The sequence below is a fragment of the Narcine bancroftii genome, chromosome 3 (genome assembly GCF_036971445.1).
Source record: "Narcine bancroftii isolate sNarBan1 chromosome 3, sNarBan1.hap1, whole genome shotgun sequence".
Lineage (NCBI taxonomy): Eukaryota > Metazoa > Chordata > Chondrichthyes > Torpediniformes > Narcinidae > Narcine > Narcine bancroftii.
Genome location: NC_091471.1, coordinates 49,861,526 through 51,014,958, shown reverse-complemented (window position 1 = coordinate 51,014,958; position 1,153,433 = coordinate 49,861,526). Strand labels below are relative to the sequence as shown.

Below are 1,153,433 nucleotides of genomic sequence, written 5' to 3'. Positions count from 1 at the left end.
ATTTTAAGAAAGCCTTTGAGGTTCCCCAAGGTCCCGAGGAGACCCCTTCTGCATTTCTGAATAGATTGCGCACGGCAATACAGCAATATGGGGGTCTGGACATAGAATCCCCAGCAGGGGAACAACTGGTATTAACAGGTTTTGTTACGAACTCAGCCCCAGATATTAGAAGGAAATTACAGAAGACTGAGAATTGGTATGAGCAAGGAATAACCCAGCTTCTACATGTCGCACAAAAAGTATTTGTCCGGAGGTCTAAGGATAAGCAGAAAGGAAAGGTGAAAATTTTAATGCAGGCAGTCAAAGGAGTAGTGGAGGAACAACATGGAAAGGGCAGGGACTGTGTGCCAGCTCCTGGACGTTGTGATACTCATACTAATCTTAGCAGACAAGCTGCATCACAGGTGTTAAACGATAAGAAACAATCCTCCCCAACTTGGTCTCTTCTCAAACATCCTTTGAGTCCCTCATACATTCAGAATGACAAGCACCACCCCGTTGAGGGGAGCACCAGTTGCAAACGACGTGAGCTGCTACAGAACTCTAAAGCTGCTTGGCATTTAAATCGTTTAATCAGACTCCAGACAGCCTTGAACATCATCATCAAACGGAGAGCGGTGGCCCTGAGTTTCGGGGCTGAAGAGGAACAGCAGATACGAGCCACAATTCAACGAAACCGCCTGGCTCTCGATTACTCGTTGGCTGCTGAAGGCAGGGTTTGTGAAAGACTGACTAAGGACAATGCTCACAACGGTCAGGCGGTTAAAGACACTTCTTCAGGAGTTCGAAAATCTTCCCATGCCCAGGTACAGACTTGGCAACCTTGGTCCGGTGTGGGATGGACTAGACTTTTTATTGGTAACTGGAGTCTGATACCTAAAGCCCTTATAGCAGCTGGACTCGCTATTCTGACCATTATGGTGCTCCCCTGCCTAAAGACTTGTGTACTCTTTTTAATTAATCGACCCCCTCGTCAGAACACTATCACCCAAAGGATGTGTGTTTCCCAACTTTTATCCGAAGATACTGAGACTGCAGTCCATTTACTGACCAGCTGGGAAAAACACCAAGTAGTCAAGTAAGACATTTTCAGTTAAAGACATCAGTAATACTGATCTAAAAGAAAAGTGAGGATTGTAAGAGACCAGTAACACTGATCATTGTGAAAGATCAGTATCACTGATCTAAAAGAAAAGTGAGGATTGTGAGAGATGATAAAAACTGATATACAAATATGAACATGAAGAAACAAAAATTGATACATGGGTAAATGAATGAAGCCAGTACAAACAGGATGAGACATGGATATTAGAATGCAGGAAGCAAAATCAGTCTGAGTAAGATAAGAATCTCCTAGCCTAACAGACAGCAAGTTCACTGTATGAATGAGATAAGGATAGACAATAGATAGAATGTAGGAAGTAGAGTTAGTCTGAATGAGATAAGGGTCTTCTAGCCCCAGATAGATATTAGCAAGTTTGCATATGTAATTAGTAAGCCTTAGACATCACCCTGTACAAACACAAAGGCGAGAAATCAGACTGCTCAAACTACAGGGGATTCACGTTGCTCTCCATTGCAGGCAAAATCTTCGCTAGGATTCTACTAAATAGAATAATACCTAGTGTCGCCGAGAATATTCTCCCAGAATCACAGTGCGGCTTTCGCGCAAACAGAGGAACCACTGACATGGTCTTTGCCCTCAGACAGCTCCAAGAAAAGTGCAGAGAACAAAACAAAGGACTCTACATCACCTTTGTTGACCTCACCAAAGCCTTCGACACCGTGAGCAGGAAAGGGCTTTGGCAAATACTAGAGCGCATCGGATGTCCCCCAAAGTTCCTCAACATGATTATCCAACTGCACGAAAACCAACAAGGTCGGGTCAGATACAGAAATGAGCTCTCTGAACCCTTCTCCATTAACAATGGCGTGAAGCAAGGCTGTGTTCTCGCACCAACCCTCTTTTCAATCTTCTTCAGCATGATGCTGAACCAAGCCATGAAAGACCCCAACAATGAAGACGCTGTTTACATCCGGTACCGCACGGATGGCAGTCTCTTCAATCTGAGGCGCCTGCAAGCTCACACCAAGACACAAGAGAAACTTGTCCGTGAACTACTCTTTGCAGATGATGCCGCTTTAGTTGCCCATTCAGAGCCAGCTCTTCAGCGCTTGACGTCCTGCTTTGCGGAAACTGCCAAAATGTTTGGCCTGGAAGTCAGCCTGAAGAAAACTGAGGTCCTCCATCAGCCAGCTCCCCACCATGACTACCAGCCCCCCCACATCTCCATCGGGCACACAAAACTCAAAACGGTCAACCAGTTTACCTATCTCGGCTGCACCATTTCATCAGATGCAAGGATCGACAATGAGATAGACAACAGACTCGCCAAGGCAAATAGCGCCTTTGGAAGACTACACAAAAGAGTCTGGAAAAACAACCAACTGAAAAACCTCACAAAGATAAGCGTATACAGAGCCGTTGTCATACCCACACTCCTGTTCGGCTTCGAATCATGGGTCCTCTACCGGCACCACCTACGGCTCCTAGAACGCTTCCACCAGCGTTGTCTCCGCTCCATCCTCAACATCCATTGGAGCGCTTACACCCCTAACGTCGAAGTACTCGAGATGGCAGAGGTCGACAGCATCGAGTCCACGCTGCTGAAGATCCAGCTGCGTTGGATGGGTCACGTCTCCAGAATGGAGGACCATCGCCTTCCCAAGATCCTGTTATATGGCGAGCTCTCCACTGGCCACCGTGACAGAGGTGCACCAAAGAAAAGGTACAAGGACTGCCTAAAGAAATCTCTTGGTGCCTGCCACATTGACCACCGCCAGTGGGCTGATAACGCCTCAAACCGTGCATCTTGGCGCCTCACAGTTTGGCGGGCAGCAACCTCCTTTGAAGAAGACCGCAGAGCCCACCTCACTGACAAAAGGCAAAGGAGGAAAAACCCAACACCCAACCCCAACCAACCAATTTTCCCTTGCAACCGCTGCAATCGTGTCTGCCTGTCCCGCATCGGACTTGTCAGCCACAAACGAGCCTGCAGCTGACGTGGACTTTTTACCCCCTCCATAAATCTTCGTCCGCGAAGCCAAGCCAAAGAAAAAAGAAAGACAGTATTAGCCAGTTCTACATATGAAGAGGACACAGCCCTGAGGGTCGGGAAGGTGTAAATTAGAACAAAGACAGGGTTGGGTTGTGAATAAGGACAATGAGGATAATGACATGATAAGACACCAACAGGATACCCCCTGGTCTTCCAAGTGCACAGAAACAGAAACAGCACGTAGGCAGGCAGGATTACCTAATGCCAAACCTCTCCAGGAGGCAGAAGAATGTAAGGGGGAGGGTATTCCTATACTAAAATGAACTGTATAAAAGTTGGGTGAGCCCCAGTGTATGTGTGTATTCCCATGGTAAGGGGAAGCACCCAACTTTGCATTGTTGTATAATAAATGTTCTTTGTTCTCAATTTTTGTCTCGAGCAATTTCTGTGAAGGTACTTCTGTTTCTAACACTTCCCAAAATACCCTCCTGGTACAGGTCAATCCACCAAAAAGGCCCAATCATTCAGAGCATGCTTTCCTCTCAATTCCACAAAATGGCTGGCAATATGAGCTGCTTTAAAAAGCTGTTTTCTCTCCAGCAGTCAGAATGGTTCTCCCTTGCAAAATCACAATGTCTTTACAAATGTATTGAATCTGGAACAGACTGTGACAAACCTTCCGTCAGCTCTTCCAATATATCAAATTGTCACTGGGCTGTGCCTTGTGTTGTGATAATGCTTGTGTGAAATGTTAGAAGTTAACTGTGACCATTCAGTTCCTCCTGTCTATACTACCCCTTTCAGTGACAATCCCATTTTACTAAAATGTGAGGTCGTAATAGTACTTATTTTTAAAACATTGTAATCCTTTCCTATAAAAGGATTTTGTTATTCAACTCTAGTTCTGCCCTTTTAACTATTTTCACATTTTCTTTATTCACAGATGATCAGCACTGAGAGAAGGGATGAGGGTAATGATCACGACTTCTGATTTTCTTTTTATTTAATTGCAATCTTTCTCGAATGTGCTCATTTTGTGGTCGTGTTCCTTTTCCATTAACAGCTTCATCAATATTCACCATGCAATTACATTATTCAACTTCAAACCATTTTAATCCCATTCCTCCACTTTTTTTGTGAAAATAGAGGCAAAATACACATTTTACATGCATAATATTTCTTTGCACTTCACAAAATTTATTTCCCATTTAGAGAAATACCTAACCTTTTTTAGCCATTCCTTCATATTTTAATGCATTCATGATATTCTCTGCAATTTCTTTTTTGTTGCTTTTTTTCTAAAGTATTTTTTTTATATTTATTTATTCAACATATATAATGTCAAGAATTAAGAATATTATACACATAAGAAACTGTTAACAAATATACGCTGAAACTCTATATATGAAAACTAAAAACTACAAAAAACTGCAAAAAAGAACCTAAATAACAATGCTCCCCCCTAAAGTAATCTAATCTTAAAACTAAAATATATATTTCATAATAAGATTATTACAAATAATTAATTCAGATTGCATCCATTGACGCTCAGAGACCTCAAAAACATTATAAAATTGTTATACATTTTAGGAAAACTTCACTGATCAAAAAAAATTAATACAATTATAGTTTTAATTTCATAATTTTAGCACATCAAACCCAAATAAAGTATGTATTTTTTATGAAAATAAATCTGGACATGCCTCAAAATCCCTTTTTTCTTCTATTTCTCACATATAATCCCATCTTTTTGGCTGATTCTTCACTGGGCCAGGATTTGCTATTTTTTCTACATCTGGCCATGACAAGATTCATCCCAATAAAAAGAGGAATAACCCTATTTTACTACATATGATTAGAATGTGGCAAAAAAGTTAATGAATATATAGGATAAAAAAATCAAAGCACCATTGGTAAAAATAAGCTATTGCCTATGGAAAAAGGCAACAGAACATTAAATCTGTGGTATGAAAAATGTATAAGACATATTAAGGGCTGTTACATGGAAGGAACTCCTATGTCCTTTGTACAATTAAAACATAAATACGGAGTGACCAATGGGACCTTATTCCTGCTTAGATCGCTCTTAAGAGAAAGATGGGGACCATCATTGACCCCACGTGAAATTACTGAAACTGAACAAATGGTCTGGATGGGGAATACACCAAATTTAAAACAAAAATGTACTACGCACTCCAGAGCGAAAGTCCAAAACAAGGGTTGCGGAAGTCAAGGGAAAGATGGGAGTTGGATTTGGGTGTTGTGATTTCAGAAAGAAGCTGGTCAGTTTGGTGTAAGGACAGTGTAATATCAGTTATAAATGCAAGATATGGATTGATTCAGTATAATTTTTTACACCAATTATATCTTACCCCACAAAGATTACACAGATCAAAAGCCAAAATTTCAGAGATGTGTTTCAGATGTGAGACTGAGACAGGAACTTTTCTACATGCCACATGGTCATGCATGAAAGTGAGGCTATTTTGGCAAGAAATCACAGAAAAACTACCCAGGGTAACGGGAGTGGCCTTCATGGGTGACCCGGAGCTATATCTGTATTGACAATAACCACAACAGCTTTAATAAACTAATATGTACACTAAGAAGTCTTGTCTCTCTGCAAGACAAACCTGGAAGGCTAGACTGTAGCTCTGGACTGCTTTATATACAAGGTCACCAGGATGACCCCTGGTGACCTAGTGGTGTAATTACATATCACCGCACTATCTACTGGTAATTTATGGAAATAAGCAACAAATTGACCAAATATCAAATCTCATTGATAGAAATAGCACTGGCTGTAGCAAAAAAAATGTACTACGATCACTTGGAAGTCTGACTCCCCTCTACTTATAGCACAATGGACTGCAGAAATGAACAGGTGTATACCTATGGAAAAAAAAATCACATACAACTTAAAGAGTAAATATGACACTTTTGTAAAGGTGTGACCACATAGGGGGCCAGATATGGAAAAAAAAGGTTATAAAAGTGTGAGAGTACAGATCTATCACCAATGTACATAGTGTATATAGTTACAGTATCTAGACTGTGCTTACAGCGATTGGCTGAGAGCTTAGCCATGCCTACTGTCTGGGTCTTAAAGGGCTGTGTCCCTAGCCAGGTCGGATCATTCCGGACTAGTCGGCCACCTGTGAAGAGCTCCTGTCTTTTGCTAATAAAAGCCTTGGTTTGGATCAACAAGTCTTTGATTCTTTCGACGAGCTCTACAAAAAGTAACTATTATATATAGTAAAACATAATTTCCCCAATTGTACTCTATATATTTAATATATATAATGTCAAGGTATGTCAAGGTATAATGACCAGGTATGGTCTGACCTAGGAGGGGAGGCAGGCCCCTCCAGCCCAGGTAAGAAACCTGCATAGGAGAAGGCCACTCCGATATAAAACCTACGACCCAAGGACCTCGCTGCCACGTCCCAGCTTGCTTGGCCACGGCACACGAACCATGGGTGTAAAGGGTGGGGCCAGTACTGCGCACACTGCACTCCACCTAAAAGCTCCTTTGCGCAGACCCGAGGACATGTCCACGTCCTCCCCCTCCACGTCCTCTCCCTCAAAAGATGCTCACAAACTCAAGCTAGCATGTTGGAACATCAGAACCATGCTAGACAAGGCTGACAGCCACCGACCTGAACGTCGGTCTGCCCTCATTGCACATGAACTCCTTAGACTTGACATCGACATAGCCGCTCTCAGTGAAGTCTGCCTTGCAGATGTAGGCAGCCTCCAAGAACGCGGCGCGGGCTACACACTCTACTGGTCTGGCAAGCCTATGGATGAATGACGCCTATCTGGTGTAGGCTTCATGGTCAAGAACTCCATTGCCTCCAAACTCGAAAACCTCCCGACAGGCCACTCGAACCGGATCATGTCCATGCGACTCCCCCATCAAAACAAGCGTCGCATCACCCTCATCAGTATCTATGCTCCAACCCTCCAGGTGGAACCAGCCAAAAAGGACAAGTTCTACACTGATCTGCGCAACCTCAATCAACGCACCCCTACAGCCGACAAGGTTGTCATCCTTGGCGACTTTAACGCTCGCGTCGGCAAAGACTCAGAAACCTGGACAGGAATCCTGGGAAAGCATGGTGTCGGCAAGTGCAACGACAACGGGCGCCTCCTGTTGGAGCTCTGCGCAGAACAGCAGCTTGTCATTACAAACACCCTTTTTCAGCAGAGGGACAGCCTGAAGACTACCTGGATGCATCCCCCATCCAAACACTGGCACCTCCTGGACCACGTCCTGGTGCGAGAAAGAGACAAATGAGATGTACTCCACACCAGGGTCATGCCCAGCGCGGAATGCCACACTGACCACCGGTTGGTTCGCTGCAAGTGCAACCTTCACTTCAAGCCAAAGTCCAGGAACAGTAAAGCCCCCAGAAAGAGGTTCAATGCCCCCAGAAAGAGGTTCAATGTTAGAAACTTGCAGTCAGACGAAGTGAGAAGAAACTTCCAGGCAAACCTCAAAGCAAAGCACGAGGATGCAATCTGCCTCACGGACTCGTCCTCTGAAACCCTCTGGGATCAGCTGAAGACTGCCATACTGCAATCCACTGAAGAGGTACTGGGGTTCTCCTCCAGGAAAAACAAGGACTGGTTCGATGAAAACAACCAGGAAATCGAGGAGCTGCTGGCAAAGAAGCGAGCTGCCCACCAGGCTCACCTTGCAAAGCCGTCCTGGCCAGAGAAGAAACGAGCCTTCCGTCAAGCATACAGCCATCTTCAGTGCAAACTCCGGGAGATCCAAAATGAATGGCAGACTAGCCTCGCCAAATGAACCCAGCTCAGCGCAGACATTGGCGACTTCAGGGGTTTTTACGAGGCTCTAAAGGCTGTGTAAGGCCCCTCACCCCAAGTCCAAAGCCCGCTGCGCAGCTCAGACAGCAAAGTCCTCCTCAGCGACAAGATCTCCATCCTCAACCGATGGTCAGAACACTTCCAATCTCTTTTCAGTGCCAACTGCTCAATCCAAGAACCGCCCTGCTCCAGCTCCCTCAACAGCCCTTAAGGCTAGAGCTGGATGAGGTCCTCACCCAGTGTAGAGCTCGTCGAAAGAACCAAAGACTTGTTGATCCAAACCAAGGCTTTTATTAGCAAAAGACCGGAGCTCTTCACAGGTGGCCGACCAGTCCGGAATGATCCGACCTGGCTAGGGACACAACCCTTTAAGGCCCAGGTAATAGGTGTGGCTTAGCTCTCAGCCAATCGCTGTAAGCACATTCTAGATACAGTAACTATATACACTATGTACATTGGTGATAGATATGTACTATCACACCCGGGAAGAGACATATAAGGCAATTGAAAAACTGAAAAGTGGCAAAGCAGCAGATAGGGATGGAATCCCCCCAGAGGTCTGGAAGGCTGGCGGCAAAACTCTGCATGCCAAACTGCATGAGTTTTTCAAGCTCTGCTGGGACCAAGGAAAGCTGCCTCAGGACCTTCGTGATGCCATCATCATCACCCTGTACAAAAACAAAGGCGAAAAATCAGACTGCTCAAACTACAGGGGAATCACGCTGCTCTCCATTGCAGGCAAAATCTTCGCTAGGATTCTCCTAAATAGAATAATACCTAGTGTCACCGAAAATGTTCTCCCAGAATCACAGTGTGGCTTTCGCGCAAACAGAGGAACTACTGACATGGTCTTTGCCCTCAGAGAGCTCCAAGAAAAGTGCAGAGAACAAAACAAAGGGCTCTACATCACCTTTGTTGACCTCACCAAAGCCTTCGACACCGTGAGTAGGAAAGGGCTTTGGCAAATACTAGAGCACCTCGGATGCCCCCCAAAGTTCCTCAACATGGTTATCCAACTGCACGAAAACCAACAAGGTCGGGTCAGATACAGCCATGAGCTCTCTGAACCCTTCTCCATTAACAATGGCGTGAAGCAAGGCTGCGTTCTCGCACCAACCCTCTTTTCAATCTTCTTCAGCATGATGCTGAAACAAGCCTTGAAAGACTTCAACAATGAAGATGCTGTTTACATCCGGTACTGCACGGATGGCAGTCTCTTCAATCTGAGGCGCCTGCAAGCTCACACCAAGACACAAGAGCAACTTGTCCATGAACTACTCTTTGCAGACGATACCGCTTTAGTTGCCCATTCAGAGACAGCTCTTCAGCGCTTGACGTCCTGTTTTGCGGAAACTGCCAAAATGTTTGGCCTGGAAGTCAGCCTGAAGAAAACTGAGGTCCTCCATCAGCCAGCTCCACACCATGACTACCAGCCCCCCCACATCTCCATCGGGCACACAAAACTCATAACGGTCAACCAGTTTACCTATCTCGGCTGCACCATTTCATCAGATGCAAGGATCAACAACGAGATAGACAACAGACTCGCCAAGGCAAATAGCGCCTTTGGAAGACTACACAAAAGAGTCTGAAAAAACAACCAACTGAAAAACCTCACAAAGATAAGCGTATACAGAGCCGTTGTCATACCCACACTCCTGTTCAGCTCTGAATCATGGGTCCTCTACCGGCATCACCTACGGCTCCTAGAACGCTTCCACCAGCGTTGTCTCCGCTCCATCCTCAACATTCATTGGAGCGACTTCATCACCAACATCGAAGTACTTGAGATGGCAGAGGCCGACAGCATTGAATCCACGCTGCTGAAGATCCAACTGCACTGGGTAGGTCACGTCTCCAGAATGGAGGACCATCACCTTCCCAAGATTGTGTTATATGGCGAGCTCTCCACTGGCCACCGAGACAGAGGTGCACCAAAGATGAGGTACAATGACTGCCTAAAGAAATCTCTTGGTGCCTGCCACATTGACCACTGCCAGTGGGCTGATATCGCCTCAAACCGTGCATCTTGGCGCTTCAGATTTCAGCGGGCAGCAACCTCCTTTGAAGAAGACCGCAGAGCCCACCTCACTGACAAAAGACAAAGGAGGAAAAACCCAACACCCAACCCCAACCAACCAATTTTCTCTTGCAACCGCTGCAACTGTTTCTGCCTGTCCCGCATCGGACTTGTCAGCCACAAACGAGCCTGCAGCTGACGTGGACATTACCCCTCCATAAATCTTCATCCGCGAAGCCAAGCCAAAGAGATTTAATATATATGTAAACTCTGATGGTGAACATATCTATATGTATGGTGTTTATAATTTAATATATTCTATATTGTGTCTTGGTGTGAGCTTGCAGGCGCCTCAGATTGAAAAGACTGCCATCCGTGCGGTACCGGATGTAAACAGCGTCTTCATTGTTGGGGTCTTTCATGGCTTGGTTCAGTATCATGCTGAAGAAGTTTGAAAAGAGGGTTGGTGCGAGAACACAGCCTTGCTTCACGCCATTGTTAATGGACAAGGGTTCAGAGAGCTCATTGCTGTATCTGACCCGACCTTGTTGGCTTTCATGCAGTTGGATAACCATGTTGAGGATTTTTGGGGGGCATCCAATGAGCTCTAGTATTTGCCAAAGCCCTTTGGTGGTGGTCAATGTGGCAGGCACCAAGAGATTTCTTTAGGCAGTCCTTGTACCTCTTCTTTGGTGCACCTCTGTCACGGTGGCCAGTGGAGAGCTCGCCATATAACACGATCTTGGGAAGGCGATGGTCCTCCATTCTGGAGACGTGACCCACCCAGCGCTGCTGGATCTTCAGCAGCGTGGACTCGATGCTGTCGGCCTCTGCCATCTCGAGTACTTCGATGTTAGGGATGAAGGCGCTCCAATGAATGTTGAGGATGGAGCGGAGACAACGCTGGTGGAAGCGTTCTAGGAGCCGTAGGTGATGCCGGTAGAGGACCCATGTTTCGGAGCCAAACAGGAGTGTGGGTATGACAACGGCTCTGTATACGCTTATCTTTGTGAGGTTTTTCAGTTGGTTGTTTTTCCAGAATCTTTTGTGTAGTCTTCCAAAGGCGCTATTTGCCTTGGCGAGTCTGTTTATCTCGTTGTCGATCCTTGCATCTGATGAAATGGTGCAGCCGAGATAGGTAAACTGGTTGACCGTTTTGAGTTTTGTGTGCCCGATGGAGATGTGGGGGGGCTGGTAGTCATGGTGGGGAGCTGGCTGATGGAGGACCTCCGTTTTCTTCAGGCTGACTTCCAGGCCAAACATTTTGGCAGTGTCTGCAAAACAGGACGTCAAGCGCTGAAGAGTTGGCTCTGAATGGGCAACTAAAGCGGCATCGTCTGCAAAGAGTAGTTCACAGACAAGTTTCTCTTGCCAATTTTCCCCTGCAACCGCTGCAACCGTGTCTGCCTGTCCCGCATCGGACTTGTCAGCCACGAACGAGCCTGCAGCTGACGTGGACATTTACCCCCTCCATGAATCTTCGTCCGCGAAGCCAAGCCGAAGATATTCTATATTTAAAATGTTACCATGTATATTTTTGAAAAAAAATCAAAAATAAAATATTATAAAAAATGATTTATCCACATACAAAATGATAAAATCATATATCATGGCAAGACAATGTATGATGTAATATCACCATATGATGTAATATCATGATGTAATATATCAGCATATGATATATATGGTTATATGGTTAATTCACAGTCCAATCTTACTTCTCCAAGTTCACCGGTGTCAGTCAATTTCTTATACTGTGCACATAATTTAACATTTATGAACTTTCACCAAGCTCTGGTGCTTAAATGGTTACCGCTCAGGAAGATTCTTGTCAGTTTCGGAGAGAAATGTGTTGCTAGTTGAACATACACAAACTGATTCCCTCCGATCAGCTACTTCAGTGCCTTGCCGCAGAAACTTACTCCATCAGGGTTTTCCAAATGATAACCTCTTCTTCTGCAGGACACCACAGAGTTCCTTTTGATTCCCTTATTTCAGATGAAACACTCTAGCCAGCCATTTCCTCTTGTATGAACCACAAGGGTTTTCAACAGGCTGAACTCAGAACTCACAGCTCATCTTCAAGAAACTGCCAGCTTACCATGACTGCAGAAATAAGTTTTCTCTCTCTTAGAGAAAACCTGTTTGACCTCCTCTCTCTTTAGTTGCAAAACCACATGACCTTCTTAGAACCGATTGCAGCACAGAACCCAAACTTCTGAGACTGTGCATCTGTTGTTTTCAAAACAATAATCCATTACTCCACAGCATGTCCAATTAACACCAGCTTGTGAAGTCTCTATAGCAAAGGCACTCAGAGCCTGGACTGTTTGACTTGAGCAAAGCTCTGGCATTTTAAATGAGATCTGTTTTGTGAAGTGTTTGTTTGTGATCTACACTACCCCCACAATCTATCTCCTTCAGAAACGAATCTATACACAATATAAAATATAATATAATCCATCACAGGTTCAATTCCCCTGCACAGAATGGCTGGAATATAATTGAAGCATAGGCAACAATATCTCAGTGATGACCAAGCGGCAATTTTGAAACTTAAACTTTTGGCAGAGGTTCCGAACTTCTTGAAGCTGCAGAGAAAAAAGTTCACATTCCATTCTTAATGAGATAGCAAGAATTTAGGGTCTGCATGTTGCTGTCAGAGTGAAGGACAAGGCTAGCAAATTTAGGGAATTTTGGTTATGGAGGGATATCAAGGGTCTGGCAATGAAAATGAAGTAAGTATTATAGATGGAACATATTCCTGATGAGCATAAGAAGTGATGCTTTTGAGAAACCATTCTCAATGGGGGCCCTAGCCTCCCCAACCCCCCTTCAAGGGCCAAAGCACACTTAAGTAAAAGCCTTGTTTTCTTTTCACCTCACAAAAGATTTTTTTCTGCTTTTTATGTAGTTGGCAGGAGAGACATATTGAAGAAACCAAAGCTTAACTGCTTCACAGGGAAGGGGGCCCATAAACTTTGAGCAGAGTCAGGGCAGGGGGATATCCAAAAAAAAAGTTGAGAATGGCTGCTTCAGAGGGATGACAGAATGGCACTGAGAATACGAGCTGGTGCAGGCAAAAATCCCAATAAATTCTACAGGTGGAGAGAATCAGTCCCATTAAAGATTAACTTGGCTATCTTTATGTGGAGCTGCAGAAGATGGGTGAGATTTTAAATGAAAATTTCTCATCGGTCTTCACTGTGAAGAAGTTCATAATGGTTAAAGATCAAAGCAAAGGAGTTGTGATATTCTGGATCAAGTACACAATACCAGAGAGATGGTGTTGGCAGCCTTGGAGTGCATTCAAGTAGTCAAATCCCCAAGGCCTGATCAAATGCATCCTTACATCTTATGCAAATCTAGTGAAGTAGTTGTAGAGGGCCTTGCAGAGATATTCACATCATCTTTAGCTTCAGGAGAAGTGTTGGAAGATTGAAGGGTGTTACGAGCCCAGAGGACCCCAAAACACAGCAGCAATAGATATTCATCAAGACAAACAAAAGTTGCTTTTAATTATCTTTAAACATGAAAACAGGATCAAACTTTAACTTATTACTAACTTAACTCCCTTCTAATTCTAAACGCACGTGTATGTAATCTGTGTGTAAGTTTAGAAGAGTTCTTTAATTCACAGTCCAATTTCACTTCTCATTCTTCCAAGTTTATGGTTGCAGGCAATTCTTATCTGTGCACAGAATTTAACATTTATGAAGTTCACCAGGATTTAGGGCTTGAAAGATAAATGGTTACCACTTAGGAAGGTTCTTGATGGTTTTCAGAGTGAGATTTCTTGTTCCTGGACACAAACTGATCCCTTTTAATCAGCCACTTCAGTTTCTTGCTGAAGAAACTTGTCCCATCAGGGTTTCCCAGAAGGATATTTACATTTGCAATAGGATCTAGATCAATTTGAAAGGTCGGTCAAGGAATAGCAAATGGAATTTAACTCTGGCAAGTTTTAAGTGCTGTACTTCAGTAAATCAATCCAGGGTGGGACTTGCACAGTAGCAGGCAGGGCCCTGGAGCATGTTATAGAACAGAAGAACCTCAGGGTACAAGGGCATAGCTCCATGGAAGTGATGACTTAAGTGGAAAGGATAGTGAAGAAGGCATTTGATGGGATTATCTTCATTAGGCAGGGTATTGAGTACAAAAGTTGGGACCACAAGATTCAACTGCACAAGGCATTGGTGAGACCATTCTTGGATTACTACGTTTGGTTCTGGTTAAGGAGGCTTTGATGAAGGGCTCAAGGTTGAAATGTTGGTTATGTATCTATATCTTTGCCATATAAAATACACTATTTGACCTGCTGAGTTTCTCCAGCATTTTTACTATGGTTTTTGTTGCCTAGATATAAAAAGGATATCAATAAGTTGGAAGGAATGCAGAGGAGATTCATCAGGTTATTACCAGAATTGGAGAACTCATGTTATGGAGAGGCTGTATGGAGAGGTCAGGTCTGTATTCCATGGGGTGCAGGAGACTGAGGGGTGATCATATGTAGGTTTATACCATGAGGGGAATGAAGAAAGTGAAGTCCTTTTCCCAGTGTAGATACTTCTAGAACTAGAAGGCATTGGCTTGATGTAAGAGGAGAGAGAGAATCTTTCAGCCCAATTCAGTGTTTAAGTATTTGGACTGAGTAGCCAGAGGAAACGATAGGAGCCAGTACGATTACAATAGATAGGAAGGGTTTAGAAAAATATGGACCAAATGCAGGCAGATGGAACCAGCCCAGAATGCCAATTTGGTTGGCATGAACATGCTGAGCTAAAGGGCCTGTTCTGTACTGTATGATTCTGACTCTATGACTCCATGTTGATAATTGCTATCAAGTTGTAACCCCTTCTGAATGTAATTTAACTTTGTTCCTTCTCCTTTTCTGATTTTATATCGAAACTAAGTCAAATATTCACCAGCACATCCCAAGTCCATGACATACAACACCCAGATTGCCAAGTCATGCACAGAAACATATTATTTCTTAACGATTGTCCTTGTGTGTAACCACAGGTGATGGGAAAGGTATTAATTTAATACTTCTCATCTATATTTACTGGAGCAATGTTCATTAAGCTTTTGGGTTCAGGGGCAAGATGGCTCCTGCATATTTTCCAATGTTTTAACAATATAAACGAGAATGCAGATGGCATAATTTGAAAGGTTATGGAGTGACAGACAATACAGAAGGTTGTCTAAGGTTAAAGTAGATCCAATAGGATCTAGGTCAGTGGTTTTCAAACTTTTTCTTTCCACTCACATTACTGAAGGGGGTATGTGAGAGGAAAGAAAATGTTTGTAAACCACTGTTTTAATCCTAGCTAATTGACTCATTATGTGCACGATTTCATAACTACAAAGGAAATGGGCCAAAGACAATTTTTCTCAAGCAAAATATTTCAGTAATAATTGGGTCTAGAGCACTGGTTCTCAAACTTTTTTCCCACTCACATACCACCTGAAGAAATCTTAAGGTGATGAAGAAGGCCTTCATTAGATGGGGTTTTGAATATAGAGATGGGAGGTCATATTGCAGTTGTATAAACATTGGTGAGACTGCAATTGGAATATTGCATGGAGTTGTAGTCACCGAACTATAGAAAAGGTACGAATAGGCTAAAGGGGGTGGCAGGAAAGATTCATGAGGATGTTGTCGGGAATGGAGAATTTGAGTTAAAATTAGAAACTGAATAACCTGAGACTGTTTTTCTGATGGGTTACCTTTCAGAGGTGTATAAAATCCTGAGGGGAACCAAAAAGGTGGGTGATCGTTGCCCTTGTACCAGGGTAGGGAAGCCAAAAATTAGAGAGCACTGTTTTAAGATGAGAGGTAAACTATTTAAAGGGAACCTGACCAGCAATTTTTTTTTTCACATGAAGGGTAATGGGTATATGGAAAGAGTTGCTGGAGGAAGTGGTAGAAATGGTTAGAACTATAGTATTTAAATATTTGGACAGCTACATGTCAGGACAGGTTTAAATGGATAGAGGCTAAATGACTTGGGCTGAAGGATCTGTTTCTTTACTATAAAATTCTATGACTCTGCATTGGCAAGCAGTTACCAGAATTTGAAGTGCTGAATGATGAGGAAAGGTCGAATAAGTTAGGACTTCATTCCCTGGAGCAGGGGTGTCAAACTTAAATTCACGGAGGGCCAAAATTAAAAACTTGGACTAAGTCGAGGGCCGAACTAAATATTTATTGAACATTTTCAACAACATCTGCATGTTTTCTCTTCTTTCAACATATGTAATGTTAAACTTTAGGATATAACTTTAGGAGGATAATGTTACAGGTCAGGAATAGGTAGCTCAAGTTCACCCTTTGCTTGACCTGAGGGAAACATATTTGGTCCCTGTGGAGATGTAGTCAGCATTCACAGGCTGTGTCCATTTTGGCGTGCATCAGGACTCAGCATTTCCTGCTCACTCCTTAGGCTCTAGGCCTCTATTCACCCTCGACCCACCATCCTTCTACCTGACCAGTCCTTTTCCCAACCTCTACTCACCCCTCACTCCACTCGCTCTGCCTCTACCCACCCCATCCTATACATGCCCCTCTACTGCCTCTCCGCTCAACCTGTTCCTCCCTCTACCTATCTCTCACCCTCTAATCACCCCTCCCCTACTCGCCCTGCCCCTCCCCTTTTACCTCTTCCCTATCCACCCCTCCTTCTACTCATCCCTCCCTCTAACTGCCCCTCGCACCACCATAAAACTTCCCCTGCCTATTACTACACCCTCTGCCCACCCCTGCTTACCCACCCACTCAGACCCAGCGCGCTGCCGATCAGCCTTTGCAGACAGCCACCATCTTTCTCTTCACGTGCAGGGCCGAACCAGCCGCTCCTGGGGTCCGCACGGGTGCAAGCGCTGAAGGCCGTGGCGACCGGGAGAAGTGTGCTCGCGCTGTGGAAGGGCCGTCCGGTGCCAGTCGCGCAGGGGTCACGCTGCCCGGGGGCCGTGCGCAGCCTGCCATGTCCGTCGCGTCGACAGGAAATCACAGGCGCTCGCCCATCCGCCGCACCGCTCGACAGGTGGGAAAAGTGACTGGTTGTGCGGGGAGCCTTCCAACTGGCTTGCCGGCTAATGACATCGACAGACTTCTCGTGTTACAATTTCTCGTGTTACAATGGGGAAGGATGTGCAATGAAGGGGGAGGATGGTGGGGGTGACATTACCAAAAAACAGCATCGGCTCTCGCTGCAGGGCGGGCCACCTCTAATACATTTTTGAAATGATCTTGCGGGCCAAATATAATTATATCACGTGCCAAATTTCGCCCGCGGGCCAGAGTTTGACATGTGTGCCCTGGAATGTCGGGGAATAAGGGGAGATTTAATAGAGGTGCACAAAATTATGAGGGGTATAAATAGAGTAAATGCATACATGCCTTTTTCCATGGAGATTGGGTGAAATAAAAGCTAGAAGACATGGGGATATGGGGTAGAGGGTGAAAGGTGAAATGTTTAAGGGGAATATTGGGGAAACCTCTTCACTCAGAGGGTGGCGAGAGTGTGAAATGAGCTGCCAGCAGAAGTGGTGGATGAAGGTTTGATTTTGACATTTAAGAAAAGAATGGATAGGTACATGGTTGGGAGGGGTTGAGAGGGCTATGGTTCAGGTACAGATCAATGGGACTAGTGGAATAAATGGTTTGGCGTGGAATAGATGGGCTGAAGGGCCTGTTTCTACGCTATAGTTTTCCTGTAATGTTCTATGGTTCTATTAAACTTTCAATAATTCAAAGAAAAGATAAAAGGTTTACTTTTGGCATATGCAAATAAGAATGAGATTAATGTTGCAAGATATAAATTATTTAATTTTCTGAATTATTTAGAAGAATTTTATTTATTTTCCTCCAGTGGATCAAAGATTTGAAAACTATACTGCATCCTTCAAACCTTTATGAATTTTAACACTTTGTCACAAAATTTAGAAATATAACCAAATAAAGTTCTTTCATTTTATAAATTGATCAGTGAACACTAATTTGTGCATCTTTCATTCCAGGCCAGTTTCCATGCTGTATCTCTCTGTGAAGATATTAAAAAAAAGTAAGTCTTCTACATTTTCCCAGGATCAAAACGTTAAATCAAAAAGTGTTACTGATGAGCTTGAGTGTAAAGTACAGGAGGAAATCTACCAAACTGAATTGTGGATCATTGTTTTAGAAATATTTTAAGAAGCAGAGCATTAAAATAGTTATATTCTGATTGTTAAAGTTCTTTTTTCAGCAAATCCTTTTTTTTATACAAATGGACAATATCAGATTTTCATGTAGCAATTCATTATTTCTTCAAAATATTTCATTAAATTTGGATTAAAAAACAATGCCAGCTAATTTTTGATTAATTTAAGCACTTTATTATAATTGAATCACAAATTCTGAGAGCATGCTCATAATGTAGTGAAGTTAGATTTGCTGATACATTGTTATCTAATTATTCAGTGGTTACCCTTCTAGGATAAGGTTTTTCACCGGGATATTGCCAGGCCTGGGTGGCTTTTTTATTGGGTTGGAGTGTAGGAAGCCGAGGATGGCCTTATCAAGTTTTATAAAATCATGAGGGGAATGGATAAAGTAAATACTCACAGTTTTTTCCCCCCAGGGTAGAACTGGATTCATAGTGAGAGGGGTGAGAGTTAACTTTTTCATTCAGTCTGTACCAGAGGAAGCAATAGAAGCAGATAAATTACAATGTTCAAAAGACATTTGGTCAGATAAAGAGATACGAAGGCCTTAGATCCCTATGGACAAAATACAGACACATGGAATCAGCTCAGAATGCCATTTTGGCAAGCATGGACATTGGGCCGAAGGTCTGTTCTGTGCTGTATGTCTCCATGTCTCTAAAGGAATTGCATTTCTTAATCTCCCATCTCTGGGCAGATTAATATACTGCAACCAAAACATTTGTTATATTTAATTATACAGAAGTAAATGTGACTATTATGTGGATGTTCCCACTTTTCCTGTCCTTAATCTTGCCAGCATGTATTTATAACTACTTTATTACAACCAATATGAACCATAAAACATTACAGGCCCTTCAGCTCACAAAGTTGTTCAGACCTATATATCACTTTTTTAAAAAACCCTCTCTACGTCATAACCCAAGAAGACCTTTATCCTGGAATCAGAAATTTTTAAAAAATTCTTGTAAATTCTTATTAGCATTTTTGCCCAGAGATTCTTTGGGATTTCTGGTACTGTGCTCTCTTTTTCTGACAGGGGGACAGTGGTTGAATTTTATGTGTGAATTTAAGGATCAAGATTGACATATATCCTACATTAAACTTGCTTGTTAAAATTACCCACTTTCCAAGTAATGTTAGTTTAGCATATGGGCAGAAAAAGCAAAATGGTCATGTTGATTCATAGGAGATCTGTTTTCTGTTTCAGTTGCCCCTCGTCCCTCTTAAAACTCATGCATTCACTATGAATTCGGTGAACACCAATCAGTTCCAAGGTAGAATCTTACAGTTGGCATCCCTCTGTCCCCTTACAACAGTAATTTTAACTTGAATGAGACTTAGATCCTGCAATACAGTAATGCCAATACCACCTGAAGGCTGGAAGTGAGGCACTCATGGTTTTATGTAAACTCCTGTGTGATGTTTGTGGTGTACTCTTCCGTGCATATTTATATCACTTTCCATCTATTAGTGATGCTGGCTGTCGCACCAACCACTTCACGATGTATCTTCTCTAAACTTCCCATGTATGTGACACTCTGGGATACATTTTCTTTCACAAGCCGGCACTTTATTTTCTCCTTTACCCAAATACAACCCATCAGTACCAATCCCAGTAGATGATCCCTCCATTCATATAACCTAATTTCTTCTATGCTCAGTTTGACCTATTTGACCTGGTGCAAAGCAGTGCGAAGTACAACAGCATCGTTTTCTCTCTTTCCTTTAAGTCAATCTTTTCCATCTGTGCTTTCTCCTGTTCTACTTCCTCCTCCTCTTGTCTTTGTGGTAAGTTGGTAGTTGGGCTGTGCAGCCATCTGCAGAGACTCGTGGATGTCAAGATAAGCAAAGGCAGCATAGATATGTCTTTTTGCATGAAGATACACACCCAAAATGGAGGCAGGAAGTGAAGGCAATGACCTTAGCCAGATTCATAGTTTCATCACCCATGGCTGCAGCATTGTGGGATGGAGTCTCAGTGCCCACCATGCGGAACACCTTCAGACTGTTCGGGGTCTGAGCATGAGAGGGTTGCCTTCTTTCTTAATGGGCTTGACAGTGGCTCCTCTCAACTTTTGCCAAATAGTCCAAGGGGAAATATTTATAATGTGTTGCAATGGAATGGCTATTTACTTGATACCTGGGCCTACCTACCTACCTGTCCTAAAGTATGTGTGAATGGAAATATACATGGTTATTCCTGCTTTATATTTGCAACAGCTGAGACATCATCTATCTCAATTTCCCCAATCCCCTCAGTTATTCTAATTTCACAGCCTCAGAATGCACTGCCCTCTAATCTCTCTGCACCAATCTCAACCTCACTATCAAACCTCCAGACAAGGGTGGCATTACTGTGGTCTGGCACACTGATCTATACCTTGCCAAGTCCATACTATACTTCTCAGACATCTCCTCTTACCCCTCCAATAGAACCCCACCAAAACTCAACAAGCTCACTCACTATCTCTGACATCATCACTTCACATCTCCCTTTCACTGGCTCCAACCTTATTGTTTTCCATCCCCACCCTGCAGAGTTGTCCAGGTAGACTCATTGTTTCTGTGAGCTCCTGCCTCACTGAACTGGTGCCTACCTACCTCAAATCCATTTTGTACCCCCTGTTCCAGTCCATCCACACCTACATCCACTATATCTCACATGCACTCCATTACTTCATCAACTTCCAGTTCCCTGATCACGACTGTCCCATCTTCCTGATGGACATCTAATATTTATACAAAGACTGCAGATGCTGTGAATGTCGTAAAAACACAGAAATGCTGGAGGAACTCAGCAAGTCTCACAATATCAATAGGAGGTAAAGAGATATAGCTGACATTTCAGGCCTAAGCCCTTCTTCAGGATATTCTTTCTCACAATTCCTTCAACTCCATCACATCTGCTCACAGGTCAGTCTTCCATGTGAGATCTTCTAAGATGATCATTCTTCAAAAAGCGCGGCTTCCCCTCCTCTACCATTAATTCGGCTGTCTCCTGCATATCATTCATCAAGGTATGGATAAAATGTGGGCAGGCACCCAAACAAAATGGTGTAAGGTGAGGAGCAGGAGGAAGAGCGCAGTCCCACAGGTAGGAGGTAATAGGTGGATAGGTGGGAGGGCACACCAGCAATTAAGAGGAGGGGATATGATTCTGTGAATGGAGAGGGAAGGGGATGGATAGGTTGCGGAAAAGAGGCAGAGGGGTAGAGAAGAGAGAGGAAGAACAGGGAGTAGGCTAGCCAGGGCTGGATTAAGCAAGTGCAGAGCCTGTAGCATATGTTATATAATACACATAAACATTAAAACATCTATAGTTTGAAAGAGAGAACAAAAGGGACAAGTAGGACACCAAATGCCAGGGGAAGCTAAATTCAGAGAAGAGAGATGAACTCAAAGCGATAAAACATTGCAAATGCAGCCAGCAGCCTCGCGCATTTTATGAATGGATGAACACTTACATGGGTGGCGGCAACTTGAAGACATAGAATCCTCCGGGCCTGGCTTTATGGCAACTCGGATAAAGTCTGCTGTGGTCTATTCTAAACATGGGACGGCAGTGTAACAAACCATGTGCTATTATTTTTTTTTGGAATGGTGTTATGAGGGGATGCGCGTGCACTTTAAGTTCATCAGGCAGCGGGTAGATAAATTGTTTTCCCTTAGGGAAGCACGTAATTTCTATCCACTTTGAAACAAGTGAGGGGAGAGAGAGATAAATTAGAACACAACTCATCCAATTAAATTCCTATTTTTTTTTCAAGTATTCATTTGTGTGGAATCTCAATAATTTTATTGATACAATTTTTACTCACCCAACCTTGCCAACCTCATTTATTACCTCTTAAAAAAAATTGAACTATTCTTTTTTTCAAATACTGCATTTTAATTTTGTGGTCAAACCAGAATCAAGAATTAACCATTGCAAATACATAAAATTAAATGAAAAAAATCAATGATACAGGTTGTCCGCATTTCAACATCTCTCCTCCCCCGCCAAACAAAACCCCAAAATAGAAAAAAGAAAAAAAAAGAAAATTAAGAAAGGAGACAGAAACAGAAAAACAGGAAAGAAATAAAGGAGGAACAGTCAGGATCCATTTCAAACAATCTAATTCTTCTTCCCTGGATCTCAAATAAGGGAAAGAACAAGGATGCAAAACACATGAACAGAATAAGTATCTTAAATATTCAACCCTGCATTGTGCAAATATGCCTACCATACCTGCAAAAACATATTATACTTCTTCCTTAAATTATTCAGTAATTTTCTCCAGGGAACACAACTATGCATTTCCACATTCTGAGCTCCATCCAGAAGGGAATCGGACTTCCAAGTAACCACAACACATATCCTGGCCACCACCAATGCAATTTCAAGAAATTCTAATTGGTACTTAGACAGCCTCATTTTAGGTCTTGTGTCCACAATATTAATGGAACTTATTATTAACAAAATGATACTAGTGTGATCGCTGAATCACGGTGTGAAATGAAGAGACGTAGTTGAGTTGGGTTCAAATGGAAAACAGTTTACTGAGGGATTCGCGCACTTTTTAAAACTCTGGGCTCCCAGCCACCCTGCGCCATGCATAGCCGAAGTTGACGTCATCACGCTGCCCAAGACTTCCCGAGCTGGTTCGATTTTATAGTAGGCGAGCCGCCACACTAGCTTTCTCATATCTCTATATATTCAGTGATTATATCCTTGATGAAAGGTTCTAATAATTTTTGCTACCACCCTTTTAAGCTTTCATATTTCCCCTCCCCTCCACCCCCACAAATCCAAACAGCCATTTTATAATACTGATAGTATTGCTTACATGTAGGTATCATTTTCAAATGTCAAAAGTAACAAAACTACAATTTAAAAGTTACATTTTCTGGATTTAGCATGAGCAAAATTGTTGAAGATACAGGAAATATTTTATTTCACGCACACGTTCAATGATCATTAGAGAGAGATTTTTCAATCTGTTTTGACCCATGGTTACTCCTTAGTTCATTTTTAATCCTGTTCACTTTTGAAAATGAGCATTCTCCACTGCAGTTGGTAATTATGAGTGACAAATAGATGCACAAGGCAATTTCTACATTTGGAAAACAAGACTCTAAAGATAAAAGAATTGTCAGTTATCAAATGGTAAAACTGTAACTCTACAAGGTCTTGTTTGGTGCTAAATATGAGAAGCAAAATTAGTTTTAAGCAGTTCAGCAAACTGCACAAATTCTTCACCAAGACTTTCTCCCAGATCTTCTGGATATGATTTCAGAAGATTTGTTGAGCTCTTTATAATCTCTTCAGGTGTAAATGACTGTAACTGATGAAGGAATCCAAATACACCATTTAACTTTTAATAAGTTTTCTAGCGTTTTGAAAGGGGAAAAAGCAAGCTATCAATAATGCCAAGAAATGTTCGGCTTTTAAACTTCTGGGAAGGCGTTTTAGATTCAACAAGTGGATCAAGAGTGCTGGAACCACTGAAATCATCTTACATATGATTTCGCTTATGTTCTCTTCGAGTTTGTTGTTGATAATCTTCACACTCAGTCAGATCCTTGGCTTTTTGCTCAACGTCTGAAAAAGTAGCTTGAATATATCCATGCAAGGATTCATAGAGTGCACAAACTATGTTCAAGTCTTGGCCAGAAGACTGCGAAGAAGCACTGGTCATTTGAAAACACTGTAATACTGGATCCCATAATATGACCATTATTCCTGTTTCCAAATTCATCAAGGTTGAAAGTTGTCCACGAGCTTGTTGTCGACACTCTGCCTTCTGATCATTGTTTTTTGAAAATTTATCCAAGACTTGTTTTATTGCAGAAAAGCTGTGTAAAAGTGCTTTTGTTGCATCTGCATGAGCTGACCGCCTGGTATAGGACATTCTTTTCATAATGGGCAAATGAGCACCACCTGATAATACAGCAGAAAGGATATCACACCAAGAGGTAGAAGCAGAAAAATTGCATACAGGCTTCCTACAAATTCAAAGAAAATTTTTGCTTCTTGACAACATTCAGCACACATTTTCCAAACAAATTTAAAAGCATGGAATGTAATCCACAAACTCATTCAGCCCTTTAATTCATGCTTGTAAGCCAATACACTTGCCACTCATCTTGCTGGCATTGTCATCACTTTGACCATGTGTAATGGAGGATTTAGACCAGCTTATGCAAGAAGGGATGCAGTTGCATCAGAAGATATAATCTATATTCCACCATGAGGCCCAGGATGCAGTTGTCTTTTGTTGGTCGCAGACTGTCAGGAGACCTTGAAGATAATTAAATCATTTATTCAAAGAGATAAAGCTATGAGTAAACAATTTTTGAGTAATATAAGCCATGGCCCCACTGCTGAAGTTTGAGACTCTCTGAGAGGTGGCAATATCTCTCAGCAAGAAGAAGAACTTCTAGACTCCAACCAACGTCCCGGTCAGGGGAGGTGGAGAAGCTGCTACCGGCGCCCAGACAACCTACTACAAGTGTGCGGTCGTTGCCTCGCTTCGGCAGTTGGGACCAGTCCAGGCATTGATAAGTATAATTGGGAAGGGCTTGCATATTGTAGTTTGAATTCAGCTTTAGATTTAGTAATAAAGATTTATATAAACTGAAGTGCTCTCGGTGTGTGTGTCTGTTTTCTTTCGGTAGCTCAAATACTGTGACCAATCTAAAATGAACAAAGTGAGCCAACAGTTTCATCGCTACCACAAAATGAAAGGCCACATTCTGCTAAAATCTTTACAACTTCAATTATTCACTCTTGAAGTGTGTGCCAATACTTTTGTTCAGTCTCCATTTCTTTCACAAGTTGGGAATCGAGAAGTAAACCTTTGTTTTTGTACATCATCAATGAAATCAAATCTTGCCCATGTGAGGAGCTTTCTTCAGGTTGACGTAATAGATTTCTTGCATTTTTCCAGTCATCAAACCTCTCTTCAGTAAACACTGATGAACATCATTTTTTTTAAACTTTATTTATTTGTAAGATCATTAGTAGTGACACAACATACATTCCATGAAGACAATTTTATATATGCATATATATAAAAAATAAAGAAAAACAGAAAAAAAAGGACACCATGACAGTCTTTTATATCAATGCCATTTTTCTTTAAAAAGTCAAGTAAACTTTGAGCGAGTTGTTCAGCACTATGACTTTCCATATCCAAAAGCTTCACAAATCTTTCAACTGGCTCAGATGGTAAAACATAACACACAGTCTGCAATTATAGTGATCATGTTTGCAAGGCAACTAGCAGTGTCTTAAAGATTATAGTTCCTGTTTGATTACACCTGGCTGCCACCAGGGGGCTCACATAGTCGGGGAGACTGTTGTAGGGGAGATCTGTGATGGAGATATGCAAGCCTCATGGCAAACCTCATGGTGGGCTGTTTACAACAACTTTAAAGTAAAGATTATTTTCCTACATCCATGTGTTGTCTAAGAGCTCACACATACTAATACAAGATAAAACACAGTCAAAGTCAGCTGGTTCACATTAAATATATCTGGAGTAGAAACAAAATAATACTTGTATTTCTTCACTTCACAGATAATGTGATCCAGTGTACTGGATCCAATCAGATTGATGAATTCCTCACATGTTGATTTAGATAGGTATGATTTATGTTCCCTTTCTTTGTTTGCATGAGTATTTATATGCTCTGCCAGAAATAGGGTCAAACTTGGCCAGTAATTCTAATAGCCTCACGTAATTTCCAATTTGAGGAGAGCCAACAGTTTCATCACTACCACAAAATGAAAGGCCACATTCTGCTAAAATCTTTCTTATGTTCCCTCCTTTATCCCACCTTTATTCTCATTATCCTTTTGTTCTTCACATACGCATAGAATATCTTTGGGATTCTCTTTAATCCTACATGCCAAGGCATTTTCGTGCCCCCTTCAAGCTCTCCTAAGTCCTTTCCTAAGCTCTTTGGTGGTTACCATATACTTCTCATGAGCCCTTCCTGTTTCCTGCTTCCTCTTGACCAGCTGCCTCACTTGTTTTGTCAGCCATGGTTCCCTTTTCCTACCATCTTTTCCCTGTCCTAGTGGGACAAACCTATCCTGAACCCAGCACAAGTGGTCCCTAAATTTCCTCCACATTAATTCTGTGGTTTCTCCCTTGAACATTGTTTCTAATTTACGCTTGCTAGTTCCTTTTTAATCCCTTCTCAATTAAGCACTTGCCCTTTTTGGATGTTTTTATCTCTTTCCATAGCTATGCTAAATATCAAGAGGTAAATCATGAAAATCTGTAGACACTTCGGTTGAAGTAAAAATACAGAATCTTGGAGAAATTCAGCTGGACAAACAGTGTCCGTTATGTACCAAAGGTAAAAATACATAACTGGCATTTTAGGCTTGACCCCTTCATCAAGGTATGAGAGAATGTCAGCAGGTGTCCAAACAAAAAGATGGAGGTGGCAAAGACAGGCGATGATAGGTGGAAAGGGAGGGAGGGGACAGCATTAATGAGGGGAAGGAGGGATGTCTAGATTGGTGGAGGGGGAAGGGAGGGGAGAACTGGAAAAGGGGAGGGTAAAGAAAAGGCGAGCAAGTTAGCAGAAACCAGAGAAGTTGATGTTAATGCCATCTGGCTGGAGAGTGCCCAGATGGCAAATAAGGTGGTGTTCCTTCAATGTACAGGTGGTCAGAGTGAGATAGTACATGTACAGACATGGGAGTGTGACTCAGAATTGAAATGGTTGACTACTGTGAGGTCTCTTGTGGTGGATGGCATGAAGATGCTGAGCGAAGTGATCTCCCAATCCATATCTTGTCTCCCCAATGTGGAGAAGACCTTCAGATAGGATGCATCAACCCCGGGGTCATCTGACACCTGCATGCCTTTCAACCTGCCCATTTTTGCCACATAGGAAGAAACTGCAAACCCAGATGAAACCCATGTCATTATATGGAGAACATCTGTCATCCTTGACTAGTCTGACTTCAGACAAAGATCAATTAGTTCAACTAAGCTAAAGTCAGCCTAGTTTTCTTCAGAGGGAGATCTTGCCTGATATACATAATGGGGTTATTTGAGGAAGTATTGAGCAAGGCTGACAAAGGAGAATCAGGAATGTTGTTTGCTTGCATTATCAGAAGGCCTTTTACAAGATGCCACTCATGAGGCTCCAAGATAGGAGCCCATGCTAACATGGATAGAAGATTGCATTCTGGTAGAAGACAAAAAGTGGGAATAAAGGGGGCTTTAGCTGGCTGGCTGCCGGTGACTAGTGGTATTCCGCAGAGGTTGGTGTAGGTCCACTACTTTTCACACTGTATCTAAATGATGTAATTGATGGCTTTTTGGGCACTTTTGTGGATGATACGTAGATAGGTGGAGGTAGTATTCAGGAAGCAGCTGGTCTGTAGATGGACTTGGCAAGTTGGGAGCATGATCATAGAAGTGGCAGATGGAATACTGCATGTTAAGTGTGTTGTCACGCATATTGGTAGTAGGAATAGGGAAGTGAACTATTTTCTAAATGGGGAGAAAATTCAGAAAGCAGATATCCAAAGAGACTTGGTAGCCCTATTACAGGATTTCCTAAAGGTTGAGTCATTAGTAAGGAAGGAAAATGTAATATTAGCATTCATTTTCAAGAGGAGTAGAATATACCGGTAAAGATGTAATGCTGAGGCTTAACAAGGCATTGATCAGTCCACATTTGGAGAATTGCGAGCAGTTGTCTCCATATCTAAGGAAGGATGTGCTGATGTTGGAGAGGGTCCAAAGGAGATTTACGAGAATGATCCCACAAAAGAAAGGAGTGGTTGATGGCTCTGGGCCTGTACTACTCACTGGAGTTTAGAAGAATGAGGGGTGATCTCAAGGAAATATTCCGAATAATGAAAGGATTGTATACTGTGAAGAAAATGTTGCTAGGTATGGGATAGAGTGCAGAACCTCAAAATAAAAGGATGTCCCTTTGGAACAGAGATGAGAAAAAGATTTTTCAATCAGAAAATTGTAAATCAGTGGAATTCATTGCCACATACAGCTATGGAGACTAAGTCATTGGGTATTTTTTTAAACTTTATTTATTTAAGAAAATTGTTAATAGAAAAACAATATACAGTCCAATATAAGTAATTTTATATAATTATATATATATTAAAAAAACATAAGCACAAAAAAAGGAAAAAAATATCCCTCTTAGGGAGAGCTTAAAAAAAAAGGAAAAATATATAATACCTCAAAGTACATCTAAATGAATATATTCCAAATACGCGTACTATTTAACAAAAAAGAATAATTATCATGCAAATTATATGTAATTTTTTCCATAACAATACAAGCTTTTAATTCATTATGTCATCGCATTATATTAATCACCATGTTATCTTTCCATGTATTTGCTACACATTTACCAGCTACAGACAGTACTAAACATACAAATTCAATCTGAAATTTATCCAACCCTAGTCCTTTTAAAGGGACCAAGTAACCCATTTAAAAAAAAGATGGATCTAAAGGGGACTTAATGTTATATAATTTTTCCAAAATTAACTTAATTTCTTCCCAAAATGGTTGTACATGAACACAAGACCAAACAGCATGTAAAAAAGTACCAGTACATACACCACATCTAAAACAAGAATCAGAGTTGCTAAAACCATATATTTTTATATTTCTCTGGAGTTAAATATGACTGATGTAAAAAATTATAATTAACCATTCCATACCATAAATTCGTCAATTTAGTTACACTGTCATAGCACATATCTGCCCAATAATCTTCAGGAAAAACAAAAGCTAAATCATTTTCCCACAAGCTTAGACTTCTCCCATTCTGGTTTATCCATGTTGTCTTGTAATATTTGATACATAACAGAAATATATCCCTTTTTTGGTATAGAAGAAATCAAAGATTCAAATTCCATCAATACAGGTAAAGTCATCTCTCTACCATACATGTCTTTCACCAGAGCTCGAAGTTTATAATAAACCAACAAAGAATTTTCAGCAATATCAAAACATTCCCTCAATTGATTAAAGGAAAGAAACTGTCCTTCTACAAAACAATCCTGCAATGTCTTTATACCCTTAAAATCCCAACTCTTTAAATACTTATTAAATATTGAAAAAGGAATAAGCTGATTATTATATAATGGGGTTAAAATTGACAATTTACCTTTTGATCCTAAAATCTTATTTCTTTTAGTCCACACCTTTAATAAATGTTTTAATATTGGCATATTATATTCTCGCAACAAATTTATATTCCATCGATATATAAATTGATGCACCTCAATTTCAGAAATGCAAGCCATTTCAACTTTCACCCAACTTTGGGGTTGGTCCAAATCCATCAATCTACTAATAAATTTCAACTGGGCTGCTTCACAATAATTTTGAAAATGAGATAATTGAAGCCCACCTAATGCATAATTCCAAATAAGTTTGTGTAATGCTACCCACAATAATTTACCTTTCCATAAAAATGATCCCATGGCTTTATTTAAATCCTGAAAAAATCCATTTAAAAGAGGACACAGTATTGACTGAAATAAATATTGAATTTGAGGAAAAATATTCATCTTAATACAATTAACTCGACCAATTAAAGTTAATGGGAGATCTTTCCTTTTGATTAAATTTGCTTTAATCTTTTTTAGTAAAGGAACATAATTTAACTTTATATTGATGATCAGCATTTACAATTATTTCTAAATATTTAATTTTATCAGATCATTTCAATTTTATAATATCTTTATATTCTGAATAATCTCCTCCACCGGCAATATTTCACTCTTATCCCAATTAACCTTGTATCCAGATAATGTTCCGTATTGTAATAAACATTCCCGCAAATGTGGCAATGATTGTTCTGGATTTGTTAAATATATCAAAACATCATCTGCAAATAGATTAATCTCATACTCTTCATCCATAACTCTCATCCCTCTTATCAGAGGAGTTTTGAGAGGTCCTAAATAAATACGTTGCTTCAGTATTCACAAGAAAAAAGGCAAGGCAAAGTCAGAATAGGACAGGCTTGTGTGCTGGACAATGTTGAGATTACAGAAGAGGAAGTGTTGGATTTCTTAAAAAAACATTAAGATTGATGCCTCAGGGGCCAGATGTGATATACCCCAGGTTGCTGTGGGAAATAAGGGAAGAGATGGATGGGGCAGTGTCTATGATATTTGAGTCCTCCTTGGCTACAGGAGAGGTGCCAGAGCATTGGAAAATGGCAAATGTGGTCCCTTGTTTAAAAAAGGTAATAGGGAGTACCCTGGGAATTATAAATCAGTGAATCTAGAGGATTGTTAAGAATAGGATCTATGAGCATTTGGAGAAGTACAGACTTCTCAGGATAGTCAGCATAGCTTTGTGAAAGGAAGATCATGCCTCACTGAGTTTTTTTTGAGGAAGTAACTAAGGAATTGGTTAGGGTAGGCTGAGGGATGTGGTCTATATGGATTTTTGTAAGGCACTTGACAAGGTCCCTCAAGAAAGACATGTTCAGAAAGTCACGAGGCATAGGATCCTTGGAGGCTTAGCAGTGTAGATAAAAAAAATTGACATGCATGTAAAAAACAGAGAGTTGTTGAAAGAAAGTATTCTGCCTTGAGGTCAGTGACTAATGGAGTTCTGTAAGGATCTGTATAGGGAAGGATGGGTCAGTAAGTTTGCAAATTATAAGAAGGTTGGAGTAGTTGAAAAAAGGTGCTCAAAGTTGTAGGTTACAAAAGGAGAGATAGGATGCAGAGTTGAGGGGAAAAGTGGCAGATGGAGTTCAATCTGGATAACTGTGAGATGATGTATTTTGGAAGGACAAACCATAAGATTTGATGGTTGGTTGTTTAAAAGTGTAGATGAACAGCAGCAGTCAAAATTCATACATCCCTCAAGGTTGCTATACAGGTTAATAGGATAGGAAAGAAGATCAATGGGATGTTGGGCTTCATGAGTGGGGGTGGGGTTGAGTTCAAGCGGTCATGTTGCAACAGTACAAATCTCAGGTAAGACCATTCTTAGTGTATTGTGTTCTGTTCTGGTCACCTCATTATAGGAAGGATACAGGAGCTATGGAGAGGGTGCAGAAGAGATTTTCCATGATGTTGACTGGAATGGAAAATAAGCCTTAGCAAGGTTAGCAGAGCTGGACTTTTCTCTTTGGACCATAGAAGGATGAGACTTAATAGAGGTCTACAAGATTATGAGAGGCATAGACAGGGTGGACCCCCAACACCTGTTTCCCAGGGCAGGATCAGCAAACACCAGAGAAGCTATGTACAAAGTGAAGGGAGGGAAGTTTAGGGAAAACATCAGGGTTTTTTTTAAAAAAAGAGTTGTGGGTACCTGGAATGCCTTGCCAGGGATGGTGGTGTGGGCTGAAACATTAGGAGATTATTCAGAATATAAAAATATTATTAAATTTAAATGGTCTGATAAAATTAAATATTTAGGAATAATTGTTAATGTTGATTATCAATCTTTATATAAGTTAAATTACATTCCTGTATTAAAAAAGATTAAAGCAGATTTAATTATGTGGAAAGATCTCCCGTTAATTATAATTGGTTGAGTTAATTGTATTAAGATTAATATTTATCCTCAAATTCAATATTTATTTCAATCAATCCCGTGTTCTATTTCAAAGGGATTTTTTCAGGATTTAAATAAAGCTATGAGAGAATTTTTATGGAAAGGTAAATCACCATGGGTAGCATTATATAAACTTATTTGGAAGTATATGTTAGGTGGGGTTCAATTACCCCATTTTCAAAATTATTATGAAGCAGCCCAATTGAAATTTATTAGTAGTTTGTTGGATTTGGACCAACTCCCGAGTTGGGCTAAAGTTGAGATGGCTTGTATTTCTGAATTTGAGGTGCATCAATTTATATTTTGGTGGAATGTAAATTTGTTGCGGGAATATAATTCTGCCTGTCCCGCATCGGACTTGTCAGCCACAAACGAGCCTGCAGCTGACGTGGACTTTTACCCCCTCCATAAATCTTCGTCCGCGAAGCCAAGCCAAGGAAGAGATAATTTGCCGATATTAAAACATCTATTAAAGGTATGGTCTAAAAAAATATTTTAGGATCAAAAGGTAAATTGTCAATTTTAACTTGATTATATAATAATCAGCTTATTCCTTTTTCAATGTTTTATAACTATTTAAAGAGTTGGGACTCTAAGGGTATAAAGATGTTACAGGGTTGTTTTGTAGAAAGACAGTTTCTTTCTTTTAATCAATTGAAAGAGCATTTTGATATTGCTGAAAATTCTTTGTTTGTTTATTATCAACTTCGAGCTTTGGTGAAAGATATGTCCGGTGGAGAGATGATTTTACCTGTATTGATGGAATTCAAGTCTTTGATTTCTTCTATACCAAAAAGGGTTATATTTCTGTCATGTACCAAGTATTACAAGAAATATGGATAAACCGGAATGGGAGAAGTCTAAGCTAAAATGGGAAAATGATTTAGCCTTTGTTTTTCCTGAAGATTATTGGGCAGATATGTGTCATGATAGTGTTACTAAATTGATGAATATGTGGCACAGAATGGTTAATTTTAACCTTTTACATCAGTTGTATTTAGCCCCAAAGAAATTGAAAAAAATATGGTTTTAGTAATTCGGACTCTTGTTTTAGATGTGGTGTATGTACTGGTACTTTTTTACATGCTGTTTGGTCTTGTGTTTATGTACAGCCATTTTGGGAAGAAATTAGGTTAATTTTGGAAAAGTTATATGACATTAAATTACCACTAGATCCATATATATTTTTAATGGGTTATATGATTCCCTTCAAGGGATTAGGGTTGGATAAATTTCAAATTGCATTTGTACGCTTTGCATTGTCTGTAGCTTGAAAATGTGTAGCAAGTAATGGAAAGATAACATAGTGATTAATATAATGCAATGGTATAATGAACTGAAAGCTTGTATTGTTATGGAAAAAATTACATATAATCTGCATGATAATTATTCTTTTTTTAGTTAATAAGTGGTTACCATATTTGGAATACATGCATTTAGATGTATTTTGATTTATTATATATTTTTAGTTTCTGTTTATACATTTTTGGCTCTCCTTAAGAGGTCTGGCTGATGGGGTGGGAGGGTGGGTGGGGACTTTTTTTTATGTTTTTAAAAAAAATTTTATATATATACTTATATAAAATTGTCTTTATGGAATGTATGTTGTGTTACTACTAATGATCTTACAAATAAATAAAGTAAAAAAAAAAAGATGTTCATCAAAGTTTACTGAAGAGGGATTTAATGACTGGAAAAATGCAAGAAATCTATTATGTCGACCTGAAGAAAGTTCCTCACATAGGCAAGATTTAATTTCATTGATGATGTACAAAAACAAAGGTTTACTTCTCGATTCCCAACTTGTGAACGAAATGGAGACTGAACAAAAGTATTGGCACACACTTCAAGAATGAATAATTGAAGTTGTAAAAGTTCATTCTGTCTTATTGTTTGAGCTAATGGTTCAATAGCCAATGCAAACAGGGCTGGTGACAATGGACACCCTTGTTGGGTCGAATGTGTCAATTTAACAGTAATGAAACTTGACCATTTCTCACCACCCTGTCAATCGGGTTTGTATATAAAGCTTTAACCCAACCAATAAAAAAAAGGGCCAAATTTAAACTTTTCCCACACCTTAAATAAAAAATCCCATTCAACCCTATCAAAAGATTTTTCAGCATCAAGCGCAACCACCATTGGATGGTTGGGCTGCTGTCGATATGCATTGACCGAAGTAATTAATTGAAGAATATTATCTGAAGCATTTCTATTCTTAATAAAACCTGTTTGATCAACATGTATTAATTTAGGTAAATACTTGGCAAGTTGATTTGCTAACACTTACACTATGATTTTATAATCTACATTCAGTAAAGAAATAGGACTATATGAAGACACTTACAACAAATCTCTTTTTGTTTTCGGAATCACAGTAGTTAAAGCGCTAGAACAAGATACCAGCAACTCATGCTCTTCAGTTACTTGTTGTAATACCTCCTCAAACACAGAAGATAAATCCACTCAGTACCCTGATGTGGATTACTATACAAACTTAAAGCACACGGTATAGGAGATATGGTATTGAGGTGGATAAAGAATTGGTTGACAGATAGGAAGCAAAGAGTAGGAACGGCAGTCAGTTACTAGTGGGGCACCACAAGGCTCAGTGCTCGGACCTCAGTTATTTATGATATATATTAATGATTTAGATGAGGAAATAGAAAACAGCATGTCCAAGTTTGCAGACGACACGAAGCTGGGTGGGATTGTGAGCTGTGTAGAGGCTGTTAAGAGTGTGCAGGGTGACTTCGACAGGTTGGGTGAGTGGGCAAATGCATGGCAGATGCAATATAATGTGGGTAAGTGTGCGGTTGTCCACTTTGGAGGAAAGAATGGGAGGGCTGAGTACTATCTTAATGGTATCCAATTAGGAAAAGGGGAGATGCAAAGAGACCTGGGTGTTGCTGTGCATCAGTCATTAAAAGTGGGCAGGCAGTTGCAGCAAGCAGTAAAAAAAGTGAACACAAGTTGGTGTTCATATCAAGAGGATTTGAGTTCAGGAACAGAGAGGTATTGATGCAGTTGTATAGGGCCTTGGTGAGACCTCACCTGGAGTATTGTATTCAGTTTTGGTCTCCTTATCTGAGGAAGGACATCATTGCCATAGAAAGAGTGCAGAAAAGGTTTACCAGATTGATACCAGGGATGGCGGGACTTGCATATGAAGAAAGGCTAGAACGACTGGACTTGTACTTGCTGGAGTTTAGACGATTAAGAGGAGATTTAATAGAAATGTTCAAAATTCTTAAGAGATTCGACAGGCTAGATGCAGGAAGATTGTTCCCAATGTTGAGCAAGACTAGAACCAGGGGTCACAGTTTAAGGATAAAGGAAAAGTCCTTTAGGACTGAGATGAGGAAGAATTTTTTCACTCAGAGGGTGGCGAATTTATGGAATTCTCTGCCACAGGAAGTGATTGAGGCCAGTTCCATAGCTATATTTAAGAGAGAGTTAGATTTAGTCCTTGTGACTAGGGGGATCAGGAGGTATGGAAAGAGAGCTGGAACAGGGTACTGAGTGGATGATCAACCAAGATCAAAATGAATGGCAGTGTAGGCTTGAAGGGCCAAATGGTCTACTCCTACACCTATTTACTATGTTTCTATGTCTCTATAAAAAATGTATAAAATTCCACAGAAAATCCATCATCCCCTGGTGACTTCCCATTTGGCATCTCCAACATAGCTTCCTTAATCTCATTTTCTGTAAACAGAGCTTCCAATTCCATAACATCCTCCTCTTCCAATGCTGATAATGTTAATTTAGATAAATAAGATTCAATAGAACCACTATCCTGTTTCCCCTCAGAAGTATACAATTTTTTGTAAAATGAATAAAACTGGTCATTGATTTCTTGAGGTTTATAAGTAACTGTTGAATTCTTCTTAACAGCATTAATGGTCCGTGAAACCTGTTCCGACTTTAACTGTACTTTATGTGTCCTCTACTCAACTCATAATAACATTGCTTAAATTGATTAATTAAATGCTCAAATTGATAAGTTTGCAATGTATTATAATGTAATTTCAAATTAGCCAAAACCACTTTTTTTAATCTTCTGTTACATCTTTCTGAAATTCCTTCTCCAATTCAGCAATTTTCTTCTCCAGTTCCAAACTCTCTGCCATATACTGTTTCTTAACTTTATTAGTATAACAAATAATCTGCCCTCTTAAATAAGCTTTTAATGCATCCCATAATACAAAGTGACTATTTACAGAATTAACATTCTCAGTCAAAATCAAAGAAATCTGTTCCTTAACAAAAGTAACAAATTCTGTTTTTTCAACAACATTGTATTAAATCTCCATCTATATGATGAACGTACCACTTCTGAACTTACACAAGAGAAAAAATAAAGAATGATCCGATATAACCCTACTTTTATATTCTGCCTGTAATACTCTTCCCTGTAAATGTGCCGATACTAAAAAAAAAATCTATTCTAGAAAATGAATCATGTCGGGACGAATAAAAAGAAAATTCCTTCTCTGTAGCATTGACCCTTCTCCAAATATCCACCAAATTTAAGTCCTTCATCAAAGCCCCAATTTGTATCGCCATCTTTGATTTCTTTATACTTTTTGGAGATCTATCCAGTAAAGGATCCAAAACACAATTAAAATCTCCCCCAACTATGATATTGTCATTAGCTTGATTTAACAACAAAAAAGCATCAGAAATAAAACGCTCATCATCCACATTAGGTGTGTAAACATTGAGCAAAGTCCAAGGTTCATCAAAAACTTTACAATTCACCCTTAGGACCTGCCCAACATTTCCTTCCATATTTTGTAATTCAAAAGGCAAATTCTTATGAATTAAAATTGCTACACCTCTTGCCTTAGAATTAAATGAAGAAGAAAACACATGACCAATGTCAAGGTCAATTTTCAATGCCAAAACTCGCTTTCACATAATCGGATTATTTAATCCCTGAACACTAAAAGTTGCAAATTTCAAATTAGACATCCTTACAAATTATCAATATAATCTCTCACAACAAAATATTGCTCCCCTTATAACATAAATCACTATCCCTCCCCAAGATATTTAAATAAAATATAAAAAAAGAAATATTAATTATCCCCAAAAAAATCTACCCAAAGGTACTAATGGACTAAAAAACTGGGTGTGGTAAATCCCACTGGTGGCAGATGACTATCAAAGATTTCAGTACTATCCAAACCCCACCCCGCCCAGCCAGAAATACATTATTCACATCAACACAATCAAATACTGTAAATATATTTAACCCATTGACTCCATGCCCAATGATTATTCCGGATCTTCAATATCAACAAGACTTTATGTTAAAACTTCTTTCTTTCCATTCTTCCCATTTTTCCCATTCTTCCCATTCCCATTTCCATTTCTATCTGCCTTTGTTTTAGGTAACAGTGGCGAAGATCTTCCATATTCTCGCAAATATGGTAGTGAATTAACAAAAATTAATGCATCATGGTCATTTTCAAAAAAATTGAGATTGAAAATTACCATCAAAGACTTTTAATACTGCAAGGTAATGAAAAGCAAATTTGTAACCCTTCCGCCACAATATTTCTTTAGCTGAATTGAATTCCCGATGTCGCCTAATAATTTCCTGACTCAGATTTGCTTTAAAAACTCTGTTATTTTGAGTCATCATTGGAGATTGACTTGGTCGGGCCGTCTGCACCGTCGACCGTAGTATAATTTCTCTGTCCTGATATTTCAGACAACGGATTAAAATTGCCTGTGGCGGTAGTCCCGGTAATAGTTTCTTTTGTAATGTGCCCATTCCAATTCTAAGCCTTCCAAAAAAAAACTCCTTGCCCAATACCTTGGGAATCCAGTTCTTAAAAATTTTTATTGGATCGGACCCTTCAATATCTTCTGGGAGACCCACAATTTTCACATTATTTCTCCGACTTTGATTTTCCAATGAGTCAATTTTTTTCAATGTCTTTCTTCTGAATTCCCCGATCCACAAAGGAATCTTCCACTTTCTCCATTTTTTCCCTATTACAATCAACTTGATTTTTATATTCAAAAAAAGCTGTTTCAATTTATAAAAAAAAATTCTTGCACTGTATCCACTGATTTAATACACTTAACATCACTCTTAACTGCAGACATATCTTCAGACATAGTAGTCATTTTGGTTGTCAATTCTAAAAATCCTTGAGTCATTTGTTTAAACATATTGTCCATTTGAAAAGCAATCCCTTCCACGACTGAACACACAGACTCCATTCCATATTCCAGTTCCATTTTTTGAGGCCTACCTTCTCTGGTCTCCACCTCCAATTGTTCATGTGAGCTGCTCAGTACAGGTAAGTCTGCTTCTTCTTCCAGCGTTGACAGTCCCTTCCTGGTGCGGCTGCGGGTTTGTACACCCGACAACAGCATCCTGACCACGTCAGGACACCACTGCTCAGGCCCCCTCACAGCCTACACATGGTCCAGCAGTTCCCGGACCCTTGAAGCACCACGCATGCCTGGTAAGGCCAGGGACTGCGCAGGGGTGACTTCTGACGCCATCCTGCACGTCCCCAGCTCACCCGACGGTAGCCCAGGCTCAAGGGCTCTCCTCTCAGCTGGGTTGCCCACGCACCCAACATCGCGGACGCATGGTTCATTACTGGCTGAACTCATCGTCAAGCCGGCGCCATCTTGCAGAGGCAAGGTGGGTGCCAGCATCATACTTAGCCAGGCAGGAGTCCTCTGCGCCTTGGAGGTTCCAAACGTCGGGTCCGTGGCTTCAATTGAACAGGTAGGCCTCAATTCTTCAGCTTTTAAAAGGTAATTTCTTCTGCAGTTGAGTTTTCAGTTTTTTTACATTAGTAGCCATTATAACCAGCTAATGTTCCCAAAAGTAAAAATACAACTTTTAATCACTTTTGTAACTTTAAAAACGAGTGCTTAAAAAACTAGCTGAGGGAGGGTGGGCCCCACATCTGTCTTCTACACCATCTTGCCACGCCCCCACTTTGATGAACATCATGAAGTCATAACCATTGCATAAGAAACAGAATAGTCTTTCCTTGCTTTATGAATAGCATAACCAATTGCAGTGAACTGGAATTCACTGTCTATGTATTGTTCAGATGGCTGGCTCCTCCCCTGGCTCCACCCTCACCTACCCCAATATAAACCCTGGATTTCTTGCCTTACCTCAGATTCACCTGAGGACTGTTGTTGCTACTGGCTATTGATTGTAAGCTATTAGAAGCACGTTTGTACTCCTCACTAGTCTCTGAGTGCATTCAATCATGTTACAATTTTAATAGCTTAACTTTGAAATGAGATAGAAGCCCTGTTGAAGCCAGAATGCTCCAGATCGATCCTCTGTCCCTTCAGTCCCCAGAGGAATTTGGTTACTGGCTGGAGTGCTTCCAGTCCAACTGATGGCCACACAAGACATCTTCAACTCTGATGGTTTAAGAAGATCTGCACTTCTCTCTCGAGTCGGCCCCAAAGGGTCACTGTCATCAGAGAATGTGCTACCTATAATTAGGCCATATAAGGCTTGAAGGCCCAGAATGATGTGTTGGCGAGACACTTACTCTCTCAACGTCAGAAGTGTCCGGGTGAGTCGCTGGATAACTATATTTTTGAACTGTGGGCTCTGACTAGAAAATGCCACTACGAAGTGGCCATGGCCCAGGTAAGCGAGAGGAACAAATCCAGGACACTCTCATGGAAGGAGTGAGGTCAAGGTATATGATTCAGTGACTGCTGGGGTTAGGGAAGAAAAACTTGGCCAGCACCCTGGAGTTGGTGAAAGCACTCGAGCATGACCAACTGGGAGCTGACGACCTCACAGGCGAAAGTGGCGCCCTGTCAGAGGACCAGGTCATTGGAGTGCCTGTGATCCCCGCAGCTCCAGTGCCGACCACTGCAGCCATGCGCAACCGGGGATGCTACTTCTGTGGACAGGCACAGCACCCCCGTGCCCGATGCTCCACGAAGGACTCTGTGTATGAAGGATGAAGTAAACGAGGGCACTGGGTGAAGGTCTGCCGGGCTAAAGTGAACCCAAAGAGGGCTACCATGTGTGCAACCCCGGAATTATCACTCAGACCATTCCCGAGACCAGAGGAACCAACCTCTGCCTCCCCGTGCTGTTCACCATGAGCATCTTCCTGCACCTCGTGGCGGCACCCATCACTAGAAATGAAGCATTGCAGGAAGCCTCGAGGACGGTGCCATCTAATCCATTATCGGATCAAGATAGAGGGCAAACATCTTGCTGGCTTTGTGGTTGATGCCACCTTGTGTGCCCGCGGACCAAGAGGAAAGAGTCGAGATCAGCATGGGGAGCGACAGGGTTTCCGGAGCACTGGCATCTGTCATCCTGGATCAGGCAATACCTCACCAATTGAATAACTTGAGGGTAAATAGACATCTGACAGATTGTTTAGTTGACACTGACTCCATGGAGAGCTTTATAAACTCTGCGACAGCTCTGCAGTACAACTTAAGAGTGTACCCGATGGACTATCTTATTTTCCTAGCTTCACACTCGCATTCTGTGATGATCCAAGGGTATTGTACAGCACATCTAACTGTAAAAGGGGAGGAATTTTCTAAGTTCCGACTGTATGTACAAAGGATTTGTGTGCTCCTGAGTTGCTTGGCCTGCACTTCCTGTGTCACCTTAAAAGCAAGACCATGGAGTACTCTGGCTCACTCCCTCCAATCACGGTGCAGAACGGAAGGTCCCAAAACCCAGACACCTCATGGGGACTCTCCACCCTAAATATTGATCACCCGACTGTTTCGGAAACTGACTCCCGATTGCAAACCAGTAGCTACAAAAAAACAGGCGATGCAGTGTAGGGGATCGGGAACTTATCAGAGCCAGGACACAGCATCTGCTCAAAGAAAACATCATTGAACCTAGCAACAGCTCAGGTGGTAGTTGTGAAAGGGGAAGAAAAGCCCAGGCTTTTGACTGACGACAGACAAACAATTAATCATTTCACACTCCTGGAAGCATACCCCCTCCCTCGAATTTCGGGCAAGGTAAATGAAATTGCTCATTACCTGTTCTATTCGACCTTCGACCTGAAACCTACATACCATCAGTTACCGATCCATTCTGAGGACCACCCCTACACAGCATTTGAGGCAGATGGACGGCTCTATCAGTTCCAGAGAGTCCCTTTTGGTATCACTAATGGGTTCTCAGTCTTCCAGAGACAAATGGACAAAATGATCGACGAGTACAGGTTGAAAGCCACTTTCCCTTATCTCGACAATATCACTATTTGTGGACACTCTCAGGAAGACCATGACGCCAACGTCCAGAGCTTTCACCACAGGCCAAGGCCTTGAACCTCACATACAACTCCAGTAAGTGTGTGCCCCGGATGAAACATCTGGCGATCCTGGGCTATATGGTGGAGAATGGCATCATTGGCCCTGACCCCTATCGAATGCACCTCCATTAGACCTCCCAATCCTGAGGACCTGGGCTTCTTCTCCTACTACACCCAGTGGGTCCCTCACTACACAGATAAGGTCTGCCCCCTCTTAAATTCCACCTTTTTCCCATTGTTGGCCAAAGCCTAGGTGGCTTTCAACTATGTTCAGAGCTACATCACAAATGCTACCATGCATGTGGTGGACGATAATGCACCCTTCCAGGTAGAAAGCAATGCTTCTGATGTAGCTTTGGCTGCTACCCTTAACCAGGTGGGCAGGCCACTTTCCTTTATCTCCTTCACCCTACAAAGCCATGAGCTTCAGCACCCATCTGTGGAGAAAGGGACATTATAGAGGCTATCAAGAAATAGAGGCATTACCTGGCCGGCAGAAAATTTACACAGCTCACCAACCAGTGATCAATGGCATTTATGTTTAATAATGCAAAAATGGGAAAAATAAAAAATAAGATCGCTAGGTGGAGGATTGAACTTTCCACCTATAATTATAACATAGCATATAAGCCACATACTCTCAATGAACCTCCAGATGCCCTGTCAAGAAGAAGCTGAGCGTCTGCACATACCAGCCAGTTGCGGTCACTCCACGATAAGCTTTGCCACCCAGGCATCACTCGCATGGCTCATTTCATCGAGGTATACAACTTGCCTTACTCCATTGAGGACATCAGGGAAAGGACCAGGTCAGCATGATGTGCAAGCTGCACTTCTACCGCCCCGACAAAGCACACCTGATAAATGCATCCTGCCCCTTCGAACGACTCGGTGTCAATTTAAAGGGTCCCCTCCCTTCCACCAACAGATACATGTACTTTTTCAAGGTTATCGATGAGTATTCACGTTTTCCATTTGCCATTTCCTGCCGAGAAATGACAACCATCAAGGTCATCAGAGCTTTGCACTCTATTATTGCCCTGTTCGGGTATCCCACTTTTATCCATAGTGACCGGGGGTCATCATTTATGAGCGAAGAGCTATGCCAGTACCTGCTCATAAGCGGCTTTACCTTAAGCAGGATGGCTAGCTACAATCCCCAGGGGAATGGACAAGTTGAAAAAAGAGAACACGACTGTATGGAAGGCTGTGAAATTGACTCTCCGGTCCAAAGGCCTTCCAGACACACGCTGGAAAGAAGTCCTATCTATGGCACTCCACTCCATAAGGTCGCTCCTCTGCATGATGACCAATGCAACTCTTCACGAGCTTATGTTTACGTTCCAGAGGAAATTCACATCTGGGACTACTCTCCTGGCACCAGGGCCATTCCTGCTGAGAAAGCACATGAGAAGGAGCAAGACAGAGCCCCTGATTGAGAGGGTGCACCTGCTGCACGCCGACCCAACGTATGCCTGCGTGGCATACCCTGATGGCAGAGAGGATACCATCTTGATCAGAGACCTGGCACCCACCGGAACTGAGGGGCCAATGCCTGAAGTGTGCCAGCACCTACCGAGTATCCCACTCAGGATCCCGGAGGACACTGCTCAGGAAGTGAACCAATTCACTCCACGACCTGAGCCGGAGCCCTCAAGACTCACTGGCCCTGAACCACAGGGGATCCAGGAAGTTCGGGAAGCCCAAAGTCCTCCAGTACTGCGGTGCTTGACCAAAATTACCAGACCCCCTGAAAGACTTAACTTGTAAATATTTGTCAAGTATTTGTTTTTTTTTATTGAATGGTCTCTGTTTTTCACCCACAGGCTCAATTCTGAAGGAAGGGGTGAATGCAGTGAATTGGAATTCATTATCTATGTATTGTTCAGATGGCTGACTCCTCCAATAATTACCCTGATATAAACCCTGGTTTTCCCGCCTTACCTCAGATTCACCTGAGGAATATTGTGTCTACAGGCCATTGATTGTAAGCTTTTATTACTCCTCACTTGTCTCTGAGTGCATTCAGTTGTATTACACACCAATTTCTTGCATGTTACTTGTCTGTAGGTTTATGAACATATGTGAAATAAAACTTCTGACAGTCCCGAGGTTTATTTTCATTGTCATACAATCGCATGGATGAAGAGAAGTTACTATTAGCATATGATATTTATCACTTCCCTTGGCTATCCAATATTTATGATCACATTCATCTAGCTTGTTTGGCTGTTGACCAATATCGTAGGAGTACTTGTTCTTTTTTCGCATTCAATGGATACTGGCTGTTGCTATATGCCTTCTGCCGCACTAGTACACTGTACTAGTTGTTCCTCTATTTCCAGCTTCAGTTGTTATAGCACCATTACCGAACATCAAAATTTTCTTGTGTTTTTGATATCACAAGTTGGTCACTTCTTTCTTTTTCTTCCTTCGCTTTATGTTTTGCACTTCCAGAAACATAATGACATCCAATATCTCCAGCTCTACTGCTCATTCCTATCTGCAGCGTGCAGCTCCCCAGATAGGTAAAGAAACCAGACAGCTGACTGAGGGCCTGAGGATTATTTTTTGTTCAGCTAAGCCATGTTTCCATTTCCATTTTCATTTTCCCATCTTTGTGTAGCAGCTATGATTTTAGCCAATTATCACCTTTAATCAGGGTTACCTCACAGCCGCTGCACAAAGATGAAAACAAAGATGTTTGTTAAACACCCAGAGAGTCGTTCATAATTCATAGTACATGAAGAAATAAAACAAGTCAGCAACAATTTAGCACGGGGCCCTTGAAAATGCAGGGTCCATAGCATAAGCTTCTTTTGTTACTACGTTAATTCGGCACTGAGGCTAGCAGAAACCAGAGAAGTCAACGTTAATGCCATCTGGTGCTGAGACAGAAAATTGCTCCTCCAATTTACGGTTTGACAGTACATGAGGACATGTCAGCACAGGAGTGGGGCATGGATTTGAAATGGTTGGCCACTGGGAGATCCATGTCACTGACATGAACAGAATGAAGGTCCTCAGCAAAGTGATATCCCAGTCTGCATCCAGACTCTCCGATGTAGAGAAGGCCACAACGGGAACACTGGATGTTGTCAATGACTTCCATGGATACACAAGTTGCATCATTTGAAAGGCATGTTTAGGGTCCTGAATGCTGGGTGCGAGTGTGACACTTCCTGTGGTCTCAGGGGAAGGTGCCAAGGGGTGGGGGCGGGGATTAATAGGAAGGAATGAGTGGATGAGGGAGTCATGGAGGGAGCATTTACTACGGAAGGCGGAGAAGGGAGGAGAGGAGATGTGTCTGGTGGTGGGATCATGTTGCAGGTGGCGGAAATTACAGAGGATAATGTGTTGGATGAGGAGGCTGGTGTGGTGATAGGTGAGGACAAAGTGAATCCTGTTTTTATTGCATCTGGAGACAGAGAGGGCCAGGGCAGATGAGCAAGAAATGGAGGAGATGTGGGTAAGGGCTGATTTGATGGTAGTGGAAGGGAAACCACTTTTTTTGGAAGAAGTAAGACATTTCGAATGATCTGGACTGAAAGACCTCATCTTTGGAACAGATATGACGGAATCGGAGAAATTGAGAGAAAGGAATGGAATCCTTTCAGGGGATTGTGTGTGAAGTATATGCTAGACATATGCTGGTCACCTGCAGACAGCAACTAGGCGAATCGGGTGATGAGTTCCTCTGAGGCCTTTGAGGACTCGCACGGGCCTGCAACTTCCAGGCAGTATTGGCCACCCAAATACAGAGGACATGATCTGGGACACCTATGTTGCAGGCATCGGATCTGACTACATGCACTAGAATAAGTTAGACTTAAAAGGGGCAATTAATCTTGTGAAGTTGTTGGAGATCGCCTTCCACAATGCGGAAGTATACTCTGCGATCAGGCCCACACTGGGATCACCATTCTGGGACGCAGGTCTACAGGCCAATGGTCTGCTAGCACGCCCGATTAACGAGGAGCTGCTGTCTCCCAGGAAGACCCAAAGTGCTACTTCTGCGGCCAGGCAAAACACCCCTGAAAACACTGTCGGGTGAGAGACGCGACATGCTCCAACTGCAGGAGTATGCCGATCACAGCCATCCAGCCCCAGCACCGCAGCATATGCAGCATATCAGCTGCTATCTTTGATGCTGGCATCTTCCTGGGTCGACCACACCATGACATGGGGACCGCCATCTTGGATGCCACTGACTTCTGCTACCACGTGGGCACCACCATCATGACTCCTGACAGAGACTCAGCACAGACCAACCCTGGTCTCAGTGGTGCTGGACCAGAACAGCCCTCACCAATGCCCACTCCATGATGGACATCTCCATCAACGACCAGGTTACCAAATGCCTTTTTCACAACGAGAGCACTGAGAGAATCTAGAGTTTTATTCATCCAGACAGTCCAACATTATTCCCTTGAGGCTAAACTGGTTGCCAACAAAGTCACCCTAGCCTCAAAGTCTCACTCTTCAGAAAACCACAGCTACTCTACGGTGATGCTGACCATTAAGATTCTCATTATGCTACAGCTCTGCACACTGGTTCTTTTGAGGCTAGACTTCCAATGCCACTTAAAGAGTGTCACTATGGGAAATGAGGGCCCTCTCCCATCCCTCATGGTCGGCAATGGACAGTTCCTTAACCAGCCCTCTGCCCCCTCCACTGGCCCAACCAACACGCAGTCTCTCTATCCTCTGCATCAACCCCCGCCGCTGTTCGCCAATCTCATCCCTAGCTATAAGCCAGTCGCTACAAAAACCAGGCGATACAGTGAGGAGGACAGGGTGTTCATAAAGGCGGTGGTACGATGACTCCTGGACAAGGGGATTATCGAGGTGGTCAAGGGCAGGGGTAAACACAGAATGGTGATCGACTCATCAAACCATTAATTGCTACATGCAGTGGGTCTGATGCTGCCCCAGCTTCTAACCCCGCCAGTTCATTGTCCTGGGAGTCGCTTTAGTGATCTCTGTCTGTGTCTGCTGCTGCACGATGCGCCAGCCCGATCTCCACAATTGCGAACCGCCACATGACCCCGCCTCCCCCCAGAACCGGTGTTACAGTCTATAGTGTCCCTATGTATAGTCCCCAAAGTCTTTTCTGGTCTGCCTCTGCGTCGAGGTGATAGTGTCTCCTCGGGTTCTCCTGGGTCTGTGTGGGCAGCTTGAGTCTATCTGTAGTGAAGTCTTTTGGTTTACCACCAATGTCCAGCTCGAAGGTGGCTCTGTTGTTCCGGATGACTTGAAAGGGACCTTCGTATGGCTTTTGCACTGGTGAACAGTGGGGTCCTCTGCATACAAACATGTACTCACAGTCCTTGAGTTCTTTGGGGATGTTGGACTTGGCTTGTCCGTGTCTGGGGAGTGGGATCAGAGCCGGTTACTGACCTTTTCGCGCAGCCTGTCCAGGATGGTTGTCTCCTCCTGCTATCTTCTGTCCTGTAGAACAAAATCCCTGGGAACCGTAAGGCTCTGTAGACAAGTTCAGTGGAGGATGCGAGGAGGTCTTCTTTCAATGCTGTTCGGATGCCCAGTAGTGCCCATGGTAGCTCGTTCACCCAATTGGGGCACTTGTGTCTGGTCATGAGGGCAGTCTTGAGGTGCCTGTGGAAATGCTCCACCATTGCCGTTGGCTTGCAGGTGGTATGCCGTCATATGGTGTAGCTGAGCGCCTCACAGGTTGGCCATGTCGGTCCACAAACTGGAGGTGAACTGTGCGCCTCGGTCAGAAGTGATGTGCTGTGGCAGTCTGAATCTTGCAATCCAGGACAAGAGGAGTGCTTTGGCAAAAGACCTGGTGGATGTGTCGGCCAGGGAGATTACTTCTGGTCACCGGGTAAAGTGGTCAACCACTGTGAACAGGTAGCAGAAACCCTGAGAGACTGGCAAGAGTCCCACTATGTCCAGGTGAATGTGATCAAACCTGCGTTTTGTTGGCTCGAAAGGCTGTGGGGGGACCTTGGTGTGTTGCTGCACTTTGGCTGTTTGACACTGTGCACACACCTTGGCCCACCCCCGGACTTGTTTCTGCAATCCATGACACACGTACTTGCTGGCCACCAGCTGGACCATATTCCTGATGGATGGGTGTGCCACCCCGTGGATAAAGTCAAAAACTCGTCGCCACCATGCCTTTGGACAATTGGTCGAAACTGCCTGGTGGCCACGTCACAGTGATAGTACCTGTGCCAACTGGAATGTCCTGAAGCCGAAGGCCTGTGACAGCGGTCCTGTACTGCGGGATCTCGTCATCCTGCTGCTGTGCCTCTGCCAGTGCTGTGAAGTCCAGACCGTTGACCAGGGAGTGGATGCTGTGTCTTGACAAGGCGTCCGCGACCACGTTATCTTTGCCCGAGATGTGTTTGACGTCGGTAGTGTACTCTGCGATGTAAGACAAGTGTCTCTGTTGGTGGGCTGACCAGGGATTGGAGATTTTAGCCAGGGCGAAAGTTAGTGGCTTGTGGTATGTGAAAGTCTTCCCTCAAGAAATTACTGGAAGTGGCAGATGGCTAAGTACAGTGCCAGCAGCTCTCTATTGAAAGCACTGTATTCATTCAGAGGGCTGCAGATGTTTGCTGAAGAAAGCTAGGGGGTACCAACTTTCTTCTATCTGCTGCTCCAGGACTCCATCAATTGCTGTTCCTGAGGCATCGACTGTGAGGGGTGTGGATGTATCTGGTCTGTGGTAGGTCAGGAATGCACCTTTGGCAAGGGCTTCTTTGGTTTCCACAAACGCACATGCAGATTTATCGTCCCAGGTCAAGTCGTTCTCCTTGCCGGACATCAGGATGAACAGAGGGCACACCACTCAGGCAGCTGCTGGGATAAACCTGCGATAAAAGTTTATCATCGCGGGGAAGTCACGTGATGGAGTAATGACCGGTAAGAAAATACCAGCCCTCTCCAGAAAAGTTTAAAAAAAAGTAAAGAAAAAGCAAAGCCACAAACTCAGAAACCATAACAAATTAAAAATAAAGGTGTGGAGAAAATAGCAGCAAAGAAAGAAAAAACAAAAACAACGGGAAGAAAAGAAGGAAAGATGTCAGAAGAGAAAGGTGAAGGCCTTTCCTGTCCGAGGAGGCCCAGCGTGGAGAGAGAAGCCCACTCCCTGAGGTCAGTGGAAACCCCAAGTGCAGGACTACAAAGATGGCTCACGGAGCCAAACAAAAGTGCGCAACCGCACATGCGCGAGGATTCACGCATGCGCGATGCACAAGACAAAAACAACACCGAAGGGGGGGGGGGGACCAACTGAGGAGTAAATCTCCACAGCTGAAACAGACAAGTATAACACAAGAGCAAGACTCCCAACAGGAAAACATAGAAAATAAACACGAAGGAATAAAGAACAAGAAGGAAGACAACAAAAAAAGGAAATCAGAGAAACAACAGATGACCAACCCAGAGGAAGAAGACCAACACCAAGACACCTTTAATAAAAATAATAAAAACAAAAATACCCAACAAAATAAAATAAACAACCCAACAAGAAAATCAGAGGAGACGGAGGTAAAAGACACAGATCCTGGAGTGGACTCAGAAGAAGAGGAGGGAGAACATCAAACTCTACACAGAGAAATGGAAGATGAAGGAAAGGGACAGTACATGGATAAAAAAAAATTAAGAATATATGGAAACATTAAAAGAATGGCTGACACTAGAATTCAGTGAAATAAAAAGAATAAAAGGTATAGAAGAAAAAGTGAATAGATTAGAGATGGTCATGACAGAAATAGGAAAAAGAGTAGACAAGGTGGAAGAATGAGAAACAGCCATAGAAATGGAGGTAGATGACTTAAAGAAGAAATTAGAAGAATCTGATAAAAAAGTTAAAGAAACACAGAAGCTGTTAGCTCAGAAAATAGATATAATGGAAAACTATAATAGAAGAAACAATATAAAAATAGTGGGCCTTAATGAAGATGAAGAAGGCAAAAATATGAAAGAATTTATAAAAGAATGGATCCCCAGGGTCCTAGGAAGGCCAGAATTACAGCAAGGAATGGAAATAGAAAGGGCACACAGAACATTAGCCACTAAACCACAACCACAACAAAAACCAAGATCCATTCTAGTAAAATTCCTAAAATATACGACAAGAGAAAATATATTGGAGAAAGCAATGAAAAAAATAAGAGAAGACAAAAAACCACTGGAATACAAAGGTCAAATTTTTTTTTTTCTATCCAGACATAAGTTTTGAACTCCTGAAGAAGAGGAAGGAGTTTAATGCAGCAAAAATGACCCTATGGAAAAAAGGTTATAAATTTATGTTAAAATATCCAGTGGTGCTTAAAATAGTTATCCCGGGGCAGCAAAGCAAACTGTTCTCGGATCCGGAAAAAGCACAAAAATTTGCAGAACACCTACAAAACAGACAGAGAGATGAAGAGATATAACAAGAGCAAAAATGACAACAAACTATATATAAGGAAGAAGAATAAAGTATAAGTAAGAACTAAGAAGAGAAAGAAAGGGAAGAAAGGAAGTAAGGAGGGAATTAAGAGAGTGAGCTTTGTTATATATGAAGATTAAAATCGTTTCTGGGGGGCTGGGTGGGGAAGAATAACAGTCACTGTGAAATCAGTTGACGCTTACGAGCGGGTTCACAAATCCAAATGAAGAGGGGAGATGTGGTTGCCCGACAAGGGACAAAGGGCAACTCAGAGAGGGGAGGGACTATTGGGGTTAAAGGAATTTTAGATATGGGAATAGTGGAAATATTTTATGTTTTAGAAATGTTGTCTTACAATGTGTTCAAAAAAAGAAAACAGAAATGGATAAGAAGGGAAGGTGGTGATGAGGAAACAGAAAGAAAGATAAACAAAGTATGAAATGGCCATCTTGAACTATATGACTTTAAATATTAATGGAATACAAAACCAAATCAAAAGGAAGAAGCTGTTAAATTTACTGAAGAAAGAAAAAATTGATATAGCATTCGTGCAAGAAACACATTTAACTGAAGTGGAACACAAGAAATTAAAGAGAGATTGGATAGGACATGTAACAGCAGCATCATATCATTCAAAAGCCAGAGGAGTAGCTATATTAATCAATAAAAAATGTACCAATCAAAATAGAAGAGGAAATAATAGATCCAGCAGGGAGGTATGTAATGATAAAATGTCAGATATATTCAGAATTTTGGAATTTACTCAATGTATACGCACCTAATGAAGAAGATCAAAAATTTATGCAAGATATCTTTTTGAAGATCGCAGATCCGCAAGGGAATATTCTAATAGGAGGGGATTTTAACCTTAATTTGGACTCAAACATGGATGAAACTGGAAAAAAAGACTAACTGAAAGAACAAAGTAATCAAATTTATAATTAAATCGATGCAGGAAATGCAACTTTTGGATATATGGAGAAAACAACACCCAAAGGAAAAGCAATATTCATATTATTCGAGTAGACATAAAACATACTCAAGGATAGATCTATTCCTGTTATCAGCCCACATTCAAGGAAGAGTTAAGAAAACGGAATATAAAGCTAGATTGTTATCGGATCACTCACCCCTGTTATTGGCAATAGAGCTAGAGGACATCCCACCAAGAATGTATAGATGGAGATTAAACTCCATGCTACTTAAAAGACAGGATTTTAGAGAATTCATTGAGTGACAAATTAAAATGTACTTTGAAATAAATACAGAATCAGTGAAAAATAAATTTATACTATGGGACGCAATGAAAACATTCATCAGAGGACAGATAATAAGTTATGTAACTAAGATGAAGAAGGACTACAATCGAGAAATAGAACAGTTGGAAAGGGAAATAACAAACACAGAAAAAGAATTAGCAATAAAGGAAGATACAACTAAAAGAAGAGAATTGACAGACAAGAAAATAAAATATGAAACACTATAAACATATAAGGTGGAGAAGAACATAATGAAGACAAAACAGAAATATTATGAGCTAGGAGAAAAAACGCACAAAATATTAGTGTGGCAGCTTAAGACAGAACAAACTAAAAGAATGGTATTGGCATCAAGTAAAAAGGACAAACAAATTACATATAACCCAACGGAGATCAATGAAAACTTCAGGGAGTTCTACGAATAACTATATCAAACTGAAAATGAAGGGATAGAAGACAAAATAGATGAATTTTTAACTAAAATTGAACTACCGAAATTACAAACAGAGGAGCAAAATAAATTAATAAAACCATTTGAAATAGAAGAAATACAGGAGATATTAAAAAAAACTACCGAACAATAAAACACTGGGAGAGGATGGACGCCCAATAGAATTCTATAAAACATTCAAAGACTTATTAATTCCTCCCCTCCTCGAAGTAATCAACCAGATTGACAAAACACAAAACATACCAGATTCATGCAAAACAGCAATAATTACAGTAATACCAAAGACGGGGAAAGATCCACTAACACTCGCATCATATAGACCAATATCTCTACTTAACACAGATTATAAGATAATAGCTAAACTATTAGCAAACAGATTGGTGGACTGTGTACCAAAAATAGTAAAACTAGACCAAACTGGATTTATTAAAAAAAGACGAACAACAGACAATATCTGTAAATTCATTAACTTAATCCATGCAGTACAAGGAAACAAAACTCCAACAGTAGCGGTTGCTTTAGATGCAGAGAAAGCCTTTGATAGAGTAGAATGGAATTATTTATTCAAAGTACTACAAAAATTCAACCTACCAGAGAAATATATTAATTGGATTAAAGCATTATATAAGGGACCATTGTCGAAAGTTACAGTAAATGGATATATATCAAAACAATTTAAATTAAGCAGATCAACAAGGCAGGGATGTCCACTATCTCCCTCACTGTTCGCGTTAGCTATAGAACCACTAGCAGAACTGATAAGAACAGAAAATAAAATACGAGGGATAAAAATAAAAGAGAAGGAATATAAAATCAGCCTATTTCCAGATGACGCTATAATATACTTAACAGAACCAGAAATATCAATAAAAGAATTACATAAGAAATTGAAGGAATATGGAGAAGTATCAGGGTACAAGATCAACGCAAACAAATGTGAAACAATGCCAATGAATAATGCGGATTTCACAAAGTTTAAGGAAGAATCACCATTTAGATGGCAAACACAAGCAATTCGATACCTAGGTATACAACTAAATAATAATCTCGGCCATCTATATAAACTAAATTATCAGCCATTAATGAAAAAAATTACAAGACCACTTAGAGCACTGGAAAGACTTACCACTAACACTGATAGGAAGGATAAACAGTATTGAAATGAACATCTTCCCAAGGGTACAATATCTATATCAATCATTACCAATTCACCTAACAGAGAAATTCTTCAAGGAGCTAAAGAAAATAATAAGGAAATTCTTATGGAAAGGGGGGGGAACCAAGGATAGCACTAGATAAATTAACAGAATGGTACAAACAAGGAGGCTTACAACTACCAAACTTTAAGAATTATTATAGAGCAGCACAATTAAGATACCTATCAGATTTTTATCAAACAAGGGAAAAACCAGATTGGACCAGATTAGAGCTAGATAAAATAGGGGAGAAGATACCTGAGCATATACTCTATAAGTGGGATGAAAAATTGGTGCAACGTAGGAATTCACCAGTATTGCACCATCTGCTCAACATTTGGAAGAAGATTCACGTAGAAAGGAATAAAATAAATCATCAACTACCAAAATTAATATTGACACAAAGTCAACTAATCCCCTTCACAATAAATAACCTTTCCTTTAGACAATGGGAGAGAAAAGGGATCAAAAGAATAGAAAATTGTTTTTTGGGAAATAAATTATTATCTTTTGAACAAATGAAGGACAAATATAATATAACTCATGATACAAGGTTTGCATACCACCAACTGAAAACCTACTTGAAGGACAAATTGGGAAACAGTCTGAGGTTACCAGAAGGAAGCAATTTTGAATATGTGATTACAGACACAATGATAATTTAAAAATTTATAACAAACATGTACATCAAACTGCAAGAAAAGGAGAATGAGGAAACGAACTGTAAACCTAAACAAAAATGGGAACAAGATCTAAACATAAAGAATGAAACATAGGAAAAGCTATGCTCCAGAACTATGAGAAATACAATAAACATGAGGTTACGCATGATACAATATAATTGGTTACACAGGCTATATATCACACCCCAAAAGTTAAATAAATGGGACCCAACAGTATCAGACAGATGTTTTCGCTGTAAAAAGGAAATGGAAACAACAATACATGAAATTTGGACATGTGAGAAAGTGGAAACATTTTGGGAAGATCTAAACCAGATATTAAATAAAATCACAAAAAGCAATGTACCAAAAAACCCAGAGATCTTCCTTCAAAGTAATATAAGAAATAAAGAATTTGGATGGAGCACAAAAAAGATTTATTATGATAGCCCTATCTGTAGCAAAAAAATGTATTATGTCAACCTGGAAATTAGAAGACAACTTGAGAATACAACAATGGTACATAGAAATGAATAAATGTATTCCATTAGAAAAAATAACATATAATTTAAGAAATAACATCACAATATTCGAACAAATATAGGAACCATACATGAAATACAATAGAGAAATCCTTCCATGAACCTCCACCACCTAAAAAACAGAAGACAACAAAATGAACTGACTCAGTATATAAAAGATAAAAATTTCTTGTTTATTTTATTAAGTGATGACATTGTTTAACAGATTTAATATATCTTATAGATTGAACTTTGAATAAATGGGAAGGGGGAGAGGGAGGGAGGGAAGGGAGGGGGAAAAAGGGGAGAAATGACACTGTATATAGTCAAGAGAAAAATGTCTGTATGTATTTTGGTCAGTAAGGTTTATTGTGTGAAAAATTTTAAAAAATTTAAAGTTTATCATCCCCACGAACTTTGATTGTACTGGGCTTCAGGAAGCTGTAGATGGCCTCCACCTTGTCAGGCAGTGGTGTGGCCCCATCCTTTGTAATCCTGTGGCCCAAGAAGTCGATGATGTTCAGGCCAAACTGGCATTTGGTCAGGTTGATGGTGAGGCTGAATTTTTGCAGACGACTACAGGTGCTGAAGGTCTTCCTGTCAGGTTCTACTTGCCACGAGGATATCGTCGGGGTAGATAAAAGTGCCGTCCAGGTCTCGGCCCACTGTGTCCATCAGTCACTGGAAAGTCTGTGCCACATTTTTGAGCCTGAATGACATCCTCAGGAAATCGAACAGCCCAAATGGAATGATGATGGCTGTCTTAGAGATGTCATCAGGATGCACCATGATTTGGTGATATCCTTGCACAAGGTCCACTTTTGAGAATATGGTTGCTCCATGCAGGTTTCCCGCAAAATCCTGGATGTGTGGCATGAGGTAACGGTCAGGGGTGGTGGCCTCGTTGAGCCGACAATAGTCGCCACATGGTGTCCAGCCACCAGTTGCTTTGGGCATCATGTGGAGGGGCAAAGCCCATGGGTTGTCTGACCATTGAACAACACCCAACTTCTTGAGCTTGCGGAACTTCTCCTTGGCCATTCGGAGCTTCTCCAGGGGAAGTCATCTCGCCCTTGCGTGAAGAGGTGGGCCCTTGGTCAGGATGTTATGTCTGACGTCGTGTCGAGGCATCTCCGCTGTGAACTGAGGGGAAAGGATTGCTGTGAATCCCGCAAGAACCTTGGAGAACTCATCCTCTGAGCTGTTGACGGAGTCCAGGTGCACTGCTGGAAAATCAGCGCCCCTCAGTCTGATTGGTCTCGGTGTGGATGAGTCGCTTACCCTTAAGGTCCACTAGGAGGCTGTGGGCTTGCAGGAAATCCACTCCAAGAAGTGGTTGTTCCACTGCAGCCAGCGTGACCTCCCACGAGAAGTGACTGCCCCCAAACTGCAGCTCGGCCCTACGAGTGCCATAGGTCCGTATACTACTGTTGTTGGCAGCCCTTGACATGGGTCCCACTACCCTGCGCCTAGTGACCAAACCTGTCGGGTTATTATGCTGACCTCTGCTCCTGTATCCACTAGGAAGCATCTGACGGACAAGCGGTCCCAGACATACAGGAAGCTCTCGTGGTGACCAACCATCATGGCCATCAGCGACGGCTGGCCTTGTTGTTTTCCTGGAACTCACTGGGGGACTGGCATTGGTGGGCCTCGGTGCCCCATCTCTGGTGGTAGAAGCACCATCTGTCACTAGACTTGCTCCTGCCTTTCTTCTGCTGTTCCTTGCTTGGAACTGCTCTAGTCTGATTGTGGGACTTCTTTACAAGCCCCACGGTAGCCGAGCACTTCTGTTTCTCTTTCCACTGAATGTCTACCTGTGCTGTGACTTTCTGGGGCCGGTGAAATCCGTATCTGCCAGGAGCAGTTGGATGTCTTCAGGCATCTGTTCCAGGAACACCAACTCGAACATAATGCTTGGCTGCTCATCTCCCAGGAGGGCCAGCATATCATTGATAAGTGCCGATGGGGATATGTGGAGCAACTCCCTATATTCTGTGGAGCAAACGTGCTCCTTGCTCTCGCCGCGAGAGTCCCAACGTCTCGGTTAATTGCTCTTTGAAGCCAGTGTAAGTGCCTTCTGATGGTGGACTGTGGATAAAGTTCACCAGTCTGTCTGCAGTCTGCGGATCCAGGGCACTGACCACATGGTAGTACCGGGTGGTCCCTGCTGTAATGGCCCGAATCTGGAACTGAGCCTCTGCCTGGTCGAACTACACGCCAGATCGAACAGTCCAGAGGTCAGGACCTTCAGGCCGACTGCGCTAATTGCTGCTTCGTTCTCCATCACTAGGTTTAGATTCCTTCTAAACTATCGGGGTCGGCAATTGTAGCCGACTCCTGAAAAGAAACACACACACACAGTGTGGTAGGTTAAGCTCACTCTTTTATTAGGGCTGGAAAGGCTGCTATTATACTGTTTTTGCTGATTGACTGAGTCAGCCATATGAATAACAATAGCGAGCGGGTACATCCATGCATATGAATGCCCTTCTTCCCCAGCCTGTTTCTGCTGAGTTAGCTGGGCAGCTTGACCAATGCCATTTTAGAGCTATTGGTCTGATGCTGTCCCAGATTCTACCCCCGCTGGTTCGTGGTCCTGGGAGTCGCATTAGCGATCTCTGTCCGTGTCTGCTGCCGTGCAATGTGCCGGCCTGATCTCCGCAATTACGGGCCACCACACTCTATTGATTTACTTAACCTAACTTAACCCCTTTCTAATTCTAAGCGCACGTGTATGTAATGTGTGTATAAGTTCAGAAAAGTTCCTTGGTTCACAGTCCAATCTCACTTCTCATTCCTCCAAGTTCACTAGTTGCAGGCAATTCTTATACTGTACAGAGAATTTAACATTTATAAAGTTCACCAGGCTTTGGTGCTTGAAAGGTATATGGTTACGACTCAGGAAGGTTCTTGTTGGCTTTCAGAGAGAGATGTGTTGTTCCAGGACATCCACAACTGATGTACTTCCATCAGTCACCTCAGTGACTTACTGATGAAACTAGCCCTGTCAGGGTTCTCCAGATGATAACCTCTTTCTTTCAGGTCACCATAGAGTTCCTTTTTGTTTCACTTATTCCAAGTGAAACATTAGACAGCCAGTCCTCTCCTCTTGCATGAATCACAAGGGCTTTGACTAGGCCATCATCCAAACAGGCTTGCCAGCTTATCCTGTTCCAGTTCCAGCCATATCTGCTGGCTGCAGCATTGTACAAGTGATCTGTGTGTGTGTGTGTGTGTGTGTGTGTGTGTGTGTGTGTGTGTGTGTGTGTGTGTGTGTCTCTCTCTCTCTACTGCTCCTTAGCGAGCTGGAGCTAGATGAGCTCTGCATCATTTTGGAGACAGAGAGGGTGATGGACAGAAGGTATAAGGAAAACAGATAAATAGGTGTTAGGAGAGGGAAGAGAAATAAGAAGACAGTGCAGAGCACCCCTGTGGCTGTTCCCCTCAACAATAAATATGACACTTTTGGATACTGTTGGGGGGATAATCTACCATTTTGGATACTGTTTGGGGGGGGGGGGATGATCTACCAGGGACAAATTGTAGTGGTCAGGTCTCTAGCACAGAGTTTGGCCCTTTGGCTAAGAAGGGAATGGGGTAGGAGGAGAGCTATAACAATTGAGGATTCGATAGGTGGATAGGAGGGTCTGTGACGAGGGAATATAGGGAGTTGGCACTGTGATGCAGCCACAAAACAACAAATTTAGTGACATGTTCATGACAATATATCCAATTCTGATGACTGAGTGGGGTTCTCCGGTTTCCTCCATGGATGTGCATTGGTAGGTGAATTGACCACTCTGTATTACCTGCAGTCTGTCAGTTAGTGGTGAAATTTGGGGAGAATAGGTAACAAGGGAATTATTGGAAACATTGGGATTGCTCACAGCAGATTTATAGATGCAAATATCTCTTCCTGAGGTGTAAAGAAATACAGAATATAGAACTAAATATTGGTCTCCACATTTACAGACGAATATGAATCTATCGGCAGCACTGAGAACTTTCGCCAATATCTGGAATGGGTCCACCTTCTTTTGCAGTGGACATTTGCAGGTTAGAGTGGACATTGTCACCCTTTCCCCTAGCCCTCACCTCATCAGGCCCTGCCAGTGTGCGTGCGAGGCAGGAGCAGAGGTCTCTGAGGATTCAAGGAGCTGAGTTTCAGTCAATGTCCACTGGCCGATCCAGGGCAAGGTGAGTGGGAGTGTGCGCCCTGGCAAAGTGATGTTGCGGAAATGTTTACTCTTCATGGAAACAAATGCATGTTCTGGATTGCTGCTACCATTGTAAAAAAAGATACAGGAGCCTTAAGATGAGCACTCAAGTGGCATGAGGACAGCTTCTTCCCCTCTGCCATCAGATTTCTGAATGAACAATGAACCTTATCTTTTTCTTGGACTATTTTTACTCATTTTGTAATGAGGTTTATAAAAATGCTTGTGCTGTTATGCTGTTGCAAAACCACAAATTTTCTGACCTGTTCATGATCATTGATTCTGATGGGCTTCTCCTGTTTCATGGGCGTGCATTGGGAGATTAATTGACCACTCCAAATTACCTGCAGCGTGTCAGTGAGTGGTGAAATTTGGGCAGAGGAGGTCAGAAGGGAAATTATTGGAAAGATTGGGATTGGTCTGAGAGCCAGCAGATTTATAGGCGCAAAGACCTCTTCCTGAGGTGTGAAGAAACACAGGACGACATCCGGTGTACTATATTAATCTCCACATTTACGAGAGAAAACGAATGCATCGGCAGCACTGGTTGATACCTGCAACGGGTTCGTTTTCCTTTGAGGAAAGATTGCAGCGGACCTCGCCAGCCCTGCTCCTCCCCCTCCGAGCTCCGCTCCGCCTGACGTCATCTGGCCCGCTGGTGCGCGTGCGCGGCCGGAGCAGAGGTCACCCGGGGGTCCGAGTTGCCCCGGACGACGCGGGACCAGGTGAGTTGGGAGCCTCGGCGTCATTTCGCGGCGTGGCGGATTCTGCGTGGAACCAAATGCATGTTTCGGACCGGCGACTGCGAGAAAGGTGACGTGCAAACCCCAGTTCTTCATTTTGTGCAAATATTACCCCAACATTTTAGTATCTGCAGGTTGTTTGATGTTTATTCATGGAAGTGACCAGGGTAGAATATAATCTTCAGTCAGCAATGGCACTGGACTGAAAGTCACGCCGGATGATTGACATATTTCCTAATATGCCTTGAGTTGGACTTTCCACGTCGTTATTACACTCTGCGTTTTCAGTGCAAACAAAGCGTATTTATCTTTCTGCCACAGTCACGTTCATAGGAATGGGCTGACAGGCCACCTTGTCCATAACCGAGCTCCTTTAGTGGAGTTAAACTAGAAAGTCTTCAGATATTGGGGCCGAGGGCAATACGCAGACTTGCTGGAGAAACTCAACGAAGGCCGAGGCCCGGCCCTATGGAGTCTTCACATTGACGGACCTGCTTTAGTTCCACTTGCCTGCATTAATTAGGTCCAGACCCCTCCACCTCTGTGTCTGGCAGCTTGTTCCACGTGCCCAACGCACACGGAGTGTCCCTTGTGTCTTTTCTAAATCCCCCTTCAACATGGAGTTAGACCCTTAGACATACAACATGACAGCACTCGATGTTGCGCCCACCCATATATTCCAAAAAAAATACAAAACCCTTCCTCTTCTATAACCCTCTTCCATCCATGTGCCTCTCCAAGAGTCCCTTAAATGCCCCTAATGTTTCACCATCCCTGGCAAGGCATTCCAGGTACCCTTTTTTAAAAAAAAAACCCTGATGATTTCCCTAAACTTCCCTCCCTTCACCGAAAAAAAAAAAAAAAAAAAAATCCACCCCTTTCTTTAAAATGTGTGTACTATTTCTGAATGGGGGCCTTAACCCAGGGAAGAGAACCATCTTCTGATAAATCAATTTCGTGCTGAAGTAAAATTCTAATTGGGTCTCCCAGGCCCCCTGGCTGCATGGTCTGCTGGACCATCGAAATCACTAGGCTGCGCAGACAGGGAATAAGACAGGGTAAAACAAGCTGGAGGAACAAAACACCCCCGATGACCCACAATAAGGTGTGCCACCAGGTTCCTCCAAACCATTTGTCCAACCAATTTAATTTTGCGAAAGGATGCCAGGTCTGGACTGGTACATGGGACAAAGTGCGAATATTATCAGCGATTTTTGCGAACGGCTTGGCCATTATCATCAATCTTTAAGCAGCAGTTAGTCAAATTAAGCTTTCCACACACACCCCCTTCTGTAGCCAGCAAATAGTCCAGGGCCAGACGGTTCTGATAGATAGCAGAGCGCATCTGACCCTGCTGGGATGCAAGCAATTGCAGGGCTAGAGCCGTTTGGTTTGTAACAATCTCAAGGACCGCCTGCAAGCGAATAATGCGATTTAGCATATAAATAGGAGTACGGTAACCCCAGGATCCATCTTGGGCCCATGTAGCGGGACCATAATATTCAATTATTCGTTCCGGAGGCCAGTCATCTCCCCACTGTCCCAAATGCACCGTGCTAGAGCGGGGTCGACGGTGTAATGCATCAAAAACCTTCACTCCCAATCTATGACCGTGATCGTGGGGTAGGAGGAAAAATTCTGGGCGAATTATTCCCAGGAAACAAGTTCCACTCCACTGCAAGGGGAGGCGGGTATACGCTTTATCACCACACACCCAGAATAACCCACTTGGGGAGACCCCATATCCCCGTTCCCAAACCCTTTTAAGGGTGGGGTTTGATTGGTATGATCCTGTGATGGTGGAGCTGCTACAATTCCAAAGCTGAAAACTGCTATTAGACAGGGGTAGGCAATCAGTCTTAAAAACAGTGGATAGGAACCAAGTCAGGGGTTTAGGAAGCCAAGTGAAATTACCAGGCGAAATGCGGATCCATACAGCCTTGCAGGGACTTTTTCCTACCGGGTACTTGCCGGCTTGTGAGAGGCAATAAAAACCGGAGGGGACGTTGGAAAGAGACCAATTCTCCCTTGACCTTGTTCGGTTAGTGGTCCAAACCCGGGAGATCATGGTCCATGAGTCGAGGGACTCCCCCCACCAAGGCCATTGCCCTGACATCCGTGGACCTCCGCAAACCCAACAATTAGTTACATTAAAAGTTCCTGCAATTCTAGTTGCAAGATCAACAAAAAGGTTGTCTCCCCCAATTGCGTGGCCGAAACTTTCGTGGCCATTTGGATGGACCTGAACCAAGTCCGGATGCCCCAAAGGGGCAGGCACTCCCGAGTGTGGAGTGGGACTCTCTACTGGAACAGTACGCTGGTGTATGCAGAACCAGAGTCCATCAGGGCATGGTGGGCCTGACTCACCCTCCCAGGGCCAACCGTTAAGAGGGAAAGGAGTACTATTAGGAATCTGTATATAATGACCCACACTACTTCCCTCATTCTCCATACAAGGGGTATATGGATGTTGGGTGGTATTTTCTGCCCAGCATTTCTTAGGAACTGAGGTATGGGAAATGAAACTACCCTCCTTTCTTTCCCAAGTGCGGTCCTGAAAAAGGACTACTGTGTCTCTGCACTTCTTACACTTCAGACCTGACAAAGACATAGGCAAACCAAGAAAAACCAAAGCATATAACAATAACATTGTCAATCAAGTCTTCCTGCGAAATCGCAAAGTAAGAGGTTTGTCTCCAGGAACACAAGTCCAATCTGAGTCCGTATCAGGGTCCTGAGGCGCCTCTACAGGTCCCTTAAACCTGGATGCGTGCGTCCACCCCTTCTCTCTTGTTCGTATTGCAGCCTCTGAAGTCAAGAGAACTTGGAATGGACCTTCCCACTGTGGCTGGAGTTTTTCAGTTTTCCAGGTTTTGATGAGAATCCAGTCTCCCGGTTCCACCTTGTGTGAAGAAAAGTCTAGAGGTGGTGTTTGTGCTAATAGTCCCCTCTTTCGTAAATCTGTAAGAGAGCGTGACAGTGCCTGTAAATAGTTCCTAACAAAAATATCCCCTTCCCCCAAGGTGGGACACCCCTCAACTATACTCCAGAAGGGAAACCCAAACATCATCTCATAAGGGGACACCCCCACATCCCTGCGTGGGGCAGTACGAATTCTCAATAAGGCCAGGGGCAGACTCTTTATCCAAGGCATTTTAGTTTCCACCATTAATTTTGTCAATTGCGTCTTTAGGGTTCCATCAGGCAGCTGGCTTGTGCCCAACTGAGCCATGTCCTTTTCTTCCTTAGCAGTGAAACTGGGAGCTTTTTTATACCTTGTCTTATTGGGATTAAGGTCAGCAAACGGACTTCCTGTTGCATAGCCGCCCTTTTGGCCTCTTCATCAGCCAGTTTGTTCCCAATTGCGGTCGGGGTATCTTCCCTCTGATGGCCTGGTATGTAGACCACTGCTATTTCCCGGGGTAATGTCAGGGCTTCCAAAGTCAGAGTAATCATCTGTTCGTGTGCCAATTCCTTTCCTCTTGATGTAATCAGACCGCGCTCCTTCCAGATCTTACCAAAGGTATGCACTACCCCGTATGCGTATTTGGAGTCAGTGTAAATTGTTCCAATTTTCTCTGCCAGTACTCTGAGGGCTCTCTGCAAGGCATATAGTTCGCAGGACTGTGCCGACCAGCTTCCGGGTAGCCTCGCGAATTCTACCACTTCCCAAGCATCTCCTTCTATTATGGCATACCCGCTTCTCCTCATTCCGTCAACACATCTGGCGGAGCCGTCAATGTAGAATTCATATCCCTCTCCCAGGGGAGTATCGCAAAGGTCCTCTCGGGTCTTGGTCTGGAGATCCGTCAACTCGACACAGTCGCGCTCCACTTCTTCCCCTGTTTCACCGTCGTATAAAAACTGAGCTGGGTTGCAACTATTATTCTTAGCAAACTGTAAGTCTTCTCCGACCATTAAAATCAGTCAGCCATCGATGGCCGGTTTGTGCTAATAGAACACTCACAGAATGGGAGGTGTACACCGTCATCCTTCCTCCAAAAGTGAGTTTGCGTGCCTCCTCCACCAACAGAGCAGCAGCCGCTACTCCCTGGTTACACGTCGGCCATCCGCGAGACACTGGGTCCATCATTTTGGACAGGAAAGCCACTGGGTGTCGCTGACCGCCTTTTTCCTGTGTCAAAACTCCCACAGCTGTTCCTTGGTTATGAGTAACAAATTGCTGGAAGGGTTGTTTTAAAGAGGGCAGAGTGAGTACTGGGGCCCGCGTCAGGCGATGCTTCAAGTCCTCAAGCCATCCGTTCTCCTCCTGGGCCCATTTCAATGGATATTCATCTTCATTTGTCAGCTTTTCATACATAAACTTCACCAACGCTGAGTAAGGGTTTTGTTTCCTTTCCCCTCTGGACTCGGCATTTATCTGTCGGATAGTCTGTACCATAATCTTCGCTGCCCTCTTTTGACCTTCCTCTTCCCTCTGCACATATACTCTTTGCGCCTTTTTTAACAGGTCGCTCAAGGGTTTTTTCATTCCAGTCCTCCTCCTTTTCTAGTTTCTTCCTAATGTCCTGCCACGATTTGGACACAAATTCGATTCGAATAAGCTGTTCACCTATTGGTGTACTAGGGTCTACATCCGCATACTGTTGGACATTCTTTCTCACCCTCTCCAAGAAATCAGTAGGGGACTCATCTTTCCCCTGGTGGTTCCCAAATGCCTTGGCGAAATTGTGACCCTTTGGCACAGCCTCCCGTATTCCTTTAATCGTCCACTCTCTGTATTGTCTCATACTTGCCAATCCATCGGGTGTTCGTTTGTCCCACCTGGGTTCATTCAGGGGATATTTTTGTTCATGGGGTCTGGGGTCCCCAGGTTGTTCACGTTCCCACATGAGGAGGGCAGCCTGTCGAATCATCTGCCTCTCCTGGGGTGAGAATAATATTCCCATTATTGCGTGCATCTCTTCCCAGGTATATGTGTTTGGTCCCAGGAACTGGTCGAACTGTTCGGCCAGTCCCATGGGATCTTCCAATAGACTTTTCATTTCCTTCTTAAATCCCCGCACCTCAGTACTGGTTAGGGGAACGTTTACATATCCCGTTCCCCCTCCCGGTCCTCCCATAGGAACTTCCCTCAGGGGATTTAGGCTTACTGGAGCCTTCGATGGTCCTGGACCAGTCTGGGATCTGGTCCAGGGTCGGTTTACCGGTGGAAGTTTAGGGTCCGACTCCCTTAATTCATCCCTTCGTTCCCGGCCCCTTCCGGGACAATCAGATTCATCACCTTTCCCCTCCAGCAGCGACCTTCCCTCGGGCGCTGTGGGCACCGGGGTAACATAAGGAGGGGGAAGGTTGTCCAAAGGTTCCCACTTCTTTTCTCCCGCTACCCTCAATTTAAAACATTTTGTTAAGGATCCTGGCCAGGGAACCCAACAAAATGCATACGCCGACTCTTCTTGATTCACCTTTTGTCTCGAGTTTACATATATGTTTAATGCTTGTCTAACCCAATCCGCATCAGATCCAAATTTCGGCCACCAGACCGAGGAACCTTTGATAGGCTGTTTCGACCAAAGAAGACAATATTGAACCATCTTTTTCTTGTCTTTGTCTCGATATCGTTTACTATCCCAATTTTCAATCATTCTCCCCAAAGGGCTGTCAAGGGGAACCCCCCGGAAAAGTCCTGATCTTTCAGACGAGCCCTTAGATTTTGATCCTCCCATTTTCCCGCCTAGATCCGTTTATCGTTGCTGAGGACCCCCCCCGTTCGGGACCCTACTCCCTTTCATCTCGGACGCCTCGTCGGAGGTACTATCCCTCCGCCGGTTCCCGCCGAGGTTTCCCTGGGGTCTATCCTAAGGTCCCACGACAGGGTCCTCACGCCACGGCAAAGGCTCTACACCTGATTTATCGTTTTATATTTTTTTTCCCCGTCATGACCGTTACCTGGGTGGTCTCGTCCGTCAATCCCCACGCCACAATCGTAAGTCGTCACTTACCGGTGTCTTCCTGGGGATTGAACCATCACCCCTCTCCTTTTCGTCTTGTCATGTCACCTTGTCCGGATACCACTCGCTCAAGCTGCCCGAGTCACGAGCAAGGGACTAGGAGCCGCTGAACTCAGCGGGGTGCACCACCTTCGATGTCCCCCTTTCTCGCCTCCTCCCACGACTGGAGTGTAGATCCCGGACGAGACCCCAGTTGTCAGAAGTACAAATTCTCACACATGAGTCTCTTTAAAGTCGGTGACACGACAAGCTTTATTAACAAGTCTGCAGAGTTGGACTCAACTGGCTTCTCGCCAAGTCAAGCCCCGATACATACAGTGCATTGATTTTTATACCTTTTTTGCTTGTCCTTCCCCTCCTCTTTAACACTGTTTTAATTGGTTAGTTTGTGCAAAATCATTCTAAGTACATTTGCAATTATCATATTAGTTACGTACACTACGAACTCTGCACACACTAAATTCTGTTTTTCACTCTTTTATCAATCTTTGGCTCCTACATGTCTCTTTGTGTCCATGAAAGATCTCTGTTATAACATTGTCCAGCTGAACTTTTATGGTAAGCTCCCTGTCTATTCTGGCTTCCCCTTTTATGATTAATCATCACATTTTAACTTAAGCCCTTTTTAACCTAAATTCTCTATCTATAACAGTACATAACTTCCCTGGTGTTTGCTGATCCTGCCCTGGGAAACAGGTGTTGGCGGTCCATAATCTTGTAGACCTCTATTCAGTCTGATCCTTCTACGGTCCAAAGAGAAAAGTCCAGCTCTGCAAACCTTGCTCACAAGGCTTATCTTCCATTCCAGTCAACATCCTGGAAAATATCTGCACCCTCTCCATAGCTTCCACATCCTTCCTATAATGAGGTGACCAGATCTGAACACAATTCACTAAGAATGGTCTTACCTGAGATTTGTACAGTTGCAACATGACCGCTTGAACTCAACCCCACCCCCATTCATGAAGCCCAACATCCCATTGATCTTCTTATCTATCCTATTAACCTGTTTAGCAACCTTGAGGGATGTATGGATTTTGACCCCCTGTTCATCTACACTTTTGTCCTTCCAAAATAAATCATTTCACAGTTATCCAGATTGAACTCCATCTGCCACTTTTCCCCTCAACTCTGCATCCTATCTCTCCTTTTGTAACCTACAACTTTGAGCACCTTTCACAACTACTCCAACCTTCTTATAATTTGCAAACTTACTGACCCATTCTTCCCTATACAGATCCTTGCAGAACTCTACTAGTCACTGACCTCAAGGCAGAATACTTTCTTTCAACAACTCTGTTTTTTACATGCATGTCAATTTTTTTTATATACACTGCCAAGCCTCCATGGATCCTAAGCTTCATGACTCTCTGAACAAGTCTCTCTTGAGGGACCTTGTCAAATGCCTGACTAAAATCCATATAGACCACATCCCTCAGCCTACCCTCACCAATTCCTTAGTTACTTCCTCAAAATAAACTCAGTGAGGCATGACCTTCCTTTCACAAAGCTGACTATCCTGAGTAGACTGTACTTCTCCAAATGCTCATAGATCCTATTCTTAAGAATCCTCTCGACTCACTGATTTATAATTCCCAGGTTTCTCCCTATTACCTTTTTTTAAACAAGAGACCACATTTGCCATTTTCCAATGCTCTGGCACCTCTCCTGTAGCCAAGGAGGATTCAGATATCATAGCTACTGCCCCATCCATCTCTTCCCTCACTTCCCACAGCAACCTGGGGTATATCACATCTGGCCCCTGAGGCATCAATCTTAACGTTTTTTAAGAAATCCAACACTTCCTCTTCTGTAATCTCAACATTGTCCAGCACACAAGCCTGTCCTATTCTGACTTTGCCTTGCCCTTTTTCTTGTGAATACTGAAGCAACGTATTTATTTAGGACCTCTGCCTCCAGGCTCATGTTGCCTCCTTTATCCCACCTTCATTCTCATCATCCTTTTGTTCTTCACATACGCATAGAATATCTTTGGGATTCTCTTTAATCCTGCATGCCAAGGCCTTTTCGTGCCCCCTTCGAGCTCTCCTAAGTCCTTTCCTAAGCTCTTTGATGGTTACCATATACTTCTCATGAGCCCTTCCTGTTTCCTGCTTCCTCTTGACTAGCTGCCTCACTTGTTTTGTCAGCCATGGTTCCCTTTTCCTACCATCTTTTCCCTATCCCAATGGGACAAATCTATCCTGAACCCAGCACAAGTGGTCCCTAAATTTCCTCCACATTAGTTCTGTGGTTTCTCCCTTGAACATTGTTTCTAATTTATGCTTGCTAATTCCTTTTTAATCCCATTGTAATTAGCCCTTCCCAATTAAGCACTTGCCATATTTGTATGTTTTTATCCCTTTCCATAGCTATGCCAAAGATCAAGAGATAAATCATGAAAATCTGTAGACACTTTGGTTGAAGTAAAAATACAGAATGCTGGAGAAATTCAGCTGGCCAAACAGTGTCTTTTTATTTGGCTTGGCTTCGCGGATGAAGATTTATGGAGGGGTAAATGTACCAAAGGTAAAAATACTTAACTGGCATTTTAGGCTTGACCCCTTCATCAAGGTATGAGAGAATGTCAGGAGGTGTCCAAACAAAAAGATGGGGGTGGCAAAGACAGGCGATGATAGTTGGAAAGGGAGGGAGGGGACAGCAGTGATGAGGGGAAGTAGGAATAGCTAAGTTGGTGGAAAGGGAAGGGAGAACTGGAAAATGCGAGCAAGTTAGCAGAAACCAGAGAAGTCGATGTTAATGCCATCTGGCTGGAGAATTCCCAGATGGAAAATAAGGTGGTGTTCCTTCAAAGGTGGTCAGGGTGGGATAGTACATGGACAGACATGGGAGTGTGACTCAGAATTGAAATGGTTGGCTACTGTGAGGTCTCTTGTGGTGGACAGAGTGAAGATGTTGAGCGTGGATAGGGTGCATCATCCCCGGGGTTATCTGACACCTGCATGCCTTTCAACCTGCCCATTTTTGGCACATGGGAAGAAACTGTAAACCCAGATGAAACCCATGTTGTTAAATGGAGAACATCTGTCATCCTTGACTAGTCTGACTTCAGACAAAGATCAATTAGTTCAACTAGGCTAAAGTCAGCCTAGTTTCCTTCAGAGGGAGATCTTGCCTGACATACATAATGGGATTATTTGAGGAAGTATTGAGCAAGGCTGACAAAGAAGAATCAAGAATGTTGTTTGCTTGCATTTTCAGAAGGTCTTTTACAAGATGCCACACGTGAGGTTGCAAGATAGGAGCCCATGCTAACATGGATAGAAGATTGTATTCTGGTAGAAGACGAAAAGTGGGAATAAAGGGGGCTTTTGCTGGCTGGCTGCCGGTGACTAGTGGTATTCCGCAGAGGTTGGTGTAGGTCCAGTACTTTTCACACTGTATCAAAATTACTTAGATGATGTAATTGATGGCTTTTTGGCCACTTTTGTGGATGATACATAGATAGGTGGAGGTAGTACTCAGGAAGCAGCTGGTCTGCAGATGGACTTGGCAAGATTGGAGCATGAGCATAGAAGTGGCAGATGTAATACAGCATGTTAAGTGTGTTGTCACGCACATTGGTAGTAGGAATAGGGAAGTGAACTATTTTTTCTAAATGGGGAAAGAATTCAGAAAGGAGATATCCAAAGAGACTTGGTAGCCCTATTACAGGATTTCCTAAAGGTTGAGTTATTAGTAAGGAAGGAAAATGTAATATTAGCATTTATTTTCAAGAGGACTAGAATATACCGGTAAAGATGTAGTGCTGAGGCTTAACAAGGCATTGATCAGTCCACATTTGGAGAATTGCGAGCAGTTGTCTCCATATCTAAGGAAGGATGTGCAGATGTTGGAGAGGGTCCAATGGAGATATATGAGAATGATCCCACAAAAGAAAGGGCTAACATTCAAGGAGTGGTTGATGGCTCTGGGTCTGTACTCACTGGAGTTAGAAGAATGAGGGGTGATCTCAAGGAAATATTCTGAATATTGAAAGGATTGGATACTGTGAAGAAAATGTTGCTAGGAATGGGATATAGTGCAGAACCTCAAAATAAAAGGATGTCCCTTTGGAACAGAGATGAGAAGAAGATTTTTCAATCGGAAAATTGTAAATCAGTGGAATTTATTGCCACATACAGCTGTGGAGACTGTCATTGGGTATTTTTTTTTAACTTTATTTATTTAAGAAAATTGTTAATAGAAAAACAATATACAGTCCAATATAAGTAATTTTATATAATTATATATCAACATGATTATCCAACTGCACGAAAACCAACAAGGTCGGGTCAGATACAGCAATGAGCTCTCTGAACCCTTCTCGATTAACAATGGCGTGAAGCAAGGCTGTGTTCTCGCACCAACCCTCTTTTCAATCTTCTTCAGCATGATGCTGAACCAAGCCATGAAAGACCTCAACAATGAAGACGCTGTTTACATCCGGTACCGCACGGATGGCAGTCTCTTCAATCTGAGGCGCCTGCAAGCTCACACCAAGACACAAGAGAAACTTGTCCGTGAACTACTCTTTGCAGACGATGCCGCTTTAGTTGCCCATTCAGAGCCAGCTCTTCAGCGCTTGACGTCCTGCTTTGCGGAAACTGCCAAAATGTTTGGCCTGGAAGTCAGCCTGAAGAAAACTGAGGTCCTCCATCAGCCAGCTCCCCACCATGACTACCAGCCCCCCCACATCTCCATCGGGCACACAAAACTGAAAACGGTCAACCAGTTTACCTATCTCGGCTGCACCATTTCATCAGATGCAAGGATCGACAATGAGATAGACAACAGACTCACCAAGGCAAATAGCGCCTTTGGAAGACTACACAAAAGAGTCTGGAAAAACAACCAACTGAAAAACCTCACAAAGATAAGCGTATACAGAGCCGTTGTCATTCCCACACTCCTGTTCGGCTCCGAATCATGGGTCCTCTACCGGCATCACCTACGGCTCCTAGAACGCTTCCACCAGAGTTGTCTCCGCTCCATCCTCAACATCCATTGGAGCGCTTTCATCCCTAACGTCGAAGTACTCGAGATGGCAGAGGTCGACAGCATCGAGTCCACGCTGCTGAAGATCCAGCTGCGCTGGGTGGGTCACGTCTCCAGAATGGAGGACCATCGCCTTCCCAAGATCGTGTTATATGGCGAGCTCTCCACTGGCCACCGTGACAGAGGTGCACCAAAGAAAAGGTACAAGGACTGCCTAAAGAAATCTCTTGGTGCCTGCCACATTGACCACCGCCAGTGGGCTGATAACCCCTCAAACCGTGCATCTTGGCGCCTCACAGTTTGGCGGGCAGCAACCTCCTTTGAAGAAGACCGCAGAGCCCACCTCACTGACAAAAGGCAAAGGAGGAAAAACCCAACACCCAACCCCAACCAACCAATTTTCCCCTGCAACCGCTGCAACCGTGTCTGCCTGTCCCGCATCGGACTTGTCAGCCACAAACAAGCCTGCAGCTGATGTGGACTTTTTACCCCCTCCATAAATCTTCGTCCGCGAAGCCAAGCCAAAGAGAGAAGATATATTAAAAAAACATAAGCACAAAAAAAGAAAAAATATATATCCCTCTTAGGGAGATCTTAAAAAAAAGGAAAAATATATAATATCTCAAAGTACATCTAAATGCATATATTCCAAGTACGCGAACCATTTAACAAAAAAGATTATCATGCAAATTGTATTTAATTTTTTTCCATAACAATACAAGCTTTCAATTCATTATGCCATCGCATTATATTAATCACTATGTTTTCTTTCCATGTACTTGCTACACATTTACGAGCTACAGACAGTACTAAACGTTCAAATTCAATCTGAAATTTATCCAACCCTAGTCCTTTTAAAAGTACCATGTAACCCATTAAAAAAAAAGATGGATCTAATGACAACTTAATATTATATAATTTTTCCAAAATTAACTTAATTTCTTCCCAAAATGGTTGTACATGAAGACAAGACCAAACAGCATGTAAAAAAGTACCAGTACATACACCACATCTAAAACAAGAATCAGAGTTGCTAAAACCATATTTTTTCGATTTCTCTTGAGTTAAATATAACTGATATAAATAAATTATAATTAACCATTCCATACCGTACATTCGTCAATTTAGTTGCACTGTCGTAGCACATATCTGCCCCAATAATCTTCAGGAAAAACAAAAGCTAAATAATTTTCCCAATCCGGTTTATCCATATTGTCTTGTAACACTTGATACATAACAGAAATATATCCCTTTTTTGGTATAGAAGAACTCAAAGATTCAAATTCCGTCAATACAGGTAAAGTCATCTCTCTACCATACATGTCTTTCACCAGAGCTTGAAGTCGATAATAAACCAACAAAGAATTTTCAGCAATATCAAAACATTCCCTCAATTGATTAAAGGAAAGAAACTGTCCTTCTACAAAACAATCCTGCAATGTCTTTATACCCTTAAAATCCCAACTCTTTAAATACTTATTAAATATTTAAAAAGGAAAAAGCTGATTATTATATAATGGGGTTAAAATTGACAATTTACCTTTTGATCCTAAAATCTTATTTCTTTTAGTCCACACCTTTCTTCTTTGGCTAGGCTTCGCGGACAAAGATTTATGGAGGGGGTAAAAAGTCCGCGTCAGCTGCAGGCTCGTTTGTGGCTGACAAGTCCGATGCGGGACAGGCAGACACGGTTGCAGCGGCTGCAGGGGAAAATTGGTTGGTTGGGGTTGGGTGTTGGGTTTTTCCTCCTTTGCCTTTTGTCAGTGAGGTGGGCTCTGCGGTCTTCTTCAAAGGAGGTTGCTGACCGCCAAACTTGAGGCGCCAAGATGCACGGTTTGAGGCGTTATCAGCCCACTGGCGGTGGTCAATGTGGCAGGCACCAAGAGATTTCTTTAGGCAGTCCTTGTACCTTTTCTTTGGTGCACCTCTGTCACGGTGGCCAGTGGAGAGCTCGCCATATAACACGATCTTGGGAAGGCGATGGTCCTCCATTCTGGAGACGTGACCCATCCAGCGCAGCTGGATCTTCAGCAACGTGGACTCGATGCTGTCGACCTCTGCCATCTCGAGTACTTCGACGTTAGGGATGAAAGCGCTCCAATGGATGTTGAGGATGGAGCGGAGACAACCTTTAATAAATGCTTTAATATCGGCATATTATATTCCCGCATCAAATTTATATTCCATCGATATATTGATGCAATTCAATTTCAGAAATGCATGCCATTTCAACTTTCGCCCAACTTTGGGGTTGGTCCAAAATCCATCAATCTACTAATAAATTTTCATCTTAATACAATTAACTCGACCAATTAAAGTTAACGGGAGATCTTTCCTTTTGATTAAATCTGCTTTAATCTTTTTTAGTAAAGGAACATAGTTTAACTTTATATTGATGATCAGCATTTACAATTATTCCTAAATATTTAATTTTATCAGACCATTTCAATTTTATAATATCTTTATATTCTGAATAATCTCCAACCGGAAAAATTTCACTCTTATCCCAATTAACCTTCTATCCAGATAATCTTCCATATTGCAATAAACGTTCCTGCTGATGAGGCAATGATCGTTCGCGGTCTGTCAAGTATATCAAAACATCATCTGCAAATAAATTAATCTTGTATTCATCATCTTATCTGTTCATTCTGTCTTATTGTTTGAGCTAACGGTTCAATAGCCAATGCAACAAACCTGGTGAGAATGGACACCCTTATCGAGTTGAACGTGTCAATTTTGTTATTATTTGAGCTAACGGTTCAATAGCCAATGCAAACAAGGCTAGTTACAATGGACACTCTTGTCGAGTTGAACGGGTTAATTTAAACGGTAATGAAACTTGACCATTTGTCACCACCCTGGCAATCGGGTTTGATATATAAAGCTTTAACAATAACAAAAGTGCCAAATTTAAACTTCTCCAACACTTTAAATAAAAAAATTCCCATTCAACCCTATCAAAAGCTTTTTCCACATCAAGAGCAACCATTTGGATGGTTGGGCTGCTGTCGATGTGCATTGACCAAAGTAATCAATTGAAGAATATTATCTGATGCATTTCTATTCTTAATAAAACCTGTTTGGTCAATATGTATCAATTTAGGTAAATACTTAGCAAGTCAATTTGCTAACACTTTTGCTATAATTTTATAATCTAGAAAAATAGATCTTTATGAAGACAGTTGCAATAGATCTCGATCTTTTTTTCGGAATTACAGTAATTAAAGCACTGGAGCAAGATTCCGGTAACTCGTGCTCTTCAGTTACTTGTTGTAATACATCCTCAAACACAGAGGCTAAGTCTTCATTAAAAATTTTGTAAAATTCCACAGAAAATTCGTCATCCCCCAGTGACTTTCCATTTGGCATTTCCTGTATAGCTTCCTTGTTTTTTTTCAACAACATTGTAGTAAATCTCCATCTTTAAGATGAAAGTACCACCTGAACATACAGAAGAAAAAAAATAATAAAGAATGGTCCGATATAACCTTAATTTTATATCCCACCTGTAATACTCTTGTAAATATGCCGATACTAAAAAAAATCTATTCCAGAAAATGAATCATGTCGAGACGAATAAAAGGAAATATCCTTCTCCATAGGATTGACCCTTCTCCAAATATCCACCAAATTTAAGTCTTTCATCAAGGCCTCAATTTGTATTGCCATCTTTGATTTCTTTATATTTTTAGGAGATCTATTTAATAATGGATCCAAAACACAATTGAAATCTACCCCAACTAAAATATTTTCATTAGCCCGATTTAACAACAAAAAAGCATCAGAAATAAAATGCTCATCATCTACGTGCATAAGCATTAAGCGAAGTCCAAGATTCAGCAAAAATTTTACAATTCACCCTTAAAACTCTCCCAGCATTTCCTTCCATAGATTGTAATTCAAAAGGCAAATTTCTATGAATTAAAATCTCTACACCTCTTGCTTTGGAATTAAATGAAGGAAAAAAAACACAATCTCTCTTCAATTTCAAATGTTTTTTTTTCAGTCATGTGTGTTTCTTGCAAAAAAGCAATATCAATTTTCATTTTTTTTAAATGAGCCAAAACTCGTTTTTGCTTAATCGGATTATTTAAACCCCTGAACATTAAAAGTTGCAAATTTCAGATTAGACATCCCTACAAATTAACAATATAATCATTCACTACAAATCACTGCCCTTAAATATCTTAAAATCACTGTCCCTTCCCTAAATATTTTTAAAAAAAAGAAAAAAATTCCAAAACAAAATTTTTTTATTAACCAAAATAAAACTACCCAAAGGTAGTAACACCCTAAAAAAAAAACTGGGTGTGGTAAACCCCACTAGTGGCAGATGACTATCAAAGATTTCAGTGCCATCCACCCCCACCACCCCCCTCGCCAGATATACATTATTCACATCAACATAATCAAATATAATCAATATGTTCAACCCATTGACTCCAATCCCAATGATTGTTCAGGGTCTTCAATGTCAATAAGACTTTGAGTTAATACTTCTTTCTTTCCATTCTTCCCATTTCTCCCATTCTTCCCATTCCCATTTCCATTGGTCTTTTAGGCAACGGCGGCGAAAATCGACCATTTCCTCGCAACTCTGGTAATGAATTAGCAAATATTAATGCATCATGGTCATTTTCAAAAAAATTGAGATTGAAAATGACCATAAAAGACTTTTAACACTGCAGGATAACGAAAAGTAAATTTGTAACCCTTCCACCACAACACTTCTTTAGCCGAATTGAATTCCCGACGTCGCCTAATAATTTCCTGACTCAGATTTGCTTTAAATACTCTGTTATTTTGAATCATCATTGGAGATTGACTGCACCATCGACCATCGTATCATTTCTCTGTCCTGATATTTCAGACAACGGATTAAAACCACTCTTGGCGGTTGTCCCAGAAGCGGTTTCTTCCTCAACCCTCTATGTGCCCGGTCCAACTCTAGGTCTTCTGAAAAAAAATCTCCTTGCCCAACATCTCGGGAATCCATTTCTTAAAAAATTTTCTTCAATATCTTCTGGAAGACCCACAATCTTCACATTATTTCTTCGACTTTGATTTTCCAGTGAATCATTTTTTTAATAATTCCTTCTTCTGAATTCCCCAATCCACAAAAGAATTTTCCACTTTCTCCATTTTTTCCTTCAACCTGATTTTTACATTCAAAAAAAGCTTAAAATTTTTTTTTAAATTTTCTTGCACTGTAGCCGCTGATTTAATACATTTATTAACTCTTAACTGCAGTCATATCTTCAGACATAGTATTCATTTTAGCTGTTACTTTCAAAAATCCTTGAGTCATTTGTTTAAAATGTTATCTATTTGATAAGCAATCCCTTCCAAAACAGCACACATAGACTCTATTCCAGATTCTAGTGCCTCTTCTCTAGTTTCCACTTCCTGTTGCTCCTGCATGCTGCCCAGTAGAGGTAAGTCTTCTTCCTCTTCAGATATCATTGGTCCCTTTCCGGTGTGACTGCGGGTCTGAACACCTGACGACGGCACCCCAACCACGTCGGGATGCCGCTGCTTGGGCCCCCCCACAGCCCACACCTGATCCAGCAACTCCTGAACCTTAGAGGCACCACGCATGCCCGGTAAGGCCAGGGACTGTGCAGGTACGGCTTCCAACGCCACTCTGTGCGTCCCTGGCCCACCCAACGGCAGCATAGGCTCACAGGCTCCTCTCTTGGCTGAATCGCCTGCGCCCGACATCACGGGTGCTCGGTTCGGCACTAACGGAGCTCTTTGTCAAGCCGGCGCCATCTTGCGAAGGCAGGATCGGCACCGGTGTCATACTCAGCTGGGCAGGGGTCCTCTGTGCTTTAGGAACTCCCGAAATCGACTCCGTGGTTTCAGTTAAGCAGGTAGGCCTCAATTCTTCAGCACTCTTAAAAGGTAGTTTCTTCTGCAATTGAGTTTTCATTTTTTTTACATTAGTAGCCATTGTAACCCACTAATGTTCCAAACAATAAAAAATATATAATTTGTAATCACTTTTATAAACTTTAAAAATGGGTACTTAAAAAACTAGCTGAGGAAGGGTGGGATTGCACGTCTGTCCTCTACGCCATCTTGCCATGCCCCCTATTGGGTATATTTAAAGCAGAAGTGGATAGGTGTTTGATTAATAAGGGTGTCAAAGATTATGAGGAAAATGGGATTGCATGGAAAGATAGATATGCCCATGATTTGAAAAGCGGAACAGTCTCATTGGACTGAATGGCCAAATTCTGCTCCTATATCTATGGTCCATCTATAAAATGCATTTGGAAATGATCCAGCAAACCACAAGTCATGTGAAACATTCAATGCATTATAGGAGTATGTTGACCACATGACTTGTGGATGTTCTAAAAGGCAATGCTATCTCCTTGAGACACATGGGACTGCAAATGCTGGAATCTGGAGCAAAAGACAGATTGAGGAACTCAGCAGGTCAACCAACATCTGAGAAGGGAAAAGGTTGGCCGACATTTTGGGTGGAGACCCTGCATCAGGACTAAGAACCTAGAGGGATCAAAATGCTTTTTTTTAAAAAAAATGTTGCTCCTAACTGCAAAAATCTTTTAAAATAGTTTAGCATGTTCATCTGAGCCACCAGTTGGCTTACTGCTCTTATTTTCCACGAACCACAACAGTGAGCTAGGTGACTCAGGTACATGACTTAGATGTCTAACTCAATATTTTCTCATTCTTTAAACCTGTTTCCAGGGTGGCACCATAAACCTTCAAAAATCTCTTAGATTCTCCTATTCCATGAAAATTATGGAAACTATTAACCTTACCTATGCTTATAATTTTATAGATCTCATTAAGATCCCTTTCTACCTCTTATGCTCTAAAGGAAGCAGGCATTGTTTTTTCCAGTCTTGCCTGATAATTCAACTTCCTTAATTCTGGCAACCACTTTATAAACCTCTTCTGTTCCCTTTCCAACTTTATAATATCCATCCTATGGCAAGGTGACCAAAACTGCACACAATATTCCAAGTTTGGCCTCACCATTGTCTTGTTTAAATTCCACACAATGTCGCAATACTTGCATTCAGTGTACCAACCAAAGAAGACAAGCATCCCGAATGTTCTCTCCACTATTCTGTCTACGTGTTTTGCCATCTTTCAAGAGCTATGTATCCGTACCCCAAGGTTCCTTTGAACCTATAGCTCTCTTTAGGGCTCAGCCACAACAATATAAGTTCTGCTCTGTTTCAATTTACCCAAATGCAGCACCTCACACTTTTCTGAGTTGAACTTCATCTGCCATTCCCCAGCGCAGTTCCCCATCTGATTGAGATTACAGTCTACCATTGTACATATTTTCACGTCGTCGGCAAACGTATTCATCTTGCCGCAAATGACCTTGCCCAAATCATTCATGTTATTACAAAAGCAAGGGTCGTAGCACTGAGATACTCTATTGGTAACTGTCCTCCAGTCTGAAAAACTGCCCTCTGTAATCACTCGTGACTTTTATCACTAAGACAATCTTTATCCAGTTGGCTTCCTAGCCTATGTGTCCTAACCTTCCACACAGGCCTACCATGTGAGAACTTGTCAAAAGCTTTACTAAAATCCATATAAATAAAGTCAACTATCTTGCCCTCATCCACCCCTTCAAAATGTTCCATCAAGTTCACGAGATGATTTCCCGTTTACAAATCCATACTGGCTGTTCTTCATTTTCCTTTCTCTTTAAATAATAGATTCTAATCCTCTCCAGCAGTTTTTCTATCACAACGAAAAAGTCTGTAGTTACCCAGATTATCCTTGAGGCCCTTTTTAAATAAAGGCACCACATTTGTCTTTCTCCAGTTCTTCTGACCTCAGCAATTAGTTAAAAATGTTTCTCAATTTCTTTCCTGCCTTTTCACAACCTTCTGGGATGCACCTGATCTGGACTTCAGTCCTCACTACATTCTATAGAGGATGTATTGACAGCATTCTGAGCAATTGCATCACCGCCTAGTTTGGAAGCTGTACCACCTCTGACCAGAAGTCAGCGGAAGAGATCATCGAGGGCTCTCCTCCTACCATGACAGATATCTACAACACATGATGCATGCGGAAAGCAATAAACATTGTTAAGGACTTCACACGCCCCTCGTGTAAATTTTTCTCCCTTCTGCCATCTGGTCGGAGGTACCATAGCACTCGGGCCCTTGTGTCCAGATTGGGCAATAGTTTTTTTCCCCTAAGCCATCAGGCTTCTGAATTCCCAGAACATATGTGGATTGTGTACTGTGGACTTTTATTGTATATGTCTTAATATTTGAACATATTTATGTAAATCTGCTCCGTAGTTCTGGAGAAATGCGTCTTTTCCATGCAATGTATGGTATGAATGACAAATAAAGGTGACTTGACCCAGAGATTTAACCACCTTGAAACAATCTAAGACTGCTAACAACTACACTACTGATGCAGGCATGTTCATGGCTATCTTTAGTTACTTCCTTCATCTCCCACTCCTATTTATCCTGCTCCACAGTAAACAATTTCATAAAATAATCACTTAAGGCCTTCCCCATTTTATCTTGAGCTATGCATAGGTCCCCTTGTGATCGTTAAGGGAACCTTTTCTTTCCTTCGTGACCCTTTTATTCTTAATGTGCAAATAAAATCTATGGATTCTCCTGTAAACTGCCAATACTATCTCAAAATCTGCCTTCAACCTACTTTCTTTTTATCCTTATCTGTGCTTCTATATATCTTGTTAGCCAGAGTAACTGCTCTTTACCCAACTGGGAACATGTTCATCATGAACCTTCTTTATCACACTCTTAAATGCCTCTCACTTAGTATTCATGTTTTAACCCACAGTAAATGATTGGCCCAGATGGAGTTTCTGGGCATGTTAAATTGGAGTCTGTGCAGACTGTCCCACCAGCTTCAAGATCAATGTCATCCCAGTGCCAAAAATATACTTAAGTGACTATCATCTGGTGGCTCTGGCATCCACCATAATGAAGTACTTTGAGAGGTTGGTTATGGCAGATTAACTCTAGCCCGCCAACCATCCTCGATCTTCTCCGATTCACCTACTGCAACAAAAGGTCCATGGCTAATGCCATCCCAGAGCCCTATATGCAGTACTGGAATACCTGGACAACAAGAACACCTATAATCAGACAACTATTAATTGGCAATAGCTTTGCCTTAACACAATAGAATGAAATAAACTCATCCCAAAACTCTTAATTTGGCCTCAGCACCCTGTCTGCAGGTTAAACTGTGGTAACCGGTGTATTTTAACATTTATGAAGTTCACCAGTCTTTGGTGCTTGAAAGGTAAAAATGGTTACCGCTCAGGACGGTTCTTATCAGTTTTCAGAGAAATTTGTTGTTTGCTGGAAACCACAACTGATTCCAGACACTTCAGTGTCTTGCCGAAGAAACTTGCCCATCAGGGTTTTTCAGATGATAACCTCTTCCTTTCAGATCGCCACAATTTCCTTTTTGTTTCTCTTATTTCAAGTGAAATATTAGGCAGCCAGTCCTCTTCTCTTGCATGAATCGCAAGGACTTTGACCAGACTGAACGAAGCACCCTGTCTTCAAATTGGGGTTTTTCCACAAGCTTGCCAGCTTGTCTTGTTCCAGTCCCAGCTCTTGCTGCTGACTGTAAAACTGTAGAACTGATCTCTCTCTTTCTCAGAGAAAAGCCTGTTTGACTCCCTCTCTGCTTGCAAAATCACATGACCCTCTTAAACAGCAAGCAGCACTCCCAGACAGCCTGCAGCTCTGAACCTACTCCTCCGAGTTCTTTCATCTGTTGTTTTTCAAAACAACAATCTATTAGTGAAGTCCCTTGAGCACTCTTCAAAGTTTGTACAAAGGTTCTCAGATCCAGTCAGTCTAGCTTGAGCAGAGCTCCAGTATTTTTAATGAAATCTGTTTTGAAATGTTTGTTTGTGACCTACATTAAAAAAAACTACCTAATTTTATCTCCTTTAAAACATATCTATAATCTGTCACAGGTGTATTTTATAGAACTGCAGTTTAAACTGTGGTAGTCGGTGTATTTTATAGAACTGTAGGTTAAATTATGGTAATCAGTGTATTTTATAGAACTGCAGGCTCACCTGTGGTAGTTGGTGTATTTTGTAGATCTGTAGGATAAACTGTGGTCATCAGAGTATTTTGTAGAACTGTAGGTTAAACTGTGGGGGCTGGTGTATTTTATAGAGTTGCAGGCTAAATTGTGGTGGCCGGTTGTGTAACTGCAAAGAACAATCATTTTTTTTGGAAAAGTTTTGCTATATAACTGCAACGCTATTAAAGGAAACTGTAACGTGAATAAAGAAAACATGTACATACACCACGCCTGAGGAGGGACTCGTGTACTATCTACAACAAGCTCCTATCAACCCCAACAATTGGTGTAGACAGCAGTATCACAAGACAGTGAATGTAGATCAACCAATTCCTCACAGTCTTGAGGTAAAATCTGCTCATTTAAAGTGTTCTGCACAGTGGTTCAAATTTGCCTACTGCAGCAACTGTCTATGGAGATGCCATCTTCCTGGCTCTCCACAAAATCCTAGAACATCTGGATAGCAAAGTTGCATACCCCAGGCCCGCAGGAAAAGAATCCCAGGGTTTTGTGTGATGTCAAGAATGTACTCTAAGAATAAATCTGAACTGATATGGATCCAGGAAAGGGCCTCTGAGTATGACTCCAGGAATTTAAATTTGCTCACCCTCTCCACCTCTGATCCTGCAATGATCTTTGGATTGTGCACCTCTGGTTTTCCCGTCCTACAGTCCACAATCAGCTCCTTGGATTTGGTGTCTGAGTGTGAGGTTGTTGTTGGTATGCCATTTGATCAAGTTTTCAATCTACCTTCTGTATGATCACTCAAATCCCTTTTTTTGTACAGCCCATTGCCATGGTATCGCCAGCATATTTTATATGGTATTGATGTATGAGCCATGTAAAGCAGGGGCTAAGTATGCAGCCCTGTTGTGGTCTGGTGCTGATGAATTGTGAAGGAAATGGTCTTGCCAATAGGCACTGATTGGGGTCTGGAGGTGAGGAAATCCAGATCCAATTACACAATGGGTGATTGAGGCCCAGGTGTTGGAGTTTACTGATCAGTTTTGAGTGGATGATGATGTTGAATGCAGAACGTGGTCAATAAAGAGCATCCTAATGTATATATCTTGCTGTCCAAGTGTTCCAGGATTTTGTGGAGAGCCAGTGAGATGACGTGTCATAGATGTTACTGCAGTAGGCGAATTGGAACAGATCCATGTCACCACTCGGACAGGAGTTGATGTGCTTCAACACTGGCTTCTCAAAACACTTCATCACTGTGGATGTTAGTGCCACTGGTCAATAGTCATTTAAGCACCGATACAATTGAGGCCTGTTTGAAACAGGTGGGTATCATACCTTGTCAGAATGAAATGTTGAAGATATCCATGAATACATTGGCCAGTTGGTCACCACAGATTTTCAGTAGTTGGTCAGGTACTTCATCTGGATCGGATACCTTCCTTGGAATTAATGCCATTGTGAAGAAAGCCTATCAACGCCTCTACTTCCTTAGGAGTTTGCAGGGGGTCAGTATGTCATCGGAAATCTTGATAAACCGTTACAGATGTGTTGTGGAAAGTACGTTGACTGGCTGCATCATGGCCTGGCATGGGGGGGGGGGGGGGGCGCCAATACCTCTGAATGAAAACCCTGCAAAAGGTAGTGGACACAGTCCAGTACATCACAGGTAAAACTCTCCCCACCATCAAGAACTTCTTCATGGAATATTGTTGTCAGAGCAGCAGAAATTACCAAGGATTGAGACCGCCCAGGACATGTTCTGTTCTAGCTGCCTGTAATGGCACAATACCCAGACACTGGAGCTCACAAACAGATTTTGAAACATGCTGAACAATAACATATCTATATAAGCTACACTTGAGGCGGGTGACCAAGGACTTCCTTGATGTAATGCATCGGACCGTGTCTCCCATGGGCAACTCACTCGGAACGTCCTCGTTATTACAAATCCAAGTGTTGGCACCAAAGCAGCTGTTAAGCCAGATCACCAGGAGCGTAAAACAGAGAACCTGGAACAAAGAAGCCTGACACATGTCACTCACGATACCATAAGCATTCAGTGTTTAAACAGACTAAATCATCCTGTCCCTCAATAGCTACCCACCGAGTGTTACCCTGGGCAGGTGTCACTATTTCTCCTTTTACAGGAGGGCCACTACCTGGTGGTGCCACCCATACCTTTTGTCTGACATTCTCTAATTCTGGAGTGGGGGTCAATGATTGTTTTTCCTCTGGAATAGGCTGTAGTTCAGAAGCGTGAAGAAGTCGGTGGAAAGATGTACCTCCCTTCAAAGGGCGATGATTCAAATTGTCGATTGCCTGCTGCAGTACATGGCACCACCCCTTCAGGGTACCCAGTGGTGTTAACAAACGAATTTGTTCCTTCAGTAAGCCATTCATTCGTTCAACTAACCCAGCAGCCTGTGGGTAATAAGGAATATGATGAACCCATAAGATACCGTTGTCATTTGCCCAATCACAGATTGCCTTCCCGAAGAAGTGCGAGCCATTATCAGACTGAATCTCCTCTGGAACATCATAACGAGAAATTAAATGATTTAGTCCTTGGATAGTACTAGCTTGGTCAGCCGTCTTGGTGGGAAAGGCAAGGAGTAGAACCCGATCCATATCGTATTCATGCCATGATAAGGAATGGTGATGATCCTGATGTAATTGAGGATTGGGATGGGAATATATGGAATGATGACCATGGTAATAATGCAGATACTCCTCAGCATGTGTCTAACATACTACCCTCTCCACCTGCTGTTCACGCCCGCCCCATAAGGCAGCAGATTTCCCAAACAGACAGAAGGGGAGATGATGTAAGGGTAGAGATGGAAGGGATAGATACCTCTCAAGTGGACCAAGGGGAAAATACCCAAACCCCTGCTTATGCTCTATGGCCTACTCCCTCTACAGGATGGCCTCGGAATCCTCCCCTAGACTGGGTGGAGGGCCCTGCGGGCCAAAGTGGGAACAGGGGTCGGAAACAGTCAATGATACGTGACTTCTCTATAAAAGAGTTGGCTGCCATTGGAGATCGATTTAGGCAAAAGGCAGGAGAAACTCTGGCAGCCTGGCTCCTGCGTGTCTGGGAACAAGCATGTATTTTTAACCCCTGAGGAATTGTTGGGATTAGGAACATTGTCTACTGATATCAGGGTCACTGCTGAGCTGCGGGGTAGAGGGAGACAGGTGGATTACTTACTACTCCAGGGGTTGTCCTGCTAGTATACCCATCACCAGTAAATTGGGATTTACATTTGCAGAACAATTGGAGAACCCCAGAGGAGGGAATAGCAGTAATTCGTCAACAGGCCCTGGCCTCTGCCTTGTATGCAGGGCGTTTGAGGCTGTGGGTACACGGGGGGAGCCCTGATGAAGAGATATTCACGGCCGGAATGCATACCAGATTGGTTCGTTCCGCCCAACCCACTACATGGGGGCTGGTTCTGTCTGTAACTAGTCCACTAATTGGGCACCCTGTATCTGAGGTGGTGCATGCCTTATCTGGGCTTCGAGAATTAGAATTGGGAGGTAAAATCCACTCACGTACAGCCCAAGTTACATCAGACAAGCAGGATGAAAAGAGAGGGTCTGCTACTAATAACGGACTGACAAGAAAGGACCTTTTTCTAACCTTGTTAAAGTTAGACGTACCTAAAAGTGATATTGATGGGAAACCTACTGCAGTCTTTTATGCCCTTTGTAAGAGAAAAGCAGGGGAACATCATCCCCAGCTGCTGAGTCCTCCTGGCCCAGCTCTGCCCTCTGCTCCCCCTGCTGCTTCTATCGAGCAGGCTTCTCTTGCTCCAGTTACACATGATGAGGTACAACAAATGATTAACAAGGCTCTTATGGATAATAGTGGCATGTGGGCCTGGAAGCCCCCGAACCCTACTAAAGCATGAAGGTGTGGGCAGGGCTCCCGTGTCTACACCATTGAGATACGGCGGATACATGAGGACCCATGGCCCTACATACCGTTAACAATCCATTGGGGTGGGGGTAATGACCACTAATATTTGGCCTTGGTTGATACCAGTGCGGAGCACTCGGTGATTCCGGGTAACCCTGACCTCTGGACTGGACCGACCTTTCGAATAGAGGGGTTGGGAGGAGCAGTCACTCTGGCAAAGGAAATAAAAGTCCATGCCACAGTGGGTGATAGCCCTTCCCCTATCTGGTTACATGCCCTGGTGGCTGCTACTGACAAGTGTATCCTGGGTATTAATATGTTGGCCGGTACGGCCCTTAATACTAGCCAAGGGGGATTTGCATTTGGAATTCGGACTATTACAAAAAAACTAGTAGTGGGTCAGGCTAAGTGGGATCCTGTGATGGTGCCACTCCCCATGAAACCAGTGTGCATTCCACAATATCGCCTCCCTGGAGGGCAAGAAGAGATTACTGCCATCATTGATGCTTTGCAAGAAGAAGGGGTAGTGAGGTCCGCAACGTCGCCCTTTAATAGCCCTGTTTGGTCGGTCCAGAAGCTGGATGGTTCCTGGAGAATGACAGTTGATTATCGCTTTTTGAACAAACATGCCCCACCACTTGCTTCAGCAGTTCCGGATATTGTTACCCTTATTGAAAACATTGCTACTGGGAACTCAGGAACATGGTATGCTGTCATTGATCTCGCTGCGCCAATTGTCTTGGGTAAACTTGTACCTCTCATTCGTTTTAGATTGGTCACAGTGTTTGAGTTACCGAAAGAAAATAGACACACACATCGAGAGCAGTTCAGATTATACAAATGTTTATTACAAATTCAAAAGCTGATTTCACACTACAATATGCAAGCCCTTCCCAACTATACTTATCAACGCTTGGACTGGTCCCAACTGCCGAAGCGAGGCAACGACTGCACACTTGTAGTAGGTTGTCAGGGCGCTGGTAGCAGTTTCTCCACCTCCCCTGACCGGGACATTGGCTGGACCCTAGAAGTTCTTCTTGCTGAGAGATGTTGCCACCTCTCGGAGAGTCTCTCTCTTCAGCAGCGGGACCATGTCTTGTATTACCCAAAAACTGCTTACCCAAGCACCTATTCCAAGCACAGCAAGAAAGATAAGCAAGCAAGCTAGCATACTAGGTTTTTAACTAGTAACATAATTTTCAGCTTATCACTTTGAATACAATGGTTTATTCTACATCAAGGCTAGGTCTCTGACAGTCTGTGACCAAAACAAGCAGGAAGATTAAATGTTCTCGGTACACAGATGTCCTTTCTTCAGATAACAGCATCTCTGGCCCCTCGGTGGAATTTTGCTTACTTCTGCTGAGTCTAAAAACAATTAGGTTCTCAGCCTTGCAGAACCCAAAGCTGCAAGTTTTTTTTAAAAAAAAAGGTCTCAGCTCTGCAGAACCAAGAGCTGGAAATTAAGAAAAAAAAGGTTAAAAAATAGATTAGAATCTTCCATTACACTGCCCCATCAGGAAAGAAGTACAGGTGCTCCAGAACCTATATCTGCAGGTTCAGGAATAGTTTCAAACATCAGACTCGTGAACAACAGATTCATTTAAGGCCTCGTTATTTATTACTGATTATTTATATTGTATATTTGCACAATATGTTTGTTTACATTTTTTGTTATTTCTTTTCTTCTTTGAGTGTAGTTTACTGTTACACATGATTACAAATTCTTCTGGCTCACAGGAAAAGAATCTCAAGCTTGTATGTGATGTCCTTTATCTCCCGCATTATTTGTATGTGATGTCCTTTATCTCCCGCATTATTTGTATGTGATGTCCTTTATCTCCCACATTATTTGTATGTTGATGTCCTTTATCTCCCACATTATTTGTATATGGGGTCCTTAATCTCCCACATTAGTTGTTTAGGCAATTGAACCATTGGCACAATCAATAAGGCAAGATTTTAGTATTAAAGGAATTAAAGTTGATAAGGAGGAATACAAGATTATGTTTGCAGATGATGTATATATCCAGTACTGAAAATGTTTTAATTTTAGATTATGGAGGAATATCTGGCTACAAAATTAATTGGGATAAAAGTGAAGTTATGCCATTAGTTGAAGGAGATTATGATTGATGTAAATTTAAATGGACACAATTTAAATGGACACAAAACCCAACTAAATATTTAGGTATTAGAATTGATAGAAATGTAGATAATTATATAAATTAAATTATGTACAGGTATTTAATAAAATTCTCTCTTTTCTTCTTTCTTTGGCTTGGCTTCGCGGACGAAGATTTATGGAGGGGGTAAAAGTCCACGTCAGCTGCAGGCTCGTTTGTGGCTGACAAGTCCGATGTGGGACAGGCAGACACGGTTGCAGCGGCTGCAGGGGAAAAATGGTGGGTTGGGTGTTGGGTTTTTCCTCCTTTGCCTTTTGTCAGTGAGGTGGGCTCTGCGGTCTTCTTCAAAGGAGGTTGCTGCCCGCCAAACTGTGAGGCGCCAAGATGCACGGTTTGAGGTGATATCAGCCCACTGGCGGTGGTCAATGTGGCAGGCACCAAGAGATTTCTTTAGGCAGTCCTTGTACCTTTTCTTTGGTGCACCTCTGTCACGGTGGCCAGTGGAGAGCTCGCCATATAACACGATCTTGGGAAGGCGATGGTCCTCCATTCTAGAGACGTGACCCTCCCAGCGCAGCTGGATCTTCAGCAGCGTGGACTCGATGCTGTCGACCTCTGCCATCTCTAGTACTTCGACGTTGGGGATGAAAGCGCTCCAATGGATGTTGAGGATGGAGCGGAGACAACGCTGGTGGAAGCGTTCTAGGAGCCGTAGGTGATGCCGGTAGAGGACCCATGATTTGGAGCCGAACAGGAGTGTGGGTATGACAACGGCTCTGTATACGCTTATCTTTGTGAGGTTTTTCAGTTGGTTGTTTTTCCAGACTCTTTTGTGTAGTCTTCCAAAGGCGCTATTTGCCTTGGCGAGTCTGTTGTCTATCTCATTGTCGATCCTTGCATCTGATGAAATGGTGCAGCCGAGATAGGTAAACTGGTTGACCGTTTTGAGTTTTGTGTGCCCGATGGAGATGTGGGGGGGCTGGTAGTCATGGTGGGGAGCTGGCTGATGGAGGACCTCAGTTTTCTTCAGGCTGACTTCCAGGCCAAACACTTTGGCAGTTTCTGCAAAGCAGGATGTCAAGCGCTGAAGAGCTGGCTCTGAATGGGCAACTAAAGCGGCATCGTCTGCAAAGGGTAGTTCACGGACAAGTTTCTCTTGTGTCTTGGTGTGAGCTTGCAGGCGCCTCAGATTGAAGAGACTGCCATCCGTGCGGTACCGGATGTAAACAGCGTCTTCATTGTTGGGGTCTTTCATGGCTTGGTTCAGCATCATGCTGAAGAAGATTGAAAAGAGGGTTGGTGCGAGAACACAGCCTTGCTTCACGCCATTGTTAATGGAGAAGGGTTCAGAGAGCTCATTGCTGTATCTGACCCGACCTTGTTGATTTTCGTGCAGTTGGATAATCATGTTGAGGAACTTTGGGGGACATCCGATGCGCTCTAGTATTTGCCAAAGCCCTTTCCTGCTCACGGTGTCGAAGGCTTTGGTGAGGTCAACAAAGGTGATGTAGAGCCCTTTGTTTTGTTCTCTGCACTTTTTTTGGAGCTGTCTGAGGGCAAAGACCATGTCAGTAGTTCCTCTGTTTGCGCGAAAGCCGCACTGTGATTCTGGGAGAATATTCTCGGCGACACTAGGTATTATTCTATTAAGTAGAGTCCTAGCGAAGATTTTGCCTGCAATGGAGAGCAGCTTGATTCCCCTGTAGTTTGAGCAGTCTGATTTCTCACCTTTGTTTTTGTACAGGGTGATGATGGTGGCATCATGAAGGTCCTGAGGTAGTTTTCCTTGGTCCCAACAAAGCTTGAAAAACTCATGCAGTTTGCCATGCAGAGTTTTGCCGCCAGCCTTCCAGACCTCTGGGGGGATTCCATCCATACCTGCTGCTTTGCCACTTTTCAGTTGTTCGATTGCCTTATATGTCTCATTAAAGATGATTTAAATAGATGGAATGACTTACCTATTACTTTAATAGGTAGAGTGAACTGTATTAAAATTAATATTTTTCCAAGGATTCAATTTTTTTCAGTCTATTCCTTGTCCAATACCTCAAAAAAAATTTTAAAGATCTTAATTCAATTGTAAGGAATTTTTTTATGGAAAGGGAAAATGAATAGGGTACCTTTGGAGAAATTAACTTGGAAATTTAAATTACGTTGTTTACAACTTCCACATTTTCAGAATTATAAAGCTGCACAATTGAAATTTAATAATAGCCACTTTCAGGTGCTCAGACGCAGATAATGCACAGGCAGTCACGGCTTGAGGAGTGCAGCTGCGACACTCGGGTGGCTTCGGAGAAGACCCCTTTCAGTCACCTGAACGTGCTGGCCGTAGTCCCACTGCTGCTTTCAGGTGCAACGGGGGATTCTCTGAGCTGGAGAATATACCTACCCGAGGAGGGTTAGGTAAGTGCTCCTCCTGGCTGGATTCTCCAATTTCAGGTGGCCACTCGACAGCCACATTGGGGTAGAATAGGTGGCTTTATAGTCGGGTATTCTGGCCAGCTGAAAACGGCTAATGGAATGTTTGATTTAAATCTTCAATTGGGCAAGTATAGAGTTAGATAAAATTGATGAGAAATTTATGTCAGAATTTATTTATAAATGGAATGCAAAATTGCTAATCGGTAGAGACCCACCAATATTGAAGCATTTAATTGAAATATGGGATAACATTTATCATGAGATAGGTAGAGAAGGAAAGATTTCAGCGAAAATGCCTTTATATCAAAATAAACTTTTTCCTTTTACTGTCAGTTTTTGAAGATATGGAATCAATGGGGATTTTAAAAGTTGAAGATTGTTTTGAAGCAGGGAAGTTTGTGTCTTTTAATTAGATGGAGGAAAAATTTTGAGTTCCTAGTAATAACTTTTTTGGTATTATCATGTAAATAAGACTCTTATTGGAAAAAAATTAGATCATAGTTTAAAATTACCTGGACAATCTGCTTTAGAATTATTACTTACTAAAGAAGAAACAAATAAGTTTATTTCTGAAATGTATAAGTCATTACAAAATAAAATGGGGTCATTGTTCATAAATCAAGATTAAAATGGGAATCTGACTTAAGCAGGAAGATAGATGAAAATGGAGAAATTTATGCAAGGATAGTATGACTAAGGTTATAAATGTAAGATATGGATTAATACAATATAATTTTCTACATCAACTATATTTAACCCCTCAAAAATTAAAGAATTTTAATTTCTTCGGATCTGCGTTTTAGATATGAAGAGATGGGCACTTTTTTCATTGGATTTGGACCTGTTCTAATGTTGGGACTTTTTGAATACAAGTTGAATTATTATTTGAAAAAGTGTTAAAAGTGAGTCTTTTTGATCCAATGTTGTTTTTATTAGGGGACATTAAGTCGATTGCTTTAGGATTAAGATTGACTATGTATCAAATTGAATTTCTATGTTTAGCTTTTGCTGTTTCTTAAAAAGAATGTTTGGCCATCACCTGGAAATCTGATTTAGTTTTAGGAATGTAAAAATGGCATGCTGAAATGAAATCCTGTATTTCTCTTGAAAATATGATGCATAATTTGAGGGATAAATACCATTTTTTTGTAAAAGTATGGAGCCCATACCTAAAAAATCTTGGTTTGAAGATTTAGTCTCTCAATCCATTCCGATGTGGTGTCTTGGTTTTCACAGCTAAATAGTTGAATGTTTTTTTAAATAATGGTCTCCTTTCTACTTTCATAGTGGGTAGAAAGGGGACAAGGGTGGGTGTTGGGTGGGGAGCGAATTGGGGTTTATTTAATTATATACCCTCTGTATGAATATTATAATTGATGTTATACGATTTTAAAATTATAAATAAAATATTCAAAAAAATTTGTATGTGATGGCATGTATGCACTCTGACAATCAATTTGAACTTTAAACTTTTTCGATGGACCTGTAGCTTAAGGGCATCTCAATCTGCGAGGGTTAAATGTCCCAAAGCAGCTCTGTTAGAAAAATGTATGGACCAAGATCCCAGATAGGGTGCAATAATTTGACCAGTGGAAAAGAAATCCAGAAAATATGGTCTTGAGAGTGTTCTACCCACAGTAACTGATGTTGGTACCTAAGAATATTGTGTGGACTTGGATATTAACACCATAGGAACAAGACTAACCACAATGAAAAAGGAGTAAAAAGAGTGCAAGGGACTACTGTTACGAGCCCAGAGGACACCAAAACCCAGCAGCAATAGATATTCACCAAGACAAATGGTTACTTAAACAAAAGTTGCTTTTAATTATCTTTAAACATGAAAACAGAATCACACTTTAACTTATCACTATTGACTTAACTAACCTAATTTAACCCCCTTCTAATTCTAAGTGCACATGTATGTAATGTGTGTGTGTGTAGGTTCAGGAGAGTTCTTTGGTTCACGGTCCAATCTCACTTCTCATTCCTCCAAGTTCACTGGTTGCAGGCAATTCTTATACTGTGCGCAGCATTTAACATTTATAAAGTTCACCAGAGTGTTGATTACACTCCCCTGGTGTGCGCGTCTTCTTTCTATCTTGAGCAATAACCGTAGCGAACCCTGCTAAAAAAAAAAATAAAATAAAATAAAGTTTTTTAAAAAGTTCACGAGGTTTTGGTGCTTGCAAGGTAAACCTCAGGAAGGTTCTTGTCGATTTTCAGAGAGAGGTGTTATTCCAGGGCATCCACAACTGATGTACTTCCATCAGCCACTTCAGTGTCTTGCTGAAGAAACTTTCCCCCTCAGGGTTTTCCAGATGATAACCTCTTTCTTTCAGGTCACCACACAGTTCCTTTTTGTTTCTCCTATTTCAAGTGAAACATTAGACAGCCAGTCCTCTCCTCTTGCATGAACCACAAGGGCTTTGACCAGGCTGAACTAAGCACTCACAATCCGTCTTCCAAATGGAGTTTTCCACAAGCTTGCCAGCTTGTCCTGTTCCAGTCCTAGTTGCTGCTGCTCTCTCTCTCTCTCAAATAGAGAGAAACCCTGTTTTACTCTCTCTGCTTGCAAAACCACATGACCCTCCTAGAACAGCAAGTTCCTCTCCAGACAATCTGTGGCTCCATCAAGTTCTTTCATCTGTTGCCTTTTGTAAACAACAATCTATTAGTGAAGTTTCTTGGGCACTCTCCAAAGCTTCTGGGGCTGATATGTCTAGCATTAACAGAGCTCCAGTATTTTAAATAAAATGTTTTAAAGTATTTGTATGTGACTTACACTAAAATACCTACCACAATTTATCTCCCAAAAACATATCTATATTTTGTCACAGTGCTATCATCAATTTATGTTAGATTGACGTTAATATCAGAATAATTTCAAACTATTTGTTGTGTAATTGCAAAGAACAATCTTAGTTTTTTAAAATCTTTTCAATATATCTGCAATGCTCAAAAAAGAAAATGTAATTCAAATAAAGGAAATGTATATCCTCACATCTGATTATGAACTCATCTGTTATCTATAATAATCTCCTCTCAACCCCAACACAATGAACAAATTTTCAAAAGCAGATCCTCCAAATATTTTTGAACATTATTTTCTGAAGGTCATTCCTATACAACTGAAAAATGCTTTCCTTACCCTCCACAACCAGCCTCTCCCCACACCCACATGTGTTTTTCACCCAATACTGCAGAAACTGACACTCAATCCGTGTAACTTTGGAGGCTAAAATTTTCAGCTCATGAGTTTAATATGCAAATACAAATTGCGGGGAGCAGGGCAGATGACAATAGAAAATTGCTGTGCCAATGTGCATCCAAAATGCTATTAATTTTTTTAAACAGCTCATTTGAGCAATTTAGACCAAATATTTTGGGTGTTTTGTAGTGTTCAGGGATGCCAAGATGTCTTAAAATTAAATATTTTTTTGAGTTGTGGTCACATTGTTAAGGAGCATATTGACAACAACTTCCTGTAGGGAATACAATAAAGGCCACATAGCATTAAGATAATCCCTTTTGGTTGATTTGTATGTAATCAAGTTGTTGAGGATTACTTCTCAAGACTTGACTCTCAGGACTGACTCTCAAGACCAACTCCCAATAATTTTCCTGAAAGTTATTTCTCAATTTCACCAATTTTCCCTTCCAAAGCAGAATTACCAAGATAAATAGGATACTTGGTTATATATTTTTTTCCTTTTGTGTGATTAATTAATCCTCAACAGATTCTAATACTTTACCCTATGCATCCTTATTTTACAATGTTCACCTGTTCCATTCTGTCCACAGCAAATTTGTCAAACATGACCTGCCCTTCCTGAATCCATGCTATGTCTGCCTAAAGTCTCTCTATTGCTTTCTTCATAATAGCTTCAATCATTTTCCTGACTAAGGATATTAACCAAACTGGCCTATAGTTACCTGTCCTATACCTGCATCCTCTTTTTTTTAAACAGTAGTGTGACAGTCTTTCAATCTGCTAGAACCTGCACAAAGTCCAAAGAATGGTGGTAAAATATCATAAAAATCTCTACTCTAACTTCCACCATTTTTTCCATTATCCTGGGCTGCATTCTATCAGAACCAGGTGAGTTGTCTATCTTTAGACCCACTAGTTTGATCAGAGCTACCACGTTATTTATGGTAATTATATTGAGGTTCTTGTCTCCCATTGCATTGTTAACATCACTCTTTTCATGTTTGGTGTGTTTTCCACTGTGAAAATTGACACATAATAGCTGTTTTAGGCCTCAGCCACTTCCACATTGTCCAATATTAATTTCCCTATTTTCTTCTTCCTGACTTCATTTTACCCACCCTTTTCTGTTTTATACCAATGGAGAAAGAGAAGTAAGAGTCCCTTCGGAGACACTATTTGTCCAAGGATTTGCCTCTTGTGCTCCTGTAACTTCTGCAGCTGAGTGGCCTCCTGTTACGTTTCAGTGATGAACCTGAGCTCTTGATTTGCCTTTAAGGAGCATAGCTACCATCAGCCCTCTCATGAATCCAAGTCCCAAACCTGATTCCCATGAGCCAGTCTTGAGCAGCCTGAAGGGAGACTACAGCCTGATATGAATCCTTCTACCTCCAACCCCTTGTGGTCTGCTATTGTGGTCACGTTCCTTGTGGGCTCTTCTCCTAGATTACTTCTACACTGGTGCCCTGTGTGGGTTTGCTGGTCCCCAGGAGATCACCATCATTTTACACACAGACCTCTGGGAGTTTGCTGTTGTTGGGGTGGGGGAGAAACACCATTGGGCCCTTTTATAGGGCACTTAAAACCTTTACGGGTTGTCATCACAAAGACTGGGCAGTAGGTCCCAACAGAGGCCACTATTCCCATGTCAGCACAAGTACAGCGCTAGTATACAGCAGCTCTGGTACTTATTGAATAAATAAAGAACTTTCTTTACCTCAGAGCCAAAACACAATGGCTCTAGCAGGAATCCGTGTCATTGAACTCGCTGGTCTGGCTCCTGCTCCTTTCTGTGGAATGATTCTCTCCGATTTTGGTGCCAAGGTAGTGCGCATAGATCGAACAGGGACAACTACATCAGTTGACGTGTTGGCAAGAGGCAAACGTTCAGTTGCTTTGAATCTGAAGAAACCAGAAGGAGTGAAAGTGCTGAAGCAACTTTGTAATCTGTCTGATGTTCTCCTTGAACCCTTCCGTAAAGGTAAGATGCAAATAAATGTTATTGTGCTGCCTTGGGTGCCAATTTTACATACATGTATAAATATATTTTGCATTTGTCCCTATGCCTTATTCTCAGCATGAAAAAAAAAAAGGCAAAACTGAAAATAAGGTTTAGATCGAGATGGTGGTGCTGCTGGTACGGGCCTGGGAAGAGCAGAGGAGTGGGACCACGGTCTTTCACCGTGCTCCCACAGGGTTCTGCTTCCTGGCTGTCCCACCTAATGGACATGGAGGTTTAAATCACAGGCAGAGTTGCTCCAGCAGCAGTTTTGACATCGAAGGTCCTCAGAGGTCTGGATCTAAGATGACAGCACTCCATGCTCAACGGCCCAGACCTCGAGGGTTGTGGGCTCTGAGGAAGTAGCGGACACCACAGTGGGAGAACATTCCCCCTACTAAGGACAAGCCTTGGGATTGACCTCCAGAGTCAGAAACCACTGCAGTGGACTTTGTTCCACTGCAGGGCTTGACAGCTGAAAGCCTCATATCAGGCCACAGGCCACTAGCGACTGGCTTCTGGGAACCAGGTATTGGGACAGGGATTCGTGAAAGTGGCAATTGTAAGCAGGTAACCTGAAGTCCTTGGGTGCAAACAGCTATTGGTGGGAATCACTACCTATCCCTGTGACCACAGAAAATGCTACACTTGAGCTTGCACCACCTCCTTCACCACCATTTGGGCTCTAAAACAGTCGTTCCAAGTGAAGCAACACTTCATTTGTGAATCTGCAGGGGTCACCTACTGCCTCCGGATCTTCTGATGTATCCACATCGTTGAGACTGGACATAGACTGGGAGATCATTTTGTTGAGCATTTCACTCCTTCCACTGGGCCTACCATTTTAATTCCACAGCCCCATTTTTACACTAACATGTCTATTTTAATTCCACACACCATTCCCAGACTGATGTCCAAACCGAGGTTACCCATAAATTGGAGGAACAGCAGCTTGTATTCCATCTGATCACTCTCCAACAAGGCAGTATTAATGTCAATGTCTCTAATTTCTGTTAAACTTCTCTCCTGAGTCTCCCTCTTTCTCTTTTCCTATCTTCATTCCTCCAACTCCCCACGCCTTTCCCTCTCCTATCAGAGAGCTACCCTCTACACCAGGGGTGTCAAACTTAAATTCACAGAGGGCCAAAATTAAAAACTTGGACTAAGTCGAGGGCCAAACTAAATACTTATTGAAAATTTTCAACAACATCTGCATGTTTTCTCTTCTTTCAACATATATAATGTTAAACTTTTTCTTATTAAAATAAATGTTTAATAATAGTTTTGGTTAAATTCTTTCCAGAAGAAGCATTAACAAATGAGAAATAAAATTTTCAATAAATAATATTTCTCTACAGCCTTTAAGCTCCTTTTAAATGTTTTTTTTTCACAAGCCAACAAGTCAAAAAATAACAACTTGCTTCAATGAAAATCCAATCTTTCAACTATGAACAGTCCAAAGTTAACCAAAGAAAATATTAATCCAAGCTTAGCTTGCTACACTGTGATTTACTCTGATGCACCTGGGTCTAAACCAGATACTTGGCATCTCTTCTTTGATGCAAGTTCATCAAACTCTGGGGTCAGAATTTGCCTCCCACCTGTCTTGAAAGGTCCTGTTTTCTGTCTTTCGTTTGGCCATTTTTCGTAAGGGGTTTATTACACGTGAGTTGGGCGACAGGTCGCAGATGCTAATGAAAGTAAAGAGAGGAGGTGGGGGCAATTAGCGGGCTGACGGGCCGGCGCCAATGCATTTGCAAAGTATTCTGGGATTTGTAGTATTAGCTGTGCATGCGGCGCGGCAGCCAGCGGGCCAGCTCTAATACATATTTGATATGATCTTGCGGGCCAAATATAATTATATCATGGGCCTGAGTTTGACGTGTGCTCTACACCATCACTTCCGAGTTTTTTCTCTTCTACTCTCTCACATGTAACCACCTTCCACAACTTGCTTATTAGCCTGTGCTCCCTCCCATTTTCCCCCTACCTTTTTATTTAAGCAACTGCCTGCTTTTTGCTTATAGCTTGACAAAGGGCTCACGCCTGAAACGTTGGTTACCCTTTTACTTCCTATAGATGTTGCATGATCTGAGTTTATCCAGCACATTTGTGTTTGCCCTCGACCCCAGAACTTGCAGACTTCTTTAACTTGTTAAGAGTTGGGATGAGTAGTGGGAGAGGTCTTGTTGCTCCTCCCAGAGAATGCTGGAAAACTTTCCTCTACTTGATTAGGTTTCCCTAAACCTGAAAACCCATGTAGATGCAGCGTTTATTTTTATTCAGATGCTGAAGTGCACTGCACAAATTGAAATTTTCTCAGCTAGGCCCTATTCACAAAAATAAAGCATCACTGTGAAGTAATACACAATGACCCATCAGTTTACTCACCTGGTGCCTGCAGACTTTTGTGTTTCACCCCAGTTAGTATTTGCCAGGGCTACTTTAACTCAGACCTCCATAGCTTTGATCCAAACATGAGCCACAGAGCTAAATTTCAGAGGTGTGGCAATAGTGATTGTCCTTGGCATTTGACTGAGCATGGTATCCAAGGCAAATGATAAAAAATAAAGGCAGCAGGGATTAAAGCAAACACTCTGCAATGCTTAGAGTCTTAGTTCATGAACTATTTTCTGCCTGGTTATCTCTTAAGAGAAAATTAGTTTTGGGTGTCTTGCGGTGAACATACAAGAAATGTTGTCTGATTGTGTGTAACTAGGGCCTCGATACTGAGAATCTTGACACCAAAACAAAAGTTAACCAATCTTCAGTCATTGAGATGAGTCATGAATAGTCAAGATTGGAGTTGAGCTTATTGAATGGGGATTGGAGAAAAGCAACTTCTTTTTGCAGTAATTTATTAATGTTGGCATTGGATGCAGGTTCAATTTCGATATTCACAGGGCAGCTGGATAAGTATTTGAAAGGAAAAAATTTGCAGTCCTGTGTGAGTGAATAGAAGAATGGAAGTAGAGTACAACTTCGATTATCCAAAATCGGATTCTCCTAAATCCTCATTTCATCCTAATTTTTCGGAACTGAACTGAGGTCATAGGTTGAAAAAAAAATGCACTCGATATGAAATTAGAATGACAATTGTCCTCATTTTAGGTAACTCCCACTTTCCAATTCTCCCCCTTAAACTGCATGCTACTCTCTCCCAGCCGCAAGTGGTCAGAAGAATCCCTTGACCCTGCGTCATCAAGGAAAGTAGCCTCCTAGGCAGGACCGGGACCTTGGGCTCAGTGATGTCCCTCCCCTTTCCTCCTATCCCCCTTCCCTCCTCTCATTGTCTTTGAACTCTCCCTCGGCCTACTATCGTACTCACACGTCGGCCCAGGAAGCCTCCCCGGAAATTAGCGGCAGCAGTGAGGATGTGTCGGGGATTGGCGGCAGCAGTTGGGAGGTCTTGGTGATTGGAGACAGTGGTACGGCCAACATTTTTTTGGTGAGAATTAAACATTATTTTAAAAAGCTTTGCCTTTTTGTTTGTCGTTTTTTAAACATTGATACAAGTGATTTGCTTTTGCTACGAGGCTGTTTTTAAAAATTGGCCAGTTATCCAAAAAAATCATTTTTCCGACATAGACCATTTTTCATAACCATTTTGGATTATCAGAGTTGTACTATTATTAGATTTCATTTACATGGGGCCAGTATATGACTTCCATCCATATTACAGTCATTTTGTGAGTGGTAGATCTGTTAACAGTTGATATCTGCTGTTTTCATCTTAAAAAAATACAATCATATATTTATGACTAAACCAATACATGTGCACAAAAAGTACTTAGTTAATTGTACAAGACAGAAAAGGCCATTCAGTTTTCTGCTTTTAGAGTTCAACAAGGATCCAATATGTCATATATTGGTATTTCTAATAAGCAGCACTTTTAATTTGAAATATTTTACTTCTTACTCATACTTTACTTTAAGGAATTTTTTAAAAATGTGAATAAGAATTAGATGGTTAATCTAAATGCACTGAGCTTGTATCTTTTTGCAGGTGTCATGGAAAGGCTGGGTCTTGGACCTGAAGTTCTACTTGAACAGAATCCAAAGCTCATCTATGCCAGGTTGACTGGATTCGGACAAAGTGGTACATATTCAAAATCTGCTGGTCATGATATCAACTATATTGCTGTCTCAGGTAATTCCAATGATTTTACTATTAGGATCAAGAGAAATCGATTAATGTTACTCCAGTGACTTCAGCAGTACACCTTTATTTGTAACATGAAACATTGGTTTCCATTTTTCTTGAAGACCTGATGGGTGTATTGATAACTCATTGCTCAGTTATCTCTCCATAAGTTCAACAAAACAAATCCTCCTTTTGTTTTAAAAAAAGATTTGCTGGAGAAACTCAGTAGTGCAGGCACCATTAATAGAGAGAAAAATAGAGTGAATGGTTCATCAGAACAGTTCTGATAAACTCATCATCCTAAACTGTTAACTCAGCTTCTCTCACCACATTAAACAATTTTATTTTGGGTTTCCAACATCAACAGTTCTTTGCTTTTTAATTACACTTGTTTTAGCGCTAGGCTATTGTATGTTAATTCTCCAGAACATTCAGCAAAATCTCACAACACCAATCTCACACTTTGACCTTCCAGAAGGAAAGAGGCAGTTGATTTGTGGAGGTGCCAGTGCCTCCAGGCTCTGCACGGAAGAGCTACCTGACCTGTATTCCTCCTGGACTTTGGTGGACTACGCTAGTTCCCCATCATCTGCAGATTTCTTGATTACCTCAGCACACAATGTGCTACCTTGGGTGTACTTTGCTGTTTCTTCATGGTTGTTGAGTCAAGATAGCTTATACATAATAATGCAATTGGATCTTTGCCAGCTTAAATGGGCATTGTAATGAGTACCATTCCTTCATTCCTTATTTTTCGGCACCGTATTCATTCTCACACATCTCTATCAATTCTCCTTTTCTTTTTTTGCCATTAACCTATATTAAGGGGTACAATTAACTTACCAGCAGGTCTTAGAGATGTGGGAGGAAATCCATAATGTCAAGGAGAGAATGTGCAAAATCCAGATGGATATTGCTTAGGATCAAATTTGGGACCCTGGAACTGTGAACCATCAGTGAAACTTGTTGCACAAAACTACTGCAGGTGTATAGTGCCATCACCACATAGTTTTCAGTTGTCACTGAGTGCCAATAAATGCTGAGTTACTGGTGAAACCCATAATCCAGAGAATGAATTAGAACAAAAAACGAAAACATTTCTCCTGATGAAAAATTTGTAAGTTTTTAGTCAACCAATTTACTAATGACATTTATTTGGACATAGGTCTACTGTCAAAGTTTGGCAGGAAAGGGGAGAATCCCTATCCACCATTAAATGTGGTGGCTGACTTTGCTGGAGGTGGGGTTATGTGTGCTATGGGTATAATCCTAGCACTATATGAGAGAATGCGATCTGGAAAAGGACAAGTCATTGATGCAAGCATGGTGAGCTGCTGCTTTTCAAATTATTTCTTGTTGCAAGCTATTAGTTGTTTATATAACTACAGAAAACGCTTCCCCACAATTCAGAAGCATGGAAGAGTTTACTTGTAGATATCTGCTGAGACTTGGAACCTTGAGGTATTGTTTTTTTCTAATGGCAAGGTGTGATTAATTCAATTTTCATTAAGGTCCTCAAAAAGAAATGCATTGTAGAAGTAGGCTCTTAATTCCATCTAGTCCATGCTGACCCTCAACTATGTATTAATCCAAGCTTGCCCATTTTATTACCCCCCCTCCCCCACTACATTTAGAGCAATTTTTAGTGGTCAAATAAGCTACCAGGTTGCAAATGTTTGATTTGAAATGCAGAAGCACGGGGCAAGGCACCATATCCTCACCATGTGAGGGCGCACCGTACCCCTCCACTTCGGCAGCAACTGTATCACGTGGACGTTCACAATTGCAGCTGTGGTGCAACCGCTTCTAGGAGCAGACTTCCTGCGAGCCCACTGCCTGCTGGTGGGCCTTAAAGGATAGCGATTGGTGCATGCCAGGACTTTTCAAAGAATGCCCCGGGGGAAGCCAAGTTACCTTCCCCGCACCTCGACTCTGTTGAACTTTTCGACAACACATTCACGTGGATCCTAGCAGAGTTCCTTTCGATCATGGTGCCACAGTTTTTCATTGCCAAGCCGAAGCATGGAGCAAAGCACCATATCCTCAAGTGACCTCTGCTCTACATGAGGGCGCACCGCCTCCCCCAACCACCCCCCCCCCCCCGACCTTGAGAAGCTCACCCTCAACAAGGGGGAGTTTAAAAATGGAAGAACTGGGGATAGTGCGGCATTCCGACAGTCCCTGGGCCTCCCCCCCCTGCACGTGGTTCCAAAGGCAACAGGAGGGTGGAGGCCATGTGGTGACTATCGCTACCTCAACAAGGCCAGCACCGTGACAGGTACCCCGTGCTCCACATCCAAAACTTTACCCCTAACTTAAAAGGGGAACGGGTGTTTTCAAAAGTCAACTTCATCAGGGGCTGTCATCAGATCCCAGTCCATCCGATGACATCCCCAAAACTGCCATCATTACCCCTTTCAGATTTTGAATTCTTGAGAATGCCCTTTGGTTTTAAGAATGCAGCCCAGACCTTCCAGAGGTTTATGGATGCGGTGGGTTGGGATCTCCCATTCGCATGCATCTATTCGGACGATATTCTCATCACCAGCCACATAAACACAGAGCACGCTGAACACCTGAGGCAACTGTGCACCTGGCTGCAGGAATTCAGGCTTCTATAAACCCTGCTAAGTGCAATTTCAGGTTGGAAATGATAGACTTCCTGGGGCATTGATCAACAGGCACAGAGTGAACTCCTGCCCTAAAAGGTAGAGGCTGTTTGGCCTTTCACCAAGCCCCACACAGTGAAGGGGTCGCAAGAATTCACCAGTATGATTCAACTTTTATCACCGATTCATATTGGCAGCAGCTCGCATCATGCGCCCCCTTTTCATGCTTATGGTAAGGACATTACCTGGGACAATGAGGCCTCAGAGATATTCCAGAAGGCCAAAGACACACTGGTCAATGCCACCCTTCTGGTACACCCCAGGCCAGAGGTGCCAACTGCCCTCACAGTAGATTTCTCCAGCACAGCAGTAGGGGGTGTAGTGGAACAATTCATCGAAGGGCAATGACAGCCCTGGTCTTCTTCAGCAAGTACTTCTAGCCACCCGAACTCAAATGCAGTTCCTTTGACCAGGAGCTATTGGTATTGAACCTAGCTGTCAGTCACTTCTGGTATTTTCTGGAAGGCAGGCAATTCAAGGTCTTCATGGACCATAAATCATTAATCTTTGCCTTCCACAGGGAGGCCAGGCAGCATTGACACCTCCCATACATATCTGAATTCACCACGGACATCCAACACATTGCGGGTAAGACCATCGTGATGGTCGACGCACTGTTCTGCCTCGCGATTGAGTCCATTAAGGCCCTGTCCCAGGGAATAGACTATTCCACCCCAGCCAAGGCACAGCAGGAGGACCCTGAGATCCTGGTGTACAGAACACCAGTTTCTGGCCTCAGACTTGACGATTTCGCCATCGGTCCTGGCAACCAGATGCTCCTCTGCGACACCTCCACCTGCAAACCCTGCACCATCGTGAAGATGGCAGGTTTTCGACACGATGCACAACCTGACTTTTGTTAAAATGGTGGCCAGCAGGCTTGTCTGACACGGCCTCTGGAAACTGGTCAGTCAGTAGACCAAGACCTGCATGCGGTGCCAGGTGTCTTAAGCAGGGACGCACATCAAGGCACCCCCCCCCTTGACTTGCGAGCCAGTGCGATGTCGGTTCAGCTATGTCCATATTGACATTGTAGGGCTGCTGCCAGTTTCCCGTGGTACAAGATATCAATGTGATTAACCGCTCCATGAAGTGGCTGGAGGTAGTACCACTTGCCAATACAACCATCAAGTCCTGCACCAGGGCACTGATTAACATCTGGGTGTTAAAGTTCGTAGTCTCGGAGCTTATGACCTCCAATAGAGGTGCACAGTTCACTTCAGGTCTCTGGGCAGCGCTGGCCAAGTTGTTGGGAACCCAGTTCCACCATACCACGACTTACTACCCTCAGGCCAACAGGTTGGTGGAGCAGTTCCACAGGCACCTAAAGGCAGCCTTGATGGGTCGGCTCAGGCTGAACCGAGCCGACAAGTTACCCTAGGTCCTCCTGGGAATCCACACTGCGCCGAAAGAGGACTTCAATGCCTCCGCAGCCGAGATGGTATACAGTACACCGTTGGTAATACCGGGTGAGTTCTTGGCCACTGCCAAGGACCTAGAGCACCCTACAGCCTCATTGACTAAGCTGAGAGAAAAACTGGGCACTCTATTACTTCAGCAGCCTCCGCCGCATGATCAGAAGTAAGTTTTCCTTCGGGGGGGCCACACTGAACACTTCTACAAAGGCTGTATGAGGGGCCGTATAAATTAATTAGACACAACAGGTTGACATATGCTGGATATCACCGGTAAGGAAGAGACTTTCACTATCAACCACCTCAAACAAACACACCTCGACGTTAACCTACTGGTCTTGCAGCCCCTGCATCGCAGAGGTAGAGCACCGAAAGCGGCAAACGTCGCTCTGGTTGTTGGTTCGGGGGGGCAGGCATTGTGTAGCGGCCCTCTAACTGTGACGTGATTCAGTACACAAAATGGCCAACGAACGCAGCGACAACGCAGAACCTGTGGGGGGGGGGTCAACAACCTTCATCCCAGGTGACCACCTGCAGGACAGAAAAAAAGCAAGCAACGGTGATAACACCATCCATTCGGAGATTGGCACTGCAGTGATGTCACTCCCAACATCAGCAGTAAGTAGAGCTGCCAATGCAATAAATCAGACTTCGACTCCTCGTGTGTGTGTCTTCTTTCCACGCTTGCAGTAGCGCGCACGTTATAATACCTTAAATTAAAAAGATAATAAATACAAGGGATGGAAAGGTAATAAATGTTCACAGTTAACTTAGTGCAAGGGAAAATAAATAGTAATACAGTATTACAGACAGTCTTTTTGTGATATTGGAGCAGTCCATGTTTGATGTAACAAAGAATTCATGAGGAACTGAGGATTTTATTCTTGTTCCTATTTTCGCATTAAATGTTATAGAGTAGCAAGTAGAAAGACCAAAGGAAGGATCATCGAGTCTTACAGCTAGCTGTTTGCCCAACTTGTCCATGCTGAAGTTGTCCACAAAGCTAGTGCCATTTACCTCCAGTGCCCATAATCCCTCAAAAGCTTTCCTATCCATCTTATTAAAAAGTTTTAGACTCCCTTATCCTGGGGAAAAAAATAATTTGACAATTTACCTTTTCTATTCTCGTCATCATTTTATAAACCTCTGTCAGGATCCTGCTTCAGCCTCCTACATCCCAGCCTCTCTAAGCCTTTTTATAATTCCTGTGTACTTTGTCTCCAGCTGAATAATCTCTTTCCCTTGGCTTTCTGATTTTATTTTTCCTGGATGCTCCAAGATATGTTCATTACAAGGCTCTGAACCGTTGTGTTGGAAAGAAAGAATTACATTTTTTGTACCTTTCAATACAGTCAAAAGCACTATCCAGGAAAATAAAAAGTAGGCACTGTGGTCAATGGGGGTGTAGTTCCACACTTGGCAAACTCCCACAAATGACAAGCAGCCCAGTCTGAACTCAATTAAACATCTATGTGTTGAGCCTCATGAGATAGGGAGATCTTAAACAGTTTTTTTTTTCATCAGTATTTACTCAGGAAACTGGCAAAGTGTAGAAGGAAGGAAGGGAAACAAGTAGTAGTGTCATGGAACATAAAGAGATTAAAGAGGAAGAGGTGCTTGCTGCCTTACAGCGAATAAAGGTAGATAAATCCCCCGGGCCTAACATAAAATTCCCTTGGACCTTGAGGGATGCTAGTGTAGAAATTGCAGGGGTCATGGCAGAAATATTTAAAATGACCTTAGCTACAGGTAAGGTGTCAGAGGAGTGGAGGGTACCTCATGTTGTTCCATTGTTTAAAAAAGGCTCCAAAATTAAACCAGGAAATTACAGGCCAGTGAGCCTGATGTAAGTAGTAGATAAATTATGGGAGGATGTTCTGAGAGATCATATTTATAAGTATTTGGACAGCCAACAGATGATTAATGATAGTCAGAATGGTTTTGTGCATGGTAGATGGAGTTTTTCGAGGAGGTTACTAGAAAGTAGATGAAGGAAATAATGTGATGTTGTCTACATGGACTTTTGTAAGAGCCTTTGACAAGGTCTCACATGGGAGATTTATTTCAGAAGATTCAGACATTTGGTATCCATGGTGAAGTTGCAAACTGGATCCAGAATTGGGTGAATGGGAGATGACAAAGTGATGGTGGTTGATTGCTTCTCAGACTGGAGGCTGTGATTAGTGGTGTGCCTCGGATCGGGGCTGTGACCATTGTTATTTGTTGTCTGTATATGATAATGTGGGAAATTAGATCAGCAAGCTTGCAAAGGGATACTAAGATTGGAGGTGTTGTGGACAGGGCGGAAGGCATTCAAAGCTTGCAGAGGGATACTAAAATTGGAGGTGTTGTGGACAGGGCAGAAGGTAGTCAAAGCTCGCAGAGGGATACTAAGATTGGAGGAGTTGTGGACAGGGCGGAAGGCATTCAAAGCTTGCAGAGGGATACTAAGATTGGAGGTGTTATGGACAGGGCGGAAGGCATTCAAAGCTTGCAGATGGATCTGGACTAAATGGAAATATGGAACAGAAAATGGCAGTTGGAATTTAATTCTGACAAGTGCAAGTTGTTGCATTTTGCAAGAGCAAATCAAGGAAGGACGAACACAATAAATGGTAGGGCACTGAGGAGCACGGAGGAACAAAGGGATCTGGGAATACAGATATTAAATTCTCTGAAAGTGGCATCACAGGTAAACAAGGTGAAGAAAGCTTTTGACATCTTGGCCTTCATAAATCAAAATAATGAGTATAGGAGTTACGATGTTATGGTGAGGTTGTACAAGACATTGCTGAGGCGAAATCTGGAGTATTGTGTGCAGTTCTGGTTGGGTAACTACAGGAAGGATATCAATAAGATACAGAGATTTACTAGGATGTTACCAGCTGTTCAGGAATTGAGTTACAGGGAAAGATTAAACACTTTAAGACTTTATTTCTTGGAACGTAGAAGAATAAGGAGAGATTTGATAGAGGTTAACAAAATTATGAGAGGTATAGACAGATTAAATGCAAGTAGGCTCTTTCCACTTAGATTAGGAGAGATAAATGCAAGAGGAGATGGCTTTAGGGTGAAAGGGGAAAGATTTAGAGGGAACATTAGTGTAAACGTCTTCACTCAGAGAGTGGTGGGTGTCACATTTGTGGCCCGAAATGTGAAGTTAATAAAACATTAAACACAAGTTTATCAGGTAAACTTCTTAGTGTCTTTTTATTCTCCGGTTTCCTTTGTTCTCCTGCTTGTGTTCTTATCTCTCTCTCATACCACGTGACTTCCGGTACATCTCATACATATTCATTATCATGACATCCCTCCTTTAATCAGAAATAAACTTTACCTTCATTTACCAATATCCCTCGGAAACTTACAAACATCGTAACTAATGGTAATACTATAACTCAACTACATAAAATTTACTTCCTACAGCATTCATACATGCACTTTATGATATAAGATTAAAATACTGTCCCAAAGTTCTTATTAAAACTATGGCACAAAGTCTTCGTATCGTTTGGGCACTTTCTGGTTTCGTTTCGGCCTGCCTGCGATATTGTCGTTGCTTCTCGGTTGTTCACTCTTGGCGTCGGAAATACTGCTCACCACGGCTTCGGGTGTTTCTGGCGCTCTAGTCACTTCATCAGGAGTGCTGGTAACTGCCTCTGGAATATCATCAGGTCTCTCAGTTTCAGCATCTCGTATTGGCCTTTCAACCTCTTCGCTCGATGTATCTCTGTACTGGTACCTTTTTTACACCTGATACATTTCTCTTATACAGGACTCCAGTCGGAGACTTGACTGTCACCATACTGCCACTTCTGGATACGACAGTATAGGGTTGATGGTAATAAGGTGTATCTAGCTTACCACCAGTTTCATGCCTCCCGGCATGATGTCTGAGTGCTTGGCTCCACGTTTCGAATCTGTGTACAGCTTTGCTGCACCTTTCTTTTCAGCATCGTGGTCCCTCATCTCCTGGTCGTCTCGGATTTCCTTTATTTCTGGCATTTTTGTGCGGATTTTTCTCCCAAAAAATGCTTCTGCAGGACTTTTTCCAGTGGTTGCATGAGGCGTTGCTCGATAGACAGACACATAAGATAGCAATGCTTCTCGCCAATTTTGTCCTTCTGCGTGTGCAATCCTCAATCGTTTTTCAATGGACTGATTTTGTCTCTCTACTTCTCCATTGCCTTGCGGCCATTTCGGAGTTACTTTATGATGGTGGATACCTGTGGTCCTCATGTATTCCGTAAATGTCTCTGAAATGAATTGTGGACCATTGTCAGAGTATAATGTAACAGGTAATCCATATCTTGCGAATATCTCTGCTAACGCTTGTATTGTTTTTTCAGTGGTTGTGGACTTCAACACCACGTACTCATAGTATCTGCTGTAGTAATCTATCACTACCATAATTGATTCACCCGTCGGTAAAGGTCCAAGAAAATCAACAGCTACGTCGATCCATGGTCCTGTTGGAAATTTCGTACTCCAGATCGGTTCTGACGGATTACTCCTACTTGTGATTTGACATCCGTGACAAGTTTTAACAAATTTCTCTGCGTCTTTATCGCAACTTGGCCACCATACCTTGGTCCGGAGGTTTTGCTTGGTACCAACAATACCTAGGTGTCCTTCATGCGCTAAGGATACGATCTTCGGTCTCAATCTTTGCGGAATCACCAATCTGCAACCTCTTAATACACACTGTCCGATGCAACAAAGTTCGTCTCTAATGGGAATGTAAGCCTTGTGAGTACACTTGTCTCATTGTCCACTCTGTATGCATTCTCTTACTTCCATGAATTCTGGATCACGTTCGGATTCTCTCTCGACTTCCTTCGTAGTCACAGCTTTCGGTGTCGCCTGAATAGCTACGAAGCGTACAAAGCTCTCTGTTTCTGTTCCCAATTCTGACTTGGATTGTGGACCTCCATCCTTCACCAATCTGGACAGCGGATCTGCAATGTTTGTTTTCCCTGCAATGTGGATTACTTTATATTTGTAGGGTTGTAGTCTGAGTACCCATCTCTCTATTCTGGCACATGGTTTGGATCTAGGTGCATAGATCACCTCTAATGGCTTATGATCTGTGATGAGTTCAAATTCAATGCCGCATAAGTATGCATGGAACCTCTCACAGGCCCATACAAGTCCGAGTGCTTCTTTCTCTGTCTGAGAGTATCTTCTTTCCACATCTGATAACGATCTGCTGGCATAGGCAATGATTCTTGATCCTCCATCATGCATCTGGACCAACACGGCTCCTAAACCAACCGGGCTGGCATCCGTTATGACTTTGGTTGATGCCGCCGGATAGTAATATCCAAGAGTTTTTGCATCTGTCAGGCTTTGCTTCAGCGCTGTGAATGCTTTCTTCTGCTCAGATCCAAAATGAAATGGTACACCTTTCCTGGTTAGTTTCCTTAGTGGTTCTGCCACTGTAGCAAAATTAGGAATGAACTTTGCACAAAAGTTGACCAATTCCAGGAAACTCCTCACCTCTGTTGCGTTCTGAGGTGCACGTGCCTCTGCAATACCTTTCACCTTGGCCTCTGCAGGGTTTAGTCCTTTCCGTGTCAGTCTGTGTCCCATGAAGTCCATTTCTGACATACCGAACTGGCACTTGTTTCCATTCACGGTAAGGCCTGCCTCCTGTAGTCTAGATAGTACACGCCTCAACCGTTTGTCGTGCTCTTCCTTCGTTGGTGCATGGACTATGATGTCGTCAGAAATGTTGGCAACTCCAGGAATGCCTTGAATCACTCGATGGATTTCATACTGGTAGATCTCCGAAGCTGCATTAATTCCAAATGATAGTCTCTTGTAACGATACAATCCACAGTGAGTCACAAATGTTGTCACATCTCGGGAACCTGGATCCAGCTCTTAATTGATAATAGCCCCATTTCAGATAAATTTTTGAGAATACCTTGCTGGTAGTTAGTTCTTGAAGTATTTCCTCCACTGTTGGTATAGGGTGTTGTTCTCTAATTATAGCTTCATTGTCCATTCTCATGTCAACACATAGTCTTATGTCACCCTTTGGTTTGGGCACAATCATTATGGGACTGACCCATTGTGTCGAATGTTCCACCGGTTCAATAATGTCTTGTTCGATCAATTCTTTAATTTTGGCTTTGACTTTCCCGCGAAGTCCAAACGGAGTTCTGCGCATTGGTTGTGCCTTGGGTTTGACCGTTTCATCTACCACTAGCTTCAATTGTCGACCTTTCAGCTTTTCTACTCCTTGGAAGACTGCGGGGAATTCTTGCTTCATATCCTCGTATGACTGAATCGAATTGACACAAGCTCCAATATGAAGTATTGCCAGGTCTTGCGTTGTGCTTCTACTCAGCAATGGTTCTCCCCTCTCTTCTATGACCATAAACTCTGCTTCGGTGTACTTATCTCCAGCTTCAACAGTTGCAGTAAAACATCCAATGGTCTGCAATGGCTTGGTTGCTGTGTATGGATACAGTTTCTTGGAACACTTCTTTGAGGTACAGATGATCTTTTTCCTTTTCAACTTCTCCCATAAATGTCGATCAATCACATTACTGTCACTGCCTGAGTCTACAATGACCTGCACTGTCACTCCACCAATGATCACTGGGACCTTCTCATGATGTACTTCATTCAACGTAAATTGGTAACAACTCTGTTCCTCCTGGGTATCATCATCGTCACCGTCTATCTGACGAATGGTATCTTTCTTTCCAGGATACTTTCCTTTCCCCCAGGCTTTGCCTTTGGAAGTTGTACTCTTCCTCTTCTGGTCTGCATTGGACTTGCTTTTGCACTTCTTTGCAAAGTGGTCTTTACCTCCACACTTTCTGCAAACTTTGCCTTTGGCCGGGCAATATGTGTCTTTTCCAAAATGACCTCGGTTTCCACATCTATAACAATCCACGTCATGTGTCGGCGTATATCTTGGCTGATTATGGCGATGTGAGAGCCTCTTAATTTGCTGGCTTGAGTTGTCTTTCAGGGTCATGGTATGAAATTGCCCTTCAACAGCCTCTAATGCAGCAGCAATGGTTAAAGCATCGGTGAGTTCCAACTCACTCCCTCTTTCCAGTAGACGTCTTCTGAGTTTATCTGATCTGCCGTGCTGTACGACTTGATCCAATAATTGGTTGTCCAAATCAGCTGGCATGTAATTGCATCCAACAGCTAGCTGGCGTAGTCTCGTCACGTACTGAGCAATTGTCTGGCCATCTTCTTGTCTCGTTCTCCGAAACAAATGACATTGAAATGTAGCATTCGGTGTCACTACATAATGTGCATTTAATGCATCTACCGCTTTCTGGTACTCATCCTTTCTTCCAGTATTCAAAAGTGTCTTAAATGTTTCCCGAACTGCGGATCCTGCAGTGAAAAGAAGTAACACCCTCCTCTGCGCTTTTTGTTCAACTGTACCGGTATCTAGAAATAGGCCACGACTGTCGGCGTAGGATTCAAATTCTTCCAGCCATGCCTTCCACTTCACACTTACAGTGCTTGCATCGCCAGTCGGGTCAAAATGAGCAATTCCACTATGTGTTAGAAAGTCACTGTTTGCACCAGCCATGAGGAAATATTCCAGCCCCAAAAGTACTGAGACAAGAGAAAATTCTTATCACCTTGAAGTTGTCTGTAAACCTCTGTAATCTTGTTTAGTCTTTAATTTTCTTCAAGCTTATCCCATCCTCGTCGCCAATGTCACATTTGTGGCCCGAAATGTGAAGTTAATAAAACATTAAACACAAGTTTATCAGGTAAACTTCTTAGTGTCTTTTTATTCTCCGGTTTCCTTTGTTCTCCTGCTTGTGTTCTTATCTCTCTCTCATACCACGTGACTTCCGGTACATCTCATACATATTCATTATCATGACAGTGGGAGTGTGGAGCGAGCTGCTATCTGACATAAATGGGGGAATAACTCTTAAGTTTTAAGAATAAATTGGATAATTACATGGATGGGAGAGGTCTGGATGGTTATAGAATGGGTGCAGGTCAGTGAGACTAGTGAAATAATGTTTTGGCACAAATTAGGCCAGAATGGCCTCTGCACTGTAGTGTTCTATGGTTCTAACATCTGTGGGTCAACGGCCTATACTGTGCTGTAGTTTTCTATGTTCTGTCTCATCAAAAAGGCAGCACTTCAGACGTAGCAATACTTTGTTAGCACTCCATGAGAGGGTCACAGAGCATAGAACACTGCAGCATAGTTCAGGCCCTTCATCCCTTGATGTTGTGTCGACCCATATATTCCTTCCTTAAAAAAATACTAAACCCTCCCTACAACATAACCTTCTATATTTCTTCCATCCATGTGTCTGTCAAGGAGTCTCGTAAATGCCCCTATGTTTCAGCCTCCACCCACAGCTCTCTTGTGATTTAAAAAAAAAACATTTAACACTGATGTCTCCCCTAAACTTCTCTCCCTTCATTTTGTACTCGTGTCCTCTGGTATTTGGTATTCCTGCCCTGGGAAACAGGTACTAGCTGTCCAGCCTATCTATGCCTCTCATAATCTTGTAGACCTCTAACTCTTCTCTCATCTCTGCTCCAAAGAAAACAGTTCCAGCTCTCCTAACCTTGCCTCATAATACTTATTTTCTGATCCAAATAACATCCTGGTATATCTCCTCTGCACCCTCTCCATAGCTTCCTGTAATGAGGTGACCTGAATTGAACATAACGCTATTAAGTGTGGTCTCACCAGAGATTGGAAAGTTGCAACAAGACCTCTTCTCTTGAACACAATCCCCCTATTAACGAAGCCCAGCATCCCATAGGCTGCCTTAACCATCTTATCAACCTGTGCGGCAATCTTGATGGATATATGGATTTGGATCACAAGGTCTCTCTGTTCATCCACACTCGTAAGTAACTGACCATTAACCCTGTACTCAGCCTTCTGGTTTGTCCTTCCAAAATGCATCACCTCACACTTACTGAACTCAACTGCCACTTTTCCATCCAACTCTGCATCCTGTCTATATCCTTTTGTAACCTTCAACTACCTTCAGCTCCATCCACAACTCCAACCTTCATTCATATCATATGCAATTTACTGACTCGTCCTTCTGCCTCTTCATCCAGGTCATGTACAAAAAGTAGGGGTCCCAGAACAGATGCTTGTGGTACTCCACTAGTCACTGACGTCCAGGAAGAATATATTCCTTCCACTACTACTCTCTGCTTTCTACCTGCAAGCCAACCTTTAAATTGATAAGAACACTTCCATTTAAGACATGACTCATATTTCTCCCAGTTTGGTTGCTTTGTGAGCTGCTCTCTTGTTTCACAGTCCAAAGAAGACGACTACTGCTTGAGTATTTAAGTATCTGGTCACAGTATTGTCAGGAATCAATGGATGAAAGATCCTTTTTTATTCAGAGCAACGTGAGGTAGTGAATTCCCACTGTGTGGTGTGCAGTTGAGTTTAAAACCACAGTACTGTTATACGAGCTACACCTTATAGATTTCTTGAACACAAAACAGAAATTCTTTTTTCAAACATTAGTTTCCATTGCTTCAGTAATCTGTTTCTTAAGAAATTAATGTGACATTTAAAAGAGTGGAATAATGTATTGATCCTGTGGAAAAAGTAATTGACTTCATTTAAAAAAAAACATTTGGACTTTGTTATTCTTTAGCATTATTAATTTTAAATGTTGTGGTCATTCAAAATCCATCTTTTATAAGAATTGTGCATTATTGTAATTAGCATACAGATCTTGGAGGATGACTCGATAAAAAGCTGTAAAATTTATAATGGAGCCTTTCATTTCAATTGATGTGAATTTGATCAGTTTCATTATGCTGTCTGCAAAAGCATATTTCTTCTTTGATTTTAAGACTCATTAATGTGTAATAGGTTGAAGGAGCAGCTTACTGTTGCTCCTGGCTTTGGAGATCACAACACTTAGGAATGTGGGATCATCAAAGAGGTGGAAATGTTCTAGATGGTGGAGCCCCATTCTATGAGACCTACAAGACTTCTGATGGAAAGTACATGGCTGTTGGTGCACTGGAGCCACATTTCTACAAAAAGCTGCTGAGAGGCAAGTTTAATTTTTAGTCTCAAATACAGAGGAGTTTCACTATTTTCTTGCTTTCGAAGTTGAATGTTTATCTCTGGATTGTAAATTCCTTGTGGTATTATTCTGGTGTTTTTCAGGCAACTGCCTGCTTTTTGCTCATAACTTGACAAAGGGCTCGGACCTTTGCTTCCTCGAAATGTTGCTTGAGCTGCTGAGTTCCTCCAGCATTTTTGTGGATTGCACAGCATCTGTAGACTTCTCATTTAACTCCCATCATTTGTGTTTAATTTAGTGATACAGCACCGTAACATCTGGCCCACAGCCCGTGCTGCCCTAAGAAACCCATGGGTCCAATTAATGTAATAGCCCCATTCATTTTTGGAATGTGGGAGGAACCTGATGCAGACACTACAGACACAGGAAGATTTATACAAACTCCTTACAGACAGTGGCAAATTCAAACCCAAGTTGGTGGCGTTGTGTTAATGTTGGCTGTGCTGCTAACCATGTTACATTAACTATACATTGAAAACCTCTGGGTGCTCAGAATTCCTCCCACATTCCAAAGATGTATGGGTTAATAGGTTAATTCAGCCATTCTCAATGGGGGGCCTTGCCCATGGTTGGGGGGGTGGGGTGGACACTGCACATTTAGGTAAAACATTGTTTTCACCTCATATGACACAAATCTTTTTGATGTTTTTTTTTAATGTAGTCAGGAGGAGAGAAGTGTGGAAGAAATCAAAACGTGGCAGGGAAGGGAGCCCATAAACTTTGAGCAGAGTCCTGGGGGGGTGGGGGGGGATAGCCAAAAAAAATTGATAATGATTGGTTAATTGGTCACGTGTGTATTTGGGCAGGACGGGCTGGAGGGACCTGTTACTGTGCTTTATTTCTTCATTTAAAAAAAATTAAATTCATAAAATGTTTAGAATGAGATATATAGTTATGGTACTTGTATACTGAAAACTCTGGGGGGGGGAAAAAACCTGAAATTAGCGATTTCTTGTTAAGTGCAGAGGTAGGCACACACCTTGCTGGACAGTGTTGCAAGGAATTGCTGGTGAGTGAGTGTTGGGAGGTTTCAAAAGCCAAGAAATTGCGGAGTTACTATCTGAGCTCCACGGGTATTTTTATTGGGGAATATGATTTTAATCATGACTCTGGCTCAGGAGAACTAGGTATTGGAATCAGAATTTGAGAGGGTTCTGAGAGCAAGGGCACTGAAGCCATGAACCGTGGGTGCTGAAGCCTTCCTCATTGTGTCAAGGTTTGGCTCTGGGTTCGGGTTGCCGATGGTCTGAACTGAACTGGTTCTTTGCTGCTGCAGTCTGAGGGAGGGCTTGAGGTGAATCCGAAAACACACACTGACTGGTGGGGACTCTTTTTGCTTCTCTTTCTTTGACTATAAAGGGACAATGTTAATGATAATCTTTGCCTTTTGGCATTCTAAAGGCAATTTCATGTAATATTACATTTCTGTTTTGTTAACATGACAATAAATTGTATCTGATCTGATTTTGGATCCTGTGAGAGATGACTGGTGCAGGACCTATTAGCCATTTGATTGAAATCAATTTGGGAGGACTAGGCTGAAGAAAGGAAAATCTAAGATAATAAAACATAAATAATTTAAGTTGTTGACCAATATTTAGATTTTTAATTTTTTAAATTTTCATTCTTTAGGATTTAGATTGCTTAAGTTTAATATTTAAATGTCTCTGAAACATTGACAGCTTTAACATTACTTTACATTTCTTTGCAAGATGGGAACCAGCCATTCACCCCAAATATGCTGGTTCAGCAATATCTCATTTCCTCCCTGACCCTTTTATTTTCCTGCAATCCATTTTCTCTTACGCCCATTAAACTTTTCAGCTGCTCTTTTGCACCAGGAGCAACTTTAAGCCAACATTGATAAAGGTTCAATTATTGTCACATAATACTTTTTTCTTTGGCTTGGCTTCGCGGACGAAGATTTATGGAGGGGGTAAAAAGTCCACGTCAGCTGCAGGCTCGTTTGTGGCTGACAAGTCCGATGCGGGACAGGCAGACACGATTGCAGCGGTTGCAAGGGAAAATTGGTTGGTTGGGGTTGGGTGTTGGGTTTTTCCTCCTTTGCCTTTTGTCAGTGAGGTGGGCTCTGCGGTCTTCTTCAAAGGAGGTTGCTGCCCGCCAAACTGTGAGGCGCCAAGATGCACGGTTTGAGGCGTTATCAGCCCACTGGCGGTGGTCAATGTGGCAGGCACCAAGAGATTTCTTTAGGCAGTCCTTGTACCTTTTCTTTGGTGCACCTCTGTCACGGTGGCCAGTGGTGGACATACATTAAATTCTTTAACTTTGTCTCCTGTAAAGAAGGCAGAGAGTCGCCACTTTGTCCAGCGCCCCTCACAGAAATGAGGCCCCCCCAGCAAGGAACGAACTCATGACACCTGACCAGTGCTCTCACCTCTGAGCTATTGAAGCCTTGTGTGATCAATGGGTCAGGGATAGCATCCATGGAGAGAAATGATAGGCCTATTTTTTAGGTCCGGACCCTTGCTTAAGATTAAAGTGGGAAGAGGAGATGCAGTAACTAACATGAAAAGGAAGTGTTGGAGAGAAAAGTGAGAACAGGATCAGGTAAAGGACAGATGGAAACAATGGAGCAGAATTGGAATGAGGGTTTCCTTCACAGTAGTCAATTAACATAATGACTAGCATGTTTTTAGAACTTGAAAGGAAACCAAAGCAACAGGGGAAATGATGCAAACTTCACAAAGACAGCTTGAGAGACCAGAATTAAACCTATATATCCCTGAGCTGTGAATCAGCTACCCATTGACAGCTGCCAAAGCCTCCAGATAGGCATTTAACTTTGGCCTCCCATGTCACTCGATGCACCACGCACTGATGTACTATGACTCAGGGTACCACTGCTCATTTGGTGAATGTAGGCTTGGAGCAATAGAAAATCAGTGTGGTCAGACCAATTGTTTACATAGGTTAGCACAACATAGTGGGCTATGTGCTGTACTTTCTATGTTCTATGCCTTGGCTAGATTGACAGAAGTGGGGGAAAAAATCCTTAGTTGTTCTGAAGAAATTAATTTGGAGAAAATACCTTTTTCCAATTATCCATTATTACAAAATATTACAGATACTAGAAATCTGAAAATAAAATAACAATTGCCGAAAATATAAAGACTACATGAAATAGAAATAGGAGCAGCAATACACCATCTGCTCTGTCGAGCTTATTCTATAATTAAATAAGATCATGGTTGATCTGACCATGAACTCAGCTCCACCAACCTGCCTTTTCCCTATAACCTTTTATTCCCCTACTATTCAAACATCTATTGTTTTATAAAAATGAAGTAGTCTCTATCATTTCCTTGCGCAGAGAATTCCACAGGTTCACTGCTCTCTGAGAAAAGCAGTCCCTCCTCATCCAGACTTTGAGGCTACGTCCCCTAGTGCCAGTGACACCCACCAGTAGAAACAACTTTCCTGCCTTTACCTTTTCATAATATGTTTTTATTAGATCCTCTTTTATTCTTTTGAAATCCAGCTAGTACATTCCCACATGAATTAATATCCCCTTATTTCTGGAATCAGCATGGTGAAGTTCCTCTCCACAGCCTCCAAAACAAGTACAGTGAAAACTTGTTAGAACACTATTCGTTAATCCGCGGAATCGGTTATAGCGCAGGTGTCTGTGGACCCCAAACATTGATTTTAGGAGGCCAGTGGCTAATGGCCACAAACTCAAAAATGGATTCTTATGACTCATTGACAAGATGTGTATGTTAACATGTGGAGTTTAAAGGTCTTATTATAGGGTTTGAGTCCCAGTATTCTGTTTTCCTGCTTCCTGGATCATGACGTATATGCATCTGTTCCGCGACTCAGCTGTAACACAGTATGAAATCTTGGACCTCAACTACCGTGTTCTATCAATGTTTTAAGGAGACCTGAACTGGACACTGTGCTCAAGGTGTGGCCTCACCAGTACCCTGTACGTAAAATCATAGAAGAACCTGCCTGCCCTTAAATTTAAACCCTTTTCCAATGCCCAACATTCTATTTGCCTTCTTGATTAACTGTTACACCTGCAATCTAGACTTTTGTGATTCATGCACAAGCACTCCCAAGACCTTCTGCATAACAGCATTTTGCAGTCTTTTAACATTTAAATTATAACCTGATCTTCTGTGTTTCCTTCCAAAATGGATGACATCACCTTTACCAACATAGTACTCCATCTGCCAGACATTTGCCCACTCACTAGCCCCTCTGCATCCTCTGCACAGTTTGCTTCTCCACTAAATTTAGTGTCATCCACAAACTTAGATGCACTGCACTCAGTCCTCTTCCAAATCATTAATGCACATCATGAACAGTCACAGGCCCAGCACTGACCCATGCGGCACTCTGCTCACCTTTGATTGGCAACCAGAGAATGCCTACTTATCCCAATCTCTGCTTTCTATTGGTTAACTAATCCTCTATCTATGCTTATACATTACCCCCTTATTCACTCAGTTGGGCATTATCTGTGGAGACAGAAGCTTAAATGTAAAAAGAATCTTAAGAAAGAAATAGAAAAGCTAAAAGAAGGTATGAGATGGCTTTAGCAAGCATGGTGAAAATAAATCCAAAGGGTTTCTACAAATATGTAAATAGCAAAAGGAAAGTGAGAGATAAATTGGACCAACAGAGAATCAGGAAGGACAAATGTGTGTGGAACCAAAAGAGATGGGGGAGGTCTTGAACAATTTATTTTCCTCAGTATTTACTGAGGAGAAGGATATTGAACTGTGCAGGGTAAAGGAAGCAAAGGGGGTATAAATGGAGACTATAGAGAATAAGAAAGAGGTAGTACTGGAGCTTTTGAAACATATAAAGGTGGATAAGTCTCCAGGTCCTGACAGGATTTTCCCTAAGACCTTGAGAGAATTTAGCGGAGGCTCTGGCAGTGATTTTTCAAATGTCATTAGAGATGGGTATAGTGCTGGAGGATTGGCGTCTTGCGCATGTGGTTCCTTTGTTTAAAAAGGGTTTGAGGAGCAAGCCTAGCAATTATAGGCCTGTAAGTTTGACGTCTGTGGTAGGTAAATTGATGGAAAGTGTTCTTAGAGATAGTATAAGTATATGGAGGGACAGGGTCTGATCAGGGACACTCAAACCAGATTTGTGCGTGGAAGGTCGTGTTTGACCAATCTTGTTGAATTTTTTGAAGCGGTGACGAGAAATGTTGATGAGCGTAGAGCAGTGGATGTTGTCTATATGGACTTTAGTAAGGCCTTCAATAAGGTTCCGCATGGGAGGTTAGTTAGGAAGGCTGAGTCCTTGGGTATTAATTTGGAGATAGTCAAATGGATTCAACAGTGGCTGGAAGGAAGGTGCCAGAGAGCAGTAGTAGATAATTGTTTGTCAGGATGGAGGCCGGTGACAAGCGGTGTACCTCAGGGTTTGGTATTGGGACCGTTGTTGTTCGTCATATATATTAATGATCTGGAGGATGGGGCGGTAAATTGGATTAGTAAATATGCAGATGATACTAAAATAAGGGGCATTATGGATGATGAAGAGGGTTTTCAAAGATTGCAGAGAGATTTAAACTGCTTAGAGTGGGCAGAAAGATGGCAGATGGAGTTTAATGCTGATAAGTGTGAGGTGCTTCATTTTGGAAAGAATAATCAAAGCAAGTCATATGTGGTAAATGGGAAGGCATTGAAGAATGCAGTGGAGCAGAAAGATCTAGGAATAATGGTGCATTGTTCCCTGAAGGTAGGAGCGCGTGCGGATAGGGTGGTGAAGAAGGCCTTTAGTATGCTTGCCTATATAAATCAGTGCATAGAATATAGGAGTTGGGAAGTAATGATGAAACTGTACAAGGCATTGGTGAGGCCAAATTTAGAGTGCTGTGTGCAGTTCTGGTCACCGATTTATACGAAGGATATTAACAAGATCGAGAGAGTACAGAGATTTACAAAAATGTTGCCTGGGTTTCAGCATCTGGAATACATGGAGGGATTGAGCAAATTAGGTCTTTATTCCTTGGACTGTAGAAGGCTGAGAGGGGATTTGATGGAGGTGTTTAAGATAATGAGAGGGATAGATAGAGTTGATGTGGAAAGGCTTTTCCCATTGAGAGTAGGAGAGATGGATACAAGAGGTCATGGGTTGAGAGTTGACGGGCAAACTGAGGGGGAACTTCTTTACTCAGAGAATGGTTACTGTGTGGAATGGGCTTCTGGGAAAGGTGGTGGAGGCAGGGTCAATTCCGTCATTTAAGAAAGAGTTGGATAAGTATATGGATGGGGGAATGGAGGGATATGGGCAGAGTGCTGGTAAGTGGGAATAGAGGAGGGTACTTGGATCAATGTGGATGAGAAGGGCCAAATTGGCCTGTTTCCGTGCTGTAATTGTATTGTTTTATGGTTATTTGGTTAAATCCTTTATATTCAGGATAGTCATTGGGCTATTTCACCAAATCTTCTGCTCATTGTCAAACTAAAATTTTTAATTCTCTCCACACTTTTTCTCCCCTTGTCTGCATGGGTTTCCTCCAGACACTCTGATTTCCTCCCACCCTTCAAAATATATGGGAGGTCAGTAATTGGGGCACTTGGGCAGCATGGGTTCATGGGCTGGAAGTGCTGTTACGATATGTCTAATTTTTAAAAAAATATCTAAAACACCCAGAAATAACATTAAAATAAGCAAAACGAAGCTTTTCACTGCATCTCAGTACATGTGGCAGCAAAAAATTCATTTCAACAAACATTAAAGATCTTTTCATTCAGTCCTAGTCTTAGAAAGACTAAGACTAGTCTTAGAAAGACTCTCCACTGATGTTAAAAGTTTTTCAACTTTCATGTTGTGGTTTCATATATTATCTTAATTCTGTCCAAATCAAATACGTGACTAATAATTCATTATTTGCCCAGTTCACCTACTATTTTGTCTTTTAAACAATTATTCCAGAAAGCCTAATTAATTGCAATTTTAGCTTTATTTCCAGAATACCAGGGAGTGTCATATTTAAATACTTCTAATTTAATATTTGGTTTTATCAAAATACGCCATCCTGTTGTTCCGCAGAGAAAAATAGATTCTCTTAATTTGAAAGTTGAAAGATAGAACCAAATTAGGCCAATTAGAACATAGATCAATACAGCGCAGTACTGGTCCTTCAGCCCTTGAATTTGTGCCAACTTGTATATTCATTCCTAAAAAAAAGTACTAAACCCTTCCTTCCCCATGTGTCTGTCCAAGATTCTCTTAAATGCCCTCAATGTTTCAGCCTCCATCACCATCCTCAGCAAGGCATTCCAGGCACATAACTCTTATGTATGAAAAAAAAATCCCCTAAACTTCCTTCCTTAACTTTGTACATATGTCCTCTGGTGTTTGCTGATCCTGCCCTGGTGGTTGTCCACCTGATCTTTGCCTCTCATAATCTCATCTCATCCTTCTACACCAAAGAGAAAAGTCCCAGCTCTGCTAAGTCATAAGACTTGTTTCCCAATCCAGGAAACATCCTGGTAAATCTCCTCCACACCCTCTCCATAGCTTCTACATCCTTCCTATAATGATATAACCAGAACTGAACACAATACTACTCCAAGTATGGTCTCAATAGAGATTTGTACAGTTGCAAAATGACCTCTCTACTGAATTCAATCCCCCTTATAATGAAGCCCAGCATCCCATAGGCCTTTTTAACTATCCTACTAGCCTGTGCAGCAACCTTAAGGGATGTATGGATTTGAACCCCAAGGTCCCTCTGTTCATCTATACACTTAAGTAACTGACCATTAACCCTGAACTCAGCCTTCTGGTTTGTCCTTCAAAAATGCATCACCTCACACTTATCCAGATTGAAATCCATTTGCCACTTTTCTGCCCAACACTGTATCCTGTCTATATCTTCTTGTAACCTTCAACAACCTTCAGTTCCATCCATAGCTCCTCCAACTTTTGTGACATCCGCAAACTTACTGACCCATCCTTCTGCCTCTTCATCCACATCATTTATAAAAACGCAAAGAGCAGAGATCCCAGAACAGATCCTTGCAGCACTCGACTATTCACCGACCTTCAGGCAGAATACATTCTTTCCACCACTACTACTCTCTGCTTTCTTCCTAAAAGCCAACTTTTTTTCCACCCAGCCAGTTGTACTAATGCCATGCCTCTTGACCTTCTGGATGAGTCTCTTGTTGGGGACCTTATCAAATACCATTCTAAAATCTATGTACACCACATCTACTGCCCTACCCTCATCAATTTATTTTGTTACCTCAAAAATTTCAATTAGATTTGTGAGGCACATCTTTCCCTTCACAAAGCATACTGACTATTCTTAAGTTGACTGTACTTCTCCAAATGCTCAGAGATCCTATCCTTAAGAATCCTCTCCATTAGTCTGCACACCACTGACGTAAGATTCACAGACTATATTTCCCAGGATTCTCCTGATTACCTTTTTTAAACAAGTGTTATGGACCAAGAAGACCCAAACCCAACAGCAATATAAATTCACCAAGGCAAATGGTTACTTAAACAAAAGTTGTTTTTAATTATCTTTAAACATGAAAAAAGGATCAAACTCCTCCAAGTTCACCGGTATCAGGCATTTCTTATACTGTGCATAGAATTTAACACTTATGAATTTCACCAGGCTTTGGTGCTTGAAAGGTAAATAGTTACCGCTCAGGAAGGTTCTTGTCGGTTATCAGAGAGAGATTTGTTGCTTGTTGGACACCCACAGCTGATCAGCCATGTCAGTGTCTTACTGAAGAAACTTGCCCATCAGGATTTTCCAGATGATAACCTCTTTCTTTCAGATCACCACAGAGTTCCTCTTCGGTTTCCCTTATTTCAAGTGAAATATTATACGGCCAGACATCTCCTCTTGTATGGACCACAGGGACTTTGACCAGGCTGAACTAAGAACTCACAATCCATCTTCAAAATGTTTTTTTCCCCACAAGCTTGTCAGCTTGTCCTCTTCCAGTCCCAGCTGCTGCTGCTGACCTGTAGAAATGAATTCTCTCTCTCTCTCTCTCTCTCAGAAAATCACATGACCCTTTTAGAACAGCAAACTGCATGCATACTGCGGCACCAAGCCCCAGTCTTCCGAGTTCATGCAACTGTTGCTTTTCGAAACAATAATCTATTACTCCACAGCATACTCAATTGACACCTATTGGTGAAGTCCTTATAGGCATTCTTCAATGTTTTTGCAAAGGCACCCAGAGACTGGCCTGTCTGGCTTGAGCAGAGCTCTGGCATTTTAAATGAGATCTGTTTTGAACTGTTTGTATGTGACCTACACTAAAAGACCTGCCGCAATTTATCTCCTTTTAAAACGTATCTATATACAGTATAAAATGTAACATAATCAGTCACACAAGGGACTACATTTGCCATTCTCCAATCCTCCGGCTCCTCCCCTGTGGATAAAATGGATTCAAAGATCATAGTTACTGCCTCAGCTATCTCTTCTCTCACTTCCCACAGGAGCCTGGGGTATATTGTGTCTGGCCCCAGGGTCTTATCAATCTTGAGGTTTTTTAAGAAGATCCAATGCTTTCACTTCATTAATTTCCACATTGTCCAGCACACAGGCCTGTTTAATTTCGACCTCACCATGATCAATGTCCTTTTCTCTTGTGAATACAGATGCAAAGTATTCATTTTGGACCTCCTCAATCTCTTGTCCCTCCAGGCACATTGCCTCCTTTCACCTTTAACGGCCCCACCTTCATTCTCTTCACCCTTCTGTTCTTTACATATGCACTGAACGCCTTGGGGTTCTCATTAATACTACAGGCCAAGGCCTTCTCATGCCCTCTTTGAGCTCTTAAGCTTCTTCCTGGCTACCATATACTTCACATGAGCCCTTCCTGTTTCTTGCTTCCTATATCTAATGTAATCTTCCTTCATCCTCTTGACTAGTTGCCTGTCCTGTTTGGTCAGCCATGGTTCCCTTTTCCTCCCATAATTTCCTTGTCCCAGTGGAATAAACCTCTCTGAACCCTGCATAAGTGGCCTCTAAACTTCCTCCACATTATCTCTGAGCTTTCACCATCCCTTCATAATTAGCCCTTCTCCAATTCAGCACTTTTTCATTTTGACTGTTTTTATTCCTTTTCCATAGCTATGTTTTTTTTAACTTTATTTATTCGTTCAAAAAACAAATAATATATGACATATACAGCAATTAAACATGAACATTAACATTTTTTTAATATATAGAAAAAAAAATTAAAAAAAGAAAAGAACCCCCCCACCCCTTCAGCCAACTCTCCTCAGGAAAGCCATAAAAAAAGAAAGAATATATAAAAAAAGTTAAATGTACATATTAAAATCTAATCAATATAAATTGAAATGTAAATATTCTGAGTATAACAGCCACTTATTAATTAAAAAGTTATAATTATCATGCGAAACGCAAGTAATTTTTTTCCATTATTAAACAATATTTCATCTCATTATGCCATCTATTAATATCAGTCATATTTGTATCTTTCCACGTACTAGCAATACATGTTTTTGCTACAGATAAAGCTAAATATACAAAAGCAAGCTGAAACTTATCTAATCCCAAGCCTTTCAGAGGTTGCAAACTACCCAATAAAAATACTGTTGGATCTAAAACTATTTTAATCTTATACAGATATTCTAAAAACGATTGAATTTTCTTCCAAAAAGATTGTATATGCATACATAACCAAACAGCATGAAAAAAAGTTCCAACGGTATCACCACATCTAAAGCACAAATCTGATTCATTAAAACCATTTTTTTTTTAAATTTTTCAGGTGTCAAATATAATTGATGTAAAAAAAATTGTAATTATTCATTGCATAACGTGCATTTATCAATCTAGTTACACTATCATAACGGATATCTAACCAATCCTCTTCAGAAAAAGTAAAACCAATATCCGCTTCCCATTTAATTTTAGATCTATCCCAACCCTTTTTATCCATACCATCCTGTAATATTTGATACATAAATGAATTTCCATAGCTATGTTGAAGGTAAGGGAGTTGTGGTCACTCTCACCAAAATGCTCCCCCTCCGAGAGGTACGCCACCTGACCAGGTTCGTTCCCCAGAACCAGATCCAGTATGGCCTTTCCTCTTGTCGGCCAATCCATGTACTGTGTCAGGAATCCTTTTGTACACACCACTTGACAAATTCAGTCCGGAGGTGCCAGGCAATATTAGGGAAGTTATAATCACCCATAACAACAACCCTGTGTTTCCAACACCAATCCAAAATCTGCCCACAGTGTCCCGACTTTGGGGGTTGTAGGCAGTGCAGCACAGTGATAGCTCCCTTCCGATTTCTGACTTCCACCCACACTGACTCAGTGGACACTCCCTTTGCAGTCTCGTCCCTTTCTATAGCCGTGATGGTATCTCTGACCAGTAATGCTACTACCCTACCCCCCCCCCTTTTCTACTTCCCATCCTATTCCTTTTAAAAGACTAAAACCCGATACCTGCTTCAGTCAATCTTGCTCTTCCTCCAACCAAGTTTCAGTAATGGTCACAGTATTGTAGTTCCACGTACTGATCCATGCTCTAAGTTCATCCCCTATATTCCTAATACTCCTAGCATTGAAATAGACTCACTTATGCAGACGATATGCAGACGATACTAAGATAGGTGGAATAGTGGATAATGAAGAAGGTTTTCAAGGATTGCAGAGGGATTTGGGCTGCTTAGAAAAGTGGGCTGAAAAATGGCAGATGGAATTTAATGCTGATAAGTGTGAGGTGCTTCATTTTGGTAAGAAGAATCAGAATAGGACATATGTGGTAAATGGGAGAGCATTGAGGAATACAGAAGAGCAGAAAGATTTAGGAGTAACGGTACATCGTTCCCTGAAGGTAGAAACTCACGTGAATAGGGTGGTGAAGAAGGCTTTTAGTATGCTGGCCTTTATCAATCATTGCATGGAATATAGGAGTTGGGAGGTGATGTTGAGATTGTATAAGACGTTGGTGCGGCCTAATTTGGAGTTCTGTGTGCAGTTCTGGTCGCCTAATTATAGGAAGGATATAAACAGAGTGGAGAGAGTGCAGAGAAGGTTTACCAGAATGTTACCTGGGTTTAACCATCTAGAGTATAGGGAGAGATTGGACAGATTAGGTCTTTATTCTTTGGAGCGTAGAAGGTTGAGAGGGGATTTGATAGAAGTATTTAAGATTATGAAAGGGATAGACAGAGTGGATGTGGATAAACTATTTCCGTTAAGAGGAGGAAAGATTAAAACAAGAGGACATGAGTTAAGAATTAAGGGGCAGAGGTTTAGAGGTAACATGAGGGGGAACTTCTTTACTCAGAGAGTGGTAGCCGTGTGGAATGATCTTCCGGGAGAAATAGTGGCGGCGGAGTCAATTGTATTATTTAAGAAAAGGTTGGACAGGTATATGGATGAGAAGAAAATGGAGGGTTATGGGCATTGTGCAGGGAGGTGGGACTAGAAAGGGGTGTTTGGTTCGGTGCGGACTAGAAGGGCCTAATGGCCTGTTTCCGTGCTGTAATTGTTATGTTATATTATTTCAAACCCTTTAATTGGCTGCATTTATGTTTTGTCCCCTGCCTGCACTTCCTCGCCAACTCAGAAGACATAGCATCATGCTTTTGTCCTTCTACCATAATGTCTGCCCTCACATTCTGATTCCAACTGCCCCCGCCCCTCCCCCAGGCCATACAAGTTTAAACCCTCACCAACCTGCCAGGATATTGTCCCCCTCCAGTTCAGGTGGAACCTGTCCATTTTTGTACAGGTCAGACCTTCCCCAGAAGAAATCCCAGTGATACCGAAATCTGAAGCCCTGCCCCTTGCACCAATCTTCAGCCACTCATTCATTTGCTACAGCTTCCATGGCAGAGGCAGCAATCCCGAGATTATCACCCTTGAGCTCCTGCTTTTTAACTTATTTAATAACTCCCTATATTCCCTCTTCAGGACCTCATCCCCACTCCTATCTACGTCTTTGGTTCCCACATGGACCACAACATCTGGCTGCTCACCCTCTCCTTCCAGAATGCTGTGGAGTCGATCAGAAATGTCTCTGACCCTGGCACCTGGGAGGCAACATACCATCAGGGAGCCTCCATCTCATTCACAGAATCTCCTATCTGTTGCAAATGTATCATTGTTCTCATCTATTATTGATATCAAAATGAAGGGAGAAAGAATAAAGGAAATTATAGGCTAGTTACAGTGACATCAATAGAAGAAAAAGTCTGTTATTAAGGAAATAATGACATGGCTATTTAAAATAATATTAACTTCAAAATCCTGATATATGTTTATTCCTGTGAACAGCCAAACTAGTTTCATCTTCCTTCTGCTTTTAGTATTTGTTCTTATGAGGCTTATGCACTGTTGATGCCGTTCATTTCAAAACTTTGGATCCTACATTACCATATCAAATGATTTTTGCTTTCTGACAAATTTACAGAATCACCTGTAACAATCAACAGCATGTATAGTCAAAATAGTGACTAGTGGATTTTTAGATAATAAGGGAATGGAAGGATGTGTGTTTATTGCAGGGAAGTTCAAAGATCAGCTATGGAGCAGACAAGAGAGAACTGGATTCCTCTTAATTTTATTTGCTATGTACATGTTTTAATATTTGTGTAAATGTAGGCCTTGCATGTGGTGCATTGACTAGTTGCATCCATCAATACTGCTTGACAATTTTCCAGTCATACATTTTGTATCAACATTAATATAAAATTTCCTGCTCAGATTATGTAAAGTCATTTATTTGGTTCCCGCTTAACTCAAAGGCAGATAGTCAAAGCTTGCATGTGTCCCTGAAAGTGGAGACACAGGTAAACAAGATAGTCGAGAAAGTGTATGACACATTTGTCTTCTTTGAATGGGCCCTGAGAACAAGAGTGCTGCAGTTATCCAAGATTTTGGAGAGACTGCCCTTGCAGTTCTCGTTGCCATAGTTCCACAAGGATGTAACTAAGACAGGAGTTCTTTAATTATAAAGTGGGATTGGATAGGCTGAGACTATTTTTCCTGCACTATAGGAGAAGAAAAGGAGTGACCTATTTGAGGTTTCTGAAATCATAAATGATTTCACAGTATAGGGTAGGGGAGTCTGGAACCAGAGCTCATAGGTTTAAGGTTAAAGGAGAAAGCTGTAAAGGATGCCGAAGGGACATGTTTTTTTACACATTTGGTCGTTAGGATATGGAACAGGCTGCAATTCAAAGTGGCATAAAAGGAATTAGCAAAGATCCACCAGACCGATTCCAGTGATGCCATATCCAGTGACGCTGTTAAGAGAGAAAAGATTGGTTGACTGTTTTCGTGTTTTGAGCAAAGATTGAAATGAACAAAATTCTAAAAGGCTAGACAGACTTCATGTGGTGAGATTTTCACTGCCCAAGGTTCCTGGATGTAAAACAAGACATTTAGGTCTAAGATTAAAGGAAATGTCTTCACTCTGATGCCAGTGAAGCTGTGGAATTCACTACACCAGAGACAAAATTGCTGGTAGATAGGTTTCTAAGTTCAAAAGACTGGAAGGGATGTAGAGAGAGTGGAAATATGATATAAAGATAAAGGATCAACCATGATCACTTTAAATAATGTAACAGGCTCAAAAGAGGAAAGAATTACTCCTGATTTTATCTTTCTAAGCCACCCCTTCCCTCTCCTCCTGTGAGCTAATTAATCGGATGCAAAATTGACTTGATGGAAAGTATCATAAGGCCATAAGACATGGGAGCAGAAATAGGTTATTCAGTCCATTGAGTCTGCCCCACCGTTCAATCAGAAGCTGATCCATTTTCCCATTCATCCCAACTGCCTGGCTTTCTCCTCATAACCTTTTTTTTTAATTTTTATTTTTCACACTATGAACCAGATTAATCAAAATACACACAAACATTTCCCTCTTGAATATGCACAGTGTCATTTTCTCCCCTTTTTCCCCCCTCCCTCCCTCCCACCCCCCTCCAAACCCATTAATCGTTCAACATATACAATACAATAAACCCATTAAACAATGTCATCACACAATGAAAATAAACAAGAAAATTATGTCATCTACTTTTACACATTGGGTCAGTTCATTTCGTCTTCTTCTCATTCTATCATTTTAGGGGGTGGAGGTCCATTGTAGGCCCTCTCTGTTGTGTTCCATGTACAGTTCCCAAATTTGTTCAAATAATGTGACTTTTTTTTTTAAATTATATGTTATGTTTTCCAATGGAATACATTTATTCATTTCCATGTACCATTGCTGTACTCTCAGGCTCTCTTCTGATTTCCAAGTTGCCATTATACATTTTTTTGCTACCTAAAGCTATCATAATAAATCTTTTTTGCGCTTCATCCAGTTTGAGGCCTAATTCTTTACTTTTTATAGTACTTAGAAGAAAGATCTCTGGATTTTTTGGTATGTGGCTTTTTGTGATTTTATTTAATATCTGATTTAGATCTTCCCAAAATTTTTTCACTTTCTCACATGCCCAAATTGCATGTACTGTTGTTCCCATTTACTTCTTACAGCGAAAACATCTATCTGATAATGTTGGATCCCATTTATTTAACTTTTGGGGCGTGATATATAGCCTGTGTAAACAATTATATTGTATCATGCGTAACCTCGTATTTATTATATTTCTCATAGTTCTGGAGCATAACTTTTCCCATATTTCATTTTTTAATCTTTCTTTAGATCTTTTTCCCACTTTTGTTTGGGTTTATAGCTTATTTCATCATTTTCTTTCTCTTGCAGCTAGATGTACATGTTTGTTATAAATCTTTTAATTATCATTGTGTCTGTAATCACATATTCAAAGCTGCTTCCTTCTGGTAATCTCAGTCTGCTTCCCAATTTGTCCTTTAAGTAGTTTTTCAGTTGGTGGATGCAAACATTGTACCATGAGTTATTCCATATTTGTACTTGCCTTTGATGCCCTGCCTAAACAAGACCCTATCAATCTCTCCCTTAAATACAGCCAATACCTTAAATACAGTGACAATAAATTCTACTGATTTGCTGTCCCCTAGATTCTCCCACCATGGAAACAATGTGTTTGCATCTACTCCATCTATTCATTTAAACATTCAAAATGTTTCAATGAGAATCCCCCTCAATCTCCTAAATTCAAACATGTAAAGGCCAGGAGCTGACAAGCATTCCTCATACGATAACCCTTTCATTCTCAGAATCATCCTTGTGAACCTTCTCTGAACCCACTCTAACACTACCACATCCTTTTTTAAATGAGGAGCTCTAAACTGCTCAGAAATCTCCAAGTGGGGTCTCAGCAGTGTGTTATTATGCACGTAAATAAGAACTACATTTCCCAACATGAAATGCCCTTGGTTGTGCAGAAACCAGAAGTAGTATATGACAGGAGTCACAAGCATTGTCGCTGGAAGTCGGTTGAAGCAGCTCAAAGAAAATAAAGTCGGTTAAATGTTAAACCCACCGAAAGCCATTCTTGAAAGAACAAACATAACATGGTGTCAAAAATGGAATGAGTGAGTAAGAGAAGACAATATGCATGGATAAGTTGAGTACTCCCACACCGATGCAGTTTACTGGCAATCTAGCCGATAATTGAAAACAGTAATTTGACATTATTTAGAAGGTGGTGAAATGGGAGAGACCGACAGAAAATGGAAAACATCTATGTTTTTGCTCGTGATGGTGAAGATGCCTTGAATATCTGTAATGGTTTTCAAATTAATGAGATAGGTTTTACATTGAACACTGATGACAAAATTTGAGGAGTACTTTGTTCCAAGTAAAAACAAGGTATGAGCTTTGAGCAATACTTAGCCAAGCTTCTTACACTAAGTCCTGTGAATTTGGAGATTTGAAAAATTCACTCATTAAAGACAGAATAGTTTGCAGAATCCCACCGACACAACACTCATGGAAGAGTCATTGAGGGGCTTGGATGTTCCCCACACAAGATCCACGTAGATGAGACAATGGTTCCTGTTGTCCATGCATGCAGGAAAGTTCTGTTTCCACTTAGAGACAAACTTATACAAGAACTAGCACGCATGGAACAGATGAAAGTCATCTAGAAAACTGAAGAATCCAAAAATTGAGTCCGCTCACTAGTCATCATGCAAAAGGAAAATGGAGCATTGTGTATATGTCTGAACACAAGAGATTTCAATAAAGCCATCAAGAGAGCATTTTAAATTACTGAAACGGGAGGAAATCATGTCCTGGTGTGAAGGTGCCAAGTGGTTTAGTAAGCTTGACGCGTCATAGGGGTTTTGGCAGATGAAGTCAATGAGGCAAGTTCAAGACTATGCACTTTCAATACTCCACAAGGAAGGTACCACTTTCTTGTGGGATCTTGTCCGCACCAGAAGACTTCCATAAAACCATCCACATCTTCTTTGAAAGTATACCTGGAGTTGAAACCATGATGGATGACATCATTTTATGGGGATCCACCAAGGATGAACATGATATGTGACTAAGGCAAGTGCTTCATGCGGCATGGAATGTCAATTTGAGATTAAATAAAGAGAAATGTGAGATCAGCGTAAGGACACTGACCTTCATAGGAGTTGTCTCATCTGAACAGGGAGTGAAGCCTGATCTAAGAAAGATATCAGCCATTGAGAATTTTGTGAGGCCCCAAAACAAAGAGGAGATGAGACATTTCTTGGGGATGGTGACTTACCTGGCTAAGTTAATCTCTCATCTGTCAACTGTGTCAGCATCATTCAGATCACTTCTTGAGCAGACAAATGAGGGGATATGATTGAACAACCAAGAAGAATGCTTCCAGGCTCTCAATAAAAGTCCTAACAGAAGAGCCTGTACTAAAATTTTATGATCTGAATAGACGCACTATGATCTTGGCATCCCGACATGGGAGCAGTACTACTACAGCAACATGGACACATGGCATCCTGTGGCCTCTGCATCAAGGACTTTAACAAATGCAGAAGCCAACTATGCAGAGAGAGAGAGAGAGAGAGAGAGCTTCTTGCCAGCACTTAAGCATGTGAAAGGTTCCATCAATATATTTATGGACAAGCTTTTTAAATGGAGACAGACCATAAATCACTGGTCTCAATTCTATCCAAACCACTGAATGTCTGTCCCATGAGAGTACAGCACAAGTTGATAAGGCTGCAGAAATGTGAAAATGATCTGCATGCCAAGAAAATACATGTTTGCAACTGATGCACTGTCTCGAGCAGTTGACAAGAAAGTAAGATTGACCAAGAGGTTAATGCGGAGTTACAAGCCTATGTTGACATGATTATCTCCTCACTTCTATTATATTGGGACAGAATAGAGCAGATCAGGAAAGCAATGACAGAAAGAATTACTGTCCAATGGGTATATGGGATTATTGGACTTGCAGAGATGAACTGTCAATTGTGAAAGATATGGTCTTCAAGGGGAACAGGTTTATGATTCCAGTGTGGTATACAAGGAAATGCTCCAGAAGATACACAAAGGGCATCTTGGTGAGGAAAAATGGAAACGTGGAGCTCACAGGCCACACTTGAAAGTTAGAGTCATTTTTTTTCACTATAATGGGAAGAGTCATACACAGGTAGGTGCCACTTAACATCCATTTGGGCAACGTCCAACCACATGGTGTCTGTGGTCCATAATTATACAGTTACCCCAAACAAGTCCATAGCAACTTAGAAAAAAGTGATCACTACCAAAAGGAAATTGTATATTGTATACAATTGCCCCGCTCTCTCCCCACAGCCCTGTATAAGTCCCAACCTATCCCACTGCCCCGCTCTCTCCCCACAGCCCTGTATTAGTCCCAACCTATCCCACTGCCCTGCTCTCTCCCCACAGCCCTGTATTAGTCCCAACTTATCCCACTGCCCTTCTCTCTCCCCACAACCGTGTATTAGTCCCAACTTATCCCAATGCCCCACTCTCTCCCCACAGCCCTGTATTAGTCCCAACTTATCCCACTGATCCCACTCTCTTCCCACAGCCCTGTATTAATCCCAACCTATCCCACTGCCCCGCTCTCTCCCCACAGTCCCGTGTCAGTCACCGCACTGATCCCACTCTCTTCCCACAGCCCTGTATTGGTCCCCACACTAATCCCACTGCCCACTTTATCCCTACAGCCCTGTGTCAGAACCCACACTAATCCCTACTTAAAAATAAAAAAGTTTACAGTCTCCTATATAGTTTTGCTAAGTATAAAATATGATGTTTGCAAAACATCCACATCGCATACCCAGAAGGTATCATGGATATGAAGCAGTACTATCTGTAGTAATAACAGACTATTTTTCCAATTGCCCAAAGGTAACAACACTCAGTCAACATCTCGCAAAGTGGTTATCGTTTGTGAGGCATGGAGTTCCTTGTGAAGTAGTATCAAACAATGGTCCACAATTTTTGAGCAGTGAATTTGAGTTCTTTTTCAATACTGGGAGGCTCGGCGGGTAACTTCAAGCCTGTATGACCCAAAGTCTAATGGCCTACCAGAGAGTTCTGTCAAGGCGATGAAGAGCCTCGGGAAGAAAGTGCATGATGGACAAGAGGATTTTCACTGAAGTCTAATGATTTTACAGAAGTGCACCACTACAGAATGGCCTTTCTCCTGCCCAAATGCTGTTGGGTCAATGCACCAACCTCCCAATGCATGAAAATCTGTTGACACCAGAAAGAAGCACACAAGGTCAAACAGGCTAAAGTGGAAGAGAAAATAAAACAAAACAATTATCATGACAAGACTACAAAAAGCCTACCAGTCCTGAACCCTGCAGTTCCAGTGCGCATCCAAGATCACAATTCTGGCACATGGGCCTCGCCAGGATATGTGCAAACAGAAATATGAGATCTCCTATGAGATCTAGGCAGAGAGAGGGAATCCCTCTGTAGATCTATGACCACAAGCTCCAACCCATTGTTGTGACCTGTCAGTACACAAAAGGGTCCAGGAAGAAAAGGGATGTGGTTCAGAGACCACAGAAAGACACTAAGTTTAATGCAACAAATGCAAACAGCACTCCAGTGGAAACACAAAACAGACCAAAAACGACTATTAAACTACCTCAGAGACTAATTGAAAGCAGCTGAGTAGAAAGAGACTAGCCACGAAATGTAGATACTTTTGTTATGTCGACACAGTTTTGTGTTTGTGTTTTTTTTTTAAAGGGGAAAGATGTTATGGGGGTGGGGGTGGCGGTGGGGGTGAAACTGCATTTCCCAGCATGCGGTTGGTAGAACCCGAAGTGGTATATGACAGGAGTCGCAGGCATTATTGCTGGAAGTTGAGTGAAGCAGCTCAAGGAATATGATATATCTTCAAATACTTTTTTTTCTTATTATCAAATTAAAGCTGTATTGTTGCATAATTTTGGACGTGCTTCACAGTTACCTAGACGGTTTAAGTTTGAAATTTTATTTACTGAGGGAGGTAAGAAGGGATTTATAACTGAAATGTATGCTTTATTACAGAATAAAATGCCTAAGTTGGATTTACATAAATCTAGGTTGAAATGGGAGAAAGATTTAGGTATACTTATTCCTTAGGATGATTGGATGAATTTATGTAGGGATAGTCTAACTAAAATTATAAATGTAAGGTATCAATTAGTTCATTATAATTTTATTCGTCAATTATATTTAACTCCAGAAAAATTAAGGAGATACAATTTTCTTTCTTCAGATTTATGTTTTAGATGTCATAAAGATGTAGGTTCTTTTTTCACTCTACTTGGTTATGTGAAACAGTAAAATCTTTTTGGAATAGACTGAAGGAATTCTTAGAAGTTGCATTGAAAGTGAAACTTTAGATCCTTTAGTATTTTTGTTAGGTAATATTAAGAGGTTAAGTTTAGAATTAAGATTAAATGGATTCCAAGTTGCATTTTTGAGATTAGCATTAACTGTAGCTAGAAAATGTTTGGCAATTACTTGGAAAAATTAGACTGATTTGAGTATTCAGGGATGGCTTATGGAATTGAGATCTTGTATTCCTTTGGAGAACACAATATATAACTTGCGTGCTAATTATTTTTAATATCCTAAAACTTGGAGCCCTTATTTGGATTATAGGGGTTTGAGTTTTCGAACCCCCGGCCACACAGTAGTGGTGTTACTCCAATCCATGGTAATTAATTGATGAATTCTATTGTTATAGTTGATCTCTTTTTCTTTTTTTCTTCGGGGTAGGTTATGGGGGGGGGGGTGGGTAGGATTGGGTTAGGGTGGGGGATTGTAGGAGATTAGTTTATTGAAGATATCATGTACGTATTTTTGTAATTGTTTTTATGTTTTCATTAATTGTACGTTTCAATATATGCATCATAATTAATAAATAAAATATTCAAAAGAAAAGCAGCTCAAGGAAAGTAAAGTTGGTTAAGTGTTAAACCCACGTAAAGTCATTCTTTTTGAAAGAACAAGCATTACAAGCAATGCCTTGAAGTCTAAACATCATATCCCTGCTCTTATATTCTATTCCTCTTGAAATGAATGCCAGCATTGCATTTGCTTCCTTCACTACCAGCTCAATCTTAAAGTATGCCTTCAGGCCAACCTGCAAAGGTACTCCCAGGTCCCTTCACAGCTGGGAATTTTTAATTTTTTTTCCGCATTTATAAAATAGTAGAGAGCATACTGTCCCTCCCACTCATACTCAATATTTGTCAGATGTAATTGTATGTCTTTCTCTAGAAATAAATGTGGTGTTCTACCACTACAATGGATTTTAACTTTCTCTTCGGGTTCTTTTCTCAATTATTTTCCAAATTTATAGATTAACTATATTTGTTTTTTTAAATCTCAATGTCATTGTTACTAATATTTTTAGTAGAGGACTCCCTAACTTAGCCAGCCGCCCTCATAGGGTGGAGCTAGATTCTTAATTTAGCAATACGTATTTTTTCTTTTTTTTTTCATTTTAATAACATTGGTTCATGTGTACTTTGTTCACTGTTATTTGATATTTGTAATTTGATAATTAATTTATCATTATTAATTTGGGTATGTTAAAATCAATAAAATGATTGAAAAAGAAAGAAAAAAGTCTGCCCATTTATTTCTTTCACCAAAGTGTACAACCATATACTTTCTTAATTGAATCTCTTTTGCCACTCTCTGCCCATTTTCCTAATTCAGTGCTTCACAACCTTAGGATAGGATAAGGTATAGGTCAGGGGTGTCAAACTCAAATTCACAGAGGGCCAAAGTTAAAAACTTGGACTAAGTCGTGGGCCAAACGAAATATTTATTGAAAATTTTTAACAACATCTGCATGTTTTCTCTTCTTTCAACATATGTAATGTTAAACTTTTTCTTATTAAAATAAATCTTTAATAATAGTTTTGGTTAAACTCTTTCCAGAAGAAGCATTAACAAATGAGAAATAAAATTTTCAATAAATAATATTTCTCTCTAGCCTTTAAGCTCCTTTTAAATGTATTTTTTTACACAAGCCAACAAGTCAAAAAAGTAACAACTTGCTTCAATGAAAATCCAATCTTTCAACTATGAACAGTCCAAAGTTAACCAAAGAAAATATTAATCCAAGCTTAGCTTGCTACACTGTGATTTACTCTGATGCACCTGGGTCTAAACCAGATACTTGGCATCTCTTCTTAGATGCAAGTTCATCGAACTCTGGGGTCAGAGTTTGCCTCCCACCTGTATTGAAAGGTCCTGTTTTCTGTCTTTCGTTTGGCCATTTTTCGTAAGGGGTTTATTACATGTGAGTTCGGCGACAGGTCACAGATGCTAATGAATGTAAAGAGAGGAGGTGGGGGCGATTAGCGGCGCCAATGCATTTGCAAAGCATTCTGGGATTTGTAGTATTAGCTGTGAATGCGCTATACTGGCGCGGCAGCCAGCGGGCCAGCTCTAATACATATTTGATATGATCTTGCGGGCCAAATATAATTATATCACGAGCCAAATTTGGCCCGCGGGCCTGAGTTTGACATGTGTGGTCTAGGTGTTCTGTGGTTAGAAAAGGTTTACTTGAAATAGTATGTGAGTGGAAAGAAAAAGGTTGAGAGCCACTGCAGCCTCTCTGCTTCCTCAATATTGCCTGCTCCTCCACCTACCATCATCTCATCTGCAAAGTTGGCTACAAAGGCATTCACTCCATAATCTTTTTTGGCTTGGCTTCGCGGACTAAGATTTATAGAGGGGTAATGTCCACATCAGCTGCAGGCTCGTTTATGGCTGACAAGTCTGATGCGGGACAGGCAGACATGGTTGCAGCGGTTGCAAGGGAAAATTGGTTGGTTGGGATTGGGTGTTGGGTTTTTCCTCCTTTGTCTTTTGTCAGTGAGATGGGCTCTGCAGTCTTCTTCAAAGGAGGTTGCTGCCCGCCAAACTGTGAGGCGCCAAGATGCACGGTTTGAGGTGATATCAGCCCACTGGCGGTGGTCAATGTGGCAGGCACCAAGAAATTTCTTTAGGCAGTCCTTGTACCTCTTCTTTGGTGTACCTCTGTCTCAGTGGCCAGTGGAGAGCTCGCCATATAACACGATCTTGGGAAGGCGATGGACCTCCATTCTGGAGACGTGACCTACCCAGCGCAGTTTAATCTTCAGCAGCGTGGATTCGATGCTGTCGGCCTCTGCCATCTCCAGTACTTCGATGTTGGTGATGAAGTCGCTCCAATGAATGTTGAGGATGGAGTGGAGACGACGCTGGTGGAAGCGTTGTAGGAGCCGTAGGTGATGCCGGTAGAGGACCCATAATTCGGAGCCGAACAGGAGTGTGGGTATGTTCCTCAACATGGTTATCCAAGTGCACGAAAACCAACAAGGTCGGGTCAGATACAGCTGACCCTTCTCCATTAACAATGACGTGAAGCAAGGCTGCGTTCTCGCACCAACCCTCTTTTCAATTTTCTTCAGCATGATGCTGAAACAAGCCATGAAAGACCTCAACAATGAAGACACTGTTTACATCCGGTACCGCACGGATGGCAGTCTCTTCAATCTGAGGCGCCTGCAAGCTCACACCAAGACATAAGAGCCACTTGTCCGTGAACTACTCTTTGCAGACTATGCCACTTTAGTTGCCCATTCAGAGCCAGCTCTTCAGCGCTTGACGTCCTGTTTTGCGGAAACTGCCAAAATGTTTGGCCTGGAAGTCAGCCTGAAGAAAACTGAGGTTCTCCATCAGCCAGCTCCCCACCATGACCACCAGCCCCCCCACATCTCCATCGGGCACACTGAACTCAAAACGGTCAACCAGTTTACCTATCTCGGCTGCACCATTTCATCGGATGCAAGGATCGACAAAGAGATAGACAACAGACTCGCCAAGGCAAATAGCACCTTTGGAAGATTACACAAAAGAGTCTGTAAAAACAAAAAAACAACCATAATCTAAATCATTGATAAACAAGGTAAAAAGAAGCAGCTCCAACACCAACACCAACCCCTCTGGAACACTCGTAGCAGCTGGCAGCCAACCAGAATATGATCCCCGTATTCCAACTTCCTGATTCCTGCCAATCAGTTAATGCTCTACCCAGTCTGGTACGTTTTCTATAATGCCATGGGCTCTTATCCTGTTCAGTAGCCTTGTATGCAGCATCTTGTCAAAGGCCTTTTGAAAATCCAAATGCACATTATTCATTGCATCTCCCCTATCTATCCTGCTTGTCACTTCTTCAAATAATTCCAACAGGTTTGTCAAGCAAAATTTCCCTTAAGGTAACCATTCTGGTTTGGCCTATCATGTCATGTGGCTCCAAGTACTTTGTAACCTCAATCTTGGCAATCTCTGTCTCTTCCCAACCACTGATGTCCGGCTATCATTTCCTTTCTGCATCATCCCTCCCTTAAGTAATGGGGTGACATTTGCAATTTTCCAGTCTTCCAGGATCATGCCAGAGTCTATTGTCCTGTGTTACGAGCCCAGAGGACCCCATAACCCAGCAGCAATAGATATTCACCAAGACAAATGGTTACTTAAATGAAAGTTGCTTTTAAATATCTTTAAACATGAAAACAGAATCACACTTTAACTTATCATTATTGACTTAACCTGATTTAACTCCCTTCTAATTCTAAGCGCATGTGTGTGTAAGTTCAGAAAAGTCCAATCGTACTTCTCATTCCTCCAAGTTCACTGGTTGCAGGCAATTCTTATACTGTGCAGTCCTCTCCTGCACTCACTTTTCTTCCCTGATACCCTTGGACATCCAGCACACTATTAATATCTTCCACAGTGAAAACTGATGCAAAACACTGCTATTTCCTTATTCCCCATTATTATTTCTCCAGCATCATTTTCTTGTGCTCTTATAGCTACTCTCACCTCTCTTTTACTCTTTATATTCTAAGAAAGTATTTTTGTATACTCTTTGATATTATTTTCTAGCTTACTTTGATACTTCATCTTTTCCCTCCTTATGAAGTTTTATTAGTGGCTTTCTACAAGTTTTTAAAAACTTGCCAATCCTCTATCTTCCCACTACTTTTTGCTTCCTTGTGTGCACTCTCTTTTGCTTTTACGTTGGCTGTGACTTCCCTTGTCAGCCACAGTTGTGACATCTTACCATTTGAATATTTCCTCTTTTTTAATAAAATCCTGCACCTTCCTCATTTTTACAGAGACTCAATCCATTGCTGCTCAGCAGCCTTCCCTACTTGTAACCCCTTCCATGTTACTTTGGGCAGTTCCTCTCTCATGCCACTCTAATTCCCTTTACGCCACTGAAATTCCAATACATCTGATTTAATTTGCCCTTGTTAAATCTCAAATTGAACTCAATTATTTTGTGATCAGTACCTCCGAATAGTTCCTTTACTCTAAGATCTCTAATCACCTCAGCACCCAATCCAGTACAGTTGGTCGCCTTGTCAGCTCATCAATAAGTTGCTCTAAAAGACATTTTAATAGGAATTTAACAAATTCTTTCTCTTGAGATCCCATCGCAACCTGGTTTTCCCCAGACAGACCCTTACACACAGAAACCATTTTGGAAATGAAAATATCTCTTGATTCATTGTTCAGTTAAAAAAAAACTGTGTAAAGATGCCATGGAATGAGAACATTAAAAATTGAAGTACTCAAGAAGGACTGCTGGTTAAACAAGAGACCATCTGTTGATTACCTGTGTTGTTCAAATGGAAATTTAGAGGCATCTGTTCAAACAAGCAGGACTTTTGATTCAATGGCCATCAGACAGGCCAGAGTCCTTTTCTTATGATTCATACTTTTGAAGTAACTGAAGAAACTTCAAAAGACAGCAATGATGTCATGTCACATGATTAAAGACATTTTAAGAGAAGATATTACTGAAAACCAGAGACGTTTACGAGCAGAAGAAGTTGCGTGATCATTCTGTAAGTCACACAGGGTAGAAGATGCAGTAACCAGAAAGGAATTGTTACGCATTACTACTGATCAGAGGAGAACATTTCCAACAGTCTCTTTCAGAGAGAGAAGGCTGTTCTACTGTGTATATATCTCATGGCACTTCATGCAACCCTTGCCTGGGTTTCTGAAATCATCGTGGAAGAAAACATAAGTACTGAAACTTCATATAAAGGGGGAAATCATGTGTATGAAGAAAGAATTCTCTGAAAGCTACTCTATAAGAAATTTGTGAGTTTTGAGAAGTCTGAAGCTTCACACCTACTCCATAATTGCTGTTGAACAACAATTTAAAGAATTTGAGTTTCAAAACAAGACTGATTTAACTTTAAAAGTCATCTCTTATGTCATCAGAATTATGCCTGATCTGTAATGGTTCTGGTTTTGCCTCACACACACACACACACACACACACACACACTTGCACATAATTAAGTTAAGTTTAGAGTTAAGAAAGAAGTGATGTTATTAATAAAACACACACACACACACACACACTTGCGCATAATGAAGTTAAGTTTAGAGTTAAGAAAGAAGTGATATGTTATTAATAAAACACACACACACACACTTGCGGATAATGAAGTTGTTTAGAGTTAAGAAAGAAGTGATATGTTATTAATAAAACACACACACACACTTGCAGATAATGAAGTTAAGTTTAGAGTTAAGAAAGAAGTGATATGTTATTAATAAAACACACACACACACTTGCGGATAATGAAGTTAAGTTTGGAGTTAAGAAAGAAGTGATATGTTATTAATAAAACACACACACACTTGCGGATAATGAAGTTGTTTAGAGTTAAGAAAGAAGTGATATGTTATTAATAAAACACACACACTTGCGGATAATGAAGTTGTTTAGAGTTAATCAAGAAGTGATATGATATTAATAAAACACACACACACACTTGCGGATAATGAAGTTAAGTTTAGAGTTAAGAAAGAAATGATATGTTATTAATAAAACACACACACACACACTTGCGCATAATGAAGTTAAGTTTAGAGTTAAGAAAGAAGTGATATGTTATTAATAAAACACACACACTTGCGCATAATGAAGTTAAGTTTAGAGTTAAGAAAGAAGTGATATGTTATTAATAAAAATTATTGTTTCGAAGATACCATTGTCTTGGTAAATTTCTATTACTGCTTGTCTAGTACCGAACAATGTTAAAATCCCCCATGACTACCATAAAAATTTCCATTCTGACATGCCTTTTTTATTTAGAAATAAAACACAGAATTCTGTGGACACTCTGGTTGAAGTAAAAGCACAAAATACTGGAGAAACTCAGCAGGGCAAACAATGTCCTTTATGTAGCAAAGGCAGAGATACATAACTGACATTTCAGGCTTGAGTCCTTCATCAGAGTATGAGAAAATGCTGGTGGGTGTCAGATCAAAAAGAGTGGGGAGGGGTTGGGAGGGCAGGAGAAGGGAACGAGAGGAAGAAGGGCTGTTTTTTATTTTCTATTTGTTATTGTAATTTGTCGTCCACATCCCGGCTACTGTTTGGTGGTCTATTATAACTGCCAATTGTCTTTTTATCCTTGCCATTTCTTAACTCAACCCACAATGATTCTATATCTTCTGATCCTATGTTACCCCTTTCTAATGATTTAATGTTATTCCTTACCAACAAAGCCATGCTATTCTCTCTGCTTACTTACCTATCTTTTTGATGCACTGTGTATCCTTGGACATGCGGCTCCCAGTGACATCTATCCTTTAGCTCGGTGACCAAAACTGAATACAATGTTCCAAATAGGGCCTCAACAACATCTTATACATAAGAACACAAAAATCATCCCTTAAGTAAGGAGACCAGAACTGCAGACTCTATGATGTCCACAATATCATATCTGCCAATCTGTAACTGTTTTACAGGATCATTCACTTTATTTCTTATACTGCTTGTGTTTAAATACAAAACCTTTATCCCTGTATATTTTTTTTACCCTGTTGCATTGCAACTCATCCCCCTGGCTGCAATTTTGCTCTATTTGTCTGTCCTTCCAGACAAACTCCCTAATAGCTGTCCCTATTTGTACACCAGCCATCTTTTCTGGTTCTTCACTCTGGTTCCCACCCCCCTACAAATCAGAGGGTGGTAGTAGGGCATTTTCTTTTCAGATTGGAAGCCTCCAGGATCAGGCTGGGGCCACTGTTATAATTGATATTAACAGTTCAAACAAGAATGTTTGTGGCACGTTGAATAAATTTGCCCATGACACCAAAATTGATTCTCTAATGGACAGTGAGAAAGGTTGCTTAAGTCTACAATGGAATAGTGGGCAGGAATGGCAGATGGAAGTAAACTCAGGAAAAATACAAGGTAATGCATTCTGGGATGTTAAACTAGAGTAGTTCATGCACCATGAATGGCAGGGCCTTAGGTACTGTTGTCAGAGTACCAGTGCATAGTTCCCTGAAAGAGGTGGTAAATGGTGAAGAAAGCATTTGGCACTCTTTCCTTCATCAGATGGGTCAGTGAATTTAGAGTAGAGTTGTACAAGATATTGTGAGACTGCACTTGGAGTATGATGTGCAGTTAAAGTTTCCATTCTGTGGGAAGGATATGATTAAGCCAGAGTGGATGAAGGAAAATGTCACAAGAAAATTGTTAGGATTGAGGAACTTGATGGGATAAGCTGGGACTTTGCTCCCAGGAACAAAGGGGACTGAAGACTGTCCTGAAAGAGGTTTATAAAATCATGAGAACCTTTAATAGAATAGATTATCACAGTCTTTTTCCCAGGATAGGGAAGTTGAGAACTAAAAAGCGTATGTTTAAGGTGAAAGGTAAAAAATTTAAAGGGAACCTGGGAGGAACCCATTTTATTATGAGGGTGGTAGATAGATTGAACAAGATGCCAAAGGAAGTGGTAGGAGCAGGGACAATTACAAAATGAAAAGACTTTTAGACAAATAAACGTGCAAGAAAGGTTTTGGGGGAACATAGCCCTAATTCAGACAAATGGGGTGAGTTCAGAAAGACACCTTGGTGGACATGGATGAGATTGGCTGAAAGCTGTTTCCACATTGTATCTTATAACTCCACCTCCACAGGCTTCAGATTTATTGTCAGAGTACATACATGACATCACATACAACCCTGAGATTCTATTTCCCGCGGATGCGACAGAATTACCACTAATTGGTAGTTAAAAAAAAAACAAAGAGATAATGAATGTAAAGAAACTGTGCATTACAGAAAGAATAAAAAAAGAAATTCAATAAGCTGTTCCGCTGTTTAAGGGTCTAAATGTAAACCTGGAAATTATAGGCCCGTGAGTCTGACGTCTGTGGTGGGCAAGTTGATGGAAAGTGTTCTGAGAGATGGTATTTACAATTATTTGGAGGTACAGGGATTGCTAGGGAGTAATCAGCATGGTTTTGTCAGGGGTAGATCATGCTTGACAAACCTGATTGAGTTTTTCGAGGGGGTTACAAAAAAGGTTGATGAAGGGAAAGCTGTGGATGTTGTCTATTTAGACTTAAGTAAAGCTTTTGACAAAGTTCCCCACAGGAGGTTAGGAAAAAAGTTGGAGGTATTAGGTATAAATAAGGAGGTAGTGAAATGGATTCAGCAGTGGTTGGATGGGAGGTGTCAGAGAGTAGTGGTAGAAAATTGTTTGTCCAATTGGAGGCCAGTGACTAGTGGAGTTCCTCTGGGATCGGTCCTGGGTCCACTATTGTTTGTTATATATATTAGCGATCTGGAAGTAGGGGTGGAGAATTGGATAAGCAAGTTTGCGGATGATACAAAGATTGGTGGTGTTGTGGACAATGAGGTAGATTACCGTAGATTAAAAGGTGATTTAGGAAGGCTGGAGGTGTGGGCTGAGAAATGGCTGATGGAATTTAATACAGATAAGTGTGTAACATTTTGGAAAGGCAAATCTAAATGGGTCATATGCATTAAATGGTAGGCTATTGAGATGTGCAGAGCAACAAAGGGATTTAGGAGTTGTGGTAAATAGTACCCTCAAGGCTGATACTCAGGTAGATGGTGTGGTGAAGAAGGCATTTGGAATGTTGGCCTTCATAAATCGGAGTATTGAATTCAAGAGTAGGGAGGTTATGATTAAATTGTACAAGGCATTGGTGAGGCCAAATTTGGAGTACTGTGTACAGTTTTGGTCACCAAATTATAGGAAAGATAAACAAAATAGAGAGAGTGCAGAGAAGGTTCACGAGAATGTTGACAGGATTTCAAGGTTGTGCAGACTGGGGCTTTTTTCTCTGGAGCGTAGAAGATTGAGAGGGGACTTGATAGAGGTGTTTAAGATTTTAAAAGGGACAGACAGAGTAAATGTGGATAGACTTTTTCAATTAAGAGTGGGGGAGATTCAAACTAGAGGGCATGGTTTAAGATTGAAGGGGGAAAATTATAAAGGGAACATGAGGGGAAATTTCTTTACGCAAAGGGTGGTGGGGATGTGGAATGAGCTTCCGACAGACGTGGTCGAGGCGGGATCATTGGTTACATTTAAGGAAAGACTAGATAGTTACATGGATAGGAGAGGACTGGAGGGGTATGGACCGGGTGCTGGTCAGTGGGACTAGGAGGGTGGGGATTTGTTACAGCATGGACTAGTAGGGCCGAACTGGCCTGTTCTGTGCTGTAAGTGGTTATATGGTTATGGTAAGTGCACAAGTAAGAGTCCTTAAATGAGATTGAGATTGTTGTTGAGGAGTCTAATGATGGAGGGGTAGCAGCTGTTCCTGAACCTGGTCATTTGAGTCTTGTGGCACCTATGCCTCTTTCCTGATGGCAACAGTGAGAACAGAGCATGTGCTGGATGGTATAGATCTTTGATGATTGCTGTCGCTCTCTGACAGCAGTGTTCCCTGTAGATGTACTCAATAGTGGGGAGGGTTTTGTCTGTGATGTCCTGGGCTATGACCACTACCTTTTGGAAGGCTTTATGCTTGGGGCTATTGCTGTCCCTATACCAGATCGTAATGCATCAGTGGTCTCAAGAACTTCTGCAAATCCATTTTATTCTCAGAGTAAAAGTCTTTGTGTGATTCAAGTGAAACCAATATTAAAAATAAATCAGGTTCATTTATTTGATTAGATAAGAAGCATGTGACAGTAAAACCCCAGCTATCTGGAAATCAAGTGACCAGCAACCTCAAGCAACCAGCAAAAAAAATTTGAGGAAAATAAATATATAAAATTTGAGTAAATAAAATGTTAAATAAAAGTTTAAAATTCTAGATGTTGTTACGAGCCCAAAGGACCCCAAAATCCAGCAGCAATAGATATTCACCTAGACAAGTAGTTATTTAAACAAAAGTTGTTTTCAACTTTAAACGTGAAAACAGAATCAAACTTTAACTTATCTCTATACGTAACAAGCCCAAATTAACCCCTTCTAATTCTAAGCACACGTGTATGTAATGTGTGTGTAAATTTAAGAAAAGTTCTTTGGTTCACAGTTCAATCTCACTTCTCCTTCTTCCAAATTCTCTGGATGCAGGCAATTCTTATACTGTGCACAGAATTTAATATGTATAAAGTTCACCAGGCTTTGGTGCTCGAAAGGTAAATGTTTACCACTCAGGAAGGTTCTTATAGGGTTTGCAGAGAGATTTGTTGTTCCAGTGACTGAGATTTGAATTTAAATTTTGTACGTTACAGGAATTACTTGATTAAGGTTTACTTTACATAATTAAGGAGTACAACACTGATTTTTTTTCAAATTACTTTATATTTTGCACTGTCTTTTGTCTTTTAAAATCTTTATTCTTAATGCTGATGTATTAGTTAGCTTTTTCAACTTCACCAATCCCTGCAGGTGCTGGATACCAGAAGTTTTACTGTATTTGTAACTTGCGCTTCTACAGAAACTCTCTTCATGCACAGTACATAATTACTCTGTTTTCACCTTCATTATTTAGAACCTTTTTTTACACAGTTTTGTCAGTGTCTAATCAGTGATCTTTTCTAAGCAAGGTGTTCTTTATTGCTGATTTACTTATGAGAGCTCTCATTTAATAGCTATGAGCTAGCAGTACACTGAAAAAGAAATTCAGGAGATTGGTGACAATGTGAGTTGCTACCTCATGGATGAATTGAGATGATTAGCTCAGGTAATTTTTAAGTCGATGTACAGGTAGTCCCTGACTTACGGCTGTAATTGGAACCGAAGGATCAGTTGTATCTTGAAATGGGCATAAGTCGGAATTTTGCCCACACACTTGGAGTGCCGAAGTCTTAAACTTTTTAATGATATCTGTTACTCATCATAGATTTGTCGATAACAACTTTAAGCTTTCTGAACTTATCGATCAACTTTGATGAATATTTCCACATTCTGGTCCATGCTTACCTTGTTAGTCAGGTCCCAGGATCTGTAGATTGGTCATAGCCATCATGATTCTACATGCACACAGAAATCAAGATGGCCACGCCCAGCCTACAAAACCCAGGACACCAACCAACAAGGTAGGTATGTGCATTTTTGGCTCTTACGTGCCCTGTATCCCTGTTATAGTTTGTCAAATACCACATAATCCATGTAAATATATTTTTCTTTATATCTTTTAAATTTTCAGTTGTATGTGTGAATGGACGTAAGTCACACGTGTCACAAGTTGGGAAGAACCTGTACCACAGGGAGAAAGGAACAGGAAGCCATTGATTAGTGTGAGTTTGGGTAAATAGAGTAGGAGGAGCCAAATGAACTGCTGTTGCACTGTGTTTTCAGTTTATTTCTATGAACTCAAGCTTTGTGCCACCAGATGGCAGTCTACATCCTTATAATTGAAAGAAATATAGAGGCTGAACCTCTGAGATAAAGATACTGTGTTGGAGACACTTGGCAGGACAGATGGCATCTTTGAAAAGAAGAGAGAGGAAGAGAATACTAATGTTTTTGGACAATGAAACCACATTAAAACAGAGGAAGTAAAAAAGTTTGCAGAATATAAGGAATAAAGGGAAGGTGTTGATGAAGATGAAGGTTGTCCAGGCCACACAGATATTCTTGGTGCCATCTGATGGAGAGAAAGAATGCTGGTTAATCATAGTTGCTATGTCAGGAAGAGAGTATTATTGAGCACAATGAATGAGTGAGGATAGTACAGGTGTGTGTGGCGGGGGGGGGTTGTGGGAGATGCAGAACAAAGTCTACTTGTCTACTGCCTAATTGTATTCATCCAGGGCACAGAAAGACATGGTGGAAGTTATAGCAGTCTAACAAGGTAAATTATAGTGTTTGTGGTAACTTATCAAAATTGTCTGGAGTCTGGGAAGGTCCCAGCAGATTGGAAAACAGCACATTTAGCTCAAAGAAAGTCGAGAAAAGGGAGTTAACGCAGAATTGGGAATAAGGTTAGGAGATTTGTTAGCCAATAAGAAGACAGAAAGTTGGGATAAATGAGTGTTTCTCTAGTTGGCAATTAATAGTTGGTAGGGTGCTGGAAGGATTGACCATTGTTCACAATACACAAATAATTGTTTGTGGAGGGAGCAAGTGTCACATTATCTCAATTTGCTGATGAGATTAAATTAAGTTGTAAAGCAAATTGGGTACAGGCAGCAGAGAATCTGCAGACAGATATGGATTAAATGAGTGGGCAGGGTTCTGGGGGATAGAGTAAGTGTGAGGTCATCCAATTTCCAAGGAGTTCAAACTATTATTTAAATGGTGAAAGATTGCAGCATACTCTTGTACAGAGAGACTTGGGAGAGTTTATGCATGAATTGCAAAAAATTAGTTTGCAGGTGCAGCCAGAATCAAGAAGGCAAATGGCATGTTGGCCTTCATTGCTCTAGGGGTTGAATTAAAGAACAGGCAGGTTCTGCTGCATCTGTACAGGTGAGGCTGCATCTGGAACATTGTCTGCAGTTCTGGTCTCCTTACTTAAGGGATGATTTTTGTGTTCTTACTTATAAGGTATTGTTGAGGCCCTATTTAGAGGATTGTATGCAGTTCTGGTCTCCTTACTTAAGAGATGATTTTTGTGTTCTTATGTATAAGATGTTGTTGAGGCCCTATTTGGAACATTGTCTGCAGTTCTGGTCTCTTTACTTAAGGGATGAATTTTGGGTTCTTATGTATAAGATGTTGTTGAGGCCCTATTTGGAACATTGTCTGCAATTCTGGTCTCCTTACTTAAGGGATGATTTTTGTGTTCTTATGTATAAGATGTTGTTGAGGCCATATTTGGAACATTGTCTGCAGTTTTGGTCTCCGTGCTGCAGGAAATGTGTTATCATGATGGAGAACGAACAGAGAAGTTTTATGATTTTGCCAGGACTTTAGTGGGGGGGGGGGGGGGGCAGAGAGCTGAACTATAGAGAGAGACTGAGCAGGATAGGGCTTTATTCCTTGGAGCACAGGGGAATGAGGGGTGACCTCATAGAGATGTACAAAATCGTAAGATGACTAAGATTGGGGGAATGCACAGAGCCTTTTGCCCAGTGTAGGGATATTGATGACCAGAGATCATAGGTTTAAGGTGCAGGGAGAGATTTAACAGGAACTTAATGAGTAACATTTACTCTGCGGAAGGTGATGAGTGTATGGAATGGGCTGATGGAGGAGGTGGTTGAGGCAAGTTTGCAATGTTTAAGAACAATTTAGGTGGAAGAGACATACCATGATAATGTCTGGATTCAACATAACATTTCAATCCTGCACTCAATATTTTGATTAATGAAGGTCAATGTGCCAGAGCTTTCTTTTTTTATTTTTTTATTTTTCACACTATGAACCATACTGACCAAAATACACACAAACATTTCCCTCTTGAATATACACAGTGTCATTTTCTCCCCTTTTCCCCCCTCCCTTCCCTCCCTCCTTCACCCCCCCTCCCCACCCACTCAACGTTCAACATATATGATACATTAAACCCATTAAACAATGTCATCACACAATGAAAATAAACAAGAAATTTGTGTCTTCCACTTTAACATATTGGGTCAGATCATTTCGTCTTCTTCTCCTTCTGTCATTTTAGGCGGTGGAGGTCCGTGGTAGGACTTCTCTGTTGTGTTCCGTGTATGGTTCCCAAATTTGTTTAAATACTGTGATGTTATTTCTTAAATTACATGTTATTTTTCCAATGGAATACATTTATTCATTTCTATATACCATTGCTGTATTCTCAGGCTATCTTCTAATTTCCAGGTTGACATAATACATTTTTTTACTACAGCTAAGGCTATCATAATAAATCTTTTTTGTGTTCCATCCAAATCGAGTCCAAGTTCTTCTTATATTACTTAGAAGAAAGATCTCTGGATTTTTTGCTATATTGCTTTTTGTGATTTTTTTTAATACCTGGTTTAGATCTTCCCAAAACTTTTCCACTTTTTCACATGCCCAAATTACATGTAGTTGTTCTCATTTCCTTCTTACAGCAAAAACATCTGTCTGATACTGTTGGGTCCCATTTATTTAACTTTAGGGGTGTGATATATAGCCTGTGTAACCAATTATATTGTATCATGCGTAACCTCGTGTTTATTGTATTTCTCTTAGTTCCGGAGCATAGCTTTTCCCATGTTTCATTCTTTATCTTTATGTTTAGATCTTGTTCTCATTTTTATTTGGGTTTACAGCTTGTTTCCTCGTTCTCTTTCTGTTGCAGTTTGATGTACATGTTTGTTATAAATCTTTTAATTATCATTGTGTCTGTAATCACATATTCAAAATTGCTTCCTTCTGGTAACCTCAGCCTGCTTCCCAATTTGTCCTTCAAGTAGGTTTTCAGTTGGTGGTATGCAAACATTGTACCGTGAGTTATACCATATTTGTCCTTAATTTGTTCAAAAGATAATAATTTATTTCCTGAAAAACAATTTTCTATTCTTTTGATTCCTTTTCTCTCCCATTGTCTAAAGGAAAGGTTATCTATCGTGAAAGGGATTAGTTGATTTTGCGTCAATATTAATTTTGGTAGTTGATGATTTATTTTATTCCTTTCTACGTGAATCTTCTTCCAAATGTTGAGCAGATGGTGCAGTACTGGTGAATTCCTATGTTGCACCAGCTTTTCATCCCACTTATATAGTACATGTTCAGGTACCTTCTCCCCTATTTTATCTAGCTCTAATCTGGTCCAATCTGGTTTTTCTCTTGTTTGATAAAAATCTGATAGGTATCTTAATTGTGCTGCTCTATAATAATTCTTAAAGTTTGGTAACTGTAAGCCCCCTTGTTTGTACCATTCTGTTAATTTATCTAGCGCTATCCTCGGTTTCCCCCCTTTCCATAAGAATTTCCTCATTATTTTCTTTAGCTCCTTGAAGAATTTCTCTGTTAAGTGAATTGGTAACGATTGAAATAGGTATTGTATCCTTGGGAACATATTCATTTTAATACAATTTACCCTTCCTATCAGTATTAGTGGTAAATCTTTCCAATGTTCTAAGTCATCTTGTAATTTCATTAATGGCTGATAATTTAGTTTGTATAGATGGCCTAGATTATTATCTAGTTGTATACATAGGTATCGAATTGCTTGTGTTTGCCATCTAAATGGTGATTCTTTCTTAAACTTTGTGAAATCCACATTATTCATTGGGATTGCTTCACTTATATTTGCGTTGATCTTGTACCCCGATACTTCTCCATATTCCTTCAATTTTTTATGTAATTATTTTATTGATATTTCTGGTTCTGTTAAGTATACTATGACATCATCTGCAAATAGACTGATTTTATATTCCTTCTCCTTTATTTTTATCGCTCTTATTTTATTTTCTGTTCTTATCATTTCTGCCAGTGGTTCTATAGCTAACGCGAACAGTAAGGGAGATAGTAGACATCCCTGCCTTGTTGATCTGCTTAATTTAAATTGGCTTGATATATATCCATTTACTGTCACCTTCGCCAATAGTCCCTTATATAATGCTTTAATCCAATTAATATATTTCTCTCGTAGGTTGAACCTCTGTAGTACTTTGAATAAATAATTCATTGTCTACTCTGTCAAAGGCTTTCTCTGTGTCTAAGGCAACAGCAAATGTTGGCGTCTTGTTTCCTTGTACTGCATGGATTAAGTTAATGAACTTACAGATATTGTCCGTTGTTTTCTTAATAAATCCAGTTTGATCTAGTTTTATTATTTTTGGTACACGGTCAGCCAATCTGTTTGCTAATAGTTTAGCTATTATCTTATAATCTGTGATAAGTAGAGATATTGGTCTATACGATGCTGGTGTTATTGGATCTTTCCCCATCTTTGGTATTACTGTAATTATTGCTGTTTTGCATGAATCTGGCATGTTTTGTGTTTCTTCAATCTGGTTCATTACTTCCAGGAGAGGAGGAATTAATAAGTCTTTAAATGTTTTATAGAATTCTATTGGGAGTCCATCCTCTCCCGGCGTTTTATTGTTCGGTAGTTTTTTTAATATATCCTGTATTTCTTATATTTCAAATGATTTTATTAATTTATTTTGCTCCTCTTCTTGCAATTTCGGTAGTTCAATTTTAGCTAGAAACTCATCTATTTTGTCTTCTTTCCCTTCGTTCTCAGTTCGATATAGTTGCTTGTAGGATTCCTTGAAGTTTTCATTGATCTCCGTTGGGTTATATGTAATTTGTTTGTCCTTTTTCCTTGATGCGAATACTGTTCTTTTAGTTTGTTCTGTCTTAAGCTGCCAAGCTAGTATTTTGTGTGTTTTTTCTCCTAGCTCATAATACTTCTGTTTTGTCTTCATTATATTCTTCTCCACCTTGTATGTTTGTAGTGTTTCATATTTCATTTTTTTGTCTGCCAATTCTCTTCTTTTTGTTGTATCTTCCCTTATTGCTAATTCTTTTTCTGTACTTGCTATTTCCCTTTCTTGCTGTTCTATTTCCGTGAAGAGACATATAAGGCAATTGAACAACTGAAAAGTGGCAAAGCAGCAGGTATGGATGGAATCCCCCCCCAGAGATCTGGAAGGCTGGCGGCAAAACTCTGCATGCCAAACTGCATGAGTTTTTCAAGCTCTGCTGGGACCAAGGAAAGCTGCCTCAGGGCCTTCGTGATGCCATCATCATCACCCTGTACAAAAACAAAGGCGAGAAATCAGACTGCTCAAACTACAGGGGAATCACGCTGCTCTCTATTGCAGGCAAAATCTTCGCTAGGATTCTCCTAAATAGAATAATACCTAGTGTCGCCGAAAATGTTCTCCCAGAATCACAGTGCGGCTTTCGCGCAAACAGAGGAACTACTGACATGGTCTTTGCCCTCAGACAGCTTCAAGAAAAGTGCAGAGAACAAAAGAAAGGACTCTACATCACCTTTGTTGACCTCACCAAAGCCTTCGACACCGTGAGCAGGAAAGTGCTTTGGCAAATACTAGTGCGCCTCGGATGCCCCCCAAAGTTCTTCAACTGCACGAAAACCAACAAGGTCGGGTCAGATACAGCAATGAGCTCTCTGAACCCTTCTCCATTAACAATGGCGTGAATCAAGGCTGCGTTCTCGCACCCACCCTCTTTTCAATCTTTTTCAGCATGATGCTGAAACAAGCCATGAACGACCTCAACAATGAAGACGCTGTTTATGTCCGGTACTGCACGGATGTCAGTCTCTTCAATCTGAGGCTCACACCAAGACACAAGAGCAACTTGTCCATGAACTACTCTTTGCAGACGATGCCGCTTTAGTTGCCCATTCAGAGCCAGCTCTTCAGCGCTTGACGTCCTGTTTTGCGGAAACTGCCAAAATGTTTGGCCTGGAAGTCAGCCTGAAGAAAACTGAGGACCTCCATCAGCCAGCTCCCCACCATGACTACCAACCCCCCCCACATCTCCATCGGACACACAAAACTCATAACGGTCAACCAGTTTACCTATCTCGGCTGCACCATTTCATCGGATGCAAGGATCGACAACGAGATAGACAACAGACTCGCCAAGGCAAATAGCGCCTTTGGAAGACTACACAAAAGAGTCTGGAAAAACAACCAACTGAAAAACCTCACAAAGATTAGCGTATACAGAGCCGTTGTCATACCCACACTCCTGTTCGGCTCCAAATCATGGGCCCTCTACCGGCATCACCTACGGCTCCTAGAACACTTCCACCAGCGTTGTCTCCACTCCATCCTCAACATTCATTGGAGCGACTTCATCCCTAACATCGAAGTACTTGAGATGGCAGAGGCCGACAGCATCGAATCCACGCTGCTGAAGATCCAACTGCGCTGGGCAGGTCACGTCTCCAGAATGGAGGTCCATCGCCTTCCCAAGATCGTGTTATATGGCGAGCTCTCCACTGGCCATCGTGACAGAGGTGCACCAAAGAAGAGGTACAAGGACTGCCTAAAGAAATCTCCTGGTGCCTGCCACATTGACCACCGCCAGTGGGCTGATATCGCCTCAAACCGTGCATCTTGGCGCCTCACAGTTAGGCGGGAAGCAACCTCCTTTGAAGAAGACCACAGAGCCCACTTCACTGACAAAAGACAAAGGAGGAAAAACCCAACACCCAACCCCAACCAACCAATTTTTCCCTGCAACCACTGCAACCGTGTCTGCCTGTCCCGCATCGGACTTGTCAGCCACTATAGAGCCTGCAGCTGACGTGGACATTACCCCTCCATAAATCTTCGTCCCGCGAAGCCAAGCCAAAGAAGAAAGAAGTCCTTCTTCATCTTAGTTACATAACTTATTATCTGCCCTCTGATGAATGCTTTCATTGCATCCCATAGTATAAACTTATCTTTCATTGATTCCGTATTTATTTCAAAGTATATTTTAATTTCTCGCTCAATGAATTATCTAAAAATCCTGTCTTTTAAGTAGCATGGAATTTAATCTCCATATATACGTTCTCGGTGGGATGTCCTCCAGCTCTATTGCTAATAGCAGGGGTGAGTGATCCGATAACAATCTCGCTTTATATTCCGTTTTCCTAACTCTCCCTTGGATGCGGGCTGACAACAGGAACAGATCTATCCTTGAGTATGTTTTATGTCTACTCGAATAATATGAGTATTCTTTCTCCTTTGGGTGTTGTCTCCTCCAAATATCCAAAAGTTGCATTTCCTGCATCGATTTAACCATAAATTTGGTTATTTTGTTCTTTCTGCTAGTCTTTTTTCCAGTTTTATCCATCTTTGAGTCCAAATTAAGGTTAAAGTCCCCTCCTATCAGTATATTCCCCTGTGTATCTGCAATCTTCAAAAAGATATCTTGCATAAATTTTTGATCCTCTTCATTAGGTGCATATACATTGAGCAAATTCCAAATTTCTGAATATATCTGACACTTTATCATTACATACCTCCCTGCTGGATCTATTATTTCCTCCTCTATTTTGATTAGTACATTTTTATTGATTTATATAGCTACTCCTCTGGCTTTTGAATTATATGATTCTTCCATTACATGCCCTACCCAGTTTCTCCTTCATTTCTTGTGTTCCACTTCAGTTTGATGTGTTTCTTGAACGAATGCTATATCAGTTTTTTCTTTCTTCAGTAAATTTAACAGCCTCTTCCTTTTGATTTGGTTATGTATTCCGTTAATATTTATAGTCATATAGTTCAACATGGCCATTTCATACTTTGTTTACCTTTCATTTCCGCTTCCTCATCACCACCTTTCCTACTTATCCATTTCTGTTTTCTTTTTTTGAACACACTGTAAACAACACTTCTAAAACATAAAATATTTCCACATCCAAAATTTCCTTAACCCCAAATGTCCCCCCTCCTCTCTGAGTTGCCCCTTGTCCCTTGCCGGGCAACCACATCTCCCCTCTCCATTTGGATTGCAAACCCCCTCGCACGCATTCAACTGATTTCACAGTGACTGTTATTCTCTCCCACCCAGCCCTCTCCAGAAAAGACTTTTATCTTCACATATAACAAAACTCACACTCTTAATTGTGCCAGAGCTTTCTTTACAACACTAGGAATTAATTTAATTTTAATTTTGACATACAGCACAGTAACCGTCCCTTTTGGCCCACGAACCCGCACGACACAATCACCGGTACGACTTTCAAAGATGGAGGAAACTGGAGCCTCCGGGACAAAACTCTTGCAGACACGGGGAGAACTTGCAAACTCCTTACAGACAGCATGGGGTCCAAACCCCAGTCCCAATTGCTGGCACTGTAAAGGCATTACTCTATGCCAACCGTGCTGCCCAAATATCTGAGAAAGTTTTTTTTTATATACAGAGTATTATCTGTGCTGGAGAGGTTGTCAATTGGGATTTCAGTGAAATCTGGTAAAATCAGTTTCCTGCATCTGAAAGTTAAATTCCGTAAGTTTCAAATGTAAACTGGAGAGCTGTTGTATCAGGTAGATTCTAAGCAGAAGGTTTAAGATCCTTGAGAAGGATCCTCTGGCTTCTCCCCTCCAGCCATTGTTGAATCCAATTCACTACTTCACTATGAATACCAAGCATACTAACCTCCCATGTTGGACTTGTCAAAGGCCTTGCTAAAATCTATGTAGATAACATCACAGCCTTTCCTTTGTCAACATTCCTGGTAACCTCAAAAAAAACTCTGCAAGATTAGTGGAACACAGCCTACCACACGCAAAGCCATGTTGACTATCTCTAATTAGTTTCTGGTGAACCGAATAATTGTATATCCGATCTCTTCAAACACTTTCCAATATTTTACCTACCTTATTGACATTGGCCTCACTGGCCTATGATTTCCAAGGTTACTGTAAATATTCATGTATAATGCGACCCCCCCCCCCCCAATTTTTAAGGGGAAAAGGGGGAAAAATTTTACCCCGTATATAATATGAACACCCCCCTCCCCTCACCCACCTGAATCGCGTTGCCGTCTCTCCGGCCGCTCACCCACCCGAGTCGCGCTGGCGTCTCTCACGACCCCCCTCCCCTCACCACCTGAGTTACACTGGCATCTCTCACAACCCCCCCTTTCCTCAGCCACCTGAGTCACGCTGATGTCTCTCACGACCCCCCCCACTCATCCGCCCGATTTGTGAATTCATCCCTCACGAACCCCCCTCCCCTCACCACCTGAGTCGTGCTCCTGCTCGGCTGCCCGAGTCGCGCTGCCACTCACTTGCTTGCCTGCCCGGCCTCCTGAGTCACGCTGCTGCTCGCCTGCTCATCCACCCAGCTGCCCAAGTCGTGCTACTGCTCGCCGGCTTCCCAGCCCGAGTCGCACTGCCGCTCCCCCCACCCACCCACTGAGTCACACTGCCACTCATCTGCCCGCCCGAGTCGCGTGCTGCTTGCCCGCCCAGCCGTCCAAGTCACGCTGCTGTCTACTGCACCCACTCGCCTGCAGAAAATTTAAAAATTTTACTCTCGAGTGTAATGCGACCCCCCCCCCCCCCCCCCCTATTTTTGTGGGGAAAAGGGGAGGAAATTTTTTACATTATACTTGAATATTTATGGTACTTCGTAAGATACTCTCCAATCCTCCGGCGCCACACCTTTGGGAATGGTACTGAAAACCTTAAGTTCATCAAACAAATTCCCGTATAAATGGCTCAAGGAGGACCCTTTTTGAAACTCCATCAGCTATCCACCTGTACCCTTAGGCTGTTCATTGGGAATGGGAGTGGGATTGAGAATGAAAGAGGCATACAACGGAAAGCTCAGGATCATCTTTCAGACTGATCTCAGGTGCTCCCCAAAGCAATCACCCAGTCTGTATTTGGTTCGATGAGGTCAATATAGTGGAGTTTTCTATTGAATATGAAGAACTCAGCACTTGGTGATCATGGTGGAAAGCAGACATGTTGCTATGAAATGTGGCAATAAACATTTTGGCTGGAGGAAACCATGCTTCCTGATTCCAATGTGGATTACTGTACGAGTTAACCTCGGGTGATCTGATTTTTTTCCCCACATCCCAAAAATATCTTAGTGGGAGGTTAATTGGCAACTACAAATTACTCCTCGTGTAAGTGGGTGGCCAAAATATCTGGAGTTGAAAGACATAACAGAACGATTAAGGGTAAGAAAGTAGGGAAATGGAACTTCACTGAGATCTAGGATAGACTTAAGTGGCCAAATGACCTTTCTCTATCAGAAGGAAATGAAAACAAGAAGTTAGGAATGTTTCTTTTCAAATGTGGGTTTTACACTTTCCCTTTTGCAGATTCTGTAACCACTTTGTTTGCCATTATAGGTCTGGGATTAGATCCTGCTGTACTTGCCCTTCAGATGAGCCAATCTGACTGGCCAGAGTTGAAAAGAATTTTTACAGAAGCATTTGCTGCAAAAAGTCAAGAAGAGTGGACGAAGACCTTTGACGGAACTGATGCTTGTGTGACTCCTGTTTTGTCTTTCCAAGAAGCTCTCAGGCATCCACATAATCAGGAAAGAGGATCTTTTATCACAGATGAGGAAGGACGAGTCAGTCCCAGGCCAGCTCCAGTCTTGTCCCGGACCCCAGCCACTGTCAGTCTAGAAAGAAATCCAGAAGTGGGAGAACACACAGAACTTGTGTTAACTGAATATGGTTTTAGTAAGGAACTTATAAATAAACTGCAGTCTGCTGGGATTATTGGATGTAGCAGATCAAAATCTAAATTGTAATAAATTTATGTGCATAATTTCATTTTATGGCAATTCTATTTTGAGCCTTGTTACAATGAAATATTTAGCAATTAAATAACTCTTATGAAAAAGTTAAAACTGTTGAGCCAAATGTTATCCTGTATAAATAGCTGCACGTATTAATTCTAATATGCTGTTAAAAAAAAAGATTAGAAAGATGAAAGATTTTGTATTAATTTTTCTCCTCAGATTTGGCTGGTTTTCATTATTAAACATGAAGCACTTCATAGTGTCATGTGTCTTAAGCCTCAGATATTTGAACAGAATATTCACATTACAAATGGTAATACTATCTACTGTATTTGCAATTGAGGGACATTAATGGTGGCAATGAATTTATTGTCATACATGTTGTACAATATATACATGCACCCAAATTGTTACTTGCTGCAGTATGTAGAGTCACAGTATGTAAAGAGGGCCTTTAGAGCTAAGCTGGATTGGCACATTTGAATCAATTATTATGATCAAATCAGGTGACATTGGGAAGTGAGTATCAGCTGAAAAATGAGTAGACAAAGGATTACTGATGAACTCAGTAGGTCAGACAGCATCCATGGGTGGATGCTCTCCACTCTCTCCACTACCAAGTTATTGATGTGAAGTGGAGGGTGCTCATTCCTGGTCCTCCTGAAGCAACGCACCTGGGGCGTTGGTGTACACCTGATCCAGTCAGAACCCTTTTTCAAGATGAAGAGTAAAATCACATCTATATAAAGGGGGAAGAGTATGGGTGGGAGGGGGGCAGGGAAAAAGTGATAGGACAAAGTGTGTGAAGGGTGAAGAGTCGGGGAGAAGCCATCAGGAAAAGGAAGTAGAAAAGAAGTAGGTAAATAAGAGATAGAAACAGCGATCAGACCACTATGGGTTTTACCTAAAATTATAAAACTCAATATCCATGCAGTTAGATTTGAAGCGCTCTCGTAGAAATGTGACAAGTTCCTCAAGTTTACATTTAGCCATCCTCACAATGGATGAGGCCGAGGACAGACATCTCACTGTCAGAATGGTGGAAGGAATTAAAATGGTTGGTTACAGGAAGCACAAGTTTAGACCCATAAACAGAATGTAGGTGTCTGGTGGAATGGTCACCCATCTGCATTTGGTCTCACCAATGACTTACCCAATCATTCTACATTCTTTGTAGTTTCTTGTTATATTTATATAGTTTGTATGACATATTAGCAGTAATGGTAGTTTCCACAAACTTTCAAAAAGAATTCTGAATTGTGCTGCTCTGAGAGTCATGACTAGTTTGGTCTTGGGTGGACTGGTTCAGGACCAAACACCTATCGAGTACCAGGAGTGAATACCTTCAGAATGGCACGTTTGAATCAATTATTATGATCAAATCAGGTGACATAAGTGGGAACTGAAAGCTAAGGTAGCGCTGTAGTATGACAAGATACAACCATGTCAGAGGATGAGAAATATATAACAACATTCCTGCAGAAACAGATAACGCTATTTAGTTAGCATGAAAAAACAGCAGTTGAAAAGGAAACAGCAAGTGTGAAAGTTTAAAGGAAAAATCTTCAAGAGAAATTTTAGAAGAGAGAAGCTCATGAATGAATTGTGAGGGAGTAATAAAGAGAAAGGTAGTTTGGAAACATGGAGCTGAGTTATAAATCTCAGTACAGAAGGATATGGATAGCGAATGGGAAGAACATAATTGGTTGTTTCAGGAGTTCAGTCTTCCAGGTGGTGTGAGAGCTGTAAAAGCAAGTTCAAGATCATTTATCATCTGATTGTACAAGTAAACTCAATGAAGCAGTGTTATCTGGCCCTCTGTGAAAACACAATATACAGATTTTAAAAATAAATAAATACTGTTTAATAAATAGTAGAGTCTTGAATGGTTAGTTTGAGCACTTCATTTAGTGGTTCAACAGTCTCACTGCCTGTGGGAAGAAGCTGTTTCTCAGCCTGGTCTGATATTCTGAATCTATTTTCCAGCGGGAATAGCTGAAAGATGCTGTGTGCAGGGTGGAATCATGTCAATGGGGGAAGGGAGACCCTAGTGATCCTCTCTGCTGCTTCTGTGGTCCTGTGGATTGACCTCTGATCCAATTCTCTTCAGCAACCATACACACAGGTGTGGCCGGCCGGGATGATCACAGTAGAGCTCCTGCAGAAGGTTGATATGGTGGTGGCCAGTAACCTTGCCCATTTTAGTCTTCTCAAGAGAAGCAGTTGCTGTTCCTGACCAGTGAGATATTGTGTCCAGGATAGGTCACTTGTTAAGGGGACCCTGAGGAACTTGTTGCTCTCCGCTCTCTCCACTGCCGAGTTATTGATGTGAAGTGGAGGGTGCTCATTCCTGGTCCTCCTGAAGCAATGCACCTGGAGCGTTGGTGTACACCTGATCCAGTTGAGACATGATGAATAATCATTATGTGAAGAAGAGATTGAGCATTTTTGACACAAGGTTCTGATACAAGAGATCTCATCCATGCTGTGACAGGAGCTGCAGAGGATGGGAATGCTTTAGACCAGCCACTTTCAATGGGGGCCCTATGCCTCACCCCACCCACCTCCACCCTCCTCCTGGAGACCATAACACTTTTAAGTAAAAACCTTGTTTTCTTTTTTAAACATCTATATTGATTTTAACATATAGCCATGCATAGTAAATGACAATTACATAATGAATCAATTGTATACAAGTCAATGAATAGAGAATGGAGAAAAATAAAAAATATGAATAAGAAGATTAAGAGTTACTTATAATAACTCAATCTGGTAATAAACATAATGTATGCAACCATGTCTGACCCATTTATTAAATTGTTATATTAAAATAATAAAGATAAAATTCTTAAAACTAATGGACTAATCGAATCTACCCACCCTCTCTAATGAAAGTTACCTTTTATTGTAATGAAAAAAATAAAATGAATAATATTGTGGAATCACTGGCAACCACTGGAGAACAGACAAAGAATTACTGGAATGAATAATAATTATAAAAAAATTCTAAAGATAGGCCCCATCATTTCATACATTGAAACTTCCTATCTTTAACATTATATCTGATTTTTTTTACCCCAACTTAAATAGGACATTACATCATATAGCCATTGCATATGAATAGGGGATAAATCCATTTCAATAAAATAGCTTATCTGCCTATCAAGATTTCACCTCATTAATATTTCTTTTATATAATCGGTAGGGGAGGATTACAGAAGAAACTAAAACGTGACTGCTTCACAGGGAAAGGCCCATAAACATGTATTAGAGTGCTAGGGAAGCTGGGAAAAGGTTGAGAAAGGCTGCTTTAGGCTCATGATGGAAAAGCTGAGATTCAAGAACTGTGGTAGGTTAAGGGGAAAAAAATGTAGAACAAGGAAATATCTGATACATATCTGCAGTTCACGGAGTTTAACCCTGAATAAAGCAAGTTCACCCAAAAACCATCAAAGGATACCTTAACATTCCAATTCACTTCTCTGGCATTCACAACAAAAATCTTTTAGAGATTTCACAGCTTGGAATTATTATCTCTTCTCTTTGGCTTGGCTTTGCGGACGAAGATTAATGGAGGGGGTAAAAGTCCACGTCAGCTGCAGGCTCGTTTGTGGCTGACAAGTCCGATGTGGGACAGGCAGACACGGTTGCAGGGGAAAATTGGTGGGTTGGGGTTGGGTGTTGGGTTTTTCTTCCTTTGCCTTTTGTCAGTGAGGTGGGTTCTGCGGTCTTCTTCAAAGGAGGTTGCTGCCCGCCAAACTGTAAGGCGCCAAGATGCACGGTTTGAGGCGATATCAGCCCACTGGCGGTGGTCAATGTGGCAGGCACCAAGATATTTCTTTAGGCAGTCCTTGTACCTTTTCTTTGGTGCACCTCTGTCACGGTGGCCAGTGGAGAGCTCGCCATATAACACGATCTTGGGAAGGCGATGGTCCTCCATTCTGGAGTCGTGACCCACCCAGCGCAGCTGGATCTTCAGCAGCGTGGACTCGATGCTGTCGACCTCTGCCATCTCGAGTACTTCGACGTTAGGGATGAAAGCGCTCCAATGAATGTTGAGGATGGAGCGGAGACAACGCTGGTGGAAGCATTCTAGGAGCCGTAGGTGATGCCGGTAGAGGACCCATGATTCGGAGCCGAACAGGATTGTGGGTATGACAACGGCTCTGTATACGCTTATCTTTGTGAGGTTTTTCAGTTGGTTGTTTTTCCAGACTCTTTTGTGTAGTCTTCCAAAGGCGCTATTTGCCTTGGCGAGTCTGTTGTCTATCTCGTTGTCGATCCTTGCATCTGATGAAATGCTGCAGCCGAGATAGGTAAACTGGTTGACCGTTTTGAGTTTTGTGTGCCCGATGGAGATGTGGGGGGGCTGGTAGTCATGGTGGGGAGCTGGCTGATGGAGGACCATATAACAATTACAGCACGGAAACAGGCCAATTTGGCCCTTCTAGTCTGCACTGATCCAAGTACCCTCCTCTAATCCCATTTACCAGCACTCAGCTCATATCCCTCTATCCCCCTCCCGTCCATATACTTATCCAACTCTTTCTTAAATTACAAAATTAACCCTGCCTCCACCACCTTTCCCGGAAGCCCATTCCACACATTAACCACTCTCTGAGTAAAGAAGTTCCCCCTCATGTTACTCCTAAACCTTTACCTGTCAACTCTCAACCCATGACCTCTTGTATCCATCTCTCCTACTCTCAATGGGAAAAGCCTTTCCACATCAACTCTTATCTATCCCTCTCATTATCTTAAACACCGCTATCAAATCCCCTCTCAGCCTTCTACATTCCAAGGAATAAAGGCCTAATTTGCTCAATCTCTCCTATTCCAGATGCTGAAACCAGGCAACATTTTTGTAAATCTTCTCTGCACTCTCTCTATCTTGTTAATATCCTTCCTATAAATCGGTGACCAAAACTGCACACAGTACTCTAAATTTGACCTCACCGATGCCTTGTACAGTTTCATCATTACTTCTAAACTCCTATATACTATGCACTGATTAATATAGGCAAGTGTACTAAAGGCCTTCTTTACCACCCTATCCGCACGCACTCCTACCTTCAGTGAACAATACACCGTTAATCCTAGATCTTTCTGCTCCACTGCATTCTTCAATGCCCTCCCATTTACCACATATGTCTTGCTTTGATTATTCTTTCCAAAATGAAGCATCTCACACTTATTAGCATTAAACTCCATCTGCCATCTTTCTCCCCACTCCTCTAAGCAGTTTAAATCCCTCTGCAATCTTTGAAAACCCTCTTCATCATCCATAATTCCGCTTATTTTAGTATCATCTGCATATTTACTAATCCAATTTACCGCCCCATCCTCCAGATCATTAATATATATGACAAACAGCAATGGTCCCAATACCGAACCCTGAGGTACACCGCTTGTCACCGGCCTCCATCCTGACAAACAATTATCTACTACTGCTCTCTGGCACCTTCCTTCCAGCCACTGTTGAATCCATTTGACTATCTCCAAATTAATACCCAAGGACTCAGCCTTCCTAATTAACCTCCCATGGGCAACCTTATCAAAGGTCTTACTAAAGTCCATATAGACAACATCCACTGCTCTGCCCTCCTCCCCCATCTCTTTTGGCTCCACACACATTTGTCCTTTCTGAATCTCTATTGGACCAATTTTATCTCTCACTTTACATATTTGTAGAAACCCTTTGGATCTATTTTCACCCTACTTGCTATAGCCACTTCATACCTTTTAGCTTTTCTAATTTCTTAAGATTCTTTTTACATTCAACATAATACCCAAACATCTTTTTTCCCTGTTTCTTATATTTATTGTAGTACTCCCTCTTTTTTCAAACCAAGTTTCCAATATCCCTTGAGAACCATGGCTCTCTCAAACTTTTGACCTGACCTTTCAACCTCACAGGGATATAAAGATTTTGGACTCTTAAAACCTCTCCTTTAAAAGACCCTCCATTTCTCTGTGACATCCTTCCCAGAAAACAAACTGTCCCAATCCACCCCTTGTAAATTCTTTCGCATCTCCTCAAAACTAGCTTTTCCCCACTCAAAAACCTCAACTCTGGGCCCAGACCTATCCTTTTTCATAATTACCTTGAAGTTAATAGCATTATGATCACTGGACCCCAAGTGCTCCCCCACACACCTCTGTCACCTGACCCATCTCATTCCACAACAGTAAATCCAACACAGCTCCCTCTCTAGTTGGTACTTCCAAGTATTGATGTAAAAAGCTATCCTGCACACATTTTACAAACTCCAACTCATCCAGTCCTTTCATGGAATGGGTTTCCCAATCAATATTTGGAAAATTAAAATCCCCCACAATCACTACCCTGTGCTTATTACAAATATCTGCTATCTCCCTACTAATTTGTTCCTCTAATTCGCGTTCCCCATTCAGTGGTCTATAATACACCCCTATAATTGTAACTTCCCCTTTCCCATTCCTCAATTCCACCCAAATAGCCTCCCTGGATGAGCCTTCTATTCTATCGCACCTAAGCACCACTGTAATATTTTCTCTAACAAGTAGTGAAGCCCCACCCACTCTTGCCCCTCACACCCAGTTCTATCACACCGAAAGCAACTAAATCCAGGAATATTTAGCTGCCTGTCACATCCCTCCTGTAACCATGTTTCACTAATCGCTACCACGTCATACTTCCAAGTGTCGATCCATACCTTCAGCTCATCCACCTTCCTTACAATCCTCCTAGCATTAAAATAGATGCATTTTAGAGATTTCCCACTTTTTACTTCCTGTATGCCCCTTTGTGATCTTTTGCAATCGACCTCTGTCCATCTTTGTATTGAGCATCCCCCTTTTCTATCACCTGCCTTTCCCCTCTCAAACACTGTCTACAAGCTTTCTCTGATTGCACTCTAACCTTCTCCTTGCTGTTCTCCTTCATTCTAGTTTAAAGTCTCCTGAGTAACCCTAGCAAATGTCCCCGCCAAAATCCTGGTCCCCCGGGTCCAAATGCAACCCGTCCTTTTTGTACAGGTCACATCTACCCCAAAAATGGTCCCAGTGATGCACTAACTTGAATCCCTGCCCTTTGGTCCACCCCTTCAGCACACATTCATCCTCCATCTCATTCTATTCCTGCTCTCACTGTCGCGTGGTACAGGCAGTAATCCCGTGATTACTCCCTTTGCGGTCCTTCTTTTTAACACTCTACCTAACTCCCTGTACTCACTTTTCAGGATCTCTTCACTATTCCTCCCTATGTCGTTGGTACCTACATGTGCCACGACTTCTGTCTCATCTCCCTCCTCCTTTAGGATGTCCTGGACTTGAGCAGCAACATCCCGGACCCTGGCACCAGGGAGGCAAACCACCATCTGGTTCTCCTTGCTCTGTCCACAGAATCCCCTGTCTGTACTCCTGACTATCGAGTCCCCTATGACTATTGCCCTCCTCTTCCTTTCCATACCCTTCTGAACCTCAGAGGCCGACCCAGTGCCAGAGGCACAGCCACTAACGCTTTCCCCAGCTGGGCTGTTTCCCCCAACAGTACCCAAAGAGGAGTACCTGTTGTTGAGGGCCACAGCCATAGGGGTCCTCTCTACCACCTTACTATTCCTCTTCCCTCTCCTAACTGTGACCCACCTGTTCTCCTCCTGTGGCCCTGGTGTGACCACCTGGCTGTAACTCCTATCTATGATGGCCTCACTCTCCCTGACCAGAGCGAGGTCATCGAGCTGCAGCTCTAGTTCCCCAACACAGTTCCTGAGGAGCTACAGCTCAGCACACCTGGTGCAGATATGGACATCAGGGAGGCTAGAAGACTCCTCGAATTCCCACATCTGACACAGAGAACAGCAAACTGCTCTCACACTCATCCTTTCTCTCTCATCCTTCCTCAGATAAGTAGAAATTACTAAAGAATACAAAAGCAATTAAACAGTCTTACCTTAACTTGACAAGCTCGACCTCAGTCTCTGCTTGCCGAAGCCTCTTGAGCCAAAGCCTGAATTCCCCACTCCTTCCCTCCCCACTCACTCCCTGGCCGCTCCTCGCTAGCCGCTCTTTTACCTTAACCTCTTTTTATTTGCCCTCTCCCAGTTAACCCTGTCAGTCACTCCTCACCTTGCCTCCCCTGGATGCCTCTGAGCCCGACTCCAATGGCTCCCTGCTCGACCCACTAGGCCTGAGCCCTGGTAAGTACTTTGATTACAGTACTTACCTGTCCTCTTGCCGACCTCCTGCTCCTCCGACTCCTTGACACACAAGGCCCGACCACCGGTAGTTCTTTAATATAGTGTTTACCCGTCCTCCTGCTCCTTGACGCACAATATAAAAAATAAAATTGTCAGCGGATGCTTTTTTTAAATTTTTTAACTATAGTAGTTTGTTTCCCTCAGTTATCACAAAAATGTGCAACATACTTGCTTAGACCACATCCCTCCGATTTGCCTTTGGTGACATGAACATGACGAAAGAAAGTAATCAATTATTTCATAATCTAGTCTTTAAAATCTCTCTCCTTATATCCCATTCATAATACAATGATGTGCCTGATGATAAATGTGAAAACTTTACTTGTGATCGCTACATTTGATCATCTGTTGAGATTTTCCTGATGTTCAATTCATCACACAGTTATTTTGATCTGAGTATTTGGTCACCCCGTTAAATAATTGCTTCTCCAGTGCCTAACAACATTGTTTGAAGAACCAATACAAACATTATCAAAACACAATGAGTTTTATTCCCAACCACCTCTCTGGGCGAGAAAAGTTTTCTGCATCTCCGCTGGTACTTCTAATAATTACTTTAAATTTGTAGCCTTGACTTGTTTTCCATTCCGCTGAGAGGACTATTTTCTTCCTATTTATTCTACCTGAGATCCTCAATTTCAATCTCCTATGTTCTAAATATAATAAACCTGATCACACCATAGTACATCATCCTTATTTTTTATTCATTTCTGGGAATATCTTCACCAGCCTCTGCTGCACCCTCTTCAATGCAATCTTATCTTTCCAGTCATATCTTTGGCTTGGCTTCGCGGACGAAGATTTATGGAGGGTTATGTCCACGTCTGCTGCAGGCTCGTTGGTGACTGACAAGTCCGACGCGGGACAGGCAGACACGGTTGCAGCGGTTGCAAGGGAAAATTGGTGGGTTGGGGTTGGGTGTTGGGTTTTTCCTCCTTTGTCTTTTGTCAGTGAGGTGGGCTCTGCGGTCTTCTTCAAAGGAGGTTGCTGCCCGCCGAACTGTGAGGCACCAAGATGCACGGTTGGAGGCGATATCAGCCCACTGGCGGTGGTCAATGTGGCAGGCACCAAGAGATTTCTTTAAGCAGTCCTTGTACCTCTTCTTTGGTGTACCTCTGTCTCGGAGGCCAGTAGAGAGCTCGCCATAGAACACGATCTTGGGAAGGCGATGGTCCTCCATTCTGGAGACGTGACCCACCCATATATTGACCAGAAAAATGCACAGTACTTGAACTTGCTCTAACTTGTGCAAACAATGAGAAGCTGGAGGAGCTCAATGGGTTAGGCATCATCCATTAGTGAAAATGGTCAGTCAACATTTCAGCTCAGTACTTGAAATTATGATGATGAGTGAATTTCAGAGACACAGGTACAAGAGGAACAGAATTGGCAGCTCAATATTCCTGGGATTCATTGTTTTAGACAGGATGTAGAAGGGGGTAAAAGAGAATTGCTGCACAGGGAGAATGTCATAGCTGCACTCAGAGAAGTCCCAATGATGGGCTCAACTACTGAAGCAGTGTGGGAAAATATTAGAAATAACTGGGGGCTCTGGTTTCCTCCCACCATTCGAAACGTACCAGGCGTGTAGGTTAATTGGTGAAAATTGGGCGGCACCGTCTCATGAGCCGAAATTGCCTGTTACTGTGTTGTATATCTAAAAGAAAATTTTAATTTTTAAAAATTATCAGAGTGCGAGACCTTAATTTCTCCAATACTGACTAAGACATCCTTAGTGCCAAAGGTTTGGATGGGACAGAATTTATTAAGTATATCCAGAAGAGTTTCCTGAAGCAGCATGTAGCTAGTCCAACCAGAAATGGGGTCAAAGTATACCTTATACAGTAAAACCCCTGGTATCCGGCCCTATGGGGATTGGTAGATACTGGATAAGTGTATTTTCTGGTTGCTTGGGATTTACTCTTAAAATAGTTAACTAATACCCCTGCATTAAAAATAAACAGTTTAAAATACAAAAATATTATTCTGTACTTACACTGAACAAACTTCACTTGCATGAATATATAAACCTCAAAGCATTTTTACTTTATTTTCCATCACATTCTTTGAAAATAATTAGCCATCGCTGCAACTGCCAGTTCCTCCCCCTCCACAGAAAGACAAACAATAACAGATATTAACCGCCTCCTTCCCCCAAGTTTACAGATAAAGCCTATAACCTGGGCAACTCTTACTAAGCAAAAATAAGGAGTCAACCCAAAGGCGAGCAGCATCAACCAGCTCTTCATCCTGGGTGACGCCATTGCTGTTTCACACAACTTTATTGAACAGCTGTTAAGAGCAAAGCATGACCAAGGTACTGCACTGGCTGAATATTTTCTCCCATCTTCATTAAAGGTTTATGTGTTACTTCGGAGAGCATTCACTTTAACTATGTTAAATTTTTGTATTTTTATCTACTACTTTATTCTATTTTTTTTTTTAAATTTCCTTTATTTATTTTGCCAGATACTTGAGGCTGCCAGTTTGGTTGAATTCTGGCAACCAGGGGTGTTACCGTACTGTGAAATGAGCCAGGCTAGGTGATCAGAATTTCAGTGGGGAAAGAGATAAGTTTCAAAATAATTTTGCACTAAATTTGGGGAAGGGAAAATTATGACATAATTAGACCAAAGCTAGCAAGCATTGACTGGGCACTGCTGTTAATGGGTAAGCCCACAATTGTCATGTGGGAGTTTAAGGACCATCTAATTAAGAGTCCAGGATCAGCATGTTCCAATGTGAAGGCAGGATAAGGATGGCAAGGTAAGAGAACATTGGAAAATGAGAGGCCATGAACTCAGTCAAGAAGAAAAAGGAGACATTTGTAAGGTTCAGAAAGATGTGATCAGACAGGGCCCTGGACGAATATAAAGATTGCAGCAGCGAGTTCACGCAGAACATAGAAAGGCCCAAAGGGGCCATGAAATGTCTTTGAAAAGCAGGATTAAAGCAAATTCCAAGGAATTTTACACATTAAAAATGACTCAGGAGAGGATAGAACCACTCAAGCACAAAGGATTGAATTTATGCTTGGAATCAAGAGTACACAAAGTACACATTTAGTGTCAGTGTTTACCAAGGAGAAGGACCTGAGCAGTGACAGGGAGCAGTGTTGGGGTATTTTGAGATCAGGAAAGAGGTGATGGTTGGGTTTTTTGAGGAGCATTAAGATGGATAAATCTCCTGGGCCTGATGGGATTCATCCCAGTTATTGAAGGGGGCAAGTGAAGATATTTCTGGGGTTAAGCAGGAAAGTTTGCAGATGCTGGGGTTGTAATGCAACACACAAAGTGCTGGAGAAACTTTGTAAGTCACGCAGCATCTGTAGGGAGTGAAGTCTAACCAACATTTAGGGCCTGAGTCCTCATTAAGGTATGAGCAAAAAGCAACAGGCACCTGAATAAAAAGGTGGGGGCGGAAGAGGGGAGGAAGGAAGGGGCAGGGAGAGGAGCACAGACTAACAGATCATAGGTGCATACAGTATAGGTGAGAGGGTCGAAGGGATTTTTAAAAAGTTGAGAAGTGATAGGGGTGGGGTATCTCTGAATGGAGAGGGGAGAGGGTGGGTTAAACCTTTCCCCATCCCTCTCTTTCCATAATCATCTGTCTCCTTTCCTCCAGTTCCTGACCAATTATTGAATGTTATTATCCTCATATCAGATCCACCATAGTAACGTAAACAATGTTTATTGTGATCTATTAACATTAGCACTTATGTGTCCCAAGTTATTCAACTTAAAATCAAGTTTTATTTAATTAACACTTTTCAAAAGAGGCAGGACAGCCTCTGTATTCCTTCTCATCTTTGCAAGACAGAGCTTCTATTTGCTAAACTGCTATTGTATTGCTACCACACTTTAGGGCAGAATGATTAATGTAACACAGTGGTTCTCAACCTTTTTGCTCTAGGCCCCACTTTAATTTTTCAAAAAATTGTATGCCCCACCATTAGCAGAAAAAAGTTATATAATGTAGTGGCCTATCTGACGGCACTAACTCACGCAAGTGGCAATAAATGACACTGGAGACAGTAGAGTCAGGAATCAGTGGCCTTATTGTGCTTAACCACAGCTTTTATAGTTCCCTCTGCGTGTTTCACGCTGAGCCTTCTGGAATGTGGTAGTGATGTCACTTTCCAGCCTCGGGTGTCAGGTGCCATAAAAAGTATGGGCTCTTATTTGTGCACTTTTCCTAATTGCTGGTGCCTGGCTTGTAGCTGGAGGACTGGGACATCGTTGGAAGCTATGCACTCTGGTGATGCGCTTGCTAAACTGCTGTGGCTGTGCGCGATTCTGTTGTACGCTTGGGGCTCCCGCTACAATATTCAAAAGAAGTTTTAATTAAATCATTTGCTGCAAGTGTATTTCAATGGAATTAAGGTCAGGTATACACTGAAACACATATTTCATATTCATCTACTACTTCAATATGTCAACCATCTCAAACACTCATTCAACAATTGCCATCACTTCAGTGGGAACTTTCCCCCTGATGCTGGATGCAGATTTTTTTGATTTGAGGGACTAATTTTGTTAGTTTCAACCCTAAATCTCCACGTTTTGTAATTTCCAGTCAGTTTCTCTTGGCTTATAGCAAATCATTAACAGCACTGAAACCACATTCTAAATAAGACGACGGAAAATGTATCAATAGTTCCCTTGCTGAAGTAGTCGAGTTTGTTTTTTTTTATCTTATTAGACAGCCACATCATGGCTCATTTCACCAATTCATCATGTTGCAACTCAGATAACTCCTCTTAGCATTCCACTGGAACTTTAGATAAGTCCATCAGCAATGGCTGAGTTAACCAAGAGGGAAAATCCATTGCCTTTAAATCACAAAATCATGAAGTCAGTAACCAACATTTTCAAATGGTCAACAATGACATTTGTAGCAGCATTAGTTACCTCACACTTATTCAACCAATATTTCTTGAAGAAATATTCCTTTGCCATAATTCTAGAAGTGTCATGAATCCAAATATCTTTGTTTTTGCATCAACAGGAGTCATATTTGCTACTTGGAGTTGCTTGTTCAATGTACTTAGTTTCTCAAAAATGTCTGTCATGAACTCACATAAGCTTTGCCATTTGTTATTAACAAGAGCTTCGTTTCAGGTTTGTCCTTCAAAAACTTGCTAAGGAGATCAAACAGTTCCATAAACCTTTTTGAAGCAGTTTCCCTTTGACAACCACCTTACTTCAGGGTGAAGCAATAATCTCACATTTTCTGCATTTTTATCAACACAAAAAATTGCTTAAACAGATGCTCACATTTGGCACTAGCTTTGATGGCATTGATACACTTGATCAAATAATGCAGTATCTCGTGTAGAACAGGGGAAACTTTCTAGGCGACTAAGTTTTCTTGATGGATAAGACAATGCACAAACAAGATGTTTGGATTTTCATCCTTCATTAATTTTAAACATCCTGTTTTTTTTAACCCATCATAGCAGGTACACCATCTGCAGCACAAGATGCAATGTTTCCTTTTGGTATTTCATTTTCATCCAAATAATTTTTGAACTTGCTGTAGATATCAACTGCAGTAGTAATTGTTTCTAATAATTTCCACACAACATCCCTTCTTGAAACTCTTCCTGATCAATATATCTGCCAATAACTGAGCCTCACTGTCCCGTACGGTAGATTCATCCAGTTCAATTGAGAACTTTTATGATTTCAAATTCTCAATAAGCTGTTTTTCAACATCTTGACCCATGTCATCTTTTCTGTTGCAGACAGTATTATTACTCAATGGCATTGCTCGGACATCTTTGTCATCCTTTTGCAGAATGTCCTGATAAACAATGATATTGTGGGTTTAATCAGTTCCTCCCCAATCCAATGATTCTTCCTATGTTTTGCTACCAGTAGAGAAACTTCAAGGGTACGATTCAGGGCTGTAGTTTGCACAGTGAATAATGAAGTGATTTTTGACCTATTTTCAAACTTCTCTTTCAGTGATTTAAAATATTCCTATTTCAAATTGACGTGGTTATGATGTTTTACCCTCAAATGAACTTCAAGATGGCCTGCTTTCATTGATTCATTTATCAAAGTATGTTGGCATAATAGGTGCACATTCATCGTGTACAGAACCCCACAGAATACTGATGAACCTTTTGTAATAGTACAGATCTATCACCAATGTATATAGTGTATATAGTTACAGTATCTAGACTGTGCTTACAGCGATTGGCTGAGAGCTAAGCCACGCCTACTGTCTGGGCCTTAAAGGATTGTGTCCCTAGCCAGGTCAGATCATTCCGGACTGGTCAGCCACCTGTGAAGAGCTCCTGTCTTTTGCTAATAAAAGCCTTAGTTTTGATCAACAAGTCTGATTCTTTCAACGAGCTCTACAATTTTATTAGCAAAAAGAATTTTTTTGAAAGGGATGGAGTGTTTAACTCGGCCAGAAAAACTTGATATCGACCCACAGTCAGCTACAGCCTTCAAAGCCTTTAAGTTCTGGCTGCTGAACTTTGAAAACTTCCTGAGATTCATTCAGGTAGAGGAGGATAACCAGCGTCTAACAGCATTGCTGTCTATGGTGTCCTTGAGAGTCTACGAGAACATCCAGGATGAGACCACTTACACCGCAGCCATAAAGTAATGAAAGGACAGTATGATCAACTGGTGAACAGAGTTCATGCCCGGCTCGTGCTTGCGTCGAGGAAACAACAGCCCGGCGAGTCCAGCAGGGCATACTTACAAGTATTAAAGGTGTTGGGCAAGGACTGTAACTGTGTGGACAAAACTGCTGCTGAGATCACAAACGATCTCGTCCGGGATGCTTATGTGGCCGGGCTCCGATCGAACGAAGTGAGACTGTGCTTGCTCGAGCAAGGGGTAGAAAAATTAGAGGACGTGGCCTGGATTGCAATCACAATGGAGGATGCAGCCTTAAAGTCCTCTGAGTTCTCTAGGGACTGGACCCCTCGTTCTGATGTGAATAGAGTGCCCTTCTACCCTACCACCCCCCGAGATACTGACGGCCTGTCGGCTGCTGCTACACTGCCCCCTGCGAACCCAAAATGTTATTTCTGCGGGAGGGACAAGCACAGCAGGTCCCAGTGCCCAGCAAGAAAAGCCAGGTGCCTTAAAAAGGGCCACTTTGCTGCAGTCTGTAGGTCTAAAATGGCCGCCAGCAAACACAGTGCCTCGTGTGAAGCCCAATCGCCACTATCCCATTCAAACTCTTCTTCCCCAGAGCTCTCGTCCAATGAGAGCGAGGGATCCCCTGCATGGCAACTCCTGACGTCACGGAGACACCGAACCCGGAAGGGGAAGCCCACCCTCGCAACCATGGTGTTGGTCCACCTCTCGCCCCCGTGCGGAACACTCGACCCGGCCTCGGTCCCAAATGTGGCAACCACTGCTGCTGCTGCCGCCATAGCCACCCCCGGGGCCGACGCTGCCGCCGCCACATCCACCCCCGCAGCCGACGCTTCTGCTGCTGCTGCCCGCTCCCTGTCTACTGCTGCCTACGCCGCCGCCGATGCGGCCACCACGACCGACTGGAGGGCCGCCGCGGCCAACCAAGTACTCACCCTAGCGTCCATCGCTGACGACCGCCGGGGCCCGACCGCCACAACCGACGACCTACCCACTGCCAACCGCGAGCTTACCTTTCATCCGCCGACGCCGCCACAACAGCACTTCCGGAATGTCCTCCAACCTGCTCCTCCAGCATTGACTATGTCTATTACATCATCCCGTTGCATGACGTCATCACGCAGAACTCCCCTGTCAACTGCTTCAATAACACTAAACCAGCAATGCTCTCATCCCCTCACCAGAGCAATGGAACTGATTAAAGTGCATGGATACTACACCAATTGCTTGTTTGACTCTGGGTCAACTGACAGTTTTATCCAGCCAGATCTGGCCCTCCGTTGGGGACTTGACATTATCCCCACTTCCCAGAGGATCTCATTAGCGACGAGGTCGCACTCGACCGGGATAAAGGGGTATTGCATCGCCACGCTGGAAGTACAGGGCGTAACGGTCACCCACTTCAAATTATTTGTCCTTCCTCAATTGTGCACCCCAATGTTGCTGGGATTAGACTTTCAGTGTCAGTTCCGAACGGTGTCCTTACACTTTGGGGACCCCACGCCCCCCCTCTCGGTCTCCCATCGCCCCACCCCCGAAGCACCCGAGCAACCCGCCCCCGTGCCCCGGGGCCAATCCTGCGGCCTTTCCACACTCCGGATTGCCCCGCTAGCACTCTTCGCAAACCTCACCCTGGCTGGAAGCCTGTGGCCACCAAAAGTCGGCAATATAGTTACGAAAACAGGCAATTCATTAGGAGTGAGGTGCGTATATTGCTGGATGAGGGCATCATCGAACCCAGTTCAAGTCCCTGGAGTGCCTAGGTGGTGGTTGTCAAGAATGGGGAAAAACTACGGATGGTGGTTGACTATAGCCAGACCATTAACCGCTTCACAGTCCTGGATGCGTACCCCCTGCCACGCATCACGAATGTGGTGAACCAGATCGCCCAATACCGCATATTCTCCACCATTGACCTACGTTTGGCCTACCACCAGCTCCCGATCCGCTGTGAGGACCGACCATTCACGGCCTTTGAAGCGAATGGGCGGCTATATCAATTTTTCAGGGTACCATTCGGGGTCACGAATGGTGTCGCGGTCTTCCAGCGGGAAATGGACCGGATGGTGGACCAGAACAGGCTAACTGCTACCTTCCCGTATCTGGACAATATCACCATCTGCGGCCATGACACACAGGACCACGACGCCAACCTAGATAAATTTCTTCAAACTGCCCGTCGGCTGAACCTGACTTACAATTTGGAAAAGTGTGTCTTCCGGACCACACGACTCGCTATTCTAGGTTGAATGGTGGAGAACAGGATAGTCATGCCAGATCCTGACCGCATGCGTACCCTAATGGACTTATCCCCCCCCCCCCCCCCATACCCAGAAAGCGCTCAAATGCTGCCTGGGCCTTTTCTCGTATTACGCCCAATGGGTTTCACACTACGCCGACAAGGCACATCCTCTTATCAAGACCACCTCCTTTCCCCTCTCGACCAAAGCCAGAGCGGCTTTCGATCGAATCAAATCCGACATCGCCGCTGCGACGCTGCACACAATCGATGAGTCTGTCCCGTTTCAAGTCGAGAACGATGCATCCGACTTCGCCCTGGCAGCCACCTTGAACCAGGCTGGTCAGCCTGTAGCCTTCTTCTCCAGAACCCTCCAGAGTCCAGAGAGTAGACACTCCTCGATCGAGAAGGAGGCCCAGGACATAGTTGAAGCGGTGCGTCGTTGGAGACATTACCTCGCTGGGTGGTGCATTACACTGTTGACTGATCAACGCGTGGTCTCCTTCATGTTCAGCAACACCCAGCGTGGTAAGATAAAAAACGACAAAATCGTCAGATGGAGAATCAAACTCTCCACCTTTAACTATGACATCCTGTACCGGCCTGGTAAGCTCAACGACCCGCCTGACGCGCTTTCCAGGGGGACGTGCACCAGCATACAGATGGACAAACTACAGAAACTCCATGAGGCGCTCTGTCATCCAGGGGTCACTAGGTTTGCCCACTTTGTGAAGGCGCGCAACCTACCCTATACAGTCGAGGAGATCCGCTCCATGACCCGAGCCTGTTCGGTGCGCACTGAATGCAAGCCCCACTTCTTCCATCCGGATAACTCCCACATTATCAAAGCCACCCGCCCCTTTGAGTGTCTTAGCGTAGACTTTAAGGGGCCCCAACCGTCGACCAACCATAATAACTACATCCTTACGGCCATCGACGAGTACTCCCGCTTCCCGTTCGCTGTGCCCTGCCCATAGACCACTGCCACCTCAGTGATACAGGCCCTTCACAGTATTTTCGCCATTTTTGGGTACCCTAATTCCATCCACAGTGATAGGGGGTCCTCATTCATGAGCGCAGAGCTGCAACAGTACCTTCTGGAGTGTGGTATCGCTTAAAGCAGGACCACGAGCTCTAACCCACGCGGTAACGGCCAGGTCAAGAGGGAGAATGCCACCATATGGAGAGCGGTTACACTGGCTCTCTGGTCTAAAGCTCTCCTCACCTCTCACTGGCAGGAGGTTCTCACTAGTGCCTTACATTCCATCTGCTCCCTCCTATGTACGCAACAAATGCCACCCCCCACGAAAGGATGTTCCTTTTCCCAAGGAAATCCAAATCAGGAACCACTGTAGCAGCATGGCTCACCATCCCTGGCCCCGTCCTTTTGCGACGCCACGTCTGGCACTCAAAGAACAACCCCTTGGTCGACCGAGTGACTCTACTCCACATGAACCCACATTACGCCTACGTTGAGTTCCCTGATGGGTGGGAGGACACTGTTTCGGTGCGGGACCTAGCTCAGGACACGGTAGACGGTAGACCCAATAATACTATTTTCTCACTGAACTCGGGGAAAGCACCAGGTCCCGATGGATATTCTGTGGAATTTTATAAAGCTTTTTCTTCTACTCTCTCTCCCTGGATGATTAAGATGTTTGATGAATCTATCACATTGGGTAAACTACCACAATCATTTTACAGAGCTACGATTTCTCTAATCTTGAAAAAAAATAAAACCCGACCGAATGTTCTTCTTATAGACCTATTTCTTTGTTGAATGTTGATTCTAAGATCTTCTCTAAAATTCTAGCGACAAGGCTAGAGAAGATATTACCATATATTATCTCTGAAGACCAGACTGGATTCATTAAAAATCGTTATTCCTCCTTTAATATTAGAAGATTGATGAATATTATTTACACTCCTTCACATAAGTCTTCAGAATGTGTTATTTCACTAGATGCTGAGAAGGCCTTCGATAAAGTAGAATGGCCTTATTTATTTACAGTTCTTGAAAAATTTAATTTTAGTCCGATATTTATATCTTGGGTTAAACTTCTTTATAATTCCCCAGTTGCCTCGGTTTTTACTAATACCCAAAGATCGCCATATTTTCGATTATTTCGGGGCACCAGGCAAGGGTGCCCCCTTAGCCCTTTATTATTTAACTTAGCTTTAGAACCTTTGGCAATTGCTATCAGAGAAGCACCCAATATTACTGGTATTATTCGTTGCAGGGATATTCATAAAGTATCACTATATGCAGATGATTTATTGTTATATATTTCCAATCCTGAAAATTCTATTCCTGCAGTTTTATCTTTATTAGCCCAATTTAGTAATTTTTCGGGATATAAACTGAACTTAAATAAAAGTGAACTATTCCCTTTTAATGGATTGGTTCCTATTTATGATAGTTTACCTTTTAAAATAGCTAGAGACCTTTTTATATATTTAGGGATTAAGATTACTAAAAAACAAAGATTTGTTTAGGACTAATTTTCTCCCTCTATTGGACCTGATCGGCAGTTTACTTACCAATTGGTCACCATTATCCCTATCCATGATAGGCCGAATTAATGCTATTAAGATGATGATCTTACCTAAATTTTTATATATATTCCAAGCTATACCTATTTTTGTTCCTAAATCTTTTTTTTGATAAGGTCGATTCTAAATTGTCCTCGTATATCTGGCAAATCAAGAATCCTAGATTGGGGAAAAAATATTTACAGAAATCTAAACTAGAGGGAGGGTTGGCATTACCCAACTTTAGAATTTATTACTGGGCAATTAATATTAGTTACTTAAGGTATTGGTTGAATTATTCAGAATTATCTCTAAATCCCCATTGGGTAAATTTAGAAATTAAACCGATACAAAATTTTTCAATTAGCTCTATTTTGGGAGCTGCTCTCCCTTTTACTCTTACTAAACTATATAAACTAATTGATAATCCAATGGCTAAACATACACTACGTATATGGTTTCAATTCCGGAGATTTTTTGGCCTAAGTCATTTTATCTTGGAAACTCCTATTGTACTAAATTTCCTTTCTCATCCCTCTCTAATTGATCAAGCTTATTTACTCTGGAAAGTTAAAGGTATAACATGCTTTTCGGATTTATTCTTGGATAACTCTTTCATGTCATTTGAACAATTATCCATGAAATATGATTTACCTCAATCTCATTTCTTTCGATATTTGCAGATTAGGAGTTTCTTAGTTTCGACTTTACCCTCTTTTCCCAATCGGGAGACTACGACTGTTTTAGAGGATATACTATATTCAAAATTCCCTCCAAAAGGTGTGATATCTAAATTATATAATATAATTACAAAAATAAATTCTGGGACTTTTGAAAAGTTTAAAAATGATTGGGAAAGAGAACTCAACCTTCATATTTCTAATGAAAATTGGAATAAAATTCTGCGACTGGTAAACTCTTCTTCTCTATGTGCAAAACATTCACAAATACAGTTTAAAGTTGTTCATAGAGCTCATATGTCTAAAGATAAACTCCATCGCTTTTATTCTCATATCGATCCTATATGTGATAAATGTCAATTGGAAATAGCTTCCCTTACACATATGTTTTGGTCCTGTCCCTCTTTACAGAATTATTGGAAGGAATTTTTTTCCATTATATCTACTGTTTTGAATATTGATTTACAACCACATCCCATTACTGCAATTTTTGGATTACCTATGATAGATTTGACTTATTTATCTCTTCCTGCGGATCGTATGATTGCTTTTCTTACACTAATGGCTAGAAGATCTATACTATTGAATTGGAAAGAGGTTAATCCTCCCACTGTTTTCCAATGGTTTACCCAAACTATACTATGTTTAAATTTAGAGAAAATTAGAAACTCTGTCTATGGATCCCCTTCTAAGTTTGAGTTAACCTGGCGACCATTTATTCAATATTTTCATTTGTGGTGAGTTGATCTGGCTCTGTTTTCTTTCTATGATTATGTATGATAATTGGGCTGTAAGATGAGATCGGAGTGATCGGCGTGGTTTAGCTATATCTGTAGGTTTTTTTTTAAGTTTTTTTTAAAGTTTTTTTTAATTCAGATTTGTATTTTCTTATTTTTTGGGGTTTTTTTCTCTTTTTTCATATATTGTTATTAATTATATCTTTTTTTTAGAGATAGTTCACACCCTAAACTGATCTAAAATTTTTTTTTGATATATTTTTATTCTGTAATATTATTGTTTAATATCTCTGTATTAATTCATTACTTACTATGTAATTTTTATATCTCTTTGAACTGTATGTGTTTATAAATTATAATAATAATAAAAAGATTGAAAAAGAAAGGAAGAAGAAAATCACATTTTGAAAATGAAAAGGACCAAGTGATTTTACTTGGAAGTTACCACAATTGTGTTGTAATGACAGTGTTGTCAAGTCACATCTTTCACACCAACATAACGAGTTTATTCTTTCAAACAAACATTAATAATTTTCCAAAATATTCCTATACCCCACTAAAATATTCTTAATCAAAATTACACGTCTATCAAACGCCCACCAGATGCCCCATGCCCCACCAAAATCTTCCCAAGCCTCACTGGTGGGGCATATGCCCCACTTTGAGAATCTTTGAAGTAGCATTTAGCACAATGCTATTAAAGCACCAGCCACCCATGTTCAAATCCCGCACTGCCTGTAAATAGTTTGTATGTTCTCCCTGTGCCTGCATGGGTTTACTCTGGATGCTCTGGGTTTTTTTCCCACCCTTCAAAAACATACAGGGGTTTTAGGTTCATTGGTGTATTTGGGAGAATAGGCTCGTGGGCCAGATATGTCTAAATTTCAATTTAAAACACTTTTACTGATTCCTCAAAAAGTCAAGGACACCACAACAAAAACAATGAGCCCAAAGTTAAACGAGAAACCCCAAAATCTGATCACCGTCAGCTGAATTGTTGGGAAACTGTAGTAAAACATGGAATTATGTGGATTAGTGATGGCTTGTCCATAGGGAATCAATATCAACAATTAAAATCCCATATTTATAACTAAATCCTTTGTCTTCTAAATATTAAAAGCCTGCTGTGTTCATGTTTCCATTTCAATGTTCCTTAATTCTGTATTTTTCGATTTAGCTTATAGAATGAGCTCACACTACCTCAGTACTGAATTCTTGTTAGCAGCCTTCTCTCCTCTCATTGAGAACTTTATCAACCTTTCATTCAACTGATTATTCATTTTATATTGATTTCAACTGAGGGAAATTTGTTGCAGAACCTGTCAAGAAATTTATCTGTATCTTTGTAATAAGGAGATGTGTGTTTATTTAGAATATTTTTCAGAAAGGAAATACAGTGAGACTTAAATAACTTTGGCAAGAACATATAAATGGTAAAATGAATTGGTCATCCATTTGCAGCTGACTGAAATTTAAGGAAAATCAGGGAGGCTGAACACCAAATAGTGAATTCAAAATTGCTTTATTCTAAAGTTCAAATTCCAGCAGCTATCTTTTCACAATGTTGCATTCTCTTGGCGGAGCTCAAGTGATGTAACTTGCTTATGTAGAGTAATTGAAGCTGTGACTGGTATTATCACATGCTGAGCAGCAGATTGCAGTGCACAATGCATTAAGTTCAATATGATCACACCACTTTCCAATCTGAAATAATAACAGAAATGCTGGAGGAACTCAGCTGGTTTCACATCTTCCATAGGAGGTAAAGATATATTACTGACATTTCAGCCTGAGTCCTTCTTCCAAGGTATAAGAAAAAAGCAGACAGGCTTCTGAATAAAGACTGGGAAGAGAAAGAGAGAAGAATGAAGGGAGAATAGTCCAGACCACTAGACAAAAAGTGTTAATTGGGTACAAGGAGAGGAAATGTGAGAATTGATTTTGGCACTAGCTGTGAAAGGAGACAGAGGGAAAGGGAAGAGAGAGACAGAGAGAACTAGATGAAAAGAGATGCGGGGGAGCAGTGGGGGATTAACTACCAACTGGGCCCTAAGCTGAGCTTTATTTAAGGCCCCCCATGCAGTGGCAAATCTAGAGAAAATGGCGTGTATGGCAACCACTGAAATTGCACCCACCCCCCCACGTTATTGCAAGTTACTTACTTCAACCCTTCACCCTGCAACCATCCCTTGCTGCCACCACGCCATCCACTTCGCCTTCCCTACCTGTCCTCGTCACTGTAGAACCATAAAACAGTCATATCCAATGTGGTATATATTGAGATATTGGAAAATATTGTACACCTTAAAAAACCTTGACAGACATTTCAATTAAAATAAACCCTCTCCTAAGCCTACTACTGCCTACTACTGCTCACACACAGTGAGCGGATGTGGTAAACACAGAGCAGAGCAGCACATGACTTGCGAGGGACCACAGAGTTTGCCATCATCCTCACCTCCAGTGGAGGCACCCACTCCGGGATATGGTTGTGGTCTGATTTTATGGTGAGATGAGGCAGGAACTAGTGAGAGTAAATTGGAAACAATGTTCAAGAGAGAAAGCACAGAACTCATGTGGAGGAAGTTTATGGTCCATTTGTGCTGGGTTCAGGATAGGTTTGTCCTACTGGGGCAAGGAAAAGCGAACCATGGTTAACAAAACAGATGAGGCAGCTAGTCTAGAGGAAGAAGGAGGCATATATTAGACATAGGAAGCAGGAAATAGAAAGAGTTCATGAGAAGTATATTGTAGCCAGGAAGGAGCTTAAGAAAGAACTTAGGCAAGCTCGAATAGAGCATGAGAAAGCCTTGGCATTAGGATTCAGGAGAAATCCAAGGCGTTCTATGCGTATGTAAAGAAAAGAAGGATGACAGGAATTAATGTGGGACCGCTAAAGGTTAAAGGAAACCACATGTGCCTGGAAGCGGAGGAGGTTGGGGCGGTCCTAAATGAATACTTTGCTTCAGTATTCGGAAGAGAATAGGACCTTGACAAATGTGAGGTCAGAATAGGACAGGCCTGTGTGCTGGACAGCGTTGAGAGTAAAGAAGTGGAAGTGTTAGATCTTCTTAAAAACATCAAGATTGATAAATCCCTGGGGCCAGATGCAATATACTCCAGGCTGTTGTGGGTAGTGAGGGAAGGGAGAGCTGGGGCAGTCCTTTTGGCCACGGGGAGGTCCCAGAGGATTGGAAAATGGCAAATGTAGTCCCCTTGTTTTAAAAAAGGTAATAGGGAGAACCCTGGGAATTATAGACTGGTGAGTCTTACATCAGTAGTGTGTAATCTATTGGGGAGGATTCTTAAGATAGGATCTATGAGCATTTGGAGAAGTACAGTCTACGGAAGGATAATCAGCATGGCTTTGTGAAGGTAAGGTCGTGCTCATGAGCCTAATTGAGTTTTTTTGAGGAGGTAACAAAAGAAATTGATGAGGATAAGGCAGTAGATGTGATCTATGGTGATTTTAGTAAGTCATTTGACAAGGTCCCCCATGAAAGACTCATTCAGAAAGTCATGAGGCATGTGATCCATGGAGCCTTGGCTGTCTGGATAAAAATTGGCTTGCAGGTAGAAAGTAGAGTAATAGTAGGAAAAGGAAAGTATTCTTCCTGGAGGGAAGTGATTAGTGGAGTGGCACAAGGATCTGTTCTGATTTGGATGAATCGACGGAAGGATGGGTCAATAAGTTTGCAGGTGATACGAAGGTTGGAGGAGATGTGGATAGAGCTGAAGTTTGTTGAAGGTCACAAAAGGATGTAGAAAGGATGCAGAGTTGGGCGGAAAAGTGGCAGATGGATTTCAATCTGGATGAGTGTGAAATGATGCATTTTGGAAGGACAAACCAGAAGGCTGACTTCAGGGTTAATGGTCGGTTACTTAAGGGTGTGAATAAACAGAGGGATCTAAGGGTCCAAATCCATACATCTGTCAAGGTCGCCGCACAGGTTGATAGGATTTCTAAGGTGGCTTATGGGATGCTGGGCTTCATTAATAGGGAGATTGAATTCAAAAGTAGTAAGGTCATGTTGCAACTCAACAAATCTCTGGTGAGACCCTCCTTAGTGCAGTGTGTTCAGTTCTGGTCACCTCATTACAGGAAGGATGTGAAAGCTATGGAGAGGGTGCAGAGAAAACTTACCAGGATACTGCCTGGATTGGGAAACAAGTCTTATGAGGCAAGGTTAGCAGAGTTAGGACTTTTATCTATGGAGTGCAGAAGGATGAGAGGAGACTTAATAGAGGTCTACAAGATTATGAGAGGCATAGATAGTGTGGACAGCCAGTGCCTGTTCCCCAGAGAAGGAAGAACAAACACCAGACCTGAGTACAAAATGAAGGGAGGGAAGTTTAGGGGAGGCGTCAGTTGTAGGTTTTTTTTAATCCAGAGAGTTGTGGGTGTCTGGAATCCCTTGCCAGAGATAGTGGTGAAGGAAGAAACATTAAGGGCATTTGAGAGACTCCTCAACAGCCACATGGATGGAAGAAAAATAGAGGGTTATGGGGTAGGGAGGGTTTAGTACATTTTAAAGAATATGTGGTTTGGCACAACATTTAGGGCCAAATGGCCTGTTCTTTGCAGTAGTGTCCTATGTTCTCTATTCTATCCAGCTGGTCAGCACACTTTCCACCACACATCTGTAGAAATTTGCGAGGGTTTCTACAGTCATACCAAACTTCCACAAACTCCTGAAGAGGTAGACATGCTAACACGTTTTCTTCATGATGCCTTTAGAGTTTTGAGTCCAGGAAAGATCCTCCGAGATAGTGACTCCCCAGAACTTAAATTTGCTCACTGGATCCTGGGTGGATCCAAATTCTGAAGGAATTTCAGTTGAATTCCAAGTGGAATGAGCTGGAAATGGGAACATTTGCACATGAAAAAGATGTGGACATAGAAACATGAAGGTATAGAATAAAAAGAGAAACAGAAAGAATTGTATGTCAATAATGCAAAAATAACAGACACGGACATCAAGAAGTTTTCCACAGCCCTGTAAACCTATGTCTCTATGGCATTTTCAGTCTGTCCTATCTATCCTTTGTATCTCTATCTCTAATCAATCTACAGGGGTAGTGAAATGCCTATCATCATAATTGCATGAAAGTAAGTATTTTGGTGGCTATGTACAGTGTCCTATGTATATGATAATGTACTCTGAATATGTTTCTGTTAACCTGGGTGACTAAAGTGAGTAGGATCTACAGCAGAGCATTTTTTATTGATGGCGCCTATCCTTTATGGATCTATATTACAGCATCCAAAATCTGATTCCCAATCTTTTAGGCCATTCCAGAACCACATCAAAGATTGGAAACAAAGTTGGTCAAGAACTCATAAGCAGAGTGGCAATAACACTTCTGCATCAGGTTTGGGGTTGGGGAGGGGGGTTGGAATGAGGAAGTGAACCGCATAGGTGCTTCCCAGATTCCGAAATAAGCATTTAAAAATATAAATACATAATTGTAGGATAAGTGATAAACATCACCTAGCAATCGTTTACAGAAAGTAGGTTAAATATGAATTATGCAAGAATCGATTAAAATATCCAGTCCTGGATATATATAATTGCACTCTATTTTTGTGAAAGGGCAGGGATTTTTTTTTCCCTTGAACTCACCCCCCCCCCCCCCCCCCACTTCCCCCACCCCCTTTCTCCACTTCAGATCTCTGGGAATATCTGCGTCACTAAAGGGGTACAAGAGTCAGTTGCTGTCAACTTGGGTGGACTTCAGGAGCGGAAAGACGAACCATGTCACGCTCGGCAAGGGTGTCCCGGGACGAGTTATCTCAGGTGCGGGCAGGTCACCACCACTCGAAGGCTTTGGCGGAGCCTCCGAGCAGGTCTGCGGTCCGGCTCCTCATGCACAGCGCAGCGATGTTCGGAAGGGAGTTCTGCTATGCCGTCGAAGCGGCTTTCGTGACCCCAGTGCTGTTGAGCGTCGGACTGCCCAAGAGCCTGTACAGCACTGTTTGGCTGATCAGCCCCATTCTGGGCTTTATCCTTCAGCCCATCGTGGGCTCGGCGAGCGACTACTGCCGATCCAGGTGGGGCAGAAGGAGACCTTACATCTTGGCCATTGGAATCCTGCTGCTGCTAGGAATTACCCTATTTCTGAACGGAGAAGCCTTGGTGACAGGCGAGTGGCATTAACACTAGTTTGATTAATGCGAATTTGAACGGCGTTGTTGATACATCTTTCACTAGAATATTTTGTCGGCTGGAAATCATTATTAACTCGATGTCATTGGCCTTTTACCCTATGCTCGAATAAGTTGTTTAAGGTGCATTAAAGTAATAACAAGTCGAGACTCATGAGAATAGTGTAAATCTCAGATTTGTGAAGAGCTCTGTGGGATTCATCAACTGATTGAAATGTTATTTTAGCCACCATGTCTAACAGGAGGCAGAGGAGAATTTGGGGGATCCTCGTTACTGTTTCCGGCGTGGTCATCTTTGACTTCTCGGCTGATTTCATCGAAAGCCCCATCAAAGCTTACCTGTTCGATGTCTGTTCCCATCGGGACAAAGAGAGGGCTGTACAGTTCCATGCACTGTTAACTGGTGAGCCCGCTTCATTTAATCCTCTCACTTGGCCCTCTGGAACTATCACGAGTTTCTTCTTGACTTCAAAAGAATTTAACTCGTGATTTTGCCCACCAGAGGCAAAATAAAATTCAGAGGGTCACTTTCAAACGTAAAATAATGCTTTCTATCTATTATAAAATTCCTTTGGAACCATAGAACATGACTGTGCAGAAACAGGCCTCTTCGGCCCTTCTAGTCTGTGCCAAACTGACCTGCAACCAGTCCATACTCTTCCAAACCTCTTCTATCCTCCTACCTGTTCCAATTCCTCTTAAATTTTAAAATTGAGCCTGCATTCATCACTTCAGCTGGAAGCTCATTCCACACTCCCACCACTCTCTGTGTGAAGAAGTTTCCCCTCGTGTTTCCTTTAATCCTTTCCCCTTTCACTTTTAACTTATGGCCCCTAGTTTATACCTCACCTACCCTCAGTGGAAAAAGCCTGTCTACATTTACGCTGTCTATCCCCCTCATCATTTTAAATTCCTCTATCAAATTTCCCCCTATTCTTCTATGCTCCAGGGTATAAAGTCCTAACCTGTTTAACCTTTCCCTGTAACTCGGTTCCTGAAGTCCGGGCAACATCCTAGTAAATATTCTCTGCACTCTTTCTATCTTATTGATATCTTTCCTATAGTTAGGTGACCAAAACTGCATACAATAATTATAGGAACATAGGAAGTAGGAAGAGGAGTAGGCCAAAAATGGCCCATCAAGCCTGCTCCACCATTCAATACGATCATGGCTGATCTAATTTATGACCTAACTCCACCTACCTGCCTTCTCCCCATGTCCCCTAATTCCTCTATCATGTAAAAATTTATCTAACCGAATCTTAAATATGTTTAATGAGGCAGCCTCAACCACTTCCCTGGTTAGAGAATTCCAAACATTCACTACTCTCTGGGAAAAACTGTTTTCCCTCATCTCTGTCTTAAATCTACTCCCCCAAATCTTGAGACTGTGTCCTCTCATTTTAGTTTTCCCGGCCAGTTCAAAAAACCCTCCTACATCTATCCTATCCATACCCTTCATAATCCTATATGTTTCTATAAGATCTCCTCTCATTCTTCTGAACTCGAGTGAATACAATCCTAGATGATTTAATCTTTCATCATAAGTTAACCCCTTCATCCCAGGGATCAACCTAGTAAACCTCCTCTGGACCGTCTCCAAAGCCAGTATATCCTTCCTCAAATATGGAGACCAGAACTGGACACAGTACTCCAGGTGTGGTCTCACCAGTACCTTATACAGTTGCAACATTACCTCCCTACTCCTGAATTCAATTCCTCTTGCGATGAAGGCCAACTTTCCATTTACCTTCTTAATAACCTGCTGCACCTGCAACCTAACTTTTTGCGATTCATGCACAAGCACTCCCAAGTCCCTCTGCACAACAGCATGCTGTAGTTTTTCACCCTTTAAATAATATTCAGCTCTTTTATTTTTCTTGCCAAAGTGGATAACCTCACACTTACACATTGTACTCCATCTGCCAGACCTTTGCCCACTCATCCAGCTTAACTATATCCCTCTGCAGACTCTCCACATCCTCATTACAATTTGCTCTTCCACTCAATTTGGTGTCATCCGCAAACTTGGCTACACCACATTTTGTCCCCTCCTCCAAGTCATCAATGTAAATGATGAACAGTTGTGGGCCTAACACTGACCCCTGCGGCACCCCACTTACCACTCTCTGCCAACCTGAAAAATTCCCATTTATCCCGACTCTCTGCCTCCTGTCAGACAACCAATTTTCAATCCAGGCTAATAGACTTCACCGGACTCCACTTTCCTGTAACTTACTGATAAGTCTCTTGTGCGGCACTTACTTTCTGGAAATCCAAATATACAACATCAACCTGTTCCCCTCTATCCACCGCACCCATTATATCCATTATATCCTCAAAGAATCCTAACAAGTTTGTCAAACAAGATCTTTCTTTTCTAAAACCATGTTGCGTTTGCCAGATTGAACCCTTACGTTCCAAAAGTTTCACTATTTCATCTTTAATGACGGCTTCAAGCATTTTTCTAACTACAGACGTCAAGCTAATTGGCCCATAATTTCCAGTCTTCTGCCTACATCCCTTCTTAAACAGTGGCGTTTCATTTGCTGTCTTCCAGTCTGCCGGGACCTGCCCAAAATCCAAATACTTCAAATATGACCTCACCAATTTCTTATACAACATTAACATAACATCCCAACCCCTGTACTCAATACTTTGATTTGTGAAGGCCAATATGCCAAAAGGTCTCTTTACAGCCCTATCCACTTGTGATACAATAGACAATAGGAGCTGGAGTAGGCCATTTGGCCTGTAGGGCCAGTACCACCATTTTAGATCATGGCTGATCATTACCATCAGTACCCCTTTCCAGCCTTATCCCCATAACCCTTAACTCCGTTACCCAGAAGAGTCTTATCTAACTCTCTTTTGAACATAGTCAGCGAATCCGCCTCTACCACCCACTTCTCTGGGTAAAAAAATGCTTTCTCATCTCCGTCCTAAAGGGCTTACCCTGTATTCTTAAACTATGCCCTCTAGTCCTCGTCTCCCCCATCATTGGGAACAAGTAATCAGACTTCACCTTGTCTATCCCCCTGATGATTTTGTATACCTCAATCATGTCCCCCCTCATCCTTCTAAACTCCAATTGATACAAGTCCAGTTTTTCTAGCCTTGCTGCATATGACAACCCTGCCATCCCTGGAACTAACCTTGTAAATCTGCGCTGCACACCCTCTATAGCTAGTATGTCCTTCCTCAAGTTTGGAGACCAGAACTGGATGCAATACTCCAGGTGGGGTCTCACCAGGGCGTCTCTGTTCCTATACTCCAATCCCCTCTTTATGAAAGCCAACATTCCATTTGCCTTCTTCACAGCTTTCTGAACCTGCATGCTAGCCTTCAGTGACTGGTGAACAAGTACACCCAGATCCATTTGCACTTCCCCACTCCCTAGCTTGTCTCCATTTAAATAATACTCAGCTTTCCTATTACTTCCCCCAAAATGAATAACCTCACATTTGTTCACATTGAAATTCATCTTCCATTTAGCCGCCCACTCCTCCAGCCTGTCCAAGTCCCTCTGCATTTTCCTTACATCCTCCTCACACCCCACACTGCCACCCAGTTTCAGGAAATGATCTATTTGTTTCCCAGATCCCTCTGTTCTACTGCACTCCTCAGTATTCTACCATTTACCTTGTATGTTCTTTCTTGATTTTTCCTTCCAAAATATAACATCTCACACTTGTCTCCATTAAATTCCATCTGTCATTTTTCAAGCTGGTCAAGCTTTGAAACCCTTCTTCGCTGTCCACTACATCTCCAATCTTAGTGTCATCTGCAAACTTGCTGATGCAATTTTCCAAATTGTCATCCAGATCATTGATAGAGATGACAAACAATAATGGTCTATTACTAATCCCTGAGGTGCATTTCCAGTCACAGGCCTCTAATCTTAGAAGCAATCATTCCCACTACCCTCTGGCTTCTCCGATCCATCTATTGTTGAATCCAGTTTATTGCTTCACCTAGCGCCTGAACCTTCCTGACTAACCTCCCATGTGGGACCTTGTCAAAGGCCTTAGTAAAGTCCGTATATTCAACATCCACATCCTTTCCTTTGTCAACTCTCCTGGTAACCTCCTCGAAAAACTCTATAAGATTGGTTAAACACAACCTATCACGAACAAAGCCATGTTGACTATTCCTAATCAGTCCATGGCTATCTAAATAATTGTATATCTGATTTTGTACAACACCTTCCAATAACTTGCTACTGATGTCAGGCTCACCAGCCTATAATTTCCAGGGTTACTTTTTAAAAAAAATGGAACAATGCTCTGGCTAAGAATATTTTAAATATTTCTGCCAGAGCCCCTGCAATTTCTACATTAGCCTCCCTCAAAGTCCAAGTGAATATCTTGTCTGTCCCTGTGCTTTAAGACATCAAGCACTTCCTCCTCTTTAATATGTATGGGTTTCATGACCTCACTGCTTGTTTTCCTTACTTCCCACGACTCTGTGCTCTATCCCTGGGTGAATACTATGTTTTGAAAAAATTAAGATCTACCCCATCTCTTTTGGCTGCATACAAAGCTGACCACTCTGATCTTCAAAGGGACCAATTTTGTCCCTTACTAATCTTTTGCTCTTAAGATACCTGGTGAAACACTTAGGATTTTCCTTCACATTGTCTGCCAATGCAACTTCATGTCTTTTTGTAGCCTTCATAGTTTTTTTCTTGCATTTTTATACTCCTCAAGTACCTCTTTTGTCTCCATGTTGCCTATACCTGTTAAACACCTCTCTCTTCTTCCAAACTAGATCCTCAGTATCCCTAAAACAAAACAAGGTTCCCTATGCCTTCTAACCTTGCCTTTGATCCTGACAGGAACACATAAACTCTGTACTCTCATAACTTCTCTTTTGATGGTCCTCCACTTCCCTCACACATACTTTCCTGACAAAAAAAACCCCAATCCACATATTCTAGATCCTTTGTCATTTCCTCAAAATTGGCTTTTCTCCAATTTAGAACCTCAACCCAAAGCCCAGACCAATCCTTCTCCATAATTAACTTGAAACTAATGGTATTATGATTACTGAACCCTAAATGTTCCTCTGCACAGACTTCTGTCACATGTCCTGTCTTATTCCCTAATAGGAGATCCTGTAAGTATTGCACTCGCTCTAGTTGGTACCTCTATGTATTGATTTAGAAAACTTTCTTGGACACATTTAGCAAACTTCCAGTCATCCAGCCCTTTTACAGTATGTGAGTCCCAGTCAATGTGGAAATTTAAAATTTCCTACTATCACATCCTTATGTTCCTGCAGCTGTCTGCTAGCTCTCTCTGCAGATTTGCTCCTCCAATTCTGACTGATTATTGCCCAGTCTATAATACAACCCCATTAGTGTGGTCACAACTTTCTCATTCCTCAGCTCCACCCGTATAGTCTCAATAAATGAGTCCTCTGGTCTGTCCTGCCAAAACACAGCTGTGGTATTTTCCCTGACGAGCAATGCTGCTCCTCATCCTTTCATTCCCAAACCCCCCCCCCCCACACACACACACACACACACACACACACACACACACACACACACACACACACACACACACACACACACACACACACACACACACACACACACACACACGTCCTGCCTCTCCTCCAACCAAGTTGAAATTGATGCACCTGAGAGCATTTCCACCAGGTTCAACCTGTTGACTTTTAAAGGTACATCCAATTTTAGCATAATCTTTTCCCTCCTCCACTCATCTATCTGCTCTAGAACTCTGAATCCCCTCCCCCTGCAAATCTAGTTTAAACCCACCAGAGCAATACTAACAAATCTTCCCACAAGGATATTAGCCCCTTCCAGTTCAGATGTAAACCATCTGGTAGAAACAGTTCCCAAGTTCCCTGGAAGAGAGTCCAATGATGCAGACACCTGAAGCCCTCCCTCCTGTAACAGCCCCCTCCCCAGTTCAGGATAGTCGGTCAGCATGGACGTGACTCCATTCTATTGTGAATAGAAGCCTGTCAGTTTTACATAACTTCCAGTCTTTTGGAGTTACTGATGATGCATCACTGTACTTGCTGGAATTTAGAAGAACAAGAGGGAATGTTTTACAAACGTATAAAATGATGAAAGGCATAGATAAGATAGAAGTAGGTAAGTTGATGCCATTGGTGGAGGAACCTAGAACATGGATTTGCTGGTGCTGTAATAGCATCCTGTTGATGTCTATGTTAACTGTGCTGCTCCTATTCTACTAATCTTATCCAGTCTCCCACCTCCTTCAGCCTTATAGCCCCCTTGTGACATGGGCTGACGTAGTGGGAATTGTTTCTTAAAAATCTTAATTATTACTGTAGTCCCAAGGTTATTAAGAAGCTCTTGGCAGTGCTTGGGCATGAATCACAAAAGGTCGATTTGCAGGGTAGTAAATTCAGGGTAATACGTATAGGACAGAGATGAGGAGGAAATGCTTTTTCCTGAAGGTGGTGAGTGAGTCTGTGGAGTTCGCTGCCCATTGAAGCAGTGGAGACTACCTTCGTACATATATTTAAGACCAGGTTTTTACATTGTAGGGGTGTAGAGCTCGTTGAAAGAATCAAAGACTTGTTGATCCAAACCAAGGCTTTTATTAGCAAAAGACAGGAGCTCTTCGCAGGTGGCCGACCAGTCCGGAATGATCCGACCTGGCTAGGGACACAACCCTTTAAGGCCCAGACAGTAGGCGTGGCTTAGCTCTCAGCCAATTGCTGTAAGCACAGTCTAGATACTGTAACTATATACACTATATACATTGGTGATAGATCTGTACTAACACAAGGGGAAATATGGGATTTGGGGAAAAAGCAGGGAAGTAGAGATCAGCCATGATCTCATTGAATGACAGAGCAGACTTGACGGGCCGGATGGCTGACTCCTGCTCCTATTTCTTAGAGTGACTCAGAATTGCAGGTTAATCTACAAGCAGAAACATCCTTTCCACATTCATCCTGTCAAGACCCTTCAGGATCTTATATGTTTCAATCAAGTCCTCAGCAATTTCTGATATATTCTGGATAGCCAACATTCCTAACTGGAAATAAATATGACAAATACTCAGGACAAAATGTATCACAACAATAGCTTATTATGTGCAGAGATGAAGAACATACAAGACAGAAAAAGTTAATGGATGTAATTGGTAACCTGTGATATAATGAGTATGAATTTTCCCAGGAGTGTCCCTCTGCAGGAATTACTGAAATTACAAATATTCTAAATTCCACATTCTAAGCTTGGCTTTAAGTTTATGAACAAAAGTTGAGCCATTAGTTGGATATATTAAAGAAATACTTAACAGTTTTGTAAAGTTGCAATGATTAGTTCCTACTTTTAAATTCTGACTGAAAAAGGTAAGTATGTCTTATGCTGTCTTAACCACCCTATGTTGGCACATTTGGGAAACGTTGGCGTGAAGGCCACTCTGTTCATCAGTATTTCTTACTCCCCTGCCATTTACTGTGCTGTTGGATTTAGTAAGCTTCCTAACAAATACCAAGATATGACATTTAAGTGAAACAGAAGACACTCATCGGCACTGTCTAAATTATTTAGAAGGTTCTGTTTTTGACTTTGTTAGGGGTTTTTATTGCAAATTGTTAATTTTTTTAAATAAAATTAAATAATTTTATCTTTTTGTTTCCTAGGCATTGGCGGTGCTGTTGGCTACATAGTGGGTGCTATAGAATGGAAGAACACTCCTCTGGGTCGTGCTTTAGGATCTGAGTATCAAGTTATTTATATTTTTGCAGCAATTATTTTCATCACATTTCTAACAATACACCTCTGTAGCATTCCAGAAATCCCACTTGGTCAGGAAGTAGATCCTCAAGAATCATTTTTGCTGGAAAATAATACCACTGAATATGGAACTATTGAGAATCATAAAGATGAACTTCATGATCCATGTGCTGATACAGTAAAATCTTTGATTCCAGTGAAAAAATTGGAATCCAGTTCACTTATCACCTACAATAAACCACATAATGATAAGGTAATTATGCTCCTGTGTGACTATTATTTTAAAATTACGTTATTTCTACTGCTAGGAGAGAAAATTATGCTTTAATGTAGTTTATCCAAAAAAAATTTTGTTCTAAATTCACGCAACTTAACGAAACACAGGTTAGACCGCACCTAGAGTATTGTGTAGTTCGGGTCATCCATTCGGGTCAAAGTAGATTCACCAGATTGTGACTCTAGATTGGCAGACTTTCGCTACAGAAAAAGTTTGGATATTTTGTATTCATTTTCCTGGAACAATTGAGATTGGGGGTGACCTGACAGAGGTACATACCATTATATATATCATTGGAGAGATAGAATCATTTTTTTCATGATTAGGCTAATCAAAAGTAAGAGGACATAGGTTTAAGGTAAGAAAAGGAATTTTAGGTATTTGATATATTTTTTTAATATATATATATATACAAAGTTTATTTGATGCCTGGGGGTGTTGGACTACATTGAAGGAACACATAGACATGCACTTCCTTATTGTCTTTTTCCATAAGATCAATTACATAACTATATACCACGGATGGATATTTTTCCTATAACATTTATATTTATGTTTATCAAATGATTCTGATAATTCTTTTTTAATTATAAAAACAATTCCAAATATATGTTATTAACTGAAACATTTTAAATTCACATTATTGCTTCAACCCATTTGAGGCAATAAACTCTAAAACAGAGGGCTTTTACAAAGATAAAAAAATCATTTTCTATTTATATCACACATTTCCATCTCTGCAAAATATTTTTGCATGTCCATTCTCCACAGCATAAAAGTAACAGTTTGAAGAAGATATTTTAAAGTAAATTGAACAATGACATTATTTCCTTATGTTGTGTTTTCAGGTACCAGGGCTTATGTCCCTAAAATCCTTGATTAAAACACTGCTCAGGATGCCTCCACAATACCGTTCTTTGTGCATTAGTCACCTCATAGGATGGACAGCCTTTCTTTCCACTATGCTGTTCTTCACTGACTTCATGGGACAGGTAAAAAATAAAATCTAGCATTGGCTGATGTGAATTTTGAATGTCCGCTTTATTTTAACACCCATTATTAACTTGTTTCTCCAATATAGAACATAGAACAATACAGCACAGAACAGGCGCTTCGGCCATGGATGTTGTGCCGACTCATATATCCCTTCCAAAAAATGTACTAAACCCACCCTACCCCATAACCCTCTATTTTTCTTTCAACCATGTGTCTGTCTAAAAGTCTCTTAAATGCTCCTAATGTTTTAGCTTCCATTCCCAGCAAGGCATTCCAGGCACCCACACTTTCTGTGGTTTTTTTTTAAACTTACCCCTGATGTCTCCCCTAAACTTCCTTCCCTTCACTTTGTACATATGTTCTCTGGTGTTTGCTGATCCTGCCCTGCTGGCTGTCCACCAAATCTATGCCTCTCATAATCTTGTAGACCTCTATCAAGTCCTCTCTCATCCTTCTATGCTCCGAAGTGAAAAGTCCCAGCTCAGCTTACCTTGCCTCATAAGACTTGTTTTCCAATCCAGGCAACATCCTGGAAAATCTCCTCTGTACTCTCTCCATAGCTTCCATATCCTTCTCACAATGAGGTGACCAGATCAGAACACAATACTCTAAAAGTGTAGTCTTACCAAATATTTGTAGACTTGAAACATTACTTCTCTAGTCTTTAATTCAATCCCCCTATTAATGAAGCCCAGCATCCCATAGACCTTTTTAACTATCCTACCAGCCTGTGCAGTGACCTTGAGTAATGTATGGACTTGAACTTCAGGGTCCCTCTCTTCATCTATATTCTTAAGTAACTGACCATTAACCCTGAACTCAGCCTTCTGGTTAGTCCTTCAAAGGTGCATCACCTCACACTTATCCAGATTGAAATCTATTTGCCTCTTTTCTACCCAACTCTGCATCCTGTCCATATCATCTTGTTACCTTCGACAACCTTCAGCTTCATTCACAACATCTCCAACCTTTGTTTCATCTGAAAACTTATTGATGTATCTATCTGCCTTTTCATCTGGGGTCATTTATAAAAAATCACAAAGCGCAAGGGTTCCAGAACAGATCCCTGTAGCACTCGACTGGTCACTGACCTCCAAGAAAAATACTTTCCTTCCACTACTACTCTCTGCTTTCTTCCTACAAGCCAATTTTTTACTTGTGCAGCTAATTTTTCACTGATCCAGTGACTCATGACTTTCTGGAGCAGTCTCTCATAGGGGACTTGCTAAAATCCATGTAGACCACGTCTACCTATCGCCCTATTCTCATCAATTTCTTTTGTTACCTCCTCAAAAAAAACTCAATTAGACTCATGAAGCATGACCTTCCCTTCACAAAGTCATGCTGTCTATCCTCAAGTAGACTGTACTTCTCCAAATGCTCTTAGAGCCTATCCTTAAGTATCCTCTACATTAGTTTACGTACCACTGAACTATGACTCACTGGTCTATAATTCCCAGGATTCTCCCTATTTCCTTTTTAAAACAAGGGGACTACATTTGCCATTCTCCAATCTTCTAGCACATCCCCTGTGGCCGAAGAGGATTCGAAGATCATAGCTACTGCTCCAGCTATCTCTTCTCTCACTTCCCATAGCAGCCTGGAGTATATCACGTCTGGCCTCAGGAACTTAGCAATCTTGATATTTTTAAGAAGATCTAACTCTTTTGCTTCCTTAATGTCCACATTCTCCAGAACACATGCCTGTTAATTTCAACCTCACCTTGATCAAGGTCTTTTTCTCTTGTGAATACTGAAGCAAAGTATTTATTTAGGACCTCCCCAACTTCCTCCACCTCCAGGCACATGTTGCCTCCCTTATCCTTTAGTGGCCCTACCTTCATTCTTGTCACCCTTCTGTTCTTTACACATAGAATGCATTAGAGTTCAAATTAATACAACTGCACCAGTATTTTAATTTCCATGAGCTGCTCGTACATTGCATTAATATATGCATTATATTTTCTGGTCAAAAACTCTCCACTGGAGGAACTCAGTGGATTGAGGAGCGTCAGTGGGAGAAAAATAAACGGTCAATGTTTTGGGACTGAATGATTGAAGATTCATTTCTAAAACATTGATTTTTTTTTTTTTACTCCCACTGATGCTACTTGACCTCTTTACTCCACAAGATTTTGTTTGCTCCAGACTTTCAGTATTAATGTTTTCCATTCTTTTCTCCCAGATGTTCATTTTTCTTTTTTTTTAATCCCTGAAACTTTTTTTACATGGTGAGGAGAATGAGAAAGGAAATAAGAGATGCAAAACTAGATTAACAGCAGAGATTGGTGAATAAAGTGTTAAGTATACACTTGAGTCTTTCACTCTTGAGGAAGGATTTCAAAATACTCTTAGTTCTCATCACCCTCTGTCCGGGAATAACATCCTGTTAAAAGAGTCTCAATTTTAACTTTAATCTTAACAGCCCTCATCTCAATTTCACCAGTACCTCAGGTGTCTCTATCCTCTGTCTCTACCCCTCAGTTGATTTTTGTGACATGATTATCCTAAATTCATTGTATCTGAATATTTGAAAGATAAAAGCTGTTGTCTGCAGACCCCATCACACTCTCCATTCCCAAAACACCAAATTGGAGTCAACTTGTCTTATATTGAAGACCAGGTTGGATAGATTATTACTTTGTAGGGGAATTAAGGGATATGGGGAAAAGGCAAGTAGGTGGAAATGAGTTCGTCAGCAGACCAGCTATGATCTCATTGAATGGGAGAGCTGATTTGATGGGCTGGATGGCCCACTCCTGCTTCTACTTCTTAAGCTCTTAACTTGGTGTCAGATTTGATCGTGTGGTGTGTGCTGGTTAGTTACCCAGCACTCCTTAAATAGATGTGTGTTTCAGTAGGACCAGATATTAGCTAGCGCTTTGCAGAATGAGCTTACTTGGAGACTGAGAAGAATGTTGAAGGTATGGATCCACTAATTTCATCTTCATATAAGTAACCTTGGTGAAGAAGTGATCACAAAATGTTTTTTTAAGTCTTTTGATGATTTGGTATAATTGTTAACATTTTTGATGAAATTCCAAAACATTGGGGAAAAAACCATGACAAAATTAATGGTACAACTCTTCTGTCAAAACTTTTGAGAGGCCTTTTTTGGTGAGGCTTTTCTTTGCCCGCCATGTTTTGTGGTGAGCCTTGTCTTAGCCCACCATGTGTCTCAATTGCATCAGACAAGATACCCAGTGCATTGTAGGGTTTTAATGCTGCACTCAATTTTTTGGAATAATTAGTTTTTCTCTTGCCAGTCCTATTATAATTAATAATCTTTTTATATCCTCTTTGTCAGATGCAGGTTTTGGGGAGTGATGTAGACTGGGGATTAATAATTTTAAATATATTTTTATTTGAGTTTTTATTGAGCAAATGAGGCCAAAACTTAAATCACCTAACAGTAATTTTTTCAGATATCTACAAATCAGACATTTTGTTCAGTTCAAGTTTTCTGATTTTCCAGATTTCTGAAAAAAAACATTCTTGATTTGCTTTTTGACTTTCAATTTTCCCATAGAGGCTCAATATCGATTATTTATAGTGATCTGATAGATTTGAGAACTGTTTCCCTAGATCAAGAGTGATTGGGAGCATGATTTGTCACTTCCAGGTGAGGACTTGGATATGGCTCTAAATTTGATTAATTAATCCTCCTTTTGTTTGAGACATTTTTGCAATTTAAAGTGGTGCTTAGGGTGCATATTTCAAAACTGGTTATTTCGCTTCTTTTCTGATATTGATCCATTATGTGATAAATGTAAAATTTTTGAGACTTCATTGATACAAATGTTCTGTCTTGCCCTAGTTTAGAAATTTTTTTTTTTTTGGAAAAATTACTTACAAACTCTTATCAACCATTTTTAATGTCAAATTAGAACTTTCCCCCTTAACTGCTTGATTTGGTTTTTCTTAAGAGGGAATATTATCAACTTCATCTCAGATGCAAATTTTAGCTTTTACCTTGTTGGTAGCTAGACGGGCAATTTCGATGAAATAGAAAGACAGCAGCCCACCTACTCATATTCAATGGTTACAGGAGGTTATGTCCTTCCTCAGTTTGGAAAAAAATAAGATGCGTTAAAGATGTAAAGGTGAATTTTTATAAGATGTGGGACCCATGCATAGAGTATTACCAGAATTTAAAGGTTTAGGGTGTTTGGATACTTCTGAGAAGTAAATGTCATCTTTTGTTTTCTATGTGTTATGTCTCTGTGTTACTTGGGAGGCTTCTTAAATAACTTAGGAATGCAAGATTCAAATAACAAGTGACTTTATATACTGATGCCTTCCACCATCTCAGGAAACTGTTCACACACTCACATACTCACAATGGTGCACTACCATCACTACAGTGAAGAAGGATGTATTCTTACGTGGTTACAAAATAGTTTACATTATCCTGACTATAATAACACTATGTATATTAAATATGAATATTAACCTTGTTTAAAGGGAGGGGTTTGATTAATGAGGGGGTGTTTGTTCTCTGCTTTTTCTTTTTTTTTGCTTTTGAATTGTTTTGAAAATGGGGTTGTTTAAGGGTACTTGGCTTTCTCATATATTTCTTCACATATATTGGATTAATATGTGTGTTTGCATTTTTAATTAAACTCAGTAAAAGATACTTTTGAAAGAAAAAGTTTTTCAACTCATGGGAATGGTAATAATACAATGCCTATTAATAAAGTTAGACTGAGTCTCATTTTAACCATATCCAACCTCTGGGAGCCTGTTCGGTAGGCAATTGAAAATGACAAAGAGAAACACAAAAGCTGCAAAATCTGGAATCTTGAGCCAAGAGTTCAGCAGGTCAGGCACCATCCATACTTGAAATGGTCATTCAATGCTTTGTAGGAAAAGATGTCCCACATGATCATTCTTTTTTTTTTGAAATTTTTATTTAATTGTTTGCATCATTACAGGAAAAAAATGAATAAAACATTAATCAAATATCCATCTTCAATTATACAAAAATGATTCTTCCCCCATCCAAAAGTAAGAAAAAAATACACCTACCATTTGATATACAATAATAGTAGCATATACAATCATTGTTATTAAAAATTACTAATTAAGAGGAGTGGATAAGATAGAAGAGGTGGACAGAAAATTATCCATAAAATCCATATATGGTTTCCAAATACTGTAAACATTTTCAACGATTCCTTAAATTATATGTAATTTATTCCAAAGGTATACAATTTTGCATATTATTATACTATCTACTTAATAACACTTCTTTAATTTTTCCATGATGTTGCTATACATTTCTTTGCAGTTGCAATTGCAATGCTTAAAAAAAATTCTTGATATTTGCCCAATTTCAATTTTATATCCTTTTCATAGATGTCTCCAAGTAAAAATAGTCTCGGATCCTTTATCTTTATCCTCATAATTTGTCCTAATAATAAACTCAGTTCATTCTAAAACCTTTCCAGTTTTTCACAAAGAAAATACAATTGATGAAGAAAATTATATTGAACCATTTGATATCTAACATTTACTGTATTCGTAACATTTTCATAACATAATTTTGACCAAATCTCCTCCTGAATTTATATATTTAAATCTTTCTCCCATCGCATTTTTGATTTATATAAATCCTTTTTTTATAGTCTCTCATAATTTTTTATACATATTAGTATTAAATTTAACAAATGTATCTAATATCTTCAAATTGACTTTTAGTCTCAAATCTGCTCCATCTCTTTTTCAAATACATTTTTAATTGATAATACGCAAAAATTGTATTATGTATATTATATTTATCTTTTTTCTACTTTACCAATTGTCAAATAAAGAATTATTCAATGTAAAAGGGAAGAAGCTGATTTTGTTTTAACATTTTTGGTAATTGATCATTCTCAATTCCTTTCTCAATATGAATTCTATTCTATATTTTTAATACATGTTTCAATACGGGAAAAAACTTTTAGTTCCTTTAAACAACTCAATATTCCATTTATACAAAATTTAACTCCGGAATAGTTTCTCCAACTATATTCATTTCTATTTGAATCCCAGCTTGTTTTTCACTCTGTTGATAACAGGACGACAAAAACCTCAATTGAGCTGCTTCAAAATAATTCTTAAAATTTGGTCGCCTTAGTCCCTGATCAAATTTCCACATTAATTTTTCTAAACAAGTTCTTGATATCTTACTTTTCTAAAGAAATTCACGTCTTATTTTATTCAAGTTTCGAAAGAAAAATTTTGGTATTTGAATGGGCAATGATTAAAACAAATATTGTATTCTTGGAAAAATATTCATTTTAATACAATTCACTCTTCCTAATAATAACTCATTGGTAAACCTTTACATCTTTTCAAATCCTCTCCAATATTTTTAACAATGGCAAATAATTTAGCTTAAACAAATTACTTATACTTACTAATTTTAATTCCTAAATATTTAATTGCTTCATTTTGCCATTTAAATCTTGTCAATCTTTTACATTGAGAGCAATCCATATGTGCCTTAGACATTACTACACTTTTATCAACATTAACTTTGTAACCCAATACTAACACATACTCTCTTTAATCTTTCATTAAACTTATTTAAATATATTTCTGGTGTTACGAGCCCAAAGGACCCCAAAACCCAGCACCAATAGATATTCACCAAGACAATTGACTTTCAAACAAAAGTTATTTTTAATCAACTTCAAACATGAAAATAGAATCGAACTTTAACTTAACTCTATACTGTAGTCTATATACTAACCCAAATTATCCGCTTCTGATTCCAAGTGCATGTGTATGTAATGTGTGTATAAATTTAAGAAAAGTTCTCCAGCAAGACAATGGTCAAGCATTTTATGACATCAGTTCAATTAACACCTACTTGTGAAAGTTGCTTACATTCTCCAGAGATCTTGTAATGTGAATTCTTCAGTTTTTCAATAAGATCTGTTATAAAATGTGTGAATGTATATTTTCTTTAAAGTAATTGTAACTGAGTTAAAATTCAGTAATAACTAAACTGTCTTTAAATATCGAAAAATATAACAATTCACAATATCTTTCTTTCTTTGGCTTGGCTTCGCGGACGAAGATTAATGGAGGGGTAATGTCTATGTCAGCTGCAGGCTCGTTTGTGGCTGACAAGTCCCATGCGGAACAGGCAGACATGGTTGCAGCGGTTGCAAGGGGAAATTGGTTGGTTGGGGTTGGGTGTTGGGTTTTTCCTCCTTTGTCTTTTGTCAGTGAGGTGGGCTCTGCAGTCTTCTTCAAAGGAGGTTGCAGCCCGCCAAACTGTGAGGCGCCAAGATGCGTGGTTTGAGGCGATATCAACCCACTGGCGGTGGTCAATGTGGCAGGCACCAAGAGATTTCTTTAGGCAGTCCTTGTACCTCTTCTTTGGTGCACCTCTGTCTCAGTGGCCAGTGAAGAGCTCGCCATATAACATGATCTTGGGAAGGCGATGGACCTCCATTCTGGAGACATGACCTACCCAGCACAGTTGGATCTTCAGCAGCGTGGATTTGATGCTGTCGGCCTCTGCCATCTCGAGTACTTCGATGTTGGTGATGAAGTCGCTCCAATGAATGTTGAGGATGGAGCGGAGACAGCGCTGGTGGAAGCGTTCTAGGAGCCGTAGGCAATGCCAGTAGAGGACCCATGATTCAGAGCCGAACAGGAGTGTGGGTATGACAATGGCTCTGTATACGCTAATCTTTGTGAGGTTTTTCAGTTGGTTGTTTTTCCAGAGTCTTTTATGTAGTCTTCCAAAGGCACTATTTGCCTTGGCGAATCTGTTGTCTATCTCGTTGTCGATCCTTGCATCCAATGAAATGATGCAGCTGAGTTAGGTAAACTGGTTGACCATTTTGAGTTCAGTGTGCCCGATGGAGATGTGGGGGGGGGCTAGTAGTCATGGTGGGGAGCTGGCTGATGAAGGACCTCAGTTTTCTTCAGGCTGACTTCCAGGCCAAACATTTTGACAGTTTCCGCAAAATAGGACGTCAAGCGCTGAAGAGCTGGCTCTGAATGGGCAACTAAAGCGGCATCATCTGCAAAGAGTAGTTCACGGACAAGTTGCTCTTGTGTCTTGGTGTGAGCTTGCAAGCGCCTCAGATTGAAGAGGCTGCCATCCGTGCAGTACCGGATGTAAACAGCGTCTTCATTGTTGAAGTCTTTCATGGCTTGTTTCAGCATCATGCTGAAGAAGATTGAAAAGAGGGTTGGTGCAAGAACGCAGCCTTGCTTCAAGCCATTGTTAATGGAGAAGGGTTCAGAGAGCTCATTGCTGTTTCTGACCCGACCTTGTTTGTTTTCGTGCAGTTGGATAACCATGTTGAGGAACTTGGGGGGCATCCAAGGCGCTCTAGTATTTGCCAAAGCCCTTTCCTACTCACAGTGCCGAAGGCTTTGGTGAGGTCAACAAAGGTGATGTAGAGTCCTTTGTTTTGTTCTCTGCACTTTTCTTGGAGCTGTCTGAGGGCGAAAGCCGCACTGTGATTCTGGGAGAACATTTTCGGCGACACTAGGTATTATTCTATTTAGGAGAATCCTTGCGAAGATGTCATAATACATGTCATAATAAAGTAACAATGTTGACAGCATTATATACAAGATAAAATTTAACATCTTAATATAACACTATTATATTGTTTAAACCTGATATGAACAATTTGCAAATTATATTCTTGTAATATCAAACTCCAGTTTAATAATCTTCTGATCTTGTTCTTCATTTTATTCAAAAACACCAGAGGATTGTGGTCAGTAAATACCACAATTGGTTCTTGAGATGTACTGAGATACACATCAAAATTCTGCAAAGATAACACAATTGCCAATAATTCTTTCTCAATAGTAGAATAGTTCCTTTGATGAACATTGAATTGCTTTGAAAAGTAGGCAACTGGATGGGCGATTTCATTATGTTTTTGCAATAAAACTGACCCTGCTGCTACCTCACTCGCGTCTTCTGCTACAGAAAAAGGTTTATCAAAGTCAGGAGATTTTAACACAGGATAATGACATAGTATCTCCTTTAAAATTTCTGAAGCTGTCTGACACTTTTTAGTCCACACAAATTTCTCCTCTTTCTTCAAAAGGTTGGTTAAAGGAAGAGCAACCTCAGCAAAATTTCCTATATCCTGCCATTCCTAAAAACCTTCTCACTGCCTTCTTACCATCGGGAATCGGAAATTCAGAAATTGCATTCATTTTTGCTTGAATAAGTCAACTTTACCATAACCAACTACATAACCTAAGTATGTCACAGTGACATTTGCAAATTCACTCTTCGCTAAGTTAACAGTTAAGTTTTGTCGGACTCTAGCTTTACCCTACCCTCAACTTGGTCTATGTGTCGGCTGAGTCCAGTGTGCTCATTGAATGAAGCACTAGGATAACGTATTCGGTTTCACAATCAGTTTATTACATAGCACAAGAATAAAGCTTAACAGAGCTCTGGTTCAGTCATTAGTTCATAGGTCACCTCAGTGAACTATTTTCCAAGACTGACTCCTACCGTCCAGTCTCTTCTGTTTATATAGATCAACAATGTTACACTGACCAAGAGTTAGCTTTCTTTGATAGGCTCCTTGCATAAGATTTATCTCAAGCAATTTCCTGTTCTGCAATTGTCTATCTTAATCCCCAAGGCCAGAACATCCTGTTGTTTTGATCAGAGGTAAATCCATACCCCAGATATTTCTAATTATTGCTTTGTTCTCGTCTTGACCATATCTTCTGTTCTAATCAACACCTCCCGTGTACCCTTATGACTCAAATGTGGTTTATCCATTTTGTTCTACTCTGACATTCTTTGTACTTTTCCATGATTACTTAACTCCTTGGTTCCCACAAGTCCCTCTTTTGGTCTCATGAAACTTCTCCCTCATATTTTAAGGCGAGTAGTTTGGATCGAATTCATACCGCCTTAGTACGATCCTCCACTTCAGCAACCAAACCTGTTACTGTGGCAATCTGCCTTCTAACTCTAATTCCCAATATACATGTTATTATAATTAAAAGGATAAGAATTATTCCAATTGGGTGTATAGCTAATCTAAAAACAGCTGACGCTTTTGGAGATCATCCATAGAATATGTCCCACCAATGATGGACGGTGAGGGAAGTGACTTTGTCTGCGATACGCACCAGCTGGCCTTCCTTATAACTCATTTTAAGAACAAGCTGATGCAGTTCTCTTCCCTCACGGGCAAAGCTTGGGTGACTTCTTTATTGGCTATCATCAGGTCATGCAGCCTAGTAAGATTAATCACCGGAGGCACAGGATCTATGGAACGAACTGTCATATAGCGTTTTACCTGTGACCAATGGCCAAATCTATGTGTCTTTTCCATCCTAGGATCAAATAAAGTGTATACTGCTTTTACACATTTGTTTATCGGGGGTTTGTGGAGAATACCATCTAGATATATCACCCACATTCTCGACACACATACGTGTTGCGGTCCAATTTCGGATATAACAGTGTAATTTGAGGGTCTCAGTTCCCACTGGCAAGTGCCTACTGAGTTTTCCATAGAACATGGCTCATAAACGGCTGTCTGATTATGGACATACCATCCCAAATGGCCAGTGGACACAACCTTTCACAGAATGGATCCTATTCTGAACATCTACCCATTTTCCTTGAAATATTGGATACCAAAAATTATTCCCAAACAGCTGGGGCAGTATCCGATACTGACACCAAATCTGAGCATTCGTAGCACTAATCATTTCCATAGTAATGTTGCATCCTTTCTTATCACAGCGAGGATATAGGACGAGGTCGGACTGTCAAATTCAAAGTTTCACCCCTCTGCTTAATCCCCAACATTTGCTCCCAGGTCTGCGAGTGAAAGGGATAAACCTTTTGTTCTAATTCTGCTCATAACAGTTGCCTTTCTACTCCTTTCATCATACAATATGTATAATTATTATTCAGACTTGTCTGATTCTTTATCACTTTCTCCAATTCCTTCTCTACTTGCGAATTCTGCTTCCATGTCATAACGTCCATGAGTTAGTTCGACACCTGTTCATGCTGCAATCTCTTATCCCACACATTCCGCAGCTTTATTCCTTCACCAACTAATCCTCCCACAGTCTGTAATTTATCCTGCAGGGTCTCTATGTCCATGGAGTGTAGAGCTCCTATCCCTGTTCCAACCCTGCCTCAGAACTAGGGGTCACAGCCTCAAGATTCAGGGTTGTAGATTAATAGAGGTCTATAAGATTGTGAGATGCATTGATAGGGTGGACAGTCAGCACCTGTTTCCCAGGGGAGGATTACCAAATACCAGAGAACTGATTCTTTATTCAAACACACAGAAGGGAGTTGTTCTAGTGAACTGGTGTGGACTCGAAAGGCCGACATGGCCTGTTTCCGCTCCGTAAATGGTTATATGGTTATGGTTAACACCGTTCCCAACAAGTCCCTTTTACTTCTAAATTTGTTAGATGGTTTTTCCAAACTCATCTCTATCTCAGTTACATTGCAGATTCCCGAAGTCTGAGTTTCATATTCTATTTGGACTGTTACATTTAACACATGGGGGGAATCTAACTACTGGAGTACGTGGTAAGCATGCGTCTCAAATGTCCCATATTAGTTTCTTCCTGACGTGCCGACCTGACCAGCCATCCTACCACCATTCCTTGTCTCCCACTCATTTCAGTGTTGTTTTAAAGCCATACCACTTGGTCCCATTTAGCACAACAGTATGCCTATCACTGTTGGTCGAGTTTTCTTTCTTCTTTGACCATTCCCTTAGCCATTGCTTATTCTCATATTGGGAAGAGTTAATGTTGACTTCACAAAATATTGTCACTTCTGCTTCCCATTTTCTGGTTCATCAGGTTAACTCATTCCCCCTTACACAGAATATTTTCAGCGTACCATTGATGGGAAGATACCCCACATCCTTCACAGACGATCATTCTAATCCCAATCATGCATCTTTTACCAGCTGCGCATGTAAAATTTTCCTGTTTCCAATTCCCATTCAGTTTTTCCCACCCAATTATTGAAGTGTGCTGGTTCAATGTTGGTGGCAGCATCGCGGCTATGACCCGGACCACTATTGTCAGAACCAATGGTATTACAATCAACCACATCATTCTGTCAACTTCAATATAGATATATCACTTCAAATACTGATATACAGTAACCATAATCCAATAGTATCTTTAAAGGGACCCGTAAAAAAAATTCTTAGTCCACAGTTTCTTCACAGGGCCTCAGTCATCTCCGTTCGAGTCTGTTCCAGTGTCCGTCTAAGTGGGTCCGTTGCTGGACACTGACTCCAGTGATACCAAGTCTCTCCTTTTCCTTGTAGTCGAACTGCGTGTGATGTTCTTTGCACCACTCTGTAGGGCCCTGTCCACCTGGGCTCCGACCACTTTCTTTTAATCACCTTTAGCAGAACCCACTCCACAACGGATGGTATCGGGGTTTCATCTTTTGTTCGGTACTTGTAACCTGTTGTGAAAAAGCTGATACCAGAGCTGTTGGTTTATCATAATAAAGCTTACATCTCATGGGGCTTATTTCTTCCTTCATGGTCTGAATCCCTGCTCCAGGTCCCAGAAACTGGTGTCCCGTTTGTAGTTCATACGGAGTAAATCCTGTCACAGAACTTACCGAACTCCTTATTGACATCAATGCAGGGGTAACGCATCCACCCAATTTAATTTGGTCCGTGCCTGCACTTTCCCGATCTAACATTTTATTGTTTGGCTCATCCTCTCCTTTTTTCCTTGGGATTGTGGATGATACACTGTTCCAAAGGCATGTTTTAATCCCAACACCGCTTCTACCTCCTGTAAATCTTTACTCTTAAAATGTGTCCTATTATCCGACCTAATCTTCGTAGGAAATCCGTGTATAGGAATAGACTGGTTGATTAGGAACTTAATTACCGTCTTTGCATCTTCTCTTTTGGCAGGGATTGCCTCCAGCCAACCTGTATACACATCTACTGCTACTAAGAGGTTTTGATATCCCCTTACCCTCTCTATCATGTCCGTGTAATCAATTATAATTTCCTGACCTGGTAACCTAGGCAACAGAATCTGTCCTTCATGAGGTTCCACAGTCGCCCTGACATTATATGTCGTACATACCTTACACTCTCTGATATGATTCTCCACCATCGCCGGCAGGAAGGGGTGCCACCAATGTATCAAATACCTTATCATCTGTTTCTTCCCGCAGTGGGTTAACCCATGCGCCTCCTCCAGGAGGGGGTTCATGAGTCCAGATGGCAATACTGGCCAACCGTCCATTGATCTCCAGTCCTTGATCTTCGGTTTCCCCCCTTTCTTTCCATACCATCATTTCCTTGGGTGAGGCCTTCACTTGTTCCTGAATTACTACTCTAACCTCACAAGGCGGCAATAAGTCTTGTGCCATTCTCTCTGCCTGCATCATAATAAACTGAGGGCCATACCCTGCTGCCCTTTATGCAGCCGTATTCGCTTCCTGATTTCCCGAGCTACCATCGTATCCATTTTATCATGGCCCTTACATTTAATAACTGCAACTGCCCTTGGTTTCAGGAGGGCCTCACCCAATTTCCTAAACATCCTTCTCGTGTTTAATTGGGGTCCTTGCTGCTGTTAAAAATCCACTTCTAATCCATTGACTAAGCTCAACCTGTATTGTCCCTACCACATATGCTGAATCTGTATATATATTTACCTTCTTTCCTTCTGCCCATTCTAATGCTGCTATCATTCCCTGTAGTTCGGCCAGTTGTGCTGACTCCTTTCCTTTCACTGTCCCTGTAATAATTTCTTCAAATCCTTCTGTAGTTTTCCGTACTACCGCATAGGCGGCTTTTAATCTGTCCGTGGCGTGTCTGTAACACAACCACCTGTAAATAAGGTTTCGTCTGGTTCTTTCAAGGGTGTGGCCTGTAAATCAGGTCTTATTTTAATGTCCCTTAGTACCCTCTTTTCACAACAGTGTGGTTCTCCCTCTCCCATATTGTCTGCCATGTTAATGCCTTCATGGTTAAACATAATATTTGGGAGCATTCAAGATCTTCTCTAGTCTTGTCTGCCGCAGTGACGTCATTGTAAACGCCATCGAGTTCACAAATGTGACAACACTGTGGGTTGTTAATACCGTCAGGGCATGTCCCATCACTATGTGCACCACCTTTTGTAAAATTTTTGCTACCCCTCCTGCATGTCTTGTACATGGTGGGTGTCTGTCTTCAGTCGGATCCAGTGTGATACTCACATACATGAGCACACATCTTCCACCCTCTTTTTTCTGAAAAAGGACACCATTAATTGTGTGTATTTTTTCAGAAACATCCAAAAAGAAAGGGTCTCTATAATTTGGAATCGCCAAATCTATGGTGGTTGTAAGAGCTTACTTAAGTAGAATAAAACTCATCTCAGCCTGTGCAGTCCAATCAAGTGTAGCCCCCAGATTCCTCATCCCCTGCTCATTTACCAAAGTTTGCAGTGGATGTGTCAACCCACCATATGATGGTTAAACTGCCTACTATAACCCGTCAAACCCAAAAATGAAAGCATTTCCTTAACTGTCTTTGGTTTTGGATGATGTAGTAACTCTGTTCGATGCACAGGGGATAGTCCTGTACCTTTCGCTGAGACCATTCTTTCTAAAAAGGAGACCACTTGTCTGCAACATTGCAACTTTAAACGAGAGACCTTAAAACCTGCCGTGAACAGCTGCATTAGCAGGAGCCTTGTGGCCTCCAGACAGGAGACATGATCAGGTGCTGCCAATAAGATGTCATCTACGTACTGGATCAGAACTATCCTACCTGGCAGTACTAGACCCCCAGTTGTTCTTTCAAAACCTGATTGAAAATCCCTGGGGATAAGATAAAGCCCTGCGGGAGTCGAGTATAGCGTAACTCTATACACAAAGGAAAATACATCTCTTAATTGCTCGGCCAGAGGTAAGCAAAAGAAAGCATTTGCTAAATCTATACAAGAGAACCACTTGTGGTCAGGGGTTAAAGCAGTCATGGTGGTATATGGGTTTGGTACCGGAACTGTGGGTGTTCGCACAATACATTGATACGCCTTAAATCATAGGCCATCCGATATTTGCCCGTGTCCTGTTTCGGAACAGGTAAGATGGGTGTATTCCAACTCGAATATGAATGCTCCGACACCCCTGAATACATTAGGCCATCAATGTTATCTGCCAGACCCGCCTCAGCCTTGGGGTTATGGGGATACTGTGTCTGCCAAGTGGGAGTATAATCTGAAAGTTCAAAGGTTATGGGGATCAATCTGCTGGTCCCGCTGACCAAAGGTCCTCAGGGAGAGAATCTAATATAGGGGCAGAGTCGGGATGATCCATCCTTTCTCTACCATGAAAGCATTCAATCTGTCTATGCTGTACACCTGACCAGATGGAGAAAATGACACCGTCGGTATTTGAGTATCAGACCAGTCTCTCAAGAACATCGAGTTCCGACACATTGGTCCCAAATCCTTTGCCTGGTGATTAGTGCCGATTGCAAGAGTAACATGAGGGACGGCCTCACCGGCCATCGCATACCACTCAAGCTGCTCAGATGTCAGTGCAACCGTAGCGGCCACTCCCTCCTTTCCTAACACTATGTTGTCCGAATTAATTTCCCATTGCATGCCCGCTACCTCTTCATAAAAGGCGTGCTGATAAATCTCATCCCCATCTCTATCGTAAAAGAGTGTAACATGGAGGGGGTCCGAGGGAGGGGTATACAGGTGTAACGTCTGGATCCACGGCTTCCATTGATTGTAAAGCATTAGCAGCCCTCCCCTCTGTGGGTCCTCCGGTTCCAGCAGTCCCCAGTAAATGTCGGCCCACAGTCCCTTAGATGCGGATCCTCCAGCGGCTGACAACATCTGAGAACTGGAACGAAGCGTAGTTAATGAACAGTTCACTGAATATTCATTTGGAAAGGTGACCTCTATTCCGCAAAGGACCGATGCTCCACACGTGACCAGCAGATCTCTGCCCAAAAGATTAGTGGGGGACATTGCCGACAAAATATATTGGTGTGCGAAAGTCTGTCCTGCCACAGAAGTGATTAGTGGCATAGAAAACAGTAGATTTTCTGGTGTACCCGAGAACCTTATCAACTGGATGCTAAGGGATGATATTTTAGATTGGAACTTAGCGCCGGTAAGTGTCGAAAATCTAGCACCCGTATCTACTAAAAAGGAAGTGAACCGGTACGGACTTGAAGGGCCGACGTGGCCTGTTTCCGTGCTATAAACGGTTATATGGTTATATGATACTTCCATGTCCATCACTTTTATCTGCAGGAAGGGGTCTGCCAACCCAGCCTGCTCCTGGGTGCTCGGGCCCTGTCACTGCTGGTACCATTGCTCCTCCTCCGTCAGCAATGAGAATTGTCCTGTTGGAGCTATAGCCGCATGGGGTGCCTGATGAACCGGGGGTGGCACTGACGATCTCTGGGGCTGGACCCAAGGGTCATGTTGTGGTGGTCTATATCCCCTTCCCATAGTGCCCTGAGGACCCCATTCTTGGGGGCACTCTCTTTTCCAGTGTTCTGGTTAACCACATCCAAAACATAAAGACGACTGCATTCATGGAACACCTAGGCCTCGTCCTCGCAATCCCCCCAGTCCTGCCCCCATAGGTGGGACCCGGTGCCCAATTTGGGACCGGGTGCCAATTCGTATTATTCCCTTGTGGCGGCTGCTGAACCATCTGGTTTGCACCCTTTGAGGGATTCTTTTTTGCCTCGTTGGCCTTTTTTCTAGCCTCTTCCAATTGGAGCTTAAGGAGTTGCAGACTCCGTAGTTTGTTTGTCCTCCTCTTGCTTAGCCCTGTCAAATGCTTTACCCATTGCTCAGTCGAGCAACCAGGGATATCGGGATTATTCTCTAACGCCTCCCTGACTACAGCTGGCAACCCGTTCATTACGGCAGACAGTGTAGTTTGCAAGGGTCCTGTGTCCGGGTGTACTCCGGCTTTATCCGTCCAAATCTCTTTGCATCTACTCAAGAAGGTCGAGACCTCCTCATCCTCCTTAATGGAAAATGTCAGGGACTGCATGACACCGGGGCGAACGGGAAACTTATCCCGCATTGCACCTCCCAGTGCCGTAGCACATTTTGCAAATGGTTCGGGATCAGGGCACATAGTGGTTCCTGCAACCATTTCTTCTTGCTGTATTTCCCATAACCCCAACTGTTTGCCTAGTAATGCTCTCCAATCTCCCATTGCAATCTTATGTCCCATGGTATGCTGGCAAAACTTTCTCATCCTGCTCCTCCTCCCTCAGTAGGAGGTGGCATTTGATCCAAAACAGAATTCATATTGGTGAACGAGAAGGGTTGATACCTCTCGCCTACTTGCGGTCCTTTATAAATTAGCGGCATCAGTCTATACCTTTCTGGAGGACATAATTCATCCCGATCTCGCAACCCATATCTCCGAGGGGAGCGAGCTCTTCCCTGACCCTGTCCTTTGTGTGCAATCATTCTTCCCCTAATGGTGACTGACTGTTCCTCATCCTCGCTCTCCACACTTACGCCCGCTATCTCACTTTCCTCGTCCCGGACTCTTTCCCGCTGCCATCTTACACTCACTGGGTCACCTCCCCTCATTGCCTCCTCTTCTTCCTGTTGTCTATTATGAAGGGTGGAGTGATCCTCTGGCATTCCTAACGAGAAGGCATTCTCAAGTGTTTGTTCTTGTTCTCTCTTATTTATTCTTTCCAGTCGCATACTATTTTCCCTTACTTTACACACATCGTCCTGTATTCCCTTCGTCAATTCCTTCATTGCCTCCACACTTCCCTGCACAACTATCTTAAGTCTCTCCTTCACCTCCTGGAGTTCTTGTCTCCTATTTCAGTGACATTCACTATTCCCTCATTTATCTGCATCACTGGCATCTGGGGAATCAGATAAGGTGGTGGCAACGTCTCTGGTAACTTTGGATAGAGTGGAGCTGATGGCTTAACCTCCCCTGTCACCTCCTTCCCCTTTTTTTACCTTTTGCATAGGGGATGCCTTTAGTAGCATGCTGAAGGTTTGTTTCCACAGCCATGCAAGCCAATGTCATATTATGTAAATTTGCCCTCCTCTGTTCCTTCGTTTCTTTCTGTTGTTTAAATTTTCTTCTATTTAAGATAGACCCTTGTCCCTTTTTCTCATGTACCTGTACCTCCTTTGCCACTTCCCTTTCAGCTTCTCCAAGGTACAAAATGAGCCTGATTTTTTCTGAGTCCGGCGGCACTTTTCCCTGATCCCGCATCTCTTTCCATATCTGATCATACCATTTCATAGCCTTTACTTCCTCTCCCTTTGGTAGGCCTCCCATCAATTGACTCCATGTTTTTTCCCACTGCTGGTTTACAGATGGAGGAATCCATCCACCTCCCCCGTACTTTTGACAGTTATCCCCAAATTCTCCTTCCATCTTATGTTCCGACCTTTTCCCCTTCAGACCTCGTATGTAATTTAATGAGCATCTCACCTGGTAGAATTTCGCCATCAACCTACTTGGAACCTTCACGCTTTCTCGTAAACACAAAAGAAAAACTTTGCACAATACTAAAACAACTAACTGTTATACAATATGTTAACTAATTCTTATTTGGCAAAGGACTTTAACCCTTACCTCTATGTCTCTACCGGGGGACTTTAACCCCTATTCCTTTAAGGGAACTCTAACCCCTGTTTTTCTAGAGGGACTCTAACCCCCGTTTTCCTTCCAGGGGACTCTAACCCATGTATTTCCTTATGCTTTATTCATTGGCTTCTACTAGGACTTTTGCAAATGACAACACACAATTCTATCATTGCTAATAGCAGAACTTCGTTTAAACAGGCATCTGCTTACCTCCTTTTGTCGAGTGGCCACTTGTTGTTATCACCACACCACAATCGACTGTTGTTTCGTCTCTTTCTCTTCCGTCACTTCTCCATCTTCATCATGTCAGGGTCACCAAATTGTCGGACTCTAGCTTTACCCTACCCTCAACTTGGTCTATGTGTCGGCTGAGTCCAACGTGCTCATTGAATGAAGTGCTAGGTTAACGTATTCGGTTTCACAATCAGTTTATTACATAGCACAAGAATAAAGCTTAACAGAGCTCTGGTTCAGTCATTAGTTCATAGGTCACCTTCTCAGTGAACTATTTTCCAAGACTGACTCCTACCATCCAGTCTCTTCTGTTTATATAGATCAACATTGTTACACTGACCAAGAGTTAGCTTCTTTGATAGGCTCCTTGCATAAGATTTATCTCAAGCAATTTCCTGTTCTGCAATTATCTATGGTGTAGACCTCCTATCTTAATCCCCAAGGCCAGAACATCCTGTTGTTTTGATCAGAAGTCAATTCATACCCCAGATATTTCTAATTATTTCTTTGTTCTTGTCTTTTGACCATAATCTTCTGTTCTAATCAACACCTCCCGTGTACCCTTATGAATCAATGTGGTTTATCCATTTTGTTCTACTCTGACATTCTTTGTACTTTTCCATGATTACTTAACTCCTTGGTTCTCACACTTTGCTTTGGATAATCGTGCAACAATTTGACCAATTCTTTCAAATGTTCTTCCCATGTGTTACTTTTTATGACCAAATCATCAATATAAGCATCTGTATGTGTTTAACCCTTGGATTACCAAATTAATCATCCTTTGAAATGTTGCAAGGGAATTTTTCATGCCAAAAGAATAACACATTGTTGTCATATAAGCCAGGTGGAGTAACAAAAGCTGAAATATTCCTTCCTCTCTCAGTTAAAGGCACACACCAATAACCCTTCAACAAATCCAACTTAGTCAGAAATTTAGCTTTTCCAATCTTATCAATACAATCATCTGTTTTAGTTACTGCATTAACCTTCCTGTAAACTGTACAAAACCTAAGAGTTCCATCTGGTTTTGGTACCAAAATACAAGAACTCCAGTCTGAGTTTGAAGGTCTAATAATATCATTTCTCAACATATATTCCACCTCCTGATCCATAATTTTCCTTTTCTGAATGTTTATTCTGTATGGGTGTTGCTCCCATCTGTTGTTAGATCAACAAAATCCAGGAATGACCTTCCTAATGAGCACTTTGGAGAAAGGGTACTGATAGACATCCTGACTCCAGCAAGACAATGGTCAAGCATTTTATAGTTCAATTAACTTGTGAAAGGTGCTTACATTCTCCAGAGATCTTGCAATGTGAATTTTTCAGTCTTTCAAATAAATCTGTTTTAAAATGTGTGTATGTATGTGACTTACTCTAAATCTTATAAATTCTCCCCAAATTAATATAACAACACAGTAAATTTCTGTTTTATAAAAACATTTTCACTTAATCTCTTTATTTACATTTTTCAGGTTGTGTACCATGGTGATCCATTTGCTGAACACAACACTACTAGATACATTATCTATGAACAAGGTGTTGAAGTAGGATGTTGGGGCTTGTGTATTAATGCAATTTTCTCAGCAATATATTCATGTAAGTCTTAAAAATTGTATCCTTCAATGTCTATACTGCATTATTTTACATATTTTGTCTGTTTCCACAATTCTTCCATGTTTGTTATCTACTTCATCTTTAATGGAACTCCTATGGTCTGAAAAATCATTTTAAGAGACAATAGAACATTTGCTGAATATTCTGTTGAACAAATTTCCCTCAAACAATACAAGAAAAGCTGATTGATGTATAACAAAAATACTCACACAACAGACTGCAGGAGCAGAATTATGGTATAAGGAAATAGGTATTTTGTGCAGTTATGTGTTACCACAGCACAGGTACTCTGTCCTCTTTTTCTCTCTGTCTCTCTCTCCCCCTCTTTCTCTTTCCATCCCTTTCTCTCTCCCTCATCTTTCCCCCTCTTTATTGCTTTCTCTCTTTTTTCTTTCCTCTTTTTCTTTTCCTCTCTTTCTCTGACTTTCTCCTTTTCTCTAATTCTTTCTCTCCCTTTCTCTCTCATTCTTTCTCTCTCACTCTCTCACTTTCTCTCCATCTTTCTCTTTCTTTCAGTATTTCACTTGTTCCCTTTCTCTCTTTATCTCTCTATCTCTCTTTCTCTATCTTTCTCCCCTTCACACTATTTTGCACACTCTTTTGCATTTTCTTTGTGAGAAACAGAAGGACCTTCACAGATTTCGCTCGAGACAAAAATTGAAAACAAAGAACATTTATTGTACAACAGTGCAAAGTTGGGTGCTTCCCCTTACCATGGGAATCACCCAAAAAGATCCCCCCCCCCCCTTAACATTCTCCTGCCTCCTGGATTGGTTTGGCATTTGGTAATTCTGTCTGCCTACCTGCAGTTTCTGTAAACTTGAAAGACCATGGGGTATCCTGTCTGTGTCCCATCATTCCTTATTCATGATTCTGTCTTTGTTCTTATTCAAACATCTCAACCCCCAGGAGTTACTAAACTATATGCAGAATTTGCTAATTCTTTCTATCACTATGACCTTTCTTCTATTATACTTGCGTAACCCTTCTTCACACTCTTATCGGAATTCATCCCTATTCAGCACTTACTTAACTTCCTCTAGTCTAGTCTATTATTCTTTATTTTATTCATACTAACTTTACTTCCTATAATCTATCACAATCCCCACTTTTTCTTTAGCTACGCTTAGTAAATTCTCAACTGGAAACTTGGTCTTTTTCCCAGCGAGTCAGTAAACGAACTGTAATCTCAGCATTATCAGACGGAGTTTGGGAAACATACATCCTTTGGGTTGTAGTGATCTGACGAAGGGTCTGTTGAATTAAACACTGCACACAAGTCATTAGGCAGGGAAGTTTCATGATGGCTAAAGTAATGAGTCCAACTGCTATAAGGGGTGTGTGTATCCACCTCCAGTCACCAGTAAAAAGTTCAACCGCCTGACCATTGTGACCGTTGTCATCAATCGATCTTCCACAAACGGTGCCCTCAGCAGCTAACAAGTAATCGAGAGCCAGGCGGTTTTGATAAGCTGTAGCTTATTGTTCTTCAGCCAATAAATCCAAGGCCATCGCTGTCTGTTTGGTGATAATCTTCAAAACTGCCTGGAGTGTGGTTAAACGGTTTAAATGCCCAACAGCTGTGGTATTCTGGAGCAGCTTGAGCCGTTTACAACTCAAATCCACCTTATAGTGATTGCCTTTAGCCTTCCGAATGTATTCGTGACCCAAAGGATGATTTACAAGATGCCAAGTTGGGGGGGAGCGTTTATTGTTACCTAACCTGTGAGTAGCAGCTTGTCTGCGAGCATTAGCATATATACCCCCTTCATCCCTACTCCAGGTGTCGCCCTGACTAATGTTCTGCCTATCATTTTCCCACCATCTTCTTTGTACCATATTTTTAGCACTCATCTCTTTAATATCTGTAGAGGCCAGGATGCCAACCCAATCCACTCCCCTAGGGCAGGTCTGTTTCCCTGGTCCATGTTGGGATCCTAAATTAAATCATACTAAATAAGGTACCCCACTATGAATAGAGTCTATACCTGTGCCCTGTCTGCATTCTAAAGGTAAACTTGTCCATTCCTCAAAGTAATTATCACCTCTGCTCCCCCTATTCCAGGAGGACTTAATACATTGTGTACAATTGGGTGGTTTCCCAAAAATTGGGAACCAGCAGAAAAACAATACAGCAAATAATAAAAATAACATTACAGCACTTTTTCCCGGCGTAGCGTAACTTACAGACCAGAAGGATGCGAGACTGCACGCCAGGTGGAAGGTGTATTATCAACGTCTTTAGTTTGTGGGTTAGCTTGTTTAATGCGTTGTATGTGAGTCCACCCCTTTTCTTTTGTTCGCACTGCAGTGTCTGTAATCAGAAGTACACAATAAGGGCCATCCCATATCGGTTTTTGTTTATGGTCTTGCCACGCTTTTACATATACCCAATCACCAGGTTTAACAGAATGAATAGGATACTCCAGGGGTGGGTTTTGAGCTAATAAACCCTTCTGTCTTAAGTCATACAGAGAAGTAGAAAGTCCTGTAAATATTTAGATATGTACTGGTCATTAGCCTCAGGGGTAGGGATATCAGTGTGGAATCCCATGTAAGGAAGACCAAACATCATTTCATATGGTGAGACAGCAAGGTCCTTACGAGGAGCTGTGCGAGTCCTAATTAAAGAGGCCAGTTTCCTCATGAAGTCGAGAGAGTTGATTTTTCAGGGTCTGATTCATCCGTTCAACACGGCCTGAACTCTGGGGGTGCCATGGGGGTATGTAACTGCCAATCTATTCCCAGAATTTTACACACACCCTGAAGTACCTGAGAGGTAAAATGTGTACCTCGATCTGAGTCAATGGTTTGAATAATGCCATAGCGCGGAATAACAGACTCTAATAATATCTGGATAACAGTGCTAGCATGATCATTAGGGGTCGGGAAAGCCTCAATCCATCGAGTAAAATGATCCACCATCACCAGGAGTTATTTATAAACCCCTATCTTGGGTAATTCCGTGAAGTCAATCTGTATTTGTTGAAACGGGTGTACGGCTATATAGCGACCGCCAGGCATTACCTGGCGCGTGACTTTCTTATTCACTCGCTGATAGATTGGGCACCCCCGAGTTCTTTGCTTGGCTATGGTGTATATTCCCGAACAATTAAAGGACCGTACAAAAGCATCAACAAGTGCCTGTGTTCCCCAATGTGTCTGCTGGTGGAGATGATCAATAATCTGACGAGCCAAGGCTTTGTTCAGTACTTGGCATCCCTCTGCCGTCCACCACAACCCACTGGCAGTTTGACGCATTCCATGGTCTTTCATATAAACCTCTTCTTCCCGTGAAAAGATGGGAGTCTTTTGAACCTCATGTGGGGTGGGGAGTAACAGCTGCATGTCTATTTTTTCTGTGAGTGCAGTCTGTTTGGCAGCTTCATCTGCCCGTCTGTTCCCCTGTGCTTCAGGACTGTCAATAATTTGATGGCCCCATACATGAACTACAGCTATCTCCTCAGGTAACATAAGAGCATCTAAGGATTGAACAATTTAGTTTTCATGTATCAACTTTTCTCCTTTCCCAGTTATCATTCCCCGCTCTTTCCAAATCTTTCCAAAGGTGTGCACTACACCAAAAGCATACTTTGAGTCGGTATAGATTGTGCCCACCTTTCCCTCTAAACCCTGGAGAGCTCTCCAGAGGGCATATAATTCACAGGTTTGTGCCGACCAATGACCGGGAAGATGACCGGCTTCAATCACAACTCCTTCATTCCCATCCACTATACTATACCCGCTATAATGAATGCCGTCAATGCAGCGGGAAGATCCATCAATAAACCATCTCTCACCCTCCCGTAGAGGTTCATCACTTAAATCATCTCTAATTTTTGTCTGTAAATCTATCACTTCTAAACATACATGCTCTAAATCATATTTCACTCTCTCTCCCCATCTCCCCTCTCTCTCCCCTTCTCTCTCTTCCTTTCTCTATCTCTCCCTTTCTCATGCACTCTCTTTTTCTCTTGCTCTTTCTGCCTCTCATTCTCCTTCTTTCTCTCTATCGCACTCATTTGCACTATTTCACACACTTTGTCACTCTATCTTTCTCTTTTTCTCTCTTTCTCTCTCCTTTTCTCCATATCCCTTCTCCCCTCTCCTTCCTATCTCCTCTCTCTCTCCTCTCTCTCTCCCCATTCCCCTTCTTTTGCCCTCTCATTCTCTTTCTTCCTTTCTCCCTCTTTCTCTCTCTTTTCTTTCTCTATCTTTTACCCTCTCTTTCTCCTTCCTCTCTCTCTTTCTTTCTTTTTCTTTCTTTCACTCTCTCATACTCTCTCTCGTTCTCTCTAGTTCTCTCTCTTTCTCACTCTTTCCCTCTTCCTCTTTCTCATTCTCTCTTTCTCACTCTTTCCCTCTTTCTCTTTATCTCTCTCACCCCTCTCCTCTCTTTCTCTTTCTTCCTTTCTTTCCCTTGCTTTTTTTCTCTCCCTCTCTCTCACTCTCACTCTTTCTCCTCTCTTTTTCTCTCTCTCTCTAATTCCTATCTCCCCTTCCTCTTTCTCTCCCTTTCTCTCTCTCTCCTCCTTCTCCCCTTCTCTCCCTCTCCCTTCTTCTTCCCTCTCTCTCCTCCCCTTCTCTCCCTCTCCCTTCTTCTTCCCTCTCTCTCCTCCCCTTCTCTCCCTCTCCCTTCTTCCCTCTCTCTCTCCTCCCCTTCTCTCCCTCTCCCTTCTTCTTCCCTCTCTCTCCTTCTCCCCTTCTCTCCCTTGCCCTTCTTCTTCCCTCTCTCCCATTCTCTCCTCCCTCTCTCTCCTCTCCCTCCCCCCTTGCTCTCTGATATGCCATAGACATGGACCAGACAAGTGTTACAGCCATAGCCAATAGCAAGCAACTTCATACATGAGAAGCAGTCAGTATAATACACACCCCATTACATCATCACATTCTCTCTTTCTCTCTCTCTCTCTCCCCTTCTCTCTCTCTCCCTTTCTTTCTCTCTACCCTTTTTTGTGCTTTCTTCCTCTTTCTCTTTTTCCTTTTCTCCCTCTCTCTCTTTCTATTTTACCTTTCTCTTTCTCTATTTCTCTGTTCCCTCTCTTTCTATATTTCTCTCCTCTTTTCCTCTTTTCTCTATATCTTTCTCTCTCTGTCTCCCTTTCTTTATTTCTCTCTTCACACTATTTTGCAAACTCTTTCACTCTTTCTCTTTCATTTTCTTTCTCTCTCATTCACACTCTCCCTCTTTTTCTTTCTCTCTATCTCTCACTTTGTCTCCCCTTCTTATCTCCCTTCATCCCTTCTCCTACCTCTCTCCTCTCTCTCCCCATACCTCTCTTCCCTTCTTGCTCTCTCTTTCCCCTCCTATCTTCCCCTTCTCTCTCTCTGTCCTTCTCCCTCTCTTTCCCTTCTCTCTCACCCTTTCTCTCTCTCTCTCTCCCTTCTCTCTCTATCTCCCTCCCTTTCTTGGACCCTTTCTTTGACTCTCACCCTTTTTCTCCCTTTCTGCCTCCCCCTCTCTTTCCCTTTCTCCCTTCTTTTTCTCCCTCTTCCTATCTCTCTCTCTCACTCCCTTTCTCATTATCTCTCTTTCACACTCATTCACACTATTTTGCACTCGTTATCTATAAATTTGGCTACTCCTATATTTACTTCCTTCCTCTAGTCTAAAACATTGACAAAAACATTTTCAGACCCAGTACTGATGACAAGTTGCCAACCTAAAGATGACTTCATATCCTTACTTGCTGCTTCATCCTGTCAGCCATTCCTCTGTCCATGGCAATATATTGAATCCAACAGTTTATCATAAAAGTTAGCCTTTTCTGAGGCAATTTGTTGAGTGCTTTCTGGAAATCCAAAAACAATAGATCTACAACAAAGAATGTGAATATAATAAGAGGAACATTAATTTCAGATGAAGTAAATTTTCCTCCAGTTGCATTGAAGGATTTGTACCTGCTTCATAGCTCCAGTGACCTGGATTTGATTCTGAGCTTTGTTACTGTTTGTCTGCAGTTTGCATATTGTCACTGTAACTGGGTGGACTACCTTCCACATCCCAAAGATATCGTAGTAAATTGGTCAATTGGCTACTATAAATTACTCTGAAATACAGGTGAAAGGATCAGGGATTGTTAATAGATATAGCTGAGACAACTGGTTACTGGGAAATAAGACCATAAGACATAGGAGCAGTAGGCCATTGAGCCCATCCTGTCTACTCCACATTCCATAATGAGTTGATCCATTCTCACACTTAGACCCACTCCCCAGAAGAATAGTATTGTTCTGATAGCTGGTGTAGACTTGATGGGCTGAATGGCCTCTATGTTCTAAGAACATATATAAAAAAAAATTAAAATGTCTCTATTATAGAATGGATAGCCAATTGAGCTTGGTAAGAAGAAACTTTACCATTTTATATTAGATGGCATTTGACATGAGATAGCTTGGCAAAATGGAAGCTTTGGAAAATGCATCTTAATCAGAATGACAGCAGTTTCTACTGTACTTTACCCATTTAGTGCACTGGTGAAGGATTATTCCAGATCTAATTATGGGAAGTTAAGCAGGAGAATCTGCTGCTTCAACATTTCTGGATAAAGAAATACTGAATATGAATCATACCTTCATCAAGCTAAAATAGCCTCTCAAATTCAGTTACAAAATTGGCTAAGCTATAAATTACACTGAAGTGGACCAATACTAGATTACGGTTATATTAGTTGAGTCACTATGAAAACCTTTAAGTAGTCTTAGTAGATTTTTTATCTTTCACAATCGGGGCCTTAGTTTAAATTGATGTTTGAAACTTGGCAAATCTAATGCACATTTCATCCAGATTAATTCAAACGATGTCATAGAATATTTACCTAAATTCTCTGAAACCCCTGACCTCTGAGCCAGACTGAATTGTTCAAAGGAGTGTGGTCAGGTAAAAGGTTCCTTTATTATTCCATGTTAATAATTTTATGCTAGTATTTTCCTGGTTTTTGTTTATCTACGAAAAATGATTTTTATATTTTTTCATTAGCTGTTAAGATTAATGCATCTGAAATTAGGTTTGTCTGTTTTCTTATTGAATAAACTTGTCCTAATTCCAAACATCAAAATTTTGTCAGTAACCACCAATTCTCCTCTTTTAATTTACCATTTTGAGATAAGCATCAGTTAAATCTGATGATATATGAATGTTACATACATTTGGTCTGTCCAGGACAAGTATCTCATTTACATCAAACCCCTTGCTTCTTTAAAATAATATTCTAAATTCATTAAATGTAGAAGTGCAACACTATTATGAAGTGCCCACTACAGCAGGAAATCCACACTAATCAATTTAAACCAACAACCATAACAGACTAGATTTGAGTTTGCTATTACAAGTGGTAAATTCATTTAAATGATTCAAGACTTTGGAATTAAATTACATCGATCTAAGTAGCTGGAGTCATATTCTATTATTGCTTAAATGACAGAAACTAATGGCCTCCTGATAATCCTTACTTTGATGAAGAGCTTGCTTTGGCTTCATCATTCAAAGTATTTAAAGTGGAAGCAGATACATTTTTGAAAGATTGGGGAATTGAGGGCCTTGGGGAACTTGGCGCAAAAGAGGATTTGAGCCCAGTAGAGAATAGTAGGACCATCAATAAGGTTAGGATTATTGAAATCCAGACAACTGGCAAATGAAGTTAAACAAGAAAATCTGCAGGGCGATACACGTGTGCTGGAGAAATTCAGCAGGTCACACAGCACCTATAGAAAGTAAAAAGGTAACCCACATTCCAGACCTGAGCCCTTCATCAGGAATAATGGAAAACTGGTAGATGTGTGAATAAAAAGGTGAGTGAGGAGAGGAGGAGGGAAAGGGAAGCAGGTGTAGCAAGGACTAAGAGATGGATGCAGGTGAGAAGATAGAAAAGGAAAGAAGCTGAAACGTGATAGGTAGGGAGGGCAGACCACTAAGAAGGATAGGTCTGATAGGAGAAGGTGTGGAGAGCCAGAGAAAAAGAGACTGAGGGTAGGGAAAGAGAAAGACCAGGAGTGGTGGTTAATAAAAATAGAAGTTGCTGTTATTACCCTCTGGTTGTAGACTTCCAAGACACTCCTCCAATTTGCCAGTGGCTTCAGATGGGCAGGTTACAAGGACATGGACAGACATGTCAGTGTGGCATTGGTGTGTGGAATTAAAATGGTTGGCCGCTGGGAGGTCCTTGTTGTTGCAGTGGACAGAGCAAAGGTGCTGAAAGGAATGATCTCCTAAAAGAGTTGGATAAGTATATGGATGGGAGGGGGATGGATGGATATGTGCAGTGCTGGTAAGTGGGATTAGAGGAGGGTACTTGGATCAGTGCGGACGAGAAGGGCCAAATTGGCCTGTTTCCGTGCTGTAATTGTTATATGGTTATATGGGTTATCTGCGTCCAGACTCCCGATGGCCACAAATGGAGCTTCCTCCTAATAAGTGTGAAGTGTTGCATTTTGGGAGTACTAATGAAAGCAGAACCAATATCGTGAATGATGCTGGATCACCAGTGCTCACTAACAAGCACAAGGACTTGGCCTAGCTGGCCTCCTGGTCAGAGCCTTCCTGTACAACAGAAATATCACCCACAAAGTCTGTTATCCCGGAGATATGACTGTAGTGGAGTGGAAACAGTTGCCCATCTCTTCGCAGAATGCAGATTTGCTAAGAGTATCTGGAATAGAATGCAAAGATCCTTGTCATGGTTCATCCCCAGCACCAGCAGGATAGAGGACTCTCTTATTTACGGGCTGTTTCCAGGGACACGTGCAGAGGCAGACATCCAGAGCTGCCTGAACATCATCAACTAGGTGAAGGATGAACTTTGATCTGCCTGAAACTTATTGGTCTTTCAACACAATGAGAAGTCAATGAGAGAATGCTGCTTACTGGTACATTTGAGGCTGCAGGACGACATGCTAAGGCTTTGTGCAGCCAAGGCGAGGGTGCAGTGGGCAAGGACCGCAGACTAAACCCCTTCCCTTTCAGGGCATTGAGGGCATGAGACTAAGGAAAGCTTCTCAAGCAACAGAGGGCGAGTAAAGACGTGGCAATTGTATAATTAAAAACTATCTGTAACTGTACACTCATGGAAATGTCTGGATATGACACTAAAGATGGGAAAAGACGAACAGTTTTCTTTATTGTAAATAATTCATTGTGAATAAAGATTGCTTTTGGAAAATAAATGAATGGGAGAATCCAAGGAAGTATTGAGGAACAGAGGGAGCTTGGTGTGCAAGTTCAAAGATCCATGAATGTGGCAGCATAGAAAAGTAACAGAATTAAGAAGGCAAAAGAGGTACTGAGTTTCTTTAGCCAGGGAATTGAATCCAAGAGCAGGGAGGTTATGCTCCAATTGGTTGGATCTCAGCTAATGTGCTGTATGCACCCTCCACTCTATTGGATGGATGAGGTGGAACTAGAGGGCGTGCAGAGAAGACTCGTCTGGATATTGCCTGGAATGGATTCTTTCAGTCTGACAAGACTGAAGAAACTAAGTTGGTTTTCCCTTGAAAGGAGGTTAAGAGGTGACATATTTGAGAGACTTAAAGTTACCAGGAGTACCGATAGGAAAGATGGCAGGAAGCTAGCCCACATATCAGAGATGAATAAATGTACAGCTCATAAATTTAGATTAAGGGGTAAGAGAACTAAGAGACATTTTTTGAACCCAGACAGTAGTAAATACCTGAATCAACTGCCATAGAAAGTGCTGGAAACAATTTAAGAAGCTTAGGGATGAACATTGAAATTGCCTTAGGATAGAAGACTACAGGCCAAGGGCTGGAAGATGGAATTAATATAGATAGGTGGCCACTGATTGTTGCGAACATGATGAGCGAATGGCTCGACTCCATGTCATATAACTATCAGCCATTATCATGTTGCTGCCAACCTCTGCTCCCATTTTCTTTTGTTCGCTGTTTATCCTTGGCCAATTAACCCCACTGGGAACAACAGTAACCAACATTCCTTTAGTCACTTATGTACTCCTACTTGGCAAGATTTTATTGACAATTTAGCAGAAAGAAACAATATATGTTTTATTCTCTCTGGGTTTTGGGAAGGGAAAAGAGACAAAAAAAATCTTGACAAGGTTGACTAAAAATGATTAATATTCGGTGGGCAAGGATGAATTTTGAAGCTATTATCTTTTGCAGAGAATCTTCCAAGAATCGTAAGGTATCTCTATTGTCGACATCAGTGTGTTCACAGCCTTGATTGACAGCAAACTTGCACAATAATGTTCAATCTAACTGGCTGAAACTGTTAACATTGCAAACTTGGTTTCTATTAGCCTCATGATGCAGACCTATTTTCTGCTCTTAGTCTTTTCTGCCACAAAATTCCAATAATACTTCAAATATCCCATATCCTATTACATCTTATCAATGTCGTAGTAATTTCTGGCTAATGAATGGAACTGCCAGAATTTAGCTCTGTAAATGAAAGTACCTCCAAACCTTCCAATGAACTCCCAGACTAAATGACAGATGCTGCACGTCAAATCCATGAGCACATTTCGATGTTGAATTGCATGTAATATCTATGAGTGAAAATCAGTCTCACTGAATCTTGTTGAATTTATGCCAGGACTAGCCCCACTCAGGATCTCAGACTCTGTTGGTTTCAGTGAGGATTATAGAATGTAAACACAGAGATAAAGGAAAAGCTAAATTCCTTTTAGTATATTGTTTCAGTATATTCAGTGAGAGGTGATTTATTTAATTTTTTTAAAAATTCTTTACATTTTAAAAAAATGTTGAAATGCAACTGAATGGCAGAGACATTTAATCTCTTTGAAGCTATTGGTAACCGATACTGGCAGGAGTAATCCGGAGATAGCTAACAAACAACAGTGCTTCCTCACTGTACTGAGACTGTCCAGCTCAAGCCTTTCATACGTCTGCCGAGCATGATACGCACGTTCCATCTGGGCCAGTCAAGTACTGGTGCAGAGAGACTGCAGGCATTAATGCTAGACAGAGGGAAGACAGTCACCAACTTCATTACATTTGCAACTCTTGCTTGTGAAGATTATTTTTAAAATAAACCATATATGGTTAAACCCTGCTATCCAGAATTCAAGCAATTGGCAATAAATTAATAAACATAAAGCTAAATAAGAATAATTTAAAAAATAAAGAAAAGTCTAAAATGATAAAAAGTAAATGTTTTCTGAAGTAACATATAAACCTTTGGTGAAGATAGGAGCAAATATTCAGCCAGTGGAGGGCCTTGGTTGTGCTTTATACATAGCAGCTATTTGAATAAAGTTTAAATAAAGTTGTGTTGGAATAAAATGGCATCACCCAGGATGAAGAGCTGGTTGATGCTCCTGGCTGCTGGGATAAATCTCTTAAAGTGTCTCCTTATTCTTGCTTAATAGGAGTCTTCATCTTTATATTATTAAGTATATTAGAAAAGATTTACCTGTAAACTTGGTGGGGGGGGGGGGTGGGGGGGAGAGGAATGTTATTGTTCAACTTTCGGGCAGCTCTGTGGAATCTGAACATGCAGTGATGGTTAAATGTTTTCAAAGAATGTGACGGAAAATAAAGTAAAATGCTTTAAGGTTTATGTATTCATGCAAGTGAAGTTTGTACAGTTTAAGTACAGTATAGCATTTTTATTTTTTAAATTGTTTATTCATAATGCAAATATATTAGTTACGCATTGTAAAAGTGAGTCTCAAGCCACTGGAAAATTCACTTATCCGGCATCTACCAAACCCCGTAGATGATGGATTAGCGGAGGCTTTACTATATAATATACTGCCACTGGGGCTTGGGCAGGAATAGGATACAAAAAAAATCTTTACAAAGTTGACTTAGAAAGGTGAATATTCAGTGGGGCAAGCACAAATTTTAAATCTAATGTAGCTGTGGTGAATATGTACATAATAGCCTGCACGGTATCTCACTTACCAATGCCATTATGATCACATACAATTGAGAGGAATTGTCACTGGATCTTAGGCAGTGAACAAATCTTTACAAAGCTGACTTAGATCAATATTCTGACCCATAAAATCATTACATCACAGAAGGAGCATTGAGCTATTGGTAGCTCTTTGTAAATCATTGCTTGTTCATTCTTTCCCTGTAGCACTGCAAACAGTAATCTTCAATAATCCTTTGTAAAGCCACAATTGAATCTGCACCCATATAACCTTCAAGTAATGAATTTGATAGTACAGGAATTCCAGAAAGATTCTGAGCTAAAAAAAAATCAAATACGAGAGAGGAGATGGTGGTCTTTTTTAATTGATTATAAATGCTTCATGTGTTTTAAGTGCCAGAAGTATTTAAAATCAGTTAAAATCCTCAATTTTGTCAATAAATGGCAATGCTTCACCATAAACCTCTGTCAAAGTCCATCAGGGATTTTGTCAAGTCAGGTTCTCTGCAGTGTGCCAACTGAGCTTAAATCCACTACTGAGATTTCCCTGCCTAATGTAAGTGGATGGGGGCCCAATAAGATTGGGTTTCAGCATCAGGACCAAACAAGTGCATAAGCCATGAATGACGATTTTGGGCCACAGGGCAGATCCAGCTGAATCCCAACCATTAAAATGCCAGGCTCTTCATAAGGATTAAGTATGAACTGCTGGAGGAATTTAGCGAATCAGACAACATCCATGGGTAGAAATGATCAGTTAATGTTTGGGTCAGGTCACTTTAACATTTGTAGTGGTATCATTTGAATTACCACTTCAAATGTGACACATGATTAAGTCACAAATTTCTGAGGATGGAACATAATAAAATATGAACCATATTTCTTCCCCCTAAGGTTGCCTATATATTTATAATATTTGTGTAATTAGTTCAAATGTCCAGTATCTCCAGAATTGTGTCATCCAGTGATTATTAAATTATTAATTGTGTTTTTTTTTGATCTTCCAGATTTGCAGAAGATCATTTTGCCTGTAATTGGATTTAAAGGATTGTATTTTTTGGGATATTTTCTATTCGGGCTTGGGACTGGATTGATTGGACTCTTTCCCAATGTTCTCTCCATCCTGCTCCTGTGTTCAATATTTGGAGTAATGTCAAGTACACTTTACACTATTCCCTTTAACTTGATAGCTGAGTACCACAGAAAAGAAAAGGTAAGAAAATGAAATGTAAGAGAAAGACTGGATATTGTTTTAAGTCAGATTCATATTGTTTCTTCTGGGTGGTTGCTTTCAATTTACTTCAAACCATGGGAATAAGACTAGTCTTCTTTGTCACATTTAAATCCAACACAGGAAAAGGGGAGGAGGAGTAGGCCACCAGGTGGCTCATTCCTGCCTCACCATAATTATGGTCAATAGAATCCTAGTTTAGAACAGCCATTCTCAACGAAAATGCCTACGACACATTAAAGGGTGGGGGGGGGGGGGGGGGGGGACAGCATATTTAAATAAAACCTTGAGGTTTTTTAAACTCACATGACAATTTTTTTTTGTTTTTTATGAAGCTGGTAGGAGAGAAGTATGGAAGAAACCAAAACTTGACTGCTTCACAGGGAAGGGGGCCCATAAACCTACAGCAGATTCCTAGGGGTGGGGGAGGGGGGAAAAGCTGAATAAAGGTTGAGAACGGCTAGTTTAGAAGATGGAAGAGTTACATAATTGATCAGGGAGAATGTCACAACCGTAGTCACGAAGAATGTACTGGAGAGACGTATGAGTAGAACTCAAAAAGTTGTTATTACTATGCTAGGGTTTTACTGTTGGACTCCCAATAGCCAGCAGGAGATAGAGGAACAGATATGTAGGCAGATTATTGAAAGATATAAAGATAACAGAGTTATCACTGGTGGGTGACTTTAATTTCTGCAAGAAGCATAGATGGATCATAGTATGTTAGGAGATGCAATAGACTGCAGATGTTGGAATCTAGAGCAAAAAAAAATTGGATGCTGGAGAAACTCAGCAGGTCCAGCAGCATCTGAGGATGCAAAAGGATAGTTGACATTTTAGATTGAGATGATGAATCATGTGTGAGAGCATAAAGGGGAGATAGTCAGAGTTAAGCAGTAAGGGGGATGAATGAAGCAGCAGCTAACAGGCGATGGATGGGTGGATCTAGGTGAGGAGGAGGTGATGGGTCAGTTGGAGGAGGGATGCATGAAGACACCAACAGAGGCTGTGAGATGATTAATAGAGATAACAATGGGCTGCAAATTGTTGAAGCTGATAGAAAAAGGTGAAGGGTGGAATCAGATAAGGGAGGAATGGAGGGAACAGTAGGGGGTACAGAGCCCAGTGAGTTGAATGTATGGGTATCACCCGAAGGAGCTAGGGAAAGAAACTGGGTAACACTTGAAAATGGTTTGTGGGGTACCCAGGCAGAATGTAGGGTGTTAATGTTCCAGCTTGCATTTGATCTCACCCTGCAGTGGAAGAGGGTGAAGATAGGCATTTTAGTGTGAGAATTGAGTGGGAAGGGGAATGGAGAGCTCAAGATGGCCATTGTGGACAGAGCATCAGTGTTTGCCTTGTCAGCACTTTGTTTGACTGATGAGAATTTGTTAGGTGCATCCAAGAGGGTTTCTTAAAACAGTGCATAGACCAACCAAACAGGTAAAGGGAAATACTAGATCTTGTATAAGGAAATGAGCCTGGCCAGGTGATTGGGGTTTCAGTGGGACAGTATTTTGATGACAGTAATCACAACTCCTTGTTTTAAGATAGTTATGGATAAGGATAAGTATGGGGGAAAATGCTGATTAGAATTCAAGATCAGCATGTTCCAGTGAAGAAGAACGGCAAGGATGGCAGGGTTCAGGAATCTTGCATGACAAGGGATGTTGGAACTTACATCAAAAAGAAAAAAAGCATTAAGGATTAGGGTGCTTAAGAAATTCAATATTCATTCACCAAGAAGAAGGAGATAAAAAATAATGAGATCATTATTAGGCTATGCTAAGACTCAAGAAGGAGGAGTTGTTAGGTCTAATGAAGAACATTAAGGTGGATAAATCCCTGGGCCTAGTGGGATCTATTCCAGGTTATTGAGAAAGGCTTTATAGAGTTCTTTGTATCCTCTCTTGACACAGTTGAGATCCCAGAAGAATATCAATAGGTAAAGTTGTTCCTTTTGTTTAAGAAGGGCAGGGGAGACAATCATCAAATCATTGGTTCAGTGGTAGAGATAATGTTTGATTCTTTGGGACAGGATTTGCTTGATATTAGAAAAGCATCAGCTGATTGAGAATAGTCAGTATGGCTTTGTATAGGGCAGATTTTGCCTTGTGAACTGTTGAATTTTTTAATAGGTGATTAAAAAAATTGATGAGGCAGTGGATATTGTCCATATGAATGTTAGTAAGGCATTCGACAAGGATTGTAGGCTGATCCAGAAGATTCAGACGCATGGTATCTATGATGACTTGGTTCAAAATGGGCTTGGAGATATGGAAGATGGAGAGTAGTGGTGGGGGGAGTGTTTTTCTGATGAAAATGGATGAAAATGTAGATGGTAGTAATTTTGAAGACGATACAAAAATTAGTGCAGTTAAGGATTGTGAACCATTTTGTTGAAGGATACAGCAGAATATAGATAAGTTGAAAATATGGACACAGAAAAGGCAGTTGCGCTTTGGGGATCAAATATAAGGGAGAGTGTACAGAAATGGCCTTTAAGAGATTGAAATTGAGGGGTCTTGGGATGTCAGTCCATAGCTCTCTGAAACTATCACACAAGTAGAGAACATATTTCAAAACATATTTCATGCTTGCCTTCTTTGGTGAGGGAATTGAATAAAAGAGGAAAATTGCATTGCAGCTTTATGTAATTGTAATTAGACCACACTTGGAGCATTGTGTGCATTTCTGGTTATCACATTACAGGAAGAATGTACAGACTTTGAAGAAGCTGCCCGAGAGGTTTGCCAGTATGTTATGGGGTAGAGAGTATTAACTATAAGGACAGACTGGACAAGCTAGAATAGTTTTCCCTGGAGCTTTTGAGGCTGAGGGGAGACCTGATTGAAGTATATCAAATTATGAGAGGCAGAGATCGATTAGATAGATTATTTTCCCAGGGTGGAAATGTCAAATTCTAGAGGGCATAATTTTAAGGTGAGAGAGGGAAAGCTTAAAGGAGAAATCTGAGGCAAGATTTTTACACAATGCTGTGTGCCTGGAACATGCTGAGAGGAGGAGGTAAATACTATTTTAATGTTTAAGAGGTCCTCTCCCTCACTTCTCAGCGAGGAGGTGTTCTCTGGTATGTTGCCATGTGCCAGTCCTTTAGACCCTTGGACCCGCAACCCTTATGGTCTGGGCTGCCAAGACTTGGAGACTGACCTTTGTGGGTTCTCCCATGAAAAGAGAAAAACAATTGGCCCCATTCTAAAGGCAGTTTAAAGCTGTCCCAGGCCGCAGGGCACAATGACTGGGCAGTAGGACCCCCACAGAGACACTAGAAGAAATGTCCCTGCTCCTCCCAGAACTGGACCAGCAGCATGCTGCCATTAGCTCAATAGCATCAGCACCACCACCTTTATAAATTATTGAGGGTTTTGCAAAAATTACTTCCAGTTCTCTCAGAGTTAATAAATTCTCATCCATCCATCCCTAATTTCTCAGAGCATCACCAAGAACATGCTTACCACAGAAAGCAACTTTACCTCATGTAATTAACCTAACAAAAAATATCAAGGCCTCTGTTGACACACCCTGAAGAATAACATATTTTATTCAATCAAATATTTTTAATCTTCTAAAATCATACACTGTTTGGAATTGTTTATTCAGATTAAAGAGTTGAAAATATGGCCCCCTTTGAAGAAAGGAGGGTGAGAGAGATTAGGAAACTACTGACCTGTTATATTAATGTCCTTAGTGATAAAAATGTTGAAATGGAAATAACAATAGGATTGAGTTCAGACTTGTAAAAATAAAATCAGGTTTGGTTAATCCACTGAAGGATTTTTGAGGGTGTATCTAGTCAAATAGATAAGTGGAACCAATACATTTTATGCTTGGATTTTGATAAGGAGGTTGTTCAACTAGAATAGGGCAGGTGGAATTGGGGCTAATATGACGTGGATAGGATAGAATGCAAATCCGATAGTTAGGCTGTGACTGATTGGGTGTCATGATCAGTGGGCCTCAGTTATTCACTATTTTTATGAGAAACTTTTTTTAGACCTACAGGCCATTTTACCCCACAAGTCAATGCTGCCCAATTAACACCTCATTAACCTACACCCCGTTTTGAAAGCTGGGAGGAAAACGCGGACACAGGGAGAACATACAAACTCATTACTTCTTATACTCCTGTCCTGATCGCTAGCGCTGTAAAGGTGTTGTGCCAGTTGAGAATAAATCATCATATTTCAATTTTGCTGGTGATGCCAAGTTCAAAAAAATGGCATTGATTAGGCTCAAGGAACCAAACATACCCAGAAGGAGGCTATTTAATCCAGCTTCCAACAGGACAATTCCATCAGTCCTCGTTGCCATTCCCCAAAGGCAAATCTGCTTTTTTTCCCTCAAAACAAGTCTATTAACCTCTCCTTTGGATTCTTTTGCTAATTTACGCCAATATACATTAGCCTATTAATCTACCAGTTTATCTTTGCACTATGGAGGGAACCTACTCTCCTTTTTCTTGTATTCTTGAGTTCTTAAAAAATAATTTTCTCGAAGGTCAAAGCATTTGTAATGTGTTCATAAAATCACACAGCTTTGCACATGAATGTACTCTTTTTCTGCTTTCAGCTTGAAAGAGCAAATGACGGAACAGCGTTGAACGAAAACAGAGGTAAAGGTATTGACTGTGCTGCTCTCACTACCATGGTGCAGTTGGCACAAATCATAGTTGGAGCAGGAGTTGGAGCTCTCGTAAACCTGGCTGGCACTGTGAAGGTGGTAGTGATTACTTCATCAGCCATCTCCTTTTTGGGCTGTTGCTTTGTGGCAATATTTGTTCATTATGTTCACTGAGATCCACAGAAATAATACAAGAATTGTAACCATTTATTTCTCAATTTCATAAAACATTTCAGTGTTTCTCTTTGAGTTCCATTCTGCCTTTGCCAACGACACTGACACTTTATTAACTCTGACATTGAGTGATGAATGATCCTGACAGGATCTCATTCTTAAAATAATATTTTTAGCTGTTGCAAGCTTCCTTGAGACTGGTTAAAAAAGCGGAGGGGATGGGGAAATTCTGACCCATTCTCTAATATCATTGAGCTTCCAGACCAAGAAGTCATTCACTTTCATTCCCAATCAGGGATTTATCAGTTCATCTAAGTTAAACAGTAAAAATGCTCATTGCTATTTGTTGAAAAAAATATGTGGTTACCTAGCTGTAGCAGTTACAATTGTTGATTACCTCAATGAAAGTGGTTAAAAATCAAAATCAAGAAATTGTACAATTAAGATATTTAGATCCCACACAATTCAAGAGTTTAAAATGGGAGTCTCTACTCCCTTGATTTCCTGATCAGGACTCTCTGACAACATTGTGCCAGTTTACCAATTCTGTTGTTCAGAGCTATAGAAATTAACTAGGGTCAAAAATTGATTAAAGCCTGCACTATTTGCGCAGAGATCTGTGCTAACCCAACTAGTGCAACATTTGCTGTCTCACCTTGTAGTAATGTCAGCTGATAATGATTCCTACTGACATTTTCCCTGATTTGGGGATATTACTTACTAGACCAGCAGCAATAGAAATTTACCAAGACAATGGTATCTTCAAAACAATTTTTATTAATAACTATTAATATAACACTTCTTACTTAACTCTGAATTAAAAAACAAATTATTTAAAGTTTTTTTCCATAAAAGATCAATATATACAATAAAAATTTAGGAAAGTTGCAATCATTACATGATGGTTACAATGTTTCCCCCCCTCCCCCTCCGCACACACATACCCTCCCCACTAATCGCCATCCCCAAATAAATTTATCTATAAGGAAAATAATATATAATAATATAAAAGAAAAAGAAAAAAAAACCTCAAGGATTGCATGGAGGATCGTTATCCAACACACAGGATTCCACAAGAGTTTCGAAATAATTAATTTAGAGAAGATTAACACAGGTCTTGAGGAGCAGGAAGAACACTGCAACATTTTTATATCTGAAATTTGCATATATGGGCACTATAAATACATATTTATTTCTCCAAGGGAATACAACTTTGAATTTCAGCATTCCATCTTCCCATATCTCAGTGTGAATCTGATTTCCAAGCAACTGTAATGCATTTTCTAGCCACCGCTAATGTAATTTTAACAAATTTCAAATGGTATATTGATAGTTTTAACTTAGTCTTGTTCCTTCTATATTCCCAAATAAAAATAAATTTGGGTTTTATGGAAATACAATGCCTGTAACCTGTTCTAAAAATAAATTCACTGTTCACCCTAATGCCTGTAACCTGTTCTAACAAAAAAATCCAAAGTTCACCCAAAAAGGTCTTTACCTTCAGACATGACCAAGTTCAGTGCAAGAAAGTTCCCATCTTCTCACCACACTTAAAACATTCATCTGATAAATCTGATCTCATTCTATTCAATTTTTATGGTGTAAGGTATAAATGATATAAAAAATTATACTGAACTAGTCTATATCTTACATTTATAGTATTTGTCATACAGTCTTGACAGAGATCTGACCATCTTTGCTCATCAATTATAATATTTAAATCCAACTCCCACCTCTGTTTAGACTTATGAACTCCATATTTAGGAGTTGTTTGTAATAAAAGATACATTGCAGAAGTAAATTTCTTAATGATACCCCTCCTAATGAGATTGTTCACCTCACTACAAGTTAGTAATGACATAGCTAGACCTAACTTTTCCCGTAAATAGCCTCTCAATTGAAAATAATAGAAGAAAGTGTTATTAGTTATTCTGTGGCTGTGCACATAATTACAGTGGCAAACCGGCTCCGCTTGTCAGCAGGGCAGCCGTGGCAAAGATGGCATCATGGGTCTTTCTCTTCTGGTGCAGACTGGAAGTGCACATAAGTGCTTATGTCAGCGTGATGTAAGTTCCAGGACATGAAGGGTGGGCTCCAGATGGCCTAAAAGGCTGCAGCACGAATTTCAAAGTAAATCAGTTATGCCAAACACGCTCACAGCTTGCTGTCTCAGTTCTTTCACTGCCCTTACATGCAACGCACTGCACTGGTGACCCCAACAAGTCTCCACATTCTGAACACGCAGCACAATGGACACCACAGCTGTAGACGCCATTGTGTTAAAGCTGCCCACTTTCTGGTCAAACAAGCCCTGCTAGTGGTTCGGCAAAGCAGAGGCCCAGTTCCAGATCAAGTAGATGACCTCGGATTGGACAAAATACTTCTACATCATCAGCACACTAGACCAGGAAGCCACTTCCCAAGTTGATGACCTCATCCAGGTGCTACCAGAGGAAGGTAAATACATGGCTCTAAAAAACGTCCCCATTGGCTTTCACGACACTAAAGGGCTGCCAGGCTCCTTCACTTGGTTGGCCTAGGGGACAGGACACCGTCTGCTCTAATGCACAAGATGTTCACCTTGGCAAACACAAGCCCTGCCTCATGTTCGACCAGGTGTTCTTCGAACAGATGCCCGAGGACATTAGGCTGCTACTGGCTCATGCGGAATTCAGCAACTCACGTAAGTAGTGGCACGGGCAGACATCCTCCACTGCTCCAAACATGAGCCCACAGACACACTCAACTGTGTTACAAAGCTGCCACCCAAGCCAACATCCAAAGCTAATCCAACACATGAGCAGGATCACCCCCCCCCCCCCCATGAACTGAAAGGTCCAATCCAAAATGGTGCTTCTGCCATCAACAGTGGGGTGCGGGAGCACGCAGGAGCCACCAGCAATACTCATTTCAAGGAAACAACAGGGCCAGCCACTGTTAATGGCCACAGCAGCTGGTCAACTGAACACCCTACTCCATGTCTGGGACAGGATCTTGGGCAGCAGATTCCATGTCGACAAGGGTGCAGAGATAAGCATCATTCCCCCTACGTTGCTCAAGACATGCTCAAGACCTCACAGCCCCACCCTGCGCACAGCCAACAATACGGCCATTAAAACTTTTGTCAAGAGATGCATTCCTGTGCATTTTGGTGAGACCACTTTCAATTGGTTATTCACACTGGCATCTGTAGACAAGCCTCTGCTAGGTGCAGCTTTCCTTTGTGCACTCTGTATATTGGTAGTCCTCCAGGGCAAAAGACCGGTCCACTCAGAGACCTTCCAGACAATACCCCTCGGCATGCCTAATGAGACAACCACCCAGCTCACCTCTGTGGAGACTTCACACAACCAATACAGCCACCTCTTGCCAGCTATCCCTGCATCCTCTGCCCCAGCTCACCATCGCCATGCTGAAGCATGGAGTCCATCACAATCTAGCGACCACAGGCCCACCAGTGAATTCTCGAGCCTGACATCTGGCCCCTGACAAGCTCAACCTCACCAAGGAAGAGTTTAAGCGCATGGAAGAACTCGGTATCGTTCGCCAGTCCGATAGTCCATGGGCCTCTCACCTCCACTTGGTGCCCAAGTCCAGCAGCAGCTGGAGACCCTGTGGAGACTATAGATGCCTCAATGATGCAACGACACCAGACCGCTACCCAATCCCCCACATTTGAGACTTCACAACAAATCTCTTTGGCCCATGCATCTTCTCCAACATTGACCTGATCCGGGGATACTACCATTTAACCGGACAATGTCTAAAAGACCACTGTCATCATCCACTTTGGCCTTTTTGAGTTTCTTCTCATGCCATTTGCCTGAAATACATTGCCCAGGCCTTATGGCACCTCGTGGATGCAGTTGGAAGAGACTTGTATTTCTTTTTCATCTACCTGGTAGCAAGGAAGACTCTTGAAGAGCACATCTCACACCTCACCAGCTTTTCAACTGACTTGCTGAGTTTGACCTCACTATCAACCCGGTGAAGTGCTGGTTCGGCCTTGAGAAAACTGACTTCTTGGGCCACAGAATCACCAAGGTCGGTGCCACTCCTTTACTCGACAAGGTGAAAGCTATACCACACTTTGCCAGACCAACGACTCTAAAGGGACTACAAGAATTCATGGGCATGGTGAATTTCTACAACAGTTCTTCCCCGCAACTGCCAGCATCACGCTTTAATGTCTGACTCCAAGAAAGAACTCAAGTGAATGATGAGGTGCAGGCTGCTTTCCAGAAGACCAAGGAGGCCCTCGCTGCCACATTGATGCTTGTCATCCATGCATGGACATGCCCACATCCCTCATGTTTGACACATCCAACACAGCAGTGGACGGTGTATTGAAACAGTTCATGGACAACACTTGAAGGCCCCTCGCCTTTTTCAGCTGTCACCTACGAACACCTGAACTGAAGTACAACGTGTTCAACAGAAAGCTACTAGCCATCTACCTTGTTGTCTGCCATTTCTGCTACTTTTTGCAGGGGCAGTCTTTAACGGTCTACATGGACTGCAAGCCATTGACGTTTTCATTCCCCAAATCTTCTGACCCGTGATCTGCCTGCTAGCAACAGCACATATCGTACATCTCTGAATTCACTCTCTCCATTCTCCACCTCTTGGGCAAAATAAAAATGTTGTCGCTGACGCACTCTCCAGGCTGGCTATTTACACCCTGTCACAAGGCACCAGCAATCATGACCTGGCTTGAGCCCAACAGAATGATCTCAAGACCCACAGTTTCAGGTCGGCAATCACGAGTCTGCAGCTCAGAGACCTCCCACTGGACACCAATGGCATGACATTACTCTGCGTCGTCTCCACCGGCCAACCCCAACTGCTCATCCCTGCCCAATGGCAATGAATGGTTTTTGACATGCTACACGACCTTTCCCATCCCTCCATTTGAACGACAGTACAGATGATAGCCTCCCGTTTCATCTGGCATGGGTTGCAGAAGCAAGTTAACGAAAACCTGCATGCACTGCCAAATGGCGAAGGTTCAGTGGCACACAAAACACTGCCTCCAACAGTTCAACTCTCAGGTTCCAGCTCGATATAGTGAGCCCCTTGCCAGTCTCCTGAGAGGTGCACTACCTGCTCACGATAGTGCATAGATTCACATGTTAGGCGGCTGTTCCAATTTTCGACGCCACCATCGACAAGTGTGCCAAATCCTTCCTCTCCGCCTGGGTCTCTGACTGGGGGGCCCAATTCACCTCTACCCTTTAGAATGAACTCTCCAAACTCCTGGGCACCCAAATGCCCCATACCCCTGCCTACCACCCCAGTCCAACAGACTAGTTGAATGTTTCCACCGCTACGTTAAGTCAGCACTGATGGCGAGGCTTGAGTGTCCAAACTGCCATAGCTCCTCCTCAGTACACGCATGGCACCGAAGGATGACCTCAAAGCAAAGCTTCCTCAGCAGAGTTAGTTTATGGCAAGACCCTTGCAGTCCTAGGCTAATTCCTCCCTTCACCACCAGGCCAAGTCTCTGACACCACCATTGTACTGGAAAGACTGAGAGACAAATTGGTAACTCTCGCACCACCTCCTGACATCATGACACTGTCACCCACCCTCCAATTACCCCGCAAACTTAAAGTCCTGTGACTATGTTTGTTCGCAGGGTTGGACGCAGTTCACTCGTCCAGTGTCCCTATAAGGAACCCTACAAGGTGAACCAGAGAAATGCATTTACTTTCATTCTCAACATCAGGGCCAGAGAGGAACTTTTCACACTGGAGCACCTAAAAGCAATCCACTTGGACTTGTCACAGCCAGTAAAGGTCCTGCCACCAGTACATAGAGGTCAGCCACCGAAGCAGCATATCTCACCCACGACACACCGTGAGACCACCAGCACCAGTTCTGGTGGGGGAGGTTGTGTGGCAGCACACATTCTTGCAGCGGTGAACTATCCCCGCTTGTCACACACAGTCAGTGGGGCAGCCATGGCAAAGATATGGAAGTCTCTGGCTCTGAAAAATATATTAAGCATCATCTTCAAATAAACTAATTTTATGTTCTTCTTGACCAACCCTAAATCTCTTAATTTCCAAATCACTCTTAATTGCCTCAGTAAGTGACTCTAGAGCTAACATCAACAAAGCTGGGGATAAGAGACACCTTTGTCTACTAGATCTTGTCAATTGAAACAGTGCAGATATTTGTCCATTAGTCACTACTTTAGCTTTAGGATTATTATATAATGTCTTAATCGAATTTATGAAAGTCTGTCCAAATCCACCTTAAAGAAAAAGTGCCACTCCAATCTATCCAACACTTGTTTTTGCTAAACATATAATACTAAATAATCCAACCACATTATTAGCCGATTGTCTCTTTTATACAAAGCCTGTTTGATTCATTTAGGCAATGATTTAATCATTCTATTTGCCAAAATTTTGCAAGCAATCTTGTAATATGCATTTAACAATGAAACAGGTCTATAAGATTAGGTTTTAAAGGGTCTCTGTCCTTTTTTTTTGGTATCACAGTCATTATTGCTGTTGAAAATTATTCTTGGAAAGTATGAGTTATTGATGCCTGATCTAACATTTCCATGAAAATAGGAATTAATAAATCTTTAAATTGTTTATAAAATTCAGGTAGAAATCCATCTTCTCCCAGAGATTTATGACTTTGTAATAAACATATTGCCTCCTTCACCTCTACCTGTGTGAGGCAGGCACTCAATTCTGTCTGTTCTATACTCAATCTTGGTAAACTTATCTGAGTTAAATATATATCTATTTTATTATTATCCTTTAAAGATTCTGACCTATTTAGTTTAGAACAAAAACTCTTAAAAGGTTCATTTATTTCTTGAGTTTTATAACTAATAACATTGGAGTCATCTTTAATTATATTAATTGTTCTCGAAACCTGCTCTGCTTTTAGTTGCCATGCAATTTGTACACCTAATTTATAATACCTTTGTTTAGTTCTTGTAATCTCTCTCTTCTGTAGGTTTACAATTTATACATTTATACATTCTGTACATTTTATACTGAAGTTTTTTGTTGATTAACTGTCTATGCTTATCTTCAGAATCTCTCCTTTGAAGATCCTTTTCCAAAACCATTATTTCATTTTCTAATTGATTTATCTGTTTCCTTTTGATTTTTGAAGTAAAACATAATTTGCCTTCTCAAATACACTTTCAAACCATCCCATATTACAAATTTATCTTTCATAGAGTTCAAGTTTGAATTACAAAATATCTGAATTTATCTTCAAAATAAAATCACAAAAATCTATTCTTTTTAGTAATAATGGATTCAGTCTCCATCTACAAACCGATTTCTCTTTATCAGGCATTACAATCATCATTAATAAAGGTGAATGATCAGACAAAATTCTAGCTTTATATTGTGCTTCAAAATCCTACATTGCATTTGTGATGAAATTAAAAGTAAATCAATTTGAGAATAAGAATCATGCCTACTTGAATAAAAAGCATAATTCTTTTCTCTAGGATAAATTCTCTTCCATGCATCTAATACATTCAAATCTCTCATTAATACAATGGACCATTTGCTGCTTTAGCTCTTGTCACTCCTATAGTAGATCTATCTAAAAATAGATCCAAACAATAATTAAAATCTCTTCCTGTTAAAATATTTTCTTATGCATCTGCTAGATTAAAAAATGTTTCTTGAATAAATTTATTATCGTCAAGACCTACATTAGGTGCATAAAAATTCAAAAGAGTCCATAATTCCAAATATATTTGACAGTGTACCACCACATATCTCCCAGCAGGCAGCAGGATCAGTACTTAACTTGAACTTACACTCACACGCGCACACACACACACACACACACACACACACACACACACACACACACACACACACACACACACACACACACACACACACGAGTTTTTCCTGGTATGATGGTGTTGAATGCCGAGCTTTAGTCAATGTGGTCTATGTCAGCCATTTTCAATCTTTTTTTGCCTTTGGCCCTCTTAGGGTTCAGCTCAAAGTTTATGGGTCCCATACCCTGTGAAGCAGTCAAATTTAGTTGGTTTCTTTTACTAACTACATAAAAAACATAAAAATAATTTTATGATTTCAGTCCATGGCCCCCAGCAGAGCAGTATGGATCCCATTGAGAATAGGTGATATGGATGATCTAACAGAGCATCGAGGTACTCTGAAGTACTTCGGGAATGTGAAATCTCATTTTATCACAAATTAGGTGGATTAAAAGCTTATTTAGCATTTGATACTGATGTTATTTCTACAAAATGTAGCAATTACACAACTCAGTATCGCACACTCCAGTCTAAATCTGTTCTTAACGTTACACAACTGAAAACACTTTCCATGGCATAAAGGAGCTTTCTTATCCTTTCCTCAGTTAACTGTACATTCAGAGTCTACATAAACATTAGTTTCTGAATATTACATTTTTATTGTATTTCTGTACATTTAGCAAAGTTTATGACCTCTATAAGCAGTGGCCTTTGTCCTGTTGAATTAACTATTTAATGGCCTAAATAACCATTGACAAAATAAGATGACCTTTTGGCATCAAGTATGATTGGAAGGGAAGGAGTCACGTGATGGAGTAGTGGCCGGTAGGAGAATACCAGCCCTCTCCAGAAAAGAAGAAATAAAGTGAAGAAAATACAAAGTTCAAGAAACACAAAACAAAACAAATAAAAGATAAAGTTGTGGAGAAAAGAAAGAAAATGGCACCCAAGAAGGAAAAAGTAAAAACAACGGGAAAAAAAGAAGAAAAGACGCCATTATTTGGAATTCCATCAACTGGCAGCATCAAGTTTAAAATTGGCTCTCCTTTGAGGTCAGTTCACCAATCCATGTAACACGCAATCTCAAGTAACCAGAAAATTCACTTATCCAGAATCTACCAATCCCCATAGGTGCCAGATACTGGAGATTTTACTGTACATAGAATGTAGTACGCTAGAGTTTTTAAAAAATGCAAACAAATTATTGCTCAATCTGGGTGGACTGTTTCTATCTCTGAATGGTAAAAAAGGACAGAATGAAAAGCCAGATCTTGAATACCCAGTAAAAACACAATGCTGGAGAGTCAAAGCTTGAGCCCTTCATCGTTGGTTATGTATCTTTATCTTTGCTCCACAAAGTACACTGCTGGACCTGTTAAGTTTGTCCAGCATTGTGTTTTTACTTCAATCATGGTGTCTGCAGACTTCTGTATTTTACTCTTGGAAACTCAGTGCTTGCCAAGGTAAATGCTATGCAAAGAGGAATATTGCTGCTGAACCAGGGAGTCTTGATGGGAAGGTTGTTTCATAGTCATGTTACAAGACCATCAGCCAGGATTCTAAACCACTGGTCAAGAAACACAAGTTTGAATCCCACCCTGGCAGCTGGGAGGAATTTAAATTCAACAATGAATAAGTGCAATTTTTAAATGATAAGCGTAAGATTATTAGATTCTGGGAGAGAAAAAAAAAATCACTTACATCAATATCTGTCAGTGATGGAAATTTGCTGTCCTTGCTCACTGACTTAAATATGATTCTGGACCAATCAATGAGGTTAGCCTTTCGCTATCTTTGCTGCCTCCTCCGTGAGATCTGGATAATAAATTCTAGCTTTGCCAGCAATATGTTAATCCTGTAAATGAATAATTAAAACCTCTCGGAATCTTCCCACAAAAGAAAGAGTACATTGAACATGAGGAAATCCATCCTCAGAAACTATAAGGACATGATTGTAAATGCAAATATATCAAACAGATGAGTTCACAGGTAGTGATGTATTACAATGTTATAGAAGACGCATCTTTGCTTTACTTGAATTCTATATGCAAAAATAATGGAATGGGTATTTCAACATGAGTGCCTTTTCAGGCAGTCTGCAAAGACATTGCAAATCAATGATGCTGGTGGGAAATCAAAGTTTTAATCACACTATCTCAAATACGAAACAGGCATTTCGTATTTGAGATAGTGTAATTAAAAAGAATAGAAGAAACAGTAGCAGAAATAGGTCATTTGGTCCCTCATGCCTTGCCCACCTTTCAATAAGATCACAGCTGATCTGTCAACTCTGTGCCACTTTTATTGTATTAATTATATATCACTGATTCCCTCAAATGCTAAAAAATGTTTCATCCCTGACTTGAATATACTTGAGGATACAATCATCATCTCTTGGGCAGTGAATTCTAAAGATTACTGGTAATTCCCCTCCAGGTGAAAAGAACATTCTTCTCATCCTTGTCCTGAGTTGGCAATGCCTTTCTTTGAAAATGTGCTGGAGGAGATGTAGCTACGAGAGGTTTGTGCAAGTCCAGACATCTGTCTGAACCCACCTCCATTCTGCCCAATATTTCTGAATTATGATTTTTTTTTCTTTGCAAAATATTTATCAAGAGAGCATGCAAGAAAAGTATTTCAATGCCTGTGATACTAATTAACCTGATTTGCATGGTTGACTGCAATGAAGTACCTGGTCTACACCCTATTGAACCCAAGGAAGATTTGAAATAGTGCTTGCAGCTTTTTATTTTCTCCTGAAAGGTTAGATGGCATTTTAGATCTAGAAGCTCCATAGGCCAGAGTGCCCTCAATAAATCAATACATTTTTTTCAGAGACTGCCAAATATTAATACTGTGACAGGGATTTTATTTAACTTGGATTTTCCAGATCAACATCCAGTGAAAGGCTTGTTCTTTTGGAATAAATAATGCAAAGCAGCATTGGCCAATAACCCTCATGTCATGTTAACGCATGAGCCATGCAGAAAATAATTCATTTTGACAGCAGATGACTATGGAAGAGAGTTCAGAAGCCATTTATAGAGTTTTGAGGAATAACATCTAATTCATGAAATTCTCACTCAAATTAAAACAGAATTTATGGTGGGGGAAACTTGTGCAGATGCTAAGTTGGTAGAACTGTTAACTCAGAGCACCAGAGTCCAGGATTCATTCCTACACTCGGGTGCTGTCTGTGTGAAGTTTGCATGCTCTTCCTGTGTCTGAATGATTTGCCCTTCAGGTCGAGTTACCTCCCAAAGTTGTGCCTTGAACCCATCAAGTTTGACCTTGGAAAGAAGGCAGGGTCCCCAGACCCTGTTCCAGTTGCAAATCTACCTGCATTCCTCACCCCTTGTGTTCTGAATCCCAGTTCTGACTCCAGATGCACACACAGACCTCAATCTGTATATATATCCCACATGAACACTGGATTCCTGGCCCATGTTACACAAAAGAATAGTAAATAAACCATATTGTTACAGACCCTACAATGTAATGGTACATTGTCAAATATTTTCAGATATGTGGACATTTTTGGATCTGTACGCTCCAAACATTGAATACGAGAAATTTATTCAAGATCCTTTTTTAAATTTATCAGAGGCACATAAAAATATCTTAATAGGAGGGGATTTTAATTTTTTTCTTAGACCCATTGTCAGATAGGTCCACTCAAGAAACGACGAGAGCAAAAGCTGCTAAAGCTACATTGGGTTTGATGAGAGATTTGAATTTAACTGACGTATGGAGAAGAATTCAGTCTGGAGAAAAGGACTATTCATTTTATTCTAGTAGGTTTAAAATAATACATTATTATAATGTCATTATAATATATTACAAACTTATAGGACTTTCTTTGGCTTGGCTTCGTGGACGAAGATTTATGGAGGGGGTAAAAGTCCACGTCAGCTGCCGGCTCGTTTGTGGCTGACAAGTCCGATGCGGGACAGGCAGACATGGTTGCAGCGGCTGCAGGGGAAAATTGGTTGGTTGGGGTTGGGTGTTGGGTTTTTCCTCCTTTGCCTTTTGTCAGTGAGATGGGCTCTGCGGTCTTCTTCAAAGGAGGTTGCTGCCCGCCAAACTGTGAGGCGCCAAGATGCACGGTTTGAGGCGTTATCAGCCCACTGGCGGTGGTCAATGTGGCAGGCACCAAGAGATTTCTTTAGGCAGTCCTTGTACCTTTTCTTTGGTGCACCTCTGTCACGGTGGCCAGTGGAGAGCTCGCCATATAACACGATCTTGGGAAGGCGATGGTCCTCCATTCTGGAGACGTGACCCATCCAGCGCAGCTGGATCTTCAGCAGTGTGGACTCGATGCTGTCGACCTCTGCCATCTCGAGTACTTCGACGTTAGGGATGAAAGCGCTCCAATGGATGTTGAGGATGGAGCGGAGACAACGCTGGTGGAAGCGTTCTAGGAGCCGTAGGTGATGCCAGTAGAGGACCCATGATTCGAAGCCGAACAGGAGTGTGGGTATGACAACGGCTCTGTATACGTTTATCTTTGTGAGGTTTTTCAGTTGGTTGTTTTTCCAGACTCTTTTGTGTAGTCTTCCAAAGGCGCTATTTGCCTTGGCGAGTCTGTTGTCTATCTCATTGTCGATCCTTGCATCTGATGAAATGGTGCAGCTGAGATAGGTGAACTGGTTGACCGTTTTGAGTTTTGTGTGCCCGATGGAGATGTGGGGGAGCTGGTAGTCATGGTGGGGAGCTGGCTGATGGAGGACCTCAGTTTTCTTCAGGCTGACTTCCAGGCCAAACATTTTGGCAGTTTCCGCAAAGCAGGACGTCAAGCGCTGAAGAGCTGGCTCTGAATGGGCAACTAAAGCGGCATCGTCTGCAAAGAGTAGTTCACGGACAAGTTTCTCTTGTGTCTTGGTGTGAGCTTGCAGGCGCCTCAGATTGAAGAGACTGCCATTCGTGCGGTTCCGGATGTAAACAGCGTCTTCATTGTTGGGGTCTTTCATGGCTTGGTTCAGCATCATGCTGAAGAAGATTGAAAAGAGGGTTGATGCGAGAACGCAGCCTTGCTTCAAGCCATTGTTAATGGAGAAGGGTTCAGAGAGCTCATTGCTGTATCTGATCCGACCTTGTTGGTTTTCGTGCAGTTGGATAATGATGTTGAGGAACTTTGGGGGACATCCGATGCGCTCTAGTATTTGCCAAAGCCCTTTCCTGCTCACGGTGTCGAAGGCTTTGGTGAGGTCAACAAAGGTGATGTAGAGTCCTTTGTTTTGTTCTCTGCACTTTTCTTGGAGCTGTCTGAGGGCAAAGACCATGTCTTTGGACTGAGAAAACTATTATTAGCTGAGAGATTGCATAAATTATTAGCATGGCAATTAAAAGTGGAACAGACTTCAAGAATAATTAATGCTAAGGGGAGTCATATGATGGAGTAGTGGCCGGCAGGGGAATACCAGCCCTCTCCAGAAAAGAAGAAATAAAGTGAAGAAAATACAAAGTTCAAGAAATACAAAACATAACAAACAAAAGATAAAGTTGTAGAGAAAAGAAAGAAAATGGCACCCAAGAAGGAAAAAGTAAAAACAACAGGAAAAAAAGAAGAAAAGACGCCGGAAGAGAAAGGAGAAGGCCTTACCTGCATGAAGAAACAGGGAGCAGTTGTGGAGAAGAGAGCCCGTTCTCAGAGGTTGGTGACGACCCCGCAGAATTGCGAACCCTCGAATGCAGGACTGCAAAAATGGTTCTCTGAGCCAAACAAAAGTGCGCCAGTGCGCTTACTAAGGAGAAGGAGAACACCGACGGGAGGGGGGCTCAGCTGAGGAGCAGGCAAACACAACGCAACCAGCTGAGGGATGCTCGACATCAGGGCTCTCAGCTGGGAGAAGAGAAAAGCGACAGATAAGGGAGTGAAAGGAAAGAAGAGCAGCAGCAGTAGGCCCAACAGATGAGTAGCCCAGAAGAAGAGGACAATGGCAAGAAGCCAAGCAAGAAGAAGCCCAGCAAAATGAGACAAGCAACTCATCAATGTCAGATACAAGGAAGAGAAGAAGAAGAAGACACAAACACAGGTGGACACAGAAGAAGAGGAAGAAGAAGACCAAGATCTGCCCAGAGAAATAGAAGGTAAAACAGATGGACAGAATATAGATTTAAAAACATTTCAAGAACAAATGAGAGCATTAAAAGAATGGTTGACATTAGAATTTAGTGAAATGAAAAGTACAGAAGAAAAAATGAGTATAATAGAGCTGGTTATGACAGAAATAGGGAAAAGATTAGAAAATGTGGAAGAACGAGAAACGGCTGTAGAAATGGAAGTGAATGACTTAAGAAGAAAAATTGGAAGAAAGTGACAAAAAAAATGAAAGAGTCACAAGAGTTGTTAGCTCTGAAAATTGATATGATGGAAAATTATAGTAGGTGAAACAACATAAAAATAGTGGGCATAAAGGAAGATGAAGAAGACACAGCTATGAAGGAATTTATAAAAGAATGGATCCCAAAGGTCCTGGGAATGACAGAAATACAGGAAGGAATGAAATTAGAAAAGGTACACAGAACACTAGCCCCAAAACCACAGTCACAACAAAAATCAAGATCCGTTTTAGTAAAATTTTTGAGATATACGACATGAGAAAATATACTGCAGCGGGCAAGGAATAAAATTAGAGAAGACAAAAAGCCATTGTAGTACAAGGGTCACAAAATATTTTTTTACCCAGACATAAGTTTTGAACTCTTAAAGAAGAAGGAGTTTAATACAGCAAAATCGATTCTATGGAAAAAAGGTTATAAATTTATGTTAAAATATCCAGCTGAGCTTAAAATATTTATCCATGAGGAGCAAAACAGACTGTTCTCGGATCCGGAAGAAGCACGAGAATTTGCAGAACACCTGCAGGACAGAAGGAGAGATGAAGAGATGTAACAAGAATGAAGAATGGCGATAAAATACATATAAAGATGTACAAATAATGTATATGTAAGAACTAAAGAAGGGAAAGAGAAGGGAAGAAAGGAAGTAAGGGGGAAAAAAGAGGGTGAGCTTTGTTATATGTGGAAAAAAAAGTCTTTTCTGGGGGGGTTGGGTGGGAGAGAAAAACCATCACTGTGAAATCAGTTGACACTTGCGAGTGGGTTCACAATCCAAATGGAGAAGGGAGTTGTGGTTGTCCGGCAAGGGATAAGGGGAAACTCAGAGGAGGGGGGGGGGACATTTGGGGCTAAGGGAATATTGGATGTGGGAGTTGTTGAAGTATTTTATGTTTTAAATGTGTTGTCATACATTAAGTTTAAAAAGGGAAAACTGAGAGATGAAAATGGGGAAAAGAGGGATTGTGGTGGTGAAGAAGTGGAAATGAGGTGTAAAGAGGGTATGAGATGGCCATGTTGAATTATATAACTATAAATATTAATGGAATACATAACCAATTAAACAAAAAAGGCCATTAAATTTTCTGAAAAAAGAAAAAAATAGACACAGCATTTGTGCAGGAAATGCTTCTAACTGAAGTGGAACATAATAAATTAAAGAGAGACTGGGTAGGGCACGTAGCGGCAGCTTCATATAATTCAAAAGTCAGAGGTGTAGCTATATTAATTAATAAAAATATACCAATCAAGATAGAGGAGGAAATCATAGATCCAGCAGGGAGGTATGTAATGATAAAGTGTCAGATATATTCAGAATTCTAGAATTTGAACAATATATATGCACCTAATAAAGAGGATCAAAAGTTTATGCAAGATATTTTTTTGAAGATTGTAGATATGCAGGGGACTATATCGATAGGAGGAGATTTTAACCTTAATTTGGATCCAATGTTGGATAAAACTGGACAAAAGACTAGCAAAAGGAATAAAGTGGCCAAATTTATGGTTAAATCAATGCAGGAAATGAAACTTATGGATATATGGAGGAGGCAGCACTCAAGGGAGAAGGAATACTCATATTATTCTAGTAGACATAAAACATACTCAAGGATTGACATGTTTTTGTTGTCGGCCCATATTCAAGGGAGAGTTAGGAAAACTGAATATATAGCTAGATTGCTATCTGATAAAAGAGAACCCCTGTTATTAGCAATAGAACTGGAAGACATCCCATCAAGAACATTTAGATGGAGGTTACCGCTAACGTTGTAAGGAGGGTAAATTGCATTAAGATGAATGTCTTCCCAAGGATACAGTACTTATTACAATCGTTACCAATTCCCTTAACAGAGAAATTCTTTAATGAACTAAAGAGAATAATAAGGAAATTTTTATGGAAAAGGGGGAAACCAAGAATAGCATTAGATATATTAACACAGAGGTACAAACAAGGTGGTTTGCAGTTACCAAACTTTAAAAAATTATTATAGAGCAGCACAATTAAGGTATTTATCAGATTTTTATCAGACAAGGGAAAAACCAGATTGGACTAAGACAGAACTAGATAAAATAGGGGAGAAGGTACCGGAACATATACTTTATAAGTGGGATGAAAAGCTGATACAATATAAAAGCTCACCAATATTGCATCATTTATTCAATATATGGAAGAAGATTCACTTAGAAAGGAAAAATCAAATTACCAGCTACCAAAATTATTATTGACGCAAAATTAACTAATCCCTTTCACAATAGATAACCTTTCCTTTAGAGAATGGGAGAGTAAAGGAATTAAAAGAATAGAAAGTTGTTTTTTGGGAAATAATTTATTAACATTTGAACAAATGAAGTACAAATTTGGAATAACTCATGGTACAATGTTTGCATACCATCAACTGAAAACCTACTTAAAGGATAAAATGGGAAGCAGACTGAGATTACCAGAAGGAAGCAGCTTTGAATATGTGATTACAGAAACAATGATAATAAAACGATTTATAACGAACATGTACATCAAGCTGCAAGAGAAGGAAAATGATGAAATATTCTATAAACCCAAACAAAAGTGGGAAAAAGATTTAAACATAAAGATAAAAAATGAAATATGGGAAAAGTTATGCTCTGAAACCATGAAGAATATAATAAACACAAGATTACGCATGATGCAGTATAATTGGTTACACAGTTTATATATCATGCCCCAAAAGTTAAATAAATGGGATCCAACATTATCAGATAGATGTTTTCGCTGTAAGAAGGAAATCGGAAAAACAGTACATGCAAAGTGAAAAAGTTTTGGGAAGATCTAAATCGGGTATTAAATAAAATCACAAAAAGCAACATACCAAAAATTCCAGAGATCTTTCTTCAAAGTAATATAAGAAGTAAAGAATTAGGCCTCAAACTAGATGAAGCGCAAAAAAGATTTATTATGATAGCCTTAGCTGTAGCAAAAAAATGTATAATGGCAACTTGGAAATCAGAAGAGAGCCTGAGAGTATAGCAATGGTACATGGAAATGAATAAATGTATTCCATTGGAAAAAAATAACATATAATTTAAAAAATAAAGTCACATTATTTGAACAAATTTGGGAACCATACATGGAACACAACAGAGAGGGCTTGCCTCAGACCTCCACCCCCTAAAATGATAAAATGATAAGAAGACAAAATGACTTGATCCTGTGTGTAAAAGTAGATGACACAATTTTCTTGTTTATTTTCATTGTGTGATGACATTGTTTAATGGGTTTATTGTATTGTATATGTTGAACGTTTAATGGGTTTGGAGGGGGGGTACAAAGGGGGGGGAAGGGAAGGTAGGGGGGAAAAAACGACAAAATGCCACTGTGCATATTTAAGAAGGAAATGTTTGTATGTATTTTGATTGATATGGTTCACGGTGTGAAAAATATTTTTTTTTAAAATATGATTGGAAGGCAAGCTGCAGACAGAGGAATTACAATGACATCCTACACACAATGACTGGAAACTTCTCCAACATTATCCTGAAAAATATTAGTGTGCAAGTTGTGAAATGTAATGGTTGCAACAGGGATAAACATGCGAGTCTGAGGTAAATCAAGGATTTAATAGAGCTTGATAGTAGGTGAGCATTGGGGTGTTTTTCCCTCAGGTTGTTAAGATAAGAAAAATAAAAGTAGAAAGGGAAGTATTACTGATCGTTATTTTCCATAATTTTCACTAGATCTCAAGATATAAGAGCAGAAGTAGGCCAATCGACCCATCGGTTCTGCTCTGCCATTTAATCATGAGCTGATCCTTATCATTCAGCTCACTCCTCAGCCTTCTCCCCATAATCCTTGATGCCCTGACTAATGAAATACCTGTCAATTTCTATCTTAAATACACCTAATGACCTCACTTCTACTTCCGCCTGTGGCAACAAGTTCCACATTCTCACAATCCTCTGGCTAAATAAATTTCTCTGCATTTCTTTTATAAAAATAGGCCCTTTTATTCTGAAATTGTGGCCTCTTGTCCTAGACTCCCCTACCATGGGGAACAACTTTGTCATTTCTAATCTTTCAGGCCTTTCAGCAATTATCCTTCTTCACTCCAACGAGTACTGTCCAAGAGTCACCAAATGTTCCTCATATGCTAATCCTTTCATTTCTGGTATCATTCTAGTAAATCTTCTCTGAATTGTCTCCAGTGCTAGCACATCCTTTCTCAAATAAGGTGCCCAAAACTGCACACTTTACACTAAGTGAGGTCTCTCCTTTGACCTATAGATTCTTAACATTATTGCCTGGTCTTGTATGCTATTCCTCTTGAAATTAATGCCAAGATTACATTTGCTTTTTTCATTGCCGTCTCAACCTGGAGGTTAACCTTTATGGATTCCTTCAGGAGGACTTCCAAGTCCCTTTGCACCTCCAAATTTTGAATGTTCTCCTTATCTAAATAATAGTTTGTCTGTCTATTTTTGTACCAAAGTTTATGACTGTACTCTTCCCAACATTGTATTCTCCTTATCTATCCAAGTCTCTGCAGCCTTTCCATCCCCTCAGCACCACCAGCTCTCCCACCTATTTTGGTGTTATCCACAAATTTAGCCATTACCTAAATCATTTGTATACAATATAAAAGGAAGTGGCCCCAACATTGAACTACGCGGAACATGACTAATAACAGGCAACCAACCCAAATAGGATCACTTTTTGCTTTATTCCCACTCTCTATTTCCTGCTTATTAACCAATTCTGTATCCATGCTAGTATCCTTCCTGTTAAGAGCCTTATATGTGGCACCTTGTCGAAGGCCTTTTGAAAGTCCAAGTACAGAACATCCACTGCTTCTCCCGTGTCTATCCTGTTTGTTACCTCCTAAAAACATTGTAGTAGATTTGTCAAGCATGATTTTCCTTTAACGAGACCATGTTGACTTGGACTTATGATGCTCTTCTAGATACTCCATAACCTCATGTTTGACAATTGATTCCATCATCTTCCTAACCACTGATGTCTGACTAATAGCTCTGTAGTTGCCTTTCTGCACCCTTCTTCCCTTCTTAAACAATGGAATGACATTCATGATTCTCCAGTCCTCTGGAACCATTCCAGAATTCATTGATTCCTAGAAGATCATTAGCATGCCTCCATAATCTCTGCACCAACCTCCTTCAGAACCCAAGGGTGCATTCCATCTGGTCTAGGAGACTTAGCAACCTTTAGACCATTTAGCTTCCCAAGTGCCTTCTCTCTCATGATCTTCATAGCACTCACTTCAGGGCTGCATAGTTGCCATTGCAGTTAGCGCAGCACCTTTACACCACAAGCAATCAGGACAGGGGTTCAAATCCCATGCTGTCTGTAAGGAGTTTGTACGTTCTCCCCTAGTCTGCAGCATGGACATGTTGGACAAAATGGCCTGTTACTGTGCTGTATGTCTAAAATAACAATTTTTAAATTTAAATTCCCAGAGGCCCTTGAGAGTCCAGTAAGCTACTGTCTTCTACTATGGAGACTGATGCAAAATATTTATTCATTTCCTCTACTATTTCTTTGTCTCCCTTCACAATCTCTCCAGCAAAATTTTCTAACTGTCCTATGCCTTCTCTTGTCTCTCTTTTGCTCTTTATATACTTAAAAAAAGCTTTTGGAATCCTCTTTGATATTATTTGCTAACTTCCTTTCATAATTTCTCTTTCCTTCCTAATCACCTTCTTAGTTGCCTTCTCTAAGTTTGGAAAAGTTTCCCAGTCCTCTATCTTCCCACTAATTTTGCTCTCTCTTTTGCTTTTACTTTGGCTTCAATTTCCCATCTGCCATAATTGTCTCATTTTTCCATTGTTACGGGTTATATTCTTCTTTCTTCTTTCTTTGGCTTGGCTTCACGGACGAAGATTTATGGAGGGGGTAAATTATATTATATTATATTATATTATAATTATATTATATTATATTATATATAAATATGCTTTTAAGAGAGATAGATTGTGGAGGGTTTAGTGTAGGTCACTTCACAAACAGATAGTTACACTTCATATCTCATTTAAATTGAAAGAGCTTTTCTGAAGCTAGACATTCAGGTTCTGTGACTTTGCAGAGACAGTGGAACTGCTTTGGGAAAGAATTTCAAAAGCAGGTGCAAATGAAAAAGTCCAAGCTTTAAGTGCTGATAAAGATCTTTCAAGGATTGGGTTTGGAGCCCTGCAAAAAGTCATTTTGGGTTTTATAAGTAAAAGGAGGAAAAAACAAACAGGATTCTTCTGAGAGAGTGAGAGAGAGGTCAGTTCAGCAGTTGAGGCTCCAACATGGCAAGCTTGTTAAAACCCCATTTTGAAGATGGGTTGTGAATTATGAGTTCAGCCTGTTGAAAACACTTGTAGTCCTTATAAGAGGAAATAGCTGGCTAGAGTGTTTCACCTGAAATAAGGGAAACAAGAGGAACTCGGTGGTGACTTGGAAGAAGAAGTTATCATTTGGAAAACCCATGATGGGGCAAGTTTCTTTGGCAAGATACTGAAGTGACTGATCGGAGGGAATCAGTTTTTGTGTGTCCAACGAGCAACAATTCTCTCTCTGAAACTTTCAAGAACCTTCCTGATCAGTAACCATTTAGCTTTAAGCACCAGAGCCTGGTGAAAATTCATAAATGTTACATTCTGTGCAGAGTATAAGAATTGCCTGATACCGTCACAGTGCCAGACTCATTGCCATAGACTTGGTCACCATGGTTGTCCTCTGTTAGGTCATCCTCAGCAATACTATCCAGGATGATATACCAGTTTCTGAGGGGGTCACCCTCTCTACTAACTCCCTGTAGGTCCTGTCTATTATCTCTTCACTTTCTAATGAGCAGAGGCCATCGTCACAGCTCCAGTTCCTTAACGCAGTCCCTAAGGAGATGTGTGCCAGTACGCCTGGTGCAGATGTTGACATCGGGGATGCTTGAAGTTTCCCAGGGACCCCACATCTGACATTCATCACAGAGCACTAGCACTACAGACATACTGCCTTGTCTATTAAGAATTTAATAAGTAATACACAATTCACTTACTTACATTATAACCCTAACCTCTTACATGTTCTTGATGAAGTCTGTTGAGCCAAAGCCTTACCACTCAGACTCAGACAACTCTAATGACGACTTGAGTATTGGCAAAGTGGTGATGGACAGGAAAATGGCTAGCATAATACCATTGTTTAAAAAGGGGGAAAAGGATGGACAGCTTGATGGTGGATTCAAACTACTGAATTAATTCTCAGGGACAACTCTGAAAGGCTTACATTAATCAAAGAAGTGTCCTTAGAATTGTTGACAGTATGCCATGTCCGATCACTGAATATTTTGAGTAATTACAAAGGAGGATAGACAAGGGTATCACAGCTTATTTAGGCTGCAAATCTTTTAACAAAGCCTTTGATTAGAAGAATGAAAGCCTATGGGTTCCAAGGGAAAATAAGAAGTTGGGTTCAAAATAAATTCAGTGGAAGGAAAGAGAGCAAAAAGGAATACATGTGATACTAAAATTTCAATACATTGAATCAACTTTTGCCTTTATATTATTAATCATATCCTGATTCCAAGGAGTTGATAAGGTTCTCTGAGGTTCAGGGGATACCTTTCACAGACTAATACCTACAATATGTAAATATGGGCACCAGATTTAAAAACATATATAATATTTATTTCTTAAATTATATGCAATTTTCTCAAGAGGTATACAACTATCTATTTCAGTATGCCATCTGTTCATCCCCAAATGTGAATCTCTTTTCTATATCACTGCTATGCATTTTCATGCAACCGCCAATGCAATTTTCACAAATTCTTTTTGAAAGAAATTAAGTTTCAATTTTGGTCTTATCCCTGCTATATTACCTAATTTTTTTTTTAATTGGCCCTTGATTAAATATGACTCCAGTAACCTGTTCTAAAAATGCTACTAATTCTGTCCAGAATAGTCTCAATTTTGGACAAGACCATGTGGAGTGTAAAAAAAAACCTATCTCTTGATAACACCTGAAATATTTATCTAATAAATCTGATTTCAGTCTATTTAATTTCTGTGGGGTAAGATATAACTGATGTAAAAAAGTTATGTTGAACTATTATTTTGTATCCCATACTTATTTTTCAAATGATCAAATGACATTTAATTTCCCCCTTCAAAACAATCCACTATTCTCCTAATTCCTTTGGAAAATCAAATATTGAAAATTCCGATTATTCATTGTAAATGGAATAAGTCGCAATTTTGGTTCAATGGCATTTTAGGTATCACATATTTCCTCATTCCTATTTCAACATTTACCTTGCTCCATATATTAATTAAATGTTTCAACAGTGGAGTATCCCTATCTCCAGTTATTAATCTCATATCTGATTTATTTATAAAACCTTCGGGTGTTGTCTCTTCTATTTTACCCATCTCTATCTTAATCCACGCTGGTTTCTCTCCTTATTCGAAAAAAGAAGGGAGAAATCTCATTTGTGCTGCTTTATAATAATTTTTAAAATTTAAAATTTGTAAACCTGGCAATTCAAATTTCCACATTAATTTTTCTATTAAGACCCAGAACCCTTCCAAAGAACCTTTCTTATGCATTTATTCAATTCCTGAAAAGAATCTGTAGAATAAATATAAGCAATGTTTGATTTTTTGTTTCTTCCTTTTCCAACATGTATCAAAATTTCAGATAAATGAACCATTTATCGATGGCACTAAAGTTGGCCATATGAGAAATAGAAATAAAATTGTAGACTTCAAGAAGTTATCGGTGGACGGATAAGTGGACAGAAAAGTGATAACTGTCATGATAATGAATATGTAGGAGATGTACCGGAAGTCACGTGGTATGAGAGAGAGATAAGAGCACAAGCAGGAGAACACAGGAAACCGGAGAATAAAGACCCTGAGAAGTTTACCTGATAAAACTTGTGTTTAATGTTTTATTAACTTCACATTTCGGGCCACAAATGTGACATTGGCGACGAGGATGAAAGAAGCTTGAAGAAAATTAAAGACTAAACAAGATTACAGAGAACTTCAAGGTGATAAGAATTTTCTCTTTGACTCAGTACTTTTGGGGCTGGAATATTTCCTCATGGCTGGGGCAGACGGTGACTTTCTAACACATAGTAAAATTGCTCATTTTAACCCAACTGGTGATGCAAGCACTGTAAGTGTGAAGTGGAAGGCATGGCTGGAAGAATTTGAATCCTACGCCGACAGTCGTGGCCTATTTCTAGATTCCGGTACAGTTGAACAAAAAGCGCAGAGAAGGGCATTACTTCTTTTCACCGCAGGACCCGCAGTTCGGGAAACGTTTAAGACACTTTTGAATACTGGAAGAAAGGATGAGTACCAGAAAGCGGTAGATGCATTAAACGCACACTATGTAGTGACACCGAATGCTACATTTCAACGCCATTTGTTTCGGAGAACGAGACAAGAAGATGGCCAGACAATTGCTCAGTACGTGACGAGACTACGCCAGCTAGCTGTTGGATGCAATTACATGCCAGCTGATTTGGACAACCAATTATTGGATCAAGTCGTACAGCACTGCAGATCAGATAAACTCAGAAGACGTCTACTGGAAAGAGGGAATGAGTTGGAACTCACCGATGCTTTAACCATTGCTGCTGCATTAGAGGCTGTTGAAGGGCAATTTCATACCATGACCCTGAAAGACAACTCAAGCCAGCAAATTAAGAGGCTCTCACATCGCCATAATCAGTCAAGATATACGTCGACACAGGACGTGGAGTGTTATCGATGTGGAAACCGAGGTCACTTTGGAAAAGGCCCACATTGCCCGGCCAAAGGCAAAGTTTGCAGAAAGTGTGGAGGTAAGGACCACTTTGCAAAGAAGTGCAAAAGCAAGTCCAATGCAGACCAGAAGAGGAAGAGTACAACTTCCAAAGGCAAAGCCTGGGGGAAAGGAAAGTATCCTGGAAAGAAAGAGACTATCATTTGGAATTAATGCAGCTTCGGAGATCTACCAGTATGAAATCCATCGAGTGATTCAAGGCATTCCTGGAGTTGCCAACATTTCTGATGACATCATAGTCCATGCACCAACGAAGGAAGAGCATGACAAACGGTTGAGGCGTGTACTATCTAGACTACAGGAGGCAGGCCTTACCGTGAATGGAAACAAGTGCCAGTTCGGTGTGTCAGAAATGGACTTCATGGGACACAGACTTACACGGAAAGGACTAAACCCTGCAGAGGCCAAGGTGAAAGCTATTGCAGAGGCACGTGCACCTCAGAACGCAACAGAGGTGAGGAGTTTCCTGGGGTTGGTCAATTTTTGTGCAAAGTTCATTCCAAATTTCGCTACAGTGGCAGAACCACTAAGGAAACTAACCAGGAAAGGTGTACCATTTCATTTTGGATCTGAGCAGAAGAAAGCGTTCACAGCGCTGAAGCAAAGCCTGACAGATGCAAAAACTCTTGGATATTACGATCCGGCGGCATCAACCAAAGTCATAGCAGATGCCAGCCCGGTTGGTTTAGAAGCCGTGTTGGTCCAGATGCATGATGGAGGACCACAAATCATTGCCTATGCCAGCAGATCGTTATCAGATGTGGAAAGAAGATACTCTCAGACAGAGAAAGAAGCACTCGGACTTGTATGGGCCTGTGAGAGGTTCCATACATATTTATACGGCATTGAATTTGATCTCATCACAGATCATAAGCCATTAGAGGTGATCTATGCACCTAGATCCAAACCATGTGCCAGAATAGAGAGATGGGTACTCAGACTACAACCCTACAAATATAAAGTAATCCACATTGCAGGGAAAGCAAACATTGCAGATCCGCTGTCCAGATTGGTGAAGGATGGTGGTCCACATTCCAAGTCAGAATTGGGAACAGAAAGAGAGAGCTTTGTACGCTTCGTAGCTATTCAGTCGACACTGAAAGCTGTGACTACAAAGGAAGTCGAGAGAGAATCCGAACGTGATCCAGAACTCATGGAAGTAAGGGAATGCATACAGAGTGGACAATGGGACAAGTGTACTCACAAGGCTTACATTCCCATTAGAGACGAACTTTGTTGCATCGGACAGTGTGTATTAAGAGGTTGCAGATTGGTGATACCGCAAAGATTGAGACCGAGGATCGTATCCTTAGCACATGAAGGACACCTAGGTATTGTTGGTACCAAGCAAAACCTCAGAATCAAGATATGGTGGCCAGGTTGTGATAAAGACGCAGAGAAATTTGTTAAAACTTGTCACGGATGTCAAATCACAAGTAGGAGCAATCCGCAAGAACCGATCCGGAGTACGCAACTTCCGACAGGACCATGGATCGACGTAGCTGTTGATTTTCTTGGACCTTTACCGACGGGTGAATCAATTATGGTAGTGATAGATTACTACAGCAGATACTATGAGTACGTGGTGTTGAAGTCCACAACCACTGAAAAAAACAATACAAGCGTTAGCAGAGATATTCGCAAGATATGGATTACCTGTTACATTATACTCTGACAATGGTGCACAATTCATTTCAGAGATATTTGCGGAATACATGAGGACCACAGGTATCCACCATCATAAAGTAACTCCGAAATGGCCGCAAGCCAATGGAGAAGTAGAGAGACAAAATCAATCCATTGAAAAATGATTGAGGATTGCACACGCAGAAGGACAAAATTTGCGAGAAGCATTGCTATCTTATGTGGCTGTCTATCGAGCAACGCCTCATGCAACCACTGGAAAAAGTCCTGCAGAAGCATTTTTTGGGAGAAAAATCTGCACAAAAATGCCAGAAATAAAGGAAATCCGAGACGACCAGGAGATGAGGGACCACGATGCTGAAAAGAAAGGTGCAGCAAAGCTGTACACAGATTCAAAACGTGGAGCCAAGTACTCAGACATCATGCCAGGAGATAATGTTCTAGTGAGGCATGAAACTGGTAGTAAGCTAGACACACCTTATTACCATCAACCCTATACTGTCGTATCCAGAAGTGGCAGTATGGTGACAGTCAAGTCTCCGACTGGAGTCCTGTATAAGAGAAATGTATCAGGTGTAAAAAGGTACCAGTCCAGAGATACATCGAGCGAAGAGGTTGAAAGGCCAATACGAGATGTTGAAACTGAGAGACCTGATGATGTTCCAGAGGCAGTTACCAGCACTCCTGATGAAGTGACTAGAGCGCCAGAAACACCCGAAGCCGTGGTGAGCAGTATTTCCGACGCCGAGAGTGAACAACCGAGAAGCGACGACAATATCGCAGGCAGGCCGAAACGAAACCGGAAAGCGCCCAAACAATACGAAGACTTTGTGCCATAATTTTAATAAGAACTTTGGGACAGTATTTAATTTTATATCATAAAGTGCATGTATGAATGCTGTAGGAAGAAAATTTTATGTAGTTGAGTTATAGTATTATCATTAGTTACGATGTTTGTATGTTTCCGAGGGATATTGGTAAGTGAAGGTAAAGTTTATTTCTGATTAAAGGAGGGATGTCATGATAATGAATATGTATGAGATATACCGGAAGTCACGTGGTATGAGAGAGAGATAAGAGCACAAGCAAGAGAACAAAGGAAACCGGAGAATAAAGACCCTGAGAATTTTACCTGATAAAACTTGTGTTTAATGTTTTATTAACTTCACATTTCAGGCCACAAATGTGACAATAACATGCATTTGATCTGAAGAAGTACTGTCGGACTATGACTCTCTGTGTGGCCCAATACATTTGGAAAAGATAACAATGTAGAAAATGGTTGGTTACTGAGAAATGGAAATGCACAAAGAAATCTTTCAGTAAATGTTCATGGCTCTCTGAAGTATCAAGATTGATAGACAAGCTGTCTACAAATACAAAGAGGTACATCTGCCTTTATCAGCATAGTGATATCCCAGGCAGAACTGGCTGGAATCATATAAGGCACTCAGTAGCTCCCTGTGGAGTACAGTTCTGATCAACAGACTACACAATTAAAAAAACTAGAGTTGAGGTTGTTGACAAGATTTTTAAATTTTGAATGAAGTTTAACTATGCAGGCATCGGAAAGAGCAAAATAAGAAGAGATATGATGAAGAGGAATAAAATTTTTTTCAGCGATTGCCTTAATTAGAGAGCTGACAGAAGTAGAAAAGCAAATCATGGGGGATAGAATCTCACTGCCAGGGGGGCTGAGAGACTGGTGGAGATTGAAACACTTTAAAATGACATGCTGTAACCTACAGTGCCACAGAACAACAAAAGGGAAATGGATCACCCTGATTACCCTGTTTTTTCCTCAACTATCACAGTTTTTGCTGGTGGCCTTCCAGAGAGCCCAGCATGCTGCTGCTCATGCCACAGTATATTGCGAGGTGTCTGGGCCCAAAACAATTTTAGGTTGTGGTCCAATGCCAGGTGTTGTTTCTTCTGTTGAATGCCAGCAGCCTTCCACCAGCCACACACGAGCCATGGTGCATGAGCATTAGAATGAAGTCACGCAAAGGAAATGCACAGGGCTGACAAATTGACTGTTCCATGCATTATGACATTAATTGACATGCATTTAGCATTGAATATTAATCTTGTGTTGCCTTTTATTTTTGCAGTAAGATCAAGTAGATGTGTGGGAGCTGGCAACAAGTGGTCTGAAGATTTGGAACTCTTGGCGAAGGGCAATTGGGGTACACTTATCAGTGTCACAGTTGAATGAGTTCTTTACAACAGGGCAGCTGGAAAAGTGGACACAAAAGTATACAGATGCTGGAATATGAAGCAAAAGACAACCTACAGGAGTTGTGGAAGGAAAGGAATGGTCAATATTTTGGGTTGAGATCCTGCATCAGCACCAAGCTTGGGAGGGTAGGTAGTCAGTATAAAGAGGAGAGGGGGAGAGCTGAGGCAGCAGCCAGTATGTGACAGGTGGACCAGAGATAGTTGAGGATTGATGAACAAATGGAAAAGAATGTGCAGGGAATCAAGTACAACCAGCAGTTTTACTTTACCTTGGGCATCATAGGCATGCCAGCTGGTAGGTGGGGTGGGGGAATGGGGATGCCCTTCAAAATTAAGTTAAAACAGTGGGGAAATGTGCAAAGCCAGGGAGAACTAAATCTCACCTTCCCTCCCTCTTTCTCTCCTCTTCACAGCCACAAGAAAAGATGATTATCTGCCCTCCACTCCCCAAATCCCCAGCCTGGACCCTAACCTGCCCAACTGGAAGAGAAACTAAAATCAGACGTTAAATGATGTCATGGCTGGCACTACCACTACTTACTTTATTAGTCAGCATCCCACAGTCCGTTGAGTAGCTGGGCGATGCCATCTTGATTTTTTGCGTATGCACAACTGCCAATTAGTGCATGCATGTATTGGAGCTGGCAGGCACATGCATGTGGGCTCGCAGACAGGGAAATGTTTGGTGCGGCTATGCGCAGGTGCATAGTTCAGGCGGGAAAAGCATGGAGTGCAGTCCTTCAGTCGATGTCAAGTGGAGTACTGTGTAACAGTGCAGGGCTTTGAAGGTAGGCCGCAACAGGAGGGAGAGGGAGGGGGTGGCCAGTAGATGACAGAACAAGGGGGAGGGGGAAGGACAGAACAGAGGGGAGGCCAGAATAGGGGGGAGGTTAATGGAGGACAGAACAATGGGGAAGGCCAGAACTGGGGGGGGAGGGGTTGGGGAACAGAATGGTGGGAGGACAGAATGGAGGGGGAGGAAGGACAGAACAGGAGGGAGGTCAGAATGGGGGAGGATGGAACAGGAGGGTCAACAGAACAGGTGCGCATTACAGGAGGAAAGTCAGAACAGAGGAGGACAGAAGGGGGGGGGAGACATAACAGGGGGAGAGGCCAGGGGGAGCACAGAACAGGGGGTGGTCAGAACAGGGAGGAGAGGCCAGGGGGAGGACTGAACAGAGAGGATAACAGAATAGGGGGGTATAACAGAACAGGAGAGAGGTCAGAATGGGGGGAAAGAGTGAATGGGGAAGAGGCTGGTGGAGGACAGAACAGTGGGGGGGGGGAAGAGGCCAGGAGGACAGAACAGGTGGGAGGACAAAACGGAGGGAAGGCACTACAGTGGGGAGAAGCCAGAACAGGGGGAAGGCCAGGGGAAGGGGCAAGGCGGAGGCCAGAACAGAGGGGGAGAGGGGAGGGGAGATGCTAGAAGAGGGTGGGTGGGGGGGAGGAGAGGGCAGAGCAGAGAGGGTGAGGCCAGAACAGAGGTGAGGGGGAGATTTTTTTTAATAGTGGTAGTAATATTTTATTTTTAACCAATGTTAAACAAGTTAAAGAACAAAATATTACACACTTACATTGATTCTTGTTATATTGGTTAATATCAAATTATTACTACCAATATTATATAATCTATTGCTCAGTGAGTGAAAGAAAAATTACTGACTCATATATAAAGCACTGATTACAAAAGTGATCCGTTTGACTGTTTTTTGTTTGTTTCTCTGTCTGACTGTAGGCAAAACATGATCTTAACATGACGGGTTGGTTACAACACGTAATCTTAAATATATTCTTGCAATTTAAAGTAAATTTAGCAGTTTCAAGATCTGTGCTTTTCATTTTTTTCTACAAAACATATTTCTGAAAATCGAGTGGCAATTTTTTTTTTGCAGGAGTGCAAGTAGGTGCCCTTGCCTAGGGCAAAAAATAGTCTGGCACTGACCCTGCCTGATGTAGATTTTTTTCTGGTCTGGATAACTTGCCGAGAACTCACTTCAGTGGCGTTTTAGAAGGCCACAGTTTGCGCATGCATCTAGCGTGCAATATGTCTGTTGGCAAAAGTGTTGAACAAATGATTGATATTTTTCCTGCTAATGGAGAAAACTATATTTCTTTTAAGTTGCATGTTGTGTGATTTGTGCTAACTGTGTATCATCGATGGATAAAAAGACTTTGGATTAGAATTTGATACTTGTGTTGTTATCTGTGGATAGCTTCGGGCAAATCAACCCCCCAGACCACCTTAACCAAATCCCAAAATTACTATTTTGCCATTATTCTCCATGGAGATACATGAGCCAAAAGGCCTGTTCCATTTGTGAACTGTTCATAGTTTTATTTAAAATGTCTTCTATTCCCACCCTTTCCTTGTTCCATGTGATGAGCTTTCCTTGCTATAATTGTGCAGTGGTGGACACCATTTAAGAACAGGGTTTAGTACCAAGTTCCTGTGTAGAAAGTAGGTTCCTCTTCTGTCATCTGTTTCTTGTGTGGTGTGTATCTCTATTTAAGTCTTCAACCTCCAGGACTGGAAGTAATACAACTAATCAGCATCATCTGTGGTGGTGATAAAGGAAGTCAGAAAAGACCCTGCTGGGAGGTGACACTTTGTTTTGCCTCTTTCTTCCAATGTAACATGCACATCATTTGGTTTCAAGATTCAGTTACTGAGGGAGGCACAGACTTCAAAGAAAATGCCACACTGGAATCAGAAGATCCTGGCTGACGTTTTTTTAAAAAAAATCTCAAGGTATGTTTCATGTGCAGATTGGGATTGGAAAATGTTGACGTTTAAACTACCGAAAGCAGGTGAGATGTTATGCCAGTGAATGATCCCATTTTGTCAAACCGCAAATTAGGAGAATGGAATATATAGCTGGAGGGAGATTAGGGTTTGTAATACACGTGCAGTATTTTGCAAAGCTGCCTGTTGACATTGCGGGGCTCTGATTGGCTGCAAATCTCCTCCCCTTGCTGCAGCGATGACCTCCTGAAGGTTTCACAGGACAGGTGACGGGGTGGATCAATGGCAGGATGTGGGGTTTAGAATACAATGTTGATCGGCGACTGACTCCTGCAGCTGGTAGGCAGATTGGGTGCAGCTCAATTCGCCCAATCATTACTAGGATATTTCGGTCCCCGGCCTTGTCCATTGTCAGGCAGAGACCAAACATGAAAATCTATTCCTGTATTTTCTCTCTCTAATTTTTCTTCCCCTATTTCCACCCCTTTCTAGTGGTCTTTCCCTCAGTCCATCTCACAAACCTTCTGCCCTGTACCCAAAAACATCTTAACACTTTGCTTGTTTCCACTTTTATACACATCACATGATCTCTCCCCCCATTCCACCCCCCCCCCCCCACACACACACACACACCTTGTTTACTTTGGTCTCGATAAAGGGTCCAAACCTGAAATATGACCATTTCTACCCATGGCTAGTCTCTGACCTGTTGAGTTCATCCCACAATTCTTAGTTTCCTCAAGGTTCCAGCATCAACAGTCTTTGTGTCTCTGAGGTATGATCATCCTGGCTCCAACTAAAACACCATTCCTTGATCAAGGGTTGATTGATTTTTTTTTAGCCTTAAGGGAAGCAAGCCAGTGCAGGAGAGTGGCACTGAGGTAAAACATCAACAACGATCTTATTGAATCCTGGAGCAGCATTTCATTTGTTCTTGTACACACAACTTGTGTCCATTTGTCCTTTGACTCATGCCTTGTAATCCTTCCCAACATGTTACTTTAACTGGCAAATACTTCAGTTATATTTACCATATTTTCTATAACCCATCCACTTATTTAAAAAATCTATTTTATCATCTTTTGTTATTTCTCTAACATGAAAATTGATTACTTTTTCTCTCTGCTGTGAAGTATGTATACTTTGAATAAAAGTATAATAATAAAGTCAAGTTATAATTGTAAGTGATGCGTTAGAAATTGGGATTTACATTTCTAATAAATTCTCCATTTATTGGATGATGAATAACACTGTACATTAAACATAACTGGTGAAAAGAACTGCTCTTAATACACAGAAGCAAATATTGTAGGCATATACTTTGAAGACAGACAGTATTTTAAATGACCTAGACTACAAAGCATTAATTGACAATCATTGATTGTTAACTCACACCTCGGGAAAGAGCATCCTAATGCCTAATATCACTTGGCACTGGGAACTGGGAATGCGCAAGGAGAGATGCTTTCTGAGAGTATACGAGGCACTCAATAACAATTAGAAGGTATCTGTGAGAGAACGTGCAAGCGAAACGGAGACTTACACTCAATGATCCATTTGCAACTGTTTTAAAAATGTAAGATAGAGTTATATTTCGGAAAACGTGTGACTGAGATCAATAATATCGGTGCTCGGTGGGGTTGGCTGGCAAGCTGTCATACTGGCTATTGTGCATGACAACCCCTGGCGGGTAGTCCGAAATATCTGGCGGCACGGAGTTGATCTGAACGATGGTGCGCCTCTGGGCTTCTTGCTCTGGTTTGGGGGTGACCGTGAGAGGACGCATGTTGACGATGGTCGGGGAGGCCACCCTCCAAAACATGCCCTTCAACGTCGTCCTAAACTCCCTCCTCATCAGGCAGTAGAGAACAGGGTTCAGGCAGCTGTTGGTGTGAGCCAGGCAGATGGTGATGGGGAAGATGTAGGAATGCGTGTTGTAGTATTCGTCGCTGAAGTGCAGGACGTTGAGCTTGATCAGGACACCCCAAAAGGTCAAGGCTTGATTTGGCAGCCAGCAGATGAAAAAGGAAAGAACCACGATCTTGACCGACTTGGTCACCTTCGACCTCTTCGTGCTGGAGCTGCCCATGTTCCTCTTGGTAACGTAACGCAGAAGGAGCAGGTAGCAGACGCTGATCACGATAAGTGGCACCACGAAGCCCAGCAAGATCTTTTGAATGTGGTACACACCGAGCCAGAACTGCGTCGAGCCGTGGTGTTCGGGAAACTTAAGCAGGCAGAACTCTTCGTTGAAGAGCGTCTTGGTTGTGGAAAATATGGCTTGGGGGGTGATGGCCAAGATCGCCGTAATCCAGATCAGGACACTGACCCATTTAGCGGAGCATCCGGAAAACCGCCTCCTGGGCTTCAGGGCGGACGCCACCGACCAGTACCTCGCCATGCTCATCGCCGTGAGGAAGAACACACTGGCGTACATGTTCATCGTGGTGACCGAAGTGACCACCTTGCACATCAACCTTCCGAAGGGCCAGCTGAAGTCCAGGGCAGTGTCCACTGCCCAGAACGGAAGGGTCAGGACGAACTGGAAATCCGTCACCGCCAGGCTGGTCACGAACAGGTTGATGGAGGACTTCTTCCATTCGCGTCTGCTCTTCATCAGGTACAAGACCAGCAGGTTGCCCACCAGCCCCAAGGCGCACACCATGGAGTAGACGATGGAAATGGTGATCCGCATGGCGGGGGACCCCCTCCCAATGAGGCCTGGCTCGTCCCCATCGAAGTGCTTCAGCAGCTCGTGCAGAGACTGGTTGTTTTTGTCGAGCACCAAAAGTTTCTCCAGGAAGTCATTGGCGAGCATCTCCTTTCGGTCCTTGTCCAGGGCGGCCGACTGGTTGCTTGGGGTGAAATTGGCATCCATCCCATTTCTAATTCGCTGGGCTTGAAGGGCTGTTGTTGTTATTCCCGAGACGCTCTTCAGTCGGAAAGTACTCAGCAGGGCAGCCGGACACGTCCTTATATCTCACTCTCGACCGCCCGTCAATTTACGCCTGCAAGTGTGGGGAGGGGGGGTCGGTTCCGCGCATGCGCGCGCGGCTCCCCATCTCAGGGAACGGGAGGGTCTCTCTCTCTCCTCCGGTGTTCCGTGAATGCAAATCAATTCATTCCGGCAACTTCAGCCTACCTTTCCAAAGATACCGCGCTTTCCGGACAAACGAGCCGCCAGCCGGACACTGCAGACCCGTAATCCGGAGACACACTCTTGCCGGTGGAACTCATTATAAACCGAAACGTTGACCCTTTTTATTCCCCGTCTGATGCTCCTCGAGCGGTTGAGTTGCAATGCAAAGTTATCCATTTGCAGCGAGATGCCAGCAGGATTTGAACAACACTGCTGTGGCCGCGATGCTTTCATTCCTTTGCAATTGAAACATCACTTTGTAACGATTGACTTAATTTTGTTGGATCATTTTGGAGCTCGCGTCCTTGATTAATTGATACTATTTTAAATGATTTGATTGCACACATCTCCGGTTTGCTATTTGAAATAGCAATGACTTATGCTTAAACGTCCCGATGGCAACACACTTCATCACTTTGTCACCGCTCGGCGTGGACTCGTTCGAGTATAGGAAAGGTTTCCGAGCATATTCTTGGGACTTGGCAGCACACGAGATGGGCAGTTGTTCTCTTGCATCCAGATGCATGATTACACGAATGAATTCCATCGTTCCCGAGACTAACCAGGTGTGCTTGTCTGCTAAGGAGAACCAGTATTATCTTTTATATTTCGGATTCACAGCAGTGGGTAGCGCTTAGTTTAGCAGTCTCGTTTTGTTTATTTCGCCTTCCCACAAAGTTTAACATCTTTAACTTTTCTATCATGTTCCATGTAGCAAATCGTATTTTGTTTATGGTATCAAATTTTTCTATGAAATGGAAAGACAGCACTCCACTCAGTGGTTACAGGAGACAATGTCCTTCCTAAATTCGGGGGAAAAAACCCATCAGATTATAATGTTAAAGATGCAAAGGTGAATTTTTCGAAGACGTGGGGCCCATTCATGGGTATTACCAGAATTTAAGATTTAGGGTGTTTGGATGCTTCCAAACAGCATTGTCTGGTTTCTGAATATCATCTTTTGATTCCTATGTATATTAGATATGCAAGTTGACCTTGTTTAGAGAGAGGGGTTTGATTAATGGGGGGGGGGGGGGAGTACTTTTTAAATTTTTCAATATAATGGGTTTGATTGGGAAGAGTGGACTCACTTTGAACTATGTACGATCAAGGTTTTATTTGAAATGTACCAATTATCTGTCTTTTCTTATATTCCAACTTATCTATTGGATTTGTACGTGTATTTTGTTTTTCAATTAAACTCAATAAAAATATTTTAAAAAGAAATAAATTTTCTCTCATTTGTAATTGTACATCAAACACCAAATTAGTTTGGACCATCAAATTTAGAAGAGTGAATGGGGATGAATATGGCAATAAATCCTCTTGACCTGGTGATCTGCAACCCAAGGTTTTGAACCAGGAGGCTTTGCAGGTAGTGGCACATGAATTATAATTTTCTAAAATCCCATAGAATCTACAAAGGGTTCCACAAATTATAAGGTAGCAAATGTTCAGTTCAGGAGCAGGTAAATGTAAAAAAAAAACTGTTATTATGGAAAGTGTAATTGTTATAACACTTGGATTGAGTTGAGTCCAACATTGAATGGTGGTATGGAAATCACATTTGATTGATTATTGGAGTTTTTCAGGTTGTAACTGACAGGACAGATGAGGATGAACAAGTGAGTGTGATATATCTGGAATTTCAGAAGGCCACATGATGAGTTCCTGAACAGAATATATTAGATTCGGGCCAATATATTGGCATCGATTAAAAACTGGTTCTCTACACAAAGACAAAGAATAAAGGTAATCTTTCACTTTGGAAGGAACCACAGGTGTCAGTGATGGGGTTCCAGTGGTTCATAGATTTCAGATTTACTGTCAGAGTAAGTACATGGCATCACAAACAACCCTGAGATTCTTTTACCTGCAGTCAAGACAGAAGTAGTGCAAAACAAAACTGTACACAATGTACATGTAAACAAACAAAGAAATTAAAACAAACTGCAAGAATAAAAAAAATCAACAAAGAGCAAAAATGGGAGTGCTTAAGTGAGCCTCTGATTGAGTTTATTGTTGAGGAGTCTGATGGTGGAGAGTAGCAGCTGAACCTGGTGGTTTGTGTCTTGTGGCACCTATACCTCTTTCCTGATGGTAGCAGTGAGAACAGAGCATGTGCTGGGTGGTGTGGTTCCTTGATGATTGTTGCTGCTCTCTGACAGCAGCTTTCCCTGTAGATTTTCATAATGGTGGGAAGGGTTTTGCCTGTGATGTCCTGGTCTGTATCCATTACCTTTTGCAGGGCTTTACACTCAGAGGAATTGATGTCCCCTTACCAGACCATGATGCAGCCAGTCAGCACACCTTCCATCACACATCTGTAGAAATTTGTCAGGATTTCCGATGTCATGCCAAACCTTGGCAAACTCCTGAGGAAGTAGAGGCACTGTCATGCTTTCTAAATAGTGCCATTTGTGTGCTAAGTCCAGGAAATATCCTACGAGATAGTGACTCCTAAGAACTTAAATTTGCTCAACTCTGATCCCCCAGTGATCACTGGATCGTACACCTCTGGTTTTCCCTTCCTGAAGTTAATAATCAGCTCCATGGCTTTGGAGACATTGGGAGTAAGGTTGTTGTTGGTGCACCATTCAGCCAAGGTTTTAATCTCCCTCCTTTATGCTGACTTAACACCCTTTTTTTATACAGCCAACTATCGTGGCATCATCAGCGAATTTGTAGATGGTGTTGTCATACCAAGCCACATAGTCATGGGTGTAAAGCGAGTACTGTAGAGCAGGGGGCCAAGAACACAGCTCTGATATGGATGGAAATTGTGGAGGAGATGTTCTTATCAATCCTTGCTGATTGTGGTCTGAAAATCCAGGATCCAATTACACAGTTTAATCCAGGATCCAATTACACAGTGGGGACACAATCCAGGTTAATGATTTTAATGAGGGTTCTAAATGTAATATCCAATTTGTTGATGATTGGTTTTCAAGAAGGATGCATAATGTTTTAATGGAATGTAGGCAGAATAATGGAATGGAACTTGGCAAGGCAAATGGAATTTACTGCAAAAAAATTAGGCAATTTTTTTCTACCAAATTAAAAAGTTGAGTATTTTCTGAAGAGTGAAAAATTGAAAGGTGCTGCTGTTTACAGAGATGTAGGAGTTCTTGCACATGAATCACTGAAAGTTAATGAGCAAATGCAGAATGGAATTCAACGGTCAAATGCGTATCAACCTTATAGGCAAAACGATTTAAACACAATAAGTAGAGATATTTTACTGGAAGTTGAGACCACAACTAGAGCCTTATATTCTAGTCTACTCACTAAAGAGAATCTGCAACAAAGATTCACCAATTAGCGAAGGCTGGGGTTGATATTTATCTCCTATAAAGACAAACTAAACAAATTATTAGAATGAAAACTGATTTTACTGATGCATAAATCTACAATGGGGCTTGAGTGGGTGTAGACATGGATGATCTTCTCCTTGCCACAGTAATTAGGACCAGAAGCCTGTTGAAAAGAAAAGGGCTGGCCATTGAATGCTGACATTTATTCCCACTGGGGATACTGAATTTTGGGAACTCAAGGAGTGAGTATATCCTTCCATTTAATAGATCTTCAGTGTTTAAAGGAAATAAGGGATCTGTAGTTAATGCAAGAAAGTAGCACTGAGATTAAAGATCAGTTGTTGAATGGCAGATCAGATGTGAATCACTGAATGGCTGACTCCTGCTTCTGTTTCTTGGGTTTTAATCAAAACTAATCCTATCCAACCCATTATAAGAATATTGATATCAATTATTGATTTTCGGTTTTACTGGAACATTTTTGCATCAGCTAAGTAAAACTTCTACAAGTGCACCATTTAAGATACATGAAGGAGGCATGACAGCATGGTATGGGAGCTGGAGCGGTGTACGACGTTTCAGCGGCCACTTTGACTCCTCGTAATTGTGAAATCCCTAACTTGCTACGTTGTAACCCATACAAGGCAGCAGGACCAGACAACATACCTGGTCAGATACTGAAGGACTGAGCAGACCAATTGACAGAAGTCTTCATAGACAACTTTCAACACTTCACTGCAACTGTCCAATCATTCCTGCAGGGTCCAAGACAGCCACCATCATTCCAGTACCCAGAGAATGACAATAACAGGCTTCAATGATATCGCCTGTGGCACTGACCTCCACCATTATAAAATGCTGTAACAATATTAATATTTGGGGAGAATTTGTAAGATTTAGAATAGGTCACATGCATACACACATTTTAAAACAGATCTTATTTGAAAGACTGAAGAATTCAGTTGCAAGATCTCTGAGAATGTAAGCACCTTTCACAAGTAGCTGTTAATTGAACTGACCTCACAAAATGCTTGACCATTGTCTTGCTGGAGTACTGCTGTGTATCAGTACCCTTTCTGCAAACTGCTCATAAAATCCACTCCTGGATTTTGTTGATCTAACAACAAATGGGAGCAGAGAACTCCTGTTGTTTTGCTCAGGAAGTTGGGGGGTTTTGCAAGACTTGAGTCACATGCTTTCTTTGGAGTTTCAGTTGGAAGAGAGAGAGAGAGCTGAGTTAACAGCTCAGTCAGTCAGTCAGTTAGTGTGGGACACTGACAAGTAACTGAAAAGTGCAATCCAGGGAAAACTGTTTGAAACTGATGAAAGCAAGTTCCAGAGCAGTAGATGGCTGGAAGTGCTATCTGTCTGATGTTTCTCTTGAAATAGAGGAAGGAATGGAACTCTGTGGTAGCTTGAAAAAAAAGGTTACCATCTGGAAGACCCTGAAGGGGCAAGTTACATCAGCGAGACCCTGAGGTGACTAGTGGTGGTACCTCAGTTGTGGAAATCCTGGAACAACAAATATCTCTCTCTGCAAACCCTACAAGAACCTTCCTGAGCGGTAAACATTTACCTTTCAAGCACCAAGCCTGGTGAACTTTATACATGTTAAATTCTGTGCACAGTATGGTGATTGCCTGCAACCAGAGAACTTGGAAGAAGGTGAAATGAGATTGAACTGTGAACCAAAAAACTTTTCTTGAATTTACACACACATTACATGCACGTGCTCTTAGAATTAGAAGGGGGTAATTTGGGTTAATATAGAGTATAGTATAAGAATAGAGTTAAGTTAAAGTTTGATTCTATTTTCATGTTTGAAGTTAACCATGTTAGAAACAGAAGTACCAACCATATAACCATATAATCATTTACGGAGCGGAAACAGGCCATATTGGCCTTTCGAGTCCGCACCGGTTCACTCATTTTGTGCGCCCTCTTCAGGCATTGGTCCCGGTAGAGTTGATTAAAAAAAACTTTTGTTTTGAAAGCCACTTGTCTTGGTAAATGTCTATTGCTGCTGGGTCTTGGGGTCCTTTGGGCTTGTAACAATGATTTGAGCATCTGGTGATGGAACACATAAAGCACACCTCCCAGGGATGCTGGATCCTTTTCAATTTTCCTATAGAAGAAACTGTTCCATAGATGATGCTATAGGCTTGTTGCTTCACTCCATCCTAGCCCACCTGGAGAACAACATGTCATAAACCAGGGTGCTGTTCATTGACTTCAGCTTGACGTTTAATACAATAATTTTCCAGAGGATGGTGGAGAATCTGTCCTCGCTGGGATTTAACACCCTTCGCTGTAACTGGATCCTGAACTTCCCTACAGAAAGACTACAGTCTGTCTGGGTCAATAGCAGAATATTGAGCACTCTCACACTGGACACTGGCACACCTCAGGGCTGTGTGCTCAGCCCACTCCTGTTCATGCTACTGACTCATGACTGCATTGCCAGATCCAGCTCCCACTCTGTTACCAAGTTGGCTTCATCGCAATAATGATGTTGATGCATTACAGAGACAAGGTGGAAAATCTCATGAAATGGTGCGAGACTTACAACCTTAGTCTCAATGTGGACAAGATGAAGGAGATGACTGTGGACTTCAGGAAGACCAGAGATGAACACCTTTCGCCACATATCTGTAGTGGAGAGCATGAAGTTCCTTGAAGTTTACTTAACTAGTGACTTGTTGTGGACACTCAACATCTCACTTGTCAGGAAAGCGCCACAGTGACTGCATTTCCTGGGAAAACTGAAGTGAGCAAGGCTACCAGCCACCATTATGTCCACCTTCTAGAGGAGCTCTCTGGTAGGCTACATCACTGTGTGGTACAGTTGCTGCAGAGAAATGGATCAGAGGTAAATCCATAAGAATATAAGAGTGGCAGAGAGGATCACTAGAGTCTCCCTCCCCTCGTCAATGTGATCTATCAGGATCGTTGTCTGAAGAGGACACGAAAGATCATTGAGGACCCCTCCCATTTTTCACACAGCATATTTCAGCTGTACAGGAGTATCAGAGCCAGCACCACTGACCAAGGAACAGTTTCCTTCCAGGGACAGTGAGAATGCTGTACGCCCAAATGATCTGCTCACACTAAAGATCTGAGCTTCCATGGTTAGCTGAGTGGTGTGCATAGGCTGTCCTGGTTAGACTTGTTTTGTTTGGTCTTGTTTGTTAGATTGTTTTTGGTTGGGCCTTGTCTCGTGTTTGTGGACACCATTTCAGAAAAAAAACTTTCATTTTTATCCTTTCAGTATGGAAATAACAATAAAGTGATTCTGAAACTGACATGTATAATATAAACTTGTATTGCATAGGTATTATTTGTCTGCATGGCTGTTATGTCTGGATTCTTTTGCATTAATGACTGCAGAATGCTGTTTCATTGGGTTGTACTTGCACAGTTGACAATAAACTTGACTTGCTCTGCTCAAAATCGGAATAAACTACAGAAAGTGGTGAAAGCAGTTTAGAATATTGTGCAAACTTCCCTCCCCTCCATCTACATCTCCTGCTACCTTGAAAAGACAGCCCACAGACTGAAGCATCATCTCTTACTGTGGAGAAGAGTGTGAAACATGCACCAAGGCTTAAAGACAGTTTCTTTTCCTATAGCCATCATGAACCTGAATGAACCCCATTAATCTGTGATTATGCTGCCCTTGGTTTTTTTATTTTTTTTTATTTAAATTTTTTATTTTTCACACCATAAATCACAATAGCCATGATACACACTTTTTCCTTTTCACACATATACAGTGACATTTTCTCCCCCCCCCTCCCTCCTCCCAACCCACCCCCCCACCCCCCCATCCCATCCATTGAAGGTATACAATCTAGGTTACATTAAACCAGTCAGACAATGTTGTCATTCAACAAAAATACACCAGAAATTCTACTGAGTCCATTCTGCCCTTGGTTGATGTTAATTGATCTTTTTCATTAGTGTGTGTGTGTGTGTGAGAGAGAGATTAAGGTTCGGTCACCTCATGCATATTAATCTCATCTTCCCATACTTAGTTTGTCACTTCTATACCTAGACAATTTAAGTGATTATCTAGAAACTTCTTAAATGATGTCAGTGACAATGTTTCCACCACTCTCTTCAGAAGTGTATTCCAGTTAATGACCATTTTCTAGTTGGAAATGATCCACTTCAAATCCCCTTTAAATGTTGTATTCCTTACCAGATATCTAGGTCCCCCAGTTTTACCTACCTCTGATATGCATAAAGGTTTCCCATGGTCTACCTATACTCCTCATAATTTTCTTAAGAACAGGAGAGTTGGACTAGTTGGATTGTTCTCGCACAGAACTTATAACAGAACAGTTGAACCAATTAACTTCTTTCCTGTTGTCAGCATTCTGTGATTCTGCAACATTAATAAATAAATGCTCAGTTGGCCAATCCATTTCTGGAGAGAGAACAAGCAGGTTGACATTTAAAGAGGGCTATGGGGAATTGTACATTCTCAACCTGTGCTGACCATTGGTTACCAAGGCTAATATGTAGTTACTGAAGGAGGGCAAAATATGGAGATAGAAGTTTAGTTGCCATTGCCAAAGGCCCACAAAACCTAAACATTTTCTAGTGGCTCTCCTGTTTCTGCATTTAGTTTATATATAGACTTACTTTAGCTGTGCAGAACAAGATCAGTTTAACAGCAAAATTTTAAAAAATGCAAGTCTAAGTAGAACCTCTTGAGAGAAAGGATGAAATGTTTATGAAGTACATGTCTAACATCAGGAAAGTAGAGTGGTAATAGACTGTTGATGAGCAGAAAGATCCAGGTGTCCATATCCATAGATCCCTAAAAGAGGCATTACAGTTGGAGACGAAGGCATGAAGTTGAAGAATGGTTTAAAGCTCTTGTCACTGTATAGGAAAGATATTGGAATAAGGACAAAGTATGTGGTCCAGATTAGAGGACTTTCGTTAGGAGAGATTGGATAAGGTGGGCTTGTTTTTCCTGGAGAAATGAAAGCTGATGCTTGAGTTGTTCAAACAACATATGATTGTAAGAGGGTAGATCATGAATATCTCTTTCCCCATGGCAGGAGTATCACAAACAAGCCAGCATAGGTTTAAAGTAAGAGGAAGGAATTTTAAAGAGGGTCTTCAGGGTAATTTTTTTTTTTTTGCCCAGAGAGAGGTTGATATCTGGAAGACTGCCAGAGGCGGAGGTGGAATATGAAACAGTTACTACAATTAAGAAGCATTTACAGATACTTCACTAAGCACGGCATAGAATGAAGAGGAATAGAACCATCCTGCATGACCCATTTTTTCTACCTGCTCCTATCTCATTGACCTCATCTCTTGGTACCTCAACACATCTAATTCCACCCCCCCCATCTCATCTAGTTCCTTTCCACATACTTCCCACCACTCACACTATCTTCCCCTTTGAAGAATTCTAATTCTTTATCATTATCATGGATGTGCATGTTTTGTGGAGACTTTCAATCTCGGTTTTTTGAGAATGAACATGAAGCAATGAGTTTTGCTGATTCGTTGCCAGATGTAAGAGGACAAAGACGTAGCCCACCATTGTCTCCTAAAGAAAAATCTGGTTGTCCTGGAAATGGAAGAAATGGCAGAAATGAGAATGGAAAGAGTCCAATTCCTCTTGAAATGGGGTCACTGAGTTTGGAATCTCTTGGATGAATAGAAGAACTTTTTTATACTTATTTTATTTTCATGTCATTATGATATTTTGTTGTCATTCTTTGTTTGGCTGGGGAGGGAGAGATTCGTTCTATATTCTGTTAGTCATCAGCCACTGGTGGGTGATCCACACCCAAGTTTGTTTGGGGATTGCTACCTCTTGGTAGTTTATTTTTGGGGGGGGGGGGTTTAACTTTAATTTTTTTTATTTTATTTTATTTAGTCTTTAATTTGTGGGTTTTTTTCCTCCTATTGGAGGGCCTATTTACGTTGATCTGAGTCTTTATATATTGATATTATTAGTTTTTAGTAATATTAGTGGATATGTCAAAGTTGAAGTTCACTACTTTTAATGTTCGGGGTTTAAACAGTCCGATTAAGTGTAAGCGTATTTTGGCGTATATTAAGAAAATGAAAATTGATATCGCTTTTTTACAAGAAACACATTTGAATATCAAAGAAAGTATGAAATTGAAGAGGGATTGGGTAGGGCATGTATATGCTTCTTCATTTCATTCCAGGGCTAAAGGTGTAGCAATTTTGATACATAAGAATTTATCTTTTGAACTACAATCAATGGAGGAAAAGGCAGGATGTATTCTTAAATTGAATTGTAAGATTTTTAGTGAATTTTGGACTTTACTTAATATTTATGCCCCAAATGAAGATGATGAAACATTTATCTCAGATGCATTTTTATATCTGGGTCAGGCTAATGAGAATGTTTTAGTTGGTGGTGATTTTAATTTTTTTAGTATCGGCACATCTACAGGGGAAAATACAACAAGCGGAATATAAAAGTAAAGTGATTTCAGATCACTCTTAGTTATACTTTACATATATAACTTCTGAGAAAGTTCAAGTGGCTTATCGTTGGAGGTTTAATATAATGCTGTTAAAAATGTGGAATTTATTGATTTTTTGAAAGAACAAATTAATTTTTTTTAAAGAAAATTCTAAATCTGTTCAAAGTAAATTTGTAGTATGGGACGCTATGAAAGCTTATTTGAGAGGACAAATAATTAGTTATACTTCTAAAATAAAAAAGAATCAATTGAATCAGAGTATTGAGTTAGATAAACAGATTAGTGAGTTAGAAAAGGAATTTCAGAGAGACGTTACAGAAGATCAGAAAATAGAATTGTCCAGGTTGAAATTGGAATATAATACTTTGCAATCTTATCAATTTGAGTGTATGATTAATAGGACTAAACAATGATATTATGAATGGGGAGAGAAAGCACAAAAGGTATTGGCATGGCAATTAAAGAAAGAACAGGTTTGGAGGACTATTAATGCCTTTAGGAATTTGAAATACATCAATTTTTGTTTAGATGGAATGTAAATTTGTTACAGCAAGATAATGTGCCTATACTAAAACATTTAATGAAGTTATGGACAGAAAAAGAAAATGATAGGTTCTTGTGGTGAATTTTCGGCCTTGACTCCATTGTATAATAATCAACTTATTTATTTTTCAATACATAATCGAAGTTTATTAAATTGGAGATTTAAAGGTGTGGAAAATTTGGGAGATTGTTTTAAAGAAGGTAAATTTTTATCTTTTGATCAGATGAGAGATAGTTATGGTATTGATAAGAATTTTTTGTTTCTTTATTATCAAGTTCGATCTTTGGTAAAACATGTGTTTAGTAGAGATATGATTTTACCTGAAATGACTAAATTTGAGACTTTTCTTGTGAAGGTACCAGAGAAGGGTTATATTTCAGTTATGTATCAAATATTGCAACTTGGTATGGATAAAACGGGTTGGGATAAATCTAAAGGTAAATGGGAAGTGGAGATTGGTTTTATTTTTTTCTGAGGATGATTGGTCAGATACTTGTTATAATAGTGTAACTAGACTGATAAATGCACATTATGCGATGATTAATTATAATTTTTTATCAATTATATTTAACACCTGAAAAATTGAAAAAATATGGTTTTCAGGAATCAGATTTGTGTTTTAGATGTGGTAATGCTGTTGGAACTTTTTTTCATGCGGTTTGGTCATGTGTATATATATATATATATATATATACAATCTTTTTGGAAGAAAATACAATTGTTTCTGGAATACCTGTATAAGATTAAAATACCTTTAGATCCGACGGTATTTTTATTGGGTAGTTTGCAACCTCTGAAAGGTCTGGGACGTGATAAATTTCAACTTTAGTGCTATCTGTAGTGAAAAACTGTATTGCTGGTACGTGGAAAGATACGAATATGATTGATATTAACAGATGGCATAATGAGATGAAATATTGCCTAATAATGGAAAAAATTACATATGTTTCACGTGATAACTATAGTTTTTTTATTAATAAGTGGTTGTTATATTCAGAATATTTACATTTTGATTTACATTGATTAGATTTTAATATGTATGCTTCACTTTTCTTTCTTTATTTTTCTTTTCTTTATGGCTCTCCTTAGGAGAGTTGGCTGAAAGTGGGGGGTTTTTCCTTTTTTTTCTCTTTTTATATAAAATATAACGTTCATGCTTTGTTTATTGTTATATATGTTACTTATTATCTGTATTTTGAATGAATAAATAAAGTTTAAAAAAAATTATCATGGATGTGCAATTGCTTTACACACCGATTCCATTCCCCAACAGGGAGGCCTCAGGATCCTCTGGTTCTATCTTAAATGCAGAGCTACCCAGTCTTCACCCACAGACACTCTCCTCCATTTGTCAGAACTTTTCAGTACAACAACTTCAATTCCTCCAATTTCCTACTAATCCAGAATGTAACCATGAGCACATGTATAGGTCCCAGGTATGACTCGCTGTTTGAATTGTTCCTGTTCCAATTGTACTCAAGAATGACTCCCAACACTTCCTCCATGACTTCAACAACTTTATTGCTGCTAATTCTTAATATGTGTAGAACTCAGCGGTTTCATTACCTTCATTTTCAACTTTTACCCTGCCTTTAAATTTATTTTAGACTGTTTCTAACTCCTCTATCTCATTCCAGAACCTCTCTCTCCAAACTATTCACAGACATTTGTTACAAGCCCTGCAACTACCATAGCTACTTCGATTAAACCTCTTCCCACCTGTCTCTTGTAAGAACGGTATCCCTTTCTTCCAATTCCCCTGCCTTTGTCACATCTATTCCCAAGATGACAAGTATTCCACTCCAGGATATCTGAAATGTCCTCTTTCTTTAATAAATGAGAATTCCCCCTTACTGTCATTGACAAAGACTACACTTTTATCTCCCCCTAAGCACAAGGACAGAGTCCCTTTGGTTCTTAATTTCCACCCCATCAGTTTCTGCACCTAACACATTGTTCTCCAATGCTTCCGACAACTTCAGTCTGATCCTACCACCAGATGCATCTTCCCCTCACCACCACTTCCTGCTTTTCACAGATTCTCCATTCTTTCTGATTTGCTCTCCCCCCCCCACCCCCCCCCCCCCCACCCTTTAGGCATTTCCCACTGTAAATGCAAAACTTATCCCTCACCTCTATTCACAGCCACAAGCAGAACTTCCAAGTAAGGTAAAACTTTACATAGCCATCATCCAACTTATTCTACTACATACAGTGTGGCCCCTTTACATTAGTGAGACCATACGCAGACAGGGTAACTGCTTCGCTGATCATCTGTGGTCTTTTCATGGGTCTAGGCTAAGGTTCCAGCAGGTAACCATTTCAATTCCCTTCACCATGACCACACTGACATATGTGTCCTTCGCCTCATCCGTCCTCAGGGCTAGGGCAAACATAAATTTAAGAAACAACACATCATATTCTTCCAGGTCAACCTTAAACCAAGCAGCATGAATATTGATTTTTCTACTGTTAGGTAATCCCACCTCTATCTGGTTTCAGAGCTTCCATTTCATTTTTTTACCCAGTGCTGCTGCTTCTTCGCTCTTCCAATTCCCATCTTAATAGTCTCTCCTTCTTGTCTTTCCACCTCTACCACCTTTTGTTCAATATCGAATCACCTTTGTGTCACCCCCCCCCCCAGCTTCTTGCCTCGTTCATGTACTGAATATTACCCCATTTTACTTTAGTCTCGATAAAGAATCCCGAAGCAAAACTATGACCATTTTTGTTGTCTTACTCAGAGTTCCACCAGCCCATTAAAAGGGGTAAAACTGTCGGCGTAGAGTTGGTGGACTAGAGCCGGGACGTATCTAGGCTCTGGCAGGCACGGCATGTGGCCTCCTTGTCGCCGTGTAGATTGACGCATTGGCCACCCCTGCCATAGGCGCTATTTTCCGTAGATACGCCCTTGGACTCAAGCGCTGTTTCTGGACAATACAACGATGTTACTCTATTTGAAAAACAGTGTGTACAATCTAACTTGTTTCACAGAGTTTATTATACAGTTCTACTTTCCCTGTCATCCTTACAGAAGGAGGCCATTCGGCCCAATGCTTCTCTCCCACATTGTTTCACCAAATCCTTTCTCCCACCAGTCCCCTCTCTGCCCTCGAGTTATTTTTTTTAATCCAGTTCCTTTTTGCAGCCAATTAAATCGGGCTTGAGGACAAAATATGAATTCAGGACAACAAGCCAATCTCCCTGGCTCCTTTTCAAGCACTGGCGCACCTCCCGCCTTCGGCGGCAGGTCGGGGAGAGCTCCGCTCCCTCCCTCCCCGTTCACTGGAGGCGTGAGCCGTGCCCACACCCTGGAACGTGGGCTCATTTCATGGGGACCTTTCTGGCAAGCCCGGATTGACGAGCTCGTTCAATACTATTAGCTTTCAAAGGGCGTAATTCAAATGAAGAAAATCTGCAGGTTTGGAAATCACAAATAAAATCCCTCCCCCCAGCATTTCAATTTGTATTGATGATATTAAATTGGGACCCCTCACTATTCTCCGACGTGCTCTTGTTTTCTGTTGGGATGGGACTTTCACGTCTGCAAGGATTTTTGTTTCAAAGTAGACGATCTGGTGACGGGATTCTCCTTATCAAACATTGGCGCAGGGAAGTGAATATTTCCTATCGATTTACTGACTTTGCGCTTTGGAAGAAACGTCAAGGTGGCTCATACCCTCCTCTCCTTTCGAATGAGCTCGGGGCTCTCATGCACCGAGCGATAAAGGGACTCGCGTTTAAACTAGGACCAGTCGCAAACGAAGCGCTCGAATTTAAACACCACGAGAGAGCGGAAGAAATGAGCAAGATTAAAGTAAGAGGGAAAGGAAAGGGCATCTCCCAGAGAATGCGAGTATTGGGAGAGAGCCAGGACAGTGGGGAAACGATGTCAGGGTCCCTATTGCCCTCAGTGCTTGCAAAACTCACACACCGATAAACAGTACAAAGCATTTTTATGTGTTTAAATTTAGAGTATAATAAGAGGCTCTTTCTGCCCACTCGTCTGTGACGGCCAATTACATCCAATTCCCACATACGGTGGGAGGAAACCGGCCCGGGGAAACCCACGCAGACATGGGGAGAACGTTCAAATTCCTGACTGACTTTGAACCCTGGTTCTGTTACCACGTTGAGCTAACCTTGCCATCCCAGACACTCTTGGTGTAATATTCCTATATAAAAATGTAAAGGTTCCATTATTGTCACCTAATTCTACATTTGGAATGTAACAAACATGAAATTCTTTAACTTTTGCCTACCTTAAGGCAGACGGAGTCGCTACTTTGTCCAGTGCCTCTCAAAATTTGTTACTTAAGCATTAATTTTTGCTGCAGAACACCACTGAAACTAATATGCCCCCCCCCCCCCCAGGGTTACTCCCCCCTCAGATGTTCAAAGGGCATTCCCATCATTTAGGTCTCACTCTAAGTCCTCCCTGCAAAGCCTTTGTGTTGGTTGACCCAATCTCCACTGAGCCCCTCAGCATGTACTCCTGCAGCCTGGAGTGTACCAGTTGGCAGCATCTCTCACTTTTTCGTGCAGACCAAAGAGCCCCTTCCATCAAGACCAAGCCAGTCGAGATCCTGGTCCTTGTTAGGGAGTTCTGGGGATGAGGCGTTCATCTGGCAGAAGATGACCTGGGCAATCCACTCAGGAAACCACCATAGAGTAAAAATACACAGAAATGCTGGAGGAACTCAGCCATCCTGCAGCATCCATAGGAGATAAGATATATGACCAATGTTTTGGGCCTGAGCCCTTCATCAAGATCGAAACAAAAAACAGGAAAGTGTCAGAAAAAAAGACTGAAGAATGGGAGGGGGTGGAGTCCAGATCAACAAAAGGTGTTAATTGGATATGATAATTTGAATTGATTTTGGCTCTGTGAAAGAAGACAGAGGGAAAAGGAAGAGAGAGAGAGAATGGGAGGACTGGATGCAGTAGATGATGCCTGCAGATTCTCATGTGAAATGTTGCTTCACTTGGAAGGACTGTTTGGAGCCCTGAATGGTGGGGAGGGAGGACGTGTAGGTGCAAGTGGAGTGTTTATTTTCTCACTCCTTTTAAAGATTAAACACATTGCAACTGTTATGAGAAGTGCTATTTGTGTTTTTAAAAGTACCAATTGAATAGAATTTTATTGTTATAATGATGTTATTTGATCGACTTTGCCAGTTTTATTCTTAGTGTTTTGCTTGAAAGAATGCAAATGATTAAACTCTGTCTAACTGTTTTTATATAAAGGATCTGAATTACAGGTAAGATGGATGGAACTTTGGTTTTCAAGAGATATTGAGACCCTGGTTAAGAAGAAGAAGAATGGGACGCACAAAATCAATGAACTGGTGTGGACTCAAAAGGCCAACATGGCCTGTTTCCACTCTGTAAATGGTTATATGGTTATATCTCCTGCGGTTACAGGGATAGGTGCCAAGGGGACGATTCATAGGGAAGGAGCAGACGAGGGAGTCATGGCGGGAGCAGTCCCTGCTGAAGGTGGAGAGATGTGGAGAGGAGGAACAACTCCTCACCTTCTGTCTGGGCAGCCTCCAACCAAATGGCATTAACCTCAACTTCTGCAGTTTCACTTAAACAACCTCCCCCCGCCCCGCAACTTATTCCCTCAGTCACCTCTCCCCAGCTATCTCTCTTTTCCCTCTGTCTCCTTTCACAGAGTCAAAATCAATTCCAATTATCATATCTAATTTTCATCTTTTGTTGCTCTGGAACACCCCCACCCCCCCTCCATTCTTCAGACTTTATTCTGATGCTTCGCTGTTCTTTGCTTATACCTTGAAGATGAGCTCAGGCCTGAAATGTTGGTAATATATCTTTACTTCCTCTGGACACTGCGAGATCCATTGAGTTCCTCCAGGATTTTTGTGTGTTTTTATGACAATCACAGTATCTGCAGACTTTCGTGTTTCACAACCACCCTATGGTATCCATTGAGTTCTTATCCCTCAGTCCTCAGTGTTGTCATAAAACATAGAATGTTGCAGCACAGTACAGGCCCTTTGGCCCACGATGTTGTGCCGACCTATGTCCTGATGCTTTCCTTCAGAATGACAGCAGTGCCACAATTGAATTCATGTTGAATTCATGTCTTTATTAACTAACCCTTCAATCAAACTTTTGGTCACCCCTTTTGATTGTTCTGTTTGTAAGAGATTCCCTCTTAAAACACTCCTGAAGCTCTTTAAACTTATTTTCTATGCTAACAAATGCAGGTTGTTGTTACCTATTCTTGTGCACTGAGGAGTATTTACATACTATTAGTAGTTTGCATGGAATTTACATTATATCTGCATTTATGGCTAATGGGGTTTCTTCTGGGATAATGCAAATGTTCAGTGCTTTACAAAGAAAACTATGGGAGATTTCTTGGGAATGGGAAATTGCCTGAGTTTGTTTTCTCCCTGTGCTACTATTGAAGAACGAATTAGTGACTCTTAGTTTGTAGTAGGATAGGTAATGATATGATAATAAAAGCTAAATTGTATTTGAATATTTACTATATGGAATACACATTTTAAAATAAGATTATGGAGATCAACTAGGAAATTCTCCATGACTCATTAACAAGTAAAATAAACATAAACTCCTGCTGCCTTTTCTCTTTCCTACAATTGCCATCACATAAAAGCAAGGAGCTACATTGGACTGAAATGCTAACTCCAAATGTGCGCATTTATGGCAAATGTTTACCACTTCAACCGTCATGAAGTGCTTTGAGTGACTGGTAATAGCCCACCTCGCTGACAAAAGACAAAGGAGGAAAAACCCAACACCCAACCCCAACCAACCAATTTTGCCTTGCAACCACTGCAACCGTGTCTGCCTGTCCCGCATCGGACTTGTCAGCCACAAACGAGCCTGCAGCTGACGTGGACATTACCCCTCCATAAATCTTCGTCCGTGAAGCCAAGCCAAAGAAGAATAGACTGCATCAAATTACAACTTCCAACAACATTGGACCCATCCCAATTGGCTAATGTCCAAGCCGGCTCACAAATGTTGCCATTGCCTTGATCTTCGACTCTGTCCTGACTCACCTAGAAAATGTTGCCTCATACACTAGGCTGTTATTCATTGACTTCAGCTCATGTTCAACATGATCGTAGGTCAGAGACAGGTGGATAAACTGTCCTCGCTGGAACTCAACTATTGTTGCACTCTTGACAATTGGTCTTGGTTTGTAGCAAAATCTCAAGTCCCATCACACTGAGAGCACTGGTGCACCTCAAGGCTGTGTGCTCAGCCCACTACTGTTCATGCTGCTGATTCATGACTGTACTGCCAGATTCATCTCCAACAGAATCATCAAGTTTGTGGATCATACAACAGGAGTTGGCCCCATTGACAACAATGATGAGTCAACTTACAGAAAGGAGCTTGGGAGGCATATGGAATGGTGTGAGATCAACGGCCTGAGTCTCAAAATGGACAAGACAAAGGAAATGAGTGTGGACTTCAGGAGGACAAAGGTTGACCATTCTCCACTGCACATCAATGTTCATGTCATGGAGAGAGTAGAGACCACAAGGTTCCTTGCTGTGCATATAACAAATGACCTATCCTGGTCACACAATGCTGCCTTATTAGTCAGGAACATGAAGTAGCACCTACACTTCCTTATGAGGTTGAGGATGGCAAGGTGACCAGTCCCCATCTTGGCAACATTTTTCAGAGAATAATCAAGAATGACTGCTGCATTGTGTGATTTGGTAGTTGCAAAGCATTGGACTGGAAGTCAATACAAAGGATCATCAACATGGGATCTCATTGTTTACTGGGAGCGTTGCTTAAATCGGGGTCAAAGAATTATTGAGCGCCATTTCCATCAAGCTCATCTGTGACCCAAGATGGAGATACAGGAGCATCAAAATCGGGACTATCAAGCTGGAAAGTAGTTTCTTCCCACAGGCTGTGAGACTGATGAGTAAATCATCCAAAAATATTTATATATATTGATGTATATATGTGATTATTTGCTGTGCATTTTCCTTTCTTGTATGTGCACTGGAGAAACACTCACCAAATGCCTATGCACAGTTAAGTGATAATAAACTTGAACTTGAAAACCCAGGGAAAACCCAGGGGATGTGACTGAAAGACATATACAAGAGTTTGAAAGGTTTAGCCTTGGAATTTTGGGGACTCAGAAGAAAAATTTGTGTCTTTCCCTTTTTATCATTCATTTCAAATTAAATCTTTGACAAGAGTTCCTCCCTTTTATTATTGGGGCTTTAATGTCTAGGGCATCTGAGATGTGCATCGTTCCCTCTGGCTTTCAACAATGTTTTGAGCGTGGGTGTGAGAGTGGGTGCAGCATAAATGCTCATGCCGTCTGGTGACCAGAGCCTGGACTGGAAGGGGTGGGGAATTTTCAAGCAGTGTATGCTCAGAGCTTTGATCTTTGGAGGGGTGATGGCTTTGATGGTACACATCATGGTTCAGTGAAGAGGGATGAGAGGTCTACAAGATTCTGAGAGGCATAGATAAGGTGCAGAGCCAATGCCTTATTCCCAGGGCAAGAATATCAAACACCAAGGGACATCTCCTCAAAGTGAAGGGAGAAAAGTTTAGGGGAGACATTAAGGGTATGTTTTTTATACAAGGAGGTGTGGGGTGCCTGGAATGTCTTGCCAGGAATAGTGGTGAAGGCTGAAACATTAGGGGCATTTAAGAGTCTTTGAGACAGGCACATGAATGAAAGAGAAATAGAGGGTTATGAGGAAGGAAGGTTTTAGTATTTTTTTATTGGTAGAAATATATAGGCTGGCACAATGTTGAGGGCTGAAGGGCCAGTTCAGTGCTGTAATGTTGTATGTTCTTCCCAAAGGCTGGTTCATGTTTAGACCAAGGATGTGATCAATTTGGAGCTTCATGTTCTTGAATGTGTGCATTTTGTTGAATTAATACTGCTTGATAGTAACCTATCAAACAAAGACAGCTTCCATCAGTTTTATGATGATTGATGACAGACTGATTTGGCAGTAATTAGCTGGATTTGATTTGTCTTGCTTGTTTTGGAACAGAATATATACCAAAAAAATTCAACATCTTTAGCTAGATGCAAATGTTGTAATTGCATTGGAATGGCTTGGATTGAGGTGCAGCTATTTCTGGAGAGCATGTCTTTAGAAGTAAAATTGGGATGTTGGCCAGAGCAAAATGCAATCTGCTGGAGGAACTTAACAGGTTGAACAGCATCAGTGGGAGAAAAAGAATGGTCAATGCTTGGAACCTTTCATCGAGACTCCAAGAATGTGTCATCAACATTTTCATGCTGAACGACCCACGGGAACTGCTCACATTAAATATCTAAGACTCTCATATGTAAAAAAAAATATTTATTTTTTTGTATAGATTAGATAATTGTCCGTATGTGCTGTCTGCATGTTTTGCACCGAGGACCAGAGTGCACTGTTTTGTCAGGTTGTACTTGTTCAATTGGATGACAATAAACTTGACTTGATCTGGGAGTTTTGTCATCTTTGCTGTGTCCAGTGTTCTCAGCTGATTCTTATTTTCCATTGGAGTGTATCAAGTAATGAGGATCTCAGGTGGATGCCAAGATCGATCATACATTCTGCACTTCTAGCTGAACAAAATTGTGAATACTTCAGCCTTGCCCTGCCCTACTATGCATGATTGAGTTGTTTCTGAAACTACTCCATCTATTAGCTGTTTAATTGTCCACCCTTCTTGACCAGATATTTTAGAATTGTTGAGTTTTGATCTCTCTTTTAGTTGTGAGATTGCTTGGCTTGCAAATTGTCCTGTGTATAACCTCATAGAATGCCCCTCTTTACTCTTTGATGAACCAGGATTAACCCCCTGGTTGAATAGCAAAGTAGAAAGAGGAATTTCCCAAGGGATAAGGCTATATATTATAGTGGACATATTTTTGCAGTTACTACTGCTCCTTGGCAGCTTTCATATACCCAGTTTTGAGTTGCTGAATCAATCTCATTTAGTATATTTGTTGTGGCACACAATACAATAGAGAGCACTTGAAACATACATTTATGTGAAAGTTCTATTTTGTCTTCTCAAGGACTGTGTGGTGGTCATTTCAAATGATGGATTATATTTAGATACATTGGTGAGACCTAGGGAAGTGCATGTCCTGTCAGTTCACCAACAACACATCACTGATACAATGCATCAACTACATGGAGTTTAACTGTCTGAAACCTACTACTTAGACAACATATCTTATTGTAGGAGAGATACTTATCAAATAATCAACAAGGGGTAATACAAATTGAAAATGTCAATCAAATATCAAATTGCTATGGAGCTCAGATGCGAGGCTGCTGAATAGGACTTATTTTGACCATATATTCTACTAATGACCCAGACTGGAGTTAGATTTCTATTCATATAATGTAGGTCACAGGATTATCAGAAAGAAGTTCAATCTTATTAATAATGCAAATGGATTTGTTGTGGACACACCCTCCCATGCTTACTTCCATTAGTTTTCCTGCTGTTTACAATCCACTCCCTCAAGGAGCCCTGAGAACAATGGGCTGCAAAATGGCAGATGGAATTTAATGAAGACAAATGTGAGGTGTTACATTTTGGAAGGACAAACCAAGGAAGGACGTACATGGTGAATAATAGGGCACTGAGGAGTGCGATAGAACAGAGGGACCTGGGAATACAGATACATAATTCCCTGAAAGTGGTGTCGTCGGTGGATAGGGTTGTAAAGAGAGCTTTTGGCATATTGGCCTTCATAAATCAAAATATTGAGTATAACTGTTATGTAAAGTTGTATAAGACATTGGTGAGGGCAAATTTGGAGAATTGGGCACAGTTATGGTCACCTAACTACAGGAAATGAATCAATAAGATAGAAAGAGTGCAGAGAAGATTTATTAGGATGTTTCCTGGACTTCAGGGAAAGGTTAAACAGATTAGGACTTTATTCCCTGGTACATAGAAGAATGAGGGGAATTATGAGGGGGATAGACAGAGTAAATGTAGATAGGCTTTTTTTTCCACTGAGAGTAGGTGAGATACAAACCAGAGGACATGGATTAAGAATGAAAGGGGAAAATTTACAGGGAATGTGAGGGGGAACTTCTTCACACAGAGAGTGGTGGGAGTGTGGAATGAGCTGCCAGCTGAGGTGGTGAAGGTGGGCTCAATTTTAACATTTAAGACAGTTACATGGATAGGAGAGGTATGGAGGGCTATGGTTGGGGTGCAGGTCAGTGGGATAAGAGAGAATGATATTCTGATACAGACTAGAAGGGCCAAAGGTCCTGCTTGTGTGCTGTAATGATCTATGGTTCTAAGAAGAAAACCCTGACTATTTTTGTCAGAAATAGATACAGGTGCATGTGATTCGTTCTGGTTTTTGAGTCAAGAATAACCAGCAAAATCATTAGCTGAACTAAAAGCAGCTCTGGTGCAATTCTCACCATTCAGCGTTTGATAACGTGCCACACAAGAGACTTATCAGTAAGTTACAGGAAAATGGAGTCCGGGAAAGTATATTGGCCTGGATTGAAAATTGGTTGTCTGACAGGAGGCAGAGAGTCGGGATAAATGGGAGTTTTTCAGGTTGGCAGAGAGTGGGAAGTGGGGTGCTGCAGGGGTCAGTGTTAGGCCCACAACTTTTCATCATTTACATTGATGACTTGGAGGAGGGGACAAAATGTGGTGTAGCCAAGTTTGTGGATGACACCAAATTGAGTGGAAGAGCAAATTGTAATGAGGATGTGGAGAGTCTGCAGAGGGATATAGTTAAGCTGGATGAGTGGGCAAAGGTCTGGCAGATGGAGTACAATGTTAGTAAGTGTGAGGTTACCCACCTTGGCAAGAAAAATAAAAGAGCTGAATATTATTTAAAGGGTGAAAAACTACAGCATGCTGTTGTGCAGAGGGACTTGGGAGTGCTTGTGCATGAATCGCAAAAAGTTAGGTTGCAGGTGCAGCAGGTTATTAAGAAGGCAAATGGAATGTTGGTTTTCATCGCTAGAGGAATTGAATTCAGGAGTAGGGAGGTAATGTTGCAACTGTATAAGGTACTGGTGAGACCGCACCTGGAGTACTGTGTCCAGTTCTGGTCTCCATATTTGAGGAAGAATATACTGGCTTTGGAGACGGTCCAGGGGAGGTTTACTAGGTTGATCCCTGGGATGAAGGGGTTGACTTATGATGGAAGATTAAATCATCTAGGATTGTATTCGCTCGAGTTCAGAAGAATGAGAGGAGATCTTATAGAAACATATAGGATTATGAAGGGTATGGATAGGATAGATGTAGGAAGGTTTTTTGAGCTGGCCGGGGAAACTAAAACGAGAGGACACAGTCTCAAGATTCGGGGGAGTAGATTTAGGACAGAGATGAGGAAAAATAGTTTTTCCCAGAGAGTAGTGAATGTTTGGAATTCTCTAACTAGGGAAGTGGTTGAGGCTGCCTCATTAAACATATTTAAAATTCGGTTAGATAAATTTTTACATGATAGAGGAATTAGGGGATATGGGGAGAAGGCAGGTAGGTGGAGTTAGGTCATAAATTAGATCAGCTATGATCGTATTGAATGGCGGAGCAGGCTCGATGGGCCATTTTTGGCCTACTCCTGTTCTTAGTTCCTATGTTCCTATGTATTCAGAAATGTGACCGAGCTCCATGTTGAATTCATGTTAAATTCTAATTCACTGTTAAAGGTGGGCTCAATTTTAACACTTAAGAAGAATTTGGACAGGTATGTGGATGGGAGAAGTATGGACAGCTATGGACTGGGTGGAGGTCAGTGGGACTAGGCCAAAAAAAAAGGTTCTGCATAGACTAGAAGGCCTGAATAAGCCTGTTTCTGTGCTGTATTGTTCTATGGTTCTAGCAAGTTGGACACTGTAGCAGTTTGTGGCAGGATTTTGCATTTGGGTTTCATTTATCAGGTCCTCTCAGTTTTAAAATTTAGTTTTGGCAGAAATGAGACCATGTGTTATAACCTATCAAATTTCTCTACATTGAAGAGATTGGACACAGACTGGGAGATCACTTCACTGAGCACCTTTGCTCTGTCCGCATCAGTGACAGGGATCTCCCAGTGGCTAGCCATTTCAATTCTGTGATCCACACCCATGCTGACATGTCTATCCATGGGCTCATATACTGTCAAACTCAGACGACCTGTAAATTGGAGGTGCAACACCTAACTTTTCATCTGAGCATTCTCCAATAAGATTGCATTAGCATTGACATTTCTGGTTTCTGCTAGCCCACTCCCCATTCTCCCTTTTTTCCACATCCCTCTGTCTTCTTTCTTCCAGCTTTCTACCCCCTTCCCTCTCCATTCACAAAACAATCCCACCTCCCCCTTGTTTGCTGGTTTGCCCTCACTCCCTTATCCACCCATTAATCCCTTTGGGATTGTGCTTCTTCCACTGACTCTCTTCCCCCCCCCCCCCCCCCCCACCATCTTGTTTGGGATTCTGCCTACATTTTGGTCATACCTTGATGAAGGGCTCAAGCCAGAAATGTTGGTTATGTATCTTTATATTTGCTACATAATGTACACTGTTTGACTTTCTGAGTACTCCAGCATTGTTTTTTTAAACTTTATTATAACTTACCTTATTTTCTTTCTTTATTAATTATATATTTAACTATATTTGTCTTTTTGATAACTATGTGCTGCTCTTATACGGTATTGGCTAAACCTTCTGGCAATATTCTTCCTGGATACAAGGTGAGGGAAAATCTGAAGGCCTTCCACAGATATATTAAGAGGAAATTGATAATATAGGACAAAATTGGTGAAGATTAGTGCAGTCAGCTGGTTAGAGCCAAAAGAGATGGAGAGATCTTAAATAGTATTTTTTTGTAAATATACTCAGGAAACTGGTAAAGAATCTATGAAAATTAAAGCAAGTAGTGAGGTCATGGAATCCATACAGATTAAAGAGGACAAAGTGCTTGCTGTCATAAGGCAAAAAAAGAGGATAAATCCCCAGGGCTTTACAAGGTTATTCCCTCAGACCTTGAGGAAGGGTAGAGTAGAAATTGTGTGTAGGGGGGGGCAGATATATTTATCATGTATTTAACAGCTGCCATTGAGGTGCCGGAAGATTGGAGGGTAGTTCATGTTGTTCTGTTGTTTAATAAAGGTTATAAAATTAATCTGGGAAATTATAGGACAGTAAGCCTGGCATCAATAGTGGGTAAGTTATTGGAAGGTGTTCTAAAAGATTGAATATACAAGTATTTGGATAGGCTGGGTCTAATTAGGAATGATCAACATGGTGCATGGTGGATTATGTTTAACCAATCTTATTGAGTTTTTCAAGGTTACCAGAAAAGTTGATGAAGAAAAGGCCATTGATATTTTCGACATAGACTTTAGTATGGCCTTTGACAAGATCTCTTGTGGGAGGTTAGTCAGGAAGGTTCAGTCGTTTGGTGTTCATGATGAGGTAGTAAATTGGATTAGAAATTGGCTGGAGGCCTGTGACGAGTGATGTGCCTCAAGGATCGGTGCTTGGACCACTGTTGTTCTTTATCTATATCAATGATCAAGAAGCTTGCCGATGACACAACAATTGAAGGTGTGGTGGACAGTAAGAAAGATCTTCAAAGCTTGCAGAGGGATCTAGACCAGCTGAAAACTGGGCTGTAAAATGACAGATGGAATTTAAAGCAGACAAGTGTGAAGTGTTGCACTTTGGCTTTTTCCACTGAGGTTAGGCATTAAATCTAGAGGGTTGAGGGTGAAAGGGGGAAAGTTTAAAGGGAACATTTGGGGGAATATCTTCATGCACAGAGTGTGGGAGTGCAGAACAAACTATCAGCTGAATTGGAAAATGCAGGCTCAATTTTGATTCCAAAAAATTTCGATAGGTACACGGACAAGAGGAGTATTGAGGGATATGGTCCAGGTGCACATGGGACAAGAGAGAATAATTGTTTGGCTCAGAAGAGCAGAAGGACCTGTTTCTGTGCTGAGTGCTCTATCATTCTATTGTTTTGGATGTGGCCCTTCTCAGTTGTCTTGAAATATACCTACAATAAATTGAAATTAAGCAGGGTAGTGGCTACAGCTTTTCTACTGGATGTATCAGGTGGAAAAATATTTCCAGTGTTTAAAAAAATCCTTGTGACATATAATAGATACTACAAAAGAAAAGTTTTTTTTGGGGAGGGTTACTTCCTGCCTCGGAGAAGCTTGCAATGTTCTTCATCTCTTCTCCCGAGACTTAACTTCAAGTTAACTCTAGTGGGACGTCACCTTCTGTCAAAATTTTCATCCATTGACCATCTATGGTTACACCTGATTTTCCATCTGGGCACTCTCCAACTTCTCCAGTTTCTGCTAACCTGCTCTCTTTCCACCTCCTTTCCCTTCCCCTTGTCTTCTTTCCCTCAGCTCTCCATCCCCTTCCCTCTCTATTCATCTTGCCATCCCTCCTCCCCTTGCTTGCTGCTGTGCCCTCCCTCTGTTCTTCGCCTATTACAACTATGCTCCTCCCCTCCTTACCTTTTTATTTGGGTGCATGTCGACATTTTTCCATACTTTGATGTAGGGCTCAAGCCTGAAACATCAGTTATGTATCTTTAGCTTTGCTACATAAAGAACACTTTTTGACCTGCTGAGTTTCTCCAGCGTTTTATGTTTTTACTTGAACCATGGTTTCTACAGACTTTTGTGTTTAATTCCTAAGCTGCAGAAGGTATTTAGCATAGCCAGGTCCATCACAGGCTCTGACCTCTCATGCATCGCAGACATCTAGGTGAAGGGCTGTCTCAAGAAGGCAACAAACATCACAAAGGACTCCCACCACTGTGGTCACAACCTCTTCTCACTACTGCCTTTGGACAAAAGGTACAGAAGCCTGAAAACCAGCACCTCTAGGCTCAAGAATAGTTTATTTCTAATGACTTCTTTGGTGCACCAATCATAAGCTGCTCCAACAGCACAAAAGGACTGTTTGCCCTATTGCAGTCACTTTTTTTGCACGAGGATCTTAAGTATTTATTGTTGCTATTTAATTTAGTTCAATTCATTTTCTGTTATAGTTTTTCTTTACTTGTTTGGCTGCTGCAAATAAGAAGAGTAAAACATGACTATGGATGCAGTGATTGTAGTAAGAACACACACAAATGCAGGTCTAGCTGCCAGAGTTCTTCCAGCATTTCCGTGATATTGCACCTATACAGTATACTCGGCACAATGTGTATGACAATATACTCATCATCAAATAAATGAACAGGGGGATCTGGGAAGTAAAATAAATCACATTATAAATCAGAATCAGGTAAGGGTTTTTTTTTAAATATAAAAGATGTTTCTCTGCATTTGATGTCATTCTAATCCTGGAGTATTACCTTCTCACAACTGCACTGGCTGCGATTTCTTGCACGAATTGAGACGGCCGCCAGGGGGCGCTGATGACCGATCCTTGATGTTGCAACAACTTAGCCCGAAAGATTTACTGACCTTGGAACACTCTGGAGGAATATATAAATTTCGTGTTGAATGTATTTTAGAAGCTCACCCCCCAACTCCCCCATCACCACCTTTAATGCATGTATGTCTCTTTGGCTTGGCTTCGCGAACGAAGACTTATGGAGGGGTAATGTCCACGTCAGCTGCAGGCTCGTTTGTGGCTGACAAGTCCGATGTGGGACAGGCAGACACGGTTGCAGCGGTTGCAGGGGAAAATTGGTTGGTTGGGGTTGGGTGTTGGGTTTTTCCTCCTTTGTCTTTTGACAGTGAGGTGGGCTCTGCGGTCTTCTTCAAAGGAGGTTGCTGCCCGCCGAACTGTGAGGTGCCAAGATGCACAGTTTGAGGCGATATCAGCCTACTGGCGGTGGTCAATGTGGCAGGCACCAAGAGATTTCTTTAAGCAGTCCTTGTACCTCTTCTTTGGTGCAGTGACTTATTACACAGCTGCGTCTCTCTGTTGTGAACGAATTTGTAATATAGTTATTTGGATTAATAGCGTGCATCTACTCTTTGCAGATGATGCCGCTTTAGTTGCCCATGCAGACCCAGCTCTCCAGCGCATGATGTCCTGTTTTGCGGAAACTGCCAAAATGTTTGGCCTGGAAGTCAGCCTGAAGAAAACTGAGGACCTCCATCAGCCAGCTCCCCACCATGACTACCAGCTCCCCCACATCTCCATCGGGCACACAGAACTCAAAACGGTCAACCAGTTTAACTACCTCGGCTGCACCATTTCATCTGATGCAAGGATCGACAAAGAGATAGACAACAGACTCGCCAAGGCAAATAGCGCCTTTGGAAGACAACACAGAGTCTGGAAAAACAACCACCTGAAGAAACACACAAAGATCAGCGTGGACAGAGCCATTGTCATACCCACGCTCCTGTTCGGCTCCGAATCATGGGTCCTCTACCAGCATCACCTACGGCTCCTAGAACGCTTCCATCAGCGCTGTCTCTGCTCCATCCTCAACATTCATTGGAATGACTTCATCACCAACATCGAAGTACTCGAGCTGGCAGAGTCCGCAAGCATCGAATCCATACTGCTGAAGACCCAGCTGCGCTGGGTGGGTCACGTCTCCAGAATGAAGGACCATCGCCTTCCCAAGATCATGTTATATGGCGAGCTCTCCACTGACCACCGAGACAGAGGTGCACCAAGGAAGAGGTACAAGGACTGCTTAAAGAAATCTCTTGGTGCCTGCCACATTGACCACTGCCAGTGGGCTGATATCACCTCCAACCGTGCATCTTGGCGCCTCACAGTTCGGCGGGCAGCAACCTCCTTTGAAGAAGACCGCAGAGCCCACCTCACTGACAAAAGACAAAGGAGGAAAAACCCAAAACCCAACCCCAATCAACCAATTTTCCCTTGCAACTGCTGCAACCGTGTCTGCCTGTCCCACTTCGGACTTGTCAATCACCAACAAGCCTGCAGCAGATGTGGACATACCCCTCCATAAATCTTCGTCCGTGAAGCCAAGCCAAAGAAAAAAAAGAACAATACAGAACACGACGTTGTGCTGACCTATCTTAAACCTATTCCATACCTCTATCTTCCCCCTTATGGCTCATAAATTTCTATTTTGTTACATCCATCCATGTGCCTATCCAAGAATCTTTAACTATGTCCAGGCACCCACTAGTCTGCATAAAAAAAAAACTCCAGCTTCTGACATCTCCCCTATACTTTCCCTCACTCACTCACCTTAAACAAGTGTTCTATAGTATTGGCCATTGCTGCCCTGGGGAAAATATGCTGGCTGTCCACTCTATCCAAGTCTCTCACAATTTTACATTGTATTAAATCTCTCAAGCTCTGTCACTCCAAACAAAAAAAAAAGCTTGCTCTCTAATCCAGGCAGCATCCAGTTAAATCTCCTTTGCACTTTCTCTCTCTCTCTGTCCTTTGCACTCTTTCTATGTCCTTTTTATAATGAAGTGACCAGAAATGATCAAAGTATGGTCTAACCAGAGTATCATAGAGTTGCAACATTACCTCACAGCGCTTGAACTCAGTTCTCCGACTAACAAAGGTCAACACACTATTTCACTACCCAATCAACTTGTGCAGCGACCTTGAGGGGTTCTATGGATTTGCAGCCCAAGATCCTTCTGTTCCTCCACATTGATAAAAATCCTGCCATTAACCACATTCTCCATCTATCTTCCAAAATGCATCACTTCACACTTATCCACAACGAAGTCCCTCTGCTACTTCTCTGTCCAACTCTGCATATATCCCAATGTAACCCATGACAACATGATGCACAACATCTCCAACCTTTGAATCTTCTGCAAATTTATTAATCTACCCCATCACTTCCTCATCCAAGATAGTTAAAGTTGAAATTTGTTTAACATTATTTTTAAGGTGAGAAGAAAAGCAATGCTTTGATTTGGAGAGGCTATTGATGATTTTCAGAGATTGGTTACAATTTGTTTTGGCTGGCTGCCTGTGACTGGTGGTGTTCTGCAGGGTTCAGTGTTGACCACTACTTTTCACATTATTTGTAAATGATTTAGATGACAGATTTGATGGCTTTGTGCCACCTTTGCAGATGATACAAAGAGAGGTGGAGGGCCGGGTTGTGTTAAGGAAGCTGGAGTATGCAAAGGGACTTGGACAGATTGGGAGAATGGGCAAAGAAGTGGCAGATGAAACACAGGGTAGATAGAAGGAATAGACCATTTTATAAATTGGAAGTGAATTCAAAAAAGCAGAGGTCCAAAAGGACAGAAGAGTCCTTGTGCAAGTTTCCCAAAAGGTTAACTTGCAAGTTGAGTCAGCTATAAGCAAGACAGGCAATGTTTGCATTCAGTTAGAGAGGACTAGAATATAAAAGGAAGCAAGTAATACTAGGGCTTTAGTGGAGTACTGTGAGCAGTTTTAAGACCGTTATCTACAGTAGGATTTGCTGGCATTGAAGAGGGTACACAGGTTTATGAGAATAATTCCAGGGATGAGGGAGTTAACATATGATGAGCATTTGATGGCTTTCAGCCTGTTATCACTGGAGTTTAGAAGGATGAAGCTGGGATCTTATTGAACCCTACTGAATATTGAAATAGCTGGATAGAATGGATATGGAGAAGACATTTCCAGTAGTGGGAGAACCTAGGACCAGGGCGCACAGGCTCAGAATAAAAGGATATCCTTCTGGAGCAGAGATGAGGAAACAATTCCAGCCAGAGTGGGGTGAATGTGTGGAATTTGTTGCCACAAACAGCTGCAGTGGACAAATCATGGGGTATATTTAAAATAGAGGTTGATAGACTTTGGGCTGTCTTGTCATGCAACTCCAGGTACTCCATAACCTCATCCCTGACAATCGACTCTAACAACCGTCCTACTACCAATGTTAGACCATCAGGTCTATAATTTCCTTCCTGCTGCCTTCCTCTCTTTTTAAATAGTGGAGTGATCTTTGCAATTTTCCTGTCCTCTGGAACCATTCCAGAATCTATCGACTCTTGGAAGATTGTGACTAATGCCTCCGCAATCTCTATAGGTACTTCTTTCAGAACCCGAGGGTGCATTCCATCTGGTCTGGGTGACTTATCTATGTTTAGACCTTTCAGCTTCCCAAGCACCTCTCTCTGGTGTTTTGACTGCACTTACCTCTTTTCCGTGATAGCCTTGAAAGTCTGGTATACTGTTAATGTCTTCCACATTGAAGACTAATGCAAACTACTCATTCAGTTCCTCTTCCATCTCCTTGATCCCCATTGCAATTTCACCAGCATCATTTTCTATCAGTCCTACATCTACTTTTGCCTCTCTTTTAATATATTAATAAAGCTTTAAGTACCCTTTTTGATATTATTTGTTAGCCTCCTTTCCAAATTCATCTTTTTCTTCCCAATGTCCTTCTTAGTTGCCTTCAAAATACTTTTAAGTGCTTCCCAGTTCCTCTACGTTCCCATTTTTTTGTATCCATCTCTGTCCTTTCTTTTGCTTTTATTTTGGCTTTGATGTCTCTCGTCAGCCACATGGAAGGATCTTTATTCTTGCTCTGTTCAGGAGAAGCCGATGTGACAGAGATGTGGAAAATAAACGGAATATGGGTAACGTCTCTGTCAACTATGGTGGAGAGGGAGTCATGATATTGGAACATCTCAGACGTCCCTATGTCTCAGCATCGGAGGAAATTCAACGAGAGTGAGAGACTGGGAGAACGAAATGGAGTCTTGACAGAAAGTGGGTGAGCAGAAGTAGAATTGAGATGGGTGTTTCTAGGTTTGTAATGGATGTTTGTTGCTGGCTTATCTACTGAAGTAGAGACAGGGAGATCCAGGGTCAAAACAGTTAGGAATGGATATGTTCAACAGAGAGCAGGGTGGGAATTGGCAAAAAAAAAGTGGGGAAATTTTCCAGTTCTGCATGAGTTCAGGAAGCAGAACTTATTCAGTTAAGGAAAAAGTGAAAAGAGGGGATTGTAAAGACAGAAACAAAGAACTGTTTAGAAAAAAACCCACAAAAAGACAAGTGTAGTCATATCCATGTGAGTGAGATAGCGGCAGGTTTGATCTGGAGAACGTGTCTGCATTTGAAGACCTTGTCCACTGCAAAGGGGAAATGATTCTCATGCTGCCAGGCCACTTCCCCATAAAAATACTGCCTCTCCCTCTTACAAGAGCATTCATGCGACTAAACTTGATTTTTGAAATGAAAAAAATCCTCTTCTGTCCAAGATGAGTTTAGATAACCATCTCCACAGTTCCCACGCCCTTAACTATGAGGGAAAGCAGGCTGGAGCGGTCACTAGCGTGGCTGTGGCAGTCAACATTAATCATATTTGACGGGCGGAGATTGGAATCGACTTCTAATCGGACAGGGAGAGAGGAAACGTCGCTTTAATTCCCATATTATGGCGAAGTCTTAATGTAACAAGTGAGAGGCATGAGAGAAGAGGGTGCTGTAAGGCCAGTTCTTTTGCAGACAGGAACTGGTTCACTTCGGACCGATCCAACCTCTAATTTCCCACTTGGATTTTCCTCCCCTCCCCAGGACAAAGGCTGCTTGTGAGCCTTGCGTGAGTTGACCATTCTTCGCGCTGATTCCATTCATTCTCTAAGGAAAGATCCTAAAAAGGAAACGTTTCAAATCAGAGTGCAGCTCGCCAGCATTGGAGGGAAGCGTCTGATATGGTTGGAACCCATGTACAAAGACACTGCATGAGTTAACTCGCACATGGCTGCATTGGAGGTTCATCAGAGCAGGAGTTAACTCAGGGTTGGAAACTGCCATGGGCAGTCATCGAACCCTCCCACTTCTCTCAAGCAAGAAGACGTCCAGGGGTTCCTCTCTCCTCCTCCAGCCGCTCGCTGTTTGTTGAAAGCTCCACCTTCAGTTCCCCCGAGGATGGGGACCCGCGCGTTGAGCCCACGGTCCGCACCCGGGCTGCGTGCAGGAACTCCCCGAAAGAGATGCAACTTTTAACGGGACCATGCTCCGCGCGGGACAGCGCGGGATTGCCCGCATGCTTTTCCTGTTGAAACTCTCCGGCTTTCTGCTGGCAGGTCGCGGCCGTTTCCCGCCCGGCAGTTTGCACTTTGCCGATGAAAAGCAAGGTTTGTGACTTTCCCCGCCAGTGGGGGTTGGGGGGGTTGGGGTTGGGGGTGGGGGGTGGGGGGATGGGGGGTGGGGGGGTGGGGATGGGGGGTGGGGGGGTGGGGGGGTGGGGGATGGGGGGTGGGGATGGGGGGTGGGGATGGGGAGGTGGGGGTGGGGGGATGGGGGGGGTGGGGATGGGGAGGTGGGGGTGGGGGGATGGGGGGTGGGGTTGGGGGGGTAGGGTGGGGTTGGGGGGGTGGGGGTGGGGTTTGGGGGTAGGGTGGGGTTGGGGGGGTGGGGGATGGGGTTGGGGGAGTGGGTTTAAAGAAGAAGTGTTGAAAGAAGTTTAAAGATTTTGTGGATCTGCATAGTTAACGTTCTTCGTTATTTCTCTTTCAGAAAAGTTCCTTCAAACTTTGCAGGGCTATGAACTAGTTCACCCCGTCCGAGTGGACGAAAGTGGCACTGTTCTCTCCCGAGACGTCACGCACCGTGTCAATCACGTCGGAAGGCGGGACCTCAGCAAGAAGGGCCACCGCCTCTATTACCAGATTGATCACCGAGGGCGAAGATTGCTCTTCAACTTGACTGTCGGTCGGCCCTTCCTTTCTCCGGGCTACGTCCTGGAGCGGAGGTATGGGAACGAGAGCGGGGACGTGTCTCGGGCCCGGGCCGAGAGTACGTGTCATTTCGTGGGCAGGGCAGAGCATCCAACGCTGGGCAGCGGGGCGGCTGCCCTCAGCACGTGCACGGGGCTGGTAAGTGAGTGGTCGAACCAGGTGATTGGCGCTGGCGCCAAGCGACGGATCCCTGCAGAGGCTGGGATGGTTGCCCTTTCATTCAAAACCCCATGTCAAGTCTGCAGGTGCTCTGGTCGAGTGCAGTGCACAAATGAGGACCTGACTTGAGGGCCAGGGACCCTACATGTGGGCTACCCTTTACTTCCTACAGATGCTGACTGGACGCAGACTGGGAGGAGATATCCCCCCCCATCAGTGACAGGGCCAACCATTCCAATTCTGTGCCTCACACCCCACGTCGACGTGTCTGTCCGTGGCCTCGTGTACTGTCAACCAAAGATCACCTGTAAATTGAAGAAGCAACACCAAATTTTCCATCTTTGCCTTAACATTGACTTCTTTAGTTCCTGCTACCCTACTCTCTCACTTCCCCATCCCTCTGCCTTCTTTCATTCAGCTCTTCTTTCCCCCCCACTCCTTTCCTCTCTATTAAGAAAGCCATTTCCTCCCTTCTGCTGTTTTCTGGTGTGCCCTCCCTCCTTTATCTACTTATTATCTTTGGGGCTGTGCTCCTCCCCCCACCATTTTGTTCGGACACCTGCCGACATTGTGTTCATACCTGGATGAAGGGCTCAAGCTCAAAACATTGGTTATGTATCTCTATCTTTACTATATAAATAACCCAGCTTGACCTGCTGAGTTCTCTACAGTACAGAACAGGCCAGTTCGGCCCTACTAGTCCATGCCGTAACAAATCCCCACCCTCCTAGTCCCACTGACCAGGACCCGGTCCATACTCCTCCAGTCCTCTCCTATCCATGTAACTATCCAGTCTTTCCTTAAATGTAACCCGCCTCGACCATGTCTGTCGGAAGCTCATTCCACATCCCTACCACCCTTTGCGTAAAGAAATTTCCCCTCATGTTCCCCTTATAATTTTCCCCCTTCAATCTTAAACCATGGCCTCTAGTTTGAATCTCCCCCACTCTTAATTGAAAAAGCCTATCCACGTTTACTCTGTCTGTCCCTTTTAAAATCTTAAACACCTCTATCAAGTCCCCTCTCAATCTTCTACACTCCAGAGAAAAAAGCCCCAGTCTGCACAACCTTTCCCTGAAACTCAAACCTTGAAATCCTGTCAACATTCTCGTGAACCTTCTCTGCACTCTCTCTATTTTGTTTATATCTTTCCTATAATTTGGTGACCAAAACTGCACACAGTATTCCAAAACTTGGCCTCACCAATGCTTCCCTACTTCCAGATCGTTAATATATATAACAGACAATAGTGGACCCAGGACCCTGAGGAACTCCACTAGTCATCGCCCTCCAATTGGACAAACAATTTTCTACCACTACTCTCTGACACCTCCCATCCAACCATTGTTGAATCCATTTCACTACCTCTTCATTTATACCTAATGCCTCCACCTTTTTTCCTAACCTTCTGTGGGGAACTTTGTCAAAAGCTTTACTAAAGTCTAAATAGACAACATCCACAGCTTTCCCTTCATCAACCTTTTTTTGTAACCCCCTCGAAAAACTCAGTCAGGTTTGTCAAGCATGATCTACCCCTGACAAAACCATGCTGATTACTCCCTAGGAATCCTTGTACCTCCAAATATTTGTAAATACCATCCCTCAGAACACTTTCCATCAACTTTCCCACCACAGATGTCAGACTCACGGGCCTATAATTCCCAGGTTTAAATTTAGACCCTTAAACAGCGGAACCACATGCGCCACCCTCCAATCCTTTGGCACTACCCCCGTGGCCAGTGACATCCTAAATATCTCTGTTATGGCCCCACTATCTGTCCACTAGCCTCCCTGATTGTCCTTGGGAATATTTTGTCCGGTCCCGGAGATTTATCCACCTTTATCTTTTTCAACACAGCCTTCACTACCTCCTCGGTTATCCTTATATGCTTCATTACCTCCCCACTATTTTTCTTTACCTCAACTGGTTCAATATTTTTTTCCCTAGTGAATACCGAGGCAAAGAAATCATTCAAAATTTCCCCCATTTCCTCTGACCTCACTTAGCCTACCCTCTCTATCTACAAGGGGTCCATTGTTTGCAAACTTTTGTGTTTTTGTGTTTTACTCATACACAACTGTATGTATACCTAATAAAGGGCCTAGGCCTTAAATGTTGGCTACCCTTTACTTCCTTACAGATTAGGGGTGGCCAAACTGCGACTCGTGAGCCACACGCGGCTCTTTGATTTGCTAAAATATGTTGGCTGAGATAGGAATCGTACGAGCCAGTGCTCACAATGGTTGTTTTAGAGGGCATGGTTTACAATTGTGTGATTGTTGTGGCTCTCAAACATTTGAAGTTTGTCCTATGTGGCTCCTTCGTTCAGCAAGTTTGGCCACCCTGCTGTTGATGCTGTGTGATCTTTTAAGTTTCTCCAGAACATTTGTATATTGCAGTGTTAAAGATGTATAAAAATAAAGATATATGCTGTTCAGCACTAAATCTACCCGATGACACCCTGATCAGATGCTTCAATTTTGTTTTGAAATTATAATTATTTGCACTGAAAGTATGAAAAGATGGGAGATTTGAACCCCATCCAGGAAAAACTGGGTGGACTGAAAATGAACAGTCGTCATTCCAGGCACAATCCTTTGTCAGGTTAACTGTGGGTGCTTTCAATGTTTGCTGGTTATGTGAGAAGCATTTATTTTCATATGTGCCATGTTTAAATGACACACAGCTGTGGCTGCAGTTTTGCAACACAGTTTAAAGCTCAGCTATGCTGTTTGCATACCATTCACAAGCCAAGGCAGCACCATAATTGTGTTTTGAAACTTTAATATTTGAAATCAAAAAGCTGCAGATTCTGGAGGTGCAAATAAAAACCAAAATTGCTGGAAATGCTCTGAGGGATGGGCACTATTCATGAAATGCACTTCAGACCCATGCATCTCTCAGAAGATGCTGCCTGCCCTCAGTTTCAAGTAGTTCCTGTTTTTATTTGTAATTTTAAAGCTGGACCAGATCTACAAATAGTTGTCTAATCCTCCATGATGACTGGTAAATGGAAACTCACAGACCAGGAAAATTGTTGAGATTTGTTGGTTAATCTCAATCTGGTGGTGCAGCTATTCCACATTATGGAAGGGAGCATTAATTATGATTATGGTTCCTATTGGTGGCTGGGGCATATGTGAGCAATTGTAAAAATAAATGAAAAGGCCATGTGACCAAATAGCCTGTTAACACTTGTAACTTAATGATGAGTAATGCCCCTTTAAGCAATGGTTTTCATCGAACGGTGAGATGATTAATTAACATTGCCTTTAGCAAAAGAAGCAGAGTAATTATGTTATTTTTTTAAAGCAAACAATCTCTTCAAATCACTTCCACATTAGAAATCTCACAAGCAGTTGTGAGCCTTTAAGTTGAACGCTGTTAAGAAGGCAAATAGAATGTTGGCCTTCATCGCTCGAGGAATTGAGTTCAAGAGCAGGGAGGTCATGCTGCAACTCTGGTGAGGCTGCACCTGGAGTACTTTGTGCCAAGTCAGTAGATGCATTATAAATGCCATCATAAAACAGCTTGATGAGAAATATTTAATGTCAAACCTATAAGTATTTCTGCAGTTCATGGGATTGTCACATGATTATCAGTTCTCACTGCTGCTTTTCAAAGTTCAGATTTATTGTCGGAGTACATACATGATGTCACAAACTAGTTGAGCTTTTCCTGCGGGTCAGGCAACCTTTCTACTTATCAGTAGTGCAAAAAATGGCACTCCAGAAAGATGCTTTACAAAACAGAGAAACACAAACAAGGAAAGGCATGCAAATAAAATGTCCAAGACCGAAGATGAATATTCAATAATAATGGTGGAGGGGTAGCAACTGTTCCTAAACCTGCTGCTACAAGTCTTGTGGAACCTTTACGTCTCTCCTGATGGTAGCAGCGAGAGTGGAACGTGTCCTGGGTAGTGTGGATCCTTGATGATTGCTGCTAATCGATAACAGCATTTATTTTCTCGATGGTGGGGAGAGTTTCGTCTGTGATGTACTGACTGTGTCCACTACACATTGCAGGGCTTTCTGAGAGGTATTGGTACCGCCATACTAGACCGTGATGCAGCTGGTCAGCACACTTTCCACTACACATCTATAGAAGTTTACCAACGTTTTTGATGGCATTACCAAACCTCTGAAACTCCTGAGAAAGTGGAGATGCTGGTGTGCTTTCTTCATGTGCGTGGGTCCAAGAAAGGTCCTCTGCGATAATGACTCCCAGTGAATTTAAATTTTCTCACCAACTCCACCTCTTGTTCCCCCGTACGATCACTGGATTGCATACTCCTTTTTCTTTGAGTATGAGGTTGCTGTCAAGGGAAGATCAAGAACTTCAAATTCCTGTATGTAAATATCTCTGAGGTTCTATCCTAGAGCCTCCATGTCAATGCAATCACAAAGAGGGCTCAGCAGCGGCTATACTTTGTGAGAAGTTTGAGGAGATTTGGTTTGTCCACTAATAAAGAAGGCTGGTAGACATAGTTTGGGGGTGGAAAGACAGATAATCGAGAAAGAAAAAGATCGATGCAGTGATGGAAGAGGGATGATGGTAATAAATAATAGAGTTGACCATAAAGATAGGGACAAACTGGGAAAGATGTGGGAAATCTCTGAAATGCATTTACTTTAATGCTAGGAGTATTGTAAGGAAGGTGGATGAGCTGAAGGTGTGATAGATACTTGGCAGTGGAGTGGTGGCAATTAGTGAGATGTGGTTGCAGAGGGTTGTGACTGCAGCTAAATATTCTGGGATTTCAATGCTATAGAATTGGAGGGGTAAGACGAGCATTACTTGTCAGGGAAAATATTACAGCAGAGCTGATGCGATATAGATTGGAGGGCTTGTCAAGGGAGGTGGTATGGGTGGAATTAAAAAATGGAAAAGGAGAAGTTACAATTATAGGGGTTTATTATAGACCACCTAGTGAGGAGCAAGAAATAGAGGAGCAAATGTGTAAGGAAATAGCTGAGATTTGTAATAAGCACAGGGTTATGTTCTTGGGGGATTTTAATTTTCCTCATATAGATTGGGAAACATTCTGTGAAGGGGCTGGATGGATTATTATTTGTAAAATGTGTGCAGGATAGTTTTTTGCAGCAATACATTGAGGTACTGTGACAGAGTATATAGATGTGTTTTTGGGAGATAAACTGAGAAAGGTTTGTTAGAGTAGGTTACATACAAACACTTTAAAACAGATCTTATTTCAAATACTGGAACTCTGCTAAAGGCAACAGATAAAAGATCTTGTTGGAGCCGCTTTCTGTCTGGAAGGGAGCTTGCTATTCTAAGAGGGTCATGTGGTTTGGCAAGTAGAGAGAGTCAAATGGGATTTCTCTCTGTGGGAGGGAGAGAGAGAGAGAGAGAGAGAGACACACACACACACACACACACACACACACACACACACACACACACACACACACACACACACACACACACACACACACACTGGAACAGGACAAACTGGCAAGCTTGTGAAAAACCCCCATTTTGAAGACATGTTGAGCCTGGTCAAAGCCCTTGTGGTCCATACAAGAGGAGCGGACTGGCTGCCCAATGTTTCACTTGAAATAAGAGAAACAAAAAGGAACTCTGTAGTGACGTGAAAGAAAGAGGTTATCATCTGGAGAACCCTGAGGGGACAAGTTTCATCAGCAAGACACTGGAGTGGCTGATTAAAAATAAATCAGTGGTGGATGTCCTGGAACAACAAATCTCTCTCTGAAAACTGACAAAAACCTTCCTGAGCGGTAACCTTTCAAGCACCAAAGCCTAGTGATCTTTATAAATGTTAAATTCTGTGCACAGTATACGAATTGCTTGCAATCAATGAACTTGGAGGAATGAGAAGTGAGATTGGACTGTGAACCAAAGAGCTTTTCTGAACTAACACACACATTACACACATGTGCACTTAGAATTAGAAGGTGGTTAAGTTAGGTTAGTTAAGTTAAAGTTTGATTCTGTTTTCATGTTTAAAGATAATTAAAAGCAATTTTTGTTTAAGTAACCATTTGTCTTGGTGAATATGTATTGCTGCTGGGTTTTGAGGTCCTTTGGGCTTGTAACAGTACCCACTAGAGAATGGGCAGTATTGGATCTACTGTTGGGGAATGAGATAGAGCATGTGACTGAGGTATATATTGAGAAGCACTTTGGATCCAGTGATCATGGTACCATTAGTTTCAATATAATTATGGAAATGGATAGGTCTGGTCCAAAGCTTAAGGTTTTTGAGTGGGGGAAAGCCAGATTTGAAGAAATGAGAAGGGATTTGCAAGGAATGGTTTGGGCTCATTTGTTTTATGGGAAAGAGGTAGACAAGAATTGGAGGGCTTTTAAAGGTGAGATTTTGAGGGTGCAGAATCTTTATGTTCCTGTTAGGATAAAAGGCAGAGCCAAAAGTTTGAGAGAGCCATGGTTTTCAAAGGAGATTATAAAGTTGGTTTGAATTAAAAGGGAGGCCTATATTAAATATAAGAAACAGTGGAGCGTGGCAAGATGGCATAGGAAGAGGACATGTAAAACCACCTCTCCCCAGCTGATTAATCAATGCCCGAAAATTAAAGACCATTAAACTATTTAAAATCAGTTCTGATTAAGTTTAAGAGCTACCTGCTGTAATAATGAAGGGAACAAAGGATCAGACTGCAAAAAAACACAATTCAAAAGAGCTGAAAGTGCGGAGGAATTGAGGCCTACCTATTTGAAGGATCCACGGGGGTTGATTCTAGAGGCTCCGAAGGCACAAAGGACTATCCAGGCCAAGATCGCAGTTACACTGGCGCCCTCTTTGCATCTTACCACGCAAGATGGCGCCGGCTAGGTAAGCCATGACTTGGGGAAAGGGGGATGCAAGCGCGATTCATGCTGTGCACCTGAGGACATGGGGCCTCAAGGAAGTGAGGGCTCCATTCTCGAATGCGATCGCAAGCGCGCCGGAGCAGCCGGCAATGTGTCGCTCTCGTGTGCAGAGTTGGGCACAGGGTGCTTCCGGGTCCTGGGTGAATTGGGCATGGGCGGAGATTCGCGCATGCGCATTACCCTTGAATGGGCCCAGGCTGCAGGGATGACTCAATCCCAATGGACTGACAATGTCAGCCCGGTTTGGGAGGGAGTTCGAACCTGCAGTTGAGTGGCCCAGGCCAAGATCGTGGCATTGGATTCAGGTGAAGAAGAAGAAGAAAAGTTTCTTGAGACACCTGAGGAAGAAGAAGCAGCAATTTTAAAGGCTGCGAGAATTATACAAGGTAGCCTTAAAGACTTAAATCATCTTCTTTACAGACATTCCAAACTGTTCCATGGAAGGGGACACTGGATTATCTGTGTCTGAAGAGTTTATGCATCAGATGGACAATATGGTGATACAGGTCACCCAGGGATTTAAGATGCAATTAACCGAATTGAGAGAGTAAGTGTCTGGAATTAAAAAATACATAAGTGTTGCGAGCAGTGGATGTGGTGCAAGATGAATTTAAAGAAATTAAGCAGGCGTTTCGTGATTGTAATGATATAGCGGAGAGATACACTGAGAGAATGGATTATGTGGAACACTTTATTACAGGTTGGGATGTACAAAAACGAGAATCTTTGAAGAACGTTGATTCCTTGGAGAATCAAAGTCGGCGTAATAATGTTAAGATTGTTGGTCTGCTGGAAGATATTGAAGGAATGGATCCAGTGAAGTTTTTTCAAAAATGGATACCAGAGATGTTGGGAAAAAATGCATTTCCAGAAGGATTAGCACTGGAAAGAGTACATAGGGTGATACGGCGAAAGCCTTTTTCAGATCCAATGTGCAGTTCTTATTCGTTGTCTACGGTATCAAGACCGTGAAATTATATTATATTTGGCAAGGAGAAGGCTCATCAGAATCAGAGACCTTTGGTGGTTCAGGGTAATAAAGTTTTTTTTTAATGCTGATTTAAGTCAAGATGTTATAAGGAGATATAAAGAATTTAATCCAGCTAAGGCAGTCTTACGGAAGAAAGTTTACAGATTTGCCTTTAGATATCCAGCTGTGTTGAAAGTGTTTTATGGTAATTTTCAAGCTCAGTTTTTTGAAGATGCGACTGAAGCTTTGACTTTTGCTAATTCTTTACCCAATAATCTACATAGTTTTGAGTTGGAGAAACAATCAAAATCACAGGGATCTCCAAAGAGGAATGGGAATGGCAATGGCAAGAAGAAAGCAGAAAAACAACAATTGATCGAGATGGGAGATGATGGCCAAGTTACTGGTGCTGTTGGTGCTGTGGATCAAGCAGCTGGTGTTATGGGAGTTGTGGATTGAATTTTTAATTATGAACAAGTTTTTTTTCCTGATATTGGACTATCAGCTGGGGAGGGTGGATGGCTCTGATTCTTCCGAAGTCATCTGCCACTAGTGGTTTAGACCACACCCGGAGAGTAGAGGGCAGTTGGTGTTTTTTTTTTGTTTTTACTTCAGAGGGGTTTTTTTATATATATTTAGGGTGGGGGTTTTTCTTTTTTCTTTTAAGTTGTAGATTGTAAGGGTTTTTTTTGGAGCTTATATTTTGTAAAAGTTTGTTAAATCGGGTACCACTTGGAAGGGATGAGTAAATTGAATTTTGCGACATTTGATGTCAAAGGGATGAACCATCCGATAAAAAGGAAACGTGGTGGATTATATCAAAAAGATGAAGGTGGACATTGCATTTTTACTAGAGACTCATTTGACAGAGAAAGATCATTTGAAATTGAGACGAGATTGGGTTGGACATGTGATAGGATCTTCTTTTAATTCCAAGGCTCGTGGTGCAGCAATTTTGATACATAAAAAAGTGCCTTTTGTTTTAGAATCTTTTTCTGATAATGCAGGTAGTGTTTTGAAAGTTGATTGTAAATTATTTTCAGAAGCTTGGTCTTTGATGAATTTGTATTCCCAAAATGAAGATGATGTACAGTTTGTTACTGATGCATTTTTGCATTTGAATCGATCAAATGAGAACATAATGGTTGGAGGGGATTTTAATTGTTGTTTGGATCCACTGATGGATAAATCTCCAAAAATTGTGAAAAAAAAACTAGAATGGTGAAAAGAATAATTGAGTTGATGGGGGATTTAAATTTAGTGGAAATTTGGCGAAGGATTAACCCAATTGAAAAGGATTTTTCATTTTATTCAGCACGCCATGATTCGTTTTCAAGAATAGATTTCTTTTTGATATCAGCACATTTGCAGGGTAGGATCGAATAGGCTGAGTGTAAGAGTAGGATTTTGTTAGACCGCTTATTGTTGTTAATTTCTTGTAATGTTGCTGAGATGGTGGGAAATAGTTATCATTGGAGATTTAATGAGATGCTGTTAAAAAGACCTAACTGTTATGTTTGTAAGAGATCAGATTAAATTTTTTTACAAATGAATGAGAGATCAGTTCAAAGTAAGTTTACGTTATGTAATGCTTTGAAAGCATATTTACGGGGTCAAATTATTAGTTATACAGCAAGAGTGAAAAAGCAATGTAATGTTTTAGAAAAAGAGATTGCAACACTAGAGAAGACGCTTCAGAAAAATGCAACATAAGGCAATAAGATACAGATGTCTAAATTGAAGCTTTGTTATAATACAAAGCAGACGAACAATTTTGAAAAAAAGATTCCGCGATCAAAACAGCATTATTATGAGTTGGGTGAGAGAGTACATAAGGTTTAAGCCTGGCAGTTGAAAAGTGAGCAAGTTTTTAGAACGATTAATGCAGTTCGGAGAAATTCAGGGATAACATATAAATCACAGGATATTAATGATGAATTCCATACATTTTACCAGGATTTATATACATCTGAAGGGATTTCTGATGTGGAGCAGATTGATTCTTTTTTAAATAAAATTAGATTTACCCTTATTAGAGGAAGAGGATATTAAGATGTTAGATAGTTCATTTACTGATTTGAAACTCAAGGAGGTGTTACAATCTATGCCAAATGGAAAATCACCTGGAGAAGATGGATTTATGATGGAACTTTATAAAGAATTTTATGATTTGTTATTTCTGGTATATACTGATGTACTTAAACAAGCCACTGATATAGGTTTATTTCCAGAGTTGTTTTCAAGGGCATTAATAACAGTCATATCAAAGAAAGACAGAGACTCATTAAAAGTAGCATCATATAGACCAATATCTTTATTGAATGTAGATTACAAAATTGTAGCAAATGTTTGAGCAAACAGATTGGCTAACTGTTTACCGAAATTAGTACATGTGGATCAAGCAGGATTTATTAAGAACAGGTATTCGGCATATAATATTATTAAATTAATTGCAATAATTAATGCTTCAAGACAATAACTCAGCCAACTAATGATATTAGTGCTGGACGCGGAAAAGGCCTTCGACCGTGTGGAGTAGAATTTTTTATTTAAGGTGTTAGAAAGATAAAAATTTGGACCACTCTTTACTGGTTGGGTTAAGGCATTATTTACTAATCCTCCTGCTTGGGTAGTGATGAATGGACAGATTTTGCAGGTATTTAATTTGTTTAGATCCACTAGACCGGGCTGTCCATTGTCACCAGCCTTATTTGCATTAGTTATAGAACCGTTGGCACAATAGATCAGTCAAGAAATGAATATTAAGGGAATTATAATTGGTGGACAAGAGTATAAAATTAATCTGTTTGCAGATGATGTGTTGATATATTTGTCTCAACCTAAGAATTCTTTAGAACCATTACAAAATTTGTTAAAACAATATGGGGTATTGTCAGGAAACTGGGATAAAAGTGAGATATTACCAATATCAGATGGAGATTATTTAGATTGTAAACAACTTATGAAGTTTAAATGGACAAATAAAATTAAGTATTTGGGTGTAATAGTGGATAAAGAGTACCAAAATTTATATAGTTTAAATTATATACTGTTATTGAATAAGATTAAGTCTGATTTAAATAGATGGAGGGAGTTACCATTAACATTGATTGGATGGGTAAATTGTATTAAAATGAATATATATCTTCATATTCAATATTGTTTTAATATATTCTAAGTGCTGTACTGGGAAGGTTTTTTAAGGAATTAAATAAAGTAGTTTGTTTGTTTTTATTGAAGGGTAAGTTATCTGGAGTTTCTATGCAAAAGTTGTCATGGAGATATGATCTAGGAGGTCTTCAATTACCACATTTTCAAAATTATTATCAAGCAGCACAATTACAGTTTGTTAATAGGTTGTTTGACCAACCTCTGATGTGGGCAAAAGTGGAGATGGATCAAATTCAGGAAAGATCAATGCATAATTTTATATATAAATGGGATCCTTTGCTTTTACAAGGGTATAAACTGCCAGTATTGAAACATTTAATGGGGGTATGATATAAGTGGAATCAACTTATAGGATTGAAAGGTAAAATTTCAGCTAAAACACTGTTAATCAGAATCAGCTAATTTTATTTTTTATGAATAATTCCTATTTGAAGGATTGGGAATTAAAAGGAGTGATATTAGTGGATGATTGTTTTGAAGTAGATTCATTTCTCTCGTTGATAGACTTAGAGAGAAATTTGGTATATTACCAAATATTTTATTTGCTTATCATTAAGTACGGGATTTATTGTTAGAATGTTTTGGTAGAGAGATAATATTACCTGGGCAAACAAAATTTGAGAGGCTAGTTGTGGATAGGGGGTGGATAGGGGGAAAAAAGGGATTTGTATCAGACATGTACTTGTTATTACAAAGGTGATAAAGGGGGATATATTTAAAATAAAGGATAAATGGAAGAAAGACTTATCTATTCCTATTTCTGTGGAGGAGTGGTTTGATATGTGTTTGAATAGTGTTACAAAATAAATTAATGTACAATATAGTTTAGTCAATTATAATTTTCTTCATTAATTATATTTAACCCTAGAAAAATTGAAAAAAGTATGGATTTAGTGGGTCAGATTTGTGCTTTCGACCAGGCAGGGAATTTTCTACGTTCCGTTTGGGAATGTAAAAAGGTTAAACCCTTTTGGGAAAAAGTTGTTAAATTTTTACGAGATTTATTCCAAATAGATTTATATGTGGAACTATGGGTATGTGTATTGGGATATATGAATACAATAATGGCAAATTTATGTTCGGAGAAACCTCAAATTGCATTTATTCATTTAGGTTTGGCGGTGGCCAGAAAGTGTATATCTGTAACTTGGAAAAGTGATGTCGAATTGGATATCCTAGGATGGCACAACGAAATTCAGTCATGTATTTATTTATTTAGAGAAAATAATATATAATTTGTGAAGTGGTTATTCTTTTTTAAAATTAAAATATGGAGTTTGTATTTGGAATGTATGGGTTTAGATGTTAAGTAAAAGTTTTTTATGTAATGAAAGGTGTAAAAGGATGACACACCATTATAATTTGATATTATTGTGTTTTTTTTAAAAAAAAGCTCCAAGGGGGGGGATGGGTAGCTTTAAACTTTAGATTATTTTGTATTTTTTTGGTTTTGTAAAAGTTTTAAATAAAATTTTCCAAAAAAAATGTAAGAAACAGGGTATTAACGAGATGTTTGGAAAATACATGAATTGTAAAAAGAAGCTTAAGAAATAAATTAGGAAAGTGAAAAGAAGCTATGAGATGGCTATAGCCAACAGGTTGAAAGTAAATCTGAAGGGTTTTTACAAATATGTCAATAGCAAAGGAGAGTGAAGGATAAAATTGGTCTCTTAGAGAATCAGAGCAGACAAATGTGTGCAGAGCTGAATGAGATTGGGGAGATATTGAACGAATTCTTCTCTTTGGTATTAACTAGGGAAAAGGAGATGGAATCATGTATGATAAATAAGAGAAGCAAAAGGGGTGATTATGGAAAATGTAGGGATTAGGAAAGAGTTGGAACTTTTGAGGCATTTAAAAGTGGATAATTCTCCAGGTCCCGATGGGATTTTCCCCAGGACCTTGAGGGAAGTCAGGGAGGAAATAGCGGAGGTTCTGACAGTGATTTTTCAAAAGTCACTAGAGGGGGCATGGTGCCGTAGGATTGGCATATCACAAATGTGGTTCCTCTGTTTAAAAAGGGCTTCAGGTATAGGCCCAGCAAATATAGGCCAGTAAGTCTGACATCGGTGGTTGGTAAACTAATGGAGATGATATGTATAAGTATCTAGAGAGGCAGGGACATGGATTTGTGTGGGAAGATCATGTTTGGCAAATATTGTGAAATTTTTGAGGAGGTGACTAGGAAGGTTGATGAGAGTAGTGGTGTAGATGTAGTCTATATGGATTTCATTAAGGCCTTTGATAAGGTTCCACATGGAAGGTTGGTAAGGAAGGTTCAGGCGCTAGGTATTAATGTTGAGATAGATGGGTTCAATGGCAGCTAGAGGTTAAATGCCAGAGAGCCATGGTGGATAACTGTCTGTCAGGATGGAAGCCGGTGACGAGTGGTGTGCTCAGGGATCGGTGTTGGGTCCCTGTTGTTTGTCATTTACATTAATGATTTGGATGATGGAGTGGTAATTGGGTGAGTAAATATGAGGATGCTACAAAAATAGGAGGATTTGTGGATAGTGAAGATGGTTTTCAGGGACTGCAGATGGATTTGGACTGCTTAGAAGAGTGGGCTGAAAGTTGGCAGATGGAGTTTAATACCGGTAAGTGTGAAGTGCTTCATTTTGGGAAGAATAATCAAAGCAGGACACATGCGGTGAAGGGGAGGGCATTGAGGAATGCAGAGGAACAGAGAGATCTTGGAATAATGGTTCATCGTTCTTTGAAAGTCGAATCTCATGTGGAAATATTGGTGAAGAAGGCTTTTGGTATGCTGGCCTTTATAATTCAAAGCATAGAATGTAGGAGTTGGGAAGTGATGTTGAGACTATTCAAGGCATTCGTGAGGCCAAATTTGGAATACTGTATGCAGTTCTTGTCCCCAAATTATAGGAAGGTTATCAATAAGGTAGAGAGGGCGCAGAGAAGATTTACTAAAATATTGCCTGGATACAAAGAATACAAAGAAAAATTGAGTAGACTGGGTCTTTATTCATTGGAGCATAGAAGATTGGGGGAGGGGGTGGATTTGATAGAGGCTTTAAAAAAAATTATGAGGGGGATTGATAGAGTAGATGCGAATAGGCTCTTCCCCTTGAGGATAAGTGAGAATAGAATGAGGGGTCATAAGTTAAGGGTTAGGGGGCAAAAGTTTAGAAGTAGCATGAGAGGGAGCCTCTTCACTCAGAGAGTGGTGGCTGAGTGAAATGTCCTTCTGGAAGAGGTGGTTACAGCAAGGTCAATTTTGTCATTTAAGAAAAAGTTGGATAGGTGCATAGATGTGAGGAGATTGGTGGAGGCAATTGGGACTAGAGGAGATCATTTAAATTGGTACGGATTAGAGGGGCCGAGATGGCCTGTTTCCATACCGTAGTTGTTATATGGTTATATGCCTCCAAAGACAGTAGAAAACTTCTACAGGTGTACTGTGGAGAGTATTCTGTCTGGTTGCATCCCAGTTTGGTATGGGGACGCCAGTGCTCAGGACCGGAAAGAAACACTAGAAAGTTGTTAACTCGGCCTTCGACATCACAGGTACCAGTATTCACTCTATCGAGAGGCAATTTCTTAAGAAAGCAGCCTCTATCCTCAAATACCCCACCACCCAGACCTTGTCCTCTTCACTCTGCTACCATCAGGAAAAAGGTTCAGGAGCCTGAAGATGAGCACTCGGTTTCACTAGGACAGCCTCTTCCCCTCTGCCATCATATTTCTGAATGAACAATGAACTACAGATGCGACTTTGCTTTGCCTTTTTTCTTTTTCTTGTACAATTTTTATTTATTTTTAAATGTAGTTTCTATTAATGATTCCACTGTGATGCCTGCCACAACAAATTTTGTGACCTGTTCTTGACAATAAATTCTGATTCTATTAGTACACCAGTCAGCCAAATTTTTAATCTCCCACCTGTATGCTAACTCATCGCTCCTTTTTCTACTGTGGTGTCATCAGCATATTTGTAGATGGAGTTGTTGTCGTACCAAGCCATGCAGTCATAGATATAACATGAGTAGAACAGGGGGCTAAGATCACAGTTCTGTGGTGCTCTGATACTGATGGAGATTGTGTAAGTGATGTTCTTAACAATCTGCACTGATTGTGGACTGGAGGTGAGGAAATCAAAGACCCAATTTCATAGTGGGGATTGAGGCCCAGGCTTTGAAGTTTGTTGTTTGGTTTTGAGGGGACCATAGTGTTGAATGCTTAACTGTACTCAAGAAAAAGCATCCTGATGTATGTGTTTTTTCTGTCCAGGTGTTTCAGGGTTTTATGGAGAGCCAGTGAGATGGCATCTGCCCTAGACCTGTTACTGTGGTGGGCAAATTGGAATGGATCCATGCTGCCACTCAGACAGGAGCTAATGGGCTTCAACACCAACTTCTCAAAACAGTTTATCACTGCTTATGTGAGAGCCACTGGTCAATAGTCATATGGACAGGTTATCACACTCTTCTTGGGCACCAGTACAATTGAGGGCTGTTTGAAGCAGGTGGGTACCATGTCCTACTAGGTGAGTTGTTGAAGATGTGTAGCAATATATTTGCAAGTTGGTCAGCCCTGGGTTTCAGTACTTGGCTGGCAGCTCTATTTGGATTGGATGCTTTTCTTGGATTCATTCTCTTGAATGGTATCCAATGGTAGACAATTGAGGAGTGCAGAGCAACAAAGGGATTTAGGAGTTATGGTAAATAGTACCCTCAAAGTTGATACTCGGGTAGATAGAGGGTGAAGAAGGCATTTGGAATGTTGGCCTTCATAAGACTAAACAAAAGAGTTGGGATGTTATGATGAAATTGTACAAAGCATTGGTGAGGCCAAGTTTGGAATACTGTGTGCAGTTTTGGTCACCAAATTATAGGAAGGATATAAACAAAATAGAGAGAGTGCAGAGAAGGTTCACGAGAATGTTGACAGGATGTCAGGGTTTGAGTTACAGAGAAAGGTTGAGCACCTTTTTTCTCTGGAGCGTAGAAGTTTGAGGGGGGATTTGATGGAGGTGTTCAAGATTTTAAAAGGGACAGAGAGAGTCAACGTGGATAGGCTTTTTCATTTAAGAGTGGGGGATATTCAAACCAGAGACCATGGTTTGAGATTGCAGGGGGAAAATTATAAGGGGAACATGAGGGGAAATTTCTTCACGCAAAGGGTGGTTGGGATGTGGTATGAGCTTCCGACAGAGGTGGTTGAAGCAAGGACGTTATTTACATATAAGGAAAGACTGGATAATTACATGGAGGGGAGAGGATTGGAGGGGTATGGACCAGGTGCTGGTCCGTGGGACTAGGAGGGTGGGGATTTGTTCTGGCATGGACTAATAGGGCCAAACTGGCCTGTTCTGTGCTGTATATGGTTATATGGTTATATAAGGCAGTCTGTACATCATTCTCGGATACTTACAGTAGAGGATTATCAGGGGATATGGGAATGCACAGTGGTTCTTCCATTTCTGGTGGTCAAATCAAGAGTTCAGTGGGTGAGTGAAGAATTATTGTTTAGTCTTATTCTTCCATCACTTCTTCAGAAAAAAATTATTTAAAGCTCGGGTTGCCAATGAACCAAAGAGTAATTGGTTTTGTCTTTTTTAGTAGGATGCTAGGTTAAGGAATTGTTTGCTTGATAATCAGAAGTTAGGATTGTAATTATAAAGCAAACATTTCTGGTTAGGGAAATTCTAAGTTTGGAAGTTCATGTGATAGATCAAATCCATGCAACTTTGATAGTATATATGATATTTTACAAGATTTCTAAATATGTGTTATGGGCCCAGAGGACCCCAAAACCCAGCAGCAATAGAAATTCACCAAGACAAATGGTTATTTAAACAAAAGTCATTTTTAATTTTCTTTAAACTTAAAAACAGGATCAAACTTTAACTTATTACTATTAACTTAACCTAACTTGACCCCCTTCTAATTCTAATCTCACATGTATGTAATGTGTATAGGTTCAGAAAAGTTATTTGATTCACAGTCTAATCTCACTTCTCAGTCCTCCAAGTTCATCGGTATCAGACAATTCTTATACTGTGCACAGAATTTAACATTTATGAATTTTCACCAAGCTTTGGTGCTTAAAGGTAATTGGTTACTGCTCAGGAAGGTTCTTGTTGTTTTCAGAGAGAGATTCGTTGCTTGTTAGACACACACAAACTGATTCCCTCTGACCAGCCACTTCATTATCTTTCTGAAGAAACTTGCCCCATCATGGGTTTTCTAAATGATAACTTCTTTTTCCAGGCCTTCACAGAGTTCCTATTGTTTCCCTTATTTCAGGTGAAACACTCTTGCCAGCCTTTTCCTCTTGTATGGACCACAAAGGTTTTCAACAGGTTGAACTCAGAACTCACAGCCCATCTTCAAAATGGGGTTTCAACAAACTGCCACCTTGCAATGACTGCAGAAAACCTGTTCTCTCTCTCTCTCTCTCTCTCTCTGCTGTTTGGTCTCCTCTCTGCTTGCAAAAATCACATGACCTTCTTAGAACAGCAAACTGCAACCAGATAGATTGTGGCACTGGACCTAATCTTCTGAGTCTGTTCATCTGTTACTCTCAAAATACTAATCCATTTACACCTGCTTTTGAAATTCTTTAGCAAAGCAGTCTCCTTGTTTAATTCTCTTTGCAAAGGCTCTCAATGCCTGCATGACTGGCTTTCAGCAAAGCTCTTGCTTTTTAAATGAGATCTGTTTTGTGAAGTGTTTGTGTTTGTTTGTGACCTACACTATTCTCACAATCTATCTCCTTCAAAAAAAATATCTATATACAATATAAAATATGATATAATCCGTCACACAAGAAAACTAATATTTAAAATTTGCAGTGCCCAAGAGTAATTTATTCCTTTAATGGACCACAAAAGCCCAACAATTGAAATAGAGGCATAAACCAATAGATTGATACAACATGGAAACAGTCTCACTGCCCCCTAATTCTGTGGTGTCAATCAAGAACTGATCAATACCTATCTCACACACAACTTCTATTTTATTCTTCTAACATTCCCATCAACTTTTTCCTCTCAACTATATACAATTTACAGTGGTCAAACAGCTGACCAAATGTACAATTTTCAGACGTTGCAGTAGCTGGGGAAAACCTACATAGTCAGAGAGCATGGAGATCAAGATTGAAGCCAGGTCATTGGAGTTGTGAAGCCAGGTCATTGGAGTTGTGAAGCCAGGTCATTGGAGTTGTGAAGCCTTGCCTTGACCCACATGGTGCAATAAAGATTGGTCTCAATAGTACTCCTCCTTTCAGTGCTGTGCAATTGAAGTCACCATTTTCACCAGCATGAGTTGTGATAACCATTATTTTCATTTTGAAATTCAACAAGGCATTTTTCCAGTCTGAGAATGAGAGTTGCACTTGTGTGACAGATGTACGCTGACTGATATCACTCCTTAATGAGCTAAGCCAAGGAGGTATTGCAAGGTTAATTCCTGTGTTGTGGGGAGCAACCATCATTATCAGACTAATAATATTCAAACCTTCTTAACTGGCCTAGGACCTCACATAGGAACATCTTATCACTTGCACTTTACTATACTTTTCCATTGACCTCAACTTCCAGTGTTCAGATTATTCCGATGCCAGGCATTACCTCTCCCACCCGACCTCTAATTGGCATAACTCTGATTGCACGTGACTTGATTGCAAGTCAATGCCTCTGACCTCCTGGCTCCAAATTCCCTGTTGGAAGCCCTATCTGGACCTCTGACTGTCAGTCTATTCTCTCCTTCCCTCAATGTTTTTACCCTTGCTTCTTACACATGCATTGGGTCATTTCAGTCTTCAATATCTAATGGCAATTCATCAGAATCTGACACCTTGGCCTCAAATGTACAGGTATTTGCAGTAGCACTAGTGACCAAAGCAATCATTTGGTGCATTGGCAGTAAATGCATAGTATGCCCTTCAGGTGTAGTATATTCTCCAGACCTGTGGTTTTCAAACTTTTTTCTTTCCACTCAGATACCACCTTAAGTAATCTCTACTCCATAGGTGCTCTGTGATTCATAAGGGATTATTTAAGATGGTATGTGAGTCGACACCGTGAGCAGGAAAGGGCTTTGGCAAATACTAGAGCGCATCGGATGTCCCCCAAAGTTCCTCAACATGATTATCCAACTGCACGAAAACCAACAAGGTCGGGTCAGATACAGCAATGAGCTCTCTGAACCCTTCTCCATTAACAATGGCATGAAGCAAGGCTGTGTTCTCGCACCAACCCTCTTTTCAATCTTCTTCAGCATGATGCTGAACCAAGCCATGAAAGACCCCAACAATGAAGACGCTGTTTACATCCGGTACCGCACGGATGGCAGTCTCTTCAATCTGAGGCGCCTGCAAGCTCACACCAAGACACAAGAGAAACTTGTCCGTGAACTACTCTTTGCAGATGATGCCGCTTTAGTTGCCCATTCAGAGCCAGCTCTTCAGCGCTTGACGTCCTGCTTTGCGGAAACTGCCAAAATGTTTGGCCTGGAAGTCAGCCTGAAGAAAACTGAGGTCCTCCATCAGCCAGCTCCCCACCATGACTACCAGCCCCCCCACATCTCCATCGGGCACACAAAACTCAAAACGGTCAACCAGTTTACCTATCTCGGCTGCACCATTTCATCAGATGCAAGGATCGACAATGAGATAGACAACAGACTCGCCAAGGCAAATAGCGCCTTTGGAAGACTACACAAAAGAGTCTGGAAAAACAACCAACTGAAAAACCTCACAAAGATAAGCGTATACAGAGCCGTTGTCATACCCACACTCCTGTTCGGCTCCGAATCATGGGTCCTCTACCGGCACCACCTACGGCTCCTAGAACGCTTCCACCAGCGTTGTCTCCGCTCCATCCTCAACATCCATTGGAGCGCTCACACCCCTAACGTCGAGGTACTCGAGATGGCAGAGGTCGACAGCATCGAGTCCACGCTGCTGAAGATCCAGCTGCGCTGGATGGGTCACGTCTCCAGAATGGAGGACCATCGCCTTCCCAAGATCGTATTATATGGCGAGCTCTCCACTGGCCACCGTGACAGAGGTGCACCAAAGAAAAGGTACAAGGACTGCCTAAAGAAATCTCTTGGTGCCTGCCACATTGACCACCGCCAGTGGGCTGATAACGCCTCAAACCGTGCATCTTGGCGCCTCACAGTTTGGCGGGCAGCAGCCTCCTTTGAAGAAGACCGCAGAGCCTACCTCACTGACAAAAGGCAAAGGAGGAAAAACCCAACACCCAACCCCAACCAACCAATTTTCCCTTGCAACCGCTGCAATCGTGTCTGCCTGTCCCGCATCGGACTGGTCAGCCACAAACGAGCCTGCAGCTGACGTGGACTTTTTACCCCCTCCATAATCTTCGTCCGCGAAGCCAAGCCAAAGAATGTGAGTGGGGGAATAAAGGTTGAGAACCATTGCTCTAGACCCAATTGTTATTGTAACACTTTGCTTGAGAAAAATTGCCATTGGAACATTTTCTTTGAAGTTATGAAACTGTGCACATAACAAGTCAATTAGGTACGTGCATAGGGATTACTTAAGGTGGTATGTGAGTGGAAAGAAAAAGTTTGAAAATCACTGGTCTAGACTAGCAGGTTAAAGTAGAAAGAAGAGCAGGCTTTCAATACTATGTTAAGCGATGTGCGGTTCTTTAAATAATACACAGTAATTGAAGAAAACTGCTGGAGGCAAGAGCTTGATATGTATGTGCAAATATATATTTTTTGTTGCATTTACATGATGGAAATGATCATGTATATAAACATATTTGCAAATGGACTATTTTACTGCTTCCTGGTGTCACTTCTTGGTGGGTTTATAAAGGAAGTGGGGACTAGTAGCCAGAAACTCATTAATGTCCATAGCAAAGAGTAACAATAGCATGTTCAATAGGGGATGCTTTTGTCAAAGGAAGCATTAAGATCTTCATGGTGAGTCTGGGATTAACTTGAAGCAGATTTCCTGCTGAGACAATGTTTGTCATGAATTAGAATGAGTTTTTCCAATGAATGTCGATTATGCGGTGGAATTTTATTAAAAATTAACAATCCTATCACTTGTGCTGAGAAAAAGTTGGCTTTAGTTAATGTGTTCATTGTTGAAAATCTGAGCATATCTAAATACGAGCTGTTAGTGATCTGAAGTGTTTAATTGCATTGGGTGTTTGAGCAGGTAAAGAATATGGGGAATGACCTTTTGTTCAAAATATTCATGTCATATAAATGTCTAAATTGAACTGTTATTTTAAAAAAAACATAGAACCATTATTTTGGGTATCTGTACCTTCTCTGTTGCTCTGTCAATTTTAGTCACGTAAAACTGAATCTTAACCTTTCATTCTTGTGAGAGACAATATATATTTCTTTCAGATGTATATGCAAATATACATTGATGACAAACTATTGAAGCCCTCTGAAATGTGCATGATGTGCTACAAGTTCTGAGAGTACAGCTACACAATCCTTTATCTGGAAAGCTCCAAATCCGGCAAGTGGGGAGAGAGACGGCAGTGCGAGTCGGGCAAGCGGGAGACCGGCAGCGCGAGTTGGGTGGGGGAGGGGGGAAGTCCGGCAATGTGAGTCAGGTGGGTGGGAGACCGGAGCGCGATTCGGGCAGGCGAGTGGGGAGACCAGCAGCGTGATTCAGGCGGGCAGGAGGTCGGCAGCGCGAATCGTGCGGGCGAGGGGGGAGACCGGCAGTGCGAGTCTGGCGTGTGGGGGGAGACCAGCAGCGTGAGTTGGACGGGCAAGTGGGGAGGGGGGATACGGCAGTGCGACCGGAAGTGGGTAGGGGTAGATATGGCAGCATACTTCGTGTGGGCTTAAATCTGGATTTCCAAAATCTGGAAAAATCCGAAATTCGGAATACACTGTCCCACAAGGGTTCCAGATAAAGATTGTGTACCTGTATTATTTTGGCCTAAAACAATCTTACTCAGTAACACTAACTCAGTGTTAAATAAATGTTACATAATTAACTTAGCTTCTTTTTTGCACTATGTGTGAATGTGTGATCTCCACAATAAACAAATGTATTGAAGTAGTGTCAGCAATCCTAGGTAGTTTGTACATCATGGCTCTGTTACTTATGCTTACATTTGCTAACAATCTTGTTCAATAAAGGCTTCCAAAATTGCTACAAGACACTGCACTTGGGTTTATGTCAAATGCGCCAAGTTTTCTTCTCTTCCCTTCACTTTCTATGATGGGATAATGCTGATTCCTGAAGCATTCCCCAGCTGGCATGCCAGAAAATGAGATGAATAGCAGAGCCTCTCAGCTTTGACAAAAAGCCAGAGCATTACAAGCCTTAAATAGAAACAGATAAAACAGCAAATATGCCAATGGTCACAGATATGGTGGGAAACTGGGACCATAAGCAGTTCATGAACAGTGTTTCTTAACATGGATTTTATACTTGGCTTAACTTTTGATCTGCTGTGCGATTAAGAATTTGGGAAGTTGATCAAAATCACAGAAGCTATTTAATTGTGAACTTGGCTTATTGAGGTATTTTTGCTTGTAATGCATTATCCATTAATTATGACTATTCAGTTCATTTGCAGTAAATGACCCAACATATTTTGATTTTCCATAATAAAAATTTAGCCAAATCTATTTGGGGTTGGCAAGTAAAATGGATGAGCTTTAGACTTCTGATATACTTTGATATCATTTCCAATTTCCTGGAACTGTAAAGCTACTTACATTGAGGATGAGAGTAGAAAAATCTGGAATGTTAGGAAATCTATTGCATCTTTTTTGAATAATGAGATATTGTTGTTGAAAAATAGAGGACCAAAGAAAATAATGGACAACTTGGGTACAACTAGAGCAAAGGTGAAAGGTAAATGCAATGAAAATGCCATATTTCCTCCATTTTGAATCTCCAAGAACAATTATTGTCTCTGTCATGAAAAGATTAATTGGCTTTGCATTAACAGTTAATGCATTGTTGAACATGTTCTTCGCCTGTTATTAATGAACCCTAGTTCCTGCAATAATCCAAAAGAAATGCTGCAGATGCTGGAAGTCTGAAATATAACTAGAAATTATGTAAATACTTGACATGTTAGAAAACTTCTCAAAAGAGTGCAACAGAGGAAATGGTCTTTCATTAGAACTCGAAAAGTGCTTTAAGTTGGGTGGCAAGGTTGGCGTAACGGTTAGTGCAATGCCATTACAGCGACAGTGATTGGGACTGGACCTGGGTTTGAATCCTGTGCTCTCTGTAAGGAAATTGTACATACTCCCCATGTCTGGGTGGGTTTTCTCTGGGGGATCCAGTTTCATCCACCTTTTAAAAACATACTGGGAGTGTAGGTTAGTGGGGTATAAATTGGGTGGCATGGATTGCAGGGCTGAATTGCCTATTAAAGAGCTGTATGTCTAAAAAAAAATTAAACCAGATTATATTCTAACTATTCCTAATCTTGATTGACTGGACATGGTAATTTCATTTTCCTCTTAATATTGGCAAAACTTAATGCACAATCACCATGCAAAATTCATTAAATTATAAAACAAAAGGAAAATGCTGAAATACAATTGTATGACATCAGTAGTGAGGTGTCTCCACTCGTTTAGTAATTTGTAAAGTTATACAACTTGCTGCATAAATAATGGGCCTCTAACAAATGAGGTGTTTCTGCAGTATCAACAGCATGCATTGGGAACCTGTCATCCTATTTTCATGAAAATTTGACAAGTTCTGCCTGTTCAAATATATTTTGATTGGTGGCTTCTTTACTTTTTGGAGGACGTGATATTTAAATGCACTTAAAAAAAAAACTGTCCATGGATCTTAATTTGGTTGAACAATAAATATAATCACCAGAGAGAAAAAGACACATCACTGGAGTTTCATGGATGGTTAGTATATGACCTCCATTAAAGAGGGCTTGAGATAGATAAAGTTTAATATAACAGCAATATAGAGGCTTTAATATTGTTAAATTATCGTCACTTCATGGCTATCAAACAAAACGCCATGGCTTGCTGTCCCTTTACGGGAGACGTCAGGGGTAAGTTTTTTTTACATTAATTTGTGGGTTTCTGGAATGCCTTGCCAGGGATGGTGGTGGAGGCTGAAACATTAGGGCACACATGTCAAACTCTGGCCCGGCCCGCGATGTAATTATATTTGGCCCGCAAGATCATATCAAAAATGTATTAGAGGTGGCCCGCTGGCCGCCGCGCCAGTATAGCGCATGCACAGTAACCGCTGTGTCCCAGGGTGAGAGGGAGAGAGAAAAATCCTGGTCCTTGAAAAGTAGCGGTGGGTGGTTTTATAAACACGCTGTTGTGTCCCCCCGCCCACCCCACCACCGCAGCAAGGTCTGGCCGGTGTCAGGGGAAGCCAAGGCCGCTTCCCAGCACCCGCAACCCCAGTGGCACAGCGTTTCTTGGAGGTGCAGATGGAGTTGGGACGCCGGAGGGAAGATTGGGGCTCCCCGCCGGGCGATGGGGGCGCCGGCCACCAGCCACCCTGCGCCTTCCCACCGGACCAGCGGCGGGTGCCTGGAGTACACGTTGAGAGCGAGGCTGGTCGGGCAGGTAGGGTGGAACCCCCCCGCCAATCTCGGGAGTGGTGTGGGCTGGATTGGGATTAGCTGCACTCACCTGCTCCTCCACCGCTGACCGGGATCCCAGCGCGGTCCTGAGCGCGGAGACTGCCCTGGAAAGGTCTTGGGACACCGGCATGGAAAGAAAAGGAGGTCCGGGAGAAACTCAGCAGGTCAAGGGGGGTCTGGGAGAAACTCAGCAGGTCAAGGGAGGTCCGGGAGAAACTCAGCAGGTCAAGGGGGGGTCCGGGAGTGTAGAGCTCGTCGAAAGAACCAAAGATTTGTTGATCCAAACCAAGGCTTTTATTAGCAAAAGACAGGAGCTCTTCACAGGTGGCCGACCAGTCTGGAATGATCCGACCTGGCTAGGGACACAACCCTTTAAGGCCCAGGCAATAGGCGTGGCTTAGCTCTCAGCCAATCGCTGTAAGCACAGTCTAGATACAGTAACTATATACACTATGTACATTGGTGATAGATCTGTAATATCACATTCACCCCTTCTTGGAGAACTGACCCTGGAAAAAAAACCAAAACAAAACGAGGGAGAGAATGAAAGGAAGGGGTAAGTCAAGAACTGTAGTGGTCAGGGGGTCTGACCATCCGGCGTGACCGCCGTGGTGCTGGGATTGGGGTCGCTGGGATGGTGTCGCCAGCGGGCTCGTCGGGTGCGACTGCTCCGTTGCTCAATTCCCCAGTCGTATTGTCGGCAGGGTGGCCCGGGTCGTTGGGGTGCTGTTGGTCCTTCTGTTGCGGCACGGGACCTGGGGAATAACGAGTTGGGGAAAGTTGGGTTGGGAGGTTTGCTGGGTCTACCGCGTCCAGAGCTAGGTCCCGCACCAAAACAGTGTCCTCCCGCCCGTCTGGGAACTCAATGTAGGCGTAATGTGGGTTCGCGTGGAGTAGAGTCACTCGGTCGACCAAGGGGTCGTTCTTTGAGTGCCGGACGTGGCGTTGCAAAAGGACGGGGCCAGGGACGGTGAGTCATGCCGGTAGAGTGGTTCCTGATTCGGATTTCCTCGGGAAAAGGAACATCCTTTCGTGGGGGGTGGCATTTGTTGCAGTACATAGGAGGGAGCGGATGGAGTGTAAGGCACTAGTGAGAACCTCCTGCCAGTGAGAGGTGGGGAGACCTTTAGACCGGAGAGCCAGTGTAACCGCTCTCCATATGGTGGCATTCTCCCTCTCGACCTGGCCGTTACTGCGTGGATTATAGCTCGTGGTCCTGCTTGAAGCGATACCACACTCCAGAAGGTACTGTTGCAGCTCCGCGCTCATGAATGAGGACCCACTGTCACTGTGGATGGAATTGGGGTATCCGAAAATGGCAAAAATACTGTGAAGGGCCTGTATCACTGAGGTGGCAGTGGTGTCTGGGCAGGGCACAGCGAACGGGAAGCGGGAGTACTCGTCGATGGCCGTAAGGATGTTGGTATTACGGTTGGTCGACGGTAGGGGCCCCTTAAAGTCTACCCTAAGACGCTCGAAAGGGCGGGTGGCTTTGATAATGTGGGAGTTATTCGGACGGAAGAAGTGGGGCTTGCATTCAGCGCACACCGAACAGGCTCAGGTCATGGAGCGGATCTCCTCGACTGTGTAGGGTAGGTTGCGCGCCTTCACAAAGTGGGCAAACCTAGTGACCCCTGGATGACAGAGCGGCTCATGGAGTTTCTGTAGTCTGTCTATCTGTATGCTGGCGCACGTCCCCCTGGAGAACGCATCAGGCGGGTCGTTGAGCTTACCAGGCCGGTATAGGATGTCATAGTTAAAGATGGAGAGTTTGATTCTCCATCTGGCAATTTTGTCGTTTTTTATCTTACCACGCTGGGTGTTGCTGAACATGAAGGAGACCGTGCGTTGATCAGTCAACAGTGTAAAGCACCTCCCAGCGAGGTAATGTCTCTAACGACGCATCGCTTCAACTATGGTCTGGGCCTCCTTCTCGATCGAGGAGTGTCTACTCTCCAGACCCTGGAGGGTTCTGGAGAAGAAGTCTACCTGGTTCAAGGTGGCTGCCAGGGCGAAGTCGGATGCATCGCTCTCGACTTGAAACGGGACAGACTCATCGATCGCGTGCAGCGTCGCAGCAGCGATGTCGGATTTGATTCGATCGAAAGCCGCTGTGGCTTCGGTCGAGAGGGGAAAGGAGGTGGTCTTGATAAGAGGATGCGCCTTGTCGGCGTAGTGTGGAACCCATTGGGCGTAATACGAGAAAAGGCCCAGGCAGTGTTTGAGAGCTTTCTGGGTATGGGGGTTGGGGGGGTAAGTCCATTAGCGGATGCATGCGGTCAAGATCTGGCATGACTATCCCGTTCTCCACCACGCAACCTAGAATAGCGAGTCCTGTGGTCCGGAAGACACACTTGTCCAAATTTTAAGTCAGGTTCAGCCGACGGGCAGTTTGAAGAAATTTGTCTAGGTTGGCGTCATGGTCCTGCGTGTCGTGGCCGCAGATGGTGATATGGTCCAGATACGGGAAGGTAGCGGTTAGCCTGTTCTGGTCCACCATCCGGTCCATTTCCCGCTGGAAGACCGCGACACCATTCGTGACCCCGAATGGTACCCTGAGAAATTGATATAGCCGCCCATTCGCTTCAAAGGCCGTGAATGGTTGGTCCTTGCAGCGGATCGGGAGCTGGTGATAGGCCGAACATAGGTCAATGGTGGAGAAAATGCAATATTGGACGATCTGGTTCACCACATCCGTGATGCGTGGCAGGGGGTACGCATCCAGGAGCGTGAAGCGGTTAATGGTCTGGCTATAGTCGACCACCATCCGTGGTTTTTCCCCGTTCTTGACAACCACCAGCTGGGCTCTCCAGGGGCTTGAACTGGGTTCGATGATGCCCTCATCCAGCAATCTACGCACCTCACTCCTAATGAATTGCCTGTTTTTGTAACTATATTGCCGACTTTTGGTGGCCACAGGCTTCCAGCCAGGGGTGAGGTTTGTGAAGAGTGCTGGCGGGGCAATCCGGAGTGTGGAAAGGCCGCAGGATTGGCCCCGGGGCACGGGGGCGGGTTGCTAGGGTGCTTCGGGGGTGGGCCAAGGCAGACCGAGAGGGGGGCGTGGGGTCCCCCAAAGTGTAGGGACACCGTTCGGAACTGACACTGGATGTCTAATCCTAGCAACACTGGGGCGCACAATTGGGGAAGGATGAATAATTTGAAGTGGGTGACCGTTACGCCCTGTACTTCCAGTGTGGCGATGCAATACCCCTTTATCCCGATCGAGTGCGACCTCGTCGCTAATGAGATCCTCTGGGCAGTGGGGATAATGTCAAGTCCCCAACGGAGGGCCAGATCTGGCTGGATAAAACTGTCAGTTGACCCAGAGTCAAATAAGCAATTGGTGTAGTGTCCATGCACTTTAATCAGTTCCATTGCTCTGGTGAGGGGATGAGAGCATTGCTGGTTTAGTGTTATTGAAGCAGTTGACAGGGGAGTTTTGCGCAATGACGTCACGCAACGGGATGACGTCATGCAACGGGATGACATCACGCAACGGGATGACGTAGTCAACGCTCGAGGAGCAGGTTGGTGGACCTCCCGGAAGTGCTGTTGTGGCGGCGTCGGCGGGTGAATGGTAAGTAGTGGGGTTTGTAGTTGCTCGCGATTGGCGGTGGGTAGGTCGTTGGTCGCGGCGGTCGGGCCCTGGCGGTCGTCGGCGATGGACGCTAGGGTGAGTACCTGGTTGGCCGTGGGGGTGGCTGTGGCGGCGGTAGCAGCAGCGGTAGCGTCGTCCCTGGGGGTGTCTGTGGCGGCGGCAGCAGCGGCGGTAGCGTCGGCCCTTGGGGTGTTTGTGGCGGCGGCAGCAGCGGCGGTAGCATCTGCCCCGGGGCCGTCCGTGGCGGCGGCAGCAGCGGCGGTAGCATCGAGCGTTCCGCACGGGGGTGAGAGGTGGGCCAACACCATGGTTGCGAGGATGGGCTGCCCCTTCCGGGTTCGGCGTCTCCGTGATGTCAGGCGTTGCCGTGCAGGGGAGCCCTCACTCTCATTGGATGAGAATTCTGGGGAAGAAAAGTTTGAATGGGATAGTGGCGGTTGGGCTTCACATGAGGCACTGTGTTTGCTGGTGGCCATTTTAGACCTACAGACTGCAGCAAAGTGGCCCTTTTTAAGGCACTTCTGGCACCCGGCTTTTCTTGCTGGGCACTGGGACCTGCTGTGTTTGTCCCTCCCGCAGAAATAACATTTTGGGATCGCAGGGGCAGGGTAGCAGCAGCCGACAGGCCGTCAGTGGTAGGGTAGAAGGGCACCCTACTCACATTAGAACGTGGGGTCCAGTCCCTAGAGAACTCGGTGGACTTTAAGGCTGCGTCCTCCATTGTGATTGCAATCAGGGCCACGTCCTCTAGTTTTTCTACCCCTTGCTCAAGCAAGCGCTGCCTCACTTCGTTCGATCGGAGCCCGGCCACATAGGCATCCCGGACGAGATCATTTGTGATCTCGGCAGCAGTTTTGTCCACACAGTTACAGTCCTTGCCCAATGCCTTTAATACTTGTAAATATGCCCTGCTGGACTCGCCGGGCTGTTGCTTCCTCGAAACAAGCACGAGTCGGGCATGAACTCTGTTCACCGGTTGATTATACAGTTCTTTCAGTACCTTTATGGCTGCGGTGTAAGTGGTCTCATCCTGGATGTTCTCGTAGACTCTCAAGGAGACCATAGACAGCAATGGTGTTAGACGCTGGTTATCCTCCTCCACCTCAATGAATCTCAGGAAGTTTTCAAAGTTCAGCAGCCAGAACTTAAAGGCTTTGAAGACTGTAGCTGACTGTGGGTCAATATCAAGTTTTTCTGGCCGAGTTAAACGCTCCATCCCTTTCAAAAAAAATTCTTTTTGCTAATAAAATTGTAGAGCTCATCGAAAGAACCAAAGACTTGTTGATCCAAACCAAGGCTTTTATTAGCAAAAGACAGGAGCTCTTCACAGGTGGCCGACCAGTCCGGAATGATCCGACCTGGCTAGGGACACAACCCTTTAAGGCCCAGACAATAGGCGTGGCTTAGCTCTCAGCCAATCGCTGTAAGCACAGTCTAGATACAGTAACTATATACACTACGTACATTGGTGATAGATCTCTACTATCACAGGGAGAAACTCAGCAGGTCAAAGGGGGATCCGGGAGAAACTCAGCAGGTCAAAGGGGGATCCGGGAAAAACTCAGCAGGTCAAGGGGGGGGTCCGAGATAAACTCAGCAGGTCAAGGGGGAGGGGTCCGGGAGAAACTCAGAAGGTCAAGGGGAGGTGGTCCAGGAGAAACTCAGCAGGTCAAGGGGGAGGGGTCCGGGAGAAACTCAGAAGGTCAAGGGGAGGTGGTCCAGGAGAAACTCAGCAGGTCAAGGGGGAGGGGTCCGGGAGAAACTCAGAAGGTCAAGGGGAGGTGGTCCAGGAGAAACTCAGCAGGTCAAGGGGGGTCCGGGAGAAACTCAGAAGGGGAGGGGGTCCGGGAGAAACTCAGCAGGTCAAGGGGGGTCCGGGAGAAACTCAGCAGGTCAAGGGAAGTCTGGGAGAAACTCAGCAGGTCAAGGGGGGGTCCGGGAGAAACTCAGCAGGTCAAGGGAGATCCGGGAGAAACTTAGCAGGTCATGGGGGGTCCGGGAGAAACTTAGCAGGTCATGGGGGGTCCGGGAGAAACTCAGCAGGTCAAAGGGGGATCCGGGAGAAACTCAGCAGGTCAAAGGGGGATCCGGGAAAAACTCAGCAGGTCAAAGGGGGGGTCCGAGATAAACTCAGCAGGTCAAGGGGGAGCGATCCGGGAGAAACTCAGAAGGTCAAGGGGAGGGGGTCCAGGAGAAACTCAGCAGGTCAAGGGGGGTCCGGGAGAAACTCAGAAGGTCAAAGGAAGTCTGGGAGAAACTCAGCAGGTCAAGGGGGGTCCGGGAGAAACTCAGCAGGTCAAGGGAGGTCCGGGAGAATCTTAGCAGGTCATGGGGGGTCCGGGAGAAACTCAGCAGGTCAAAGGGGGATCCGGGAGAAACTCAGCAGGTCAAGGGAGGTCCGGGAGAAACTCAGCAGGTCAAGGGGGGTCCGGGAGAAACTCTCAGCAGGTCAAGGGGGGTCCGGCAGAAACTCAGCAGGTCAAGGGGGGTCCGCGAGAAACTCAGCAGGTCAAGGGGGGTCCGGCAGAAACTCAGGGGGGGCCTGACCTTGCCAGGACCGTTGCCCACTCCCCCTCCCTGCCGCAGGTCGACCCGCGACTCACGGTGACGGGGCCGCTGATCCGCCGAGATGCCGCCCTGTAGCGAGAGCCGATGTCCCCGCGCTGTCGTTGTCCAACCCGATCGCCCGCAAATCCCGCCCTCCCGCACACAGGCCTGAGTAAGTATTATGAACTTTAATCTCAGGATAAAACGATCTTCCTATAGTTTCATGTCACAGTGATAAATATATTCCTGGTGAAAAATGGTCCTGCACCTGGATACAAGCTCATTAGGCATAAAACTTGAAAAGTGTGTCAATCAAAGGATATCTGTACCAATGGAAAAAGGGCATTGCAATTAACCCTGCTAGAGTTCATGCCCACAATCAGTCACCCATTTGATTGTTTCAGGAATCATGTTATTCTCCCACATTCTCAATAGCCCTCAGATTTTACTATTCGACAGCACACTAGCAACATTTGACAAATCCTCTATAGAGAAATATTATTTATTGAATATTTTATTTCTCATTTGTTAATGCTTCTGGAAAGAGTTTATCCAAAACTATTATTAAACATTTATTTTAATAAGAAAAAGTTTAACATTACATATGTTGAAAGAAGAGAAAATATGCAGATGTTGTTGAAAATTTTCAATAAATATTTAGTTCGGCCCTCGACTTAGTCCAAGTTTTTAATTTTGGCCCTCTGTGAATTTGAGTTTGACACCTCTGCATTAGGGACATTTAAGAGACTCTTAGACAGGCACACGGATGAAAGAAAAATAGAGGGTACAAGGTAGGAAGGGTTTAGTTTTTTTGTGGTAGGAATATACAAGTCTGCTCAACATGGATGGCTGAAGGGCCTTCACTGTGCTGTAGTGTTCTGTGTTCTATATTTAAGTTAATGACCAGCAACCTCGGTCATTGACAGATGTTCTAATGGGGAGGGGTTCCTGAAGAGGAAAGAAAATTAGGGAGATGGAGAGGTTTGAGATATGAATTTCCAAGCATGTGGTGTGGAAACTGAAGGTATGACTGCCAGTGTTGGAGCAATTAAAATTATTTTCACTCAAGGAACCCAAATTAGGAAGAGCAGATGTCAAGGATTGTTTTAAAATGAGAGGAAAACTTATGAGTAATGTGAAAACATTAAAAAAATTGTATTTTAGAGACTAAAGCAAACTTAAGAGAAGTCTTGGATCAATGAGCCCCAATGAATTGGAACATAACTTCCATATTAAAGGCAAATTCATGGCGAATAGATGCAGGAAGGGAGGTGTTTGAATAGTCAGATTCAGAGATGGCAAATATGTGATTGAGCAATTCAGTAGCAATGATCATGTAATATTGTCCCAGAGGAAACAGTCAATAAGGGCCCTTTGATATTTCATCTGAAAATTAAATGAAACACCCAATAGAGTGTTCAAGCAACCAGCAACTGGCAACAAAAATTTGTGGAAAATAAATAGGTAAAAAATATGAAAGTTTAAATTTGGTGCACCCTTGTGACCAGTTTGCCAATCCAAGCAACAGGCAACTCAAGCAACTGGGAAATTCACTGAACCAGCATCTACCTTCCCCATAAGTGCTGGATACCAGTGGTTTTACTGTAGTTCGAAAGGTGGAAGTGGAACATATCTGTGTCATGCACCATATTTTCATTTCCACTAATGTTAATGCAGGTACAATCCCAAGACTAGGGGGATTCTGACTGCCTATTCATCTGGATCTTGTGAAGGTTATCTATCTGCATTAATGGCCAGTCATTGTTAATTACTTAACCAGCTTTTGTTCCTTTCAGAATGCTATATTTCATTCATTCTTGCTGGTTTAATATTTTATCTAAATTTGCAGGGTTTTATAAGGCCAAGATTTCAGGCATCAATTTTACTAATTTAGTTTTGATGAGAGTGAGGGGGTTAGTGAATTCTAAATTAAGGGAAAGGTACTTCATGCAGAACCTCCACTAATTTATCCCTTAAGGAATCTCAAATTGCTCCTGGAAACACAAATGACCCTGTAAATGTTCCTAGTTCAAGGACTTGTGACATAATTCGATGCTCAGTTGTAATATACAGTTGCATAAAAGTTTCTGATTACATGTCCAACCAAGTTATCAGGAGATTACCAGGCCAAATCAAGTAGAAGCTCAAGTAGAATTGGTGACTTTTCAAAAGGATTTGTTGCTGACATTCCACTCATAATTATTGTTTTGATTTTAACTTTGAATTCATACTGATTTTCATGACATCAGGATGTTCTGAAGATGAAGAAATATAGTTTGTATAGGATGAAGTTTGCCAGCTTACCTTCATACACTGAGCTCACACAAGCAGCAGTGTAATAATGTTCAAATGTTCAGATAATTTACTCAACCTTTCAAGGTGGACCACTGAATAGATATTTTTTTGCACAGACCAATGGTTTTACCTGGATCAAAATTTCTTTGGCCCCTGCCTCCTCTGAATGGGAGATAGGGTATACCACTAAATTTTGTTTGCTAATCTGTATGGATTTCCTTTTTGTGCTTCTCTATGTTGATGTTCGGACAAAGTCTTTAAGATATTGAAAGATGAATGGGGAAGGGTTAAAACCCCTTCTAACATAGCAAAATAAACAAAAAAAAAGAAACAACGACGAAAAAAAAAAGAAAATGGCTAGGCAGCCTAAATTGAGAGTTTCTTACAACAGATCGATACAAACTATTTATCTGGTCCTGCCAATATATCAAAAAACAACAGAAATCCAAACAGTTTGGAAGCTGAAGTCAAAATACAGATTAACTCATACAAAATAGTTTATAAAAGGACACTTATAAAACTCATCAAACTTAACAGAGGTATCTAATTTTTTCTAAATTTAAACATGGCATAACTTGAGAGAACCATTGAATCAAAGTAGGTGAATTAGGATCTTTCCATTTAAATAGTATGATCTTCTGGCCAACATTGTAGTAAAGACAACAACCTAATGTGCAGAATTGGTAACTTGACCCACTTCTGGAACTATAATTCCAAAGATAGCAGTCAATGGATTAGGTTGCAATCTAATACCCAGTATAATTGACAAAGTCTTGAAAATATGTGCAATACTTCTCCAATACAGAGCAAAATGCATTAATGTGGCCTCTTGTGATTTATATCTATCGCACATAGGACTAACATTAGGAAAGATATGGGCCAATTTATCTTTCGACGTATGAACGCGATGTACTACTTTAAACTAAATCAATGCAAGAGGTATTGATCATTCCAAAAACCTTTTCCCAAAGTTACGCTGGGAGAAGTGACTGAAATTCCAATTCCCAAGCTCCTCTAATTATAATCATTAGGGATCAACTGTAATTTTAATAAATTATTGTAAATATTCCCAATTAAACCCTTATGGGAAGGATTCAAATGAAGAAGAATATCAACCAAATCAGGTTGAAATGATATAGGAAAGGTCGGTAATATCTTGTTAAAAAAACTCCTAACTTGGAAATACCTAAAAGAAATGTGACTTGGACATATTTGTTAGATATTGTATCAAAAGACATTAAACATCCATCTATAAACAGATCTGAAAAAGGATAATTCCTTTGCTTTTCCAAAATGAAAAGGCTTGATCCATTATAGACAATGAGAAAAAATAGTTAAAATAAATTAAAATTTTAAAAATCAAAATATTTGCAGAATTGAAACCAAATCAGTAATGTATGTTTAAGTTTTGGGTTAAAGGTATGTCTATTAATCGTAGAAATTGTAAAAGGAAGAACAGCTCCAAATAAAGAAGCTAATAAACACCTGTGTATGGATTTCAATTCCAAATCTGTCCAATGAGGGCATTCAGGTTTGTCAGAATAATATACCCAGAAAATAACATTGAATATTAACTGTCCAATAATAAAGTCTAAGATTGTGTAAAGCCATACTAATGTCTTTCTTTAATTTCTGCAAGTGAAATTTACTCAACTTAGCATCCTTATTCCATATATAAGAGGAAAACTTGGAGTCAATATTATCTAAAAATGATTTTGCAAATAAAACTGGAACTGCTTGAAATAGATACAAAAAATTGGGTTAAATTATCATCTTGATAGCATTTACATGATCTAATAAAGTTATGGTCAATGGAAACCATTTAGAAAGTGTTTGTTTCACATAGTCAAATAAGGCGAGAAAATTAACTTTGTATAAATCTTAAAAATTTTAGTGATCTTAACCCCAAGATATGTAAAATGTTCTTTAACCACTCTAAAAGATGAATGCTCATAGGTAAGTACATGCATATTCATTGGAAATAGTTCACTCTTGAGGAGATACAATTTGCTATCCTAAAATAATATTGAATTTTGACAGACATCTTCAGAAGATGAACAAAAGGTCCTCCTTGTTTTGAAGATAAGTTACGCAGCTGTTCAAGAGTGAGATATAGATATAAAGGTTGAGCAGTGCCGTAAAGCAACTTACCCCATGCACTGCTAGTAGGAGACCTCCTCCAGGGCTTAGCACAGAAATAAATATTGTGTTCATGTGGGGAGTTGGTCTAACAGCTTTTAAGTGTTTTAAGTGTTTTAAGTGTTGTGGATCAGATGTGATTAAAGGCATCCTGCTGGGACATTGTTGACAGGAAGCCACTGGCTCCTGTTACAAGAATATCATCTAGAAGAAATGCATGGAGATAATGGGCATGGGCACAGTCAATAAATGATTTTCTAAATTACAACAATTAGAGAGTAAACAATATTTTTTTGAATATTTTATTTAAAATTCCATACATGCAGTAACGATAGTTATTTTAATACAGATATAAAAAACAAATTGACTACGTACATGATGGTTTTTCACCCCATCCCAAAAGCCCCTCCCTCCCACCCAACCCCCCATTCAAAGAAACAATATGCAAACTGGAAAAAAATTAAACTTTATAGGTGTAGAAAAAGAGAAAGAAAAGAAATCTTTGGATTGCAGAGAAAAATATTGTCCAGTACAAATCTAAAATACCGAGGTGAATCCCACGGGTCTCAGAGGGATAAGAATGATATTGTAGCAGTATGCTTGGAGTGAGTGGGCAGAACCATTGCTAACAGCTCCTGTTTTGTGACAACTAGCCACTACAGCCACAAAGCATAGTGACTCTGCAGCACCCGTAGGTCTACTGAGAAGCTCTGGCCTACTCAACGTAGCTACGTCATGAGGTCGTTAGAACTTCAGATGTCATGACGCCTGGTCACGTGTTGTGTGTCTATATCAAGCCTGATCTTTCTTTGGCTTGGCTTCGTGGACGAAGATTTATGGAGGGGGTAAATGTCCACGTCAGCTGCAGGCTCGTTTGTGGCTGACAAGTCCGATGCGGGACAGGCAGACACGGTTGCAGCGGCTGCAGGGGAAAATTGGTGGGTTGGGGTTGGGTGTTGGGTTTTTCCTCCTTTGCCTTTTGTCAGTGAGGTGGGCTCTGCGGTCTTCTTCAAAGGAGGTTGCTGCCCGCCGAACTGTGAGGCGCCAAGATGCACGGTTTGAGGCGAGATCAGCCCACTGGCGGTGGTCAATGGGGCAGGCACCAAGAGATTTCTTTAGGCAGTCCTTGTACCTTTTCTTTGGTGCACCTCTGTCACGGTGGCCAGTGGAGAGCTCGCCATATAACACGATCTTGGGAAGGCGATGGTCCTCCATTCTGGAGACGTGACCCACCCAGCGCAGATCCAGATCAAGCCTGATAACACTGTAATAAACACTCTTCGCTGGCAGACAACTTCAGGTGTGGTCTGGTTATTTCAACATGATGACATATGAGAACAAACATCCACCACAATATCATTACAAATTTAATCCCATTATTTGGGTGCATGGGCACCAAATTTGTAAAGACATAGGGTATTTATTTCTTCAATTATAAGTGATTTTTTTTCTAAAGGATACAACTTTGAATTTAGGTATGCTGCCTTGGCATTTTCAAAAATGTATCTGTCTTCTAAATAATTGCAATACATTTTCTTGCTATCACTAATGCTAATTTAATAAATTTCAGTTGATAAATTGATAGTAGTAGCGGCTGCTACAACACAGAAAGCACACCACTGAACTCGGTGGGGTTTCCAGTAGAACTGTTTTTTTAAAATTTTGTGCGCGCCCCTTTAAGGCCCGTGGGAGTTCCGGCCCCGCACAGCAGTGACGCCATTCCGTTGCCCGGGGTGTGAACTGTGGCCTAAGCCACGAGGCAATGAGGAAGCCCCGACGGCGCCATCTTCTGCAGCTGCCCCGCCAGCATGGCGGTACAAACGGGGCTGGTTCGCTTACAGAGATGTGTGCCGCCACATAGTTTTAATTTAGGACTTGTACCTTCAATATTTCCTAATCAAAATAAATTGGGACTTTGCCGAAAAGTAATTTCTTTAACTTGTTTTAAAAAGTTATGTAAAGCTGCCCAAAAGGGTCTCACATTGGGACAAGACCATGTTGAATGTATACATCTTCACCACACCTAAAACATTGGTCTGATAAATCTGAGTTCAATCTATTAACTTCTGTGGTGTAAGATATAATTGATGTAAAAAAAAATTATATTGAACTCATCTATATCTTGCATTATTAGTGTTAGTCATACAATCCTTACATAAATTTTCCCAGGTTTGTCAATACTGATAAATATTTTGCAAAGAAAAAAAAAACATAATTCAGAAATATTGGGCAGAACGGAGGTGGGTTCAGACAGATGTCTGGACTTGCACAAACCTCTCGTAGCTACATCTCCTCCAGCACATTTTCAAAGAAAGGTATTGCCAACTCAGGACAAGGATGAGAAGAATGTTCTTTTCACCTGGAGGGGAATTACCAGTAATCTTTAGAATTCACTGCCCAAGAGGTGGTGATTGTACCCTCGAGTATATTCAAGTCAGGGATGAAAGATTTTTTAGCATTTGATGGAATCAGTGATATATAATTAATATAATAAAAGTGGCACAGAGTTGACAGATCAGCTGTGATCCTATTGAAAGGTGGGCAAGGCATGAGGGACCAAATGGCCTATTTCTGCTACTGTTTCTTCTGTTCTTTTTATTCACACTATCTCAAATATGAAATGCCTGTTTCTGTAGATTGGAACTTTGATTTCCCACCAGCATAATTGATTTGCAATGTCTTTGCAGACTGCCTGGAACGGCACTCATGTTGAAATTCCCATTCCATTATTTTTGCATATGGAATTCAAGTAAAGCAAAGATGTGTCTTCTATAACATTGTTATACATCACTACCTGTGAACTCATCTGTTTGATATATTGGCATTTACAATCATGTCTTTATAGTTTCTGAGGATGGATTTCCTCATGTTCAATATACTCTTTCTTTTGTGGGAAGATTCCGAGAGGTTTTAATTATTCATTTACAGGATTAACATATTGCTGGCAAAGCTAGAATTTATTATCCAGATCTCACTGAGGAGGCAGCAAAGATAGCGAAGGGCTAACCTCATTGATGGGTCCAGAATCATATTTAAGTCAGTGAGCAAGGACAGCAAATTTCCATCACTGACAGATATTGATGCAAGTGATTTTTTTTTCTCTCCCAGAATCTAATAATCTTACGCTTATCATTTAAAAATTGCACTTATTCATTGTTGAATTTAAATTCCTCCCAGCTGCCAGGGTGGGATTCAAACTTGTGTTTCTTGACCAGTGGTTTAGAATCCTGGCTGATGGTCTTGTAACATGACTATGAAACAACCTTCCCATCAAGACTCCCTGGTTCAGCAGCAATATTCCTCTTTGCATAGCATTTACCTTGGCAAGCACTGAGTTTCCAAGAGTAAAATACAGAAGTCTGCAGACACCATGATTGAAGTAAAAACACAATGCTGGACAAACTTAACAGGTCCAGCAGTGTACTTTGTGGAGCAAAGATAAAGATACATAACCAACGATGAAGGGCTCAAGCTTTGACTCTCCAGCATTGTGTTTTTACTGGGTATTCAAGATCTGGCTTTTCATTCTGTCCTTTTTTACCATTCAGAGATAGAAACAGTTCACCCAGATTGAGCAATAATTTGTTTGCATTTTTTAAAAACTCTAGCGTACTGCATTCCATGTACAGTAAAATCTCCAGTATCTGGCACCTATGGGGATTGGTAGATTCTGGATAAATGAATTTTCTGGTTACTTGAGATTGTGTGTTTCATGGATTGGTGAACTGACCCGCAAAGGAGAGCCAATTTTAAACTTACATATTTTTTACCTATTTATTTTCCACATTATTGTTGCTAGTTGCTTGAGGCTGCCAGTTGATGGAATTCCGAATATTGGGGATTTTACTGTTTAAGCTTTATCAACAGCTCATCATCACACCTACTGCTCTCCCATCCAAAATGTTATCTATCTATCTATCTTGGGGTGGGGGGAGGGAAATAAATGCAGATTAGATGACAACTTTGCAAAGCAGCTGTTTAGTTCTGCAATGATGTCTCTAAGGTTTCAATGGCCTATTTCTTTAATTCTCCGTGACACACTCTCTCTCTGGATCTATTTGTCTTTTGCCCATTGCAAGATTATAACAAGGCTCAATATATCATGAGAAAAATGATCCTACCACCATTTGATAGAACACAACTTTCTGGGCTTAATAACAGGGTAAACATTTTCAGATAACTTCACTTTCTCTGTCATAGAACCAAAGTTCTGTTATTTGCCATTCATCCATAGTATTAAAGTCAGTTTTTCTCACTTCACTGGCACAGTCTGACTTGCTGGTCATTTCACAGTTTTTATATGTTCTTGTGTTCTCTCAGTCATCCCTCATGAAATTATCAACCAAATAGCTCCATCAACAATGTGTCTCTGAAAGGACAAGCCGGAGATGTTATGTTCTCTTTGTTCTATCTGCCCCTCTTCTTTTTCACTAGAACTTAGACCAAACCTATTTTTAAAATCTTTTCCCAGTTCTCCTGAAGTGTCTTTGACCTGAAACATAGAACATACAGCACAGTACAGCCCCTTACGCTCACAATGTTGTGCTGACTTAATAATCTACTCTAACAACTGATTCCCCTACTGCATAATCCTTCATTTTTCTCAATTCCACGTAGCTATCTAATAGTTACTTAAAAGAGTCAATTGTACCTGCTTTCACATAGATAACATAGGAAGTAGGAACAGGAGTAGGCCAAAAATGGCCCATTGAGCCTGCTCCGCCATTCAATAAGATCATGGCTGATCTAATTTATGACCTAACTCCACCTACCTGCCTTCTCCCCATATCCCTTAATAACCTTACTTTGCAAAAATCTAAACAAACCTTGTCTGAAATATATTCACTGAGGTAGCCTCCAATGGAACATAGGAACATAGGAAGTAGGAACAGGAGTAGGCCAAAAATGGCCCATCGAGCCTGTGCCGCCATTCAATAAGATCATGGCTGATCTAATTTATGACCCATCTCCACCTACCTGCCTTCTCCCCATATCCCTTAATTACCTTACTTTGCAAAAATCTAAACAAACCTTGTCTGAAATATATTCACTGAGGAAGCCTCCAATGGAACATAGAAACATAGGAAGTAGGAACAGGAGTAGGCCAAAAATGGCCCATCGAGCTTGCGCCGCCATTCAATAAGATCATGGCTGATCTAATTTATGACCTATCTCCACCTACCTGCCTTCTCCCCATATCCCCTAATTCCTCTATCACCATCATTGTTGGCAATGTGTCCATGCATTCACCACCTTCCGTGTTTAAAACTACCTCTTGCAACTTCCTTTACAAACTCCTAAGCACCTTAAAGCTATGCCTCCTCGTGTTACCAATTTCAGCACTGGGAAAATGCCTCTGGTTGTCCACGTGATCAATGTCTCTCATCATTCTGAACACCTCTATCAGGACACCTCAACTTGCATCGGTCCAAGGAGAATACCTCAAATTCACTCAACCTCTCCATCATAAAGTATGCTCTCCAATCTTGGAGGTCTCTGCTGCACCCTCTCTATTAGCATCCACATCTTTCCTGTAATAACGTGATCAGAACTGAATAGAATATTTCAAGTGGGGTCTAACCAAGCTACGATATTACCTCATGGCTCTTGAACTCAATCTTGTGGTTAATGAAGTCCAACACACCATACACTTTCTTAACAACACTCTGCTTTGAATGTCCTATGGTCATGGACCCTAAGGTATCTCACTCTGCTCAGTGTCCTCTTATTAACATTATATTCTGATTTCATATTTGTCCTACTGAAATGAACCACTTTATACTTTGACGAGAATGTTGACAGGATTTCAAGGTTTGAGTTACAGGGAAAGGTTGTGCAGACTGGGGCTTTTTTCTCTGGAGCATAGAAGATTGAGAGGGGACTTGATAGAGGTGTTTAAGATTTTAAAAGGGACAGACAGAGTAAACGTGGATAGGCTTTTTCAATTAAGAATGGGGAGATTCAAACTAGAGGGCATGGTTTAAGATTGAAGGGGGAAAATTATAAGGGGAACATGAGGGGAAATTTCTTTACGCAAAGGGTGGTGGGGATGTGGAATGAGCTTCCGACAGACGTGGTCAAGGCGGGATCATTGATTACATTTAAGGAAAGACTGGATAGTTACATGGATAGGAGAGGACTAGAGGGGTATGGACCGGGTGCTGGTCAGTGGGACTAGGAGGGTGGGGATTTGTTACAGCATGGACTAGTAGGGCCGAACTGGCCTGTTCTGTGCTGTAAGTGGTTTTATGGTTATATGGTTACTTTTCTGGGTTAAAGTCCATCTGCCACTTCTCAGCGTAGCTCTGCATCCTATCCATCCTCCAGAATAACCACACCATCACCCATTTTTGTGTCCTCCACAAACTTATTAACCCACTTTTCCACTTCCTCATCCAGATCATTTATAAAAATCGCAAAGAGGAGGGGTCCCAGAATAGATCCCTGTGGAACACCATGTCATTGACATCTATGCAGAGTACAAACCATCTACAACCATCCTTGGACTCCATGCTTCTTTTGTAAATTAGACTTGCACGGGGAAACAACTGAAATCCAAATACACTATATCCACCGCTCTATGTTCATCAATGTTCTTTTATACATCCTCAAAGAATTCAGTCTGGGTTATGAGACAAAACCCTTCCTCCGATGAAGCCATGCTGACTATCCTTGATCTGATTATGCCTCTCTAAATACTTGTAAATCCTGTCTCTTAGGATCTTCTCCAAGAGCTTGCCCACCAATAGGTCTCACTGGTCTATAATTGCCTGGATTATCTCTAACAATTATGATTTTGCTTCCTGAACACTTTTGGGTGTATTTTATGGATCTTGGGCTGCTGATCACGCAAATCAGCTTAGAAATTTCATCATGTACCCTTTTTTTTAGATATAACCTATTTTTGTGTTTCCCTGTCATATTTTAAGTCTAATAGTTTATTGCCTACAAAGCAAGCTGTTTTGTTCAGTCCAAGCATGCTTGGGCATGCACTTAGTGCAGGTGCTATGCAAATGTGTTAGGCCTGGGCATGCTTGGAAGGCATTAAAAGATGTTGTTGAGAATTTTCTTGGCAACTACAGAGCATCAAACTACATACGGTTGACTGACAACAGGCTTCAAGCATACAAAACCGTGAAGTGCAACTTGCTATTGAAAATTCATTTTCTGCATTTGCACTTAGACTTCTTCCTTGCTGATCTTGGTGCCATTAGTGATGAACATGGTGAAAGATTTCACCAGGACATTGTGACCATGGAAAAGCGGTATCAGAGCAACTGGAATCCATCAATGCTGGCCAATTATTGTTGGCCACCTTCACGAGAGGCTGAGGACAAATAAAAGTCAGCGGCAAAACATTTTTAGGTGATTTGAACTAATGCATGCCATACATGCTAAATTCAATAAAAGTTAATTTAATGTGTCTCCAACTTCCTATGTGGTACAGCAAATCTGAAATTATCTTTGTGCTCATCTTGAAGTTGTGTATCATAATCCCTAATTTTCTTTCAGGAAGCAAACCTTTTGGGGGGAAAATGTTGTCTAGTGTAATCCCATTCTTGCACAGAGGAACAACATTTGCAACCCTCTGTTCCTCTGGTACTTCTGTCCCCAGTGATGGTGTGGCTCAGCAATCTCCTCCCTAACTTCCCACAGTAGCCTTGGTAAATCTCATCCCTAACTTCCCACAGTAGCCATGGTAAATTTCGTCTGGTCCTGGCTACTTACCCAACTTCATGCTTTTCAAAAGCTACAACATATCCTCTTTCTCAGTGTTGGTGTGTGGAAGCATTTCAGTCCACTTTAAGATGTGCTCACAATTGCCAATGTTCGTGGGTAGAGCATTGGCTGATCAGCAGGAAAAAGAGAGTGAGAATAAAGGATCCTATTCTGGTTGGCTACTGGTTACCAGTGGTGTACCGCAGGGGTCGTGTTTGGGCCACTGTTAATGATTTGGATTGCAGAATAGATGGCTTTGTGGCTAAATTTACAGATGATACACAGGTAGGTGGAGGGGAAAGTAGTGAGGAGGAAATGAAGACACCGTAGAGAGACTTGGATAGATTAGGGGAATGGGGAAAGATGTGCAATGTTGGAAAGTGAGCAGGTAGAAGGAATAAATGGGCAGACTATTAGTTGGATGCAGACAAAATTCAAAATTAGGAGGTGCAAAGGGACTTGGGAGTCCTCAAGCAGGTTAACCTCCAGGTTGAGTCGATGATGAAGAATGTAGTGCATTGTTGGTATTCATATCTAGGGGAATAAGATATAAGAGCAGGGATTGTGATGTTGAAGCTTTATACAGTACTGGTGAGGCCTCACTTGGAGTTCGGGGTATGGTTTTGGGCTCCTTATTTAAGAAAGGAGGTGCTGACATTGGAGAGGCTTCCGAAAAGATTTACAAAAATGATTTCTGGAATGAATGTTTGATGCTTCTTGGACAGTACTCTTTGGAGTTCAGAAGAATGAGAGCTTACCTCATAGAAGCATTTCTAAAGTTGCATGGCATGAACAGAGTAAATGTGGCAAAGTTGTTTCCCCTGGTAGATGGGTCAATGACATAAGTGCACAACTTCAGGATTGAAGGATGCCCACTTAAAACAGAGACGCAGAGGAATTTGTTTGAATCTCTCGAATTTGCTGGCCACGGATGGGTGTGGAGGCCAGATCATTTGGCTGTATTTAACGCAGAGATTAATAGGTATCTGAATAGTCAGGGTATGGGAGAAGACAGGGGAGTGGGGCTGAGTGGAGGATCAGATCAGCTCATGGTGGAGCTGCTTCAATTGGTCAAATATTCTACTTCTGCTCCTAGATTATTTGGTCTTATGGTCTTTTCTCCAGTGAATACCGAGGCTAAGTATTCATTCTGAACCTTTGCTACCTCCTCTAACTCTGTGCACATGTTTTTCTCCTTAATGGGTCCTATCCTCACATGACCCATCCTATTGTTTTTCACATACTTAGAGAATGTCTTGGGGTTTTCTTTATACTGCTCACCAAGAATTTCCCCTGACCCCTTTTTGTTCCGCTACATCCGTTCATGAGCTCTTTCCTAGCAATCTTGCAATTCTCTCGAGTTATTCAGTTCCTATCTTCCAAAACCTCTCAGAACTTCCTTTTCTTCTTCACTAGAATTTCTGCATCCTTTGTACACTATCACTCTACCCTTCTTTATCTGCCACTTTGGAATAGACTTACACAAAGCATCATGGAAAAGTTCTCTGAACATTCTGCTGTACTTTTCCCTGAGCACATCTGCTCCCAATTTGTGCTCCTAAGCTCCTGCCTGATGGCATCATTTTTTTCCCTTACACAATTAAATATTTTCCAAAATTGTCTACTCTTGTCCTTCTCCAGTGCTATGGTAAAGGAGAGAGAGAGAGTTGTGATCACTTTGTCTGAAATGTTTGCCCACTGAAAGATCTGACACCTGATCTGGTTTATTCCCCAAAGCCAGGTCAAATACAGCCTCTCCTCTAGTTGAACTATCTGCATATTGTTGATTGTGTCAGGAAACCTTTCTGAACACACCTAACAAATCCACTCCATCCAAATACTTCTTGCTGTGATAGTGTGAATCAATATTAGCAAAGTTAAAATCACCCATCTTATTTTTTTGTATAAACTGCCTCCTTATCTGCTCCTTGATGTCTCTTAATGTTGAGGTCAGGGGTGGGGGGTGGGTGGTGGTGGTCTTTGATATACTGTATACTTTTTCTCTTTCATAGGCTTGAAGGTTGTAAACTCTTCAGGTGCTCATCCATGTACTTTTTAAAAATGTGTTGAGGTTTTCTGCTTCTACCATCCTTTCAGGCAATGAGTTCCAGATCTCACCATTTTTTCAGGTACTGGAGAGCTCACTGTCTCTAAAATGGAGGGGATTACTGTAGGAGGCAATCAAACTCCGAGGTGCCATTTGCCAGTTCACCAATTTTCCTTATTATAGAGAGCAGGCCTGTAGTGATCAATCTTTAGTTTGTTGAGACTGGGAGGAGTATGTCTACACCTGAGTTCTCAAAGAATATGTTAAGTTTTGGGGATTTTATTTTCAAAGCTGCTCTAGTCCTGAAAATAACCAGCCTGAATATGGGTCAGAAATGAGAGCAGAAGCAGAATTTTGTTATTGTTGCAATTTATTGCAGGCAACTTCTCCAACTGCTTAAAAAGCAGTCCCCCCTCCCCCGAATAATTTAGGGAAGATCAGCAAGGCCTTCTTCACTTTTAATGTGATAATTGCTCTCACTTTATGGCAAAATAAGTTAAATTTGGATGAGTTCAATTAATGATGTTTGTTTTTCAATTCGATTGCATTTCTGACAAGATACCTACCACTTGGGATTCTTAAATGCAGTTAATTAGTTTTAGTGGCCTGTCAGATGGATGCCCTTTCACGTTTTGCTACTTATTCTCTGATATGTCTCGCATTTTAAAATCTGTCTAAATTCTGACCCCTCTCTGCAATCTTCTCCAGCCACACAGTCCTTTAAGATGTTTGTAATTCTTCATTTGTGGCCATACAATACATCCAAACCTCAATTGCTTCAACTGTGATTGTGTCACCAGGTTCAAGTGTCCTGAATCCTGTAATTTTCTCCGGAGGTTTCTCTTTCACAATAACCTCTCCATCATCCATTGACCTGTTCTGTGACTATGTTTGGCCCCACTTGAAGCAGAATTTCAAAATGTGACTCTCCTCTGGATTAAGAAATGTTCTCATTTGAGGCTTAATTGACTGACCCCTTATTTTGAGACTGTGGCCACGCCTGCTCATTATGGAATCAAATCAGTTTGGTAACATTCCTGTACTTCAAAATGTTTTGCTGTATTGAAAGTGCTTTAAGAATACCAATTAGTACTGTTTGTTGCTGAGCACATTAGATTTGTTTTGCTTTTGGTATTCAGAACAAATTACAGGTGGTTTAATGAGTCAAAATCATTATGCCTTTAAAAATTACTTTAAAAGTTTGCCAAATTGTAAAACATACAAATGATGTAATACATTTGAATAACTTAAATTGCATTTGTTTCTGAAATGTCAAATTACATTAAGTTGGACATCTGCCTGAATTAATTCTAATTCTATTAAACCTGTGTAATGGAGAAGAAAATTAGTGTTTGTTAAATTGGCTTTGTTAGGCTGTACTCAGTGCAGATGTAAATGTTTAGAGGTACTTTTTATTGTCATGTAGTAATACATAAAAATGCAAATTACATGATATACTTAAGATCTTGTCTGCTGTAAGGCAAAGAGGCACTTTTAATTTCTTTATATATAAAAAAATTTGAGACCAAACCACATTAATAGATGATGCTCACCAGATGCAAGTGATATTTTCATAGCAGAGGTGTGACAAATGTGATTCAATTACCACATTTACTTACTTACATCAGGGCTTTGGAATGGGATAGCTATTCATGCTCAGGTAACCGTTAAGGACTTGAACAGATCATCCCACATTAATGCTGTGTTAAACACTCACTCATCACTTCGCCATTGTGTCATGGTATGTCCTTAGTTACGCACTGCTTTATTTTACTCTCAAGAATCTGTGCAGAATTCAGCACCAACTGCTAGTTTTCCTGCCAACAGGCATCAAAGTTTGTTCTGGTTTGCAGGTTCTTGCTCTTCAGAGTTCATTACCGTAATGGTCTTGTTGCTACGCTGTACATTTTTTTTCTCGGAACCATCTCTCACAGCTAATGTAATATTCTTTAACGTTCTGCTTCTGCTAGAAATGGTAAATGTACGAGATGAGGATTTGAGGATATTTGACACAAAGTAGTGTTGCAGAAGAGCACGATTAATTAGATATGTAGTTCATGTACTTTTGGAGAATATTTTGAGAATGATCATGTGAACTACTATTGGAATTATCAACTCCTTGCGAATAACAGTTTGACAAACCTTCATATTGTCATTTCAATATATGTATTATGGTTTTTTTCAACCTCCTGACTGATTCTGAGTTCGTCCAGGTTCAGCTCCTGGATGTGGTCAGTCAAGAATCTGCACCTGGCTGTATTTCCTATGGGTGCACATCTATGTGATAGCCCACATCCAGCAGGAGGAGCATACCTCTGTCCTGACTGACATCCTGTCATTTACTGCAACCGGTGAATCCTCTTTGGCCTTCTCTACATCAGAGAGATCGGTCGCAGATTAAGAGATCACTTCGCCCAGCACCTTCTCTCCATCTGCAACAAAAGTGACCTCCCCGTAGGCAACCATTTTAATTCTGAATCACACTCTCAAGTTCACATGTCTGTCCATGGCCTTTCACACTACCCCACCCTGACCACCCGCAGATTGGAGGAAAAACACCTCATTTTTCATCTGGGCATGCTCCAAACCCAGGGCATGAACAGTGAATTCACTGCATTCCACTAATCAACTCGCTTTCTTTCCACCCTCTTTCTCCTCCCTCCCCTTAACTAGTCATTCCAGTTCCGACTTCCTTTCACTCTCTACCTAGCCTAGACTCCTCTTCCCCCCCCCCCCCAACATATTATTTCCCACCCTCACCACACCCCCAACGCCCTTTTGTTCGGACATCTCTCGTGTTGCCCCACACCTTGATGAAGGGCTCAAGCCTGAAACATTGGGGATGTATCTTTACCTTTGCTACATAAAGGCACTGTTTGACCTGTTGAGTTTCTCCAGCATTTGTTTGCTTTTTCACTTAACCACGGTGTCAACAGAATCCTGTGTCTTACCTCTTGTCAGAGAACAAAACAAAGGACTCTACATCACCTTTGTTGACCTCACCAAAGCCTTCGACACCGTGAGCAGGAAAGGGCTTTGGCAAATACTAGAGCGCATCGGATGTCCCCCAAAGTTCCTCAACATGATTATCCAACTGCATGAAAACCAACAAGGTCGGGTCAGATACAGCAATGAGCTCTCTGAACCCTTCTCCATTAACAATGGCGTGAAGCAAGGCTGTGTTCTCGCACCAACCCTCTTTTCAATCTTCTTCAGCATGATGCTGAACCAAGCCATGAAAGACCCCAACAATGAAGACGCTGTTTACATCCGGTACCGCACGGATGGCAGTCTCTTCAATCTGAGGCGCCTGCAAGCTCACACCAAGACACAAGAGAAACTTGTCCGTGAACTACTCTTTGCAGATGATGCCGCTTTAGTTGCCCATTCAGAGCCAGCTCTTCAGCGCTTGACGTCCTGCTTTGCGGAAACTGCCAAAATGTTTGGCCTGGAAGTCAGCCTGAAGAAAACTGAGGTCCTCCATCAGCCAGCTCCCCACCATGACTACCAGCCCCCCCACATCTCCATCGGGCACACAAAACTCAAAACGGTCAACCAGTTTACCTATCTCGGCTGCACCATTTCATCAGATGCAAGGATCGACAATGAGATAGACAACAGACTCGCCAAGGCAAATAGCGCCTTTGGAAGACTACACAAAAGAGTCTGGAAAAACAACCAACTGAAAAACCTCACAAAGATAAGCGTATACAGAGCCGTTGTCATACCCACACTCCTGTTCGGCTCCGAATCATGGGTCCTCTACCGGCACCACCTACGGCTCCTAGAACGCTTCCACCAGCGTTGTCTCCGCTCCATCCTCAACATCCATTGGAGCGCTCACACCCCTAACGTCGAGGTACTCGAGATGGCAGAGGTCGACAGCATCGAGTCCACGCTGCTGAAGATCCAGCTGCGCTGGATGGGTCACGTCTCCAGAATGGAGGACCATCGCCTTCCCAAGATCGTATTATATGGCGAGCTCTCCACTGGCCACCGTGACAGAGGTGCACCAAAGAAAAGGTACAAGGACTGCCTAAAGAAATCTCTTGGTGCCTGCCACATTGACCACCGCCAGTGGGCTGATAACGCCTCAAACCGTGCATCTTGGCGCCTCACAGTTTGGCGGGCAGCAGCCTCCTTTGAAGAAGACCGCAGAGCCCACCTCACTGACAAAAGGCAAAGGAGGAAAAACCCAACACCCAACCCCAACCAACCAATTTTCCCTTGCAACCGCTGCAATCGTGTCTGCCTGTCCCGCATCGGACTGGTCAGCCACAAACGAGCCTGCAGCTGACGTGGACTTTTTACCCCCTCCATAAATCTTCGTCCGCGAAGCCAAGCCAAAGAAGACACCAAGTTTTAAGATTAAAGATAAACAGACCTCGCCTGTACATCTGCTCAGCTTTCTTACCAAAGCCATGTAAGCTATTTGGCCTCAATCACAACACTATGCAGTAATATGTTATTTTTATTGTCATATACAAGTACAATCTACAGAGGCACCAAAATTCTTTCTTGCTGCAGTGACAGTTACATAATGGTTTCAATTAAATTCTTTCAAGATCCATGAGATATAAAGTGATAATAAGGAGAGATAAAGTTACAGTTACAATTAGTTGAATAAAAGTGAGGCAGGCGGAGGCCCCGGTCCGGGCAGAGAGTTGGAGGTGGCGGCCCCAGTCCGGGCACAAGGAGAGCAGCGGCGGCCTCGGCCTCGGTCCGGGGAGTATGGACCGACCTAGGAGGGGAGGCAGACCCCTCCAGCCCGGGTAAGAAACCTGCATAGGAGAAGGCCACTCCGATATAAAACCTACGACCCAAGGACCTCGCTGCCACGTCCCAGCTTGCTTGGCCACAGCACACGAACCATGGGTGTAAAGGGTGGGGCCAGTACTGCGCGCACTGCACTCCACCTAAAAGCTCCTTTGCGCAGACCCGAGTACAGGTCCATGTCCTCCCCCTCCATGTCCTCCCCCTCCATGTCCTCCCCCTCCACGGCAAAAGATGCTCACAAACTCAAGCTAGCATGCTGGAACATCAGAACCATGCTAGACAAGGCTGACAGCCACCGACCTGAACGTCGGTCTGCCCTCATTGCACATGAACTCCTCAGACTTGACATCGACATAGCCGCTCTCAGTGAAGTCCGCCTGGCAGATGTAGGCAGCCTCCAAGAATGTGGCGCGGGCTACACACTCTACTGGTCTGGCAAGCCTTTGGATGAACGACGCCTATCTGGTGTAGGCTTCATGGTCAAGAACTCCATTGCCTCCAAACTCAAAAACCTCCCGACAGGCCACTTGGACCGGATCATGTCCATGCGACTCCCCCTTCAAAACAAGTGTCGCATCACCCTCATCAGTGTCTATGCTCCACCCTCCAGGCGGAACCAGCAGAAAAGGACAAGTTCTACACTGACCTGCGCAACCTCATTCAACGCACCCCTACAGCCGACAAGGTTGTCATCCTTGGCGACTTCAACGCTCACGTCGGCAAAGACTCAGAAACCTGGCCAGGAATCCTGGGCAAGCATGGTGTCGGCAAGTGCAACGACAATGGGCGCCTCCTGTTGGAGCTCTGCGCAGAACAGCGGCTTGTCATTACAAACACTCTTTTTCAGCAGAGGGACAGCCTGAATACCTGGATGCATCCCCGATCCAAACACTGGCACCTCCTGGACTATGTCCTGGTGCGAGAAAGAGACAAACGAGATGTGCTCCACACCAGGGTCATGCCCAGTGCGGAATGCCACACTGACCACCGGCTGGTTCGCTGCAAGCTCAACCTTCACTTCAAGCCAAAGCCCAGGAACAGTAAAGCCCCCAGAAAGAGGTTCAATGTTGGAAACTTGCAGTCAGACGAAGTGAGAGGAAACCTCCAGGCAAACCTCAAAGCAAAGCTCGAGGATGCAATCCGCCTCACGGACTCGTCCCTTGAAACCCTCTGGGATCAGCTGAAGACTACCATACTGCAATCCACTGAAGAGGTACGGGGCTTCTCCTCCAGGAAAAACAAGGACTAGTTCGACAATAACAGCCAGGAAATCCAGGAGCTGCTGGCAAAGCCGTCCTGTCCAGAGAAGAAACAAGCCTTCCGTCGCGCATGCAGCCATCTTCAGCGCAGACTCTGGGAGATCGAAAATGAGTGGTGGACTAGCTTCGCCAAGCGAACCCAGCTCAGCGCGGACATTGGCGACTTCAGGGGTTTCTACGAGGCTCTAAAGGCTGTGTACGGCCCCTCACCCCAAATCCAAAGCCCGCTGCACAGCTCAGACGGCAAAGTCCTCCTCAGCGACAAGATCTCCATCCTCAGCCGATGGTCAGAACACTTCCAATCTCTTTTCAGTGCCAACCGCTCAGTCCAAGATTCCGCCCTGCTCCAGCTCCCTCAACAGCCCCTAAGGCTAGACTGGATGAGGTCCTCACCCTGGATGAGACATATAAGGCATTTGAACAACTGAAAAGTGGCAAAGCAGCAGGTATGGATGGAATCCCCCGAGAGGTCTGGAAGGCTGTCGGCAAAACTCTGCATGTCAAACTGCATGAGTTTTTCAAGCTTTGTTGGGACCAAGGAAAACTGCCTCAGGACCATCGTGATGCCATCATCATCACCCTGTACAAAAACAAAGGCGAAAAATCAGACTGCTCACACTACAGGGGAATCACGCTGCTCTCCATTGCAGGCAAAATCTTTGCTAGGATTCTCCTAAATAGATTAATACCTAGTGTCGCCGAGAATATTCTCCCAGAATCACAGTGCGGCTTTCGCGCAAACAGAGGAACTACTGACATGGTCTTTGCCCTCAGACAGCTCCAAGAAAAGTGCAGAGATCAAAACAAAGGACTCTACATCACCTTTGTTGTCCTCACCAAAGCCTTCGACACCGTGAGCAGGAAAGGGCTTTGGCAAATACTAGAGCGCATCGGATACCCCCCAAAGTTCCTCAACATGGTTATCCAACTGCACGAAAACCAACAAGGTCGGGTCAGATACAGCAATGAGCTCTCTGAACCCTTCTCCATTAACAATGGCGTGAAGCAAGGCTGTGTTCTCGCACCAACCCTCTTTTCAATCTTCTTCAGCATGATGCTGAACCAAGCCATGAAAGACCTCAACAATGAAGACACTGTTTACATCCGGTACCGCACGGATGGCAGTCTCTTCAATCTGAGGCGCCTGCAAGCTCACATCAAGACACAAGAGAAACTTGTCCGTGAACTACTCTTTGCAGACGATACCGCTTTAGTTGCCCATTCAGAGCCAACTCTTCAGCGCTTGACGTCCTGTTTTGCAGAAACTGCCAAAATGTTTGGCCTGGAAGTCAGCCTGAAGAAAACGGAGGTCCTCCATCAGCCAGCTCCCCACCATGACTACCAGGCCCTCCACATCTCCATCAGGCACACAAAACTCAAAACGGTCAACCAGTTTACCTATCTCGACTGCACCATTTCATCAGATGCAAGGATCGACAACGAGATAGACAACAGACTCGCCAAGGCAAATAGCGCCTTTGGAAGACTACACAAAAGAGTCTGGAAAAGCAACCAACTGAAAAACCTCACAAAGATAAGCATATACAGAGCCGTTGTCATACCCACACTCCTGTTCGGCTCCGAATCATGGGTCCTCTACCGGCATCACCTACGGCTCCTAGAACGCTTCCACCAGCGTTGTCTCCGCTCCATCCTCAACATTCATTGGAGCGCCTTCATCCCTAACATCGAAGTACTCGAGATGGCAGAGGCCGACAGCATCGAGTCCACGCTGCTGAAGATCCAGCTGCGCTGGGTGGGTCACGTCTCCAGAATGGAGGACCATCGCCTTCCCAAGATCGTGTTATATGGCGAGCTCTCCACTGGCCACCATGACAGAGGTGCACCAAAGAAGAGGTACAAGGACTGCCTAAAGAAATCTCTTGGTGCCTGCCACATTGACCACCGCCAGTGGGCTGATATCGCCTCAAACCGTATATCTTGGCGCCTCACAGTTCGGTGGGCAGCAACCTCCTTTGAAGAAGACCGCAGAGCCCACCTCACTGACAAAAGACAAAGGAGGAAAAACCCAACACCCAACCCCAACCAACCAACCCAACCCTGCAACCGCTGCAACCGTGTCTGCCTGTCCCGCATCGGACTTGTCAGCCACAAACGAGCCTGCAGCTGACGTGGACATTTACCCCCTCCATAAATCTTCGTCCGCGAAGCCAAGCCAAAGAGTTTGAGGCTCAAGAGAACTATTGGATAAAAACTGATCTTGAATCAAGTGTGTGGTGAATCTCTGCTAAGCTGCCTGTCTCCCCTCTGGCGAGCCTTGCTGTACTAACATTGGCTGTGCATTATCTTTACCGTTAAAGACACTCCCCTTGGGTCTAACCGTGTATGCACCCATTGTCTTTCATTATTGTACCATATGTTTTTGCTAATAAAAGCCATGATTACTGTTTGACCACATCGTCTTTGTCTACTTCATCAAATGGCACTGCAATTTTATTAGTAGAAATGGATGCAGCACTCAAGCCAGAGCGGCTGATAATCGACCAGTCGGCCCCGAGGGCCAGAGAAATTTCCAACCACTGGATTGCTTGTTTCGATTGCTACATGGTTCGAAACAACGTGATCGATGAGGCGATACAGTGGGGCCACCTGAATTCCCTGCTGGGTGAGGTCCATTTTGCCCCACTCTGGCTATAGCCCGGGAACGTGTGACTGCTTATATGCGGTGCCACGGAATGTGGTGCTTGCTCGACACCAGTTGCTGCCTAGACATCAGAAACCCGTGGAAAGTGATGCTGCCTATGTACTGGCCCTCGATTCACTGGCAAACGAATTTGATGTCAGGGCAGTCAATGTGCAATAACACCGCAATGCCTTGAAGCTGGATGCTTTTGTCAATAGAATCGACTCCAGTTACATCCATCAGTGGCTGCTGGAGACGGAGCCCTTAACCTACGATCGGGCCGTCACTCTAGCCAAAACACTGAGAAGTGGTATGCGGTTGAGTGAAATGCCAGGAACTGAAGGGGAAACATCCAGGAGTGCTGGAACCCCGAAGGAAAGAACCCCTGGTAAATGCTACTTCTGTGATAAGAGGTGGCACCCCAGACAGAAGTGCCTGGCTCGATTTGCTACCTGCAGCTATTGTGGGAAACTCGGCCACTTCGCTAAAGCATGTAAGGCGAAAAGTACTCCCATTGATAAGAAGAAGAAGAGAAGTGCCAAGAAAATTCATCCTGGAGCTGCGGGAATGAAAGACAACTGTAAAAAGGAGGAATCTTCAGACGAGCTGACTGAATCAGCTTGAAGTGATGGTGAGGTGAGGTCAACACAAAAGTAAAATCAAAAACGATAAGATGGCATGCTGGTGAATAGAATTCTCAGCTTACAATTATGAGATCCAGTGCAGACCTGGCAAGTTAAATGATCCCTCTGACACATTTTCACGAGCTGCTGCCGATGCTCAGCTTGAGGGGCTAAAAGAGATCCATAGTAGACTGTGCCACCCAGGGGTCACGAGATTCTTCCACTACATAAGGGCTAACAACCTTCCTTACTCCCTAGAAGAAGTCAGAAAACTGATTAAAAACTGTCCTGTTTGCGCAGAATGCAAACTGTAGTACTTTAAAGTTCCAGAGGCCACTCTCATCAAGGCAACCCGACATTTTGAGAGGATTAGCTTAAATTTTAAAGGGCCGTTACTTTCCAACAACAAAAATGTATATTTCCTCACAGTAATTGATGAATATTCAAGGTTTCCCTTTGCGATAACTTGCCCTGACATCTCGTCAGCGTGTGTCATTAAGACACTTGACAGAATTTTCAGCTTTTTTGGTTTTCCCAATTACATTCATACAGACAAGGCTCAGCATTCATGAAAGGGGAATGCCACCAGGCGTACCACGAGCTACAACCCACAGGGCAATGGGCAGGTCGAAAGGGCTAAGGCTACAGTTTGGAAGACTGTTAACCTTGCATTAAAGACATATGGTTACCCTGTTACCTGATGGCAGGAGGTGCTGCCTGAGGCGCTACATTCTATTCGGTCTCTATTGTGTATTGCAACAAATCAAACACCTTGCCATGTGTCCTAGCAAATCAGGGACTATGATGGACTGGCCAGCCTGTTTATCTGAGCCTGGAACCATGCTGCTGAAGAGCCACGCTCGGACGCATGTTAAATTCCCAGATGGGAGTACTGACACTGTACCTCTAAGAAGTTTGGCTCCGCCTTGTTCACCCCTTCCTCACACCCCTACTCAGAGTGAGCCTGAGAGATTGGACTTATCCCCCCCCCCCCACCCTGCCAACTTGTGACCCCCTAGTAAGCATTCAGATGGCCATGCTGAAGCTCCACTGTCTCATGCTGGCGATTCTGGAGCGGGTCCAGAAGTCCAACCTTCCTACACTACAGACCCAGGACCTGTATCAGTTCCCAAGGTTGCAAAGTGTACAAGGCCTGCACCTGTTCCTCTGAGAAAATCAACTGGAATTGGTAAACAACCTGAGAGGCTACAGTATTTATAAAACATCTCATTATATTTTGATTGCTTTGCTAGTTACTGGCATATTTTGGCTGTCAGAGAATTATCAATGCCAAATATGATATCCATGTATTTCTTGCTCAAGTTTTACCGAGCAGCTGTCCTTTTGATTTTAACCCTTCTTCTGCCGGGGGGTGACTGTAGTGAATCTCTGCTAAGCTGCCTGTCTCCCCTCTGGTGAGCCTTGCTGTACTAACATTGGCTGTGCATTATCTCTACCATTAAGGACACTCCCCTTGGGTATAACTGTATATGCACCTATTGTCTTTCCTTATTGTACCATAAGTTTCTGCTAATAAAAGCCATGAATATTGTTTGACCACATCGTCTTTGTCTACTTCATCAACTGGCACTACAAAGGGGTGCTGGACTTGAGGCTTCTGTACCTTCTGCCGAAAGGTAGCAATGGGAGGAGAGGAATTGTGACCAGGTTGATGGAAATCCTTCATGATGTTGTTTACCATTTTGAGGCAGCACTTCACAAAGATTACCTCAATCAAAGTTCTCATCTCAGTTCCCCCATCACAGTTTTCCAGTTTTTTTGTTGTCATCCTTACTACCTTGTTTATTATCCTTTTTAAGCAAAGATAAGTTTCCTACTGCTTCGATGATCTTCTACTTTTATATCTCTTACCTTCCTTTGGTTTGAGTCCCATGAGCAAATTCAATAGTAAATTCTTTTTAGGTGGGCTTTTATTGTGAACGCAAGCTTCTCTACACTATTTAATTATCTCCACAGCTTCTCCACATTCCTCTTTTTCTGGCTGTCTTTGTTACAATATGCAATGTTTGACTCCCACTCCCGACAATCCTACAGCCAAGTCCTTACACTCTTTTCATTGTCAGGTTTCCTCTGGCATAAGCTGGTCTGTTTTATTATGAACACTGTTCATTGCTATGCAATTTCAGAATATTTAGAGGATTTCTTCTCAGTTACAGCTAACAATTTTGTTGTGCCACCTATTCCATGTGATTCATCGCCATCAAGGGCTTCATTTAATTTATTCTTTCATAAGATATGTTTTCCTGTTTCATTTACATTTAGGTGTCAAGTATATAGGGAAAAATGAGGGGAAAAAAGTGAAGTTAAAACTTCTTATTGAATGCTGGGAATCAAGGAGCCAAAGAGGTTCCTTCTTCTAAATTCCATGTTCAAATGTTCTCACTTTTTGTAGCTTCCTCTCCCTTTTTCATTAAAGTTTTTGGTTCCTCTTGTTTCACCAAGATATTGGTGCTGTCCCTATTTAGGTGGAACCATCCCTTGAGCATGGCTCATCTTGTCTCAGAACTGATGCCAGTGTCCTGAGAAGAAAAACCTTCTTTCTCATTCTAACCCTTTTCCAGGGATACAGAAAAACAGTGGAATGGACTGCTAGGTGAAAAATGTGTCTGATCTAGCCATTACTTGCCAGTTTAGACACGTCGGCATCTAGATCTTAGCTAATTAATGATGATATAAATATTTTTGATGCCATAGTAATAAGATAATAAAGCTTACAATGAATGAAGATTGACAGAGTATGATTAATACCTACCATTGGACTGCACCTCATTGCAGCATAAACTAGTGGATCTCCACTGTGTCAGCTTACATACTATAGCTCGCCTAGCAACTTTCACTCAGTAATGTATGCTTGTTGAGACAGAAATACAATTTTAAGGCTGCTGGTTGCAGGAACATTTTGTTCCATGCATTCTTATTAGTTGCACAATTTTTTTTGGAAAATATTATTTAAGAATTTTACAAAATAAACATATACAATATACTCATCTATAAAAAAATACCCCTACTACCTCCCCTCCTCCCCCCTCCCACCTAACCCACCCCCAACAACCCACCCCACTTCAGAGATTTAAAAAGAAACACAATTATATCGGGTTTTAACAGGTTGCTGTTTGGTGTGCCATCTTTTTACATTTAAAAAAAAACTTTATCCAAACCCATACACTCCAAATACAGACTCCACATTTTAACAAAAAAAGAATAATGAATCTGCAAATTGTAAGTTATCTTTTCCAAGTAAATACATGATTGGATTTCATTATGCCAAATTCAACATCGTTTTTCCAAGTGACAGCTGTACATTTTCTAGCTACTGTCAACCCTAAACGTACAAGTGCAATTTGAGATTTATCCAGTCACAAACCTGTCGTTAAAGTATTCATATAACCTAATAAAAATACCCATGGGTCAATTTGTAGATCTATCGAATAAATCTCGCAAAAACGTAATAATTTTTTTCCTAAAAAGGTCTGACTTTTGTACATTCCCTTCTCACAACACCTTCCCATGCAAACACAGGAGAGGCAATGCCTACCTGTTCACCTCTCACTTTTCCCTATCAAGGGATCTAAAAGCTACTTGGAGATGAAGCAGGGATTCATTTACACTGTTTCTAAAAGCTTATAGCAGTTGGTGCTCATGACATTGTGCCAGCCACATTGGAGAAAGCATTAACAGATTGGGTGACCATTTTGCAGAACACTGTTCCATCCATAAGGTCAACTTTGGCTTCCATTCTCCTGTCACTATAATTCTCTATTCTATTCCCACTCTAACCTTAGCCTCTCACACATCCCTTACAAAATCCAATGTAAACAAGAAACAGTGCATGATCTTCCTCAAACACACTACCACAGGCACTAAATTGAATTCAAATGATATTTTGGACAGATATCTACTTGATCAATAGACATTTGGGCAAATGTATCGAAAAGAGGGACTTTTAAGTTTACGAATCGGATTCAGGAAAATGGGATTAACCCACAATACCAACTTGTTCACCCTGGATGAGTTGAGCTGAAGGACTTGTTCTGAGCTGTATGATTATTCTATCAGATAAGCATTGGTTCCAGGAGGGTCATTTTTTTTCTCTCTCCTTTCATTGTTTATACCTCTTTCAGACAGATCAGCTGCTCTTATCACCACTCTTGCTGGATACCAGTCTGTGAAATTGACTTTCACCCAGTCTTTGGCCTATATGTCTGTTGCAAGCTTTCCCACTTCTAATGGAAACTCTTCATTCAGAACCATTTGTTCTGTTTCTCTCACCAGATGTTGGTTGACCTGCCATTTCAGGCATTTTAAAATAATTTTTAAAGATCCAAATGTATTCTTGTTCTTCCTCTTCAGCATTTCCTTGGAATCCTTGGCATGACTTGTTTCCACTTCTGTGGATTCAGAGGTGATTGATGAGGCCAATGTGGGAAATGCAAGCGAATAACATGACCCAACCAACATACCATGATTTGGACCTCTCTGCTAATGCTGTTGGCCTCGGAGGGGATGCGCTTATCACCACTCTTGCTGGATACCAGTCTGTGAAATTGACTTTCACCTGGTCTTTGGCCTATATGTCTGTTGCAAGCTTTCCCACTTCTAATGGAAACTCTTCATCCAGAACCATTTGATCTGTTTCTCTCACCAGATGTTGGTTGACCTGCCATTTCAGGCATTTTAAAATAATTTTTAAAGATCCAAATGTATTCTTGTTCTTCCTCTTCAGCATTTCCTTGGAATCCTTGGCATGACTTGTTTCCACTTCTGTTCTGTGGATTCAGAGGTGATTGATGAGGCCAATGTGGGAAATGCAAGCGAATAACATGACCCAACCAACATACCATGATATAGACCTCTCTGCTAATGCTGTTGGCCTTGGAGGAGATGCTGATTTTGGTTTTAGATGGTTTTGCAGAGACTGTGTTAGAGATAGCTTTGCAGCATTTTGGGATGCATGTTTAGGTTGTCAAATCCAACCTAGGAGGGTAGAGATTTCTGCTGCCTGTAGATCTTGAGTTTTGTACCAGGTTTGATATTCATACATTCTTTTCACCAGACAGCCATAGCAACCAATAACATTTTAAAAGTTCCTGCTGTTAGATAGCCATCTCTCAACCCTAAAGCATCTTACAATGTGCACTAGAACCTGCACAGATATGTTATATATTCTTATCTGCCCATTGTGTTATCAATACTGTAGTGACAGAATCACTCTCCACTTGTACCTCCAGCATTCCTAACTACATGGAGCTAATCCAACATATACACTTCTTGTCGATCTGTTCAGTCCAGTGCATTTTTATAAGCAGTAAAAATTATAATTTTACTGGAATCAGTGTCCATTTAAGATCCTGTTTGGATTAATTAGTCATGGCTGGAAAGCCTTATTGGTTTAAGTTTCATTCAGCACCCATGGCTTAAGAATTTGAATGAAAAGAAAATGGAAAGCTCACAATGAAGTTGTTTCTGATGTTCATCATGTCTAATCGTGTACTACTTGCTAGAAATTACAGTCGTGGAAAACTCATTCATAATTCATCAAAATAGCAGTTGTATGCAACAAGTTATGGTTCATTTGTGGCTCCTGACAGCTGCATATGAGGAAGATCACAGCAAGAAGCAGAAGAAACCCTTGCCATGTAGCTATGTAAATTTGAAGCAGCACTAGTGCACCTATAATTTAGTAAAACATCAAACAGTATTATCAAACAGAACTTGACACTGCATAAAATGATTTTGGGCATATGTTTAAACCCTCATCTGATTAAATCTTTGAGGTGGTGGACTTGTGTACAAGGTATTTGACTAGGTCCCATGTGGTAGGCTAATTTGGAATGTGCAGATGTATAGGATATGAGTTGATATATTAGTTTCAGAATCGGTCGGCCTATAGAAAGCAAAGGGTTGTGGTGGAAGGGTGTTATTCTGGCTGGAGGCCTGTGACCAGTGATGTTCACCAGGGATCAGTGTTAGGACCACTGTAATTTGTGATATCCATAAATGGCTTGGATGAAAAGGAAGGCGGGTATGTTGGTATGTTTGAAAATGATACAAAGATTGGTGGAGTTGCTGACAGAGTAGAGGCCTGTCAAAGTGTACAGCAGCATATAGATCATTTTCAGATATCAGCGGAGAAATGACAGATGGAGGTTACCAGATGCAAGCAGCAGATTTTTAGTTTGATTTAGGCATCATGTTTGGCACAGACATGTGGACTGAAGGGCCAGTTCCTGGGCTGTACCGTTCTCTGTTCTAAATGTTTTGTATAGCACGTTGGTGAGTTTTAACATGTATTGAGGGAGGAGCACTCGATCAATGAAATAAGCACAGAGAGAATTCCAGAAAATGAGGCTTTTAATTGTTCCCACACATTTTATCCCCATTCTCACTGGAAAGAGAGACACACACAACACAAATGCATGAATAATGACAAAGGAAATAAAATGATCAACAATTGGCACTGATCTCTGAAGATTGTCAGACTAGGGGAGATTACAGAGAATAGAAGGAAAGAAGAAGTGAAGCCATGGAGGGATTAGAAAGCAGGGATGTGTTTGAATGCTCATCATTTCTTTTCTGAAAACAACTTTGTTGTGGATTTTCTTTTGTACTGAATTTGAAGGTAGATTTTAAACTATGTCAAGGGTGTAACTGGCAGCCTTCATCTTGAACCCATCTGGGAAAGGTGAAGTTCTCAGTGGTTACATGAAAAGAGTTGCCATGGAACAGAGAGAGATTCAATAGAGAGATTTAGAGAGATTTTTCTGCTGTAACCTTTTTGGACTCGTGATTCGACAATTAGTGCATATAAAAATATAATTTAGTCTTTCTTTCGACAAGCTTTTTTTCCACAGCGTCTTGATAGATTACGAGAAGTAATACTTTAATTATGCCCAGTGCTGTGTTCTGAGTTATTACAGATGCCAGTTCAATTTAAGGCAACAGAAAGTACGTGGACCACAAGGTATAAACTTTTACAGCTGTGCCAAAATATAATTGATGTGATGAATGCAAATGATAGGAGCTTCAATAATAGAGTGGTGCAATCCAAGGCTTCAGGTATACCTGATAAATTATAAAACTGGTCTTGTGGAATTGGAAAGTTACTTATTGAATTACTCTGGTTCAACATCCTCCATGTGAAAGGGGCAAGCATTTCCTATCAGATGGGAGTAGAGAGTGGTGTGTGATCACAGGATTTTTATTTTAGTTGGAGGAGAAATTTAAAGGGGATGTACTTCTTGGTATAAATGGTATAGATGCATTAAGATAAAGAGGTTAGTCTAGCAAATGTGGGTCCGTTACGGACAGAAACGGGTGAGTTAATCATGGCAGGGTGTCTGAATGACTACTTTAGTTGAGTCTTCACCAAAGAGGACATAACTAATCTTCAGGAAATTGTTGAGGATTGAGGACGTAATGTGAGGGAGGGTATAAAGGAAATTATTGTAAGTTGAAAGGTTGTATTAGTTAAATTGCAGGGATTAAAGGCAGATAAATGCCCAGGGCCGGATGGTCCGCATCCAAGAGTGCTGAAGGAAATAGCCCAGGAAATAGTGGATGTATTAATGATAATTTTTCAAACCTCCTTGGATACTGGATTAGTTCCTGAGGATTGGAAGGTGGCCAACATAACCCCACTCTTTAAAAAGGGAGGGAGAGAGAAACCGGGAAACTACAGACCAGTTAGCCTGACATCGATCATAGGGAAGGGCTGGAATCAGTTAATAAAGATTCAATCGCAGTATATTTGGAATGTAGTGGTATCATCGGATGGAGTCAGCATGGTTTTGTGAAGGGAAAATCATGTCTTACAAATCTAATAGAGTTTTTTGAGGATGTAACCAGTAGAGTGGATGGGGGGGAGTCAGTGGATGTGGTATATCTGGAGTTTATTAAAGCATTTGATAAGGTTATGCACAGAAGACTTGCGTACAAACTTAAAAAGCATGGTATAGGAGTTATGGTATTAAGGTGGATAGAGAATTGATTGATGGACAGGAAGCAAAGAGTAGGTATAAATGGGTTCTTTTTGGAATGGCAGCCAGTGACTAGTGGGGTACCGCAGGGTTCCGTGCTGGGGCCACAGTTGTTTACAATATCTATCAACGACTTAGATGTGGGAATAGGTAGCAGTATCTCAAAATTTGCAGATGACACAAAGTTGGGTAGTGGGGTTGGCTATTTTGAGGACGCTAGGAGGACGCAGAGTGATTTGGACAAGTTAGGCGATTGGGCCAAGATGTGGCAGATGTGAGGTTATCCAATTTGGAGGTAAGAACAGGAAAGAGGACTATTATCTAAATGGTATCCGTTTAGGAAAAGGGAAGATGCAGAGAGACTTGGGTGTTGCTGTGCATCAGTCATTGAAAGTGGGCAAGCAGGTGCAGCAGGTGGCGAGGAAAGTGAATGCTTTGTTGGCATTCATAGAAAGAGGATTTGAGGAGTGCAAAGGTCCTGCTACAGCTGTACAGGGCCTTGGTGAGACCACATCTGGAGTACTGCGTGCAGTTTTGGTCTCCTTATCTGAGGAAAGACATCCTTGCCATGGAGGGGGTGCAGAAAAGATTCACTAGACTGATACCAGGGATGAAAAGACTTGCATATGAAGAAAGGTTGGATAGATTAGACTTGTATCCTCTGGAATTTAGAAGATTCATGAGTGGGAATCTTATAGAAATGTATAAAATTCTTAAGGGTTTAGACAGACTAGATGCAGGTAGGTTGTTTCCAATGCTGGGAAAAACCAGAACCGGAGGGGGGGGGGGGGGTGGGTTACAGTTTAAGGATAAGGGGGAAGTTTTTAGGACTGAGATGAAGAAAAATTTCTTCTCACAGAGGGTGGTGGATCTGTGGAATTCTTTGCCACAGTAAGTAGTTGAGGCCAGTTTCTTGTCAATATTCAAGAGTAGGTTAGATTTGGCCCTTGTGGTAAAAGGGATCAAGGGGTATGGGGAGAAGGCAGGAACCAGGTACTGATCAGCCATGATCATATTGAATGGTGGTGTAGGCTTGAAGGGTCAAATGGCCCAGGAGTTTTTCTATGTTTCTATGATCCAGGGAACCTGAAGAAGAAGATAATGATGCATCTATAAAACTGATGTCCTCCCTGTGTTTACAATAGTCAAGTCATTGAATCATCACAGATTATGCATATATACTGACCAAAGTTTTCAGTAAATGATAAAACATCCCGAGTTCCTCAGTTTGTGGTGAAATTCTTCCATTGGAGTTTGAGAGATAACACGGGTCTTCATATCAGAGATTAGCAGACTCTTCCTTTGCACTCTTTCCTTCCTCAGCTGAATCCCACATGGGCTCATAATCATTCTAGCAGTGTAGCCACAATGTTTTAGTGAGGCATGGCATTGTGACTGACCAAATAGCTTTTCTCTGCCCATTACACCTTTGTGGCTGAGAGGAAATAGTACAATGTTGTATATTCTGCATTGATTGAACACCAGGTTTTTAAAATCCCTTCCTGTCTAGCGTGAGTAATCTGTTCTTTAGCTCGCTTCCCATTTTTTGTCTGAAACCTCTGTCAGCCATTTGATACAATCTTTTATTTCTGATTAATCAATGATAATGGTTACAATGTGGTACACTTCACTCCAGTAAGATTTTGGATGTGAAAGTAATCCAAGGAAATTCCATGTTTACAACAGGATATATTTTAGCTGAGGGAATGAAAGCTTTAAAACCTTCTCACCTTTTGTTGTTCTTGTTGAACAAAGCAAACTCCATACTGTTTATAAAAATTTCTGTCTGTCAGAATATCAAAGAGGATACAGGTTGTCTTCAAGTTATGATGAGGTATGGTCCTGCACTCCCATTGTAAGTCGAAAAAGAATAGTGCACATACTATTTTTTTATAATTGCCATATATTTGGGCATACAAGTTGACTGGTGCACAAGTCGCCTCCCCCCCCCCCCCCCCCCCCTTTTCCAGCTTTACTTTAAGGGTTATATGGAATATCTGGCGTATAAATCGACCCCTATTTTCTGGCTGCCTGACGTGCCCTGTTGACCAATGTACAAGTTGACCCCCAAACCTCATGATGCCTGAGATGGGCGGTTGACTGGTGTATATATCGATCTCCATAGATCATGCGGATTGATATGCTGGGCATTGGCTGGAGGTGATTGCTATCGTGGAGAGTCCATCAACACAATCCAACATATGACAAAAATATGAGGTGAATTTTAAGTTGAAAGTGACAGAAATGGCCAAGAAAACCAATAACAGAGGTGCTGCAAGAACATATGTTGTGCATGAGAAGTTGGTCAGAGATTGGAAGAAGAAAGAAGAGACTTTAAGAAAAATACCAAAAAGGCATGTTCTTTGAGAAAAGGAATCACTTGTTGGAAAATCACGATGCAGAATGGATACGTGAACAGAGTCACCTGAAATAAAATAAGAACCTTTGCACTGAAGTGGGCCAAGTTGCATCCAGTCTTCAGTAAAGATTTTGAGGCTACAGTAGGTTAGTGCATTGTTTCATGAACAGGAAACATCTGGTATTGCACTAAAATACAAAAATTGCACAGAAACTATCAAAAGACTTTGATCATAAAGTTGTAAGTATTCACCAGTTTATTATACAGAACCAGCAGAAACATCAGTTTGCATTGGCAAATATCGAAAACATGGACGAAACCCCGATGAAATTTGACATGATAGGCATAGAACAGTGGAATGGAAAGATGTTAAAACTGTGCAAACGGAAGTACAGGCCACGAAAGGACCAGGTTGACCATGGTGTTACTGTGCATGGCCGATAGGACAAAGTTAAGACCCATGATGATCTTCAAACACATAATTAAACCGAAAATGAAATTCCCTGCAGGTATTTTTATACATTTTCATGAAATGGTGTAAAAATATGGATAGACAATGTATGGAACAGACGGCCAGGTGGTTTATGCAAAGAATGGAGTGTGCTGGTCTGGGATATGTTTTTTTAGCCACTTAACTGAGAAGTCTAAAAGTAGATTAGTACTACATTATTACTTACATGACGGTCATCCCAGGTGGTTTGACGTCTCTATTGTAACCTCTCGATGTCTGCTTGAACTAACCATTCAAAGACCATGTGCGCGAGGAATGGAATTCATGGATATCAAGTGCAGAAAAGTCATTTAAAAATGGTGGGGCTGGGTGACGTAGCATGATGGTGTAGGTTGGAGAAGTAGAAATACACCTCTCCCAGCAGAATTAATCAAAAACTGTAATTAAACAACTTAATTTAAAAAAAAATCAAGATTGTTTTTAAGTTATTGAAGAATGGCTACAAGGAAAGTTAAATCACAAATATCAAAGAAAACAGCTGTGAAAGAAAGTTCTGCAACAGAAGGAGTTGGGCTTCCCTCCATAACAGAGCCTCACCATCAGATTTCTCTTCATCCAAGGATTACATGGGCAATGATAGCAAAGGTACATGCAATTCCAGCGCCAGCTCCCCGGGGAGCCAGGGAAGATGGCACTGGAGTTCAGAAGAGGATTGGAGAACTACAGACTTTGCTTGTACATACGCAAACCAGACCAAATGACGTCAGCTTTAGAGGAAAAGCTCAAAGCAACCATGTCACTAGTCAAATAAGACTACAACAGTCGATTCAATATGATATCAATATTGAATTAACTATATCATCTAGTGATTCTGAAGAGAAAAAATGAGAGAAGAAAACATCTTAAGAAATGGAAAGAGAAGAAAGAGAAATAATTGGAAGGGAGGTAATCCAGTTCAATGCATGCAGTATGATAATTCAAGTAATATAACTCAAGCTATGAACAATTTAGCATAACAAATAGTTATAATGAATGAAAATATGCAACAGTGGTTTGCTGCTTTTAATACTAATTTTAATGAACAATTTCAAATTATCAAAGAAGAAATAAAGGATATTAAACATGATGTGAAAAGATGTACAGATGCTGTGGATAAAGTCATAATTAAAATTCAGAAGATTGAAAAAATAGTTAGTCATTTTGAAGTGGAGAAATGTAAGGATGTAGTTACTAAAGTAGAAGATTCATTTACGGGTTCCAATAGACATATTGGAAAATCATAGTCACAGAAATAATGTCAAGATTGTTGGGTTATCCAAAGATTTTGAAGACAGCAATCCAACTCAATTTTTTGAAAAATGGATCCCAGAGGTTTTGGGAATTGAAAATTTTCCAAATGGGCTTGAATTAGATAGAGCTCACCGAGCTAACAGGAAAAAAAAAACCTTTTCCAGGTTTACCACCACACTCATTGTTAATTAGATGTCTCTGTCTCCGTTATCAGGACAAAGAAATGATATTTAGACTAGTAGTACAAAATGCTAGGAAGAATCAAAGCCCATTAATGATTGGAAATAATAAGATTTTTTAAATGCAGATTTTAGTTCAACAGTATATAGATGGAGATTTAAATTTTCATTCTTAAAAAGAGTGCATTGTAATTATATAAGAAGAGAAATTCAATGTTTTACAAATTAATTCTAAATTGACTAATAATACATTCATATTATGGGAAGCTTTAAAACTTATTTAAGAGGTCAAATAATAAGTTATTCAGCAATAATTAAAAAGGAATATGTTATGGAATTAGATAATTTTTAAAGAGAGATTGAGACTTTGGAAAAAATGTATGTGATGGAAAATCATAAAAAATAAATTAATATGAATTATATTATAATTCAATACAAACATATAAAATGGAAAATTAATTAAAAAAATCTAAACAGAAATATTATGAATTGGGGGAAAGGTCTCATAAAGATTTAGTGTGGCAATTAAAGACCAAACAAACTTCAAACTATAAATGCTATTAAAAATAATTTAAAAAAGAACATAAACCCCATGAAATAAATGATTCTTGTAAGGATTTTTATTTAAATTTATATGCATCTCATTGATAAAGATGTATCTAAGATTGACATTTTTTTGTCTAAAATTCAACTGACTAGATTAGAGTATAATTTTTTTTTATGATGAGAGAAGTTAATAATGCTTTTTAATTCAATAACAAGTGGAAAATCACTGGGGGAGGATGGCATTCCACCAGAATTTTATAAGATTTTTTATACCACCTTTATGGAGGTATTAAAACAAATAACGCCATCCCATTCTCTATCGGAAACCTTTTGAAATGCAATAATAACTGGAAAACCTAAATTAAATAGACATCTATTGAAAACAGGTGCATAAAGACCAATTTCATTGTTGAATGTTGACTATACGATAATGTCAAAAATTTTAGCAAACAGAAAGGTGAGATGTTTACCAGATTTAATAAATCCAGATCAATCAGTCTCTATTAAAACTGACATTCAGCAGATAATATTGCTAGATTGATTAGTTTAATAAATGTAGTTCAAAAGAAAGAGGAATTGGCATTAGTATTAAACTTGGATGCTGAAAATGCTTTTGATAGATTAGAATGGAATTACTTATTTAAAGTTTTAGGAAAATTTGGTTTTGGATCTATATATTGATTGGATTCAAACTTTGTATAAAAAAGCCCTCTGCTAAGGTGGTAGCCAATGGACATATTTCTTCAACATTTTCATTGACTAGGTCAGAAGATAAGGATATCCTCTATCTCCTTTGTGGTTTATTTTAGCGATTGAACATTTATCAGAATTAATTAGATGATACTAATATTGTAGGCATCAAAATTGGAAAAGAAGAACATTAAGTAAATTTATTTGCAGGTAATATATTACTTTACAAGACAGATCCACTAAATTCTTTAAGGCATTACATGCTTTAGATTGAAAGAATAAGCCAAAATATGTGGTTATAACATTAATTCTGATAATAGTGAAGTTAAAGCCGCTTTCAAATGGCCACAACACCCAACGGTAAAGCCACACATTATACTCCTGTGCGGCTGTTGGGTAGCCATCTGAAACCGGAAAAGCCGGGCAGGAGGTCTACTTACCGAACCCTCCTCCAGGAGGTATAATATCCTGCTTTGAGTATCGGTCTGTTGCAGCTGAAAGCGGCCCGGGCTGCCGGGGGCGGGCTGATGATGTCGCGGTGACGTCATCAGCCATCGACTATGTGAGCTTCATCGCCCGGCACCTTCAGCTCTCTGAACTGGAAGCAGAATTGCGGTTTGACGCGCTCGGTAATGAGTTCCCTTCATCCGTCAACCACCGCCGGTTAGGGAGGGCAACTCTGATCACAGCACCCCCAGATGGCCCAGCGGCCGTTGCCCAGCTCCGCTCCTCCCGCCGGCACTGCACTTACCTGCCGTTTGACATTGTGCACCGCGGACACAGGGCGGGTAGGTTTCCCGAGCTGTGCCGGACTCCAAGAGAACTGGGAATGTGATGAGAACTGATGGCCACGACACATCCCCAAGCTGCGACCGATGGGCTATAGCAGATCACTGCGATTTGATGGACCTTTTCGCCTTAAAGTTACAACACTCATCGTGTCCATAAGCCTTTTAAAAAAATCGACAGACCCTTTGACAGCTTCGACTCAGGGTTTGTTCCCCCGGTCAGGTTAACTTCCTCATTCGTCTTGGGTTGAATTCACTCATGAACCAGACAGACTCACCTCTGAGGCTTTAACGTGTGCTAGGAACAGCACCGAGTAACTCACTAACTATGGTCCTCCCAGTTACAGCCCGACGAGTGAAGCTCAAGGGATTGGGAATTAAAGGGGCAATGCCTATGTGATGGTAATATGGTAACATTATTACATTAACCCAACAGTTCTGTTTACACGGATACTTAAATCAAAATGCTAAGGTTACGCAGAGAGAAGGGACTCGAGTCCTCCAGCCACTCCACTTAGTATTCAATAAAGCACTTCAGTATGAAACCAACTCACATACATTAGAATAGATAAGGCCATTCCACAAATAGATGCGTCGGAATAGCACTGACATTCAGTCATCATTCAGGACCCTAACCTTAATGCACCCTGAAGGTTAATTAAAGGAAGTGGTGTTAAGGTTAAAGTCATGACATCCTATTGTAATTGTAGCTTTGAGATTATGGTTGAGACCTATTCTATAAACACACAAAAAGGCAGAAGTCATTGGAGTGGATTACTGTCAGTCAGGAGCTAGGAGAGAATGAGTAGTAATTCCTAGAGAAAGGTAGGCAAACATAAAAACAGAGCAATTTCATGGGCACCAAGCATTTATCGCTATGTGTGAGAAATGACTGATTTACTTCAACAACACAATCATTGCCCTCACCTTAGAAAAATACATCAGTCAAGGGTTTAGTGGTACAGGAGCAGGATTATGTCACTTTAACCAAACGCATAAAACACAATTCTCTACTGCGGGCAATATTGTGAAGCTCGGTTACATGAGAATCCCTGACAGATGCATACTTCGCCTAGGAAGGTTTGGTATAACAGATAAACTGAAGATTGTGAAAACTCGAATTATGTAAAGTTTATATAATTTGGGAGAGTGAGAGTTAAAACTATCTGTAGAATTCGGAAGAAAGCACATCGATGCACTGCTATGATGTGAGGGCAGCGTGGGTTGGAATAGAAACTGTCCTGAGTAGCCGGCTTTTGCTGCTAGGCAGCTAGCAGTCAGCTGGCACGTTTAGGTGCGTGAAAGCCGTCCATTCCGTGGCCACCTAAACGTGCCAGCTGAACTCCTCTAGCCACGCCTGCAGGCACCTAATCTTCTAAACATCTAAAAGAAGCTTATGTCTTTAACTTTACATAGACAGAAGGAATTGGAAGTATTAATAACTAATGGAGGTATTAATGTTTATTTCAGTAATGTATTGATTATTTCAGAAAAATGCTCTGAAATTGGGAATTCATAAATCAAAATTAAAATGGGATTCTGATTTGAATGTTAAAATTGATGAAAATCATTTGAAAGTGATATGTAAACAAAATATGACTAAAATTATTAATGTTAGATATAGGATAGTACAATATAATTTTTTTTTGCATCAATTATACTTATCACCTAAAAAAGTTAAAGAAATTTAATTTGATATAATCAGATTTATGTTTTGGATGTAACAAAGAAGTAGGTTCATTTATAAATTCTACATGTGTGTGCTCCATCACTTGATATTCTGTGTAACTTTGTACTCAAGGCATGGGACAAAGTTAGAGTCTGTGATAAAATCATTTAAAAAAAATGATTGTGCAATTGATGGCACAGAAGATAATTTATTGTGGGACAATGACAATGAATCTGAACCTGCCTCATCAGATACAGATTGGGTCCTAGCTATATGATGTCTGTTTAAACAGTGAGAGTATGGATGTGCTTGTTGCCATCTTTGCCTCATAAGATGATAGTGGGAGTGATTTTGAAGGGTGATAATTGTGTTGTTTTCAATAAAAGATCTCAATGAAAATCTGTCGGCGTTTTTTTCTCACTTATATGCCGAATTAGTTTTTCAAAGGTCGATTTGAATGCCGGATCAGAGCTGATTGGGTTTTGAACTGAAATTAAGGTCTTAAAAGATATCCAGCGTACAAGTCAACCCACATTTTTTGAGAGTTTTTTTGGGTTTCATGACTCAACTTATATGTTGAAATATATACTAAATGTTGAATACACATATTCCACACTGAGAAAAAAAAAACTAACGTACACAGCTGAAAGCACACTTGGCCTGAAGAATGTTTGCAACATTGAACTAAAATTAATTTGATGATGGTGGGAATGCTAAAGTGACAGGGTCATCAATTTCACTCTCTTCTGATGAAGCTTTAGAAAAGTTCGTGGAATGCACTGGGCCATCGACACTTGTTGAAGGCACTGTGGCATTGACACTTGTTGAGATTTTAACAGACATAGTCTTCTTCAGGAAGATATCAATTTTTGACTGGACAGATTGTTTCTTTGAGGATGTTGTCTTTTCTTTGGCTTGGCTTCGCGGATGAAGATTTATGGAGGAGGTAAAAAGTCCACGTCAGCTGCAGGCTCGTTTGTGGCTGACAAGTCCGATGCGGGACAGGCAGACACGATTGCAGCGGTTGCAAGGGAAAATTGGTTGGTTGGGGTTGGGTGTTGGGTTTTTCCTCCTTTGCCTTTTGTCAGTGAGGTGGGCTCTGCGGTCTTCTTCAAAGGAGGTTGCTGCCCGCCAAACTGTGAGGCGCCAAGATGCACGGTTTGAGGCGTTATCAGCCCACTGGCGGTGGTCAATGTGGCAGGCACCAAGAGATTTCTTTAGGCAGTCCTTGTACCTTTTCTTTGGTGCACCTTTGTCACGGTGGCCAGTGGAGAGCTCGCCATATAACAGGATCTTGGGAAGGCGATGGTCCTCCATTCTGGAGACGTGACCCATCCAGCGCAGCTGGATCTTCAGCAGCGTGGACTCGATGCTGTCGACCTCTGCCATCTCGAGTACTTCGACGTTAGGGGTGTAAGCGCTCCAATGGATGTTGAGGATGGAGCGGAGACAACGCTGGTGGAAGCGTTGTACAATTTTTGGAATGGCATAGACATATTAACATTCCCAGTATTTGGAAATATTAGGAAACTTCAGAAGTTTCTAAAGATGTAAAGATGTTTAAGTCATTGTCTCAACAGAAACCAAAGGGAAGAACCTTTGTTACTGCTGTAATCAGATACAAGCACAAGAAAGGACAAGAAGGAAACAAAGAAAAAAGAAAATCAGACTGTTCAGGAAGGCTGTTTGTATTGCAAAGATCAACATGCTTTAGAAAAACTGTTCACAATTGGAGAACAAGTCACATGACGAGAAAATAACCTTTTTATAAAAGAATGGAATTTGTAAAGGACACATCAGCAAAACTTGTAATAAGTGACTCAGTTATGATATATGCAGTTTAAAACATCACAAGTTACTGCATACTCAAGGAAGAAAAGATGAGAAGGATGTCAAACAATCTGAATTCAAGACTAAAGACACAGAGATATGCTTCAGCTTTGGTTCAGACAAACAATCTTACTGAGTCTGGTGACAAAGCCCTCTCAATAGTTCCTGTGCAGGTTAAGGCTAAAAAGGAGAGTTTCATACTGAAGTATTACGTATTTCTTGATCCAGGAAGTACTAAATCATTTTGTACTGTTGAATTAATGAATAAACTTAATTGTCTTCAGTAGGATCTGTGATCTTTTTCCATTAAGGTTAACAATGAAAGGAACATTGAAACTAATATAGTTTCAGGTTAAGAGATTGCTGGATTGAATAGCAATGAATTTTGTGATCTTCCGAGTGTATATACTCCGAAGACTATGCCTGTGAATAAGGAGAATATTCCCTATCAGGATGATCTCAAACAGTGGGCTCAATCTAAAAGATGTTTGCTTAACTAAGATTATGGGGATATGGGATATGAGGATAGTGCCGGAGGATTGGCGCATTGCGCATGTGGTTCCGTTATTTAAAAAGGGTTCAAGGAGGAAGCCTGGCAACTATCGGCCTGTAAGTTTGACGTCTGTGGTAGGTAAATTAATGGAGAAAATTCTTAGAGATAGTACTTATAAACATCTGGATAGACAGGGTCTGATCAGGAGCACTCAACATGGATTTGTGGGAGGAAGGTCATGTTTGACCAATCTGATTGAATTTTTTGAAGAGGTGACTAGGAATGTGGATGAGGGTAGCGCAGTGGATGTTGTCTATATGGACTTCAGTAAGGCTTCGATAAGGTACCACATGGAAGGTTAGTTAAGAAGGTGCAGTCTTTAGGTATAAATTTTGAGATAGTCAAATGGATTGAACATTGGCTGAAAGGGAGAGGCCAGAGAGTGGTAGTGGATAATTGTCTGTCAGGTTGGAGGCCGGACCAGTGGTGTGCCTCAAGGATCTGTATTGGCCCCATTGTTGTTCGTTATATACATTAATGATCTAGATGATGGGGTGGTAAATTGGATTTGTAAATATGCAGACGATACTAAGATAGGTGGAATAGTGGATAATGAAGAAGGTTTTCAAGGATTGCAGAGGGATTTGGGCTGCTTAGAAAAGTGGGCTGAAAAATGGCAGATGGAATTTAATGCTGATAAGTGTGAGGTGCTTCATTTTGGTAAGAAGAATCAGAACAGGACATACGTGGTAAATGGGAGAGCATTGAAGAATACAGAAGAGCAGAAAGATTTAGGAGTAATGGTACATCGTTCCCTGAAGGTAGAAACTCACGTGAATAGGGTGGTGAAGAAGGCTTTTAGTATGCTGGCCTTTATCAATCATTGCATGGAATATAGGAGTTGGGAGGTGATGTTGAGACTGTATAAGACGTTGGTGCGGCCTAATTTGGAGTTCTGTGTGCAGTTCTGGTCGCCTAATTATAGGAAGGATATAAACAGAGTGGAGAGAGTGCAGAGAAGGTTTACCAGAATGTTACCTGGGTTTAAGCATCTAGAGTATAGGGAGAGATTGGACAGATTAGGTCTTTATTCTTTGGAGTGTAGAAGGTTGAGAGGGGATTTGATAGAAGTATTTAAGATTATGAAAGGGATAGACAGAGTGGATGTGGATAGACTATTTCTGTTAAGAGGAGGAAAGATTAAAACAAGAGGACCTATGTTAAGAATTAAGGGGCAGAGGTTTAGAGGTAACATGAGGGGGAACTTCTTTACTCAGAGAGTGGTAGCCGTGTGGAATGATCTTCCGGGAGAAATAGTGGCGGCGGAGTCAATTGTATTATTTAAGATAAGGTTGGACAGGTATATGGATGAGAAGAAGATGGAGGGTTATGGGCATTGTGCAGGGAGGTGGGACTAGAGTGGGGTGTTTGGTTAGGTGCGGACTAGAAGGGCCTAATGGCCTGTTTCCGTGCTGTAAATTGTTATGTTATTGATGCCAAGATCGAGATGTTAATTGTATTAGATGTACAAAAAGCTCTCAAACTTCTAGAAGTAATAAGGAATGAAAATGTGAGAACATTGCTTGGATGGACAATAAATGGACCATTAGGAGGAAAAATGAATAATGATCAGGAGATGTTGAATGTAAATCTCAACTGAATTTTATTTGTCAAACTTTATAATCTGTGGGAACAGCAGTCTAAAATTGATTTTCCTTAATGCCTCACAGATATTCATGAACTGTCAAATGAGGGCAAGCAGTTTCTGGATTTAGTTTCAAATTCTGTTAATGTGTTGATGATTGTCTTACTTCAGTTGTTTCAGAAAAAGAAGCAATAAATCTTTATCAAGAGTTAAAAGAGATCTGTAATAAAGGAGGTTTATTCCTTACGAAATGGATTAGCAACAGTTGAGATCCATTGGCTGTTATTCCTGAGGCAGAAAAAGCAAAGGAAAAAATACGTCTTGATTTGGATTGTGATGTTTTACATGTCAAAAGAATTCTTGGGGTGCAATCGTGTGTTCAATCTGATGCTTTCAAATTCAAAATTGTTTTGAAAGAATGTCCTTTAACAAGAAGAGGTATTCTTTTGATCATAAGTTCAATATATGATCCTTTGGGAATATTGGCATTGGTTTTATTAATAGCCAAGAAAAATCTGCAAAAATTGTGCAGAATAAAATTTGGATGGGATGAAATTATACCAGAATCCATTGCACAAGATTGGATAAATTGGATTGAGAGTCTTTAAATGTTAGAAAGTTTTGTAGTAAACAGATATTTTAAACCAACAGACTTTGGAATTGGCACATTTGCTCAGTTACATCACTTTGCTGATACAAGCAAAGTTTTTTTTTCATAGTTTAGTTATTTAGTACTATGAAATAATCAAGAACGTGTACATTGTGGATTTATAGTGGGAAAAGCTAGAGTGACTACATTAGAGCCAGTCACTATGACCTCAAATGGAATTGACTGCTGCTACTATGGTGAGCAAAATGGACACTATGTTAAAAAGAAAATTACAGATGGAGTTAGCAAACTCTACGTTTTGGACATAAGTGCTTAAATACATTAATAACAAAACCACAAAGTTTCGTACCTTTGTGACTAACAAAGTTAATGAAATCGAGAAGGTTTTACATGTTAATCAATGGCGATATGTTAAAACAGAGGATAATCCAGCTGATATGGCTTCACGAGGATCAAAAGTTCAATCTTTTCTGGAAAGAGCCAACAGATGGGTGTCTGATCCTCAATTTCTTTCATGATCTCAAGAAGAATGGCCTCAAAATCTGGAAGAGTTAAAAGAAATTTCAATGGAGAATCCTGAAATCCAAAATACTACTGTAAATACTATTCAAATATCTAATGAAAATGATCCAATCACTCCATTAATTTGCAATCACTCTTCATGGTTTCGTTTGGAAAAAGTCAGTATCATGGATAAAACCTATGCGTTTAAATCATATCAAGAAAGAGAATCTGAAGAATCGAAAGAGCTGTTACCTAACAGTTGATGAATTGGAAATAATTTGTTTTGGTCAGAAAAATACATTTGATAACGATATCAAAATTGAAGAAGAATCTGAATGTTATAAAGGCAAGTTGTATTTGCAAGCTAAATCCTATTCTTGCAAATGATGTATTGGGTGTAGGAGGAAGATTGGAAAAAGCAATAATGGCAGAAGAAGTGAAACATATTAGCTAAGGAATTCATATTTCTAATTTGATTGTTTGATATATACATGAGAAAACAGGTCATGGTGGTTGTAATGACATGTTTCCAGAACTGTTCCAGAAATATTGGATTCTTGATGCTTCAACATTGATCAAAAGATTTATATCAAACTGTGTTAATTGTCAACATGCAAGTGCTGAACCTGGACAACAACAAAGGGCAGATTTGCTGCAGGACAGGGTTTTCCCTGATGAATCCCCATTTGCAGATTTATTTTGGAAAAGATTAATTAAAGAATATCTCTCATTTTTACAAGAATGACAAAAATTGTTTATAGCTAAATGCAGAATTATTGTGATTATCAGGGATGATTCTTCACCACGAAATTCTTGGTTGCTGGGGAAAATTGAGGATACAGTTCCAGACAAGAAAGGTTACATTCGGCAGATTAAAACCAAGACTGGTTACTTAAATGGACATATTAATAAAATCTGTCTTTTACAGGAAGCTGAAAGTTTTGATTTCTAATCTTATACTTTATTTACTTTGTGTATCTGTAATAGTAATGATTATATATTAGCCACTAATGTCTATTATAATAATTAGGGGCCAGAATGTAAAGGTTAAAACCTTGTGTTTTTAATTCTTAGTTAATTTTGTGCCCATCTCTTTAAGAGAAATATTGTTTGTAGTGTTACCATAGTGACTCTGATGTAATATGTCAAAATATCTACCCAGAATAATGGCTTGCTTATTATTCTACAGGATATGAAGGAAGCATGAGCATGAGAAATTTTTCTTTGAATTTTTGTATCTCTTTAAATATCTTTGTGTATCTCTTCAAAAGCTTTTTATATAATTTTTATCTTTGTATACTTTTTATATCTCTGTTATACAGTAAATACTTTGTTATTCATCATTATGAAAGTCTTAATGCAAAGCTATGCAAAATGTTTATCTGTTTTATCAATGAATTAAAACTACATGAAATAACAGCCACAGAGTTTGATTTACTGGATTAAAGAGATTGAAATTTTGGATATTGTAGATCACACTTTGGAAGGTGAAACTTTGAAATTAGGATATATTAGAATAAGGAAAGTGTTGTCTATAGCATGTATTGTCAGTAGGCAAAGCGGCATCTGCTTTTGTATTTGATTTTCCATCCACGTGACAAGTAATCTTTCCATATCATCAATTGGCCCAGCTTTTTTCTTTGTGATAATGGTGGAATTCACCAATGCTGAAGATTTCACTGCATCACTAATTTGCCTCATCCTTTAAGATGGTCGAGATTGTCATTTGCAAAAGTCCTATCTCACATGCTATAGCCATTACTTTTGGCTAGCTGTCTTCATGCTGAGCAAGTATCTTGAGTTTCATCTCTAGAGTAATTTCTTTCTTCTTTTTCTTCTCACCAGAAGCAGGAGACACACATGGGCATTTAGTAGATATGATAGGTTCCTTACAGAGCACTCGTTCGCAAGATCACTCCAGACACTGTGAGGATGGTTGAGTCAGCATCGTGAGAGAGTATCCTGTATGATACTCATGCACAATGCTGCCATGGCCCAGAATCGTGAGCATGCCGCACATCCCAAGCACGGGAACAGTTCGGAACTCAAAATTGAAAGTACGGATTTGAACCATTGTAACCTCGAAAAATTGTAAGTCAGTCCATTGGTCTGATATGTGTCTTGACAGTGTTACGAAGTTAATTAATGTACAATAGAGTCTGATTAATTATAATTTTTTGCATCAGTTATAGTTAACTCCTGAAAAATTAAAAAAAGTATGGATTTAGTCTGTCAGACTTATGTTTTCGGTGTGGTGAACAGACTGGTACTTTTTTTACATTCAGTATGGAAATGTATAAAGGTTAAACCCTTTTGGGAAAAAGTGATTAAACTTTTGCGAGATTTATTCAAAATAGATTTATATGTTGATCCATGGGTATGTTTATTGGGATATATGAATACAATTACGACAGGTCTACGATTGGAGAAACCTCAAATTGCATTTATACGTTTAGGGCTGGTAATAACTAGAAAATGTATAGCTGTTACTTGGGAAAAAAATGTTGAACTGAGTATACAAAGATGACATAATGAAATCCAATCGTGTATTTATTTGGAAAAGATAATGTATAATTTGTGGAATAATTATTCTTTTTTTTGTTAAAATGTGGAGTTTGTATTTGGAATGTATTGGTTTGGATGTTAAGTAAGAAACATATTTTTAAATTGTGATGAAAGATGTAAAGGGATGGTACACCATATAGCAACCTGTTATAACCTGATATTACTGCGTTGTTTTATATGCTCCAAATGGGTGAGGGTTGTAGGGAGTGGGATAGGTGAGTGGGTGGGGGGGGGGGGGGTAGTAGAGGGTAGTTATAAATTATACTTTGTATTTTTTTTGGTTCTGTAGAATTTTTAAATATATTTTCAAAAAAAAAAGACAAGGTTGGATAGATTTTTAGAAAGTAGGGAAATTAAGGGATATGGGGAAAAGTCAAGTAGGTGGAGATGAGCCTATTATCAGATCAACCCATGAAGGGCAGACCAGGCATGATGGGCCAGATGTCTTACCTCTGCCCCTATTTCTTATGCTCTTCAATTCTTATCGCACTGAGAGTAGTGAATCTATGAAATTCTCTGCCCAGTGAAGCAATAGATGCTATCTCATGAAATGTATTTAGGATGCAGGCTTTTGAAGAGGTGGGGAATTCATGGTGATGAGTTTAAGGCAAGTACGTGGAGCTGAATCCATGACCAGACCGGCCACGATCTTATTAAATGTTGCCTCAAGCTAGATCAGCCAGGTGACCTTCTCCTGATCCCATTTCTTATGCTCCTTAAGTTAGCAGAGCTGATTTTATTTTACATTGAACTAACTTTTAAAATTTAATCAATTTTTTAAACTCTAGACACAGCATGGTAACAGGCCATTTTGGCCCACGTGCCCATGCCATCGAATTACATCAAATTAACCTACAACCCCCAGTATGTTTTGAACTGTGGGATGAAACTGGAACCCCTGGAGGAAATCCATGCAGACACAGGGAGAATGTACAAAAAATACTAACAGACAGCGCAGGATTCGAACCACGGTCCCAATTGCTGACACTGTAACAGCAGCGCTCTAACATCTACGCTAACTGTGCCAAAATTTTAGTTGTATATCAATTTTGGCAATCTTATTGATCGAGCATTTCTTTCTAGCATCTTTGTGATGCCTTCTTTGACTTGGTAAAGTGTTATGTTATACTGATGAACTTTCTCAGAGGTTGACAGAGTCTTACTGTCAATCTATTACTGGTTACTTCCAGACTTCAACGACTATACTTTCACTCTCATTAGTTAACCAAAATAACCTCGCCAGCATGCCTTTAGCACCATCCATTTGTCTTTTTTTTAACCAACAAGGCTCCTTTTAACTGCACGTCACTAATTCCATACAGACCTTCCACTGACTTCCCCGCCTCTATGGTGTCTCAAGCAGTGTTCAGAATCAGAATCAGAATAGAAAATTGTTTTTCAGGAAGTAGATTCTTATCCTTTGAACAAATGAGAGATAAGTACAATATAACTGGAGATACAGCGCTGGCATATTACCAACTGAGATCCTACTTGAAGGATAAATTAGGAAGCAATTTGAGTTTACCAGAGGGAAGTAACCTTGAATATGTGATTACAGATACAATGTTAATCAAAAGATTTATAACAAATATGTATATCAAACTGCAAGAAAAGGAGAATGAGGAAACAAATGGTAAAACTAAACAAAAATGGGAACAAGATTTAAATATAAAGATAAAAAAGGAAACATGGGAGAAATTATGTTCTGGAACGATGAGAAATACAATAAATACGAGGCTACGTATGATACAATATAATTGGTTACACAGACTATACATTACACCGCAAAAGTTAAATAAATGGGACCCAACAGTATCTGATAGATGTTTTCGATGTAAAAAAGAAATGGGAACAACAATTTATGCAATCTGGACATGTGAGAGAGTAGAAATATTTTGGGATGATCTCAATCAGATATTAAATAAAATAACAGAAAACAATATACCAAAGAATCCAGAGATCTTTCTCCTAAGTAACATAAAAAACAAAGAATTTGGAATTGATTTGGAGGATGCACAAAAAAGATTTGTTAAGATAGCCCTAGCAAAAAAATGTATTATGTCAACCTGGAAATTGGAAGATAATTTGAAAATACAACAATGGTATATAGAAATGAATAAATGTATTCCATTAGAAAAAATAACATATAGTTTAAGAAATAATATTGAAATATTCGAACAAGTATGGGAGCCTTACATTAAACACAATAGCGAAAACCTACCGGGAACAAACATTACCTAAGTTGATGGAAGGAGAAGGAAAGAAAAGAATGGACTCTGTAGAATTTCTGGTGTATTTTTGTTGAATGACAGCATTGTCTGACTGAATTAATGCAACCTAAATGGATGAGAGGGGGGGGGGTGGGGGGGTGGCTTGGGAGGAGGGGGGGGGGAGAAAAAGTCACTGTAAATGTGTGAAAAAGAAAAAGTGTATATCAGGGCTAATGTGATTTATGGTGTGAAAAATAAAAAATTTAAAAAAAAAATGAATTTACTGGCATGAACATGTCACAAAATTTGTTGCTTTGCAGCAGCCTCACTGAAAAGCAGTAGAGGCTTTATAAGGTACAGTGAATCAGAATTTATTATCATGAACAAGTCATGAAATTTGATGTTTTGTGGCTCTGCAAGACCACCGTACAAAATCAATAACAGTGCAAGAAAAAGAAAAATTCAAAGTAAGGCAGTGCCTGTGGTTTATTTTCATTCTGGAATATGGTGGCAGAGGGGGAGCTTGTGCCGCTGAGTGCTTGTCTTCAGGCTTCTGTACTTTTTACTCGACCATAGCAGAGTACTTCCTCTATTTCAAATGGTTTTATTAGTTTGTTTTGTTCCTCTTGCAATTTCGGCAGTTCAATTTTAGCTAAAAATTCCTCTATTTTATCATCTTTCCCCTCGTCTCAATTTGATACAATTGTTCATAAAATTCCTTAAAATTTTCATTAATCTCTGTTGGGTTATATGTAATTTGTTTGTCCTTTTTCCTTGATGCCAATACAATTATTTTAGCTTGTTCTGTTTTAAGTTGGCAGGCTAATATTTTATGTGTTTTTTCTCCCAGTTCGTAATACTTTTGCTTTGTTTTCATTATGTTCTTCTCCAACTTGTACATTTGTAATGTTTCGTATTTAATTTTTTTCTCCGCTAATTCTCTCCTTTTTGTTTTAACTAATTCCTTTTCTATACTTACTATCTCCCTTTCCAACTGCTCTATTTCCCGATTGTAATCCTTTTTCACCTTTGTTGCATAACTTATTATCTGGCCTCTAATGAAGGCTTTCATTGCGTCCCATAATATAAATTTGTCTTTCGCTGATTCTGTGTTTATTTCAAAATATGTTTTAATTTGGCGTTCAATAAACTCCCTAAATTCCTGTCTTTTAAGTAGCATGGAGTTTAACCTCCATCTATATGTTCTTGGTGGGATGTCCTCCAGTTCTATTGCTAATAATGGGGGTGAATGATCTGATAGTAGTTTAGCTTTATACCAGTTTTCCCAACTCTCCCTTGAATATGGGCTGACAACAAAAACATATAAATCCTTTTTAAATTTTTTTTATTTTTCACACTAAGAACCATATCAATCAAAATACAGACAAACATTTCCCTCTTGAATATGCACAGTGGCATTTTCTCCCCCTTTTTCCCCCTCCCTTCCCTCCCTCCTTCCCAACCTCCCTCCAAACCCATTAATACAATAAACCCGTTAAACAATGTCATCACACAATGAAAATAAACAAGAAAATTGTATCGTCTACTTATACACACTGGATCAGGTCATTTTGTCTTCTTCTCATTTTATAATTTTAGTGGGTGGAGGTCCGCGGTAGGCCTTCTCTGTTGTATTCCATGTATGGTTCCCAAATTTGTCCAAATAATGTGACTTTATTTTTTAAATCATGTTATTTTTTCCAATGGAATACATTTATTCATTTCTATGTACCATTGCTGTACTCTCAGGTTCTCTTCTGATTTCCAAGTTGACATTATACATTTTTTTGCTACAGCCAAGGCTATCATAATAAATCTTTTTTGTGCTTCATCCAGTTGGAGGCCTAATTCTTTAGTTCTTATATTACTTAGAAGAAAGATCACTGGATTTTTTGGTATGTTGCTTTTTGTGATTTTATTTAATACCTGATTTAGATCTTCCCAAAACTTTTTCACTTTCTCACATGTCCAAATTGCATGTACTGTCGTTCCCATTTCCTTCTTACAGTGAAAACATCTATCTGATAATGTTGGATCCCATTTATTTAACTTTTGGGGCGTAATATATAGCCTGTGTAACCAATTATATTGTATCATGCGTAACATTGTATTTATTATATTTTTCATAGTTCCAGAGCATAACTTTTCCCATATTTCATTTTTTATCTTTATGTTTAGATCTTGTTCCTACTTTTGTTTGGGTTTATAGCTTATTTCATCATTTTCCTTCTCTTACAGCTGATGTACATGTTTGTTATAAATCTTTTTATTATCATTGTTTCTGTAATCACATATTCAAAGCTGCTTCCTTCTGGTAATCTCAGCCTGCTTCCCAATTTGACCTTTAAGTAGGTTTTCAGTTGGTGGTATGCAAACATTGTACCATGAGTTATTCCATATTTGTACTTCATTTGTTCATATGTTAATAAATTATTTCCCCAAAAAAACAATCTATTCTTTTAATTCCTTTTCTCTCCCATTCTCTAAAGGAAAGGTTATCTATTGTGAGAAGGATTAGTTGATTTTGCATCAATAACAATTTTGGTAGTTGGTAATTTTTTTAAATTCCTTTCTACGTGAAATTTCTTCCATATGTTGAGTAAATGGTGCAGTACTGGTGAACTTCTGTATTGCACCAGTTTTTTAAATCCTAGATATAAAGTCTATTTTCTGGTACCTTCTCCCCTATTTTATCTAGTTCTATCTTGGTCTAATCTGGTTTTTCCATTTTTTGATAAAAATCTGGTAGATACCTTAATTGTGCTGCTCTATAATAATTTTTAAAGTTTGGTAGCTACAAACCACTTTGTTTGTACCATTGTGTTAATTTATCGAGCACTATCCTTGGTTTCCTCCCTTTCCATAAGAATTTCCTTATTATTCTCTTTAGTTCATTGTTAAGGGAGTTGGTAACGATTGAAATAGGTATTGTATTCTTGGGAAGATATTCATTTTAATGCAATTTACCCTTCCTATCAGTGTTAGTGGCAATTCTTTCCAATGTTCTAAGTCATCCTATAATTTCTTCATTAATGGCTGATAATTTAATTTGTATAGGTGGCCTAAATTATTATCTAATCTAATAACTAGGTATCGATTGCTTATGTTTCCCATTTAAATGGTGATTCTTTTTTTAAACTCTTTGTAATCTGCATTACTCATTGGCATCGCTTCACTTTTATTTGTGTTGATCTTGTACCCCGATATTTCTCCATATTTCTTCAATTTCTTATGTAGTTCTTTTATTGATATTTCTGGTTCTGTTAAGTATACCATGATGTCATCTGCAAATAAACTGATTTTATATTCCTTCTCCTTTATTTTTATCCCTTTCATTTTATTTTCTGTTCTTATCAGTTCTACCAATGGTTCTATTGCTAAAGCGAACAGTGAGGGAGATAGTGGACATCCCTGCCTAGTTGATACATAATTGGTTTGATACATATCCATTTACTGTCACCTTCGCCAGTGGTCCCTTATATAATGCTTTAATCCAATTAATATATTTTTCTGGTAGGTTGAACCTCTGTAATACTTTGAATAAATAATCCCATTCTACCCTGTTAAAGGCTTTCTCTGTGTCTAAAGCAACAGCCACTATTGGTATTTTATTTCCTTGTACTGCATGGATTAAGTTAATGAACTTACAGACATTGTCCATTGTTCATCTTTTCTTAATAAATCCAGTTTGATCTAGTTTTACTATTTTTTTGTACACAGTCAGCCAATCTGTTTGCTAATAGTTTTGCTATTATCTTATAATCTGAATTAAGTAGAGATATTGGTCTGTTTGATGCTGGTGTTAGTGGATCTTTCCCCGTCTTTGGTATTACTGTCATTATTGCTGTTTTACATGAATCTGGCAAGTTTTGTGTTTCTTCTATCTGGTTCATTACTTCCAGGAGAGGAGGAATTAATAACACTTTAAATATTTTATAGAATTCTATTTGGAGTCCATCCTCTCCAGGCGTTTTATTGTTCGGTAGCTTTTTTAATATATCCTGTATTTCCTCTATTTCAAATGGTTTTATCAATTTGTTTTGCTCCTCTTCTTGCAATTTCAGTGGTTCAATTTTAGCCAAAAACTCATCTATTTTGTCTTCTTTCCCTTCGTTCTCAGTCCGGTATAATTGTTCATAGAATTCTTTGAATTTTTCATTGATCTCTGTTGGATTATATGTACTTTGTTGGTCCTTTTTCCTTGATGCCAATACAGTTCTTTTAGCTTGTTCTGTTTTGTTGCCAGGCTAGTATTTTGTGCGTTTTTTCTCCTAGTTTGTAATACTTCTGCTTTATTTTCATTATGTTCTTCTCCACCTTATACGTTTGTAATGTTTCGTATTTTATTTTTCTGTCCGCCAATTCTCTTCTTTTTGTTGTATCTTCCCTTGTTGCTAGTTCTTTTTCTGTACTTACTATCTCCCTTTCCAACTGTTCTATTTCCCGATTGTAGTCCTTTTTCATCTTAGTTACATAACTTATTATCTGCCCTCTAATGAAATCTTTCATTGCATCCCATAATATAAATTAGTCTTTCACTGATTCCGTATTTATTTCAAAGTACATTTTAATTTGGCGTTCAATAAATTCTCTAAATTCCTGTCTTTTAGGTAGCACAAAAACATGTCAATCCTTGAGTAAGTTTTGTGCCTACTCGAATAATATGAAAATTCATTCTCTCTTAGGTGTTGTCTCATTTCCTGCATTATTTTAACCATAAATTTGGCTACTTTATTGTTTTTACTTGTCTTTTGTCCAGTTTTATCCAACATTGGGTCCAAATTAAGGTTTAAATCCCCTCCTATCAATATATTTCCTTGTGTGTCTGCAATCTTCAAAAAATTCCTGCATAAACTTTTGATCCTCCTTGTTAGACACGTATATATTGAGAAAATGCCAAAATTCTGAGTATATCTGACACTTTATCATTGCATACCTTCCTGCCGGATCTATTATTTCCTCCTCTATTTTGATTGGTACATTTTTGTTAACTAGTATGGCTACACCTCTAGCTTTTGAATTATAGGATGCTGCTATTACGTATCCTACTCAGTCTCTCTTTAGTTTGTTATGTTCCGCTTCAGTTAGATGCGTTTCCTGCAGAAATATATCTATTTTTTTCCTTCTTCAATAAATTTAGTAGCCTCTTCCTTTTAATTTGGTTATGTATTCCATTAATTTTTATAGTCATATCGTTCAACATGGCCATCTTATATCTTGCATCTTATATCTCTTTTCCACTTCTCTGCTACCTCCATCCCCCTTTTCCCCATTTTCATTTCTTAGTTTTCTCTTATTACACTTAATGAACGACAACACATTTAAGGCATAAAGTACCCCCGCAGTTCTCACATCCAATAATACCTTAACCCCACAATTTCCCCCTCTCTCTGGGTTGCCCCAAACCCCTTGCCGGGCAACCACAACCCCCCTTTTCATTTGGGTTGCGATCTTGTTTGCAGCGTTAACTGATTTTGCAGTGACAGTTATTCCCCCTCTACCCAGCCCTCTCCAGAAAACACTTTTTTTTAACACATATAACAAAGCTCTCTTTTTTTCCCCCTTACTCCCTTCCTTCCCTTCTCTTTTCCCTCTTTAGTTCTTTGCGTATACATTGTTTTTACATCTTTATATGTACTTTATCGCCATTCTTCATTCTTGTTACATCTCTTCTCCTGTTCTGAAAACATTTTGTGAATTCTTACGTTTCCTCTGGATCCGAGAACAGTCTGTTTTGCTCCCCGGGTAGAAATATTTTAAGCACAACTGGATGTCTTAACATGAATTTGTAATCTTTTTTCCATAAAATCGATTTCACTGTATTAAACTCCTTCCTCCTCTTTAAGAGTTCAAAACTTATGTCTGGGTAAAAAAATATTTTTTGACCCTTGTATTCCTATGGTTTATTATCTTCTCTAACTTTATTACTTGCCCGTCCCAGAATATTTTCTCTTGTCCTGTATCTCAAAAATTTTACTAAGGTGGATCTTAATGTGCCTGTGGTTTCAGAGCTAATGCTCTGTGTGCCCTTTCTATTTCCATTTCTTCCTACATTTCTGTCGTTCCCAGGACCGTCAGGATCCATCCTTTTATATATTCCTCATGTCTGTGCCTTCTTCACCCTCCTTCAGGCCCACTATTTTTATGTTGTTTCGCCTTCTATAATTTTCCAACATATCAATTTTCTGAGATAAAAACTCTTGTGTCTCTTTAATTTTTTTGTCACTTTCTTCCAATTTTTCTCTTGTCATTCACTTCCATTTCTACAGCCGTTTCCCACTCTTCCACACTCTCTACTCTTTTCCCTATTTCTGTCATTACCAGTTCTAACCTTTGCATTTTATCTTCTGTTCTTTTCATTTTTCTTTTAATTGCATTAAATTCTAATGATAACCATTCATTTAATGATCTCATTTGTTCTTCAAAAAAGACTTTATCTATATTCTGTTCATCAGTTTAACCTTTTATTTCTCTTTGTCCATCTATTTCTCTGTGAAGATCTTGGTCTTCTTCTTCCTCTTCTTCTGTGTCTGTATCTGTGTTTGTCTTCTTCTTCTCTTCTTTGGGTCTGTGTCTCTTCTGTTTTTCTTGATGAGCTGCTTGTATCTCTTTGTCAGTCCTCTTCTTGCTGGGCCTCTTGTTGCTGGTCCTCCACTCCTGGGCTGCTCGTCTGTTGTGGTTCCTAATGTTGATCTTCTTGTCGGTCATCCCTCCGTCTATCTCCCATGTCTGTTTCATCACTCCCTCTTCTGTTGCCTTCATTGTCCTCCAGCTGAGCGCCCTGGTGTCATGCGTCCCTCAGCTGTTCACTCTGTGGCAGTCCGCTCCTCTGCTGAGCCCCACTCCTGCCGGTGTCCTCTTTCTCCATTGATTGCGCACTGCGCAATTTTGTTTGGCTCCGAAGCCATTTTTGTAGTCCACTGGCTGGTGAGTTGTGACTCCGCAGGGCAGGAACTGACCTCGAGGGTCGGGCGCTCCTTGCCACCGCAGCGCCCTGTTCCTTCGTGCAGGTAAGGCCTTCTTCTTTCTTCTCCGGTGACTTTTCTTCTTTTTTTCCATTTGTTTTTTTCTTTCTCCTTCTTGGAAGCCATCTTCTTTCTCTTCTCTGTATCTTTATCTTCTATTTCTTATATTTTATTTTTGTTATGCTTTGCCTTTTCCTAGCTTTTTTCCTATTTTCCTGAAGAGGGCTGGTTTTCCCGACCGGCCACTACACCATCATGTGACTGACCATAGCAGAGTGAAGAGGGCATGGCCTCTGTGTGGGGGGGGGGTCCTTGAGGATAAAGGCTGCTTTCTTAAGATACTGCCTCTTGTAGAGGCCCTCCGAGAAGACTGGTGCCCATGATGTTGCAGGCTGTGTTAACAACCCTCTGGAGTTTTTTTCTGGCCTGGGAGTTGGCACTTCCATACCAGACAGTGATGCGACTGGCCAGAATGCTCTGTAAGTTACACCTTCAGAGGTTTTCAAGAGTCTTTGGTTAATTCTGGCCATGACCAACTTCCCAAAGCATTTTGTCAGTCTACATGTGAGTGAGACTGGACGATAGTCTTTAGCCCCTTTCAGAATGCTAAATAAAGTGGGTTGAACTGGCCAATTTAGTGAATCTATAGCGGGTAATGTAGTGGTCCCAACTGCGCAGGGCAAGTGTTGGGGAAAGTATCAGTGCCCGGCCGAGTTAACTCGTTAATCACTCTGTGGTGGTTTGAATGGTTTTCTCGAATTAAAGGTAAAAGGGTAAAGGTTCCATTATTATCACGTAATACTATATTTAGAATGTAATGTACATGAAATTCTTTAACTTTGTCTACCGTAAGGAACCTCACAGTAATGAGGCCCCAGCGAGGAATGAACTTGTGACCCTGGCTTACAAGACCAGTGCTCTAACCACCAAGCTATGAAGCCTCAATTACCAGATACTATTAGTGACGTTAGTGCCTGCGTGCTTGCATCAGTCTAGTTGTATTTTAAGTAATCTTGAGATGATTTAAAATATAGGTATGCCCTCATAGCCCCGCTGACTGCACAGTTATATTTCTCAGCACGGCTGGTGGGGTTATCAGTTGGGAATCTCTGACTGCAGCAATGAGAGATTGAAAATGTCCATGAACACTCTGGCAAGTTGGTTGGCACAGATTTTCAATTCCTTGCCAGGTATGCTGTCGGCCTGACAGATATCACAGGGTTCTCAGCCTTTGCAGGGCCTCTCAAAGGCACTGTTGAGTTCTACTTTTCAAAGCGGGCTTAGGAGGTGTTCACTCATTGGATAACGAAACATACAGCCATCTATGGTATTCATCCTCACTTTGTAGGATACAATGGCCTGCAATCCCTGCCATAGCTGCTATGTATCTGTCTCCAGCTTCCTCCAGAATTGCTTCTTTGCCGCTGAGATTGCATTTCACAGGTTGTACCTGGACTTCTTGTAGAGGTCTGGATCACCGGCCTTAAACGTCCTTGATCTCATGTCAGCAGGTTGTAAATATCCTGATTCATCCAAGGCTTCTGGTGGAGAAACTCCTGGTATATGCACATGGGCACATACTCGTCCACATAAGTCTTGATGAAGTCGATGATGCATGTTGCATATTCATTCAGGTCTAAGGATGAGCCCTTAAATATGGTCCAGTCTACCGATTCAAAGTAATTCTGCAGGTACTCCTCTTCCTCCCTCGATCATATTTTCATAGTGTTCACCAGTTGGGCTGTAGTTCTCAGTCTCTGCTTGTCCGCTGGGAGTAGAAGGTCAGCCAGATGATTGAACTTGCCAATATGTGGTTGTGGGATGGCTTGGTAGGTGTTCTTCATGATGGTATAGCAGTGGTTGAGTGTGTAGGCTCCTCTTGTGTTGCAGGTTATGTGTTAGTGGTAGTCTGTTAGAGACCTCTTCATGCTGGCCTGATTGAAGTCCCCTAAAATGATTGGAAAGACATCAACACCATCTCTTCATGTTCTTCGAGATCTAGTGATAGAGGCACTGTGCTGTAGACACTAATCCTGATTGCTGTATATCTCAAAGCATTGTTTTCTTTCCCATTAATTATCCCTGTTGTTCCTTTCCTTCTGAGATTTTCTTTTCCAGAATAGATAAATCATATCTATGGACAGTGGGTCTATTCAAGATTATTTTATTGCATGTAATAAAGTAGATGTTATGTTACAAGAAATTGCATTCAGTCTACCAAAAGGCAGACAAAGATTTGCCATCAGCAGAAATTGTTCAGTGCCCCTTACAGTCAAGGAAAGAGAAGCAAAAGAGAGTCCTTTCAGAGTCACTGTGGGTCCATGTATTTGCCTCCAGTGCTCTCGTATCCTCTGCAGCCACACAGACCAGTCCAAACCATTGGCAACCTGGGCTCCAGATCCAAACCTCTGACACAAGCTGCTTTCAGATGGCGAGAATACCCAACTGTAAAGCCGCCTATTCTACTCCAATGCGGCTGCCGGGTGGCCACCTGAAAATGGAGAACCCGGCCAGGAGGAGCACTTACCTAACCCTCCTCCTGTAGGTATATTCTCCAGTTCAGAGAATCCCCTGTTGCATCTGAAAGCACCAGTGGAACTACGACCACAGAACACAGGAGTGGGTGTTTGCTTGGACGTGGCTCTCCTTCAACCGGCACGTTCAGGTGACAGAAAGGCATCTTCTCCGCAGCCACCTGAACGTCCCAGCTGCACTCCCCCAGCCACGTCTGTCGGCGCATTACCTGTGTCTGAGCATCTGAAAGCAGCTATAATCAGGAAGCCTTCAGTGCCTGAGGCACCCTAGGAGCCCCTCGTATCCTGGATCAGATACCTGGTACCCCTTCAGCCAGTCTCGAGCCAGTTTCCTGCTGTCAGTTTCCTGCCTTTTGTGAGTCTACTAACTTCACCACTGTGCTGCCTCTCTGGAATGATTGGTTTAGTGTTGCCTCTCTTTTGGTGTTTGGACAAATTCAGTCAGACTCAAGGTTTGTAGGATGCTCTAGATTGGCGTCAAAATCATCACTTGAAGTTGTGTATCATAATCTGCTTTTATTTTTCAAAGTTATTTTTCCAGCTGAGAATAATAATAGTATGGAGTGCTTGTAAAATCCTTTTAACTTGACTACTTCTATTCCCACATCCAAAGCTTGAGTGCAAAAATGTAGGTTGATGCTCCCTTCCTGGGCTGATGGAGTGCTAACCTGTCAGAACTTAAAATTTCTCAATTAGATCTTTATCTGATGGCCATTAAGTGGGTTATCTTGGTTGGTGGGGGGGGGGGGGTGGTGGAGGTGGAGGGGTGGGTGGTTATGAACGTGTCTGTCTTCTCTGAGTCACTATGGTTGTAACTGACTCTGCTCCAGATGGTGCATTTACTTGTGGCTCCACCTCTTCCAACAAAGTTGGTACAACTTGCTATTCAGGCACTTGAAACCATCCCAATCTTAATCCAACTCTGAGGCAAGGAGAGAGATTGAGTAGTTTCCGTAGGCACGATAAAATGTTTAATTGAACATAAGTAGCTTAATAAATGTTTTTCGCATGTAGTTTACTTCATGCCTATATTTGGTCCACACAGATTGATGTGATGGCTGAAAAAGCATGTGCGCATGCCCTCATGTCTGTCTTCTGCTCAATATTGTCCTTGATATTAAAAATAAATGATCTTTACTTCATCCTATTGGTGTTTTTGGAGACCAATGCAGCGCAGACTCACTGCTTTCTTTCTTTCACCATCAGTTCCAAAGAACCTCATTGGTAGTGAAGTTCCTCGGAATAATTCAAGGTTGCAATAAGATCGTTTGTGTGCGTGTGTGTGTGTGCGTGTGCGTGTGTGTGTGTGTGGTGTGTGTGTGTAAAAATCAAGTCTTTTTCTTAATAACATTGTGATAGACATTGAATGCTTTTTGAAATGTTTATTGCACATATAGAACTGAATAACTGATTCCAGACCATTTTTTAAAAACTTGTGTCAAAGCCATACTGTGCATTCTGATGATGTAATGAAATTCCCCTGAGTAGACTATATTGAAGTGGTGAATATTATTCAAACACAACGGGAGTCCTTTTGTGTTGCAATTCAGATGGGAAATTAAAATAAAGTGGAAGATAACATTAACATGTTCAAAAGCAAATTCAATTAGAAGAGTGATTGATCAGATGAGATTTGCTTGGTGTAGCATATCCAATTTTCTTGGGCCTGGGTGGTTTCACGTGGTTAGAATCACAATGTTTTTGGTTTTCTTTATGAACAATGAAAGGAATGATCTGCAGTTTTTTCACTGTTTTATTGGCTTATGTCTCTATTCCTACTTTTGAAACAAAAGATGCAATTATTTTTCTGTCCCTGATACAGAGCAAAAACTTTTCCTAATTGAACTTTTGTTGTACTCATCTTCCGTCTCATTCATGTTATTGGTTTTCTTCATCTCCACTTGAATATCTGTAACGTAGGGAGTGTCAACATCTCTTGTTTTTCTTTTTAGATTGTAATTCTTTTCAGATTGTCATTTTGCCTCAGAGAAAGAATCTCAGGGTTGTATGTGATGTCATGTACATACTCCGACAATAAATCTGAAATCTCTCTTGTGAGTCAGTCTCTTACTTGAATTGCTTTTAAATAAAAGCCTCATGTCAGAGTGCGAACATATTGGCTTTGGAATCATTGTAGATACATTTCTGGTCTTGTAGTCAAGAGACACGAGTTCAAATCCTGTAGCAGTAAGTTAATTTAAATGTGGTTAAAAAAAGATTTATCAGCCTGTTACCTGGATTGGTGAATATAAACTTCTGAATTGTTATAATAAACCCAGTTTGTTTAAGGAAAGAAAGTCTGCCATCCTTATCAAGTTTGAGATCCAAACCAGTATGACTGAGAATTTAAAAAAAAATTGCTAACTGAAGGTAATCAACTTCCAATTGCTATTACAGCAATAGCCAGTGTAATAATGTATCAGAGGTCATCCCACATGGTGAAGTCAATTCCAATATTTTAAATCTCTTAATATTGAAATAAGGTACATCCCTGTGTTATATCTGTATAGGAACAGCTTGAGACAGACTAGATCAAGAACACAGATATTCAGAATTGCTGTCTGGGACTTCTTGATGCCTGTGTGTGTGTTTTTTTCACCTGTGTAGTAAATGAAAATGGCTGAAAATAGCTTCGCTGATAGTTGGTGTTTCAGAAGGTGTGGAAGTAAGGATCTGTCTAGTGTAGACGGATATAGATTGATCACTTTTAATTAATGTTGACATTTGCCTTGTTTTGTGAAAGAATGCTGAGATGATTGTAAATACTTTGGAGACCTGCGGGGGGGGGGGTGGGGGGCTTGGCATCGACAGCCAAGATGAAATTCCACTAGTCCTGGCCAAGGACTACGAGAAACTCTGTAATGTGTGTTGCCTGATAACACCAGTCTGATAACTTTCCAACAGTCCTGTTCCTCACTAGAATCATGTGATTTACAGGAATCGGGGGAATTGAACTGTTCAAATACCTTAGAGGAGAGGGACACATCTGCGTAATTGGTCCATAATATGGTGCAACATGTCGATGGACATTGCATAGCTTAATGCTGATGGGATAAATGCTCGTTGTCTAAGAGGTGACTGTTTTGATTAATGTCAGATAGCATTGGAGAATTTAAACCCATGCATTTGTATGTTCAGAGAGCTCCTTGATCCTCTACGTGTTTTGAAAGACCTCCCAGCAAGCTTGTGTGTGAATAAAGGAGTACCAGGAAATTAAAGTGTCTGAGCCCTCCATTCCTTACGATACAATTGCTTAAGAAAAGAGCACCTGGATGATGTGGGGTGGGGGTTGAAAAGACAACCTTCATCAAAGGAATGAAAGGAAAGTTTCCCAGAGACAATTGGAATCCATTTCTGCCATGGTTTCAAACATCCCATTACATCCACACTGTGCATATTGAGAACATAGGGATTATCAAGCTCAATATTCAATATATTTTGAAATATATTTGAATGCATGTATGGTTAAAATTTTTAAATAATAACTAAAAGTACACTCAATTTGCAACAATATTTTTGTACTTTCAATTGAGGAACTAAATGTTGCTATCATTCTCTTGTTTAAAATATTGATATTGTAAGCCGCGAACTGTGTAAAATTACTACTCTGTTTTACATTAGAGGAGCTTTAGTATGGTTTATTTTCATTTAAAATGGTTGCTACAGCATAACATCTTGATAATTCCAATTATGATATTCAAAGATAGAGGTATTTAAAATTATGAGGGGGATAGACAGAGTAAATGTGGGTAGGGTTTTTCCACTGAGGGTGGGTGAGATACAAACCAGAGGATATGGGTTAAGGATAAAAGGGGAAAAGTTTGGGGGGGGAACATAATGGGGTTCTTCTTCACACAGAGAGTGGTGGCAATGGGGAATGAACTCCCAGCTGAAGTAGTGAATGCAAGCTCAATTTTAATATTTAAGAAGAATTTTTGATAGGTACATGGATAGGAGAGGTATGGAGGACTGCTGGGTGCATGGGTTCAGCACAGACTAGAATGGCCGAAAAGGCTTGTTTCTATGCTGTGCAATGTTCTATGTTTCGAAGGATGTTGAAATAAATGTAAAATTTGCAAGAGAGAAAATTGTAGTTTTACCTCTTTGAAATGGTTTGCATTTTAGTTAATATTGGGAGTGTATTAATTTTATTAATGGAAGAAAATCCCAATTTGGGAAAAATTATCTTCCTTGTCTATTACCAATAGTTACTTTCATATTTCTATTGTCCTGCAATTGTTTTTTTAAATATTTTAAATTTTAAATCACATAACAAAACATTAATTACAGTATTATTAATACAAATATAACGTGATTTTTTTTATAAGAAAAAAAACCCCAACTTCCCCAACCACCTCACTAATACCCTCCTTCCTTCGTTACCCATCGACAAAAGAGATCATCAATAAATACAGTCATATTCAAACTTTTTGGCTGCGGAAGCAGTGACATCCACTGAAGCAGACTGAGAGATCAAATTATAACACCAATAACTTTCAAATATGGGCTCTAGACTTTAAATAAAAAATATTTATCTCTCAAATTATATGTTATCTTTTCTAAAAGAATACAAGCTTTCATTTCATTATGCCATCTTTTCTTACTTAAAACCGAATCAGACTTCCATGTAATAGCTAAATATTTTTTAGGAACAGCCAAAACCAATTTGATACATAGTCAATCTCAATCCTAATATCCTCTAAAAAAAAACAATGGATCAAAAGGTAAATTCACTTTTAATACTTGCTCCCAAAGGTAAACAAAGACTTTTAACCTTAAGTCAAGTCCAAGTCGAATGAAAAAAAGTACCTATTTCTTGACCACACCTAAAACACAAATCTGAAGAACTAAGTTGAAATGTTTTCAATTTCTGAGGGGTTAAATACAATTCATGTATAAATTATACTGCACCAACCTATAACGTACATTGATAACCTTAGTCATACTATCTTTACATAAATTTTTCCAAAGACTTTCATCTATCTTTCTATTCAAATCCAATTCCCATTTCATTCTTGATTTGTGAAGATCTAATTTAGGCATTTTATTTTGTAATAACTCATACAACACAGAAATAAATTTACTTGAATCATCCTTAGTAAGTAGTAATTCCAAAGAAGATTGGGAGGGACTAGCGGTTGGGGAGACTGCTAGGCGGCTGAGGGACCGGCGGCTGGGGGAGACAGCTGAAGGACCGGTGGTTGGGGGAAGTGGCTGATGGACCGGCGTTTGGGGGAGGCGGCTGGGTGGCTGAGGGACCGCGGTTGGGGGAGGCGGCTGAGGGACTAGCGGTTGGGGGAGATTGCTGGGCGGCTGAGGGACTGGCGGTTGAGGGAGGCGGCTGATGGACCAGTGGTTGGGGGAGATGGCCGGGCAACTGGAAGGGGGTGGGGGTGGATACGGCAGCACAATTCGGGTAGGCTTTCCGAAATCTGGAAAAATCCAAAATTCGGAACACACTGTCCCCAAGGGTTCCTGATAAAGGATTGTGTACCTGTATAGTCATATCAAACATTGCATTAATTAATTTCAATTGTGTTGCTTTATAATAATTCTGAAAATGAGGAAGTTGTAAACCCCCCAGTTCGAATTTCCAAGTCAATTTCTCTAGCGATACCCGATTCATGTTCCCTTTACATAAAAATTTTCGTACAACTAAATTAAGATCCTTAAAAAGCAAGGAATAGATTGAAAAATATTCTGAACTCTTGGAAAAATATTCATTTTAATACAATTCACTCTTCCTATTAAAGTAAAAGGCAAATCATTCCATCCATTTAAATCTTCCTTAATTTTATTAAATAATGGAATATAATTTAACCTATGTAAATTTTCTATAAATTTCTATCAATTCTAATACCCAAATATTTAATCAGATTATTCATCCATCTAAATTGAGCTACATCTTTACAATGGTCATAGTTTCCTTCTACCAATGACATAATTTCACTTTTATCACAATTAATTTTATAACCCGATATTGTACTATAATCTTTCAATTTTTTATATAATAAATCTAAAGAATTCTCCAGATCTTTTATACAAATTCATACATCATCTGCAAAAAGAATAATTATATATTCCTCTTTATTTACTTTAATCCCCTTAATATCAACTTCTTGTCTTATCAATTGTGGTTCAATTGCCAAAACAAACAATGCAGGAGATAAAGGATAGCCTTGCTGACTGTGTTAAAGGGAAAAATGAAGAAAGTTGTCCATGAGTAACTAATTTAGCCAAAGGACTTCTAAATAAAGCCCTAATTCAATTAATGAATTTTGATCCAAATTGAAATTTTTGTAAAACTTTAAACATATAATTTCATTCCAATCTGTCAAAAGCCTTTTCTGCATCTAACAACAAAACTAATGCTGGATCCATTTGTTTTTGAGCACTATATTAAACTAATCAATTTTGCTGTATTATCAGCAGAATATCTATTCTTAATAAATGCAGACTGATCTAAATGAACTAACTGAGGTAAATATTTATTTACGCTATTTACCAAAATTTACTACAATTTTATAAACAACATTTAATAATAATGTATGTCTATAAGATTCCGGCTTAAATAAATCTTTATCTTTCTTAGGTATCATTATTAATACAGCATTTGAAAAGGATTCATATCAAAAACAAGTTACAGTAGCTTGTTTTAATACTTCTATTAGTAAGGGCATCAATAAATCTTTAATTTTTTTATAAAATTCAGAGGTATATCCATCTTCTCCAGGAGATTTCCCATTATGCATAGAATTCAAAGCTTTAATAACTTCTTTCAATATAAATGGGGAATCTAATTCTTTTCGAGCTTCGCAATTCAAAGTTGATAGTTGAAGCTTATGCAAAAAATCATTAATCTTGTCTTCATTATTCAATGATTGAGATGTGTATAATTTAGTATAATATTCTCGAAAAGCATTATTTATATCTTGTGGATTATAAGTAATTCCCGAGTTTTTTTTAAACAGCAACCCTCATGCTTGCTCTGCTTTAAATTGCTAAGCTAACACCTTATGTGCCCGTTCTCCCAACTCAGTATTTTTGTTTAGTTCTATCAATCAGTCTTTCCGTCGTACAAGTCTGAATTGAATTATAATGCATTTTCTTATTCTCCAATTCTAACCTTTTTTTTTTCCGATGGACTTTTTTGTAATTTTTTTTCCAAAATTGCAATTTCTTTCTCTAATTTATCTATTTCCTGTAGATAATTCTTCTTAACTTAAGTAAAAAAAAAACTTATTATCTGGCCTTTCAAATAAGCCTTTAACACATCCCATATGACAAATGTATTATCAACTGAGTTAAAATTCGTCTCTAACTATATCTGTATTTGACTCCGTATAAAGTCACAAAACTCTAAATTTCTTAACCAAGATGAATGAAACCTCCATCTATAAACTGTTTCAATTCTATCTGAATTTAAACATGACATCACCAATGGTGAATGATCCTACAATTCTCGGTTTTCAATTCTTCCTTGCAGATGAGCCGAATGTAAGAAAAAAATCAATTCTAGAATACAAATCGAACTGGTAAGAATAAAATGAATAATCCCTCTCTTTGGGATTCAATCTTCTCCAAATATCCCCAAATTTAATTCTTCCATCAATGTCAATAATTTTTTAGCCATCTTCATTTTAACCAAAGATTTTGTAGATCTATCTAAAATGAGATCTAAAGAACAATTAAAATCTCCACTAATTAATACATTTCTATCTGTTTGTGCCAAATTAAGTAAAGCATCTGAAATAAAGTTATCATCATCAACATTAGGAGCATAAATAATCATAAATACCCAAGAATCTGAATAAACCTGACAATTCACTAATACAAATCTACCAAAAGGATCAATAATTACTGACTGTAATTTAAATAGTAATTTTTTATTAATTAAAATAGCTGCACCTCAAGCTTTAGAATTGAAAGACGGGACTATAACTTATCCCACCAATTCCCTTTTCAACTTTTCATGCTCTTTCTCTGTCAAATGAGTTTTCTATAAAAATGCATTATCTACTTTAATTTTTTTAATATGAGCCAAAACTCTTTCTTTAAATTGGATTTTTGAGCCCATTCACATTAAACATTACATAATTCAAACTTTGTTTTGATATATTATAATTTCTTTAAAAAATATGGAACTCTCCTCTCCACTCCGGGATATCCCAGCTCCACAGCCAAACCAAAACATAACATCTCCAAGATAGAAAGCAAGAAACCCCCAAATAATAAAAAAAAGAGACCACCATCGTCATGCTTTTAAGGTGACATTGAAAATCAAGCCTCAACAGTACACCAGCGCAGATCTACGACATTGCCAGTGGTCATATACAGTACCCCGCACCGTTAAAATCACAATACAGAAACCCAAAACATCCATTGTGTATGACTTGGAAGCCAAGGAGACCTTCTGGTTCACCGGCAGTAATGTGAAGGAGAGGCTTCTGTATGTCCAGATGTATAAACTCTCCATGCTCCCACTATCGAACAAGCAACTCGTCACATGGCCATTTACCTTGATGTTTTGTATCGACCTGGCGAGTTGGTGCAGAGTATCTTGGTTGAGGGTGATGGAGGCCAGAGTTGGGTCGCTGCTGTTGAAAATGGCAGTGTCCAAGATGATGGCCCACACATGGTGTTGCTGGATCAGTAAGATGGCCCTTCTTTCAGCAGATGGAGCAGATTGAACCCTTCACTGAGCAGCATTTCCTCTGATGCTTGCCCATGCTGCAGAAGTAGCACTTTGGGGGTTCTTGGAACACAGCAGCTATGGTCGGGTCATTACCAGAACCGGTTGAATGTGACGGGAAGCTTTTGCAAGGCACTGCTGCTGTAGTTTGGACATTAGTGAAGTGGGGGTGGGGGGTGGGTGGCTATGACCGGGGTAACCACGAGGTGGCCGCGTTGTCGGTCGAGTAGGCCTCCCTGGTCTTGACGGCCACCTCCAGCATACCTGCCACAGATTGAGTTCCCCTTGCTACAAATGTTTTTGTCTGATGTAGTCCAATCTGATCCCCGTGATGTAGGTGTCCGGTTCAGGATCTCTGTATAGTCCACCGCGGACACAGCTTTGCATTCGCAGGCCCATTTTCTGTTTGACTCACCAAGTTGTTGTTTTCGAGTCACTAGTAGATGTCTAGCACAGACAATGTTGATTTTGCACAAGTATTGCTCTTTGAGGATGTCCATGGGCTACTGATATGTTGTGCTGACCCGGGAGTGCAGTACTTTCTGTTTATCGGTCTCTGATCTCACTATGGTAGAGGAAGCCTGCAGTTCAGAGTTCAAAGCTGGTAAATGCCTCAGGCGATTGAGGGACAATTTCCAGCTTTTCTGGCATGAGAATCTATTCCATTGTAGAAAAGTGAATAAAATTGATGCCCCATCAATCTCTCAAAAGACTTTTGTAGAGAAACCAATAGTCTTTTATTCACTTGAGAACTTAGCATATTCCTACTGTTTGGTTGACCTGCACTGAGTAACGGGGCTGTCACCTTTATACAGGAGCCAGTGGGGAGGGGCCACAGGTACAACCAGCCAATAGGTATGCTTGACCAGATAATTATACATGACAGTGGTTTACCACACAGACCTTTGGCATTATGATCTAAATGTAATTGGTACCTTCAACAGTTTTCATTTTACATGTCTGTTTATCAATATCATGTGGAATGAATTGAACTAATGGAGTTCACAACTTCTGCAGTTGTGAACTGAGGAGGATTGGTAATGAGATAGTGTCCCTTGACACTGGAACTGATCCACATTTTTTCAACTGTGCACTTTGAATGGAAAAGGATGGTAGATATCTGTGACTTTCCAAAATAGAAGTTGAGGCTATCCAACTGGAGTGGTTCAGAACATCTGATAATATTCATCTGGAGATCATTTTGATTAGTTCTTTGAGGCTTGCACTGAGAAATCTCTTCAGGAGCTTGATCATGGTGTTGAGTTAATGAAATCACAAAAAGAGTAATTGAATCAGGAGTAATTGAATCCATCCCCGATGGATGGCCTTTGCTGTACGATTAAGGACATAGACCGAAACCAAGGTGAATAGCTCTGGTGACTATGTAGCTTTACTTTATTGCACTTGAAATGACAAAAGTGTCATAAAAATCACCAGTGGTGACCACTTGGTGGCCATGGAGGAAATGCATGATTTATATAAACCATCTTGGGGTCATATAAAGTGGTCCTATTAGTTTGCTGTGTCATAAGCTTTGTTCATGTCAGTCCCTGAAGATCCATAGAAAACTAAGGCACAGAAAACGAACCATTCGGCCCTTCTAGTCTGTGCTGAAGCAACATTTCGCTAGTCCCACTGACTTGCACCAATTCCTTATCCCTCCAGACCTCTCCCATTCTTCATGTTTCACTTGAAGCAATTTCCTCAGACTTTCCTCATGACAAACATCATGTTCATAATCTCCAGCTTAGTCCAAGACTACATGGTGGCTGAATCACTTTGGAATAACTTGCAGTGATTCTTTTCAGTGGAATGCGAGCACGTATTTATTCTGCTCTCCAGAGAAAGGAAATGCCTTTGTAGTTTTAGAGTTTGATTTTTATATCTGCTTTTTTAATGGAGGTGCAAGAATTCTATCATTTAAGTGTTGTAGCATTTGATTATTCTATTTAATGCTAAAAATGTCATAGGGCAGCTCTATAGCCAGAAGTTTATTTAAGTTTCATATGTTCAATGAAATTTGTTAATTTGGTAAAAATACAAATCATGGACACAAGAGGACTACAGCAGGGCATGCATTCTATCACTGAGTACAAAACGTACGAGGGTTGTAGGTCAATTGGGTGTAATTGGGCGGCATGGGCTTGTGGGCCGGAAGTCCCTGTTACTGTGCTGTGTGTCTAAATTTAAAATATAAAAATTTAAAGCAAGGCCAACTAGCACAACACGCAACAGCATAACACTCCCTGATGAGTTAACTAAGTTCTGCACTAACTTCAAACAGGGAGGTGCTTCATGTTGAGGCAAGAAGGGTTAGTAACTTGATTGACTTGTGAGAGTGGGACTCTGGGAGAGTAGAGAGGTTGTTAATTGGGGATTTGTTCAGGGAAGGGTCAACATTCATTGTCACTGAAGACGAGATCCTAGTTACTGGCACTTCTATATGTAAAACTAGGCAACCATTGGCCAGAAAAGGCTGCTTTTAATTAAACAGCACCCAAACAGCCATCATCCAGCTTTGATAAGATTTGGATCTGTTTGATTACTGTCCAGTTCTCAAATATTGCACTTATTGCAAGCCCAATAGACTTTGTGAGTATTTTTGACCTCTGTATATCATCCCTGAAACAAACTTAAGAAACAATATGACCTAATTGGCATGGTTAGTGTAGTGGTTAGTGCAACGCTGTTACAGCACCAACAATTGGAACCGGGGTTTGAATCATGCACTCTCTCTAAGGAGTTTGTCCGGTCTTCCCGTGTCCACGTGAGTTTCCTCCGGGTGCTCCGGTTTCCTCCCACCTTTCAAAATGTTCCGGGGGTTGTAGGTCAATTGGATGTAATAGGGTAGCACGGGCATGTGGGCTGAAAGGGCCTGTTACCATGCTTTAGATCTAAATTTAAAATTTAATTATAAACATAGAATATATTTTCCTTCATTAATTTCTCTTACTGTGGGCAAGTACTGCAAAAACATTGGGCAATGTGAAATAATTTTAGGATTCAAATTCATTTAACCTCACTCCTCTTAATTACTTTGAAGCTCCAACCTCTGTCAGCTAGGGTGATTGTACTTCGTTGCTAAGTGATGTGCAAGCTTGTGCAGCCACATTTGCTGCAATATTGCAATTTCTGACCTCTTTTCTGAAAGGACTTTGTAATGGAGTCATACAAGTTATCAATAGGGAGAATAGATCATTACCCATCAAGTCAAAACTAGCAGAAAGGAGTCAGTGGGTGTTATATAGTCAGGATAATGTGAACTGTTTTGTAACTGTGAAAGAATGCACTTTTCTCACTGTAGTTACTGTAGTGCACCACTGTGGGGTGTATGTATATGTATAGGAGTGTGTGTGAACATTTTTCTGAGATGGTGGAAGGCATCAGTAAGTAAAATCTCTTCTGTTATTTGAATCTTGCATCTCTAAGTTATGTAAGAAGCCTTCCAAGCAACTTGAGACATAGCATGGTGGCAGTGGTATAAGAGAACAAGAATAAAGTCATATAATTGATTGTAAGTCACTGAAATAAGAAAGGGAAGAAGAAAAAAAAAACATTACTGAAAAAATGGCTGAAGCAACAGCAGTTCACCCTATGATAGGCTGGGAGGCTGAAGACGTTGGAATCATTTAAAAGTTTCAGCAGAAGTGAAATTTAACATTCAAAAGCTATTTTAAAAGTGCAACAGCAGAGGAGAAGGTGTGCAAACTCCCAAGACTTGCAGGAAGTGTGGTACACAGCACCCCTTCAATGACTGAAACAAATACCCCGCATATGGTTCTGAATGTAGAGCCTGTGGTAAAGCAAACCACTGGGCGAAGATGTACAAGTCTGGTATGAAGAAAACAGTAATACCAGTGAAGAAAAAAGACAAGAAGATCCACCACATAAAAGGAAACAGCAATGAGGACTTCGACACCCAGATACTGGAGATAGAATCTGTACACCTTCACGAGATGTCAGGTGAGATGAAAGAAGGAAGTGAGTTGCATACAAGGATCCAAATACAGAGGACAATCTAGAACAAGCCTATGATATTTAACCTAAAGGTGAAGCTGGATACTAGATCACAAAGCAACATGCTTCCACTCGGACATTACTGCCAGATGTTCCCAGAGAACATAATAAAAATGTATCCAAAAGACAGTGCATTGGAAACAGAAAATGTCACATTAATGGCCTATGGTGGACCCTTGATCAAGCAGCTTGGGAGAGCTAAGATCAATGGCTGCCATAAGGGAAAGAACATCCTCTGTACATTAACAGAAACACACAACTAAAATAGGAAATGATTTCCACGGAAGTACCCTCCAGGCCATGGTACACAGTGAGAGCAGACTTGTTCACCGAGAATCAAGAGTGGTATTTAATAGTATCCGGTTAGTAACTACTCTACGTTTCCATTCATCAAAAGGGTGAAAGACCTGAGAGCATCAACAATCACCTCAGAAATGAGAGCACTCCTTGCTCAACAAGGAATACCCAAGCAAGTAATATGTGACAATGAAACACAGTTCACATCACAAGAGTTCAGAAAGCTGGGTTTGTTGTCACTACATCATCCCCATACTGCCCCAAAGGACATAGGTTCATTGAAAGACAAGTGCAAACTGTGAAATTCAATTAGTTAAGTGTTGCAAAACAAAAGAAGACCCATGCCTAGTTCTTCTATCATTACGAGAAAGACCTTTAAGGGCTGACATGAAGTCCCTGACAGAACTTCTAAAGGGCAGGACATACAAAACAACTCTACCAAGTAAAATACACCCTCCAGAAGACCAGGAGGAAACCAGAAGAAAACTGGCTGACATGTAAGAAGGACACCACCATTATAACAAACATGTACAAACACTGCCAGAACTCTTCAGAGGGGAGTATGTGCATATTCAAAAGCCAATGTTGGAAACATGGACTCCAGAAAAACTGAGACACCAAGATCATATACATTGTCAAGACAGTCTCTGACAATCAGCTGAGGAGGAACAGAATTCACATCCGGCTGATGCAAGATGTAATGAAACAGAAAGCTTTAATACCAGCAAAGCCTGCAACACCAATATCAAGTGAAGAGACCACAACCACTAATACTGAAACATCAACACAGCAGTTGTCAGGTGAAGCACAACAAGCTACATCACCTACACGTGGACCAGCAACACAGAGCCCAACGGTCACAACCAAAGATGGCGAAGCAACATACTGCCGCCAGTGCGATATCGCTAAGAACTATTTAAAAGTAGTTGTGTAAATAAACTAGTGTACAAGTTCAGTTACTTACATTGCACTGGAAAGAAACTGATAGAGAACACTACATTTTTATTTATCTTGAGAAGGAGGAATGTTATATAGTCAGGATGATACAAACTATTTTGTAACTGTGTAAGAATATACCCTTCTCACTGTAGTAACTGTAGTGCACCACTGCGGGCCATATATATATATATGTGAATGTGTGAACAGTTTCCTGAGATGGTGGATCTCTTCTGTTATTTGAATCTTGCATCTCTAAGTTATTTAGAAGCATCCCAATCAACTTAAGAGACATAACTGTGGGCGTACAGCATCCATGCAGAGAAATGGATAATCAACATTTTGAGATTGGAGCCTTTTTCTAGACTGATTCAATGTTGACTATCCATTTATCTCCATGGATGCTACCTGATCTCCTGAGTCCTTCTAGTTTCTCTTTGCTTAATGTTCCATCATCTGCAATTCTATGTCAAGGATACCAGCCCACAAGGGCAGTCAGCTCATTAACAGCCAGAAAAAAATAACTTGCAATTCTCTCTATTTTCCAATGTGCAATGGCTTAATGAAGACTTGCCTCCATTACTCTCTGGGGACCCAGCATAGCAGCACTATCCTGCTTTGCAGGAGTGTTATCAACCTCATTACTGTGGTTGACTTCAGCCAAGTAAGGTAGATAGGATATAAATCACCACCGCAAAGTCTTTGCTTATTTCTACACTTACAAAGAGTAGAAAGATAGGTTTACATTTCTTGTAAGTTCTGAATGGATTTAAGTGATGGATTTAAAAATGCTTGTCCAAGAAGTATTTTGCCAACTTGGAAAAGGTTGTAATGGGGGTGGGGAAGATTGTGAAGGGTTTAGGTGTTATTTCCCCAGAGTATCATGAAAACTTTTTTAACTAAATGTAATGACTTTTCCTTCAGTTATTTTCTCATGTAATTTCAAACCTTCTGGTGTTAATTTTCCATTGTTTGAATCTTGCATCAATCACATCGTGCTTTTGGAGCAGTTTATCATTAGTTTCTGCACAAAAAAAAACTGTTGGATTTGATTTCACGGCAGCTTGTATTTTAATTGAATAATACAATTGCTTTATAAAACCTCAGATTGAAAAAAAAAGTTAAGCTATAGAAGCTGGGAAATAAAACAGAAATGCTGGAAGAAATCAGGCAGTGAAGTACTATTTGTTGAAAGAGAAACTAGCCAACATTTCTGGTGAATACCTCCGCCCCATGATGTCTGAATCAATACAATTTGCTAAATTAAGGAGTGAAACACAAAGGTCTGCAGACCTTGAGGAAGGGCTCAGAACCAAAACTTCACTAATATATTTTTGCCTTCTATTGACCTGCTGAGTTCCTCAACATTTCTGTGTTTTTACTAAGTTGCTAACTAAAACTAAATCTCTCCTGCTTGCTCGTGATACATAACATTATTCCCTGTGTATCCCATTGTCTGTTCAGAAGCCTCTTACACACGTCTATGTTGGTCAACTTCATGGTATGCTAAAAGAAATGTGTGAGTGTATTCTTTATTTATTTGTAAGCTGGGGTAAATCAGTGCTGTTACAAATGGTGACCCCGTGAGTTCACAGTGCCTTCTAATTTAAAATGGAGAGAGATGAGGATAAACCCCTTACAGGAGTAGTTGGGGAGGTCAAACTAAAGATTTCCCCCCCTTTTTTTAATTAATAATGCACCTGCATGGTTTATGATCCTCAAAATGTCTTTCTCTGCCCTCATTGTGTGGAGTCAGAAGAAAAAATACGATTTACTTGTGGTGCGTCTTCCAGAGAAGATTGCCTGTGAAAGGAAGGATGTCTTACAAGACTGCATACCTTGGTTCATGGGGAGCGGACGACAATGTTCACATGCACATGGTCAAAACGTTGCTGTGCTGGGTCAAAGCTCTAGAGCGGGGCCTTGGTGTGTCTGTGCACTTTGGTCTTAGCCCACAGTGTAACATCGCGGTGGAGGCCATGCCACACGAACTTGTCAGACAGCAGGTGGGCTATGGACCTTATGGAAGGATGTGACAGAGCGTATATTTGGTCAAAACACCCGCCATCACCAGGTCATGTGTAGGATGGGTCTGGGGAAGCCTGTGGACATGTCACACAGTAAAGACGGGCTCCCCGGTAAAGGACAGAAATCGCTAACCTTCAGGCTGATGATGGCAGTCCGGAATGCCTGGAAGTCCGTATCCTCTGCTTGGTCTTTGGCTAGCTGAGCAACATTGAGCCCTCCTGAAGTAGTGGTGATGGCCTGACTGGACAGTGCATCGGCCATCACGTTGGATTTTCCTGTGATGTGGCGAATATCTGTTGTATACTCAGAAATGTAGGAGAGGTGTGGTTGTTGCCTCGCTGACCATGGTCCGAAACCTTGCTGAGTGCATGGGTGAATGGTTTGTGGTCTGTGTAGGTGGAAAACCCTGCATTCTAACACATTCCGGAAATGTCATATTGCCAGATATAGGGCCAACAGTTCATGGTCGAATGCCTGTACTTGAATTCTGGTGTCTGGAGATGTTTGCTGATGAAAGCCAGGGGGCGCCACTGTTCATCGACTCACTGCTTCAGCACCGCGCCGACCACTCTGTCCGATATGTCTGTTGTAAAGGCCTGGGGTAGGAAGAGTCTGGATGGGCCAAAGATGTGGCCTCTGCCAATCCCTTTTTGGTTGCCTGGAATGCTTCAATGGTTTCGCGTGTCCACCGGAGCACCTTTTTGCCAGGTTTGATGAGGCCAAATAGGGGTTGCAGGAGGGTAGCTGCACCCGGAAGTAAATGATGATAGAAGTTCACCATCCCTAGGAATTCCTGTAGGCCTTTGATTGTGTTCGGCCTGGGAAAACGTTGGATGGCTTCCACCTTATCCGGCAGTGATGTGGCCCCCTCTTGGGTGATACGGTGTCCCAGGAAATCGATAGTGTCCAGGCCGAACTGGCACTTAGCCGGGTTCACTATGAGTCCAAACTCCTGCAACCTGTCGAAAAAGCGAGTCAGGTGCATCCTGTGTTTGTTGGCATCTGAGCTGGCGATGAGAATGTCATCCAGGTAGATGAAGATGAAATAGAGGTCCCTGCCAACCATATCCATGAGATGCTGCAACATCTGGGCTGCGTTCTTTAGACCGAAAGGCATCCAAAGGATCTCGAAAAGGCCGAAAGCTGTAATAATGGTAATTTTCAGGACGTCTTTACGATGCACTGGAATCTGATGGTATCCTTTGATGAAGTTCACCTTGGAAAAGATCCAGCCGCCCTGGATTCTCATGGCAAAATCCTGGACACGTGAATGTGGTATCTATCTTGGATGGTGGCATCGTTGAGTCACCTATAGTTGCCACATGGGCGTCAACCTCCAGAGTTCTTCTGGACCATGTGCAGTGGGGACGCCCAGGGGCTGTTTGAGCAGCCAATGATACCCAACTCCTCCATGGCCGCGAACTCAGTCTTGGCTTGAAGATGTTTGTCCTGCAGGAGGCACCATGCCTGTGCATACACTGGGGGCCCGGTGGTCTCTGTGGTGCTTCACGCCATGTGCTGGTTTAGCATCATGGAAGTTGGGTCGCAACAGGGCTTGTCCCACTTACAGTGGAAAACCGTGTCCGCTGCGTGGATTGTGAGCAGGTGGGTACTGAAACTCGGAATGGAGGAGCCATTGGCTGCCTGTAGGGGAAGGTCCTTGGGATTGTGTTTGAGTTCTAAATATGTCAGCAAAATGAGGCATATCTCTGCACCTGTGTTGACTGGGAAACCCTTCTTTGTTCGCTGGTCCCTGAGGTAGAGTAGGCCTTTGTGTATGCCAACTGCCGAGGTCACTATCGGTGGCTGGCCTGTATGTTTCCTGCTGCCACTCTTGACTTGGCATTGAGGTATGAGCATGGAGGGATGCACGTTACGGCCCCATCTATGGTGGTAGAAACAGTAATCGCTCTGTTTGTCTGACCACTCATTATGTTGCGGTTGGTCATAGCTATTGCTGGGGGGCCTGGCGGGTGGGGGGGGGGGGCTGAAGTGGCGGTGCTGATGGCGTAGATCGGTTGCACGTGTATGGGGCTATGTTGTGGGGTGCGGAAAAGTCTGCTTCTTTGGCTACCAGGTGTGGGGCGCTGAAATCCACGTCAGATGTTGCCAAGGATCGTGCACTGGTAGCTTGGAGAGGAACAAGGCCCCGAACAAGAAACAGTTTATGTGTCCATCTGCTAAGGCCACCATTTCGTGCATGAGCTTGGAGGGGTTCCTATCGCCCAGGTCTTGCATATTCAGGATGCGGATGGTGTGCTCATGTTAGCTGAGTTCCAGTGAATTGACGAGGAAACACTGGAATTGTTCGTACTTATGCTCAATAGGAGGATTTTCCATGAAGGAGCTTACTTTGGCTGTGGTAGCGGTGTCTAGGGCGCTGATGATGTGCCAGAACTTGGTATCCTCCGAGACAATACCTCTGACCTGGAACTGTGACTCGGCCTGTTGTAACCAATTCCTGGGCTGATTTGCTCAGAAGGGCAGCATTGGTCATAGCTGTTGTGACTTTAGTAGTAGCATCCTGCATTTTTTCACATTCGAGGTGGGTTCCAAAGATGTTGAAACCGTCAGGGTCACCACTGTAGCATTTGCTAACAGCAGCGCTACCAAAAAGAAAGACATCCACACAGCACGAGGTGAAACAGTAACTGAACTTTATTTTGAATTCCTTGCGCTGCTTGATGTGACCGACCCACTTCCTGTGAGGGTTGCACTGGCCTTAGGAAGTGATATCAGCGTGTTGCAGTGTCACTCCCCGTCCAGTGGCATGAAACACTGAAGCGGTGCCGTCCCCTGGGAAACGCGTTTTGCCAACAGTGGGATTTTTCTTGGAGGGGGGGCCTGCGCCATCTTGTATCGGATGACTGGAGCGATGTTTTGGCCCGTCTAACCACACGGTCGCTTGGCCCGCTACAGTATATAGTCACCAGCATGACTTAAATGTGCATGTTACTAAAAGTGTCAATACATCCAAATGCAGTGATCCAAAATCTCTTGTTACCTCTCCATATCATTTATGGTGCTAACAGAAGACCCAAAGTAATGGCTAATTGATAGCAAAGCAACTTCAACAGTGGAGAAGAATTATTTTCAAAATTGTAGCCAGGAGTTTGGAAGGCAAAGTAAAGTGCTTTTTTCATGTAGACGCAATGTGAATATGCAATTTAGTGACCGATTCCTATCAGATTAAAAATCCTAAACAATATCATAAACCAGACCTGTAAAAAGGCCAGGGCTGTCTTCCAGTCATAAAAATATTTGTTTTTATAATATCTCTTCATTTTAACTTCTGTAATTGGCATCTGTTGTTTTGTTTCTACGAATAATCTTCTTGCACACTGTCACATCTGGTTGACATGCATTAAGACAGCTGGCTATTACATATGGGGTAATAACATGCTTAACTAGGGAATGGAAAAATGTGTAATTTATTTGGTAATGGAAGTGCAATAAAAATGGGAGTTTAATTAAAAAAAACAAATGCATCTCTTACTTCTAATGTCTCATTACATTTTCCATTGTAAATTTTTGACTCCATTTTTTCCGCCTTGTCTTTATTTTGCCTTATATAGAAAAAGTACTTTTTATTATCACTTATCATGTCTTTAGGATGTTCCAAACTGCTGCTCATCCAGTTAAACATACAGTATGATCAATGCTGATTCTTCAATAAACATGGCATCAATTTTTGGAGGCGCTATGGACAGCGAAGACGCTTCCAGTGGGATCTGGACCAGCTGGAAAAATGGCAGATGAAATTTAATGCAGACAAGAGTGAGGTGTTGCATTTTGGAAGGACAAACCAAGAAAGGACATAGATGGTAAATGTTAAGGGACTGAGGAGTGCGGTAGAACAGAGGGATCTGGGTATACAGATAGATAATCCCTGAAAGTGGCGTCACAGGTGAGTAGGGTTGTAAAGAGTTTTTGGCATATTGGCCTTCGTAAATCAAAGTAATGAATATAGGAGTTGTGATGTTATGGTGAGGTTGTATAAGATATTGAAATAGTGCAGAGAAGGTTTACTAGGCTGTTTCCTGAACTTCAGGAACTGAGTTACAGGGAAAGATTAAACAGGTTAGGACTTCATTTCCTGGATTGTAGAAAAATGAGGGGAGATTTGATAGAGGTATTTAAAATTATGAGGGTGTTTAGACAGAGTAAATATAGATGGGTTTTTTCCACTGAGGGTAAGAAGAAGAAGAAAGACATAAATGCTGGAGAAACTCAGCAGGTCAAACAATGCCTTTATGTAGCAAAGGTAAAGATACATCACCAACGTTTCAGGTCTGAGCCCTTCATCAAGGTGTGGGGGAAACACGAGAGATGTCTGAACAAAAGGGGGAAGGGGGGAGTTTGGTGAGGGTGGGAGATGATAGGTGGAGGGGGGATGGAGAGAGTAAGGAAGTAGGAACAGGAATAACTAGTTAAAGGGGGGGGAGGGGAGAAGAGGCAAGATGATTAGTTGAATGCAATGAACTCAATGTTCATGCCATGGGGTTGGAGAGATCCCAGACAAAATATGAGGGTGGTTGGGGTGGTGTAGTGTGAGAAGCCATGGACGGACGTGTGAGCTTGAGAGTGTGACTCAGAATTGAAATGGTTGGCCACAGGAGGTCGCTTTTGTTGCGAACAGAGAGGTGCTGGGCGAAGTGATCTCCTCATCTGCGACTGGTCTCCTACATGTATGGTCTCTCCAATGGCAGAACTGTATTTATCGAGCAATCTTATGGTTTTTGGCACTGAACTATCAAAATATCAAGTGCAGTTTGTGAGGATTGCTCTAGTAGCAGCCAGGAAATGTATAGCTGTTACATGGAAGTCCAACTCCCCTCTACACACTGGAATATGGAAATGCAAAGTTGAACCCACCTGAAAAAGATATCTTAGATAGAAATATGATGTGTTTATTAAAATATGGCAATTTTATTTGAATCTGGCTTTAGGATACAATTAACTTTCCTGAAAAGGTTCAATTAATATAGTTAGGTTATTAGTGTTGAATTTCTGAAGATCAAGATATTTTGACTAATTAATGAAGGCATGCTCAAACAACCCTTCTTTTTTGGACAATTGTTTATTTTTATGTTGGTGGTTGAGAGGGTCGGGGTGATATTTGGGCAATCAAATGAGTCTGTACTTTTAAAATACTATTTATATGATGTATATAATAATCTATATGTGTCTTGGAAAAATCAAAAGGTATTAAAAAAAAGCATTAGCACCTACAGTACACTACATTAACAGAGTGGTGGATTATAATGCAGTCCATCAATTTCTTAACAGTGTTTCAGTGGAACCAAAAGCTCTTGAGAAGGTAGTAGTGAATTCTGAACCACTTCTGTCCTCTGGTAAGGATCACTTTTGATGGCATTGCATGAGAAGTTCCAGGTTTCGATCCCTGTGAACATGAATGACCAACAATATATTCAAGAAAGGAAGCATGCAGGTGGTGTGGTTCCCATGTGCCTGGTGCTCTTAACCTTCTTGGTAGGTTGTGGGCTTGGAGGATGCTGTTGGGGCAGTTTAAACATTTAACCTCAGTGAATTCTGTAGATGGTGACCTCATTTATTTTTTTCTTTGAATGAAATCAACATCATTCTTTTTCAGATTCAATATTCTCCTTCAATAATTTTTACATGCACAAATTTTGCAAAATTGCTTCTGTTGCATCTGAATCATTGTTTTCAAAAACTTAATTTTCTCCCTGTCATCTCCTCTCAGATTGCAGTACGATTGAATTTTTCGTACAGATGGAGGGTGCAATAGTTGATCTAAAGCCAGTGTATTACGCCTACACAGGGGAAACTACAACAGGATAAGAGAGGAGTTGGATAGCATAAAAGGGAACAATGGTTATGTGATGGGGCAATTGAGGAACAGTGGAAGACTCAAAGAGAAATTTCACAATGCTGAACAAAAGTGCTGTATATTCTAGCTAAAAAAAACCCAAAGAGAGTAAGGGCAGGAGAACCAAAGAAAACTAAAATCTAATGGATTCAAAGTCCCCAAAAGCAGTGGGACACTGGAAGACTGTGAAAACTTTAAAAGGCAACAAAGAAACTCTAAAGAAACAGAAAAGAAAGAAAAGATCAATGATGAAAATAAATTAGCACAAAATATGACAACAGATAAGTTTTTCCTCGGATTAAATGGAAAAGGTTGGCTAAAGTGAAAGAAGGTCCCTTGGAAGATGAAGAGGAGGAATTAATATTGGGTAATGTGGAAATGGCCAATGCCTTGAATAACTATCTTGTGTTGGTCTTCACAAAGTAAGACGTGTCTAATTTGTTAAGAAGTTTCTCTTCAATTTCTATCATTAGGGAGGCAATGCTGAGCAAACTAGTGGGTCTAAAGGTAAATATGACCCTTGGCTCTGATGGAATTCATTCCAGGGTACCGAAAGAAATGGCAGAACTTGTACTAGAGGCATTTGTGATAAAGTATCAACAATTTCAGGACTCTGGACAGGTCCCGGCAGATTGAAAGATGGCAAAAGTCACACCACTGTTTTCAAAAAAAGATGTAGACAGAAGGCAGTTAACTACAGATCAGTTAGCTTATCTATATGGGGAAGAAATAGCAAGACGCAGCAGAGATTCAGGAAGAGCAGATCATGTTTGACAAATTTACTGGAGTTCTTTGAGGCTATAATGAGTGCAGTGGATGGAGGGGAACAAATGGATCTTGTATGCTTGGATTTCCAGAAGGTGCTAGATAGGTGCCACAACAAAGATCTATGGATAAGATCAGATGGATGGAGTTCAGGGTAATTATTAGCATGGATTGGTTAACCAATAATAGACGGAGACATGGGATAAATAGGTGTTACTTTGATCGGCAATCAGCAGTGAGCAGAGTGTCGCAGGGATCGGTGCTGGGCCTACACATTTTCATCATATGCAATGGTATGAAAAAGGGGACTGGGCATAGTGTATCTATGTTGATGACACTAAATTGATTGTAAAAGCAAATTTTGGAGGGGATGCAGACAGTCTGCAGTGAGATCCACTCAGGTTAAGTAAGTGGGAAAAGGTCTGGCAGATGGCATACAATGAAGGTATATATGAGGTCATCCACCTTGGAAGGAAAAATAGAAGAACAAATTATTATTTAAATGGTGAAAGGTTGCAGAATGCTCTTGCGCAGAGAGACTTGAAAATGCTTATGCGTGAATCATAAATGGAATGTTGGCCTTCATTACTGGAGGAATTGAATTTAAGAATGGAGAAGTTCTACTACCAGGGTACAGGTGAGGCCACACCTGGAAGATTCAGGGGAATAGATTTAGTACAGAGATGAGGAGGAACTGCTTTTCCCTGAAAATAGTGAATCTGTGGAATTATCTGCCCAAGGAAGCGATAGCGGATATTTCATTAGATATATGTATTTAAAGTGCAATAAAATAGATTTTTGCATAAAAAGGGAATTGAGGCTTATGGAGAAAAATCCGTTAGGTGGAGTGAGTCCACGGTCAGATCAGTCATGATTGTATTGAATGTCAAAACAGGCCAGATAACCTGCTCTTGCTCCCATTTCTTTAGCTTGTGTTAATTGAGTGCATTAACATTTGTGACATCAAGGAAGAGAAAGAAAATGTTCATTTCAAGAGTATAAAAATATTTATTTTCAAATTAAGAATGCAGCTTTCCTCTCTTTGTAGTGGAAAACATGCAAATTATGTTATTGCCCTTGAGTCTGATTGCAGAAGTATTATTTCATGAGATTAAAGCCTGCTTTCTATTTTTTTCAAGGATCATTCTGAAATACCAGCATTTTCTTTCATGGTACTTGTCATTTAAATCGTGCTTTCCTGAACGTGACTGGATACGACTTCCCATTGTGGTTGACATTATGACAACTCAGTGTCTGTTTCGTATATTACGCAACAGAACATTATTAAATATATGAATCTCAGCGTCATTTACTAAATTGATACTCAGCATCATTTCTACCCCACTTTTTATTTCTCATGCCTGGTCTTTTAGAAACATAGAAGACTGCAGCACAGAAAACAGGCCATTTGACCCTTCTAGTCTGTGCTGATAATTACTGTCTCTATTCCCACTGACCTGCACCCATTCTATAACACTCCAGGCCTATCTATCTTCTCCTATTCAATCAATTTTGAATCCAGTTTATAATTTCTCAATGGATACCTAACCTGAACTTTCTTTTTTAAAAATTTTATTTAATTTTTCAAATTACACACAAAAAAAAACATAAAATTTAACCCATCCCCCCTCCCTATAACATAAAAAACCCTACTAAAGATCCAAAAATCTTCCCCCAATCCCCTCTCCCCCCAAAAACTTACAACAAAAACCTGATTGGTGTGCCAAACTTATTACAGTTATTTAATTTCTATAGCCATGTATTTCAAATATAATCCCCACATATCAATAAAAAAAGAATAGTTAATTTTCACATTGTATGTTAATTTTTCTAGATACAAACAAGACTGCAATTCATTATGCCATCTCCGCAAATTTAATTGTACATCATTCTTCTATGTAACAGCTATACATTTTTTTGCTAATGCTAACTTTAAAAAAGTTAAATATGGTTTAGGCATTCTTAAATCGACAAGTGGAACCTTATCATAGCCCAATAAACATAACTTTGATCTAATTGAATATCCATTTTAAACAAATCTCTCAAAAATTTTATAATTTCCTCCCAAAATATTTAATTTTCTTACATGACCAAACTGAATGTACAAAAGTACCTTTCTGTTCTCTACATCTAAAACATAAATCTGTTACACTAAATCCATATCTTTTCAATTTTTCAGGAGTTAAATATAATTGACGCAAAAAATTATAATTAACCATATTATATCTCACATTAATTAATTTTGTAACACTATCAACACACATTTGGGACCATTTCTCTGCCAAAACAATATTTAAATCTTTTTCCCATTTCTCTTTAATTTTATACATATCTACTTTTTCCATTTTTTCCTGCAACAATCTATACATATCAGAAATAAAACCTTTTTCACTTTTGTTTTCATTCAATAATTCAAATTTTGTTTGACCTGGCAAATTTATTTCCTTACCGTAACTCTTCTTTAAAAAATCTCAAAATTGATAATAAGCAAACAGAGAATTTGACACAATACTATATTTCTCTTGTAATCTATTAAATGAACAAAACTTCCCTGCTTCAAAACAATCTATAACATTAACTATTCCTTTATTTTTCCAATCATTTAAATAAGGACTATTCAATGAAAAATGAATTAATTTATTCTGATATATTGGTGATCTTATTGAAATCATCTCTTTAAACCCTATAATTAAATTACGATTATACCAAATATTCATTATATGTCATAAAATAGACAATTCGAATTCTTAATAAGCATTTATAAATAAAATGCTTAATGTTACCTTCCAAAATCTGATCGATCTCTATCTTTGCCCACCTTGGGGATTCTTCAGTATCAAATAATCTATTAATAATTTTAAACTGTGCCGCTTCATAATAATTATAAAAACAAGGTAATTGCAAGCAGCTTAATTCATAACTCCAAGTCAATTTTTGTAAAGAAACTCTTGATAATTTACCCTTCCATAAAAATAACCTAATTGCCTTATTTATTTCATTAAATAACTTTTTTGGTACTATACATGGAATAGATTGAAAAAAATACTGTACTCGAGGATAAATATTCATCTTTATACAATTCACTCTTCCAATTAACGTCAATAGTAAATCTAGATGGTTTTATGGTGGAATTCTATAAAGAGTTTAATGATTTATTACTTCTGTTATATAAAGATGTTTTGAAACAAGCAACTGAAACAGGTGTATTTCCAGAATCATTCTTAAGAGAATTGATTACAGTTGTACCAAAAAAAGAGATCCTTTAAAAGCATAATCATATAAACTGATATCAGTATTAAATATTGATTATAAATTGGTGGTGAAAGTTTTGGCTAATAGGTTAGCGAATTATTTACCAAAACTGGTACATATTGATCAGGTAGATTTTGTGAAAGGTAGGTTTTCAGCAGAGAATATAGTTAAGTTGATTTCATTAATTAATGTGGAAAAACAACAAAAAACTCAAACAATGGTAGTATCTTTAGATGCTGAGAAGGTGTTTGATCATCTTGAATGGAAATTTTTGTTTAGAGTATTGGAAAAATTTAATTTTGGGCCATTTTTTAGAAGTTGGGTTAAGGCTTTATATGCGGAACCGACAGCAAGGGTGTTAACGAATGGTCAGATTTCAAAATCCTTTAATTTATCTCATTCTACAAAGTAAGGTTGCCCTCTTTCACCTGCTTTATTTGCTTTAGTGATTGAACCCTTAGCTCAGGCGGTTCGACAAGGTTTAGGTATTAGGAGAATTAGAGTGAAGGAAAATGAATATAAAATTAATCTATTTGCAGATTATGTTTTGATATACTTAACTAATCCAAAGGTTTCATTAAAGTCATTACAGGATTTATTTAATAAATATGGTAAATTATAGGGATATAAGGTTTTTACAAGAGAGGATACAAATAACCTCCCAAGGATGTTGGGAAACATAGAGACTAATGCAAGGGAGGAACTGAAAGAAATCAGTATCTCTAAGGACATGGTCTTGGGGAAATTGATGGGATTGAAGGCAGATAAATCCCAAGGGCCTGATAATCTACATCCTAGGGTACTTAAGGAAGTGGCCATTCAGATAGCAGATGCTTTAAGAATTATTTTCCAGAACTTGATAGACTCAGGATCAGTACCCATGGATTGGAGGGTAGCTAATGTTACCCCACTATTTAAAAAGGGGGGGTAGAGAAAAAGTGGTGAATTATAGACCTTACATCAGTAGTGGGCAAAATGATGGAATCCATTATTAAGGATGTAATAGCAGAGCATATGACTAGCAGAGAAGGGATCGGACGGAGTCAACATGGATTTACAAAAAGTAAATCATCCTTGACAAATCTAGTGGAATTCTTTGAGATGGTGACAGGTAAAATAGATGGGGGAGAGCCAGTGGATGTAGTGTACCTGGACTTCCAAAAGGCCTTTGATAAGGTCCCGCATAAACGACTGGCTTTTTATTGGGGGAAAAGTATTGATGTGGATTGAGAACTGGCTGGCAGGTAGAAGACAGAGAGTTGGGATAAATGGCTCGTTTTCTGAGTGGCAGGTGGTGACCAGTGGGGTGCCACAGAGATCTGTACTGGGACCCCAGCTGTTCATAATTTACATTAATGATCTGGATGAGGGGATTGGATGTAATATCCCCAAATTTGCAGATGACACTAAGCTAGGAGGGGTTGTGTGCATGGAAGAGGGGGTCAGGAAGCTCCAATGTGATTTGGATAAATTGAGGGACTGGGTAGATACATAGCAAATGCACTACAATGTTGATAAATGTGAGGTTATCAACTTTGGTAATACAAACCAGAGGGCAGATTACTATTTGAATGGCAACAGATTAAGAGATGGGGAAGTGCAGAGAGACCTAGGGGTACTTGTACACCAGTCTCTGGAGGCGAGCATGTAGGTACAGCAAGCGGTTAAAAAGGCAAATGGTATGTTGGCCTTCATATCAAGAGGGTTTGAGTATAGGAACGAGGATATCTTACTGCAGCTGTACAGGGCCTTGGTGAGACCACACCTGGAGTATTGTGTGCAGTTTTGGTCACCTTATCTAAGGAAGGATGTTCTTGCAATGGAGGGAGTGCAGAGGCAATTCACCAGGCTGATACCTGGAATGGCAGGAATGACTTATGAGGAAAGATTGCACAAATTGGGATTGTACTCGCTGGAGTTTAGAAGATTGAGAGGGGATCTCATAGAGACCTATAAAATTCTGGCAGGACTGGACAGAATGGATGCAGATGGGATGTTTCCAATGATGGGAAAATCCAGAACCCGGGGCCATGGTTTGAGGTTAATAGGCAAACCATTTAGGACTGAGATGAGGAGGAATTTCTTTACCCAGAGGGTGGTGAATCTGTGGAATTCATTGCCACAGAGGGCAGTAGAGGCAGGTTCATTAAATATATTTAAGAAGGAATTAGATATATTTCTTCAGTATAAGGGTATTAAAGGTTACAGAGAGAAGGCGGGGATGGGGTACTGAACTTTAAGATCAGCCATGATCTCGTTGAATGGCGGAGCAGGCTTGAAGGGTCGAATGACCTACTCCTGCTCCTATCTTCTATGTTTCTATGTAATTGGGAAAAGAGTGAGATTTTACAATAGCAGAGGAAATTATAAAGATTGTAGACAAATTACTAAATTAAGATGGTCAAATAAAATTAAAAATTTAGGTGTAGTTGTAAATAAAAATTATCATGATTTGTTTAATTCAAATTATGTACCTTTATTAAATAAGATTAAAATTGATTTAGATAAATGGAAAGATTTACCATTGATGTTAATTGGAAGAGTGAATTGTATAAAGGTGAATATTTAACCTAACCTGAACCTTCTGAACTAACGTCCCATGTGGATTTTGTTAAAGGCCTTACTAAAATCCATGTAGACAACATCCACAGCCTTTCCTTTATCTACTTTTTGAAAGCCTCCTCAAAAAAAACTATAAGATTTGATAAACACGACCTAGCATCCACAAAGCCATGCTGACTGTCCTTAATCAGCCCTTGGCTGTCCAAATACTTGTATACCCAATCTCTCAGAATGCCCTCCAATAATTTACCCAATACTGATATTAGGCTCACCAGCCTGTAAATTCCTGATTTAATTTTGGAGCCTTTTTTAAACAATGGAACAACATGAAGTACCCTCCAATCCTCTGGCACCTCACCCGTGGATAAAGATGTTATAAATACTTCTAACAGGGCCCCTGAAATTTCTATACTAGCCTCCCTCAATGTCGGAGGGAATATCATGGCAATCCCAGGAGATTTATATACTTTGATTCACTGTAAGACAACAAGCATCTCCTCTTTCTATGTTCTGTGCCACTACTGCTTATTTCCCTTCTTTCCTTATCCACTATGACAGATTTTTAACTCAGTTTCTCTTTCCCGCACTAATCCAAATATCAGTTAATTCCAGTAATATCTGGAAGTACATTGATTTTTTAAAAATAAAACGTTTAGCAATTGATTGCTGACTGGTCTCTTGGAGACAGCACTGCGAACTTCACTGCTCTTTATGTGATGAATTTATTTTTAATCACAATTCTAGATGGTTAATCCTTTAATCCTCATTCTAATTCTACCTGACAAGGCATAGGTAAAGCCAGCTTTGGAATAATGTGTGCAGTTCTTGTCACCTTGCTTTTGGAAGGGTGCAAAAAAGATTCACAGGGTTGTTTCTGGTACTGAAGTACTTCAGTTCTAAGGAGAAGATGAGATTTTCTTCCCTGGGGAATAGGAGCCTGAGTGGTAACCTTTACAACATTGGGAGCAGTTACATTCCTTTCCCCATGGTCGGAGAGTCTAAAACTGAAGAGCATAGATCTAAAGTGAAGGGGGGTGGGGGAGAATGGAAAAGATGTAAAAGGAATTCTGGGGAGGGGGCAACATTTTCCCCACAGAGAGCTAGACTAGTTTCTAAGCTTTAATCACTGGAGTCTGTAGTTGCCATTTTTCAACATGAGGACCAGAGATGTTCCAATGAAAGTCAAAGAAGCCATTATGAGGCTGAGAAACAAGAATAAAAGAATGAGACATCGCCCGAACCTTAGATGACCAAAATCAACTATTTGAAACATCATGAAGAGGAAGGAGCGTACTGTTGATCTCAGTAACTGCGTAGGGCCTGCTAGGCCTAGGCAGATCTCCACTGCTGATGGCAGAAAAATTCTCATCATAGTGAAAACAAATCCCCTAACACCTGTCTGACAGCTCAGGAACACACATCAGGAGGCAGGTGTGGACGTGTCAATGACTACTGTCTGCAGAGGACTTCATGAACAGAAATACAGAGGCTACACTGCAAGATGCAACCCACCAGTTACCCACAGAATGGATGGCCAGGTTACAGTTTGCCAACAAGTATTTCAAAGAGCCTGCAGAATTCTGGGAAAAGGTATTGTGGACAGATGAGATGAAGATTAAGAGTGATCACAAGAACAAAGTATGGAGGTGTCAAGGAACTGCCCAAAATACCACCTAATCTGTGAAACATGGTGATGGGGATCTAATGGCCTGGGCATGTACGGCTGCCACAGGTAATGGCACATTTATCTTCATTGATGATGTAACTGCTGATGGCAAAGTGAATTCTCTCATGTATGAAAGTTTGAGCAAATGCCTTCAAACTCATTGGATGGTGCTTCATCCTACATCAAGACAATGATCCCAAAGCCACAAAGGAGTTTTTCAAAGCGAAAAACTGGAAAATAACATTGAATGGCCAAGTGAGTCACCCGATCTAAATCCAATTAAGCATGCCTTCCATATGTTGAAGAGAAAACATAAGGGGACAAGCCCCCAAAACAATCAGTTGCTAAAGATGGCTGCATTAGTGGCCTGGCAGAGTATCATCAGAGAAGATACTCAACACCTGGTGATGTCTATAAATCACAGACTTCAAGCAGTCATTGCATGCAAGGAATATGCAGTAAAGTATTAAACATGACTGCTTTAATATACACACTGTTGCTATGTCCCAAAGTTTATGGTGCCCTAAAATGAGGAGCCTATGTTTAAAAAAGTGCTGCAATTTCTAAATGGTCAAATAAAAAGGTATACAAATACCATTGAATAAAATCTGGAATGTGCACTTAAATCACATGTGAAGTGTTTGATTACAAATTTAATACTGTAGAACACAGAGGCAAATAATGTCTTTGTCCCAAACATTATGGAGGGCACTGTATATGAAATGCGCTGTCGGAGGAAGTGATAGAGACAGGTAAAATTATGACATTTAAAATAATTTCGAGGTGAGCTCAAAGCCTTCCATGCTCAATTTGACCACCAGAACAAGGAAGGACCTTCTGAATCAGGAAGAACCACTGCGCGCTCCCAAGATCCCTGATGATCCTGTACTGTCAGGATCCTAAGAAAACATGCTGGCTGCCTTCAGGAGAGTGAAGGAAAGCATCTGGTCTGGCTGAGTGCCATTAACCTATATTGACCAACTGGCCAATGTTTTTATGGGATATCTGAAACACTTCACTCCAACAGGGCATGATGTTCAGCTGTTTAAACAGTGCCTAAGAAGAGTGTGGTAACCTGCTTAAATTACTATAGACCAGATCGACTTTAGAGAAGAACCACGTGCCGTGGAGGTTGGCCGCGAAGTCCTGGATATGGGGGATCGGGTACCTGTCTAGAGTCGTGGCATCGTTTAATTGCCTGTAGTCTCTGCATGCCCTCCAACCACCAGATGATTTTGGGACAATGTGCAGAGGCGACCGCCAGATGATGCCCACCTGTTTTAGTTTCTCCGGTGGCAGCCGTCTAGCTTTGGGGTGTAACAGGGGGCCTTGTGTGGAGATGGGTGGAAAACTCTGTGTCAGGGGAAAGTGACATCAAAACATGGCTCCAGGATGGTGGGAAACTCACTGAGGATCTCGGCGTACTCGTCTGTGTCGGCGGCTACTGTGTCAATTCTGGATCTGTCGTCGTCCGCTGTGCCCAGTCACACTGAGTGAAAAGTGTGAGCATTGAGCAGCCTCCTGCTCCTTGCGTCCACCAACAGGCCATGAGCCCTCAGGAAGTCGGTCCCCAACAGCATGGTGCCTACCGAGGCCATGACGAACCTCCATGTGAACTTTCGATCTGTCTCTGCGCCCTACGGGTGCCATAGGTCTTGATTGCGGAGCCGTTGGCAGCCCACAGGGTTGGACTGTGGGTCCAGGTTTGAGTCTACAATGCTGTTGGGAGGAGGGCGTTCAGCTCGGCCCCTGTGTCCACCAGGAACCGGTGGCCCGTGGATTTGTCTGTGATGTAAAGGAGTGGCCTATCGTTGCAGCCATCAACGGCGGTTGGCGTGGCCGTTTCCCTGAAAATCACAGGGTTGGCAGCACTTGCGGGTTTTGCTCCCCAGCATTTGTGGCAAAAGCATCACGTTGACTGGATTTCCTCCGGCTTGTGCTTGGGGGAATCCTGCGGTCGACGGGGCCCGGGCTGAGGGCCGCCTCGTTTTCCTGCTTTGTGCACCAGAGGGCATTTGCCCGGGTTGCGGCCTTGCAGGGTTCAGAGAAGTCTTCTTTGGACAGATGTAGCTGGATATCTTCTGGCATCTGTTCAAGGAATATCTGGCGGAAGAGGAAACACGACTCATGATCCTCTGCCAGGGCCAGCATCTCATCCATGAGAGCTGAAGGGCTGTGGTCACCCAACCCGTCCAGTTGTAAGAGCCTGGAAGCACACTGCTGGGGAGTGAGCCCAAACTTCCCCAGGAGTAGGGTTTTGAGGACGGTGTACTTACCCACTGCTGGTGGTCAATGAATGATGTCATCCACCCTCCCTGCCGTGGCCTGATCCAGTGCATCCATGACATGGTAGAACTTTGTGGCGTCTGCTGAGATGTTGCGCAAATGAAATTGTGCCTCCACTTGCCTGAACCATGTTCATGGGCGATGGGGCCAGAAAGGGGGAAGCTTTAGGGCCACGGCGTTTACCTCGGCTGAGTCCATCGTTAACTGGGTCCAGATAGATGTCTGGGCCTGTCGGGGTCACCACTGTGGCGCTTGAAGCAGCTAAAGGGAAACACAGTCATCACCCCAATCGTTAACAACTGTTTATTCAAACTCAGCGCATGCCCCTTTAAGGGCAGCTCGGGCTCAGTTGCCACGCATGTGGTGACATCATAATCGCTGCCCAGGGCGTGCACTGGAAGGGAGGCTGGAGTCAGAGAGAAACCCCTGACGACGCCATTTCCCCATGGCTGCCCCGCTATCTCCCCATGGCTGCCCCGCCACGTGGCAATACAAGCAGGGCCAGTTCGCCATGAGGATCTGCGCTGCCACAATCCCCTCATTTCAGGACACCATAACGTTTGGTGTTTAACTGCTTCATTGATGCAGGTATAAGATAGCTAGGCTTGCTTCTATGTTTTTGATGACCTTTGGAGTCTTCTCTGCAAAAGAGTTTATAATTCCCTTTGACTTCATTGGCTATTTTAGAGCACACAAAACTAAAAGTTTTTATAGATATGTAAAGAGGCCGGTTCCATAGCTATATTTAAGAGAGAGTTAGATTTAGTACTTGTGACTAGGGGGAATCAGCGGGTATGGAGAGAGAGCTGGAACAGGGTACTGAGTGGATGATCAGCCATGATCAAAATGAATGACGGTGTAGGCTTGAAGGGACAAATGGCCTACTCTTACACCTATTTTCCATGTTTCTAAAGTGTTAGCAAGTGTGGAGGAGTAATGGAACTGCACAAGATCCAAAGCATACCACCTTAGCCATAATTTTGATCTTGCAGCGTATCCTTGGTATATCTACTTATGAAGTCTTCTGCAGACCGTAGTCATTGACGTATCTACACTTGCCTTGTGACGAATGTTTCTGATCTGGAATTTTTTTTCTTCATTAAGATGAGAATTCTTCAGTCATCAGCAGGGGAGGCCTTCCTTGGAATACCAGTCCCTTTGCAATTACTGAGCTCACCAGAATGCTCTTTCTTCTTAATGATGTTCCAAACAGTTGATTTTAGTGAACCTAAATTTTGGGCGATGTCTCTTACTGTTTTATTGTTGTTTGGTCTCAAAATGGCTTTTTAAAAAAATTTAGATGTACAACATGGTAACAGGTTATTTCTGGCCACGATCCCCTGCCTTAATTACACCCAATTAACCTACACCTCCAGTACATTTCAAACTTTGGGAGGAAACTACAGACATGGGGAGAACATACTGTTATGAGCCAAGAGGACCCTGAAACCCACCAGCTATAGAAATTCACCAAGACAAATGGTTACTTAAACAAAACTTGCTTTTAATTATCTTTAAACATGAAAACAGGATCAAACTCCTAACTTATTACTATTAACTTAACTGCCTTCTAATTCTAAGCGCATGTGTATGTAAGTTCAGAAAAGTTCTTTAATTCACAGTCCAATCTCACTTCTCACTCCTTCACTGGTTGCAGGCAATTCTTATACTGTGCACAGAATTTGGCATTTATGAATCTTCACTTGAAAGGTAAATGGTTACCACTCAGGAAGGTTTTGTTGGTTTTCAGAGAGACATTTGTTGTTCGTTGGACTCCCACAATTGATCCCTTTCGATCAGACACTTCAGTGTCTTGCCGAAGAAATTTTCCCATCAGTGTTTTCCAGATGATAACCTCTTTCTTTCAGGTCACTACAGAGTTTATTTTTGTTTCCTTTATTTCAAGTGAAACATTATGCAGCCAGTCCTCTCCTCTAGTATGGTCCATAAGGGCTTTGACCAGGCTGAACTAAGAACTCACAACCCGTCTTCAAAATGGGTTTTTTCCACAAGCTTGCCAGCTTGTCCTGTTCCAGTCCCAGCTGCTGCTGCTGAACTGTAAAACTGTAGAACTGAATTCTCTCTCTCTCTCTCTCTCTCTCTTCTCAGAGAAAACCACATGACCCTGTTAGAATAGCCAATGTGGCTCCGGTCCTAATCTTCCGAGTTCATTCATCTGTTGCTTTCCAAAACAATAATCCATTACTTTACAGCATGTCAAATTAACACCTACTTGTGAAGTCCTTATAGGCATTCTTAAAAGTTTGTGCAAAGGCACTCGGAGCTTGGACTGTCTGGCTTGAGTAGAGCTCTGGCATTTTAAATAAGATCTATTTTGAAGTGTTTGTATGTGACCTGCCACAATTTATCTCCTATAAAACATATCTATATACAATATAAAATATAACATAATCTGTCACGCAGCATGGGATTCAAACAGTGTTGCGCTAACCGCTATGGTGTGCTGCTTCTTTCATTTTCGTTGGCATAATTCTGGTCCTCATATTGAAAAATGGCAACTAAGGTTCCAAAGGGGATCAAAAGCTTAGAAGGAAGCAGAGTTCTCTTATACATGCATCAATGAAAGCAACTAAACATTCCTGGGTACTCATAAGCACCTGTGAAGCCAAATGTCCCAAACATTATGGTCCCCTCAAATGAGGGGACTATGTAAAAAAACTCTTGTAATTTCTACATGGTCAAACCAAAATATATACAAATAACTATGAATAAAATCTGGAATGTGCACTTTAATTACATGTGAATTGTTTGATTACAAATATAAAACTATGGAGCACAGGGGTAAATAAAGGAAATAAAGTGTATTTGTCCCAAACATTATGGAGGGCGCTGTAAATTGATGGAATTAAGGTAGGGAAAAACAATGGTTGTGAAAACCTTTAGAGTGACTTAACAAATTTGACTAAATTTCAATTTTCTCATGGAATTACTGTTTTTTTCCCAAGTGAAATACAGGCAAGAGAAACCTGAATGGAACTATGATATGTTTGCTAAATATTTTGCCTCAGGACTTCAGAGCTGAGTTGACACCCGAACCTGATGTTTTCTTCATCTCATTGTGAGGCATTAGAGACTTTCTCACTGTCAAACCAATTATTTCCGAACAATTGATTAGTTAACTGGATGCACCATTGAACGAACTAGTGTGCTTCATGTTTAAAGTTTAAGACTGTTACATCTAAATGCAACAACAGAAGACAAATTAAAAGGGTTAAATTTTAACTCTAAATTTATTAATGATTATTAACAATGTAATGTTTTAACACAATTAACCCCGCTATAAGTATCTATAGCAAATATACAGATATCACATATTTATAAACAGCATCTATGTGAAAATACCCAGACCATTATAGTCTGTGCCTAATACTCAAAAAGGAAAAATCCACAAAAAACCCAGGTCAGTCAGACAAGTAAATCAGTCTGAAAACACAGTACACAGAATTAAATCTCAATGTTCAATGTCCAAATTCAATTCTCTAACTGATAACAAAAGGACGTGTATTGAACGTTGGAGAGAGAAATGGCTGTTGTTGCATTGCATTAAGCTTACAAATCCTCACTTATGAACTTATGAGGCTCGTGCATTTCACATAGCTCTTTAGCTGCCCTCTGCAATTGCAGTTCGGCCACTCTCTGCTTCACAGTTGGATTCCTCCTTTCGTCTCAAAAGTTCCAAGCAATTGGCTAGTCAGCACTCAGCTGTACCACAAAGTTGCACAGAGCTCTTACCAGAAATCCATCCTTTATAATGATAGTCCACAGTCCAAAAGGTCAGTCCATAGTCCATAGAAAGATGACATGATATCTTGTTCACATGATATTCACAGGGTTTATTATTTTTATGCTCCACACTAACAAGTTTCTTTATCATTGAACTAATCCATTTGCTGCTTGGAATTTTTTATTGTTTCAAAGTTAACTGAACTGAACTTAAATTTTACTTTTTCTTTTCCATAGCATGGTTTTTTTCGACTGCACAGTGAAGACTATTTTATTGAACCAATATATTTCCACCCACAAAATGGAGAAAAGGAACAGCCACATATTATTTACAAGAGGCAAGTTAGTCACCATTCTCACCAAAAGCACCATGAAGTCATCCCTGGCACCTCTGGAACCTGTGGAATACAAGGTAAGGTAACAGCTGACATACATAATTTCATGAGGTGGACAAAGGGCTCTAAGAACAGTGGAAAGTCATGCTTGTATCTAAGTAACAGATAGGAGTTGTTTCATGGAGGAAACAATGTGTGCAATCAAGGTTCAGACATTAATCTGATGGAATCATCCCTCTGTTTTTTCACCTGGATTGACCACTTTACTGGCTTCAATGGAAAAACCACATTCTTGATCTGATAATTGAGAGGTGATAAAAATATGCCCAGACATGTAATTTTACCATAATTCGTTGTAGAATATGTTTGGAATACTTAGTAGTTCCCGCAACATCTGTGGAGAGAGAGAAAGAGAGTTAACAATTCAGGTTGATATCTTTTGACCAGGAGTAAAACATGAAAGTCTGCAGAAGCTGTGATTGTAGTCAAAATATAGAAATGCTGGAGGAACTCAGCCAGTCTTGCAGAGTCCATAGGAAGTAAAGATATATTACTGACCTTTTGGGCCTTCCTATGTGTGAAAAAAGGCAGGCATCTGAGTTAAAGACTGGGGAAAGAAAGGTGGAAGAATGTGAGGGGAAGGATTGCAGGCCATCAGACAAAAGGATATGATAAGAGGAAAGATGATAATTGATTTTGGCTCTGTGAACGGAGACAGAGAAAAGGACCATGAAAAAGAGGAAAGGCGACGGGGGAAGAAGATGGTGGGGGTGGGGAAGGTAGGCGGTTCTAATGGAAAGTGGAGAAGTTGACGTTAATGCGATTCGGTTGGAGAGTGCCCAGATGAAAAATGCGGTCTATTTCCTCCAATTTGCAGTGGTCTCAGTCTGGCATTACATGAAGCCATGAATAGACATATTAGCAAGGGAATGGGATGGGGAATTGAAATAGGTGGCCGCTGGGAGATCCCTGCTATTGCTGCAAACAGAGCTAAGGTGCTGAACGAAGCGAAGCTGTCTCAATTTATTGTCTCTTGAGGTAACCTGGCAGTGTTTGGGAACTTATTACACCATGAAATTTGAGCCATCCAATGGGGAAAAAGTGCAGTTAGAATAGCTTGTTTCTCATCACATTTGCTTCCACTATAGCTCAAAAGTTATATCAGGCTAATTTGATTGCATGCATGTGTTTCTGCTAAATTTCAGAGCCAATAGGGCATTATTGCATTTATGTTTCACAACTTCCATAAAATTGAACAGCAATTTTTTTTCAAAGAAATTAAACAGATAAAAAACCTTTCTGTACTCAAGAATTTAGAGGCCAAAAATAAGCCAGGTTGAAGGACTCTTCCTAGTCATAGCTGGAGGCTGTGTCTGTTTGTCGAGATCTATTCTGCATACAAATTGGTATCTGATGCATTAAAATTGTTCCTAGTTTAAAGCCCTGCACCATCGCTCCAGGGGTAGCAGTGAAAAGAAGCAGACTTTGAGGTAATTAACGTAAATTACATCCATCACTTTAGCTTACCAAATCTCTGCTCAGTGTTTCTTACTCCAACAACATCCCTCATTGCCCTTACCTTTGCAGCTTATGTTTGGTTCCATACTGCTTGGTGCACAACAGAATAAAAAGTCAAAAGTAGTTCTGGAAAGCAAGAAACAAGATTATTGAATTTGAGCACCAAATTAAACAGGACATTCCTCCTAAATTCTTCCACGATCTACACAGAGGTTGTCAATGCATACAGAAGACTTGGTAAATATGAGAAATTAAATTAGGCCTTGTATTAAATTGCTTCTATATAAAACAGCAGTAGTACACCTATCTTTTTCTTTCATAAACTGTGCATTCACACTCAAACTGTTGCATTTTCTGCATGAAAATCAAAGACAGTTCAGATGTTGGAAATGTGACATAAATCAGAAAATCCTGCAAAATCTCAGCAGATCACACAGCATGTTTCAGGTTGGAAATGTTCGCTGTTTCTCTCCACAGATGCTGCCTGATTGGCTCAGTTTTTCCCCCAGTATTTTCTATTTGCTTGTGGACTTGGCTCTTGTCTTTTCATAATAAAGGAGTAGAATTCTTTGATATGATCGGCAGGGTATGGTTGATTATTGAGGGATTTGTCATGAGATCCTATTTCTGGGGGAAGAAATCTCAAATGGATGTTGGTAATCAATGAAAAATTGGGAACATTTGTGGCCCTTCGCTTAAAGTTAATTTTACACAGTTTGGCTCGTGTATACTTTCAAAAAAACAAGGGTATAGAAATTATATGTCAATGTATTCAACACAGGTGCGTTGAAGTTACTTTGAACTATTTTTGAGCTTAGGGTAGGCCATTGCATTCAATTATGATAAGGATATATGATGTGTTTGTTAAAATATGGCAACCTTATTTGAATCATACTGGCTCAAGGATATAATTAACTTCACCAAAAAGGTTTAAATAATATAGTTAGGTTAATAGTGTTGAATTCCTAAAGATCAAGATACGGACTAATTAATGAAAGCATGCTCAAACACTTCTTTTTGTGGACAATTTTTTTTAATGTTATAGTTTGAAGCAGGGATGTGGGGTGAGATTTAGACAGTCATGAGACTGTAATTTTAAATTCTATATATCTAATGTTCTATATGAGTCTTGGAAAAATTAAAATAAAATATTCAAATTATGATAATAATGTTGATGTAAATTTATTTTCATCGTGCACCAAAATTCTTACTTGCTGCAGCTGAACAGGTGTTACGTTAAATAATAATGACTGCAATAATGTACTGAATTGAATGTAAAAATGGCAATAAAATCCATAGATAGATTGATATGGTTCTCACACTGTAAAACATGTGAAGGGCCTTAAGAGGAGGTGAAGGAGGTTTACCAGAATAATATCAGGAATGAAGGAAGTTGGCTACAAGTTTTATGGAGAAACTGGGGTCATTTTCCTTTGACCAATTAAAGTATTGATATTTTTACAGCAGACAATGAAAATGGTAACTGAAGGTATGAGGACAAGGGAACACAAATTTAATACTCGGGCATTTTTGTACCTTGAGTGGCAATGGCCTTGAACTCATTGCCTGCTGGGGTGATGGAAGTGAAACTGATCAATAATTTAAAAAGAAAATTTGATTGGCTCTTGAGGGAAATAAAGTTGCAGGATTGAGGGGATAGAGTGGGAGGGGGAACTGGATTGCTAATAGGAAGTCCGTGTGCTGGAGATGATGTTCGTCCATGCTGTAATGATTCCGTAGGAACAGAACAACATCCAATGGCCATTTAACTTATTCATGAATAAACATTTATTGTATCATACATGTGGAATTCAGTAAATCAGTTTCACATTTTGTGCTAAATACAAAGGAAGATACTGCCAGTTTTGTTATACATATTACATTGAATTTTTCATCTGATATCTTTGTTCTATCAGTTCTTGACAGAGAATGTAACAACTTTTGTTGTTTTAGTATGTCTTCATAATGTTTAGACTGTAGATTAAAATGATTCATCTATTTGTGTACAGAAGGTTTACAGGAGTGGGTATGATAGGAAGGGAGATATAAAGTGCACAAAGAGGAGTGGGGGTGAGAATGGAAGATTCAGCTGCTACAATTCTTTTGGCTATTTCTACACAGACCAGTTGTCCTTGGCCTCATTTATTCCCAGGCTGAAGCCAAATATAAACGAGGAACAACATTTCAAATTTCACGGGTAGCCTTAAACTCAATGTCATGAACATCAACTTTTCCAATTTCAGATAGATCCCAACTAACTCCCCTTTCATCTTACCTATTCTATCTTTTTCTCTCAAAATCCCTTCTTCCCCTCACTTCCAGTGGTCACTTTCTCCATTTCTCTCTCCATCACTCCTACCTTGTTTTATCCAGTATCTTTTTCCCTCTTGGCTCCTCCTCAGCCCTCACTCCACCCATTTATATGTTTGCTACCTCACCTTCCTATCCTAGTGTTAGAACAGCACAATATGGTCCTTCAGCCCAGGATGTTGTGTTGATCTAAATAAGCCTGTTCCACATCAGTCTAACCCTTCCCTCCCTCAGAGCCCCAAATCCTCCACTTTCCTTCCAACCATGTGCTTCTCTACTGTTTTATGTATCTGCCTCCATCACCACCCTGGGCAATGTATTCCAGGCACCCACCATTCTCTTTTTTTTTAATTAAAAACACATTCCTTTGATGTCTCCCTTAAACTTTACTCATCCTGAACTGGTATTTGTCATTGCTGAACAAGGAAATAGGTGCTGGCTGTCCACCCTATCGATACATTTCATAATCTTAGACATCTCCAATAAGTCACCTCATCCTCCATTGCTTCAAAGAGAAAAAAGTATAGTTTGCTCAACTATTCTTAATAGGACATGTTCTCCAATTCAGGCAACATCCTGATAAATCTTCTGTGCACCTTCTCTAAAGTTTCCACAACTTGCCTATAATAAGGTGACTAGAACTGAATATAATATGCAAATTCTGGTCGAACCAGAGTTTTTATAGAGCTGCAACATCAATTTTTGGCTATTGAATTCAATCTCCTGTCTAATGAAGTGAGTGCTCCATATACCTTATGAACTATCCTACTGGCCTGTAGCCATGGATGTTGCCAGACTGAGATCCTCCAGCTTCTCATTGTTTGCTCAAGATTCCGGCATCTGCAGTTCTTGTGATTATACCTTAATTTTTTTGGTTCCGTGAGGCTATTTAGGGTTCATTATGGTGGTTGTCAGATATGTTTCAGATGCTGTTTGCAATTGTTACACACTTAGAGCATGCAGAGCTGGCAGCTAATTGTGGCCATTAGTGTACTACACCATATAAACATCGTCACTGCTCTTAATCTCACATGGCTGAACACAGTATTTAGCAGAAGGAAGAACACATCCTGGCCCACCAATTTGTGCTCAGCTACATTCAGCTTGGACACCAGTTGATACACGTTTACACGTTTTTGATCCCTTTTATAGTTCTTTCCAGTTTCAGCAGTTTGCAGGGAAGAGTGTTGCAGGTGCTGAATTACCTTTTCAATGACAAAGTCTTCTGCAAAGCAAATGCTCAGACATGTACATACTTGTCATCACAGTCACCTTGAAATTGAATGTATCTGGATGAGTAGTCATGCAATGCAGCAGAAATTGTTAAGGTGGTAGAAGAACGTTTGATAGCACACAGCAGTGGGAGTTATCAATCAAGAACATTCAGTGAACAAACCTCTGACATGAAATGTGCAATAGTATGCTTTGGTAAAGAGAAGGTTACTGAAATCTGCTAGATGCAACCTCAAATATAAAGGCCATGGGCAACAGTTACCAAAGAGTCCATGGATAAGAATGTATATGTAAGTTCAAAGTTCAGATATATTGTCAGAGTACATACATGACTCTAACGTTAGGATTCTTAAAGATAGGATCTATGAGCATTTGGAGCATGCCCAGATGGAATACAAGGTGCTTTTTTTCTCCAATTTACAGGTGGCCTCAGTCTGACAGTGCATGAGACCATGAACATGCATGTTGTTAAGGAAATGGGGTAGGGAATTAAAATGGGTGGCCAATGGGAGATCCCTGCTATTGTGACAGACAGAGATGAGGTGATCAACAAACGATCTCCCAGTCTGCATTCAGTTGCACCAATGTAAAGGAGACCACAACAGAAGCACTGGATGCAGTAGATGACCCCTGCAGATTCACAAGAGGCATTGCTTCACTTGTCAGGACTGTTTAGGGCCCTGAATAGTGCTGAGATGTGGAAGCAAGTGGAGCACCTCCTGTGGTGAAAGTGATAGGTGCCAAGGGAGCAATTAGTAGGAAGAAAGAAGTGTATGAGGGAGTCACGGAAGGAGCAGTCCCTGCAGAAGGTGGAGAGGGGAGGAACAGGGAAGATGTAGTAGGTGGTGGAAATGGCGGAGGATTATGTGGTGTGCTGAGGTAGCAGCGAGCAAGCACAAACTCAAAAGACTGTACAACAGGCTTTATTCCAATAAAAGTCTGAACACCAGTTCAAGCCTTGGTGGCTCCCCATGTGACTGGCTCAGGAGGGGCCGGCTCAGGTTTATATTCAGGTCGGTTGATTGACAGCCAGCCAGGTGGAGTCAGCCCCTTATGTGGTCTTCCTGCAAGTACAGAGATCACCGCTGCAGTAGGCTGGTGGTCGTATCACCACAGATGATATGTTGGATGAGGAGGCAGGTAGATAAGGAATGCTGTCCTTGTTACGCGTTGGGGATAGTGATGTGCGAGTAACAGAGATATGCTGGTGAGGGCAGAGTTGATGGTGGTAGAGGGAAAGCCTCGTCGTTTGAAAAAGGAGTTCACCTCTGACGATCTGACATTGAGAAGCAGGTGTAATAGCGACGGAGGAATTTAGAGAAAGGAATGGAATCCTTACAGGAACTCTGATCGCTCAGTGGTTAGAGCACTGGTCTTGTAAATCAGGGATTGCAAGTTTGTTCCTCACTGGGGCCTCATTTTGGTGAGGGGCACTGGACAAAGTGGCGACTCTGTCTTCTTTATGGTAGACAAAGTAAAAGACGGAGAATGTGGAATGAGTCAAAGGAGAAGTTATTGAGGGTGAAGACAAGTTCTTCAAGCCTTAGAAGAATGGTGGTCGAGGGGGACTAGCTGGATTTAAGTTTGTTGTCATGTGTATTGAAAATGCAATGATAAATGTTGTTTTACTTGCAGATCAGAAGATATCTCCTGCATAGTACAAGAGTACTAAGCGCAGAGTTACAAGGAAAGATCAATTGATGCAGAACAAAGGCAAAAAAATTAATAATTTTAGTGTTCATTCAACCATCTGATAATGGCAGGAAAGAAATGGACCTTGAATCTGGTGGTATGTAACCTCACACTTGTGTATCTTCTTACTGATGTGAGGGTAGTGAGACTCCAAATTAACAGGAGGTATATAGATGGGGTTGACAGAATGGAGGGCATTTTATACGATGGATAAAGCCACATTCACAACCCTCTGCAGTTTCCTACAACCTTGAGTATAGAGCAGTTCCCGTACTACACAGTGATGCACCCTGGCAGGATGTATCTGAGGATGTTGTTAAGAGATGCTGCTAGCATTATAAATTTTCTCAGCCATCTGAGGAAGCAGCATGGTTGGTGGTCTCTCTTGGGCATTTTAACATCTTGTCTAGTCCAGAACAATTCACTGAAGCCATTTATCCCTCAAAACCTACAGCTATATTCAGCTCAGTGCCATTCAGGTGGACTGGAGAGGGAGGTCCATTGCACTTCTTTAAGTCTATAAACAACTCTTTGGTCTTGCTGACATTGAGGGAGAGGTTGCTACTCAGCACCAAGTCACAATATCTGTTCTCCCTTTTGTTGTCATTAGAGATCCTACCTTGTGACCATGGCAAATCATTCGCAAAAAATGGATGGAGTTGGAGCTGTATTTGTCTACGCAATGGTGGGTGTGCAGGGAGCATCAAAGAGGATAAAATGACAGCTTTGTGGTGTTCCAATGCTGAGGATGATCGTGGAGGAGGTCCTGTCACTAATCCTCACCAACTGTGGCTTGCAGGATAGAAAACCATTGATCTGGTTGAAGAGAGAAGAGGGAGAGGGAGAGGGAGAGGGAGAGGGAGAGGGAGAGGGAGAGGGAGAGGGAGAGGGAGAGGGAGATGCTAAGACAAAGCATTGCTTGGGATTAGTTTGGTCCTGGAGCTGATAAACACTAGTCTGTTATGTGTCCCTGTTGTTCAGGTGTTCCAGGGCTAAGTGAAGGGCCAAGGAGATGGTGTCTACTCTGGACGTTGTACGTTTAACAATACTTTTGAAATCCATTTATTTCTGTGACTTACTAAAGTCATGCAAAGATAACATATGGAAATGAGCAACTGTTTCTGTGGTTCTCAAAGCTTCCTCAGGAAATGATATTCCAAGATCCTTGTGTGGTCAGTTATACACAAGTGAAAAATGCAGACCTCCAGCTCAATTCTGACTGTCAGTTCACATTAGCAAAACATTTGCTTTGCAAAGTGGCCTCATGACTTCCACTAGCCAGTAGGGAAGATTTGCACCCTATACACCAACAATAAACAGCTGCAGATTTGGTCCCACAATGGGGAAAAAAAGCATCCCTTCGGATTGGAAATACCAGCTCATTACAGGACCATTTCAATCACGATTATGTTCATCAGGTTCTAATTCCATTGGCAATAGCAGAATTTAGATATTCCATGTACACCCTATTAATTTTGAAGGATTCCAGCTTCTTCCATAAACAATACTTAAAAAGTTGTCACTCATCACAAAGGGTGGAACCAGAGAAGATCATGCATCAGGCAGTACCTGATTCATCATGTAAGCATAGCAGGAGCATTAACATGTCAGAACATTGAATACTCATACCATAATTTTTTTTGCCTAAAAGGAAGCTTGTAAGGTGCCTTCAATTTCAATAAGCTATCACATATAAATTAAATGGCATGTTTTGAAATGAAGAGCAACAAATTATTACAAGAATTTACTGTACTTCATTAAATAGCTGCACACACAATTTTTCCAACACAATTTATCACCTGAACTTACTTCACCCCTATTGCTGATATTCTGTAAAATGTTCTTTTGCACTATATTGCACAATAGCTACAATAAAGCAATTAAGTGACGTTGCAAGTCCATAATATTTTAAATGCATCACAAAACCAATGAGGGATAGTCAATTATATACATTTTAATTAACTAAATGTTGAATAATTTATAGTGTAAGAATGGAAGCAATTTGGAGAGAAAAAAAAGGAGCCTTTCATCATCCTTTTGTAATTAACCTTAGTTACCCACCTTAATCTCACTCATCTTGACTCACCCTGCAGTATCATCTCATTATTCATACTCTCAATTTCTCCCTGTTAGCTAACTATAAGGCCACAGACATCAGAGCCAAATTGGGCCATTTGGCCAATCAAGTCAGTCCCTCCATTCCATACTGGCTAATTTATTGTCCTTTTTAACCCCATTCTCCTGCTTTCTCCCTTTAACTCTTGGTTCCCTTGCTGATCAAGAATGTATGTACCTCCACCTTAAATATTCCCCATAACTTGGTCTCCACAGCTCTTCTTGGCAATTAATTCCACAAATTCACCACCGTCTTGATAAAGAAATTCCTATTCATTTCTGTTCTAAAGGATGTTTCTGTATTCTGAGGCTGTGGCCTCTTGACTCAGACTCCTATTCCATAGGAAACATCCTTTCCACATCCACTCTAACCAGGCCATTCAGAATTCAATATGTTTCAATGAGATTCCTTTCATTCTTCTAAACTCCAGTGAGTACAATTCCAGTGCCTTCAACTTTTCCCCACATAAAAATCCATACACACCAAATCTCATCCTTGCAAACCTTCTCTGGATCTCTCCAATGCCCACACATTCTTCCTTAGATATGGAACCCAAAACTGCTCACAATATTTCAAGTGTGATCTAAACAATGCTTACAAACCTTCAATATCACATTCCTGTTTTGAGATTCTATTCCTCTTAAAATAAACACTAGCATTTCATTTTCCTTCCTTACCATTTCATCTATATGCAAGTTGAACTTCGGTGAGTATTGTACGAGAACTTCCAAGTCCTCCTGCACCTCTGAACTTGTTGCCAGTTTAGAAAATTGTCCACTTTACAACTCTGCAGTTGACACAATACTCCAATGAGTATTTTCATCCCTTTTCTCTTCACCACTCCCTCATCCACTCATCCCTTTTGCCACCCCCTCCCCCACCGCCGGCTCCCTGATAATTATCCCTGTGACCATAAGAAGTGTAACACTGCCACCTACATCAACTCCCTCACCACCATTCATGGCCCCAAACAATCCTTCCAAATGAAGCAACACTTCATCTGTGAATCTGCAGGGGTCATTTACTGCATCCACTACTTCCCATGTGGTCTCCAGTACATCAGGGACACTGGATGCAAACTGAGGGATAGCTCTGTTGAGCATCCTCACTCGGTCCACTACAACAGCAAGGACCTCCTAGTGCCCACCCACTTAACCCTAACCCACTTGAATTCAACACCCCATTGCCATACTGACACATCTGACCATGGCCTCATCTGATCAGGTTGAGGCCACATGTAAATCGTAGGAACACTTGTACTCAAACTTGCCAATCTCCAACCAGACAGCATCAAATATCAACTTCTCCAATTTCCTTTAACTCCCCTCTTCATTCTCTCACTTTCCTTGATCCCTCCGACTGTCTTCCTCCAGCTTCCAGCACCTTCCCTTCCTTCTGCTATAAGACAGCTTCCTTTCTCAGCCCTTTTCCCCCTCCCCAGTAACCTGGAAGCTCCTTCCTGTACTTCCCCCTCCTTATCTGCATTCACTTATTGGCCTACGCTCCTCCCCCTTCCCCCTCTCCACCCTCTTATTTGGGCAATTGCCTGACCTTTCGGACATCTGAAGAAGGGCTCAGGAGAAAAAACATCAACTGTGTTTCACTTTCCATTGATTTTGCATAACCTGTTGAGTTTCTCCAACACATTTGTCTACTTTCATCCTTTTTCCTTTAGTTTTAACATAAAATAAGTCACACATATTAAATTTGTTCCCCTACCTAAGGAAAGCCCATAGCAACCATCAACCAATGTATCATTTTTGAAGTGCATTCACTCAGCTACTAATGGTAACCTAGCATCAAGGCCCAATGAAAAACATACTAACCATGAACAGGCAATCAGATTGAGGAATAATTCTTAGTAGACAACCAGTGAACTTTATCAAACTGTCTTCTGAAATTCTTGATGAGAGGGTAGAGAGATTTCATTTTAAAACCTTGGCCAATAAAACACCTTTCCCGAAAGACATTATTATCCAGAGTCCAATCACTCAGCATATGCCCTGCTCTTGCTGCCACATGACTCACACCACCAGGTTCAGAAACAGCTGCTCCCTCTTCACCATCAGACTCCTCAACAACAAACTCAACCAGGGACTCATTTAAGGACTCTTTCTTTTGCAGTTTATTGATTTTTCTTCTCTCTGTTACAGTCAGTTTGTTTGAACTTTTAAAATTTAAATATGTACACTTTGTACAGTTTCTTTTGCACTATCAAGGAGTGGTAATTCTGCCTTACCCACATTAGGGTTATGATGCACTTTCCATCCACTACTATTCTCTACTTTCTACATGCAAGGCAATTTTTTTATCCACATAGCCCATGTTCTATGAATCCATGCCTCATGACTTTCTGAATGAGTCCCTAATGGGTGACCTTGTCAAATGTCTTAATAATATCCACATAGACAACATGTACCATCCTACCCTCATCAATTTATTTTGTACCTCCTCACACTCCACACACACCCCATCCCCCCCAGTCCCCTTTCCTGTAACACCCTCTCTCTCTCTCACTTACCTTTACCCTCTGTCTCTCACCCTACCAATTCTCACCTTTCTAGTGTTTTTGCTTCCCCATATCCAATTATCACCTTTTTGTCTGTTGAAGAAACACATAAATGCTAGAGAAACTCAGCAGGTCAGACAGTGCCTTCATGTAGGAAAGGTTAAGATACATCACCAACATTTTGGGCTTGAGGCCTTCATCAAGGTGTGGGGGAACTTGAGAGATGTCTGTGTAGGCTACTAGCATCAAACCACACAAGGCAGAGTGCAGGTAAAACACTAGTTTTAATAGCCTGGTATACAGCTAGGCTTTGAGGCCTTGGCCAGAATGAGGGGGAAGGGATCCACCCTGGGCTTATATACAAAGTCACCAGGTGAGCCACCTGGTGACCTAGTGGTGTAATGACATCATGCATGACATACCACCACATTCACCCCCCCTTAAAAAATTGTAACTGGCCCATCCTGTACTGACAATAACCACACCAGCAGTGCAAGTATAAGACAGCTTTAATAAACTAATATGTACACTAAAAGGTCTTGTCTCTCTGCAAGATAAAGCTGGAAGGCTAGTCTGTAGCTCTGGTCTGCTTTTCATACAAGGTCACCAGGGTAATTACATATCACCACACATCTCCCCACCCCCATCCCCTCTGTCTCTTTGCATCCATTCATGTCCAGTATTTGACGTGGTTTCCTCTTCCTTCTGGACCTGTAGGGGGCTGGGGTGGGGGAGGTGGGGGGGGGGGGGGTGCCAGGGCCTGGGGATCTTGGCCCTGGGCAAGGGTATGGTGCGTGGGTGCAGGGCTTTCTGCCCGTGGGGGTGTGTTCATTTGCCGCTCTTCATGCTACTCCATGGGGGTCCGCGACCCTCCCGAGTCGACCGTGGTTCCTTTCTACTGATCCTCCGGAGCCTGTGGTGCTCCTGCGTCGTCTGCTGTCCCGTCCTGCTGATCTGTAGGGATCTGTAGTTCTTCTGCGTTGCTCACGTCTCCTGCCAGTGAGAGGTTCCTGGTGGCCACCGAGTCTTCTCGTCCATCCTTGAACGCGACGTAGGCGTAGTGAGGGTTCGCTTGCCTCACTTCCATGGGCTCCACCAGCGGGTCCGTCCTGTGGCGTCTGCAATGCCTGCGGAGGACGGCCGGTCCCGGCGATGTCAGCCATCTAGGCAGCACGATGCCTGTCGCGGCTTTCCTTGGGAAAGAAAATATATGGTCATGTGGTGTCACGTTAGTGCAGAGCCTCTGGTAACACGTCTTGCCACCTTGCTACTGGTAGGTCCTTTGCTTTGAGAGTTAGCAGAACCGTCTTCCAGATGATGGCATTCTCCCTTTCTACCTGCCCATTCCCCCTAGGATTATAACTCGTAGTGCGACTGGTCGCAATGCCTCTATCCCTGAGGTACCGTTGGACCTCGGTGCTCATGAAGGCAGCACCCTTATCCGTGTATATATAGCTAGAGTACCCACACAAACTGAATATAGATTGCAGGCACTTTATTACTGTGGCTGCAGTGACATCAGGACACGGGATAGCAAAGGGGAACAGTGAGTACTCGTCGATAGTGTTTAGGAAATAGGTGTTCCTGTTGTAGGACGGGAGCAGGCCTTTGAAGTCAGGGGTAAACCGCTCGAAAGGCCTGGTAGCTTTTATTAAGGGGACACTGTCTGGCTGGAGGAACTACAGTTTACAGTCTGCACAGAACACTTTGTACTGGGCAATGCTGTTTACCATGTCTGCGATACGCGGAAGTGGGTATACATCCAGCTGTGTGAATTTGTTGATGGTCTGACTGTAGTCTACGACCATACGGCTCTTCTCCACGGACTTCACTACCACTACTTGTGCTCTCCAGGGGCTGGAACTCTTTTCTATAATGTTCTCCTGCAGGAGTCTACGGATGTCTGCATTGATAAACTCCCTGTCTTTTGGGCTATACCTCCTGCTCTTGGTGGCCACCAGGGTGCAATCAGGTGTGAGGTGCATGAATAAAGGTTGGGGGGGGGGGTTCTATGTTCAGGGCCGTGAGGTTGCAGTAATGCTTCCTTCTGACGATTAATGGGGGAGGCGGCCCATCGTGCACCATTTTGATGCTTTTCAGTTAGCATTGAAAATCCAACCCCAGCAGCACTGGAGCACAGAGGCATGGGAGCACCAGCAATTTAAACTCCTCATACACCGTACCCTGGATCTCCAGAGTGACCCTGCAGAAGTGGTTGCCCTTGGTCACATGGTTGTTAGATGCTATTAGGATCTGATGGTCACTGGGGTACGTTTTTAACACGAGGTGTTCTACCAACCCTTGATCTATAAAGCTCTCTGTACTCCCATTATCCACCAAACAATTTACAGTAGCTTCCAAGGTCTTTCAATGCACTCCCCATTTGAAAGTTTCCTCTTACAGTGAAACTTTGAAAAACACAATCCCCTTTCATTTCGTGGAAAGTTGTTCACTGGAATAGGAGGACCTTTCATTGTTAAATAATCTCTTACATTTTGATTTATGTATGCTGGCCAGTTGGCTGGGTCATCATAAATGTTAATTACAACTGAACTCATAGATGATCCATCATTGCGTGATGCTAGGGCTTGGTCTTTTTCGGCTATAAGTAGACTTTCCACTTTGGCACTGTCTTCTGGTGTATCGAGATCGTCTTCAATTTGATTCACAGCTGCGTCATCCTTTTCTAACTTGTATTCATTTTCATCATTGTATTCATCAACTGTAATTGGACTCAAGGCTGTATTGTCATTTTCTGAATTGTTTTTGTTTTCTTCAACCTCAATACATGGGCGTGACAAGGAATTTCCTGATAGCACCTCTATGTTTTTCATTTTCAGCTACCTTAGCCTTGGCCAGTGCTCATTTCTGGTTGCCGTTTAAATACTTACGCCCTTTGTCTCTATCTCTGCTTGCACTTGCCATGTGAAATGACATATAAATTTTAAGATGCTAGTTCTCTGGGCTATATTTTTAAGGTAAAAAAGGTAAAAGAAGTATATTTTAAAATGTTTAGACTTAAAATTACACAAAAAACTTGACATTAGCAATTTGTTATAAAATTGGACTTGACAACCAACAATGGAACAATGTTGTCACTGTCGTTGGTACAACGTAAGAAACCGACATCAATCCCACGTCATTTTGCTCGTTAGCTTTATGTTGTTCCAACGTCAGCTGCTGACCTTAGAACAACGCACCCAACTCTCAACTTGTGAACGCCACAGAACAGCAAAACAAGCGACCGATTCTGGATTTGTTGAATGACGACAATTTCAAATAAGGTAAGAATTGCCTTTTTTTGATAATGGTTAGGTTAGTTAGGTTAGGTAAGGCTACATTCCAGAATGGGGAATGCACTTTAATTTTGCCGTTTTGTTTAGCTGATTTTCAAATGTCTAGCGCTAGTTTGTCGCTAGATATTTGGCTAGAAAATCGGCGGAAAAACTGATGCGTGTAATGGTTGAAATTCGCTCCCGAAGAAAACAATTTCCGCATGGTCAGGCTAAACTGCACTTGTTCCAAATCACCAAAAGCACGAAGTAGGCTATATTAAGCCCTGGCAGTGCAATAGCATAGTTAGTAACAGTAGGCTAGTACTATTTTGCTACTAAATCAAACTACTGCAAAAATATGAAACAATGACAGAGGCAGCCTTGCTAAGAATATCTGGATCTTGTAAAGATGAATAACCCTGAGATGTACAGTACATGACCCTATAGCTGAATAACCTTGTAAACCAGCTTGTAAAGATGTAGGCTATAACCCCCACAGCGACCTAGCCTAGTAAAGATCAACTTAAACTAACTTAACTTCAGGGTTATTCATCTTTACAAGACCTGAATATCCTAACCAATTCCATTGCTATTTACATTCAGGCTAACTGCATAAGCCTAGGCTATAGGCTAGGCCCTAGGCTAGCATGACACTATCTCAATCTTATATTAAAGTACAAGTTCTCTTATTGATTAGCCTATAGTCTGTTTTGATCTTGATAATAATAAGAGATGCTTCATCAGCTCTGGAATGCATCTATCTTACTGGGTGAAATGAATACAAAACATGAAATTTTTGGCTGGGGAGACAAAGGAGGCCTATAGCCAGTAGTTTAATCGAAGACATATTTCCTAAAAATATTTCACTGAGATAATACGATCAATTAAGGGCAATAACTTCACGAGTTCACTGACAAATCCCTCAGTTTATAAGGCCTATAGTATTATTATTTTCTTACCAGTTTAAACGAAGTCCGTTACAGTGTTCTCTGCTCAAGGCCTGGGCTCAAACACGTGAACCTAACTTCGCCTTGAGGCGTGGGGTCCAATTTGATCAAATTGGTCAAATAGGCTTAAAACCGGCCCTGCTAGGTTAGGTGGAGAAAGAAAAGAAGTGGGAACTGGAATAACTAGTTAAAGGGCGGGGGAGAGGGGAAAAGGCAAGCTGATTAATGTTCATGCCCTGGGGTTAGAGAGTGCCCAGATGAAAAATGAGGTGTTGTTCCTCCATTCTGCGGGTGGTCAGGGTGGAGTAGGGTGAAAGGCTATGCATAGACATGTGAGCTTGAGAGCGTGACTCAGAATTGAAATAGTTGGGCACAGGGAGGTTGCTTCTGTTGGGGACGTAGAGGAGGTGCTGGGCGAAGCAATCACCTAATCTGCGACCGTTCCCTCCGATGTAGAGAAGGCCACAGAGGGTGCACTGGATGCAGTAAATGAGTTGTTTGGAGGTACAGGTAGTGTTGCTTCACCTGAAAGATCTGTTTGGGACCCCGAACCGTGGTGAAGGAGGAGGTGTGGGTGCAGGTATTACACCTCCTACAACCACAGTGGAAGGTGCCGGGAGGGCAATGGGTGGGGAGGGAAGGGTGCACAAGGGAGTCATGGAGGGAGCAGTCCTTACAGAAGACTGAAAGGGGAGGAGAAGGAAAAATGTGTCTGGTGGTGGGGTCCTGTAGTAAGTGCCAGAAAATCTGGCGAATAAAGAGTTGGATGCGGAGGTTGGTGGGGCAGTAGGTAGGTGAGGACGAGGAGGATTCTGTGTTTATTGTTTCTGTGGTGGGGCTAGGGCAGATGAGCAGGGAATGGTGGAGATGCGGGTGACGGCCGAGTTAATAGTGGTGGAGGGGAAGCCACTTTTGTGGAAAAAGGCAGACATTTCAGAAGCTCTGGACTGAAAAACCTCATCTTGGAAGCAGCTGCGGCAGAGATGGAGAAATTGAGAGAAGGGGATGGAGTCCTTACAGGGGGACAGGGTGTGAGGATGTGCATTCCAGGTAGTTGTGGGAGTTAGAGGGTTTATAATAGATGTCAGTTGAGAGTCTGTCTCCTGAGATGGAGACAGAGAGATCCAGAGAAGGGAGAGAGTCATCGGAGATGGACCAGGTCAGTTTGAGGTCAGGGTGGAATTTGGCTGCGAAATTGATGAATTGACAAGCTCATTGCGGGTGCTAGAGGTTGCCCCGATGTAGTCGTCGATGTACCTGAGGAAGAGTTAGGGGGTGGGGCTTGCCTGTGTAGGCTTGTAGCATGTTTTACTCCACAGAACCCATGAACAGGTCTCCAGTACATCCTCCCCTGCTAAATCTTTTATTCAGGGGCTGTTTGCTCTTTTTCACTCCTTGAAGAAGGGCTCAGGCCTGAAACGTCAGTAATATATCTTTACCTCCTAGGGATGCTACAAGACTTGTTGAGTTTCTCCGGTATTTCTGTGTTTTCACTAGTCTGGCACTTAATTATTTTTAAGTAAACTGGTTTTCCTCCCACTATACTTTGCTGCATTCCTCAGTGATCCAGACTCTCTCTTGAATGAGGGATATGCCAGGCTGTGAGGTTACATATTGTAGCTCATGTTTATTTCTGCTGAAAGGGGAATTGTACTATCTGAGCTGGGTGACATAATGTAAAATGCAAGTGGCACCTCATCTCGGGACAACTGATATGTAGCTCCTATCTTCCGGATATCCAAGTTTTATTGTATAGGCATGGAAGTGAGGACTGTGCTCACTTATGAAGTGCAGCTGGCATGGAGATTCTGTGCAGAACCACTGGATGTAGACCATCCACGTTCCATTAACCTGTGGTTCACTTGGTTTAACTTGTACATTCAAATCTGTAGCTAGATAGCATCTTTAATTTATGTGCCATGCCTGTAAATCGGTGACAGGTACTGATGGTTTTTGCCCTCAATAGTTCTAAATATGTTCTCTCGGTATTTGTAGTTCAGTGAACTGTAATGCTAGGGAGATCAGTTTGCATGCAGGTGAGCTGTTTCCAGTTTCATTTTTTGTTCCTGGTAGTAAAAGACAATTGTCCATGGTTATAATTTGAACTATCCAAATTCGTGACCTCAACCCTCACTACCATAATATGCTTTTCCTTCATCTCATATTTTCTTTGTTAATAGATTAATAATGGATTTTTACTGGCAACTTGAAATATGAATATGCTCAGAATGTTTTTTGACTAAACCTCAATAATAATTCATTTACTGTAATTGGATCCCTCTCTGAGTTTTGATGAAGGGTTCCAACCTGAAATGTTGACGATTCCTTTTTCTCACTACTCTTCCTGCGAAGTTCCTCCAGCAGGTTTTTTTTTGAATATTTTATTTATATTTTCACACAAGCTTGTTCAGCCATGTACAGTTCATGCCAACAATGGCAGTTCACATTCAAATATACATATATTCATTTTCTTTATGACTATATATATATATAAAAGCCCATGTCTCGACCAACACCCCCCCCCCCCAACACACACACAGAAAGTAACACTACTCACTCGAACTTCAACCAACAAGAACAAAACTTTAACACCAGGAAAATAAATAATAAGTAAGGGGCAGGGATTGTCGCAGCTCAGTGGGCGGCCTCTGGGCCGATATTAATTCCTGACTTTCCTTTATCGGGATCAGTGCGAGGGAGAGGAAGCTGCAGCATGGAACGGGGAAACCAATCACCACCGTGTGCCTATGTAGTTCATGTATGTGTAATAGAGGATTTAGACCAGCTTATGCAAGAAGGGATTCAGTTGCATCAGAAGACATAATCTAAATTCCACCATGGGGCCCAGGGATGCAGTTGACTAGGAAGACATAATCTAATTTACACTATGAGGCCCAGGGATGCATATGAATTAGTAGATACATCTAAATTCCACTATGAGGCCCAGGGATGCAGTTGAATAAGAAGACATATCTAAACTCCACCATGGGGCCCAGGATGTCTATGAATCAGTAGACATTATCTAATTTCCACCATGAGGCCCAGAGATGTAGTTGTCATTTGTTGGTCGCAGTCTGTCAGGAGACCTTGAAGATAATTTAATCATTTATTCAAAGAGATAAGCTACGAGTAAACAACTTTTGAGTAATATAAGCCATGGTCCCACTGCTGAAGTTTGAGACTCTCCGAGAGGTGGCAACATCTCTCAGCAAGAAGAACTTATAGATTCCAACCAACATCCCGGTCGGGGGAGGTGGAGAAGCTGCTACCGGTGCCCAGAAAACCTACTACAAGTGTGCAGTCATTGCCTCGCTTTGGCAGTTGGGACAAGTCCAGGCGTTGATAAGTATAATTGGGAAGGGCTTGCATATTGTAGTTTGAATTCAGCTTTAGATTTAGGAATAAAGACTTGTATAAACTGAAGTGCTCTCGGTGTGTGTGTCTGTTTTCTTTTGGTGGCTCAAACACTGTGACCAATCTAAACGAACAAAGTGAGAGCTACAACATGGAGAAAGGAATTGTCGGACAAATCTGAAGGAATGTTAGATGGTGAAGTAGACAACCAACCCTCCACAGAACCGGAATCCTTCCACCACTTAGCGACAGGCGGTGCAGAGTTATCACAAGATAAAAAGCGGATACAAAAACAACCATCACAGAAGTAGGGGGTCGACTCCTTCAGTTGATCCATCCACAAACAGAATAAAGAACCGGCAATAACATATTTATATAAGCTGCACTTGAGGCGGGTGACCGAGGACCTCATTGGTGTAATGCATTGGGCCATGTCCCCCACGGGCAACTCCCTCGGAATGTCCTCGACATTACAAATCCAATTGCTGGCACTAAAGCAGCTGTTAAGCCAGATCAGTAGGTGCACGAGACGGAGGATCTGGAACATAGAAGCCTGACATATGTCATTCACGATGCCGTAAGCGTTCAGTATTTAAACAAACTAAATCATCCTGTCAGTCAATAGCTACCCACCGAGTGTTACCCTGGGCACGTGTCACTATTTCCCCTTTTACAGGAGGGCCACTACCTGGTGGTGCCACCCATACCTTTTGTCCGACATTCTCTGGCTCGGGAATGGGGGGGGTAATGACTGTTTTTCCTCGGGAATATGCTGTAGTTCAGAAGCGTGAAGAAGTCGGTGGAAAGGTGTACCTCCCTTTAAAGGGCGATGATTCAAATTGTCGACTGCCTGCTGCAGTACATGGCACCACCCCTTCAGGGTCCCCAGTGGTGTTAACAAACGAATTTGTTCCTTCAGTAAGCCATTCATTCGTTCAACTAACCCAGGAGCCTGCAGGTAATAAGGAATATGGCGGACCCATAAAATACTGTCAGCTGCCCAATCACAGATTGCCTTCCTGGAGAAGTGCGAGCCATTATCAGACTGAATCTCCTCTGGTATATCATAACGAGAAATTAAATAGTTTAGTCCTTGGATAGTGCTAGCTTGGTCAGCCATCTTGGTGGGAAAAGCAAAAACCAGGCCCGAAAAGGTGTCATCCATTACTAGGACGTAGCGTTTACCCATACAGTCTGGCATAGGGCCTATGTAATCAATTTGCCAGACCGCAGCTGAGCGAGTTCCCCGTCTTATTTGGCCGTGCGGACCAGGAGGAACGGTGTGGGACTTCACAAGCTGGCATGCTGGGCATGTACGCATGACCATGCGGACATCGTCCTGATGGACGGGTAAGGCATGTGTACGCGCCCACATAGCTGATCCCTTCTCCCCCAAATGGCCACTCTGTTCGTGTGCCCATCGAGCCAGGGGGACGGTGTCTGTGCGGCTGATAGTGGCAAGCTGATCTGCTACTGCATTGTGTTGTGCCATGTTCGTCGTCGCACTGGTATGGGCATCAACGTCATATATGGTTATCTCACGATGATGGGAAGCATCCCACAACAGCTGCCACAAATGTTTGCCCCATACTGGGTGGTCATGCATCAGCCAGTCATTCTTTTGTCAATCAGGCATCCATACCACTAGTCCATTAGCCACAGTCCAGGAATCAGTAAACAGGTGAAGAGGGTGATCATGGGAGGTCTAGTGGTAGTGACCGCCTTCAACTCAGCATACTGACTGGAGCCACCATCCCCCTCCTCCAATAACTGAGTTCCTGACCAGGGATGATAAGCCACTGCCTTCCACTTCTGCTTTCCTTACACCCACTGGCTACTACCATCAGTAAACCAGGCGTCCTCTTGTTCTGCTGGAGTGAGCGAATCATATGGTTTACCCCACTGAACTGGTGAAGGGTGTAGGGGAGGGGGCAAGGCGGGTTCAACGTCCTCATGATGAGATGGAAGATCAGCCACCTGTTTGTGTATGCGGCCCACCCCTTCAGGCCCTCTGGTTGCACGACTCTGAATATACCACTTCCATTTAACAGTAGAAGACTGCTGAGCCCGCCCAATCTTTAGATTAGCGTCATTAGCCAGAACCCGTTCATTATTGGAAGTGCAGGTCGCAACTGCATCGCCTGTCATTCTTTCAGTCTCCAGTAGGGCCCAGTAACAGGCTAGTAACTGTTCAAAAGCAGAATAACGAGTGGCAGCCTCGGGCATGGTTCATGACCAGAATCCCAGCGGGACTCGGCGGCCCTCTTGTTTCTTCTGCCAGAGGCTCCAGGAGGCCACATAATCAGTAACGGAGACCTGTAGTTCGTAGGGGGTATTTGGGATGCGGGGAGAAATGGGCAGGGCCTGAAGAATAGTCTGCTTGGCAGTCTGGAATGCCCTTTCCTGATCGTCACCCCATAAAAAGTCTGCTTTCTTTCGGGTAATCTTGTATAGAGGACATAAAAGCAACGCCAAGTGTGGAATATGACATCGCCAGTATCCCAATAACCCTAGGAAACGCTGGGTCTCTTTTTTACTAGTAGGAGTGGCCAAGACTGCGATCTTATTGCGAACTTTATCGGGAACCACCTATTCTCCAGCATGCCACTGAATTCCAAGGAAGATAACTGTCTGGGATGGGCCTTGTACCTTAGCAGGGTTAATGGCCCACCCTCTTTGCAGCAGTGTAATTTTGACACTCTCCATACCTTCCTGTACCATCTCTTCCGTGGCCCCTTGGATCATCACATCATCAATATAATTGTGAATCGAGAGAGAAGGCGATACTGGCACCGTCTCAAAATCACGGGCAATTAGGCTGTGGCAAATAGTGGGAGAGTGTACATAGCCCTGAGGGAGGTAGGTGAAGGTATACTGGTGCCCCTTCCAGGTAAAGGTGAACTGATCCTGTGAGACTTCATCTATAAGAATACCGAAGAAGGCATTAGCGAGATCAATAACAGAATACCATGTTCCTGAGTTCCCAGTAGCAATGTTTTCAATAAGGGTAACAATGTTGGAACTGCCGAAGCAAGTGGTGGGGCATGTTTGTTCAAAAAACGATAGTCAAATGTCATTCTCCAGAAGCCATCCGGCTTCTGCACCGGCCAAACAGGGCTATTAAAGGGCGACATTGCGGGCCTCACTACCCCTTCTTCTTGCAAAGCATCGATGGTGGCAGTAATCTCTTCCTGCCCTCCAGAGAGGCGATATTGTGGAATGCATACTGGTTTTGGGGAGGGGGGGAGGCACCATCACAGAATCCCACTTAGCACGACCCACTACTAGTCTTTTAGTAATAGTCCGAATTCCAAATGCAAATCCCTCTTGGCTAGTATTAAGGGCCGTACCGGCTAACATATTGATACCCAGGATACACTCGTCAGTGGCAGCCACCAGGGCATGTAACCATATAGGGGAAGGGCCATCTCCCACCGTTATGCAGACTTTTATTTCCTTCTCCAGGGTGATCGCTCCTCCCATCCCCTCTATTCGAAATGTCGGTCCAGTCCAGAAGTCGGGGTTACCAGGAATCACCGAGTGCTCCGCACCGGTGTCGACCAAGGCCAAATTTTGGTGGTGATTACCCCCACCCCAATGAATTGTTAATGGTATGTAGGGCCACGGGTCCCCATGTATCCACCATATCTCAATGGAGTAGACACGGGAACCCTGACCGCACCCTCATGCCTTAGTAGGGTTCAGGGGCTTCCAGGACCACATGCTACTATTATCCATAAGACCCTTTTTAACCAATTGTTGTATCTCATCACGGATAACTGGAGCAAGAGAAGCTGGCTCGATAGGAGCAGCAGTGGGAGCAGAAGGCACAGCTGGGCCAGGAGGACTCAGCAGCTGGGGATGATGTTCCCCTGCTTTTCTCTTACAAAGGGCATAAAGCACTGCAGTAGGTTTCCCATCAATATCACTTTTAGGTACGCCTAACTTTAACAAGGTTAGAAAAAGGTCCTTTCTTGTCGGTCCGTTATTAGTAGCAGCCCCTCTCCTTTCATCCTGCTTGTCTGATTTAACCTGGGTTGTACGTGAGTGGATTTTACCTCCCAACTCTAATTCTTGAAGCCCAGATAAGGCATGCACCGCCTCAGACACAGGGTGCCCAATTAGCGGATTAGTTACGGACAGAACCAGTCCCTGTACAGTGGGTTGGGCGGAACGAACCAATCTGGTATGCATTCCGGCCGTGAATATCTCTTCATCAGGGCTCCCCCCATGTACCCACAGCCTCAAACACCCTGCATACAAGGCAGAGACCAGGGCCTGTTGACAAATTACTGTTATACCTTCCTCTGGGGTCCCCCAATTGTTCTGCAAATGTAAATCCCAATCTAGTGGTGATGGGTATACTCGTAGCAGGGCATTCCCTGGAGTAGTAAGTAATCCACCTCCCTTCCTCTACCCCGCAGCTCAGCAGTGACCCGGATATCAGTAGTCAATGTTCCTAATCCCAACAATTCCTCAGGGGTTAAATATACATTACCCCCTCCTTGCTCCCAATCACGCAGGAGCCAGGCTGCCAGAGTTTCTCCTGCCTTTTGCCTAAATCGATCTCCAATGGCAGCCAGCTCTTTTATAGAGAAGTCACGTAACATTGACTGCTCTTGACCCCTGCTCCCACTTTGGTCCGCAGGGTCCTTTCCCCAGTGGATGGGACAAGGCCTAGGCCATCCCGTAGAGCGGGTAGGCCATAGAGCATAAGCAGGGGTTCGGGTATTTTCCCCTGGGTCCGCTTGGGAGATCGGGGTATCTATCCCTTCAATCTCTACCCTTACATCATCCCCCCTTTTGTCTGTTTGGGAAGTCTGCTGTCTTATGGGGCGGGCGTGAACAGCGGGTGGAGAAGGTTCTATGTTAGGCACATGCTGAGGAGTATCTGCATTATTACCATGGTCATCATTCCAGATATTACCGTCCCAATCATCAATTACATCAGGATTGTTGCCATTCCTTATCATGGCACGAATACGATGTGGATCGGGTTCTACTCCATGCCTTTCTTTATCTGCACAGAGCTGCTGCCGGAGTTTAATATTACGGCAGATCGTTTGGACATGCTTATCCTCCCATTCTTTAGCTTGTTCCTGACTGGTGCGAACAATCTCGCTCATCATGGAACAATGTTGTCGCAGGGCTTCTAACACCTCATCTAGTTGCTCTCTCTTATGCTGAGATTCTACTTCTCGCTGAACTGATTCTGCTTCACGCTGAACGGAGCGGCGTAAGGCTGTGGCCAGCAGCCAAAAAACGTCCGTTAACGTCCCCTTTTTAACAGGAAATTTACTTTCTCGAAGGAGAGTGGCAACCTGCTCTCCCAGAGGTGCACTTGATGGATCTAACTTCTCATCCCAACTAATGGGTGGTCCCAACAAAGACAGGGTATTGGCCAACATGCCAAACCCATAGTCTTTGGAAGTCCATCCCGGAATCAAGAACTGCTCAGGGCTCACCTCTTTCTTTCGGCGAAGCATCTTGAGACCAACCCTGCTCACAGCGCCAATTATCCTGGGTAAACTTGTACCTCTCATTTTGTTCATTTATATTGGTCACAGTGTTTGAGCTACCGAAAGAAAACAGACACACACACTTCAGTTTATACAAGTCTTTATTCCTAAATCTAAAGCTGAATTCAAACAACAATATGCAAGCCCTTCCCAATTATACTTATCAACGCCTGGACTGGTCCCAACTGCCAAAGCGAGGCAACAACTGCACACTTGTAATAGGTTGTCTGGGCGCCGGTAGCAGCTTCACCACCTCCCCTGACCGGGACGTTGGTTGGAATCTAGAAGTTCTTCTTCTTGCTGAGAGATGTTACCACCTCTCGGAGAGTCCCAAACTTCAGCAGTGGGACCATTTCCCAAAATATTACCCAAAAGTTGTTTATTCATAGCTTATCTCTTTGAATAAATTAATTATCTTCAAGGTCTCCTGACAGTCTGCGACCAACAAATGACAACTGCATCTCTGGGCCTCATGGTGGAAATTAGATAATGTCTACTGATTCATATGCATCCTGGGCCCCGTGGTGGAATTTAGATTATGTCTTCTGATGCAACTGCATCCCTTCTTGCATAAGCTGGTCTAAATCCTCCATTTCAGTATGGCTGCTAGATCTTATGAAAGGTACCGTATTTGTTTCTCAGGTTATAAGTTATTTTCTCCAGGGGAACACAGCTCTGCATTTCCTTGTTCTATCGTTTGATACTAAGACTAGAGTCAAAGTTTCCGCAATTCACTTCCTGGCCACTGCTAATGTGATTAACCCAAATTGGATTTGAAATTTGGACAGCTTCATTGTAAGCCTTATCTCCATTATGTTTCCCAGCAGGAACAAGTTAGGGTCCTGTGGGAATTGCTTGCCTATAATTTTCTCCAGGACTTAGCCTCTATCATCTAAAAGGGCCTCACCTTGGTACATGACCAGGTTGCATACACGAACGTCCCTGTCGTAATGCCACATCTGAAGCATTGGTCCGAGAGTTCTGGTTTTGATCTGTTTATTTTCTGTGGTGTTATACCCTGTACAAAAACAAAGGCGAGAAATCAGACTGCTCAAACTACAGGGGAATCACGTTGCTCTCCATTGCAGGCAAAATCTTCGCTAGGATTCTACTAAATAGAATAATACCTAGTGTCGCCGAGAATATTCTCCCAGAATCACAGTGCGGCTTTCGCGCAAACAGAGGAACCACTGACATGGTCTTTGCCCTCAGACAGCTCCAAGAAAAGTGCAGAGAACAAAACAAAGGACTCTACATCACCTTTGTTGACCTCACCAAAGCCTTCGACACCGTGAGCAGGAAAGGGCTTTGGCAAATACTAGAGCGCATCGGATGTCCCCCAAAGTTCCTCAACATGATTATCCAACTGCACGAAAACCAACAAGGTCAGGTCAGATACAGCAATGAGCTCTCTGAACCCTTCTCCATTAACAATGGCGTGAAGCAAGGCTGTGTTCTCGCACCAACCCTCTTTTCAATCTTCTTCAGCATGATGCTGAACCAAGCCATGAAAGACCCCAACAATGAAGACGCTGTTTACATCCGGTACTGCACGGATGGCAGTCTCTTCAATCTGAGGCGCCTGCAAGCTCACACCAAGACAAAAGAGAAACTTGTCCGTGAACTACTCTTTGCAGATGATGCCGCTTTAGTTGCCCATTCAGAGCCAGCTCTTCAGCGCTTGACGTCCTGCTTTGCGGAAACTGCCAAAATGTTTGGCCTGGAAGTCAGCCTGAAGAAAACTGAGGTCCTCCATCAGCCAGCTCCCCACCATGACTACCAGCCCCCCCACATCTCCATCGGGCACACAAAACTCAAAACGGTCAACCAGTTTACCTATCTCGGCTGCACCATTTCATCAGATGCAAGGATCGACAATGAGATAGACAACAGACTCGCCAAGGCAAATAGCGCCTTTGGAAGACTACACAAAAGAGTCTGGAAAAACAACCAACTGAAAAACCTCACAAAGATAAGCGTATACAGAGCCGTTGTCATACCCACACTCCTGTTCGGCTCCGAATCATGGGTCCTCTACCGGCACCACCTACAGCTCCTAGAACGCTTCCACCAGCGTTGTCTCCGCTCCATCCTCAACATCCATTGGAGCGCTTACACCCCTAACGTCGAAGTACTCGAGATGGCAGAGGTCGACAGCATCGAGTCCACGCTGCTGAAGATCCAGCTGCGCTGGATGGGTCACGTCTCCAGAATGGAGGACCATCGCCTTCCCAAGATCGTATTATATGGCGAGCTCTCCACTGGCCACCGTGACAGAGGTGCACCAAAGAAAAGGTACAAGGACTGCCTAAAGAAATCTCTTGGTGCCTGCCACATTGATCACCGCCAGAGTGCTGATAACGCCTCAAACCGTGCATCTTGGCGCCTCACAGTTTGGCGGGCAGCAACCTCCTTTGAAGAAGACCGCAGAGCCCACCTCACTGACAAAAGGCAAAGGAGGAAAAACCCAACACCCAACCCCAACCAACCAATTTTCCCTTGCAACCGCTGCAATCGTGTCTGCCTGTCCCGCATCGGACTTGTGAGCCACAAACGAGCCTGCAGCTGACGTGGACTTTTTACCCCCTCCATAAATCTTCGTCCGCGAAGCCAAGCCAAAGAAAAAAAAAAAAAAAAATATACAACTGGTGCAAAAGGTTATACTGCACCAGCCTGGTCATGTTTTCCCAGCACAAGTCGGACCAGCATCTCTCATCAATTGCAATGCACAAGTCCAACTCCCATCTTTCTCTTGACCTATGAAGGCCCGGTTTGGGTCCCTCTGACTAGGGCAGGCAATACATTGCTGAAATAAATTTCTCACTGTTCTCCCTTCGAATCAAGGCCTCTATGTTACTGCATCGTGGTAGGGCCATTCTTGGACCCAATACGTCCCACGTAGGAAAAAACCTTATTTGAAGATAGCACTGGAATGTCTTATTTGGCAAAGCATATTTATTTTTTAGCTGCTCAAATGACATTAATTGCCCCGGCTCATAGCAGTCTTCTATGCACCTGATGCCATTATAGCACCAGGTGTCCAGGATCTTGTTACCTACCATTAATGGTATTAATTTATTTGGAGTCAGGGGTGTTTTTGGTGTCAGCTCCACTTTAGCATTCAGATACTAGTTAATTTTGGTCCAGATACTAATCACTTGTTTTAGTATGGGGCTGCCCTTCTTCCCTGACATAATTTTGACATCCCATCTGTAAATAAAATCATCTGCCATCTTCCAAGTGCTCATCAATTTGTGCCCAGGATGATACACCTCCTCCCCGAAAGAGAGAGGTGATATATCTCGACTGAGCTGCCCAATAATATTTTTTTGAAGTCTGGCATTCTCAATTCACCTTGAATATAGTCCCATGTTAATTTTTCCATAGAGACCTTTGGCACCTTTTCACTCCAGGGAAACCTTCTAACCTTATGTAGACACTGTTTAAAGAAATCCCATTGCAATGGCACAGGCAATGTTTGAAAAAGATATTGGAATCTTGGCAACACATTCATTTTGATGCAGTTAACCCTGCCTATCAATGATATGGGCAGAGACATCCACCTCTTAAGGACTTCCTTTACTCTCTCCAGCAAGGGGGCATAGTTTAACTTCTATAGATTATACAAGTTACCATAAATATTAACTCCTAGGTATTTGATCCCCTTCTGTGGCCACTTTAAATTACTATTTTCTTTAAATTCACTATAATTACCCTCGATGAGTGTCATCACCTTGCTTTTTTCCCAATTGATCTTGTACCCAGAAAGTTCCCCATAGTCCTCCAATACTACGTCCAGTCAAGGCAGAGAAGTCACAGGATCTATCAGATATTAATTACATAATCCACAAATAAGTTAATTTTGTGCTCCTCCTTGCCCACTCTATAACTTTAATATTTGGATCCTGACGAATGGCCTCCGTCAGATGTTCCATTGCCGGCACAAAGAGAGCTGGTGACAGCATGCATCCTTGTCTACTAAATCTTGTAAGTGGGAAGGCTGAAGAGACCTGCCCATTGGTTTCAACTTTTGCTTTGGCCGCATAGTATAATGTCCTGATCCAATTTTAAAAGTTGTCCCCAATCCCGTCTTCTCCAGTACCTTAAATAAAAATTCCCACTCCAGTCTGTCAAAAGCCTTCTCTGCATCCAAGTAAATGCCCAATCCCCTCTCATTTCTAGATTGTGCCAGATGCATTACACTCAATAGTCTGCCGATATTGTCCGCTGCTTGTCTCTCCTGCACAAAGCCTGCCTGGTCTTTGTATATCAGTTTTGGCAAATGTAATGCCAATCTGTTTACGAGGGCTTTAGCTAGGATCTTGTAATCAGTATTCAGCGGGGAAATTGGCCTATAAGAAGAGGGCATGAGTAGATCTTTACCCTTCTTCAAAATCGTCATAACAATTGCCATTGTGAAAGATTCCGGGAGGGACCGTGTTTCCCGAGCCTGGTCTATCATTTCCATATACAGAGGCATTTAAGGACTTAATTCTCAATAGAACTCAGGCGGGAATCCATCCACCCCCGGAGACTAGCCTGCTTGTAGTGCACTCAATGCTTTACCCAGCTCTACCTCTGTAAAAGGAAGTTCTAATTCCATCTGTTCCTCTGGATTCAGGTGTGGATGATTTAATCTGGCCGGGAACTCGTCCATTTGATTGGGAACCCCAGTAAATTCAGATTTATACAGTCCTTCATAGAATTCCCTGAAGGTCTTATTAATTTCCTTTGGTTTATACGAGACCTGGCCATTTCCCATTTGTATTGCATTAATTGTTCTAGAGGCTTGTTCTGCCCTCAGCTGTCAAGCGAGGACATTTTGAGCTCTCTCCCCCAACTCGTAATATTTTTGTTTCAACCTCATAATGGTTTTCTCTATACTATACATCTGAAGTGTATTACATTCCAATTTTTTGTTTATGAGAGCTCTATAATGGTCCTCCAAGCCTGATTCCTGAAAATCCTTCTCTAATTGCATAATATCCTTTTCCAATTCCTCCACCTCCCACATATAATTTTTCAAGACTGTCTTTATATTCCCAATTATCAGGCCCCTCAAGTACGCCTTGAAGGTGTCCCATAGAAGAAATTTATCTGGAGTAAAGGGGCAGTCATCCTCACAAAACAGGGCTATTTGAGTTCTTATAAAACTACAAAACACTGGCTTTTTCAATAGCAAAGTGTTAAGACACCACCTGTGTGCTGTGCCTTACTTATCAGGAATATCTATAGTCAAAACCAAGGGGGAATGGTCTGAGAGAAACCTTTCCCTATACTCGGCTTCCATGATCCTACTTTCCAAATGGGCTGAAGCCAGAAAAAAATCTATTCTAGAGTAGGAGTCATGCTGTTTCGAGTAAAACGAGTAGTCCCTCTCTCTTGGATGCTTTCTCCACCACGCATCTATCAAATTCATCTCCCTCATGTAGTCAGTGGTGGCTTTCGCCACCCTGGTCCTAGTTATCCATTTTGTGAATTTATCGAGCACAGGATCCAGACATAGATTAAAGTCTCCCCTATAAGAATATTTTCGTTCCCCTCTGCCAATCGTAGGAAAATGTCCTGTATAAATTTTTCATCATCATAGTTGGGGGCGTACTCATTCATTAGGTCCAGGATTCTGAATATATCTGACAGTGTACCATAATGAATCTTCCCATTTTGTCTGTAATCACCTTCTGCACCTGCATTGGAACACTCTTACCCACTAGAATTGCCACTCCCCTTGCTTTTGAGCTGAATGAGGAGGATATAATCTGACCCACCCACCCCCTTTTTAGCTTTTGATGTTCTCACTTGGTTAAATGTGTCTCTTGAAGGAAGGCCAAATCTATCCCCATTTTTTAAATGTGTGCCAAGACCCTTTTCCATTTCACCGGAACACTTAAGCCGTTGACATTAAATGTAGCAAACTTTACATTCTTAGCCATTATCCCTGGGTTATTCCCCTCCACCACCACCCTTTGCACCCCAATCTCTTACCATCCGTTCTTTGCTCAGCTCTCTCCGAGCTGCGAAAATAATTAGGTAAGGAACAGGGGCGGGAATGAGGACAAAGATAAAAACCCAAATGACAAACCAAAAAAGAATAAAAGAAGGTTCAAGAAACATTCACAGCCTTACCTTCCCTTAACTCCCTATTGCTTTCCCGATATAACCTTTTCCCCATGTTACATTCACCCTCCCCCCTATTCTGTTGCCAAACTCCTTCGGTTGTCAACACCCACCTCCCCCCATAACAGGTTGTGCCACTGGCACCCATCTACTTCTCACTCTGACTCCCGAGCTCCTCAAGAAAAACTGTAATTATAACTTCTTGTCCACTTGGCATAAACCTCTTTTCAGTCCTTTTTTCAATTCAAATGCCAAAATATCATTACAGTCCATAATACAACCCAATGGGCTAAATTCTCAAAGTAATAAAAACCATTGTATATTAATCCCCAGATGGGCTTTACTTCTCCTTTGTACTCCCCAATGTGGGCAGACATTCGGTGAATTCCCGTCCCTTCTCTGAATCTGCAATAAATTTCCTTTCTCCTTCCAGTAATATCACCTTCAGGGTGGCTGGATGTCTTAGTACACATTCGTACCCCTTTTGCTTGATGAGCCTCTTGGCTGGCTCAAATGCCGTCCTGGCCTTCAAAAGTGCCATGCTAATGACCGGATAGAAGAAGACTTTATTCCCCTCTACCTCTAAGGGGGACCCTCTTGTCTTTGCACCCGTCACCACAGCTCCTAATATTCTTCCTCTGTCCTGATAATGCAATGACCTTATCAGGACAGAACGCGGTCTCCGCCCGGGACCTGTTCTTGAGATAAGGGATCTATGAGCCCTTTCTAACTCAATCTTTCCTCTCAATATGCCCTTGCTCAGCACTTCGGGGATCCAGGTCTGAAAAATGGTTTTTAAGGTTTTTGCCCTTCAATCCCTTCCCTCAGCCCAACTATTTTAATGTTATTTCGCCTACTGACAAAAGGCAAAGGAGGAAAAACCCAACCCCCAACCCCAACCAACCAATTTTCCCCTGCAACCGCTGCAACCGTGTCTGCCTGTCCCGCATTGGACTTGTCAGCCACAAACGAGCCTGCAGCTGACGTGGACATTTACCCCCTCCATAAATCTTCGTCCGCGAAGCCAAGCCAAAGAAAGAAGAAGTTCTCAAGGGCATCTAATTTCCTCCAAATATTTTCCCTCTCATTCAGCAGCATCTCCAATTTATTACCCATATCATGTATGGTGTCTTCATTTTTACCTACCCTTTCCTCCACTTTAGCCACCTTATCCATCAGTCCAGATAGGGTACCCTGGACCTTGCCCAACTTCCCTCCCATATCTTGGGCTCTCCTGTTGACAGTCTGGAAGAGCCTGGCATCCATTACATCATGCAGGGAGGGCTCTGAGCCCTCCAGATTGTTTTGCTTTGACAGGGACCTTTTTGAAGTCCCACAGCCCGACGGAGTCTTTTTCCACTGCTGCCTTCATCCTCTTCAGAGCTCCTGGACTCGTCGCTGCTGCCGCCGATGTTCGCCGTCTCTTCCCGTCCATCACTGGACCCGCTAGTTGGTGCGCTCGATCCGACGCCGCTCACGGTTGTGTAGCCAGCCGCACTGTGTGATTTGGCCCCGGACCCACTGCTGGAACCAAGGTGAGTCTCAACTTCCCCCTTGATACCGGAGTTGATGCCGGTTCTTCGCAGCTTCTACTCTGTTTGGGCCGGCCTGCACACTGCGCTCTTCAGGGTCACTGCCCCATGACTGCCACGAGTGCCAACTTCATCCCGCACCTCACACACACTGAGAGGGTGCCCGACCTGGCGTTCCCGCTGGCGAAGGAGGGCTCAAGCTTCTCCCCATCCCCAGGGGCTCCTGAGGGGCTTTCCATGAGTACTTGCCATGTGGCAGCACTGTCTTCACCCGAGTCTTGACCTCCCTGCTGGGTGGGTCGTTCAGCTGAAGCTTCAGCTTCCTCTTCGGAGTGGCCCCGACATTTCCCTCACCAAGAAGCATCTCTAGCTGGATCTCATTTTGATGGAGATTCATGCTCTTATTTGCAAATTTACTCTTCTTAGTCATTGTTTGTTGTAGGCCTCTTCCTCCATCCCTTTTTGGTATTTTGGTAATTCGAGTGAGGATTTTACACATTTTATTCTTAACAATCCTGGGAGCTCTAGGATTCCACCTCCTCCTACTCTTCCTGTATCACGTGACCCCTCCCTCCAGCAGGTTGTTTTGTTGCTCATGATTCCATCATCTGCAATGTTTTTTTTTAATGTTTCCAGGATTCCTCTGTATCTCACCGTTATTAACTTCAGACAAGATTATGTAACAATTGAATGAACAGTTGGTCTCTGGAAACTAATTTTGTGGAAAATTGCAAGCAGGTGTGGAAAAGAATAAACTGAGTATGAATAAGATGATGAATAAAGGAGTGACAATTTGCAAACAAGGTTTTGTAAGGAAGGTAACATTAGAAACATAGAAAATCTACAGCACCATGCAGGCCCTAAAACATGAACCTACCTAGAAATTACTAGGTTTACCCATAACCCTCTATTTTTCTAAGGTCCATGTACCTATCCAAAAGTCTCTGAAAAGACCCTATCGTATCTGCCTCCACCACCGTTGTCAACAGCCCATTCCACGCACTCATCACTCTCTGGGTAAAAAAAACACCCCTGAAATCTTATCTGTACCTATTTCCCAGCACCTTTACCTGGCTCCTCTTGTGGCAACCATTTCAGCACTGGAAACAAGTATCTGACTATGCGTAGAGATCAGTTAAATAATATTACACTAATCCTCATTATACTTTGATATAATATCTACAAAAAAGGAAATAATGTAGGATAATCATAGTTATGTAGTGGCTGCTAACACCAGCACTACTGAAATGAAGTATGTCCAAACAACACGAGGGTGAACCAATAACTGACTTTATTTGAAAATCTCGCGCTGCTTTTAGGGGAAATCCACTTCCTGTCTGGGGTGCTCTGAAATAAAGGAATGACGTTAGTGGGTGGCGGAGTCACTGCCTACCTTGTGACGAGCAACCAGGAAGTGGCGACATCTCCCAGGAAACGCATGTCACCAAAAGTGGGCTTCTCCTGAGAAGAGAAGGGGGGCCCCGCGCCATTTTGTACCAACCGACTGTGGTGGCGATTCAGCCCATCTAACCACATGGTCACTAGACCCGCTACAGTTAAACCCCATAAATCCATTTATCTAAATGAAAAAAACCCTAAAATGAATACTAATCTATCCCCTCCCTCTAATCAAGGTTACTTAATCAAACCACAGGAAAAATGCAAAATGGATCAAGTCATGACCCCCCAGAAGACAAACAGATCAGCATTTTAACACCCATTTCACCTAAAAATGCCAGTCATGACAGTATTCTATAAATGGGCCCCATATCTTTTCAAACTGAAACTTTTTATCTTTTAATGTTATATCTAATTTTCTCTAAGTTTAGATATGACATTAAAGCATGTAATTACTGTGCATGATTTGGAGAGAGTTCATCTTTCCATTTCATTAAATCTACTTGTCTGACTATCAACATGCTAAAAGCTAAAACGTTCTTCAGAGGTGGCGATAAATGTTTATCTCGTTCGCGTGAAAAACCAAACAGGACAATTAAGGGGCATGGATCTAACTTAATCGTAAAAATCTTTAAAAAAAAAATTTATTTAAAAACTTTTAAAAACAACATAAAATCAATAAAAACAACAGAAAAAAAGATTTTTATACAATGTAATAAACTCCCTCCCCCCTCAGCTAGTCCCCTCAAGGAGAGCCAAAAAAACCCATAAAACATATACAATATTTAAAGATATTTCCAAACCCATATATTCTAAATAAGATGATCACATTTTAACAAAAAAAAGAGTAATTATTATGTAAATTATATCTTATTTTCTCCATATATATATACAAGATCTCAATTCATTATGCCAATATACTATATGGTCTTTCCAAGTAATTGCTACACATTTTCGAGCCACAGATAACGCCAAACGAACAAATGCTATTTGAAACTTATCCAACCCCAAGCCAGTCATAGAAACCATATAACCCAACAAAATAAGTCTCTGGATCTAATGGTAATTTAATTTTAAATAAGTTCTCCAAAACCAACCTAACTTTTTATCAAAATGGTTTTTACCCTATCACAAGACCAAACTGCATGCAAAAAGTTCCAGTACTTAACGCACATCTAAAACAAGAATCCGAATTACTAAATCCGTATTTTTTCAATTTCTCAGGAGTCAAGTATAACTGATGCAAAAAAATTATAATTAACCAAACCATATCTTACATTAGTCAATTTAGTTACCCCTTCATGACACATAACCTCCCAATCCTCTTGAGGTATAACATAAGTTAAATTACTTTATTTCTAGATTTCTCCAAATTCGGTTTTTCCATAGTTTCCTGTAACAATCGATACATATCTGAAATAAAACCTCTCTTTGGTATAAAGGAAATCAAAGATTCAAATTTCATTAACTTAGGTAAACTTGGGGAGAAGTCACGTGATGGAGTAGTGACCGGTAAGAAAATACCAGCCCTCTCCAGAAAAGTAAAAAAAGGTAGAGAAAAAACAAAGTCATTAACACAGAAACCATAACAAATTGAAAGTGAAAGTGTGGAGAAAATGGCAGCAAAGAAAGAAAAAGCAAAAACAACGGGAAGAAAAGAAGAAAGAAGGATGTCGGAAGAGGAAGGTGAAGGCCTTACCGGTACGAGGAGGCCCGCCGTGGAGAGAGAGGCCCGCTCCCTGAGGTCAGTGGAAACCCCGAACTCGGGACTACAAAAATGGCTCATGGAGCCAAAAAAAGTGCGCGATGCACAAGACAAAAACAACACCGATGGGAGGGGGGGACCAGCTGAGGAGTAAATCTCCACAGCTGAAACAGACAAGTATAACACGACAGCAAGACTCCCAACAGGAAAACATAGTAAATAACGGGAACAAGAAGGAAGAGAATAAAAGAAGGAAATTAGAGAAACAACAGATGACCAACCCAGAGGAAGAAGACCAACTCCAAGACATCTTTAATAAACATAAAAAGAACAAAAATACCCAACAAACTAAAATAAACAACCCAGCAAGAAGATCAGAAGAGATAGAGGTAAAGGACACAGATCCTGGAGTGGACTCAGAAGAAGAGGAGGGAGAACACAGGGAAATGGAAGATGAAGGGAAGGGCAAGTACATGGATATATATTTTTTTAAAGAATATATGGAAACAGTAAAAGAATGGCAGTTACAAGAATTCAGTGAAATAAAAAGAAGAGTAAAAAGTACAGAAGAAAAAATGAATAGATTAGAGATGATCATGACAAAAATAGGAAAAAGAGTAGACAAGGTGGAAGAACGAGAAACAGCCATAGAAATGGAGGTAGATGACTTAAAAAAGAAATTAGAAGAATCTGATAAAAAAGTTAAAGAAACACAGGAGCTGTTAGCTCAGAAGATAGATATAATGGAAAATTATAATAGAAGAAACAATATAAAGATAGTGGGCCTTAAGGAAGATTAAGAAGGCAAAAATATGAAAGAATTTATAAAATAATGGATCCCTAGAGTCCTAGGAAGACCAGAATTACAGGAAGAAATGGAAATAGAAAGGGCACACAGAACATTAGCCCCAAAAACACAGCCACAACAAAAACCAAGATCCATTCTAGTAAAATTCCTAAGATATAGAACAAGAGAAAATATATTGGAGAAGGCAATGAAAAAAATAAGAGAAGACAAAAAACCACTGGAATACAAGGGTCAAAAATTTTTTTTCTATCCAGATATAAGTTTTGAACTCCTGAAGAAGAGGAAGGAGTTTAATGCAGCAAAAACGACCCTATGGAAAAAAAGGTTATAAATTTATGTTAAAATACCCAGCGGTACTTAAAATAGCTATCCCGGGGCAGCAAAGCAAACTATTCTCGGATCCAGAAGAAGCACGAAAATTTGCAGAACACCTACAAAACAGACAGAGAGATGAAGAGATGTAACAAGAACAAAAATGACAACAAACTATATATATATAAAAAATAGAGTATAAGTAAGAACTAAAAAGGGAAAGAAAGGGAAGAAAGGAAGTAAGAGGGAATTAAGAGAGTGAGCTTTGTTATATATGAAGATTAAAATCTTTTCTGGGGGGGCTGGGTGGGGAAGAATAACAGTCACTGTGAAATTAGTTGACGCTTGCGAGCGGATTCGCAAATCCAATTGGAGAGGGGAGATGTGGTTGCCCGACAAGGGACAAAGGGCAACTCAGAAAGGGGAGGGACTATTGGGGTTAAAGGAATTTTAGATATGAGAATAGTGGAAATATTTTATGTTTTAGAAATGTTGTCATATAATGTGTTCAAAAAAAGAAAGCAGAAATGGATAAGAAGGGAAGATGGTGATGAGGAAACGGAAAGGAAAGATAAACAAAGTATGAAATGACTATGTTGAACTATATGACTTTAAATATTAACGGAATACATAACCAAATCAAAAGGAAGAAACTGTTAAATTTACTGAAAAAAGAAAAAAATTGATATAGCATTCGTACAAAAAACACAACTAACTGAAGTGGAACGCAAGAAATTAAAGAGAGATTGGATAGGACATGTAACAGCAGCATCATATAATTCAAAAGCCAGAGGAGTAGCTATATTAATCAATAAAAATGTACCAATCAAACTAGAAGAGGAAATAATAGATCCAGCAGCGGGATATGTAATGATAAAATGTCAGATATATTCAGAATTTTGGAATTTACTCAATGTTTACTCACCTAATGAAGAAGATAAAAAAATTTATGCAAGATATCTTTTTGAAGATAGCAGATACGCAAGGGAACATACTAATAGGAGGGGATTTTAACCTTAACTTGGACTCAAATATGGATAAAACTGGAAACAAAACTAACAGAAAGAACAAAGTTACCAAATTTATAATTAAATCGATGCAAGAAATGCAACTTTTGGATATATGGAGGAAACAAAACCCAAAGGAAAAGGAATATTCATATTATTCGGGTAGACACAAAACATACTCAAGGATAGACCTATTCCTGTTATCAGCCCACATCCAAGGGAGAGTTAGGAAAACGGAATATAAAGCTAGACTATTATCGGATCACTCACCCCTGTTATTGGCAATAGAGCGAGAGGACATTTCACCAAGAATGTATAGATAGAGATTAAACTCCATGCTACTTAAAAGACAGGATTTTAGAGAATTCATTGAACAACAAATTAAAATGTACTTTGAAATATATACGGAAACAGTGAAAGATAAGTTTAGAGTATGGGACGCAATGAAAGCATTAATCAGAGGGCAAATAATAAGTTACGTAACTAAGATGAAGAAGGACTACAATCGGGAAACAGAACAGTTGGAAAGGGAAGTAACAAATGCAGAAAAAGAATTAGCAATAAAGGAAGATACAACTAAAAGAAGAGAATTGGCAGACAACAAAATAAAATATGAAATACTACAAACATATAAGGTGGAGAAGAACATAATGAAGACAAAACAGAAATATTATGAGCTAGGAGAAAAAACGCACAAAATTCTAGCGTGGCAGCTTAAGACAGAACAAACTAAAAGAATGGTATTGGCATTAAGGAAAAAGGACAAACAAATTACATATAATCCAACGGAGATCAATGAAAACTTCAGGGAATTCTACGAACAACTATATCAAACTGAAAACGAAGGGAAAGAAGACAAAATAGATGAATTTCTAACTAAAATTGAACTACCGAAATTGCAAGAAGAGGAGAAAAATAAATTAATAAAACCATTTGAAATAGAAGAATTATAGGAGATATTAAAAAAAACTACCGAACAATAAAACACCAGGAGAGGATGGACTCCCAATAGACTTCTATAAAACATTTAAAGACTTATTAATTCCTCCCCTCCTGGAAGTAATGAACCAGATTGATAAAACACAAAACATACAAGATTCATGCAAAACAGGAATAATTACAGTATTACCAAAGAGAGGGAAAGATCCACTAGCACCAGCATCATATAGACCAATATCTCTACTTAACACAGATTATAAGATAATAGCTAAACTATTACCAAAAAGATTGGCTGACTATGTACCAAAAATAGTAAATCTAGACTAAACTGGATTTATTAAAAAAAAGATGAACAATGGACAATATCTGTAAATTTATTAACTTAATTCATGCAGTAGAAGGAAATAAAACTCCAACAGTAGCGGTTGCTTTACACGCAGAGAAGGCTTTTGACAGAGTAGAATGGAATTATTTATTCAAAGTACTACAAAAATTCAGCCTACCAGAGAAATATATCAATTGGATTAAAGCATTATATAAGGGGCCATTGGCGAAAGTGACAGTAAGTGGATATATAGCAAAACAATTTAACTTAAGCAGATCAACAAGGCAGGGATGTCCACTATCTCCCTCACTGTTTGTGTTAGCTATAGAACCACTAGCAATACTGATAAGAATAGAAAATAAAATAAGAGGGATAAAAATAAAAGAGAAGGAATATAAAATCAGTCTATTTGCAGATGACATTATAATATACTTAACAGAACCAGAAATATCAATAAAAGAATTACATAGAAAATTGAAGGAATATGAAGAAGTATCAGGGTACAAGATCAATGCAACTAAAAGTGAAGCAATGCCAATGAATAATGTGGATTTCACAAAGTTTAAGAAAGAATCACCATTTAGATGGCAAACACAAGCAATGCGATACCTAGGTATACAACTAAATAAAAATCTTGGCCATCTATATAAACTAAATTATCATCCATTAATGAAAAAATTACAAGATGACTTAGAGCATTGGAAAGACTTACCACTAACACTGATAGGAAGGATAAACTGTATTAAAATGAACATTTTCCCAAGGATACAATACCTATTTCAGTCATTACCAATTCACCTAACAGAGAAATTCTTCAAGGAGTTAAAGAAAATAACAAGGAAATTCTTATGAAAAGGGGGGAAACCGAGGATAGCACTAGATAAATTAACAGAATGGTACAAACAAGGAGGCTTACAACTACCAAACTTAAAGAATTATTATAGAGCCACACAATTAAGATACCTATCAGATTTTTATCAAACAAGGGAAAAACCAGATTGGACCAGATTAGAACTAGATAAAATAGGGGAGAAGATACCTGAACATATACTATATAAATGGGATGAAAAATTGGTGCAACGTAGGAATTCACCGGTATTGCGTCATCTGCTCAACATTTGGAAGAAGATTCATGTAGAAAGGAATAAAACAAATTACCAACTACCAAAACTAATATTGGCACAAAATCAACTAATCCCTTTCACAATAGATAACCTTTCCTTCAGAGAATGGGAGAGAAAAGGGATCAAAAGAATAGAAAATTGTTTTTCGGGAAATAAATTATTATCCTTTGAACAAATGAAGGTTAAATATAATATAACTCACGATACAATGTTTGCATACCACCAACTGAAAACCTACTTGAAGGACAAATTGGGAAACAGTCTGAGGTTACCAGAAGGAAGCAATTTTGAATATGTGATTACAGACACAATGATAATTAAACAATTTATAACAAACATGTACATCAAACTGCAAGAAAAGGAGAACGAGGAAACAAACAGTAAACCTAAACAAAAATGGGAACAAAATCTAAACATAAAGATAAAGAATAAAACATGGGAAAAGCTATGCTCCGGAACTATGAGAAATACAATAAACACGAGGTTACGCATGATACAATATAACTGGATACACAGGCTATACATCATACCTCAAAAGTTAAATAAATGGGACCCAACAGTATCAGACAGATGTTTTCGCTGTAAAAAGGAAACAGGAACAACAATTCATGCAATTTGGACATGTGAGAAAGTGAAAAAATTTTGGGAAGATCTAAACCAGATATTAAATAAAATCACAAAAAGCAATATACCAAAAAACCTAGAGATCTTCCTCCTAAGTAATATAAGTAATAAAGAATTTGGACTCAATTTGGATAGAACACAAAAAAGATTTGTTATGATAGCCCTAGCTGTAGCAAAAAAATGTATTACGTCAACCTGGAAATTAGAAGACAACTTGAGAATACAACAATGGTACATAGAAATGAATAAATGTATTCCATTAGAACAAATAACATATAATTTAAGAAATAACATCACAATATTCGAACAAATATGGGAGCCATACATGAAATACAATAGAGAAATTGGACTTCCACCACCTAAAATGACAGAAGGAGAAGACAACGAAAAGAACTGACTCAGTAAAATTTCTTGTTTATTTTTATTAAGTGACAACATTGTTTAACGGGTTTAATGTATCTTATAAATTGAACTTCAAATAAATTGGAAAGGGGGTGAGGGAGGAAGGGAAGGGAGGGGGAAAAGGGGGAGAAAATGACACTATATATTCAAGAGAAAAAATATCTGTATGTATCTTGGTCAATATGGTTTATAGTGTGAAAAAAAAACTTAGGTAAAGTTATCTCTTTACCATAATTATCCCTCATCAAAGCTCGGAGTTGATAATACACAAATAAAGAATTTACCAGTATAACAGATTTCTCCCTCAATTGATTAAAAGAAAGAAACTGTCCTTCTTCAAAACAATCCTGAATCACTTTTTTTTTAATATCCTGAAAATACCATATCTTTAGATACCTATTGAACATTGAAAAAGGAATAAGCTGATTTTGATATAATGGAGTTTGAATTGATAATTTACACTTTGTTCCTATAACATCATTTCTTTTAACCCATATCTTTAACAAATGTTTTAATACTAGCATATTACATCCCTGCAATAAATTCAAATTCCACTTATAAATAAACTGATGAACATCAAATTCAGAAATACAACCTAACTCCACCTTAGCCCAACTAGGAGGCTGATTAATATCCACAATTCTACTAATAAACTTCAACTGTGCAGCTTCATAGTAATTTTGAAAGTGAGGCAACTGAAGTCCACCTAATGTGTATTTCCATGTCAATTTCTGTATATCTACTCGAGCTAATTTTTCCCTCCATAAAAATTTCCTCACCGCCTTATTCAAATCCTGAAAAAACCCTTTGAAAGTAAACATGGTATTGACTGGAATAAATATTGAATACGAGGAAAAATATTCATTTTAATACAATTTACTTGACCTATTAATGTTAATGGAAGTTCCTTCCATTTAATCAAATCCATTTTAATCTTTTTCAATAAATGTACATAATTTAACATATAAAGATTGATAATTTGCATTCACTGTTACCCGTAAATATTTAATTTTAGCAGACCATCTTAATTTTATAATTATTTACACTCTTTATAATCCCCTTCCAAAATTGGCAATATCTCACTCTTATCCCAATTCACCTTATACCCAGATAACTCCCCAAATTGAACCAAACATTCTTGTAAATATTTCAAAGACTGTTCTGGATGTGTGAAATAAATCAATACATCATCAGCAAATAAATTAATCTTATATTCATCATCTGCAATTCTTATCCCTTTAACCTTATCAATTCTGTTGAATTGTCTGAGCTAATGGTTCAATGATGAATGCCAACAAGGCTGGTGACAATGGACAACCTTGACGAGTTGATGACAATAATTTAAATGGCAGAGAAGTTTAACCATTTGTCACCACCCTAGCAACCGGATTTTTCTTCAATGCCTTAACCCAACCAATAAAAAAAGGGCCGAAATTTAACTTCTCCAACACCTTAAATAGAAAATTCCATTCAACCCTAACAAAAGCTTGTTCCGCATCAAGCACAACCACTATTGGTTGGTTGAGATGCTGTCTCAATGCATTGATCAACGTTATCAATCTAAGCATATTATCAGACGCATTTCTATTCTTAATAAAACCTATTTGATCTCTATGTACCAACTGAGGTAAATATTTAGCAAGTCTATTCACCAATACTTTAGCCACTATTTTATAATCCACATTTAATAAAGAAATCGGTCGATATGAAGCTCCATTCAATGGATCTCTATCTTTCTTCGGAATCAATGTAATTATCACACTAGAACAAGATTCCGGTAGTGACTGATCTTCAGTTATTTGTTGCAACACATCCCTAAATATAGAAGATAAATCTTCATAAAATACTTTATAAAATTCCATTGAAAATCCGTCATTACCTGGCAACTTTCCATTCAGCATCTCTTGTATAGCTTCTTTAATCTCAAAATCTATAAATGGAGCTTCCAATTCCTTTACCTCTTCCTCTCATAAAACCGGTAGATTTAACTAAGAAGGATTCAATAGAACCATCATCCTGTTTTCCCTCAGAAGTATACAATTTCTGATAAAATGAATATAATTTGTCATTAATTTCCTGACGTTTATAGGTAACCATTGAATTCTTTTTAACAGCATTAATATTTCTCGATGCTTGTTCCATTTTTAATTGCCAAGCGAATATCTTATGAGCCCTCTCACCCAACTCATAATAATGTTGCTTGGATCTTTGAATTAATTGCTCATACTGATATGCTTATAAAGTATTATAACATAATTTCAACTTAGTTAATGCTGCTTTCTTATCTTCTGTAACCTTCTTCTGAAATTCCTCTTCCAACTCAGTAATTTGTTTCTCCAACGCCAAAGTTTCCGCCAGATACTGTTTTTTTAAAACTTTCATAGAATAACTAATAATTTGACCGCGCAAACATGCTTTTAAAGCATCCCACATTATAAAATTACTATTTACTTAATTAACATTTTCAGCCAAAAATAAAGCAATCTGTTTCTGAACAAAAGTAATAAACTCTGGTTTCTTCAGTAACATTACATTAAACCAATCAAAAGTTGATTGCAACACTTCAGAACCTACACAAGATATAAACAACATAGAATGATCAGATATAACCCTACTCTTATATTCAGCCTGCACTCCTCTAGCCTGCAAATGTGCCGAAATCAGAAACAATTCTATTCTAGAAAATGAATCATGCCTAGATGAATAAAAAGAAAAGTCCTTTTCTGTTGGATTTATTCTCCTCCAAATTTCAACTAAATTCAAATCTTTCATCAAAGATCCCATTTGTGTTGTCATCTTTGATTTTCTTATATTTTTCAGAGATCTATCCAATGATGGATCAAAACACAATTAAAATCTCCTCCAATCAAAATATTTTCATTGGCCTGATTTGATGTTAAGAAAGCCTCAGATATAAATCGATCATCATCCACATTAGGTGCATAAATATTCAGCAATGTCCATGGTTCTCCAACAATTTTACAATTCACTATCAAAACCATATCAGCAATCTACATAAATGATTCCAACTCAAACGATAATTTCTTATGGATCAAAACCACTACACCCCTTGCCTTAGAATTAAAAGAAGAAGCAGTCACATGTCCAACCTAATCTTTCTTCAATTTTAAATGTTCTTTTTCAGTCAAATGTATTTCTTGTAAAAAAAGCAATATAAACTTTCATTTTTTTATATAAGCCAGTATACGTTTACGCTTAATTGGATTATTAAATCCCTGTACATTAAAAGTTGTAAAATTCAGATTAGACATTTCTTTAACCTAACAATACAATCTTCACAATATTATAAAATATTGCTCCCCTTGATAAAAAATCCCCTGTGGATAAAATAACCCTTCCCCTCTTATATATGAAAAACATCCCAACAAAAAAAAAATCTCAGTCAAAAACTACAATAATGTAGTAACTCCCTAAAAATCTGGGTGTAGTAAAACCCACTAGTGGCAGATGACTACCAAAAGCTTCAGTGTCATCCACCCCCCCCCCAGTCAGACTATTCCAAAGTTCTTAATCAAACACATTCAGCCCAGTGATTCCAGTGTTCCGAATCTTCAATATCAAGAAGAATCTGTGTCAGTTCAACCTTCTTTCCATTCTTCCCATTCCCATTTACCCTTCTTTTAGGTGACGATAATGGTGACTGTCCACTTCCTCGTAAATCTGGCAATGAATTAGCAAAAATTGCATCATGATCATTCTCAAAAAATTGAGACTGAAAATTTCCATAAAAGACTTTCAATACTGCAGGATAATGAAAAGCAAATTTATAACCCTTTCTCCACAATACTTCTTCAGGTGAAATAAATTTTCTACACCTCTTAACAATTTCTTGACTCAAATCAGCATAAAAAAACACTCTGTTGCCCTGAACCATAATTGGAGTCTGATTTTGTCAAACCTTTTGAACTGCAATCTGTAATATAATTTCTCTACCCTGGTATCTCAAACAACAAATCAAAACTGCACGTGGTGGTTGACCTGGAAAAGGCATCTTCCTCAACACCCTATGTGCCCGGTCTAGTTCCAGGCCATGCGGAAAAAATTCACTACCCAGCACATCTTGAAAAATTTTACCGCATCCGAGCCTTCAATATCTTCTGGAAGATATTGAAGATATTTTTACATTATTCCTTCGACCTTGATTTTCTAAAGAATCAATCTTCTTCAACAGTTCTTTCTTGTGAATCTCCCAATCCACAAAAGAATCCTCCACTTTTTCCATTTTTTCTCTATTTCGTTCCACTTGATCTTTACATTCATAAAAGGTTTCTTCAATTAAAAAAAAATTATCCTGTACAGTATCCACTGCCTTTATGCATCTATTAACATCACTTTTAACCACATTCATATCATTCTTCACAGAAGACATTTCTTCACAAATATTATTCATTTTAATTTTCATTTCCATAAATCCCTGATTTAACTGTGTAGACATCTGTATTGACATATTTTTCATCTGATAAGCAATCCCTTCCAAAATCGTAAAAACAGAATCCAGTCCAGGTTCCACTCTCCCTCTTGAGGCCTACCTTCCTTGATCCCAGACTCCAAAGTAAATTCCTCCTGCCTTAATTCCCGAACGGCGGGACTTCCCTCTAATTCAGCCACGCTTGCCACTTGTCCAGTGCGGCTGCGGGTCTGCATCCCCGGGTCCCCCTCCAGCCCACACTTTATCCAAAAGCTCCAGGATGCACGATGCACTGCACATGCCTGGGCGTGTCCTCCGACACAGTGCTGCGCATCCCTAGACCACCAGGTAAAACAATGGGCTTGCGCAACTGTTCTCGCTCGGCCGACCCGCCCGCACACCCGGCTTCACGGGTGTGCGAGTCAGAGTCGGCCGAACCCAAAACAATGCTAGTGCCATCGTGTGATTGCAAGGTCTGTGTCGGGGTTATACTCAGCTGCTCTGGGATACGTTGAGACTTGGGAGCTCCTGTAGACGATTCCTTGGCTTCAGCTTGGTAAGTAGTCCTCAATTCTTCAACATTTTTATCAGGAAGTTTCTTCTGTAATTGTGTCTTGGATTTCTTCACATTTGTAGTCATTTTGATTCTCCATTGTTTAGAAACCTGTAAAAACTATTTTTAACCACTTTTACAACTTTTAAATTTGCGCATTAATTAGTCCAACTGGGGAGTGGTGGAACTGCATGTCTTCTTTCTACGCCATCTTAAAAATCGTTGATAAAGAATGAAGATATTCTCCCAATATCTTCCTAATTTACGACATTCCCAGAACATGTGAATCAGCGAGACTTCAAAAATTTTACACCTTTCACATAATGGATCAACATCCGCTTAGAAACCTGATAATTTGAGTGTATTCTATGTACCACCTTAAATTGTAATAAGTGGTGTCTTGCATAAAATGAAGATACATAGATCAAACTAAGAGTGGAATACCAATCTTCATTCCATAACTATGATTTCATGAACTTCCACCATTTTTTTTAGCCATTACATTACAACCCCAGCAACTCCACATTTTCCTTTGGGATATTTACCAGTGATTATTAATGTAATAATCAGTCATTGAGCTGTTTATGACTTTCATTAGCTACTTCCAAATATGAAATGATTGCAGGGTTAGGGTAATTTTTGTCCTTTCTGTAAGTGCTAAGTCCCCAAGTAAGATTGTTTTTGCAGTTTCTATAACTCAGTGTGATTTCCAGATCTTTGGCTTGGCTTCGTGGATGAAGATTTATGGAGGGGTAATGTCCACGTCAGCTGCAGGCTTGTTTGTGGCTGACAAGTCCGATGCGGGACAGGCAGACACGGTTGCAGCGGTTTCAGGGGAAAATTGGTTGGTTGGGGTTGGGTGTTGGGTTTTTCCTCCTTTGTCTTTTGTAAGTGAGGTGGGTTCTACCTCACTTTCCAGATAATGAATAGAGAACTCACCTGGTTAGACCTATTAGTTCTGTGCAATGTTTTATCATGGTAGAAATGGCTACCATAACTGGAATAGTTAAAAAAAACAGCGATAATATCAAAAATTGTTCTTTCATCGGTAGTAGCAAACACATTGAAGATGTCACCACTCACCTACAAACTGGTGAAATTACAGCAGCCAATTTACCTACCAGCCCTTGGGAATTGAAGAATGTTTGATATTTGAATGAGTAGGTCAGGAAGACTTCTCTCTTCAGCTATAAAAGAGAAATCTTTCAATCTGTCTTTATCAGTGATAGAAATGCATGGTTGCTTCACATTTCTGTAATGGCAGCGCTGGCACTAGTGTGTCTCCATGGAGAGCAGAGAGTGGAGACACAGTGCTCATGCAGGATCCAACCACCCACTCTGACTGCCGTCAGCCCTGTGCAGGCTTTGAATGACCTGTTAATGGAGCTGATGGTCATTTTATTTAAAATTCTGCGACCGTGGGGTCTGCGCCCAAGGTGATGGCGCCTATGATCGGCAGCAGCTACGAAGAGTTGCAGACTCCATGGAATCAGAGGGAGAAGCAGAGAATTTGACCCATGGGATGATTGTCATGGCAGTGGACCAGTGAAGTGTTCTGTGGCTGAAGAGCACACTAACAGCGCGCTATTGGCAAGTCGAGGCGAGAAATCAGTGCAGGCTGCAGGCTACTCGTGCTGCAGTCGAGGGATTCACACCAGGCAGCGTACTTCTGACTCGGGGCTGGCTGAAGCGGTACCAGCTATGGGAACCAGGGTGCAAGAGAGTGCCGAAGCTGCTGGAGGTTTCCTGATCATGTCAGAGGTTTGGATCTGGAGCTCTGGCTGCTGATACTTGCTTGTGGGGGGCTGCAGCCCCGCTGCAGGTGAATCCACGGGCACTCAGGGACTCTGAGGGGTCTCTCTTTACCTTCTGTTTCTCTGACTGTAAGAGGCACATCAGGTCATTTCTGCTGATTATGAATCTGTCTGCCTTACGGAAGATGAAAGCAAGAAGACTAGGAGATCTTGGAAGACTAGGAGGTTCTCTGTTGGGACTCCATTGCAAAGTTGGGGCCAGTGCATACTGATTATCAAGACTAATCTGATCTTGACCTCAACTTCATTTTGCTGTCTCATCCCTTTGCTTTACCAATATCCAAAAAAGTTTCTAACTCTTAAATGTATCCAACAACTCACCAGACATGTAAAGCTCTGCTTGTTTGAAGCCAGCGCTGTCTGTCCGTTAAGATTAACACAGTCTATGTAACTTCAACATTTTGGCCAGCATCTTGGGACTGAAATCCAAAATCCAGACTCTTCTTGGATTCAGAAAATTCTGGAGATGCTCAACATTTCAGCTACGATCTGTAAGGGAAGAAGCAGATAATATTTCAGGTCACTCACTTTTCTTCAGTTTCCTGTTGAATCACAGCTACTTTTTTTCAGAATACTTGAGGAAGGGGCATTTATCTGAAATGTTGACTTTTAGTTCCCTCTCAACAGACGAGTCTTGTTCTGTTGAGTATTTGGATTATTTTCTGATTTTATTTCTACATTCAGCTTATCTCAGACACCAAGTGCCTTCTGCTGTTGCTCTGATTTCTACCTTCTCAGCTTGGTAGTCATCTCTGTGTGGCTACTAGAGGCCTATCAGCTGGTCTAGCTTATCAGATGGCCCAACTATTTACATTTATTGTCTTCAAGGATTTAGGACTAAGATCAATGAGGTCATGTAGCAAACCACTAGTGGCACGGTTGGCGTAGCAGTTAGCGCAACACCTTTATAGCACCAGCGATTCAGGACCAGCCTGGAGTTTGAATCCTCTGCTGTCTGCAAGTAGTTTGTACATTCTCCCCGTGTCTGCATGGATTTTCTCCGGGGTCTCCAGTTTCCTCCCACTTCTCAAAATGGGCAGGTGGTGTAGGTTAATCGGGTGCAAATTGGGCGGCACGGTCTCGTGGACTGAAATGGCTTGTTACCGTGCTGTATGTCTAAATTTAAAAAAATTAAAATGCTCACTGTTTAACATTTTGATCTTCCATTGATTATTTCACCATGTTCAGTAGCTGTTGATGAATTTGATTGTTCATGATGTTTCTCATGATGCCACTCACATTTAATCTTGGTATCTTCTTTAAGATGATCATTTGAAATCAATCTGAATTACTCTTTGGAAAAAGAAGCCTTTGAAGGTTAACAAAAATTGATGGACCAAATTTAAATGTAACTTAGTTCAAAGCTGAAGTTCAAATTTATTGTCAGGGTACATACATGACATCACATACAACCCTGAAATTCCTTTTCCTTTGAAGTAGTCTTTGAGTATAACTGGAACTTTGTGTGGCTGCTTGGTAATGTTTTGCAGACTTGGGGGAAGATAATGAAGGAGTGTACAAGTCTTGCTGTAATTTGCTCAACCTCCTGTCTAATGATCGCTGAATTTAATGACTCTTGTCAGGTTAATAATTTGGCAATGATCAAGAACAAGCAGATGGAGAAATCTCATCTGGCCTCTCTTCATTTAATTGAAATGTTTGGAAATGGAATTTTGCCAGTCTTGTGAGTGGGAGAGAAGTAACTTGTCAGACTTCACTCACTTTGGAAATGCTCCATTTGTATTTTAATGTGAACACAAATATTGTTCAACTGCTGCACCAATTATTGTCTGGTTTATTTTCACTGTAGACCAAATTTTCTTTTAACTTCCAAATAGTAATAGGACTTCTTCAGTAAATGTTTCACAGAATAATTTCATTATTTTGAACAGACCACCCAAGATTTCACAAAAGACTAACCCAGAAGCAAGATTGATGCCATTGTGGGTTTTAATGAGTTATTAGTGTTGTCGACAGCATCGAGACCACGCTGCTGAAGATCCAGCTGCGCTGGGTAGGTCACGTCTCCAGAATGGAGGACCATCGCCTTCCCAAGATCGTGTTATATGGCGAGCTCTCCACTGGCCACCGTGACAGAGGTGCACCAAAGAAGAGGTACAAGGACTGCCTAAAGAAATCTCTTGGTGCCTGCCACATTGACCACCGCCAGTGGGCTGATATCGCCTCAAACCGTGCATCTTGGCGCCTCACAGTTTGGCGGGCAGCAACCTCCTTTGAAGAAGACCGCAGAGCCCACCTCACTGACAAAAGGCAAAGGAGGAAAAACCCAACACCCAACCCCAACCAACCAATTTTCCCCTGCAGCCGCTGCAACCGTGTCTGCCTGTCCCGCATCGGACTTGTTAGCCACAAATGAGCCTGCAGCTGACGTGGACTTTTACCCCCTCCATAAATCTTCGTCCGCGAAGCCAAGCCAAAGAAGAGTGTTTGTTTTCTTATACACAAGTACAATGTACAGCTGAACTGAAATTCTTACCTGCTGCAGCCAACACTAACAACAGTACAATAAATTACCTCATTTGCCAAGACAGAATAATAAATATAAAAGATAAATGTTCACTGTTGCAGTTAGTGGAAGAAAAAAAGTGGTTTCAGTAATGCAAATGCATCTTTTGGCAAAGGTATTTTGGAGTTTTATTTAAGTTGCAGCACACAAAGTGCTGGGGAAACTCAGCGGGACGGGCAGCATCGATGGTCTGTCTCTTTCCACACTGCCTGACTTGCTGAGATCCCCCAGCGCTTTGTGAGTTGCTCCAATTTTTCAGCACCTGGCTTCCTGTTTACCTTCCTGTTGTTATTGTTTTTTGTCACTGGTTCTTGAGGAAACCATGACATGTCGACTTTAGTGTAGTAATGTATTACCAAGGTGGCTAATTAAAGGTCCTTTCACACAGGTGACAGAGTAGGGGTAATGCAGAATCTATTAGTGGTTCTTGATTTTTGAGATTTTACTTTCCTCTTTGATTCCTCCAATGAATGAGCACCTCTTTTTTGAGAATGTGCTAAACAGGGAATAGGGCAATTTAATCCTCACTGTTCCCTGTAGTGTGTGTCAATGTTGCAACTTCTGAGGGATGTTCTAAGAAAGTCTTTGAATATCTTTTTCTGTCTACTGCATGAATATTTCCCGTCAATCAGCTCTCCATAAAATAATAGCTTTGATATTCTGTCGTCAGAAATTCTTCGAACATGCCCTGCCCATCTGATCTGCAATTCTTTCTATATGTGTTGATGATGGAGAAAGTTGACAAAGACAGAATCTGTATGCCTCTGGTTGTCTACCCACTTGGTGAAAAGTATCCTATGTGAAAAGGTCATGAGGAAATGGATAAGCTATCTGTTTATTTCTCACAAGCATAGTAAAAGGTGGAGATGACTACAGCATGACAGAGCTTCAGCTTGATCTGAAAAAAATTCTGTTACCTTGGCAACAAAAACATTTTCTGCTGTTCAAATGCATTCCTGCTTTCACTTGTAAACATTATTTGAGTATCTCATTCTGAAGATCAAAAACCTACATTTTGAAACATTGAAAGATGAAATCTATGTGGTCGCTTGCTGGTTGCCAGTTCTCTTGAGTTAAATAAATTCAAATAGATGATTGTTTCTTCAAGTTATTAATGGCTGCAATACAGCAGGACCCTTTACTTCCCATGGTTCTTATACCTTGAATATGTCCTCAATCCCAGAAGGGTCAGAGAGACTGACACACATTAATGTGGACAAATCCCCAGGGCCTGATAAAATTGATCTCGCATTTATGTGAAGTAAGGGAGAAGATTACTGGAGCTCTGACAAATAATTTTAATATCATTTGTAGCCATGGGTGAGGGACCAGAAGACCAGAGAGAAGCTAATAATATTGAAGAATCTCCATATTGAAGAAGGGTTGAGGGATAAACTAGGAATCTATAGACCATGACCCTTGCATTAAAAATAGGGAAATTATTGGAACAAATATTGGGGATCAGATTTATGATAACTTGGAAAGACAGGGACTGACTAGGGGGAAGTCAGCATAGTTTTATGTATGGTAATTCCTGCTTCATAAACCAAACGGAGGTTTTTGAAGTGGTTGCAATGAATACTGAAAAGACACATAGATATTATTGACACAGAAATATGGCACACATAGATTGTATCGAACCTTTTGACATGGTCCACACAGTAGGCTTTTCCAGAAAATTAGGGCAAATGGGATTCAAGGTGTTTTGGCAGAATTGGCTTGATGACAGGTTGGAAATGACCGAGGGATGATTTTTCTGAATGTAAGTTTGCAATCAGTGGTATACCATAAGGATTGTTGCAGATAGTGAAAACACAATGCTGGAGAAACTCAGCAGTTCAAACAGCGTACTTTATAAAGCAAGAATAACAATACATAACCAACATTTCAGGCCTGAGCCCTTCATTGGGACCTTTTTGATTTGTCATATAAAGCTGACTTGGATGAGAATGTGTGTCGTCTGATAAGCAAGTTTGCTGATGACACAGAGCTGTAGATAGTGAGGATGTGTGGCTAAGGATACAAAGGGACTCAGATTGTACTCAGATTGGAGGCTTGTGACCAGTGGTGATGCTGGGTCCACTGTTGTTTCTCATCTAAGTAACTAATATAAATGATAATGTAACTTGCATGGTTAGTAAGTTTGTGGATGAAATCAAAATTGGTGGAATAGTAATGAGTGGTGTTTAAAATTACAACATAATCCAGATGAGTTGGAAAAGTGTGTCAAGGGACAGAGATGGAATTTAACTTGGACAGTTGTGGAGTATTACACTTTGGTAGGTTAGACCAGGACACGATTTGCATGGTGAATGGTAGGGCCCTGGAGAGCATTATACAATTGAGAGACTTCAGGGTACAGGTATATAGTTTCTTGAAGTGGCAACACTTATCGGCAGGTTGGTGACAAAAGCATTTGACATCCTTGCTTTCAATGATCTGGGCACTGAGTATAGGAGTAGGGACATCATGTTACAGCTGTACAAGATGTTGGTGAGACTGCACTTGGAGTATTGTATGCAGTTCTAGTTACTGGGCTGTAGGAAATGTAATATAATAGTAGGAGATATAATTAGGCTGGAAAAGGTTAAGAAATGATTCACAATAATGTTAACAGGGCTGGTAGGTTTAAATTATAAGGAAAAGCTGGATAGGTTATAACTTTTCTCTCTGGTAGGATGGCTTATCGAGGTTTACAAAGGCATGTGGGGCATTGATAAGAAAAAGTCTTTTTCCCAGCATATAGGAATCTAAAAATTGAGGACAGAGATTTAACGTAAGAGAGGAAAGATTTAAAACAGACATATGCGGTATCTTTCTCACGCCAAAGGTGATGCATATATGAAACAAGTTGCCAGAGAAGGAACAACTATAACATTTTTAAAACGTATTTAGACAGGTAGATAGATAAGAAAAGTTTAGTTAGATAATGGATAGCACAGACAAATTTGGTCAAAGAACCAGAATCCAGGCTGTGAACATTGGACGGAGCACCGGCAGTTGGAGTTTAATCCAGACGTGTGAGGTAATGAAATTTTGGTATGCAGTGTTGGTGAATGTGAACTTGAAATGGCAGGCACCCCAGCAGCATTGATGTGCAGATGGACCTTGGGGAGTTTTCCGACACTCCTGAGAAAGGGCTCAAGCCCTTTGCCTTTTTTTTTGATGCTGTGTGACCTTCTGAGTTTCTCCAGTCCTGCACTGGACTGAGGATGCAAATTTATAGGTTCATGAAAATGGTGATACAGGCAAAAACACACCAAAATGCTGGAGGAACTCAGCCAATATTTTCAGTGTTATAGGACACAAAGATATACTGCCAATATTTAGGGGTGATCCTTCCTTTAATGAATAAGCAGAATAAGCTAGAAGCAGGAAATCTCAGAATTCAAACAAATGGGAAAGAACCTAGACAAACAACAAATGTTAATTGGATATGATAAGGGATAACCATATAACCATATAACCATTTATGGAGCGGGAACAGGCCATGTCGGCCTTTCAAGTCCGCACCGGTTCACTAGAACAACTCCACTAGCTCAAACCTCCCATTATTACTACCAAACTTTAGATTCTATTATTGGGTGCCAATATACGTAATTTACTCTTATTGTTACATTTTGATAAGTTAGCTGACCGCCCTTCATGGGTAGAAATGGAATTTAATTTTTTTTAAAAATACATCTATGTTCACTATTTTAGGTTCACTTTTACCTTTTTGTTTCTCTAAATTGACTAAGAACCCAATAACGAGGTATAGATTAAGGATATGGACACAATTTGGGAAGTTGTTTGGTTGTCATAGTTTTTCTCTTTCCATTCCTATTGTAACTAATTGTCTTTTGTGTGAAAATTTTAAGGAATGGTATAGATTAGGCATTAAAAGTCTGAAAGATCTTTTAAGGTAAGAATTTATCATGTTTGTGCAAAAGGAGATTGAATGGAGAGACAGAGATAGGGAAAGGATATGGGTGAAGAGGGCTGGGGTTGTTTTAACGAACACCAGAGAAGTTGATATTAATGCCATCTATTTGGAGGATGCCCCATTGGAAGAAGAGATGTTGTACCTCCAATTTATGGGTGGTCTCAGTCTAGCAGTGCATGAGACCATGGACAGACATGTTAGCAAGGGAATGGGATAGAGAATTGAAATGGGTGGCCAGTGGGAGATCCACCCTATTGCAGTGCAACAAAGTGATCTCCCAGTCTGCATCCAGTCTCTCTGATGTAGAGGAGATCACAACAGGAGCACCAAATGCACTAGATGACTTCTGCAGATTCACAATGTTGCTTCACTTGGAAGGACTGTTTGGGGCCCGAATGGTAATGAGCAGGAGGTGTTAGTGCAAGTCGAGCATCTCCTGCAGTCACGGGTGGGTCCCAAGGGGACATTTGGTGGGGAGGGAGGAGTGGACAAGGGAGTCATGGAGGGAGTGGTCCCTGTGGACGGTGGAGAACGCAAGAGAGGGGAATAAGTATCTAGTGGTGGGATAAAGTAGTAGGTGGCAAAAATGGCAGAGGAGGGTGTGGTAAGAAGTAACAGTTTATTTCCAAGGGTAGGAGATGCAAAAACTCAAGGGAAAAGTTTAAAGTGAGAGGGGAAATATTTAAAGGACATCTGGAGATAGCTTTTCCACTCAGAGTCTGGTAGATATATGGACCAGGTACCAGACGAGGTAGTAGAAACAGGAAAATTCACCACATTTATTTTTCTTGTATTTGCTGACATGTTGATATTTATTTGAATTTTAAATTTAAATTTTGAGATACAACATGGTAACAGAGCCTTCTGGCCAATGCTGTCCTTTTACAGCCATGTGTCCAATTAACCTACTAATGTCTTTGGAATGTGGGAGGAAACTAGAGAATCCAGAGGAACTCCTCTGACAATACATTTGAACTTTGGACCTCACGCAGTCCCGGAGAGAATGTACAAACTTCTTACGGACAGTACCAGATTTTAACCCACATCACTGGCACTGTCACGGTAATGTACCAATCGCAACATTTACCATGCTGTCATATTGTTTTGTGACTATTTGTAGTTATATCTTACTTATTTTTCATTTTATTTTCAATAATATTTCATGTTTATTTTTTGAAATAATTTTGGAATGGTTCAAAATGACACCCTACAAAATTGGAGTGCAGCTTTATTGTTTTTCAAAGTTCTTTTGTCCTTTTCATGTGCATGCCTGCCATTGTACAGAGCCTTGCTGCAGCAACTTCAGGTTTTGTGTCACAGTCTCAGCTGTAAGTGCAGGTTTAGGACCATGTGGAAGTTTGGAAACATTAGGGTTTGGAAGCTCCCCAATACATGTAAGTCTAATTGAATCAGCAATGCTTGGGAAATGTACGACAGATATGATCAAGTCTTGAAATATGTTCTCACACCTGCCACTTGCAATGCACCATGCACACTGGATATGTGAATTCCAGACACTTAAGGATAATCCCTTGAGGAATTTGGGGTATGCCTAAATCTTATCCTTGGTACAGCCTCTTTCCATGATGGGTATCTTAAAGTAGTGTTCCTAAAATAACCTCTTGTGAACAAGGTGGAAATCTTTTAGTCCGTGAGAGGGAGAGGAACCTTGAACTATCTCTTGTAAATGAGAAAATGAAGCATCAGACATGCACTCTCCAAATAAAACCTGCACTTGCCATCCAGAACCAAGCCACCCACCTTGAAGAAATTTGTGTTGGAACTTGGACATACACTCCTACATTTTAGCATGGGTGTAGAGGTATCTGATCGCTGGAATGACTTTTGCGACAATACATACCACTTCCAGATTAACTTAAGTGATCCTGATCAGTGGGTCAAACAGCATCCATGGTGGCAAAGGGATGGTTGATGCTTTAGATTGATATCCTTCATCAGGACTGAGAAAGAAGATAAGACAGTATGAAGAGGTGAGAGAAAGGGGTGAGCCAGAGGCTGGTAGGTGATAGTTATAATCCAATGGGGGGGGGAGGGGGAAGGGGAGGGAAATGATGGGAACATGACATTAGAGGCTGGCAGGAATAATAAAGACCCAATTAGTTCTTCTCTGCCAAAACTTTCACCCCAACTTCATTGGTTTTAATTGGATGGCATGAGCTTCATGGGCCAGAGTGGCCTTCTGCTGTGCTATATCATTAAAATTATGAAATCAAATAAACTTTTCTTTTAATTCCTCCCACTTTCTGCAAAGTCAGAAGTGCAACCATGGCATTCACATGGTCCCTGGCTTCACTTATCTTTTTGTTGCCTTTGTGGAACAATCCTTGATCCTAACCTGTTTTGGCATCCTAGCTTAACTCCTTCTCTGCTGCATGGAATGATGCTGCTTTCCGCATTTATGCGGAACTTGTCAATGTTATCACCTTTGCATTAACTTCCATCCTCTGCTCAAAATAACGGACTATTTCCTGACTCTTCTCAATTTTCATGTTAGGTGAAGTATCCACCTCTACCTACCATAAATCTGTGGACTGTCACAGCAACCTTGAATACACATCCTTGTACTGTTACGAGCCCAAAGACCCCAAAACCCAGCAGCAATAGACATTCACCAAGACAACTAGTTGTTTAAACAAAAGTTGTTTTTAATTATCTTTAAACATGAAAACAGAATCAAACTTTAACTTATTTCTATACTTAACTAACCGAAATTAACCCCCTTCTAATTCTAAGCTCATGTGTATGTAATGTGTGTAAATTTAAGAAAGGTTCTTTGGTTCACAGTTCATTCTCACTTCTCCTTTTTCCAAGTTCTGTGGATGCAGGCAATTCTTATACTGTGCACAGAATGTAATATGTATAAATTTCACCAGGCTTTGGTGCTCGAAAGGTAAATGTTTACTGCTCGGGAAGGTTCTTGTAGGTTTGCAGAGAGAGATTTGTTGTTCCAGGATTTCCACACTGAGGTACCACCATTAGTCACCTCAATGTCTTACTGATGAAACTTGTCCCATCAGGGTTCTCCAGATGATAACCTCTTCCTTTCAGGCCACGACAGAGTTCTTTTCTGTTCCACTTATTCCAAGAGAAACATCAGACAGATAGCACTTCCAGCCATCCACTGCTCTGGAACTTCTCATCCGTTTCAACCAGCTTCTTGGATTGTACTGATCAGCTGCTTTCAGTGTCACACACAGTAGCTGGGAGAGCTTGTCGAATTTTTTTCTCTCTCTCCAACTGCCATAAAGACCATGTGACTCTCTCACTTGCAAAAACCCCCACCTTCTTCAGCAAACAACAGGTGTTGTCATTCTCTTGGTCAAGCTGTTGTCTTAGGTAAACAAAACAGGAGTGACCCTTCTGTGAGCACTTTGCAGAAAGGTCAAAAGCCTTGTAGTTATCCAACCATCCGGCCTGTCTCCAATTCCAAACAATGGTCTATTCATTTCATGACATCATTTCAATTAGCACCTACTTGTGAAATGTGCATAAAAGTCTCCATAGATCCTTCGGTGTTAATGAACATGAATTCTTCAGTCTTTCAAATAAGATCTGTTTTAAAATGTGTGTATGTAACCGACTCTAATTTTACCAAATTCCTCCCAATATTTATCCATTTCAGTTCCTTATTTTCTGTAAGGATGTATTCCTTTTTTCAGTTTCTCCATCTCTGCTCCATCTACACTTCAAATGAGGCTTGCCACTCCAGCACTTACTAAGTGTTCTCCTTCTACAAGAAACACTTTTCCCCCTCCTTTCAGTTGTCTACTTCCTGTGTGATGGATTATATCATATTTTATATTGTTTTTGAAGGAGATAGGTTGTGGGAGTAATGTAGATCACAAACAAACATAAACACTTCACAAAGCAGATCTCATTTAAAATGCCAGAGCTCTGCTCAAGCCAGACAGTCTAGGCTCTGAGTGCCTTTGCAAAAACTTTGAAGAATGCCACAAGTAGGTGTTCATTGGACATGCTGTTGAATAATGGATTATCGTTTTGAAAACAACAGATGAGCGGACTCAGAAATTTGAATATGGTGCTGCAGTCTGTCTGGATGTAGTTTACTATTCTAAGAAAGTTGTGTGGTTTTACAAGCAGAGAGCAAGAGGAGACCAAACACGCTTTTTCTAAGAGAGAGAGAGAGAAAGAGAGAGAGAGAGAGAGAGAACTGGTTTCTGTAGTCATGACAAGCTGGCAGGTTGTTGAAACACCATTTTAAAATGGTTGTGAGTTCTGAGTTCAGCCTGTTGAAAACCCTTGTGGTCCATACAAGAGGAAATGGCGTGCTAGAGTGTTTCACATGAAATAAGGGAAACAAAAGGATCTCTGTGGTGACCTGCAGAAGAAGAGGTTATCATTTTGAAAACCTGATGGGGGAAGTTTCTTCAGCAAGACACTGAAGTGGCTGATCGGAGGGAATCTGTTTGTGTGTGTCCAACGAACAACAAATCTCTCTCTGAAACTGACAAGAACCTTCCTGAGTGGTAACCATTTAAGCACCAGAGTTTGGTGAAAATTCATAAATGTTAAATTCTGTGCACAGTATAAGAATTGCCCGATACTGGTAAACTTGGAAGAGTGAGAAGTGAGATTGGACTGTGAATCAAATAACTTTGCTGAACTTATACATGTTACATACACATGCATTTAGAATTAGAAGGGGTTTAAGTTAGGTTAAGTTAATAGTAATAGTTAAAATTTGATCCTGTTTTTATGTTTAAAGAACATCAAAAGTAACTTACTTAAGTAACCATTTGTCTTGGTAAATTTCTATTGCTGCTGGGTTTTGGGGTCCTCTGGGCCCATAACACCTGCAAATCACCACTGCCCTACTGTGACAGACTTCTGTTAATTATTAAGCTTTAGGTGTATAATATTATACATATTTTAGTAAAGTTATTTTTTTGGTATGGACACAAGGACACACTGACACACACAATTACATACTCAGAATCCTTTGAAATGACAGCTGGCAGTTTTCAGAGACCGTTTGTCTGCTTAGTCATTGTTCTTCTGGAAGTCTATTTGCTTAAAGAGACAGTGTGACTGGCTTAATTAAAACTGTAAACAGTCATAAAAGACTGTTCTCCATTGACAACTCAAAACAGTAAGTGTTTGCTCAGAAGCATTTGTGTACATACATAACCATTCTGCTGGCTGGTCTCAGCAGATAATTCCGATTTATATTCACTCATACTTTTGGAAAAGATGAAACTTCAAAGACAAAAATTATGCCATGTCACATGACTAAAGACACTTTCAGAAAACATATTACTGAAACATACATTTTGAAATCAGAAGAAGGTGCTTGACTATCTCGTACGTCACACAGGATTGAAATGCAGTAACAATCCTTTGGAGAAGAAAGGCTGCTTGTGTTCTCCTTTTGAAAAGGAGGAACATCGAAAAGTGGGTTTCTTTGAAAAGAGGACAGATTCATCATGAGCATTTCTACATGACCACTTCATGAAACTCTTGCCTGGGTTTGTGAAATCATCGTAGAAGAAAAGCAAATTCTGAAATTTCCATTGTTCGTATGAAGAGACAATTCTTTGACAACAACTCTACCAGAATTACATGAGTTTTAAGAAATCTCATGTCTCACACTTACTCCATAATTGCTTTGAACATCAGTAAAGACTTTGAGTTTCAATACAAAAGTTTTCTGAGACAGAACCTTAAAATTATCTCTTCATAATTAAGCTTAAACTGTTATGGTTTTGTTTATACCATACATTCACATATACTGGTATATAACTTTGCACATAGTGGGGTTAAGTTGGATGTAAGTTAAGAGTTAAGTAAGAAACTCAAAACTTAGTTATTAATAATTATTAATAAAAATATTCTGTTTTGAAGATATCATTGTCTTGATGAATTTCTATTACTCTGGACTAGTATGTAACACCTACTCCTCCACCTGCCCAGACAATACAGAGCTGGAGTTTCCCTGGTGAGGACCTTTCACCCTCCTAGTCTTCAGATCCAAAACATCAATGAGGACAAGATGAACGAGAAGATCATGGACTTCAGGAGGACTAGGAACAACTATCCTCCACTACACATCACAACAAGACTGAAGTAGAGACAGTGGAGAGCACCAAGTTCTCTGGAGTTCACCTAATTAGTGACCTAATGTGGATACTCAACATCTCCTCACTTGTCAGGAAGGCACAGCGATGACTGCACTTCCTGAGAAGACTGAAGAAGGCAAGGCTACCGACCACCATTATGTCATCCTTTTATCGAAAACAACCTGGCTACCTGCATCACAGTGTGGTATGATGGCTGCAAAGAAATGGATCGGAGGACAATCCACAGGACCATAAGAGAAGATCAATGGTGTCTCCCTCCCCTCCTCCCATCCCCCCTCCCTGCCATTTGTTGTGATCTACCGGGATGATTAACTGAAGAGGGCGCACAAAATCATCGAGGTCCCCTTCTACCCTGCACACAGTATCTTTTAGCTGCTCCCATCGGGGAAGAGATACAGGAGCATCAGAGCTAGCACCACCAGGCTGAGGAGCAGGTTCTTCGCATGGGCAGTGAGAATGTTGAACAACCAAAGGAAATGTTCGCACTAACCATGCAAAACTCTAATTAGTACAAAGCAATATTTATTTACTTTTTATAGATAAACTACTTGTCCTGCATATAAATTGTTTGTCTGTATGTGTGTTATGTCTGGTTGTGAGTCTGCATGGATCAGAGAAGGCTGTTTTATTGGGTTCTACTTGTGCAATTAGATGACAATAAACTTGACTTGTATTGTTTGTATGTATGTATCTGATATTTGGTTAGGTGTCTGCATGTTTTGCACCAAGGACACTGTTTCATCAGTTTGTACTTGACTTTGCTCATTTCACCAATTTCAATGGGGTTCCATCACTGGCCACTTCTCCTCTTTTTCCCCCTATCCTCCTTTATTGTATATTTGGAGATTACTCTTTGAGTGACCCGCTCCCCCCCGATATATTCACAGACCCTAGTTCATCGCAACCCTTACATGTTTACTCTGTACTTCTGTTTGTAATGTTATACTCTGCACTTTTGTTTTATTTTGACACCACTTGTACTTAAGTATCAGTTGACTTGCATGGATAGCAGGCAAAATGAAGTTTCTCATTGTATCTCAGTACACATGACAATAAACAATTTAATCAATTCAATTCATCCCTTCTCATCCTCTTTTGCCTTACTTCTGCAACAGTAGGAATATAATGTTTGGGCCTCCATCTCCAACCTCACAACCAGCCATTGACGTAAATAGCCCATCCAGATAAGATTCATGTTAACTCTCTAACCTATCATATTCGGTCCTTGGGATCTGGCTTTATCATCATCCCCCATCTGGGTTTCTTCTCCCTTGATTCACCTTTTCTAATCCTTCCCCACTGGTTCAATTATCTCATCATTTCTCCCTTATCTAGTTCCACATATTACCAACAAGCCTTGATGTCTGCCTTTCCCTCTCCACTTTTTCACCTGGCTTCATCTGCCTATATGTTTTAATGTTTTTACCTATCAACTAATTTCTTTTGTCTCAACAGTTCCCCTCATCTGGTTCCAGTTATATCTACCAACATCCGTCTCACCTCTGGTCTCACTAATTTATACTGCCTATCTATATTGCCAACACTCTCAGTTTTGATGTAGGGTCTCAACTCAAAACATCAATCATCCCTTTGTTTCTACAGACACGGCTTGACCTCGTGCAGTATTTTTTTTGTGCTCTGTGCAATGAAGTTGATGCAATAGAACTGACTAACAAGCAATTGAGTCTAGTATGAAAAATGAAAACTATAAACAACAGCAGAGAGCAGGTGGTAAATGCAAGATTCAAATCTAAACTCAGAATTCAAATCATCAATTCAAGATGGTTAGGCATTGTTTAGTGATACTTCTTATCAGATTATATCTTGAGCAATGAATATCTGGGAATGATTACCAGAACATAATCTAATCAAGATAGTTTACAACTGTTACCTAGACTATGGGTTATATGATTCCTTTAAAGGGATTAGGGTTGGATAAATTTCAAATTGCATTTGTACGCTTAGCATTGACTGTAGCTCGAAAAAGTGTAGCAAGTACATGGAAAGATAACACAGTGATTAATATAATGCGATGGCAGAATGAATTGAAAGCTTGTATTGTTATGGAAAAAATTACATATAATTTGCATGATAATTATTCTTTTTTTGTTAATAAGTGGTTACCATATTTGGAATATATGCATTTAGATGTATTTTGATTTATTATATATTCTTAGTTTCTGTTTATATATTTTTGGCTCTCCTTAAGAGAGCTGGCTGATGGGATGGGAAGGTGGGTGGGGACATAATTTTTTTTATTTAAAAAAATGTTTTTTAATTGTTTTTTTAATATATATTTAATACCTATATAAAATTGTCTTTATGGAATGTATGCTGTATTATTACTAATGATCTTTCAAATAAATAAAGTTTAAAAAAAAACTTTTACCTCGACTTTGAATTAATGAGTTTAAAATCACTCTCATGCATTCTCATTCCTCAAATAAAAGCAGAAAATGCTGGAAATGTTCAACAGGTCAGGCAGCGATCGTGAAAAAAGAAATAGTCTCTCCAGCAGGAAATCCTTGTCAGAACCCACAGGAAAAAGAGAAAACAAGTTGAAAGGAGAGAAGATGGGGTGGGGGGGAGGGAGGGTGGAATGATAGGACTGAAGGAAAATCTCTATGATAACCCTCTGGATGGTTTATAGTTTTTATAGTTTTCATTTTAACACAGTGGACACATTTGCTTGTGAGTCACTATTTGAGAGGATGGGGAGAAAAATAAAGAGAGAATAAAGTTTACAACTGTATAAAATGCAGATCATGTCTGAATATGTAAAATAAAACATATTAGGAGTGAATGGAGAGAGGAGGTGATTAATCTTACAGCAAAATTGGTAGGTCTGATCCCAACAGGAAAAGCAAGTTCAGTCAAACCCCTGGTGTCTGGCACCTACATGGATTGGTAGATTCCAGAAAAGTGAGTTTTCCAGTTGCTTGAGATTCACTCTTACAATGCCTAACTAATACACCTTCATTAAGAATAAACAATTTAAAAGACAAAAATGCTATACTGTACTTGCACTGAACAAACTTCACTTGCATGAATTTATAAACCTTAAAGGATTTTACTTTATTTTCATTCCCATTCTTTGAAAACATTTAGCCATTGCTTCATTTGCAGGTTCTTTCCCTCCATTGAGCACCTTAAAGGACAAACAATACATTATAGCTAATTAACCCCTCCCCCCCATTCCAAGTTTACAGATTAAGCCTTACTAACATACTTAACAATATACTATAAAGACTCTTGCTAAGCAGGGATAAGGAGATACTTTAAAAGAATCACTCCAAAACTGAGCAGCATCAACCAGCTCTTCATCCTGGATGATGCCATTTTATTCAAACACAACTTTATCCAAACAGCTGCTATGAGCAAAGCATGACCAAGGCCCTCTGCTGGCTGAATATTTGGTTCCATCCTCACCAAAGGTTTTATGTGTTACTTCAGAGAACATTTAAAAATGTTAACTTTTATTTATTTAAAAAAATATTTATTTACCTCAATTTATTTTGCTGGTTGCTTAAGTTTGCTGTTTGCTTGAATTCTGGATAACAGGGGGTTTTACTGTAATCTTGTATTGTTAAATTTGATATTTAGTTCTCAAACTGCAAATGACCCAGACAGAAGATGAGGTGCCATTCATGGTGTCATTTTGCACAGAAGCAGGTCTTTTGGCCCATCCACACCAATATGATTTACCAACACTTGATTCACAGCCTTGATGATTCAAGTGCCCATCAAGATACCAGAGTACCCACCTCCACCACCTTCTTAGGCAATGCAAGATTCAAAGTACTCTTTAGGGGGAAAATGTTTTCCTGTAACCCAATTGTGCTTCATCTTAAACCTTTGGATCAAAATCAGTAATTATTGTGTGACAGAGTATATAGATATGTTTTCGCGAGATAAATTGGGAAAGTTTTGTTAGAGTAGGTTACATACAAACACTTTAAAACAGATCTCATTTGAAATACTGGAGCTCTGCTAATGCTAGACATATCGGCTCCACAGCTTTCGCAAGAGCTTTGGAGAATGCTCAAGAGACCTCACTAATGGATTGTTGTTTACAAAAAGCAACAGATGAAAGATCTTGTGGGAGCCTAGATTGTCTGGAAGAGAACTTGCTGTTCTAGGAGGGTCATGTAGTTTTGAAAGTAGACAGAGTCAAACAGGCTTTCTAAGAGAGAGAGGGAGAGAGACTTCCTCTACAGTATTACAGCCAGAAGAAGCATCTGGGACTGGAACAATTGTTTAACTTTTGTTTAAGTAACCATTTGTCTAGGTGAATATCTATTATTGCTGGGCTTGTAACAATTGTCATGAACATGTCACAAAATTCATTGTTTTGTGGCAGATTTACAATGGAAACATTTATATAAACCTCCTTACAAAGTAAATAAAAATAGTGCAAGAAAAAATCAAAGTAAGGCAGTGTCTTTGGTTCATTGTTCACTTAGGAAGCTGATGGCAGAGGGAAAGAGGCTGTCCTTGTGCCACTAAGTCTTTGTCTTCAGGCTACTGTACCTTTTTTCTCCTATGGTAGCAGAGTGAAGAGGGCATGGCCAGGGTGGCAAGTGTCCTTGAGGATAGAGGCTGCTTGCTTCAGACACTGCCACTTGTCGATGTCGTCGATGGAGTGAAGACTGGTGTTCAATGATGCCACAGGGTCACTATCAACCCTCTGGAGATTTTTCTTATCCTGAATGTTGGCATTTCTGTACCAGTTATGCCACCAGCCAGATTGCTCTCCATGTTTTAGGCCTCCAGTATTACTCCTCTGCACCATTGGGAAAGTTTCTCATGGCTTTGTATATTTCTGTCAGGCCCCCGTCAACTTTTGCATTTCAAGGAAAACAAATGTTGCCCATCTAAACTCACTTTATAACTGAAATGTTCTTTCCTTTTACATTTGACTTTTAATGCCAATCATTATTCCTTTCGGCTTTTAAAAATGTGGTTCAACCTATGTCATTTTTTCCCTCTTCTCGAGAAATAATTTGTATTTTGTGATGCATTTTGTGCTTGTAAGTTAAGAATGACACATAAAAATTTTTTTTCGTTCCATTTCACTTGACAATTGATTTGCTTGGCATTTCCAATAATAGCCTTTTTGAAAGCTACTTCCTATTTGTAATTATCTGTACTTTTGTCTTCGAGTTTTAGCAACCAGATGAAGTTGTGTTAATGTTGCTAGCATTGGATTGGAATATTTTAATGCGAACTAAAATTCTATTAATTTGAGTTGGAGTTGAACTCTCATTCTGAAGTGAAAAGTGGCATTCGTTGCCAATTTACTCATTCCTTATTTAAAATTCTGAAAAACAATATTGTGTGCTTGGAATCAGAAAACATGTAAAAATCTGAAATCTCATTTTTTTTCACCATTTTTACAATCTAATTGAGTAGATTTTTCTGTCCACAAAAAAAAAATGATAGGGGAGAGATGAGCAGTCAAGAAAACTGAAAATAGGAGCAAGGTATTTATTCTGTCATATTTCAGAATTTTTTTTATCTCCCATGTAATAGGATTTTATCTGAAAATGAATCTCTAAACATTATTGGGCATTTGTTGGATCCTGCATTAGCAAAAGTTGAGCAAATATATAAATAAATGTGTCTAAAGCATTTGTACAGCCTAAACTTAATGCCTCGGGATAGACAGGATTTTATTATGGAGGGTCCTTGCACAAAATGTGTGTTAGTTTGTTGCACATTACCTGTTTGATACCCTGTTTCCGGTGTGGAAGTATTCTGAGGCTTTATGTTCTATCCTTTTTTTTTGAATGTTTTATTTATAATTTTCCAAACACAGACAGTTCCAATAATTCATAGTTACAACAATTACATTAATCAAGAATATCTACGTTTCTTCTGCTGTCTCTACTTTTATTCCTCCCCCCCCAACAGAAAACAACAAAAACACATTAACCATTTAAATAAAGAAATTTAACTTACATGAAAAGGCAAACATGCTTATTTAACATAAAAAAACAAGACACCACTAACTGAAGACAAGTAACAAATAAGAAAAGAAAAACACATTAACCACAGGGTCTGATGGAGCTCAACACCCAACCCCCAGATCTCTTAGATTCATCTTGATTTAGCCTAATTGGAATGGACCCTCCCACTCTCCCTTCAGAAGAAGAAGGACTAAAAGAGTGATGGTGGTGGGGGGGGGGGGGGGGGAGGCTGCGAAGCCTAATTTCTAATTTTAGCCACATCTCTCTATCCTTGGCCCACGCTTCCGTCTCTGTTCATTTTGCTAACTCTATCAGTGTTCTCCTCCACGTTATCTTCCACTTCTGCCACCCTGTTTGTTAACCTGCTCAGGGCCCCTTGAATTTTATTTAGCCCCTGGACCAAGAAGTCTAGCTTTTTATCTAACTTTTCACAGAGGCGTCTCTCCCCCTCCTTCACGGATTTCAAGATATCTCTTAGGCAAGGATCTATATCCCCTCATCTACCCCCTCATCAGGTCACCCCTTTTGACGTCTCCCAGCCTGGTCATCTTCACTTTCACCATTCCTCTCATTTTAGTTTACCCTTGCAACTCTCTTCAGATTACACCTACAATTCTTGTTTCCACTATCACTATCACTCCTCCATCTCCCACTGTTATTTCTTCATCTCCTGCTGCTACTCCTCCGCCTCCCAGGACCATTGCAGAATTCCCCCATCTGTCCAGCTCTTTCTCCGAGCTGTTCCTCTCCTGTCTCTCGGCCACTATTCTTGCCTTGAGCACGGTCTCAACTTTCCATGCCTCCCCCCAGACTCTTTCTCCGACACTGGGTACTGAATGCCCATTGATTCCGCTGCTCATGAGGAGCTTCAAACCTTTCTGGCTCCTCCCACGTTGAAGGCCTTGTCTCCAATGTCCCAAACTCCTCCTGTGAACTTTCTTCTACTCCCTGGTCAGTTCACTCTGTGGCCATTTCAGGAGGGGTAAGCACCTTCACCCTCTGACCTCGACTCACCTCCACCTGCTTTCTTATTTTGTTCTTCATGTTGCAGGAAGGAGATCTCTTCCACTCCATTCTTTGTCTCTAGTGCTGGTCTCGGGACCTGCTCACCATTTTGAACACCATTAGGTGGGCTGCTTCGAATACTGGAGTTACCTTTTTCTTCAGCTGCTCCCTTTACTGCTTGCTTGATTTTTCTTTGTCATTTTCCTTTCCTTCTGTCTTCTTCCCACTCCTATATTTTCCTTTTGTTATTTTGGCCATTAGGTTTCTATGATTTTTATCTTCTCAATCTGGCAGCTCGCTCCTGAACTCCCATCTATCCTTCCACTTTGAACATGTTTCTTTGCGTTTTTATCTTATTTAACAGAGTATATTATGGACAATGTCCTCAATATTCAGTCACAAACTTCTGTGATGTAGGTTATATCTGTAACACTAATGTGCCCCAATCTATCAACCTATAATAAAGCCTAATCTGATTAGAGAAGGTTTATCATCTTGGATTCCAATTTATAGGAAGAATGTTAAGCTTTTGGAAGCTCTTCAGGGCTGAATTTACTCAAATTTGTTTTATCTAAATAAAATAAACTGAGAACTTCAGCAGGTTTGTAACAAGAAAATAGTTAAAAATTTGGTCCTTTGGAGAAAGAGATTGAGGAGGCAACAATGAAAAATTGCATAGATTCTGAATAATTATTTTGGGTCAGTCTTTCTAGTAGAAGATGTGAAAACCATTGTGATTTTGAATACATGGAGACCTCAGCTGTGGATACAACAGATCTTTTATTCAACACACAGAGTGGGAAACTTGGGAGACTTTTGATGGGATCTCCTGGAAAAATCTATCTGAACTCAAAATACATTGAATTTTATGAACTTTAAACATAAAGTTACTCTTTTTTCTTGGCTTGGCTTCGCAGACGAAGATTTAAGGAAGGGCAATGTCCACGTCAGCTGCAGGCTCGTTTGTGGCTGACAAGTCCGATGCGGGACAGGTAGACACGGTTGCAGCGGTTGCAAGGGAAAATGGGTTGGTTGGGGTTGGGTGTTGGGTTTTCTTCCTTTGTCTTTTGTCAGTGAGGTGGGCTCTGCGGTCTTCTTCAAAGAAGGTTGCTGCCCGCCGAACTGTGAGGCGCCAAGATGCACGGTTTGAGGCGATATCAGCCCACTGGCGGTGGTCAATGTGGCAGGCACCAAGAGATTTCTTTAGGCAGTCCTTCTACCCCTTCTTTGGTGCACCTCTGTCTCGGTGGCCAGTGGAGAGCTCGCCATATAACACGATCTTGGGAAGGCGATGGTCCTCCATTCTGGAGACGTGACCTACCCAGCGCAGTTGGATTCGATGCTGTCGGCCTCTGCCATCTCGAGTACTTCAATTTTGGAGATGAAGTCGCTCCAAGAATGTTGAGGATGGAGCGGAGACAACGCTGGTGGAAGCGTTCTAGGAGCCATAGGTGATGCCGGTAGAGGACCCATGATTCGGAGCCGAACAGGAGTGTGGGTATGACAACGGCTCTGTATACGCTTATCTTTGTGAGGTTTTTCAGTTGGTTGTTTTTCCAGACTCTTTTGTGTAGTCTTCCAAAGGCGCTATTTGCCTTGGCGAGTCTGTTGTCTATCTCGTTGTCGATCCTTGCATCCGATGAAATGGTGCAGCCGAGATAGGTAAACTAGTGGACTGTTTTGAGTTTTGTGTGCCCGATGGAGATGTGGGGGGGGGCTGGTAATCATGGTGGGGAGCTGGCTGATGGAGAACCTCAGTTTTCTTCAGGCTGACTTCCAGGCCAAACATTTTGGCAGTTTCCGCAAAACAGGATGTCAAGCGCTGACGAGCTGGCTCTGAATGGGCAACTAAAGCGGCATCGTCTGCAAAGAATAGTTCAAGGACAAGTTGCTCTTGTGTCTTGGTGTGAGCTTGCAGGCGCCTCAGATTGAAGAGACTGCCATCCGTGCGGTACCGGATGTAAACAGCGTCTTCATTGTGGAGGTCTTTCATGGCTTGGTTCAGCATCATGCTGAAGAAGATTGAAAAGTGGGTTGGTGCGAGAACGCAGCCTTGCTTCACGCCATTGTTAATGGAGAAGGGTTCAGAGAGCTCATTGCTGTATCTGACCCGACCTTGTTGGTTTTCTGCAATTGGATAACCATGTTGAGGAACTTTGGGGGGCATCTGAGGCGCTCTAGAATTTGCCAAAGCCCTTTCCTGCTCATGGTGTCAAAGGCTTTGGTGAGGTCAACAAAGGTGATGTAGAGTCCTTTGTTTTGTTCTCTGCACTTTTCTTGGAGCTGTCTGAGGGCAAAGACCATGTCAGTAGTTCCTCTGTTTGCGCGAAAGCCGCTTGTGATTCTGGGAGAATATTCTCGGCGACACTAGGTATTATTCTATTTAGGAGATTCCTAGCGAAGATTTTGCCTGAATGGAGAGCAGCGTGATTCCCCTGTAGTTTGAGCAGTCTGATTTCTCGCCTTTGTTTTTGTACAGGGTGATCACGAAGGTCCTGAGGCAGCTTTCCTTGGTCCCAGCAAGCTTGAAAAACTCATGCAGTTTGGCATGCAGAGTTTTTCCGCCAGCCTACCAGACCTCTGGGGGGGATTCCATCCATACCTGCTGCTTTGCCACTTTTCAGTTGTTCAATTGCCTTATATGTCTCTTCCTGGGTGAGGACCTCATCCAGCTCTAGCCTTAAGGGCTGTTGAGGGAGCTGGAGCAGGGCGGATTCTTGGACTGAGCGGTTGGCACTGAAAAGAGATTGGAAGTGTTCTGACCATCGGTTGAGGATGGAGATCTTGTCGCTGAGGAGGACTTTGCCGTCTGAGCTGCGCAGCGGGCTTTGAACTTGGGGTGAGGGGCCGTACACAGCCTTTAGAGCCTCGTAAAAACCCCTGAAGTCGCCAATGTCCGCGCTGAGCTGGGTTCGTTTGGCGAGGCTAGTCCACCACTCAATTTGGATCTCCCGGGGTTTGCGCTGAAGATGGCTGCATGCGCGACGGAAGGCTCGTTTGTTCTCTGGCCAGGATGGCTTTGCAAGGTGAGCCTGGTGGGCAGCTCGCTTCTTTGCCAGCAGCTCCTGGATTTCCTGGTTGTTTTCATCGAACCAGTCCTGTTTTTTCCTGGAGGAGAAGCCCAATACCTCTTCAGTGGATTGCAGTATGGTAGTCTTCAGCTGATCCCAGAGGGTTTCAGGGGACGAGTCGGTGAGGCTGATTGCATCCTTGAGCTTTGCTTTGAGGTTTGCCTGGAAATTTCCTCTCACTTTGTCTGACTGCAAGTTTCCAACATTGAACCTCTTTCTGGGGTCTTTAGTGTTCCTGGACTTTGCTTGAAGTGAAGGTTGAGCTTGCAGCGAACCAGTCGGTGGTCAGTGTGGCATTCCGTGCTGGGCATGACCCTGGTGTGGAGCACATCTTGTTTGTCTCTTTCTCGCACCAGGATGTAGTCCAGGAGGTGCCAGTGTTTGTATCAGGGATGCATCCAGGTAGTCTTAAGGCTGTCCCTCTGCTGAAAAAGGGTGTTTGTAATGACAAGCCGCTGTTCTGCGCAGAGCTCCAACAGGAGGCGCCCATTGTCGTTGCACTTGCTGACACCATGCTTGACCAGGATTCCTGGCCAGGTTTCTGAGTCTTTGCCGACGCGAGCGTTGAAGTCGCCAAGGATGACAACCTTGTCAGCTGTAGGGGTGCGTTGGATGAGGTTGCGCAGATCAGTGTAGAAATTGTCCTTTTCAGCTGGTTCCACCTGGAGGGTTGGAGCATAGACACTGATGAGGGTGATGCGATGCTTGTTTTGAAGGGGGAGTCGCATGGACATGATCCGGTCTGAGTGGCCTGTCGGGAGGTTTTCGAGTTTGGAGGCAATGGAGTTCTTGACCATGAAGCCTACACCAGATAGGCGTCGTTCATCCATAGACTTGCTAGACCAGTAGAGTGTGTAGCCCATGCCGTGTTCTTGGAGGCTGCCTACATCTGCAAGGCGGAATTCACTGACTTGTCGATGTCAAGTCTGAGGAGTTCATGTGCAATGAGGGCAGACCGACGTTCACGTCGGTGGCTGTCAGCCTTGTCTAGCATGGTTCTGATGTTCCAGCATGCTAGCTTGAGTTTGTGAGCATCTTTTGAGGGGGAGGACGTGTAGGGGTAGGACGTGGACCTGTCCTCGGGGCTGCGCAAAGGAACTTTTAGGTGGAGTGCAGTGTGCGCAGTACTGGCCCCACCCTTTACACCCATGGTTCGTGTGCCGTGGTCAAGCAAGCCGGGACATGGCAGCGAGGTCCTTGGGGCGTAGGTTTTATATCGGAGTGGCCTTCTCCTATGCAGGTTTCTTTCCCGGGCTGGAGGGGCCTGCCTCCCCTCCTAGGTCGGACCTATAAAGTTACTAGCAGGGGATTAAAGGCAGGTTCAAAAGTTCCAATTGCATGGTTTACTTTGATATTTTTTGATGCAGACAAGTGACTAGAATTAAATTTTTAAAATTGGAGCTCCACTCAACTGACAAGATCAACTCTGAATATTCAAACACCTTTAAACATCACACTTCTTTTACCACAGTTTTCTCAGAATGGCTCTCTGGATGCACATGTTTGATAAATATGACAATCTTGTTGTTTTAAATGGCATCTGGAGTGTTATTTTATTCTGGTTCTTTGCTATTTAATATTGTGATGAAATGATTGATGCTGTATGAACGTTTGATTAGATTAGGTGTATGCTCACTGGAGTTTAGAATCTGATGAGAAGATGCTAAGAGTAGGGATATTTAATTCTCGGATTCAGAGTTGCAGACAGATGTGAAGAAATGTCTTTTTTGGGAGGGTCATGAATCTTTGGGATTCCCTAGCCATGAAAACTGAGAAGGTAGATCTTTGAATGTACTCATAGTGAATAGAAACATAGAAACATAGAAAAATAGGTGCAGGAGGAGGCCATTTGGCCCTTCAAGCCTACACCGCCATTCAATATGATCATGTCTGATCAGTATTCGGTTCCTGCCTTCTCCCCATACTCCTTGATCCCCTGAGCTACAAGGGCCAAATCTAACCTACTCTTAAATTATTGACAAGGAACCGGCCTCAACTACTTCCTGTGGCAAAGAATTCCACAGATCCACCACCCTGAGAGAAGAAATTTTTCCTCATCTCAGTCCCAAAAAAACTTTCCCTTTATCCTTAAATTGTGATCCCTGGTTCTGGTTTTTCCCCAGCATTATTGCTGGACATTTAAACCAGGGAAATCTAGGAATGTGGAAAAAGAGCAAGAAGGTGGTGTTGAGCCATAGAACAAATCAGCCATGAATGGATAAGTTCAGGAGACTTGAGGGGTTGCTTCTCCTTCTCTAAGTTCTATTTCTTATATTCTAATAAGGAAGTGACCATGTTGACAATCTCATTCAGCACTCTTTCTGAGAACCATTTACATAAAACATCACATTTTAACCACACTTAACTAATACTAATTTTGTGGATAAGGACATTTTGTAATCAGGCTCATTCTATTCAGCCTGATATTTAAAATCCAGACCTGTCACTAAACACAACAGGCAGAGTAGAAATTGAAGACTTTTTTAAGGCAAGGAAGGCAAGTTCATGGAGGAATAAAACTAACTGCTGGAGGAAGTCAGCAGGTTGAACAGTACTCTTGGTGGGAAGGGATTGTTGGATTTGTTTTGGGTCAAGACTCTGCATCAGGACTGAGAATGGAGAGGGAAGATAGAAGTATAAAGTGTAGCAGGCGAGGGGCAGGGCAGGGTCCAGTAACTGTTGCCTGTACAGAGCAGATAAGAGAAGGTTCCTTAGTGAAAGTTCATGGGTAGGATTACTCTGGGATCTGTTGGAAATGGCTAAGGCCTTAGAGCTGTTTGTTTGCTTGACCTATTCACTAGAGAAATTGTAATGGTGGGAGGGGATGCTGATGCAGACAGTTTACATGGTGGGTTGAAATGTAGTAACAAAAGGAGCCGATGGAGCCAGGTGGGGGAAGGGGAGGGGCAAGGTCGAAAGGAAGGTACTGAACTTGCTGCAGATTCAAAATGTTGTCATTCACACTGCAGAGTAGGTGAAGGATACCATATCTCAGGCAAAACAGTAGTATTTGACATTTTTGGGCTTAAAATTTTCCTCCAGAGGTCCTGTGGCAGAAACACAATGATATCATTGTGGACAATTAAAGAATCTGAAAGGATTCTGTGGAAAAATCTCATCTTTATTCTGCTCAAAAAGAAAAAAAATACACCATGATTCTAAGACCCCATTATTCGGGGAGGCAGTGGAGGAATGTAAAAACAGCATTACAGCATTCAAGAAACATCTGCAGAAAGAGCATCAGATAAAATGTTTCAGGTCACAGGTTCTTTGTTAGAAAGCAAACATTTTACCATTGTAGTCATTTATTATTTAAAACACGCTGCATCTGCAATAGACAAATAAATGGCCATGGTGTAAACTTTATTATTTATTAGTAATTTGCCTCAAAATCTTGTAAAACAAATCTCTAGAAGTCTGAAAGTTGGCTTTGTAAATGCTGCATCAGGCATGTAAATAGGACATTCTTTATGTGATTGAATATGTTCAGCAGTTGTACAGGAATTTCCGCAAACCTAAGCAGCATTGGGAAACTGGTTTAGATGAAAGGCCACTGATAGTCATGCAAATTCCATAATTAACAAAGGAAACCTCATAAGGATCCAAGAAATCTGCCTTTCTAAACTATGATTTCTGAAGAAGCATTTTATTAAAACAAATTAAACTGAATGCTCCCTTTAACAAAATCTGAGCCAAAAAGTTAAAATAAAATTTCCATTCAATTTATGCTGGCTTCCCTGGATAATTTTGGTATAATGGATCAGGATCTTTTTCTGAAATTTATCTGCCAGAAACCTAGTGATCTCCTCATGTTTTGGTTATTAACCATATATAATCAATTTAATCAAATAAGCTCAAAATTCATATAGCTGATGAATGGCAGATTTTTTTCATACTTGTAGCAACATCATATATGGAACACATATGAAATTTAGGGGTCCATGCCAGTTCCAGAAATGCAGTCCCGTTAATCCTATTCCTCCTGTTCCTATTTCTCTGTACCCCGGAATGCATTCTCTCACACACATGCCTGTCAATTTTCCCTTGAATTCTTTTGGACATTCACCTATCTTCTTTCTTTGGCTTGGCTTCGCGGACGAAGATTTATGGAGGGGGTAAAAAGTCCACGTCAGCTGCAGGCTCGTTTGTGGCTGACAAGTCCGATGCGGGACAAGCAGACACGGTTTCAATGGTTGCAAGGGAAAATTGGTTGGTTGGGGTTGGGTGTTGGGTTTTTCCTCCTTTGTCTTTTGACAGTGAGGTGGGCTCTGCGGTCTTCTTCAAAGGAGGTTGCTGCCCGCCAAACTGTGAGGCGCCAAGATGCACGGTTTGAGGCGTTATCAGCCCACTGGCGGTGGTCAATGTGGCAGGCACCAAGAGATTTCTTTAGGCGGTCCTTGTACCTTTTCTTTGGTGCAATGTGAATAACAGCAGGCCAGGCAGCATCCATAGGAAGTAAAAGCCCAAAATGTTAGTCACCTTTTACTTCTTATGGATGCTGCCTGGCCTGCTGTGTTTCTCCAGCACATCAGTGCATTGCACTGGACCACATTTGCAAATTTTCTTATTTCTAAATTAAAAAAAACTTGCATTTTATTCATTTAATTTGATGTACACTGTGATTTTGATATTTACATTTTACATAAGCAGTCTTAGGGGTTAGACAAACTTGGATTCTTACCTCGAGCATTGGAGGCTGAGAAACTGACAGTTTCTAAGAGTCTTTCTCCCAGTGTAGAACTGTTAAATATAAGAAAGAATTGCTTTTAGCAGAAGGGGTTAAGTTTAAAGGATATTTACATGGCAATATTTTTACACAGCGAATGATAGGTGCCTGGAACATGCTGTCAAGAAGTGGTGGCAGCAGATACGATAGTGATATTTAAAAGGCATTTAGGCAGAGACATGTAGGGAATGAAAGGATATATGGATCACATGAAGGTAGGTGGGATTGGTTCAATTTAGCATCACAGACTTCATGGGCTGAAAGGCCTATTTCAGTCCTATTGTATGTTTCTACAATTTCAGTCATTAGGACTTCATAAGCTGATGGCAGATCTGCTTCCAGGATATCGCCTCACCTCAGCTTTTGCCACGTTTTTTTCAAACTCGTCGTCCTATATTTCTTTGATCTGGACCTCCCCTTCTTTAATGCATCTATTTCACATCAATTTAACTTTAAAAATTTCCTTCTTGGTTTCCTTCAGAACTGTCAGGACTACACTATGTAGCTCAGGGGATTTGTTAATCTTTAAAATCCCTTTGCACTCCTGTGATACACTAGCTTTTACATAAATAATGTAGGATCCACTGTAAAAATGTGAATTTAACTTAGTGGTCCAGATCAACCCAATTGGATATCTGTCTGTGACATGTTGATAGATTCCTGTCAAAATGTATGTCACGTGCTTATTACTGGGCCTGGCAAACTAATGCTGACTTCATCAGGGTGAGCTCGACGACATGTTGTCGATTAAAGCCATTTGCCTGGAATCCCATGTATTCTGTGGCATGTAATGCTTGGCTCTTCAAGGTGAGTGATAGAGACAATGGAAGTGAAAATCAAATAGTGGGTTGGGCAGTTGTTAGAGCTGCTTTCACACCTGGGTTTAGTCCTGATCTCCTTGTGGTCATACAGTTTCTTCCAGGTTCTGCTGTTCCATCTCCCAAAGATGTGCACTTGGCAGGTCAATTGGTCATTATAAATTTGTTCCTAATGTTTTGGTGAGTGAATTGGAGGATGGGAATGGAGTTGATGGGCATATGGGGAAATAATATGACAATTATGCAGGATTAGTGTAAATGTAAAGAATAATCTTGTTCATCTTTAGCATTGCCGGAGAAATCAGATCACATTACCACAAACATGCTGTGTTTGTTTACTTTAATCCTTGGGAAATCCCCTTCCCCTTCCACATAACACCAACACCCTCATCCAATCACATCTCAATCTTGCCTCCAACTCCTTACTCTGTGATTTTCCTCCCATTAACAATCTCAATCCCTGATTGCCCCTCTGGTCTGAAACATGATGGTGCTGCATTATTTCTCTGTCCCCACCTCCACCCCCAAATAAGCTGCTTCCTGATCTTCATGCTCCATTCAACCAGACAATTGGTCAGATAGTCTCTCCTCTCCCCTGAACTCAGCACTGGACTAGTCAACCCAGTGGCTGCCAATCATCTGGAACCCAGCCTCTGACAGGATTACTGGATGGTTTATGTTCATTGCGAAAAATGTACACATTCCCAATCAGTTGTACTCGAGGCTGAGAGACGGCAACTAAAATGTCATTGATCCTTATTGGTGCCCCAACCTAAACAACACTTCAGTACACTGGAATTTTAGACAATATTTGACAAAAGTACATTTTTTAAAATCTTAAATCATCTGTAAATGGTCATTGACTGAGATATTTCTAATCCACTGAGTTATATTTTGTGAAATGTTGTTTCCTGACATATTACTGTATTTTGATAATGTTATACACATAACACAGGAGACTTCATACTTGTAGTAACAGTCTTTTTTTTTATCCATTTAATGGACAATACAACTTTCTACTCCTTGCTTTGCCTTGCCAGGGAATCTTTTCACCTCCAAAATCTTCCAAATACAGTTTGATGACACAAACTGAAAAGTAAATTGTTTCTCGCTGATGGCAGAAAAACTGAAATTGGTCTTCCTAAAAGGGTGTATTGATCAACAGATTGTTAAAACTGCCTCAGTAGCTTCAGGAGTTCAAGCCTGAAGGTTTCCAGGTATACTAACAAGGATGTTTGAGAATGCATTCATTGTCTGTCCCTGAGATAAGATGAGGTGTTCTGATTGATGCTTATTGATTCCTACCAGAAATTGCACCAATACAAGTGGCATTGGGGGACAATCAGAATTGTGATAGTTTCTATGTAGAATAATTGTCAGTACTCATTTGGTAGTTTCCAACATGACAAAAGTCCACTTGGATGAGATAGCAAAAAGCTGCTTCATCTTTTATGTTGCATCAGAATAATGTCTTCAGAAATTCACAGAAGAAGCCATCCAGATGTTTATGGTCTTAAATTTCAATTGGCAAACTCTTGCCATTTCTCATTGATTATGGAGAGTGGAAGAAACATCATGGACATTTAACACTCCCAGATTAATTCCATGATTATCCTCTCCCTTTAGTCCTATGACATAAATTTAAAACCATGGGGGAATTAAATTCCTTACTTCCAGATAGTTGAGACTTTAACATTATTCAAGCTCATTACCAACATAATCTTATCCTTATCAGTTAATATTTGGATAGTCTGACCTGTGCAAGCATTTATCATTTACCTTTTCAAGATTGTTAATTTAATTTCTTCGATTGTGATGTTTTTTCTCATCAGTTTGCTTTCAAAGGGTACATCAATTAAGTGCACAATTTACAGTTTAATAAAGTATTAACCTTCTTTATTTACCTATCAGTGACTCTGGGCTCTGCATGGAATTTAATGAATTAAATTAATATTTTTGTGGTTTTAATCTTTCAGATGCTTAGAAGGAATTGGAAACGTGACTGTATTCATCTTGGGTTTGTCAAGAAATAGTTCTATTTTATACCGTTAGACCTGTGAATACTGCCGTCAGTCAGGTTTTAGTTTATTATCACCTGACTGTACATGTAATAACGTTTCTCAGGACCACAGTGAACCCACATACAGACATGATACATTTATCACAAACATAATAATTACATACATACGAACATCAAAATATATAAATATATATAACTTTAGCTATATTTCAAGAAACCCAAGATGACAGGATACCATTCATCAATCTCAATCTCACAGCCTGTGGGAAGAAGCTATTCCCTCAGCCTGGCAGTCTTGATTTTAATACTCCTTTAACTCATTTCAAAGATACTGGTGATGGATGGTAGGGATCCTCAACAATTCTTTGAACTTTGTTTAAGCCATGCTCCCAGTGAATGTCATCAATGGAGGAAAGGGACACCCAAGTAATTTTCTTGGCTGTTTTAATGATCCTTTGCATTGATTTCTGGCCCAGTGCTTTGCCGTTACCATAGCACACAATGATGCAGCCCAACAAGATGCTCTCAATTGTGCTCATATTAAGGATTGTCAAGATGGGGACTCGTAGCCTTGTCCTACTCAACCTCCTTTGGAAGTTTGGTGCCTTCCTGACGAATGATGAGGTGTGTTATTGCTGTCATATCCTGCATCCTTTATTTCAGAAAAAATACTAACTTTTTGTTGACCTTTTGGTGAAGGTACCACAAAGTGCTATGAGGAAGATGTTCTGGGGCTTAGACCTATTGATTATGAAGAGTCAGTTATGTACAAATTGTGAATGCAGAAAATTGTGCAGGTTAAGAGACTAAAACTATTTTTAATTCAGTACTTATCATGAAAGAAAAATGAATATTAGTGCATTAATTATTTTCACTAAAGAATGTTCTCTTGGTACATTACTTTCCTCTGGGAACTTATTCCAAAATATCTTCACAAAGGTGGAACTTTGAAAGTCTTCTCTATTAACCTTGAATTTTGTTTTCTGTTTAATGCATGAGGCAATAAAATGGTTCTGGATCAGTAATATAGAAAAGGGTGCATTAATGATGCATTATGATGCATTAAACCCATTAAACAATGTCATCACACAATGAAAATAAACAAGAAGGGAGGGAAGGGAGGGGGGGAAAGGGGAGAAAATGACACTGTGTATATTCAAGAGGGAAATGTTTGTGTGTATTTTGGTCAGTATGGTTCATCGTGTGAAAAATAAAAAAAGAAAAGGGTTCCCTAAGGAAAACACTGCATCTGTTCACTGATGTTCTGTAGGCAGATTTCCTCTTATACATCATTAATAAGGCTTTTGGCATGTTTGCCTTCATTGGTCAGGGCACTGAGTAAGGGAGAGGGACATCATGTTACAATGTACAGGATGTTGGTGAAACTGCATTTGAAATATTTTTGTTGGAATATTGTACACAGGTTTAATCACTGAGCCATAAGAAAGATATTGTTAAACTATGCATGGAAGGTTAGAGCAAATGTTGCTGGAACTGGTAGGCTTGAATTATAAGTAGAAGCTGATAAGGCTGGGACTTTTCTCTCTGGAACATAGGAAGCTAGTGGGGGGAATTTAGAGGATTATAAAATCATGACTGGCTTTCCAGAAAGCGTTTGATAAGGTGCCGCACAAGAGACTTATCAGTAAGTTACAGGAAAGTGGAGTCCGGGGAAGTATATTGGCCTGGATTGAAAATTGGTTGTCTGACAGGAGGCAGAGAGTCAGGATAAATGGGAGTTTTTCAGGTTGGCAGAGAGTGGTAAGTGGGGTGCTGCAGGGGTCAGTGTTAGGCCCACAACTGTTCATCATTTACATTGATGACTTGGAGGAGGGGACAAAATGTGGTGTAGCCAAGTTTGCGGATGACACCAAATTGAGTGGAAGAGCAAATTGTAATGAGGATGTGGAGAGTCTGCAGAGGGATATAGTTAAGCTGGATGAGTGGGCAAAGGTCTGGCAGATGGAGTACAATGTTAGTAAGTGCGAGGTTATCCACTTTGGCAAGAAAAATAAAAGAGCTGAATATTATTTAAAAGGTGAAAAACTACAGCATGCTGTAGTGCAGAGGGACTTGGGAGTGCTTGTGCATGAATCGCTAAAAGTTAGGTTGCAGGTTGTTAGGTCTGCTTTGTTCATGAATGAGTGAGACAAACACCAGGCTGAGTCGAAATCAGGGTTCTTTGTTCTTTATTACCGGATTGTAACACTTGCGACCAACCATGTTAGTCGGAGAATGCATTCTGCCGTTATCAGCAAAATGGTGATTTTTTATACCCTTGGATATGTGCTTAGAACATCATCATATCATTACTTGTCCAATGACTAAAACTGTTGCTATCCTTTCCCTGCTAGCTTCCTGCCTCTCAATCCATCAATGTCTCTCTTATCTTGTAAGTACAAGGATGCATTCACATCTTGTTACAGCCCTGTACATTCCCATCTCATGATGTTTTACCTAACAGGAGTACAAGGACACCTCCCCTTCTTGTTACTGCCCTGTACAGGGTAACTCCCTACACATTCCCATCTCATGATGTTTTACCTTACAATCCCTCCTTTGTCCTCTTTAGAGGACAATCTCGCCCTGACTATGCTACCACCGCGTTACATTAGTTCGCCTATTATTGCCAAGCTCTATACGGGTTCTGTTCATAGGGCAGTTCGGCTGGTGGGCGAGGGCTCCCCCAACCCTCCTTTGCGTACACCCCCCATCCGTCACCCCGATCCCATTGCCCGTTTACAAGTTTCATCCCATTTTCCCCCAAGCAAAAAACTAGCTAACCCCCCGTACATTAGTAAATTCCCAAGTTAACATATGGTCTACAATCTAATTCATAATACTTGTTCTACAATCTGATTAATAATGTTTGTGTTACAATCAATGTTATAATATTTGTTCTACAATCAAGGTTATAATATTTAGGTTACAAGCAAGGTTAAAATTATATGTGTAACAATCTAATTCACAATCCCTCCTTCCCATCACATTCCCCTTCAGACTCCAGATCGATCTCAGCAACTTTCTCCGCCTCCTGTAATGTGAGATAGTCTTGCTCCACAGCCTGCACAGCTTGATATTTCGGAGGCAGTTCATCACGGTCAGCAAAGGCTCTCTCTATGGTCCTCGTGACCAGCGTTCGAATGCATGGAATTCAACAACAGCCACAAGTGATAAAAATTGATACAGAAATGAACAAACCCAGCAAAAGTTGTCCTAACAATGTGCTCCATCTCCCAAACACTCCCTGTAACCAGGATAAAACAGGATTGGAGACTCCAGACTGGGCTTTTAATTCTTTCGCCAATGCCCTAAGTTTCGTTAACCCCTTAGTGAGTGATCCATCTGGCCCTGTGTTATTAGAGATAGAAGTGCAGCATAGATCTCCAAACATAGCACACACTCCACCTTTCTCTGCCAGGACCATATCAATCGCTATCCTATTCTGAAGTGTCATAAGGGAAGTTTCTGACAGTTGTTGATGTATTGCCTCAACAACGTCCCTGGTCAAATTTGCAAGGCGCTGGACATTATAGTGAATAAGGTTGATCCTATTAACATTCTTATTTACAGTGATGGGAAATATTGCACTAAAAACAGGAAAGCTTTCAAACCCAGCTGCAATCTCATCGGCTAATTTAAATTCGTCCGGAATATTCCAGGCTTGGCCAATGGCATCAATCCATACCCCATCAGGGTTCCTTCCTCCCGGCCCCAAGAGTCCAACACTCCTCCTTTTTCTCCACAGCCAACTCTCTGTGTGGCGCAATTCTAGGGAATCCTCGCCTCCCTCCTGCCTTTTGACAATCAGCACTGGCGCATTAAGGGTTACTAGAGCACACCGACCATCCCAGTTAGCGGGGAGCCAGTTGTACAGCACTCTTCCTCCACAAAACTCATCTGTGTAGTCATTCAATCTGCTACAAGTCTCCTTAGTTTCAGATTCATTTTTTTGTTATGGGACCTCAAAATCATCCCCTGTATATGTTCATGATAACCAGTAACCTGTTTGGCTGCCCTGTCAGGCACCCATGTGGCGTTTTCCCTGCTAATAGTAGGTCGTCTACATACTGAATCAGTGTAACATCTTCCGGGAGCTTTAATTTCATTAGGATTTCGCTAAGGGCCTGATTGAACAGTCCTGGACTGTCCTTATAACCCTGAGGTAATTTAGTGTATGTGTACCGATGTGCTTGGTAAGTGAAAGTTAACCAGTCTTGCCATTCCTCAGCTAAATTCAAGCAGAAGAATGCGTTTGCCAGATCAATGACAGTATAGTATTCGTGCTCCGGACTCAGAGCCCTAAGTGCTACATATGGGTCTGGGACTGGTCTCCCGATGGTCTTGGTAGCCAAGTTAATCTCCCGGAGGTCGTGTACCATCCTCCAGTCTTTTCTACCCGGTTTTGGAACAGGCATGATGGGCGTGTTCCACATACTGTCAGGTGCCGCCCTTAAAACCCCTGACTCCATTAACCCTTCTATCGTTCCTTTAATACCCTCCTCCTGACTGGGCGACAAGCGGTATTGTTTTCTCCATATTGGTTTCTGCCCGGGGTTGGCCAATTCTAGAAATACCTCTCCTTTTATTACTCCCACATCATAGGGCCCCGTTGTCCATATATGTGGACTCAGATTAGAAAGATATTTGTCTGAGTCTCTGTGATCAATATTTTCTCCTTCTATGGCTCGGTCTCTTTCTACTTTCTCATTCACTACCTGGTCCCATGCTTCAATATTCAGTCTGACAAATTTTCCTCCCTCCGAGGTGGAATATCCCGGGATTTCTGTCTGCCTGTATTCACACCCTATCGCTTCCTTTACCATCGGACCCAGCTGTCGAGCGTGATGATCTTTGGCAATACCCAAGGTCACATGAGGCACACTTTCTACTCCTAAGCAGAACCACTCCATTTGTTCTTCTGTCATGACAACCATAGCAGCTATTCCCTCCTTACCTACAAAGATAAATGGACAATGTATCGTTTCTGTCTTCCCTTCTTTTAGAGAGTCCCACCTCTCCTCATATTCCTGGTCCGGGTGGATGGTGTAGTTTAATGTAACATGCATAGGATCTAGTGGATAATGGTAATCCCCATACCGAGGAATACTGGCCCTCCACTCAAAAAACTGTTTAATCAGCCCTGGGCCTGGTTCATCATACAGTAGCCGACTCCAGAAAATACTAACCTCCACAGAGTCTTCTGAAGCGTTAGATGGGGTCATTACTATAAACTGTCCTCCCCTTCTTATTGTATCCCCTGGGTATGTTAACCGAAGGCCCTTCTCAGAACATTGTATGATTATTCCTAGTTTGGTAAGAATGTCCCTTGCTAATAAATTAATGGGGCAACTTGGCACAACCAGGACAGGCGTTTTAACCCTTTGTCGTCCAAATGTCATGTCGATGTTATCTGTATAGGGCTGTGTTTCCCTTATCCCGGAGAATCCTATTGTAGATAATGTTTTGCCCGAAAATGTGCTCCCTGGGGGTTTTTTAATCACTGTCGTAACTGCTGCCCCTGTGTCAACCATAAATTCAATTTTTTCTCCATTTACCGTCCCCCAAATTTTTGGTGGCTCCCAGGGAGGCGTGATTTTTGATTCTCCTGGGCACCTTCAATAATCAAATTCAGCACCTTCCTCAATATAGTCATTACACTGAGGTGCCTGGACTTGTTGATCACTCTGCCACCCCCCGATTCTCTGGGGCCCATCAATGTGTCCACCCCTACCCCTTGCTTGTCCTCTTAAGTTTCCTCCTCTTCCCCGATAGCCTCTCATAGAGGGTAATCTTTTTCCCCTTGCTCTCCCAGCCTCCGGACAGTTCCGCTGGTAGTGTCCAGGATTTTGGCAGTACCAGCATACTGCATGTTCCCCTCTATACATTGTACCTAGCTGTCTTTCCCAACCATTTCTTACTTGGGGTCCCGGATTTATCACTGGCCCCATGACCTGTGGGACTATCTGTTGGGCCGCTAATTTAACCCCTATATGTTCTATGGCTCTCACCAATTTATCGGTTGTTTTGTCCACCTCCTTCTGGGACGCACTTTCTGACTTAGCATGCTCTGATTGACGATGTCGTTTGATTGCATGTGTCAGGTGTCTTTTCCACAAATCCTCTGACATTGTCTCTAATCCCACAATGTCCCTTAATTTTGCTTGAACCGTAGCAGGTAGTCCGTTTATTATCCCATTACGAAAGTGAGCCCTTCCTAAGGGGCTGTGGTCGGGTCTTTCTCCAGTCCCTGTTTCCCATAAGTCCCATGCTCGAGTGAAATACTCGTGTGCAGTCTCTCCTTCCTTTAGTTGAAGGGTTACCAAGGCATCCAAACTATAGGGTGTAGGAAATGTTTCTCTAAGTGCTTCCCAAAATTTATTCCGAAGTGGGTTAAATTCTATTTCATCCCCCAATTTACTGCTTCTTACAATTTTCTCTATTTGCTTCAGGGCCCCTTCTGCCTTTAATTTTATCATGATAGTTCTGACATCTGCGAGTGCTAATTGTTCTTGGCAGGTTTCTCGCTCAAAACAAGAAATCCATGGACTAGCCCCATTACTCAACGGAGGTTGTTTTTTCATTAAACTCTCTAAGTCCATTCGTGACCAGGGTACATATTTTTGAGTTCCCCGTCCCGTGATCAGTAATGGGCATTGATATCTCAATTTTGGGGATTTCTGCTCCTTCTTTACTCTTGGCATGCATTTATTTATCCCACCTTGTTCTGACTCTTCTTCGTCACTGTCACTGTCCCTATCAGCTTCCAATGTCTCAGGGTCAAAGGTATATTGGTCACGTTCATCTCTAAGATAATCTTTTCGGCCATAGTTTAGTTGTTTCACATCTTTCTCTTTTGTTCGAACTATGTCCAGGTAGGCATGTCTATTTTTCTCCCTCCCGAGTCTTTTCCTTTTACTTTCCTCCCATGGTGGATCGTATCTCGTTTCCTCATCTGTACTACACTTTTCGTCCTTTACTCCTATTACCATTCCTTCAGCTTTAATTTCTCCAGACAGTGTTGTAGTTATCTTTTCCACTTCCTTCAATACACCTACCATTAATTCTTTTTGATCCTCACTGATCTGCCCCAGCACATTAATATCTCTGTTTAAGTTTTTAATGTTATCCTGAACCTTTTTCATGTTCCATTTCTGTATCTCTAACTCCTTTTCTATTTTCTTGGACTCCAGAGGGGTCTCTACATCTATTACTGCCCCTTCTATTTTTATTAAAGGGGCCTGTACCTCGTCTGATGTGTCCCTATTCCCGAGGTTCTTGTCACACCCCAGTGTCTCAATATCTGGATATAAGGGACGTGACTCCAGGATCCCATCTGGGGTGCCAGGGGCACCTTGTGACTCCACATATGCATAGGGCAGGGGTCTACAAGCTATTTCTACAGGGGCCATAATAGGTGGGTTATCAGGGAGACCAAATTCTTCGAATATAGCTAGGACATCGCGGTACTGCATCTCCTTGTCTCTCACCCTCTTTTTTGCTGACTCGCGATTAAAGATTTTGTTTTCTGTGTCCCGTTTTGTTTAATTGTATAAGACTCACTTATAAATGATTTATTGTCAGAGTACATACATGACATCACATACATCCAGAGACTATGAGAGAGAGAGAGAGAGAGAGAGAGAGAGAGAGAGAGAGAGAGCATAGCGAGAGAAAGAGATAGAGAGGCAGATACACAGAGCACAAGAGATAGAGAGAGAAAATGCCTTGCACTGGCCCCACTGGGAGAAAAGTCTTCAGATTAACACTTTCGTTTCAAAGGTTTTAAAAGGTTCTCAACCTGTGATCACTGGTCTGGATCAGATTGGGTCTCCCACCACTGGGAACTATCACTCCTTCCTTCCCTCCCACCTCGAGTGAGCTACATGTCAGCCCACAATGTCTGCCCTGATCCCGCAATGGTGGGGGTGCGGGAAAGAGGGAGGGAGAGAGGATAAAACAGGATCCCATTTGATGCGGAGCTGGAATTGTGGGCACAAAATTAAAACCAAATTGTATTTCTCTGCCCTGCCCAACCTTGGGATTTCAGGGCAGCACCGCCACAGATTGGGATTGGGAGGGGGAGTGGGTGAGAGAGGAGGGGGGGGGGGAGAAGAGAGAGAGGGGGAGAGAAGAGAGAGGGGGGGAGAGAAGAGAGAGGGGGGAGGGTGAAAGGAGGGAGGGAGAGAGCAAACCCGGACACTTCGTGGCTGGAAACTGGAAACAGGCACTTTTCCTTTCCCTTCTGTGTTTTGTTTCTTCCAGCTTATCTAAGCCTCTACGTTTTAAAATTTTTTTTTTTCCTCACCTGTCAGGAACATCTCAGTGCCCCCGGGTAACCAACCCCTCTTCCTCCAGCGGTCTACACATTTTCGGAGCATTTTTTGTTTTTCCAATGCCGCATTACTGGTATTTCGCTCCTCTAATTCCTGATTAATTTCCTTAATAACTTGGTCAAAAGTCTTAGCAGGCAACTGTACAGCCATAGCTGCGGGACCGCTTTCTAATGCCTGTTTTAATTTAGGTTCTTGTCCGTTTAGGGGATCTATGTCAACGAAAATTGCTTTTAAAAATGTCTCCTTGCAAGCTGGATGACTAATATCTTTTAAAGGAACAGTCTAAGTCTTGTCCTCCAATTGACTTCAGACTGTCCTGTATACTCTGATTGCTCGTTTTCCACTCTCTGTTTTCCCAAAGGGGTCTGAAAGTTAAATTACAACTAGAAAACCAAATATTTGGGCTATACTTTTGTCCTGTTTCCCTGTACCAATCTATGAATTTACGTAACTTTATCTCCTTGGTGATGTTGGGAATACCCTCATTTAACTTATCAAAAGTATTTCGAATAAACTGGGTGTCTCTTAGGAGTTTGTCAACTTTTTCATTAATATCTCCTACCTGATCCGGACACAGCTGTCGCAGCCTTCTGTCGTCGTTCTTGTTCACCAGGCAGGCGTCCCTGAGAACTTTTTTTGTTGTCTCAAGGTCTCTAGTGTCTGCTGTGGTATTCCACCACGGCGAATTGGGGAAATAAATTCTTAACTTCTCAAGTGTACAGACATTATCATACCTACCGGACATTTATAAGTCAGTCTCTCAGATACAATTGAGGCCAATAAGCCTGAACCTTTGTTTTCTTTCAAAGCCCAACCTTCACGTGGGAGATTTCTCCTCTTAATAACCAGTTTAGGGCAGAAAACTCAGGTCCTCAATTGTTTATAGACCACCTTCTCACTCTATTGGACTTTGCAACGACACAATAAAGACTTTTAAATTCTAGTAGTTTCTTGCGAAGCACTTAATAAATGTCATTCAAACACCTTAAGGACTTTTATCTTGTCTGTAATCACTTACGTGTTACAATCCTGGCATGCGACCTTCAATTGTGGTCGTCTAATTTGTCCGATCTCCAGTTCTTACTGACAATCATAAAGATTTTAAAAAAAAAGAGAATTTTGTTAAAACAGGCTTCTCTGGACCTTTTTATCAGCCGGCTGAGATGATTGTCAGAAAAAACAGAAACCGTCGTCCAGTGTTCACTCACCCATCACGTCGGGGTCACCAAATTGTTAGGTCTGCTTTGTTCATGAATAAGTGAGACAAACACCAGGCTGAGTCGAAATCAGGGTTCTTTGTTCTTTATTACCGGATTGTAACACTTGCGACCAACCATGTTAGTCGGAGAATGCATTCTGCCGTTATCAGCAAAATGGTGATTTTTTATACCCTTGGATATGTGCTTAGAACATCATCATATCATTACTTGTCCAATGACTAAAACTGTTGCTATCCTTTCCCTGCTAGCTTCCTGCCTCTCAATCCATCAATGTCTCTCTTATCTTGTAAGTACAAGGATGCATTCACATCTTGTTACAGCCCTGTACATTCCCATCTCATGATGTTTTACCTAACAGGAGTACAAGGACACCTCCCCTTCTTGTTACTGCCCTGTACAGGGTAACTCCCTACACATTCCCATCTCATGATGTTTTACCTTACAAGGTGCAGCAGGTTATTAAGAAGGCAAATGGAATGTTGGCCTTCATCGCAAGAGGAATTGAATTCAGGAGTAGGGAGGTAATGTTGCAACTGTATAAGGTACTGGTGAGACCGCACCTGGATTACTGTGTCCAGTTCTGGTCTCCATATTTGAGGAAGGATATACTGGCTTTGGAAACAGTCCAGAGGAGGTTTACTAGGTTGATCCCTGGGATGAAGGGGTTGACTTATGATGAAAGATTAAATCATCTAGGATTGTATTCACTCGAGTTCAGAAGAATGAGAGGAGATCTTATAGAAACATATAGGATTATGAAGGGTATGGACAGGATAGATGTGGGAAGGTTTTTTGAGCTGGCCAGGGAAACTAAAATGAGAGGACACAGTCTCAAGATTCGGGGAAGTAGATTTAGGACAGAGATGAGGAAAAATAGTTTTTCCCAGAGAGTAGTGAATGTTTGGAATTCTCTAACCAGGGAAGTGGTTGAGGCTGACTCATTAAGCATATTTAAAATTCGGTTAGATAAATTTTTACATGATAGAGGAATTAGGGGATATGGGGAGAAGGCAAGTTCATGAGTTAGGACATAAATTAGATCAGCCATGATCGTATTGAATGGCGGAGCAGGCTCGATGGGCCATTTTTGGCCTACTCCTGTTCCTACTTCCTATGTTCCTATGTTCCTATAGGTAAATAGTCCATAGAACCATAGTACACTACAACACATAAATAGGCCCCTTTGGACCTTGTCGTCTGTGTCGAACCATTTTTTTTTCCTAGTCCCACTGACCTTCACCCAATTCATAGCCCTCCAAGCCTCTCCCATCTATGTACCTGTCCAAATTCTTCTTAAATTGTGAAAATTGAGCCCACTTTCACCACATTAGTTGGCAGCTCATTCCATACTAACAACACTCTCTGTGTGAAGAAGTTCTCCCTCACGTTCCACTAAACTTTTCCCCATTCCCTCTTAACTCATGTCCTTTAGTTTGTACCTCACCTACCCTCAGTGGAAAAAGTCTATTTATATTTACTCTGTCTATCCCTCTCATAATTATAAATACCTCTATCAAATCTCCCTTCATTCTTCTACGTTCCAGGGAATAAAGTCCTAACCTGTTTAGCCTTTCCCTGTAACTTAGTTCCTAAAGTCAGTGAGACATCCTAGTAAATCTTCTCTGCCCTCTTTCTTATCTTACTGATATTTTTCCAATAGTTAGTTGATCAAAACTGCACACAATACTCCAAATTTACCATCACCATTGTCTCAGAATCAGAATCAGGATTTCTTGTCATGAAATTCGTTGGTTCACAGCAGCATCTGAGAGCAAACATACATATTATAATCATCTGACAACATTATTATATATTAAAAAAGAGCATGAAAAGTAAGGCAGCATCATTGGTTCATTAATTATTCAGCAAGGAAGAAGCTGTCCTTGTGCAGTTGAGTGCTCATCTTTTTTCCAATGGTAGCAGAGTGAAAAGGGATATTGCATTTTCTGTGAAGTCTTGTACAACTTTACCATATCATCCCAGCTCCTATACAATACGTTGATTTATGAAGGCCATTTTACAACCCTATCCACCTGTGATACCACTTTTAGGGAATTATTTATCTGTATTCCCAGGATCCTCTGTTCTACCACACTTCTCAGTGCCCTACCATTAACTGTGTACATCCTTTCTTGTTTCAGCTTCCAAAATTTAACACCTCACATTTGTCTGCATTAAATTCCATTGCCGTTTTTTAGCCAATTTTTCCAGCTGGTCCATATCCCATTGCAAGCTTTGAAAACCTTCTTCACAGACCACAGTGCCTCCAATCTTAGTGTCACCTGCAAACTTGCTGATCCAATTTACCACTTATCATCCAGATCATTTATTATTGGTGGCAAACAATAATAGTCCCTGAGGTACACCACTAGTCATCCACCACTTCTGGGTTCTTCCGTCTAGCCATTGTAGAATCCAGTTCACTATTTCACCAAGAATACCTAGTGTCTGAACATTCAAGACTAACCTCCCATGTGGGACCTTGTCAAAGACCTTAGTAAAGTCCACGTAGACAACATTCCACATTCCACAGCTTTTCCTTCGTCAACTTTCCTAGTAACCTCCTTGAAATACTCTATATCTATATGATTGGCAAAGCCATGTTGATTATCCCTAATCAGTTTCTGGCTAGCCAAATAATTATACATCCAATCCCTTAGAATACCTTCCAATAATTTACTTTCTACTGATGTCAGGCTCACCGGCCTATAATTTCCAGGGTTACTTTTGGAGCCTTTTTTAAAGAACAGAACAACTTGAGCACCTCATCTGTGGCTAAGGAAATTTTTAAAAATTCTGCCAGAACCCCTGCAATTCCTACATTAGCCTCCCTCAAGATCTGAGGGGATACCTTGTCAGAACCTGGGGATTTATTCACCTTTATTTGCTTTAAGACAGCAAGCACTTCTTCCTCTTTAATCTTTATAGGTTCCATGACATCACTGCTTGTTTTCTTTACTTCCGGATAATGAGGATATCCAAATCAAATCCGAAATTCTCATTTATCTGAATATTTTTCGGAGCCAAACTGACCTCGAAGGTTGAACAAAAATTCACTTGACGTGAAATTTAAATGACAATTTTCCTTGTTTTAGGGTATTCCCTCCCTCTCACTTTCCATTTCTTCTTTATCTTCCCTTATTGACTTTTCTCTCCAACTCTTCCTCCCAAACAGACGGAGGAATCTCTTTGCCAGGCGTCATCAAGGAGAGTGGCTTCTCAGGCAGGTGCGGCATCTCAGGCTCAATGGCATTCCCTCCCTCCCTCCTCTCCCCTTCGTCACCCCTTCCCTCTCTCCCTCTCCCCTTCCTTCACTCTCTTCCCTTCCCTCCTTGGCACAATGGAGCTCCTGATGCTGAACCCTCCCCTCTGCCTACGATTGCACATGCACACTAGACTCTTCGGTGTTCTTGTACAGTAGACTTAAGGGAGGATTCAGAGTCGGGATTCGGGAGTTAGAAGTTCCGGTGACCGGGGAGGATGGAACTTGCTGACTCACCAATAAGCCTTCCCGGGGATCAGCAGCAGTGGATGTCAGTTTCGGTGATTGGCGGTGGAGGTTGGGATATATTGGGGATCGTCTATGGCCAGCATTTTTTTGGTGAGAGTTAAACATTGCTTTTAATGACTAAAAAGCCTTCCCTTGATTGTTTTTTAAACATTGATATAAGTGATTTGCTGTTGCTTCTGGGCTGTTGTTAATAAATGACCAGTTCTCCAAAAAAAAAACACATTTATACAACATAGGTCCAGTCCCTTACATTTTGGATAATCGGAGTTGTAATGTACCTCATTTGCTCCATGTTGCCTATCCCTTGCTATACATCTCTCTCTTCTTCCGAACCAGATCCCCAATGTAACCTGACAGGAACATACAAACTCAGTGCTCTCAAAATTTCACCTTTGAAGTCCTCCACTTATCTTGCACATCCTTACCTGGAAACATTTTATCCCAATCCACGCTTTTGATATCCTTTCTAATTTCCTCAAACTTAGCCTTTCTTCAATTTAGAATCTTAACTCGAGGCCCAGACCTATCTTTAATCATCGGTAAGGGAGTCTAAAGCTAGAGGGCATTTTTTTTTTGGTGAGAGAGGAAAGATTTAAAAAGGACCTGAAGGGTACCTTCTTTACACAGGGTGGAGGGTATTTCGAATGAGCTGCCAGAGGAAATAAGAGAAGCAGGGACATTTGTAGCATTCAAAAGGCTATGTGGATGGCAAGGATTTAGAAGGATAAGGGATGCTGGCAGATGAGACCAACGTGGTCAGTGTGGGCTGATGACTCCCTGATTCTATTCAATACAAGACAGACGAATAAATATTACAAAGTCAGTTTAATGTTTGTATTCATTCTATTTCCATTAAAATAGAATCAACTTATTAGGCAGTACTAAATTCTGTTCTATATTTGGATATTTCGAACTTGTGCTTTTTATAATTTTATGATGTATTACTTTGTAAAATTGCTCTTTTTACTGAGATGATGTGAAACTCAAATAATTCTGAAATGTTGTAAATAATGGATCACAAGACATTTGCAGATAAATAACTATTGCCTAATTTTATTTCCTCCCTTTGGAGAGATCCCAACAATTGAATTAAAATTCCTTTCTCTTTACTTATTGTAATTACATGGGCACGGGCAGATACGCCCATTAACTAGGCTGCCGGTGGAACAGAGAAACTGGCCAATCATTGGCGACGGATCCCAGGAGGCCCAATTGGGGCCTGGATGCTGGAACTGACCTATTGGTGGCTGGCTCGCTCAAGCCACGCCCTGGTGGTGATGAGGCTGAGCTCACTATAAAAGGCAGAGCTACCCCTGAATAAACTCAGTGTCGAATACCCTCTACCAGTGTCTTCTTTCTTCCGTGAGTCTTGAACTATCATTCAGGAGCTATAACAATGAGTTATAACCTGGCTGTAGCAGTAGCAACCCTGCTAGAGTGGTGACCCCGACTGGTCCAAACGATGATTTGGACCCGAAAATGGCACAACAATCTGAGATCAACACCGTAGTGTTAAAGCTGTCCTGCTTCTGGACCGCCCAACCACAGGGTGGTTCCAGCAAGCTGAGGCACAGTTCGCTATTCGAAGGATCTCCAAGGACAACACGCATGACTACTACATGGTCAGCACCCTCGACCAGGACATGGCAGCCCGGATTATCGATTTCCTCCAGCAGCCCCCGGAACAAGACAAGGAAGGTATGTGACCATCAAAGAGCTCCACTTTTGGGTGCACAAGCGCACTGCCCATCTGCTGCATATTGATGGTTTTGGGGACAAAGTCTCATCCACCCTCATGAGTGACATGTTCACTCTCTGCGCTGGCCACATCTCCTGCCTGCTGTTCTAACAAATATTCCTGGAGAGGCTGCCCGAGGACATCTGGCTGCTCATCGCAGAGGAGGATTTTGAGTACCCCAGGAAAATGGCAACCCGAGCAGACTTGATATGGGTGGTGAAGAAAGATGCCTGCGTTTTGTTCGACCAGGAGATGGGACCACGTCTACACTGACTGGCCATCTCTCTGACTGACGTCCAACCGAACAAATAAGCGAATGAGACGCCCCACTGATGAGCTGCACTGTTATTATCATCAATGGTTGGGCTCTGATGCCTGGTGATGCCGCTCTATCTGTGCATTCCAGGGAAACTCCCAGTCCAAGCTTCTGTAATGGCTGTGACAATTGGCCAACTGCAAAGCCTCTACATATCCAGGACATGCTGTCAGGCCGACACTTTTTAGTGGACACTGGGGCACAATACCGCATCATTCCCCCCACCAGCTTGCTGCGGCAAAATAGGCCAAGAACTCTGGGCAGCAAACGGCTCCAGTATACGGACTTTCAGCACCTATTCCATGCCCCTCCACTTCGGGCACCACCAGTTCACCTGCGAGTTTACTGTGGCAGCCGTACAGCAACCACTTTTAGGTGCTGACTTCCTGAGGGCCCACTCCCTCCTGGTGGACTTCAAGGGGTGTCGACTGGTACACCCCCGGACATTGCAATCGCTATCCCTCAATGGCACCAAGCTTACTTACCCCCACCTGCATTCAGTGAGTACTACCACCAACGAGTTCAAGATCCTTACGGATTTCCCCACCATCACCATGCCTCACTTTCATTCAACAGAACCTAAACATAGAGTGAAGCACCAGATCATGACTGAGGGCCCTCCCATCCATGCCAGGGCATGCCACCTCCCCCCTGAAAATACTTAATTTGGTTAAGTACAAATTTTAAAAAATGGAGGAACTGGGCATCGTGCAGTGCTCCAATAACCCATGGACCTCACCCCTCCACATGGTCCCCAAGTCAGCGGGTGGCTGGAGGCCGTGCAGTGACTACTACCTCCTCAACGAGGCCAGCATTCCGGACAGATATCCCATGCCCCATATTCAAGACTTTACTGTGAACTTTCAGGGGACACAGATATTTTCAAAGATGGACCTCATCAGGGGCTAGATCCCGGTTCACCCAGAGGACACCCCAAAGACGGCCCTCATAAATCCCTTTGGATTGTTTGAATTCCTCCTTATGCCCTTTGGGTTAAAAAAACTTGGCTCAGACATTCCAGAGATTGATGGACGCGGTGGGCCGGGATCTGCCCTTTGCCTTTGTCTACCTCGATGACATCTTAATCACCAGCCACACCCACGCCAAGCATGCCACTCACTTATGGCAGCTATTCTCCAGGCTGAGTGATTTTGGGCTCACCATCAACTTGGCTAAGTGCCAATTTGGTCAAGAGACTATCAACTTCCTGGGCCATCAAATTGGTCATCATGGGGCCAGACCGTTGCCAGCAAAGTTGGGGGCTACCTGCTCTTTCCTTATGCCTTCAAAGGTGAAAGGGCTACAGGTGTTTGCAGGTATGGCCAACTTCATCACCGGTTCATACCTGCAGTGGCCCTCATCAGTAGGTCCACTCTTTCCTCTCATGGCAGGGCCCAATAAAAAGTTACAATGGACCCAATAGGCCACCAAGGGCTTCAAGGCCACCAAGAACACCCTAGCTAATGCCACCCTCCTCATGGACCCCAGGACAGACCAAATTCACCAGACCCCTCCAGCACAGTGGTCAAGGGTGTACGAGCAGCTGGTTGATGGACATTGGCAACCGCTGGACTTTTTCAGTAAACACCTCGGGCCACCAGAACTCATGTACAGTGCCTTTGACAGAAAACTGTTAGCCTTATACCTTGCAATTCAGCACTTTTGATACATCCTGGAGGGCAGGATGTTCAAAATTTACACAGACCACAAACCCCTTTACATTTGCATTCAGTAAGGTGTCTGACCCGTGGTCAGCCAAGCAACAGTGGCACCTGTCCTACATCTCTCAATTGACTATGGACATTGAGCATATAGCTGTTAAATCCAACGTAGTTCCCAACACCGTATCTCGGCAGGCTATCTCGGCGGTGCACGACCTTAACCCTGGCATCGACAATACAGCCCTGGCAGAGGTGCAGCAGGCAGACCCTGACATTCTGGCGTACCGGACAGTGTTCACCGACTTACACCTGGATGAAGTCCAGATCGTCCCCGGCAATCACACGCTGCTCTGCGACACCTCGTCAGGTAAACCTCACCCTGTTGTTCCAGCCGCATGGAGGAGGCGAGTGTTCAACTCAGTCCATAACTTGGCTCACCCCAATCCAATACCTGGTTCATCGAATTGCAGCTTAGCAGGAAAACTTTGGCTGCTGAATCTCACTCTTTTCTACTGCTATGACCTCCCACTCTGTAGGGTGCTCTTCCAGGCTTCTCCTTCTCAACGGAGCAGCATTCTGCCACGTTTGTGCCCTGTGCAGGTTTGCTGCTATTCCGCAGCCTGCAAGCCTCAAGGTCTCGGCTGCTGGACTCTGTAGACATTCAATGTGAAAAATCTCCACTTGGTTGTTGGCCACTTTCAGGAAATCAGTGATCTCTCTTCTTTCAGCTGACTGGAGTTGTTATACATTGCCTGGGTCTCAGAGTATAAGAATCTGAATGCTGTTAAACGTGACCTTTTGTGGCTGTTAAGTTGTACAGTTGTCCACCATGCTCCATACTGCCGTAAAGTGTTCACAAAGCATGTCTTGCCAGTAAATGAATCCATAAGCTACTTGTATCCTGCACTGCTTGCAAGGAGTTTATGTGTACTCCCTGTGTAATCTCACTTGCAAGAATCCCCATTTCCAACCTAATAACCAATTCTCATGCCACCCCAATATGATTAAATCTGATTTCACCACCATATTGGCAATGCATTCCTGATCACATCATCTCACCTTAGAAGTATAATTCTTGTTTGTCAACTTTGTCCTTTGGTTAGATTCTCCTCTCTATACATATAGCTTTCTCTAGAAATACAGTTCAGATTAGTAACACTACAATTATTGCAAAGAAATGGTAGCATATTGTAGTTGTTTCTAAAACATATTCGCAATGGTGCTGCATTTAATGCTACCAACCAAGGTTAAAAGTAGGGAAAAAAGCTATTTTTATTTATGGGATAAAGGTATTATAATTTCATTCACCTCTTTCCCTATCTTGCAGGTTACTCACTGAAATAATTATTATGTCACAGAGGCTTTTTGGCCAAGCGAGTTCAGGTAACAGTGGAATCCCATCAGTCCAACTTCCCTTTGACTCATTTCCCTGTGGCCCTGTAACTTGTTTTCTCTCACTTTTATTAGTGTTATTGATTCTTGGCTACTTACCAACACTAATGCAATTGAATCAGTTTTCATTAATATATCAGGCATTCCTAATCAGTTCAATCACTCTTGAAATATAATTTTTATTTGTCGTCTTTATCCTGTGGATGCTGATTCACTTCTCATTGTGTTTATTTGTCTGCACTGTACATGATACCAAATTAAACTAAATCTCTGTGACTTGGTACATGATGCATCTTTCTCTATTTTTTGCACATTCATATGTAAATATATGTACTGTAAATGAAATTTCATAACTTGAAGATTAATTTTGCTGAAGTGAAATTACAAGCGAAGTGTTGATTGTATTTTGTTCCTTTCTTCTTTGATTCTTTCATATTCTTATCTTTGACTTTACAATTTTGTGTGGGATGCAGAGGATTAGATTGTTTGGTTGATTCATTGCTGCAAGGTAAAATGACCGCAAAATTGCCGAGGTAATTTCATTGATTTTCTATTATTGAAGGTAATTTTCAGTCTGAACTCTTTTTTTAAAAATCACACGAATGTTAGTGTATGAACCTGAAAGCAGTTAAAAGAGATGAAAATTTCCAATCAAACTTTGCTGATTTGTGAGGCCAATTTCATGGAAATTTTGTTCACTGGAACTCTTTGTTCCTTCTGAGAACATTAAACGGGTGCCAGTATTAAATGGCACTTTGAAGAGCATCCATAGCTTTAGATTGATAGTGTTGTGGTGGCTACACCACTAACTGAAGGATCGCATAACCAGATGGGTTGAGTTCAGTGAGCAAAAACTGGTTTATTGCAGGCTGCCTGGCTGGTCTTATACTCCCAGCCCAGACCTGGCTGAGAACCGTGCTGGGGGCCCCGACGTCACCGGGGTGTCACGTGGGTCCCCAAGCGTGGGCTTCTGAGTCCGGTGCCGAGGTCGGGAGGAAACCCCCGACAGCGCCATTTTGGCCGGCTGCCTCACTGCGTGCGTGACAAGCGGGTCCGGTTTGCCTGCCTAATGGCATACTGCCACACAGCCCCCCACCCCCAGAACCGGCACCAATGTCCTTTTTTGTCAGGCGGCCTTGCTTCTTGGGTTGGGCCACAACTACTGGTTCAGTGGGGTCGAGGTGGGCTGGCTTTAACCTGTCCACCGTAAATAGTTCCCTCTTACCACTGATGTCCAGTGTGAAAGTGGACCCTGAACGCTGGTTGACTTTGTACGACCCTTCATATGGTCTTAGTAGAAGTGCTATGGACGGGCCCCGCCTGATAAAAAACATACTCTGAGGAGTACAGCTCGCTGGGGTTGTAAGAGGCCCATGTGCCATGTCTGGGTTGCGGTGGGGGTGTGAAGGAGTCCAACTAGGCCCAGAGGCGGGGAAGTAGACCGTGTGGTGACTGCTGGGGGTTGTGAGGTGCATTGACAAACTCACCGGGTAGGGCTAGCGGTGCACCGTAGATGATAACACCTGTAGGTCTTCTTTGGGTGTCGAGCGGATGCCCAAGAGCACCCAAGGCAGCTCGTCCACCCAGTTGGGGCTGGTGAGGCGGGCCATAAGTGCTGACTTAAGGTGGCAGTGCAATTGTTCAACTAGCCCATTGGCCTGTGGGTGATAGGCTGTGGTGTGATGTAGCTCGATCCCCAGACTGTTGGCGAGCTGTGCCCAGAGCACAGAGGTGAACTGGATACCCCGATCACTGGTGATCCTGGAATGGTGGCGTTCAAAAGCGGTCGGGAGCAGGAGTCTGTGGAGGCATCTGGTATCGGGATTGCCTTGGGCCAATGAGTGGAGTGGTCTACCACTGTGGTTACCTTGGGAAACCAGTAAGGGTCCGACGATGTCCACATGTATGTGGCTGAACCGTTCCCGGACATGTATGAAATCTTGAACGGGTGCTCTGGTGTGCCTGTGTACCTTGAAAAGCTGGCAATGGGTGCAGATTCTGGCCCAGTCCGCAATCTGCTTCCGAAGCCTGTGCTAGACGAAACGTTCTGCCACCATAAGGACCGTGGACCTGATGGAAGGGTGGGAAAGGTCTTGGATATGGTGGAAGACTTGCCTGTGCCACTGCTGGGGAACCACTGGTCACGGAGACATCGCACAGGACAGTGCCCTCACTGTGAGGAGTCGGGAGGTCCTGGAACTGCAGGCCCGCGATGGCAGTCTTGAAGGCCCGTGTCTTCTCGTCGGACTTCTGGTCCTAGGCAAGCTGGTCAAAGTCGAGGCTGGGTGTCAGCGCGCAAATGGCTGGTCATGAGAGTGCATTGGCGACCACATTGTATTTCCCCGCCTTGTGCCAAATGTCGGTGGTGAACTTCGACATAACGGAGAGGTGATGCTGTTGACAGGCTGACCAGGGATCTCTTACCATAGCAAGCGCCTGAGTGAGGGGTTGGTGGTCGGTAAAAACAGTGAAGGACCTCCCCTCCAAGAAATACTGGAAATGACAAATCGCCAGGTACATACCCAGCAACTCACGATCGAAAGCACTATACTTGTACTCTGGCTGGTGAAGAAGTCGGCTAAAGAATGCCAGTGGTTTCCACTGTCCATTCACCTGCTGTTCCAGGATGGCGCCGATGGCTGTGGCAGAGGCATCGACGGAGAGCACCATATGCAGGTCGATGCGTGGGTGGACGATCAGGGTAGCCTTCGTGAGGGCATCTTTCGTGCTGCTGGCCTCTGGAGTCCAGGCGAGTGTCTCGTCTTTGGCTGCAATGAGGATGAAGAGCGGCTGCTTGATGCACGCAGCGCCTGGAATGAAGCGGTTATACAAATTGACCATAGCCGTGAACTCCTGTAGCCCCTTGAGGTGGTTCGGACGTGGGAACTCCCTGATTGCAGTACCTTTGTAGCGGCAGGTGTGGCTCCTTCGGCTGTGATGGTATCGCCAAGGAACTGCATGGTCTCTTTCCCAAACTGGCACTTGGCCCAATTCATTGTTAGGCCGAAGTCAGCCAGTTAGGTGAAGAAGGTGTGCAGGTGAGACTTGTGTTGTGCCTGGTCTCTGCTGGTGACAAGGATGTCGTCCAGATAAATTAATATGAAATTTAAATCCCTGCAAATTGTGTCCATAAGGTGCTGGAAGGACTGGGTGGCATTCTTGAGCCCGAACAGCATGCGTAGGAACTCGAACAAGCCGAAGGGGGTGATGATGGCTGTTTTGGGTATGTCCTTGGGGTGCACCAGGATTTGGTGATACCCACGCACCAGGTTGACCTTGGAGAATACCCTCGCTCCATGCAGGTTGGCTGTAAAGTCCTGGATGTGAGGGATTGGGTAACGGTCAGGTACCGTTGCGTCGTTAAGCCGTTGAGACTAGGTGGAGTGGTGAGGCCCAAGGACTGTCAGAGCATCGAATGATCCCCAGCTCCTGCAGATGCGAGAACTCTTCCTTCGCTATCTGGAGCTTATACGGCGAGAGCTGGCGTGCCTTGGCGTGGACAGGTGGGCCTTGGGTGGGGATGTAATGAAATACCCTGTGGCATGGTGAGGCGGCAGAGAACTCCGGCTTGAGAAGTGTCCAGGATATGCTGAAACTCGTCCTTGGGCGTGCTGACCGTCACCATCTGCGGCTGCTCAGTGCGGGAGGTGTTGAGGCGAACGGATTGGAAGGTATGGGCATCTACCAGTCGCCTACCTCGAATGTCAACCAGGAGTCCGTGGGCAAGGAGGAAGTCGACACCCAGGATGACGGTTGGAAGGGACGAAATGGTGAACCTCCACGAGAACTTCCGCTGGCCGATCTGAAAGTAGACGGTCTTGTCTCCATATGTTCAGATCTCCGTTGAATTGGCTGCATGGAGGGGAGGTCCTTGAGTCCGGTTCCGGGACTCGATGGCTGTGGCCGGGATGATGCTGATCTGGCCCCTGGTGTCGATGAGGAAGCGTCAGCTGCTGACTGAATCCCACAGGTAGAGAAGGCTGTGTTCTTGGCCAGCCGCCGTAGCCATTAACAGCGGCTGGCTTGCTCGTTTCCCTGGAACGAGCAGGGCTGACGACACTTCCGAGCCTTCGCTCCCCAACACTGGTGGAAGAAGCAGAGGCCTGAAATGGATGACTTGCTTCTGGCTATACTCTTTGAGGCCCCTGCAAGGGCTGGGTGTTCCATCGCAGCACTAGAGGAAAGCTTGGCATGGTCATGCACGTGACTCGTAACCTGCTGGGCTGCTGAGCCCTCCAGGAATCATTCGAGCCATCGCTCCTGAGCCTTTTGAGCAACCTTCCTAGGGTCGACGAAGCTCTCCTGGGACAGTAACAGCTGGATGTCTTCAGGCAGATTGTCGAGGAAGATGTGCTTGAAGAGTGGGCAGTTGGTGTGATCTCCCATCAACTCGATTGGAGTTCTGTCCCCTAAGGTGTCGAGGTGCAGCATCCGAGTGACATGCTGGTGCCTGGAGAGGCCAAGGGAGCCAGTGAGTATTCGCTTGATGGTCCCGTACTTATCTTCCACGGGTGGGTGCTGAACAAGGTGCAGCACTCGTTTGGCGGTGGCCTGGTCCAGGGCAGGAACCACATGGTAAAACTTGGTTGAATCTGATGAAATCTGGCAGAGGTGAAACTGAGCCTTTGCGTGGCTGAACCAGGTCTCCGGTTCCTGAACCCACAAGTCAGGAAGCTTGATGGCTATAGTGTTGATCGATGGGTCGTTTATGTCGCGTTCAAAGACGTTTGAACCTGTCAGGGTCACCAATTGTAGTGGTGGCTACACTGATAAATGAAGGTCGCACAACCAGACGGGTTGTCAGTGAGCAAAAAAACTGATTTATTGCTGGCTGCCTGGCTGGTCTTATACTCCCAGCCCGGACCTGGCTGAGAACCACGCTGGGGGGCCCCAACGTCACTGGGGCGTCATGTGGGTCCCTAAGCGTGGGCTTCTGAGCCCGGTGCCGAGGTCGGGAGGAAACCCCCGATGGCGCCATTTTGGCCGGCTGCCCTGCTGCATGCGTGACAAGTGAGACCGGTTCGCCTGCCTAATGGCGTACCGTCACAATAGCATCTTTTTTGCTACGAGCATCTTGTCCCTGACTTGTCATTTGCTTTGTGGTGGCATTAATCCTGCCGCCAATGCCTTCCAGACATTGTGGTGATATCACCATTTAACTGTTAGCAGAAATCAGGTTTGCAGAAAGATTTCAGGCAGATCAAAGTGCACTGGAAGAAATCTGAGCTCCACCATTCAATATATCCAGAACTATTGCTAAGGTACATGATTGATTTATTGGAATCTTTGGTCCTTCTGGATTGGTCTTGCAATGTATTGTCGCCTTTATTTTTCCATGTGCTGATAGGTTGCACTTACAAGGGCTACCAACTTTAGCTGAAATTCCTGCCTTTGGGACATCTGTAGTAACTGGTCAAAAATACCTTTGCAGGCTCCGCCACAGAGCATCAGAGACAGAACTGTGCCTTTGGTATCAATGCCAACTACAGCTAACGCGCAAGAAAAGCCTGCAACATATTGAACAGAAACAACAATAAAATTGTAGATTGGATCTCCCTTTTCCAGGGGTTGGCCAATGTTGTCCTTCAGAGCATCTCCTGAGATTTTCTTAAGCATCAACCAGAGGAATCCAACTGCAGAACTCCTCCACCACCTTCAGTTTGTTTTCAAATAATCTTTAGTCAGCAATCCTTTCAGCAAATGCTCTGCCACCATCTCCCTATATTATTACGAATGTTAGCGATGCTTTATCTGTAAACTTGAGGAAGGGGGTGTTAATTATAACGATGGTACGGTTACAGTAATGGTTAGCAGAACACTGTTACAGTACCAGCGACGGGGGTTTGAATTGAAATTGAAATTTTGTAAAATACGTGAATTTTACTAATTAAGGACTACAAGCTGATTTTTTTTCAGATTACTTCACATTTTGCACCGTCTTTTGCCTTATGAGCTATTAATTTTTAATGCCCTGTGCATTAGTTAGCCATTGTAAGAGTGAGTCTCAAGCAACTGAAGATCTTTCTTATCCAGCATCTACCAATTCCTGTAGGTGCTGGATACCAGGGGTTTTACATCAAAAACTATGATGACCTGAGAGTTTCTCTAGCAGTTGATCAAGGACTCCAATTTTAACCGTAGAAGCAGGGTTTGCTTTGGTTAGCATCAGCTAATATAATATTCCTTTTTAATGGCTTAATTCTTTTTTTTAATCAACCTCTAAATTATAAATAAATATATTCTTCAGAACTTCACCATTATGTATGAGTTGACCAGAAAACTATTGAATGTTCATAAAAGAAATTCTGACTATTTTAAATATATATTTCCTGTGCAGGTAGAAAATACATTTCCTGTCATGAGGATGAATTAAGATCCTTAAGTTTACTCATCCATTTCTGTCCAGAACAAAGACCTACCCATTTATTTGTGTAACACAACAAAAACCCATAATAGAACTGAGTAAAATTATTATGTTCACTAGCTCTGTTTTCCCACTGTTAAATTCACTTTAATGATTCCAAAATTCTTCATCCATAAGATTGTCAACTACACAGGCCAACAATTTCCAAATAGCTCAATGTCCTTCAGAAAGGAGCTGCTGAATTCCCTATTATTTCCAACACCAGTACCCAATAGCTGTAGTGTGTACCATGTACAAAATGCACCTCAGTTACTCACCCAGGCTGCTCCACCACCTCTCATATCTATGACCTCCACCACCAAGCAGCAGTACCATGGGAACAATCCAGCTGCATGTTGTAAACTATCCTGACTTGGAAATATACTATTGGTCCTTTATTGTTACTGAAGCTATATTCTGGAACTCTGTGTTCAACAACACACTTTCATTGACTTCATCAGATGTATTGAAGTCATTAAGAAGATGGCTCATCACTAAGGTTCAACACTTATTCTTTCTTTGGCTTGGCTTCGCGGACGAAGATTTATGGAGGGGTATGTCCACGTCTGCTGCGGGCTCGTTGGTGACTGACAAGTCCGATGTGGGACAGGCAGGCACGGTTGCAGTGGTTGCAGGGGAAAATTGGTGGGTTGGGGTTGGGTGTTGGGTTTTTCCTCCTTTGTCTTTTGTCAGTGAGGTGGGCTCTGCGGTCTTCTTCAAAGGAGGTTGCTGCCCGCTGAACTGTGAGGCGCCAAGATGCACGGTTGGAGGCGAGATCAGCCCGCTGGCGGTGGTTAATGTGGCAGGCACCAAGAGATTTCCTTAAGCAGTCCTTGTACCTCTTCTTTGGTGCACCTCTGTCATGGTGGCCAGTGGAGAGCTCGCCATATAACATAATATTGGGAAGGCGATAGTCCTCCATTCTGGAGATGTGACCCACCCAGCGCAGTTGGGTCTTCAGCAGCATGGATTTGATGCTTGCGGACTCTGCCAGCTCGAGTACTTCGATATTGGTGATGAAGTCATTCCAATGAATGTTGAGGATGGAGCAGAGACAGCACTGATGGAAGTGTTCTAGGAGTCGTAGGTGATGCCAATCGGCTCCGAATCAACACTTATTATTGTCATGTAATATTACACAAAATTACATTTAAGCTGTTGTAAGGCAGACAAAGATTCGCCGTTAGTAGGAATTGCCTAGCACTCTTACAGTCAGAGAAAGAAAAGGAAAAGAGAGTCCCTTCAGTCACTGGGTGCCCATAGATTTGCCTCCAGTGCTCGCGTAGCCTGTGTATATTTTAGTTCAAACCATCGGCAATCCAAGCTCCAGATCTAGACTTACGACTTGATGAGGAAACCTTCAGTGCCTGAGACCCTTGGGAGCCCTTCCCTCCCTTGACATCTTCTTACATTCTGGTTCCAATACCTGGTACCTCTTCAATCAGTCTTGAACCAGTCTCCAGCAGTCCGCATGTGGTGTATGTCCTTTGACCGCAAGTTTCCTGCAGTCTGCGTAGGTTCCTCCCTTGAGCTACCAACAACCTATTGCCTATGCGTTCTTCAGCCGCAGAGCTCCTCACTGGGCTGCCGCCATGGTCAACATCCCTCCTCTGCTTCTCCTTCTGAATTTGGTGAGGTGGTGGTGGTGGGGGGTGGGAGAGGTGGTCTCCTCCCCATTACTTGTGCCATTTCTTGAGGGAGAAACTTCTCAATGTTGATGACTTTCAGATTCCACAAATATATTTTAAAAACACAATTTTTCATAGAGTATTACAGTATTAGTCCTGCAGATGAAGCAAAAATCCATCCAGTATCTTTTCAGTAAACTCGGAAACTCAGTCCTTGGCCTCCTTGGGATGGCAGTAGTGAAAGAAGCCATTCTTAATAGTACCTGGAATAGTGCTCTGGGTTGTGCACTTGTGCCTTTTGAGTCGATGTTTTAGCTGAAATGTTGACTATTGCCTTAATGGATGCTGCCGGACTCACTGAGTTCTTCCAGCATTTTATGTGTTTCTCCACTTTTCCAACATCTGCATTCTCCCTTGTTTAAGCTCTTGGCTGCATGTCTAAGTGCCAGCAAATGCCAGAACTCTTTCAGGAGCTATTTTCCAAAGCCTGCAATTTCTGAAATGCCATTTCTTTGTGTAAGGAGATCCAACTGTTGAATTCTGTGATCCTTTGAGAGCTGTTTAATATAGAGCAATGGAGACAAGGAACATGGCCTCTATTTTTTCGAGACCAAGACTAATTCAACTTATTTTTTTTCTTGAAAGTAATTTATGCTTAATTGTCTTAAGAATCTAGAACTCTACAAAAGGAGTGTGTGAATGCTTAGTTACTGAATGTTTTCAAGACAGTCACTGACAGACCTTCAGATATTAAGGGAGAGGAGTTTAGTGTTAGGAAGTGGCATTTTGATAAAAGACCAGCTGCCGCACTGATCCTACCACCCCACTCTCAGCTGTCCCCTCAGCTATGAGCAAACTGGTCTGTGGCTTGTCCACAGTTTGAACAGTCTGAAGTTCACTGCCCCACTCCCCCCCACCCCACAATAATAGCCCGCCATCAGCCCCCAACGATAGATTGCTGTGATTCGTAAGGTATTATTTAAGGTGGTATGTGATTGGAAAGGAAAAATTTGAAATACACTGCTATAGATCAACGCTTGCAGTAGATTATTCCATGCTCTTTTATAATTGCGCACGTACGTTTCATTAAATTGTGCATGTATTTTCCCACTGTTAAATTCACCCTAATGATTCCAAAATTCTTCATCCATAAGATTGTCAACTACACAGGCCAACAATTCCCAAGTAGCTCAATGTCCTTGAGAAAAGAGCCACTGTTTTCCCCTATTATTTCCATCACCAGTACCCAAGCTCTTTTATAAATTGTGCGTGTGTTTTATTCCTGCTACAATTTTCCCACGCTCTTCTATTAATTGTTGTGTGTGAATAAAAGTAATGTTTGATCGCAAACCTTTGTGTACAGAATCATCTCTCTTGAACTTGACAGTTCTTAGCAGAACAATGACCAGTGCAGAGTCAAACAGTCCACTGATTCCAGTGCCCCAATCCCCCATCCCCCCACCCCACCCACTGACAGCCCTAATTTCAACTTCTCATATAAGACTAGGGGAATATTTTTGAGCCATTTTTTGGGAAAAAAAGTGGGTCTAACATGCCATCAAATACGGTATGTTATACGTGACAGTAGATGCCAATGCTATTGTGTTACATGTTCCCCCCCCTCTTTTGCTCCCGGAATGCCAGCTTGCTGTGTAAAAAGGCACAATGACCCGGCATTAAGCCTGCTTTGTTTGGCTTATTGTAAACGACCAAAGCATGGTCTCCCTTATGGCAATATTACAGGATTTTTTTGAATATTTTATTTAAAACTTTTCAAACATGTATGATCAAATTCAGCATATTATATAGGAAGTAGAAACAAATAACAATCTAAAACTACATACATGTCATATATATCCCCCCCACCCGAAAATGCCCTCCCCTCAGTCCCCCTCACTCTCAGAATAATCATTGTAAAAGTTAAATGAAATATAAAAATATAAAAAGAAAGAGAAAATAATGTTTTTCAGGATTGTTCAGAGGAATATCTTCCAGCATATCTACTTTATCAAAATCTTTTGATACATTCTAAAGGAGATTTCTCTTGGGTTCAGAGGTACAGGAAGCCCAACATTATAAATTTAAACTTAATAATTAGACATACAGGTAACAAATTTGCAAAAATACAGCATAATTATTTCTTAAATTATCTGTATTTTTTTTTAAATCGTGGATTTCTGTGTAAAAATCATAAATGTAAACAATCTAATCCTACCTTATCTCACACACATAATCTTCTATTTTTCTTGTCTATCGAACAGTTTTACTAAAATAAATCCATATTGTACCAACCTCCACCGCAACGCCTGGCAATGCATTCCAGTGAACCATCATTCTCTGTAGCCCATTTTACACAGCCACTTCAATTCGGGAATATTGTTCCATTACTGTGCTATGCCTTCGGTGTAAAAGGTATGAACACAGAATGGTGGTGGGGGAGTGGAGGGGGGGAGGTCATTCCAGTCCCACCTTTAAGCCGGCAGCAGAGGTAGTCACAGCGCCGAATTGATGACTGTGTAAAAAGAGTGATCCGGCAGCCCGGGAGCAGGATGAGAAAGGATGTATATGTGCACTGTTTTTTTGCAGCATATAAGACCCCACTCGTGGTGATAGACCGGACACCACTCCATACCAAGTTGCTACTGTGGATGTTGCTTGGAAGCGTCGCAGATAAGCTGAACTGTAGTATTCCTGTAGATCAAATTGTGGTAGAGCTGCCGCTCCGGGAACATGTACTCCAGGTACGTGGGTACTCGAGCTGCCTCCCAAAGATCAGGAGTCTGGACCCCTGTGGGTCCGGGTGGGTGTGTAGAACCCCCGCTTATAGAGTGCAAATATCTGCATTGCTTTGCGAATTAGTAATTGTGTACTGCTTAACGATCTCCCGTTTGTTTTTGTTACAATGCCCTTTTATAAATTGTGCATGTATTTTCACAAGCTCTTTTATAAATTGCGCATGTGTGTTTTTTTTTCCTGCTATGATTTCCCCACACTCTTCTATTAATTGTTGCGTTGAGGCGGACTGAGCAACTGCCCAGTCAGATGGACCTAATTGCTGCCCCACTGGTTGGTACAAGATAGCCTCCAGGGACAGCGAAGTCTTAAGGAGGTCGAATGTTTTGCTGCCCATTATACTGAGGATGAGGGCACATTTGTGGTTTACTGGACCTTCCACAATATTGTGGGCTATGCAGTAGTGGTTAGAGTGTTCTACGTAGTTACTTCATTGAATTCCCCAAACTTTCCCTCTGCCATCTTGGCACACTTTCACTTTGATCTTTCGGCAGAAATTTGTTGGGGTTGTTAGGTCGTTGTTTTCTACTTTTCTTCTGTTGTTTTCCTTCTCATGGTTGGTGCATGGAGTATGCGTAGGGTTCGTTTCTCATCCTCATTGCCACTTAAGACTCGGAGACGTGTTGCTTTCTCATCCTTAACTTCTATTAGACTAACCTGGCTACTGAAACACAGGGTTATATATATGGAAGGGTGACATTATGATGTCCATCAGAGGGTGGGCTTATACTCAACACTGTATACAGTATGTGAGCTGCTTTATAGCCTGTCTGCATTTATCCTGAGAAAGCATCCCCAGGTCGAATGCAACATTTGCATAGCATCTGCACTGAGTGCATGCCCAGTCCTGCTTGGATTGACCTAAACAGATTGTTTGGTGGGCATTATACTGGTTGACAAAGTATGACAGGAAATCACAAAAATAGGTTATATCGATAAAAAAGGCAATTTTGTGATCAGCTGCCCAAAATCCATAAAATACAACAAAAAAAATGTTCAGGAAGCAGAATCTTCAATGTTCAGTGTTATTTGTGATTTTCTCCTTGATTGTCATTTTTTGCTGAAGTTTTTTACATCGGCAAATTTTGACACTGTGGGTGTCTAACAAGATTGAACAACTCGATTCAGCTTTTATAGAACATTACAGCCTTTATGTCTCAGACAGCAGCAATAGAAATTTGTCAAGGCAATGTAATATTTAATATATATTATTAGTCATTAATATTAAAAATATTAACACCTTCTCTAACTTATCTAAACTTAACCCCAACTATGCATGAATATTCTCACCTGTGATGCCACTTTCAAGTTACTAAAGTATGTGCCTGCACTCCTCGATTCCTCTGCTCTACAACACTCCCCATATCCTGCCTGTTTCCTGTGTTTATCCTATCTCGAATAGGCTTTCCAAAATGCACCACTCTAATTTCTTTATTAAATTCCAGCATTCTTTGGTGGACCAGATACATTTTTACAACAAAATGGTAGTTTCATGATCATTATTACTGAAGCTTGCTCTTTAATTTCATATCCATTTAATTGACTACATTCAAGTTTCCAGCTATCAGGAGAGGATTTGAATTTATGTTTTCTGCTTGGTTAGTCCAGGTTTCTGGATTAATGAAGCAGTACAGTATATCCAAATGGCATCTTACTCCTTTATTGGAATATGGTCATGAGTCATTAACTATATCCATCCTGCAATGAAGTCAGTGCAGAAATATATTTGGAAAATACGAAAATATAAATCAGAATCATAATCCTTTTTATCACTTTACTATAGAACAAAATGTATAACAGATTTAAAAAATCCTGTCAAATTGGTAGTTTGGTTAACACTGCAATAGGTATTAAAAACAAAGAATATTGTGTGTCCTCACTATATGGACCACAAGACCCTGCAGAGGATAGTAAAGTCAGTGGAAAAGATCATCGGGGGCTCTCTTCCTACCATGAAGGGCATCTAACATACTTGATGCAGGCGAAAGGCAATAAACATTATGAAGGGCTCCACACACCCCATAAGTGAACTTTTCTCCCTTCTGCCATCTAGAAGGAGGTAGCACTCGGGCCCTTATGTCCAGATGGGAAACAGTTTATCCCCAAAACCATGAGGCCTCCTGAATTCCCAGAACATACGTGGATAATGTACTGTGGATTTTTACTGTATACATTTTAATTAAAAAAAAATGTCAATGTGTTTAACTTCTATTCCAACTTATATTTATGTAAATATGCTCCGTGGTCTTTACCTTGCGAGCATGGTATGACTAATCAGCAAAGATCATACATGTTAAACGGTAGACATTTGAGAAGTGCAGTAGAACAAAGGGATTTAGGAATTCTGGTACATAATTCCCTGAAAGTTGAGGTCGTGAAGAAAGCATTTGGTACGTTGGCCTTCATAAATCAAGAGTATTGAATTCAGGAGTTGGGATGTCATGTTGAAGTTGTATAAGGCATGGGTGAGGCCAAATTTGGTATATTGTGTGCAATTTTGGTCTCCAAATTATAGAAAAGGTATAAACAGAATAGAGAGGAGATTTACAAAAATGTTGCTGGGGTTTCAGAGTTTGAGTTCCAGGGAAAGATTGAACATGCTGGGACTTTGTCCCCTGGAGTGTAGAAGATTGAGGGTCGTTTTGATATTTAAAATTATGAGGGGGGCAGATTGAGTCAATGTGAACAGGCCTTTTCCATTGAGAGTGAGGGAGATTCAAACAAGACGACATGGATTGAGATTTAAGGGGGAAAAGTTTAGGGGAAATAAGAGGGGAAATTCCTTTACTCAGAGGGTGGTGGGAGTGTGGAATGAGCATCCAGCTGAAGTAGATGCGGATTCAATTTTAATATTTAAGGAAAAGTTGGATAGGTATATGGACAAGAGAGGTAGGACTAGGTGGCAGTAGGTGTTCGGCATGGCCTGCTTCTGTGCTCTGGTTGTTGAATAATTATAAAGGTGACTTGACTAATGTAAGCAGTAAAATTTAAACTTAATTATTTATTCATTACCAAATAAAAATTCATTCTCAGTGGCTTTGAGATCCCTTCTTAAACAAAGTCCTGAATTAAGGACTTTGGATTTTGTGCTGCTCTTTAGTAAATGTGGCAAGATATCATCTTTTATTATCATCTCTATAAACACAGCAACAATTTGAGATGCAGAATTTTCTTTTGCATTTGGCTCCTCTTCCTACAGCAGCTGGCATTACCATGCTGACCAGCTGAGTTTCTGACAAAATAAATGAGAAGGCCCTTTTGTAAAAGAAGATAAAGGAGTAGTAGTCTTAGCATTCATCCATTAAGGATTTGAAGAATTCATGACTTAGATTAAACCAAATATTGCATGGCATAGCAAACAGTTTTCATTTAAAAACAGTTAATAAGATGATGTTAAGGATAAAGCAAATTAGAGAGCCAGCAAGCAATGAACATCAGGTGGAAAACAACTACCCAGCATGTGTTCCCCTCAGAAAATAAGTGTCCTAGCCAGATAAAACTTGTCCTTTGTTCTCAGGTCCTTTGGCAAGCTGCAGATGTATAAACAGTGACTGAGTTCAGGGAATGGTGGAAATAATTTAGCTGCCCACTTTCACACTTTCACACTCTTGTCTCTGTCAAAATGTAAAGTGGAATAGAGAAAACCACTATCCTCACTAAGCACAATCACCAGAAATAACTGATATTTCAATGTTTCCATACTTAGCAATTATTTGCCAACATTTTCTATTATCATTGCCAAAGCCCTTTTCAGACTGGGCTAATCAGTAGATTGACCGTTCAGTGAAGTTGTTAAGGAAGCCGTTTTTGCCTTTCACACTGGACCACTGTTATCCGGTTCTCTGAGTGCTTTCACACTCATCCCTGGGGATAAGGGATTCTATCTTCCACCGGTGAAGTCCGAGTGACGGCAGAACAGAAATGTATTATGATTTGTATTTAAACAAAATGAATCATGCCTAATGATAAGATAATTAAGCATTATGTACTGCACAGTCTGAGCCCTTCAGCTCTGTTGATGCACTGACCTATATAAACCTTAATAAATTTATAAAGTGCCATGGGAAAGTGGTATAAAACTCATAGCCACACAATTTATAAACACAACGGGAAAGTCCTAGGGGCAATATCGGACAAATTATAAAGAGCGTGGGAAAAAGTGATGGCAGACCTGCCCTCCCAGAATTCCGTGTAGTATGCACAGAGCACTCATGGAGCACACATAGAGGGGTTTCTCTGCCGCTCAGAATTCTGGGTGGACAGATCTGCAATCTCTCATGCTGCGACTTTCCCACGGTCCTTTAGACATTTATAAAGGTTTATATAGGTCGACAATGTTAATATCTTTTGAATCTTTTGTTTCCTTCACGTTCCTGCACTCGTGCAAAAACATAATCACCGTGCCACTACTTTATCCCAGGATACCCTATGTCCCTTTCATACTGGGCAAATCAGCATGCAGTCTGATGATACCTGTGTGCCGACCAAGGAGCTTTCACACTGGACCTTCAACTGGTAGTTTGGTTGTCAATTGCTGGGACGAGGTGCCAGTGTGAAAGGGACTGAAGAAGTACCAAATTTCAGACTTTAAAACAGTGAACACTGGTGTCATTAGAGGGATGCAGGGGTGCATACCATACCAGGTGACACCATCAGAAGAGTGACACCAAAATATTTGTGCAATGTTTCAGCAGAAATTTATTTTTTTTTAAATAAAAATATCTCTGTAGTTAGTTCTAACAACAAAAATATTTTTTGCAAGCCCAGCTTAGATGCATCAATATACCTACAAGGCTAAAACTCTGTGCTTCGGTAATTTACTTTCTGAACTTTCCAATACACTCCAGTCAGAGCCCCCCCACCAACCTCTGCATCGTCACCAACCCCATAACCACCCCCCCCCCCCCCACAAGGGCCATCCCGGACATAAAAGGAACACACACCTGCTTCTTTTATGCTTGGCCCACTCGTGCACTTGGCCATGAAACCATGAGTTACTGCAGCTGGTGACACCAACCCTAGTTGCGTCATTGACAATGCTCACACTTTAAGACCTCTTAAACATTTTTAAAATCCTTAATATTTGCAAGAGACTTTACATTTGCACCTTGTTGAAGGCATATTTCACTGAATATACTTTCTGATCGTAAGAGGCAATTTTGCTCTGTAATTATATGCTGTTGGTTCCTTGAAGAATGGCTGCATGACAAATTGAGTTGTGATTCCTTTCCAAACATACTTAAAAATAATTTAATTCCCAGAGTGAGGAAATTCTACATATAATGGATTCCAAGTCACAATTTCACAATTTATTTTTTAAGCGCAAAACCAGCTGCATTGGTGAAATTTCAGTCTGCTAAGCAATAATGCATTGTGTCATTGCCCATTTTCCCCCTCTCATGTTAATATGAAATTGGTAACAAAGACAAGAAGCCATCTTCTGTCCCATCAGCCAGAGGCCTGAAACACTGTCACTGTTCACCGCAGTAGCAGAATTCAAAACTGAAAATATTCGCTGCCCAGGAGCAGATTTCATGAATTCTCCATCCTGATATAGGTGTCACCTCACGAGCATATGTTAGAAACTGGATTAAAGCAGTTGGAGGGCCTCGGGATTTTAAAGTTCATTGGAATCAAGGACATGTTTGATGAGCTGTGTTATTAAAATGAGTGAAACAGGAAAGCTTACAGACACTGGAATTGAATATGCCTGAGATTGTCTAATCTTGGAGGCTAAGTAGGCTCAGGTCAGTACTTGGAGGGGAGATCACCTAGGTGGAACACCTAGTGAGGTGGCGACTCTCTATCTGCTTTACGGTAGACAGAAGTTAAAGAATTTCATGTATGTTACATTCTAAATGTAGAAAAATGTGACAATAATGGAACTTTTACCATTGGGCAGTTGTGCTTAATCCAACAATGCTTCTCCATAGATCAGCAAGTTTGCAGATGATACAAAGATCGAAGGTGAAGTAGACATTGAGGAAAGCTTTCAAAACTTTTAGAGGTTCTGGACCAGCTTCAAAGAAGGGTTGCAAAATGGTAGACGGAATTTATTACAGACAAGTGAAGGAAAAAACAAGGTTTGACATGCACTGTGAATGGCAGAGTGAGGAGTAACACAGTGTAGAGCTCGTCGAAAATATAAAAGACTTGTTGATCCAAGCCAAGGCTTTTATTAGCAAAAGACAGGAGCTCTTCACAGGTGGCCGACCAGTCCGGAATGATCCGACCTGGCTAGGGACACAACCCTTTAAGGCCCAGACAGTAGGCGTGGCTAAACTCTCAGCCAATCGCTGTAAGCACAGTCTAGATACTGTAACTATATACACTATATACATTGGTGATAGATCTGTACTATGACACACAGGGATCTGGAATGTAGATATACAATTCATTGAAAGTGGTGTCACAGGTAGATAAGGCCATAAAGAGAGCTTTTGGCATATTGGTCTTCATAAATCAAAGTATTGAGTGTAGGAGTTGGGATGTTATAGTTAAATTGTATAAGTCATTGGTGAAGCCAAATGTGGAATATTGTGTGCAGTTGTGGTCACCTAACTACAGGAATGATATCAATACAATTGAAAGAGTGCAGAGATGATTTTCTAGGATGTTGCTGCTATTTGAGGAACTGAGTTACAGGAAAAGATTAAACAGGTTAGGGCTTCATTCCCCAGCGCATAGAAGAATGAGTGGAAATTTGATTGGGGTATACAAAATTATGATGGGTAAAGATAGAGTCGATGCACGTCAGTTTTTCCACTGAGGTGAGGTGAGATGAAAACCAGAGGACAAAAAGGGAGAAGTTCTGGAAGAGCATTAAGAGGAATTTCTTCACACAGAGAGTGTTTGGAGTATGGAATGAGCTGCCAGCTGAAAGAGTGAATACAGGCTCAATTTTGACAGTTAAGAAAAATTTGAAGAGGTAATGGATGGGAGGGGTATGGAGGAATATGGATTAAGCAGAATAAGAGTTTGGCACAAAATAATGTTAGACGGATCTATGGTTCCATGTATATCAGTCACAAAAAGTTCAGGTGCAGCGAATGATTTCAAAAGCAATCTTTTTATGGGCCTTCCAGTTGTAAAAGAATTTGAATACAAGGGCAGTTTGATCTCCTTATCTAAGAAAGATTACTGTTGCCATGGAGCTGTGTGTTATTCTTGCCCCTTACAGGGGTTTAACACTTAACTGACTTTATTTTCCTTGAGTTGCTTCCGGCTAACCATGTGCATTGCATGCTGGGAAATGTCTTTCTTTGGCTTGGCTTCGCGGACGAAGATTTATGGAGGGGGTAAAAAGTCCACGTCAGCTGCAGGCTCGTTTGTGGCTGACCAGTCCGATGCGGGACAGGCAGACACGATTGCAGCGGTTGCAAGGGAAAATTGGTTGGTTGGGGTTGGGTGTTGGGTTTTTCCTCCTTTGCCTTTTGTCAGTGAGGTAGGCTCTGCGGTCTTCTTCAAAGGAGGCTGCTGCCCGCCAAACTGTGAGGCGCCAAGATGCACGGTTTGAGGCGTTATCAGCCCACTGGCGGTGGTCAATGTGGCAGGCACCAAGAGATTTCTTTAGGCAGTCCTTGTACCTTTTCTTTGGTGCACCTCTGTCACGGTGGCCAGTGGAGAGCTCGCCATATAATACGATCTTGGGAAGGCGATGGTCCTCCATTCTGGAGACGTGACCCATCCAGCGCAGCTGGATCTTCAGCAGCGTGGACTCGATGCTGTCGACCTCTGCCATCTCGAGTACCTCGACGTTAGGGGTGTGAGCGCTCCAATGGATGTTGAGGATGGAGCGGAGACAACGCTGGTGGAAGCGTTCTAGGAGCCGTAGGTGGTGCCGGTAGAGGACCCATGATTCGGAGCCGAACAGGAGTGTGGGTATGACAACGGCTCTGTATACGCTTATCTTTGTGAGGTTTTTCAGTTGGTTGTTTTTCTTATTTATTTATATGTTCTTATTTATATGCATGATAACACATCTTTCCCCTTTGAAAAAAAAACAAAAACACAAACACAATGCTATGTTTACATAACAGAAGTATCTACGTTCTGCATAGCGTTGGCGCTACCATTTGACGAACAAGGCAGCTGCCTAGGGCGCAGACCTCGGAATGCAATCATTGTGGCCAGATGTTCAGTGTGTCACTGGACCTGGCATCCTGGATGAGGGCATCGGCACTGGCTAAACTCAGTGCCCTCTTTCACTTCCAGCTGAGCTGCCAGAAGTGCCCAAGAGATAGCCCGAGCTGGCCAAGGCCACGTGTGGGCACCTCCTTTGCCGCCAGATTGGCCCTCTCCTCTTCGCCATCTTTGAGGGGCTAAATGACCACTTGCCCTGCTGCTCCAGAGCAGCGTCTGCCATTATGAACGCCATTGCTTTGGCCTGCGGCTCCACTCTTTGACATCCTCAAGGCACTGTTGTTTTCCTGCAGAGGATGGTGGGCAAGCAGGACAGACTCAGTTAATCTCTGTGCTGGCCTCAAACAACACAGCTGAGTTCATCTCCTGCCTCCTCTTCTCCCCACTACCCTTCGATGCCAACAACCACCACATCTAGTGCTTGCTGGCCAGTGAGACTGACTTGGCTGCGACTGTCATCCACCTACTGCTCGATGCCTTGGATGAGCACTTGAGTCTGGAGGCTGGAGCTGGAAGCCAGAGCCTTGCCTCGCTGTGGTGCCATCATCTTCCCGGCCCTGGAACCCCTGAGCATTGTCTGCACCCTGAAGGAGATGCTGTCTCACCGGGAGTGTGCCGCAGCCATCAGTGGCCTCTATCTTTGGCTCTTCTATGCTCTGAAGCTCGGTGCTAACATCATGTCTGACCCCAAGGTGTGTACGGTGTTGCCCGATGCCCGAAGCTGCTTGGCTGAAGTACTGCATGTGCTCCTGGGGACCAGTGGCGGTGGCGTTCCGCTTGCAGGAAGTGAGGAACTAGTCCGCCCTGATAGACCACAATGGCATCATGAAGGGGTGGCAGCTCTGGTCGGAGCCAAGGCCTCTCACGCCAGAGCCCACCTGACCCTGATTATCTATCTTGTGTCTGGCCTTCTGCCCCACTTGGCTTCTGGCTCTGGGCAGCCTACACTAGCCACCTTTCTTGCCAAGCTCCCGGGCACCCCATCGCCTCTGACCTCCACCCAACTGATGGCTGGCTGAGAGTCTCCTATATGCTGCATGTCAAACCACTGCTCAGCCCAGTCAACACCCCTCTCCCCCCTCATCCCGGTCAGCACCCCACCCCCCCGCTCAGCATGGTCAGCACTCCCCCTTCACCCTCTGCTCTGCCTGGTCTGCAACCAACCACACCCCTCCACCCCCCACGCTCAGCCCGGCCTAGGGCGCAAAATAATCTAGCACTAGCCCTGATTCCATGGCCAATCTCTTTCCCCTCCCTGGCTTTCATTCACTCTCTGAGGTAGTTTATTTGTTCTGCTATGTGTTTCCACCGGTGAACTGCTTACTGCTTTGGTCTATAGGTAAGGTATATTTCACATAAAGCAGTGGTCTAGCTTATGTATTGGTTCATTCTTGGCCAGTACATCACCTCTAGAGCTCCACGTTCGCATTTTTCCTCACCAAGATGCCCCATGGAGCACTTCCTTACGTTGCAACACTGGGCTGTTCCCTTTGAAGACCATATGTTTCACAACTGACAGTTCATCTCTGTATGCCCAATCATTCCAAATATCCATTGGACAGTTATTATTAGCTGCTGGCCATCCTTTCTGTATTGTAACTTCGAGCTTTTTCATTATTTCATCTGTCTCTGTTGCTTTCCTGATCTGCTCTGTTCTATCCTGGGATACTGCAAGAGAGGCGATAAACATGTCAACATAGGCCTGGGATGGGGGAGGGTGTGGTATGATGGCGTAGGTGGGAGACATGAGGAGACACCTCTCCAGAACTGTTAAAAACCCGATTTAAAAGGTTTTGTTGTTTTTAAAAATGTTAAATATTTTTATAAAGCACTGTTAACTGTAATAATGAGGAAAACAAAATCTCAAACAGTTAAAAAAAAATGACCCAGAAACAACCACTAACTACTGAAGAATTTGGGCCTACCTTCGAGATGGAGTCTGGAGACTCGATTTCGTACCATCCACGCCCACAGAGACCATCTTCGGGAAAGGTACAGATGATTCCAGTGTCGACTCCTTGGAGTGCTGGCGAAGAGGTCCTGGAGCCCAGTGACGTTTTAGGACTATGAAGAACAACTACACATGCACAAAACTTCATGTATGAGCATTACATCATGTTTGGCCCGTCCGCAGTCGGTTTGAGATGCAATCACTTTTATGGAGGAAGAAGAAGGTGAAGTTGTCGGTGGAACTGAAGAAGAGGAAGTCTACCCAGGCACAGAAGAATAGGCAACGGTGATATACAAGGGTAGGCCCTTATCTAAATATATTCAGGAGAAGTCTGAAACTTTTCATTATCCAGATCCAGCAGTTCAATTAGATACTTTGACTAATTGAAATTAGGTCAAAGCAAATGAATTAAGGTTTTTTATCTTTGAATAATCAATTTACTGGTATGAAGAAAGAAATGCTAACCATTAAGTCTGATATGGCAAAATGTGTGAAGCTGGTGGATAAAGTACAAGATAAAGTTCAGAAGATTGAAGAGGACCTTCATGATTGTAATGATGATGTTGAGCAATGATATGATTTATTAAAGAAGATTGATACTTTGGACAATCAGAGTCGAAGGAATAATGTTAAAATTGTTGGACTACCTGAAGATTTTGAAGGGATAGACCCGGTACAATTTTTTTCAGAAATGGATTCCTGATGTTTTGGGAAAGGAATATTTTCCAAATGGTTTAGAGCTGGTTAGAGCTCACAGAGCAATTAGAAAGAAGCCATTTTCTGGATAACCGGCACGCTCCGTATTAATCAGATGTCTGCACTATCAAGTTAGAGAACCGGTTTTATGGGTTGCAGTTCAGAATGCCAGAAAAAAATTAAGGTCCTTTGCTGGTTAAGAACAATAGAGATTTTTTCTATGTAGATTTGAGTCAAGCTGTTATTAAACATCATGAAGAGTTTAATTCTGCAAAAGCTGTTTTGTGGAAAAAAGGATATAAATTTGCTTTTCGATACCCTGCTATTCTTAAAGTTTTTTATGGAGATTTTCAATCCTAGTTTAGTGATGATATTGAAGCTCTTACATTTGATAATTCTGATAATAAAGCCAAGAAAGTCTTTCTCAACAATTCAAAACAGCTCAAGAGGAGAACAAGAATGCTGTGTAAGAGAGGGAATGTCAACAGTTCGTTAAAATTGACATTGATTCTGATCAAGTTAACACAGATTTGGAGAAAGCTTATCATACTTGAGATGATTTATTTACTTTTTTTATTGTTCTGTTCGGGAGAGGTGATTTTGTTTGCTTCATCTTCTGGTCATTGACCACTTTGTGGCATTAGTCACTTCCCATGTAATTGAGGGAGGTTGAACAGTACTTTTTTTTGTCATCGGTGTTTTTTATGGGGTTTCTTTTTCTTCTATTCTTTCTTTTGAGGAAATGTATTTTTTTTGTATGTTGACCATGGATTGGAGTTCCACTACCTGTGGCATGGAGGTCTTTGAGATAACTTAAGATGATAACTAATTTAAATTTTGCTACTTTTAATTTTAATGGGCTCAATAATCCAATTAAGAGAAAAAGAGTTTAGGCTTATATTAAAAAGTTGAAAGTTGATATTGCTTTTTTGCAAGAAACACATTTAACTGAGAAGGAACATCAGAAATTAAAAAGAAATTGGGTTGGTCAAGATATAGCTTCTTCGTTTAATTCTAAAGCAAGAGGTGTAGCTATTTTGATTAATAAGAAATGAACATTTAAGTTGGAATCTGTAATTGAATCAGTTGGTAGACTTTTAGTTGTAATTTGTAAAATTTATTCTGAATCATGGAGTTTGATGAATATTTGTGCTCCTCATGTAGAAGATGAGAAATTTATTTTAGATTCTTTTCTTAATTTGAGTCAGGAATATGAAAAAGTTATGATTGGGGGTGATTTTAATTGTTGTTTGGATCCATTATTGGACAAATCTCCAAAAACTGTAATTAGGACTAAAATGGCAAAACAGTTGATAATGTTAATGAAAGATATGAACTCAGTTGATATATGGAGGAGATTAAATCCTAAAGAGAAAGACTTTTCATTTTATTCATTTCGACTTGTCTCTTATTCTAGGATAGATTTATTTTCGATATCGGCACAGTTGTATCAGCTGAGTATAAGAGTAGAACATTGTCCGATCATTCTCCTTTATTAATAACATGTACAAGTTTAGAAAAGATTGATACTACGTATTGATGGAGATTCAACTCTTTATTGTTAAAAAATGTAGAATTTTGTAATTTTATAAGGAATCAGATACAGTAATTTTTCAAAATAAATATAAATTCAGTTAATTGTAAATTTGTTTTATGGGATGCTTTAAAGGCATTTTTACAATTTTTTATTTAATACTTCACCATGTCAATAACAATACATACAAATATTCATTATTAAAATATATATGGTGACATTTTCATTTCTCCCCCCTTCTCCCCCACCATAATGATAACTTGGAAAATGGAAACAACCTTAAAAATACAACAATGGTACATAGAAATGAAAAAGTGTCTTCCATTAGAAAAAATACATACTATCTAAAAGACAAATATACTTTATTTGAACAAATTTGGGAACCATACATAGAGTTTATTGGAAACTGCCGATTTCAGACCTCCATCTCTTAAAGTGGTAAGATGTAAGTACGAAAATACTTAAATATGGAATTTTGGATGACACGATTTCTTTTTCTTTTCTTTTGTTTATTTATTTTTCTTTCTATTTTTATTCCTGCTTTAAAGGTATATTTGAGAGGACAAATTATTAGTTTTACCTCTAAAATTAAGAAACGGTATTCATCTGAAGTTAATAAATTGGAGAAGGTGATAGAAATTTTAGAAAAAGATTTTCAACAGAATTCAATGGAGATTTAAAAAAGTATGTTTGATTAATATGAAATTACGATATAATGCATTACAAACTTATAAATTTGAGAACTTATTACAAAGAACTAAACAAAAATATTATGAATTAGGGAAAAGAGCTCATAAAGTTTTAGCTTGGCAATTGAAGATGGAACGAGTTTCAAGAACAATAAATGCTATTAGAAAAGATTCAATGATTACATATAAACCGTAGCAGATTAATGATGTCTTTAGGAAATTTTATACATCTGAATCAGATAAAGATGAAATTAAAATTGAATTTTTTTTAATCTGACCTTCATTTACCTTCTTTGAGTAATATGGCTATTAAAGAATTAGATGCTCCCTAGAAGCACTTCAATCTATGCCAAATGGGAAATCCCCAGGCAAAGATGGTTTTACTTCTGAATTTTGTGAAAGATTTCAGAATTTATTAATTCTATTATTGATGGAAGTATTGAAACAGGCAATGGAGGTTCATTCTTTAACGGATTCTTTTTCTCAGGCAATTATTACGTTAATTCTTAAAAAAGGTTATGACCCTTTGAAAACTGAATTTTATTGACCTATTTCATTGTTAAATGATGATTATAAGATTGTAACGAAGGTTCTAGAAAAGAGATTGTCAAAAGATTTACCAGGTTTGATTCATTTGGATCAGGCTGGATTTATTAAAAATCGTTATTCAGCAGATAATATTGTGAAATTTATTTCTTTGCTTAATAATTCTCGGGAGGAATCCAACCTACCAGTAGTTTTTTCATTGGATGCAGAAAAGATGTAGAATAGATTGGAGTTTTCTATTTAAAGTTTTGGAAAAATTTAAAATTGGACCAATATTTATTGGTTGGATTAACGCTTTATATAAAAATTCTACTGCTAGAGTTGTAACTCTACTTTTTACATTGAATAAATCTACTATACAAGGCTGCCCTTTGTCATCAGCTCTTTTTGCATTAATTATTGAATCTTTGGCTCAGATGATAAGGCAAGATAATAATATTAAAGGTGTTAAAGTGAAGTCTGATGAATTTAAAATTAATTTATTTGCAGATGATGTTTTGATATATTTAACAGAAGCTCAGAATTTTTTAAAATGGTTACATTATAGGTTGGAACAGTATGGTGAAATATCAGGTCATAACATTTATTGGGAAAAAAGTGAGATCATGCCTTTAGCAGAAATGGGCTTCTTCTTTCTTCTTTTTTCTTATGTTGTAAACATATTGTTAAATTTAAATGGTTGGATCAAATTAAATATTTAGGTATAAAAGTAGATAGTAATTTAGATAGAAGGGCGGATAGTAAGTGGTGTAATTAGTTTTTTATATATATATATATATATATATATATATATATACACATATATGGCATGTTTTTTTATTATATGTATTAATGTTTTTTTTCTCAATATATGTATCAAGGTTTTTAATAAATAAAATATTCAAAAAAACATAGGCCTGCATTTCTGCATTAACCTCATGGTCACTCTTTTCTTTCTTGTCAACTGCTCGAGACAGTATCAGCTGAAAACGTATTTTCCAGGTATTGTATTTCTGCAGCCTTATTAACTTGTGCTGCATCATGGGACAGTCATTCAGTGGTTTGAATAGAATTGAGACCAATGGTTTATGGTCTGTCTCCACTTCAAAAGCTTGTCCAAAAATATATTGATGGGACCTTTCATGTGCGTGGGAAGAGGCTCTTTCTCCATCTGTCCATAGTTGGCTTCTGCACTTGTTAAAGCCCTTGATGCAGAGGCCACAGGTTGCCATGTGTCCTCGTGTTGCTGTAGTAGTACTGCTACAAGGCCATGTCAGTGTGCATCAGCCAAGATCCTGGTGCATCTGTTCAGATCATAAAATTTCAGTACATACTCTTCTGTTAGGATTTTATTGAGAGCCTGGAAACACTCTTGCTCATGCGACCATATCCTCTAATTTTTTCTGATCATTGAGTGATCTGAGTGGTACTGATACAGTTGTCAGACAGGAGATGTCTTTAGCCAGGTAAGTCTTCATCCCCAAGAAACCTCTCACCTCCTCTTTGTTTTTCAGCCTCACAAAATTCTCAATGGCTGATAACTTTCTTAGATCAGGCTTCACTCCCTGTTTAGATATGACATCTCCGATGAAGGTCAGTGTCTTTACTCTATACTCATGTTTCTCTTTATTTAATTTCAAATTGACATTCTGTGTTATGCCAATCACTTGCCTTCATTGCATATTATGTTCATCCTTGGTGGACCCCCAGGCAATGATGTGGATGGTTTAATGGCAGACTTCTGGTGCAGACAGAATCCTATATGATAGCCAAAGAAAGCATTATGTTCCTTGTGGAGTATTGAAAGTGCATAGTCTCGAACTTGCTTCATCGAACATCATCTGCCAAAACCCTGATAATGAGTTGATCTTATAAACAACTTGGCTCCTGCAAACTGAGACATGATTTCCTTTGATGTCTGCAATTTAAAATACTCTCTCCTTATGGCTTTATTGAGATCTCTTGGGTCCGAACATATATGCAATGCTTCATTTTTCTTTTGCATGATGACCAGTGAACTGACTTTCATCTGTTCCATGAATGCTAGTTCTTGTTTACATTTGTCTATAAGTGGAAACGGAACTTTTCTGCATGCATGGACAGCAGGAGCCACTGTCACATCTATGTGAACCTTGTGTATGCCAAGTAGACATCCTAGCCCCTCAGAGACATCTGCATACTCTTCCATGAGTGTTGTGTGCTTATCTTCAGACTGTGAAGCCACAATGAAAACTCTTTTCACCAGGTTGAGCTCTTGACATGCACTCAGACCTAATATTGTCTGTACTTTCCTTTCTACAATCAGTAGCTGTGACTTTAGATGCCCCCCTTTGTGTTTGAAGGCCAACATTACAGCCCCCTTTTACTGGAACGTTCTCTCCAGTATAGCCTGTCACTTTTAATTTCACAGGATAAATCTTGCTCTTTACGATGAGAGTCTTGTAATCAATCCTCCATAGATACAAGATAAATCTGTGATTTGGTGTCAAGTTTAAGTGGAATTACTGTCTCATTCACAATCTCTGGAATGATCCATTTCATTTTGAAGCAGCAGTCTGTAGTGAATCCACAAAGAATTCATCCATTTCTTCATCCTTTCTCTATACCTTTCTCTTGGTTTCTCCTGCTTTGCAGCATTTTGCAAAATGATTCTTCTTCCCACATTTATCACAGGACTTTCCATAGGTAGGACACATCTTTGGAATATGTTTACTTCCAGACTTGCTGTATTTGCTGCTACAACTTTGCTTTGTTGTTGCTTTGGGAAGCTCCTGGTGCTCTGCTTATCTGTTTTTATTGCATGCACTGTTGTGTCTATCCTGTGCAGCTCCTTAGCTTGTGCTCATGTAGCCTCTGCTGCCCTACACATATTCACAGCCGTTTCCAGAGTCAAATTATTTTCACCCAACAGCCTTTCTCTAAGTCTATTATCTGGGATTCCACAAAGTATTCTGCCTTAATGAGTGAATTTTTCAAATCTCCAAATTCACAGGACTTACTCAATGTATGAAGCTCGGCTAAGTATTGGTCAAAGTTCATACAGTACCTCAAACGTGATGTTTTTACTTGGAACAAAATACTCCTCAAATTTTAGAATCTGAGTGTCCAACATGAAAACTCTCTTATCAGTTTGAAAACTGTTATAGATATCAAAGGCATCTTCACCCATCACGTGCAGAAACATGGACACTTTCCATTTTCCATTGGTCTCTCCCATTCCACACCTTCTAAATAGATGTTGAATCTGGTTTGAAGCATTTCCAATTGTTGGCTAGATTGCTGGTAAACTGCATCAGTGTGAGAGGACTTAACTTATTCATGCTTATGATGTATTATCTTCACTTACTTACTCAGACATTTCTGACACCATGTTATCCTTCTCCTTTCAAAAAGAACAACTTTATGGGATATTCACACTTAACTGACTTTATTTTCCTTGAGATGCTTCAACTGACTTCCAGCAACAATGCTTGTGACTCCTCTCGTATACCACTTCTGGTCTCTACCCAACCATGCACATTGCATGCTGGGAAATGTAGCTCTTATTCACACTCATAACAATACACTGTGCAAAAAGGTTTATAATGATGTTTCCTATGAAGGCAGAGTAATGTATTAGGAGACAGTTGGGTCAATTTTTACTGGTCTATGGAAGAATGAGGGAGGATCTGAAAAAATATTCACCTGCGAAATTCCAACAAGAGTTGAGAAATTAAATAAGGAACTGCTCGAGGGCTAGGGATTCTAGAGCCAAGGGGATGAGTCAGCGTACAGGATGGAGATTGAAAACTTGGCTGAATGGTACAACAACTTTGCACTCAGTGTCACCAAAACCAAGGAGCTGATTATTGATTTTAGGAAAGGAAAGCTAGAGATATACAATCCAGTGATCATTGGGGGATCAGAGGTGTGAGGGTGAACAAATTTAAGTTCTTGGGAGTCACTATCTTGGAGGATCTTTCCTGGACCCAACACAGCAATGGCATCATGAACAAAGCACATCAGCACCTCTACTACCTCAGGAGTTTGTGGAGGTTTGGGATGACATCGGTAATCCTGGCAAATCTCTATAGAGGTGTGATAGAAAGTGTGGTGACTGGCTGCATCACGGTCTGATATGGAGGACCCAATACTCCTGAGTGTAAAGCCCTTCAAAAGGTTGTAGACACAGCCCAGGACATTTCAGGCAATACTCTCCCCACCATTGAAAAGATCTAGAGGGAACTCTGCCATCAGAGGGCAGCAGCAATCATCAAAGTCCCACACCACCCGGCACTCACTCTGTTCTCGCTGTTGTCATCAAGAAAGGGATATAGGTTCAGGAACAGCTGCTATTCCTCCACCATCAGACTCCTCAATGACAAACACAATCAGAGATGCATTTAAGGACACTTGTTCACTTTATTGATTTTCTTTTTGTTTTCTTTGTATTGCATAGTTAGTTTGTTTACATGGTTTATGCTGTGTATAGATTATTTTTAGCACTACCAATTAGTGGTAATTTTGCCACGCCTGCAGGAAAAAGGAATCTCAGGGTTGTATGTGATATCATGTATGTATTCTGAAAATAAATCTAAATATATCCTTTGCCCTGGATGTGGGAGAAGATGATGGAACTCTCTATCTCAGAATGTTGCAGAGGCCAAGTTAGGAAGTATACTTTATGCACTTGTGTAATTGTCAACCTCCCCCCTCTTTTTTGGCCCCAAAATCTCGTGTTTTCTGTATGACTCATCTAAACATTGACCCCCCCTATTTTTGGCCCAACCGCCTGTCTACCCATCTGAGCTCCCAATTCCCCGACTGTGAAACCTTGCCCCGTCTGCCTGCCTATCCGAGCTCCCTGAATGCAGATCCTTACCCTACTTGCTCGCCCATTGGAGCTCTGACACCCTGACTGCAGATCCTCGCCCAGGCTGCCCACCCACCGGAACTTCTAAAGCCCCGACCACGGACACTCGCCCTGCCACCAGAGCTCACAACACCCAGCCACAGACTCTCTCCTAGGCCCCTGCTACCTGCCCATCTGAGCTCCTCGTGTCCTGGCCACAGATTTTCTCCTAGGCCCCGTCTGTCTGCCCATCAGCCTCCTGATGTCCCAATCGCAGACTTCCAAGCTCCCGACACCTTAACGATGCATGTATTCACCGTGGTAAAAGGTATGACCCATGTAAAAGTCGACTCCCCCTAACTTGACCTGCAAATTGATCAAAAAATTTTATGATTACACAAATGTATTCATAAAGGAGTGAGAGAGAGAGAGAGAGAGAGAGAGAGAGAGAGAGAGAGAATTGTCATGTCAAATGGATCAAAAAGTATGGGGAGAAGTTGGGAACAGGGTACTGAAGTGGATCATGTTGATGGAGCAAGCCCAATGAGCTGAATGATCTGCTCCTTTTTCCTGTTTCTATCCATCAGATCTGAGGGTAACCTCAGTTTCACATTCCATCTATTCCTCTGCATCCTTACAATAGTTTTGTTTCATGAGGCTTTTAGAATATGCAGGAATAAGGATCGTGTGCAGCAGAAGAGACTTGGTTTCATTTGAACATTGTGTTCAGTGCAGTCAATATGTGTCAAAGGGCCTGATCCTGTATTCTTTTGTTCTATGTAATATGTTGGTTAAGAATCCATATTTTGCCTTTAGAATATTTAAAGCCTCTGATTTCACTGTCTCTAAAATTCATGATCTTTGTAGAGAAGAAAAAATCTCATCTGTTTTTTAAGTGGCCTTTCTGATATCAGCTTAATGCAGGCTGCAGATAACTGGCTTCCCCCTGGTGTTAACATTTAACTCTTTTCCATTGAAAGTAAATTTTCTGATCCTCTGTTCCAAGGCAGAAGCAAAATTTAAAAAAAAAACACATCACTTTACAGATTTGAACCTGGATCTCCACTGGGTGCCTGGAGTCATTAAATATATTCCTATATTGTAATTGCGCTGAAGATGGCTGCATGCGCGACGGAAGGCTTGTTTCTTCTCTGGACAGGACGGCTTTGTAAGGTGGGCCTGGTGGGCAGCTCGCTTCTTTGCCAGCAGCTCCTGGATTTCCTGGCTGTTTTCGTCAAACCAGTCCTTGTTTTTCCTGGAGGAGAAGCCCAGTACCTCTTCAGTGGATTGCAGTATGGTAGTCTTCAACTGATCCCAGAGGGTTTCAGGGGACGGGTCCGTGAGGCGGGTTGCATCGTCGAGCTTTGCTTTGAGGTTTGCCTGGAAGTTTCCTCTCGCTTCGTCTGACTGCAGGTTTCCAACATTGAACCTCTTTCTGGGGGCTTTATTGTTCCTGGGCTTTGGCTTGAAGTGAAGGTTGAGCTTGCAGCGAACCAGCCGGTGGTCAGTGTGGCATTCCGCGCTAGGCATGACCCTGGTGTGGAGCACATCTCGTTTGTCACTTTCTCGCACCAGGATGTAGTCCAGGAGGTGCCAGTGTTTGGATCGGGGATGCATCCAGGTGGTCTTAAGGCTGTCCCTCTGCTGAAAAAGGGTGTTTGTAATGACAAGCCGCTGTTCTGCGCATAGCTCCAACAGGAGGCTCCGGGAGATCCAAAATGAGTGGTGGACTAGCCTCGCCAAACGAACCCAGCTCAGCGCGGACATTGGCGACTTCAGGGGTTTCTACGAGGCTCTAAAGGCTGTGTACGGCCCCTCACCCCAAGTCCAAAGCCCGCTGCGCAGCTCAGACGGCAAAGTCCTCCTCAGCGACAAGATCTCCACCCTCAACCGATGGTCAGAACACTTCCAATCTCTTTTCAGTGCCAACCGCTCAGTCCAAGATTCCGCCCTGCTCCAGCTCCCTCAACAGCCCCTAAGGCTAGAGCTGGATGAGGTTCTCACCCTGGATGAGACATATAAGGCAATCGAACAACTGAAAAGTGGCAAAGCAGCAGGTATGGATGGAATCCCCCCAGAGGTCTGGAAGGCTGGCGGCAAAACCCTGCATGCCAAACTGCATGAGTTTTTCAAGCTTTGTTGGGACCAAGGAAAACTGCCTCAGGATCTTCGTGATGCCACCATCATCACCCTGTACAAAAACAAAGGCGAGAAATCAGACTGCTCAAACTACAGGGGAATCACGTTGCTCTCCATTGCAGGCAAAATCTTCGCTAGGATTCTACTAAATAGAATAATACCTAGTGTCGCCGAGAATGTTCTCCCAGAATCACAGTGCGGCTTTCGCGCAAACAGAGGAACTACTGACATGGTCTTTGCCCTCAGACAGCTCCAAGAAAAGTGCAGAGAACAAAACAAAGGACTCTACATCACCTTTGTTGACCTCACCAAAGCCTTCGACACCGTGAGCAGGAAAGGGCTTTGGCAAATACTAGAGCGCATCGGATGTCCCCCAAAGTTCCTCAACATGATTATCCAACTGCACGAAAACCAACAAGGTCGGGTCAGATACAGCAATGAGCTCTCTGAACCCTTCTCCATTAACAATGGCGTGAAGCAAGGCTGTGTTCTCGCACCAACCCTCTTTTCAATCTTCTTCAGCATGATGCTGAACCAAGCCATGAAAGACCCCAACAATGAAGACGCTGTTTACATCCGGTACCGCACGGATGGCAGTCTCTTCAATCTGAGGCGCCTGCAAGCTCACACCAAGACACAAGAGAAACTTGTCCGTGAACTACTCTTTGCAGACGATGCCGCTTTAGTTGCCCATTCAGAGCCAGCTCTTCAGCGCTTGACGTCCTGCTTTGCGGAAACTGCCAAAATGTTTGGCCTGGAAGTCAGCCTGAAGAAAACTGAGGTCCTCCATCAGCTAGCTCCCCACCATGACTACCAGCCCATCGGGCACACAAAACTCAAAACGGTCAACCAGTTTACCTATCTCGGCTGCACCATTTCATCAGTTGCAAGGATTGACAATGAGATAGACAACAGACTCGCCAAGGCAAATAGCGCCTTTGGAAGACTACACAAAAGAGTCTGGAAAAACAACCAACTGAAAAACCTCACAAAGATAAGCGTATACAGAGCAGTTGTCATACCCACACTCCTGTTCGGCTCCGAATCATGGGTCCTCTACCGGCATCACCTACGGCTCCTAGAACGCTTCCACCAGCGTTGTCTCCGTTCCATCCTCAACATCCATTGGAGCGCTTTCATCCCTAACGTCGAAGTACTCGAGATGGCAGAGGTCGACAGCATCGAGTCCACGCTGCTGAAGATCCAGCTGCGCTGGGTGGGTCACGTCTCCAGAATGGAGGACCATCGCCTTCCCAAGATCGTGTTATATGGCGAGCTCTCCACTGGCCACCGTGACAGAGGTGCACCAAAGAAAAGGTACAAGGACTGCCTAAAGAAATCTCTTGGTGCCTGCCACATTGGGCTGATAACGCCTCAAACCGTGCATCTTGGCGCCTCACAGTTTGGCGGGCAGCAACCTCCTTTGAAGAAGACCGCAGAGCCCACCTCACTGACAAAAGGCAAAGGAGGAAAAACCCAACACCCAACCCCAACCAACCAATTTTCCCCTGCAGCCGCTGCAACCGTGTCTGCCTGTCCCGCATCGGACTTGTCAGCCACAAACGAGCCTGCAGCTGACGTGGACTTTTACCCCCTCCATAAATCTTCGTCCGCGAAGCCAAGCCAAAGTATATTGTAATTGAAAATGTGTCACATACATTTAGTAAAATATTCCATACTCTCATTCCTTGCATAAAAGGATCTGAAAATATTAGTAAAGGACCAAACACTGTTTTTGCAGTCTACTATATAAGGGCATAGAGCTGAAAGTGACCACCTTGTGTTTTGAGCCTTCAACATCATTGATTAAAGTTATGGGTGATCTTCTATCGCACCACGTTCCTGTACTAAGCCCATATTTTATCAGAAAAGACCTAGATCCATTCAATTCACCTATCATCACAATAGATTAACAGCAGGTGCCATCTTGCTGGCTCTCCAATCTGTGTTAGATCACCTGGAGCACACGGATACTTAGGACGGACGGGCTGTTGGTCATCGACTACAGTCAGTGGTTAACAGCATCATACCACCAAAACTAATAAACTCGAGATGAGATCCTCAATTTCTTCATCAGCAGATCCTAATCAGTGCAGATTAGCAACATCACATCCTCACTGGCCATCAACAGAGATATCTTAAGGCCACGCACTTTGTTCCCTGCTCTATTCTCTCCCCATTCATGACTGTGTAGCCAAGTTTCTTGTCATGCATTTTATCAGTTCATTGATGTCGCCATCAATGTTAGCTAAATAATGGGTAATGCTGAGTCAGGTTGTAAAATGGAGATCAAAAATCTACTTGTGTGTTGCCAGAATAACAATCCTGCTCTCAGCAACATTAAGACCAAGGAGTTTATTGTGGGCTTCAGGAAGGGGAGGCCTAAGGACAACACACCTATCTTTAACAGGATGGTGGGCGTCAGTATGTTCATGATCCTGGGTGTTCACATACTGGAGACCTCTCTCAGTGCTAGCCCATTGAGCCAGCCATGAAAAAGACACATCGCTTTCTGAGAAGTCTGAGGAGATGTGGCATGTTGATGAATACTCAATCAAACTTCTAGAGGTGTGCTGTGAAATGATGTATTTATGACTAGTAGCATTACAACCTGGTTTGGAAATTCGAGGTCCCAGGAATGCAAAAGGCAACAGAGTGTAGCAAACCTCACCATTTCCATTTTGATCTTCCATCCATTGAAATCATCTAAGTGCAGCCAACATCATAAAGGTCCCTTATGACCCTGAATTTCATCCACTTCTCATTGCTGAAAGTGCAGAAGCCTGAGGTCCAGCACTTTCAGATTAAAGGACAGTTTTTCTCCAACAGTGGTCAGGCTCATGAACATCCCTACCATACCCTAACCCTGATCCTAAACTTCTCTAACACTACTCAAGTGTCTTCCAGCACTACTGTAGTGCACTTCTTGTAATAATTGCAACTGGGAATATCCTCACTATTTATTATCTTTTTTTTCTGTCATTGCATATTTTAATGTTTAACATTGTGGCTGGGTGTATCTTACATACCTGTTTGGCTGCAGCAAATAAGAATTTTAGAGCATCTGAATATTGTACTTTGACAATAAACTCACATTGACTTTTTTTCCTCCTATATGAAGAAAATTTCTCCTCAGCTCAGTCCCAAAACAACCTACGGAACATACCCGTGCATTTAGCCAGTCAAGTTCTATTAGAAGTCTGTAGAGTCCTCTAAACTCTAGAGTCTAAACTCTAAACTGTAGAGTCCTTCTAAACTCTGCAGAATATAGAGCCTATTCTCTCTTTGTACAGCACAGCTATAAATCCTGAGGCAAGACTACACTTGCAAAGCAAGTACCCATTTTGGTTTTACATGAGCTGATCTTCTTTTCAGGAGTGGCTTTCCTCATGATTTAATATGATGATTTGTTATTGTTTTAAACTGAAGCTGTTTAATTGGAAGGTTAACTGGCCGATTACACCCACACCTTTGAGTGGAAAGCCAGCAAGGTATTGAACATAGCCCAGGACATCATAGGCAAAGCCCTTCCCACCTTTGAGAAAATCTACGTGGAATGCTGCATTGAAGGGCAGCAGCCATCATCAAGGATCCATACCACCCAGGACATGCTCTGTTCTTGCTGCTGTCATCAAGAAAGAATGAAGATGCCGCAAGACTTATACTATCATGTTCAGGAGCATCAAACTCCTAAACCACAGATTTCGTCAGAGATTCATTTAAAGACTCTTACTTTGCACCTGATTTATTACTAAATATGTATTTTTTTTCAGTATTTGGACAGGCAGTTTGTTTACATTTCTTTCTTTGTTTACATTTTTTTGAATACAGTATGAATCTTTACTTGAGTACAGTTTTTTGCACTACCGATATAAAAATTCTGCTGGCTTGCTGGAAAAAGAATCTCAGGGTTGTATGTGATGTCATGACATCATCATCTTCTCCTATTCCTTTGGACTAGTAGTACAAATTCATTGATTGGTTTTGAAGCCTCCAACTTACTGGAAGGGATTTCTTATTATAGCCTCTTGTGTACCTATGCCCAAAACTTACTTAAACCTGTCCATTGATCCACAAAGCTCTTGATTTTCTTAGATTCATAGATTTTGGAATAGTCATTGTGTTTAAGAGTTAAACACTTAAATAGCCAAAGTAGAGAAGGATATTGCCCTAATGTAGGCAGATTTGTGTAGATTGGCAAAAAAGCCTGGCAGGGAAAGAATGAATTAAGAGATTATTGCCTGAAACATAAGTACGTTGTACAGATGCAATTAAAGTCTTTCTTGCTGCAGCTTGCTAGTTACATGAAGTAGACTAGCAATGTGAATGTTGTGGGTTGTAGGGCCTGATCCTGTGTTGTATAGCTCTATGATTCCACAGCTCTAGACTGTAAAATAGAAACAATGCAATAAAACTCAAAATCCAGATGCCAGAAATCCATACCACCCGAGAATCCAGACGTTGTGAAAACTCTCAGACTTTTAAAATTTAGTGGGCTTTTGTGTGCAGAAATGAAAAAATAATACTGTATGGGTTTTTTTGTACTTTGTATTTTTTAATGAAAAAATGCTTTGTTAATAAACTATCAAAATGTACCTGTTCATCTCTTCTTTATTCTCCTTAAATTTGAATTGTAAAAATACTGCTCGAAAATCTGGAAAATCCAAAAATCTAGACCAACCAATTCTATGAGCATTCTAGATTTTGGGACTTTTATTGTGTATTCACTATTTGAGAATGAATGGTGATGGGCAAACAAGAACTGAAGGTTAGATAGACTGATAGAAGTGATTGGGCGATCTCTAATTTTTTACTGAGGACATGATAATCAAATACTTTGCAATTCATAATATGATTGCATGGGTCAAAACTGAATTCTGAAAGCAAGAATTTTTTTTCAAATCCAGCAGAGATAGTTGAAGTTATAAATAGCTAGGGAGAAAAATGCAAACACTTAATCTTAATCTCAATAGGAGCTTATGGATCAGCGCTGTCAACTGGGGTTCATTAATCAGACAGAAAATAGCTCATTACAATTTATAAAAGAAAATTAAAATGTTTTCCATGGTAATGATGTCCAGGACCCGAAATGCGACTAAATAATGAGAAATACACAGCCATGAAGTTTCTATATCCCTTCATGATTAATTATTTCTCTTGAGTCATTCACCCTTCCAATCCATGGAAAGAGAGTGAACACTGCACTTAATATGCAGAAGTGCTGGAGAAACTCAGCAGGTCCCACAGCGTCAATTATGTTTTGGGTTTGAACTCTTTGTCAGGGTATAAGCAAAAAGCAGGCAGGTGCCTGACTAAGGGGGTGGAAGAGGGGAGGAAAGAAAGAGCAAGGAGAGGAGTACAGGCCAACAGGGCAGGGCAGAGGCTAATAGTGTTAAACTCTATTTAGGCAGATGAGCTTTTGGATAGATTGATGTTAATTTGAAAATGAGATACCTGCTTTGCATTTAAAGCATAGATTGTTTACAGCCTGTTGAAGGAATCGTGAGCAGAGCGGAAATTCGCAATACTGTAGTCTGAAAATAGAAAATGCTCAAGATGCTCACTAGTCCAGGCAGTATCATAAAAATGCTAATGTATGTGCTTTTCTTTCTCTCTGTGAACAGATTCTTTCAGTAATATCCTGAAACCAGAGAGGCAGAGAGAGAGATGGGAAGAGACTCATAGAAAAAGGCGCAGAATCTCCCAGCGATCAATCAGCAAAGAACGATGGGTTGAAACTTTAGTGGTTGCTGACACCAAAATGATAGATTACCATGGCAGTGAAAATATACAGGCATACGTCTTTACTATAATAAATATGGTAAGATTGATTAAATTTTACATCCTTGTGTTTGCTTAGAAATTAGAAGCATGAGTAAATAATATCATCCCTCTGCCATTCAGTAGGTTTGTGGCTGATCTTTTACCTAAATTAGCTCCATTAATATCTAAAAGTCTATTGATTTCTGCCTCAGATACACTCAGTAGATGAGGCTTCACAGACTTTTGGGTAGAAAATTACAAAGACTCACTGTATAATTCACGAGATGAAGAAATAACACCAGGAGGCCATGTTAGTGGTAATGAGCCTTTCTAATATAATTAATGGTTAACACTTCATTATGTACAGTAACAAAACATACATAGGAACTAAGAATGTAAAAAGATTTTGCACTATTTTCCTTTGATTATATTTTTATTGTCAATTTCATTTTTTAACATCACAATGGGCTAAATGGCCCCCTTCTGTGTTGCATAATGAATACTATGAATTTTCGTAATAATGATTGAATTAATAAGACAGAAAAAGTATTTGAAATTGTTATGTTAAAGTATGCTGCTTTGTTTAATTTTCCCCCTGTTTTAAGAAAGGATTCCAACATAATATTCATCTAAAAATATATGACACAATAAATGCAGACAATATTCACCACGCCAGGAAGAATCTCTTATGAGAAAAACAGGACGAATATTTGGGTGAAGATCTTTTACTGGATTTATTCAGCTCCAGATATCAGCACCGTAATCCTGGCTCTGTTGTCAAATTTCTTTTGAAAATAAAAGAAACCTGCTTTCCCATCTCGGATGTTCTCCCCAGTGGGTCAGATTATCTTCTTCCCTCTGAGTATTAGATCTTGGGACGAAGGTAAACCTTGTTGACACCTATTTCCCTGCCTGCAAAACGAACCAGTTTGAAATTTAGGAAAAAGCCGATCTGATAAAAAATGTGAAGGAATGGAAATTGTGTTGAAAAGAGTTAATAAATTGTGTAATTAACTTAGGAGTCATGTTTCCTTCTGAAATATGGTGATATGGTCAGTATATCCCTAGTTGGGGATGGAGGGGGGTGTGGAGAGGGGGGGGGTTGCACATGATTGTGATGAAGAAATGTCACTGCCAGACATTGCAACTGTAATTAATGCTGAAATAAAACCTGTTACATTTTCATGTCCTATTCAATTTTTGGTTGATTAATTGATATCAGAATGGTGTTGACAGAAGAGCTGCAACTTTCTTTTCATGGTGTGGTTGGAGAATGAAAACATTAGCTGGGACTCAATTGCTCTCAAATGATCCCAGTTGGAAGGCACAAATGCTGTTGTTGAACGTGGACTTGATCGAGTCTAGCTGTGATGCTATCAAAATACAGTCTTCAAATATTTTCCTTAACCAGTCACTTTCCAAAATCTTAGCTTGTACTAAAGACAGTCATTTATTTTGTAGCTAGTACTAATGCAATGCATATTAATAACATAATATAGTACAACATAACAGATGATGAAGATCCCAATTTAAATGAGGGATACAGCCACACATGAGAACATTTGCATCACAGTCGATTCAGCATGAGGAGGGAACTGCAGGTGTCTCGTCAAAGTTCATCAACCCAAATATTAGTCCAGTTTTATTTTCTCAAGTTATATTTTCTGATTTGCTGAACATTTTCAGAACCTACCTCTCATTTTTTAAAAATATGCCTAATATATTAATATATCAGAAATACTCAAAATGGGGAGGGAGGGGGTGGGGAGGATTAAACAAAATAGTGTGGTAGCCCACACACTATGCATACGAACCGGCTCCCAAAATGGCGGTCACAAATCGGAAAATAGGCCGGCTCCCAAGATGGTGTGGGACTTCCTTCACCGAGGATAGAAAGCCCGCTTGTGGGAAGAACCCTTTGTATTCACTGGTGACATAATTTCCACCAGCAGCGGCAGAAATGGAAGAATGTATAAAGTCGGGCTTGCAGGCCCAAATAAAGTATTCTTGAGTACAACTCTAAATGTGGACATTGTCATTATTTAAGTGCTGTGTGTAGCACATCACTGCCATTGGTGAGCCCTGATGGTCCAGACACTATTTGGACCAACGATGACTGACTCATCCATACATGCAGTCATGTTGAAACTACCAATTTTCTGGACGTCGCAGCCACGCGTGTGGTTCCACCAACCTGAAGCCCAATTTCAAATCCTGCATGTAACCTCAAACTCGACGCATGACTATTATGTAGTAAGATCCCTGGACCAGGTGCTGGCAAGTCAAGTTGCAGACTTTTTGCAGTCACCTCTGGAAGAGAGCAAATATGCAGCTTTTAAAGAGCTGCTCTTGAGGACCTTCAGCCTCTCATGGAGCGAGTGAGGTGCACATCTGGTCCACTTGGAAGGTTTGGGGTCAAACCCCCATCAGCATTGATGAATGAGATGCTGACCCTGGCTGAAGGACACAGGTCCTGGGTCATGTTCAAGCAGGTGTTCTTGGAGCAGCTACCCGAGGACATTCACCTACTACCCGAGGACCTTCACCTACTACTGGCTGACAGTGATTTCATTGATCCCCCATAAGTTTGTGACCGTGGCGGATGTGCTGTGGAGGACCAAGAAGGAGAGTGCAGCAGCCATTAGGCAAGTTACGAAGCCCCACAAACAGCAACAGGCCAGACTGGTCCCTGCAATGGAGTGCTCACAACCAAGTGAGCAGTGGTGTTTCTATCACCAGCGGTGGGGCACTGAAACCCACTGTGGTCGCCCACCTTGCACGTTCCCGGGAAATGCTGAGGCTAGCCGTGGCAGATGGCTTTCACATGGGAGTTCACACTGACTGCCGTGGCCCAATCACTCCTGGGGGCAGACTTCTTGCAAGCACACAGCCTTCTTGTCGATCTACGGGGAGAAGACTCATTCACGCCAAGAAGTTCCTGACATTCTCCTTGAGTGATGATAGGTTTTCAGCCCAACACCTGGACCCCATCACATTCCCAGAGGATGAGTTCACCAGGGTCCTTGCAGAATTCCCATCATTGCTGGCCCCACAGTTCACATCAACCATGCCCAAGCATGGAGTGCAACATTACATATTGACACAGGTACCACCACTAGAACATGGAGACTTCCCCCGGACAAACTCTGCCAAGCGAAGGAGGAGTTCAAGAGGATGGAGGAATTTTGGATCATACGGTGATCCAACACCCCATGATCCTCCCCTCTGCACTTGGTGCCTAAGGCAGCTGGGGGCTGGAGACCATGTGGGGACTACCACCAGCTGAACAAGGCAACAACTCTAGACTGCTACCCTGTGCCACACATACAGGACTTTGCAGTGAACCTGCATTGAGCAAGCATTTTTTTCCAAAGTAAACCTCGTCCATATGCACCATCAGATCCTGGTACACTGTGAAGACATCTTCCAAGCCAGCCATCATTTACCTATTTTGCCTTGTTTGAGTTCCTCTACATGCCATTCAGCTTGTAGACTGCCACACAGACATTCCAGCAGCAAATGGACGTGGTGGGCTGCGACCTGGAATTTGCTTTCATCTACTGGATGATATCCTGATAGCTAGCAGCAGTTGCCAGGAACATTTATCCCACCTCCGCAAACTCTACACCCACCTGAGTGAGTTCGGCCTCACAGTCAACCTGGCCAAATGCCAGTTCAGACTCGTCACCATTGATTTTCTGGGCCACAAGATTACCAAAGATGGCATGATGCCACTGCCCACTAAAGTAGACACCATCCAACAATTCAGCAGGTCCAAATCAGTAAAGGGCCTGCAGGAGTTCATTGGCATGGTGAATTTCTATCACCACTTCATCCTCTCAGCGATGTACTTGTATCTATAAAAAGTAGTGTAATATTACAAAGTTATTCTTAATTGTTAATGAGCTTGCATTTCATATTTGGTTGATCCTGGCTGCTCAGGTCATCTGTCTTTATTGCTCCAATCAGCTTCTTCCTCCAATCAGGTTCTAGCTGCTGCCTCGTGCCTTTCTTTTAAATTCTAACTGTAACTGTACAATTAAGTTGAGTAAAGCTTGGAAAGCAGCCACCAAGGTTTATCATTTTCACAACAATTTACTCAACTTAATTATTAAGCATGGAGAAGGCATGGAGGCCCAAGTACTTAGACTTTGACCCCAGTTCATTAACAGCTGCCAAGGAGTGGTGACACTGGCGTACAATTTTCATGAACTACGTTGATGATTATGGGAACAAGATACCGAACAAGTACAGAACACTATTAGGCTGTGTGAGTTGAAATGTTTTCAAATATATAGAAGGAGTGAACATTTTGACTTTGTTATCTCTAAGTTAGACACTTTATATGTGAGGAATCCCAATGAGGTTTTTGCCGGACATTTACTGGCTATCAGGCGGCAGAAGCCAGGTGAAACATTAGATGATTTCATCAGGGAGTTGGAAAAGTTAAACAGAAACTGTAATTTTCGAGATTATAGTGCAGAGCATTGTGGAAATGAGGCAATGCATGACGTGTTCATCACTGGCATTGCCTCACCTTAAATATGCCAGCGTCTCTTAGAAAACAAAATAATGGACTTACAGAGTGCTTATAACCAAGCTATTGTGTTTGATGTAGCTCATTGTTATCCCAGTGACCCATACAGATGGAGTAGTGAACCCTGAACCATCACAGGTACTGCTGGTATGTGAGAAGGATCCTTTAGCAGGGCTTCCTGATAACCTTCCAGTTGCTCTTGAGAAACCAATTGTGGCGGCCACTTATAATACAAAACGGAAGTGTTTCTTCTGTGGTTTCTCTTACCTTTCACAGGATAATTGTCCAGCACGTGAAGCTACTTGTAATAAGTGTGCCAAGAAAGAGGCATTATGCCCGGGTGTGCAAACCCAAAGCCTCACCAAGCTCAGTGGCAACAGTGGTCAATTCTCAGGTTCTGGCTACACTACTAATGTGCCACTAAGACTCGCTCAAGCCACAATCTTTGTGGCTGTGAATGGTGAAAAGTTAAGTGCTCTGTTGGATTCGTGCAGCACTGATAGTTACATCGAAACTCATGTGGGAACTAAAACTAAAGGTTAACCCATCCAGTAAAAAAATTACTACGGCTCAGAAAACACTAGTTCCCAAGGATATGTTATTGACCTAACTCTTAGTCTTAATAGCCAGTCATACGCTGTCACACGACTTGGTGCATTGAAGGATATATGTTCTGACTTAGTACTTGGCCAGGATTGCCAGTGTTAGCACCTGAGTGTGAAATTTGAATACGGAGGACCCTTGTCTCAGCTAACTAGGAACGGTGCTGATCATTACTATTCACTGACAGTAGCAAAAAGAGAAGAGCCATCCATTTTTCCAAACTTAACACCAACCTGTAAAAAACAATTGCTGCCAATCAGGACTTCATTGCAGAGGAAATTCACCAATTACTTTCAGAAGGCATAAATGAGATGTGCATATCACCATAGCAAGCTCAAGTGGTAGTGATTAAAGGATCCTACCCACTGACACAAGAAGTGAATGTGTGTGGATTATTCGTAGAAAATCAATCAATATACGGAATTGAATGCTTACCCCCCTTGCCAAGAATTGACAAAATGGTGAACAAGCTTGCAAAATATAGTGTGTTCTCTACCTTCAATCTGAAAAGTGCCTCCCACCAAGTGTCCCTGAAGGAGTCAGATGTGAAGTATATGACTTTTGAAGCCAATGGACGTTTATACCAATTTTGAAGGAGTCACAAATGGGGTAGCTGTCTTCCAGCAAGCTATGGACAAATTAATTAGAGATGAAAAACTGCAAGATGTCTTTCTCTACCTTGATAATATCACTATTTGTGAACATTCACAAGAGGGACATGATCAAAATGTAAAGAAATTTCGAAAGACCATCAGTCAGAGGCACCGAACACATAATGATTTAAAGACTGTGGAGTCTGTGAATTCCATTATTATCCTTGGATTCTGTGTGGGGAGGGTCTCATTAAGCCAGATCCTGAGAGATCGCCCACTACAAGAGCCTCCTCCACCAGAAAATGTGTGATCTTTAAAAAGGGGGCTCAGGATGTTTGTACATTAAAGCCAAATGGATTCATGGGTTTTCTAACAAGATTCAACCAATGGTAAATACAGAGAAGTTTCCAATGGAGGAAAAGGGCCTGAATGCCTTTAACTTACTAAAGAGAGAATTGGAGGAAGCTACTCTGCACTCGGTGGATGAAAGCTTACCCTTTGAGGTGAAGTGTGACGCATCTGATGTGGTTGTTTCTGCTGTCCTTAACAAGGAGGACAGCCTGTTGCATTCGTGTCAAAGACACTACAAGGAAGTGTAGAGAAAGAAGCGACTGTCATCGTTGAGGCAGTGGACAAATGGAGCCACAACCTGCCACGGCATCACTTTAGCTTGGTTACTTTACAGTTGACAGTAAAAGACAATAGACAATAGACAATAGACAATAAGAGCTGGAGTAGGCCCTTTGGCCTGTCGAGCCAGTACCGCCATTTTACAGATCATGGCTGATCACTACCATCAGTACCCCTTTCCAGCCTTATCCCCATAACCCTTAACTTCTTTGCCCACTAGAGTCTTATCTAACTCTCTTTTGAATCTGCCTCTACAATCCTCTGTGGCAGAGCATTCCACAGATTCACACTTCTCTGGGTAAAAAAATGTTTTCTCATCTCCGTCCTAAAGGACCTACCCTGTATTCTTAAACTATGCCCTCTAGTCCTCGTCTCCCCCAACATTGGGAACAAGTAATCCGACTTCACCCTGTCTATCCCCCTGATAATTTTGTATACCTCAATCATGTCCCTCCTCATCCTTCTAAACTCCATCGGATACAAGTCCAGTTTTTCTAGCCTTTCAGCATATGTCAACCCCGCCATCCCTGTAAATCTGCGCTGCACACTCTCTATAGCTAGTATGTCCTTCCTCAAAATTGGAGACCAGAACTGGACGCAATACTCCAGGTGGGGTCTCACCAGGGCCCTGTACAACTGCAGAAGGGCGTCTCTGTTCCTATACTCCAATCCCCTCTTTATGAAAGCCAACATGCCATTTGCCTTCTTCACAGCTTCCTGAACCTGCATGCTAGTCTTCAGTGACCGGTGAACAAGTACTCCCAGATCCATTTGCTCCTCCCCACTCCCTAGCTTGTCTCCATTTAAATAATATTCAGCTTTCCTATTATTGCCCCCAAAATGGATAACCTCACATTTGCTTACATTGAACGTCATCTTCCATTCAGCAGCCCACTCCCCCAACCTGTCCAAGTCCCTCTGCATTTTCCTGACATCCTCCTCACACCCCACACCGCCACCCAGTTTCGTGTCATCTGCAAATTTGCTCAAGTTATTAATAATCCCCTCATCCAAATCATTTACATAAATTACAAACAACTGAGGACCCAATACCGATCCCTGTAGCACTCCACCTGTCACATCCTGCCATCCTGAAAAAGACCCCCTTACCCCAACCCTTTGTTTCCTATTTCTTAACCAATTTCCTATCCATGTCAGCACCTTACCTCCAATACCATGCTCCCTAATCTTGCCCACTAGTCTCCCGTGCGGTACCTTATCAAAGGCCTTCTGGAAGTCCAAATACACCACATCCACTGGCTCTCCCAAGTCCACCCTCTTTGTCACATCCTCGAAAAATTCCAGAAGGTTAGTCAAGCATGACTTACCCTTAAGGAATCCATGCTGACTAGCCCTTATACTATTATTTCTGCCTAAGTGTTCTGCTATTAATCCTTTTATGATAGACTCCAATATCTTCCCCACCACCGACGTCAGGCTGACCGGTCTATAATTTCCCGTTTTCTCCCTCCCTCCCTTCTTAAAAGTCGGCACCACATCAGCCACTCTCCAATCCTCAGGGACCTCCCCCGAATCTATGGAACTTTGGAAAATGTCGACCAGTGCTTCCACAATTTCCATAGCAACTTCTTTAAGCACCCTGGGATGCAGCCCATCAGGCCCTGGGGATTTATCAGCCCTCAGTCCCAACAATTTACTCACAACCTCCTGTTTCTGGATCCGGATATCCATTAGATCCCCTACTTCCCCAGGAAAGTTCCCCAAGTCTCTTGAAACCGCATGACCACTACCCCCTAACTGACCATAACCTATATCCTCCTTGGTGAAGACAGTTGCAAAGTATTTGTTAAATTCCTCAGCCATCTCCTTGTTTCCAGTAATAATTTCACCCTTTTCCATTCTTAATGGACCAATTTTAGACCGAACCAATTTCTTCCTCTTCACATATTTAAAAAAGCTTTTGCTATCCTCCATTATATTATTTGCTAATTTCCTCTCGTACTTAATTTTCCCCTCTCTTATGACTTTCTTAGTTACCCTCTGATGCTCTTTGAAGGTTTCCCATCCTCTAACTTCCCACTCCGCTTCGCTATCCTATACTTCCACTTTGGAATAAATTTGTCCTGAAACCTGTGAAAAATGTCCAAAAATACCTGCCAATTTTCCCCAGTTGTGTATCTTTCCATTTTATTTTGGCTAGCTCCTCCCTCATAGCTGCATAATCCCCTTTATTTAACTGCAGTACAGATGCTTCCGACTTCCATTCTTTTTCCCTTTCTAATTGCAGCTCAAAAGTAACCATACCATGGTCACTATTCCCTAATGGCTCCCCTACATCGAGGTCACTTATTAACTCTGCGTCACTGCACAGCACCAAGTCCAGAATCGACTTCCCCCTGGTAGGTTCCTCCACTAGCTGCTCCAAGAAAGTGTCTCGTAGACATTCAATAAACTCAGTCTCTTGTGCTCCTGCCCCCATCTGATTATCCCAGTCCACCTTCATGTTAAAGTCCCCCATAACTACTGTATTGCTACCACTTTGACATGCCACTCTTAATTCCTGATTTATGCTTCTACTGATATCTAAGCTACTTTTCGGAGGCCTGTAAATGACCCCCATTATGGTCCTCAAGCCTTTACAATTTCTTAATTCTATCCAAACAGACTCTACCCCACCTGTTTCAATGTCTTTCCTTTCAAACGCCTGAATTTCATTTCTTACCAACAGAGCTACCCCACCTCCTCTTCCTAACTTTCTGTGTTTTCTATAGGACGCGTACCTTGGAACATTTATTTCCCAATCCTGCCCTTCCCGCAGCCATGTCTCCGTTACTCCGACAATATCATAACCTCCCATTGCCATTTGTGCCTCAAGCTTATCCATTTTATTCCTTACACTCCGTGCATTCATACACAATACCTTGATACCATATCTCCTTTCTCCCTCCACCTTTGTTCTCGATGCACTTGCCCCTACTCTCCTATTCTTTTTAGTTCCCTTTTTCCTTATTGTTTCACCGTCTAACAGAAACACCCCTATATTCACTCTCCTATCTGCTTCCCTATCAGTCCTGTTCCCTTCCCCCTGCCAAATTAGTTTAAATCAAATCTGACAGCATTTTTAAACCTAACTGCCAGTATATTGGCCCCCATTGCATTCAGGTGTAAACCATCCCTCCTGTAGAGGTCTTGTCTTCCCCAGAAGAGATTCCAATGGTCAATGAACCTGAATCCCTGCACTCTGCACCATTCCTCCAGCCACACATTTAACCTCCTGATTTTATTATTTTTACCCCCACCCATGTACAGCACAGGTAGCAGCCCCGAGATTACAATCCTGGAGGTTCTGCTTCTTAACCTCCTTCCGAGCTCACGGTAGTCCCTCTTCAGGTTCTCCTCCTTCATCTTATCCACGTCATTTGTACCCACGTGTATCAGGACTTCTGGCCGTTCACCTTCCCCCCCCAGGATACTCTGAACCCTATCCGAGACGTCTCGCACCCTGGCTCCTGGGAGGCAACACACCATACGGGAGCACTTGTCAGGTTCGCAGAATCTTTTGTCTGCTCCCCTGATGATGGAGTCCCCAATGACCACCTTGTTCCCCTTCCTTCCTTTCCGCACCACCGGTTCCCTTGGTGCAACCTCTGGCAGGTTATCTTCCCCAACTACATCCAATACACTATATTTGTTGCTAAGAGCAGTAGCCACCGGGATGCTCACCACAGAGCTAGCAACTTTCCCCCCTCCCCTGACAGTAGTCCACTTACCTGACCCCCCCAATCCAGGGGTAAGCACTTCCCTGAGTGTTGTATCTATAAATTCTTCACTCTCCCTGATAAGCCTCAGATCATCAAGCTGCAACTCCATTTCTTTAATTTTATTTTTTAATGCTTGTGTCTCATTACATCCCCTGCAGGTATGTCCTGTGGGAAGATTTAAGGTCCTGTCGCTTACCTCCTCACTCTTTCTTGCGAGCCTAAGGTCATCAAGCTGGAGCTCCAGTTCATCAACTCGGCCCCTAAGGAACCCCACCTCTTTGCACCTGGCACAGATATGGTCATTTGGGAGGGTGGAGGTCACCCATGCCTCCCACATCTGGCAACTTGAGCAGAGCACTAACCCCATAGGCATGGCTCAGCTTTTTAATGTACAGTGCACTCACCTAGGAAGTGCTAATAAAAACAGCCAACCTTTCGCTCCGCCTGCTTTCGCCGAAGCCTGATGAGCCAAGCCTGGAAGTCCCACTCCTTCACTGGGCCACTCGCTCGCTGGGCCACTCGCTCGCTGTCCCTCTTATTTATTGGCCTTTTACCAATGGACCCGACCAATGGCTGCCTCCGACGCCGACTCCTCTCCGCAGGCCCCGGTAAGAGACTTTTTAAAAAGTTTTCTTACCTGCCCCCGACTCGTTTCTTCTCTGTCCTTCTGCTCTCTCCTCTCCCGACTGCATAAAAATTCAAGAATGGAGGCTGGAACTGCAATATTTAGTTACAAAATGAAGTATCATCCTGGGAAAGAGAATGTAGTCTTTCAAGCATTTAGTTGGGCGTACACTTGTTCAGCCTTTACTACCTCCACACTCGCTGACATTCACAACGGACTTTGTCATCCAGGAATAAATCAGCTGCTGCATTTTGTTAGAGCAAAGAATCTCCCCTTTTCTGCAGAAGATGTCAAGAAGACTTGTGCTTCTCCAATGTTATAGCAAGTTAATTTGAAATGTATGAAGATACTAATAAATAAAATTTTCAAAAATAAAAGACATGCTTCATTCAGGGTCAGGGCTGAATTAAAACCTCATTTGTACCAGCACCAGGAGGGACTCTTATCAAAGCAACAAAACCTATGGAACGGCTTAGTATTGATTTCAAGGGACCCTTGCCTACAGCTTCATGTAATCCATATCTATTTATAGAAATTGATGAATACTCATGTTTTCCTTTTGCCTTTTCATGTCTCAATATGCATACTACAACAGTGATCAGATGCCTGGAATGCCAAATTAAATATACTCTGATCAAGGCACTACCTTCCTGTCAAAGTATCTGAAAAATTATCTCTCCCAGAAGGGGGTTGTCACAAGTCATACTACCCCAATCCACCCAATCAGGAATGGACAGATAGAGAGGTTCAACGGCATCATATGGATGGCATTTCGTTTGGCCCTTGGATCACTTAATCTGCCTAAGAACCATTAGGAACTGGTGCTTCCTGAGGTACTACACTCCCAAAGATTGCTGTTGTGTACATTTTTTAAAATTCAAATACTGCTCATCCTATGGAAATCCACTGACCTCCTGGCTAATAACCCCTGGACCCATACTACTAAGAAGGTTTTTGAGGAATAACAAGAATGAATCACTTGTAGATCAAGTTGACAGTAATCCAACATATGCAAATATCAGGTATTCAGATGGACAGGAGTCTACTGTGTCTGTTCGTGATGATCGTTGTTGAGAAGCCCAAGCAATCCCCCTTTCTCCTTTTGTGGAACCAGATAAAAGAAATCTGGTGGTACCAATACTGGAGGAGGAGGAAGATATGACATGCCCTAGGGTGGAGTATGATGAATCAGTAGCTCCACAAGAAATAATGAGACCTGGTCATCTACCAAAACCTCCCAATCGATATGGATAGGAGTAGTCCCTTAAAATGTTGCTTGATACTGCTAGGGCTTTTTGTTTAGGAGGGAAGAATGTAATATTACAAAGTTATGTTTAATTGTTAATGAGCTTGTATTTCATATTTAGTTGATCCTGGCTGCCGCTGATCCTTAGGTCATCTGACTTCTCTTGCTCCAATCAGCTTCTAGCTGCTGCCTTATGCCTTTCTTTTAAATTCTAACTGTAACTGTACAATTAAGTTGAGTAATGCTTGGAAAACAGCTGCCAAGTTTTGTCATTCTCAGGTATTTTAGATGAATCCATCGAAACTTCAAGCTACTGGTGCAAGTATTTAACTCAGTCAAAGAAGTGAACACATCTGACATGAATACACACAATGTGGATATATTTCTCATTTAAATTTGGATCTTTATGATCTGTGTTCTAGATTATGTTATTAATATGCATGCATCAAAACAAGCGTTAAGGATGTCAACTGACATGGTACTGTGACAGTATTTTGAGGTGGTTTGGGAGAAATTGCTAGAGCAGGTTTCACACAAACATTTTAAAACGGAATATTTGCAGGACTTTTGCAGGATGCTTTTTGCAGAGGAGGAGCAAAGTAGCAACATTCAGCAGCTGGTCTGGGAGATCATGTGATCTTTGTAAACGCACGCAGGCCGATTCCAGGGCGCACCACTCCATAACTGGGGACAGCGGTCGTAGATCTCCAGAAATGGTTCGACCTAAAAGGGGAGGCAGGCCTTTTCAGCCATGTTAAGCAACCTGCATAGGAGAAGGTCACTCCTATATAAAACCTATGACCCAAGGACCTCGCTGCCACGTCCCAGCTTGCTTGGCCACGGCACACGGACCATGGGTGTAAAGGGTGGGGCCAGTACTGCGCACACTGCACTCCACCTAAAAGCTCCTTTGTGCAGGCCCGAGGACAGGTCCACGTCCTCCCCCTCAAAAGATGCACACAAACGCAAGCTAGCATGTTGGAACATCAGAACCATGCTAGACAAGGCTGACAGCCACCGACCTGAATGTCGGTCTGCCCTCATCGCACATGAACTGCTTAGACTCGACATCGACAAAGCCACTCACAGCGAAGTCCGCCTTGCAGATGTAGGCAGCCTCCAAGAACACGGCACGGGCTAGACACTCTACTGGTCTGGCAAGCCTCAGGCTGAATGACGCCTATCTGGTGTAGGCTTCATGGTCAAGAACTCCTTTGCCTCCAAACTTGAAAACCTCCCGACAGGCCACTCAGACCGGATCATGTCCATGCGACTCCCCCTTCAAAACAAGCGTCGCATCACCCTCATCAGTGTCTATGCTCCAATCCTTCAGCCGGAACCAGCAGAAAAGGACAAGTTCTACACTGATCTGCACAACCTCATCCAACGCACCCCTACAGCTGACAAGGTTGTCATCCTTGGCGACTTCAATGCTTGCATCGGCAAAGACTCAGAAACTTGGCCAGGAATCCTTGGCAAGCATGGTGTCGGCAAGTGCAATGGCAATGGGCGCCTCCTGTTGGAACTCTGCGCAGAACAGCGGCTTGACATTACTAACACCCTTTTCCAGCAGAGAGACAGCCTGAAGACTACCTGGATGCATCCCCGATCCAAACACTAGCACCTCCTGGACTACATTCTGGTGCGAGGAAGAGACAAAGGAGATGTGCTCCACACCAGAGTCGTGCCCAGCGCAGAATGCCAGACTGACCACCGGCTTGTTCACTGCAAGCTCAACCTTCACTTCAAGCCAAAGTTCAAGAACAGTGGAGCCCCCAGAAAGAGGTTCAATGTTGGAAACTTGCAGTCAGACTTAGTGAGAGGAAACTTCCAGGCAAAGCTCGAGGATGCAAACTGCCTCATGGACACGTCTCCTGAAACCCTCTGGGATCAGCTGAAAACAGCCATACTGCGATCCACTGAAGAGGTACTGGGCTTCTCCTCCAAGAAAAACAAGGACTGGTTTGATGAAAACAACCAGGAAATCCAGGAGCTGCTGGCAAAGAAGTGATCTTCCCACCAGGCTCACCTTGCAAAGCCTTCCATCTCGCATGCAGCCACCTTCAGCGCAAACTACGGGAGATCCAAAATGAGTGGTGGACTAGCCTCGCCAAACGAACCCAGCTTAGCGCCGACATTGGCGACTTCAGGGTTTTTTATGAGACACTCAAGGCCGTGTACGGCCCCTCACCCCAAGTCCAAAGCCCTCTGCGCAGCTAAGGCGCCGAAGGCTTCCTCAGCAAAAAGATTTCCATCCTCAATCGATGGTGAGAACACTTCCAAACCCTTTTCAGTGCCAACCGCTCAGTCCAAGAATCCGCCCTGCTCCAGCTCCCTCAACAACCCTGAGTCTAGAGCTGGATGAGGTCCTTACCCGGGAAGAGACATATAAGGCAATTGAACAACTGAAAAGCGGCAAAGCAGCAGGTATGGATGGAATCCCCCCAGAGGTCTGGAAGGCTGGCGGCAAAGCTCTGCATACCAAACTGCATGAGATTTTTCATGCTCTGCTTGGACCAAGGAAAGCTGCCTCAGGACCTTCGTGATGCCATCTTCATCACCCTGTACAAAAACAAAGGCGAGAAATCAGACTGCTCAAACAACAGGGGAATCACGCTGCTCTCCATTGCAGGCAAAATCTTCGCTAGGATTCTCCTTAATAGACTAATACCTAGTGTCGCCGAAAATGTCCTCCCAGAATCGCAGTGTTGCTTTCGCGCAAACAGAGGAACTACTGATATGATCTTTGCCCTCAGACAGCTCCAAGAAAAATGCAGAAAACAAAACAAAGGACTCTACATCACCTTTGTTGACCTCACCAAAGCCTTTGACACCGTGAGCAGGAAAGGGCTTTGGCAAATACTAGAGTGCCTCGGATTCCCCCCCAAGTTCCTCAACATGGTTATCCAACTGCACGAAAACCAACAAGGTTGGGTCAGATACAGCAATGAGCTCTCTGAACCCTTCTCCATTGACAACGGCATGAAGCAAGGCTGCGTTCTCGCACCAACCCTCTTTACTATCTTCTTCAGCATTATGCTGAAACAAGCCATGAAAGACCTCAACAATGAAGACGGTGTTTACATCCGGTACCGCACAGATGGCAGTCTCTTCAATCTGAGGTGCCTGCAAGCTCACACCAAGACACAAGAGCAACTTGTCCGTGAACTACTCTTTGCAGACGATGCCGCTTTAGTTGCCCATTCAGAGCCAGCTCTCCAGCGCATAACGTCCTGTTTTGCGGAAACTGCCAAAATGTTTGGCCTAAAGAAAATTGAGGTCCTCCATCAGCCAGCTCCCCACCATGACCACCAGCCCCCCCACATCTCCATCGGGCACACAGAACTCAAAACGGTCAACCAGTTTACCTACCTCGGCTGCACTATTTCATCTGATGCAAGGATTGACAAAGAGATAGACAACAGACTCGCCAAGGCAAATAGCGCCTTTGGAAGACTACACAAAAGAGACTGGAAAAACAACCACCTGAAGAAACACACAAAGATCAGCGTGTACAGAGCCGTTGTCATACCCACACTCCTGTTCGGCTCCGAAGCATGGGTCCTCTACCGGCATCACCTACGGCTTCCACCAGCTCTGTCTCTGCTCCATCCTCAACATTCATTGGAATGACTTCATCACCAACATCGAAGTACTCGAGCTGGCAGAGTACACAAGCATCAAATCCATGCTGCTGAAGATCCAACTGCGCTGGGTGGATCACGTTTCCAGAATGGAGGACCATCGTCTTCCCAAGATCGTGTTATATGGCGAGCTCTCCACTGGCCACTGAGACAGAGGTGCACCAAAGCAGAGGTACAAGGACTGCTTAAAGAAATTTCTTAGTGCCTGCCACATTGACCACCGCCAGTGGGCTGATATCGCCTCCAACCATGCATCTTGGAGCCTCACAGTTCAGCGGGCAGCAACCTCCTTTGAAGAAGACCGCAGAGCCCACCTCACTGACAAAAGACAAAGGAGGAAAAACCCATCATCCAATGCCAACCAACCAATTTTCCCTTGCAACCGCTGCAACCGTGCCTGCCTGTCCCGCATCGGACTTGTCAGTCACCAACGAGCCTGCAGCAGACGTAGACATAGCCCTCCATAAATCTTCGTCCGTGAAGCCAAGCCAAAGAAAAGAAGAAAGTTAAATTATCTCATTTTTATTCAGATATAAATCCTCTATGTGGCAATTGCATGTTCTGGACTTGCCCTAGTCTTTAGAAAATTTGGAAAGACATCTTTCAAACTTTATCGGTGATTCTTAAGGTCAAATAGGAACTTTGCCCTTTATTCAGATCATTTCAAGAAGGTGATGTTTTACTGACTCCAACTCAAAATTGAATTTTATCTTTTACTTTATTGATAGCCAGATGTGCAATTTTGATTGTATAGAAAGACCTACCCATTCACATTGTTATGTGATATCATGTCGTATCTAAGTCTAGAAAAAAAATAGATATGTCATTAAAGAGTCAAATATTAACTTCCAAAAGTCATGGGGCCCATTTATGGACTATTATTGTAACCTAAATAATTAGGGTGCTTAGATGCTCTGGTGCTGAGCTGTCTTGTTTCGGGTTGGTGTCACCTGATTCCCATATATCTTTTTTTAAACTTGCTAATGGTAGGTGTTTTGATTCACAAGGATTTTTTTCTTTCTTTTAATTTTGATAATATAATAGATAACTATTTTGTTCAATTGTGAATAATATAAACATTGATAAAATTATTATAGAAGGAGAAGAAAAGGAAAGGATTTCCTTATTATGATAATATTGTATAATGTTTTAATTTATTTCTTTCTCAAATTTTGTTGTGCATTGTACTGTAGAATTGTTAATATTATAAAACATAAAAAAAATATTTTTAAAAGAACAGTACATTTAGGGTTAATCCTGGGAATTAGAGACCAGTGAGTCTTTGTTACTGGTGGGAAAACTGTTCGTGATGATTTTCAGTGACAAGATTTATATGCATTTCACCTTGATGAAGGGCTCAGGCCCAAAACATTGGTGATGTATCTTTACCTTTGCTACATAAAGACACTGTTTGACCTTCTGAGTTTCTCCAGCATTTGAGTGTTTTTTCATCTTTTCTGGGATAGTCAATATGGATTTCTGAAGAGCAGACAGTGCCTCATGAGCCAAATTGAGTTTTTTGAGAAAATGGTAAAATAAATAAAGGTAGGGCAGTAGATGTGGTGTACATGGATTTTAGTAAGGCATTTGACAAAGTCCCTCATGGAAGATTCATTCACAAAGTCATGAGCCATGGGATCCATGGAACCTCAGCTCTGTGGATTCAGAATTGGCTTGCCTGCAGAAAGCAGAGGGTAGCAGTGGATGGAATGCATTCTATTTGGACGTCAGTAACTAGTGGAATTCCGCAGGGATCTGTTCTTGGAACACCTGCTCTTTGTGATTTTTATAAATGAATTGAATGAAGAAATAGAGGCATGGGTCAGAAAGTGTGTAGAAGAGTGGCATGTTGTGGATGGTGTAGAAGGTTGTTGTCGGTTACAACAGGATATAGACAGGAAGACAGGATGCAGACTTGGGTGGAGAAGTGGCAGATGGAGTTCAATCCAGGTAAGTGTGAAATTATGCATTTTGGAAACTTAAACTTGAAGATGCAGTACATGGTTATTGGCAAGATTCTAAACAGAGTCGAAGAACAGAGAGGCCTTGGGATCCAAATCTATAGATCCGTCAAGGTTTCATGCAGGTTGTTAGGGTAATAAACAAGGCTTGTGGTGTGCTGGCCGTCATTGGTTGGCAGATTGTGTACAAGAGCCTTGAGGTCATGCTGCAACCCAATAAAACTCTCATTAACCACACTTGGAATATAGGTGATCAATTCTGGTCACCTAATAACTGGAAGGATGTGGAAGTTTTGGAGAGAGTGCAGAGCAGATTTGCCTGGATTAGGGAACATGTAATTTGAGGCAAGATTAACAGAGCTCGGGTGTTGGAGTATGAGAGGTGACATAATAGAAGTCTACAAGAATATGAAAGGCATAGATAAGATAGACAGCCAGCATCTTTATCCTCAGGTGATAGTAACAAATACCAGTGGATATCTGTTTTAGGAGGGTGGAGAAAAGATTAGGGGAGACATCAGGCAAGTTTTCATTACACCGAAAGTAGTGGCTGTCTGGATTGTATTGCCAGTGGTGATGGTGGAGGCTGGAACCATGGGACCATTTAAAATCTCTTACACAGGCACATGAATGCAAGAAAAATAGAAGGTTATGAATGTGAGGTTTGGAAGGTTTATATTATTGAGTAGATTTATATGTCAGCAAAACATCACTGTTTGAAGGGACTGTAACTGTGCTGCAATGTTTTATATTTCATCATCCTCCTGTCCAACCTTCGAAATTTAGCTCTCATGTCCTAATTTATACTATTTAATTCCAGCATAATATCTGTATTCCACTGGCAATCAGTTAAGCCATAATCGTGATTTTTTGATACTCATTCCTGGTTTCAGGTACATGTATCTCTATGGACATTAATTCATTTCTACATCCTCTGAAATATTTAAGGGATAGAAAATTTGCAGTTATGTTGATGAACCAGTATCTAGAAGCCTGAACAATTTATCTGTTGCCATGATGACTGGACTATCATTAAAAAAAATCTGGTTCACTGATTTCCTAAGGAAAGGAAATTAGCCATTCTTCTCAATAATGAGTCACAAGTGCTGCTAGAGCAGTGTTTCCCCTAGTGCAGACTCGCTGAAAATGAGGAGAAGAGACACAGTGCTCCTCTGTAGGGTTTTACAGCCCAGTCCAACTAGTGGTGACTCAGTAGAGGCTTTAAATGGCCTATTAAAGGAGTCAACCATGGTTTATTTTAAAATCTTGTGACCACAGGGTATGGGCCCAAGTTTGACAGTAGCCTCGAGGGGTTGCAGACTCAGGGGAAGCAGAGGACTGGCACAGGGCACCAGAAAACAGCGAGACTACCACCCCCGTTTGAGAAGGAGAAGCAGAAGAGATGACTTGATGGGATGGTGACTACAGCAGCAGACCAATGACGGGGCAGGCTGTTGGTGACTCAAGGTGAGGAACCCACGCAGGCTGTGAGCTACTGGTGACTGTGGTCAAAAGACTCACACCAGGTTGTGTACTGCTGAAGACTGGGTCGAGGCTGGCTGAGGGGGTACCAGGTATCGGAATTGGAATGTGAAAGGATGCCGAGAATGTTGAAGGGTTCTTGATCGTTTCGGAGTTTCTGATCTGGAATTTGGGTGTCTGATGTTTTGGACTGAACACAGTGTGGTTGCAGAAGCTGTGCGAGTGCTGGAGGCAAATCCACGGACACTGAGTGACTCTGAGGGAATACTCTTTTGCTTCTTTTTCTTTGACTGTAAGACGAGCTCAGAAATTTCTAATGGCAAATCTGACTGCCTTATTGCAGTTTGAAGCAAATTTTATGTAGTATTACACCAGTTTTATTACATGACAATAAAGAAATCTTGAATCTTGAAATGGGAAATCTGCATGCCCCAAAGATAGCTTCTTGAGCATAGAACAGTACAGCACAGAAACAGGCCTCTTTCACCCTTCTTGTCTATGTTGAACTATTTTTTTTTACCTAGTCCCACCCAGTCCATAGCCTTCCATACATCTCGCATCCATGTACCTGTTAAAATTGAGTCTGCATTCACCACTTCAATTTGAAGCTTGTTCCACACCCCACTCCTCAACTCTCTGTGTGAAGACAGTTTCCTTCACATTCCCCCTTATTTTTTCCACTTTCACACAACCTATGTCCTCTGGTTTGTATCTCAGAGGAAAAAGCCTAGCTACATTTACTCTGTCTGTATCAGTGATAATTTTAAATACCTCTATCAAATCTCCCCTCATTCTTCCATGCACCAGGGAATAAAGTCCTGACCTTTTTAACCTTTCCCTGTAGCTCAGTTCCTGAAGTCCAGGCAACATCCTAGTAAATCTTCTCTGCACTCTTTCTATCTTATTGATACCTTTCCTGTAGTTTGGTGACTAAAACTGAACTCAAAACTTCAATTTGGCCTCACCAATAGACATCAAATAACATCCAACTCCTGTACTCAATACTTTGATTTATGAAGGCCAATATGCTAAAAGCTCGCTTTATAACCTTATCCACCTGTGATGCCACTTTCAGGGAATTATCTATCTGTATACAGAAATCTCTCTGTTGTACCGCCCACCTCAGTGCCCTACCATTTACCATTTACTCACACTTGTCTGCATTAAATTCCATCTGCCACTTTTCAGCCCTTTTTTTCCAGCTGTTTCAGATCCCTGTTCAAGCTTTGTAAACCTTCTTCGCTGTCCACTTCTCCTCCAATCTTTGTGTCATCTGCAAACTTGCTGGTCCAATTTAATACATTATCTTCCAGATCTTTGATATAGACGACAAACAACAATGGTCGCAGCACTGATCCCTGAGGCACACCACTAGTCACAGGCCTCCAGTCTGAGAAGCAATCATCCACCACCACTCTCTAGCTTCTCCCATAAAGACAATATCAAATCTATTTTTACTACATCACCATGAATACCTAGTGTCTGAACCTTCCTGACTAACCTCCCATGTGGGACCTTGTCAAAGGCCTGACTAAAGTCCATGTAGACAACATCCACTGCCAACTTTCCAGGTAACCGCCTCAAAAAACTTAAACATGACTTATCACACACAGTCTTTGGCTATCCAAATAATTGTATATCCGATCTCTTTGAACACATTCCAATAATTTACCTATTAATGACGTCAGGCTCACCAGCCTATATTTTCCTGGGTTACTTTTGGATCCTTTTTTTTAAACAACAGAACAACATGGTAGCACACCTGTGGCTAAGGAGATTTTAAATATTTATACCAGAGCCCCTGCAATTTCTACACTAGTTCTGTGGGAATATCTCATAAGGCTCTGGGGAATTATCTATCCTTATTTGCTTAAGATAGCAAGCACTTCCACCACTTTAATCTGCATAGGTTCCGTTCAATCTGCTTGTTTTCCTGACTTCCCACAACTCTGTGCCCGTTTCCTGAGTGAATGTTGATGAAAAAAAAATTTAAGATCTCTCTCATCTCTTTTGGCTCCATACAAAGTCGACCACCCTGATCTTCAAGGGGACCAATTTTTTTCCCTCACCCTCCTTTTGCTCTTAATATAGTTGTAGAAACCCTGAGGATTTTCCTTCACATTGTTGGCCAAAGCAACCTTGCGCCTTCTTTTAGCCTCCTCATTTCTTTTTTGAGGTTTTTCTTGCATTTTTTATACTCCTCAAGTATCCCATTTGCTCCATGTTGTCTAACCTGTTATACACTTCTCTCTTCTTCCAAACCACATCCCCAATGTCCCAAGAAAACCAAGGTTCCCTATGCCTTCTAACTTTGCCTTTGATCCTGATAGGAACATACAAACACTGTATTCTCATAATTTCACCTTTGAAGGTGATCTCTGATATTGATCATTTCAGTAAGTAACAACATTGAGAGTCTCAAGAAATAGTCTGAGCCAATTGAAATGTGGCGGTTAGCATACTATTAAAGAGCTGGTGACCTGGCTTTGAATCAGGTGCTCCCTGTAAGGAATTTGTATATTCTCCCCATGTCCTTGTTGTTTTTCTCTGGGTGATTCAGTTTCCTCCCACATTCCAAAGATGTACGTAGGTTAATTGGTCACAAGGGTAGATTTGGGCAGTACGAGCTCATGGGCCAGAAAGGCCTGTTATCTTGCTGTATCTGTAAAATGGCATGGAATTTCTGCAATAAATCCTTCCATCTCTTCTCTTTCTGACTTTGAAATGCTTCTTAAAATTAACTTCTTTGACATCATCTTTTGGACATCATCTCAATATTTCCATAGTTGGTTCAGAATTAGATTTTGTTTGTTGAAACTCCTGTAAAGTGACCAGAGATTTATTTTACTATATTTGAAAGAGCAAAATAAATGTGTTGTGCATTTGTGGATGTTTGGAATTGTGGAAGTCAGTAGAACAGGTGAAGACATCTGGTCCATTGCATCTATGCCAGCCAAATATGGACCAATATTTCTTGCTCTTGATTGTACACTTGCATCTTATGGCTCTTCAGTTGGTCAGTCTGCAGTTTCAGTTTACTGTATTTGTCATGGAGTTTGAGAGACAAAGCAATTCCTTGGAACGTATGCAAGAACTAAAGTATCGGTCTTTCATATCATGAGAATACTGTAATTCAATAACTATTAATTGAAGCAGATGTTTTAATCTGTGTTAGGTTTCTTAATTTAAGAGCCAATTAATTTCTTTCTCATGACATTGTCACAGGTTGCAAGCTTGTTCCACGATCCGAGTATTGGCAATGCAATCCACATTGTATTGGTGCGTCTCATTTTACTCGAGGAAGAAGAGGTATTTTTTATTTTTATTTCGTTTTTTAAAAAAATAACGATGTATTTAATTAAATTATTCTTTAAATAAAGTTGTGCAAAATTTAATTATAATTTTAAATAAGGAGAAATTTTTTGACTTAAGTAGACTATAGCAGCCATTGTTAATCTCAAAAGAACAATGAATAATTATTTTTCCTTGATTTTTTTTTGAGGGCGACAGTTCCAAACACTCGTTTTATCAGCTTTCTTTCTCAAGAAGGGTACATCAAAATATCTGTATTTAATGTGCCCCTGATATTAATGGTCATTCAAGTGAATTGACTTTAAAACCAAGTTATTTCAAATCAGGCAGAGGTCAAACAACCAGACCAGAGATTCTAATGAAACATTATATCTTAATTCCTTCAAATTATATTTTTATTATTCTTATTGTATTCCCTTGTTTACTTCTTCCAAAGATCCAAGTAGCACTGAATTATAGCAAATGCCTAGCAGCAACTGTACAAAAGTCCAGAGATTGTGAAACAGAGAGGTTGTCAAGGCATGTATGATAAATACTCCTGTGTCATATCAGAACAATGTAACCCACAAATAGATACAATATCTTTGAACTATATTCAATTATCTGCAATCTTGTCAAAGTATTGCATCTATTTGTGGGTTATATTGTTTGGCATATTTTTCAATAATCTTCAATTATCAATGCTTTTCCCCATTTCTGAGTAACATCTTCAGACTTGGCACAAAAGATTCGTCTGTTGTAATATTGGTTTATCGTAAGCTAAATGGGAAACTAAATCAATGTTTGAAGGTTGCAGAAAAGGTAGTGGACACAGCCCAGGATTTCACAGGAAAACCCCTCCCCCTTATTGAGTACATCTACAGGGAACGCTGCTGTCGGAGGGCTTCAGCAATCATCAAAGACCCACACCACCCACTACACTCTCTGTTCTTGCTGCTGCCGCCAGAAAGGAGGTGTAGGTGCCACAAGGCTCGCACCACCATGTTCAGGAACAGCTGCTACCCCTCCACTATCAGACTCCTCAATGACAACGGTCAGAGACTCATTTGAGGTTCTTATTTGTGTACTTTATTGATTTTCTTTTGTTCTCTCTCTATTGCACAGTCAGTTTGTTTACATTCAATATTTGTTTACGGTTACTTTGATTTTTTGCATGTCCATGCTGTATACAGTTCATTTTTTGCCCTACCAATTAGTGGTCATTCAGCCGTGCCCGCAGGATAAAGGAATCTCAGGGTTCTATGTGATGTCATGTATGTACTCTGACAATAAATATGAAAATCTGATTTGTTTCAAATATTTTCCTTGATTTGAAATAAATTATCCACATGGTAAAATATATTTTTCCAATCTAAATAAGTAAATTTTCTGCACTTTTCAAAATGACAAATGCAAAGCACATTATCATAATTTTGAAAATCTTCAGAGGATTACATCCATAAAATTTCCATTTGCTCAATGTGCAAAATCGAGTGCATTCCTATATCATCATAGATGATACATTTCCATTTCAAAGTGTGTTTTGTGTTACTGATGGAGTTTAACCAGCACAAACCATTAAGAAAGCTGCCAGCTAAACTCTGCCACAGAGCATTAATTTGTAGTGTGAAAGGAACAAACTTCAGAGATGGTAATTTTCTAAAGCCCAGCTCACCAGTTAAACTGATGTTTGTTTAATATTTATGTTTTCTGTATGTTTGGTGCACTTTGTCATTAAGCAATGCTTAAATTCAAAGTGACAGCTATTTTGAGTGGCTTGCTTGGCATCATTTCTGGAAAATAAACCCAGACTTTTTTCAAGCTTGATTCCCTTTGGCCAAAGTGATGTTTGCCCAGAAACAGTTACGCAGTTAATGACGTTATCAGGAGACGCAAGAGGTTAAAGATGCTGGAGTCTGGAGCAAAAAGCATCCTGCTGTGGGAACTCAGTGGGTTCAGCAGAAATTGTGTGGAAATAAATTACTGATGTTTCAACTCGAGGCCTTGAATTAACACTAAGAGTAGAGATGGAAATTAAGTGATTTAAAAAGGTGAAACAAGAGCAGGTAGATGATAGGTAGACCAAAGAGTAATGAGGGATGATGACAAGAGCGAGTGGAGGGAAGAAGATGGAGGAGTGGAGTTCAGAGGCAACACAGATTTAACGTCCTTCCATTTTTATTCCCTTTCCACCCCCCCCCCACCCCCCAATCACCTAATTTTGTTCTTCGTCCACTGCTGGTTCCATCCACTTACGGCCTACCCACTCCACCGCCATATCCTGTGGCTCCACATAGTCATGTTGATTTTTAAAGGGACCAATTCCTCCCTAGCCACCCTTCCACTCTTACTATATCTATTGAATTGCTTTGTATTTTCATTTATCTTGCTTGCCAGCTCCACTTTCGCCCTTTTGATTTCCCTCTTAAGTGTCATACGGCATGGAACATGCTCTTCAGCCTAATTCATCCATGCTGACTAGCTCCACTTGCCTGAATTTGGTCCAAATCCTTCTAAGGGTTTCCTGTCCATTTAAATATCCAAATATCTTTCAAATGACAAAATCTAGAGCCAGCTTCTAGTTTCCAGTGGCAGCTTGATCCAGATATGGACCACTCTCCAAGTGAAAAAGGTGGCCCTCAGGGGGCCAAATTCTCCCTTTTAACTTTAAACCCATGGGCCTTCTAGTTCTAGAATCATCTACCCTGGAGAAAAATACTGCATTTACTTTATCCATGCTCCTCATGACTTTATAAACCTCTATAAGATCATCCCTTAGCCTTATTTGTTTTTAAGAATAAGGAACCAGACTACTAACCTTTCCCCTCAATTCCTCCAGGTTCAGCCGCACCCTGGATCCCTTTCAGTTTAGAACTGCACACATCATTCAAGGAGTAGTCTCACTTACACTTGTAGAGCTGACTCGTGAGGTCCCACTTTTGTACTCAATTCCACAGCCAATGAAGGCCAGCATGTCGAACACTTTCTTCAGTACCTTGTCCATCTGAATTGCTACTTTCAACAAACTTTGCACTAGTAACCCTAGGGATCTCTGTCCTACACTCTCTTCAGGGTTTTGTAAGTCCTACCATAGTTTACTTACCAAAGTGCAGCGCCTCACACTTGCCACCCCGTAGCCCACCTTTTCAAGTGCAGAGATCCTCACTATATTTACCGATTTTGTTGCCATTCTCAAACTTACTAATCATGTTATCCGCATTGCCATTCATACAGACAACAACCAACAGTGGATTCACTGGCATTAGAAAACATATGACAACACCACTACTCTGCCACCTTCCATGAAGCCAATTTCGAATCCAATGAAGCAGCCCCCTTGGATCCCTAGTGATCTAACATTCCAGACTAACTTGGCAATATGAGACTTGTTAAATGCCTTGCTAAAGTCCATATATGCAATGTTCATTGCCCTGCCGTCATCACCACTTTGTCATCTCTTCAAGAAAATGATCAGATTTGTGAGACAATCTCCCGTGCATGGAGCTACAATGATACCTCCAAGCAGTCCCTGCCTATCCATATGTCTATGGATCCTGTCCCTCAGAATCCCCTCCAGCAATTTTCTGATCATTAATGTCAAAGTCGCTGGCCTATAGTTGTCTGGGTTGTCCTTGCTGCCCTTTTTAAGTAATGGCACAACGTTAGCCACTCTCCAATATTCAAGGCCGAAGATAATGTCGTCGAAGGCCTCTTTGGTTTCTCATCTTGCTATCTGCTATATTCAAGGATGCAGCTGATCAGACCATGGAGATTTATCAACTTTAATGTACACCAATGTTGCCATCGGCTCCTCCATGGCGTTTATTATATGATTCAGGGCATTTTAACTTATTTCCTTCGGTACCTTGGTTTTCACAATATTTTGCACAATAAAGGTTGATGAAGAATGTTCATTTAAATCCCCAGACATATCCTGTGGCTCCACAGAGTCATGTTGATCCCTAGCCACCCTTCCACTCTTACTATATCTATTGAATCGCTTTGTATTTTCCTTTATCTTGCCTGCCAGCTCCATCTCCATGTCCACTTTTATCTTTTTAATTTCCCTCTTAAGTGTACTCTTGCACTTTTTATACTCATCAAGCCATTTGTTTGATCCATGTTGCTCGCTTCTCATCTGGTTCCATTTATCTTTTACCATCTTAATGGTTTCCATTATAAAATTTCTTACCTCTCAGATTCCAGCACTGGCCCAATTTGTGTACCTGCGTATCATTCCCCAGCAGTTATCCCCACCTGCACCTTTCCCTTCCCCACCTGCCAGAGGCTCCATCTGAACATCATCCCTCAACTCTTCTCAGTCCACCTGTCTCCTATTGGCCCCAACCTCATCCCTCTGCTTTCTATCTACCATTTTCCCTCTCCATTATCAGTCCTGATTCAGGACCTTGACCTGAAACATCGACATTTTCTTTCCTCCCTCTGCTGAGTTATCGGTATTTTTTTTTAGCTAGCAACCTTACCAATTGTGCAGTGACAATTTTTTTACAATTACCAAATTAAATTGGTGTTTCAAAAATCCAACCTATAACGTTTATTTTTTAAGCACAAAAAGAAAGGAGTGTCCGACAGTTGATCAGCAGAGACATTTCCCATTGGCCTTCGATGTTTCTTTCCCATTCATTTTTCCTTAGCCACTTTTTCAATGCTCTGTTGTTCTGCTTAAGTGTCATAGGAACATAGGAACATAGGAACATAGGAAGTAGGAACAGGAGTAGGCCAAAAATGGCCCATCGAGCCTGCTCCGCCATTCAATACGATCATGGCTGATCTAATTTATGACCTAACTCCACCTACCTGCCTTCTCCCCATATCCCCTAATTCCTCTATCATGTAAAAATTTATCTAACCAAATTTTAAATATGTTTAATGAGGCAGCCTCAACCACTTCCCAGGTTAGAGAATTCCTTACATTCACTACTCTCTGGGAAAAACTATTTTTCCTCATCTCTGTCCTAAATCTACTCCCCCGAATCTTGAGACTGTGTCCTCTCGTTTTAGTTTCCCCGGCCAGCTCAAAAAACCTTCCTACATCTATCCTATCCATACCCTTCATAATCCTATATGTTTCTATAAGATCTCCTCTCATTCTTCTGAACTCGAGTGAATACAATCCTAGACGATTTAATCTTTCATCATAAGTCAACACCTTCATCCCAGGGATCAACCTAGTAAACCTCCTCTGGACAGTCTCCAAAGTATATCCTTCCTCAAATATGGAGACCAGAACTGGACACAGTAGACTAGGTGCGGTCTCACCAGTACCTTATACAGTTGCCACATTACCTCCCTACTCCTAAATTCAATTCCTCTAGCGATGAAGGCCAACATTCCATTTGCCTTCTTAATAACCTGCTGCACTTTGTTAGGTCTGCTTTGTTCATGAATGAGTGAGACAAACACCAGACTGAGTCGAAATCAGGGTTCTTTGTTCTTTATTACCGGATTGTAACACTTGCAACTAACAATGTTAGTCGGAGAATGCATTCTCCCGTTATCAGCAAAATGGTGATTTTCTTATACCCTTGGATACGTGCTTAGAACATCATCATATCATTACTTGTCCAATGACTAAAACTGTTGCTATCCTTTCCCTGCTAGCTTCCTGCCTCTCAATCCATCAATGTCTCTCTTATCTTGTAAGTACAAGGATGCATTCACATCTTGTTACAGCCCTGCACAGGGTAACTCCTTACACATTCCCATCTCATGATGTTTTACCTTACAATCCCTCCTTTGTCCTCTTTAGAGGACAATCTCGCCCTGACTATGCTACCACCGCGTTACATTAGTTCGCCTATTATTGCCAAGCTCTATACGGGTTCTGTTCACAGGGTAGTTCGGCTGGTGGGCGAGGGCTCCCCCAACCCTCCTTTGCATACACCCCCCATCCGTCACCCCGATCCCATTGCCCGTTTACAAGTTTCATCCCATTTGCCCCCAAGCAAAAAACTAGCTAACCCCCCGTACATTAGTAAATTCCCAAGTTAACATATGGTCTACAATCTAATTCATAATACTTGTTCTACAATCTGATTAATAATGTTTGTGTTACAATCAATGTTATAATATTTGTTCTACAATCAAAGTTATAATATTTAGGTTACAAGCAAGGTTAAAATTATATGTGTAACAATCTAATTCACAATCCCTCCTTCCCATCACATTCCCCTTCAGACTCCAGATCGATCTCAGCAACTTTCTCCGCCTCCTGTAATGTGAGATAGTCTTGCTCCACAGCCTGCACAGCTTGATATTTCGGAGGCAGTTCATCACGGTCAGCAAAGGCTCTCTCTATGGTCCTCGTGACCAGCGTTCGAATGCATGGAATACAACAACAGCCACAAGTGATAAAAATTGATACAGAAATGAACAAACCCAGCAAAAGTTGTCCTAACAATGTGCTCCATCTCCCAAACACTCCCTGTAACCAGGATAGAACAGGATTGGAGACTCCAGACTGGGCTTTTAATTCTTTCGCCAATGCCCTAAGTTTCGTTAACCCCTTAGTGAGTGATCCATCTGGCCCTGTGTTATTAGAGATAGAAGTGCAGCATAGATCTCCAAACATAGCACACACTCCACCTTTCTCTGCCAGGACCATATCAATCGCTATCCTATTCTGAAGTGTCATAAGGGAAGTTTCTGACAGTTGTTGATGTATTGCCTCAACAACGTCCCTGGTCAAATTTGCAAGGCGCTGGACATTATAGTGAATAAGGTTGATCCTATTAACATTTTTATTTACAGTGATGGGAAAAATTGCACTAAAAACAGGAAAACTTTCAAACCCAGCTGCAATCTCATCGGCTAATTTAAATTCGTCCGGAATATTCCGGGCTTGGCCAATGGCATCAATCCATACCCCATCAGGGTTCCTTCCTCCCGGCCCCAAGAGTCCAACACTCCTCCTTTTTCTCCACAGCCAACTCTCTGTGTGGCGCAATTCTAGGGAATCCTCGTCTCCCTCCTGCCTTTTGACAATCAGCACTGGCGCATTAAGGGTTACTAGAGCACACCGACCATCCCAGTTAGCGGGGAGCCAGTTGTACAGCACTCTTCCTCCACAAAACCACCAAATATCCGCCCTAGCCTGGGTCAAGCGGGTTGCACTACTGCTATGTGAGAGATCAACATGAGTCCTGCACGTGTCGCTAGGCAGCCAACCCACATGGAAAACGTGCGCTGCTGTGTTGTTGTTGGCAAAACAAGTAACATTAGTTATGCCTGTGGATCTAAAGACAGGGGGAGCTACATTAGCCGGAGCTATGGGAAACGTCTGTTCCCATATCAGACACCTATTCAGTGGGTTGGATTCTGACATTAGGTTCAAGGCGCAGTCCATAGCATCTGTCTCCTCAAAAATTGATCTGCTCATCCGTAATAATGGCCTTCCTCGGGCACAGACCCAGCAGTTCCCATACCCTGCTTGGTCCGCATATTTACCCATCTGATCTATCCAGGAGTTTGACTCATCAATACCTGTCTCAATTGCTATCTTCTCTCCCCTGGACATCTTCGTACTGTCGAATTTTCTCACTTCCCCCTCTTTCGAAGTGGGTTTAATTATGTCCTTTGTGTATGTTTGTAAGTCGAACCTCACCACTCCCCAAGGATCTTTTCCATTAATAGACACTCCTATCATTAGATAGAAGAGGTCTCCGACACCATGTTCTCTCCCTGTGCCCCCCTCGCATGTCTTAGAGCTCCATCCCTTCATATTCCACGGGTTGCGCAGCCCCGCCTTTACTGTCAAAATCAGGGGATTCTCTCCTTTCATTGAATAGGTCACAGCACCACGTATCAGGGAGATTTTAGTGAAAAAATTATAAAAAGGTTTGCTGGACCCTTTGTTAAGGGGTTTTCTTATCCATCTAGTGTCGGGTCCTGTCCACCACCAAACCTCACCCCAAGACGGACAGACATGTAGACCCCATTTAGGATATCCTATTTGAAAGGCACACATGTAAACATCATATCCTCTCCAGGATGCCTCATTCTTACCACACGCTATTATACTGCATAGATCGAACTGGAAGGTGTTATCCCTGTCTTTGTCTACCTTTAGAATAACTTTGGCCCCGCAGGAATCCGAGCTATTCTGCTGACTTATCTGGCATCCCATTAGTAGTACTGCCCATAGGGCCCCCGGTATCGTCTGCATGAGTCTCATCAATTCTATCAAGGCTGGCTACGTGCTGTTTTGCCTTGGAACAGTAGACAAAATGATGCCAATTATGATCCCCTGGTTTGTCAATTCTTACCGACCTATCTGTTACGGCGGTAACAGTGTATGGTCCAGACCACCTAAATTCAGTCCAATGTACTTTACCTGGTTTACGGATATACACCAGGTCTCCCTCCTTTACTGGAACTCCTTCGGTGTCCGGGTTCTCCTTACTAGCATTCGCCACCTGTTGTGAAACTAAAGCAACCATATTACCCAGCATCTGCATATAATGATCTAGTTCCACTTCCCTTTCTTCCCACAACTTAACCCATGCTGGATCAGTCTTTGGACCGGGCATGGGTCGACCCGTTAGAATCTCATGCGGTGACAGGAAGGTATCTTTGGCCTTCTCTTGTCGCATAGACATCAGTACTAATGGCAATGCCTCAACCCAATTCAACCTGGTCCCCCCTAAAACTTTCCCTAATTTAGATTTTATCGTTCTGTTTGCCCTTTCTACTAACCCCTGGCTTTCAGGCCTATAGACACTACCAAAACGGTGTTTGATCCCTAGGTATTCTTCAACCTGTCGGATCAGCTCATTCTTAAAATGAGACCCATTATCAGAGCATATCCTGCTGGGGACTCCATAGCGGGGTATTAACTCTCGTGTTAGCCAGCCTATTACACTATCCGCATCTTCTTTCTTTGTTGGAATAGCCTCCACCCATCGTGAGAACCTATCTACTGCCACTAAAAGATATCGGTAACCCTCCTTTGTCCTAAGGTCAGTACCCATATCTGTATAGTCAATATAGATCTCTTTCCACGGGGCTGTCGGTACTGGAAATCGTAAAAGCGGGTGGGGTAAGGTGATCCTTTGGTTATGCCCGTTGCAGATAGTACATTCAGCTCTAAAGTTGTCAATGTGCTCGCGTAAGTGGGGATTCCACCAATGTTGTTTAAGCGTATTATAAGTTTTGGTGGCGCTAATGTGAGTCGACCCATGTGCTTCTTCAAATAATAGTGGGAGTAATTGACGAGGGGCAACTATCGTACCTATAGGGGAGCGCCAAACATGTACTGTCTGATTTTCATAGCTGATCTCCTGTCGAGTGGCACCGCGTTTCATCCATTCCTCTTTCTCACTTGGGCTAGCTTTTTCCTGTATTTCTATTAGGTGCTCAATATTCGGTGGGGGTCCCTCTCCCTTCTCATCTGTGTAGTCATTCAATCTGCTACAAGTCTCCTTAGTTTCAGATTCATTTTTTTTGTTATGGGACCTCAAAATCATCCCCTGTATATGTTCATGATAACCAGTAACCTGTTTGGCTTCCCTGTCAGCCGCCGTGTTTCCCTTCCCTTCCTTTGTGTTATCTGGGGAATGGCCCGCCACCTTAATTAGGCTCAGAGCCCGGGGAAACATGACCGCCCTGACCAGTCTCCGTAAAACCAGATCATGACGGACGTTTTGTCCGGCAGCAGTCCGAAAATCCCTTCTTAGCCAGCCTGGTGCTTCAATATGTACTGCACTCCAAGCATATGCAGAGTCAGTATAAATATTAACTGTTTTACCTTCGCTAAGCTCCAATCCTCGTATGAGCCCTATCACTTCTGCTAACTGAGCTGATGCCGGTTGGGGAATGATAGAGGACTCTACTAGATAGGGTGCCTCATCCTCCCATCCTACCACTGCATAACCCGCCACATTACCCTCAGAATTTTTATGGCAACTTCCATCTGTAAATAACTCCCAGTCCACCTCCTCCATGGGTTCCTCAAATAGCTTTTCCCTCAGCTTGGAATCTACCTTGACTCTTGCTACACAGTCATGCGTCTCCATAAACCCCGAGTTCAATCCTCTAGCCATGTTGGAATAGTTGTCCCTGGGTGACCTGAAGGTGATGTGAGGACCCTTAAGGGCGTCCTCCATCTTAATGGATCTGTTGGCCGAAAAGCTGAAAGCATTAGACATTAAAAGGGCTGAGACACTGTGGTCTGTATTAACAACTAGGGGATGACAGAGAACAATATGCGCGGTTTTTTGTATCGTTCTAGCTACTGCTGCGAGGTAACGGAAACATGGGGCTTTTCCTCTCTCTACATTATCCAGTCTGCAACTATAGTAACTTAGTACTTTCCTTCTTCCTCTATCTCTCTGATACAGTACTGAGCTAACAATGCTCTCAGTTTCAGCCACGTCCAAGTAGAATTCTTTACTGTAATCTGGATTAGCCAGGCTGATCGTTCTTCCCAGTTCTTGTTTGACACGCAGAAAAACCGCTTCATGTTCTACATTCCACCTGACTGGTTCTTTAAGCCTCCGGTGACCTATCTCTGTGACCATTTCCCTCAGACTTTGGGTCAGACTCACATATCCTGGGACATATGTTCGACTATACCCGCAAAACCCCAAGAATGCCAGCATGTCTTGTACTGTAGTAGGTTTTCGATACCCTAGTATCATTTCTCTATGTGCCTCAGACATGGCCGTACCGTTTTTACCCACGAGTCTTCCAAGGAAAGTTACCACCCTCCTTCCGATCTGACATTTCGACCTTTTTACTTTAAATCCAGCCTCGCCTAACCCCTTGAGTAAAACTGCTGTCCCTGTCAGGCACTCATGTGGCGTTTTCCCTGCTAATAGTACGTCGTCTACATACTGAATCAGTGTAACATCTTCCGGGAGCTTTAATTTCATTAGGATTTCGCTAAGGGCCTGATTGAACAGTCCTGGACTGTCCTTATAACCCTGAGGTAATCTAGTGTATGTGTACCGATGTGCTTGGTAAGTGAAAGTGAACCAGTCTTGGCATTCCTCAGCTAATTTCAAGCAGAAGAATGCATTTGCCAGATCAATGACAGTATAGTATTCGTGCTCCGGACTCAGAGCCCTAAGTGCTACATATGGGTCTGGGACTGGTCTCCCGATGGTCTTGGTAGCCAAGTTAATCTCCCGGAGGTCGTGTACCATCCTCCAGTCTTTTCTACCCGGTTTGGGAACAGGCATGATGGGCGTGTTCCACATACTGTCAGGTGCCGCCCTTAAAACCCCTGACTCCATTAACCCTTCTATCGTTCCTTTAATACCCTCCTCCTGACTGGGCGACAAGCGGTATTGTTTTCTCCATATTGGTTTCTGCCCGGGGTTGGCCAATTCTAGAAATACCTCTCCTTTTATTACTCCCACATCATAGGGCCCCGTTGTCCATATATGTGGACTCAGATTAGAAAGATATTTGTCTGAGTCTCTGTGATCAATATTTTCTCCTTCTATGGCTCGGTCTCTTTCTACTTTCTCATTCACTACCTGGTCCCATGCTTCAATATTCAGTCTGACAAATTTTCCTCCCTCCGAGGTGGAATATCCCGGGATTTCTGTCTGCCTGTATTCACACCCTATCGCTTCCTTTACCATCGGACCCAGCTGTCGAGCGTGATGATCTTTGGCAATACCCAAGGTCACATGAGGCACACTTTCTACTCCTAAGCAGAACCACTCCATTTGTTCTTCTGTCATGACAACCATAGCAGCTATTCCCTCCTTACCTACAAAGATAAATGGACAATGTATCGTTTCTGTCTTCCCTTCTTTTAGAGAGTCCCACCTCTCCTCATATTCCTGGTCCGGGTGGATGGTGTAGTTTAATGTAACATGCATAGGATCTAGTGGATAATGGTAATCCCCATACCGAGGAATACTGGCCCTCCACTCAAAAAACTGTTTAATCAGCTCTGGGCCTGGTTCATCATACAGTAGCCGACTCCAGAAAATACTAACCTCCACAGAGTCTTCTGAAGCATTAGATGGGGTCATTACTATAAACTGTCCTCCCCTTCTTATTGTATCCCCTGGGTATGTTAACCGAAGGCCCTTCTCAGAACATTGTATGGTTATTCCTAGTTTGGTAAGAATGTCCCTTGCTAATAAATTAATGGAGCAACTTGGCACAACCAGGACAGGCGTTTTAACCCTTTGTCGTCCAAATGTCATGTTGATGTTATCTGTATAGGGCTGTGTTTCCCTTATCCCGGAGAATCCTATTGTAGATAATGTTTTGCCCGAAAATGTGCTCCCTGGGGGTTTTTTAATCACTGTCGTAACTGCTGCCCCTGTGTCAACCATAAATTCAATTTTTTCTCCATTTACCGTCCCCCAAATTTTTGGTGGCTCCCAGGGAGGCGTGATTTTTGATTCTCCAGGGCACCTTCAATAATCAAATTCAGCACCTTCCTCAATATAGTCATTACACTGAGGTGCCTGGACTTGTTGATCACTCTGCCACCCCCCGATTCTCTGGGGCCCATCCATGTGTCCACCCCTACCACTTGCTTGTCCTCTTAAGTTTCCTCCTCTTCCCCGATAGCCTCTAATAGAGGGTAATCTTTTTCCCCTTGCTCTCCCAGCCTCCGGACAGTTCCGCTGGTAGTGTCCAGGATTTTGGCAGTACCAGCATACTGCATGTTCCCCTCTATACATTGTACCTAGCTGTCTTTCCCAACCATTTCTTACTTGGGGTCCCGGATTTATCACTGGCCCCATGACCTGTGGGACTATCTGTTGGGCCGCTAATTTAACCCCTATATGTTCTATGGCTCTCACCAATTTATCGGTTGTCTTGTCCACCTCCTTCTGGGACGCACTTTCTGACTTAGCATGCTCTGATTGACGATGTCGTTTGATTGCATGTGTCAGGTGTCTTTTCCACAAATCCTCTGACATTGTCTCTAATCCCACAATGTCCCTTAATTTTGCTTGAACCGTAGCAGGTAGTCCGTTTATTATCCCATTACGAAAGTGAGCCCTTCCTAAGGGGCTGTGGTCGGGTCTTTCTCCAGTCCCTGTTTCCCATAAGTCCCATGCTCGAGTGAAATACTCGTGTGCAGTCTCTCCTTCCTTTAGTTGAAGGGTTACCAAGGCATCCAAACTATAGGGTGTAGGAAATGTTTCTCTAAGTGCTTCCCAAAATTTATTCCGAAGTGGGTTAAATTCTATTTCATCCCCCAATTTACTGCTTCTTACAATTCTCTCTATTTGCTTCAGGGCCCCTTCTGCCTTTAATTTTATCATGATAGTTCTGACATCTGCGAGTGCTAATTGTTCTTGGCAGGTTTCTCGCTCAAAACAAGAAATCCATGGACTAGCCCCATTACTCAACGGAGGTAGTTTTTTCATTAAACTCTCTAAGTCCATTCGTGACCAGGGTACATATTTTTGAGTTCCCCGTCCCGTGATCAGTAATGGGCATTGATATCTCAATTTTGGGGATTTCTGCTCCTTCTTTACTCTTGGCATGCATTTATTTATCCCACCTTGTTCTGACTCTTCTTCGTCACTGTCACTGTCCCTATCAGCTTCCAATGTCTCAGGGTCAAAGGTATATTGGTCACGTTCATCTCTAAGATAATCTTTTCGGCCATAGTTTAGTTGTTTCACATCTTTCTCTTTTGTCCTAACTATGTCCAGGTAGGCATGTCTATTTTTCTCCCTCCCGAGTCTTTTCCTTTTACTTTCCTCCCATGGTGGATCGTATCTCGTTTCCACATCTGTACTACACTTTTCGTCCTTTACTCCTATTACCATTCCTTCAGCTTTAATTTCTCCTGACAGTGTTGTAGTTATCTTTTCCACTTCCTTCAATACACCTACCATTAATTCTTTTTGATCCTCACTGATCTGCCCCAGCACATTAATATCTCTGTTTAAGTTTTTAATGTTATCCTGAACCTTTTTCATGTTCCATTTCTGTATCTCTAACTCCTTTTCTATTTTCTTGGACTCCAGAGGGGTCTCCACATCTATTACTCCCCCTTCTATTTTTATTAAAGGGGCCTGTACCTCGTCTGATGTGTCCCTATTCCCGAGGTTCTTGTCACACCCCAGTGTCTCAATATCTGGATATAAGGGACGTGACTCCAGGATCCCATCTGGGGTGCCAGGGGCACCTTTTGACTCCACATATGTATAGGGCGGGGGTCTACAAGCTATTTCTACAGGGGCAGTAACAGGTGGGTTACCAGGGAGACCAAATTCTTCAAATAGAGCTAGGACATCGCGGTACTGAATCTCCTTGTCTCTCACCCTCTTTTTTGCTGACTCGCGATTAAAGATTTTGTTTTCTGTGTCCCGTTTTGTTTCTTCCAGCTTGCCTAAGACTCTACGTTTTAAAATTTTGTTTCCCTTATCTGTCAGGAACATCTCAGTGCCCCCGGGTAACCAACCCCTCTTCCTCCAGCGGTCTACACATTTTCGGAGCATTTTTTGTTTTTCCAATGCCGCATTACTGGTATTTCGCTCCTCTAATTCCTGATTAATTTCGTTAATAACTTGGTCAAAAGTCAGCAGGCAACTGTACAGCCATAGCTGCGGGACCGCTTTCTAATGCCTGTTTTAATTTAGGTTCTTGTCCGTTTAGGGGATCTATGTCAACGAAAATTGCTTTTAAAAATGTCTCCTTGCAAGCTGGATGACTAATATCTTTTAAAAGAACAGTCTCTAAGTCTTGTCCTCCAATTGACTTCAGACTGTCCTGTATACTCTGATTGCTCGTTTTCCACTCTCTGTTTTCCCAAAGGGTTCTGAAAGTTAAATTACAACTAGAAAACCAAATATTTGGGCTATACTTTTGTCCTGTTTCCCTGTACCAATCTATGAATTTACGTAACTTTATCTCCTTGGTGATGTTGGGAATACCCTCATTTAACTTATCAAAAGTATTTCGAATAAACCGGGTGTCTCTTAGGAGTTTGTCAACTTTTTCATTAATATCTCCTACCTGATCCGGACACAGCTGTCGCAGCCTTCTGTCGTCATTCTTGTTCACCAGGCAGGCGTCCCTGAGTACTTTTTTTGTTGTCTCAAGGTCTCTAGTGTCTGCTGTGGTATTCCACCACGGCGAATTGGGGAAATAAATTCTTAACTTCTCAAGTGTACAGACATTATCATACCTACCGGACATTTATAAGTCAGTCTCTCAGATACAATTGAGGCCAATAAACCTGAACCTTTGTTTTCTTTCAAAGCCCAACCTTCACGTGGGAGATTTCTCCTCTTAATAACCAGTTTAGGGCAGAAAACTCAGGTCCTCAATTGTTTATAGACCACCTTCTCACTCTATTGGACTTTGCAACGACACAATAAAGACTTTTAAACTCTAGTAGTTTCTTGCGAAGCACTTAATAAATGTCATTCAAACACCTTAAGGACTTTTATCTTGTCTGTAATCACTTACGTGTTACAATCCTGGCATGCGACCTTCAATTGTGGTCGTCTAATTTGTCCGATCTCCAGTTCTTACTGACAATCATAAAGATTTTAAAAAAAAGAGAATTTTGTTAAAACAGGCTTCTCTGGACCTTTTTATCAGCCGGCTGAGATGATTGTCAGAAAAAACAGAAACCGTCGTCCAGTGTTCACTCACCCATCACGTCGGGGTCACCAAATTGTTAGGTCTGCTTTGTTCATGAATGAGTGAGACAAACACCAGACTGAGTCGAAATCAGGGTTCTTTGTTCTTTATTACCGGATTGTAACACTTGCAACTAACAATGTTAGTCGGAGAATGCATTCTCCCGTTATCAGCAAAATGGTGATTTTCTTATACCCTTGGATACGTGCTTAGAACATCATCATATCATTACTTGTCCAATGACTAAAACTGTTGCTATCCTTTCCCTGCTAGCTTCCTGCCTCTCAATCCATCAATGTCTCTCTTATCTTGTAAGTACAAGGATGCATTCACATCTTGTTACAGCCCTGCACAGGGTAACTCCTTACACATTCCCATCTCATGATGTTTTACCTTACAACTTGCAACCTAATTTTTTGCGATTCATGCACAAGCACTCCCAAGTCCCTCTGCACTACAGCATGCTGTAGTTTTTCACCCTTTAAATAATATTCAGCTCTTTTATTTTTCTTGCCAAAGTGGATAACCTCACACTTACTAACATTGTACTCCATCTGCCAGACCTTTGCCCACTCATCCAGCTTAACTATATCCCTCTGCAGACTCTCCACATCCTCATTACAATTTGCTCTTCCACTCAATTTGGTGTCATCCGCAAACTTGGCTACACCACATTTTGTCCCCTCGTCCAAGTCATCAATGTAAATGATGAACAGTTGTGGGCCTAACACTGACCCCTGCGGCACCCCACTTACCACTCTCTGCCAACCTGAAAAACTCCTACTTATCCCAACTCTCTGCCTCCTGTCAGACAACCAATTTTCAATGCAGGCCAATATACTTCCCCGGACTCCACTTTCCTGTAACTTACTGATAAGTCTCTTGTGCGGCACCTTATCAAACGCTTTCTGGAAATCCAAATATACAACATCAACCTGTTCCCCTCTATCCACCGCACCCATTATATCCTCAAAGAATCCTAACAAGTTTGTCAAACAAGATCTTCCCTTTCTAAAACCATGCTGCGTCTGCCTGATTGAACCCTTATGTTCCAAAAATTTCACTATTTCATCTTTAATGACGGCTTTAAGCATTTTTCCAACTACAGACGTCAAGCTAATTGGCCGATAATTTCCAGTCTTTTGCCTACATCCCTTCTTAAAAAGTGGCGTGACATTTGCTGTCTTCCAGTCTGCCAGGACCTGCCCTGAATCCAAGGAATTTTGTTATATGACCACCAATGCATCAACTATAACTTCTGCCATTTCCTTCAGAACCCTTGGATGCATATCATCAGGACCAGGTGATTTGTTTGGCTTTAGTCCCATTAGTTTCTCCATCACTACTTCCTTTGTTACAACTATTTTATCAAGGCACTCCCCAACATTTGCATCCTTAACTCCGCACTTGGGCATGCTGGACGTGTCTTCCACCGTGAAGACTGACATAAAATATTTGTTTAATGCCTCAGCCATTTCCTCATTTTTTGCTACCAATTTTCCTTTCTCATCCTCCAAGGGTCCTATGTTAACTCTGGCCACCCTCTTCCATTTTATATATTTATAAAATTTTTTGCTTTGTGTTTTTATATTTTGTGCCAATTTACTTTCATAATCCTTTTTCCCATTTCTTATTACCCGCTTTGTAAACCCTTGTTGTCTCTTAAAGTTTTCCCACTCTTCCAGTTTCCCACTGCTCTTTGCAGATTTGTACACCTGCGCCATCAATTTTATACTCTCCTTTATTTCCTTTGTTAACCACAGTTGATTTTTCCCTCTCTTGCTGCCCTTTTTCCTGACCGGAATATATTTTTGTTGAGCATTACAAAATATTTCTTTGAAAATCTTCCACTGTTCCTCAACTGTTTAATTAATTAGCCTGTGCTCCCAGTCCACTCTGCCCAATTCCTCCCTCATCCTATGGTAGTCACCCCTGTTTAAGCCTAATATATTAGTTTTAGATCTAACTATATCCCCTTCCATCTGAATGAGAAATTCAATCATACTATGATCGCTATTTCCCTGATGGTCTCTGACTATTACATCATTTACTCTACCTATCTCATTGCACAACACGAGATCCAGGAGAGCATTTTCTCTTGTGGGTTCCTTAACATGCTGCTCAAGAAAGCTATCGTGGATGCATTCTATGAAATCCTCTTCTAGACTCCCACGACCAACTTGATTTTCCCATTCTATGTGGAAGTTAAAGTCTCCCATGATTACTGCCATATCATTATTACATGCCTCACTTATCTCTCTATTTATTTCCTGTGCCACTAAACTATTGTTATTTGAAGGGGAAATAGTTTGATAACACCCACCAATAATTTTTTCCCTTTGTTATTCTTTATCTCTACCCAAATGGACTCAACATTATGCTCTTTAGATCTTATATCATTCCTCACTACTGCCTGGAGCTCATCTTTGATTAAGAGAGCAACTCCACCTCCCTTACCATCCTATCTATCTCTTTGCACCACCTGATACCCTTGAAAGTTTAATTCCCATTTAGGGTCACCTTGTAGCCATGTTTCCGTGATGGCTACCAAATCATAGGCATGGGTACCGATTTGTGCCTCAAGTTCACAAACCTTATTACTAATACTGCGGGCATTCAGATAAAGTGTCCTTATGCTCTTTGTCCTTTTAATATCTAGTGACTTCTGTCACCTTTTCTTTTGATTTTTCTGTCCACTATTTTTCTTTGTAATTTTCTTAACACTATCATTAACTTGAAAACTCACTGCACCATCTGATTTTTGACTTTCTCCTCCCAACATTACTTTTCCTATTTTACTTTTCCTGGCCATTACTTTATCTTCCCTACCCTTTTCCCTATCACTCTGGTTCCCATACCCCTGCCACTTTGTGTTCCCTCAATAGATCACAAAAGTCCCATGTTACACAGCTTAGTGCACTTCGCTGTGATATTTGAGAACTTAATTTTTATCCTCTATTGCTGTGAATGGGATTCATGGTGTTCATTGGAATGGCCACTGGAGATGACTGTTTTCGCTTCTCACCCCTGTTTTCCCTCACTTACAAGGCAATCTTTTAAGGCCTGATTTCCTTAAAAGCATAGCATTAATGCAGCAACTGTGAAACACAGATCAGGTCCTCTTTTAGCAAAATCCCACAGAATTTCAAGACAAATCAATGGAGAATTAATTTCTGTTAGATGTCCTGGAGCTGTGAAATTATATAATTGGTCTGGAAGCATTAATATTGTCTGAAGGTGAACAGTTGATTTTTTAATACTGTACTACAAACAAAATACCAAATTTATAATGTATATGTCCAGACCTGGTACAAATCTGAGACAAATGGAAATTACAGTGAATGTGAAATGCAAGAAAAAGTGAAGTTAGAGAAATGTTTCTATCATGGAAATTTTTCAGGGATAAGATTTTTTAAAATCTCAGCCTTTAAGCAAGCGTAGTCTGTGGGAATCTTTGATGTTTGAGTGTGGTCATTTATTTGTTATGAGAAACATCCTACACTCCTGTCCTAAAGGCATAACTCATCCTTTAATAGGATTCCATACCTATCAAGTATACTTTGGTGCTTTGCCTCAGTGTTGGAAATTGCTAATAATCCAATCAGAAGTGGTAGGATGTATTCTCGGCAACATTGAATGCTTATCTTAATAAAAATAAGACAGGAAATACATTTCACCTTGATCTGAAATCAGTTAACACTTTAAACATTTGTTTGAATGAAATTGTTAAAGTCCAGTTCTGGCAAATGATTTCCATCTGATAACTTGTATCTTTTTATAATTGTGACTGGACCTATTTTTCTCTAGCATTACCCAGCAAATTTTTAAAATGCCAGTGTTTTTAATTTTTGTTTTAAGTTGTAGATGATGAATTAAAATAGTGCAGTTTAATCTAAATAAAACCACATGAATACAGCTGAACAGCCATGTTGTACCTGTGCTGAATGTATTTTACATAATAATGATAATTATTATTAAGACTGAGCATGAAACATTTATTTTGATTTTGTTCTCGCATAAAATGGAATCAACATCTTACAACATTACTATATAAAAAAAATTCTACTTCTGTCTCCACTGGTAAATCTTGGCCAAAAATTTCACAAAATAACTCTTAATTGGATAATAACAAAAATTTGTTAATATCCTAAACTTTTCCTTCATTCTACTAAAAGTAATAAATTTCCTGGCCTCAAAACAATCGTTACTTTTCTTAATTCCACAACATTGCCAAATTTTAAATAAAAATTCCAAAGAAAATGGAAAAAGTCAATTTTGAAATAAAGGTGTTCTTTTAGACATTAAACCTCTTCCTCCAATCTTTTTATTAATTTTATTTTGAAGTTCAATTAAATGTTTCAGCATGGGTGTTTCTCTATTTGCTGTTAACAATCTTGCATTCCATTTATATATAAAATGTTGTAAATCTGTTTTTCCTATTTTATCAAGTTCTATATTTACCCATGCTGGAACATTATTTAACTCATACGTTACATTAATAAATCTCAACTGTGCTGCTTTATAATAATTCATAAAATTGGGGAGCTGTATACCTCCTAAATTGTATTTCCATATCAATTTTTCCAAAGAAACCCTAGCTATTTTGCCTTTCTTTAAAAATTTTATAACACAAATATTTAATTCCTTAAAATTTTGTGAGGAGTTTAAATTGGAATTGATTGAACTAAATATTGTATTCAAGGAAAAACATTCATCTTAACATAATTTAGTAGATTTATTATTACCAGTGGAGACAGAAGTAGAATTATTATTAAGTACTAGGGATGCAAAGAAATTTATTTCAGATATGTATAAATTATTACAAAAGAAGGCTTGATAAGGAGTTCAAAATCAAAACATAAATGGGAGGTAGATTTAAATAATCAAATAGATGAACGTAGATAGATTCAGAGTATGAAAAGTACAATAAATGTGAGATATCGGTTAGTTCAATATAATTTTATTTATCAGTTATATTTAACATTACAAAAGTTACATAATATGAATTATATTTATTCAGATTTATGTTTTAGATGTGGACAAGAAGTTGGTACTTTTTTTGCATTTGACTTGGCAGTGTTCCACAATTAAACCTTTTTGGCTTGATTTGGGTAATTTATTAAAACAAACAATTGGAGTAAGATTCCCACAGGATCCAATGTTATTTTTACTGGTAGATGTTTGAGGGATTAAACTGAAATTAAAATTGAATATATTAAAATTTGTTCATATTGCCTTGGCAATAGCTAGAAAATATATTGCTATAACTTGGAAGTCAGATACTGATTTGGGAATGGATAGATGGCATACAGAAGTTTGGAGTTGAATTCCACTTGAGAAAATTACTTATAATTTAAGAGATAAATATCATACATTTTGTGAAATATGTAGCTCATGTTTACAAACTGTTGGTATTAAAATTTAAATGAATCTTGAACATACCCTTTTCTAGATCTCTATGAATATTTAGAAGTTTAAATGTATTGGAAAGTGAAGTTTGCCTGTTGTGGCTTTCTTGTCCTTCTTCTTTTTCTTTTTCTTTTAGTTTGTAGAGTGTTGGGGGAGGGGGTGGGGGTTTTATAGGAGGTTTTTCTTTCTTTTGTATTTTTTTATTTTCTTTTTTATAAAACACCACATGTATTTGGATTAAGTTTGAAATATTGTTATATATTTGCTAAGTGGTTTTATATTAAATAAAGTATATAAAAATTACTATAAAAATAATAGTGCACAAAAATTAAGGCAGTGTCTTTGGTTCATTGATCATTCAGGAATCTGATGACAGCGGGGAAGAAGCTGTCTTGTGGCACTGAGTGCTCGTCTTTAAGCTCCTGTAACTTTTTCTCGATAGTAGCAGAGTGAAGAGGGCAGGGTGGTGGGGATCTTTGAGGATAGAGGTGCTTTTTTAAGACACTGCTTTATGTAGATGTCCTCGATAGAGTGAAGTCTGGTGCGTGTGATGTCGCAGGCCAATTTAACAACTCTCTGGGTTTATTCTTGTCCTGAAAGTTGGTGCTTTCATACCAGGCAATGATGCAACCAGCCAGAATGCTCTCCACAGTACACATGTAGATGATGTCGAAGGTGATAAAGCAATTAAGCATTAGTCTACCATAAAAGTTTAAAAAGGAGTATTAGTATAATTAAATGGAGTAATGTAGACTAGTGGAGATCAAACTACAGCTCTGAGGCCACTGTGGCATGTTGCCTATTTTTAAGTGGCTAAGGTTCATTTTAAAAATAAAATGGAATATGGCCCATTAGAACATAGTCTCTAACAATAAATAACCCTGCATGTACGTTGCACTTCTTACTTTCACCACTAGATGTCACGGCCATTTTGAACAACTACTAGACAGCCATTGTAATATTTCTCATTGATGAAAATGTTTAGCTCAGTTCAAAAAAAAATTTACCTCAGTTGATTAAACATGATGGAGCGGAAAAAATAGGAAATAGCAAGGGAGTGCTGAAAATTTCAGATGGTGGAAAAATGAATACTTTTCCACAAAAGTCAAGGGGATGCATATTTGTTTGATTTGCAAGGAATCTGTTAACTTTAATAGCCTATCCACAGATTTACACATTGCATCTTAATCATTAAGGTGGGCACTTGGTCCTTGAATTGCATTCACTGAGAGTTGTGGAGGAATATTGGTGACTGCCATGTCTTTTTCTTGATCTTTTCTCCTGTTCTTATTTATCATCCATTTAAAAAAAAAATTAAAATTTAGACATACAGCACAGTAACAAGCCATTTTGGCCCACGATGCCGTACCACCTAATTATACCAAATTAATCTATATGTTTCAAATGGAAAAAGGAAACAGGAGTCCCCAGGAAAATCCACACAGACATGGGGAGAATGTACAAATTCCTTACAGACAGTGTGGGATTTTAACCCCAGTCCCGATCGCTGGCGCTGTAATGGCATTGCGCTAACTGCTACCATGCCACCCATTTTATTGTAGTCATTTAAATTAAATTAAAGAGCAGCAGATGCAGATATGCCCACTATAGTATGTGAGCTTCCATCATCAATCAACTATTGTAATGTCAATTTTTAAACTGTTTGTTGGCGTCGTATAGTTATTTTGACAGAAAATTTAGTTTTTATGGCACAGGGGTTTTCTGGTCTAAAATAACTTTTTTTTCTGGAGTGTAACTAGTTGAAAATTACTGGACTTAATATTGTTTGGCCATGACTCCTTATATTTTTCTGTATGTGGCCAACAACCAAAAAAAAATTAGGCCACCCCTGTTGTAGACTTTCCATTCAGATTCAGTAGATAGTTAATATTGAGAATTCATGTGATGAAAATCACCCCAAAGCTGCCTAGACGACTTCCAGTCTTAACTTTGTTCTGGTTCTGGTAGTTTCCAGTCGTGAGGAATGATTAGATTTACCATGAGCAAAGATGACCAAAATTGGCTCGGTCCAAACTGCATCACAACTCAGTGAGTGTGACAGTGTAGTGAAAGTGTCACCTTGTCCTGAAGGAAGCAAAATCCTTCTACCTCACATCCACCAAAGTCACAGTAGGCAGTCCAGGGCAGAAAGTTAGCCGGAAGTGGTTCTTTGGAATCTTAATTTCACTGCTGCCCATTTTCGTATGCTGAAGAACTGTGCAATAGTGGATACATGTTTCAGAAACCTGACTTAGGAAATTATACATGGGGTCCACCGATGTTCCTCGTGTTTTGGACATGATGCGCATAGAAAAACCTCATTGCCAATTAGTCTTTGAAAATGTTCTAATGGAAATAACCTGTTGTATCCATTTGTGTAATTATATTGCAACTTCAAATATGTTTTTATCTGAATAACTTTACAGAAAGAACTAAAAATCATTCATCACGCTGACCATACACTTTCCAGTTTTTGCAAGTGGCAAAAGAAGATGAATCCGAAAAGTGATTCCAGTCCAAATCACCACGATGTGGCCGTGTTGCTAACTAGGTTAGTTTCTTTTTTCTGAAGGGAAATGGCTTGATACCTTATGGTATCAGAACTGGGCAATGTCATCCATGTTGATGATGGAGTACATGTCATTGTAGAACATATAATTGGAATGTTCACACATGCAGTTTGTAAGGAAATTCCGGGTTCACTTGCTGGTGCATTGACATTTCCAGGTTTGTCATGTATAAATGTGCCAGCAATTAAATCTGGAAATTTCCAATATATTATAAAAGGAAGATGGTTGCAAATGATCCTTCTCTTTCAAGCTTATTCATGTCCCAAATCTAAAGCACCACCCTAACCCCACTCCATCCATCCACATACATTACTCCAACACATAAAGACTTTGATCACACAAGGAATGGGGAAATGTTTTTGTATCACAAATGTAACTGCAAAGTGGTGTGGATTGGTGGAAGGATCATCTTCAAAGTTGTGAAAATGTTTGAAAGTTTAGGGGAGTAAGTAAATACACTCCTGAAAGCCGGAATTGAATGAGGTATAGAATTGATAATGCATTCAGTGAAGGAGAACATTCTGCTAATTATCTCTATACTGAGCAGAAATGGACTGTAGATTTCTCCTGTTCTCTGCTTTTGCTCCATAGCCCTGCTGATTACAAATTTTCATGTGATATCTGGATAATAGTTAAAGCATGGCAAATGTTTTTGTTGGAACCACCTTTCAGGCATTGAGTCCAAACCTCCACCACCCATTGAGTGAAATAATTTCTAAACAAGGTTAGAGAAATGAGTGCAAGAACAATCAGGAAGCAATGAATCTGAAGCTGTCCGAGGTAAAACACAGAATTCTGTGGACATCGTTGTTGAAGTAAAAGCACACAATGCTGGAGAGATTCAGCAGGTCAAACATGGTCGTTTATGTAGCAAAGGCAGAGGTACATAACTGATGTTTTGGGCTTGAAATTGTCAGTCATTGTTAGGAGCAGGAGGGGTTGAGAATTCTATAATTATATGATTAGTTGAGGGTACACCTGCTAGTGAAATACACAACTGTATACATGTACCATTATATTTTACTTCATCCTTTCTGTCTTCAGTGCTTGTATTGGAATAATGTATGCAGTTCATATCAGTATGTTTAATCTAAATGTGATTAATAGCCATTAAAAGCAATTTAGTAAAATGAATCTCACTGGAATGTCACTGTGCTTAGTTTACTGATGCATGTATTATGTGCATTATGTCTTTGAGTGCTTTATCTGCGATCAGAATGTGTTACATTAACAATGGATGGCTTTCATCATAATCTTAACTATTCTCTGATATTCATGCTTAAGAATCTGGCTTGAAACTAGTCTCTCAAAGAAGTGATATTTATGGAAGCAATATGTTCTGTTCTTACACTGTTTGTTACACTCCAGTTAATGTTGATGAAATTGGAAGCAAGTAGTTGTGTAGAAATCTATAAAAAGATTAGTGCATGTTTGATTTATATAAAGATAAAAAAAATGTTCAATTTTTCAATGAGCTAAATACCTTCTGATTGTAGGAAGGATATCTGTGCTGGTATGAATCGTCCCTGTGAGACGTTAGGGTTATCTCACGTCTCAGGAATGTGTCAGCCACTTCGAAGCTGCAATGTTAATGAGGATTCTGGCTTGCCAGTAGCATTCACCATCGCACACGAGATTGGCCACAGGTATTTCATTCCCTTAAAAGCAGAGGGTGCAATTCTGTATACATTTCATTTCAAATACATAGATATGTCCCTATAGAAATAGTTTGAATTATTTGATAAAATGTTCTCCAAAGAGAAATTCTGCACTGCACTAGAACTGCCCAAAATTAGGGAAGGCTAACCATTTGGACTCTGGCCATTTTTAACCTTTCATAATATATACTAATATATACTCTAGAATGGGTCCATGGATAAACTACAGTATGAATACCAGTATGAACCAGCTGGTGGTTGGGTATAAAACCAGTCCCTGAAAACAGGGACACAGAGTATATGTGCTTGCTGGTAGTCCCTGAAAACTGGGGTACGGAGTTCAAAGAGTTAAAATTACCTTGCGTTTTCATCCTTTTCTTGATCGTTAGACAATAGCACTATGTCAGGAAATTAGATCAGCAAAATGTCAGACCAATTTCAATTAATAAGTCTTGGACTGAGAATCAACCAATGCTGGTGCAACTGTGATACAATGAGCTCGCACAGCAGAGAATAACACTATTTGAAAAAAATATGATAAGTACGATAATTAGTTCCACCTTATTTTTAATGTGGGCTTTCTCTTGTATGTTAATGTTATTTGCTTTGTTATTTAGACCCAATTAGTATTCAGTCTGAAACTAATCAGTCACATAAGTTGTCTTTAGGGTTGAGCAGTTAATATTTGTAATGAAATCAAAAGGCATGACAGTATGAGATGTGTGTTTGAATTTCAATTTCATCCATTACATTATCAAGAGCTTTTTTTGAGATCATCATAGAATCAGATTATGCATTCATTTCAATGTGAAATTATATCCAATGTGAAAATTATACCACTGCTTCCTTTTCCAGAAGGAGTAGAAATCAATGTTTTGGAAAATATTTTTTTTCTTTTTTTTTCTAGCTTATCTAGTGATATTGCTACAAGTTCCACTGGCTTTGTATGCCATTCCTTGAATGGAAGATGACAGCATTGACTGTCCTTCCTTTGATCTGAGCTGAGGATATAAGTTTGTACTTAAAATTGAACATTCCAGGTCCAGTCCAGGTCCTTTGGCCCATGATGTGCGCTGGCCTATATATCCAAAAAAAAACCCTCTTTATCTCATAACCCTCTATTTTCACCCTTCTCCCTTCACTGTACAGATATCCTCTGATACTTGCTATTCCCACCTTGGGAAAAAGGTGCTGGCTGTCTAGCGCATCTATGGCTCTCATAATTTTGTAGACCTCTTTTAAGTCATCTTTCATTCTTCTTCACTCCAAAGAGAAAAGCCCAAGCTCATAAGACATATTTTCCAATCCAGGCAACATCCTGATAAATCTCCTCTGCATGCTCCCCGTACCTTCCACATCCTTCCTGTAATGAAGTACTCAGAATTGAATACAATATAATAAGTGTGATTTCACCAGAGATTTACAGAGCTGCAACATCACTTCAGAACTCCTGAATTCAGTCACCCGATTAATGCAGCCTTGCATCACATTGGCCTTCTTATCCTATCTATCTGCATGGCAATCTTGAGAGATCTATGGATTTGGACCCTAAGGTCCCTCTGTTCTTCCAAACCATTAATTATCCTACCATTAACCATGTACTCTGTCTTCAAGTTTGACTTTCCAAAATACATCATCTCACACTTATCCGGATTGAACTTCATCTGCATCCTTTCTGCCCAACTCTGCATTCTGTCCATATCCTGTTGTAACCAAGACAACCTTCAATACTATTTACATCTCCCCCAACCTTTGTATCATCTGCAAACTTCAGACCCATCCTCTACATCTTCGTCCAGGTCATTTATAGAAATCCCAAAGAGCTGGGATCCCATAACAGATGCCTGCGGAACTCTACTAGTCATTGATCTCCAAGCAGTATGCCTTTTGTTACATTATCAAATAACTCAAGTAGACTCATGAGGAATGACCTTCCCCTCACAAAGCCATGCTGTCTATCCTTGAGAAGACTGTACTTCTCTCATTGCTCATAAATCCTGTCCTTCCGAATCCTCTCCACTGATGTAAGACTCACAAGTCCATAATTGCCAGGATTCTCCCTATGGCATTTTTAAACAAGGGGACCATATTTGTCATTGTCTAATTATCTGGAACCATCATGCGGCCAAGGAAGCCAAGATCATTTCCAGAGCTCGAGCAATCTCCGCCCCCTTTCCCACAGCAACCTGGAATGCATTTTGTCTGGTCCCAAGGACCTAATGTTTTTAAGAAGATCCAGAACTTTTTCACATGGTCCAGCACATAAACTTGTTCTATTCCAACCTCATCTTAACCATGGTTTTATCCTGGTGAATACTGAATCAAAGTATTCATTCAGGAATTCCCCAACCTCCTCTGCTTCCAGTTACATGTTGCCTCCTTCATCTCATCATTATTGTGATTTTCATGGACATCTTAGGGTTTTCCTAATCCTATTTACCAAGGCCTTCTCATGCTACCTTTTAGCTCTCCCAAGTCCTTTCTTAAGTTCCTTCTTGGTTACCATATGATTCTCATGAGCCCTTCCTGTTTTTTTTTTTTGCTGCTTCTTCTTCTTAACTAGTTGCTTCTCTAGTTTTATCAACCTTTTCCTATCCTTTCTCTGTCTCAGTTGGACAAACCTATCCAGGACCCCATGCATGTGGTCCCTAAACATTCTCGACATTACTTCTATGCTTCCTGCCAAGAACATCCATTGCCCATTTACTCTCCCCTAATTCCTGCCTCGTCCCTTCATAATTAGCACTTATCCAATTAAACACCATCATTTTGTCTGTTTTTATCCTTGTCCACAGATATGCTAAAGCTCAGGGTATTATGGTTATTATCACTGAAATGTTACACCACCGAGAAGTCTATCACCTGACCAGGTTCATTACCCCAATACTAGATACAGTACCGTGTCTTTTCTAGTTGGCTGGATCATATCCTGTGCCAGGAATTCTTCTTGAACACATCTCTCTTATTCTAGCCCATGTATTTCTCTTGCAGTAAGACCGTGTCAGTTAGTATAATGAAATTTTAAATTTTAAAGAATTTGTTTGCCATGAAGAACATCTTCCCCAAAAACACTTTAACTGAGATTTTGCCTGAAGTCCAGCGATCCCAACTTTATAACTGTAAGTGATGTAAGTAATTATCCATAGAAATGCAAATTGTACCATTTGCAATCAGAAGATGGAATATAATTTAAAAAATTCCAGCAAGAATGTATGCAACCTTGCTGATAATGTAGCTCATGAAACATGTGCTGTTATACTTGCAGTTTTGGCATCCAGCATGATGGACAGGGTAATGACTGTGAACCCATGGAGAAGCAACACTTCATCATGTCTCGACAATTGCAATATGATCAGTCTCCTCTTGTTTGGTCACATTGCAGCAAGGACTACATCACACGGTTCCTCGAGTGAGTAATTAATTTATATCCTACATTTTATACTTTTCAGTTTTGTTTTTTGACAAACTGTCTCATTTTTCATGGAAAAAATTGTTCTGACATGGCCAACTTTATGGAGCAGAAATAAAAGGGAAAAGTAATTGCAAATGAAAATTTGCAAAGCAGCAGAGTTTCTTGAAATTCTTTGGATTTCCTTTGAACAGTGGGAGATATTGGATGCTCTATATGTTTGAGTACTCATTTAAAAACTGTGAGATGAGAGAGCACCTTTTGACATTTTGTCCTGATTTTGCCAACTGGGCCTGATGAACAGCTCACAGTGAGCCATTTTCAAACATGCTGTGCCAAGGAAGTCATCAAAGTGAAAGCAGTAAATAGTTTTAAAGTTCTACTGCAAACTTTACCATTAAGCAGTCTAAACACTATTCTGGAGAAACTCAACAGGTTAAACAGTGTACTTTATATATCAAAGATAAAGATAGATAACCAATGTTTTGGGCTTGAGGCCTTCATCAAGGTATAAGCAAAATAGTGATCTGTTGAGTTTCTCCAGCATTGTGTTTTTACATCATTCACTGTGTCTCCCTTGATGAAGGACTCAAGCCTGAAACATGGTCATATATCTTTATCTTTGCTATAGAAAGTACACTGTTTGACCTGCTAAATTTCTCCAACATTGTGATTTTACTTCAATCATGGCATCTGCCGACTTCTGTGTTTTACTCTATAAAGCAGTCATCTTGGTGATCAGAAATCATTGCAAAGGCTATTAAAATTTTAAAATTTATTTTGTCTTAAGGAAATCATTGCTGAACATCAATTGAAAGTTAGTTTAGAATTAAAATCCATTAATGTGTGATAGTAGGCTTGAGTTGCTTGCATTTAACAGCAGATGGAAAGGATGGGAGGAATACCAACTCACGTGTTCATTTCAGGACGATGCAGATTATGACTTTGATGAGATGGTGTATATAAAGTAAGTCTGATGGGAACACAGGATGACTTGCTTGATAGATTTGAAACATTGCCAGAAGAATGTAATGTCCTGAAGCATAAAATAATCCAGGATTAATCTTGTGTGAAGTTCTGAGTAGAGCTGGAAGATCAAACTTTTCCCCTTGGATAAGATGGTCAATGCTACTGGAATACATGTGACTCTTCAGCTCCTTGCAATAGCTTCACATTGGACCAGAGTATGAAAAGAAAGATGGAAGATTGGCATTAAGAGAATCCACCAGGTGATTAGGTGACATTTCTATCTATTCTGCAGTGCCTATTTGTGCAGGCTGGCATTTTAGCTTTGTGGCACTGCAATTTTAATATTCAGCTACAGAGGCAAGGAAGAGATAGAATTATGAGGATTTGCTGTTGTGCTTTCTGGCATTGAACTTAAATATTGTTCAGACACAACTTCTCACTTCCATTTCCTCCTACTTTCATTTCTCACTTTTTCTTTATGCTTCTCCAGTCTATGGATGCACATTGCAGAGTGAGTGAAAAGCTGGAGATTTCACAATAATGAAGTTGTGCAAAGACCCAGTCTTCATCGAGGGCTCAGTAGTGGAGAGGGTCAAGAACTTCGAATTCCTGGGTGTCAACATCTCCCAGGAACTGTCCTGGAGCTTCCACATTGATACAATCACAAAGAAGGCTCGCCAGCGACTACACTTTGTGATGTGTCTGAGGTGGTTTGGTACGTCACCGAAGACTCTCATAAACTTCTACAGGTGTACTGTGGAGAGCATTCTGGGTGGTTGCATCACTGCCTGGTATGGAGGCACCAACTCTCAGGACAAGAATAATCTCCAGCGGATTGTTAACTCAGCCTGTGACATCACAGGCACTAGAATTCACTTCATCAAGGACATCTACATTAGGTGGTGTCTTAAAAAAGCAGGCTCTATCCTCAAAGACCCCCATCACACAGGCCATGCCCTCTTCACTCTGCTACCTTCAGGGAAAAGCCACAGGAGCCTAAAGATGAGCACTCTGCGGCACAAGGACAGCTTCTTCCCCACTGCCATCAGATTCCTGAATAATCAATGAACCAAAGACTCTGCCTTACTTTTATAGCACTATTATTTTTATTTTTTTATAGTAATGTCGTAGGGTGGTTCATAATATGTATGTTTGCATAATGATGCTGTTGCAAAATACTGAATTTCATGACTTGCTTGCTTGCTTGCCCAATCCTGATTCTGATTCTGTTTAGAACTGAGCTCTTCTGGAGTGTGAAAGGTAGAAGAGTTGAAGCTTCACCATACCAGTTGTTTGCTCCTTTATTTCTTGAGCATGGCACTTACTGTATATAGGTTCCCCAGATGGGCATTAACTGCTTGAAGGCATCAAGAGGTGTCATTAACTACTTGAAATTGCAGCTACCTGTGATTTGATGAGCTTTGACACAGTATACATGATACTGGGTATTGTCTCACATTAAGTGGACATTGAAGGAGTGGAATTCTGTCTGGTTGTGGTACATCACTAAAACAATTAGTGGTGTCTGCATTATACATTGCTGCAGACAATTACAAGCTGTATCATGGAGACAGTCAAAATCTGCACAAAGCTCCTGGTGGCTTTGCCCGCTGCTTCTAGTAAGAGTGATAGAAATGTATTCATCTGTACCTGGAGAGAGGTTATGGAAAGAGTGCAAGAAAGATAATATCAGGAATTGAGAAATGAGACAGGGAGGAAAAGTAAAACAAATGAGCGTCTACAGTTAAAGTTGTTAATTTTTAGTGCTTCATTTGTTAATTGTCAATAATTAAACCTCTCTTCATTAATCAAGCTCTTTGGTTGAAATGACAGCAACCTATTCTTTTTGGACAGACAAGGCATTTCAAGGCATTTAGTGCATCACAGCAAAATGATTGAAGGAATGGAATGTTGATTTTGTGCTGTTGACCACAATTCTGGTTGTAAATTCTGTGTTTATAACCACTACTTAATTGTAAATTTGCCAGTGCTACCAACATTGGTGGTGTGGTGGACAATGAGGAAGGACATCTAAATTTACAACAGGATCTAGGACAATTGGGCAAGTGGGCCAAGGAGTGGCAAATAGTGTTTAACTCTGATAAGTGCATTTTGAGAAGTCAAATCATGTTTGGGCATGCCCAGTAAATGACAGGGCCCTGGAGAGTGTTACAGAACAGACAGACCCTAGGTGTACAGGTTCTTAGTGAATTGAATGACTCAGATGGCCAAGGTGGTGAAGAAGGCATTTGACATGCTTTCCTTCATTGGGAAGTGTATTGAGTAGAAAAGTTAGGACCTCATGATTTAACACAAATGGGCTTGGCCCAGAATTCCAGCTTTGTCATCATAAATAAGTTCGGGTGAAGGCCCTCTTTGATGCTGTGAAACTCTGAATGTAATTCTTACCTAAGTATGCTGCATAAATAATAGAGAATTGTTTTGTTCAAGATTAATTTTGGAATCTAATCAATTTAGTCAACAAAGATGGAAGCTTGTTAAATGGAAAATAACATTTTGGTAATACCCTTGATGTTTAAAAACTCTATTTCTTAAGGGGCAAAATTAAATGGTGCTGGAAAACAGGTCTGTGTACTCCAATGCACACTTATCCCAGGACCACCACTTCATCCAGTGCAGGATCTATTCAAATTTCAAACTGCCATCCAATTATTATTGTTTTGCTGACCAGCTAACTTTAACCATCTGCTTAACCATAAGGCCTGTTTTGGGGCATTGTGGCACATATAAGTCAATAGTGTTTCTTAAAGTTGAGAAAAACATTCCACGGGGATTAGCAATTTGTAGAAGTCTTGCCCAACGTAGATAAGAATGGGCAGCTGATCTTTAATCTGCTCTCATCTTTTCTATTTTCTTTGACATGAATCTATAGATAATCTTAAGAATATGTGTTACAAAACTGTTTTACTCACTACCCACATATACAGTCTCTGGAAGGATCAGTTCCCAATTGATTCCATGTTTCATTACAGTTGCATGTTCAGAGTTCAGATTTATTGTCAGAGTACATACATTGCATACAATACTGAGATTCCTTTTCCTGCAGCCAGGCAGAATTTTTAATTAGCACTAATTGTGCTCAAGAAGAATGAAATGCATAGAAAGACTGATATGAAAACAAAAGGAAGAAATGTAAATAAACTGTGCAAATACAGAAAAATAAACATTCAATAAGTAATAATGAGCAAAGTGAAAGTCCTTAAATTAGTGTTTTATGGTTTTTACACAGCTGTCACGATCATTTCCCATCGATAATTTTCACACTTGCCCTCCATAGTGGTTGTTCAAACAGGAAGAACGTTTACACTAAAATGCCTGAGTCATGGCAGTTTTGAAGGCTGGACTCGATCAGGACGTAGACCCTGTGTGCAATGTACAGCATCACTGCGTTGACATTGTCAGTGTACATCGTATTCATTAGCCCATTGCTGCAGATGGTCTGCAGGCAGTCAACAAAAATGTTTAGGGCTGATGCATGAAAAATTTCAGATCGGGAGTGAGTCACTCATTTCCCTTCTAAACTTTTTCCACAGACTGCATTGTGGGAAATTTGTGCAAATTTGTGTAAAAATCATATTTGATTGAAGCTGTTCAGGATTCAAGATTTAATATATTGTCAGGTAATAAAGGCAGTGCACTATTACACAAAATTTGTTTTCGTCATCAGCAGAAATTGCCTGAAGTGTCTCTTACAGTCAGAGAAAGAGCAGCTAAAGAGAGTCTGTTGTTTCGGTGTCTGATGGCTAAGGGGTAGCAACCATTCGTGAACCTGGAGGTACGAGTCATGAGGCACATTTATCTCTTTCCAAATGGCAGCAGCAAGTACAGAGCATGTCTTGGTGTTGATCCTTGATGATTGCTACTGCTCTCTGACAGCATGTACATGTTCTCAGTGGCAAGGCAAGTTTTGCCTATGATGCACTGGGCTGTGTCTTATTACCTTTTGCAGGGCTTTCCACTCAAAGTGCTCCCATACTGGTCTGTGATGCCAGCACACTTTCCACTACCTATCTGCAGAAGTTTGCCAACTTTTCCAATGACATACTGAACCTCCGCAAATTCCTGAGGAAGTTGAGGCACTGGCTTGCATTAGAACTATGGCTCCAAGAACGGTCCTCTGCAATAGTGCCTTCCAGGAATTTAAAATTTCTGACCCTCTCCACCTCTGATTCCACATTGACCGCTAAATCGTATACTTTTGTTTTGCTTTCCTAAAATCTACAATCAGCTCATTGGTCTTGGGGCCAGTTAACTTTTAACTTTGGCTTGGCTTCGCGGACGAAGATTTATGGAGGGGGTAAATGTCCACGTCAGCTGCAGGCTCGATTGTGGCTGACAAGTCCGATGCGGGACAGGCAGAGACGGTTGCAGCAGTTGCAGGGGAAAATTGGTTGGTTGGGGTTGGGTGTTGGGTTTTTCTTCCTTTGTCTTTTGTCAGTGAGGTGGGCTCTGCGGTCTTCTTCAAAGGAGGTTGCTGCCCGCTGAACTGTGAGGCGCCAAGATGCACGGTTTGAGGCGATATCAGCCCACTGGCGGTGGTCAATGTGGCAGGCACCAAGAGATTTCTGTAAGCAGTCCTTGTACCTCTTCTTTGGTGCACCTCTGTCACGGTGGCCAGTGGAGAGCTCGCCATATAACACGATCTTGGGAAGGCGATGGTCCTCCATTCTGGAGACGTGACCCACCCAGCGCAGCTGGATCTTCAGCAGCATGGACTCGATGCTGTCGGCCTCTGCTATCTCGAGTACTTCGATGTTAGGGATGAAGTCGCTCCAATGAATGTTGAGGATGGAGCGGAGACAACGCTGGTGGAAGCGTTCTAGGAGCCGTAGGTGATGCCGGTAGAGGACCCATGATTCGGAGCCGAACAGGAGTGTAGGTATGACAACGGCTCTGTATACACTTATCTTTGTGTGGTTTTTCAGTTGGTTGTTTTTCCAGACTCTTTTGTGTAGTCTTCCAAAGGCGCTATTTGCCTTGGCGAGTCTGTTGTCTATCTTGTTGTCGATCCTTGCATCTGATGAAATGGTGCAGCCGAGATAGGTAAACTGGTTGACCGTTTTGAGTTTTGTGTGCCCAATGGAGATGTGGGGGGCTGGTAGTCATGGTGGGGAGCTGGCTGATGGAGGACCTCCGTTTTCTTCAGGCTGACTTCCAGGCCAAACATTTTGGCAGTTTCCGCAAAACAGGACGTCAAGCGCTGACGAGCTGGCTCTGAATGGGCAACTAAAGCGGCATCGTCTGCAAAGAGTATTTCACGGAAAAGTTTCTCTTGTGTATTGGTGTGAGCTTGCAGGCGCCTCAGATTGAAGAGACTGCCATCCGTGCGGTACCGGATGTAAACAGCGTCTTCATTGTTGAGGTCTTTCATGGCTTGGTTCAGCATCATGCTGAAGAAGATTGAAAAGAGGGTTGGTGCGAGAACACAGCCTTGCTTCACGCCATTGTTAATGGAGAAGGGTTCAGAGAGCTCATTGCTGTATCTGACCCGACCTTGTTGGTTTTCGTGCAGTTGGATAACCATGTTGAGGAACTTTGGGGGGCATCCGATGCGCTCTAGTATTTGCCAAAGCCCTTTCCTGCTCACAGTGTCGAAGGCTTTGGTGAGGTCAACAAAGGTGATGTAGAGTCCTTTGTTTTGTTCTCTGCACTTTTCTTGGAGCTGTCTGAGGGCAAAGACCATGTCAGTAGTTCCTCTGTTTGCGCGAAAGCTGCACTGTGATTCTGGGAGAATATTCTCGGCGACATTAGGTATTATTCTATTTAGGAGAATCCTAGCGAAGATTTTGTCTGCAATGGAGAGCAGCGTGATTCCCCTGTTGTTTGAGCAGTCTGATTTCTCCCCTTTGTTTTTGTACAGGGTGATGATGATGGCATCACGAAGGTCCTGAGGCAGTTTTCCTTGGTCCCAACAAATCTTGAAAAACTCATGCAGTTTGACATGCAGAGTTTTGCCACCAGCCTTCCAGACAGTACATCATTCAACAACATTTTAAATGACCCTTTTGAATGCTGTGTGATCCCTCCTTTTTGTATAACCCACTACTACGGTATCATCACATATTTGTATATGGTGTTGTTGTTATTACTGAACCATACAGTCATAGATGCAAAGCGAGAAGAGCAAGGGGGCTACATAGACATCCCTGTGGTACACCGGTGCTGATGGAGATTGTGGAGATGTTCTTACCAATCTGTACTTATTAGGGTCTGGAGGTGAGGAAATCCAGCATCCGATTGCACAGTTGGGTATTGAGGTCCTTGCAATTTTCTGGTTAGTTTTTGGGGGATGGTGGTTTGAAGGGGATGTGCAGATGAATGTCCGTCACTTAGTTGGTGTGTTTGAGTCCCATTCCTGGGAGTTTGGTACCTATGGATCGTGTGTATGCATGTATCGAGCATAGGGGAAACTGGTGTGTGTTTCTTGTATGTCCAGGGTGGAGGCAGCGGCGACACTGAGCAGGGGTTGTGGGGTGGAGGCATTGAGCGGGGGGGGGGATGGTGTCGCTAAGCAGTGGAGGGGTGGGGAGGCGGCACTGAACGGGGTGGGTGGGGTGGCAGCAGTGGCGCTGAGCAGCGAACTGGGGGGGCTCTGAGCGGAACACATTAGAAAGTTCAAAAAGTAAATTAGCATAGAATTCATCAAATTTTAACCTTGTAGGTATATTGATTCATGTAAGTTGGGCTAACAAAAAATGTTTCTGTCGTTTTAACTAACTACAGGGAAAGTTTTACAAAAAAATAATAAATTTTTGCTGAAACACTGCACAAAAAATGTTATGTACAGTCATTTTGCTGCCACTTTGTCCAGTGATGCCACCCAATGTGGTATGCTCACCTCCCTAGTGGCACCAGTGTCTTCCTATATTCCCCAGCAGCCTTTCTATTCCCGACAAAGAGCCCACAGCTAAAACATTAGTTACCCTGTACTTCCTATGGATGCTGTTCGATCTGCTGGGTTTCCCACAGCACCACTGTATGGTGAGTTTGGAGAATGAATGTTTTGTCTTCAAATGTTAAAAGCATGTCATCTAGTCGCATTGCTGCCATTATCACCTTGGTAACTGCAGGTTGCTTGGTGTACTTCCTACTTGCAAATTATTGGATTGACTGCAAAATGGTTTGGGAAGTGCTGAGTTAGTGAAAGGCATCAAAACTCTTCCTTTCAATTCAGCTGAATTGTTCAAAATTTTATAAATTTCATGACTCTTATTCTGCCAATTTAAAGTTTCTTAAAATGTATCTGTATTGTGGTGAAAAATTCAAATTGCAATGAAAATGCTTAAAATAAACCAAAAAAAACATGTTTTTTTTTGGCAAGATTATGGAGAAGATTCAATTTTATGAGATGCTTTACCAATATATTGTAACCAGTAATAGGTAGAACTTGTCCAACAATCTGAGAAGGGGGTAAGTTAGCCACAGAATGTTAGAAGAGAATGCTAAATACTCTCCAGGAGGATTTTTTTAAAAGGTAGCTCGCATTAATGATTGACTCAGATAAACTCTGCACAAATATTAGTGTAAATTAAAAATTTGGGAAATTAAAGATATATCAAATGAAATTTCTGTAGCTATGATCATGAGTGAATACTGCACAAATTGCCAAACGTAGTGGTTATTTCGCAATAGATGTTAAAGGTCTGTGCACAAATTCAAGGTATTTATTAAAAACCAATGCTGTACAGAATGCAAGGTGAAATCCTTCCAGAAATGAATGAAGAACTCGGTGAGATTCAGTATGTTTAACAGCTCAGGGGTCCAATTGACAGATCATGAGACAGGAATTCACACTTTGAAAATAGGATGAAACAGGTCTATTGGTCCTTGATCATTTAGCTTGAACCTGGCTGATCATCCACTCCAGAAACCTGTTCCCATAATTTTCTCCCCATTACTTTGGCATTAAGAAACATATTTACTTCCTATGTGAATATATTTAATGACTTAGTCTCTACTGCCTTCTGTGGTAGAGGATTCCACACCCTAGATCCTGGTTCTATAAGACACACCAGCCATCAGGTACGCCACCCTTTTTTCCTTTTCCCTGATCTGTCTACCCCTATTACCCATTACATTACTCCATTAAACAACTAGATTAATTAACGCAGTATTCAAACCAGCTATTAAACATGCAACACAGTCCCTTTCAAACTCTTCAAAGAGTTAGATGTGTAATTTAAATTGATTGCTTATCCTTTGTTAAAAAAAGGCACTTGATTGATTAAAAACCATTTGGAACTATTTTAGTTATGACCTGTCGCAGGAGATATTTCAACAATTATCTTAAATGTACATTGAGGTGTCTATGTTTTAGAAAAAGGATATTAGCAGCCAAGTTATACAAGGGATCCATTCCTGTGAATTTTCAGCAAACCAATTTTCAACATCTGAAAACAACAATTTCATTGAGGGTCAATTAACACGAATGAGGAGCCACTGAAAGCATCCCAGATCGCGCGATGTTATTACAAAGCTAGCGGCCTGGATTCGAACGGGAGCTGTCTGCAAGGAGTTTGTACATTCTCAGCATGCTTGCGTGAGTTTCCTCCAGGTGCTCTGGTTTCCTCCCTCCCTTAAAAACATATTTTGAAATTTTTAAAATTGTAAAAGTCTTCTCTTTTCTAGTTACAGTGATACAGAATCCAAATGTCCCACATCCAATGATTAGTTTATATGAGCTTAAAGTATCAATAGGCACTTTCAAGCAGCAAACGCACCAGTCTGTCAAGGCGGACATTCTTCACCCTTACTGCTAAAGATGCACCTTTCTGAATGCGCCGTGGCTGGCTCCAAGGTTCCAATTCCAACCCTTCTCGGGGAAGAATAATCGGCAGAGCTCTGCACTCTACCTCCTGACCTGAAAGTACAGCTGCTGCAATTGCCTGGTTAGGAGCGGGCTGATTATGCCATCAGCCTACAACCCATCTCCCCACTCACCCCGCTCCCTCCATGACCCCCTCAAGGCAGGGGTGGTGGGCAGGGGCTGTGGGGGCAGCGGGGGCTGTCGTGGCAGGGGGAGCCATCAGGGTGGGGTGGGGAGTGCCGTCAGTACAGCAGGGGCCATCAGGGCAGTGGGAGGCGTTGGGGCAGCGGGAGCCACCAGGGTAGCGGGTGCTGTCAGGGTAGCGGGGACTGGTGGGGCAGTGGGAGTCGACGGCAGCTGTCAGAGAGTGGCCAATGCGGGATTTGACAGCCTTACCAGGCCACTTTGCCCTTCGGAGCCGCTCTTTGTGGCTCAAAATGCGGCAGAGTAATGGCCGTCTTCCCTACCCATAATCCCCCATGCAGCAGGAACTGTTCTGGGAACCACAGAGTGGTTCCAGCTGCTTGGGGAATTGTGGGTAGGGAAGATGGCCATTGCTCTGCCGTGTATTTATGACGGGTGGCACTGCAGCACCAGTTGCCCCACCTCCTTCGGCTCCGGAGGCCGCTTCGAGTTGTGCTTCGATATGAATGGGAGAATGGAGCAGCTTTTTAAGGCTGCTGTCTGAACGGTAAGTTTTAAGTTTTAGATCTGCTCTTGTAGCCGGCCTCCAGGCAGACATCTGACATGAAACAGTCTAATGGAAGTTACAGTTCGATCAAATGTTTTACAACTATCAACAGAAGAGATTGTCTTGTCAGTTTCCAAAGCAAATCCCTGATGTGACTCCTTGCTGTGAATTGTGAGCCTGCTTTTTTCAAAGACAATGGTGTCAGTTGATGGTGACAAAGAGATTTCACATAAACAGTAATTTTTTTGAAGTAAAAACACCAAAATGCTGGAGGAACTCAGCTGTTTATTCAGCATCTATAGGAGACAAATATATATTGCCAGCGTTTCGGGCCTGAGCCCTCCTTCAAAGAAAAATCAGAAAAGGTAGAAACGTACATTCGTCTGCTCTTCATCGACTACAGCTCAGCCTTCAATACCATTATTCCCTCAGTGCTGGTCAAGAAGCTGGACCTCTTTACCCTCCTCTGCAACTGGATCTTTGACTTTTGCAGTGCGAATAAAAGCTCTCAAGACTGGAGGGAGAACAAACACTTTTATTCGCTTATAACTATGGGTAGGGTCTCACAGTAGTCTTCGGAAGGTTTCTGGGTTTAGGCAGGAAACCAGCGTTATTTGTGAGCAGATAGGGGTGGAGCAGGGAGGCGGGGCCAGCCATCAGCACAACACACTACCAATGAATCCTAGTTCACTGCATTCACCTCTTCCTGTAGAATTTAGGGTCTGTGAATGAAGACAGAGAACATGGGTTCAGAAAAAAAAAGTTGAAAAATATACAGTTATTTACAAATTTACAGATTTAAGTGGTCTGGGGTTCTGGAGATCCTGGTGGAGTGCCTTAGCACTGGGGGGGCCTTGGACTCTTTGGGTCTCCTGGTCTCCTATTGAAGGAGGAGAGGTGGGCTGAGTCTTCGGCTTAACAGTGGAGGGGGATGTTCTTTCCTTCTGAACTGGATCCCCCGAGGCCCTGGCTGGGGGTGGCGAGAATGAGCTCCGTGGCTCACAGGGCACTTGAGGCAATGAACTCTCTGTTCCGATGGGTCCCTGGTCCCTGATAGAGACGGTGTTCTCTCTGCCATCGGGTACTCCATATAGGCGTACATAGGATTGGCATGATGCAGTTTCATACTTTCCACCAGGGGGTCAGTCTTGCTTCTACTCACGTGCTTCCTGGAAGGACTGGACCAGGAGTAGTGAGCTAGACTGGGAGTGTCGTTCCAGATGCCGACCTTCTATCGAAATTGAATAGGAGCTCGTGAGGAGTAGCATTGGGCCTGGTACATGGTAGCCACCAGATAGAATGGAACGTGAGTCTAGAAGGCTGTTTGACTTCAGGGGCAGTTTGACAACCTTCCAGTCCGTGGTGTTCTCCCTTTCAACTTGTCCGTTCCCCTGGGCTAATAGTCCTGCTGGATGCAATGCCCCTTGCTAGCAGGTGCTGACGTAGCTCATCACTCATAAAGGATGATCCTCTGTCTCTATGAATATAGCTGGTATACCAGAACAGGGCGAAAATGGAGTCTATAGCCTTTATGATGAATGAAATGGATGTGTCTGGATGGGAACCAGGAGTGCTCATCAATGATAAAGAGGAAGAAAGTGTTCCCGTTTGTGGAGGGGAGAGATCTCCTAAAATTGACACTGAACCGTTCAAAGGACCTGGATGATTTGATTAGGTGGCTTATTGTATTTTTGATGCTAATCTCCATTTTCTTTCTTCTTTTCTTTGGAGTCAATATGGGTGGGTTATGGTGGTTTGGGGAAGGGGGGTTATTCATTATATATTCAAAATTTTAAATGAAGTATTCAAAAAAAGAGATGGAAGATGAACTAAATGAAGATCCAGCCTGACCAACCTAGTTGAATTTTTTGAGGAAATCTCAAGTAGGATTGTCAAAGGAGATGCTGTGGATGTTGTGTATTTGGATTTTCAAAAGGCCTTCGATAAAGTGCCACATAAGAGGCTACTTAATAAGTTGAGAGCCCATGGAATTACAGGAAAGATATTAGATTGGGTGGAGCATTGGTGATAGGCAGAAAACAAAGGGTGGGAATAAAGGGATCCTGTTTGGGTTGGTTGCCCATTACTAGTGGTGTTCTGCAGGGATTTGTGTTGGGACAATGTATATTGATTTAGATTATGGATTGAATGGTTTTGTGGCCAAGTTTGCAGATGACACTAAGATAGGTGATGGAGTAGGAAGTGTTGAAGTGATCAAAAGGTTGCAAAGAGACTTGGACAGTTTTTCAGAGTGAGCAAAGAAAAGGCAAATGAAGTACAATGTCGAGAAATGTACGGTTGTACATTTTATAAGAGGAAATAAACAGACAGATTGTTATTTGGATGGGGAGAAAATTCAAAATTCAGAAGTGCATAGAGATTTGGGGGGGGGGGGTCCTCGTGCAGGATAACCTAAAGGTTAACCACCAAACTGGATTGGCAGTAAAGAAAGTGAATGCATTCATTTCAAGGGGAATAGTGTACAAGAGTAAAGAGGCATTGATGAGGCTCTATGGGACACTCGTGAGACCTCATTTGGAGTACTGTGTGCAATTTTGGGCCCCTTATCTTAGAATGGGTGTAATGATGTTGGAGAGAGTTCAGAGAAGATTTACTAGGATGATTCCTGGAATGCAAGGGCTAACATATGAGGAAAGTTTATCAGCTCTTGGACTGTATTCATTGGAGTTTAGAAGAATGAGAGGGGATCTCATAGAAACATTTTGAATGCTGAAAGAATTGGACAGAGTAGATGTGAATAAGAAGTTTCCCTTGGTGGGTGAATCCAGGACAAGAGGGCACAGTCTTAGAATTAGAAGGTACCCATTTAAAACAGAAATGAGGAGAAATTTCTTTAGCCAGAGAGTTGTGGATTTGTGGAATGCATTGCCACATACAGCTATGAAGGTCGTATCACTGGAGGAGTTTAAGGAGGAGATTGATAGGTATCTAATTAGTCAAGGTATCAAGGAATATGGGGAAAAAAACAGAATTTGGAACTAGATGTGTGGACGGTTTTGCCCAAGGTGGAGTTGTGGAGCAGACTTGATGGGTGAATGGCCTACTTCCGTTCCTCTATCTTTTGATCTTGTGAATTTGTGGGTGGTTTCAGTCTGGCAGTGCATGAGACCACGTGCAGGCATGTTAGCAAGGGAATGGAATGAGAATTGAAATAGATGCCCACTGGGAGATCCACGTAATTGTGGCAGACAGACCCAAGGTAGTCAACAAAGCGATTTCCCAGTCTGTGTCCAGTCTCTCTGATGTACACTATGATCACCCCTTTTTTGAATTAAATGAATTAAACTAATTAATCTTGCAATATTATCAGTAGAGTATCAATTTTAATAAATCCTGTTTGATCTATATGAATATAATTAGGTAAATAATTAATTAATATTTTTGCAAAAATGTTTGCGACAATTTTATAAACCACACTTAAAGATATCACATGATAAGATGGAGGATTCAACGTCATTATTTTTCTTTGGTATAACTGATTATTGCAGTTGAAAAAGATTCTGGTAAAGAATGGGATTTTGTCGCTTGCTTTAATACCTCCATCAATGGAAGTATTAAAAGATCCTTAAATTTCTTATAAAACTCAGATGGAAGATCATCTTCTCCATTTGGTAATGAACTAAGCACTTCATTAACTTCTCTTATTGTTAAAGGGACATCTAAATTTCTCTGATCTTGATATGTCAAGCAAGACAAATTTATCTGAGATTAAAAAATTATCAATCTTATCTTCATCTCCAATAAATTCTGATTTATACAAATTGGAATAAATCATTAATTTCTCTAGAATTATAGATAATCATCTTAGAACTTTTCCTAATAGCATTAATTATTCCAGATGTTTGCTCTTTTTTTTTAAACTGCCAAACTAAAACTTTATGGGCTCTTTCTCCTAATTCATAATATCTTAGTTCTATCAATTAATTTTTCAGTTCTGTATGTCTGAATCATATTAAAATGAAACTTTTTCTTTATTAATTCCTTTTTTTTCTCTTCTGTAGCCTTCTTTTGTAATTCCTTTTCCAGATCCTGTATTTCCTTTTCTAACTGATTAACCTCTTTTATATAGTTTTTTTAAAAATTTTTGATGTAAAACATGATATGAACTCTCAAATATGCCTTTAATACATCCCACACAATAACATTTCAACAACTAAATTAGAGTTTAATTCTAAAAACTCCTCAATATGATTCCTTATAAAATCACAGAAATCTGTCATTTTTAACAATGCCATCTAGAAACCGTTTTTTCCTTTTCAAAAAACAAATAATTCATTAAGAGTGACAAATGTTCAAAATTGCCTTTGCTGCTTTAGCTTATTTAATGATTTTTTTCCAAAACCAGATTGAGACAACAATTAAAATCCCCTCTGACCAATATTTTTTCATATGCCTCAGCTAAATACATAAAAGTATCTCTAATAAATCCTTCATCATCTATATCTGGTGCATAAATATTCGTCAAAGTCCAATTCTCAGAATAAAATTTACAAGGTTCTAAACCAAATCTTCCCACAAGATCGATAATCACTTCATGAATTTTAACTGGTAACGTTTTCTTAAATAAGATAGCCACATCTCCTGCTTTAGAATCTTGGCCTCTTGCTTTAAGTTAAAAGTTGAAGCTATCACTTGTCCAACCTTATTTTTATTCAAGTTTTGACGTTCCTTCTCAGATAAATGTTTTCTGTAGAAAAGCATTATCAACTCTAATTTTCTTCAGATAAGATAATACTCACTTTCTTTTAATGGGGTTATTAAGCCAATTAATATTATAATAAAAAAATTAGAGTTTTACTATTTGCCATTATATTAAATTCAAAAAATTAATAACTCCCCTTTGCCTCTTCTCTTGGACCTGCCACATCTCAAAATCATGAACCAGACGGCATCTAGGTCAAAAGAAAGAAAAGCAAGTTAAGAAAAATAAAAAAAACCCACAAAACACCCCCCCACAAAATAAAGGACCAGTACTACCACCCTCTATTGCACGGGAAGTGACTCTCTCCGCTAGGTGGTACATAGCTAGGGAAGGAGAAGGAAAAAAAAACCCTCCTCCAAAGAGAGAAACGAAGTCATAGATTTTCCAAATAGCCATTATCATCTTCAGGTAAAGGCAGCTTCTTCAAACTCCCTGTTTATTTTTCTTGCTATATCATCTCCTTATCTAATATTTGCATCTCCTTGATTTGTGGAATATCTGCTGTTAATAAATCAACTTGTTGATCCATTTTATTATTTGGAAGAGAATTTGCAAAATCTAAAGCTTCCATTTCATCATCAAAAATTTCTCCTGATTATTTCCCAAAAACACTTTTAAGTATTGCAGGGTGATGAAATGAAAACTTATATCCCTTTTTACTAAAGCATGGATTTTGCAGGATTAAATTCCTTTCTTCTTTTCACCACAACTACCCTATATACCCTATTCTGGATATAAGAATAGTTTTTTACAAACCACTATCAAAAGACCTTGAAATTGATGAGCTCTCTGAACCATAATTTCAAAATATTCTCCTTATAAAACCATATAACAATTACAGCACGGAAAAAGGCCATTTTGGCCCTTCTAGTCCACACCGAACTAAGTACCCTCCTCTAATCCCACCTGCCTGCACCTTGCCCATAACCCTCCATTCCCCTCCCATCCATATACCTATCCAATTTTTCCTTAAATGACAAAATTGACCCTTCTGCCACTACTTCTACTGGAAGCTTATTCTATACAGCCACCACTTTCTGAGTGAAAAAGTTCCCCCTCATGTTACTTCTAAACTTTTGCCCTTAACTGTTAACTCATGACCTCTTGTTTCAATCTTTCCTACTCTTAATGGAAAAAGCCTATCTACATCAACTCTGTCTATCCCTCTCATAATCTTAAATACCTCTATCAAATCCCCTCTTAGCATTCTATGCTCCAAAGAATAAAGACCTAATTTGCTCAATCATTCTTTGTAACCTAGATGCTGAAAGCCAGGTAAATTTTTCATAAATCTTCTCTGCACTCTCTCTACCTTGTTGATATCCTTCCTATAATTCGGTGACCAAAACTGCACACAGTATTCTAAATTTGGCCTCACCAATGCCTTGAACAGTCTCAACATCACTTCCCAACTCCTATATTCCATGCATTGATTTATAAAGGCCAACATACTAACAGCCTTCTTCACCACCCTATCCATGTGAGATTCTATCTTCAGGGAATGATGTACCATTATTCCTAGATCTTTCTGCTCTACTGCATTCCTCAATGCCCTCCTATTAGCTATGCATATCCTATTTTGATTATTCCTACCAAAATGAAGCACTTCATACTTCTCAGTATTAAACTCCATCTGCCATCTTTTAGCCCACTCTTCTAAGTAGTCCAAATCCCTCTGCAATCTTTGAAAACCATCTTCACTTTTTAAATATTTTATTTAAAAATTTAAAATCACATAACAAATAAAATCTTTTTAGCTGCAGAGGCAATGGTACCCACCAAAGTGGACCGAGATATCAAATTTTAACACCAATATTTTTCAAATATGGCCTCCAAACTTCAATTTAAAAAATTTTATCTCTCAAATTGTATGTTATATTTTCTAAAGGAATATAAGCTTTCATTTCATTATGCCATCTTTTCATATTTAAAACCAAATCCGATTTCCATATAATAGCTAAATATTTTTTAGAAGCAGCCAAAGCCAAATGTAAAAATTCAATTTGATACATAGTCAATCTCAATCCTAAAGCAATTGACCTAATATCTCCTAATAAAAATAATAATGGATAAAAAGATAAATTCACTTTTAATACCCATTATAAAAACAATTTAATTTGTAGCCAAAAACCATTCACCCCAGTCCAAGTTGAATGCACCTTGTGGTCCCCTCCTCATAAAAACGAACTGGGCCGAGTGGAGCTCTTTGGGGAGATGAAACAGCCAGGTGTCGTGGCGTGCCAGTGGTGGGGGAGCTAGGGAGGCCAGTTGCCTGCGTAGGTCTGCCAGCAGGATTTTGTCGGTGGCTGTGGTGTCAGGGTCTGTGTCGAAAAACTCACCCAGCAGGGAAAGCGGTGCTCCATAGACCATCTCCGCTGCTGAAGCCTGCAGGTCCTCCTTGGGTGCCGTCCTAATCCTGAGGAGGACCCAGGATAGTTCGTCCACCCAGTCTGGTCCACAGAACCTGGCCATAAGCGATGCCTTCAGGTGCCTGTGGAGCCTCTCCACCAACCCGTTGGACTGCGGTGGTATGCTGTGGTGTGGTGGAGCTTGACCCCCAGGAGCTTTACTATCTGAGTCGTCAAACGTGAACTGCGCCCCTCTGTCGCTAATGATGTGCGCCGAGACTCCAAAACGGGCGATCCATTGGCTGACCAGAGTCCTGGCACATGTCTCTGCGGAGGTCTCCTTAATCGTGATGGACACTGGCCACCTTGTGGCCTGATCCACCATCGTGAGGAAGTAACGAGCCTCTTTGGACACCAGCAGGGGCCCGACGATATCAACGTGGATGTGTTGGAATCTGCGAACTGCTGAGTCGAAGTTCTAGATGAGGGCTTGCGTGTGTTGCTGGTTCTTGGAGATCTGGCATTTGGTACAGTTCCTGGTACAGTTCCTGGCCAGTTCCGCCACCTCCCTCTTCAGCCTGTGCCACACAGACCGCCCTGCGACCATCCGCATGGTCTTTACTGCTGGGTGTGTGAGATCGTGGATTAGACTGAAGACCTTCACCCTCCAGTGCGGCGGGATCACCGGTCGCGGTGTTCCTGTTGAGACATCGCAGGGCAATGTGTCCGGGCTGCGGGGCACCCAGACATCCTTGAGTTGGAGGCCCGAGATGGCAGTCCGCAAAGCCTGGCTCTCCACACCTGTCCTCTGTGCCTGAGCCAGTTGCTCGTAATCCAGGCTGGGCAAGAATGTTGATGGCTGGATGGGAGAGCGCATGCGCTCTACATTGTCCTTGCCGGCCCTGTATCGGATGTCGGTCGTGAACTCAGGCACGTACGAGAGGTGGCACTGCTTTATGGCGGAACACGGATCCTTGGCCATTGCCAGTGCTTGAGTGAGGGGCTTGTGATTTGTAAAGACTGTGAATGGCCTGCCCTCGAGAAGTAGCAGAAATGGTGGATTGCCAAATACAGCGCCAGGAGCTCCCGGTTGAAGTCACTGTATTTGAGCTCCAGCGGGCACAGCTGTTTGCTGAAAAAGGCCAGTGAGCGCCATTGTCCATCGAGCCACTGTTCCAGAACCCCCCCCACCCGCCGTAGCTGAGGCGTCTACGGAGAGCGCTGTGTGTGCCTACGGCCGCAGGTGCACCAGCAGTGTGGCGCTAGCTAGAGCCTCCTTTGTCATGATGAAAGCCCTGTCCATCTCCTTTGACCACGATAAAGTCTTTTCTTTGGTGGGCATGAGCGCGAACATTGGGCGCATAGTGCGCGCAGCTCTGGGGATGGGAAGAAGGTAAAAGTTGACCATCCCCATGAAATCTTGGAGGCCTTTCAGGGTGGAGGGTTTGGGGAATCATTGAACAGCTGCTAACTTCTCCGGTGCTGGCGCGGCCCCAGCCACCGAAATGGGTATCCCAGGAGCTGGAGGGACTCCTTGCCGAACTGGCATTTGGCTGCGTTGATCGTGAGGCTGAAGTCCACCAGCTGGGCAAAGAGTGTGTGGAGGTGGGCTTTGTGTTCGTCGTGGTTGCAACTGGCAATGAGAATATTGTCCATGTAAATGAACACAAGGTCCAGGTCTTTTCCAACGGTGTCCATGAGGCGCTGGAATGTTTGGGCTGCATTTTTTAGACTGAAGGGCATACGCAGGAACTTGAAGAGGCCAAAAGAGGTGATAATGGCCATCTTACCCACGTTGTCTGGATGCACTGGGATCTGATGGTATCCCCACACAAGGTCCACTTTGGAGAAGACCCATGCGCTGTGGAGTTTGGCGGAGAAGTCCTGTATGTGGGGCACCAGGTACCTGTCAGGGGTGGTTGCATCGTTCAACCGAAGGTAGTCCCCGCATGGTCTCCAGCCCCTGGATGATTTCAGGACCATATGGAGTGGCAATGCCCAAGCGATGTCCAAGCACTGGACGATTCCCAGTTCCTGGAGCCTGGATAACTCCTCCTTTGCCTGCTGGAGCTTCTCGGGCAGCAGCTGTCTGGGACTAGCATGCAGCGGGGGGTCCTGTGTGGTGATGTGGTAGAAGACCCCATGCTGGGGCAGGGCGTCGTTGAACCGAGGCTCTAAGATGGCGGGGAATTTGTGGAGAATCTCGTCGAACTCATCCCTGGTGGTGGCTATGGTGGTGATTTTGGGCCTGCGGGCTTCTGCTGTGTCCAGTTGGGTGGAGTGGAACATTTGGGCGTTGACCAGCCTTTTGCCCTTCATGTCAACCAGTAGGCCTTGAGCTCTGAGGAAGTCTGCCTCTAACAGCGCGGTGCCCACGGAAGTTAGGATGAATCTCTAATGGAACTTCTCCTTTTCGATCTGGATCTATACCCTGCGGGTGCCGTAGATCCTGATGGTGGAGTCGTTGGCTGCCCACAGGGTTGGACCTCGAGATCGGGTGTGAGGCTCTAATGCTGTGTGGGGAAGGACACTGAACTCAGCCCCTGTGTCCACTAGAAATCTGTGGCCGGTGGATCTGTCCATCACATGAAGGAGGCTGTTTGTGTGGCCAGCCATCGCAGCCATCAACTGTGGCAGGCCTGGTCATTTCCCTGAAATCTGGAGGGCTGGTGGCACTTACAGGCTTGCGCTCCCCAGCGCTGGAGGTAGAAACACCAGGTTGACTGGCCCTCTTCAGGTTGGTCTTGGGAGTGGCTTGTGGTCGGCTGGCTCCTGGTCTTGCCACCTGGTTCAGGGCTTCCTCGTTCTCCCTCTTCGTGCGCCAGAGGGCATTCGCACAGGCTGCTGCTCTGCTCTGCTTCGAGAAGTCTTCATCTGTGAGGAGCAGCTAGATGTCCTCCAGTATTTGTTCCAGGAATATCTGGTGGAAGAGAAAAGAAGGCTTGTGGTCTTCTGCCAGAGCCAGCATTTTGTCCATCAGTGCCGATGGACTACGGTCCCCAAGGCCATCTAGGTGAAGGAGTCTGGAAGCCCGTTGCTGGGGAGTTAGCCCGAATGTTCCAAGTAGCAGGTTTTTGAGGGCGATGTACTTTCCCGTAGCCGGTGGGGGGGGGGGGGGTGGGGGGGAGGGGGTGTGGTGGATGATGTCGTCCACCCTCGTAGCCATATCTTGGTCCAGAACCCTCACGACATGATAGAACATCGTGGCGTCTGAGAAGATGTTGCGGTGTTGAAATTTTGCTTCCTCCTGCCTGAACCACGTTCTCAGTCGGTAGATCCAAAAGGGGGGAAGCTTGATGGAGACAGCGTTAACCTCTGCTGAATCCATGGTGTTTAGAGTCCAGAAATTCATCTGGGCTTGTCGGGGTCACCACTGTGGCGGTGTGAACAGTGAGAGAGACACAACCACCATGTTGAGGGTCATTAATGACTGTTTTTATTCAAATTCAGCACACCCCTATAAGCTCAGTCACCTGGTGCATTGTGACATCATAATCACTGCCTAGGGTGCGCGCTGGAAGGGATGCTGGAGTCAGAGAGAAACCTCCGATGATGCCATTTCCCCATGGCTGCTCCGCCATGTTGCATTACAAGTGGGGCCGGTTCGCCATGAGGATGTGCGCCGTCACAATAATAACAAAAAAAAGTATTAGAAGGGATTTGAAACTTCTCTTTTATGTGATTGAAAGACAAAAATCTTCCTTCTTTAAAACTAACATCAACTTTTTAAATCCCTATTTGATTCCAAATTTTCAAAAACTGGTTAGCCATGGTAAAAGAAAAAAGTTTATTCTGATAAAAAGGCATTTTCACTGAGATCCTCCCTTTCCCTCCTATCTGATAATCAATTTTATTCCATTTTTCAATTAAATGTTTTAAAATTGGTGGATCTACACCTATTAATAATTTTGAATTCCATATATAAATAAATTCTGCTATAAACCTCATTAATTTGATTAATTTGATTCAACTTTATTTTAGCCCAAATGGAAGATTTAGTGGTATTTATAAATTAATTAATAAATTAATAAATTTCAATTGTGCTACTTTATAATTCTGAAAATAAGGAAGCTGTAAACCACCCCCCCCCCCCACCAACCAGTTTAAATTTCTAAGTCAATTGTTCCAAAGGTACACTATTCATCTTACCTTTCCATAAAAATTTTCGTGTAATCCTTAAAAATTTTTTGAGGCACCAAACAAGAAATAGAGTGAAAAAGATACCCTTGGAAAAATATTCATTTTAATACAATTCACCCTACTTATTAAAGTACTAGGTATATCATTCCATCTATTTAAGTGTTCTTTTAATTTTTTCAAATAATGAAATACAATTTAACTTATATAAATTTTCTAAATTTCTGTCAATTCTAATTCCAAAATATTTAATCAGGATATTTGTCCATCTAAATTGAGCTACATCTTTACAATGTTGGTTCTAATTTTTTTTGAGCATTATGTATTAAACCTCACTGACAAAAGGCAAAGGAGGAAAAACCCAACACCCAACCCCAACCAACCAATTTCCCCCTGCAGCCGCTGCAACCGTGTCTGCCTGTCCCGCATCGGACTTGTCAGCCACAAACGAGCCTGCAGCTGACGTGGACTTTTTACCCCCTCCATAAATCTTCGTCCGCGAAGCCAAGCCAAAGAAGAATCAATTTTGTGATATTATCCAGACTTATCAAAATGGACCAACTCAGGTAAATATTGATTTATTCTATTTGCCAAAACTTTAGCTACAATTTTATAATCAACATTTAATAATGATATAGGTATATACAACTCCGGTTTTAATAAATCTTTATCCTTCTTAGGTATCACTGTAATCACATCATTCAAAAAAGACGCGGGTAAAGCACAAGTTACAGTAGACTGTTTTAATACTTCTATTAATAAAGGCATCAATAAATATTTAAATTTTTTAAATAAAATTCAGACGTAAATCCATCCTCTCCAGGAGATTACCCATTTTGCATAGAATTTAAAGCTTTAATTACTTCTTTCAATGTAAATGGAGAATCTAAGTCTTTCCGAGCTTGGTAATTCAAAGAAGGTAATTGAAGCTTATGTAAAAAATCATCAATCACTTATTCATTAGTCAATGATTGAGATGAATACAATTTGGTATAATACTCTCTAAAATAATTATTTATATCATGATTTATAAGTAAATTTCTTTTTAACAGCAGTAATAACCCTTGATGCTTGCTCTGCTTTCAATTGCCAAGCCAACACCTTATGTGCCCGTTCTCCCAATTCATAATGTTTCTGTTTAGTTCTATCGATCAATCTTGAATAAGTTTGAATTGAATTATAATGCATCTTCTTATTTTCCAGTTCTAATCTCTTTTTCTCTGATGGATTTTTTTCTTTTCCAAAATTGTAAATTCCTTCTCTAATTTATCTATTTCTTGAAGATATTTCTTTTTAGTTTTAGCTGAAAAACTTATAATCTGACCTCAAATAAGCCTTTAATTCATGCCATGTAACAAATTTATTATCAACTGAATTAATGTTAGTGTCAAAATATATCTGTATTTGATTCTGTATAAAATCACAAAATTCTACATTTCTTAACTACGGTGAATTGAACCTCCATCTATAACTATCTCAGTTCTGTCTGAATTTAAGCATGACATCACCAGTGGTGAATGATCTGAAACAATTCTAGATTTATACTGTACATTTTCTATCTTTCCTTGGAAATGGGCCCAAAATAAGAAAAATCCAGTCTAGAATATGAATCAAACCGATAAGAATAAAATGAATAATCCCTCTCTCTAGGATTCAATCTTCTCCAATATCCACCAAGTTTAATTCTTTGATCAATATCAATAATTTTTTAGCCATCTTAGTCTTAGCCAAAGATTTTGTGGATCTATCTAAAATCGGGTCTAAACAATGATTAAAATCTCCAACAATTAATACATTTCCATGTATTCATGTCAAATTAAGAAAAGCATCTGAAATATTAGGAGCATAAATATTCATAAATATCCAAAATTCCAAATAAATCTAACAATTCACTAATCTACCAAAAGGATCACTAACTACTAATTATAACTTAAATGATAGATTTTTATTAATTAAAATAGCTACACCTCGAGCTTTAGAATTGAAAGATGAGGCTATAACCTGTTCTACCCATTCCTTTTTCAATTATTGAGGTTCTTTCTCTGTTAAGTGAGTTTCCTGTAAAAAAAGCAATATCCACTTTTAATTTTTGATACGTGCTAAAACTCTCTTTCTTTTAATTACATTATTGACCTCATTCACATTAAGTGTAACATAATTCAAACTTTGTTTTGACATTTCTTCATTTCTTGAAAAAATATAGAACACTTCTCTCTACTCCGAGATACCCCAATCCCATAGCCAAACTTCCAAACATCTCCAAGAAAGAAAGATAGAAACCTCAAATAAGAAAAAAAAACCCAAAAGGGCTGATTAGGTCTACGCTAACTCCCTTAATCATGAGAAGTGGACCTGCCACTGGTGGTACAAGGCCTCGGAAGTTGAAAGCGGAAAAAAAGGAGAATCCGCCCCCTGCCCCCCCAGACAGAATATCATTAAAAAACCTAATTCAATCAAATATGATAAGCTTCTTCAAGGTCTCTATTAGCTTGATCTTCATCAGTTTCAACTTGAACTTCAATCAATGGCCCCCAGATGAATCCTCTCCTCTCAATTTTTCTTGACCTCCCTCTTGTTGTGATTTAGATGGAGAACCTCCAATCTGCTGAATGTTGGCAAATTCCAAAACTTCAAATTCATTAGAAAAAAATTGAGAATGATATTGTTCATAAAAAAACTTTAAGGACTGCTCAGTAATGAAATGCAAATTTATATCCCTTGTTCCACAGAATAGACTTGACTGGGTTAAATTCTGCTCTTTTCTTAACAATTTCATTGCTCAATTCAGCATAAAAATTACTCTGTTATTCTGAATTACCAAAGAACCTCATTGTTCCCTTGCTCTTTGAACTGACATTCTTAAAATCATTTCCCTATCTTGATAATGTAAACATTTAATCAAGACGGAGCGTGACAGTTGTCCTGGATGTGTTTTTTTCCTTTTGGCCCTATGTGCTCTATCAAGCTCCAAACCATTTTGAAAGTTCTCCAGTCCCAATATTTCAGGCAACCATTTTTGAAAAAAAATCACTGAATTATTACCTTCAAAGTCTTCAGGCAGACCAACTATTTTTACATTATCTCTTCTGCCCTGATTTTCCAGCATATCAACTTTTTGTAATAAACCTTCCTTCTCAACTTCCCATGCAGTGAAGGAGTCTTCAGTTTTATTAACTAAAAACAATCTTCATCATCATTAGGCAGAACTGAGCACAGTGATTGACCCGGCAACGGTTTCTTTCTAAATGCCCTATGTACTCCATCTAATTCAAGTCCATTTGGGAAATTATCAGGTCCCAAAATCTCTGGGAATCCATTTTTGAAAAAATTGTGACCTTCAAAACCTTCTGGCAATCCACCAATCTTCACGTTATTTCTTTGACTATCCAATCAATGTTTTTGTAAAAGTTCTTTCTTCTTGACACTCCAGGCCATAACTGAATCTTCCAACTTATTGACCACATCTTTACACTGATCTACTTCATCGTGATATTCTTGTAAATTTTCTTCAAGATTTGCAACTTGCATTTTAACTTTATCAACCACTTTAACATATCTCTTAACTTCCTCCTTAATTATCTTCATTTCTCCTTTAGCATATTCAAATTGAGTATTAACCATGTCTAATAGACCCATATTGTAAATTAATTTTCTGACTTATTGCTTGCAACTGTCTTATCAGTTCCCTGCCTATACCTTGCCCCTTAACTTTAGGTACCTTTACCTGCCCTGTTTCCTCCTGCAAATGAGCCTATTGATATTGCTCTTCTGCCTTTTCCTCCACTTGCTTTCTTTGGTCTTCTTCCTGCTCCACATTGCTAATAGATGAAAAAAATTGCCTATTGCTCTTGACCTTCAATGCTGGTGAGAGCTGTATCAGTTTCCCACTGTAGTTCTGCTCGATCCATTTTGCGCATGCATGAGAGTTCACCCATGTGCATTCGCTCTTGCAAGTTTTGTAGTTCAACGGTCTTATTCTGGACACTGGTACCATCTTCTTTAGCTCCCCGGAGAAGTGGTGCCGGGGTCACTTGTACTTGTGCAGCTGTCACTTTCGTCACCTGTGGAGGAGAAAATCCAGCATGTTGCTTAAACTGTGTCTCTGATGCCAATCTCACACTTTAAGCTTTTTATTCTCATCTTTCAGCACCTTTTCAATTTAAATAACATTGCTCTCATCTTCTGCCAGTTGTTTTCATTCCATCAGTTGAACTGTGTGTGATAATATCCTTAGTTTGCTGTGAATTGCTAGCATTCTATCTGTGATCAGCTGCATTCCTTGTACTTAAGCCATAAATAAAATAAGTATTATCAATCAATTTTCACACAGTTAATTATAGACTAATTCTTAGCAGTTGGGTCATTAATTGAGAAATCCTCAGTTACGTGAAATTGTTTCATATACGGGCTGTTGGGTTGTCAGCACGTCAGTGCCTCTACTTCCTCAGGAGTTTGCGGAGGTTTGATATGACATCAGAAATCCTGGCAAATTCCTACAGAGATGTGGTGGAAGGTGTGCTGACTAGCTGCATCATGGTCTGGTATGGAGACACCAACACCCCTGAGCATAAAGCCCTCCAAAAGGTAGTGAACATAGCGCAGGACATCACAGGCAAAATCTTCCGCACCATTGAGTGCATCTACAGGGAACGCTGCTGTCAAAAAGCAGCAGCGATCATCAAAGACCCACACCACCCAGCACATGCTCTGTTCTCACTGCTGCCATCAGGAAAGAGCTATAGGCGGCACAAGACTCACGCCACCAGGTTCAGAAACAGCTGCTACCCTCACCATCAGACTCCTCAATGACAATCTCAATCAGAAACTTATTTAAGGACTCTTACTTGTGTACATCCTTGATTTTCTTTTGTTCTCTCTGTATTGCAGTCAATTTGTTTACATTTGTTATCTGTTTATAGTTCTTTTTTTGTGTACAATTTAATTTTTGCACTACCAGTTAGTGATAATTATGCCACACGTGCAGTAAAAAGCAATATCAGGGTTGTATGTGATATTACGTATGCACTCTGACAATAAATCTGAAATTGGTGGTGTGAGTGGTGGTGGTGGGCGGTGGGTTTGCAATAACAAATTAGCAACCTAGATGTTCTATAGAAATTCAGGTACACTTTAAAATAGATTTTGATTTGCCATCCTCTATTTTGTGATCCAGATAAGAGTTTGTCATTGTTCCCTCATTCCTGATGAAAGGTTATCAATGAAAATGTCATATCTGTTTCTCTCTATATAGATACTGTCAGATATGTTGAGTATTTTGAGCACACACTTACATGAGGGTCAAAGTTGAGACATGGCGCCAGTCTTTTTCCCATTGTAAGGGAGTCTAAAACTAACAGGTGAGAGGGAAAAATTTAAAAAGGATTTAAGGGTTAATATTTTCACATGATGGATGATGGGCATGCATTTGAGCTGCCAGAAGAAGCTGTAGACATACAATAGTGCTGTTTAAAAATCATATAGGCAGGTACTTAGATAGGAAGATTTTAGAGGAAGATAGGCTAAACACAGGCAAATGGGATGAGCTCAAGTAGACAACTTGGTTGGCATGTGCGTGTTGGGCTGAACTACCTGGTTCCATGGTCTACTACTTGATGACCCTTTTGGAGTTCCAGCCTCCAACGTGTTATGAGTTTATTTCCCAGTAGTTTACTTGTTTATTTCTGATCAAAGTCACCGCAATGAATGTTTATTACTCTGTATTGGAGAAGGGAATAATAAGAAACCTGATTCTTTCTTCACTATTTCGTACAAGCTGTAGACCATTGAGCTTTGCTGTGCATGTCCTCAAAACACATTAATCTCACAGAAGTACACACATACATGCACATTTTTTACAGAGCACACACTCAAACATAATACCATTGAGAAAGCACACCAGCAGCCTGTGTCCAGATGTGGAGAGAGATTGGAGCTGGAGGTCACTCTTCAATAAACTCTTGTGAATTTTTCTTGCATTTTCCCGACCAGTATCAGAATATCCCTCCATACACTGACCAAATGCAGGTAATGTTAATAACTCTCTCTCTCTCTCTGTCTCTTACTTTCTCTGTCTCTGTCTCTCTCATCCCTCACTATCTCCCCTGTTTTACAATGGTCATTCTTGCGGTGAGGGTTACACTATCAAGCAGCACTAAATAATTTAGGCCAGTATTCCTTGTAGTTCAGAACACTTATGGATGATCCCATTCAAACAGAGAAGATTCCAAAGGGCCTTGACAAGGTTATTCGTTGGGATGTTTTCTCTCGTGGTTGAGCCTCCAACAAAGGGGACAGAACAAAACAAGAGACTGAGGTATGCGGGAATTTCTCACAGAGTGTGGAATCTCTGAAATCTCTGCGCCAGTAGGTGGTGGAAGCTGGATCATGACCAACACAATGGAGGGCTTTGATTCTTCATGCTTCTGCACAGAGAGGCAGTACTGGGGCTTATTTCTGCAAGAGTGTATGTGGTCTGAGAGAGATGAAAATTATTGTTTTGCCAGGTGCCTGCTACCCAGTGGATTCTGACAGAAGAACATGCTGCATATTATATGGCGAATCGTGTTAATTTACACACCTGACCTCAGAGGTTTGCTGGGTGAAAGGGTAGGTTGAGCATTATGGCCTCTGCTGCAGGAGTTTCTGTTCATTGAACATTCTACCAATTAGCTGTTTTTTTTGTTTTTCTACCCACAGTCGAGGCTGGGGTTTCTGTCTCAATGATCCACCAACTAAACAAGAATTAGTGGTTCCCATCATAGCTCCAGGAGTGCTGTATGATGTCCATCATCAATGTCAACTCCAATATGGGCCCAACTCTACCGTCTGTGAGCAAATGGATGTAAGTAACTCCCTAGTTTGTTTGTAATTGAGAATGCAAATGGGAGATGTAAGTGGACAAGATTATGGCATCATATTCAAAGTTATAGTCTCAATGTTTCTCATGGCATGTGAGCTCAGACCCACATCATGCTTCTCCTGTGCAATGATGGAATTTGGGGATGCTGCTGCTATCCTAGGCAATTACATGAATAGCAAGTGTATTCAGCCGTAGCTCCTGACAAATCACACGATGGCATTGGAGTTGCGCATGGACAGGTTCAGTGTTTCATTCCTGAGCCTTTTGTCAGGAACTGATGTTATGGACCTTGACTATTTTATTTTTTTGACAGGACTGAACTTACTGCAAGGGATTGACAGCTAAGCTACCACTAGGGGACTTTGGCAGCTATCAATGGACTGAACTTGCTGCGGGGGATTTGGCAGCTTCTAGGAGCTGTAGTAGTGCTAAGCTGCGACGAGGAAATTTTGACAGCCGTTAAAGCACGGGAACCACGCATTAGAAGTCCGTGGACTCGTAGGAGAGCAAGCCTGCAGCTGCTAACCTCTCCATTAATGGGGAGAGCTGGAGGCAGTGTTGGGCAGTTAAAAAACCCCAGAGTGCTAGTTCTGGAGATGTTCGTTGGTGGAGTGTGCTGGACTAACCAGTGCCTCTCCTGTGCCCTTCAAGGAACAGGACTTGTGTGCTGGAAGGACACTACTGAACCCTAAGGAGGGTTTTGGGGGGGGGTCACCAGACCACTCAGGACAAGGTGTCCAAAGAAGACGACTCATGTGCTAGAAGGCACATGTGAACCCTAAAGTAGGCCTTGGAGGTGTGAACCTCATATAGTGACCAGGAGGTCATTGTGGAAATTCCTGGATAAAGGAAGTGAAAGGCGGTGGTAGCCCATTCAAACCCCAAGGCAGTCTTGTGTTCCCCTGACAGACTTGACATGACCGACATGGGGGTTTTGTGGTTTATTTTTGGGAATCGTGGTGATTTTTGGGGCATTTCAGCCTGGACTATAATGGTCTGGGTTTTTTCCTCGTTCACTGTTGTTGATATAGAGTTGCCATTTAGGCAGGTGTTCAGGCATTAAGTTTATTAAATTAATTTTATTTTTGTTAGTTCGGTAAATACATTTTGTGATAAACTTAACTCATTCTTTTGTGTACCTCCTAATTGCTGCTGGGGAGTGTAATACTGATTTCTAACAAAGGGAACAGGTCTGAAACATTGACTGCCTTTTACTTCCGATGATCTGCTCAGTTTCTCCAGTTCTTTTGTGTAGAGACCTTGACCTCACCATCGACAGATATACTTGCATAAGACCGTCAGGCAGAACAGTCCCCTGTGGTCATCTCCCTCCAAAACGTGTTGGATACTATTGGCGGAGATGACTTAAGAGTAGATAACAACAGCAACCAAGCTCATGGCTCCTGCTGCAGAAGACCAAAGCAAAAGTTAGAAAAGATAAAAAGAAACAATCACAAAGGCCATATTGCAATTAGATTCAGAAAAGTCAATGAGTGTAAGGGCATTCAAAGCATTCAAAACAAAATTAATGAGAATAGGGCATAAATCAGTGCCAAGAGGTCTGATGAATAGCCATTATAGAGGGTAGAAATGACTGGAATTTAATATCCAGTGGTTTCAGGCAATTTGGAAGGATAGGTAGGTGGTTAGGGGAGGTGGGACACCTGCTTAATTGAAGATGATATCAGGGTAATCGTGAGAACAAGACTGAGTAAAATGTTGAATCAATCTGGGGAGAGATTAGGAATCGTAAAGGGGAAAATGTTATTGGAGGGAGTAGACTGTAGGCCATGAAGTAATAATATTACAGTGATATTATTATAAATAACTGATGAATGTAAGAATGAAATGGAAGTTATCATGGGGGACTTTAACCTAATATTGAATGGTCAAATTAAGTTGGTCAAGACAGTCTTGAGGAGGAGTTCATAGAATGCATTCATGATTGTTTTGTTGAACATTATGTTGAGATACCTACAAGGGAACTTGCTATCTAGTTCTGTGTAATGAGACAAGTAAAATTAATTATCTCATAGTTAGAGATCACCGAGGAAAGGCTGTGAAACACAAAAGTCTGTGATTGTAGTAAAAATACAAAAATGCTGGAGAAACTCAACAAGTCTGACAGTGCCCTTAGGAGATAAACATATACAACTAACATTTTGGGCCTGACCCCCTTCTTCAAGGTACGAGCAAAAAGCAAGAAGGCGCTGAATTTAAAAAAAAAGATGAAGAAGGGAAGAAAGGGCAGGGGGAGGAGCACAGGCCAATAGACAAAAGGTGATTATTGGTCATGGATAAGAGGATGGAAGAGTAAAGGTCAGAATTAACCAGAGAGGGGGTGACTCTGTGAATGCAGAACTGGAGGAAAGGAGACAGAGGGAGATAAGGAGACAGAGGCACAGCTAGAAGAAAAGAGAAGTAGAAATAGTGGAAGGGGAGAGATAGGTGGGGGGAGGGGTCAATGTTAATGCCAGTTGGTTGGAAGAGGCCCAGATGGAATATCAGGTGTTGCTCCTCTAATTTGTGGCTGGTCTAGTATAGCAATGCTTGACACCATGGAAAGACATATTGGTGTGGCAGGGAATTGAAATGAGCGACCACTGGGAGATTCTGGCTATCGTGGGGACAGAGCTAAGGTGCTGAACAAAATGTTTGCCCAGTGTGCGTCCAGGCTCTTTGATGCAGATCTACAATGGGAACACCGGATGCATTAGCTGACCCTACAGATTCAGAAGTGATGTATTGCTTCACTTGAAACAAGAGTTTGGGGCCCCAAATGGTGGTGTGAGTGGAGCTATGATTGCAAGTATAGCATTTCCTGCCATCACAGGCGTAGCTACCAAGGAGGTGATTAGTTGGAAGGGATGCGTGGACGAGGAGTCACAGAGGGAGAGGTCCCTGTGAATGACTTAGAGGGGAAGATGGTGGTGGGATCAAGTAGAACACTGGTTTTCAAACTTTTTCTTGCCACTTACATACCACCTTAAGCAATCCCTTACTAATCACAGAGCACCTAAAGGGATTAATTAAGGTGGTATGTGTGTGGCAAGAAAAAGTTTGAAAACTACTGATGTAGTTGGTGACAGAAGTGGCAGAGGATATATTGGATTTGGAGGCTAGTTGGGTGGTAGGTGAGGAAAAGGGGGGTCCTGTCCTTGTTGCACATAAGGGGCACATGGGGCCAGGGCAGATGTGTGGGTAATGGAGGATATGTGGGTGAGGACCTTGTTCATATTAGTAGAAGGAAAGCCACTTTTTTGAATAAGGTGGACATCTCAGCTGATCTCGTTATGGAGGACCTTTGACCTGTGAGCAGATGGGATGGAGATGGAGGAATTGTGAGACATAAATGGAATCGTTAGAGGATACAAGGTGTGAAGAAGTGTACTCGAGATAGCTGTGGGAGTTCGTGGATTTTTATAAAATGTCTGCAAAGAGCATTTCTATCTAGATGGAAGCAAAGAGGTCGAGAAAGGGGAGAGTGTTGCAAGAGATGAACCAAGTGAATTTGAGGTTGGGTTGGAAATTGGCATCAAAGCGTATAAACTTGAGAAGCTCATGAGTGCATGAAGCAGCACCAAAGTAGCCTTCAATGTAGCGGAGGAAGAGTTGAGGATCCAAGTCTCTGTAGGTCTCTAGCATGAAGTTCCATATAGTCAACAAAAAGTCAGGGTTCGCTGAGGCCCATGTAGGTACCCCCATGGCTACCCCTTTAACTTGGACCAGGTTGGAGGAACAGCATTTCCTATTCCATCTGGGCACCCTCCTACCAGATGGCATTAACATTTACCTCTTCAATCTCTCTCTCTCTCTCTCTCTCTCTCTCTCCCCCCCCCATTTCCTCCAGCTCCACATTCTCAGAGCCACCCCTTCCTCTAATCAATTCTGACCTTTCCCCTCCTGTCCTCCTATACATACCCAATTATCACCTTTTGTGTGCTCCTCCCCAGTCCTTTCTTCGCTTCTTTCTCATATTTTTTTTTTAATTCAGCACCTTACTGTGTTTTGCTTATACCATGAAGAAAGCTCAGGCCCAAAACTTTGGTTACATATCATTACTTCCTATGAGAACTTGCTAGAAGATGCCCTTAAGGGAAAAAAAATAGCCAACACGTGAATAGAAATCGTTCCATCAGGCAGGTCATATTTAACTTACCGCTGTTCTTTGAGAATATAGTGAGTGCAGAGAAAAGAGGAAAACAGGTGATATATTTAAATTTCTGTAAGGTGCTGCACACAAGACTTTTGCACACAATAAGATGCATGGAGTTGTGGGTCATGTATTATTATGGATAAAGGATTGGTTAACCAATAGAAGACAGGAGAGTTGGGATAAATGGGTGTTTCTCTGGTTTGAAATCATTATTTAGTGGTGTGTGCAGGAATTGGGGCCAGACACACCGCTGTTAATAATATACATAAATGATTTGGCAGAGTGAACTAAGTGTTGTTTATTTGTTGGTGACACTAAACTGAGTGGAAAAGAAAATTGTACAGAGAACAGAGAGAGAGTCTGCATAGAAATATAGATAGGCTAAGTAAATTGGCAAGATTGTGACTGATGGAATACAACATTGGTTGTGTGCGGGTCATCCTCTTTGAATGAAAAAAAAGTAAACTGGACCATTATTCAAATGGTGAAAAATTACAGCACCCTGAATCACAAAAAATTAGTAGGTGCACCAAGTAATCAAAAGGACTTTTCTGTAGCTGGGTGGCTGCTTGATTAACTGCATTTAAGATGCAGGTAAATTTTTGAATAATCAGGGAATTAAGGTATATGGGGAACAGGCAAGTACAGGACCCTCCATAATGTTTGGAACAAAGATACTTTTTGTTTTCCTTTATTTGTTCCTGTGCTCCTCAGTTTTAAAATTGTAATCAAACAATTCACATGTAATTAAAGTGCACATTCCAGCTTTTATTCAACATTATTTGTGTACATTTTGGTTTGACCATGTAGAAATGACAGCACTTCTTATAATGTCTACTGTCTGCAGAAGACTTCATGAATAGAAATACAGAGGCTACACTGAAAGAAACAAACCATAAGGAAGGTGGTATGCTTTGGATCTTGGGTACTCCTTTATGCCTCCACAAGTTAATCCTAGTCTTGTCTGTCCACAAGAACTTTTTCCAGAATTCTGCAGGCTGTTTTAAATACCTCTTTGCAAACCATAAACTGGCCATTGTTTCTGTGGCTAACTTGAAGTATAGCCTCTTTTTTTTAATCATGATGTCCTCTGCGGACATTAGTCATTGATTATCCACACCTGCCTTGAGAAGAGTGTTTTTGATCTATTGGACATATGTTTGAGAAACTTTATTCATTATGATATGAATTCTTCTGTTATCAGCAGCGGAGGTTTTCCTTTGGAATACCATTCCATTTGCGACTATTGAGCTCACCATACAATCTTTCTTCTTCATGTTGTTCCATACTGTTGATTTTGGTAATCTTAAGGTTTCGGAGATGTCTCTTTCTGTTTTTATTTTTTAGCCTCATAATGGGTGCTTTGACATTCATTGGCACAACTCTGGTCCTCATGTTGAAAAATGGCAACTCCAAAGGTGATCAAAAGCTTAGAAGCAAGCCTTGCTCTCTTATACCTGCACCAAAGAAGCAATGAAAAATATCTGCGTAGTCACAAACACCCGCGAAGCCAAATGTCTCAAACAATGTAGTGTCATGCAATGAGGGAACTACCATATATTTCGGCATATAAGTCGAGTTGTAAAACCCTAAAAAATTTCTCAAAAGTGGGGGTTGACTTATTGCTGGTTGACTTATATGCCAAAATATATGGTATGTATAAAAATTACTGTCATTTCTACATGGTCAAACCAAAATGTATACAAGTAACCTTGAATAAAACTGGAATGTGCACTTTAATTACATGTGAATTGTTTTATGACAAATTTAAAATTGTGGAGTATAGGGATAAATAAAGGGAAAAAGTGTCTTTGTCCCAATCATTATGGAGGGCACTGTAAGTGGAGCTGAGTCCATGGTCAAATGATGGAGTAGATTTGATGGACCAAGCCTTCTTGCTCTTCAATATTCAGTACATTGCACTGAAATTCTTGCTTGCTACAGACAAGCGGGTATGTAAGATGTATCAAGTTCAAGTTTATTATCATCCAGCTGATCACATACAACCCAGTGAACAGTGTTTCTCAGGAGCAAGGTACACACACATATACAAACAATACGCAGCACATAATAATCACATATATACATATAATTTAAAACAAATATATATAAATATTTTGGAATAATTCACTTTGTAATAGGATCCTGTTCATCAATCTTATAGCCTGCGGGAAGAAGCTATTTCCCAGCCAGGCAGTCCTAATTTTGATACTCCTATAAGTCCTTAATGCTATATTGGTCAAAGATATCGTGTGCTAGATGGAAAAGGTCCTCAATAATTCTCTGAGTCCTATTTAAGTTACACTCCTGGTAAATGTTGTCAATAGAACAAGGGATCTTCTTGGTAATTTTGATGATCCTCTGGTCTTCTGGACTTCTGGTCCGACGTTTTGCAGATACAACACCACACAATGATGCAGCCAGAACTGCACAATGATGCTCCTATAAAAAGTTGTCAAGAGGGGAACCAGTTACCTTGCCCTCCTCAACCTCCTTAGCAAGTGCAGGGAAAGAAAATTAATTTCCACAAATTCAAGACAGTAAAAGAGACAATAAATATCAAAGGATAGATACATGAATATTCACAGTTGCAGATAAAAGATGATTTTTCAGTAGTGCAGACAGGTCGGTAGTCTCAGAATAGTTTATGGTTTGGGTAGTTCATTGCTAAACCTGTTTTCCACCTGAAGGTGTTGGATTTCAGGCTTCTATAACTTATGGCTGAATGGAGCAGCGAGACAAGATTGTGATCAGGTTCATGTTGCTGGCTGCCTCCTTAAGACAACATTTCAGACAGACTCTTTCACTGGACAGGAGTTCAGTGCTGTGTTGGACTTGGCTAGGTTTGCAACTTTCTGCAGCTTTCTGTTCCTGCGAACCCAAGTTTCCAAACCAGGTTGTGATGCAATCAAAGAACATTAAAGGACAAAAAACAGGCCCTCTGGACCTACTCGTCTGTGCTGATTTATTATTCAGCCTTTTCCCACAGACCTACATCCAATCTATATTCCTCCATTTCCCTCCAATTTATGTGTCTTCCCACATTTTTCTTAAATGTTAAAATTGAGCCTACATTCACCACTTCAGCTGGCAGCTTGTTCCACACTTCTCCCTGTATGAAGAAGTTCCCCCTTATGGCTGAAACTTTTCCCCTTTCACCCTTAACACTTGTCCTTCGGTTTTTATCTTACCTAAGCTCAGTAGAAAAACCCTACTGACATTCACCCTATCTATACCACTCAAAATTTTGCTCCTCATTCTTCTACAGTCCAGGGTATAAAGCCCTTACCTGTTTACTCTTTCCCAGTAACACAGTTCCTCAAGTCCTAGAAGCATCCAAGTAAATCTTCTCTGCACTCTTTAAATCTTACTGATATCTTTCCTGTAGTTAGGTGACCTGAACTGCACCAAATACTTCAAATTTGACCACACCAATGCCTTATGGAACTTTAGCATGAGATTCATTGGCACAACTCTGGTCCTCATGTTGAAAAACATGTTCAAAGTATATTCAATACTTTGATTTATGAAGGCCATTGTGCCAAAAGCTTTCTTTATGACCCCATCTACCTGTGATGCCATTTTCAGGGAATTATGTATCTGTATTCCCAGATACCTCTGTTTTACCACACTCCTCAGTGTCCTACCATTTACTGTGTATGTCCTACCTTGGTTTTATTTCCAAAATGCAACATTTCGCACGTCTGCATCAAATTCCATCTGCCATTTTTCAGCTCCTGGTTCACACCCCTCTACAAGCGTTGAAAGTCTTCCTTGTTGTCCACTGCACTTTCAATCTTGGTGTCATCTGCAAACTTTCTGATCCAATTTACTAAATTATCATCCAGATCATTGACATGGATGTCAAATAACAATGGTCCCAGCTCTGATCCCTGAGGCACACTGTTAGTCATAGGCCTCCAGTCTGAAATGCAATCATCCACCACCACTCTCTAGCTTCTCCCATAAAGACAATATCAAATCTATTTTTACTACATCACCATGAATACTGAGATACTGAGCTTTCCTGACTAACCTTCAATGTGGAACCTTGGCAAAGGCTTACAAAAGTCCAAGTAGACAACATTCACAGCCTTTCATTCATCAACTTTCTTGGTATTTTCCCCAAAATCCTCAATAAAATTGGTTAAAAATTACCTTCCATGCGCAGCCTATATTGATTATCCCTATTCAGCCATAATTATTCAAATACTTGTATATCCGATGTCAAAGAACAATTTCCAATAACTTACCAGTTAGATCTCTTGAATATTCAAAGTTCAAGATTCAAAAATAATGAAAAGTATTCAAGTCCCTACTGTTAAAATTGTGATAGTTCTTGGGGAAATTAAATAGATAATGAAGACTGAATATACTGCGGTCCTTTGGTCTGACTTAAGGAAATCTAAGTTTACTCAAATTTTCCCATGGATTAAAAAAATTAAGATAAAAATGTTACAGAAATGCAAACATATTCAGAAATAATTGATTAGGGGTGCAGCTAGTTGATTCAAAAGGCGACCAATCTTCAAAGAAGACAAATAAGAAAATATGTAGATGCTGGGGTCTAGTGCAATATGCAAAAATACTGGAGAAACTCAGTAGATCATGCAGCATCTACAGGGAGTAAAGGAACGTTCGGACCTGGACCTGAACCCTTCGTTGGGAAAGTGGAAAAACATAGCAAGGCGTGAATGAAAATTTTGGGGGAAGAGAGACAAGGAGCAGATGGAGGAGGGGCAAGTAGAGGAGCATAGATAGTTAGCATTTTTTTAAAAATTCTAACTTAGATAAGAATCAATTGTCTTCAAACACTTGTCAGGAACTGAGCCCTTCTGTAACCTGAGGACAGGCAGTACTTCAAAATATAGGAATGATTACATTTTCCATGTATGGGAAGGGATACCCTAAAGCTCCCAATGTTCTTGACAAGAATTATTTGATTGCAGAAAACAATTTTTAAATTTCAGTGTTGATTAAATGTAAAGCTTTTTTATATTGCAGGTTAACTTGCAATATGATTAAATTGAAGCGAATGAAATTCATACTTAAAAGATATAACTCTTGTCAACTGTTTAATTCGCATTACACCTACAGCAGATTGCAGGACTGAGGAGTGTGATTGGTTGATTGAAGAGCTCAACTTGGTTTCATCATTTAAATTGATTTTTAACAAGAACGTCTGTAGACGATGCAATTGTAGTTTAATACACAAAAGTGCTGCAGAAACTTCTACCCAAGATCTACAAATCCAATTGTTCAAGGAGACTCATTGTTTCTGCGTGTTCCTGCACCACCAAACTGGTACCTGTATAATTTTACCTCAGCTCCATTTTTTTCTCTTCTGGTCCAGTCCATCCCTATTAACATCCAGGATATTTCGCATGCCCTCCATCACTTCAAGAACTTTCTATTCCCTGAACTCAGCTGCCATATTTTCAGTTTGGGCTTCCAATCTCTATGCACCTCCATTCCACATACCAAAGATCTCAAAGCTCTTTGTATCTTTCTCAACATCAGATCCAACCAATCCCCCTCCACCACTTGTCTTTTGTTCTAACCCTCAATAACTTGTCCTTTGACTCATTTTGAGTTTGAACTATTCCAAGTCAAAGTGGTAGCCATGGGTACCTGGATGGGCCCCAGCTATGCCTGCCTTTTAGTTGGCTTTGTGGAGCAATCTATGCTACAAGCTTACACAGGCAAGGTCCCTCAACTCTTCTTCCGCTTCATTGACAACTACATTGGAGCTGCCTCATGCACCCATGATGAGCTCGTCAACTATCCACTTTGCATGAAAACTTTCACCCTGAACTCAAATTCACTTAGCCCATCTCTAGCAACACTCTCTCCTTTCTCGATCTCAGTCTATATCTCAGAAGACAAACTGTTGACAGATAACTTCTAAAAATCCATCAACTCCCACACACACCTTGACTAAACTTCTTCACATCCTATCCACTGCAAGGATTCCATTCCTTTCTTGCAAGTCCTCTGTCTTAATTGAATCTGTTCCGAGGATGAGGTCTTCCATTCCAGTTCATTTGAGATGTACTGCTTCTTCAAAAGAATGTGGTTTCCCCTCCATCAACATCAACTCGGCCCTCACTTACATCTCCTCTATTTCCTGCAGATCTGCCCTGATCCCCTCTGCCCTGAGAGGCAGCAAGGAAGGATTCCTCTTGTCCTCACCTATCACACCACCATCCAACATATTATACTTCGCAATTTCCGACATCTACAACATGATCCCACCACCAGACCCATTTTCCCCTCTCTTCCCCTCTCCTCCTTGACTCCTTCATCCATTCCTCCCTTCCTACCATTAACCTCCTTGATACCTATGCCTGTAACTGCACAAAATGCTATACTTGCACCCACACCTCCTGCCTCACCACCATTCATGGCCCCAAACGGTCCTTCCAAGTGAGGCAACACCTCACTTGCGAATTTTCAGGGGTTACTACAGCATCTGTTGTTTCCATTGTGGCCTTTCCTACATCAGAGATATTGGGAGCAGACTGGGTGGACATTTTGTTGTGAATCTTCACTATGTCAGCTTCAATAGCAGGGAGCTCCCAGTTCAATTCCCCACCCTATTCCAACTCTAACGTGTCTGTCCATGGCCTGATGCTCTGCCAAAATGAGGCCACCTGCAAATTGGAGAAACAGTGCCTAATAATCCATGTGGATACTCTCCAACCAGATGTATTAATATTGACTTTTCTGTTCAGGCCTCTCCCCCGTCTTCTCTCTTTTTATACATCACTCTGTCTCTTTTCCTCTAGCTCTCCACCTCCTTCCTTCTCTGTTCAGACAACTATCCCCTCCTCTTATCACGTCCCTGTTTTTTTTTTTCTTTTCTGCCCTCCCACCCATGCTCACTCTTTGATGATAGGTTCAGGCCCAAAACCTTGGTTATGTATCTTTGCCATAAAGAACACTGTGTGACCTGCTGAATACTTCCAGGAACCCACAAGCTTTGTATAAAAAAACTTCCTCCCGATGTCTCCTCTAAACTTTCCTCCCTTCACTTTGTAGAGATGTCCACTGGTGTTTGGTATTCCTGCCTTAGGAAAAAGACATCTATGCCTCTCAGAATCTTGAAGATCTCTATTAAGTCTTTCATTCTTCTGCGCTTGCCCCTTTTTCAGCAAATTTTCAGGTGGTGGTGTTGTCATTTCGAGTCCCACAGTCTTTGCTGTAATGCGAGTAGAGCGGGGGAGGGGGATAAGTACACAACCCAGTGGGTATCGAGGCCCAGGGCTTGGAGCTTGCTGATTAATTTTGAGGGGATGATGGTGTTGAATGCTAAAAACTGTGGTCATTAAAGAACGTCCTGATGTCCGCCCGTTTGCTGTCTGGGTGTTCCAGGGGTTTGTGTAGATCCAGTGAGATGGCATCTGCTGTAACCTGTTGCTGTAGTAGCGAAATTGGAACAATCCGTGTCGCCACTCAGACTGGAGTTGATAGGCTTCAACCCCAGCCTTTCAAAATACTTCATCACTATGGATGTGAGCGCCACTGGTTGGTAGTCATTTAGGCAGGTGTCACACTCTTCTTGTCCACCAATGTGATGGAGGCCTATTTTTTTAAATAGGTTGGTACCATGCTGTGCTGGAATGAGATGCTGAATATATCTGTGAATACATTGGACAGTTCAGCATAGATTTTCTGTGCTCATCCAGGTACTCCAGCTGGTCCAGATGCTTTCCTTGGATTCACTCTCATGAAAATAAAATCTCATTTTTAACATCTTTAAACCTCTTTTGTAGAATTATGGCGAAGATATGGGCAAGAGTAGGCTAATCCTGCTATGTCACTGGTTTTCAGTGCTGATAGGGGACAGAAAGTACAAATAACTTCTAACTTCTTTTGCCCCTTAACTAATTGCTCCTCCCATCATCCTCAGTTCTTTCTGCCTCTCCAATCCAAACCCCACCTGATCCCAGGTGAAAAGTATTCTCTCAATTACAGGTGTAATCCAGAAACACATTTTTAGTTCTTGACTTGTGTTTTAGTTTTAGGTGATCAAAATGTTTTCTAATTGGATTAGAAATGCAAAATTGTTGTTGAATAGCACTATAGATTAATCTGACCTATTCAGCATTTCAGAATGATGAGAGAGCTGACATGGAAGTTTGTCAAGTCTGACCTTGCAAGTCTGTAGCCCCCATTGACTGACACACTGGATGCCATATCACCCATCAGCAGTTTGCTCGGCTTGACTATTCTACTGAAAAACTGCTCAAGATTGGCTCACACATGTTCTCTGAACTGATGATAACTTAGAATTATATCATGCATTTTCATCAAATTCCTTACTCTGATTTAGAAAGCTAGCATTCATTATGTAATGAAATATATTTCCCAGCTTGAGAGGCAGAATTGATGACAAGAGCTTATCAATTTGATTGAATGTGGCTTCATGTCATTTTCATTGGTTGACTTGCCAATGTGTGATATGATGTTTCAGGGACTTCATTCTCAGGTTTATGTGGCACATAAAACATTGGTGCACAAGGTAAATGGAGTTAAACAAAAAGCCTGCAGATGTTGGGGTCGAGTGCAATACACAAATAAACTGGTGAAACACACACACACACACACACACACACACACACACACACACACACGAACACACACACACAGAGATACAGACACACATAGACATCAACACACACACACACAAACACACACACACGCACACACACACAGAGATACAGACACACACAGACATCAACACACACACGCACACACACACACACGCACACACACACACAGATACAGACACACACACACATGCACACACACACACACAAACACACACACACACAAACACACACACACAAACACACACACACAAACACACACACGCACACACACAGACAGAGATACAGACACACACAGACATCAACACACACGCACACACACACACACACACACACACACAGAGATACAGACACACACAGACATCAACACACACACACGCACACACACACAGATACAGACACACACAGACATCAACACACACACACACAAACACACACACACACACACAAACACACACACACAAACACACACACACACAACACACACACACACACACACACACACACACACACACACACACACACACACACAGATTTTGTGCACCCTCTTCAGACAATGATCCCAGTAGATCACGTCAATGGTGGGGAGGGAGAGTCCAGTGATCCTCTTTGTCACCTTTTTGGTCCTGTGGATTGACCTCCAATCCATTTTTCTGCAGCAAACATACCACACTGTGATGCAGCCGGCCAGGACGTTCTCGATAGAGCTTCTATAGAAGGTTGACATAATGGTGGCCAGTATTATTGCCCGCTTCGGTCTCCCTAGCAAGAGCAGTCGCTGTTGCACCTTCCTGACAAGTGAGGATATGTTGTGTGTACACAATAGGTCACTAGTTAAGTGAACTCCTAGGAACGGTTTTCTCCATGTTCTCTACTACAGAGTAGTTGGAAGGTGGTTGTTCCTGATCCTCCTGATGTCCATGATCACCTCCTTCATCTTGTCCACATTGAGACTCAGGTTGTTACTCTCAGACCATTTCATGAGATGTTCCATTTCCTCTCTGAGGTGCAACTCATAAGTGCTGATAAGGCCAACTACTGTTGAGTCATCTGCAAACTTGATGACACTGTTGGATCTGGATCTGGTGATGCCAGTCGTGGGTCAGTAGCGTGAACAGGAGTGTACTGAGCGCATAGTGGATTGAGGTGCGCCAGTACTTAGCATGATGGTGCTCGATATTCTGATACTTACCCAGGCAGATTGTGGTCTTTCTGTTAGAAAGTCCAGAATCCAGTTACAGAGAGGTTCTGAGACCCAGTGAGGACAGCTTCTCCACCAGCCCCTAGGGAATGATAGTATTAAACGGCGAGCTGAAGTCAATGAATAGCAGCCAGGTGCGCTAGGACGGAGTGAAGTGAGAAGGCTGTAGCATTGTCTGTGGAATGGTTTCTTCTACAAGCAAATTGAAATGGATCATAATGGTAGAGGTCAGTGCCACAGGGCAGTAGTCATTGAAGCCTATTATTGTTGCCTGCATGGGTACTGAAATTACAGAGGCTGTCTTGAACCCTGTGAGAACAATGGACTACTCCAGAGAGGTGTTGAAGATGTCTGTAAAAGACCTCATCAATTGGACTATGTAGACCAGGTATGTTTTCTGGTCTCACCGCCTTGCTCTGTGTGTGTGTGTGTGTGTGTGTGTGTGTGTGTCTGTGTGTGTGTGTGTGTGTGTGTGTGTGTGTGTGTGTGTGTGTGTGTGTGTGTGTGTGTGTGTGTGTGTGTGTGTGTGTGTGGACCTGTTTGTGTGTGGACCTGTTTATGTACAGTTCCAGGCTAAACTGTTGGTTAACTTTTATTCCAATAATAGTGGTTGACCTTCTGAGTTTCACCAGCACATTTGTGGTTTGGACAAGCTAAATGCTTGTGTTGGGAGCAGTATGTTAATGTGATTAATGTTAATGTTAATAGGATGGTATTCACTCGAGTTCAAAAGAATGAGAAACATATAGGATTATGAAGGGTATGGATAGGATAGATGTGGGAAGGTTTCTTGAGCTGGCCAGGGAAACTAAAACGAGAGGACACACAGTCTCAAGATTCGGGGGAGTAGATTTAGGACAGAGATTAGGGAAAATAGTTTTTCCCAGAGAGTAGTGAATGTTTGGAATTCTCTAACCAGGGAAGTGGTTGAGGCTGCTTCATTAAACATATTTAAAATTCGGTTAGATAAATTTTTACATGACAGAGGAATTAGGGGATATGGGGAGAAGGTAGGTAAGTGGAGTTAGGTCATAAATTAGATCAGCCATGATCGTATTGAATGGCGGAGCAGGCTCGATGGGCCATTTTTGGCCTACTCCTGTTCCTACTTCCTATGTTCCTATGAATTTAAGACTGGTTGTCACATGCAAAGCAGATAGTCAGAATAAATTGTTATTTTTCAGGGTGGAATCTGCAACTAATTCAGTGTCTCAAAGATCAGTTGTTAGCTCTCTATTGTTTATTATCTATATAAGTATAATGGACATGGTGGCAGACAGTAGGATGCCATGTTCGCTGATGGAAGTAAATGGAGGGCATGCTGTACCAAAGATAATTGGACTTTGCAGGTTGAGTGAATGGTTGAAAATTTTCCAAATGGAGTTTAATATAAGTAAATGTGAGATTTTGTAGGTATAATCAAAAGGTAGACTGTTATATATACACAGGGTATATGGGAGAGGCTGTCATTGTGTGGAGTACAGGGGAATCTGAGTAGCTGCACGCTACTCAAATGAAGACACACACACACAGTGTAGTTTTATTAAGGTTCAGGCATGACTTTTATACTTGTACTAATCCCATCGTGGCCCCCCCCTTGGCCGGTATCACAACATGCATAACAAAAGCGGGTTTCCTACGTGCGGGTACTTTCCTGCATTACAATGCCTTTCTTCCCCATGCAGTGTCCCTGTCTTTTGTCTGCGCAGCAAGGCCAGCACCATTTTGGAGTCGCTTGCCTTTAAACTCCCCTTGCCGTTCACCGCTGGTTTGCTTGTTGGGGCCAGTGCCACTGCGCTGGCTGCTGGCCTTTGGTTGTGCTCACTGCCTGGAGTGCCAGCTTGATCACCATAGCAGTGGACCACCACATGAGGCCTGCCCCCAGAACAGGCGGTATTGTCCTTGGTGTCCGGAGGCAAAGTCTCTGCAGCCTTCAGTGGCCTACCTCTTTGGCGGGCTGCTGATATCTCGACTGGGCATGCCGGTTCCAGGTGTACTGGCTTTAGCCTGTCTGTGGTGAAGACCTCCGTCTTGCCTCCAATCTCCAGCTTGAATATGGTCCTGTTGTTGTGGATGACCCATAATGGATTCTCATATGGCCTCTGAAGCGGTGGATGATGCACATTTTGTGCAGGTCTTTGGGTTTGTTGGTCCTGGCGTGTCCATGCCTGGAAGGTGGAATCAGGGCCAGGTTGCTGACTCTTTCCCTTAGCCTGCTGAGGAATGCTGCAGAGTTGTCCTGCTGTCCACCTGGGGATGGTACAAATTCACCAGGAACACCAGTGGAGCTCCGTAGATGAGTTTGACCAAAGAGGTGTTGAGGATCTCCTTGGGTGCCATATGGATGCCCAACAATGCCCATGGTAACTTGTCTACGCAGTTGGGTCCTTGAAGTTTGGTCATGAGGTTAATTTTGAGGTGTCTGTGGAAGCACTAAATAGCAGAGGTGCTTAATGAATACTTTAGTAATCACTTTGGAAAAGGATCTTGGTGATTGCAGCAGACTGAAAAGCTTCAGCAAGTTGATATTAAGAGAGAGGATGTGCTGGAGCTTTTGGAAAGCATCAAGTTGGATAAGTCACTAGGACCGGATGAGATGTACCCCAGACTACAGTGGGAGGCAAGGGAGGAGATTGCTGAGCCCTTGGTGATGATCTTTGAACCATCAATGGGGACGGAAAAGGTTCCAGAGGATTGGAGGATGTTGTTCCTTTATTCAAGAAAGGGAGTAGAGATAGCCCAGGAAATTGTATACCAGTGAGTTTTACTTTAGTAGTTGGTAAGTTGATGGAGAAGATCCTGAGAGCCAGGATTTATGACATATGGGGAAGTATAATATCAGTAGGAATAGCCAGTATGGCTTTGTCAAGGGCAGGCTGTGCCTTACAAGCCTGATTGAATTTTTTTGATGATGTGACTAAACACTTTGATGAAGGAAGAGCAGTAGATGTAGAGTATATGCATTTGAGAAAGTAAGGAGGAATGGGATCCAAGGGGACATTTCTTTGTAGATCCAGAACTGACTTGCCCACAGAACGCAAAGAGTAGTTGTAAACCGGTCATATTCTGAATGGAGGCTGGTGACCAGGTTGGTGGCCTCAAGGATCTGTTCTGGAACCCTACAATTTGTGATTTTTATAAATGATCTGTATAAGGAAGTGGAGGGATGGGATAGTAAGTTTGCTGATGACAGAAAGGTTGGGGGTGTTGTGGATAGTGTGGAGACCTGTCAGAGGTTTCAGCGGGACATTGATAGGATGCAAAACTGGGCTGAGAAGTGGCAGATGGAGTTCAACCAAGTAAATGTGAAGTGGTTCATCTTGGTGGGTCAAATATGATGGCAGAATACAGTATTAAAAATGGTAATTCTCATGGTAGTGTGGAGGATCAGAAAGGATGCTTGCTTCAGCTTCGGTTCAGACAAACAATCTTACTGGGGCTGGTGACAAAACCTCTCTATAGTTCCTGTACAGGTTTGTCTTGGGTAAACTTATACCTCTCATTTTGTTCATTTTAGATTGGTCACAGTGTTTGAGGTACCGAAAGAAAATAGACACACACACCGAGAGCAGTTCAGTTTATACAAATGTTTATTACAAATTCAAAAGCTGATTTCACATTACAATATGCAAGCCCTTCCCAACTATACTTATCAACGCTTGGACTGGTCCCAACTGCCGAAGCGAGGCAACGACTGCACACTTGTAGTTGGTTGTCAGGGCGCCGGTAGCAACTTTTCCACCTCCCCTGACCGGGACATTGGCTGGACTCCAGAAGTTCTTCTTCTTGCTGAGAGATGTTGCCACCTCTCGGAGAGTCTCAAACTTCAGCAGCGGGACCATGACTTATATTACCCAAAAACTGCTTACCCAAGCACCTATTCCCAGCACAGCAAGAAAGATAAGCAAGCAAGCTAGCATGCTAGGCTATTAACGAATAACATAATTTTCAGCTTATCACTTTGAATACAATGGTTTATTTTGCATCAAGGCTAGGCCTCTGACAGTCTGTGACCAAAACAAGCAGGAAGATTAAATGTTCTTGGTACACAGATGTCCTTTCGTCAGATAACAGCATCTCTGGCCCTTTGGTGGAATTTAGCTTATGTCTGCTGATTCTAAAACACAAGCAGGTACTCAGCCTTGCAGAACCCAGACCTGCAAGTTTAAAAAAACAGGTTAGAATCTTCCATTACAGGGTTAAAGCTAAAAAAGGGAGCTTTATATTGAAGACCTACACATTTCTTGATCCAGTAAGTATCGTATCATTTTGTACTGTTGAATTAATAAATAAACAATCTTCATGGTAAAAGATCACAGATCTTGTTGAAGACAATGAATGATGATATCAAACAGTGGGATCATCTAAAAGACGTTAATGGATTAGATGTAATGGATTAGATGTTAATTGGATTAGATGTACCAAAAGCTCTCGAATAGCTAAAAGTTATAAAGAATGAAAATGAGTAACCTTATGCTGTGAGAACGTTGCTTGGATAGACAATTAATGAACCATTAGGAGGAAAAATGAATAATGATCAGGAGTCGTCCAATGTAAATGTCAACAGAATTTCAGTTGATCTGTGGGAACAAGAGTTTAAAATTGATTTTCCTAAATGTCTCACAGATATTCATAACCCATCAAAGGAGGACAAGCAGTTTCTGGATTTAGTTTCAAATTCTGTTAAATATGTTGATGATCATTACCTTTGAAGAGAAATTTGTATGCCAAACATCAAAATAATTGCAGAACAGCTTATGCTGAATTTGAAGAGGAAATTCAAGAGAAATTCTTCCTTTTCATTTGGAATATGCCAATGTCATGTTGGACATGATAACCAAGGATTATGTAGAAAGGGTATCTGAAGATATCTTGGGATGCAAAGATGGTAGAAAATGGTATTTACCTCATCATGGAGTTATACATCCACAAAAGAAGAAACTGTAGCCGTCTGCTATGAAGAAACACACACACTCACAGTGTGGGAGGTTAAGCTCTGACTTTATTGAGGATGGAAATGTTCCTTTTATACAGTTGGAGTTTGCGCCATTTGGTTAATTGGCTGACATCAGCTGCATGAAAAACAAAAATGGGATTCCCGCCCGCGGGAACATTCTTGCATATAAATAACCTTCTTCTCCAGCTTGGTGTGGCGCTGTTAGCTTGGCAGCCTGGTCAGCGCTATTTTAGGGCTGCTGGTCTTTTATTGCCCCAGCTTCGAAATGCACTGGGGTGACGTTAGTGAATTATGCCGCTGATTATTACCACACATTCTGCCAGCCTGATCTTCATGGTTGCGGGCCGCCACATGACCCCTCCTCCCCCCAGAACCAGTGCTGCAGTTCATAATGTCAGTGGATGCATTCCCCAATGTCTTCAGTGGTCTGCCTCTGCATTAAGGTGCTGGCATCCCCACGGTTGCGTCGAGTCCTTATCTGCCAGCTTGAGCCTATCTGTGGTGAAAACATCTGATTTTCCATTGATGTCCAGTTTGAAGGTGGTGCTGCTATACCTTGGCTGTTTGGCAATGCATGCACTCTTGGCCCACCCTCTGACTTGTTTCCGCAACCCATTCCATACGTAATTGCTGGCCACCAACTGGACCATAGTCCTGATCAATAGATGTGCCAGCCCGTGGATGGAGTCGAAAACCTGTAGCCTCCATGCCATTGGGACAATAGGTTGAAACTCTTCCGTGGCCAATTCGCACAGGAGAGTAGTGTTACCTATGCTAACTGAGATGGCCTGAAGCTGCAGCCCCATGACGTCAATCCTGTACTGAGGTATGTTGTCGTCCTGCTGCTGTGCCTCCGCCAGTGCCACCAAGTTGAGTCCATTGGCCAGAGAGTGGATGGTCTGTCTTGACAAGGCATCCGCGACCATTTTGAGTCTTCCCGAGATGTGTCTTAAATTGGTGGTGTATGCCGAGATGTAAGAGAAGTGTCTCTGCTGGTGGGCCAACCAGGGATTGGAGATCTTAGCCAGGGCGAATGTCAGTGGCTTGTGGTCCATGAAAGCCCTTCCCTCGAGGAAGTACCAGAAGTGGCAGATGGCTAACTACAGCACCAGTAGCTCTCTGTCGAAAGCACTGTATTTTAGTTCTGGGGGCCACAGATGCTTGCTGAAGAAAGCTAGTGGACACCAACTTCCTTCTATCTTCTGCTCCAGAACTCCACCAATCATTCTTCCTGAGGCATCGACCATGAGGGCTGTGGGTGCATCTGGCCTGGGGTGGGCCTGAAGCGCAGTGTTAACCAGGGCTTCGTTCGCTTCCACAAATGCTCATTTGGAGTCGACGTCCCAGGCCAAGTCATTCGCCTTGTTAGTCATCAGGGTGAAAAGTGGGTGCATCACTCAAAGAGCTGCGGGGATGAACCTCTAATAAAAGTTGATCATCCCCACGAACTCCTGCAGTCCTTTGGTTGTACTGGGCCTTGGGAAGTCGCAGATGGCGTCCACCTTGCTGGGTAGTGGTGTGGTCCCATCTTTGGTAATCCTGTGGGACAGAAAGTCACTTATGCTCAGTCAAAACTGGAATTTGATCAGGTTGATAGTAAGGCCGAACTCACGAAGGGGTTCGGAGGTGTTGTAGATGTACTTGCCGGGTTCTACTTGCCACCAGGATGTCATTTAAGTAGACAAAGGTGCCGTCCAGGTCTCGGCCGACTGCTACCATCAGTCGCTGGAAGGTCTGTGCCATTTTCTTGAACCCAAATGGCATCCTCAGGAACTCGAACATCCCAAATGGAGTGATGATGGCGGTCTTGGGGATGTCGTCAGAGTGCACCACGATTTGGTGCTACCCTTGCACCAAGTCCACTTTAGAGAAGGTTGTCACTCCGTGCAGGTTTGTTGCAAAGTCCTGGATATGCAACAAGGTGTAATGATCTGGAATAGTGGCCTCATTAAGCTGATGGTAGTTGCCACATAGTCTCCACCCCCTAGATACTTTAGGCACCATGTGCAAGGGAGAAGCTGACCGCCAAATGATGCCTAATTCCTCAAGCTTACTGATCTGCTCCTTGGCCAGTTGGAGCTTCTCTGGGGGAGGTCATCTCACCCTTGCATGGACCGTTGGACCCCTGGTAAGGATATGATGGCTGATGCCATGTTGGGGCATCTCCACCATTAACTGAGGGGAAAGAATTGCTGGGAACTCGGCCAGCACCTTGGAGAACTCATCATCTAAGCTGTAGACGGAGTCCAGGTACAGTGCCGGGAGCCCGGTGCCCCTCAGTGTAAAGGTTAGGAAGGTCTCCTTGTGTACGAGTCTCTTGCCTTTAAGGTCCACTAGGAGGTTGTGGGCCCACAGGAAGTCTGCTCTGAGGAGTAGTTGTTGCACTGTGGTCAGCGTGAATTCCTACAAGAAGTGGCTGCCTCCGAACTGCAGCTCAGCCCTACGAGTGCCATATGTCTGTATGCTGCTGTTGTTGGCAGCTCTCAACATGGGGCCTTCTTGCCTGTGTCTAGTGTCCAACCTTGTCGGGGGCATCACACTGACCTCTACTCCTGAATCCACCAAGAAATTTATTCCGGGCAGGCGGTCCCATACGTACAGGAGGCTCCCTCGATAGCCAGCCACTGTGGCCATCTGCTATGGCTGACCTCGTTGTCTCTCTGAAAATCACACTGGGACTGGCATTGGCGAGCCTCGGAGCCCCATTTTTGGTGGTAGAAACTCCATCTCTCCTTGGATTCGTCCTGCCTCTTGACTGCCTTGGTTTGGTTGTGAGATTTCTTGAAGAGCACCACGGGAGTCGAGCACTTGTGTTTCTGTTTCCACAGAATGTTTGCCCATGCTGCGACTTTACCGGGGTCACTGAAATCCACATTAGCCAGCAGCAGCTGACTGTCCTCGGGCAGCTGCTACAAGAACGCCTGCTTGAATATAATGCTGGGTTCGTGGTCTCCCAGGAGGGCCAGCATCTTGTTCCTGAACTCTGATGTCTCCGAGCCTATCCAGGTGGAGCAGATGTGCTCCTCTCTCTCGGTGCGAGAGTCCGAAGGTCTCGGTCAATAGCTCTTTGAAGGCAGTGTATGTGCCTTTCGATGGTGGCCTGTGGATGAAGTTGACCACTCTGTCTGCAGACTCTGGATCCAGGGTGCTGACCACGTGGTAGTACTGTGTGGTCTTAGATGTGATGCCCCAAATCTGGAACTGATCCTCAGCCTGGTCGAACCACATTCCGGGTTGAACTGTCCAGAAGGTCGGGAGCTTGAGGCCAACTGTGCTGATTGCCGCTTCGCTATCCATCGCTGGGTTTAGATTCCGTCTAATCATCAGGGTCACCAATTGTAGCCGTCTGCTGCAAAGAAACACACACACTCACAGTGTGGGAGGTTAAGCTCTGACTTTATTGAGACTGAAAATGCTCCTTTTATACATTTGGAGTTCCCGCCGTTTGTTTGATTGGTTGACACCGGCCGCATGAATAACAAAAAAGGGATTCCTGCCTGTGGGAATATTCTTGCATATGAATACCCTTCTTGCCCAGCCTGGTGTTGCTCTGTCAGCTGGGCAGCCTGGCCAATTCCATTTTAGGGCTGCTGATCTTGTACTGCCCCAGCTTCCAACTGTGCCAATTCGCTGTGCTAGGGGTCGCATTAGGAAGTTACACCGCTGTTTATTACCTTGTGTTGTGCTGGCCTGAGCTCCACGGTTGTGGGCTGCCACAGAACTATGCATAGTATTTGATTGTGGAGCATCATTTTAAGGAGTTTCATTAAATTCTCAACGTTTACAAGGTCTAGACTTAACCAGAACTTGAATAGTCGTTTTGATAAGATTTTGTAAAGAGCATATTACAATTGCTGCAGATATTGAAGTGATGTTTCATCAAGTAAAATTACCATCAGAAGATTGTGATTTTCTGTGATTGTTATGGTGGCCTAATGCAAAGATATGGTTGAAAACAGAATAACAGTTCATTTATTTGGAGCAGCTTCGTCATCAAGTTATACAAGTTAATGATGAGCTATAAACATCATCAGAAATAATTTCTATGTTGATGAATGTCTTACTTCAGTGGTTTCAGAAAAAAAACAGGAATAGATCTTTATCATGAGTTAAATGCAATAAAGGAAGTTTCTTCCTTACGAAATGGATTAGCAACAGTCAAGATATTCCTGAGGAAGAAAGAGCAAAGGAAATAAAACATTTTGATTTGGGATGTGACGTTCTACCTGTTGAAATAATTCTAGGGGCGCAACGGTGTGTTCAATTCGATGTTTTCAAATTTAAAATTGTTTTGAAAGAATCGCCTTTGACAAAAAGAGGTATTCTTTTGATTTTAAGCTCAATATATGATCCTTTGGGTATTTTGGAACCAGTAGTATAACCAAGACAATTCTGCAAGAATTCATCCACCGCACAAGATTGGATGAATTGGATTGAGAGTCCTAAAATGTTAGAAAATTTTGAAGTCAACAGATGTTTTAAACCAACAGACTTTAGAATTGCCACTTTACTGACGCAAGGTGGTTTTGGTACTGTCAGTTATTTAGTACTGCGAAATAACCAAGAGAGAGTACATTGTGGATTGGTAATGGGAAAAGCCAGAGTGGCTCCATTAAAGCCAGTCATCATACCTCGAATGGAATTGACTGCCACTACTATGGTGAGCAAAATAGACACTGTGTTAAGAAGAGAATTATAGATGGAGTTAGCAGGTTCTATGTTTTGGACTGATAGTACGTCAGTACTTAAATACATTAATAACAAAATCATGAGGTTTTGTACCTTTGTGACTAACAGAATTAATGAGATCGAGAAGGTTTTGCATGCTAATCAATGGAGATATATTAAAACAGTGGATAATCCAGCTGATATGGCTTTACGAGGATCAAAAGTTCAGTCTTTTCTGAAATGAGCCAACACATGGGTGTCTGGTCCTCAATTTCTTTTATGATCTCAAGAAAAATGCCCTCAAAATCTGGAAATGATAAAAGAATTTTCAAAGGAGGGTCCAGATATCCAAAGCACTAATGTGAATACTATTCAAATATCTAATGGAAATGATCTGATCACTCAATTCATTTGCTGTCATTCTTCATGGTTTCATTTAAGAAACGCTGTCACATGGATTCTTAGGTTAAAAACTATGCTTTTAAATTGTATCAAGAAAGAGAATCAAAAGTCTCGAAAGAGCCGTTACCTTAATAGTTGATGAGTTGGTGAATGCTGAATTGGAGATAATTGTTTTTTGTCAAAAAAAGGTGTTTGTTCATGAGATATCAAAACGGAAGAAAAATCCGAATGTAACGAAAACAAGTTGTATTTACAAGCTAAATCCTATTCTTGTAAATGATGCATTGAGAATAGGAGGAAGATTGGAAAAAACAATAATGCCAGATGAAGTAAAACATCCAATTTATCTTACATAAGGAATTTCATATTTCTGATTTGATTGTTTGACATATACATGAAAAAAAGATCATGGTGGTTGTATTACATGTCAGAATTATGTCAGAAATATTGGATATTTAGTGCTTCAACATTGATCAAAAGAACTATATCAAATTGTGTTAATTGTGGATGTGCAAATGCTAAACCTAAACAACAACAAATGGCAGATTTGCCACAAGACAGAGTTTAGCCTGATGAACCCCCATTTGCATACGTGGGAGTTGATTATTTTGGTCCTTTACAAGTAAAACTAGGAAAAAGTGTTGAAAAGCAATATAGAGCTATTTTTACTTATGTGACTATGAGAGCAATTCATATTGAAGTCACATCATTGCTTGGAACAGACTCTTTTATCAATGTGCTTCGACGTTTTATTGCCAGACGTGGTCAAGTAAAGGAATTACGTTCTGATAATGGATCTAACTTTACATGAGTTCAATTAGAGTTACGAAAAACAATTCAAAATTGGAATCAACATCAAATTCATGATGCATTACTTCAAAAGAAAATTAATTGGATATTTAACCCACCCACAGTATCGCATCATGGAGGTGTGTGGGAAAAAATGATTAGATCAATCAACAAAATTCTTAATTCCATTTTGAATAGTCAAATACTCAACGATGACAATCTTCAGACAGTATTATGTGAAATCGAAGCTATTTTAAATAGTTATCAAGTAACTAAAATTTCTGTTGATTCAAATGACATTGAGGCACTTACACCAAATCATCTTTTACTTCTTAAATCTAAATCTTTAATGCCTCTGGGTCAGTTTCAGAAAGAAGATATTTATGTAAGGCACAGGTGAAAACAAGTGCAATTTATTGCGGATTTATTTTGGAAAAGGTGGATTAAAGAATATCTTTATCTTACAAGAAAGAGAAAAATAATCTAAAGCTAAACACAATTATGTATGTGGAGGCATTGTAATTATCATGGACGATTCTGCACCAAAAAATTCTTGGTTGCTGGGGAAAATCGTGGATATAGTTCCAGATAAGAAAAGTTTTGTTCGGCAAGTGCGGATTAAAACCAAGACTGGTTACTTAAATCGACCTATTGTAAAATCTGTCTTTTACAAAAGCAGAAAGTTTTGATTTCTAATCTTATACTTATGATATTTATGTGTATCTGTAATAGTAATTATTATATATTAGTCATTAATGTTTATTATAATAATTAGGGCCTGGAATGTAAAGGTTAAAACCTTGTGTTTTTGATTCTTAGTTTGCTTGTTTCTTTAAGAAAGACTATTGTTTATAGTGTTGCCATAGTTACTACGACATAATATGTCATAATATCAGCACAGACTAAGAGCTTGCTTCTCATTCTTTAACAAACTATGAAGGGATCGTGAGCTCGAGATAATGTTCTTTGAATTCGTCTTATTTCTTCTTGTATCTCTCTTTAAAGTCGTTATATCTTTAAATTGAGTAAATGCTTTGTTTATTCATCATTATGAAAATCTTAATGTGAAGTTATGCAAAATGTTTATCTGTTTTATCAACAAATTAAAGCTACATAAAGCTGCATCTACAAAGTTTGGTTTATTGGATTAATAAGATAGTAATTTGGAATATTGTCCCCATGTTTCTTTGAAGATGACACAGTTTGATATTAGGAAATGCTAGTACTTGGAAAGCAGGTCTTATGAAAACAGGTGAGTGAATTTGGCCTTTTCTCCTTGAAGCGGCGGAGGATGAGAGGTGACCTGACAGAAGTGTATAAGATGATGAGAGACATTGATCGTGTATAATCAGAGGCTTTCTCCCAGTGCTGAAATGATTGCCACAGGCAGACACAGCTTTAAGGTTTTGGAGAGTAGGTACAAAGGAGATATCAGGGGCAAGTTTTTTACGTAGAGTGGTGTGCGCTTGGAATGGGCTGTTGGCAACGGTAGTGGAGGCGGATACAATAGTGTCTTTTAAGAGACTTTTGGATGGTTACATGGATCTTAGAAAAATAGAGGGCTATGGGTAAACCGAGTAATTTTTAAGGTGGGGACATTTTTCTGCACATCTTTGTGGGTGGAAGGGCCTGTATTGTGCTGTAGGTTTTCTATGCTTCTACTTGTAATTAGGAAAGCTGACAGAATGCTGTTGTCTATTGTAGGGGAAGCTGAACACAAGAGCATGGTGAATGGTGAAGCATGCTCAATATGCCAAATAACACATTCCAGTTTCTAACTGTATATTTCTATATCCTGCACCATCAATGCGTCTTGATGCGTGAAATCCCAATTGTGACACTGGGTGTATTTTCAGCAATGGAAAGAAATGCTTGAAGATCTTTCTCATCACTATGTGCTTTGCAACTGTTAGGGAAAGCTGTGGAACAATTAGCAGGCAGATCATTTAGTTTTCATATCATGAAGTTTACACTTATTAAATTACAACAGTGGTTTTGATATTATTAAATTAAATTATTTTTTGAGTGATACGAATGTTGTTCTAAATTGGAAGCTGAGAAACAACATCCTCTAATGGATGATTGTTATGTGGGTCTGTGAGTCTGTTCCCTCCAATTTACAACCCAATAACCTACAACTCCAGCAGCACTCAATTGTCCCACAATGCACTGCACTGCAGTACAGTAGCCATAACAACTGCTTTTGCGCAAGCTGCCTATGTTGGCAGGGTTTAAAAAAGCGTGTAGCTAATTGCTGAGCATTGGGATGTAGGTAGGATAAATTTGGATCCCGGGATGTAGTTTGCCCACCCTGTTCCAGTATATCACTTCACACTTTTCCAGATTGAATTCCATCTGTCATTTCAGTGCTCAACTCTGCCTCCTGTCTGTATCATGCTGTAGACTACAATAACCCTCCATGCTATCCAAAACACCTCCAATCTTCGTGCTATCTGCAAACTTATTGACCCACATAATGAACTGATGGATTTAATTTTATGTATTTGGAAGCCGCTCTACTAAGTTTGGTTTGGAAAATGATAAACTAATATGATCCATATAACATATAACCATATAGCAATTACAGCACGGAAACAGGCCAATTTAGCCCTTCCAGTCCACACTGACCCAAGTACCCTCCAACACTCTGCCCATATCCCTCCATCCCCCTCCCATCCATATACTTATCCAACTCTTTCTTAAATGACAAAATTGACCCTGCCACCACCACCTTTCCCAGAAGCCCATTCCACACAGTAACCACTCTCTGAGTAAAGAAGTTTCCCTCATGTTACTCCTAAAACTTTACCCATCAACTCTCAACCCATGACCTCTTGTATCCATCTCTCCTACTCTCAATAGGAAAAGCCTTTCCACATCAACTCTATCTATCCCTCTTATCTTAAACACCTCTATCAAATCCCCTCTCAGCCTTCTACGTTCCAATTGAATTGTTCCACACCTTAATGGATTTGACTGAATTTGTAAAAAAATGATCATTGTGTTGAATGTTCAAGAATCAAGGGATTCAAATTAAAAACATTAGGAGATAAAAGGTTAGTCAGGTGAAATCTTTGCAGACTTATATGATGGAGTCATAGAATAAGTAACTAGGAATGTGAATGCACTTTGAAGTAGAGGGATCAAGTGATTTGAAAAAAAAAAACAATTGGATTTGCTTCAGATAAGCCAAAAAGGTTTGAGATTAAGATGTGTGAGAGAACTGCCAGGACGTAACTCAAAGTTCTCTACACCTGAAAATTCTGAGAATAATTGGAGCTGAGGTTCGTCTTTACCATTATGAATGAAGAAGGAAGATCACACACAAACCCACGTGGAAGCAATAAGAATGAGGTAGATTTTTAATTGCATTTTCCTTGGTGTAAGGATACTTTCAAAAGTTGGACCATGATTTTGCTTGATACAACACTAAATATTGAAAGCAGCAGGAGTGGTGGTGATTTCTGAGATTAATTAGAGGCACAAAATGACTTGATTTGATTTCTTTTCTTATTAAGTGAAGTAAATAATCCTTGGGCATATCTTCTTGTTTGAGCAGCACCTGAAAGAGCTGTCTGGTGTGGTCAAGTTGACCTGTAGTAGGAGGAGTCACATGATGGAGTAGTGGCCGGTAGGAGAATACCAGCCCTCTCCAGAAAAGAAGAAAAAAAGTGAAGATAAACCAAAGCCCCAGATACACAAAACACAACAAATAAAAGATAAAGGTGTGGAGAAAATGGCACCTAGGAAAGAAAAGCCAAAAACAACGGGAAAAATAGAAGGAAAGATGACAGAAGAGAAAGGTGAAGGCCTTACCTGCATGAAAAAGCAGGGACCAGCCGTGGAAAGAGGAGTCCGCTCCCCGATGTTAGCGGAGACCCTGCAGGGTCGTGACCCACCCACCAACTGCGGAACTGCAAAAATGGCTCACTGAGCCAAACAGAGGTGCGCAATGACAAGGAAAACACCGACGGGAGGGGGGCCAGCTGTGGAGTGAACGCCTGGGGAAGACGGACTCCCAATAGAATTCTATAAAACATTTAAAGACTTATTAATTCCTCCTCTCCTGGAAGTAATGAACCAGATAGAAGAAACACAAAACTTGCCAGATTCATGTAAAACAGTAATAATTACCGTAATAGCAAAGACGGGGAAAGATCCACTAACACCAGCATCATTTTGATCAATATCTCTACTTAACACAGATTATAAAATAATAGTTAAGCTATTAGTAAACAGATTAGAAAATAGCCTGAGAATACAGCAATGGTACATAGAAATGAATAAATGTATTTCATTGGAAAAAATAACATATAATTTAAGAAATAACATCACAGTATTCGAACAAATTTGGGAACCGTACATGAAACACAACAGAGAAGTCCTACCGCGGACCTCCACCGCCTAAAATAACAAAAGGAGAAGACGAAATGAACTGACCCAGTATGTAAAAGTAGAAGACACAAATTTCTTGTTTATTTTCATTGTGTGATCACATTGTTGAATGGGTTTAATGTATTGTATATGTTGAACGTTGAGTGAGTGGGGGGGGGGGGTGGGGGTGAAGGAGGGAGGGAAGGGAGGGGGGAAAAGGGGAGAAAATGACACTGTGTGGAAAATATTTGTGTGTATTTTGGTCAGTATGGTTCATAGTGTGAAAAATTTAAAAAAATTAAAAAATTAAAATAATTTTGATAGTTGGTAATTTGTTTTTTCACTTTCTACATGAATCTTCTTTAAAATGTTGAGTAGATGGTGCAGTACTGGTGAACTTCTATATTTCCCCAGTTTTTCATCCTACTTATAAAGTATATGTTTTGGTACCTTCTCCCCTATTTTATCTAGCTCTATCTTGGTTCAATCTGACTTTTTCCTTGTTTGATAAAAATCTGATAGACATCTTAATTGTGCTGCTCTATAATAATTTTTTTGAATTTGGGAGCTGCAAACCACCTTGTTTGTACCATTCTGTTAATTTATCTAGCGCTATCCTTGGTTTCCTCCCTTTCCATAAGAATTATTATCTTTAGTTAATTGAAGAATTTCTCTGTTAAGGGAATTGGTAACGATTGAAATAGATATTGTATCCTTGGGAAGATATTGATTTTCATGGAATTTACCCTTCTTATCAGTTTTAGTGGTAAATCTTTCCAATGTTCTAAGTCATCTTGTAATTTCTTCATTAATGGCTGTTAATTTAATTTGTATAGATGGCCTAGATTATTATCTAATCTAATACCTAGGTATCGGATTGCTTGTGTTTGCCATCTAATGGTGATTCTTCTTAAACTTTGTGAAATCCACATTATTCATTGGCATTGCTTCACTTTTATATGCGTTGATCTTGTACCCCGATACTTCTCCATATTCCTTCAATTTCTTATGTAATTTTTTATTGATATTTCTGGTTCTTTTAAGTATACTATGATGTCATCTGCAAATATACTGATTTTATATTCCTTCTCTTTTATTTTTATCCCTCTTGTTTTATTTTCTGTTCTTATCAGTTCTGCCTGTGATTCTATAGCTAATGCGAACAGTGTGGGAGATAGTGGACATCCCTGCCTAGTTGATCTACTTAATTTAAATTGGTTTGATATATATCCATTTACTGTTACCTTCGCCAATGGTCCCTTATATAATTCTTTAATCCAATTAATATATTTCTCTGGTAGGATGAACCTCTGTAGTTCTTTGTAAAAATAATTCCATTCTACTCTGTCAAAGGCTTTCTCTGCGTCTAAGGCAACCGCCACTGTTGGCGTCTTGTTTCCTTGTTCTGCATGGATTAAGTTAATGAACTTACAGATATTGTCCATTGTTCGTCTTTTCTTAATAAATCCAGTTTGATCTAGTTTTACTATTTTTGGTACACAGTTGGCCAATCTGTTTGCTAATACTTTAGCTATTATCTTATCATCTGTGTTAAGTAGAGATATTGGTCTATACGATGCTGGTGTTAGTGGATCTTTCCCCGTCTTTGGCATTTCTGTAATTATTGCTGTTTTGCATGAATCTGGCATGTTTTGTGTTTCTTCAATCTGATTCATTACTTCCAGGATAGGAGGAATTAATAAGTCTTTAAATGTTTTATAGAATTCCATTGGAAGTCCATTCTCTCCCGGCGTTTTATTTTTCGGTAGTTTTTTTTAATATATCTTGTATTTCCTCTATTTCAAATGGTTTTATTAATTTATTTTGCTCCTCTTCTTGCAATTTCGGTAGTTCAATTTTAGCTAGAAACTCATCTATTTTGTCTTCTTTCCCTTCGTTCTCAGTTCGATATAGTTGCTCGTAGAATTCCTTGACATTTTCATTGATCTCTGTTGGGTTATATGTAATTTGTTTGTCCTTTTTCCTTGATGCCAATACCATTCTTTTAGTTTGTTCTGTCTTAAGCTGCCAAGCTAGTATTTTGTGCATTTTTTCTCCTAGCTCATAATACTTCTGTTTTGTCTTCATTATGTTCTTCTCCACCTTGTATGTTTGTAGTGTTTCATATTTTATTTTTTTGTCCACCAATTCTCTTCTTTTTGTTGTATCTTCCCTTATTGCTAATTATTTTTCTGTACTTGCTATTTCCCTTTCCAGCTGTTCTATTTCCTGATTGTAGTCCTTCTTCATCTTAGTTACGTAACTTATTATCTGCCCTCTGATGAACGCTTTCATTGCATCCCATAGTATAAACTTATTTTTCACTGATTCCATATTTATTTCAAAGTACATTTTAATTTATCGCTCAATGAATTCTCTAAAATCCTGTCTTTTAAGTAGCATGGAGTTTAATCTCCATCTATATGTTCTCGGTGGGATGTCCTCCAGCTCTATTGCTAATAACAGGGGTGAGTGATCTGATAACAATCTAGCTTTATTTTCCATTTTCCTAACTCTTCCTTGGATGTGGGCTGACATCAGGAACAGGTCTATCCTTGAGTATGTTTTATGTCTACCTGAATAATATGAGTATTCCTTCTCCTTTGGGTGTTGTCTCCTCCATATATCCAAAAGTTTCATTTCCTGCATCGATTTAACCATAAATTTGGTTACTTTGTTCTTTCTGCTAGTGTTCTTTCCAGTTTTATCCATCTTTGAGTCCAAATTAAGGTTAAAGGCCCCTCCTATCAGTATATTCCCCTGCGTATCTGCAATCTTCAAAAAGATATCTTAAATAAATTTTTGATCCTCTTCATTAGGTGCATATACATTGAACAAATTCCAAAATTCTGAATATATCTGACACTTTATCATTACATACCTCCCTGCTGGATCTATTATTTCCTCCTCTATTTTGATTGGTACATTTGTATTGATTAATATAGCTACTCCTCTGGCTTTTGAATGATATGATGCTGCCGTTACGTGCCCTACCCAGTCTCTCCTTAATTTCTTGTGTTCCACTTCAGTTGGATGTGTTTCTTGTATGAATGCTATATCAATTTTTTCTTTCTTCAGTAAATTTAACAGCCTCTTCCTTTTGATTTGGTTATGTATTCCATTAATATTTATAGTCATATAGTTCAACATGGCAATTTCATACTTTGTTTACCTTTCATTTCCGCTTCCTCATCACCACCTTTCCTCTTTATCCATTTCTGTTTTCTTTTTTTGAACACACTGTAAGACAACACTTCTAAAACATAAAATATTTCCTCTATTCCCACATCTAAAATTCCCTTATCCCCAAATGTCCCCCCACCCTTTGAGTTGCCCCTTGTCCCTTGCCGGGCAACAACATTTCCCCTCTCCATTTGGATTGCGAACCCGCTTGCAAGCGTCAACTGATTTCGCAGTGACTGTTATTCTCTCACACCCAGCCCCCCTTCAGAAAAGACTTTTATCTTCACATATAACAAAGCTCACCCTCTTAATTCCCCCCTTACTTCCTTTCTTCCCTTTCTTCCCCTTCTTAGTTCTTACTTATACATTATTTTTCTTCTTTATATGAAGTTTGTCATCATTCTTGTTCTTGTTACATCTCTTCATCTCTCGGTCAGTTTTGCAGGCGTTCTGCAAATTCTCATGTTTTCTCCGGATCCGAGAACAGTCTGCTTTGCTGCCCCGGGATAACTATTTTAAACACCGCTGGATATCTTAACATAAATTTATAGCCTTTCTTCCATAGAATCGATTTTGCTGCATTAAACTCCTTCCTCTTCTCCAGTGGCTTTTTGACTTCTCTCATTTTTTTCATTGCCTTCTCCAATATATTTTCTCTTGTCATATATCTCAGGAATTTTACTAGAATGGATCTTGGTTTTTGTTGTGGCTGTGTTTTTGGGGCTAATGTTCTGTGTGCCCTTTCTATTTCCATTCCTTCCTGTATTTCTTGCATTCCTAGGACCCTGGGGATCCATTCTTTTATAAATTCTTTCATATCTTTGCCTTCTTCATCTTCCTTAAGGCCCACTATCTTTATATTGTTTCTCCTATTATAGTTTTCCATTATATCCATCTTCTGAGCTAACAACTCCTGTGTTTCTTTAAGTTTTTTTCTCAGATTCTTCCAATTTCCTTTTTAAGTCGTCCACTTCCATTTCTACGGCTGTTTCTCGTTCTTCCACCTTGTCTACTCTTTTCCCAATTTCTGTCATGACCATCTCTAATCTACTCACTTTTCCTTCTGTACCTTTGATTTGTAACAAAAATATACATCAAGCTGCAAGAGAAATAAAATGATGAAATAAGCTATAAACCCAAACAAACGTGGGAAAAAGATCTAAACATAAAGATAAAAAATGAAATAATGGAAAAGGTATGCTCTGGAACTATGAACAATATAATAAATACGAGGTTACGCATGATACAATATAATTGGTTACACAGGCTTATATCACATCCCAAAAGTTAAATAAATGGGATCCAACAGTATCAGATAGATGTTTTCACTGTAAGAAGGAAACGGGAACAACAGTACCTGCAATTTGTGCATTTGAGAAAGTGAAAAAAATTTTGGGAAGATCTAAATCAGGTATTAAATAAAATCACAAAAAGCAACATACCAAAAAATCCAGAGATCTTTCTTCTAAGTAATATAAGAACTAAAGAATTAGGTCTTAAACTGGATGAAGCGGTAAAAAATTTATCATGATAGCCTTAGCTGTAGCAAAAAAATGTATAATGTCAACTTGGAAATCAGAAGAGAGCCTGAGAGTACAGCAATGGTACATAGAAATGAATATTTCTATTTCATTGGAAAAAATAACATATAACTTAAAAAATAAAGTCACATTATTTGAACAAATTTGGGATCCGTACATAAAACACAACAGAGAGGGCCTACCGTGGACCTCCACCCCCTAAAATGATAGAATGAGAAGAAGTCGAAATGATCTGACCCAGTATGTAAAAGTAGATAACACAATTTTCTTGTTTATTTTCAATTTGTGATGACATTGTTTAATGGTTTTATTGTATATGTTGAACGTTTAATGGGTTTGGGAGGGAAGGGAGGGGGAAAAAGGGGAGAAAATGACACTCTGCATATTCAAGAGGGAAATGTTTATGTGTATTTTGATTAATATGGTTCATAGTGTGAAAAATTTTAAAAAAATTTAAAAATGTTGACCTGCGGTATTATTCATTGTGAGGTGGAACTGGAAGTACTGGGATAGATATGAAGAAGGATGATGCCATTCTGCACACATAGCTTCTCTTTAAAGGCACTACTGAGCAATATTAATGGTGCGAATGTCGTAGGAGGAGAATTCTTGTTCTATGTGAGGAAAACATAATCTCCTTTAACATTGCAAAACCAAAGCCACATCTTTTCTTTTGGAAAGAATTCGTTTAAAATGTAGTCTTTCTTTCAGTCTTGGAATTTGCTACTTGTTTAAATCATTACTGTACACATTTTGTTTAAACGTTGATGAGAATGGAAGCCAAATTGTTTACAAATTTCCTGCAATCGATGGGCTCTTGCAGTTTTGTTGCCACTTTGTGAATGTGTGGACATAATGTGTTATGATCAAGGTGGCTATGTGAATTTCTGCACAGTGAAAGGGGATGTCGGTCTGAATGGGTACAATTTAAGATTTAGGATTGCTATTCACTGATGCTTATATCAATTGGTTTGGAATTTCTTCCTTTTACCTTGTGTCTCTCTTCCTTTCCCTCTCCTTTAAAGTTAACTCTTTAAACTTTCCTTGGTGATCAAGCTAAATCATATCACTATGGCTCAGTCGGGTTCTGTTTCTACCTGGGGACCATGCTGGAAGTATTTTAAAAATGGAAGAACATGCTGTTATTTTTTTGAGCTATGGAAATTCTTATCTTCAAACTAAAAAGGTCATTGATCTATGCTTATAATAGTGTACTCTTATATAGTTTCTATGTGATATTTTAATTGATGTCATTCCTACGGCAACAACATCCATGTACATCGAATCATAGGAATGGGCCATTCAGGCTATTATGCTGGTTTCATCGGCTTGAACGAACTGTCCAATTAGTCCAGCACCATGCTGTTTCTCTGTTCCACTGTGCTTTTGCTTTACATTTATTTTAATGTTTATCCACTGCCTTTCAAAATTAAATCAGTTTCCACACTTTTCAGGTAATGCATTTTTAATTTCCTTCTTAAAATTAAATAAGATTCCTTTGAACAAAAACAATCTGCTTTTACTTTTTTTTAATTTACTTTGGAGGATATGAACATTTGTCAAATATAGGTACTCCTAGACATACATCCATGTTCCGTTCTGGATAACCAGTTATATCTCGGAATGGACTTATGTTGGAATTGCCCTACCTGTGATACTGAAGAGTAAAACAATCACTTTCCTCTCGTTCTCTATCTCCAAATCCTTCTCATTCTCTCTGTAGCTGCAGATCCAGAGGATCTTGCAGATTCTACTGGCCTCTAAAGTCTGTCAGACCGTCGGAATATTGAGCAACAGAATCAGAAAAAATGGGACACAAAGAGTTAAAACGCAATGAAACATCTCAGCAAGAATGTTCTCGCGAGAGGTTGGCCACCATCCAGCACTCACAAGAAGTTGGCCACCGCTGCCAAACTCTTGCAAGGGATGTTATTTTCCATAGATCGGCCCGATTTTCACCGTAATTGCGTAAATTTTATTTTATTTTTTAAATTAAAAAAAATTAAGTCTTATGTGCAGATGGACATAAGTTGCATAGATCACAAGTAGGGGAATACCTGTACACAAGTACAACGTAATTGAGTTACACAGCACAAATCCTCTGTTGGCCTATCATGCACCAGAGAAACAACTATAATAATCCCAGCATTTGACCTTAACCTTCCATGTCTTGTCAGTTCAAATACTCATTGAGATACTACAACAAGTTGGTAGGGTATCCACTTTCACAACTGACTTAGACAGTGCATTCCAGATTCCAGTAACTTTTTCAGTGAAAACAAACCTTCCTCAGATCATTTCTTAACCCTTTCCTCCTTTCCCTATTCACTCCAGTCTTGGATACACCTGCTATGGGAAAGACTTTTCTCAGTCTACTTTGTCCTACTCCTTATAATTTTGAGCCCCTTTGTTAGGATCCCTTCAACCTCATCTGCACTAAGGATAACTAGGCCAAACTATTCCATCTCTCTTTGTAACTTTTTTGAGCAACTTTGCTGCCATTTGTGATGTTGAACATCTCCATCAAGTTTTATCTTAACTATCTCTGTTCAGAGGGGAACAACCCTGACTATTTCAGTCCTGACATATGAGTGAAATAATGAGCAATCGTTGAGAACCTGGAAGGACTCATTGAATCAGCTGACATCCATGGAGAGAAATAGTCAACATTTTGGATTGGGACCCTTTACAGACACTTAAAAGGATCCCAACCCAAAATATTGCCCAAACATTTCTTGGGTGCTGCCTGGCCTGCTGAGTCCCTTCAACTGCTGATTGTTTGCTCAAGATCCCAGTATCTGCTGTTCTTATGTTTCTCCATCTAACTAAGATCTCTTGCTTGGTATTCCATTCACTTGAATGTGATTCCACAAGTTCAGTGCTCAAAAGTGATCATGACCAGTGTTCAGCATGGTTTCCAGGCTTCTGTAATTCATAAGGTCAGCATAAATTCTGTATCTTATTGACACCTAATAAATAATCCTTTCTTGACAGAACATTTGTCAGACACTATGGTGCTCACTGAATGGCTCTTGTCGATCTAAACTGGATGCTGCAGCAGACGGAACCAGCTGTGGAGACATGAAGGTATGAAAAGGCTACAAAAAAAGGCAGAACTTCCAAAGGGCCCAGGCCCAAAATGTTGATTACATTTTCCTTTCTATGGATGCTGTGTGATCTGCTGAGTTGTATCTATGTATATTGCAAATTCCCGTGTTCTCACATTATCCACAACAGATACATAAAACAAATCAATCATTTCCTTCTGCCTGACTTTATAATTGAATTTTGGAATATTTGCAATGTCTTCCTCTCTCTCTCATTTGAATATCAAGTGTTCCTGCAACCACTGGCTTGCAGAAAGACATTAATTAAGTGATGGACCACTTAAGTATTGACGAAATTACATCTGACATTGAAAGACTCTAGAAGAGTCCAGGGAATTCAGCTGAGAGTTGCAGATTCTTGGTCTAGCATGGCAAGCAAGATGCACTAATCACAGTGGGGATACATTTGAATATAAGTAAAAGTACAGCAATAGCTAGATTTATATTCCTCCTGATTCACTTTTTCTGTACTGTATGAGAAAGTGTCAGTTTCCAGATTGCAATTCCCCTGAAGGTAGATTTTACTAAAATATTGTGAAAAATTACAAAATCAATTCGCATTTAGCTAGGTGTCTTTTCATTGGACAACAAATTTTCTTTGAAAAGGTTTGCTTCCTCAAACAAAAAATGGGGGTTATGATAGATAACTTCAATATGACCACAGATAATTTCAGATTTCATATATCACATAGGAAGTTGGAGAATATTAAATTAACTTTTATTAAAATTAGCATGTTTAATCATATAATGTGTTAGTTCAACTGACCTAAAAATGTTTTGGTGCTGATTTTCATTTGCACTCAGCATCTGATGCCTCTCATGTCATTGTCCAACAATAGTTGGCCAGCATTGATGATGCTGCTGCCCTGATACTGCTTTTCTATGGTCGCAATGTTGTGGCGAATCCTTTCACCATGCTGACTGCACCAAGGTCAGCAGGGAAGAAGTCCAAGTTCAAATACAGCAAATTAATTTTCAATGCTATGTTACACTTCATGGTTTTGTATCCTTGAAGCATGTTGTCAATCAGCTGGATGTAGTTTGGAGCTCTGTTCTTGCAAAAATTCTCAACAGCATCTTTAAATGCCTTCCTAGCATGCCCAGGCTGAAGGCAGTATTTGCATACCACCTGCACTGAGTGCATCCCCAGGCATGCTTGGACTGACCAAAACATTGTGGACAATATACTAGAACACTTAAAATATGACAGGAAATCACAAATATAGGTTATATCTAAAAAATGGTATGTCATAAGGAACCTTTTACATGATTTTTGTGATCAGCAGGCCACAATCCATAAAATACACCCAAAAGTGTTCAGGAAGCAAAATCTTCATTGTCCAGTGTTTACAACAGCCAATTAAATTCCCAACCTGCACACCATAGGATGGTGAAGGAAATAGGAGCGCCTGGAGGAAGCCCTTGGTGCAATTCCAAGCAAACAATACCCAAGGTCTAGATTGAACCCAGGACTCTGGAGATGTGAGGTGGCAATGCTACTAGCTGCTGCACTTTGCTGTTGATTGGATGGGGAGTGGAGGAACCGGGGCTCTTGTGCATGGACAGAGATCATGGCAAGTTTCAGCTAGTGAGCTTAGATACCAAATATCACCAGATTTCCAAGAAGTTGGATAGAGATTATGAGTTTTGCTACAATGCTCTAAAGAGGCACCCACAAGGAACAGCTTGCCTACTTGAGATTGATTTGTGCTGTTTCCTTTCTATTGCTTATGTGAATATCTTCCCCCCACTCTCATGATGGCAAAGAAAAGTGTGGAAAGAAACGAAAACTCCCTGTTCTGTTGACCCACCATTAGAATCTGTTCTTGCTCAGAAAAACTCAGTCTAAGTTGGAGATTGTTAAAGTGGCAGAAGAACAAAGTCATACCATAAGATTATGGCTGTTTATGTCATGGGCCAATGAGGATATTGGATAGCAATGTAGGCCTCAAGATGTTTCATTGACAATAGGGAGGAATTGCATCACTGGAAATGGAGTAGATATGGGTCATCCTTGGTTGTCAGGTTGAGAGGTCACAGGATCATGATCAAAAGCGAGGGGGTATATTGGGAGTCACGGGGGGGGGGGGAATCTTAAATTGGTGTGAGCATAGGGTTTAGAAATCAGAAAAGGGAGGTGAGCATTCAGGAGTTGCAGCTTGGATTCTGGAGCAAAATTGCTGGGCAGTCAGGATGGCAGGAGTGATTTTCATTCCAGCTTCTGACAGCTCATGAAAAACAACTCCGTGGACGGCATGATTGGAGCCTAAAATAAGAAAGATTATGTCAAGTGGTAAGGATACTACTGATCGGAAACTGGCAAAATCCCAGGACAAATTGGTAATATGAACATCATTCAAATGGAGGTTGAGCTTTGTGTTCTTGAAGTGGGGAATGCAGTGGGATAATAGGGTCAACAACTGGACGGTGTAAAACTTGGCACCTCTCTACTTTTCCACTTGCAAATTTACTTATTCTTGCTTTGACGAGAAGGATTTTCAGCATCACTTCCCACTGGAACCCAAAATGGCTGTTAAAATCCAAGCTCCGGATTTTGGCTCAGAATTCGTTGAAAAAGCAGAAGTGTGCAAGGATGTTCTGGTGGGTAGATATTACGCCCAAGACACCGGAGGAAAGGGTGGAAAGAAATCTAACCCTAGAAGTCATTGTTCAAAGCTAAGAATTGCAATTTGGGGAAAGTGCTACAGGGAATCAGCAATTGTGAATCAGTGTTGCAGTATAGGATCTTTAAGAAGTAGGAACAAAATTAAAAAATATACAAATTTAGAACTCCTTGACCAGCTTAGTCTTTGTTGCTATACATAAGGAACTACCATTAAATCTTTGGCTTGGCTTCGCGGACGAAGATTTATGGAGGGGGTAAAAGTCCACGTCAGCTGCAGGCTCGTTTGTGGCTGACAAGTCCAATGCGGGACAGGCAGACACGGTTGCAGCGGCTGCAGGGGAAAATTGGTTGGTTGGGGTTGGGTGTTGGGTTTTTCCTCCTTTGACTAGTGTAAAATCTCACAACTGAAATATCGTACCAGACCTGACATTTCCTTTTACTCATTTTAAGTTCTGAAGTCTGCTTTCACTCTGACATGAAGTCATCATTGAGGTCTTCTTCATTGCAGGGACTGTTCAGATACTTACATTCCTCTCCTCCCACACATTTGCATCTGTTTGTTGGATGCATGTCACATTTGTCCTTCTCCATCTATTGCTCATTTTAATAAAAAGGAGAAAAAGATATGCAAGAGTGAACTGGGAGGCACTCATTGGGATAACAAGATGGGACAAGGTTTGGAGGACTATTTTAGAGGCAGATGTGAGAAATAGGATTTGAAGGAAAGAATAAGGAGACACAGATTACACTCAATAAATCTAATCAGATTTTGCACTGAGAAATTTAAATGATCTAAAATTATAATTAAGTATGATAAATAACATTAGAACTTAATGCTTAATAAAACAAATGATCACATCATTTGTGTTAAGCAGTTTGGATTCAAAAAATAGACTACATAAATTAGCAACTTGTCAAGGCAACTTCTTTAAAGCGCACTTACCAACAAAAAGCAATAAAGTGAATGGCCAGTGACATTTTTGTTAGTATCTTTTCAAGAAGGAATATTGTTTAAGAGCTCTGAGAAAACTCTGTGTTTACTATATTTAATTTCAGAATAGGTTTACCCCCTCCATAAATCTTCGTCCGCGAAGCCAAGCCAAAGAAAAAAGAAAAAGTTTTAAGCACACTGCTTCCTGTTCAAGGGGAAAGAATTCCACGATTAATGCAAAAGCAAAGACTCATTTGTTTTGGACAAGTTGAGAAAGGTTATGTAGACCAGGGCATAGACCAGGAGACGGGGCAGATTCATGCACCACATATGTTGCAGCCTCAGAGATATGCTTTTTTATCCAACTGAAAGCAGCACAGGCCTCTCTTGTCAGGGGGAAGGATGTGGACTTGATAAGGGGGTGGGCTTTGTCTGCATAATAGCAAAAGAACCCCAGGCAACTTTTCAGGGCCTTGACATTGTAGGGAAGGGGAGTTTTAGCAGTGGGCAACGCAGTTGGGGTCAGGGTCAATGACCCATTCTCCACAATACAGCCAAGGATCTCTAGATGGATAGTGTGGAAAACACATTTATCCCTGTTGTGGGTGAGATTTAGGCATTTAGCTATTGTGAGGAATTTCTGGAGGTTGGCATTATGATCTTGCAGGTCATGGCCACAGATCGTGACATTATCCAGGTAGGGAAAAGTGGCACGCAGGTCATTTTGGTCTACCATCGGTCCATTCTCCTACTCGAAAACAGAGACGCCATTGGTAACTCCAAAGGGGACCCTGAGGAAATAGTAGAGGTGGCCATCTGCCTCAAAAGCAGTGTACTGGCAGTCCTCTAGATGGATGGGGATTTGGTGGTAGTTAGATTTCAGGTTAATCATGAAAAAGACACGATATTGGGCAATTTGATTGACCATGTCCAGAATGCAAGGGAGAAAGAGGGATTATGTGTCTAGCTGTGTATCATGATGCTGTGTTTACCCCTACCCTTGACCACCACCACTTGGGCTATCCATAGATTGGTACTGGGGTTGATGATCCCCTCATTCAGGAGTTGCCGGACCTCCGCTTTAATAAATGCTCTCTCCCCTTCACAGTATCGTCTACTTTTCATAGCGACTGGGTTACCGTTGAGGGTGAGGTTCACGAACAGTGGTGGCGGATCAATACGAAGAGTAGAGAGACTGCGTGTTGGTTGGGCCGGTGGGGGAGGGGGTTGTTGGAGGGCAGCGTTCTGTCGATCTGCAAGTTGCTGACTGTGGTGGGGAGGCAGGGCACCATCATATTGCATTGTGACACTCTTGAGGTGGCACTGATAGTCCAGCCCTGTGGCATGATAAAGAGTTTAAAGTTCCTGTAAGTCATGCCTTGCAGAGTCAGCGTCACAGTGGTGTAGCTGCAGATCTTGGTTGAGTGGGACTTTGAGTCCAGGGTGACTTTATCGCTTACTGTATTTTCTTTAAGGGAGTAACACTGCATTGTATCGGGGTGGATGAAACTCTCAGTGCTCCCACAATTAAAAAGGCTTCTTGTCACCTGATCATTGATTAAGATGTCCATCATAGATAGGGAGAGTTGATGTTTTTAGTGTTGGTTTGTAGTCTGGCCTGTGTTGACTGGAAGTGCAATGGTGGCACTGATCGGCGGCGAGGGTATCCCATTAAGATGGTGGCATCCAAGATGGCATGGTCGTCCCCAAAAGCTGACACGGCCAAGATGGTGGCTCCCATGCTGCACTAGAAATGGAAGGCGGCTGCAATCAACATACCTTTGTGTAATGCCCCTTCTTTTTGCACTTTGAGTATGTAATGTATTTCGCTATGCAGCGCTTTCAGGGATGCTTTGTTTGATCGCAAAAGTAGCACTTCAGGTGCTCATGGGAGACTGCAGCTGTGGTGGGTTCGCTTATTGGGCGCAGTAGTGGGTTGCAGGACTGTGGATCCAAGTCCCAAGGTGACAGCCCCCCCCCCAGCCATTCATCAAGTATGTTTCCATGTTACGGAAGGTGATTTCCAGTGATTTCACGAGGTCAATTGCCCCTCTTAAGTCTAGCTTGCTCTGCTTGAGTAGCCTCTGGCGCATGTTATCTGACCTGATGCCTGCAATATAGGCATCCCAGATTATGTCCTCTGTGTTTTGGATGGCTGACACTGACTGGAAGTTGCATGGTTGTGCAAGTCCACACAGGGCCCAGAGGAATTCGTCATTTAGTTCTCCCAATCACAGCCTGCAGGTAGCCAACATTTCTTTCTTCTTGTAATGGTCCTTGAGTATGTTCATTGCCTCTATGTATGTTGAGGCATCCCTGATCATCGTAAACATTCGATGTCCGATCTGGAAGAAGAGGAGGTGCAGCTTGTTTGCCTCCATGGCTACGACTCAGGTTGAAGTCTGTAGGAAGATCTCAAAGCAGCATAATCAGAATTCAATGCAGACTGAGGTTTCTGGCGATTGTGGGTCGATTTCCATTTTATCAGACTTCAAGAGTTGTTCCATCATTGAAAAAAATATGTAAATAAAATTGATGCACACTCAATAACTCAAAAGACTAGAGTTACAGAAATCTAGGCTTTTATTTACAATAAATTTGAAGGTCATCTTGTACTGTGACCCAGGATTTCTGAGGAGGGGTTTAATTGTTTAAGCCTTTAATCGTGATCAAGAGGGAGGAGCACAGGTACAGTCACACGACAGGGCAGAGCCAGATTAATGAGTGTACAGCAGTTCACCACATCAGCATAATGACAAGGCAGTAGGATCCTGCGGAGGAGCGCTGTGTCTCTGCCCCCTGTTTGCCCGTTACAGCAGCTGCTGCATTGCTGCCATTTTATTTTGGACTTCACACTAACGGAATGGGGATTTGTGGAAATAGATTCAATATTAACTAAAATTAATTGAATGAATAATTTAGGCCATTAATTTACACTGGTGTTGGCAAGAGCTAAAGGAGGCTTGGTCTAACTGCTCTGTTTTATGATAGAATGGGAGAGAGGGGCTGATGGTACTGTTGTGATTTTTTGATCTCAGTGAAATAATTGCTATTTGAATGTAATCTGGAGGAAGAATTTGACTTCGATGGCCCATACTAAATGTGCACAAAAATATTCTATGTTGTTTAGACTCACCTCCACGCACTTTATTCCAAGGAAGTTAATGGGGTCAATAGGAGAGTTGAGTGTAACTGTGCACAGGTTTGGTACGACTGGCCAAAGACAGATTTCTCCACCCACCTCACAAAGTGTGGAAGTAAATCATACCAAACTCATTCCAGTTACTCATCAAGATTTGCGTACAGATGTGTCAGCATTTTGTAACAACTAGCAGGTGGCAGTAAGCTTGGGTAGAATAGATGCTGGAAAAGTGGAGCAACACACAAAGTGCTGCAGGAACTCAGCGGGTCAGGCAGCACCTGAGGGAAGCAACAGTCGAGGTTTCGGGCCAGAAACCTATCATCAGGAACAGCAAGGCATATATCTGTATAAAGGGTTTGGGGAGCGTGGAGGGGGAGGAGCACCGGGTGGCAGGTGATAGGTGAATAAAGGTGGGAGGGCAAGAAAAGAAAGGAGCTAAAAGTCGTCGTGGGTAAGGAGCAGAGGGCTGAGAAAGATACACTCTGCTCAGAGGAAGGACAGGAAGGGGGATGCAGGAAGTAGCCTCACCAAATTTTCTTCTGTTGTATCTACGATGCTGAGCCTTTCTGTCAACTCAGTTGAGAATAGGTGAAAATGATCAAAGATCAAAATTTATTTTTGGATTGTGTGATGAGGTAGAGATTCTCTCGACAGACTTGTTGTATGATCACAGGGTCAATTAGTCATACAACACAGAAACAGGCCCATCAGCCCAACTTGTGCATGCTGATCTAGAGGCCTTTCTGAGCTAATCCCATTTACCTGCATTGAACACTTATCCCTCAACCTTTTCTATTCTCTAATCTGTACAAGTACCTAAAAATGTTACAATTGTACCTGACAGCCCATTGCCTTGTGTACTGCCAGGTTGAGGCCAGTCATAAATTGGATGAACAATGCCTTGTATTCTATCTTAGCAGTCCCCAAACAGGCAAGATCAAAAATATTAACTTCACCGATTTCCGTTAACCCTTCGTTCACTTTCCTTCATCCCTCATTGCGGTCACATACGGGAGTGGTGCCTGCCGACGCTGAGGACGCAAGCAAAATGGAGTAATAGCTCGCATGTGCAGGTTTGTTAAGCGTCAGTATACAGGTGATGGATCTCAGATGCAGGAGGAGGAGAGTGAGAGCATCAGGATCACCTGTGTGGCAGTGAGCCAATGAGAAAATCAGAGGGGTTGGCTGGGTGGAGTTTGGTGAAGAATGCAATGTTGTGTCTGCAGGAAAATAAAGAAAGTCAACTTCATGGTATGCTGGAAGAAACGAATGAGTGAACTCTTTGTTTGTAAGATGGGGTAAAACAATGTTGTTACAAGTGGTGACCCTGTGAGTTCACAGTACCATCTAATTTAAAATGGAGAGGGATGAGGATAAACCCCTTACAGGGAGCAGTTGAGGAGGTCAAACTGGAGATTCCTCCCCTTTTTAAAAATTAATAATGCACCAGTGTGGCTCACGATCCTTGAAGCATGCTTCTCTGCCCTCAGTGTGACAAGTCAGAAGATGAAATAGCGTTTACTTCTGGTGTGTCTTCCAGAGCAGATTGCCTGTGAAGTGGAGGTTGTGTTAGTGAATGCGGATGGTAATCTCCCATACGACATGCTTAAGGTGACTATTCTGCAGTGCACTCAGGCATCTAGGGATGTTCATATTGCCCAATTATTAACTGATGGAAACCAAGGTGATAGGCAACCATCAAAGGTTGAGGAGATGGGACAGGCTAGCTGGAACTGACCCTAACTAAGGCCATTTTTTGGAAACGGAGGTTCCTTCGACATTTACTTCGTCATGTTCAAGTGCATTTGGTGAGTGCTTTCGAATGTCCACCCTCAATATTGTTGGTGGATCACGATGACCTTGTTACGCCCACAAGATGAAAGGATTGGCTATTTCCCCTCGGCAGCAGGAGTAAATAAAGTTGCAGCAACTGAATACCTCCATCGATTTCATTGCCATAGCTAGTGCACAGCCTTAGGCGTATCTAGGGTATGGCAACTAGGGCACATACCCTGGGTGCCACTTGCAGGGGGCGCCAGGAGCGGTATGTTGGGCTTTCAGTGGAAAACATTGCTGCCTTTATTCAAACCATCTCAGCACCTTTGCATCAAAGACACTTAATAGGCTGAGAAGTGCTTTCATAATGAGCCTGTGAAAGACATGGTTTAAATTCATAATTTTCCAGGTCAAAGTCTCCTCATGACCACTTCAAAGCTTTCAAACACATTGTGATTTCTCTTTCTAGTTTTGTGGATAGGTTTGTTCTCACAAAACTCACTTATTTGCCATCATTAGCTACATAAATATGACTCACATCCAATTGTTTCATTTATGCAGGTCCACAAATCCTTAATGAAAACTGCTCTTATGGGCTTCATATCTGTAATGGAAAGCTCTGGAGTTCCATATAATATATAATCACATTTTTTTAAAATTATTTTGATGCATAATTTAAACATAACAAAATGCTTTAACTTCACGGATCAAGTTCAATAGCTCATAACAATGGGCACAAAAATAACAAGCCGTGCACATTCTTGTTGATGGACAGCCAAATACAACACAAATGTCATTTTATTCGGGGAACTAGTGGGCTTAAATGATCCAGTTCCTTGTCATTGAAGAACAATCTCAGGAGAGCAACATCATGCTTCACCCCACAGTTAATGACAAACTTCTACCTCAGAGACAGCGATGAGGACAGAGGATTGAGGGGGTTTTCGATTGCTGTGCAGTGAACTCATAGAACAGAACACTACAGCATAGTTTCCACCACCATCCCTGGCAAGGAATTCTAGGTACCCACAACTCTCTGTGTAAAAAACTTACCCCTGATGTCTCCCCAAAACTTTCCTCCCTTAACTTTGTACATATGATCTCTGGTGTTTGCTAATCCTACACTAAGAAACAGGTGCTGGCTCTCCACTCTAATCTCAAAATCTTGTAGATCTCTTTCAAATCTCCTCTCATCCATTTACGCTCCAAAGAGAAGAGTACCAGCTCTGCTAACCTCGGTTCATAAGACTTGATTTCCAATCTAGGCAACATCCTGGTAAATCTCCTCTGCATCCACTCCATGGCTTTCACATCTTCCACATCAGAACTGAACACAATATTCCAAGTATGGTCTCCCCAGAGATTTGTAGAGTTGCAATATGACCTCTCTACTCCTGAACTTAATCCCCCTGTTAATGAATCCCAACATCCCTTGGCCTTCGTAACTATCCTATCAATCTGTGTGACAACCTTGAGGGATTTGAACCCCAAGGTCTCTCTGTTCATCCTGTGACAGATTATGTTGTGTTTGTATTGAAAATAGATATGTTTTTTGGAGATAAATTGGGACAGGTTTTTTTAGTGCAGGTCACATACAAACGCTTCAAAACAGATCTCATTTAAAATACTGGAGCTCTGCTCAAGCCAGACAGGACAGCTTCTGGGGTCTTTGCAAAAACTTTGGGGGATGCCCAAAAGACTTCACAAATGGATGAAAGAGATCAGAGGAGTAGTTTGGAGCTGAAGGCTGTGTGGAGTGCAGCTTACTGTTTGTTCTAAGAGGGTCATGTGGTTTTGCAAGCAGAGAAAGTAAAAAAGTTTTTTTTCTCTGAGTGAGAGAGAGAGTGGATTCAGTTCTGCAGTGCTACTGTCAGCCACGACTGCTAGGACTGGAACAGGACAAGCTGGAAAGCTTGTGAAAAAACTCTATTTAGAAGAAATGTTGTGAGCGCTTAGTTCAGCCTGGTCAAAGCCCTTGTGGTTCATACAAGAGGAGAAGACTGGCTGCCTAATGTTTCTCTTGAAATAAGAAAAGCAAAGAAACTCTGTGGTGACCTGAAAGAAAGAGGTTATCATCTAGAAACCCTGATGGGGCAAGCTTCTTTGGTAAGACACTGATGTGGCTGATTAAAAGAAGTCAGTTTGTGTCCAGCAACAACAAATCTCTCTCTGAAAACCAACAAGAACCTTCTTGAGCAGTAACCATTTACCTTTCAAGCACCAAAGGCTGGTGAACTTCATAAATGTTAAATTCTGTGCACAGTATAAGAATTGCCTGCAACATGTAAACTTGGAGGAATGAGAAGTAAGATTGGACTGTGAATCAAATAACTTTTCTGAACTTACACACACATTACATACAGGTGCGCTTAGAATTAGAAGGGGGTTAAGTTAGGTTAGTTAAGTCAATAGTTAAGTTAAAGTGTGATCCTGTCTTCATGTTTAAAGATAATTAAAAGCAACTTTTGTTTAAGTAACCATTTGTCTTGGTGAATATCTGGGATTTGGGGTCCTCTTGGCTCGTAATAATCTACACTCCTAAGTAACCGACTATTGACCCTGTAATCAGCCTTCTGGCTTGTCCTTCCAAAATGCATCACCAAACACTTACCCAGATTGATTCTATCTGCCACTTTTCTGCCCAGTTTGCATCCTGTCTATATCCTCTTACAACCTTCAACAACCTTCAGCTCTATCCATAACTCCTGCAACCTTTGTGTCATCTGCAAACTTACTGACCCATCCTTCTGCCTCTTCATCCACGTCATTTATAAAAATCACAAAGAGCAGTGTTACCAGAACAGATCCCTGTGTTACTCCACTAGTCACTGACCCCCACATACTTTCCTTCCACTACTACTCTCTGGTTTCTTCCTGCAAACCAATTTTTTTTATCCACACAGACAAGGTTCCACTGATCCCATGTTGTCATGTTTGTTGAAGAAAGCAGAGGTAAAGGCTTTAATAGTGCAGCCTATAAAAGGAAGCTAATGGGTTTGTACCATTAATGAAAATGAAGTTTCAGATGTTCAAAATCTATAATTAAAGAAAAAGGAAATGTTGAAGCTAAGGGGCCGCTCATGTAAATCTGAAGTGAGTAATTTTTTATCCCTTTCAGCTGATAGTGAATCTCTGGAATTGTCTGATGTAGAGTTTGCGGAAGGGAATAAATATTTGAAAGATTGAGAAACTGAAGGTCATAAGTCACTAACACAGAAGAGGAATTGGGGGCATCATAGATCATATTGAATAAAGGATCAGGTTTTTAAAAAATATTTTATTTTGAGAATTTTCTTTCAACATGCAGTCTAAACGAAGAATAATCAAAAAGGGAATCATCAGTTTCAATAATATTAACAACATTATAGAAATATCGACCAGGATGTCGATATTAAAGTGAGAAAAAAAGAAGTCAACATGTGATTCAATGATTCTAAACAAAAAAAATTACAATAATACTACAAAAATGCAAATTTAATGTCCATGTTAAACCAAAGTGATAAAAAGATAATAGAAAGAAAGAACAAAATAAGAGCCCTCCCACCCACCCCCCAAGAAATAAGAAGAAAGAAGAAAATAAGCAAGAATAGAGAAAGAATAAGAAAAGATTGGCTTGACCTAGGACCTCACTCCCATCAGGGACAAATAACCTGACTTAACTAGGGTTCTCGGTGCTGCGAACCCTGGGGGAAAGAGACAGGAGGGGTAATCATTAAAAATGTATCTCTATCTTAGGTATGAATTACATACACTTGAAAATACATCATACCTGTTTCTGAGGTTATAGGTGATATTCTCCAGGGAATAGTGGATTAGAGTTGAAGGACCTGGTGGATCACTCTTGCTCTGAATATGTTCTTGTCAAAGATCATTTAGTAGAACAAGGAAAGAGAGTTGTTCTTTCTCTGATAAAGTGAAGTCTGGGTTGTCATGAGAGTGAACTGTAATTGAGATAAATTTGGGATGAAAAGCTGACTATCATATCATGACTGAGAAGTTCAAGATCAAGTTCATTATCATGCGTTCCAAGGCATAATGAGAAAGTCTGACTTGTCAACTCATAGCAATTAAAACAGTTGCAGGTACAGAGAAAAGAACAATGTTAATATTCTTAAAAGTGTTAGAGCAAAGAGATAGTAGATTAATGAGATTGAAGAGTATATGAAGAGAAGATCTGCTGGGAATAGTTTGCCATCATGAAATTAATGACCCTCATCTTCAAATCAAGTGGTCTGAGGTACAGACTCTCCAGTAATGGTGAACGATATTGTTAATGTGTGTTTGAAAATGTAACATGAGTATTGTTATGGGTTATATTATATATTATATTATATGTAAATATATCTTTAAGAGATAGATTGTGGGGGTTCAGTGTAGGTCACTTCAGAAACAGATACTTACATTTCACATCTCATTTAAAATGCAAGAGCTTTGCTGAAGCCAGACATTTAGGCACCAGTGGCTTTGCAAAAGACAATGGAACTGGTTTGGAAGAAATTTTTAAAACAGGTGCAAATGGAACAGTCAGTCCAGCTCAAAGTGCTAATAAGATCTTTCAAGGATTGGGTTTTGGAGCCTTGGGGAGGTGTTCTGGTTTTTACAAGAAGAGAGAAAAAAAACAAACAGGATTTCTCTTTTAGAGAGAGAGCTAGAAGTCAATTCTGCAGTAGCTTTTTGAGGCTGCCACATGGCAAGCCAGCAGGCTTGTTGAAAACCCATTTTGAAGATGGGTTGTGAGTTCTGAGTTTGGCCTGTTCAAAACCCTTGGAGTCCTTACAAGAGGAAATGGCTGGCTAGAGTCTTACTATTGAAATAAGGAAAAGAAGAGGAACTCTGTGGTGACCTGGAAGAAGAGGTAATCATTTGGAAAACCCACGATGGGGCAAGTTTCTTTGGCAAACACTGAAGTGGCTGATCAGAGGAAATCAGTTTGTGTACGTCCAACGAGCAACAAATATCTTTCTGAGATCAACAAGAAACTTCTAGAGCAGTAACCATTTACCTTTAAGCACCAGTGCCTGGTGAAAATTCATAAATGTTAAATTCTGCGCACAGTAAAAGAATTGCCTGATACTGGACAAGTGAGAAGTGAATGACTGGACTATTAAAGCAAAGAACTTTCCTCAACATATGCACATTGCATAGACGTGTGCTTAGAATTAGAAGGGGGTTACCAGTAAGTTTGATTAAGTTAAGTTAATAGTATAAGTTAAAGTTTGATCCTGTTTTTATTTTTAAAGAAAATTAAAAGCAACTTTTGTTTAAGAAACCATTTATCTTGGTGAATTTCTGTTGACAGTCCTCGGGACTTGTAACACTATGTTCACCGTGCGCTCAAAAAACAGTTAGCTTTACATTCTGCACATAACCCTGGTAATTCTGAAACTGCTGAACCATAAATCAAAACCCATCATTTACAAATATCCTTTTGGAAGGAAATCTGCCACCTTTAATTGTTCTGGCCCTTTTGGAATTTCTAAATCCCAAACAAATTTGATGGCAAAATCAAAACGAACAGCATGCTTCTGAAAAGTAGATACGTTGAATAATAATAGTGGACGGGGAACGTTCTGTACTGACTGCAGGGTCTACTGTGTACGTTGAGAAAGAGGATTCCACCCAAAGCAATGAAGCATGTGATCTGGTCCTTCATGGTCCTTCATGTTAACTACAATTGTATTAGACTTCGAACAAAGTTATACTACCCTACCGCAGGTTTGCCTTCACAGGATACAGCCTCTGATTTTGAAGATGGCTGTGAAATCTTGGGGATGGAAACGATTATAAATATAAGAGCTTGGGTCAGGTTTATTTTGGATTGAGACTGGACACGGTCACTGTTACACCAGAGCAGACATCCAGACAATAGTTCAAGTAATCATTAGACATAGTTCGTGTAATACCTTTTAACTGTGGTAGAAATAAGCTACCACTCACTCTCCTATTTCTCCTTTCCTCCAGCTCTCTCTCTCTCTCTCTCTCTCTCTCTCTCTCTCTCTCTCTCACTTTCTCTCTTTCTCATCCCTCTATCTCATTTTCTCTAGATGTGCATTCACAGAACCATCAATTCCCCAATTAATTCTCACATTTCCTTCCCTGTCCTATCCATATTTAATTATCTCCTTTTGTCTGTTGGTCTGCCTTTTAATTCAGGTGCGTTGAAGAAGTGCTCAGGCCTTAAAAAAGGATTTCACTTCAATCACAACATCTGCAGACTTTCGTGTTTCACTCCTATGATGCACACTTCCATTGACATCAATGTACTGACATTAACATTTAAGGAACCTTGGGAAGTAAATAATGATGTCTTAAAGTGATTCCAGGTTATAGAGGAAGAGGTGCTGGAGGCTTTAAAACACAATAGGGTAGAATAATCCCTAGGTCTTACGTATCCTAGGACATAATAGGAAGCAAGGCAAGAAATTGCAGGAGCCCTGGCAGAAATATTAGTATCACTGGTAAGCATACAGTTCCCTCTATAATGTTTTGGGACAAAGACACTTTTTTCCTTTACTTACCCACAGTTTTACATTTGTAACCAAACAATTCACATGTAATTAAAGCGCACATTCCAGATCTTATGCAAGGTTAATTTAGCTTTAATTTAGATCTACAGCATCGTAACAGGCCATTTCAGCCCATGAGTCCACGCTGCCAATTTATACTCAATTACCCTTTACCCCCAGTATGTTTCGAACGGTGGGAGAAAAACCGAAGCCCCCGGGGAAAATCCATGTAAACAGTGCAGGATTCTAACCCAAGTTCCGATTGCTGGTCCTGTAACAGTGCTATGCCAACCATGTCACCTGGAATAACCAGAAGGTTATTTGTATACATTTTGATCTGACCATGTAGAAGCTACAACACTTTTTATACCTACTTCACCTATTGCAGGGCATCGTAGTGTTTTGGGACATTTGGCTTAAAGGTGTTTGTGACTACTCAGGCATATTTAATTGCTTCATTAGCACAGGTATATGAGAGCTAGGCTTGCCTCTAAACTTTTGATCACCTTTGGAATCTGCAGTTGCCATTTTTTAACATGAGAACCAGAGTTGTGTCGAAGAAAGGCAAATAAACCATTATGAGTCTGAAAGACAAGAATAGAAGAGTGAGAGACATCGGCCAAATCTTAGGATTACTAAAATAAACAGTTTGGAACATCATTAAGAAGAAAGAACGAACTGGTAAGCTCAGTAATCTCAAAAGGACTAGTATTTCAAGGAAGACCTTCACCGCTAATGACAGAAGAATTAAATTTTTTTAGATCCACAGTATGGTTATAGGCCATTTCAGCCTATGACCCCATGCTGCCCAATTATGCCAAATTAACCTACAACCCCTGATACATTTTCTGAACACTGGGAAGAAACCAGAGCCCATGGGGAAAACCCACGCAGACAGTATGAAATTCGAACCCCCAAGTCCCGATCACTGGTGCTGTAATAGATTTCAGATACAACCCTGAGATTCACATACAACCCTGAGATTCCTTTATTCCTGCAGGCACAGCAGAATTACCATTAATTGATAATGCTAGAATGGAGGACCATCGCCTTCCCAAGATCGTGTTATATAGCGAGCTCTCCACTGGCCACCGTGACAGAGGTGCACCAAAGAAAAGGTACAAGGACTGCCTAAATAAATCTCTTGGTGCCTGCCACATTGACCACCGCCAGTGGGTTGATCTCGCCTCAAACCGTGCATCTTGGCGCCTCACAGTTTGGCGGGCAGCAACCTTCTTTGAAGAAGACCGCAGAGCCCACCTCACTGACAAAAGGCAAAGGAGGAAAAACCCAACACCCAACCAATTTTCCCCTGCAACCACTGCAACCGTGTCTGCCTGTCCTGCATCGGACTTGTCAGCCACAAACGAGCCTGCAGCTGACATGGATATTTACCCCCTCCATAAATCTTCGTCCGCGAAGCCAAGCCAAAGAAGAAGAATGCCAAAAATAATCTGTACACGGTGTAAACATGTAAACAAATAAAAAATGTAAACAGATAATGAATGTAAACAAACTGCAATACAGAGAAAACAAAAAGAAAATTAACGAAGTAAAAGTAATTAAATGAGTCTCTGAGGTGTTGTTGAGTCTGATGGCAGAGGGGTAGCAGATGTTTTTGAACCTGGTGGTGCCTTGTGGTGCCCTTACCTCTTTCCTGATGGCAACAGCCAGGGCAGAGTATGTGCTGGGGGAGTGGATCTTTGATGCCTGCTTCGACTCTCTGACAGCACCGGTCCCTGTAGATGAACTCAATAGAGGGGAGGATTTTGTCTGTGATACCCTGGGTTGTGTCCACTACCTTTTGGAGGGCTTTATGCTCAGGTATGTTGGTGTTCTCATACCATAAACTACAGAGACTACACTGCAAGATGCATTATTGTCATGCAATATTACATTTAGGTTTCCTTAAGGAAACAGAGAGTCACCACTTTGTCAGGTGCCCCTCTCAGAAATGAGGCTCCAGCGAGGAATGAACTCACAACCCCTGGTTTACAAGGCCAGTTACAAGGCCAGTGCTATAACCACTGAGCTATTGGAGCTTCTGTGCTTGGATCTTGGGCAGTTCCTTTATGACTCCACACTGTGCTCTTGGGATCACTCTGACACAGGTTAATCTTGCTCTCATCTTTCTACAAGATCTTTTTCTGGAATTCTTCAGGCTCTTTTAACTACTCCTTGGCAAACTGTAATCTGGCCATCCTTTCTGTGGCTAACTAATGGTTTGCATTTTGCAGTGTAGCTAGCCTCTATATTTCTGTTCATGAAGTCTTCTTTGTTCAGTAGTCATTAACATATCCATACCTGCCTTCTGAAGAGTGTATCTGATCTGTCGGACAGGCGTTTAGGGATTTTTCTTCATCATGATGAGAATTCTTCTGTCATCAGCAGGGGAGGTCTTCCTTGGAAAACCAGTCCCTTTGCAATTACTGAGCTCACCAGCATGCTCTTTCTTCTTAATGTTGTTCCAAATTGTTGATTTTGGTAATCCTAAGGTTTGGGCAATGACTCTTACTGTTTTACTCTTGTTTTCAGCCTTATAATGGCTTCTTTGACTTTCATTGGCACATAGACTTGTAGGCCCAAATTGGCCTGTTACAGTGCTGTACGTCTAATTTAATTTAATTTAACTCTGGTCCTCATGTTGAAAAATGGCAACTGTGATCAAAAGCTTAGAAACATGCCTAGCTCCCTTATACCTGCAATGAAACAATAAAGCATATTTGAGTACTCGCAAACACCTGTGAAGCCAAATGTCCCCAACATGGTGCCATGAAATGAGGAAACTATGTTTAAAAGGTGCTGTGATTTCTACATGGTCAAACCAAAATTTATACAATATTCTTGAATAAAAGCTGGAATGTGCACTTCAGTTACATGTGAATTGTTTAATTACAAATTTAAAACTATGGAGCACTGGGGCAAATAAAGGAAAAAAAGTGGCTGTCTCAAACATTATGGAGGGCACTGTAAGTGAGGTGCCAAAATCTGAAGGGTGGCTTAAATAGTGCCATTGTTTAAAAAAGGCTGCAAAGATAAGCCAGTGAGCTATAATGTTGTGGCTAAGTTACTGAAGGGGTTTCTACTTGCTTTTAGAAAGGCAAGACCTGACTAAGGCTTTGTGATTGGAAAGTTATGTCTCACACACTTGAAGGTTGTGGAGGATAGAATGGTAAACATTTTCTTTATAAAATTTTGGAAGGCCTTTGATGAACTACTGCATGGTCAGCTAGTCTGGAAGGTCAGACCCAGGATTGCTGGTCGATTCGGTAGTACAGAATTGATAGGAAGGTGGGAGGCAAAGGTAGGTAGTGGAGAGTTGCTGCTCAGGATGGAGGTCTGTGCGCCATAGGGATCACTGCTGGGTCCACTGTAGTGTGTCATCTATATTAACAAATTAGATGGCAATGTACTTGGCATGAATAGTAAATTTGGGGATGACAGTGAAGAAGGTTATCCAAGATTGCAACAGGATCTAGATGAACTGGGAAAGCAGGCCAAGGAATGGAGTAATGGCAATGCGAGATATTGCACTTTGCCAGGTTAAACCAGAGCAAGATCTACACAGATCTACACAGGGAATGTCAGGGTCCTGCGGAGAGATGTAGAACAAGGATACTTGGGGGATACAGGTATGCAATTTCATTAAAATGGTAAGCAGTTGCATGTGAATTGAAGTCAAACTTACAGGCCTATAATTACTTGGCTGACACCTCGTGCTTTTTTTAAGTAACCCTCCAATCCCGCAGCACCACACTCTCCTTCAGTGATCGTTGAAAAATCACTGACAGTGCCTCCGCTATTTGCTCCCTGACCTCCCTTAACGTCCTGTGAAAAATCCCATCAGGACCAGGAGACATCCACTTTTACTGACCTTAGAAGCTCCAAAACCCTCTCTTTACTAATCCCTATCTTTTCCATAACTAAGCCATTTGCCTCACTTATCTCACATAGTCCAATGTCCTTTTCCTTCGTGAACACAGATGAGAAAAAGTTATTTAATATCTCTCCCACCTGATGCGGTTCCTCGCACAGTTCACCGCTATCTTTTTCCAGCAGTCCTATTCTATCCTTTGCCCTCCTTTTAGAATTCATATCTCTGTAAAAACCCTTAGGATTCACTTTTACCTTATCAGCTATTGACACCTCATACCTTGTTTTTGCCTTTCTAATTTCCTTCTTCAGGTTTATTCTGCAATCTATGTAATCTCTTGGCTTGGCTTCGCGGACGAAGATTTATGGAGGGGGTAAAAAGTCCACGTCAGCTGCAGGCTCGTTTGTGGCTGACAAGTCCGATGCGGGACAGGCAGACACGATTGCAGCGGTTGCAAGGGAAAATTGGTTGGTTGGGGTTGGGTGTTGGGTTTTTCCTCCTTTGCCTTTTGTCAGTGAGGTGGGCTCTGCGGTCTTCTTCAAAGGAGGTTGCTGCCCGCCAAACTGTGAGGCGCCAAGATGCACGGTTTGAGGCGTTATCAGCCCACTGGCGGTGGTCAATGTGGCAGGCACCAAGAGATTTCTTTAGGCAGTCCTTGTACCTTTTCTTTGGTGCACCTCTGTCACGGTGGCCAGTGGAGAGCTCGCCATATAACACGATCTTGGGAAGGCGATGGTCCTCCATTCTGGAGACGTGACCCACCCAGCGCAGCTGGATCTTCAGCAGCGTGGACTCGATGCTGTCGACCTCTGCCATCTCGAGTACTTCGACGTTAGGGATGAAAGCGCTCCAATGGATGTGGAGGATGGAGCGGAGACAACGCTGGTGGAAGCGTTCTAGGAGCCATAGGTGGTGCCGGTAGAGGACCCATGATTCGGAGCCGGACAGGAGTGTGGGTATGACAACGGCTCTGTATACGCTTATCTTTGTGAGGTTTTTCAACTGAAAAACTGAATCTATGTAATAATCATACATCTTATCCATTTTTTGCTTCTTAAATTTAGTAAATGCCCCCCTCTTATCCCGAACCAACTTCCTTATTTTTCCAGAAAACCATGGTTCCCTTGAACTTTTGGCCTTGCCTTTCGATCTGACTGGCACGTAAAGATCCTGTACTCTCAATATCCCTTCTTTAAATACCCTCCAAGTCTCCTGTACATCCTTTCCAGAAAAAATATCTGCCCATATAATTTTCTGCAAATCTCTCTCATTTCTTCAAATCTAGCCTTCCCCCACTCGAAGACCTTCAACCTCGGACCTGACCTATCCCTTTCCATATTTAAGTTGAAGCTAATGGACCCATGATCACTGGATCCAAAGTTCTCACCAACGCACACTTCTGTTACCTGCCCTATTCTGTTCCCTAACAATAGATCTAATACTGCCTCCCCTCTTGTAGGCACCTCAACATACTGCTGTAAAAAGCAATCCTGAACAAATTGTACAAAGTCTAAGCCATCCTGCCCTCTCACTGATTGTGTTTCCCAATCAATGTTAGGAAAATTGAAATCCCCAACTATCACAACCCTATTTCTACTACACATCTCAGCTATTTCCCTGCACATTTGCTCTTCCAGTTCCCTATCCTCTTTTGGCTGCCAATAATATACCCCTATATTTGTAGCCTCATCTTTCTTATTTTTTAGTTCAATCCACAGAGCTTCGCGCGATGAATTCTCCAGTCTATCTTGCCTTAGCTGTAATATCTTCCCTGACGAGCAACGCCACACCTCCCCCTCGTACCCTGCCAGTTCTGTCACGTCTAAAGCAGCGAAATCCTGGAATATTTAGCTTCCAGTCACAACCTTCCTTCAACCACATCTCACAAATTGCTATCACATCATAATGCCACGTGTCAATCCACACCATTAGTTCATCCACCTTGTTTACCACACTCCTTGCATTGAAATAAATGCATTTCAGAGATCTTCCACATTTAACTTTCTGCCTCTCACCCTTTCTCAATTGTTACTCATAATATTACCTGCTGTTGTTCCACCAGATTGTGTGAAAAAGCCTCTTTTCTTTGCCTAAAGACTCTGTTCTTGTTACCCTTCCTGACATGAACCCTTGTTCCCAACCTTACTAGTTTAAAGTCCTAACAAATGCCCCTGCCAGGAGACTAGTACCTCTGGTATTTAGATGTAACCCATCCTTACAGTATTGGTCCCATCTCCCCTAGAAACGGTCCGAGTGGTCCAAGAACTTAAAACCCTGTCTTTTACTCCACCGCATCAGCCACACATTCAGTCTCTATTTTTCCCCTCACTATCGCGTGTCACAGGAAGTAATCCAGAGATTACTCCCTCAGTGGTCCTTCTTCTAAGCTCCCTGCCTAACTCCTGATATTCATTTTGCAGGACCACTTCTCCCTTCCTACCAAGGTCATTGGTACCGACGTGAACTACGTGAACCATGACCTCAGGCTCTTTCCCTTCCCCCTTTAACATGTTCTGGACTCGTGTAGCTACATCCCGTACCCTGGCACCAGGGAGGAAAACCACCATCCGGTTTTTTTTGTCTCGGCAACAAAATCCTCTGTCTATCTGCCTGTCTCACCAGCAAGTCCCCTATAACTATCGCCCTATTCTTCCTATTACTTCCATTCTGGGCTACAGAGGCTGACCCTACACCTCTTCCTACCTTAGCCTGACTATCCCCTTCCTCAGTACTCAAGGAGGAGTACTTATTTCTGAGGATTTCATGCTCAGATGCTCTCTCTGGAGCCCAACCTTTCTCTTTCATCCTCCTATCAGTAACCCACTGTCCCTCCTCCCATGGGCCAGGTGTGACCACCTGACTATAATTCCTATCTATGACGGCTTTGCTCTCCCTGACCAAAGCGAGGTCATCGAGCTGTAGCTCAAGGTCCCTGACTCGGTCCCTTATACGTTGCAGCTCAGTACACTTAGTACACTCGACATCTGGGAGGTTAGATCCAGGATCCAATTACTCAGTGGGGTGTTGAGGCCAGGTCTTGCAGTCCGTAGTATGCTGATCAGTTTTGAGGAGTGTTGAATGCTGAACTGTAGTCAATAACGAGCATACTAATGTATGCATCTTTGCAATCCAGTTTTTCCATGTTTGTCTACTGCCCATCAGATAGTATCTGCAGTAGACCTGTTGCTGTGGTTGGCAAATTGGAACGGATCTATGTCGCCACTCAGACAGGACCTGATATGCTTCAACACCAGCCTCTCAAAACACTCCATCACTGTGGATGTGAGTGCCACTGGCCATTTATGCAGATTACCGCACTCTCTTGGCCATCAGTATGATTGCTGTCTGTTTGAAACAGGTGTATGGCATGCCCTGTCAAAGTGAGATTTTGAAGATAACTGTGAATACATTGGCCAGTTGGTTAGCACAGGTTTTCAGTATTCGGCCGAGGATTCTCTCTCATCCAGATGCTTTCCTTCAATTCACTCTCCTGAAGGCAACCCATTCATCATCCTTGGATCCTCAGATGCTTTCATCGGTCAGGGCATTGAGTACAGATTATGGATATTATGTTACAACTGTACAGGACATTGATAGGACCAGACTTGGAGTATTGTATGCCGTTTGGTCACCAAGCTATTGAAAGGGGTGGTGTTTACATGGAATGGGCTGCCAGAGGAAGTGATAGAAATGGAGATAATTGAAACATCCAAAGGATATTTTTATAGGTTAATTGACAGGAAAGATATAGAGAGAAATGTGCTCAATGCAGGCAAGAGGGACTGGATTGGTCAATATAGAGAATATGGGCTGAGGGGCAGTTTCATATTAAAGTTACCTTGGGTAGTGATGAGTGGAAATGGACAGCAGAACATTCTTACATTTTTATTTGAAGACACCCAGGCTTTCTGACCTGAATTGGGATCAATAATGATGAGCTGCTTTCATCCAATTTCCTTCCATGCAAGTATTCTTACAGGATATTGAGGAAAACTGAATTCCAAAAGATTGTGTCGCTTTTCAGTTCACAGGAGTTGGCGAGAGTGGGAGCAGTTTAAAAAGCAAGTCTTGTTGTTCAGCTCACTAGCAAGATAATAGCTGCCCATAACAAGAAGGTGATGTAAAGTGGAGTGGTAATTTTGGAGAGTCTATTCTGAGAGTGGCCAGTGTAAGGTGGGACACTGAGGCTTTTGCTCGAGAGCCTTTGGTAAAGTTAAACTTTGGGACTAATTGAACCAGGAGAGGACTTGCTTTGATAATAGCAGTGATCTAAAGAGGGTTATGGAGCAAAGGGACAGAGAGGTTCCAATAAATAACTCTTTAAAGATGGCAGCATAGGTAGTGATCATCAGGAAGAGAGCATTTGGGATACTTGCCTTTGTCAGGGCATTGAATACAAGTGTTGGGATGTTATGTTGAAATTATAGAAGACATTGTTGAGGTCACACTTGTGTGTTCTTTGGTTGCCTAACCATAGGAAACACATTATAAAGTAGGAAACTACAAATGTGTCTCCTTATACAGTAAACTATTCTGTAATGTTTGGAAATGTTTAACTTACGCTGTTGCATAAGTTTTACAGATGCAACAAAACACATCTTTTTCTGTTTGCAGTGCAAGAGCACTGTATCATTCACCTGGATGAAATCTAAATATAACATGGAATATCTTTATCTAAGGTAGTCCCTGACATACGTCCGTGTTCCGTTCTGATGGACTGGTCGAATCTTGAAATGGATGTAAGTGGGACATATGTTAACTTCAGGACTCCCGCAGTCAGGCATGTGCTGTAATTTTGTATATCTTTTCATTATTTTTTTTTGGTCATATGTACAGATGGCCATAAGTCGCATAGGTCATAAGTCGGGGACTACCTGTACAGAAGAGGTTTACAAAGTTCTTGGCAAGTTAGGGAAGTTGAGTTATTGTTGGAAAATGTAGGCCTGTTTGCCTTGGAACATAAGATGTTAAGAGGGGATTTTATTGAGGTCTATAGAATCATGAGGGGCATAGATAAGATGGAGTGAAAAGTGTTACAATACAGAGGGACCTTGGATGGATAGGTGCATAAATCTTTACAAATGGCAGCACAGATAGACAAAGGAATTTGAGACATTTGCCTTTATTTGTTGGAACATTAAGTAAGAGAACTTATGACGAGAGGACATATCTATAAGGTGGGAAATGGGGTGGGTTAGGATTTAGAAGGGCTGTGCAGAGACAGTTCTTCACTCAGAGGGTGGTGGTCACATGGAACAAGCTATCATAAAAAGGGGTAAAGGTAGAATGGTAGCTTCTTCTAATAAACACTTGGGTAATTAAATGGACAGGAGTGATGTGAAAGGATATTGGCCTAATGCAGGCAAGTGGAACTGAAGCAGGAGGATGTGTGGGCACAGACAAGCTCAGCCTGTGGGCCTCTTTCTGTGCTGTCAGACTTTATGACTCTTGTTCACCTACTTTCTCCTTGCAGATATCACTGTGTACTGGCCACAGTCCAGACACACTAGAATAGGATGGCCCTGCAAGAACAGATCACGGTCGCTTCATTACATGTCATTCCATGTGTTTGTATATTCAGCTGTGCAAATGGGGTTGTGTACATTATGAATTTTTTATCACAAGGGTTGAGGAAGCAAGACTTGTTTTTTTTCTGTGGAATGAAACCAGAAAATCACTTCTGGGCATACTATCATTTCAATTAAGTTGGCAGAACTTCAAATTGTAAAGCTCTTGTGGATATTTCAATTTCATTTGGAAAGATGCCATTTCTTTTTGCAAAGCTTTTCAAGCTGGCTCTGTCATTTAATTTATACCTGCTCCTAAATTCAAGTCAGCAGCTGTCCACTGCACCCATAAATGCTTCAAGATGTCAAATACGTGGAAAAGTAATGCTCAGAGTTGGCAGCTAACTGGTTTAAAACATCTGCAATTGTCATGTGACACATTAATCCTTTAAGGGCTCCAATATTACTTACACAGCAAAATCATTAATAGAGCTTTGATTTATACCTAATTTGGCTAAAGCAAGTTTTGTCCCATCTCTCATGATCTTTTATAAGTGAAATCGCTAAACATTCCTGGTGAAACCTGGGATAGATCAGCCAGGATCGTGATGAATGGCAGGGCAGGGTTGAAGGTCAGCTAGCCTACTCCTGCTTCTATTGCCTTGTGCAGTTACAATCTCACCGTGTTGGTAAAAGGAACAACGAGATGATCTTATTCCTGAAACGATAACAAGAAGGCAACAGATCCTAACCTATTGATATTCAAATTTCCACACCAATTATAAGAACAAGGTACAAAATATAGCAAAAAAGAGAGGGAGGGTGAACAGCACACAATGAATCTGCAAGGGATACATTAACTAGAAGTGGCTCATTGCTGTCTATTAACGTGAAATTTTTATTAAAAATCTACATAACATGTTTTTTTTGTACTTCATGGATACGTAAGATTAAATTAATTCATCAGAATAACAAAAAATCAAAAAGTATCCATATTTCATTATTCGATCATTATAACTAACAAAGATTTAAAGTAAAGCATCATGAAATTGCACTAAAAATACATATTTTTCTCTCTGTCTGTCTTGAAAGTTCTCTGAAAGGGAAACTTGCATCCCTGTCTCTGTTGGATTTTGCTCTTTCACTTCTGAATGACTGCCTCCTTCTTAGACATTGAGGATGACTTAGTTTGACTTCAGTCCAGGGGAAGTATCAGTTGTGTTGATGACCAGAATACCTTATTCAGGTCAGAATTTCAATGACTCCTATTCAGAGCAGCAAACGTTGTTTGAGGTAATATTTTCCATATTAGTCCCCTTCACTATGTGAGTGGGAAGGGAAGGTTGAGAACCACTGCTCTAGACCCAATTATTACTGAAATATTTTGCTTGAGAAAAATTGTCATTGGCCCATTTCCTTTGGAGTTATGAAACTGTGCACATAATAAGACAATTAGGTACGATTAAAACAATGGTTTTCAAACTTTTTCTTTCTACTTACTTACCCCCTTAAGCAATCCCTCACGAATCGCAGAGCACCTGTGGCATAGGGATTACTTAAAAGGGTATATGAGTGGAAAGAAATCATTTGAAAACCACTGCTCTTTAACATATTCATTCCATTTTGGCTGATATTTCCACTCACATTCATCTTGTTCCTGATCATTTTGACATATTTACATTTTTGTTTTATCCAGATGGAGGGTGTCAACTTAAACCTTCAATTATCCTTTTGAATCTATGTCCTGTTTGACCCACTGACTTATATAACCATATAACCATTTACGGAGCGGAAACAGGCCATGTTGGCCTTTCGAGTCCGCACCGGTTCTCTTCCAGTGTTTTTTTTTGTTCCAGATTCCAGCATCTGCAGTCTCTTGTGCGTACAATTTTTGCTCCAATTAGTGAACTTTCATTTTCCCAGCACAAGGAAGCATTTAACTTTCCAGATGAATGAGGAAAAGATATTATAAAAGGCTGACCTTTTACCTCAGCTACTCTTTCCTTTGCTAACCTCTCCACATCCCAGGATTCCTTTATAATCCAAAAGTCTGTTAGTCTTTATCTTGACTATATTCAGTGACTGAGTTTCCATAGAACCAGTGAATAGAAAATTCCAAAGATTCAGTACCCTCCGTGTGAAGACATTCCTTCACATCTCCGTCATGAATGATCACCTCTTTATAATACTGTGATATGCAGTTCTTTATGCCCAAGCCAAGGGCAAGATTCCTGCATTTGACATGTAAAATGCCAGAAGAATATTATTTGTTTCTGCCAATTCTCCTATTTCAAACCTCAAGAGAATATAGCCCTTTGCGGCTTAATCTCTCCATGTAGCATGAACCTTGTTCTTAGGCATGAAACTGCTTCTGTAATTAATCACAAAGAATTATTTCTACAAGAACATAAGAAATCCACCATTACCAGACCATCATACGTTATTTTAAATGGATTTTTCTCTGCCTACAGATTGAATTAAATCCCTTTTTATATCAAATTCTGCCAAATTATTATCACTATTTCCTAAAAGTACCATAACTGTCACCATAATAATTTTACAATTTCTCATTGCAGAATGTTAAGGCAACAGAGCAGCTGATTGTGTATGATTTATTAGAAATGAATACTGACTGTAAACGAAAAGACCATTAGGCTCAATGGGTCAATGCTAGTCGCTGATAGTACAATCTCATTGATTGATTGACCCCCCCCCCCCCCATCCTTATTTCCCTGGTAGTTCTACACCTTATTCTCTTTCAAATGTCCCCCAACTGCCTCATAAAAGCAACCAACATATTAAAGGACTCACTCTACCCTGGCCATACTCTCTTCTTCCTCCTCTCACAGACAAGAAGGTTCGCACACCACCAGGTTCAAGGACAATTTCTTTCCTCCCTATCTGTTCAGAATACTGTGCTCATTTGTGCCACACAACAAATTGGAGCCTCTACACTACAGAGCATCTTACCAGTTCACCCCTCATCTTACCACCTCCCAATGGAATTTGACATTTTGGAATCACCTGCACAAACATGGGCAAAAGCTTGCAGAGAGACAGTTAATTTAGCCGTTTGTTTCATCTCAGTAGGCCAAACGCATTAATATGAATTTATTAGCGACAAATCCTAAGACAGGGAGTCATGCTGAAGCAACACTGACACTATATTAAATACCAGCGATAACAGAATTCATAACAATGGTTATTAAAGTACGATTAGATGAAAAGCTAAGAAACAATGGGAGCAAGATTTTTAAAAAAAAATTTCTGATGCTGCATGGGATTCTATCTTGAAATTGGTTAATTCATCTTCTCTATGTGCCCGACATTCATTATTACAATTTAAAGTAGTTCATTGAGCTTACTTTTCCAAAGTTCAGTTGGCTATTTTTATTCTAATTTCTCATCAAAGTGTGATAGATGTAAGACTGAAGAAGGTACATTATTTTACATGTTTTAGTCATGTTTCTTGCTTTCCAATTATTGGGAAAATATCTTTCTACCTTGTCTTTCGTTCTTAATGTTGATTTGGCTCCTAATCCTTTTTCTGCCCTGTTTGGAATAAGTAAGTCAGCTGATTTAAATTTGTCTGGGCTACAATCCCATGAGTGAGCCTTTGCTCTTCTTATTGCCAGAAGAATTATACTTATGAGATGCTATACCTCCAGCACATACTCAGTTGTTCTCTGATGTGATGGCATGTTCGACTCTGGAAAAAATTAGTCATGAACCTTAATTTTCTAAATTTATGGGGTCTTTTCCTTGATTATTTTTGGAAATTATTAGATCCCATTTTATGGTTTGGTTGTCCTTTTTTATGCATTAATTGAACATATATGCTTAATGATAACTTCATAAGGGAAGGGTTAGATTATTAAAATGTTTTTTTGTATATATTTTGCTTTTTTTGTCTCTTTCATAGGTTGTTTGTAATTACTTGTTAATATACATTTACTTTGTTGGATATACTATATATTCTTGTTATTACGTGTGTGTGTGTAATATATGTATATATATATATATATATATGTGTGTATAATACATATATGTGTAAAAAGCTCAATGAAAATATTGTTAAGAGAGAGATGCATCTGAAAAGTGTAAACAAAAGGACAAACAATAGGGTTTAAAGTCCTGATTTATTGAAAAGATGAATTGCTCATATTTTCTTTTCACCATTATCTCTGAATATACAAGCTTTGATTCGGCAGGTATGTTCACTCACTGTGAAGTTGACATCAGTGTCCTGATAGGGAAATTTGCTGGTTATACTCGGGAGGGTTTAAACTAGTCTGGTAGGAATAGGGGATAGGGTGGACCCAAAGCATCAGCATCACAGCTGATAAAGCAGAAGCTAATTTTGAGATGAAAATGAGGAAATTTAGTAGACAGGATTGGCAGGGGCAAGTCAGAAAATGTGGGAAATGTGACAGAACACAAGAAACCTGACAGGTAAGGCAGGTATGGATTGAAACATGGGACTGGTATAGTAAAGCCATAATAAAAGCTGGTGGAGAGAGGGGCAATACTGGAGATCATTGTTCCAGGATACAGATGCTACAGGCATGATAGTCATGTAAGAGAGATTGGGAGTATTTTTGATTGAGGAAAAAATAAAGAAAATATTTAAGGAGGATATTCTTTGGTGATCATCTAGTTAAACTATACTGTATATGCAGAGCTTAGAAATAAGAAGGAGGTGATAACCTTTTTGTTGGGGTTATTTTATAGTATATACCTGTATATGCCCAGTAATCAGCAGGAATTTATACCATATATTTTGACGTATAAATTGAGTCTTGAAATCCTCAAAAATCACTCAAAAATGGGTGGTCGAATTAGACGGCAGATATACTTTGAGACCTTAATTTCAACTTTAAAAAAAATGTTTGACATAGATTTAGTGTATAAGATGGCCCTAGAAGCACCTCCTCATTGCAGGCGCCATCGTTCCCTGACACCTTCCTGATGCCATAACCTACCAGACATTCTACAATTGTAAAGGTTGTTGCTCCTGCCCAATAGGCTGAGGCTCCCACTCCTGCCTGGAGGCCGAGGTCGCTGCTCCTGCCCGATAGGCTGAGGTAGCCACTCCTACCTGAGAGCTGACACGTAGCCATGGTTCCTGCGCTGAGCACACTTTGGCACCGAGGCGACTTCTTTGGTGTGAATGGCACCACACTTGATGCTGAGAATGGATTCCCTGTCACCAATTCTGGCTGCAGTCAATGCTGAAGACTTGGACCCAGCTCCATTTAGCATCTGCCCAGCCAGAAGCAAAGTGTGGTGAAACACTATATTATAGGCAATGTACTGGTTGGCCCACCCTGATATTGTAACTCCTGCTCTTCCAGGATTCTTAATAAAGGCGACATCGCTCAATCCCATCCCTCAGCACTGCCTTGTAATCAGACCAACAGCATGTAAAATATGACTGTAAGTTTATAGCATTTAAAGCATATTAATCGCGACCTCTGGTCTGTTGGGTGCAATTGATAGTGCTACAATTTAATCGCTATACCTACTTGCCATGGACAAGGCTATTTGAGCGGAGATGCTGGACACTGACCACCAAGGATCCAGAGGCCTTTGTAAAATTCAATCAGTGACTGCACTGCCTGAATGCCTTTATGAGGCGAAACGATATTCAAGAAAAAGCCGATAAGAGAGACCTGCTGTTTGCACAGGACACCCATCAAATTTTCCAGATGATTAGGGACTGTGAGACTTACTCAGCCACTATGGAGCTCCTGAAAAAGCAGTACAGGGCCCTGAAGAACATAATCTACACCAGATACCTTGTGGGCAGTTGTTGACAAGCACCTGGTGAGTACATTGACGCAAACATTAGAGCCTTGCGGGAGCTGGAGAGAGTTTGTGGCTGTACCGATGATATGCACAGCCATCTACCAGGAGGAGTTGATGAGAGACGCCTGTGTGGCCGGTCTCAGGTCTGATCATATCAGGCATCGCTCTTGGAGAAGGGTGAGTGGACCCTGCAGGAGGTGGCCGAACTCACCAAGGCACTAGAGATGGCCCAATGGAACGCAAAGGTTTACTCCATCGGCAGTGCGGCCGCCATGCAGGGTCTCAAACAGCCAAGCACCCAAAGTGCTATTACTGTGGCCAGGCAAATTACCCGCAGAAGAACTGTCCTGCCAGAAGCACAACCTGTTCCAGCTGCGGAAGAAAAGTACACTATGCATGGGTATATAGGTCTAGACATTCCCCTTGCAGTGGCACGTGCAAACAACAGCCATCGCCATCTTGGACTGCATCACTTCCAGCTCCACTTCCTGTCATGGAGAACAGCAGGGCAGGGACCCGAGCACGACAGCTGGGGTCGACACCACTTCTGGTGGCAACTGCGTATGATCCATGGGGGAAGCCATTTTTGGTGCAGACATCTTAGAAGTTGCCGACGTACATATACAGTAGTAGCGAGTCAGACAATGAACTGACATTGGCATTCATCATTCTTGTCCAGAGTGCCTACATCAATTAGCAAGGTCCACCATGGTCATTAGAGCAAATGGCTGCATTACAAAGTGCTTGTTTGACGATGGAAATACTGAAAGCTTCATACATTTGGGCACTATACAGCATTGCTGCCTCACAGTGAGCCCAGTCTAGTGTAAAATCTCATTGGCCTCCAAGTCCAATTTGACCGAAATCCAAGGGAGCTGCACAGTAACAATAACTGTGGGTGGCACCTAGTACAAGGAGTTTAAATTGCTTGTGAAGCCACGACTCTGTGGCTACTGAGGCTTGACTTTCAATGCCTTTTTAAAAGGTTCTGATGGAATATGACAGGCCCCACCCCTCCCTCTAGGTCCGTAATAACCAACAGTTGAAACTCCCATCTCATCTACCCGAACACACCCAACCAGCAATCCAAACACTGCTCACTGCTCACGACCTGCAGTCTGTCCACCCTCCAGGTCCTACCGCCTCCCCTGTTCAAAAACCTGACTAAGAGCAGGCAATACAGTCCCAGGTGGTGGTAAGACTGGAGAGAAGCACAGAATGGTCATAGACTACAGCCAGACCATGAACTGGTTCACCTTCTTGGACACCTACCCACTCCCCACCCCATAGCTGACATGGTGAACAAGATTGCCCAATACTGGGTCTTCTCCACCTTTGTCCCTCGGTCGGCCTGTCACTAGATCCTGATCCGCCCAGAGGACAGACCATACACGGCATTTGAAGCGGATTGCTGCCTCTACCATTTCCTCAGGATCCCCTTTGGAATCAAAAACAGAGTTTTGGTCTTCCAGAGGGAAATGGACAATGTGGCCATTTGTGGCCATGACCTGCAAGATCATGATGCTAACCTGCAGAATTTCTTCCAGAAAGCAAAAGCCCTAAATCTCACATATAACCAAAAGAAATGTGTGTTCCACACTTCATATGAGTGGTGGAGAATGGAGTCATTGGACCTGACCCTGGTGGAGCTCCCACTCCCTCATAACCTCAGGCCCTGAAAAGGTGCCTGGGGTTCTTTTCATACTATACACAATGGGTCCCAAAATCTGCTGACAAAGCTCAACCCCTGGTAAAAATTATTAAATTTCCCCCATTTACAGAAGCCCAAGTGGCCTTCACTCACATCAAAGGCGACATTGCCAAGGCGGTGATGCACACCGTAGACTAATCAGTCTTATTCCAGGTAGAAATCGATGTGTCCAATTTCGCCCTGGCTGCCACACTGAACTAGGCGGGGAGGCCAGTGACATTTTTCTCATGTACCCTACAGGCCCCAAACTCCGGCACTCAGCCATGAGAAAGAGGCCCAGGCATAGTGGAAGCTGTGCACCATTGGAGGGATTACATAGCCGGCAAACTGTTCACCCTGCTGACTGACCAATGAGCAGACGCATTTATGTTTAACAACAAACAGCGGGGAATAATTAAGAACAACAAGATCCTAAAGTGGAGAATTGAACTGTCCACATAAAATGAGATCTTGTACTGGCCCGTGAAACTCAACAAGCCTCCCGATGCCCTGTCCCGGGGTACTTGCACCAACACGCAAGCAGATCACCTCCAAGCCCTACACAACAGCCTCTGCTACCCCAAGGTCACCAGGCTCTATCACTTTGTGAGTGCCTGCAATGTCCCGCACTCAGATGAGGACATCATGGAGCTGACCCACAGCTGCCCGGTCTTCACAGAGTGCAAACTGCACTTCTACCAGCCACAGAAAACTCACCTGATCAAGGCCTCTCGCCCCTTCGAACATCTAAATATGGACTTCAAGGCTCCCCTCACCTCTATGAACTGGAATGTGTATTTTTTCAACATTGTTAACGAATACTCATGATTCTCATATGCCATTGTCTGCCCAGATATAACTACGGCCACTGTCATTAAGTCCTTGCGTAACCTCTTCATGCTCTTTGGATATCTGAGTTACATCCACAGTGACCGAAGGCCCTCATTTATGAGTGTGGAGTTGCGCCAATACCTGCTGGCCAAAGGCATAACTACGAGCAGGACCATCAGCTCTAACCCCCAAGGGATGGCCAGGTAGAAAGGGAGAATGGCACCATTTGGAGAGCAGTCCTCCTGGCCCTCAAGTAAAACGGCTACCCATCTTCCATGTGGCAACAGGTACTACCAGAGGCCCTCCACGCTACCAGGCCCATCCTCTGTAGAGCAATAAATGCAAGCCCACATGAAAAATTATTCTCCTTTCCCAGGAAGTCAGCATCTGGAACGATACTACCAGTCTGACTGACGACCCCAGGACCTGTGCTAATCTGGAGACACACCCAAACCCAGAAAGCAGACCCCCTGTTCGAGAAAGTCTACCTCCTTCATGCCTACGAGCAGTACTAGGATGGGTGGAGTGACACTATCTCTGTCCGAGACCTGACATATATAGGCATTTCTGCAACTGGCTATCAACCAGCATACCTCCTCCCCGTGACTGCCAGAGACACGGTCGAGGATCTGACCATGACATTCGCCCAAATTGCACCACCCCAACCCCAACCAGCTCCCTCCATCGATCCAGCCCCAACAGATTCTGTTCAGCCATCCGAATCGCAGCCTGTCACACAGAGCACTGCCCAAGAGCCTACAGCAACACCACAACTGACACTGCAATGGTCATTTCGATGGTTGAAACCACCAGACTGGCTTAACCTGTAAATAGACTCTGAATGGACTCTGACACTTCACTCCGCTGAACTTTGTTTCAAAAGATGGGGTGAATGTTGTGGAACATTATATTGCAGCCATTGAACTGGTTGGTCCGGTCCTGATACTGTAACTCCTCCCCCTCCAGGATTACTAATAAAAGCCGAATCGCCCAATCCCCTCCCTCAGTACTGCCTTGGGATCAGGTCAAAAGCATGGAAGATGTGCTCTAAGTTTTGAGTGATTAAAGTCTATTAATCTCGACTTCTGGTCTGTTGGGTCTAATTGATAGTGCGACACAATTTTTTTACATTTATTTTTAATTACTTGCTTAATTTACCAATTTGTTATTTGGCAATTGGGGTGTTGTAACAAATTTTGGGTTGTTGCTGGGACTCCCAGAAACCAGATTATTGGGGGGGGGGGGGTCAACTTACATGCCTGACATATTATAAAACTATGAAAATGGGGACCCAACTTATCCGCCAGTTGACTTATATGCTGAAATATACGGTTTGTAAGGAGATTTTAGTTTACATAAAAATACTGGAGAAACTCAGCAAGTCACTCAGCATTCTTTATGTAGCAAAGATAAAGATACATTACCTGAGCCCTTCATCAAGGTTTGAGCAAAAATCAGGTAGGCCAGTGAATAAAATGGTGGAGGGAGGGGCAGAGGGAATAGCACAGACCCACAAGAAAGAGGTCTCGGTGCATATGAGAGGGAGGGCACAAAAAAAAGCTGACAAGTAATGGAGGGAGGGGATTGTAATAATAGTGGTTGTGGTTGCAATGCAACTAGCAAAGCCTTACCGTTTGATTATACTTGGCTGCAACCAGGGGCTGACACAGAGCAAGATTCACAGTTTGAAGATCTTTAATGGAGACTTGCAGCCTCATGGTGCTGTTTATATCAACTTTAAAGAACCTTTTCCTTCATCCATGTGTTGTCTAAGAACTCACACTTACGAATACATGATGAAACATGGAGTCAGAAGTGGGATGAAGGAAATTAGGAAATACTTTAAAAGGTAAAATTTAAAGTCAGCAACTGATCAGTGAAGAGAAGCTGACATAGTGAAACAAGGAAGGGTTGCATCCACCAGTGAAACTTTAGCTTACAGATAATGTGGCTGAAAATTGGAACAGATTTAAACAGCATTTTGGATTGCATTTAGTGGCAGTTGGAGCCGACAAGAAAAGCAATAAAGCATCAGTTTTCTTACATGTCGTGGGTGATGAAGCCCTGGAGGTGTATATAACTTCACATTTGCTGCTGAAGGAGACAAAATGAAACTGGAAAAAAATAATGGGATTTGAGATGCACAGATTTTTCACGTGTACAGAAAACAGAAGTATGTGACTGAATTGAGAAACAGAAGCTAAACTTGTGAATTTGGTGGACTGACCGACTCGCTGATAACAGAGAGACTGGTGTGTGGTATTCTAGATAATAGTCTAAGGGAAAGACTGCTAAGAGAGGAAAATCTAGACCTGGAAAAAGAGCTGTTTAGTGAAACTAGCTGCAACCTGGATGCAGTGAGCAAGAACAGATATAAACCATCTAAGAAACCAAAGTGGAAAAGAGCCAGCGAACAAAAATGAAAGGGACATTCGAAAGCCATGTCGTTGATGCAGTTCACAACACCTACCAAAAAAGTGTCCAGCATGTGATAAAACATGCAATATGTGGAACAAAAGCAACCATTATGCCCGTTGCTGGAGGAACCAAGTGCAACAAAGCAGTAGATGAAAGGGAGATAGAGGAATTCTATGTAAATGTTGTGACTGAAAACAAGAAAGAAAACATCGACTGGATGTTGAGATTAAAAGTGAATGAGATTTACAATTCAGTTAAATTGGATACTGGAGCACAAATTAATGTAATATCAGAGACTGATTTTAAGAAGATGAGACCGAAACCAATGATGTATGGAACAAAAGTGAAGGTGGCGGGATATTCAGGTACAGATATACCAGTGCAAGGAGAATGCATGGTCAAAGTGAAACACAGGGACAAAGAGCACGTGCTATCATTCATCGTGGTACAAAAGGATGTACAGCCTGTACTAGGTTTAACAGCCTGTGAGAAATTGAAACTGGTAAAAAGAATCCTCGGTGAGGAAAGTGAAGGAGAGACAGTCATATGATGAAGTCATGAAAGAGTACAATGACCTGTTTGAGGGTCTAGGCTGCCTTCCAGGAGAACACATGATCAGAGTGAATAAACGTGTGCCACTGACAAATCATCCATGCAGAAAAGTGCCATTTGCGCTTCAAAAGCAACTAAGAGCAGAGTTAGATAGGATGGAAACCCTGAACATGATTCAGAAGATAGATGAGCCAATGGAGTGGGTGAGTTCACTCGTCATTGTGGACAAAAAGAATGGAAAGCTTAGAATTGGCTTGGATACAAGAGAGCAATAAAGAGACGTGAACAAATCATGTTAGAGTTTGCAAAATGCAAAGTTTTTCAGCAAGTTAGATGCATCATCAGGATTTTGACAGGTAATATTGGATGAACGAAGTTCAAGACCATGCATGTTCAATAGTCCATTTGGCAGATACAGATTCCTAAGGTTACCATTCGGAAATGCCTCAGCTCCTGAAGTGTATCACAAAATATCCATATGGTCTATGAGTATCTGGACAGAGTTGATAGATCCTCAATGGATGACATTACAGTATAGGGAACCAGGAGAATGGAGCATGATGAGAGACTAAGGAAAGTGCTGAAAGCAACAAGGAAAGCAAACCTACAGCTGACTAGAGAGAAATGCCAGCTCGGGGTGACAAAACTAACATTTGTTGGAGATATTATTGGTAGTGAGGGCATTAGACCAGATTCCAGAAAGGTGTCTGCCATTGGGAACATGCCAAGGCCACAATGCAAAAAGGACGTACAGAGGTTTAATGGAATTGTCAACTATATGGATAAATTCATATCTAACCGCTCAGAAAAGATGGCTCTATTGAGAAGACTAACAGAAAATAACATTGAATGGGAGTGGAATCATGAACATGAAAATTCATGGAGCGAACTAAAGAAACTGCTCACAGAGGAACCAATTCTGAGGTTTTATGACCCAACGAGACCCATCAAGATATCATCAGACACATCACATAGTGGGCTCGGTGCAGTTCTTCTGCAAAAATATGATGACTGGCAACCCATTGCGTATGCATCACACTCAATGACAGACACAGAGACGTGATATGCTCAAATTTAAAAGATAATGCTTAGCATCACATACGCTTGTGAAGGATTTCATCAATTTGTGTCAGGACAAGCAATCAGTGTAAAGACTGACCATAAGCCCTTGATTGCATTGTTCCAAAAGCTATTAAATGAATGTCCACTTAGAATACAAAGAATGATGATTAGGCTACAATGCTATGCACTGAATGTAGTGTACACTCAAGGTAAACTAATGTACACAGCAGACACATTGTCTAGAGCTGTTGACACGAGAGATCCTGCAAACACCAAAATGGATGAAGACGTGAATGCCTTTGTGGACATGTTCACAAGTACACTGCCCATATCAATGCAAAAATGGAACTAATAAAGTCAGAGACAAACAAAGATGAAACCCTGAGACAACTGAGAAAAAAACATCTTGGAGGATGGCCCAACATGAAGCAGGACTGCTCATCTGATGTTTCAGAGTACTGGAATTGCAGGGTGGAACTATCAGTGGTTGAAGACATCACCTACATAGGAAGCAAAATCCTTATCCCAAAGAGTCTGAGAAAAGAGATGCTAAAAAGGAGTCATGGAAGACATCTCAGAATTGAAAACTGTAAGAAAAGAGCTTGAGAGTTGATGTACTGGCCAAGAATCAACAATGATCTAACAAATGAAGTGTCAAATTATACAATATGCCGGAAATATCAAGCAAGCCATCCTGCAGAACCATTAAAGCCACACCCAGTACCATACTGACCTTATCAGAAGGTAGGCGCTGACCTATTCGAATGTCAAGGGAAGGCACAGACTATTACTCCATGTATCCAGCGGTATGTAGACTGAACACCACCACTGCATACACTGTAATAATAGACATGAAAGGCATATTCTCCAAACGTGGCATGGCAAGTGAAGTTTTCACAGACAATGGACCCCAGTTTTGCAATTTAAAGTATTGACAGTTTGCCAAAGAGTGGAACTTTGTACACATCACATCAAGTCATCATTTTCCACAGTCCAGTGGTCTAGTGGAAAAATCAGTACAAGACAGCGAAAAGACTGATGTACAAGTCAAAAGACAGTGGAACAGACTTCTACCAGAGCATGCTAGTATACCGCACAACGCCGCTCGAGTGTGGTATGTCACTAGCACAACTCCTTATGGGACATGTCAGAAATAAAACTTCTCACACATGAGTCTCTTTAAAACTGATGACACGACAAGCTTTATTTACAAGTCTGCAGAGTTGGACTCAACTGGTTTCTCACCAGTTAAGCCCCGATACATACAGTGCATTGATTTTTATACCCTTATTGTTTGCCCTTCCCCTTCTTATTAATACTGTTTTAATTGGTTAGTATTACAAAAGCATTCTAAGTATAACTGCATTTTTAATTATCACGTACGTTACGTACGCTGTGAACTCTACATACACTAAATTCTGTTTCTCACCCTTCTTATCAATCCTTTGTCTCCTGCATGTCTCTCACTATGACCATGAAAAGATAGGTTTAAAAAAACATATTCAGCAGATCCTTTTGTCCTTGACTGCTAGTAAACTCCCTGTCCGTTCTGGCTTCCCTGTTTATGTTTAATCATCACATTTTAACTTAAGTCTTTTTAACCTAAATTCTCTATATAACAATCCACCCCTTTCTCTCTTTAAAATGTGTGGAGTGTAACTTTTCATTGGAACAGTACGCTGGTGTATGCAAAACCAGAGTCCATCAGGGCATGGTGGGCTTGAGTCACCCTTCAAACCGTTAAGAGGGAAAGGAGTGGTATTAGGAATCTGTATATAATGACCCATATTATTTCCTTCTTTTTCCACACAAGGGGTATATGGATGTTGGGTGGTATTTTCTGCCCAGCATTTCTCAGGAATTGAGGTATGGGAAATGAAATTACCTTCCTTTCTTCCCCAAATGTGGTCCTGAAACAGGACCACTGTGTCTCTGCATTTCTTACATTTCACACCTGATAAAGACATAGGCAAACTAAGAAAAATCAAAGAACATAACAATAACATTGTGAATTAAGTCTTTTTTCGAAATCGTAAGGTAAGAGGTTTTTCTCCAGGAACACAAGTCCAATCTGAGTTCGTATCAGGGTCCTGAGGCGCCTCTACAGGTCCCTTAAATCTGGATGCGTGTGTCCACCCCTTCTCTCTTGTTTGTGCTGCAGCCTCTGTAGTTAAGAGAACTTGGTATGGACCTTCCCACTGGGGCTGGAGTTTTTCAGTCTTCCAGGTCTTGATGAGAATCCAGTCTCCTGGTTCCACTTTGTGTAAAGAAAAGTCTAGAGGCGGTATTTGTGCCAATAGTCCTCTCTTTCGTAAATCTGCAAGAGAGCGTGACAGTGCCTGTAAATAGTTCCTAACAAATATATCCCCTTCCCCCAAGGTGGGACACCCCTCAACTGTACTCCAGAAGGGAAGTCCAAACATCATTTCATAAGGGGACAGCCCTACATCTTTTCGTGGGGCAGTACGAATTCTCAATAAAGCCAGGGGCAGACACTTTATCCAAGGCATTTTAGTTTCCACCATTAACTTTGTCAATTGCATTTTTAGTGTTCCATTCATACGTTCAACCCTCCCTGAGCTTTGTGGATGCCAAGGGGTATGTAATTTCCAAGAGACCTGTAATGCATTACAAATCAATTGCTGGATTTTTGAAGAAAAATGTGGACCCCTGTCTGAGTCTATAGAATCCATTATACCATATCTGGGGATTATCTGCTCTAGGAGGAGGCGAGCTACTGTAGAGGCTGTAGTATTTATTGTTGGGAAGGCTTCCACCCATTGGGTAAAGTGATCTATTATCACCAACAGATATTTCCATCTTTGGACGAGGTAACTCTGTGAAGTCGATCTGGATACGTTGAAAAGGGCGTATGGCTAATGGTTGACCTCCCATGGTCCCTGTCCTCATTACCTTCTTATTAATTTTTGTGCATAGGTAACAATTTTGCACCTCCTGTTGGGCCACATATTCTCGAAGCACTGTGTCACATAAGGCTTGGGTGCCCCAGTGGCTCTGATGATGCAGGTGTTTTAAAATATTGCGAGTTATTTCTTTATTTAGAACCATTCTTCCATCTGGTGTCTTCCATGTTCCATCAGGCAACTGGCTTGCGCCCAGCTGATCCATGTCCTTTTCTTCCTTAGCAGTGAAAATGGGAGCTTTCTTTATGCCTTGCCTTATTGGGATTAAGGTCAGCAAATGGACTTCTTGTTGCATGGCTGCTCTTTTGGCTTCTTCATCAGCCAGTCTGTTTCCAATTGCTGTCGGGTTATCTCCCCTCTGATGGCTTGGTATGTAGACCACTGCTATTTCCTGGGGTAATGTCAAGGCTTCTAAAGTCAGAGTAATCATCTGTTCGTGTGCCAATTCCTTTCCTCTTGATGTAATTAGACCACGCTCCTTCCAGATCTTACCAAAGGTATGCACTACCCCGTATGCGTATTTGGAATCTGTGTAAATCGTTCCAATTTTCTTTGTCAGTATTCTGAGGGCTCTCTGCAAGGCATATAGTTCACAGGATTGTGCTGACCAGCTTCCGGGTAGTCTCGTGGATTCTACTACTTTCCAAGTATTTCCTTCTATTATAGCATACCCATTTCTTCTCATTCCGTCAACACATCTGGCGGAGCCGTCAATGTAGAATTCATATCCTTCTCCCAGCGGAGTATCGCAAAGGTCTTCTCGGATCTTGGTCTGAAGATCTGTCAACTCGACACAGTCGTGCTCCACCTCTCTCTCTGTTTCACTGCCGTATAAAAACTGAGCTGGGTTGCAGCTATTAATCTTTGCAAACTGTAAATCTTCTCCAACCATTAAAATGGTTTCATACTTTAATATGCGAGAATCAGTCAGCCATCGATGGGCAGTTTGTGTTAATAAAACACTCACAGAATGGGAGGTGTACACAGTCATCTTTCCTCCAAAAGTAAGTTTACGTGCTTCCTCTACCAACAGAGCAGCAGCCGCTACTCCCTGGATACACGTCGGCCATCCGCGAGACACTGGGTCCATCATTTTGGAAAGGAAAGCCACTGGGTGTCGCTGACCGCCTTTTTCCTGTGTTAAAACTCCCACAGCTGTTCCTTGGTTATGAGTGACAAATAGCTGGAAGGGCTGTTTTAAAGAGGGCAGAGTGAGTACTGGGGCTCGTGTCAGGCGATGCTTCAAGTCCTCGAACCATCCCTCCTCCTCCTGGGTCCATTTCAATGGATATTCATTTTCATTTGTCAGTTTTTTATACATAAACTTCACCAAAGCTGAGTAGTCCTCTATCCATAACCTACAGTAACCTAAGAGTCCCAGGAATTGTCTTATTTCCTTCTTATTACGGGGTAACGGCATTCTAGTGATTCCCGCAATCCGTTCAGGGGTAATCCGTTTCTGTCCTTTACTTATCTGGTGTCCCAGATATATCACAGTTCTCTCAACAAACTGTAACTTGTTCCTGGACACCCGTAGACCCTTTTTCCCCAGATAATTCAAGAGTCTAATGGTATCTCCCCTCATTTCTTGTTCCTTGGGTCCTGATAATAGTAAATCGTCCACATACTGCATTAGTTGGGAATCATCAGATTGTGGATAGTCCACCAGGATTTGTTCTAGCATTTGTCCAAACAGGTTTGGAGATTCAGTGAACCCTTGGGGCAATACAGTCCACCGAAACTGTCTCCATCTACCTGTCCATGGATTTTCCCATTCAAACGCAAACATATCTCTACTTTCCTCTTCTAATGGACACGTCCAGAAGGCATCCTTCAAGTCGATAACACTAAACCACTCATGGTCTGGGGGAATCCGACTCATAATAGTATAGGGATTAGGCACCACTGGGTGGCGGGTCTGAACAATAGCATTCAAACTTCTTAGATCCTGAACTAGGCGATTGGATCCATCTGACTTTTTCACTGGGAGTATAGGGGTGTTATAAGGTGACATGCATTCTTCTAATAGTCCGTCTCGTATTAAAGTCTCAATTACCGGCTGTAGCCCTTTTCTCCCTTCCAAAGAAATAGGATACTGACATTTCCTTACCGGCTGATGACCTGGTATTAATGTGACATGTAAAGGTGGGATGTCCAGACCTCCTCTATTTCCCTCCTTATACCAGACTCTCTCGTCAATCTGCCGTTCATCCTCTTCCTTTAAAGCGCAGAGGTGGACTCGCACTTCTCCGTCCACAGGGAGAGCACCCAAACCTAGGAGAGCCTGTAAGTCCCTTCCTAGGAGGTTAAATCCAGCCGACGGTAATAACAAGAGGTCTTGTACCCCTTCTCTTTCTTCCAGTTTCACTGTTACTTGGGGAATTATTGATACCATTCTGGGAGCCCCTTCTATCCCAGAAATTGTCAAATTACTTTTTACAGGCTCAGTTCCGATTGGCACAGTTATTACACTACTTCGTTCCGCTCCTGTGTCCACCATAAACACCACCTCTTCTCCCTTGGGACCAATTTTTAGTTTTACCAGGGGTTCCCTCTTATATTTGGTCCCTAACATTTGGAACCCCTGACACCCCTAATCTTCTTCCATAAGTTCGAGGGCACGAAATTTCCTCTTGTATCGGGGGCATTCCCTCTTAAAGTGTCCTTCCTCATTGCAGTAATAGCACTTAACGAACCTCCGGGGTCTTCCCTCTCTTGGATATCTTGGATTGTTTAGAGGAAGGTTTTGTTTTCTTTCCCCTCTGGATTCAGCATTCATCTGTCGGATAGTCTGTACCATAACCTTTGTCGCCCTCTTTTGATCTTCTTCTTCTCTCTGTACATATACTTTTTGTGCCTTTTTTAACAGGTCACTTAGGGGTTTTTCGCTCCAGTCCTCCTCCTTTTCTAGTTTCTTTCTAATATCTTGCCATGATTTGGAAACAAATTCAATTCGAATAAGCTGTTCACCCATTGGTGTACTAGGGTCCACGCCAGCATACTGTTGGACATTCTTTCTCACCCTCTCCAAAAAATCAGTAGGGGACTCGTCTTTCCCCTGGTGGTTCCCAAATGCCTTGGTAAAATTGTGACCCTTTGGCACAGCCTCCCGTATCCCTTTAATTGTCCACTCTCTATATTGTCTCATACTTGCCAATCCCTCGGGTGTTCGTTTGTCCCACCTGGGTTCATTTAAGGGATATTTTTGTTCATGGGGTCTAGGGTCCCCAGGTTGTTCATATTCCCACATGAGGAGGGCAGCCCGTCGAATCATCTGCCTCTCCTGGGGTGAGAATAATGTTCCCATTATTGCCTGCATCTCTTCCCACGTATATGTGTTTGGTCCCAGGAATTGGTCAAGCTGTTCAGCCAGTCCTATAGGATCTTCTAATAACTTTTTCATTTCTTTCTTAAATCCCCGCACCTCTGTACTAGTTAGGGGAACATTCACATATCCCGTTCCCCCTCCTGGTCCTCCCATAGGAACTTCTCTCAGGGGATTTAGGCTTATTGAAAACTTTGATGGTCCTGGACCAGTCTGGGATCTTGTCCAGGGTCGGTTTACCGGTGGAAGTTTAGGGTCCGACTCCCTTAATTCATCCTTTTTTTCCCGGCCCCCTTCGGGGCAATCAGATTCATCACCTTTCCCCTCCGGTAATAAGCTTTCCTCGGGCGCAGTAGGCACCGGGGGAATATAAGGAGGGGGAAGGTTGTCCAGAGGTTCCCATTTCTTTTCTCCAGCTACCCTCAATTTAAAACATTCTGTTAAGGATCCTGGCCAGGGAACCCAACAAAATGCATATGCTGACTCTTCTTGATTCATCTTTGGTCTCGAATTTACATATATGTTTAATGCTTGTCTAACCCAATCCACATCAGATCCAAATTTCGGCCACCAGACCGAGGAACCTTTAATAGGTTGTTTTGACCAAAGGAGACAATATTGGACCATCTTTTTCTTGTTTTTGTCCCGATATCTTTTACTATCCCAATTTTCAAACATTCTCCCCAAAGGGCTGTCAAGGGGTACTCCCAGGAATTGTCCTGAATTTTCAGACGAGCCCTTAGATTTTGATCCTCCCATTTTCCCACCTAGATCTGTTTATCGTTGCTGAGGACCCTCTCGTTCTGGACCCTACTCCCTTCTTCTCAGACGCCTTGTCGGAGGTACTGTCCCTCCTTCGGTTACCGCTGAGGTTTTCCTGGGGTTGACCCCTCTCTTCTCGGCACTTCGTCGGAGGTGCTGTCCCTCCTTCGGTTACCGCCGAGGTTTCCCTGGGGTCTATCCTAGAGTCCCGCGACAGGGTCCTCACGCTACGACAAAAGATCTATACCTGATCTATTACGTTAGGTTTTTATCCAAACAGGTGTATCCCGTTACACCTGTTACGCAATCCCCACACCACAATCGTAAGTCGTCACTTACCGGTGTCTTCCCGGGGATTGAACCGTCACCCTTCTCCTCTCCGTCTTGTTGTGTCACCTTGTCCGGATACCACTCGCTCAAGCCGCCCGAAGCGACGAGCAAGGGACTAGGAGCCGCTGAACTCAGCGGGGTGCACCGCCTCCGATGTCCCTCTTCTCGCCTCCCCTCACGGCCGGAGTGTAGATCCCGGACGAGCCCCCATTTGTCAGAAATAAAACTTCTCACACATGAGTCTCTTTAAAACTGATGACACGACAAGCTTTATTTACAAGTCTGCAGAGTTGGACTCAACTGGTTTCTCACCAGTTAAGCCCCGATACATACAGTGCATTGATTTTTATACCCTTATTGTTTGCCCTTCCCCTTCTTATTAATACTGTTTTAATTGGTTAGTATTACAAAAGCATTCTAAGTATAACTGCATTTTTAATTATCACGTACGTTACGTACGCTGTGAACTCTACATACACTAAATTCTGTTTCTCACCCTTCTTATCAATCCTTTGTCTCCTGCATGTCTCTCACTATGACCATGAAAAGATAGGTTTAAAAAAACATATTCAGCAGATCCTTTTGTCCTTGACTGCTAGTAAACTCCCTGTCCGTTCTGGCTTCCCTGTTTATGTTTAATCATCACATTTTAACTTAAGTCTTTTTAACCTAAATTCTCTATATAACAGGACATAGGCTAAGATCAAACCTACCCATTCAGTAGAACCTCCTAAAAAACAAAAGAGGGGAGAAAGTGAGTAAGTTCAAAAATCAACAGAAAGAAAAGCAAAAGTATTACTTTGACAGAGGAACAAAAAACCTACTGGAACTCTACACTGGTGACCAAGTAAGGCTAAAAGACAAAATGAACTTATGGGCTCAGAAGGGAACTGTCCTTAGTGAAGTCCAACCAAGATCATACATCATTCAAACAGATGAAGATGCTGTTCTGCAAAGAAATAGTCGAGATCTTCAAATGGGACCAGCCACAGTAGATGGAAAGATGGATACTGTTGAACAGCCTGAATCCACATCTGAGAAGTCATCGTCTGAGGCAACAACTCAGATTCAAGGTCAATCAATCAAGAGATAGTCAAGACTCATTGAGCAAATTTAAAGACTCCTGTTATATAATGAAGTAGTGCTATCTTATTCGCTCCTCAAGTTTTAGTGTATGTAAATGTGAACACACAAAACAAGTTTATAAAATGTTAACAATGTTGATAATAATGAAAATGTAAGTTCTTGCAGAATTATACAAAGAAAACATGTTAGTTAAAAGTAAGCTACTTTTGTTTTAAGAAAGGGAGATGTAATGTGATCCTGGTTGCAATGCAACTAGTAATGCCTTACTGTTTGATTGAACTTGGCACAGCAAGACACACAGTATGCAGATCTGTAATGGAGACTTGCATCTTCATCATATGTCTCATGTGCTGATATCAACTTTAAAGTGAAGAATCTGTTCCTTCATCCATTTGTTGTTTAAGAACTCACACATACAAGATCAAACAGGAATAGCTCTCTTGATGGAGAGGGAATGGGGTAGAGAGCTGGAGGAAAAAAGACTGAGGATTGGGAAGAAGGAGAGACAGGGATCAGCCTAATGGAAACTGAAAAGGTCAGTGTTGGGGTTATCCGTTTGGAGAGTGCCCAGATGGAATATTAGGTGTTAGGTGTATTAAGATCTCCCATTTTAGTAAAATGGGATTGTCACTGTATAGACAGGAGGAACTGCATGGTCACAGTTAACATTTAACGTTTTCACACAAGCACCATCACAACCCAAGACACAGCCCAGCAACAATTCTGTTCATTGGAAGAAATGAGGGAAGGTTTGTCACAGCCTGTTCCAGATTCAGTACATTTACAAAGACATTGTATCTTTCTGACTGCTAAAGAGAAAACAGCTGTTTGAGGCAGCTCTTGTGGCCAGCCATTTTCGTGGAATTCAGAGCAAAGCATGCTCTGTGAATAACTGGGCCTTTTCAGTGGATTGACCTGTGCCAGGAGGGTCTTTTGGGAAGCAAACTGCTTCATTTTGAGGTGACGAACAGTGAAGTTCATTTGGAGAGACCGGTGCCAGGATCTTGGAAGCTTTGTGGAGGCCTCCCAGTTCGAGTCTTGTCTACAAAAGGACCAGGAGTACTTTTCCTACAGCTCGTGTGGATGGACATTTCTTCAAAGTCAATGCAAGGAGAATACATGAGTCTGTAGCAGCCACAACTCCAGTCGTCCCATCAGTTCATCATAAATTGTGGGCATCAAATTTCAAAGCTGAACGCTTCAACACTTAATTTACAAGAATGAGGTAACTTTCTAGATTTTGCCCTAGACTGTAATAGTTTGGGTATCTCACACACACACACACACACACACACACACACACACACACACACACACACACTGTGCATAGAGCTGGGGATAGATTTAAGAATAGGTTAAAGTTAGGGCTATAGTTTGAGAGTTAGAAATAAAATCAGTATTTTAAAATTAAACACTGTCTGGTCATTGCCTATTGTTGCTTGTTAATGTGGTTTGTAACAGGTGTTGCTCCTCCAATTCATGGGTGGTTTCATTTTGGCAGTGCATGTGTGGGTGCAGAATTAAAATGGTTGACCACTGGGATATCCCTACCATTGCTATGTCAGTACTTCCTGCAGTCACAGGGGTAGGTAGCAAGGGGACAATTAGTAGGAAGGGATGGATGAAGGCAGAGAGGAGAAGATCTGTCTGGTAGTGGGGTAAGGTTGTAGGTGATGGAAATTGAGGAGGATAATATGTTAGATGCAGAGGCTGGTGAGGTGGTAGATGAGGACAAGGGGAATCCTGACCTTGTTGTGACTAGGGGCAGAGGAAGCCAGGGGAGATGTGGAGGAAATGGAACAGATGCAGATAAGGGATGAGTTGATGGTGGTAGAGGGGAAGTCACATTTTTTGAAAAAGGAAGACATCTCAGATGATCAGGAATGAAAGACATCATCCTGGGAGCAGATGCGATGGAGGCAGAGGAATTCAAATTTCAGATTTATTGTCAGAGCACATATATGACATAACATAAAACTCTGAGATTATTTTTCCTGCAGAGAAGTCAATGCAACCAAGTTGGCCATTTTTGTTTTTAAAGCTACCGGTGGACATGGCTGAGGTACATTTAACTGGATTCCCTGACTATGTCTGAGGTAGGTCAGGGACCCAGTTGGATTTGGACCACACTGACTGTGTCAGACCCCTTTCAAGCTGCTGAGTGAATGGGGCGTTAACTGGGCAAATTGCCTCGTTAACCCCATTTTACATGGCAGCTTGAAAGGACCTATTGAGAAGGAGAATAGAGTGGTCACTTTCAATAGTGTCCACAAACAACGTCAGGAGGATGCAATAACAAAAGTGCCGGCGAAACTCACCAGTTTCGGGTCTTTCCCTTCCTCAGGAATCTGGTAAATTAGATTGGTCCAGAATTTTGACATAGAACTCAGACCCAAAAAGTTGATTGCTTTTTATGAATGCTGCATGACTTTTCTGAGTTTCTCCACCACTTTTGCGTATTGCACTTAACCCCAGCATCTGCACATTTTCTTGTTTAAGGTCAGGAGGATGAAGTGATGGTGTTTTCTATTCTCACTGCCGTTGAGGTTGTCCATGCTTTGACAAATACCATTTCTATATGAAGGCAGAAAAGCTTTGTAGAATGGATTTCATTGAGGACTTTGGAGATTAAGGAGCAAGAAACTACGTTGGTGGTGTGTTAGAATGGAGAATCAATGATTGGTGATTTTAATGAGAAGAATGTTGAATGCAAATTTGATGGAAAATGCACAGTCCCTGAAGGAGAAGCAAACTGTAGGTCAGGAAGAAACTGGATCGGTAAACTGAATTGATATTTCAGGTGGAAGATCCTTGGAATTGTATAAGACAGAAAACAATTTTGTTATAAGTTCCAAAAATGATGGTGGAGAGTGGGAAGGATAGGACAAAGGGAAAGGCCAAGGTTTCCATGGGGATAACTTATTGGTGAAGTTGTCTGGATGATGGATCAATGAGAGATTGGATAGAAAGTATGAACAAAAAACATAACAGCTGCAAAATGTAATGTTGCAGAAAGGTTCTCTCGAGTTCACATTTCTCAATGAGCAATCCAATTTTTCAAAGCACCTATTACAAACATTTGGAATTTCGTTTATTTCATCAGCTCTGTTTGCTGTAACCAAGTTAATCATTTTACGTTTCAGTGGTGTTTTAATGGTGAATGTATAGCTGTTGGAAACCGGCCAGAAGCTATTGACGGAGGATGGAATACCTGGGGCTCCTGGTCGCATTGCACCCGTACATGTGGAGCTGGAGTTCAAGTGGCGGAGAGACATTGCAGCAATCCTGTGTGAGTATTCAGTTCAATCAAGACCAAATAAAAATGCTGAAGAGCTGCCGGATGGTTCGATAACTGCAAATTAATGCCAATATTCATGAAAAGAGGGAGGGAGAAAGCACAAAATTTGAAACGAGATGTGACAACAGTTTAACTCGGGGTAGATTTGTGGAGCAGACTTGATGGGCTGAATGGCCTACTTTTGTTCCTTTATCTACTCATATCCATAACTTGTGATATGTCAATTAGCAAAACATCTGCCATTGAGAAAATGATGAAGCTCATTATTATAGAGGTAATAGTAAGACATTTCTTCTTTCTTTCTTTGGCTTGGCTTCGCGGACGAAGATTTATGGAGGGGGTAAAAAGTCCACGTCAGCTGCAGGCTCGTTTGTGGCTGACAAGTCCGATGCGGGACAGGCAGACACGATTGCAGCGGTTGCAAGGGAAAATTTGTTGGTTTGGGTTGGGTGTTGGGTTTTTCCTCCTTTGCCTTTTGTCAGTGAGGTGGGCTCTGCAGTCTTCTTCAAAGGAGGTTGCAGCCCGCCAAACTGTGAGGCGCCAAGATGCACGGTTTGAGGCGTTATCAGCCCACTGGCGGTGGTCAATGTGGCAGGCACCAAGAGATTTCTTTAGGCAGTCCTTGTACCTTTTCTTTGGTGCACCTCTGTCACGGTGGCCAGTGGAGAGCTCGCCATATAACATGATCTTGGGAAGGCGATGGTCCTCCATTCTGGAGACGTGACCCATCCAGCGCAGCTGGATCTTCAGCAGCGTGGACTCAATGCTGTCGACCTCTGCCATCTCGAGTACTTCGACGTTAGGGGTGTAAGCGCTCCAATGGATGTTGAGGATGGAGCGGAGACAACGCTGGAGGAAGCGTTCTAGGAGCCGTAGGTGGTGCCGGTAGAGGACCCATGATTCGGAGCCGAACAGGAGTGTGGGTATGACAACGGCTCTGTATACGCTTATCTTTGTGAGGTTTTTCAGTTGGTTGTTTTTCCAGACTCTTTTGTGTAGTCTTCCAAAGGCGCTATTTGCCTTGGCAAGTCTGTTGTCTATCTCATTGTCGATCCTTGCATCTGATGAAATGGTGCAGCCGAGATAGGTAAACTGGTTGACCGTTTTGAGTTTTGTGTGCCCGATGGAGATGTGGGGGGGCTGGTAGTCATGGTGGGGAGCTGGCTGATGGAGGACCTCAGTTTTCTTCAGGCTGACTTCCAGGCCAAACATTTTGGCAGTTTCCGCAAAGCAGGACGTGAAGCGCTGAAGAGCTGGCTCTGAATGGGCAACTAAAGCGGCATCATCTGCAAAGAGTAGTTCACGGACAAGTTTCTCTTGTGTCTTGGTGTGAGCTTGCAGGCGCCTCAGATTGAAGAGACTGCCATCCGTGCGGTACCGGATGTAAACAGCGTCTTCATTGTTGGGGTCTTTCATGGCTTGGTTCAGCATCATGCTGAAGAAGATTGAAAAGAGGGTTGGTGCGAGAACACAGCCTTGCTTCACGCCATTGTTAATGGAGAAGGGTTCAGAGAGCTCATTGCTGTATCTGACCCGACCTTGTTGGTTTTCGTGCAGTTGGATAATCATGTTGAGGAACTTTGGGGGACATCCGATGCGCTCTAGTATTTGCCAAAGCCCTTTCCTGCTCACGGTGTCGAAGGCTTTGGTGAGGTCAACAAAGGTGATGTAGAGTCCTTTGTTTTGTTCTCTGCACTTTTCTTGGAGCTGTCTGAGGGCAAAGACCATGTCAGTGGTTCCTCTGTTTGCGCGAAAGCCGCACTGTGATTCTGGGAGAATATTCTCGGCGACACTAGGTATTATTCTATTTAGTAGAATCCTAGCGAAGATTTTGCCTGCAATGGAGAGCAACGTGATTCCCCTGTAGTTTGAGCAGTCTGATTTCTCGCCTTTGTTTTTGTACAGGGTGATGATGGTGGCATCACGAAGATCCTGAGGCATTTAAAACAAAATAAAATAACAATCAGTCAGTGTGGCTTTATGAGCAGGAAATTGTATTTGACAAATTTATTACAGTCCTGTGACAACAGAACAGTAGTTAGCTTCATCAGCAACGATGATACCATATCACTGTGATACAACCAGCCAGGATGTTCTCGATAGAGCTCTTGTAGGACGTTGACAGGATGGTGGCCATTAGACTTGCCTGACTCAGTCTTCTCAGGAATTCCAGTCACTGTTGCACCTTCCTGACAATGGGGAGATGTGTGACCAGGATAGGTCATTTGTTCAAAGGATTCTGAGGAACTTGGTGCTCTCTATCTCTCCGCTACTGATCATTTCTGGTCCTCCTGAAGTCCACAATCATCTTCTGTCTTGTCCACATTGAGACTCATGTTGTTATTCACACACCATATCACAATATTTTCCACCTCTACTCTGTATTGCGACTCATCGTTACTGATGAATCCGACGATTTCCATGTCATCTGCAAGCTTTTTTAAATTTTTTAAATTTTTGTTTATTTTTCAGACAATAAACCATACTGACCAAAGTACATACAGACATTTTTCTCTTGTATACTGTGTCATTTTCTCCCTTTTTTCCCCCCTCCCTTCCCTCCCTCCCTCTCCCCCCCTTCCCATTTATTCAAAGTTCAATCTATAAGATACATTAAATCCATTAAACAATGTCGTCACTTAATAAAATAAACAAGAAATTTTTATCTTTTACTTTTATATACTGAGCCAGTTCATTTCGTTGTCTTCTCCTTCTGTCATTTTAGGTGGTGGAAGTTCATGGTAGGATTTCTCTATTGTATTTCATGTATGGTTCCCATATTTGTTCAAATATTGTGATGTTACTTCTTAAATTATATGTTATTTTTTCTAATGGAATACATTTATTTATTTCTATGTACCATTGTTGTATTCTCAAGTTGTCTTCTAATTTCCAGGTTGACATAATAGATTTTTTTGCTACAGCTAGGGCTATCATAATAAATCTTTTTTGTGCTCCAGCCAAATCGAGTCCAATTTCTTTATTTCTTATATTACTTAGAAGGAGCTAGGAGAAAAAACGCACAAAATACTAGTGTGGCAGCTTAAGACAGAACAAACTAAAAGAACGGTATTGGCATCAAGGAAAAAGGACAAACAAATTACATATAACCCAACGGAGATCAACGAAAACTTCAGGGAATTCTACAAACAACTATATCAAACTGAAAACGAAGGGAAAGAAAACAAAATAAATTAATTTCTAACTAAAATTGAACTACCGAAATAACAAACAGAGGAGCAAAATAAATTAATAAAACCATTTGAAAAAGAAGAAATACAGGAGATATTAAAAAAAAACTACTGAACAATAAAGCACCGGGAGATGATGGACTCCCAATAGAATTCTATAAAACATTCAAAGACTTGTTAATTCCTCCTCTCCTGGAAGTAATGAACCAGATTGAAAAAACACAAAACATACCAGATTCATGCAAAACAGCAATAATTACAGTAATACCAAAAACGGGGAAAGATCCACTAACACCAGCATCGTATAGACCAATATCTCTACTTAACACAGATTATAAGATAATAGCTAAACTATTAGCAAACAGATTGGCCGACTGTGTACCAAAAATAGTAAAACTAGACCAAACTGGATTTATTAAAAAAAGACGAACAACGAACAATATCTGTAAATTCATTAACTTAATCCATGCAGTACAAGGAAACAAAACTCTAACAGTAGCAGTTGCTTTCGACGCAGAGAAAGCCTTTGACAGAGTAGAATGGAAATATTTATTCAAAGTTCTACAAAAATTCAACCTACCAGTCATCTGCAAGCTTGATGACTCTGTTGGAGCTGAATCTGATGTTGTAGTCGTGGGTCAGAAGCCTGAACAGGAGCAGGATGAGCACACAGCCCTGTGGTGCATCAGTGCTGAGAGTGACACTGCTTGATGAACTGCTGCCAATCCGGCCAGACTGAGGTCTTTTCATTTGGAAGTCCAGAATCTAGTTACAGAGACACAGACTTCGAGGGAAGAAGGGCCTGTTGCCATGCAGTATGACTGTTAGGTTAATAAAGATGTGGATTTCCAAGGATATTTAAAATGGATAGGTAACAGGAAATAGAGTGGGTCATTTTCAGATTGACGATCAGTAACTAGAAAGGTTCACAGGAGCAGTGATCAGAAGCAGAAAACCTACAGTACAATACAGGCCCTTCAGCTCACAAAGTTGTAGAGAAACATGTCCCTACCGTAGAAATTACAAGGCTTACCCTTAGCCCTATATTTTTCTAAGCTCAATGTATCTATCCATAAGTTTCGAAAGACCCTTTCTTATCCGCATCCACCACCATTGCCAACAGCCCATTCCACGCACACTGCATAAAAAAAACACCCCTGACATCCCCACTGTATCTACTCACCAGCACCTTAAATCTGTGTCCTCTTGTGGCCCTGGGAAAAAAGCCTCTGACTATCTAGATGATCAGTGCCTCTCATCATCTTATACACCTCTATCAGGCCACCTCTCTTCCTTCGTCGCTTCAAGGAGAAAAGATTGAGTTCACTCAACCTGTTTTCATAAGGCCTGCTTCCTACTCCATACAATATCCTTGTGAGTTTCCTCTGCAACCTTTCTATGGCTTCCACATCCTTCTTGTGGTGAGGTGACCAGAACTGGACACAGTACTCCAAGTGGGGTCTGACAAGGGTCCTATATAGCTGCAACATTACCTCTCAGCTCCTAAATTTATTTCCATGATTAATGAAGGCCACAGAATCAACCTCAGAATCAAAGCTCAGCTACTTTGAGTGTCCTATGGACTTGGACCCCAAGATTCCATACACACTTTCCAACTCCCAAGTGTCTTACCATTAATACTATATTCTGCCATCATATTTGACCTACCAAAATGAACCACTTCACATTTATCTTGGTTGAACTCCATCTGCCACTTCCCAGCCCAGTTTTGCATCCTATCAATGACCTCTGACAGGTCTCCACACTATCCACAACACCCCCAACCTTTCTGTCATCAGCAAACTTACTATCCCATCCCTCCACTTCCTCATCCAGGTCATTGATAAAAATCACAAAGAAGAAAGGTCCCAGAACAGATCCTTGTGGCACACCACTGGTTATTGACCTCCATGCAGAAATTATGACCCATCTACAACCACTCTTTGCCTTCTGGGGGCAAGCCAGTTCAGGATACACCATCCAATCAGACTCATAAAGCACGACCTGCCCTTGACAAAGCCATACTGACTATTCCCAATCATATTATACCTCTTCAAAGGTCATAAATCCTGCCTCTCATGATCTTCTCCATCAACTTACCCACCACTGAAGAAAGACTCACTGGTCTATAATTTCCTGGGCTATCTCTACTCCCTCTCTTGAATAAAGGTACAAAATCCACAACCCTCCAATCTTCCGGAACCTTTCCCGTCCCCACTGATGAGTCAAAGATTATCACCAGGGGCTCAGCAATCTCCTCCCTCGCCTCCCACTGTAGCCTGGGGTACATCTCATCCGGTCCCGATGACTTATCCAACTTGATGCTTTCCAAAAGCTCCAGCACATCCTCTCTCTTAATATCTACTTGCTGAAACTGCTGCAAGTCATCACTACAATCACCAAGATCCTTTTCCATTGTGAAGACTGAAGTATTTATTAAGTACCCTCGCTATTTCCTCCACTTCCATACACACTTTCCCACTGCCACACATGATAGATCCTATTCTTTCACTTCTTATCCACTTGCTTGTCACATACTTGTAGAATGCCTTGGGGTTTGAAGTGCCAGTTGATGAAGTAGACAAAGATGATGTGGTCAAACAATAATCATGGTTTTTTTTAGCAGAAACTCATGGTACAATAATGAAATATAATAGGTGCATATACAGTTATACCCAAGGGGAGTGTCCTTAGCAGTAGAGATAATGCACAGCCAATGTTAGTGCAGCAAGGCCCGCCAGAGGGGAGACAGGCAGCTTGGCAGATATTCACCACAGTCTACCCCCGGCAGAAAAAGGGTTAAAATCAAAAGGACAGGTGCTAGGAAAGACTGAAGCAAGCATGGATACCATGTTTGGCATTGAGAATACTCTAACAGCCAAAATACGCCAGTATCTAGCAAGCAATAGAAATATAATGAGATGTTTTATGAATATGTCAGCCTATCAGGTTGTTTACGAATTCTGGTGCTTCTTCTCAAAACAGGTGGCTCCTTTGGAACCTTGGGAACTGGTACAATTCCTGGGTCTGTAGTGTGGGAAGGACTGACTTCTGGACCCGCTCCAGAATTGCCAGCATGAGGCAGTGGAGACTCAGCATGGCCATCTGAAAGCTTACTGGGGGGGGTCACAGGCTGGGGGAGTGAGCTCAATCTCTCAGGCTCACTCTGAGTAGGGCTGTGAGGAAGGGGCGAATCAGGCAAGGCCAGATCTCTTAGGGGTACATTGTCAGTATTCCCATCTGGGAATTTAACATGAGCGTAGTTGGGGTTGGTATGCAGTAGCTGAACTGGTTGGTCTAGGGGGTCTGTTTTACGTGTCCGAGCGTGACTCTTCAGCAGCACGGTTCCAGGCTCAGATAAACAGGCTGGCCAGTCCATCACAGTTCCTGATTTTCTAGGAAAGGCAAACATACGTTCATGAGGTGTTTGATTTGTTGCAGTACACAATAAAGACCGAATAGAATGTAATGCCTCAGGCAGCACCTCCTGCCATCGGGTAACAGGGTAACCATGTGATTTTAAAGCAAGATTAACAGTCTTCCAGACTGTAGCATTAGCCCTTTCGACCTGCCCATTGCCCTGCGGGTTGTAGCTCGTGGTATGGCTGGTGGCAATTCCCTTCCGTAGCAGGGCTCACCGCAGTTCTACGCTCATGAATGCTGAGCCCCTATCGGTATGAATGTAATTGGGAAACCAAAAATGCTGAAAATTCTGTCAAGTGACTTAATGACAGACGCTGACGAGATGTCAGGGCAGGTTATCGCTAAGGGAAACCTGGAATATTCGTCAATTACAGTAAGGAAATAAACATTTTTGTTGTTGGAAGTTAACGGTCCTTTAAAATCTAAGCTAATCCTCTCAAAAGATCGGGTTGCTTTGATTAGAGTGGCCTCCAGAGCTTTGAAGTATTGCGGTTTACATTCTGCGCAAACAGGACAGCTTTTAGTCAGTTTCCTGACTTCTTCCAGAGACTAAGGAAGGTTGTTAGCCCTTATGTCGTGGAAGAATCTCGTGACTCCTGGGTGGCACAGTCTGCTATGGATCTCTTTTAACAATGCGTCAGAGGGATCATTTAACCTGCCCGGTCTGTACTGGATCTCATAATTATAAGTTGAGAGTTCTATTCGCCAGCGTGCCATCTTATCGTTCTTGATTTTACCTTTGTGTTTAGTACTGAACATGTAGGGTACAGATTTCTGATCAGTGACAAGAGTAAATTTTCTGCCGGCTAGAAAGTGTCTCCAGTAGCAACAGCTTCAATAATAGCCTGGGCTTCTTTTTCAATGGCAGGATGTTTAAGTTCAGGTCCGCGTAACGTGTGGGAGAAGAATGCCACAGGTCAGCCCTTTTGATTAAGGATTCCTGCCAAGGCACAATCTGAGGCATCAGTTTCCACTTGGAATGGAACATCTTCATCAGTGGACGAGAGTGCAGCTTTGGCAATATCAGCTTTAATTCTCTCGAAAGCCTTCAAGCTATTGGAGAGAGAGGAAAAGATTTAGTGTCAAACAGAAGGCGTGCCTTCGTTGCATAGTCCCGAACCCATTTGCAGTAGTAGGAAAAGAATCCCATGCACCTTTTAAGGGCTTTAGCTGAGTCTGGGGGTGGTAACTTCTTAAGGGGGGCCATTCTTTCCAGGTCGGGGTGGATTTTGCCCTTGCGTACAATGTAGCCCAGAATGAGTAGCTCTGTCGCGTTGAATACACATTTGCCCTCGTTAAATGTAAAGTTAAGTTATTTAGCTGTGCTAAAAATTTCTTTAAGTTGTTGTCGTGCTCAGCCTATGTTTTCCCAAAGACAGTGACATTATCCAGATAGGGAAACGTACCCTGTAACTCATACATCCTAACAATCTTTTCCATTTCCCTCTGAAACACAGACACACCATTAGTGACCCCAAAAGGTACCCTTGTAAACTGGCATAACCCCCCCATCAGCCTCACAAGCCGTATAAGGTCATTCCCTTTTCTTAATGGGGATTTGGTGATAAGCTGCGTTGAGGTCGATAGTGGAGTGCACTTTGTATTGCGCTATCTGATTAATCATTTCGTTGATACGTGGCAGGGGGTAGGCATCCAGCTTCCAGTTAATTGTCTGGCTGTCGTAAATAGCCAGTCGTCTCTTAATGTGATTTTTCACGACTACCACTTGGGCCCACCATGGACTCTTACTAGGCTTAATTACTCCCTCTTTAAGCAGTCTCTGAGTCTCCGCTTTGATAAACTCACGATCCTCTTTGCTGTAAGAACAGCTCTTAGTGGCAATTGGCTGACACTCCGGGTATAAATCACTGAAAAGAAAAGGAGCATTGATCTTTAATGCGGTCAGACTGTAGTAAGTAGCGCAGGGGATGGTAAGTATGGGTAGTGGCCCACCGAAATTTAACACTACCCTGTTCATCTGAGATTGAATATCTAACCCCAGTAACACAGGGGCGCAGAGCTCCGGCATAATAAAGAGCCACACATCAGTAAGGCAATGTCCCTGCAAATTTAAAGTAACTTTACACTTGTCCCGTACAGTTTTTCTAAGTTTACTACAAGCCATCGATATCTTTCGGTTCGCTGGATCTCTCCGCAAATTTAAGGCCCTGGCAACTCTCTCGTGGATGTAGCTGTCAGTACTTTCCGAGTCTATTAGACAATCAAGAGTCTCATCATTCACCTCCCCCTTCATAGTCGACCGTTCCAGTCCATAACAACCCCCAAGCTTTACAGTCAATTGAGCTATCACAGGGGATCTCACCTCACCATCACTTGAAGTCAATACAGCCTGCTCGTTTGAAGATTCCTCCTTTTCACAGTTGGCTTCCATTCCTGCAGCTCCAGGATGGATTTTCTTGGTGCTTCTCTTCTTCTTATCAGTGGGAGTACTTTTCGCCTTACATGCTTTAGCGAAGTGACTGAGTTTCCCACAATAGCTGCAGGTAGCAAATCGAGCCGGGCACTTCTGTCTGGGGTGCCACCTCTTATCACAGAAGTAGGATTTTTCAGGAGTTCGCTCTTTTCTTTCCTTCGGGGTTCCAGCACTCCTGGATGTTTCCTTTTCAGTTTCTAGCATTTCACTGAGTGACTGCCTGGTCGTAGGTTAAGGGCTCTGTCTCCATCAGTCTCTGTCAGATGTAACTGGAGTCAATCTCGTTGACAAAAGCAACCAGCTTCAAGGCATTGCGGTGTTGTTGCACATTGACTGCTGTGACATCACATTCGTTTGCCAGTGCATAGGCAGCATCACTTTCCCTGGGTTTCTGGAGTCCAGTCAGCAACTGGTGTCGAGCAAGCACCACATTCCGTGGCACTGCATAGTAAACAGTCAGACGTTCCCGGGCTATAGCCAGAGTGGTAGTTCCTTGCGTTACGGTGAAAGGGACCTCACCCAGCAGAGAGTTCAGGTAGCCCCACTATATCGCCTCATCGACCACGTTGTTTCAAGCCATGTAGTAATCGAAACAAGCAATCCAGTGGTTGAAAATTTCTCTGGCCCTTGGGGCAGACTGGTTGATTATCAGCTGCTCTGGCTTGAGTGCTGCATCCATTTCTGCTAATAAAATTGAAGTGCCAGTTGATGAAGTAGACAAAGACGATATGGTCAAACAATAATCATGGCTTTTATTAGCAGAAACTCATGGTACAATAATAAAAGACAATAGGTGCATACACAGTTATACCCAAGGGGAGTGTCCTTAACAGTAGAGATAATGCACAGCCAATGTTAGTACAGCAAGGCTCGCCAGAGGGGAGACAGGCAGCTTGGCAGACATTCACCACAGGGTTTTCCTTAATCGTGCCTACCAAGGCCTTCTCCTGGCCCCTTCTGGCTCTCCTAATTTCCTTTATAAGATACTTTCTGTTAGCCTTATAATCTTCTAGATCTCTAACGTTACTAAGCTCTCTGAACTTTTTGTAAGCTTTTCTTATTGACAAGATTTATTACAACCTTTGTACACCATGGTTCCTGTACCCTATCATAACTTCCCTGTCTCATTGGAAAGTGCCTGTGCAGAACTCCACACAATTATCCCTTAAACATTTGTCATATTTCTTCTATACTTCTCCCTGAGAACATCTGTTCCCAATTTAAGCTTCCAATTTTCTGCCTGAGAGCCTAATAATACCACTTTTCTAACTTGTCTGTTCCTATCTTTCTCCAATGCTATTGTGATGAAGATATAATTATGGTCACTATCTATATAAGTCTCTCCAACTGAGCGATCTGATACCCAATCAGGTTCTTTTTCTAAAACCAAATCAAGTACCATATTTTTACACATATAATGCACATGTTATCTGTGTTGTTTACAAATCAGGTACCCCCACCCCCCCTCCCACCACCTGTGCGTGTGCGCACTATGCAAGAATATTTTTACATGTTGAAGGAATGTGTACAATTGTTAGTAGCCTTGGGAAAGTTGCGCCGGCAATTTATAACGAGTGTTGGGAATGTAATAGTGGCATTGAAAGAACGCTCACTATTTATAGCAGGCATGGGAAATTTTGATCTTGTGAATATTCTTTTGGTGTGAGTGCCATGGAATTCTGAGAAACAGGATATTCTCGCTAGGGCACTGCACCTTAATTATCCAGACGTCCTCTAATGGAGGACGTTAACATCTTAAATGCCTCTGATTTACGACAACATTAGGATGATTTTGCTCGATGGCATCAGTTTAATCATCCTCATTAAATCAAATCAAGCCATAAAAATCTCAATTGCACACTATTTTTAACAAGAGAGGCTTTACAGAAAGATTTTTAAAATCATGACAGATTAAAATCCTACTTAGCACTGAAGCCTGTTTTAATCTATTTAATTGATACCTCTCCTACGCTTATTAATGTGTTGCAGGAGGATATCATCTATACGATGGGTGATTGACACCTCTGGGGGAAGTTGATTGGGTGTTAATTCTGGGAAATTGTGAAATATAGTGGGACCATGTAATGTGCTTTGTCTCATGTCCCAAGTAAGAATAAATTGCTCATGTAAATTAGAATGTAGAATTCTAAACTTGCGCAGTATAAGCATGTGCAGTAATACAAAAACAATTTTACTCTATTTATGATGTTCTACAAGTTATGTGTGTGTGCGCGTTATATCCGTGTTCGCGTTATATGCTGTGAGCATTATATGAATGAAAATATGGTACAGTCTCTCCTCTTGTAGGCTTATCTACATATTGTGGCAAGAATCCTTCCCAAACACACCCAATATACTTCACCCCATCTAAACCCCCTGCTCTAGAGATATGCCGATTGATAGTTGGGAAATTTAAATCTACCATCATGACAGTAAAGAGGTATAAGTTTAGAAGTAACATGAAGGGGAACTTCTTTACCCAGAGAGTGGTGACTGTGTGGAATGAGCTTCCGGGAGAAGTAGTGGCAGCAGGGTCCATTTTGTCCTTAAAGGAAAAATTGGATAGATATATGGATGGGAGGAGAATAGAGGGTTATGGGCAGGGTGCAGGTAGGTGGGACTAGAGGAGAGTACTTAGTCGGTGTGGACTAGAAGGTCTAAAATGGTCTCTTTCCATGCTGTAATTGTTATATGATTGTTACACATTTCCAGGACCTGTTTCCCTCTTTGCTCCTCAATATCCCTGTTCCTATTTGGTAAAGTTATTGACCCCTTCTTCCTCCTAACTTCCACCCACAGAGAATCCGAAGACAATCCCTCCATGATGCCCACCTTTTCCGCAGGTGTAACACTATCCCTGATCAACAGTGCCACACCCCCACCTCTTTTGCCTCCCTCCCTGTCCTTCTGAAGTAACCATTCTTGTCCCTGAGTTACCACATCCATAGCTCCAAGTACTGATCCACGCTCTAAGCTCATTCGCTTTGTTCACAATACTCCTTGTTTTAAATTAGACATATTTCAAATCGGCCATATGAGTGTGTCCCTTCTCTATCCCTTTCCTATCCTCCATCACACACTGTCTCCCAGCTTTCTTAAGCCATCCTCTTCACCAGTCTCTTCAGTTTGGCCCAACCCTGCAACAATTCTATTTTAAACTCTCCCCAGTTGCCTTAATAGATGTTCTCACAGGATATTGGTCCACCTGTGATTCAAGTGCAACCCGTCCTTTTTGTACAGGTCAAACCTGCCCCAAAAGAGGTCCCAATGATCCAGGAATATGAATCTCTGGCCCCTGTTCCAATCCCTCAGCCATGCATTCATCCTCCATCTCATTCTATTCCTATACTCACTGTCACTTGGCACAGGCAGCCTCGCCAGAAGAAATTGAATGTACTACAGATGAATATCTAAGTGGATTTTCAAGTTGTGAAAAAGATGCAAGGAGCCTGTAAAAGGCCAGAAAAAAATAATTAAACAAAAAAAAAATCAGCAGATGCTAGAGTAGAGTACAATACTCAAAAATGCTGGAGAAACTCAGAAGGTCCCATATGCGGACACAATGGATCTAGCAGGGCAATTGAGTTTGTGGATTTTAGTTAGGAGGTCGAACAAGGCAATGCGGGATTAGGAACAATGGGGTTGGATGTTGTGGAAGGGAGATTACTAGAAGTAATGAGGTCAGTGATGGTGTGGGAGATGAAGGGCTGATGGTCCACTCAAGATGGTTAATGTCTCAGCATCAATAAGAAATTAACAGATTGTTATAGTTGACCTGAGTTTCTCCAGCATCTTTTGTGTATTGTAAAAGGACACCAATAGGTTAAATAAGTAGTCAAGTTGGCAGATGGAGTATAATGTGGTAAAATTTGATGTTATGCACTTTAGAAGGAAGAATGAAAAAATAAATTATTTTTTAAATGGAGTGAGCCAAAAAAATTGTTACAGTACAGAGGGGTTTGTGGGTACACAAAGTTAATTTGGAGGTAGAGCAAGCATTTAGAAAGGGTGATTGAATATTGTGAAACATGAGAGTTTGCAGAGACGCTGTCATAATGATAAAAACACAGAAATGCTGGAGGAACTCAGCAGGTGTCGCAGTGTCCATAGTAGGTAAAGATATATAAACAACATTTTGGGCCTGAGCGTTTCTTGACACAAGCAATATTGGCCTATTTTACAAGGAATACAAAAGTTTGGACATTTTGAAATAAATTGAAAGGGTACTGGTTGGACTACACATATTTTAATCCTTGCAATTTAAAAAAAATCTCTGTATTTAAAGAAGGATATGCTTGGATTGGAGGCAATGCACAGAAAGTTCACTTGGTTAATAACTAAGATTAAAGGGATGGCGTATGAAAAATGATGAGCTGGTTGAGCATTTACTCATTGTATAGAGAATTGGGAATTGATCTAATTGGAGCATGTCAGATTTTGAAGAAGACTGATAGATTGGAAGCTCAGAGGATGTTACCCCAAGTGGAAAGCATATTTTCAGAATAAAAGGTTGCCCATTTGGTGCCACATAAAAAGAATTTCTTCTTTTTATGTGCATTAATTATTGTAAGGCCAAGACTGGATAAGCATTGAACTTTAGATGAGCCAAGGTCAAGGAGACAATTGATCTCCTGCGACATCTTCTCTTGTTTTCATGAATGTCTTTCAAACAATTTCTTGTTTAATTTCATAAGATTGTAAAGGATAGTAAGATGAAGGATGGAAAAGTAGTCATACCTTGTTTTTAAAAAATTGTAACAGCAGCTTTGAAGCCAGCTGGAGTTTTAGACTCACTCAAAATTGAGGTTCATTGGGCCCCAAACAACATCACTCTGTGTCAATGAGATGTGGATGTCAGACCTGAGGGAGCTCACTAATTGGACAAGGCTGAAATTGGACTGGTTGCTTCTTTGGAGGGGCTACATATTATTTTGGGTGAGAGAGGAAGGTCAGAGTGATGGGTCCCAGCTGCATCTTCAAGAGAGCCATAGGAAAGATCTCATGTGCTCACCTCAGCTCAACAGAAGACAATTTTAATAACGTATACAACTATTTTGAAACTATTAAGTAGGAAAAATGCACAGAGCAGTTCTGAAATCTGATTTATTCACCAGTAATCAAATTCGCCATAAAGGTCCAGAAATAAAGATTAACTACCTAATTTGACAAGAATATTTAAGAACCTTTTTTCCCAACTGAAGGAAACTACTGAGAATACCAGAGTATTATTGGTAATATTGGTACATGTGCCTAACCTCTTATCTGGATTCTGCAAACTGGCAACCTCCAAAATCCAGGACTTTTTTTGATAGATGACACCTGCTCATCAAAGATGGAGTTTGGCACCAAACATGATTGGACATGATCGTCACTCAACTCCTGTGTATCCAGTTATGTTCTGCGTTGCTACTTAGTGGTATCATTACTTTATAAGTACCCTACCCATCGAGCTTGACCCTCACTCAACTCACATTGGACTATTCCGTGTTGTTCCACTAATATATAGTATTATGGGGTATATTATATGTTATATTATATATTAATATGTCTTTAAAAGAGATAGATTGTGGTGGTTTAGTGTAAGTCACTTCTCAGAGTAACACTTCACATCTCATTTAAAATGCAAGAGCTTGGCTGAAGCCAGTCATTCAGGCACCAGTGGCTTTGCAAATGACTATGGAACTGATTTGGAAGCAACTTTAAAAAGCAGGTGCAAAAATATGGTCCAGGCTCAAAGATCTAAGGCATTGGGTTAGCCCAGATGGATGAGTGGGGAAAGATGCCAGCGCAACCAGATGGGCGAGGGGGTGGTGGGTGAGAAGGCAGCACAACTCGGGCAGGCGAGCTTAAAACCAAAACCAAAATGATTCTGAAATACTGAAGATTTCAAACAACAGCCAGTGTCTGGTCCCGACAATCCCAGATAAAAGATTAGGAACCTATACATCAAGCATTCTTGAATACGTCTGAAACTGGTCACAATTTGTCCCAATACAGTGAAAACTCTAATTTCTAATGAAAATAACCAAAATCTCCAATAGATGACACATTGGACAAGGCTTCATATTAGGAAAACTTACAGATAATTTATCTGCGCTTACAATGGAACATTGAACAAAAATTGCAGCTGCTGGAAATATGACATAGTAACAGAAAATGGAGCAGATCAAGCAGTACTTAACACAGTTAAACAGTTAATATTTCAGGCCAATGATCTTTCATCAGAACTGTTTTGATGAAAGGGCATAAATGCTGCAAGAAATAGTTGTCTTGAGCTTTAACTGTGTCTTAAATAGTATGCTAAAGGGTCACTGCGTCACCAATTTGGCCCGGGGCCCATCTGCAGCAAACACCTGAGGCCCAAGTCGTTCAGTATTGGTTCTTTGCTGCAAGTCAATTCCAACCAGCAGGATGAAATTTCTGGGGGTACACAATTTAATTTGAAAATGGTCACAAACACATTTTCTCTCTGGAATTTTTTTGTGTGTGTTGGGGGAGGGGGGAGGGGCACTTCAGGACAGTTAGCTTTGCATGAAAGTAGCAACCAAAATAAAAGTAACAGGAGCAGTGTGGTCTTCCAACGAGAAGGTGGATGTGTTCCTTCCTCATAGGCTGAGGAAGTGACTTCAACCACATCGCCACCTTCTCCCAAAGTTGAGCAATTGAATGTAATATGAGCTAAATGAGCTTTTGCCAATGGAGCAACTTAACCTCTATGTATTGTGTGTATTTATTGTCTCTTTTAATTTAATTTAATGAGTTTACCATTGTAAGTTTGGTTCCAGCAAGTAAGAATTTTGGTGCATATAAACTCATTATTAAAAAATAATTAAAAGGAAGCATTTACATTTTAAAATTGTGAGTTTCATCTATCCATGGGACACTGGGTAGAGAAGGTGAAGGTCTGTATTCAATATATAATATTGTAGCAGCCACATTTATTCTGCATCTGAAATTATAGTCAAGGAAACTTTATTTCAGAAATGTGTGAAGTACAACCTCAATTGTATTGTGCACATAACATGAAATGATTGAGAGAAGATTTCCACCCAACTGTGGGCGATATTGAATAACACTAAAAAAAGGCATTACAGTAAAAGTCCAAATATCCAGTAATCTAGACCACTGGAAAAACTGGTCTTCTCAAAAACTCTCAAACTTTTAAAATTTAGCTGGTTTTTGTGTGCATCTGTGCATAAACGCCAAGGTCCATAGAAATCGCGGAAATGAATGAATAAATATTTGTGTTTTTTTTTACTCCGTATTTTATATGAAAACTGTTTTGTTAATAAACTGTCAAAATTTACCTGTTCATCTGTTCTTTATTCTACTTAAATTTTAATTTTAAAAGAACTGCCCGAGAATCTGCAAAATCTGAAAATCTGGTCTGAGCAGTATTATGATGCAAGATTTACCTTTACCTGTTCAAAGCAATCGTTGCAGTGTAGAAACCATCTGTGAACCTATTATAATGACATGCCTAGCAAGTGCCCACTACTCTTGACTAACTGTTTCACTTTCCACAGACACTGCTTGATCCATTGTTAGTGCTTTATGTTTTGATGGGAGTCAATGGGGTCAGGCAGCATCCAGGGAGAGAAATGGACAATCATCCTCTTGGGTTGGGGTGCTTTTTTCGAGACTCTTTTATAGAGATTTCATGAGTAGTTTAGGGAAGAGAAAGAAGGAATATTCAAGTTGTGGAAAGATGTTTAGAGCAAACTTTCAGCAACACGCGACAAATGCAATAGAAGAAGGTAGGATCCTTGCGAGATGGCGTTTGTGTCATCATCAATTCATCATGGTGCAAAGATGGAACAGTTATGTCCCAGTCCTGCTACCCCCACCTGGAATATCTGGTGATCAAGTTTCGCCCATTCTACCTGCTGAGGGAGTTCACTGCCATCATTCAGTTCACAGTTTAAATTCCGCTCTAGGCTAACATCAGGCTTGCACTGAGAACTGTCTTAAACAGCCATGAGATAGCACATCCGGATGCCTTCCTGATTTTTGTGGGAGCCTTCAAACAGGCCAACCTGAAGAAGTCTCTGACAAACTACCGCCAACTTGTCACATGCGAGACCAGGTGAACCAACACACTCGACCACTGCTACACTACCATACCAAGACCACACTTCGGCAAGTCTGATCACTTGGCTGTACTTCTACTCCCGGCATACAAGCAGAGACTGAAGACCGCAGCATCAGTAGTGAAGACCGCAAAGTTGTGGTCGAGGAAGGTGGAGGAGTGGACTTTGAATCAGTGGACTGGAACATATTCAAGAACTCATCCATAGATTTGAATGAATATGCAACAGGTGTCACTGACTTCATCAGGTCCTGAGTGGATGAGTGTGTACCCAAATGCAGATACCATGTGTTCCTCAGCCAGAAGCCCTGGATGAATCAGAGAATCTGCAACTTGCTGAGGGCTAGAACAAGGGCCGTTAAGGCTGTGGATCAAGATCTTTACAAGAAGTCCAGGTACCACCTGTGGAAGGCCGACTCTGAAGCAAAGTGGCAATTCCGGAGGAAGCTAGAGACAGGAGACAGATATACACCAGCTATGGCAGGAAGTACTAAATCCCTGATATCCGTCTCTGAAGGTGATGTCAGAACATCATTCAAGAGGGTGAACCCTCGCAAGACTTCAGGGCCTGACAGCGTACCTGGCAGGGTTCTGAAAATATGCACCAGTCAACTAGGTGGACTTTTCAAGGACATTTTCAACCTCTCACTGTGGCAGTCAGAGGTTCCCACCAGCTTCAGAAGGACATCAATCATCCTAGTACCCAAGAAGAGTAGCATGGGCTGATTCAACAACTACCACCCAGTAGCACAAACTTCGACTGTGATTAAATCTTTGAGAGGCTGGTCATGGCCAGAATCAACATGTACCTAAGATCTGGACCCACAGCAATTTGCCTATCGTCACAATCACTCCACAGCAGATGCAATATCGCTGGCTCTTCACTCGGCTCTGGATCACCTCTAAAACAGCAATTCATGCATACAGCTGCTCTTCATAGTCTACAGCTTGGCCTTCAATACAGTGGGTGCCTGGAATGCATTGCCAGGGGTGGTGGTCAAGAAGCTAAAAACTCTAAGCCTCTGTACCCCACTCATCAAATGGATCCTTGACTTTCTCGTTGGAAGACCACAGTCCGTGCAAATTTGAATCACTATCTTCTCTTCACTGATCATCAACACAGGTGCACCCCAAGTATGGGTGCTAAGCTTACTGCTCCTCTTGTTTTACACCCATGATTGTTTGGCAAGGCATAATTACAATGCTATCTACAATTATGCCAATGACACCACATTTGTCGGCAGAATCACAAACGGCAATGAGGAATCATACAGGAGAGAGTTAGATCAGGTCGTTGAATGGTGTAACAAAAACAACCTTGCGCCTAATGTCAGCAAAGCCAAACAGATGATTGTGGACTTCAGGAGGAAGTTATGGGAACATGACCCAGTCTTCTTCGAGGGGTCAAGAGTGGAGAAGGTCAAGAACTTCAAATTTCTAAGTGTCAACATCTCTGAGAATCTGTCCTGGAGATTCCATGTTGATGCAATCACAAAGAAGCCTCTCCAGCGGCTATACTTTGTGAGGTGTTTGAGGAGATTTGGTATGTCACCGAAGACTCTCAGAAACTTCTAAACTACCATGGAGAGGTTTCTGGCTGGTCGCATCACTGCTTGGTATGGAGGCACCAACTCTCAGAACAAGAATAAACTCCAGAGGGTTGTTAGCTCGTCCTGCGACATCACAGGTGCCAGACTTCATTCCGTCGAGGACATCTAAATGAAAAGCAGTCTCTATCCTCAAAGACCCCCACCACCCAGGGCATAGCCTCTTCACTCTGCTACCATCAGGGAAAAGGTACAGGAGCCTGAAAAAGAGCACTCAGCGGCACAAGGACAACTTCTTTCCCGCTACCATCAGATTCCTGAATAATCAATGAACCAAAGACTCTGCCTTACTTTTTCTGAACTATTATTGTTATTTTATTTTATTTTTTATAGTAATGTTGTAAGATGGTTATTATTTGAATGTTTGCACTGTGACACTGCAGCAAAACACCGAATTTCATGACTTGTTCATGACAATAATCCTTGATTCTGATAGCGCAGAGGGCTACCAAAGATTACAACAGGATACAGATCAGTTGCAGATATGGGCAGAGAAATGGCAGATATAATTTAATCCGGACAAGTGTGAGATGTTGCACTTCAGGGGGTCAAATGTAAGGGAACGTATACAGTTAATGTTAGTTTTGCCATGCAGATGGATCCGGGTGTTCAGGTGAGACGCATTGTAATGGTAGAAAGTCAGAATCTTTTCCACAGGGTAAAAATGTCATGTTGGGAAAGACATGCATTTAAAGCCCCTTTCACACTTGCATCCCACTAAATTGACTCTTCAGTGTCCTGGGATAGAAATGGTGGTTTGGCTTTTCACACTTGACCACTCCTAACTGGGACAGTGAACGCTTTCACGCTTGCAATGAGCCATCTCCAGGGTTAAGATTGTTCTATCTTCAATCAGTGACATGCATCGAGTGATGGTGAACCTGCCCTAGATCCTGATCAGTGTATTATGATCTTATATTTGAACAAAATGATAACATAATTAAGCTTTATGTACAGCACAGTATGAGCCCTTCAGTTCCTGTGGTTGTTGTGCCAACCTATATAGACCTTTATAAGGGACCGTGGCAAAGTGCGAGCGATAAATAATAATAGTGGACAATTTTTAAACAGGGTGGGAAAGTTGGTAGCCCTATAGCGAATGATTTATATAGCATGGGAAAGTTGGTAGCACTATCGCATACAATTTAAACAGTGTGGGAAAGTTATACCTTCATTTTAATCTTTTCTTCTTGCAGTCATGGAAAATCTTGGGTCATTTCAATCCCACAATGCAATTACCCCTTTCACATTTTCCTGATTGCAACGCCAGCGTCTGCAGACACTGGGGATTGTACACAAGGGGTCGAGGCCGTCAATCCCTGGCATGAGATGACGTCATCTGACGCCAGCATTGAGCTGATTTTGCTTTCACACTTGCCACTTTAAAGGCCGATTGGGGTTTGATTCCAGCGAAAGGGGCTTTAGTTGAGATGTTGGATGTGGGGTGGTGGTGGTGGGAAGTCTAAGGGAGATGCGTGGGCCAATTTATTTACATAGAGAATGGTAGGTGCTTAGAATGAGCTGCCCAGCAGAGGTGAAAAATGGTGCAATAGTAGCATTTAAAAGGTTTCTAGATGGATTGAAGAATCTGCAGGGAATAAAGGGGCATGTATTGTGCAGGCAGTATAGTTTTAGTTTAATTTGATTGTCACATTTTGCGCAGATGCATAGACTGAATGGCTTGCTATACTCATCTATATTCCATTAATTGAAATGATCTGTTCTCAAATATATGCCTGTTCAGTACCAATTGTAGAAACACTTTCAAACAACAGAGTTGAGAAATGTCACTTTACGTTTAAATGTGCAAAGACTTGCTATTGAAAGCATTTTTGTTCTTCTATGTTATTTTTCTCTTGTCTAGTCCAAAGTTTGGTGGCACGTACTGTACTGGGAAACGCAAAAGATATCGTATCTGTAACGTCACACCGTGTCTGCAGGAAACACCTACATTCCGTCAGATGCAGTGCAGCGAGTTTGACACAGTGCTTTACAAAAATGAACTCTACTCCTGGATTCCGGTCCATCACACTGGTAAGCAGTACATTAGAACTATACGGAGTTACCCAAAACGTAGACGTGATCTAGATCAGGGTGGTGAAGCTTTTATATTCCCTATGTCAGTTTTTTCTTATAAAAAATGTTAATATAGATATATTTAGCATTTTTACATGATATATTGGTTTAATGTAAAAACAAGATAAATATTACTTACCTTAATGAGACTTGTGAGTCGGTTTTGATTTCGCCAAGCTTTTAATGTTTGGTGTTAGTTACCGATAGCAGTACAGAATTCTTCAAATTTGAATCAGTCAATTGCGACCTCATTTTGTTTTTAATCAATTTCAAGATTCAATTTATTATTGTAATAAAACAGTGTCATATTACATGAAATTAATTTTTGCCTGCTGCAATGTAGATATTCGCCATTGGCAGGAATTGCCCAAGCGCCTCTTACATTCTTACAGTCAGACCCTCCAGCACTTCCGCAGCCCCCGCAGCCACACAGAGTCCAGTCCAAACCACTGGCAACCCGAGCTCCAGATCCGAACCTCCAACAGGGTCAGGAACCCTCGGCACCTCCTCACGTCCCAGTTTATATACCTGGTAACCCCTCCAGCCAGTTTGAGCCAGTCTCCAGCAGTTCGCAGCCATGCACGAGTCTTCCAAAGCAGACTCCAGCAGCCCACAGCTTCCATGGGTTCCTCGCCTCGAGCCTTCAGCAGCCCGCTGCATGCACTGGTCCCTCAGCTGCAGAGCCCCCTTCACTGGTCCACCGCCGTGGTCACCGTCCCCATGGGTCATCCCTTCCACTTCTCCTGCTTAGACGAGGGGATGATCTTAACATCCTCTGGTGCCCTGCTCCAGCCTTCCGCTTCCCCGGAGTCTGCAGCCCCTCGTGGCTGCTGCCAATTAATAGGCGCCTCCATCTTGGGCGCAGATCCCATGGCTGCTGGATTTCAAATAAAACTACTGTCGACTCGCTCAACTGGCCATTCAAAGCGCGAGCGGTGCCCACGGCAGTCGACTGGATGGCTGAACTCTGTGGGAGCACTACATCTCCATCCCCTCGTTCCCCGTGGGTCGCTACAGCAGCGCCTCCGGCAGTTCCGCCATTTTCGTCTCTTCAGTTTCATGGCTGAAAAATGCTTTTTCACGTCTGTACATTGTTTCGAAATGACAGATATGACTCTGGGCAAATTTTCTTAGTTCTCTAAAAATAATTGCTAAGTTTTAGATTTATTCTCAGTAAAAAAAAAACATTTCTAGCTCTAAGCTACCTGAATTCCTCTAGTGATGTTTTTTTCTACAAATCAGTTTTTGATTCATACTTATTGCACAAGAAGGCTTACTTTTTAAATTAGTATCACTGGGATGCAATTCGCCACTTCTAATCATCCAATGCGCCATAGGTTGGCCATCTTGATCTAGATAGAGCTTTGTTTGACTGAGCACATAATGAGAGCATCAGCATGAAGGTGTAGTCATTACGCTGACACATGGGAACACCCATGGAATGCACTTCCATTATACAGTGAAATTCCCATCAGGAACTCTTCAGTGCCTTCACCTTTGATATCCCCTTGCATCCCGGATCCCCTTCAGACAGTTTTGAGCCAGACTCCAGCAATCTGCTGCCTGGCGCGAGTCTCCCAACAGCAGTCTCCAGCAGCCCACAGGCACCATGGGATCCTTGCCTCGAGTCGCCAGCAGCTCACTGCAAGCATTGGTCCTTCAGCCGCGGAGCCCCCTCACTGGTCCGCTGCTGTGGTCAGAGTCCCATGGGTTGTCTCCTCTGCTTCACCCGTTTTCTGATGTCCTGTGCAAGTCCTCCACTCCCCTGGAGTCTGTGATCCCTTGTGACTGTTGCTGGTCAGAGGCACTGCCATCTTGGGCACAGACCCATTGGTTGCAGGACTTTAAATAAAACTACCGTCGGCTCCTTTAACAGGCCTTTCAAAGCCTATGCGGAGCTGACGGTAGTTGACTGGGTGGTTGAACCCTGTGGGAGTGCTGTATCTCCGCTCCTCGAGCCCCACGGGTCCGCAACAGCCACAGCAATGCCATTACTGCAGCTCTAGTAGCGCTGCCATTTTACCATTCCAGCATCTACCAATCCTCATTGGTGCTGGATGCTGGGGGTTTTACTGTATTTACTTTTTAAATTGAATCTTTTTCAGGTTTTATATTTGATAAATAATTGTTTCATTGGTATCTCAGATCTTACTTCTCTCACATTACAGACTTTCTCCTTCTCCTCCTCCAACAAGACCTTATCTAAAACCCATTTCTTTGACTAAGGAGATCATGATCACATCTCCTATGACTCTTTTATTTTCATTTTCTGTGAGGTTCTATAGGGTTCTTCTGTGCAACAGATATTTTGTATTAAAAAGAGCTCTTTTAAAGTTTAATAATCGGTTCATCATTTCTCTTCCTAAAACTAAGACTAACTTTTCTAATTAAATGTCATTTTAGTAAAAAGTTGTTCCCCAACTCAGCTCTCTTTATAGGAAACAGAGGGTGATAGTATCGTGCTTGGAGATCAATGACTAGTAGAGTTTCCCAGTAATTTGTTCTGAGACCCTGCTATTTGTGAGTTTTATAAATGATCTGGGCAAAGAAGTAGAGGGATAGGTCAGCAACATGGCAGATGAAACAAAAGTTGAAGGTGGAGTGGATAGTTTAGTAGGTTTTCATAGATATAAACAGGATTATGAGAATATAAGTGGGACATGAGGGAGAACACACAGAGAGTGGTGGGAGTGTGAAATGAGCTGGCAGCTGAAGTGGTGAATGTGGGATTAATTTTAACATTTAAGAAGAATTCAGACAGGTACATGGATGGGTGAGGAATGGAAGGTTATGGGCTGGGTGGAGGTCAGTGGGACTAGGCAAAAAAATTGGACCTGTTTCTGAGTTGTAATGTTCTAATTTTTTTAGGTTCTATGGATGGAGTGTTGAGCAGTAAAATGGGTGATGGAGTTCAATCCAGATAAGTGTGAAGAATTCATTTTGGCAGGTCAAACTTGAAGACAGAGTACATGGTTAATGATAGGATTTTTAACAATGTGGAAGAACAGAAGTATCTTTGGCCCAAATCCATAGATCTCTCAAGGCTGCCTTGCAGGTTGATAAGATAGTTTTATTTTATGGCCTTCATTAATCATGAATTGGCTTCAAGAGTCATGAGGTAATGTTGCAGCTCTATAAAAATCTGTTTAGAGCAAACTTGGAATATGGTGTTCAGTTCTGGTCACCTCATTACAGGAAGGATGTGGAAACGATGGAGAGAGTGCAAAGGAGATTTATCAGGATGTTGCCTAGATCAGAAAATGTGCCTTATGAGGCAAAATTAAGATTGCTAGGGTTTTTCTCTTTGGAGTGAAAAAGGATGAGAGGTGACTTAATGGTAGTCCAAAAGATTATGAGAGGCATAGATAGGGGTGGACAGGCAGTACCTTTTTCCCAAAGATAGCAAACACCAAAAGACATCTGTTTAAGATGAGGGAGGAAAGTTTAAAGGATACATCAGTGGTAAGTTTTTTTAGACAGTGACAGTAGTGGGTATAATTGGGCATTTAAAGGACTCTTAAACAGTGTTGGGCACTATCGGTAGCCCAATAATGACGCAGACAGAAGACTGAGGGGAACGATAGGCTTTATTGAGCAAGAGAATGCTGGCCTGAGTCTAGGCTAGGAAAATGAGCGGGAAGGAGAGGGGACTCAACCTTTATGGCCAGGGGTCACATGGGAAGAATCAAGGGAGGAGCTAAGGCAGGGAGACACCAGGAGGGCGGGCCAGCCAGTGCATACAGCCATATCACCACATTCACCCCCCACTGGTAATAACAAAACCCGGAGGCAAATACAACAGCAGAACAATGGTAATTAACAATTGACAACAACTGGCTGCAAAAATGGACACCTCCCCCCCCACCCTCCCCTGGCTAGAGGTTGAGCTGCACAGGCGCTTCCTCTGTCTGCCAGACCGCAAGGGAACCAACATTTCAGTGCAAAGCTCCTCTGAAGAGGGGGCTGACGGGAGAGTATCTGCTGTAGGAACTGGAGGGTTGGGTTGCTGGCAGTAGACTCCTGGAGTACTGGGGGGTCCTCCGCAGCTGCAGGAGTGGTAGGAGCCTGGACATCCATCTGCAAGGCGGCTCGGACTCCAGGGCTGTGCTTGGATGTGGCACCGTCGGGTTTGCGGCGTGGTCAGCAGCCGACAAGGCAGTCTCAGGGTCTCCGGCCCTTGCTCGGTCTCATATTGGCACAGTGTCTTCATGACCGTTCGGATACCTCACAAATGCATACTGGGGGTTGGCATGAATGAGGTGTACCGCTTCAACCAGTGGATCCATCTTATGGCCTCTGACATGCCTCTGAAGGAGAACTGGCCCTGGGGATGTCAGCCAGGGAGGGATGGAAGAACCATTCACCGACCTCCTAGGGAAAGCAAAGAGACATTCATGCGGGGTGGTGTTAGTAGCGGTTCAGAATAATGACCGGATATCATGGAGGGCTTCAGGTAAAACATCCTGCCACCGGCACACTGGTAAACATTTGGACCTGAGGGTCAGGAGCACTGCCTTCAGACGGTGCCGTTCTCCCTTTCCACTTGGTCATTACCTCTAGGGTTGTAGCTGGTGGTCCTGCTGGTGGCTATGCCTCCGATCAGGAAGTACTGATGTAGCTCCTCACTCATGAATGAGGTCCCCCGGTCACTAAGAATGTAGTCGAGATACCCGAACAGAATGAAGATACTGCTCAGGGCCTTGATGACCGTGGCTGAGGTCATATACAGGCAGGAAATTGCAAAGGGGAACCTGGAAAATTCATCCACCACCATCAGGAAGTAGGCATTTCTATTTGTGGTAGGAAGGGATCCCTTGAAAGGGTGAGTGGCCTTTAGAACTGAGGCTTACACTCGGCGCAGATTTGGTAGCGTCTGGTCATGGACCGGACATCCTCGATGGAGTAGGGGAGGTTCCTTGACCTGATAAAGTGATAGAACTTCGTGACTCCGGCTGGCACAGACTGTTGTGCAGGACCTGGAGATGATCAAGATGCGCACTAGCACATGTCCCTCGGGATAGGGCGTCCGAGAGATCATTGAGCTTACCCGGCCAGTACAAGATGTCATAGTTATAGATGGATAACTCAGTCCTCCACCTCACAATCTTATCATTTTTTATTTTACCCTGTTGTTTGGCATTGAACATGAAGGCAACTGCCCTCTGATCAGTCAACAGGGTAAATCTTTTACCGGCTGGGTAGTGTTGCCAGTGGCGCACTGCCTCAATGATCACTTGCGCCTCCTTCTCGATGGAGGAGTGCCTCAGTTTGGGACCATGAAGGGTGTGGGAAAAAAATGCTACCTGCCTTCCTTCCTGGTTTAATGTGGCAGCCAGTGCGAAATCGAAGGCATCGCTTTGCACTTGGAAGGGAACGGACACATCCAGGGCATGCATCGTGGCCTTAGCGATGTCCCCACGGATCTGATTAAAAGCAGTTTGGGCCTCCGCTAATAGTAGAAAAGTGGTTGACTGAATTAGGGGTTGGGCCTTATTGGCGTAGTTGGGCACCTGTAGGCATCTTTTCAGCACCTTCAGGGTGATCGGGACAGGGAGTGGTCGCATGTGGTCAGGGTCAGGAGCAATGCACCATGTGCCAAGAAGGGCCAGGTGCTCAGTGTTGAACACGCACTTGTCCTTGTTGTACATCAAGTTAAGTAACTTGGCCGTAAGCAAGAATTTGGCGAGGTTTGCGTCGTGGTCCTGCTGATCATGGCCGCAGATGGTGACATTGTCGAGGTATGGGAACGTTGCCGTCAGCCCATGTTCCTCCACCATCCAGTCCATCACTCTCTGGAAAGCAGAAACACCGTTAGTGACACCGAAGGGCACCTGCAGGAAGTAGAAGAGTTTCCTGTCAGCTTCAAATCCAGTATATATTCGATTGCTCGAACGGAGGGGAAGTTGGTGGTAAGCCAACTTGAGGTCAATAGTTGGAGAAATTCTGTATTTGGTGACCTTATTGACCAAGTTGGCTATACGGGGGAGCGGGTACGCATCCAGCTGGGTGGAGCGGTTGATGGTTTGGCTATACTCAATTACCATCCAGGGCATTCCTGCTCCTCTGACCACGAGGACCTGTGCTCTCCAGTGACTGGTGCTCGGGGCTATGATCCCCTCTTCCAGGAGTCACTGAATCTCAGCCCAGATAAATTGCATATTCTCCAAGCCATAGCACCGACTCTTGATGGCGATGGGTTTGCAATCCGGGATGAGGTTTGCGAACAGCGACGGAGAGGGTACCTTCAAGGTGGTGAGGCCACAGGTCGTAGCTGGGGACCGAGTGCCAGAACCACTGGACGGCGCTAAGGACTGAGTGCCAATGTCGCTAGATGGTGCCAGAGATTGGGTGCTGGGGCCACAGGAGAGAAATAGGGTCCGGCTATCTGGTCAGAGATGGTCAACCGAATGCTGAGGGCTGCAAATGGTCAACGGTGGTTGGAGGCCTCCGAACGCCATCGTCATGCTCCTAAACTGACTCTGAAAGTCAAGGCCTAGGAGGATTGGTGCACAGAGGCAGGGCATGATTAATAACACAAAGTCGTTATAACATTCCCCACCACCACCCCCCCCCCCCCCCCACCGTCAGCGAAGCTACACAATACCCCCGGATTCTCGTCTGTTAGTCCCTGGCCACCATTGAAACCATCCCAGTCATGGGTCGGACCGGGTGGGAGAGTCTCTGGACCACATCGAGGTGTATGAAGCTTTCCGTAATGCCGCTATCAGAAAAACAGTTAATTTTATGTCCATTCACCTCGATCTGCATCATTGAGTTCGAGGACAGGTGAGGACCGGCTTGATTTAGTGAAACTGAAGTGAGGAGTGGCATTCCTTCATTGTCATCGTGGGTGGAGAGGCCTGTCCAAGATGGCGACCTCCATGTTGACCATGCAGCATCGGATGAAGAATAAGCCAGAAGTGGAGTTGAGGCGGTCAGAAATTACGTCACTAGCGCGGTAGGCCCAGATGCTGAGGCTGGAAGCAGTGGCTGGTAAGATGGCGCTCCCCTCCCCTCAGCGCCGGAAGTTCTTCGGGAATGCACACTGCACTGCTCGCTGGCTGCAATCGGGACCTGCAGACCCTTTGGTAGTGGCCCCTCTTCCCACAGCCCAAGCACGTTGCTCCTTTCGCCGGGCAGAGGCGCCTCACATGCTTGGCCTGCCCACAGAAGTTGCATCTCGATGATGCGGTTGCCGTGATTGCAGCCACGGTCGGGTCGCTGTTGCCCGACGCTGAGTCCCAGGCCAATGACCCTTGTGGTGGAACGTACACAGTTGGCCCGCTTCTGCCCACGATGACACCGCTTGGAGCTGGGCTGAGTCCAGATTTCTGACCACTTCGATAGCCTTTTTGAGAGGGAGTGGGTCCTCCTCAAGGAGTCTTTGCCGGATGTAGTCCGGCCTCAACCCCGATAAACAGGCGTCTCTGATCAGCTCTTCCACGTACTGGTTCAGCGATATCATGCCCGGGCCCATGAGATCCCCCAAACAGTCTTTTCCCAGTGTGACCAAGGACCGGGCGAACTCTTCGGTAGACTCACCAGGCTGTTGTTTCTGGGATGCCAGCAGGTAACGGGAGTAAACCGAGTTCACCTCGGGTTTATAGAGCGCCCACAGCTCAGTCATTGCCTCGGTGTAAGTCAACCAGACTAAGATGGTGAGGTAGGCCTTCTGGCCAACTCGTGCTTGAAGGATCTTGAGCTTTTCACCTGAGTCGACCATCTCCACTGCAGTGTCAAGGAAATTATTAAAACAGTTCACCCACTCCTCGAAGACTACCAGTGCACCCGGGACTTGGGGGTCTACTTCCAGCCTTTCGGGGCGCAGCAATTTCTCCATAACTGGAGTGTTCTAAAATCTTGCTTAATAAATTGTTGGGCACTATCGGTAGCTCCAATAATGACAGACAGAAGACTGAGGGGAACAATAGGCTTTATTAAGCAAGAGACTGTTGGCCTGGGTCTAGGCTAGGAAAATGATTGGGAAGGAGAGGGGACTCGACCTTTATGGCCAGGGGTCACATGGGAAGGATCAAGGGAGGAACTAAGGCAGGGAGACACCTGGAGGGTGGGCCAGCCAGTGCATACGGCCATATCACCCCAAACAGGCACATGGATGCAGGTAAAATAGAGGGTTATGTGTGTTAAGACAGGAAGTTTTTATTTAATACTTTTATATAGGTTGGTACAACATGGAGCACTGAAAGGCCTGCACTCTGCTGTGTTACTTATTTATTTATTGATTTTTAATATTTAAATTTAGACATACAGCATGGAAACAGGCCCTTTTGGCCCACGAGCCTGTGCCACCCAATTAAGCTACAACCCCCAGTGTGTTTTGAATAGTGGGAGGAAACTGGAGCACCCGGAAAAAACCCACGTAGACACAGGGAGAATATACCAAGTCCATACAGACAACTCAGGATTCGAACCCCGGTCCTGATCTCTGGCGCTGTAGCAGCATTGCGCTAACTGCTCCACTAACAGTGTCGCCCACATAATGTTCTATGTACTAACAGTGCCTTCACAAAGGTAGACCTGTCCGGAAACGCTTTTCTGCTTGTGCTGATTTGTAAAAATTGGATTTTTAGGAAGATAAATGCATTAAATTTTAAGGTTTAAAGATAAGTTTTAATGCCAGTCTGATCACTTGAGGCATTTGAGGAAAGTGTGCAACATTTTAATAAATGTATTGAGGAACTGTATGTACATGAGCAATACTCCCATTGTATCTTCATCTGTGAAAACAGGATGAACGTTTGCAGCAAAGAATATGAAAGCCGATCTTCAATATGGATGTGGTTAGGACATGGAGCTTATAAATGCGTACTACCAGAAGCTATCATCATCATTTCCCTCACAAGCAGCTCTATTTCAGTCACTGAGAAGTGCACCAAGCACAGTGCAGTGAGTGGCTGGCACTGAACTTTTCTTTTACACTTGATATGACAACTTTCAGGAGAAAAGAGGTTGTCGTTGAATGTTGTCAGCGCGGGCTAGAATACTGGCAGACTTCGCTCCAACTTAAAATCTGAAACATCTTGGAAAGAGGAGGTTTTCTGGAAACATCGCTGATCATACTACATTTGATAATGAAAGTTAGGAACTAATCAAAGTTGCATCCAATGTAAAATTGGCTCTGGGATTTGGAGGATAAAGATTTTTTTTTCAAAACAGAATTGAATCTGGCATAAGAAAACATTTTTCTACATGATAAAACTTATTTTTATTTTCCAACTCCTTTCCATTCTGGAATTCCATATAATTTTATTCTGACTGTTCAAAATGGAGCATGGAGGTCTGAGGGGTGACCTTATGGAGGTTAATAACCAAGGAAAGCTGCCTCAGGACCTTCGTGATGCCATCATCATCACCCTGTACAAAAACAAAGGCGAGAAATCAGACTGCTCAAACTACAGGGGAATCACGCTGCTCTCCATCGCAGGCAAAATCTTCGCTAGGATTCTCCTTAATAGACTAATACCTAGTGTCGCCGAAAATGTCCTCCCAGAATCACAATGTGGCTTTCGTGCAAACAGAGGAACTACTGACATGGTCTTTGCCCTCAGACAGCTCCAAGAAAAGTGCAGAGAACAAAACAAAGGACTCTACATCACCTTTGTTGACCTCACCAAAGCCTTTGACACCGTGAGCAGGAAAGGGCTTTGGCAAATACTAGAGCGCCTTGGATGCCCCCCAAGTTCCTCAACATGGTTATCCAACTGCACGAAAACCAACAAGGTCAGGTCAGATACAGCAATGAGCTCTCCGAACCCTTCTCCATTGACAACGGCGTGAAGCAAGGCTGTGTCCTCGCACCAACCCTCTTTACTATCTTCTTCAGCATGATGCTGAAACAAGCCAATAAAGACCTCAACTATGTCCTTTACATCCGGTACCGCACGGATGACAGTCTCTTCAATCTGAGGCGCCTGCAAGCTCACACCAAGACACAAGAGCAACTTCTCCGTGAACTACTCTTTGCAGACGATGCCGCTTTAGTTGCCCATTCAGAGCCAGCTCTCCAGCGCATAACGTCCTGTTTTGTGGAAACTGCCAAAATGTTTGGCCTGGAAGTCAGCCTGAAGAAAACTGAGGTCCTCCATCACCCAGGTCCCCACCGTGACCACCAGCCCCCCCACATCTCCATTGGGCACACTGAACTCAAAACAGTCAACCAGTTTACCTACCTCGGCTGCACCATTTCATCTGATGCAAGGATCGATGAAGAGATAGACAACAGACACACCAAGGCAAATAGTGCCTTTGGAAGACTAAACAAAAGAGTCTGGAAAAACAACCACCTGAAGAAACACACAAAGATCAGCGTGTACAGAGCCGTTGTCATACCCACGCTCCTGTTTGGCTCAGAATCATGGATCCTATACCGGCATCACCTACGGCTCCTAGAACGCTTCCATCAGCGCTGTCTCCGCTCCATCCTCAACATTCATTGGAATGACTTCATCACCAACATCGAAGTGCTTGAGCTGGCAGAGTCCGCAAGCATCGAATCCATGCTGCTGAAGATCCAACTGCGCTGAGTGGGTCACGTCTCCAGAATGGAGGACCATCACCTTCCAAAGATCATGTTCTTTGGCAAGCTCTCCACTGGCCACCGAGACAGAGGTGCACCAAAGAAGAGGTAGAAGGACTGCTTAAAGAAATCTCTTGGTGCCTGCCACATTGACCACCGCCAGTGGGCTGATATCATCTCCAACCGTGCATCTTGGCGCCTCACAGTTTGGCGAGCAGCAACCTCCTTTGAAGAAGACTACAGAGCCCACCTCACTGACAAAAGACAAAGGAGGAAAAACCCAACATCCAACCCCAACCAACCAATTTTCCCTTGCAGCCACTGCATCCGTGCCTGCCTGTCCCGCATCGGACTTGTCAGTCACCAACGAGCCTGCAGCAGACGTGGACATACCCTTCCATAAATCTTCGTCCGCGAAGCCAAGCCAAAGAAAGAAAAAAGAAAGGGCATGGATGGGCTGAAGAGTTTTTTCAGGACAGGGAAGTCACTGTCTTTCCTTTCTTAAATACCAGATTTATTAAGTATGTCTAAGTGTCTTTGCTATTACCTTCTTAGATCATTGTTACGTTATTTGTAAGAGCTTGCTGTGTGCGATTTGGATACCGGTTTTGATGTAACTGCAACATTGCATAACCTCAGAATATATTTTATTGGCTTTGAATCAATCGAGAATGATGAAGGAGTCCTTTTTTTTAATGAACAATATTTACAGATTATGATCCTACAGAAATAGCAGTTCATCAGTATCTCACCATGGTGCTCAAATTTTACGTGTTACCTTTTAGAGTAAATAATGTTAGCAAACTGTACTTGTTTTTCTTCTCTTTAACTTTGGCCAGGATTCTGACAAGAGTTACTAATGAATGCACAAAATTCTGTCTTAAAGATAATGTTTTATGGATTAGGAAAAGTAATATATAACCAGAGCAACAGAGGTAAATTTGTTTTTCGATTAGTATAACAAATGAAGTTAGAAAATTGGCATCGGAAACTATAACTGAATTATGATATTGAATTGGAATTTCTAAATTAATTTTCTTCCACCACTCTAATTTTTGGGTTATTCAATCAAATTAGTCAAAACAATTGTTAATTCTCTTCTTATGTGGTATTGTCGACCACTATGTGTTTCAGATGAAACATAATGTTCTTGGTTATGCTGCCTGAGGACAGTAGTTCCTGACTGAAGTGAGTCCCAAAATGGCATGTACTTAAGATGACACTGGAACGGAGTGGCATAATAATTATATTTTTTAAATTTTAAATTTGTTTGTACTATTTACTTTAATTTTAATTTTTAAATGCTTCAGCATGTCAGAATATTAAATAAACTTAACACAATTTGATAGAAGACAAAACTCTATCCCAAGCTTCACCTTATGATCAAGGTGTTCCAGAGTGGAGTTTCTCCACACAATAGCAAGTAGCCTGGGAGCTGTCTGAACCAAAGATTGGCCCTCAACACACAAGTTTGGGCAAATGCAGACCTAGCAATGGGCCAAATGCCGCATGATCTTCACAAGATAAAGGAACAGAAGTAGGCCACTCAGCCCACCAAGTCCGCTCCGCAACTCCACCTTGAGCTATTCTCTCATCTAGTTCCAATTTCTGGCCTTTTCCCCAAATCCCTTGATACCCTTGATTAGATAGCTGTCAATCTCCTTCCTTAAACTTCCCCAGTGATCCGGCCTTCACAGCTGTATGTGGGAACAATTTTCCACAAATCTACAACCCTCTGGCTAAGGAAATTTCTCCTCATCTCTGTTTTAAATGGGTACCTTCTAATTCTAAGACTGTGCCCTCTTGTCCTGGATTCATCCACCACGGAAAACATCTTATTCACATCTACTCTGTCCAATCCTTTCAGCATTCAAAATGTTTCTATAAGATTCCCTCTCATTCTTCTATATTCTGATGAATATAGACCAGGAGCCGAAAAAAGCTCCTCATATATTTGCCTTTGCATTCCAAGAATCATCCTGGTAAATCTTATCTGTACTCTCTCCAACATCATTACATCCCTTCTAAGATAAGGGGCTGAAAAATGCATACTGTATTCCGAATGAGGTCTCACAAGTGCCCCATAGAGCCTTATCAATGCCTCTTTACACTTATACATTATTTCTCTCGAAATAAATGCCAACTTTCCTTACTGCTGGTCCAAATCCATTTGCACTTCTGAATTTTGAGTTTTCTCCCCATCCAAATAATAAATCTGCCTGTTTATTTCCTCTACTAAAGTGTACATCTGTACATTTCTCAACATTGTATCTCATCTGCCATTTTTTTCCCCACTCTCCTAAGTTGTCCAAGTCTCTTTGCAGCCTTTTGGTTTCTTCAACACTTCCTACTCCACCACCTATCTTGATCCAAATCCATTTGCACTTCTGAATTTTGAGTTTTCTCCCCATCCAAATAATAAATCTGCCTGTTTATTTCCTCTACTAAAATGTACAACTGTACATTTCTCAACATTGTATCTCATCTGCCATTTTTTTCCCCATTCTCCTAAGTTGTCCAAGTCTCTTTGTAGCCTTTTGGTTTCTTCAACACTTTCTACTCCACCACCTATCTTGCTGTCATATTCAAACTTAGGCACAAAACCATTCAATCCATAATCAAAATCATCAATAGATATTGTAAAAAGAAGTGTCCCTAACACCGACCCCTGCAGAACACCACTAGTAACCGGCAGCCAACCCTTTGCTTCCTGCCTATCAGCCAATGCTCCACCCAATCTAATATCTTTCCTGTACTTCCATTGGCTCTCAACTTATTAAGCAGCCTTTTAGGCAATTTATCGAAGGCCTTTTGAAAATCTAAATACACCACATCCACACCCTCTCCCCTGTCCATCTTACTTGAGATTTTCTCAAAAAATTACAATAGGTTAGTCAGGCTGGATCTTCCTTTCATGAAACTATGCTGCCTTGGACCTCTCATGTCATGCACCTCGAGATATTTCATAACCTCTTCCTTGAGGATCAACTCCAATAACTTTCCAACTACTGTCGTATGAGTAATAGCCCTGTAACTTCCTTTTCTCTGCCTCCCTCCTTTCTTAAACAGCAAAACTATATTTTCAATCTTCCTGTCCTCCAGAGTCGATTGATATCTAGAAAATCACCTTCACAATAATATAAAATTGACTTCAAGATTTACATGAAAGTTTTTCTATTATGTAGTTGATATAAACAATGCCACAGAGAAAAGTCTGGCCATGTATTTGCTTGGTGTTTTGTTCACATCTTACCATGGACACCCAACTTATACAGGTTAAGGTTTGAGTCTAAGGCCTTACAGGCTATTCAGCTGCAACATTAATAGTAATGGATGAAGCATTAATCTTGTATATTATCAGTGGATATTGGTAAATTTTATTTTGAATTTCACATGAATTGCAACAAATAAGCCTCTATTAAAAATAATAAATTACACCAATACATTGTTCAGGTTCAGTAGTTGTGACAGAAAATATAAACAAAATGAAACCATGACACAAAGATGGCCCGCCAACCTATTATATCGATAATGCCTATAGAGTCATCTCTACCAATGTATATAATTCAATATTTTAACAGAAAGATCCCTAGGTATTCACAGAAAGCCTCTTTCAATTGAGATGATCTTTGATTAAAAATTTGGTTGGATTTGTGATTTTATTCCTTCACGTTCTTTTATTCCTCAACCTTAGGTGATCGATTGTTAAACATAAGACTCTTAGCAAATTATCTACTCTTGATGTAATGTGTGATACTCTGCTCATTATAAGCCAAAATTGGGGAAACTGTTTGGGCATTGATTGTAAAATAATTGTCCAACATTAATTTTAAATGGTTTCCCACAAAATAATCCTGGAAGCATTTCTCAGGAAGTGGTATACTTTGTGGATCAGGTTGACTGAGGAGGCAGAAGTTGAAAGAAAAATAAGTAAATTTTGTTGGAAGTTCAGATGAGAGGAAAAAACAAAAACTTCAATAAATTACTTCATCAATTTATCTAGTTTTGGTCATAAAGTTCGAATCACTCTTCCAGCTGATTTATAAACAAGCTCTTCTCACTCTTTAAGCCAATCCCTGTGAACTGCATTGCCGACCCATCGATGGACAGTTCTCTGAGAAGATGCTCGACGCCGTGATTGATGGGACATTGTGCACTGAAGTGGCAAACAGCAGAGATATCTGCATCAATGGCATATGTAAGGTATAGTTGCGTATGCTTCCTTTATGCAAAGTTAATATTTCCTCACCAGTGACAAACAGTGGAGTAAAAAATATTATTAGCTCCTTGTCACCATTAACTTCCAAATGATTTGTGACCAATTTTTTTTCCTGCCATACATCAAAGGAATGTCACAGTAATTCTTTGATGTTATATTGGGTGTTATAGTCCTTTGAATTATTTTCTTGTTCGAAGTATTGTTCCCTTTTCAGTAATGCTTTTTTATTTGTAGCATATAACCTGTCAGAAAAGTCCAGATTTAAAGGCAAATCCAAACCTTCTGAATGCATTTCTGTCATGATTGTTGATTAGAGAGTATCAAATAAGCACACTTTTATACAATGTCCTAAAGAAATTTTTCACTCACAGTAGTACACAGCTTATTGTCAGGATAAAGTTTGTGTGTGTGTGTGTGTGTGTGTGTGTGTGAAACCAGATGAAACTGTTTCTCCAGATCACAGTGCCACAGTGCACACACAATATTTCTTATATCACTCATGGCTTGGTTTCGCAAATGAAGATTTAAGAAGGATCGTAGACACGGGCATGTCCTTCACACGTGCGCAATGTATTTTTTCAGGTGGAGTCCAGTGAGTGCAGTACTGGCCCCACCCTTTACACCTGGGGCAGTGACAGCTAGATCTTCAGGTCATAAGTGTTACGATGGAGTGTTGTTCTCCTAGATGGATGGCCTGTTGAGGCTAACATGATCCATCTACCTGGGTTTGAAATCAGAGCTTTCCTTCTCTTAGGCTTGCTGCCAACCAAGGTTAATGAGCGCACCCTACCTATCCAGTTATGCTGCCAGACACTCGGTCGTGCCATGACATAACAAACTCAGTGAAAATGGGGGACACCAATGAGAAGTTGTTACTACAGACGTAGTAATGTAGGAGAGGCCACTTGCAGTGACCTCCTGCCTGGCAAGCCAGACAGTGGCCATGCAGCAATCAATACATTGAGAAAGGAGAGGTGATGTATTATGCGTGCACTTTCCCTGGGTGAGCGGGAAATCAGGCCCAAACTTCAGCTGCCCCCGATGTGATAGACATCACATAAAAATCACATATAAACTTGAAAATATAATATAAAATAAATATGTATAAATATTTCAGAATAATTTACAAATTTCACTTATAAGAAACCCAAGTTCAAGTCAAATAAGACTTTTTAAAAAGGATAACCTTTAAAATAGCTTCTTCTCATATTCACTATATACACTCTCAGAATTGGACATACTGTATATTGGAAAAGATAGAAAAACAGTATTATCAGGGAAGAGCAAGATGTGGGAATAAATGTCAGAGGATCATTACAGCATATGAAGCTTGAGAAATAGTGCTGTAATGTCAAAGACAGTCACCTCACTTCTAGAATTCAACTCTTTGATCCATGCTTGGAACAAATCTGTGATGAGTTTTGATGAAACCTAAACTAGGCAGTGATGAAACAGATTACGGAACCGGAATTTCGAAGGCTGGTGATGATGGCTTGAATCACCTTTCTGATTATTGGCAACAAACTGATGGCATATTAATTAAGAGAACTAAATTTATCCTTTTTTTAATGAATGAATGTACCTGGGCTGTTTTCTACTTTATCAGGTGGATGCCAGTTTTGTAACTGTCCCAGAACAGCTTGGCTAGAGGTGTAGTAGGTTCTGGAATGTAGGTTTAGCAGCTGGGATGTTATATTGTCCTGAATCCTTTCTGAGTCCAGTGCTGTTAGCTATTTCTTGGTCTCTTACATTAGTTCAATGGGCTTGAGACTGACAACTGAGATGGTGATGATCTTAGGATAAATCAAAGTGGATTATCTATTCCACACTTCCAGCTAAACATGGTTTCAGATGTAGATTTTAAATGTTGAATGTTTGGATCCTACTTGAAATTAAAAGATCTCACCATTATGAATGCTGTAATGGCCAGGTATTCTGGGTTTATTTTTGTAATATTCTGTGAGGCCATACAAAGACATAACTCTCCTGCCATCAACTCAGTCCTTACAGGCATCTGCCTTGACCTTTTCTGCCCCTAGATGCAAAGATAGGGTTCCCTTGTTCTCAACTTCCATCTGACCAGTCTCCACATCCAACATATTATCCTCTGCAAATTTCACCATCTACAATGTGATTCCCACCACCAGACACATCTTCCCCTCCCCTCCCCTCTCTGCTTTCCACCAGGATTTCTCTTTCCAGGATTCCCTTGTCCACTCAACCATTCCCACTAATCGCCCCCTCAGTGCCCACTCCTGTGACCGCAAGAAATGCTACACTTGTGTCCACACCTCCATCCTCACCAGTGTTTTGGGCCCCAAAGAGTCCTTCCAAGTGAAGCAATAATTCACTTATGAATCTACATCCTTTACCTCATTTTTTACTTTATTTTCCTCCCACCCATTTCCTCCTTTGACTTCTTGCCTGTGCTCCTTCCCCTGCCCATTCTTCTCTCCTCTCCTCCCTGCACCATTTTATTCAGGGGCTTGGCTGCTTTTTGATCATAATTTGACAAAGGGGCTTAGACCTGAAAAGTTAATTACCTTTGAAAACATCGAATGAAGAACTTTGAACACAACAGCACTGTACACAGACCCTTCAGCCCTCAATATTGTGCTGTCCCATGTTTTCCTTAAAAAATACTAAACTTCCCTCCCTTCACTATTCTTCCCTTAGGAAAAAGGCACTGCTGTCCACCCTATTTATGCCTCTCGTAAACATATAGACCTCTATTAGGTTTCCTCTCATCCTTCTTTGCTCCAAAGAGAAAATTCTCAGCTCTGCTAACCTTGCCTCATAAGACTTTTTTTTCCAATCCAGGCAACATCCTGGTAAATCTCTCCATCGCTTCCACATCCTTCCTCTAAATGAGGTGACCAGAACTGAATACAGTACTCTAAGTGTGGTCTCACCAGAGATTTGTAGAGTTACAACATGACCCTTGAACTCAGCCCAGCATCCTATAGGCCTTCATAACTATCCTATCGACCTGTGTAATGACTTTGAGGGATGTATGGAATTACTTCCAAGATATGCCTGCTTGACCAGCTGTATTTCTCCAGAACTTTTGTGTATGGCACAACATAACTCTCCTCTTTTTCAAAATGCTGCCATAATAATTTTTACTTTCAAATGCAAAAGACCAGAAATAATAATATTTACTGCACACTGTTTTATCATTGTCCATCAGTCAAGTTTTGGAATGATGTATGAGGGCTGACTTGGTGGATGAGCAGTGGAAAGGCATTTTATCATGGAAGAAATGTGATTTACATACTTCCATATCAAACATTTAAATGTTATTATGCCTTACAGTTTTTCTTCTTTGGCTTGGATTCGCGGACGAAGATTTATGGAGGGGGTAAATTTCCACGTCAGCTGCAGGCTCGTTTGTGGCTGACAAGTCCGATGCGGGACAGGCAGACACGGTTGCAGGGGAAAATTGGTGGGTTGGGGTTGGGTGTTGGGTTTTTCCTCTGTCTTTTGTCAGTGAGGTGGGCTCTGCGGTCTTCTTCAAAGGAGGTTGCTGCCCGCCGAACTGTGAGGCGCCAAGATGCGCGGTTGGAGGCGAGATCAGCCCACTGGCGGTGGTCAATGGGGCAGGCACCAAGAGATTTCTTTAGGCACCTCTTCTTTGGTGCACCTCTGATACGGTGGCCAGTGGAGAGCTCGCCATAGAACACAATCTTGGGGAGGCGATGGTCCTCCATTCTGGAGACGTGACCCACCCAGCGCAGTTGGATCTTCAGCAGCGTGGATTCGATGCTGTCGGCCTCTGCCATCTCGAGTACTTCGACGTTAGTGATGAAGCCGCTCCAGTGAATGTTGAGGATGGAGCGGAGACAACGCTGGTGGAAGCCATCGGGCACACAAAACTCGAAACGGTCAACCAGTTTACCTATCTCGGCTGCACCATTTCATCGGATGCAAGGATCGACAACGAGATAGACAACAGACTCGCCAAGGCAAATAGCGCCTTTGGAAGACTACACAAAAGAGTCTGGAAAAACATCCAACTGAAAAACCGCACAAAGATAAGCATATACAGAGCCATTGTCATACCCACACTCCTGTTTGGCTCCGAATTATGGGTCCTCTACCGGCATCACCTATGCCTTACAGTATAGAAGAATCAAATAACATTGGTCACCAATTTTGTTTCCTGAAAAAGATATTATGATAGATTACATCAGGCTGAACACAAAGATAATTTCAGACTTGGTGTATCATGAATGAATTTAGATAAACATTAAATGAACTATCAATTGTATTTGTTCAACTAACCTAAAAATATTTGGCCACTGATGTGCATTTGTACTCTGATGCCTGATGCCTCTTATGTCAGTGTCCAACAGTCGTCGGCCAGCATTGATGGATTCCACTTACCCTGATTCGCTTTTCTATGGTCGCAATGTGCTGGTGAAACTTTTCACCATGTTTGCCACTGACTGCGCCAAGATCAGCAGGAAAAATGTCTAAGTGAAAATGCAGAAAATGATTTTTCAATGACATATTACATTTCATTTGATGACGAGAATGAAAGGATAAAGGAGGCAACACGTGCTTGGAGGCAGAGGAGGTTGAGGAGGTCCTAAATGAATAATTAAGTATTCGCAAGAAAAAGGACCTTGATCATGTTGAGTTTGGAAAAGGACAGGCATATGCTGGATCATGTTGAGATTAAGGAAGAGGAAGAGTTGGATCTTCTTAAAAATATTAAGATTTAAAGTCCCCGGGTCTGGCCGTGATATACCCCAGGTTGCTGTGGGAAGTGAGGGAAGAGATAGCTGGGGCAGTGGCTATGACTTTTGAGTCCTCTTTGGCCACAGAGGAGGTGCCAGAGCATTGGAGAATGCCAGATGTGGTCTCTTTGTTTAAAAAAGGAAATAGGGAAAATCCGGGGGATTATAGACCAGTGAATCTTATTGTTGGTGCTGTGCAAACTATTGGAGAGACTTCTTAAGGATAGGATATATGAGCATTTGGAGAAGTATAGTCTACTCAAGGATAGTCAGCCTGGTGTTGTGAAGGGACAGTCATGCCTCATAACCCTTATTGAGTTTTTTGAGGAGGTACAAAAGAAAGTGATGAGGGTAGATGTAGATGGATTTTAGGAAGGCATTTGACCTATGCATGTGGCGGACTGCTGGCGATTCAAAGCAAGGAACCCACCAGGGCTGCTGGAGACTGCTGTTGGGGGACTTGCACTGAGCTGCGGACTGCTGGAGACTGTCTCAAAATTGGCTGAAGGAGTACGAGGTATCAGAACCGGGATGTGAGGGGGTGCTGAAGGCACTAAAGGGTTCCTGATCTGGAGCTCGGGTTGCCAATGGTTTGGACTGGACTCTGTGTGGCTGCGGAGGCTGCAGAAGTGCTAAAAGTAAATCTACAGACACTCGGTGACTCTGGGGGAACTCTCAATTGCTTCTCTTTCTCTGACTGTAAGAGGCACTTCAGGCAATTTCTGCTTCAGGCAAATCTGTCTGTCTTACAGCAGGCAAAAGCAATTTGAATGATATTGATATATGATATTGTTTTATTACATGACAATAAATTGAATCTTGTATCTTGACAAGGTCCCCCATGAGAGACATGTTCAGAAAGACATGGAACCTTGGCTGTGTGGATTACAAATGGGTTTGCTGTAGAAAGCAGAATGTAGTAGTGGACAGAAAGTATTCTGAATGAAGGTCAATGACTAGTAGAGTTCTGCATTAATCTGTTCTGGAACCCCTGCTCTTTGTGATTTTTATAAATGACCTAGATGAAGAGGCAGAAGGATGGGTCAGTAAATTTGCAGATGATACGAAGGTTGGAGTTGTGGATGTTGCTGAAGGTTGTCATAGGTTACAAATGGATATAGACAGGATGCAGAGTTGGGAAGAAAAGTGGCAGATGGAGTTCAATCTGGATAACCGTGAGTTGATGCATTTTGGAAGGTCAAACCAGCAGGCTGAGAACAGAGTTAATGATCGGATACTTAGGAGAGAGGGTGAGCAACCAGATGTTGCAGTCCATGATGTGGGTAGGAAGGATAAGGAGTTTCTACAAGGAGAGTTCAGCGAGTTAGGTGCTAGGTTGAGGGACATAACCTGCAGGTAGTGATCTCAGGATTGCTATGCATGCCACGTGCTAGTGAAGTTAGAAATAGGAGCATAATGCAGCTTAACATGTGGCTAAAGTCCTGGTGCAGGAGGGAGGGCTTCAGGTTTCTGGATCATTGAACTCTCTTCCAGGTAAGGTGGGACCTGTTCCAATGGATTGGTTCGCATCTGAACTGGAAGGGGACTAATATCATTGTGGGCAGGTTTGCTAGTGCTTCTCTGATGGGTTTAAACTAGATTTGCAGGGGGAGGGGAATTAGAGTGCCAGAACAGATAGAGGAGTGGAGGAGGGAAAAGATGATGCTAAAATGAATGCACCATTGGAAGTCAACAGGTTGAATGTAGTGGAAATGTTTTCAGGTCCATTTATTTCAATGCAAGGAGTATTGTAGGAAAGGCAAATGAGCTTACAACATGGATTGGATTGTCGAATTATGACATTGTGGCCATCAGTGAAACTTGGTTGCAGGAGGGGCAGGACTGGCAGCTCAATGTTCCGGGTTTCTGTTGCTTTAGCTGTGATAGAACGGGGAGGATAAAAGGGGGAGGAGTGGCATTGCTCAGCATGGAAAATATCACAACTGAGCTCAGGCAGGATAGACCAGAGGCTATATGGGTAGAGCTGAGGAACGGAAAAGGTGTAACCACACTCATGATCTCCCAATACTCAGCGAGAATTGGAGGAGCAAATGTGTAGAGATAGCAAACAGCTGCAGAAACATAAGGTTGTGATAGTAGAAGATTTTAACTTTCCAAATATTGACTGGGACTCCCATACTGTGCTATATGTTCCCACGCCCCCATTTTGCCCTGAGAAGCCTGCGCACTGCTCTGGACTACATCAAAGGATGGCGCTCATTGCCTTTTCTGTCCCCTGCATTAAAGGTAAATTCACCTTTTGTTTTTTAAAACTTGAGTAGGCGATAATGTAGCAAAAGCCCTTTTGCCCCAGCTTTTGCTAGTTCTGCTCACATGTAGTGATACTGCTGTAGGTGCACCATGACTTACGGCCTTGCTGTATGACCGCAAGCAGTTTTGGGCCTCATATCACAGCCAAGGACTGCCCTGTCATTCATGGGTGCCAGTCTAAGAGGAGTGGCTGCTAGATATTCACAAGGACATTGATCTGGTGGCAGTAATAGGAAGATGTATTTATGATCATTAAAGTTCCCTGGGCCTCTTGCTCCCACCTCTTTTTGAATGTATCAGGAAATGCTGCTGGACCTAGGCAATACAATGTATTTCTCCTGAATTTCACCTGCACCACCAAGGCTTCCAGTACAATGTTTAAAATCCTCATGTCTAGACTGATGTTTTGTAATTCTTCATCATTCATATATTTTTGCCCTGATGGACCTATGGCCCAAATAAATAAAGCCATTTAATTGAACTGGTGTGCAGGCAGGCAGCAGACATGGTTTAACCCTGCACTGTGATCCTTAATTACTTTTTAAGGATCTAATTGACAATCCATTTTAGCCTTCACTCTCACAAGCTCCTGTCAGATAGTTTGAACCATTTTAATTATCCTGATTGTTTATTTTGAATTTTTGAGCAACTTTGTGAATTGTTCCTGGCCTCTAATTGTTTGACTTTCTGTTTTCTTGACTTGCAATCTTGAAGTCATGTGGAATTTTTATTTTCATATCAGTTACTATTTTGCACCTTACTCCAATTGCACAAACTTTCTCCTGCTCTTTGTTGATCAAGGTCAGGCTTGCACTTTGTTTATTTCTGGAATATTCCATGCAGTGGAAATCTCTTTCATATCACACAGTGGCAGGACTGAGCTTAGTAGGTGAGCTGCTGTCAGTGCTATGGACTCACCTGAGTTTTGAACATTCTGAAACAAATACAGACACTGATGAAAATATGAAGAAATTCTTTGGAAAACACATTGGCTGCTTTTAAAAACTGAATCTTAAAATGGATGGGAGGGAGCGGGTGGGAGGGGGAAAGGAGAGAATAGTTAAAGTAAGTTAATACAGGTTCTGTTTTTTCCTGCAATTGTGAATTAATTAATTCTTCAATTAAGTCTCAATGCCTTTCAGCAGAACGCTTATTTCCTGGCTGATTTTTGTTGTTGAAGAACATTTTTCCCCAGAAATTGTACAAGGTTATGCCATTCTTTGATGAGCCAAGAAAGCCCATCAGCACCTCTACTTCCTGCAAAGGAAAGTTCATTTCCTATCTCCCATCCTCACTGCATTCTACCGAGAATGTATTGAGAGCTTCCTGTGTAGCTGCATTATCTCCTGGTTTGAAAGCTATACCTGCTTGGACCCCAAGACCCTGCAAAATATAGTGAAGTCAGTGGAAAAAATCGTTGGGGGCTCTCGTCTGACCATGAGGGACATTTGCAACACTTGATGCAGGCAAAAGGCAATATGCATTGTCACACACCTGTCAAGTAAACTGTGAACTCTTTTGCCATCTGGTAGGAGTTACTACAGTACCAGGGCCCTTACGTCCATATTAGGCAACAGTTTTTTTCCCCCCCCAGGCCATCAGACTCCTGAATTCCCAGAACATAGAATATCTTGGTACCAGGGACTCTTATGACTTACATCTTAATATTTAATATTTTAAGTGTTTAACTTCTATCTTAACTTAGATTTATGTAAATATGCTCCGTGGTCCTGGAGAAACCCTGTCTTATCTTTACTGTCCAAACATGGTAGGAACAATGAATAAAAGTGACTTAACTTGCTCCATGATTCAATTGTGATAAAAAATGATCTAGAATGGGAAGCAGCAAAATTTTTGCCTCTTTCAATTCCTCTGTCTATGTGATTCACTTGCGTTACAGAATGTCGGTACAAATACAGTGGCCGGCTGCCACTGTTAGGATTTCCAATTACTCCGACTCATAGATGTTGAAGCTACTCATGTAGAAGCAAATCTTCACGCTACCTCTGAGACCAGCTTCAAAAGTTATTTTGAAGGAACCTGTCTGAGCAGATTCCCAGTGAGGAGTCAGTCACTTGCAACCTGCCTTAGACAGGTCCCATTTTGTTAATGTGATTTTATATTTAGAGATACAGCACAGCAACAGATCCTTCCCCCCACATGAGCCCATTCTGCCCAAATACACAAAATAACATAAACTTCATACGATTTTTTTTGCAGGGAGGAAGGAAATCAGAATACCCAAAGGAAATGCACTGGGAGAACATACGTAGTCCTTGCAGAGAGCGCTGGATTCAAACCCGAGTCACTGAGGTGTAACAGCAATCCGCGAACTGCCATCATGCCTACTTCCTCTTTGTCCAATCCACAATTCCCTTTACCCCAATCAATGCTAGATGTCTTAGAACTGGTGAAGCACCAACCCATCCTCCACCATCTCCCTTCTAACACCTCAACCCCAGCATCACTACCAACACTGCAGCCTGCCAGTCGTAGACTGTTTAACACAAAGAAAATAGAAAGGTGTGCTGTTTTTCTTTAAATGGTGAGAGGTTGAAAATTGTTCATGTTCAGAGGATCTGGGTATACATGTACATTAGAACATAAGAAGTAGGACCAGGAGAAGGCGATCCAGCCCGTTGAGCCTGCTCCCCCATTCAATGAGATCATGGCTGATCTGATAATAGGCTCATCTCCATCTACATGCCTTTACCCCATATCCCTTAATTCTCCTACTTTGTAAATGTCTTAAGTATATTTACTGAGGTAGCTTCCACTGCTTCAATGGGCAGAAAATTCCATAGATTCACCACCTTCTGGGAAAAGCAGTTCCTCCTTATCTCCATCCTAAATTTACTACCCTGAATCTTGAGGCTATGTCCCCTAGTTCTAATCTCCCCCACCAATGGGAACGAATTACCTACTCTCTTATGTATGCCTTTGATAATTTTATGTTTCAAAAACATCCCCTCTATTTCTTCCAAATTCAGTAGGGTACAGTCCCAGATGACTCAATCTCTCCTCAAAGGCTAACCTCCTCATCATCAGGAATCAACCTGATGAACCCCTTCTCCAAATCCAGTACATCCTTTGTCAAGTAAGGAGACCAGAACTATATGCAGTATTCCAGTTATGGCCTCACCAGAACCTTGTAAATTGCAGCATAATCTCCCTGCTCTTAAATTCAATTCCTCTAGCAATAAAGGCCATTATTCCATTTGCCTTTTTGATAGCCTGCAACACATGCAACCAACATTTTGCGATTAATGTATAACAGTGGTTCTCAACCTTTTTCTTTCCACTCACATACCAGTTTAAGTAATCTCTATGCCATCAGTGTTCTGTGATGGTAAGTGAGTGGGAAGGGAAGGGTGAGAATCACTGCTCTAAACCCAATTGTTACTGAAATATTTTGCTTGAGAAAAATTGGCATTGGCCCAGTTCCTTTGGAGTTATGAAACTGTGCACATAACAAGTCAATTAGGTACGATGAAAACGTGGTTTTCAAACTTTTTCTTTCTACCCACATACCACCTTAAGCAATCCCTTACTAATCACTGTGGCGTAGGGAAAACTTAAAGTGGTATGTGAGTGGAAAGAAAATGGTTGTGAAACACTGATGTACAAGCACTCCCAAGTCCTTCTGCATGGCAGCATGTTGCAATTGCTTTCCATTTAAATGACAATCTTGTCTTCCATTTTTCCTTTCAATGTGGATAACCTCACATTCTTCTCCCACTGATTGCAACCAGAAAAAAAGCACCACTGTATCCCAACTCTCTGCTTTCTGTTGGTTAACCAATCCTCTGTCAATGCTAATCTTTCTTCTTTGGCTTGGCTTCGCGGACGAAGATTTGTGGAGGGGGTAAAAAGTCCACGTCAGCTGCAGGCTCGTTTGTGGCTGACAAGTCCGATGCGGGACAGGCAGACACGATTGCAGCGGTTGCAAGGGAAAATTGGTTGGTTGGGGTTGGGTGTTGGGTTTTTCCTCCTTTGCCTTTTGTCAGTGAGGTGGGCTCTGCGGTCTTCTTCAAAGGAGGTTGCTGCCCGCCAAACTGTGAGGCGCCAAGATGCACGGTTTGAGGCGTTATCAGCCCACTGGCGGTGGTCAATGTGGCAGGCACCAAGAGATTTCTTTAGGCAGTCCTTGTACCTTTTCTTTGGTGCACCTCTGTCACGGTGGCCAGTGGAGAGCTCGCCATATAACACGAAGTCTATCTGCTCTCCTCCATCTGCTGTGCTCATTAGGTCCTCAAAGAACTCCAGTAATTTAGTCAAACCGAATTCCATGCTGCATCTTTCTGATGGATCTATTTTACTCCAGTTACCTCACTATTTCTTCTTTAATGATAACTTCAAGCATTTTCCCAACCACAGATTTTAAACTAACTGCCTTTTGCCAACATTCTTTTTTAATTAGTGGCATCTTCAAATCCACTGGGATCTCCCCAGAGTCTATACAGTTTTGGTAATTGATCACCAAAGCTTCTACTGTAACTTCTGTCATTTGTTTCAATACTTGAGATGAGTTCTATCAAGACTAGAGGACTTATCCATCTTTACACTTATGTTTGCTCAGTACTACCTCTTTAAAGGAAAATGAATGAAAGAAAGTGAATGCGCAGGTCCAGCAAGCAGTTAGGAAAACAAAGAGGTCAAAGGGTCTGTGTTGCCCTTTATTGCAAGAGAAGGAGTATAATTGTAATGACGTCACAGCAATTAAGAAAAATGGATCTAGTGAGACATCACCTGGATTTTTGTGCAAAGTTGTGATTTCCCTACCAAAGGAATGATGTTTACAACAGAGGTTGTGCAGTCGACATTCACTGGATAGATTCCTGTAATGAGCATTTAGAACAATAGGAGGTTTATTTTAAAAAGCAGACAAAATACTTTCTGTGTTGAACAGAGTCATATAGTCTTTATGTTATACAGTACAGATAACCTAAAGACTCACCAACATCTTGTAATTGCAACATGTCTTCCAAACTCTTGTACCCAATGGCCTGACTGATCTGTGCCACATGCTTTCTTCAACATCCTGTGTGCATGTGTTGTGATTTTCAGGGAACGATGTATTGGCACTCCTGGGCCTCTCTGTTCCACAAGACTCTGCAGTGCCTTGCCATAAGCTGTACAAGTCCTGCCCTGGTTTAATTTCCAAATTGCAATAACTCACATTTCTCCAAGTTAAATTCCATCTTCCATTCCTTGGCCCACTTTCCCAGATGATCAATATCCTGTTGTCATATCAGATAACTGTTTCCATTATCCACTATACAACCAGTTTTGGAGTCATCTGCAAACTTGTCAACCATGCCAACTTCATTGTTATCCAAATCTCTCATGTAGATGACAAATAATAATGGGGATAAAGATATATTTCTGATGATTCGGACCTGAGTCATTCCACAGCTTTAGCTGGCGCAACAATTTTTCAAAAATCATGGTGCAACGATTCAAAATTTTTTGAAGGTAGATCTCTCACATTCACAAACACTAAAGGAGGACTAAGCAAATGGTGGCAGTAACTTGAAGAGAGATTAAATAAGCTGGAAGTAGAACATGAGAGTACACTATGAAGAGGTGCCAATCTAGATAAACCTACTCAAAAAACTAAACATTCCTGACCACATTCTCCCTATTTTACCTTAATCCATGTATCTGTCTAAGCGACTTTTTAACATCTCCATTATATCAGCCTCCATGACCACCATGTGCATTTCAGGCACTTACTACTTTCGGTGTTTAAAAAAAAGTATCCCTGACATATCCCCCAAAGTTTCCTTCCCTCAATTAATAAATATGAACTCTGATGTTTACTATTGTTGCCCTCAGAAAAAAGGTCCTGTTTGTCTACCCTATCAATGTTTCTCATAATCTTGTAGACCTATATTAAGTCACCTCTCATCTTTCTTCACTGCAGTGAGAAAAGCTCTAGCTCTGTTAACCTTGCCTCATAAGACACATTCTCCAATCCAGGTAACGTTGTGGTAAATCTCTGCATCCTCTCCATCGGTTCCACATCCTTCTTAAAATTTGACATCTAGAACTGAATACAATTCTGGCTTCAATCCAATTAACTTTATCTCCAGACCCTTCAACAACACTCCCCTATTTCTATCACCTGGACTCTGCCCAGGAGCCATTCCTCCCTTACCACACAGATAGCAAGGTGTGGGAAGGAAGGTCTTTCCTTGTTCGGTGGGTACGGCACTTTTGACTATGAAACTCTATTAAATGTAGCAACGCTGTATTGACGGAGCATCCATTGTCGCAGTGTCACCCATTGGGTGTCACTTCTGCAGTGTAAGATATAAACTGTTTTCTGTTCTGTCTGAAAGAGAACAAAGGCAGCTCCTAATCCCTTAGCAATATTTCTCTTTAAAGTAGCCATTCTCAATTTGTTTTCTGCTAAAGTCTCTGCTCAAAGTTTATTGTCCCATTGAATTCACTGTGAAATTGGTTGGTTTCTTCTGCACTTCTTTCCTACTGACTACATGAAAAAATGTTAAGAGTTTTCAGTCCATGGCTCCCCTTAAATGTACTGTGAACCCAGAGGGTCCGTATGGCTCCCATTGAGAATGGCTGCTTTTAAGCAAAGATGCAAAAAAATGTATTATTTCATTATAAATTTTAGGATGTTGGTGTGCAGATATTAGCTGTTGTATTTACCCACAAAACATAACTAATTGTATTCAATGAGAGTTTCATTAAGATGTGACATGAACACACATAACATCTTGCATTGTGTATAGACAGGTTGATAAGTAGCAAGTGCAAAGTGTGGATGATGTGTTCAATAATCTGGCTGTTAAAATGCAATCCAAAAAGCAAAAGTAGATGCAAGATTTAGTAACATAAGTAAATGTAGTGCAAAATAGAGGAGATTAAATGAGATGAAAAAAAAACACAAGAAAGCAAATGTACGTCAATATGAAGTTCAGAAATTGGAATACCACTTCAGTGTGAATAAGGGAAGGCACAAGGAGGAGTGTGATATGCCACTTTTACCCAATAAGCATCAGCAGAATTCCAGGAGCAAATAGCACTCAGCAAAACAAGACATCCAAAGACAATTTTACAAGGGCATTAACAAACACAATTTGATCATGAGACATGTTAGAATTTGGTGTAGTTGATAATCAAAGGTTTGATCAGAAATTAAAGTTTCAAGAATTGTCTCAAAGTAAGGAAAGTAAAGATACAGACTAGCTTAAGGCAGAGAATCTGAAAACTCAAGGTTGTTGGCAACACTCAGTTCCTTTCTGAATTCCTCCATCAGTTTGTTTATTGAACCAGATTCAAGTATCTCCAATCTCTTGTACATCTCTTTCACTACTACAGTGCAAAATCTCTGAGACATAGAAGCATTAAAACACTATTCAGCCCTTTGAGTCTGCCCCACTATCAATCAGGAGCCATTCAGGCCTACTCCCCAGCCTTCTCCCCATAACCTTTTATGTCCGGGCTTATATACACGCAATGATGGCCTCCAAAACTACAAAATCTCCAACTCCAGCCTCCCACTTCCGTCACCCCCCCTTTCTGAAATTGAGTAGTCTGTCCACAGCAGAGACCTTACCTGGTCAAGACGAAGAAGACGATTGGTGAGTTCGGGAGGACCAGGAACGGCCACCTTTCACTTCACATCGATAATTCTGTAGTGGAGGAGTGGAGAGCATGAAGTTCCTTGGAGTTCATTTAACTAGCCACCTATGGTGGACACACAACACCACCTCACTTATCATGAAGGCCCAACAGTGACTGTACTTCCCAAGAAGCAGGAAAGGCTATCAGCCACCATTACATCAACCTTTTACAGGAGCTCCATTGAGAGTGTCCTGGCTGGCTGCATCACAGTGTGGTAGAGTTGCTGCAGAGAAATTGATTGGATGTCAATCCACAGGACCATCAGAGTGGCAGAGAGGATCAGTGGAGTCTTCCTTCCCTCAATCGATGTGATCTACCAGAATCATTGTCTGAAGAGGGCGTGCTCCACGCTGAGCAGTAAGAATTATCAACATTGTCATTTAGGAATGCAATCCTCAAATTAATAACGTCAATTTCATCACAACATTACACAAGAAACTATAACCAATAATAATCTGCAGGCTTTCTTGTTTAAAGCCAAGGCTAAACAATACAAAAAGTCCTGTTGATGTCAGTAATTCAGACTGTGAAATATATTTCCCAAAAGACAAGAAATAGCACAGCCTACATATGGGTTTAGTCAATCTTGAAGTTTTTTTCTGTACCAACACTATATTAATCAATTGTTAATAATAGAATCTAAAATGAATAACGCTGCTCAGAGGGGCAATCATAGCTGGGAATCAAACATATTATTTGGTCCTGTAAAAATATTTTGTCAGGCTAATTAATGTTTGGACTTGTTTTGTATACAGTGAACTTTACAGGTAGTTGGATTAATTTGAATTAGAGTCCGCGTAAAAAAGCCAGATTTTAGAGCTTGATACACTATATTCTAATCTCAAAAAAAAAAACCCACAAGTAGTTGAAAATATATTAAACAGAAAATATATTTTTGCAACCTCGTTGCAATTGAGAAGCCAGTCACTCTTCGCTTGATGCTGATCTATATAGTTTGTCAATGGGCTGCTCTTCCAACTTTGATCTATTAGTGTCTTTAACCTTCAAGAGTTTGGATTCAAAGCAATGTTTTACTTAAACTGTTCGATGAGAATTTATTATCATATACATAAGTACATCAAAATTCTTACTTGCTGCAGCCAAACTGGAGTATAAGGCATCTCAATTACAATGGTAAAATTTTAGATTTACACAAAAGCAAGAAAGAAAAAGTGATAATAAATATCAAAGGATAGATAAATAAATATTGGCAGTACAAAGGGTAGATAAATAAATATTGGCAGTTGCATTGTGCAAGGAAAGAAAGTGAAGTTTCAGTAGGACAGAAATATCTTTTGGTTTATGTTTAGGGTTAGAGACGTAAGGGAGGTTCAAGAGCATGACAGGTATTATATAAGCTCTGTTCTTGAACTTGGAGGTGCTGGACCTCAGGCTTCTGTACCTGAAGGGAGCATCAAGAGGTTGTGACCAAAATGATGGGGATCCTTTATAATGTTTCCTGCCTTCTTGAGGCAGTCCCCCATATGGATGGTTTCAATGAATGGGACCGGAGCATTTGATGGACTTGGCTAGGTTCATCACTTTCTGCAGCCTTCTGCTCTTGAGTTTACAACCAGGACTTGATGCAACCAGTCACTATACTTTCCACAGTACACATGTAGAAACTCTGCCTCCAGATATGTTGTCTCTAAGGAACTTAAAGGTATTCACACTGTCCAATGGCAGCCATTTAAATGAGTGTTTCTACTTCTTTTTGGAAATATATTTTCCAAAAACCAATGTTAATAGTACATTGTTATTTGTGCAATGATTTGGCAAAATAGAAATGTGTAAATGTGCATTGTCCACTAAAGATGGATGTGAATTTCTGCCAAATTCCCTCCAGCACTCTTAATTGTGGCCCAATTCAAGCTTATTGGAGAGCACCCCATCTTCTTTATGGGCATGTTACAGTCTTCTGGTCTTAATATTGAATTGTAGAAGCAAATAATAAACTGCTGGAACTCAAAAAGTATATAGAATACTACAGCGCAGTACAGGCCCTTTGGCCTTCAAAAGGCTGAAACCATATCTTCCTTTAAAAATACTGAACCTTCCCTACCACACTAGCCTCTATTTTTTTTTTCCACCCATGTGCCTGAATAAGAATCTCAAATGCCCCTAATGTTTCAGCCTCCCTCACCATCACTGGCAAGGCATTCCAGGTACCACAACTCTGTGTACAAAGCTTACCCCTAATGTGTCCCCTAAACTGCCCTCCATTCACTTTGTACATACAGTATGTTCTCTGGTATTTCCCCTGAAAAAGAGGCACTGTCTGTCCACCCTATCAATGCCTCTCATAATCTGTTAAGTCTCCTCTCATCCTTCTTCACTCCCAAAGAGGAAAGTTCAAGCTCTACTAACCTTGCCTCATAAGAATTATTTTCCAATGTAGATAACATCCTGGTAAATCTCCTCTACACCCTCTCCATAGTTTCCACATCCTTCCTATAATGAGGTGAGCAGAACTGAACACACTACTCTAAGTGTGGTCTCACCAGAGATTTGTACAATTGCAACATGACCTCTTGACCTTTGAACTCAATCCCCCTGTTATTGAAGCCCAACATCCCATGGGCCTTCTTAACTATCCTATTAACCTGTAAGGCTGCCTTGAGGAATGTATGGATTTGGACCTCAAGTTTTCTCTTTTCATCCACACTTTTAAGTAACCAACCATTAACCCTGTACTCAGCCTTCTGGTTTGTCCTTACAAAATGCATCACCTCACATTTATCCAGATTGAACTCTCAACTGTCACTTTTTTGCCCAGCTCTGCATCCCATCTATATCCTTTTGTGACCTACAACCTTCAGCTCCATCCACAATTCCTCCAACCTTCGTATCATCCACAAACTTACTGACCCATCATTCCACCTCTTCATCTAGATTATGTATGAGCAAGGGTCCCAGAACAGATTTTTGCTGAACTCCACTAGTCACTGACCTCTAGGCAGGATATGTTCCTTCTACTCCAACTCTGCTGTCTACATGCAAGCCAATTTTTTAATCCACACAGCCATGTTGCATGGAACCTGTGCCCCATGACCTAGATGAGTCTGTCTTGTGGGACCTTGTCAGATGCCTTACTAAAATCCATATAGACCACATCTACCACCCTACCTTCAACAATTTCTTTTGTTTCCTCCTCAAAAAACTCAATTAGGCTAGTGAGGCATGACCTTCCCTTCTCAAAGCCATGCTGACTATCCTTGAGTAAAAGCTACATCTCCAAATACTCATAGATCCTATCCTTAAGAATACTGTCCAATAGTTTGCACATCAATGACCTAAGACTCAGTGGTCTATAATTCCCTGGATTCTCCCTATTACTCTTTTTTAAACAAGGGGGCTACATTTTCTATTCTCCAATCGACCAGCATTTCCCCTGTGGCCAAAAAGGTGTCAAAGATCATAACTACTGGCCAAGTTATCTCTTCCCTCACTTCCCACAGCATCCTGGGGTATATCACGTCTGCATTTCACTTTTTAAAAATATTTTTCTAAGATGATGTATATGAATGTTTGCTCTATGATGCTCCCACAAAACACCAAACTTAGTGACATGTTCATGATAATAAATTCTGATTCTGAATCTGCCCCAACACTTCCTCTTCACTCACAACATCCAGCACACAGGCCAGTTTCAATGCCACCCTGATCAAGGTCATTTTCTCTTGTGAATAATGAAGAAAAGTATTCATTTGGGACCTCACCAACCACCTCTACCTCCAAGCACATGTTGCCTACATCATCCTTTAGCAGCCTTCATTCTCGTCATCCTTCGTTATCCTTCATTCTCGTCATCCTTTTTTTCAAATATGTATAGAATGCCTTGGTGTTCTCCTTAATCCTATATGCCAAGATGTTCTCATGCCCCACCTCGAGCTCTCCTAAGTCCATTCTTAATCTTCTTCCTGGCTACCATATATTTCTCATGAGCCCTTCCTGTTTCCTGCTTCCTATATCTAATGTATACTTCCTTTTTCCTCTTGACTAGTTGCCTCACCTGTTTTGTCAACCATGGTTCCCTTTTCTTACCATCTTTTCCCTGTCCCAGTGTGACAAACCTATCATGAACCCAGCAGGAGTGGTCCCTAACTTCCTCCACATTAGTTCTGTGCTTTCACCCTTGAACATCTGTTTCCAATTTACTCTCACTAGTTTTTGCCTCATCCTATCATAATTAGTCCTTCCACAATCAAACACTTCCCCTTTTGTCTTCTTTTATCCTTATCCATAGCTTTGCTAAAGTACGAGTTGTGGTCGCTCACCAAAATACTCCACCACCGAGAGGTCCGCCACTTGACCAGGTTCATTACCCCGAATTATATCCTCTCATCGGCTGGTCCACATACTGTGTCAAGAATCCTTCTTGAACACACCTGAAAATTTCAGTCCCATCTATCCCTCTTGCAGTCAGGAAGTGCCAGTCATATTAGGGAAGTTGAAGTCTCCCTTAAAAACAGCGCTGAATTTTCTGCACCATTCCAAAATCTGCCTGCCTATCTTCTCCTTGGTGTCCTAAGGCTATTTGGGGGACTGTAGACTACTCCAAGTAAATTCATTGATCCCTTCCTATTTCTGACCTCTACCCACCCTCCCTCTGCAGTGTCCTCCCTTTCTAGTCTCGTGATACTGCCTCTGACCAGTAATGCTCCTCCCCCTACTTCCCTTGCCTCCCTACCTATTCTTTTCAAACACCTAAACCCCAGTACCTGCATCCTTCCTCCAGCCAAGTCTCTGTAGCCAAGAAGCATCTGTGAAGGCAAAAGGTTGATCAACAATTTGGGTCAAGACTCTGTATCAGGCCTGACAGTGAAGATGACCAATTGGTAGAAGTGAAAGAGAGGAGTAAATTGAAGACTGCCAGGTGATCTATAGAACAAAATGGGCATCGGTAACTATTGGCAGGTGGATTCAGATGTAGGAGGGGCATGTTGAGACAGAGACTAGTTAGTGAAAGGTAGAACCAGAGAAGGGAGGGATTATGGGTTGTTGGAATGAGGTGGAGGAGGGAATAAGAAAGAAGGGAGGGATTATGGGTTGTTGGAATGAGGTGGAGGAGGGAATAAGAAAGGTGAACCAAAAGAGAAGAAATCCATGTCAATAGCTAAGTGGCTTATGGGCAGATGGCGCTTGTGGGGGTAACCCACTCCCCTTATTCACTCTCATCACTCTGCTCAGGTTCTCTCTCTGTTCATTGCTTCCATCCTTCCGCCTTTCTTATTTTAACTCATCACCTTTCCCCACCTGTTTCATTCTCTCCCAGTTCATCTTTACTGTTCCCTTTGCCCACCATTCTATATGCCTTTCAACCCTTCCTTAACATACTACTGCCTATCACCTACCCTATCTCATCACCTCTCCAACCTGGCTCCAACTGCTTATATTTTCTTATTCTTATGTTTCTACCTGTCACTGATCAGTTTCTGCTTTCCCCTGCCCTTCATATTCTCTATACCTGATATCTTCCCTCTACCGTCTTACTCCTGCAACAGGGTCTTGACCTGAAATGTCAACCATCCCTTTCCATCCACAGATGCTGCTTAACCCACTGAGCTCTTCAAGTAGTTTATTTTTTTTTCACTCCAGATCCCACATTTGCAGTCACTTGCATCTCTCTTGAATAGTACAACTTCAGGAATTTGATGCCTCTATCTGTATCAGTCATCCATTTGTGATATTGGCTCAACCTCTCTTTTTTATTTTCTCTATCATTTCAATTTGTCTTCCTTTGGGAGTGAAGGTCATGCTCAGCCTTACCTGCTGGGGGGCACATTTACCTGCTCTTCATTCACAACTCCTGCATCCTTCTGTCTTTGCTCTCTGTCTCACTCATTAAACCCATGGCCACTACTCTCACAGCAGTTTAACATGTTTCTTTGGTTACCTCCCCAATTCTGACCAAGAGTCTTCAGCCTGAAACATTAGATCTGTTTCTCTTCCCACAGATATAGCCTGACCTGCTGAGCATTTCTCTTTTTATTTTGGATTTCTCTCTTTGATTTTCATGTCTCTGGCCACTATTAATGTTGAAGATGAAATATCAACCCTATATTTCTGTATTGTTTGCTATTTATCATCTCTAAGGTATTGCCTGGAAAAGTTTACCATATTAATGTTTAGGTTTTGATTCTTTTATTGTTTTTTTTTGTAATAAGTCTGTGGCCAGCATAACCTCATTTCTGCTACCTTCAGCAAATGGCTTTTAAGAAGATTGAACTTTGCATATGAAAGGAGAATTTATTCGGTGAGGTAATGGTTTTTTTACTGTCATTCTGGCACCTCTAATTTGCATTTCAATTTTTATCTTACTCATGAAAAGTTGAATTACTGTATTGGGAGAAAAGGTAATCAAATGAAGAACATCAACAGAAACTGATTTTCTCCCAAAAATGATTATATCAGACTCATAAACATTTAGAGAGCTACTTGAGTCAGTTAATCTCTAATCCAAAACTAAGATTAATGATTTAAACTTAGATGAAATTGCCCGGTAATAGTGAAATGCTGAAGAAAATTACATCCTTGGTATCTGTTTTTCTCTGTTAAAATACCATCTTTTGGCTTTGACATGAATATTTTCTGCTTTGAGCTGGATCAAGAAATGCAAAGAGTAAAGGCTGTGTTGGCAGGGAATCCAACATGCAAAGAGTAAAGGCTGTGTTGGCAGGGAATCCAACATGCAAAGAGTAAAGGCTACGTTGGCAGTGAATCCATCATGCAAAGAGTAAAGGCTGTGTTGGGTTGGGAATCCAACATGCAAAGTGTAAAGGGTGTATTGGCAGGGAATCCGACATGCAAAGAGTAAAGGCCGTGTTGGCTGGGAATCCGACATGCAAAGAGTAAAGGTTGTGTTGGCAGGGAATCCGACATGCAAAGAGTAAAGGTTGTGTTGGCCGGGAATCCGACATGCAAAGAGTAAAGGCTGTGTTGGCAGGGAATCCGACATGCAAAGAGTAAAGGCTGTGTTGACAGGGAATCTGACATGCAAAGAGTAAAGGCTGTGTTGGCAGGGAATCCAACATATACTGTACAATTTTTGCTTTTTGTTTAACATTGCCCTCTTGACAAAGGTGAATAATAGAGTACCCCATCCAAAAACAGCGGAAATGTAATCATTGAGCATGAATTAATAATTTTTCAATCTCCTTCACTCAATCTGGAGATGTTGATCTTGGTCTCTGTACCCATACATGCAGAAAAAAAGATCTCCCAGCTAAACCACTGTCTTCTTCAAAATCTCCAGGATAACTTTAACTGACTACGTCATTTGTAGGTTTTCCCATCATCCAAACTAAAGTATTTCACTGATTATTTCATTCCATGTATCTTTGTTATTTGACGATGTGTTTACATGAGTATTTCTGGCACAGGTGTTCAAAGAAGAGTGTCCACTGTGTTAATTCATATGTCTTGCAAGATAGTTCAACAGCTGTCTGAGCTTGACTGATGATAATGTTTGCCAGTACTAACTCTGACCTACTGCTCGTGTGGAAAAAAAAACACTAAATTAGACCTGAAACAATGGTGGGGAAATGAGTGTGTGTTTGATCAACTTTCCAAGTTTAAAGCTGCTGCATAGCCTCCATCCAAAGAAACAAGCTACTACCACAACAATATGATCTGCAGGCAAAATAACTTTTGAGTCAAAAAAGGAACTTTGTGCCTGACACTAAAACAAGGCAAGTTTTGTTTCAGAAAAAAACATTGACATGAACGTTCAAGTTCATGTTGACGTCCGTATCCTTCACTTGGTCTTTGGCCAGTTCAGCAACTCCTGAGATAGTGGAGATGGCCAGTCTGGACAGTGCATCGGCCACAACCTTGGACTTGCCTGTGATGTGGTGAATGTCAGTTGCGTACTCTGAAATTTAGGAGAGGTGTCTTTGTTGCCTCACCGACCTTGCTGAGAGTGCATGGGTGAGTGGTTTGTGGTCTGTGTAGGTGACAAAAACCCTTCATTCTAATGTGTAATGGAAATGTTGTATTGCCAAGTACAAGGCCAACAGCTCATGGTCAAACGCACTGTATTTGAGTTCGGGTGTCCGGAGATGTTTGCTGAAGAAATACAGGGGGCGCCACAGTTTATTGACCCACTGCTCCAGCACCGCGCTGACTGCTCTGTCCGATGTGTCTATTGTAAAGGACAGGGGGGGAGGAAGAGTTTGGATGGGCCAAAGATGTGGCCTCTGCTAGAGACGCTTTAGTTGTCAGGAATGCTTCAGCGGTTTTGTGTGTCCACTGGAGTGCCTTGTTGCCAAGTTTGATGAGGTCGAATAGGGGTTGCATCAGAGTAGCTGCTCTTGGGAGGAAACGATGATAAAAGTTTATCATCCCTTGGAATTCTTGCTGGGGGAAATCGCTGGATGGCTTTTACCTTATCTGGGAACAGTGTGGCCCCCTTGCGGGTAATATGGTGTTCAAGGAAATCAATTGTTTCTTGGCCGAATTGGCCCTTATCACCATGAGTCCGAACTCCTGCAACCTGTCAAAAAGGCGAGTCAGGTGCGTCCTGTGTATTCTGGCAACAGGGTTGGCAATGAGAATGTCATCCAGATAGACGAAGATGAAATCAAGGTCCCTGCCAACCACGTCCATGAGATGCTGAAACGTCTGAGCTGCGTTCTTTAGTCCGAAAGGCATCTGGAGGAACTTGAAAAGACCGAAAGGTGTTTTCGGGACCGTTGTTAGGTTGCACTGGAATCTGATGGTACCCTTTGACTAGGTTGACCTTCGAAAAAATCCAGCAAACTTGGAGCCTTGTAGCAAAGTCCTGGACGTACGGAATGGGGCATCTATCTGGGACTCTGATGTCATTGAGTCATTGGTAGTCACCACATGGACACCAACCACAAGAGTTCTTCTGGACCATGTGTAGTGGGGATGCCCGGGGGCTGTTTGAACAGCGGATGATTCCCAACTCCTCCATGGCAGCAAACTCGGTCTTGGCTTGAAGGAGTTTGTACTGCGGTAGGCGCTGTGCCCATGCACACACTGGTGGTCTGATGGTCTCAATGTGGTGCTCAATGCTATGTCATGTGATAGTTGAGCGTTGTGGAAATTGGGCGCCAAAAGTGACGGATACTTGGTCAGTAAAAGGGCAAGCGGTAAAAAGGAACTTTGCCATAGCGTAAGGGGGTATGACTGGAACATGATAGTGTTGACCAAGTGGCATTTGTACATGTCTATCAAGAGCTTGTGTGCCCAGAAGAAATTGGCTCCATGTAGGGCGTGCTCAACGGACGCAATCATACAATCCAATGGAAAAGAGTTCCCGCAGTATGGATTGTGACCAGATGGGTGCCGAAGCTTGGAATGGACGAACCCATTTGCTACCTGTAGGGGAAGGCCCTTGGGATTGTGCTTAAGCTTGAAGTAAATTAGCAGGATGAAGCTTATCTCTGCACCCGTGTCGACTGGGGAATCCCTCCTTGTCCGCTGGTCCTTTAGGCCTTTATGTGTGCCAATCACTGAGGCCACTTTCGGCGGCCGACCTGTTAGTTTCCTGTTGCCGCGCTCGACTTGGCATTGGGGTCCAAGCATGGAGGGATGCACCACCAGCCGTTGCGGTCCAATCTGCGGTGGTAGAAACAGTAATTGCTCCGTTTGTCTGAGCACTCATTACGCTGTGGTTGGGCCATGGCTACTGCAGGCAGACTCGGCGGGGGCGTGGCGGGGTGGTGACCCGGAGGCGCTGACAGTGTAGATCGGTTGAACATGTATTGAGCTCTGCTGTGGGGTATAGAAAAGTCTGTTTGCTACCATGTATGGGGGTGCTGAAATCCATGTCTGATACTGCCGAGGAAATGTGCACCGGTAGCATGGAGAGGAACAGTGTCAAACAAGAAACAGTTCATGTGCCTATCTGCTAAAGCCACCAATTTGTGCATGAGCTCGGAGGGGTTTCTATCGTCAAGGCCTTGCATATTCAGGATGTAGACGGGCGCTCGTGACATACTGTATCTCCTCAAACATGGCACTAAACTATAGCCACTGGGAAGCCTTCTTTGTGATTGCATCGATATGGAGGCTCCAGGACAGATCATTGAATATGATGAAACCTAGGAATTTGAGGTTCTTGACCCTATCCATGGCTGACCCCTCGATGAGGGGTTCACTATCATTTCTTTAGTTTTGTTAATATTGAGTGTAATGTTGTTGTTGTGATCCCACTCATCTAGCTGATCTATCTCCTTCCTGTGTGCTTCCTCATTGTTATCTGTGATTCTGCTGACCAAATTTGTAAAAGCATAGAGTCCTGGGTATGGAGTGAGTGGAGCTTTGGGCTAAGTGCGCATCTTGAGATGTGCCTGTGTTGATTGTCATTGAGGAGGAGGTGTTGTTTCCAATTCATCCTGACTGTTGTCTTCTGATGAGGAAGTCTAGGATCCAGTTGTAGAGGGGGTGAAGCAGCTCATGGTTTGGAGCTTGTTGACCACCACTGAGAGAATAATGGTTTTGAAGCTTGAGTTGTAGTCAATGAAGAGAAGCCGTATGTATTCCAGGCTCCGAGTGCCTTTGCAAAAACATTGAAGGATGTCTTTAAGGACTTCACATGTAGGTGTTAATTGGACATACTGTGGAGTAATGGATTGTTGTTTTGGAAAGCAACAGATTAACGAACTCGGAAGATTAGGTCCAGAGCCGCAGTCTGTCTGAGTGCAGTTGGCTGTTCTAAGAGGGTCATGTGATTTTCTCTGTGTGTTTGAGAAAGAGAGAGAAAAAATTCAATTCTACAGGTCAGCAGCAGCAACTGGGACTGGAACAGGACAAGCTGGCAAACTTGTTTAAAATCCCATTTTGAAGATGGGTTGTGAGTTCTTAGTTCAGCCTGGTCAAAGCCCTTGTGGTCCATACAAGAGGAGAGGACTGGCTGCCTAATGTTTCACTTGAAATAAGGGAAACAAAAAGGAACTCTGTGGTGACCTGAAAGAACGAGATTATCATCTGGAAAACCCTGATGGTGTAAGTTTCTTTGGCAATGGCTGTTCAGAAGGAATCAGTTGTGGGTGTCCAATGAGCAACAAATCTCTCTAAAAACCGACAGGAACTTTCCGGAGTGGTAACGATTTACTTTTCAAGCACCAAAGCCTGGTGAAATTCATAAATGTTATATTTTGTGCACAGTATAAGAATTGCCTTCAACCAGTAAACTTAGAGGAGTGAGAAGTGAGATTGGACTGTGAATCAAATAACTTTTCTGAACTTACACACACAATACATACATGGGCGCTTAGAATTAGAAGGTTAAGTTAAGTTAATAGTAATAAGTTAAAAGTTTGATCCTGTTTTCATGTTTAAAGATAATTAAAAGCAACTATTGTTTAAATAACCATTTGTCTTGGTGAATATCTATTGCTGTTGGGTTTTGGGGTCCTCTGGGCTCATAACACAATATAATGGTAATCTAAAATCATCTATCAGGGTAAGAAATGGTTCAAAGAAACATGTAAAATTCCACTTTGCCATGAGGAATTTTTCAACACCACTTTTGATTCACTTTTTTTATTGCAACAGCAATTATATACTTTATATTTATTCAATTATTTTAGATGTACTGATGCCAGCTTTTACAAATTTTACAAATTTTGTCTGAGTTCAATATCATTCCTGTTTTTTTAAATTCTAATCTTTGGCTCAGAAATGTGCAGATATTGTGGTGAGTGAGTTAGCTTTCCTTATGACTTATTTTAACATCTGCTATTCTTTCAGCTTTTTAATAGACATGTGTTGCAATTGCTATTTCTGACCGTGAGAGGAGGATGGGGCCCATCAACTGCATAAGGACGCTCTTAGGTTGGCACTGGAAATTCAGCCCCAGTACGACTGGCCCGCAGAGGTGGGGCATCACGAGCAGCTTGAAGTTTTTATACTTCATGCCCCACGCAGTTAAGGTCATGGTGCAGCACCCACGGATTTCCGTGAAGTGGGATTTAACACTAGAGCTATCTTACACTTTGCAGGCGACACTGCATTGGACCGTTCCCGGGTATGTAAAACTTTCAGTACTCCCTGTGTCGAATGGGCAACTCGTGGTGCGACTGTTTACCTCTATGTCCATCATAGAGTGCGCCAGCTGGTATATCCTGTTCTGGTCCAGCACGATGGAGGCCAGAGTTAGCTCATTGTTGGAGTCGCTGATGCTGTAGCGTTGAGATGGCTGCCACCAAGATGACTGCACTGGATATCCAAAAGATAGCCTCCCCCATGATTTGCATATGGTTGAGTCCGGAAGAAATGCCGGACGTGACATCATCTCTTGTTGTCTTCCTCTTGTTCTCGCTGTTTGGTCCTCATCCGCCAGAAATGGGTCGATCCAAGATTGCGCCGTGGGTTGCGGTCCTCATGCAGCATACCTTAGCATAATGCCCAATTCTCATGAATTTCGAACAGGTTGCAACACGGGCCTGACAATACTTCCTCAGGTATTGGACTGGCCACAGCAGTTGCACCTCGAGTGCAGGGCAGTGGCATTTAGCGTCACCAAGGCCAAAGATGGCAGCACCTGTACTCCCCACCTGCTTGCTGCGTAGCTCACAATGTAAGCATCAGCGTTCTTCTGGGCTGTCTCCAGCAAATGATCCATCTGCACGACTTCTTGTAGGGTCCGATTGCCCTTCTCCAGGATTTGCTCACAAATGTGATTGGAACAGAAGCCGCCACTAGCCCATCATGGATGAGCTCATCTTGGTAAACCGCTGTGGTCACATCACGAAGTTGTTGACGGACTCACCCGGGGCCTGGTGTTGGGTGGCCAGCTGGTAATGTGCATACATAGAGTTCACGGGTGCACCATACTTCTGCTGCAGCAGTGCCATTGCGTCCTTGTACTTTTCGCAGTCCCATATTATTTGGTAAGCTCGGTAGCCCACTGATTAAAAGAACAGAGTTTACATCTGCAGAAATCTCGTGGCATCTCATGTAGACCTTTAAGCAGTGCAGGCACATATCAAACTTGATGGAGGCCTTTGGATCCCTGGGGTCAGTCTCCAGTTTCTCCACTCAGATCACCTTGTCCATGGCAAGTATTTTGGATATTAAATTGTGGCACGATCAATAACCACAAGCTGACATGAAGCGAGTGATTAAAGACTTTAGTATCCATAAACATCAGGCATGTTTCTACATGCTGCTGGCCTGGATCCAAGGCTGGTATGGAGGGAGGAGACTAGGGCTATCAGCCTTCATTGTGAATCTATGGGGAAGAGTTACAGGGTCAAAGGCAAGACAACCTGTACAGTTTAGTGAGGTCCCACCTGCCCTACTGTGTTCCACCACAATTCCTAACAAGCAAAGTTAATTAAGTTCAACCATCTTCATGAGCCTGGGCATCTCGAATTAATGGAATTAGCAATTAATTCTTAAACTATACTATTTATGGTGGTTGGGATGTGCAATAAGCTTCCGGCAGAGGTGGTTGAAGCAAGGACGTTATTTATATTTAAGGAAAGACTGGATAATTACATGGAGGGGAGAGGATTGGAGGAGTATGGACCAGGTGCTGGTCAGTGGGACTAGGAGGGTGGGGATTTGTTCCAGCATGGACTAGTAGGGCCAAACTGGCCTGTTCTGTGCTGTATATGGTTATATGGTTAATCAGATTAAATCTAAGAATACAGTAAATCCCCTAGTATCCAGAACCCTATAGGGATTGGTAGATGCTGGAAAAGAGAATTTACCGGTTGCTTGAGACTGTGTGTTGCACGATTGACAGACTAATGGCGAAGTAGGCCAATTTTCAACTTCCATATTTTTTACCTATTTATTTTCTGTAATTTTTTTGCCAGCTGCTTTAGGCTGCCAGTTTCTTGAATTCCGTAAAAGAGGGGTTTTACTGTATTGAGACAGCTGTTAACCCAAATGTTCCCTTTACTCTCTGACAATACAACAGAGCTATTATTAGAACCGGTTATATCTCATTGTTTACTTACCATTATTCATTCTGGAGTAAAAAAAACTTCAATAGGAAATTACACTCTGGGCTACCAAAAAGGATCCTGCGCAGGTCATCATTTCCAGAGCTGCCTGTTAAGTGGGTCATCACATTAACTCATCTGACAGGATGGTCATGATCATAGAGAAGATTGTAAGAGTTAGTCAAGTTGTGGCTCACATTAGTCTCTCTCTTGCTCTTTAAGATAATTGTTTTTGGAATATTTAATACTCCATACATGCAGTAATTAGAATTATTATAATATAGATATAAAGAAGAACAAATTGATTACATACCACATGATTTTCAACCCATCCCAAATTACCAACCTCCCACCCCCAAAAATAGAGAAAAAATATATTGAAAAATAAGGTATATGAAAAAAAGTATGAAAATTAAAAAAAACAAAGAATCTTGGATTGCAGAGAGAGATACCGTGCAGCACAACTCATCTGTTCTAACACAAACATATAGAGGACGATTCTGCAGGGCCAGAGAGGTAAAAAGGATTTCACTATAAATTTAATACCATTACCTGAGTGTCTGGACATCAAATTCATAAAAACGTAGAATATTTATTTCTTAAATTATAAGTAATTTTTTTCCAAAGGGATACAACTTTGATTTTTAGTGTGCCACCTTGGCAATGTTAAAAATATATCCAGTTTCCATGTTATTGCAATGCACTTTCTCACAACCACTAATGCTAATTTAACAAATTTCAATTGATAAATTGATAATATCAATTTAAGAGTCGTACCTTCAATATTTCCTCATAAGTACAGATTAGGATTTAACAGAAAAAAAACAACTCCTCTATCTTGTTGTAAAAAAAATTACTTGGACACGCAAAAAGGTCTCACATTTGGACAGGACCATGTTGAATGTATGAAATGTCCTTGGAATTGAATTGAAAATTTTTATCATCATGAAAACCTTCGTTTTCTTTAAACACATACGAATAAAAACATAGTGTACTATAAAACAAATTGTGTCCTTTGTCAAAGAGAAACAATAGGGCAGGCTATAGTGCTAAAGCAAAAAGTGCAATTAAACAGTGGAAAAGACATAATCTTGTACTAATGAAAGGTCCATTCAAGAGTCTGTGAACCGTAGCATTGGTTTGGGAGGAGCGTTGCTTCTGAGAGGCTTTGGATTGCCAAACCCAAAAGTAGATTTAGAGCATTATTAGTAATTCCAATAAATTAAGAGTAGAGATATAAGATTTTAGAACAATTATATTGAATGTAAAGAGAGGATTCGCCAGGAGCAATTCACTTTTGGGCCATTTTACTCAAGTGTCCAACATTTGAGATTTCATGTACATGATTGGATTTTGATTTGTTGTTTAAAAAGTGTGTTGCTTGGAAGCTTTGGATCATTCTGATCATCCAGAGGAAAGCTTCTTCCAATAGGAGTCAAGGGAATATAACATGTTGAAGCTTTTCTATCTTATGTAAAAGTTAAATTCTTTTACTTTCTTAAGAGAGAGGAGGCTTTATATCCAACTGAACTAATGCAGACACACAGAACATCCATATCAGTTCCACATATTTCTTGATATAATATCACAGACTTTCTCCTAGTTACAAACCCCTGACACATTGATACTTATGAATGAGGTCCCATAACATTATAAATTCAATGCACAAAATGATCTAACTTATCTGCGCTCTCTCTCTCTCTCTCCCCCTCGCTCTCTCTCTCTCTCTCTCTCTCTCTCTCTCTCTCCCTCTTTTCCTACCCTCCCCCTCCACATTTATTTAATTTTCTTATCAGTCAGTCCAATTCATTACAAAAATGTTACCATATTGAGTGATTTTCGTACATTATCTGACTGACAGACAAAATTAACTTCTGGGCATCAGCATAAACAGAACCCAGAAATCACCTGTATCTCTCACATGGTCACCATCTTCTCCCCAATGCTGTTACTGCTTAACAACCCATGTAGTACATTGGTTATATGACTAAACTTGCAATGAGAGATGTGCACTAGTGATATAGAGACAAGAGATCAAATCCTTTTGTTGCATGTGTGAACTTTAAATTCCTGTGTGGGTAGAGTGGCACAGTTAGTGGAGTTGCTACCTTGTAGTGCCAGAGATGTAGGGCTAATCCTAACCTCAAGTGCTATTTGTGTGGAGTTTGCATGTTCTACCTCTTTAACACATGGATTTCTACTCCATCCATCAGTTTGTTTCCATGTTCTAAAAGTGTGTAAATTGGTGGAATAACTAGCCTCTCAAAACTACCCCAATGTTGGTAGTGGTAGAACCTGAGGGTGGGTGGGGGGAGTTGGTAATAAGGTGGGGAGAATAAAATTGTGATTAACACAGGATTTGTGTCGATGGGTGTTCAACGTCAGTAGGCCGAGCAGTCTGTTTTTCTGCTATATCATGAACTGCAAGACTTTCAGATGTGAAAGGAAACTGGAGAACCCGGAGAAAACCCATGTAATTACTGGGAGAATGGGCAATTCCAAACAGACAACATCCCAAATCAGACTTGAAACCAAGTTTCTGGAGCTACACAGCACAAATAGATCACTGAAGGATTATCTACTGCCCTGCAGTGATCCACTCCCTCACTGCTGTGAAATGTTCTGCAACTACGCAATGCCTCCATGCACAGAACAATCAATTTTCCAGCTATTGGTTTGTTTGCCAAATAGTCCTCAGAAAGAGGCCAACCACTTTTTGGCTGCAGCTGGGCGATTTTGAAAAATAGTTGGCTTTATTTTTACAATCATTCTTTTCCAAAATTAGGTGCTGAATAATGAAGCGTTTAAATTTGTTCATTCAGACTCAGCACGAGAAGTTCCTGATACAAGTATAAAACAGTAATCAACTCGAAAGCTCCAGCAGCAGATTTTAACCTCAGGAATTCACTCTATCATCCTTGGTGACATATTTAACTTCCTTAATGTTGCCCTTGAGGTTCCTTGAGCCAGCAGTTTTGTGATTGCTTTCATCAGGCTGAGATCACTTCAGACTACATTCATATCAGAACCTTTGACGTGACTAAAGTAGGGAATAAAATCAACTAATTTATGAATCTGAATCAAAAATGAAAGGCAGCATGGTTGGTGTAGCAGTTAGCCTTTCAGACGCCAGAAATCGGGACTGGGGTTCAAATCCATGCTGTCCATAAGGCGTTTTTATCTTCTCCTGTATCTGCGTGGGTTTTCCCCGGGGGCTCTGGTTTCTTCCCACCGATCAAAACGTACCTGGGATGTAGGTGTTCGTTGGGCGGCACTGACTTGTTCTATATTTTAAAAAAACTAAGATTCAATTTCTGAAATAATGTTCCTTCAGATGCTTCCAAGTCAGTAAAATGCTTGGGAAAAATTGTCACCATCATAGTACTGTTACCCTCCGCATATGATGACATTTACAATGGTCAGCATCAACATGGTGGGCTGAAAGGCCTGCATGGCTCTGTGCCTTATACATTGATTTAGAAAAAAAAATATGAAAAATATTAAATGTGCTGTTTTTTTTTTCCAGTCTGTAGGGTGTGATTATGAAATAGAATCCAATGCAGTTGAAGATCAATGTGGGGTTTGCAATGGAAATGGATCTTTCTGTCAGACAGTCAAGAAGACCTATGAAGAGAGTGAAGGATTAGGTAAACATTTGATTGACAATCTTATTTATCGACTGATCAGTTGATAGCATTCAACATCATCTCCGACCACTCATCTATTCCCAACCTCAGCTCTGACCGCTCATCTGTTCCCAACCTCAGCTCTGATCACTCATCTGTTCCCAACCTCAGCTCTGATCACTCATCTGTTCCCAAACTCAGTTCTGACCGCTCATCTGTTCCCAAGATCAGCTCCGACCACTCATCTATTCCCAACCTCAGCTTTGACTGCTCATCTTTTCCCAACCTCAGCTCTGATCACTCACCTGTTCCCAACCTCAGCTCTGATCACTCATCTGTTCCCAAACTCAGCTCCGACTGCTCATCTGTTCCCAACCTCAGCTTTGACCACTCATCTGTTCCAAAACTCAGCTCCGACCGCTCATCTGTTCCCAACCTCAGCTCTGATCACTCATCTGTTCCCAAACTCAGCTCCGACTGCTCATCTGTTCCCAGCCTCAGCTTTGACCGCTCATCTGTTCCCAACCTCAGCTCTGATCACATATGTTTAGTGCACATTTCTGATCCCTGGCTCCATTAACACATTTGGCCCATGTTCCCAACCTTCTGCTCTTGGTGTGCATCGAGCCCACGTTCTTAAACCCAGTTCTGGTTGAATTTGTGTTCTCCATTCCTGATCCCAGCTTTGGCTGCTCACTTCGGCCACATACCCAACCTTTTTTTTCCCTGTTATGCCCACATTCCCAAATCCCAAATCTTGTCCACAGTTGTCCCAAGCTCTCAAATCTCAGTTCTGCTACACACTAGGCCTATCTTCTTGATTTCCAGCTGTAGCACACATCTGGTTTTGTTCCTGATCCCCAGCTCTGGTTAAATACTTGGCCCACAACAACCACAAAGTCCAGTAATATATTTTTGGGTTCTACATAAATGTGAAAAATGTCTGTTTTGTCATAAATTAAAAATGTGTTGTCCTGTTTTACTGAAAGAAGAATTATTTTGAAAATGCGTAGTATTATCAGCATGGAAGAGGAGCAAAATCATATCGTTGACTCCATACCTTGTATGAAACCAATATACAAAGGTACCATTCATAGCAAAATACTGCTGAATTGTTTTACCATTTAGTCCCTGTTAGATTGTACTTGGACACATCTGATCTCAGCAGTGCAACTATTAAACTTACAACTGCACTTTAACAGAAGCATTTCTCATTTTCATTAAGCTTTCTTCTGGTGACTAATTACACTGTATAACAATTTTTTTTCAAAAGGTTTTCTTCCTAAAAAAAAAGGGGATTATGATTGACAACTTCAAACTGACACAAGGATAATTTCAGATTTGCTGTATTACGAAAGATTTGGAGAAACATCAAATGAATTTCTATTAAACTTAGCATGTTTCGGATGGAGGTGGACTCTTTCCATTCCCATTTTTCCCATTTCTGCCATTTCTTCCGTTTCCAGAGCTACCAAATTTTTCTTTAGGAGATAATGGTGAACTACGTCTTTGTCCTCTTATACCTGGCAATGAGTCAGCAAAAATCATTGTTCACAATCAGTTTCAAAAAACCGAAATTGATAGTCTCCGTAAAAGACCTTCAACACTGCAGGGTAACGTAAAGTAGACTTATAACCTTTACGCCACAAAACTTCTTTAACTGGATTAAATCAACGTCGACGTTGAATGACATTTGACTCAGATTAGGATTAAAAAAAGACTCTACTATTCTGAATCAATAATGGGGTTTGTCGCTGTCTCGCATTTTGTACTGCAAGTCGAAGTATTGCTTCTCTATCCAAATATCTCAGACATCAAATTATTACCAGTCTCAGAGGTTGACCAGCTGAGGGTATTCTTCTTAAAGCTCTATGGGCTCTTTCCAGTGCCAATCCTCCAGAGAAAAATTTTTGCCCTAATATTTGCGGAATCCAGTCTTTAAAGAAACAAAGGGGTCTTGTCCTTCTATCTTCTTCTCTTTGGCTTGGCTTCGCGGACGAAGATTTATGGAGGGGGTAAAAAGACCACGTCAGCTGCAGGCTCGTTTGTGGCTGACAAGTCCGATGCGGGACAGGCAGACACGGTTGCAGCGGTTGCAGGGGAAAATTGGTTGGTTGGGGTTGGGTGTTGGGTTTTTCCTCCTTTGCCTTTTGTCAGTGAGGTGGGCTCTGGGAAACCAACAATTTTCACATTATTCCTTCTGCTTTGATTTTCCAAATAATCTATTTTTCTTTGTAGCTCCTTCTCACCATCTCCTAATTCTATGACTGATTTTTCCACCTTCAACACTTTTTCTGTGTTAGAAGTCACTTGTTAGAAGTCCAAAAAAGCAGTCTGAAATTTTAAAAATTCTTCATAAGATGCATCCACACGTATCTTAACCATATTTAATTCTAAACTTATACCAGCATTCATTTGAACCATTTCATTCATTAGAGCTGTCAACAAAGGTTTTATAACAGCTTGAATAACTGCATTCCATTGCGTACACTGTGAATCAGTAAATCTCAGCTCTGACATGGTGGCAGAACAAGGTAACTGCATCTCCTGCTGCAATTCAACAGAAGGCATTTTAAAAGTTTTACTGCGGGTCTGGACTCCCAGCGACGGCACCCCGACTTCTTCAGGGGGTTGCTGATGGTCTCACCCCGCATCTTGTTGTTTTCTCATCCATTCGCGAAGAAAAATGATTTCTTCAGATTGTAATGCTACCTGATGCATTTCCAACAATGGAGTCATCTTCCTGCGTGCTCCCCCCATTGAAATCGAAAGGTTTTCCAAATCGGGGTCCACTTCTTGGGAACACGTACCTTCTTCTGGAGAACGGGTAATGCCAACACCATCCTTCATTTGGTGAGTAATAGGTTTTTTTTCAGCCTCCACAGGCAATCTTTGGGATTTAGGCAATGAAGTAATTGAGCCTGGGGCTGTTTCAAGTCGTCTAGGCCCCAGATCTTCAGCACTTCAAAAATGTATCTTCTTTTGAACTTGAGATTTAGTCTTTTTACCATTAGTGGCCATAATAATTCCTTAATACTTTAAACTAAAATTTAAAAAGTTTAAACTTGAAAACAAAGGGTTAAAAAATGGGTATTTAAAAGTCTGGCCAGAGAGGTTGAGATTGCATGTCTAGACTCTACGCCATCTTACCGAAATGGGATCTTCGAGATTGGAGTGTTTTGGATGAAAAGAAGAATTTTCTTATTTTATTTTTTCTCTTGTTATTATGATACTTGGATGTTACTGATTGTTTGGCTGGGGAGGGGGAGATGTACACTAGTCATCAGCCACTGGTGGGTGATCCACACCCAATTTTTGTTTAGGGGATTACTAACTTTTGGTAGTTTTTTTGGGGGGGTGGGATTTTTTTAAATTATTTTTTACTTTTTTCCTTGTTTTTAATTTGTGATTTTTTTTATTGGAGGGCCTATATATGTTGATTTGAGTTTTCATATAAAGATATTATTGGTATTTAATAATAATAGTAGATATGTCAAAGTTGAGGTTTGCTACTTTTAATGTTCGAGGATTAAATAGTACGATTAAACACAAGCGATTCTTGGCATATATTAAGAAAATGAAAATTGATATTGCCTTTTTACAAGAAACACATTTGAATGTGATGGAAAGTGTGAAATTAAAAAGGGATTGGGTTGGGCATGTATATTTTTCTTCATTTAATTCTAGAGCTAAAAGTGTAGCAATTTTGAACATAAAAATTTATCTTTTGAATTACAATCAATGGAGGAAAAGGCAGGATATATTCTTAAATTGAATTGTAAGATTTTTAGTGAATTTTGGACTTTACTTAATATTTATGCTCCAAATGCAGATGATGAAGTATTTATTTCATATGCATTTTTATGTTTGGGTCGAGCTAATGATAATATTTTAGTTGGTGGTGATTTTAATTGTGTTTTGGAACCTTTATTAGATAAATCTCTGAAAAAAGTTAAAAAATTCAAGATGGCAATCCAGGTCCAAGCATTGATGAAAAATCTTAATTTTAATACAATGTTGTTAAAGAATACGGAATTTATTGATTTTTAAAAAAAAACAAATTAATTCTAAATCTGTTCAAAGTAAGTTTGTATTATGGGATGCTATGAAAGCTTATTTGAGAGGACAAATAATTATACTTCTAAAATAAAAAAGAATCGATTAAATCACAGTCTTGAATTAGAGAAACAGATCGATGAGTTAGAAAAGGAATTTCAGAAAGATGCTACAGAAGATCAGAAAATAGAATTATCTAGACTGAAATTGAAATATAATGCCTTGCTATCTTATTTAAATTGAATGTGTGACTAATAGGACTAAACAACGGTATTATGAATGGGGAGAGAAAGCACACAATGTATTGGCGTGGCAATTAAAGAAAGAACAGATATCGAGGACTATTAATTCTGTTAGATGGAATTCTCATTACTTATAAACCACGTGAGATTAATGATGAATTTTATTCATTTTATTAAAATAAAATAATATTAAATAATATTAAAATAGAATAATACCTAGTGTCGCTGAGAATGTTCTCCCAGAATCACAGTGCGGCTTTTGCGCAAACAGAGGAACTACTGACATGGTCTTTGCCCTCAGACAGCTCCAAGAAAAGTGCAGAGAACAAAACAAAGGTCTCTACATCACCTTTGTTGACCTCACCAAAGCCTTTGACACCGTGAGCAGGAAAGGGCTTTAGCAAATACTAGAGCGCCTTGGATGCCCCCCAAAGTTCCTCAACATGGTTATCCAACTGCACAAAAACCAACAAGGTCGGGTCAGATACAGCAATGAGCTCTCTGAACCCTTCTCCATAAACAATGGCGTGAAGCAAGGCTGCGTTCTTGCACCAACACTCTTTTTAATCTTCTTCAGCATGATGCTGAACCAAGCCATGAAAGACCTCAACAATGAAGACGCTGTTTACATCCGGTACCGCACAGATGGCAGTCTCTTCAATCTGAGGCGCCTGAAAGCTCACACCAAGACACAAGAGCACTTGTCCGTGAACTACTCTTTGCAGACGATGCTGCTTTAGTTGCCAATTCAGAGCCAGCTCTTCAGCGCTTGACGTCCTGTTTTGCGGAAACTTCCAAAATGTTTGGCCTGGAAGTCAGCCTGAAGAAAACTGAGGTCTTCCATCAGCCAGCTCCCCACCATGACTACCAGCCCCCCCACATCTCCATCGGGCACACAAAACTCAAAACGGTCAACCAGTTTACCTACCTCGGCTGCACCATTTCATCGGATGCAAGGATCGACAACGAGATAGACAACAGACTCGCCAAGGCAAATAGTGCCTTTGGAAGACTACACAAAAAAGTCTGGAAAAACAACCAACTGAAAAACCACACAAAGATAAGCGTATACAGAGCTGTTGTCATACCCACACTCCGGTTCGGCTCCGAATCATGGGTCCTCTACCAGCATCACCTACGGCTCCTAGAACGCTTCCACCAGCGTTGTCTCCACTCCATCGTCAACATTCATTGGAGCGACTTCATCCCTAACATCGAAGTACTCGAGATGGCAGAGGCCGACAGCATCGAATCCACACTGTTGAAGATCCAACTGCGCTGGGTAGGTCACGTCTCCAAAATGGAGGACCAATGCCTCCCCAAGATCGTGTTATATGGTGAGCTCTCCACTGGCCATCGTGTCAGAGGTGCACCAAAGAAGAGGTACAAGGACTGCCTAAAGAAATATCTTGGTGCCTGCCACATTGACCACCGCAAGTGGGCTGATATTGTCTCAAACCGTGCATCTTGGTGCCTCACAGTTCGGTGGGCAGCAACCTCCTTTGAAGAAGACCGGAGAGCCCACCTCACTGACAAAAGACAAAGGAGGAAAAACCCAACACCCAACCCCAACCAACCAATTTTCCCCTGCAACCGCTGCAACCGTGTCTGCCTGTCCCGCATCGGACTTGTCAGCCACAAACGAGCCTGCAGCTGACGTGGACATTTACCCCTCCATAAATCTTCGTCCGCGAAGCCAAGCCAAAGAAAGAAAGATATACATCTGAAGGAAACCAGGAAACTGGATCGATTGACTTTTTAAATCACAGTTGAATTTACCAATATTAGAGGATGGAGGTATACATGAGTTAGAAGAACCATTTACTGATTTGGAAATTAAAATGGCTATGCTGGAAATGCCAAATGGTAAGTCATCTGGTGGTGATGGATTTTCGGTTGAATTTTATAAAATTTTTTATCATGATTTATCTACAGTGTTTGGGGATGTATTACGTCAAGTTGGAGAATATTATGATTTACCTGTGTCTTGTTCTCGTGCTTAATTACAGTAATTCCTAAAAAAGATAGAGATCCTTTGAAGGTATCATAATATAGACCAATTTTGTTGTTAAATGTAGATTATAAAATAATAGCTAAAGTATTAGTGAATAGATTGGCTAAATTTTTACCAAAGTTGGTTCATACTGATCAAACAGATTTTATAAAGAATAGATATGCTTCAGATAATATTTTGCAAGTGATTAGTTTGATTAATAGATTTCAATAATCTTTAGATCATCCGATGGTGATATCCTTGGATGCAGAAAAAGCATTTGATAGAGTTGAATGGAATTTTCTGTTTAAACTTTTGGAGAAATTTAAGTTTGGTCCTTCTTTTATTGGTTGGATTAGGGCTCTATATAGTAAACCAGTAGCTAGAGTATTGACGAATGGTTTGATTTCGGAATCTTTTAAGTTAACTCGATCAACTCGTCAAGGTTGTCTTTTATCACCAGCTTTGTTTTCGTTAGTGATTGAACCTTTAGCACAGTTGATAAGACAAAATGCACAGATACAAGGTATGAAAGTTTTAGATGAGGAGTATAAAATTAATTTATTTGCTGATGATGTATTGGTGTATTTAACAAATCCAGCTCAGTCACTTTGGCATTTGAAGGAATGTTTAATACAATATGGATATCTTTCTGGATATAAAGTTAACTGGGAAAAAAGTGAAATATTACCAGTAAGTGAAGGAGATTATTTAGTTTATAAGAATATTATTAATTTGAAGTGGACTGATCGAATTAAATATCTGGGTATAATTTTGAATGTTAATTATCAATCTTTATATAAATTAAATTATGCTCCGTTAATGAAAAAATTAAAACTGATTTGATTAAATGGAAAGATTTACCTATTAATTTAATGGGAAGGATAAATACAATTAAGATGAATATTTTTCCGCGTGTACAATATTTGTTTCAATCTATTCCGTATTTACTTGATAAATTTTTTTTTCGAGATTTAAATAAAATGGTTAGGGAGTTTTTATGGAGGGGTACATTTTCGAGAGTAGCTTTGAATAAATTAACTTGGAAATATGAGTTAGGGGGATTACGTTTACCACATTTTCAAAATTATTATGAGGCAGCCCAACTTAAATTTATTAGTTCATTTATGGATTTGGTACAGCCTCCTAGTTGGGACAAAATTGAGATGGCAAGTATTTCTGAATTTGAAATACATCAATTTTTGTTTAGGTGGAATATGAATTTGTTACAACAATATAATGTGCCTATACTAAAACATTTAATGAAGTTATGGATAAAGAAAACTAAAATGATAGATTCTAGGGGTAAATTATTGGCTTTGACTCTGTTGTATAATAATCAACATTTCTTTTTCAATACATAATCAAAGTTTATTGCATTGGAGATTTAAAGGTGTGAAAAATTTGGGAGATTGTTTTAAAGAGGGTAAGTTTTTATCTTTTAATCAGATGAGGGAAGATTTTTGTATTGATAAGAATTCTTTATTTCTTTATTATCAAATTTGATCTTTGGTAAAATGCATGTTTGGTAGAGATATGATTTTACCTAAAATGACTAAATTTGAGACTTTTCTTATCCAGGTACCAGAGAAGGGTTATATTTCATTTATGTATCAAATATTACAGGATGGTATGGGTAAATAGGGTTGGGATAAATCTAAAATTAAATGGGAAGCAGATATTGGTTTTACTTTTTCTAAGAGGATTGGTTAGATATCTGTTATGATAGTGTAACTAGATTGATAACTGCATGTTATGCAATGAATAATTACAATTTTTTTACATCAATTATATTTGACACCTGAAAATTTAAAAAAATATGGTTTTAATGAATCAGATTTGTTGTTTCAGATGTGGTGATACGGTTGGAACTTTTTTTCATGCTGTTTGGTCATGTATACATATACAATCTTTTTGGAAGAAAATTCAATCATTTTTAGAATATCTGTATAAGATTAAAATAGTTTTAGATCCAACAGTATTTTTATTGGGTAGTTTGCAACCTCTGAAAGGCTTGGGATTAGATATGTTTCAGCTTGCTTTTGTATATTTAGCTTTGTCCGTAGTGAAAAAATGTATTACTAGTACGTGGAAAGATACAAATATGATTGATATTAACAGATGGCATAATGAGATGAAATATTGTTTAATAATGGAAAAAATTATGTATGTTTTGCATGATCATTATAATTTTTTTATTAATAAGTTGCTGCTATACTCGGAATATTTACATTTCAATTTATGTTGATTAGATTTTAATATGTATATTTAACTTTTTTTTAAAATATTCTTTCTTTTTTCTTTTTTTATGGCTCTCCTTAGGAGAGTTGGCTGAAGTGGGGGGGGGGGTTTTCTTTTTTTTTCTCTTTTTTTATATATATAAAAAAATGTTCATGTTCATGTTTAATTGCTGTATATGTCATATATTATTTATTTTTTGAACGAATAAATAAAGTTTAAAATAAATTAGCATGTTTAATCACATAATGATGCGGACACACTGCATTGATTCATCTGTCCTAAAATTGTGTTGCCGCTGATTTTTATTATCACTTTTCCATGGTCGTAATGTCCTGGTGAAACCTTTTACAAACATGTTCATCAGTGACAGCACCAAGATCAGCAGGGAAGAAGACCAAATGCAAATGCAGAATATGAATTTTCAATTATATGATTTTGTATGCTTGAAGCATGTTGTCAATCTGCTGGATGTAGTTCAGTGCTGTGTTGTTGCAGAAAATTCTCAACAACATCTTTAAATGCCTTCCATACTATTTTCTCTGGCCTCATAAGCAGATCTTTGAACCGCCTGTCATTGATAATAACTACTTAATCTTGGCATCCATTATTTTTGGAAACATCTGTCTCCAAAAGCGAAATTCATTGCTCATTACTTTCATAATATTTTTCATCCATCCAAGTTTTATATGAAGAGGAGACAGAAATATCTTTGTTTGATGGACAAGTGCTTTATGTGCCACACTTTTCTGACCTTTTACTATATTGTGACTCTTTAGCATGCAATTTCTAAAGTAGGGACAACTATATAGGCCAAAGGGCCTGTATTGTGCTGTAAGTTTTCTATGTTTCTAGGTTTCAATTTGTGGTGGATGATGTTTGTGATCATATGCCATCATGTTGAAATAACGAGACCACACCTGAAGTTGTTAGCCAGCGAAGAGAAAAGCATTTATTACAGTGTTATCAGGCTTGATATAGACACACCACATGTGACCTGGAGTCATGACATCTGAAGTGCTAACGACTTCGTGAAGTAGCTACATTGAGTTGGCCAGTGCTTTTTAGTAGACTTACGGGTGCTGCTGAGTCACTATGCCTCATGGCTGTAGTGGCTAGTTGCCAGTAGATAAAAGGTTGTTGTGTCAAGCTGTCACAAGACAGGAGCTGTTAGCACAGGTTCTGCTCACTCCCTCCAAATGTACCACTGATATTGTTGGATTGTTCATGGCTTTGCTTTGTGTACATGACCCACAACAATTTTAGATTCATCAAAGCCTAAAAGCTGTCTTGTTATACAATGGCAATGTCCACCCTTCAGTACCATTGGCTATGTAGTACACATGAAAAAAACCTATGCTAACATGGAAATGTTGTTGAAACAAGTACCACTGGAACATCTGTGGTGATCTAAAAGTATTAGTACTGCTACTAGGAATGTACTTCACAGTCCAATCTCATTTCTCACTCCTCCAAGTTTATTGGTTGCAGGCAATTCTTACTGTGCACAGAATTTAACATTTATGAAGTTCACCAGGCTTTGGTGCTTGAAAGGTAAATGGTTACTGCTCAGGAAGGTTCTTGTCAATTTTCAGAGATAAATTTGCTGTTCCTGGACACAAATTGATCCCTTTTAATCAGCCACATCAATGTCTTGCTGAAGAAATTTGCCCCATCAGGGTTCTCCAGATGATAACCTCTTTCTTTCAGGTCACCACAGAGTTCCTTTTTGTTTTACTTATTTCAAGTGAAACATTAGCAGCCAGTCCTCTCCTCTTGTACGAGCCACAAAGGCTTTGACCAGGCTGAGCTAAGCACTCACAATCCGCTTTCCAAATGGGGTTTTTCCACAAGCTTGCCAGCTTGTACTGTTCCAGTCCCAGCTGCTGCTGGGACATAGGTTCTTTGGTGGAACATCCTCAAATCTTAGCCCCAAATCCCCTGTCATACACTCCCCCCGTTCTCTCTCTCTCTCTCTCTCTCTCTCTCTCTCTCTCTCTCTCTCTCTCTCTCTCTCTCTCTCTCTCTCTCTCTCAGAAAAAGCTGTTCAAATCTCTTGGCTTGAAAAATGCACATAACCCTCTTAGAACAGCAAACTGCACTCCCAGGCAGGCTGTGGCTCCAAACTACTCCTCCGATCTCTTTCATCTGTTGCTTTTCAAAACAACGATCCTGTCTTGGGCAGTCCCCAAAGTTTTTGCAAAGGCCCCCAGGAGCTGCCCTGTCTGGCTTGAGTACATCTCCAGTATTTTAAATGAGATCTGTTTTAAGTGTGTGTATGCGACCTATACTAAAAAAAAACCTGCCCAAAAACATATCCATATACAATACAAACATAACATAATGTCACAAGACAAATGAGAGATGGTGGAGGGAGCAGGGTTTTAAGTTCTTGGATCATTGGAATCTTTTCTCGGGAAGGGGTGATCTGTACAAGTGGGATGGGTTGCACCTGAACTGGAGAAGAACCAATATCCTGGCAGGAGGTTTGCAGATGGTGTTGGTGGGTGGGGAGGGGGGGTTGTTCAACTAGATTTGCGGGGGGGGAACCAAAGTGAAGAGTCAGAAGAGGCGGTTGGCATACAGGTAGGAACAGCTGGTAGAGAATTTGTGTGGAAGGGCAAGGAGTTAGAGAAAAATTTCAGCCATGAGGATGAGTTGCAATCCAACAGTGACTCAGAGTCAAAAAAAAAAGTAATCCACACAGCATAAGAAATAAAAAGGTTGACAGGTATGATGTTGTGGATATCACAGTTGTTAAAGGATGGATGTCATTGGAGGGTGAATGTCCAAGGATGCACAGTGTAACGAAAGGATAGGCAGGTAAGAAGAGGTGGTGACGTGGCTCTGTTAGTAAGGAAGAGCATGAAATCATTATAAAGAGGTGATATGGAATCATTACAGGAAAAAGGTCTGTTTCTGAGCTGTAGGATTGGGCAATTTCTTGGAAGAAACATGCATGCCTTGGAAATAATCCTCTGCTGCATTTATCTAGCTACTACATTGCACAAACTATAAAGCAAATTGGGTATAGGGAATTACCACTCAGGAATAATGCCAAAACCTTGAAGTAGATGCAGTGAAAATTAATAAAAATGGTAACATTAGTGAAAAATCAATTATCAGAAGTGACTTGGAAGCTGCATTTATGTGCCTTAGAGCAGAAAAGTTTAAGGAATGATTTGATAGAGGTGCTCAAGTTTTGAATGGTGCAGTAAGATAAGGAGAATCCATATCCACTGGCAGGGCAATAGATTAAGAAAGGGCACAGTGAAAAGATAATTGATAAATGAACTAAAAAGTCAATGGGAAAAATGCATTTCACATTATTTTGTGCTCTTGGCACATTGATAAATCAAATTCCTTTGTAATTATCAAAAGAAATTAGTCCGAGCCATCAAGTCATCTTGTATAGAAGTGGCCTATCACGTTATTTCTGACATTTCTGCTCATCAGTACTCATTCTATTGACCTGGATTCAGACTGTATTTTCTGTGTTGCCTTTATCTGTCCATGTGCCTCTTGATCAGCAAATGTATTTGATTCCACCATTCCATCTGGCAGTGCTCTTGAGACTGGGCTTTAATAGGCAATCAGATGTAGCAATGAAGATGGGCAATAATAGGGGTTTCCTCCCAGGCCTTTTTTGTGACTTCGGCAGAAAATCAATGGAATCATCGGAAAATATGTATCGGTGTTTACCTTGTCTCACCAACTTCCGAAACGTTGCTACATAAAGTCAGTTTTTGACCTGCTGAGTTCCTCCAGCATTTGTGTGCTTTGTCTCACCAACTAGTCATCTGGATAATGGGACAGATCCTGTAGTAAGGCCACTTGAAGAAACTCACCAATTTCACAGAATCCTGGTTTTTCCTTTTCTTTCCACCACAGAATATTCACTGAAGTTTTTGGCAATATACCTGAAGAATTGTGAACAGTACCTTCAGATCAGAGAATGAATAAAAAGATCCACACTAGTTACAAAGACACCAACAAAACATCCATCCCTTTCCTTTCTAAGGATGGCAATAGTGGTGTTGTAACTTAGGAGCTGGGTTCGCTTGGCGAGGTTAGTCCACCACTCATTTTGAATCTCCCGGTGTTTGCACTGAAGATGGCTGCATGCGCGACGGAAGGCTTGTTTCTTCTCTGGACAGGACGGCTTTGTAAGGTGAGCCTGGTGGGCAGCTCGCTTCTTTGCCAGCAGCTCCTGGATTTCCTGGCTGTTTTCGTCGAACCAGTCCTTGTTTTTCCTGGAGGAGAACCCCAGTACCTCTTCAGTGGATTGCAGTATGGTAGTCTTCAGCTGATCCCAGAGGGTTTCAGGGGACGGGTCCGTGAGGCGGATTGCATCGTCGAGCTTTGCTTTGAGGTTTGCCTGGAAGTTTCCTCTCACTTCGTCTGACTGCAGGTTTCCAACATTGAACCTCTTTCTGGGGGCTTTTCTGTTCCTGGGCTTTGGCTTGAAGTGAAGGTTGAGCTTGCAGCGAACCAGCCGGTGGTCAGTGTGGCATTCCGCGCTGGGCATGACCCTGGTGTGGAGCACATCTCATTTGTCACTTTCTCGCACCAGGATGTAGTCCAGGAGGTGCCAGTGTTTGGATCGGGGATGCATCCAGATAGTCTTAAGGCTGTCCCTCTGCTGAAAAAGGGTGTTTGTAATGACAAGCTGCTGTTCTGCGCAGAGCTCCAACAGGAGGCGCCCATTGTCGTTGCACTTGCCGACGCCGTGCTTGCCCAGGATTCTTGGCCAGGTTTCTGAGTCTTTGCCGACGCAAGCGTTGAAGTCGCCAAGGATGACAATCTTGTCGGCTGTAGGGGTGCGTTGGATGAGGTTGCGCAGGTCAGTGTAGAACTTGTCCTTTTCTGTTGGTTCCGCCTGGAGGGTTGGAGCATAGACACTGATGAGGGTGATGCGACGCTTGTTTTGAAGGGGGAGTCGCATGGACATGATTCGGTCCGAGTGGCCTGTCGGAAGGTTTTCGAGTTTGGAGGCAATGGAGTTCTTGACCATGAAGCCTACACCAGATAGGCGTCGTTCATCCAAAGGATTGTCAGACCAGTAGAGTGTGTAGCCTGCGCCGCGTTCTTGGAGGCTGCCTACATCTGCCAGGCGGACTTCACTGAGAGCGGCTATGTCGATGTCAAGTCTGAGGAGTTCATGTGCAATGAGGGCAGACCGACGTTCAGGTCGGTGGCTGTCAGCCTTGTCTAGCATGGTTCTGATGTTCCAGCATGCTAGCTTGAGTTTGTGAGCATCTTTTGAGGGGGAGGGCGTGGAGGGGGAGGACGTGGAGGGGGAGGACATGGAGGGAGAGAACGTGGAGGGGGAGGACGTGGAGGGGGAGCACGTGGAGTGGGAGGATGTGGACCTGTCCTCGGGCCTGCGCAAAGGAGCTTTTAGGTGGAGTGCAGTGTGCGCAGTACTGGTCCCACCCTTTACACCCATAGTTCGTGTGCCGTGGCCAAGCAAGCTGGGACATGGCTCTAAAGGCTGTGTACGGCCCCTCACCCCAAGTCCAAAGCCCGCTGCACAGCTCAGACGGCAAAGTCCTCCTCAGCGACAAGATCTCCATCCTCAACCGATGGTCAGAACACTTCCAATCTCTTTTCAGTGCCAACCGCTCAGTCCAAGATTCCGCCCTGCTCTAGCTCCCTCAACAGCCCCTAAGGCTAGAGCTGGATGAGGTCCTCACCCAGGATGAGACATATAAGGCAATCGAACAACTGAAAAGTGGCAAAGCAGCAGGTATGGTTGGAATCCCCCCCAGAGGTCTGGAAGGCTGGCGGCAAAACTCTGCATGTCAAACTGCATGAGTTTTTCAAGCTTTGTTGGGACCAAGGAAAACTGCCTCAGGACCTTCATGATGCCACCATCATCACCCTGTACAAAAACAAAGAAATCAGACTGCTCAAACTACAGGGGAATCACGCTGCTCTCCATTGCAGGCAAAATCTTCGCTAGGATTCTCCTAAATAGAATAATACCTAGTGTCGCCGAGAATATTCTCCCAGAATCACAGTGCGGCTTTCGCGCAAACAGAGGAACTACTGACATGGTCTTTGCCCTCAGACAGCTCCAAGAAAAGTGCAGAGAACAAAACAAAGGACTCTACATCACCTTTGTTGACCTCACCAAAACCTTCGACACCGTGAGCAGGAAAGGGCTTTAGCAAATACTAGAGCGCATCGGATGCCCCCCAAAGTTCCTCAACATGGTTATCCAACTGCACGAAAACCAACAAGGTCGGGTCAGTTACAGCAATGAGCTCTCTGAACCCTTCTCCATTAACAATGGCGTGAAGCAAGGCTGTGTTCTCGCACCAACCCTCTTTTCAATCTTCTTCAGCATGATGCTGAACCAAGCCATGAAAGACCTCAACAATGAAGACGCTGTTTACATCCGGTACCGCACAGATGGCAGTCTGTTCAATCTGAGGCGCCTGCAAGCTCACACCAAGACACAAGAGAAACTTGTCCGTGAACTACTCTTTGCAGACGATGCCGCTTTAGTTGCCCATTCAGAGCCAGCTCTTCAGCGCTTGACGTCCTGTTTTGCGGAAACTGCCAAAATGTTTGGCCTGGAAATCAGCCTGAAGAAAACTGAGGTCCTCCATCAGCCAGCTCCCTACCATGACTACTAGCCCCCCCACATCTCCATCGGGCACACAAAACTCATAACGGTCAACCAGTTTACCTACCTCAGCTGCACCATTTCATCAGATGCAAGGATCGACAACGAGATAGACAACAGACTCGTCAAGGCAAATAGTGCCTTTGGAAGACTACACAAAAGAGTCTGGAAAAACAACCAACTGAAAAACCTCACAAAGATAAGCGTATACAGAGCCGTTGTCATACCCACACTCCTGTTCGGCTCCGAATCATGGGTCGTCTACCGGCATCACCTACGGCTCCTAGAACGCTTCCACCAGCATTGTCTCCGCTCCATCCTCAACATTCATTGGAGCGCTTTCATCCCCAACGTCGAAGTACTCGAGATGGCAGAGGTCGACAGCATCGAGTCCACGCTGCTGAAGATCCAGCTGCGCTGGGTGGGTCACGTCTCCAGAATGGAGAACCATCGCCTTCCCAAGATCGTGTTATATGGCGAGCTCTCCACTGGCCACCGTGACAGAGGTGCACCAAAGAAAAGGTACAAGGACTGCCTAAAGAAATCTCTTGGTGCCTGCCACATTGACCACCGCCAGTGGGCTGATATCGCCTCAAACCGTGCATCTTGGCGCCTCACAGTTCGGCGGGCAGCAACCTCCTTTGAAGAAGACTGCAGAGCCCACCTCACTGACAAAAGGCAAAGGAGGAAAAACCCCACACCCAATCCCAACCAACCAATTTTCCCCTGCAACCGCTGCAACCGTGTCTGCCTGTCCCGCATCAGACTTGTCAGCCACAAACGAGCCTGCAGCTGACGTGGACACTTACCACCTCCATAAATATTCGTCCGCGAAGCCAAGCCAAAGAAGTTAGGAAACAGGTTTGGTAAGTCTCAAAGGCAAGGTCACAGTTTTGGAAGTAAAGGATTTTATTTACAGAAGGCAAACGTGGGAAAATGGCAACAGAGGGAACTAGTAGCAGCAATAAAACAGCATGCACAATTTATTAGTGAAAATCAGGTTGGCAATAAACAACACTCACAGTTTAATACCAAGCGTGGGAAAGTAATAGTTGTGCACACACACACACGCACTCCCGCACTGGGTACATACAATAATCATGGAAATTCAATTCGATGCCCACCATTCCCTGACTCAGTGCAGGGACTTTATGCTACTAGGGACACTAATTAAACACTCCCGACCCTTTTGAACAGTGCACATTTTACCAATAATTTCTCCAGTGCCCTTGTACTGTTTTGGGCCTGGAGTAAAGCAGGGTGGTCCAAAGCTGGCAAAGAGGGAAAACCAAGCACATGTGTCACCTTTTATAGTGCTGGAGGGCTGGGAGTTTACCCAGGTCATTAGCAGGGCGCAAATGGTTCAGTTCCAGCAAGGTTAATCTGATTACAACAGCCAATGGTCCAAAGTCAAGTACAGGCAGGCTGCAGAGTCCAGCCCAGGTAATTTAATTTCAGTGGCTCAGTGCTAATAAGGCTAAGGTGATTACAAAGGCCAATGGCCCAAGACCAAGGAATTTAAATTGGCCAATGGCAAGGTATGTACTAATAGGTGGGACGGGGCCAAATATTGATTGGCAGGTGGTGTGTCTTCCAACTAGGTAGGCGGCAGAACCACAACCCTTCACGATACAAGTGGTCAGTTTTGTTTATTCACTTTCTTGTTCCAGAGATGCAAAATTGATTAAAGATTTGTAGATAGACCTACAGGAATCAGAATCAGGATTTATTGTCACGAACAAGTCATGAAATTCGGTGTTTTGCTGCAGCGTCATAGGGTAAACATACATAATATAACCATCTTACGACATTACTATAAAAATAAAACAATAATAAGAGTGTACGAAATGTAAGGAAGTATCTTTGGTTCATTGATTATTCAGGATTCTGATGGCAGTGGGGAAGAAGTTGTCCTTGTTCCACTGAGTGCTCATCGGTAGGCTCCTGTACCTTTTCCCCATGGGAGCAGAGTGAAGAGAGCATGGCTTGGTTGGTGGGGGTCTTAGACGGTAGAGGCTGCTTATTTAAGACACCGCCTCATGTAGATGTTCTCGATGGAGTGAATTCTGTGATGTCCATGGCCAAGTTAACAAGCCTCTGGAGTTTATTCTTGTCTTGAGAGTTGGCATCTCCATACCAAGCAGTGATGCAACCAACCAGAATGCTCTCCACGGAACACCTGTAAAAGTTTCCGAGAGTCTTCGGTGACATACTGAACCTCCTCAGACACCTCACAAAGTATAGCTGCTGTTGTGATTGGGCAGAATCACAGATCTTTTGGAAACTGGGCAAGGCAGGTGACTGAGGTGACAATAGGAGAGCAGGTGACTGAGGTGACAATAGGAGAGCAGGTGACTAAGGTGACAATAGGAGAGCATGTTAAAACCAATGTCCATAACTCCATTTGTTTTTAAATAGTTATGGAAACAGATAAGACTGGACCACATGTCCACACGCCCTAAACTGGAGCAAGACTAACTTTTTGGCATAGGAATTTGCAAAGATTAGGGAGAGATTGTAGGTACAGGGACCTCTGGCAATTGGGAGGATAAGAGAGGGAGAGGGGGTTGGGTCCTTCCAAGACAGTAGATTCCTGTTAGAGCGAAGGTCTGGAGGGCAACAGGGTGATATTGGATGATTCTGGCAGTTAAGATTAAGGAGTATTCCAAGAGATTCTACAAGTATATTAGAGATATGAGAGTGAACAGAGCCTCTTAAAGATCAATAAGGATGTCTGTTGTGTGGAGCCTCTGGAGATAGGGGAGATCTTAAACAAGTATTTCTCATCTGTATTTACCATGGAGAAAGACATGGAGGCTTGGTAAATTAGGGAAGTAATTTAGTGATGCATTGATGAGTGTCCATATTACAGAAGAGAAGATGTTTCAGGTCTTAAAGTGTATAAAGGTAGATGAATCACCGAGACATAAGCAAGGGTATCACAGGACATAATTGGAAGCGAGGGATGAAATTGCAGTCATACTTGCATCATCGTCAGGCATTGGTTGAGGTGCACAAAGACTGGAGGCTGGCTAATGTTGTGCCTATGTTTAAAAGGGGCTACATAGACAAGCCAGGGAACCGTAGACCAGTGAACTTAATGTCAGCCATGGATAAATTACTGGAAAGGATTCTGAGAGATAGTATTTATTTGCAATCAAAAGGCAAGGACTGATTAAGGATGATCATCATGGCTTTGTGCGTGGGAAATAATGTTTCACAAATTTGATTGTTTGGTGATGAGATGGCAAAGATGACTGATGAGGCCAGGGTGTTAAATGTAATTTACAGGGACTTTAGCTAGAATTTTGACAAAGTCCTGTATAGTAGGCTAGATTGGAAAGTCAGATCACATGGGGTCTGGTATGAGCTGACCAATTAGATGTAGTATTAGATAGAAGATTAATGAAGAAAGACTGGACAGACAAGGGTTATACTCTGGTATTAGGAAGAATGAGAGGCGATCTCATTGAGACACAAAATTCTGTCAGGATTGGACAGGTTAGATGTAAGAAGAATGTTCTCAATGTTAAGAAGAATGTTCTCAATGTTGGAGAAGTCCAGAAGAAGAAATCAAAGGAAATGAAGTCAACCATTTTGGCCCAAGATGAGGAGAAACTTCTTCACTTAGAGATTTGTGAACTTGTGGAACTCCTGACCATAGAAATTGTTGAAGCCATTTTGGTAAATACATTCAAAAGGTTGTGGCCCTAATGGTGAAAGGATTTAAGGGTTATGGAGAGAAAGCAGGAACGGGTCACTGGGGTCACATGATCAGCCATGGTGGTGCAGGCTCAAATGGCTAAATAGCCTACTTCTGCACCTATATTCTGTGACTCTGTGACAGGTAGTCGTGGAAGGTTTTTACTCAGATTGGAAGCATGTGATGAGTGGAGAACAGCATAGGTTGATACTGGGTGATCTGTTATATTTTGCATGAGAATGTAGGTGGCATGAATTTATGGAAAGAACTGTAATTTCACAATTGCTGTTGAAGTTTCAACATTTCAAATAACTTCAGCTCTTATTTGTTAAACTGCTCAAATTTTCCAACTCCCTTGTGACACTCATGATTACATCTCCCAATTCCCTGGGGGCCTCAACACATTGAAGTAAAGGCCTTCTTTTCTTTCCACCTCATGTAAAATCAATTTTTTAAATGTTTTATATGTAGTTGGCAGGAGAGAAGTACAGAAGAAACCAAAACAACTGCTACAAAAGGAAAGGGGCCCATAAACTTTGAGTAAAGTCCAAAGGGTGCAATAGCTTTCTTTTAAAATTATTTTTTATTGAGTTTTAACAAAAAAAAGGGAGTAAATCAATTGAAATGAAGCCTTTGCAGATTTAGAAATAATAACATATGGCACAGTAGCAATACGACTTAATTCTAAATCGAATAAATGGTAATACATGCACCATTTTGAGATAGTCAAATGGATTGAACACTGGCTGAAAGGGAGAGGCCAGAGAGTGGTAGTGGATAATTGTCTGTCAGGTTGGAGGCCGGTGACCAGTGGTGTGCCTCAAGGATCTGTATTGGGCCCATTGTTGTTCGTTATATACATTAATGATCTAGATGATGGGGTGGTAAATTGGATTAGTAAATATACAGACGATACTAAGATAGGTAGAATAGTGGATAATGAAGAAGGTTTTCAAGGATTGCAGAGGGATTTGGGCTGCTTAGAAAAGTGGGCTGAAAAATGGCAGATGGAATTTAATGCTGATAAGTGTGAGGTGCTTCATTTTGGTAAGAAGAATCAGAACAGGACATATGTGGTAAATGGGAGAGCATTGATGAATACAGAAGAGCAGAAAGATTTAGGAGTAACGGTACATTGTTCCCTGAAGGTGGAAACTCACGTGAATAGGGTGGTGAAGAAGGCTTTTAGTATGCTGGCCTTTATCAATCATTGCATGGAATATAGGAGTTGGGAGGTGATGTTGAGATTGTATAAGACGTTGGTGCGGCCTAATTTGGAGTTCTGTGTGCAGTTCTGGTCGCCTAATTATAGGAAGGATATAAACAGAGTGGAGAGAGTGCAGAGAAGATTTACCAGAATGTTACCTGGGTTTAAGCATCTAGAGTATAGGGAGAGATTGGACAGATTTGGTCTTTATTCTTTGGAGCGTAGAAGGTTGAGAGGGGATTTGATAGAAGTATTTAAGATTATGAAAGGGATAGACAGAGTGGATGTGGATAGACTATTTCCGTTAAGAAGAGGAAAGATTAAAACAAGAGGACATGAGTTAAGAATTAAGGGGCAGAGGTTTAGAGGTAACATGAGGGGGAACTTCTTTACTCAGAGAGTGGTAGACGTGTGGAATGAGCTTCCCGGAGAAATAGTGGCGGCGGAGTCAATTGTATTATTTAAGAAAAGGTTGGACAGGTATATGGATGAGAAGAAGATGGAGGGTTATGGGCATTGTGCAGGGAGGTGGGACTAGAGAGGGGTGTTTGGTTCGGTGCGGACTAGAAGGGCCTAATGGCCTGTTTCCATGCTGTAAATTGTTATGTTGTTATGTTAACATTATCTTCTTTGGCTTGGCTTCGCGGACGAAGATTTATGGAGGGGGTAAAAAGTCCACGTCAGCTGCAGGCTCGTTTGTGGCTGACAAGTCCGATGCGGGACAGGCAGACACGATTGCAGCGGTTGTAAGGGAAAATTGGTTGGTTGGGGTTGGGTGTTGGGTTTTTCCTCCTTTGCCTTTTGTCAGTGAGGTGGGCTCTGCAGTCTTCTTCAAAGGAGGTTGCTGCCCGCCAAACTGTGAGGCGCCAAGATGCACGGTTTGAGGCGTTATCAGCCCACTGGCGGTGGTCAATGTGGCAGGCACCAAGAGATTTCTTTAGGCAGTCCTTGTACCTTTTCTTTGGTGCACCTCTGTCACGGTGGCCAGTGGAGAGCTCGCCATATAACACGATCTTGGGAAGGCGATGGTCCTCCATTCTGGAGACGTGACCCATCCAGCGCAGCTGGATCTTCAGCAGCGTGGACTCGATGCTGTCGACCTCTGCCATCTCGAGTACTTCGACGTTAGGGGTGTAAGCGCTCCAATGGATGTTGAGGATGGAGCGGAGACAACGCTGGTGGAAGCGTTCTAGGAGCCGTAGGTGGTGCCGGTAGAGGACCCATGATTCGGAGCCGAACAGGAGTGTGGGTATGACAACGGCTCTGTATACGCTTATCTTTGTGAGGTTTTTCAGTTGGTTGTTTTTCCAGACTCTTTTGTGTAGTCTTCCAAAGGCGCTATTTGCCTTGGCGAGTCTGTTGTCTCTCTCATTGTCGATCCTTGCATCTGATGAAATGATGCAGCCGAGATAGGTAAACTGGTTGACCGTTTTGAGTTTTGTTGACCTCACCAAAGCCTTCGACACCGTGAGCAGGAAAGGGCTTTGGCAAATACTAGAGCGCATCGGATGTCCCCCAAAGTTCCTCAACATGATTATCCAACTGCACGAAAACCAACAAGGTCGGGTCAGATACAGCAATGAGCTCTCTGAACCCTTCTCCATTAACAATGGCGTGAAGCAAGGCTGTGTTCTCGCACCAACCCTCTTTTCAATCTTCTTCAGCATGATGCTGAACCAAGCCATGAAAGACCCCAACAATGAAGACGCTGTTTACATCCGGTACCGCACGGATGGCAGTCTCTTCAATCTGAGGCGCCTGCAAGCTCACACCAAGACACAAGAGAAACTTGTCCGTGAACTACTCTTTGCAGATGATGCCGCTTTAGTTGCCCATTCAGAGCCAGCTCTTCAGCGCTTGACCTCCTGCTTTGCGGAAACTGCCAAAATGTTTGGCCTGGAAGTCAGCCTGAAGAAAACTGAGGTCCTCCATCAGCCAGCTCCCCACCATGTCTACCAGCCCCCCCACATCTCCATCGGGCACACAAAACTCAAAACGGTTAACATTATAAGAAAGAAAAAAATAACAGAAAAAAAATTCAAACCCACAGCAATCAAGGTTAAAAGTTATATTTATGTAGTGTCAAGTCCAATCAAGCAGGCCCAGTGACAGTTATCACCGCACATAATTAGTCAAATTATGGAAGTGAGCTTATCAAAAGAAATCTTGATTTTTGTGACATTATGCCTAATTTTCTCCAGATTTAAAAAGGACATAGTATCTAATAGCCATTGGTTGTGTAGGTGGGAACTTATCTTTCTATTTTAACAGAATTGTTCTTCTTGCTAATAAAGTGGAGAATGCTATAACCTGTTTTTGATTAGAAGATAACATATATATCTTTAGAAACAAACAATTAGTGCAATTACCAGACATGGATCTATTCTTTGGCTTGGCTTCGCGGATGAAGATTTATGGAGGGGGTAAAAAGTCCACGTCAGCTGTAGGCTCGTTTGTGGCTGACAAGTCCGATGCGGGACAGGCAGACACGATTGCAGCGGTTGCAGGGGAAAATTGGTTGGTTGGGGTTGGGTGTTGGGTTTTTCCTCCTTTGCCTTTTGTCAGTGAGGTGGGCTCTGCGGTCTTCGTCAAAGGAGGTTGCTGCCCGCCAAACTGTGAGGCGCCAAGATGCACGGTTTGAGGCGTTATCAGCCCACTGGCGGTGGTCAATGTGGCAGGCACCAAGAGATTTCTTTAGGCAGTCCTTGTACCTTTTCTTTGGTGCACCTCTGTCACGGTGGCCAGTGGAGAGCTCGCCATATAACACGATCTTGGGAAGGCGATGGTCCTCCATTCTGGAGACGTGACCCATCCAGCGCAGCTGGATCTTCAGCAGCGTGGACTCGATGCTGTCGACCTCTGCCAGACATGGATCTAAAGTGATCCTAAATATGGTTGAACGAGTTCTAAAAATATCAGTCCAATATTTTTGCAAATTAAAGCAAGTCCAAAATATATGTAACAAAGAGGCATTGAATATTTTACATTTGTCACAAAATGAACTAATATCAGGATAAAGTGAGCAAGTTTGACTTTCGAGAAATGTACACAATGTTGCACTTTGAATTGAATAAGACTATTCCTAGCACACAATGATGAATCATAAATCAGCCCCAAAATTGATATCCATTCTTCTGAGAAAGTTACTTTTGTTGCATTGTGAAAGGGGGCAATAGCTAAAAAAAAAGGTTGAAAACATCTGGTCTCTTTCACTGATCACCAAGGGAAATATGGCCTGAATGCATTGATCATGGCAGCAGGTTAATAATTGTTCTGACATAGTCAAGGTACTGCAGGGTGAGTCAGGTAGCATTCTGGCAGAATGCCAGGCTTAGCTCACGGTGAACACTTACAGAGGTTACCTCTGTGGAAGTGAGTAAATCAGGAGGAGATGACACTGGTATCTTTGAACCATTAAAATGAGGCTAAAGAAAATTAATACAGAACCTAACTGAGGTGAAAGCAATTGAGAAAATTATTTAAAAAACTCCAGAGGATACCCACCAGGTCCAGTAGATTTTCCAGACCGCAATGAAAAATTAGCAGCAGCTATTTCCTCTTGCAGTATAGGCTCATCTAATCAAGTTTGGTTAACTGGAAAAAGCATAGGAATACTTAAACGATCCAAGAATTTTTTTTAACTAACTGCAGTAAAATCAGAAATATAAAGTCCAGGAATAATATTTCTGAAAGGATAATTTAACCCAGAGTGATCTGTAGCAATGTTGTTACCATCATCCATTTGAATCTTCGTAATTTGCCACTTGGCTTCAAAACCACTCAACTGATTAGCTAAAAGCTTACCAGATTTATCACCATGAATATAAAACTGACTCTTACTCTTCAAAAGTTGGCATTCAATCAGATACATTGAAAGAAGATCAAATTTAGTTTGAAGTTGAACTCACTTATATAATTCAAGATTTTTAACTTGAGCATATTGTTAATTTATTAGTTTAATTTGATTAACCAACTCTAATCTTTCTTTCCTGAACTTCCTTTTTATATTCATGGTATAAGAAATAATTTGCCCCGAGTAAAATTTTCATAGCATCCCAAGCAATCAAACTAGTAGTTTCTATCAAAGTATTTTTCTTAAAGAAAAATGTTATCTGCTCCTTCATGAATTTCACAAAATCATTATCTGATAATAAAGTCGAATTGAAACACCAGTGTCATTTTATTTGAGGGAGTTCAGGAAGAGTTATAGATAGTGCAACAGGGGCATGATCTTATGTTGCTATACTCTGATAATTACAAGAATGAGCCAGTGGGATCAATTGATTATTAATAAGAAAATAATCAATCCAACAGAAAGTGTAATAAACATGTGAAAAGAAAGAATACTCCCTCCTATTTCATTAATAAAAGGCAAACATCAGAAATACCATAATTTGATTTAAAAAAATGAATTAATGAGGCAGATTTACTCATTATGGCAGGGTTAGAACATGAACAATCCAAAACAGAATCTAACTAACAATTAAAATCCCACCAAGCACCAGAGAATATAAACTCGAGTCCAGTAGAGAAGAAAAAATATTTTAAAAACCCCATATCATCGACATAAGGGACCTAAACATTAGCAAAAAAAACCTACTTTTTATTTTAATTTTCCTGAAACAAAAATGATACAATTCTATGATGAATAAAATGAATATTTTGATTAATAAGAATCAAAACCCCCCAGGCTTTCGCCTGAAAGGAAGAATGAAAATGCTGTCCCCTTCACTATGTCATGAGCAAGAGTTATCACAACTACAAATGTGTGTATCTTATAAAAATACAATTGCGGTTTTAAGATGTTTAATGTGTGAAAACACTTTCTTTTAACCGGATGGTTCAAGCCTTCTATATTCTAACTAAGAAAATTAATAAAATTGCCCATATTTTAAAATTAATAATATAAGTTTATTAGCACAAAAAATCCAAACTCCAGGTGTTAGCCCTGAGGCTAAAGCTTGAAACTAGTAAAGCCATAACCACCTTGAGAAAATAGCCCCCACACTTCCTCCACCCCAAAAGCCAGTCAGCTGCTAAAGGCACCAACAACAAGCTCTTCAAAATAATCATTTCTCACTGAAACAATCTTCCTGTTGGGTGTGTTATCACTAGCTCCATTATTATTAATGTAAATCTATTCAGTACTTCCAAATAATACATAATTTTGCTAAAACTACAGTCATAAGCAAAAAAGTATTTATTTAGAATTTCTCATACAGTTTTTAAAAATATATACCAAGGTAATAATACGAACCATTTTTACTGAAATAAAAATGAATGTATAATTCTCAGAGTTCTCTCAAAAATTTAATAGCTCAAAGAATTTAATACTTAAAGATTCTTATATGACTACAACCCAAGTGTTTTTTTTTACCCCATACAATGCTGCCAAAACAAAGAAAGCCAACCAATCCTTGCCCTACAAATACTGAATTACAAATGTTAGAAACCTTTAAAGTAATGAGTCAATCAGCTTCAGTCATCAAGTAAAAATTCACTCTGGGCATGATGTAGTAGGGTGACAATCTGGGTAATTCTGAGCCTCTTCAGCTGAGGGCAGCCAATATTTATATCCTTTGGGAAGTGTAATGTGGAGATGCGTGGACTACAGCAGGGAAGGCTTCTCCGTAATCAACATGCTGATTCAAAACTTCAGGACAGTAATCTACAATTGTCATCTGCTGGCCATGATATTCGAGTTTCCCTTTCAAGGGGCTTGACGAATTAAAGGATCCTATGTTTGATAACGATATAGCCGAAGAATGACTGAGTGAAGTCCATGCTCCCGAGCAGGCTTCGGTATTAATGAACGATGAGCTTTTTCAATCTCTCGGGGAGATGGGAGCAGCTCCTTCCCAAAAAGTGACTCCAAAAAAAAAAAAATTGTGAGTTGTACAACTTTCAATAGAGTTAGTCAGGCTCAGAGTACATAGATACTCTCCTGCCTTGAAGGTCAACAACTTTCGCCTTGAGCTTCGAATTACTGTCACGTAATTTGGAGCACACTTTTTCCAATCCATTGACACGGTCACTCGAGTTGTTTGAAACGATCTCAAAAGATGATAAATGTTTATCAGGTTTCTCGGTTAAACTTTGGACTTGATCGAGTTTAGCATCGATCTGATTGAAAATAACTTTAAATTTGCCGGCTAATAACTTTGTGTGCTGATCCTGAGACTCAGAAATAGCCTTCGAATTCAGATTAGTTGGCACTTCTTTTTTCTTCACTGATTAACCATTTCTTGTGGCCATTTTAAAATAAAAGGGAGGAAAATACGTAAATTATGAAACACCTTGGTTGTAAAAGAACCAAATAGGTGGAAGAAATATAAAGTAGGCAGGAGCATCTGACTGCTTCTGCTACACCATGCTGCAGCCAACTGGAAATCCTATTGTAAAACTCTTAAAGCTGACTAGATAAAATCCTTGTTGGTGGTAATAATGGTTCATCAGTTTAATTTGATTTAAGTCAATGTCAAGTTAATTGTCATCTGATTGTACAAGTATAACCTGACAAAACAGCTTTCTCTGATCCTCAGTGCAAAAACATGTAGACTCACAACCAGACATAACACACATGCAGTCAAATAATACATATGCAGGACAAGTATTGTATCTAAAGTAAATAAATATAACTTTGTTCGACTGAGTCTCGGGTGGTTAGTGTGAGGAGTTCCTTTGGTCGTTCAGCATTCTCACTGATCATGGGAAGAAGCTGTTCCTCAGCCTAGTGATGCTAGCTCTGATCCTCCTGCATCTCTTCCCAACAAGAACACCTGAAAGATGCTGTGTGCAGGGTAGAAGAGGTCATCAATAATTTTGATCGACCTCTTCAGAGAACAATCCTGGTAGATCACGTCAATGGTGGGGAGGGAGAAGACTCCAGTGATTCTATCTGCCACTATTATGGTCTTGTGGATTGACCTCCAATCCATTTCTCTGCAGCAACTAAACCACACTGTAATGCAGCAGCTAGGACACTCTCAATAGAGTTCCTATAGAAGGTTGACATAACCTTGCCCACATCAATCTTCTAAAAATTTGCACTTTCTTGACAAGTGAAGATCACTTGTTAAGTGAACTCCAAGGAACTTGGTGCTCTCCACTCTCTCAACTACAGTCTTGTTGATGTGTAGTGGAGTTTGGTCATTACTGGTCCTCCTGAAGTCCACGATCCTCTCCCTTGTCCACATTGAGACTCAAGTTGTTACTTTTGCACCATTTCATGAGATTTTCCACCACTTCTCTGTAGTGTAACTCACCATTGTTGGTGATGAGGCCAGCTACTGTTATGTCATCTGCAAACTTGATGACACTCTTGGAGCTGGATCTGGTGATGCAATTTTGGGTCAGTAGCAGGCTGAACACATAGCCCTGAGGTGCGCCAGTGCTCAGCGTGACAGTGCTCAATATTCTGCTACCGACCCAGACTGACTGTAGTTTTCCATTATGAAGTCCATGATCCAATTGCAGAGAGGGGCGTTGAATCCCAGCAAGGACAGCTTTTCCACCAGTCTCTGGGTAATGATCATATTAAATACTGAGCTGAAGTCATCATTCTCCAGGTGGGCCAGGATGGAGTAAAATGACAAGGCTATAGCATCGTCTGTGGAATGGTTTGTTCTGTAGGTGAATTGAAATCGATCCAGCAGTTCTGGGAGGTGTGCTTTGATGTGTTCCATCACCAGACGCTCAAAAGTATTTCATGATGGTGGAAGTCAGTGACACAGAGCGGTAGTCATTGAGGCCTACTATTGTTACCCTCTTAGGTACCAGGATAATGGTGGCTGTCTTGAACTCTGTGAAAAATGATGGACTGCTACAGGGAGGTATTGAAGATGTCTGTGAAGACCTTCATCAATTGGTCTGCGCAGCCCTTCAGTACCCACTGCCTTGTATGGATTCATCATGGATAGGGTTCTCCTCCTCTTGGCTGCGGCTATAAGGGGAGGGGGGTCAGTTTATCGGGGGACACGGACCTGTAAAATTACTTCTTATTTTTGTTTAAAAGAGATATTTGCTACCAAATTAAATGAGTCAATTTCCACTGTAAGCCAAAAAAAATGGCTGTGCTGCAATCGCAGAAGATCTAGCTGCTGGTGTTGTCCCGTGGAGATCGAGAGAGGAGATATAGCATTCCTCCCCAGGGTTCTACCGCCCCGACCAACTACCAACAACCCAATACAGGCTTTAAAAGGCCTGCTAAAGGAGCCAATGGTGGTTTATTTAAAAATCCTGGAACCATTGGGTCTGTCCCAAGATGGTGGTGCCCGCGTTCAGGAGCATCCTCGAGGAGTTGCAGAGGGCAGAGAAGCATATGACTTGAGCAGAGCACCAGTAAATGGGGAGGCTACCATTTGAAGAGGAGAAATAGAAGAGACAACCTAATGGGGCTCTGAATAAACCGCAGACAGCGGACTGTTGGTGACTCAAGATTAGGAACTCACTCAGGCTACTGGCTGGTTATTGCAGTCAAAGGACACGGAGCTAGCTGCAGACTGCTGGAAACTGGCTCGAGATAGGCAGAAGAGATATGAAGTATCAGAACCAGGATGTGAGTGGGTGCTGATGGCACTGAAGGCTTCCTGATTGTGTTAAAGGATCCAATCTGGAGCTTGGGTTATTGATGGTTTGGGCTGGAGTCCGTGTGACTGTGAAGGCTGTGGACCGTTGGAGGTGAATCCACGGATACTCATTAGTATCTGGAGAGACTATCTTTTGCTTCTCTTTCTCTGACTGTAAGAGGCATCCATCAATTTTTGTTGATGGCAAATCTGTCTGCTGAAAAACCCAACACCCAACCCCAACCAACCAATTTTCCCCGCATCGGACTTGTCAGCCACAAACGAGCCTGCAGCTGACGTGGACATTTACCCCCTCCATAAATCTTCATCCGCGAAGCCAAGCCAAAGAAGATCACATCAGACTAAAGCAAATTTTGTGACAATAAACACATTTTCAATCTTAACTTGGGATCGAAATGAACTTGTAAAATGCAGTACAGGATAGAAACAAATGACTCTTAAACTTTCCAAATTTTCAGTGAATGGAATTACCACATTCTGCCTTACACTTGACTCAGATTCGCATTTGACTGTTACTCAGAGGAAACAAGACATTTACAAAGGTGACTTTCATGACATCCAACGTGCCAGATCACATTACCATGGTACTTGAAGTGCAGTTACTTTTGCAATTTAAAAAATGCATTAGCCAAATTATTCACTACATGATCCCACAAGAATCAATAAGATAATGACCAGGTAAACTGCTTTACTGATGTTAATGGAAGGATTAATACTGTCCAGTACACTGGAGAGAATTCCTTGCTCTTTTCTAAATAGGCCTGCTGGATCTTCAACATTTTCTTTTGAGAATGAAGAGAGCTATTAAGGATGTCATCTGAAACAGAATACTGCTGATAAAGCAACAGTTAATGCAGTGTAACACCATAGTCCTACTTTCATTGAGAGTCCCTCAGAAATGAGGTTGACTTCCACTGGGAATTTGTTTGTTCCAAGCTTAATGCAGAAATGACAAAGTCTTTTCCAAAAAGGCAAGAAGCACCAGCTGGGGCCGTATGATGACCATATAATGTATGAGGTAGTTCACTCCTTATGCTGCTTACCCAAGGCCTCAAAGTGATCCCTATGCATCAGCTTAAGGTCCTTAATATCCTCTGAATCGTTATTTTACACTTTGTGGGGATGAGGCAGTTTGCCCAGAGTCAGTGGGGATGCAGCAGTTCTATGCGAAGAATTGAACCTTTTCCTCTCTCATCAGAGCTTGGAATAGAGTACCTGTAATCAGCTGTTGAGAATGTGATGGACAATAGGATCCCTCTCCCACCCCCTCCCCTCTCCACTTTCTCTCCGCAACTCCTTCATCCATTCTTCCCTTCCCACTAATCACCTGCTTGAGGCCTACCTGAGACTGCAAAGAGTGCTACACTTGCACTTACATCTCCTTGCTCGCACTATTTGTAACCCCAAACAATCCTTCCAAGTGAAGAAACACATCATTTGTGAATCTGTAGGGGACATCTACTGCATCCTCTGCTCCTGATGTGGCCTCCTCTACATTAGGGAGACTGGACGCAGACTGAGAAATTGTTTCGTTGAGCACTTTCACTCTGTCTGCTGCAATGGTAAGGACCACCCAATGGGCAACCACTTCAATTCCACACACCACTGCCACCCTGATGTATCTGTCCATGGCCTCATGTATTGAAAAGATAAGAGCACCTGCAAGTCAGAGGAACAACGCCTAATATTTGAAACTGCTGTCTCTGACCAGATGACAACAACATTGATTTATCTCTTTCCCTGTCCCTCTCTCTCCATTTTTCCAGCTTCCAGCTACCTTCTCCTATCAAAGAACTAAATTTCCTAACCCTCTGCCTGCCCCTCTTTTTACTTCTCAGCTTTGTTCTCTTCTTCCCTCCCACCTTTATCCACCTTGTGACAGAGTATATAGATATATATGGAAATGTTTTGGGGAGATAAATTGGGAAACGTTTGTTAGAGTAGGTCACATGCAAACACTTTAAAACAGATCTTTAAAATACTGAAGCTATGCTGGACACAGTGGCTTCTCATACCTTTTTTGTTCTGAAGAGTGCTCAAGAGACATCACTAATGGATTATTGTTTATCAAGGTAACAGATGAAAGAACAGGCTGGAGCTGGTATTGTCTGCAGGAGAGTTTTGTTGTTGTAAGAGGGTCAAGTGGTTTTGCAAGCAGAGAGTGTCAAAGAGGCTTTCTCTCAGTCTCAGTGTGTGTGTGGGTGAGAGAGAGCGAGAGAAGCAGAGATCACTTGACGGTGACAGCCAGCAGAAATTGCTGGGACTGAAACAGGTCAAGCTGACAAGCTTTTGGAAGCTTGGTCAAAGCCCTTGTGGTTCATGCAAGAGGAGAGGACTGGCTGTCGAATGTTTCACTTTGAATAAGAGAAAGAAAAAGGAGCTCTGAAGTGACCTGAAAGAAAGAGGTTATCATCTGGAGAACCCTGAAAGGGGAAAGTTTCGTCTGCAAGACACTGAGGTGACTGATGGAAGTGCATCAGTGGTGGAGGTCCTGGAATAGCAAATCTCTCTCTAAAAACCAACAAGAACCTTCCTGAGCGGTAACCATTTACCTTTTGACCATCAAAGCCTGGTGAACTTTATACATGTTAAATTCTGTGCACAGTATAAGAGTTGCCTCTAACCAGTGAACTTGGAGGAATAGAAGTGAGATTGGACAGTGAACCAAAGAACTTTTCTGAACTTACACACACATTACTTACACGTGCACTTAGAATTAGAAGGGGGTTAAGTTAGATAAAGTAAGTTAATAACAATAAGTTAAAGTTTGATTCTGTTTTCATATTTAAAGATAATTAAAAACAACTTTTGTTTAAGAAACCATTTGTCTTGGTGAATATCTACTGCTGCTGGGTTTATGGGTCCTCTGGGCTCGTAACAACCTATTATCTATTGCAAGTCAGCCTGTGCTCCTCCCCCATCCCACCCCTCCCCTACCTTCTTATTCAGGTGTATGATATTTTTGACATTTCTGATGATGGGCTCAAGCCTGAAAGGTTGACTGCCTTCTGCTTCCTATGGATGTTGTGTGTCCTGCTGAATTTGTTCAGCATTTTTGTGTACTGTGCTTAGTCCTTCTGCTCTATTCCTTCTGTATCCAGGATTGCGGAACCAAGTTTGATTCCATTAGAATCAGTAAATTTGCTAATGACGCTACCATTGTTGTCCAAATAGCAGTTAAAAAAAGAGTCAAATACAGTTGGAGTTCGAGAGTCCGGTTGTGTGGTGCCAAGAACAAGAATTTTGCACTGCACATCAGCAAGACCAAAGAGCTTATTGTGGACATTGATAAAGGGAGGCCAAGGGTCAACCATCATTTCTGGGTGTACACAAATCATAGACGCTCTCCTGAGCACATCGAGACCACCAAGAAGAAGGCACACTATAAGATGATATAGCTTGTAAGAGCAAAAATAAACTATGATAGAAATAGACTAGAATTAGGGCATCAATCATCCCAGTACCCAAGAAGAATAGTGTAAGCTTCCTCAACAATTACCACCCAATAGCTTCTTCTGTGATGAAATGTTTTGAGAGGATGGTCATGGCCAGAATGAACACATTCCTTAGCAAAGATCTGGACCCGCTACAATTCCCCCATTGTCACAATCGCTCCACAGCAGAGGCAATATCGTTGGCTCTCGCTCGGCTCCGGGTCACCTCAAAAACATCAACCCATACATACAGCTACTCTTCATCAACTACATCTCAGACTTCAATACCATTATTCCCGCAGTTACTGGTCAAGAAGCTACAAACTCTGGGCTTCTGTACCCCACTCTGCAACTGGATCCTTGACTTTCTCATTGGAAGACCACAGTCAGTACGAATTGGAAGCAACGTCCCCTCCTCACTGATTGTCAACACAGGTACTTAGCCCACTTCTCCATTCATTATACACCCACGAATCTGAGGCCAATGCCATCTACAAGTTTGTTGATGACACTACAGTTATCAACAGAATCACAAATGGCAATGAGGAAGCGTACAGGAGGGACAGAGATCAACTCTTTGAGTGGGGTCACATCATTCACCTTACACTCAAGGAGATGATTGTGGATTTCCAGAGGGAGTCCAGGGAACATGAAGGGTCAAGAGCTTCAAATTCCTGGGTGTCAACAGCTCCAAGGAATTGTCTTGGTGCGTCCATGTTGATGCAATCATGAAGAAGGCTCACCAGTGGGTATACTTTGTCAGGTGCCTGAGGAGATTCTGTATGTCATTGAAGACTCTCAAAAACTTCTACAGATGTAGCGTGGAGAGCATTCTGGTTGGTTGCATCACTGCCTGGTATGGAGGCACCAAATCTCAGGACAAGAAAAAGCTCCAGTTAACTTGGCATGCGACATCACAGGCACCAGACTGCACTCCATCGAGGACATCTAAATGAGTGTCTTAAAAATGCAGCCTCTATCCTCAAAGACCCCAACCACCTAGGGAATCTTTCTTCACTCTGCTACCATCAGGAATAAGGTATAGGAGCCTAAAGATGAGCACTCAGCGGCACAGGGACAGCTTCTTCCCTGCTGCCATTAGATTCCTGAATGATCAATGAACCAAAGACACTGCCTTACTTTTCAGGCGCTACTATTTTAATTTTTTAAAAATCTATTATTGTTGTAAAATGACATACTGTGAAGCTGCGGCAAATCACCAAATTTCGCAACTTGTTCATAACAATAAATTCTGATTCTGATTAAGCTCATCAAGTCTCCCCCACCATTTCATCATGAGCTGATCCATTTTCCCACTTAGCCCCACTGCCCAGCTTTCTCCTTATAACTTGATGTTCTGACTAATCAGGAACCTATCAAACTCTGCCTTAAAAACATCCATGACTGCCTGTGGTAACAAATTCCACAGATAATTACTCTCCAGCTGAAGAAATTCCTACTCATCTCTGTTCTCAGTAGATGTCCTTTCATTCCAAAGTTGTGCCCTCTTGTCCTAAACTTTCACATCATAGGAAACAATCTTTTCAGCATCTACTCTGTCCATGCTTTTCAATATTCAAAATGTTTCAATGATATCCTGCCTCATTCTCCTAAATCCAACAGACACAGGCCAAGAGCAGTGTTAGGTCTGCTTTTTTTGAGAATGAGTGAGTCAGACACCAGACTGAGTCGAAATCAAGGTTCTTTATTACCGGATTGTAACACTTGCAACTAACAGTGTTAGTTGGAGAAGGCGCATTCTCCCGATATCAGCAAGTGGTGTTTTTTTTTTATACCTCAGGACACGCACTTAGTAAATTATCATACCGTTACATTGTCCAATGAATAAGCTGTTGCTACCCTTCTCTGTTAGTCTGCTGCACATCATCTTGTTATTGCCACACTTATCTTGAGCGTACAAGGTCACACCTGCATCCTGTTACTCCTTAGTACTGGGTGACTCCTTCTCCGGTCCCAACTCATGATGTTTTTACCTTACAAGCAGTCAAATGCTCCTTTACTTTCCAATGCCTCTACTTTCAAAAAAGTGTGGTAAGGTTTGCCATTTCATTGAACACTCTATCAAACTTCTATTAGATGCCCTGTGGAATGTATATTGTCTGGTTTCATCATGGCCTGTTTTGGAAACTTGTGTGCCTAGTCATCCAAATGATTACAGAAAGAGGCAAACCAAACCAAGTCCATCATGGCCCCTGACCTATCATGCACCAAGGACATTTATGCAAAATGCTGCACAATGATTCGGCACTTGAAGCCTCTCCCGCCCCCCCCCCTCCCCATACTATCCTGACTCTAACCATAAACTACTCTGGGACCACCAAAAGATCTGAAACATCACATTTTTTTTCTTGCACTTTCTACATCTGTGAGTATTTAAATATCTATATTTTTATATTTTTTTTTGATTTGGCATATTGTGGTCAACTATTAATGTAGTTAGTGTATCTTATGAGACTGACTGCAGCATGTGAGAATTTTGGTGTACAGGTACATGATCCTTTATCCGGAACCCTTGGGGGACAGTGTGTTCCAAATTTCAGATTTTTCCGGATTTCGGAAAGCCCACCAAAATTGTGCTGCCATATCCACCCCACTCCCTTCCAGCCACCCGGCCATCTCCCCCATCTGCGAGCTCTTGGCTGCCTCCCCCAACCGCCGGTCCCTCGGCCGCCCGGCTGCCTCCCCCGACCGCAGTCCCTCGGCCACCCGGCCGCCTCCCCCAACCGCGATTCCTCGGCTGTCTCCCCGACCGCCGGTCACTTGACCGGCCGGCAGTCTCCCCCAACCGCAGGTCCCTCGGCCACCCAGCCGCCTCCCCCAACTGAAGGTCCCTTGGTTGTCTCCCCCAACCACGGTCCCTCGGCCACCCGGCCGTCTCCCCCAACTGCAGTCCCTCGGCTGCCCAGACTTCTCTCCCCACCGCCGGTTCTTCGGCCATCCAGCAGTCTCCCCCGACCGCCGGTTACTCGAATGCCTCCCACGGCCGCCAGTCCCCACTTGCCGGATTTTGGAGCTTTCTCGATTTTAGATGACCGGATAAAAGATCGTGTACCTGTATTTGTACATCATTCTTGTGTACTCAATGAACTCTGATCATGACCTCACAGTTCAAAAGTTCAAATTTATCATCAGTGCATACATGACATCACATACAGCCCTGAGGTTCTCATCATCATCCATCCATTGGACTCCATCACTTCCTCTTCAAGCAGATTCTGAATATCAAACTTGTCTTTGAATCCCTTTCAAAATTCTTTTTTTTTCCAGCTTTAAACCTTTCCTCTCTACTTTTTGATGAGTAAAAATTCTATATCCCCATCTATGCCTCTTATAAATGTATATATCGGTCAGGCTATATGTTAGCCTCCTTGACTCAAAGGAAAACAAACTCGGCCTATCCACTTTCTCTGCATTGCTAAAGTCCTCCTGTTGAGGCAATGCCTGGCGAATCTCCTCTATGCTCTCCCCTATTCAAACACATGAAAATGCACAATGTGTCTGACAGCCCTTGGCACTTGCCTGATCTCTTTTCAGCCTTTCTCATTGTTTTCCAAAATTGCACATTTTATTAGCATATTTGGATTCATGCAACGTAAGTCAAATTCTGAAATGTCAAAGAATACTATCCAAGCAACTATTAAAAAAATCTAATCTATCCAAAACAATGGAAAATGAAACTCATAATCTTGTTAGGGACATGCGCATAGACTCCCAAATACATTCATCTTCGATTTTTAGTGGTCACATGGCACTTCATATTTTCCTGGATCCACCACTGATTTTTCAAACTTCATTAATTTCCCACAGCAATTTAGTGGATGATGACTGCTTCTGATTGGGAAGAGTTCCAGTTCAACAAAACATCCATCTATCGGATACTGACTTAATCCTTTTAAGTCTTGTCAGATATGCCTGGCAGTTATCTGGCTAATACCTATCCAGTCTCTAACAGAGTGACCTTCATAGGTGCAGCATTTGTGAATTTAATGGGGCAGAACTGTACCAAAGATCTGTGGATTTGCATTCTAAATTATTTTAGGAACAGTGCTAACTTGATAAGTATGAGAATTTTAAAGGGCCTGTTGATACAAAAAGGTACAGAGTTAGTAGATTAATTGGTGTTCTTGGGCAATACAGGCTCATGGGCTGGAAGGGCCTATGAGTGTGCAATATCACTAAATTAAATTATTTTTAAAATTAAATATTTTAATAGTGTTTTAAATTATTTTAAATTTGTTGTTTTGCTTAATTAGAAAATACTCTGATTTATATTTCTTAATTTGAAACAGATATTGTGTTCTTTCCCTAATTCACAGTTTTTATTGTGAATGTGGGAAAAAACAATTATTATTACTTTTTACCATCATCCATTGTATTAATTGCACAACAACTCATTTTAATATCTATTGCATGGGGAATTGGCCAAGCTGCTGAGTATCTTCAGTGGTCATAGAACAATGTCCTCCATTCCTTTATCATTGCCGTTGCTGCACTAATACATAGAGGGGAAAAAATCTAATGCAGCAGTTCCCTTCTTTTCATTGGATGGGAGTCCAAGAATTGGGATGTTATGTTTGACTTGTTTAGTTCATTGGTGAGACTATATTTGACATATTATGTGCAATTCTGCAGAAACGATGTGAAGAAGAGCATGCAGAAGAGATTCACCAGGGTATTGCTAGGATTAGTTGCCTTAAGTTATAAGAAGCGACTGACAGACTGGATCTGTTTTACTTGGAGTGCAGAAGACTAAGGAATGACTGTGTGAAGGATTATAAATCATGATGGGTAGAGAATACTTGAATAGTCACCGTCTTTTTCCAGGGTAGGTGAGTCTAAAACCAGAAGGCATAGGTTTAAGGTAAAAGGGAAAAAATTAAAGGAACCTGAGAGGCATGATTTCATTACAAATAATTGTGGTACTATGGAATGAGCTACCAGAGAAAGTGGTAGAGGCAGGTGCAATTACGACATTTAAAAAGCATTTAGATAGGTTCGTCCACAGGAAAGGTTTGGAGGGGAAATACAAATAGCTCAGAAAGACACTCAAGTCAGTAAGATTGAGTTGGAATGAAGGGCCTGTTTCCATGTTATATAACTGTAAGATTCCATGACTCATAAGAAATTCAAGTATCTGTTCCAAAAATCCATTCCTATCATTCGCTTTTCTGAGCCCTCTCCCACCCATGTGTGCAAACACTCATCACTCAATCCTTGTAAATATTGGGCCTTTATGTCTGTCTAGTTAAACCGTGCAAAGATAAGATAGATAAATCAATATTTACATTTATAATTAGTGGAACCAGAGCAATTTACGATTAACGTAAAACACGGAAGTCTGCAGCCAATGAGATTGAAGTAAAAACACAGTGCTGGAGAAACTCAGCAGGTCAAACAGTGTACTTTGCACAGCAAAGATAAAGATACCTAACCAATGTTTTGGGCTCAATGTTGTTTATCTTTTCTGTATAAAAGCACTGTTTGACCTGCTGAGTTTCTCCAGCACTGTGTTTTTAATTTATGATTAGCATTTTGTGGAATCAGAGTAATTTATGATAAACAATTAGTGGAACTGGACGAGATTATGTGGTTTGCTTCAGTGTTTACCAGAGGGAAAGACCTTGAACAATGTGAGATCAGCATAGAACAAGCTTATGTGCTGGAAAAAGTTGAGGTTGATAAAGAGAATGTTCAGGATCTTTTTAAAAACATGAGTCCAGGTTTGGAGTATTGTGTTCAGTCTGGTCTCCAAATTATAGGAAGGATATAGATAAGGTGGAGAGGGTGCAGAGAAGATTTACAAGGATGTTGCCTGGCTTAAAATACCTAGAGTACAGAGAAAGATTGAAGAGGTTAGGACTTTATTCATTGGAATGTAGACAGTTGAGAGGGGATTTGATAGAGGAGTTTAAAATTATGAAGGGAATAGATAGACTAGACGCAAGTAGACTCTTCGCCCTGAGAGCAGGGAAGGTTGAAACAAGAGGACACAAGTTGAGGGTAAGGGGGAAAAATTTTAGGAGAAACATTAGAGAATGTTTCTTCACTCAGAGAGTGGTGGCTGAATGGAATAATCTTCCAGAGGAAATAGTTGAGGCAGAGTCAATTCTTTCATTTAAGAGGAGGCTGGATAGGAGGGGGTTGGAGGGTTATGGGCAGAGAATAGGTGGGGGGAGCTAGCGGAGTTGTTTGAGTGAACCGGTGTGGACTTGAAGGGCCAAGATGGCCTGTTTCCATAAACTGTTATATGATTTATAAGTCCTCCAGACCGGACAAGATATAACCAGGTACTACAGGAAGTGAGGTAAGAAAAAAAGGTAATAAGGAGAAACCTGGGAATTACCAGTGAGACTTACATCAGTGATGTGAAAACTATTGGAGAGGATTCTTAGAGACAGGATTTATGAGCATTTAGAGAAGTGTAGTGTGATTAGGAATACTCAGCATGGTTTTGTGAAGGGTAGGTTGTGCCTTCTGAGCCTAATTGAGTTGAGGAAGCAACAAAAGAAATTAACGACGATAGGGTGTATATGGATTACAGTGAGGCATTTCACAAGATCCCCCATGGTAGACTCATTCAGAAAGTCATGAGGTATGGGATCCATGGAACCTTGGCTGTGTGGATTAAGAATTGGCTTGCCTGCAGAAAGCAGAGGGTAGCAATAGATGGAATGTATTCTGCCTGAAGGTCAGAGATCAGTGGTTCAGTTCTGGAACACCTTCTCTTTGTGATTTTTACAAATGACCTGGATGAAGAATTAGAAGGATGGGTCAGAAAGTGTGCAGGTGACATGAAGACGGGAGGTGTGTAAATAGTGTAGAAGGTTGCTGTACTTAACAGCATGCTAGGAACAGGATGCAGAGTTGGGCAGAGAAGTGGCAAATGGAATTCCTTTTCAATGTTTTTATTGGTATAATCAAGTAAATGTTACATAGGTACATAATAATAAATTATTAACAAATGTTGTATAATAATAAAAATGATGATAAGACCTATGTTACCCTGAAAAGAAATAACAAAAAATCTAAAAATAAACAATTGTCAAAACCCTCCCATCAGAACCTACTAGTTAAACATAAACAGTCCACTACCTGATAATAAAAAGGAAGATAATCAATGGGGTCCAAACAAACAAAAGTTAACTAATCGTACAAATTATGAAAATAATTAAGAAAAGAACCCCATTAAAAAGAAAGTTAAGATTAATTTCAGTAGAGGAATATCTATTTTTTTTTCCAAAGTCAGACAAGCCATCATATCAGACAACCATTGAGTACAAGTGGGAGGGACAGCATCATTAGTATGGCCCTTCTAGCGATAAGGGAGACAAAGGCAACTAAATGGGTTTGTGAAACAGTCAATATCGGACCCATTGGTACATTTTTTATTCTAAAATGAGCAAGAGAAGGATTTGGAGTCAAAATAATGTTAAGAATTAAAGACAATGTACGAAAAACTCCTTCCCAAAAATTGGAAAGAGTAGGACATAGCCAGAACATATGATACATTCTTCAGTTCTACATTTATCACATTCAGAAGAAAGATTAGAAGAGAATTTAGCTAATTGGACTTTGGAATAGTGGGCCCGTGCATGACCTTAAATTGTATTAATGAGCGTCCAGCACAAAGAGAGGATGAATACACTAGCTTCAAAATAGAGTCCCACGTAGTTTTAGAAATTAACTGTTAAAAATCTAGTTTCCATAGTTTTTGCATTCTGTCCAGGGAACTGTCCTTAGATCTTAAAAGTAGCTCATAAATGATTATTAAAAACATTTGTGATCAGGTATAGAATTAAAAATCTCCCCTGTCATACTGGGTTCCAGATCTAGAGGGAGCCTCAAAATTAAAGAATTCAAGAAGCTCCTAACCTGGAAATAATGAAAAAAGTGATGCTTAGGTATTATAAATTTGCTGGATAATTTTTCAAAGAAGCAAGATTTTGGTCAATAAATAAATCTAAAAAGGATTAAAATCCTAAATTTGACCATTGATGGTAACCATTATCTTGAACCAAAGGTAAAAAGAAGGACTAATTAATAGGAAAACTAAATTCTCAATGTATGTCTGGTAACAAATTATCAATTAATTTGGAAGCTGAAAGGAGAGAATACTTTTTAGTAGATTTAATTTCTAGATTAATCCATTTTAGAGCACTTAAATATTCCTGATGGTGAATCCAAAAAATAACATATCTACTATTGGCTGACCAGTAATAAAACCTAAAGTTGGGTAATGCCAAGCTTGCATTCTTTTTAATATTTTTAAGAAAAAGCTTTTTTTAAAGACAGGGGTGCTTATTTTTCTATATAAAAGATGAGATGAGAGAGTCCAGTGAATCAAAATAAAAATTATGGGAACAATAACAGGTACAGCTTCAAAAATATATAAAAATTTAAGTAAGATGTTCATCTTGATAATATTGATGGGACCAATTTCAATGTAATTGAAAGAGGGAACCACTGTGTCAAGGACTTCATGACATGATTTTTTAAAAAATATTTTATTTATTAGAAAACAAAGTAATAACCACAATTACATAATTGAAATATTAACAAATTATCATAATCATTCATGATTACAGAGAAAGAATCTAAAAGAAACTACTGGCTAGGAGCAATCCTTTAAGACCTGCCAGTAGGTGTGGCTACACTCTCAGCCAATCACAGTCATCCTACACTACCATCTGTACACATATGTATATATACACATTGGTGATAGAATCTGTACTATCACACTCAGTTTATATCTTTTCAGATGCTCTGGAATTATATTTGGTGTATAAAATTATAAGTCACCAATCTATACCTAACATTGACTAACTTTGTCAGAGTATATCTATTAATCTTCCTCCAACAATCCATTTCAAATTGAACTCCCAAGTCCTTCTCCCATTTAAGTCTCAATTTACGCAATTCAATCTTAGGCACTTTTTGTTCAAACAATTTATACATTTCTGAAATAAACCCCTTCTTTTCTTCATCTCGGATCAACACTTCAAATGTTGATTCCTTAGGTAAATCCAGATATCTCTCTAAGTCATGCAATTGGTAGTAACAGAAAAGAGTATTATTAGGGATTTAATATTTTTTCTTCAACCTTTCAAATGTTAAAAAAAAGACTCACCTCAAAACAGTCATTTATCATTCTAATTCCTTTCTGGTTCCAAATTTTAAGGAGGTTATTGTCAATCATTAAAGGTAAACCATTATTCTGAAACAAAAAGGTATATCTAGGCAATCCATCTGAAAGTCCAATAGTTTTACTAACCTCTTCCCACATACTTATCAAATGAAATAAAACTGGAGATTTATGACGACTAATAGTTTTACTATTCCATTTATAAATGAAATGATCCCTTCTGTCCTCTCCAATTCTCTTCAATATCTGACCAAGTTATAGAACTATCTCAGTCAAACACTCTATTAATAATTTTCAATTGGGCAGCATTATAATAATTTAAAAAATTTGGAAGTTGCAAACCACCTAACATATTTCCAATTTAATTTATGCATAGAAACCCTTGGCAATTTCCTCTTTCACAAAAATTTCCTCACCAACACATTTAAATATTTGAAAATTCTCTTCCATACCTTACAAGGTATATTCTGAAAAAAATATTGGAGTGTAGGAAATATATTCATTTTTATACAATTCACTCACTCTTCCTGTCAATCTTAACGGCAAGTCCTTCCATTTATTCAAAGCTTCTTTTATTACAGACAATAATGGTAAATAATTAAAATCCACTAATTTAATTTATATTTTTATTCACTTTAATACCTAAATATATAATACAAGTTGATCACTTAAATCCTACTACAACTTTACATTCAGAATAATCAGCTTCCAACAATGGCATAAGTTCACTCTTATTTCAATTCACTTCGTAACCAGATAACTCCCCATACGGTAACAATCTTTCCTGCAATGTCTTCAAAGACTCTTTTGGGTCAGTCAAATATACCAGTACATCTTCTGCAAATAAACTAATCTTAAGCCTGATGTAATCCCCTTTTTTTATCTTCTTGACTTCATGACATGATTCATTAAGGTAAGAAAATTTTCTTTAAACATAACATAACATAACATAACATAACAATTACAGCACGGAAACAGGCCATTAGGCCCTTCTAGTCCGCACCGAACCAAACACCCCTTTCTAGTCCCACCTCCCTGCACAATGCCCATAACCCTCCATCTTCTTCTCATCCATATACCTGTCCAACCTTTTCTTAAATAATACAATTGACTCCGCCGCCACTATTTCTCCCGGAAGATCATTCCACACGGCTACCACTCTCTGAGTAAAGAAGTTCCCCCTCATGTTACCTCTAAACCTCTGCCCCTTAATTCTTAACTCATGTCCTCTTGGTTTAATCTTTCCTCCTCTTAACGGAAATAGTCTATCCACATCCACTCTGTCTATCCCTTTCATAATCTTAAATACTTCTATCAAATCCCCTCTCAACCTTCTACGCTCCAAAGAATAAAGACCTAATCTGTCCAATCTCTCCCTATACTCTAGATGCTTAAACCCAGGTAACATTCTGGTAAACCTTCTCTGCACTCTCTCCACTCTGTTTATATCCTTCCTATAATTAGGCGACCAGAACTGCACACAGAACTCCAAATTAGGCCGCACCAACGTCTTATACAATCTCAACATCACCTCCCAACTCCTATATTCCATGCAATGATTGATAAAGGCCAGCATACTAAAAGCCTTCTTCACCACCCTATTCACGTGAGTTTCTACCTTCAGGGAACGATGTACCGTTACTCCTAAATCTTTCTGCTCTTCTGTATTCCTCAATGCTCTCCCATTTACCACGTATGTCCTATTCTGATTCTTCTTACCAAAATGAAGCACCTCACACTTATCAGCATTAAATTCCATCTGCCATTTTTCAGCCCACTTTTCTAAGCAGCCCAAATCCCTCTGCAATCCTTGAAAACCTTCTTCATTATCCACTATTCCACCTATCTTAGTATTGTCTGCATATTTACTAATCTAATTCACCACCCCATCATCTAGATCATTAATGTATATAACGAACAACAATGGGCCCAATACAGATCCTTGAGGCACACCACTGGTCACCGGCCTCCAACCTGACAGACAATTATCCACTACCACTCTCTGGCCTCTCCCTTTCAGCCAATGTTCAATCCATTTGACTATCTTAAAATTTATACCTAAAGACTGCACCTTCCTAACTAACCTTCCATGAGGTACCTTATCGAAGGCCTTACTGAAGTCCATATAGACAACATCCACTGCACTAATCTCATCCACATTCCTAGTCACCTCTTCAAAAAATTCATTCAGATTGGTCAAACCCGACCTCCCTCCCACAAATCCATGTTGAGTGTTCCTGATCAGATCCTGTCTATCCAGATGTTTATAATTACTATCTCTAAGAATTTTCTCCATTAATTTACCTACCACAGACGTCAAACTTACAGGCCGATAGTTGCCAGGCTTCCTCCTTGAACCCTTTTTAAATAACAGAACCACATGCGCAATGCGCCAATCCTCCGGCACTATCCCCATATCTAATGACATTTGGAAAATTACCGCCAGAGCCTCTGCTATTTCCTCCTTCACTTCTCTCAATGTCCTGGTGAAAATCCCGTCTGGTCCCGGAGACTTATCCACCTTTATATTCTTCAAATTATTATATTTCTTAATAATGGTAATTCCTAGATAGCTACATTGATTTTTAACTATTTTAAAAGGAATAGTTGAATTTAAAGAGCAGGAAGAGTACAAAACAAGCATCTCACTTTTCTGTAAATTAATATAACTTGAAAATTGACCAAATTGATAAAAAAGTGATAAAATGGATGGAATCGATTGGTTGGGATTTGATCTATACAGCAAAAGATCATCTGCATAGAGAGTCACCTTATGAACACTTCCAGCTCTAGTGATTGCTGAGATATCAGCTAATTGCTGAAAGGCCACTGCTAGTGGATCTAAAGCCAAATGAAATGGCAACTCTGTCTGGTTCCATGATACAATTTAAAAGGTTTAGATTTAATTGAAATAGTAAGAATTGAATCTGTAGGAGATAATATATATATATCAATTTAATCCATTTGATAAATTGGGGGCCAAATTTAAATTTCTCTTAACATGATAAATAATTATTCCCATTCCACTCTATCAAAAGCTTGTTCAACATCTAAATAAATAATACATTCAGATAACAAAACAGTAGGGGAGTAAAGAATATCTAACAAATGACGAATATTAAATTGTGAATAATGTCCCTTAATAAATCTAGTTTGATCCTTAGAGATAACAAGAGGTATAATATTTTCTAACCTGCAGGCTAAAATCTTGGACAATATCTTAGTTTCATTATTTGAAATGGAAATTGGTCTGTAGGAGGAACAATCGAATGGGTCTTTATTATTTTTAGTAATAAGAGAGATTGAGGCTTTTAAAAAAATTCCGGCAAATTCCCACTAACTAAAGATTGAGTTAAGACTGAATCAAAAGGAGGTAATCAGTAAATGGAAAAATGTTTTATAAAACTCCCTGGGAAGCCGTCAGGATGAGGGACCTTACTGGAGTGCAAAAAGTTAATAACTGGAGCAATCTCCTGCACAGAGATAGGGTGCTCCAGCTTTATTTTACTCTGTGAAGAAACTGTAGGAATAGTCAACCTATGAAGAAAATGTAACATATAAGTTCGGTCTTTGATTAAATCAGAACTATATAACTTGGAGTAAAACTGAGTGAAAGTGTCATTTATTTCAGCATGGTCAATAGTAATGTTACTGTTCTTTCTACAAATCTCAGTAATAAGCCATTTCGCTGTATAATTTTTAATTTGGCTAGCTAAAAGATTTCCAGCCTTTTCTCCATGCACGTAAAGCTTAGATTTACTCTTTAAAAGTTGGGTCTGTATATGAAATGTAAGAAGTGAGCCGGGTTAGTTTTAAGTTTGACTCTGCTTTTAACAAGCTTGGGTTTCAGATTAAAGGCATATTGTTGGTAAATGCACTTCAGCTGATTGGCCAAATTTTCTCTCTCACCTTTTTAACATTAGCCATAAATGAAATTATTTGACCTCTAGTAAAAGCTATAAAAGCATCCCAGAAAACTAAAACGGAAACATCTGGAGAGGAGTTTTTTTTTAACTGATTTGATCTTTCATGAAATTAAAAAAATTAATAAATCAGGGTCCGATAATAAAAGGATGTTCAACTCTTACTGTTTAGTAAGTCTAGGTTAATCCAGGATATTAATAGACAAAATTAATGGAGAGTGCTCAGAAATTAATATGCTCTTGTAAGTACAAAAGTCAACAGAATAAATTCATTTAATCAATATCTGAATATGTATGGTGGACCTTGGAAAAAATGAGAATTCCTTACCATTAGAATGGCAAAATCTCCATATGCCTAAAACGCCAGATCGTAGCATAAAAGAATTTACAAGTATAGCTGACTTGTTTAAATTCGCAATTTTATGAGATGAAAGGTCAAGTACAGGGTCGAACCAACAGTTTAAGTCACCGCCTGTTATCAAAGAGTACCTATTTAAATTTGATAAAAGAGAAAAGAAATGTTAAAATTGTGGGTCATCAGTATTAGGACTGTAAATATTAACAAAAGCGTAAAGCTTATTTAGTTTACCTGACAGATTAAAAAAAACAACCATTAGAGTTAATAAACAATGCTGATTGAACAAACAAAATTGAAACTCTGCTAGATTTAGCCATAAATGCTGAGTGTAATTGCTGTCCCTTCCAAAAGTTCAAAAAGCACAAGCAATCATATAAACAAAGATGGGTTTCTTGTAAGAAAATAATCTCTTGTTGAAACTTTCTAATATGTGAAAACATCTTTTGACATTTAACAGGAGGTTCAACCCTGAGATATTCCAAGGTAAGATCTTAATACCTTTGGCCATCTGGGAAATTAAAAATCAGTAAATCAAAATTTTAAAAGTGATGGCCTGTCTAGTAATAAAAAGCCAACCTAGTCTTTCAAAAAAATCCCATTCTAACCTAACAAACCCCTCCCCCCACCCTGTGAATCCCCTCTTCTCATGGCAGAAGCTCACAAACAAAGCAATAATACAGCAAAACTCGCTCCTGGCAGTTATTCCAAAACTTTGTTTAAAAGATAAGGGAGCTCACACAGATGCAAAGCTATTATGTCTTCATAAGAGAAAACAAACAGTTAAGATTCCCATGAATTCAGTATTTAATTATAAAGCAAAAGCATTAGTTACCCAATAAGGGAAAAAATAAACAAGAAGAAAAAAACAAGAGACGAACTCCTCTTCCCTTATAACAAATGTAAATAGTTGAAAAAAAGACTTAAAAGAGCATCATTCAATATTATACAAAAAAAGAGCTTTTCCTAAGGAATATAAAAACATGCAATTCCTATTGAACATCAGTTGAAATTCATCTCAAAATAAGCAACAAAAAAACCCAAAAAGAGAAAAAGAACAAAGAATAGAGAAAAAGTCAATAAGTAACTTTTTATTGAATAGTTGGAGCTGGAAGATTTTCTTTCAGAAATGTAGTAGCAGTTTTGGAGAGGCTAACCACTTCTTGGTATTGTCTGGCAATGATGGTTCGAAGCCAGCATTGTAGAGCTGAACATGACTTCTTTGTCTGTCGACTGATCTTTCTTAACTTCAGGATGGTAGTCGTCCACGATCTTAATGCTCTGATTACGATATTGTAAGATTCCACTGTGTTGGGACTCTCTTAAAAGCAGATCTTTGATCTAGAAATGGTGTAAGCAGAGAATGATTAATCGAGGCCTCATACCAGGAGCAGGTTTATGAATTAGTGATTGGTGCGCTCTGTTGGCTTCAGGGAGAGTTGGCAACAAACCTTATCCAAAACCTCGCAGTGAAACTCAGCGAAGAATTTGGAAAGCTGGCCTGATTCGGTTTCCTCATTTAAGATGATAATTCTTGAATTATTTCTTCTGCTCCTTGCTTCCAAGTCTGCAAGCTTCTTCAATAATAGGTCATTAGATTTTCTGAGTTCCAGATTATTATGTTGTATACCATCCAGCAGGGAATCATGAACTTCAACAACTGTTTCTAAATCCTTAATTTTGGAGTCATGATCCTTGATGAGAACTTGTAGTTCGTCCATATTTCCTGCAACTTGAGCAAGAGAAGCTTTCTTATCTTTAGCATATTTTTAAACACTTTAATATCTTTACTCAAGTTCTTAATATATCTCATCATGAATGTAAAATCTTCTGAGGTAGAAGCTTTTTCTTCCTTTCTATCAGCTTTAGCACCAAGTGTATCCATACTATATAAATGTAAAACAAGTTGGGGAAGAAGAACAACTAAGCTAAAAGAAAACCCCAAATTAAGGAAAAAGTAGTTTAAAAAAGTAAGGCGTGAGAGCTGAAAGGGTCAGGAGCAGCTAAAAGAGCATGTCATCCCATATACCACCAGAAGGGAGCTCAGCAGATGGAATTCTGTGATGGATTATATTATATTTTATATTGTATATAGATATGTTTTTAAAGGAGATAGATTGTGGGGGTAGTGTAAGTCACAAACAAACAAAAACATTTCTCAAAACAGATCTCATTTAAAAATGCCAGAGCTTTACTTTTGCCAGACAGTCCAGGGTCTGAGTGCCTTTGCAAAAGCTTTGAAGAATGCCTATAGAGACTTCACAAGTAGGTGTAAATTGGACATGCTGTGGAGTGATGGATTATTGTTTTGAAAACAACAAATGAACAGACTCAGAAGGTTGGATCCTGTGCCACATTCTATCTGGATGCAGTTTGCTGTTCTCAGAAGGTCATGTGGTTTTGCAAGCAGAGAGAGAGAAAAGACCCAACAGACTTTCTCTAAATGAGAGAGAGGGAGAACTGGTTTCTGCAGTCAAGGCAACCTGGCAGCTTGTTGAAACCCCATTTTGAAGATGGGTTGTGAGTTCTGAGTTCAGCCTGTTGAAATCCCTTGTGAGAGGAAATGGCGGGCTAGAGTGTTTCCCCTGAAATAAGAGAAACAAAAGGAACACTGTGGTGACCAGCAGAAGAAGAGGCTATCATTTGGAAAATCCTGATGAGGCAAGTTTCTTCGGCAAGACACTGAAATGGCTGATCGGAGGGAATCAATTTGTGTGTGTCCAATGAGCAACATCTCTCTCTGAAACCAACTAGAACCTCCCTGAGTGGTAACCATTTACCTTTCAGTACCAGAGCATGGTGAAAATTCATAAATGTTAAATTCTGCGCACAGTATAAAAATTGCCTGATACTGGTGAACTTGGAGGAGTGAGAAGTGAGATTGGACCTTGAATCAAAGAACTTTCCTGAACCTATACACATTACATATATGTGCATTTAGAATTAGAAGGGGGTTAAGTTAAGTTAATAGTAATAAGTTAAAGTTTGATCCTGTTTTTATGTTTAAAGAAAATTAAAAGTAATATTTATTTAAGTAACCATTTGTCTTGGTGAATTTCTATTGCTGCTGGGTTTTGGGGTCCTCTGGGCCTGTAATAGTTCGAACCGGATAAATGTGAAATGATGCATTTTTGAATGTCAAACTTAAAGGCAGTGTACATGGTTAAAGGCAGGATTCTTAATAGGATGGAAGAACAGAGACACCTTTGGATCTAAATTTATAGATTTCTCAAGGTTGATAGGGTAGTTAAAGAGGCTTTTGATATGATGGGCTTCATTATTCAGGGAATTGAGTTCAAGAGTTGAGAGTTAACTTTGCAACTTTATAAAACTCTGGTTAGACCATTCTTGGAAGAGTGTGTTCCTTTCTGGTTGCCTCTTTAATGAAGGATATGGAAGCTTTAGAGAGCGTCCAGAGGAGATTTACCAGGATGCTGCCTGGATTTGAGAATGAATCTAATGAGGCAAGGTTAACAGAGCTGGGACTTTTCACTTTGGAGTGAAATGTGAGAGGTAATTTAAGATTATGAGAGACATAGATAGGATGGGCAACCAGCACTTCTTTCCCAAGGCGACATTAGCAAATACCAAAGGACATCTGCATAAGGTGAGGGTAGGAAATTTAAAGGTAGATGTCAGAGATAAGTTTTTTTGCACAGAGAGTAGTGGGTACCTGGAATGCATTGCCAAGGATGGTGGTGAAGACTGGTACAACAGGGGCATTTAAAAGACTCTTGGATGGGCACATGGATGCAAGAAAAATAGCTTATGGGTGTGAGGTAGGGAAGGTTTAGATTGTTGAGTAAGTTTACTGTATGTAGGTTGGCACAACATCATGGAACGAAGGGCCTATACTGTGTTGTAATGTTCTATGTTCTATAGTGTTTGCAGTACGTAATGTTCTTTGTTCTATAGTGTTTGCAGTACAGGAGGTTCAAGAGCCTGATAGTCATAGAGAAACAAAAAATGTTCTTGAATCTTGAGCCTGGACTTCAGGCTTCTTCCCACATCTGTAAAGCTTTCCAAGCTACCTTTGGACATTGAGATATTTTGGTAAGCATCAATGTGTTTTGTATTTTGTTCTTTCGAGTCTGACAATTACAGCTCCTCAAGGCAAGATTTTGTAATGAGGGCAGTTAATATGAGATGTACACAAATTAATATATGCTCCCTTACAATAATAAAAAAAGCAAACTGCATAGGTTTGAAAGCTAATATAAAAAATGAAAATACTAGAAATGCTCTGGCAGAGAAATGGAGATGTTTCTGATCAGTGATTTTTCATCAAAATAGCATCATTACTGATTAATGTTTTTTGACATAAAGCATCAACTCTGTTTCTTCCTCCACTGGTATTGCTTAATCTGCTCAATATTTTCAGCAGTTCTTGTTTAATTATTCAATTAAACTCTGAGGTATAACTCTCAAGCAAGTAAAGGTAAATAACAATACAACTGAAAATCAGGACAGCCTGCAAAATTTTTAGAGAGTTGTCACCTATCTGTGGACTATAAGATATGGCTGGTTTTGCTCTGCGTGGAAGTGGAATTCACATCAGGCTTCCAAACAACTTGTTACAGTTAGAAACTCTTCAGTAAATGCTCTTCATCAACTTGCAAGCTTCTATTACAAATTTTAGCCATTTTAGTAATACTAGTCAACATCCAGGAGGGAGATTGAAAACCTCGCTGAATGGTGCACCAAAAGCAACCTTGTAGTCAATGTCACCAAAACTTAGGAACTGATTGTTGACCAGGAAGGAAAAACTTGAGGTATATGATCCAGTGATCATTGGGGCATCAGAGTTGGAGAGGGTGGACAAATGTAAGTTCTTGGGAGTCACTATCTCGGTGGATCTTTCCTGGACGCAACACACTAATGGCACTGTGAAGAAACCACATTACTGCCTCTACTTCCTCAGGAGTTTGCGGAGGTTGATATGACATTAGAAACCCTGGCAAAGTTCTCATATGTGTGGTAGAAAGTATGCTGACAAGCTGCATCAAGATTTGGTATGGGGACAACAATACACTCAAATGAGTGTAAAGTCCTCTAAAAGGTAGTGAATTCCACCCAGGACATCACAGGCAAAGCCCTCTCCACTATTGAGAACACCTACAGGGAGAGCAGCAGCAATCATCAAAGAGCCTCACTACACAGTACACACTCTGTTCTCACTGCTACCATCAGGAAAGAGATATAGATGCCACAACACTCACACCACCAGGTTCAGAAAAAGCTGTGATCCCTCCACCATAAGACTCCTCAGTAACAAACTCAATCAGGGACTCATTTAAGGACTCTTGCAATTTATTGTTATATTTTTCATTCTCTCTGTATTGCACAGTCACTTTGTTTACATTTCTTTATTGTTTATATTTTGTATTTTTTGATCTGTACATTGTGTACAGTTTTTTTTTGCACTACAAATAAGTAGTAATTCTGCCTCACCTGCAAGAAAAAGAAATCTTAGGGTTGTATGTGATGTTATGTGTGTATTCTGACAATAAATCTGAAATCTGAAACTAAATCAACTGTTCCTTGCAAAGGCTCATTTCCTTTATCAAGTGTTTCTCAAAAGCTTGGGCAGAATTGATATTATAATGTATAAGTTTGTCTTGCCTTCAGATGAGACATTTTAGCCATTGAGGTGCTTTTAAAAATAACCCACTATAACCTTCAGTTATGCATGGAATGCTAGCACCTCAATATGTATATCCTTCAACGAATATTTTCTGCTGTTTTGATGGAAACAGCAATGGATATAAGTGGATTAAATCTAGATTCTCACAGCATAATTTCAATATAACAAAATTTAAAAGAGCAAAAAGAGGAATATGCTCGTACTGTTAAGAACAGGAATGAGACAATCACCTGAATGCATCATATTCTCGATCATTCTTATCAGTTTAATATGGTAGTTCCCCCCCAATAACAAGTGTACCATTTTGGATAACTACCAGGCATAAGCCATGACAATCAGGGAAGAGAAGAGGCAATCTGTAGTGTAAGGGATTCCATAGTAAGGGGGACAGATAAGAGGATCTGTGGAAGAGATCAAGTACACTGGATGGTATGTGCTTCCCTGGTGCTGGATGGTATATACTTCCCTGGTGCCAGTGCCTGAGATATCTCGGATCGAGTTCTTGGCATTCTCAGGGAGGAAGGTGAGCAGCCATATGTCGTGGTCCATATAGGGACCAAAGACGTGGGTAGGAAAGGTGAGGAGGTCCTGGAAGGAGAGTTCAAGGAGTTAGGTGCTTGGTTGAAGGACAGGACCTCAGGATTGTGATCTCATGATTGCTATATGTGCCATGTGTTAGTGAGGTTATAATTAGGAGGATAATGCAGCGTAACACACACTAAAGACATGGTGCAAGAGGGAGAGATTCAGAGTTCTAGATCATTCCAGAGAAGGTGAGATGTGTTGCAATGGATGGTTTGCATCTGAACTGGAAGGGGACAAATATCCTTGCAGGAATGTTTGCCAGTGCTGCTCAGGTGGGTTTAAACTAAATTTGCAGGGGGGTGGGAACCGGAGAGCCAGAGCAGATGGAGGAGTGGAGAAGTGATAAGATAATGTGAAAATTACATGTACCCTAGAAGTCAACGAGTTGAACATGGTGGAAGTCTTCCAAAGTACATCTATTTAATTGTAAGAAGTATTGTAGGAAAGGCAGACGAGCTTAGAGTGTGGATTAGCACATGGAATTATGACATTTTTGTCATTAGTGAAACTTGGTTGCAGGAGGGGCAGGACTGATAGCTCAGTGTTCAGGGCTTTCGTTGGTTTAGGCATGATAGAAAGGGGAAGGAGTGGCATTGCTCATCAGGGAAAATATCAATGTGCTCTGGCAGGACAGATTAGAGGGCTTATCTACTGAGACTATATGGATGACGCTGAGGAGTGGGAAAGGTATGACCACATTCATGGGGTTGTATTATCGACTGCCCAATAGTCAATGAAAGTTGAAGCAGCAAATCTGTTGAGAGACAGCAGATAGCTGCAGAAAACATAAGGTTGAGATAGTAGGGGATTTTAGCTTACCACATACTGACTGGGACTCCCATACTGTAAAAGGGCTGGATAGCTTGGACTTTGTCAAATGTGTTCAGAAATGTTTCTAAACCAATATATAGAGGTACCAACTAGAGATAATCCAATACTAGATCTTCTTTTTAGGAACAAGATAGGACAGGTGACCGAAGTATGTGTAGGGGAACATTTGGGTCCAGTGATCATAATACCATTAGTTTCAAGTTAATTATGGAGAAGGATAGGTCTGATCCTCGGATTGCGATTGTAAATTGGAGAAAGGCTAATTTTGAGGAAATGAGAAAGTATCTAGAATACGTGTATTGGGTTATGTAACTTTCAGGCAAGGATGTGTGAGATAAGTGAAGGACTTTCAAAGGTGAAATTTTGAGAGTACAGTGTTTGTATGTTCCTGTCAGGATCAAAGGCAAAGTTAGAATGCATAGGGAATCTTGGTTTTCAATGGTTAATGGGGATTTGGTTTGGATGGGGAGAGAGGGGTATAGCAGGTATAGGCAACATGGAGCAAATGACGTACTTGAGGAGTATAAAATTGAAAGAAAAGCCTAAAAAAATCAGGAAGGCAAAAAAAAAGATGAGATTAATTTGGCAGACAATATGAAGGAAATTTTTAAGGATTTCTACAGGTATATTAAGAGCAAAAGGATAATAAGGGATAAAATTAGTCCCCTTGAAGTTCAGATTGGTCAGCTTTGTATGGAGCCAAAAGAGATGGGAGAGATATTAATTTTTTTTTCATCAGTATTCACTCAGGAAACAGGCACAGAGTCATGGGAAGTAAACAAGCAGTGAGGTCATGGTACCTATATAGATTAAAAAGGAGGAAGTGCTTGCTGTCTTAAAGCAAAAAAGGATGGATAAATCCCTAGGGCCTTACAAGATATTCCCTCAGACCTCGAGGGAGACTAATGTAGAAATTGCAGGGGATCTGGCAGAAATATTTAAAATGTCCTCAGCTACAGGTGTGGTGCTAGAGGATTGTAAGTTAGCTCATGTTGTTCCATTGTTTAAGAAATGCACCAAAAGTAACTCTGGAATTTATAGACCTTTGAGCCTGATGTCAGTTGAAGGTAAATTATTGGATGTATTCTAAGAGATTGAATATACAATTATTTGTAAACCCATGGACTAATTAGGGATAGTCAACATGGCTTTGTGCATGGTAGGTCATGTTTGACCAATCTAAGAGAGTTTTTTTGTGGAAATTACAGGAAAGTTGGCAAAGGAGAGGCTGTGCATGTTGTTTACATGGACTTTAGTAAGGCTTTTGACAATGTTCCGCAAGGGATGTTAGTCAGGAAGATTCAGACACTAGGCATTCATGGTGAAGTAGTAAACTGGATTCAACAATGGCTAGATGGGAGAAGCCAGAGAGTAGTGGTAGACGATTGCTTCTCAGACTGGAGGCCTATGACTTGTGGTGTACCTCATGGATCAGTGCTGGGAACATTGTTGTTTGTCACCTATATCAGTGATCTAGATTATAATATGGTAAATTGGATCAGCATGTTTGCAGATTACACTAAGATTAGAGTTGTTGTGGACAGCGAAGGTTGCCAAAGTTTGCTGAAGGGTCTGGCCCAGCTAGAAAAATGGGCTGAAATATGGCAGATGGATTTTAATCCAGACAAGTGTGAGGTTTTGCATTTTAAAAGGACAATCCAAGAAAGGGCGTACATGGTGAATGATAGAGCACTGATGAGTGTGGTAGAACAGAGGGACCTGGGATACAGGTACATACTGTAATTCCCTGAAAGTGGCGTCACAAGATGGATAGGGTGGTAAAGAGAACTTTTGACATATTGGTGTTTATAAATCAAAGTATTGAGTATAGGACCTGAGATGTTATGTAAGGTAGTATATGACATTGGTGAGGCCAAATTTAGAGTATTGTGTGGAGTTTTGGTCATCTAACTTCAGGAAAGATATCAATGAGATAGAAAGACTGCAGAGAAGATTTACTAGGATGTTGGCCTGAACTGAGTTACAGGGAAATGTTAATCAGGTTAGGACTTTATTCCCTGGTGGATAGAAGAATGAGAGGAGAATTGATAAAGGTGTTGGGCACGAAGGCTTGAGGGGAATGATAGGCTTTATTGCACAGAAGAATTGATCTGGCCCAGATCCAAACCAGGGAAGTGCAGTGAAGGGTCCCAGGGGAGGAGACAAGGTAAGAGTGTCATCAGGGGGCAGGCCAGCCCAAGCCAATTAACATATACAATACATACCATTACTTTCAACCCGTCTTTTTAAACAGAATCCCTCCCCTTCCTCTTTTACACAACGAGAGGGGAAGAGAGAGAGAGAGAGAGAGAGAGAGAGTAAAAAAAATTCTAGAGGTTTAGCCGCAACGGCGACTTCCTCCTTCTGCGGGACCACCAGAGGGCAGACGGTCAAGATACGCGCTGGCGCACGTCCTCCGGGAGAGGGCATCTGGGAGATCATTGAGTTTACCTGGTCGGTACAAGATGTAATTATAGGTGGAGAGCTCGATCCTCCACCTAAGAGTCTTGTCATTCTTGATTTTACCTTGCTGTTTAGTATTAAACATGAAGGCCACGGCCCTCTGGTCTGCCAGTAAGGTAAAATGTTTACCAGTCAGGTAATGTCGCCAGTGGCACACCGCTTCAATGATCGCCTAGGCCTCCTTTTCGACTGAGGAGTGACGTACTTCAGGACCGTGCAGGGTGCAGGAGAAAAAAGCTACTGGCCTGCCTGCCTGGTTAAGAGTGGCGGCCAGTGCGAAATTGGAGGCATCACTCTCCACCTGAAATGGGATGGACTCGTCCACGACATGCATCATGGCCTTAGCGATGTTTTCTCGGATCTGGAAGAATGGACCTTGGGCTTCCGCCAATAACAGGAAAGTTGTGGACTTAATCGGGGGTGGGCTTTATCGGCATAATTGGACACCCATTGTGCATAATAGGAAAACAGCCCCAGGCACCTTTTCAGTGCTTTTAGGGTGTTTGGGACTGGGAGCTCCATAAGGAGTCGCATGCGGTCAGGGTCTGGGGCAATGAGACCATGTGCCACGACACAACCAAGAAAGGCCAGACTGTCTGTGTTGAACACACATTTTTCCTTATTGTACATCAAGTTGAGAGACTTGGCCATACGCAAGAACTTAGTGAGGTTTGCGTCATGGTCCCGTTTGACCATGTCACAGAACGTGACATTATCAAGATATGGGAATGTCGCTGTCAGCTTGTGCTCCTCCACCATCTGATCCATGACCCTCTGAATAGCAGGGACACCTTTATTAACAATGAAAGGCACCTGCAGGAAGTGAAAAAGTCTGTCATCGGCCTCAAAACATGTGTAGAGCCGGTTGCTCGGGTGAAGGGGGAGTTGATCGGTCGACTTGAGGTCAGTGGTCGAGAAGACTCTGTATTGTGCGACCTTATTGACCAAGTCAACTATCCGGGGTAGAGGGTACAACACTCCTGAACTGACTCTGGAAGTCGAAGCCCAGGAGGATTGGCATGCAGAGCTGGGGCATATTCAACACTAAAAAAGTATTTACAACACTCCCCCCCCCCCCCACCGTAAGAGGTGCCATTCAGTACTCCTGGATACAAGTCCGTTGGTCTTTCGCCACCATCAACATGGACCTGGTCATCGGCCAAATGGGGATTGAGAGTCTACGGGCCACCTCGGGGTGGATAAAACTTTTGGTACTGCCACTATCAAAGAGGCAGTTCGATCTGTGTCCATTCATCTCTATCTGCATCATGGAGTTCATGTCAGGTGAGGGCTGGCTTGGTCCAAGGTGATTGATGCTAGGATGGGTGCGTCGTCTTCGTCGTCAGTAGGGAGACCCTAAGCCTCCATGTTGACCACGCTGCCAACGCTAGTGAAGAAGGCGGAAGTGATGTCATCGGGGATGGAAGTGATGTCGCTGGTGAAGGTTGCTGCTGCGCAGAGGATGGAGAGGGTAAAATGGTGCTCGCCTTACCACGCAAACGGCCAGCACTGGAAGCTCCTCGGCAATACACGCCACGCTGCTCTGAGACAGGGCTCTGGACATGCAGATACATTGATAGTGGCCCTTTTTCCCGCAGCCCAAGCAGGTAGCTCCTTTCGCGGGGCAGAAACGTCGTGGATGTCTTGCCTGTCCACAGAAGTTGCACCTCGACAATCCCAGTGCTACTGCAGGCACTGTCGGGTCGGTTGTCCCCGACGCCGACTCCCAGGATGGTGGCCCTCATGGTGGCTCATACTGGGTAGGCCCCCTTCTGCCCGCGATCGACTCTGCAAAGCACTGGGCCGAGTCTAAGGTTCTGGCCAGTTGGATCGCCCATTTTAGTGGGTGTTGATCCTCCTCGAGGAGACGTTGTCGGATATAATCCGACCTCAACCCCGACATGCAAGCGTCCCGGGCCAGGTCTTCCATGCACTGGGCCCCCGGCACAGATACCATGAGGTTCCCCAAACAATCTTTTCCCAATGTGACCAGGGCTCGAACAAACTCTTCAACCGACTCACCAGGCTGCCGTTTTCTGGATGCCAGGAGGTAACAGGAGTAGACCTCGTTGATCTTTGGTTTGCATAGCACCCGTAGTTCAGCCATCGCCTCTGAGTAGGTCATGCAGCTTCGGATGGCCTGGAAAGTCCTCCGGCCAACTCTTGCCTGTAGGACCTTTAGCCTCTTTTCATCCTAATCGACCACTCCAGCAGTGACGTCCAAGAAGTTGTTAACCCAGTTGACCCACTGTTCAAAGAGCTCCGATGCACCCGGGACTTGGGGATCCACTTCTAGCTGATCGGAGCACAGCAACTTCTCCATTACCGGAGACATTAAAATTTTTGTGCATTAAATTGTTGGGCACTATCAGTTGCCCCAATAATTTCAATGACAAAGGCTTGAGGGAAACAATAGGCTTTAATGCCCAAAAGACTTGAGCTGGCCCGGATCCAAACTAGGGAAGTGTAGGGAAGGGAAAGGTGGCCCGTCCTTTATAGCCAGGGAAAGAGCCCAGGTAAGAGTGTCATCAGAAGGCGAGCCAGCTCAAGCCAATTAGCATATACAATCCATACCATTACAAGAGGTAATTAAAGTTATGAGGGGAATAGACAGAATAAATATAGATAGACTTTTTCCACTGAGGGTAGGTGAGATACAAACCAGAGGACATGGGTTAAGAGTAAAAAGGAAAAAAAACTTTTAAGGGAACGTGAGGGGGAATCTTCTTTACGCGGAGAGTGGTGGGAGTGTGGAATGAGCTGCTGGATGAGATGGTGAATGGAGGTTCAATTTTAGCATTTAAGAAGAATTTGGAAAGGTACATGGATGGGAGAGGTATGGAGTACTATGGTTGGGGTGCAGGTCAATGGGACAAGACAGAATAATATTCTGGCACAGACTAGAAGGGCTGAAGAGGCCTGTTTCTGTGCTGTAATGTTCTATGGTTCTAAGAAGAATAAACTGACCCTTTTTTTTTCAGAAATGATACAGGTGCATGCGATTCATTCTGGTTTTTGCGTCCAGAATAACCAGCAAAATAATTAGCTGAACTAAAAGCAGCTATGGTGCAATTCTCACCATTCAGAAATGTGACCGAGTTCCATGTTGAATTCATGTTAAATTCTAACTCTGCGTTAAAGGCAGGGTGAATTTTAACATTTAAGGAGAATTTGAACAGATATGTGGATGGGAAAGGTATGGAGAGCTATGGACTAGGTGCAAGTCAGTGGGACTAGGCAAAAAAGATGGTTCGGCACAGACTAGTAGGGTCAAAGGTGCCTATTTCTGTGCTGTAACATTCTGTGGTTCTAAATCATTGGTAAGAACTCTTTAAACACATGGCATCTTAGCAAATGTATCCATTTGAATTTCTGTACCTATCTGTCTAAAATGTTAGTGAATCAACATAATTTTCCATGTTGTTTTCACAATGGACATGGACCAAATATTGTGGCCTGTTGCAGGGGACAAAAGTGCAGGGGCACAATATTACATGACTAAACAATGTCTCAAATGTCCTGGATGTCGTGATCAGTGCACTCTAGAATCATTTTAAAGTGAAAGCCCCTTGATGTGGTAAAAGTTGACCCTTGATTGTTTCCCAGTCTCGCCGAAAATTGGCCAGTATATGGTGCACAAACATTTTTCTTTTTAATTCTTCCCAGCCTTACCTTGCCCCACTTCTTCTTTCCCATCTTCCTAATCCATTGAATATTGTTTCCCTAAATAGCATGACTTTATTCTCAGCAGGGAAACCACTGGCTCATACTTCAGATTTTTAAGTGAGCCCCCAAAGTTTGTGATTTCATAAAGAAATGCTGTTCCTGGTTCAACACCAGCTTGGAAATCTTTGCTCTTCCGCCATTGCTCTTTGCACACAATGCCAGGGTAGGTTTCCATGGATTCATCATCCACCTTGAGCCCACATTCCTGCCCTCTTGTCTGCAGCAGAGGTCAGATAGGTCCAGGGCTGTCAGTCATCCATTCAGTTTCCAGAGTACCAGGCAGCACATTTTCAATGCCCGTCTTTGGCCAATAGCTGGTTCCCTGCTGCTGAAGCCATTATGCTGCTCATAGATCTCAAGATATACTGTGCTCACACCTAGAGATAGAGTACAGCAGGAGGGAATGTTAACAGTGATTTAATTCACTGGGCTATGTTATAAATATGAGACTGCTGTGAAAAGTTATTCTCTGCTCATTACTTTCTTCTGTTGCTTTGATTTTCCTTTGACAAAGATCTAAAATAACAAGTGATTGCATTTAGAAGTGGTGCTGGATATACATGAAGCTTACATCTTTTGTCACATCACCAAAGTATCTCTTGCTATCCCAATGACCACTCATTTCAACACAACTTTATATTAGTTTAATTCATTTTTATTGTTACAATATACCTAGTACAATGAGACATTTTAATTTTCTTCAAGCATTCTAGCAGGTAAATTCTAACCTTCATATAAAGTAGTAGGAGGACAGGAACATAATCAAAACATATAGATTTACAATGACACAAACAAAATCTTATTACAAAAACAAGGGTAGAATAAGAGCATTGTTATAGGGCTCATTCAAGAGCCTGATGGCTGTGGAGAAGAAACTGCCTCTAAGGCTGGTGCATGTCTTCTACCCAATGGAAGGGGGGTCCAGTGAGATGGGGTCCAGTGTGTGATGGGTTCTTCAGTATTTTGGCTGCCTTTCCCTGGCAGCACGATTTGTAGATGTCCTTGGAAAGGAAGGAAGTTTGCATGAGATTATGAGATGCATTTTCCACCTTCTGCAACTCCTGATGGTGAGCAGAGCAGCTCCCATACCACGCCATGATACAAGCAACAAGTAGCTTTTGTTGGGGCACCAGTAGAAGATAATGAAAGACATTGGAGACACACCAAACTTTTTTAGTCTTCCTAGAAAGTAGAGACGTTGGTGCACTTTCTTGACCATCAGTGTTCAGGACATTGGAGATGTTTAATCGAAGGAGCTTGGAGTTACAGTTGGGGTAGCACGGAGAGCCAAGCATTTTGCGCAACGCATTTACAGCACCAGTAATTGTGACCGGGGTTCAAATCCTGCTCTATCTGTAAAGAGTTTGTATGTACTTCCCATTATCTGTGTGGGATTTCTCCAGGGGCTCCGGTTTCCTCCCACCATTCAAAATGTACCGGGTGCGTAGATTAATTGGGTTTAAATTGGGCAGCACAGACTTTTGGGCTGAAATGGCCTGTTACCGTGCTGTATGTCTAAATTAAAAATTTTAAATATAAATTATAATATTTTAAATTTATTCACACTTTGCATTTCTGTGCTATTGATATGGACAGAGGTGGGGACTGATCCGCTCCTACAGTCAGTTGTCATTTCCTTTGTCTTGTTGAGAGAGGTGGTTATCTTGGCACTGTGCCACTTGTCTTTCATTTTCCTTCCTGTATGTTGCCTCATAATTATTTGTCACACGTCCTGTGACTGTGATATCAGCAAATTGGAAGAGTAAGAATGGTATTTATATGTGGATGTAAAAAAAAATATAGTATATACATACTGATACTTTAGTTCCAAATATTGCCAATGTGATTGAATTGTAAAGAACTGCACTCTCTCTCTCTCTCTCTCTCTCTCTCTCTCTCTCTCTCTCTCTCTCTCTCTCTCTCTCTATTTTTTTCTTGTGAGTTTGTGGCCCATTTGAAGTGAGCAGTGCAAATTTCAGTCTCAACCCAAGCCTGGAGGTCATGCCTAACTGTACATTTAGGGAGGGTGGTAAAGATGGCATATCTCCCTTCATAGTTCAGGGGAAAGAATATAAAAGTTGTCATGCAATATTATAACTTAAAAAAAAACATGTCAGCCCAAACTTGGAGAATTGAGTGCAGTTCTGGTCACTGCACTTTTGAAAATACAAGGGCCTAACCTTTTAACCAGGATCATTGGGATTGGAGACCAGCCATTGTTTGGAATCTTCCAGATTTCGGAATCATTTTAAAATGGCGGTCCCTTTAAGCAATGTGTCATTTCAAAATTGCACAAAATGGGGCGCGACAGCCTAATTAAATTTGTCTCTTCCCTCTTTGTTGGAAGAGACAAGCCTTCGTGGGTGGAAATGGAACAAAGTCCAAGAGAGAGATTGGCAGAAGACTTTATATACAAATGGGGTACTAAATTTATTTCTGCTAAAAAGGAGGCACCATTTATTAAGCACATTATTAAGCAACTGATAGTGCCCAACAATTTAAGCACATTTTGAATATCTAGCATAAATTGAATAATTTAATTGGTTCCATGAAAAAGATCATTCCAAAAATGCGCTTGATTCAAAATAGAATAATTCCTTTAACTATGGACAATTTAATTCTACATGCCTGGTCGCATAAAGGGATCACATATGTAGAAGATTACTACGTACAAGAGGAATTGATGTCATTCAAACAGTTAAAAAATAAATGCAATATCCATTATAATACAATCTTCTGCTAATTTCAGTTAGGAGCTTTTTTTAGAGATGTATTAGGACCGACCATGATTTTACCAGAGTGCAATGAAATGGAGATTTCGAAAGGGCAACACAAAGAAATTGACATCAGTAATGCACTTCTACTTCATTCGTGTATTCCTAAGCGGGAGCTATATAAATCCAAACAAAGATGGGAATCAGACTTGAATATTAGTATTAAAGACCTGGTCTGATTTATGTCATGACTGCATGACTAATACAATTAATATAAGATATAGATTGGTGCAATATAATTTTTTCCATCAGCTATATCTTACCCCACAGAAACAGCATAAATTAAATTCCAATATATCTGATATATGTTTTAGATGTGGGGAAGAAGCAGGTACCTTTTTACATTCTACCTGCTCATGCTCTAAACTAAAAACTTTTTGGGAAAATTTAAGAATTTTATTAAAGTAGATTATTGGGAAGCAATTGCCACAAAGTCCAGAATCGTTTCCTTTAGGAAGTATTATGGACATAAGGCCTAAAATGAGGCTGTCGAGGTACCAATTAGAATTTTGTAAGATTGCATTAGCAGTGGCCAGAAAATGTACTGGAAGCCTGATTCCCTTCTGGACATAGCCCAAAGGAATGCGGAAATGCATAGGTGTCTTCCCCTGGAGAAAATTACTTACAATTTAAGGAAAAAGTACAATATGTTTTTGTAGGTATGCCAGCCATATTTACAAATGCAGGGTTGAATACTTTAGGCACTCTAATTTTTTTTGAATTTTTTTTTATCCTTTCTTCTCCTATATTTGAGATCTCAGTAGGAAAAAAAAGAACTGGGCTTTCTGAACTAGATTCCAAATCCCAAAAATTCCTTTATCTTTCTTTTTTTACCTCTATCTTTTTCTTTTTTTAATTTCTTTATTATTTCTTTCTTTTCTTTTTTCTTTGTTTTATTTTTGAGAGGTTTTTGTTTGGGGGAGGAGGGATGGGGTCTTTTCATTTTTGGAAATTTGGACAAACTATATCAGTGATTCCTTTTCATTTGTTTTATATATTTGTGATGGTTAATTATTGATACTTGTTTGATCATAAAACTAAAACAAAATATTTTTAAAAAGGGGCGCGGGGTGTTAAATGAATTTAGATAAAGACCATAATATCACGATCATTTTGTTTTTATTTTAAAGTAAAATTTCATAATAAAGCCCCAGTCCCTGTCCCTGCCATCCCCATCCCCACCCTCTCCTACCTTTGGTGGAAAGGTGACTCTCATCCCCGAGCACCCGGTGGGAGAGAAGCAGGCTGCGGCTAGCATCTGGCTCACTAAGGGAGAAATGGCCGTCTTCCTTACCCATAATCTCCCATGCAGCTGGAACCGTTCTGGCACCAGCAGCAAGTAAACTCTGGGCTCACCAGCACTGCACCCCTGAGGGACCGACAGATGGGCAGCCAGGCATGGACGACAGATGGGCAGCCGGGGGCGGGTGATGGATGTGGGCGGATGACGGACAGGCGGCCGGGGGTGGGCAGGGGAAGGCGATGGCCAGGGGTGGAGGTGGCGATGGCTGGGGGCGGGCGATGGACAGGTGGCCGGTGGTGAGCGATGGACGGGAGGCGAGGGGCGGGCTATGGACGTGTGATGGATGGACAGCCAAGGGTGGGCGGCTGGGGCCGGGCAGGGAATGGCCGGGGGAAACCGACAGATATCCAGGGGTGAGCGGGGGATGGCCAGGGGCGGGGGCTAGGAGAGAGATAGTCCGGCATTTTCATTACGGAAAATAGTGCTGGTTTTTGGAGGTTGCTGGTGTTCTGAATCCCGGATAAAAGGTCAGGCACTGTATGTGGTAGTGTTGGAGGGAGTTTAGAAGAGTTCATGGGTATCTTGTCTGAACTGTAAACTTCAGATTTTTTCCCCTAGAACGAAAGAGGCTGAGGGGTGTCCTGATAGAGACATAAAATTATGACAGGTCTGTGGTAGGGCAGATCGTCAGATTTTTTCCCCCCACAGTAGGGGCATCAAAAACAAAAGTGCACAGGTTAAGATCAGATGAAAGAGTTTTAAAAGGGATCAGAGAAGCTATTCTTCTACATGGAGTGAGCAGCCAGAGAAGATGAGGCAATTGCACATCTTTGAATCAGATACAATTGCTTCCTTTAAGAGATAAAAATTAAATAGGCAAAACATAGACGGTACATTGCTGGGACTCAACAACCCTCTCTGCAAATGGATTTTGGGTTTCTTTTTTTTTAATTTTTTTTTGTTTTTCACACTATGAACCATACTGACCAAAATACACACAAACGTTTCCCTCTTGAATATACACAGTGTCATTTTCTCCCCTTTCCCCCTCCCTTCCCTCCCTCCTTCACCTGCCCCCTCCCCACCCACTCAACGTTCAATATATATGATACATTAAACCCATTAAACAATGTCATCACACAATGAAAATAAACAAGAAAATTGTGTCATCTACTTTTACATACTGGGTCAGTTCATTTTGTCGTCTTCTCCTTCTGTCATTTTAGGGGGTGGAGGTCCGCGGTAAGCCCTCTCTGTTGTGTTCCATGTACGGTTCCCAAATTTGTTTGAATACTGTGATGTTATTTCTCAAATTATATGTTATTTTTCCCAATGGAATACATTTATTCTTTTCTATGTACCATTGCTGTATTCTTAGGCTATCTTCTAATTTCCAGGTTTACATAATACATTGTTTTGCTACAACTAAGTTTCTTGACAGAAAAACCAGAGTCAGTCCAGGTTGGTCGCATAAACTCAAGTCCAATCACGCTGAGTATTGGCACACTTCAGGGCTACGTGCTCATGCTCCTAACTCACGACTGCATTGCCAGATTCAGTTCAAGCAGGATCATCAAGTTTGCAGATGATACAGCAGTAGTCCGTTTACAGAGATGAGTTTCAGTGGCCAACAGAGTAATGTGAGAATAACAACCTGGAGCTCTGTGTGAATAAGAAAAAGGAGATGATTGTGGAATTCAGGAGGACGAAGGTCAAAGTAGTGGGTTGTAGGACAGGGGGCAATGAGTCAGAATACAGGAGGGAGATTGAAAACTTGGCTGAATGGTCCACCAACAACAACCCCGCACACAATTTCACCAAAACCAAGTAGTGGATTGTCGACTTTAGGAGGGGTAAACCAGAGGGGTACGATCATTGTTTGAATGCCTGAGAGTCACTGTGTGTATGTATATGCTCCATGATCTGGAGACACCGCGGAGATAATGAACGAACTTAAAGGTCAACAGGGACATAATGGGCTGGACAGCACCATGGATCTGTAACTCTGTAAGGTTAATGTTCAAAATAGAACCATCAAACACTCCACTACAGAAAACAAGCTCTTCGGTTCTTCTACTCTGCACCAAACTATTATTCTGCCTGGAACCCTTAACCTGCACCCAGTCCATAGCCCTCCAATCCCCTCTCATCCGTGCATCTGTCTAAATTTTTCTTAAATGTGAAAATTGAGCCCACACTTACCACTTCACCTGGCAACTCATTCCACACTCCCACCACTCTCTGTGTGAAGAAGTTCCCCCTAATGTACCCCCTAAACTTTTCCCCTTTCATCCTTAATCCATGTCCTCTAGTTTGTTTCTCACCTACCCTCAGTGGAAAAAAAACAGCCTGTTTTCTCTATCCACACCCCTCATAATTTTTTAATACCTCTCTAGAATCTTCCCTCATTCTTCTATCTTCCAGGAAATAAAGTCCTGACCTATTCAACCTTTCCCTGGAACTCAGTTCCTCAAGTCCTGGCAACATCCTTGTAAATCTTCTCTGACTTATTGATAGCTTTCCTGTAGTCAGGTGACCAAAACTGCACACAATTCTCCAAATTTGGCCTCATCAATATTTAATACAACTTTAACATAAAATCCAAACTCCTGTACTCAATATTTTGATTTATGAAAACCATTATGCCAAGAGTCCCATTTACCTGTGATGCCACTCTCAGGGAATTATGTATTTGTATCCCCAGATCCCTCTGTTCCACTGCACTCCTCAGGGCCCTACCATTTACGGGGTTGTGTGAGACCTGTGTTCTATGATAGGAATATACAGAACTTATCGACCTGAAATAAAACTGCTGAATTTAGTCATCCTTTATTAAAATCTTGCAGTTGACAGGAATAACAGGGAAAGGACCTGCTCCTAACTGCTGCCTAGTGGCTGAACCTGTGCAAAGTTAAGACTTTCTTAAAACATGAACAATGACATTGAAATCAAATAGGAGAGGGTAGAAAATTGCAATAAGAATTTGGAAGTGTAACTGACTTTGTGTACCACCATTCTGGGGTTTCTGTATCCAATGGCACAACTTTCTAAGATTCGATAACACCTAGAATCACACTCTTTTTGGAGGGTTGTGAACACTCTTCGGAGACAAACATCTCTATTTCATTAATTTTTAAAATTTTTTAATCAACATGAAGTTACAAAACAAACAAAATCAAAGAAATGTTACAAATATATACAATAAAATACCAAAATCGAACACATGTTGATATAGGAAAGAAAGAAGAATCAAAACATTATCACAAGGATGAAATTCTGCACTATTGTTTATAAATACAAAATTGCATACTGTGCCAATCCTCAAAAGTAGGAAGCAGAAAAAAAAAATCATTTCTGGTTGCACTTGGCCATCTCTGGTGGACTGGCCACAATTTTCACCTGCCTGCTACCAGATTCCTAAAACAGGAACTCTACTCTGGGCTTTGTTGTAGGAGCTAGAGAAAGTGTTTCAAAGATGTTCCCAAAGTCCCCTTGAAAAATTATCGATTAATTGTTCACAACCTTACTCCACATGATCCCCAGAATAAAGGGCCTTTATTCTCCTGCATAAATAACTTAATATTTGCAGTTGTGTCCTCGGCAGGTATGGCTTCTCAAATCATACTGTGTTCATTCCCTGAGAGGTTGGAACTCATACTGGAGGTTTTTCTACTGCAGCATATCATCATCCTCTTGCACCCATCATTTCATCAGATTCAAGGTGGTTCCATTCTTTTGAGATTAATATAGTTTTATTTAATTAATGTAAAACCATTTTTCTCTTTTGATTTTCATTTGGGAATTGTTTTTCAACAATATGAAACCATTCTTCATAGCATTCTACCTTGCATAATTCCTCACATTACTTGGTCCACCTTGTCCCATTCTTTTGGTTTTACTTCTCGTAATTAATAGCTTTGAATATAGAACATTAAACAGTACAACTCCTTGTGTCCACAATTTTGTGCTGACCAATCTAGACCTACTGCTCAACAATTCAATATTTCTCTCTCTCTCACACCCATAGCCTTCTATTTTTTTCTTGCATCCACGCACCACTCTGTGTAAAAAAGAACTTGTGTCTGACATCTCCCCAAAACTTTCCTCCACTCACCTTAAACAGATGCCCTCTATCATTTCCTACTGTTGCCCTGGGAAAAAAGGTGTTATCCGTGAGAAGACTATGCTTCTCTATTTGTTCATAAATCCTTACCCTTAGATTGTCCACCACTGATGTAAGACTCGCTGGTCTATAATACCCAGGTTCATATTCTTATCATTCTTAAATAAAGGGACCACATTTACCATTCTCCAAACCTCTCCTGTTCCCAGAGAGGGCAGAAAGATAATTGCCAATGCCTCAGCAATTCATACCTCACTTTCTTAGTAACCTGCTGTATATCTTGTCTTGGACCTGGGGACTTACCTATCCAATTGTTTTTTTTAAAGTTCCAGCACTTCTTCTTTCTTAGTCTGTACTACAGTGACCTCATATTCACTCCAAGGTATCTCTCCCTGGTGAACACTGAAGCAAAGTATTCATTTAGGACCTTCCCCCACTTCCAACACCTTCTGGCATTCCACCTCCCCCACCCTACACCTTTCCCCCACCCCAACTTTAACCCTGAGCAATCCTGCATATATGTGGAATTCCTTGGGATTTTCCTTAATCCCACTTGCCAGGGCATCCTCATGCCCTCTTCTAGTTTTTCTGACTCCTTTCTGAAATTCCTTCCTGGCTATCATATCATTCTCATGAGCCCTTCCTGACTTTTCCTCTCTAAACCTATGTATGCTTCCTTCTTTCACTTGGCTAGTGGTCTCACCTCTCCTGTCAACCATGGCTTCTGTACCCCATCATCCTTTTCTTGTCTTAATGGGACAAAACAATCCGAATTCCGTGCAAGTGGTTCCTTAACATCCTCCGCAGTTCCCTGAGACTATCTGTTTCCAGTTTACTTTCCCAAGTCCCTGCCTAACCCCTTTGAAATTAGCCCTTGCTCAGTTAAACACTTTCCCATTTTGTCTACTCCTATCCTTAGTTATGATGAAGGTCAGGGCTCGATTGCTTCTATCAATGTCCCTTGCAACTTTACCATATAATTTCTCCTTCTGTCCTTCTGCTGTCTTCCATTTAGAGTACATACTATCAGTTCCCCTGTTAATGACTCATGAGGTGAGAATCCCACTGAATAGGAGGAACTTTGTCTGATTTTATCTTCCGAAAATCTAACCCTTTCTAAGTCTTTCATTTATGGTTCTGTTCATACATTTGATGATTCCAGGGTCTGTAGATTATGGTTTACATACAACTTCCCTTTCAATATCCAAAAGTACAATTTTGCTTGTATTACCTACTCAGTAAAATGATTTCTCTGACCTGATTGAATTATATTTGATAAACTACATGCAAACATTACTTCCACATTCATATTTTAGCTATAGGTAGAGTACAAAAAAAAGTCTCAATCAAGAAAAGACTCAAAAGTACAATAAAATCTGTCTCTACAAATTGCCATGGTCCTTCTGATCATCAAGTGTACCTTGGAAGTTCTCTCTTCATTTATAGGTCTCAGGTGTGAGTTGAACAGATCAAACAATTGTAATAAAATTTATCCATTCTCTTTCTGGTGTGACTGCCATCCAGTTACATTTACTATAGTTAATCTAATCATTCTTTGATGAGCCTTTTCCCGATACCATCTTTCTGTTGTAATGCATGTATCAATCTTTCTTTCAGTGCATAGTTTGCCTGTTTAACTCCGACAGTTCATTCATAAGACTTGCTACGAGGTCATCCTTTACCCGAGGTTTTACATCCTGCTCTTGAAGGTTTATGCTGTTTATCCAGCAGCTGTCATTGCCTTAGAACAATGCAGCATAGTAAATCCCCTTTGACCTTAATGTTATGCCGGCCTATATAATTTCAACACAAAAATAAATAAATAAATAAATAGCCCCTTATGGTTTACATTACAACTTGCAACATCCAATAAGTATAATTTCACTTGCATTATTTGCTCAGGAAAATGATTCTCTGATCTGATTCCATTAATTTTGATAGTCTGCGTGCAGACAGTATCTTCCACATTAATATTTTTGCTATTGTTAGCTTAGAAAAATAGTCCAAATCCAATAAAAGACTCAAAGGTTTCAGTACAATAATACCTGCCTCTATATATTGCCACCTTTTCTTTTCTTTTCATCCATCTGCCTGTCTAAGTGTCTCTTAAATGTCCCTAATGTTTCAAACTCCACCACCACCCCTCGTAAGGCATTCCAGGCATCTACAACTCTCTGCAAAAAAAAAGGTGCCCCTGATATCTCCCCTAAACCTTCCTCCCTTCCATTTGTACAGATGTCCTCTGATGTTTGCTACTCCAACCTGGGGAACAAATGGGTGCTGGCTGTCTACTTTATCTATGGCTCTCAAAATCTTGAAGATCTCTATTAAGTCACCTCTCATCCTTCGTTCCAAAGAGAAAAGTTCTAGCTCTGCTAACCTTGCTTCATAAGGCAAGTTCTCTAATCCAAGCAACAATCTGGTATATCTCCTGTGCATCCTCACCATAACTTCCACATCCTTCCTATAATGAGGTGACCAGAACGGAACACAATATTCTAACTGTGGTCTCACCAGATATTTGTAGAGCTGCAACATAACCTCTCAACACTTAAACTCAATCCCCTGACAAATGAAGCCCAGAATCCCATAGGCCTTCTTAATTATCCAGATTCTTCTGTTCTTCCACACTGTTAAGTATCCAACCATTAACCCTGTACTCAGCCTTCAGGTTTGACCTTCCAAAATGCATTGTCTCACACTTATCTCGATTGATATTCATTGCCACTTTTCCACCCAACTCTGCATTCTGTCAGTATCCTTTTGTAACATACAACAAACTTCAACATTATGCACAACTCTTCCAACCTTCATTATCATCTGTAAACTTGTGGATTCATCCTTCTGCTCCTTCATCTAGGTCATTTATAAAAATCACAAAGAATATGGATGCCAGAACACCACTTGTCACTGACGTCATTGTTTTACTTTTAAAATTTTATTTTAAAATGCTAACTACCTGCTGCAACATTTTATCATTCATTGATGTTCCTATTCTAATTGTAACTCTCTCTGTCTACATGCTAACCACCACACAGATCCTGTCCATTTCTGGTTTTCTTAGTCCCAGGAATATTTTCCCGCTCGTAAGTCTCTCTGATCAGGTTAGATGCAGCCACAGTGACTTGTACCTACTCCCTTTTCCCTTGTTCTCCTCCTCGGTTTTTATGTTTCCCTTCTCAGAACCCCACAATTGACACACTCTATAAGTAGTTCTCCCTGAATCTAGAAGACTAGGTTGCACAATATGCACATAAACCTCTGCCTTCTAAGGTTATTGAAACTAAGAAATAGTACTGTTAATGTTATATAAATTACTACAAGTAATGTAACATAACTAACAAGACACCAGAAAAAGACAGACATTGAGTTATAAAGCATGGAAACAGGCCCAACTTGTCCACGCCAGCCCAGCTGTCTGCCTATCCAAATACCTGTCTATTTATCTTCTTAACATTCTAATTGTTCTTGCCTCTGACAGCTCTTTCCACTTCTCTATTATCTTCAATGTGAAAAAGGTTTCTTATGAAGTATTTCCTCTCTTTCTTTCAATCAATGCCCTCTAGTTTTAGATTAACCCACATTGAGAGAAAAAACTTGACTATTCATCTCATTTTTGTCACTCCTGATTTTACATCAGTCTATAAGGTCTCAGAACTTTTTGGGAACTGTTCATTTGTACTCCTAGATCTTTCTGACAACACTGTCCAGAACCCTACCAGTTACTATGCAAGTCCTAGCCTGGTTTAACCCAGGAAAATACAACACTTCACATGTGTCTGTGTTAAATTTCAACTGCCTTTTCAAGTCCTACTTTCCCAGTGGACCACAATCCTTTTGCAATATGACAAAAGATTTCATGACAAGAAATTATACAAACTATTATAAAATGCCATGCAGAATTTGGTTTTATGTAATCTTATGCAGCTTTTAACTCTTCACCAAATATTAACTTCAACTCCTTTATAATTAATTCTGACTCAGATTCTAGATGCAACTCGCCCAGTTATTGACCTCAATTGTGCAGTTTGATCAGGATTATCATAGTATCTTTGGAAAATTGCCTGTATTTATCCCAATCCCAATTTACAAGAGAATAATGCTGGTGACGAAGTTCAAAGTTCAGATTTATTACAAGAGTACATACATGACATCACATACAACCCTGAAATGCTTTCTGCTGATCAGGGAGAATTTCTACTTATCAGTAGTTCAATAAAACAACTGCACTCAACAAAAAAAAATGTATACAAAGGAGAAATGTAAATAAGTAGGAAGTGCAATCAAACTGTAAAATACCGAAAGTAAATATTCAATAATAAATAGTGTGCAAACTGTCTTTAATTGAGTCTCTGACTGAATTTCTTGTTTAGGAATCTGATGGTAGTAATTGTTTCTGAACCTGATGGCATGTGTCTTGTGGCACTTTTTTCATGGGAGCAGCAAGAACAGAGAAAGATTTTTTTCTGTAATCAGTCCTGTTTCATAAAAAATGTTGTTTATGAAAAGTTCTGTGAGCTCTCATAGGATGTTGGGAGTACTCATGATTAAATGCACATCTTCCTGAAGGTACTGCCATTTTCATCACTATGTTGTGGTCGCCTTGACCACAACCCACACCTTGGGTTGCATCCCATTGTTTCTCAGCATCCTCCTTTTCTCCACCTCTAATTGAACCCCTCATTCATTGCCACAGAGGGCAGTAGAGGCAGGTTCATTAAATATACTTAAGAGGGAATTAGATCTATTTCTTCAGTATAAGGGTATTAAAGGTTACGGAGAAAAGGCGGGGACGGGGTACTGAACTTTAAGATCAGCCATGATCTCGTTGAATGGCGGAGCAGGCTCGAAGGGTCGAATGACCTACTCCTGCTCCTATCTTCTATGTTTATGTTTCTATTATGAAAGGGGAAAAAAAAACTATTAAAAACTTTGATGAAGAAATTTCTGCTTATCCCAATCCAGAATGACTTTTCCCTCATCCCAAAACCAGACCTTTTCTCTGCAAGAAACTGTTTTTCAGCAGCTATTGTATCAACTTGAGTGAAAACAGTTTTACATAACTTGGCCATTATGCTCAGCACAGAGATGTGGGCCAAAGGTTCTGTTCCTGTCCTGCATTGTTCTGTTCTCACCTCAATATATCTTTATTCAATTCAACAGGATCACTATTCTTTTGTACACCATTTAGTCATGGCCATTCTAATGCAATCTCCCCTCATGGGCCATCACCTGCTTCCTAGGATTCCAATTAGGTAAATCGATGTTTGCATAAGCCCCTTTCACACTTGCATCCCACTAAATTGGCCATTCAGTGTCCTGGGATAGAAATGGGGGTTTGGCTTTTCACACTTGACCACTCCTAACTGGGACACTGAATGCTTTCACACTTGCAAGGAGCCAACCCCAGGATTAGGATGACATCACGACAGATCGAGTGATGGTGGACCTGCCCTAATTCCTGATCAATGTATTATGATCTGATATTTGAACAAAATTAATCATGCCTAATTATAACATAACAAAGTTTTATGTACAGCACAGTCTGAGCCCTTCAGCTCCTGTTGATATTGTGCTGACCTATATAAACCTTTATAAGGGACCGTGGGAAAGTGCAAACAATAAATAACAATAGTGGACAATTTTTAAATAGGGTGGGAAAGTTGGAGGCGCTATAGCGTTCAATTTATATAGCGTGGAAAGGTTGGTAGCTATATCGCGTATAATTTAAACAGTGTGAGAAAATTGGTAGCACTATTGTCTACAATGTATAAATACTGTGGGGAAAGCAATGGTTGGCCTGCCCTCCCAGAATGCCATGTGGCAGAGAAAGAGCTGTATGTCTAGCTGCATGTATGGAGAATTCATAGTGAGGTTTCTCTGCGCATGGCATTCTGGGAAGTCAGACCCGCCATTGCTTTTTCCCTCGGTCTTTATAAATTGTGCGCTATAGCAGTACCATTTTCCCCATTCTGTCAAAAAAATTGTCCACTATTGCTATTTATTACTGTTTATTGGTATTTATTTCCCCTCTCTCTCTCTCTCTCTCTCTTTCACTGTAACTTTACCATGGCAAAGTTTATACCTTCATTTTAATCTTTTCTTCCTGCACTTACACAAAAACTTGGGTCATTTCAATCCCACAATGCAATTACCTCTTTCACACTTGCTTGATTGCATCGCCAGCGGCTGCAGATTTTGCTTTCACGCAAGACACTTTAAAGGCCGATTGGCGTTTGATTCCTGGGATCACTTACAAGCATGAAAGGGGCTAAAGTCTCCAAAATAGTGGTATCAAACTTATATGTGATAAGCAACTTTTTCATTTGGACTAGAGAAAGTATCCTGTCTGGATGTAGCACAGATTGGAACAGGAACTGGTCTGCTCTAGATCACATGAAACTCCAGCACCTAATAGACTAAATACCTGAGATTGTTTGATTTCGGATCCTAAGCAGGGTCAGGACTAGTCAGTACTTGGAGGGGAGACCGCATAGGAACACCAGATGCTGAATGATTCTGTGAGAGGCACTGAACAAAGTGGCAACTCTGTGTCTGCCTATGGTAGACAAAATTTAAACAATTTAATATATGTTAAGCCCCTTTTACATTTGCATCCCAGTAAATCGGCCTTTGAGTGTCCCGTAGGAATGGGGGTTTGGCCTTTCACACTAGAGCACTGAACGTTTCACACTTGCAAGGGTTTATCCCCAGCTTTTGGTCTGTTCTACCATTAATAGAAAGTGCCTGCAATGCAATTGGTTGTTTCACACTTGCCTGATCTCAAAGCCAGCGTCCGCAGATGCCAGGGTCGAGGCCGGCAATCGCTGGCGTGTTATGACATCATCTGATGCTGGCATTGAGCAGGTTTTGCTTTCACACTTGCCACTTTAAAGGCCGAATGGCGCTGGATTCCTGGGATTACTGGCAAGTGTGAAAGGGGCTTGACATTCTAAATGTAGTATTATGCAACAACAATGGAAACTTTACCTTTACCTTTGTAAACTCAGCTCAGGAGTTACTTAAATCAACCACCTCTCTATCTTATCTTCATTTTTTCCCTGGAAAACTGTTAATAGATAATAGATAGCTAATGATGATGAGTTTATTTACATATGCATTGTACAAGGTACATATGCACCAGCATTCTTACTTCATGCTACTGAACAGGTACTTAAAAATAACCACAAAACAAGTATAAAAGTACAATGCAATGCGCAAAAAAACCACAATAGTGTACTTAATTTTATTAAAAAGAGACAAGATAGATAATAAATATTCACAGTTATCCCTGTACAAAAATAGTGAATTAGCAATAAAGCAGACAGTCCTTTTGTGATGTTGGATGTCCCTGTTTAGTGAAAAAAAGAGGTTCAAGACCCTGACAACAGTTGAAAAGAAACTGCCCTTGAACCTAGAGATACTGGTCTCCAGGCTTCATGCGTAAGGGTTCCATTCTACTCCTGCAGTGAAATGAGATTCACTGGTGGTGTGTTATACTGATGGCTGGCTCCGCCCCCATCTATCCAATATATAACCCCCCCCCCCCCCCCTAAACCCTGAGCACCTCTGTAAAACCCTTCCCTCAGTTATAAGCTAATAAAAGCGTATGTTCTCCTTCCAGTCGGGAGAGCTTTCATTCACGCTACAACCCCCAGCATACTATATTGGGCAGAAGATACTTGTGCATGAAAACATGAACCTCCAGATTCAAAAGCAGTTTCTTTCCTGCTGTTATAAGACTCTTAAATGGATTTCTCATTGGCAATAGATGCTGCATTTACTCTGTTTTTAATTGTATTTTTCTCCAAAGTTTAGAAGTTGTACATTCAAACTTATTGTCAGAATACATGCAGAGTACGTGCATGCCATCATACAGCACTGAGATTCTTTTTTCCTGCAGGCCAGGCAGAATTTCCACTGTAAACAGTACTCAAGAAAAGAGATACATAAACAAATGGGAGAAATATAAACAAATAAATGTAAACCAACAGAATAATATATAAAAAAATAATTTTCAGTAATTACTAATGTGTGAATGAGGCTCTGATTGAGTCTATTGTTTAGAAGTCTGACGGTGGAGGGGTAACAACTGTTTCTGAACCCGGTGGTATGAGTCTTATGGCATCTATACCTCTTTCCTGATTGTAGCAGCGAGAATAGAGAATCTCCTGGGTGGAGTGGATTGTTGCTGCGATCCAAGCAGCATTCCATGTAGAGTTTTTTGATGGTGAGGAGAATTTTGCCTGTGATGTATTGGACTGTGTCCATTTGCAGGGCTTTCCTCTCAAAGATATTGGTGCCCTCATACCATCCATAACGCACCTGGTCAGAACACGTTCCTCGACATGTCTGTGGAAGTTCGACAAGGTTTTGACGACATACTTCTGAAAACTCCTGAGAAAGTAGAGGCGCTGAAGTGCTTTCTTCATGAAATTTGGGTGTTGTGTCCAGGAAATGACTTCCGAAATAGTGACTTCTAGGAATTTCAAATTACTCACATCTCCACCTCTGATCCCCCAATGACTCATCTGGTTTTCCCATTGTAAAGTCTACGATAAAATCCTTCGTTTTGGAGACGTTGTTGTTGGTGCACCATTCAGCCAAGATTTCATTTTCCCTCCTGTATGGTGACTTAAATGACTTGATTTATTGTAACACTACTGCCTACACAGTTGCTTATTTATTGGTTGTGTGCATTGGCCTGCCTTCATAGCATGAAAAATGAAGCTTTCCACTCTATCTCAGTATTCGTGAATCAGTAAACAATCCAATTCAATTCAATCAAAGCCAACTAATATCTTAAAGATAATAATCATGCAACAAAGCTGATAAACAATGGATTTCTTTAATTTAAAATAAAAGCAGAAAGTTTGGGCAAAACAGGACAAGCTGGATCTGTTGGAAAAGAGAAGCAGAATCAAAACTATTCAGATTGTCATTCTGTTCTACTTGCAGGTTACGTAGATGTGGGTCTGATTCCTGAAGGAGCTCGAGATATTCGAGTGGAAGAGATAGCTGAAGCAGGGAATTTCTTAGCCTTGAGAAGTCAAGATCCAGAAAAGTATTTCCTCAATGGAGGGTTTATTATTCAGTGGAATGGAGACTACAACGCTGCTGGAACAACATTTAAATATGAAAGAAATGGTAATCTGGAAAATCTAACTGCTCCAGGACCTACAAAAGAGCCTGTTTGGATTCAGGTAATTCACATTTGAAAAATCTGAAAATATTAAACTAGTTGTAGAGCGCATCAAAAGAACCAAAGACTTGTTGATCCAAACCAAGGCTTTTATTAACTAAAAGACTGGAGCATATCACAAGTAGGTTGACCAGTTCAAAATGACCTGGTCTGGCTAGGAGCAATCCTTTAAGACCTGCCAGTAGGTGTGGCTACACTCTCTCCAATCACAGTCATCCTACACTACAATCTGTACATATACACATTGGTGATAGAATCTGTACTATCACATTCATCCCTTCTTTGAGAACTGACCCAGGGGTGGATGGAGGTTAGGGGCTGTACCGGTCAGGGGGCCTGACCATCCGGCGTGACCGCCGTGGTGCCGGGATTGGGGTCACTGAAGTCGTGTCGCCGACAGGCCGGTAGGGTACAGCCACTGCTTCGCTCAATTCCCCAATGGTGTTGTCGACAGTCTGGCCTAAGCTGGAGGGGTGGTGCTGGTCCCTCTGTTCAAGCACATGACCTGGGGGAGAAGGAATAGCGGGAAGTTGGGTTAAAGGCACTGCTGCGCCTGATCCAGCTTGGGCTAGGTCCCTTACCGAGACTGTGTCCTCCCGCCCGTCCGGGTACTCAACGTAGTCATAATGCGGGTTCACATGGAGCAGAGTCACTCGGTCAACCAAGGGGTCGTTCTTTGAGTTCCGGACGTGGCGTCGTAAGAGGACCGGACCGGGAACCGTGAGCCACGCCAGTCTGGTCGTTCCCGATTTGGATTTCCTCGGGAAAGAGAATATCCTTTCATGGGGGGTGGCATTGGTCACGGTTCATAAGAGGGAGCGGATGGACTGTAGGGCACTAGTTAGCACGTCCTGACAGCGAGAGGTGGGGAGACCTTTGGACCGGAGGGCAAGCGTAACCGCTTTCCAGACAGTGGCATTCTCTCTTTCAACTTGCCCATTTCCGCGTGGGTTATAGCTGGTGGTCCTGTTTGAAGCAATACCACGCTCCAGGAGGTACTGCCGCAGCTCTGCGCTCATAAACGAGGACCCCCTGTCACTGTGGATGTAACTGGGGTACCCAAAGATGGCGAAGATGTTGTGCAGGGCCTCTATAACTGAGGAGGCAGTCATATCCAAGCAGGGCACAGCGAACGGGAGGCGGGAGTACCCGTCGATGGCCGTAAGGATGTAGGTATTATGGTTGGCCGACGGTAGGGGCCCCTTGAAGTCTACACTGAGACGTTCAAAGGGGCGGGTGGTTTTGATGACGTGGGTGTTCTCCGGATCAAAGAAGTGGGGCTTGCAGTCAGCGCACATCAGGCAGTCTTGGGTCATGGAGCCAATCTCCTCGACCATTTAGGGCAGGTTACGAGCTTTGACAAAGTGACCCCTGGATGACAGAGATCCTCGTGGAGTCTCTGCAGCCTGTCCAGTTGTATGTTGGTGCAAGTCCCCCTGGAGCATGCATCTGGTGGGTCGTTGAGTTTACCAGGCCGATACAGTATGTCATAATTAAAGGTGGAGAGCTCGATTCTCCACCTGGTGATTTTGTCATTCTTGATCTTACCTCGCTGGGTATTGCTAAACATGAAGGAGACCGCGCATTGGTCGGTCAGCAGCGTAAAGCGTCTGCCAGTGAGGTAGTGTCTCCAACGACGTACTGCTTCGACTATGGACTGGGCCTCCTTCTCAACAGAGGAGTGTCAGCTATCAGGACCCTGGAGGGTTCTGGAGAAGAAGGCTACTGGCCAGCCGGCCTGTTTCAAAGTGGCTGCCAGTGCAAAGTCGGACGCATCGCTCTCGACTTGGAATGAAATGGACTCGTCGATGGCGTGCAGCGTTGCAGCAGCGATGTCCAATTTGATGCGGTCGAAGGCCGCTCTGGCTTTGGTTAACAGGGGGAAGGAGGTGGTCTTAATGAGTGGCCGTGCCTTGTTGGCATAATGTGGAACCCATTGGGCATAGTAGGAGAAAAAGCCCAGGCAGCGTCTGAATGCCTTCTGGGTGTTGGTGGGGGGGAAGTCCATGAGGGGACGCATGTGGTCAGGGTCTGGCATCACCACCACGTTCTCCACCACACAACCCAGAATTGCGAGCCGAGTAGTCCGGAAGACACACTTGTCAAAATTGTAGGTCAAGTTCAGCTGAATTGTAGTCTGAAAAATTTTCTCAAGGTTGGTGTGATAGTACAGACCTATCACCAATGTGTTTTTCCAGACTCTTTTGTGTAGTCTTCCAAAGGCGCTATTTGCCTTGGCGAGTCTGTTGTCTATCTCATTGTCGATCCTTGCATCTGATGAAATGGTGCAGCCGAGATAGGTAAACTGGTTGACCGTTTTGAGTTTTGTGTGCCCGATGGAGATGTGGGGGGGCTGGTAGTCATGGTGGGGAGCTGGCTGATGGAGGACCTCAGTTTTCTTCAGGCTGACTTCCAGGCCAAACATTTTGGCAGTTTCCGCAAAGCAGGACGTCAAGCGCTGAAAAACCTCACAAAGATAAGCGTATACAGAGCCGTTGTCATACCCACACTCCTGTTCGGCTCCGAATCATGGGTCCTCTACCGGCACCACCTACGGCTCCTAGAACGCTTCCACCAGCGTTGTCTCCGCTCCATCCTCAACATCCATTGGAGCGCTCACACCCCTAACGTCGAGGTACTCGAGATGGCAGAGGTCGACAGCATCGAGTCCACGCTGCTGAAGATCCAGCTGCGCTGGATGGGTCACGTCTCCAGAATGGAGGACCATCGCCTTCCCAAGATCGTATTATATGGCGAGCTCTCCACTGGCCACCGTGACAGAGGTGCACCAAAGAAAAGGTACAAGGACTGCCTAAAGAAATCTCTTGGTGCCTGCCACATTGACCACCGCCAGTGGGCTGATAACGCCTCAAACCGTGCATCTTGGCGCCTCACAGTTTGGCGGGCAGCAGCCTCCTTTGAAGAAGACCGCAGAGCCCACCTCACTGACAAAAGGCAAAGGAGGAAAAACCCAACACCCAACCCCAACCAACCAATTTTCCCTTGCAACCGCTGCAATCGTGTCTGCCTGTCCCGCATCGGACTGGTCAGCCACAAACGAGCCTGCAGCTGACGTGGACTTTTTACCCCCTCCATAAATCTTCGTCCGCGAAGCCAAGCCAAAGAAAGAAGATCACCAATGTATATAGTTACAGTATCTAGAGTGTAATGACTGTGCTTACAGCGATTGGCTGAGAGCTTAGCCACGCCTACTGTCTGGTCCTTAAAGGGCTGTGTCCCTAGCCAGGTCGGATCATTCCGGACTGGTCGGCCACCTATGAATAGCTCCTGTATTTTGCTAATAAAAGCCTTGGTTTGGATCAACAAGTCTTTGGTTCTTTCGACGAGCTCTACAGTTGGCATCATGATCCTCCGTGTCATGGCTTCAGATGGTGACATTGTCCAGATACGGGAAAGTAGCAGTCAGCCTGTTCTGGTCCACCATCCAGTCTATTTCTCGCTAGAAGACCGCGACGCCATTTCTGACCCCAAAGGGTACCCTGAGGAATTGATACAGCTGCCCATTCGCTTCGAAGGCCATGAAAGGTCAGTCTTCTCAGCAGATCGGGAGCTGATGATAGGCCAAACATAAGTCAATGGTGGAAAATATACGGTATTGAGTGATCTGAATCACCACATTTGTGATCCGTGGAAGGGGTACGCATCCAGAAGCATGAAGTAGTTGATTGTCTGGCTGTAGTCAACCACCATCCTCGGCTTCTCCCCGTTTTTAACAATCACCATCTGGGCGCTCCATGGACTTGAGCTAGGTTCGATAATGCCCTCATCCAGCAGTCTGCGAACCTCGCTTGTGATAAATTTCCTGTGTTCATAATTATATTGCCGGCTTTTGGTGGCCACAGGCTTCCAGCCAGGGGTGAGGTTTGCGAAAAGCGTTGGCAGAGCAACTCAGAGGGTGGAGAGACTGCAGATGAGGGGAGCAGGTAGCTCGGGCTGCTGCTGGCAGGAGGCTTCCGGGGTGGAGAGGTTACAGACAGAGAGTGGAACGTGAGGCCCCCCAAAGTGCAGGGAAACGGCTTGAAACTGGCACTGAAAATCCAGTCACAGCAGTGCAGGGGCGCACAATTGGAGAAGGAATAATAGTTTGAAGTTTGTGAACTTGATGCCCTGGACTTTCAGGGTCACCACGCAGTACCCCTTTACCCCAGTCGAGTGTGATCTGGTCGCCAATGAAATTCTCTGAGCAATGGAGAGAATAGCCAGTCTGCAACGGTGGGCCAGGTCTGGGCGGATAAATCAGTTCCATTGTTTTTGTGAGGGGTTGGGGGTAGTCCTGGTCGAGGGTTACAGATGCAGAGACTTGTAGTGGGGACAGTGGAGTCCTGCATGATGACATCACACAATGTGTGCGTGATGACCCACGCAAACAGTTGGGCCTGAAGAGACAGCGTTGAGGAGTTGATGTTGCTGCCTGCAGCCTGCTGGGGGTGTCGGCCAGCCAACGGTAAGTGTTGGGGGTAACTGCTTACCATCGGCGGTGGGGCGGTCAGTGGCGGCGGGTCCCTGGTCGACAGCGTCGAGTCCCCTGTCGGCAGCGTTGGTGGGAACCGGGTTGGTAGCGTCGATCATGGTGGTGTGTCCCTGGTCGGCAGCATCGGTGGGTACCGGGTCGGTAGCGTCGGTCGCAGTTGCGGGTAACTGGTCAGCTGCCTCGGTGGTGGCAGGTCTCCAGTCGGTAGCGGCGGCGGGTCCCTGGTCGGCAGCGGCGGCCAGTCCCTGGTCGGCGGTAGCAGCGGTGGGTCTCTGGTCGGTGGCGGGTCCATGATCGCCAGCGATGACAGCCATTGAGGTCAGGGCTGGGGATTGGTCGGACGTTGTTTCATGAGGTAGGGTGAACATCATTGCGGCGAGGGTGGGTTGTATCTTCCGCACTCGGTGTCTGCCACACGGTGGAGTCCTCGCTCTCATTGGACGAGAGCTCTGAGGAAGAAGTGTTTGAAATGAAGAGTGGCGATTGGGCTTCACACGAGGCACTGTGTTTGACGGCGGCCATTTTGGAGCAACAGACTACAGCAAAGTGGCCGTTTTTAAGGCATTTTTGACACCTGGCTTTTCTCGCTTGGCACTGGGACCTGCTGTGCTTGTTCCTCCTGCAGAAATAACACTTTGGGGTTGCATCGGGCAGCATAGCGGCAAGTAGTAGGGTAGACGGAGGGCATCCTACTCACATCAGAGTATGGGATCCAGCCCCCGAGAGTACATGTACATACTTAAGACCGCAGCCTCCATCGTCTCCGCGATCCAGATCATGTCCTCTAGGTTTTCTCCCCCGTGCTCTAGCTGGCGCTGCCTCACCTCATTCCATTGAACCCCAGCCACATAGGCATCCCGAATGAGATTGTCTGTGGTCTCCGCAGCAGTTCTGTCTGTGCAGGCACAGTCCCTGCCCATTGCCCTCAGTGCCTGAATATAAGTTCTACAGGACTCACCGGGCTGTTACTTCCTTGTAGCAAGTTTGTACTGAGCATAGACTCTGTTCACTGGTTGCTCGTAGAGCCCTTTCAGCACCTTCATGGCTGCAGCGTAAGTGGTTGCGTGCTGGACACTCTGGTAGACTCTAGGGGACACCATAGTCATCAATATCAGTAGTTGATGGCTGTCCTCTATCACGGCAGGGTCAGAGAGCTGTAAGTATGTTTCTAAGCATCTCACCCAGTGCTTAAAGTCATTTGAGGCTGTAGCTGACTGTGGATCGATGTCGAGGCATTTCACCCTTCAAAACTTTTTAGTTAATAAAATTGTAGAGCGCGTCGAAAGAACCAAAGACTTGTTGATCCAAACCAAGGCTTTTATTAATAAAAGACTGGAGCATATCACAAGTAGGTTGACCAGTCCAGAATGACCTGGTCTGGTGAGGAGCAATCCTTTAAGACCTGCCAATAGGTGTGGCTACACTCTCAGCCAATCACAGTCATCCGACACTATTATCTGTACGTATACACATTGGTGAGAGAATCTGTACTATCACATCAGTAAACACAGTGAACAAGAAAATCTGCAGTCCCTGGGATCTAGTCCCGTACACGGAAGTGCTGGAGAAACATAGCAGGTCACACAGCACATACATAGGAAGTAAAAGGCTGTCAATTATGTTTTTTACATAGAGTTAACTTTTTCTTTTGTTCAAAACTTTTTTCCTCCATTCCCAAGTGCCCATTCACAATGAATGACCAAAACTCAAAACCTCCGTTCCCTTATGCGATTTTACATGAATTCTGGAAGTGCGGTAAGCAAAGAGGAGGGACTTGCAGATACGTGCTATTCATTAACCCATTGTTGCGGACTGCCTGCAGTTCAGTTTAGACTACAGGCAGTCTGCAAAATTCTCTGGGGCTGCTGCGGGAAAAATTTTGGAACAGGAATGAATCACTTATTTCCGTTCTGAACCTTTTACACAGCCTGCATTGCGGGAAATTAGTGAAAATTTCTCGTTACGCAGGGTCTGTGTAAAAGCCATGTGTTTTGGACCTGAGCTCTGCTTCAGGAGTGCCAAAAATCAGGCAGACACCAGAATTAAAAGTTGGGGGCCGGGGGGAAAGGAGAAGCAGGAGAAGCATAGTGTAACATGTAAGTAGTAATAGGTGGATACAGGTGAGAGGGTAGAAAAGAAAGAAGCTGAGTAGTGGTAGGGGGAGAAGGCAGAGAACTAAGAAAGATAACTACAGTAGGAGAAGGTAAGGGAACAGAATGGGGTGGGAAGCTGGAGGAAGGGAGACAGAGGATTGAGGGAGAAAGAGAGAGAGACTGAGGGGAGGAGTTAATAGAAATTGGAGAAGTCGATTCCATCTTGTTGAGATTGCCAAGATGGAATATGAGGTACGTTCCTCTGATTTGCAGGTGGCTTCAATTTGGCAGTACATGAGGCCATGGACAGATATGTCAGTGTGGCAATGGTGCGTGGAATTGAAGTGTTTATTATATGAAGCATATAAGTGAAAGTCACACCTTTTTGTGATGCATTTCAAGAAATATTCTACAAAATTATTGCACACTCAAAGTAAGGTGTGGCTTCACACAATACTTGATACTTGTTCATGTAAAATTTTTGCCACTCCCAATAATAAGATCAAGCAAGTCCCCTCCTCCTTTCTTCCTGTTTCCTTTTGTTTATTCCTCCACTCTACCTACCCACTACCAAACCTTTTGCCCTCTTCCTACTATCCCTATTTTCTTATTTTTCCCTACAGCTTCTCTTGGATTGTTCCCAATGTATGGCACACAAATAAAATTAATGGTGGGCCTTCATCTGCATCTTATCTCCCCTAGTGGTGCCAAATTTCATTTTGGTGATTTTGACATGTTTTTTGTCAATGTCAGTAAATATTCTTTTCCACCATGACTGACAGGACCCCAGTCATGTCCATTTCATTTCCCACACTGACATTCTCATCCTTCTCTCTCTTCCGAGAACCATAGTCCATTTAAGTTGTTACCACTCCACCTCAATTCTTTCCAGAACCATTGTCTGCCTTACTAACCTCAATATTCAATCATAGAGTTCGACAGGACAGAAGCAGATCATTTACCCTCCAATCATATGACAACCCATTTGGAATAATCTACCCACATTTATTCAATACTTCCATTATTAGTCACCTCATACAATAGCTGTCGGGCCCTTGAACTTCCTCATGCCACCCTTGTCCAAACCATAAACCTTTTGGAGACACAAAGAGATCTATCTCCTTTTATTGAAACAACACTTTTTTTCTGTGCTAGCTTCAACAGTGAATGTTTATTTATCATCATTTTTATATCTATTATCTCTTTTTCTCTACTGACACATTGGGCTAATTTGGAAAGATGTACCTGCCTGTAGCAGCAGCAAGGAAGAATTTCAGTGCATCTGTACTTATGTAGATGACAGTAACATTTAATCAATGTCATTATCATCAACACATTTTAATTTTTAAAATATTTTTAGACCTTCAGCTCAAGTACAGGGCATCTCAGCCCATGCCGCCCAATTACAGCCAATTAACCAAATGGTGGGAGGGAACTGGAACCCCCTGGGAAAACTCATGCAGACATGTGGAGAACATAGAAACTCCTGACAGAGAGTGCCGGATTCAAACCCTGCTCCCGATTGATGGTGATGTAATAGTGTTGCGCTAACCGCTATTGCAACCATGCCACCCAAATGGTCATTTACAGTAGCCAATTAATTAAAAAACCCGCATGTCTTTGGGATGTGTGAAGAAATGAAGAGCGTCTGGAGCATGTGGCCACAGTAAGAACATGTGAACTTCACGCTGACTGTACAGTCGGGATGGAGAAGCACCAGCTCTATTACATATATCACTGTGTTGACAGTCGAGCCACACAGTTAGATTTTCCTCCACCGTGATTGAGATTCGTGAGTGAATCTTGCCCTCCCAATTTCACCAGCTCCAACAAAGTTCTCCACCTTCTCCTCCCATTTCTCCCTTAATATCCAAAGGGATTGCTCCCTTCACAAGAATATGGCTGCTAAACCAGGCAGGATTGTCGTAGCATTTAAAAGGGATGTACACAGATGAAATGAACGGAAGAGAAGGTGAAAGGATATTGTGGGACAATTAAGAAATTTTATTTGGGAAAAAATTGAAAAAAGTAATTTTTAGATGGTAAGAAAACAGACAAGAGTAGAGTATTTCACTATTGGTAAACAAAACAGATTTGAACATACAGAAATCCATTAGGAAGGCATTGGTGTTTGGCCTTGGTTGTGATGCAGATCGGATTACAAGGGTACATAAGTCTTGCTGCTACTCCATAAAGCTATGGTGAAACCAACCTTGGATCATTGTGTAGAGTTTAGAGTTGAGAAATTCACTTTCAGATTGGTAACACTGATTGCATGGTACATGAAGTTCATGTTGTTCCAGTTGAGGGAATTTGAGAAGCGCAACAACTGTAGATACTGGAATCTTGAGGAAAGAGAAGCAGTGGGTCAGACAGCATCCTTAGATAGAAATGGTCAGTCAACATTCTGGGCAGTGGGAAGGAGGATTATCAAGTATATCAAGGGGGAATAAAAGATGGTGGGAGAAGAAACTGTGGAGGAGCTAATAGGTGATAGGTATTGAGCAGGAGTTGGGAGAGGGTGGACGGGCAGACAGAGGAAAAGACCACTGGGAGGAGGGAGGGTAGAGAATAAAGTTAGGACAGGAATAGGTAAAGAGGTTGAGACAGTAGAACCAGATAACTGTAGGGTTACGAGAAGTGACAAAATCAATGTTAATGGTATTGGATTTAAGGCTGTCCAGGAGGAGTGTAGTGCAATGTTCCTCAAGTTTACATTGAGCAACAGATGAGGCTGAGGACAGACATGTCTGAGTGAGAGTGGTAGAGAATTTAAAATGGTTAGCAACCAGGAGCTTGGACAAAAAGAGTGTAGGTGTGTAGGTGTCCAGCAAAGCGATCGTCCAATCTTGGGTCTCTCCAAATTTAGTAGATGCACATAAACCTACCTCACCTGAACATTTGTTTATAGCCATGGATGGAGGTGAAGGGAAAGAATTAGGGACAATGATTGCACTTTCTGTGATCACAGGGAGAAAAGCCAAAAAAGATAGAAGGGTGAGTGTGACTGATGAAGGGTTCTGGCCCAAAATGTCAACCATTCTTTTTCTCCCATTGAAGCTGCTCCACTTGTGAGTGTCCCCAGCATATTGTTTCTTGCTTCATATTCCAACATATGCAGTCTTTCATGTGTCCTTATGAGTCTAAATTGCTTTCGCCCTTTTGTGATTCTTGTGAAGCTTTCACTTGAAACATTAACTCTTTCCAAATATTGGTGCCTATCCAGCTGAATGTTTCTAGTTCCTTCTGCATTTTGCTGAAGTAGCAAGTGCACTGATATTACAAAGTGAATAGAACATAGAAGATAGAACAGGAACAGGGCCTTCGTCCTACATGTCTGTTCCAAACATGATGACCAAATCAAACTAATTATCTGCTGCTTGCCCCAGTATATATCTCCTTCAAATCCATTTGTCAATCTGAAATCCTCTTAAACAAAACTATTGTGTATGCTTCCATCACTATTTGTGGCAGGCTGTTACAGCACCTTTATTTAAGATATTTGCACTCTTAAACTACCTCCCCTCACTTTAACACATGTTCCCCGTGACATTTTTGCCATGGGGAAAGTTTCTGACAGTCACCCTGTCAGTGTCTCTCATGATTTTATAAAACTCTATCCTCAGCCTCCTACATTTCAGAGAAAACAACCCAAGTTTATCCAATCTCTCCCTGTAAACAGACCATCTAAACTAGGCAACATCCTGGTAAATCTCTTCACAAGCGTCTTATATTTCCGGGATATATTCCATCAGGCCCAGGGGATTTATCAATCTTAATGCTCCTCAAAAGGCCTAACATTATTGATCTCAATAATTGAGATCTTTATTGATCTCAAAGTGCCCTAACACCTGAGCATTCTCCACATCAATCTGTCACTGCCCATGTCCTTCTCCTTGGTAATCACCGACACAAAGTACTCATTTAATGCCTCGCCTACTTCTTTAGTCCATGAGTGATCCTATCATCTCCATAGGTACCCTTTTTTTTTGATAGAAGAGTAAAATGTCTTGAGATTTTCTTCCATTCTGCTCACCAAGCACATTTCATGGCCCCCTTTGGCATTCCTAATGTCCTGCTTGAGTTCTTCCCTGAAATCTCTATGATCCCTAACCCCACTGCCAAACCATCTCCAACCCTAACCTTTTCCCCTCACCCTAACCCTTGGAATATATGTTGTTTTTTTTTTAATTTCAGGTTTATTTAACGGGTTCTTCAGCCTGCAGAAAGTTGCTGTGGGTCGCCGTGCCATTTTTACCACTTCATTTGAAATTCTGCTTTATCCTCCTTCTAATGGTAAAATTGCACATTCCAGTTACTGTTCCAAGAAACAAACCCTGGGGTCCGATATGAATACACTATCAAGAAAGATGCAGAAGAAGAGAACACAATTGGACAGCCACAATTCTTCTGGAAGTACGGAGCTTGGACACAATGCAGTGCCCCATGCGGACAAGGTAAAGTAGGTTTCTGATGGGGACCAACAATGTTCCAAGATTCAACACCCTTTGGTTTACTTTTTTTCATTGCTATATTTCCCTTGGACACCTTGCCATAACATTACTTCTCCACCATCCATCTCAATTCTACTTCCTCCTAGAATTGTTTATTTTCACATGTACCGAGATACTGTGAAAAATTTTATTTTACATACTATCCATTAAGGCCAACCTCTACTAAGTATAGCAGGCAGTTCAAGAATAAAACATAGTGTTACATTAAAACAAAAGTGCAGGATACGGTGTTGAAGGGAAAATACAATCAAAAGGTGCAATGCATTGTCTTATAGTCTGGGAGCTCCATTTCAGAATCTGAGAACAGCAGAAAAGAAGCTGTTCTTGAATCTGGAGGTGTGTGTTTCCAAATTCATGTACCTCTGCCCAAGTGAGGGCATAGAAGAGACAATGACCAGGGTTGGATGTGTCCTATAATATATTAGCATGCCTAGGTGATTTATCCTAGGGAGGATTATCACACTGCAAAATTGTCACAGGGATACAAGTAACACTAAGTTGGGTAAATGTGCAATTTTAGCTTCCTTCATTGTGCACCTAATGATTGGAAGAATTTGACCACCAAGCATTCTGTTTCCTGAAAAATGTTGCTCCATAGGTACCCTTTAAATCTTTCCTTTTTCTCTTTTTAGAATATTTTATTGAAAGGAATTTCTGTACATGTCATTGGTAAATCATTATACAATACAATGCGTGTTTAAGTTGAAGAGAATTTTGTTCATTGCATGATGATTATATCCCCCTCCCCTTCCCTTCCTATCCCAATCTCTGCCCATTCCATATAAAAGAAGAGAAAAAATATATATATGCAAAAGGATATACATAGTAAAAGGAGGAAAAAAGTAATAAAAGTAAATAAATAGTATGGCATCTTGGATTGCCTGGAGCATGGCATTCCGACACAGTGGAATTAAACACATCTGATTTAGCCATTTCACGTTAAGGAAGAAGGTTAACAAGGACTCAAGAGGTTGGAAGAATATTTCTACATATTTATACCGAATATTTGCATATACAGGCCCCAAATTCATGAAATATATTATATTTCTTTCTCAAATTATATGTAGTTTTCTGTAAAGGGATACAACTTTGTATTTCTGAATTCCACCTTTCTATTCCTAAATGTGAATCTGATTTCCAAGTCACTGCAAAACATTTCCTCACTTCTACCAAAGCTAATTCTCACAAATTTCATTTGAAAAAAATTGATAATTTCATCTTAGGTCTTGTTCCTTCTCTATTCCCCAATAAGAATAAATCTAGGTTTAATGGGAATACAATACCTGTAACTTGTTCTAAAAATTTCTGTAAGTCTGCCTATTACAAACCATGTTAATGAGCAGCAATAGACAATGAATGAGATAGTTTAATTTTAAAACACTAATTTTATTTCTTACTCTTAAGCTGTAGTCTTAACTCTTAAACTATCCCTAACATTAAATCTATCCCCAACTATGCACAGGTTTACTAGATTGTGTGTGTGTGTGTGTGTGTGTGTGTGTGTGTGTGTGTGTGTGTGTGTGTGTGTGTGTGTGTGTGTGTGTCTGTTTGTGTGTGTGTGTGTGTCTGTTTTTTTGTGTGTGTGTGTGTGTGTGTCTGTTTGTGTGTGTGTGTGTGTGTCTGTTTTTGTGTGTGTGTGTCTGTGTGTGTGTTTGTGTGTGTGTGTGTTTGTGTGTGTGTCTGTGTCTGTTTGTGTGTGTGTGTGTGTCTGTCTGTGTGTGTGTGTCTGTTTGTGTGTGTGTGTGTGTGTGTCTGTGTGTGTGTGTGTGTCTGTGTGTGTGTGTGTCTGTTTGTGTGTGTGTGTGTCTGTGTCTGTGTGTGCGTGTGTGTCTGTTTGTGTGTGTGTGTGTGTGTGTGTGTGTGTGTGTGTGTATTATACCCAAACCATTGAAGAAATGTCCATCCACATGATCTGTGGTCATAATACTCCTCATCCTTTTATAGATGAGGCTCAAACTGGGCGGCCTCCATGAAACTTCCAAGACCTGGCACCGGTCTCTCCAAGTGCATTTGAAATTATTGGACAATGTTTCAAAGTTTAAAAATCGCTAGAAAAAAAATTGTAAACAATGCTTAATCACGTAGCAATGCAAACATATACCTCAAAATGTTGCTGAGCCAATACAAGAGACAACAATCACTTTCCAATAACAGAATTACTTCCCTGAGTGTTCACTGAACCTCCCAGAAACACAAGACACTGGATTCTCAACACCATTGTAGCCATCTTCCTACAATAAGACAGTACTGGCTGCATCCCCACTGGCATCAACTGCCAAAGCGAATGACACTCAAAATCAAGTGACCTAAGTACAGGCCCATGACAAATCATGTCCTTCAGTCTATCAAATGCCTCCTGACAAAAACAGTCCAAGCAAACTTCTCACTCCTCTTCGAAATATCAATCAAGTGAAGAGCATTGTCAACAAAGTTTCACAGAACTTCCCATCCCATCCTACTATTCATAAAAATCTCCCAATAACTTTCTTACCTTTGGGCATAGGATATTCAGAAACCATCTGAATTTCATCCTGAACATGCTCCAATCCTCCTTGGCCAACAACATAACTGAGACAAACTCACCTGCGCATGACAAAATTCAGTCCCACCTAAAGTAACATGAAAATTGGCTTTCAAAAAGCTAAAAACCAGTCGTTCCCTAAAATGGCTCTATGTGTTGTTATATCTTCTCCCGAATTTCAACTTTGCAGCCAACTTCACCCACCTCAAATGTTATCTTACTGATGTTATCTCACTGAGCCCAGAAAATCTTGCTCTCAGGTAATCAGACTTTGTTGAGAACAGAATTAACACTTCAGTACCAAATTTAAAACTTTTCTGACTAGGTTTTCTGTCATTCCAAACTTCCATTTTATCTTGAGTCACTTTTAAATTCTCCTCAGCTACCTTACACTTTTTTTTCCCAGCTATCTTTAAATTTTGAAACAAAATCCAACAATTTCAGATGCACATCCCCATCAACCCAGTGGTCTTTTAATAACGTTAAAGGTCATCTAACTTGACGTCCAAACACCAGTTCAAGAGGACTTAACGGTTCCTGTGCAGACTTGCTTACTGCAAACTTACTGCAATTGGTCACCCTCATCCCAATCCTTTTCATTATCACAGCAATAGGTCCTCATCATGCTCTTGAGTGTCGAATGAAATCTCTCCAAGTCTCCTTGAGTTTCAGGATGACATGCAGATTATGTAATTTGTTTAACTACCAATTTATAAATAATTTGTTGGAAAATTCCTTACCTATGATTTTCCCTAGGACTTCACCTAGTTCTCCCCAGAAGGGGCTCACCTTGGTACATGTCCAGGTCACATGCACAAAAGTTCCTGTATCAATAACCATATAACAGTTTATGGCATGGAAACAGGCTATCTCGGCCCTTCAAGTCCACGCCGGTTCACTCAAACAACTCTGTTATATCCTCCCACCTATTCTCTGCCCATAATCCTCAAACCCCCTCCTATCCATGTATATATCAAGCCTCCTCTTAAATGGAAGAATTGACTCTGCCTCAACTATTTCCTCTGGAAGATTATTCCATTCAGCCACCACTCTCTGAGTGAAGAAACATCCTCTAATGTTTCTCCTAAAATTTTACCCCCTTACCCTCAACTTGTATCCTCTTGTTTCAACCTCCCCTGCTCTCAGGGGGAAGAGTCTACTTGTATCTAGTCTATCTATTTCCTTCATGATTTTAAACACCTCTATCAAATCTCCTCTCCACTGTCTATGTTCCAATGAATAAAGTCCTAACCTCTTCAATCTTTCTCTGTACTCTAGGTATTTTAAGCCAGGCCACATCCTTGTAAATCTTCTCTGCACTGTCTCCACCTTATCTATATCCTTTCTATAATTTGGAGACCAGAACTGAACACAGTACTCCAAACCTGGCCTCACCAATGCCTTAAACAGTCGAAACATCACTTCCCAGCTCCTATACTCTATGCTATGATTTATGAAGGCTAACATACCAAATGCCTTCTTAACCACCCTGTCAACATGGGAATCCACCTTCACCATAACTCCAAGATCTCTTTGCTCTTGTGCATTCCCCAATGTCCTCCCCTTTACTACATATGTCCTATTTTGATTATTTTTTCCGAAATGAAGCACCTCACACTTCTCTACATAAAATTCCATCTGCCATCTTTAAGCCCAACTCTCCAGACAAACCAAATCCCTCTGTAATCCCTGAAAACCTTCCACTCCCCCTATTTTCATATCGTCTGCGTATTTACTTATCCAGTTAACCACCCCATCATCCAAATCATTAATATAAATTATGAACAACAGGGGACCTACCAACGATCCTTAATGTATGCCGCTTGTCACAGGCTTCCATCCTGACAGAGAGTTGTCCACCATGACCCTAGGCTGTCTCTCCTCCAGCTACCTCTGAACTCATCTTACTATTTCTCTATTAATCCTAGTGACTGAACCTCCTTACTAACCTTTCATGTGGAACCTTATCAAAAGCTTTGCTAAAATCCAGATAGACTACATCAACTGCCCTACCTTCATCCACCTTTCTTGTCACTTCTTCAAAAAACTCAACAAGGTTCATCAAACATGACTTACCCTTCACAAACCCATGCTGGGTGCTCCTGGTCAATCCCTTCCTATCCAGATATATATGCACATATCTCTAAGAATACCCTCCATAACTTTCCCTACCACCGAAGTCAAACTTACAGGTCTATAGTTACTTGGCCGACACCTCGTTCCTTTTTTAAACCACAGAACTACATTAGCAACTCTCCAATCCCGTGGCATCACACCCTCCTCCAGTGATCGTTGAAAAATCACTGACAGTGCCTCCGCTCTTTGCTCCCTGACTTCCCTTAACGTCCGGAGGAAAATCCCATCAGGACCAGGAGACATCCACTTTTACTGGTCCTAGCAGCTCCAAACCCCTCTCTTTACTAATCTTCCACAACTAAGCCATTTGCCTCACTAATTTCACACAGTCCAATGTCCTTTTCCTTCGTGAACACAGATGAGAATAAATCATTTAATATCTCTCCCATCTGATACAATTCCTCGCACAGTTCACCGCTCCCATTTTCCAGCAGCCCTATTCTATCCTTAACCCTCCTTTTACTATTCACATATCTATAAAAACCCTTAGGATTCACTTTTACCTCATCAGCTATTGACACGTCATACCTTCTTTTTACCTTTCTAATTTCCTTCTTCAGGTTTTTTCTGCAATCTACGTAATAATCATACATCTTATCCATTTTTTGCTTCTTAAATTTAGTATATGCCCCCCACTTATCCCGAACCAACTTCCTAATTTTCCAGAAAACCATGGTTCCTTTGAACTTTTGGCCTTGTCTTTCGATCTGATTGGCACGTAAAGATCCTGTACTCTCAATATCTCTTCTTTAAATACCCTCCAAATCTCCTCTAAATCTTTTCCAGAAAAAGAATCAGCCCATATAATTTTCTGCAAATCCCTTCTCATTTCTTCAAATCTGACCTTCCCCCACTCGAAGACCTTCAACCTTGGACCTGACCTATCCCTTTCCATATTTAAGTTGAAGCTAATGGACCCATGATCACTGGATCCAAAGTTCTTCCCAATGCAAACTTCCGTCACCTGCCCTATTCTGTTCCCTAACAAATAGATCTAACACTGCCTCCCCTCTAGTAGGCACTTCAACATACTGCAGTAAAAAGCAATCCTGAACACATTGTACAAAGTCTAAGCCATCCTGCCCTCTTACTGATTGTGTTTCCCAATCAATGTTAGGAATATTGAAATCCCCAACTATCACAACCCTATTTCTACTACACATCTCAGCTATTTCCCTGCATATTTGCTCTTCCAGTTCCCTATCCTCTTTTGGCGGCCTATAATATACCCCTATATTTGTAGCCTCACCTTTCTTATATTTTAGTTCAACCCACAGAGCCTCTCGTGATGAGTCCTCCAGTCTATCTTGCCTCAGCACCGCTGTAATATCTTCCCTGCTGCATCTAAAACATTAGTTTGATAGTTCTGGTTTAGATCTATTAATCTTTTGCAGCATCAGGTACAGCTTGTGCAAAAAATTGAATACACCAGCCTGTACCACACATTGATGACTGCAGTCATGCAGGTCCGACATAAATCGGACCAGCACCTGCCATCAATTGTTATTCCTAAGTCCAACTCACACCTCTGCCTTGATTTATGAAGACCTCATTTAGGTCCTTCTGCATGGAGCAGAAAATACATTGCCAAAGTGGATTTCCATGTGTTCCCCCTTCAAATCATGGTCTCTATGTCACTGCACTTTGGTAGGACCATGGTTGGACCTAATTTGTCCTGTAGGAAAGATCTTATCTGAAGGTAGCAGAGTCTTATTTGATAAATCATACTTTTGCCTGTTGTTCAAATCATACTTTTGCCTGTTGTTCAAATGACATTAGGTGCCCAGTGTCCAGGATCTTGTTACCTACCATCAAAGGTATTAATTGATTTGGAGTCAGGCGTGTTTCTGGGACAGCCCCACTTTTATTCCTAAATATTGGTTAATGTTGTTCCAAATACGAATAATTTGTTTCAATAAGGCAGTTTGTTTTTACAGATAACAATTCAGCATCCCATTTATAAATAAAGTCCTCTGCCACCTTCTCACCCACCAAGTGCAGGCCAATTTGTGCCCAGGATGGTACATCTCTCCCTACACCCCCCCCCCACCCCCTCTCCAGCTTCCCCTGAAGAATGAGGAGATATATCTCGACTCGGCTGCCCAATAATATTTTTTGAAGTCCGGCCTTCGCGGTTCACCCAGACTGTAATCCCAAGTCAATCTTTTATAGAGAACATGGCTACCTTCCCGTTCCATAGAAAAGCTCTCACTCGTGAAAGCAGGGTTTGAAAATAACCCCGGGGCAACACATTTTAACACAGTTGATGTCCGTGCCCATAACGTTTATGGGCAGGGACAACCACCTGTTTAGGTCTTTCTCAATTTTTCGCAGCAAGGTGGGTATAATTTAGTTTGTACAAATTATTTAGGTTATTATCTATTTTGATTCCTAGGTATTTCATCCCATTTTGCTGACACTTTTGGTAACTATTCTCCTGACATTGGGTATAATCTCACCCCCCCCCCACCCCCCGCCACTGTAAGTGGCATAATTTCACTCTTGCCCCAATTGATCATATAACCGGAGATCTCCCCATAATCTTCCAGTTTGGACAGCAAATTTACTGGGTCTGTAAAATATATTAGCAATGAGCTTATCTTGTGTTCTTCCTTTCTACTTTAAACCCTTTAATGTCTAGATTCCGCCAAATGGCCTCAGCCACAGTTCCATAGCCAGTACGAACAGAGCTGGAGATAGTGGGCACCCCTGCCTACTTCATCTTGTCAGTGGAAAAGGTGAAGAAATGTTCCCATTAGTCACAACTTTCACCTTTGGCGCATATTATAGCGCCATTATCCAATTAAAAGTCGGCCCTAACCTTATCTTTTCCAGCACTTTGAATAAAAATTCTCACTCTGCATCGAGGTCCATGGCAAAACCTCTTTCATTTCTAGTTTGTGCCAAATATATTATACTTAGTAGTCTACCAATGTTATCTGACACCTGCTTTTTTTGTACAAAGCCCACCTGACCTTTATTAATTATTTCTGGCAAATGTTTTGCCAATCTATTTGCCAGGGCTTTGGCTATTATCTTATAGTCTGTTTTTAATAATGAAATAGGTCTATAAGAGGACAGCATTAGTGGATCTTTATCTTTCTTTAAGATCATCCTAATAATAAATGGAGTTTATGGGTCTCCATTGGTTGATCTATCAGCTCCATATAAAGAGTTATCAATAGATCTTTGAATTCCTTGTAGAACTCAGGTGGAAACCCATCCTCTCCTGGAGGCTTGTTAGTCTTCAGTGATTCAATGCGTTCTCTATCTCTTCTTCCGTGAAGGGACAGTCTAGGCCTTCCTGCCCTCCCAAGTCCAAATTTGCAACTCTATCGTAGACAGGAACTCACCAATTTTATCCGACCTCCCTAACAATTCAGATTTATATAAACTTTGTAGAATTTCTGGAAAGTGTCGTTAATTTCCTTTGGTTTGTAAGAGATCCTGCTACCCCCAGTTTGTATTGCATTGATCGTTCTTGAGGTCTGCTCTGTTTTCAACTTCCAAGCAAGGACCTTGTGGGTTCTCTCCCCCAATTCATAATATTTATATTTAGACCATGATATAGCCTTTTCCATGCTGTATGTTTGAAGCATGTTGTATTTCAGTTTCTTATTTGTTAAAACCCTATGCAGATCTTCTAAGTCCGATTTTTGGAAATCCTTTTCTAAACCAGCAGTTTCTTGCTCTAATTCACCCACCTCCCTCTTGTAAAGGAAAATTTTAGTATATTAAATTATTTGACCCCTCAAATTTGATTTGAGGAGTCCCATGAGAGGAATTTGTCTGGAGTTGAAGTACAGTTTGCCTCACAAAGCATGTCAATATTCATTCTTATGAAACTACAAAACTTCAGCTTCTTTAACAGCAATACATTAAGACACCATCTATATATTGTCTCCTGCTTTTCTGGCATAACAATCTTAACTATCAGGGTGAATGCTCTGAGAGAAGTCTTACCGTGTACTCAGCTTCCATAATCCTACCCTCTATATGGCCTGAGGCCAAGAAAAATCTATTCTAGAGTGGGAGTCATGCTGCCTTAAGTAGAAAGAGTAGTCCCTCTCTCTTGGATGCTTCCACCTCCATACATCTATCAAATGTAGCTCTTTCATACCGTCAATGGTGGCACATGCCGCATTTGTTATAATTATTTTCTTTGTTGACTTATCCAAAACAGGATCCAGATAAAAATTAAAATCTCCCCCAATTAGAATGTTCTCCCAATCTCAAGAAAATGTCCTCATAAATTTAATAAGGTCCAGGATTCCAAGTATATTTGACAGTGCACCATTATAAATCTACCTGCTTTGTCTGCGATAACACCCTGCTGTCTCACCAGAACATGCCTCCCTATCAGAATTGCCACTCCCCCTTGCCTTCGAAAAAACAAGGAGGCTATTACCTGGCCCACACATCGTCTTTTTAATTTTTGATGCTCTCGTTCTGTTAAGTGGGTTTCTTTAAGGAAGGCCAGGTCTACTCCTATTCTTTTAATGTGTGCCAAGACTCTCTCTCTTGACTCACCCGTTTAAACCATGAACATTAAAACTAGCAAACATTATGCTCTTAGCCATTTCCCCGGGGGTTGTTAGAGCTGAATATCTTCTGTACCTCTACAGCCCTAAGTCCCCTCCTCATCCAACACTTTGTCTTCAGCTGTCTACTCCTGATCTCCAGAGCCATGCCAGACCTTGGGGAAATGGACAAAGACTAAAATAACTCACCAAGGGAAAATAAAAAGAGAATTTACAAATGAAAACTAAGGTAGCATAGTTAATTAGCCCCAAACAATCCCTCCCCCGTCCAAATTCTCACCCCGCATTACAACCTTTTCCCTCTTTCGACGAATAGGTCCTCTAACTCATCACTGTCCCCTTCATTATAATAGACTGCACTTTGCACCCATCTTTCCCTCCATCCATTTCCCTTAGACTCTCAGAATATTTTCTCTTATCACTTCATTTCTATTTACCATTAACTCAATATTTATACTTTTTCCATGCCAAAATACTTTATAATTCACAGTAAGTATTTACATTATCATGGGTTAATCCCCATTTTCGGATTTATTTTTCTTTTCTCCCAAAGCATAGGCAAATTTTTGGAAAATTGATGTGCCTTTCCAGGTCTGTAAAACCTTTCTTTCCCCCACCAGTAGCATTACTTTCAGGGTGGCCAGGTACCTCAGCAGACACTTGTATCCTTTCTACTTTACCAGCCTTTTGGCTGGTTTAAGCGCCTTCCTGGCTTTTAGAAGTGCTCCACTGATGTTGGGATAGAAAAAAAGCTTGTTTCCGTATATTTATATTGGATATCCCCTCCTTCTTGCGCCAGCTGGCGTTGCTCCCAATATTTTTTCCCTATCCCGCAATAGCTTCACTAGGACAGAACGTGGTTTCTGCCCGGGATCTAGTTTCGGCAGGAGGGACCTATGTGCCCTCTCTATTTCTACACTTTCTCCTAATGTCTCTTTACCCAATACTTCAGGGATCCAGCTTTGGAAAAAGCTCAGTGTTCTGCCCTTCAGTGCCCTCTTTTAGTATTATTTCTCCTTCTGTAATTTTCAAGGGCATCTAATTTTCCCCATATATGCTATCCCTCCCTCATCAATGTGTCCAGTTTATCTTCCATGTTGTGTATCTTACCTTCACTAGCCCTCATTCTTTCCTCTACCTCTAACATTCTCCTCATTAGGACTGAGAGAGCACCCTGCATCTTGTCTAGTTTTCCCCACATGTCCTGGGCTCTTTTATCCATTGCTTGGAAGAGTCTGTCCTCCATGTGGCCAAGTGCCTCCATCACATGCTGCAGGGAGGCTCCAAACACCCCCCCCCCCACTTGCTTTGCCTACTTAGTGTTTTTTTTTTTCCTGGGCCTCGTGGCCTTATAAAACCTTCTTCCATCACCTCCGTCGCTGCCTGGATCATCGCCACTACCCTCGGCCTCGTCGTTCTCGTTGCTGGTGCTTGCCGTTTCTCCAGACCTGACTGGAACTCATCGCAACGCCCAACCTGACGCCAACTATGCCTACATAGCCCACCACACTGCGTGACCCGACGCTGGATCTGCCGTTGGAGTTAAGGTTTGCTGAGCTGCCTCATCTGATGCCGGCTCCTCCCGAATTCTTTACCTCCCAGCTTGGCTCCTTTTCTGTGCAACCTGACCTCTCTGCCCCACGACTGCCGCACTCCCCATCGATGACGCAAGCATTGCACTGGACACGAGGGTGCCAGACCTGACACTCATTGCGGGGGGCAGTGGTCCTGAACCTCTCTCTCCCGAGGGATTTCCATGGGGCTTCCAGCTGCCACTTGCCAGTCTGGTGTGGCATCTGCTCCTCGGTCCCGTCTCCCTTGTATGGTAGGCTGTTCAGTTGGGGTGTTGACTCCTTTAGCGGGCCTGGATGCGGCCCTGCCATTTTCCCCACCACGAGGCACCTCGAGTTGGGTTTCCAGTTTTAATGCCATTTCCTTAGCATTCTTGTTTGCAAGTTTGCTTTTTTTTTCATCATTCTGGTCCAGACATCTTCTCACACCATGTACAGGTACTTTGGCTATTCTTTAGAAGTTTTTTTCTCAGTTTATTTTCTTCCAAGTCTGGGAGCTACGGGATTCTACTTCCTCCTAATCAACCTGCATACCGTGACACCCGACTTAGCAGATTCTTGCCAATTTTCTCTCTCTCTTTCATCTAAATATGATTTTATATCATTAAAAACACACTTTTTGATTTCTTCAACTAACATCAGTTCTCTTAATCTGTGGCAATCATTCTTTATTTCTTTTGATGTGCACCATCGGCCAAAGTACACAGCTTTCTCATTGGCAAAATCCATATAAGATTGATTAATTGATCTCCTCAAAGTCCTGAATTTTTGTGAGCTTCAGGAACCAATTTGTAAGCTTTAAGCATGGATTTCTTTACTATCTCATAATTATCAGCTTGTTCTGTAGTAAGGGCTGAGCAAGCCTGCTGTGCTTTCCCTTTAATTAAACTTTGTAACATGAGGGGCCACTCATCTCATGGCCATTTTAAACTTGAAGCTACCTTCTTAAAATGATGGAAGTATCAATTTCACTTTCATCAAATGGTGGAACTAACCCCACCTCTCTACTGGCTATAATTGGACAAGAAGGTAGAACTTTGTCTCTGCTCTGCTTCGAACCTCTTCTGTCTCTTTTTCATCTGCCTCATATCGCCTTCACCTCTCTGCATCCTCTAACTCCATTTTTTTGAAGTCAAACTGTCTTTGCTTTTCTTTTTCTTCTGCCTCAATTTTTTTTTACTCGATCCTTTCCAACACCAGCTGCTGCTTTACGGATTTACTCTCAGGAAATTTCTCTCATTCCACCTCTTCAAACTTTCCCTCTTCTATATATTTCTTTACTCTAATTTCCTTTATCTCCTCCTTTCTCAGGGATAATTTTCCTTCAGCAAGTCCCAACGATTGAGCAATATTCTCCAAATCGTCCTTTTTTGCCTTTTACAAATTTGCAGGAGATGGTGACTCCAAAAATTGTTCAATTTCCATTGGTGCTTTTACACACATATCCGAGCCTCTGAATTAGCTTACAGAAAGTAATTTAACCACCCAATTGAAAATTTATTGATTTTAAAAGTCCAAATTCTGTACAGCCTTTTGTCACACAAACAATATAAGCTTCCTAATTTGGTTACGTTTCAATTAGCTTCAAATGTGGTAAAAATCCTGGACAAACTCCCACTTTTGTTACAGACCGTGCATAATGAGCACAATAGATAATGGACCAGACAGTGTTTAATTTTGAAACATAGACTGTAATGGGTTGGGTATATTACACAAACACACACATTCACAGGACACCTGCACATAGTTAGGGATAGATTTAGTGTTAAGGATAGTTTAAGACTTAAGACTATAGTTTAAGAGTAAGAAATAAAAATTAGTCATGAAGTTTTCTGAGGAAATTAGTCATTGATACATCAACACTTGCCTCCTGAAGAATATTTCCGATCTGTTGGATCTATATTTGAGGATTTCTCTTCATGATGATGAGAATTCTTCTGTTATCAGCAGTGGAGCACAAGGGCAAATAAAGGAAAAGAGGGCCTTTTCTCCAAATATTATGGAAGGCACTGTATATCTGCTGCCGGAAGGGTCAAGAAGCAAGAGCAATGGTCAAAGGAATCGAGGGAGCTGTGGACATTTGTTTTCCATTGGCTGGTGAATGTCTGGCACCTACTTCCTTAGGTGGCACAATCAGAAATATCTATTCACATTTAAAATGTAAAACCAGCACTTGGAGAGCTGTGACCTAGAAGGCTATAGGGCTAGGAGGTAGAATCAATCCATGTAGCTCTTAACATCCTGACATGGAGACAACAGGCCACTTGGTTTCCTCCTGTGTGATTCACATTCTAACCCAAACAAGTGGAATGAATGGGCAACCAAAACAAGCAAGGATGAATGCGAAAACAGATTAGATCCATTCTCACAAAGAGATCAGTTGTTTTGTGTCTGCCGGCATTTACAGTGCTCTAAAGTTTGAAGATACACTGCAATTGTTTTGTATCAAAAGACCAACATTTGGTGAGTTGACAAGAACACTGGTGTCTGTCAGGCCGAGTTTTTTGAATGTTAAGGTCCAGCAATCACATTGTCCCTAATCTAAAGGTGGAATAAACATCCAAATATCAATTAGACTTGTGGCAGGACAAGTGAGAGAAGGGAATTTGAGACTCATTTGAAGTTAGGCAGAAGGAACTTCATATAGAACAGAAACACTATTCATCAGTAAAAGCAGATTTATTACTTATTTTGACTCGATTTTTTTGTTGGAAAGTTGTGCCATTTACAGTTCCCTCCATAATGTTTGGGACAAATACATTTTTTTCCTTTATTTCCCCTGTGCTCCACAGTTTTAAATTTTTGAGTCCTCCCTACCGGAGGATTGGAGAATGGCAAATGTAGTTCTCTTGTTTAAAAAAAAGGTAATAGGGAGAATCTTGGAAATAAAAGTGAGTGGGCAAACTATTGGTGAGTGTTCTTATGGACAGGATTTGCAAGCCTTTAGAGAAGCATAGTCTTCTCAGGGATAGTCAGCATTGCTTTAATTTTTTAAATTTAGACATACAACAGAATTACAGGCCATTTTGGTCCACGTGTCCGTGCCGCCCGATTTACACCCAATTAACTTACATCCCCGGTATGTTTCAAATGGTGGGAAGAAACTGGAGCCCTTGGGGAAAACACATGCAGACAGGAGAGAACGTACAAGCTCCTTACAGACAGTGTGGGATTCGATAATGGTGAAAAGGTACATTTAATGGTCAAAGGAATCGAGGGAGCTGTGGACATTTGTTTTCCATTGGAAAACATTCGTGTCCCGATCACTGGCGCTGTAAAGGCGTTGCGCTAACTGCTAAGCCAACTGTGCTACTCTTTGTGAGTGACAGGTTGTGCCTCAAAGTTCTAATAGAGTTTTTGAGGAATTGACAAAAGAAATTGATGAGTTTAGGATGATAGATGTAGTGTATATGGATTTTACTAAGGTATTTGAGCAAGGTTGACTCATTCAGAAAATGATGAGGCAATGAACCATGACTGTGTGGATTCAGAATAAGCTTGCCTGAAGGAAGCATGGGGTAGTAGTAGATAGAATGTATTCTGCCTAGAAGTTAGTGAAAGAATGGTCAGTAAGTTTGCCGATGACACGATAGTTGGATAGTTGTGGATAGTGTAGAACAGTGGTCTTTAAACTTTTTTTTCCATTCACATGCCAACTTAAGTAATCCATAGGTGTTCTGTGATTAGTAAGGGATTACTTAAGGTGAAAAGAAAAAGTTTGAAAACCACTGGTGTAGAAGGTTGTTATGGGTTACGGCAGGAAAATGACAGCTTCTGGTATGCTAGCCTTCATTAGTCAGGGAATTAATTTCAAGAGCCATGAGGTAAATGTTAGACCACATTTGCAATATTGTGTTCAGTACTAGTTGCCTCATTACAGGAAAGATGTGGAAGCTATTGGAGAGGGTACAGATGAGATTTACCAGGATGATGCCTAGATTGGAGAATGTGTCTAATGAGGCAAAGTCAACAGAGCTGGGACTTTTCTCTATGGAGCAAATAAGGATGAGAGGTGACTTAATAGAGGTCTACAAGTTTATGAGAGTCATAGATAGGGTGGAGAGCCAGTATCTTTTCCCCAGGGCAACAGAGGGGAAAAAATGTTCTGAAAGACATCAGAGGTAATTTTTTTACATAAAAGATAGTGGGTGCCTGGAATGCATTGCAAGGAGTGGTGGTTCAAAGACTCTCACGTGGGTACGTGGATGCAAAAAAAATATAAGGTTATGAGTGTGAGGCAGGTAAGATTTATATTGTTGAGTAAGTTTATACAGGTCAGCACAACGTTGTGGACCAAAGGGCCTGAACTGTGTTGCAATGTTCTATGTTCAGTCTCTCTTCAAGTCATAACCAAATTCTGCTTAGTTCTCCTTTAGTGTTTGTGACTGTGAGAGATCTACCTTCAAAAAGTCTGCAATCTTTGTGACACAAATTTTGAAAAGTTGTGATGCCAGCTAAAGCTGTTAATTAAATGTACCTTTTCACCATTATTGCCTTCTGCAATAACAATACAAAAGAGATGACAAACATAGTATGTTACCTGAAGTCATCTGGAATCTACCATCTGAAGCAAGAAGCCTCATCCCATTTACAAAATAGTTGCATGTGCACTTAAGCTATGGTCATGGAAAAACCCAACACCCAACCCCAACCAACCAATTTTCCCTTGCAACCGCTGCAACCGTGTCTGCCTGTCCCGCATCGGACTTGTCAGCCACAAACAAGCCTGCAGCTGACGTGGACATTACCCCTCCATTAATCTTCGTCTGTGAAGCCAAGCCAAAGAAATTTTGTGGTAAGGAGACAAAGAGTTCTACAATACAGAAGAGACCCATCAGCCCAGCATCCTTGCTGACCAAGCTAGTCCCATTTACCTGTGTTGAATTCATATTCCTTGAAACTTTTCCAATCAATGCACCTATTTAAATGTCTTTTGAACATTAAATTGTCCACTTCCTCTGACAGCACATCCCATTTACCTACCACTCTCCGGATGAAGAAGGCACCCTCAGGTCACTTATCTTAAAACTTCAACCTCTAGTCTTATATTTCCCAAAGACAAAGGCTACTTAGTCTACCTTTACCCCTTACCACTTCACAAATCTCTACAAGGTTCAAGGTCCATTTTATTGTCACGTAATTTTACGTTGCAAATGTAGTATACATGATATACTTTAACTTTTGCCTGCCAAAAGACAAAGAGTCACCATTAGTATTGCCTGGTGTCTCTTACAGTATGAGAGAAGAAGAAGCAAAAGAGTGTCCCTTCAGAGTTACTGACTGTCCGTGGATACAAGGTGCCTCATTAGCATCTAATTCTCCATGAGAAAAGTCACTGCCTATCCAGCTGGACCTTTTAATTCAAACCTTCTAGTCTAGAAAACATTATCTTGAATCTTTTCTGCACCGTTTCCTGCTTAATGATATTTTTGCTGAAGTTGGGTGACTAGAACTGTACACAATACACCAAGTATGAAGGAGATGGAGAGATATCTATCAAGTGCAAGTAGCAGAGTATTAGTTTGATTTGGACGTCATGTTCAGTACAGTAAGTGGGCTGAAGAGTCTGGCCTGTACGATACTGTTTTATATTTTGTGTGTGGACTCATTAAGTACATTTGTAACATGACATCCCTTCTTCTGTACTTAATGCACTGACAAATAAATGCCAATGTGCCAAATGTCTGTTTCAACACCCTACCTACCTGCATAGCAACTTTCATGGAATTATTTTTCTGTACCCCAAGTCTCTCTATTCTACAACACCCTCTAGGACCCTGCCATTCACTATAAAGGTCCTGCCATAATTTAACCTATCAAAGTGCAATATTGTGCACTTGTCTGAGTTAAACTCCTCCGCCCACTTTCTGAGTTCTTCTCGATCCTCAGATAGCCTTCTTCAATGTCCACCATGCCACCAATATGGTGTCATCCACAAACATATTAACCCTGCTGATTACAATGTCATATAAGAGGTGTTGTGAAGAGTTCCAAATAACTCCCTTGCTCTTATATTCTGTGACATGCCAGAATAACAATCTTGCTGTCAATGTCAACAGGACCAAGAAGCAGAATATGAACTTTAGAAAGGGGAAGCCAAGGCATCCATCTGGCTTTATTCATGGAAAGCAGTGGAGAAGGTTAGGAGCTTTAAGTTCCCCCATATATAGGAGGGCCTCCTGAAGTCAGCACATCAAGGCAACTATGAAGAGGCCACTTCAAACCCTTTACTTTTTACAGTATTTGAGGAGATTTGAAATATTGTTGAATACTCTACTGAACTTCTATAAGTGTACAATGGAAAAATATACCAATTAGTTGCATCAAGGTCTGATTTGGACAAGGCCCACAAACTTTTCTTTCTCTTCCTATTTATTATCTTTTTTTGATTTTCTTCTGCGTTAATTATACATAAATGGCTGTGTATGTGTTTGGGAAGTTGCAGCAAATAAGACTTTCTTTGCATCATACTTATTTAAATGACAATGAACTCTCATTCATTTACACAACCCATTTTTGTTGAGAATTCTAGAGCTTTGCAGCTTAAGGGTGACACTTTTTTATTCATCTCTGCCCTGAATGTCAACCTTTTATCAATAGAGAAATAAATCCAGCCTCCAAGATCACAAGACCATCAATCGTAGAAGCAGAAGTAGGCTAATCGACCCATCAAGATGGCTCAACCATTCATATCACAGCTGATATATTTTTCTCTCAACCCCATTCTCCTGCCTTCTCCTGATAACCTTTGACACCCTTATTGATTTATATTAATTGTGAATTGAAACTGACTTTTCTCTCTTGACATATGGCCCTAAACAATTCAGCATTCTATTTTAATACTCCACATTGTGCTTGATGTAGGCCGCTCTACTAATTCTCTGGACGTTAGCGGTTTCTTGCCTCAGCTTGTTAGAAGACACCACAGAAAGAAAAGATCACCACGATGAATACCCTTCTATGTACTACATCAACACTTTTCTTCTACTGTCTTTAAAATGTTTAGTGTTTGCATTCCCAGAAAGTAATGCAAATCTCAATGAGTAGAGAGAGACAGTACTGAAAACACATTGCACACCAGTATGTCAATAATGTGGCTTCTTTGAAAGTTGATTAGTTGTTGGGAAATATCAGTGTTGTTTTTTCTTTAACTCCCCTGAGGAGCATACTTGGATGTAAGGTTTAAAATGACTTAAAATTATTTTGTACTTGCGCTGCCAGTTTGTGACAGCCAGCAGTTGGTTTTGCATTTCTTTGAGTGTTTTCTATGGTTGCAGTCTGTGAGATCAAGGTCTCTGTGGTTTTGAGATAAGACAGTCAGTTTTGAATTTTCTTTGTTCTGAGAAGATGGAGGGTCTAGGAAAAGACCCAAAATTTTATTGACCATCGTAAGTACTGTTTCAAGTAATGTATTCAGTATCTATTAAGCATCATGTTAATCATATAGCAAAGTTGATAAGTAATAAACCTTGGAAAACTTTATTCAATTTGTCATGGATCTTTTTTGATGAACATGAGAACAAGGACATTCCAGGCTTGGAATTTGGACCAAAACTCAACATTTTTAATGTTTTTGATTAATACAGTATACTTATTAATATCTTAGGGGTTCAACGCCAAATTGTTCGATGTGTGGAAAAGACACCCAGAGTTGTAGAAGAAAGGTTCTGTGATTCAAGGACTCGCCCCAATGACAGACTGCGAAAATGCAATGAAATGGATTGCCCTGCCAGGTAATTTTGTATCCATTATCAAGTGAACATGTAATACCATAAGCTGTTCATACTTATTCTTAAATATTTGTTGTACAAAATGGAATTACAAGTATTGTCCATATGAATGTAGAAATATAGTGGTGTGTTTGAATGTGGTAGATTCATCTGGGAATCTTTCAACATCTCTGAATCCCAGAAGTGTCCAAAAAAGACATGCAAATCATAATTTTAATGGTGGAATGCATCAACAATTACCACCATATTACATTTAATGGTGCACTGACAAGGTGCTCAAACACTGTGTAACTCATGGTTTCTGAAACATCAGCTGAAAACGCAGGGAGTTTTGTTTAAGTGCCCTTTAATGCTGCATACAGCCAGAGCCCAGAGCAAGTAACAAATTCTGATCCTCCCAATCCATGACTACAGATTTTTCAGTAGCAGTATTCAGCTAAAATATACCAGTGGCATTTGTATGCTCCATCTTGAAAAAATTGCAAGGAACATCCCAACTCTGGAGAAAATTACCTTAAGACACCTTCCTTAAAAATGCCTGCAATGTATAGTGTGGTTCCTTGTGCTTCATCACTCTGTCCATTCCTGCCTACCTTCTCTTTGGGTGGGGGTGGGGGTGGTAGGGGGGGGGGGTGATTCATTTTAATCAGGTTGAGTCACGTAAATTTAAAGATCTGGAAGCCAGTGGAGGGGTCCAAGTGAATCCTACGATTATGGTTTCTTTTTTTTCCAACATTTTATTTATCGTTGTATCAATACAAAAAAAAATAATTCATTAATATAACATTATTCATTTAGTCATGCATAGTGATGCAATAAAAAAAGACTTTTAAATTTTCTCCACAACCCCCCTCCCTCCCAAAAGAAAGGAAAAAAAGAAAAGAAGGAAAAGGGAAGAGCTAAATATAAAATATTGTTAGCGTATGCATATTCATTGATTGCTATTCTAGTCTCTAATTGAGAGGGGTGGGTAAGGTGGAAGAGGTGGATGTTAATTTATTCATAAAATCCATACATGTTTCCAAATATGATAAAAATTTTCAACTCGATTCCTTAAACTATGTTATTTTTTCTAAAGGGATACAATTGTACATTTCATTCTTCCATCTACTTAATGATACTACATTTTCAGTTTTCAGTGTTTTTGCTCTACATTTCTTCATAGTCGCTACTGCTATATAAAAATTTCTCTTGACATTTATCCAGTTTCAACTTTACATCTTTTTCATATATATTCCCAAGGAAAAATATTCATGGATCCTTTTGTATCTTTATCTTCATAATATTTCCTAGTAAAACACTCAAATCATTCTAAAACTTTTCCACTTTTTCACAAGACCATACCGCATATAAAAAAGTCCTTATTTCTTTTGTACATCGAAAACACTAATAGCTAATATGTTAGTTGAATTTTTACCAAAATTAATAAATATGGATCAAACTAGTTTGATAAATATAGCACAAAATAGAAAGATCCCAGCAGTGGCGGCAGCGCTAGCTGCAGAGAAAAGATTTGACAGTTTGGAATGGGACTTTTTATTTGAAACATTTTAATGCTTTTGACATCCCCAGAACTTTTATAAATTGGATAAAGGCATTATATGACCAGCCAAAAGCAAAAGTGTCTTCCAGACAAGGTTACCCATTATCACCCTTATTATTTGCATTAGCAATTGAACCATTAGCAGAAATAATTAGAACTGATAGAGAAATTAAGGGATTTGAAGTAGGTAATAAAGAACATAAAATTAGCCTATTTGCAGATGATGTTCTAGTAATATTGTTAAATAAATGAGAGATTAAAAGATTATGGATTAGTATTGGGTTATAAAGTTAATGTTGATAAAAGAGAGGTGATACCAATAGTAAATATGGATTATTCTCAGTGTAAAATATTGATAAAATTTAAGTGGCAAAATTATGCAATTAAATATTTCGGAATAAAAATTAATAGAAATATAAATAATTTGTTTGTTAAATTATGTACTGTGGTGGCGCACATCCTCATGACGAACTGGCCCTGCTTGTATCGCCACGTTGCGGGGCAGCCATGGGGAAATGGCGTCATCAGAGGTTTCTCTCTGACTCCAGCATCCCTTCCAGCGCGCACCCTGGGCAATGCCCCTTATAGGGGCATACTGAATTTGAATAAAAACAGTTATTAACGACCCTCAATGTGGTGGCTGTGTTTCTTCCACTGCTCACACCGCCACAGTTGTGACCCCTATGAGCCCAGACATTTTTCTGCACTCAAAACATCATAGATTCAGCAGAGGTTAACGCTGTCTCCATCAAGCTTTCCACTGACCGAGAACGTGGTTCGGGCAGGCAGAAGCACAATTTCAACTCCACAACATCTCCTTAGACGCCACGATGTTCTATCATGTCATGAGCACTCTGGACCAAGATACGGCAGTGAGGGTGGACGACGGGCAAGTACACCACCCTCAAAGATCTGCTGTTTGGAACTATTGGGCTAACTCCCCAGCAACGGGTTTCCAGGCTCCTTCACCTAGATGGGCTTGGGGACTGTAGTCCGTCGGCGCAGATGGACGAAATGCTGGCCCTGGTGGAAGACCACAAGCCTTGTTTTCTCTTCCACCAGATATTCCTGGAACAGATGCTGGAGGACATCCAGCTGCTCCTCACAGATGAAGATTTCTCTTCTCTCCTTCTCCGAGGAGAGCAGCAGCCCATGTGGATGCCCTCTGGTGCATGAAGAGGGAGAATGAGGCGGCCCACAACCAGGTGGCATGACCGGGAGCCAGCTGACTGCAAGCCGCTCCCAAGACCAAGCCAGAGGAGCACCAGTCGACCTGGTGTTTATACCACCAGCCTGGCTGCGACGGCTGGCCATACAAACAGCATTCTTCACGCGAAGGACAGATCCACCGGTCGCCAATTCCTGCTGGACACAGGGGCTGAGCTCAGCATCCTTCCCCCCACAGCATTAGAGCCTCGCACCCGATCTCGAGGTCCTACCCTGCGAACAGCCAATGGCTCCACCATCAGGACCTACAGCACCCGCAGGGCACAGATCCAGATCGGGAAGGAGAAGTTCCACTGGAGGTTCGTCCTAGCCTCCATGGGCACCATGCTGTTAGGTGCCAACTTCCTCAGAGCTCACAGCCTATTGGTTGACATGAAGGGCAAAGGGCTGGTCAACACCCGAACGTTCCACTCCACCCAACTGGATACAGCAGAAGCCCACAGGGCCGAAATCGCCACTGTAGCTGCCGTCAGGGATGAGTTCGACACAATCTTTCATGAATTCCCCACCATCTTAGAGCCACGGTTCAATGACACCCTGCCCCAGCATGGGGTCTTCCACCACATCGCCACACAAGGCCCCCTGCTGCATGCTAGACCCAGATGGCAGTTGCCTGAGAAGCTCCAGCAGTCAAAGGAAGAGTTCTCCAGGCTCCAGGAACTGGGAATCATCCGGCACTTGGACAGCACCTGGGCATCGCCGCTCCATATGATCCCGAAATCATCTGGCGGACGGATGGAGACCGTGCGGGGACTACCATCGGTTGAATGATGCAACCACCCCCAACAGGTACCCGGTGCCCCACATACAGGACTTCTCCGCCAACGCCGCATGGGTCTTCTCCAAAGTGGACCTCGTGCAGGGATACCATCAGATCCCAGTGCATCCAGATGATGTGGGTAAAATGGCCATTATCACCCCTTTCGGACTCTTCAAGTTCCTGCGTATGCCTTTCGGTCTAACGAATGTGGCCTAAATGTTCCAGTGCCTCATGGGCGCGGTTGGAAAAGACCTGGACTTTGTGTTCATTTACCTGGACGATATTCTCATTGCCAGTCAGAACCGTGACAAATACAAAGCCCACCTCTGCACATTCTTTGCCCGGCTGACAGACTTTGGCCTCATGGTCAACACAGCCAAATGCCAGTTCGGCAAGGAGTCCCTCCAGTTCCTGGGTCACACCATTTCAGCAGCTGGGGCCACACCAGCGCAGGAGAAGGTAGCGACTGTTTAACGATTCCCTAAACACTCCAACCTGAAAGGCCTCCAAGAGTTTTCAGGGATGGTGAACTTTTACCATCGTTTCATCCTCAGAGCCGCGTGCACCATGCGGCCATTGTTCGCGCACATGGCCACCAAAGAAAAGACTTTATCGTGGTTAGAGGAGGTGGACAAGGCTTTCATCGCAATACAGGAGGCTCTAGCCAGCACCACGCTGCTGGTGCACCAGTGGTCGGAGGCGTACGCAGCACTCTCCGTGGATGCCTCAGCTATGGCAGTGGGGGTAGGGGTTCTGGAACATAGCTTGATGGACAATGGAGCCCGCTGGCCTTTTTCAGCAAGCAGCTGCGCTCGCCGGGGCTCAAATACAGCGCCTTCGACCGGGAGCTCCCGGCACTGTATTTGGCCATCTGCCATTTCCGCTACTTCTTCGAGGGCAGTCCGTTCTCAGCCTTCATGGATCACAAGCCCCTCACTCAAGCACTGGCGATGGCCAAGGGTCCGTGGTCTGCCAGACAGCAGCGCCATCTCTCATACGTGTCTGAGTTCACGACCGACATCCAACATAGGGCAGTCTAGTGGCAGATGCGCTCTCCTGTCCAGCCATCAGCACTCTTGTGACCAGCCTGGATTACAAGCAACTGGCTCAGGCAAAGAGGAACGACGTGGAGATGCAGGGCTTGCAAACCGCCATCTCGGGCATCAAACTCAGGGTCCCTATCAGCCCGGATACATTGCTCTGCAATGTCTCAACAGGCACGCTGCGCTTGGTGGTCCCGCCGCACTGGAGGGCGAAGGTCTTCAGTCTGATCCACGACCTCGCTCACCCAGCAGCAAAGACAACCGTGCAGATGGTCGTGGAGCGGTTTGTGTGGCACGGGCTGAAGAATGAGGTGGAAGAACTGGCCAGGAACTGTACCAGGTGCCAGACTTCCAAGGTCCAGCGACACACGCGAGCCCCCATCCAGAACTTGGACCCGGCGGTTCGCAGATTCCAACACATCCACGTTGATGTCGTTAGGCCCCTGCCGGTGTCCAAGGAGGCTCGTTACCTCCTCATAGAGGTGGATCGGACCACAAGGTGGCCATAGGCCGTCCCGATTAAGGAGACCTCCGTGGAGACGTGTGCCAGGACTGTGGTCAGCCAATGGATCACTCGTTTCGGAGTCACTAGCGACAGAGGGGCGCAGTTCACATTTGCCCTGTAGACTCAGATAGCAAAGCTCCTGGGGTCAAACTCCACCACACCACAGCATACCACCCGCAGTCCAATGGGTTGGTGGAGAGGTTCCACAGGCACCTGAAGGCATTGCTTATGGCCAGGCTCTCCAGACCAGACTGGGTGGACGATCTACCCTGGGTCCTCCTCGGGATTAGGCCGGCACCGAAGGAGGTCTTGCAGGCTTCAGCAGCGGAGATGGTCTATGGTGCTCCGCTTTCCCTGCTGGGTGAGTTTTTCGGCCCAGACCCTGACACCACGGCCACCGACAAAAACCTGCTGGTGGACCTACGCAGGCGACTGGCCTCCCTAGCTCCCCCATCCCCAGCACGCCACGGCACCCGGCCATTTCATCTCTCCAAAGAGCTCAACTCGGCCCAGTTCGTTTTCATGCGGAGGGGACCACAAGATGCACTGCTACAACTACCATACGAGGGGCCATACGAAGGTGGAACCTTCACCCTGGACGTTGGGGGGAGAGAGGAACTGTTTAAGGTGGACCATCTGGACTTATCACAGCCGGTGCAGACGGCCGCGCCCAAATGATGGGGCCGGCCGCCAAAGCGACAGGACGCGTAGCCGGTTCTGAGGGGGGTTGTGTGGCGGTGCACATCCCCATGGTGAACCGGCCCCGCTTGTATCGGCACGTGAGGGGGCAGCCATGGGGAAATGGCGTCGTCAGAGGTTTCTCTCTGTCTCCAGCATCCCTTCCAGCGCACACCCTGGGCAGCGATTATGACGTCACAATGCACCAGGTGACTGAGCACATGCTGCCCTTAAAGGGGCGCACTGAGTATGAATTAAAAACAGCCGTTAACGACCCTCAACGTGGTGGCTGTGGCTCTCTCACTGCTCACACCGCCAGAGTGCCATTATTAAAAAAGATGGAAAAAGACTTGAGAAGATGGAAAGATTTACCAATAACACTAATAGGATGGGTTAATTGTAATAAAATGAATATTTTTACACAAGTACAATATTTATTTCATCGTTACCCATCCATTTTTTTTGAAGTTTGAATAAAATGATAGAATTTATTTGGATAGGTAAGATGTCGAGAGTTGGTCTTGAAAAATTAACATGGAAATTTGATCAGATTACCAAAATTTAAGAATTATTTTAAAGCAGCTCAATTAAGATTCTTGTCCTCCTGTTATCAAAGGGGTGAAAAAACCGTTTGGGTTCAGATTGAAATGAATAAAATTAGCGAATCTATCCCAGAACAAATTTTATATTAATTAATGGAATAGTGAGTTGTTTAAAGGGACGAAGGAGACGTTAGTTTTAAAACATATATTTAAAACATGGAATGGAATTCATATGGAGAGAGGGCTTAAAAATTATCAACGACCAAAAATGTTGTTCAAACAAAATCAACTTCTTCCTTTTACTTTGAACAATTCTTTATTTAATAATTGGTAAAGTAAAGATAGACAGAGGATAAAAGATTGTTTCTTAGGATCTTTTTAAAAAACTTTTGAACAATTAAAAGATAAATATAATATACAAAATAATACAATCTTTGCATACTATCAGTTAAAATTGTATTTATAAAAGAAATTGGTAGCAGATTTGAGGCTTCCAAAACAAAATCAATTTGAAGATATAATAGATATAATAATTTATGGTCAAGAAACTTATTACTAATATGTATATAAAGTTACAAGAAACTACATGGATGAAATATTCATATAAATTAAAAATGCAATGGGAGAAAGATTTAAACATACAAATTCAAGAGGAAATGTGGTCTAAATTGTGTCAAGAAAATGTTACGAATACAGTTAATGCCAGATACCAAATGGTCCAATTTAAGTTTCTCCATAAATTATACTCTATATAAATTAAATGGACTTAATTCTAATTATTCCAATGGGCTTTTTCTAATTTGTCAGGAAGATAAAGGGATGCTGTAAAATGCTTCAAGAATAAGGGACGAAAGGTTAACTTATTGTGGCTGTTTCTTTTTTAGGGTAATTGTCTATTTAATTTTGTCTTTGGATGTATTAATGAGACGAGGGGTGATGAGAAGAGGAAAAATAGGTCTCGATGGTGAAGCTTGTATATAATTGGAGAATGTAGTTTTTTACCATAGATTATTATGGATTGTTGACACAGTTTGAGTTTGAAAAATTATAAATAAGATATTCAACAAAAAGGAAATCCCAACTTAAAAAAAAATTCAAGGCGAGGTTAAATCAGAACAAGCCCCTTAACAATTATGAAGTGGATTATTGAACTTTAGCGAAATGTTTCTTCAATCCGTCTCCACATTGTTTTACAGGTGGTGGACTGGTGAGTGGCAGGAATGCTCCACAACATGTGGCAACACTGGTATCAAGAAACGCACAGTTCTCTGTATTCGCACTGTGGGGACAGATGAGCAGGCGCTTCCCAATTCAGAATGTAAACAACTTCTAAAGCCAAGGATTCAAATGCCATGCAACAAGGATATTCTTTGCCCTTCAAACTGGACTGTGGGCAATTGGAGTGAAGTAAGACACATATTTTCTGATGTAGAATATATATTTTTGTTATTTGTATATGCATTCTTCATAACTTAGGTGTGAAGTGTATGATAATAAAATAATCTATTTTTATATAAAGTCACATAAATTTATTTCAAAATATTATTACAAAAATGGAACCAAATCAATTTTAGGTGTGCATTAGGTATGAACCACAAATTATTGAGGCAAAATTCACTGGATCGACTCCTTTTTGTTATTTAATAGAATCTGTAGTATCATAAGTCATAAAAGTAAATTACATTTTGATTTATCATTTCATCAAAATGATGATGGATTCAGAATTCTGGGATATATTTATGTGCCAATTCTTACATAAATCATCTATAATTTTCATTTACCTTTTGAACTAAAGTGTGGGCCCACAATATTTTGCCACTGATGAATGGCATTATCTCATCTTCAGGTGTATCCCATTGATAAAAAAAATACTTTAAATACAGTCATGAAATGGAGAAGGCTACTTTGAACACTACATATTTTTGGTTTAAATGTTAGGTTACTATATTTTGAAGAAGCATTTCTCCTTTCTATTAGAATTAATTAGGTTTACTCAAAAAGGAAATATTTACTGTGGAGTCTGACTCTATTATAAACAATAAGATGGCTGCACATAACAAAGTGCAAAGGACTATGGATTCTACAAATCTATAATAAAACCAACAATACTGGAAATAATAAATCAGGCAGAATGTGTGGAAGGAATAAAAACTTCCCACTTCTTGTAAATTATCTTTCATTGGAACTAGAGCAGGTTGGAGAAGCAAGTTTCATAATGCAGAGAAAGACCAAGAAGGATTTAACTAAGAGTTCCATTCAGAGTTTAAATCAGCAGATCTCCAGACTTCTGCATCTTACTCAAAATCATGTAGGTGCTGCCATGGAAGCTCAGACATCAGCGACCAATCCTCACATAATCAAGATGGGCACGTTTCATCTTGGTACATGGGCTCCTTGAAACAAGTATTGGCCATGCATGGTATCACCATGGCATATATTTATTTAATTGTTCATATCATGAAACTGCATTCTGCAGATTATAGAACCATAGAACATTACAGCACTGAAACAGGCTCTTTCAGCCCTTCTAGTCTGTGCCAAACCAATTTTCTGCTGAATCCTTCACCCAATCTATAGCGCTCTAATCCTCGCCCATCTTGTCTAAATAATCCTTAAAAGAGCACTTCAGCTGGAAGCTGTTCCACACTCCCACCACTCTCTGTGTGAAGAAGGTCCCCCTTATATTCCCCATAAACTTTTCCCCTTTCACTCTTCATCCATGTCCTCTGGTTAGTATCTCACCTACTCTCAATGGAAAAAGCCAACCTACATTTACTCTGTCTATCCCCCTCATAATTTTAAATACCTCTATCAAATCTCTCCTCATTCTTCTACAGTCCATGGAATAAAGTCCTAACCTGTTCTTCCTTTCCCTATAAATCAGTTCATAGATTCCATTCAGCATCCTAGTAAATCTTCTCTGCACTCTTTCTATCTTATTGATATTTTTCCTGAAGTTAAGTGCACACAGTACTTCAAATTTGGCATCAAAAATTTCTTAAACAACTTTAATATAACATCCCAACCCTTGTACTCAATACTTTGATTTATGAAGGCTAATATGCCAAAATCTCTCTTCACAACCCTATCTATCTGTGACACACTTTCAGGATTTATTTATCTGTATTCAAGATCCCTCTGTTCTTCCACACTCCTCAATGCCCTATCAATTACCGTGTAAGTCCTTTTTAGGTTTGTCCTTCCAAAATGCAACACCTCACACTTGTCAGCATTAAATTCTGTCTGCCATTTTTTAGCCCATTTTCCAGTTGTTCCATATATCTCTGCAAGCTTTGAAAACCTTCCTTGCTGTCGACAACGCTGATACAATTTACCACATTATCATCCAGATTACTGATATACATGACAAACAACAATGGTCCCAGCACCGATCCCTGAGGCACACCACTAGTCACATACCTCCAGTCGTAAGCAATTATCCACGACCACTCTCTGGCTTCCCTGTATAGCCAATGTTGAATCAATTTTATTAGGTCACCATGAATACAAAGGATCTGAACCTCCCATGTGGGACCTTGAAGTCCACATAATCAACATTCACAACCTTTTCTTCATCGACTTTCAATTGGTTAACCTCAACCTACCATACACAAAGCCATATTCACTATCCCTAATCAGCCCCTGGAAATCCAAATACTTGTATTTTGATCTCTTAGAACACCTTCCAAGAATTTCCCTACTATTGATGTCAGACTCACCAGCTTATAATTTCCAGGGTTACTTTTGGAGCCTTTTTTAAATATTGGATCTACCCTCCAATCTTGCGGCACGACACTCGTGGCTAAGGATATTTTAAGTATTTCTGCCAGAGCCCCTGCAGTTTCTACATTGGCCCCCTCAAGCTCTGAAGGAATATCTTTTCAGGCCTTGGGGATTGATCCTTCCTTATTTGCTTTAAAACAGCAAGCACCATCTCCTCTTTAATCTGTATAGGTTCTCTGACCCCATTGGTTGTTTTCCTTACTTCCCTCAACTCGGTGCCAGTTTCCTGAGTGAATACATTGGCAAAAAAAAAACATTTAAGATCTCCCCCATCACTTTTGGCTCCATACATAGCCAACCATCTGATCTTCAAGGGGACCAATTTTATCCTTTATATCCTTTTGATCTTAATATACTTTTAGAAACCCTTAAGGATTCTCCTTCACATTGTCTGCCAAGCAACCTCTTTCAACCTTCCTGATTTCTTTCTTGAGGTTTCCTTTGCATTTTGTTATATTCAAGTACTTCATTTGCTCCATGTTGTCTATACCTGCTATACTCCCCTCTCTTGTTCCAAACCAAATCCCCACTATCCCTCAAAGACCAAGGTTCCCAATGATTTTAACCTTGTATTTAATCCTGACAGAAACATACAAATGTTGTACTCTCAAAATTTTACTTTTGAAGGTCCTTCACTTATCTCCTTGCCTGAAAACAACTATCCCAATCCATGTATTCTAGATCCTTTCTCATTTCCTCAAAATTAGCCTTTCTCCAGTTTAGAATCTCAACCCAAGGACCAGACCTATCCTTTTCCATAATTAACTTAAAACTAATGGTACTATGATCACTGGACTCCAAATGTTCCACTACACATACTTCTGTCACCTGTCCTGTCTTGTTCCCTAATAGGAGATTCAGTATTGCATTCTCTCTATATATTGATTTAGAAATCTTTCCTGAACATATTGACAAACTCCAAGCCATCCAGCCCTTTTACAGTATGGATGTCCCAGTTAATATGTGGAAAATTACAACCTTGTTTCCTGCAGCTGTCTGCTATCTTTCTACAGATTTTCTCCTCCAGTTCCTACTGACTATTGGGCTTTCCTGTTGCAGTTCCACCCTTATAGCCTCAGTAGATAAGTCCTGCCTGAGCACAGCTTCATATATTCATTGATAAGCAATGTTACTCCTCTCCCTATCATTGCACCCCCCACCCCACCTCACCCTTCCATTCTATCATGTCTGAAGCAACAGAAGCCCGGGATATTAAGCTATCAGTCCTGACCCTCTGGCAACCAAGTTTCACTAATGACCACAATGTCATAATTTCACGAGCCAATCCATGCTCTATTTTGTCTACCTTTCCCATAATACTCCTTGCATTGAAATAGATGCATCTCCACCACATACAACCCATTGACTTCTGTTGTTTAGTGCATCATCTTTTCCCTCCTCCACTCCCTGCTCTGCTACTCTGATTCCCATCCCCCTGCAAATCTAGTTTAACCCCCTCGGAGCAGCACTAGAAAGCCTTTCTGCGAGGACATTAGTGCACCTCCAGTTCAGATGCAAATCATCCCATCAGAACAGGTCCTATCCAGGATACCTTTCCACAGAACCTCTTATCGGTCCCCTGAACTATGGAATCCTCTATCACGATTGTTTGCCTCTTCTCTACCCTTAATCTCTTTTAAATTTTAAAATACAGCATGGTAACAGGCCATTTCGGCCAAAGAGTCCTTGTCACCCAATTTACACCCAATTAACCTACACCCCCTAGATGTTCTCTTCTAGGCCACTAGACCAGACTCTGTGACAAAGACCCGATTTTGGGGAATATAATTTTGTCAAGACAGTGCAATATCAGTGTCATTCTCAATATGGATTAAAATTACCTTTATTTTAAGTCACTGTTTCAGTCATGGAAACAGCATGGAAATAATAGTTGAAAGAAGTTGGAAGTTTATGAAACACATGCATACAAGGGGAGAATGTACAAACTCCTTACAGACAGTGCGCAATTCAGACCCTAGTCCCAATCACTGGCACAGTAACGGCATACCGTGGTCAGCACTATGCCAACCATGCCACCCCTGGTGTAAATTTTAGGCAAAGAGAGAGCAACACAAGGGAGAACAGGTTCTTTAGGATTAGGAATTTACAGTCGCATGAAGAAGTGAGTGATAAGAGAGAGGATAAGGCTATTCTATTAAAAAGGACTGGTGTAAGACATTGGGATGAATCGCTGCCTCTGTGGTGTGTTTCCACAAGTCATAAATGCCAGCTGTGGCGAGTATTATCTCGACAGATGGTTTATCAAAAAAGAACAACAGCTATGATATTAATAAATGACCGATGAGAAGAAATGATGCATTATCTCAATGGGAATTTAAGATAGGTTTTTCAAGGACACAATATAAACAAAAGGCAACTTACTGTTGCAACGTACAGATTGCTCGAGGAACTCAGTGGGTCAGGCAGCATTCATAGAAGATAATAGACAGTCAATATTTTGGGCATGTAACTGCAGAATATTGTGCAGATAGTGTTTTCCCCCAACAGAGTGCATGTAAGAAGGTGAAAGATTGAGTGACAAAAATACTCTGCCATACAGTGAAAAAAAATTACTGTAAAAACACAATGGTAGAGAAACTGAGCATGTCAAACAGTGTACTTTATGTAGCAAAGATAAAGACACATAATCAATGTTTCAGACTTGAGTGCTTCAACAAGGTATGATAAAATGTAGGCAGGTTCCCAAACATAATGGTGGGGGGGGAGGTATAGGGGAGGAGCACAGTCCCAAAGGCAAGAGGTAATAGTGGATAAGGGATGGAAGGCACACGAGCAAGCAGAGGGAGAAGGGATGGCTCAGTAAATGGAGAGGGAAGGGGAGTAGAGAACTGGAGGAAAGAAGACAGTGTAAGGGAAGGGGGGGGGAAATGGAGAAGAGGCTAGCAGAAATCCGAGGTCGATGCTAATGCCATCCGGTTGAAGAGAACCCAGATGGAAAATTAAGTGTTGCTCCTCCAATTTACAGGTGGCCTTGGAGGTACAGTACATGAGGCCATGGACAGACATGTCAGCATGGGAGTGGGGCATGGAATTGAAGTGGTTGGCCACTGGTAGATCCCTGTCACTGATGCAGACAGAGTGAAGATGCTCAGCAAAATGATCTCTCAGTCTGTGTTTCTCCTCTCCAGTGTAGAGAAGGCCACAACATGAGGATCGGATATAGTAGATAACTCCTGCGGAATCACAATTGAAGTGTTACTTCACTTGAAAGGACTATTTTGGGCCTGGAATGGTGGTGAGGGAGGAGGTTTGGATGCAGGTGTGGCACTTCCTACAGTTGCAGGGCAAGGTGCCAAAAGGGTGATTGTGTGAAGGGATGAGTGGACCAGGGAGTCAGAGAGGGAGCGGTCTCTACAGAAGGCAGAGAGGGGAGGAGAGGGGAAAATGTGTCTGGAGGTGGGATCATAATTGTAGGTAGTGGAAATTACAGATTGATAATGTATTTGTTGCAGAGGATAGTAGAGTGGTAGGTGAGGACAAGGGAATCCTCTGTTGCATATGGGGCCAGAGTGGGCTAGGACAGATGAACAGGAAATGGAGGAGATGTGGGTGAGGGCTGAGTTGATGGTTGAGGAGGGGAAGCCACATTTGTGGAAGAAGGAAGACATTTCAGATGCTCTGAACTGGAAGTCTTCCTCATGGTTAGACATTGGGAGAAAGGAATAGAATCTTTGCAGGGGACTGGGTGTGAAGGAGTGTAGTTGAGGTAGTTATGGGAGTTAGTGGGCTTGAAAAGTATGTCTTGAGATGGAGAGAGAGAGAGATCATGAAAGGGGAGAGGTTTGCATGAGATGGGCCAAGTGAATTTGAGTTCAGGGTGGAAGTTGGCAGCAAAGTGAATGAAGATGACACGCTCATCAAGGGTGCATGAGACAGCACCAAGGTAGTCGCCAATATAGTGGAGGGGCCTTGCCTGTGTAGGATTTCAGCATGGATTGCTCTACAAAGCCCACAAAGACAGACATAGCTGGGACCCATGGGGGTACCCATGGCTACTCCTTTGATTTGAAGAAAGTGAGATGAGTCAAAGGAGAAGTTATTAAGAGTGAGAACAATTTTTTCCAGGTGGTGGTGGAGTGTGATTGGTTAGGTATCTTGTCAAGAAAGAAAACAAGAACTTTGAGACTTTCTATATTGGGGATGGACATGTAAAGGGATTGGCCGTTCATAGTGAAAATGAGGTGGTCAAATTTAGGGAATTGGAAGTCATTGAAAAGATGGAGGGCATGTGAGTTATAGCAGATGTATATGGGGAGGGATTGGACTAGAGTAAGAGCCGAGGCAAGACAATATTAGTTTGGTGGGGCAGGAGCATGCAGAAACAATGAGTCCAATTGGACTTGTGTATCTTGGGTAAGAGTTAGAACCAGGTCATGCGGGAATGGGAAACAAGCACCAAAAAAATTACTGCAGCTAGTTTCTAATGATCCTAAGACAAAACAAGCACTAAAATGTAATGTGTACAGGTACTGGGCAGTGTAACAAATGGTAGTTTACCTCAGATGTGCTAATGTTATTGTATACTTGGCAAAGTGGATTTTTTGTTTCAATCAGTTTGGCAGATAAAATCTATATTTACTTTGAATTTTAGCAATTTGAATATTTAGCTTTTCACAAAATTAAAGCTGTGTGCAAAAAATAGTTGTAATTTAGACTGTGCCATTAAAATATTGATCTATTCACTTATCAAAATGTAAAGATATATAATTGGCTAAATAAATAATGTATGAGGTGGATTGTGTGCGAGTGCAGTGGAATGAATTGAGACAGGCTGTGAGCTCGTTAAGAACAACTGATTTACTTTGAAGTTCGTGCTGCAGTCTTTAAGGACGTCCGGAGCCCGCCTCTCACGAACTGGAACACACATCATGCTGACATAAGCATGTAGTTGTACTTACAGTATGGAACGGAAGAGAAGGACTCGGAATGCCATCTTTTCCACGTGCATGACAAGCGGGCCTTGTTTGCCGCTTGAAATATGTGCACTGCCACATGTAAATCTTACCTACTATAAGTAATTTTATTTATTTGGCAATTGTATTATATACATAAGAAGAAAAAAAGAAAATGCAACTCCATCTGACATGGTTGCTCTGTTCAACCAAACCTATATATATTACCCATTAAAAATATGAGATATTATAACAGAATTCAGAATCTTGAACTTCTTAATCTATGTCGCAATGAAATGAGGTAAATGCTCTGAAGGTCATGGACTTAGCAGTTAGAGATAACTTGATTTTTCTCAGCATCGTCATTGATTTACGTCAATGTTGTTCCAAAAAGAATACATTCGCAAGCAAATCACTTTACTGTGTTCTTCATGTCTGGCTAACCTCTCGCTTCAAAGCCTCGTCAGCATAGGAAAAGAACAGAAGTTCTTACCACAAAACTTAATAGAAACTTGGTTATGGAACCTGTGGGTTTCTACTCCAAAATAGTCAAATGGTATATGATGTATAAAAGGGATATTATTTTTCCTTGACATGTCAAAGGACTGTTAAAATATTTCAAAAGTTCTTGATAATGAAAGTATGCACTTCAAATTTAGGGAATTGAAAGCTGAGCTGTAGTCGATGAAGAGCAGTAGTATGTATGAATAGGTGTTTACGAGGTGATCCAGAGCTGAGTTGAGAGGCAATGATATTGCATCTACCATTGAGCCATTGTGACAATAGGCGAATTGCATTTGGTCCAGATCTTTGCTAAGGTACATGTTAATTCTGATCATGACCAGCCTCTAAGAGCATTTCATCACAGTAGACTTTAGTGCTACTGGGCGGTAGTCGTTGAGGGAACTCACCCTTCTCTTCTTGAGAACTGGGTTGATGTCCTTATGAAGCAGGTGGAAACCTCTTGTCGGCAGCAATGAAAAGTTGGAAATGCCCGTGAGCACTCCAGCTAATTGGTTGGCGCAGATTTTCAGTTCCCTGCCAGGTATGCCGTCAGGGCCTGACACTTTGCGAGGGTTCACCCTCTTGAATGATGTTCTGTTGGCACCTTCAGAGACTGATATCAGCCTTTTCAGAGATTCTAGTGGGCACTATTTGATTCTTCTTCTCAAAGCGGGCATGGAAGGTGTTCAGCTCATCGGGTAATGAAGCATCACAGCCATCTATAGTGTTCGCCCTCACTTTGAAGACTGTAATGGCCTGGACTTCCTGCCATAGCTGGTTTGTATCTGCCTCTAGCTTCTTCGGGAATTGCCACTTTGCTTGAGAGATGGCCTTCCACAGATCGTACTTGGACTTCTTGTAAAGGTCTCGATACCTGGCCTAAACGTCCTTGTTCTTGCCCTCAACAGGCTGTGAATTCTCTGATTCATCCAAGGCTTCTGGTTGGGGAACCACTGGTATGTGGGCATGGGCTGACACTCGTTAATTAAATCAGTGACACCTGTTGCATATTCATTCAAGCCTATGGATGTTCTTAAATGTGCTCCAGCCCACTGATTCAAAGCAATTCTGCAGGCACATTGCCGTCTCCCTCACCCATACTTTTGCCGTCTTCCCCACTGGTGCTGTGGTCTTCAGTCTCTGTACGCCGGGATTAGAAGTACAGCCAGGTGATCAGACTTGCCGAAGAGTGGTTTTGATATGGCTCAATATGCATTCGTCATGGTAGTATAGCAGTGGTTGAGCGCGTTGGTTCCCCTGGTCTCGCATGTGATGTGTTGGTGGTAGTTTGTTAGAGACTTTTTCATGTTGGCCTGATTGAAGTCTCCCACGATGATCAGGAGGGGATCAGGATGTCTGTCCATTGGCTGTTAATCACAGTGCTCAGTCCCTCCAGTGTCAGCCTGATGTTAACCTGGGGCAGACCAGGATGATGGCGGTGAACTCCCTCGGCAGGTAGAATGAGCGACACCTGACCGCCAGATGTTCCAGGTTGGGGAAGCTGGACTGAGACATGACTATCACCCCCCCCCCTTGGTTTTTCTAGACAGCAGTGTTCGATCAGCATAATGGAGGGTCTAGCCCTGGGACTGCAGCGCAGTCTCTGGAATGTCCACGTTTAGCCATGTTTCTGTAAAGCACTGCATAATCATTCTCTAATGTTGAAGTCTGGCTTGGATTTCATCAAATTTGTTCCTCAAGGATTATACATTGGCCAGGAGGATGGTAGGGGGCAGAAGCCTCAGGTCCTGACATCTCAGCTTGACCTGTAGCCCCCCAACCCCCATCCACGTAGTCAGGTTTTCTTTACCTGGCCCATAGGTTTGCTGCTGGTAGTTCCCACAGTGTTTAAATGGTCCATGCACTGTCCCTTTAAACATTTAAATATGCTGAGCATCTGCTGTTTGCGATTCCCATGAAGTTTAAATGGCCCAATTGGTGGCTGTTTAAAACTCCCACCATGTTGCTGTTCTTGTACTTGCCTGAGGGTCAGGCAGCTGGGTAGGGGGTGGGAGAGGAGTGGCTGTCAGGCAGCGGGGCTCAGGCAGTGAGGCTGGCGGGGGGTGGGAGAGGAGTGGCTGTCAGGCAGCAGGGCTCAGGCAGCGAGGCTGGGGGGGTGCTGTCAGGCAGCAGGGCTCAGTCAGCGAGGTGGGGGGCTGTCAGTCAGCAGGGTGACGTCAAGGTAGCCACTGCAATGCTGCACATCCCACTTCCTTTTGCCCTGGGATGCCGGCGCGCTGCTCTGGGCTGCATAAAAGGACAGCGGTATCTGTCTTTTCTGTCCTCTGCATAAAAGGTAAATTCGCTTTAATTTTTAAAACTTGAGCATGCGATAACACGGCTTTCGTGCATAAAAACCCCCGAGGGACTATCTGTGTCTCAGGTGCTGTGAAGAAGCAGCTCTACTGATTGCATCACCCCTTTCAAAAAAAACTCGTGTTCTAACAAGTTTATTGTTTCATAATAATTGTTTTGATTTTTTTTGTCTTCTAATCATTTAAATTCATTTCAACTGATTTTGATTGTGTCTGATAAAATGATATAATTCAAGCTTTAAATGATATCAAGGAGATTGTAAGTGTATATTATTAATTATATGATTTGAATGTACATTCTGTTATGAGTATTAATTCAACAATGTGGATATGTCCGTCTGCATTTGATGAATTTGAACACATTGAATATTCTATAGCAATATTAATTTACTTCTTTAACGTACACAGCTATACTGATCCTTCTTCATTCATTGGTTTGTGCATTTAATTATCCATTACACCAGAGTGAAACTACAATGTTATGAAATTTGTTTATCGTGATGATGGATGAAAAATGAAACGTGACTTTCAAGCACATTAAAAAATGTAAATTTCATATCATACAAGCAGTTTAAGGCAGAGCAAAATACTTAATTTACATTCTGTTATTTGGGAATAAGTTGGGAATATTATTTCAGAAATTCTGAGAAATATTGATTGACTTTTCTGCTTAATAAAATCGAGAAATTGTTAAGAAATGAAGATGCTGGAATCACAACACAGTACAAAAAAGTATTTCCTCAATCATTCATTATTAATTTTAATCTAAATGATAGTAAAATGCAGAAAAGGATCTATTTTTTGACTGTGAGTTCATTGCAACCTGTTTTGCATATCAAGATATTTAAACTCCAATGCATGCATCTTTCTGATCTTTGATGTTTGTTCTTCAGTGTTCAGTTACGTGTGGAGGTGGATTCCGCACTCGGATGGTGACATGTAACTTGAATCCTAAGGAGCTCTGCCACATGTCCAAGAGACCAAATACTAAAGGCTTGTGTGGCTTAAGGAGCTGCCCCCTCAATAAGAGAAAACTGCCTCCTCCACGGAAACCCAAAGGGGGCAAGGTTTTTAACAATGTCTTCCCAGATAAGCTGGGGCCTAAATTTGGTCCCAATCACTCAAATACAAAAGTTCAACCGAAGTACAAACAAATGCTCGTCACCACTGAACTACCACTTCACATTAACACCACTTCACAGCCACCTGTTGACACGCACTTTGCAACCTCTGCATATGGCACCACTGGAAAACCAATACATTTTGAAAGTAAGCCTGGTCCCAATGGGGAGAACAAGTCTGGATCCAATGAAGATAACAACACTGTGTCATATCATCAATATTACGAAAATAACTTTCGTCCGAGCCATCAAGAACCAACCACAAAGAGCAATATTGTGAATGGGAAAAGGTTCTCTGAATCTGGAAATATTACACATATTCAAACTGTGAATGGTACACAAAATACCACACATGAAAATGTAGGTATCTCTAACGATGATCAAGTAACCACAGAAGAAACTAATAACTTCCTCTCATTTACAAAAAAACCTGAGCTTAATTTTGCAACAGATGAATCTAGTCATCCAATTACAGAAACAACAATAGACCCTGTCAATGGTGACATATCAACTGTGTTTAGAAGTTCACAGCTAACTTTGATGACTACAGTAAAACCTAGTGGGACTCAAGTTGTCAAGCCAAGCGTAACAGCACCTTCTCCACGTTTTGAAAACAGAAAGACAAGTTTTTCAAAGTTCAAAATTAATCCAAAAATTAAAGCAACTATTGACCGACTTAAACTGAAATTACAAAAGATGCTGAATCCAGATCATTTTTGGAATACAAGTGATAACACAGCCCAGGGTTTGAGTTTTAATGATGAAAGCAGACTGCAGGACAATTCTGAATTTACAACTTCTAATGTAGCTGATATCTCACCTCCATCTTGGGTAAAACTCTCCAACCCACTTGGAAGTAAATCGCTGTCCTCCAGAGCACAGCCTACCACTGTACTACCTAAGGCTGCAAATATGACATATAACTTCATCAACATTACAACAGACTATGATAATTTCGAGAATCTAACTCACCAAGACATTGTTTTCTGGAAGGTTGGAGAATGGAGTGAGGTAAGCCTTCATATAAATAACAAAAGTTTATTACTTTTGAAATATTATAGATTTTCCGATTTATTTATTCTTGGAATGACTGGTGAGCCCAGCATTTACTATCCTTTGTTAATTACTCTTCCAACTGACTGGACTGACTTGGAAAACTATTTCAGAGGACTCCTAAGGGTCGAGAATCATGTACAGTCCAGACTTAGGTAAAGGCAACATGTTTTCTTTCCTGAATCATGTGAATGAACCAAATGAGTTTTTACATGAGTGCGGAAATGGTTTATCACCCCTCATGACTACTAATTATTGATATTGTCTTTTTATTTCAGATTTATTCAATTAAGTGAATTAAAATTCCCCAACTACTGTGGTGAAATTCAAAGTCACTTCTCTATTGCTATTCTAGGCATACAAATACGAGCCCAATTCACTGTACAGAAACTATACATTATGCTCTTATCAATCAAATTGTTATTCTGCATCTCCAGCAAAGGTTTCTCTTGTCCAGCCACTGAGCTATACAACACAGTGAAAGGCTCTTTAGCTACTTGTCCAAGCTGACCACATTGCCTTTCTGAGCTACTCCCATTTCCCAGTATTTGGCTCATATCTCTCTTAACCAACCCTATCCATTAACCTGTTCAAATGCTTTTAAAATGTTGTATTTGCCTCTCCTACTTCCTCTCGCAGCTAATTCCATTTACGCACCACTCTCTGTGTGAAAAAAATCGGCCCCTCAGGCTTCCTTTAAATCATTCCTTCTCACCTTACACTTCTGCTGTGTATTTTAGATATCCTTACCTTGAAGAAACCTCATGGTTTTATAAACCTCTGAGGTCACCCCCAGCCTCCAGAGAGAAAAGCCCAGCCTATCCAGTTTCTCCTTACAACTCAAATCCTGCCATCCTTGTAATATCATAAATAGTTATTGCTTGCTTCCAGTTTAATGACATCCATCAATTAGTGGGACCAGAACGGATTATTATACTCTACACGTGACCTTATCGATGTTTTGTACAGCTATAATATGACATCCCATGACTTCTTCACTGCCCTGTCTCTTTGGGTTACTACTTTTAGGGATCTATGCATTTGTATCCCCAGGTCTCCCAGTTCCATGAAATTCTCCAAGGTCAACCATTTATTGTATTTGTCCTACCCTGGTTTGTTTTACCAAAATGCAACACATCACAATTAACTGTATTAAACTCCTTACTGTTGTTCCATGACCCACTTGGTCAAGATCTTGTTGTATACTTAACTAACCTTCTTCACTGTTCATCACCACCAATTTTAGTATCAACCACAAATAATCACACCTATATTCCCATCAAAATCATCAATATAAATGGCAACTAATTGTGATCCCAGCACTGATGTCTGTGACACACTACTTTTCAGGCCACTACTGTAATTCAAAAAACAATCCTCCACTACCCTCTGCTTTCTAAATCCAAGTCAATTTCATTTACAATTGGCTAGCTCACCCTAGATCTCACATGATCTATCCTTCCAACCCAGCCTACCCTAGCTTGTCAGAGTTCATGTCAACAAGATTTACCATCTCAACAAAAGAACACATCTTTGGCCCTTCCTTGCAGTCATTCACATGGTTCCTGCTGATACATCATCTGAAAACCCAGTATCAACTTCTACATTTATGCTGACAATATTTAGTTGGCCCTACATTTTCAACGCCTGTCCAATGAAGCTCCACTTTGCTTTTCTGCCTTGGAAATGCATGACTTCTCTGAACCATGGTTTAACCATAATATACACCAGCCAACCAATGAGAAAATCAGAACACTTTGTTCGAACCATAGGTAGATCTCATTTTTCTCTTGAGCTGTGTGGAATCCAGATCCAAGCTACATATATCTCTGCAATGTTGTCTTCCTGCTTCTTGCAACCCTTTTTCTTGCTGCTGTCACCTCCAGGCTATATTTTTACAGTTCTTTCCTGGCTAGACTCCTCTCTTCTATGACCATCAGCTCATCTAAACCTCTGGTGCCTCTGTTCCCTCACTTACCTCTCACTTTTGTCTGAACTTAATTTACTCACAAGGTGCCAATGAAAGTTCTCCTGCATTCAATTTATGCCCAAATAATCATGGGTAACTGAAATAAAACAGGAGGCCAAGTTTCAAATGGGAGGAGCAGATCATACCCTTAGAAAGGCTGTCTTTACACCCTTCAACCAAGCCAAATGCTGAGTTCATCCTCTGTTTGGGTCACTTGGTAGCTGGAAGACCAAGGTGGCGAAAACTGCCAGGTCAGAAAATGCTTCTTTGCCACCCTTCCCCTGCTCATCTCTACAGCTTCCACCACCTCAGCTGTTTTGCCTTAAGCACCTGCCCTACTGTGAATATTTGAGCCTTACTATAATCCTCAGATACATTCATAACATATAACATAACATAACAATTACAGCACGGAAACAGGCCATTAGGCCCTTCTAGTCCGCACCGAACCAAACACCCCTCTCTAGTCCCTCCTCCCTGCACAATGCCCATAACCCTCCATCTTCTTCTCATCCATATATCCATATTTCCTAACTGAACTGTACCAAAGGAGTATTCCAACCCGAGGAATTACGTCCGCTGTAAATTGTAATCAACCTTATGTTTTAGCTATAAAAATTATAAAACTAAATTGCCGCATTAAATGTATAACCGAATCAAAAACTGCCAAGAAAACGTAACTCAAAGCCCTTTTTGTAATGAAATCAAACTTAAATCTGGCATAGAACAGTGTAAATGGAGATGAATCTCATCAGGCTGAGTTCAAGCATGGTCATGTAATGATATTAATACCATGATAAAAGTTAAACAGATAAGGTTTGTGAATTCTGGGAACTAAGAGCACAGTGAGGATCACATTTTTTCACAACAAATTTGTAATTTGGAGCAGTAACACATGGGATCTTTCCCTGGAACAAGAAAGCGAGGATATTTTTCATTAGCAAAGTGAAAATGCCTCCAACTGCTCTCTTTATATTGAAGGTATGTGGCTGAAGGCATTCCAGGGCCACTATGAGGATTCCCCACATTGAAGCCTCCATTAACCACAATGAGCATGCAGTATTACCAATGGAGAGGTGGAGTGAGCTTGGTTGAAGGCCTAATAGAAGTCGCAAACAAAAGGCAAAGCAAATCAACCTGGAAGCTATATTTTAAAGCTACGACTGATGGAGGAGCTGGGATTATGTTGGCAGGCGCGATGTTCATAATGACTGCTGTGGGTTTTGGAGGGATTGAAATAGAAGTGCGATATTTACACAGAATTTCACTCTGTGTCTGCTCATTCGCAGAAATGTACCGGTTATTGTATTCCTGCATCAAGTAGTGGTGCGAGTGAAAGTGGTGTGGGCATTAAGATCGAAAGCAATGAGGATGAAAGCATTGAGGAACAAAAAATATGCAATTCTTTTAGTCCCAGAAGATCTGAGTTGAAAGGTCTGAAGACCACAAAATAATGAAACAATCTTTCTACCCTCAAGAGGAAAGCTGTGCAAAATTGTGCACTGCAAGCCTCTGACATTCCATTAACTTTGTCTGCTGGTCTTCCATTGTGATCAATGCACAGAAGTAAAATATCTATTCTTTAGCACCTGCAGATTCACTCTGTGAGATCAAACTTTTATTTTATGTACATGCTACTTGTACATTTTGCAAACTTTTGAAGCTGTTTTCCATTGTGTGATTCATTTCTCCAATACTTTCTGTGCAGTGCTCGACCACATGTGGAGTTGGTGCTGTGTGGAGGCAGGTGGAGTGTAGTACTAATGAAGAATCTGACTGTGAGAAGAACCATAAACCAGTCCCTGTTCGGAGATGTTTTGTACGTCCATGTGCTATGTGGAAAATAGGTAACTGGAGCAAGGTAAGCAAGGAAAAAGTGCAGAGGGAACTGAGATTTTTAAATTCTTCCTCCTCTCCACCATTCTTAACCTTACCCAGTTTCTCCCAGAGAACACAGAACTAAATATGAAAGATCATTATTGTAGTTTGCAATTTCACTTGTTATCATCTTACACCTAAATCATAGAGAATGAGTGTAAGATACAGAAACAAAGTGATGGGGAGACCCAGTTTACATTCATTGAAGATAAAGTTTATTATCATCTGACTGCACACAAAAACCAGCTGAAACAGCATTTCTCCAGACCACAGTGCACAATCATACACAAACAATACACAGCACATAATAACCACAAAAATACATGAAGATAGAATTTAAAATAAAAATTATATAAATATTTTGGGATGATTTACTCGGTTACAAGATACTGTTCATCAATCTCACAACTTGATGGTGCCTCAGATTCAAGAGGGCTTATGGCAGCAGTAAAATATGGACAATTCATGTCGAAGATGCAGATTTGGTGGACCAATGTTACTGCAGCGTTTTGCAGCATTCTTGTCCTGAAAGCAAACCTTGTCCTGATTCAGTATATTTGTGACCCTCTTCCAGATATTTACATTAAAATTAGGACCACCAAGATATATGTCCATAGACAGTCTTAAAGTTCCAACCAACAATGATAGAGAGGCAGCTCAAGCCGAAAACAACTTCTATTTTTTCCACTGAACTGCTGGACCTACCTGCATCCATCATTACTTATGAGGGAATTGAAATATAAAGTAAGGGTGATCTTAAGTTTAGAGATTTTAATCCAACATGATGAAAATATTCTAATTTCTCTGGAAATTAAGTTATGTTTATTTCTATGCTAACATAAGCATAAATTGCTTAGATTCATACCATTAATCTAATATTTGTTCTGCAAGACATATAAGAGGCAATGAAGACTGTCAGGGGCTTGATGGAAGTCTCCATGAAACACATAATATGCAGAGAGCTGTAGAACTGCAGAAAAGGTGACACTGAATAATGAACTGAACTTACCATGAGAAAATAAACCATGAATATTGGAAATATGAAATGCAAGAGCCAAACTGATGACTATCAGAGTGTTGAACCAATGTTGTGCTGCAGGATGAAGCATGGAAGTGTCAGGTGACTGGAAGGTCAGGGGTCATACTTGCAGATTGAAAGATGTATTCTGTAAAGCAATAATCTAATCTGTGTTTGGCAATCAATGTCATTTGCACACATGACACCAAATGCCCAAAACAAACTAATTTAAGCTCTAGATGGACAAAGGCAAAAGGTCAAGAATGTACTCAAAGCTTCCTGGAAGAGATGCAACTTCTCACTGACAATTGGGAACTTCTAGCCCATGACCATTCAATGGAGAACTATTTTTTTGATAAGAACATCGCAATTATGTATCGCCAGCATAGAAGCTGTGTGAAAGAAGCATTACTTATCTACCTGCCCCATCAGATATCTCCTGCCTCATCTAAGAAAGATCTATAGTTCCCCATGAGTCTCATCAATCACCCTGAAGCCCATAAAACAGAATGGAAGCAAGCCATCCTTGATCTCAAGAAACTACTGAAGAAGATGAGTTTGGTTTCCATAATGCAAAAACCACCTCATGAGCATTTATTATTGTATATTAATTTGGAAATAATAAGTAAATGACTGTTACACCTTTGTAAGTGTGAATGGATGTCACTGGTGTTGTGGGTTTGTAGCAATTGAAGTTCTTTGTAAGATTTTCAGTTTTTGGCCCTCTATGGGTCTTCATCATTAGGTTGACAGGTGTATTTTACAGCCCCTATTCTTCATGCTGTTGCACCTGAAAGGACTCCAGGGATCATCCTTGTAAACCTCCTCTGGATCCTCTCCAATATCAGTACATTTTTCCTTAACTATGGAGCCCAAAACTACTCACAATATTCCAAGTGCTGTCTGACTAATGCTTTAAAAAGCCTTTACATCACATCTTTGCTTTTATATTCTATCCCTCTTGAAATGAATGGCAGCATTCCATTTGCCATCCATTCCACTGACTACATGCAAGTTGATCTTCAGGGAGTCTGCAAAAAGGCTCCCCAACTCTTCTGCACCTCTGATTTCTGAATTCATTGCCCATTAAAAAAAATTATGTCTATGCCTTTATTCCTTCCATTGAAGGGCATGATCATACACTCCTCTACACTGTACTCCATCTGCCATTTCCTTGCCCAATCCTAGCTATGTCCTACAGAAGCCTGGAATCTGGCACTTTTTGGTTCAAGAGCAATTTTCTTTTTCCCAACAGCTATCAGGTCTTTGAACCTCCCTGTACTACCCTCAACATCACACTACCAAATGACCACAAAAGATACTGGCTACTGGTTACCACTGGTGTACTGCAGGAGCCAAATTGGGGCCACTTCTTTTCACATTGTAAATGATTTGGATCGTAGAATGAATGGCTTTGTGGCTAAGTTTGCAGATGATACAAAGATAGGTGGAGGGGAAGGTAGTGTGGAGGAAACGGAGACACTGCAGAGAGACTTGAATAGATTAGGGGAATGGGCAGAGAAGTGGCAATGTTGAAAAATCATGCACTTTAAAAAATATATATATTTTATTTATAAATTTTAAACCTCAAAAATGGTTACATTATATTCAATTCCAGACATTATTTCAAAACAATTATACATTTGGCACATAACATCCCACCCACCCTCCCACCCATCCCCCACCCCCAAAAAAAGAAAAATGAAAAAAAGAAGAGAAAGAAAAACAGGATAATGCCAAGAAAATAAAACATATATACAATAAAATCTATTGGAGGTTACCAAGAAGTGAGGTTTTCTGAGAGCCTATTAAATATGCAAACCCAAATTTTGTAAATTTGGACAGCATATTTTCCAGAAAACATGACATTTATTTTGCAGATTATAAGTAATCTTCTCTAATGGTATACAACTTTGAAGTTCTGCATTCCATCTTTACATACTCAAATCTATTTCTGACTTCCTTGATAATGCGATACATTTCCTTGAGACTACTAAAGCAATTAACATATATTTATATGTGTTATCATTCTTATCATTCTTTGCTTGGTACCTTGTAGTGTTCAGAAAACTGTGGACGAGGTTTTAAAATCCGTGATATACAGTGTATGGACACTCGAGATAAAAGACCACTGAGACCTTACCACTGCCAATTGCTAGGAGCCAAACCAATCTCCAGTCTTCACTGTAACCTGAAGGCCTGTAATAAATGGAACCTTTCTGCTTGGAGTAAGGTGAATGAATCAGTTGTTCATTTCAGATCAAGTTATGGAATAGGAGTTCTGACTTGGTGAAATAAATTGATGTTTGTTTGCCTCTAGTGCTCAAAGTCATGTGGCACTGGAATCCAAGAACGGTCAGTCTACTGTATGGAACACAAGCAATGCAATCCTAGGGCACAGCCTCAAGCCACCAGATCCTGCAATATTCAGCCATGCACTGAATGGGTGTCTGGACCCTGGAGCGAGGTGGGTGGAACTTTGGCAACTTGAATTTCTGTTGCAACAATAGGACAAAAAAATTAATTGCACATTAGAATTAAATTAAGTAGAGAATAACGTTTACACCTTGCACAAATTTTTCCACCTTTTGTTTGGTATTTTAAAGATATTATCAGATGAATACTGAGGGGCATTGCCGAGCAGGGTAAAGTTAGATTAAAAGTAGAGTGATTGGGTGTGATACTTTCTTGAAGGACAAATGATGACCCTCTTTTGATTCAATGGAGGACAAATTCAGAATGGGTGTTGAAATCAGGTTCAGAAAGCCCTGCTGAGGTATTAACAGATAATATTCATTTCACATTGGCTACAATTCAATTGGGAACATATTATGGCAATTCTTTTACCCCAAACTTGGTTATTGGAATTGGAGTTAATTAGCACATTCCAGAGAATTTTCAACATGTGAAAAAAGGGTTTTTAAAGATGAGAACACAGGAGGGAATATGATTTAAATGACTAGCTTGGGTGAAAATTTATTTGAATCGCCATTAATTAAAAATATTAAATGAAGCTTTAAAAGTACATAATTAAATTGCAAGCAGCGGGAAAATGATAAAAGTTTAAGATTATCAATATTTAAGATACATCTTGAGGTTAGGTGCATCTTATGGCTGCAGACATCACAATGGACAATTTTCTTTGTTCCACCTCTGAGCCACCACCACCTCCCTTTATTCTTGCATATGAATGGGTAATGTTAATCAAAATAAATTTATTTAATTAGAGATCTCTGCCATCATGTTCATTTAAATGTGCATATTATTTGAACTTCATCACCTGACATGTTTAATTCACCAGAAACAATTAAATTAAAGTATTTTAAACAGGAAAAGGTTATGTTAACATACAAATCAAATCAAACCCACCAGTCCACTGCAATGTCAAAATAACACAATTCAATCAAATCAAATTCATCAGTCCATCCAATCCAATTAGTTAATTATTTTCATAGACTAAGCTTTATTATAAGACAGCTACTATCTTGAATGAATGCATAATTTAATAAGTTACTTGAAAGTCACACATTATCTAGCAATAAACAAAAGTGCTGAAGAAACTGAGCAGGTCATGGACACATGTTCAGTCCTGAATTCTAGATACAGACAACATGCGGAAGGGTAAAATTCATAAGCATTGCAAGTTTTGATTTTAAAATTTGTTGGAAAAACAGCTGTTGTCAAGTTTAACTTCAAGAATTTAGGTATGAAGTGGAAAATAATGGAATGTATGAACAGGTCAGATATACATGGAGAGAGAAGCAAGCTCATTATTTCAGTTGAGGATCATATTCAATAATTATTTTCACTATCATCCATATCTTATATTTGGCAATACTGGAAATTTCTCATTGTAATTGATTGGAATCTACTGCAAATCAATTATTTTAAAATTTATTTTCTTTTTCTTCTCCATTATAATTTCTCTTTATTTAAGACTGATTCATAGAACCATAGAATACTACAGCACAGAACCTTTGGCCCTTCTAGTCTGTGCTGAACTATTATTCTGCCCAATCTCACTGGACCATATCCTTCCATACCCCTCCTGTCTATCTACGCATCCAAATTTTTCATAAATGTCAAAATTGAGCCTGAATTTACCAGTTCAGATGGGCAGCTCATTCCACACTCTGTATGTGAAGAAGTACCCCCTCATTTTCTTTTGAACTTTTCCCCTTTTACATATAACCTATGTCCTCTAGTTTTACTCTCTCCAAACCTCAGTGGATAAATCCTGCTTGCATTTACTCGATCCATTTAACCTTTCCCAACTCTGTTTAGAGGACATTGAGGTGAAACACCAACTTGCTTTTCTATCTTCAAAAAATCTGCTTGACCTGATGACTTCTTCATTACTTTGCTTTTCGCTTTAGATTCCAGCATATGTAGTCTCTTGTATTTCCAGTTTCAATTTTTTTTATTTACAACACGAGGCTGAAATCTGGGGCTCCCTCGAGGAAATCAGCGGGTCGAGCACCATGTTTGAGAGAAAAGGAATTGTCGACATTTCAAGTCAGAACCACTCATCATGTCTCGGTGAACATTTCTGCCCCGAAACATCAACATTGCTCCTCCTCCCACTGATACTGGTCAATCTGCTGAGCTGCTTCACCAAATGGCTTTTTGTTCTATTTTAATTACTTGTTATGAATGTACTTCTCACAGTGAGGGAAGTGATATATTTCATTTTTGCTGGTAATGGGAGAAGGTTATTTTGTACTTATTATTGATATTAATTGAGAGTTGTTTTAATAATGTAGTGTTCTGCATCCTGTGGAGAAGGCTTACAGCATCGTACGGTGAAATGTATCAACATAGAAACTAATAAGACGGAGAAAGACAGCAGCAATTGTGCGACTCAGCCGGCCCACACTGTAGTACAGGTGTGCAATCTCCAGAAGTGCAGCAATAACAAAGGTAAAGAAATGTTTTAATCAGTGAAAAAAATATTTTCTGGTGAATGCTTTGCACAGTAGCTGTCTGTAGAGCTCGTCGAAAGAACCAAAGACTCGTTGATCCAAACCAAGGCTTTTATTAGCAAAAGACAGGAGCTCTTCACAGGTGGCCGACCAGTCCGGAATGATCTGACCTGGCTAGGGACACAGCCCTTTAAGGCCCAGACAGTAGGCGTGGCTAAGCTCTCAGCCAATCGCTGTAAGCACAGTCTAGATACTTTAACTATATACACTATAGATCTGTACAATCACACTGTCCAACATCCAAAACAAGAAGAAAACCTGTCAGCTCTCCTGCACAAAATAACAGAAAGCCCATACTGGGCAAAATCAAATGGTTGGAGGGCACTGTATTATTAAAATTGTAGTTTGACATTTGAATTAACTCTGGACTTGTTCATTATGGGAAGCTACAGACAGAGTACAAGATATGGTGAAGGAACGTATGAAGCTCCATCCTTTGATGGGTTAAGGGTCAAGTTCAGATTATTGGCCACCTGGAGGAACTTCTCTGAGTTACGATCATGATCATTGAAGTCCTTGTCACATATAATGACATTGTCCAGATAAGGGTAGGTGGCTTGCAAGTTGTGAACATCAACATTTCTCACTGGAAAACCAAAACACTGTTGGTAACTCCAAATTGAAATAGTTTGCCTCAAAAGCAGTATGCTGCCTTTCATGCTTGTGAATGGGCACCTGATAGTAGGCTGATTTAAAATAAATTGTGGAGTATATTTTGTATTGTGCAATCTGGTTTACCATGTCTGAGATACGTGGCAGGGGATAAGCATCAAGTTGCGTAAACCTGTTTATAATTAGTCCACGACCATTCTACTTTTTGCGCCAAATACTTGTGCACGCCAAGTGAAAGTGAGTCAGGCAAGGAGGAGCTTGCTGAAAGTGAGTCAGAGGAGGAGGAGCTTGCTGAAAGTGAGGAGAAGGTAAGCTATTAAAGTCGGGGGCTTACTGGGGCTTGGGCCTACTTGGTTTGGCTGGGAGTCGGAGGAGGAGCTTGGAGAGAGTCGGGCTGTGAATCAGAAATGGAGGAGCTTGCTGAAAGTGACAGGGTTAATTGGTCAAGGGGCCAATAAAAGGAGTGAAAGGGGAGGGAGCGGCCAGCGAGGAGCGGCTCAGTAAGTGAGTTTCGGCGAAAACAGGCAAGGAGAAAAGGTAAGCTGAGTTATTTGCCTTTGTATTCAGAGTCATGCCAATAGGGTTAGTGCTCTGTACTGGGTGTCAGATGTGGGAACAATGGGTGACCTCCACCCTCCCAAATGGCCACATCTGCACCAGGTGTACCGAGATGCAGTTACTAAGGGAGCGAATTAGGGATATGGAGTTGCAGATTGATGACCTGCGGCTTGTAAGGGAGAGTGAGGAGTTAATCGACTCAACTTTCAGGCCGATAAATACTCCAGAACCCGTGTCAGGTCAGTGGGAAACCGTCAGGGGGGGAAAGAAAAAAGTGAGAAAAATGGAGAGCACACCAGTGACTATCCCACTCAGCAACAGTTATGTTGTGTTGGATTCTGTTGAGGGAGATGACCAGACAGAAGATGGCCATGGCCACCAGGTCAATGGCAATGAGCCTGGCAGAGTGGTGCAAAAGAAAAGGAAAAGGAGAAATGCAGTAGTTATTGGAGACTCCATTGTCAAGGGTACAGACAGGAGGTTCTGTGAGCCACATAAGTATACCCGCATGGTGTGCTGCCTCCCTGGTGCAAGGGTACGAGATATCACAAATCGGGTCCAAAATATTCTGAGAGGGAGAGCAGTCTGATGTCTTGGTACATGTGGGTACAAATGACATTTACAAGAAAAGGGAGGAGGTAATGAAAAGGGATTACAGTGAGCTGGGACAAAAGCTGAAAGACAGGAACGCTAGGGTGGTGATCTCGGGATTACTACCTGTTCCAAATGCAATTGATGAAAAGAATGTAAGAATAAGGAAAATGAACGTGTGGCTGAGGTGCTGGTGTACAAGGCAAGGATTTGGCTTTTTGGATCATTCTTTTGGGGAAGGCATGATCTTTACAAGAGGGGCGGGTTGCAAATCCAAAAGGTGTCAACATTTTGGCAAGTATGTTTGGTACAGCAGTGGGGCAAGGTTTAAACTAATTTGGCAGGGGTATGGGAACCAGACTGATAGGAAAAAGGGTAGGGAAGATAAAGTAATGGCCAGGAAAAGTAAAATAGGAAAAGTAATGTTGGGAGGATTGTAGAGCTCGTTGAAAGAACCAAAGAGTTGTTGATCCAAACCAAGGCTTTTATTAGCAAGACAGGAGCTCTTTACAGGTGACCGACCAGTCCGGAATGATCCGACCTGGCTAGGGACGCAACCCTTTAAGGCCCAGACAGTAGGCGTGGCTTAGCTCTCAGCCAATCGCTGTAAGCACTGTCATTACACTCTCGATACTGTAACTATATACATTCGTGATAGGTCTGTACTATCACAAGGAGAAAGTAAAAAATCAGATGGTGCAGTGAGTTTTCAGGTCAATGATAATGTTAAGAAAATTACAAAGAAAAATAGTGGGCAGAAAAATCAAAAGAAAAGGTTACCGAAGTCACTAGATATTAAAAGGACAAAGAGCATAATGGCACTTTATCTGAATGCCCGCAGTATTAGAAATAAAGTTAGTGAACTTGAGGCGCAAATCGGTACCCATGCCTATTTGGTAGCCATCACGGAAGCATGGCTACAAGGTGACATTAAATGGGAATTAAACTTTCAAGGGTATCAGGTGGTGCAAAGAGATAGAGAGGATGGTAAGGAAGGTGGAGTTGCACTCTTAATCAAAGATGAGCTCCAGGCAGTAGTGAGGGATGATATAAGATCTAAAGAGTCCATTTGGGTAGAGATAAAGAATAACAAAGGGAAAAAAATTATTGGTGGGTGCTATCTATCGCCCACCAAATAACAATAGTTTAGTGGCACAGGAAATAAATAGAGAGATAAGTGAGGCATGTAATAATGATACGGCAATAGTCATGGGGGACTTTAACTTCCACATAGATTGGGAAAATCAAGTTGGTCGTGGGAGTCTAGAAGAGGACTTCATAGAATGCATCTGCGATAGCTTTCTTGAGCAGCATGTTAAGGAACCCACAAGAGAAAATGCTCTCCTGCATCTAATGTTGTGCAATGAGATAGGTAGAGTAAATGATTAATAGTCAGAGACCATCTGGGAAATAGTGATCATAGTATGATTGAATTTCTCATTCAGATGGAAGGGGAAATAGTTAGATCTAAAACTAATATATTATGCTTAAACAGGGGTGACTTCCATAGGATGAGGGAGGAATTGGGCAGAGTGGACTGGGAGCACAGGCTAATTGATGAAACAGTTGAGAAACAGTGGAAGGTTTCCAAAGAAATATTTTGTAATGCTCAACAAAAATATATTCCGGTCAGGAAAAAGGGCAGCAAGGGAGGGAAAAATCAACCGTGGTTAGCAAAGGAAATGAAGGAGAGTATAAAATTGAAGGCGCAGGTGTACAAAGCTGCAAAGAGCAGTGGGAAACTGGAAGATTGGGAAAACTTTAAGAGACAACAAGGGTTTACAAAGCGGGTAATAAGAAATTGGAAAAAGGATTATGAAAGTAAATTGGCACAAAATATAAAAACAGAAAGTAAAAAATTTTATAAATATATAAAACGGAAGAGGGTGGCCAGAGTTAACATAGGACCCTTGGAGGATGAGAAAGGAAAACTGGTAGCAAAAAGTGAGGAAATGGTCGAGGCATTAAACAAATATTTTATGTCAGTCTTCACGGTGGAAGACACGTCCAGAATGCCCAAGTGCGGAGTTAAGGATGCGAATGTTGGGGAGGGCCTTGATAAAATAGTTGTTACAAAGGAAGTAGTGATGGAGAAACTAATGGGACTAAAGCCAGACAAATCACTTGATCCTGATGATATGCATCCAAGGGTTCTGAAGGAAATGGCAGAAGTTATAGTTGATGCATTGGTGGTCATATACCAAAATTCCTTGGATTCTGGGCAGGTCCCGGCAGACTGGAAGACAGCAAATGTCACGCCACTTTTTAAGAAGGGATGTAGGCAGAAGACTGGAAATTATCGGCCAATTAGCTTGACATCTATAGTTTGAAAAATGCTTGAAGCCGTCATTAAAGATGAAATAATGAAACTTTTGGAACGTAAGGGTTCAATCAGGCAGATGCAGCATGGTTTTAGAAAGGGAAGATCTTGTTTGACAAACTTGTTAGGATTCTTTGAGGATATAATGGGTGCGGTGGATAGAAGGAAACAGGTTGATGTTGTATATTTGGATTTCCAGAAAGCATTTGATAAGATGCCACACAAGAGACTTATCAGTAAGTTACAGGAAAGTGGAGTCCGGGGAAGTATATTGGCCTGGATTGAAAATTGGTTGTCTGACAGGAGGCAGAGAGTCGGGATAAATGGGATTTTTCAGGTCGGTAGGGGTCAGTGTTAGGCCCACAACTCTTCATCATTTACATTGATGACTTGGAGGAGGGGACAAAATGTGTAGCCAAGTTTGCGGATGACAGCAAATTGAGTGGAAGAGCAAATTGTAATGAGGATGTGGAGAGTCTGCAGAGGGATATAGTTAAGCTGGATGAGTGGGCAAAGGTCTGGCAGATGGAGTACAATGTTAGTAAGTGTGAGGTTATCCACTTTGGCAAGAAAAATAAGAGCTGAATATTATTTAAAGGATGAAAAACTACAGCTTGCTGTTGTGCAGAGGGACTTGGGAGTGCTTGTGCATGAATCGCAAAAAGTTAGGTTGCAGGTGCAGCAGGTTATTAAGAAGGCAAATGGAATGTTGTCCTTCATCGCTAGAGGAATTGAATTCAGGAGTAGGGAGGTAATGTTGCAACTGTATAAGGTACTGGTGAGACCGCACCTGGAGTACTGTGTCCAGTTCTGGTCTCCATATTTGAGGAAGGATATACTGGCTTTGGAGACGGTCCAGAGGAGGTTTACTAGGTTGATCCCTGGGATGAAGGGGTTGACTTATGATGAAAGATTAAATCGTCTAGGATTGTTTCGCTCAAGTTCAGAAGAATGAGAGGAGATCTTATAGAAACATATAGGATTATGAAGGGTATGGATAGGATAGATGTAGGAAGGATTTTTGAGCTGGCCAGGGAAACTAAAATGAGAGGACACAGTCTCAAGATTCGGGGGAGTAGATTTAGGACAGAGATGAGGAAAAAATAGTTTTTCCTAGAGAGTAGTGAATGTTTGGAATTCTCTAACCAGGGAAGTAGTTGAGGCTGCCTCATTAAACATATTTAAAATTCGTTAGATAAATTTTTACATGATAGAGGAATTAGGGGATATGGGGAGAAGGCAGGTAGGTAGAATTAGGTCATAAATTAGATCAGCCATGATCGTATTGAATGGCGGAGCAGGCTCGATGGGCCATTTTTGGCCTACTCCTGTTCCTACTTTCTATGTTCCTATGACTTGTACTCTCAATAAGCAACTAACCTTGTTCTTAATACAGAGTTTGTCCTCTTTGCTATAGTGCCTACTCTTTGTAGCTATCGGCTTACAATCCGGGATTAGATTGGTAAAAAGGCTTGGAGGTTTAATCTTGATGGTTGACAACCCACCAGCAGCCGCTTGGGGTACCATGATTGATGGTAGTGGGCCGTTAAATGCCAGTACAATACTTTTCATTTGGCACTGGAAATCTCGCCCTAATATCATTGGAGCGCAGAGACCGGGTAGCAGGAGTAATTTGAAATCTTTGTATTGGTTTCCCTGCACTTTCTGGATTATTCTGCAGCAATTTGTAATGTCTCGTTTTAGTCCAGAACAAGCCATTGAAATTTTGCGCTTGGATGGATACAGGTTAAGATTCAGGGAGCTTGCGGTCGAAGGGTGGATATGGCTGTCGGTACAATCAAACAGTCAACGGGCTCCCCATTTACCTTCACCTTCATCGTGGAATGCTTCAGCCTGTGGGGTTCATCTTGGTTTATCGTTATTGATGCCAGAACAGGGTCTCCCTGCGGCGGCAATCTGTCAGAGCTCACCTTGTCACTGGCAGTTCCACTCACGATTTCGGAAGAAGATGTGTTAGATGAATCATTGGGCTCTCCAAGTCAACACAGCAGTTTCTCGGCAGTCTGACGCCCCTGCTTATTAACACCCCTTGTGCGCTTCTTCTTCCTTCTCTTCAACTCACAGCGTGAGCTAAATGTGGACTCACGTGCCTGTTAGGCTCTGACCCAGTGGCCTCGTTTTCCACAATTGGCTCGTCGCGTGGGGCAATGTGAGCATATATGCAGCGCCAATCTGCAGAAGTAGCAACTTCTATAGCAGTCTCTACACTGTGGTTTAGTGGCGCTCAGCAGTGGATCATCACTCCGGGCAGGCTTTGGGGGTGCCGCTTCAGCACCTCTTTCCTTCTCAAGGGCTTTTAGTGCTTTGTAGCACAGCCCTAAGAGTCTTCGATTGTTGTAGAGCGGCATTAATGGTTGGGCCCGGTGTCTCCAATGAGCGTTGTCTGATGTACTCTGACTCCAATCAGCTCATGAACGCGTCCAACACTAAGGATTCTTGGTGGGCTTTGGCCATGACAGCAGTGCAAAAACAGGCTTTTAGTGCGAGCATGAAAGCATCTTCGCTCTCTCTGGCTTATTGTCTTCGAGTGTGAAGTTAATGTCTTGCAAACAAAATATTTTGTGGCATATCATAATAGGTTCTGAGGAGGTTCAGTGCATTCTGGTACACGACTGTCTCCCTAACCACGGAGTAAAGTACTTGTCCAAGAAGAGCCACAAGATGGTCCATCTTCACAGTGTCTTGCACAACGTTGTTCACTCTCATGTAGGCTTCAAAACACTGGAGCCAGTGGTGAATAATTTCTCCAGCTCGAGTGGCACCTTGATCTCTCTCGAGTCTTCCAGAATTGAGGGAAATATCCATGATTGAGAGTGTTAATAAAACTGATATGCCATAGACGTGGTCCAGACATGTGTTATACTAATGCAGGGCTTTTATTAACAGACACTCAGCCACCACTATACTGGCCGGTGGGAAAGGAACTCCATCTGTTATACCAGTAATGTGGAGCATCTCTACAGCCATAGGCAACAACAACTCCATACATGAGAAGCAGTCAATATACTACCCCCCCCCCCCCCCCCCATTACATCGACACCGTTACCTTCAATGTTGAGAAAGAGGGCTGAAATATGCCAGGTAAGTTCAGCAAATCACAGTGAGTTTCGTTGGAACAGTATTAGAGGTGCAATTCAGAGTGGGAGTGGGAAAGAGAATTAAGGTGGCTGGCAATGGTCCACTCTGTGGACAGAACAGAGGTGTTCTGCCACATTTCAGACTTATAAAAGTTCTAAAAGATTAAATAGTCCAGTCCTTTTCCATATTTGCTCTTGGGCATTTGGCATTTTTTGCCTTCATAAATTTCAGATTTTCTGTGTCTGCAGTTTTTTGTTCTCATTTTAATTTATACTTGAAAAGAAAAATCAATGATTTGAAACATTTCTCTTTCCAAACTTCTGCATGAAGATTAAGTGTTTCCAGAGTCCTTGATTTTTATTGCAGGTTACTCCACTGATGGAACTTTTATGAGGTGAAAACTGAAAATGCTGGAAACATTGCTAGTCTGGTTGCATCCAAAAGCCACTATTAATGATTAACATCTGACACCCTCTGTGCCCTCTACCTACAGATGCTGTATGACCTAGGTTTCCCCAGCACATTTAAGTATTGCACCCTTTGAGTCTCTCATGCATTAGATGGAGTGGGTACTGGTCGCACAATCATGATCCAGTTTTGTCCTTCCTACATTTCATCAAATCAGGCATGGGGTTAGGTTCCCAACACCAGGATGTGAGGGTGTAGTGTGCTAGTCATGATCTGACAATGCTGTTATCAAAGGCTCAATGTGAGTTTCACAGCCTAAGTCCCACTCCCTCCACTTCCCAGTGACTCTGTCAGAAAAAGGTGACACAGTTGGTGTAGCGGTTAGCGCAACGCCTTTACAGCACCAGCAATTGGATCCAGGCCAGGGTTTGAATCCCATGCTGTCTGGAAGATGTTTGTCCATTCTCCCCATGTCTGTTTGGGTTTCTCCAGGGGCTCCAGTTTCCTCCCACTGTTCAAAAACGTACCAGGGTGCATGTTAATTGGGGATAAAATTGGGCAGCACGGACTCATGGGCCGAAATGGCCTGTAACCATGCAGTATGTCTAAAAAAAAGTTTGGTGAGACATAAAAGAATTGCCAGAGAAAGCTGTGATATTCATAATATTTCTTTGAGGTGTTATTGTTGATGGAGAGAAGTTAACATATTCTGTAACTGTATTCAATGAGTACATGGATAGTTACTGCATTAGTGCAGCTTTTATCTATTCCATCTTCCATCATTTTCTTCCCACCACTGCTCCCCTTTCTCTACTTTCAGCTCCCAGACCAAACCTCAAGCCAGAAATTGTCTTTGGACCAGAGTGACATGTGCCTTTATCGTCATTCCTACCTTCTTTCAAGGGTGTTGACATTATTCTCACTAGCTTCAGCTGGGTGGGGGGGGGGGGGGAATGGGGGCATTTCAAGTCTGGTCTCGAAGCAACCTGAGCCTCGTGCTCCACTCTCCACTGGAGTTTCCTCTCATCCCATATGGCTACCTTAAGTGCAGTGAGAGTCAGAATCATGATCTCCCTGGTTAGCTTAGGCAGATAGTTTGTAACTGGATCATGGGGAGAAAGCAAAACTGCCTGGAAATTAAAGTTAACTTTTCAGTGTGTAATTATTTCAGATTTCAGATTTATTTGTCAATGTACTTACATGACATCACATACAACCCTGAGATTCTTTATTCTGTAGTTGAGGGAGACTTACCATTTATTGGTAGTGCAATTTTAAAAAACTGTATACAATGTATACAGGATAACAAATAAAGAAATGTAAATAGTTAACATGTAAGCAAACTGACTGTGCAACACAGAGAGGTTAAAAAAATCAATAAAGTGCACAAGTAAGAGTCTTTAAATGAGTCCCTGTTTGAGTTTGTTGTTGAGGAGTCTAATGGTGGAGGGGTAGCAGCTGATCCTGCACCTGGAGTGTGAGTCTTGTGGCACCTATACCTCTTTTCTCAAGGCAACAGCGAGAATAGAGCATGTGATGGCAGGTGTGGTTCCTTGATGATTGCTGCTACTCTCCGACAGTAGTGTTCCCTGTAGATGTTCTCAATAGTGGAGAGGGCTTTGCCTGTGTCCTGGGCTATGTCCACTACCTTTTGGAGGGCTTTACACCCAAGAGTATTGGTGTCACCAAACCAGGCTGCAATGCAGCTAATCAGTCCACTTTTCACCAGACATCTGTAGAAATTTTCCAGGATGTCTGGTGTCATACCAAACCTCCATAAACTCCTGAGGAAGTAGAGTTACTGACGTGCTTTCTTCACAGTGCCATTAGTGTGAGGGTCCAGGAAAGATCCTCAGAGATAGTGACTCCTAAGAACTTAAATGTGCTCACCGTCTCCTCCTCTGATCCCCCAATGATCACTGGATTGTACACCTCTGGCTTTCCCTTCCTGAATTCAACAATCAGCTCCTTAGATTTGGTGACATTGAATGCAAGGTTGTTGTTGGTGCACCATCCTGTGTGCTGACTCATCCACTTTCTAGCATGGTATTTTCAGCAAATTTGTAGACTGAGCTGCACAATATTTAATTTCTGAAAAAAAATGAAGTCATAGAATTATAGCACAGAAAAGTTGCTATTGCTCACTGTTCAGTGATGACAATCAAGTGCCTATAAGGGAAAATTGCAGAAGTTGCATGAGTTTCTTGCAGGGTCCTAAATGCATAGGCACTTGGGACAGGCCACTGATTCACCGTGATCCAATGACATGGCCTAGCTAGGCCACACATGCAGAATTTTGCTCCAAACTCGCATGGATCTGATTGCAAAGACCATGTCTACAGATATGTCTTAGTTTTTCATTTAATTACTTGTTACGCATTTCAAGTAGCTCCCCTTTAGATAAGGTGCTTGTCCACCTTATATATGGACTTATCCCATTCATTTCTACCACCTAAGCTTGCAAAGCTCAACAGATCCCACCCCATATGCACAAACTTCAAACTCCTGATCTGCTGACTTGATCCTCCTCCAACTTTTAGTTTTGAACATCCTGCCCTCACACCAGATCCTCACCTACACCTATTCCGATCCCAGTATGATCCTAATGTTTCAATGCCATGCTGATTACTCTCCTCACCCTTGTCCATCCACACTGACTGCTCTCCTGAACACAGCTTGAACACTACTATTCCCAGTGCCAGCTCAACCCATCTTCAAATGCCAACCTATCCTACTCATCCTCCTCTTCCAATCTTGACCTAACCTGTTCCCGACCAGATCCCTAGCATTCCAATTGATTTTTCGATTTCTGATCCCTGGTTCTCCCCCAGTCTTCCCCTCATACCCAAACTTCTCTTCCATTTGACCCATTTTGGGCCCCAGATTTAGCCTGATTTCCTTCATTCTTTGACATTAGTGAAGAAAAGACCATTTCTGATTCAAGGCACAATAGCAGACTGTCAAATGGAACAATTGTTCTAATGTTTTGCTACTGTTTAATGCACTTAAAATGACCTGAAGGACACCAAATCAATTTCCTGTCAAAGGATTTGAATTAAACATATGATCTGTTTAAGTTATTAACACAGTAAATATTACATTTTGTGTAATGCATAATAACTCCACTGTATTAAATAATTATTTGTTATTCTTGAACCTAAGGCATTATGCAAGCCATGATGAAGTGATTTTTTTCTTTTAAGCATAGTGGAATTCAATGCCTAATGATGGTCTGCATTTCCATCACATCTCTAGTTGGTAATCTTGAAATTTATTGTACTTTTGCTTGCCATTTGTAGTACTGACCTTAAAAACACGTGAAGAAAAATAATTTAAAGAATATTATAAACCAGAGGACAAATCAGGAAATGAAAGATTTTATTTTTTAAAACCAGAAACTGGATTGCAATATTCCTGCTTTGATGTTCATTGTTTCAATATGCTGGATCAGACTCATCTTTTGTTGACAGTTCGAAAGATAGCTGGCAAAAAGTTGCTACTCGCGTGTCAATGCATTTGTGATTCATGTGCCTGCATATTTCAAAGCAAAATGCCCTGGAGGTCAAATTTCTGTGAGTCCAGTGGCAATTCCAGATAATCCTAAGGTACTAGATTCCCTTGACAACAGTCAGTTTATTTAATATATTTTTTTAAAACACAATTGCAGTTATTAATAATATATTGAATAAAACAATATATACGTGGTATATATATGTGTGTGTGTGTGTGTGTGTGTGTGTGTGTGTGTGTGTGTGTGTGTGTGTGTGTGTATCCCTTATCTCTCCCTGTCTCCCCTCCTCCCTCCCCATCCCCCCTACCAACCCTGGACTGCTAAAAGAATAAAAGAAAAAATGTCAAAAATGCCTATATAACTCCAGTTCAATAAGTGTGGAGCCGAAAAATCATAACTGGGGCACCTTCTTGAGAGCTCTAAATCTTCAAACCAACATATTGTAAATATTTGCAAAAATAAATGATATTTATTATGTAAACTCTCAGCAGGACATCTCTGCATTCCTAAATCTACATCTGATTTCCAAGTAATGGCTACACATTTCCTAGAAATAGCTAAAGCTAATCATAAAAATTCTATTTGATACATAGTTAATCTTAATTTAAGACTAATCATTTTAATATCACCCAACAAAAATAACATCGGGTCAAGCAGGAGTTTTACCTTGAATATTTTTTCCAAGAAAATTTTCACCTGTATTCAAACAAGGTTTAACTTTAGAACAATGCCAAGTAGAAAGAAAGAAACGAACCTACTTCTCAACCAGATCTAAAACATTAATCTGATAATGTTGAATTAAATATTTTAAATTTTTGAGGAGTGAAATATAATTGATGTAAAAAATTATATTGTACCAATTTATATCTTAGGTAATCTTAAATTTTGACCTAATTTATCAATAAAAAAGACTTAATTTGATATTAGCAATAAAATTATTGTTTGGAACATTAAACTTTTATTTCATTCATTGAAAGGTAATAAAATTACCAGCTTCAAAACAATCTTTTTTCTATCCCCTTTTGATTTCAAATCTTCAGAAATTGATTATTCATAGTAAAATGGAAAAGTTTTTTGATATAAAGGCATTTTATGTGAAATTAAACCTTTTCCACCTATCATAATCTATTTTACTCCATAATTCAATTAAATGTTTCAAAATTGTTTCAAACAATTTTGAATTCCATTTATAAATAAATTCCTGCATATATTTTTCATCTATTTTACTTAATTCTATTTTAACCCAAGTTAAAGATTTCTCTAAATCAAACATTCCATTAATAAACTTTAATTGAGCATCTTCATAAGAATTCTCAATATGTGGAAGTTGTAAGCCTCCTAATTCAAACTTCCAAGTTAGTTTTTCTAAACAAACTCTATACCCATGTTCCCTTTCAATAAAAATGTCCTAATAATTGAATTTAAATATTTTTATAAAATTACAAGGTATACTTCAAGGAATAGATTGAAAAAAAAATTGACTCCTTGGAAAAAATATTCATTTTAATGTGGTTTACTCTACCCATTATAGTTATAGGAAAATCATCCCATCTATTTAAATCATCTTTGATTTTATTGAATAATGGTAAATAATTCAAATATAAATTATTCATTTTTTAAAATCAATTTTAATCCCTAAATATTAAATTCCATTATCAGACCATCAAAATTGAACAACTTGTTTACAATGATTATAATCCCCATCAATCAATGGCATAACTTCACTTTTATCACAATTAATTTTATAACCTGATATTTCACCAGATTCTCTCAATCTCATATATTAATGAACACAAAGAATTCATAGGATCTATTATATAAATCAAAACATCATCAGCAAATAAATTAATCTTAAATTCCTCACTCCTAAGTTTAATTCCTTTAATAGTATCTTGTCTTGTTAATTGTGTTAAAGGTTCAGTTGCTAAAACAAATATAGCTGAAGATAAAGGACATTCTTGCCTAGTTGATCTAGTCAACAAAAAAGCTGAAGAAATTTGTTCATTTGTCACAACTTTACTAGAAGGATTTTTAAATAAAATTTTAATCCAATTGACAAACATTGATCCAAATCCAAATTTTTCCAACAATTTAAATAAATAACATTCTAATATATCAAAAGCCTTTTCAGCATCTAAAGCCAAAACCAGTGCCAATTCTCATTTCTTCTAAGACATATGTATAAAACAAAATTTAGCAATATTATCTGTTAAATGTCAGTTTTTTAACAAAACCAAATTGATCCATATGAATTAAATCTGGTAAATATTTACTCAAGCTATTCATTAAAACTTCAGCTATAATTTTATACTCAACATTTATAATGATATGGTTTATAAGATTTAGTTTTTAAAATCTCTTTCTTAGGTATAACAGTCATAATTGCATTCGAGAAAGACAACAGAACAGAATGGGTTTCCAGTACTTGTTTCAATACCTCCATAAAGGAGGTATTATCAAATCTTTAAATTTCTTATAAAATTGTGGCAGTGAACCATCCTCCCTTGGGGATTTACCACTTTGTAAAGAATTCAGAGCATTTATAATTTCTTTAACTGTAAACAAGGCATCTAAATCTTTCTGATCTTGGCAATTTAAAAAAGAAAAATGAATTTCAGTTAAAAATTATTAATCTTAACTTCATTATTGGACTGAGCTGTATATAAATTACAATAGAAATCTATAAAAGAATTGTTTATATCTTGCAGTTTATAAGTAATATTTGAGTTTCTTTTAATATCATTAATAGTCCTTGAAGATTGTTCTGTCTTCATTTGCCAAGCTTATGTGCTCTTTCCCCAAACTCATAGTACTTCTGTTTAGTTTTCTCAATTAATTTCTCTGCTCTATAAATTTGTATCAAATTTCTTATTTATTATATCTTTTTTTCTTCAGCTCTGTTCTTCTGCAAATCTTTTTTTTTCTAAATTCTATATTTCTTTTTTCCAATTTATATACTTCTTTAAGATAACCCTTTTTAATTTTAGTTGAATAACTTATTATTTGACCTCTTAAATAAGTTTTTAAGGCATTCAATAAAACTATTGTCAACCAAATCAGTAGACACAAGAGTCAGTTGGCAAACTTAATAAAATAAGATTGATTGGTTAATGTTGGTGGAGCATTTAAGTGTCAGAGTTTATTTTCTATCTGATATTTAATCAATATTTATGTTAATATATTTTATTGATTTACCACTTTGTAAAGAATATTTTTGAAAAAATATTTTCAGCTTGCTTAATTATTTGTTTGTATTTCACAGTTTTTATGTCTCTGACTGAAAAAGTCTTTGACAATATCCCCTGTGAAATCACCATCAGAGCCATTCACTTTGTGGGACCTCAGGGCTTAGATGTACACATTGATCGTAGACTGCCCTACTACATGGGTTGACCATGCAAAGTCTTATTGCCATCTTAAAAATGTGAGGTGTGGACCATGATCAGACCCAATAAGCAGAATGAAGGAAGTCTAGCTTTTAATAAGGAGCAAACACACAAGGCATTAATAATCGATGATAAGGGTATGCAACAGCACAAAATAAGCTGTTTTATTACTTCAAAAAAAATATTTTCTTAAAGGGCACCATTACAATCAACTGCATATTGCAAGTCAAAAGTACTTCATTGACTGCAAATTATTGTGGAAAACTCTAAAAGGAATCTTATAAATTATTAATCAATGTAATTCTGTATTATTGTGCAAAACTATTTGAATAAATCCATCCACAGTCTCAAGATATAGGGTAAAATATATTATGAGGAGGAAAATACTTACAGTCAATAGTAAAGCTAGAGGAAAGGAGTTAAAGGGATAAGGAAAGAGGAGAGACGGGGAGGGTGCAGCAACATGGCTTTCCCTCAATGACCATCAATTCGGCCCTGCATCTCCTCCATTATCCATCATCTGATCTCACCCCACACCCAACCAGGAGAGGATTCCCCTTGTCCTCACCTACCGTCGAACAGCCCAGCATCCAACATATCTTCTCCTCTCCACCTTCCTTGTGACTGCTCCCTCCATGACTCCTTCATCCACTCCTCCTTTCTCACCAATTGCCCCCTTGGCACCTACCCCTGTGACCACAAGAAATGTTAAACGTGCACACATCTCCTCCCTCACAACATGATGTCCCCAAACAGTCTATCCAAGTAAAGTAATACTTCACTTTTGAAGCTGCAGGGATCATCTACTGCATCTGGTACTCCTATGTTTCTACATTGAAGAGACTGGATAAAAACTGGAAGATCACTTCATTGAGCACCTTAACTCTGCTGCAATAGCAGCGTTCTGCCAGTGGCAAGCCATTTGAATCCAATACCTGATCAGCAAAGATACATACATCAGGATGCTCTTTATCAACTACAGTTCGGCATCATGCCCTCAAAACTGATAGCAAACTCCAAGAACTGGGAGTTAACACCCCACTGTGTAATTAGATCATGGATTTCCTCATCTCCAGACCACAATCAATAAGGATTGGTAAGAACTTCTCCTCCACAATCTTCATCAGTACCAGAGCACTGCATGGCAGTGTTCTTAGCCACCCTGCTCTACTCACTTTATACCTACGACTGTGTTGCTCGATACAACAATAACACCATCTACAAATTTGCTGTCATTACCGCAATAGTGGGTTCTGTAAAGGAAGGGGGTGATTCAGGATGGAGATTGAAAACTTGGCTAAGTGGTGCAACAACAACCTTGCACTCAATATCACCAAAACTAATGAGATAATGATTGACTTCAGGAGAGGAAAGACAGAGATGATCAATGGGGCATCAGAAGTGGAGGAGGGAGAGGTAATTTAAGTTCTTGGGAGTCACTATCTTGGAGGACCTCTCCTGGACCCAACTCACCAAAGTCATCGTGAAGAAAGCACATCAGCGCCTCTACTTCCTCAGGAGTTTGTGGAGGTTTAGTATGACATCGGAAACCCTGGCAAATTTCTACAGAAGTGTAGTAGAAAGTGCTGGCCAGTTGCATCACGTTCTGGTATGTGAACACCAATACCCCTGAGCATAAAGCCCTCCAAAAGGCAATAGACACAGCCCAGGACATCATAAGCAAATCCCTCTTCATATTGAGCAAATCTACAGGGAGCGCTGCCATCAGAGAGCATCAGCAATCATCAAAGACCCAGTGTGCACACTGTTCTTGCTGCTGCCATCAGGAAAAGGGTATAGGTGCCACAAGGCTTGCACCACCAGGTTCAGGAACATCTGCTACCCCTCCACCATCAGATTCTTCAACAACAAGCTCAATCAGAGACTCATTTAAGGTCTCTTACTTGTGCACTTTATTGATTTTCCTTTTCTCTTTCTCTGTATTGCACAGTCAGTTTGTTTACAGTTCTTTGTAAACTGTATAGTTTTATTTTTTTGCAGTACCAAATATTGGTAATTCTGCCATGCCCAGAGGACAAAGGAATCTCAGAGTTGTATGTGATGTCTTGTATGTACTCTGACAATAAATCTGAAATCTACTGAGTTTCTCCAGAACTTAGGTGTATTTCACTGAACTCTACCACCTTCATTTTCTTGTTTAACTGTCATTAAGTGTGTGACACTTCTACTCTGGGGGAAAATATTCTGACTGCGCACTCCATCAATGTCTCTGTTGTTTTTATAAACTTCTATCAGGTCACCCCTCAGGTTCCAGAGCAAACAACCCAAATTTATCCAGCCTATCTCAATAACTCATACTCCTCAAAACCAATCTACATCCTGGTAAATTACTGTATCTTTTTCCAAAGCCTCTATATCCAAACCATGTGATAGAGATTAGGATGTCTTGATGTGAAGATTTGTGTTCACAAAGACTGTGAAGTGTTATGGATAGATGCATTAGCCACAGGCAGATTGATGAGAATGAAGCCAGCTATATAAATACCTCTTATTGGTTCACACATCACCTGCTGCAGCTGAATACTTCAAGACTCACCCAGTTTGGCAAGTGGTCGTTGATACCATGGCACACTTAGTGATGGCCATTGAAGATCCTGGGTGCATTTCATTCTCATCGTCTGGCATTGAAATTTCTGTAATAACATATAGTGCATCCGCAAGCAATCAGGAAGAAAAAAATGAAGGTGGGGTTGGCATAAGGAGTGAGAGGAATGTATCTATAGAATGAAATACACAATCTGCTGTGATTTTAAGTTTGATATTTTCTGATTTTCGGTTATCCCTTTCTGCCTTTGTTGGCCTCACCTTTTGCTTCTTCTAGCATGCTCCCTTGCACAGTTGTCTCTTTAGAACTGGCTGGGGATGCTTATTTTAATGTCGCGTTTCTGGCTAATGGCATTCACAGCTAATGAAATCCCTCTCTAAATTCATATGTCATAGATTTTTTTCTAAAAGTGTTCTCCATGCAGAAAGGCTGATTTTTTTTAAGTGAAAGAAATTGAATTTTTAAACTAAAATCTTTGGTTTTGATACCAAAGTTGGTATTGTTCATGTTAAATAATGAGTCCTTATGACTTTTAAATTATTGCCAAATAAATGAGGAATTGGGTTAGTAAATACTTATTCACCCAAGAGTATTCTTTCCACAGAGAGAAGTTGAGATGTAGATCAATATTTTTCTTTCAGCAGAACAGATGGATATTTTAAGTAGCTATGAAGTTGGAAGAGCATAAGCAATTAAATGAGTTTTATGTTGATCTGGGTGAGTACAGACATGATTGAAGTAGCTATGGTTACTTCCTCTATAATTGTGTTGCGAGCGATTCGAACCAATTTGTTAAGAGCATCTCGCAAGATGTGTAATATCTTAAAATTATTTTTTTGTACTTTGCATTGAAATCTCCATATTAAGAATTCCAAGAAAAGAAATTACAACAGACATTTGTGAAAATTATTAGAATGACCTGGTCAGATTAGAAAACAAATGTAGAATGTACTTGGTATAATAATGGTGAAAACTATCATTCAGGGTTTTAAGCAGGAGATTATTTTTATAATGAGCTGCACTATTTATGTGTCAATGAAAAAAGTTGTGTATCCACTGGTAATGTGAAGAAATATTCACTGCATTAGTTTCCTCATTCAGTAGCCGTGTTTTACCAGTTGAGTTTCAAGAGATGAAAACTCCTTTAAAATGGAAGAGATCTGCTAAAAGGTAAATAGAGTGTGGTAACAGTGGACGCGAAGAGAACGTTTTCTGGTTCACCCAGCTGACCATCAACTAAGATTTCAAGTTTCAAATTTGTTGTCAGAGTACATACTATACTGCCCTGAGATTCTTTTATCCTGCGGTCCAGACAGAATTACCACTTATTGGTAGTGCAAAAAAAAACTGTGCACAATGTATAGATGTAAACAAATAAACAAATGTAAACAACTGACTGTGCTATAGAGAGGAGAGAAAAAAACAAACTATAAAGTGTAAAAGTAAGTCCTTAAATGAGTCCCTGATTGAATTTGTTGTTGAGGAGTCTGATGGTGGAGGGATGGCAGCTTCGCCATTATTGTTCCAGATTGAAATGCGTGATAAAGAGAAATAAGTCTATAGATGGAGATTAAATAATTTACTTTTAAAAAGATTGGATTTTTGTGGTTCTGTAAGAGAGCAAATTTGTTGTTTTGTGATCTGAACTTATACTCAGTAACTGACAAATTTGTGATTTGGGATGAATTGAAAGCTTATTTGAGGGGACAAATTATGAGTTTTACCTCTAAAATAAAGAAAGACTACATGAGGGAATTGGACCAATTAGATATGGAAAAAGAATTGCTTGTTCCAAGGTCAGAGAACAGAAGGAGGTTATTAATTAATAAAATGTCTCAATATAACACTATGCAGACATAGAGAACAGAAAAACCAATAATGAGAACTAAACAAAGATATGAATTAGGTGAAAGATCACATAAAGTACCAGTGTGGCAATTAAAAACAGAACAAATCTCTAGAACTATAAATGCTATCCGGAAAGATTCTAATCATATTAGTTATAAACTTCAAAAGATAAATGATTCCTTTCAGGATTTTTATTCAAAACTATATAGTTCAGAATAGCAGAATATTTAAAAGGCGATGACAAAATTGATAGTTATTTATCTCAAATATATTTGCCCACGTTGTCTGAGGAAGAACAGTTGGAGCTGAATTTTCCCATTGATCAGTTAGAAATTAAAGAAGCAATGAGTACATTACAAGCTAATAAAGCTCCAGGAGAAGGCAGCTTTCTGGCTGAATTCTATATGGAATTTAAGGATTTATTATTCCTTTATTTATGGACATCATACATCAAGCTTCAGTAACCCATGCATTGCCTGAATCTTTTTCTACTGCGATAATTAAGGAAATACCAAAAAAAAGACAGCGATCCCTTAATGCATGCTTCATATAGACCGATATCTTTATTTAATGCAGATTATAAATTTTTTGCAAAGGTTTTGGCTAATAGGATAAATAGATTACTACCAAAATTAATTAACGTGATCAGACAAGTTTTGTTAAAAAGAGACTGGATGCTGATAATGCAGCAAGATTATTAAGTATTACTCATTTAGCACAATCAAAAGGAGATGTAAGTGTTGGTGTAGCTTGGGATGCAGAAAAGGCCTTTGAAAGATTAGAATGGGACTTTCTTTTTAAGGTATTGGACAAATTTGGTTTGGGAAAATCTTTTATTAACTGGATTAATGTTCTGTATATTAATCCAAAGGCAAAAGTAGTAACTAATGGACAAATTTCAACACCTTTTAATTCACAGCGATCTAGTAAACAAGGATGTCCTTTATCGCCACCATTATTTGTATTGGTATTGATTAGACAAGATGTGTTTATTAAGGGATTCAGAGTTGGTCCAGAGGAACATAAAATTAGTTTATTTGTAGATTATGTATTGATATACTTGACCAAACCTGAGTCATCCTTAAGACAATTACATCTCCGACTAGAAGAATATGGGCAAGTTTCGGGATATAAGATAAACTGAGATAAAAGTGAAGTTATACCATTTACAAAAGGTGACTGTAGGACGTTCCAACGAAACATGCAATTTAGATGACCAAAAAATGGGATTAAGTATTTAGGGATTAGAACAGATGACAATTTAAAGAGTGTATATAAACTGAATTATCTACCTTTACTTCATAAAGTTGAAGAGGATTTAAAGAAATGGATGACATTATCTAAAACTTTAATAGAAAGAGTTAATTGTATAAAGATTAATATTTTTCCAAGAATTTAATATTTCTTTCAAAGTCTACCTATTTTAGTACCTCAACAGTTTTTTTAAAGAACTTAATAAGTGGATTCATAAATTCTTATAGAAGGGTAAAATGTCTAGAATATCAATGCAGAAATTAATATGGAAATATGAATTGGGAAGATTGCAGCTTCCAAATTTTTATAATTATCATTGAGCTGCTCAGATGCATTTTATTGAATTCTTTTTTGAAGACGAAACCATTCTGTCATGGAATAATATGCAATTGAAGAAAATTGGAGAAAAGTCAACCAAGGCTTTTCTTTATAAATGAAATTCAAGATTGATGACAGTAACTAAAGTGACACCTTTACCAAAACATTTAATAGATGTTTGGGGAAAGATAGATGGGGAAATTGGGACAAAGGGAGGTATATCACTATATTTCCTTCTGTTCCAGAACAGTTTGTCTTTTTCCAAAGACGATAAATTTTTGAAATTGTGGTCTGATAAGGGAGTTAAACTTATTGAAGATTGTTATGAACAATGTCATTTAATGTCCTTTATTCAAATTAGGGTAAATGTGGAATAACTACACTTTTTTTGTTATTTTCAAATAAAACGATTCCTAAGAGATAAAAGCTTATTATCACCATGTAGTGAAGCGTACTGCATGGCATTCAATGAGGGCCAGTACGGAAATTTACTTCTGCAATATACATTTTATTACAGAGAGCATCATGTAAAACGGGACTTTATAAATCTAAATAGAAGTGGGAACAGGATTTGAGTATCACCATTATGGATAGATTTGTGTAGAGACTGTATGTCGAATACAATTAATGTGTGATACAGATTGGTACAATATAATTTTCTCCATCAATTATATATCATGCCATGTAAATTGTATAAAATAAAATCGGACTTATCAAATAAGTGTTTTAGGTGTGGTATAGAAGATTTTATTTTGCATTCCACATGGGTATATCCAAAGAAAGACCTTTTTGGGTATTAAGGTAAATAACAACCTGCAGAATTTATATAAGTTGAATTATCTTCCTTTGTTTTGGAAAATTGATGTTCTTAATAAATGAGTGACCCTGTCAATAACTTTGGTTGGGTGGGTAAACTGTATTAAAATGAATGTGCTGCCAAGAGTACAATATTTTTTTTCAAAGTTTGCCTGTTCTTATATATCAGAGATACTTGCAAAACCTTAATAAATCCATCAGGAAGTTTCTGTGGAAAGGTCAGCCTTCCAGAGTCTCTATTGATAAATTAACTTGGAATTATGAATTGGGAGGATTAATGCTCCCGGATTTAAACAAATATTTTTGGGCAACCCAAATGAAGTTTTTCACCTCCCTCTTTGACGGAGGAGACAAATCTTCATGGGTAAAATTGGAGTTGCCTAAAGTTGGTGAGAGGATATTATAAAACCTTATATATAAATGAAATGCTAAATTATTATCTGGCCCTAATGAAGTCCCCCTATTAACGCATATAATTAAATTATGGAATAAAATTAATGGTCAAATTAGGAACAAGGGTGGTGTTTCACCTGTAGCAAACTAGAGACTCTGGTTTGAAAAGAGAGCATTAAAAAAAAATACAAAAATGTATTCCTTACTTCATGCTGGAACCCCTAAACAAGGGCTTTAAAATACTCAAAATAAAATATTTAAAAAAAAAGAGTGGTGGTGCTTGGAATGCATTGACGGTGGTATGGCTGGAGGTTGGTGCAATATGGACAATTAAAAATCTCAGATAGGCACATGGATGTAAGACAAATGGAAGCTTATGGACTGTGATGGAAGAAAGGATTAGATTGATGCTGGAAAGGAATTGTGTGGCACAATTAGTACAGAGGTTAGCACAATGCTATTCCAGTGCCAGCGACCCAGGTTTGAATCGGGTGCTGACTCTAAGGAATTTGTACGTTCTCCCCCTATCTCCATAGCCTTTCTCCAAGTGCTCCATTTTCTTCCCACATTCCAAATACATGCAGGTTAATTGATCATGTGGGTGTATTTGGGTGGTATGGGCTCATGGGCCAGAAGAGCCTGTACTGTACTGTATCTCTAACTTAAATTAAATCATTAGGTTTATTTATGTCAGCATAATATAGTGGATGAAAGGGCTTGTACTGTGCTATACTGTTCAATGTTCAGCTGTTTAGGTATCTTGGAGCTGTTTTTGCTGTAAGGAACCCTAAAGTTGTTACACTTTTGTACATAATTTGTAAGTGAGTTTGAATTGCATATTAAGTCACAGTGATATGACTATTCTAGCCCTAAAAGTATTATTTTTATTGGATCTTTCAAATGATTTATCAAATAAATATTTTAGTCCCAAATGTAATTGCTTGATGAGCAGGGAATATTATTATATCTTTAATTATAGTAAAGAAATTGCATGGCTTTTAAGTTAAATGAACTATTCAAAATACGGTAACTTCATCTTTGTCAATGCTACCATGAAGAAATTCCAAGTTTTTCCAGTACATGGACCAAATGATTTGAAACAGACTGAGATTTTTGACCCCTAAGATAATAAATGGAGTTTTGAGAATTGTCTCAAAAGAGGGTTTGACCCAAAACATTGACTCTTCATTTCTCTCCCTGGATAGAGCCTGACCTCATGAATTTCTCTAGCTCCACTGTTTGTACAAGATTCCAGCATCTGTATTTCTTTCTTTCTCCAAGAAATTATGGCAAGCTGGATTTTGAAAAGGAAAGATATTATAAAACTATTTTTCAATAGCTCAGTATTTTTCTACTATTAAAATCCCAAGACCAGGTGGTTCTGAAACAAAATGGCAGCCATATAATGAAGTGGTCAGTTGTCCACAATGTCTCATCGGAATTCACAACAATATGGAAATGGGAACATCACATGGCAGCATTCATGATAAACTGACAGAAACTTCAATAGTTTAGATTTTTTTGCATATATTTTTAGATATATTGGTAAAACATTTACTTTTTAAAATCTGTATTTATTTTTGCTAAGGTGCATGATCAGTGTTTTAAAAATAACATTAAATTTTGATTATTTTAATCAGATACAATTAAAATTAAATTATATAAGCTTCTTTATAGAAATGTTTCAAACCACAGTTAAACCCCTCATGTCCAGCACCAGATAAGTGAATTTTCTGGTTGCTTGAGATTGCACGTTTCAGGGACTGGCAAACTAACGGCGAGGCGAACCAATTTTGAGCTTCCATATTTTTTACCTATTTATTTTTCTCAATTTATTTACCAGTTGTTTGAGGATGTCAGTTGCTTGAATTCTGGATAATAGGGATTTTACTGTAATTCACTGAAGATCACTCAATCTTTCTGGGAGGTATACAGACAATGAATGAGGAAATAGAAGATCAGGGTAGGTACTAGTGGGCAAAATGCACAAGGAACCAAGAGTTTTGTATTTTATTTAATTGTATAGGACTTAATAAAAGTGGAACAAATCATGAAAATGAATCTAGTAGGTAAAATGCAAATTAATGCACAAAATGTTTATCACATGAAAAACCCTGCAGCACAATGCTGTGATGTGGGTCATGCAAATTAAAACTGCGCCTGAGAATTACATTCCTTGTGGTATGATGAATAATTATATTGCTCACTTTTTCATTTTCATTCATATTATGTTTTATTTATGTGTTTTGCTCTTTATGATTTTTGCTTAATTTACTCTTGATGACATTTTAAACATATCTTCTTGTAACCATCTATCAATGGAGAATTACACTGCATTATGAAATAGTTCCCACATTTTCTGTTTGTAATTTATCTTGCCCAGTAATGAAAGATGATTCAATGAGTCTATGATACTAGCAGAATGATATTTTGGCATGGACTAGAGAGGCCAAATGGCCTGTTTTCTGTGCTGTAGCGTTTTATAGTTCTGTGGTCCTAAAAGGATTTTAGCAACTCCATTTAAACTCAGGCCGACTAGTACAAATTCAGAACCTTCACCTATTAAGCCGAGAAATAAATTGGTTGTTAACCAAATAACTTAAAAATGGAGAAAATAAGAATTTTGATAAATAGCAGCAATTAATTACTGTTATATTAAATGAACAGAATTTCTGCAGAGATATTTAAGCCCACCACACAATCCTTTGATATAAATTTTTTTAAAAGCATTCAATCTGGAGATCCACTTAATATATTCAATATTTATCATGACATAATTTCAGTTTTAAGATGTCAGGCAAGATTCATTTAATTCAAATGAACACCTACCTCTCTTTTCTATAATACACATTTTTTTCTTAAACATTACAAGAAAGACAATTTTTTTTTAGCTTTTATCATTTGTCCCATGAATCTTTGACAAGTAGTAAATCGGCAAGTGACTGCCCCTCTGGAGTATACAATGGAGACAGTGTACCGTATTTTGCAGTCCTCATCTGATCTGAAAACATACAGGATAGTTGAATCAGCCTTTTTCTAAAAGTGTCACATCCTACCAAAGCAATTATACCTGACAAGAATAATGCATATAGATTAGGAACAATGATTATATGGAGAAGCCATCTTTAAATTGTGGAAGGAATCATTGCTTTGTGGAATTTGAGAAAAGAGGGAAATCATTCGAGGTTTGTGGATTGGAGAACAAGGAGTCTGAAAGCTAAATATTTGCTTCTCATTTAGGTCACATATTACTGCTTGATTTAATGCTTTTTGTGCTGTATATACAGCTTGTCATTTGTGTTTTAAAAACCTTGAGAGGCAGGGAGGCCAATTGATCTGTGATTTGGAGATAAGTCAACTTAGCTGTCAAACCTAGAGAAGCTGTTCATTGCAACTTTATGTTGCTGGGAATAATTTATTTTTTAGACAGCCTCTTCAGCCCTTGAATTCATGCAGACCAAATACACCAATTAACCTACAAGCCCCGTTCATTTTTGAAGGGTGATAAGAAACTGAAGCACCCAAAGAAAACCCACAGAGACATGAGGAGAACGAACAATCTCCTTACTGACAGCGCCAGAATGGAACTCCAGTCTCTGATGCTGTAATAGTGTAACACTAACCATGCTGACCAAACATTTAGTTCATGTTTAAAAATCAACAACTATTCCCCATCTTCTGTCTGTAGAATTGGTCTCTATGAACTTTTTAAGTAATAGTTTATCTGTGTTAGAATCAGAATCAGAAAATATTGTTGAACATTTTGCAAAATTCATTGTTTTTTGGCAGGATGGCAATGCAAAAATTGTATTAAATTACATTCTAAATAAATAAATGGAAATGAAGAGAAAGTGCAGTCATGTCTCTGATTCATTGTCCATTCAGAAATCTGATGGCAGAGGGGAAGAAGCTGTGTTTGTACCATTGGATATTCCTCTTCAGGCTCCTGTACCTCCTTCCTGATGGTAGCAGTGTGAAGAGGGCATGGCCTGGGTGGTGAGGGTCCTTGAGGATAGAGGCTGCTTTTTTCAGATGCCGCCTCTTGTAGATGTCCTTGAAGGAGTGGAGACTGGTGCCCATGATGGCGTTGGCTAAGTTCACAACACTCTGCAGTGTTTTCCTGTCCTGTGCATTAGCTCCTCCATATCAGACAGTGATGCAACCTGTCAGAATGATCTCCACAGCCTACCTGTAGAAATTTTCAAGAATCTTTGGTGATATATCAAATCTCCTCAAAATTTTCAAGAGGTATAGCTACTGGTGAGCGTTCTTCATGATTGCAATGACATGGAGGCCCCAGGATAGATCTTCTGAGATGTTGACACCCAGGAATTTGAAGTTCTTAACCCTTTCCACTGCTGACCACTTGATGAGGACTGGTTTGTGTTCTTCTTATTTCCCCATCTTAAAGTCCATAATCAGTTCCACAATTTTGTTAACGTTGAGTGCAAGGTGGTTGTTGTGACACCACTCACCAGCTGATCTATATCCTTCCTGTGGGCTTCCCCTTTGCCATCTGTGATTCTGCCAATGACTGTGGTGTCATCGGCGAATTTGAAGATGGCATTTGAATTGTGCCTAGCACCATAGTAATGGGTGTAGAGTGAGTAGAGCAATGGGCTATGCAAGCACCTTTGGCATGCGTCTATGTTGATTGTCAGTGAGGAGGAGACATTGTTTCTGATTCATATTGACTGTGGTCTTCCAATGAGGAAGTCAAGGACCCAGTTGCTAAGCGAGGTGCAGAGGCCCAGGTTTTGAAGGTTGCTGACCAGTACTGAGGGTATGATCATGTTGAAAGCTGAGCTTTAGTCAATGAACTGAGGATCATAAGGGAAGCAGAGGCAGTGATAGAGAGGAGTTACAGGGAGACAGTCACCCCTAGAAGGCAGGAGTCAGGGAATTGGGTGACTGTGAGGAAAGGAGGGAGAGTGCCAGTGCAGAGTACCCCTGTGGAAGTGCCACTCAGCAATATGTTTTCTGCATTGGATACTGCTGGGGGAACAGCCTATCAGGGACGAGTCATAGGGGTCAGGTCTCTGGCACGGGGGCTGCCCCTGAGGTTCAGAAGGGAAGGAGGGATAAGAATAGGATCCTTGTAGTTGGGGACTCGTTAGTCAGAGGGACAGATAGAAGGTTTGTGGGACGAGATTGGGGATCCAGGTTGGTATGTTGCCTCCCTGGTGCCAGGGTCAGGGATATCACTAATCGAGTACATAGCATTCTGCAAGGGGAAGGAGAACAGCCAGAAGTCGTGGTCTATGTGGCGACCAATGACTTAGCTAGAAGTGGGGATGAGGTCCTGAAACAGGATTATGTGGAATTAGGTAGGAAGTTAAAAAACAGGACCTCCAAGGTAGTAATCGCTGGATTGCTGCCGGTGCCACGCTCTAGTCAGGGTAGAAATAGGAGGATGTGGAGGATGAATGCGTGGCTAAAGAGATAGTGCAGGGGGCAAGGGATAAGATTTCTGGATCATTGGGATCTCTTCTGGGGAAGGTCGGACCTGTACAAAAGGGACGGACTCCACTTGAACTGGAGGGGGTCCAATGTGCTGGCAAGCAGATTTGCTAGAGCTGTGGGGGAAGGTTTAAACTAGTTTGGCAGGGGGGTGGGGAACAGAGTGTGAGAGCAGTGTCAAGGGAGCATGGCCATCTAGATAAGAATAAAAACGATAACAAAGGTAGGGTGGAGATCAGGGTAGAAGGTAGAAAAGAGAATATATGTGAAGGTCATTCTCTGAAATGCATATATTTTAATGCAAGAAGCATAGTGAACAAGGTAGATGAGCTTAGAGCATGGACAGATACTTGGGGTCATGATATTGTGGCAATTAGTGAGACCTGGCTACAAGAGGGGCAGGACTGGCAACTTAACGTTCCAGGATACATTTATTTTAGATGTGATAGATCAGGGGGTTAAAAAAAGGGGGAGGAGTTGCTCTGCTTGTTAAGGAGGACATTACTGCCGTGAGGTGGCAAGATGGTCTGGAGGGATCGTCCAGTGAAGCTGTTTGGGTGGAATTTGGGTGGAAGGAGGCATGAGGGTGCTAATAGGGGTGTATTACAGACCACCAAATGGGTCAAGAAAACTAGAGGAACAAATGTGTAGAGAGATAACGTATATGTGTGAGAATCATAAGGTAGTGATCATGGGAGATTTTAACTTCCCTCACATTGATTGGGATACCCATACAGTTCGAGGGCTGGATGGGCTAGAATTCGTTAAATGTGTTCAAGATTGTTTTCTGAATCAATTAGTAGAAGAACCGACTCGGGACAGTGTAATACTGGATCTCCTGTTAGAGAACGAGCTACGTCAGGTATCAGACATCAATGTTGGAGATCCAATTGGGTCTAGTGATCATAATTCTGTTAGTTTTAAGGTAGTTTTAGGGAAGAGCAAGGAGGGACCTAAAGTTGATGTTCTGGATTGGAGAAGAGCAAATTTCGAAGGAATAAGAAGGGATTTGGGTAGTATTGAGTGGGACAGGATATTTTCAGGTGAGGGTGTAAATGAAAAATGGAGGATATTCATAAAAGAAAATTTGAGGGTACAGAGTAGTTATGTCCCAATGAGGATCAAAGGAAAGGCTGGAAGTCATAGGGAGGCTTGGTTTTCGAGGAATATTGGAAATTTGGTTAGGAGAAAAAGGGAGGTGTACAAGAGGTATAAAGAATAGGGAACTGACAATTTGAAGGAGGACTACAAGGAGTGTAGAAGGAATCTTAAGTAAGAAATTAGAAAGGCCAAAAAAAGGCACGAAGAGGCTTTGGCAGACAGAGTAAAAATAAATCCAAAGGGTTTCTATAAGTACATTAAAAGTGAAAGATTAGTGATGGATAAAATTGGACCCCTTGTAGATAGTGAGAGTAGGCTGAGTGAGAAGTCAGAGGAAATGGGGGAAATTTTGAATGATTTCTTTGCCTCGGTATTCACTAGGGGAAAAAAATATTGAACCAGTTGAGGAAATAAAAATAGTGGGGAGGTACTGAAGCATATAAGGATAACCGAGGAGGTAGTGATGGCTGTGTTGAAAAAGATAAAGGTGGATAAATCTCCGGGACCGGACAAAATATTCCCAAGGACACTTAGGGAGGCTAGTGGACAGATAGTGGGGCCATTAACAGAGATATTTAGGATGTCACTGGCCACGGGGGTAGTGCCAAAGGATTGGAGGGTGGCGGATGTGGTTCCGCTGTTTAACAAAGGGTCTAAATGTAAACCTGGGAATTATAGGCACGTGAGTCTGACGTCTGTGGTGGGCAAGTTCATGGAAAGTGTTTTGAGGGATGGTATTTACAAATATTTGGAGGTACTGGGATTGCTAGGGAGTAATCAGCATGGTTTTGTCGGGGGTAGATCATGCTTGACAAACCTGATTGAGTTTTTCGAGGGGGTTACAAAAAAGGTTGATGAAGGGAAAGCTGTGGATGTTGTCTATTTAGACTTAAGTAAAGCTTTTGAGAAAGTTCCCCAGAAGAGGTTAGGGAAAAAGGTGGAGGCATTAGGTATAAATGAGGAGGTAGTGAAATGGATTCAGCAATGGTTGGATGGGAGGTGTCAGAGAGTAGTGGTAGAAAATTGTTTGTCCAATTGGAGGCCGGTGACTAGTGGAGTTTCTCAGGCATCGGTCCTCGGTCCACTATTGTTTGTTATATATATTAACGATCTGGAAGCAGGGGTGGAGAATTGGATAAGCAAGTTTGCGGATGATACAAAGATTGGTGGTGTTGTGGACAGTGAGGAAGAATACCGTAGATTAAAAGGTGATTTAGGAAGGCTGGAAGTGTGGGCTGAGAAATGGCTGATGGAATTTAATACAGATAAGTGTGAGGTGTTACATTTTGGAAAGGCAAATCTAAATAGGTCATATGCATTAAATGGTAGGCTATTGAGATGTGCAGAGCAACAAAGGAGTTGTGGTAAATAGTACCCTCAAGGCTAATACTCAGGTAGATGGTGTGGTGAAGAAGGCATTTGGAATGTTGGCTTTCATAAATTGAAGTATTGAATTCAAGTGTAGGGAGGTTATGATGAAATTGTACAAGGCATTGGTGAGGCCAAATTTGGAGTACTGTGTACAGTTTTGGTCACCAAATTATAGGAAAGATATAAACAAAATAGAGAGAGTGCAGAGAAGGTTCACGAGAATGTTGACAGGATTTCAAGGTTTGAGTTATAGGGAAAGGTTGTGCAGACTGGGGCTTTATTCTCTGGAGCGTAGAAGATTGAGAGGGGACTTGATAGAGGTGTTTAAGATTTTAAAAGGGACAGACAGAGTAAACGTGGATAGGCTTTTTCAATTAAAAGTGGGGGGGATTCAAACGAGAGGGCATGGTTTAAGATTGAAGGGGGAAAATTATAAGGGGAACATGAGGGGAAATTTCTTTATGCAAAGGGTGGTAGGATTGTGGAATGAGCTTCCAACAGACATGGTCGAGGCGGGATCATTGGTTACATTTAAGGAAAGACTGGATAGTTACATGGATAGGAGAGGACTGGAGGGGTATGGACCGGGGGTTGGTCAGTGGGACTAGGAGGGTAGGGATTTGTTACGGCATGGACTAGTAGGGCCGAACTGGCCTGTTCTGTGCTGTAAGTGGTTATATGGTTATATGGTTAAAAGTAGCCTGGTGTACATGTTGCTGTTGTCCTGGTGATCCAGGGCTGAGTGGAGAGCCGTGAGATTGCATCTGCTGTAGGCAAATAGCATTGCGTCCAGATCTTTACCTAGGTATGTGTTAACTCTGGCCATGACCAACCTCTCAAAGCATTCCATCACAGTAGATATGAGTGTCACTGTGTGATTGTCATTAACAAAGTGCGTTCTTCGGCACCAGCAGGATTGATGCCCTTTTGAAGCACGTGGGAACCTCTGACTGCAGCAATGAGAGATTGAAAGCATCCAGCTAGTTACTTAGTACATATTTTAAGTAACCTGCCAGGTACACCATCTTGAAGGATGTTCTGACAGTGGCCTCGGAGATGAATATCACAGGTCAAGCATAAATTGGTCATCTTTTTAGTTGTTCTCTGAATTACCAATGGTAGTAATACACTATTCTTATTTAAAAATAATCAATATCACTCACGCAGAAGAGTTATTGCAATGAATGAGCTGAGAGTGCCTCTGAGGCACTTTGCTCATTGAAAATGCTGCTTTCAGAAGTCATAGAAGTCATGTTGCTGATTCGTGCCTTTAAGAAGTGTATCATGTCCCAAACTTTCATATTGAAGTTACTAGTATTTTTGCTTTATGTTTTGTTTCTATTCAGTAAATGTTGCATTAAATTTAACCATTATAATTTTCAGTATTTTTCTATCAGTCATGCCTTTGTAATGTGTCTCCAAGCTCTGAAGAATATTCTGAATTCAAGGCTCACTGAACAATTTGAACATAAATGTAGGCTGAGACTTCCATGCATTACTTTAAAAAAGTGCAATATAGCAGGTAATGGGGTTTGAATTAATTCTAGTGCAGTGGAAGCAGATATAATGGTGATACTACAGTGAACAGGGTAAAAGTAAATCCGAAGGGTTTTTACAAATATGTAAATTGTGAAAGGAGAGTGAAGGATAAAATTGGTCCTTGAGAGAATCAGAGTGGAGAAATATGTGCGGAGCCAAATGAGATAGGGGAGATATTGGATGAGTTCTTCTCTTTGGTATTCACTAGAGAAAAGGATATGGAATCATGTAGGATAAGAGAGGTAAAAGGGGTGATTATGGAAAATGTAGGGATTAGGAAAGAGGGGGTGTTGGAATTTTGAGGCATATAAAGGTGGATAAGTCTTTGGGTCCCGACGGGATTTTCCCCAGGACCTTGAGGGAAGTCAGGAAGGAAATAGCGGAGGGCCTGACAGTGATTTTTCAACAGTCACTAGAGGGGGGGAGTGGTGCTGCAGGATAGGTGTATCGCAAACGTGGTTCCTCTGCTTAAAAAGGGCTCCAGCTGTAGGCCCAGCAATTATAGGCCAGTGAGTTTGACGTTGGTGTTCGGTAAACTAATGGAAAGTATTCTTAGAGATAATATGTACAAGTATCTAGTGAGGCAGGGACACCCAGCATGGGTTTGTGCGGGGAAGGTCATGTTTGACAAATCTTGTTGAATTTTTTGAGGAGGTGACTAGGAAGGTTGGTGAGGGTAGAGCAGTAGATGTAGTCTATCTGGATTTCAGTAAGGCCGCATGCTGGGTGTCCCTGATCAGTCCCTGCCTCACTAGATACTTGTACATATTATCTCTAAGGAAGGTTCAGGTGCTAGAATTTAAAGTTGAGATAGTCAGATGGGTTCAACTGTGGGTAGAAAGTAGATGCCAGAGAGTCGTGGTGGATAATTGTCTGCCAGGATGGAAGCTGGTGACGAGCAGTGTGCCTCAGGGATCCCTTGTTGTTTTTCATTTACATTAATGATTTGGATAATGGAGTGGTAAATTGGGTTAGTAAATATGCAGACGATACAAAAATAGGGGGAGCTGTGGATAGTGAAGATGGTTTTCAGAGACTGTAGAAGGATTTAGACTGTTTAGAAGAGTGGGCTGAAAGATGGCAGATGGAGTTCAATGTCGATAAGTGTGAAATTCTTCATTTTGGGAAAAATAATCAAACCAGAACATATGTGGTGAATGTGGGGCTTGTGGGGGGGGGGGGGGGGAATGCAGAGGAACAGAGAGATCTTGGAATAACAGTTCATCGTTCTTTCAAACTGGAATCTCATGTGGATAGAGTAGTAAAGAAGGCTTTTGATATGCTGTCCTTTATAAATCAAAACATAGAATTTAAGAGCTGGGAGGTGATGTTGAGACTATTCAGGACATTGGTGAGACCTGTGTGCAGGTCTGGTTCCCAAATTATAGGAAAGATATCAATATGGTAGAGAGGGTGCAAAGAAGATTTACTAAAATGTTGCCTGGATTGCAGTATCTAGAATACAAAGAAAAATTGATTAGACTGAGTGTTTATTCATTGGAGTGTAGAAGGTTGAGGGTGGGGGGGGGGATTTGATGGTGGTATTTAAAATTATGAGGGGGAAAGATGTAAATAGGCTCTTCCCCTTGAGGGAAGGTGCGATTAGAACAAGGGGTCATAAGTTAAGGGTTAGGGGGCAAAAGTTTAGAAGTAACATGAGAGGGAGCTTCTTCACTCAGAGAGTGGTGGCTGAGTGGAATAACCTTCCTGAAGAGGTGGTTGCAGCAAGGTCAAATTTGTCATTTAAGAAAAGGTTGAATAAGTGCATGGATGTAAAGGAATTAGAGGGTTATGGGAAGGGAGCAAATAAGTGGGACTAGAAGAGATCACTTAAATCGTGATGGACTAGATGGGCCAAGATGGCCTGTTTCCATGCTTTAATCGCTATATGGTTATATGGTTTACGAGTTATTTAGACAGTCACTTGAACATTGTGGGAATGGAGGTATATGGATTATGTGAAGGCAGGATGGCTGAGTTTATGAGGTATTATGGTCCCAACAGACACCAGGGCCAAAGTGTATGCTTTTGTGTTGTACATCCTATGTTCTGTGTTCATGGACTTAAGTTAAAATATGATAGAATGGTTCAGGGTCATTGCAGGCTAGTCTAAAAAATTGATCAGTGGAACCAGAGTTTGGAATTGAAATCAAATGTGCACACATTATTAAAGCATGTATGTAGCATGAAACAGTTTAAAGAATTCCACCTTTTTTCCTACTGGGTGAAATGTTAAAGTGATTCCAGGTGTGAAAGATACTATGACACAGTGAAATAAGAGGGTAGTTTTCTCAATATATGTGCTAACAGTTCCTTCAACAATATATTCAATCACTCTTTTACTTATCTCCTTGCTGTGATTAACCTCTCAGCATGGCAGTATTGATTGAACATCAAAAGCAATTTAGTAACTAAAAAGTGATCCAACTGTTGTCACGCCCCGCTGTACTTATTCAGGCGATGTGGGTTTTACAGGCATTTGCCTATCAATGATTGCCCTTGAACTAAATGCCTCAACAGACCATTCCAGAGAACAGTTTATTGCCATAGATTTGGATAGTACAGGTAAGAATGGTAGATTTCCTGGTGAAGGATATAAGTGAACGAGTTAGGGCTGAAAACATTTCTAATTTGAATGTTTATTTAATAAGCTGTATTTAAGTTCCCAATTTTCCTCTATGGGTTGTTAATTCAGACACTCATTAATTCAGGCCTCAGGAGATTTCACTCATCCTTTCGACCTTCCTTCAGTATTTCTTTTGATCAATTCACATCACCGAATAAATATCGTTCCACAAGAACTTTTTCCATAATTGCGCATTTTGTACATTAATGGGACAATGTTAAATTAATTTTTTTGTTTATTTAATTGTTTTTCTACTTTTAGAGGCTTAGGTATGTGAAGCCAAGGAGGAGTATTCCATTAATGTGCTCAAACTTCACTCATCCACTCAATTTTAATATGGACATCAACACTTTTAATCAAACTCTCTTTCATGCTGGCATCACAGGATCAGAATTTCATTCATGTCGGAGTTCTGAGAATAATTTATGCCAGTCAAATAATGTGCCATGGTGATTAAAAACATCCACTGTTATCTAATTATGGTACAGAGCTAAATACTGCACACTGCAGGCTAAATCGGATAAATGTGAGAGGACTGATGGATGTACAGCCAACAATCATGGAGGTGAATCCAATGTTATTGATTTTTTTTTAATTTAGAGATACAGCACGGTAATAGGCCCTTCCTGTCCAATTAACCTACTAACCATGTTCATCAGTGGTTCTTAACCTTTTTTCTTTCTACTCACATACCACTTTAAGTATTTCTTATGCCATAGGTGCTCTGTGATTAGTAAGGGATTGCTTAAGATAGTATGTGGGTGGAAATAAAAAGTTTGAAAGCCATTATTTTAATCATACCTAATTGACTTGTTATGTGCGTGGTTTCATAACTCCAAAGGAAATGGGCTAATGACAATATTTCTTAAGAAAAGTATTTCAGTAACAATTAGGTCTAGAGCAATGATTCTCAACCTTCCTTTCCCACTCACATACTACCTTAACCAATCCCTTACTAATCACAGAGCACCGATGACATGGGGATTACTTAAAGTGGTAGGTGAGTGGAAAGAAAAAGACTGAGAACCACTGCTGTATATCTTTGGAAGGTGAGAGGAAGCCAGAGGACTCAGAGGAAGCTCATGGGGAGAATATATGAACTTCATACAGATTGGAAACTGGGTCGCTGGCGCGGTAATAACATTGTGTTAACCGCTACACTAACTGTGCCACCCGAAAGTGCAACAATAGTGACCGCTGATTTCTGTCATTTCTTTCTGCTGGGAAAGTTTAGATAAAGAATAGCTGGAATGAAATGCTTCAAGGTAGCAGTGTTTGTGTTGTTATGGGTTATATTATATTTTTATATTATATATAAATATTGTAGAGGGAGCCCCATGTGAACAACAGAGTTGCGCACAGCCACTGCAATTTAGCAAGCGCATCACCAGAGCGCATCACCTCCAATGATGTCCCCGTCCTCCAGCTATAAGCCAGGCACCAGCAATTAGGAAAAGTGCGCGAATAAGAGCCCGTGCTTTTTATGGCACCCAACACCCGAGGCTGGAAAGTGACATCACTACCGCATCCCAGAAGGCTCAGCATGAAATGCGCAGAGGGAACTAAAAAAGCTTTGGTTAAGCACAATAAAGGGACTGATTCCTGACTATACTGTCTCCAGTGTCATTTATTGCCACTTGCGTAAGGTCGTGCCATCAGATAAGCCACTACAATATGTTTTTGAGAGAGAGATTGTGGGTGTTTAGTGTTGGTCATTTCTCAAACAGACATTAACATTTCACAAATGACATCTCATTTAAAATACAAGAGCTATGCATAAGCAGAGACCTCATGTCCACAGTGACTTAACAGAAACTTTGAAGAATGCCTATGGAGACTTCGCAAATAGGTGTGAATTGGACTGATGTTGGGGAATAAATAGACTATTGTCTTGAATGCAACAAATGGCCAGGCTCAAGAAAATGATTCCGGTGCCAGCAATCTGTCTGGTTGCAGTTTACTGTTCTAAGAGGGGTCATGTGGTTTTGCAAACAGAGAGAGGAAAAATATGATTCTTTGGGGAGAGAGAGAGAAAACAGTTCTACAGTGTCTTTTGAGGCTGCAACATGGCAAGCTAGCAGCTTGTTAAAACCCCATTTTGAAGACGGGTTGTGAGTTCTGAGTTCAGCCTGTTCAAAACCCTTGTGGTCCTTACAAGAGGAAATGGCTGGCTAGAGTGTTTCTCCTGAGATAAGTGAAACAAGCGGAACTCTATGGTAACCTGGAAGAAGAGGTTATCATTTAGAAAACCCATGATGGGGCAAGTTTCTTCAGCAAGACACTGAAGTGACTGATCGGAGGAAATCAGTTTGTGTATGTCCAATGAGCAACAAATTTCTCTCTCTGAAATCGACAAGAACCTCCCTGAGTAGTAACCATTTACCTGTAAGCATCAGAGCCTGGTGAAAATTCATAAATGTTACATTCTGTGCACAGTATAAGAATTGCCTGATACCGGTGAACTTAGTGAGAAGTGAGATTGGACTATAAAGCAAAGAACTTTCCTGAACATATATACATTACATACACATGTGCTTAGAATTAGAAGGGGGTTAAGTTAAGTTAATAGTAATAAGTTAAAGTTTGATACTGTTTTAACGTTTAAAGAAAATTAAAAGCAACTTTTGTTTAAGTAACCATTTGTCTTGGTGAATTTCTATTGCTGCTGGGTTTTTGGGGTCCTTTGGACTCATAACAGTGTCAAATTGTTATTGATGGAAGGATCTGCCCACTGTTTATACTTCCAGTGAGCATAGTAACTGCGCCAACATGCCTCCTGGTCCATTAGATGCTCACATGCTGTAGACATGTTTTGAAATGAAAAAATGCCAATGACTTGAATTTGTGCAGCAAATAGTGAACATTCCTTACAGTGATAAATGTAGTTCTTTTACTTTTATAGTAAGTACACTTGAAATTTGAAAACATATGGTAATCTATGATTATCAAACATAAGAATCTGAATAAATGCCCATGGACATAACAATAATGGGTCTAGTGCAAAGTTTCTCAAGTATAGCAGTTCATGAAAATTTTTCATAAAGATAAAGACTTTTTATTAATTTTAGATTTCAATACATTCTTGTAGGATATGTGCACTGCAACTTGAATCCACTCTTTCATTTTTGCATTAAACATCATGTTGTGATTTAGAACCATTCATGTGGAGGGAGGTAGGGTCTAGTGGCATGGTGTCAGAATAACTGATCCCTCAGTGACAACAAAACAAATGACTGGTCATCAACCCAAAGAAGCAGGTTGGAGTACATGCCCTGGTCCGTATCAGCAGAGATGAGGTGGAAATCTTTTATTTTTTAAGTGCAAATATTATGAGCAATCTGCCCTGGTCTAACCATGTCAACATTATGTCCAAGAAGGCACACCATCACCTCTACTTCTTCAGAAGCCTAAAGAAATTTAGCTTGTCCCTAATCTCTCTTACCAATTTTTTATTGATTTCTTTTATTGGTATGGGAACTGCTCTGCCCAAGATCACAACACTATCACTTAAATCAGCCTCCCCTCCATCAACTTCATTGACATTTCAAACTACCTTGACTGAATTTTCCCTCCTATTGCTAATCAAGTTAAGGCACTATAGCGCGAATAAAAGCTCTCAAGACTGGAGGGAGAACAAATGCTTTTATTAGCTTATAACTATGAGTAGGGACTCACAGTAGTCTTCGGAAGGATTCTGGGTTTAGGCAGGAAACTAGGGTTATATGGCCGAAAGGCAGAGCCAGCCATCAGCACAACACATGACCAGTTCACTGCATTCACCCCTTCCTGTAGAATTTAGGGTCTGTGAATGAAGACTGAGAACATGTATTCAGAAAAATAGTCGAAAAATATATAGTCATTTACAAATTCACAGATTTAAGCAGTCTGGAGGTTTAAGTGGAGTGCCAGCATCGGGTTGGGGGGTGGGGAGCCTTGGACTCCTTGGGTCTCCTGGTCCCTTGTGAGGGAGGAGAGGTGGGCTGGGTCTCTGGCTCAACGGTGGAGGGGAATGCACTTTCCTCCTGAACTGGATTCCCTGAGGCCATGACTGTGGGCGGCGAGAATGAGCTCCATGACTCAGAGGGCACTTGAGGCAATCAGCGCGCTGTTCCAGTGGGTGCCAAGTCCCTGTTGGAGACGGTGACCTCTCTACCATCCAATAGGCCACATAGGCGTACGTGGAGCAGTTTCACTCTTTCCACTAGGGAGTTGGTCTTGCTTCTCCTCAGGTGCTTCCTGAGAAGGACTGAACCAGGAGAGGTGAACCAAACTTGGAGTGTAGTTCCTGATGTCGACCTTCTTTCAAAAGTGAATAGGAGCTGATGAGAAGTAGCATTGGTCATGGGACATAGTAGCGTCCAGATGGAATGGAGCGCCATAGGCAGAACTTCCTGCCAGTGTGAGTCTGGAAAGCCTTTTGACTACAGAATCAGGATGATAGCCTTCCAGACCATAGTTCTCATCAACGCTAGAGAGGAAGAAGGTGTTCCCATTCATCGAAGGGAGAGGTCCCTTAAAATTGACTGAGTCATTCTGGGCCAGAATGACTTGATCAGGTGCGCTATTGCGGGGCGATAGAAGTGCGGCTTGCACTCTGCACAGACCTGGCAAGATTTGGTCTTCCATGGAATAGGGCAGATTGCACATCTTGACAAAATAAATCATGAAGGTAATCTGTGGAAGGCAAAGCTCATTATACAGAGACCACAGTTGGCCAGTGTGTGCAGAGGCACAGCTTCTGCTGGATAAGGCATCTGGAGGGTCATTAAGGGCTCCTGGCCGATATGCGGTCATAATTGTAGATGGAGAGCTTGATCTTCTACCTTGCAATTTTGCCATTTTTGATTTTTCCCCTCTTGACATTATTAAACATAAATCCAACCGAGCGCTGGTCAGTGAGGAGCAAACATTTCCTACAAACCAGATAGTGTCTCCAGTGCCTCACGGCTTCTACAACCTTTTCCACTAATGGGTTCCAAAGCTTATGGCCTTGAAATGTCCGAGAAAAAAATGCAATTGAGGGTAGCAGCCAGGGCTATCTCCAAACCATCGCTTTCCATTTGGAAAGGTACATTCTTGTCCACCGTGTGCACGACAGCTTTCACAACATAGTTCCAGAGGTAGTTAAAAGCCTTTTGGGCTTCAGCCGAGGCGGAAATTAGTGACTTTTAAGAGAGGGCATTTTGAAGGATCTACTGGGTGTAATATGAGAAAAAAACCTAGGCCTGTGTGGTCCTGGGAATGCGGAACTCTAACAGGGGGCACATCCTATCGGGATCGGGGCCAATGACGCCATTGTCCACCATGTAGTCGAAGATACCAAACTTTTAGTCCTGAACACGCACCTGTCAGAGTTATAAGTGAGCTTCAGGGCTTTTGCCACTCAGGATCCTTTAAACTAGAATGGTTGGGGGGAGGCTGTGTGTTGTCGGGAGTGCCAGATGTGGGAGGTCCTGGAGTCTTCCAGACTCCCGGATGTCCATATCTGCACTAGGTGTGTCGAGTTGCAGATTGTCAGGGACCGTGTTAGGGAACTAGAGCTGCAGCTCGATGACCTCAGGCTGGTTAGGGAAACAGAGGTAGTCATAGACAGGAGTTACAGCCAGGTGGTCACGCCAGGGCCACGGGAGGATGAAAGGTGGGTAACTGTTAGGAGAGGGACAAAAGAACGTAAGGTGCCAGAGACGAGCCCTGTGAATGTAACCCTCAGCAATAAGTACGCCTCTTTGAGCACTGTTGAGGGGGACATCAAGGTTGGGGGGAGTGACAGTGGCTGTGCCTCCGGCACGAGGTCGGCCCCTGTAGCTCAGAAAGGGAGGGAAAGGAAGAGGAGGGCAATTGTGGTAGGAGACTCCATAGTTAAGAGGACGGATAGGGGATTCTGCGGACGCAGCAAGGAGAACCGGATGGTGGTTTGCCTCCCTGGTGCCAGGGTCCGAGATGTTGCTGCTCGTGTCCCAGATATCCTAAAGTGGGAGGGACAGGAGCCAGAGGTCGTGGTACATGTAGGTACCAATGACATAGGGAGAATTAGAGAAGAGGTCCTAAAAAGTGAGTACAGGCAGTTAGGTAGGGAGTTAAAAAGAAGGACCGCAAAGGGGGTAATCTCTGGATTACTCCCTGTGCCACGTGACAGTGTGAATAGAAATAGGATGAGGTGGAGGATTAACACGTGGCTGAAGGGGTGGAGTAAGGGGCAGGGTTTTAAGTTTCTAGATAACTGGGACCTTTTTTGGGGGAGATGTGACCTGTATAGTAAGGACAGGTTACACTTAAATCCCAGGGGGACCAGAATCCTGGCAGAGGTATTTGCTAGGGCTACTCAGGATCCTTTAAACTAGAATGGTTGGGGGGAGGGAACAAAATAGTACAGAGCAGTAAGGAGAAGGTTAGAATGAAAACAATGAAAGTTTGTAGTAAGTATTTGAATATGGATGGGCAGGTGATAGAGAAGGGAAATGCTCTGGAAGAAGATGAAGGGCAATTGTCAGGAAAAGTAAATAATGTTGTTCTTAAAGATGAGGGAAAACAGGGATTAAAAAATGGGAAATCCCTGAAATTCATATATTTTAATGCCAGGAGTATTGTAAAAAAGGTGGATGAGCTGAAGGTGTGGATTGATACTTGGAAGTATGATGTGGTAGCGATTAGTGAGACATGGTTGCAGGAGGGATGTGATTGGCAACTGAATATCCCTGGGTTTCGTTGTTTTAGGTGTGATAGAGTCGGAGGGGCAAGAGGAGGTGGGGTTGCATTGCTTGTCAGGGAAAATATTACAGCGGTGCCTAGGAAGGATAGATTAGAGGGCACATCCACGGAGGCTATTTGGGTGGAACTGAGGAGTAGGAAAGGAGAGGTTACACTTGTAGGGGTGTATTATAGACCACCCGGAGGGGACCGAGGCCTAGAGGAGCAAATCTGTAGGGAGATAGTAGATATTTGTGATAAGCACAGGGTTGTAATTATGGGAGATTTTAATTTTCCACATATAGATTGGGAAACACATTCTGTGAAAGGAATGGATGGGTTAGAGTTTGTGAAATGTGTGCAAGATAGTTTTTTACAACAATATGTAGAGGTGCCGACCAGAGAAGGAGCAGTGTTAGATCTACTGTTGGCAAATGGGATGGGTCAAGTGACGGAGGTTAGTGTTGGCGAGCACTTCGGGTCCAGTGATCATAATGCCATCAGCTTCAATGTCATTATGGAAAGAGAGAAATCAGGGCCAAGGATTGAGGTTTTTGATTGGGGAAAAGCTAGATTTGAGGAGATGCGAAAGGACTTGCAGGGTGTGCATTGGGACAATTTGTTTTATGGGCAGGATGTAGTAGAGAGATGGAAGTCTTTTAAAGATCAGATTTTGAGAGTGCAAAAGCTTTATGTTCCTGTTAGGTTAAAAGGAGGGGCAAAAGGTTTGAGAGAGCCGTGGTTTTCAAGGAATATTGGAAACTTGGTTCGAAGAAAAAGGGAGGCGTACATTAGATATAAGAAGCATGGAGTTAAGGAGATGTTTGAAAGATACATTGAATGTAAGAGGAATCTTAAGAGAGGAATTAGGAAAGCTAAAAGAAGGTACGAGAAAACTATGGCAAGCAGGGTGAAAACAAATCCAAAAGAGTTCTACAAATATGTTAATGGTAAGAGGAAAGCTAGAGACAAAATTGGTCCCTTAGAAAATCAGAGTGGAAAACTGTGTGTGGAACCTAGAGAAATGGGGGAGATATTGAACAGTTTCTTTTCTTCGGTATTCACTAAGGAGAAGGATATTGGGAGATGTGGGATAAAAAAAGCAAATTGGGTAAATATGGGGAATATAGAGATTACAAAAGGTGTAGTTTTAAGGCTTTTGAAGAATATAAAGGTGGATAAGTCTCCAGGACCAGACGGGATCTTCCCCAGGACATTGAGAGAAGTGAAGGAGGAAATAGCAGAGGCTCTGGCGGTAATTTTTCGAATGTCATTAGATATGGGGATAGTGCCGGAGGATTGGCGCATTGCGCATGTGGTTCCGTTATTTAAAAAGGGTTCAAGGAGGAAGCCTGGCAACTATCGGCCTGTAAGTTTGACGTCTGTGGTAGGTAAATTAATGGAGAAAATTCTTAGAGATAGTACTTATAAACATCTGGATAGACAGGGTCTGATCAGGAGTACTCAACATGGATTTGTGGGAGGAAGGTCATGTTTGACCAATCTGATTGAATTTTTTGAAGAGGTGACTAGGAATGTGGATGAGGGTAGCGCAGTGGATGTTGTCTATATGGACTTCAGTAAGGCCTTCGATAAGGTACCACATGGAAGGTTAGTTAGGAAGGTGCAGTCTTTAGGTATAAATTTTGAGATAGTCAAATGGATTGAACATTGGCTGAAAGGGAGAGGCCAGAGAGTGGTAGTGGATAATTGTCTGTCAGGTTGGAGGCCGGTGACCAGTGGTGTGCCTCAAGGATCTGTATTGGGCCCATTGTTGTTCGTTATATACATTAATGATCTAGATGATGGGGTGGTGAATTGGATTAGTAAATATGCAGACGATACTAAGATAGGTGGAATAGTGGATAATGAAGAAGGTTTTCTAGGATTGCAGAGGGATTTGGGCTGCTTAGAAAAGTGGGCTGAAAAATGGCAGATGGAATTTAATGCTGATAAGTGTGAGGTGCTTCATTTTGGTAAGAAGAATCAGAATAGGACATATGTGGTAAATGGGAGAGCATTGAGGAATACAGAAGAGCAGAAAGATTTAGGAGTGACGGTACATCGTTCCCTGAAGGTAGAAACTCACGTGAATAGGGTGGTGAAGAAGGCTTTTAGTATGCTGGCCTTTATCAATCATTGCATGGAATATAGGAGTTGGGAGGTGATGTTGAGATTGTATAAGACGTTGGTGCGGCCTAATTTGGAGTTCTGTGTGCAGTTCTGGTCGCCTAATTATAGGAAGGATATAAACAGAGTGGAGAGAGTGCAGAGAAGGTTTACCAGAATGTTGCCTGGGTTTAAGCATCTGGAGTATGGGGAGAGATTGGACAGATTGGGTCTTTATTCTTTGGAGCGTAGAAGGTTGAGAGGGGATTTGATAGAAGTATTTAAGATTATGAAAGGGATAGACAGAGTGGATGTGGATAGACTATTTCCGTTAAGAGGAGGAAAGATTAAAACAAGAGGACATGAGTTAAGAATTAAGGGGCAGAGGTTTAGAGGTAACATGAGGGGGAACTTCTTTACTCAGAGAGTGGTAGCTGTGTGGAATGATCTTCCGGGAGAAATAGTGGCGGCGGAGTCAATTGTATTATTTAAGAAAAGGTTGGACAGGTATATGGATGAGAGGAAGATGGAGGGTTATGGGCATTGTGCAGGGAGGTGGGATTAGAAAGGGGTGTTTGGTTCGGTGCGGACTAGAAGGGCCTAATGGCCTGTTTCCGTGCTGTAATTGTTATTATTATTATTATATGAAAACTCTGGAGGTTGGTGTCATGGTCTTCCAAGGTGTGGTCACAGATGGTGATGTTATTGAGGAAGGGAAAGTAGCCTCAACCCATACTCATCCACCATTCTGTCATCTGCCTCTGGAAGATAGAAATCCTGTTAGTGATACCACAAGGGACCCTCCAGAATTGATATAGACAACCGTTAGCCTCAAATGCCGAATATGGACAGTCCTCAGAATGGATTGGCAGCTGGTGATAAGCAGCTTTCTGGTCAATGGTCGAATAGACCCAATACTGCGCAATGTCATTCACCATGTCTGAAATTCGATGGAGGGGGTAAGCGTCCAAGAGTGTACCGATTAATAGTTTGGCTATAGTCAACTATTCGCCTGGATTTATTTTTCTCTTTTACCATTACTGCTTGTGCTCTCCACGGGCTGGTTCTAGGTTCGATGATACCTTCGTCAAGCAGACGTTGTGTCTCAGACTTTATGAAGTCTCGATCTGCTGTGCTGTACCTCCTACTTTTGGTAGCAATAGGTTTGCAGTCCGAGAACAGATTCAGGAAGAGAGGTGGGGGGGTGGGGGGGGGTCAATATTCAGTGTGGAGAGGCTGTATGTGAGTTCTGATTTTAGGGGCCCTCCATTCCAAACTGTTATTAGGAGGGAGGGGACCAGAATACTCCAAGGTCACACTTTTAAGGTGACACAGGAAGTCCAGACCCAACAACACCAGAACACACAATTCATGAAGAACATACAGGTGAATCTTACAGAATTTCACCCCCCCCCCCCACCCTTCGAACAACAGATGCACTATTCAATGTTATTGACTACGTATAGAATGCAAATGTGATGGAAGGGATAAGCAATAATTGGAAGGATACATCTTTAGGTTGTACTCTTGCACAGTCAGTGAGTCTATGAAGCTTTCAGTAGAGGATATGTCGATTAGGCATTTAGTCACTGTGGAGTTGCAGAGCTGGTGAGGTCTGTCCTGATCTAAGACCATCGAGGCTAGGACCCCAGAGACTCCATACTCCTCACTCAAGTGGCCCCCACTGTCCTGGGTTTCCCTGCGTGGATAAGATGGTATTGGCCTTGTGCTGTGACAAGATGGCCGCCCTCCTTTCCCCTCTGACAATGATGACGCCAGGTTTGAAGATGGTCGCCAAGCCTTTTTGCACTGTTTCCTCACTGCCATTGCTACCCTTCGTTGGTGTGTAGCGCAACAAGTAGGCTCGGGGAATTCAAGGCAGACTGCTTGGGGCTGGAATTGGATCCGGGAGCAGTGCAAGCCTTGGACTTCCCTTGCGTTGCACACCCTTGTCTAATGTCCTTTCTTGCCACAGCTGGAACACACTGAGTCTTTAGCCAGGCAACAAGATCAGGGATGCTGGCTCTTGCCACAGAAAAAGCCCCCCCCTAGCATGGGAAGTGGCAGCCATTAGGGCTGGGGTAGCGGGAGCATCCAGATCCAGTCCTTGGAAGGGGTCACCTGGGTGAGCAAGCTCACTGGCTTCGAGGTCGTCGTTCTCGAGCTTGGCCTGTTCCAATTATTTGACCAGTTCAACGTGGCTAGCCAGGACCTTCTTACCCGACTTGAGTTAGTCGCTGCCTCATGTACCTCAAGCGGACCCCTGCGACTATAGCATCCCGGATATTTTCTTCCTCACAAGCACGGCCCTTAGCTGCTTCATACCTTGGCAAGCGTCCACAGATCCAGCAGGTTGTCATCAATGGTCTCTCCTGGCCATTGGCGACGTAGAGCAAGTTGGTGCCTCGCTAGGACTTCATTTTGCGACTTCTTCATGTACCTAGCCTTCAGTACCTCGATGGCTGCATCATATGTAGTGCAATCCCTGATGACTGCACACCCTTTCGCTCCTACCCTTAAACTGAGTGCGGACCTCCTGAGTTCATCGGTGTAGAAGATGCTTCTGGTCGTGTTCAGGTAGGCCTGGAAGAAGTCTAGCCAGTACGTGAACTCCTCAGCCATGTCGGGGACAGAGGGTCAGCAGCTTACCTGGCTTGAGCAGCACTTCCATCGTTTATAGAATAAGCTAATAAAATTGTAGCGCAAATAAAAGCTCTCACGACTGGAGGGAGAACAAACACTTTTATTAGCTTATAACTATGGGTAGGTTCTCACTGTAATCTTTGGATGGATTCTGGGTTATATGTGAGCAGATGGGAGGGGATCCAGGAGGCGGAGCCAGCCATTAGCACAACACACTACCAGTGAATCCCTGTTCACTGCAGGCACAATTATGGGTGGAGGGGGGGAATTCCTATCATTTAGTTTGTTAATAATGTTAATTCTTCTTGACCACAAGACACGGGGCACAGAATTACTTGTGAGTAACAAAGTACACGGATACACTAAAGCCCTCTGCATTCTATATAATACAACTCCTAACTAAACCTAAAAAATGTTTTATAACAGTGGCATGCATTAATAAACACATTAAACTTTTAAATGCATAAAATGTAATAATAGAGATATTTGAGAAAGAGGGAAATGTAGGGTTATGGCAAACAGGCAGGTAAGCGAAGTTGAGTCCATGGTCAGATTAGCCATGATCTTATTGAGTGATGGAGCAGACTAGGCAGACCAGATGGCCTACTCCTGCTCCTATTTGTTCTGTTCTTAACAAGCTATTTCCATCTGTGATCAGTTTTGAAATCACAAGATACAGCTGTGCAAACAAAAACTGTATTCAAGCAGTGCATTGAAGGGTGCCACTTGACACAAAAGTGCTCTGGAAATGGATTAAAGTACTTGAACAGACAGTAATTGAGAGTACGCAGATCCATAGATAGCAAATCGACAGGTAATGAGATGTAAGTTTAATTGGTTAAGGAAGTTTGTTGAATAAATAGGACTGTTCATGGAAAGAACAGATAGAGTAATATAATGGGGGATATTTTGCACTGAAAATAATTCAAGTTTGAAAGTTTCGAAGGATACGAGGTGTCTTAACAGAGGTATATAAGGTTATGAGGAGCTTAGATAGGATGGACAGCCACCAATGTCTTCCTGGGGCAACAATACCAAATACCAGAGGTCATTTGTTTAAGGTAAGTGGAGGAAAGTTTGGGGGAGATATCAGAGGTAAATTTTTTTTTTGCACAGATGTGTGGTTGGTTCCAGGAATGCATTGCCAGGGGTAGTGGTGGAGGCTGGTACAATATCAAAAGACTCTTAAGGGAGGCACATGGATGTAAGAAAAATAGAAAGTAGGGAAGGATTAGATTGTTGTGTAGTAGGTTTATGGAGGTCAATACAACACTTTGGGTTGAAGGGCCTGTTATATTTTATGTTCTAGGAAAAAAATGAAAATTATTTTAATGGTAGGAATAGCAGCAGTGGTTTGAGTGTATTTAGGGTTCCCTTTCAAAAATAGGATAATTCTGTCAGGTAAGGAGATTATCACTGCACTATGTAAGAGTGTTTGATAAATGATTTCTTGTAAATTTGTGTCTGAGCTCTCATATTTACAGAGATCATATTTGTGCATGCAATTCTAGCTGATTGCCGAAATTCATTAGATGTTTGGCACAGACATCGAGCGTTAAGGGATATTACTTCATAGCAATTGATGCCAATAAAATGGGCACCAAGCAGTGAGGTACATATTCTGGATTTAAGAAATACAAAGTAATTTGAAATCTGCTTTACAACTGTTGTATCAAACCAGAAGTATGAAGGGAAGCAACTTAAAGTTAGAAAATCTATTCATACAACAAATAGGGATCATATTTTAACTCCACTGAATGGAAAAGGTTCCCACGTTTACCCTTTGTTTTTCCAGTTATTTAGATTTATTCCTCTTAATTCTGCAAGTTTGTAATCTTCACCATAATTATTTTCTGTGTTTCTCACCAAATACTGTACTCTTCAGTATCTATAAAAATTCCATCCCATGTTTTTCATTTATCTGTTATTTCTTCAAACATTTCCAAGCATTTGAAGGTCAACCTGCCTTTCAGAAAGTTGTGCTGGTTGGGCTTAATAATTTGTTTCCCCAAGTGATAGGAAGTTTCATCTGTTGGATGATATTTAGTGCTGTGCCAGTAACTTTAATCGGCCTGCACCTTTGTTAATGGCATGATTAAAATAACAGCATCTCTGTCTGTCTCTTTGAATTCAGGGCATTGCTCCAGTCATCATTCTTTTGGAGAAAAAGAAATAAGAGTTAAACAGGATAGTCTGCAGATGCTGTGATTGTAGTCCAAAACACAAAAGAGCTAGTGAACCTCAGCAGGTCTCGCAGCATCTATAGAAAGCAAAGGGTAACCAGCGTTTTGGGCCTGAGCTCTTCATCAACCTATGGATGGAAGTGAAGGGCTCAGGGTCGAAATGTGGGCTACCCTTTGTTTCCTGTGTCACCTGCTAAGTTTCTCCCACACTTTTGTGTATTGCAGGAAAAATAAAATGTATCTTTTTATAATTCACAAAAGTAAAATGAAATGAGAAGCATATTTGCAAAATAAACCCTGATGGTGATCCCAGAGTCTGTAGAAATAGTCAAAGATAAAACAAATGTAGGACATAGATAATTATATTTAAATGAATGCAGTTACTGGCCTATTTTGTTTGAGTACTGAATTTATTTTTGATTCATCATTCAAGAAAGGACATTAAAATGATTTTTAAAATCTTTTACAAAATAGAAGCATATATCATCCAGTCTGGAATAATTATGTGGGTAACTGTACTCAGAATGATTAATAGTTTTGTGAAAGGGCACATTCTAAGCCATTTAATTATACTGCTGTTTCGTACTATTGCAGATTGTTTCACAAATCAATTATATTTTTAAATTGCATTTGTTTCAAGTATTTTCATTATTCAGCCAACTGTTTAATCTGCATGATTTTGCATATTTTTTGTTGATTATTGCAGCAACAGTAGTGCCTCATACTAATTCCAAGAGATTTTCATGTCACTAAATTCTCAGGTAGATGAGGTGATTGGCATGCTTGCCTTCATTGGAGTATGTCATTTTAAAACAGAATTTATTTCAAATACTGGAGCTCTGCCCCCATGGTAGATATATCAGCTCCAGAGCTTTTGCAAGAGTTTTTGAAGAGTGCTCAAGAGACTTCACTAATGGATTGATGTTTATAAAAGGAAACAGATGAAAGAGCATGTTGGAGCCACAGTCAACTTGCTCTTCTGAGAAGGTCATGTAGTTTTGCAAGCAGAGAGGGTCAAACAGGCTTTCTCTCAGAGTCAGAGAGAGAGAGAGAGACATACAGAGATCACTTCTACAGTGTTACAACCAGTAACAGTAGCTGGAACTGAAACAGGACAAGTTGGCAAGCCTGTGGAAAACCCCATTTGGAAGATGGCCTGGCCAAAGCCCTTGTGGTTCATGCAAGAGGAGAGGACTGGCTGTCTAATGTTTCACTTGGAATAAGGGAAACAAAATGGAACTCTGTGGTGACCTGAAAGAAAAAGGTTATCATCTGGAGAACCCTGAAGGGGCAATTTTCGTCAGCAAGACATTGAAGTGGCTGATAGAAGTACATCATTTGTGGATGCCCTGGAATAACATCTCTCTCTGAAAACCGACAAGAACTTTCCTGAGCTATAACCATTTACATTTCCAAAGCCTCGTGATCTTTATAAATGTTAAATTCTGTGCACAGTATAAGAATTTCCTGCAACCAGTGAACTTGGAGGAATGAGAAGTGAGATTAGACTGTGAACCAAATAACTTTTCTGAACTTACACACACATTACATACACATGATGCACTTAGAATTAGAAGGGTGTTAAGTTAGGTTAGTTAAGTTAAAGCGTGATTCTGTTTTCATGTTTAAAGGTAATTAAAAGCAACTTTTCTTTAAGTAACCATATGTTGTGGGTTTTGGGGTCCTGTGGGCTCGTAACAGTATTGACTTCAAAAATTGGGACCTAATGATTCAGCTGTACAAAGGATTGGTGAGAACATGCTCATGTACTGTGTTCAGTTCTCATTGTCCAGCTATAGGTCAGTCCTCAATACATTGGAAGGGGTATAAAGGAGTCATCAGAATGTTATCAAGAATAGAGTGTTAAGGTATAGAGAGAAAATTAAGCTGGCTCTTTATTCCCTAGATGCTCGCAGTCTTTTACTCAGGGTAGACTATTCTAGAGTTAGAAGATGTAGGTTTAAAAGGAAAGCTATTTATGAGGAGTCCAAGTTCGCAACTTTATCACCTATTTATAATCCATATCTAAAGGGAACTGCAATAGGAAACTGTAGAAGCAAGCACAATTTTGACATTTAGACAGATATATGGATAGGAAGTGCCAAGAAGGACATGGAACAAATGCAGGCAAATGACCAGCGCAGATGCCATCTTGGTTGGCATAGATGTTGAGCCTAATGGCCTGTTCCATGTTGTATAATTCAATGGTACTATGATTCCGAGGGTGTTCAAGGTTCCTTTTATTGTTACATAATAAAAATGTACTGTACTTGATAAGCAAAATGAGTCACCATGAACATTGAACGGCACTCGTAACAATAGGAGAAGGATGAGGAAAAGCGAGTCCGGTTAGAAACACTGAATGTCCATGGACATACTTCAGCACTTCCGCAGCCTTACAGGCTCAAACTAATGGACACCAGAGCTCCAGATACAAGCCTCCTATATGATCAGGTGCCCTTCTTGCCCTCAGAACATTTAAGAATCCTGGTTCCGATGCGTTAGTGTCCAGCAGCCCTCAGCGTGGTGTGAATATTGCAACCACAAGATGCCAACAACCTGCAGCCTGTGAGGGTCATTCAGCTGCTGAGACCCTTGATGATCACCTTCTCCCGTCCTCTTCTTCTCAATGGGGGTGGGTGGGTGCTCTGCCTGTTTCTGGGGCCCTGCTGTCCGCTGCTCCCCTAAATTGTGCAATCCTTCTTGGTATGCTACTCCGGAAATTCTGACAAATGAGACTATCTGAGAATGTCAACAAGATTGTCATGGATGAATTGGGCCAAAAGGCCTGTTCCATGATCAAAGCTTCATAACTCTAATCCAGACCCAAACTAATAGCCTCACTTGATAGGATAACCCTCTCATCTCAGGAATTAGCCCAGGGAATCTACTTGCTTTTCTTCCTCAGTTCAAGACTGGACATATATCTTACATGTGTTGCAAGAAACGTGTGCGTGAACTGTTAGCGTAGCAGTTAGCATAATGCTGTTACAGTGCTAGCAACCCAAAGTTCGAACCTGGCGCTGTCTGTAAGGATTTTATATGTTCTCCCTGTGTCTGCATGAGTTTCCTTGGGTGCTAAAGGGTGAAAAACTACAGCATGCTGTTGTGCAGATGGACTTGGGAGTGCTTGTGCATGAATCGCAAAAAGTTAGGTTGCAGGTGCAGCAGGTTATTAAGAAGGCAAATGGAATGTTGTCCTTCATCGCAAGAGGAATTGAATTCAGGAGTAGGGAGGTAATGTTGCAACTGTATAAGGTACTGGTGAGACCGCACCTGGAGTACTATGTCCAGTTCTGGTCTCCATATTTGAGGAAGGATATACTGGCTTTGGAGACGGTCCAGAGGAGGTTTACTAGGTTGATCCCTGGGATGAAGGGGTTAACTTATGATGAAAGATTAAATCGTCTAGGATTGTATTCGCTCGAGTTCAGAAGAATGAGAGGAGATCTTATAGAAACATATAGGATTATGAAGGGTATGGATAGGATAGATGTAGGAAGGTTTTTTGAGCTGGCCGAGGAAACTAAAACGAGAGGACACAGTCTCAAGATTCGGGGGAGTAGATTTAGGACAGAGATGAGGAAAAATAGTTTTTCCCAGAGAGTAGTGAATGTTTGGAATTCTCTAACCAGGGAAGTGGTTGAGGCTGTTTCATTAAACATATTTAAAATTCGGTTAGATACATTTTTACATGATAGAGGAATTAGGGGATATGGGGAGAAGGCAGGTAGGTGGAGTTAGGTCATAAATTAGATCAGCCATGATCGTATTGAATGGTGGAGCAGGCTCGAAAGGCCGTTTTTGGCCTACTCCTGTTCCTACTTCCTATGTTCCTATGTTTTCCTCCCACCCTTCAAAATCATACCAGGGTTGTAGGTCAATTGGGTGGCACAGGCTCATGGGCCAAAAGGGCTTGTTACCATGTTGTATGTCTACAACTAAAGCTAAAAGTTGAGAAAATAACTAATTCACCCACTGAAGCATTGCAGTGAATTTTAATTTTTAGCTGACTGAGCAATGATCAACCTTCCACTTGTGAGGAATTCCCTGATGTTTAGAATCTATAAACTCATTTAAATAGATCTGTTGAGCTTCACTGGTATGCTCTCCCAGCCCACTGTTTAGTCCCATTTCCAACAGCAAAGGAAAATGTGGCCAAGGTGATGGTTATAAAGATTAGGACATCTTGTTTATTTTCTCTGAGCTTGAATTGTACTTTGTATTCCTCCCATAACAACAATAATGATCAAAACCTACACCTCATGGAACACTTCAAATAGCGCAATTAAAGTCTAAATGTTTCCGTGCTGTATAACTTGTTTCTGCCCCTTGGCTGTTAACTGCATAACATCCTATACTGCAACCTTTGTAAACAGGAGATTGTACAAAACCCAGGCAACCACTGGCTGATCACATTGTGCCCTATGAACAACCACTCGTGCTCACCAACTTAAAATGACTGGAAAACGCTGACAATTCCTTTACCCCTCAGATGCTTCTTGACCAATTCAGTTTCTCCAGCAGTTTTCTTTTGGCTCCAGATTTCAGCATTTGCGTTCTCCTGTTTTTCCAGAAAATTTTGCTTATTTTCTTCTCTCATCAATAATTGTTTGTTCATTTTTTTATTCTAGTTATAATTTGTTTTAAAGTAAACTCATCGTTATTCATGCAAGCGAGGTGAGATTGGACATTAGGGGGCAATAAAAGACAATGAGCTGTAAGATTTACTTCAAGTGAAAGTAAGCAACACAATGTATTGTTCTGATATTCTTAGGAAAGTTTTTAAATTTAGACATACAGCATGGTAACTGGCATTTCCAGCCCATGACCCTGTGCCTCCCAAATATCCCAATGAACCTACTGTAACCCTCGTACGTTTTGAAAGTTCACCACTCAAACTAGTAACTGTTTCTTTCACCCAAGTTGCTGCTGACCTGCAGTTTCTGAGTTACATAGCATGGAAATAAGCCCTTCATCCCAACAGTCCATGCTGTTACCCTGTTTGTTTGTGTTTGGCCCATATCTCTATAAGCCAGAGACAGGCAACCTTGTACATGCATGGGCCAGATGGTATGTCAGTGGTTGAACAGTGGGCCATACTGATATTATCATAAATGAAATAAATACTGAAACCCAGACATTATGTAATTTAGGTTTCCGAAGGTCGCTGCTTGAAGTACGTAATGTACAATGTATGAATGTAACTGAAGATAATTTATCAAAAAAAACAATCTGCAGAAAAAGTTCAAGCAATGAAATCAACCGTATTCCTTCCAAAAAACTCCAATGCTGCATTTCAGGTGAGGGAAGGCATCTTCAAATCTGGAAATGCACTAAAAATCACAAATTAGCATTAAAATAACACAATTTTTAAAAAGTCAAAAATTAGAAAACTTAGTCACAATTAAAATAAAATAATTGGCCCCAAAACAAATAGCTAAATCAGTGGGAAACTTGATTTTGTTTCATGTTTCAAAGCTTTTTGATTTCAGGTGACAGTTGTTGTTGCCAATATCAAGACATCATCTAAATGGGTATTAGTCATATTGGTTCTTGGTGTACTTCATTTTTGAGAACAGTTGCTCACACATATATGTACTGCCAAACTTGAAACGATGCAAATTTGATGCCACGCAAATTTGTCAAGATGCGAATTTGATGTGATGCAAATTCGACTTGACACGACGCGAATTTAATGCGATGCGATTCTGACTTAACGCAATGGGACTCTGACTTGACACGACACGACTCTGATGCGATGTGACTGATGCAACGTGACTGACTCGACATGATGCAAATTTGACACAACATGACTGACAACGCAACTCTGATACGATGCGACTCGGACTATTCGCTACACAAATTTGACGAGGTGCGAATTTGACATGATATGACACGAATTTGAATCAACGCAACGTGAATTTTACTGACTTTGACATTTTTGTATTACTTTTAAACCTAATTTTTCTTTTTAATTTAGACAAACAAAGCATAGCAGGCCTTTTCTGCCCATGAGTCCATGCTGCCCAATTTACTTTCCATCAACCTACACCCTCAGTACATTTTATAGGGTGGGAGGAAAACAGAGACCCCCCCCCCCAGAGAAAACTCACACAAACCCAGGTAGAATGTACAAACTCCTTATTGACAGCACAGGATTTGAACCCTGGTCAGGTTCTGATCGCTGGTGCGGTAAAGGCATTGCGCTAACCGCTTTGCCAACCATGCTGCATATCAGCAGGCCAGATAGATATGGAACTTTTGCATTGCATCGTGGGTTGGATAAATTTGGATTGGGCCATAGGTTGCCCCACACCCCCCCCCCCACCCATGTCTTTAAAATATTGTCGTTGTACTGGCAGCACCTGTTGAGTGATTCCAGGATTTTCAGTTTTTTTCAGATTTCCAGTGTTTTATTGCCTTTTGAACACAATTTAATGACTGCTGACTAGCTACTTTCTGGAAATCATTAATCATGAGATGGGTTAGGTAAATAAAGAATCATTAGTCAACCCAAGGAAACTTGAATGTGCTAATATTACACATGGGAACTTACAATTCACAGGCCAGGGGATCCCAGACCAGCAGAATATCATTCAGCACTAAGCCAATCGATACTTTCCAGTGATATACAGAGAGTAAAAGTGCAGGGTATGCACTTTCCTCCTAATTCCTTTTATAAGATAGTAGTTATATAAAAATAACATGCTTATGTCAATTTAAATGGTATTGAAAGTTCATTAGATGTTAAAATTATTATTTTAAAACACTTTTGTGATAATCAACATATCACATCTGCAGTCTGACCCAATAATGAACTGAGATCACATATATTGAAGGTCAAAGTTCCCATCAATGCCTCCTGTTGTCTTATGTTTCCATGAGTTCCTCGTGTTAAGTTCCTGGTTACTTCAGTCTGGGTCGTAGCCAGCACTCAGTTCATTAAAGTATAAATGTCTTTGTTTACACAGCTGCAGATTGAGATTTCTTTGCACAGTTATTTTGAAAATCTTGGACTCCTGGGAAGGATGAGCTGAAAACATTATGTCAGTAATAAAGGATTCAGTGGAATAAGTCAGTGCTGATGCCAACACTACCCCTGTATCTCACAAAAGTCCACAGTCATACAGTGCAGGTCCTTGGCCCCTCTTGCCCACCATTTTACTCAACTGCATCAATCCCATGTACCTACAATGTTTACTGCTATGAAGCTACACCACCTGCCCCAGAACCTGCAGCAGATGTTCTTTTTATCCCATTATATTTCCTGCAAAGCGTCTGATTGCAATCGAAGGAAAGGGGAGGAGTAGTAGCCTTCAGTGCGTAATTCACCTGTTTCTGACATGCGAGCCCAGGAAAGCTCATCTCTGGGCAAGAAAGGGCAGGAGATCTTGCTGGCTTCCCATTGCTTTTATAAAATAAAATTGTCCAATAAAAAAAATTGGGACTTGGATTATGAATAATGTACATAAAAAATATGAGCCCTTTGATAATACGTCTGATGAAGCAAGGTTGACAGACCTGGGGCTTTTACCTTTGGGGAGATGAAGATAGAGCTGTGGCTTAATAGAGGTGTACAAGGTCATGAGCTGAAGGGCCTGTACTGTGCTGTAATGTTCTTAGTTCTAACTGTATTTTACATGTTTTCATCATAACATAGTTGGCACTGTCAACAGATATTCCCTTTGTAAAGAAACACTTAAATGCAGCAAACTAGAAATAAAAATAAAACACTGGAGAAATTGGAATTCTGGAATAATGACAGAAATGCTGCAAGACTGACAAACATCTGAGAAGCATCCTCACTGACACTATGTGGTGCTCTCTCATGCCAGGCCAGACAAACTCCTGTGCCCTGGACCTGGAATACCCAACTTTGGAGGTCCCCACTACCTTCCAGCAAGTTCTTATCAACTATACTGAGAATCGTGTAATCCTATCCTAGGCAAATGTGAAGCAAAGATCAAGGACTTGTTCACCTCCATCATTACCCTTGAATGAAGCTTCCCAAAGCCTGTTGACAGGCAGAAGTTGAGACCTGAGGGTCCGATAGTCAAAGTTTTACATCATTGGGCTGTGGAAACAAATTATAACCTGCATCATTGTTTTAAATTAGTGAACGGGTTCATATTCAAGGCCTCATCAACCAACCTCAACGAACAGATTATCGCAGACACTGACTTCACCAATGAGTGGGTGGAGGACAATGTGCCAAAGAGAACAATCTGTATGTTCTCCAACTGGAAACTGTGAAGTCCACTTACTACTGAAGGCGAGACCTGATGCGTTCAACTCGAATGACCCAGCCCTATACAAGAAACCCATGTACGACCTGCTCAAGACTACCAGAGGTGCCAAGAGGTTGTACCGAGGTAGAGTCAAAGTACAGGCACCAAGCAACAACAGTCAATGTTAATGACACACAACCCAATAAATTAAATAATTCCTCTAAATTATGGTTGAGACACTGTCATTAATGCAGCCCTCATTTACATAACCTTTACATAACATTGACAATCAATATTATTTAGATTTTTATGATCAAGTGGTGCACCTCCCTCTCCAGACTAGAGTGTTGGTGTCACTTAGAGAATCAAATCACCATGTCACCCTAAGCATGTTTGCCCAGGAGAAGTTGATGCTGTAAAATGGCTGACAGCTGGGTCTTTGAAGAACAAGCATCACTCAATTAAATAGTGGAACAAGATTTCTTTATTGTCATCTACATAAAAGCACAAAATTTGTAAACTTTGTTTTGCTGTAAAGATGCACAAAGAAGTGTCACTAGCCCAGCTCCCCCACCAATAAGAGAAAGAGAAAGAAACAGCATCTCTTCAGAGACCTCTCTCTTGTGCCCTTGGATTCGCACTGCCCCCCCCCCCTCCCCCCCCGCTTTCTTACAACCTCTGCAGCCACAGGGCCTCCTTTTCATTCTAGCATTGAACTCAAACTCCTAATTCAAAACCTGCGACATAATCAGGAAGGTGCTATCTCCCGAGGCCCTAGTGGTGGTGTTTTTTTTTTAACATCAGTGAAACCATGGTGGTCTATGCCCAAGATGGTGGAACCCATTCTTGGCAGCAGACCATGAAGGTTGCAGGCTCTGGGGTATTCCACAGTCTGGCACAGGGCACCAGAGTGGGTAAAGAACTCCCCACTGATAAAGAGAAGACTGGGAAAGGTCCCTACAGGAAAGATGACCAAGGGAGCAGACCTGTAGGGGATTGGCAGCTGAAGGGCACACAACAGGCTGCAGCTGTTGGAAACCGGCTCGTGGGGAACTAGGCCGTAGGATTCAGGAGAGAGTCAATGATGCTGCTCGACCCACTGAGTTCCACTTCCTGATAGTTGGTTGCTCCTGGTTCCATCATCGGCAATCTCCTCTATCTGGCAAGAGGGTAAACAGGTCACCTAATCGTTCTTTTTTTAATTTTTTTATTTTTCGCACTATGAACCATACTGACCAAAATACACACAAATATTTCCCTCTTGAATATACACAGTGTCATTTTCTCCCCTTTTCCCCCTTCCCTTCCCTCCCTCCTTCACCCACCCCCCTCCCCACCCACTCAACGTTCAACATATATGATACATTAAACCCATTAAACAATGTCATCACACAATGAAAATAAACAAGAAATTTGTGTCTTCTACTTTTACACACTGGGTCAGTTCATTTTGTCTTCTTCTCCTTCTGTTATTTTAGGTGGTGGAGGTCCGCGGTAGGATTTCTCTGTTGTGTTCCATGTACGGTTCCCAAATTTGTTCGAATACTGTGATGTTATTTCTTAAATTATATGTTATTTTTTCCAATGGAACACATTTATTCATTTCTATGTACCATTGCCTTCTGCCTGGTTCCTGGTTTTATTGATCATAAACTTCTAGGACAAAGAGTTTGCATTAATACCACCCTGTGGCCCATTAGTAAGAGAGAAGTACCTCTCAGCTACAATGTGCATCAATGATGACATTTGTTCTCGCCTTTAGAATGCCGACTCAACTTTCCATTGCCTCACTGAAGACCAAGACCTCAAACCTGGCACAGAATTCATGGTCCTCCCAATACTAGATAAACTCAAATGCAAGCAGGAAATGCTGGAACTGCTCAGCAGTTGAGGCAGCATCTACGGAATGCGAACAGTTCATGTTTTCCTTTTGTCAGTGAGGATATGAGTATTGCCTCTCAATGCCTGCAGGTTGATAAATGTAGGGTAATACGCACCTTTACTCTGTCTGCTCCTTCTGTCGGAAGGAGAAGCCCATGAATTCTCCTCTCCTCCACTTGGGTCATCTACGAAGCACGTAGATAACCATGGTAGAGGGCAACAGTTGGGAGTGCTACTGAGGCTGTGCTGTAATGTTCTTAGTTCTAACTGTATTTTACATGTTTTCATCATAACATAGTTGGCACTGTCAACATATTACTGATATTCCCTTTGTAAACAAACACTTAAATGCAGCAAACTAGAAATAAAACTAAAAACACTGGAGAAGTTGGAATGCTGGAATAATGACAGGCAGAAGTTGAGACCTGAGGGTCCAATTGTCAAAGTTTTACATCATTGAGCTGTGGAAACAAATTATATCCTGCATCATTGATTTGAATTAGTGAACGGTTTCATATTCAAGGCCTCAGTGAGACTGAGAGCCACACGTGTGAGGTAATATTTGAGGTCACTAGAGGTCTCAGATCAAAGGACAAAGTTACAATTTGATTATTGGACCTTTAAATGGTACGTTTTCAGATGAAACAGGAAGGCTTAAAACTTGGCTGCTTAATGAGTCAACATGCACAGAGGTTTTTAGACCATTCTGCTTGAAAAGAAGTTGCACTGCTGTGAATGTCATTTTTGTAGTGAAACATTGCTTGGGAAAAACATTAAGCCTCCTCCCTCCCAAGAAATATCCACAGAAAACCTATTCCAATCTCCATAGCCTGACAATTTTATTTTGAGTTGCAGGAATTAACTTTTTTTCGTACGTTCTCAGTCGTTCGTGGCTTCTTAACCTTGTGTTAAAGTAATACTCAGAGAAAAAAAACCAGGTAAAACTAGGAACACCAAAAAAAAAACCTTTGAACTAGAAGTTTACCATCAGTAGAACCAGGAACACAAAATAATAATTCTACAAAATCATTCTCAACAATAATCAATGATCTTACTGTAAATTGGAGCTGGGTTATCAAAGTTGGGTGGCTGTAATTGGATATATCAAACATTTCCTTGGCTGTTCCAATGCTTTTCTCTGAATGGAAGATTAAAGAAACCACAAGTAAAATGTCCCCTTAACCTTCCTGTTATAAGATTAGATTGTGTTTTGATTCTGAATATTTGATTTGGCTGATCCATCTAGCCATTGAACTTTCTTCAGGAAATTCTTCCAGAGTGCAGCATTTTTAAATTTTGGTAACATTCAGGTCACTCAGCATGTGTTTGTTCATTTGTGTTAGTTTGCTCCAATAGTAATTGTTATTATAATCCAAACAAATCTGCTCACAATTTGATTCTTGTAGAGGAAAATGTGAACATAGGAAATAGAAGCAGGACTAAGCCATCTGTTCTGTCGCGTCTGTTCCGCCACTCAGTAAGAACAATGCAGATTTGGTTGCAGATTCATCTCCACTTACCCACCTGTTTCCCACAACCCTAAATTCCCCTTCTATTCAAAAATCTATCTATCTGAGTCTTAACTACATACATTGCGGCAGTTTCAACTGCTCTATTGGGTAGCGAATTCTGCAGGTTCACTACTTTTTGGGAAAACCATTTCCTCCTTATCTGTGCATAAAATCCACTTCCCAGAGCCTTGAGAGTATGTCCTGTAGTTTTTTAATCTCATCTCTGAGTGCAAACATCCTCCTTGTTTCTATCTCATTCATCTATCCCTTTCATAATTTCGTGCCTCTTTATGTATGCATGTCATTTACATAGACTACACACCGTTATCTTCAAGCATGATTCCCTCTTAACCTCAGACAAAATTCCCTTTAACCACTTAACATGGTTTGTTTAAGTGTCCTGTGTATCTATCACATGCACCTGATGGCTGTTGTATGCTTTCCAAGGATAACAGGATTAAACATGCTTTCAATGCTTCTGTTAAGCCACAAATTGTTTCCCACAGTTGATCTTGATACATTCTTTTGTTATTGTGTATCATAGCCAGTAATGCAAATTGGTCAATGAAAGTAAATGTCAAAAGAATAATTGGATGTGGTGGCCCTCGCAGCCCCCTCGCTGCCCTCCAATTGGCCACAACTAAAGGAACCTAACTGGCCTATCAAGGAAAGTGGATTGCAAATGCACCAATCAGTGCTGAAGGGGTTTTGATCATGCCCTTCAGTTTGAGAATAAAAGCAGGACTGTGAGCCCAATAAAGCTCAGTATTAACTACACCCAGCTGGGGTTTGTGTTGTTCTTTCTGAGAATATCATGTTCTTTCTGAGCTAACCAGCTATAACCTCTCCTGCACTATAGACTCCTGTAACAGAGTATATAGATATGTTTTTGGGAGATAAATTGGGAAAGGTTTGTTAGAGTAGGTTATATACAAACACTTTAAAACAGATCTTATTTGAAATACTGGAGCTCTGCTAATGCTAGACATATCAACTCCACAGCTTTTGCAAGAGCTTTGGAGAGTTCCCAAAAGACTTCATAATGCATTGTTGTTTACAAAAGGCCACAGATGAAAGATCTTGTTGGAACCGCAGATTGTCTGGAGTTGGTATAAGAGGGTCATGTGGTTTTGCAAACAGAGAGAGTCAAACAAGCTTTCTTTGTGTGTGTGTGTGTGTGTGTGTGTGTGTGTGTGTGTGTGCGTGTGTGAGAGAGAGAGATTGACATACAGAAATAACCTCTACAGTGTTACAGCCAGTAACAGTAGCTGGGACTGAAACAGGACAAGCTGGCAAGCTTGTGGAAAGCCCCATTTGGAAGATGGCCTGGTCAAAGCCCTTGTGGTTCATGCAAGAGGAGAGGCCTGACTGTCTAATGTTTCACTTGGAATAAGTGAAACAAAAAGGAACTCTGTGGTGACCTGAAAGAAAGAGGTTATCATCTGGAGAACTCTGAAGGGGGCAAGTTTCATCAGCAAGACACTGAAGGGGCTGGTGGAAGTACATTAATTGTAGATACCCTGGAACAACAAATCTCTCTCTGAAAACTGACAAGAACCTTCCTGAGCGGTAACCATTTACCTTTCAAGCACCAAAGCCTGGTGAACTTTATAAATGTTAAATTCTGTGCACAGTGTAAAAATTCTCTGCAACCAGTGAACTTGGAGGAATGAGATGTGAAATTGGACTGTGAACCAAAGAACTTTTCTGAACTAATACACACATTACATGCATATGCACTTAGAATTCAAAGGGGGTTAAGTTAAATTAGTTAAGTTGGTATAATTCTGTTTTTATGTTTAAAGATAATTAAAAGCAACTTTTGTTTAAGTAACAATTTGTCTTGGTGAATATCTATTGCTGCTGGGTTTTGGGGTTCTCTGGGCCCGTAACACTCCGCAGAGCCATAGCTTGTAGTAGCTAGCTACATGGATGCTTGTAGCCCAAAACAAAACCAGAAAATGCTGGAAATAATCTGCAGGTCAGGTCATACCTGTGGAAAAGGAAACAGAGTTAATATTTTCCCTGGTCAGAACTGAAAAGGAGACAAAGAGGTTATAAGGATACAGGGAGGGTTGGGGATGTGGATGTCTCTGTCAGGATAATATTAGAGTGAGCATACAACAATGCTCATCTCTTAATCGAATGAATAAGAGCTGTCACAGGATAAGAATATGGATAACAGTGGCATTTAAGAGGCTTTTATGTACACACTTGAAATTTTAATTTTTTAAAAAATATAGGCTTATATTTAGAAATATAGGCTTACAGCACTAACAGACCTATGAGTCTTTGCTGTCCAATTTACACCGCATTAATCTATATCCAAGTACGTTTTTTTGAAGGATAGGAGGAAAATGGAGCCCCAGGAGAAAACTCACACAGACACAGAGAGATTGTACAAACTCCTTACAGACAGCATGGGATTCAAACCCGGGTCCGGTCCCAATCAATGGCACTGTAAAGGCATTGCCCTATACGCCTTTATGCAGCCAGTGACGGTATATATGTAGTGTACTGGCAAAAGAGATTTATTTAAATTTCTCATTGTGTTCAGTGAAGACATTGAACACCCTACTGTGTGCCCACTTTCAGCGTGCACCCCTTTAAGGGCAACGCGAGCTCAGTCACCACGTGCGTGGTGATGTCATAAACGTGCTGGGCAGGAGACCTGAGGCAGGGAGAAACCCTTACAGTGCCATCTTCCCATGGCTGCTCCACCACGTGGCGTTACACGCGGGGCCAGTTCACCATGAGAGAGTGCGCCACCACTCACGCTTCTTTTTAATTTTTTTAATGGGATGGCATGGTTGACATTACGGTTAACTTAATGCCTTTACAGTGCCAGCAATCATGAACGGGGTTTGAATCCCGCCCTGTCTGTAAAGAGTTTGTATGCTCTCTGCATAGTGGTTAGGGCAACAACTTTTGTGCCGGTGGTCAGGAACAGGGTTTGAATCCCACGCTGTCTATGTATGTTCTCCCCGTGTCTGCGTGGGCTTTTCCTGGGGGCTCCAGTGATTTGGGAATTATCTTTTAACTTTTAAATTTAAATAATATTGATGAAAAAGTATAAAAATTATTCCACAAAAAATATAAATACAAAAAAGAATTCCAGCTTTCTTTTGTCCAAACAACTTCTTTCTTGATAGTGAGTTTAGATTTTCCTTTTTTATAATAAAATAATATCAATAACAATATAATATGTTTGACTAAAATATGGAATACCTCGGATGAAATGATATGATTTAAGTGTAATGTATCTTTTTGAATTATTCTGTATTTTTGGATGTGTAATTTCAATGTTAATAAAACTATTGAAAAAAAATTAAAATTAAAAAGATTATATCCCAAATCACACTTGTTTCAATCTTTTTTTGAACATGGTAAATTCTTTTATTTATCTCTTATTATTATCATTACTTGTGGGGGTGTTTCTCATTAGTGTAATATCGAGGGAGCACTGTTCTTTTGTACATGAAGTGCTTCCTAAAAGGGTTCCATGAGCTAAAATGTTTGGGAAACCCTACTCTAACATATACAGGTATAGGCTTCTGGGAAAGGACACTAGATTGTTCTCAAGTCCTCATATCCTGGCTCACTTTCATCTCTTCCTATGTCATAGAGGCTGCAGATTTTCTTGTTTAACAGCACTAATATTATTTCAATTCCTTTAATTTGTGCATCACAATTTTTGGTTAGCTTTGGAGAAACAACTGAAATGGATGCTTGTAATCTCTATGATATTTCTGCCAATTGCACAATGCTATTACAGTGCCAGTGACCCAGGTTCAAATCTGCTGCTGTCTGTAAGTACTTTGTACATTCTCTCGGTATCTGCATGGGTTTCCTCTGGGTGCTCTGGTTTGCTCCAATCTTTCAAAATATACAGGAGTTGTAGATTAATTGGGATAATTGGGCAGCAAGGGCTCATGGGCTGGAAGGTTACTATGCTTCATGTCCAAATTGAAATGTAATTTACATTTTAAACACGTCAACTCGTTGTGTCTGACAACTTTGTACGGCCCCTCGTACAGCTGTTGCAAGCATGCCAGTGTGCCCCCCTCCAAGCTAAAACCTTCTTACAGGTCTCTAAATTTTTTAGGACATAAGACATGGCCTGGCCATGCAGCGGAACCTGTGGAGGGGCTAGAATACCCAGTCTTTCCCTCAGCTTAGTTAATGAGGCCGTCGGGTTCTCTGGATCCTTGGCAGCAGCCAAGAATTCTCATGGTATCATCAACAGCGCACCGTACACCATCTTGGCTGCTAAAACATTGAATTCTTCTTTCGGAGTGGTGCAGATCCACAGGAGGACCTAGGGTAGCTCATCTGCCCAGTTCGGCCCCTTGAGCCAAGCCATCAAGGCCGCCTTTAGAAGCTTGTGGAACCACTCCACCAACCCTTTGGCCTGAGCATGGGATGCTGTGTGTTGTGGAGCTGGGTTCCCAGCAAGTTGGCCAGCATCACCCAGAGTCCCGAAGTGTGCTGTGTACCTCTATCAGAAGTCATATGCTCCAGGACCATGAATCTTGACATCCAGGTGTTAATCGGTGCCCTGGCACAGGTCGTTGTTTCGGCCAGTGGGACCACTTCTGACCACCTCGTTGAGTGGTCAATCATGCTGAGGAGATATCTCAACTCACAGGTAGTGGCCCTACAATGTCAATATGGATGTGGCTGCACTTGCGTCGTGCTGGCTTGAAAGTCTGGTGGGTGGGGGGGGGGGGAAGGAAGCCTTGATGTGCGTCAGCACTTTGGACATCTGGCAGAGCTGACTGAATGACTGACCTGTTTCCTGAGGCCATGCCAGATGAACCTAATTGCCACCATTTTGACAGAAGTTCTGATGGCTGGGTGTGCCAGGTTGTGCACCGCGTCAAAGACCTGCCGTCTCCACGCTGCCAGCATGATGGAGCAGGGTTTGCCAGTGGAGATGTCACAAAGGAGCATCTGGTTGCCACGACTTAGGTCTAACAATAAATCCTGCGAAGTGCAAATTCGGGCTGTCCTCAATATACTTTTTGGGACATCACATCAGCAACCAGCCAAAATGGAGGCCATCCTCAAATTCTCAAAACCGTTTACAGTCAAAGGCCTACAGGAGTTTGTCGGAATGGTCAATTTCTACCAACTTCTACCATCTGCAGCCCAGATCATGAAGCCCCTGTTCGACCTCGTGTCCATAAAAGCCAAGGATCTGGAATGGACAGAGGAGGTGACAACAGCGCTCAAGAACACAAAAAGCGCCCTAGCAAAGGCAACCCTGCTGGCCCACCCATGAATGGACCTACTGACTGCATTAATGGTAGACACATCAGATTCAGCCATGGGCGGAGTATTGGAGCAGTACATCAATGGACACCGGAAGCCTCTTGCATTCTTTATTAGGCAACTACGACCCCCAGAAACAAAATATAGCGCTTTCGATAGGGAACTACTGGCCCTGTACCTGACAGTTTGTCATTTCCACTAATTCCTGGAGGGTAAAGACTTCACGGACCACAAGCCACTAACATTTGCATTCACAAAAGTGTCGGATCCATGGTCAGCCCAACAGCAGCGTCACCTCTCTTACACAAGGATTAAGCACATCTTTGGTAAGAGTAATGTGGCAGCGGATGCACTGTCCCATTTAGGCATTGCCATCCTCATCTCCAAGTGTTGACTATATGGCACTTGCTGAAGCAAAACAAGAAAAAGAGATTCCAGTGTACTGAACTGCAGTCACTGGAGTGCACCTCGAGGACATCACCTTTGGTCCTAAAGGAACAACTCTCCTTTGCGATGTGTCCATGGGTCAGCCTCACCCACATCTTCCCAGCTACCTGGAGATGACACATTTTTGATGCTTTTCACGGATTGGCACAGCCCTCAATTCACACATTGGTCCACTTAGTTTCCGACAAATTCACCTGGCACGGACTCCAGAAGCAGATCATCTTAGCTGGGCTAAGACGTGCATGGACTGCCAGATGGCTAAGGTACAGCGACACATGAAGGTGCCATTTCAAGCTGCTGCAATGAAGGTTCGACATTGTCGGACCACTCCCGGTGTCACATGGGTCAGATTATCAGTTCACCATTGTGGACAGGTTCACTAGGTTGCCAGAAGCAGTCCTGTTGTTGGATTCCTCCACTGAGTCCTGTGCCAGGGCACGCGTATCTGCCTGAGTGTCTCGTTTTGGTTTTCATTCCCACATCACCTCCAACAGAGGTCTGCAGTTTACCTCTGCTCTATGGACCATGCTATCTCGACTTTTGGGAACACAATTCCGTCGCACAACAGCTTAACATCCGCAGTCCAACGGCCTGGTCAAAAGATTCCACAGGCAACTAAACACTGCATTGATGGCCCACCTCCAGGAACCAAATGAGCTACCCTGGATACTCCTTGGTATGTGGACTGCACCCAAGGAGGATCTCCAGTCATCATCGGCAGAATTGGTATACAGGGCTCCGCTTGTTTTGCCTGGAGAATTCATACCAGCAACCCGAGAACAGGAAGAGCCACCCTCTGAAGTCCTAAATAAACTGGCCCTAGTTTCCATGTCGCGACGTAGCATCACGACATCCTTCATTCTGCAAGACTTAAAAAACTGTGAATATGTGTTTGTGCATAGAGGTGTGCGTGGACCACCCCTGCAATGGCCTTTTGAGGTCCATTTCAAGTCTTGCAGCATAATGGCACAACCAGTGTGCTGGACATAGGAGGGAGATCAGAGACATTCACAATTGATCACCTGCACACCTAGACCTAGAGAAGCCCATAGCAGTATGACCAGCATGCAAACGAGGGAGACCACCCAAGCACAGCAGGAAGGCAGAGATAGAGACACCAGGATTAGTGCTTCCAAAAGCCGGTTCTGGGGGAGGGCCATGTGGCAGATCGCCTGCCAGGAAATCGAACTGGCTTAGAAGTCTTGGGCAGCGCGATGATGTCACTTTCTCTGTGCATGTTGTGGGGTGGCTCGGACCCCGGGGTTTTAAAAATGATGAAGGTTAAACAGTAAACTGTTGTTTTCTGTTTGAACTCAACTCAACTACGACTCTTCATTTCACACTGCATTTCAGCAGCCGTACTCTGTTATAATCCATCCAACTTTATTGTCCTAAAGTCTGAGGGTGGCTGGGAGAAATTCTATTCACCAACATAGTTGATTGGGCAATTGAGTTAAAGACAAAGGGGGGGAGTGGTCATCGTCAGAGTGGGCTGAGCCAGATTGGTAAGGCTTTGGGTCAACAGGCTTCACCAAGAACAGCTAAGAGATGAGGAATAGTCGGAGTAGTGAGAAAGGGCCACCCTATTCGAGGAACAAAAATGATTTAGCAGGGAGGCACAGGTAAGGGCTGGTTTTTTAGATATCAATTTTTCCATCTAGTCATAGACAGTAGGAATGGCAGCCAAGGCAGGGGAATGCTCCTCTTGCAAAATGTGGGTTGTCAGGGAAGCCAGCAGTATGCCTGGACTTCATCTGCGAAAAGTACATCCAACTGCAACTCCGGACAAGCCGAGTTAACTGGGGTTGGATGAACTCCAGATCATTATGGAGGCAGAGGGGGTGATAGACAGGGACATTATCACACCTGGGAGTCAGGAGAAGGGTAGATGGGTGACAGTGAGGAGAGGGAAAGGGAACAGGCAAGTAGTGCAGGGCACCCCCAATGTGGCTGTCCCCCTCAATAACAAGAGTACTATTTTGGTTACTGTGGAGAGGGGGGGGGGGGAACCCTACCAGGGAATGTCCATGGCAATCAGGTCTCTGGCACAGAGTCTGATCCTGTGGCTAAGGAGGGAAGGGAGGAGAAGAGGCGAGCCTAGTGATAGGGGATTCCATAGTTAGGGGACAGGAAGAGATTGATATGTTGCCAGGGTCCGAGATATCTCAGCTCGAGTTCACAGCATTCTCAGGAGGGACGGTGAGCAGCCAGATGTTGTGGTCCATATAGGGACAATGACATGAATAGGAAGGGTGAGGAGTCCTGCAAGGCGAGTTCAGGGAGTTAGGTGCTAGGTTAAAGGACAGGACCTCCAGGGTAGTAATCTTGATTTCTACCTATGCCACATGCTAGTGAGTCAAGAAAAATAAGGATTATGCAATTTAACACGTAGCTGAAGACATGGTGTAGGAGGGAGAGCTTCAGGTTTCTGCATCATTGGGCTCTCTTCCAGGGAAGGTTGGACCTGTTCCCACAGGATTTGATCTGAACTGAAGGGGACTAATATCCTTGTAGTGTTGTTGCTCCAGCGGGTTTAAACTAGATTTGCAGTGGAAGGGGAACCAGAGTAACGGAGAAGATAGATGAGTGGAGGAGGGAAAAGATGATGTTCAAATTGTACCGTTTGAAGTCAATGGGTTGAACATGGGGAAAATGTTCTCAGGTGCATCTTTTTCAATGCAAGGAAAGGCAGATTGGATCATGGAATTATGACCTTGTGGCCAGTAGTGAAGCTTGGTTGCAGGAGGAGCAGGACTGGCAGCTTAATGTTTGGGAATCTGTTTCTTCAGATCCGATAGGTCAGGAAGAATGAAAGGGAGATAAGTGGCATTGCTCGTCAGGGAAAATATCACAGTTGTGATCAAGCAGGACAGACCAGAGGGTTCGTCTACTGAAGCTGAGGAATGGGAAAGGTATGACCACACTCATGGGGTTGTGTAATAAACCACTCAATAGTCAGCAAGAATTGGAGGAGCAAATCTCTAGAGCATAGATTCTCAAGGTGGGGTGTAAACCCCACTGGTAGGGCGTGGGAATATTTTGGTGGACGTGGGGCTTAAGAATATTTTAGTGGGATATTAGAATATTTTGCGAAATAATTAAAAAGTTGGTTTGAAAAAATAAACTCATTATGTTGGTATGAAAGATGTGACTTGGCAACACTGTTGGTTCAACACAACTGTGGTAACTTCCAAGTAAAATCACTTTGTTCTTTTCTTTTTCATAACTTGTTTTTGCTCTTCTGATGTTTCTCTGTTGTTACTTCATTGTTTCTCTTATTTTAACTGTTGTCCTTAACATTATATAATATTTTTTCTGACCGGTCTTATTATCATCTATTCCAAATTATCTCATTGGCGATGAGGATTCCAAATTATCTCAACAATCATGTCTCCATCCGTACCGTTTTACTTTTTCAGTTCAGTAGTAAGTGAGACCTGCATCTGTATGTATCTTTGCGCACTAGCAGATTGATGCGGGAGGGGGGTGGGTCCCCGCCCCAGGCACCAGCCTGAGGGGAATGCCAAAATTAGAGAAAAAAATAGGGACCCCAGAAAATAAAGCATGAGGCTGATGCAGTTTTGCTGCACTCTGTGAGAAAAAATGTCAGAAATCTCGCTCGTGTTTTTTTTTTCATGTTTTTTTTTCGGGTCAGTATTCTTCCTTTGATTCGAACATTTTATTACATTTTTCAATTCTAAGGCATAATAAAATATTGATTAATCTGTTTCAGGGAGCTCGCACTGTTGTATATTCAAAATGAGCAGACCAAGCAAGCAAAAGGTTCGTCAATATTCAGTGAAGTTCTTGAATTCTGGGTTTATACCTGCTGTACACGATGAACCTTTTTGCCTATTATGCCAATAGACTATGACAAATTAATCAATGAAAGAAGGCTGGCTGGAAGTGCATTTGAGGGTAAAACATCATAATTATGTCAATTCAAAATTGGAATATTTTAAAACACTAAAAGATAAGTTTTAAAATAGATCTAAAATCACTTCATTATTCGCTGCACAAACGACAGCCCTGAATCGTACCCTTGCAGCGAGCTACAAGATTTCTCTGCTGATATCAAAACATTGGTAGAATCATACGATTGGGGAGGAACTGATTAAACCCGCAATATCATTGTTTCTCAAAGCAGTTCTGCAAAAGGATGACAAAGATGTCCGAGCAATGCCATTGAGTAATACTGTCTGCAACAGAATAGATGACATGGGTCAAGATGCTGAAAAACAGTTTATTGAGAAGCAGAAATCACGAAAGTTCTCAATACAATAGGATGAATCTACAGTACGGGACAGTGAGGCTCTGTTATTGGCATAAGTGAGATATATTGATCAGGAAGAGTTTCAAGAAGGGATGATGTGTGGAAATTATTAAAAACAATCACTACTGCAGTTGATATCTACAGCAAGTTCAAAAATTATTTGGATGAAAATGAAATACCAAAAGGAAACATTGTGTCTTGTGCTGCAGATGGTGTATCTGCAATGATGGGTATAAAAACAGAATGTTTAAAATTAATGAAGGATGAAAATCCAAACATGTTGGTTGTTCATTGTGTTATCCACCGAGAAAACTTAGTTGCCAAGAAAGTTTTCCCTGTTCGAGATACTGCATTCTGTGATCAAGTGTATCAATGCCATCAAAGCTAATGCCAAATGTGAATGTTTATTTAAGCAGTTTTGTATCAATAAAAATGCAAAAAGATATGAGATTATTGCATCACACTGAAGTAAGGTGGTTGTCAAAGGGAAACTACCTTAAAGTTTGTGGAACTGTTTGATCTCCTCAGCAAGTTTTTGAAGAACAAACCTGAAACGAAGCTCTTGTTAACAACAAATGGCAAAGCTTATGTGAGTTATTTGATAGACATTTTCGAGAAACTAAGTACAATGAACAAGCAACTCCAAGTAGCAAATATGACATTCGTTGATACAAAAAGAAAGATATTTGGATTCATGACACTTCTAGAATTATGCAAAAGGAATATTTCTGCAAGAAATTTCAGTCAATTCTATTGGTTGATTAAGTGTGAGGTAACTAATGCTGCTACAAAAGTCATTGTTGACCATTTATAATTGTTGGTTACCAACTTCAGTGTGATTTAAAGGCAATGGATTTTCTTTCTTGGCTAACTCAGCCATTGCTGGTGGATTTATCTGAAGTTCCAGTGCAATACCAAGAGGAGTTATCTGCATTGCAACATGATGAATCTGTGAAAAGTCTGTTCAAAGTGAAAGGAATCATGATGTGGCTGTCTTAATGAGATTGAAAAGAAATTCCCAAACTCGACTACTTCAGCAACTAAACTGTTGATACATTTTCCATTGTCTTATTTAGTTGAAAGTGGCTTCAGTGCTGTTAGTGATTTGTTACAAGCTAAGAGAAACCGACTGGAAATGACAAACTATAGAGATTTAGGGTGGAAACTAATAAAATTAGTCCCTCAAATCAAAAAAATCTGCAGCCAGCATCAGGGGCAAGGTTCCCACTGAAGTGATGGCAATTGTTGAATGAGTGTTTGAGATGGTTGACATGTTGAAGTAGTAGATGAATATGAAATATGTGTCCCAGTATATTCCCAACCTTAATTACATTGAAATACACTTGAAGTAAATTATTTAATTCAAACTTCTTTTGACTATATAACTTTTTTCCACTAATGGTGAGGCATATATTTTTTAATTAAATTAAAGTGGGGCCTAGGACAAAAAAGGTTAAGACCCACTGCTGTAGAGAGTTATCAGACAGCTTGTGATGCACTGTGGTGATGGTAAGCAGACACAAGATTCAAAGACTGAACAATAGGCTTTATTCAGCTTAAAGGTCTCTGCAGGGTCTGGCTGTGCCCTGCTCCCGAGTGACTGACCTCGAGTGGGGCTGGATGTGGCTTATATCCCAGGCGGATGATTGGCAGCGGACCAAGTAGGGTTTGGTCCATTCAGATCGACTGATTGACAGCCGGCCACATGTTGTCTGTCCTCTGGTGATCTTCCTACAGGTACAGTGGTCACCCCCTTCTTTAAAATTGTCCATGGTGGGGGGAGGTTGCATGAGAATCTTCCACAGGAACCTACATATTTACAGTTCAGATGGTCCGGTGGCCGTCAGAATCTCTGTGAACATCGCAGGGTTGGCTCCTTGTAAAAGGTCGGCAAGGGTGCGCGGAATCTAGTCAGGGGGGCTGGAGTGGGTGCTGGAGTGGCTGGTGTGAGGTCATCCAAGGTCATTGATGGAGGAGGAAGTGGAAGTGCCCATGCTGGCTGAAGAAGAGGCTGCAAGTTTAACGGAGGGTAGGCCTGAAATGAAGAAGCTTGTCTTACCTAAATTAGATTTATCATCTATTAATCCTGTTTTAAACAATATAGTTAATCAGATTGAAAGTTTAGCTATGCAAATGAATCAGAGATTTACTGAAATGAGTGGTGCAATGTCCGAGATACGGAGAGAAATGTCTACTGTTAAAATGGATGTGAGTAAATGTCTTCGAGCAGTTGATAAAGTGCAAGATAATATTAAAAAGCTTGAAGAATCCTTTCTTGACTGTAAAGATGAAATGGATCAATATAAAGAAAGATTTGATCAGATAGAAGATTCGTTTACTGGTTGGGAGGTGCAGAAGACAGATTTGTTGAAAAAGATTGATACCTTGGAAAATCAAAGCCGGAGGAATAATGTTAAGATTGTGGGACTACCAGAATTTATAGAGGGTCTGAATCCACTTCAATTTTTCCAAAAATGGATTCCCGAAGTTTTAGGAATGGTGGCATTTCTAGCCAGACTAGAATTGGATAGAGTGCACCGGGCAGTCAACGAAAATCATATTCTGGCCAAGCTCCTCGATCCGTTTTGATCCAGCGCTTACGGTACCAAGACCAAGAGATAATTTTGCGACTTGTGGTTCAAAATGCCAGTTGTAACCAGAGTCCATTGATTGTTCAGAATAATAGAGTTTTCTTTTATGCTGATTTAAGTCAAGATATTATTAGACGTCGTAAAGAATTTAATCCAGCTAAAAATGTTTTGTGGCAGAAAGGGTATAAGTTTGCATTCCATTACCCTGCGATGTTGAAGGTTTTTTATTGAAATTTTCAGTCTCACTTTTTTGATAATGATCATCTTGTTTTTTGCTAATTTTTTACTAATTAATAAGCCCCCTTGTTTGCACCATTCTGTTAATTTATCTAGCGCTATCCTCGGTTTCCCCCCCCCTTTCCATAAGAATTTTGTTGTATTTTCTTTAGCTCATTGAAGAATTTCTCTTTTAAGGGAATTGCGATTGAAATAGGTATTGTATCCTTGGGAAGATATTCATTTTAATGCAATTTACCCTTCCTATCAGTGTTAGTGGTAAATCTTTCCAGTGTTCTAAGTCATGTTGTAATTTCTTCATTAATGGCTGATAATTTAATTTGTATAGATGGCCTAGATTATTATCTAGTTGAATACGTAGATATCGGATTGCTTGTGTTTGCCATTTAAATGTGATTCTTTCTTAAACTTTGTGAAATCCGCATTATTCATTAGCATCACTTCACTTTTATTGGCTTTGATCTTGTACCCCGATATTCCTCCATATTCCTTCAATTTCTTATGTAATTCTTTTATTGATAATTTTGGTTCTGTTAAGTATACTATAACGTTATCTGCAAATAGACTGATATTATATTCCTTCTCTTTTATTTTTATCCCTCTTATTTTATTTTCTGTTCTTATCAGTTCTGCCAAGGGTTCTATACCTAACGTGAACAGTGAGGGAGATAGTGGACATTCTTGCCTAGTTGACCTGCTTAATTTAAATTTGTTTGATATATATCCATTTACTGTCACCTTCGCAAATGGTCCCTTATATAATGCTTTAATCCAATTATTATATTTCGCTGGTAGGTTGAACCTCTGTAGTACTTTGAATAAATAATTCCATTCTACTCTGTCAAAGGCTTTCTCTGCGTCTAAGGCAACCGCCACTGTTGGCATCTTGTTTCCTTGTACTGCATGGATTAAGTTAACGAACTTACAGATATTGTCCGTTGTTCGTCTTTTCTTAATAAATCCAGTTTGATCTAGTTTTACTATTTTTGGAACACAGTCAGCCAACCTGTTTGCTAATAGTTTAGCTATTATCTTATAATCTGAGTTGAGTAGAGATATTGGTCTATACGATGCTGGTGTTAGTGGATCTTTCCGTGTCTTTGGTATTATTGTAATTATTGCTGTTTTGCATGAATCTGGCATGTTTTGTGTTTCTTCAATCTGGTTCATTACTTCCAGGAGAGGAGAAATTAATAAGTCTTTAAATGTTTTATAGAATTCTATTGGGAGTCCGTCCTCTCCCAGCATTTTATTGTTCAGTAGTTTTTTTAATATATCCTGTATTTCCTCTATTTCAAATGATTTTATTAATTTATTTTGCTCCTCTTCTTGCAATTTCGATAGTTCAATTTTAGCTAGAAACTCATCTGTTTTGTCTTCTTTCCCTTTGTTCTCAGTTCGACATTGCTCGTATAATTCCTTGGCATTTTCATTGATCTCCATTGGGTTATATGTAATTTGTTTGTCCTTTTTCCTTGATTATTTGTTCTGTGTTAAGCTGCCAAGCTAGTATTTTGTGCGTTTTTTTCTCCTAGCTCATAATACTTCTGCTTTGTCTTCATTATGTTCTTCTCCACCTTGTATGTTTGAAATGTTTTGTATTTTTTTTTGTCCGCCAATTCTCTTCTTTTTGTTGTATATTCCCTTGTTGCTAATTATTTTTCTGTACTTGCTATTTCCCTTTCCAGCTGTTCTATTTCCTGATTGTAGTCCTTCTTCATCTTAGTTACATAACTTATTATCTGCCCTCTGACAAATGCTTTCATTGCATCCCATAGTATAAATTTATCTTTCACTGATTCCATATTTATTTCAAAGTACATTTTAATTTGGCGCTCAATTAATTCTCTAAAATCCTGTCTTTTAAGTAGCATGGAGTTTAATCTCCATCTATATGTTCTCGGTGGGATGTCCTCCAGCTCTATTGCTAATAACAGGGGTGAGTGATGCGATAACAATCTAGCTTTATATGCCATTTTTCTAACTCTCCCTTGGATGTGGGCTGACAACAGGAACAGGTCAATCCATGAATATGTTTTATGTCTATTTGAATAATTCAAGTATTCCTTCTCCTTTGGTTGTTGTCTCCTCCATATATCCAAAAGTTGCATTTCCTGCATCTATTTAACCATAAATTTGGTTACTTTGTTCTTTCTGCTAGTCTTCTTTCCAGTTTTATTCATCTTTGAGTCCAAATTAAGGTTAAAGTCCCCTCCTATCATTATATTCCCCTGCGTATCTACAATCTTCAAAAAGATATCTTGCATAAATTTTTTATCCTCTTCATTAGGTGCATATACATTGAGCAAATTCCAAAATTCTGAATATATCTAACACTTTATCATTACATACCTCCCTGCTGGATCTATTATTTCCTCCTCTATTTTGATTGGTACATTTGTATTGATTAATATAGCTACTCCTCTGGCTTTTGAATTATATGATGCTGCCGTTACGTGCCCTACCCAGTCTCACCTTAATTTCTTGTGTTCCACTTCAGTTAGATGTGTTTCCAGCACAAATGCTATATCATTTTTTTCTTTCTTCAGTAAATTTAACAGCCTCTTCCTTTTGATTTGGTTATGTATTATGTATTCCGTTTATATTTGTAGTCATATAATTCAACATGGCCATTTCATACTTTGATTACCTCTCATTTCCGCTTCCTCATCACCACCTTTCCCTCATTCCCCTTATCGTACTTGATGTAACTGTATCTTTTGATTATTGCATGTTCTGTTCGGGGGGGGGGGGGGGGTGGCTCATCTGCCAACTCTTCCGATGTCGCCAGCCACTTGTGATGTTGGTCACTCCCATGTAATTGAGGGGGGTACTACACTTATATTGTAGTTTTTTTGGGTTTTTTAGGAGGTTTTTTTCTGTGTTTTACTTGGGATTTTTTCTTATTAATTTTTAAAGAGTTTTTTCTTTTTAATTTTGAGCTGTGGGGGGTGCCATTCTGAAGGAGATTTAAGGATTATGGCTAATTTGAATTTTGCAACTTTTAATATTAATGGGCTTAATAACCTGATTAAAAGAAAATGGGTGTTAGCTTATATCAAGAAGATGAAGATTGATATCGCATTTTTGCAAGAAACACACTTGACTGAGAAGGAGCACCAGAAGATGAAAAGAAACTGGGTTGGGCATGTTATAGCATCATCTTTTAATTCCAAAGCTAGAGGTGTTAGTATTCTACTACATAAAAAGTTATCTTTTCATTGGACTCCTTTTTTGCAACAGCAGGTAGAGTGTTAGTGCAAACTGCAAGATTTTTTCAGAGACCTGGACATTGATGAATGTTTATGTACCTAATGTGAATGATGAGGCATTCATGACAGAGGCATTTTTGAATTTAAATCAGGCATATGATAATGTTTTAGTGGGGGGGTGATTTCAACTGTTGTTTGGTCACTTTATTGGACAAATCTCCAAAAACATTGGGTAAATCAAAAAATGGATAAAAAGTTGTCAATGGTAATGAAAGAACTGAATTTGGTAGAGATTTGGAGGAAGTTAAATCCGACAGAGAAAGACTTTTCTTTTTATTCGGCTAGACATGAATATTATTCCAGAATTGACTTATTTTTAGTATCGGCACAATTACAAGGTAAATTTGCTCAGGTGGAATATAAAAGCAGGATATTGTCTGATCACTCTTTACTATTACTTTCTGGTACAGGTTCTGATAGAGCTGAAACAACATATCATTGGAGATTAAATACAGCATTGTTGAAATGACCTGAATTTATCGACTATAAACGGGAACATATAAAAACTTTTTTGCAAATAAATGAAGGGTTGGTGCAGTGTAAGTTTGTTTTATGGGATGCTTTAAAAGCGTAATTATTCAGCATAAGTTAAGAAATGATATTTGGCAGAGAGTCAGGTTTGGAAAAGCAAATTGATAAATTGGAAAAGGAAGTACAATGGGACATTACAGAAGATAAAAATAAAACTCAGTTAACTAAGTTAAAGCTATGATATAATACTTAACAAATGTATCAATTTTTGAAATTGATACAACGATCTAAACATTATTATGAGCTAGGTGAACATGCCCACAGATCTTGGCATGAGGGGCTGGTGTAAAGGACAGGGTTTTGGCTTCTTGGATCATTGGGATCTCTTTTGGGGAAGGCATGACCTCTACAAGAAGGATGGGTTACACCTAAACCCAAAAGGGGTCAATATATTGGCAGCTAGGTTTGGTACAGCCGTTGGGTGCGGTTTAAACTAATTTGACAGGGGGGTGGGAACCTGTATGATAGGGCAAAGGACAGAAAAGATAAAACAGGAAAAGTTAGGTTAGGCAGCGAAAGTAAAAAAATCAGAAAGAGTAAGGAGGGTGAAAAAAGCAAATCTGAAGGCTTTATATCTTAATGCAAGAAGCATTCGGAACAAGGTAGATGAATTAGCTGTGGAAATTGAGATAAACAAATATGATTTGATTGGGATTACAGAAACATGGCTGCAGGGTGGGCAAGCCTGGGAACTTAACATCCCGGGGTATACAATATTTAGGAGGGATCGGCAAGAAAGAAAAGGGGGTGGGGTAGTATTGATGGTGAGAGAAGGGACCGACACGATTGACAGGAAGGATATTAACTCGGAAGATGCGGAATCTATATGGGTAGAACTGAGGAATAGCAAGGGGTGGAAAACGTTAGTGGGGGTGGTATATAGGCCTCCAAATAGTAGTGTAGAGGTGAGGGAAGGCATTCAAAGAGAAATTAGAAAAGCGTGCAATAAGGGAACAGCTGTCATCATGGGAGACTTTAATTTGCATATAGATTGGACTAGTCAAATTGGTAAAAATACAGAGGAGGAGGAATTCCTTGAATGTTTAAGGGACGGTTATCCAGACCAATATGTCGAGGAACCAACTTGGGAGCAGGCCATTTTAGATTGGGTATTATGCAATGAAAAGGGGCTAATCAGCAATCTTGTTGTGCGAGGCCCTTTGGGTAGGAGCGATCACAATATGATCGAATTCTCACTCGACATGGAGAGTGATGAAATTAAAACCGAGACTAAGGTCCTGAATTTAAATAAAGGGAATTATGATGGTATGAGACGGGAGTTGAGTAAGATTGATTGGGTGGTGTTTATGGGGGAGTTGACTGTGGATAGACAATGGAAAGCATTCACAGATCTAATGGAGAAATTGCAAAAATCGTTTATACTGGTTTGGCATAAAAATAAACCAAAAAAGGTGACTCAACCGTGGATAACAAGGGAAATTAGAGACAGCATTGGGTCCAAAGAGAGAGCATATCAATTGGCCAAAAAAAGTACCGCAACCGAAGACTGGGAGCAGTTCAAGATGCAGCAAAGGAGGACAAAGGGATTAATCAAGAGAGCAAAAATAAATTACGAAAGTAAGCTTGCGGCAAATATAAAAACCGACTGCAAAAGCTTTTATAAATATGTCAAGAGGAAAAGATTGGTGAAATCCAGAGTAGGTCCTTTGCAGTCGGAATCAAAGGAATATATAATGGGGAATAAGGAAATGGCAGACCAATTAAATTCTTACTTTAGTTATGTTTTTACAAGAGAGGATACAAATAACCTCCCAAGGATGTTGGGAAACATCGAGACAAATGCAAGGGAGGAACTGAAAGAAATCAGTATCTCTAAGGACATGGTCTTGGGGAAATTGATGGGATTGAAGGCAGATAAATCCCAAGGGCCTGATAATCTACATCCTAGGGTACTCAAGGAAGTGGCCATTCAGATAGCAGATGCTTTAAGAATTATTTTCCAGAACTCGATAGACTCAGGATCAGTACCCATGGATTGGAGGGTAGCAAATGTTACCCCATTATTTAAAAAGGGGGTAGAGAAAAAGCGGGGAATTATCAGCCTGTGAGCCTTACATCAGTAGTGGGCAAAATGATGGAATCCATTATTAAGGATGTAATAGCGGAGCATATGACTAGCAGAGAAGGGATCGGACGGAGTCAACATGGATTTACAAAAGGTAAATCGTGCTTGACAAATCTATTGGAATTCTTTGAGATGGTGACAGGTAAAATAGATGGGGGAGAGCCAGTGGATGTGGTGTACCTGGACTTCCAAAAGGCCTTCGATAAGGTCCCGCATAAACGACTGGCTTCCAAAATCAAGGCTCATGGGATTGGGGGCAAAGTATTGATGTGGATTGAGAACTGGCTGGCAGGTAGAAGACAGAGAGTTGGGATAAATGGCTCGTTTTGTGAGTGGCAGGCGGTGACCAGTGGGGTACCACAGGGATCTGTACTGGGACCCCAACTGTTCACAGTTTACATTAATGATCTGGATGAGGGGATTGGATGTAATATCTCCTAATTTGCAGATGACACTAAGCTAGGAGGGGTTGTGTGCACGGAAGAGTGGGTCAGGAAGCTCCAGTGTGATTTGGATAAATTGAGGGACTGGGCAGATACATGGCAAATGCACTACAATGTGGATAAATGTGAGGTTATCCACTTTGGTAATACAAACCGCAGGGCAGATTACTATTTGAATGGCAAGAGATGGGGAAGTGCAGAGAGACCTAGGGGTACTTGTACATCAGTCTCTGAAAGTGAGCATGCAGGTACAGCAGGCGGTTAAAAAGGCAAATGGTATGTTGGCCTTCATATCAAGAGGGTTTGAGTATAGGAACAAGGATACCTTACTGCAGCTGTACAGGGCCTTGGTGAGACCACACCTGGTGTATTGTGTGCAGTTTTGGTCACCTTATCTAAGGAAGGATGTTCTGGCAATGGAGGGAGTGCAGAGGCGATTCACCAGGCTGATACCTGGAATGGCAGGAATGACTTATGAGGAAAGATTGCGCAAATTGGGATTGTACTCCCTGGAGTTTAGAAGATTGAGAGGGGATCTCATAGAGACCTATAAAATTCTGGCAGGACTGGACAGAATGGATGCAGATGGGATGTTTCCAATGATGGGAAAATCCAGAACCCGGGGCCATGGTTTGAGGATAATAGGCAAACCATTTAGGACCGAGATGAGGAGGAATTTCTTTACCCAGAGGGTGGTGAATCTGTGGAATTCATTGCCACAGAGGGCAGTAGAGGCAGGTTCATTAAATATATTTAAGAGGGCATTAGATCTATTTCTTCAGTATAAGGGTATTAAAGGTTACGAAGAGAAGGCGGGGACGGGGTACTGAACTTTAAGATCAGCCATGATCTCGTTGAATGGCGGAGCAGGCTCGAAGGGTCGAATGACCTACTCCTGCTCCTATCTTCTATGTTTCTATGTTTCTAATCGAAAATGGAACAGGCTTTGAGGACTATTAATGCTGTTAGAAAAGATGCGATTGTTACTTAAGAGATTAATGATGAATTTTGTTTATTTTATAAAGATTTATATACTTCTGAAGTTGTACAAGATAATGACCGAATTGATGCATTTTTGATTAATTTAGATATGCCGTCGTTGGAAGATAAAGGTATTAAGGAGTTAGATACTCCCTTTAATGAGATGAAAATTAAAGAAGTGTTGTAATCTATGCCTAGGGGAAAATCCCCAGACGAGGATGGTTTTACTTCTGAATTTTATAAAGAATTCTTTGATACAGTTCCTTGTATTAATGGAAGTGTGAAGCAGACTACCAAAATTGGTTCTTTTCTGGAATCTTTTTCTAACGCACTAATTAGTATAATTCCAAAAAAAGATAGGAGTCCGTTAAAAGTTGGATCTTATCAACTGATTTATTTACTGAATGTAGACTAAAATAGTGGCAAAGGTTTTAACTAATAGATTAGATAAGTAGATTGACCAGGCAGGGATGTCCTTTGTCACCAGTCTTATTTGCATTGTTCATCAAACCATTGACTCAAATGATTAGACAGGATGAAAATATCAAAGGTATTAAGGTAAATTCAGAGGAATATAAAATAAATTTGTTTGCATATGATGTTTTAGTATATTTAATGCACCCTGAGCAATCGTTGGGACATCTGCAAATGTGATTAGAGCAATATGGTAAAATGTCAGGATATAAAGTTAACTGGGAGAAAAGTGAGATCAAGCCATTGGTAAAGGAGGATTAATCAGTTTGTAAACAAAAAACTCGACCTTGGTGGTCTGACGAGATTAAATATTTAGGAATAGTTGTGGATGTTGATTATCAACATTTATACAGGTTAAATTACTTACCTTTATTGAATAAGATTATTTTCTTTGGCTTGGCTTCGCGGACGAAGATTTATGGAGGGGTAATGTCCACATCAGCTGCAGGCTCGTTTGTGGCTGACAAGTCCGATGCGGGACAGGCAGACACGGTTGCAGCGGTTGCAAGGGAAAATTGGTTGGTTGGGGTTGAGTGTTGGGTTTTTCCTCCTTTGTCTTTTGACAGTGAGGTGGGCTCTGCGGTCTTCTTCAAAGGAGGTTGCTGCCCGCCGAACTGTGATGCACAGTTTGAGGTGATATCAGCCCACTGGTGGTGGTCAATATGGCAGGCACCAAGAGCTTTCTTTAGGCAGTCCTTGTACCTCTTCTTTGGTGCACCTCTGTCATGGTGGCCAGTGGAGAGCTCGCCATATAACATGATCTTGGGAAGGCGATGGTCCTCCATTCTGGAGATGTGACCTACCCAAGGGCAGTTTGATCTTCAGCAGCATGGATTCGATGCTGTCGGCCTCTGCCATCTCGAGTATTTCGATGTTAGGGATGAAGTCGCTCCAATGAATGTTGAGGATGGAGCGGAGACAACGCTGGTGGAAGCGTTCTAGGAGCCGTAGGTGATGCTGGTAAAGGACCCATGATTCTGAGCTGAACAGGAGTGAGGGTATGACAACAGCTCTGTATACGCTAATCTTTGTGAGGTTTTTCAGTTGGTTGTTTTTCCAGACTCTTTAAACATGACTTAAATAGATGGAAAGACTTACCAATAACCTTGATAAGACATGTTAATTGTAAAAAGATGAATATCTTTCCACGAATACAATACTTATTTCAATCAATTCCCGTAAACTTCTGAATTTTTTTTCAAGGATTTGAATGCTTTATTACAATTGTTTTAGTGGAAAGGTAAGTTGGCAAGAGTGTCATTACAAAAACTGACTTGGAGGTATGCCTTATTTTGAAGCAGCCCAGTTAAAATTCATTAATATGATGTTTGATATTGATCGACTTCTGACATAGGCTAAAGTGGAGATGGCCCAACTTTTTGAACAAAATGTAGATCAATTGATTTATAAATAGAATCCTCATCTTTTACAAAATTATCATCAACCAGAGTTAAAACACTTAATGGAGATATGGCATAATAAGAATCAGATTATTGGAACAAAAGGTAAAATTTCTACTAGGACTCTATTGTACCAGAATAAATTGTTTTCTTTTTCAATGAACAATCAATATTTGAAATCATGGGAAGAGCAAGGTATTAAGTTGGTACAAGATTGTTATGAAACTGGTTCTTTTCATTCATTTAATAGACTTTGGGAAAAATTTGGAATTATGTCAAATACATTGTTTGCATGCTATCAAGTTCGTGCTTTATTGTTAGATCATTTTGGATGTGAGTTAGTTACCTAAGCAAACAAAATTTGAAACTTTAATTTCAGATGGAGGCAAGAAAGCATTTATTTCAGAAATGTACGCTTTGTTACAACATAAAATGAGGAAGTCAGATCTGTATAAATCGAGAATTAAATTGGAAGAAGACTTAACTATTCCAATATCTTAGGAAGAATTTGTGAAGACAGTATGACTAAATTGATAAATGTGAGATATAGACTGGTTCATTATAATTTTCTTCATCAGCTGTATTTAACTCCTGAGAAAGTAAAGAAAGAATAAATAAAATATACAAAAAAAAGACAATCATAAAACAGTTGTTCAGCTGATCTTGTCTTCGCTGTTCTGCTATGTAAGACCCATGAGATCTTTAGGTGTTATTTACATTTTTACCTGAAGTTAAACATCTTATGGTATGTTTTTACATTTTTCACTAGACATTTGTATTTTACTTTCCCTTTTCTTAATCATTTTCAAGGTTCTCCTTTGTTACCTTATGGCATTTTCCAATTCCTCTGCCTTACTTTGACAACATCATATGCCTTTTCCCTTGATCTACTGCTCCATTTAAATTCTCTTAATAGCCTTGGCTGAGTCACTTTTCCCGTTGGATTTTTTTTTCAGTGTAAGTGAGTTACTATACATGCAAACTCTGTGTTATTAAATGCTATATCTGCTGTTTTACTGTTCTACCTTTTAATGTAGTTTTCCAACTTGCCTGCATCCTTGTGGCTACTTACTTTCTGTGTTTTGAAGACAGAAATCAATATGTTTTCTTTGCAATCAGGGGAATGAAGGGATATGGGCTCAGTGCAAATGAGTGTCACAGAGGTCAATCAGCTTTGTTCATACTGAGTGAGCAGTCACAAGAGATTGAATGTTGTACTCCAACTTCCATTTCTTACATTCTTTTGTCAGGCCTTCTTGGGACATGTCCCCAATGGTCCACCACTGAGACATAGTTGGTGCTCTGAGTCTGCAACACCTCGTGGGTTGCCACTGAAGTGCAGAGGGTTAATTCAATTGACTTTCAGCATCCAGAGAAAATAAGCCTAGAGGCCAATGGGCTGGGCCTTTCTTGATTGAGCATCATCTGTTTGCTGCCTTTAATTCAAGCCACAGAAACTCAAGCAAAATACAACACCAAATTATCCATCCTGTGAGGTGTTTGTTCTTTTACTGGCAAGTGCTTCAATGGAATCAAAGATGTGAATTGGTTTGATGATTTGCAGTGAAGATTGAAACTAAGGCCAAGGCAAGAAATGGATTATGATCAAGTATTAGCCAAAATCTTATTAAATGGTAGAGCATCATGCATCCAACTCTTGAGTATAGCTTGTATATTTCTACCTCATCAAACCAGATCTTGAGCAACTTCTGCTAATTGAACATATTTTAAGGGGAAGATAAGGTGGATTAGTTGTGGCAAAACTTTTAATGACTCTTACAACATTTTTTTTTTCAGGCAACACCTGCATTAAGGACAGAATGTCAGAAAAATTTTGTCTCACCTTGAAGAAGCTGGGTAGATGCACCATGGTGGCAATAAAAATTCAATGCTGTCGAACATGCCATAAATTTACCATCAGGATAAGGAGAAAAGGAATTGTCCGGAATTCCAGCAGAAGAGCAACTTCGGATTGATGAAAGGGAGTTGGGATTTACACTCGACTCCCATAAACCAGGTTCAGAATGATCCTCTGATGACATCACCTTTCAATGTTTGGGTGACAAAAAGAAATAAGTTATGCATGCAGTTCCCAGGTAAAGAAACAGTCTGATTGCATGACAGCTTTCTTCTTTTGTCACCTCTTAATCATTGCAAGATCAACTTGTTAATTTCTTCGGAAACTCGACTCTTTGGACTTAAAATACTTGCATGATCCTCTGTCTTATTCACAGAAGGGCCAACGTGAACCAAGGATTTTTTTTTCAGTTTCATTTTTAGCCATAAAACCAGAACACTGGAAAATAAGTAATAATACTATTTGATTTGAAAGGAATATATATTTCTTACTGTCCTTCATTTTCCCTAATGAACCTTTCCTGCAATTATTCACAGCTATTTCATGCTGTAGCCACATCGAAATATCGAGTTAACTTTTTATAACAGTGAATATCTACTGATAATTCCCTGAGATTATTGTATTGTTGTCTGGAACTCCCAAACTTTCATCAATTGCATTTGGTAAAGAAAATCTCGAGGCATTTTGTTGTACAAAAAATCACAGCCAGTCTATTATGATGAGAATGGGGAGATATTACAAACATAGATGCACATTATCAATTGACATAAATTAATTGGAAAATATCATTCTTATTCTGACAGGATGGGAGCTGCCACTTTACTTAGATTTTGGGCTTTCTTTTCATGAAAGACTAGCTGTGATTTTTCATACAACAAAGTGCCTCGAGATTTAAACAGAACACCTCTTGTTTCGATTTTTTAATATGTTTTGAGTTAGCAGGTTTGCTCTTGCGTAAAATTATCTTCTCTACAAAGCAACACAAAGCTGTTTTGGGCAATCACATCCAAGGAAAAATCTAGGTTTACTCTAAGATTTGGAGCAGTTCATAAAGAATAATGTGTAGCTTAAAATTATCTTCTTTTGCAGTGCAGTGCCTTATAAATGTACACATTATCCTTTATGAGCTGCTCCAATTTTCTCCAGGGTGAAAGATGCACTGCATATTTTTTTGCTCAGTTAAATTATACATCTGTCCACATCTGTAAAGGAAAAAAAAAAATCAAGAGCAGCATTTTTTTAATGTACTTGAAGCAGGAGATGAACATGGCTGATTGTACTCTCCAGCTTTTGAGAATTGATTATCTTCAGCATTGGGTTTCATAGCTATTAATGTAGATCAGCTGAATGGTCAGTTGATGTAGCCTGGAGTTGTATCTACTGCAAAGGAATGGAACATTAACAAAACACAAAAGCTGCAGATGTTAGAATCTTGTGTGGACAAAGAATTGTGTGGGAACTCAGCAGGTCAGACAGCAAACCATGGGTAGAAATGGTCAGTCAATGTTTTGGGTTTGAACTGCTTATCAAGTATTGATGAAGGATTCAGACTTAAAACAATGACTGATTTTTTTTCTACTCATTGATACGGGCTTCACTGCTGAATTCCTCCAGCAATTCTTTGTCTGCTCAATGGGAAATTGATACTTGCCATGTCTGTTGTCCCCAGAATTACAGATTGTAGTTTATGTTCCCCTGCACATGATTTAATGACAATTAGACAAGGAAAGCTAAATATTGGCCCAAGTGTTGTTATAAGTGAATGTGTGCATTAAAACAATCCTGTTATTCTGCCCATTAAAGTAAACTCCAACACGTCACCTCCTGTCGATATGTCCATCTACCTACCTACACTCATACTGTGTCTGCAGATTCTGCCTTTGTCTTGTAATCCCCATCAACAAATATTCATTGGACATCCTTATGCACAGGATATGCCAATAGGCAGATCCCTTCTCATCTTTATACTGTGGAAAGTCAGTGGACCCGAGTTAATCTTTCAGCCACAAGCCAGCTGACATTTGCTGTGAATATGCAGTCCCCCACTTCAGATGGGCTATCTGAACAACGTGTGAGAACAACAGATACACGTGGTAGTGGCTATCTGTGGCAGAGACAGCTACATCAGAAGAGGCCGTGTAATCTTCCACCACTCCTTCTTGAAGGAATTTTCTTTTCTTTCCATTTTTTTTCTCCTTTCTTTTCATGTAAGATGACATCAGAATATGGCAATTCCTTGCTAGCCTTTAAAGAAAACTTTTCACTGTTTTTCCATATACATGACAATAATAAATATATCTAAATCCATACTATCAGAGTCAGGAGATGGGGCTGTCACAACTACCTTGTGGAAAAGATTTGTCTCATTCAGTTATATTGCATTCATTGTTAGCTTGTGTGGACCGGCTATTAACCCTGATGCTAAAACCATGACAGTTCTAATTCACACCTTTGGTCTCCCAGTGGAAATTTGTGCATCATGCAAGATGTAGCAAGATGCAAACATTTCATTGAAGAGATGCACTTTGTGGGTATATTATCACCATCTACCAATAGAGATACTCACCCCACTGGTGTTTGGGTTTTCAAATGGAAAGAGCTCATTTGAATCAGGAAAAGCATGTTGTTACAGTTCCTTTGTGATGGTTTGTCTGATGAAAAGTGCATAGAGCATCAAGCACAGGAAGCACTGAGGCCTTAAAGAAAATAAATACCATCCACAATGGGATTGTCTTGTCTATTCAGTAAGCTCTGACATGCAACAAAATCCTCAGCATTCCATGTTTGTAGCAAAGTTTAAGTGGGCCATGTTGGGGATGCAGTTATAGCCACCAATCAAGGTTACTCCCATTCCAACCCATTGCCTCTCCCTACATTGGAACCCTACATACAACCCCACATAATCCCTGAATGGACATTTTTGGCACTTATTTTTTTGTTGGACGGAGCTGACATAAAGTGGTGTTTTTATTTAAAGAAAAACATTCATGGCCTCCAAATCCCAAAGATCTATTGGCTAAGAGCATGTCAACCACCAGAACAGAACCTGAGCAACTTCACTCTACTTGTGTTGGGGCAATGAAGAACTCATCACAAGATTTGTAGGAAGGTGAAGATGTAAGTGTATGCATGAGAGTATTTTACAAATTAGATAATTAAATTTCTGTAGTTTGTAGAAGAACATTCTGGTCTGCAATAGTTGTGTTCATTGACTGGCAGGTGGCATTTTATAGATTAGTGGGAATAGATGTTGAGTAAAAGAAGTGTATAATAGTTTCATAGAAAGTCCTTTTGGAATAAGGACACTAATATTCTTCACTATGTAGATGGGAAAAATAATTGTGATGTTCAGATTCCAAAAGGCCTTTCCTTGAAACTAGCCACTGCTACCACATTGTCCATGAAAGCCAAATAATTGCAATTAAGGAGTGGACAACTATAAAGTTTGGGCATCATTAGGAACTAGGAACATTCCTCTGAAATCTTTTCCTTAAGATTCATAATTACAAATATTGTCACAGAGTGGAGAAGTATTTGGCCTCCAGAAAAGCCTATCCATTGTTACTAACAAGTCTCACAATTCAGTGTCTGGCTCACTTCTGTCAATTTACTCATCAAAATAACTTACAATATGTAATATCAATGAAAACAATAAGTGATAGAAATACTCAGCAGTTCAGACAGTATCAGTGGAGAGAAAAATGAACATTAATCTTTCAGGTCAATGACCATTCATCAGGATGAATATGATATAATATTTATTAGAGGCTCCAAAAGCTCAGTGGTTAGAGCACTGGTCTTGTAAACCAGAGTTCGCAAGCTCATTCCTTGCTGGGGCCTCATATCTGTGAGGGGCGCTGGACAAAGTGGTGACTATCTGTCTTCCTTACGGTAGACAATTTAAAGAATTTCGTGTTTGTTACATTCTAAATGTAGTATTACTTGACAATAATATGCAGTGACGCCCAGTGGTATAAAATCAAAACTGCAGCAGTGTTGAGCCTTATTCAACAGTTGAAAATTCAGCCAACTTTAAAGCATCATTATATAACTGATAATTCTGTAATTATTCCCTTTAATATTTAAAAGATATGCTTTCTATGTCCTGAGGCCTCGACCTGAAACATGGACAGTTCTGTTTCCCCATTGCTGCTGCTTGACCCACTGAGTTCATCCAACAATTCGTTATTTTTTTGTTCCAGATTCCAGCATCTGCAGTTTCTTGTGTCTCCATGTTTATTACTTGAAGATCACTGCATTGTTGTACACAGCTGCTCTTCCTTCATTAGTTTTGTCTGGGTTTTGTGCTGGGAGGCAAAAAAGTGAACACATAGCTGAGGCAGAAGCAAGAACACCTCAATACTCACATAAAATATTCTGTATACTGAGCAATGTTGAGAACAGAATTGCGGTCAAGAGGATCAAGACAAACAAGATAAAGCACTATTCCATGTCAGTACTCAAGAACAGGCAATCAGCCTTCCTGCCACTCACCATTACCTGGGAAGACAGATATTAATGCCAAAAGGTGAAATGAAAGTTGAAGGTCACTTTTGTACCATATACTATCAGAACATCAAAAAAAAAAGTGGATTAGGAAACAAATAGCATATTAAAAAAAGATCTTAAACGTTTTATATCGTGGACAAATGTTTGGGACAATTTTGAATTCTTTTATATTGTACTAAATCCGACTTGATAAATTATTCATTTACTAGATATTTCTGTGGGTGGACTGTCAACAGTTGTTAGCTCTGGTCTTCAGGATTTTCAGTTCCTGTCATGGTGCTATTCAATGATGGTGCTCTCTCAATAAACAGATTGCCTCATCTTCCTTGTGAGTGTGTTGCTGGACAGCACATAAACCTTTGTTATATTTTTATTCGCTAATAGAAATGAATGCTAAATCTTAATAAATAAAAAATCTTGTAAAGGTTATTTACTCTTGCATTTAAAAGTCAAATGTTACTGCAATACTAGCTTATCAGGGATTTCCATAATCATTCTTTTCAGCATTCATATTGTACATTAAAAAAAATTATATGGTGAAAATATTCTGTATACTGAGCAATGTTGAGAACAGAATTGCAATCAAGAGGATCAAGACAAGCAAGATAAAGCACTATTCCATGTCAGAAAACTGAAATTAAAGCAGAAAATGTAGGAACTTTCAAAAGTTTGGGCAATGTGGCAAGGTTAATTGAAAAAGGTTTGCTGTTAAAAACAAGCTTCTTCTGGAACTTTTACTGATGAGATCTCACTAAACATATTTTCCAATCCACTATGAAATATATGAAAATTGACCCAATTGTGTTCTCTTGAATTTGAGAGAAATTATGAATGATGCAGAAGCTGTTTTGGTAGTGGTCTTTTGACTGGAAAATGTTTCGAATTGCATGAAATAAGGGTAACATAAGTGGTCACAATTGTGGTGGAAGCAATTTTGAAGACTGAATTAACACAGAGAAAACACATTGATATTACATGAAAGCATATTGATTTAAGTGCAATTTTTAAAATCTGTTGTAACAATGAATTAAAACTAAATAAAATTAGTAACTACACAGCTTTGATATACATATAGCTTATTCTTTTCTCAAAAGAGCCAAGCATGAATTCAGTACATGCAGTCAAGAAATTAAAGGTTTTTTGGAAAAATCTGTTTACATAATGTTGGTAACATGTCATTAACACGCTATGTATTTCAAGCAATGCCTAATATACTTTTATTGATACTACATTAAGCAAACATTTATGTGCTGTGCAATAATCATCCATTGTGATAACGTCAATGTTTTCAATTTTATAAATGGAAAGTAATTAAATGAATGATTTTGTCACGTCATTTTATTCATTTAATCAGGATATATTTAATGTAAACAAAATGTACAAAAGCAAAATATTGCAGATTGTTGCTATCTGAAGTAAAGGCAAAAGTTAGTATAGTGCTAGTTTTAATCATGTCAACTGATTCCATGCCCAGGTTCACTACTTCAAATCTCATCGATCACTTATCTTTTGAGTTGGTTGCTGAAGGTTCTGCTGTCTAAAAATGTGTGGTCAACTTTGTGCTCACCTTCACTGGCACAAAAATGTGTGGTCAACTTTGTGCTCACCTTCACTGGCACAGTACAGGGGCCCTGCCCCAAAATCCCCCTCAAGCGAGCAACTCTATCTATACATTCATGGATGACACCACCGTTGTAAGCAGGATCCAAATAAAGAATAATTTCCTGGTCAACCCATATTGAAAATGGCTGAGAAAGTGCACCAACACCCTTACTTCATCAGAAGCCAGAGGAAATATAGCATGACCCGCTCATTCCCTCCATAATTTCTGCAGATGCACCATTGAAAGTATTCTGTCAGGGTGCATCACAGCAGGTTACAGAAACTGTTCTGTCCAAGACTGCAATAAACTGCAGAGAGTTATGAACCCTGCTCAGGCTATCACACAAACCCCTCTCCCTTCATTGACTCCATCAATACTTTCCACTACCTTGAAAAAGCAGCCATCATATTGAGGGGCTCATCCCTCTTAGCCACATTCTCTTACCCTTTGTTGGAGAGAAGATTCACAATTTTTTTTTAAATTTAAAATGTAATATATTTTTTTAAATTTAGACAAACAGCATGGTAACAGGCCATTTTGGCCCACAAATTGTGCTACCCAATTTTCAGCCAATTAACCTACACTCCCGGAACATTTTCAACAGCAGGAGGAAACCAACTCCCCATGCAGAAACAGGGAGAATGTACAAACTCCTTACAGGCAGGGTGAAATTCAAACCCTGATCCCGATCTCTGTCTCTGTAAAGGCGTTGCGCTAACCACTACACCAACCATGCTGCCCCACAGCTGTGAGATCACACACCAATAGGTTAATGGACAGTTTCTTTCCCACCATTATCAGACTCCTGAATGCACCTCGCACATGTAAAAAAAAAGTTGACTTTGCTCTGTACTAACTGATCTTTTTCTGCTTGTTTTCCTGCTGTAATGTGCACAGGTTAACCAGCAAGACTTCACAAAACAAACTTTTTCACTGCATCCTGGATATGTGACAATAAACTTGGACTAGAACCTGAAAAGTGAGGGTGGAATTTGGCCATCTGCATTTTCTAATATTGATTCTAATGGTTTTTAAATGTTTGCCAGTCAGAACATTCAAAAATTACAAGTTGAAGTAAATAAAAAAGTTAAAAATTAGAAAGAACTGAACACATAAAACAAGTAAATAATTAAAAACTTTGAATTAAAGGATTTTTTAAAGTGACATATGTTACAAACTAATAAACCATTATTCATACCAACAAAGGAATAGCAATGGAAATTTCACCAGTCAATGGTAAATTCAATATGATAGTTTTTTATTAAAGTATTAATAACATAATATTTCTTACTTAATTCTACCTTAAACTCCACTATGCACAAATGTATATGAGTGTGTGATTAAATACCAAACTATTGCTGTTTAAGCTTGAATCTGGAAAAGTCCATTTTAAAGTCCAGTTTCCAATATCTTGTTGAACTTGAGCATCTTTTTAAAATTGAGGTTCTGAAGTAATTATGAAGCAAGAGTGAAGCATCAGATTTCTTTAAATTGTTGTTCAAAAGCATAATGAAGTATTTCGAAAGAACAAATCATGAGACTTGTTTAAAACTCAAAAATTCCTTTTGTAGAGTAGTTTTCAAAACAATGCTCCTTCATATGAAGAAAATTCTTCAATCCTCCATATGAGTGATATTCCACAAAATTCCTCTTTTCCTTAGGAGTTATGGAGTCTGTACCTTTCACGATGATTTCAAATTTCTTAATCAAAAGTGAACATTTTTCTGGACACCAATGAGGCTGCCTCTCTTTTCTTAGAAGGGCAGTCAGAGTGTCTATTTTCTCTTAAAATGCCACTGGGTGTTCCTTCTTTTAATAAGAAGAACATATCCTTTTCAAATGATTTTGAAACTTTTCTTGACAAAGAAAACAGTCCTGTATTCACAAGAGATAGGGTTTCTTCCATCTGACTCAAAATCTATCTCTCCCTCTCTTCCAGATATATGTTTCTCTGAAATCATGTGACACAACATCACTACTGTTTCAATTTCATTTTGCCAAAAGCATGAACCTTTTCAAATTACCACTTCACATCCACAAAAATATCTGACCTCATCTCTGTCCAAGAAGTTTAAATGGTTAGTGTTTCCGGAAAGTCTGATGACCACAAGCAAGAAATGTGTTTTTGTTTAAATGGATGGCCTCCTTCAGCAGTTCTTCCTATGTACTTGAATACTTCAGTTTTTAATAAAGTAAACACTCCATTGTTCTTAAATCGATTAAAATCCACTTCAGTTCCATTAGGACCTGGTTCTTCCAGATATGCAACTCCAAAATGAACTCTCTGAGTCTCTGTAAATGTAATGTGACCTGTATGCAACCCTGTATCCAGCCCTCAAGCTAACTTTACTAAGAAATATATATTTTATAACTAAAGATTAACACAAAACCATTACACATAAATTGCTTTTATGGTTTCCAAAATCTATCATCTTTAAAATCAGTGGGCCCAAGGGTATGCCAGCGTGATTGCCCTCCTTCCCCGCTGAAGGCAAACTGGTTTTCAGCATCTGTTGTTAGTCCAGGGATCCTGTGTTTCACAAGAGTGCTGGAACTTGGTTTCAAAGGAGTGAGCTACTTAGTTGAGTTAAGGTGATTAAATCCCCTGATGCTGCCCAACCTGCTGAATATCTGTGGTATTTTTGTTTCTATTTTTAAATCATGCTTAAATGATAACCAGACAGTGCCTGTGGAGAGAAAAATAATTAATCTGAACACTCTGAACACATTTTATTCTTACACTTGATTTAACAACTAACTTGGATTTGTTAAGATGTCTCAAAATAAGATGACCATTTAAGATTGAAATAAGGAGAAACATCTCCATTCAGAAGTCAGTGAATCTTTGAAATTCTCTACCTCAGAGGAAGAGGAAGCTCAGTCATTAGACATTTTCAGATAGGAAAAAAGTCCAAATATAAAGGTGGAGAACCTCCGCCGCAACACATAACTATATACCTCCTTGAATGTATGGAGGCGGTATCTGAGCGGCATAATGCAACCGCTCCGGGAGAGCGCTGCACTCTGCCAATCAATCTGAATGTACAGCGGCAGTATAGGGGTGGTCTGATGAAGCCGTCAACCGCATCCCATCTCCCCACTCACCCCTCTCCCTCCAAGACAGGGATGGCAAGGCAGTGGGAGCACTCGGGCAGTAGTGACTGTCAGAGCAGCTGAGACCGTCGTGGCAGCGGAGCTATCAGCAGGGTGAGGCGGGGCAGCAGGGACAGTGGGGGCAGCCGGAGCCAGTAGCGCAGTGGGGACCATGGGGGTGCGGCCGGTATGCGCTGGGACAGCCACACCGTACCACTTCAGCCTTCAGGCTGCTCTTTGCAGCTCAAAATGCAGCAAAGCAATGGCCACCTTCCCTACCCATAATCTCCCATGCAGCTGGAACTGTTCTGAGAACCACAGAGCACTTCCAACTGCCTGGGGGACTATAGGTAGGGAAGACGGCCATTGCCCTGCTGCATATTTATGATGAGTGGCACCAGCCGCTATAAGGCGCCTCTGGATATGAATGGGACGCTGGAGCAGCCTTTTAGGACTGCTGTTTGAAAGGCAAGTTCTTCGTTTTTCATCTGCTCCTGTAGCCGGCCTCAAGGCAGAGGTCTGACATGAAATGGCCTATTAAGTCCACTCAAAACACAGGGTTTTTGATATTCAGTAAGCATAGAATCATAGGAAAGGTGAGAATTGATTTTGCCTTCGGTGAAAGAAGTAAAAGTGATATGTTTTTTTTGATAGAATTTGCGTGATTTTACTGATCTGAATGTCCACCATCTTAGCTTTGGTCTTGAGATCTTGAAATCTTTGTTTCCTTAAGCAAATATAGACAACATACCGGAAGTGCGGTAATTAAAGAGGCGGGATTCCATTGTGCGACATCAATACATGCTATTCATTAGCCCGTTGTTCACGGAATGTCTGCAGTTAACTTTAGACTGCAGGCATTCCAGGAAATTTACTAGAGGTCAAGAAGGTAAAATATCAGAATGGGAATGGTACCCTCATCCCCGTTCCAACCTGTTTACTCAGCCTGCATTCCGGGCACATAGCAATAATTTTCTGGAATGCAGAGGCTTTGTAAAAAACATAAGAGAGAGGGACAGAGCTAGAGGATAGGAGGCATGGGGGTGGGGGCCCAACAAAACGAGATAAGTCGATGTTAATCCCATCTGATTGGACGCTGCTCAGGTGAAATATATGTTGTTCTTTCAATTTGTGGGTGGTCTCAGTCTTAAATTGCATAAGACCATGGACAGATATGCTAGCAAGGGAATGAGGCCAGCTGTGGTGCTGTTGTGCTGAACGAAGCAATCTCCCAGTCTGCGTCCAGTCTCTCCGATTTAATGGGACACTGGATACAGTAGATTACCCTTGCAGATGCACAAGTGAAGTGAAGCTCAGGTCCTCGAATGGAGGTGAAGGAGAAAATATGGATGCCAGTGGAGCATCTCCTGCGGACATAGGAGTAGGTTTCAAGACGGTTGTTAGTGGAGAGGGAGGAGTAGACAAAGGAATCATAGAGAGAGTGATGCCGGCAGAACTCAGAGGGTAATATGTATCTGGTTTTCAGATCACATAGTAAGTGGCGGAAATGTCAAAGGATGATATGTTGGATGTGGAGGTTGGTAGGGTGGTAGAGATTATTGTGTGTGGGGCAGAGGGGGTCATGGCAAGGCAGATGTGTGGGTGAGGGCCAAGTTGATGGTGATTGAAGGGAAGCATATCGGTGAAAGAAGGAGGGCATCTGGTATAGACGACCTTGTCCTGGAAGAAGATGCAATGGAGACAAAGGAATTGAGATAAAGGAATGGAATTTTTATAGGAGACGGTGTGTGAAGAGGTATATTCAAGGTAGCTGTTGATGGATTTGTAGAGGATGTCTGTCCATAGTTTGTATCCCGAGATGGAGTCAGACGTTAATAAAAGGAAGCCTGTTGCCAAAGATGGACCAAGTAATATGAGATTGGGGTAGAAGTTGGCAGCAAAGTGCATAAAGTTAACAAGCTCATCATGGGTGCATGTGGCAGCACCAAAATAGTCATCGATGTAGTGGAGGAAGAGTTGAGAGGTCTTGCCTGTGTCGGCTTATAGCATTGATTGCTCCATATAGCTACCAAAAAGACAGGGATAGCTGGGTACCCATGGCTACACCTTTGATTGGAGAAAGTGGAATGAGTCAAAGGAGAAATTATTGAAAGTGAGGACAAGTTTTTCCAGCCGGAGGAGGGTGGTGATGGAGGGGTATTGGTTGAGTCTGCTGTAGAGAAAGAAACAAAGGGCATTTAACACCATCAGTATGGGGGATGAAGATGATGTAGAGTGATTGAATGTCCATCATGAAGATGAGGCGGTTAAGTTCAGGGAACTGGAAGTTGTTGATGCTCTGTTCGCTGCAATAGCATGGATCTCCCAATGGCCACCAATTTCAATTCCCCATCCAATTCCCTTCCTGACATACCTGTCCATAGTCTTATGCACTGCCAGACTGACACTACTGACAAATTGAAGGAACAACACCTCATATTCCTCTGAGCACCCTCCAAGTGAATGGCATTAAAATCGACCACATTTCTGTTTCATCTTGTATTTGTATGTGGGAGTTCTTAGGCAACACATGGATGAAGGAAAAGGTTCTTTATTTTAAAGTTGATATAAACAGCACATGAGGCATGCCACGAGGCTGCAAGCCTCCATTACGAATCTAACATAATGTCTCTTGATCTGTGTCAGCCCCCTGCTGGCAGATAAGTACAATCAAATGGGAGCTATAATCCTTAAGGCATTGCTAGTTGCATTGAAAGCAGGATCATTATCATTACATCTCCCTTTCTTAAAACAAAAGTAGTTTACTTTTAACTAACATGCTTTCTTTGTAGAACTTTGAAATTTTAATTTTAGCACCAAGAACGTACATTTTCATTACTATCAACAACGTTAACATTTTAAAAACTCATTTTATGTTCACACTTACATACACTAAAACTTGAAGTGCGAATAAGATAACACTACCTCATTCTATAACAGGAGTTATAGAATGTGTCAGGTAAGTCTATGAACTGACGGTGGCGCCTGCTACAAATTCATCATACATCATAGACTGTCTCTCCTTCACTTTCCACAATGAGGACTTTTTTTGCCAGGTTCAGTTTCTCACAGTCTGTTAAACCTAGTATGGCCTGTACATCATTTGGTACCACATGTGCTCTCTGTCCTTGTGTTTCACTTTGACTATGCATTCTCCTTGCACTGGTGTATCGGTACCTGAATATCCTGTCACTTTCACTTTTGTTCCGTACATCTTTGGTTTCGATCTAATCTTCTTAAAATCAGTCTCTGATATTACATTAATTTGTGCTCCAATATCCAATTTAACTGAAATGTATTTGTCATTCACTTTTAATCTCAACATCAAGTCTCTGTTTTCTTTCTTGTTTTCAGTCACAACATCTACATAGAATTCTTCTATCTCCCTTTCATCTACTGCATGAACCTTGCTTTGTTGTACTTGGTTCCTACAGCAAAGGGCATAATGTTTGCTTTTGTTGCACATATTGCATGTTTTACCATATGCTGGACACTTTTTTGGTAGGTGTTGTACAACGTATTGATGACATGGCTTTTGATTTCCCCTTTCATTTTTGTTCACTGGCCACACCTCTCTTTCCACTTTGGTGTGCTTTTTGTTAAATGGTTTATGTCCATTCTTGCTCACTGCATCCACGTGGTAGCTAGTTTCACTGAACAGCTCTTTTGCCTGCGTTTTACAGTTCCTGTAGCCCTGCAGTGTGCTACAGCTTTTTCCAGTTCTAGATTTTGCTCTCTTAGCAGTCTTTCCCTTAGACTATTATCTAGAATACCACACACAATCTTTTTATCAGCAAGTCGGTCAGTCCATCAAATTCACACCTTTTACTTCTCTTTCTCAATTCAGTCACATACTGACAAACACTTTCTTCCATTTTCTGTACACATGAAAAATCTGTGCCTCTTAAATGTCACTTTATGTTTAGGTATACAGTATGCCTCAAATTGTTCCATTATTTTTTCTATTTTCATTTTGTCTCCTTCAGCAGCAAATGTGATTATTATACACCTCCAGGGCTTCATTACCTATGACATGTTAGAAAACTGACACTTTCTCTTTATCATTTTTCTTGTCAGCTCCAACTGCCACTAAATACAATCCAAATTCTGTTTAAATCTGTTCCAATTTTCAGCCACATTGCCTGTCAGCGCTGGTGGATGTAATCCTTCCATGTTTCACTGTGTTAGCTTCTCTTCACTGATCAGTTGCTGACTTTAGATTTTCCTTTTAAAGTATTTCCTTCTAATTTCCTTCATCCCACTTCTGACACTGTTTCATCTTGTATTCATCTGTGTGAGTTCTTAAGCAACAAATGGATGAAGGAAAAGGTTCTTTACTTTAAAGTTGATATAATCAGCACATGAGGTGTGCCATGAGGCTGCAAGCCTCCATTACAGATCTAACATACTGTCTCTTGCTTGTGCCAGCCAAGCTGGTGGCAGCCAAGTGTAATCAAATGGGAGCTATAATCCTTAAGACATTGCTAGTTGCATTGCAACCATGATCATTATCATTACTGTTTCCATTTGACCACCACCCACCCCCCCCCATCTTCCCCCCATCTCATGTCCTCTAGCTTGGCTTTCTTCTCTCTCTCTCGGGGCCATTTTATAGAGTAAAAAATAGACTGTAAAGGTGGAGATTCTCCTCCCTCACATTACTGACCCTACCTACCTTCATAAATACTCTGGGAGCAGCTCCAAATCACCAACTCTGATCCTTCCGGGGGTAGACCCAGCGCTAGAGCGGAGCACTCCACTTCACTTCATAAATGTACAGGTGTTGCAAGCAGCTGGCTAGGGAGTGGTCTGATGATGTCACAATGACACCATTAGCCTGTGACCCAGGACCGAACAAATCTATTTAGTGAATCTATGCTAAACAGTTTGTGTCAGGCAGAACGCTGGGTAATTCCTGCAAGTAACATAAATTTCAGACTAGGTAATGAACTCATCAATTTCTTAAAGGATATTGATAAGTCAGCTCAGTTCTGACAGCAGTCTTTTCCCTTCATTGTTAAATCTACAGTGATTGTTTTATTGTCATCAATAGAGGATGAGCAAATAGAGGCTCTTGGGAGTTACTACCTCAGAAGATATTTCCTGGAACCAACGCACCAATGGCATCATGAAGAAAGCCTCTACTTCCTCAGGAGTTTGCGGAGGAGCTAGTGGAGTTGTTCAAGTGAACCGGTACGGACTTGAAGGGCCGACATGGCCTGTTTCCATGCTGTAAATGGTTATATGGTTATATGGTTATGGTTATGATATTTAATAATTACATTTGAATTCTCAAACTATCTTGGTTAATTTAAATATTTTTAACCTAACTTGATTTTAGTTATGCTAGACTAGCAACATAACACCAACGAAATGGACCCTAATTAGATTTCCTATGCAGGTTAATCAGGCAAGTCTTATGTTTTACAATGAAAAATGAAAGGATGTACATTAAGCCTCAGACATTCAGTGAAATTCTCCATTGGTAAGATGAAACAGCATTTCTTAAACCCAGGCAGATCAACTGAGATTTGCTGGAGCCACAAGTGTCTCAAAGCTTATTTGCATTTTCTGTGTTCTGTATAAAGTAGTTTTAAACAAAGAAGCTTCGCATCCAAAAGGTTGTAACCTGTCAGCTGATTAATGAAAACAGGAGGTGGAAGAGAATAAAGAATAATTAAATCTCCTGATGAATATGGGATATTGAATCAAACACTGCAATCATTTTAAACCATTCCATTACAATTTATACTATGTCATGGCTGCATATTTCCCACAAAGTTGTTAACTATATTCAATTGTGCAAATCATCTGCATCCATTTTGATAATCGCGCTCCTGTCAAGGTACAAAAACAACCTCCTTTGAAGAAGACCTCAGAGCCCACCTCACTGACAAAAGACAAAGGAGGAAAAACCCAACATCCAACCCCAACCCACCAATTTTCCCTTGCAACCACTGCAACCATGTCTGCCTGTCCCGCATCGGACTTGTCAGCCACAAATGAGCCTGCAGATGACGCGGACATACCCCTCCATAAATCTTCCTCCGCGAAGCCAAGCCAAAGAGAGAAGAGCAGGAATGAGCAGCCTGTAGTGTTGGGTAGACAAGGTCACCTCACTAAGACTGTTTGGTCTCATTCAAAGAACACAGTCATATATTTAAGGCATTTTCCTGCATACAAATTGGGTATCATTTCTTTGAATGTATTGTTACAAATTTATGTTTTACATTTTGCATATCCTCTTCCCAAAGACAGGGAAATGAATTGTTGTCAGTCATTTAATCTCATGTACGTCATAATTAAGAGACATCTTTCTTGTATATAACAATCAACAGAAGTCTGGAAGGGTTGCTCTCAGTACACATCATATCCATTCTCTGCCTACCTGATTTCTGGTTTTCAATTAACACATGCAAATAGTTAATCACCTCTAATCTTAAACTATTAAAATTAACAATGGTGGCAAAAACTTCTGGGCAGAAACAATGTCAACCAGGAACTGAGTGGCTTGTCAAGTGTTGCTCTCAGTACACACTAATATCCATTCTCTGCCTTCCTGATTTGGTTTGCAATTAACACATGCAAATGGCTAGTTTCACTCTAATCCTAAATTATTAAAGTTAAACAGTGGGGGCCAAAATTTCTGAGCAGAAACAATGTCAACCAGGGACTGAGTGGCGTCGTCAGTGTTGCTGAATGCTTATTGTAGCCTTTGACAATTTACAACACGTCTATCAGTAGTCAGTTAGCACTATTGCATAATTAAAAACCAGGCAGGCATCAGGATATCTGGGTGAGAATTGATTCCTGTCTGGAAGGTTCTTGACTGAGTATAACTTATGCTGGTTTACTTATAAACAATTTTTGTTGCTATCTTATAAACACAACTTTCTACATTTCCTTCTACATTTCTACACCATTTTAAAGGGAACGATAAATATTTATGGCATAGGATGAATGCAGCTGATTTCTGAATATTATGATCCAAAATATCCCATGTTCTTTCAGGCCTTATTTCCAGATCTACTTGCTGCACAGGTTGACAAGGTAGTCAAAAAGGCTTATGGTATGTTGGTCTTCTTTTGTCTGGGATTGAATTCAAGAGACATGAGGTATTTTGCAGTTCTACAAAACAATTATTAGAACATCTTTGAATGTTGTTTTCAATTCTCGTCTCCTCATTACAGGAAGAATATGGAAGTTATGGAGAGGGTGCAGAGGAGATACTGTATACCAGGATGATGCCTGGTTTGGAGAATCTGTCTTATCATTGTGGTGAATGTCTGCCAAGCTGCCTGTCTCCCCTCTTGCTGTACTAACATTAGCTGTGCATTATCTCTAATGTTAAGGACACTCCCCTTGGGTATAACTGTATATGCACCTATTGTCTTTCAATATTGTACCATGAGTTTCTGCTAATAAAAGCCATGATTATTGTTTGACCACATCGTCTTTGTCTACTTCATTAACTGGTACTTAAATCATCTCCAAGGATCTGTCCTGGAGCCTCCATGATGATGCAGTGGCTATTCTTTGTGAGGTGTCTGAGGAGATTTGGTATATTACCAAAGAGTCTCGGAAACTTCTACAGCTATACCATGGAGAGCATTCTGACTGGTTACATCACTGTCTGGTACAGAGGAGCCGACTCTCAGGACAAGAATAAACTCCCGAGGATTATTAACTCGCCCTGTGACATCACAGGCACCAGACTTCACTCCATCAAGGACATGATGAGGTGGTGTCTTAATAAATCAGCCTCAATCCTCAAGGAGCTCCACCAGCCAAGCCATGCCCTCTTCTCTCTGGTACCATTGGTAAAAAAGATACAGGAGCCTAAAGACGAGCACTCAACGGTACAAGGAGAGCTTCTTCCCCACTGCCATCAGGTTCCTGAATAATCAATAATCCAAAGACACTGCCTTACTTTTCGTGCACTCTTATTTTATTATTTTTATATAGTAATGTTGTAAGATGGTTGTAACAGGGATATTTGCACTTTGATGCTGCCACAAAACATCAAGTTTCATGACATGTTCATGACAATAAATTCTGATTCTGATGAGGTAAAGTATTTGGAGTGAAGAAGGATGAGAAATGAATTAATAGAAGATTTTGAAAGGCATAAATATGGTGGACAAAGAGTATCACTTTCCCTGGGCAAACAGCAGAGGACATCTGTATGAGCTGAGGGGAGGAACGTTTAAGGGAGACGTCAGGGGTAAATTTTTTACACAGTGAGTAGAGGGCATTTGGAATGCATTTCTAGGGGTAGTGGTCGAGGCTGGTACAACAGGGACTTTTGAAAGACTCTTGGACAGGCACATGGATACAAGAAAAATAGAGGGCTATCAGTGTCAGGTAAGTTGATCTCTGTTGGTCAGCACAACATTGTGACTGAGCGGTCTGCGCTGTGCTGTAATGTTCTTTGTAAAAAAATATAATACCAGCCATGTTGTACATGAACTCAAATTAAATGCAGGACCCCTATATCACAGAAGCTCTTTAAAACATTTCCCATTTGTTTTCTCCAAGCCCAGAGGTTACAATATTACTCCACAGCTGAATGAATTCTTGCAGAGAAATTGTTTACAATAGCAGATTGTCTGATCCTGAGGATTTCCAGCAACATCACTTTGCTAATTCAAACCAAAGAGTGCTTGTAAACCCATATGGTTTTTGCCCAACCTCTTTAGAAAGACAATGATTCTACCACATTGGGTTGGCCAGTCAAGTTGATGTTGGAGCTCTATGGTAAATGAATAACAAATCCAACGTATCAATGGTGAAAATCAATTTCATGTAACAGATGCCCCTCATAGTTGGAAGGAGATGCAAGAACTGCTTTAACTCTGACAACTTAATTGAATACAACAAGATTAGGACACAGCTTGTCATTTAACAGTGGTGCCATATCATTCTTTAATTCTATTACTGAATGTCCTTTTAACCCTTAACATTTTACAGTGAAACCCCTGGTACCTGGCAGTTAAGTGAATTTTCTGGTTGCTTCAGATTGCGTGTTGCGTGATTGGCATGCCAATTTTAACCAATATGTTTTACAATTTATTTCCTGTTAGTTATTTTTTTAAATGTTTCCAGTTGCTTGAGTCTGCTGGTTGCTTGAATTCCAGATAACAGGGGGTTTACTGTATTATATATCAGTAACTATGGAAGGTAGGAAATGCCTGTTATCAAAAGCAGCTACTTTCCCGACAACATGTTAAAGCACATTTTATTTTTTAACTTTCTTATGCTCATTTGCATTTGGCAAGTGAGGAGGTAAAGGATTGAATAAGTCTCCAAAATTTTGGAAAGGGTATTTAAATAAATAACTTTTTAAATGAAGAGTCAGCTTGTTGCTACGAACTGCAAAGTGTTACACCTGCATTGCAATACAGTGTGTTTCTTTTCCATGTACTCGATCATCAGAAAGCAGATATTGCAGATAACAACATCAATCATCAATGTATTAATTTAGCCATTTTTTGTTGACAGCATCACAGCACCAAGCTATATAATTCTAACCTTGCCAGTTAATATTGCACGACTGACAGGAACTGTTTGACTAAAATATCAATCCAATATGGAGTAGGGGAGAAACGAAAAAACTGTTCTAATTTTTTTTCTTTATTGACACTTAATTAATCTGACAAAATGCTGTCCGCAACCTTATCAATAAAGTTCTGCACTACAGGACACTTGAACCTCTGGTATTAAAGGCATTTTCTTGACATGTGGCACCTGCTCTCCTTAAATTCATCCCTGTTGGACAATCGTCAATCTTGCCTTGAAGATACATGAGCTTTTATAAGACAACTTGCTAATGTAATTTTAATAATAAATGAAAATCAAACAAAAAGTACAGGTGCGGGAAGCCTGAAGTTAAATCAGAAATTACTGGAAACTTTCAGCTGTTCAGATAGTCTCAGGAAAGAGAGAAAGAGTTAACATTTCAAGTCAAAATGTATGCCATCTTATAATATTTTCTGTTTTTATTTGCAAGCCAGATTTAGGGGAAGAAATCCTTTAAAATAAAGTTTTGTAGGTATTAAATTTAGTTCAGGTGAGTTTCTAATGTTTCTCCGAAAAGAAAAGAAAAACAAAATTTAAGCTGAAAATAAAAAATAACATTAAGCTGAAATTTACACAAGTTGAATTTTATTAGTCTACAAGGGTAAAGGAAATTGTTAACATTATGAATGCAATTTATTCTTAATGTCATCAATTTAGGTTTTCATCATCTCCTGCAATATCATTTTCACAACCTTTCTAATTTTCCCATAGTTTTTTAAAAAAATTTACATTTTAACCTTTTACTGATCGTTCCAATCCCTTTACGTACTATTTATTTTCATTGTGGTTTATTTTTATGTCTTCGCTGTGAGACATTTTTCTCCAAAAATGCAAGAAATACTGAACAAACATGGGATTTGAGTGCTATCGATAGGGTGTTCAGGACAGGGGTGGAGAGAACTACATTGAAAATGACATTCTGTGGCAAGGCTTTGTCTTGAATCTGACTAATTCTCAATGCATGAGTGATATGACTTGCTGAATATTTCTTGCTTTTCTTGTTTTTACTTCGATTGCCAACATCCATGGTATTTTGTTATTGCTTGATATGACCCTTGCTGTTTTTGTTGAAGGTATAATATCTCTTTCATTGGAGTCCAGATGAAATCGCACCACCTACCATTCAAGTGCCTTTTTCTCACCAATCACTTAATTTGAAACCAAATGTTGTCACCATAATGTGTCTTCTTTGCCACTTCAATCTTGGTGGCATTTAACATATACTTCAATGCTCACTAACCTTAATAATAATGTACAATTCTCAAACTGATAGATGGAAAGGGAAGATAATTTGAATATGACAAGCAGATGCATAAAGTGCTTTAGTAAATGCCACTGGCATTATTTCATTGCACGTTTTACATTGATGTGCGAGGATTTTAATTTTATAGTGAGACTTGTATCATTAATCAGATTCATTTAGGCAAATGATTTGAGAAGTGATTGAAATGTATGAAAGGAATAAATCAAAAAGATTAAACAGAGCGGTGGAGAAGTAATTACGTGTTGATTCATTAATGCCATTCTTCATTTCGAGCAAAGATGTAATTTAGTGGAATTCCAGAGAAAAGACTGCAGAATAAAAGGAGACACAATCAAGCCTCAATTCCCAATGAAGTTGAATAGATTTGGAAAATCCAGAAATGCTGTACTAACTTGAAAATTAGCAAAGGCTAATTTGTATATTAAAATTTTAAAATACTCAAATTTGTTCAATGTACTGCAGTCCTAAAGACAACTTATTGCAATGTACAAGCAGCACATCTACAATAACACCAGTCACCCATTTGACTTAGGAGCAGAATCAGATTGTTCAGCCCATCAAGTCTGTTCCACTATTTAAATCATGGCTGATGTATTTTTCCTTTCAGACTCTTGCCTTCTCTCTATAACCTTTGATATAGATACATGACCATCTTGCTGAAGACATTTCTCCTTGTATCTGTTCAAAACAGATATCCTTTTATTCTGGGGCTGGGCACTTTGGTCTGTCCGGGAATCTCACTACTGGAAACACCTTCTCCATGTCCACTCTATCTAGCCCTTTCAACATTTGATGCTTCAATGAGGTTCCCCCTATACTTGAGTGGGTACTATGATCTTTCTTTTTATTGTAATAAAGAAACTTGGGTTCTTTTGTATTAATTTTATTAACAACTCATGACCTTGTGGGGCATCCATTTTGCATCTAATCCAAGGTGGAACATTTGTCCTTAACTTCCTCTAGTGGTCAGGAGTTGTGTCGTGTTATGCCAGTGGCCCTAAGTTGACATCTCTGTTCTTGTTTGGGTCTGCAGAGTAGGGAAGTTTTGTGCATAGCCTAAGTTTCATCAGGAGCTCAATGGGTAGCATGCCATGCTAAGTGGTGAAGCTTGGTAACTCAATGGATCTGAGCCACTGTCTCATGCTTCCTTGAGCAGCTGTTTAACTAGGTGAACTCCTTTCTCTGCTTTACCATATGACTGGGGTAACAGAGGACTTGAAGACACATGCCAAAGATTGTACTCTTCTGCAAAGTTCTGGAAATCTTTACAACTGTAGCATGGTCCATTATCACTGTAGACGATTTGAGGAATTTCGCATCTTGCAAAGATTGATTTTATATATTTGATCATGCAGGCAGCAGACATGTTGGGAAGCAGCGCAATCTCAGGATAGTTTGATAGATAGTCAATAACCAGCAGATAATTCTTTCCACCTAGATAGAACAGATCAGTCCCAACTTTCTGCCTTGGCTCCTCTTGTAAGTTATTTATGATCATGGGTTCCTTTGTCTGCTGTGAGTGATGTTTCAGACTGGTTTCACAGTTGGAGACCATTCTTTCAATGTCAGCTTTTATCCTTGGCCAATAAACAGCGGTTCTGGCCCTCCTCTTGCATTTTTCCATTTGAAAATGCCCCCTCATGTAACCTTTTCAGCATATCTTGTCTCAGTAATTGAGGAATGACAATCCTGCTCTGTCTGAGTAGAAGCCCATTAACCACACTTAGCTCAACTCTGATGTTGTATTACTGCTGACATTTCCTCTCGAGACCATCCTTTATTCAGATTTGTGATGACCTTTTGTAGAACTATGTCCTTTTCTGTTTCAGCTGACATCTGGTTGGATTTCATGTAAAGATATAGGAAGAGATTCAGTTATCAGGCTCATGTGGAAATTCACATCTGTCTCTGTGGAACTCTTATTGAGTGCTTCGCTCTGCATTGTTGCACTGAACAATGCATCAGCTAGCATAATAAGTTTCCCTAGTGTGTACACAAATTCAGTCACTTTATCAACAATCTTTGGATTCGCAACAACATCTCACTGAAGTTTTTATTGATTATGGCTATTAATGGCTTGTGGTCTGTCTCTGCTACGAATGTTGGTAGACCATACACATACCTGTGGAATTTCTCAAGCCAATAGACCAGACCTTGGCATACTTTCTCTATCTGTGCATATCGATGTTCAGGTGTGGTCATTGTCCTTTTTGCATATGCATCTGGCCTCCAATCTTCTCCTACTGCCTGAAGTAGAATGGCATCTATTCCATCTTTTGAAGCATCCATAGATATTTTCCTCCTCCTGGATGGGTCAAAGAACGTCAGAAGCACCAGTTCTGTCGTTAGAATGGACGTCAGTCGTCCCCATTCTTCAACGTTTTTTGCCATCCACTTGAATTCACATTTGTCCTGTAACAACTTCCTCAGGTCCATTGTTTTGAAAGAAAGGATTGGCATGAATTTACTAATGAAATTGATAATTCCCAGCACTCTCAATATGTCCTTTTTGTCTGTGGGTTTGGGCATCTCTAAATTACTTTTGCCTTGCTCCTGTCTGGGTCCACACCTGCCTCCAATAGCTTATCTCCCAGAAAGGTGATTTCCTTCACACCAAACTGACATTTTGCTCTGTTTAACTTTAATTCATATTTCTGGATGCATTGTAGCACTTTAATGAACCTCTTTTTGTGTTGTTCTTGTGTGGATTTCCATAGGATCGTCATCCATGTACATGCGTATCCCATTTATGCTTTCTATGATGTCCTCCATAGCCCTGTGAAAGACTTCAAGAGCTGAGGAAATTCCAAAAGACATCCTTAAATAGGAGTATCGGCCAGTGAATTGAATGCACATTATTTTGTGATATCTTCATGCAATTTTAATTGCTAGAAGCCCTAGGACGCATCCAATTTGGTGAAAAAAAATTTCACTGGCCACCCCACTAATAATTTCATCCCTGCGTGGAATCAGATAATGTTTCTTCTTTACAATGACATTCAAGTCTTTTGAGTCCATGCACCCATGTAGGTCCCTGTTCTTTTTGACACACACCATTGAATTCACACATTCTATGGGCTCCTCCACTTTTTTTTTAAAACTCCTTAGTGATGTCATTCAGTCAAGATCCTGTTTAAGCTTTTCTTTTTGTCGTGCTGGAACCCACCTTGGGGCATGCACTACTGGCGGTGTGCCCTCCTTTAACTTTATCATATAGGTGAATGATAGAACACCAAACCCCTTGAAGATGTCAGGAAATTGATCCAGTATTTCCTCTACACTGTTCTGTGCATTGGCGCTGTTAATGTGGTACACTCTCTTGACTAGGCCTAAGTTTTCACATGCTTTGTAACCAAGCAACGATTCATGTGCATCTGGGACTACTTCAAAAATGAGGTGGTGCTCTTTACCTTTAACTTTCACCTTGAGTCTACATCTGCCTTTTGTGTCGATGTGCTGGCAATTGTAGGCTTTGAGCTAAACAGAATTTAGATGGATGTATGGCTTTATCTTCATTGCCCTGATGTAGCACTCACAGATCAAATTGGCCTTTTCCCTTAAGTCCAGCTTGAACGGAATATCTGCTCCATTTGCATGCAATCACACTGTCCATTTGTCCTGCTCAACTCTGTTCACGCTTGGCTGTTCAGTTTCTGTTGGTTTGAAATCTTCCTGCACTACCATGCCCATGAAGAATGCATTAGTGAGGGCAGTCTACACTCTTTCATTTTTGTTTTGTTTCCCTTTGGAAAAAACATTGCTTTTCATAGTGAGTCTGTCCTTTGCACTTGTTACAGACTTTTCCATTAGAAGGGCATTGTTTTGGTGCATGTTGAGTGCCACATCATTTACAAATGAATGTCCCTCCATCTTTTTCTTGTCTCATTCTCTGTATACACTATGGCTATGGGTGTGACTTCATCTTCACTGGCCCTTGCACACTCACTGAACTTTTTCCACATACTACAGAGTTAATTCATTGCCATGACATATTTTCATAGCTCCAGATAAGGTAAGCTTAATCTCCCATGGCAACCTTTCTCTCACTTTCTTGTCAATAATTCTGATCACAATTTGATCACAGATCACTGAATCTTCCAATCCCCCAGATTCTTGCTTGTGGCATAGGATGCTTTTATTATTTCTTGCAGGGCTCCTGCGATTTCTACACTCGCATCCCTCAAAGTCTGAGGGAATATCATGTTAGATCCTGGGGATTTATCCACCCTTACTTCCCCAGACTCTGTGCCAGTTTCCTGAATAAATAATGATGCAAAATAAAAAGCCATTTAAGATCTCCCCCATTTCTTCTGCTTCCATGCATAGCGACCACTCTGATCTTTGAGAACTAATTTTGTCCCTGTGATGGATTACATCATATTTTATATTGTATATAGATACATTTTTGAAGGAGATAGATTGTGGGAATAGTGTCGGTCACAAATAAACACAAACACTTCACAAAGCAGACCTCATTTAAAATGCCAGAGCTCTGCTCAAGCCAGACAGTCCAAGCTCCGAGTGCCCTTGCAAAAACTTTGATAAATGCCTATAGAGACTTCACAATTAGGTGTTAATTGGACACGCTGTGGAGTAATAGATTATTGTTTTGAAAGCAACAGGTGAATGGACTCAGAAGATTGGGTCCAGTGCCGCAGTTTGCTGTTCTAAGAAGGTCATGTGGTTTCTCTAATAAGAGAAAGGGAGAGAAGACAAAACAGATTTTCTCTGTGAGAGAGAGAGAGAAGTGGTTTCTGCAGCATGGCAAGCTGGCAGCTTGTTTAAAACCTTTGTGGTCCATACAAGAGGAAATGGCTGACGAGAATATTTCATCTGAAATAAGGGTGCACCCAACTGCAGCAACTGTGGCCAAGCCCTTGACTCTGCGTAATAAGATCCTGAACACCTGGTGCTAGAAGGGGAATCAGGTTTTTTTGAGGATTGTTATAAAGAGGGGGCAGCTTGTGTCATTTGAGCAATTGAGAAACAAGTATAATTTGTCCAACAGGACATTCTTCTGCTATCTACATATAAGATCTTTGTTGACGGAAAATTTGGGACCAACAATGACCCTGCTTGAATGTAGTGACATGGAGATTCTAATTCAAAAGGGTTATGTGTGCAAATTTATTTCTAACATATTCCAAAATGAGGGTATGAAACTGGACCTACAAAGGTCAAGGGAGAGATGAGAGTACAACAATTAATGAAGAATGGTGGCAGAACCTGTGTCTGGACAGTGTGATGGGGATTGTCAATGCCAGATACAGGATGGTGCCGTTTAACTTCCTGCTCCAGTTGTACCTTACACCTCATAAACTACACAGATCAAAGTCTGAAATTTCAGAAATATGCTTTAGATGTGATGCGGAGGTGGGAACTTTTGTCCACTCTACCTGACTGTGGTCAAAGGTGAGACCTTTTTGAGAAGACCTAGGGGATATTCTAAAAAAAATTACAAGTGGATTTTCCACAGTACCTAGATCTGTAACCGGAGAAGTGCAGTTTAGATTGACTAAATTCCAAATTTTGTTTGTGAAGGCCGTCTTGGCGGTAGCCAGAAAGTGTATAGTGGTTTTGTGGAAATCCGACTCCCAGCTAAGTACCACATGATTGAATATGGAAATAGAGAGTTGCATCCCCCGGAGAAAATCACATATAACTTACGGAGGAAACATGACACATTTGGTAGAGTATTGCAGACTCAGATAGATTGATTACTGAAATAGGACTTGGGTGTGGACGACACACCTACCCTTTTCTTTACAGGTCCTTAGTTTTCTTTTACTTTTGAGTTTCTTTCTCTTCTTCTCAGTGTTTTCTTTGAATGGCATTGTCACTGTGAATTATTTTCATTACAGGCCTTGATAAGGGTCATGTGCCGCAGGAAGAGTGGGATTGAGATAGGTTTTTGGAAGGTATGCGCTGTGGTGGGTGGGGGGAGGTGGATTTGGACAAATGCAAACTTTGGGTATGCATATGTACATGAATGGCTTTGTTTATTGGATTTGTAAGTCTGTGAAATCTAAAATAAAATATTCAAAATGAAAGATTGTGAAGCCTGGAATGAAGCTCTCAGAGTTGTATAATGGGTATGTTGAAGGCCAAGATCAATTGCTATTGACAAAACAGTAAAGAAGAGAGTGAATAAATATTTGGATGAAATTGTGAAAAAAGTGGAGATGAAAGCTCCGCCAACGGGAAGAGCAGGAACGTGTGCAAAAATCGGCGGCAAATCCCTCAGCTAAATTAGAAGATGCATGACAAACTCATATTTTATGTGAAGATGAAGTTAGTTCTGCTGACATAAGCAGTTCCTCTGAAGTGATTTCTCAGCATCTGATGACCTATCATAATGTTGAGGAACTGCAACAGCAAAATCAACAGCTACTGGTGACTGTTCATGAACTTGCTGATAGGCAGGAACCTCTTCATAGATTTCTGAACTTTTTAATGAATATTTTATTTAAGTTTTAAGAAAGTGCAGAATATGGATTTCTGAATTTCAGCTGAATCTTGTGGATGAACTTGAATGACTTTGTGAAGCCAGAACTCATCAGTTGCAACTGGAGGAAAGAGACTGACCACAGAATATAGATACTTTTGTTATGTGGACATAGTATTGTGTTAGTGTTTTTTTTTAAATGGGAAAGATGTGTTATTATTTGTGTAAATAAGAGCTACTTTCCCAGCATCCAATGCATGCAGTTGGGCAGAAACCGGAAGCCGGTTGGAAGTTGGTTGAAGCAACTCAAGTAAAATTAAGTTGGTTAAGGGTTAAACCTATGTAAAGTCATTCTTCTTGAAAGAACAAGCATAACAGGAGCAACTGGTGAAAAGAGTTTTAATAGGGAGAACATATAAACAGTGCTGGATTTGAATCAAACTCAGTTGCTGGCACTGTTGCCCTGTTAGGTAAAGTTTTCCAACCCAGAATATGTAATCCAGCCCACTGTAAACCTTATTCTGAAAGTCAAGAACTGAAAAGTAATAATATTAAGATCTGTGTTATGTCCAGAGCTGTTGGATTGAGCTTGGAGTTGATTGTGTTCACAGACTCTGTCGACTATAAATCTTAGAATCATTGAATCAGACGTGCAGAACAGGTCCTTTAGATAAATTTGTCCTTGCCAACTAAATAGATATTCTGGGTGGGTTCCATTTGCTGGTATTTAGTCCATGTTCTACCAAACTGTTCTTATCCATCAGTATGTCCAAATGTCTTTTGAACATCAAAATTGTTAGCCTTATTCACCAGTCTAGTGGATCTTATTTCAGTACAGAGCAGAGTGCTACAATAGATAAACATAGTGTATTGATACTTCTTTCTTCAGTGAAACTTCAGCACATTACTGTTTTGGAGTAAAATTTCTTATGGGTACATTGGAACAGCATCACCTTCAAGTTCTCTTTTTAATTTATAAACCATCTTAAGTTAAAAGAATTGTCAATTCTTTACAAATCCTTCTACAGGAGCTCAATTGAGAGTGTCCAGGCCGGCTGCATCACAGTGTGGTGTGGCTGTTGCAGAGAAATGGATTGATGGTCAATCCACAGGACCAGAAGAGTGGCAGAGATGATCACTGGAGTTTCCCTTCCTTCCTCCTCCCCCCACCACCACCATCGATGCGATCTACTGGGATCATTGTCTGAAGAAGGCGTGCAAATACAGCATCTGTCAGTTGCAACCATCAGGAGGGAGATGCAGGAATATCAGAGTCAGCTCAACCAGGCTGAGGAGCAACTTCTTCCCTTAGGCAGTGAGAATGCTAAATGACCAAAGGAGCTGCTGACAATTTGAGTCTCTCATATTCATGAAGCACAATTTATTTATTTGCCTATATGAATGCTTATCCTGCATATGTATTGTTTGTCAGTATGTGTGTTATGTCTGGCGTTTTGCTCCGAAGACCAGAGAACATTGTTTCATCAGATTGTGCTTGTACAATCAGATGACAATAAACTTGACAAAGTATTGAAGCATGCTATATTTTGGAAGATGAATTGCCATTTCAAGGAATAGACGTCTCACTCCAAGAGGAAATAGGGAAAGCACATTACATATAAATTTGGGTTCTTCTCCCAATTCCATAGAAGAACAAAAAAAAATAATTCAAAATATCAATGCAATATCAAGATATGTCATATGTGGTTGGTTCAAAGAGTAAACATGACTTGGCTTCGTGGACGAATATTTGGGAAGGATTGTAGACACGGGCATGTTTGAGCCTGCACAATGGATTTTTTAGGTGGTGTGCAGTGTGTGTAGTACTGGCCTCACCTTTTACACCTGGGATTTATCTGCCACGGCCCAGCATGCTGGAATGATGACAGCCAGGTCCTCAGGTCATAGGTATTACGTCGGAGTGTCCTTCTCCTAGATGAATGGCCTGACAAGGCTAATGAGCTCCTTCTGCCTGCGTTTGAAATCAGAGTTTTCCTTCTCTTAGTCTGGCTGCCTACCAAGGTTAATGAGCCCAGCCTACCCATCCAGTTATAGCACTGGACATTCAGTCGCATCATGACAGAGCAAACAAAATGAAAACAAGGGACATCTCGAGAAGGTATTGCTGCAGATGCAGAAGCTGCCATTTGCAGTGACCTCCTGCCTGGCAAACTAGACAGTGACATGCAGCGATCTCTAGATTGAGAAAGGAGAGCCAATATATTACGCGTGCACTTTCCCTGAGTGAGTGGGATATCAGGCCCAGACTTAACCCGGCCACAGAAGGTGTCAATTCTTTTGTGGACAGGAAATAAGAGAAAATCTTGTTCTGATTAGGAAATTCCATTATCTTAAACATTTAAAACTTTTATATATTTTAATAAACAAATTATATGAGTGAAAAGATTAAATTATTTTGAGAAGAGAGATACACTTCTCTTGTATATCTGCAAGACTGATTTATTGCTTCTGATGCTTCCTTTGTGGCCTTCTTTACATTGGAGAGACTGGGCACAGATAGGGAGATTGCTTTGCTGAGAACCTTTACTCTATGCACACCAGTGACAGAGATCTCCCAGTAGCAAACCATTTCAATTCTGTGTCACATTCACACACTCACATGTCTGTCCATTACCTTATGTACTGTCCGACCAAGACCACTTGCAAATTGAAGGAACAACATCTGATTTTCCATCTGGACACTTTCCAGCCTGATGGCATTAACATTGGCTTTTCTAGTTTCTGCTAACCTGCTCTCCTCTCTCCCCTCCCACCTTCCCTTCCCTTCCCTTCACGTAGTCACCCCTCCTCCCTTCCTTTTCCACCTATCACCTCCTGCTTTTGCAACCACCCCTCCCCCTTACTCTTGTGTTCGGATGCCTGCTGACATTATTCCATTCTTTATGTCATAGACCATCAGCAATAGAAATTCACCAAGACAAGGCTAACTTAAAACAATAATTTTAATTAATGACAATTAATAATATATCTTAATTAACTCTAAACGTAACCCCAACTAGGCCCAAATGTATATATGTGTGTATGGATTACCCAAACCATTACAACTTAGGCACAATTCTGAAAAGTCATATTCAAAGTTCAGACTTAGAAATCTTGCATTGAACTTCAGAACTTTTAAAAATGCTGTTCAGGAGTAATTATATAATTGAAACACCAAGTCATCAGACTTCTGAAAACACAAATTCTTGGCGAAAGCAGAGAAATGTTTCTTCTTACGCCACAACTTTCCCCTTTCTTGTGTAGGGGTTACAAAACTTGTGACCTCCACAATCCCACGTAAGTGTCAGATGAAGTAACCATCAAAATGGTCAAGATCCAGATGCAAGAATGATCATGCTTTCTTTACCAAGATATCGATCAATCAGAAGTGACCATTACAATGGCAAAAGTATTACTGCTCCCTCTTGATAAAGAGAAACGGCAGGAGTGACTATCTTTTCCCGATGTTCACTTTAATTCCAACTCTTCTGACGATTTTCTGATGAACTCAAATACTGCTTTCTGAAGTGTCTTAAATCACATCACTGGCTTGAGCAATACTGCTTTGTTTCATTTCTTAAAACATGAGTCAACAAGCAGATGATCCTTTCTGTTTAAACAGGTGTCTCTTTGAGTAAACATTCATTGTTTCAGGTTTTCAGTTGAGAACAGTAATGCTGGTTCTTTGGCTCTGAAAGTAGGAGCCTCAGCGTCTGGGTTTCAAAATGTGCATGTCTATCCCTGTCCAATCCTCAAAGTATCTTTACTAAAAGAAATATATAATGAAGATGAAAAATAACAGAATTCTGTAACATTCATACTTTGAAGAATGGCTTAAACTCGAAATGTTGGTTATGTATTTTTACCTTTCTTATATAAAGGACACTGCTTGACCTGTTCAGTTTCTACACCTTTGTGTTTCTACTTTTATTTTACAGAAGAACAGTAGATCCTGGGAATAAAAAGAGAAAGTTCAGGAATTGTCAGTAGGTATTTAAGAGGAGAGAAGCAATGAACATTTTGGATTAATCACTTCATCAATTCAGTTACTGACCTGAAATATACTATCTCAATCCCTTCATATCACCTGAACATTTGGTGTGGCACAGTTAGCATAGCAGTTAGTCCAGACCTGTTGCAGCACCAATGGCCAAGTCCGGAGTTCGAATCCCACGCTGTCTGTAAAAAGTTAGTACCTTCTCCCTATGTCCGTGTGGGCTTTCCCCAGGGACTCTGGTTTCCTCCCACTGAACAAAACGTACCAGGATTGTAGGTTAATTGGGTGTAAATTTGGTGGCACAGACCCATTGGCCGAAATGGCCTGTTACCGTGCTGTATATCAAAAACTTAAATTTCTGGTTTTGCTTTGAACTTGATTTAAGATGTATATAGGATGTAGAAGAACAAAATGTAATTGTTTTTATAATTTTATGCCTCCAGTGCATTTGCTGACAATCAGATGATAAATCAGCTTAGGGAACTTAAAGTTCTTCAGTACTCTATCACTTGCCTGTGTGCTTATTGGTACTATATAAAAAAATTCTTTACCTATTTAAACTCAAGGGTTAAGTAAAGTATATGTCAGAGGTCCATTTATGTTAAAATGCCTTTAACTTTTTTTGGAACTAGCCAAGGTAGTAATTTTGTTGGTATAAATTATTACAAGCTCCCATTTAGTAAAATGGAATTATCACTGTAAGGGATAGTATAGACAGGAGGGATTGAATAGACACAGTTAATATTTAACATTTCACACAAGCACAACACATCACACCCCAGCAAAAATTAGATACATTGGAAAACTAAGGGAAACCTTGTCACTGTCTGTGCCAGAATTCGTTACATTTGCAAAGACACTGCAATTTTGCAAAGGAGAACCATTCTGACTGCTGAAGAGAAAGCAGCTGTTTGAAGCACCTCCTGTGGCTTTGTGAAACTCAGAGCAAAGCATGCTCTGTGAATGGCTAAGCCTGTCTGGTGGATTGACCTGTGTCAGGAGGGTCTTTTTTGGGAAGCAAAGAGCTTCATTTTGATTGTGACCAACAGTGGGGGTCACTTGAAGAGACTGCATCATTTTAAGCAATGAAGTTACTTGGAGAGACCGGTGCCAGGGTCTTGGAAGTTTCATGTAGGCCACCCAGCAAGTCTCGCCTTCAAAAGGATCATGAGTGTTATGACCACAGCTTGTGTGAATGGATATTTCTTCAAAGGAGAATTTGTGAGTCTGTAACATCCACAACTCCAGTCTTCCCATCAGTTCATCGTTAATTCTGGGCATCAAATTTCAAAGGCCTACACTTCAACAATGAATTTAAAAGACTGAACTCTGGAGTAACTTTCAAGATTTTGGCCTGGATTGCAATGGTTTGGGTATATCACTCACACACAGCCCTACACTAGTACACCTGCACAGGTTGGGGATAGATTTAGCATGAGGATAGCTTAAGAGTTAGAAATAAAATTAATGTTTTAAAATTAAACACTACCTGGTTCATTATCTTTTGCTTCTATTTACATGTGGTTCATGACAAAATACAATGTGACAAACAATGGAAATCTTCTGCAAAGTAATGTAATGATAGAAGACATTTTATGAAAACATTGAGGCATAAAATCCGAGGTGCAAGTAATTTGGCTTCAGAAAAATTTTAACTGAAATGTATTGGTTATAAGCCATCACCAATGGTGAAGATTTCTGGACCTGCCAAGCAAGTTATTGAAAAGAAATACTCAGATCAATCTTGCTGATTTATTTTTTTTATTACTCTTTTCTCAAATGAATGAAGTTGAATGAATGCTGCTGTTACGGCTGAATACACAAAACCTGTGTTGCATGGTAACGTGGATTCTGCTGTAAATAATGGGAGACAGATTTTTGTACCTCCTGAGATCAATTCTAGAAATAAAATGAACAAGAATAGCATTTGGCTTTCAGTTTGGCTGTGAGCTTATGAAATGTATATTGAATATATTGTAAAAGTTAAAGAATGGCACTGATTCAAAAATTCAAAATTTGAAAGGAAAAGGATCTTTTCATTTACTGGTAATCAATTTGAGAGCCATGGAATCATTGGGCAAGGTCAACATTTACTATTTATCAATCATTTTATTATGTGTATTTCCTGACATCTTTTGCCTCTTTCCAATGCAGTTAGTGTTCTGGTGGTGTTCTGCAGGCATCTGTTCTTGGACCCCTGGGTCTTTGTAATTTACATAAATGACAAATGAAGAAGTGGCCATATAACATAGAACACACAGTACAGTACAGTACAGTACAGGCCTTTCAGCACTTGATGTTGTGTCAACCCATAACATTTCTTAAAGAAAGAAGTACTAAACCCTCCATATGCCATAAGCCTCTATTTTTCTTCCATCCATGTGCCTAAGAGTCTCTTAAAGGCCCCTAAACTTTCAGCCTCTACCATCATCCCTGGCAAGGCATTCCAGGCACCCACAACTCTGCGTAAAAAAACCCTGATGTCTATCCTAAACTTCTATCCTTTTACTTTCTACACAAGTTCTCTGATTTTTGCTATTCCTGCCTGGGAAACAGACACTTGCTGACCACCCTATCTATGTATCTCATAGACTTCCATCAAGTCTCCTCTCAGCCTTCTGTGCTCCAAAGAGAAAAATCCCAGCTCTTCTAACCTTGCTTCATTAGACTTATTCTCCAATCAAGGTAACATCCTGGTAAATCTTCTCTGCACCCTCTTCGTAGCTTCACATCCTTCCTATAATGAGGTGACCAGAACTGAAGACGATAACCTAAGTGTGGTCTCACTAGAGATTTGTGGAGTTGCAACTTTAACTCTCTACCTCTGAACTCAATTCCTTATTAATGAATGCCAGCATCCCATAGGCCTTCTTAACTATCCTATCAACCTGTGTGCTGACTTTGAGTGATGCATGGATTTGGACCACAAGGTCTTTCTATTCATTCACACTCTTAAGTAACTAGCTATTAATCCTATACTCAACCTTCTGCTTTGTCCTTCCAAAATATAGGATTGATCTCCATCCTTATCTGGATTGAACTCCATCTGCCACTTCTCCTCCCAACTTTGCATCCTTTCTATATCTTCTTGTAACTTTTGACAGCCTTCAGCTCCACCCACAACTCCTCCATCCTTTGTATCATCTGCAAACTTAATGGCCCATCCTGCCACCCCTTCATCCAGGTCATTTATAAAAATCACAATGGGCAGGGGTCCCAGAACAGATCCCTGCAGCGTCCAACTAATCACCGACCTCCAGGCAAAATACTTTACTTGTACTACTGCATTCTGCTTTCTCATTTTTTTCCAAACCTATTTATTTAGTTATTTATTTTATTTAGAAAATTTTCAAGTCAAACAATGCAAAGGACAAAATAAGTTAAAAAATTAGAAATATACATTCATTAATAGCTATTACATGTCCAACTATAATCAACTGTGCTTCCCCTCCCCCCCCCCCCTCATCCCCTCCCCAATAGAGAGCAAGAAAACAAGATAGTTCAAGTCTAGACTAAAAAGAGATTTTTAAAAAATAAGACGTTGTCAGATATGCACCATTCACCTTTCGGGCCTTAAATTATCTTGCATTTTTTTAGATCCAGGGGAGGGGTACAGACAGGGGCTCGGAAGCAATAAACTAAAGATTTACAGCTATTTTCCATTAATACGGCTGCCAAATGTTGAAAAAAAATTATTGTATTTGTTCGTCAAACTATAAGTGATTTTCTCAAGGGGATACAATTTTGCATTTCTGCATTCCATCGTTCCCTTTCTAGATGGGAATAAGACTTCCAGGTAACCGCTATACACTTCCTGGCCACTGTCAATGCGATCTTTACAAATTGCATTTGAAATTTTGACAACATAATTATAGTCCTTACGCCTGCGAGGTTTCCCATGCTACCCACATCATGCTACATGAGGATACCATGCTACCCACATCAATTTCTTTTGTTACCTCCTCAAAAAGCTCAATTAGGCTCATGAGGCATGACTTTCCCTTCACAAAGCCAAACTGACTATCCTTGAGTATCCTGAACTTCTCCAAATGCTCATAGATCCTATTCTTAAGAATCCTCTCCAATAGTTTGCTATTGTTACTGATGTAAGACTCTTCAATCTATAATTCCCAGGATTCTCCCTTTACATTTTTTAACAAGGGGACTACATTTGCCATTCTTCAATCCTCCAGCATCTCCCCTGTGGCCAAAGAGAATTCAAAGATCATAGCTCCTGCTCCAGCTATCTCTTCCCTCACTTCCCACAGCATCCGGCTCTGGGGACTTATCAATCTTGATGTTTTTAAGAAGACCCTCTTCTTTTATCTCCACATTGTTCAGAACACAAGCCTATTTTATTCCAACCTCACCCTGATCAAGGTCCTTTTCTCTTGTAAATACTGAAGCAAAGTATACATTTAGAACTCCCAACCTCCTTTATCCTTTCGTGGCCCCACCTTCATCTCATCATCCTTCTGTTCTTAACATTTGCATAGAATGCCTTGGAGTTCTTCTTAATCCTACATGCCAAGGCCTTCTCATGCCCCCTTCGAGCTCTCCAATGTCCTTTATTTAAGCTCCTTCTTGGCTACCATATACAGTACTTCTCATGAGCCCTTCCAGTTTCCTGCTTCCTATATCTAATGCATGCTTCTTTCTTCCTCTTGACTAGTTGCCTCACCTGCTTCATCAACCACAGTTCTCTTTTACTACCAGGAAATGCAGCACAAGTGGTCCCTAAACTTCCTCCACATTAGTTCTGTGCCTTCACCCTTGAACATCTGCTTCCAATTTACTCTCGCTAGTTCCTGCCTCATTCCACCATAGTTAACCCTTCCCAAATTAAATATTTTCCCATTTTATCTGCTTTTATCTTTAACCATAGCTATGCCAAAACTCAGGGAGTTGTAGTCACTCTTACCAAAATGCTCCTCATTCAAAAGATCCACCACGTGACCAGCCTCATTACCCAGAATTAGATCCAGTATGGCTTCTCCTCTTGTTGGCTGATCCACACACTGCATCAGGAATCTTTCTTGCACATACCTGACAAATTCAGCCCCAGCTATCACTCTTCCAGTCAAGAAGTGCCAGTCAATATTAGAGAAGCTGAAATCAACTATAACTACAACCCTGTATTTCCTGCACCATGCCAAAATCTGCTGGCTTATCTGCTGGTGTCCTGAGGGCTATTTGGGGACCTATAAACTACTTTTAGTACAGTGATTGCTCTCTTCCTATTTCTGACTTACACCCACACCATCTCAGTAGACACTCCGTAGAGGGATGGGTCAGTAAGTTAACAGATGACACGAAAGTTGGAGGTGTTGTAGATAGTGTAGGGTGTCATAGGTTCCAACATGACATAGGTGGGATGCAAATTCGAGCAGAGAAGTGACAGATGGAGTTCAATCCAGATAAGTGTGGTGATGCAATTTGGTAGTTTGAATATGAAGGCAGAGTATGTGGTTTATGACAGGATTCTTAATGGTGCAGAGAAAGAGAGAGATCTTGGGGTTCAGGTCCCTAAATCCTTCCAGGTTGCTATGCAAGTTGATAGGGTGGTTAAGAAGGAATATGCTTTGTTTGTCTTCATTAGTTTTTTTTTAAAAGACATAGAGCACGGTAATAGAGACTTTTGGCCCACAAGCCCGAGGCGCCCAATTTAAAGTCAATTGAGCTACAAACCCTGGTCAGTTTTGAATGGTGGGAGGAAACTGGAGCCCCTGGGGAAAACATATCCAGACTCGGAGAGAATGCATAAACTTTTTACAGACAGTGAATTGCTGGCGCAGTAAAAGCTTTGCACTAACTACTATGCTAACTGTGTCATCCTTGGGGTATTAAGTTCAAGAGCCATAAGGAAACATTGCAGTTTTCCAAAACTCTGGTTGGACCTTACTTGGAATATTGCATTCATTTCTGGTGACCTCATTGTCAGAAGGACTTACATGCTTTGGAAAGGGTACGGAGGGAGATTAACCAGGATGTTGCCTGGATTAGAGAGCATGTTGTATGAAGGAAAAAAAAGGTTGTCTCTTTGGACCAACAATAAATGAGAGGTGACAATAGAGGTATAGAAAATTATAAAGGGCTTCGATAGGGTGGACAGCCAGCACCATTTTCCTGGAGCGACTATAGCAAATACCAGAGGACATTGGTTTAAGGTGAATGTAAGAACATTTAAGGAAGATGTCAGAGGTAAGTTCTATCTACTGTCTGAAGTTCTTTCCTACTTTAAGAAAACTGATATCATCCAATACCAACAAATAATAAGACATCTTTATGATAACAGCCAGTGGCAAGATATTGTTGACGGTACCTGCTTAAATGAATGAAAAATTGTAAAACAGATTATCCAGAAGTTTGTTATTGAGATATTATCCCCTTAGGCGTAACTTCTACATTTGTCAATAAGAATACAAGATTGAATTGAGAGAACCTCGGTTGTGTTGATTTCCCTGATCAACGCCAGACAACTTGTATTTCATGAATATTGTTTACATAACGAAATCTACATGGAAATTCATCAGGTAGCCTTTTCATTTGTGTGGAGATTCAGACAAAAAATTATGTATTAGAGGGAAATTGAAGGCTATCTCAGTAGTTGCTCCAGGCTATTTCAATTATTAATTTTAAGGTAATGTTATAGAGCAATTCATGGAGTAAAATAAGTCACCTTTTAAATTATATAGCATGTGCACCAGCAAATAAGATTTGCTTTATAATTGGGGAATCTCATTATATATTATGATAACAAACCTATCACCACTCACTGACATTCGGACCATCTGGTAAAGGAACAAAGATCTTACATAATAACGTGATACCCCAACTATGACACTCTCTATCAAAGGTATGATTCTTTAAATGTAAATTTAATCCTACATTCTTGGTATTGGAACTTTGCAGAGCATGTTTTCGAGTTTCAATCAGGGTTATAGAGGATATCACAGAATGCATCTAAAATTTTAATGGAAAAAATATGTATTTTTAAAGTCAGACTGCAATGCTGTTAAATAGCTGCAGCTTCAGCAGACTGCGAAGGTTAAGTAAACACTGAAATTGTAAGAGTGTGGATTAATTTTAAAATTCAGTTAAATTCTGCACTTGGAATGCCACAAATTTATATTAACCTGTAGTTCCTTTCCTTGTAAGTGGTTGAGAAGCTTCCCTTTGAATGGTTCAGAATCTTGTTTGAGGCACTTGGTTAGGCCACCCTAAACATATAGTGTTCAAATCACCTAATCTCAGATACTGGAGAGTATAAATGAAAAAAAAACCCACTTGGATGTTTATTAAGATTATGGATTTTAGTTATAAGACTAAATTAGTGAAGCTGGGATTGGATTTTGTTTTTCTAAAGAAGGTTGAGAGGAGGTTGATCAAGGTGTACATGATCCTAGTGAAAACACAAGGCTGGTCAAACAGTAAAACCCCTGGCCTCTGGAATTCAAACAACCAGCAGTCACAATAACCTGGCAAAATAATCACGAACAATAAATTTATTTTAATATGTAAAAGTACTTTAAGATTGAAAAAGTAAATGTTCTCTGAAGTAACACATAAACCTTTGGTCAAGAAGGGAGCAAATATGCAGCCAGCAGAGTGCCTTGGTCATGTTTTGCTCATAGCAGCTGTTTGAATAAAATGGTGTCACTCAGGATGAAGAGCTGGTTGATGCCACTCACCAATGGATGACTTTCTTAAAGTAGTTCCTTATCCCTGATTAGTAAGAGTTGCCCTAGTCAGAGGTTTTATTTTAACCTTAGGGGAGAGGAAGGGGGGGGGGGGAGTGTTAATTATCTATAATGTCTCTGGGGAGGGTGAGGAACCTGCAGATGCAGTGATAGTTAAATGTTGTCAAAGAATGGGACTGAAAATAAAATAAAGATCTTTAAGGTTTAAATATTTATGCAAGTGAATGTTTGTTCAATGTAAGTACAGAATAGTATTTTTGTCTTTTAAACTGTTTATTCTTAAAGCAGATGTACAGTATTAGTTAGGCATTCTAAGTCTCAAGCAACCAGATAATATATTATCCGGCATCTACCAATCCCCATAGGTGCCAGATACCAGGGGTTTATCTGTACTTTATATACAAAGATAAAGATACATAACCAACGTTACAGGCTTGAGTCCTTCATCAAAGAAGGATACCTTGATACTTTGATGAAGTACTCAAGCCCAAAACAATGGTTATGTATCTTTATCTTTGCTATATAAAGGACACTGTCTGACCTGCTGAGTTTCTCCAGTATTATGTTTTTGCATCAATCATGGTGTCTGCAGACTTTCAAGGTTCACTCCTGTACAAGATCCTATCTGGTTTAGATAGAAGGAAGCTCTCCTGTAAGGAGCAAGACAAACATAATTCACAACTCATGCAAAAGATTTGAGGTAGGTGTGAGGAAAATCTTCTTTGTGCGAGATTAGTTATGATTTGGAACTCAGCGTTCAATATTATACATCTTGATAGGAAATATTAAGAGGCCACCTTCTCTTTTGAAAATAAACATAGTAAATTGGAAAGACTATAATAATTATCCTGGGCCTGTCTGAGTTTTATAGAGAAAATTGTTTGCTAAGATCAATATGTAATCACCAACCAATGGAAGTATTCTCCAAATTTTATCACTTTTTATGCTGTCATGTTTATGCTATATCCTCAAAAGTGCATCCTGATGTCTGGGTCTGTCATAAATAAATGGAAGCCTTTCAGTGAGGATCTTGCCAAAGAGTTATTGGGTAATGAGTTCCCAGCTTCAGATCCAAGGACAACGAAGAGACTATATTTTCAAGCCAGAACAGTATGCAGCTAGGAGAAGCTTTCTGTTGACGGCAGTAATAGTGATGCTGATTGAGTTCCCATCTGCCTTGTCATTCCTGTTGATAGAAATTGGGTGTTTGGGATATGCTGTTGGACTACCCTAATTGATCATAGACCTTGGAAAGGTCAAAATGTCAACAAAACAACTTATATGGGATGCTTTCTCTGCACCCCGAAGAAAATAGAAGATTAACTTGATTCTCTCACCAACCTGTGTCATTGGATTGCAAACTATGATTTCTTTCCAGCTTAGCAGTGCAGCCTCAAATCACCCTGTAGCAAAGTAATTCGAGGAATTAAAATGGGAGGGAGTTTTGGACCAGGCTGGAGGCTTGCCAACTTCTTAATGAAATGTAGCCACCTGAGGCACACCCTTCATTTAATCAGACAATACTCTTTACTGTTTGGTTCCAGGCATTAATGAAATGCTACAGGCACATGACGCCCAGGTGTCAAAGGGTGTCATGCAGTGCCTGAATTTATTTGGACTGTGCACTGGTACATGTCCGGGACAGGGCATTGAAGTCATTGAGCTTCCCTGGCCTGTACTAGATGTCGTAGCTGAATGTGGCCAGCTCGACTCTCTAGCGCAAGATCTTGTTGTTTTTGATCTTGCCTCTGTGGATGGTGCTGAACATGAATGTCACTACACACTGATCTGTGAGGATGGTGAATCTTCTGCCAGCCAGGTAGTGGCACCAGTGGTGGACTACTTCCATGGTTGGCTGGCCTCCTTATCGATGGTAGAGGGTCTGAGCTCTGAACCGTGGAAGGTCCTGGAGAAAAAAGGCCACGGGTCTGGCCCCTTGATTGAGAGTGGCAATGAGGGCAAGTCAGAGGCATCGCACTCCACCTAGAATGGGGTGGACTCATCCATGGCATGAATCGTGACATTGGCGATGTCTTGTCTGATGTGGGTGAAGGCTGCTTGTGCCTTGACAGGTAGGGGAAAAGTAGTGGCTTGGGTCAGTGGGCGGACCCTGTCTGAGAAGCGGGGACCCATTGGGAGTAGTAAGAGAAGAGCCCCTAGGCACTTGCAGAGGGCCTTGAACATGTGGGGGAGGAGCAGTTCCATTATGGGGTGCATGCTTTCAGGGTCAGGATCGATGACATCGTGTTCCATGATGCACCCCAGGATGGCGAAGCGGGTGGTACTGAACACGCACTTTTCCCTGTTGTAGGTGAGGTTCAGTGCCTCTGCCATCAGATGAATCTCTCCAGGTTGGCATCGTGGTCCTGCTGGTCATGGCTGCAGATGATGACAGTCTACCATGCAGTCCATTTCCCTCTGAAACACGGAAACTCCATTTGTGACCCCAAACAGGACCCGGCGGAATTGATAGAGGTGTCTGTCTGCCTCAAAGCCATTTTAGGGTTTATCCCAGGCATGGACGGGGAGCTGATGGTAGGCCAACTTCAAGTCATTCATGGAGAAAACCCTGTACTGGGCTATCTCGTTGACTATGTTGGTGATGCGGAGCAGTGGCTAGGCATCGAGCTGGGTGTACCAGTTGATAGTCTGACTATAGTGGTTGACCATCCTCGGTTTTCTTCCCCCTTTTATGACAAAGACCTGGGATCTCCAGGGGTTTGAGCTGGGATCTATAACTCCTTCCATCAGAAGCCGTCTCATCTTGGCTTTGAAAAAGGTCCTGTCGGCCGAACAGTAGCGCCTGCTCTTGGCAGCTATAGGCTTACAGTCTGGCATCAATTAGTTGAAGAGGGATGGAGGGGGCACTGATAGGATGAAGAGCCTGCTGCTGGACTGAAGGTGTTCACTGGACTTTGTGCTGTAATGGTGAGTGAGGGGAGTGGGCCACTGAAGGTAATGGTGAGGCTGTGGAAGTGACACTGGAAGTTAAGTTCCAGGATAACCATGACACAGAGCTTGGGAATGTCCAGGAGACTGAACCCTTGATATGTTTCACCCCTTCTCCCTCTGTCAAGTCCACCGAGCAGCACCCTAGTGCCGTGATGGAGTGGTCCTGGTCCGCGAAAGTGGTAGCAAAGTTCGTTGGGTATACTTTGAGTTTCAGCATATGGACCACATTCGGGTGCACAAAGCTCTCATTACAGCCACTATCAAACAAGCATTTTATTATCTTCCCGTTGACATCGATGTCCATCATCGAGCGCCCAAGTCCGTGGGGAATGTCCTCCGTTAGCATGATGGATGCCAGGATCACCTCAGGGTCCGAGTCTCTGCTCCTGATGATTGTGGCAAGTAGAGGCCAGTGGGTGCCTTTCAGAACATGGGGTGTGGCGAATGTGCGGTTTCGCTTGTGCGCATGTTGACTTTGTTGTCTGGTCGGCGAATTGGGTGAGTTGGGGTGGTTAGTGGTCAGCTGACCCATAATGGTGGTGCCCAGGGGACGCACATGTCATTGGCGTGGTCAGGCGACTTGACCAGAAGTGAGGTCAGAAGTTATGTCATCGGGCGGGTGGAAGTGATGCTACTGGTGCGGGCGGAAGTTGGATGATGAAAGATGGTGGCGTCTGTGGTGAGCACATGGTGATGGTGTTGTTGGATGGCCAGGCCAGAAATGACATCATTAGTGTGGGCAGGTGGAGTAATGGTGCTGCCCAGCATCTGCACTTGGGGGCATCCAGAAAGTCGGTAGAGGCTCCCGATTGTTCATGGAGGACCGCAGCACTCCTGGTGGGTTTGGAGAGGCACACTTTATCGAAGTGGCCTCTCTTGCTGCATCAGGAGCAATTCGAGTTCCTCATGGGGCAGTTCTTTCAGGAACATCTGTCTGCGTTGGCGGCTGCGATAGTCTCCTCCATGTGGGGCCCCTCAGTGACTGCTGTCGTCGGCGTCAGCCAGGCCGGAGGATGGGGGAGGCAAGCATTGAAGGCCTCTAGATAGTGAGCTGCAGCTTCTAGTGAGAAGACCACCTCAATAATCCTGGTAAGGGAGGCATTATTCTCCTCCAACAGTCTCTGTCGAGTCTCCCTCAACTTCAACCCTCGCATACAGGCATCTCCACCTCCCCAGCAATCATCCCAGCTTCGATCGTGCACAGACGTGCTAGCTTTTGCAGTGCCCCCAGGTAAGCATTTGCTATCTCACCTGGCTGCTGTAACCTGATGGTGAGCAGGTACTGGACATAGAATATGCTCGTCAGGGGCCGGTACATGCCTTCCAGGACAACCATCGCTGGTTGAAAATCTGTGCAGTCTCGAATAGCCTGGAAAGCACACAGGCCCAGCTTGGTGCATAATACCATGAGTCTCTTCTGGTTAGTGTTGATGACCTCAGCCTGTGGGTGGATGATCACTTCATTTGCATGCTTCCAGATCTTGAAGTATGCTGGAGCATCCAGATGTTGAGGGTTGATATCCAGCCTCTCAATGGTGAGGAACATCTCCATGGTCCTTTTAATTTTAAGGTAATTAAATTGTGAGTGCTGCGGTGTGAATAATTATGACATGAAGTTCACGGACTGTGCAACAGGCTTTAATTAGCTTAAACTTATACACACCAGTCTCAGTATTTTTGCTGGCTCCACGTGTTTGACTCTCTGAAGGGGCTGTCTCAAGTGTTTATATGGACCAGTGATTGACAACTGGTAGGTGGGGCCATGTTGCCTACCTGTAGTTACAGTGGCTGGCCCATGCTGTAGACTGGTAGGAATGTGACCAGTATAGTGCTTGTATCACCACAGTACCTGGGTCATGCTCCACAGAAAATAAAGATCAAACTGGAGGAATTCAGGGACCTGGTGCGATCATCAGAAATGTGGACACCAAGGAATTTAAAGCTTGATACACGTTCCACCACAACTCCATTAATGTAAATAGGCCATGAGTGTTAAGTGCCAAGTTGTTGTCAGCACACCACGTGACCTTGTACTAGACTTCATCCCTACAGGCAGTCTCATCATCCCCTCTGATCAGGCCAACCACTGGTGACATCTGCAAACTAGATTATGGAAGGGGAATACAGGAGAGGGCTAGCACACAGCCCTGGGGCACGCCAGTGTTCAAGGTGAATATGAAAGAGAAGAGATTGCTGAAATTATCATATTGGGGACTTTTAGTCAGAAAGTCCAAGATCCAAAACAGAGGGATGAACTGAGACCAAGCTGACGAAGTTTGGCAATCAGTTTGGAGGGAATCACAGTACTGAATGCCGAACTAAAGTCAGTGAACAGCATTCTTACATAAGAGTTGTTTCTTCTGCATTAGAAGGGTGAAGAGTGGCTGTACCTTGAATAGTGAGAGGGAAGCCACGTTCCCTTTCTCCAGGAAGTCCCAGAGGATCCTCTGCCATCCCACTGGGGTCTTGAAGGTCACATCAAAGTGACTGTTGTCCGTGATTGCCCAGAGGCAATAGACATCCTTAGACTTTAATATGCAGAATTCCATCAAGACCTGTGTTGAAGTGTTCCTGAGTAAAAAGTGAACCTTCACTTGGGTCCTTCACTGCCACTTTGACAGTATTCCAGATTCTTTATCATCTTTCAAGGATTTTCTGCCACAGCCATCCTCACGACACTGATGGAGGTGGGCTTACTGCTGAAAAGGACGTTATATTGGTCGCCCAATCATGGATTCACTCCTGCATTAGCTGGCCCGCTTACACCAGACAACCACTTCTGCTCCAATGGTCTTCCCAATTGTCTTCCTCTTCTTTCCTCTTCATGCTTGACGCTATAGCCTCTCACAGATCCATTTGATCCGAAGATGATCTACACTTGATGTTAGTCAAAATGCTGAGAGATAAAGATATATAACTAACATTTTAGACTTGGTCTGAGAAATGAGAAAAAAATCCTGAATAAAAAGGCTGGGGTATAACGGGAAAATAGGATAGGGGAGGAGCACAGGACAACAGATAAATGGTGATAATTAGACATGGATAGGAGGACAGGAGAAGAACGGTGAGAATTGATTGGGGGTGGGGTTGGCACTGTGAATGCAGAGCCAGAGGAAAGAAGACAGAGGGAAATGGAAAAAGAGAGAGAGCTAGAGTGAAATATGAAAGTCTACAGATGCTGTGATTGTGGTGAAAACACAAAAATGCAGGGGGAACTCAATATGTCTCGCAGCTTCTATTTGGAGATAAAGATATAAAACTGCCTGAACTCTTCTTGAGTCCACTTCTACCTTGAAGGTTGGAGGAGGATATGCTTGGGGTCACAACAAAGGTGCTCAACAAAATGATTTCCCAGTCTCTCCAATGTAGAGGAGACCTCAAGGGGAGCACAGGATTGAGTAGGTGACCCCTGCAGATTCACAAGTGAAGTGTTGCTTCACTTGGTAGGACTGTTTGGGGCACCAAATGATGGTAAAGGAGGAGGTGTTGGGACAACTGTAACCTTTCTTGTAGTCACAGGGTAAGAACCAAGGGGGCGACTGAGTGGATGAGGAATTCAGGGACCTGGTACGATCATCACAGAGAGAGCAGTCCCTGCCTAATGTGGAGAGAGGAGGAGAGGGGAAGATGTGTCTGCTGGGGGAATCACATAGGTGGTGGAAATGGTAGAAGATTATATGTTGGATGTGGAGGCTAATGGGGTGATAAGTGAAGATGAGGAATCCTGCCGTTTTTGTCCTTGGGGGCAGGCAATGAAGGATACATGGGTGAGGGCAAAATTGATGGTAGTGAAGGGAAAACCACCTTTTTTGTAAAAGGACATTTTGCATGGAAGACTTTGCACTGGGAGCAGATGCAGCAGAGATGGAGGAATTGTGAGAACAGAATAGAATCCTTGCTGGGGACAAGGTGTGAAGAGGTGTTGTCAAGGTGGCTGTGGGAGTTATTGGGTTTGCCGAAAATGTCTGTCAATAGTTTGTCTCCTGAGATGGAGACAGAGAGATTAAGAAAGGGGTGAGTGTTACTTCAGATGGAAAAAATGAGGAGGGAACAGAAACGCTGCAGAAACACTTGGATAAATCTGGAGAATGGGAATAAAAAGTGGAAAATTAGATTTCAGTTTCAGATTCTGATTTCAGATTTCAAATTTATTGTCAGACATACATGACATCACATGCAATTCTGAGATTCTTTTTCTGCAGGCAAGACAGAATGACAAATTATTGGTAGTGCAAAAAAAAACTGGACACAGCGTATGCATGTAAACAAATAAAGAACTGTAAATGGATAACAAATGTAAACAAGCCAACTAAGCAATAGAGAATTTTTAAAAAATCAATAAAGTGCACAAGTAAGAGTCCTTAAATAAGTCCCTGATTAGATTGTTGTTGAGGAGTCTGATGGTAGAGGAGTAGCAGCTGTTCCTGAACCTGGTGGTGTGAGTCTTGTGATACCTTTGCCTCTTTTCTTCTGGCAATAGCAAGAACAGAGTGAGTACTGGCTGGTGTGAATCCTAGATGATAGCTGCTGTTCTCTGACAGCAACATTCCCTTTAGATGTTCTTGATAGTGGGGAGGATTTTGCCTGTGATGTCCCAGGCTGTGTTAACTATCTTTTGGTCGGCATTATACTTAGGGGTATTGGTGTCCCCATACTAGATTGTGATGCAACTGGTCAGCACACTTTCCACCACACATCTGTAGAAATTTGCTAAGGTTTCCCATGTCATACTAAACCTTCACAAACACCTGAGAAAGTAGAGGTGCTGATGTGCGTTTAGTGTGTTCAGTCCAGAAAAGATCCTGGAGATAGTGACTCGCAACAACTTAAATTTGCTCACCCTCCCCACCTCTGATCCCCTAATGATCACTGGATTGTACACCTCTGGCTTCCCCTTCCTGAAGTCAACAATCAGCTCCTTAGTTTTGGTGACATTGAGTGCAATGAAGTACAATGTTAGAGGGTATATGGTCATGAACTTTAATAGAAGGAATAAAAGGGTAGGCAGTTACTCACACACAGAGAAAATTCAAATTTCGAGAATCAAAAGGACTTGGGAGTCCTTATGCAGTATACCCTAAAGGTTAACCTTCAGGTCTTTCTAACAAAACCCTTGACATCTTGCTATTCTGAAGAAATTTTCTTAAATATTTGTTTAATTTTGAAAGAAATTTTGTGTCAAGGATGTAGGCAAAATTTGAAAAAGTATTGTGCTCTAGGAAATATATTCATTTTAATACAATTAACTCTTCCCAGTAATGTTATTAGCAATTTCATCCATTTTTTAAATCTTCATCTATTTTCTTAAGTAAAGGGGTATAGTTCAGTTTAAATATATTATTTAAACTTTTGTCTACCCGTGTCCCTAAATATTTTATTCCATTTATCGGCCATTTACATTGGGTATAGCTTTGAGAGCCATAATTTCACTTTTATCCCAATTTAGTTTATCACTAGATATTATTCCATATTCTTTTAATCTTAAATATAGTTTACATAATGATCCTTCCAGTTCTGTCAAGTAAATTAATACACCATCTGCAAATAAATTAATCTATACTCCTTTCTGTCAACTTTAAAACCTTTAATATCAGTCTGATCAAATCAATTCTGCTAGTGGCTCTACTACTAAAATAAATAAAGATGGAGATAATGCACACCGTTGCCAACTAGACCTAGTTAAATGAAAAGGCACATTATTTTACATCCTTAGCTTTTGGTCCATTATATAAAGCTTTAATCCAATTTGCAAATATTTGTCCCAACCCAAATTTTTCAAGCACTTTGAACAAAAAAATCTCATTCTAATCTATCAAATGTTTTTTTTCTGCATCTGAAGCCATTGCTACATGTAAGTCTCCTCTCTTTTGTGCCAAATGTATTACACTCAATAGTCTAGTTACATTATCTGTTGATTTTATTTTTATAACAAATCTAATCTGGACAATATTTATTAACTTTGGTAAAAGTTTTGACAACCTATTCATTAATATCTTTGCTACTATTTTGTAATCTGCATTTAATAATGAAACAGGTCCATACGATGATGGCTTTAAAGGGACTCTAATTTTTTTTTGGTGTTACAGTTAAAAGATTCTGGTGAGATATGCATTTCCACCACCTGTCCTAGTACCTCCATAAAAGGGGGAATGAATAAGTCCATAAACTCTTTATAAAATTCAGATGGGAAGCCACCTTCTCCCAGAGACTTATTACTTTGTAATAAGCTCAGTGCTTCTCTCACCTCTATTGGGGTGAAGGGGGCACCCAGTTCTTTTTAATTTAGGTAAATTTATTTGTGACAGAAAATTATCTATTTTATTATTATCATTTAAATACTCTGATTGATAGAGTTTTGTATAAAATTGTTTGAATTTTCATTAATTTATTGAGGTTTATGTAATTAAATTAAAATGATTTTTAGTTGCAATAATCGTTCTCATTATTTGTTCTGTTTTTAATTGTCATGCAAGCACCTTATTACCCTTTCACCTAGTTCATAATACTTCTGTTTAGTTCTCATTATTGCTTTCTCTGCTCTTTGCTTGTAAAGTATTGTATCAAAGTTTCTTATTAATAAGTAATCTCTGCTTCTCCTCATAAACTTGTCTCTGTAAATCTTTTTCTAAATTTGTTATTTTCATCTCAAGTTGTCCACCTCTTTCATATAGTCCTTCTCAATTTTAGAAGTATAACTTATTATTTGACCTTGTAAGTATGCTTTCATTGCATCCCATAAAATAAATGTATTATTAACTGAATTAGAGTTAGTCTCAAAAAAGGATGTTATCTGTCTTCTAATAAAATTCTAAAATCTTTTCTTTTTAATATCATAGAGTTAAATCTCCATCTGTAAACTGATTTTTCTTTATCCAACATTGTTATTGCCAAAAACAAAGGAGAACGATCAGATAAAATTCTTGCCTGAAAATTAGCTTGTTTGATTTTACACTGAAGTTGTGCAGATATTAAAAGCAAGTCTATCCTTGAATAAGAATCATGTCTGTTTGAATAAAAGGAATAATATCTTTCTCTTTGATGAATTCTTCTCCATGCATCTGTTAAATTTAAATCATTCATAAACAGCAATATGGCTTTAGCTGCTTTTGTCCTTGTCATGGCTCTATCTAAAACTGGATCTAAACAAACATTGAAATCATGTGCATTTACTAAGTTAAGAAATGTTTCTTGTATCAATTTCTCATCATCTACATTAGGTGCATATATATTTATAAGTGTCCAATGTTCCAAAAATTTTTGACATATCTCCCTGCAGGGTCAATGACTAGATTTTGTATTTTAACTGGAAACATCTTGTTTTATTAAAATTGCTACTCTCTTTGCTTTTGAATTAAATGAAGAAACTGCTACACATCCTACCCAATCTCTTTTTTTAGATTCTGATGCTCTTTTTCAATTAAATGACTTTCTTGCAAAAAAGCTTTCATTTTCTAAATATTTTCCAATATCCTTTACTCTTATTGTTGCCACTGTTTTATCAGCATTCCCAGATTCTACCACTCATCAAACATCAGGGACAATTTACAATAGCTAATTAACCTACTGGCCTTCATGTCTACTGTCTGTGGGAGACATTTGGAGTAGTTCAAGGAACTCTCCACTGTCACAGGGAGAATGTGCAAACTCTAGGTTGACTGCCCCCAAGGTCAGGATCGATGTTGGGTCTCTGGTGTAGTGAGGCAGCAACTTTATTAGGGATGCTTTGCTTTATCACCACTCAGATTCTGGAATGTTATTATGATTCATGATTTTCCCTTGTGTCATATTTCAGACTTTAAATTAATTTGTTCAAATTCAACAAAAATGTAGACATTGGCTGCTCTCTTGATAGGGCAAATTTATTGAAACAAACAGAGCAAGATTTTTACTGAAGTCACACAAAAGATTAAGGAGAAACTTAGGCTGAATTAACATACTGTGATGGCCTGCCATTGCAGAGATTGAGCCGGAACATCTTGGACAGTAGTAAATAGTAGCAGAATACACTGTAACATATGCCTTAACACAGTGAAATGGCGCAGTTGAAAGCTGGAGCAGTATAAGACCAGCAGCCCTAAAATGGCACTGGCCAAGCTGCCCAGCTAACAGATCAATTACAGGCTGGGGAAGAAGGGTATTCACATGCAAGAATGTTCACACCTGCCATTGTTATTCATGCAGCGGATGTCAGCCAATCAAACAAATGGCAGGAACTCCAACTGAATAAAAGGAGCCTTTCCAGCCTCAATAAATCTCAGAACAACCCTCAACATTGCGATTGTGTGTGTTTCTTTGTTGCAGTCGACTACAATTGATGACCCTGACGGTTTAGACGGCATCTAAACCCAGCGATGGATAGTGAAGCAGCGATCAGCGTAGTTGGTCTCAAGCTCCCGACCTTCTGGACAGTTCGACCAGGCTGAGGTTCAGTTCCAGATTCGGTGCATCACATCTGAGTCCACGTGGTACTACCATGAGGCCAGTGCCCTGGATCCAGAGACTGCAGACAGAGTGGCCAAATTCATCCATAGGCCATCATCAGAAAGCACTTACACTGTGTTGGAATCTAGGGGTTAAAACATTATGAAAGAAATTATTAATTAATAAGTTTATATGTACTGCATGGGTCAGGGAAAAAGAGGAATGTGATTAGGTGGCAATCACAGCATGGAGCAAAGTTGGCTGAGCAAAATTGTCTGCTTCCAAAATACAGGGAGAGGAAATGCATAAAACGATTTAGGAGGAATGCTCAAACTGAAGGAGGTGGGGAGTAGCACAGGAGACACAGGCCAGACCAGAACAAAGAATGGCCTGCAAGAAACAAAGGGAATGGAAAACCAGTCTAGGAGGAAGATTAAGGCATGAGGAGGTGTTAAAGAGAACAGCAGAAATTGGCCAGACAGGGACAGAATGGTGATTAGAAATATCTGGGGATGAATTAATTTCTGATCAAATCAACAGGATAGTCTGGCCTGGAGGATTAAGATGGGAATGCTACACCCCAGATATCTGCAAAACAGGAGATGACTTGTGATAACCCTTATGCAAAAAGATCTAGCAAAGGAAGCCAACTTTTGTTCTGTATGATAAGGTTGATCTATATAAACTGAGCCAACTGGACAATAGGGGTCAGTCTTGGGGAATAGCTCACTGTGCAGGTGACCTATGAACTAACGACTGACCCAGAGCTCTATTAAGTTTTATTCTTGTGCTGTGTAATAAATTGACTGTTGAACCGAATACCTTCTCCTATCACTTCATTCAAAGAACACACTGGACTCAGACTACACATAGACTAAATTAAGAGTAAGGTAAAGCCAGAGTCCGACAATTTGGTGACCCCGACGTGATGAAGATGGAGAAGTGACAGAAGAAAAAGATACGAAACACCGGTCGATTGTGGTTTGGTGATAACAACAAGTGACCAGTCAACAAAGGGAGGTAAGCAGACGCCTGTTTAGACGAAGTTCTGCTATTGGCAACGATAAAATTGTGTGTTGTCACTACTCTGCAAAAGCCCTAGTTAAAGCCAAAGAATAAAAGAAACGGGGGTTAGAGACCCCGTAAGGAACTGGGGTTAGAGTCCCCTGTAAGAAGCGGGGGTTAGAGTCCCCTGCAAAGAAAAAAGGGGGTTAGAGTCCCCCTAGTAGAATGGGGTTAGAGTCCCCTGTAGAAAAAGGGGGTTAGAGTCCCCCTAGTAGAACGGGGTTAGAGTCCCCTCGTAGCGATCTCGAGAGATAGGTTTAGACACTTGGCCAATTAGAATAAGGTGTATTGTGATAGTTATTTGTTTCTATAGTGTGTAATAAGTATTTGGTTAAGGATCGTGTACCATAGTAGTGTATAATAAGTATCTGTATAAGGTGTATTGTGTTATAGTTATTTGTTTCTATAGTGTATAAGTATCTGTTTAAGAATCGTATAGTGTATCATAATAGTTTATAATAAGTATTTGTTTAAGGATTGTGTACAGTGTGCCGCTGGTGTTTATAATAACGTGGGAAGGGTCGAAGTAGATTGCAGGGTGGCAAAATCCTACCAGGGGAGAGACCCAGTGAAGTACGAAGTCTAAAGGGTTAAAAATCAGAACATAAGATGGAAGGAGTAAGTAGAGATGTAGGGCAAGAGTTCGGCGAAGACAGAGGGGTTCCCCCAGCTGTAAACCGACAGTGGGAAAAAACAAGGAATCAATTACTGGGAGGATTACCGAAGGGAGAGGAGGCACAGTCTATTGCACGGTACGAACAGATATGGAAAGAGCTGCAGAGTCAGGGGAAGGTACCATGAGGGTTTGAAAAAATTCGGCTGGTACTGTACTTAGGAGAAGCAGAGAGGGAAGCAGCCAAGGAGGTACAGGAACATGAGGCAAAGGGACAAGGATCTATATGGAATAGAAGAAGGCTTAAACAACAGAAAGAAGTGAAGGAACAGAGAAGGGCAGATTTACACAATATGACATTGTCTTGCATGGCTGTGGAAGCGAACCTTCAACATGATATTAAAAAGGGATCCCATATCACAAAGGAGAAAACGTGGGAGGTTAAGCCGTCAGCCCCACTATATCCAAAGTTACCAGAGACATTGCCACCACCTTATCCTATTCCCCAGATGCCAACGATGCAGATAGGTGAGGGAATAGTGAATGTCACTGAGTTAACAGGTCCAGAACTACATGAGGCGAAGGAGAGACTTAAGAGAGTTGCGCAGGAGAGAGTGGAGGAAACAAAGGAATGGGTACACGAAATACAGAACGATATATGTGCAGTAAGGGAAAATAGTAGGTGCTTGGGAAAAACAGATGAGAGAGAGCTGGGACAAGAAGAGGAGAATAGGAAGGGAAATGACCCAGCGAGTGTCAGATGGGAGTGGGAGAGAGAGCAGAACGAGGAAAATGAAATAGCTAGTGTGAGTGTTGAGAGTGAAGAGGAGGAACAGCCAGTCACGATCAGGGGAAGCATGATCACACACAGAAGACAGGGTAAGGAGAACCCTCGCTCCCCTTTGGGATATGCATTGCGGGACAGGGAGGAAGTATGGCTTCCAGAAAGGTATAGACAGATGCCGCTAATTTATGAGGGTCCGCATATTGGGGAAAGGTATCAACCCTTCTCATGAATTGTATTTTGGACAAAATGCCACCTCCGACTGAGGGAGGTGGAGCGTGGATGGGAAAGTTCTGCCAATATACGATGGGACATAAGATAGCCATAGGGGATTGGAGAGCATTATTGGGGAAACAGCTTGGGCTGTGGGAGATACAGCAGGTAGAAATGATCGCAGGAATCACTAGGTGCCTCGATGCCGAGCCATTTGCCAAACATGCTACGGCAGTAGGAGGGCCAATGCGGGATAAGTTTCCCGTTCCCCCCCGGTGTCATGCAGTCCCTGACCTTTTCCATAAAGGAGGATGAGGAGATCTCGACTTTTTTGAGTCAGTGTAAGGAGAGTTGGACGGATAAAGCAGGAGTACACCCAGCCACAGATCTCTTGCAGACTACACTCTTTAGGGCTGCAGTAACGAGTGGACTGCCAGCTGTAGTTAGGGAGGCGTTAGAGAATAACCCTGATATTCCTGGCTGCTCGAATGAGCAATGGGAAAAACATTTGACCATCACATGAAACGTTACAGGGCTAAGCAAAAGGAGGACAAACAAACTACGGAGTCGGCACAAGTGCAACTCCTTAAGCTTCAATTGGAAGAGGCTAGGAAAAAGGCAAATGAGACAAAAAAGAATTCCTCAAAGGGTGCGAACCAGATGATTCAGCAGCCACCGCAGCCACCACAAGGGAATAATATGAATTGGCACCCGGCCCCATATTGGGCACCGGGTCCCACCTATGTAGGCAGAACGGGAGGTCCAATGGGGGAATTCCGAGTAAGAGGGAGAGGTCGGAGTGCTCCACGAATGCAACCAGCCGTATGTTTTGTATGCGGTCAGCCAGGACACTGGAAGAGAGACTGCCCCCTAGTTTGGGATCCTCGGGACACTGGGGGAAGGGGATATGGACCACCACCAAATGAGCATTGGGTCCAGCCCCAGAGATCGTCAGTGCCAGCCCCAGTACATCAGGCACCCCATGTGGCTCTAGCTCCGAAGAGACAATTCCCTTTGCTGAGAGAGGAGGAGCAATATTGCCCACAGTGACGGAGCCCGAGCACCCACGAGCAGGCTAGGTTGGCAGACCCTTTCCTGCAGATTAAAGTAATGGACATGGAAGTATCCTTTTTAGTGGATACGGGAGCCAGATTTTCAACACTCACTGGTGCTGAGTTTCAAGATAAAACATCATCCTCTAGCGTCCAGCTGATAGGGTCCTCGGGTACACCAGAAAATCTGCCGTTTTCTACACCACTAGTCACTTCTGTGGCGGGACAGACTTTTACACATCAATACATTTTGTCAGCCAGGTGCCCTACCAATCTTTTGGGCAGAGACCTACTGATCAGGTGCAGAGCATCGATCCTTTGTGGACCCAGCGGAATAGAGGTCACCTTTCCAAATGGATATTCTATGAACTGTTCATTAACTACACTTTATTCCGGTTCTCAGATGTTGTTGGCGGCAGCTGGAGGATCTGCGTCTGTGGAACAATGGGCTGACATTTACTGGGGGCTGTTGGAACCAGAGGACCCACAAAAGGGAGGGCTGCTAAAGCTTTATAATCAATGGAAGCCGTGGATCCAGACGTTACACCCATATACCCCTCCCTCGGACCCCCCCCCCCCCATATGACCCTCTTTTACGATAGGGATGGGGATGAAATGTATCAGCATGCCTTTTATGAAGAGGTAGAGGGCAGGCAATGGGAGATTAATTTGGACTACATAGTGGTAGGAAAGGAGGCTACGGTAGCACTGACATCTGAACAGCTGGAATGGTATGAGATGGCAGGTGAGGCCATTCCTCATGTCACCCTTGCAATTGGCACTACTCACCAGGCAAAAGATTTGGGACCGATGTGTCAGAACTTGATGTCCCTAAGTGACTGGTCCGATACCCAAATACCGACAGTGCAGTTCTTCTCATCTGGTCAGGCATACAGAATTTTGTCCCCGACATATGATCAAGTCCTCCTTGAGCATAGACAGATTGAACGCTTTCATGGTAGAGAGAAGATGGATCACCCCGACTCGGCCCCTATGCTAGATTCTCTCCCTGAGAACCTGTGGTCAGTGGGATCAGCAGATGTGGGTTTTTGTCAGCAGGTTGATCCCATAACCTTCGAAATGTCAGACTACACCCCAATTTGGCAGATGCAGTATCCCCACAAACCCGAAGCTGAGGTGGGTCTGGCAGATACCATTGATGGCCTTATGTATTCAGGGGTGTTGGAACATTCGTGTTCTAGTTGGAATACACCCATCTTACCTGTTCTGAAACAGGACACGGGCAAATATCGGATGGCCCATGACTTAAGGCGCATTAATGGTATTGTGCGAACACCCACAGTTCCAGTTCCGAACCCATATACTGCCATGACTGCTTTAACTCCAGACCACAAGTGATTCTCTTGCATAGATTTAGCGAATGCTTTCTTTTGCTTGCCGCTGGCAAAGCCATTAAGAGATGTGTTTTCGTTCACGTATAGAGGTAGAAAGTTGTGGTATACTAGGCATCCGCAGGGCTTTATCTTATCTCCAGGGATTTTCAATCAGGTGTTGAAAGAACAGCTGGGGGGTCTAGCACTGCCAGGTGGGGTAGTTCTGATCCAGTATGTAGATGACATCCTATTAGCAGCACCTGATCATACTTCCTGTTTGGAGGCCACCTGTCTCCTGCTAGTGCAGCTGTTCAAGGCAGGCTTTAAAGTCCCTCGCTCAAAGCTGCAATGCTGCAGACAGGTGGTCACCTTTTTAGGTAGAATGGTCTCAGCGAAAGGTACAGGAATTTCCCCTGCACATCGAGCAGCGATACTACATCATCCAAAACCAAAGACAGTTAAGGAAATGCTTTCGTTTTTGGGTTTGTCAGGTTATAGTAGGCAGTTTATCCCATCGTATGGTGAGTTAACACATCCACTGCGAACTTTGGTGAATGAGCAGGGGATGAGGAATCTGGGAGCTACACTTGATTGGACTGCACAGGCTGAGATGAGTTTTATTCTATTGAAGCAAGCTCTTACAACAGCTATAGATATGGCGATTCCAAATTATAAACTACCTTTCTTTTTGGATGTTTCTGAAAAAGCACACACAATTGATGGAGTTCTTTTTCAGAAAAAAGGGAGTGGAAGATGTGTGCTCATGTATGTGAGTATCACACTAGACCCGACGGAAGACAGACACCCACCATGTACGAGACATGCAGCGGGAGTAGCAAAGATTCTACAAAAGGTGGCACACATAGTAATGGGACATGGCCTGACGGTATTAACAACACATAGTATTGTAGCATTTGTGAGCTCGACAGCATTTACAATGACTTTGCTAAGGCAGACGAGACTAGAGAAGATCCTGAATGCTCCAAATGTTACGTTTACCCATGAAGGCATTAACATGGCAGACAATATGGGAGAGGGAGAACCACACTGTTGTGAGAAGAGGGTAGTAAAGGATATTAAAATAAGACCTGACTTGCAGGCTACACCCTTAAGAGAACTAGATGAAACCTTGTTTACAGATGGGTGTTGTTACAGACACCCCACAGATGGATTGAAAGCTGCCTATGCGGTGGTACGAAAAACTACAGGAAGATTTGAAGAAATCATTGCAGGGACGGTGAGAGGAAAGGAGTCAGCACAACTCGCAGAACTACAGGGAATGATAGCAGCATTAGAATGGGCAGAAGGGAAGGAGGTCAATATATATACAGACTCGGCATATGTGGTAGGGACAATACAGGTTGAGCTTAGTCAATGGATTAGAAGTGGGTTTTTAACAGCAGCAATGACCCCAATTAAACACGAGAAGGACGTTAGGAAACTGGTTGAGGCTCTCCTGAAACCAAGGGCATTAGCAGTTCTTAAATGTAAAGGACATGATAGAACAGATACGATGGTGGCTCGGGGAAATCAGGAAGCGGACATGGCCGCTAAAAGAGCAGCAGGATACGGCCCTCAGTTTATTATGATACAGGCAGACAGAACAGCACATGACTTATTACCACCGTGTAGGGTAGAAGTAATAATACAGGAACAAGCAAAGGCATCACCTCAGGAAAGGATGGTATGGGAGGAAAGGGGGGCAACCGAGGATCAAGGACTATGGAGATCGATAGACGGGAGGCCAGTTTTACCATCTGGACTCATGAAACCCCTCCTCGAGGAGGTGCATGGGCTAACACACTGTGGAAAGAAGCAGATGATAAGGTACTTGATACATTGGTGGCACCCCTTCCTGCCGGCGATGGTGGAGAACCATATTAGAGAGTGTGAGGTATGTATAACTTTCAATGTCAAGGCGACTGTAAAGCCACATGAAGGACAGTTCCCGTTACCTAAGTTACCAGGGCAGGAAATCGTACTTGATTATACGGACATGATTGAGAGGGTAAGTGGCTATCGATACCTCTTAGTAGCAGTAGATGTGTTCACAGGGTGGCCGGAGGCAATCCCTGCCAAAAGAGAAGATGCAAGGACGGTATGTAAATTCCTGATCAACCAGTATATACCGAGACACGGATTTCCTAGAAACATTAGGTCCGATAATGGAAGTCATTTTAAGAATAACGATCTACAGGAGGTAGAAGTGATGTTGGGGATGAAACATGCCTTTGGAACGGTGTACCATCCACAATCCCAAGGGAAAGTGGAGAGGATGAACCAAACAATAAAAGGTAAGATCAGGAAAGTACAGGCACGGACCAAACTAAATTGGGTGGATGCGTTGCCCCTGGCATTAATGTCAATAAGGAGTTCGGTAAGTTCTGTGACAGGATTTACTCCATATGATCTACAAACGGGGCACCAGTTTCCGGGACCGGGAGCCGGAATTCAGACTACGAAGAATGAGGTAATTTCAATGGGATGCAAGCTTTATTATGATAACCTAACAGCTCTGGTGTCAGATTTTTCACAACAGGTCACAAGTCCAAACAGAAAAGGGGAAACACTGATACCATCAGTCGCGGAGTGGGTTCTGCTAAAGGTCATCAAGAGAAAGTGGTCGGAGCCCAGGTGGACAGGACCCTACAGAATGGTGGAGAGGACGTCCCATGCGGTTCGACTACAGGGAAAAGGTGAGACGTGGTATCATTGGAGTCAGTGAAAAGCAACGGACCCACCTACACGGACACTGGAACAGATTCGAACGGAGGTGACTGAGAACCTGTGAAGCAACTACGGACTAAGAACATTTTGAATGGGTCCCTTTAAAGAGACTATTGGATTACGGTGTCTGTATTTCAGTATTTGAAGTGATATTTCTATATTGAAGTCAACAGAATTTAGGGGGCTGTGATGGACACTATGTGGGGACTATGGGTGATGTTGTTCCTAGCCCTTGAAGCATCTGGAGAAGGAAACAACTGTACAAAGTGTTGTGGTCAGCTTGGGAGGCCCATAACGAACCGAAACAGTACTTTGCGGATTGGACTGACGTTCCTGAACACTGTGTTGGGGCCCCCACTGGACTGAAGTGTGTTCATAATGGCCAAGTTTGTGAGGTTAAGTTTAACAAGGGGTCGGAGATGCCGGTCCTTGCAAAAACTCCTGAGGTCTTGGTCCCATAAGTTAACTGGTGGTTGGTCTCATTTTCATGAGACCAAAAGGGGGACTGTTGGAATCTAGGGGTTAAAACATTATGAAAGAAATTATTAATTAATAAGTTTATATGTACTGCATGGGTCAGGGAAAAAGAGGAATGTGATTAAGTGGCAATCACAGCATGGAGCAAAGTTGGCCGAGCAAAATGGTCTGCTCCCAAATACAGGGAGAGGAAATGCATAAAACGATTTAGGAGGAATGCTCAAACTGAAGGAGGTGGGGAGTAGCACAGAAGACACAGGCCAGACCAGAACAAAGAATGGCCTGCAAGAAACAAAGGGAATGGAAAACCAGTCTAGGAGGAAGATTAAGGCATGAGGAGGTGTTAAAGAGAACAGCAGAAATTGGCCAGACAGGGACAGAATGGTGATTAGAAATATCTGGGGATGAATTAATTTCTGATCAACACAACAGGATAGTCTGGCCTGGAGGATTAAGATGGGAATGCTACACCCCAGATATCTGCAAAACAGGAGATGACTTGTGATAACCCTTATGCAAAAAGATCTAGCAAAGGAAGGCAACTTTTGTTCTGTATGATAAGGTTGATCTATATAAACTGAGCCAACTGGACAATAGGGGTCAGTCTTGGGGAATAGCTCACTGTGCAGGTGACCTATGAACTAACGACTGACCCAGAGCTCTGTTAAGTTTTATTCTTGTGCTGTGTAATAAATTGACTGTTGAACCGAATACCTTCTCCTATCATTTCATTCAAAGAACACGCTGGACTCAGACTACGCATAGACTAAATTAAGAGTAAGGTAAAGCCAGAGTCCGACAACTGCCTTCGAAGAGCTATTAACTGAGACCTTCAGGCTCTCGTGGCGAGAGAGAGGAGCACGGTTGCTCCACCTGGATGGGCTAGGGAACAGATCCCCGTCAAATGCTCATGAACGAGATGCTGGCCCTCCTGGGAGACCACGAGCCCTGCATTATGTTCGAGCAGGCGTTCTTGGAGCAGCTGCCCAAGGACATCCAACTGCTCCTGGCTGACATGGATTTCAGTGACACATGGAAAGTCGTAGCATGAGCAGATATTTTGTGGAAGCAGAAACAGAAGTGCTTGGCTACCATGGGGCTCATCACAAAGTCTCGCAACCAGACAAATGTAGGCACTGGAAAGGAGTGGCAGGCAAGAGGCAGGGATGAGTTCAAGGAGAGATGGTGCTTCTACCACCAAAGATGGGGCTCCAAGGCTCAATGATGCCAATTGCCCTGTGAGTTCCTGGGAAATGACAAGGCCAGCCATCACTGATGGCCACGGCAGCTGACCATCGAGAGAGCTTCTGTATGTATGGGATCGCCTTTCCAGTAGACGATTCTTGGTGGATACAGGAGCGGAGGTCAGCGTGATGCCCCAGACAGGTTTGGACATAGTTGCAGGCAAGCAGGTCTCGAATTGAGGGCTGCCAACAACAGCAGCATACAGACCTATGGCACACGTAGGGCCAAGTTGCAGTTCGGAGGCAGTCACTTCTCGTGGGAGTTCACTCTGGCCGCAGTGGACTTCCTGAAGGCCCACAGCCTCCTAGTAGACCAGGGCAATAGACTTGTGCACATGGAGACATTCCAAACCTTCACACTGAGGGGTGCCAGGCTCCTGGCACTGCACCTGGACTCCATCTTCAGCTCAGGCGATGAGTTCTCCAAGGTGCTGGCTGAGTTCCCAGCAATCCTTACCCCTCAGTTCATGGTGGAGGTGCCCCGATATGGTGTAAGGCATCACATCCTTACCAAGGGTCCACCTCTCCATGAAAGGGTGTGATAACTTCCCCTCGAGAATTTCCAATTGGCCAAGGAGGAGTTCCACAAGCTTGAGGAGTTAGGTATCGTTTAGTGGTTGGATAGTCCATTGGCTTCTCCCCTGCACATGGCGCTGAAAGCATCTGAGGGCTGGAGATGGTGCGGCGACTACCGTTGGCTTAATGAGGTCACCACTCCAGATCATTACGCCATTCTGCATATCCAGGACTTTGTGGCAAACCTGCATGGAGCGATAATCTTCTCCAAAGTGGACTTGGTACAAGGGTAGCACCAAATCATGGTGCACCCTGACGACATCCCCAAGATGGCCATCATCATTCCATTCATGCTGTTTGAGTTCCTGAGGATGCCATTTGGGCTCACGAATGCAACTGATGGACATTGTGGGCTGAGACCTGGATGGTACCTTCGTCTACTTAGATGATATCCTGGTGGCAAGCAGAACCCGGCAGGACCATCTACAACAGCTCCAAAGCCTCTACAGTTGCCTACGTAAGTTCAGCCTTGCTATCAAGCTGGCTAAATGCCAGTTCGGACAGCTGTAGTGGTCAGCTTGGTTCGGGAGGGAGTTTGCGATCCCGTCTCACAAAATGGTGGCACCCGTGTCCTCCATGAGGTGGCCGCGTGTTCACTGGAGAATGATTCTGCATTGTGGATGGCCATTTCCAGAGCGTTTGCCAGTTTGATTGTTTGAGGTATCCTCAGTCTTTTTTGCTCGAGTAGCCTCTACCTCACATAATTGGAGTGGACACCTGTTACGCAGGCGTCTCTGATCAGCAGCTGTGTGTGCTGTTCTACACTCACAGCTTGGTAGTTGCAGTGCTTCGCAAGCTCCTGCAGGGCCCTGACAAAGCCATTGAATGTTTTGCTGGGTTGCTGCCTGCACGAGTGGAGTACGTGCTGCACATAGATTTCATTCACCTCTACCTTGTACTGGTCTTTTAGGATGTCTATGGCCTCTCCGTAGGACTGGCAGTCCCAAACCATCTGCAAGACTTGGTGCCCGATGTACAAAAATTGCAGATGGAGCTTGTCTTTGTCGTCGTGGATCGCAGCTGCAGAGGCTGTGAGGAATCTTTCAAAGCAGCGGCGCCAGAGAGCGAATTTGTCGGCTGCTTTGGGTTCTCTCGGGTTGATTTCTAGATGATCCAGCTTCAAGTATTAGTCCATATTCTGAAGAAACAAAGTCTTACTAATAAAATTTATGCACGATCAATTACGCAAAGACTGAAGTTACTGGAACTGAAGACTTTATTAGCAAGAGATGGACAGCATCCCTTGTGTTGCTGGTTCTCCCTGACCTGGACTCGAACTGGGGGCAGGCTTGTGGCATGACGGCCTTTAAAGGGGAGGAGTCTCAAGCCGGTCAGTGAGAGCAGGGTCAACCAGGAAAGGTCGTGTTATTTACATACACAATAGTGGGTTTCCCCCAAGTTGGACCTGGCTAATGTATTAAGTCTTTTTCTGCTAGCTCTAAATCTCTGTACAATGTATAGTCTTCAACTTGTACAGCATAAAAAATGCTTTTGATTTGTTCCTGACTCAGCAATATTGAACACCTTCTACAATGACATAAACAGAAACTAATCAGCAGGTAAGACAACATTTATGGACAGTAAAACAGCAAATGTATGTCAGTGAAACGGGGAAGAGGTGGTCAATAGTGCTGGAAACATGATAAACACGCCTGGTCTAATTTGTTCTTGAAAAGGTTGCTCATAAAACAGTGCTCCCACTTCAACACCATAATTGTAGCAGTTTTTCAGCCACAGCTACTCTGTTACATTAGCGTTAGTTCTTGTATTTCTTAAAGGAGAGGAGTTTATGGCCTCTAACTGTTGATGGAAGACATTCCACAGGATTGGAAAGTGTCCTGTGAATCATGACAGAACAAGCTGAAGATTGAGCACATACCCTCATTTTTTGATGTTCTACTCGATATGATTATGGAAGAAAGGGAATTGGAGAGAACTTCAACAGTACAGAGGCGTGGAAGTAATTTTAGTAAGAGGTAAGTGGCAAAAGTAGGAAGTCCAGACATAATCCAATACCAGAAATAATTTTAGCAATCTCATATGCTGGTTCAAGTGAAGATATCAAAGGAATCCTGTCCTGCTACAACATCATGAGTTGCACTGCTCCACAGTTAGCACTCCCATCATTCACCCCACCAATCACCTTCATAGGTCACATCCTAGGTATTTTTCTGTGCTCTAACACATCTTTTTACGCTTACTGTGATTTAAAAAACCCAGATGCACATCTTGTAGCTTACTTACAGTTTGTTATTTAGCCATGTCATGCAGTTTGAATGGTACACACTTCCCTGTCTCTTGCTTAAAATGGCTGAGAATTGTAATCATGGGTGCAGGAGTGGCATTCCACTCAGTGGCCTAGAGCAGAGGGCTGCATCAGAGTCAAAGCCGAGTGGCAAAGTAGAACACATTGAAAATAACATTACCCTCCTATCTCATCATCTTTTTTGCGTTCTGTATGTCCCTCATCTTACAATCTGACATGCCAGCTGCAGAAGGTACAAGCATGTTATAAATTATCATGATCTCATAAATTAGATCAGCCATGATCGTATTGAATGGCAGAGCAGGCTCGATTGGCCACTTTTGGCCTACTCCTGTTCCTACTTCCTATGTTCCTATGTTGAGGCACCACCAATAACCCCAAAGGTTATGTAAAACTGATAAGCTTTTATTAGCAATGGAATGGAAGCACGTCCCTGCTGGTCAACTGTCCTGAACTGGGGAGGAGGCTGTGGGACAGTCACCTTTATCCAGGAGCCTGTGGGAGGAGTCACAGGAACAGTCAGCCAAGGGGCATGTCCAGACAGCTAAACATACATACAGTGATTTACCACAATCACCCCTTGTCTTTGAAAGAGTCCAGTGAGATGAAGTGAATTAGGTATTATTACGAATGAAGTCTTTTAGGTGGACTAGTCTACTGCTGCAACCATTGTAGTACTGGCTGGGGCACAGCTGTTGAGTCTCAGATAGTCAGGAACGCCTGTATGTAGTCATCAGCATCGGCTTGGACGATACTGGCATACCATCTGCTGGGGCTGGTGTAACATACCGTGACAATAGTGCATCATGGGTAATGATAGGTGAGAGGGGCGTGGGGTAATCGGTAATGATCTCAGGAACCCCTGAGGGTACCAGGTTCCTAATAGAGACTGTGACCTTGTGCCAATCAGGGTACATCACATAGGTGTATTGGGGTTTGGCATGGAAGAGATGGGCTCTTTTGACCAGTGGGTCAGATGTATGGCTCCTCATGTTCTTCTGGAGTAGGACCAGCCCTGGGGATGTCAGCCAGGCTAGCAGTATGGACCATGAAGTGGATTTCTAGAGAAGGAAAACATTCTTTCATGTGGAGTGGCATTGGTGGCTGCACATAGCAGCGATCTGATTGAGTGGAGGGCCTCTGGAGTCTCCAGCGGGAGACTGAAAGGCCTCTAGACCACAGGGCTATGAGGGTGGCCTTCCAGACAGTAGAGTCCTCCTTTTCCACCTGCCCTTTCCCTCGGGGGTTGTAACTGGTGGTCTTGCTCATGGCGATGCCTCTGGCCAGAAGGTACTGATGCAGCTTTGTTTCTCATAAAAGAGGTATAGATATGGCAGGATTACCCATACAGGGTGAAGAGATTGCATAGGGCCTTGATGTCTGTGGCTGTTGTCATGTCCGAGCAGGGGATGGTGAATGGGAAACGTAAGTACTCATCAGTGATGTTGAAGAAGTATACGTTATGGTCAGACAAGGGGAGGCATCCTTTGAAATCAATGCTCAGGTGTTCAAAATGGCAGTAGCCTTTATCAGATGCAGTCTGTCTGGTCGATAGAAGTGTGGTTTGCTCTCCACACAGACCTGACAGTTTCTGGTCATAGTCCTGATCTCCTCAATGGAGTAAGGCAGATTGCAGGCTTTGAAAAAGTGGAAGAACCTGCTGACTTCAGGGTGGCAGAGGTCGTTGTGGAGGGCTTGCAATTGGTCTATTTATGCGCTGGCACATGTTCCATGGGATAGAACCTTTGGGGGCTCATTGGATTTCCCGGGCTGGTACAAGATATCATAATTGTAGGTGAAAAATTCGATTCTCCACCTCAATATTTTGTTTTTGATTTTACCTTGGTGCTGATTGTTGAACATTAAAGCAACTGCATGTTGGTCAATGTGATAGTACAGACCTATCACCAATGTATATAGTTACAGTATCTAGACTGTGCTTACAGCGATTAGCCACGCCTACTGTCTGAGCCTTAAAGAGTTGTGTCCCTAGCCAGGTCGGATCATTCCGGATTGGTCGGCCACCTGTGAAGAGCTCCTGTCTTTTGCTAATAAAAGCCTTGGTTTGGATCAACAAGTCTTCGGTTCTTTCGACGAGCTCTACAGTCAGTCAGCAAGGTAAATCGTTTGCCAGCGAGGTAATGTCTCCAGTGCCATATTGCCTTGACAATGGCTTGGGCCTTTTTCTCGACAGAGGAGTGTCGAATTTCAGGACCTGGAGGGTGCAGGAAAAGAAGGCTACAGGTCTGCCCGCCTGGTTAAGGGTGACAGGCAGAGCAAAATCAGATGCATCCTCTCTAATAGTGACTAACATCAACCACATGAGACAGAGTGCAAGTTAAATGCTAGTTTTAATAGACTAATATATACACCTAGGTCGTGTCTTTGTCAGAAAGGAGGAGCATGATCTCCGATTGGCATTATATACAAGGTCATCAGGTGGTGGCCCCTGGTGACCTAGTGGTGTAATACCATATCACCACACTCTCCACTTGGAACAGGGTGCATCCTGGCCTTGGCATTGTCTGCCTTGATCTGACTGAAAGCCATACAGCCTCTGATTTCAAGGGAAAGCAGGTAGATTTAACGAGGGGGCTGGCCTTGTCCGGGTAACTGGACATAGTAGAAGAAGAAACCAAGGCACCTTTTCAGAGCTTTGAAGCTGTGGGGAAGGGGAAGTTCCATGTGATCAGGGTTGGGGTCAATGATTCCGTAAACCAAGACGCAGCCAAGGATGACAAGGCGGGTTGTGCAAAATACACACGTATCCTTATTGTATGTAAGGATAAGGAGTTTGGTGATCTGGAGGAATTTTTGGAGGTTGCCTTCATGATCCTGCAGGTCATGGCTGCAAATGGTGGCATTATCCAGATACGGGAAAGTAGCCTGCTGGATGACAGAGACTCCATTGGTGACACTGAAGGGAATGCCTAGGAAATGGTAGAGGTGGCCATCTGCCTCAAAACCAGTATTTTGGTCATCCTCCAGATGGATGGGGAACTGACTTTAGATGAATGGTGGAAAATACCTGATATTGAGCGATTTGGTTTACTATATCAGATACACGGGGAAGGTGGAACGCGTCCTGCTGCATAAATCGGTTAATAGTCTGATTTTTGTTTTTCTCCCCTTTCTTCACCACCACTGCTTGGGCTTTCTAGGGGCTGATGCTGGCTTCAATGATCCCTCATTGAATATTCGCTGCACCTCCGACCTAATAAAGATCCTGTCCACAGCATTGTATTCCCTACTTTCGATGGCAAAATGTTTACAGTCGGGGGTGAAGTTAGCAAACAGCGATGGAGGGATGATCTTGAGAGTTGAGAGTCCATAATTGGTGCACAGTGGGCAATCATCAGGGAGCGAGCTGAAACAGTGGGGGAAGAGGCTGGGTGGATTTTGCTGGTGGAGCACAGTGGGTGGTTTAAGAACTTCTGGTTACAGACAGTGAGGGGAGAGATATATTCCATTGTCACACTTGTAAGGTAGCATTGTAAGTCCTGTCCCAGCAGCGCAGAGCTGTGACATTACCAGGAGTGTAAAGTCTTTGTAGTCTGTGCCCTGCACAGACAGACTCACTGCACAGTAACTGCGAAAACTTTGTAGCTTACTGGCCTTACCACGAGTAACTAACACTGCTGGGGTGGATGAATCTCTCTGTGCTCCTATTTTTGAACAGCAATTCGGGCCTCATGGCTCTTTACCTGGATGCCTATCATTGATTTGGTGAGTTGGTGAGGGCTATCTTGATCCAGCATGATCGAGACCAGAAATGGTTTGCTGTCTGTAGATGTGGTGGAGTGTTCGGGTGTTCAGTCCCACGATGGTATCAAAGATGGCAGCCCCTGCGGCTCACAAGCAGTGCTGCTGGATTTCAAAGATGGCGGCATCCAAGAAGGATGCATGCAGCACTGTTGGGTTGGATTGACTTGGACTTACACATCTTTGCATAATGTTCTTTTTCCCCACATTTAGATCAAACTGTGTCTTTCACCAATAGTTTGCTGGAGTGCTTGTTCAGGTCACAGAACTATCACTTTGGGTGCTTGCTGAGTACAGCAGCCATGGTCAGGTTGCTGGCAGGACATGGCAGTAGTGGTGTTAGGTGCTCATGGAGTACTGTGGCCATGGTTCAATCGCTGGTGGGACATGGCTATGGCAGCTTTCCACATGGTTGTGGCCCTCCTACATCCCAAGATCATGGCGCCTGGGGCAACCATGAAGCAGCTGTTTTCTCTGCCGAGTAGGCTTCCATGTTCTGGAAGGCCACCTTTAGCATGCCTGCCAGTTCGACTGCCCTCTGCTCACCTTGCTCTAACAGTTTCTGCCACATGTAGTTGGACCTGATGCCCACGTCATAAACATCTCTGATAAGGTCCTCCATATTCACCGCAGCCATCATGGCCTTGCAGGCGTAGGCCCGTCTGAGAGCTTGCAGGAACCAAAGGTACTCAGCCCTCAATTTCCCTAGGTCGCTGTTTTCGGGTAGCCAGGAGGTATCTTGTGTAGACCTCATTTACCTTCCTCTGGTACAGGGCTTTCAGGCTGTCCATCACCTCTGGGTATAACATGCCCTCCCTGATCATTGAATATACCAGGGGACCGACCCAGGAATGTAGTACCTGCAGCTTGTCGTTTTCTGATTGAACAATAGTAGAAGATGCCAGCAGAATGCTTTGAAGCAACGCAGCCAGAGTTTGAAGTTGTTGGAGGCGAATGTGGGTCGATTTCCAACTTCTCTGGTTTTAGGATCTGCTCCATTATCAAAATTTATTGCTAATAAAACTGATGCATCATCAATAACTCCAAAAGATTACAAGTTATGTAAAACTGATAGGCTTTTATTAGCTATCAAATGGAGGCACATCCATTCTGGTTGACTATCCTGAACTAGGGAGGGGGCTGTGGGACAGTCATCTTTATTCAGGAGCCTGTGGGAGGAGCCATAGGTACATTCAGCCAAGGGGCATGTCCAGACAGCTAAACATACATTCACTGGTTTACCACACATATACTTACTGCCTGCATCCTTCATTAGCATCCTTACCCTTCTATCCTTCTACTTTCAGATACCAATGGTTTGGCCTTTTCTTGTCACATTAGCTCTAAGAAGAAAACAACTTGTAGCTTAAACTGATACTTGCATCTATTGGAAATAGTGGTATTCCACACACCTTAAATGCGATTGGCAAGTGATGGAACTCTGGGCATGACTGGCGAGCAGGCAGAGCAGATGATTCTTGTCCAGAAACCAGCTCTATGGACTCAAATTTTGCTAAAAAAAAAGAGAACTTTGAACAGGACCACTGACACATAATAAGATGTTTGAAGTGTTGAAAAACAATCTGAATGTGTCTGAAATGTGACCAAGCTTACCTGAGAATAGCTCATCCTTATTTACCATCTAATTATGGCAAAGAAGCAGCCCTTTAGGACCATCAGCAACATGCTGGTTACCATCTGTTCCATTCCATTCCCTTTTCATCTCCATACCTGAAACCTCCCTCTACCTTGCACAAGACACTGTGGAATCTGGAGCTCAAGCATTTTCTTGGTGACAGTTGTGTCTAGCTGCATGAAAAGAATTGTGAATCCTGTGATAATGCAACAAATAATGGTGTGGTCTCTGCATCTATTCCACCACGATGGAAACCCTATAGACTATGTTCTGCTGGGGAACTCATGTTTTTGGTCATTCAAGATTGGGCAGCTCTCATTATTATATAATGTCAACATAGATTGTGAGCCTTTTCTGGGTCTAGGTAAACTACTTGTTATGTCCCTGTGTTTCTTGGGATGCTTGTTAAATAACTTAGAGAGCAGGATTCAACTAACAGAAGAGACTTTACTTACTGATGTCTTCCACCATCTCAGGAAACTGTTCACACATTCGTATACATATACATATGCCCCACAATGGTGCACTATGGTTACTACTGTGAGAAGGATGTATTCTTATGTGGTTACAAAATAGTTCACATTATCCTGACTATTGTGACAGATTATGTTGTGTTTGTATTGTATATCGATATGATTTTGGGAGATAATTAGGGCAGGTTTTAGTGTAGGTCACATACAAACACTTTAAAACAGATCTTATTTAAAATACTGGAGCTCTGCTCATGATAGATATTCTGGTGCCTAATGTTTCATTTGAAATCAGAGAAACAAAAAGGAACTCTCTGGTGATCTGAAAGAAAGAGGTTATCATCTGGAGAATCCTGAGGGGGCAAGTTTCTTTGGCAAGACACTGAGGTGGCTGGTTACAAGGAATCAGTTGTGGGTGTCCACTGAACAACACATCTCTCTCTGAAAACTGGCAAGAAACTTCCTGAGCAGAAACCATTTACCTTTCAAGCACCAAACTCTGGTGAACTTCATAAATGTTAAATTATGTGCACAGTATAAGAATTGCCTGCAACCAGTGAACGTGGAGGAATGAGAAGTGAGACTGGACTGTGAATCAAAGAACCTTTCTGAACTTACACACACGTGAGCTTAGAATTAGAAGGGGATTAAGTTAGGTTAATTAAGTCAATAGTGATAACTTAAAGTTTGATCCTGTTTTCATGTTTAAAGATAATTAAAAGCAATTTTTGTTTACTGGTAAGTAACCATTTGTCTTGGTGAATATCTATTGCTGTTGGGTTTTGGGGTCCTATGGGCTTGTAACACTACATAACATCCCATCTTCTCAAGAAAAAGAAAAAAAGAGTGTTCTTTATCACTTTGTTTCCAGTGCAAATTAAGTAACTGAACTTGTACACGTTTATTTACACAAATATTTTTAAATAGTACTTATTGATATCGCACTGGCACCAGTATGTTCCATCGCCATCTTGTGGATTTGGCTGCGACCATTGGGCTCTGTGTTGCTGGTCCATGTATAGGTGATGTAACTTGTTGTGCTTCACCTGACAACTGCTGTGTTGATGTTTCAGTATTAGTGGTTGTGGTCTCTCTACTTGATACCTCACTTGATATTGGTGTTGCAGGCTTTGCTGGTATTAACACATCTTGTGTTGGTGAGATGTGAATTCTTTTCCTCCTCAGCTGATATACAGAGCATTTCGGGTACATGCTCAGGAGCTCAGCCTTGTTTGTGACTGGATGTTGGTTCTCCAATGGGGTGTCTCTGTTGATCATTTTGGATATCTTCTTCATCTGGATCTCATAATTGATGGAGATCAAATGTAATTCCCGGTAGCTATCCTGACCTGAATTGCTGGTCCGTTTGCATCTACCACGTAGAAAGTACAGAGGATGTTTTTTTCACTTATGGCAGCCATTGTCCTTAGCTCTCCCTAGCTGCGTGATAATGGGTCCACCATGCCTGTTAATGTGACATTTTCTGTTTCCAAAGCACCGTCTTTTGGCTACCCTTTTATTATGCACTTTGGGTACATCTGGTGGAAATGTCTGAGTGGAAGGACATTGTTTTGTGATCCAGTATCCAACTTCACCTGTAGGTTAAATATCATAGGCTTATTCTGGATTGTCCTCTGTATTTGGATCGTTGTGTGCAAGGATCCTTCCTTCTTTCATCTCACCTGACATCTTGTGAAGTTGTGTGGATTCTGGGTGTCGGAGTCCTCATTGTTGTTTCCTTTTATGTTTGATCTTCTTTTATTCTTTCTTCACTGGTATTACTGTTTTCTTCATACCAGCCTTGCACATCTTTGCCCAATGGTTTGCTTTACCACAGACTTTACATTCAGAACTGTTTGTTGAGCATTGGTTTCAGTCATCAAAGGGGTGTTGTCTGGCGCCCTTCCTATAGGTCTTGTGGGGTTTTCACTTTTCTGATTGTGTTCTTTGTAGCATTAACCCTTCCTTCTCTTTGCTATGGGTGGGTCTGAATAGAGAGGGATTTCATTTGCATCCTCGTGACTTCAAAGGCTCTTGCTGTGTCTAGAGCTTCAGCCAGATTCCAGCTATCCTTCCCTATAAGAACCTTTTGCACTTCGGAATAGCAATCTCCTATATTAGTTGATCAACTAATCTTTCCTCTCTATTAGTCATTCCCAACCTTTTACTTTCCACTCACATACCACTTTAAGTATTCCCTATGCCATAAGTGTTCTGTGATTAATAAGTGATTGCTTAAGGTGGTATGTGAGTAGGAAGGGAAGGTTGGGAATCACTGCTCTAGAACCAGTTATTACTGAAATATTTTGCTTGAGAAAAATTGTATTTGGCCCATTTCCTTTGGAGTTATGAAACTGTGCAAAACTGTGAAACTGAAAAACCTCACAAAGATAAGCGTATACAGAGCCGTTGTCATACCCACACTCCTGTTCGGCTCCGAATCATGGGTCCTCTACCGGCACCACCTACGGCTCCTAGAACGCTTCCACCAGCGTTGTCTCCGCTCCATCCTCAACATCCATTGGAGCGCTTACATCCCTAACGTCGAAGTACTCGAGATGGCAGAGGTCGACAGCATCGAGTCCACGCTGCTGAAGATCCAGCTGCGCTGGATGGGTCACGTCTCCAGAATGGAGGACCATCGCCTTCCCAAGATCGTGTTATATGGCGAGCTCTCCACTGGCCACCGTGACAGAGGTGCACCAAAGAAAAGGTACAAGGACTGCCTAAAGAAATCTCTTGGTGCCTGCCACATTGACCACCGCCACTGGGCTGATAACGCCTCAAACAGTGCATCTTGGCGCCTCACAGTTTGGCGGGCAGCAACCTCCTTTGAAGAAGACCGCAGAGCCCACCTCACTGACAAAAGGCAAAGGAGGAAAAACCCAACACCCAACCCCAACCAACCAATTTTCCCCTGCAACCGCTGCAATCGTGTCTGCCTGTCCCGCATCGGACTTGTCAGCCACAAACGAGCCTGCAGCTGACGTGGACTTTTTACCCCCTCCATAAATCTTCGTCCGCGAAGCCAAGCCAAAGAAAGAATGAAACTGTGCACATAACAAATCAATTTGGAATGATTAAAACAGTGGTTTTCAAACTTTTTCTTTCCACCCACATACCACCTTAAGGAATCCCTTATTAATCACAGAACACTTATGGCATAGGGAATACTTAAAGTGGAATGTGAGTGGAAAGTAAAAGGTTGGGAACCACTGCTCTATATCCTTACATCTGCTTTTTGTAGCAACAATTTTTAGTCTAGTGAGGAAGTTATCAATAGTTTCATCAGTCTCTTGAATTAATCCTTGAAAGTCATAGCATTTAATTCTATGATTATATCTGGGCTCGAGATGAGAAGCAAACTTTGCAATGTTTGTTCTGATTATTTTTCAACACCTCTGTAAGCTCACAGCTATTAAATAAGTCAAGGCCTCTCTCCCCTGTCCTGCAGAATTAACAGGGGTGCTCTTCTGCATTTGATTTCTCCATTGCAGAGGTGAGCACTAATCGCAATGCATTAGTTCAAGTGTACTGCCTTTACACCAGATAGGTATATTTGGATTCTTAGGAAGAGATTAAGTGAAAGAGGAAATGCTGCATCTCATTTAGTTGCATGTGTAAGCATTATGAGAGGGGTTGTGAAAGGTAGCCCCAGTAGACTGGAATTGAGAAGTCATGAAGGGAATGGTTTCTTTGGATTCCAGGAGGGGAGGAAAGGATTGGTCTTCTGGTGGAATCTTGTTGAATATGGTGGAAATTACAAATATGACCTCTTAAAGTGAAAGCTGATGATGTGAAAGGTAGAATTTGGTTAATATAATCTTTGCTTTGGTTGGGAGGGTAGAGGATAAGAGTTGAGCTGTAGGAGAGAAAGAAGATATAGTTGAGGGTTCTGTCACAATGATGCAGGGGAAATTGCAGCTGGAGATAAAGGTATGTCTCAGACTCACCTGTGTAGAGACGCAATGCTGATTCAGGGGGTTGGAGAATGGAACAGGCCCCTTACCCAACTCAAGATGGGAGGAAATATAATCTTATTTGCTGTGGAATCTTGAGAGGGTAATGCACATTGTTCACTAAGACACTGCCTCCTGAGATGGGTACAGGAAACTCCAGAAAGAGAAAAGTCAGACATAGACCATGTGAAAATGAGAGGAGGGTGGAAATTGGTTGCAGAAGTAATAACGTTTTTGAGTTCTGTATGAGTTCAGAAAGCAGCACCAACACAAATGGGCCAGAGAACAAACAGAGGAAATATAGAGCACAGGAAATAAAGTAGAGCATATATATATTTTAAAATTTTAGACCTACGCCATGGCAACAGGCCCTTTCACCCCATGAGCCCATGCTATCCAATAACACCCAATTAAAGTTCCTCAACATGATTATCTAACTGCACGAAAACCAACAAGGTCGGGTCAGATACAGCAATGAGCTCTCTGAACCCTTCTCCATTAACAATGGCGTGAAGCAAGGCTGTGTTCTCGCACCAACCCTCTTTCAATCTTCTTCAGCATGATGCTGAACCAAGCCATGAAAGACCCCAACAATGAAGACGCTGTTTACATCCGGTACCGCATGGATGGCAGTCTCTTCAATCTGAGGCGCCTGCACGCTCACACCAAGACACAAGAGAAACTTGTCCGTGAACTACTCTTTGCAGACGATGCCGCTTTAGTTGCCCATTCAGAGCCAGCTCTTCAGCGCTTGACGTCCTACTTTGCGGAAACTGCCAAAATGTTTGGCCTGGAAGTCAGCCTGAAGAAAACTGAGGTCCTCCATCAGCCAGCTCCCCACCATGACTACCAACCCCCCCACATCTCCATCGGGCACACAAAACTCAAAACGGTCAACCAGTTTACCTATCTCGGCTGCACCATTTCATCAGATGCAAGGATCGACAATGAGATAGACAACAGACTCGCTAAGGCAAATAGCGCCTTTGGAAGACTACACAAAAGAGTCTGGAAAAACAACCAACTGAAAAACCTCACAAAGATAAGCGTATACAGAGCCATTGTCATACCCACACTCCTGTTCGGCTCCGAATCATGGGTCCTCTACCGGCATCACCTACGGCTCCTAGAACGCTTCCACCAGTGTTGTCTCCGCTCCATCCTCAACATCCATTGGAGCGCTTTCATCCCTAACGTCGAAGTACTCGAGATGGCAGAGGTCGACAGCATCGAGTCCACGCTGCTGAAGATCCAGCTGTGCTGGGTGGGTCACGTCTCCAGAATGGAGGACCATCGCCTTCCCAAGATCGTGTTATATGGCGAGCTCTCCACTGGCCACCGTGACAGAGGTGCACCAAAGAAGAGGTACAAGGACTGCCTAAAGAAATCTCTTGGTGCCTGCCACATTGACCACCGCCAGTGGGCTGATATCACCTCAAACCGTGCATCTTGGCGCCTCACAGTTTGGCGAGCAGCAACCTCCTTTGAAGAAGACCGCAGATCCCACCTCACTGACAAAAGGCAAAGGAGGAAAAACCCAACACCCAACCCCAACCAACTAATTTTCCCCTGCAGCCGGTGCAACCGTGTCTGCCTGTCCCGCATCGGACTTGTCAGCCACAAACGAGCCTGCAGCTGACGTGGACTTTTACCCCCTCCATAAATCTTCGTCCGCGAAGCCAAGCCAAAGAAGAAGAAAAAATCTACAACCTGGTTGTTTTTTTTTGGAAGGTGGAATGAAACCAGAGCACCTCGTGGAAACCCATACAGACACAGGGAGAATGGACAAACTTCTTACAGACAGCGCCAGATTCAAATCTTGGTCACTGACTTATTACAGCAAGACGCTAACTGTTACCCTAACCATGCCACCCATTGTATATAGAAGCATGATTTGCAAATGCAGATAGCTCTGTTGTATTGCAGGTAAAAGCATGAATGTCAACATATTCCCTTTCCTCTCTCCTGTGCCCTATTCACTGGAATTTAAAGAGAAAATGGTTGAGAGGATATCTCTTGTTTTCAAGCACCCATTATTTGGTATGATAAAGTGGCTGAAAAAGTGGGAACATCAAATTATTGCATTATAAATGCTCAGAAGTTTGGCATTGGATAAATATGAGGAATTAGTATTGACTAAATATGAATAATTAACTCAAAAAGCCTCCAACTCCTTAAAGATAATTTTACTCAATGGGCTGAATAGCCTATTTCTGCTCCTATGTTTTATGGTTTTATGATATAAATAGTGGAGAATGTGAGATGATGATGGAGCAGGGAATGGATATGTCATTGCATCTGTTGGACTAACAATCTGTAGGCGTGAGTTATAATCATACCTTGGAAGATGTGAATTTAAATTTAAGTAAATAAATATAGAATAAAATGTCAGTTTTGCAATGGCATCAGTAAAGTTGATGGCTTGGCGTACAGATCAAACTGGCTCCATAATATCATTTATGTAGAGTTTTGATGTTTTATCTGCTCCAGCCAATGTGTGGGCTTGGACTAACAACATTGTGCTAGACTTTCAAATGACATGGGAAAAACAACCTTATGCAGAACCAAGATACGCCAAGATTCCCTATTTTAACAGCAGATTGTCAGTATCCTTTCAATAAAGGTGGTTCACTTTCACCTTCTCGGGGCATTAAGGGATGACAATAAATGCCAGCCTCGATATTGCCTCACATTGCCAGGGAGGATAAAATATGTTCACATGCTGTTGGTGTATGTCAGGTACCTGTGAGACTGCAGCAAGCATGAATTTTGCATAATATTTCTGTGTATAACAATAAAGTCTAATGCTCACATTGCCATTCTATTGGCTGAGCAGGGCAAATTAGCTAGATATTCAGCCTTGCAGTTCTCACTCCAAATGGGAAACAAAGGGCAGCCAAAGCTTTTGGTTCTTCACAAAATGAAGTGTGACATAAAAATAATCAGTTGCTGCCTACAATACTGTAGCAGCTGAAGTACTGTGGAAATTCACAAAAGTGAATTAGCATCAAATGTCAAGGCTAAAATTGAAACTACTCTTAACTTTGAAAAGCTGCACAGGAAACCAACTTGATGACCATAGACAGGCAAAACTGACTTCCTTTTCTGCCTATAAGATGGAAAAAAAATCTTTTAATCCATGTTAACTGTGTCCTGAAAAATTCCTGATATTGTGAGCCCAAAATTAGAATGACGCCTTGCCACTCTTATATTAGTCCAAGGTCTGAAACATTGTGAGGCTACATTTGTAATCCAATTTAATGTAGAATTGCCTCATTGCTTTTTCACAGGATTACAAAGAGCAGAAGGAAGCAGGTGATTTTGCCCAATTCTGCAAGTTCAGCTCTCGGGCATTTATAATGCTCACAAATACCAGAAGAAAATAAGGCCAGACCTTATGTGCACCTCTAAGATCATGTTGCAATCTCCCTCTCATTGTTGGACTTCACTATTTGAAAATTCCACACATTTGTTGAAAGACAGAACCCACTGAATACAGTAAAATCCCCATTATCTGGAATTCAAGAAACTGGAAGCCTCAAGCAGCCTGCAGAAATATAGCGGAAAGTAAATAGGTGAAAAATGCAAAGGTTTAAAATTGGCGCCCCTCAGCGGTCAGTCCACCAACTCACGCAACACACAATCTAAAGCAACAGGCAAATTCACTTATCCGCCATCTACCAATCCCCATAGATGACAGATACCAGGGATTTTACTGTATAAGGTTTCTGTTGTACTTTCTAGTGAGCTGACATGAAAAATCTGAAAAAAATGCATAATCAGGACAGTGCAAAAACATTTGTAATATCTCCCAAACTAGTTTTTAATAGTTCATTATTTGGGACTTCTAGGACAGATCAAATATGCCACTGATTAGTTGGCACAATATAATTTAATGAGTTGTCATCTTTAAGGTGAAACTTTAAAGGGTAATTACTGTGACATATGAAGTACTTGCACATTTTGAATGTTCCTGGAGTGTAATAGAGTGCGGTGAGGATGAATTGTTTGGCAATAGCATATTTGACCCGAGCAAGATCTTTCGCCTATGGATTCAGCAATCAGTCCACACAAAAAAAAACCATTTTTTTTTGAGGATGGAATTATTCTAAAATATAAGTAAATCTTTCTTTAGCTCACTAATCTGTCAATAGAAACAATAATACATTTAATCTTCACAAATTATAATAGAAACTTAAAAATATTACAATTTGGAGAAATCTTTGCTTAGTTTGTAATCTTTGCTAAAATATGAGAATCTATTTCCACTGATGGGGAAATTAGGGTAAAGAGCATTCACTGACATAAAAAAGATAAAAATCTTTTATTTTCTGTTGTAAAATGTTTCAGATGCTTGATGTAATTGGAGTGTCCACAACTGAAGTAGATTTGTGGAGGTCAGCAAAAAAATAGATAAACAAAAGTCTAAGACCTTTTTGGTCTTGTAGTGTTTCCAGTTATATTTCATGATTCTAACATCTGTAGCTTTGTTGATTTTCATGTAAGTTTGTTTGCAATCAAGGTATAAGAAGAAAAGATGAAAGGAAAAGGAAATATAGACGGTACAGCTAGGGTAGCAGTTACTGCAGCACCTTTACAGTGCCAGCGATCAGGACCGGGGTTCAAATCCTGTGCTGTCTGTAAGGAATTTGTATGTTCTCCCCGTGTCTGTGTGGGTTTTCTCTGGGAGCTCCGGTTTCCTCCCACTGTTCGCAAGGTACCATTGGTGTAGGTTAATTGGGCGTAAATTGGGCAGCACGGACTCTTGGGGCGAAATGGCCTGTAGTCATGCTGTATGACTAAATTTAAATTTAAGATATAAACAGATTACCTATGATTCAGCTGTAGAGCAGAAGAGGTCAGAAGAATTGGGCATTTATTTGCAGCAGTTTGAAATTTATAATTTTCTGAGCAGAAATATGTCCTTTACACCTCATTTTCCATTCAATGAGATTATGACTGAATTTATAACATCAGTATCACTTTCTTCTCCTTACTCTGTATCCCCATAATATCCAAATATCTGACAATCTCCTGAATTTACTAGGGACTGAACCTCCACATTAATTTTGAGTGGAGAATTCCAAATATCTGCTATGCTTTTAGCTCTGTCCCCAAATTTTTACTCCTTATTTTGAGACTCCTGCCAATGATCATTTATCCTATCATAGACTGTAAGGAGTTTCACAAGAGATCACCTCTCATTCTATTAGACACCAAAGAATTTGGACTTAGCTTTCTTAATCTCTCACAGTTTATCTCAATTCCGGGACCAGTCTGCTAAATCTTCTTTGCATTATCTCAATCACAAATGTGCCTTTTCTTAATTAAGGAGATCAGAACTATGCCCAATATTCTAAATGTGATCTTACTATTGCTGGCATTGTTTTGCTGAAACAACTTTGCATTGAATTCTTCTTGCAATGAAGGCCAATGTACTGTTTGTGTATTAATTGCCTGCTGTACAGGGGAGGCAACAACAACTGCAGTTCGGAGGGTGATAGATGGAAAGAGATGATCGCCCATGCCGAACGGCAAGGCACCTGAACAATAACATGTATGATTTATGTATAAAGGCACTCACGTCCTCTCAAATTACTGTCATTTAAAAAAGTACTGCCCTTTTCCTTCATATGTTCATAGTTTTCAATATTCTCTTCCATCTGTCATATCATTGCCTATTTACTCAGTCTGTGACTATTATAATTCTGTGACTGTATGCCTATTTCCTCTTGGAGCCTCTATTTCCTCCTCAATACTCATTCTTTTACCTGGTTTCTGCCTGAAAGGTGGTGGAAGAAAATCCAGTGGTAAGAGTCCAAGAAGAAATATTTAGGGAGAAAAATAAAGTTTCTGGACAATGGTGAAAAATCAGGGAAGTGAGATTAATTGTAAAAACACTGTCAAAATGTGAGCTGAAACAACTCCTATTATGCTGTAGCATTTCATTTGCTGTGAACCTTGTATTGGTAGTCAAAATAAATATTTATCCATAACACATTCCTTTTAAGTCAACAACCTTAGGTTGATGGATTAATGAAAGTGGTCTCCCTTAAATTAGATCATTCTTGGCTACCAGTGTAGTTTAAGGCTTATCCACTTGTATCTAATATTTTTCTGCTCAGTTTCACATGGAACAACTTCTATGGGTATTCAGGTACAGTTCCTCTCCAATAAACTTCGTTGAATTTCAAGTTTTCATTTCTTGAAGTGTTCTGTAGTGTGCAGATGCAGCGTTTTGTGAATAACCTCAATTCAGAGTGTATATGTTTGAAATTTGCTGACTCCATTTAATTTTGTTACTGAATAACGAACGGGAAATTATGTTCCACTGTAGTTTTGGGAAAGTAGAATGGGAAAAGGAGCAATAAAGGTACTGCTGATGTGTTCGGTTTAGCCAGCTGAGTATGGCCAATCTTGATATCTCCTTTATATCATCTATAGTTGATTGATCAAAATCCCATTATTGTGCAAATGTCCACAACAACTAATATCCCAATAATATATTAGGCTCTGGTCCTGCCTGATCTGCCTTGTAAATCATTTATATTCTCTTAATTCCACTTTCAACCATGTGAGCACATGGCAGAGATTGGAAACACTTCACACTAACACACTTCCATTAAAACCCCAGATTAACAAATGGAATAGATAAAAGTGGGGGCTGATGTCCTGAGGAAAGAATATAGGGAGTTAGGGAAGAAGTTAAAAAGCAGAACCTCAAGGGTAGTAATCTTGGGGTTGCTGCCTGTACCATGTGCTAGAGCGGGTAGGAATAGGAAGATGTAGTGGATGAATGTGTGGCTAAAGAGTTGGTTCAGAGGGGCAAGGGTTCAGATTTGTGAATTATTGGAATCTCTTCTGAGGAAGGTCTGACCTGTACAAAAAGGGTGGGCTGCACCTGAACTGGAAAGGGACCAGTATCCTGGGGGGCAAGTTTGCTAGATCTGTTGGGGAGGCTTAAACTAGTTTGGCAGGGGGATGGGAATCAGAATGAGTGTGTGGAGATTCAGGAAGAAGAACAACTAGATTCGAAGGGAAATAGGAACTGAACTGTTAAAATTAATGACGAAGGGGTGGGGTTGGGGGTAGAAAAAAGTAAATGGTAATCAAAGGAGTGTATGTGGGGACATTCTTTCAGGTGTATATATTTCAATGCAAGAAACATTGGTGGATGAGCTTAGGGCATGGATTAACACATGGAAATATGATATTGTTGCTGGAAATGAAACTTAGTTGCAGGAGGGGCATGATTGGCAGCTAAATATTCCAAGATTCTGTTGCTTTAGGTGTGATAAAAACGGGGGGATAAAAGGTGATTGCTTGTTATACAAAACATTACAGCAGTGCTATGGCAGGATAGATTGAGGGCTTGTCTAGTGAGTCTATTTGGGTGGAAGTGGGGAATGGGAAAGGCATGAAAATACTAATGGGGGTATATTATGGATCCCCTAATGGACAGAGGGAATTAGAGGAGCAAGTTTGTAAGGAGATGGCATATATGTGTAGTTAACATACGATGATGATTATAAGAGATTTTATTTTTCCACACATTGTCTGGGATGCCCATACTATAAAAAGGCTGGATATGTTGGAGTTTGTCAAATGTGTTCAGGAAAGTTTTCCAAATCAATACATAGAAGAACCGACTAGAGAGGGGAAAGTATTGGATCTCCTATTATGGAACGAGCTAAGTCAGGTGACAGAGGTTTGAGTTGGGCCATGTGTACTTTGGGTCTAGTGATCATAATACTATTGGTTTTAGGACAATTATGGAGATGGATAGGGCTGGGCCTAAAGTTGAGATTCTTGATTGGAATAAGGCTAATTTCAAGGAGATGCAAAAGAATTTAGAAGGTTTGGATTTGCATAATTTATTTTCTGGGAAGGATTTGACAGATAAATGAAGGATACTCAAAGGGGAAATTTTGAGAGTACAGAGTTGTTATGTCCCTGTGAGGAGTAAAGGAAAGGTTAGAAAATATAGGAAGCCTTGGTTTTCAAGGGATATTGGAATTTGGTTTGGAGGAAGAGGGATGTATACAATAGGTATAGACAGCAGGGAATAGATGAGGAGCTTGAGAAATATAAAGAGTGCAAATAAAATCTTCAGAAATAAATTAAAAAAGCTAAAAGGAGATATGAGGCTGCTTTGGTAGGCAAGGTAAAAAATAAATCCAAAAGGTTTCTGTAGGTACATTAAAAATAAAAGAATAGTGAGGGATTAAATTGGGCCCCTTGAAAATCAGAAGGGTAAGGTTATGTGAGGATTAAGAAAAGATCGGGAAAATTGTAAATGATTTTTTTTCTTCAATATTCACTAAGGAAAAGAATATTAAGTCAGGTGAAGAAAGTAAACCTAGTAGTGAAGTCGTGAATAATATACAGATTAATGAGGAGGTAGTTCTGGCTATTTTAAAGAGAATAAAGGTGGATAAATATCTGGGTCCTGACAAGATATTCTCTCAGATCTTGAAGGAGGTTAATGGACGAATAGTTGGGGCTCTGACAGAAATATTTAAAATATCATTAGCCACAGGGCAGGTGCCGGAGGATTGAAGGGTAGCTCTGTTGTTCCACTGTTTAAAAAATTCTCTAAAAGTAAATCTGGTAATTATAGGCCTGTGAGTCTGATGTCGGTGGTAGGTAAATTAATGGAGAGTGTTGTTAGAGATGGTAGATGCAACTATTTGGAAAGACAGGGATTGATTAGGATAGTCAACATGGGTTTGTGCATGGTAGATCATGTATAAAAAAACTTTTTCGAGGAGGCTACTCAGAAGGTTGATAAGAGGAAGCTGTGGATGTTGTCTATATGGATGTCTATATATGTATATATAAGGCCTTTGACAAGGTTCTGCATAAGAAGTTAGTTAAGAAGATTCAAGCATTAGGTATTAATATTGAAGTAGTGAAATGGATTCAACAATGGTTGGATGGGAGGTGCCAGAGAGTAGTGGTGGAAAATTGTTTGTCAAATTGGAAACCAGTGACTCGTGGAATCCCACAGGGATTGGTACTGGGTCCATTGTTGTTTATCATATATATTAATGACCTGGATGATAGGGTGGTAAATTGAGTAAGTAAGTATGCAGATAATACTAAAATTGGTGGTGTTGTGAACAGTGAAGAAGTTTTCAAAGCTTGCAGTGTGATATAGGCCAATTAGAAGAGTGGGCTGAAAGATGGCAGATGGAGTTTAATACTGAGAAGTGTGAGGTGCTACATTTAGGTAGGTCTAATCAGCAAAGGTTATACCCATTAAATGGTCGACAACTGAGGATTCCAGTAGAACAAAGAGATTTAGGAATTCTGGTTCATAATTCCCTGAAAGTGGTGTCACATGTACGAAGGATGGTGAAGAAAGCTTTTGGTATGTTGGCCTTCATAAATCAGAGTATTGAGTACAGGAGTTGGGATGTCATTCTGAAATTGTATAAGTCATTGGTAAGGCCAAATTTGGAATATTGTGTGCAGTTTTGGTTGCCAATTTATAGGAAGGATATCAACAAAATAGAGAGAATGCAGAGAAGATTTACAAGAATGTTGTGTGGGTTTCATGGTTTGAGTTACAGGGAAAGTTTATTCCCTGGAGTATAGAAGATTGAGGGGTGATTTGATAGAGGTATTTAGAATTATGAGGGGAACAGAAAGTGTAAATGTGATAGCCTTTTTCCATTGAGAGTGGGGAAGATTCAAACAAGAGGGCATGGATTGAGATTGAAGGGGGAAAAGTTTAGGGGAAACATGAGGGGGAATTTCTTCACTCAGAGGGTGGTGGGAGTGTGGAATGAGCTTCTGGCCAAAGTAGTAGATTTTAATATTTAAGGAAAAGTTGGTTAGGTATGTGGGACGAGAAAGGTATGGAGGGTTATGGGCTGGATGCGGGTCAATAGGACTAGGTGGAAGGTGTCCTGCATGAACTAGAAATAAAAAATGGCTTTAAAATAGTGAACAGTGTAGATCATAAATGGATCACAGTACATTTTTTGATCTGAGCACTATTCATGTTAGCTCAACCTCTGCTCCCCTGAGCAACAGAGAATGAGGAGTGGCTTCATAGAGATGTATAAATTATAAGAGGCATAGATAGGGTGGTGCAATGATGTAATGTATTATGCTGACTGCCTGCTGTTGGTTATGACTGTAGATAGGCTCCACCCTACTGGTATAACAGATGGTGCATTTTATCCCACTGGTCAGTAGAGGTGGCTTCTTCTGTTAATATCATATAGTATCATATGATATGATATCATATAGTATGATACAAGTCTGATCCTTGCTTATGCCATATCAATTTTATTAACAGAAGAAAGATCATGGATACTTCCCTGAAACCTAAAAGACTCGAGATAGATCAAGATGCCACTCGAGCTGGAGAAAATTTCCACCACTGGCTCCAATGTTTTGAAGCCTACATGCGATGTTAGACGTGTTCATGTCGTGCAGGACGCTAAGAAAATGGACCATTTCGTGGCTCTCCTCGGAGACGTCCCCTACTCCGTGGTCAGAGAGGTAGCTGGCTACCAGAATGCAGTGAATCTCCTTAGAGCCTATTATGATAGGCCTCAGAACACCCTGTTTCCAAGACACCAGCTTCACATTCGGAAGCAACAAGCAGGTGAGAGCGTAGATGTTTTTGCGCTCATCCTGAAGGGGCTATCCAGGCACGGTGCCTGTGCTGCCATCACTGCTGAAGCCCACTGTGAGTCCCTGATGTTAGACGTATTCATAAGCGGTCTGGAATCTGGATACGTTAGACAGCGTCTACTGGAGACTCCGGGCTTGACTTTTAATGAGGCTCTGCAACAAGCGAAGAGGTTCCTAACTTACAAGGGGTGAAAACATTCGAGCAAGGGAGAAGTGCTGAAGTGGCATCCTCAGATCGACCTGTAGTGAAGAAGTGTTACTTCTGTGGCTTGGCACTACATGCCCGCAACTGGTGCCCTGCACGCCAAGATATCTGCGCCAACTGTGGGAAGAAGGGCCACTGGGCCAGATCTTGCTGAGCTAGAGAGTCGACATCTCGCACTAGTGGCGAAAAGAGGAGTAAGAAGTGTTTAAGATTTTAAAAGGGACAGACAGAGTAAATGTGGATAGGCTTTTTCAATTAAGAGTGAGGGAGATTCAAACTAGAGGGCATGGTTTAAGATTGAAGGGGGAAAATTATAAAGGGAACATGAGGGGAAATTTCTTTACGCAAAGGGTGGTGGGGATGTGGAGTGAGCTTCCGGCAGACGTGGTTGAGGCGGGATCATTGGTTACATTTAAGGAAAGACTGGATAGTTACATGGATAGGAGAGGACTGGAGGGGTATGGACCGGGTGCTGGTCAGTAGGACTAGGAGGGTGGGGATTTGTTACGGCATGGACTAGTAGGGCCGAACTGGCCTGTTCTGTGCTGTAAGTGGTTATATGGTTATATGGTTATAAGAAGAAAAAGATGTGCTCAAGTGCTGATACTAAGCAAGGTCGTCGTTATAACGCCATGATGCTGAGCTTGAGAGTCAATGACTCATCTAGCCTGACTTCAGCTTCTTCGACTTTTTCTGAATCGTCCACCCGATCGACCAGTGAAGAGGCGAGGCACTACATTCCACTGCCACAAGGAGATCCAATCCTGGCTTCCATGAAAGTAAATCAGGATAAATCCTACGACTTGCAGCCATCCATGATGAAAGTGGAGGTAAATGGGCAGCCTATTAACTGTTTATTTGATTCAGGCAGTACAGACAGTTACATTTACCCTTCAACCGCTAGAGCTCTAAATCTTGCATTATACCTGGCTAAGTGCACGATCACAATGTCTTGCTCAGGACTAGAACAAGATACTACAAGTTATTGCAAAATTAATTTAAAAATACATGACAATGAGTATACTTATTTCAATATTTCTGTACTCCCCGGCCTATGCGCTCCAATACTTCTGGGTCTAGACTTCCAATGCCAAATGAAAAGTATCATATTGGCATTTAATAGCCCCTTCGTCTCGCCAAATAAGTTTTGCGGTTTGCCTACACTAAAAATTAAACCCCTTCGTCTCTTCACTAATTTGACCTCGGATTGTAAGCCTACAGCTACAAAAAGTAGGCCCTACATAAAGAAGACAGACTCTTTATTAAAGATGAGGTTAAGAACTTGTTAAAGAAAAACATCATCGATCTCAATGTCATGTCCTTGGTGCGCACAAGTAGTAGTGGCCAGAAATGGTATGAAACCTAGAATGGTCGTGGATTACAGCCAAACCATAAACAGGTACACTCAACTAGATGCTTACTCCCTGCCTTGCATTTCAGACATGGTTACTCAAATTGCCCAATACAAGATATACTCTACTATTGATCTGCAATCAGCTTAACACCAAGTTCCCATCCATAAGGATGAAAGGCAGTTTACTGCTTTTGAAGCAGATGGCAAACTCTTCCAGTTTAAGAGAATACCTCTTGGTATCACTAACAGGGTATCTGTTTTTCAAAGAGAGATTGATAGGTTAGTGGGTACCTATAAGTTGCAGGCCACTTTTCTGGACAATGAATGATGGACAATGATCATGATTGGAATTTACAACAGTTCCTCCAAGTCGCCAAAACTTTGCATTTAACTCTGAATAATGACAAATGTGTGTACCGCACAAAAAAACTGCCAATATTAGGCTATGTAGTAAGTAAAGGAGAAATTAGTCCGGACCCTGAGAGAATACGACCACTCATGGAGCTGCCCCCTCCAACAACGCAAAAGTCCCTCAAGCGTTGTTTAAGGTTTTTCTCCTATTATGCCTAGTGGGTTCCACACTACACTGACAAAGCACGACCTCTTTTTAAAACCACCAATTTTCCTTTGAGTGATGAGGCCCTCCAAGTTTTTGAAACCATTAAACAAGATATAGCTAAATCCTCCATGTCTGCAATTGATGAGGATTTACCTTTTTAAGTGGATTCAAATGCATTGTATCTGATTTTGCTCTAGCTGCCACACTAAATCAAGTTGGCAAACCTGTAGCCTTCTTCTCTCACACATTACATGGGCCCGAATTAAAACACTCATCCATTGAAAAGGAGAAAAGGAAGCATGTGCTATTATAGAAGCTATCCGCTACTGGAGACACTTCTTAGCTGGCAGGAAGTTCACCTTGTTAACTGATCAGGAATCTGTTGCCTTCATCTTCAACACTAAATTGAGAGCAAGATTAAAAATGATAAGATTATGTGATGGCGCATTGAACTTTCTACCTATGACTATGACATACTCCATCGTCCAGGAAAATTCAATGATCCCCCAGATGCTCTCTCTCATGCGTCTTGTGCAAGTCTGCAGTTAGACAGATTAAAAGTTCTTCATGAAGAACTGTGCCACCCAGGGGTCACCAGACTTTATCACATTATGAAATCTCTCAATCTGCCCTATACAGTAGAGGATGTGAGAACCCTAACTGGACGATGCCCTGTCTGTGCTGAATGCAAACCACGTTATTACAAACCCTCACCTTCCTCGTTGATCAAAGCTTCTAGGCCTTTTGAACGTCTTAGTGTAAATTTTAAAGGGTCACTGCCTTCAAATAATAGAAACATTTACTTTCTTAGTGTTATTGATGAATTATCTCATTTCCCTTTTGCTATTCCTTGTACTGATGTTTCTGCTGGTTCTGTATTTAAATGTCTCTATTTCATTTTTAGTATTTTTGGTTATCCGAATTTCATTCATAGCGACAGAGGTTCCGCCTTTATGAGCTCAGAGCTTCAGCAATATCTTCTTGACAGAAGCATTGCCACAAGTCACACTACCAGTTACAACCCTCAGGGAAATGGGCAAGTTGAATGCAGTAATGGTACAATCTGGAAAGCTGTTACCATGGCACTCAAATCTAAGGGTCTCCCCGCCAGCCACTGGCAAGAAGTTTTACCTGAAGCTTTGAATTCTATCCGTACTTTACTTTGCACATCAACTAATGAATCGCCTCATCAGTGTTTATTTTCTTTTCCCAGAAAGTCGAAGACTGGATCGACCTTGCCAACCTGGCTTTCTAGACCTGGAGAAGTCTTGCTGAGAAAGCATGTTAGACAGAGCAAGGTGGATCCATTAGTCGAGCGCTTACAGCTGCTTCATGCTAACCCTCAATATGCTCAAATTGCTTTTCCTGATGGAAGACAGGACACTGTTTCCCTTAGGGATCTTGCTTTGCCAGGGGTTCTGCATACAGCTTCTAACCATTTTCCCACTCCCACTCATCTTCCTTTGCCCTCCTCAGAACAGCATGTCTCTGTCCCTGAAATTCAGTCTGTAACACACGGAGACTTACCCCAAACAAAACCTGCAACTAATCAATTCTTATCTACTGAAAAAGCAGCTTCTCCTGTTATCTCACAGGAGTCCTCTCCAGTTGTTTTGCATCGGTCTCAGTGGATTTCAACGCCGCCCCAATGAATTACTTATGAAAAGTTTTAATTGCTGCATTTCTCATAGATTTTTTTTGACTACTGATTTTCTTTTTTCTTCTGTAGTGCTTTTAACCCTTTTGATTTCCTTTTTACTATTACTTAAAATTGGTTAATTTTGGTGGGGGGGGGTGAATGTAATGATGTAATGTATTATGCTGACTTCTTGCTATTGGTTATGACTGTAGATAGGCTCCACCCTACTGGTATAACAGATGGTGCATCTTATCCCACTGGTCAGTAGAGGTGGTTTCTTCTGTTAATAAAAGCCTCTAGTGTGAGACAAGTGTGGTCCTTGCTTATGGCATATCAGGTTGGCAGCCAGCCCCATTTTCTAAGGAGGACCTCTGTTTAAGGTGAATGCAGGAAGGTTAAGAGAGATGACAGATGTAAAAGAGTTATGGGTGTCTGGAATGCATTGCCAGGGGTGGTGATTGAAGCTAGTACGATAGGGATGTTTAAAAGATTTTTAGATAGGCCCATGGTTGTAAGAAAAATAGAGGGTTATGGGCTGTGAGTGAGGGAAGGTTTAGATTGACGTGGAGTAGGTTTATAGGGTGAAAAACTACAGCATGCTGTTGTGCAGAGGGACTTGGGAGTGCTTGTGCATGAATCACAAAAAGTTAGGTTGCAGGTGCAGCAGGTTATTAAGAAAGCAAATGGAATGTTGGCTTTCATCGCTAGAGGAATTGAATTCAGGAGTAGGGAGGTAATGTTGCAACTGTATAAGGTACTGGTGAGACCACACCTGGAGTACTGTGTCCAGTTCTGGTCTCCATATTTGAGGAAGGATATACTGGCTTTGGAGACGGTCCAGAGGAGGTTTACTAGGTTGATCCCTGGGATGAAGGGGTTGACTTATGATGAAAGATTAAATCGTCTAGGATTGTATTCGCTCGAGTTCAGAAGAATGAGAGGAGATCTTATAGAAACATATAGGATTATGAAGGGTATGGATAGGATAGATGTAGGAAGGTTTTTTGAGCTGGCCGGGGAAACTAAAACGAGAGGACACAGTCTCAAGATTCAGGGGAGTAGATTTAGGACAGAGATGAGGGAAAATAGCTTTTCCCAGAGAGTAGTGAATGTTTGGAATTCTCTAACCAGGGAAGTGGTTGAGGCTACCTCATTAAACATATTTAAAATTTGGTTAGATAAATTTTTACATGATAGAGGAATTAGGGGATATGGGGAGAAGGCAGGTAGGTGGAGTTAGGTCATAAATTAGATCAGCTATGATTGTATTGAATGGCGGAGCAGGATCGATGGGCCATTTTTGGCCTACTCCTGTTCCTACTTCCTATGTTCCTATGTTCCTATATAGGTCAGCACAACATCATGGGCTGAAGGGCCGGACTATGCAGTAAAATTCTTGTTTCTATGTTCTATCAGGAACACAACAAATGTTAATATTTACATAATGTTTAATTCTATCATATCCAGATAAAATGGAGCAGAAAACTTCACTCTCTGACCATTGAAGAATAGTTCCAGTTGAACTCCATGATCCAATTACACAGTGGGATGTGGAGTCCCATGTCTTGGAGTTTGTTGATCAGTTTTGAGGGGATGATGGTGTTGAATGCCAAACTATAATCGACAAAGAGCATCCTGATGAATGTCCAGGTGTTCCAGGCTTTGTGAGGAGCCAGTGAAATGGCATCTGCTGTATACCTGTCGCTAAGATAGGCGAACTGGAACAAATCCATATAACTAAGACAGAGCTCATATACTTCAACACCAGCTTTTCAAAACACCATCACTATTGATGTAAGTGTTACTGGTCAATAGTCTTTAAGGCAAGTTACTAGGCTTTCCTTGGGCCATGATTGACGCCTGTTTGAAACAGGTGGGTATCATGCCCTGCTGGAATGAGATATTGAAGATATCTATGAATAGCACTAATCAGCGCAGATTTTTAACACTCAGCCAAGTACTCTATTCAGTCCAGATGCTTTCCTTATATTCACTCTCCTGAAGGCAGCCTGCCATCAGCTTTGATACGGACAGGATGGGATATCTTTCTAGGGTATAGGTTATATTTATAAATATAATTTAAAGAAAATAAGTGGTCCAGAAGAAACAAATTCCTTTTTGATGTTTCTGCTGGTCCATTTTGCTTTGAAATGTTTCTCTGTGAATTTTCCAATAGAATTCTGCTGCAGGGTCATAGTTCTGTGGTACAGAGATTTATCTTTTCAAGAGTGTGCTAGTAAAGTTGATATAAGTTTGCTTGAAAGTTGAAGTCAAATAATCCTCTTCCTCCCTTTCAGCAGTGTAGACAATCAACTCAAAAACATCTCCATTATTTTAAAAACTGAACAAAAAAACATCTCCATTATTTTAAAAACTGAACAAAAAAACATCTCCATTATTTTAAAAACTGAACAAAAAAAATCTTTACCCTGTCAAAACTGGAACTGTAGGGCATCTGCCGATTGTTACTGTGAAGAATGAAATCTCAAAGCAAGATCAGAATTTACCTGTGAAGACATCAGATTTACTTAAATCAAATCCCTGTTGAGAAGAATTGAATACTTTGTAAAAGGGACACATTTCCCCAGTTTGCTCTCATCAGCCACTCTGGCCATGAGTTTATTTTTTTTAAATCGAGATTAACTATCCTGTTGCAATTCTGTTTGCCCATATGCAAAAGAAGAAATAGCTGAAGGCAATGCGATCATTTTGAACTGAGCCACTAATGAACAAACAAGAAATCAGTGAATACACAAAGGTTCTGAAGAAACTTTGTCAAGGAATTGTTACGAGCGCAGAGGACCCCAAAACTCAGTAGCAATAGATAATTCACCAAGAGAAATGGTTACTTAAACAAAAGTTACTTTTAATTATCTTTAAACATGAAAATAGGATTAAACTTTAACTTATCTCTATTGATTTACTTAACCTAATTTAACCCCCTTCTAATTCTAATCACACGTGTATGTAATGTTTCTGTAAGTTCAGAAAGGTTCTTTGGTTCACAGTCTAATCTCACTTCTCATTCTTCAAGTTTACTGGTTGCAGGCAATCATTATACTGTTGTCAGAATTTAACATTTATAAAGTTCTCTAGGTTTTGGTGCTTGAAAGATAAATGGTTACCGCTCAGGAAGGTTCTTGATGGTTTTCAGAGAGAAGATTTGTTGTTCTAGGTCATCCACAATGGATGTACTTCTATCAGCCACTTCAGTGTCTTGCTGATGAAACTTGCCCCTTCATGGTTCTCCAGATGATAACCTCTTTCTTTCAGGTCACCACAGAGTTCCTTTTTGTTTTCCTTATTTCAAGTGAAACATTAGACAGCCAGTCCTCTCCTCTTGCATGAACCATAAGGGCTTTAGTCAGGCTGTCTTCCCAATGCGGCTTTCCACAAGCTTTCCAGCTTGTCCTGTTCCACTCCCAGCTACTGTTGCTGGCTATAACTGTAGAAGTGATCTCCATGTCTTGCTCTCTCTCACTCTCAATCTCTCTCTCTGAGAGAAAGTCTGTTTGACTGTCTCTGCTTGCAAAACCACATGACCCTCTTTGAACAACTCCAGGCAAGATCTTTTATCTGTGGCCTTTTGTAAACAACAATCCATTAATGAAGTCTCTTGGACACTCTCCAAAGCTCTTGCAAAAGCTGTGGAGCTGATATGTCTAGTATTAGCAGAGCTCCAGTATTTTAAATAAGATCTGTTTTAAAGGGTTTGTATGTGACCTACTCTAACAAACTTTTCCCAATTTATCTCCCAAAAACATATCTATATACTCTGTCACAGTATGAGCCAAAAGCAGCCAGGTGCCTGAATAAAAAGTAAACATGCCAAAATGATGGAGGAACTCAGCTGGTGTATTTAGCATCTATATTGACGACATTTCGGGCCTAAGCCCTTCTTCAAGGAACAACCAGAAAAAGCAGAAAAGGATATATCTTAATGTCTCAGAATTATAATTTTAAAAGCATTAAAAAATTTAAAAAAAATATATTTAGACATGCAGCATGGCAACAGGCCATTTCAGCTCACGTCAGTGCCATCCAATTTATACCCAATTAACCGACAACCCCATATGTTTTGAACAGTGGAAGGAAACCAGAACCCCCAGGGAAAACCCATGCAGGTCACAGGGAGAACGTACAAACTCCTTACAGACAGCATTGGATGTGAACCCCAGTTCTAATCGCTCACGATGTAAAGGCGCACGGCTAACCTCTACACCAACCATGCTGCTCTATATATCTTTACCTCCTAAGGATGCTGCAGGACCAGCTGAATTCCTCCAGAATTCTGAGCTTTGACTACAATTTCAGTGTCTGCAGACTTCTGTGTTTTACTCCATGCTCCTTCCCTTGGTCGTTCTTCTATCCTCCCTCCATCTTTTTATTCAGGTGTTTTTTTGGACACAGCTTGATGAAAGGCTTAGACATTTTTCTACTTTAATGCTCCTATGTAACTGCATGATACAGAAGGAAGTCATTTCTCCCTTTGTGTCGAAACCATCAATCAGAGTTACTTGGCCTAATCCTGTCAAAATATCCATCAGTAAATCATGAAATGCAGATGTTGTGATTGTAGTGAAAACACAGAAATGTTAGAGGATCTCAGCCTGACTTGCAGCATTCATAGGAGGTAAAGATATATTACCAACATTTCAGGCCTGAGCCCTTCTTCAGGGTAAAAGCAAAAAGCAGGCAGACATCTGAATTAAAGACTGGGGAGAGAAAGAGGGAAGGATGGGAGGAGGAAGAGCCCCAACCAAATCACAAAATGTATTAATTGGAACAATTAAAGGAATGGAGCAAGAGATGATTTTGGCTCTGCGAAAGAAGACAGAGGGAAAAGTGGGGAGGGAGAGAGAGAGAGAAAGAGAAGGGTAAGAAGATGGGGGTGGGGGGGGAATTAACAGAAATCTGAAAAGTTGATATTAATGCCATCCAGTTGGAGAGTGCCCAGAAAGAGGATGAGGTGTTGTTCCTTCAATTTGCGGGTGGTCTCAATCTGGGTGTACTTGAGATCATAGATTAACATGCCAATGAAGGAGTGGGACAAGGATGGCCATATTACCCATCAACACATTATGCTTTGTTTCCAGCCATGGAACCATTTTAAAATCCAATTTGCCATTCTCTCTCGTTTTTAGCCAACCTTTCACATGTAGTTTATCAAAAGCCTCGATTCAACTTGTGCAGACTTAATCAAACTTGATGCAGCCTTCATTCTTGTCCTTCCTCCAAAGTTCATTAAGATTGGTGACGGTCATTGACCTTCAATAACTTTGATTTATTTGTCTTTCTAAATGTAGGCTTATACTCTACTCTGAATTGATTCCAAATATGTGTCAACAACTGAAATTAATCTGGTTTGTATTAATGCATTTACCAAATTGCTATTGTTGGATATAAATTACTGTAATTACAAATTTGGCAATGTGTACACTGTCTTGATAACAAAATTATGTTACAATTCAGAGGAGTGACCAATGCCAGTACACTCAGAAAGATATCCGAGCCAAGACCTTAAACCTTTAAGAATTAGCTACTGATGGAATGGTGGCTGCTGCCATCCATATTTGTTCATTCCCTTGAACTCTATTAAGCAGCCGTTCATATGCGACGTCACACTTTGGCAAACCCAGCTGAGGGCAATAATTCAGCATTGTTATTTAGAGATACAAATCATATAAATGTACCCTGTAAATAGAGATTATATACAGCTTTGCTTTTATCTTTTACTGATAATAGTCAGTGACTTCACTCAAATATTTTAAAGAATTCATTATATCAGCAAATCAAGAACAATTAATTTGTTTAACCACAAAGAAACATACTAAAGATGTGGTGCGCTGAAGTAGCAGCGAGCAAGCACAAAACGCAAAAGACTGTACAACAGGCTTTATTCCAATAAAAGTCTGAACACCAATTCATGTCTTGGTGGCTCAGGAGGAGCGAGCTCAGATCTACATTCAGGTTGGATGATTGACAGCCGGCCAGGTGAATTCAGCCCCTTTAGGTGATCTTCCTGCAGGTACAGAGATCGCCCCCTGCAGTAGATACAAAAGCTTGTGCACGCTTTGCTACCATGTTTTTCATGAAATGCATTTAACATCAGATTAGACAAAGGCGAGAAATCAGACTGCTCAAACTACAGGGAAATCACGCTGCTCTCCATTGCAGGCAAAATCTTCGCTAGGATTCTCCTAAATAGAATAATACCTAGTGTCGCCGAGAATATTCTCCCAGAATCACAAGCGGCTTTCGCGCAAACAGAGGAACTACTGACATGGTCTTTGCCCTCAGACAGCTCCAAGAAAAGTGTAGAGAACAAAACAAAGGACTCTACATCACCTTTGTTGACCTCACCAAAGCCTTCGACACCGTGAGCAGGAAAGGGCTTTGGCAAATACTAGAGCGCATCGGATGCCCCCCAAAGTTTCTCAACATGATTATCCAACTGCACGAAAACCAACAAGGTTGGGTCAGATACAGCAATGAGCTCTCTGAACCCTTCTCCATTAACAATGGCGTGAAGCAAGGCTGTGTTCTCGCACCAACCCTCTTTTCAATCTTCTTCAGCATGATGCTGAACCAAGCCATGAAAGACCTCATCAATGAAGACGCTGTTTACATCCGGTACCGCACGGATGGCAGTCTCTTCAATCTGAGGCGCCTGCAAGCTCACACCAAGACACAAGAGAAACTTGTCCGTGAACTACTCTTTGCAGACGATGCCGCTTTAGTTGCCCATTCAGAGCCAGCTCTTCAGCGCTTGACGTCCTCTTTTGCGGAAACTCCCAAAATGTTTGGCCTGGAAGTCAGCCTGAAGAAAACGGAGGTCCTCCATCAGCCAGCTCCCCACCATGACTACCAGCCCCCCCCTCATCTCCATCGGGCACACAAAACTCAAAACGGTCAACCAGTTTACCTATCTCGGCTGCACCATTTCATCAGATGCAAGGATCGACAACGAGATAGACAACAGACTCGCCAAGGCAAATAGCGCCTTTGGAAGACTACACAAAAGAGTCTGGAAAAACAACCAACTGAAAAACCTCAAAAAGATAAGCGTATACAGAGCTGTTGTCATACCCACACTCCTGTTCGGCTCCGAATCAAGGGTCCTCTACCGGCATCACCTACGGCTCCTAGAACGCTTCCACCAGCGTTGTCTCCGCTCCATCCTCAACATTCATTGGAGCGCTTTCATCCCTAACGTCGAAGTACTCGAGATGGCAGAGGTCGACAGCACCGAGTCCACGCTGCTGAAGATCCAGCTGCGCTGGGTGGGTCACGTCTCCAGAATGGAGGACCATCGCCTTCCCAAGATCGTGTTATATGGTGAGTTCTCCACTGGCCACCGTGACAGAGGTGCACCAAAGAAGAGGTACAAGGACTGCCTAAAGAAATCTCTTGGTGCCTGCCACATTGACCACCGCCAATGGGCTGATCTCGCCTCAAACCGTGCATCTTGGCGCCTCACAGTTCGGCGGGCAGCAACCTCCTTTGAAGAAGACCGCAGAGCCCACCTCACTGACAAAAGGCAAAGGAGGAAAAACCCAACACCCAACCCCAACCCACCAATTTTCCCCTGCAACCGCTGCAACCGTGCCTGCCTGTCCCGCATCGGACTTGTCAGCCACAAACGAGCCTGCAGCTGACGTGGACATTACCCCCTCCATAAATCTTCGTCCGCGAAGCCAAGCCAAAGAAAAAGAAAGACTCTACCATTGCTTTCTCATGACTAGAGGTGACTGAGCTTAATAAGAACACTACACCTGAAATATTTCCTCTGCAGTTCCTGATTTTTTTTACCATATCCTGGTGTGACTTCAAAATTCTAGCACCTGATAGATTTTATTTTTAACTTATTTTGCATTGTTTAACTGCATTGTGAAGAGACAGGATTAGCATTTGTTCCATGCAGAGATGCTGACACTAACATCGTTGGCAAGCAGCCTGTTTTGGTGCAGTGCCTAGCTTGTTGTGTTCAGCCAGACATATTGTTTGGAAGCTAAGTTGTAGCTGTGACTGTAATCAAGGTCACTAATGTTGGTTAATGATGAGTATTTCTTACAATTCAACAAAACTAAGGTTTCAATTTTAAAAAAACTGAAGTCAAGGACTTCTGTAGTTTGCAAAGTTTTTGATTAAATTATTGTATCATAAATTCTGTAAAAGTTTGTTTGTCCGCCTATATAAAAATAAGTCCTTGTAGAGGTGCATTTTAAAGTTCTGGTGGCAGTGAAGGCCTGCTGCAAATTCTCCATGGTATCATCTTAATAAACTCTTTGATCAAATCTCAGTCTCGTCTTTTGAGTGAATTGACAGATTCACTCAAATCCTATACAGATTTGATGTAGTTGGCAGCATTCAAACCTGCGTGGGGAAACACCATTGCAAATCCATGGCACTCATTGACTCTGAAAGGTCTCTATTTTGCTTCTCTTTCTCTCTTACTGCAAGGGGTGCTGGATGAAACTAATGGTGACCCTTGGTCTTCCTTCCAGAAGGAAGAAGGCAATTTTGTGTAATATTACATGTCCTATACTACTACGTAACAATAAGGGAATTTTGATTCTTGAATATTTAACAATTCATGCCATTTCTCTTATGGAGTTCTGGATTTAATAATGATTTTTCAATAGCATAATTGATTTATTTCATGTTAAGAATTTGCACAGCTTATTCTTATCCCACTTAATTATTATTTTTTTTTTTTCTGGTTTGTAATGTGGTTCCCTGCAAGGCGCGTACTTAGCCTCTTGCTATATTTCTAGTACATTCACTTTGTGACCAGATACTGACTGTTCTTGCTCCATTTATAATTTTATAGATGGCATACTGTAATAGGCTGAATCTCAAGCAAGATGGAGTACTGGTAGAAAATAGAGAGCTCAAGGACATGGTGGTTGGACAATAACCTCTCCCTCTTTACCTGATTGTTTTGCCACATTCCATTCTGAAACCAAGTGTTTTAATCTGCAATGGAGTTGTAACAGCACAAACAATTTTCTAGGATTCAGATCACAAGATCACAAGATAAAGGAACAGAAGTAGGCCATTTGGCCCATTGAGTCTGCTCTGCAGCACCACCCTGAACTAAACTGCTCTCACATCTAGTTCCAAATTCCAGCCTTTTCCCCATATCCCTGACTAATTAAATACCTATCAATCTCCACCTTAAACTTCCCCAATAATCGGGCCTCACAGCTGTAAATGGCAACAATTTTCCAGCTGTAAGTGGCAACAATTTTACAAATCCACACCCTTCTGGCTAAAGAAATTTCTCCTCATCTCTGTTTTAAATGGGTATGTTCTAATTCTAAGACTGTGCTCTCTTGTCCTGGATTCACCCACTAAGGGAAACATCCTATTCACATCTACTCTGTCCAATCCTTTTAGCATTCAAAATGTTTCTATGAGATCCCCTCTCATTCTTCTATACTCCAATGAATACAGTCCAAGAGCCACTAAACATTCCTCATATGTTGGCCCTTGCATTCCAGGAATCATCCTGGTAAATCTCCTCTGTACTCGCTCCAACATTATTACATCCTTTCTAAGATAAGGGGCCCAAAACTGCACACAGTACTCCAAATGAGGTCTCACGAGTGCCCCATAAAGTCTCATCAGTATCTCTTTACTCTTATACACTATTCCCCTCGAAATGAATGCCAACATACTGCAAATCCAATCTGGTGGTTAAGCTTTGCACTTTGGTATTTTGAATTTTCTCCCCATCCAAATAATAATCTGCCTATTTATTTTCTCTTCCAAAATGTACAACTGTACATTTCTCAACATTGTACCTCATCTGCCATTTCTTTCCCCACTCTCCTAAGCTGTCCAAGTCTCATTTGCAACCTTTTGGTTTCTTCCACACTTGCTTCTCCACCACCTATCCTGGTGTCATCTGCAGACTTAGCCTCAAAACCATTCAACCCATAATCTAAATCATCAATACACATTGTAAAAAGAAGCACCACCAACACCGACCCCTTACCATCAGGGCCATGCCACCCCCTTTATCTACCTGCCTATCTTTCCAATACATTATGTACCCTTGGACATTCAGCCCAATCACATCCATTCTTAAGTCTTGTCTCAGTGATGGCCACAATGTCATATCTTTCAATCTGTAGCTGTACAACAAGGTCATCTACTTTATTTTTAATGCTCTGTGCATTTAAGTACAGAAGACTTAGACCAGAATCTGTTATTGATTTTGCTGTATTTCTATTGTACAGCAAGTTTCCTGTCTTTTCACCTGCCTGTCCTTTTTGTCCTCTTTGCTGCACATTATTTTTGACTACTTTCCTCTTTCTCGACCTTAATACCCTGGTTCCCTTTCCCTTTAATCTCTGCACTCACATTAATTCCCACCCCCCCTGCCAAACTAGTTTAAATTCTCCCCATCAGCTCTAGCAAACCTGCCCGCCAGGATATTGGTCCCCCACTAGTTCAGGTGCAGACCATCCTTTTCGTAGAGGTGAGACTTTATTCAGAAGAAATCCCAATGACCCAGAAATCTGAGCCCCTGCCCCCTGCACCAACTCTTCAGCCAGGCATTCATTTGCCACAACTTCCTGTTCCTACCCTCTCTGGTGCATGGCACAGACAGAAATCCTGAGATTACTAGCCTTGAGGTTCTGCTTTTTAACTTCCCTATCTCTCAGGACCTCATCCCTAATTCCATCTATTTCATTGGTCCCACGTGAACCACGGCATTCGGCTGCTCACCCCTCCAGAATGCCATGAACTTGATCAGATAGATCCCTGACCCTGGCACCTGGGAGGCAACATACAATCTGGGAGCCTTGATCTCAATCTTGTTCCCATTGTGCTAACTGCTACACTAACCGTGCTGGCTTTTCGTGAAGCAGGTCTATTATTTTTTCAAGCATGTTTGTTCTTAAGGCTTGGATTGAATGCTGTTAGCTGACGACTTTATTTTAAATGTTTTCACTCTTATAGGTATTAGGGTGTAAATTTATTGCTGCAGGATAATTGACACAGCTAGCATAGCGGTTAGCACAATGCTGTGACAGCACCAGCTTTCGAAAGGGTTCGAATCCTGCACTCTCTGTAAGGTATTTGTACGTTCTCCCCGTGACTGCATGGGTTTCCCTGGGGTCTCCGGTTTCCTCCAACTGTTCAAAACATACCGGGGTCTAGGTTAATTGGGTGGTCATCCTCCATAACTACTTTCTGTTCCTAACCTCCACCCATAGAGTCTCTGTAGATAATCCCTGCAAGATATCCACCTTTTCTGAAGACGTCACACTATCTCTGATCAACAGTGCCATGACCGGACCTCTTTTGCCTCCCTCCCTGTCCTTTGAGAAACATCTAAATTCCAGCACTTAAAATAACTATTCCCTGAGCCATCCAAGTCTCTGTAATGGCCACCATGTAATAGCTCCAAGCTCTATTTGTTCACAATACTGTTTGTGTTAAAATAGACATATCTCAAACCGTCTGTCTGAGCAAAGCCCTTTTCTATCACCTGCCTGTCCTCCCTCACACACTGTCTCCAAGCTTTCTCTATTTGTGAGCCAACTGCCTCTTCCCCAGTCTCTTCAGTTTGGTTCCCATTCTCCAACAATTCTAGTTTAAACCCTCCCTAGTAGCGTTAGCCATCCTTCCTGCCATGTTATTGATTCAAGTGCAACCTGTCCTTTTTGTCCCAATGGTCCAGAAATCTGAATCCTGGCCTCTGCTCCAATCCCTCAGCCATGCAGTCATCCTCCATCTCATTCTATTCCTATTCTCACTGTCACTTAACACAGACAGTAATCTCGAGATTACTACCTTTGTGGTTCTGCATCTCAACTCCCTTCCTAACTCCCTATAATCTTTTTTTTCAGGATCTCTTCTCTTTTCCTACCTATGTCATTGGTACCAATATGAACTACAAACTCTGGCTGTTATCCTTCCCTCTGCAGGATACCTTGGATATGATCTGAAACATCCCAGACTCAGGCATCTGGGAGGCATACTACCATCCGAATTTCTTTCCTGCATCCACAGAATCACCTCTCTGACCCCCTGACTATAGAGTCATCTATCACTAATGCCTTCCTCTTCCTTTCTCTACCATTCTGAGCCACAGGCCAGAGGGACAGCCACTGTTGCTTCCCCCAGGTAGGCTGTCCCACCACAACAGTACTCAAACAGGAGTACTTTATTTTCAATGGGTACAGCCAAAGAGGTACTCTCTAGTACCGGACTCTTCCCCTTCCCCCTCCTGATTGTGACCCACATGTCTGTCTTCCATGGCACCGGTGTGACCAACTGCCTATAATTTCTCTCTATCACCCCCTCACTCACTCATCAAGCTGCAACTCCAGTTCCCTAACACGGTCCCTTAGGAGCTGCAGCTCAACACACTGGGTGCAGATATTATCGTCTGGAAGGCTGGGAGACTCCAAGACTTCCCACTTCTGACAATGAACACAGAACACCGATCTCACACACATACTTCCTGTTCGCATTAACACAAGTAAACCTACCATCTAAGCCTATTGAGCCAAAGCCCCACCACTCTGCTACCCTCTCACTCTACTGACCACTCCAAATGCACCATGGACCCGTGGATGGCCCAGCATTACCACACCACTAATCCAGGGAAAGCCTCATCAATACTACACCACTGATCTGTGGAAGGCCATGGGGTTACTGCACCACTGACACAGGGAAGGCTGCCGCGTTACCACATCACCGACCTGGGAAAAGCTGCAGTGTTACCGCACCACCAACCCAGGGAAGGCCATGGAGTTACCGCTGTCCAGTTTTATTTTCTTCTGGTTTATTTCAGATTTCCTGTCTTTACAGCTTATGACTTATATTTACACTGGAGATGGAAGGTTGTTTGTAACACTGGAGTTCCTATATGATTAAAGACTTAATGAACACACTTCCTAAAGCTGCATATGACACAGAACTGTGAAGAGAATAGTAATGAACCTCAAGGATATGTCACGTGATATGAGCAGAGAAGTGGCAAATGAAATGTATTGTTCAGAAATGTGAAGTGTTTGACTTGTGACCGAATATGATGTGTCTCAGCAGCATCTGGAACTGGAACGGGGCAAGCTGGCAAGCTTGCGGAAAAACCCCATTTTGTAAACGGGTTGTGAGTTCTTAGTTGAGCCTGGTCAAAGCCCTTGTGGTTCATGCAAGAGGAGAGAAGTGGCTGCCTAATGTTTCACTTGAAATCAGAGAAACAAAAAGGAACTCTGTGTTGACCTTAAAGAAAGAGGTTATCATCTGGAAAACCCTGATGGGGCAAGTTTCTTCTGCAAGACACTGAAGTGGCTGATTAAAAGGGATCAGTTTGTGTCCAGGAACAACAAATCTCTCTCTGAAAACCGACGAGAATCTTCCTGAGCAGTAACCATTTACCTTTCAAACATCAAAGCCTGGTGAACTTCATAAATGTTAAATTCTGTGCACACTAAAAGAATTGTCTACAATCAGTGAACTTGGAGGAATGAGAAGTGTGATTGGACTGTGAAGTAAAGGGACCTACGTGTATTTAGAATTAGAAGGAGGTTAAGTTAGGTTAAGTTAATACAGTAGTAATAAGTTAAAGTTTGATCCTGTTTTCATGTTTAAAGATAATTAAAAGCAACTTTTGTTAAAGTAACCATTTGTCTTGGTGAATATCTATTGTTAATGGGTTTTCGGGTCCTCTGGGCTTGTAACAGACTCTAGTGGAAGAATGTGAAGAAACAATGAGAGGGCACACTTATTGGAGAACTTTGGGTTTGTTGAAACCAGGAGGGCAGGTTAAAGTTCAAAAGATGTTCAAGCACTGCTGGGCTTTAAATAAAAGCACAATGCATGAACAAGGAAGTCATGATAAAAGTTTAACATTGCATCAAAATATCCAACCAACTCCTTCTAATAAAGATCAACATTCCTGCACTTGCTGTGGCAATCCTAAGATCATACAACCATAATACATAGTAGCAGAAATAGGCCATTCAGCCCATCGATCCTGTGGAGCTGAACCATTTTCCCCCTGAGGCGCATTGCCTGGACATCTCTCCATAAACTGTGATTCCTTAATCTCTGCCTTAAAGAGTTGGCCTTCACAACCACCTGTGGCAAAATATTGCACAGATTCACCACCTCTGTATGAAGAAATTCCTACGCATTTCTATTCTAAGTGGAATCCGTTCAATCTTGAAGTTGTGTCCTCTTGTCCTTGACTCTCCTGGCATGTCAAACAACCTTTCTTCATCTGCTCTGTCCATGCCTTACAACATTCAAAATGTTTCAATGAGACACCGTTTTACTAAATTCCAAGGACTACAGATGAAGAGCCTTCAAACGTTCCTTATATAAGCCTTTCTTGTGAACTTACTCTGGATCTTCTCCAACATCAGCATATCCTTTCTTAAATGAGAAGCCCAAAACTGATCACAATGCTCTAAATGAGTTCTCACCAGTGCCCCATAAAGCCTTAGCATCATATTCCTGCTCTTATATTTCTCTTGAAATGAATGCAAGCATTGTCTTTCTGTTCCATACTCCCTGAAGTATGAGTCGCTGCCAGTCAGTGACACAACTTCGTTCCCAGCAGTGGGAACATGGAGCGCCTTTAAAATACTCAGTGAGCAAACAATAAAGCAGCGAGCTCTGGAACGAACCTGTCGACTGCTGGTCTCATTATTCTCTCAGTAGTGTGAATGCTACATTGATGGCCCTGATGGTCCAAAAGGTATTTTGGACCCAACATCATGGATACAGCAGCAATGAATGCCATTGCGCTAAAACTTCCTACCTTTTGGACGCTGTGACCCCACATTTGGTTCAGTCCAGCAGAAGCACAAATGCAGATCAGACAAATAACATAAGACTCCACGTGCTAGTTCCACTAACACTTTCGGACTCATATACCTAGACAGTCTGGGTGACAGGACCCCGTCAGCTTGAATGGATGAAATGCTAGCACTGGCAGAGGGACACAAGACCTATCTCGTGTTTGAAAAGGCATTCCTAGAGCATTGGCACAAGGGATCAACTACTCGGAGCTAGCAGAGGTACAACTTGGAGACAAGGAGAACACACAACTACAGTCTCAGGCCTACAGCTGCAGGATGTACCCTTGGGTCCAGGTGAGCAGATGCTCCTTTGCGATATAGCCATGGGCCATTCCTGCCCAATCGCCCTGGCAGCCTGGAGAAAGCGTGTATTTGACTCTGTGCATGGCCTATTCTGAACCACAGTCTGTATGATATCCAGTCAGTTTGTGTGGCACAGCCTCAAAAACCAAGTCAGTAACTGGGCGAGGACATACACTCAGTGACAGACAGCCAAAGTCCAGAGGCACACCAAACTACCCCCTCCCACAGCAGTTTAAACCCACAACCCACAGATTTAACCACATCCATGTCAACATTGTAGGATCTTCCAGTATCACAGGGAGCACATTACATCCTCATCATGGTGGACCATTTCACCAGATGACCAGAGGCAGTTCCCCTCACAGACACTACCACCGAATCCAGGGCCCTAGTCGCAACTTAAGTAGCATGTTTCAGCATCCTAGGCCACACCATATCAGACAGAGAGGCCCAGTTCTCATCAAGCCTGTGGGCCGCTGTAGCCAGCTTGTTGGGGACCCAGCTGCAACACACCACAGCCCATCACCCACAGTCAAATGGCTTTTGGAGTGCTTCTATAGACACTTGAAATTGGCACTTATGGCCAGGCTGAAAGGCCCAAAATGGGTGAATGAGCTTCCCTGGGTCCTACTTGGGATCTGCACGGCACCCAAAGAAGACCTGCAAGCTTCTTCAGCTGAACTGGTCTACAGAAACACCCTGGCAGTCCCAGGTGAGTTCCTATCTGCCCTGAGGAGGCAGGAACCAGACACCAAGGTGGCCCTGAGCAAGCTCCACAGAAGGCTGGTGTGATAGTAAAGATTCTATCACCAATGTATATATGTACATATGTACAGATGGTAGTGTAGGATGAATGTGATTGGCTGAGAGTGTAGCCACACCTACTGGCAGGTCTTAAAGGATTGCTCCTAGCCAGACCAGGTAATTCTGGACTGGTCGACCTACTTGTGATATGCTCCAGTCTTTTATTTAATAAAAGCCTTGGTTTGGATCAACAAGTCTGGTTCTTTCAACGCGTACTACAATTTTATTAACTAAAAATTTTGAAGGGATGGAGCGTATGCTACAGCTGGGACACCTCCACATCGACCCACAGTCAGCTACAGCCTCGAATGACTTTAAGCTCTAGGTGAGATGCTTCGAAACATACTTACAGCTCTCTGATCTTGCCGTGACAGAGGAAAACCATCGACTACTAATATTGATGACTATGGTGTCCCCAAGAGTCTGCCGGAGTGTCCAAGATGCGACCACTTACACTGCAGCCATGAAGGTGCTGAAAGGGCTCTACGAGTGACCAGTGAACAGGGTCTATGCTCAGTACAAACTTGCTACAAGGAAGCAGGAAGCAACAGCCCGGAGAGTCCTGTAAAGCTTATATTCAGGCACTAAGGGCAATGGGCAGGGACTGTGCCTGCACAGACAGAACTGCTGCGGAGACCACAGATGATCCGATTCGGGATGCCTATATGGCCGGGGTTCGATCGAATGAGGTGAGGCAGCGCCTGCTAGAGCATGGGGGAGAAAACCTAGAGGACGTGATCCGGATTGCAGAGACGATGGAGGCTGCGGTCTTAAGTATGGACATGTACTCTCGGGGCTGGACCCCACACTCTGATGTGAGTAGGATGCCCTCCCTCTACTCTACTACTGCCACTACGCTGTCCAATGCAACCCCAAAGTGTTATTTCTGTGGGAGGAACAAGCATAGCAGGTCCCAGTGCCTGGCAAGAAAAGCCAGCTGCCAGAAGTGCCTTAAAAACGGCCACTTTGCTGTCGTCGGTCGCTCCAAAATGGCCACCGTCAAACACAGTGTCTCGTGTGAAGCCAAATCGCCACTCTCCATTTCAACTACTTCTTCCTCAGAGCTCTCGTTCAATGAGAGCAAGGACTCCACCACGCGGCAGCGCCTGACATCACGGGGCAGACCCTTGCTGCAATGACGTTCACCCTACCTCACGAAGCAATGACCCTCGCTGCCGCTGCTGCCGACCATGGACCCACCGCCGCCAGTGCCAACCAGGGACCCGCAGCCACCGCTGCTGACCAAGAACCGGCCGCCGCTGCCGCTGACGCTGCCAACCTGGTACCCACCGACGCTGCTGACCAGGGACCCGCCACCACTGATTGCCCCACCACTGTCCGCCCCACCACTGTCCACCCCACTGCCGACAGCAAGCAGTGACCCCCAACACTTTCCTTTGGCTGCAGGCAGCAACACCAACTCCCCGACACTGTTTTTTCAGGCCCCACTGTTTGCGTGACATCATCACGCACACGTTGCGTGATGTCATCACACAGGACTCCCCTGCCTACATTACACGTCTCTGCATCAATAACCCTCGACCAGGACTTCCCCCAACCCCCCACAAAAGCGATGGAACTGATTAAAGTGCATGGACACTATACCAATTGCTTATTTGACTCGGGGTCAACTGACAGTTTTATCCGCCCAGATCTGGCCCACCGTTGCGACTGGCTATTGCCCCCACTGCACAGAGAATTTCATTGGCGACCAGATCGCTCTTGACTGAGGTAAAGGGGTATTGCATGGCAACCGTGAAAGTCCAGGGCATCACGTTCATAGACTTCAAACTATTAGTCCTTCCCCAATTGTGCGCCCCTGCTCTGCTGGGATTGGATTTTCAGTGCCAGTCTCAAACTATTTCCCTGCACTTTGGGGGGGCTCACACACCGCTCTCTGTCTGTAACCACTCCGCCCTGGGAACCTCCTGCCAGCGGCAGCCTGAGCCACCTGACCCTACGCCCCTGGGCCTGTAGTCTCTCCACCCTCCGAGTTGTTCCGCCAGCACTTTTCGTAAATCTCACCCCTGGCTGGAAGCTTGTGGCCTCCAAAAGCTGGCAATATAGTTATGAACACAGGAAATTGATCACAAGCGAGGTGCGCAGACTGTTGGATTAGGGCATTATCGAACCTAGCTTGAGTCCATGGAGGGCCCAGGTAGTGGTTGTTAAAAACGGGGAGAAGCCGTGGATGGTGGTTGACTACAGCCAGACAATCAACCACTTCACGCTCCTGGATCACGGATCCACGGATCACGGATGTGGTGAATCAGATCGCCCAATACTGTGTATTTTCCACCATTGACTTACGTTCGGCCTATCATCAGCTCCCAATCCGCGAAGAAGACCGACCCTTCACGGCCTTTGAAGTGAATGGGCGGCTGTATCGATTTCTCAGGGTACCCTTTGGGGTCACAAATGGCATTGCGGTCTTCTAGCAGGAAATGGACCAGACGGTGGACCAGAACAGGCTGACTGCTACTTTCCCGTATCTGGACAATGTCACCATCTGCGGCCATGACACGGAGGATCATGATGCCAACTTTGAGAAATTTTTTAAGACTGCAACTTGGCTGCACTTGACCTACAATTTCAACAAGTGTGTCTTCCGGACCACTCGGCTCACAATTTTGGGTTGTGTGGTGGAGAACGGGGTGGTCATGCCGGACCTTGACCGCGTGCGTCCCCTCATGGACTTTCCCCCCCACCCACACCCAGAAGGCACTCAAACGCTGCCTGTTCTTTTCTCTTACTATGCCCAATGGGTTCCACACTATGCCGAAAAGGCACGGCCACTCATCAAGACCACCTCCTTCCCCCTGTCAACTGAAGCCAGAGCGGCTTCAACTGCATCAAATCGGACATCGCTGCTGCAATGCTGCACGCCATCAACGAGTCCATTCTGTTCCAAGTCTAAAGTGATGTGTCTTTCTTTGCACTGACAGCCACTTTGAACCAGGCCAGCCGGCCCGTAGCCTTCTTCTCCAGAACCCTCCAGGGTCCTGAGAACCGATACTCTACTGTCGAGAAGGAAGCCCAGGCCATAATCGAAGCAGTATGTTGTTGGAGACACTACCTCACTGGAAACTCCATGAGGAGTGCTGTCATCCAGGCGTCACTAGGTTCACGCACTTTCTCAAAGCTCGCAACCTGCCCTACACAGTCGAGGAGATTCGCTCCATGACCCGAGACTGCCCAGTGTGCACTGAGTGTAAGCCCCACTTCTTCCGTCCGGAGAACACCCAAGTCATCAAAGTCACCCGCCCCTTTGAGCGTCTCAGCGTAGACTTCAAGGGGCCCCTACCATTGACCAACCATAACACCTACATCCTTACGGCCATCGACGAGTACTTCTGCTTCCTGTTCACTGTGCCCTGCTCGGACATGACTGCCTCCTCAGTTATAGAGGCCCTGCACAGCATCTTCGCCATCTTTGGGTACCCCAGTTACATCCACAGTGACAGGGGGTCCTCGTTTATGAGGGCAGAGCTGAGGCAGTACCTTCTGGAGCATGGTATTGCTTCAAGCAGGACCACCAGCTATAACCCACGTGGTAATGGGCAAGTCAAAAGAGAGAATGGCACCATCTGGAAAGTGGTTACCTGGCCTCCGGTCCAAAGGTCTCCCCACCTCTCGCTGGCAGGATGTGCTCACTAGTGCTCTACACTCCATTCACTCCCTCCTATGCACCGCGACCAATGCCACCCCCCATGAAAGGATGTTCTCTTTCCTGAGGAAATCTGAGTAGGGTACGACCATACTGGCATGGTTCCTGGTCCAGTCCTTTTTCGAAGCCACGTCTGGTACTCTAAGAATGACCCCTTGGTTGACCGAGTGACTCTGCTCCATGTGAACCCGCATTATGCCTACATTGAGTACCCGGAGGGAAGTGAGGACACAGTCTCGGTAAGGGACCTAGCCCAAGATGGATCAGGCGCAGCAGTGCCTTTAACCCAACCTTCCCCTATTCCTTCTCCCCCACATCATGTGCTTGAACGGAGAGACCAGCACCTCCTGACCAGCTCAGGTCAGACTGTTGACAACGCCTTTGGGGAATTGAGCAAAGCAGTGGCCGCACCCTACGGGCCTGCAGGTGACATGACTCCAATCCTGGCGCCATGACGGTCATGCCGGATGGTCTGACCCCCTGACAGGTACAGCCCCTAACCTTCATCCACCCTGGGGTTGGTTCTCAAAGAAGGGGTGAATGTGATAGTACAGATTCTAGCACCAATGTGTATATGTACATATATACAGATGGTAGTTCGCTTCCACCAGCGTTGTCTCCGCTCCATCCTCAACATTCATTGGAGCGCCTTCATCTCTAACGTCGAAGTACTTGAGATGACAGAGGCTGACAGCATCGAGTCCACGCTGCTGAAGATCCAGCTGCGCTGGGTGGGTCACGTCTCCAGAATGGAGGACCATCACCTTCCCAAGATCATGTTATATGGCGAGCTCTCCACTTGTCACCGTGACAGAGGTGCACCAAAGAAGAGGTACAAGGACTGCCTAAAGAAATCTCTTGGTGCCTGCCACATTGACCACCACCAGTGGGCTGATATCACCTCAAACCGTGCATCTTGGTGCCTCACAGTTCGACGGGTAGCAACCGACTTTGAAGAAGACTGCAGAGCCCACCTCACTGACAAAAGACAAAGGAGGAAAAACCCAACACCCAATCCCAACCAACCAATTTTCCCCTGCAACCGCTGCAACCGTGTCTGTCTGTCCCACATTGGACTTGTCAGCCACAAACGAGCCTGCAGCTGACGTGGACATTTACCCCCTCAATAAATCTTCGTCCGCGAAGCAAAGCCAATGAGAGAAAGAGAGAAGACAGATGGTAGTGTAGGATGACTGTGATTGGCTGAGAGTGTAGCCACACCTACTGGCAGGTCTTAAAGGATTGCTCCTAGCCTGACCAGGTCATTCTGGACTAGTCGACCTACTTGTGATATGCTCCAGTCTTTTATTTAATAAAAGCCTTGCTTTGTATAAACAAGTCTTTGGTTTTTTCGACGTGCACTACAGCTGGCTAACCTGGCACCCATCCTGCCCTCCTGACACAGATGAACACCGACTTCTGTTCCCAGACAATTAAAGGACTCTGAGTATGTCTTTATTAAAAGAGGCGCACACCGGTCACCACTGCAGCGGCCATACGAAGGGCCATTTAGAGTAGTAAAAAAAACCTGTCATCTACCAGTCTTGTTATTTGCTCCATAGTGTGAATACTACAAGGTAGTATAATCAGATTTCAAATGGAATTCCAAATTTCCTTGGAATATTAAAGATTCAAATCCTGTTCCCAATTGCTCTTGATCCTAACTAAAGAGTCTGTCCTTAAATCAAGCAAATTATTATAAATAAGTGATATTACACCTTTGTGAGAAAGTTGAAAATCCAAAAGTAAATCAGGAATTTGCAGAAAATTGGGTATCTAAGATTGAACATAATGTCTAACTTGTAAATATCTAAAAAAAATGTGTATTTGGTAGATTAAATTTTTCCACAAATTGTTCAATAAAAGCAAAACTATTGTAACAATATTAATATTTGGTGAGAATTTATAAGATTTAGAGTAGGTCACATACATACACACATTTTAAAACAGATCTTGTTTGAAAGACAAGAAACATGACAGAATCTCTTGGAGAATGTAAGCACCTTTTACAAATAGGTGTCAATTGAACATGCCATAAAATGAATGAGCATTGTTTGGAACTGGAGACATGATGGTTAGTGGAAGCTCTTTTCAAGGGTTTTGCCAGAGTGCACAGAAATGTCACTCCTGGATTGTTTACCTAAGATAACAACTTGAGAAGAAGAAACAACTCCTGTTGTTTGCTGGAGAAGGTGGGGTTATGCAAGACATGAGTCACATGGTCTCTTAGGAGTTTCAGTTCGAAGAGAGAGAGAGTTGAGTTAACAGCTCAGTCAGTGTGTGGGACACTGACAAGTAACTGGAAAGTGCAATCCAGGAAAAACTGTTTGAAACTGATGAAAGCAAGTTCCAGAGCTGTAGATGGTTGGAAGTGCTATCTGTCTGATGTTTCTCTTGAAATAGAGGAAGGAATGGAACTCTGTGGTAGCTTGAAGAAAGAGGTTACCATCTAGAAGACCCTGATGGGGCAAGTTTCATCAGCGAGACCCTGAGGTGACTAGTCATGGTACCTCAGTTGTGGAAATCCTGGAGCAATAAATCTCTCTCTCTGCAAACCCTACAAGAACCTTCCTGAGTGGTAAACATTTACCTTTCAAACACCAAGCCTGATGAACTTTATAAATGTTAAATTCTGTGCACAGTATGGTATTGCCTGCAACCAGAGAACACGGAAGGAGTAGAGAGATTGAACTGTGAACCAAAGAACTTTTCTTAAATCCACACACACACATTACATACATGTGCACTTAGAATTAGAAGGGGGTAATTTGGGTTAGTATAGAGTATAGTATAAGAATAGAGTTAAGTTAAAGTTTGATTCAATTTTCATGTTTGAATTTGATTAAAAATAACTTTTGTTTTGAAAGCCACTTGTCTTGGTGAATGTCTATTGCTGCTGGGTTTTGGGGTCCTTTGGGCTCGTAACACTATTACAAATAAAAAAAGTCTTTGAAACATTTAATACCCAATCTGTGCCAATCATTAAAAACCGTATCTTACAAAGAAGGTTAAAAAAAGATGATTAGATATAATGGGACTAGCAAGGGGAAAATTTTGAAATCCAAAAATCCTTCTAAATTGTGCCCATATCCTCAAACTATTTTTTAATTATCAGATTATTAGCTATCTTATGTAAAGAGGAGAATAAACAGGAACTTAAAATTGGCAACAGAGAAGTATTCTTTGTGAAATTCAATTCCATTTCTATCCATGAAAGGTCATCAACCAAATTATCAAAATATAACAAAAGAATTAACTTATGTATAATGACTGCTCAATAATATATCTAAAATTGGAAATACCAGTCCAACATTCCTTTTAGCTCTTTGAAGATGAGCTTTATTGAAGTGGCGGTGTTTCCTTTGCCATATGCAAGAAGATATAATCAAATCAACTGAGTAAACAAAAAGATTTAGGAATAAAAATGTATACAGATTGAAAGAGGTTCAAATATTTAGGTAAGATGTTGATTTTAATAGAATTGATATGACCAATCATTAAGAATGATAAAGGAGACCATCTTGATAAAAATAATTTAACCTGATTAAATAGAATGGAAAAATGTTCCTTCAGAAGATGTTTATAGCTCCTACTAATTGTAAAACAAAGATTTTCACAATCTTAAAAGCAAAATTAGAATAATTCAAAGGTAAAAGTTCACTTTTCTGCAGATTCAACTTTTACCCAGAAAACTGACTAATATTATAGAACAAAGCTAATATAGTTGGTAAGGAAACCTCCAGATTAGAAACAAAAAGCAATAAATCATTTGCATATAAGGAAACGTTATGCTCAATACCCTTTCCTCTGCATCCCAATAAAATCTCTACATTCTCAAACATCAGTTCTAATTCCAATTCAAAATGTAATGGGCTTAAAGGACAACCCTGATGAGTACCCCACTGAAGATTGAAATGTTTTGATTTCTGTAAAATAGTAAGAATTGAGGCAGTGGGACATGAATAAAGTAATTTAATTCATTTAACAAAGCAAGGACCAAAGAAAAATTTTTTCCAAAGTAGCAAACAAATAACCCTATTCCACCCCCCAAAAAAGGCTTTTCTGCATCCAGAGAAAGAACACATTCAAGGGCAGGAATGGGAAGTAAATGTAGAATATTCAATAAATGATGTGTATTAAAATGGTTTTAATAAAACCAGTTTGGTCTTCAGAAATGTTTGAAGGTAAAATATTCTCCAGTCTATGGGCCAATCGTTTAGACTAGATCTTCAAATCTATGTGTAGTAAAGAGATAAGCCTAAAAGAGGCACAATCAAGTGATCCTTCCCTTTTATCAAAATAAGAAAAATACAAGGATATTTAACTAAAGTGAGAATACATACACACAATTCTGTTCTGTGCCAATGCTTAACAGATAAGCCTACAATGTTTGCAGGAGGGATAACCAATATATGCACATGTGCAATAGCTTCTTTCCTACTATCTGTCAGGTTAGAAAGAAAGATTAACAGCTGTGCTATTATCACTGGCAGTCCAAGACCACATACAGGTTGGATAATATCAACTGAACCATACATTATTTCAATGTTGACCACATTTTGCCATAGTTTTGAAATAACCTAATCACGCAAGTCAGCTTTCCCAAGGTAAAATAATAAATTCCACGTTATGTCGCTTGAAGAATTAATAAATGAATTGTCAAAATTGGCAAAAGCCTACAATAGTAAAATAAGCTTCATAAAATCTATTTGAATTTTTGATATTAAAAAAAACCACAAAGTCAACCAAATAAACTAAATGAAAATCAAACCATTTAATTAATTCAATAAACCACTCAAATGTCAAAAAAACTCAAACTTCCCCCTTCAACCCTTCAAATAAAGAAAAAGCTTCCAAAATAATCTACTAGTTCATGTTAAACTTGAAATTGAAAAGGGATCTTCCAAGACTTTGCGGGCATCATCCACCAAGTTCAGAAATTTCTTCTGACCACCTTCCAGGGTGATCCTCAGGTGAACTGGGTACAGCAAGGCAGGTCTCTTTCTTGTAAAGCTCTGTCATGACTTCACTGTATTCTTTTCGCTTTTTCATAATTTCAGGGCAAAAATTTCCACAAATCTTTTTTGTTGACTCTGATAACTCAAAATTTTCTTTTGTCAGGCTTCACGAATAACCCAATCTTTTTCTTGATAATGATGAATTTGAAGAATTCCCAACCATAAGTGCTGCTCTGAAACTACCTTGGCAGCCGAAGATCAATGTGCTCTCTCAAGCTCAAGTTTAGAGACACAGAATTATCCTCCAAATAGCTCCATAAGTAAGCCTGAGAGAAAAAATAATGTTACTTTGCCTTTTTCAGAATTTTAAACCTAAAATCCATAGGTTTTTACATCTGCTCCTACTCTCCAGGTCAAGTAGCTTCGCGGCTAGTTTGAAATTGCTGGCTGCCATTGTTTCCCTTGGTTTTCTAAACTGTCAATACATTCATTAACTGACCGGAAATCATCTTAACAGCATCCAGACGCATCATAGAGGGAGCTCTATTATTATTAAATATATGGAGTTATATTGGTTACATTGATGTTTTATTTTACTTTAGAGAATTGATTCAACATGGAATTTAAACTGGATGATGCAAGAGATGTGAGATTCTTTTCATCAGATGCAAGGATCGACAACGAGATAGACAACAGACTCGCCAAGGCAGATAGCACCTTTGGAAGACTACACAAAAGAGTCTGGAAAAACAACCAACTGAAAAACCTCACAAAGATTAGCGTATACAGAGCCGTTGTCATACCCACACTCCTGTTCGGCTCCGAATCATGGGTCCTCTACCGGCATCACCTACGGCTCCTAGAACGCTTCCACCAGCGTTGTCTCCGCTCCATCCTCAACATTCATTGGAGCGACTTCATCCCTAACATCGAAGTACTCGAGATGGCAGAGGTCGACAGCATCGAATCCATGCTGCTGAAGATCCAACTGCGCTGGGTAGGTCACGTCTCCAGAATGGAGGACCATCGCCTTCCCAAGATCGTGTTATATGGCGAACTCTCCACTGGCCACCGTGACAGAGGTGCACCAAAGAAGAGGTACAAGGACTGCCTAAAGAAATCTCTTGGTGCCTGCCACATTGACCACCGCCAGTGGGCTGATATCGCCTCAAACCGTGCATCTTGGCGCCTCACAGTTCGGCGGGCAGCAACCTCCTTTGAAGAAGATCGCAGAGCCCACCTCACTGACAAAAGACAAAGGAGGAAAAACCCAACACCCAACCCCAACCCACCAATTTTCCCCTGCAACCGCTGCAACCGTGTCTGCCTGTCCCGCATTGGACTTGTCAGCTACAAACGAGCCTGCAGCTGACGTGGACATTTACCCCTCCATAAATCTTCATCCGTGAAGCCAAGCCAAAGAAAGAAGATATGATCAATTAGGAGTAATATTAGATATATTGAAATTTATCATTTAGAATTGATTTAAAACATAAAATTTACGTATTTAGTATGTTATAAATATGTTGGTTTATGTAATCTCTTAAAAAACCCACTCCATTTTTTTCCTTTTGGGGGTGGGGGGATAAAAACAAATTACGTATCCTTTGCCATCATTTCTATTGTAATGTATTGTTTTAGATGAAGAAACATAATTATGTTTGATGAAAATGGTAAATAAAAGCAAACAGTATCCAGACGCTCTTAAATTGCTTTAATCAAATTTAAAACGTGATCAATCTTGTAATCCAACACGTGTTGACATTCCTTCATGGCAGCAGTGCTTTCTTCAGCTAACTCTCAAGATTGCTTCTTCAGCATTTCAGCCACGTTTTCAACAGACAAAGGAACTTTTCCTTCTTTCCTATTTTTTGTACTTTTCCCAGCTCTGGCAGCCATCGTTTCAAAAGGAGTGATATTAAATATCGAAGGGGCAAAACTTAAACAACTTTGGTTAAAAATTAAATATAATTGAAGGGTATTTAAAAATTAGCAGGAACACCTAATAACTGCCCCTATCTCATGACAGCCAGCAACGAGAAGACCACAATGCTTTCAAGGTCATGTGGAGATGATCAATAGTCATAAAAATACATGGTAGTATTAAAGGAGTTTTAGTCAGTAAATGTGAGTGCAATGATCTGTTAAAAAAAGGAAATCGAAACCCTTTAACTTGTTCTCCTCAGTGCCTGGAGTGTTCATCTTCCAAGATACACCAGTATATCAAAGAAGTATTTCATCACTGTTGCTCATTAAAACAAAAATGTAGCCAATAGAGTTGATGTAAAAAAAAACTTGCCATGTGTCCATCTAGAAGTTCACATCAAAGAAACCACATTTCCTTTGAAAAAGTTATCAGTGAGCTGATGGTTTTCTTTGATTCCCTTCCAGATGTGTACTAAACAGTTGCTATAAATCTGCTCAACAAGATGGAAGATTTTATTTTATTTTTTGAAGCATTAAACAAAGAATAATTGAAAAATGGTTTTAGTATTTGAGGAAATACTTCTATTACACATTGTAATTGCTTTTTACAGATTAAAATTTCTGAGGAAGATTGTAATAGTATTTCATTGTAAAGGATTAAAAGTTTTCAGGGTGTTGCAGAAGGCTTAATGATAAGTGAACTGGAAGTCTGGAAATTTGATGGAGTGGCACTTGTTTCATCTTGTATTCATATGTGTGAGTTCTTAGACAACATATGGATGAAGGAAAACATTCTTTACTCTAAAGTTGCTGTAAACAGCACCATGAAGCATGCCATGAGGCTGAATGTCTGCATTACAGATCTGCATACTGTGTGTCAGTCCCCTACTGGCAGCCAAGTATAAACAAATAGTAAAGCATTGTTAGTTGCCATGCAAACATGATCACTACCATTACATCTCCCTTTCTTAAAACAAAAGTAGCTTACTTTTAACTAACATGTTTTCTTTGTATAACTCTGCAAGAACTTACATTTTCATTATTATCAACATTGTTAACATTTTTAAAACTTGTTTTGTGTGTTCACTAAAACTTGAAGAGCGAATAAGATAGCCCTACTTAATTCAATAACAGGAGTCTTTAAATTTGCTCAATGAGTCTCTTAGGAGGATTCATGTGTCTTGAGGATCTCCTGAGTTGCTGCCTCAGACAATGTCTTCTCAGATGTGCATTAAGGTTGTTCAACAGTATCTGTCTATCCATCTACTGTGGATGGTCCCATTTGAAGATCTCGATAATTTCTTCACAGAACAGCATCTTCATTTCTCTGAATGGTGTATGATCTTGGTTGGACTTCACTAAGGACAGTTTCCTTCTGAGTCCCTAAGTTCGTTTTGTCTTTTAGCCTTACTTGGCCACCAGTGTAGAGTTCCAGTAGGTGGATGTAATCCTTCCATTTTTCACTTTGTTATCCTCTCTTCACTTATCAGTTGCTAACTTTAGATTTTATCTTTTAAAATATTTCCTTCTAATTTCTTTCAGCTCACTTCTGACACCATGTTTCACCTTGTATTCATATGTGTGAGTTTTTAGGCAATGCATGGATGAAGGGAAAGGTTCTTTACTTTAAAGTTGTTAAGACATGCCATGAAGCTGCAAGTCTCAATTATAGATCTGCATACTGTGTGTATCTCCAGCTCTGTGTCAGGCCCTGGTGTCAGCCAAGTATAATCAAACAGTAAGGCATTTCTAGTTGCTATGCAAACATGATCTCTATCATTACAGCACTCACTTTGGAAGAGTCATACCAGTGGCTCAAGGCCCAATATTGTTGGCAGAGGTCAAGTTCTCATTCAATTGCTGAAAATATTTGGCTGCAGTTAACACAGGAGTAGAATGAGATCATCAGAAGACATGTTTCAAATTGTCTGTAAATGATGACAACATGAGTGTGCATCCTGTGGAAACTACTTTTTTCAGCTCAGCAACTATATTATAGGTCCTTAATGTGGATTCAGGAGGGTCTGAAACATTTCTTCGGCCCAACTTTAAAACTGTCAGCCGCCCGTTGAACCATCACATGACCAACTCACAGACCGTTCTCTCTAAATCCCTGGGATCCTCAACTGGCCCATTAGCATGTCAATCTGACTGCCTCCTCTTCTAGGTGTGATGCTTAAGTAACCAGATTAAGAACCAAAACAATCCAAAAACCCAAGTTCAAATATCACCACAGGAGCTGTGGAATTTACATTGAATTAATTATCAACAATCTTTTAAAAAATTGTGTTCATTTGTCTTTCAGATTAATTTGTAAAAATTGGCCATGCCAAATTTGCCCAAATTGTTATTTCTTTTCTTGTGAAAATTTTATTTATTAATCATAATAAATCATACAATAAAAGTACGAACAAATACATGATATTTTACCCCATTAAACCCTCCTCCCCCCCAACACTAACACACCCAACCCTCCTCTAAACTACTCCAAAAGAAAGAAAGAAGAGGAGATCAAGTAACATAACACCCTTCAATTATTTGCCATGGCATCTGTGTGTGGAAAAAATGAAATTAATAATTCAACCACATATATTCCATATTCAGGCTCTAAGTTTTAACAAAAAGGAATAATTATTACATAAATTATGTGTTATCTTTTCCAACGGAATACAAGATCTCATTTTCAAATGCCTCAAGTTAGTCTCATTTTTCCAAGGAATTGCCAGGCATTTTCTAGCCACAACTAGGACCAGCCTCAGAAATGCAATTTGAAATTTATCTAATTTTAGCTCCAAACTCAATTTCTTAATATAACCCAGTAAAAATACCATAGAATCAAGTGAAATTTTAAATTTGAAAATAACTTCAAAAATCCCCTAATTTTATTCTAAATTGTTATTTCTGACTCATCTATGATAAAGTCTAGCAAGCCATAAATGATATTATTGGTAGACAGAGAAAAACAAAACTGGATGCTGTGGGGGACTGCAGAGTCCCGACATGCAAAATGGCGTCTGAACGCAGCTATCCTGCAAGGGCCATGCTGACTAAAATGGCTTTCTTCACGAGCTGCCGGCCACATGGCAGGAAACAGAGAGCACCAGCGGGAACATCGGCCTATCCACGGCCGGCAAGTCGGTGACGTTATTTCCGCTGAAAGTGACGTAACTACTAGGCCTAGCAGGCCTATATAAGGCAGGGCAAACTGTCAATAAAATTAGTATCGACTGTACTCACCTTGTGTCAGTGTCTTGCTTTCATAACACATGCTACATTGGCAACCTTCACCGGTTTAAACAGCACTTTGGACCCGACGATGGAGGAACAAGAAGACAGTTTCACTGAAACTGCCAATGTTCTGGACTTGGCAGCCACTGGTATGGTTCAAGCAGGCCAAGGCCCAGTTCCAGATTCGACAGATCACAGCCAATGCCATGAGGTATTACTGCATGGTGAGCTCAGTCGACCAGGACACAGCCACCAGGGTCGTTGATTTCCTCCGGCAGCCTCCAGAGCAGGGCAAATATGTGGCTATCAAAGAGCCCACACCTTCAGGCTCTTGAAGTGCAGGTGCACAGCCTGACTGCAGCACATGGACAGTTTGGTGGACAGGGCCTCTTCTGCTCTCAAAAGTGACATGTTAGCATTAACTGATGGCTACAAGCCTTGCCTGTTCTTCGAGCAGATCTTCCTGAAGTGACTACCAGATGATATCTGACTGCTGCTCGCCGAGGAGGACTTAAGTGACCCCAGGAAGGTCATGGCTCGAGCGGACATCCTCTGGGGAGTAACGAGAGGCTCCAGGATTGTGGTAGACCAAGTCACAAGACCTCGAGTACAGTGGTCAACTAGATCGCCACAGTCAACCAGCAGGCCAGCAGACCACTCCCCCCACCCCCCACAATGAGCAGTATAGACTCTATCACCAAAGGTAGGGTTTGGAGGCCTGTCGATGCCCTCTTCCTTGTATATTTCAGGGAGATGGCATGCCAACTGTTAATAGTGGCTGAAGTGTCCAGCCAACAAGGCAGACTTCTCCAAATAGAAACATAGAAACATAGAAGATAGGAGCAGGAGTAGGCCATTCGACCCTTCGAGCCTGCTCCGCCATTCAACAAGATCATGGCTGATCTTAAAGTTCAGTACCCCATCCCCGCCTTCTCTCCGTAACCTTTAATACCCTTATACTGAAGAAATAGATTTAATTCCCTCTTAAATATATTTCATGAACCTGCCTCTACTGCCCTCTGTGGCAATGAATTCCACAGATTCACCACCCTCTGGGTAAAGAAATTCCTCCTCATCTCGGTCCTAAATGGTTTGCCTATTATCCTCAAACCATGGCCCCGGGTTCTGGATTTTCCCTTCATTGGAAACATCCCATCTGCATCCATTCTATCCAGTCCTGCCAGAATTTTATATGTCTCTATGAGATCCCCTCTCAATCTTCTAAACTCCAGCGAGTACAATCCCAATTTGCGCAATCTTTCCTCATAAGTCATTCCTGCCATTCCAGGTATCAGCCTGGTGAATCGCCTCTGCACTCCCTCCATTGCAAGAACATCCTTCCTTAGATAAGGTGACCAAAACTGCACACAATGCTCCAGGTGGGGTCTCACCAAGGCCCTGTACAGCTGCAGTAAGGTATCCTTGTTCCTATACTCAAACCCTCTTGATATGAAGGCCAACATACCATTTGCCTTTTTAACCGCCTGCTGTACCTGCATGCTCGCCTTCAGAGACTGGTGTACAAGTACCCCTAGGTCTCTCTGCACTTCCCCATATCTTAATCTATTGCCATTCAAATAGTAATCTGCCCTGCGGTTTGTATTACCAAAGTGGATAACCTCACATTTATCCACATTGTAGTGCATTTCCCATGTATCTGCCCAGTCCCTCAATTTATCCAAATCACACTGGAGCTTCCTGACCCCCCTCTTCTGTGCACACAACCCCTCCTAGCTTAGTGTCATCTGCAAATTTGGAGATATTACATCCAATCCCCTCATCCAGATCATTAATGTAAATTGTGAACAGCTGGGGTCCCAGTACAGATCCCTGTGGCACCCCACTGGTCACCGCCTGCCACTCAGAAAACGAGCCATTTATCCCAACTCTCTGTCTTCTACCTGCCAGCCAGTTCTCAATCCACATCAATACTTTGCCCCCAATCCCATGAGCCTTGATTTTGTAAGCCAGTCATTTATGCGGGACCTTATCGAAGGCCTTTTGGAAGTCCAGGTACACCACATCCACTGGCTCTTCCCCGTCCATGTTGACTCTGTCCGATCCCTTCTCTGCTAGTCATATGCTCCGCTATTACATCCTTAATAATGGATTCCCTCATTTTGCCCACTACTAATGTAAGGCTCACCGACCTATAATTCCCCGCTTTTGCTCTACCCCCCTTTTTAAATAGTGGGGTAACATTAGCTACCCTCCAATCCATGGGTACTGATCCTGAGTCTATCGAATTCTGGAAAATAATTCTTAAAGCATCTGCTATCTGAATGGCCACTTCCTTAAGTACCCTAGGATGTAGATTATCCGGCCCTTGGGATTTATCTGCCTTCAATCCCATCAATTTCCCCAAGACCATGTCCTTAGAGATACTGATTTCTTTCAGTTCCTCCCTTGCATTAGACTCTATGTTTCCCAACATCCTTGGGAGGTTATTTATATCCTCTCTTGTAAAAACAGAACTAAAGTAAGAATTTAATTGGTCTGCCATTCCACGCTGCTGAAAATCCAACTGCGCTGGGTAGGTCACGTCTCCAGAATGGAGGACCATCGCCTTCCCAAGATCGTGTTATATGGCGAGCTCTCCACTGGCCACCGTGACAGAGGTGCACCAAAGAAGAGGTACAAGGACCTTGGTGTCTGCCACATTGACCACCGCCAGTGGGCTGATATCGCCTCAAACCATGCAACTTGGCACCTCACAGTTCGGAGGGCAGCAACCTCCTTTGAAGAAGACCGCAGAGCCCACCTCACTGACAAAAGACAAAGGAGGAAAAACCCAACACCCAACCCCAACCAACCAATTTTCCCCTGCAAACGCTGCAATCGTGTCTGCCTGTCCCGCATTGGACTTGTCAGCCACAAACGAGCCTGCAGCTGACGTGGACATTACCCCTCCATAAATCTTCGTCCACGAAGCCAAGCCAAAGATTATATATTCCTCTGATTCCAACTGCAAAAGACCTACTCTGGATTTCACCAATCTTTTCCTCTTGACATATTTATAAAAGCTTTTGCAGTCGGTTTTTATATTTGCCGCAAGCTTACTTTCGTAATTTATTTTTGCTCTCTTGATTAATCCCTTTGTCCTTCTTTGGTGCATCTTGAACTGCTCCCAGTCTTTGGTTGTCGTACTTTTTTTGGCCAATTGATATACTCTCTCTTTGGACCTAATGCTGTCTCTAATTTCCCTTGTTATCCACGGTTGAGTCACCTTTTTTGGTTTATTTTTATGCCAAACTGGTATAAACGATTTTTGCAATTTCTCCATTAGATCTGTGAATGCTTTCCATTGTCTATCCACAGTCAACTCCCCCATAAACACCACCCAATCAATCTTACTCAACTACCGTCTCATACCATCATAATTCCCTTTATTTTAATTCAGGTCCTTAGTCTCGGTTTTAATTTCATCACTCTCCATGTCGAGTGAGAATTCGATCATATTGTGATCGCTCCTACCCAAAGGGCCTCGTACAACAAGATTGTTGATTAGCCCCTTATCATTGCATAATACCCAATCTAAAATGGCCTGCTTCCGAGTTGGTTCCTCGACATATTGGTCTAGATAACCATCCCGTAAACATTCAAGGAATTCCTCCTCCTCAGTATTTTTACTAATTTGGCTAGTCCAATCTATATGCAAATTAAAGTCTCCCATGATGACAGCTGTTCCCTTATTGCACGCTTTTCTAATTTCTCTTTTAATGCCTTCCCTCACCTCTACACTACTATTTGGAGGCCTATATACCATCCCCACTAACGTTTTCCGCCCCTTGCTATTCCTCAGTCTACCCATATAGATTCCGCACCTTCCGAGTTGATATCCTTTCTGTCAATCGTGTCGGTCCCTTCTCTCACCATCAATACTACCCCACCCCCTTTTCTTTCTTGCCGATCCCTCCTAAATATCGTATACCCCGGGATGTTAAGTTCCCAGGCTTGCCCACCCTGCAGCCATGTTTCTGTAATCCCAATCAAATCATATTTGTTTATCTCAATTTCCACAGCAAATTCATCTACCTTGTTCCGAATGCTTCTTGCATTAAGATATAAAGCCTTCAGATTTGCTTTTTTCACCCTCCTTGCTCTTTCTGATTTTTTACTTTCGCTGGCTAACCTAACTTTTCCCGTTTTATCTTTTCTGTCCTTTGCCCTATCATACAGGTTCCCACCTCCCTGCGAAATTAGTTTAAAACACACCCGACGGCTGTACCAAACCTAGCTGCCAATATATTGACCCCTTTTGGGTTTAGGTGTAACCCATCCTTCTTGTAGAGGTCATGACTTCCCCAAAAGAGATCCCAACGATCCAAGAAGCCAAAACCCTGACCTTTACATCAGCCCCTCAGCCACACATTCATTTTTCTTAACCTTCCATTTTTGTCCTCAGTTGCACTTGGCACAGGTAGCAAACCAGAGATCACCACCCTGGCTGTCCTATTTCTTAGTTTCTGTCCTAGCTCTCTGTAATCCTTTTTCAGTACTTCCTCTTTCTTTTTATCTATGTCATTGGTACCCACATGTACCAAGATATCAGGCTGTTCGCCTTCCCCTTTTAGAATACCCTGGACCCGATTTGAGATATCCTGCACCCTTGCACCAGGGAGGCAGCACACCATGCGGGCATACCTATCTGGCTCACAGAATCTCCTGTCTGTATTTCTGACAATGCAGTCCACAATGATCACTGCATTCCTCTTTACATTTTGGTCTCCCTCAACAGCATCCAACAAAATATACCAGTTACTGAGAGGGATATTCACAGTGTGCTCTCCATTTTCCTGGTATTTTTCTTCCCTCCCCTGACAGTTGCCCACTTACTTGACACATCTGGTCTTGGGGTAACTATGTCCCTGAAAGATGAATCTATCAACTCCTCACTCTCCTTTACCAGCCATAGGTCCTCAAGTTGCAGCTCCATTTCCCCAACTTGGTCCTTAAGGAACTGCATCTCGGAGCACCTGACGCAGATGTGGCTATTTGGGAGGGTGGGACTCACCCATGGTTCCCACATCTGACATCCAGTACAAAGCACTAACCCCATAGGCATGACTGAGCTAAAATAATGCCACTTATCTTTCTCCTCGCCTGCTTTTGCCTAAGCCTGTTGAGCCAATGGCTGGAAATCCCACTCCTTCAGTGCCCTACTCACTCAATGCGCCGTTCCTCGCTGGCCGCTCCCTCCCCTTTTACTCCTTTTACTGGCCCCTTGACCAATTAACCTTTGACCAATTAACCCAGTCACTCTCTCCAAGCTCCTGCTCCTCTGACTCACAGCTCAAACTCCAGCTGGTGCCTCCTCAGACTCCCAGCCCGATTTGAGTAGGCCCAAGCCCCAGTAAGCCCTTGTATTTAACTGCTTACCTCCACTTCACTCTCTCCGAGCTTCTCCTCCTTCGACTCCCAGCTCGAATTTACATATAGATTGGACTAGCCAAATTAGTAAGTCCAGCTATTTATTCTACTCACCCTCTGATTCTGTCGCTTGGCTCCTCCTCCTCTCACCCGACACCAGCCACTGACTCACTGTCTCCTCCGACCCCGAGTCTGACCTTTCTGAGTTCAAGCCCTGGTAAGTTCAGCTATTTATTTTACTCACCCTCTGATGCTGTCTCTTGGCTCCTCCTCCTCTCACCCGACACCAGGCACTTCCAATCGGAGCAATGGTTCGTGGTTGACACCAGGGCTGAGATCAGCGTCCTGCCACCCTCAGGTCAAGACACCCGCAACAGGAAACCAAGCCAAGCCCATAGGGCCACAAACAATTCTAGCATCCAAACCATCAGCACCCACACCACTCACTTTACTTTGGGAACAGTCAGTTCACATGGACGTTCACCCTGACAGCAGGGCAGCAACTACTACTGGGGGGAGACTTTCTCAGGGCTCCTTGTTTGTGGGTGGTCCTAAAATGGCAGCGGTTAGTGCATGCCAAGACTTTCCAGACCTTCCCCCTAGGCGAGGCTAAGCTACCTTTTGTCCTCGCTGACAATAACGAGCTTGCATGTATCCTGGCAGAATTTCCTACAATTTACCCCAACAGAACCAAAACACACCCCATTACTCACTTATTAAAGATTTTTCACATGCAGAGTTGGGCAGAAAAAGTGGTAGAAGGACAAAGCAGAAGGCTGAGTTCAGGATTAATAGTCGGTTATTTAAGAGTGTGGATGAACAGAGGGACCTTGGGGTTCAGATCCATACATCCTTCAAGGCCTATAGGATTCTGGGATTCACTAATGGGGGATTGAGTTCAGGAGTAGAGAGGTCATGTTGCAAGTCTACAAATCTCTGGTGAAACCAAACTCAGAGTATTGCATTCATTTCTGATCACCTCATTACAAGAAGGATGATGAAGCTATGGAGAAAGTGCAGAGGAGATTTACCAGGATGTTGCCTGGATTGGGAAACCAGTCTCATGAGGCAAGGTTAGCAGAGCTAGGACTTTTCTCTTTGGAGTGTATAGGTGTCCCCCCTACACTCCAGGGCACACTGCCTCCCTCACTTCCGAGAAACACAACCTTGCAAAGGAGAATGTCATTTCCTCCAGAAGTAACATAACCACCAGGCATGGCGGGCCTATATAAGGCAGGGTGAACTGTCAATAAAGTTAGTATTGATTGTACTCACCTCGTGTCAGTGTCTTCCTTTCACGCTCTGACGTAGCACCGGCTGCACTGGTCCACTTAGCATTAACTGAATTCATACATGGAAACATTGCTCCCCGTTGAGGTGCACTTTTTCCTTTCATCACTGAAATATTAGGAAGTTGATCAGCTACTGTTAAGTACCCTTAATGTAAGTGATTGTCAGAAAATTGGGAGGCAAGGGAATTGAAGAGAACAGGTCACTTGGAAATGGCCAAGATTGGGGTTTGACTACTGGCTTTAAAATGTTGTGATGAATATGAAAATCTGACTCTAATGGCTGAAATCTGTGAAACAGAGTCATCATTTGAACATTATTTCAAAGAAAGTTGGAGATTTGGGAAGAAAGCCTTTAAACAGAACGTTGTTAAAATAAGGGCAGTTTATCATGATTGTATTGGCTGGCGCGATTAGTGCAACACTATTACGACACCGGCATTAGAGGTTCGAATCCACTGCTGTCTGTAAGGAATTTGTACATCCTCCTTGTGTTTGTGTCGGCTTCCTCTAGATGCTCCGGTTTCCTCCCACTCTTCAAAATGTGATGGGGTTGGGGGGGTTGTCAGTTAATTGGGTGTATTTGGGTGGCATGGGCTCGTGGACCGGAAGGGCCTGGTACCTTGCTTTATATCGAAATGTAAATTTTAAAATTTGTCTTGTTACTGCGTCACCATTAAATCTATGACTGTTTTAGGGAAAAAGATAGAGGGTGACGGACATTCGAGTGTAAAGTGTGAATTTCAACCAAAAATGAACTCATTGAGTCACAACCTTCAATGCTGTATACTTTGACAGTCCAAGAGCTGGTAATAATTAGCCTTCAAAACTCTTGAAGTGTATGAAAAAGCATGGTTTATGCAATGCAGAGAGTTGAGTCACAGTACATGAAAGACTAGAAAGTTTGAAACATTCAACTGGATCTTAAATTCTTTCATTTCCATGTCTCTACATTCTCAAAAATAAAATGTTCAATTTTCAACTCTCATCGCTGTTACTCCTTCATAATTCTGTGTTGCATCAGTGACTGAATGAATAATTTTCCTTCTTTAATAAAATATGTATAATGAATGGTAAGCAGTTTCTGATCCTTCGAATGCTTAGAAAACGGTTTGCAATTCTGTTTTGCTCCAAGCACATTGAATCCTATTTTGCAATTCCAAATCATTTTATTGCTAACTAGTCCAAAGTGGTAAGATACAGTTATAAACTGAATGGGTTCTTGTCTTTAATAACTTTTACACTGGATGACCTACATTGGATCATATCTACCAATTACTCTAACTTTTAATGAAATCTATCTTTGTATTTTCATCTTTGTGATCAAGGTCCATGAAACATCATCACTAGATTCATATTTTGTTCCATTTTGTTCACCCCATTACTCACTTATTAAAGATTTTTCACATGCAGAGTTGGGCAGAAAAAGTGGTAGAAGGACAAAGCAGAAGGCTGAGTTCAGGATTAATAGTCAGTTATTTAAGAGTGTGGATGAACAGAGGGACCTTGGGGTTCAGATCCATACATCCTTCAAGGCCTATGGGATTCTGGGATTCACTAATGGGGGATTGAGTTCAGGAGTAGAGAGGTCATGTTGCAAGTCTACAAATCTCTGGTGAAACCAAACTCAGAGTATTGCATTCATTTCTGATCACCTCATTACAAGAAGGATGATGAAGCTATGGAGAAAGTGCAGAGGAGATTTACCAGGATGTTGCCTGGATTGGGAAACTAGTCTCATGAGGCAAGGTTAGCAGAGCTAGGACTTTTCTCTTTGGAGTGTATAGGTGTGGTGGTACACCACCGGCCTACTGCAGGGGGAAATCTCTGTACCTGCAGGAGTGTAAAGGGACAGGACAACACCTGGCCGGCTGCCAATCAGTCATCTTGAATGGATCAAGCCCCACCCGGTTGGGTGTCAATCACCCTCCGGGATATAAGCCTGTGCCGGCCTCCCGAGGCCTCACACTGAGTTGCTGCAGCCACAGCCAGCCTGGTTCTGTGGAGGTTTTTGTGGATTAAAGCCTGTTCAGTCTTTACCTTGTGTGTGTCTGATTCTGTCTAACAGTGCACCACAAGAGGGATGAGAGGAGACTTAATAGAAGTCTACAAGATTATGAGAGGCATAGATAGGGAGGATAGCCAGTGCTTGTTTCCCAGGGCAGGATCAGCAAATACCATAAGATATAAAGGAGGAAAGTTTTGGGGAGATATCAGGGTTTTTTTTACACAGAGAGTAGTGGGTGCCTGGAATGCCTGTGGGATGGTGGTGGAGGCTGAAACATTAGAGGCATTTAAAAGACTCTTAGACACATGGATGAAAGAAAAATAGAGGGTTAAGGAGCAGGGAGGATTTTTTTTAGGAAGGAATATATAGGATGGCACAAAATCAAGGGCCAAAGGGCCTGTACTGTGTTGCATTGTTCTATCTATATATTTCCCAGCCCAATCTTACATCACTATCCAGTCCTGTATTCACACTCAATTCCTTATTCAGTGAGGTGCAGACATCATCCATGCACCTAGCAGCATATTCAGTGACTTCAGTAACATGGATCCCCCTACCTTGCAGGAAAATGCAGGAAACTAGCACTAACAACAACAAGCTAAAGTGGCATAAATTTGTGACAAACAGTTTGCAGGCTAGTGGAGAGAATGGGATCTTCCCCCAGAAAGTTTACAATGTTAGAGAATCCCCATGTTCACATTGCTTGATCCTCACTGCAATAGAAATGGAATACAAAATGAAAGAACCTTTGCTAGAAATACAAATGTCTTTGGTGAGATCACATGTTGAGTACTGCATGAAGCTTTAGACTACTTATTTGAAGAAACTATTACTTCCCTTTGTGACAGAGGTGGTTCATTGGATTGATTCCTGGACAGGTCTTCTCTTATGAGGGAAAAAAATAATCTGACTATATCACTCCCTTTAAAGAATGAGACTGAATTGAATCGAATTGTATGAAATTCGGAGGGAATTTAATGGGGTGAATATTATGGGGTACTTCTCTTGAAAGGAGTATCTACAAAGGGGAGACAAACTCACAGGATGAAATGCTGTCAACACTGAGAAAAAGAGAAATTTCAGAGAGATTAAATTGTTTGGAATTCTCTGCAGAGAACTGAATTATGAAGAACATTCAAGGATGGAATGGAGAGATTTTGGATAATATTTGAATCAAAAATTATGGGATCAGACAAAAAAAGTAGAGATATGATCAATAATTAGATCAATTATGAAAGCAACGAATGATGGAGCAATCTCAAGGGTTCATGTATCCTACTCCTGCTCCTTTAGGTTTTTTTATGTGAAAATATTATCAACAATTGTTCTAGTCCAGTCACATGGTTGCTACTGTCAAAAAAGCATACCAACGCCTTTAAATCCTTAGAAGCCAAAAGGAGTCCGGCATGTCCCCAATGCATCTTGTAGAAAATAACTTTCCGGGTGCATCACAACTCTGGCCGACATCACAACAGTTGTAAATACAGCTCAGTCCATCACTCAGATCAGCCTCCCCTCCATCGATTACTTCCACTGTCTCAGGAAAGCACACAATGTATTAAGAAGACCCATTCCAACCTGGCCCTGCTCTCCATCAGATAGTCAATGCAAGAGTTTGAAAACACCCCTCCAGATTCAAAGACTTTTTTTTCTTCTGTTATCAGACCACTGCATTAATCTCTCATTGGTAAACAGATCCTGCCTTTTAAGTATTTTAACTGAACTTTTTCATCTGCAAATGATACCCTGCACTTTTGTTTAATTTTGCACTACTTGCTGTCATTAAGTACAGGTTGAATTGCCTGGAAAACATGTAAAACCATGTTTTACTTGTATCTTGTTACATGTGATAATGAATAATTTCACATTTCATTTAATCAGGTGATGAATTCATCTCTTTTTTGGGGGAAACTTTGTCACCTTTAGAGACCAGCATAATGTGCTCTAGGTGCTGTTCCGCCTTTGAAAAATGCAATCTTCAGTGGAATTGCTCCTCAATCATGTCCATGCATGAGATTAACGGCTGAGCAGACTTCAAAGGAACTACTTCCTTCCAAGAGCCCTTACTTTCTTTTATCTGCAGTTTTGTTCCTTTCCTTGAAGTAATTTCCTCTATTTATGCTGGTTCTTGACCCAAATTCTGTGCTCATGTTTCTGTTTTACTCCCTTTCCACTAGGTTAAATTCAATCAAAATTTGTCACCTTAGTGACTAACTTTCACCCTAGATTTAGATCCAACTTCAGTAATTCCTCAGGTTTGCATCACTCCACAATTACAATGTTCAAAAGATATTTGGACAGACACATGGATTAGAGGGACATTTTGAACCTTATGTTCAGCATGGATGAGTTGAATTAAAGCACCTGTCCTGCGTTGTTCAACTCTCTGATGCTATGACTTCATTGTCTCCCATTTCTTTTCCTTTAGTCCTGCAACTTATTTTTCCTCATGACCTTTCAAACTCCCCACATAAAGACCTGATTTATTCTGTTTCTAACACCCAATCAGGGAGGAAGTACAAGGTTGTAGCTATGCAGCGTAATAAAAAGTCTTCTCTGTGGTGATATATAATTGCACCACTAGGTCACCAGGGGTCATCCCGGTGACCTTGTATATAAAGCAGTCCAGAGCTACAGTCTAGCCTTCCAGGTTCGTCTTGCAGAGAGACAAGCCCTCGTAGTATACATATTAGTTTATTAAAGCTGTCTTGTACTCGTACTGCTGGTGTGGTTATTGTCAGTACATTCTCTTTATTTGCTCTGCTGTATTTTTGCAAATCACTCAGAATCCAATGTTCTTCTCTGCTTGCTCCATTTACAGCAGTATGATCATGTACAACTGCACCAAACCTCCTTTTCTGGGAAAATTCCTGTCCCTTCATTTTAACTCTGTGATAAATGGATTTCATGCTTATCCGTGCAACTTGTAAAAAGGGTCACTGACAAAGTGAAGGAGAAATTGCATGTAACCAAAATTATAATAATTATTGGCCCAAAGAAAATATGGCTGTAAACATCTAACTGATGCTGCCTGAAAATTTGAGATAAATTAAATATTGTATTCCACTGGAGACAAGATTATTTTGTAACTATGGACACAAAATAAATGTACAAGTATTAGTCAGACCTGTGGGAAAAAGAAACACATCAACCTTGGGGGGAAAAAATCAAAACAAATTAAAGAAATGTCAGAAATACACAGAAACTTAACTGGAATCAGAAAGAGTAAAATATACAAGGGTAAAAATAATTCTGCAATTTTTGCTTCAATCAAACTCCAAAAACTTTTGCAGATTGCATGTAAGGGATGGTTAACTTAGACTAGAGAAAGGTATGATTAATTTTGATTGAATGGCTTAAAATCTTGAAGAGTGAATCGAGCAAGACTGTTCACAATGGCAGAACAGTCAATAACCAGAGACCACAGATTCACAGGACTTATGAGGAAACACAATAGCTGGTTAGTACTTAACAAGGTGACGCAACAGGCGTTTCGTAAAGTATTTGAATAAATACGTGAAAAAGAAAAGAAAGATATGAGTAGAGAAAAAAAGTGAAATGAGCTATTGTTCTTTAAAAGATTGCAAAGGTCATAAGCTGAATATCTTCCTTCAGTTCTGTCCTAGCTTACAACATTATGCAAGATTTTAACTGGTTTTAATTGTGGTGGACACAATATTCACATCGACATGATGGAGTGATTAAACAGCTTTAATTACCAAAAACCTGAGCATTACTGTTATACTACTTAGCCAGGTTCCAGGTACAGGAGCAAGATGAGGTAAGTCCGGGCAGGCCAGCCTTCATCGGAAAATCCGGGGAGGAGCCAAGGGAGGGATTAGGGAAGGTCAGGTAGGTTTGGACTGCCCAGTCCGTACATCTATGCAAATGCCTTTCACCACATTAATTACCAAACTGCAAAAATTAGGGATTTTCATGAAGTTTCTTTCACTCCACTGCTGTGACTAGTTGAAATCTCAGGGATAACTGAATTGTATGGGGATAGAGAACAAGAAAGGTAAAAGGTGGAAATTGATTCCCAGCTTTGTATGACTATATTTAAACAATGTATTAAGAGTTCAAAGACACAAGATGTAGTAACAGGAAAAGAGTATTGACCCAACCTGCTCAATCTCTCCTAAAATATCAACGCTTTCATCCGAGGTTGGGAATCTCTTCTGCACAACTATTTTCCCTTCAATGTAAAATCTAAACTGCATGCAGTAGTATCGTATGATCTTATCAGTATCCAAGGAGTTGGATTTCAGTTTGTCTACTTTTATGTTGCATATGTCTTGCAATAAAAGCTGACATCACATATACCTTCTTAATTCTTACCAAACCTAAATGTTCAGATTTGGTCTTTTATTCACCAATAATTGCTTTGTACACTTAATAGTGAACAATTAAGATTTTTCTTCCTGAAGACTTTTGGGTTTATTTTATGGATTTTGGGTGCTGACTACAAAAATCACTTTAAAATGTTCCTATCACGTAGAGTTTATGACATAAAACTATTTTTTTCTGATTTCCTGTCATATATCTAACATGCTTCAACCATGAAGCGAAACATGTCATTGAAAATTCATTTTCTGCATTTGCACTTGAACTCCTTCCCTGGTGATCTTGGTGCAGTCAGTGATGAACATGGTGAAAAGTTTCATCAGGACATTGTGGCCATGGAAAAGTGATCTCTGAGCAACTGTACTCAGCATCTGATGCCTCTCATGCCAGAAATAGAAGGCCAGGATTGGTGGATTCCAGATTTCAGATTTATTGTCAAAGTACATACATGATATCACATACAACCCTCAGACAAGTATTAATTCTGCCTTGCCTACAGTAAAAAACAAAATCTAAAGAAAAATGAAATAAAATTATCTCTCTTTGAAGAATGAGGATTAACTGGATTCTTAAGCAATGAAGCACTTCTGTTATGAGCCCAGAGGACCCCACAACCAACAGCAATAGAAATTCACCAAGACAAATGGTTACTTAAACAAAAGTTATTTTTAATTATCTTTAAACATGAAAACAGGATCAAACTTTAACTTATTATTATTAACTTAACCTAACTTAACCCCTTTCTAATTCTAAGCTCATGTGTATGTAATGTGTGTATAAGTTCAGAACAGTTCTTTGGTTCACAGTCCAATCTCAATTCTCCCTCCTCCAAGTTCACTGGTTGCAGGCAATTCTTTTACTGTGCACAGAATTTAATATTTATGGATTCCACCAGGCTTTGGTGCTTGAAAGGTAAATGGTTACCACTCAGGAAAGTTCTTGTTGGTTTTCAGAGAGATTTGTTGCTCATTGGACACCCACAACTGATCCCTTCTGATCAGCCACTTCAGTGTCTTGCTGAAGAAACTTGCCCCATCAGGGTTTTCCAGATGATAACCTCTTTCTTTCAGGTCACCACAGAGTTCTTTTTTGTTTCCCTTATTTCAAGTGAAACATTATACAGCCAGCCATCTCCTCTTGTATGGACCACAAGGGATTTAAATAGGCTGAACTAATAACTCACAACCCATCTTTAAAACGGGATGTTTTTTCCCCAAGCTTGCCAGCTTCTCATGTTCCAATCCCAGCTGTTGATGCTAAACTATAAAACTGAATTCTCTCTCTCTCAGAGAAAACCACATTGTCCTCTTAGAACAGCAAACTGCACTCAGACTGCGTCTCGAGAACCAATCTTCTGAGTTCATTCATCTGTTGTTTTCCAAAACAATAATCCATTACTCCACAGCATGTCCAATTAACACCTACTTGTGAAGTCCTTATAGGCATTCTTCAAAGTTTTAGCAAAGGCACACGGAGCCTGGACTGTCTGGCTTGAGCAGATCTCTGGCATTTTAAATGAAATCTGTGTTGAAGTGATTGTATCTGCATGTGATCAAACTAAAAACCCCACAGTTTATCTCCCCAAAGCATATCTATATACAATATAAAATATAACATAATCTGACTCACTTCAAACTGAGATATCGTTTTTATCTTCGGTTTCAAACTGGATGAGGAACAGATTTAAAGCTTGATTTCATAGTTGTATTCACTGCAAATATCAGTGGCACTGACTCTCATAAAAATAGCTACAATAAGACTGGGAACCAATTACCAGGGTCTATATACCATGGTTCTACAAGACCATCATACCGTATTGAGCTTATCTCCTCATACCTTGACTCCATCCTTTCTTCCCTTGATCTGTCCCTTCAAGCCACCACCTGTGATCCACTATTTAGTTGGAGGTGTTGTGGATTGCATAGAAGGTTGGCATAGGTTACAAGAGGATATTCTTTCTTTGGCTTGGCTTCGCGGATGAAGATTTATGGAGGGGGTAAAAAGTCCACGTCAGCTGCAGGCTCGTTTGTGGCTGACAAGTCCGATGCGGGACAGGCAGACACGATTGCAGCGGTTGCAAGGGAAAATTGGTTGGTTGGGGTTGGGTGTTGGGTTTTTCCTCCTTTGCCTTTTGTCAGTGAGGTGGGCTCTGCGGTCTTCTTCAAAGGAGGTTGCTGCCCGCCAAACTGTGAGGCGCCAAGATGCACGGTTTGAGGCGATATCAGCCCACTGGCGGTGGTCAATGTGGCAGGCACCAAGAGATTTCTTTAGGCAGTCCTTGTACCTTTTCTTTGGTGCACCTCTGTCACGGTGGCCAGTGGAGAGCTCGCCATATAACACGATCTTGGGAAGGCGATGGTCCTCCATTCTGGAGACGTGACCCATCCAGCGCAGCTGGATCTTCAGCAGCGTGGACTCGATGCTGTCGACCTCTGCCATCTCGAGTACTTCGACGTTAGGGGTGTAAGCGCTCCAATGGATGTTGAGGATGGAGTGGAGACAACGCTGGTGGAAGCGTTCTAGGAGCCGTAGGTGATGCCGGTAGAGGACCCATGATTCGGAGCCGAACAGGAGTGTGGGTATGACAACAGCTCTGTATACGCTTATCTTTGTGAGGTTTTTCAGTTGGTTGTTTTTCCAGACTCTTTTGTGTAGTCTTCCAAAGGCGCTATTTGCCTTGGCGAGTCTGTTGTCTATCTCATTGTCGATCCTTGCATCTGATGAAATGGTGCAGCCGAGATAGGTAAACTGGTTGACCGTTTTGAGTTTTGTGTGCCCGATGGAGATGTGGGGGGGCTGGTAGTCATGGTGGGGAGCTGGCTGATGGAGGACCTCAGTTTTCTTCAGGCTGACTTCCAGGCCAAACATTTTGGCAGTTTCCGCAAAGCAGGACGTCAAGCGCTGAAGAGCTGGCTCTGAATGGGCAACTAAAGCGGCATCATCTGCAAAGAGTAGTTCACGGACAAGTTTCTCTTGTGTCTTGGTGTGAGCTTGCAGGCGCCTCAGATTGAAGAGACTGCCATCCGTGCGGTACCGGATGTAAACAGCGTCTTCATTGTTGGGGTCTTTCATGGCTTGGTTCAGCATCATGCTGAAGAAGATTGAAAAGAGGGTTGGTGCCAGAACACAGCCTTGCTTCACGCCATTGTTAATGGAGAAGGGTTCAGAGAGCTCATTGCTGTATCTGACCCGACCTTGTTGGTTTTCGTGCAGTTGGATAATCATGTTGAGGAACTTTGGGGGACATCCGATGCGCTCTAGTATTTGCCAAAGCCCTTTCCTGCTCACAGTGTCGAAGGCTTTGGTGAGGTCAACAAAGGTGATGTAGAGTCCTTTGTTTTTACAAACACCCTTTTTCAGCAGAGGGACAGCCTTAAGACCACCTGGATGCATCCCCGATCCAAACACTGGCACCTCCTGGACTACATCCTGGTGCGAGAAAGTGACAAACAAGATGTGCTCCACACCAGGGTCATGCCTAGCGCGGAATGCCACACTGACTACCAGCTGGTTCGCTGCAAGCTCAACCTTCACTTCAAGCCAAAGCCCAGGAACAATAAAGCCCCCAGAAAGAGGTTCAATGTTGGAAACCTGCAGTCAGACGAAGCGAGAGGAAACTTCCAGGCAAACCTCAAAGCAAAGCTCGACGTTGCAACCCGCCTCACGGACCCGTCCCCTGAAACCCTCTGGGATCAGTTGAAGACTACCATACTGCAATCCACTGAAGAGGTACTGGGCTTCTCCTCCAGGAAAAACAAGGACTGGTTTGACGAAAACAGCCAGGAAATCCAGGAGCTGCTGGCAAAGAAGCGAGCTGCCCACCAGGCTCACCTTACAAAGCCGTCCTGTCCAGAGAAGAAACAAGCCTTCCGTCGCGCATGCAGCCATCTTCAGCGCAAACTCCGGGAGATCCAAAATGAGTGGTGGACTAGCCTCGCCAAACGAACACAGCTCAGCGCGGACATTGGCGACTTCAGGGGTTTCTACGAGGCTCTAAAGGCTGTGTACGGCCCCTCACCCCAAGTCCAAAGCCCGCTGCGCAGCTCAGACGGCAAAGTCCTCCTCAGCGACAAGATCTCCATCCTCAACCGATGGTCAGAACACTTCCAATCTCTTTTCAGTGCCAACCGCTCAGTCCAAGATTCCGCCCTGCTCCAGCTCCCTCAACAGCCCCTAAGGCTAGAGCTGGATGAGGTTCCCACCCTGGATGAGACATATAAGGCAATCGAACAACTGAAAAGTGGCAAAGCAGCAGGTATGGATGGAATCCCCCCAGAAGTCTGGAAGGCTGGTGGCAAAACTCTGCATGCCAAACTGCATGAGTTTTTCAAGCTTTGTTGGGACCAAGGTAAACTGCCTCAGGATCCTCGTGATGCCACCATCATCACCCTGTACAAAAACAAAGGCGAGAAATCAGACTGCTCAAACTACAGGGGAATCACGTTGCTCTCCATTGCAGGCAAAATCTTCGCTAGGATTCTACTAAATAGAATAATACCTAGTGTCGCCGAGAATATTCTCCCAGAATCACAGTGCGGCTTTCGCGCAAACAGAGGAACCACTGACATGGTCTTTGCCCTCAGACAGCACAAGAGGATATAGACAGGACCTTTCTACCAGTAACTTTAAATTTATGATTTCAGGTTATTTAGATGTCTGCTTATGTCGTATGTATTATCAGCTGTAAACTGGCATATGGAAAGAGGTATAGGCTCCACAAGGCTTGCACCAACAGATTCAAGAACAGCTGCTACCCTCCACCATCAGACTCCTCAACAACAAACTCAATCAGAGACTCATTTAAGGACTCTTACTTGTGCACTTTATTGATTATTTATTATCTCTGTATTGCAGAGCCAATCTGCTTACATTAGTTATCTGTTTACAGTTTTTTTAAAATTTGATTACATGCAAATGCTGTGTATGTTTTTTTTTGCTCTACCAATAAGTGGTAATTCTGGGTCATCTGCAGAAAAAGAACAAGAATCTCATGTGATGATAATAAATCTGAAACCTGAATTTGTTAGTTATTTTAAGGCAATAAAATTATTCTTTTAATGTTGTCACCCTTTATTGATTGTGCCTTGTGCTCTAGGGCTGCAACATTATTTCTAGAATGTTGCAGAGACAGTATGTGAAGACACCTTAAATTATCTGCATACATTTTATTTTTAACATTTTTTTTATTTTTCACACTATGAACCATATTGACCAAAATACACATAAACCTTTCCCTCTTGAATATACAGTGTCATTTTCTCCCCCTTTCCCCCCCGCCCTCCTTCCCACCCCCCCTCCCCACCCACTCAATGTTCAACATATATGATACATTAAACCCATTAAATAATGTCATCACACAATGAAAATAAACAAGAAAATTGTGTCATCTACTTTACATAATAGGTCAGTTCATTTCGTCTTCTTCTCCTTCTGTCATTTTAGGTGGTAGAGGTCCGCAGTAGGACTTCTCTGTTGTGTTCCATGTACGGTTCCCAAATTTGTTCAAATACTGTGATGTTATTTCTTAAATTATATGTTATTTTTTCCAATGGAACACATTTATTCATTTCTATGTACCATTGCTGTATTCTCAGGCTATCTTCTAATTTCCAGGTTGACATAATGCATTGTTTTGCTAAAGCTAAGGCTATCATAATAAATCTTTTTTTGTGCTCCATCCAAAAAATCCAGATATCTTTCTTCTAAGTAATATAAGAAGTAAAGAACTTGCATACATTTTATTTGAGCTCAATGTGTCTCAGTCACCACTGGTTAGGATTTATAATCCACTGAGGACACAGATACAAGGAAATAGAGTCTTCCCATTCACTCCTCTCATCCCACTTTATTTCAAGGAAAACAATCCCAGCTCTGCAAACATCAGAATTAGAGTTCTTCTGTCCACACATTTCCATAACTTCAGATCAGATCAGGTATTTTTTAATTGTTATTGCAATAAAACAGAAATGTAATGTTACATGAAATTTCCTTTAATCTGCTAACAGGAAGACAAAGATTTGCTATTAATATTAAAAGAGAAGGAAAAGAGAACCCTGTGAGCCACTAAGTGTGCTTCAGCACTCCCACAGCCTTTGCAGCTACACAAGACTCCAGTTCAGTTCAGTTCAAACCATCAGTAACATGAGCCCAGATCCAAACCTCTGACATAAGGAGGAAGCCTTCAGTATCCTCTCGAATCCTGGTTCCAATACCTGTTTCTCATGAGCCAGTCTCCAGCAGCCTGGTGTGAGTCCTTTGACCTCAAGTCACTAGAAAACAGTAGCCTGTGTGAGTCCTTTGACCTCAAGTTACCAGAAACCTGTAGCCTGTGTGAGTACCTTGCCCTCAAGTAGCAAACAATAGACAATAGGTGCTAGAGTAGGCCATTCAGCCCAGCAAGCCAGCACTATCATTCATTTAGATTATGGCTGATCTTCCACTTCCAGTACCCTGACCCAGCCTTCTCCCCATAACCCTTAATTCTCCTGTCCACAAGAACCTTATCTAACTCCCTCTTGAACTTATCTAGAGAACCCGCTTCTACCACATTTTACAGTAAAGCATTCCACAGACCAACAACTCTCTGGGTAAAAAAAAATGTTTTCTCATCTCTGTCCTAAAGGACCTTCCCTGTATTTTTAAACTATGGCCTCTAGTCCTAGTCTTCCCCAACATTGAGGACATGAAATGAGTTTCTATCGTGTCCAATCCGTTAATAATCTTATATCCCTCAATCATATCTCCCCTCATTCTTCCAGATTCCAACGTACACAACCCCAATTTATCCAACCTTTCGACATATGTCAATCCTGCCATCCCGGGAATTAACCTTGTGAATCTATGTTGCACTCCCTCAATAGCGAGTATGCCCTTCCTCAAATTAGGAGACCAGTATTGGACACAATACTCCAGGGGTGGTCTCACCATGGTCCTGTACAACTGCAGAAGGACATCTTTACACCTATTATCTTTCACTTTTTTTATGAAGGCCAACATGCCATTTGCCTTTTTCACAGCTTGTTGAACCTGTATGCTAGCTTTTAGTGACTGATGCACAAGTACACCAAGATCACATTGCACTTCCCCACTCCCTAACTTGACTCCATTTAAAAAATAATCTGCCTTCCTGTTTCTGCCACCAAAGTGGATAACCTCACATTTATCCACATTAAACTGAATCTTCCATGCACCCAACTCTCACCTAACCTGTCCAAGTTCTCCTGAATTTTCCTAACATCCTCCCCACACTTCACACTGCCACCCAGTTTCGTGTCATCTGCAAATTTGCTAATGTTATTTATAATCCACTTATCAAAATCATTAATATCTCTGATAAACAACTGAGCACTGCGGAACCCCACTTGTCACATCCTGCCATCCCAAAAATGACCTATTAACCCCAATTTTGTTTCCTGTTTGTCAACCAATTCAGCAGTGCCACCATTTTTTTTTCTTGAGCTAGGCTGAGAGTCCTTATAGCTCATTGTATGCAGTACATTAGGTGAAAGCTAAATCATATTTTATATACTTTAACCATGACCTCCCACTTGACTTCTTAACCTGTGCAGCAGCATCCTGCTACTTTAAGGATGCACTCCAAAGTCTGTCTGTTACATAACATTTTTTGGTATTCTTTTCGTTTGAAATTTTTTACCTTGTTTCTTAGAACCATAGAACATTACAGCACAGAAACAGGCCCCTTTGGCCCTTCTAGTCTGTGCAGAACCATTTTTTTGTTTGCTTAGTCCCACTGACATGCACCCAGTCCATGTACCTGTCCAAATTCTTTTTAAATGTTAAAATTGAGCCTGCATTCACTACTTCAGCTGACAGCTTGTTTCACACTCCAACCGCTCTCTATGTGAAGTTCCCATTCGTGTTCCATCTGAACCTTTCCCTCTTAACCCATATCCACTGGTTTTTATCTCTCCTACCCTTGGTGGAAAAAAACCTATGTACATTTCCTCCGTTTAACCCTGTCATAATGTTAAATACTTCGATCAAATCTCCCTTCATTCTTTTACACTTCTGGAAATAAAGTCCTAACCTATTTAACCTTTCCCTGTAACTCAGTTCCTGAAGTCATAATACATCATAGTAAATCTTCTATGCACTATTTCTATCTTATTGATTCATTTCCTGTAGTTAGGTGACCAAAACTGCATACAATTCTCCAAATTTGGCCTCATGAATGTCTTATACAACTTTAACATAACATCCCAACTCCTATTCTCAATATTTTGATTTATGAAGGCCAATATTCCAAAAGCTCTCTTTACAACCCTATCCAACTGTGATCCACTTTCAGGGAATAATTTATCTGTATTCCCAGATCCCTCTGTTTTACCTCACTCCTCAGTGCTCTACCATTTACTGTGTATATCCTCTCTTGGTTTGTTCTTCCAAAATGCAACACCTCACACTTGTCTGCATTAAATTTCATCTGCCATTTTTTGGCCCATTTTTCCACCTGATCCCTCTTCAAGCTCCGAAAACCTTTGTTGCTGTCCCCACAATGCCTCCAATCGACAAACCGCTGATCTAATTTACCATTTTAACACCAGATCATTGATATAGATAACAAATAACAATGATCCCAGCACTGAATCCTGAGGTACACCACTAGTCACTGGCCTCCAGTCTGAGAAGCAATCATCCACCACTACTCTCTGGCTTCTCCCATCCAGCCATTGTTAAATCCATTTCACTACTTCACCATAAATGCCTAGTGTCTGAACCTTCCTGACTAACCTTCAATGTGGGAATTCTGTGGTGGAACATAGTAATGCAGGTGTGACCTCACTAGACTGCAGAGGCTGGCCGGCCTCCTCCCCGTAGATTCCCAATAAAGGCTGATATCCGTAGTCTCATCCCTCCATACCAGCCTTGGATCTGGTCCAGCAGCATGTCTGATGTTTCTGGATATTAAAGCCTTTAATCACTCACTACGTATTGATCGTGCCACAACCTCTTCTTCCCAAATGTAGGATTTGGCATTTATTTGGATTTAACTCTAATATTTTTATTTTTAACATAAGGAAAATAACTAACTTGAGAAAAAATATTAAGGTGAGATAAAGAAGACAAAGAGACCGATTGAAGAAAATATTGCATTTAAAATGTATAAATCTCGAGAAATAAATTAGTTCCTGTGGTTGCAAATGTTTGCTTTCTGGCTGTGTCAGATTAAACTATGTTAGGTTCATGAACAATTTTCACTGACAGATACTTAAGATACCCAAGGTATCTGCAATCAAACATTTGCATTCTCTGTGACAAGTCAGCAATTTTAGATACTGTGGAAGGGTTGACAGTGAGCTACCATGCTTGCATTGGTGATAGATCAATACAGTTGTTTATCAATCTGTGGTGATTCATAACTCAGGAGTATATTTCTTCCATAGATCATTGAGTTTATTTAATATTAATGATAGCAGGAACCATGAACCATCACTTTTACAGCAATTTCTGGCCTGTTATGCCCACGAAACCTTCCTCACTGTGCAACTCAACCATTTCACTGGTAGACTAAAGATCGTGCAGTAAGATAAGAGCAGATATGAATCAAACTCCTCTTGATGTAACAGACCCACAGTTAAAGGAATTTATATTAGCTTCAGTCAATCTCACTCCAAAATAATGAGAAGCAGTGATATTCCTCACATTTTGACCTTTCTATGGATTGGTATTGGATATATCAAACCTTTTATTATTCACAGACCACTTACCAAACCAACAGACCACCAGTGGGGTGGGATGGGGACATGCACTGGTGTTTGTGTTTTGTCTTTTTGAATATTCTCTCTGATTCCAGTTATAATTAAACTTGCATGTTTTAAACATTAGGTTAATCTCCTCCTTGCAACCTCCAGAAAACTCATGATGTGTTTGTGTGATGGAATGGCTCTGCTGGTCATGTTGAGAATAAATGGTGATTCTGAGTCTAATGGGGAGGATTGCCGACTTAGAATCACACTGATTGAAAACACTACTTGTATTCTACCATTAGAACCATGTTGTATAGCTAACATTGTCGCCACATCATCTTGGACTACCTACAAGAAATGTACACTACCAGGAGTCCTCAGAGATTAGGCGGAGAAAATCAAAATCTGCAGATGCTAAAATCTTGAGCAAAGAATTGCTGGAAGCACTTGGCAGGTAAGACAGGATCCAGAAAGAGAAATGGTCAGTCAAAGTTTCCAATCAAAACCCTTTATCAAAATTGAGCTAGAATAGGTGAAATTACCCACATAAAGGAGAAAAGAAGCTGGGGGAGGGCTCTAGAGGTGAGAGAATATCGGATAAGAAGGCATGGGAGTTGGAAAGACAGGTTGTAGCACTATCAATTAGACCTAACAGGCCAGAAGTTGAAATTAATAGGCTTTAATCACTATAAGCTTATAGTCATAGCTTACATGCTGTTGGCCCGATTCCAAGGCAGTAATGAGGGAGAGGGATTTGGCAATACCACCTTTATTAGGGACCCTGGAGGGGGAGGAGTTACAGTATCGGGGTGGGCCAACCAGTTCAATGATTCAATACAGTGTTGCACCACACAAGTAGAGGGAGAAGCCATTCAGAAGGTGGGTGGGGAAATAAATGTTTGGAAGAGAGAGAGAAAATAACTAGAGGAGTAGGTAAAGAAGAGAGTAAGTAAAGATTGAAAATACTGTTCAATACAACATAAAATGTGGAGATTTGCACAATGTTTTATATTTTCTATTTCTGGTTTCTCAGTATGGCAGTTAGTTTGAAGAAGAAAACTCTTCAAAGAAGAAATCTTCAACTCACAACATACTTTTATTGGTGTCTTATCATTTGGGAGGGGGCAGGATGGGCTGGTTTATAAGTGATTTATCACAGGTCAAGGTGCCATTCTGGGAAAGACTCCCAGGCAATTGGACAGTTTTTCAAACTTGTTCCATGAAGAATGTAGAAAAAAGCCTTGGGGCATCAAAAGTCCATAGAACTCATGTGATACCCAGGCAGTGAGACACAGTGATGGGGATCCCAATGAATGTCAAGGGTAAATGGTTAAACCTTCTCTTGTCAGAGATGCCTTTGACTGGCATTGCTCTGTCACTAATGCACATGCCTGAATATTCAATATCAAGTTTATTATCAAATGTGTTTAAAATGAAATGAATTGGAAGGAGAATGTTCTTTTGTGAGCAGACCAGTGGATATCTAAAACATATTAGAAGTAAAACACAACACAAAAAGCACAGAAGTCCAGAGTCCCACATTCTTTCAGGAGCTTGATAAAAGCAGAAGGAACTGACTTGAATCTGGTGGCTGATATCGAGGTCTTGTTTCATCTGTGAATGGAGTTGAACAGTCCATTCATCAGCAGACATCCTCGCTTCTGATTTTGTTATGCTACAGAAATGTGTTTGAAGAATGGGAAGGACATGTAGATCAATGTTTCAGCATACAGAAGCTACAAGAATGATAGAGGAGGAAATAAGATAGGAAGAGCTGTTGTGTTTTTAATTAGGGATAACATCACAGCAATACCTACAGATGATATTCCTGGAAGATCATCCTGTGAGGCTAAAGAGATAGAATTTAGAAACAAGAACAGGATGATAACTTTGATGGGATTGTACTATTGGTCTACAATAATTTGCAGGAATTAGAAGAGTGTAGCAGCTACTATGGTAGATGCTACTAAATAAAGGCAAACACACACAAAGGTAATCAACTCAAGACTGGTTTATTGCAGACATACACAGATTTTTTATTCCTTGCCTGTTAATGAACCCATTAGTGAACTGTGCTGTGCGCCCGCTCCATCACCCCCACCAGAATCACCGTAACTTAAAATTCCAGATACACTGGACTTAGGTCGATGTCCACATTGTCTGGGTTGAGGGCACTGAACTGGTGAAGTAGGGTCCGTAGGGGCTGGTTTAAGTCTGTCCACGCTGAATACCTGCGGATGCCCTCCGATATCTATATACCACTCCATCTCTCTTAATCATACGAAATAGTCCTTCATATGGTTTTAGTAATGGCGCCCCTGTCTTCATACAAATACAAATTCAGTGTTTAATAGTGATTGGGGCACTTGCTGCCTAGGTTTTCAATGCCAGTTGGTAGAGGATGGTTTGCTGTAAGCAATACCCTTGCAGAGTTGTTGCAGGACATCCATGTCTGAATTGTTTGTGAAGTGAGTAGCTCCTGGAACCATACATCATTTCTGCAGATGATGCAGACAAATCTTCTTGTGGAGCTGTTAGTACTCCTAATAGAACCCAAGGTAGTTCATCGACCCAGTTGGGGCTGGTGAATTGAGCCTTCAGTGAAGATTTTAGTTGTCGAAGGAAACGTTCCACCAGGCCATTGGACTGTGGATGGTACACAGTATTATGGTGCAACTGTGTGCCATACTGTGTGCCACAAAAATGAGCCAAGGAAGCCCATAACACCGAAGTGAACTGTGGTCCATGGTCCGAAATTATGTGTGTAGGCACTCCAAATCTAGCAATCCAATTTAGATGAACGCTCTAGCACATTCCTCAGTAACACTGACTGGTAATGGAATGGCCTCTGGCCAGCGTGTGAAGCAGTCTACTACCATGAGAATATACCTCATGTCCTGTGATACTGGGAATGGTCTAACCAGAGCCACGTGCACATGTTCAAATCTTCTGCATATTGTCAGGAAAGGCTAAAGGGCTGCCTTGGTGTGGTGTTGAATTTTCGCAGATTGGCAGGATATACACGTTCGTGCTCATTTCATGGCATCTTTTTTTCAGCCCATGCCACTTGTACTTGTTTGACATTATTTTGACTGAAGTCCTGACGAATGGGTGTGATAGATTGTGAATGTCATCAGAAAGATGCCATCTCCAAGATAATGGGACCAATGGTTGAGGATAGCCCAATGATACATCACAAAGTAGTTCTGGACTACCTTATTGTGGTGCCACCTGTCATATGTCAAGTCCAGTAATAGCTGTACTGTTTGCCTGTATATCCAGATCCGCAGTTCAGTAACGTTGACTTCACCTTGAATATGACACACACTTGATCTAGAGAGTACATCTGCGACCAGATTGTCCTTTCCCAAAATATGATGTATGTCCGTAGTAAACTCCGAAATGTAGGACAAATGTCATTGTGGTCTTGCCAACCAAGGTTCTGTGACTTTGCTAAAGACAAAAATGAGCAGTTTATGGTCTGTGAATATGGTGAAGTGTCGACTTCCAGGATATAATGAAAGTGCCTTATAGCCAATAGTTCTTGATCAAAGGTGCTGTACTTCATTTCCGCTGGTCTTAGATGACGACTAAAGAAGGCAAGGGGCTGATAATGGCAATTGACATATTGTTCCAGAACTGCACCCACAGCTGTTCCCGAGGCATCTGTGCTAAGCGTCAAAGCAGCTTCAGGATTTGGATGCGCATGCATTGCTGCTTTGGCTAATGCCTCTTTGGCGGACATAAATGCGGCTTCTGCCTCTGTGGTCAAGGTAATGCTTTTGTTTGGATCAGAGATCATGTCAGCAATCCCAGGAATAAATCTGTGATAAAAAGTTATCATTCCCAAAAACTTCTGTAGCCCTTTGATGGTGACAGGTCTGGAGAATGTACAGATGTTGTCTACCTTGCCTTATAATGAAGATATGCCGTCTGCTGTAATTTTATGCCCTGACAATTCTATAGTTTACTTGCAAAATTGACACTTGTCAAGGTTAATTGTCAGACCAAAGTCTTGGAAAAGGCAGCACTAATACAGGCAGTGATTTTGCTCATTTTGACTTGCTACAAGGATGTCATTCAAGTAAATATATGTAAAGTCTAAATCTCTGCCTAGAGCGTCCATAAGCCGCTGAAAAGTTTGCACGGCATTCTTTAAGCCAAATGGCATTCTGAGGAATTCAAAAAGATCAAATGGCATAATAAATGCTGTCTTGGGAATATCATTCTTATGAATCGATATCATGATAATTGCTGTCTTGGGAATATCATTCTTATGAATCGATATCATAATAAATGCTGTCTTGGGAATATCATTCTTGTGAATCGATATCATAATAAATGCTGTCTTGGGAATATCATTCTTGTGAATCGATATCATAATAAATGCTGTCTTGGGAATATCATTCTTGTGAATCGATATCATAATAAATGCTGTCTTGGGAATATCATTCTTGTGAATCGATATCATAATAAATGCTGTCTTGGGAATATCATTCTTGTGAATCGATATCATAATAAATGCTGTCTTGGGAATATCATTCTTGTGAATCGATATCATAATAAATGCTGTCTTGGGAATATCATTCTTGTGAATCGATATCATAATAAATGCTGTCTTGGGAATATCATTCTTGTGAATCGATATCATAATAAATGCTGTCCTGGGAATATCATTCTTGTGAATCGATATCATAATAAATGCTGTCCTGGGAATATCATTCTTGTGAATCGATATCATAATAAATGCTGTCTTGGGAATATCATTCTTGTGAATCGATATCATAATAAATGCTGTCTTGGGAATATCATTCTTATGAATCGATATCATAATGAATGCTGTCTTGGGAATATCATTCTTGTGAATCGATATCATAATAAATGCTGTCTTCGGAATATCATTCTTATGAATAGATATCATAATAAATGCTGTCTTGGGAATATCATTCTTAAGAATCGATATCATAATAAATGCTGTCTTGGGAATATCATTCTTGTGAATCGATATCATAATAAATTCTGTTTTGGGAATATCATTCTTGTGAATCGATATCATAATAAATGCTGTCTTGGGAATATCATTCTCGTGAATCGCTATCATAATAAATGCTGTCTTGGGAATATCATTCTTGTGAATCGATATAATAAATGCTGTCTTGGGAATATCATTCTCGTGAATCGATATCATAATAAATGCTGTCTTGGGAATATCATTCTCGTGAATCGATATCATAATAAATGCTGTCTTGGGAATATCATTCTCGTGAATCGATATCATAATAATTGCTGTCTTGGGAATATCATTCTTATGAATCGATATCATAATAAATGCTGTCTTGGGAATATCATTCTTGTGAATCGATATCATAATAAATGCTGTCTTGGGAATATCATTCTTATGAATCGATATCATAATAAATGCTGTCTTGGGAATATCATTCTTATGAATCAATATCATAATAAATGCTGTCTTGGGAATATCATTCTTATGAATCGATATCATAATAAATGCTGTCTTGAGAATATCATTCTTGTGAATCGATATCATAATAAATGCTGTCTTGGGAATATCATTCTTGTGAATCGATATCATAATAAATGCTGTCTTGGGAATATCATTCTTGTGAATCGATATCATAATAAATGCTGTCTTGGGAATATCATTCTTATGAATCGATATCATAATAAATGCTGTCTTGGGAATATCATTCTTATGAATCGATATCATAATAAATGCTGTCTTGGGAATATCATTCTTATGAATCGATATCATAATAAATGCTGTCTTGGGAATATCATTCTTGTGAATCGATATCATAATAAATGCTGTCTTGGGAATATCATTCTCGTGAATCGGTATCTGATGATATCCCTTAACCAAATCAATCTTTAAAAACATGCAACAATGATGTAGGTTGGCGGTGAAATCCTGTATGTGTGGAATTGGGTATCTTTCAGGTGTAGTGATGTCATTAAGCCTACAGTAGTCACCGCAGGGTCTCCATCTGCCTACCTTCTTGGGTACTCTATGCAAAGGTGAGGCCCAAGGGCTGTTTGAGCAGCGGATGATACCCAATTCTTCCATTGCTTTAAATTCTGCCTTTGCTTGCTGGAATTTATCAGGCGCCAGATAATGAGCCTTGGCATGGACCGGTGGGCCGAATGTATCAACGTAATGAGACATACCATGGGCTGTTCTTGAGGCACTGAAGTTAGGGGTGAGAATATGAGGAAATTCATTGTGTAGAGAAGCATATGTGTCCTTGTGTAACGCAGGTACTCAGAGCTGTGAAACTCTCCCCGATGCACGCCAGTGGATATGTCTGAAAGGCGATGGCATGAACTAATTTTCTGTGTTTTACGTCTACCAATAAGTAATGGGAACGTAAAAAATCCGTACCCAAAATGGGTTGAGCGACAGAAGCGAGGACACAATTCCAGTGTAACATGGTTCCACCTATTCCAATTGCGACTTGTCTCGTGCCGAAATTTGAACCTGTGTCTACAAGGAATTTGTGCTTACCCACACCATCTTGAAGATATAGGCCTGAATGTACGCCAGCTGCCGAGGGCACCACTGGCAGCCGGCTCTCTCATTTCCAGACTTCTTTTTGTAGTAGGTAGATGGCTGGATGCACTTATGGGTATTTTTCCCCCCCCCAACAGTGATGGCAAAAACAACACTCTCGATGTACATCAGCATGTTCCTCTTTCTTGGATTGACTGCAGATACAGGAGGCTGGTAGGATGTGGGAGATACTTCTGCTGCAAAAACTGGATGTATTTGGGCAGACTCTTGTGTAGGATACCATAGAGCCTGTCAGCCTCTTGAGCCACGTCATGGGGACAGCAGAAATCCATGTTACCAATGGGTATGGCAACGTGAGCTGGAAGTTTTGACAGAAATAAAGTTTCAAAAAGCAGACAATGGGAATGACCACCTGACAATGCCAGCATCTCATTCATCAGGTCTGATAGATTCTTGTCACCCAAGCCTTCCATGTTCAAAAGACACATGTTACACTCATGCCTAGTAAGTTCCAATGTGTCAAGAAGAAACTGGCAGAACCTGGTGTATTGGTCTTCTTCTGGAGGATGAGCAATAAATTCACTTACTTGGGATGTCGTGTCCAATGTACTCAAGACATGCCAAAATTTTGTGTCTTCTATTATACCCCAAAGACGAAACTGGGTTTCAGCTTGAAGAAATCAAATTTGAGGCTGCTGTGTCCAGAAAGGAGGCAAATGAAGCCCAACTGCATTAACTGTCATGGCGGTGGCAATTGTTGCTGTTGTTGGAATCGCCTCCTTTTCCATAAGGATTCAAATTTGTTGAATCTTAACTTTGGGGTCACCAATTTGTAGCAGCTACTATGGTTGATGCTACTAAATAAAGGCAAACACACAAAGCTAGTCAACTCAAGACTGGTTTATTGCAGACATACACAGACCTTTTATTCCCTGTCTGTTAATGAGCTCGTTAGTGAACAGCTGCTACGCCTTTAGGGAGGGGCTTCATCTGATCCACTTGCTCTACTATGGCATCCAGCACTGCTAGCCTGTGATGTGTCTGGTAAGTCTGTGAATTGATGGTGGCGGTTTGCAATACAGTGCTGTGTGCCTGGTTCAGGAGAGCATATCAAGGAAGATCTCAAATTGATTTAAGGATAAATGGTTTGTACATTGAATTAATGTTGTGTATTGGCAGACATTCACCACATGCAAATGATAAATACATTTTTTTTTTAAACTGGTTTATAATATGGAAATGGACCATTTGGCATTGTCCCAAAATGTTTCTCCTGCACTAGTCTCACC

At 41.4% G+C, this 1,153,433-nt stretch overlaps 5 protein-coding genes and 1 long non-coding RNA gene across 13 annotated transcripts; 3 read left to right on the top strand and 3 right to left on the bottom strand.

Annotated features, from left to right (window-relative positions):
- Positions 1 to 56,757: 56,757 nt before the first annotated feature.
- LOC138757159 (endogenous retrovirus group 3 member 1 Env polyprotein-like) lies at positions 56,758 to 64,853 on the bottom strand. 3 transcript variants are annotated; one of them, XM_069924033.1, is made up of 2 exons: positions 64,428 to 64,853; positions 56,758 to 63,350 (listed from the first exon to the last, which is right to left on the bottom strand). In XM_069924033.1, the coding sequence occupies exon 2, from the start codon at positions 61,112 to 61,114 to the stop codon at positions 59,669 to 59,671; it is 1,446 nt and encodes a 481-aa protein (XP_069780134.1). In that variant the 5' UTR covers positions 61,115 to 63,350; positions 64,428 to 64,853; the 3' UTR covers positions 56,758 to 59,668. The 3 variants fall into 2 exon arrangements, with proteins under 3 accessions (XP_069780134.1, XP_069780135.1, XP_069780133.1); XM_069924032.1 differs by having other exon boundaries at positions 56,758 to 61,425.
- Positions 58,350 to 157,199, top strand: amacr (alpha-methylacyl-CoA racemase). Of its 5 annotated transcripts, XM_069924038.1 has the most exons (8): positions 58,397 to 58,534; positions 87,298 to 87,959; positions 88,781 to 88,879; positions 92,911 to 93,169; positions 97,194 to 97,337; positions 98,497 to 98,657; positions 111,281 to 111,467; positions 154,928 to 157,199. In XM_069924038.1, the coding sequence occupies exons 4-8, from the start codon at positions 92,923 to 92,925 to the stop codon at positions 155,335 to 155,337; spliced, it is 1,149 nt and encodes a 382-aa protein (XP_069780139.1). In that variant the 5' UTR covers positions 58,397 to 58,534; positions 87,298 to 87,959; positions 88,781 to 88,879; positions 92,911 to 92,922; the 3' UTR covers positions 155,338 to 157,199. The 5 variants fall into 5 exon arrangements, with proteins under 5 accessions (XP_069780141.1, XP_069780139.1, XP_069780140.1 ...); XM_069924039.1 differs by lacking the exon at positions 87,298 to 87,959; XM_069924040.1 differs by lacking the exons at positions 87,298 to 87,959; positions 88,781 to 88,879 and having other exon boundaries at positions 58,350 to 58,446.
- Positions 157,200 to 182,132: 24,933 nt separating this feature from the next.
- On the top strand, positions 182,133 to 229,992 carry slc45a2 (solute carrier family 45 member 2). The gene is made up of 7 exons (XM_069923067.1): positions 182,133 to 182,520; positions 182,769 to 182,945; positions 190,199 to 190,545; positions 191,418 to 191,561; positions 211,903 to 212,026; positions 224,930 to 225,135; positions 229,744 to 229,992. Exons 1-7 carry the CDS (start codon positions 182,133 to 182,135, stop codon positions 229,966 to 229,968), a joined length of 1,611 nt encoding a protein of 536 aa, XP_069779168.1. The 3' UTR covers positions 229,969 to 229,992.
- Positions 229,993 to 261,749: 31,757 nt separating this feature from the next.
- Positions 261,750 to 263,858, bottom strand: rxfp3 (relaxin family peptide receptor 3). The gene has a single exon (XM_069922757.1). It carries the CDS (start codon positions 263,396 to 263,398, stop codon positions 262,136 to 262,138), a length of 1,263 nt encoding a protein of 420 aa, XP_069778858.1. The 5' UTR covers positions 263,399 to 263,858; the 3' UTR covers positions 261,750 to 262,135.
- Positions 263,859 to 295,677: 31,819 nt separating this feature from the next.
- Positions 295,678 to 1,023,615, top strand: adamts12 (ADAM metallopeptidase with thrombospondin type 1 motif, 12). Of its 2 annotated transcripts, XM_069924031.1 has the most exons (25): positions 295,678 to 296,056; positions 296,439 to 296,797; positions 422,712 to 422,886; positions 555,681 to 555,877; positions 578,088 to 578,171; positions 601,589 to 601,713; positions 603,229 to 603,378; positions 606,656 to 606,799; positions 635,191 to 635,335; positions 672,231 to 672,323; positions 720,637 to 720,782; positions 741,400 to 741,569; positions 756,218 to 756,351; positions 788,485 to 788,605; positions 864,468 to 864,712; positions 875,612 to 875,753; positions 894,186 to 894,312; positions 901,804 to 902,014; positions 913,016 to 914,254; positions 917,974 to 918,126; positions 921,221 to 921,394; positions 921,482 to 921,628; positions 923,925 to 924,081; positions 1,021,291 to 1,021,430; positions 1,023,428 to 1,023,615. In XM_069924031.1, exons 1-24 carry the CDS (start codon positions 295,933 to 295,935, stop codon positions 1,021,407 to 1,021,409), a joined length of 4,881 nt encoding a protein of 1,626 aa, XP_069780132.1. In that variant the 5' UTR covers positions 295,678 to 295,932; the 3' UTR covers positions 1,021,410 to 1,021,430; positions 1,023,428 to 1,023,615. The 2 variants fall into 2 exon arrangements, with proteins under 2 accessions (XP_069780132.1, XP_069780131.1); XM_069924030.1 differs by lacking the exons at positions 1,021,291 to 1,021,430; positions 1,023,428 to 1,023,615 and adding an exon at positions 1,006,972 to 1,012,861.
- LOC138757158 (uncharacterized) lies at positions 710,241 to 717,079 on the bottom strand. Its single transcript, XR_011353381.1, has 2 exons — positions 716,417 to 717,079; positions 710,241 to 711,383 (listed from the first exon to the last, which is right to left on the bottom strand). It is a non-coding gene; the product is annotated as an uncharacterized lncRNA (long non-coding RNA).
- Positions 1,023,616 to 1,153,433: the final 129,818 nt, after the last annotated feature.

What these genes read in the sequence shown, in the direction of transcription:
- LOC138757159 (XM_069924033.1), bottom strand. Translation starts at nt 61,114, where the DNA reads ATGTTATTGTTATATGCTTTGGTTTTTCTTGGTTTGCCTATGTCTTTG.
- amacr (XM_069924035.1), top strand. Translation starts at nt 80,765, where the DNA reads ATGTTAGTGCCACTGGTCAATAGTCATTTAAGCACCGATACAATTGAG. An exon ending in TTGAGGCCTGTTTGAAACAG is followed by an intron (nt 80,828 to 92,910) that starts GTGGGTATCATA and finishes TCTTTACCTCAG; the next exon opens with AGCCAAAACACAATGGCTCT. An exon ending in CTACAAAAAGCTGCTGAGAG is followed by an intron (nt 111,468 to 154,927) that starts GCAAGTTTAATT and finishes TTGCCATTATAG; the next exon opens with GTCTGGGATTAGATCCTGCT.
- slc45a2 (XM_069923067.1), top strand. Translation starts at nt 182,133, where the DNA reads ATGTCACGCTCGGCAAGGGTGTCCCGGGACGAGTTATCTCAGGTGCGG. An exon ending in ATAAACCACATAATGATAAG is followed by an intron (nt 190,546 to 191,417) that starts GTAATTATGCTC and finishes TTGTGTTTTCAG; the next exon opens with GTACCAGGGCTTATGTCCCT. An exon ending in TCACTGACTTCATGGGACAG is followed by an intron (nt 191,562 to 211,902) that starts GTAAAAAATAAA and finishes TACATTTTTCAG; the next exon opens with GTTGTGTACCATGGTGATCC.
- rxfp3 (XM_069922757.1), bottom strand. Translation starts at nt 263,398, where the DNA reads ATGGATGCCAATTTCACCCCAAGCAACCAGTCGGCCGCCCTGGACAAG.
- adamts12 (XM_069924030.1), top strand. Translation starts at nt 295,933, where the DNA reads ATGCTCCGCGCGGGACAGCGCGGGATTGCCCGCATGCTTTTCCTGTTG. An exon ending in TGGAACCTGTGGAATACAAG is followed by an intron (nt 422,887 to 555,680) that starts GTAAGGTAACAG and finishes CTCTGTGAACAG; the next exon opens with ATTCTTTCAGTAATATCCTG. An exon ending in GAAATGGATTGCCCTGCCAG is followed by an intron (nt 894,313 to 901,803) that starts GTAATTTTGTAT and finishes ATTGTTTTACAG; the next exon opens with GTGGTGGACTGGTGAGTGGC.